This window comes from Dromiciops gliroides, chromosome 6 (genome assembly GCF_019393635.1).
Source record: "Dromiciops gliroides isolate mDroGli1 chromosome 6, mDroGli1.pri, whole genome shotgun sequence".
Lineage (NCBI taxonomy): Eukaryota > Metazoa > Chordata > Mammalia > Microbiotheria > Microbiotheriidae > Dromiciops > Dromiciops gliroides.
Window position 1 is genome coordinate 161,793,882 of NC_057866.1, and position 1,153,433 is coordinate 162,947,314.

At 38.1% G+C, this 1,153,433-nt stretch overlaps 4 protein-coding genes, 1 non-coding gene and 2 pseudogenes across 17 annotated transcripts; 4 read left to right on the plus strand and 3 right to left on the minus strand.

Annotated features, from left to right (window-relative positions):
• The first annotated feature begins 37,309 nt into the window (after window positions 1-37,309).
• TMEM184C (transmembrane protein 184C) lies at window positions 37,310-57,550 on the plus strand. Of its 5 annotated transcripts, XM_043970769.1 has the most exons (12): window positions 37,311-37,723; window positions 38,014-38,113; window positions 42,037-42,105; window positions 46,446-46,576; window positions 46,684-46,720; window positions 48,890-49,095; window positions 51,818-51,892; window positions 53,355-53,448; window positions 54,651-54,763; window positions 55,464-55,563; window positions 55,973-56,144; window positions 56,749-57,550. In XM_043970769.1, exons 4-12 carry the CDS (start codon window positions 46,494-46,496, stop codon window positions 57,015-57,017), a joined length of 1,149 nt encoding a protein of 382 aa, XP_043826704.1. In that variant the 5' UTR covers window positions 37,311-37,723; window positions 38,014-38,113; window positions 42,037-42,105; window positions 46,446-46,493; the 3' UTR covers window positions 57,018-57,550. The 5 variants fall into 5 exon arrangements, 4 of the variants coding, with proteins under 4 accessions (XP_043826702.1, XP_043826704.1, XP_043826703.1 ...); XM_043970767.1 differs by lacking the exon at window positions 42,037-42,105 and having other exon boundaries at window positions 37,310-38,113; window positions 56,749-56,995; window positions 57,260-57,550; XR_006353573.1 differs by lacking the exon at window positions 42,037-42,105 and having other exon boundaries at window positions 37,311-38,113; window positions 56,749-57,167; window positions 57,260-57,550.
• A 25,327-nt stretch (window positions 57,551-82,877) lies between these two features.
• On the minus strand, window positions 82,878-131,187 carry PRMT9 (protein arginine methyltransferase 9). Of its 4 annotated transcripts, XM_043972420.1 has the most exons (13): window positions 130,840-131,187; window positions 127,904-128,052; window positions 122,191-122,317; window positions 121,522-121,758; window positions 120,955-121,122; window positions 119,870-119,972; window positions 112,999-113,105; window positions 106,451-106,643; window positions 105,301-105,484; window positions 99,472-100,195; window positions 92,860-93,013; window positions 84,544-84,666; window positions 82,878-83,292 (listed from the first exon to the last, which is right to left on the minus strand). In XM_043972420.1, the coding sequence occupies exons 3-13, from the start codon at window positions 122,202-122,204 to the stop codon at window positions 83,077-83,079; spliced, it is 2,223 nt and encodes a 740-aa protein (XP_043828355.1). In that variant the 5' UTR covers window positions 122,205-122,317; window positions 127,904-128,052; window positions 130,840-131,187; the 3' UTR covers window positions 82,878-83,076. The 4 variants fall into 4 exon arrangements, 3 of the variants coding, with proteins under 3 accessions (XP_043828355.1, XP_043828356.1, XP_043828357.1); XM_043972421.1 differs by lacking the exon at window positions 122,191-122,317; XR_006353619.1 differs by lacking the exon at window positions 92,860-93,013 and having other exon boundaries at window positions 83,155-83,292.
• Window positions 131,188-134,291: 3,104 nt separating this feature from the next.
• Window positions 134,292-134,811, plus strand: LOC122730440 (annotated as a pseudogene).
• Window positions 134,812-183,570: 48,759 nt separating this feature from the next.
• Window positions 183,571-553,466, plus strand: ARHGAP10 (Rho GTPase activating protein 10). Its single transcript, XM_043973392.1, has 23 exons — window positions 183,571-184,296; window positions 286,268-286,363; window positions 287,026-287,087; window positions 316,154-316,225; window positions 333,831-333,932; window positions 340,970-341,080; window positions 344,631-344,735; window positions 354,508-354,637; window positions 360,017-360,123; window positions 361,832-361,926; window positions 374,745-374,826; window positions 381,007-381,049; window positions 383,065-383,130; window positions 410,269-410,343; window positions 419,521-419,608; window positions 426,924-426,982; window positions 435,445-435,550; window positions 437,642-437,801; window positions 478,605-478,755; window positions 508,547-508,706; window positions 543,178-543,330; window positions 545,225-545,316; window positions 553,245-553,466. Exons 1-23 carry the CDS (start codon window positions 184,143-184,145, stop codon window positions 553,331-553,333), a joined length of 2,358 nt encoding a protein of 785 aa, XP_043829327.1. The 5' UTR covers window positions 183,571-184,142; the 3' UTR covers window positions 553,334-553,466.
• Window positions 553,467-561,629: 8,163 nt separating this feature from the next.
• NR3C2 (nuclear receptor subfamily 3 group C member 2) lies at window positions 561,630-945,592 on the minus strand. 6 transcript variants are annotated; one of them, XM_043971516.1, is made up of 9 exons: window positions 945,530-945,592; window positions 935,054-936,809; window positions 739,501-739,640; window positions 676,068-676,184; window positions 639,594-639,947; window positions 637,270-637,414; window positions 612,023-612,153; window positions 606,986-607,143; window positions 561,630-564,309 (listed from the first exon to the last, which is right to left on the minus strand). In XM_043971516.1, the coding sequence occupies exons 2-9, from the start codon at window positions 936,805-936,807 to the stop codon at window positions 564,154-564,156; spliced, it is 2,955 nt and encodes a 984-aa protein (XP_043827451.1). In that variant the 5' UTR covers window positions 936,808-936,809; window positions 945,530-945,592; the 3' UTR covers window positions 561,630-564,153. The 6 variants fall into 6 exon arrangements, with proteins under 6 accessions (XP_043827451.1, XP_043827447.1, XP_043827446.1 ...); XM_043971512.1 differs by lacking the exon at window positions 945,530-945,592 and adding an exon at window positions 943,726-944,106; XM_043971511.1 differs by lacking the exon at window positions 945,530-945,592 and adding an exon at window positions 942,971-943,096.
• Window positions 868,893-869,495, plus strand: LOC122731412 (annotated as a pseudogene).
• Window positions 945,593-1,071,766: 126,174 nt separating the features above from the next.
• LOC122733171 lies at window positions 1,071,767-1,071,894 on the minus strand. Its single transcript, XR_006353762.1, has one exon. It is a non-coding gene; the product is annotated as a U6atac minor spliceosomal RNA (small nuclear RNA).
• Between the last annotated feature and the right edge of the window lie 81,539 nt (window positions 1,071,895-1,153,433).

The following is a 1,153,433-nucleotide window of genomic DNA, read 5'->3' on the forward strand; positions in this document are numbered from 1 at the left end:
TGGAGGTGGGTAACATTCTTCATCATCTGTCTTCTAGAATGTTGGCTAGTCATTTCAATGCTGATAGTTATTAACCTTTAAAAGTTGTTTGTCTTTACAGTATTGTTATGATGGTATCAATTATCCTCCTGGCTCTGCTCACTTCGCTCAGTATCAGTTCATACATGTCTCCCTAAGTTTCTCTGAAACTTTCCCCTTCACCATTTCTCATGGCGATATAATATTCCATTACATACACCATATCTATACAATAAATACAATATATCATATTTTTTTGTTCAGCCACTCTCCTATTAATGGGCACCATCTTAGTTTTTGAGTTACCTATCCCTACCCAAAGAGCTGCTATAAATATTTTGGTACATAGAGTTCCTCTTCTTTCTTTTATCTCTTTCACCCAGTAAAAGACTCCACTTTCATTCAGTATGGTCTGGTTGGCTCATGCTTAAATATGGTGGCCTTCTTGGCATGTCTGCCTTGTCTTTAGCATCTAATTCAAAGATTTGCACACATAAGCTTCATGTGATGGATCCCTTGGACCCTAGCATATGACCCTCCAAAGTAGGAGGACAGGAAAAGCAAGCTCTACATAATAGAAATCTGCAGTTTCATGTTCTTTTCCTGTTCAGATAGATAGATAGATGGATGGATAGATGGATGGATGGATGGATGGATGGATAGATAGATAGATAGATAGATAGATAGATAGATAGATAGATAGATAGATAGATAGATAGATAGATAGATATGGAATTACCCATTTTACTTAGTGTTTGTTAAACTCAGGTTACAAAATGAATTTACAAAGTAATGGGGCTCCCATAGGTTGCTATAACTACCAGGGATAGGATTTATCAAAAAAGCAGCAATAAACAATTTCACTTTCTTATGAAGGCCAGCACAGACTCTGATCTGTCTGGCACAGTAATTTTGGGGGGGGGCGCAATGGGGGTTAAGTAACTTGCCCAGGGTCACACAGCCAGTAAAGTGTCAAGTATCTGAGGCCAGATTTGAAGTCAGGAACTCGTGAATCCAGGGCCAGTGCTTTATCCACTGCACCACCTAGCCGCCCCCAGTAATTTTTTTTTTTGTGATGCAATGAGGGTTAAGTGACTTGCCCAGGGTCACACAGCTAGTAAGTATTAAGTATCTGAGATCAGATTTGAACTCAGGTCCTCACAAAACCAGGGCCAGTGCTATATCCACTCCACCACCTATCTGCCCCCCTCCCCCCACCGCACAGCAATTCAAGAGCCCTGAGGGACTTTTGTGCCCTTCTCTGTTCCTGGTTCCATTAGTCCATGACATGAGGCTCCCTGGACTATAATTCTGCTAATAGGGACCACATGCCAAGTTACCATGGTTCCTGTGAAGGAATAGCAAGGAAGTTGGGTTTAGAATTTGAGAGACCCTAAGTTGAAATCCTTTTTTTTTTTTTTTTGGTGAGGCAATTGGGGTTAAGTGACTTGCCCAGGGTCACACAGCTAGTAAGTGTCAAGTGTCTGAGGCAGGATTTAAACTCAGGTCCTCCTCATTCCAGAGCTGGTGCTCTATCCACTGCCCCCCTGAGTTGAAATCATGACCCTGACACCACCGGGGTAATCTTGGGTAACCCAATTAACCTGGCTGGTTTTCAGTTTTCTCGTCTCAAAAATAAGCAAATAGAGTAAGCTCCACTTTGCAAAGATTTGCAGTTTCATGCACAAGCCCTTCCTATTCTGCCATGTAGATGGAGAGGCTCATTTTGTTTGGTATTTGTTAAGTTCTGAATTTTAAAATAAAGATATTGGATGATCTCTAAAGTTCTTTCCATTCCTTCCTTCTCCCATGAATCTATCGATCTATATAGTCCTGACTTCCAGTCTCTCTTCAGTTTAGGGAATGTTGACCACAAGGGTAAACAAGTGGCAATTGTCATCAGCTACGGGACCATTGCAACATACACATAGGAAACATTCCAATGTTAATGTGACACAGTATATGAATATGTCCAAGTAATGGAAAATTAAATGTTCTGGCTCCTGTCCCTTAGCAGAGAGGTGGTGGACTCTAGCGATGGAATGAGGCATATGTCAGACATTGTCCAGGTGGTGATTTGTTTGTCTTGACTTTCACTTCTTTGTTAAAAGGGATGGTTCTTTGGGGGTGGAGGTAAGGAGAGTCAGTAGGAAATAAGAGCATTGATAAAGAAGCATCAGTAAAATATTTCAAGAAGCCATAAATAGGGGCAGCTAGGTAGCATAGTGGATAGAGCACTGGCCCTGGATTCAGGAGGACCTGAGTTCAAATCTGGCCTCAGACACTTGATATTTACTAGCTGTGTGACCTTGGGCAAGTCACTTGACCCCAATTACCTTACCAAAAACCAAAACAAACAAAAAAAGAAGCCATAAATAAAAGCAATGACACTATTGAAAGGAAAGAGAGCAGAGGAGAAAAGGGAAGGGAGGAAAGGGAAAGGGAGGAATGAAGAGAAAAGAGGAAAAGAGGAAAGGAAAGAAAAGGATAAAGGAGAGGAAGGGAAGCAAGGGCTCTACCTTTCCCCTATCCCAAAGAGCAAGGGCAGATGCTCTCATCATATTCATCCACTGAAAACAAACCGGAAGGGACTCCAAAGGGCATCATAACCAAGCCCTGCATTTTACAGATGAGGAAACTTACTACATCTGTGACCATAGACAGTTTCCCCATATGTAAAACTGGAATGATAATAATGTCACTGGCTACCTCTCGGATGAAAGAACAGGACTTCTTATAATTATTCACAAAGAGTGAATTGAAAGAATACTTCTAACATTTTTAATGCTTCCATGAATTAGGTGCTAGTATACAAACTCCAAAAGCAGCTGCATATACCTAGCTTCACATGAAGAAGTTTGGTTTATTTTTTTTCAAATTAGTAGTAGGTTAGGAGAATTTATATCATCATAGATTTAGAGCTAGAAAGAATCTCAGAGATCTTCTATTCCCTCATTTTCCTGCAAAGGACACTGAGATCGAGAGAGATGAAGTGACTAGCACACACAATAGTACACAATCAGGTCTTCTGATTTCAAACCCACTACATCACTCCCACTGTAATTGCTTATAGGTAGAATTATGAGGGGGGAGACACAAATCCATGCAAACTGACCAAAGATACATCACTTTTCTATACCGTCTTGCAAAAAAAAAAAAAATTAAATCATCATATGTTCTAATTAAGCTGAACATTTTTTCCAGGTCTTCTAAATTTCAGAAAATCTGAATAGAAAACTGTGTTGCCTTTTTTTTCCCTTTTCAATCAGAATACTTTAATACCACTTGAAAATGCAGGAATAGATAGCAAATGCAGTATATAGTAATAGGTCATTCTTCAGCATTCCTAGGGATCAACTCTAACAGGAAAGCAAAGTAGGTCAGCATGCTTCATTCTAGTTAAACATCTATCTTTGCATAAAATTTTATAGGTCCTCACCTACAAAAATTCCTATCACTCTGCCTCTTGTCACTTCTTCCAGGAAGCCTACCCTGAGCAGTGCAGGCTTCCCTGAAGATAACAGGAATGGACAGTTCCCTGTTGTTGTACATGTTGTCATCCGTTTTCTCTTCTCAAAGAAGTGGGGCACTTATTTCAGGACACCATGTCCTGTTGTATTAGTCTGAAAGAAGGCCTGTGACAGGTGAGCAGAAAACTCAAATTATAAAAGAATTGAATCTTGGTCAGCAACTTCCCTTTCCCTGATCCATTGGCTGGGTCTCCAGCTATGGAATGACCAGACTGGGCTTATCATTTTGACTATCTTAACAACGACTGCAGATGACCATACTGTTCTTTCGACCCTAGTTATTGCAATTAATCGGGAAAATGGCTGAAATAATTGGGTCAGCTGTTGCAACAGTTCAGTGAAAGGACTACCTAAAAATGTGGCCATATTTAGAAAATTATAATGGACCAATTTTCCCAATCAGTTAGCTTTATGCCAGAAATTCTATCATAGCAACCTACTGCTGTGTGGATGTGCTACTGCTCCACTTTCTCATCCTTGCAAACTCATAAGGAGTTTCCCTTAAGAGATTTAACTACTTGATTCTTGGGATCAATAATTATAGTTGGGCAAAAAAAAAAGTCTTTTTAAAAACAATTTTTGGGGGGCAGCTAGGTGGCGCAGTGGATAAAGCACTGGTCCTGGATTCTGGAGTACCTGAGTTCAAATACAGCCTCAGACACTTGACACTTACTAGCTGTGTGACCCTGGGCAAGTCACTTAACCCCCATGGCCCTGCAAAAAAAAAAAAAAAACAATTTTTGTCAAAAACTGTTTGTTCAGTTGTGTCTGACTCTCTGTGACCCTATTTGGAGTTTTCTTGGCACAGATACTGGAGTGGTTTGCCATTTCCTTCCCCAGCTCAATTCTACAGATAAGGAAATGGAGACAAACAGGGTTAAGTGATTTGCCCAGGGTCACAAAGGAAAAAAAAAGTCTTCCTGACTCCAGATTCAACACTTTATATACTACACCACCTAGCTACCCCTCAAATCATTTAGGTAAAAAAGCACCAAAGAGCAAGAAAGTTCTTCAAGATGAATTATTCCCATCTCTCTCCCTTTCTCTCTCTCTCTCTCTCTCTCTCTCTCTCTCTCTCTCTCTTTCTCTGTGTCTCTCTAGCTGTGTCTCTGTCTCTGTCTCTCTTTCTGTCTCTATGTCTCTGTCTCTCTCTGTCTCTCTCTCTTTCTCTCTCTCAACAAATAAGGATGCTAAAGTCCAGAGAGGTCATACTGGCCATAAGGGACAGAGACAGCATTTGGATTTAAATCCCCTCACTCCAAAAGCAAGGCTCTTTCTACCACACAAAGCTTATTAGTTTAAAGAAATTATTTGTTATTCTACAAATTCTGTCACTGATTTCCTGGTTTGCTTTTATGCATTTCATCTTATCCTCCTGTCTTTATTTCCCCACCTATAAAATGTGGATGTAATATATTATTGATATGACCCAGAAAACTACTAGCAAAAATTTATAGGACATTATGATTGGTAAATACCTTGATAAAGCTTACAATGATATTAGCATATGTTGAAAAAATAGGTTTTTTAAATTAACAAATTTAAACATCAACACATAGTTTCCTGTTCAGTCTTACATAAATAAAAAGGAAAAGTCAAATAATAATTATTATTATAATAAATAATAAATAAAGTTATTGTTATTGTTATTATTGTTGGTTATATGCGACTTTAAGGCAAAAGTCCTTAATTTTTTTAAAATTTTACATCATGAACTCATTAGAGAATCTAATCAAGACTATGGACTAAGAATAATGTTTTAAAATGCATAAAATATAGAGCATTAGAAAGGAAACCAATTCGGGGCAGCTAGGTAATACAATGGATAGAGCACCGGCCCTGGAGTCAGGAGTACCTGGGTTCAAATCCGGCCTCAGACACTTAACACTTACTAGCTGTGTGACCCTGGGCAAGTCACTTGACCCCAATTGCCTCACTAAAAAAAAAAAAGAAAAGAAAGGAAACCAATTCTATTGAAATAGAGTTGTCAGAATATTTTTTAATATCCAGACTGCAGGTTAAGAACCCCTGGTTTAAGATTTGCAAAGTTCTCTACAGATATTATCTTCAATTATCCTGCCAACAGCCCTCTGAGGTAAGTGCTATTACTATGCCCATTTTCAAGATGGAGAAATTAAAGCTTAGAAAGCTAAGTGATTGTCCAGGGTCACCCAGCCAGGAGTGTCTGAAACAAGAGTTACGTTTAGGTCTTTCTGACTTCCTGTCCAATGTTCTGTTCACTATAGCATGCTGCAGTTGAAGGTATTTTAAACTAAAATATGATTTCTAAAAATCACTACTATCTTGTGTCCAACAATACTGAGAAATCCGTATAATTTACAGGTCATGCCTTGGCGGGTGGTTGCCATGAATGGTGAGGACCAAAAATAAGCCATCACCTGATGACAGATCTTCTGATGACCCCCTCCCAGGCCTTCTTTTCTGAAACTTTCCACTTGATATCACCTGTCACAGCTTGCACTCTTCTGGGATAGCCTTTGAGAACCCAGCATCACCTCCATAAAACATCAGAGAAGGATGTGGGGTAAGGATATTTTTGTATGAACTAAAAAAACTTTGAATGTGTGTTGCAAAGCCACTACCTGAGTTATAGTCGGGGTGAAGGGGTGGGGGGGAAGCATAGTCCTCTGATTTTAAGACCTTTGTTCTGCTACTTGTAAACCTGTACACCTCTCTGAAGCAACTTAACTCTCTGAGCCTTAGTTTCCTCATCCATAAAATAAGGTTTACCAGTGAATCAGTTTTTTCTCTTTCTGCTTCCCTCACCCACCGCCTAGCTAGACCTGGGTTGCCAAATGTCACAGTAAAAATCTGCATCAAAGAGAAACTGAGGTACAAAATCTTAGCGGGTTCATTTATTAGCAAGGCTAGCATTTGCCAATAAGTGAGATCCCAAAGCCTCTGGGTGGCCAGGGATGCATTAGAGCAGACAGAGCAGTCTTTTATACAGTTGGGAAAGGTGTGAGGTGGGCTTACATTTAACATAACCTTGCTGATTTGCTTGCAAAAGAGGGTTTCCTAAATCCATGGTAAGGGGGGCAAACACAGAATTAGTTCACATCCTCTGAAGAGTCCTACGTTAGCATCCACACATACCAGAGTGATCCCACAATGGCCCAACAGAATATCTTATGACCATATCAACTCAATGAGACCAGGCTATAGCCCAGAGAAGTGGGGAAGTTGAACTCTTATAAAGAAGTCAAACCATCTTAGAGATGCTTATGTGAAGTAGCTTTTTAAATCAGACTAATTCCAAGTACTGTAATTCCAGTGATTACATATAATACTTAATCAATAATTAATAAACAATACAGAATAAAGACCAGTTTTCAATTTCACACCATAGTATGTGAAGCTGGAAGGGGCCATAAAAATCACATAGTTTAAACCTCTTATTTAATAAATAAGTAAGCCATACCACCCTTAGCCATCCAGCACAGTCATCTCTGAAATGACCTTAATATGTAAACAAAGCTGTTAGGTTAGATAATGTTTTCAAAGAACAATTTTCCCTATAAGTGTTGGGATTATGGTACAGTGCCAGAACACCTGAATTGAAATTCAGGCACTGCTGCTTACTAACTGTGTGACCTTAGGAAGGTCATTTCTCTCTGGGCCACAGTTTCCTCATCAGTAAAATAAGGAAGATGAACTCTAGGAATTCTTCCAGTGCTGAGTCTTATAATCTCCTTTGGATGACCTATGAGTGCCACTTTGCCAAGAAACAGGTAAACACAGGATCACAGATTTAGAGCAGGGGTTCTTAACTTTTTTTTTGTCAATTCCTCTCTATGGGCCTCAATTTCTTCAACTATAAAATAAAGGGATTGGACCAGTTGACCTCTGAGGTCCCTTGCAGCCCCCAATCTATTATTCTATTATATATTTTAAAAATAACTAATGCGCAACTTTTTACTAGTGTCTAGTTTAAAAATGTGAGAGTGGATGGGAGACATTGCCCACTCCTCCTAACAGCGAACATTTTCTTCTTTCAGCAGCTCAGAAGCAGAGCGGTGCTGGCAGGGACGACAGGGTCCGGGTGAATGTGATATTTCCATTATTTAAAGTGAGGCTGACAATGTGCTCAGGAAATGCCTGAAAAAGATGAAGTAGCAATGGCAACAGTGACAGTTGCATTTATCTCAGGGCTGACAACTAAGACTTGCTCTCCCAGCCATAAAACAACGTAATTTAGGGGAGTCTTCTTGAAACGGCCAGGGCATTTACACCTGATGTCCACTCCCTCCAATCATGAGCCCCATCACCACCATTCTCTGACTTAAGCTGCCTTGGGCTAAACTCAGCCGTCCTGTCTTCATTTCTTCTTTTTCTCCACTGATTTCCTTTTTTTTTTTTAATTATTTCTTAACTGTTTTCCTTTTCTTACAAATTTATAACAACATCAGAACCTCCCTTCTGACCAGAAAGACCTTTCCATGTAACTACTCACCCCACCAATTGGAGTTTGTCTGAATTCTAAATGGGGATATTTGCTATTTAAAGCTATTAGAATAACTTTATTCTGGGTCCCTCATTCCTTTCAGAGCTTAATTGGACATTTCAGCAATGTCACCTAATCTCTCTGTCTGAAAATAAAATGTCGACAGAGATAAAAATACTTAACCCCCATGCTGAGATATTTTAGGACTCATTTAGTGAATAATAAATTATAGAAGAAGTCCTCTATTATTTATTACACATGCTGTTCCTACCATTGGCAGTATCCTCTTCAATAATGAAGAACAACACACACTATTGAGTATCGTCAAGTCACTTAAGAACTACCACTAACTGATATTTAACTAGTGCTCAAAGAGCTCCTTTCTCACCAAGTAATTAGAGAAACCTCATGTCAGGTCAGTAATTCAATAATCCCAGAAACAGCCCTTTGGAAGAGTTGTTACATTCATTTTATATCTTATTTCAGTAGTTTTTTTTTAATGGTTTTCCCTTTAAGAAAATAATAACTTCCAAGAACAGATTTAGTCCTTGGCTAGTCAGATCCCCTCATTTTATACATGGGGAAACCAAGGCCCAAAGAGATTAAGGATTTGACCAGAGTCACATGGGTTAATAAGCAGCAAACCTTCAGAAGTGAACTCAGATTCTCTGATTCCAAATTCAAAGTACTTTCTTTTTAAAAAAAAAAATTTATTTCTCAATATTTCAATCCTTCAGAGAATCCTCTCTAACGAAGAAAAGAGTTAAGCAAAACCAAGCAACACTGGCATTGTATGCACATGCTACCACCACTGGCAGCTAGGTGGTGCAATAGATAGAGTGCTGGGCCTGGAGTCAGGAAGACCTAAGTTCAAATTGGGCCTCAGACACTTATAAGCTATGTGACCCTGGGCAAAAGTCACTTAATTGATGTTCCTCAACTGTAAAATGAGGATAATAACAGCACCTACTTTGCATACTTTTCAGAGTAGTGAGGATCAAACAGGATGATATGTATATATATATGTGTGTATATATATATATATATATATATATATATATATATATATATATAAAATTTTTTTTGCAGGACAATGAGGATTAAGTGACTTGCCCAGGGTCACACAGCTAGTAAGTATCAAGTGTCTGAACTCAGTTCCTCCTGAATACAGGGCTGGTGCTTTATCCACTGCACCACCTTGCTGCCCCCAGGATGATATTTTTAAAGAACTTAGCACCATGCCTGACACATAGTAGGTGCTATATCAAAGTTTATTTCCTTTCTCCTTTCTCATAGTTCCACTTTTCTTACCAGGAGTAGGGAAATGTGTTTCTAAAGCTCTTCCCACTACATCATGTTACCTCTTGTGATGACATGAAACTTCTTCCCCTTAACATAGCCAAAAATGTGTGTGTTTAGTCATTCAGCTGTGTCTGACTCTTTGTGACCCCATGGACCACAGCCCACAAATATTGTCCATGGGGTTTTCTTGGCAAAGATATTGGAGTTTCCTTCTCCCGTAGATTAAGGCAAACAGAGATTAAGTGACTTTCCCAGGGTAACACAGCTAATAAGTGTCAGAGGCCAGATTTGAACTCAGGTCTTCCTGACTCCCAGCCCAACCCTCTATCCACTAAGCCTGTGTGTCTACACACACACACACACACACACACACACACACACACACACACACACACACACATTGTTTTTGCTATCAACATCATGGGGTGATGTCTTGACTTGCTTATGAATTGGATTTAAGTGAGGCAGAATTACAGCAAGTCATCAGCCTCCCTCTCACTTTCAAAGTCATTTAAGTCCAGTGGTAAGACAAAAATCTGGTCAACTGGCAATGTCCCAGGATGAAGCAAATGATCTTTGTGTCCTCAGTGTCTGACTAGGCTCCAAGCACTCTACACTGCCTGCTTTGTCCCCCTTCCTGGTCATTGGAATAAATTGTTCTAATCCACCCACTCCACCAGAGGAAGTGTTTACATGCTTGGGCAAACATCACCCTACCTCACCAATAGGTTTGAGGTCTTTAGCCCACCTGCCAAGATAGTTTTACTGGGGTGTGGACACTGTACATGCAACAACTTCTTGGAACCAAAGGTGAGAGTGGGAGACAGGTAAACACCAAAGGTGGATAAACAGCCCTGAAAAGGCTTGACAAGCCCTCACACCAGAGGTGTTTATACTCCCTGAATACCTAATACACCACCCACACACATGGTTGGTTGTTGTCCATGTTCCGAGAGGACCAAAATGACATCACTATGTCAGGGTCAAGGTACAACTTGTCTGATTGATCAGACCAATATGGACATGGAAAGCTCTACTACAGGTCAAGCACAAATAGTCCATATGAACATTTGGAGTAAAGATGTCTCTAAATCTGTGCATCTTGTGTTTCTTTTGAGCTACTGCAATTCTGCTTTGCTCAGGGTATAGAGCCTTCTGTGATGTTGGCACACCATGCTTTCCAGAGTTCTTCAGAGAGAACTGGAAAGTGCCCTTGTACTGCTTCTTCTCACCTCTGTGAGTACTTGCCTTGTGTGAGTTCTCTGTAAAATAGTCTTTTAGGCAAAGGTATGCTTGGTATTCAGGCTAAATGGCTAACTCATCAGAGTTGCACTCTCTGCAGTAGAGTTTGAATGCTTATCAGTTCAGCTCAAGAAAAGACCTCAGTGTCCCGTACCTTATCTTGCCAGGTGATCTCCTAAAACAATTCAAATGGATGCAATTCAGTTTCCTGGCTGGTGCTGGTAGATCATTTAGATTTTACAGGCATACAACAATGAGATCAGCACAATGGATTTGTAGACCTTCAGTTTGACAGGCAGCCTAATATCTCTTCTCCAACACTTTCCTTCAGAGACTCCCCAAAACTGAGCCAGCTCTGGCACTGTATACATCAAGGTAAGTGAGTTTATCCACAGCATTCAAAATTTCTCCATTTGCTATAATCAGTGGTTCTATGTATGGATGGTTGGTGCTATCTGATGAAAAACCAATTTTCTTTGTGTTGATTGTCAGGCCAAAATTAGCACATGTGGCAATTGGTCCATACTTTGATGCATCTCAACCTCAGAAGCTGCATTGAGTGCAAAACCATCTGTGAACAAAAATTTGCACACCAACTCCTCCTCCCCTTTAATCTTGGCTTGAAGTCTTTTCAAGTTAAATATTTTACCATCAGTGTGGTAGCTGACCTCTGTCCTCATTGAATACACCTGACATCCCTGAAAACATGGGAGCAAGCACACAGCCCTGCTTCATCCCATTGGTGACTGAGAAAGCTTGAGAGTATTGTCCATTATCCAGAACCCATGTAAGCAGGACAGTGCTAATGAGTTTCTCTGGGAAAATAAATTTTGCCATGATCTTCCACAAACCCTCAAGACTGACCAGTATCAAAGACCTTGGTCAATTGAAGAATGTTGTATATAAACCTCTGTTCTGCTCCTGACATTTCTCCTACAATTGTTAGGCAGCAAACACCATATGAACCATTCCTTAGCACTTTCTGAAACCACACTGGCTCTCAGGTAGATGACCATAATTTAGGTGGAGGATCAGCCTTTTAAGGAGGACTCTGACAAGAATCTTTCCAGCAGTGACTAAGAGAGAGGTTCCCCTATGACTGTCACAGGAAAAACGATTTCCTTTTCCTTTATAGAGATGGACAGTAGAGGTATCCTTGAACTCCTAGGGGATAACCTCCTGTTGCTATATGACCCAGAAGATTTCAGTCAGCTTTTGTATGAGCAGTGGACCCCCTGCCTTAACAAATCTCAGCTGGAATGGAATTAGCATCAGGTACCTTGCCACATCAGAGGAACCTAAAAGCATTTAAAATCGCTTCTTCAGTTGGAAGTTCAGCTAGAAAGAGATTGACTTCAACCTAAGGTATACAGTCAATGACTTGAACATTAATTAATGATGGTCTGTTGAGAACACTATGGAAGTGTTCAGCCCATCTCCCCAGGATCATGTCCTGATCACTTATCACTGTGGCTCCTTCAGCACTGAGTAGTTAAGATGCACCACAGGTCTTTGGCCCATAAATCAGGACATCATAAAAGTGCTTTGGATTGTTACTATCAGCATAAAACTGAATTTCATCTGTCTTCTTACTGAGTGAAGAATCCTGCATCTCTCTAAGCTTTGTTTATATTTTACTTTTGAAGGAATTAAATGCTACCTTCTTAAAGACAGATGAACTATCCTGCTGGTAAACCCTGTGGAGTTCTCTGTTTTTCACTTAGCACTTTCTGAATTTGCCCATCATTTTTGTCAAGACAATCTCGATATTTACAAGTGTTCTGGGCTGGATGAGTAAATACAGTGCTGTACACCAAATTTCTGAAAGCTGCCTGCTCCTTTTCTGCTCCACTGTTGCTAACTGTGTGTTGGTTCAGCTTTATCTCCAATTTAGAAAGAAACTGTTCATGCTCAGAGAAGTAGTCTAATTTGTTGACATTAAGTCCTCTGGTTGTTGTCTTGCCTTGGGGCTTCTACTTTTGTTGAATGCACATTTTTAGCTTAGAGAGGATAAGTCTAAGATTGGTCCAGCATTGTGTACCACACATCACCTTCTTCATTCTCACATTATATCTGTCTCATCTCTTTACAATGACATAGTCTAGTAAATGCCATTGTTTTCTATGAAGGTGCATTTGTGAAATTTTATTGAGTTTAGGTAAATGGAAGACCATGTTGGTGATGAGAAGATCATGAGATGCATAGATATTTAGTAGTAAGTGACCATTGCTGTTGCTGCTTCCAAATTCATTCCTCCCAAGGAATCCTTACTATGTCTGATAGTCAGTGCCTACCCTGATATTAAAGTCACCCAAGATTACAAGCTTGTCCTCTTTGGGGACATTGACGATGAGGGTCTCCAGGTCTTCATAAAATTTCCCTTTGACATCATCAGGGTTTGTCATGGTGGGAGCATACACACTTTCCTGCAAGTGGCAATTGCATTATCATGAGGCTATCATTCATTCCTTTTGGGAGGCATACAAGCTTGGTGACTAGATTACTTTTGGTGGCAAAACCTGCACTCGCTTCACAATGTTTCCCTTTACTGCAGCCATTCTAGAAAAATGTATATCCAGCTCTAGCTTCAGTAAGCTGGGCTTCATTTGCCAGCCTTGTTTCACTCAGGACTGCTATTTGGATGCAATGTCTGCTGAATACTCTCACAACAAGAACTGTTCTTCCTTCATGTTGTCCATAAGAGTGCACATATTCCATGTACCAATAGTGAATGGCATCATCTTTGCAAAAGTTTTTATACAGTTTGTAGTGTTTTGACCACAGGGTAAGAAGCAAGCCAAAATTAGGTTTGGCAAAGTAGAAAATTTTTCTAGCCCCTTCTCTCCAGGAGGTAAATAGTATGGTTCTCTAAACAGGCTGCTCAGATACCCAGGGGACTGCCAAATCCTACTGCTGTGTCAGTCCAGTGAGAAGAAGACTCTATGGCCTGGGCTTCCAGTGTGTAGGGTTGTGACCACGGCTCCCAGTGTATCTGTACCTGCTGCTTCATCACTTGCCTGCTGCCACAGGACTCTGAGGCAGGTAAAAATAGTGAAATGAAAAGGGTGATGTCTTTGGACTTGCATATCAATTGGATTTTAGTGAAGCAGAGTTGTGTGAAGTCATAGGCCTCAAAGATGACTGATGATAGCTCAAGATGCAACGGATGACCTTGGAGTCTTTGAAGTTTAACCAAGCTCTAAGTGCTCCCCAGCACCTACTTCAAACACTTACATGGCTGTTGGAACAAATTGTTCTCATGTACCCATTCTGCTAGGGGAAGTCTTCACATGCTTGGGTAGACATTCTCCTAACTCATCAGTGTGTTTGAGGCCATTTGTTACCCTCAACATAGTTTAACTCATCTGCTAAAGTAGTTTACCAATGTGTGACCATTGTGCATGTTACAGTTTCTTGGAATCACAGGTTAGAGTTGGGTGACTGCTTGGATAACAAAGGTGGATAAGCAGCCCTGAAAAGGGCTCAGCTGTCTTCACACCAGAAGTCTTAGTCTTCCCTATGACAAAAATGATAATTTCTCTATTGTATTAAGAATTAATTATTGGGGACAGCTAGGTGGCACAGTGGATAGAGTACCGGCCCTGGATTCAGGAGGACCCAAGTTCAAATCCAGCCTCAGACACTTGACACTTACTAGCTATGTGACCCTGGGCAAGCCACTTAACCCTCATTGCCCCACAAAAAAAAAAAAAGAAAAAGAATTAATTATTGAATCAGGACCAAGATTTTCCCCCTTTTCTACTTCCCCATCCAGAAACCAACCAGTGTGGGAAATCTTTCTCAAAAACTTACCCAGGTTAAGATCTCATCAAGGACAATTTTTTTAAAAATTGTAAGCTTAGGTGAATGGGTAGATTCCTGCTCATTGTATTTATTCAGACAGGTCTGGGAAAAAGTGGATTCTCCCTTCTGTCAGACAGGTGATATTGAAATTAATGTGTCATTGATTGAGACTTGGGTGATCAAAATAACATATCCCAAGACCCTCATTGTAACATAGCCCACCTCTCATTCTAATATTCATTCTCTACTATTACTTGTTAACCAATCAGAGTTGATTTTCACCCTCAGGAACACCCACTCTTCCAAAAGCATAGAAAATGTGAGTGCCACGAGGGTCTTTGGCATTTGAGGGTGCCACTGACTTCTTTTATTAATAACATGCTAGCCTTCATTAATAAAATTATTGAATTACCCAGAAACAATGTTCTTCAAGCTTTTTAAATGTCACAGTGAACTTTCATATGCCTCCCAAATATATACAAATATATCATATATCACATATATGTTACACCTATATATCAGTTATACAGCTTACATATATGTATATAAGTGATATGTTAATATACATTAAATGTATATATTACACATGTGTATTTGTATGTAGATAGTTATGCAAAAAGACTCATCCTCACTACTCTGTAAGCCTCCTAAGCTAGGGTAACCTAGTCCATACCTTAGTCCCCACCAGAATCTCAATCCTAGGGGAATATAAAGAACACTAGTTGTTTGGGAGAATATAGAGGCGAATAATTTACTGTTGGGACCTCCTCAAGATGATGAAATGAATAGGAGAAGAACAGAACTGCTCTTTCATAAAATACCTCCAGCAAGATTGAAAAACATCTATTACACTGAATAATAATAAGGAAATCCAAGGAGAAATTGCAGAAAGTATATTTTTTTCCATACCAGGAGTATACAAAGAAATAGCCAAAAGCCTGCAGGCCCTATAGCCAGAAAATCCCAACCCATGAGCACAAAAGAGGGAAGCTTTCCAGCTCTCAGACTAGGGATAAGCCAGCTAAAACCTGGAGCCTGCAGTTGGGTACCTGGGAACAGGGAGATGAGAATGGACATGAAGTCTACAACTATAGCTCTCTGACCATGGAGCAGCAGTTTGTAGCTTATACCAAAAGTTCAAGGATCAAGCCGGGGCCTGGATCAGACCATCCTTGTTCAGCTCAATGACCTGACCTTCTCCTGATATCCTTGAGAACAAACAGTGCTCAGGTAGATGGTGGAAACAATGACAAGACCCCAGGCAAAACAAATCAGAATCACACAATGTCCCAACTTTATTTCCAGAAGTATTAGAGTCTGGCCCTGACACAAAGTTCTAATTAAGGAGTAAGGTTGGAAAATGAGTAAGCAAAGAAAAACACCAATAATAAAGAAAAATTATGGAACCAGTGATGCCCAAGAGACAAAACCAGAAGAAGAGAATAACTCCATATCATTTACAAGCAAAGTCTGAAGGAAAAAACAAAACAACAGATTTGCTACAAAGCTCTCCTAGAATTCCTGGAATAAATATAATAAGCAATAAAAAATGAAATTATAAATAAAATTGAAGCTCTAGAGGAAAGACTGGGAAATTTAATGCTCTAGAAAAAAAAGAGTTCAAAGGATAAACAGCATAATACAGAAAGTACAAAAAAAAAAAACCATCAAGTAACAAACTCTCTAAAATGTGATTGTACTAAATAGAAATCAATAACTCCATGAGGTTATAAATACTAGATCAAAATCAAAAGATTTGGGTAATTAATTCTTTTTTTTTTTTTTAGTGAGGCAACTGGGGCCAAATGACTTGCCCAGGGTCACACAGCTAGTAAGTGTTAAGTGTCCGAGGCCGGATCTGAACTCAGGTACTCCTGACTCCAGGGCTGGTGCTCTATCCACTGCGCCACCTAGCTGCTCCTAATTCTTTTATTAATAATGCTAGCATGTCATCAATAAAATGAATAGTCATTTGGCCATCTCTCTCAGACCAAAGATGAATCATGGCAATGGACTCACAGTTGATATATCTTTGGGAAGAGTGGGTATGCCTGAGGATGGCAATCAATTTTGACTGGTTAAAAATTAATGAGAAAAGGGGGGCAGCTAGGTGGTGCAGTGAGTGGATAAATCACTGACCCTGGATTCAGGAGTACCTGAGTTCAAATCTGGCCTCAAGACATTTGACACTTACAAGCTGTGTGACCCTGGGCAAGTCATTTAACCCCCATTGCCCCGCAAAACAAAACAAAACAAAAAAATTAATGAGAAAGAATGAATATGATGAGAGGTGAAACTATTTTAATAAGAGGCTGTGGGACAGTGACTGATTATGTCATTCTTATTCCCAGACCACCCACAGCCTCTGGAAATCTAGATAATGATCTATATCCCTCACCCACGTCTACTAGAACACAATGGACAGGGAGTTTCACCTAGATTAAATTCCTTGTAAGGTTGGGTGAGGAGGTAGTAATACTTAAATTGAGGAGAATGTTAATCCTATCTACTATCTGTCTTTCAGAGGCTGAACCTTGAAATGAGTACATTTGAAAAAGGTGGAAAACTCTGGATCTCCCCAAATCATTGGTTATTAATAATCATTCCTCTCAGGCCCCTATGGTCTACAGATAGATTTCAGGAAGCAAATAAACTTGAATAGGAAAAAATTACACCTTTATCTTCACAAACTTCAAAATGAAATTTAGCATTTTGTTCAGTTTTTTAAAAACATTATTCTGAGGTGGGGTCTAGAGGCTTCACCAGAAAGCCAAAGGGTCCGTGATACCAAAAGGTTTAAGAACCCCTGTCTTATAAAAAATATTTCTATCTTTGCTTGTTTATATTAGCAAAATAAAGAAAGAGAAGATCAATAAATTAAGTATCCAACAAAATGAATTAGAAAATCAACAAATTAGGGGCAGCTAGATGGCACAGTGGATAGAGCATGGACCCTGGATTCAGGAGTAGATGAGTGCAAATCTGGCCTCAGATACTTGACACTTACTAGCTGTGTGACCCTGGGCAAGTCATTTAACCCCAATTGCCTCACAAAAAAGAAAGAAAGAAAGAAAGAAAGAAAGAAAGGAAGAAAGGAAGAAAGAAAGAAAGGAAGAAAGAAAGAAAGAAAAAGAAAATCAACAAATTAATGACTTGAGTACTTGAAAGGTTATTATGTTAAAGAGTAATTAACTTTGTTTTGCTTAGCCTCAGAGAGAAGAACTGATAAGGATGGTTACAATTTACAAAAAAAAAGCAGATTTCAGTTGAATGTAACTAAACATTTCTTCACAGTCAGAGCTATCTACATGGATTGGGCTCCCTCAGAAGGTGGTGGTCTCTTTCTCACTAGAGGTCTTCAAGTGAAAACTTGATGACCAGTGGCTGAGGTATCTTGTAAAGAAGATTTTTGTGGAGATGATTCTAGGTCTCTAATGTACTTTTCCATTCTTGGATTCTATGAATCCGTGATTCTTAAGGGATGGAGAGAGAGAGAAGGGCTAGGATTAAAATGAAGAATCATATCAGGAAGCAAGTCTAGTCAATTCAATTCAACAAGTACTTGTCAAGTGCCTGCTATGCAAGGTAAGGTCCTGAAGTGTTCAGATGGAGTGGGCAGTCAAATGCAGGACTTCTTTGGGGAGCCAAGGAGCAGAACTGAAGTCAGGATGCAAAACAAACAGTGGTCTGAGACTCACATGCAGGCAGAGCAACAAAAGCACATACAACAAGCCAGACAAACAGATTAAAAATGAGGTAAAGATTGCCTCAGAACAGAAGCCTTTGAAACTCTTCCTGCTAAAGCCCACGCCTGCGTTCAAAGGCACGGTCAGCCTGCACTGAAAAGTTTAGTCTCTTCCAAATGCAGCAAAATTACTACAACTAAGTATCTTGCCAGCCCCACAAATTATAGCTTTTGGGGAACTGGGGATACTTTCAATATGCATACGTATATAGCTTCCTGTTAATGATTTGTATTGCATCTACTTTCCTTGTATCACTGAGGCACATCTGTCCCATAATCAAGTCGATTCATCATTTTGTTCTTCACAGAAAGATCATGTCAGCAAGTTGCCTAACTCTTTTGTTCTTTACAGAGAACCTTCTGACTAACCCTAGGCCCGCTACATTCTGTTTTGTTGGCATATAATTGTCCTTAGTATGCTCTGCTTATTCTTTTTATTTCTTCTGGTTTTTCTGTGATTTCACTTCGCTTGTTTGCTTATTTTATTGATTTGACTGTTTTGTTCTCTTCTTTTTAATCAGAGTAGCTAAAGGTTTATAAATTTTAGTTTTTTCAAAGAATCAGCTTTTAGTTTTGCTATTGGTTTCTATAGTTTTAAAAAAATTAACAATTTATCTATTTCTCCTCTGATTTTAATATCTCCCCTATTGCGTTTATTATAGGTTTGTTTATTTGTTGGCTTTCTAATTTTTTTAATGTATATTAAGTTTGTTAATCTTCTCTTTTTCTATTTTGGTAATATATGTTCATAGAGATATCATTTTTCTTCTAAGGACTCTGTTAGCTGCATCCCAGAAATTTTGATATATTGTTTCATCATTATATCATTCTTTCACATGAGTATTAGTTGTTTCTATGGTTTGTTCTTTGATCCACTCATTATTTAAGATTTTAATGTGAAATCTCCATTTGAGTCTGTATCTTTCACGTATGGTTTGTAATCCCTGAATCAATGAATATTTTTATTGTTTTATGGTCTGTAAACTATTTCTGCCTTTTTAGATTTGTTTGCAATATTTCTGTGCTCTAGAATACCAAGGGAAATAATAAAAAGAAGTAGAAATGAATGGGGAATAGGACTTCTAGTCCTCAAACTATATTATTATTTTTTTTCTTTTAGTGAGGCAATTGGGGTTAAGCGACTTGCCCAGGGTTACACAGCTAGTAAGTGTTAAGTGTCTGAGGCGGGATTTGAACTCAGGTACTCCTGACTCCAGGGCTGGTGCTCTATCCACTGTGCCACCTAGCTGCCCCCTCAAACTATATTATAAAGCAACAGTCATCAAAGCCAATTAATAGCCATTAAAACCAATAATCTGGTATTGGTTAAAAATAGAGAAATAGATCAATGGAACAGACTAGACAAAGAAGAATGAAAAAAATGAAACTCAATAACCCAATATTTGATAAAGCAGAAATACCTAGACAAAAAATATCTAAACAGAAAAAACATAAATTATCCAGGAAAAAACTCTCTATTTGATAAAAATGTGAGAAAATGAAAGCAGTCTGGCATAAATTAAGCTCAGCCCAATACCTTGTACTATATTCCACAATACATTCCAAATAGATACACAAACTTAATATTAAAAATATTATAAAAAATTAAAATAAAACCAGATCATATAGTTCTTACATCTAGAGAATAACTCTAGCACTGAGTTACCCTCAAAGTATGTGAACTAAGCTATAATCTTTTCATTCTCATCATTATCACCTTAATTCAGGCCCTCCTCACCTCTCCCCTAAATTATTGCAACATCTAATAAATCTCCCTGCTTCAAGTCTCTCTCTACTTAGTTCATTGTACTAGATAAACTAGTAGGATAGTAGGAGATGTATTCTTAACCAAACAAGAGATAGAGGCAATTATGATAAAATAGATAGCTTTGATTACACAAAACTGAAAAGCTTCTACATAGACAAAATGAAGGCACCTAAGATAAGAAGGGAAGTGGTTGAATAGGAAAAAAAAATCTATCAAATTTCTCTAAGAGGCATCCAAGAAATTAAATATATGTGTATGTACAAATATTTATGTATATATGATTAATAGACATTCTTCAATAGATAACTCATCAAAGGACATGAAGAGTCCTCAAAAGAATAATTGGAAATTATCCACAACTACATGAATAATTGTTCCAAATCACCTTATACCCTGAAAATTGACAAAGACAACAAAAAAATGGCAATAGTTAATGTTGGAAGGGTTATAGAATAATAGGCACACTGATACATTATTGATGGAATTGTGAGATGGTACAACCATTTTGGAAATTGGAGTTATGTAAATAAAGTGACTAAGTCCAGAGTCTCTATTATTGTGTTTATGTCCAAAGTAAGCTATGAGGGGCGGCTAGGTGTCGCAGTGGATAAAGCACCGGCCCTGGATTCAGGAGGACCTGAGTTCAAATCCGGCCTCGGACACTTGATACTTACTAGCTGTGTGACCCTGGGCAAGTCACTTAAACCCCATTGCCCCCCAAAAACAAAACAAACAAACAAAAAAAGATTATACTCAGTTTTGCTGGGTAGGTGATTCTTGGTTGTAATCCCACTTCCTCTGCCCTCTGGAATATCATATCCCATGCCCTCCAATCCTTTAATGTAGAAGCTGCTAGATCTTGTGCTATCCTGACTGGGGCTCCACAGTACTTGAATTCTTTCTTTTTGGCAGCTTGAAATATTTTCTCCTTGACCTGGGAGCTCTGGGATTTGGCTATAATATTCCTGGGAATTTTCCTTTTGGGATTTCTTTCAGGAGGTGATCAGTGAGTGGATTCTTTCAATTTCTATTTTACCTTCTGCTTCTAGAATATGAGGGCAATTTTCCCTGACAATTTCTTGGAAAATGATGTCTAATCTCTTTCCTTGATCATGGTTTTCAGGTAGACCAATAATTTTCAAATTATCTCTCTTGGATCTGTTTTCCAGGTCAGCAGTTTTTCCAAGAAGATATTTCACATTGCCCTCTATTTTTTTATTCATTTGTATTTGCTTTATTGTATCTTGGTTTCTCATAAAGTCACTAGCTTCCATTTGTTCAATCCTAATTCTTAGGCAAAGAGGACTTTCAGGTATTCATGATGAAAAGACCTGAACTGAATAGAAAATTTGACTTTCAAATACAAGACCCTAGAGAACCATAAAAAATTGGAGTTGGGGGGCGGCTAGGTGGCGCAGTGGATAGAGCACCGGCCCTGGAGTCAGGAGTACCTGAGTTCAAATCCGGCCTCAGACACTTAACACTTACTAGCTGTGTGACCCTGGGCAAGTCACTTAACCCCAATTGCCTCACTAAAAAAAAAAAAAAAATTAAAAAAAAAAATTGGAGTTGGGGGACATATCTGGGGTCATGCAGTGGGTGACAGTCTTGTGTCTGAGGCCAGGTTTTGATTGGGGTCACCCTGGGTCCGGGTTGGATGCCTTGTCCACTGTGTTACCTAGATACCCCATGATAACATATTTAGAGTAAAATTGAGGGGTGAGAGGAATTCACTGGGGGAGGGGGAAGGGCAGAGGTAGCATGAGGTAAAATCCCACATGAAAGAAACAGGTAAGGGTTTATGGAGTGAGGGAAGAGATAGGTTAGGAGCAGGGCAGTAAATGAATTTTACACACATCAGAATAGGTTCAAAGACCTTAATCTCATCAGAGTTGGCTCAAGGAGGGATTAACACACACACACAATGGGATGGAGTAACCTATTTAATGTGGGCAGTAAATGAGCCTAACACTCATCAGAATTGGCTCAAAGACCTTAATCTCATCAGAATTGGTTCAAGGAGGGAATAACATACACACTCAATTGGGGGAAGTGGGGGAGTAATCTATCTAAACCTGCAGGAAAATAGGAGGGGAAGGGGATAAAGAGAGAGGGGCAAAAGAAGAGAGGGCAGATTGGGGGAGGGGACAGACAGAAGCAAATCCCTTTTGAAGAGGGATTGGGTGAAAGAAGATAGATAATGGAGTAAATATCATGGGGAAGGGAATAAGATGGAGGGAAACAGTTAATAGTAATTGTAAAAAAGAGAAAAGGGGGAAATTCTACAAAAAATATTTATAGCAACTCTTTGTGGTGGCTAAGAATTGGGAATCAAGGTAATGTCCATCAATTGAGGAATGACTGAAGAAGCTGTGGTGGTATATGATTGTAGTGGAATGGTATTGTGCTATAGGAAATGATAAACAGGATGATCCCAGAAAAACCTGGAAAGACTCATATGAACTGATGTATAGTGAAGCAAGCAGAACTGGGAGGACATTGTGCTTAGTGATGGCAGTATTGTGTGATGAGCAATTGTGAATGACTTAACTACTGTCAGCAATACAATGACCCAAGACAATCCCAAGGGACTAATGATGAAGCATACTATCCACTGCCATAGAAAGAACTGATAAAAGAGCACTTGTGGATTGTACATATATAACCTATATGCTGTCTTGTGGAGGAGGGAGGAAAGGGAGGGAGGGAGAAAAATTTGGAACTCTAAATCTTTTGAAAATGAATGTTGAAAACTACCCTTACATGTAACTGGAAAAAAAATTTAAAAGAGTAAGCTAAGTTTCTTTATCCAAATGGGTGTATATGTTATTCCCTGTTTAAACCAAATCTGATGAGAGTAAGGTTGAAACAATGCTCACCCCTCCCTTCTTTCCCTCTATTGTAATGGGTTTTTTGTGCCTCTTCATATGATGTAATTAACCCCATTCCACCTCCCCTTTCCTCTCCTCCCCCTATTCTCCTTTTATTCATCACATCAAAGTCTATTTAGTAACCATAGCCTAATAGAGATACAGATTTCAAGAGTTAAAAGTATTATCTTCCCTCATAGGAATGTAAACAGTTTAACCTTATTGAATAACTATTTTTTCCATGTTTATCTTTTTGTACTTCTCTTGAGTCTTATATTTGAAGATGAAATTTTCTATTGAGTTCTAGTCTTTTCTTCAGGAAACCTTGGAAGTGCCCTATTTCATTGAATGTCAATTTTTTCCCCTGAAAGATAATGAACAGTTTTGCTGGGTAGTTGATTCTTTGTTATAATTCAAGTTCCTTTGCCTTCTGGAATATCATATTCCAAGCCTTGCAGTCCTTTAATGCAGAAACTGCCAGGTCCTGTATGTAATCCTGACTGTGGCTCCATAATATTAAAATTGTTTCTTTCTGGCTGCTTGTCATATTTTCTCTTTCACCTGATAATTCTGGAATTTGGCTACAATATTCCTTGGAGTTTTCCTTTTGGGGTCTCTTTCAGGTGGTGATCAGTAGATTCTTTCAATGACAATTTTATCCTCTGATTCTACAATATCATGGCAGTTTTCCTTGATAATTTCCAGAAATATGGTGTCTAATGGAGAAGTCCAGAAGGGTTATTAGAGAAACTAAGACCTTCATTCTTATCAACCAGAAGGTTCAAATCCTTATCAACAAACACTATCAACAGAAGCCTAAGGAAACAGTAGCCAGGGATTAATAATCCTAGATAACAGGAAGCAGAAGCTGTACCTAGAAACCAGATATTAAAACAAAGAGATATCCTAAACAGAGAGACCCTTGGAGTCTGTCAAGTCTACACAAGTTTTAGGAACATGAGCAGAAGGACGAAATGTGTCTTCCAGTTCATCTTATGACAAACCCCCAAAACACACCTCTGGTGAGAAAGGTACCCACCTTGGAGGATGCCTTAGCACCCCAAGAATTCCAAAATACAATATTAATCTCCCACAAGGAGAAGATTAAGAAAATGAGGAAATAACCTACATTTTTTTCACTATAAATATAACCATTTTCATTGCCCTTACTGAAACACCTTTCTCCTTTGGATGTTCTACCTGTGGCCATCGCAGTCTCTTAATCAAACTTGGGAACTGAGTCACTGAGTTTTGTAATTCTTTGGGATGCCTCACGATCAATTTGATCAATTAAATACATCCCCACATCAGTGTCTAGACTCTTTTTTTGACCATGGCTTTCAGGCAGTCCAATAATTCTTAGGTTCTCTCTCCTGGATCTATTTTCCAGGTCAGTTGTTTTTCCAATTTGATATTTTCTTCTAATTTTTCAATCTTTTGGTTCTGCTTGAGATTCTTGGTGTCTCATGGAGTCATTAGCTTCCATCTGCCCAATTCTGATTTTTAAGGCATTATTTTCCTCAGCATGCTTTCGCACCTCCTTTTCCATTTGGCGAATTTTTTCCCCCATCTGGCCAGTTGTATTTTTTAAGGAATTGTTTTCTTTGGTCAATTTTTATGTTTCCTTTTCCAAGCTGCTGACTCTTTTTTTTCATAATTTTCTTGTGTAACTCTCATTTCTCTCATTTCTTTTTTCATTTTTTCTTCTACCTCTTTCATTTTATTTATTTATTTATTTATTTTTTGGTGAGGCAGTTGGGGTTAAGTGACTTGCCCAGAGTCACACAGCTAGTAAGTGTCAAGCATCTGAGTCATTTGATTTGGGGGGGGGGGTGGCAATTGGGGTAGCCTATTTTTAAACTTATAAAATTGAAATCTGCTCCTGGGGCACAGAGACCACTGTTGTAAGCTTCTTGTGCTGGGGAATGGTCCTCTTCCAGAATGAAAGACAAACAACAACCAACATTCTGTAAGAGCATTCCAAGGGGACTCAACTGGCAAGCTGCAGTTAGGCAATACTGCTCCTTCTCCCTTTTCCTTTCTTCCTCCCTCTCCTTCTCCCTCTCACTTTCCCTCTGCCTCTCCCTCTTTCTCTTCCTCTCCTCTCCCTGTTCCTCTCCCTCCTACTCACCTTCTCCCTCCTCTGTCCATGTAGGGAATCATACCCTTACTTGCAGATGCTCTGCCCAAAGAAATATAAATTTTGATTGCTTAAACCTCACAAGATGTCTGGGGATTTGGGGCATAGATTTTTTTTTTAAGGACTATGCATTAACCCCAAATTACTCTGACTCCCATAGATTATCCAACAATAGGTCCCAGCCCAAGCCTCACTGGCCATTGTTTGGCCTCTAAATGACTGAGTGAGGGTAAAAAGCAACTGCTTTCTTTTTTTTTCCTTTCCTTCCTTCCTTCTTTCTTTTTTCCATCCATTCATCCATTTATTTGTTTTGACTAGGTAAAGGAGACCATTCTCTGCCTCACTTCTTACCTAGCCTTAATCACTAAACAGATGTTGCTTCAGGCAAACTGAAACCACTGCATCATCCTGATCTATATCTTGCCACTGGAACTAAATGGACCTGGAGGAGAGGGAGGCTGGTGACTTTCCACAGTCTTCTCTCATTTAAATCCAATTCACTGCAAGTCATCACATCACTTCCCAATGTCATGGTTCTCTTCGAGAACAAGAATGAGTAGTTGTGACACATTACACTAGGCTAAAAGTCCAGAGACAAGATGAAACAGTATCTGAACTCACATAGCTTACATTCTACTCTAGGAAAACAACAAGAGGCACAAATTAGGAAGCTATTGTACTAATTTAGAGAAGTAATGAGGCTTAGTGGATAGTGCTGGCCTAGAGTCCTCTTCCTGAGTTCAAATCTGACCTCTAACACTTACTAGTGGTATGAACCTGGGCAAGTCCCTTAACCCTCTTTGCCTCAGTTTCCTCCTCTATAAAATGAGCTGGAGAAGGAAATGCCAAACTATTCCAATATCTTTGCCAGTGTTACAGAGTGGTGGATGGGTTGGGGTCCTTATGAATTCCTCCTTAAAGAATTACACCCTCGGGGCAGGTAGGTGGCATAGTGAATAGAGTACTGGCCCTGGAGTCAGGAGGACCTGAGTTCAAATCTGGCCTCAGACACTTGACACTTACTATCTGTGTGACCCTGGGCAAGTCACTTAACCCCAATTGCCTCATCAAAAAAAATCAATAATTACACCCTCTCACACACAAATCCAATTAGAATAAAATGATAATTTGGGTGCTGGAGAAAGGAAATCCTTGAGAAAAGTCTCAAGGGGAGATAATTCCAGAGAGGTGGTTCTCCGAGATATCTATTTCCTTGAGCAGGAGAAAGGCAAATACTTTTACAGAGGACCGATGGTGCAGGTGATGTAGGAACTGATTGTGAGGTGTCCCAAAGAATTACAAGACTCAGTGACTCAGTTTTAAGTTTTATTAAAAGAATGTAAGGCCACAGGGAGAACACCAAGGAGAAAGGTGTCTCAGTTAGGGCAATGAAAATGGTTATATTTATAGTGAAAAATGTAGGTTATTTCCTCATTATCTTGGTCTCCTCCTTGTGGGTGGGTCATATCCTATTTTGGAATTCTTGGGGTGCTAAGACATCCCCCAAGGTGGGTACCTTTCTCACCAGAGGTGTGTTTTGGGGGTTTAAATGTCATAAGGTGAACTTGAGAACACATTTTGTCCTTCTGCTCATGTTCCTAAAACCTGTGTAGATTTGTCAGACCCCAAGGGTCTCTCTGATTAGGATATCTCTTTGTTTTAAGGTCTGGTTTCTATGTACAGTTTCTGCTTCCTGTCATGAAGGATTATTAATGACTATCAATGGTCCCTGGCTACTGTTTCCTTAGGCTTCTGTTGATATTGTTTTTTGATAAGAACTTGAACCCTCTTGTTACTGTGGATAAGAACTCTGGTCTTAATTTATGTTAACTCTCTGGCCACCTCCATCACTGGGACTGTGGAAAGGTCCCTTATTAGGGGTGATCACCCAAGGGTGGGACATCCCCCACTGATAGTGGTCTCAGGGGAAGTTGGGCCAGAGGCGGCTCCAATCTCTTGAGCCATCTCTAACCCCCTAGCAGCACCCAGGAAGCAGCCATGCCTAGGCTTATCTCCCCAAAGGGTGGAGGAGACTGGAATGAAGAGTGGTGGTCCTGGGATTAACTCAGTCCCAATCAGGTGCCATTTATTTCTGTAGGTGTGTCTGTCCTTTGGTTTAGCTTCTCAAGGAGAAGGTTCCCTGATTTCCCCCAGTAAACTTCTGAGGTACCCCACTCCCACAACACCAAGAAAACCCTAAAAAGGGTCACAACGTCAGACACAACTGAAAAAAGATTAAACAACAATAGGGGCTTGAATTAAGGTGGTAGTGGTGTAAATGAAGAGAAGGGATTAGGGTTTGATTTTTACATATTCTGCTTGTTGAACTAAGGGTAATATATTATAGAAAGGCATATCTTTAGGCTAAATGAGTATGAAGAAAACAGTCCAAAAACATGAGATAAATTAAATATTTCAATAAGGTGATGTCAGCGGTAGTATGCTATTGTGGAATGTGCATCAAATTTCAAATCAGAGAATCTGGCTTGAATCCTAGCTCTGTCACTTCCTACCTTTGTGACCTTGGACAACCTTTTCAGACTTCAGTAAACTCATCTGCAAAAGGAAGGCATTAGAATCCATAGCCTCTAAGGTCCATCTCAACTCTAAATCTATGAGCCAATGACCTGTAAAATTTCTTTCAGGTAGCCTGCCTCACTTTTATATTTGTATCCTCAATGCTTATCACAGTGCCTGGCACAGCATGGTAATATTTGTTTAATTGTTGATTCCCTTAGGGGAAGTTAAGCATAGGAGCAGGGGAATGTACCATCTTGGTTAGGGTTATCTACTAAGGAAGAAAAAATAAGTACGCAGTGTTTTGGCCTTAAGTCTTGTGAGAAAATAATTATTAATAATGGATTTCTAGGAGGGGGACCCAGAGATTAGTTTCAGTCCTTTCTTCCCTCCCCCAACCACTCCAGAAAGTTCAGCTTTTGTCTAGGACAAACCCAAGGGAACAAAAGAAATGGAAATAGACTCTTTTGTCTAGCTCTGTGAAGGAACACATCTAGATGATGGACTTTGCCTTAGGAAACTTGAGTAAGGGTCATCTGTATAGTTCATTTTTTATTATTTTTTATAAAGTACAGTAGTGGCAATAATTTTAGACAACACAGTCTGAAACAATTTTATTTATTTAAACATTATTCTGTATTCAAGCATTTCTAGCCTAAAGAGATAAATGTCTAAACTGGCATAGCCCTCAACCATGCCCTTGAACATGCCTGTCTCCTAAGATGATTTGAGGTAACATATATAGAAATCTCAAAGAAAAATCACTATATATATATATATATATATATAAAAATAATTTTTTTTTTTGGTGAGGCAATTGGGGTTAAGTGACTTGCCTAGGGTCACACAGCTAGTAAGTGTCAAGTGTCTAAGGCCATATTTGAACTCAGGTCTTCCTGAATCCAGGGCCGGTGCTTTATCCACTATGCCACCTAGCTGCCCCACAATATTTTTTTTTAATATATTTAAGGGTTAATGTTCCAGAATAGTTAAAAATAACAAAAGTCACCATCCCATCCTTTCATGGACCATTTTTCCTAACATTCAACAGGACTCCTTTCAGAGATCAAGAATCTCTTCTGAATAAGAGAAGGTGGCACTTCACCTTGAATGCAATAGTGGGTACTTCCCTTGGGTGGATGATAGTCCCTAGCATTTCAAAGGACAGAGAATGCTAGGACCAAAAGAATACTAAGTTTTAATCTATTACTTTATGAAAAGCCCTTTTGTCCTCTACTGATGTGGGATGGAATTTGGGGTCAAATTGATCATGAATCTTCCCAAAAGAATTACAAGACTCAGTGACTCAGTTTCCCAAGTTTTATTGCAATACTGTGAGTGACCATAGGGAGAGAACCAGAATAGTGGAAAGGTATCTCTCAATTAGGGAAAGGAAAGACAGTTATATTTATAGTATGGATAAATTTATTATCAGTCTCATTATAATAATCTCCACCCTAGGGAGGGACAGGGAAGAGCTTATCCTAATTTGGAGTTCCTGGGGTCCTAAGCCAACCCCCAAGGCAGCTACCTTTTTCCATGGAGGTGTGCTTTTAGGGTTTACATGTCATAAGGTAAATCTGGGGACAAATTTGGCCTTTTCTGTGCATGCCTCTTTCTGGTTCCCATGCTTAGTTTCAAAACATCTTCATTTATCATTTATTCCTAGTTTGAGTTTCTTTAGCCTGTCAATGTATCATTGTTATAGTCTTAGGCCTTCATGGCCTAACTCTCTCTGTTCCTGTTATGGGCACTGATTTCTGTGGGTAAGAGAACTTAACATCCTGACTTGTAAGTTATCCATTAACTGGGGTCTGAATCCCTCTTAGAGCTCATATCTGAATTAGAGCTTGGGTCTTGGGTTTTTCCATTAACCCCTTTTTGCCTCCCATATCACTACCAATCTATCAGCCACAATTGTAAAATCTAGAAAACCAGAGAAAATATAATTTATTAATATTTTCTGTTTCCCCCAAAAGTTGGTTTTTCACTTGCCTCTATATTACCACCATTAATATGGCATCTTATCTCTGGGATGAGACATATCTGTGACAAAGCCCACTATTCAAGGACAGACTTTGTTGCTAGAGATTGCATCAAAACCCCCAGTGGTCCATTGAGAGCTTGATCCAAAAATACATTTCACATAATCAGAAGTAAACATAATTCCTGATCCTGCCCTTTCTAAGTTGTCATGTCCTCCCTTGTACCATAGGTTTTGTGAGGGCCATAATTTGATATACGGAGCATTATTTGGGTGACTCGCCAGAATATTGGGGTCCCAGAAATAGCAAGGGACCTTTTAGGTTCACTGTCCCCTCTGAATTCCCCTTTTTTAGATATTACTCCCAGGCCAATAAGAAAGGAGCCTTTAAGCTTTAATTCACAAAAGGATCGGATTTTATTACTTAGGAATTAATTAAACAACAAAGGTGAAACTAATAAAAATCAAAGATAAGGAAATAGGAAAATATAAATACTCAACTCTAAACTTAACCTATACAATCCCCAGACCATTTCCAATTAAGCTAGTTCAAAGGAATTTAGGGTTTTCTGTAATTAACTCACCAAAGCCTGGAAGCCTGAGAGAGTGAGAACTCTCTCTTGCCACTGCAAGGGGAGTTGCCAGACAGAGGTCCGAGAGCCAGCTAGCATTCCAGAAGAAGCCTAGCGTTCTGGAAGAACCATCTACCTCCCTTCAGGGAGCGTTCAATCTTTCCTCCCCCAAAAGGGGAGATCCTTCAAAGAGCTGCCTATGGAGAGTTCTCCTTCTGACCTCAGTAGCATATGTAACCTCAGGGTGGGCCAGGTGTGGCCCCTCCCAAATGAGTCAGCTAAAAAAGCAATATTAATTTTACCACAAAATAATTTTTACCACAGTTTGTGTGTGTGTGTGTGTGTGTGTGTGTGTGTGTGTGTGCACTAGTACCTGAGGCAGAATACATAGAGCTAGATAGAAATGGAACTGGTTGAAAAATGGGACCCAAAGAGGAATCATTAATAGAGTGATATCAACCTTCAGGCTACCTTTTAGTGGTCTGCTACAGGGATATGCTCTTGACCCTATGTTATTAAACATTATCAATGACTTAGGCAGAAACATAGATCATGCCTCTGACACTTACTAGTTGTGTGACTTTGGACAAATCACTAAAACTTTGTGAACTTCAGTTTGCTCACCTGTAAAATGGGAGTAATTCTTATAGTCTCCTGTCACAGAGTTGCTTTGAGGATCCAATGAGATGATTTTGTTAAGGTATTTGAAAAAACCTTAAAATGCCAACCAGACATCAACCATGACATGCTTATTAAATCTACAGGTAACACAAACCTAGGAAGGGATGTTAATAAATTGGACAACATACCCAGGATACTAACTTGCTAAAAGAATGGGTCAAACATAATAAAATGAATTTAATTAGGGATATATGTAAAGTCTTATGTGGGTTCAGAAAATCAACTGTACACATACAGGATACGGTGGAAGAGAGGGAAGTGTGTTTAGTAAAGAATTCTTGTATCAAAAAAAAAAAAAGATTTGAGGGTTCTACTTCATTGCAAGCTTATGTGATATGATATCTGAAAAAGTTGATGCAAGTTTGACTAAGTTAAGAGAGTCACAGTATTCCAGAATAAGAGGTAAGAATCCCACTGAACTTTGTCTTGGTTAATGCATATCTGGGAGTATTGAGTTAAGTTCTGGAGGTCACATTTTAGAAAGGAACTCTGAAGTTGAGCTGCCAATATGATAAACAACCTCAAATGTATGACGGGGAACTCACTGAAGGCACTAAAGATTTTTTAGCATAGAGAAGATTTAGAGTGAGGAAGGGCTTTTAATGCTGTCAGTGGAAAAGGGTTGAAATGTAAACTACTTTTCCCTGGAGGAGAGAACTAGGAGCTATGGATGGGAGAAGAACAAGGAGAAAAGCCTAGAAATTGGAATGAGGCAGATTTAGACTCAGAGGAGGAAAAATGAGTATCACTCGGAGGGCAACAGAGAGGATATGGTGGGTGTGAGCAGGGTATATGATACAGAACAGTAAAGAATAGCAAAGAATAAAATAAAGGATGGCAAAGAAATGTATGATAAAAAAATAAGATATGCTATTCACCTGGTGAGAGGAAGGAAAAACTGATTGGGGGCCAGTGAAAAACCTCCTCCTCCCCCCTCTCCTCTCCATTGGGTGGATCCTTATGATGAACTTATCCCAGAACAAAGATAAGAGTCTCAGTCAATCAAACAACAAGCATTAATTCAGCACTCACTCACTGCTAAGTGCTGAAGATACAAAGAAGGCAAAAAACAAACAAAAACCATAGTCCCTGGCCCCGAAGAGCTTGCATTCTAATGGGGACACAATATACAACAACTGTGTACATTAAAGATACTTTTGAATGGGAGGTAATTCCAAGGGGAAAGCACTAAAAAGAGAGGAGGAGGGGCAGAGGTAGAATGGGAAAGTCCTCTTAGAGAAAATAGGATCTGAGCTGGGTCTTTAAGGAAGCTAAGAAAATGGGCAGAGGCAAGGAGGGAGAATATGTTGGGGTAACTTATGACCTAGACCAGGGTGTAGTAGCAGCCTAGTGGCCTGGGAGCAGTTAGGGATACTCTGGCCCTGAAGAGGATGAGACCATGGAACAATATGGTTGATCAATTTGCTGGAGTCAATTAGAGATTACTCTTTCCTTGGAAAAGCAAAGTAGTTAATTAACCAGATAGTGGTTAGTCAAACAGATAACAAAGTGGACATGTCATGGACACCCAGAAATCTGGGCATCTTGAAATTTATAGCATGTGCTTAGTTTGGTATGTGATTAGGACCAGGTAGTGACAATAATCTTAATTTAGAATGTGGCATTTTTAATACTTTATGTATCCCACTCCCCAAATAGCTAGCATCATCATTTTCCAAACTGTTGTAACTTTTCAGTCCTAAGTCTCTTCCCCCCAACACCGCCCCCCTTCTCTCCTCTATAAAACTATTACCCTCTCCTTTGTTTGGGTAGTTGAAGCTTAGACTTCTTCCGCCAGCCTTACCTCTATGTGCTGACTGATTGAGGAACACACCATAAATTTGTTACCCACCCCACCCACCCACCCCCCACCTCCCCACCCCCGTCGAAGTTTAGACTTCTTCTCCTGGCCATACCTCTGTGTGCTGAATAATAAAACTTTTACTTAAATTTTGATTGGATCACATGTGTGAGTAATTCTTTGAAAGAGGAATATTTTCAGATCCAGTTAAGTGGTGACAGAGGGGACCAGCTCACCCAAAGAATTGGAGGTTCATCACAAATCTTGTAAAATAAAAAGAAATTTGTTAGGAGAGAGGAATATTTGACTGTGGAACAGATTTATGGAGCATTGTCTCGCTGGAGTAAGAGAAGACCTGGTGTTTTGTAGCTTTACAAAACAAAGGGGAAAGAAGGGCAAGATAACTGTGAGGGATCTTTGAATAATGGGCTATCAGTAGTATATGCAGCATCCATCCATATCCTGCATATTTTCTTGCAGACCTTGATATTGCTTTTCAGTATACCAGGGTCATGCTCAGCTACACCTTATTCCAGAGGTGCTTTTCTCTTGGAAAAGTTTAAGGATTTCTTGGGGGTTGGGATCTTTAGGTTTCTTGGAGTCCCACTACAAGTATTCCTGCATTGAGGACAGCCAGTAAAAAGGCACAGACTAGAGAGAGATGTGTCCTATATTAGGACATGGAGTGTATAGAGAAGAAGAGCATATTACAGAACTGAAAAAGTAGGAAGGAAACAGTTGTGAAGGCTTTTAAAAGCACATATCTATCATATTTATTTATATATTATATATTAATATTTTATATGAGCATCTTTAAAAGCTTTTAAAAGCATATATATATATGTATATATTATTGAATATTAAATATAGTTTTTGTACCCATCCTCCTACAAGATAATAAACAGGTCAAAGACATCAATAATATCTCCTACAATTTGTTTGCCTAGATCAGAGAAGGCTATTTCTGCCTCTCTTACCAGAAGTAGTTAGCTCACAGAAACCAGATCAGAGAATGGATAGGGAAAATGAAGCAGCAGGTTAATACAATAGTCCAGGTGTGAGGTGACAAGAATCCACACTAGGGTGGTAGCTGTATAAATGGAAAGAAGTAAATATATTTGAGAAATGTTGTGAATGTTGAAACAAGACTTCGTGACAGATTGGCTTTGTGGAGTGAGCTAAAGAGGAGAGTCAAGAATAAAACTGAATTAGCCAGCTTGGGTGACTAGGAGGATTGTGGTGCCTTTGACAGTAATAGAGAAGCTGGGAAGAGGGGTGGGTGTCCTCTTTTGGACACGTTGAGTTTGAGGCACCTGCTGGAAATCCATTTTAAGATGTTCAAGAGGAGGCTGGTGATGTCAGACCAGCTCCAAAGAGAGGTTAGGGCTGCATAGTTCTGGGAATCATCTGCATAAAATGATAACTGAACCCATGAGTGCTGGTGAGATCACCAGAGAGAAAGCATAAAAGAAGTCCCAGGAGAGAGCCATAAGGAATGCCTATGATTAACAAGCATGATATGGATGAAGATCCAGCAAAAGAGACCAAGAAAGCTGTTAGACACATTGATGATGATGGTGGTGGTGGTGGTGGTGGTGGTGATGATAGATAACATTTACATATTACTCATTATGTACCAGGCACTGTATTAAGTGCCTTACAATTATAATCTTACTTGATCCTCACAATAACCCTCAGAGGTGGATACTATTTTTATTATTCCCATTTTACAGAACAGGAAATGGAAGCAGATAGAGATTAAGTGACATGCCCTGGGTCACACAGATAATAGGATGGATATGAACTCCGGTCTTCCTAACTCCAGGCCTGGCACTCCATCTACTGCATCACCTAACTGTCCCTAAGGTAAGAGAAGAATAAGTAAGAAAAGATCTAGAAGACACCAGTGTCTTATAATAACCTGAAGAAGAGGAAGCATCCAGGAAGAGGGTAATCAGTAATGTCAATGTCTGATAAGACATAAGTTTGGAAAGAGCAGTTTTAGTTGAATGATTAGGTGAGAAGTCAGATTGCAGAGTGTTTAAAAGAGAATGAGAAGAAAGGAAGGAAGTACCAACTGTAGACAGCTTTCTCAGTGAGTTTATCAGAAAATGAGAGGAGATATAGAATGATAGCTAGAAGGCAAGTGAAAGGCTTGAGTTTTTTTGTTTTCTTTTGTTTTTAAAGATAGGGGACATGGAGGGGCAGCTAGGTGGCATAGTAGATAAAGCACCAGCCCTGGATTCAGGAGTATCTGAGTTTAAACAGGGCCTCGGACACTTGACACTTACTAGCTGTGTGACCCTGGGCAAGTCACTTAACCCTCATTGCCCTGCCCCCCCCCCACCAAAAAAGATAGGGGACATGGGCATGTTTGTAGGAGGCTGGGAAAGATCTAGTAGATAGTCATAGAGAGGTTGAAATCTGTATTATTGAAGGGAACATCCACATTGAAGATCAGATGACAGATCCCTGTGAGAGTAGTGAAAAACTTCCTAACACTTGGTTAACCTAAAATAGAACAGGCTGCCTCTGGATCCTCAGTCAATGGAGGCTTTCAAGCAAGGGCTGGATGACCACTTGTAAGCTATGATAGAGTGGATTCTTGTTCTGATATTGATGGACTTAACTAATCAATCAAAAATATTTTTTAAATGCCTGCTATGTGCCAGACATTGTAATAGGCACTGGGGATACAAGGGCAAACAATGAAACAATCAATAAATGTTCAATCAGTAAAAATTTACTAAGTGCCTACTATATGCCTAGCACTGTGCTACTTTCAAAGAGCTTAAATAATGTGAGATACAAGAATCTATAAAATATATTGAGCAGAAAAATAAAGTTAATAAATGAAAATATATAAAGTGTTTAAAAAAATAAACCATGAGAAAAAAAAAAACATGGTAGTTTGATAGGAAGAGAAGACATTAGCTGTTGGAAGGGATCAGAAAATGCTCACTGCAGAAGTTGGTGCCTGAGCTACACATTTTTTTTTTGTGGGGCAATGGGGGTTAAGTGACTTGCCCAAGGTCACACAGCTAGTAAGTGTCAAGTGTCTGAGGCTGGGTTTGAACCCAGTTACTCCTGAATCCAGGGCTGGTGCTTTATCTACTGCGCCACCTAGCCGCCCCTGAGCTACATATTAAATGAAGAGGAAGACTCTGAGATGGAAGTAAGGAGACGGTATATTTCAGGTTATGTGGGACAGTCGATAAAAAGTTATGGGGGGAAAAAAGTTATGGGGACTAGAAATGGAATGTACTATATGAGGAATAGAGAGAAGGCCAGTTTGCCCAGATTGAAGGATGTGGGAAGGAGAGTAATGTCTAATGGGGCTGAAAAAGTAGGTTGGGGCCAAATTGTATATAGTATATGAACCATGGATAGAAATCATAGTTCAAATAAAAGAATGAATTCTAAACTAATAAATGTACCAAGTTATTGTTACAAAATTCTGCTTTGGGGAGATAAAGTAGTACAGTCATCTTGGTGGTAGGAGATCAAACAAGTATTATTAAGCATCTAGTACAATCAGGTACCTGGGATACAAGTGCAAACAATGAAACAGTACCTAGTCTCAATGAATTACATTCTTACATTCTAATGGGGGAAACAAGTACATATGAAAATACATACAGCACAATGCATAAGTACATATAATAAATACAAATATAAACAAAGTGGTTAAATATCTTAGTTTGGAAAGGAGGGCACAAGTAATGATGGGAATCATAAAAAGTGTTATGCAAAATATGATGTTTGAGCTGCTTCTTAAAAGAAGAGACGAAGTAAGGAGAGAATGTATTCCTGGTATTGAGAACAGCTAGTACAAAGGTACTAAAATAGGAGATGGGAGTGTTGTGTGTAAAAATAGAAAGAAGATCAGTTAGGCTATATCAAAAACTTATATTTATATATTCCTTTGAAGCTGGGATTCTTAACTTTATTTGGTGTGGACTCCTTGGGCAGTCTGGTGAAATCTATGGTCCCCTTCTCAAAATAATGGATTTTTACAAACTCATAAATGAAAGAAATTATAAATTTCAGTTTGAGATCTGGGGATACACACACATATATATGTATGTATATGTGTATATATGTGTATGTGTATATAGTGTTTATATATACACACATATACATGCATATGTGTGTGTGTATATACATATACATTATATATATGTATATAATCTCCAAGTTCACAGATGCCTTGAAATTTATCCTTGGATTACAGACTCTAAGGTTAAGAACCCCTGCTTTAAAGTTTGCAAAGAATGTTCTGTTCACTTTCCCATTTAAGACTGTGAAGTTGATACAAGTACCTGTTGTTATTTAGTATTCTCATTTAACAGCTGAGGAAACAGGCTCAGAGGGATCAAAGAATTTGTCTGGTGTCCCAGAGCCAGTAAATGTCAGAGATGGGATGTGAACACAACTTCAGATCTATGACTTTATCCAATCAATCATCAACATTTATGAAGCGCTATTATCTGCCAAGCTGCTGCCTCCCCTGAGGTCCTTTCCAGCTCTGAGATGCTATAATGTGGCGTTAAGGCGGCTGCCCTCCCCCAAGCAAATACCCTGTGTCCAGCCTAGTCTGGGAGTCATGAATTAAGAGAAGCAGGGCAGGGCTGCAGTACGAAGATGCTGCATCCCGTCCCAGGATCCCAGGATCCCAGGACTCCTCTCCCTCCTGCCTCCTCCCTCCAGAGAATCCAAGGAAGCAAGTTCGAGACCTCGTCTCGCCGACCCTCCACTGCGCAACCGCAAACTCTACAGTGCGTCTGCCCATCTCGCCCAATCAGAGCGCGGATAATAGACCGGATAAGGCGGGGCACGCTGGGCGCTGAGGAGCGAATCAACGCCTTTGGATGGCCACAGGCGGAAGCGGAAGCGGTCCAGGAGCTGTTGTGGGGATTGTTGTGTTTGTGTGTGAGAGGGGCACTGTGTGTTTGTTCTTTGGAGGTTTTGGGGGAAGGGCCGGGAGGGGGCTGCGGGTCTCGGCCGTGTGGAGGCAGCTCCTTGAGGCCGCCACCGCCGTCGCCATGGTGCAGGCAGAGCGTGGGGTGGCTGCCGGGTGACGGGAGGGCGGGGGGCGGGGGTGACGGCAGCTCCTTGGCCCGGCCCGGTTAGCTCCGCAGTGTTCGTCCGAGCTGGGGCGATACCGGGGTGAGCGGCTCCAGCCGCGCCGGGCCAAAGGCGTGGGCCGCGGCACTGTCAGGAGAAAGAGTAGCTCCTGCCTCCGAAGCCACGGCGTTGGGGGCGTCGGCACCGTCAGCACCTGGTAAAGTAAAGCAAAGCAAAGTAAAGCAAAGCCCGGCCGCCCCCTCCCCACCTCTGATCGTGCCACCCGAGCCCGTGCCCTAGGGAGGCTGGGAGGGCGGGCGACGGGAGGGGTGCCGGGTCCTCGGCCTACAGCCACCTCCCGCTGTTCCTCCTCTTCCTCTTCTTCTCTTCCTCCTCTTCTTTCCTGCTTCCTTTCTTCTATTCCTTTTTCTCCTTCTTTCCCCGCCCCCCCTCCCCCTTTCTATTTCCCGGGGTTGTTTTTGACGAGAACATGCCTTGCACCTGGAGGAACTGGAGGCGATGGATCCGGCCCCTCGTGGTGTTTATCTACTTGGTGGCCTTGGTCGTCTCTCTGCCTCTGTGCATATGGGAGCTGCAAAAATTAGAGGTAAGATGAGCTTGTCTCGGGATGCTTTCGATGCCCTGTTCAGCCTGGGGAAGGACATTTTTCCATTTATAATCTTTCCCCTTCCCTTTTGCCTTTATTCTCCAGTGACATTTCATACAGGACCATACATTTAGAGCTCTAAGGGATCTTGCAGGTCATCTGATTGCAAAAACTCATAATTTTATGTATGAGGAAACTGAGGCTCACTGAGCATAAGTGACTTGCCCAAGGTCATGCATTTAAATGACAGTCAAGAGTTTAACTCAAGACCTTTCTTCCACATGCAATGCCACTCTTAGAACTGCAGCTTTAACCTGCCTTGTTCTTTTGAAAAATTCACGGTCTGCTCAGAAACAATGTTTGGGGCATATAAAGAAGCCTAGAACAACATTCCACATAAGTTCATTTCCCTGAAAGATCCATTTTCAGGAATAAATATTCCACTTTTTTAAATTACCTGGGTTTTTTAAATTTTTAACTCCCCTGGTTTTGCTTAACTTTTTATCATTGAAAGATGTTGTTAAGGAGTGATTGCGCTGGAATAAGATGATGTTTTTGCACGAAGATTGGGTTTACTAAAGTTATATCAAATGAGTGACATTAATAACATTATACATAATACCTTTAGCTTCTTAAATTAAAAGACCTAATTAATTTATCTTTCTTTTTTTTTTCTTTAGAAAGTAATTAGGTCTTACCTGTCAAAGGTTTTGCAAAATAATCCTTGTGGTTCTATACATTTTTTTTTGATGTCACATCTTATTATGACATCAGTAAAGTAGCTCTAAAGAGCCTGAAAGTTCCTAAGGTAAAAAGTTAAGTTATGTAACCTTTTCAAATTAACTGGTTAAAATTTTTTCATCAGCTCCAATTGGTGTCATTATCCTTTAAAGTAAAACTTCAAATGTATTTATCCAGTAAAACAAGTCTGAAGCTGCTTCAGCCTAACTGAACAAACTTCATTTCCCTTCTGTCACAAGGCCAGTGAATTTATTAATCTAGAAAAAAAGGACCCTGGTAGAGAAACTCCCATCAACTCTAATGTAACTTAACCAATTTCAATATTTGCCAGGGCCTCAGAGGGTCACACAGCTAATACATGCCATGATCAGGATTTGAACCTAAGTCTTCTGATTCTTTTACTGGTCCCCACACTGCTGGATAGCTTTTTAAAAAGCAAGGTAGATGATTTACTACTACAGCAAGAAAAACACTTCTAGAAAGAATAATGTCTTTAGACCTACTGTCTAATCTATATACTGCTAGTGTCACTTATTAATAAAACATGTTTTGCCAGATGTCAGTCTTTGGTAGTAAACTTAATGGGCTTCTGATGCTTTTTAACTGAGAAGCTTATTCAGACATTCCCTTTTTTATTTGAGTTTCATGACCAGTACGTAGAGAGGAATCATTATAGAGAGATCTTGAAGTTGTTAGACAAGCCCTACAAAATATCTTTAGATACGTTATTTATGGTAGATGACGTCATTAAATAAGTAAATCGTAGGAATCAGTTATTCAGAAGGTAGTGCCTAGGAACATCAAAAAGTAAGCATATTCCTTACTCTGAAAAAAGCCTGATAATCTCAATAGTTGTGATTCCTCATTTTTCCACTTGAGTATTGTTTTCTTTTCTCTCACAGCACCTAAATTTTGTTTTATGACATATCTCAAGTTAAAAATACCTGACTTGAAAATTCAAGCTATGAACTTAAGAAAGGCCCAGTGACTTTCCATTCACTCCACTGACCCCCAAGGCTGCTTTTGGCTTTGTTTTTATTTACTTCTGGTGTTCTGTGTCTTTTGTGCTACTGCCAAGCTATTTGAGGTTTGAATCCGGGGAAATTGTATTAAACAACTTTACCTTTTAGGAATTTGGTTAGGTGCTATAATTGCCTGTGCTTTTTATCTGTGTTAATTCTACCTTAAGCAGGCCTCCACAGGGAGACTTAGAGTTGTCCTCTTACTTTCTATCTCTTCCCATCACCTCAAGAGCATCACTGACTCAACCCCCATCTCCCCAGTTTGAAAGCCCAAAAAATACTGTTAGTTTTGGGGAAACAAAGACAAAAATAAAATAGTCGCCACTCTCTAGAGTAGACATAAGCATATGTAAAATGTGTACAAAATAAATAAGGTCATTTTGTTGGAAAGGATGTAGGCAGCTATAATCAAGAAAGGTGACCTTTGGTCTGTTTTCTTCCCTTTTATATTTTATTGATCTGTATAGTTTTTTTTAAACATTTAGAGATTACTCTTATTTCATGAGATGTCTCTTGTAACAAAATAAAACATTTAAGTAAAACTAATAATACAGTGGTCTCATCTGAAAGTGCATGCAATATTTTTAATTGGTTGTGTACTCCACCCCCATTTAAAACATAGAAATCTATATTCTCTCCTCCCCGACCCCTACCTTACTGAAAAAGAAACCATTTATTGTAACATTCATTGTTAAGCAAAACAAATTCCCTTGGTGATTGTATACAAAAATACGTATTCTGAACCCCACATCTACTTCTCTGTAAAGAGCCTATATCATCACCTGATCTTCTGGAATCGTGGTCATTGTATTGATCCTGATTTTTACAATGTTATTTTTATTGTAAAAGTTGTTCTCCTTGTTCTATTCATTTCCTTTATTAGCTTCCTTTAAAATGTTATAATATAAATCACTCCTCCGTTCATGGGTATCCTTTTAGTTATTGGCCAACAATAGGTGCCAGCCAAAGCCTCGTTTGGTCTCTTGTTGCCTCTGAGTAAGTGTAAATAGCAAATTTTAGCCAGAAACCCGGAGTCTTCCCCTCCCAGATTGATTAATTTTCTTTTAGACTAGGTAAAAGAGGCCACTCTGCCTCATTTCTTTTCTAGCCTTAATCATTGAATGGGTATTGCCTCAGGCAAACTGAGACCTGGGAAAGACCTTAGCTTAAAAAGGCCAAGTTCTCCCACTGCAACTGGGGCATCTCCAGTTGTTCTGATCTATATCTTGCCACTGGACCCAGATGACTCTTCCAGAGAGTGAGGCTGGTGATTTTTATACAGCCCTTCCTCACTTAAATCCAGTTCACTGCAAGTCATGACATCACCTCCCCATGGCATGGTTCTCTTTGAGAACAAAGGACAAAAAAAGGTCTTTGTCACCACAAAAAGAACTGCTATATAAATATTTTTGTAAAGAAAGTACCTTTCCCTCTTTCTTTGATATCTTTAGAGTATATATACGTTATTTATTTGTTTTTTGGGGTTTTTTGGCTGGGCAATGAGGGTTAAGTGACTTGCCCAGGGTCACACAGCTAGTAAGTGTCAAGTGTCTGAGGTCTGATTTGAACTCAGGTCCTCCTGACTCCAGGTCCAGTGCTCTAGCCACTGTGCCACTGCGCCCCTGAACTTATTTCTTAAGGGATTTCTGATTGCAAGCTCAGTGGCCTTTTCTCCTTGCTGTGCTGCCTGATTGCCATTTAATTATATAAATTAGTGGTTTTGCCACATAAATCACTATAACACTTTTAATGTATCGCACTTTTTCAGTTGTGTAGCTGTTTCTGAGAAACTATTGCTGGTATCAGACCTGGGTCATGCTGTGTTGCAAAAGCTTTTTGGGGTTTGTTTGGTTTTTTTTTTTGGTTCACAAAATGAAACTCATGGCTTTTTTTAAACTCACCCCATTAACAAGATTATATGTGTAATCAGTCAGAGAAGTAGTTTAAGGATGTTCATTCTGACCTATAGGTTGAAGCCAGGATTTAATAGTATCATTGACTTAAGACTTCTCCCCTCTCAAGCCCCCAAATGTAAATACCTAATTTTTAAAATATGCTTAGTTCCACATCATTTTAGGTTTTGCAGAGGACCTGATATTAACCATGATCGTGTCATTGACAGTTTGTGGTGGCATTTTTTTTCTTTCTGCTTGCTTTAAGGACCACACGTAAAGCTTAGAAGAGCCAGGTGTCCCTTGGGCTGTGGTTTGCCCACCCTTGAATTAATTGGTGAGCATGATGATAATGTGAACCAACAAAATGCAAGCATGTTTGTGATCATATATTTTAGTTACAGCTTAAAGCAAAAAAATTATGATTTACTCAGCTCTTTCCTTTGTAAATGCTTTTGTAATGTTATTAACAGATATATCTGTTAGAGGTTTTTTAAACAAAGCAAAAGCAGATCACTAAACACTTTGACTCTATTGAAGTTTTAAGTCTCCAGTAGTAAAAGTAAAGTAGTTTAAAATATTAACTTTGAAAAGCTCACTCTACTTTGTTAATAAATATTAGTTTAGAAGTATTTGAATATTTTAAATGTTGGTTGCTTTATATAGAATGAGAAAATTTCTAGAGGAGTCAAAAGAACAATAATTATAAGAAATTGTAAGTCAGTTTTAGATGATTTCTTTCAGGAGCATTTTAGAATTATACTGATTTAAATTCTAAATTGTATCTATGAATAAATTACACTACTGTTGTTCTCATCTCCGTAATATCCTGTCAGGCTTTCAGAGATCAGTTAAGCATTATTAAGCTATTATATGCTAGCACTGTGCACTGAGGATACAGAGACCAAAAAGAGGACGAGATCCCTGCTCTTAAGTAGCTTCCATTCTATTCAGGGAATTAATATGTAAGTTTATAGAGAGTAAATGCAAATTAAATACAAGATAGGAGGAAGAACTAGCATTTGGTATCAGGAAGGGCTTGATGTAAAAAGTGGTGTTTGAGCTGAAACTTTAAGGAAGTGAGGCATCCTTTTTTGGAGATGAGAAGTGAATGCATTCCAGGAGTGGAGAGGGTGACTAGTGCAAAAGCGTGCAGATGAGGGAAGGCCAATTTGTCTAGATTGTGGAGTAGAAGGAGGAGCGTAATGTAGAAAGAGGCTGGAAAGACAGTTTGGAGCTTGGTTGTAAAGGGTTTTAAAGCCAAACAGCCTAGAGGCAATAGGGAGCCACCGGAGTTTGAGGAAGGCAGTGGCATGGTCAGATTTGTGCTCTGGTGGATATGAGAGGAAGATAGAATTAGAGTGGAGGGAGACCAGTTAGGAGGACTTGGCAGAGACAGGTAAAGGCCTGACCTAAATTAGTGACTGTGAAAAAGAAAAGTTTTAATGTAAAAGATGTGAATGCAGAAACTGCAAGATCTGGTAATTTCATGGATAGGTGGAATGAGAAAGAAGGAAATCATTCAAGAAAAACACCGAGGTCATGAACTTGGAATGCTGGAAGAACTGTGTTTTTTTTTAACAGAAATAGGAAAGTTTGGTAGAAGGGTGACTTTTGGGGGAAAGATAAATTCTGTTTTGGCCCTGCTAAATTTGAGGTGCCTCTGAGACATCCAGTTTTGAAATATTGAACAGAAAGTTGGTGATGTGAGAGCTCAGGAGACACATGCGATTTGGGGGTAGGCAGCATAGAGATGACAATTGAACCCATGGGAGTTGATGAAATCTCAGATGAGGAGAGGAAATGGAGGCAATGGGTGTAGACAGCTTTTTCTAAGGAGTTTGATTGAGTAAGGGAGGAAAGGTGTAGGTAGAGTGATAGCTTGAAGGAATGGGGTACGATATTACCGTTTTATTGATGGGGTGATTTAGGCATGTTTGAAGCAACCAATAGATAGGGAAGCGACTGAAGATTAGACAGAGAGGTTTAGTTGTGGGGGCAATCTGCTGAATAGGGAAGGGGATCAAGAGCATATAAAGACCATTCTCCTTGGCAAGGAGAGACCACCCAATCAGAGACTGAGGCCAAGAAGGAGAGAGTGGAAGATGTGAAGGGTTATTGAGATAAGAGGGAGAAGATCTCAGTTTTCTTATTAAAGTAACTGGTGAGATCCTCAAGGCTAGAGGATTGTGGGAAGCTTAAGGAGAAAAACGGTTTAGAACAGCTTTAGGGAGTGAGATAAGGGGTCAGTTAAGGAGGGGCTAAAAACAAACTTAGTCTCGGAACTTTTTATTATACCTCAAGTATAAAAATTTCTGTTGAAAATTGTTACTTTTTATATTTGAATTCTTCCACTAAAATAGTATTCACATGGCATGAAAATGACCTTGGGTTTTTGAAAGTATTCCAGATGAACTATTAATCTTTGGTAGATCCTGCCAAGTTGGAAAGACTTCAAGTGAGGGCCTAGAAATGGATTTTGTACCTGCTGTCCAAAGACTAGCCTAGCTAAATTTGAAGATATTCTACAACAAATTAAGCAAAGAAAGTTGAAATCTCTTTTTGCGTAGGGAGTGTCCACAACAGTAAAATAATGGACCTTTGGCTGCATCAAGTCCTGCATCTCCTTTATTATGTTTTGGCAAAGGAAAGGGAATTAAGGGCCCAATGATACAGTAGAGCTTCAAATATTAGTGTTGAGTAGAACCAGATTCCATTGCCATATTATAATGACCACTGGGGAAAAGGGAATGTATTGTAAAATTCTCTGGAAGTTCTAATCCCAGATCTCCCACTTATTACTTATTACCTTTGTGACCTTGATTTCTCTTGGGGTCTGCTACCTCATACATAAAATGAAGGAGTTGGACAAGGGGACCTCAAAGTTACTTTCTGTCTATAAATCTTAAATCTATACATTTAAAGGGAAATTGTCAGTAATGATAGGTAATTCAGCACATTTATTGAGTGACCACTATGTGTAAGACTCTCTTAGAAGCTAAAACAATAATGTCCAATAAGTGAAGTGCCATATTGTAATGGAAAGATACTCTACGTTCCCTTGCAACCAGATCCATATGATGAAGTAGTGTCCTGTAGTCTTCCTGACCTTTTAAGTATACTCTTACTCAATTTCAAGCCCAGTGAATTTTTTTTCTTTCTTTCTTTTTTTTTTTTTTTTGGTAATCCCTAGTATAGAAATTTAAAAGTATTCACCAAATGAGATTTTTATCCTGCTCAGAACTATTAGTATTTGGAGGACTTCTTTCTATATTTGCTTAGAGTTCTTTCTAAAGTTCTTGTGCTTATGATAGCAGTAGCCTGATGCTTTTCAGTATTCATTCAGTGAACATGTATTAAGCACCTATTGTATGCAGTGGACTGGCGAAGGGGGAAAAACATGATAACATGGTCCCTGCTTTGAAGGAAAATTATAACGTATTTAGGGCAGATAGACTAGACTAGAGACTAGAATGGTGATATAGTTCATCATTGTATAGGGAATTTCCATATAAGGTCTCTCTACCAACACCACTTTCTTACCAACTTAGAGTCATAGAGAGTTAGCTAGGACACCAAGAGGTTCAATAACTTGCTCAGGATCACACAACCAGTATATATTAGAAGTAGAACTTAAACCAATTGTCTTCTTGGCTCCAAGGCCAGGCCTTCAGTTCACTCTACTGGAATGTTGTATAACACAAGCAAAAAAACCCTAAAACAATAGTACAAATTACAATCTGGTGAATACATAAAAGAAATAGATCCAAAATGCAGTGAGCTAAGATGAAGAAAAAATTATTAGGTAAGGCAATCAGGGAAGACTTCATAGAAGTGGTGGGGAATATTATCTTGCATCATTATTAACCTGGCATGCCCTGCATATCACAAGAGTGTTTAAAAGAAACATGGTATTTTAGAGCTAGAAAGAAGGAACCTTAGACATTTTAGAAAACCCTTTTTACATTGACTGAGATTATTTAATTCCTTGATTATTAAACTTCATTGGATATTTATTGAATGCTACATGCATTCTTTATTTGTAATGGATTTCTTTGAAGCTGGTAAAGATGTATAGGCAACTTAATAGAATTTTTAATTAAGAGTGATTCAGGTAAAAATTTTATCATACAGACTGAGTCTATTTTAACTTAATTCCTTTAACACATTGCATTCTAAGTATCTGACAGTAGGGAGGAAAGGGGCAGAATTCTGGGAATTCTTACAGAGTGGAAAGGATGAGAAGGAACAAATTGCAATCACTGAGTTGGAAAGGAACTGAAAAGAAAAAGTAAATAGGTGGGTCACATTAACTTCTAGAAGGTTTAGCTGTGTTTCTCTAACATGATGCTCAGCAATACCATGGAGCTGATCATTCTTAGCCCTTCCTTAGTCAAAGCTGCCAGCCAAATCAATTGGGAGATTTTCCTTGGGGAATATTCTTCCTAATATTTTATAATAAAGTCAACAGGAGTGTTTTGCTTCAGAGAAATTAGCTTTATAACAAACTTCATTAAAGTGCCTCTTTAAAAAAAAGATAGGTGTGCTTGTAAAATATTTTGCTCTTGTTACTCTGTAAAATTAAAAATAGGAACTTTTTTAAAAAGCATGTCTTTTTTGTTCTCTAGTTTTGTAACAGTGAGGTATTTATGCTAAACCATTTCTTTTTTTTAAAAGGTTGGAATACACACAAAAGCATGGTTTATTGCTGGAATCTTTTTACTAATGACCGTACCAATATCTTTCTGGGGGATTTTACAACACTTAGTGCATTACACTCAACCTGAACTACAGAAGCCAATAATAAGGTAATAGCTTGACTTGTTTTCATCTTAAAATTTTCATGGAGATTTTTCAAGAATATGTTGAGTATTTTACTAAATTTGTTAAATTGTCATCTTTGCTTTCTGAATAGGATTCTTTGGATGGTGCCTATATACAGCTTAGATAGTGTAAGTATGATTCCCTTTGTCTAGTTACTTGAGAACTTGTATACTATTATAGCTACTACAGTTACAGAAGACTTTGTCATTAAAATAAATTTGACTAAATAAATGTTATACTTGTTAAAAGTCATTAATAATACTAATTCCAGAATACTTGTTCTATAATGCTGATTATCTTTAATTTGATTTGGGGGAAATAGAACAGTCATCAAAATATAATTAGCCAACCCTCAACCATTTAGCAGATTATCCATAGCAATTTTTAATTGAATTTATTAGCACTGTCACCAAATTATACACTTTTTGACATAAACGGAATTTTTGTTTAGTACAAAAAAAGCTGAAGAAAACTCATTGTATGTAGCATTGGAGGAGTTAAAGGGTTAAGGCAGAATGAAAGAGGATAGTCCCCCTTAGAGCACTGTTTCACCATTTTAAGTGCTGCGATGCACTGTTTTTTTCATGTTCCTGCTGCCTTCTATTAGTATTGATCATCAACATTTAATCATACATTAAAAATAACACTAAAGGTTCATATTTCCTTTCTAACCTTTTCTCCCTTGTTTTATAATATATATAAAAGTATCAAGTTAGTTTCCTCACCACCAAACTGTCACTCAAGCTGCTTATCCTGGGGGGTCCAGGAACAGTTGTTTTTGTTTTGTTTTGTTTTTTAAATAACATTTGGTTATTGTTTCAAATTTTTTTCCTTTGTAGTCACTGTTTTATGCATTGAAATATATCATTCTTAGAAGGGGTCTTCACTAGACAGCCAAAGATGTCCATGACACAAAGTTAACTTCTGATGTGGAATGCTGGGAAAGCCAATCCAATTTTGGACAGCTCTAATTATTAGAAGTTTTCCTTACATTAAGCTGATATCTGCTTCATAACTTCCATCTGGTATTTCTGGCTCTGCCCCCCCCCCCCGGGACAAAGTAGAAGAAATTGTTTCTCCTCGAAATTAGAACCTTTGAAATATTGGAAAATGGGATTACAAAGTCTCCCTTTCCTTCCTCCCTACCCAAGTCTTTTCTTCTCCAGGCTAAGCATTCCCTGCTTATTGAGTAGGGGCCTCTTATGATTTTATTGCCCAAACTCTTCAGCATCCTATTCACTCTCCTCTGGATGCTCTTCCAGTTTGTCCTTAAAATGTGTTGAAAACTGACCACAGCACTCCTAGTGTCATCAGACAAGGCCAGAATACTGTCTGCCCTTGGCTCTGAATGAACACTGCCTCTTTTAATCAAGCCTAAGACTGTGTGCGCGTGTGCACCATGTATATCTGTTGACTCATCTGCCGAACCACAAGGTCTTTTTACACGAACTATACATTTTACTTTATCAAGTCACACAACCACACTCCAGACTCACACAATTATAGCAGATAATTTAGCCTTCCAGTTTCACTGAGAAGATGGAAGCCCAACTCTTTGTGAAGTGCCTCACCTTTGGCCTCCATTCCTGTGAAGTCCCCAGTTTTGTATGGGGAGTGTAGTTATGTCTTGGGGGTAGATGGTATATACCCTGAAAGTGTCCCTTTGTGTTAGACTATTCTAGATACTTTAGCATGCCCATTTTTAACATGGTTCATTGTAATAGTTTGTTACTTTAATATGTGCAAAATTTTTTCCTCACAACAATTGAGGTACAATTACTTTATCCTTCATTCTTTAAATTGGTCCCATTATAATTACATTCAGAAAATCCAGATTTGAATCATTGCTCCATGTGATTAAATGTAAAAAAAATTGATGTATACATATCCAGGTTAGACTTGTAAACCTCTCTCAGATAAGATAACTAATTTCATTTGTTTTCTCTCCTATTCATCTCTTATCAAAATCTAATATTTATTATTTCTGATATTTTCATTAATAAATTTGGCATATCAAACATCTAACCTAACAGAAACACTTCATGGTTTACAAAATGCTGTCCTTAGTAGTCCTGGGAAATATTACCCCCATTTTATAGATGAATCAGAGACTCTGTGATTGTCAGAGCTGAAATTTGAGCCCAGGTCATGATCTTTATACCAAATGAAGACTAAAAATAGGCCTAAAAGGAAAACATCTAAGACAATTTCAAATAGTTATATGGCAAGAAATATGGTATGGTATGTTGATTCATTGTCATTTCAGTGAAATAATTTTAACTTCTATTTTTTCATAGTGGATAGCCCTGAAGTATCCCACCATTGCAATCTATGTGGATACTTGCAGAGAATGCTATGAAGCTTATGTCATATACAGTTTCATGGGATTCCTTTCTAATTATCTGACTAACCGGTATCCAAATCTGGTATTAATCCTTGAAGCCAAAGATCAGCAGAAACATTTGCCTCCTTTCTGCTGCTGTCCATCATGGGCAATGGGAGAGTAAGTATGTTTGTTCTCATCTTAATGCCATATCTCTTGAATGCCTGCTGTGCTCAGTCAGGCTGTGTTGCTAGGGTGTACAGAGGCTTAAGACAGGCTTTGCCCTCCAAGGAGATGACAGTCTAATACAGAGAGCTGGGGTTTTCAAACACTGATATGGCAGAGGAGTACAGAATGAATTGAATTGGAGTGAAACTTCAGTGGCAAGGAAATTAGTTAAGTGGCTGTTACAGTCACTTAATACTTGAGTGTGACATTGGATACACACTTGCTCTTAGGTTCCTCATTTGCAGAATGAGAGGGTTTTGAACTATGTCATTACTGAGCTGAACTAGTTTGGTGGCAATGAGCAAAGAAGAATATTGAGATAGTGAAGGAAATAGCTAACTAAAGTTCATTCAAGAAGCTTTTGAATGCTTTCAGCAGAAAATGAAAGGTAAATTTGAGATCACATTTCTGAGATCCCAATAGGATACAGGGGTTGGAAAATATACTATCTTACATAGAGGTAGACAGCTATTGGCTGTATAACTTCGTAACCCCACTAAGTGAGTCATAGAATCACAAATCTTGAAGCTTAAAAAAAAAAAAAAACTTCTAACCGGTAACTAATACTTTGTATCTGATAATGACAAGTAACTAATGCTATTTGTGTTTGGACTAGTTTGAACTATGTATTACAAATGCTGAGTTTTATGGTTAGATTCTTAATTTATCAGTGTTGATTTTTATCCTGAGAACAGATCAGTTAGCATGTTGTTATAATTGTGTCCTTGGCATACACGATTACATTTTTTCTGTAATTATAGCTAATTTTTTATAGTTGAATCCCATTGAAGTTTTTTTGGTAAATCTAATTTTTGGCTTCTTAAAGTTTGGGGGTTTTTTTGTTTGTTTTTTTTTTTTAAGTGAGGCAATTGGGGTTAAGTGACTTGCCCAGGGTCACACAACTAGTAAGTGTCAAGTGTCTGAGGCCGGATTTGAACCCAGGTACTCCTGACTCCAGGGCCGGTGCTCTATCCACTGAGCCACCTAGCTGCCCCTTTCTTAAAGCTTTTACCACCTTCACTTCAGTCCTTTATTAGAAGCCTGTCTGTTGAGTACCTTCTTACCCCTTTGGCTAGCTGGTGCCCAACTTTAAAAGAAAGCTTTTAAAACCAAAACAGTAACTTTTTCCTGTGCAGAGAAGGGGCAAGAAACCTTATGGGTAGAAGAGACCATTTTTCTTAGGGCCTTGCCTCATTTGGCAGAGTTGTGGTGTTCATCAGTACAGAGCGGACAGTTAGGGATGAGAGTGAAATTGGACAGTTTCCAAGAATCTTTCAAATCAGTGTCACTTTTTTAAATTAAGTATTAAGAATTCTTTGGATGTCATATACATTCATGACATGAATCTGAATGTAAGTATAAAAGAATATTTCGGAAGCAAGTTATATCATCTGTTACTGCTCCCTCTCCTTTAGCAGGGATAATCAAGTTAACAGTATTTGAAAATTATAGCACAAAGCATGCACTCTCAGAGAATCATATGATTACCATCTTGCTTTAAACATAATGCCAGCCTTACAGAATGATGGCATATTACTGGTAGATGACCAAAACTTTGTCCAGATGTAGCTCTCTGCTGACATACTGCATGTAAATGCCCAAATTGATTAGTTTCTGCATTGTCTTAAACATTTAGTTTTTCCTTAATTCTATTAGATTATCTAAAATGTCAAAACAAGAACATAATTTTGAGCATCAAAATTAAACTTCAACTGTAATTTCTATGCTGCTTTTTTTGATTGTTGACCCATATTCAGATTATGATGTTTGATGCTTCTGAAATGCATGATGTAGATTAATTCGGTTGGTTATTACACTGTAAACAAGTCCACAAATCCAAATTCTTCTATTTGACCTCACACTCTTAGAGCAGCAGACTGTCTCTAACCTGAGCTTGCAAATATGTGAACTTGATCACCTTTGAGACAGATAGGATGGTTTAGTATCAGGCTGTTGCTATTACTGGAAAAAACTACTTAGCAATATCTTTTGACAGGGAATATTGAACATTTCATAGTGCAAAGCCAATCACTGAATCTTTGGATTTCATGAAAATTTATATTCTTAGAAGTTCTCCAGTGTGCGTATCTATTGAGACACAAAGTTAAAAGATACTAAGAATCATCTTATATCCATTTACTTGATTCATTTTTAAAATTCTAATATATTATAAAATTTAAAATGTATCTTAATATATTTAAAAGTATACATATGCATCTAGATAGATATAGATATATGTATTTGTATCTATATAATATTTGCCTTTGCTTTGAAATAGCCATTGTGTGGGGGCAACTAGGTGGCACAGTGGATAAAGCACCGGCCCTGGAGTCAGGAGGACCTGAGTTCAAATCCAGCCTCAGACACTTGACACTGACTAGCTGTGTGACCCTGGGCAAGTCACTTAACCCCCATTGCCCTGCAAAAAAAAGAAATAGCCATTGTGCATTTAACAAGTTTCTTTTAAGTAGAACAGTTTCATCCTTGCTGGGGTAGGTATAGTGTAACCTATTTGCTGTTGGCTAAGTTATCAAAAGGGAAAAGAAACATAGCAGTCATCTGTAATAACCTGTTTCTTCCTTAACTTTATTCTTTGTACTTTCAAGTGGGGCACACAAGAAAATGAGTTAGGAAGAGTGGTTAAAGTATTGAATTATTTGCATTTCTTTTGCAGAGTATTATTGTTCAGGTGCAAACTAGGCGTATTACAGTATACTGTTGTAAGACCATTTACAACTATCATTGCTCTGTAAGTATGTATGTGTGATATGAATGTTTTGGAAGCACTTTATTATGTTGCCTTTTGCCTTTTTTTTTTGAAAGGTTAAGGATATGTTATTCAGATGGATCATATAGGCATTAAGAAAACTTATTTTATGAAAATTATAACTGAAAACAGATAAATTGAGGAAGGATGGTTCACATTGCACAAGGAAGCACAGTTCAGTAAGCATTAAGCACACCTATATTATATGCAAAAGCAATGTGCTAGAGACACAAAAGCAAAAGTGAAATGGTCCCTGATCTCAAGGCACCTATGTTCTAGTGGGAGATAGAACCTGAAAACACATCTTGACTTAGCATGTAGTGGCAAGAAAATACATTTTTATAATGCTTATATCACACAATCTACAAAGTAATCTTGTATCTCTGGGACCACTGCTTTAAGAGTGGAGATAGCAAAAACGAACACCACTAACTAGGAGGGAAAAGTTCTGGAGCTACATATTTGAGCTTTATAGCCTGGAACTAGGCCACATGGTTACCTATAGAATGGCAGAAGGTATTTAATCAATTTGTCATTTTCAGAGATACTTATTGTATAAAATATAAAATAAGTGACACAAAGACACAATTAGCATATTGCCTTAGTTTTAATTTGTATACATTTTCCTGGAAATGACATTATTGGATACTAAAAAGCTAAGAAAGGAATTGAAAAATCTTCAAGATTTATCTTTGGTAGGTATTAAAATTTGATTTTGGGTAAATAGTTTTCAGTTTGAGCTGTGAAAAAGTAGTAAATGCCTGCCAGTGTATTCAGAATAGTAATCAACATGCTGTGAGAGAACAAGAAGATGACCTTGCAAAGAAGAGGATTTTCTGGCCCCTTTTTCCTTTTGCTCCTAAGTTCTAGTCATTTTTAGTCACATCTTTCTTTAGCTTTTTTCCCCCCACATATTTAGCTTTATTGTAGATTGAAATTCAGTATTTAATATACTATTGTGTATATGTGTCTAGTCCGTTTTTCTTAACCTCTCTGATATAAGGAAATTATCTGGTGCTAAGATGAAATAAATATTGGTAACGAATTTGTAGCTAATATTGGTATATTATTTACTAGATTTTCAGAACAGACTACTATTTTGTTTTTTTTTTAATGGTGCTGCAACAAGACTTGAATTTTATTTTAGTAGTATTGTGGGTTTGTTTTGTTTTTTTTTTTTTACTTAGCCATGGTTACCATATGTATTCAATGAGTGAGTGTTTTATTTTGGGTTTCCTGCTAGATTTATGAACACACATTTTCTTGTAACATTTTTACAAAAAAAGTTTTATTGTAACTTTTGAGCAACCTATTTATCCAAATTTGAATATTAGAGTATTCTTAATAATTGACATTTTTTAATCCTTTGAATGAATTTTTTCATAAGACCTTGAAGTATAACTTTGAAATTTTATCATAAATGTGTCTTTTAAACCATTTTTAGAATCTGTGAGCTGCTTGGTGTATATGATGAAGGGAATTTTAGCTTTAAAAATGCTTGGACTTACTTAGTTATATTCAACAATGTGTCACAACTGGTGAGTAAGAAAACTGTATTTTCTTTGTTTTACTGATAATACTGATAATTAATGAATAGTATTCAAACTTAATACCAGTGACTAAATCCTTGGTGAAAATACCTGGTTGAGAATGTTGCATAAATTTCATACCACTTTCAAACTTGATTTTCTAAGCTGCCAATAGTGAGAATTTGATGGTTTTATCTTGATCTGTTGATGTTCTGCCTACCTGTCAATTGCATATGAGCTACTGTGGTTCAGTATGAGATGTGAGACAATATAACCTACTGAAAGTGAAAAAACTTGAGTTTAGATCAACAAATAAAAGAAAATATTTAACTTTGTTGTTGGTGATATAACAGTCAAAAGAATTGATTAAAAGCTAGGCAGTAATTGTAAATTAAGTGTTATCTTATGCCTTTTAGATTTTTAAAAGGTAACAAGTTTTAAAGAATTGTATAATATAAAAATAAATTATCTGAAGATATCTTTTTCTTTTGAACGAACATGTAAATGCATACTTTTACAAGAAGTTAATTCAATTTAGTGCAATATTATTAAAACTTCAGCGCAAAAACACTAATTACTGATAGAAGTCAAGTTGTACCATCAGGTGCTAACTGGATAGTTCAATGATATCTCTCTCTCTCTTTTTTTTTTTTTTTACGGGGCAATGGGGGTTAAGTGACTTGCCTAGGGTCACACAGCTAGTACGTGTCAAGTGTCTGAGGCCGGATTTGAACTCAGGTCCTCCTGACTCCAGGGCCGGTGCTCTATCCACTGAGCCACCTAGCTGCCCCTTAAGTTATCTTTTACCAAAATAATTCTAATACAGAATACTGTAAAAATTCATTACTTTGTTTCCTGAGCATTTGAAAATTCCACTGTTGTATATAACAGTGCTTTTTTTAAAGAGTCATCTTCAATGGATAATCAGTGTTTTCTGTATGGTATAAATATGGTATTCAATGAATAATCAGAATTTAAAATAATTTCACTACATCCACCCAATTCCAGGGAAATATTTCCAAAAATAATATACCATAGCACTCTTTCTCCACAGTCTTCTCTCTCTTTCCCTTTCTTCTCCCTCATTTATCTAGCTTATAACAAGAGATGATCCTCTTACTAGATTATTATCATTTTTATAATTTTCCTTTTATTAGAAGGATAATTAAGAAAAACTGAGATATTAAAAGGTTTTTAATTTTTTTTTCTAGTTTGCTATGTATTGCCTTGTGCTGTTTTATAAAGTACTGAGGGAAGAACTGAATCCAATTCGGCCTGTTGGCAAATTTCTTTGTGTAAAGATGGTTGTTTTTGTTTCCTTCTGGTAAGTCTTGCTTTTCTACTAAATTCTTTAGTTTATTAAAAAGCAAACATTAAGTAAAAATATATGGAAAAAATTAATTGTCCAGTTGTCTTGAATTGGTTAAATTGTTTAGTTTTCCAGTATGACAATAGTAATTTACTTAGCTTGTGTGATGTTTGTCATACAATTTTGTGCTCAATTTTGTGTATTCTGCTCTCAGTGGGATTATATTATACACCATTCATAAGAAATCTATCTTCATTTAGGGTTCATTGCCATCAGGTGCCTTTTATGCAACCCAAACTCTTGGTCTTAAGACATGAAATCTAACTCTAGTCAAAGACTAACTCACATTTATAGAACTTTAATATTTACAAAGCACTTTTCTTTAAAACAACTCCAAGAGGTGAGTAGTGCAACCATTATTATTCCTATTTCACAAATATCCTTGTGAAATTGATGAATGAACATGGTCTTAATTGTCTTTGGAGGAGCAGATCCTCAGAGTCCAGTGACAGCAACTGTCCATCTTGTCTGGATAGCATAGGGAAAGGTCGCAACTGACTCATGCCTTAGCTTGCCAGTACCTGCTGGTTTTAAAATCTATAAAATGGCACATGAAGACAACAATTTTAAATATAATCTAAAATTTCATTTGTTAAACATTGGATTCAGTCTTTCTGACACAAATATTACCTTTTTATAAACCTGTTCCATGTAGGCAAGCAGCAATTATTGCCTTGTTGGTAAAAGTTGGAGTTATTTCTGAAAAGCATACCTGGGAATGGCAGACAGTAGAAGCTGTGGCTACAGGTCTACAAGTAAGTGAACTCTCAGCTCCTGGGTCCTACTACTCACTCACCTTCCACTCTGATTCAGACCTTCCTTACCTCTTGCCTGGACTATCATAGGAACCTCCTGATCAGTCTTTGTGCCTCAAGCCTGTCTGTATCTTCAACAAACTCAGTTTCCTCATGTTGAAATGAGACTGAAACAAATGATCTTTGGTCCCTTCCAGTGCTAGATTATACGGTTATAGATTTAGAACTAGAAGGAGCCTTAGAAGCCATCTATTCCAAGTCCTTCATTTCACAAATGAGAAAAATAAGACCATGGTCATGTGGCCAGAATAAGACCCTCTATAATTCTGTGAAGTACAGTGGAACTGTTCTCCTGTACAGCAAATGCGATATAAAAAAGAATGTAACTGATGTCTCTGCTCTTTTATAGGATTTCATTATCTGTATTGAGATGTTTTTTGCTGCTATTGCTCATCACTACAGCTTTTCCTACAAACCCTATGTGCAGGAGGCAGAGGAAGGCTCATGCTTTGATTCTTTTCTTGCAATGTGGGACATTTCAGACATTAGAGATGATATATCTGAACAAGTAAGAAATGTTGGTAAGTATTTGGCAGTAAGTATATTCACTTTTTTTTTTTTTTTTTTTAGGCAATGGGGGTTAAGTGACTTGCCCAGAGTCACACAGCTAGTAAGTGTCAAGTGTCTGAGGCCGGATTTGAACTCAGGTACTCCTGAATCCAGGGCCGGTGCTTTAACCACTGCGCCATCTGGCTGCCCCCATATTCACTTTTAATTTATCTAGATAGAGAGGTTACTGAATGTCTATACTGGCACCTTATTAAGACTTTATCATGTTGGGGCAGCTAGGTGGCACAGTGGATAAAGCACCAGCCCTGGATTCAGGAAGACCTGAGTTCAAATCCAGCCTCAGACACTTGACACTTACTAGCTGTGTGACCCTGGGCAAGTCACTTAACCCTCATTGCCCCAGAAAAAGAAAAAAAAAGACTTTATTGTGGACCTGAATTTGGTAGAAAAGAATGGAGTCGGAAGGTTTGTTACTAAAGGAATTTATTCAAAGGCAGTCCTATTACACAAACCCTTTATAATGAAATTCTAGCATATTTAGAGTGACATATTTTGTGTTTGGTCAGTTCGAATTATAACAAAGGCTCTCATAAAACTTTTGCATCTTCCTTCAAGGGAGGACAGTCCTGGGTCATCGTAGTAAAAAGTTTTTTCCTGATGAGGAGGAACAAAATGAAAATACAAGTTTATTATCATCATCTCAAGACCAGATTTCTGTTGCTTCTTCTATGCCATCTTCACCCTTGGGTCACTACCAAGGGTTTGGACACACTGTGACACCACAGACTACGCCTACCTGTTCCAAGATGCCTGACGAAATTTATAATGCTGTTACAGGAGGAAATGAAGAACCCTCAGCTAGGTATAAATCTGTGGCCTCCTGAACATTCAGAGAAATAATGCTGCTTCTGTCTTGCCATGGTACTTCAGAACCTGGTATCCCATCACTTATGAATTTTGTGCTTGGGGTAACACTAAACTGAGGGGAAATTCCAGCACAAAGATGGTTGGTGAAAGCCAGGGTGTGTATAAAGGTAGAGTCGAATTTAAAACTGAACTAAGCACATTTTGTGTATCAAATAATCAGTCTAAATTTCCTAAGACTTGATTTATTTCTCAATGTCAGAACACTACATGCTTACATTTGATGGAGAGAAGAAAATGGCTGCAACTATTACTGGCATTAAACTGCTCTGTCAAATAGATGGACATGAAAATCAATGTTTTCTACCCCTGCTGCATGGAATAGAATGCTGCTGAATTAACCTGAAGAGTGGACTTTACAAACAATTAGGTAAATGAATTAGTGCGACTGGATCATAATTAAAGTTAATGGTTACTTATGTAGGTTTTGCTTACATAACATTTAAATACTAGATTTTATTCCATTCAATAAAAGAAGGAACTATTGACCTATTGTCTGCAGCTGTTGTCTCCATATTGTCAGATCTTTATAACATAGTAATGGTAGAGTTAAAAAAAAAAGGCTGGTCTAAAAGTTAGAGAATCCAAGTCTCCAGTTCCAGTAGCATCAGCAGAGATAGGGATAAACTTGAACCAGAGTCGCTGAAAGGACCCAATGCATCCTCGACAGCATAATACTGTGCAGCTGGCAGTAGGGAGTCTGTTCAAAGAATTCTTGTTTGGAGGGGAACTTGACCCAGAACTGTTAAACCAAGCAAGTAGAGAGGAGAAGAGACATGAAAATGAAAATTAGCCAGTAGAGAAACAGATTAGGTGACAATCTATCATGTTTCTGAAACCTTATCTAAGAAGTTATTGTAGCAACTGAAAATGTATCTTCTGACTATAAGTTACAGGCAAACTGGTCTGTTCATTATCAGTCAACGGGATTTAACGTTAAGGAGGGCAGGGCAGGGCAGGAACTGTATCTTGTAAAGAAAATGAAAAGTTAGTTGTTAGAGTGCTGTTGGAGATGCCATGGACTCCTAAATCTAGATGCTGTATCTTAAGTGTTTCTAATTTAGCTGATGCTTCTGTATTCTCCTAAGTGTGGGTGTTTTTTCCTCTGGGAGAGAGAGAAATCCATCAATTCCTTCACATCCTATCCCTGTCATATAAATCCTCTATAGAGGATCTACTGAATCTTTTAAGTGGGTATTCTACTTTTTTAGTTCAAAGCTCTTCCAACCCCTGCCCCACATATCGAGAAGGCAAGCAGTATGTTATGCAAATCTTATTTCCAGATTAGCCATGTCGAAAAAAAATAAAACAACAAAAACATAAGCTTCGGTTTTCACTCACTCCATCAGTCCTGTCTCTGGAGGTGGGCAGCATTTTTTCATCATAGGCCCCTTGGAATTGTCCTGTATCGTTGTCTTGATCAGAGTACCTAAGTCATTCACAGTTGATCATTGTACAGTATCGCTGTTACTGTGTACAGTGTTCTGGTTCTTTTCACTTCTCTTTGCATATCAGTTCATATAGTCTTCCCAGGTTTTTCTGAAACTGTCCACCTCCTAATTTCACATAGCACAGAAGTATTCCATTACAATCATAAAGCACAATTTGCTTGCTCAGCCTTTCCCCAATTGATGGACATCCCCCAATTTCCAATTCTTTACAATCACAAAAAGAACTGCTATAAATATTTTTGTGCAAATAGAACCTTTCCCTTTTTCTTTGATCTCTTTGGGGGTACAGGTCTGCCTACTGCATCTTAGAAACCTTCTTCTAAATCTTAATATATTTGCTGGATACCAGAGAAATCCTTGTGGTCTGTTATTCCTCTCTATGTGAACAACTCATCTTTGAGACCACTCATGTCTACTTTATTAACTGATAAAATACTACAACCTAATAGAAACCATTGGACAAATTTACACTGTCCTCAGAGCAAACAGATACTGAAACCAACCTGAGTAGGGCTACTTCTCTCCTAATTTTGCTTTCTCTTGCTAACATGTATGCTTGACCTCTGAGCAGGTTACAGCGTAATAGATGTCTTGACCAGTGGCTTAACAGCATTGGTTACTTAGCCGAGGCTACCTTGGTATAGATTTTAGTTCTATGCAGGCTACAGCTGCCCAAGAATCTGCTCATAAAACTGGGTTTTGTATTAAGGCATATGATTTATCCAGATATACGTAAGGTTTTATATGACATGAATCTTATCTCTAATCCCTCAAGAACCAAAGTGGAATATAAACTGGAATTTTACTTGGGAAAGGACAAAGTGGAGTTTCTAGATGAAACTAAAACTGTATTATACTTTCTACTTATTTTGCAGTGATTTCAAATTTAGTTTGGTATATACAGCCCCCACCCAAAAACTTAAGCAATCCCTTTGTATTTTAAATGGGTTACAACCATAAAGATAGTCTGCATATTTATATCAAATTTCTGTTCCAAAAGAGTTAACAAAGTTACAACAGGTCAGATACCCTGTGTGCTAAGAAAATTGTAACAAAAGGACCTCAGAATTTTTTTTTCACTTTCATACTTTAGTGGATCTGGGATCTCATGAATTACACACATGCACACGCACAAACACTTCCAAGAATGCTGAGCACACCCATCTGTGCCAATTTTGTGCCACTCTTGTCTATCCATGCCCTGTCTCCCATACATCCTTCCCAATGCCCACCCTTGGGAAGAATTGAGGGACTTCTCCAGATCTCATGACATGCTGATGACATGTGTAAGGCTGCCAGGGGAGCAATTGAACTCTCCTTGGGTGATCCCTTGATCTGACTTCATGTCAAACTTACCTCTTCCATGCATACATGTCTCTAAATGACATCCTTGACATCTCTGTCAGATCTGGATAGAGATATATATATAGTTTAGCTCATATTTTATAGAGGAGGGAGGGAACCAGCACAAAGACTAAACAACATCCCTGAGGTTTCACAGGTTATGGGAAGCCAGGTAGGTACTATAAATGAACTGCTTCTCACCATGCCATTACACAGCTTTCCAGTAGTAATATTCCCCTTTGGGTGACTTGTCACTTTTACTTCTCCAGATGTTATGGTTCTAGATGACATAAAACCATCCACCAGCAGTAGAATATTGATGTCATAAGCACAAGTCTTGATTTCAGGGGGAAGGGGGGCAGCTAGGTGGCACAGTGGATAAAGCACCAGCCCTGGATTCAGGAGGACCTGAGTTCAAATCCAGCCTCAGACACTTGACACTTATTAGCTGTGTTACCCTGAGCAAGTCATTTAACCCTCATTGCCCTGCAAAAAAAAATAATAAATTAAAAATAAAAATAAATAAAATTAAAAGGGAGGCAGAAAACTGGGAAACAATTTTAAGGAGCAGTTAGGTGGCGCAGTGAATAGTGCATCGCCCTGGAGTCAGGAGGACCTGAGTTCAAATCCAGCCTCAGACACTTGACACTAGCTGTGTGACCCTGGGCAAGTCACTTAACCCCAATTGCCTCATCCCCCACCCAAAAAAAAAAAAAAAAAGGAAAGATTTCAGGGGGAAGCCTAGGAGCGCTAAATGTGTACACAGTTTCCCTGAGACCAGCCTATTTTGGTTCAATTTGTGGTGCAACTTATAGTCCATCTGACAGCTAGGTGATGCAGTGGATAGAGCACTGACCTGGAGTCAGGAAGACCTAAGTTCAAATCCAGCATCACACGCACTTATTAGCTGTGTGACCTGAGCAAAGTCACTTAATTTCTATCTGCTTGCCTTAGTTTCTTTATCTGTAAAATGGGAATGATAGCACAACCTATACCTGAATTTGAATCCTTTTTTTTTTTTTAAGTATATATGAAGATTACCTGCTGTCTAGGGGAGGGGAGGGAGGGAGAAAAATCTGAAATTGTAAAGCTTGTATAAACAAAAGTTGAGAACTATCTTTACATGTAACGGAAAAAATAAAATACCTTATATGTTTAAAAAAAAAGTATATATGAAATGTGCTTAAAAGACCTTCTGAACTTTCTTCTAGCTCTAAATCTATATTCTTACGCCTCCCCCTCCTCCCCAGGCAATTCATTTCGCTTTTGGATACCCGCGATTTCTTGGAAGTCTTCCTTTACATCAAGCACAAACCTGCCTCTTTGCACCTTAAACCCATTCCTCTAAAACCCAAAAAAGAAGGATAATCCTTCTTCATGAAAGCCCCACACGTTCCCTCAAGTCTTCTCAACCAGTCCTTACAGAACATGAAGTCAAGGCAGGCCCTTTACCATCAGTGTTTTCTCTAAAATGGAGTGTCTAGGGGCAGCTAGGTGGTACAGTGCATAAAGCACTGGCCCTGGATTCAGGAAGACCTGAGTTCAAATCTGGCTTCAGACACTTGACACTTACTAGCTGTGTGACCCTGGGCAAGTCACTTAACCCTCATTGCCCAGCAAAAAAAAGATAAAAACCAATTTAAAAAAAAAGAGTTCCTAACTAAAATGCAGTGTCTAGAACTAGTCATTAATGATTTGATACTCACTTTCAAGTATAGTTTATAGTGGGGCATAACCAGGGATTATGGAATGGACCAATGTCCTTTCCAACTCTGAAATTCTATAAAAGACCTTTTTAAGTCCAGCTATTCCACCAAGTCCATATTCCATGTTTTCCACAAGAATGGTAGGAGATGCTGTCAAATGAGAAAATGTATGTAAATTATGTAAATGTCAGATACTATTACAGGATTCCCCTGACTTACCAGTCAGGTTAAGTACAAGTTTATACTATACAAAAAGGAAATGGGGCCATCCAGTCCAGTCCCCTCATTTCACAGAAGAGAAAACCAAGGTTGAAGAATATTAATATAGCCGAGGTCATGCAGGTAGTGAAAGAGGTAGGATTTGAAACATACCCCAGAGCTCTTTACACCTGGCCTGTAGTAGGCACTATGTAAATGCTTATTGCCTTCCCTTCCCCTTTCCCCATAGGGCATTACGAATCCACACTGTGGATAGCTAGTATTTATATAGATAGCACTTGAAGGTTTTCAAATTATGGGGAGGGCAGCAATACATAGAAAAATGACCAGGATTTTGAAAAACCTTAAGATCATGCCAAATGAAACCTGAAGTAGTTGTTGCTGATTAGTCTTGGAGAAGAGAAGGGTTGGGTGGAGGAGGAAGATGATAGCTATCCAGTAGGGCTATCCTGTGGACAAAGGATTAGTTGTCTTCTCTTTGACCCCAGAGGACAAAACTAAGAAAAACAAGTTGGAAGAAAGTAAATTTAGGCTCGAAAAGACCTGAATTCTATAAAAAAATAATACCTAACCATTAGAGTTGTCCAAAAGTGGAATATACTGTCTTGGAAGAGGTAGTGAGTTTTCCCCCTTTTTTTTTTCCCAGGGCAATGAGGGCTAAGTGACTTGGCCAGGGTCACATAGCTAGTAAGTATCAAGTGTTTGAGGCCAGATTTGAACTCAGGTCCTCCTGAATCTAGGGCTGGTGCTTTTATCCACTGTGCTACCTAGCTGTCCCCCTGTGTCCCCCCATTATCCCTTAATGGGGATCTCCAAGCACCTCCTGGTGATTCTTGTTTGGGTACAGTGTGAGCTAGATTGCCTTCAATGTCTCCTCCAATTCTGTCATTGAAATGACAAAGAGGAGAAGAAAATCTCATTTGTGTAGAACAATTATGGGGGGAGGTGCACCCAGAAGGAAGAAAGGATTCTGTGTATTTGGTAGTCCAGTTTGGCTCGAACAGAGTGGATAGATGGAAATAATGTGTGAGCTTAGCCTGGAAGGGCTCTCTTTTGTAGCATAACTATTTGTGTTTGGCCAATAGTAAGTCTTAAGAAGTTCTTTTTCTTTCATTCATTCATTAATTCATTCATTCATTTGTATGACTCCCCTTAGATTGTAATTGAGAATAGGAATCGTCATTTGTTCATATTTATATTCCCTACCCCAATGTTCTTACACACAGCAGGCATTTAATGAATATTTGTTGAAATGAGTTGTAGAAAAGCAAGGTGACCTCTCATTTAAATTTATTTTTCTTTTGTGTTTTCTTAAATCATTTGGGCTAGGCTGGGTTTGCTAAAATATTGCTACTTACATATTAATGGTGTGATGGAATAATGGGATTTAGCAGATACTCAAAGACCCACCTGGAGATTAATCTTGACAAGTGAGAGTGATTGACTGCTGATTAGCCTACTTCAAGTTAATTGGATTGTAATCACACCTGGCTAGCCCTTAAGGAGGTATCCTTCTCAGAAGCTAGACTATGAACTCAACTTGAGAACACCTTCAAAGCCAATGGATTTGGATGACGCCAACCAATCAGCTTGAAGCAGTGTGTAAGGACCGCCTCTGTTCCAGACCTATAAAAAGATTCCACAATCAGCTTGCTGGAGAGTTCCTGATTAAAGCAGGCTCGTGGAAGAGGACTTGAGGAAGAACCCAACCAGGCTGGAACTCTAGGCTAGGTAGGACTTTTTTTTTTTAACTCCTTGTGAATACTTCTAGGCTTTAATAAATGTTTAATGGCCAAAGACTGGTGCTGAAGCTTCTAATTTAAGGCGATCACAATATAGATTTTAAACATCACAATGTTTATATCATAATGGCTATTGAACCCATTTTGGCAGTAAGTATTTATTGTTAATTAATATTGAATATTAGTAAACAATCGAGTACATGGCAGTTAACACAAGCAGGAGGGAAACCTGGGGCCATATTATCTCCAAGAGAGAGCACATGGCCTACCAGCCTACCCTGTCCTAAGAGGAGAGTGCACACCTACCCGTTAGTAGAACGCCAAGAAGCCCCTGCCCCTCAAGTGGTCTCAGATTTTATCCTATTTTGAGAGAGGCAAGTCACTACTCACCTACTTCCACCCCGCCAGTGACACTCAGGACAGTATTTTACAGCATATGTTAACTTGTATCTTCCCCAAAACTGTGGGGTAATGAGGAAATCAGCATTCTAAACCCCAGCTCTACTATAAATCATAGTATGACCCTAGGCGAGTTACTTTCCTCCTTTGAGGGCTTAGTATCCTTCACTATCCATGATCTCCAAGGTCTATTCCAGCTCCAAGCTAATGGTTCAAAGTGCAGGGTTGGTGATACGGCAAACAAGGGAAAGAGTGTGTGGATGAAGCTGAGCCACAGAAGTGAGGAAGACACCCCCAATTTTTCTGCCACTAGAGGATGTTTAAGTCACAGGACCCCTTGTTCACATTTGATACATTGGATTTTCTGGCATTGTTTTAAAAACTAATAACAGAGAGAGAGAGAGAGAGAGAGAGAGAGAGAGAGAGAGAGAGAGAGAGAGATGGACAGACAGACATTGTTGGAAGTTGAGGAACTGGATAGCATTGAGCTTTGGAGGTAGAGTGGCATGGTAGAGTGTGAAAATTGGAATCAAGAGATCTGGGTTCAAGTTCTGATATTTATTAGCCACATGACCATGGATAATCACTACTATCACTGGGCCTCCATTTCCCCATCTATAAAATGAAAGAGTTAGTCTAGATTGATTTTTTTTTTTGGTGACGCAATTGGGGTTAAGTGACTTGCCCAGGGTCACACAGCTAGTAAGTGTCAAGTGTCTGAGGTCGGATTTGAACTCAGGTCCTCCTGAATCCAGGGCCAGTGCTCTATCCACTGTGCCACCTAGCTGCCCTGTCTAGATTGATTCTTAACTTTTTTGTGTCGTAGCCCCTTTTGGTAATCTGGCAAAGTATGTGAACCCCTTCTCAGCATAATATTTTAAATAATTGGAGGAAATGCTAAATTTTAGTTAGAGATTAGTGAAAATAAAGGTGTATTTTTTTCCTATCCAAGTTCACAAACCCCTTAACATCTATCCACAGAGCTCTAAAGTGTCTGTGTAATTGAAGTTAACAACACATGGACTAGATGATCACCAAGTCCTTTTCTAGCTCTTAATATTCTATTAATATTCGGCATTAGCTGCAGTAGTTTGACTCAGAAAAATCCAGACACCCCTAAGGTGTGGTAGGTCACAGCTGGAATTGTCTGTGCTCCCTCCTCAGGCAAGAGCAGAGAGTTTTACCCGGTGTGTGCGGCTTGCCATGGGCTTTTAGTTACTAGATTCTGTGTGCTGATCTCTGGTAGAATTAACAGTGTGACAAGGTCTGTGCTTTTGTTACTGATCTGAATGAAGAATTTATTCAATGATGCTTCATAAAAACCAGGCCTTTGTTCTTTAATGTCTCCCCAGGCAGAGCATATCCTCCCTCTTGATTCTGAAGATTCTTTTTAATGCCTATGCATTTTTTCTTAGAAGACTGGCAAGGAACAAATGGTTAGCAGGTCCCCCTGTAGACTGTTAGCTCTACACAAGGGGGTCTGTTGACTCAAGGAGACCTAGGAGCCCTGTAGGGGTTACATCTCAATAGCCCTTTAGGATTATACCTTTCTTTTTTTTTTTTTTTCTTTTCTTTTTTTTTTTTTTTTAGACTTTTAAGCATTTATTAAGGAGAATAAGAATTTGATAAAGAGAGAAGAAAAGGCCTAGATTCCTATCTATTAAAGGGAGAGCACATTTCTAGCTCCCTTCTCCGCCAGTGTCCACAGGAAAGAGGCGCGAGACTGAGTGCCAGTCTCTTCCTTCCTCCTCCCACTAGCTCGCGTCACTTCCTGACTCCTGGTCTTGCCCTCAAAGACCTTCCCTTCATGGGCAGAACTCTTCTACAGTAAGTATCCAGCAGGTGGCGTTATTCCAATCGTTACAGTCCCCCCTGTTGTTCCTCAAGAAACAAAATGTTTCCTTGACGGAACAGTAAAAAGAATATAATAACTATTGCTAACTAATAATATGTGAACAACAATATAGAAAAGGAAGAGAGGAAAGTTTTGTCCAGAGGGGCGATTTTTTTTTTGTCCTCATGAACCGACGCTTTGACATTAGTCTTGCAAAGGGAGGGCCTCTGCAGAGAATACATGTTACAGATGGTGTATATTATAACAGAAAGAGAAAAAAAAAAAAACAAAAACAACAAATCAAAACTGTTCATTTAAAGTCTCTGAAAGTCTTTTCTCAGATGTCCTCTAGGTGTAGTCGTGGAATGGAAGTCTTTTCAGGGGTTGATGTGTGGATGCTGGTAATCAGCCAGGAAAATTTCCTACAAAATTGAGCTTAACACAACTTTAAAATAGCTTTGTCAATAATCAAATCAAACAATGAAAGTTCTCAAAAACATGTCTAAGGGAATTCAGAATCTTAGTTGTTACACATGAAACATATAATAAAACAAAAATTGAACCATTCTTTAAAATTATAATATTACTATAGTCCCCCCCTTATGGAGGGTAATTGAGAAGACAATTGCTACGATATTAATTATTAAAAATAATTTTTATCTTTGTTTCATCACTTTTTGCATCATCTGCCTAATTATCCTCATGCCACTATGAGAAATTAAAAAATCTAATATAATTGGTAACAGGTGTCAAGGCCAAATTCAACACTGTATTTATCATGACACCTGAGATAATTATGGGGGTTACCATAAAAGAACAGAGAAATGATGGGATATGAGCATTCCCACACTTGAGCAATATGTACTGCCCATACAGTATGCCAGGCTTAAAATAGGTGGATGGAATATATGTCCATGCCACCGAACATATTGGAAGAAACTGAGTCAGACTTAATCAGATGCATGGGATTGAGATGGTCCATGGAATCAGGCATATAGGAGGGAGCATAGAAGCCAGGTGTAGAAGTGAGATGGGTGGGATCAATACTTCCAGCCATCTGTACAATATTGTGGGGAAAAATAAAATAAAATATTAAACCAAGAGAATCCAACCTCAACATTTGTCAAAAGCCGTTCCCTCGGCCATACCTTGACTTCATGCATGTCTCCCCTCATGTGACAGTTCAGTGTCTGCTCTTGCATGTATTCCTCTTGTGATTGGATGGCATCTTGGCCAACTGGCATCCAACCAGAAGATCAGAAGTGAGGTTCAGCTTTCCTCTTCGTGGTCAGCCATCTGTTAAGGGCTAAAATCCTAGCTAGTCTGTCTAAAATATCTAATGAGTGGTCGCCAATAAATTATAAGCTTTAGCAAGAGTTAGACTTTTAAGCATTTATTAAGGAGAATAAGAATTTGATAAAGAGAGAAGAAAAGTCCTAGATTCCTATCTATTAAAGGGAGAGCACATTTCTAGCTCCCTTCTCCGCCAGCGTCCACAGGAAAGAGGCCAGGATTATACCTTTCAAGGAAAAGTTATTTCATTCAAAGTTCAGAACATTCCTGGGTGGTGAGAGAAAAGTAGGGGAGGTATTTCTCCCCGTTTGTCAAATGAATAAACTGAAATCTCTAGAGGTATAAAAATTGTTCGCCCAAGATCATGCATTGAGTTAGCTGTGTAACGAAACTCGAGAGCCTCCCAACTTTGAGTTGTGTTATCACTAGAGCACCTCACTGATTCTGCTAGGACAGAGTACCTGCTTCCCCATCTTCAAAGAAATGAAGAGGAAGTATGGCCAGAGAATGTCAGCTTATTGCAGAGGGCTATGGATGGGTCACTTAATAAACATTTATTGTTCAGTTGTTTCAGTCATGTCCAACTTTGTGACTATCTAGGGTTTTCTTGGCAAAAATACTGGAGTGGTTTCCCATTTCCTTCTCCAACTCAGATGAGGAAATTGAGGCAAACAGGGTTTGCCTAGGGTCTGAGGCCAGATTTGAACTCAGGAAAGTGAGTCTTCCTGACTCCAGGCCCGGTGCCTTATCTACTATGCCACCTACCTGCCCCATTTATTAAGAGTCTATTATGTGGGACAGCTAGGTGGCGAAGTGGATAGAGCATCAGCCCTGGAGTCAGGAGGACCCAAGTTCAAATCGGTCATCAGACACTTAACACTTATTAGCTGTGTGACCCTGGGCAAGTCACTTAACCCCAATTGCCTCACCAAAAAAAAAGAAGAGTCTATTATGTGCCAAGTACTGGAGCATTGGAGATACAAAAAGAAGCAAAAGATATTCTCTGCACTCAAGGAGCTTACAGTTTAACAGAGGAGACAATATGCAAACATATATACAGAGCAAGCTACATACAGGATAAATGGGAAATGATAGGGGAAGGCACTAGAATAAAGAGATGTTGGAAAAGACTTCCTGTAAAAAGATGGGATTTGGGTCAGGACTTAAAACCAGAAAGGTCAGTAGTTGGAGTAGAGGAAGGAAAACATTCTAGGGATGGGGGACAGCCAGAGAAAATGCCTGCAGTTGATAGATAGTCTTGTTTATGGAACAGCTGGGAGGCCAGTGTCACTGGAGCAAAGAATATGTGTTGTGGAGTAAGATGAGAAGACTAGAAAAGTAGGAGAGGGCTAGATCATGAAGAACTCTGAATGCCAAACAAAGGATTTTGTATTTAATCCTGGAGGCAGTCCGAAGCCATTGGAGTTTATAGAGTAGGAGGTGACATGGTTGGATCTTAGGAGAATTGCTTCGGCAGCTAAATAAAAGCTGGAGTGGGGTGAGGAGAGCTTGAGGCAGGCAGAGCCACCAGCAGCATATTACAATGGTCCAGGCACGAGAGGGTGAGGACCTGCAGCAGAGTGGTGGCAGTGTCAGAGGAGAGAAGGGGGGCCTACCTGAGAGACGTTGCAAAGGTGAAATCAACTGGCCTTGGCAACAGATTGGATATGGTGGGTGAGAGAATCCAGGATGACTCCTAGGCTGTCAGCCTGAGGGAGAATGGTGTTGCTCTCTAAAGTAACAGGAAAGGAGTGAAAGGGTTGGGGGGGGGTGGACTTTAGGGGAAAGAAAATGAGTTTCATTTTGAACATAGTGAATTTAAGATGTCTTGTCTATTGGAAATTCCGTTCAAGTTGTCTGAAAGGCAGTTGGAGATGGAAGACTGGACATCAGAAGAGAGGTTGGGGCTGCGAAGGTGGATTTGAGAATCATCAGCATAAGAGATGGTAATTAAGTCCTTAAGAGTTAATAGGATCATTGAGTGAAGGACAGAAGCCCTGAGGGACACTTGGTTAGAGGGCATGATTGGGAAGAGGATCCAGCAAAGAGCAGTCAGATAGGTAGGAGAACAACCAGGGGAAAGGGGTATCCTAAAAACCTAGGGCGGAATGAGTAACAAGGGAAAGAGAGTGATCAACAGGATCAAAAACAGCAGGGAGGGGCAGCTAGGTGGTGCAGTGGATAGAGCACAGGCCCTGGAATCAGGAGTACCTGAGTTCAAATCCGGCCTCAGACACTTAACACTTACTAGCTGTGTGACCCTGGGCAAGTCACTTGACCCCAATTGCCTCATTAAAAAAAAAAAAGGCAGCAGGGAGGCTAAGGAGAATGAAGATTGAGAAAAGGGTCATTGGATTTGGCAAATAAGAGATCACTAGTAATTTTGGAGAGAACAGTGGGATGATTAAGACTAAAGGGTTGGGGGCAGCTAGGTGGTGCAGTGGATAAAGCACCCACCCTGGATTCAGGAGGACCTGAGTTCAAATCCGGCCTTAGACACTTGACACTTAACTAGCTGTGTGACCCTGGGCAAGTCACTTAACCCCCATTGCCCCACAAAATAAAACAAAAATAAAATAAAATAAAAAGACTAAGGGGTTAAGAAAAGCATAAGAAGAAAGTAGAACTACATGATCCTTTGGGAAGACTCCATGTGCAGTTCTGAAAGGGATGAAAAGTTATGAAGTCCCCTTGGGAGACTCCCTCATGATGCTATAGTGGTAACTCTCCATGGTCCTTGGAGCTTGGCAAGGATCTAGTGATTGTGCCTAGTAAAGTGGTACCTGAGATCATCTGTGGGGCTCTGTGCCTCAATTTCCTCACCTGTCAATTGAAGTGATTAGTTTATTAGTTTAAAGGTAGACCCTAACTTCCTGATAAAGAAGTACAGCATAATCATGTCCTGAAGCTCCGGAATACTACTTTTCTGGAGAAATATCCCCATCTTGTGGAAGACCGTGATATTGCCCGTAGTGGCTTTTGCTAGAAGACATAGTTTTAAAAGCTGCACACAGAGGACATGAGGGTTTTAGGAGAAAGGCAGGCAGTGTAAAACGCAATGAACTCCAGAGTCAGGACATTGTACTCTGCTCCTCTCTAGCTGTGTGTCCTTAGGGCAAGGTAACCTGACCTTTCTGGAGCGGTTTCCTTCTCTCTGAAATGACCAGGCTAGACTTGGTCTCTGAGTTCTCTTTTAGCTCTGACATTCTGGGTTCATGATACATGCAAAAATACCCTGAGAACTGAAAGACACTGAATGAATGTAGGTAATCGATGGTTATGGGGGGGGGGGTGTTCCTGCTGAAGAGACCACTCAGTCCTGCAAAAGGCAAAAGGACTGTGATAATGACTTCCTGAGGATGAACAATAACGTTATTATTAGATAGCATTTATACAACACTTATGTTCCAGGAACTCTTTTAAGTACTTTATAATCCTATTATGATTGTCACAACCTCTGGGAGGTAGGTGCTATTATCCCCATTTTATAGTTGAGTAAACTAATGCAGACAGACAGAGGTTAGGTGATTTACCGATTTACCCAGCTAGTAATTGCCTGAGGATGGATTTGGACTCATATCTTCCAGACTCAAAGTCCACTGAACTCTTAGAAATTTTGACTGATAGATGGCTTGGGTTCCTTCCAGAAAGGAGAATTTTATGAAAGATAGTTGACTATCTTCTCTACCTAACAAAAGTAGAAGGCTCAGAATGGAAATGGGTCTTTTACCATGATTGGTTAAGTTCTGATGTTCCTATGGAAAAAGAAATGCTGAATTTTGAAGTCTGAAGGAACCTAGGTAGTTCTTCTTGTTCAGTCATTTCAGTCATCTCCATTTGGAGATTTCTTGGTAAAGATACTGGAGTGGTTTGCCATTTTCTTCTCCAGTTTCTTTTTACAGATAAAGTAACTAAGGAAGACCAGGGTTAAGTGACTTCCCAGGGTCACATAGCTAGTAAGTGTCTTAGGCCAGATTTGAACTCAGAAGGATGAGTCTTCTGACTCCAGACCTGGCATTCTATCCATTGTGTCCCCTGCCACCTGGGTAGTTAAAAAAACTGAAATCTTGGGGCCCTGAGGTATAGGTGAAAATGTAACTCATTACTAGTGAAAAGGTACAACCTTGGTCTCCAGGTATAGCCCAGTGTGGAAAGCATATACTGTAATGGAGAATTGTCAAGATGGGGCAGGTACTAAGTAACAACTTTCTCCAAAACATTTCAATTAGGATTCCTATTCATCAGTTAAACATTTATTAAGTGCCTACCATGTACCAGGAACTGATAGGCTCTGGGCACACTGTCCATGCCCTCAAGTTTAAATTCTACCAGGAGCAGACCGTAAAGTGACCAGTCTCTCTTGTTCATTCCAACAATATTTAGCAGCAAATGCTCTCTAAATGGCTGCTACTCCATTAAAAGGGAAAGCAGAACAAGGTGCATAACATAAGCACACAATTGGGGTTTATCGATGGTTAAAGATTATCTGTCCAGATCCCAAAAGGAAGGAGAAGGGTGCTGGAAGATGACAGCCTCCAGAATTCTTCCTGGTTCTGTGGCGTGTCTTCATTTTTCTTCACTTCTTGGATCTGTGGGGAGTACGCAGCCATGGCCTTTGGCATCTATACATTTTTTCGTCAAGTGTAGTTAGCAGTGTGATTTGAAACTTAGCCACTCCTGAGTAAAGAAAAAAAAACCCAAACCAAAACATTTGTTTCTGATTTTAAATTTAATCTCTTTTTTTTATTATAAACTTGAACATCAACAACATGGTTAATTCATATACAAATAACAAAAGTAAAGAGGATTGTATATGAAACTGTGAACTTAATTTCAATAGTTAAATATATATAAAACAACACAGTAACAAAACCTGCTTATCTGTGTACCCTTCTGAACTTTGTTCTGCTCTCTTCTGTGTATCTTTTAAAAATATATCAACACCCTTTTTCCCTTTTTTTTTTTTTTGGTTATGACTACGCACCAATTCCCATCACCCTCATAAATATAAGCCTTCCCTTATAACAAATTATGTACAGTCAAGGAAAACAAATCAGCAAAATATCCGTGTCTGAAAATATATATCATTCTGTTACTGTAGCCCACTACCTCTCAGCATATGGATGAGAAACATGTTTCATCACTTATCTTCTGAGGTCAGTATTGGTAATTGTGTTGGTCAGAGTTCTCAATGTTGGTTTTTGACATTATTGAAGTCAGTGTCTAAATTGTTCTTCTGGTTTTGCTCTTTTCATTCTGTATCAATTCATACAAGTGTTCCCAGGTTTCTCTGAAACTGTCTCTTTCATCATTTCTCCTTTCTTTCTTTCTTTCTTTCTTTCTTTCTTTCTTTCTTTCTTTCTTTCTTTCTTTCTTTCTTTCTTTCTTTCTTTCTTTCTTTCTTTCTTTCTTTCTTTCTTTTTTTCTCTGTGTGTGTGTGTATATTCCCCCCAATTACATATTAAAACAATTTTTTTAACTTTTAAAAAAAGTTCTGAGTTCCAAATTTCAGTCTTCCCTTTATCCCTTCATTCCCCCCTCCCTAAAATGGTAAGTACTCTGATGTAGTTTAATTTATACATGTGCTATCATGTAAAACATTTCCATAGGAGTCATTTAGTACAAGAAGACTCAAAAAAAAGAAAGGAGTGAAGGAACAAAGGAAGGAAGAAAAGATAACATGCTTCAGTCTTTATTCAGATAGTATCAGGTCTTTTTCTGGAGACAGTATTCTTCATCAGGGATGTAAGAGGCTAAAATTCTAGCTAGTCTGTCTAAAATATCTAATGAGTGGTCGCCAATAAATTATAAGCTTTAGCAAGAGTTCAGACTTTTAAGCATTTATTAAGGAGAATAAGAATTTGGTGGAGAGAGAAAGAGGCCTAGATTTAGCTATCTCAGGGAACTACAGTTTTGCTCCACTCTCCATGAGAGTCCTGGGGAAAGAGAACAGAGAGCGCCAGCCTCGCCTCCTCTTCCTTCCACAAGCAAATGTTACTTCCTGACACCAAAGAAAAGCCACATTTTGCCCTCAGGTGCCTTCTCCTCATGGCAGAGCTTTCTTACAGTAAGTCTCCAGCAGGTGGCGTCATTCCAATCATTACAGTGATTATCTTGGATCATTGTATTGATGAGAGTAACTAAGTCATTCACAGTTCTTCATTGTACAATATTGCTATTACTGTGTACAATGTTCTGGTTCTGCTCACTTCACTTTGCATCAGTTCCCATAAGTCTTTCCAGGTTTTTCTGAAATCATCCTGCTTGTCATTTTTTATAGCACAATAATATTCAATCACCATCATATATCATAGCTTGTTTAGCCATTCCACAATTGATGAGCATCTGCTTGATTTCCAATTCTTAGCTACCACCAAAAAAAGCTTCTATAAATATATATGTGTATATATATTTACAAATTATATATGTGTGTATATATATTTATAAATTATATATATAAATATATGTGTGTGTATTTACAAATTATATAAATATATGTGTATATATTTACACACACACACACACACACACACACACACACACACATATATAAATTTCCAAATAGGTCCTTTTACATTTTGGGGGGGTGTCTGTGGAATATAGACCTAGCAGTGGTATTGCTGGATCAAAGCGTATGCACAGTTTGATTGCCCTTTGGGCATAGTTCCAAATTGCTCTCTAGAATGGTTGGATCAGTTCACATTTTCACCAACGGTGCATTATGTCCCAGTTTTCCCACATTCCCTCCAACACCCAGCATTTTCCTTTTTTGTTATATTAATCAATCATCTGGTAGGTGTGAGGTAGTACCTCAGAGTGTTTTAATTTGTATTGCTCTGATCAATAGTGATTAAGAGCATTTTTTTAATATGGCTCTAGATAGCTTTGATTTCTTTGTCTAAAAACTGCCTATGCATATCCTTTGATCATTTATTAACTGGGGAATGACTTATATTTTTATAAATTTGACTCAGTTCTCTATATATTTGAGAAATGAGGCCTTTATCAGAGATAGTTGTTGCAAAATTATCCTCCCGGTTTTCTGCTTTCCTTTCAATTTTATAGCATTGATTTTGTTTGTGCAGAACCTTTTTAATTTTATATAATCAAAATTATCTATTTTATATCCCCTAATGCTTTCTAGCTGTTGTTTGGTCCCAAATTCTTCCCTTCTCCATAGTTCTGTCAGGTCAACTTCCATTATCTCCTAATTTGCTTATTCACTGTTTATTACTAAATTAGGTACCCATTTTGACCTCATCTTGGCATTCACTGTGAGATATTGGTCTATAACTAGTTTCTGCCATACTCTTTTCCAGTTTTCCCAGCAGTTTTTGTCAAATATTGGTCTATACCTAGTTTTTATTCCAAAAGCTTGGCTCTTTGGGTTTATCATATACTAGATTACTATAGCATTACTTGCTATAATGTAATGTGTACCTATTCTATTCCACTGATCCACCACTCTATTTCTTAGTACCAGATAGTTTTCATAATTAACATTTTATAATACCAAGCACTTTTTCATTACACAATGCTGTCATAGAAATTTCTTTTCCATTTCTTTTCCTAATTGTTTGTTTGTTGACTTTCTTTCCAGTTTCATCTATAAATTTTCCCTGGATGACCTGGCATAGGTCTGGGTCTCAGGCCAAAATGTGAATGGAAATCTCTAACACTTTTCACTGATAATCTTATACCATTTAGCTCCAAAGGACTAATGATGAAACATACTATCCACCTCCAAAGAAAGAACTGATATTGATTGAACACAGACTGAAACATGCTATTTTCACTTTCTTTCATTTTTTTCTTTTATTCAAGTTTTCTTATACTAAATGACTAATATGGTAATGTTTTACATCATTGCACATGTATAACCTATATCTGATTGCTTACCACCTCAGGGAAGGGGGAGGGAAGAGAGGGAACTCAAAACTTTAAATGAAAATATTTGGGTTTTTTCAAAATTGGTATCATATGGCTTTCTTTCTTAATGGGTGAGGGAGAGTTTAAAGGAAGAGAGAGAATTTTGAACTTAATTTTTAAAAAAATAATAATAAATGTTAAAACTAAAAGAAATGGTAAAGAGCATGGTTTCAGAAAAACCTGGGAAGACTTGTATGAATAGATACAAAATGAAGTGATCAGAACCAGTAGAACAATTTATCCAATACCAACAATATTAAAGATAATTTTGAAAAACTTAAGAACTGGAATCAACACAATGACTAACTGTAGTTCCAAAGGACTTATGATGAAACATGCTACACGCCTCGAAAGAGAGAGAGATGATAGATTCAAAAAGCAAATCAAAGCATATTCTCTTTGGTTTTTCTTTTGGATTTTTTGGACATGGATAACAGGGAAATTTGTTTTTCATCATTGTACATATTTGTAAAGGGCTTTGTTTTTCTTGTCTTCTCTATGGGTGAGGGAGGGGGGAAAGAATTTGGAACTGAAAGCAATATTTTAAAAAAACATTAAATTGGTGTTACTTTCGGCTCTTGTGCCTCTCATCAAGAAAACCAAAGGTTTGGTGGCTGTGGTGGTTTGTCAGCAAATTCTTCTGACCTCATTATAGAAATTGCTCTCTACTACTTATATATACTCTTGTAGCAAATGGTGATAAATATAATTAATGTCTTTCTACTTCCTATTTTTCATCCTCAGTAGCTTATCTGAGTAGATCAAATTGTAACTGCTATAATAACATGGTGACTCTTCTCATCTTTATTGCTTCTACTTTGGTATTGATTTTGACCTTAACTTTAACAGGTTTGTCTGACTATTCAGAGACAGTTAAGAAAGTGATTTCTACATGAGTTGCTTTTTACCTGTTAAAATAAAGAAAATTTCATTCTTTAATGTTTGGGTCTTACCATGTCCATGGTAATAATACTCTTAGGATAATAATGTTATATAGACATGATTATGAATGGTTCATAAGCCTTTTTTTTTTTAGCAACAGACATTTATTTTATTTTTTTCCAGTTCCATGTAAGGGTAGTTTTCAACATTCATTTTCATAAGATTTAGAGTTCCAAATTTTTCTTCCTCCCTCCCTTCCTCTCCTCCCTCTCCTCCCCCTCCTCCCCCTCCACAAGATTGCAACCAGGTTACATATGTACAATCCACAAGTGTTCTCATTCTTCCTTCCTTTTTTTTTTTTTTTTTTTGCGGGGCAATGAGGGTTAAGTGACTTGCCCAGGGTCACACAGCTAGTAAGTGTCAAGTGTCTGAGGCTGGATTCGAACTCAGGTCCTCCTGAATCCAAGGCCAGTGCTTTATCCACTGCGCCACCTAGCTGCCCCCTACAAGTGTTCTCATAAGTCTTTAGCCTCTTCGTTTTTTTTAATGCTAAGCAATATTTTCCAACTTTTTGATTCTCCATCATAGACAACTTTGCATCTAGATAAATGAGTACTACAGTATATTTTAACTTAATTTGAAGTTCTCAGGTTGTCAAAGTACTTCTTTACGTCTACTTTGTAGAATGTTTCTGCTTTATCCCCTGCAGCATATAATTATCTTTATGGTTATCTTTTTGCTTATGTTCATCATTGAGCATTGCAAGATAACAATGATCTAATGTCCAAGCCAACTCTACCAATTTCATTTGCCTAAGGAGGACCTGTATGCCATCCTTCCATTTAGCTACAATTTCCTCCTATCTTTTCACTTAGATAGTTGTTATCAGTATTGATAAAGTTAATTTCCTTTAAGCATATGTCCATTTCTTGGCTATTGGTGGAAAATCTTAAATTTAAAGTTCCCCGTATTAAGAAATGACTATAGACTGTTTAAAAACTACTTCTTAGCCTTCTCTTTTCCTTTCCACCACTCTGTCACCATCACAACAGAAGTGAAAAATGAACAACATATGCATAATAACTGGGGAATGGCTGAACAAACCATGATGTATCAATTTAATAGAACATCACAGCATTGTAAAGAATGAGGAAATATGAGGAAACGAGAGAAATATGAAAAAATCTGTATGATGAGATTCAGTATAAAAGAAAATACACTACTATTACAATGTAAATAACTTAAAAGAGAATAAAATTGGTAAAATACAGCCGATGGTGTTGAAACTGTGAGGGCCAAAATTTGATATACTGAGCGTTATTTGGGTGATGCCTTAATATTGGGGTCCCAGAAATATGAGGGACCTTTAAGGTTTGACCCTCCCCTCTGAACAGCCCTTTTTTAGTTATTTCTCCCAGGCCAATAAGAAAGGAGCCTCTAAGCTTTAGTTTACAAAAAGATCAGATTTTATTACTTGGGAATAAATTAAACAACAAAGGTGAAACTAATAAAAAATCAAAGATAAGGAAATAGGAAAATAGAAATACAGATAGATATTCTTAACTCTAAACTTAGCCTATGCAATCCCAGACCATTCCCAATTAAACTAGTTCAAAGGAATTTAGGGTTTTCCATGAGTAACTCACACATGTCTGACCAGTCAGTCTAAAGTCCCTTGGGCGCGCCGCCAACTCCAGGGCCCCAGCCAAAAAAAGGAAGCCAGCTCGTGTACCGGAAATAACCCGCCTCCCTTCTGGGAGTGTTCAATATCCCCTCCCCCAAAAGGGGAGGTCCTTCAAAAAGCTGCCTTTGTAATCTCGGGGTGGGCCAGGTGTGGCCCTTCCCAAATGAGTTAGCTAAAAACGGGAATATTAATCTTTACCCCAAATAATTTTTACCACAGAACTATTCTACCAAAGTTGAAGTTCACACATATAATTGGTAAATTTCAAAAGTGGAAAGTGAAATATATTATCAATTGTAATAACATTTGATTTTTAACACATTTGTGGGATATCAGCTTTGTAAAAGGATTCATCAGGGTACTATCTGGGAAAGGTAAGTTTAATTAAAACCAATTTTTAAAGTAGGAAGGGATCAGAAAAGACCTCCAAAACATGAGACATCAAGGTAGAACTTTTGTGGCAGTATTATTACCAGAAATTTGTGGATGGCATAACTCCTCAAAACGGAATAAAGACCGGGGCTGCTAGGTGGCGCAGTGGATAGAGCACCAGCCCTGGACTCAAGAGGACCTGAGTTCAAATCCAGCCTTAGACACTTGACACTTACTAGCTGTGTGACCCTGGGCAAGTCACTTAACCCCAATTGCCTCACACACACCCCCAAAAAAAACCAACCAAAAAAAGGGAATAAAGACCATCATAAATCTTAACCCACATTATACTTTTTCATGCGGTCCATATGAAGATGATCTACACATATGTAAAGGATTACCCTTGTTGAAAACAGAACAGAATAGTCAGGCTTATAGTTTTCTAGAGCAGCCACAAAGTTGACTGAAAGTTAATAAAACTGTATGATTCTCAGAGAGACCTGAGTTCAAATCTTACCTCCAACACTTTTTAGCTGTAAGACCATGGATGAGCCAACTTTATCTTTCTGCCTCAGTTTCCTCTTCTATAAAATGAGGATAATGTAAATACCTAATTCACAGGGTTGTGGTGAGAATCAAGTAAGATTACATGTGCAGTGCTATAAATGTTAGCTATTAATTTTTTTTAAAAGAATGTAAGATCATGTGTACTTACTGTTTATTAATTATATTAACATTTTTGACTTGGTAAAATGCTGTCTTAAAAGCTCTCTCTCCCAATAAGTTGTCTGTCATGTACATGTTAAGTTTATATAAGAATCTCTGGTAAATAATACCACAGTTAACTTTGTTCAACAATCACCTTAAATATTGTCAAGTAAAGCATAAAACAGGAAAACATGCTGGCCAAATGTCACTGTTACAGAGGATGTCTAATGCAGACTCCAAATGGACAACAGAATCTTGAGAGATGATGAGGTCTTACAGATGTTTTGTTTTACAAATAAAATTTTAGAATTCTTGATCTTGATGTGATAAAGAACAGATTTGCCTCAGAGACATTTACAGTAATTCAAGAGACTGGAGTAATTCATACAGGAAAAGCCAACTACAATGAAGAATGCCTATTGTCCAGACTGAAATGCATTTGAAGGCATAGTGAATCAGTACATTTATCTTGGATTGAGAACACAGATGGACAATGACTTAGGCCCCAAATTGAAGAGAGCAGACTGAAATGCATTTGAGAAACTGCACGATGTTTCTGACTGGAAGTTGCTCCCTGAAACAAACAAAAAAATCTTCTTAACACCTATATTCTCCTTGGATGCTAAATATTAAGTAATAATGACTGACATTTATATGGTGCTTTAGAGATTGCAAAGCACTCTACATAATCTCCTTCAAGCCTCTCAACCACCCCCTGAGGTAGATACTCCTGGCATTATTCCCATTTTACAGATGGCTCAGAGGTTAAGGGACTTTTTCATGGTCCTGTAGTAGGTACATAGTGGAGTCAGGACTTGAATCCAAGTTTCTCCTAACTCCAAGTCTAGCACTCTCCATTACACAATGCTGCTTTGAAAAAAAGAGGTGAGCCTGGCATAAATGGGTTTATGAACCCATGCTGATCCCTAAAGCCCAACTTCCTTGAGTGCTGACAAGCCATTGATTAGTTTAATAATACACATGAGAATTTTGCTGGGAATCAGTCAAGCTGAACAGCCAAGAGCATCCTTCTGGAAATCAGGACATTTGCCAAGCTTTAGTCTCTGGCACATCTCTGATTTGCCACAATTTCTAAAATAGATTGTGGATAGCAATCAAAAAAATCAAATCTGAATGTTCCTTCAATACCCTAGGATGTGATTGCTCTGTGCCAGAAGATTTGAACTCATTCAGAACACCAAAGTGCTCTTTTTTCTTTTCTTTTTTTTTCTTTCTTTTCTTTTTTCTTTTTCTTTCTCTCTTTCTTTGAGGCAATTGGGGTTAAGTGACTTGCCCAGGGTCACACAGCTAGTAAGTGTTAAGTGTCCAAGGCTAGATTTGAACTCAGGTTCTGCTGAATCCAGGGCTGGTACTCTATCCACTGCACCACCTAGCTGCCCCCAAAGTGCTCTTTCACTAGTTTTTTTTTCATCTGTCTTAAGTTTCAATTCAATATAAACCATGTTTGTTTTTGCCTTTCAATCAATCATCAGGCACTGTGCTGGAAATACAAGGGAGAAAATGATAATATCTACCTTCAAGAGGTTTACAAAGAGATCCTAAGAGAGGTGAGGTAGGAGGTCATTCCTGACATAGAGAACAGTCAGTGCAAAGGCTGAAAAATTATTTTCTTTGACAGAGAAGCAAAGCAGAAGTTAAACAGTCTTGTTATCTTTGTTTGATGTTGACAAGGTGTTTTAGGTAGAAATGGTGTTTGCTGCCTCACAATTCCAGGAGAGATGCCAAGAGCAGAACAGAGGTCTGTACACAACATCAACGTGACCAAGGCCTCTGATACTTTTGAGTCTTGAGACCTCATGGAAGATCATGGGGAAATTGAGTTGCCCAGAGAAGTTCATCAGTATTATATGCCAGTTTTATGCATGGTTGCATAGGTTCTGGATGAAGGATGATGTTTTCACATTTTCCCAGTCACCAAGTAGATTGAAGCAAGGTTGTGTGCTTGCTCCCATGCTATTTACATGATATTGTGACCCCTTCAACAAGGATGAAGACAGCATCAAGGTCAGTTACTGCACTGATGGGCAACTATTTAACTTGAAAAGGCCAAGACTAATATGGAGGGGGAGTTGGTGTGCAACTTTTTGTTCACAGACGATTGTGTACTCAATGTAGCCTCTGAGGCTGAGATTCAACAGAGTATGTATCAATTTTTTGTCATTTGTGCCAAATGGCCTGACAATCAATACCAATAAAACTGGTTCTCTACCCGCCAGCACCACACCATCCATAAATGAAACCATTGGTTACAGCAAATGGAGATATTTTGAATGCTGTGGATAAGTTCACTTACCTTAGCAGTTACTTTCCAGGGTTTGGGAGGCTACAAAAGAAAGTGTGGAGCAGAAGAGGTATTAGGCTACCTACCAAACTGAAGGTCTACAAAGCCATTGGGAAACCTGGACAGGATACCAGCACCATGCCAGAAAATTGAAATCACTTCCATTTGAACTGTCTTATGAGGAATCTAAAGATTACACGGCAATATAAAGTACTGGACACTGAGGTTTTCTTCTTTTGTTTTGTTTTTTTTTTTTTTGCAGGGCAATAAGGGTTAAGTGACTTGCCCAGGGTCACACAGCTAGTGTCAAGTGTCTGAGGCTGGATTTGAACTCAGGTACTCCTGAATCCGGGGCTGGTGTTTTATCCACTGTGCCACCTAACATTTTTTTGGGGGGGGGTGAGGCAATTGGGGTTAAGTGACTTGCCCAGGGTCACATAGCTAGTACGTGTCAAGGGTCTGAGGCTGGATTTGAACTCAGGTCCTCCTGAATCCAGGGCCAATGCTTTATCCACTGCACTACCTAGCTATATCACTGAGTTTCTTTCTTGAGCTGAACTGCCAAGCACTCAAACTCTGCTGCAAAGAACACAACTCTAATGGGTTAGCCATGTAGCTGAAATGTCAAATGCATGTTTACCTAAAAGACTAGAGAACTCGTACAAGACAAGCATACACAGAGGTCGGAAGAAGCGATACAAAGACACTTTCCAGTTCTGTCTGAAGAACTTTAGTATCAATTATGAGACATGAGAGATGCTGGCAAAGGACTGCCCTGCATGGCATGCCCACATCAAAGATGCTGTGCTCTATAACAAAGTAGGATTGTAGTAGCACAAAGGAAATGTCGGATGCACAAATATAGACATCTCCATCCCAAATATTTAAACTATTTGTTCCTAACCTGTGGTAGAGCTCTCCAAGCTCATATTGATCGGCCAAACATACCTGACCCTGACCCCAACATTATGACACCATGATCTCATTGGTCCTCTTAAGTATGAAAGACGAATACCACCACCACATTCACATTAAATCACCCACTTCAAGCAATGGACCTATCCTTTTATTGTTCTTGCTTTGGACTTACATAATGTCAATCATGTCTGGATTATTTTTTTCAGACCAATATACCCCTAGTTCTTTCCATTGCTTTTTTGGGTATCTATTTTTCAGAAGTCTCTATTCATTCTGGCCTTACAATTAAATTATGTTCAGTATATTTTTATATATTTTTGACAGTGCTGCTGTAAGTCTTAGGAGAAAGAAAGTGGCTAAATGTATAATGCCTTCTCTAGAAGTCAGGGATTTAAAAATTTAATCTTTCTATCAACTTGCTTTGTATTTCTTCCTCTACAAACTAAAAAATGTAGAAACAATTCTAGTTGGGTGTTTTTCATTTACTTGGGACCTGGTTAATTGCTTTGTTTCCCTTCAAAGATTTACTTCTCCAAATGGGTTTGGTTTAAATTATAATAATTAAAACTCATTTGCACTCTCCACACATACCAACTTTCAAAAGTAGGTTGAGAAGGAAACCAATGTGGGAGTTACAAATTCCTACAGATACTGACAGCTTCAAAGAAGATGGCAATTGAACTCTTGCAATGTATCACTTGACCTTTCTTGTTTAGAAAAAGTCTTTATTTAAAAAAAAGTGATGTAACCTAGTTTTCCTTGATGTCTAATTTTAAAAATCATAAAGAATAAAGATGTTTAAAAATGCCTAAAGGGTTTTCTTTGTTGTTCATAAGTATATAGAGATAAATGATGATATTTTATATAGATACCTTCTCATCTTTATAGGTTTTAGATAAAATCAATCATAGGAGAAAAATGCTGATAAATGTATTTCACATTAATCTGTAGCAAAACTGAATAGTAAAAAATGAAGAAACAGTTTTCTTTGATCCTAAAAAGGTTTACTAATTAGGCAAGACCATATTATGACCCAATTGTCAGAAAGCAAGGCAGTAGCAATACCTTATAATAATGCTACCTTATAATCCAAGAGCTTTTAAAGAAAACATTTTATTTCTGTTTTTTCTACAAATATATTAGATGAACCATTACAATTTTTTCATTCAATTTTATGAAATACAAACCAACTATTTACTAATACCAAAGAAATCTAATTGCCTGACTGTAACTCCTTCACTGTTTCACTGTGATGCTAATACTGCTTTTGTGGTGCTGAATGTTGAGGACAACCTCTTGTCCTATTTCCACTGGGATGGGACTATCCAGTACAACGGCAGCTTGTTTCCAGTGTGAGGTCTCACTGGATGTATCCAGGCTAATCTCTTCATCAAGATACACGTGATACCAGAATGGAATGGCAGTCACTTGTCCAGATTTACAAATCTGCACCTAAAAAAAAGTATTTAAAAATTTTTTTAAAATCATAATAATTAAAGAATTGAAAATTCCTAACATGTGACTCTCAGGATATTGAAGATAATTTTGAATTGGTATGCTTTTATTTTTTGTTAGTTATCAACTTTAGGAAAAGTCACTGAAGTGCTTCCAGTTTTAATGTAAATTAAAAGAATGAAAAATGAACCAGGCCTATGATGGAGTTAGGCAGGCAATCAGCAACAGGGAAACAGAGTCACTGTTCTGTTTTTATTAATACACATTTTTAATACAAGAAAATTCTGCTATTCATGGCATTCATGCTAGGAATTAATTTTGTGTAATTCTCATAGGTCATAGTAAAAGTTCAAAGCCTCCAGTGGACACTAAGGAGACACTACTAAAATCAATTGGAGGGGCAGCTAGGTGGCGCAGTAGACAGAGCACCGGCCCTGGAGTCAGGAGTACCTGGGTTCAAATCCGGCCTCAGACGCTTAACACTTACTAGCTGTGTGACCCTGGGCAAGTCACTTAACCCCAACTGCCTCACTAAAAATAATAATAATAATAAAATCAATTGGGGTGAGGTGGGGATGGGAGAACAGGATACAACAATTTAAAGACCTTATCTGATGTGTACAAATGTCTCTGACAAATAAAAAAATATACTGTATCATTCATTAAGACTAATATCAGTTTAAATTGCTATGTTTATAATTATATTTTCTATTGGGCTTTTAATAGAAGAAATAGCATCAATCACCTAAAAATATGTATAAAATTTATATTCTTCCTTTCTTTTTGGGGGTATGTCAGAAGGGGAGAGGATAAGGAGGAACTGACTTTCCCTGTATCACTTGGGCCAGAAGTATGGTAGCTATTCATAGGCCCAATCCAATACTTAATCAATAAGGAAGCTTTAATCTGCTCCATTTTTCTGACCTCCTTAGCCCCTCCTTAGCTTGGTAGCTCTCAATGTCTGGAGCATCAGTGGTCTTAGCAAAGATATCCACTTGGCTTTGGCCCTACTCCAGTTCAAGAACTGAGTTAAAATGACCCCACAGGCCTTAGCCTCCTCTAATAACAAAGATTAGAGATATATGTCGCCACACCCAGCAAAATGTACATTTTCCCCTCACAGAAAACAATACTACATGATAGAGAGATGCTTTTCAAGATATTATTCTGCAAAGCAACTAAAGCTAGAAAATTAATTAAAGTTTCTGAACAAAACAAGCAGTGACAACTTAGTTATTTCATCCTTACCTTCACTTCTCTGTTAGAATTGTTCAAATATGGATTCATCAAATCTAATCTTAGAAGTTCAGTCGGCTTGCTTAAGGGAATACAGGGCAAAGTGGAAAGGTCCAAAAATACCCGTACAGGAACCTATAGAAAGAATATTGAAATCCCAAGAAATGAATATCATCACCTTCCATATGAGGAAGATTCACTATTATCTTAAAGAAACAAAAACTTGCTTTATAAAAGCAAGGGGTAGGGCAGCTAGATGGCACAGTGGATAAAACATCAGCCCTGGATTCAGGAGACCCGAGTTCAAATCCGGACTCAGACACTTGATATGTATTAGTTGTGTGACCCTGGGCAAATCACTTAACCCTCAATGCCCCACAAAAAATACATAAATAAATAAAATTTTTAAAAAAGAAAAGCAAGGGGTGAAACTTTGGCAATTAACAGCACTAAAACTTGTTATCCATAAACTTCAGGTTTAGTATACAAATTGTAGAGAAATCCAATTTTATAATTAGAGGGCCAAAGAAAGAAGATAGAATTTTATGCCAGTAAGACATATTGCCAAATGTTCACTCATCAATTAAACAACACCCTTTAGGAGGTAAAAAGCAATAGGTAGCTATAATTATTTTGAGCCTATTTTTTATTTTTAAAAATTCTGAAAATTTAGTAGCCTTGGAAATATGATATTTACTCTCCAAGGCTTCCTTTTCAATCCAGTTTCCTAGGTCCATTAACAGAACACAGAAAAAGATGGGACAAAAAGAACGTTTTCTAATAATTTACCCCTTTTATAATCCTTAGTCAAGTTATATTTATTTCCCAAAGGGAATATTAATATTAATTTACTGCAAAACTAAATATTAAACTGTAAATTATTGGTGTCCTTTTAAGCAATATTAAGATGGGGGAGGGTCTTACTAGTTTGGTTTGAAGAAATAGCGTATCATTTCTCTAGAAGTACTTTAGTTACCATAATTTCCTCCCTTCTCACCTAACTGTGGAGCACCATCAACAACAAAGCAGCAAACACTTTTTAGGGACCCACTATGCTAAGCGCTCCATGAGATGTAAAGATAAGAAATACACTCGGTCTGCCTCCATGGAGCTTAGAATCTAGCAGAAAGAGTACAAAGTATGTAAAAATAATAATATACCATCAGAACAGATACCCAGATTCAAATGAAGAGTCAAGTTCTGACCCAAAGACTTCCCTATTCTAACCTCCTTCCCTCTTCAGGGAGCCTCGAAAAGAAAGCATTTTGGTCCTTTTCTCTCTACTGAACTTCTCACAGTCCACTTTAGCTCCACTATAAGAAATCCTCCTTCCTTCCACAGAACAGCAGCCTGTTTCACCATTCCCCACCCCCGCTTGTAGCCCTAGCTCAGTTATCTCAAGAGAATCATTTAAACTTCCTTTACTTTATTTGTATAAGGCTGCAAAAGATCATGGTTAATGAGGGTTAAGAGTGCTGCTAGTGATAGATACCTGCAACAAGGAAAGCTAGACATTTGGAAGTGGGCCTTAGATAAAGTAAAGAACAAGAATACCATCGATCTCAAAAAACCCTTGAGAGTGTCCTGAAGTGCTTTTTGGAATCAAAGTCTGCATCTTCTTGCTTCTCATACTCCTCATTAAGCATGTTTTTGCCCTCAATTATTAATAATGGAATAGCACTATCTACTAAAATTTTACACTGTAGATGTTTTTAGTTAAAATATTACTTTTGTTGGCTGATATAAGACCTTTACTATCACTTGTTTTTTAAATGGCTGTTCATGACGCATTTTAACAGTATTTTGTTTCCCCAATTACACATAAAGACAATTAACATCCATTTTTGAAAATTTTTGAGTTCCCAATTTTTTCCTTCCCTTTCCACTCCATGAAAAGGTAAAAACTTTAAACAGGTCATATTTGTAGAATCATGTGAAACATATTTCCGTATTAGTCATGTTGGGAAAGAAATAGACCAAAAGAAAAAAGACAAAAAAGATAAAGAAAGTGGGAATAGTATGCTTCAATCTGCATTCAGATTCATCAGTTCTTTCTCTGGATGTGGAAAGTATTCTTTATCATCCTGTGGAATTGTATTGGATCACTGTATTTCTGAGAAGAGCTAAATTATTCATAGTTGATCATTGCAAAACATTGCTGTCACTATGTAAAATGTTTCGCTGGCTCTGCTCACTTCATTTTGCATCAGTTCATGAAAGTCTTTCCAGGTTTTTCTGAAATCCACCTGCTTGTCATTTCTTAGGGCACAAGAGTATTCCACTACATTCATATACTTGTTCAGCTATTCCTCAATTGATGGGCATCCTCTTGATTTTGAATTCTTAGCCACCACAAAGAGAACTGCTATAAATATTTTTGTACACATATGGCCTTGTCCCTTTTTTACAATCTCTCTGTGATATAGACAAAGTAGTGGTGTTGCTGAATCAAGAGTTATGCACAGTTTGATTGCCCTTTGGGCATAGCTCCAAATTGTTCTCCAGAATGGTTGGATCAGTTCACAACTCCACCAGCAAAGCATTAGTGTCCCAATTTTCCCACATCCTCCCAACATTTATCATTTTCCTTTTCATTCATATTAGCCAATCTGATAGGTAAGAGGTGGCACCTCAGAGTTGTTTTAATTTGCATTTCTCTAATCAATAGTGATTTAGAGCATTTTTTTCATATGACTCTAGATAGCTTTGATTTCTTCATCTGAAAACTGCCTGGTCATATTCGTCAGACCATTTTATCAACTGTGCAATGACTTGCATTTTTACAATTTTGACTCGGTTCTCTATATATTTGAGAAATGAGGCCTTTATTAGAGATACTTGCTGTAAAAATTTTTCCAGCTTTCTTCTTTATTTTGTGGTTAGATTTATCTAGTTCTGAGAAGGGAAAGTTGAAGTCCCCCACTACTATAGTTTTACTTTCTATTTCCTCCTTTAACTCATTTAACTTCTCTTCTAGAAATTTGGATGCTATACTATTTGGTACATATATATTTAGTATTGATATTACTTCATTGTCTATGGTACCTTTTAGCAAAACATAGTGTTCTTCCTTGTCTCTTTAAATTTTTTGCTTTTGCTTTGTCTGAGATCATGACTGCTACCCCTGCTCTTTTTTACTTCAGCTGAAGCATAATATATTCTGCTCTAGCCTTTTACCTTTGGTCTGTGTCTCCTTCAAATGTGTTTCTTGTAGGGGCAGCTAGGTGGCGCAGTGGATAAAACACCAGCGCTGGATTCAGGAGGACCTGAGTTCAAATGCGGCCTCAGACACTTGACACTAGCTGTGTGACCCTGGGCAAGTCACTTAATCCCCATAGCCCCGCTAAAAAAAAAAAGAAAGCCAAATGTGTTTCTTGTAAACAACATATTGTAGGATTCTGTTTTTTAATTAACTCTATTTGTTTCCATTTTATGGGTGAGTTCATCCCATTCACACTCACAGTTATGATTACTACTAACTCTGTATTTCCCCCCATCCTATTTTTCCTGTTTATACTTTTCTCTCTTCTCCTTTCACCCTGTTCCTCCTCACCAATATTTTGCTTTTGATTACCACCTCCCTCAATCTGTCTTTTCTTCTATTAGTCCCCTCCCCCTTTCTTGGCTGCCTCCCCTACTACTTCCCTATAGGGTAAGAGGGATTTCTATACCCAACTAAATGTATATATTACTCCCTCTTTGCAGCAAATCTGATGAGAATAAAGTTGAAGCAATGTTTACCCCCTCTCCCTTCTTCCACTGTAATAGGTCTTTCATGCCTCTTCATGTGATATACTTTATCCCATTCTGCCTCTCCCTTCCTTCTTCTTTCAGTGCAATCCTCTTTCTTACCACTTAATTTGGGGGGGGGGGAGAAGGTTAACTGACTTTTCCAGGGTCACACAGCTAGTAAGTGTCAGGTATCTGAGGCTGGATTTGAGCTCAGGTCCTCCTGAATCCAGGGCTGGTTCTTTATCCACTGTGAGCCATCTAGCTGCCCTTAATTTTTTTTTTATATTATCTTATCAAAGTCAATTTATACCCACATCCTCTATGTATATTCCTTCTAATTGCCCTAATAAAGATAGATTTTTTTAAAAGAATTACAAGTAACATCTTCCCATGTAGGGATATAAATAGATTAATATTATTGAATAACTTATGTTTTTTTTCTTTTCCATTTATCTTTTTATGCTTAAGTCTTGTATTTGAAAAACAAATTTTCTGTTTCATTCTGGTCTTTCCATCAGGAATGTCTGAAGTCCTCTATTTCAGGGCTTCTTAAACTTTTTCCACTCACAACCCCTTTTTGCCCAAGAAATTTTTACATGATCCCAAATATAGAACTATATAAAATAGGTATACATAACCTTTTACTCTTGCCAACTTTTTTGTGATCCCCATGTTCAGGTATGTGACTCCATATGGGGTCATGACCCATAGTTTGAGAAGCTTTGCTCTATTTCATTGAAAATCCATTTTTCCCCTTGAAAGATTATGCTCAGAAGTTGATTCTTGGTTGGTGGATTTTTTCCAATTTCTATTTTGCCCTCTGGTCCTATGATATCAGGGAAGTTTTCCTTAATAATTTCTTGAAACATGCTGTCCATGGGGGTAGCTAGGTGGCACAGTGGATAAAGCACCAGCCCTGGATTCAGGAGGACCTGAGTTCAAATCTGGCCTCAGACACTTGACACATACTACTGTGTGACCCTGGGCAAGTCACTTAACCCCAATTGCCTTACCAAAAAAAAAAGATGCTGTCCAGGCTTTTCTTTTGATCATGTTTTTCAGTGGTTTAATAATTTTTATTTTTTTTGGCGGGGCAATGGGGGTTAAGTGACTTGCCCAGGGTCACACAGCTAGTAAGTGTCAAGTGTCTGAGGCTGGATTTGAACTCAGGTACTCCTGAATCCAGGGCCAGTGCTTTATCCACTGCACCACCTAGCTGCCCTGGTTTAATAATTCTTAAATTATCTCTCCTGGATCTATTTTCCAATGAGGTATTTTACATTTTCTTCTTTTTTTTCATTCTTTTTATCTTGTTTGATTGATTTTTGATGTCTCATACAGTCATCAGCTTTCACTTGTCCAATTCTACTTTTTAAGGAATTGTTTTCTTTTTCCAAGCTACTGACAATTTTTTCATGATTTTCTTGCATAACTCTCATTTCTTTTTCCAATTGTTCTTTCTGATTTTTAAATTCCTTACTTGAGCTCTTCCAAGAGGACTTTCTGTGCCTGAGACCAATTCATATTTCTCTCTGAGGCTTCACATGTAGGCAATTTGACACTGTTGTCCTCTTCTGAGTTTGTATTTTGATCTTCCCTGTTGCCATAATAGCTTTATATGGTTTTTGCTCATTTTCCAGCCTATTCTGAGACTTTTTTTGTTTGTTTGTTTTGGGGTTTTTTTAGGCAATTGGGGTTAAGTGACTTGCTCAGGGTCACACAACTAGTAAGTGTTAAGTGTCTGAGGCCGGATTTGAACTCAGGTCCTCCTGACTCCAGAGCCGGTGCTCTATCCACTGCGCCACATAGCTGCCTCCAATTCTGAGACTTTTAAAGTTGAGCTTTGCTCCTGGGATACAGGGGGCACTGTCCCAAATTTCTTGTGCTGGGGGGAGAGGTAGAGGAAGAGTCTGATCACTGGCTGTCTGCACCAGGTTCTCCAGGGCTAGCAGTTCACAGCTGTGCTGTGATCTCTAGGTCTACTTTAGCTGCCTGCAGCAGGGCATCTGGGCTTTCCAGACCTGATCACTAACCTGCTATGTTAGGGCTGGAAGCCTCACTGGCCTACTAAGCCAGAACTGCAAGGCCTCAGCTGCTGATCTGTGCTGGGGTTAGGGGCCTCCTGCTTGCTTGCCCAGACACTACCTGTGCTCCCCTTTTACCCAAGTGATATAGATCTTTCCTGCAGTCCCAATAAGTTATCTTAGGTTGGAAAATTGTTTCACCCAGTCCTTTTTGGGGTTTATTGCTCCAGAATGTGTTCTGAGGCATGATTTAAACTTGTTTCAAGGAAAACTAGGGAGAGCTCAGGCAAATTCCTGCCTTTTCTCTGCCATCTTGGCTCTGTCTCCTCCCCCTCACCATCATTTGTAATATTGTTTCCATGGAAAATACATTTAAGTACCAAGCATCTGACTTAGCAAAGTTTTACAATAAAATGACTTTGTTAACTTTGGGGACTGGTCATAAAGAGAAAGCAGCAATGTATACACACTGACTATAAACATATCAATAATAAAAGCAACAACAAAATCTGGTGAGGAAAATGGTTACAAAAGGGGAGGTTTATTTGTTATGTTATTAAAGTTAATAGCTTTTTTGTTAAGTATAAAGAACAAGTTTATAGTTTCAAGAAGTTTTAAATTCTTGTGTATTTGAATGTTCTTTTTGGTTATTGTTTATAATCTTTAAAGCTGACTTTGTAAAAATATTCAGTGCAGTAGGTCATTCAAATGGAACCAGGAAATATAATCTATAAAGCAAAACAATCAGGCTAATGATTTTTTTGGGAAAGTATTATGGTTAACTTGGTAGTAGCTGATTCCTGTAGAAACAAAAGCTTTCAAGTTACAAAATGATATCTCAGCTTGTATGTATGTCTTATTTCACTTTTTTTTTAATCAACTAAAAATAAATGAGCTACTAGCTGTGTGACCCTGGGCAAGTCACTTAACCCTCATTGCCCTACAAAAAATAAACAAACAAATAAATAAATGAGTTACATTGTGGTGGTGTTGGTTGTCTGTCCTTTGTTCTCAAAGAGAACTATGACATTGCAAGGTGATGTCATGACTTGCAGTGAATTGGATTTAAGTGAGGGAGAGGGCTATGCAAGGTCACCAACCTTATTTTCTCCTTCAGAGCCATCTGTAGCTAATGGCAAGATATACATCAGGAAGACAGGAGATGGCTCCAGATATTTAAGGCAACTGGGGTTAAGTGACTTGCCCAGGGTCACACAGCTAGTAAGTGTCTGAGGTGAAATTTGAACTCAGGTTCTCCGAACTTTGGAGCCAGTGCTCCATCCACTGCATCACTTAGCTGCTCCCACAATATGGTACAGTGTCATGAAGGCTTGGGTTCAGGACTCACTTCTGAGACATCCGACCCTAATCAAATTGCCTAACTTTTCTTTTTTTTTTTTTTTTTGAGGGGCAATGGGGGTTAAGTGACTTGGCCCGGGTCACACAGCCAGTAAGTGTCAAGTGTCTAGGTCAGATTTGAACTCAGGAACTCCCGAATCCAGGGCCGATGCTCTATCCACTGCACCACCTAGCTGCCCCCATTGCCTAACTTTTCAGTGCCTGAGGGAAACTCTCTAAAACTCTAATTTGCAGAGCAGGTACAGATCTGTATTGTTGAAATCCCCCACCAGAAGTTTCCAGTACTGATGAAATCAAAAGTTGAATTAAAAAAATGAAAAAGAAAGGGTCATAGATTCTGAGCTAGAAGGGATCTTCTGGTGAGTTGAGTCCAACCCCCTTCATTTTGCAAGTTGTGACATGGGGTCTTCAAGTCCTCTGACTCCAGAGCCAACACCCTTTTCACATTCAGTTCAATTTGCAATGAGCTCATGGTACTTGTTTTCCAAAGTATTTTTACCATTTTTTATTGACCAGATTTATCTTTGATAGTAACCTGTTTTAGTTGTTATCATTCAGACCCCTGGGTCTAAAGGATAGGCCAGTTAAATGAAACCAGAGGGAGTAACACAAATTGAAATTACTTCATGGAAATTCTGTATATATGTTAGCAAACTAAATTAATCTATACCATTTCATAGTCACTTAAGTATCAAAACTATGATGTAAAAACAAACAAACAGTAGAATCTGAGTTACTGACTTACAATCCTCAATTAAACAGCTGTCTGCTGGTATTTTTTCCTGAAATAACGTCACAGGAGGAACCCCTGATGTTCTACACTCAAAAACTGACTGACTGAAACCTCTGGAGACAAGATAAAAGCTTCAGAAATTACTTTAAAATTTTCTTTGCATGAGTTCATTATATTTTAATGGATTTGAAGCTAGGGATTTCACAGAACCTCCAGGTACAAGGTCACTGTTGAAAGTAAGATTAGAAAACTAAGTATGCTACTGTGCTCTTCTTGCTCTGTTTTCTCAATCTTGTCCAAATACCAATAAAAATTCTTTCCTGTAGGAAGCAAGCTATTTCCCCAAAACAGGTGATAAGTAAAATACCTAAATGGTTTCCAAGGAATACTGATGGAAGTCGACAGTATCTTTTGCTTTAGAGCCCTGATTTACGAGAAACCTAGGTTTTAAATTTTAAAACAAAAAAACAAGAAACCCACCTGGAACTGGTTAATGAAAGGTGCTATATTCAATCCAAGAGTTGGTTCAGTCCCTTGAACTGCATTCTCTTCAACCAGTGTCTGTGATTCCACAAGCATCCCCAACATTAGTACATACTGAGGAAAGATTTTGCCTCCAGATTGTAATAAGCATCTATAAAAGATGGATATTTTTAAAGAAAAACTGAACTACTGACATATGTTTCCCAATACCAAAAGGAAACATAGGCATGTGAACTTGAGAGCTGTTTGCTGTTCAAAGCTGAAAAAAAGCAGTACAATGCAATACTATTTATCTATATCTGAAAACAGACATGAAGAATATCAGCAGATAATTGTAGCCCACCTACAGTCTACAGGACCATCAACTGCATGACTATGGAACTAAAATTAGTACCTAGTGAGAAAAATATTGAGATCTTGCTCAATAAACCCTGGGCAAATGGCCACCATCCTCCAACCAGCTCTAGGGACAATGTGCCCCAATTTGTGGGAATAATGAATTTGCATTTTGGGGGGGGGGAGCTGCCTGTTTTCCAGGCCTACCCACAAGTATGAAAGAGGGTTATGTGATTGGAACAGGTGAAAAAAGTTGAGAGTAGATACAGAGGAAATGTAAACTTACTAGACATAGGAGGAATAATGAGAATAATATATATTTATTTCTTTAATTCATAATTACCTAATTTAGAAGGGAATTTCCTTCAATCTCTCCAAATTAAGGAGGGTTTACCTCTATTTAGAAATTAGTATTATTCTAGTCTCTTACATGCTAAATTTCTTCTGAAAGAAAAATTGCCAGTGACAAAAATCTGATTAATGAATTATAGAACACTTATAAACAAAAAAATATTTTTTAAAGAACATTTGTAAACAGTCTAACAGAACTATCACCTCATTGCTATTGGCTAATAGTCTATCCCCAAATACTCATTTCACTATTTGTAAAATACAAATAACATGGAGGTGTAACAATTAGAATGACACCACCTGCTGGAGACTTACTGTAGAAAAGCTCTGCCATGAGGTGACAGTCTCTGAGGGCAGACCATGTTTTTTCTTTGGCATCAGGAAGTGACAATTGCTTGTGGAGGAAGAAGGGGGAGCCTGGCGCTCTGGCGCTCTTTCCTGTGGACTTGGGCGGAGAGCGGAGCTAGAAATGCGCTCTCCCTTTAATAGATGAATGTAGGTCTTTCCTTCTCTCTTTACCAAATTCTTATTCTCCTTAATAAATGCTTAAAAGTCTAACTCTTGCTAAAGCTTATAATTTATTGGTGACCACTCATTAGATATTTTAGACAGAATAGCTAGAATTTTAGCCTTTAACAGATGGCAACCATGAAGGGATGTAAGAGAAAACCAGATTGATGAAATCAAATATTTAATTATTGCAAGTATAATACAATGGTAGAAAGAAGATGCTACTAACTTCACATCATCATAGATGGATTAAGCTTTACATATGCACTCACAAGGTTGGTGGTAGTTCTTGGAATGAAGATGGAATTTTGTACAAAGGTCTTTTTTAATAGCTAAGCTTCAGGAAGCTAAACTAAGGCAAGGAAATGGAGCTTGATGAAAGAATAAATTAAGAAACTGAAACTGACAGATAAACTAAACTATGGAAAGATTTGTGTGAACTGATGGAGAGTAATGTTGGCGAACAATTTATAACTATGACTACAACACTGTGAACCATTACAACTAGTTGACTTAAAAACTCTAATCAAAGTAATGACTAACCCTGACTCCATAAGAAAGCTGATGATGAAGCATGATACCCAGTTCCTAACAGAGGGGTGATAGATGAGTGGTGCAAAAAAAAAGATATAAATTTTTAGACAAGGACATTTGTGGATTTGTTTTGCTCACAAAGGATTATTTTGTCTTTTTGGTAAATGGTGAAGGGATGGGGAGTAAGGTATAAAAAAGGGGATAAGTGATAATGATGTCAAAAAAATTTCAAATGACAAAAAAAGTTAAGAGGATAAAAATAAATAAAATTAAAATCTTTCTCCCCACCCCAATCAGTCTTTATATATGTAGGAAAAGGCTGGATAAGCTCACATTTCCATTCATATTCTCAAGTTTTTTACCTATTAAAAAGTCACTTCCAGGGGCAGCTAGGTGACGTGGTGGATGAAGCACCGGCCCTGGATTCAGGAGGACCTGAGTTCAAATCTGGTGTCAAACACTTGACACTTACTAGCTGTGTGACCCTGAGCGAGTCACTTAATCCCAATTGCCTCACCAAAAAAAAAAAAAAAGAAAAAGAAAAGTCACTTCCCAGTCAATAGGTGTATTTACCTAGGCAATGGTCCCCTCAAACAACTAGGCTAGGAAAGGTCTGACCAGAAGATCTCAACTCAAAATTTGCCCACCAATCATCAAACAAAAGAAAATATTTAGGTAAATTTGAAAAAAACCAATACCTTAATAATTGCTAAGATGATATGACTTCAGTTCTACTAAGGGATTTTGTTTCTAATGACCACATCATTTTTCATCTAATTGTTTAATTTCTGAGGTCTTTGAAGCTTTCTTTTTGATACTACAGGAAAAGTTGTCCTCAGAGGCAACTGAACACTTTATTTTATAAGGTTTCTTTCAAATTATGTTGACACTGTTAGATTAAAGATAAAATTTCCAGATTCTAAAAATGCAGAATTGAGAGATCAAACACACACACATCTTAAGAAAACTAACACAAGTGCCAAGAAATTTGCTTTGAGCAGTTTTGCTCTATAAATACTTTCTCGATTAAGTAGAAAAATTTTATTAAACCAATATATCACATTTCCCTAAATAGACATTTTCCTGCAAATATAGATGTTAATTTTCAATGATTAATCCTCCTTGCCCCTTATAAAACTGAGAATCTCACCTTCTTACCCATTAAATAAACACAAGCAAAAGATGGCCTCCAACTAAGTATTTTTCTGAACTGAGTTGACAAAAGTTCTAAGTCTTTAGGTAGGTAACACTCAAAATGGATTACCTTCATAAATCACTAGCACATCAGAACCAATTTACTGGTGAACTGGGGTTCCTGTCTGATTTCTTAAATTACAACAGGTATAATACAGTATGCTAAAACTTCATTAATGGCATAAGAGCAAATAGAATTATCTGCTAAAATGTAGTGATTCATTTTATTGTAAAAAAAAATTAATCTAATTTTTCTTGAGAGTACAGACAGCACTGAAATAGACTCTGCCCAAAGCTTCCTGTTGTTTACCTTCATCCATAGATTCGGTTTATGGTAGCCACAAGAGGGTGCCATTCCATGAATTTAAGGAAAACACACTAGGTTAAAGAAAGTATGAAAGTGAATGACACACTTAAATCTGCTGTAACAATTAAGAAAACTGTAAATCAGTCAATCCACAAACAATTGGCTGAATTAGTCATCAAAAACTGAATTGCCAGAAAAATCCCCATAAAAACCTCTAAGCACTGAGAAATTGGATGATGAACTAATAAATATGTCTAGCCACAATCCTACTTAAGTAGTGAATGGAAAATCCTTAAAATGTGTATTCCACATTATTTCCAAGTTAAAGTATCCCAAAAGCCATTCATGGACTCAATGATCTGTTAAGAAAAGTAATGTTCTTTAGCTATGTTCAGATGATATAATTTAAAAAAACAACACCACCAACTTTTACATCTGTTTAGTTTTGCTAGTATTAAGAGTATTTTGTGGCTGCTCATACCACTGCCATTGCCAGACTCCTCTGAGGAATCCATTGCAAAGCCAAATGTTGTCTCAGACCCATCTGTGCCTTTGATGGTGAAAATATGTTCTAACTCCAAAGTCTAGCCATAAATGGCAAAAGTTCTAAAAAGGAGAAACTCTCTTTTGGAAGTGATGGGAGTTTGGATTTGTACCATCTCTTTTTCCTAAATATATGCCATTCTTCCCCCTTCTCTTTTTCAGAAGGCTTAAGTACAGCAACAGAGAATCTTGAGACAGAAAAGCTTTCATGATACCGCACACAAAGTCCATGAGAAAATAAGCAGGCATCGGAGGACAGGCCCAGCAGACAATGGATATGAAATGTACCTCTGAGGGTAGTTGGTTCTGAACTACCTTGTTCCTCATACATCCATTCCCTTTTATCTAGCCTCTTCAATATGCCAAACTTTATCTCTATAAAATCTTTATGAGAATGCATATAGCAAGGGTATTCTGGCTGAAAATATGAGAAGTGAATCAAGAAGGCTTTTCACAAACAACTTTCTACAACACACCATATCTTCAGTCACACAATCGCCTGAAAAAAAGGCAAGATCTCAATGTGTTTATTTTTGGTTGATGATTTTTACTAAGCTGAATCTTAAATGTTCTCCACCAAGTGTCTCCCAGGTGTGTCTTAAGACCACAGGAGTCTTTGATAGATATACCCAGAGAAAGAACTTTGTTCAATTATCTCCTAATCTTCAGTTTCAAGCAAAGTATTAAATAGGAAAACATAAACTTGCCAAAAGATGTTTGCCACAGTCATGGAGAATACCCTGTGCAGAGTCTAAACAGAAGAGGAGCTCCACAGAGGGCAGTTAGGTCCTCCAGATGCCTGGGTTTGACATGTGGATTGCTGCAAGATAGAACACTACAAAACCTTCTCAACGAGACCCACAACCTTTTTAAAGAGATTGAGCTAACAATCCAGAAAAGAAACTAAAAATGGATAAAGAATATACATTACTCATGCTGTGATATGTAGTTAAACTGCAATCCATTTAGGCAGTCCAATGTGATATCTATACATCTTATACAGGTCCTGACAATTAGATAAGCCCAGAACTGAACAGGAAAAAGGGGGCAGGCTGGGTTGAACTTGCAAAACTGCATAGCATTCTCAACAATCCCAAACTACTCCCTTTTTAACACTGTTATTCTTCCTGCAATGCTAGACAGCAATAAATCATGCAAGGATCAAAACTGTGGGTGACCCAAAGGGCAGTGAAGGAACATATGTTGAATGTATCACCAATGATGACTTGCATGTAAAATATGGCATAAAAGTGCCTTCTAGGAAATATCTGATCAGAAGAGGAAGAGAGCCAGTTGTGCAAAAATAGTAAGAGAAGAGACAGTCAGTCAAGTGCTACACTTTTATCCAGAGAATGTGAAAAGACTTGGAAGAAGGCCTCCACCACTCTTGGTACATCTTCTGTGTAGGATTTACAAAAGGACAAGAAACACACAGAATGAAAAGCATGCATGCACTATGACCCACATCAATGGAATCCTGAATCTACTAAATTAATGAAATCTCATTTCATTACTTTTATTAAGATACAACTTTCAAACAAAAATCTATGAATACTCATTTAATCTGACAGTGAGCATCTAAGGTGTGCAAAACTATGAGAGGTATTTTGGGAACTACCCTCAAGAAAGAGTTATAAGAAATGAGACAGGTAATTGAAAGTTAAAAAATGAAAAAGAAAAAAAGAAAGTTAAAATATGGCAAGCAAAAAGGAGAACTACACACCCCATCAAGGTGTTACAGTCTTCTGATTACAAAAGAGGAGTTCCAAAATGTCTCTGCGCAACAAGATCACTGGAATAAGTGTATAGCTTGTTAAGGCAACTACACTGAAGGGTACAATATCTTTTGTTTTGTTTTGTTTTGTTTTGTTTCCTGGCACTTTTGTCTTACTGATCAAGGTTGCTTCTCCAACCTATACTCTATATTTCCTACAAAAGAGCTCCAATTGATTTAATTTTTTTTTATTTTTTAGTGAGGCAATTGGGGTTAAGTGACTTGCCCAGGGTCACACAGCTAGTAAGTGTTAAGTGTCTGAGGCCAGATTTGAACTCAGGTACTCCTGACTCCAGGGCCAGTGCTCTATCCACTGCGCCACCTAGCTGCCCCCGACTTAAATTTTTAACATACATTTTTCCTACTATATCCTGTCCAAAAGAATCCCCCCAAATTAAGTATTCCTTTTCTTGCAAATCCAACTAATAGAATTATAAGACTTTCTTTTGGGGAGGCAGGGGGGTGGAGGTAGGGAAAGCAATGAGGGTTAAGTGATTTGCCCAGGGTCACAAAGCTAGTAAAATTGTAAGACTTTCTGTTTTCAATGCCAGAAAGAGAAGCCAAGTTTTCTTTAAGTGACAACTCCCTCCCCTTCTTAAGACAGATCATGATCGAAACAGAGTAGGGCTTAAGACCTTGTACTGGAGCCTAGCAAAGAAGGATTTTCACTCCTTAATATAGTTCCAAGTATTTTTTGCATACCCTAAGTATAGAAAAAGTTAAATCATCTCTACACATCCTGAACTTTGAACCTCCATTCTAACTCTGTCACTTGAGGCTATTCAATTGCTGTTTTCTTCTATGGACTTCCTTCAAAACAGCATTCCTATCACCTTAGAGGGTAACAAAAGACATTACCTCGGGTACCTCAGTAGGAAAAGCAAAAAGATAAGAACACTGTCGAGGAGAAGAATGTGAATAAGAGTCTGTGATTTTCCATGTACACAAAACACTCAAGACTCATTTTCAAGGTCAACAAATGTGCCATGTTCATTATTAAGGATCACATGTGCAGATAAAAGTAATTTCTCAGGAAAATGTTACATATGTTGTATACTACCTGGATATTGCTGCTTTTTCCATCATCTCCTGCTGGATAAGGCCCGATGTCTCAATGACATCCAAGATGATAATACTCCAGAGTTTGTCTGATTTTGGTCTCTGTAAAACAGCACAGTCATCTTCCACCCGTCTCAACCAAAATTCAAGTGTGTCTCTAGGAAAATGGTTGGCTTCAGAAATAAGGTCAAGAGTGAGACGGTGCTGTTCTTTCTCCACAGAACTATATGGCTTTACCAACCCTATAGTCCCAGCAATTATGGGCAGAATGGAAAAGCCCTCAGACACATCTAACACATAGAAAGGGTCAGGGGTGATATGTAGGGAATTTCCATCTTGTGAATTTCCGGAGTTCATCTCACCACCAAGACCTTCAACATCCATGATCTGCAACTGTTTATTTGGGGTCAATGATGTCAGCACTTTGCTCATAGCAGCTTTAAATCCTTCATGATATGGAACATTATTAAGCAAAGCTATTTCTGTGGACTCCAATGTGCATGACTGCCTGATTTCATCTGGTTTACTCGTTTGAAGGCTAGCCAGGGCACTACAGAGTTCAGCCTCACTGCCTAAAGCAAGAGACTCTTCCTCATTTTTGTTGGAACCTCTCTCAACATCCATTCCATGATCGGCACTTAAAATATGAATATTCTGGATTCTCAGGTAACAGTCTTGGCAGGAAACTTCCATCATCACGTGGTCTCCAGGCTTCACAAAATAATCTTCAATAGAGTTGGAAGTTGGGGATGAGAGGTAGAGAGAGAAGAACAATAATAATTAATTCAAATAAAATGTCTATGTGGGCTTGACTGGATTTTGGAAATAAAATTAGAAGATATTATGCATTATTACATTACTTTGAAGTAAAATATGACATCTACCTTCAAGAGGATTATAATTTACTTGGGGGATATGCTTTATAAACAGTAAAACACTGAATATATGGAATTTTAATGATTAAACATGAAGATATACAAGAGTTAAGTAATACGAGTAAAAGAGGTTAGGTGCTTGGAAAAGTTTCTTGGATGAAGTAGTACTTGAGCTGGACCTTCATTTCAATGAATATTAAGTATCTACAAGGCAAGTACTATAGAAAGACAAAAAAAATACCCTCTGACCCTCAAAGAGTTTACAATCCACTGGAAGGGTACAACAGGTAGACAAATAAATACTAAATAGCTACAAAGCACACACACACACACACACACACACACACACACACACACACACACTCTCAGAGTAAATTTGAGAGGGAACAAAAAGTCTCCTGTAGAATGTCAAGCCTGAACTGTGCTCTGAAAGAAGCCAAATGTGGTAAAAAGTGTTACAGATTGCATAACTACCTCAACCCTCTATTAGAAGTCCAAGGATATAAAGGAGGGAATATAATGGAATTTATTAATTTGATCGTTGACAATGCTATGCTAAGGTTTAGTAAAAATGCAGCAATTCAAACAGTTAAAGAAGAGAATCCAGCTTTCCAGACCAGAGTCCAGAATCCAGTTTTTCCAGACCAGAATCCAGACCAGAGTCCAAAATCCAGTTTTCCAGACCAGAATCCAGTTTCCTCCTGATGACAACTTACCACTTCAAGAAGACAAGAGAACTCAGAGACTTTATATGAACAGTTTTGTTTTGTTAGTTTTTACTATCTCCTTTCTGTTATTATATGCCACCTGTAACGTACTCTCTGCAGAGGCCCTCCCTTTGCAAGACCAATGTCAAAGCGTCGGTTCATGAAGACCAAAGAACGCCCCTCTGGACAAAACTTTTCTCTCTTCCTTTTCTATATTGTTATTAACATATTATTAGTTAGCATAGATTATTATATTCTGTTATTTTTGACTGTTCCGTCAAGGAAACATTCCATTTCTTGAAGAAGCAAAGGGGGTAAATGTGGTAAAAAGTGAAAACTTTTAACAGTTGGTTAGGATAACTGAAAGACGCCAGTTTTTGAAGGACCACCCTTTCGGGGAGGAGACTGTGATGAACCGCCCATGCGTCTGCTAAGCACTCCACTTCCGGGGTGCGAGCTTAAAGGCAAGGAGAGAACAGAAGTTGGTCTCTTTTTTGCTTGCTCGCTCGACTGGCTTGCGTGGCACACAGAGATGCTGACTCAGGTCCTTGGTGATCAGCCTGGTCCTCCGTAACAGCACATGCTTGACGTGGTTCTCAGCTTCAGAGGTGGCCTTGGGTTTTTGGGGAGTTCTATACGGAATATAGACTAAGCTTAGATCTAAGACTATTTATTTGTATTTCTACTTTCCTATCCCTCTAATCAACATCACCTTGTTTTGTTGGCTAATTAATTCCCAAACAATAAAAGCTCTAACTAAATCTTAGAAGCTTCTTTCACTTACTGGTCTGGGAGATATATAAGGGAAAGGTTAAAGGGGAGTTTAATGCTCTTATATCCAATTTTAAATCTCACATCAATGAAGCTGAGGTGAGGAGGTAGGACATCCTGGATGTGGGAAACAAACTGTAAAAGTACAGAGGAAAGAAATGAAATGTCAGGAATGGAGAACTGCAAAGAGGACAATGTGACTAACAAAGAAAGCTTATGACTGAGAAATGGAAAGGTTGGAGCTATACTGTAGTGAAAGGGCTTTAAAGCCAGGCTAAGAACTTTGTATTTTGTCTGAGAGCTAACAGGCTGACATTGAAGATTCTTAAGTAGAAGAAATGAGGAAATAGATGATTTCAGGGAGACATGAAAGACTTCTATGAACTGCAGAAAGAAGTCAACAGAAGCAAAAGAACAATTTATATAATGTAAAGAATTAATTGTTATTTGAGGTTTTTATGCCTCAGTGTGCACTGGCCTAGGGCTCCACAAAAACCGCACGGTGCTCCACCCACTGGTTGTAGCCCTTACCATGGCGCTGGCACCTCACATCATCATCACTCGCCGATGCCTACATGGGCCTGGCAAAATTATAATGATTGGAAGCCTAGTGAGGGCAGTCATGTGACTGTAAGAGCGGCCAGATAATTGGTTGGGGGCTGTGTGGGGTTTCTGGGAACGGGGAGAATTTGCCATTCTAGCTGGAAGCTGGAAGACAACAGGAGCTCTGCTGTGTATTCTCAGCTGATTCCTGGGTGGTGGTATTTTTCAGGTTGTATAATTTCCCTTTCCCCATTTTATTTCCTTTCCCTTGATCCTACTGATCCTGTTTGTGTTTTTCTTTTTTTAAGTTCATTCTTGTTAAAATAAATCCTGTTCTGTTTTGAGGGAGGCTGCCGGTCTCCTTCCTTGCCCCAATATTGCAGCGAGCCGCTTAGTTAACACTCCCCAATTAAAAATTGGTCCCCACATTAACCAGGGATCCACAGATACCCAAAGGAATTTCAGGATATCCTTGAACTGATTTGGAAGAAAAAAACCTTTCAACTGAAATTTAGTCATTTCTTCAATTATAATTTTTTTAAAAACAACAAACCATTATTCTGAAGGGTCTATAGGTTTCACCAAACTGCCAAAGGGATCCATAACACAAAAAGATTAAGAATCATTGCCCTAGAGAGATGGTCCTTTAGCATGGGAAAGGATAAAATTGATGTAGAAGAATGAATAAGAAAACCTAGGTGATAAAAAAAATATTAATAAAAAAATTTAAGTTAAAAAATTTAGGTTAAAAACATCAAAGTTCCATGCTGTTTATTATTTACTGAACTTATTTTATTTAACCCATTTTTTAAAACTGCAATTTATTATAATGCTTTTAATCATTCTTTAGATAGCATATTAATTTAAGAAAGATTAATTTATTCTTAAATATTTTACAGTAAAAATATTGGGAATGGATATTAGTTCAGAAGAAATTAATTTGTTCTTAAAAATGTTTTATTGTATAAATAATGGGAAATATTAATTTATAAGAAAAAAGGACAATATTAATAAAAATGCAATAAACTCATATAAAAACTGACTTCTCATAAAACTGCAGTTTTGTATAATTATTACTGCTAAAACTTTAAGGGGAAATCATCTTTTTTGTTGGGAAAACTTGTAAGAAAACAATATAAAAGCTAAATGGAAGCCAACATGTGTAGCACTTTTCTGTATCAGATTTTAAATATTCTCTCTTTTGTAGCGAGACACAAGATTGCTCAAGAAAGACAAACTATTTAGAATACCATTTTTTTTCTTTCACTGACACATCAATAATCTTACAGAAAAGGAAATAAAATGAAAGTAGCCATTTACTTTCCAGCTTAGGTCCCAAATTCTTGCCCCAGGATCACCCAAACCAACATACAAAAAGGTTCATCACTAGTAGGTCTGTCAATGAATTCTTTGGCCATGGCAATACATGAAACAAAGTAAGAAAATACAAAATAGGTTTTCCACAAAAAAGTCCAGGATGACACTAGGCCTTTTAGACTAGACTTAATGATAAAATCTCAATAAATATGAAATATGTTTGGAAAACACAAAAGATTTCAGGTAAAGAAAATAAAAGCAACCATTAACACTTCTTACTCTGGTTTTTAAAATGTCCTTTCTTTAAGAATGAAAACATCAAGAAAATAAAAAATAGAAAAAAGAGTCTACATAATATAATTTATCAATTTATCTTTTACTAAGATCAAGGTCTTCAGTTGTGCCCAGTTTCTTCCTCCAAACCTTATAGCTTCTCTGTCTTTACCTATTAATTTTTTTAAACCTTTATCTTTATTTTTCTTCAGTTTCAAAATTTGCAGTTAATTATTTTAGAACAACAGATACCACTTGGAGTACTATAAGGTAAAAACACTTCAAAGACAGCAAAGGGTACAAACTGAACTGATAAAGTTAGAAGGCAGCTATAAACTCAGTGTCCATGTGCTTGATTTCCATTCAGTTGCTGACAATCTACTAGAGCAGTGAATTCTCCCCACAAACAATAATAAAAATGGAAATTAGGCTTTTCCAGTCTCTCTAAACCAGAATTCAACTGACATAGCAAGATGGTATAGAAAAAACACCAGTGTAATGGAATGTACTAACCTAGTACTTTCCATAATTATCATAGAGCATGTTGGGATCCTAAGATCATCATCACAGAATCAACAATTCAGGTCGGAAGGGGGCTCTGAGTTCAGAGTCCAACCCCAAGTCTCACAGGTAATGACAACTAGGCCAAGAAGAGGGAAAGTGACAAGCCTACAGTCACATTAAATGACAGAGATAGGATCTGAAACCAGGCCTTCTCACTTCAGTGTACAACACTTTCTCAAAAATTTCCATTTAATTACAATCCTTTAAACAAGTTCCACAAAAGTTTAGGTAAGTATATGCCTATGCTGTGTGTGTGTGTGTGTGTGTGTGTGTGTGTGTGTGCGCACGCGTGCTTATGCACAGACACAAAATGTGGTATAAAATTATGATTTCTTTGGGATACATAACTTCCTAGTTAGGAAATTCCCTTTACTAATGAACATTAGCAACTATTTTGAAACTGTTTTGAAAATTGCCTTAAGACACTGAGAGGTTAAGTGCCTTCCCCAGGATCACAGAGCCAGCAGGTCTCAGACAGGTACTTGAACCCAAATCTTTCTGTCTTTGCAGCTAATTCCTTATCTACTAATCTATGCTGCCCCTTGCCAAAATATATGTTATCCCTGAAATGAAAGGTTGTAGCTCATTGAGAGTCAGAGTGTTTCCTCTTTACTTTTTTTTCCACTTTACTTTTAAAGTACAGGTGAAAATAAAGTTGTATAAACTCTTGAAAGGTAAAACAAACCTCCCTCTCCTGACTATGACTTCCCTCTTCCTCCCACTCCTCTCTTCCTCTCTACCATCACCAAATGATCAGGACTAAAGCAAACTAAAACATACCTGGGAGGTTCTGCACAGGGTAGACAGCTTGTTCCCAACATGTCTCTTCATGAGGACTTGTTGATAAACTGTGTTCATCATCAAGCTGAAGCACAAACCAAACTATAATGGCATCTAGCACTCCTTCTTGAATGACAGGAATACTCATCTGCTGAGGCTTTTTCGTTGCAAGGCTTTTTAGTTCCTAATTAAGTAAAGGAATAAAAAAAGCTACTAGATTGAATATGTATATAAATATATGAGAGTATACATATATACATAGTATATAACCAAGCCCACCCACGTATTATTAGAATATTTCACTATCTTCACACTCAATTTCTCAGCAAAGGCATGTTTTGATTAAGCATTAAATACTCCAAATTTAAAAGGTGGTTTAATTCAGCATATGCAAATACAAACAGGGTCTAGGATTCTGCCATCATAGAGAACTCCCAGTGTTGGAACTTTCTCCCCCAACACCCATCACAACCCATTCATGACCTAGGTACCTATGAGTTACCTATTGAGTTACCTAACATATACAGAGTTCCAGATTTGCCCATAGTCATGTGGCTACTAATGTCTCAGAACCTGAAAGCAAAGCTCCCTAATTAAAGTCAGCACTCTCATCTACTATATTATGCTGCCTCACCAAAACGCAGCATACTGCAAAGGAAAGAACACTCGATTAGGAATCCAGAGGCCTGGGTTCTTAGTCTTAGGTTTCCATTGCTCTATATGCTATTTTCAGCCTACTGTGAATTAACATCAGAAGAAATCACTAAAATAATGACCATGATTTAAGTGTAGACTATAAAGCAATAATGAGTAAATAGATTTTATATATATGCATGTGTGTATGTATGTATGTAAGCATGCATGTATGCATGGGCTGATCCTTAATCCTGGAGTCTAGAATATGTTTTTTACAGTCAGAGGAAATAGAAAATGAGGAGAATTGATTGAATAAACAGACTCTATCTTTTTTGTCTCTGCCCTTAAACCAGAATCAAATATGCTTCAGTTTACTCACAAAATTATCTTAAATGGAGCAAACTTTATATTATTTGATAGTCTCTAGAACTTTAGATAACACACAATAATTTAGTGACTGTGTAGCAAATTTTTAAATAGCAATAATATTCTAATACTCAAAGGAGTTGTTTACCTGAAGATTATTGAAATCTACTGTCATAGTTTCAAAGGATTCTGTTAGTGGCAAATAGCCCCCAGGAACTCGACTCATTTTTTCAGTTGTATAAGGTTCAATTGTTTCTTCAGAATCTATAGAAGAATATGCTGGACTCTGAAATTTCACAGTTGATGGTAAATGAACACCAGCAACATCCTGGACACCGAGCCTGGTGAGAAGGGGGAAAAAGGGGCAACATTTGTATTTTTATAATCCATCAGGCAAATCCAGTGTTGTCTTAAAAAAAAAAAATTGTTGAACACCATTTCCAGTGTTCTTGGCAACACCATATGATGAAATCATAAAAGGCTTTTATAAAATATACCTCCTTATCGCCTCACACCTATCAGAGTGGCAAATATATATTTTTCTTTCTTTTTTCGGTGAGGCAATTGGGGTTAAGTGACTTGCCCAGGGTCACACAGCTAGTAAGTAATCAAGTGTCTGAGGCCAAATTTGAACTCATGTCCTTCTGAATCCAGGGCTGGTGCTCTATCCACTGCACCACCTAGCTGCCCTTTTTTTCTTTTCTTTTTCTTTCTTTCTTTCTTTTTTTTTTGGTGAGGAAATATAATTTTTAAAAAATATCGGATGTTGGGGGCGGCTAGGTGGCGCAGTGGATAAAGCACTGGCCCTGGATTCAGGAGTTCCTGAGTTCAAATCTGGCCTCAGATACTTGACACTTACTAGCTGTGTGACCCTGGGTAAGTCACTTAACCCCCATTGCCCCACAAAAAACAAACAAACAAAATATCAGATGTTGGAGTGCATGTGGGAAAGCTGGAACATTAATCCACTGTTGGTGGAGTTGTGAAAAGATCCAACCATTTGGGAGAGCAATTTGGAACTATTCCCAAAGGGCTATAGAACTGTGTATATCCTTTGATCCAGCAATACCACTGCTAGGTTTATATCCCAAAGACATCCCAAAAAGAGAAAAAGACCTAGTTATACAAAAATATTTATAGCAGCTCTTTTTGTGGTGGCTAAGAATTGGAAATCAAAGGAATGCCCATCAATTGGGGAATGGCTAAACAAGCTGTGGTATATGATGGTGATGGAACATTGTTGTACTATGAGAAATGCAAGCAGGATGATTTCAGAAAGGCCTGGAAGGACCTGTATGAACTGATGTATAGTGAAGTGAGCAGAACCAATAGAATATTATGCACAGAGATAGCAATATTGTTTAATGAAAAACTGTGAATGACAACTACTCTCAGCAATACAACGATCCAAGACAATCCCAAAGGACTACTGAAGTATACTATCCAAAAGAACTGATATTGATGGAACACAGACTGAAGCATGCTATTTTTCACTTTCTTTCATTTTTTTCCGGTTTTTTTTTTGTACAAAATGACTAATATGGTAATATTTTACATAATCATACATGTATAATCCATGTCTGATTGTTACTGTGTAAGGGAGGGAGGCAGAAGAGAGATAAAAAACTATAAATAAAATGTTTATTACTTTAAAAAAATAAAATAAAATAGACCTTGGGGCAGCTAGGTGGTGCAGTGGATAGAGCACCGGCCCTGGAGTCAGGAGGATCTGAGTTCAAATCCGGGCCTCAGACCCTTGACACTTACTAGCTGTGTGACCCTGGGCAAGTCACTTAACCCCAATTGCCTCACCAAAAAATAAATAAATAATAATAAAAAAATAAAATAGACCTCTTGGCATTTAGGTCAGCCTCCTGAAAAAGGTGTAACAATAGGAGGTCAACTTGGAGTTTCAGAGAGCCAAAGTACCTCCTCTGCACAAAAGGGGTGACTTGATTCTAGTGTTATTTCATTATTCTCTGCAGCTGATTTTGAGGCTTGGGGGTAAGTTTTTTAGGTGCAGCGGGCCTGGGGCTGTATCTGTGTTGGCGCATTGTGGGGCTGGACTCCACTCCCAGCCCAGCTCCACCTTCTGCTGAACTTCCAAGGTGTCTTTAGCTGGAAAATAATCTCAGCCATCTTTGTGTGGGTTCTGCTGCTCCAAGAGTTGTTTTCTGGCTGTGTTTGGAGTTTTTTTGGGGGGGCAATTGTGTCAGGAAGTCTGAGCCTTTACTGTCTTTCCTTTGTCATCTTGGCTCCACCCCCCAGAACTCTCTGGAGCTGATAATCTTGTCAGAGGCTACAGAGAGGTCAGGAAGGATGAGGATCAAGGAAAGACTCTCTCTCAGGCCCCTTCTTCAGCCATCAAGGCACCTAACAGCCCCAGCCCAACTTGGAGAGGTCACCTTGGTGAGTCATGCCTGCAGCTGGAGGATGTGGCAGGAGAGGCTGCTCCCCCTTCCCAAGGATGGAGGAGGTTCTTGGAGTGTGGAGGGCCTCACTTCAAACACCCTCCCTCAGTTGACTTCCAGCAGGATATGAAAGAACTCTTGCATTTTTAACAATGCTTACCATTAACTTAGCTTTAATAAGAATTAGAAGATCTTCATGCAAAAATGTCCAAAAAAAGAACTCTACTTCTGAGAAATTCTCTTCTCAAGAATTAAAGGTTAAAAATCTGTAAATGGCAGGGTATATCAAAGAAACAATTTCTGCATTTCCCAAATAAGGGTACAAAATAGAAGCAAATGAAATTATGTTTTAAGCAAGTGCTAGCCTAAATATTATATTAAGTTACAGTATTAAATATTAAATGAATCTAGCAAATACACAGTCGTTTACTGGACTTGGGATAGGAATTAATTCCTTGCTGGTAGGTAGTAAAGAAATATAACAAATTTCTGGGCTTTATTTTATTTATTACTTTTTTTTTCTGGTCTTTATTAACAAGGCAAAATTAAGCAAATATAAAACTATCATAGGCAAATCCTACCTAACACCATTAGTTGGTGCCACAAAAACTCAAAGTTAGGCAAAATGACTTTACCACAGGCAGTTAATGGCAAGGGGGCAATGTGATAAATAAGCCACTGGTCAAATTATTTTATAACACTTTACAATGGAATTTGACTGTAGTGAACCACATGGGTCCAAATACAGGACATCCATTTTCCCACTATACTTATGCAGTCGGCCCTTTCTCATCCTTACAAGACTAGTCCATTCCTTTTTCTGGTCATACATGTCCTTCATAATTTATTTTATGCAATCTCTTGGTGCCTAATCACTGGTGGCCAGATGCTTGAGTCTTTCTATTGCCCTTAAGATTAATTTTAATATTGATTCTTCCCAAATAAGGATGGTTCATATTCCATAGCATAAAGTATCAAGGAGGAAATACTGATTTTTTAAAATGGCAACATGGAGTCTGAGATCACTGAAAAGCCCTGTAAAATTCCCTTCATGCAACACAACCTGATTTCTTCCTCTTAATTTTGTCTCATACTTTGCCTGGTTATAAATGAGAGACTAAGTCAGTGGGCTTCTCATATAGCTAAAGTTCATCGATTTAAAAGTGGAAGGGACTTTAGAGGTCCTTTAGTCCACATCCCCTCCCATTTACAAATAAGAAAACTGAGGCCTAGAGAGGTTAAATTACCTGTCCAAGGTAACACAGACAGTATGCAGTACAGATGAGATTTGAACAGCTTCAGTTCCTCTAACATCCAATTTAGCACTTATGAGGAAAGTTTTTTCCCATCTACTTTGTTTGTCCAGAGTGAATGGCTAAGCCATCTCTTTTACATTATTATGGAAACCTGATAATGACTGCAGGACTTAATGTAGATAATACAATGAACAAGTACTTAGAGAACATCATTCTTGAAAATAAATCAGTCTTTTATTTGAACCACGAACAGGAAATTTCCCATAATACTACTGAATAGTATTACATATATATATATATATATATATGAGAGTGTGTGTGTATATTCTTGCTGGACGCCTTGTTATATCTGTAGTTGCATTTGTCAGTCTTGTATCATTTTAATGTTTGTGTGAGATAAATCTTCTTTGAGGAGAGATTTTAAATCTTAAATTTATTAAGTCAAAATCTTATGAAATAGAGTAAAAAACAACATACGAAGTAATATTTTCTAATCTTCCCCACATGATTCATTTTTATGACTATAAATAGATATCCGTGAAACCATTTTTATATGTTCATTAAGAATACTCTGAATCCACATATAGCCCATTCTCATAAAACATTTAGAGAAATGAGAAAGCAGGAATACAGAACAATCATTTTTTATGCCTCTCTAATTGAAGTATTGGATCTGGAGTTAGAAGACCTAAGTTCAAATCTTGGTCCTGATATTAATGTGGTCTTGGCTAAGTTACTTCCCTCAGAGCCTAAGCATCTTGTAGAATGAGGGAGTTGTGCCAGATGATCTGTAAGGGTTATCCCAGCTCCAAACCTCTGGTCCTATGAATATTTCTTGATTGTTTCAATAGAAACAGAAGATACCATTTACATACCTTTTACTGACTTTGAGTATATCTTGAATTTACTTGTATACAAATTATTTTCCTCAACTGTCTATTTTGCTTTGGTATTAGTGTCTCCAGTGGATGGAATACAGTTGGCATTTAATAAAGGTTTGTTGAATGAATGAATCTACAAGTTACCATGAGCTGATCTGTCTTAGCTAAACTTTACATGAAGCTCTCTGCAGGATCATTTTCTCAATTACTTTTCAATGTGCTGTGAGGTGACACTGCCTAGTATTTTGTTCCTATCCCCAGCCCCATTACATTTTACAAGAGTTTGTTCTCTAAACTGACACTTTGGTCTACCACATTTCTCTATCTGACAGGGAGATAATGTTTGTAGCCTACGGCTGGCTATAGACTCTTTCAACCTTTTCATGTTTTGCATTTTTTAAACGTCTCTAAGAAACAGTGTCTTCACTTTTATCCATTTTACATTTTTTTCAGAGTTGACAGATTGTTTCAGTACAATGCCCTTTCATATCTCTCCTTTTTTCTATTTTGGCATTTTTTTAGCCTTTTCTCTTATTAATGGCCTGTCTATACATAGATAGCCAATTCTGAAATAATCATTAAGTTATTAACCAGCTATTTGCTATATATCTAAAGAAAAAGGCAATTTGTATGATGCTTTTTGGTGCTTACTATATCCAGCATCTTCAGATTTTAATCTTGAAAAAGAGGTATTCATATTATGAAAGTATGACACTTCTAAGTAGTTGATAAGCCTTTGCCTTCTCCCATTTCTTATGCTGGAACCACACATTTCATATTAACATTACTATGAAAAGATAATGTACCAAACAAACACAAAATTAAAGTGGAAAGGTGAAAAAAAGGTTTGAGTCTTCAGTTCATTTAAAAAATATTTTTAACTTTTATACTGAAAATATTCTAAGAGAGATGAGGCAACTTGAGCAACATCACACAAGTAAGTAGCAAGTAACTGAAGGAGGAATAAAATTAGGTTTTCCTGATTCCCAGTCCAGCCACCTCTAAAAAAGAGGCTAGAACTTTATCCTAAAAATATCATAAAAAGGAAAAAGAGATCCACCCATTCAAAAAATATTCATTAGTTATCTCTATTTGTAGTACCAAAAATCTGAAAACAACTTGTATTGCAACCACTAGAGAATGGCTGAATAAAGGATGATGTGTTAATGTAACAGAACCATGTGATACTGTTAAAGAAAGCAATATAAAATGAAATCTGGAAACTCTTATGGAGGGTAATATAAAATTATCAGAACCAAAACTGTGGAGACACTACCACAACTTTATCTATTAAAAGAAAAAACCAAAGGCACAAGTCACCCCAAAACTTCTCTCAGTGCCTGAGGGCCTTCTTGCCCGAGAGCACCCCTCCAGCCTCTTTTTCCTATGGGTAAGTTTCTTCTGAGTTCTCCACTTTAGGGAGGGGCCTAAGCTGGCCATCCTTCATTATCCTCCAGGCTCTGCCACCACAACATCCTTCTCCCTCCTCTCCTGCCTCCTAAGTCTGTTGTCTTCTTCAGCTAGAATGTAAGCTCCTGGTGCACAGGGCATGGCTTTCTTTTTGCTTGTATTTATATCCTTTATCTCTAAGCACACTGCTTGGTACATAGTAATAAATGCTTAACAAATACTTATTGAAAGGAGGCAGCTAGGTGGCCCAGTGGATAAAGCACTAGCCCTGGATTCAGGAGAATTCAAGTTCAAATCCAGCCTCAGACACTTAACACTTACCAGCTGTGTGACTCTGGGCAAGTCACTTAACCCCAAATGCCTCACCAAAAAAACCCAAACCCAAACAAAATAAAAAACAAATGCTTGTTGCCTGCCTGCCTGCCAAACACAGAACTTCAGGCAACCCTGGAACAAAACACTGAGAAAATCCATGTCTCCAAACATCTTAATTTTGCTCTATCCTGATAAATTATAAGACTTTATGTAAAACTTTAGTCTTCATTTTATATGCTTAGTTGACCGTCTTTGTTGAATGTTGTTTATCATAATTTCTTAAAAAGCTAAGGTAATATAAACATGGAAACTGGAAATTCACACAACAATCATGTTCACAGGCACAGGGAATCATCAATATTTAAAGTATATTTTTAAATGACTTGCTTTTTCCCCCAAAATCAACTCAAAAAAATCATTCACCTGTGATGTCTTCGTATCTCTGTACACTCTACTGCCATCCCAAACACAATGGCACCTGCAGGTATGACTTGTCCGTATTTTTCACAGTTACCATCTTCACCTTTAGGCTGAAAATGTGAACAAAACTTTTAGCTTATGAATACATACTAGAACATAAGTATCATGAGAGTTTATCTTAAACTGTGAATACCTAATTTTTCAAATTAACATTTTTATTTAAAAGTTTTGGGTTTCAAATTCTATCTCTTCCTCTTTCCCTCTCTGCCCTCCCTCCTCCCTGAGGTGGTAAACAATCAGATATACATGCACAATTCTGTAAAACATTTCAAAATTCGTCATCATGTATAAGAAGATTCGAATTTTAAAAAATGAAAGAAAGTAAAAACAGCATGCTTTAGTCTGTGCTCAATATCAGTTTTCTCTGGAGGCAGATAATATATGCTTCATCATTAGTCTTTTGGGATTCTCTTGGATCACTGTATTGCTGGGAACAGCTAACTCATTCAAATCGTCGTTGTTACTGTGTACAATATTCTCCTGGTTCTGTTCACTTCACTATACATCAGTTTATGTAAGTCTTTCCAGGTTTTTCTGAAATCATTCTGCCTGTCATTTCTTATAGCATAACAATATTCCATTAAAATCATTTAGCACAGCCTGTTTAGCCATTCACCAGTTAATGAGCAGCCCTTTGATTTCCCATTCCTCTCCTGTTCATAAATCTAATAAACTATTCTATGTTCTCTTAATTTGCTTGGTATATCACTCTTTATGTGTAAATTATGAATCCATTTTGACCTTATTTTGGTATACAGTGTGAGATATTGGTCTATACCTAGTTTCTGCTATACTATTTTCTATTTTTCCCAGTAGTTTTTGTCAAACAATGAGTTTTTGTTCCAAAAGCTTAGATCTTTGGATATGTCAAACAGTAGATTACTATGGTCATTTATTCTAGTGTAATTTGTACCTATTCTATTCCATTGATCCACCACTCTTATTTCTTAGCCAGTACCAGACTTTTTTCATAATGACTACTTTATAATACAATTTGAGATCTGGTACAGCTAGATTACCTTCTTTCATATTGTTTTTCATTGCTTTTTTTGATATCCTTGAGTTTTTGTTCTTCCAGATAAATTTAATTATTTTGTCTAGATCTATAAAATATTTTTGACAGTTTTCAAATTCAGGTAGGAATGTCATTTTTATTATATTGGTTTAGCCTATCCGTGAACAATTAATATTTTTCAAATTACTTAGATCTGACTTTATTCGTGTGAAAAGTGTTTTATAGTTGTGTTCATATAGTTCCTGGGTTTGTCTTGGCAGATAGACTCCTAAGTATTTTATAACATTTTACAGTTATTTAAATGGAATTTCTCTATCTGTTGTTGCTGGATTTTGTTGGTAATATATAAAATGCTGATGATTTAGTGGGTTTATTTTGTATCCTGCCACTCTGCTAAAGTTGTTAATAATTTCAAGTAGTTTTTTTGTTGCTTCTCTAGAATTTTCAAAGCATAACATCATATTGTCAGCAAAGAGTGTTAGTTTTGTTTCCTCATTGTCTATTCTAATTCCTTTAATTCCTTTTTCTTCTCTTATTGCTATAACTAATATTTCTAGTACAATATTAAATAATAGAAGTCATCCTTGCTTCACCCCTGATTGTATTAGGAAGGCTTTTAGCTTACCCCTATTACAGATAATGCTTGCTGATGGTTTTAGAGAAATAGTACTTATCCTTTGAAGGTAAACTCCATTTATTCCTATGTTCTATAGTATTTTTAATAGGAATGGGTGCTGTGTTTTGTTAAAGGCTTTTTTCTGCATTTATTGAGATAATCATGATTTCTGTTGGTTTTGTTATTGATATGGCCAATTATGCTGATAGTTTTCCTAATACTGAGCCAGCCCTGCATTCCTGGTATAAATCCCACCTGATAATTTCTTTGCTAATATTTTATTTAAAATTTCTGCATCATTATTAATTAGGGAAATTGGTCTATAATTTTCTTTCTCTGTTTTGGCTCTTTCTGGTTTGGGTATCAGCACCATATTTGTCTCATAAAAAGTATTTTGTAGGTCTCCTTCTTCACCTATTTTCCCAAATAGTTTATATAAGATTGGGATTAATTGTTCTTTATCTGGTCCAGGGGATTTTTTTCCTAGAAGTTCAGGGATGGTTTGTTCAATTTATTTTTTCTAAGATTGGATTATTTAAGTATTTTATTTCTTCTTGTGTTAACCTGGGTAATTTATATTTTTGTAAGTATTCGTCTACTTCAATTAGATTTTAAGTACCTAATTTTATTACTTAAGATGAAAATTGTAATAAATTCTCAATCTTTCATTAAACATTTTCAATCCAAATTATACCAGGCTATCAATAAAACTTGGTAAAATTTTTTATAGAATGTAAAATATTGAGTTCATAATACTCTATTCATAATCTCTATGTAATCATCATTTAAACTCCATTCTCCATCTACAGCTCTGGCTGGTAACTTGATACCTCTCCCAGGATAAACTGTTCATATCTAATCTTCAACCTTGGCTACCACCTCCCTCAACCTGTTCTCCCCTCAGATTGGCGAGTTGAAGGATGGAATATGAAATTCTTCCCAAAGCTTTCCTTTATAGAGGGCAGAAACTAGATTACCTGCTCAGTCTACTTTCCACCTGCATCTCTGTCAGCTTTCAATTCCATAGAACAAAATGCTCCCTACCCCATGCCAGATATCCTTCGACCTTCCCTTCCTGCCTCCCTACAGCTTTCCAGCTTCCTTTTGTGTGTTGTCTTCCCCATTAGATTGTAATCTCCTAAGGACTATCTTTCTTTTTCTTATTTGTACCCCCAAAACCTTGCATAGTGCCTGGCACTTAGCAGGCAATTAATAAAGGTTTATTGAATTGAATTAAATTTAAACTAGATCCAAAGCTAAGAGGGTAGAAGATCTTTGAAAGATGAATATAATTCTGGCAATTCAAACAGAGGTTACTGGACAAGGGTACTGAAACAGTATACTGGGATCTGAATTCTTTCTTGATCAATCTCAAGCTGATGTCACTATGCCTTCCTCTCCATAGTTTATTGAAATTCTCAGTAGGGAAGGAAGCTAAGTTTTGAAGTCTCCACATTTCTTGCCTTTCTCCCCCCCCCCTCCCCCCGCCCTTTACTACTCTTTTTAATAAAGTTAGACATCTTTGGTTTAGGAAATAACTTCATTCATGTGACTGTCATATCACAGGAAAGATGGCATGGTATGGTCTTTTTGAATTAGGAGCCAAAAACTCCAAAGCATTTCACTCCTGAATCGTACATTCAACAGTTTTGTGGCCTTTGGTTTGTCACAACCTCTCTGGAGGATGTTTCCTTATCAGACAGGGATGATATAAATTCTTACTATCTAATTTACAGGGTTGTTAAGAAGAACAAATGATTTAATCCCCACACAAACATATTGTAAGTACAAAGAACTGTAAGCTACTGTTATTTTTATTAATAAACTAAAAATCCATGCACCCCATCGAACAAGGGTTATATGAACAAGGGTTCTCTGAGGTTAAAACATATACATACAACTACTGGGTTTGTAAGGACTTTTTCAGACTTATTTTTTCTTCATTTTAAAGCCATAGTGAATTATATGATATATATGTTAATTAATGCTTTGAAGCACTGGCCCTAGAATCAGGAGGACCTGAGTTCAAATCCGGTCTCATACACTTGACACTTACTAGCTGTGTGACCCTGGGCAAGTCACTTAACCCCAATTGCCTCACCCCCCCCCAAAAAAAATTTATGCTTTGAGATTAATAAAACTATTAACAAGTAACCAAGTCATTCTAGTTTATAAAAACAAAATCTCAGTCTTGTATAAGAAAAGAAAATTAAACATACTAAGGAAATACCCATGCTTAGAAAAGGAAATACTAATAATTAAAAGAGTACAGTAAAAGAATTTAAGATTCTTTTAACAACTGGAAATGAAAATCTGAATACATATATACACACATACACATATAAAATAACCTTCAAGAACATGGGCTACTAAAATAGCCATAAACACTTAAATAAAACAGGGAAAGACTAGATCAAAATGGCTAAAAAGTCAGAATGAAGTAGGAACCTCCACCTCCAGATGATAATTTCAAAGAAGAGCCTGTAACGATTGGAATGACGCCACCTGCTGGAGACTTACTGTAGAAGAGTTCTGCCCATGAAGCGAAGGTCTTTGAGGGCAAGACCAGGAGTCTTTTCTTTGGCGTCAGGAAGTGACACGGGCTAGTGGGAGGAGGAAGGAAGAGACTGGCGCTCAGTCTCACTTTCTTGCCTTTGGACTCTGGTGGAGAGCAGAGCTAGAAATGCGCTCTCCCTTTAATAGATAGGAATCTAGGCCTTTCTCTCTCTTTACCAAATTCTTATTCTCCTTAATAAATGCTTAAAAGTCTAACTCTTGCTAAAGCTTATAATTTATTGGCGACCACTCATTAGATATTTTAGACAGACTAGCTAGAATTTTAGTCCTTAACAAGCCTTTAAAAAAAATTATAAAGAATTTACCGGAGATGGAAAGGATAGAATAGTATTATACTATACTATATATATATATATATATATATATATATATATATATATATATCTGAAACAATCAGTTTTCCTTTAAGGCCAAAGTAGGGAATTTATGGATCCAAAACATTTTAGAACCTAAGCTTAATTTAATTTAATTCTGCTCTGACCCAGAAATCAATTCCTTCTAAGGCAATTTATTGTAATTACCTCAATCGAGACAAATCTATGGTCTAAGAACAAAGAGCTGTTGAACTAAATAGTGGTTAATCAACTAATTATACTTTCATAGGGTGGCAACCACACTCTGAAGACTATTGCCCAAGTGACAAGAATAGTTTTCTAGCAATTCAATATCCATTACAATATTCTCTGTCCCTTGGTCTTTCTTAAGTGCTGCCTCTATGTTTCTTTATCTCTCACTATGACTACAGTAATTTTAGTATGTGGCTGCAGACCTCTTTATCTCCTTTCCTTTCTCATTCTTTCCATTCTTTCCTCCTCCTTTAATTAGTATATAGAATCAAAGTACACTCTGTAATAATTACTGTATTTGAAAATCCTTTCATGTTCCCTGTTCATAATTTTAACACCAAGTTTTATTTTTACATGTATCTTCCCACTTCATTTCTGTCCAGACCTACAAAAGAAAATGAGCGTATGCTGCTTTGTCTCCATGTGACCCCTCATGTGAAGAAAGTCCCTCTCTACCTCCACTTAAAGATCATCATTTGAAGCTGTTGCTCACGTGATCAAGATTTAATACCCTTTCAGTGATCAGATACCAAGTATAAACATTCTTAACTGATAAATTCAAGAGGACATTACAATACTTTTTGCTGTAACTTGAAAGGGAAAACAATATGGCTATTTCAACAAGTGCATTTAAATAACTCCCTTCACTCATACAAATGAATCTGAACAAAATTTTCCACCATAACATCTGTCAGGGTAGAGAACTGACAATTAGTAACAATGTCGAGACACTCTTTTACTTGTGCAGAAACAAATTATTCTTGCCAAGGCCAAAACTACACAAAAGAAGTGAATTTAAATTCATTTAAACTAACTTCAACACTTCTCTACCTCTGAGAATTTAATAATGTAAGAACTTCTTCCAAAAGCATACCTCATAACCTATCCATTGACTTATGGCAGCAGTTCTCAAACTTTTGGTTCTCAGTACTCCTTTATACTCTTAAAAGTTATTGAGAACCCCTCCCCTGAGAGCTTTTGTTTATGTTGATTATATCTATTGATATTTACTATATTTGAAATAAAAATATCTTAATATTTTATGAAAAAAGTTTTGACCTTGTGGATCCTCTGAGTCTCAGAGACAACCCACCCCCCTTGCTTACCCAGGCCACAATGTTTTTGGTTTTTGGGCGTGTGAGGCAACTGGGGTTAAGTGACTTGCCCAGGGTCACACAGCTAGTAAGTGTTAAATGTCTGAGGCCGGATTTGAACTCAGGTACTCCTGACTCCAGAGCCGGCTCTCTATCCACTGCGCCACCTAGCTGCCCCCACAATTGTTTTTAATAAGCAATGCTACCATAATTTAAATATTCTTTTTGTTTATATGTATGTGTATGTACATGTGTGTGTATATATACATACATATATACACATATATATATAAAAACATAATGTATAAAGAGTATAGCATGGAATTTTCCTATCTGTTGCAAAACATAATAAAAGATAATTGTGTCATTAAGTTAATAACATAGGTTAATGACTAAAAAAACATTCAAAGTGTTCACTCAATCAACATCACTATGAGAGGCTTTTAAACAAAATGTTTTCAAATTCCAGTATTCCCTCATTCAAGTATTTAGGACACTTAGTCTCATACAAGTCTTTTTTAAAATGTGGAATCCCTACATTTATCTGTATGCTTGCACAGGAATATATATGTGTGTGTGTGTGTGTGTGTGTGTGTGTGTGTGTGTGTGTGTGTGTGTGTGTGTGTGTGTGTGTATACATATATATATATATATCCTCTTTCTCTCTCTCTCTCTATATATATATAAAGATACACACATATATGCCAATACACACTTAAACAGTATTTTGAAGTACCTGTCCACTTTAAGTTTTAACAAAACAATGTGAATACAGTAAGAAAACGATGATTTGGATTTTAAATTAAATGATTAAAAAAAATTCTGATCATAAATTAGAAAAATCTAAATATGTCTATAACAAATATATACACATATATAAAATGTTTATGTATGTATATGTAAATACATAATTTCTAACCTATTCAAGAATTTTCATGCTGCTTACCTTTGGTTGCAAAAGTAAATGTTCCCATGCATGAATCAAGCTCTCCACAATTCCTTCTCCAAACAAACCTGCATCGACAGTTTCTGTTACAACTAGGGAAACTCTATAGAATGATTTTTTAAAGATATATGTAAGTTTTTTAAATGATACATTTAAAAATATATGTGTGTATTTAGCTGTCTTAAATTACCTCTTCTATAAGAACATAAAATATCTACTATTCAAAATTTTATCAAGAGACAAGAAGTGGGGCAACTAGGTGGCCCAATGGATAGAGCACTAATTCTGGAGTCAGTAGGACCTGAGTTCAAATCCAGCCTCAGACACTTGACATTTACTAGTTGTGTGACCCTAGGCAACTCACTTAGCCCAGACTGCCTCGCACCCCCCTCCCCGCCAAAAAATGACAGAGGGGAGAAATATCATTACTGCTACAAATTAAGAATGAATTTCTTTGGTTAAAAATGGTGGGTTTTTTATAATTAAGGCACTTTTTAAATTTCTCTAAAATTCAGCTCAATACTTTAAAATATGATTCCAAAATAGCATTAATGACATAGAATGTATGTTCCTACTCCCAAATAAACATTTTTATGCTAACAGTACAATTAAGAAATCTGTCACCACCCAACATTTTCCCATGTAATTACCAAATTTTATACTATAACCTAAAGAAATCACATTGACATATTATTATACTAACCAGAATTTCTTAAATCTTTGATAAATGTGATAAGTTCTATTCCTATATAGACATCTTCCAGAAACTCAGAATAATCATGATAGCTATTTATATTAGCACTTTAAGATTTATAAAGTACCTTTCCCACAATGATCTTGTGAGGCAGGTAATGACATTTTTATTATTCCAAAAGAAGAAACTAGCTCAAAGAAGGCAAACAGTCAGTAATGGCCAGTGCTAAGATTCAAATAAATATATTTATATTTAAAGATGTACTGTTCTTTTTTTAAATAGATGGTTTTTTCCTTTTGTTTGGAGTTTAAACCTAGACTATTTTTACAACTTAACTTTTAAAAATCAGATAGTGACTTAAAAGGTGCTAGAGAACATTTTATGACAATACCTCTCAGGAATATGCTTAGGAATATCTATGTCCAACGACTTCATATGTAATAGTTTGATCCCTGTTTCCATATTGTTTGCTGCCACTATGTCACAAGCGAGCTCATACATGGTCTTGGACAGCTCACAGGCATAGACACGGTGTGCACCAGCGTTTTTAGCAAACATGCTGTAGGGAAAAAATCCATTAGAAAAAAAACAAGCAACAAAAATTGCTGTTTTCTTTTCAAAATAAAGCAGTTATGCTATTTGAGAAAAGGACATGCCTGCTCCTCCTTAAATTTGGGCTCAATGTATAAATATGGCTTTAGTTTGTATTTTTTAAGTAACATAATTAAAACCTCTGGCCATCAATATTAATAAAAAACCAGGTCAGTTTGAAGTTAGGACAACACCATATTAGAGATAATTAACTAGGTAACACAAAAGAAATGTCCTTAAGATGTTAATTCGAAAATTCCAAAGCAGTTAACACCAATATTGTTCTAAAGAAAAGATAGATTTCATTCTTGATTGAACATAAAAGTAGAAGATAATAAGAATCTACATTATTGCTGTGATGACAAACCTTAGTATTCCAGTTCCCGTTCCAATATCCAGAACAGTTTTGCATCCCAAGTGAACCACCTTCTGGATTGCTGCATGGTAAGTCATATTCCTTTTGATATCATTAAGCATGATAAAGTGCCAGCGTTCCACCAACCAGTTTGCAACACGATAAAAATTCTCCTTTGCATCAGTGTAGTCAGGATTTAGCTTTACTGCTTTGTGGAAATAGCCAGCTGCTTCATCCCTAAAGCCCATTCTACCGGTAAAAAAAGATGAACAGAAAATATTTAGTGATCTGCTTTCAGCTCCACAACCATATCCCTCTCTGCATCTGAAGCCCTCCCCACTTGGTTCCAAATCCTACTCTTCAAGGCCCAGCCAAAGGCCCACCTGCTTTATGAAACTTTCTCTGACTACTACAGCCCCTTGCAATCCCATCCTTTGCCAATTTTTCCAAATAAAACTTATACCAAACAATTTAAAATTATATTTTATATTGTTATTTATTGCTATTTAACACATTAATCTTGTCTCCACAAGTAGTTAGCCATTAATATCAGGCGCCATGTCATGATCTCTCATGTTATCCTCAGTACCTAAGCACAATTCTAAGAAAACAGTATTGTACAATTGAGTAATCAATACTCACTGATTCTTTGATAAGGCAAAAGATATGATTAAATACTACCCCCAAACAGCCATGATTAGCCTGTTGAATTGGAAATGATCCCCTTCTCAATAACTTCATAGGTCTCTGCTTCAATAAGCCTTTGGTAAATAAAGTAACCAAATCATCATTCAGTTTTCTGTTGTAGCTGCAAAGTTAATTTGGAAAAAAAAAAAGGAACCTACATCAGAACTGTAAAAACCAACATTAAATTTATAATAGTACAACTTTGGGGAAAAAATAATTTATTAAATTTTGCCACAGAACCATGGAACTTCAGGCTGAACTAGAAGAGATCTTGGAGATCATATAGTCCAGCGGGGGTTCTTTACCTGGGGTCTGTGAGTATTATTATTATTATTATTATTATTATTATTATTATTATTATTTTACAAGGCAATGAGGGTTAAATGACTTGCCCAGGGTCACACAGCTAATTAAGTGTCAAGTGTCTGAGGTCAGAGTTGAACTCTGGTACTCCTGACTCCAGGGCTGGTGCTCTATCCACTGCGCCATCTAGCTGCCCCGCCCAAATACTTCTAAATTGTTTTAAAATGCATTTTGCTTCATATCTTCTTTGTACTCTTGGTTTACTGGCTTAACAAATCATTTTCTCCTGAAAAGAAGCTAAGGTAAACTTCAGCCAAGACCATCATCAATTATTACAAATTCTAAATTAATGAAGCATAAATAATGGATTTAAAAAACAAAAACCAGCCACAACAAAATTCTTAAAATCACCACAAAGTCTAATTGCATTCTTCTTTAATTTTTATGGTAGCTGTAAAAATTGACCTATCTATAACAAGTCTGTGCTTCTAGTTTTCCAAGATTAATTGGGCTTGGAATTTAATAGTCAGAAGCATGTGATTATACCACCATTACATGTTTATAATCTAGAATACTATGTTTAAAACTGAAACTTTTAAGTAAAGTCAGAAGGGCAAAAACATAATTTTAAAAGGATTTAAAATGAGTACAATTTGATTATTTAAATTATATGTATTTAAAATTTAAATAATCCAATCTCATTTAAATGGAAAACTATTCCAATAGCTATACAGGAAAATATTGTTTATTGGTCCATACATTATTTACTTAGTTGCTTGTTTCTGCCAACAATTCACATATTTACTTAATGGTTTGTTCCTAATAAGAGGTTTCAGTGTTCTTATACCTTTGTGCACCCCTCCCCCATTTTCCCCATCTTTATGTTATCAGCCTATTCCCTACCATAAGAAGGAAGTACTCTTTGGGGCAGCTAAGTGGCTCAGTGGATATCGTACTGACCCTGAATTCAGGAGGACCTGAGTTCAAATCCAGATTCAGACAATTAATACTTACTAGCTGTGTGACCTTGGGCAAGTCACTTAACTCTTGCTGCAACAACAACAAAAAAGAAGGAAATATTCCCCAAAATAACCAAACATCAGAACTTTTTGCCAAACTTATCAATTTTAAAGAGTAATTTAAACTGCACCTCAATATTTTATGAAGTTGTATATGTAGTTCAACAGGAAAAGTACTGAACTAGAAATCCAAAGTCCTGTGGTTGAGTCACAATTCTGCCACTAGCTATGTGACCAAACCAAACACTTCAACTACCTAACCCTAAATTATTTTTTCATCTGTAACATGAAGGAATTCAACTAAAGAATTATTAAGGTCCCATCTGGGTCTAAGAATCTATAATTTTAAGACTCATTAAAAAAGTTTCCTACAAAAAAAACTCATTCATAACCATGTTAAATATACAGAAGTCCACAGAGGATCACAGAAACAAAAGATAATTTTGCCACTATCCTATTAAAGTCAATATATGCCTCTTTCAGGGTTTCAATCAATTAATCAGTTTTTATTAAGTGCCTAGTTTGTGCCAGGAACTATGCTACACAGTGGGGATACAAAAAAAGAGATTTGTTTTAATAGTTGGTTAATAAAATTTAGTTACATGTAAGAATTATGAACAATTTTTTCCTATTCATTTTGATTTTTATTTACTTTTGCTTTCTTCTTGTGTATATGTTTGAATGTTTAAACCTGGCAATGGAAGTTAAAGTAACTTATTCTTAATATAAAAAGATTTCTTCTCATACCTTAATATAATCTTAATGTATTTGCCTAAATAATATAGATTCTACTTTTTAAAGTTATACAATTTTAAAGCCAGTAATTCTTTTTATATATTAGTTACATCATAATTAGTAGTTACATCATAAAACAATAATAGATTTTATATATCTACAAATTACACTGCAAATTATAATACCAAAATAACAATTTCTTCGTTAGTCAAACTGACTCTTATACTGAGGGGTAAAAGTATTCTTAATACTATGGGCCATTTGATAGAATTAACTTTCTTATCTAGATTAGAAATTATAATGATAGTCATTAAAGAAGGATGAATTCATTTTGTTAATTTTGACTGCATTTACTGAAGTAGCAATAGAAAGTATACATGTTTTTAAAAATTAAAGACAGAATTAAAGTTTTTTTCTATACTAGTAGTCATTTTTGGGGAAATAAATAATTATAGGACAAAAATTTACTATAAAAATAAGGAAGCATTTTTATTTAGAAAAATATTTTATAATAAAATTATTTTGCATAATGTGAATATTATTACTATTTAAAATATTTTACATTTCAATCAATTAATATTTATTAAATGTTCATATGCTGACATTGCTAAGTTTGGGTTATAATGGTTTACTTAGTATTCAACATATGAAAAATATCCTCCTATTGCAAATGGACAAAAAACTAGCCTTTTCTCTCATAAAACCCAAAGATCAGCCTAACAGAAATAATGCTCCTATTGGTCAGGGGGAAAAAATCATTTCCCTATGTGAAATATTTTTGATGACTAGCCTAATTTTGGGGGCTGAAGCTGACTGGAGGACTAATCTGGGGACTGTTAACCATTTGGCTATCTGACTTCGTTAATTTAACATGGGCCATTTATAAAGTTCCACCACACTGCTCTCAAACTGATAGACTAAAGATTAAGAAGCCTCTTAACTAAATAATCCAAGCAGTTTATTTATGAGATACTATTTCAAATTAGGAATACAGGGAAATAAAGTACAACCTGACTGCTTTCCTGCAGTCTCTTTCCCACCTGCTGCGCCTGGAAGAACTTCTTGAATACAGTAAGGGCCTTAGCCGCCTCCAGCCTCAGGGCAAGTTACACTTTCCCTGGTTTGTATTAAGGCCCATAACCTAGTCAGCCCGGTCTCTCCTTTTCCGAACCGAACTCTCCTCTGTCCTTGTCCGGGCTCCCCTCTAGTCAGCCCTCTCCTAGTCCTTCCTCGAGTCTCCTCTAGTCTGTCCTCTTCTAGTCAGCCCCCCTCCTTAATCTTGTCTCTCTATCTAGTCCATCCTTGCTCCTTCTTTTTCTAGTCCGTCTCCCTCTAGTCTGCCCTTCTCCTTTTTCTATCTAACTCCCAGGTCTATATATACCTTTTCTTCTCTCCACTCAAATCTCGGGGCTTCCTTCGCCCCCACAGACCAAGCTAATCCACCAGCCAGAGCTGCAGCTGGTGGGGGGGTTGGGGGGGTGTGTGTGCTCTTGAGCCTTATGCCTCAGCACAGGCCATCCGGGATCCTTCAGATAGCTCCGCTCAGGTTGGAGCTGGGGGCTTCCCCCCCCCCAGCTGTCTGACCTGGCGTCTTGTATAGCCCACGGGGCTTTTTTCACTCAGCTGAAGCTGAGGAGGAGGGGGAGAGACCCTGAGGGCCTAAGGCTTTGTAATCTCAGCCTAAAGGTAGGGTCCCCAAATCAAAATAAATTTCCACACCTATAAAGAAACATTCATAACAAATGTAATTTTTTTCTTCAGAATAAATTTTTCAATTTACTTAACATTTCAACAGTGATGAAGTTTCCATATTCTCAACTACAACCACCATTTTGTAAGGGGCTAATATTCTAGCTAGTCTGTCTAAAATATCTAATGAGTGGTCGCCAATAAATTATAAGCTTTAGCAAGAGTTAGACTTTTAAGCATTTATTAAGGAGAATAAGAATTTGGTGAAGAGAGAGAGAAAAGCCTAGATTCCTCTATCTATCAAAGGGAGAGTGCATTTCTAGCTCCACTCTCCACCAGTGTCCTGACAAAAGAGTCGAATGTCTTGCTCTCAGATGCCTTCTCCTCATGGCGGCGCATCCTGCAGTAAGTCTCCAGCAGGTGGCGTCATTCTAATTGGTACAATTTTTAACACTAACCCAAGTATGTCTCACTTTCCAAAGTTCTTCCCACCCTGGCTCCTTCCTACCTCCCCAGTATGCTCACACTCAAATCCTCTACGCAATGCTATGATCCAGTAACAATGGCCTGCTTGCCATCCATTGAAGATACTGCCATCTCTGGACTCCATGCATTTTCAATGGCAGTCTCCCATGCCTGGAATGCTCTCCTCTGCTTCCCGACATCCCTAGCTTCTTTCAAGTCTCAGCTACACATCTACTTTCTGCAAGAACTCTTTCCTAATCCTCCTTAATGCTAGTGCTTTCCCACTAAGATCACCTTCCATCTACTCTATATATTTTGTATGTACAGAGTTGTTTGCCATGTTGTCTCTCCTGATCAGAATGTAAGCCCTTTGAAGGAAAAGGCTCTTTTTGCCTTTCTGTGTCTTCAGTATTTAGCATACATAGTGCCTGGCACATATTAAGTGTTCAATATTTCTTGGCTGAACCACAGGAATGCATTTAAAACATAAATCAGTGTTATAGATAATAAAAGAAAAGAGAACAGAATTATTTTCCACAACAGAATTAGAACCATAGCTGTGCCATGCAGGAAGGACTCTGTGTTCAGACAGCACAATATTAGTATTAATCACACACACACACACACACACACACACACACACACACACACACACACACAGAGGGGGCAAGAGAAATAAGATTCAAGAAAAACAACTAAAAGTAAAAGGTAAAAATACCATAGAGTTTAAGGGGCTTCATTTAAAAAACAAAAAGAAAAAACATTTTCCTAACAAGTTGCTATTGTTCAGTTGTTTTTAGCCGTATCAGACTCTGTGACCCCATTTGGGGTTTTCTTGGCAGAGATATTAGAATGGTTCGTCATTTCCTTCTCTGTATCATTTTACAGATGAGGAAACTGAGGCAGACAGGATTAAATGGCATACCCAAGGTCACACAGCTAGTAAGTGTCTGAGGCCAAATTTGAACTCTGGAAGATAAATATTCTTGAATCCAGGTTAGGCGCTCTAGTCACTGTGCTACCAAGTGGAGCTTTCCAAAAGCAGAATGTGCTTCCTGGATAGATGCAGGAAGGGCCCCCTTCCTTGGAAGTCTTCAAGCACTGTGCAGGATATTATGGAGGCAACTGCAGTGTATGGATTGGACTAGATGGCTGCTGTGATCCCGTTCCACTCTCAAGTTATGTGGTTCTGGGAAATGTAGTCTCTTGAGTTCTCCCTCCTTTCCATTCCCCACCAAGAGAATGGGGTAATTACCTTCCCACTCCTCCATGCCCCCATGTACTCTCAAATCTATCAAATTCCAAAGTAGTAAGTTAGCCGTTTTTACTCCCTGGACCAAAAGTTAAATGTCGCAATAAACCACAAGTGGAAAAATAGTAACTATTATGCTATACTCAAAGCATTTCCTCTTCTATCATTGTGACTACATTAATAATTTAACAGTACTTCTATATATCCTCACTCTGGACAAAGTCTAGCTTTTGAAATAACAAATCTGAACAGATGTTCCCCTATACTGTTACAAATCACTTCATCATCAGGAAAAAGTTCCAAGGCCTGCTCATAGCAACCAAATAAGTACTTCGTACCGATTCAGAGAATCCAGTTCTTCTGCCACTTGAGAAGGGTATACTGAAAGGTTTCCTTTGTAAAAGAGGAAAAATATTCATCAATAAAACAAAGACCATGTAGAGTGTCAAATCTAGGATTTCAGGGAATTCAAATACTATTTAATGAGAACACTACCTTAAATTCTATTTCTTCAAAAAGCTCACAACTAAATGGAAATATGATTCCGTTCTCTAACTACAGTTATGAGTGTATACCCCACATAGATTGTAACAATGGAAACTGGAAAATTTGTACAGTGTGTCACCTGTATATTCTATTCTCTTCATCTCATAACTATCTATGATGGGATCAAAGATTTAGAGCTCAATGAACCTTAAGAGGTCATCTAGTCTAACCCCCTCATCTTACAGAAGAGGAATTAAGACCCAGAGACAGTAAAGTGACTTACCCAAGGTTACATAGATGGTAAAGTAGTAGGACCAGAATTTGTGTTACTGCTAAATACCAAACATAAATATTAACTATTGTCTGCACAGAAAAAAAACCCAACTATTTTAAATAATTTTGTTGTTCTCTATTGTGCAAAAAACAGTATCACTTGTCCCACCTAACCTTTCTGAAATTAAAAAAAAAAACAAATCCTCTCATTTCAAATAAGCATATTGCAAAATAAATTCACACACTGGACGTGACTCAAATTGTCTATCTTATTCTGCACCTAATGTCCATCACTTCTCTTTCAAAAGGCAGCTAGGTGGTGCAGTGGATGAAGCACTGACCCTGGATTCAGGAGGACCCAAGTTCAAATCCAGCCTCAGACACTTGACACTAACTAGCTGTGTGACCCTGGGCAAGTAACTTAACCTTCATTATCCTGCAAAAAAGGGAAAAAAAAAAGTAAGAGTAGTCTGCAAGTTACTATCATTCCTATGGGTAAGGGTTGTTATTGATCAGTGTTCTTAATCCTTTCAAAGTTGTTTTTCTTTACAATGTTAAGTTACTATATAAATTATTCTCCTAGTTCTATACATATAATTCTGCATTAGTTTATACCAGTCTTCCAGCACTTCTCTAAATCCATCCCTTCTATAATTTCTTATGGTTACGTAATATCCCACTACATTCATATACTGTAATTTGTTTAGTCACTCCCCAATTGATGGACAACCCCTTTTATTTCTAGTGAAAACTACCATATGAAGGAATCAGTGTCCCATTTCCATACTTCAGTTATATTCATACAATCATTTGTATTTCAAGACATGGAAAATGACTTTGCATGTTTGGTATTTGTCTGTATACCTGTTTTTCCCTGGCAAAATGTAATCAACCTGAGAACATGGCCTCTCATTACTACCTGGCACACAGTATGAACTCACTAAATGCTTGTTAAATTGAACTGAAAGTTCTACCCTGTGCCTCACAGCATATAAATTTTAGAAGGCTAAGCCAACAGAGCTCAAAAGGTCTTTCCAAGCTGGAAAAACTTTCAGGACAGACCTAGCAACTGATTGTGTGCCTCATTTTAGGACCAACCTAAGTAAGCTGCAAGATCATTCCTAGAAGGCTGGGGACCATATGATGAAACTTTCTGAACACACTTCAAGATAAGGTATAAAAGTATCCACACCAGGGGCAGCTAGGTGGTATAGTGGATAGAACACCGTACCTGGAGTCAGGAGTACCTGAGTTCAAATCCAGCCTCAGACACTTAACACTTAACTAGCTGTGTGACCCTTGGTAAGTCACTTAACCCCAATTGCCTCAAAAAAAAAAATTTTTAAGTATCCACACCAGTGAGATGACAGATGTTTAATTACTGAAATGTTAAATGTGTTTAATCAAACTAAACCTTACTTAGAACTTTAAATTTTGTATCATAAAAAGACATTTGTCTCATCTACTCAAGGTGGATTTTTCACTGTAGATGTGGGGAAAAATTAACATGTAATTTATTTATTGAACCAGTTCCTATTGGACTTTTTTTTAGGTTTTGTTAAAATATGAAGTGAGTTTGCTCTCTGCTGTGATTCTCATGAAATAGTTTATAATGTAGATACATACTTTGCTTAGATGCCGGTTTTTAAACTGGAGCTATTTCGTTCATGCAATGTAACTGTGCATGTTAGAAACTGCCTTTTTTTTTTTTTTTAAAGTAAGCACAGTATAGTGGAGGACGGTCGGGTTTAAGTCTTGCCTTAAGACGCTCACTGGCTGTGTTAATGCTCTTCTGTGTTTTATAACCCTACTAGATTTAAACTTCAGAGGGCAAGACCTACGTCTCTGCACCAGACTGAAAAGGGTATGGGAAGTACACAAGTCTACACTATGATAACTGGGAGGCGTGACAACTCCAGTAAAGGCACAGAAGTTGAAGGTGTAAAGCAGCATAACTACAAGCAGATAACAGGCCGATTTAAATCTATTATGGGGGCATCGGTTTTGAGCTGAGAAGCTCTTGGATCGTCTAATACAGTCATCTCATTTCACATCTAAGGAGACTGAAGCCAGGAAACGTTAAGTGACTTGTCCAAGGTCCCAGGGCTTCGACCCGATTGATTCTAAAGGCACGATTCTAGATCCGGCCTTCTTTAAACTGCAATGAAAGGACCCTGGGTTTGGAGTGGGGGGAACTCAAGCTCAAAGCTCCAGTCTATCACTGGCTAAGTCCCTTCTGAGGCCCCTCCTCAGTCACCCTGCAGGAGAGGATGGAGCCTCTTCCAGCTCTGAAATCTATGCACCCCAGTAAGCTCCCTGGGGGCAGGCACAGGGCGCTGGGGTCCTTCTCTCCCCAGGGCCGGCGGGGGTGAGCACGAGAAGCACGCTGGACAGCGCGGAGCGGCCAGGCCCGGCGCTCACCTTGACGTCGTCCCGCAGCTCGGGAGCCAGGCTGAGCACTAGCAGGTAGTGAGCGTAGGCCGTGCCGAAGTCCTGGCTAGCCAGGCAGTGCTGCGCACTCTGGAGCGAGCGGGACACCAGCTCGGCCCTGCCAGCCTCCTGCCCGCCCCGGCCCCGGCCCCCGCCCCGCGAGCGCGGCATGCTCGAAATCCGACGGACGAGAGAACGTCGGGGTCACGGTCGAGGCTGTTCTGGTCCTCAGTGGAGACCTTTCGACTTCCGGGTGGGGAGACTCGCCCTCCTCAAGCCCTGAAAGGACGCTGCGAGCGAAGTAGGGAAAAGCGGAAAACACACAAACGAAGCACTTCCGGCGACGCCGACAACGTCCGTCTCTGTTACCGTAGATACGACGCTACGCTCACACGTCCTGGAGAAGCGTACGGCGCTTTCCCTGCCTAGCTCCCTGCTTGCTCTTCAGAAGGGCCCGCGCTTGCGCGTTGCGGCATGTTTCTCCCGCGGCTACTCTTCTCCCGGATCATCTCTCCTTCCAGTTGGCGCAGACCTCTCCTCTGGCGGATTTCTTGCTCCCTTTCACGTCCCGCAAACCCCCACACACACCCCCCCTTTTTACTGGTCTACAAGCTCCCCACTGCGCAGGCTCCGGCCCATGTGTCTCAGTTGTGGCACGAGCCTCTGCCTCTTTTGCCCCGCCCAATGCCTTTAGTGGTCTAGAAAGCTCCCCTCTGCGCAGGCCTGCGCGCTAGTGCATAGTTAGAATCTTGGAGGTAAAGCGGTTTCCCTGTTAGCTCCTTTTTTGGGCTGTAATGGGGCATAAACAGGTCTATGGCTATACCTTTCAAGGCCATTTCAGTGAAACCTCGAGAGAAGCGGGGACAGGACTCAGACTCACGCAGGGCTGGGATTGGAGCCTGGGATGCTGAGGCCCAGTACTCTTCGGCTCTTAAAAGGTATGAAGGATGAGCAAGAAAAGACTGGGAGCAAGGGAGAGGAGAAAGAAAGGCGATTAGTTAGAGCGAGGGCAGGAGTGTGCTGGAGCCGGCTGGTTCAGAAATTCCTGAGAAAGCTGATTGTAAAATTCTCATTTTCAGCATTTACAACTAATAATTAGGGAAAGCTGTATATCAGCCCATAATATAGTGTTCTGTTGCTTATATAGGTTTAAAGTGATAAGGAAAATATTAGTGATGAAAATTAAATTTTAAAATGTGTCGTGGGGGGGGCAGCTAGGTGGCACGGTGGATTCAGGAGGACCTGAGTTCAAATTCGACCTCAGACAGTTGACATGTACTAGCTGTGTGGCCCTGGACAAGCCACTTAACCCTCATTGCCCCGACAAAAAAAAAAGTGTCGTATATGTTTTCGGGAGAGCTGGTGTTAAACATTTATCAGCATACTATTCTGGAGGCCCAACTGTGTGCTGGGAGTTCATCTATGTGCTAGACATTGCCTCAGGAAAGTGTTGCAAATTTGAGTTTGGGAATTGAAAGAAAAGTATATAAATGCAATGGAATACTTTTTTACTTTAAGAAATTATAAAGGAGACAGTTTCATAAAAACCTGGGAAGACATGAATAAACTGATACGAAGTGAGCAGAACCAGGAGAACAGTTTATACATTATAAAGACAATTTTAAATAAAAATCCTTGGGGACTCCTGAAATTTCTAGTTAGCCTATACCCTGAAGAGATCAAAGAAAGGAAAATGACTAGTACTTACAAAACAATGCTCTTTTTGGGATAGTGGACAACTAGAAAATAATAGTTTATGGAACTATAGAAAATAATTTTACAAGTTAATATGGGGAATGGGATGGAGGGAAATAGTTATATTAATTGACTACAATGTCAAAATGTATGGTACCAACTGTGCTGGGCTATTGTGAAGAAAATTCTGTCAAGTTCAAGGTACTATATGAACATTTTGATGAACAGGATGCTATCAGAAAAACCTGGAAATAGACACATGAACTGAAGCAGAGAGAAATGTACTGTATACAAAATAACAGCATTAGTGTAAGATGATCTGCTGGGAAGCACATGATTACTTTCAGCAAGGCAATGATCCAATATAACTCTGAAGAACCTACAAAAATTGCAGTACATCTACAAAGAACTGATGGTATCTGAAAACAGACTGAAACACATTTTTTTTTTGACAATTCCTTAATCTGAAGTTTTGTTTTTATCTGTTTCCACTCACAACCTAGATAAGGTAGAATTGTTTGCCATGACCATTCGTGTATAATTTATGTTGAATTGTTTGAGTTCTTAGGGTGGGAGTGGGAGGGGAGGGAGGAAGAGAAGTTGGAACACAAAGTTTTTTTAAAAAAATTGATGTCAAAATTTGCTGTTACATGTAATTTGGAAAATAAAAGTCTAAAATAAAAAAAATATGAAGGAACCAAAGGTCAAGAATCTCAAAAGTATTAATGAAAAAAGTAAGAAAGAAGGAGGTCTATTGGTACCTTTTCTCAAACTACTACAAATAAGCAATCATTAAAATGTTTAGTACTGGTTGTTTTTTTTGTTTTGTTTTGTTTTATTCTGGTTTTTGCAGGGCAATGAAGGTTAAGTGACTTGCCCAGGGTCACAGAGCTACTAAGTGTTAAGTGTCTGAGGCTGGATTTGAACTCAGGTCCTCCTGCATCCAAAGCTAGTGCTTTTATCCACTGCACCTAGCTGCCCGCTGGTTGTTGTTTTTTTAATGGTCAGTCAAGAACAGATTAGGTATACAACAGAAAAAACCATCAATAGCTGAACAAATTATGACATACAAGAATGCTGGAATACTATTATTGTTCGATAAGAAATAATAAAGGAGGGGAGCAGCTAGGTGGCGCAGTGGATAAAGCACTGGCCCTGGATTCAGGAAGACCTGAGTTCAAACCTGGCCTCAGACACTTAACACTTATTAGCTGTGTGACCCTGAGCAAGTCACTTGACCCTTATTGCCCCGAAAAAAACAAACAAAAAGAAATAATAAAGGAAATGGATTTCAAAGAAACCTGGAAAAATTCATTTAAATTGATACAAAGTGAAGTGACCATGTTAGATACACAGCTAACAGCTCGAATAGTGTTGCACAGCTCAAGTGTTGCTAGCAGCTCAAAGAATCCAAGCAGGTAGCAGAGTGTGGGTGAAGGCTTCTTTATTCATCTTCTGGAAGATAGGCACTCTTCTGAATGTGCCACAGAGTTCACCAAAGTGAGGTCCCACACCTTTATTTATACCCACCAAGGGTCCCTCTCAACCAATCACATTACAGTTCCCATTTACATACAGCATTACAGAAACAACCAGTCACAGCATGTATTACCAACCCCCCCCCCCAATATATGGTAACTATAATGACCAATAACATTGTGACACTAGGCCTTAACCTTATTCTGGGCAAGAATGTCCATTCCTCACTAGAACAGTGCTGTGTTAACATACATAAACATGGTCTTTCGCCTCCTGATCGTCGCCATCATGGGTCGCATGCACGCTCCCGGGAAGGGCCTGTCCCAGTCGGCTTTGCCGTACCGCCGCAGCGTGCCCACGTGGCTGAAGCTCACCTCGGACGACGTGAAGGAACAGATCTACAAGCTGGCCAAGAAGGGCCTGACGCCCTCCCAGATCGGTGTGATCCTGAGGGATTCTCATGGTGTGGCACAAGTGCGCTTTGTAACTGGCAACAAAATTTTGAGAATTCTCAAGTCCAAGGGACTTGCCCCTGATCTTCCTGAAGATCTTTATCACTTGATCAAGAAAGCTGTTGCTGTTCGCAAGCATCATGAGAAAACAGAAAGGATAAGGATTCTAAATTCCGTCTGATTTCTCAACGAGAGGCCGAATTCACAGGCTGGCTCGTTACTACAAGACCAAGAGAGTGCTCCCACCCAATTGGAAATATGAATCATCCACAGCCTCTGCTCTAGTTGCATAAATTTTGGTTTATGTACTAAAATAATAAAAGCACATCTAGATGAATCCTTGTTTTGTTTCTCCTTTTATGAAAAATAATTGTTAAATCTATCTGAAATATGCCTTTTACAGGGAATATTTTTAGAGATTACTATATATGTTGGCTTCAACCTATCTAGTCACTTTCATTTTACAGTGAAAGAAACTGAGGCTCAGTAATTAACTTTTCATTCCTCAATCACCAAACCTGTATTCTTCCCTTTTTTCTGCCACTATACTCAACACTTTAAAACTTGAATTATTACTCTTGTAGCTTCTGATTCTGGTCTTCCATTGCTTGACAACATAACTGCTGCTATAATAAACATGTATTTCCCTTGTTTCAAAAACTCAAAAAAAAAAAACATACATAAACATGTATGACTTTTCAAGAAACAAAACTTAAGTCGGGGTTTGAACATCAAAGTCACATGGGAATCACCTCAGGTGCCTCAAATTGAAGGCCTAAGTCCAGGGGCCTTGGCTTCTCAGAGCTTTGTATGCCAGGCAGCCTCCTACTGGAAAGTTAGGGCAGCAAAGTTTTGGGGTTTGAAACTAAACTCACTATCTTTAGGGTTCTGAGAAGGGTCCAAATATGGTCTTTTCTCTCAAGTAGAACCAGGAAAACAATGTATATAATAACAACAACATTGTAAAGATAAACAACTTTGAAAGACTTAGAAATTCTGATCAGTGCAATGACCAACCATGATGGGTGATGCTCTTAGGATGAAGGAATAGGGAAAGATGTGATAAAAAAGCAGAATCAGAATGGTACTCATACAGTAACTTTTTTAAAAGTCATGGGGCATATATGTATAGAGATATATAGATATAACCTATATCAGATTACCTGCTGTCTAGGGGAGGGGGGAGGGAGGGGAGGGAGGGAGAAAAATCTGAAATTGTAAAGCATGTATAAACAAAAGTTGAGAACTATCTTTGCATGTAACGGAAAAAATAAAATATCTCATAAAACCAAAAAAAAAAAAAGTCATGGGGCAGCTAGGTGGTACAGTGGATTCAGGAGGACCTGAGTTCAAATTTGACCTCAGACATTTGACACTTACTAGCTGTGTGACCCTGGGCAAGTCACTTAACCCCAGTTGCCTCTCACACACACACACACACACACACACACACACACACACACACAGAGTCAAAAAATTGGTTAAGTATCTTATAATCACTAGGGACCCCTGAGCCTTTCTCATCTCTTTAGAATTTATATAAAAATTCTATCTATGTGTACATTCAAGAGAATCCTTGAAGAAAATGTGAGAAACAGGCAGTCTTTTGCAGACAATGGAGGTAGAGCATATTTTTGTGGATTGACTGAAAGGAGCAGACAATTCAAGCTTCCACTGTGCCTTTGTGTTGACTATTAAAAAGCATTTGAGTCTATCAACCAAAATGTAGACCTAAAGGATGACTTTGAACAAATAATTTTACGTCCTCGGGCCTCGGTTACCTCATCTTGGGAGCATATTTTTTAAGATTACCCAGAAACCTTAATGACTCCAGTACAAAACATTAATTAGTAAAAAATAGAACTAAATAATTGGAGAGAAACATTAATTGCTCACGTATATGTTGAACAATAGAATATGACAATGCCACCTAAATTAATTTCCTTTACAGGGGTGTACCAGTCCAGCCCCCAAATAATATTTTATAGAACTATAGAAACTAATTTTAAAAAGTTAATATGGGGGTTAGCTAGGTGGTGCAGTGAATAGAGCACTGACCCTGGAGTCAGGAGGACCTAAGTTCAAATCTGGCCTCAGACACTTAACACTTACTGGCTATGTGACCCTGGGCAAGTCACTTAACCCCAATTGCCTCAAAAAAAAAAAAGTTAATATGAAGGAACAAAAGGTCAAGAATCTCAAGAATAATAATTAAAAAGAAGTGAGAAGGAAAGACATCTAGCAATCATTAAATGTTTAGTACTGTTTTTTTACAAAAGTGGTCAGTCAGAAGAACCAGACAAAAGCAAATAAACAAAGTAATATCATGTTTTGATAAGCCTAAAGACCAAGTTACTAGGGGAAGGACTCAATTGACAAAAAAGTATAGGAAAACTTGACCAAAATTTGGTGGCAAATTAGGTTTAGACTAACATCTCATACCAAGTGCCTTAAATAAGCTCCAAATGGTAACACGACTTAGACATAAAAATAACAAATTATCATATTATGAGCATAAAAAAGTAGAGGAGAAAGGAATAAATTACCTTTAAGATTTAGGGGGAGAGTTAATGACTAAACAAGTGATAGAAAAGATCACACAAGGTAAAACAGACAGATTTGATTATATAAAATTAAAAGGGGGTTGCATAAACCCAGTGCAGCTAAAGTTGGAAAGGAAACAGGTCACTAGGGAGAAAAATATAGCAAGTTTCCCTTATAAAAGTCTCATTTCCAAAATGTATAAGGAACTGACTTAAATTTATATGGAAGAAATATTCCAAATCACAAATAAATAAATGCAAATTAAGACAACTTATAACCATCAGATTGGTAAATCTGACAGAAATGGAAAATAGCAAATGTTGGGGGTGGGGGGAGAAATAGACACATTAATGCGCAGTTGTTGGAGCCATGAATTGGTCTAACTATTGAGGAAAGCAATTTGGAACTATACCCAAAAACTGTGTATGATACCCTACAATACCACACTACTCTAAATATGTGGTGTGCTGGTATAGGGGAATTACCTTGACCTTTCTGTGGTTCTGTAAGCAGGAAACTTAAGAATTCTGATCAACATAATGCCAGATCACAATTCCAGAGGTGCTCACCTACTAAGAAAGAGGTGACAGACTCAAAGTGCACATTAAGACATATTTTTTAAAAGAGAAAAGGAACTATTTGTATAAAAATGTTTATAGCAACTCTTTTTGTGGTGGCTAAGAATTGGAAATCAAAGGGATGCCCATCAGTTGGGAAATGGCTAAACAAGCTATGGTATGTGATTATAATAGAATGTTATTGTGCCATAAGAAATGACAGGGGCAGCTAGGTGGCGAAGTGGGTAGAGCACCGGCCCTGGAGTCAGGAGTACCTGAGTTCAAATCTGGCCTCAGACACTTAACACTTACTAGCTGTGTGACCTTGGGCAAGTCACTTAACGCCAACTGCCTCACTAAAAAAAAAAGAAAAAAAGAAATGACAAGCAGGATGATTTCAGAAAGGCCTAGAAAGACTTACATGAACTGATGAATAATGAAGTGAGCAGAACCAGGAGGATGTTATACACAGTAACAATAATATTATTCGATGAAGAACTAATGACTCATCAATACAGTGAACCTTAACAATTCCAAAGGATTAATGATTAAGCATCCTATCTACCTTCAAAGAAAGAACTGGTAATTGAGTGAACACAGAGTGAAGCACGCTATTTTCACTTTCTTTCATTTTTTCCCTTTTATTTGAGTCTTCTTATACAAAATTATCAATATGGAAATATTTTACAAAGTTGTACATGTATAACCTCTATCTGATTGCTTACTTCCTTTCAGGGAGAAAGGAAGGAGGGATAGAATTTGGGATTCAGAACTTTAAATTAAAATGTTTGTTTTTTTTAAAAAGAAGAATATTTTTGGTCACGGACAATGCAGGAATTTGTTTGGCTTGCCTATGTATATTTGTTACAAGGATTTTTGTTTTGCTTGTTTTTTTTTCCCCCCATTGGAGACAAGGGGGGATGGGGGAGAGAAAAATCAGACTTTTGTTAATTAAAAAATACTTTTTAATTTTTAAAAGGGGAAAAATAGATCCTGCCCTCAAGGAGTTTACATTCTAATGGGACAACCACATGGAAACAATTAGGTAAATATGAGATATGTATATTCATTGTAAAGGACAATAATCTACTTGGCTTTTTTTTTTTTTGCAGGGCAATTGGGGTTAAGTGACTTGCCCAGGGTCACACAGCTAGTAAGTGTCAAGTGTCTGAGGCTGGATTTGAACTCAGGTACTCCTGAATCCAGGGCCGGTGCTCTATCCACTGTGCCACCTAGCTGCCCCAAAGGACAATAATCTGAGAGGGGAAAGGACTAGCTGCCTGGGAAAATAGGAAAGGACCTGCATAAAATGAGAATTGAGCAGTGGCTTAAAGGAAGCCAGCAAAACTAAGAGGACGAGATGCAGGACCAGAATATTCTGAGTATGGTGGACAGCCAGTGCAGAGTTACAGAGAAGGGAGATCATGGTCAGAGAATAGCAAATAGGCCAATAGGATCATAGAGGAAGTAAGGTATAAGAAAACAGAAAAGGTAGAAAGAGGTCAGGTGATAAAGAGCTTTAACTGTAAAAAAAAATAACTGCACAAAAATATTTATAGCAGCTCTTTTTGTGGTGGCTAAAAATTGGAAATCAGAGGAATGCCCATCAATTGGGGAATGGCTAAACAAACTTTAGTAAATGATGGTAATGGGATATTACTGTCTAGTAAGAAATGACAAACAGAATGACTTCAAAAAAGCTTGGAAAGACATGTATGAAATGGTGGATTGGGAAATGAGCAGAACTAAGAGAACACTGTACACAGAGAAAGCGTTGTTCAATGAAGAACTGTGAATGACTTGACTATTCTCAACAATACAGTAATCCAAGACAACCCCCAAAGAATATTGATGAAACATACGATCCACCTCCAAAGAAGGGAACTGATATTGATGGAACCGACTGAAGCATGCTATTTTTCACATTCTTTCATTAAGTAACAATTATAGTGATGTTTTGCATGATCATGTATGTATAACCCATATCCAATTGTGTGCTGCCTCAGGAAGGGGGTAGGGGGGAGAGGGAATGTGGGATAGAGATTGGAACAGAAAAAATATAAATAAAAATGTTTAATCTGAAAAACAATAGTTTATGTTTAATTCCAGATGTATCAGAGAACCACTCGATATCACTGAGCCTGGATGAAGCACAGGCAGACTTACGCTTGAGAAAAGTTGCCTTGGTGTTTTGCATGACTGCACATGTGTAACTTTTATCTAATTGCTTGCCTTCTCAATGATGGGGGTGGGAAGAGAGTATGAGAGAGAATGTGGAACTCAAAATTGTAAAACAAAAAAAATTCGGAGGTTAAAAATTGTTTTTACATATAATTGGGAAAATATTAAAATTCAAAAGAAAAGAAAAAATTAACCTTGGCAGCTAGGTGGAAAATGGATTGGAGTGGAGAGAGACTTGGTTAGGGAGATTAATTAGAAGGCTGTTATTATACAAGGCATGATGAGAATATACACAAAACATGTTATGAAGATTGAAATAACAAGATTTTGCAGTGGATTAGGGATGTGGGTGAAAGTGAGGAATCAAAGGACCTAGGTAATTGAGGATGGTGGTACCCAACTGCCCAAAGTTGTCTGAGGTTCAACAGTCTCATAATAAACACTTGGTAAATGTTTGCCTTTTGAATGTGTGAAAAGTACTTTGAAAGACTTAAGGCTGTCACACAAACATGGGTATGCTTGTAGTATATATCTTAATGAAACAGTTTGTAATCATTCACTTTCTGGCATGATTTAGAACAGTTTAGTGTTATAAATCATGAATTTACCTTTTGGTCTGGGTTTTACAGCTAAGTAGTGGGAAATAATAGCAACAAGAATATTAGCTCATATTTTTCAGGCAGCTAGTTGAGACAATAGATTATTATACTTGGAGTAAGGAAGACTTGAGTTCAAAACTTGCCTTGGTTACTTGCTAGCTATATGACCCTGGACAAGTCATTTTTGTCTGCCTCAGTTTCCTCATCTGTAAAATGAGGATAATAATAGCACCTAATTAAGAGGGTTATGGGTGTTAAAATAATAGCATATAAAACATTGGATAAAATCTAGTTATCATGATATTATATTTCTATAGTGCTTTAAGATTTGCAAAGCATTTTCCAAACAAGACCCTAGTGAGATAGGAAGCAATTGGTAAGGTCATGAAAATGTGTGCTTGGAGGAAGAGACCAAATTGGACTTTTCAGTTTCACATATTTTCATCAAATTAGTATTTATTCACCAGTTGCCCTATTTTTCCCTTACTTTCAGTGGACAAGATTATGTTGTTTACTTACTACTCCTCTGATTTAAGAATATAAGGATTCTAAAGGAAAGTTCTGTTCACAACAATCGAAATTGATAGGAATAAAATGAGAGCACTGCAGTTTAAACATCATGCAAGTGTAGGGGGCAGCAATGTAAGTGTTGTGCAGGAATTCAGGAAAATTCAACCCTAAACTTGTAGTATTGCTCATAAAAGTTCAGGGTAATCCACATGACACTAAGGCTAGCAGCTAGAGACATGATGGGAGTTAAAAGGAATCTATTTTAGTCCCCACCACCACTCACCCAGATCATTAACTTGTTATGGTAGAGCGGCTTGCCATAGCTCAGTGAAACTATGAGCTATGGCATGCAGGATTTCCAGGATGAACAAGTCATAGTGGAGAGTTCTGACAAAAGATGATCTACTGCAGAAGAAAATGACAAACTGCTTCAGTATCTTTGTCAATAAAATGCCATGGACAATACTAAAATGAAAAAAGAGATAACTTTGAAAGATGAGCTCATTAGGTCAGAAAGTATCCAATATGCTACTGAGTAAGAGTGGAGGATAGGAAAAGTAGCTCCAGTACTAATGAAACAGCTGGATCAAAGCCTAAAGGAAGCTTAGGTACAGATGCATATGGTGACTAAAAGAAAGTTTGATGCTGGATATGGTCAAATAGGAGATGGAAAGATTAAACATCAGTATCTTGTTTGTCAGTGACCTTAAATGTATGGAAATGAGTAATTTTTTTCAGATGGTCATTATATATACACTACATGGGCAAGAATCCCTTAGGAGATATGGAGTAGCCCTCAAAGTCAATAAAAGGATGAGAAAAACAGTACTGGGGTATATGTAAAAAATGCCAGAATGATAGCTATTCAAATCTAAGGCTATTGTTCAACATTGCAGTAATACAAGTTTATGCCCCAAACATTGATGCCAAAGAAGCCAAAGTTAATCATCTAGAAATAACACCTAAAAAAAGATGTCACGTTCATCATAGGAGATTGGAATGCTTAAAATAGGAAATCAAAAGATAATTGGGATAACAGGCAAGTTTGGTCTTAGAATACAAAATGAAGCAGGGCAGAGACTACTAGGGTTTTGTCAAGATAACTCGCTGGTCATAGTAAGCACTCTTTTTCAATAACCAGAAAGATGATTCTACACATGGACAGCACCAGATGGTCAGTATCAAAATCAGATTGATTATGAACTTTGTGACCAAAGGTGGAGAAACTCTAGACAGTTAAAACAAGACCTGGAGTTGACTATGGCTCAGATCATGAGCTGCTTATTGCAAAATTCAGACTTAAAGTAGGGAAAACTATCAGACCATATAAGTGTGACCTAAATAACATCCCTTATGAATATGAAGTGGAGGTAATGACTATATTTAAGGGATTAGATCTTATAGAGTACCTGAAGAACTATGGGCAGAGGTTCACAACATTGTACAGGAGGCAGCAACAAAACATTCCAAAGAAAAAGAAGAGTAAAAGGAAAATGGCTGTCTAATGAGGCTTTTCAAATACCTAAGGAAAGAATGGAAACAAAAGATAAAGGAGAAAAGTAAAGATATACCCAACTGAATGCAGAATTCCAGAGAACAGCAAGGAGAGATAAGGTTTTCTTAAATGAGAAAAGCAAAGAAATAGAAGATAATAGAATGGGAAACACAAGAAACCTCTTCAAGAAAATTAGAGGGGGCAGCTAGGAGGGGGGCAGCTAGGTGGCGAAGTGGATTAAGCACTGGCCCTGGATTCAGGAGGACCCGAGTTCAAATCCTGCCTCAGACACTTGACACTTACTAGCTGTGTGACCCTGGACAAGTCACTTAACCCTCATTGCCCTGCCAAAAAGAAAAGAAAAAAATTAGAAAAGGGAAAATATAATGCAAAAATGGGCAGTCTAAAAGACAAAAATGGTAGGGATTTAACAGAAGCAGGAGAGATTAAGAAGAAGTGGCAAGAATACACAAAAGAACTATACAAGAAAGATAATATCACCAATAACCACAGTGGTGTGGTTACTAATCTAGAGCCAGACATCCTGGAGAATGTCAAGTGGGCCTTAGGAAACATTGCTAAAGATAAAGCTAATGGAAGTGATGGAATTTCAGCTGAGCTATTTAAAACTTTAAAGGATGATGCTGTTAAAGTGTTGTGCTCAATATATCAGCAACTTTGGAGACAACAGTAGCCACTAGATGGGAAAAGATTAGTTTACATTCCAGTCCTAAAGAAGGACAATGCCAAGGAATTCTACTTATTTCACATTCCAGCAAGGTTGTGCTTAAGACTGCAAGCTAGGTTTCAGCAATACATGAACCAAGAATTATCAGAAGAATAGTCTGGTTTTTGAAGAGGCAGAGGAATTAGAGACCAAATTGCCAACATTTGCTAGATTATGAAGAAAGCAAGGGAGTACCATAAAAACACCTACTTCTGCTTCACTGACTACACAAAAGCTTTTTTTGTGTGTGTGTGAATCATGACAAAATGTGGCAAGTCCTTAAAGACATGGGAGTACCAGCTCATCTTACTTGTCTCCTAAGGAACCTGTATTCAGGCCAAGAAGTAACATTAGAATTTAACAGGGAATAACTGATTGATTTGAGATTGGGAAAGGAGTACAAAAGGGCTGTACGTTATCACATTATTTAACTTAAATGCAGAGTAATTCATGTGAAGTGCCAGGCTGGATGAATCAAAAGCTGAAATTAAGGTTGCTGAGATAAATATCAACAATCTCATGCAGATGATACCACTCTGATGGTAGAAAATGAAGACAAATTAAGAAGCTTCTTCATGAGGGTAAAAGAGGAGAGTGTAAAAACTGGTTTGAAGCTTAATATTAAAAAAAAAAAAAACAAGGTCTTTGTATCTGGTCCTATTACTCTCTGGCAAATAGAGGGAGAAGAAATAGAAGCAGTGTGAGATTTTATATTCTTGGGCTCAAAGATCACTGCAGACAATTATTTCACCCATGAAATTGAAAGGTGCTTGCTCCTTGGAAGGAAGGCTATGACAAATCTAGACAGTATACTAAAAAGCAGAGATAGCACTTTACTGACAAAGGTCCGTATAGTCAAAACTTATCTTTTTTTCTAGTAGCAATGTATTTCTTTTATTTTTTTTAAAATTAAATTAAATTTTTTTGCAGGGCAAGGAGACTCAAGTGACTTGCCCAGGGTCACACAGCCAGCAAGTGTCAAGTGTCCCAGGCCAGACCTGAACTCAGGTACTCCTGAATCCAGGGCTGTGCTCCATCCACTGTGCTACCTAGCTGCCCCAGCAATGTATTTCTGGAAGAGTTGGACTATAAGGAAAGCTGAGCACCACAGAATTGATGCTTTTGAATTGTGATGCTGGAGAAGACTTTTAAGAGTACCTTGGAAAGCAAGGAGATCAAACCTGTCACTACTTAAGGAAATAATTCTGGCTATTTACTGGAAGGTCAAACTGAAGCTTAAAATAATTTGATCCCATAATAAGAAGACAGGACTCATTGGAAAAGCCCCTGGTATTGGGAAAGATTGAAGGCAAAAGGAAAAAGGGGATGGCTGAGGATGAGATGGCTAACAGGTATTATGAAAAAAAATGAACAGAACTTGGACAGACTTTGAGAGATAGTGGAAGATAGGAAGGCTTGGTATGCTATGGGCCGTGGGGTCACAAAGAATCCAACATGACTGAAGGACAACACATTTTAGTCGAAGTATAAAGAAGCCATGGGGAATTCCTGCTTAAAAGGAACCAAATAACATTGGTTTTGTCCTTAAGACATATTTTATCTGAGGAACTCATGCTGTGTTGGTTCCATGTGGCTATGATTCACAAAAGAACTCAAATACTCCTGAGATTGTGGGCTGACTCACAAAAGTGCTGTTAACACTTTATTAGGGTCAGAGGCCACCTAAAAGCAATAATTCATTAGATAGCAATTTATTAAACAGTCAAAGTAGGGGATTAGTAAATAACATTCAAGGTTCTGGAAAATTATGGCCAGAAAATTACATCAGCAGATCTGTATGGATATAGCAAGTAGCAGCTTTAGATTTAGATATTTCATCTCAGATGCAACTCTAGCACTGCCAGTTGCCCAGGAGGCACAAATTTCATTTTCCATCTCTCACTGGGAAAAGTATGAGAAAAATGCTCCTGTGTATAAGATGTGTGTGGAGGGGGAATTCTTTGTTATTTAACTTGCTGAGAGCCAGCATGGCATAGTGGATAGAGTATTGGCCTTGGAGTCAAGAAAACTTTGGATGAAGTCCTCTTTTGAGCTGTGTCACAAAGGACAAATCATCTAACTATCCCAGGCAACTATCTAAGGTATAGATGATTTGGGAATTTCCATACCAGTAGTTCTCAGCATTGATGAAATCACAAGTACAGACTAAAATAAAATTTTAATTAAATGTCTTTGTGTTGAATTGATTGGTTTGTCTAGGTAAAGGGGAAACCACAAATGAGGTCTTGGGAGCTACCATTTTGAATAGATGCTAACTCAGAAAGTACCCTGGATTAAGTGTCTGTTACCCTATTGAGTGTCTACTAAATCCATACCAGAAATATTGAAAGGCAGCATGGCATAGTGAATAGAGAGAGCCCCAGTCTTGGAGTCAGGAAGACCTGGATTCAAGTCTACCTCTGTTGAAAGAGCCATTTGACTTTTTGATACTCTAAGCAATAGTCAAAGACTTGAAGTTGCTAAATATTCTTAGTAGAGGGAGCTGCCTCATCAGAGTACCCTTTACCATTAAACCATAGTTGCAGTCCCAGTCTAGGTCCTGCTATATGCTGTGTGTTAATACAAAGATAAACAAGACACAGTAAGTACAGTTACTACCCTACACTTACAGTGCACTTACATGGGTAAGAAGTGCCTGTGAGTGAGATGGACTGGCTCTTTGTTCCGGGCCTTTTTCCTGTGGCAGGCTGCTCTCTTCTGGCTCTGTCCACTCGAGGTGGTTTCCCTGGTTTTCTAATTCAGAGAAAGAAGAATCAAAGCTTAATAGTTGATTTCTTAGATTTTGTTGACATTATTCTTCGTATCAGTGGCATAACTTTACATTCCTAAATTTTCATCTTTTTTTTCATATAAAGGAGGACTGGCTAGTGAGGACCCATTCCTAAGTATTTGGTCAGCCTGCCTCCAAGAAATTCATGATGATGTGGAATGGAGGGGGTCTAGATCTTCACTTCAAAACTTAAGTACATAATCTGTTTGCTTAATGATGGTTCACTTGGTCAATAGCTAAACCCACAAAGCCCTGTGGTGTGGGAGTGACTCTGTTCATTTGCTATTCTGCATTTGGAATTGAATTTGGTGCGACAAATACTCCGTAGCCACACTTAAAGTTTGAGCCCTTTGTCCTCAGGCACCAAGGTAGGAGGGGGTAGAGTAGGCCTCTGGCTCTGGGAGTGTTGTGTAATTCCATTCTTAGGATGTCTACTCGATTAACATCCCTTTGTAACTGTTAATGAAGTTAAATATCAAGGAGATATCAACTGTGTGAAATTGGAGTGCTAATCCCGGAGTCAATCAATAATATAGAGAAGAGAGTAATTTACTGGAAACTGATTTTTTGGGGGAACTCTTCTGAATAAGAGTTTGAGCTTAGAGCAGCACATGATGTGATAAAGAGGTGTCTGCTCACTTCCTGGTGACTGGGGGTCCTTTTCTCCCTTTTGAGGGGTACATAGTTCCCCTTATCCACTTGTAGTTTTTCTGCTGGGTTCCTTGTTGAACCCTCTGTTATAGGGGAAATCGGGTACGGGTTGGGGTTGGGGTTCTTGGGAATTCCTCTTTAAAGAATTACACCCTCTTGCACACAAAACTTAGTTAGAACAAGGTGATAGTTTATTTAGGAGCAAGGGAAGGGAAGGGTGGGGGGAGGGAAACCATGAAAGAAATCCTTAGACTTTTCATGGGGAGATTTGGCATAAAGCACATGGCTCAGAGGTACCAAATCTCCTCGAACAGGAGACCGGAAGGTACTTTTATAGATGACTGATGGGGGTGGACCATCCCCCACTGGTGGTAGCTGGGGGAATTGGGTGAGCAGTGGAGGACCATCCCCCACTAGTAGTGACTAGAGGAATTGGGTGAGGGGTGGCTACGGATCCCTCTTCAGGACACAAAGGCCGCAGCTACACCCAAACTTATCTCCCCAGGGTAAGGGAGACCAGAATGAAGGGTAGGAATCCCAAACTAGCTCAGTCCGATTTGGTTCCTCTAGGCGTTATCTGTCCTCTGGTTTAGTTTCTCAAGGAGAAGATTCCTCGGTGTGCCCCAGAGAAATTCTGGGGTGCTCTGCGCCCCATGACACCTCAATCTATATTTACATAGCATTGAAATAATATAGGAAGATGCAAAGTCCAAAATCCTCCAGATCCTTCAAAGCTCACAAGGTCCCCCTTCTACTCAAGGAGAGGAAGGGGGAAGAGGCTGATGTTCATACCATCCTCCATCTACAGGCTTCCAAAGACATAGTTGGGAAGCTTTTGACCCAAGTCTACAGAAGCTCAAATCTAATGGGTTCCAGAATTGGCTGTTTTGTAGATGATCCACCGTGCATGAACGGGTTTGTTTGTTTGTTTTTCTCCAATTTATTACTCTTGAACTGAATGGCTCTCTCCTTTATATTCAAATCCCAAAAGCATTCACTTAGCACCTGCTATGAGCCAGGTACTATACCAAGTACAAGGGATATAAAGTCAAAAATGAAAAGAATCCCCTTCTTCAAGGTGCTTGCTTACATTTCGGGGGGAGGACAATATGTGTATATGTATGTTTATGCATAGAAAGAATAAAATACATAAAAATCAAACATAAAAAAGAAGATAATTCTTTTAAGAAGGAAGACACTAGCAGTGGCTAAAACACCAGCCTTGGATTCAGGAGAACCTGAGTTCAAATACGGTCTCAGACACTTGATACTTACTAGCTGTGTGACCCTGGTCAAGTCACTTAACCCTCATTGTCTGGGGCGGGGGGGGGGGGGGGTGAGGGGGGGATCGTGAAGGAGGACAACATAGGGCATGTTAGGAAAGGCCTCAGATAGAAGGTGGCCTTTTACCTGAAATTTTAAGGCAACTAAGTCTTCTAAGAGCTGAGAAGGTGGTACATTCTAGACATCATGAAAATGTGAGGTGGAATGTCATACATGCGGAACAACAATGAAGACATTTTGGCTGAACTATATAGAGTTCATGAAAAAAAGAAAACAAGCATTTATTAAATACCTACTATGTGCCAGGTACTGTGATAAGCACTTTACAAATATTATCTCATTTGATCCTCACAACAACCCTGGGAAGTAGGTGCCCATTTTACAGATGAGGAAACTGAGGTAGAGAGAGATTAAGTGACTTGCCTGGGGCCACACAGCTAGCAAATGTTTGAGGCCAGATTTGAACTCAGGTCTTCATGACTCCAGGTACCATTGTGCCACCTAAATGATTTTCTTTATGTTTACTTTTAATTTTAAATTTTCTTGATGTTAAATTGGGGTTTTTTATGTTTAAATTTAAGTTTGTAATAGCTCATTTGTTGCAATAATCACGCAAGCTTTCCAATTGAAAAATGTGCTATATTTCCAGGTTTTCGCACTGAATTTTCCCTTCTCATCTCCACTTCTTAATTTTGAGGAGGAAATATAACACTATTTTCCTCAGTGGACTACGAGTGTCAACAGCAACTACACTCAACTTTTTAGTGTCTCACTTAAATTCTGTCTGTGTTTACTCATTTATATGAGCTAGAGGGCTGGTTCCATTTCCTGCTGTTCTTTGTAAAGCAAAACAAAACAAAATGTGTCGTGCTGCTCACAGGGCTTTCACAAACAGTGGAAAACCTTATTGTCACTTTCAGCTGGAAGGATTACTCCTCTTCCCAGACACCCTTTAAATCCCTGGTAATGATGCATTTGAAGTGTTTTCCTATAAGTAACAAAGGTTAAGTGGAATACTCTATTGAACTGTGGCTCTTCCCTGGAAAGAGTTTGTTCTTTCTCTTTGTTAGAGGAAAGAAAGCGGGTTCTAAATAAATTAGGTCCCTCTGATACAAGTCTGAGCTAATTGCTGGGGGGGTTAAACAAACACTAGCTGGATTGATTGACAGACAATAAGGACTCTCTAACTAACAGTCCTTAGACTGAGGCAGCCAGTGTGTCAGGCCAGCTTTCTGCTTTCTCTCCCCACTCTTGAGCCTGGCTGAAGCTAGGCTTGAGCCAGCTGGAATCTCTGCTCTCTCCTGATTTGACTTGGAAATCTGGAGACATGGATGGAGCAAGTCATAGTTAAGTTGCTCCCACCCATTGTGATGAGACTCTATCCCTGCCTTCTCCCTTGGATGAAGACAAGTGCTCTCACGATGTTCTCAATTTCTCACTTTGAGACAAATTTCCTCCACTCTGGCAAAGTACCCATTGCCCAGTCCTAGTTCTAGCGCCACATCCCATCAAGTTTCATTGACACCTCTTAGGTTAAATTGACTGACTTGTAGGATCTCTGCTTCCCTCTGCTTGTTGCCCATATTTTGTACAATCAACCAATAAACATCTGGCCTACTGTGTGCTAGGCACTGTGCAAAGCACTCTACACTTGGGTATATGTATATATTTTGAAAGCTATGGGTTGTATTACATAAAGTAAAAGAAAAGCAAGCAGAATATAAAAGAGATGCACAGATTCTTGAACAATTGTCTTTCTTTGTTCTATTATAAATGGTGGAAATGAACATTTTATTTAACATTTTTCCATATAAATATTTTATTTTTTTTCCAGTTACATTTAGAGATAGTTTTAAACATTTGTTTTTATAAGATTTCTAGTGTCAAATTTTTCTCCCTCCCTCCCCCCCCCCCCCCCCCCTCCCCAAGACAGCAAGTAATCTGATATAGGTTATATATGTACAATCACATTAAACATATTTCTGCATTAGTCATGTTATGAGAGAAGAATCAGAGCAAAAAGGAAAAACCTCCAAAAAGAAGAACAACAAGAAAAACAGTAGAAATAGTATGGTTCGATCTGCATCCAGATTCAATGGTTCTTTTTTTTTTTTTCTGGATTTGGACAGCATTTTCCATCATTAGTCCTTTGGAACTATCTTGGACCATTGTATTGCTGAGAAGAATCAAGTCTATCACAGTGGATCAATACACAATGTTGTTGATACTGTGTACAATGTTCTCCTGGTTCTGCTCATCTCACTCATCATCAGTTCATGCAAGTCCTTCCAGGTTTCTCTGAACTCCTCCTGCTCATCGTTTCTTACAGCACAATAGTATTCCATTATGTTAATATACCACAACTTGTTCAGCCATTCCCCAGTTGATGGGCAACCCCTCAATTTCCAATTCCTTGTCATTGGGTATATATTTTTGAGACCATAAGTTTTCTTTTTTAGTCCTTTATGAGATTTTTTTCCCCTGAGAATTTCTGGCCATCTCTTTTCTTTCTTTTTATTTTTAATAGTGTATTTTGGGTTTTGTTTTGTTTTGTTTGTGGGGCAATGAGGGTTAAGTGACTTGCCCAGGATCACACAGCCAGTAAGTGTCAAGTGTCTGAGGGCAGGTTTGAACTCAGGTCCTCCTGAATCCAGGGCTGATGCTTTATCGACTGCACCACCTAGCTGCCCCCTCACCTCTTTTCTTGTATCTAGGTTTGATCCCACCCCCCCAAGAACTTTTCCAAATAGGAGGCATGCTCATACATCTCTGTTCACCAATGTTCACCTAAGGTTGTCATGGTTCTTTTGGTCTCAGTTTTGTTTCTTGTTTCTATAGTCCACTGCTCCCAGTGGTCATTATCACCCAAACATCTTGAATTCTTACAACCTCCTAATGAGGCTAATAGAAACAAGGTGGGGCAGCTAGGTGGCTCAGTGGGTGGAGCACTGGCCCTGGATTCAGAAGGACCTAAGTTCAAAGCCAGCCTCAGACATTTGACACTTACTAGCTGTGTGACCCTGGGCAAATCACTTAACCCCAATTGCCTCACTGCCCCTGCCAAAATAGAAACGAGGTAAGAATTCAGGAGTATCTGAGTCAAGTGAGATCACTAGATGTTACTGTGGAAAGGAAAGCTAAATGGATGATGGGTCATGCTTTACACCCTCTTTATCAGGGGACCCACTGGAAAGGGCCAGAGTACAGACCTATACCCATGCAGGCTCCATGGGATGGCTACTGCTACCCTTAGTTAGCTATAGTAATTCCCAAAGCGAATCAAAATACTTCATATAAATCAATCAGTTTAACTCTACGCAGGTATCCACATTTGAATCCCACAAAAAGTCCAAGAAAAACCTCCCGCTCACTGGATTTTAACTGCTCTCTATCTGCCTGCTTCTGAACAAATGACTTAGGACTATGACAGCTCTTACACCGACATCCTGCTGAAGGAGAATCGTATTTCACTTCCCTCTGGTAACTACTGGCTACTCACACAATGGCACCAAGAACACGTGCTTGGCTAGGTGAACTTGAGACTGGTTCTCAGGGCTTTACCAGCCTCTTTTGCTGTCTGTTTCTTTCTCTGAAAGGTGACCGAACAGTGATTCAGAGATGGATAATTTTGGCCTTGGTGACAACCTTATGAATCAAGAGATTGGGACTCCTGTACCTCAGTGCTGGTTCCCAGGAAGAGGTGACAATGAAACAGCTTCTCGGAGGAGAAGATAACGAACCCAAGCCACGCTGTGGCTTGCCAGAAGGTGTAAACATTGAGATTAGTATCAATAATGTGTGGTCCTGGAGGGAAGGTTAAAAAAATCAAGTAAAAAAGTGCATAGCAGAGAACAAAAGAAAACCTACAAGGAAGCAAAGCTGGGCAGCTTTGAAAACAATGTGTAGTATTTTTTATATAGGTTTTCTTGAAATGGAAAACTGTTCTTTTATATTGATTCCTCTCGTGTTCTGTTGTGTACATGGCAATGTTTTATTTTTCTTTTCTCATTTTGTATTTAAGTGTAAAATAAATCTAAAATATTACCCTCCAAAATGTGTGCTCCTGTTTATGCCTTTGGGTGACCAATAAGCCTCATCCTTGATGAAAGATTTCATTCTTACCTCCATCAGCCAAAAAAGTCTTGGGGACAGTTTCGCCTTTTATGGAAAGCCCCAGCCTAATCTCTGGGGCTGAGGGGACAAACCCTAGCAAATTTTTATCATACTACACCACAGTTATTCACCTTGATGGGAATTACTCCTCAGCCTTTTCTTAGGAAGCCCTAAATTCCATCACAGAGAATTTGTGTATTAGAGCACTGCTTTTGGAGTCAGGAAACCTTACCAATTATGTGATCTTGGGAAACTCACTTCCCTTCTTAAACTTCAATTTTACCACCTATAAAATGGGCATCATAATACATTCACTGGGTTCCTCACACGTTATTGTGAGGAAAGCACCTTTTAAAGAATTTTTGTAAAGCAAATGTGATTTTAGGCTTTATGGAGAGGCATGGTGTTCGTGAACATAAGAGGTAATAATAATTCCCTTGCTCTATGCCCTGGTTTAAGACAAGGGTCCTGAAACCTCTAGAACTCTGCCTTAGGAACCCCTTGCTACTTTGTTGAAATTTAGTATGGATTAGTTTGGGTAGTTAATTCTCCCAACCACAATTCTAAGTCAACCAGACTATGTCAGCTTCACCGATTCAATAGCAAAAGCATTTAATTAGCACTTAAAGCAATATGAATAATGAGGGAATTGTAGAGTTATTGTTGAACCTCATGCACAGATGGGTACCATTCCTGTACTAGATTCCAGGGGATCATACTCTAATTGCCCCCTCCCTTTAATTCCCATTAGTCTACAACAGAAGGTACAAAGCAGCTTTAGAAGGCAAGGCCTAATGATAAAAAGCTCAGAGTTCAGTGCTATCGGCTTCATATAATCCTGTAGTCTCCTCTGGGATAGTCTGATGTCTACTGAAACCTCCTTTGTTGGGACTGCAGCCCTCCAGGTATTCCTTCTACTACCTCCCCACTCTACTCTCCCTTGGGTCTACAGCTTTCTTCCCTATTTTATTTTTTTTCCCATGGTTCTGGTAAGTGTCCCTTTATAAACTTCCCATCTTTCAGAAGTCTCCTCACCAACCAAAACCTTTATACCTACTGACACCACCACTCTGGGGCCATATGTTTTGGAAGATATTGCCCTGAGGATTTCTCCCAAAGAGCTATGTTCTCAGGTTACTTAAGCATCTTTGAAAATTAAGTCCTATAAATTTTTTCCCTCAGGCTACTGTATCTGAATTGTCATGTTCATTTCTGGTTACCACATTTTATAAAGTACTTTAGGGATAACTAGGTGGTACAGTGGATAAAGCACTGGCCCTGGATTCAGGAGGATCTGAGTTCAAATCTTGGCTTCAGACATGACACTAGCTTTGTGACTCTGGGCAAGTCACTTAACCCTCCTTGGGCGGGGGGGGGGGGGGGGGGGGGGGGGCTGGGAAGGACCTTAACCAGCTGAGGACATCCAAAGGTAGTGTAGGGGCCAAATTTAATATGGGGAGAGTTAATTGGGTGGCTTGCCGTAATACTGGGGTTCAGAAAATGAGGGATCTCTAGGTCCAAAGCTACCTCCCCTCTGAACTGCCTTTTTTAGTTGTTTCTCCCAGGCCAATAAGAAAGGAGCTTAACAGCCTCTTTTCCACAAACAAATCAGGTTTTATTTAATGGGAATAAAATACACAGCAAAGGTGAAATTAATGAAGTCAAGGACAAGGGAATAGGGAGAAAGGGAAATGGATCATCTCCCTGGCTCTAGCAAGGGCGGTCTCAAACCCAAACTCACTTTCAGCTCAGCTAATTCAAAGGGCTGGATTTAACTCACCCCCAGGGGTCCGGAATTTCTATGGAAGTCAGCAGCCAGTCTCTAGTCTGCTCTGAATGCTCCTCCAAGGCCAGAGAGAGATCAAGAGTGGACTACTACTTCCTATTGGGGGTCCCCTTTTCTACCTTTTTCTCCCTCCCCCAAAGGGGAGGTCATTCAAGTAGTGTGGCTGAGACTGGTTCCCTGTTGATGATGCAGTCTACAGCCTCTGAGGACATTCCCTCTCAGGGTTGGCCAAGTTAAGCTATGTCTAACAGGGCGGGCCAGATGTGGCTAAAATCTAATCATTTTGGGGGGTGGCTAAGTGGCGCAGTAGATAAAGCACAGGCCCTGGATTCAGGAGTACCTGAGTTCAAATCCAGCCTCAAGTCACTTAACCCCCGTTGCCCTGCCAAAAAAAACCCCAAAACCAAAAACTAATCATCTTTAAGTGGGTACTTAGTAGTTTCTCATTCACACCCAATTCAATCAAGTTGGACCCCTGTCTACCAAATTCCATTATTTTACCACATTTGGTAACCAGGATAATCTGTGAAGGGTCTCCAAACCCCACGTGGATCAGTACAATGGATGTTGTTTGAGGGCAGGGACTATTTTTTCTTTTGTATCCACAGCATCTGGTCCAGTCACTTACACATTTTAGGTACTTAAGAAATGGTCATAGAAACGAATTTAATTGAAAGATTTACTCTCTTTGAGAAGAGCAGGATGGCAAATCATTGAATCGGTTGTAAAGGGGATTACTGTTCAGTTATGGGGTTGGACTAGGTCGTCTCTGATGTTCCTTTCTCATTTCTGATAAAATTCCATGGTTCTGCAACCTCTCAAGCTTAAAGCACTTTAGAAATATTAGATATTAATACTATATAGAGGGGCAGCTAGGTGGCGCAGTGGATAGAGCACTGGCCCTGGATTCAGAAGGACCTGAGTTCCAATCCGGCCTCAGACACTTGACACTAGCTGTGTGACCCTGGGCAAGTCACTTAATCCCAATTGCCTCACCAAAAAAACAAACAAAAACCAAACAAATACTATATAGAATTCCAGTGAAGGTCAAGAATACCTAATCTTTAACTAAACATTCACGGTGACATTTAGGAATCCTATTTGTAACAATACACTTTACTTTTCATGTATCACCAAGAGAGGCAGCAGCAGGCAGTATAGAAGAAAAAGTGTTAATTAAGATCTGTAGGTAGAAAGTCCTAGGTTAAAATCTCTTCTCCAACAGTAATTGTATGTATGACTTTGGACAAGTCATTTTCCTTTGAACTTCAAAATGAGGAAGTTGAACCAGATCATCTTTGAGGTTCCTTTCAGCTCTCATTCTATTATCATTACAGACTAAAGCTTTTGTTTTGCTATTTTAGTGTTCTAATCCTCTTTTTACGTGATTTTCTGCATATACTTTTTGTATCCTGAGGGAAAAAACCTCATGGCTGTGGGGAACCACAGATGACTAGAAAGTAGATATAATTGTGGTTGTCTTTCATCATATTCTGGCTGGCTTATCCACGGACACACATACTGAACAAGGAAGGAAAACCAACTGAAGTGTCTTCTTGGTCACATCCCATAGAAATTGGAAGAAAAACAGGACAGATTCTCAGGCCCTTGGGAGAGAATTCGCAAATGAAAAGAAGTATTCTGAGAATAAGTGAAGGATGAGTTTGTGTGCCACCTTCATCATTTTCTTCTTCAAAGAATCTTTCTTTTTTTTCCCCCAAGAATCTTTCAGTGCACTGTTTTGTCTGTTCCCATTCTCATCCTGCTCTGTCCTGTTTTGTTCACGATATCTTCTATGCCTGGAATGCATTCCATATAACCTCTATTTGTTGAAGTCCCTGCATTTCTTCAAGACTCTCTTCTGGTGCCTCTTCCTTTCCATTTCTCCAAGGTGGATCAAAACCCCTTATCCTCTAGAAAAAGAGTCCAGGAAAGATATAATAAAGAATTTGAGGATGGAAAGACCCCACTTTGTAAAGAGGATGGATGAGAATCAAGGAAGTTTCCATGGGGAAAAGTGTCGGCTAAATTGTTTTAAAATGAGACCCCTGGCCCAGAATCCCAGCCCTGGGTTCGTTAACTCTTGGGAAAACTCACGAATCACTCTCTGGTTCCTTTGCCCATCTATATTATAGTCTTTCCAGACCTTACCAGAATGAAATACATGAAATTAGAGTTTTTAAAGGATATTTAATCAAAACAAGATGTTTAAAATAAAGACAGTGACTTAAATAGCAACATTTTCATCATGCCAATGGTTTTCCTCCTCTTTATATGCCACTAGCCAGCTCTCTAGTTAATCTCCAATCTAGAAGAAGCTAATCAGTCTCACAGCACAGGAATTGCAAATCAGCCTTGTACCTTCTTCTGTTCCACCTCTATCTGGCCCTATGCAGAGTGCAGCCTGGAAAGGGCTAGCATTATTCCCACCGTGCCTCCCTGGGTATGTGGTCTATTAAGCTCTGACTTTCTCCAAACACTCCAAGATTTGCCCCCTGGCCTCCAGTTTCCTCAGCCATCTTTCCATTACCTTAGCACATGCCTTTTCCCCTCACCCCAACTCTCCACGCCTTTTAAAAATATACTACTGAACTTCATTCCAGGAGACATTTTTATGCTGTGGAATCACAATATCCTCATAGCCAAGGATGGACTCTTGATGAATTGAGCTCTATCCAGCCCTTGAACATTCTGGGAACACTGAGGTCCTGTAGAGGGCATGGGTACAGAAAGGAGGGACTTCAACAGGTAGAGAGAAACAGGTCGAAGTCCATTCCAGGTCGCCCTCTGCGATTGAGGTGATCTCTTAAGGGTTGCAGCTTGCGCTAAATCCGTGACCTTCTAGGGAATAGTGCTTATCCAAAGATATGAAAACTGGAGAGGGAAGGATGAGAAAAGGGAATGGAGAATAATCCATTTTGACTGGAACGGAGAAAATTGTATGAAATAGATTGGAACCAGATTGCATATAAGGGAATAAACATTTATATAGCACCTACTATATGCCAGGCACTATGCTAAGCACTTTAGAAATATTTAATCCTCACAACATATGCCAGACGCTATGCTAAGCACTAGAAATATCTCATTTAATCCTCGGGGACCAGTGCTATTATTATCCTCATTTTACAGTTGAGGAAACTGAGGCAGACAGAAGGTAAGCAATTTGCCCAGGGTCACACAGCTAGTAAGTATCTAAGGCTGGATTTAAACTTCGGTTTTCCTGACTACTCCATGGCCAATGCACTAGCTCTTCAGGAGTTTATACTTTATTTAGGAAGCAATTATTGTATATGATGGTTCTTTTTGTCCATGTCAAAATCTCTATGGGGGGTGTAAACTCTATAAGGGCTATGACTCCTGTGTTTTCTAAACTTTGTACTTTCTCCCCCTCCCCACAATCGCCATGCTTGCACACGATAATAAATGTTAGTTAAATTGAATTGATAAAGTCTTTAGGATAACCAGAGTTTGAAGGCAGCATGAATAATATTATGAATAAAAAATCTAGAAAGGGAAAGCAAGACAAATTAATTATGTTTTAGTGGGTTCTCTTGAAGGGAATATTTCAGAGCTTCCTATTAATTTAGCATGTTCAGAATTAGACCATATGGTTGGATACACTGACAGAAGGGAAGACCAGACTGGATAGTATTTTGTGGCAGATGGGATTAGCATGGAGCAATTCAGTGGCAAATTACTGTATTTCTCTTTGATGTGCTATAATATAAATATGGTATTTAAATCCATTTTCCCTAGGATTTGCAAATAAATATTCAAATCACTTACCTTTGGGGGTAAAATAAAGTTAACTGACATTTTTGTAGAGCCCTTAAGTTTTCAGTGTTATTTATATACTATCTCTTTTAATTCACATCAACCCTGCAAAGTATAGTCATACAACTATTAAGTGTCAGAAGTGGGGTGGATTCCAACCTAGGTCTTCCAGAATTCAAGGCCAGCCCCTTATCCGTTAAACCATATTGCCTAAATTACCTAACAATCAGAAAAAGTATAGCGAATTGGCCCCCTGACAGAAAGAACTCAAATGCTAAATATTTGTCTAGTAACACCTCATGACTTGTTTTTCTCTTGAGAATAACAGAGTGCAGCACTAAAAATGAGATATCAGAGAAATGGTATGAGATAAATTATATTACAGCAGTGTTAAACAGCTCCCCCGCCCCCCCCAGGCATTGAGGGTTAAGTGACTTGCCCAGGGTCACACAGGTACTAAGTGTCAAGTGTCTGAGGCCAGATCTGAACTCAGGTCCTCCTGAATCCTGAGCCAGTGCTTTATCCACTGTGCCACCTAGCTGCCCCAAATGCCTTCTAAATAAAATTTTCCAGTAGAGGAAAATCCAGTAGGGTTTGTGCTGTTCCACCATACCAGTATATTATTATTCAATAATGCGTTCTGTTTTAGCAGTAATAACATTCCTTAATAATATCAAGAACTATATTTACATGGTACTTAAAGGCTTGCAAACTATCCCACAGAGTGAGTGTTGTTATTATCCCCATTTTATGCATGAAGAAACTGAGGTTCAGAGAAGTTAAGGAACTTGCCCTTAGTCCTACAGCTGGTAGGTATTTGAGATGAGATTTAAATCTAGGGCTTTCTGACTCCAAGTCGAATGTCTAATCCACTATGGTCTCATTGCCTTTCACTGAGGAACACCCATTCAACAGTTTCTACATGTCATATTGTGTCATAATATTTATGAATTTTATTTTTATTAATAATAAGCATTTCTAATACTTGCAAAATGTTTCACAGTAAATTGGTCTTAATGATAGCTCACTGATGGATGACAGTACAGATGAGGAAACAGATTCAGAGATTTGTTTAAGGTCATATAACAACCTGTTGGCAGCCAGAAGAACAGAAGCCATATGGGCAAATAAAAAATAACATCTTAAAGTGACACACTTTTTGTTTTGTCTTGCCTTTCTAATGTCATAATATGCCAAACTAATAAACACATTGAAATATGTTACAGAATAGTATGGTATTCTTGAATCTTTGTTGTTGTTGTCATTGGGTTTTGGTTTTTGGTTTTTTGGGGAGCAGGGCAATGAGGGTTAAGTGACTTGCCCAAGGTCATACAGCTAGTGTCAAGTGTCTGAGACAGGATTTGAACCCAGGTCCTCCTGAATCCAGGGCCGGTGCTTTTTCCCACTGCACCACCTAGCTGCCCCTCTTGAACCACTTAAAGCATTTTTCTTTATAGAAATTCTACGCTGATTTCCAAGGACCTGCAAAGGAGTTGAAAGATTTGTGGGAATGAGAACAATCAAACGATCCCAGAATCATATAGAAAATTCTAAATATTTTCATAAAATATAAAAATGGAGGGGCCTTAATCTGATTTATTCTTTAACACAGAGACAGGTAAGTGGTGCAGTGGATAGAGGAAAGGACTTGGAAGCCTGAAGATCTGAGTGCAAATCTTGCTTCAGACAGTTAATTAACTATGTGATCCCAGGGAAGTTACTTAGCCTCTGTCTGCCCCAGTTTCCTTATATGTAAAATAGGGGCAAAAATAACACCAACCTCCCAGAGTAGTTGTGAAGATAATGTGAAGTGATATTTGTCAAGTACTTTGGAAATCTTAGTATCTACTATATACATATTGGTTATTATATGAGGAAACTAGAGATTGGAAGAGGAAAAACTGATCTGCAGAAGAGATTTCCCCACTTTTCTCTGAAATTAGGAGAGAGTTTTTGTACTCTTTATATAATTTCTGAGAATGTTTCTGAACATGTCCTTAGACTATCTTTGAATCCACAGTGACAGCTAAGAAGGAAATGAGCCTTTGACTGCCCTCAAGTGTTTTAGTATTTTGATGACACCTAAGCTTACTTATCATTAGATAACCTCCAATATACCCCTTCATTCTTCCCTTTAAATGGCACTTCTCACCTCCTCCTTACAATTTTTTTTAAGATAGACATCTGGAGCAGCTAGGTGGTGCAATGGATAGAGTACCAGCCCTGGAGTCAGGAGTACCTGAGTTCAAATCCGGCCTCAGACACTTAACACTTACTAGCTGTGTGACCCTGGGCAAGTCACTTAACCCCAATTGCCTCACTAAAAAAAAAAAAAAAGATAGGCATCTAAAAATCAATTTTAATCACATTATAAATAAATAGGATATTTGTGTCCAAAGTGACTGTCAAAACATTCCCCAAGAATATGTTTTCTACAGGAACAGCTACACATACCACAGGTAATTATAGCAACTTCTACTCAATAAACATGTTCTTTTGTAAGGTACAGTGCACCAAGAAATGTCTGGCAGCAACATGTTGATGTGGTCCTAGTGGCTTGGATCCATTTTTCACCAAATATACCCCTACTCTCTCTATTCTCCAGGATTTATCTCTAGGTCCCCAGCCTGAACTTTAGCTTTACCCCTACAAATTCTAATCATGTCTGAGGCAAGGGATCTGGTGCTCTTGGGAGAAGTCCCAAGACAACAGAATTTTATGAAGATTGATTCAGGAGGGGCAGGTTACTTTGAAATAGAAGAGAGCATCAGGGGGAGGTTTGGAAGCATTAAAACCAGTGCCAGAACAGGACAGCAAGAGAAAGCCTGCTTGCTAATATTAGAGAACAAACCAACAGAAACAACCTCCTGCTATGACTGGGAAGAGGGCCTTTGGTTGGATTGGGAAAAGAATAGAGGCCATATGGGTGGATCTGTGATAGTCTCCACAAACCCTGGACTCTTGTCAGAATCCTGATGATTCTGAGTCAACAGGGCAAAGCCTTCACCTGTGTTAGTTACTGACACCAAGCTGAGAAGAGACAGGGGAGTGAATGGTGGCCTCTTTCCTCACCTCATCGACCCAGGCCTCACAGGAATGGTTTCCCCAACCTTAGTGAGTTTTACTTGGAACTGCGCTGGCGCCTGTAGATGCTTCTACTATGATGTCTATGGGATAAAGGAAATTGGAAAAAATATGTTTTTTTCCTATGAGTTATATTCCTATTCTGTCTTAGTTAAATATGATTCTATTTTATTTGTGGGTTTTTCAGGGTTTGTACATAGAGCTCATTTGATGGTGACATCCTCTGTTATGAATTTAATGCATTTAAAATATATAGGTATATATTTTATAACTATATATGTATATAAATACAGAAACAGAGAGTAGCATACAGGCAGCTAAGTGGCTTAGTGGACAGAATGTTGGAGGCCCTTGATAAAAGGCCCTGGAGTCAGGAGGACCTGAGTTCAAATATAGCTTCAGATACTTACTAGCTATGTTACCCTGGGAAAGTCACTTCACTCTGTTTGCTTCAGTTTCTTCATCAGTAAAATGAGCTGGAGAAGGAAATGGCAAACCATTCTAGTATCTTTGCCAAAAAAACAAAAAACCCCAAACAAACCCAAATGGGTCACAAAGTGTCAGACATAACTTCTTGACTATAACAACAAATGATGGTACAGTGGAATTAGTAATGTAGTATAGTTGGAATCAGGAAGACCTGAGTTCAAATCTTAGACACATATTAGCTATGTGACAAGTCTTAGACACATATTAGCTATGTGACTCTTCACAAACCTTTTCTCTTTCTTTGCCTCAGTTTCCTCATCTACAAATTTCACCTCTAATCCTGAAGTCATGGTAATGGAACTGCCCCTAATTTCTACTAATTCAATATAGGATATTTAGCCTTGCACTTATAACTATCAGAAAACTTGTAAATTAGAGTGTTTAACCAAAGTTCAAAAACAGCAACCAGCCACTTACTGAAGATACATTATTCTACTTAATCTTGTTTCCTTATTCATTGGTTCTGATGTGTGGGGGCACATAAAGAGGGGGCTGAGTGGAGAAAGGGGAATGAAGAGATAGGTGGGATTTTTTTTTTTTAGTAGAGAGAAAGCTTCAGTCAAGAGAAAGAGAATGTGCAGCCTCTTGCTTCTCTGTAGGATGTAAATAGAGACCAAGTATTTATTGAAGGAGTTAGAAATGTGTTTATTTTACAGTGATAAAAGAGTGAGAGGGACCTGTTTCTGACTATTTTCACTAGAGGAAGGCAACATTTTTCAATCAGTAAATAATATTCATTAAACACCTACACTATGTAAGGAAACATTTCGGTTGTGCCCCTGAGCAGGGCTGTTTTCCAAAGAGGCAGCAGTTGTTATAGCATGCCCAGATTTGGACTAGTTTCCTTAAAAAATCTCATGCATCTCCCTTAAAGGGTCGCCTTTGCTAGTGTGACAACCATTGTTATATAATTCAGTGTGGAAAAACTTTAGCTGTCTAGATTTGATTCAAAATCTTGGTAGAAAGCAAGGAAATTCAGTTCAAGTCATCTGGCATTTACTTTGTACCTTACTTATAGTACAAAAATTATGCTCAAAAATTGATCAAACAAATAAAGCATTTTACCATACTTTTTTATGAGACAAATAGCATCTTAATACATAACCTGAGAGGTTTAATACCTTAATCAGAGACAAAGAACTACATACCTTTATCACCAATGAATAGATGCAAAAATGTTTAATAAAATCCTTGCAAAAAGACAGATAAAATATTTTTAAAATCAATATGACCAAATTGAATTTATAGCAGGTATTCAAAGCTGTTTCAATGTTAGAAAAAATTAAAATCATCAATCATAGTAAGAGCTAAATATATACAAGTCTCTGTGCCTCCAGGTTCTAGGAATAGAAAGTTTAAACAAAAAACCATCCCTGCTGTCAAGGAGTTTATATTCTACTGGAGAGACTCAGATAAGTACACGAATATGGAAATTCAAGATATTGTAAAGAAGAAAGAAGACACTTACAACTAGAAAATAACTTTCAGTATTCCTGAAGGGGGAACTTTTAAATTTGAATATCCCAGGTATTTAAATTATGGAAGTGATCAATAAGGACAGAGTTTATCTGAATTTAGGGAATCATTCCTTTTAGGTGGTGGTATAACAGAGTAAAGAATTGCAAGATTTCCTTCTTTATCCAAGTGAAGCTAGGATTTAACTGTCAATTGTGTTATTGTGTTACTGGTCATAATATTTTCAGAGGATGGCTTCCACTTCTTTTCTCCAATACCACATTTCCCTAATCCCACCAAAAGGGCAAAGGAACTTTGATTTATTCTTGGTGAAAGCTGAATTAGTGGGAGTAAAACCAAAGGACCCTTAAGATCCATAAGCCCACAATCAGCCCTTCTCCTCATTTGCAGAGGCTGTTATCTGGTAGTACTGCTTATGTTACATAAGTCAGGTCACTGAGTTTTGCACTGTCTCTTAATTTTGTAATTGATGTCCCACTAAATTTCCATGATGCCATCAACTGAATGTGTGAGTTTTTAATGGCAGACTCATGCTCTGTGGCAATGCTGAGAAATTAAAGATATACATGTCGTTACAGAGCTGTCATTTTTTAATGGCCAATTTATGCTAGTTGCCTTTCTTCAAGTTTTAAAAATTATTTGCATATTAAAAACTACACATTCCTAAAAGTTAAAAATCACAATGAAAATAATAAGAATATAGTACCCTAAGTACCTGTATTTTATAGTTTTCCAGGACCTTGGTACAGCTTTCCATTTTACTGTCTGTTGACTAGGTTTGCTGTAGTTCCACCCAGATTCTTTTCTCCTCATCTTGCAAGCTCTTTTAATGCCATTAGATCCTAAAACCAGCCTCATAAGCAGATGGAAAGAAAGGAAGCCTTCATTCAGTGTCAATGATCTTATAATACTCTTTTGATGTCAGAGAGGGACAACATGTTCATTTAAACTTTATCCAACTTCTTTGCATCTTACAAAGCAAAACAATTCAAAAAAGTAAACTAAGAAGGTATTGCTTGTGGGATAAACGAGGTGTATCAGCAGGGTAGAGCTCACTAATTTGTCTCCTAGTTAGTGACTTTTCTTTTGTTCAGAGAAACCTTGAAAGACCTGTATGAACTGATGCAGAATGAAGTGAGCAGAACCAGGAGAACAATTTGTACAATAACAACAATATAGCAAAGACAAACAACTTTGAAAGACTTAAGGACTCTGATCAATGTAATAACCAACCATAATTTCGGGGACTCATTGAAACATGGTATTCATCTCTTGACAGAGAGGTGATGGACTCAGGTCCATATTGAGACATACATTTTTGGACATGGCCGTGTGTCAATTTTTCTGCTTGACTCTGTGTGTGTGTGTACATAGTATGTTTATATACATGTACACACATATATATGTAGTATAAAATATATGTATAGTTACAAGGCTTTTGTTTTTATTTGTTTTTCATTGGCATGAGGGGAAGGAGAGAATGTAGATTTTCATGAATTGAAAACATAAACATTTTTGTTTGCAGGGCAATGAGGGTTAAGTGACTTACCCAGGGTCACACAGCTAGTGTCAAGTGTCTCACACCGGATTTGAACTCAGGTCCTCTTGAATCTAGGGCCAGTGCTTTATCCACTGTGCCACGTAGATGCCCCCAAAACATAAACATTTTTAAAAATCCATCAAAACTGGAAAAATCAATTATTCCTTTTGACAGCAATGCATTTTTCTCTTGGGATTATGTCTTCTTCAACGTAGATTTATTAAGCCTCTGAATTTTGATCATATCTTGTTTGTCAGACATTTTTGCAGATTCTGCAGAGAAGGTACTGACCTGAATTGCTAGAGGGAGTCTCCTCCACCACATAGTTTCCTGTGTTGGTGAAATCACAGGTGTAGTCCCTATCCCAATCTGGTGAAAGGTAATATACAATTTGCCTTTTTTATTGCTGCTATTTGATTTGTTCACTTAGGGGCTGTTTTATATTTTGCCTTTTCTACCCTGAGTGGGACGTCAGTGCATGGTACAGGGCACAGGGTAAGGCACTTATTACTTATTGCTTTACCTAGAATTTTGTGCTGTGTGTCTAAAGTAGCGTGGATTATTTCATTGTCATAGTCTTATAAGTGACTCAGAAGGGAAAAGAATTAAGAAATTCAGGATGGTCTTTTTTTTTGCTTTGCTTTTTAAATCAACCCATCGTTTGTTTTATCCCTTCAAGTCTCTATGATGTCTCTGGTGTGAATCCTTCTCCACAAAGCTGGTGTGAGTCACACCTCCATGAAAGCACATCCCAACTCCTCTAGAAATTAGCAGATGGTCTTCAAGAGTTACTGTAACAAAAAAACTCATCACCCCCTGTGCGACCTGGTGTTGGCTCTTTCTGAATTTAGCTAGACCGAACCTCAAGTGACATGTCCATTACTAGCCCACAGTGGAGGCTTTTCTGGCTTGCTAATACCTGCTAAAGCTTTCCTCTGCTGGCATAGCTTTCAAGGATCCAAGGTCACCATTGTAACAGGATGAAGCTTCAGAGAAGGGTCACAGAATCATAGATCATACACTTAGGAATAGGAGGGACTTCATAGAGGCCATCTGATTCAACCCCCTCATTTTATAAATGGTAAGAATGAGACTAACCCTGTTCCCCCCGCCCCCCCCCCACTCAACAAACTCCAGTGGCTCCCTATTATCTGAAGAATCAAAAATAAAATCCTTTCAGGGACAGCTAGGTGGCGCAGTGGATAAAGCGTCAGCCCTGGATTCAGGAGGACCTGAGTTCAAATCCTGCCTCAGACACTTGACAGTTACTAGCTGTGTGACCCTGAGCAAGTCACTTAACCCTCATTGCCCTGCAAAAATAAAATCCTGCCTGGCACTTAAAACCCTCCCCAACCTGCACCCTTCCTACCTTCTCAGTCTTCTTATACTCCACTGCCCTCTATGAACTCTGTAACCCACTGACACTGGCTTTTGTTCTTTTCCTCACACAGAACACTCCATCTCCCAGCTCCATCCATGCCTTTTCATTGGCCGTCCTCCATGCCTGGACTGCTCTCCCTCCTCACTTTTCCTTCTGGTTTCCCTGGTCTCCTTCAAGATTCAGCTAAAATCCCACCTTCTTTGGGAGACTTTTCCTGATCCTCTTTACTGTTAGTGCCTATTTGCATTGTATCTATCTTTCATATAGATGGTTATATGCATATTGTCTCTTCATTAAATTGTGAGCTACGTGAGAGACAGTGTTGTCTGAGGTCACACAGCTGGCAAGTGTAAGAGAAGAGATTCAAACCCAGCTCTGTCAGGCTTCAAATACCGTTCTCCATCTTTACTGTATCATTGCTTCCTCCCATTTTAATGGAGACCCTAAAGGTAAAGGGGTAGAAAGAAAAAAATGGAAACATTTGGGATGCCATGAACAGATCTAAAAATAAAACTTTCGAGACCTCTTCAGTCCACCACCATATGGATTAAAAGCTGAATATTTGGAGCTGAGCATACACAGTGACGTGCTATTTTTTTTAGTTTAACCAAAGAAAAGAAGGTCTTGGGAAATTCTTAGCAGTCACTGTGTAATTACCTCAACTCAACCTAATCTGGAAGTGGTTTAAGAGGCCTAAATTCCTGAAAGAATTAAGGGATCATGTCTCTGTTTATAAAATGAACTGTGAAAGAAGTGTTTTTTGGCCACTGCATACCTGTAATTAGAATGACCCGTTTTATAAGTGATAGCTAAATGATTTTTACAACCTTAGAAAGGAGTGGGTCCATAGAAAGCAATGACTCAAGAATTCACCAGTCTGCTTATCAGATCAGTGAGGACAACTGTAATTCTCAGATGGCTGTCAGGAGGAAGCCAGGGCTGGGCATCTTTTACAATCAGCCAGCCCTAACGTAACCATGCCCAGAGAGTGCTACCTCCCATTTACCCTGTATGTGTCTAGTATGTACATAGTTGTTAGTATGTCCTCTCCCCCATTAGACTGGGAGCCTGGTGAGGGCAGGGACAGTGTTTTTTTTTGCCTTTCTTTGTATTTCCACTTTCTGGTACATAGTAAGCTCCAACTAAATGCTGGCTGACAGACCACTCTTCTAGTTAGGCAGCCAAAGATGTAAGCAGACAAAAATTCTCAGAGAACTTAATTTGGGAACCAAACTCATAACCTAATGCTATCAGAGAATTTTGAGAGAGGAATAATATGGGAATTGACCAAACCTGCCACCCCTCTCTCTTCCACATGTAGAGAAGTAACTAATGATGGACCAGTTTTGTTAAGGACTACTCTCTCGAAAATAAAATTAACAGTATGAAAGTCTCTTAACCAAATGCCACCATGGCAAGAATAAAACGCAGGACTGATAAGCCCATGCCACTTAAGCAGTTTTTACATACCCTTCTTTCACTTCAATTTTGCTCTGGTTTCCAAGCTGGTCTTTCTTTTATCATGACACCACTGGAGGAATCTTCCTAATACATCGCCCTACTTGCTGACATTTATATAGTACCTTAGAGGTTTATAAAGTGATTTATATCCATTATATTACCTTGTTATTTGACCCATTGAGAAATTACATGGAGAGAGAGCTGGTCCCAGAGTCATACACATACTGGCTGGGCAACCCTGGGCAATTGACTTAACCTCTCAGTGCTCCCACGAACTCTCTCAGACTATAAATGAGAGCCAGAGTACTCCTCCGCATTGATAGAGGAAGTTCTTCTTGGAGAGCTTGCAGTAACAACAAAGTCACAGGTTTTGGGGGAAAAAATTGAACCTCAAAGGGATTGCCTAAAGAGGGACCAGTCCTTTGAGCATGCTTGGATTTGCTCCTCCTATAGGTTCTGCAGAGCATAGGCAATCTTCCTTGCTTGTTGGCAATACAACATCTACTTCCAGCTATGCATGACTGAGGGGTTGGCATTACATGTGTTGATGAAGAGTCTTCTAATTGGTTGAAGAGCTGCAGGGATTGATGACCAATGCAAGTTGCTAATTTAGAACTGATTATGCATTCAAAAATTAGAGCAGATAATTTCTCAGATATTTTCCAGAAGTCCCCATGAATCCCTTCACCTGACTTGTTCACTTCATGTATGCCTCACTACTTTTGTACCTTAAATTTATTTGCACCCTCCCCAGTGACCATATATATGTGCAAGGGGAGAATATACTCCACCTCCCCCAGTTTGGGGGGATTGTTCAATAATTACTGTTCTTGCTATGCCATCGTAGTAATTATCTTTCTGTAAAAATTGATGTCAAATGGCCAGTGGGTCCTGAGGAGCAATAGGCTGGGCGCTTGTAAGTCTCAACTAGAAAACTGAACCTGGCTACAGTACTCCCTAGGTTCTTTTTTTTTTGGCAATAAGGGTTAAGTGACTTGCCCAGGGCCACACAGCCAGGAAGTGTCCAGTGCCTGAATCTGGATTTGAACTCAGGTCCTCCTGAATCCAGGGCTGGTGCTTTATCCACTGCGCTACCTTGCTGCACCCCTCTCAGGTTCTTGAGAGGAGAACCTGCTGACTAATGCAAGTTGGAAGAGGGATCTGAGGGAAATGGAGGATGGGGTGCTACATCTTCATAGCTAGAAGAGTGGAAATAACATTGCCACCTACTTCTTGTATGACCCTAGGCTTACTCATAAGATCATGTAACCTCTATGAGAATCAGTCCCCTAAAAATGAGGGGGTTGGACTAGACAGTTACAGAAGATTCCTTCCAACTCTCAAGCCTGTGGTTCCATGACACTAGTGGCCAAGTAGTTCACCCCTGGTCAGGAGATAGCAACTGGAAAGAACTTTCAGTACAGAGGACCTGGGTGTTCTTTCTCTGATGCTACCAATGTGACCTTTGGTCATTCATTTAACTTTCCTGGTCCTGTTTCCTCATCTGTACAAGGATAGGGTAGAAATAGATGACTGCTACAGTTCTCGATCTGTAAGGACACAGTTTCAGGAAGAAGCCTTTGTGGTAGGATTCAAACCAGAGGATCCCATGTCCAAATCTGCCATGATTTCGTTGTTTAAAAACCTCCAAATGGCCCCCTATTGTCTATTAAATGAAGTAGAAACTCTTTACTTTGACACTTAAAGCCTCTCACAATTTGACTCCTTCTTGCTTTTTCAACCTTGTCTATATTCCAAGATGATTCTTCAGTAGCTGCCCTCTCCCCATCTCTTTCTTTTGCTTAGAGGAACCAAGGGGCAACTCTAAGCCAGGCTTACTTATTCTGGAAAGTTTTCTTTTTTTTTTTCTTTCTTTCTTTCTTTCTTTCTTTCTTTCTTTCTTTCTTTCTTTCTTTCTTTCTTTCTTTCTTTCTTTCTTTCTTTCTTTCTTTCTTTCTTTCTTTCTTTCTTTCTTTCTTTTTTTTTAGTGAGGCAATTGGGGTTAAGTGACTTGCCCAAAGTCACACAGCTAGTAAGTGTTAAGTGTCTGAGGCCGGATTTGAACTCGGGTACTCCTGACCCCAGGGCCGGTGCTCTATCCACTGTGCCACCTAGCTGCCCCCTGGAAAGTTTTCTTGAATGATTTACTGGAATGTGATGTTCAGAGTGTTTTCAAAAAATGGTTCTGGGTTGAAATCTGGCGTTTTCTCTGTCTTGACAAGCTCTGGGTCGTCCAGTTTGAGATTACATATTTCCCAGTTCTTTCACTAGTTCAACTATTTTGTGAGCATGTACACACATACACACACACACACACACACACAAATATGTCTGGATTATCTACAGGTTTATTTTACACAGTGGCAAATCTGTTATTGGTTGTTTCTGTTAATTCGCTCAAGATTTTCTGCTATCATTCCTTGTGGAGGGTTGTCATTTGATATTGGTATTTTTCTTCATTATTTCTTCCTGATCTTTGAAAAAAAATGTATCCACTGTATTCACTCTACCTTCCATTTCTTCCATGACTTTTCCCTCCTCTTTATGAGTTCTTTTATTTTCTCTCGTGACTTTCTTATCAGTGTTAATTTTTACTTAATTTATTTAAGCATGTTGCAAGAGGCCTTGTGGAACAATGGAAAGATTTGGGACGATGGATTTGTACTCATAGGACCAGGATTTAAATCCCAGTTCTCCTACTTACTACCTGTGTGATCTTGAACTAGTCACCTAAACTTTCTGAGCCTTAGTTTCCTAATCTCTAAAATGATGGGGGGAAGGGTGAACTAGATGATCTCTGAGGTCCTTTCTTAAACTTTTGTATTCTGATTGCCTGGAAAATAAATTGTAGACACTTAATAAAATTTTATTGATTGACATCCAGGATCATTTTTAGGACACCTCTTGGGATATCACATGTTATTTCCCCCCCCCCATTTATGTTGCTTTTTGTCATTTTACCCCTTTTAATTGATCTGTAGGATTTTTAAAACATTGGTACTTTGCTGATTTTCTATTTTGTTTGATTTTTACTTTTTTCCTGGTATTTTAATTTCTCTTTGTTGATTGCTGTTTCTGTTTTCTGAGGGGCATTGCAGAGTCTGGTTTTCCATAAGCCTTTTTCTGTCTACCAGTATGACTAGAAAAAAACATATCCTTTAACTGTTACCATCATGTTGTGTTTAAATTTACACTGTAGTCAGTCACTTTTTAATAGTTTTACTCCTTTCCTTTTTTTTTAAAGTAGGAAACTATTTTAAAAGTTAACTTTTTTTCTGTCATGGACCCTTTTTAACAGGCTGATGAAGCCTATGGCCTTCTTGTCAGAATGTTTTTAAATGCATAAAATAAAATATATAGCAAATCAAATATAATTAAATAGTTATAAAAATATTGTTTTTAAAAACACATGTAGGGGCAGCTAGGTGGCACAGTGGATAGAGCACTGGCCCTGGATTCAGGAGGACCTGAGTTCAAATCCGGCCTCAGACACTTAACATTTACTAGCTGTGTGACCCTGGGCAAGTCACTTAACCCCCATTGCCCCAGAAAAACAAAAACAAAAACAAAAAAAACACATGTACATGGGGGCAGCTAGGTGGCACAGTGGATAGAGCACTGGCCCTGGATTCAGGAGGACCTGAGTTCAAATCTCACCGCAGACATTTACTAGCTGTGTGACCCTAGGCAAGTCACTTAACCCCAATTGCCTCCAAAAAAAAAGTAATTAAAAAAAACCCAAACACATATACACGGAGCCCTATTTAAGACTCTCTTGTTTATGGTAAATGGAACATAGCCTTGATGATCCCAATTTTGTTGGCAACATTCAAGGTTCAGTCTGGGGCAAGTCAAGAAGTAGGCCTTCTTCCCTCTAACAAGCAGACTAATGTGCTGTGCTGACCATGGACACACTAATGCCATATGCTTTCTTTATAGCCTTTTTAATTATTAAAATTATTAAAAATATTTTCTCAATTATATGTAGAAATAATTAATTTTAAAACTATTTTTATTTTTTCTTAATTACATGTAAACACTTTTTTAACATTTAAAAAAATTTTGAGTTCCAAATTCTCCCTGTGCAGTCATGTAAAACATGTTTTCTTATTAGCCATGTTGCAAAAGAAAGCAGACAAAAAAATTAGGAAAATAAAGAAAGTTTAAAAAAGTGTGCTTTGATCTACATTCATACTCTATCAGTTCTTTCTCTTGGGATGGATAGCATTTTTAATCATAAGTCCTTAGGAATTGTCTTGGATCACTGTATTGCTGAGAATAGCTAAGCCATTCATAGTTGATCATCCTGTAATACTGCTGTTACAGTATATAATGTTGTGGTTCTGCTCACTTTACTTTGCATCAGGTCATGTAAGTTTTCCCAGGGTTTTCTGAAACTATCCTACTCATCATTCCCTATATCACAATTGTATTCCTGGTTTCCTTCTAATTGTGTTTGCTTTGGTTTTATTTGTGCAAAAGCTTATTACTTCAATGTAATAAAAAATATCCGAATTTCCATCCTGTAGTACTCTCTATCTTTTCCATTATCCATAGATCTGACAGGCAAGAAATTCCATGCTCCCCTAATTTGCTTATATCACCCTTTATATCTAAATCATGTACCCATTTTGACCTTAGATTGGTATACGATGTAAGATGTTGGTCTATACCTAGTTTTTGCCAAACTGCTTTACAGTTTTCCCAGAAATTTTTGTTAAACATTGAGTTCTTACCCCAGAGCTTGGATCTTTGGGTTTATCAATCACTAAATTACTATGGTTATTTACTACTCTGTATTATGTACCTAATCTATTTCACTGTTCTACCACTCTATTTCTTAGCCATTGCTAGATTGTTTTAATGATTAACAGTACAGTTTGGGATCTGGTACTGGTAGTCCACCCTTCTTCACCTGCACAGCCTTTTTGATCTCATACCTTTTGCTTTTGACATCCGTGATAAATGCCAAGATGTATTTCATCTTCATAACTGACTGTTATAAAGTTAATTGACTGGGAGAGTTTGATGAAGACATAGTGATAAAGCTTATTTCTTCTAGCAGAACCTTTCTAAAGGTACTTGGGCTTTCACATAAAGCCAAAGCATCTTGGGTCCCCCAAAGGAGAGAGATATTTAGATTTTCTTCTTTTCATGTCTTTGGATACCCTTCAACTCTTCCCTTTTTGACCTTTAGAGCCTTGGACTTGGTTTCTGTCTTGATGTGAGGTAAAGTGATAGGGAGAAATACCATTTTCCCTTTGCTTTTTGGGCCATTTTGGTGAAGCTTAGTTTTTGCTTTTTCTCTCTTTTATTCTTATTCCTATATTTGAATGCATTTATGGATGGTAAGTAGTTAAAACAAAGTTCACTAATAAAAATTTTTTATAAATATTTTTACAATAAAATCTATACAACTTGCTAGAGACAGTTAAGCAGTTTTTAACTCTAAATGGTTTCCACATATCAAACAAAATATATGCTCTGATGAATATTTTCAGAGAATAGCCTAGTTGGGTAGTATCAAAATCAAATAGCAATGGGGACCACGTGGGCTACATATTGACTTAGAAAACTATGTTTATACATTTATTTTTAAATTAAGACATTAACACATTAAATAAGATAGCAATTACATTTTTGTTTTGTTTTGTTGGGGCAATGAGGGTTAAGTGACTTGCCCAGGGTCACACAGCTAGTCAGTGTCAAGTGTCTGAGGTCGGATTTGAACTCAGGTCCTCCTGAATCCAGGGCCAGCGCTTTATCCACTGTGCCACCTAGCTGCCCCATAGCAATTATATTTTGATCTAGGATGGACCATCCTTGAGAGTGATGGAGGCCTCATGCTCAATACCTCAGGCCTAGTGTGTCTATTTGTGGCCTGGGCTAGATCTTTGCCAGGAAGAACACTGGGAGAAAACTCTAGTGTTCTGGTGGAACCCTGTCTGGAAGAAGATGGAAACTGTCAGGGTGTTAGGAAGGGGTTCATGGAATTGCTATGGAGTCCTCTGCAAAGAAGGACTGTCCTTTGACTTTAAAGCTTCAAAATATTTAACTAGAGTACCCAGAATACCTTACTTTCCTTATCTCTTCTCACAGGGCAGCATTTGGCCTTTGTTTAGCCAGGCTTGCCTATTCAAGGTTCATTTGATCTCCTTTTCACAACCTTTGAGCTTTCTCCAGAGCAGTGTCATCTATTTTTCCTTTTTCATATGATATTCCTTTTCTTCCATTAAACCAAGTTAGTTATCTCCCAGCATTTAAATATCTCATGAAATCCCACCATTGTCATGGAGTCTTTTTGGATTGATCCAAGAAAATCTGCCTGGTGGCTTTCATTTCTATTTAGGAATCCTATTGTTACTTTTTACTAATTCTTGCCCAGTTGTGTAGTAACCTTTTTTCCTAGTCCCTTACTTAAAATCACTTACCTGTGACCTGCATATGAGTCCAATAAAAAGTTCAGTGATTATTCACATGTTTTTATTGCATGGCTGTATGTTATTTATTTTCTTTTACAAGATGCAATGGTGGTATAGTTGATAGTGGGTTGGCCTCGTAGACAGGAAAGGTTGGGTTCAAATTCTGTCTTTGATTAATACTAGTTGTGTGGCCCTAGGCAAACTATTTAACATCTACATTTCTCAGGTAACTTTATATGACTAAATATTGATGAATTGCAAGTAGAAGGACCTGGGTGTAATCTCTGAGTTCTGTTTATAGGTCAGCACAGAGGGGTGGCTCCTCTCATAAAAGTTCATCCTTCTAAGAGTCTGAAAGGATTGGAAACTCCTTGGGATGGAGAGGCCCCCACTCAGCAAAACTGCACCCTCAGACAAAGTTCTATATCAAGTGTCCTATATCAAGTAACCAGGTAACACCAATTAGCATTTACAAAGAGACATTTGCTGAGATGATATAGCATGAACTAAAGTACAAATATCTCCCAAACTTGGAAGTAAACCCACCCTACTCCCAAAAGAGCAAATACAGGCTAAACGTAAGAAAAAAACTTCCTAAAATTAAATTTGTAGAAAAGAGAAACATGCTGTCTGGGAAGGAAATGGGAGGCCCTCGCTGGAGGGTGTCTAAGCATAATCTAGATGAACATTTGTTGGTCATGTTGTAAGGGAGTTTTGCTGTTCAGATACTAATAGGGAGGGGGGATGGATTTGAAAGCCTACAAGGTCCTGTCAAACTCTGAAATTCATTAATTCTATATTTAAACTTTGCTTGCTTTTTTGCCTCTACTATTTTGGTTCTTACAATCCTGAAATTTAAAGTGGAAGGATCTTTCCTGTGCTTAAAGAACTGGCATCCTGATTCTTGGGTTGGTTAGCTGCTAGGCTGGCTCAAACTCAGGGCTTTCTTCTCACAAGATGTGGCTGCTTAAGGCTTCTGGAAGATTCTGCTCCAGAACCTACTTGCTGGACCTTTAGTGTATCTTCTGACCTTTGGAATCTCACAGTGTCATAACTTTGTTCCTTATCCAATACTCATTCATATAGGATGAGGAAAGAACACAGAGCCAGAAGCAGAAATAGCACCATACATTCATACCCACATGATGGCCACACAGGAAGATAAGGCAGCTGACGGATAACTCTCTTCCTCAACTTTCTTCAACTCTGCCTCACTTAAATCCAAGTCACAGCAAGTCAAGACATCAGTCCTTGATGTCATAGGTCATCTTCAAAAGATGAACAACCACAACAACCAGGAGAAAGAACGAGGGAGACAGACAGACAGACAGACAGAGAGACAGAGAGAAAGAGACAGACACACACACACACACACAGAAAGAGAGAGAGAGAGAGAGAGAGAGAGAGAGAGAGAGAGAGAGATATCTTTATTCATTCATCTGAGGCTTTTGTATGCCTAGTCAGTTCTGGCTTAGCAGCCAGTTAAAAGGCTTTTCATCATCTTACAGTAACCAATGGAAAAACGGCCATCATGTACCCATGCATGCTTCGACTCTGTCAAGTCAGGTTAAGAAGAATGCAACTGCCTACCATGTTCCAGGCACTATGCTAGGAGAGAAAGGGCCTTTTCCTTACATAGTTTTAGCAACAGCCTCTTCAAATCTCCATGTGGATTATCAGCAGGCAGAGCCTATCTTATATGATCTAAGGACTGAACCTATCCCCCCATGAGACATGAGATAGCAGTGCTTGTAAGCATTTCAAAACATGTTTAAAACAGAACTCCTCATATTCCTTCCCCAAAGTCACACCTGTTAAATATTTCTGTTTCTGTCAAGAGCACCACCATCCTTCCAGTCACCCAAGTTCATATTCCAATTTAAATACACCAATGTTCTTAAGTCTTTATAACCCATCTAATCAATCTGTTGCCAAATTTTGTTATTTATACCCCCATAATCTTTCTCATATCTATACCCTACTCTCTACTCATACAGCCATCATGATATAGCTCAGGTCCTCAATGCTTTAAAAAATAAGTTTTTAGTGATGTTTTTGGTCTCTTCCATTACTGTGGCATTCCATGTATCCTTTCTCCTCCTGCTCCCAGAGAACCATCACATATGACAAATAGTATTTTTATAGAGAAGAAAAAGTCAACACAACCGATCGGTACATTGAAAAGGTCCGAAAACATGTACAGTTAGATTTCTCACCTCCACAAAGGGGTAATTTGAGGGTGTCATAGCTCTTCTTTGAGTCTTACTTGATCTTTATAATTTTGTTATATTTTCCTTGTTTTTTGGTGTGTTGTTGTTCCCTCCATTTACATTGCTCTAGCTAGTGTATGTTGTTTTCTTGGCTTTGCTTACTTTGCCCTGTGTCATTTCATGTAGATATTTCCATGCTTCTCTCTATTCATCACACTTGTCTTTTCTTAAATCACAGTAATATTCCATTACATGTATGTTCTGTTTAGCCCTTCCACATTTGATCCTCATCACTTCTTGTCTTGATATTATAAAGCCCTCTTAACTGGTCTCCCTGCTTTAAGTCTCTCCCTAGTATAATGTAGCCTCCACATAACTACCAAAGTGATTTGCCCATCATGTTATCCAACTACTCAGTGTGCTATAGTGTCTTCTCATTACTTGTAGGACCAACAAGAAATTTCTTTGACATTTAAAATCCTTCACAACCTAGATTTTTCCTTATCCTTCTGCCTTTTTACATATTATTTGCCTCTAAGTACTCCATGATTTAGCTATTATGACTTATTTGCTGCTCCTCCATCTTCTGTTTTCATGCCTTTGCACTGATTCTCACATGCCTGAAATACATTCTCTTCCCACTTCTGGGTATTGGAAAATCTGGTTTGCTTCAACAATCAGCTTAAATGCCACCTTCTCTATGATTCCCCCAGTGCTTACTGCCTCCCCTTGAAGAGCTGATGCCCAGTAGATGGTAGTAGAGAGCAGTTCACTGACCAGATATGCCTGGCAGAGACAACCATGTATTCAGACAGGACAGCCAGAACAAAGCTAACTTGCCGGGAAGAGACGATACATCCCCTGGAAAGCTGTAGAGAACAAAGTGATGATATAGTCAGATAACAGCCCTGAAGCTCTGGAGGCATAAGTAGCCCTGGGTGTGTGTGTGTGTGTGTGTGTGTGTGTGTGTGTGTGTGTGTGTGTGTGTGCTCCCTGTCATATGTGGTCTTTGGTCATTCATTCTTTCTTTGTGTGCCCCCATTTATGTGCCTCAGTCATGTCTGTTAAGTGTTTGCGTTTAATCTTGCACTGGTGGTATGAGAATCTATGGGAGAGTATCGCTCCTGTGTACATGAAGGGCTCTTTTTTTTTATCATGTTTGGTTAAATGTCTTTTGTTTTGAACTAATGTGTCCTGTGGCAAAAATAAGTACATTGGTGGCAATGTGGTATTGGTCATAAGCTTTGGTTTTGAATGGGCACTAACCTACAGAGTGCCTGTGCTGGTGAAACCTGTGCTAGTTTTGCTAAAAGTCAACATATGAAGAAGGGTAAACCAAGTCATATATCCCCCGGGCCTTATTCTGGTATAAGATATAAGATATAAGACCTAAACTTAAATTTTTTCTAATCTATTTTCCAGTTTTCTGGATAGTTTCCCTAGAAGTTTCATTTTGTTTTTTCTTGGAAGATAGGGAGTGCTTTCCATACGATGGCTTTATGTTTTGAGGTTTATCCTTCATTTGACTATTTTTTAAAGTTACTCCGGTGTTTTGTTTATCTACTCTAATAACCTAATTTCTTAATTTTTAGAACCAATAAATCACGTTTGCTGATTTTAAATATAGTTTGAAATCTGGTGGTACAGACATAGTCGACAAAGAGCTACTCTCAAAGCTAGGAAGACCTGGGTTCAAGTCCCACCTCAAACATATTGACTGTATGACCTTGGGCAATTAATTTAATCTCTCAGTGGTCTAACACAATTAACTCTGTAAATTTTAGAGAAGGCCCTCATCTGAATCGATAGAGGGAATTTCTTCACTCAGGAGTTTCCTTTACCTATGAAATCACAGGCCCGGTGATTCCTTGAAATTAGACACTACTCAATAGCATTTATTTCTACTCCCCCCCTCCCCCAGTATTGCTCTACAGTTTCTAGATGTTTTTTTCCTATAAATGAATTTGAAAATTATTTTGCCATCTCCTATAAAGTAACCCTTTGGCAGTTATATTGGCACAGGAGTAAATTTGCAAATTAAGTACTAATATAATTTTATTACATTGGCATTGCCCAAACAGGAATAATGAATGTTTCCCTAATAATTTGTCTTTTTATTACTGTACAGACTGTTTCATACTTGTATTTAGTCCTACTTTCACCTCTAATCAAACCAGTCTATATATTGCTTTTCATTCAAACCACTAGGTGAAATTTTAGCATTAGATATACTAAGTCAGGATAGTGTCATATCTTTGTATTTGAATTTATAAATAAACTTTTATGTATCTGTGATTACATGAATGTGAGTATTCCCTTCACTGGCACAGATCACAACCTATACATCCTCTTTAATTCATACAAATGTTTTCCATATGCTTTTCTAGTAGACAGGCAGGAAGGGAGTAATCTTTTGGATTTCATTTCCCAAGATTCTTGCATTTGAAGAGCATTGCTTGTTGGGGAAAATCCCTAGAATTCTGTTCCTAAGAGACTGTGTGTTTGTATACAAGGTGATTGCATCATGAGGCAAGGAGTCCTCCTTGCTATAGGAGTCTTCTCAGAGGCATGTTTGATAAGTAGGGGGTGGGGATGAAAGAGAGGGCAACAAACATCCCTATCTCTATGACACTAACTAAATAAGGGAACTCAGAAGACAACCAAAGTGTTCCTGAAGCCAAGGGTGTTGGAAGAATCTTGATGACCCAATGAAGCAAGCCCAAATGAATGCCTACACCAGGAAGGCTTCAGCCATGAGAAGTAGAGAGTGCAATGGAGTAGAGAATGAATGGATGGCTGGATGACTGAATGAAAAGTATTTACTAAGCACACATGTGCTAAGAATTGTGTTAAGTGATGGGGATACAGATACAAAAGTGGGTTAAAAATGTCCTCAAGCAATCAATATTCTAATAGAGATAAGGAATGAACTTGTAATTTCATTGATACAGGGAACTCCCAGGTGAGGAAACTCCTTCCACCAATGCAGGTGGTCTCTTCTCAGCAACTTTTCGCCTTAGAGAATTGTCTAGGTCACTGAAAGGTTGTGACTTGCCCAGTTATGTTGACTTTTCTTTACCCCATTTGGTGTTGGTGAAGATACTGGAGCAGTTGGCCATTTCCTTCTACAGCTCATTTGACAGATGAGGAGTTGAGGCAAATAGGGTGAAGTGACTTGCCCAGGATCACACAGTTAGTGTCTGAGGCCAGATTTGAACTCAGGAAGATGAAACTTTCTTTTGACTTCAGGCTTAGTGCTCTAACCACTATGCCGCCTAGCTGCCCAAAGGTTACATAGTCTGTGTGCTAAGTAGCAGGAATGGAATCCGGATATTCTTCAATTCGAGGCCAGTTCAACATTCACTATGCCTCAATGCCTCCCCCACACCGTACTAATGGGAGACAATATAAATAGGGGAGTGGTGCCCAGGGGAGTGGGGCCATGAAGTACTAGATCAACACACTACTTCCAGGAGCAGTGCAGAGTTGATTTTATTGTGGGTCCCTGAACAAGGATGGGTGGAAGGTGAGACAAGGATACCTGTGCAGTGGCCAGACAAGTAATGAGGAGATGGCCAGGGCGTATGGAGTCATGGGAAGTATGGCTGAGGCCTTCTTGAAATAGTTGGTTATGTTTATGTGAGACACACACACCCATCAGGACAGCAGAGCCCCAAGGCAGGAAGTGTGGACATGAAAGGGTTAAAACCTCTAGGGAATGACTGCAGGCCTGGGCAGCTGGCCAGAAGATGGCCAGGGAGTAAAGAAAGGCTGTGGCTCTTACAGGTGAAAATGTTCAACTTTCTTGCAAGTCAGGCAACGGACAATCAATTAACAAATTTTTATTAAGAACCTACTATTTAAAAAAAACTACTATGAGGGGCAGCTAGGTGGCGCAGTGGATAGATCACCAGCCCTGGATTCAGGAGGACCTGAGTTCAAATCTGGCCTCAGACAGTTGACACATACTAGCTGTGTGGCCCTGGGCAAGTCGCTTAACCCCAATTGCCTCACACACACACACACAAAAGAACCTACTATGAGCCATATATTGTGTTAGGCACTGGAGTTATGTAAGATAGAAAGGAAGCTGTTCCTCTACTCAGGAACCATCTGGGAAAACAACATGGAAACCCTTCTCTCATGATACCAGAATGTGAAAGAGATTATATTTGTTTGGGTACAGGAGATTAGAATGCCTCTGTTGCTTCACTTTCCCATGTTAGATATTTTGCAATTCGACTTATGGGTCCTGTCTCATCTTTTATTACAGTCGCTGTGAAACTTGAGTTTAGGAATTCCAAGTTCTGAAAAATTGGCCTTGGGCCAAATGAAGAGAGTTTTATTGATGTCTTATGTTTTCATACCATCTTTTTTTCCCTCCAAATGAGAATAGTTATTTTTATGCAAATATCCCACGATGAAACTGCTTATACTCTTTGACTAAATAATCTAACTACTGGGCAAGGAGGTCAAAGACACAAATAAAAAGTCCCATATATACCAAAGTATTAATGGCACTTTTTAGGGGGTAGCAAAAACTAGAAACAAAATGGGTATTCATTGATTGGGGAATGATTGTTCAAATTGTTTAACAAAAATGTAATGGAAGATTGGGCTGCCAGGTGGTCCAGCAGATAGAGCGTCAGGTCTAGAGTCAGGAAGATCTGAGTTCAAATTTGCTCTCAGACATATACTAGCTGTGTGACCCTGGGTAAGTCACTTCATCCTGTTTGCCTCAGTTTCCTAATATGTCATATGAGCTGGAGAAGGAAATGGCAAACCACCTTAGTATCTTTGCCAAGAAAAACTGATGTGAGGTCATGAAGAATGGGGCACAACCAAACAACATGCCCTCTCTAGTCTTGGATATTATGTTTCTTTCCCTCTTTGCTTTCTTTTTCTTTTTGTCCCCTTGCATCGTCTTTGTTCATGTAGCAAGAGATGATGTTTGGGTTTTGTTGCTTTTTTTGTTTTGTTTTGTTTTTTTAGTGAGGCAATTGGGGTTAAGTGACTTGCCCAGGGTCACACAGTTAGTAAGTGTCAAGTGTCTGAGGCCGGATTTGAACTCAGGTTCTCCTGAATCCAGGGCTGGTGCTCTATCCACTGCGCCACCTAGCCGCCCTGATGTTCATTTTTTGACTACTATAGCAGCTGACATTTATATAGCACTTCCTATGTGCGGGGTACTGTGCTAAGCTTTTTACAGTTATCTCATTTGAGCTTACCAATAACCCTGAGAAGTAGGTTCTATTATTATCTTCATTTTACAAAAGAGAAAACTGAGGCAAACAAAATGTAAGTGACCTGTCCTGGATGACTTACCTAGTATCTGAGTCTGAATTTGAATTCATGTCTTCCTGACTGCAGGCCCAGTGTTATTTGCACTATAGCGCCACCTAGCTTCCATGTCACACTGCTTTGCTTTCAGTCAACTAACATCCTTGGATCTTTTTTTTCCCCCAGATAAACTGCTGTTTAGCCATAGCCATAGCCATATTTATCTAATCTTATAATTGTGACCTTGATTTTTGAATCCCTGTAAGACTTTACACCGATCTTTATTAGATTGCATTGTGTTAGATTTAGTCCCATGCTCTAGCCTGTAAAGATCATGTTGTATCCTGACTTTGTCACATCTAATATGTTAGCTCCTTTTCATAGCTTTGTGTCATCTACATCTTTATCCATGTCACTGATTAAAAAATGTTAAACGGGGGGCAGCTAGGTGGCGCAGTGGATAGAGCACCGTCCCTGGATTCAGGAGTACCTGAGTTCAAATCCGGCCTCAGACACTTGACACTTACTAGCTGTGTGACCCTGGGCAAGTCACTTAACCCCAATTGCCTCACTAAAAAAAAAAATGTTAAACGAGACAGAGCAAAGCACCAATCCCTGGGGCACGCTGCCAGAGACCTGCTGAAAAGCTGAAATTGAAATATTGCTAATTGCTCTTTGATATCTGGCCTTTCAACCAGTTCCAAAGTACCTAGATGTGTGATTGTCTAGTTCACATTTTATTTTTTCCTCCAGAATAGAGGCAGCTAGGTGGCACAGTAGATAAAGCACTGGCCCTGGATTCAGGAGGACCTGAGTTCAAATATGGCCTCAGATACTTGACACTTACTACCTGTGTGACCTTGAGCAAGTCACTTGACCCTCATTGCCCTCCAAAAACCAAGAAAAAACAAACAAAATCCTCCAAAATAGCAGGAGAAATGTTGTTAAGTGCTTTGCTAAAGCTATCTTCATATACAGGTTAGGATCTACCTCCAACACTTTCCTTATCTACCTTCTAGTGTTGCTGGGAATGAGTTTAGTATGTCTTGTCCTATTCTTTTTAATCCCAATAGCAAAAACATTTCATTAAGACATAAAAAGCATGAGAGGTGTGTAGAGGCCCAACATTGGACTCAAATAATAAGAATTTATTAAGTGCCTATTAAGTGCACTATTAAGTGCAAAAGGTAGTCCCTGCCCTTAAGGAGTTCACAGTCACAAAGTCAGGAAATCCTGGGTTCAAATCTTGAGGGAGACACATACTAGCTGTGTGACCCTGTTTTGTGACACAGGCAAATCTATAAGACTACCAATTACAGAAGACTTCCCATTCTAGGGAGTTCTCCACTCTGATGAAATCATAGGTCCAGAAAAAAAAATACTTCTGGCAATACTGTTTGGTTGTAAGGCATGACATAATGCAGTTTTTGAAGGATAAAAATTGTAAGCCATTCAAAATGCAATGGAAAGTTACATGATAGACATAGGCTGAACCACTTTGTCACTGGATTTCACTGGAGTAGAGGATGTGGCCATTGCATTCCTAGTACCTAACAAGGTGTCTGGTTCATAGTAGGTGTTTAAAAAATGTTTGTCAATTGATTGATGGATCAGAGAAGTATATGACTGGCAAAGGAGTTGGGCTAGTTATGTAGTACGTTATGTTTAGCCAAGATGAGGCCCATTTGCTCCATAAGTATCCATCCAATGGCAAGAGGTTCAGAGGAAAGCCCCCAACCTGTCAGCTGATTTTTTTCACGGAGGAGTTAAGGGAAGACATGGACGTACACGGAATGGGAAGTCAAGGATTGGGTTGCTTTCTGTGACTTTAGTGGGGAAGCCCACATAGGTGACACCATAGATCCCTGTGCAGGCACAGGGGAAACAAGGGCAAAAGTGAAACAGACTGCAAGGAGATTACATTCTACTGAGATACAACAGAAAAGTAAATGCAAGAAAATGTCAGGACCGCAAGAGCAGTAACAACTGGGGAGATTAAGAAAGGGGTTCCTTGGGACGGGAGGTGACTTCGAAGGACGGTAGGGCTTCTAAGAAGTGGAGATGAGAAAGGAGTGCGTTCCAGATAGCTGTGCCAAGGTAGAGAAACAGGTGACGAATAGTTCAGGAAACATCCAGGAGATCAGTTTTTCTATAACTTATAATGTGTGTACTTGAGTTCTCTCATGAGTAGAATGAAAGCGTTCGATAGCCTCTCTAAGGTTCCTTTCAGATTCGAATTTTAGGATCTTAAGTCACAAAACCCAAAACAAAACAGTAGATAGATGCAGGTCCCTGTCCTTGAAGATCTTGTAGTCCACAAAATGGAGAGTTAAGAAGGAAATGCGGTGTAATAAATGGTTCAAATGCAAATAGTAATAAGAAGATACTAAAAAGGACAAAGGAGTCCACGTTCAGCCCCACGCTGAATCCAAGTGTTTTCCTTTCGCACGTTAGACTGCTTCCAAGCTCTGCAGAGCATTGTCGAGGGATCAGTTACTGCTATCAGACTCATCTTTCCTCTTTCCCAATTCCCTTTATCAGGGGAACAGTCTGGGTGAGGCACCATAAAGGGAACAGACTGAGAAGACCGGCCTGGGGAAAGGGGGGGGGGCGGCACCTCACCAGGACGGGAGGAGTAGGGCGGAGGGGGCTCAGTTTGTACTAGGAAAGGAATGAAGAGGAAGGATCGGAAGGAAGGGGAGGAGCAGAAAGCAGGCTCCAAAGGGAGAAGACTTGGGCAGCTGGAGGAGGGCGGAGAGAGAGAGTGAGCAGAGCCCCGGGGAGAAGGACGCCAGGAGCGCAGAGCTCTATGGATATGGTGGGGGGCGGAGCCCTAGAGCTTGAAAAGAGGAGGTGTCTGAAGGGGTGAGGTGGAGCTAAGAGGGTTGGATGTTTTGGCGGAGGCTGACGGGATCTGGGCAGTGTGTTTCCCTCCCTCCCACCTCCCTCCTTTTCCTCCCTTTTTCTTTCTTGATTTGGTGACGGAGTCTTCCGCGGGAGATGCCCTGGCTGGGCGCGCAGCGCGGACTAGGGTGCTAACAGCGCGCTCGCCTGGTCGTCTGGGACCAGGTGCGCGGATTCACGCGCCGGCGGACCGGACTGTCCTCTGCTTATGGTCCTTTCTGCCCTGCTCAGCTGCTCGCACCTGGCCGCGGCCTCGGAGGCTGCAAGTCCTGGTTTGTCTAAGCCCCACGAGGGGAGTAGGGCGAGGCGGTCCCCAAGCGCTGACCTCTGGGCGAGTTAGCCGGCTTTCCCCGGGAAAGGCGGCCGCGCCAAGTCAGCCCGCGTGCCGGGGCAAGCTTTTGTAGCCATGGGGTTGCAACCCTTGGAGTTCAGCGACTGCTACCTAGACAGCCCGTGGTTCCGGGAGAGGATTCGTGCCCATGAAGCAGAGCTGGAGAAAACCAATAAGTTCATCAAAGAGTTGCTCAAGGATGGGAAAAATCTCATCGCTGCCACGAAAAGTAAGCCCTGGGGAACTCCTGGGGTCCCGGTGGAGGGGAGGGGGGCGTGGGGATAGCCTGGGCTTTGTCCGGCCGACCCCGGTGCCTTGGGCTGTGGACTCCTTGCGCTCTTTGCACGGAGCCTGCCCGTGCTCCCCGGCTTTGCCAGCGAGTGCCCTGGAGAGGCAGCGCTGCGCTCGGAGGTGGGAGCCGGGGCGGCCGGACACGTACGCAGAATGGTTCTTTTGGAACTGTCGGCGGCCGATCGTTGTGCATCGGCACTCGGCGGCCGAGCAGAAAGTGGGGCCCAGGGATGGGGAGACGAGAAGCGCCGAGCAGATAGACGCTGGGCTGAAGGATTGCTTTGCGTTTTTTCTTCCGGCAGCCCCAAGGAGTGTCTTCCTTCTACTCACCCCGGGTTTTTTCGGCAGAAGTGAGGAAACCTTCCCCTTTAGCTCCTCCACCCACACGGCTTGATATGAATGTGTGGCCCCATTTCGAAGCCAGCACCAGCTTGGCTTCCTTGGGGCCTCGGCAGTTTAGACTGCCCAAGTTTCAAATCTAAATTTCATCTCTTCTCCTCCTCTTTGAATGGAGACAGAAATATGAAGAGTGAATGATGTGGCTCAACCCGCCACTTGTATATTACAGACAGTGCTTTTTGGCCCGGTGTGACTAAGTTCATGGTCTCTGGAAAGGGGGGTTCTTTGAAAGTCTTATCTATGTCTGTTTCTTCTTCTTCTAATACCAATAGCTCTCTATTGGATCAGTACCGGCGTCTAAATCAGAAATCCTAACCAGCTTTTTTTTCCTCCCTCTGACCTTTTTCTTTCTTTGCTTGTTCCATTAGAAAGATAGAAGTGTCCCGAGGTACTAGAAGTGAGAGCACAGCATGTCCAATGGGCATGCCAGATTTCGATTGCAAATATGGAATTCTCCATTTATGCCTTGTTCCCTCTTCTCCTCCCCCTCAGTTTTATTGCTCCAAAATTTTCAGACCAAAATGCTCGTAGGGTAGTAGTGGGATCAGATTTAAAGTAGGAAGGGGTCTCAAGATGGCCTAACCCAATCCCCTCATTTTACAGATTAGGAAGTTGAGGCACAAAGAGATAGAAGTGATTGCCCAAAAAGATTTAACAGTCTTATGTAGCCATTCAATTCAAGAAACATTTATTGGCTTCTCCATAAGCTCAGAAAAATGATCTGTGCTCAAAGGGACATGCCATGTTTTGGGGAACCTGCCCTCCAGAAGGTCAGCAGCTACTGCTGGGGAGACCAGACAAAAAACTGAAACTCAAATAACTGGCACAACAACCCAAATAACTGTAATTCAAAATTGAATAAAATCAGTGCACAAGAGACATGATTGGAGATTTCAGAGGTGGGGTCCCTTCCAGCTCCTGATCTATACTCAAACAATTAAAAACATTTATTAAGTGTCAACTGTGTTTCAGGAACTGGGGAGAAGGGGAGGCAGAGAATACAACTACAAAAGGGAGAATCCCTGCCCTCAAAGAGTTTTCATTTTACTAGGGGAATACCTGTTCAGAGATGACTGTTCTTCAGTTTGACTCTTCATGACCCCATTTGGGATTTTCTTGGGAAAAATACTGGAGTGGTTTACCCTGTTCTTCTCCAGCTCATTTTACAGATGAGGAAACTGAGGCAAAAAGCATTAAGTGACTTCCTAGTCAGTAAGTGTCTGAGGTAAAATTTGAACTCAGGTCTTCCTGACCCTAGGCCTGGAGCTCTATCCTCTTAGTTGCCTTTCCCCAGGGTAGTAAATGCAGGCTATTGGCAGAATGGGGAATTGGTAAAGAACTCTAGAAGGAGGTGATACTTGAGTAAGCCTTGAAGGCAGATAAGGGTTTCAAGAGGCTAAGATGTGGAGGAAGAGCATAAATCCATGCAAGGGACTGGCAGTGGGAAATGGAAATGTGTATTAGGAAGAGTAAGTAGACCAGTTTGGTTGGATTAGAGAATGGGTGAGGGAGAGTTATGTTTAATCTGCCTGGAAGGACAGGCTGGAGCCAGATTGTGATGGGCTTTAAATGCCCAACAGAGGTTGGAGACAAGAAAGACCCATTGAAACTTCTTGAGCAGAGATGGGACATTGTGGAATAGGAAGCTTGCAGCTGTGGGCAGGATGGCTAGGAGAGACTGGATGTAGGCAGACCAGTGGAGGCTATTGGAATAATCTAGGTGAGAGATAAGGGCCAGGTCTAGGGTGGTTGTGGTATGAGTAAGGAAGGTGTGATGCAACAGACCTTGAGAAGGTGGAACTCACAAGGCTTAGAAATTGTTTGGTTATGGGGTGAGGGAGAGTGAAGAGTTGAGGATGACTCCTAGGTTAAGAACCCAGGTGACTGGAGAAAAACAGGGAAGATAAGAGGATGCTGGACATGCAGATTGGGGAAGACTTTGTGGAAGAGATGCTATTGAGCTGGCTTTGGAAGGGTAGGTAGAATTTCAGCTGGGGATGGGGAAGGCCTTCCAGAAAGGAACATTCGGAACAAAGCAGCTAGGTGGTACAGTGAAGACCCGAGTTCAAATTCAGCCTCAGGCCCTTACTAACTATATGACCCTGCATAAATCACTTAACCTCTATTTGCCTTAGAAAATAATAGCATCTACCTCCCAGGATCAAATGGAATAATATTTATAAAGTGCTTGGCACAGTACCTGGTACATAATAAGGTCTATATAAATGTTAATAGTTATCATTAACCAAGGTTCCAAGACAGAAAAGCACAGAACACGTTAAGGGACTAGAGAGTAATCTGGAGCTAGGGTTTGTGAAGGAAGTAATAAGGTGCTAAATCTGGAAAGGTCGGTTGGGGCCAGGTTGTAAAAGGCCTTGATCACTTGGCCAAGGAGTTTGAAGTGCGGAGACAGTGGGCATCTGTGGAACATTTCTGAGCAAGGGAATGACCAGAGAAGAGTGATGAAGGAGGAAGCTAGGTGCTCTATGTAGGATAGATTAGAGTGGGCAGAAGCAAGAGGCCAGGTGACTGCTTGTAGGCTATTGTAGTAAGCAGACCAAGTATGAGGGAAAGAGTGCCTGCCCAAAGTTAATGTTAGTTGCAGTGAAAAGGCAGGGAATGAGAATGATAATACTGATTGTATGGTGGGTTTTTTTTTGGGGGGGGGGGCAATGAGGGTTAAGTGACTTGCCCAGGGTCACACAGCTGGTAAGTGTCAAGTGTCTGAGGCAGGATTTGAACAGGTCCTCCTGACTCCAGGGCCAGTGCTCTATCCACTGCACCACCTAGCTGCCCCCTGATTTGTATGTTGAAGAGGATAATCCCCTGATAGACATTTGGCTCTGGGACTACTGGGAGAATGGTGATATGTGTTCACAAGAAATAACTAGGAAGGTGTGGGCAGAGGATATTTTTGAGAAAGGACAATGAATGTGGATTTAAATGTGTTGAACTTGAGGTGCTAGTCTAGAACTGCAGGCTTGGCTCTCAGGAGACAGCTAGGTGGTGCAGTGGATAGAGCACTGGATCTAGAATCAGGAATACTCACCATCATGAGTTCAAATCCAGCCTGAGGCACTTACTAGTTAGTTGTGTGACTCTGGGCAGGTCAATTAATGTTTTTTTTGCCTCAGCTTCCTCAACAGTAAAATGAGCTGGAGAAGGAAATGGCAAACCACTCCAATATCTTTACCAAGAAAACCCCAAATGGAGTCAAGGGAGAGTCAGACAAGACTGAACAAGAAATCTCAGGAGAGAAGGCTGAGCTGGAAACTGCAGTTGATGGAAACATTTCCTAAATCTTTCTTGACTTCATCTTCTTTTTATTCCCATTGCAACCAACCCCAAATAGACCCTTGTCATCACTACCTGTGTTATTTAAGAAGCTTCTTTTTCTAGTCTTTCCACCCTCACTTTCTTCTTTTTTCATCCATATTTCACACTTTTTGCCAGGAAATTCTTTCTTATCTCTAAACATGTCACTCCTCTCCTCAGAAATTTTCTGTGGCTCCCTATTATCTACTAAGTAAAATTTAGTAATCTGCCTAACATGTAAGTTTCCCTACAATTGAAGATTTGAATTTCCCTAAAATTGAAGATTTGCTGCTTATTGCCTGAATTACCCTTAGGGAATCTGGTGCTGGGAGTTAATTTGGTGACTTTTGATACAGACCCTCATCATCACCTCAAACTTGTTATTATCCTTATTACACTCAGTGGTGAAGAGAGGGCAAAGATGTGCAGATAGTGGTAAAATGCTAAGATGCAGCAGAAAATGAAGGTGATGGGGAGAAGGGCATTGAGGAAATCGAGAGCTCAGTGTGGGAAGTTCCTTGGGGTGGGTGGGTGGGAAGCAGCCCTGGAGCTTTGAGAGGTGAGACCAGGAGCAGGGCAGCTCCTAAGGGAGGTGTGAGGAAGGCACAGGGCAAAGCCAGTTTGGCCAGTGAGAGGCAGGTATTTGCGAGGGCATATTAGCAGTCCTGCCAACAGGATGCACGCCTCTTTATGACTTCAGCAGCCCGTGCTGCTCTGCCTGGACAGCTGTCAGAATTCCCCAGCAGGATGTGATTTTGGTTGAAATCATCAGCCCACAGCTCATGCTTTTGGCATCCACATTCCTTACTATAAGAACCATTACATACAAGGGATTATGTTTCGGGTCCCAACCCTGAAGTGGCTCCCTCTCTTCCTGTTGAACACCCCTGTTACTTTTAAGATTTGAGACAGACGCATCTCTAGAACGAGGGCTTTGGGGATCATTAGGCTGGCCTTCCTTGGGTCCAACCTTGTGTAAATGGTATCCATATCTCCACTGTTTAGTTCCCAAGAAAGTGGAAAGAGCACTAAACTGTAAGATAGCAGACCAGTTCCCTCTTAATTCTTTGCTCAGAACTAGCTAAGTGGTCTTGGGCAGGGCTGCTTAAATCTTGTCTATTGTTAGGGTCATATATGTAGGTGTGGAAGAACACTTGTAGGTCATCTAGTCCAGCCTCCTTCATTTTGTTTTGGTTTTTTCTTTTTACTTTCTTTCTTTTTTCTTTTTTTTGTGGGGCAATGAAGATTGTGATTTCCCAGGGTCACACAGCTAGTAAGTGTCAAGTGTCTAAGGCCGGATTTGAACTCAGGTCCTTCTGAATCCAGGGCAGGTGCTTTATCCACTGAGTCACCTAGCTGCCCCCTAGCCTCTGTCATTTTACAGAGAAGAAAACAGACCCAGAGAGGGATGTCAACTTGTCCAAGGTCTCATACTTTGTAAATGATGGTCAAGATTAAAACTCCAAGTCTCCTCGTTCCAGATGCAGGCCTCTTCCCACTTTTCTGTGTTAATTGCCAATTTCTTCTGATCACATCACAGGGATGATAAGGGAGCAGGCAATTTTGAAACCACTTGTTGCACACGAGGGATGGGCCATTTGAAATTAGTTAAGTCTAAAGGTCAACAAGCCAGCTGATTCTTTTTGAAATTTGCTGGGAGCTGAGGGAATAGATTGTAGAGAGGCCTGAGGAGACAGAATGAATTGGTTGTCATTAGTTATTGAACTAGGCCAGCTAACATAGTGGCAGAGGTATTTCATACCCTTACAATCTTTGATATTTGGCATTGCCTTTTGCAAGGGAAAATAGGATATATAATGCATCTTTACTCACCCATATCTATTACTTTAAAGTGCCCTACAATCAGCATCTGCTAATTTGGGGGTTATTCATTCACTTTTGATTTGGTAATTCTTAATTCAAAAAGGCAGTGAACTATGGTGGAAAGAACACTGGCTTTAGTTGGAAGATGTGAGTTCAAATCCTGACTATTACCTACTACTTGTGCCACACTGGCAAGGTATTTAACCCCTTCTGCCTCAGGTTCCTCATCTCTAAAATGAGGGGGTTGAACTAGTTGACCTGGAAGCTGCTTTTGATCTTGAAATTTGTGTTATTCTGTCACCTCCTAGTAGAAGCCTTTCCTGATTCCTTCTGATCCCTTCCCTTCCCCCCCTCCCCGCAACTGTTAATATTCTGTCCCTCCTACTGTGTCCAAAGCACTCTCTTCTAGTTCCTCAGAGAATAGAAGTTTAGATTAGATGGTCCCTATCCTGATCTATTTATTTATTTTGAGGCAATCTGGGTTAAGTGACTTGCCCAGGGTCACACAGCTAGTAAGTGTCTGAGGTCCTCCTGAGTCTGGGGCCAGTGCTCTAGTCACTACACCACCTACCTGCCCCTCCTTGAGTTTTACAGTTTTATGAAGGGACAGAAAGAGGGGGATAAAATGTAGAAACATAGCATTCCCTGGATTAAAGAAAGAGAGTGGGGGCAGCTAGGTGGCACAGTGGATAGAGTACTGGCCCTGGAGTCTGGAGGACCTGAGTTCAAATCCAGCCTCAGACACTTGACACTTACTAGCTGTGTGACTCTGGGCAAGGTACTTAACCCCCACTGCCTCACCAGAGGCAGGAGAAGTGAGGAGAATGGTGTAGTGGGTAGAATACCTGCTTCTGCAAAGTCGGGAAGCTCTAGTTTTTTTTTTTTTTTTTAGTGAGGCAATTGGGGTTAAGTGACTTGCCCAGGGTCACACAGCTAGTAAGTGTTAAGTGTCTGAGGCCGGATTTGAACCCAGGTACTCCTGACTCCAGGGCCGCTGCTCTATCCACTGCGCCACCTAGCCGCCCCAAGGGAAGCTCTAGGTTTTAATCCCCACTGTGACCTATCCTGGCTGGGTAGGTGACCCTGGGTGAACTGTTCTTGGTGTTTTAAGGAGCTTTGAAGACTACAAATTGCAGTGAAGATGATGACCTTAATTGGTGGAAAGACTCTCATCTAGAAGTTCCTTATGTCAACATAATTCCAGGCCCATTACCCATCCCTATTGTAAAATATATATGAAACAGAATTTTGTGAGGTTAGAGGGAGGATAATCACACATACACACATACACACACACATACATACATGCATGCATGCATACATACACGCATGCATACATACACGCATGCATACATACACGCATACATACATACACACATACATACACACATACACACACATACATACATACATACATACATACATACATACATACATACATACATACATACATACTCTTAGACAAGTTCAAAATCGGTAGACCCGGGTAAGAAAGAAGGGAAAACTCAGTTATGTAATTGAAAAAACTGGAAACTGCAGTATTTACCTTGTCTTCTACTAGATTCACGACTTCCAGTTCTGGAGGCTTTATACTGAAATGTGTTTTTAAAAACAACCAGTGCCAAATTAATTTTGAATGTATGCAGGAGAAAAGAGTTTGTCTGTCACAGGTGTCTGAGGAAATTGGAAGCTCCTGTAATCTCACAGCTGACTTGATTGGGCCTGAAGACCAATTAGCCAGGTAAAAGTCCATCAGTCAGCACATTTATTGAGCACCTGTTATCTGCAAAGCACAGTAGTGTGCTAGGGATTCAATGAAGTTGAGACAGGGGCCCAATCTAGCCAAGAGGAGACAAGACCTAGGCTGACACTTTAGACTCTAGTTCAAGACCAGAAATGGTCATGGTTAAATAAATGCCTTGGGAGTTTAGAGAGGACTGAAGTGTTTGGGGGAGGGTTCATGGAAGAGCTTGACCTTGGCATCACTAGGGGAGAGGAGTTTCTAGCTGGTGGGAGAATGGTATGTATGGAAGTGAGCAAAGGATGTTGTTCCGGCGACAGTAGCAGACCAGATGTGGAACGAAGGGTTTAGCTTGGGTGTACCTGGGGTAGGATAGGGGAGGGAGGGTGGTAGATGAGACAAGTCGGAGAGATGGGTTTGGTTTGGATGATGATATTTTCCAGTGGCTCCCCACTGCCTAAAGGTTTTTGTGTCCCCCCCCCCCCAACCAGGAGTTGACATGGTGAAACAACTCCTATTTTTTTTTTTTTTGTTTTGTTTTTTTGGCGGGGCAATGGGGGTTAAGTGACTTGCCCAGGGTCACACAGCTAGTAATTGTCAAGTGTTTGAGGTCGGATTTGAACTCAGGTACTCCTGAATCCAGGGCCGGTGCTTATCCACTGCGCCACCTAGCCGCCCCCGTGAAACAACTCCTAATCAATAAATGAAAGATTTATTAAGTGCCTACTTACATGGCAGGCACTGTGCTAAGGTGTTGGGGAAACCAAAAGAGGCAAAAGACAGTCCCTGCCCCCAAGGAGCTTACAGTCTAATCGGGGAGACATTTAAAAGATATGTGTGAGTGTGTGTGTATAACTATATATACACACATATATGTATATATACACATATATGTACATACAAACACACACAGCAAGTTATATTCAGGATAGATAGGAAATAATTAAAAGAAAAGCACCCAAACTGAGAGGTTAGGGAAGGCTTTCTGTATGTTTTAAACAGCTCCCATGTAGAAGTCTCTGGTCTTTGTGTACTTAGTCAACAAGTTACTTTTGGCACATGTGTGGTAGAGTTCCCCTTTGCACTGTCACTATTCTGGTCCAAGTCTCATCACCTCAAACCTGGACTATTTAAATAGCCGCCTACTGGTTGGTCTTCTTGCCTCAGGTCTTTTCTCCGATCTACTCGTTTCTCCACTCACCTGTCAGTTATCTTCTGAAGTATAGCTGTGACCATGTCAACCCCCCCCCAATTCAATAAACTCCATCTGTTCCTTATTACTTCCAGGATCAAATATAAAATTATTTGCTTGACTTCCAAAACCCTCCATATCCTGACCTCTCCATCCCTTTCCATGCTTTATACTTTACTCTCTTTAATATACTGTATGATCCAGTGACATTGGTCTCCATGCTATTCCTCACTGTTTCATCTCCTGACAATGGGCACATCTAAGACTCTCTTGTTCTTTGTTTTCTGTCTTCTAGCTTCCTTTAAGTCTCAACTGAAACCCCACTTTCTGCAAGAAACCTTTCAAGGTCCTCCTTAACCTTCAGGTCTTTTCTCTGAGATCATCTCTGAGTTTTTCCTCTTATGTCTTGTTTGTACATAGTTTTTTATGTGTAATCTCCTGTATTATATTATGAGCTCCTTAAGAGTGGAGGTTCTTTTGTTTTGTTTTGTTTTGTTTTTCTTGGCTTTTGTATCCCCAGCACTTAGTAGGTGTACATAGTAGGTGCTCAAGCCCTGGCCTTTGTGCACTTAGGTGGTAGCAAACAAAATCAATTCCAAAGTCCCATCAGTTCTGCTTTCCATTGATTTTCCTGTGTCTTTTTATATTCTTTTTTCTCATAATATGCAGACAGAATTTTTTTTCTGTTGAATCCTGACCAGTTACAGATTCTGATAATCTTGTGCAAATATATGACATTTCAAAAATATAAGCCACAAGTTGGAATTTTCCTGTAACTTAGTTGTTCTTGAAAGATGATGTTTTCTTCCTGGATTGAAGAAGAAAAATTTGATTCATGATCTTATTACTTTGATATTGCTTGTACAATTTTGACTTTTTTTGGGATGGCTTTTGGATTCCATTTTGGCAAGTTACCATTTGTGTTTAAGACTGTCTTTTTGGTCTTCATTTCCCCAGCACTTAGCATGGTGTTTTGGCATGTAGTCGGAACTTAATGGATATTTGCTGATTTTTTGCCTGGCTTTCAATTGTAGGTTTTTTTGTTTTTGTTTTTGTTTTTTTTTTAAGGTTGAGACCTTGGGTAATTATGGAAATCCTTTTAAAGAAGTTTTCAAGAATTTGTTTTTGCTTTGTTATTCAGTGAGATTTAAGAGCTCTAAAGTTTCTGAAGAAATGATTTCTTTTTCCATGAGGGTGGCCTATTTCACTTTTTGGACAGCTCTGTTAGGGTTTTTTTTCCCCCTTAAATATGCCCAATTGTAATAACCCATCTCTTTTCTTCTTCTTTTTTTAATCATGAGAAGAAGAGAGTCTTTGACAAATCCTTGGTTTATAATCCAAGTTAAACAGCATTCCGACGATCTGCTAGTTTAGTAACAGTCAAACAATGACCTGAGGTTAGCCGAGCATGGCTTGTTGCTGAAGCCATTCTGACTTCTGGTGACTGTCGTTTCCTTTTTGAGATGTTTGCTAGAAGTCTCTTTAATAATATGTTCAAGAACAGAAAGACAGTCGCTGACTTGTAGTGAATTCCATTCTCTTCCCATTTTCAACAAAGGGAAACCATTTGCCTTTTTCCAGGCTTGCAGCCGCTCTCCCACAGCCCTCCTTCCCGCATTCCCTAACATTTTTCAGATGACTTAGTATGGACATCTACCATTGATTTTAGTTCCTGGGTCAGGTGACCTGAACTAGCCAAGGGCAGCTGGCTTATGTCCTACAATCTCCTCTGCTTATCTTGGGTATCAGCTAAGGACCTATTGGCCGTTCTCGTTTTTTTTCCTTTCCAGGACAAAGATTATTGTGCTGGGCAAGAAAAAAAGAAGTGAAAGAAGAAGAGAGAAGTTCTATGCTCAGTTTTGCTGCCCACTCTGGTTCCATCCACCTTAGGCTGAGGTCATTTGCCTTTCTCGACTTTGCTTTTCACCCCGGTGTCTCAAGCAAACAAAACCCCGACAAAAACCAAAGCTTTGTGTTGTCCTTGGCTTCCTTGCCATCCTTGTTCATTTTAAGCTTTGGTACTGTTGGTGTTATTCTTATAGGAGAGTCCCAAGCTTTCTCAGTTGCTGTCCATTCCTTACTCATTCTTCCATATTTTGTAGGTATCTTGTTTTTTTGTTTTGTGGGGCAATGAGGGTTAAGTGACTTGCCCGGGGTCACACAGCTAGTGTCAAGTGTCTGGGGCTGGATTTGAACTCAGGTCCTCCTGAATCCAAGGCCAGTGCTTTATCCACTGCGCCACCTAGCTGCCCCTTGTAGGTATCTTTTTGAAATGGAGTTTGAGGAATAGAGTTCCCTGCATAGTATGATGGTGATGAGCAACTGGGCTGTGGCTACATGTGTATAATCATCCTGTAAGCATATTTTAAGTATCAGTACTGTGTTTGGTTCGATTAAAGTTGGTACTAATACATCTTTGTCATACATGTTGCCAGTAGATGTTTAATAAATTAAGCGAATAAATTTAAAACTATAATATGAAGCAAATCCAATAAAATTCGATTTAGGAGTAATTTATAAATGGAACTTTTCTCTAAATGGAAAAGAATGATTGTATTAACTCTGTTGATAATCAGTCATATTTGCCCAGTGCTTTTTATTCTATTCTTATTTTTATTTTTATTGTAGTACAGTTGTGCTACATCCTGATTCACTTGATTTCTCTGAGGTTCAGTTAGTTTTCTCATCTGTAAAACAGGAGGGTTAGCTTCAATGATCTATCAGGTCTTTTTCAGCTCCAGGTTCTACAATTACAGTAGCAAAGCCTCAATTCAAACCCAGGATTCATTATTTCATGTCCACTACCAACATACATCTCATCCTTGATAATGAGATGTTATTATAGAATTTAGAGCTGCAAGGGATCTTAGAGGTTAGTTAGTCCCAACACCCTCATTTTATGGATGAGAAAACAGATCAAGGAAGGCTAAGTAAAGGTTCAAGGTCATCCAGAGGTTCCTAGGGCCAAAGTTATTGGTCCCCTTTTGGGAAGCAGGTAGAAAGCTAGTGTTTGAGATGACTAAAGGGAATAAATAACAGAACAAAGATTCATACCCAGGTCCTCTGATTCTGATTCCAGGACCTTTTCTATTGTGTCATGTAGTAGGCAATTTCAGTTATATGAAATTAATAAGCTTTTGTATCTTTAGGTATTTGGGATAAGAAGAGGGGTGTGTGTGTGTGTGTGTGTGTGTGTGTAGTGTGTTGCATTAAATGTCTCTGATTAAAGACTAATTAATATCTAAGATATGTAGGGAATCAGTCTAATTGTATACGGCCAAGAGTCATTCTCCAGTAGCAGGTGATCAAAAGATATGAATAAACAATTTTTAGAAGATAAAACACAATCAACATCATATGAAAGTTTGCTCTAAACGCAACATTTCTTCCATTATACCACAGAAAAAATTAAGTACCCATCTGCTCTTTTGCTTATTATCATTATCTTTACCCAAGGAAATAATCACAACCCCCCCCCCCCCCATGGGGTATCCACTAGGTAGCTAGAATCCTGGACTGTTTTTTTCTATTTTTTATTTTTGAAGTATCAAGTTCGGTCTGAACACGCTCTTTGTAGTTATATGATGATGATGGAGGAAATGTCAATTTCCAAGGCTTTGTATTGCAGGCAGTCCCCATGTTTAAAGTGATTTGATTTGGTGATTCATGCAGCTTTCTGTCAGTTACACCCATTTGCCAATACTTTTCAATGGGCTGGGCCGTCCACAAGTTTTGGAGGTCATAGCTTGGCTTCCTGACTTGCTATAGTTTTTGTTATTGGGTTTTGTTTTTGGTGATCTCCTTCTCTCTTCCCTTGTCTTTCCATCCCTCCCCTTTCTCCCAGTTTCTCCCTGGCTTCTTTGCTTTGCAAACTGAATTCCCAAAGTTCATCATGATGCCTGGCCTCCATCTCCTACCCAACATGCCCACTTCTGGGGAATATCCAAAGTTTGGAAGCTTTCTATAACGTGGCTGACCTGTTTAGGTGATCGGACAGCACTTGCAACAATTATGGTGAGATGAAGATAATGGAGGAGGAAAAAAAATCAAGGGAGTGTAGCCTGCTTTCAAGGCAGAAACATGGGGTTCTTTAATGCCTTGGTTAATGAATATTTTAGTACCCCAATAAATGTTGATTTAATTGGAACATGTTTTTTGAGTGAATACTTTGCAAATGTAGTCCGTAACATCAAGGGCATTTTCTGGACACCAACATGGTGCATGAGTTTGTTGACCAAGGGGGAGTGTGTGTGTGTGTGTGTGTGTGTGTGAGAGAGAGGGGGGGGGGAGGGAGAGGGAGAGGAAGAGGACGGACGGACGGAGGGAGGGAGGAAGGAGAGGGGGGAGGGAGTCGGGGGAGAGAAAGAGAGAGAGAGAGAGAGAGAGAGAGAGAGAGAGAGAGGGACAGAGGGGGACAGAGGGGGAGAGAGGGGGAGAGAGGGAGAGGGAGGTTATCTTTTAAGACTTACTACCTTAAACTAATATTTAGCCTAGATATCAGTAGTATTACAGGGCAAGGAAGTAGACAAATCACTGGGAATTTCTGAAGAATCTTGGATAAAGTCTTTGGAGAATCTTGAAGGGAGGCTAAAGAATTCCTACCTCCTTTGTTCTGGAAGAGTTTGTACCTAGAATTCAACACTGATTTCTAAGGATAATAGCTCAATCTGAATGGAATCATGACTGATATAAAGATTAGCCAATTCCAAGGAGGCACTGGAGCAGAGACTGCCTGTCCTTGAAGAACAAAAGAAAGAAGATAAGGCCCTGCTTTCAGGTACTTTGATATACACTAAATATACAGTGCTTGCACTGTGCCATATAAGAACAAATGAGTTAAACTGTCCCACGTTTCCAGGCTTCAGAGGCAGTATTTAACGAAATGAATACTGAGGTTGTTTGAATTGTGCAGGGCAAGAGCTTGTGCTTTTACTGGAGAGGACATTGACATTGAGGGAAAAAAAGAGCAACAAAACAATTCTGTATGAGTTTCTCAAAAAGCCACCAGACCCTAAGTCACTCCAAAAGGTTGTTCAGAGATGCTTGTCAGAATCTCCCTCTATGATAAAGCTCTCTGATTTATTAATTTTTTTTTACAGTAAGAAGGCAGGATTGATAAAAATGATGAAATATGGATGTAGTTTGCATTGGAAAGATTTTGGGAAGTTTATTGCACTAATACATTGTTGGTAGAGTTGTGAACAGGCCCACCTCTTTTGGAAATCAATTTGGAATTTTATGTATATGGAGAATTACTGTACTTTTCAAACCCTTTAACCCAGTGATCCTGCTACTGAGCTTATAAGTATATAATCCGAAGTTCCATATATGCCAAAATATTCATAGCAGCATTTTTTTGTGATAGCAAAACCCAAAACAAATAGAAAATAAAATAGGAACCCAATGATATGTTATGTGTGAAGCAGGGACTTCTTTGTATCAGTCATGATTCCATTCATATTGAGTATTATTACTTTGTAAGAAAATGACAGTTATGAGGAATTGAGGGAAACATGAGAGGCTTTCTATGAGCTGATTTAGACCAAAGAAAGCAGAACCATGGGAACAATGTATCCAGTCACTGTTGCTCAGTCCTGTCTGACCCTGTTATACATAGCATGCCAACACTGTACATGGGATTTTCTTAGCAAGGATCAGAAATGGTTTACCATTTCCTTCTCCAGTAGATTAAGGCAAACTGAGATTAAATGACTTGCCCAAGGTCACACAGATAGTGTCTAAGGTCTGAATTTGAACTCTGGTCTGCTTGACTCCAAGCCCAGTGTCATCTAGTGGCCCCAGCTGATCACTACAGTAATTCAAATGAAACCATTAATCTGAGGCATTGGTCTAAGATTAAATGCAGTGACCAGTCCTGGTTCCAGCTGAGAGATAATTAAATACTGTTCCCTTCTCTCAGCAGAGATTGCCTTTTTAGAATTTTGCACTTACTGGATCCTCCTGGGTCCATGCTCTGGTTTTGTTTAATTGTTTTTCATTGTGTCAGGGGAGGATTCTGTGGATTTGGAGGGAGGGGCATATAATTGTGAAATGACTGGTGCAAGAAACTCAAGACATCAATAAAACTGAAGGGCGAGAATCCTGAAGTAAGATAACCTGGTAAAGTGCTTTGATGCTGCATTATTTTAGTCTTTTATGGAGTTAGTTATTATATTGCTGCTTAATGTGTGTATATGCTTTAGAAAGTTTTATGCTGTTGAGACCACAGTTTTATGGTTCATTACTATGTGTGCAGCCATTTCCATAAAATTTGGGGCCTTTCTTGAGGAGCATAAGCCTCTATTATAATATCATTTGGGAAAATCACTTCAGTCTGAAGCATCTTTGTGAGGAATAGAATCTGTCATGAGTGTAAGAGGACCCTCAGAAAGATTTGTGGATTAGGGATTTCTAGCAGGACCACCACTGCCTGCTGTTAATGTTTGGAAATATGCTGACAATAGACAGCCAAGGGGCATGAGAGAGTACTGGATTTGATGTCAGAAAGACCTGAGTTGGGGGCAGCTAGGTGGCACTGTGGATAAAGCACCTGCCCTGGATTCAGGAGGATTTGAGTTCAAATGTAGCCTCAGACACTTGACACTTACTAGCTGTGTGACCCTGGGCAAGTCACTTAACCCTCATTGCCCCACAAAACAAACAAATTTTAAAAACCAACCAAATAAATAAAAGAAAGACCTGAGTTAAAATCTCTTCCCAGACACTTGCTAGCTGGGAGACTCCGGGCACCCCAGTTACTCTCTCTTAAGCTTATTTTCCCCAGCTGTAAGATGGGGATAAATAATGACACCGACTTCTCATGGGAATGAGAGGAGCGATTGAGATAATCCAAGTATCAGATAAAGCGCCAGATCAATGTTCCCAGAGAAAAAGCCTTTTCTAGGATAAGTAATGCAATTTCACCTGATAGCGGTCCATATGTTTTGTCTAATAGGCTGACTGTCTTTGAAGTCTAGTTATTTTGCCGTCTGTCACATGCCCCTGTAACGTTGCATGGGAAGTCCCCTAGGACTAACCCTTCTCCTTTTCAGCTCTTGGCATGCCTCGCTGCTTTTAGAGGTTCAGTCCAAGTGCTAATTCCTACAGGAGAATTAGCCTGTTATGAGTGCAACCACCCCAAAATGATGCAGAAGTAATAATACACAGTGACTATGTGCCAGCCACCATGTTAAAGGTTTTATGAGTATGATCTCATTTCATTCGAGCAAGAAATTGGGGGAGGGGAGGCAGTGCTATTAATTATCCCCATTTTGCAGTTCAGGAAACTGAGGCAAATAGAGGGTAATTGACATGCTCAGGTCCACACAACTGAGGGGGATTTTGACTTTGGGTCTTCCTGATCCCAAGCTCAGTACTCTCTCCGCTGGGCCGCCTAGCTGTAATCTATGTACGTTTTGTGTCCCCCTGGGAGAACATAAACTCCAATGTAGAGACTGATTTCCTTTTTGTCCTCATAGCACCAGTGCCTTGCGCATAGCAAATGCTCAATAAATGCCTAATGCAATGAATGAAAGGTTTTCCTTTAAGTTGTCTTATTGTCTAGAAGTTTCAAAAATAGATTGCCACCAACCTCTTCATTTGATGGAGGAGATTTGGGTAGGAGTTATTGGTTATTTTCAGTCATCTCAGATTCTTTGTGACCCCCATTTGGGCTTCTCTTGGCAGAGATACTGCAATGGTTTGCTGATTCCTTTCTCCAGCTTGTTTTACAGATGAAGAAACTAAGGCAACCAGGGTTGAGTGACTTGCCCAGGGTCACACAGCCAGTAAGGCTTGATCTGAATCCAAGTCTTCCAGTTTTCTCAACTGTAAAAGGGAGATAGTAATAGCACCCACCTCCCAAATGAGGTAATAATTGCAAAGCGATGAGAACAGTGACTGGCATGCAGTAAGAGCTATGTTGACATTAGCTATTGTCATTATTATTTATAAACATGGAACCAATCATTTCAGAGCTGGACAGGACCCTCAAGTACAATGCCAGTTCATGCCTCAACAGTAAATCTTCCTTACAACATAACTGACAAATGATTGTCTAGATTTCTAGATTTTGCTTGGAGATTTTCCATTGAAACTCATTTCCTTCCCAGGCAGCACATTTTTCTTTTCCACAAATTTTAATTAGGTGTGTATAGCCTAAATTGTGTGTGTGTGTGTGTTTTTTCCTTGTGACTTCTGTATGTAGTTCTGAGTTCTGCCACTTAGAGACCAAGTAGAACCAGCTTAATACCTGTGCCTAATCCCTTTTCTAGGTGAGTATCCTTCAAATACTGGTAAACATCTAATCTATCTTCCCCCTGCCTCCCCAAGGCATTTCTTTTTCCGGCTCAGTAAACATCTCTAGTTCTTTCCCATCTCCGTCTAGCATGATCTGAAGAACTTTCATTTTGCCACTTGCCCTCCTGGAAGTTCCCAGTGCCTTTGCTAAGGTGTGGCGCCCACAACTGAAGACCCCTTTCTTTTTCTCCATCGAAACCTCTTAATTCCCCAAAGTTTTAGCATTTGGGGGAGGGGAGATAATGTTCATAAGGACAGAGGTATATTATGTTACCCGGTGGCGTCCTTATATTAGATCAAAATCATTTTCAGTCAGTGGTTGGCATCTCTTAGTTGGCTTCTTTTTAAACCACTTAAAAGCCATGGCCTATTTTACTTAATTACCCTGACGGGAGGATAATTTATATGCTTAGCAAGGTGGTGCTTAGTGTTGGGAAAGCTTTGGCATGTGCTTCTTCCTTTTTAAACAAACAAACAATGGAATCTCCCCTCTTTCCATGTGAAGGGAATGCCATCTCTTTATGTTGTGGTTGCCATTGCAAGAAGCCACCGACTAGATCTGATGTCCTTATTCAGGCAGAATTCTCTGTCTACCTATTGTTTCCTGAGGAAGCTCTTCTCTCACCACTCAACAGGGAAGTGTCCTTTCTCCTCACTTGGTGACTCATTCCCACCCTTGTTGAAGCAGGGCTTTGAACCCCGAAGGACAAACTCTGCCCCAGAGGGGCAACTGCCCAGCCTGCTTTGACCTCCTAATGGAGGAGGAGGAGGAGGAGTGTGGCGAGAGGAGACCAATTAGCTGAAGTACAGTGCCCATCCAAGGTCTAGACTGACTCCTCACTTTCTATGTTGTGGGAGCTGTGGACCAGTTCCTGGTAGTTCATACTGAGTTATTAGTGCTTCCTTTTCAAATTACCTTGTATTTACCTATCTTTCAAATGAGATAATAACACGTAAAGTGCTTTGCCAACCTTAAAGTGCTGTATAAATGTTAGCTGCTATTATTAATTACAAGTTATATATACTATATATTAGTTATGTATTACATAAGTATATATATTATATTTAGGTATGTATTGTGGTAGCTAGGTGGTACATTGGATAAAGTGCTGGGTTGGGAGTTAGGAAGACTTGAATTCACTCAGGGGTCGTGTGATCCTGGGCAAGTCATTTAACCTCTGCTTGCCTCAGTTTCCTCAATTGTAAAATGAGGATGATAATAGTACCTACCTCCCAGAGTTGGAAAGATCACATGAGAGAGTAAAAGGCTTAGCACAATGCCTGGTACATAGTAGGATTAAGAAATACTTCTTATCATCATCATTATTATTGTTTGTCCTATGAATATCCCCTGCCTACACCCATGCAGACAAATAGGATGTAAGCTTTTTAAAGACTGGGAACTGGGATGTTTGGGTTTTGCCTTGCACATTAAAAACAAACCAAACAAAAAAACTGGATTTGTGATTTAATTGATTTGGGGAACTCCATGTAAGGAAGCCTTCTTTCAATACAGATTGCCACCTTCTTTGCCAGCAGTCCGACTGGCCGGGGGCATTGGGAAGTTAAGCAACTAGCTTAGGGGGCTCCCTGCCAAGTATGTTTCAGAGGCAGGACTCCAACCAATGTTTTCCTGTCTCCAAGGCCAGCTCTTCTTCCCTCTGCTATGGTGCCTCACACATACCTATCTAGCCCATGGTCAGGTGCTCCTTGTTGTTTTTTGTTCTTCATTCTCAAAGAGGACCATGACGTCAGGATGATGTCATGACTTGTAGTGAATTGGATTTAAGTGAGGCAGGGCTGTGCCAAGTCACCAACCTCACTCTCTCCTCTAGAACCATCTGGGTTCAGTGGCAAGATCTACATCAGGACAACTGGAGATGACCCTGGATGTTTGAGGCAATTGGGGTTAAGCGACTTCCCAGGGTCACACTTACTAGCTGTGTGTCTGAGGTAAAATTTGAACTCTTGTTCTCCCTGGCCAGTGCTCTATCTACTTCACCACCTAACTGGGTTGAGGGCCTAGTAAGTGTTGAACAGAGCAGTGGACCTTACCTCAACTGGAGTGGGACCAGGATGGGACTGCCATCGTTCAATTAAATAGCTTTGCCATCTTGAGTCTTTTGGAGTCCTAATTGTTACTGAATTGCTCAGCATTCTGAAACCTTTCAATATTGCAAATTCTATATTTTGCCATTGTTTTTCTGTACATTATCATAGGCATTGTGTAAATTGTTTTTCTGGTTCTGCTTTCTTTGCTTTGTATCAATTCACATAAGCCTTCCTAAGTTTCTTGGACTTCTTCCTAACAACAATAATATGACATCTCTGGTATATTTTATGATTTTTTCAGCTATTTCCCAGCCTTTGGACACCCTCTAGTTTTTTACTGCTGCAAAAGTTGTGTTATTTGCACTAGATCATGATAAACAGTCCAGAAACATTTCCTTCGATGTAAACCAAACACCTTAAAAAAAGATAATTTTTAAAAAGGAACTATAGCTTTCAGGGTAAGATTGTTTTCTTCTAAAATGACCCTTTAAAAACTCACACACACAAGCCTGTCCTGAAAACACAGCCTGAGCCCTGTCCTCCACGTGCTTCTATTCTTCCATCTCAAGAAAAGAAAGAGAGCTTCTAGATCATCTAATCTAATCTTATTTTTGTGATGGGGGAATTGAGGTCCAGAAACAGGAAGTAGCCTGCCCAAGATCTCACAGTCTGTCAAACGTTCTCCTGTGTGAGCTCTGCAACTCCCCGGCAACTGTCCCAAAAGGTGCATCCACAATGATACAAAAACCATGTTGCTTAGCGTTCAGTGAAGGGGAGGGATTGGAATGGCCCAGCCCACTCTGTTTTGGGTATGGGGCTACTCCTTGCAAGGCCACAAGGAGCTATAAACCTGCCTCCATTTCCTTCCACTTTAGGCAGTTTGGGTCTCTTTTAGTACTTGAGGGAAGTGTACCAAAGATTAAAGAAGGCAGTCAGAGGGAAAAACTTTTACAAGGCACATTAATAGGAAGATTCTTTGTTGTGAGACTTTTTTTAGTTTCTTTGTTTCTCATTTTGCATAATGTAACAGATTTTAATTTTTATATTTTTTTAAGATAAAAGGAACTTTATCAGTGTACGATGTAATAACAATTTATTTTTAAAGTTATTTGCTCCAAGAGAGTTCTCTGGGAGGGGGAGGGATATGGGGAGAAATCTAGGGTATTAAAAAAAAGAGGGTGGGCAGCTAGGTGGCACAATGGATAGAGCACCGGCCCTGGATTCAGGAGTACCTGAGTTCAAGTCCAGCCTCAGACACTTAACACTGACTAGCTGTGTGACCCTGGGCAAGTCACTTAACCCCAATTGCCTCACCAAAAAAAAAAAAAAAAAGAGGGCAATACAAATCTATTAAAACAATTTTTATTTATATCTTGTTATTACATAATAATCATTTCAAAATATAAATCCTCCCCTCCCTCACACAGAAAGGGATCCCTTATATCAAAGCATTTCTCCTATTGTGCCTCTGGTTATATTTATACTATAAAAGGGGATAATAATAGTACCTACCTCCCAGGATTGTTGTGAGGACCAAATGAGATGATAATTGTAAAGTACTTGGCTCAGTTTCCTCATGAGTTGGGCTGACTCACGGTTGCCAGAATAATTAAACACAAACTTTGTTTTGCTTTTACATCTTGCTAAAATAGCAATACAATCAAACAAGGTTGTTTAGCTCCATAGTACATTTTAATTAATTTCAAAGAATAAAACAATAATAAATAGTAAACTAAAGCCAGCAGTGATCTTGCTTATTGCCCATTCCAATTTTGGCAAAATGAAGCCTGAAGATCTTCAAGCAGGGACATACACCCTGAGGGAGAAGCAGGAGGCAGAATGTGCCAGCTGGGTCAAACCAACATTGCCACAACTTCCCTGCAGACCACAACCTCCTGAAGACCCCTGCCCAGAAACAAAGTCTTGCTACCAAAGGCCTTGACACCCTCAAATGGTTCAATATCAGAAATAGATATGCAGGTATTAGCAGATAGGACATTAAAGACCATGCATTACCATCTGCTTTGTCCTTGCATGGTAAGGACCATGGGACTTTTGCATCTGAGAGTTAAACCTTTGAGGTTGAGACTTAAACCTCCTGGGGCAGCTAGGTGGCACAGTGGATAGAGCACTGGCCCTGGATTCAGGAGGACCTGAGGTCAAATCTGGCCTCAGACACTTGACACTAGATGTGTGACCCTGGACAAGTCACTTAACCCCAACTGCCTCACAAAAAAAAAAAAAAGAGAGAGAGAGACAGAGACAGAGACAGAGACAGAGACTTAAACCTCCATGTGTTGCTGAGAATGTGAGAGCCTTGAGAGCAATGACTGTTGTGTTTTTTCTCTTTGTGATCCCAGGGCTGAGCAAAATGCCTCTCACTTTGTGTTGAATAAAAAGCTTTTTCATTCATTAATTTTTTTTGGGGGGGGGGTGGATGGGTGGAGGTGGGTAGGGAGAACAATTCAACGGCAAAAAAAAAAAAGGTCTGGATAATGTTGTTCAATTCCCCTCTACTTTTTGCCACTATTAAGTTTGAACCAGCAAAGACAAGCTAACATTCAAAGAACCACTTGTTAGCCATAAAAAAGGTTGTTTAGCAAGGTCATAGGGCAGGGAGGTGGTGCAGTGGATAGAGTACCTGGCTCAGAGTCAGCAAGATGCATCAAGCTCCTTGACCTCTCCATGCCTTAGGGTCTAGGTCATTGGAAGACTATTAAGCTACAGAACAGGTGTTGATTTGAGTTTCCATTCCCTAAGTTTTCTATGCTAATGAATCACAGGTTAAGACTAAAAGCAATTAGAGGATGTCTCTAGCTCTAAGATTCTGTGATAATCTCTGTAGCTCGATGGAATGTGGAGTTCCCTTTTACTTCCTCTACTCTCAAGGTTCATAACCCAAATTTCCATCCTGAGAGTCAACATGGTTTTATTATTTACTAGAAAGAAGAACAGCACCTGAATTCTAACTCTGGCTCTTTCCTTCACTGGCTGTGTGTCCTGGGGCAAGATGAATTCTCAGGGCTTCAATTTCCTTATTTGTGAGGTTGGTTGGTTCATCGTTGCCAGAAAAATTCAACATAAAACTTCTTTTGCTTTTATGTCTTGTTAAAATAGTTAAATATTTCATTAAATGTGTAACAGTGAATATCAATACAGTCAACTAAAGTTGCCCATCTTGATTCTGTCTGTTCTCCTTCACTTTTCCTCTTAGACCATCATTGTTTGTGCTCCTGGTTCTGCTTTTCCCCCACTTGACTTTATTTAATGAAAGCCTTTCCAGATTTTCTTGTATTCCTCTTACTTGTCCAGCTTTCATGTACTATGACTATATCATTGTACCACAACTTATTAAGCCATTCTCCTATTGGACCTTTAGGTTTCCTCTAGGATTTTTTTCTCCATCAAAAATAATGTTCTTTTAAACTCTTTGAGCAGATGATTGTTTTTGATAACACTTCAAAAATGTAATCCCATCAATGGAATTATCGGGTCAAAGGGCATGATTTTTGGTCTACTGCCAGATTTTTGCCAAAAAGATTCTACAAGATTGCTATTCTGTGGGCAATGAAGGAATGTGCCTGCTCTTCCACAACCCACCAGCATTGCTTTTTAAATTATTTTTGCCTATTTAATGGTTGTGAGTCATTTTAGTTTAGCATGAAGTCTATCCTGATATTCAAGGCTCACCACAATCTGGCCCCACCCACCTTGCCAGCTTTCTCTTTTATTGGGTCCCTTTAAGAAGAGTTCATCTTTTAATTTTCCCCCCACCCAATTTTCTTTTATTCCCCCCAGTCGAAAACATTCCCTTCAGGATCTAACTGAAGTCTTATCTTCTTCATGAAGCCATACTTAAGTCCTACCATCTGAAGATAAAATCTCTCCCCTCCACCCCCATTTAGTATAGCATTTTGCATCTTTTCTATTTCCTTATAGGATTGCATAGGATAATGGATTTAGTGCAGGAAAGGAACTTCAGAGGATGTCCAGTCCAGCACCCTCATTTAGAGATGAGGAAGCTGAGAACTAGGAAGGGTCAGTTACTTGCCTGAGGTTACCGGGTCAGTAACCATCTTCCTCTTTCAGAGACATTGATGTTTTCGTTACATTGAACCACTGCTTTTTTCCAAGCTGCTTAGTAAATTGTTGAATTAATGAAAGTCAGTTATTTAATTAATTAAAGAACTGGCAATCTCTGGGGTATTTGTGGAATCCTTGGTGGCTTGAGAATTACTCTTAAACTCCTGAAGTTTAACCCTCGACAAACCTCTGTGTTGTTGTTGTTGTTCAGTTGTGTCTCACTCTTCGTGACTCCATTTGGGGTTTTCTTGGCAGAGATACTGGAGTGGTTTGTCATTTCCTTCTCCAGCTCATTTTATAGAAGTTAAGTGACTTAAGTGACTTCCTCAGGGTCACACAGCAAGTAAGTGTCTAAGGCCAGGTTTGAACTCAGGAAGATGAATCTTCCAGACTCCAGGCCCAGAACACTACATACAGACTTCCCTGTCAACCTCTGTGGAGAGGTCTTAACCTCACTTTTTCATGCAGCTCAGGGAGTTTCTTTTACAGTGGCCATTCATGCCCACCAATTGAGAGTAAAGCAGAATTAAAAGCAAGAGGTATTGATAGTGCCACAACTGTTTTTCTTTTTTAATTAAAACAAACAAACAAACAAACATGTTTCACTGATGTCTTTTGTTTTTACATCTTAGTCACTTCTGGAAAAGAAAAATAGCCTCGGAAAAACCAACTGACCCATCAATTGTCATCATTCAGTCCACAAGCATTTACTGATCACTGGCTTTGTGACAGGCATTTGTGCTAACTTGCTGAGGATAAAAAGAAAGGCAAAAACCGGGATGCCCTGCCTTCAATGGGCTCCCATTTCAGTGAGGGACACAACAGGCAAAAACTACCTTCTCAGGTGGAAGGAAGGTGACCTTAGAGGGAAGCAGGAGCTGGAGGGAGGGGAGATTGAGGCAGAGAGGAGACAAATGCCTCCTGCAGAAGGTGGGGTTGTCTTTGAGTCTTAAGGAAACCAGAAAAGCCAGGGAGATGGACATGAGGGGAGGAGAAGGGGGCAGCTGACTCAAATTTCTGGAGAAGGGAGATAGGTGGTTGTGTAGGAGGAAGAGCAGGAAGACTGGTGCTGCAGGATAGGTAAGTATTTGGAGAAGCATAAAAGTGAGCTATAGCTTGTGCACCTTTTTTTTTTTTTACCCATAACTCCCCTCCCTTCCCCCACTCTGGCTAAAAGAGGAAAATACTTTGTTCTCACCACCCAGGGCCAAGTGTGGTCTTTGCTGAAATGCCCTTTCTCATTATTTCAGGTCTACGTTCCTAGCTGTGTGATTGATCCCAGGCAAGTCACTTACCCTCTGTCTGCTTCAGTTTTCTCAGCTGTAAAATACATTGTTTGTTTGTTGTTGTTGTTGTTGTTGGTGGTGGTGGTGGTGGTGGTGGTGGTGGTGGTGGTGAGGCAATTGGGGTTAAGTGACTTGCTCAGGGTCACACAGCTAGTACGTGTCAAGTGTTTGAGGCTGGATTTGAACTCAGGTCGTTCTGACTCCAGGGCTGATGCTCTATCCGTCAGCTGTAGAATAGAGATAGTAACAGCACCTACCTTTGTTTCCTCATCTGCAAAATGAAGAGGCTAGAGTCAAGGATCTCTCTGAGGTTCCTTGTGGCTCTGAGGTTCCTTGTGGTCCAAACCAATGATTCTGTGATTTTCCTAAGAATGAGAGAACAGTTTAACACTCCTTTTTTATCTTTTTTTGGTGAGGCAATTGGGGTTAAGTGACTTGCTCAGGGTCACACAGCTAGTAAGTGTTAAGTGTCTGAGGCCGGATTTGAACTCAGGTCCTTCTGACTCCAGGGCCGATGCTCTATCCACTGCGGCACCTAGCTGCCTCTTCCTTTTTTTTTTTTTTTTAAAGATGGTGGCTTTGGACTGGGCACGTACTAGGGTAGAAGAGAAGGCTCTGGAATGAATAGTTTTCCTAGACCGAGGCAAAACTTCTCCTTCTCCTTCTCCTTCTCCTTCTCCTTCTCCTTCTCCTTCTCCTTCTCCTTCTCCTTCTCCTTCTCCTTCTCCTTCTCCTTCTCCTTCTCCTTCTCCTTCTCCTTCTCCTTCTCCTTCTCCTTCTCCTTCTCCTTCTCCTTCTCCTTCTCCTTCTCCTTCTCCTTCTCCTTCTCCTTCTCCTTCTCCTTCTCCTTCTCCTTCTCCTTCTCCTTCTCCTTCTCCTTCTCCTTCTCCTTCTCCTTCTCCTTCTCCTTCTCCTTCTCCTTCTCCTTCTCCCTCCTCCCTCCTCCCTCCTGCCTCCTGCCTCCTGCCTCCTGCCTCCCTCTTCCTCCCTCTTCTTCGCATTTGGAGTTAAGCTAGTATTAAGAGTCTGATTCTGGATTTGAACTCAGGTCCTCCTGAGTGCAGGGCCGGTGCTCTATCCACTTCCCCACCTGACTGCCCCAAAGGCAAAACTCCTTGATGGAACTTCCCTCAGTACCTTGGCCTTCTCCACCTCTGCTGCAATCCCCTCATCAATGAGGGGAAAGATAATGAGCATTTATATAGACACTGCGATGTTATTTTTTTTAACAAATATTCTCTCATTTGAAAGACATTTGCTGTTGTTCAGTCGTTTCTATCATATCTGATTCTTTGCGATGCTATTTGGGATTTTCCTGGCAAAGATACTACAGTGGTTTGCCATTTCCTTCTCCAGCTCATTTTACAGATGAGGAAACTGAGGCAAACAGGGTCACACAGCAAGTAAGTGTCAAAGGCCAGATTTGAACTCAGGAAGATGAGTCTTCTAGACCAGAGCTTCTTAAACTTTTTCCACTCATGACCCCTTTTTGCCCGAGAAATTTTTATGCCACCCTGGGTATATAGATATATAAAATAGGTATATATAACCTTTTGCTGTTGCCGATTTTTTTATTGACCTGCACATTCAGTTACTTGACCCCATATGGGGTCGAGAACCACAGTTTAAGAAGCTCTGTTCTAGACTCCATGCCTGGGGCTCTATCCTCTGTGCCACCTAGCTGCCAATGGAGAGGCATACCTGATTATAAAGCGATGGAGTTGGATTTGATGGTATCTAAGATCACTTCCAACTCTAAATCTATGATGCTGTGCCTTATTGGGAATTTCTGCTACTTTGGACATGAACCACTTTACTTGGTCATCGAGAGAAGGAATACCACAAGGAAAGGGACCTCTGGGAGGCCAGTCTGTTTGGTAGAGCACATTGAAACATTAATTTTGCTTTATCCAGGTTTTTTTTTTTTAAAGATGTGACTGATTAGTGGTTTTTGGTTTTAGTTTTTTTTAAAAGCACCATTTAGAAGAACCAGAGTGTTTCTATTGGGTAGCCAACTTGGTGTGGATCTGGAGTTAGAAGTCCTGGATTTCAATCCCACCTCTGACACTCGAAGGTCTGTGTGACCTCGGACGAGCAATTTAAACTTCCTGGGCCTCAGTTTACTCATCTGTAAAATGAGCGGGTTCGTCTAAACGGCGTCTGAGATCGCTTTCAGCTATAGATCTCCATCTAGATTTTACCTTGTATATTGTAAGGAAGATTTTTAATAAAATATTTGAATGAGTTGATTTTTGTTGCAAGAGGCGTGATCTCATTTCTGGGAGTCCTTGTTCATTCATCAACCAGCCAACCAGCATTTATTAAGCACTTACTGTGTGCCAGGTACTAAGTGCTAGAGATACAAGGAAAAAAATGGGTTTGCATCTGGTAAGCTCTGAAATGATGATCTTTGTAAACTAACTGAAAGAAGTGATTGAAGTTTTCTGAGAAACTGGCTCAGCTTATGCAAATGAAGCAGGTGATGAACATCCATCAACTAACAGGATGTATCTGGTAACCACAGCTAACAGTTTCTTCTATGATGTAAGAGGTACTTCATTGTCTCCATGACTGCTTTGCCTTAAATCGTAGTGAAGAGGAAATTTTAATAGTGCTATTTATCCCTTTGTCTACAAGAATTCTCCCTGCCCCCCACCCTTTTGCTCTTTACTCCACTCATCCCCCTCCCTCCTCCCCAAGACCCTTCTTAACATGAGAATATTAGATTATGTAGAACCATGGGAATGTAGTTGGGGGGAAAAAAGACAGGATTTGGAGTCAGAAGAGACTTGGATTTGAATGCTGTCTTCTAACACTTACCAGCTGTGTGACAACCGTGGGTGTATGGCTTGTTCAGGAAGGACTAGCATCTCTGGTGACAGGGCTTGCTGAGCCCTTTTCAGGGCTGCTCATCTATCTCTGGTGTGCACCTTCACCCAACTCTCTCACCTGTGTCTTTAAGAAGCTGCAGCATGCGTGGTAGCCACACCCGGGTAAAAGCCTCTGAAGATGGGCTAAACCAGGTTGAGGGTAACTGACAGGCCTCAAACTTGTCAGTCAGTAAGTTAGGGGATATCTATCCCAAGCATGTGAAGACTTCCCCTGGTGGAATGAGAACAGTTTGTTCCAACGACCGCGAAGGCAGCCGAAGTAGGTGCTATGGAGTGCTTAGAGATTGGTCAGACACTGAACACACCAACGTCACCCACTTCATCTAGTGTCACCCACTTCATCCCAGGCCATTGCCGGTTGTCTTGACATTTGTCTCTCCACCGGACTTCGATGACTTTGGAAGAGAGAGTGAGGCTGATGACTTTATGCAGCTCTGTTCCTCTGATCCGGTGAGATAGGGAGGCCTGGTCTCCAAAATAAACAAATAAAAATAATGATAGTTTTTGGGGTTTTTTTGTTTTGTTTTTTTTTAGTGAGGCAATTGGGGTTAAGTGACTTGCCCAGGGTCACACAGCTAGTAAGTATTAAGTGTCTGAGGTCAGATTTGAACTCAGGTCCTCCTGACTCCAGGGCCGGTGCTCTATCCACTGCGCCACCTAGCTGCCCCAATAATGAATTGTTGTTTTTTTTTTAAAGTTAATGGACCCTTGATCTTTGGGATGCAGACCGTATCTGCCAGTAATGTAGGACCAGAGATGTTTTGCATTTTGCATAACTGAGTTTTTAGATGTTAACCTCTAATGTAAGTGTGTATATACAAACATATATGCATATATACACACATACATGCATATATGTTTAAACACTTTGACATCCTAGCGTCTGCAAAACTCTTTTAAGGAAACTATCTATTTTCCAGGAACTGTAAGAAAATCAAAGTTTTCCCTTAAGCTATTAGAAGGACACAGGAAAGGAAGTAATATCCAAGTGACTTGGAAAAGCCTCAGGCTTTTAATATGATTTTTCAATAAGAAAATGTTGAGTGGGATGGTTTCCTTTAGTCAAAAAAGAATTTTTAAAGGGGTTGTGATTATTTAAACAGCTGGTTTTTAAATGTCTGGCCCCTGAGGCAAATGGCTTGGATCTCTACCTAGAGTCTTTATGACTTACTACTACCCTGTGCAAGTTGGCACATTTGTCACTGATAACTAGCCAAACTCCTGTGTGATTTTTACCATTGACTGACTCCATTGAAATGGTTAGTGTCTTTCTTTGCCAGAGGATTGGTGGTGGTATGGGGCAGCTTTGTGGGGAGGCCTGGGAGGGCATTTGCTCCAGAACTTCTTATCACTAGCCTGGCTGGCTTTACAGTCTGGTGGTGTCTTGCTTTGTCTTTGGGTGAGCTTATGGCATCTGGCTAATTCTTCCTTTCTTTCTTTTCCTGTAGGGATGATAATTCACTTTATTATTTGTAATTTTATCATATCTGGTTAAAGTCTTCATTAAACATTTCTGGCCTAGCATATATTCCTAAGTAATGAAGGTCTGTGGTTATGATGGAGAGACTTGGTCCTAGGGATACTGGCTGAGTGCTTGTAAAAGGTGATGGATGGATGGATGGACGGACGGATGGACAGACCGACCTTCTCCTACGGGCATTAGAATCACATAGAAGAGAGAGATCTTTCTGCTGAGTTATACAAACCAAAGGGCAGCTTGGGCATCCTGGCAGCAGAACCACAGCAGTTTCCCTGGTCCTTTGGCATAAGGTTGTAGCATTTGGCTAATTAAAAAAAAAATCTCATTCCTTTCCAACAAACCTCTGTACCCTCCCTTCCTCCTCAATTGAATCTTCCCTTGGGACAAAGAAACAAGGGAAAGGGAATAAGCATTTTTCCTTGTGCTTAGTGCTCCAACTCCCCTCGGGGATCACCTCCAGCATCAGTAAGAAATGCTCTGTTTGGTAAGCTAGTCCCCTCCTACCTTTCCAGTCTTCTAGCTGCTTCCTCCCTGATCCTTGGCCCCTGGCTGTTCCTGGAACAAGCCACTCCTCTCAGCTCTGGGAGTCCCTCCTGCCTGGAGTGTTCTCCCTCTTCATCTTCACTTCTGGTCTTCCATGGCTTCCTTTAAAGTCCCAGCCCAAATCCTGGCTTCCGAAGGAAGCTTTTCCCAACTCTCCTTGATCCTAGTGCCTTCCCTCTCTTTATTATTTCCTACTTATCCTACATATAGCTACTTTACACGTCTTTGCTTATTGTCCTCCCTATTGGGTTTAGTGGGTCCCATTTCCTTTTGCTATCATTGATCTAGAGTTTATTACTAGCCTTTTCTTCATCATAGATCATTGCCAACCTTTTCACGGTCAAATTACTTTTCTTCCTTCCTTCCTTCCTTCCTTCCTTCCTTCCTTCCTTCCTTCCTTCCTTCCTTCCTTCCTTCCTTCCTTCCTTCCTTCCTTCCTTCCTTCCTTCCTTCCTTCCTTCCTTCCTTCCTCCCTCCCTCCCTCCCTCCCTCCCTCCCTCCCTCCCTCCCTCCCTCCCTCCCTCCCTCCCTCCCTCTAGTGGCTGGGGTTGTACAGTAGTCTGTGTAGAGTCAGCCTATTGTGACTTTTCCCCAAAGGATGTGGTTTTGGTACCTCTACCCATATATACAGTACAAAGAGCAATGGACTTGGAGTGAAAAGGTTTTGTTTCTACTGCTTAGTATCCATGAGTCCTTGGGGAAGTATGTTTCTCCATTCTTAAAATGAACAATCTTTGTAGTGAATGAAATATTTGTAAACTGTAAAGTGCTAAATAAATGAGAGCTAACTAGTCAGCCATCAATTTTTACAATTAAGGAGAGTGGACCCCAGAAAGATAATGTGGCTGGTGCCACAGTCAAGATTAGAATTCAGGTCTTTGACTGTCAGTCCATTGTTATTTTCACTGCATCACCTTATACTGTATAGTTCATAAATCCCTGGCCCTCTGTTAGGATTGTTGAATTTAGTCTAATTCCATTATTTTGTAAATTAAACTGTGGTTCAGTGCCTAGAAATGACTTGCCTAAGGTCATGTAGATAGTAGGTCTACTATTCTGAACTTGCTTAATGAGCCCTGATGGGTCCTAACTGTGAAATCTTAAGTTAGAATCATAGGATTTTAGGGGTCTTTCAGTCCAACCAGCCACTCCTATTTTACCAGTGGGATCACTGAATGCAGGGAAACTTCTCATATAACATCTTCGTAGTGACTTTTTCCACAATATCAATTCATTCATCTGAAGCAAAACCTGGACTTTAAAAAAAATTCACTAATCAGTGTGAACATGAAAGCAATATAACATTTTTTTAAAATGGCTGTTCTCTTGTTTTTGAAACTCTTTTGTGTGTTCACACTGTCAGAAGGAGGTCTTTTAAAAACCAGTATATGGGGGCAGCTAGATGGCGCAGTGGATAGAGCACCGGCCTTTGGAGTCAGGAGTACCTGAGTTCAAATCCGGCCTCAGACACTTAACACTTACTAGCTGTGTGACCCTGGGCAAGTCATTTAACCCCAATTGCCTCACTAAAAAAACCCCAACCAAACAAAAACCAGTATATGTGGATTATTTACAGTGAAGATTACAGTGAGATAAATATACCATTTCATGGTTACATGAACGGCATGCTTTAATGAAATACAAACTTTGTAAGCCAAATTTTGGAGTGGAAACAGAACTGCATGTAGAAGAGTGTTAGTGCGTGCTTTGGTTTTTGTGTTGTTTTTTTTTTTAATAGCACTTTGAATATTAGTCCTCCTGCCCAGCACCAGCCCCATAAATGGATTCCACAGTGGGTGCTAGTCTGGCTTCTGATTGCCTTCATATGTCTAGAAGCTTGTTATGTTCTCCCAGATGTTCATCTGCCTCATAAAGGTTTTCTCTATTACACTGCAGACTTCCACAAGGCAAAGACTGTCTAATTTGCTTTATATCAGATAGTATCTAACCCATAATCCCACCTGCATAATATAACTTTAAAAATATATATTTTTATTATAGCCATAATTCTGTGGCACTCTCTTTCAAAGTGTCTTCTAGGGAGCCTTAGTGTTCCATGGGTTGTGAACAGAGACTTTGAGAAAATTCTAATGCTATCAGACAACTTAAGTCAAACATAAGTCATTCCCTTTCCCAAAATCTGGTTTATTACAAAACCCATGTGCAACCCATAAATGCCTGATTGCTGCCAATTTAATAAAAATGTACAATTATATATATACACACACATATATACACATATATGTACTGTATATATACATATACATACACACATATATGAAGGAGATAAAGGCCTTAAGTTCTGGGCAGGGAACAGTGGGTTCTATATAGTTAGGAGTGTGATTGAATTGATCATATGGGGAGAAAGATCTGATGACACGGGCCTCTTTTCTGTTCCTTGCTCAAGACATTTCACCTCATTTTGGGTATTTTCTCTAGCTATTTCTTATACCTGGAATAGTCTCCCTCCACATCTCTGCTTTCTGACTTCCTTCAAGTCTTAGAAAAAATCCTACCTTCTACAAGAAGCCATTTCCAATCCTTCTCTCTCCAATCTCTCTCCAATCCTTCCAAGTGCCTTTCTCTGCTGATCAGTTCCAAGGATTATTTATCCTGTATGAAGTTTATATGTACATCGTTGTTTGCATAGTGTTATCCCCCACCACTCCCCTTAGACTGGGGAGAGCATGGATTTTGTTTTTCTTCATATTCTCAGTGCTTAGGAAAATGCCTGGCACATAGTAGGAAACTTCATATTTATTGACTTACTGACATGGGTAGAAAGCATCCATGATGATATTGAACCCAAGTCCTCTGACTTCAGATTCTGGGCATTTCTTACTCTACTGCGATGCCTCCTATACTCTTTCATTTCATTGCTGGAAATATAACATGAAAGTATTAACAAAAACAATAAAAAGATCTTAACCTGTTTTCATATTTCATATTTCATCATTTATGTAATTCGAAAAACCTTGAGAGCAATTAAGTGTCCAACAATTCAGGGTTGTTTGAGTAATTTGATATATAATTTAATGGAACACCATAATATAATGAAGATATGCAGGTATAGGAAATATGAAAAAGATTGTAAAGACCTTCATGAAATAATGCTAATGTGAAGAAAGCAGGATCAGAGGAAGAGAGGGCAGTCTAACAATGACCATGTAAAAGAAAAAGAATAGGAATGAATGGACAAACAAGGAAATTTGGATGGGGACTTAATAGGAGTGTGACTAGAAAGTGGCAACTTTGGTATGCATTAAAACAATTCATGTAAATATAAATAGATTCAAGTAAATCTAATTTATCATGACAGTTAAAAAGCTTGAGAGACATAGTTTCTGGATAATTTAATCATTTTATTAATAAGGCCAGGAGGTTATTAAGAAAAGGATGATCATTTGGCCATCTCTCTTAAACCAAAGACTCCTAATGGCAATGGGATCACAGTTTATATGCCTTTTGAAGAGGAGATATTCCCAAAGGGTGCCTACTCGATTCTGATTGTTTAATCAAATGGGAGGTGGACTATCTTGGGGTAGGAGAATTAGGTCACTCAAATCTTGGTCAAAGAGACATCATTTTCTATATTACTTGTCTTGATAATAGGGAGAATCAATATTTTCCCAGACATATGTATGAGCAAACACAGTGATGAGGAATGCACCCATCAGCCTGAACTTAGAATTTCTTTTATTGTCTGATTAGATCTTGGTCTAGGTAAATCTCTAAGAGAATTTTCCCACACTGGTTGATTTCTGGATGAGGAAGTAGAAAAGGGGAAAAACCTTGGTGCTAATACAATAATTAGTTATTAAATATGAGAAAATTAATTTATCACATCATATTGCTGTTTATTATTAAATATGTATTTAACAAGACAAAGGAAAGGTATGGTAATATGGAGAATCACCACTATCCTCTTTAGATAAGGAATGTCAGTTTTTATATGTTTCATAGAAAAAGAGAATTTGACAATTTATAGATACCTAACAAACCTAGAACTCTGAGGATTTGTCAAAGAAATTTCGTAAGACAAGATAATTTTTTTTAAAGTTCCCCTATGTAGTATTAGTAACCGCAGAAACAACCTTCTTCTCAAATTAAAGAACAGAACCAAAAACCAAAACATGGTTATTCTATTTTAGGCACTAGTTCCTCTGAAAAGAATGATGTCAAGATTTCCCCCTTCCTAGGATAGATCTCTATGCCTGAGTTCGGATGTTAATTTCAGTCCAAAAACTCCTTGTTTCTATGCAAATCTTTAGTTAATGTCTTCTTAGAAATTGTAAGAAATTCTAATATATTTGAGCATTTGTAAACAGGAAGGGCCTCTGGCCATAGAAACATTATTGCAATGTAATAAGCTCAGGGAAATGAGAGGTTCTGTTGGAAATTATAACATGGTTTAGTGCATTTCATATCCATTGATGATTTTCATTTTTGTTATTTTTATGAATGCAGAATGTTTTATACTTCATTGCAATGATATGAATTCCTTGAAGGAAGGGTATTCTCTTTAATGTATTCTATATAGAGCTTGGGTCAGTCACATAAAAATGGGGCCTTAACAATTTTTTTTAAATGATACGTTTACCTAGTTAGATCTAGGCTAGAGGGAGTTCTGACACTTAATAGTTGTGTAACCATAGGCAAGTTTTTTAACCTCTCTGACCTTTGGTTTCCACATTTGTGAAATGAAGATGGTGATATTTGTATTACCTACTATATAGGACTTTTCTATAGAAATGGCTTATCATAAAAGGATTATGTGATTTTGTTTTTACAAAGCCCTAGTCCAAGTACCTCATTGTGGCATGGAGGTGATGCTAAATTCTAGAAGACTATGCCATTAGAAAGTAATCTCTGGCAGGTTTTGCCATGCTATAAAATCTTCAAGTATGGTACCGGTAACCATCTGAGGACTAAACTAGATAACAAGGGAGAGGTACATCACCATAGGCTGGCTACCAGATGATGATGGTGATTTTTTTTTGACCATGGCAACCCATGAAACAGAGAAAAATTAAAGTGGCCCTCAGTTCTGTTTTACTCCCTTACTTTTCTGAAGTGACGGTGACTGATGGGAAATAGGGCTGTGTGTGCTTAGAATCAAACAGTTTTTAGCTAGTCGATAAACTTTAATTTGACTCTTGGTACTCTAAATTCTTGTCCATTGACCTAGTGAACATGTTATTGGAGGAACTGAAACATAGCTATCTTGATATTCTTGCTCTTAACCAAACCAGAAGGAAGTTACAACTAAATGGAAGGATGGCTCACATATTCATCCTTGAAAAGACAAAAGAAAGGCATTGGAGGGAATTTTATCTTGTGCCCAGAGGATGCAAAGAACATTATTTTATGGGGTGTTTGGTCATCATTCGTTGCTTTATTCCTAAGTATTTGCCACAAGATTGGAGTTTATGCACCAACCTCATTTGGTCAAGTTGAAATGGTAGAGAAAGTCTAGGAAGAACGTATACGAGACTTCAAATGGTGGTAACATACATTCCTATACTTGGTCGTTTTAAAGTTTAGAATGTAAGACGTTTTAAGGAGGGAAAAGATAAGGGGTGGGGTTAAAAGGGAAGTATAGTTCAAGTAGAAGGAACAATGGAACGAGAGACCCAAGACTTGTAGATTGCATAGGAATTTGCTTAGGAATTTGCTATCAGGAACACCTTTAATGAAAATTGAGTGCTTAGCACAGAGCCTGAAACATAAGGCACTTAGTAAACGCTTGTTGACTTGGTAGATGGTTTGGTGAAACACTCAGTAATACCATAAAAAAATAAATATAGGTTACATTTTAAAAGACAGGAAAAACTTTTGTTATTGAAATGGGTGTTATCACTCAATTGGCTGTCTCTGTACAGACAATAAAGATGGGATAACAAATTGAGCCCAGAGTTGAACAGGAGAAGAACATACTGGATTGTTTTGGGGGAAATTGCAAAGCTCTTTTATTGATCCAAAGATTCCCACAAAAGCAAAGGCCCATATTTTTAATCCTAACATTCCATATGATAGTGAGACATGGAACACCATGACTTATAAAGAATTGAAAAAGAATTATCAAGCAGAGGAAAATGGATAGGTACATGGTACATGGGTGTAGGCTATGGCATATAACCAATGAGGAGCTCTGAAGAAGAAGAAGAATAAAGGAAGGAAATATGTGATAAAAAGAGAAGATGATCTGGTCATATGGCAAGAATGAGGGATGATGGGTAAACAGCTAGAGTAGCCACCTCCCATCCCCCAATAGAAATAGAGGAAAGGCACCTATACGTTGGTCCTTATAGTGAACTTAGAGGAGGGAAGACAGGGATAAGAATAGACAGGCATGGCTCCATTGTTGGAGAGAACTCTCAAATCCACGGGACCATAAATATCCATAAGACTGAGTATGTGATTTTGAACTATATTATTTATAGTCCTCATTATTCATGCGACTGTCATGCCTTCAAACCAGAAAGAAATAGAATGAATGGCTTGTGTCCAGGGGTTTGATTTCCTCTCCCCCTGAGGCTAAATAGAGGCCATGGACTTTTTTGTCTTACAAATCAGTTCCCCAGACTTAGGGAGGGACTTGAGTTGTAGAACCACACACATCTTCCTTGTTAATGACTCAGGGCCCTTACTCATCTAGAATGACTTCCTTCTTTATACATACTAATTCATGTCTGTCTCTTCCTTCCAACTTATCTCTTATAAGAGGACTTCATTGAGTAACTCCCTAAGTAGCCTGATGACCCAGTTTGCAAAAACAAAAGAGAATATACAAACTCCTCCCCAAAGCTTTTAAGTTGCTCATTAATTGATAGTTGGATGATTTAAGCATTTAGCAAGGTCCCCCTTTCCCCATCTTTTGTGGGCTATTCACCAGTATCATCTTTGGGCTGGGGTTATTTCACTTGGGTCTCAGAGGAATAGGGAAGTGCTGTTTTTGCACATATTGGGTGGGACTCCATACCAGAGATGTGATAGTTCCTGGGTGACTGCTAACCCTTTGTGGAAACTATATGAAATGGAAAAGAATGCAGTAGAGTCTGTCAGGCTTAAAATATCTAGCTTGAAATTGGGAGCCGTGTTGATTGTCTCTCTGTGTTCTAGAATATTCCTATTTGTACATTGCAAAGGTTCAAGATCTTTTCTGAATTTCTCCGTTTTCTTTCAGTGGCATAGTTCTCTCCCTGCCCCCTTCCCTCCTCCCCCCCCCCCCCCCCGCCCCGCACTTTTTTTTTCCCTTCCATTTTTTGTGTGTTCATGTGGTTGGTTGTACTCACTTGGGTGTGGTAAATAATGAAATTAAATTAAAACCGGGTGAGATGACAGCAACATTGTTTTCGTTGGAAGTCTCCAATTGTAAATATGTGGCCTCAGCTGTGTGTGATAGTGGGTAGGGGATTGGACCTGGAATCGGGGAGAGATGGTTATTCAGACCTAGGCTCAAACTCTTTTTTACTAGCTATGTGACCTTGGGCAAGCCACTTAAATTTTTGGCACCTTAGTTTCTTCATCTTGTCATGTGAGGATAATGACACTTGGTGTTTCTCCCTCACAGGATTGCGGTGAGAAAAACACTTAGAAAATTTTCTAAGCCCCTTAGTAGTGAATTGTTTTTCCTTTCCCTGATCCAAGGACGAGGTAGAAGAGACAGTGTTGGGCCATGGAGGGAATGTTCTAATTTCAGTGCTGAATGAATGACCTTGGACTGGCCACTTCACTTCTGTGCCTCACTTTCCTTATCTGTAAAATGAGGCTAGACTAGGTGATCTACAGAGCACTTTCCTACTCTGAAATTCTGTGATTCATCTAATAAAGGTAATTAATAGTAAAAGCTAGAATCATTTTGTTAAAAAAAAACCACCACATTTATCTATAACTGGTTTCATTTTTTTTCAGGTTTATTATCAGCCTCTGTCAAGTACAATTGCAAAAATTCTGGATGCAAATGTGCTGCAATGTCTAGGAAAATCCCTTATGTGGAACCATGTGATAACTGTTTCTCTGGTTACCTAATAGTTACTTTTTAAACTCTATGAAGACATCACTTCTACACAAACAACTGATGCAAACTACAAATCATTCTCCTGTATGCCTTTAAGCGGGAGAGTTCTAGAAATATTTTGTCAATGGTTGTAGTCATCATAAATGTCATGATCCTGAAAGACATCTATTAACACATTACTAATTCCTATAAGCTTCTGCTTAGTTGAATGTGTTTCTAACAATTCTAGGAAACCTTCCCTGAACTTCCCATCCTGCCTCAGTTCTTTCATGGCATTTTGCTTGGGTCTCTTCGTGGTACTTAACACAGGCTGCTTTCTCTCCTGGCTATTTTTTTTAATGTGATAATATATTTTGTGTTAAAAGGGACCTCTTAGAAGTTATCTCATTCAGCCCCCTCATTTAATTTAATTAATTTACTTAAAAGATTTTGGGTCTCTATCTCAGCCTGGCTGGAAATTCAGGGGTCCTCACAGACCCCCATCCCACTCCAGTCAGCATGGGCCATTTGACCTGCTCTGTTTCTGACCTGGGCCTTATACCCCCTCCCATCCTGAGCTGCCCCTCCTTGGGGGCTCATCATATACTTTTTTCCCCCAGTCTCTTATTTTGCTCATCACAGGCTTAGTGTGGACATTTTATCATCTTAGTCAGCTACACCTGAGCTCAAGTGATCCACCAGCCCCATCTTCTATGTTAGTAAGAATTACAAGTATGAGGGTCAGCTAAGTGGTGCAGTGGATAAAGCACTGGGCCTGGATTCAGGAGCACCTGAGTTCAAATTTAGCCTTAGACACTTGACACTTACTAGCTGTGTGACCCTGGGCAAGTCACTTAACCCTCATTGCCCTGCAAAAGTAAAACAAAACAAAAAAAGAATTACAAGTGTGGGCCATCACACTGACAACCCATTTTCCAGGTGAGAAAATTGAGGCCCAGGGACCTTGGGTGATCTGACCAAAAGATTAGGTTGTGGAGCTGAGATTTGAACTCAGGTCCCTAGAAGGCTCCTCCTCCCCCTCCTCCTCCCCCTCCTCCCCCCCCTGACTTGGAGATTGGCCTGGGTGATGTCTGGGTTCTGTCTCCGAGCTCGTTTACTCCTAAGATAAAGATAAAAGTGGGGCCTCATTCAGTTCAACAAACAATTATGGAGTACTACTATATGCTAAGCATTGCATTTAGTATTTGTAGGGGACAGAGGTGACTTAATCCTTTCCCTAAAGGAATTTATGATCTGAGGGTAGGAAGAGGGGAGAAGAGAATAAACTAAACACACATAAAATAGAATGCAAATTATTTTTAAATGTTTATTGATGCCTTTTTTGGGGCGGGGCAATTGGGGTTAAGTGACTTGCTCAGGGTCACACAGCTAGTAAGTGTCAAGTGTCTGAGGTTGGATTTGGACTCAGGTCCTCCTGAATCTAGGGCTGGTGCTTTATCCACTGCGCCACCTAGCTGCCCCTATTGATGCCTTTTTGATGCCATATTCACTTCCCAGTATTTCTCTTTCCCCCCTCCACAGAACCCTCACCTTAACAAAAATAGGTAAGTAAAATCAACTGATATGTGTCTGCAACGTTCTGTATCCATAATCTGCCTACTCTCTACCAAGAGGAGTGTTTCATAATGGGTTCTTTGGAATAAAGATTGGCCATTACATTTAATCTGATTTTTTTTTTGTCCTTGAATGATGGTTTTGTTTACATTGTTGTGATCATTGTGTGTATTCTCTTTTCTTTGCTCATAGGAATCTCTTGTTCTTTTGAATTCCTTGGCTTCTTGTGTTGAAATAATATTTCTTCACATCTACAAACTTTTATTAAGCTCCTAATATGTATAAGGAACTATGCTGGATGCTAGGAATATGAATACAAGGGTAAAACAATTTTTGACCTCGAGGATTCCCATACCAGTTTGCTCAGCCACAGGAGCTGCAAATGCTGGGTACCCATTTTTCTTCTTTTTTTTTTTTTTTTGCTACTACAATTCTTGCCAATAATACAAATTTGGTTTCCAGGGCAACCTGGCTTGCCCTGTATCCTGCATCATATTAGTCTTTTAAGGTCAAACTCCAGCATATTCTCCTCCATCAAGCCCATTACTTAAATTCTCTGTCCTCTTATTACAGGAACACACATTTATACTTGAAATGTTTTGTGTCTTAATTTTGTCTTCTGATCGGTAGCCATGTCCTCTTCTCCTCTGTCTTCCACAGTGCCTGTCCAGTTCTAGGCATTTGCTAGACTCTCTAATAACTTCTTGAGTGAGTCTGTCAGAACAAGCTAGGTGGGTTGGTGTTAGTTACCAGATTTCCTGGCACTTTGTCATCATGATTGAGACAGAGTTGACCAGAGCTTTTGGGTGTGGTTTGGTGAGAAGGAGTAGTGACAGTGGACCCTGAGGTAGGAAGATCTGAAACTCACTAGAGGTTTTCACACTTATTAGAGGTTTAGACAAGTGTATGTGACTTAACCTCTCTGAGGCTCAGATGGTCCTGTAAGTAGGACTCTTACAGGTGGCAGCTGAAATCACAGGTTCTCGAAGAGATGGGGGTAATATCTTTCCAAGGGCTTATGAAGAGTCATAGAGCTCTACCACATATATTCATTGTCATTCTCTGTTTCTGTCTGTCTCTGTCTGTCTTTCTCTTATCTCAACATTTTTATTTAAAGTTTTGAATTCCCAAATCTGTCTTTCCTTCCCTCCCTCCCCTCCCCTCTCTCTGAGTTGATAAGCAATCAGATATAGGTTATATATGTGCAATTATGTAAAACATTATCATATTAAGTACTCTCTTTAAAATGTTTTATTAATGCTTTTAATAGGTTTTATCAATAGGTTCTGCTTGCCCTGCCCCCATCAAATAGAGCCCTCCCCTGTAACAAAGAAAGATGGTTAAGTAAAACCAGCTGATGCTATGTCTGACTGTACACATAGCATTCTGCCTCTGTAGTCTTCCGACCTCTCCACTGTCATGAGATGCTTATTCATCTTTTCTTCAGGTCGGATTGGGACAGTTATTCTGCCTTGAGCTTCATTTCAGCCTTGCCATTATCACAGTCATTGTTATCCTCCTCTCCTACTCATTTGTTTGTGGGAGAGCACTGGAAGTTCTCCCCAGGTGAGAAAGGAATCTACTGGCTGGGACAGGGCAAGACTGGTTCTCTAGTATCATTCCCCCCACCAGAAATTCTGATTCTAGTTGTTGATTGACTCCAGCTGAGAGATTCTCGGGTCCAAAGTCCAGGGTCACAGTCAGTCCAGTGGAAGAGTAAGGAGAGGGAATAGAAGCTGTGTGAATCCTGCTGCTGTTAGGCTTTCAGGACTGCCAAGATCGGTGTGTTAGCAGGGATTTGTGCTTTTGTCTTCTTATCCCTAGCAGTTAGCATGGCACCTAGCACATATCAGCTCCTCTGTGTGTCACTTAAAGCTCTTTGCAGGCTGACTCCCTCCTATCTTTCTGCCCTTGTTAAACATTACTCCCCTTCCTGGACTCTGTGGTTCAACTTCCTTGCTGTTCTTCACATGGGACATCTCCGTGGCTTTGCATTGGTCATCTCACATGCCTGTAACTTTATACCTCTTTACCTCTGCCTCTGGGAAAAGCCCTGGTTCCCCATAACACTTAGCTCAGGCACTACCTTCTTTCTGCATGAGGCCTTTAACGGGCCCTCCAGCAGATAGTGCCTTCTCTCCAAGGTGACCCTGCATTTGCTTTGTATTTACTTATGTATGGGGCAGGTAGGTGGCACAGTGGATGGAACACTGGTGCTAGTCAGGAGGGCCTGAGTTCAAATAGAGCCTAAGACAGTAGTTTGTGACCCTGGGCAAGTCACTTAACTCTGCTTTCCACAGTCTCCTCAACTATAAATTGAGTTGGAGAGGGAAATGGCAAACCAATTCAATGTCTTTGCAAAGAAAACCCCAAATGGAGTCTCGAAGAGCTGGATACAAGTGAAACAACTGAACAATAACACCATGCCTATATAGGTGTGTGTTATATCCTCTAACACAATAGAAATTCCTTGAGGGTGGAGACTGTTTTGCTTTTCTTTTGTAGGAGCTAATAAATGCTTCTTGACCTGATGAGTGAAAAAATGTTTATTAAGTGCTTAGTAGATGCCAAACTCTGAAGATGCAAATAGAAAAACTCCATGGTTCCTGTTGTTAAGAATGTAAATTCTAGGAGTTAACATTTGGAGAGGGTCCTTAGGTTCATCAGCAGGGCAGTGCCCCGGGGTAGGAAGGGTGTCATGACAGAGGCAGAGCGGAAGAGTAAATGCTGAGACACAGTGGAACTCCATCTTACTCAAACTTAATGGGGGGAAGGAATGGGGATTCCTTGTTGCTCATTGAATTGACTAGGTGGCTATAATTTGAGAGACTAAAGCAGGACTTCTCAGCCTTCTTTGGTGTAATGGAACCCTTGGGCCTTCTGGTGAAGCCTATGGACTCTTTCTCAGGATAATGGTTTTTTGTGGGCAATGAGGGTAAAGTGATTTGCCCAGGGTCACACAGCTAGTAAGTGTCAAGTGTCTGAGGCTGGATTTGAACTCGGGTCCTCCTGAATACAAGGCTAGTGCTTTATCTACTGTGCCACCTACCTGCCCAGGATAATGTTTTTAAATGCATTAAAAATACATAGGATTACAAAGGAAAAACAGGTTGAAATATGGTTATAAAAATAATTTGAAAAATCATACTCCAGGTTAAGAACCCCTGGACCAGAAGAAAGGCTTTTGGCCAAACAAATTTTCCCCTTAACCTTTCCTGCCAGAATTTTCCACCATTAAAGCTTCTGTTCTTGTTCTAGAAGATCTGAGATAATATTGATGCTAGTGTTCCTTTCACTAAAGAAGACTGCCACCCCATTCCAGCTTGCTAGTAGAAGTCTCTTTGAGGGGCAGCTAGGTGGTGCAATGGATAAAGCACTGGCCCTGGATTCAGGAGGACCTGAGTTCAAATCCAGCCTCAGACACTTGACACTTACTAGCTGTGTGACCCTGGGCAAGTCACTTAACCCCCATTGCCCTGCAAAAAAAAAAAGAAGTCTATTTCAGTAGCTATAGCTTAAAAAAATTAAGTAAAAATGTCACTTGGTATCACAACCTTTTAGTAGTGATCCTTTCCAAAGGAGACACAGGCCTGTAACTGAAGTCCTTGCAACTTCTGGGTGCTTGGTAGTATTCCTATGCTGTTGGCGTAGCCTTGGAAAACCCAGGGTCACCTCGGCACTGTGATGAATGGAGACATTAGAGAGGCTTTTCTCTGGAAGTGAAATACCTGTTAAAGTACAACTATCTCAGAGGTGGGCTATAGGGCCTGGTAACATGGTTCTACCGCAAGGGAGATGGGGACTTGGTTAGTTTCAGAAACTAGTTCTTCCCACTTCTTAGTGTTTCCTGACAGAATTTCCTCTTGAGGAGGACTGTAGTGCTGGCTGCCAGTTACTAAATATTTGTTGACTACTTGCTGGGTATAAAACTGGGCGCTTGACACTCGATGTGGGAATATTGAGAAAGAGAAGATGCCACCAGATAGGGAGAAAAGCCATAAATATGTGAAGAGTTGGATAATAGTTAACTCTACAGGACATGATGGTACAAGTGATTACACAAGACAGTGTGTGAGTAACTAAATGAGCAGGACCTACAATAAGATAATGGGATCATAGTTCTGAGCTAAAAGGGATTTCAGAGGCCATTTAGTCTGACCCTCTCTTTGAATTATTATTTTTTTTTGAGGCAATTGGGGTTAAGTGACTTTTGCCCAGGGTCACATAGCTAGTAAGCTCAAGTGTCTGAGGCCGGATTTGAACTCAGGTCCTCCTGAATCCAGGGCTGGTGCTCGATCCACTGCACCACCAAGCTGCCCCTGAGTTATTTTTTTTAAATTTGCAGTTAATGAAGATGAAAAAGAGAAAAAGAATATATCTGTATACATAAGATATGAGAGAACTATATGGAAAAATATGAACCCTTATTAGGTATGTGTGCATATGTATATATAAATATATATACATAGATGTATAAATGTATGTTATAGATGTGTGTATACACATATGTGTATGTATGTCTGTTAAGTCATTTCAGTCATGTTCTACTGTTCATCATCCCATTTGGCATTTTCTTGGCAGAGATACTGGAGTGGTTTGCCATTTCCTTCTCCAGCCCATTTTGTCAGATGAGGAAACTGAGGCAAAGAGGGTGAAGTGAGTTGCCCAGGGTCACACAGCTAGCAAGTGTCTAAGGCCACAATCGAACTCAGGTCTTCTTAACTCCAAGGTCTCAGCACTCTCTCTATTGCATCACCCAGCTACATATACATATGCATATACACTTGCATGTTCATATACACATACCCCACACATGTACAACACAATATAATACATGCACACATTCATGTATACATGCACACACGTGTATATACATATGCATACACATATATAAACTCAACATGTTATTTAAAAGCTGCCCTGCCTGTTTCTTTATGAACTTAATTTTTTTCCTCTGTACATTGTTTCAAAAGTGCTTCAACAACATCCTTTCTTTTCTTTTTCTTTTTGATAACACTATCCAACGCTTCCAGTTCCCATGTAAATCTACTCCAATTTAAAACAATCACCACCTAATACTTGTAACCCACAAGCATATCCAAGCAAAACAAAAATCACACATTTGCCATATCTAATTCTCAACCTTGAGTCCATCATCTCTCTGTCTGGAAGTAGGCAGCAGGCTTCTTTATCAGTCCTCTGGGGTTGTTGTTGGTCATTGCATTGATCAGTGTTCTTCAGCCTTCCAGAGTTACTTTTCTTTACAATGTTGTTACTATAAAAATTATTCTCTTGATTTTTCACTCTGCATCAGTTCATACGAATCTTCCCAGGTTTCTCTGAATCTATTACCTTTGGTCATTTCTTACAGTCCAGTAATAGTCCATTCATACACTCAAAGTGTCAGAATTATAGAACTCATAATTCCACTTATTCTGCAATTCATGAACACTTCCTTAGTTTCCAGTTCTTTGTTACAACAGAGAGAGCTGATATAAATATTTTTGTCTAAAGGAGTCCCTTTCTTTTTTCTTTGATCTCCTTGGAATATAGACCCAACAGTGGTATCACTGAGTGACAAGGTGTGCATGGCTTGCTGACTCTTTGATATAGTTCCAAATTGCTTTTCATAATGTCTGGAAGAATTCATAGGTCTACTGACAATGCTCCTGTGAGCATTGGTGTTTTACAGGAGAGGAAGCCGAGTTACTGAGAGGTTCAGTGAATCACTAGTCATCGTCCAGGTAATGAGTTTTGGAGGTGGAATTACTTCCCCAATCTTCTGATTTCAAGTGAAGTGGCTTTCTTCTCTTCCCCCCACCCCTTCTCCATTGCCTCTCTCATCTTGAAGAATGTGGAGAATTTATCAGGGAGAAAAGGAAGATGGACAGGGAAGAAGGAAAAGCATTCCAAGGGGAAACAATGACAGTAACAGGATCATAGATTTATACTTGGAAGGGACTTCACAAGTCATCTAATCCAATTCTGTCATCCAAAAGATCAGGAAACCCATCCAGTTGAACTTAAGTGACAGTATGAACAAAGGCATAAAAAGGTCAGACATTTTGGGAGGGTCAGTGAGTCAACAGTTTGGCTATAGTGGATGATTTATGGAAAGCCAGGATGCTAAGTTAGGTTGAGACCAGACTGGGGAGGGCCTGAAATACTAGATAAAGGTTTGAACTTTCTCCTTGGCCCTTGGAGAAGTGAACCATTGAATGTTGGCTACCTTGGAAACTGTGGTATTAGGTCTCACAACTGCTTCTGGAAAGGAGGTCAGCAGGTGAGGTCAGGAGTAGGTGAACCTTGATAGGTAAATGGAAAAATGGCTCTTTTTATCGTGAGGTTGTTTTTGGTCATGTTTAAAGGGATTTGTGTGCTTGTCCAACAGTTGCCCTACAGCTATTGTGCTGTAATGAGTCCTGGGCTAAGGACTGAAATGCCTTCTTGGAATAGATGATCATTTTGGTTAATTTTTGAAGGACTTTATGGCCCAGACACACATTGTGTGTGGTTCTATGTCTTAAAGGAGAGCTCAGTATAACTCCTGTTGCATCAGACATATGTTTTATTGTGGGGTGTCTGAAGGTGCTTTGAAATCATGAGTAGCCTTTGGTTTCTCTTGTGCTTCCAGAAGTTTGACAGTCTTATTAGTTGAAGTCATCATCTGATATGAATTCCTCAGGAACATGAATAGACCACTCAGCTGTATCACTGTGGTGTCATTGTTATGCCACATTTAAAGATAGTCCTAACTAACATTTAGATCTCTCTTTAAAGTTTGCAAAGTGCTTTTCATTTGAGTCATAACAACCCAATTCTGTAGATTCTACAGACCCGTCATCCCCAGCTCTGAGTTCTTGTTATTGAGACTTTGAGAAGACAAACTTCAGAACTGTCATGAATCATTCAAAAAGGATCTATTAAACACCTTCTGTGTGACAGGCATTGGGGGTATAAGTACAAGGCATGAAATAGTTACTACCCCTCAAGGAACTAAAATTCTGGTGGAGGAGGCAAGAAGTACATATGAAATATATACGACATAAATATAAAGTGAATATAAATATACAAAATGTCTCAAAAGTCTTATTGGAGTCAAAAACTAGAGCTTTAAAACTTGAGGGACAGTCAGTAAAGATTTATTAAATGCCTCCTATGTGCCAGGTATAGTACTAAGTGATGGGGATGCAAAGAAAGGTCAGAGATGCTAGTTACATACAAGGTTGTTTGAGAGGGAGGGCATTAGCAGTTGGGAGACTCCCGTGTGGATAAATGCAGAAGATAGTGCTAAGCTTGACTGTCCTTTGTTTTTGGTATTATCAATAGCTCTACATAATATGAATCATTATTCAATACAATTTAACAGAGATGCTAGGGCAGTCCCAGGATTATATCCTAGAAAGCATGTCATATTTCCCCCATAAAACAGAGGTGTGAATGGAACAGTGGATACAAGTATTGTTCTTTTCCAGTTATCCCTAATAGGCAACACGAGTTGTGATTTCCAGCAGCTGTGGTTCCTGAAATAAAAGATCTGATTTCATGTGATTTGATCAAAGTTTGTTTCATGGGGAAAATAAAGCCATAGTTTGAATTAGCTGTTGCATTTTTATTTTTGTTAAAACACACACACACACACACACACACACGATGGAGGTTCTCCATAGTTTGAATTAGCTGTTGCATTTTTATTTTTGTTAAAACACACACACACACACACACACACACACACACACACACACACACGATGGAGGTTCTCCTTAGGTGAAGACTATAGTCTCAAAAAAACAAAAACAAAACCTCACTCGACCAGTTTGTTTTAGACAAGTATAAGGGTGAAGATCCAGCTATGCAAGACAGTTTGAGACTGACATAGGAGATCACCTTACCTTCTTAGAATATATCCATTGTGAGAGACAACATATAGGGCTGGATAGATCATTGGTCTGACTCCCTGGGATGATTCTTATAGTCTTCTGTTGTTATTGAAAAAATACAGGGGGCAGCTAGGTGGCACAGTGGGTAAAGCACCGGCCCTGGATTCAGGAGGACCTGAGTTCAAATGTGGCCTCAGACACTTGACACTACCTGTGTGACTCTGGACAAGTCACTTAATCCTCATTGCCCCACAAAAAAAAAAAAAAAGAAAGAAAGAAAGAAAAAGAAAAATACATGACCAGAGTAGAAGAGAAAAGTGGTTTTGAAAGCAGTTATTCTGTGTACTTGGAAGCTCGTCCTCCTTCCTCATCTGTAAGGTTGGAGTAGGTCATAGGATCATAAATTTAGAGCTGGAAGGGATCTTAAAGATCATCTAGTCTGGTAAGTGACTTGCTCAAGGCACATGCTAAGTGACAGAGTCATTATTTGCACTCGGATCCATCACTTAAAGTGATACCCTGACATTTATGACATTCTGTGATTCCAGGAGAATTTTTTAAAAAGTATGAATTAAAAATTCAGTGAATAGGCATTCAAAAGACTTGTTAGTTTATTTGATGTTTTAATAGGGGGAAAACCCCATACTTATCCAGTGTGAGCATTGCTAGTTCACTTGTCTGTAAGGGTTTCTCTTAGTAATCATCAGTCCTTTCCAATAGCTTCCCCTTGTGTCATGGGGTTACTAAATGTGGCTTCCAATGGGAGCGTGGTTTCCTGAAAGCTATTCTTAGTGTGGTGGAGTGCAGCTGTTCCTATCACTTAGGCTTAGGAGCCTCTGGGTGGGCGGAACTGATTAGGATTCCAGAATCAGTGAGGAGGGGCAGGTTGGTGGAGAGTATTTGTTGTTTGCTTGGACAGGTTTCTCAGCCCTATTTTAATGTCGGTGATTCCCTCCACAGTGTCTCCTTCAGACCTCCACTGGCGTGAAGGTTTTAAAGTCTAATTTTCACCCTTGAGAGGGGCTTCATATGCAAATTAAGCCAGGGTCAAAATGTTCCTCCAACTTTCAAACCTTTTAAAGTTATTAATAATAATAATATTTTGTAATTATTCCCATTCCCCCATTTTAAAAAGGGGTAGAGCATATTTTTTTTTTAATTCAGTTCACTTTAAACAGGTTTTTGGATGTTTTTTTTCCCCTAATGGTATCATGACTTTTATAGGACTTTGCCAAATATCTCAAGTATTTCACAGCAGAATTATCTCCTAGAAATTTTTAAAAAGAATCTTCCTCCCTCTTTTTTTTTTCAAGCATGGGACATATTTCCTTGTATTGGTTCAGTTCACTTTAAACAGTTGTTTTGTTTCATCTATCCATTTATTTATTTATCTGTCTAGCTATTTATGTATTCATTTATTTGTTTTACTAATGGTGTCATAGTATTTATTGGATTTTGCCAAGTATCTGAAACATTTCACATTAATGTTATCTCCTGGAAAAAAAAAAAACAACAACTTCCCCCCTCTTCCCCCCACTTCCCTAAGACATGGGGCATTTCTTTTTATCAATTCAGTTTATTTTAGACATTTTTTAAAAAATCAATGGTATCATGGCTGTTAGAGGACTTTGCCAAATATCTGAAATATTTCATATTAAAATAATCTCTTGGAAATTAAAAAAAAATTATGGGATAGTCTGCTTTTCGATAGTGGTTGTGGGGGGCGTTTTTTAAAAATATATTTTGGTTGGGCAATGAGGGTTAAGTGACTTGGCCAGGGTCACACAGCTAGTAAGTGTCAAGTGTCTGAGGCTAGATTTGAACTCAGATCCTCCTGAATCCAGGGCCGGTACTCTATCCACTGTGCCACCCAGCTGCTCCTGTGGGGGCCGTTTTTTGCATTCAACAATTCAATTGGTCAGCAAGCAGTATTAAGCTCTTACTGTGTGTCAGGCGCTATGTTAAGCATGGGGGTTACAAAAAAAGGCAATAATGTGGTTCTTTTCCCTTAAGGAGATCAGATTAGGGTTCACCTCTTTTTACTCCAGTTTGCCCAATTCTAGCTTCTTTTTGTTTGTTTGTTTGTTTGTTTTTTAGTTTGCCCAATTGTAAAATGGGATGTTAATGGTACCTCTGAAGGCTCATGTGAGGAGAGATAATATTTGTTTAGTGTAAGGCTGGATATATGCATCTAGGAATTATCTGCCTAGAGATGATTGCTGAACCTATGGAAGCTCACCAAAGTTAGATAGTATAGAAAGAAGAGAAGAGGACCCAGGACAGAGCTTCTCTTTGAACTGGAGGACCTGGCTTTGAATCCTGGCTCTGTCGTTTACTTTCCAGGCGACTGGGGGTAAGTCACAGGGCAAGTCACCTCTATGGGGTTCAGTTTCCTCATTTGTAAAATGAATGAAGTGGGCTAGATGACCTCCGTGGACTTCTGGTTCTTTTTGATCCTTGATGTGCAACCAGGGAGATTGCAACAAGTTATCATTGCATACAAGTCCTAATTCTGTAACACCTCATGGTGTGGATGGACCTAGGGTCCTGAAGGCTGCAGCAGTGGATCAGAAGCTTCATGTGCCTCACTTTGTGGCATCTGATGCCCTCCTTTCCCCACCTGACACAGAACTGCCTTGTATTCTCTGCTCTGAAGTTTGAGAACCATATGCTAATTCCTAGGGATGGAGCAATAGGTAGATTTTTTCCCCCCTTCAAGTAGCCAGTATTGTGTGGTAGAATGTGTTTGTATGCATCAGAACTTAAGTGGAGAGAATAGTCAGGGATTAACATCCATGTTATATGTGGGGTGTTTGGAAAGAATCTCTCATGCAGGAAAATATAAATTCTGCAATGGTTCAGACCCATCCCCACCCCCAAAAAAAGACCCTGTCCTCCTCTTAATTTTTTCTTTCTGCTTTCCTACCTCCTTTTATAGTACATATGTTCAGCTTTTGACCTCAGCTCCTCCTCTTCCTCCTCATGTATTTGCTTAGTTTTAGGGAATTATGGTACTACCCATGATTAATAATGCTTTTTATTCCTTGTAGGAAATTGTTCTACTTTCAAATGATACTTTTGGGAAGACACTTCTAATTTATTTTTGTTAAGGTTTAAGGAAAGAAACAGAGATGAAATGTATATATGGTCATTTATGTAGCCATAATAAGTTTTTCCAAGTGAGAGAAGAGGCTGACACTATATAAAAAGCAATATGATAAAAAGCTGGTCTTGGAGTAATTCTCCATTCAAGACCTGCCTTCAAGTCATATTGACTGTGTGACCTTGGGCAAGTCACTTGACCTCTTTGTGTGTGTGTGTGTGTGTGTGTGTGTGTGTGTGTGTGTGTGTGTGTGGGAGGGCAATGGGGTTAAGTGACTTGCCCAGGGTCACACAGCTAGTAAGTGTCAAGTGTCTGAGGTCAGATTTGAACTCAGGTCCTCCTGAATCCAGGGCCTGTGCTTTATCCACTGTGCCACCTAGCTGCCCCCAATCATAATGATTATAACCAGCATTAGTAATAGTATTACTATTAGTAATTAGTAAATAGCAATAGTAAGCAGTGCTTACTGTTTTATTTAATCCTCACAACAAGCCTGTGAAGTACATGTTATTATCCTCATTTTGCAGATGTAGAGACTGAGGCAGACAGAGGTTAATTGACTTGGCCATAAATCACACAGCTTGTAGGCATCTGAGGCTGGATTTGTACTTGGGTTTTCCTGACTCAAGGTCTGCCTCTAGTCAGCTACAGACGCATCTATGAATTGCAGAAGTGGTGATTTGCTTTGGTACGAGGAGTTCCCCAAGTCATTGAAATCAAAGATCCAGGCTTTCTGTAGTCAGATCACATCTAGAACAGTAGGTTCGGTTCTAGGCATTGAGTTCTAGGCTCTAAGGAATATTGATAACCTGAAGAACGTTGAGTGAAGGGCTACTAGAATGTCACAACTTAATGATCACTGAGGCATCTTGAGAGTCCAGAAGACCTGGCTTCACTGGCTGTGTGACCCAGGGCAATCTCTAATCTCAGTTCTGTAGGCTGCTCACTGCATGGGTAGAGAATGGTCTTGTCTGGGAAGTTCTCCCTGTGCAAGTTACAGGTCTGATTAAAACATCAACTACAACCCACCAGCTTTCCAAAACCTGTATCAGAGCTTAGACAAGTCATCGATGTTCTTCAGCCTCCTCTTCCTCCTTTACACTTGCTGCTAGTCTCTTTGTGAGGGTCTCCAGTTAGTTGTCTTTAATAGAGGGGGTAAGAAGTCTGGGGAGTGAACACTGCCGTGGATGTGTTGGGTTTATGAGTTGTATGTATGGCATTACTTAGGAAGAGAATTGGGAAAGGTGGCAGAGGAAGAGGGGCTTATATGGACTAATAGCAGTAATCCATGCCTCTTCCTTTTGTGAATTTCAGAGATGTTCCTTTTTACCTTATTTCTTTTATAGTATCTGTATATCTTGGTTTATGGTCTGGTTAGGGCAGATCAGCGTGGTTGACTCCACACTGATTAATCACTTCCAGAAATCAACATCTCAGTCATGTCATTGCCATGGCTGTCCTGCATTCACATCTCCAGCTCACACATTCTAAGAGAGGGTGGAGAAGGGGGGGAAGGAACACATGCAAAATCAGTCTTTGGGGCGTGGGGGTAGATTTTTTTCAGAGATGTCTTTTTAAAAAATAATAAACATTTTTTGGGGCAGCTAGGTGGCTCAGTGGATAGAGAGCACTGGCCCTGGATTCAGGGGGACCTGAGTTCAAATCCAGATTCAGACACTTGACACTTACTAGCTGTGTGACCCTGGGCAAGTCACTTAACCCTCATTGCCCCCCCCCAATAAACATTTTTATTTATAGTTTTGAGTTCCAAATTTTATCCCTCCCCCGTTCCTGAGGTGGTAAGCAATTAGATGTGGGTTATACATGTGCAATTATGTAAAATTACAATATTAGTTATTTTGTATAAGAACTTAATAAAAGAAAAAATGAAATAAAGTGAAAAATAGCATGTTTAATTCTGTGTTCAATCAAAATCAGTTCTTTCTTTGGAGGTGAATAATATGCTTCATCGTTGGTCCTTTGGGATTGTCTTGTATCATTGTATTGCTGAGAATACTTAAGTCATTCACAATTCTTCATCAAACAGTATTGCTGTCAGTGAGCACAATATTTTCCTGGTTCTGCTCATATCACTATACATCAATTCATACAAGTCTTTCCAGGCCTGTCTGAAATCATCTTGCTTGTCATTTCTTATAGCACAACACTATTCCATCACCATCACATACCACAGCTTGTTTAGTCATTTCCCAATGGATGGGCATTCCTTTGATTTCCAGTTCTTAACCACCACAAAAAGAGCTGCTATAAATATTTTTTGTACAAATAGGTCTTTTTCTTTTTGGGGGGATATAAACCTAGCAGTGGTATTGCTGGATCAAAGGATACACACAGTTTGATAGCCCTTTGTGCATAGTTCCAAATTGCTCTCCAGAATGGTTGGAGGAGGGGGCAGCTAGGTGGTGCAGTGGATAAAGCACTGGCCCTGGATTCAGGAGGACCTGAGTTCAAATTTGGCCTCTGACACTTACTAGCTATGTGACCCCGGGCAAGTCACTTAACCCCCATTGCCCTGAAAAAAACAAAAACAAAAAGAAAAACCAAAAAAACCCCAGAATGGTTGGAGGAGCTGTTGTTTTTCTAGACTTTTACCTGCAAACCCCTTCCCTGGTCACTATACTCTAGTGCTTGGGTGTCCAGGGATGGTGCCATCTGCAAGACAGCTGAGTTGGTCCAAAGATTCCAATCTGTTGAACACATTTGAAGAGAAGCTTGTTCTGACTCAGGTTTCCAATTCCTTTGTGCTGTTTTACTGCTCGATCTGGGTCCAATTGTCTATGAAAGTCCTACTTTGATGCCTCTGATTAGGAGAAGTTCCCACCGAGATGCAAAAAGGCTTTAGAGTCAGGCTTGATAGTAGACTCGTTAACATCCACGTGTCTTCTCAGAAATCTTCAGTGTCTGCCTATGGCCTCTAGGATAAACTGTAGATAGATTTCTCAACCTGATACTTACAGCCTTCCTAGCCTCATTTTAGGTGATTGTCCTTCATGTACTCCGCATTCCAGCTAAATCGGTCTACAGTCTCGGAATCCGCTGTCTTCCACCTCCATGTCTTTGCCTACACCTTTCCTGTGTGCCTGGACTGTATCCCCCTTTCACCTTTTAGGATCCTTATTCCGCGTCTGTGCACTGTTTTTCTGCTCCGTATGGAATGTCTGCTTTGTATGCCACACTGGAAGCTGTAGCCAAGTGCAGCTTCTGGCTTTTTCTTTCCATAGCCAGACCTCCAGGAACAAAACCTGCCTTTCTGGTTATTATTTGTGCTCAGCACAGTGCCTGGTACACAGTAAGCACTTAATAAATGATGACTGGATTGGAATAGATCTCACTGGCAAAGAGAGTGTGGAAGATGCTAGCATAGGGATGATCAATTTTCTTCCTGGAGATTTTCATAACAAATGGAAAGCTTTCCCCTTCCTTCCCCTCCTCTCCCTCCCGTGAACAGGAAAGAGAAAGGAAACTGTTTGGCTTTTCATAGATTCAATGAATGAAAAACCTGGGCACCGTGCCTTGTGCTGAGGTTATGAAGATAAAAATAGGACCTGCCCAGTCTTCAAGGTACTTACATTCTAATAGAGGGAGTTATCACACAGTAAGGGAGTGGTGGCCTGGGAGGGGAGTCTCTGTTTGGAATTGTGTGCAGAGCCTTGGGGCAATTCCATTTCATTCTCTCTCCTGTGGTGATATTGATTAGATTATTGTTTCCAGAGCCAGAAGTAGAAAGCTTATAGAGAGGGAAGGTGGAGAGGGTTATATTTGCCTGGGCAGGTGGCAAGATGTCTGGGGTGTGTGGTTGTGAAGCACAGGCTGGGCCTAGTTGGATATCATGTTAGATGAGTTTATGCTCACCACTTAGCACACAGTTCAGCTGAAGGCCAGTTCCAAAGCTGAATGGATGAACTCTTCTGCGGTTGCTGGAGATTTCTGAAAAGTGCCATGCCAGGTGGTAGTTCTGGAGGGAGAGGACATCCGTAGGGCAGATATCTTGGGTAAATGAATGTGCTTATTTATTAAACACCTGCTAGGAGTCAGAGACTTGTGCTAATAGCTGGGGATACTGAGAAGATAAAACACAATCTCTGCCCTCAAGGAGCCTGTCAAGTCTGGGGGGAAAAATAGAACATTCTGTTAGCTCAGATTGAGCTCTGTGTCTTACTACATAAATGAGATGGTTTCATCTTTGGTAGACACTTTTACTCTAGGCCACTACCCTCTTCTAGTTATAGTAGATTGTGAAGGGTAAACTCCTTTTAGGGGAGAATGAGAGGTGGAGTTTCATCTGTATTTAAGGGTCCCTTGCTGTTGGGAAATTGTGATGTTTTGCATTGACCACTGAATTAAGATCAGTTTAGTTAGGCAGAAATGTTTGGTTAGGGGTTCTTTTTCTTTCTTACTTTTTTTAAACTTGTGCCACGTGTGGGACCTAAATGTTGCCTGACATGAGAACGCTTCTTGCCAAACATACTAATAGCATTGCTCTGAATCACTGCTCGTGCTTCAATGCTGGGTCATGTGTTTGGGGCAATGTTTCAAATGCCTGCCTGCCTTGAACATCACTTAAAAAACAACAACGACTTTTTACCATTAATTTTTAAATTGTGAGTTTCAAATGATCTCTCTCCTTCCAGCTTCTTCCCCACCCATTGAGAAAGTAAGCAATACAATACCTATTATACATGTGAAGTTATACAAAACATTTCATTATTAAATATGTTGCCCCTCAAAAAGCAAGAAGAATTTTAAAAAGCGAAAAAATATCCTTCAACCTGCACTCAGAGTTCAGTTCTTTCTCTGTGTGTGGATAGTATTTTTCATCATGAATCCTTTGGAATTGTTTTGATCACAGTAGCTAAGCCTTTCAAAGTTGATCATCGCACAATGTTGCAGTTACTGTGTATAGTGTTATCCTGTTTCTGCTCACTTTACTCTGCATCAGTTCAGTCTTCTTAGGTTTTTCTGACACCATCCCTTTCATAATTTTTTATAGCACAATTTCCCAATTGATGGGCATTCCCTTAATTTCCAGTTCTTTGCCACCACAAAGAACGGTAATAAATATTTTTGTACATATGGGTCCCTTCCCTTTTTCTTTTATCTCTCTGTGATACACACCTAGTAGCAGTCAAGTTTTACAGCCTTTTAGGCATAGTTTCAGATTTCTCGAAAATCACTTTTAAAGACAAATTCAGTTACTTAGAAAATGCATGTAAGATGGAAGGGGAGGACGTGGTCTATGTTTTATTTTCTTGTTTTTTGTTTTGTTTTTTTAGTGAGGCAGTTGGGGTTAAGTGACTTGCCCAGGGTCACACAGCTAGTAAGTGTCAAGTGTCTGAGGCTGGATTTGAACTCAGGTACTCCTGACTCCAGGGCCGGTGCTCTATCTACTGCGCCACCTAGCTGCCCCTTATTTTCTTGTTTACGTAAATTTTAAGAATGGTGTTATTATCATCTAGCAATTTGGTAGTTCCAGTGACAAAAATGTATAAAACTTATAGTAGTATAGATTTAAGCTGGACAGGACCTCACAGATCATTTAATTCAAAGCTTCCTAAACTGTGGGTCATGACCTCATATGGTGTTGCATAACCGAATGTGGGGGTTGCGAAAAATTTGGCAGCAAATGTTTGATTTGTATACCTATTTTATATATCCATATACATGGGGTAACATAAAAATTTCTCCGGCATAAAGGGGTTGCAAGCGGAAAAAGTTCAAGAAGCCCTGATGTAGTTGAATCTCCTCCTTTATTCATCCATACATCAATGATGGCATTGCGTTAGGCTCTTGGAATACAGAGACAAAAGCCAAAAAGACCTTGTCCAAAAGGTGCTTATGTTCATTTGATCCTCACAATCTCACTTCCCCCTGGTCCTAGGTCACACAGCTAGTAAGGAAGTATTGGATGCAGGATTCCAACTCTATGCCTTTGCATCGGAATTGCTTTTTCTCATATTAAGTTCTTTGAATCCCTGCTTCCTTCCCAGTCTCAGTCCAGGTGCCACCTCCTACTCAAAGTCTTTGCCTGAGCCCAGATGTTCATGCTTTTCTTCTACCACCAGTTACCTAGGATCTTCTTATCTGTTTTCATCTCTCCCGCTAGTAGAATGTAAGCTTCTTGACAGTGTGGGTATTGTTTTGGTCTCCCCAGCATGTAACACAGTGCCTAGCACATAGTAGACTTTAAAAGACACTTTTAGAATTAAATTTATCCTTTAAACACTGGAGAGTTCTTGAAGGTTTTTTGAGCAGGACAGTGACATGATGAAATGTCATTGGAACAGTTAATATGGCAGGAATGCATGCTATTCTATATAAATTGAATTTGAGGTGGTTTGATTATAGCTTTTACCAGTGAAGATATTTGAAGGACATCCCATTTATTTATCAGTCAGAGAATCATGGGGTCCAGTTCTGGAAGGGACCTTAGAGGACATTCAATCCAACTCCCTCATTTGCTAGTGAAGAAACCAAGAACCAGAATTGCTTGCACAAGGTCACATGGGCACCACGGCCCAGAACCAGTTATAGACCCACATCTCCACATGTCATGTTCTTTGCATTATAGCACCCTACTTGAGAATTTGAAGGATCTTGAAGCAATCCGGTTCAATCCTTCATTTTATAGCTAAGAAGCTGAGATCAAGAAAGATTGAATGATTTGCTCCTGGCCACACAGATAATGAAAGTTTTGATGTCAGCATTTTTCACATTCTTTCTTGCTGCTGTTTCTATCAGTTGCTTCTCATGTAAAACTGTGAGTCCCTAGAGAGCAGGGACTGTCTTTTACCTTTCTTTGTGTTCCCAACACTTAGCACAACCTCTGGCATATAGTAAATAGACCTATACCCCAAAGAGTTTAAAAAGAAAGAAAGAAAAAGGACCATGCACACACACATACACACATGTGTAAGTATGTATGCTCTTTTTGTAGAGGCAAAGAGTTGGAAACTAAGGGGAGTTCATAATATCATTGGTTGAATGAGTGAACAACTTATGGTATAGGAATATAATGGAATACTATTGTGCTATAAGGAATAATGGAAGGGGTATTTCAGAGAAATCTAGGAAGACTTGTGAGAACTGATGCAGAGTAAAGAGAGCTGAATCAGGGGAACACTTTATTTAGCAACATTGTAAAGACAAACAACTTTGATGGTCTGATAACTCTAATCAGTGCAGTGTCCAACCACAATCCCTGATTACTGATGATAAAGCATGTTACCTGCCTCCTTAATGAGAGGTAATGGACTCAGAGTGCAAAATGAGACATATTTGTGGATTTAGCCAGTACAAGAGTTTGTTTTGCTTGATTATGCATATGCCTTACAAGGGTTTTCTTTTTCTTTTTTTCCCCAGGGGGAATAAGAGAGAGGAAGAGACAATAAATGCTTGTTAGGTTTAAAAAACAAGAAAAAACCAAAGCCAAGCAACTGATTCAGTTGATAATTATAACTTTACCTTAAAATCATTAGTAGACTCTTTGGTGAATCTAGTAGACTCTTTGGTGAATCAAAAGGCTTGTGCCTTTTGATCAAGAAACATTTTTGATGAAGGAGGCAAAAAGTTATTTATAAACCATTAGTTGTGAGTCTGTCATGGGTTGGCATAGCCCACTAGGAGTCCAATATGGATAGGATCAGGCATGATGAATTTGTTATTTAGAGGAGAGGAAAAAAAAAGTTCTGTATCCTGTGGAAGGAAGCCTTTATTATAGGTGGTGTGTTGCCCAAGAGAGTTGTAAAGTTCAGGTTTTAGGTGTGTTTCAGTAGATGGAGCTTGTATGAGTGGATTAATCTGTTAGTGATTCAGAAAACCTGTGTTGTTGTTGAAATGACAGTTATAGTTATAGCTCAGTGGAATGCCTGGGGTGTTTTTCGGTTTATTTCAATGAGTGTTTATTGAGTTGTAACTGTTGGGAGCACTGTGGTCACAGACAATGAAAGCAAACCTCCCTGGCCTCAAGGAGCTTACATTTTCCTGGAGGAGCTGAGCCAATACAAAGTAATAATACATTGTAATTTCAAGAGGCGGAGAGTGCTAATAACTGGGAGGAATTAGGAAAGGTTTTTTTGTAGAAGGTAGAACTCAATTATTTTTTGAAGGGAGCTGAGATGGCAGTGTATTCCAGGTATAAGTTATGAGAAATATTTAATAAACCACATAAGTTTTGATCATACATAAGTCTTAGAGAATCCTTCAATAGAGCTCAGTTTTACTCCTAACCAGTCAGCTCTTGTTACAGAATGCCATTTTGTGGGAGTAGTTATGAGTAAAAATGTGGCTTTCCCACATCAGCAACAACAGCTAAGAAACTGACTTTAAGAATGGCAGGGGTAGCCTATTCAGCACATGTATTCAGGGAGCTTGTGTTAGCTTTCTGTGGTAATTGGCTCAGCCCCTAGTAATAGCCGAATCCAGCATGCTAGTCATATGTCTGAGACGGGGATTACCAGCAGTGAATGTGCTCCAGCATGCTTGGAGGGCCAGTCTCGTTGGCTCATTAGGAAAGAAGAAAGCTTATATACCAGAGCTGCCTGGTTAGTGCAAAACCACACCTGGGCCTTTGCAGCTCCGCTCCCCTGTGGTAATGAAAAAGAACAGAGACACTGATTTATATTCTGTTACATTACACCACCTAGTAGGCAGTTACCCCTGAATGGCCATGGTCCTTAAATTCTAAGGAAGAGAGTACCTAGTTTGTGAAAAAGATATCTCAGTTTGTCCTGATTCATTTATGACCTAGGAACGTATCAGGGTTGATTCATTTAGTTCCTAAATTGTATGTAACGGAGAAAATGATCCAGGTTGATGGATGAGAGCATCTGCATTCTGAAGGCTACATATATAATAGCAGTGGATTTAAAAATAGAACAGCAGTGTTAGTTTGATTCCAGGTTTCCTGGTTTTCCAGCCTTAGCTGGAGATCCAAGCTCCCTGTCTTTCTGCCCTAGCTACCCAATCTTTAAGCTTTCTTCCTTTTTATATCTTCGTGCCTCTTTTCTCTTCTCTAGTATTGTCATTAGCATATCTTCACCTAGTCTCCCAGTGTCTTATCCAAGGCACTTGGGGAATGTTAGCTCCCTTTGGAAATGGATACTTGTTCTTTTAGGTCACGGGATCTTTTAGATAACTAGCCCTCTGTGACCATAAGTATCCTGTAATGTCCTCTGTACTGTTCCCATTTCCAGTTGGAGATAGGTGTGTGTGTGTGTGTGTGTGTGTGTGTATATACACATACACAGAAGAAGTAAGAAACTGTTATTGCCTCACTAAAGACCTTTCTCAAATAGCTGCCTCATGTTCTTGAGATGGGCTCTTAGCCTGGGATCTGTGTACTCCCAAGGGATCTTTGCCATGTGAAGTCCTTTTTGACATTAAACATTTTAAAACAAACAAACAAAAATCTTAGTTTAAGTGAGATGCCTCTCTTGTAAGGTATTGCATGTTTCATAGGAAAACCCAAGGGGTCTTTGAATAGATTTCAGCAGAGTTTGTAAAGTTGGATAGGAAAGAAATTACATATTTGCTTTTATTAACTTTTTGTTTTGTTTTGTTTTGCGGGGCATTGAGGGTTAAGTGACTTGCCCAGGGTCATACAGCTAGTAAGTGTCAAGTGTCTGAGGCCAGATTTGAATTCCTGAATCCAGGACCAGTGCTTTATCCACTGCACCACCTAGCTGCCTCTACTTTTATTACCTTTTAACTGAAACTGAGCATTTCCTTAAGTTATAAATATAGCTGACAGTCTGTGGTAGTATTAGTAATACTTGTGACTCCATCACCATGTGAAATCATAGACATCTTCTTGTCACATTGCAGACATCTTAAGATATTGTTTAAACTCATCACCATTCTCAATTAAGGCTCCAAGAAGCTGTAGCACGTATAGCAGCTACACCCTGGTAAGTGTCCCTGCAAATGGGCTAAACCAGGTTTAGGGTAACCAATAGGCTGTTGGTGAGTTAGGGGGTGGCTATCCTAAGCATGTGAAGATTTACTCTGAGGAATGGGTGTATGAGAACAATTTGTTCCAATGGCTATGAAGAAGGCTGAAGCAGGCACTGTGCAGCGCTGACGGCTTGGTTAGATGTTAAGGTCAAGCACTGCATTCTGAGCCATCAACAGTCGTACTTACTTTTGTCCTGTCATTGGACTTGGAGAACTCTGGAGAGGGAGGAGAGGGGGGAGGGGGAGAGGGAGAGGGAGAGGGAGAGGGAGAGGGAAAGGGAGGAGAGAGAGAGAGATGATTGTGTAACTCTGCTTCACTTAAATCCAACTTAAAGTGCATGTCAAGACGTCTCTTGTGATGTCCTTGGTCCTCTTTGGAAATGAAGGAGGAACAACAATAACTTAGAAAATACTCTAGTTATTATTAGACTTATGCTAGATTGCATGTGGGAGTCCAGGTGGTGCCAGGCCTGAAGTCAGGAAGATTTTGTGTTATACACCAATGGTCTAGAGGCTATGTATGCCTCTTCTTCAAAAAAGATAATATGGGGCAGCTAGGTGGCGCTGGATTCAGGAGTACCTGAGTTGAAATGTGGCCTCAGACACTTGACACTTACTAGCTGTGTGACTCAGGGCAAGTCACTTAATCCTCATTGCCCAGCAAAAAAAAAAAAGAAAAAGAAAGAAAGAAAAAAGAACTGAAAATGAACTCAAAAGGGTCTTAGTGTATTTTAAGCCTTAGTTGCTTAAATTAGCTTACTCCACTAAGACTTTGGGACACTTTCTATTTGGTTGCCATTGATGCTTTTTTCCTTAATATTATGTTGAATAAGTTATGACTTGTCAGTGAATGATTCTCAGTGACCTTTTGGCATGAGGAGAACACTACTATACAGAATAATTTCTGATCTTAAAGATTTTAAAACAAAAAAAAAATCTTAGTTAAGGAAGATGACTCTTGTGTTACCTAACAGTTGTTTCATAGGGATCTAAGATTTAGGGAGGGAAAGGACCTTAGAGATCACCTACTCCAGGGGTTCCTTTTAAATGAAAAAGATGCTGTAAACCATCAGGGTGATTTCGTAAGTTACTAATGATATTCTGCAGTTATTTAGGGCATAAGGTGCTATTAAAAGATTTTTTTTTAGTACCAACTCCTTACATCAGAATTATGGTTAGAAACCCCTTACAGGCTCACGAACCACAAAATAGGAATTCCTGATCTTCTTTAACCACATCAGTTTATAGATGAAAAAACCAATGCTTGGGACAATTTAGTGACTTGCTGAGGATCAGAGAACAAGAGACTTGAAAGTTCGTTGTATAAACCCAAACACACAGTCTCCTAATACAATGTTTTTTATTTTGTTACCAAAAAATTGTTATTTTTTGTATCCCAGTCTCTCAGAAGAGTGTGTAGCACATGGTAGGTGTTCAGTAATGTTTATTGACTGATTTTTATCTAATCCTTTTGGAGTCCATATCTCTGTGTATTTAAGAATTTATCAGTGATACAATGATCCAAGGCAATCCCAAAGGACTACTGATGAAACATACTATGCACCTCCAAAGAAAGAACTGATATTGATGGAACAGACTGAAGCACGCTATTTTTCACTTTCTTTCATTTTTTCTTTTAATCAAGTTTTCTTGTACAAAATGACAAATACAGTCATGTTTTACATAATCATACACATATAACCCATATCTGATTGTTTGCCGCCTCAGAGAGGGGGGAGGAGAGGGAGGAAAAAAGGATAAAAATTGGAATCCCAAACTATAAATAAAAATGCTTATTATTAAAAAAAAGGATTTATCAGTGAAGCTTCATAAAGGATGCATACTAATCATAACTTTTACATAAAACACTTGTTTGTAAAGTACTTTATCTCCATTGAGCCTTATCACAATCTTGTTGCATAGGCACTTGGAGATATATTTTTCCTATGTTATATTTGGGGACACTATGGCTGAGAGTGGTGAAATCACTTCTTTATGTTAACAGAGATACTAAGTATCAGAGCTGGAATTCCAATCCATCTTCCAAAATCTAAGCTCAGAACTACACATTCCATTTTCCTAGTCTCAAGATTTTACTCCTAATTTGATCCTATAAAAGTAGCTTTTGAAAAACAGGATGAACTCCTTCAGGCAGAATGAGGAACATATCAAGATGTACTATATCAGCTGGATCATTTAATATTAGCTGGCATAGTATTTCATAGTTTCCAAAGCACTTTACAATATCACATTTCATCCTCACAAAAAACCTCTGCAGTAGGTAGGTCAGAGGTTTTTTTTTTGTTGTTGTTTGTTTGTTTTTTTTTTGTTGTTTTGTTTCTGGTTGGGGGGGGCAATGAGGGTTAAGTGACTTGCCCAGGGTCACACAGCTAGTAAGTGTCAAGTGTCTGAGGCCAGATTTGAATTCAGGTCCTCCTGGATCCAGGGCCAATGTTTTATCCACTGCTCCACCTAGCTGCCCCTGGGCAGTTATTTTTATACCTGATTTACAGGCCCCAGAAGGTTAAAGAATTTGTGGTCAAGGTCTCATAGCTAGGAAGAGGCAGAGCCATATTTTGAACCCAGAGCTTCTGGCTCTTTATTAAAAGCTGCCAGTCTCTCAAATGCATTCCTTTGGATTAGGTGGAATTGGAGTCATTCAAACTGAGAAATGCAGAGTTCAAAAAGTGGTCAGAGCACATGTTCTTAAAAGGGAAACATGTTGTGAGGGGCATGATGAGACTAGCCTTAATAAAGCACCATTTTAACAGCTGTGTACCCTTAAATGATGGTCAAGTGTTGGATTAATGCTGCTATTAGCAAAGAAGCCTGAATAGATGGAGTCAGGAAGGCAGCATCCCAAAAGAACAGAAATCTTGGAGGCCTGGGAATTTGTAAGGGCTGAAATCCTGCGGAAAGGAAGGCAGACTTCCACATAAGAGCAGCGCTGTGAGAATTGGACATTTCAAAAGAAAATCCTGAAAATGAACTCAAAAGGCAATAAATCACCAAAATTTCTAGGCAGGATTTTCTCCTCCTTCCCCCCACACCTATTATCATCTTATTCCATTGAGCCAAATAGTTTCCATGAATTGTAGCAAAAGGAAAACACCCTTAGGAGAGTTTGGTCCCCTGTGAGATGGGAAGGAGGCAAAGATGGGTAATGTTCCAGAAGGATCATTAAGGGGAAGATAGCCTTGGCCGCAGGAAATAGTTTGTGTCGGCGTAAAGTAGTTGTGTATATATGGCATGACACGCAACCTAAAAACCAGGTACCAATTTGTATCTGTATGTCAGGGTTTCCCTTGAATCCCTCTGTTTCTGTGCTTCCACGCTCCATTTGGAAAGGCCAAGAGAGTGATCTCCAAAGCTTGTTTGGTTGGGGTGGGAAGGACACAGTAGGCAACCTGCTGAATCTTACATTTTCACTGTGACCTTTCTCTCTCTGTCAAATAGATTTTGTGGGTCATCGTTAATGATGATTTCACTCTGGAGTCCCTGACTGTTTAAAGTTTCTTAGGAACTTTCCCCTTCTGTTCCACTGTTTTTTTGCCACCACCTTACCTCAGACCCTGGTTATTTTCTGTAACTGGTTTCTTTGCTTCTAGTCCCTGTCTTTGTCCCTTTTAGTCCATCTTATGGACAGCAGCCAGATTAATCTTAAATTATTTTTTTATCTAGTCATTTTATACCCTGCTCACTTCTCCAAATCCTTCTCCCCATCAAAAAACAAAACAAAAATAAAAACCCCACCCTTTCATAACAAAGAAAATCAGTTAAGTAGAACAAATTAATTTAGCAACTGCATCTGATATCACATGTAGCTTATATGTTCCAGTAGTCTAATATCTTTCTATTGAGAGGAGGAAAATGTGTTTCATTGGTAGTCTAGAAATAAAATTAGACATCATGAATAATCCGAATGCTGATGTTTTCTGGTAACATTTTAATATACATTATTATGTGTGTATATTTTACTCCTTGAGATTTTCTTCCTGCTTCACATTACAGAATGTGTCACTAATATGCTTCAGAAAACGAAATGACGCATAAATTCTCACAGTCTGTCAGATCAGATCCAGGTTCCTCTGCCTAGCGTTTGAGGTCGTTTGATATTTGTCCACCTGATTTTTTTTTTTCACTTTCTTCCGCCCTCCCCCAAAGTTAAAATGGTGTCCTCATCTCACTGTCCTTCATAGTATTAGTATAGCAGTACCCCCTTAAGGTTGTACTTGCAGAGTAGTTCAAAGCCTGGGATGAACTGCAAGGGATGCCTGGGTCTAGGGTACAGTATTTTCCCTCAGCCTCCAACTCCTTTGAGTCTTGCCTTGGAAAATGGTCTTCCACCTGGTCCATATTATATGTTTCTGTATTTGTGACTAGCAGCAAGCCTCCTTGGCTTTGAGCTACCATATAAATGTTAGAGGCTATAATTGAATGACTTACTTCAGTAAGTATAAAAAAAAATGCGGGAAAAATCTGCAGAAGCATCAGCACAGACATACACTTCATGTGTTGGGTCATCTTCATTGCATTAGAGCTGGAAGAGACCTCAGGGATTATCTGGATCAGTGACCTTTGTAATTGGTAGTCATAGTTAAGAGGGAGAAGTAGGAGAGAGAAATGAATATGATTGTGTTTGTAAATGTGCACATGAATAGATCTGCTCATTGTAATCAATTACACAAAACTCTTCATTGATTACACCATTGCTTCTTGAATTCAGTTCAGATTCTGTGGCAAGCATTCAAGACTCTCTGTAATCCATTACTGGCCTACCTTTCCAGTCTCATTTCATGGTACTGATTTCCGCATAATCTGCTTCAACAAAAGTGATTGTTCCAGTGTGTTCCATACATTCCCTACACTCACTTTTTGGGGGGGATTCTTGTTTTTCACTTGGATCCCAAGGTTCTTCACTTATTTGATTCCTTTAGGCAGATTTCTAACATGCTAACTGTGAAATCCAATATGAATTGGAGCTTCCTAGGTAAGCTTGTTGCTGTGTAGGTGCATATGTGTTCTCCACTCCATTTTCAGGATTCCTAGATGTTATATTGGTTTTGATCATGTTAAGGGCTAAAATTCTAGCTAAACTGTCTAAAATATCTAATGAGTGGTCGCCAATAAATTATAAACTTTAGCAAGAGTTAGACTTTTAAGCATTTATTAAGGAGAATAAGAATTTGGTAAAGAGAGAGAGAAAGGCCTAGATTCCTATCTATTAAAGGGAGAGCACATTTCTAGCTCCGCTCTCCACCAGAGTCCAAAGGAAAGAGCCCGAGACTGAGCGCCAGTCTCTTCCTTCCTCCTCCCACTAGCCCGTGTCACTTCCTGACACCAAAGAAAAGACTCCTGGTCTTGCCCTCAAAGACCTTCGCTTCATGGGCGGAACTCTTCTACAGTAAGTCTCCAGCAAGTGGCGTCATTCCAATCGTTACAATCAATACTCCTTGCTCTCAAGCATCTCCTTCAGTCCATCTTGTTCCATGTAGTTCCCTTGGCTTGGGATGTCTTACCTAACCTTTCTTCATTCCCACATCAGTCATGACCTATCTCCAAGATCTTTGTACTTGGATCCTCAGGTGTCTAGTACAAGGCATTTAAGTGCTATTGGATACAAGTTTTGGGGATAGAAAGACAAATATGGAGTTTCTGTTCTCTAGGAGCTTCCATTCTAATGGGGGAGGTACATAACAACTATGTACATGCAAGATACGCAGGGAAGATGAAACGTAGTCTCATGGGGAGGTAATACCAGTTGTTGGGGGGGGGGGAGGATGGGAAGACCTAACCCAGAAGGATCTCCTGCAGAAAGATGAGAGTTGACTTGAGTTTGAAGGAAGTCAGGGAAAACAGGACTTGAGAAGGGGAAAAATATTCCAGGAATGGGAGACAGTCAGTGAAAAGGCATGGATGGAGTTGGGAGATGAAAAGTTGTACTTAATGAATAAAAAGTAGGCTAATATGGCTGGATCTTAGAGTGTGTGTGTGTGTGTGTGTGTGAGAGAGAGAGAGAGAGAGAGAGAGAGAGAAATAAAGTGTAAGACAAGTGGAGAGGTAGAAAGGGGCCAGATTGTGAAAAGCTTTAAATACCAAATAGAGGATTTTCTATTTGATCCTGGAGATGATAGGAGGCTTATTGAATGGGGATGACAGGAGCAGGGTGGCATATGGTGGGTACTCAATAAATACTTGATTAGTTAGCAGGTTTTCTTAGACTTGTCTTTAATGTACATGTCAGTATGTGCTAATACATGCAATAATATCCTTGTATTGTATATTACTGTTATCTATGATATCTTGCATATGAGAATATAAGAAGCTCCTTGAAGATAGCTTTTTATTAAAAAATTTTTTTTCATATCCCTCAGTGCTAGGTCTTTACACAGTTTTGGTTGTTCAGTTGTTTTGGTCATTTCTGACTCTGATCCCATTTGAGACTTGCTTGGCAAAGATACTGGAGTGGTTTGCCATTTCCTTCTCTAACTCATTTTACGGAAGAGGAAACTGATTCAGGAAGGTGAGTTTTCCTGACTCCAGGGCTGGCACTCTATCCACTGTACCACCTAGCTACACTCTTCCCACAGAATTGTAAAGAATTAATTGTTATTTGAGGTTTTTACGCCTCTGCACACACTGGCCTGGGGCTCCGCAAACCACATGGTGCTCCACCCACTGGTTGTAGCCGTTACCATGGCGCTGGCACCTCACATCATCACCACTCCCCCATGCCTACATGGGCCTGGCAAAATTATGATTGGAAGCCTAGTGAGGGCAGTCATGTGACTGTCAGAGCATCCATCCCATTGGCTGGGGCTGTGTGGGGTTTTTCCGGGATTGGGGGAGGAGAATTGGGCATTCTAGCTGGACGCTGGAAGGCAACAGGAGTTCTGCTGTGTATTCTCAGCTGATTCCTGGGTGGTGGTATTTTTTCAGGTTGTATAATTTCCCTTTCCCCATTTTATTTCCTTTCCCTTGATACTACTGATCCTCTGTGTTTTTTTTTAAGAAGTTCGTTCTTGTTAAAATAAATCCTGTTCTGTTTTGAGGGAGGCTGCTGGTCTCCTTCCTTGCCCCAATATTGCAGCGAGCCACTTAGCTAACACTCCCCAATTAAAAATTGGTCCTCACAGAACATACTTAATAATTGTTTTTTGAATTGACTCTGTATGTGCGTGTTGTCATACTTGTTCTTATATATTTGGGGGCAAATGTTATGCTAGTTATAAGTTTAAATTGTCAGAAGACTTTTTTCTCTCAAAGAATTAACACAGCTTAATCTTTACCATAAAGGTGTATTTCAGCATGAAGGTTGTTCTCTGACTACTTTTAAGTACCTCTTGCTCCTTTTTCCTCTGTGGCCCTGTGACCAACAACAGGAGACAGTGGAGAGCAAGGACCCACTCTCATTTGCTGTGTATCCACTGGGAGAGAGGTTCCATGCCTGGTGAGTTAACAGCAGGTGATAAGTTAGGGGCCAGCATCTAAAGCATTATTTTAGAGCCAGGCCTTTTATTTTCCCTGCTTCATTGGTGAGAATGAGGAAGAGTAAACAGGACCATTGTGAAATATTTGTAAGGAGCTATAATTACCAGTGTTGGGGTAATCTTCCATGCCAGCAGGATACCTCTGATGCTTTTTTTTTTTGGTGAGGCAATTGGGGTTAAGTGACTTGCCCAGGGTCACACAGCTAGTAAGTGTTAAGTGTCTGAGGTTGGATTTGAACTCAGGTCCTCCTGAATCCAGGGCCGGTGCTCTATCCACTGTGCCACCTAGCTGCCTTGCTCTGATGCTTTTTTTAAAAGCTATGCTTGAAAAATCATTATTCATTCACTGCAAAATGACATCATGAAAGTTTTGGGGGGGGGGCGGGAGATTGACATTCCATAAAACCAGTTGTCTCTGTTATCAAGAAATTGATGAACCTTTTGTGTAGCAGCTCCTAGAAGGCATGGACTTTATTTTCTCTCTATCCTGCACAGGGTCTTGTTCAGTCTTCGGGATGATTGGTCAGTCATGCCAACATTTGTAAATATTAACATTTCAAAGCATTTTACATAGAATATTGAATTTGAGCCTCACACAACAGTCTTTGAATTGAATTCTACAGGTAATTAATATTGATACCTAAGCACCGGCCCTGGAATCAGGAGTACCTGAGTTCAAATCCGGCCTCAGACACTTAACACTTACTAGCTGTGTGACCTTGGGCAGGTCACTTAACCCCAATTGCCTCACTAAAAAAAAAAAATATTGATGCCTATTTTGCAGTTGGGGATACTGAGGAAACATGACATGTTTTTACCCACAAGTAAAATCCTAGAGTAGATAGGATCTGAAGGTGGGTCTTCTGGACTCAAAGTCTAATACTTTACGGTTCCTGCTTCCTCTCTTTAATGGGGAAATCCTCTCCTTCTGGCTTCCACCAACTTTTTGCCTTTTATGATATGCCCACCCCATTGATGAGACCAGTGAAAACTGCATGGTAGTGACTGGCTTATAGATACGTCAGAGAGACTGATTTCACTATTCTTTGGGAGGTGCCATTCTAAGTAGAACAAATACATGTATACATGCATGTGTATAATATATAGATATATTAACATACATACATGTTACATATAGAATCATGCACATAACCTACATATGTACAATATACATGCATGTGTGTATATATATGTGTGTGTGTGTGTGTGTATATCTATCTATCTATCTGTATCTATCTATATCTTTTCTCTTCCAGTCTTGAGAATCTTATTAAAATACTTTTTGGACAAACTCAAGTCTAGCATAGTAAATCAGACAAAATGATTTTCTGTCTATAGCACCAGTGAAGGGGACCGGTTTTGAAATAAGACTGAAAAGATACATGGGAACCACTGTTGAAAGCTCTTAAATTCCAGACCAATGAGACTGTGTTATCCTCAGCAGTAGGAAGCCACTAAAACTTTCCAATCAGGGGAAATGACATTTTTAGATGATTTTGGCCACCCCTTTTGGGGGATGGATTGGAAAGGGGAGAGACTAGAAGTAGGGGGACCAATGAATATATAGGAAGGATATATGAGGGAGAGTGCATCAATAATGGTTATTGGAAGTTGTTGGCAAAAAAAAAAAATTGCCTTCTGTCATTCCATGGTTGAACCATAGGATTTTGGAGCTTTGAGAGGTTTGGAAATAAGTCAGTCCAACTTTCTCATTTTACAGATGAAGTAATTGAGGCAAAGTGATTTGTCCAAAGTTACTTAGCTAATTAGAGGCAAAAGTGGGACTGGAACCAAGTCTCTTCAGTCTTACTACAGTGTTCTTTCCACTATGCTGAAGTGATTTACCAGTATTCCTGTATTTGGTGACAAAACCATCAGTTGGGAATTGGCTACATGGTCACTTGTTATTCAGTCGTTTCAGTTGTGTCTGACTGATTCTCTTTGGGGTTTTCTTGTCAAAGAAACTGGAATGGTTTGCCATATCCTTCTCCTGCTCATTTTATAGATGAGGAAACTGAGGCAGTCAGGGTTAAGTGACTTGCCCAGGGTCACACAGTAAGTGTCTGAGGTCAGATTTGAACTGGGGCCTTCTTGCCTCTGGGCCTGGCACTATAGAACCTAGCTGGCCACTTAGTTGCATAGTCAGTTAGTGTACCTACTATGTATTGGTCACTATATCAAGCCTTGAACAAATTATAATATATGAAACAGAAGTCATATGCTGCCTTCTCTCTCTCTCTCTCTCTCTCTCTCTCTCTCTCTCTCTCTCTCTCTCTCTCTCTCTCTCTGGTGAGGCAATTGTGATTAAGTGACTTGCCCAGGGTCACACAGCTAGTAAGTGTCAAGTGTCTGAGGCTGCATTTGAACTCAGGTCCTCCTGAATCCAGGGCAGGTGCTTTATCCACAGCACCACCTAGCTGCCCCTCCTTCTGTCTCTCCGTCAGGGGACCTTGTTGATTCAGCTAGTCTGGCTTGCTTGCTTTGAGTTTGGCAAACAGTATGGAGTAAGTGGGGGGGGGGCAATTAATGCTGGTGAGAAGTGTGAGGAGGGGTGAATCCATAATGGTGGTTGGAGATTTGGGGGCAGAAGATATTTGAGTCCAGCTGATTAGCATTCCAAAGATGATTAACGGGTAAGTGAAGAATTTTGAACTTTATTATATATATTGAAAAAGTATAATCTACAAGAAATTTGAAGTTTGGGCACATATTTTGAGAAACTCAGATATATTTTATATCTGTAATAAATTTCTCTACTTGCAAATGGAAATTAAAATTTATTTGGGAAAAAAAATGACAAAAGTTCTTGAAAAATTGGCCTCTTCCTCTCAGCTCAGAGGAGCAAAAATTCAAATATCTACAAGTAAGTAAGGAAGCGCCAATGAGACCATGTCTAATATTAGGGATTTATGAATGGTAATAAGAGATACTTGTTGGTAGCAATTAAAAGGGTGTGCTCTCTTCATCCGCTGAAAGTCTGCTTATCCCAGTAATGCAGCTTCAGATGGGGTATCTAGACGTCTAGTATATCATCAGTTATTACTCATGCTTAAAGATATTCAAATTGGAGATTACATACGCATGCTTAAAACTATTTAAAAAGACAGCTTAATGATTTGACTTTTGTTTCCCTTGATCTCATATGGAGGTTAAGATTTTTCACATTTGAATATTTTATAAGGTTATTTCTAGGCTTGAATGACTGATTAAAATAGTATTACTAGAATAATAGCTTAGGGAAAGAAGAGCACTACAGTAGGAGAAAGAGGAGTAATAAGAGTAATAAATGTTTTTTTTTAGTAGTTTCCATATTCTAATTGTAGTTTCATGAGAATCCTTGAATATTAGGTCATTTGTTCATTCTTCCACTCATAGGTGAATACAAATAATGTTTATGTTTGAAAATATATCAAACCAGAAATAATTTTTGGAAACGACAAGAGTAATTAATACAGAAGCATTTTTATAAAGTGAGTCAGTTACTCAGTTAACATTTTAGTGGTTGTAGTTTTGTAATTACAGCTATCTTATTACCAGGATTCCCTATTTGCTTCTGAAAGTGCTTTTCTTCCCAGATGATACATTAATTCCAGTGGGCCCTGGCATACTTCTTGATTCCCTTTAGGAAATGCATACTAATTTGAAAGACTAGACTAAGCATTCCAAAAAAAATTACCCTCCAAACCAAAAACAAATGATAGTCACTTCCTGTGTATAGTCAGACCCCACACTTGTTAGAACAACTATCAAGACCCAATATCTATTTCAAATTCTAATCTGACCCATTCAGAAGATATTGTTAAAAAGTGGTAAATGGATCAAAGAATGGACGTCAATACGGAATATCATCATTGTGAATTTTTAAAGCAAGGCAACAATGAGGAGACCAAAAACCAAAAACAACACCATAGAAACTAACCCTGCCAAAACCACTTGAACTCTTTGCCAAACAGATCTGTGGCACTATAATGGTTTAGGATAAAAATGGAGGATTAAAAAAAAAACTAGTATTATTGCATAAAGCAGGGATAATAAGTAGTTGATAGAAAAGGAAATTTAAAGAAAATTGGGGGAGAGAGCCAAGTGAACAGATTGTCATAAGGGCATTTAAGAATAAAACTGGGGGGGCAGCTAGGTGGTGCAATGGATAAAGCACCAGCCCTGGATTCAGGAGTACCTGAGTTCAAATCCAGCCTCAGACACTTGACACTTACTAGCTGTGTGACCCTGGGCAAGTCATTTAACCCCCATTGCCCAACCCCCCCCCCCAAAAAAAATTGTCAAGAATAAAACTGGCAGGGGGCAGCTAGGTGGCTTAGTGGATATAATACTGGCCCTGTAGTCAGGAGGACCTGAGTCTAAATCCAGCCTCAGATACTTACTAGCTATGTGACCCTGGACAAGTCACTTAGTCCCAATTGCCTGCCCTCCCTCAAATTCACAAATTGAAATATTGTAAGCATCAATATTGCAAGAGATGAGGCACCTGGAATCACTTTACTAGAAGGCTATTTTTCTTTTTTTTTTCTCTTGGGGCAATGAGGGTTAAGTGACTTGCCCAGGGTCACACAGCTAGTGTCAAGTGTCTGAGACTGGATTTGAACTCAGGTCCTCCTAAATCCAGGACCGATGCTTTATCCTCTGCACCATCTAGTTGCCCCCAATAAACATTTTTGTTTGTTTGTTTTTTGGTGGGGCAATGAGGGTTAAGTGACTTGCCCAGGGTCACACAGCTAGTAAGTGTCAAGTGTCTGAGGTCAAATTTGAACTTAGGTCCTCCTGAATCCAGGGCCTGTGCTTTATCCACTGTGCCACCTAGCTGCCTAGAAGACTGTTTTTCAAAGGAATGTCTCTGTTGTTTAAAAAGCCCCTTTGAGAAGCAAAGGCATCTTTCAAAGGAGGGAATGAAATGTACAACTCCACTGGGACTGAGGGATAGGGAGAGGATTGGGTGGGGTGGGGTAGACTAAGGATCTCAAGAAGTTACCCATCTCTCCCAAAATACCTTGAAAGGTTCATTATTGCCTCTAAGATAAGATTTAAAAAGTCTTGGCCTGGTATTTAGAACCATCTATAATTTCCATCCCACTTGCTTTCTCAGTCTTATTTCATATTACTGACCATCGTGTATTCTTCATTTCAGTCAAGCCAACATCTCTAGCTGTTCCCCAGTAATACATTTCATCTCCATCTTCTAGGTCTTAGTTTTTTACCCATTAAAAAGTTTTATTAACTTTTAAAATATTACATACATATACTTGTTATTACCGCCCCCCCCTCAGAGATCTCTTGTAACACAGCACTTAAGGGAAAGTAACAATTCATTGACTTTATCTGAAAGTGCATGCAACATTTCACATCTGTAGCACCGACCATTTAGTTTTTTTAATTAAAAGAAATCTATTTTCTCTCTCCACCCCCCACTTCATTAAAAAAGGAGAAAAAAAGATTCCTTAAGACCAATATGCATAATCAAGCCAAACAAATGCACTCATTGGTTGTGTACAAAAGATTATATATGTATATGTCTATATGTAGATCTCATTCTGCACCACAGTTCTGTCACCTCTGTCAGTTTCATCATCAATCCTCTGGAAGCATGGGTGATCATTGGATTGATCATAGTTCTTAAAATTTTCAAAAATTGTTTGCTTTTGCAGTATTATTGTTATTGTATAAATTGTTCTGTTTCTGCTCATTTCCCATAAATAGGATGGGTTTCTTTTCTTGAGAACTGTCTATACATATTCTTAGACCATTATATGTGTGCTTAGGGAATGACTTTTTAAAAAAATTTGCCTGGAAATGAGAGTTAAGTGACTTGCCTAGGGTCACACAGCTTGTAAGTGTCAAGTGTATGAGGCCAGATTTGAACTCGGGTCCTCCTGAATCTAGGGCTGGTGCTTTATCTGGTGCACCACCTAGCTGTCCTGGAATGACTTAAAAAAAAAATTGAATCAGTTCCTTATGTATCTTAGAAATGAAACCTTTGACATCCCCCAAAAGAGAAAAAAGACCTATTTGCACAAAAATATGTATAGCAGCTCTTTCTGTGGTGGCTAAGAATTGGAAATCAAAGGAATGCCCATTAATTGGGAAATGGTTAAAGAAACTGTGGTATATGATGGTGATGGAATATTATTGTGCTATAAGAAATAACAAGCAGGATGACTTCAGAAAGGCCTGGAAAGACATGTATGAAATGATGTAGAGTGAAATGAGCAGAACTAAGAGAATATTGTGCAAAGAGACAGCAATATTTTTTGATGAAGAACTGTTTATGACTTGACTATTCTCAACGATCCAAGACAATCCCAAAGAACTATTGATGAAACATTTTATCCACCTCCAAAGAAAGAACTGCTATTGATGGAATAGACTGAAGTATGCTATTTTTCACTTTTTAATTTTTTCTTTTTATCAAGTTTTCTTGTACAAAATGACTAATATGGTAATGTTTTACATAATCATACACGCATAACCTATATCTGATTGTTTGCTGCCTCAGGGAGGGGGAAGGGAGGGAAGGAAAGAGGGATAAAAATTGGAACCCCAAACTATAAATAAACATGTTTATTAAAAAAAAGAATCTTTGACAGAGAAACTTGCTGAAAAGATCTCCCTCCCCAATTGTTTTCCTTTTAATCTTAGCTTTATTGGATTTTTTTGGGTGCAACTTTATAATTTTATGATATCGCAGCCATCCACTTTATATTCTGTGATACACTTTTTCCCATGTTTGGGTATGAATAATTCTTCTCCTTGTAGATCTGATAGGCCATTTTCCTGTGCTTTTCTTATTTGTCTATGGTGTGGCCTTTTTATGGAGACCATATATTCATTTGGACTTTATCTTGGTATAAGGTGTGAGTTATTGCTCTACTAATGGCCAGTTTTCACAGTGGTTTTTATTAAATAGAAAACTCCTTTCATTCCAACTTCTTTTCATTATTTACCTTGAGATTCTTAACTTTTTATGCCTTCATATGAATTTCATTATTATTCTTTCTAGTTCTATAAAGTTATCCTCCAGTTGTTTGATATCACATCGAATGAGATAGTATTATCATTCTTATTATATTGATTAATCCTACCCATCAGCAATGAATATTTTCCCAGTTATTTAGGTCTGCCTTTATTTCTGTAAATGTAGTTTGAAGTTGTATTTATATAATTCTTGTGTGGACCTTGGTAGGTATGGCATTATATTATTAATAGAATAAATAGGTTAACATCACATCACATGCCATTTATTATACTATACTATATTAATTCTACATTTATACTATATACATATAATATGTAATTATATGTTATATGAGAACTATATGTATTCTTAGACCATTTATATGCACTTAGTTCTTATTTATATGTACTTAAATAATTTATATGCATTTAGTTCTCATAGAATTATATAATATATAATAAATATATAATTTATAACATAATAAATAATATATAATATAACATATATATATGTGTGTATATGTGTTCTGTAGTGATTTTAAGTGGAATTTCTCAATTTTTTCCTGAGTTTCATTGGCATTATATAGAAATGTTGATGGTTTTTGTGGATTTTATATTCTGCAAGTTTGTTGAAGTTAGTGTTTCAGTTAATTTTTTGGTTAACTCTTTAGGGTACTTTTAGTATCCTTTGCAAAAAAAGATACTTTTGCTTCTTCACCTATACTTGTTCCCTTAATTTCTTTTTTCTTGGCTATTTGCTATAGCCAGCAATTGAGCACTATGTCAAATAGAAGTGACAAATGGACGTCCTTGTTTTCACCCCTGATTCTATTAGAAAGGATTCTATTTTCTCTCTTATTATATATAATGAGTGCTCTGGTTTTAGATATATACTATTTAGCATTTTAAGGAAAGGTCCATTTATTCCTATGTTTTTTTAAAAATAGAAATGGGTGTTGTATTTTGTCAAACTATTTTTGGGCATCTGTTGATAGAAGTCTTTGAATAAGTGGCTCCTCATTTCTTCAATGCACTCCTTCTCTATGTCTGCTGGAAATACTCAGAATCCCTGCTATTAATTAGCACCTGTTCCCTCTTGAAGTTTCTTGTATTACTTATTGTTGACCTACTTTTGTTAATATTGCATCCCCTTCAATAGATTGTAAGTTTTTTGAAGGCAAGGATTATTATTTAGTAAAGTGCTTTCCACATAGTAGAAACTTGCATATTGTTTGAATTGAACTGAACAAAATCTCTGGTGCAATTGGTCAGATAAAGGGAAGAAAGCAGGAGCCCTGGCATATTCTAAAGATGCACTTTTGTGGAGCTGAATAAATCATACGTAAAATCAGTGAAGCCAAACTTGATTAGCAGTGGGGTGTTTTGTTTTTTCTTAAATTGTGAAAGCCACGGGCGAAAGTAATTATTTTTACTGGCTGCCTCAGCTTAAAGGGAGCTGATTAAATTTAATAGATGCAGTAGCTTCTAATTTTAAAACAGATGTTTTAAATATTGGAATTAAATTTTTGATTTGGGGGTGAAATGGCCTTTTCTTCATTCTGGTAAAGGCCCTTCTGTTTCCTCTCTGTCTGACTCAGAGAAGGTCAGAGTGTTTTTGTAGACTGAAAAATAATCATGTCTGTTCAAGACTTTAATGGGATAATTAGCAAGTAAGCAAGGTTGGGTTATCTTAGAGGGAGACTAGTAGAAATTCCAGTATTTTGTGCCTACCACTAGCCCCCCAAAGTCTCTCCCTCTCCCCATTTCCCATTTTTATTCCTTAACTTAATTTTTCTTCTTAAAAATAATCTTGAAAAAGCAGCATTTAAAATTTGCAAGGACAGTCAATAGATTAGTTTTTTAATGGATTCCTTTTGTTTCTCTGTCATTTCTTTACCTGAGCATCGGACATACCCTCATAACCAAAATAAGTTCAACAGAAAGGACTGACAGGATGCCCTTCCCTCACAGTGTATGCAACATTTTGCATCTGCAGCCCCTCCCCTGCCCTTGGACTGAGGCGGGGAGGGCAGAGCATGTGTTTCTAGAACCAAGCTTTTTCATTGCAGCTAATCTGAGCTCAGCTCCCTTTGCTGTTGTCCTTTATATTTTTGTCATTGTTGTGTGTCTTATTCTCTTGGTTCTTCTTAGGTTGCACTACATTCGTTCATACAAGTTACTCTGTTTCTCTGAATTAATATTTGCTGTTTCCTAAGTTGAAATACTATTACATTGCATTCATCTACCACCATTTGTTTAGCTAATCCCCCAATTAATGATCACTCATTCACCCTTTCTAAACTTCCAGGAAGAGTGCTACTAAGGTTATTGGAGTGTATCTGTAGGATCATTCTTTCTATCATTAAGTTCCTTGTCATTGTCTCCAGTAATGAGACAATAGGGTATTTCTTCCTTAGTGTTCCAGCAGAAAACAAATCAGTTTTCTACAGTGTTAATAATAACGACGATGATGGTAACAATAAAGCTAGCACTTTACAAATATCTCTTATCTTCACATCAACATGATAGGTAGCTTCCAATTTTATCCCCATTTAATACATGAGGAAACTGAGGCAGACAGAGGTTTCAGTGATTCTCCCCCCCCTCCCCACCCCGACCCAGGTGTCTGAGGTTGGGTTTGAACTTTGGACTTATCCTCATGTTCTAAAAAGGGATGTATAGATCTAAAATGTCCACTTTTGTGTCCTTGGTCAAACTTGAAACCCAAAGCTTAAGCCTACCCAGTAGTTAATCCACATTTGCTCATCAAGCATTTATTAAACACCTACAGTATTGGTGGCACTTTGCTAAGTCCTGGGGATACAGAGATAAAGACAAGCTATTCTATCCCCTCATGGAGTTAAAACACTCTTCTGGAACAATGAACACAATTCTTGGCATGGGTTCGGTTACTTGGATCATAAAATTATAACTTTAGAGTTTGAAGGGATGTAGGAAGTAAACTAGGCCAATTCACTCATTTTACAGATGAGGTTACCAAAAGCTAGATCATCAATCCTTATTGTTTCCTAATTAAGTTAGCTTTCCTGCTCCCAAATCCAGAGGGATGGATGGGAAGTCATAGAATATTGGTTAGAAGGAGACTTTAGAGATTATTTGGTCTAGCCTCTTCGATTTATAGGTGAGAAAACTGAGGTGCAGGAAGGTCAGGTGTTTTTTCCAAGGCCACAAAGCTCAGTCATGACAGATTGTGAACTGGAACTTGGGTGTCTTGATTTTTCACTCTAGTAAATTTTTTATGATCCCTTGCCAAATCAAGTTCATTAGAAGTCACAAATACATCTCTATTATGAGCAGCAGGACACTGCTCTTGAGCTTCAGGTCATTCAGATAAGAATTGGAAATCTACGCTCCAGATTAAAAATATTATTTTATCAGAGAACAGAAAGAAATGTAGCTTTCCATAAAACTTAACAAATCATATGAAGAGTGGGATATCTCTTATTTGATTGTGCTGCTAAACTTTGAATAATGAATCTTAACTTGATTTTGTGTGTGTGTGTGTGTGTGTGTGTGTGTGTGTGTGTGTGTGTTCTCCAGAGAGGTTTGGTATGTGGTATGACCCTGTGGATAGAGCACTGGGCCTGGAATCAGAAAGACTCATCTTCAAATCCAGCCTCAGGCTGTGTGACCCTGGGCAAGTCACATAAGCCTGTTTGCCTCAGTTTCCTCATCAATGTAAAATGAACTAGAAATGGAAAACTACTTCAGTATCTCTGCCAAGAAAACCCTAAATGGGGTCATGAAGAATTGGGCATGACTGACAAAAGATTGAACAACAGCAAATTGTAGTAAGTTTTCTCTTGCCCAAAGAAAGTTCTAGCTATCACTGGTTATTATTATAGAGTAGTGTTTCTTTGACACTCATCCTTATGAGACATCAAAGGGAAGTAAAGAATGTAATTAAGATTGGTGGCCCCACCTGCAGAAATAAAATCACCACTTGGTGGTATTCATACAGAGCCTTTCTTTTCATCATTGAATCTTGGTATGCTCCATAGACATCAGTTAATTCCCCAAAATTGCTCCATGAGGAAACCAAAAGACCCAGAAGTTGGCTGATTTTTATGTGTTTTTGTTTTTTATTTCTTTCTCTAAGGTGGCACCAAAAGTAATGTCAGAAGTAGGACTAAATCCGAGAACCTTGGGAAAAAGATCAAGGCCAATAACTTTTGGGCAGGACAGAAGGTTCTATGGGCCCTGTGTGGCAGGCAGCTGGTTAACGTTTGTTGCATGAATAAATGAAAGAAAAATTTGTATGGAGACTGACACTTCTTCAATGAATGGCATTACTCAGGGTTGGCATGGAAGGCTGCCAAAGAGAAGGAATTCTGTATTGCAGTGGCACTGCCCCCTCTCCCAGCCCACTTCATGGTTTTTATACCAAAATACTAATACTATAACCTATGTTTTTCTAGTACTTTAGGTATACAGAGCCTTCACAACAACCCTTCTATTCCATAGTTCTACTTCCTAAAACTCACTTTCATGTGAAAATGAAGGGTTCTCTTAGGTACTTTGGAGGTAGACATTCTTTTCCCTTTTACTCCTGTGGAATCTTAAGCAAGTCGCTTAAACCCTATGGCCACCATTCCCTCATCCATAAAAGTAGGGGCTTGGACTAGGTGACCTGAAAGGTCCTTTCCAGATTGAAGTCTATAATCCTTCAATCCTAGGCTGGTGACGACAGAAATATATTTTTGGAAATTTTCTTGCATAATTTGAAATTGTTTCCCAAAACTGTTGCACTAATTCACAGCTTCATTAATTATATATATATTTTTTTGGGGGGGGGGCAGGGCAATGAGGGTTAAGTGACTTGCCCAGGGTCACACAGCTAGTCAGTGTCAAGTGTCTGAGGCTGGATTTGAACTCAGGTCCTCCTGAATCCAGGGTTGGTGCTTTATCCACTGCGCCACCTAGCTGCCTCCATTAATAATATATTAATGTGCTCGTTTTCCCTTAGTACCTCTATCATGAATGGTTCTCATCTTATATCTTCTTTGTCAGTTGATTGGTGTCAGATGATACCTCAGTTATTTTGATTTGTATTTTTCCTATTAATACTTTGGAGCATTTTTTCCCCTCCTGTGGTTGTTGAAAATTTGCATTTAAAAAAGATATTTATTTCTATCTTTTGACCACTTATGTATTGTGCTGTCTATCTATCTGGGTATTTGTCTATTGATCATTTATCTATAGAAGTGTGGTCTTCTATATTTGCATCAATTTCCTCCATACTTAGCATATCAGGCTTTTTTTTTTTTTTTGAGGGCGGAGGCAGTCAGGGTGAAGTGACTTGTCCAGGGTCACCTAGCTACTGAGTATCTGAGGTTGACATCAGAGTTATTTTCTAGGAAGATTTTCCCTCCCCCCAACAATCTCTTCTAGCTTCATTGATTTTGTTTTTAGAAAATATTTTAAATTTTATACAATTAAATGGTCTATTTTATCTATTTTTTATAAATCTTAAGAATTTTCCCTCACCCATGGATCTGAAAAGTACCTCCTTTGGTTCTCTAATTGTTTAATTGATTTGACCATTCTTATATTTAGGTGTTGTTTTCTTTAACATTTAGAAGTTTGTGCCTTTTGGTTTATCAAACACTGGGCTTCTCTGTTGGATTGCTTTTGGGTCTTGGTTTACCCAGACTTTCATCTTGTTGTTTTAATGAAGGAAAAGTAGTAGTTTTAAGGAGGTCACAAAAGGACAACTTAAGACATTGAAATTATTAATGCTGGGAGCATAAATCAACATAACCTAACGTCTGGGATCTGGGCTTCAGAAATTAGTCAGCCCTGATTAGATCACCTCTTGCAACTTCCCTCCTTTTAGTTGCTCATTTAAATGCTTCAGTAAATGTGTAGAGTAACTAGAAGTACAAGGATAGACAGTAGAATGTTTTCTTCTCTAAAATCAGTGTTTATTGTTTAAACTGATGTTCTCTGATTGCTTCTGAAGTTGTGTCTGTGGCTGGCTCTGGTTTGGTCCCAAGACTTCACTTTCTGTTCTCTTATTTGGTCCCATCTCCTCTCTGAGACCGAGTAAGGTCAAGGCTTGGTATATATCTCTCATTTTTCAGTGTGTAATTTATGGGACTTCTCCCTTGTAGTTCGTCAGAACTTTGGCAGACCATGCTATTTTAACATCAGCAGTGTGTTTGGGGAGGAAAATGTGTCTTTGCCTTATCAGGCTCTGGAAAAATAAACTAAAACTTAACTGAGCCTTTTGGAAACATGCCAACTGCTGTCTTGCTCCAAGCAGTCTGACTCCTTTCTTTCCTTCCCTTTATTGACTGTGTTCTTTCTGAGGACTTGCTGTGTTGTAGCCTGGTGAACAGTAGAAGTATGTTAACAAATTCCTTGGAAAGGATTCTTTGGACTGGTATTTGTAAGCCGTTAATGGGCCCCTCAGATTTATGGTGGCCATCACCTGTTCCTGGGTTCTCTTTATTTCCCTGTCAGTTGTATATTTCTGGGTTTGGTACAAAAGAGACTGATATTTATCTTTTAAAGAACAATGATAAAAGCATTTTTTTTCTCCTTCAAAGGCAGCATGGTATAGTGGGGAAAACCAAAACACAACACCTACTGGCTATAAAGCCAGAGTCCTTGGGTTCAAATCCTATGGACAAATAATTTTTTTCCCACGCCCTCAGTTTCCTCAACTGTAAAATGGGGAAGTTGGACTAGATTGACCTCAGAAGTCAGATCTAGGTCTAGATCCTTGGTAAACTTGGATGTTTAATTTCTAATTGGGAACATTTGCCACCAACTACTGACATTTAAGTAGCTATTTAAAGTCTGAAAAGTCTTTTACATGGTCTCATTCCAGCCCTGTGAAGGGGCTTCCACAGCTGGTGGATGGGGGAGCCTAAAGCTCAGAGAAATGAAGATGATACCTAGCGTTTCTATGGTGCTTGCAACATGCTTTCCACATATGATCTCATTTGATCTTCATAAAAACATTGTGAAGTTGGTACTCTTATTGTCTTCATTTTACAGCCGGGGAAACTGAGGCTGGGAAAGATGAAATGACTGACTCCCCCAGGGCTCACTTAGCTAGTAAGTGTCTGAGGCAGGGTCCAGACAAAAATCCTGACTGATCTCTGGGCTACAGAGCTGCCTCTAGGTGAGGTCTTGGCCTTGTTACTATAGCTAGTAAGTGTCGGAAGCAGGATTTGAAGCAAAGTACTCTTTCTGCTGTACCATGATGCATACCTTCATTTGGGATTGTATCATTTTGTGTCCTCCCCAGTTATTTTTCATGGGGGCCATGTTTGAACTCAGGAAGTGGAGTCTTCCTGACTCAAGGCCCAGCACTCTATCCACAGCATCATCTAACTGCATATATTAAGCATTTAATAAATATTGGTGGATTGGATGCTATACACACATATGAATAAATGAACATGTTTACACTCTAAATCTAGCCTGTGAAAAACTACTCTCCCCCCCCCCCCCAGGGGCAATAGGGGTTAAGTGACTTGCCCAGGGTCACACAGCTAGTAAGTGTTAAGTATCTGAGGCCGGATTTGAACTCAGGTCCTCCTGAATCCAGGGCCAGCGCTTTAACCACTGCGCCATCTAGCTGCCCCCTGAAAAACTACTTTTAACATCTTATGTTCATCTGGACAATGGATACTCATTCTTTACTAAAGATAACCTTTAGAAGGTCATCAATGATCTCCTTCTTCCCAAGTCAAATGGTAACTTCCCAGTCCTTTTTCTCTATTTTTGTAAAAAAAATTTTTTTTTGAGGTTTCAACACAGTTAACCTGTTCTTGTTGCTTCTGTAATGCTCACTTTGAGACCCCCTTCCCTCTCCTTTTATTCCCTAACTGTGACCATTTGTCAAAGCTCTCTTCTCCATCTTCTGCTCTTTCCTGTTTAAGCATGGTTTCTTAGAAAGCTGGTCATTTCTTTCTCATGGCTTCAGTCATTCTCTCTATAACGGTGACATCTGCGTTTATATCTCGAACCCAGCAGCTCAGTTGTGCTTCAGTCTCATTTTGCCAACTTCCTGCTTGGCGTTTCCACATCTGTGTCCTCTGCCACCTCAGATTCAACATGGTGAAAACTGTACTCATTATTTTCCTCTCATTATAGGCTTTTAATCTCCCGACTTCCCTATTTTTGTTCTAGTCGCCCAGACTGGAAACCTTGTAATCATCTTTGACTCATTTTTCTCTTTCATTCCCTTCATTGCGTGTGGGGGAAGGGGTTCTTATCTTGGTCCACGAACTTTTAAAAAGATAGTTTGATAACTGCATTTCAGCAGTTGGTTTCCTTTGTGGTCCTGTGTATTTTATTTTGTTAATGTACAAAGAGTTTTCTGAAGAGATTCCACTACCCTGCCAGAGCGTAGTCCAGACACACAAGAGATGAAGAACCCTGGCCTTTATCTAGTCCATCCCTGGGCCTTGAACCTCTCATCTTGCTCTCTTCTGTTTTCTCCCCTCTACAGCACCTCATACTCTTATGCCTGGATTATTTCACAAAATCATAGAGATTTTTTGAACTAAAGGTACCTAGAGATCCTCTGGTTTACCTTCCCTCCCCGCATTTTACAGATGAGAAAACTGAAATAGAGAAGACGCAAGTGCCTTGCTTAGGAGCCAGGGGTTGAATTAGGATCTTAGGGCCAGGTGTGTGTGTGTGTGTGTGTGTGTGTGTGTGTGTGTGTGTGTGTGTGTGTGTGTGTGTGTGTGTACGCGCGCGCTTATTTTTAGTCTTTGCCTTCATTTTAGTCACACTGAAGAATTTCTAGTTTTGGGCTTTTAAATTTTTTTTTTTTACTTTATAAAATTCTGGTTCTTTTTCTCCAGAGAAGGTGGTTTAGTTTTTAGTTTTGTTTTGTTCTCTTGGTTTTTTTCAAAGAAGTTGAATAATCAGGCCCTGGGCATGGTAACCTACTGGTGGATCACTTGAGCTTGGGAGTTCTGAGCTGCAGTAGAATGAGCCAGTCAAGTGTCCTTATTATTCTAGGAGCAATATAGTGGCGGCGGTGGTGGTGGTGGTGGTGGTGGTGGTGGTAGGAAGCCAGGCTGCCTAAGGAGGGGCAAAGCAACCCAGGTTGGAATTGGAACAAGAGGCCAAGGCTTCCCTGCTGATCAGCAGTGGGACGGATCAGGCCTGTGAGTGGCTGCTAAACTAATAGCCTGGATAGGATTAGGGTGACCCAGTCTCCAAAATATAGATTATGCTAATTTTATGTTTGGGCAACTAGTGGTGCAGTGGATAGAATGCTGGGCCTGGAGTCAGGAAGGCCTCAGTTCAAATGTGGCCTCAGACACTCACTAGCAGTGTGACCCTGGGCAAGTCACTTCACTCTGTTTGCTTCAGTTTCCTTATCCATGAAATGAGCTGGAGAAGGCAATGGCAAACCATTTCAGTATCTTTGCTAAGAAAACCCCAAATGGGCTCATGAAGTTGGACATGACCAGAATGACTGAATGATAGCATGATTTTGCCTTTGTTTACTACTCAGTGTTCCCTGGAAACTGGCTATGACTGGATCTCATTTTTTTATTTTTGTGTGTGAGGCAATTGGGGTTAAATGACTTGCCCAGGGTCACACAGCTAGTAAGTGTCAAGTGTCCAAAGCCGGATTTGAACTCAGGTCCTCCTGAATCTAGGGCCGGTGCTCTATCCACTGTGCCACCTAGCTGCCCTTCAGTTTAGTCTTTATAAAAGAGAAGCAGGGGCAGCTAGGTGGCACAGTGGATAGAGCACCGGCCCTAGATTCAGGAGGACCTGAGTTCAAATCCGGCTTTGGACACTTGACACTTACTAGCTGTGTGACCCTGGGCAAGTCATTTAACCCCAATTGCCTCACTAAAAAAAATATCCTAAGTGTCAAAATCACTTCCACTCTAACTTTAGCAGACACAGAATCACCCTAGCAAATATTCAGTGAAGTCTTTCTGGAGAAATTTTTTTTTTTTTAGATTCTGTAACAAACATTTATTTTATTTTTTCTAGTTACAAGTAAAGGTAGTTTTCAACATTCAATTTCATAAGATTTAGAGTTCCAAATTCTTCTCCTTCCCTCCCTTTCCTCCTCCCTCCTCAAGACAGCAACCAATCTGATATAGGTTATATATGTACACTCCATAAGTACTTGAGAAATCTTTTTTTGTTTTTTTTTTTGCGGGGTAGTGAGGATTAAGTGACTTGCCCAGGGTCACACAGCTAGTAAGTGTCAAATATTTGAGGCTGTATTTGAACTCAGGTCCTCCTGAATCCAGGGCCGGTACTTTATCCACTGTGCCACCTAGATGCCCCTGAGAAATCTTTTTGAAGGAAACTTAGAACCTGCAAACTTCCATCTAATGTTGGGATTCCATCCATCCCTGACAGCTGTTAGAGTTGAGGCTAGATGACCCTCCCAGTGAGAGGAAACTTGCTATCTCACAAGGCAGCCTATTCCATTTTTGCACAAGAGTAATTATTATTTCTTCCATGCATTAAACAGAAATCTGTCCTCTTCACCTAGTAGTGGAAATGTCTCTGTGTAGCAGAGGTTTTGAACCCTATGTTTATATGCTGGCTCTCTTATTCCAACTGAGTGTTTCAATCACTTTAATACTTGGGTTCAAGCCCCGTCCTTTGGTGTAAATTACTTTACTTCTCTGTACTCTAGATGACAGATGTCAAACATTACATCTCTTCCTTACTCCCAGTGCTGCTGAACCAGAGTACAATATAATTGGGAAATATTTAACAAAATAAAAATATAGGAGAACAAAGATAAGGGCAGCTTGGTAGATAAAGTGCCCGGTCTGAAGTTAGGAAGAATCATCTTGCTGGATGCAGATTCAGTTTCAGACATTTACTAGCTGCATCAACTTGGATAAATCACTTCACCCTGTAAAATGAGCTGGAGAAAGAAATGGCAAACCATTCCAGTATCTTTGCCAAGAAAACCCCAAGTGGGATCACAGAGAGTCAGACACAACTGTAACAAACAATTCACCAACAGCAACAAGAACAAAGATAATGCTAATATGTGTTTTCCTAAGTCATGTGTCCCACAAAGATCCATATGTAAGGTTTAGTGGCCCCTGTTTCAATCAGAGTTTGCCTCCACTGCTTTAGGCAACTGTAAAATTGCAAGTTTCAGGAAAGGTAGCAAGCACCCTACGTTGCTAGAGGGAGTTACCTCACCTGAGACTTACTTAGACCAGTGAAATCACAGGTGCAACTCTTAGCCCTATCCTATAATTTTCTTTTTTCTTTTCATAAGCCTTTATTATGTTCTAATAATAAGGTGTTATTAAAGGGTTATTTTTATTGCAGTCTTTAAATATAAATTAAAACATTAAGACAACCTGTCACTAAAATAATAAAACAAGACTCTTTTCTACTATAAAAAGTATTGAGAGATGTAAAAAATTTTTTTCATTATGTCATTGTTTTATCGTTTGGCTTTTTAGAGATGTTAAATTTTTATAAAATCACAAACTGAGAGGGCAGTCATCTTTCGTCTTGGTGCCTGAGGCCTTGGAATTTTGACCCATCACTGAGGACAAGGGCCTCAGTGGACTCTGATTTTCTAATGCTTCTGTAGCTGTCAGAGAGGCTTGGTAGAGGTCTTTGACAGCTTCACTAGGTGCAGTGGCCTTGTTGTTCCTAGGGACATTGCCGGTGTGTTTCTTAGTGATTAAGTCACACATCCCGGATAGGGTGCCATTCTCAGACTGTAAGCTCTATGAAGGCATATTTAAACTTTGTCTCCCCTTGTTCCCTAACATAGTACTCAGTGTAAAGTGTGTCTGAGAAGTATTTTCTTTCCTTCCTTCCTTCCTTCCTTCCTTCCTTCCTTCCTTCCTTCCTTCCTTCCTTCCTTCCTTCCTTCCTTCCTTCCTTCCTTCCTTCCTTCCTTCCTTCCTTCCTTCCTTCCTTCCTTCCTTCCTTCCTTTTTCTTTCTTTTTCTTTCTTTCGGTGGGGCAGTGAAGGTTAAGTGACTTGCCCAGGGTCACACAGCTAGTAAGTGTCAAGTGGCTGAGGCTGGATTTGAACTCGGGTCCTCCTGACTCCAGGGCAGGTGCTTTATCCACTGTGCCACCTAGCTGCCCTAACTAATAACTTTCACCTAAAAACCCCCAAATAAACCATTCCCCCTTGAGTTACAGTGGCCCATTCTTAGAGACTATCTTCCTTCCTGAATTTCCTTTAATATTCTTAGAGAGTCACAGGCAACTCTATAATGCTTCCACGTGGACGATGTAAATAGGGAACCTGTACTTTGAAGTTCCATGTCCCTGGCATGCAGACAGAGCAGGCCACTGCTTCTAGCTAAAAGCTCTCTGCTGAAGCAAACAGCAACATGAGCAGATCTAGAAACAAGCACTTGTCGGACCATTTCAGAAGATGAGATAGAGTCTAACTCTGTGGAGTTGTATTTCTTCTCTCTCTCTTTAAAAACAAGCCCTTAAAGCATATTAGCCTCAATTTTTGAAATTGTGCTTTTTAGTGAAATAAAACTACGTAAACTAATACTGGAGAACCACAACCGAGGATGACGATGATGACGAGGATGATGACAACGACGATCTTTTCTTTTGTTCGTGGAGCCCAAATGCATCCCCTTCTGTTGGAGACTGTTCCTGACCCCTCTAGTACCTGATGCTCCCCCCTCCTAGAATTACTCTGTTCCTTTCATGTTATTTACTTGTGAGAGGTGAGAAGGGCCTTCAGAAACTATCTAGTCCCATCCATATATGAAAAGATATATAATATACTTGGGAAATGGTGGTTCAGCTTTTGCCTGAAGATCTCCAAGGAGGGGGAGCCCACCACCTTCCCATTCAGCCTCAATTGGTCTGTCAGATTCTTCTACCCCTCCTCCTGGTTCTGCCTTCTGGGGCCAGGCAAGATAATCCTAAACTCTTCTACTCAAGATAGTCTTTCATATCCTGGAAGAGAGCCACGGTTCCCATCCCCTGCCTCTTTCCTACCTTCTCCTGGCCATATCTCACCTAATCTTCTTCTGACATAGCCTCAAGGACCTTCCTGGCTACCCTCCTTTAGGCCCTGTGGTGCCCAGAACTGAATACAGTCCTCCAAATGGGTTCTTACAAGGGCAGTGTACACTACTGGGAGTCTATCCCCTCCCCATGCCCTGCAGCTGGTCTTCTCTTGCTGCAGCCCAATATTCAGTTGGTGTCCTTGGAAGCTCCGTCATACTACTGATGCATGTTGGTCACCAAAGCCCATCTTTTTTTCAGCAGAACTATTGTCTCCCTTCCCTTACACTCATGAAATTGATTTTTTTGGTACCCATGTGCAAGAACTACATTCATCCCCAGTGAATTTCATTTTATTAGTTTCATCCCAATACTAGCCTATCATGATGGTTTTGAATCCTGACTCTCATCCATTGTGCTAGCTATAGCTCCTGGCTCTGTCATTGGCAGATTTGATACATATGCCATCCATGCCCTTATCCAGAAACTTTAACCAGCTCAGGGCTCAGCATAGAGCCCTGAAGTACTGAAAGGGAATCATCCTGTCATGCTGACATTGAGGTGTACACTTTGAGTCTATCCTTTAACTAATTCTAAATTCAGCTATGTTATTGTTTAATCCACATTTCTCCACAAGAATAGGAAGACATACTTTGTCCAATGCTTTGCTCAAGCCCAATTAAACCACATCCACAACATTCTGCTCATTTACTAGTTTAGCAATCCTGTCAGAAAAGGAAATGAAGTTAGTCTGGCATGACCTATTCTTGATGTACCTCCCATGCTAACTATTGGTAATCACTATTTCCCTTTCTAGAGTTTTTCCAGTCATTTCTTTAATGGTTCATTTTGAATTGAAGCCAGGTTTACTGGTCTGTAGTTTGGAGGTAGTTTTCTTCCATTAAAACAAAAACAAAAAGATGGAATAACATATTTGCCCATCTTAAGTCTTGTGGTATCTCGTTTTCATGATTGTTTCATAAATCTCTTGGTATGGCTCTGAAGTCACATCTGTAGTTCATCTGGGTCAGGCATTTCCCTCAATAGAATGTAAGCTTTGTAAGGGTGCACATCATTTCCTATCTTTTTTTTGTGTTTGTTTTTGTTTTTGTTTTTGCAGGGCAATGAGGGTTAAGTGACTTGCCCAGGGTCACACAGCTAGTAAGCGTCAAGTGTCTGAGGTCAGATTTGAACTCAGGTCCTCCTGAATGCAGGGCCAGTGCTTTATCCACTGCACCACCTAGCTGCCCATATCTTTATCTTTTTAAATACCAAGTATATGGCACCTAGGAAGCACTTTGTAAAATGGGTTTTGTTTTTGGTTTGGTTTTGCAGGGCAATGAGAGTTAAGTGACTTGCCCAGGGTCACACAGCTAGTAAGTGTCAAGTGTCTGAGGTCAGATTTGAGCTCAGGTCCTCCTGAATCCAGGGCTGGTGCTTTATCCACTGCGCCACCTAGCTGCCCCCTGTAAATGCCTCTTGAATGAACAGATGATTCATTGAACATTGCTTTTCAAAATAACACATATTTTAGCCTTCAGATGGCACGAGGCACCAGCTCCTGTGATTTCTGAGTCCTTGGATGTCATAATCAGTGTTTCCTTCCCTCCATCATTGTGCATACTATACTAAGCACTAAATCTACATGACCTGGCCTTATGTTGTTTTCCATGCTGGGAATGCCCTCCCTCTCCTCTTTGCCAATCCAAACCTGACCCATCCTTCAAGGCTTAGGTCAGTTCTTGACTCCTAACTGTTATATTTCCTGCTTGCTTTGGTCCACAATATTCCTTCCCTTTGTGAACTCTTATAAAATATACAGTTGCTGCCACATGGTTCAACATTTCATTATACTTATATAGGAAGTAGCAAATAGAGTGGTTTGAGTGGTGTCAGGAGACCAGCATCCTGCCTGGTGCAGGCAGCTTGGTAGCAAGTGTATTGGATTTGGAATGAAGGGACCTGGATCTGCATCCTGCTTCATAACTCACTTTGTGACCTTGGGCAATTCACTAATCTCTTGGGGCCTCAGTTTTCTCATCTGTAAAATGAAGGGAGTTGGAGGAGAGTCACTTTATTGAGTTTGCAGAAAGAAGGTTTTTGCTCAGGAGTCACTCAGTAACCTCCCCCTTTAGGACTTTTAAGAGGATGTTAGGTGACCTTTGGGGCTTTTGTGGCAAGGATTCTTGTCCAGGTATAGGCTGGATTTGATGGCCCCTGAGGTCTTTTCCAGTTTTGAGATTCTCTGATTCTGTTCCAGGAAAATAAATCTAAAAGCTCTAGGGAGAGACAAGCAGGGTTGTTTTTTCCTTTGGTTAGCAACTATGAGTCCCTACTAATGTTTACTTTGGGCTTTAAGTGTATACTTGTGGTTAACCCCAGAGTTCCTCCTGTCAGTGTCCCTGTGTGGGTGGTTTTGTTTCTTCCTCACCCCCGCCCCCCTTTCATCTCACTTTGCCTGGGTTCTTTGGGAGACCACTTTGTTTGTCAGGTTACTCACTCTATTCATTAGCAACATACTAAAATAATAGGATTTATTGACTGATTGGCTTAGCATCACTGATGGCCTTGTGGAGGCTTGGAATCCTCTCATGCCCATGACTTCTAACCCTGAGGTTACCCAACTCTTCCCTCCTAGTAAAGAGTGACAGGAACCAGAACCCCTCTCATTCCCCAAAGATTTGTACGCTGGACTTTCTCAGCATCCATGCCAAGAGGCTCCAAAGGTGAATGCTATCCATGGGAAAGGCTTAATCTTTTAGACCCTAAAGAATTTTTCATTGGGGAGCTTGGGTTATGATCACTGTCAAGGAGCATTTCAAGTAGGAGCCCATAGTTCATGAGCAATAGATGACAGTGAAGAATAAGTATGGCCAGAAGGTGTTTATTGTTGTTATCACATAAAGCTTCCACTAAAAAAAAAAAAAAAGACATACATTATATTTACATATATGTAAATGAGTGGGTAAAAAGAGACATCTGTTATCTTTTTAAAATATTTTTGCTTATTGTTATTCTTTTTTTTTTTTTGGTGAGGCAGTTGGGGTTAAGTGACTTGCCCAGGGTCACACAGCTAGTAAGTGTCAAATGTCTGAGGTTGCATTTGAACTCAGATCCTCCTGAGTCTAGGGCCAGTGCTCTATCCACTGCGTCACCTAGCTGCCCCTACTGTTATCTTTTACTTAGTGTTTTCTGAGAGAACCTAAGGAACTGTGAAATCTTGGTGTTGTATATTAAAAATAGAGAACAGCTTTAAACTGTATCTAGGAATTAAAGTGAAATTTGATGTGCATGTATGTGTGTGTGTGTGTGTGTGTGTGTGTGTGTGTGTGTGTGTGTAATATATCTCCGCTAAAATCCCATCTTCTATTGGAACCCTTCCTTGATTTCCTCTTAATTCTCATGCCTTTCCCTTTGATAGTTATTTCCTATTTCTCCTGTAGAAATCTTGTTTGCACATAATTGCCGCTTGTCTCCTCCATTAGATTTTGAGCTCCTTAAGGGTAGCAGCTCTCTTTTACCTTTCTTTGTATCCCCATCTCCAGTTGTCCTGACCTAAGTCTTGCCATTGGTCTCCAGATGACTCTGGAGGAGAGTGAAGCTAAATACTTTGTACTGCCCTGCCTCACTTCAATCCAATTCACTTGTAAGTTAAGGTATCAAGCTCCTGATGTCATTCGTCCTCTTTGAGAAGGAAGGATAACAATAACAATCCTCATTGCTTAGCATAATGCCTGGTACCTAATAGATGCTTAGTAAATGCTTACTAACTGATATATATATATATATATATATATATATATATATATATATATATGTGTGTGTGTGTGTGTGTGTGTGTATACACACATCAAATATAGTTATAATAATAATAATAATTTGTGTTTGTACAGCACCTACTATGTGCCAGGCACTGTTTAAAATTTTAAAAATTAAATCCCATTTAATTCTCACAGCAACCCCGAGAGGTAGGTGCTATTATTACCCTCATTTTACAGCTGAGAAAAATGAGGCAGACAGGTTGAGTGATTTGGCCAGGGTCATGTAGCTAGTGTGTGTCTGACGCTGGATTTTGAACTTAGGTCTTCCTGACTCCAGGCACACTGCTCTCTATCTACTGCAGCACCCAGCTGCAAAGAGGCTGGAGCCCTTCCTCAAGTTCATCAAAACAAGTAAACCAGTGAAATGCTAATTGTCTGTGATTATCCTTTGCTCATGCCCCGTGACCAGCTCATCTTTTTTTTTTTTTAAATCATAAAGTTCTTTGATGTCATCCATCCATGATTGGGCCTCCCCTTTGCCTTCCAAGTGATCCTAATTTTTAGGTCTTTGGAGACTTTCAGCCATAAAGCATTTCTTTGCAAATCTTGCCTCTTTTAAGCAACCCCAACGCCTCGCTTCCCCCATCCCCTACAATTGACTTAATTCTGAACTCCAGTCTTTAATCAGACTTTTGACTGAACATTTTGCTTTTTGTGCCCCCAACTTGGCCAATCTCTAAGAAGGTGGGAGGGTTTACTGGTTCCGTGTTTGGCCATGTTTTCCTACTAGAACTCAGGACTATTTATTTCAATTATTTGATCTGCACTGGACCGATAATTCAGTTTTGGGTTATGAGCTCATTTGTTTAGTTCTACAGTGAAATCTCCCAAGACAGTTACCTGCTCATGTTGGAGCTGGATTGCTTTCTTTCCTCCTCTGAGTATGGCCCTTTCTGTTTGGATCATTGTCACATATCACAGGACAGCATTGTGCCATTTTGTGTTGGAGGATTTTTGATTTGCTTCCAAGGGACTTGGATTAGTGTAACTGCTATTTCTTTGCTATGAGTCTTGATTGAAAGATTTAAAGGTCTTAGAGTCTATACCACGTGATGAGCCAGAGTGTTGAGGAATGTTGGGGACAGGTTTGGATGTGTAGAAATGAGCAGCAGGATGGGAGGATCTGGTTGATTAGGTCTCTACATGCAAAAGGACGATACATCTGGGGTCTGGAATTTCTGAACTTGGCAATTACTCTTTGCCAAGAGCTAAAGGCTTCAGAATTTTTTGAATGATGGTAGCTTTTATGCATATATGATTTATCACTTTGTTTTTCTGATTGAGCCTAACGTCATTAGAGACTTGGGACTGTTTTATCACTAGCAGGCCCTGTTATGTTTTGAGAAGCTGGAGTGAGGAACTGTAGGCCAGAGCTGGCCTTGCCTTTTGGTGTTATGGGGTCTGGGGTCAACTCTCTTACTGAAGGGATTAACCCTGAGATTGTTTTATGTGTGTTAATACCATGGCTGATTGAGCTTCTGTGTAGCCCAAAAAAGTCAGTAGCTCAGAAGTGGTTTTTCTTCCACAGTGGAAAGGCTATGTGATTTGCCCCAGATCACACAGCTAATACATGGCAGGGCCAAGATCTGAAACCAGATGTTTGAATTTCGAGCTGGTAACAAATTCGAAATCTGAACTCACAACTGTTAGTATGAGGAATATTCGGTTCTCTGGATTAAAGTGAAGAGTAAGAGTGAGGAGGGAGAGGAAGAAAGAGAAGGCAGTTATTTGGGAGAAGTAGGAAGAAAAAATTCTACAGGGAATCTGTTATGCTATCAAATGGGTGTGCAACCTGCCAGAATACTTGTAATGTTCCTTTTAGTGTGAATTAGTGAAAATAGTGGGGAAATTAGCATGGGAAGAGCTGGCTTATCAGAGGTCATCTCCATGCTTTTCTTGCTGTGTGACCTTGGGCAAATCTATGAACCTCACTCAGCCTCAGTTTCCTGATTTGTAAAATGGGGATAACAGTAACCTAGGGATAACCATATCATACTTTTCAGGGTCATTGTTGCCATCATAGGACCATAGATTTAAATCTGGAAGGGGCTGGGTTGAGGTGGTCAAGTCTAATCTCCTCATTTTCAGATAAGATAACTGAGGCCCAGGCTTTCCCAAGGTCACAAAGGTGTTTAAAGTAGACTCCAAACTCAAAAACTTCCTGACTCCAATCACATGCTCTTTCCACTACAGCAGTCTCCCTTTTTGGGCTCATAGACCTTGGAGAAACCTTAGTGACTAATAAGATAAAATATGTAGTGATTTAAAACTCTAGAGAGTTAGGCAAGTGCCAGTTGCTATTTCTGCCTTTGCAGAATCTGTAAGCAATCTGCCAACAAGTATTTATTAAATGGTTCCTAAATGCCTGGTGCTATGGGTTATAGGTACAAAGAGTGGATAGAAGCCCTGCCCTCTAGAAGATGATGTTCTAATGGTGAACAACAGAGACATATAGAAACATATATAGCATGCATATGAAATAAATACAGATTCTATTCAGGGTAGTTTGGGAGGGAGGGCACTAGCCCCTGGGGGGGAGGTGATCAGAAAGGCTCCATGCATCAGATGGTTTTTGAGCTACACCTAAGGAAGAGAGGGACCCTGTGAGATGAAAAGAAGGAGGGAGTAAATTCCAGGCATGGGGGGGTGGGGTGGGGAATGGCCATTGTGAAGGAACAGAGGCAAGAGATGGAGTGTCATCAGTGCTGAACAGAGAGGGAGAAGGCCATTCGGGTGGATGCTAGAGTGTGTGAGTCTAGAAAGATAAGTTGAGGCTGGATTGTGGCAGGCTTTAACCCCTAGATATAGTTGATATTGTATCCTAGAGGCAACTGGAAGACATTGGAGTTGAGTCTGTAGCATCTATCATGTTTTCCTCATTAGAATAGAAGCTTCTTGAGGTCTAGTACTGTTATTTTATTTTTTATTTTTTATTTTTTTTAGTGAGGCAGTTGGGGTTAAGTGACTTGCCCAGGGTCACACAACTAGTAAGTGTTTAAGTGTCCTGAGGCCGATTTGAACTCAGGTACTCCTGAGTCCAGGGCCGGTGCTCTATCCATCTAGTACTGTTATTTATTTATTCTTTTGGCTCTCTATCCCGAACAGTGTTCAGCCTTTAGAGTAGATAGGCTCTTAATAAATGATGGTTTAATTGATTCAAATTGAAAAAAATTGTGGGAAACAATGGTTGGGTGGTTTTTTTTTCTTTGTTTTTGAATGCTATTGCCTTTCTTGTGTATAAGATCTTTTTGCTCTGTGATGCAAAAGAAACAGAAGTGATTGCTCTGTTCTCAAATGAGGAACAGACAGACCAGGCCTGGAGAATGGATAAACAATGGAACAGAACAGCAGTCAGCAAGTACAGATGAACATATAGTGCAAGCTACATTCCACCCTGCGGACCTGAGTGACTTTGGCTGTGTGGGACAAGCAGCAGCCCTCCTGCACTGCTGTGTAATCACAGAACCATCATCTGTGATTAATCTGGATGTCAGTTGGCATCGAACTATTAACGTTCACACTCCTAGTTTTGCTAGTTGGCAGCGCCTCTCACTTGTAGAAATTTATTTGCCTTACTTAGTCATGTTTTCAGGGTACCACTTTTGAAAGATTTACTCCAGTTCTAAAAATGCAAAGGTATGTTTAAATGGATTTTAAAATCCTCACCTTTTTTTTTAAAAGGATTTCAAGCAAATGCATTAGCCTAGACCTGGAGCAGTTTTCATTGGATTTTTTCTCATCCTGAGCCTGTAGAAGGAAATGACAAACCCTAAGGGCCTATATGAGAGAAATCAATTTCTTTGAAGTCCAGGAGATCCTCGGATGAGAGAGGACACTTTTCTTTTAGACGGAGTACTTTTCCAGCAATTAGCATTAGTCTATAGTTCTGAATTTTAGCCTAACATCATACCATTGCAATGTTTTCTCATATATTCAATGATCCTATACCCTATCATGGTTCTTAATTGTGGCTTGTTTTCTAAATATTTTTTTTAAACTTCTTTTTTATTATTTTATTTATATATATTTTATTTATTTATTTTTGCAGGGCAAGTGTGGGTTAAGTGACTTGCCCAGGGTCACGACAGATAGTAATTGTCAAGTGTCTGAGGCCAGATTTGAACTTAGGTCTCCTGAATCCATGAGCCCAGCACTTTATCCACTGTGCCACCTAGCTGCCCCCTGTTTTCTAAATATTTGATAAATATATTTCAGTATATTTGGTTTGCTTTGTCTTCCTATGTATTTTGTTTTTATTCATTTAAACCCTTTTTTCTTAGGAGTTTATAGGCTCATCAAACTGCCAAGATGGGTCCATGCTTAAAGAAAGATAAGAATCCCCTCATGTTATCGATTCTGAAATGCCAAATCCATTGGCCTTTCTTACTTCTCATTTCCATGACTTCGCTGTAAGCATTGTCCCTTCTCCTACTTAATCCTCTCTCCTTCCTTTGCTTCTGAGGTACTCCTGGTGCTTTCTTTACTTTTTTTAATCATCCCTTTGCTTTCATGAACCTTCTACTCATCCCTTAATGTGGGGATTCCCCAAAGTTCTTTCCTCAGTCTTCTTTTTTTCCCTACCCTCTCTTACTGGACATTCTCATTCATTTTTTTTCTTTTTCTTTTTTTTTTTTTTGGTGAGGCAGTGGGTGTTAGTGACTTGCCCAAGGTCACATAGCTAGTAAATGTCAAGTGTCTGAGGTCAGATTTGAACTCAGGTCCTCCTGAATCCAGGCCCGGTGCTTTATCCACTCACCTAGCTGCCCCCCTTCTCATTCATTTCTACAACCTTAACCAATACCTCCATGTAGATGACTTCCAATCCATGTCTCTAGTCCCGACTCCTTTTTTTTGGGCGGGGGGGGGGGGGGGGAGAGTTCCAGACATGTCTCTTACCTTTCTGAAGACGTTTCTACTTGGATGGTCCACAGCATGTGAAACTCAACTTGTCCCAAACTGAACTTGAGAGGCACCATGCTGCAGTGGAAAGGGCACTGAATTTGTAATTGGGAGGGACCTGGGTTCTGACTTTGCCTCTCACATTTATCTGTTGTGACCAGGGGTAACTCACTTAAACTTGACAAGCATTTGTTAAGTTCATACTAGATGCTGTGCTAAACATTGGGGACACTGAGACAGAAACAAAAATAATTCCTGGCCTCAAGGAGCATCCATTCTTTTGAGAGGGAGTATATAGGCACAGATAAATAAATATAGAATATGCACAAAGCAGACATAAAGTCCTTGGGACTTTGGGGACTTTGGGGAAAGGGCAACACTGATCATTGGTAAGATAAAGGTCCCTCAAAGAGGCTGCACTTGGGTGGAACCTTTAATGTACTTAGTGATGACAAGAGGCTGAGGTGAGGAGGGAGGGCTCACTATGTGCAGGGGGCCGTCTTTGAAAGGATATGGAGATAGGAGATGAGTGTTGCATACATCAGATAAGTCAGCATGAGTTGGACATTGAAAAGCTGCTTGGAAAGATAAGTTGGAGCCAGATGGTGGAAGGATTGGAATTCCAGAAGATTTAAAAAATTATATCTGATAGGCAGTAGGGAGACCTGAAGCAAGCCTGTTGAGCAAAAGGGTAACCTGGTCAGGCCAGTTCTGTAGAAATCAAATATCATTTGTACAGCAGTGTGGAGGATGACTTCTCTGAATTTGTTTAATTTTCTTATAAAATGGGTTTAATTATAACTATACAACCTACCTTAGCAGAGTTGTGGTAAGGATCCAGGGAGGTGTGTATAATGTATAAAAGTCCTGGGAATGGCAGTATCCCTCAGTTCCCTGGTCCTACTTCTGACCCAGCCCTCACAGCCATCATCTGATGAACCAGCCCCTTTGGAGAAAGGGCCACTCAATCCTACCAATAATAGCCTCATATGGGATGGGATAGGTGAGCCAACCAGCCTGTCTGAAGCCGCAAACAGAGCACCATGAGGGAGAGAAAGGAGGCAGCTTAGGCTAGGGAAATCAAATCCCCATCCCCATCTTGACCGCAATCTCCTTTTAGGCTCAAGATGTAGACAGCCCAGGACCCAGAATGCAAGAGCCTTGGGAAAACACTCTTAGCCTAGTGTCCATTGCTGTTATCCTGGAAAGCAAAGCCTTCAGATTGTGCAGCCTGGCAACTGCTCCCATGGCTTTAAGTGCTAGAGCTGCTGAAGACCTAGGAAAATTCTTGTCACTGGCTAGTCCCTGGCCTGGTCACATAGTTTAATATCAGAAATCTGGATGTGATTGGATATAATATTAGTGGGAATGATATTAAAGAAGAGGCATTCTTACCTGCCTTGCTGATTTACCTGGGATCCTTTTATCTGACTTGAGCTGAAACTTTCCATGTGTCATCTTTCCTATTAGCATGTGAGCTCCTCAAGGGGGAGGGGGGGGGAGAGACTGTCTTTCTATTTTTGTCTAGCACATAAAGTACTTAATAGCATACTAAAAGTGCTTAATAAGTACTCTATTATTTTTTATTTTGTAAAATCTTAATGTGCTATATAATTATCAGTTACCATTGTTGTCTCCAGTCTCTAGCACAATGCTGAGCACTTATTAATCTTGCATTGCATTTTAGTCCCAATTATTCCCTGGTTGAGCAGGTGGTGTATATTCTGTGATATTGCCCATTTTCTCCTTGCTAACTGGATCAGTAGCTATATACCTGGTCTTTGTTACTCACTTTGAAGCCATGTTTTCAGAGTCCCAAAAGTCATACAGAGAAGCTAGAGAGATTAACCTCCTTTTCTTATTCCCAACACCCAGCCTCAGGAATTTTGGTCTCTTTAAAGGTGTCTCTTAAAAGCCTGTCTCCTCCACTAAGCTTCCTTTATTTCAAGGTTGAAAATCAATATCAATACATTTGCCCTTCTTGCCTCATTGAAGCATCTTCAACTGGTTAACATCTGAATGATTGCTAACTTCCAGTACCGTTTCTGTTCATCTTATATATTCAGTAATTCCACTCAAACAATTATTGAGCTTTATGCATGATCTCATCACCTTACATATTCTGTCCTGTAAGGTTAATCACAATGTATCCATGCCTTGGTGAGTCAAAGACAAAAAATGAAGCAGTAGGCTCCCCTGGCCTCAAGTTCTGCCTTATATTAGATAATGGCATTGATGTAGAAAGGCTCCTTAGCATGGTTTTCAGGGAACTGAGATGGGCTTCCATGCTTAATGGGCTGTGTGATGATGGAGATAATTCTAAATCAAGATGAAAATGAGGAGTCTTTCTCATTTCTCAGAATTGTGCCCTACAGATCAAAACTGCCGGATTAGATTCAATCATGGTGCTGGACATAGCTTTTGAAAAGTACAGTACCTTTATGACTTGCCATGAATATCTTCCTATGTGAAGATTTGCACAGCTAAGATCCAATAAAATATTGATGGTAGGCAATTGTCCTGGCTGTGATGAAATAATGAGATTTAGCAGATACTCAAAGACCCACCTGGAGATTAATCTAGACTGATTGAATCAAGTGAGAGTGATTAACTGCTGATTAGCCTACTTCAAGTTAACTGGATTGTAATCACACCTTGAGAACACTTTCAGAACCAATGGATTTGGATGATGCCAACCAATCAGCTTGAAGCAGTGTGTAAGGCCCGCCTCTGCTCCAGACCTATAAAAAGCTTCCACAATCAGTTTGCTGGAGGGAGATCGTGATTGAAGCAGGCTTGTGGCAGAGGGCTTGAGGAAGAACCAGACCAGGCTGGAACTCTAGGCTAAATAGGCTTTTTTCTTAACTTTCTGAACTCCATGAGAATATCTGTATGCTTTAATAAATGTTTAATGCCCAAGGACTGGTACTGAAGCTTTTTAATTTAAGGCGACCATAATTTAGATTTTAAACATCACATGGCTATAAGGTGGGAAAATATGTGGAGAGAGAATTTCTATAGTAGATCTCCCAAACTGTCAGAGAAGCTTAACTTCTAGAGAATTCTATTTTGGGTGGGTGCAGAGGAGAGAGGTTGAAATTAACCACACTTAAACTTCATGGTGTAGTGAAGAAAGTTAGATTTGGAGTCAAGACCCCCCCCCCCCAAGATTTGAATCCTTCTAGATGTGTTTCCTTGGGCAGCACTTAACTGTTCAACCTTAGTTTCTTCATCTATAAAATGTGGAATTCCTATATTTTTTACTTAGTCATTGTGCTAATCAAATGAGGAAATGTCTGTCGAGTTCTGTGCACACCTTGAATTGTTAGCTAGTGATCAGTGTTTTTTGTTATTCACAACATATTTACGAAATGAAATATGGCATATCCCTCAGAGAAAATCGGAATTGAAGCTTAGTTACCAAAGAATATACTATTGGTCTTAAGTAAATTTTGAGATTAATACAAATATAGGAATTTTAGTCATCCCAGTTTATTAGATTTATCTTTTATGGAGAGATGTTTATTTGAAGAGAATGGAGAGATGTAACAGAATCATTGCCCTTGCTATCAAGTATCTATATTTTTAAGAGACTTTTACTATCTTACTCTACTACTTAATCCCTATTAAGAAACAGTCTTGAATTTGTATACACTTTGTTGCCTTCATGTTAGAGAAATTGTATCAGAGAGGTTGAGAAACTTAATTTGGGTCACTGAGAATCTAAAACAGAGGAGTCAAAACTCCCCAGTGCAGCTGAACTGGATTAAAAAGTAATGGGGGGGGGGTGCAGCTAGGTGGCACAATGGATAAAAGCATTGGCCATGGATTCAGGAGGACCTAAGTTCAAATCCGGCTTCAGACACTTGACACTTACTAGCTGTGTGACCCTGAGCAAATCACTTAACCCTCATTGCCCCCCCCCCCCAAAAAAAAGTAATCAGGAAATACTTAAGAAAATAAGTGAAAATATAGTATCACCTACATTATGTTTATTTGTAGTCTAATTTGGCCTAGACATTTGGTATCAAACTCATAGAAATGGAGGCCACCAAACCACTAAGATTTAGGATCCCGTAGGCCACGATTGACTTTGAAAGCTACGTGTTAATATTATCTCTGTTTCATTGTGTTTTTATTTGTTTTGTCAAATATTTCCCAATTACATTTGAATCTGGTTTGGGCAGCATATGTAGAGGTGTAAGGAACAGATTAGCATTCCCTCAGGGCCTTTTGTTCAGGACTTAATTTATTGGGGTGCCTGGCATTTATGAGACAGTTCAGCAAGCAGCTGCCCAGAGCTAAGATGGGCCCTTACATATTTCAGGCCCCAGTAGAGGAAGAAGTGGGTTCAGCCCTGATCCTAGAGAGCGGAGGTCAGCAAGCTCTGGCCCGTGGGCCAAATCTGGCCAGTTGCCTCTTTTTGTAGGGCTGGTGAACTGTGAATGGTATTTTCTTCTTGACTGCAAGCCCTGGCCACCAGCTGCCTACATAAAATGCAAATGAGCACAGAGCTGTAAAATACAAATAAAGTTGCAAAACCATTATCTTCCTCTTGTACAGACAGCATGCTGGATTTAAATGTAGTTAGGTCTCTCCCAGTGAAGCTTTCTTAGTTGCTGATCTTCTTAGATTCTTAGAACTGTCAGTTTCCCACATAGTTGTTTTGTTGTTTTGTTTTGTTTTTAGTGAGGCAATTGGGGTTAAGTGACTCGCCCAGGGTCACACGGCTAGTAAGTGTCTGAAGCTGGATTTGAACTCACTCCTGAATCCAGGGCCAGTGCATTATCCACTGCACCACCTAGCTGCCCCTCCAACTTGATTTTTAAAAAATATCACCCTGAGGGCAGTAGAATGCCTAGCTTAAGGTTAGGAAGACCTGAATTCAAATCCTACATCAGACATTTACTAGACGATGACTGAGCAATTCACTTTACTTGTCAGTGCCTCAGTTTCTTTATCTGTAAAACAAAAAGTTTTGAGCCAATAGCCTCCAAGGTCTTTTGTAATTCTAAATCTGTGGTTCTATAATCCTTCCCTTTCCAATTTCATGCAATTGGAATTAGCAGTTTTATCTTTTGTCATTGCTTGATATTCCAGCCATAATTAAAGGTACCTGATGTGGTTTCCTTCTGTTTTTTTTTTTCTTTTATGGTCTGACCTTCAATTTTCACATTATCTATTTTGAGTTTATTGGTATTTGGTAGAAGATGTTAGTCTAAACCTAATTTCTGCCAATGAGTCAAGTCAGTAAGAATTTTTATAAGCACCTACTACGTGTTAAGCACTGTGATACCGTTCTGGGGATACACAGGAAGGCAAAAGGTTGTTCTGCTTTCAAGAAGGTCACAACCTGCTTTCCAGTTTTCCTTGCAGAGCTTGTCAGATATAGAGTTTTTCCCCTGATTAACTTGTATTCTCAGGTTGATCAAACACAGGTTTATTGAGTTCACTGCTTTCTGATTCTCCCTTCAGTCTGCTCCAGTAAACTACTTTGCTTTTTATTTTTTTAACCGGGACTAAATATTTTTGGTGTTTATAGTATAATTTGATGACTTCAGTTCTTCTTCCATTTATATTGTTTAAAGAAGGGGATGATGCCATAAAAGTGGGTGGTGTAATGATGGAAGGTTGTTATGCTTTCTGGTGGAACATAATGAATATTTTATTACTTCCCCTTCATTTTTCATTTGGGTATTTTGGGCATCCATCGTTTTCATTGTTGTTGTTTTTAAAGCCTTCTCAGTCACATGAAGTATTCTTTTTTTTTTTCCACATGAAGTATTCTTAAAACAAAACAAAATCTTATCTCTTTGTCATTTCGAGGCTGCCTTGTTCTGTGATGTATGAGGAGGTGTTGTTGAGCTTCAGACTCAGCTTAGACAAGACAGGAGGCAGCATCATGCGCTTTAAACTGGCTTCCCTGATTGATCAATTTCCTCATCTGTAAAATGAGGGCTTTGGGCCCATAGTAAATGCCTGTATGTGTGTGTGGTCTGACCTTCTCTATGTGGAAGGTCTCAGTAGTGCTCTGTGTCTCTGGCAGAATAAATTTGCTAAAGACTTGGATTTGAATTGAGTATAAATCATGACTTTTTCTTCTTCTAGATCTGTCTTTGGCCCAGAGGAAGTTTGCCCATTCACTAAGAGACTTCAAATTTGAGTTCATTGGTGACGCTGAGACTGATGATGAGCGATGTATAGGTATGTAAGAACAATAGAAGAATGGGTAAATTGTGTATTGAGGTTCAATGGAACATATGATTAACTGATGCTTGGTTAATGCAGTGGAATACTACTATGCCATTAAAACTGAGAAGTATAAAGAATAAAGGGAAATACAGAAAAACTTGGATTAGATATTGCTAAATGAAAAAAAAGCAGGACTGGACAAATGTCAATATGTGAACTACAAATATATGATAAAAATATGGATGAGTAATGAACAAAGGATCTGTATGGAAATAGAGTAAAATAGAATTCAGGCTGTTTTATGGTATGTTCCATTATTTAACTGCGAATCGTTAAAAAGTAAGAAGCTGCTGTTGCATCATGTCTAGAGAGTCAGTCTTGGAGTCAGAAAGACCAGAGTTCCAGTCCTTTCCCTGATCCATGGTGGCTTGGTGATGCTGAGCAGATCACAGCTCCCTAGCAGCGCACATCTCCATCTGTATTGTTAGGAAGGGTTTTCCTGATCAGGAGTTCCAATACCAGTGTAATTACAGGTTTAAGGTCCAAAGGAAAGTTTCAAAGTAAGTTGAATTGATCGTGTTGAGGTCCAATTTTGTTTGCAAATATTAAATATTGACAAATTGTCTTGGTTTCTTTTCCACATTCAGACTATTTACTTCTCTTTCCCTCTGCAGATGCTTCACTCCGAGAGTTTTCAAATTTCTTAAGGAACTTGGAAGAACAGAGAGAAATCATGGTGAGTTAGAGATGTGAGTGACCAGTCAGGATGCTAAATGTTGGAGATTTGGGTTTCTGCATAGTTCTTATGTTAATATTTAGCGTCATTTTATCATGGGAGAGGCAGCATACCTATGCATTAGAAAAAAACAAACTCTAGTTGCTGAGAGATCTGGGTTCCAATTGTGGAGGTTGGCCACAAATAATTGGCTGTGTGACTTTGGTCCGGTCACTTACCCTTTTTGGTCCTCTATGGTCTCATTTGTAAAATTGAAGGGTTTGACAAAATGTTTTGTGAGGTCTATCTATGTCTTCCCTTCTAAATAAACATCTGTGATAATAAAAACCACTGCTGAGATGTGACACTGAATACTCGGAATTTTTCCCATCTGCCTTTTTTTTTGCTTTTGCTTGAAGAGCTGGATGTTCTGCTCCAGTAGAATCACCATGACTGACATTTATGCAGCAACTCAAGTTTTACAGAGTGGTTTATTATTAGAAGTAATGTGGGGGCAGCTAGGTGATGCAGTGGATAAATCACTGGCTCTGTATTCAGGAGTACCTGAGTTCAAATCCGGCCTCAGACACTTGACACTTACTAGCTGTATGACTGTAGGCAAGTCACTTAACCCTCATTTCCCTGAAAAAAAAGGGAATGTGTGTGAGCATGCATGCATGTGGGTAATGCCCTTTCAAAGACTGTAGATGGCAATGGTGCTGTGATAGGTGGTTGTGTTCTTTGGCACTGGGGCAGAGGGTTAACCAGGAGTTTGTGTGGTAGAAGACTGACAAAGGAAGAAAGGCTTCTTAGGAACAGTGCAAAGAACAATGTAGGGAAGCTATGTGGCGCAGTAGGTAGAGTGCCAGACCTGTAGTCAGACCAGTATGTTCTTATTGCTTTTGGGTTAGTGAAAAGTAAATGACTGGGAACCAGAATAAAGTGTGAAATTCCTATTCGTGCCTGAGTGTTTCATTAGTTACTTTATGTATCTTCTTAGTTAATCTCCAGTTCCTTTCTTAGGAACTTGGACACACGAAAAAATGTTTATCCGTTAGACTGCAAAATCACAGGGCTCTTCGATTGTGTAGAAGTACTATATTGCTGATGTCTTCCTTGGCTCTACCTGTCTCTTAACTTTATGTTTCTTGAGGTGAGTTCACTAGGTCAAGAAATTAGAATGGGAAGAACAAGCCTGCTGGGTTACTTCTGGTCTAGCTGATATGGCCAGGTGGGTGGTGTTATTGTTAGCTTACATTTTGGCTACAAAGGTTGCTGGCCTGGTTTTGCTGACTTTGAGACAGCTGGGTGAGAAGTTAAGGGATTTTGTTGCAGAAATGGTGTGAAGCATCAGATGGTGCCTACAGAAAATTGTGAGCTTCTAGAGAGGGATGGCCTAGCCTATGTGGGTCTTATAGAGTCCAAAGTAACCTCAAAGGTTATCCAGGCCAACTTGTGCCTGAAGCATTGGTCCCAATAGGGTAACACCAGTCCACACACAATGTTGGGGGTATGAAGGCCCTATAAATTGGAGAGGGGAGAGGAAATGGGCAAAGACTTCATGTAGAAGTTAAAACTTGAACTGATCTTTCATAGGGATTCTGTTAGGTGGCAGTGAGTAGGGAGGACATTCTAGGAATGGAGGGGATAACTTCTGCAAAAACATGAAACTGGGAGATTTGTGGAACAGTCACACAGCTGGTAAGTGTCTAAGACCAAATTTGAACTCAGGTCTTACTGACTCCAGATCCAGTGTTCTTATCCACCATACTATTTGTACTTTAAGAATGAATCTCCAAGGGGCAGCTAGATGGTGCAGTGGATAGAGCACTGGCCCTGGAGTCAGGAGTACCTGAGTTCAAATCTGGCCTCAGACACTTAAGACTTACTAGCTGTGTGACCCTGGGCAAGTCACTTAATCCCAATTGCCTCACTAAAACAAAAAACAAAACAAAACAAAAAAAAGAATGAATCTCCAGCAAAATATGTCAAGGAAGGTTTGGACAGGTAGGGGGAAGATAAGGAGAGAACTATAGCATGAAAATCAAGAGAAGAGTGTCCGGGTCAAAGTCTGCAGATGTCAAAGACTGAGAAAAGGCAGTCTAATGATGATTCTTCCGTGGAATTTGTCTTCAGTGTCATTATCAACAAAAACTACTCTTTTAAGAAGGTTGCTTCCTTTCCACCTCCCAACCTTCATAACATTCAAATCCCAGTCCAAGCTGATTTTTGTGTTTTGACACCTTCCCACTAAATCACCATTGTTTTTGTTTCTGGAAGTCAACATGATTATTCTGAGCAGACGATGTGCTCCCCAAAGCTGAAGTCAGTTTTCACCAGATAACATAAATGTCAATCAACATGCATTGATGAAGTGTCTGTGCTTGGTTCTTGGGATAAAAGTACAAGGAATGGGAAACAACCCCTATTCTCCAACTCACATTCTCTCAGCGGAGACAACCTGTACATGTAGAAAAGAAGTGGAAGGTAGACAAAATCAATTCCCATTAAATAAAAGGCACAAATCTCCCATCTCCATGTCTTTGCCAAATTAAATGGAAGGGAAGTAGTGAGTGAGGTTAGTCAAATGAGAGTACATACTGTACTCTGGAACTTGGGCAACAGTCCAGGAATTTAAGGACTTCCAAAATAGTGCTCTGGTGTTTCGGATGCTATTTTAAAAGTCCTTCATTGGGTATTCCTCTACCCCCTTTCATAGGGCTATTTTTTTAACCCCTGCTGAAAGACTTTTTGGAAAGTTTTGATCAGAATAGCGATGCTTGCCTGGGAACCAGGAAGTTGGAAATTCCTGGGCCTTGATTTGATGGGGGGGAGGGAGAAGACAGCAAACAGAAATAAAACAAGTGTCAGGACAGAGAAGGAAGAAGAGACTTGGAATGCTCCCGTACTTCTGCACAATATCCTTCCCTCTCTCTTTCCCTGCCTCCCTCCATAACCAGAAGAGAAGCATCTCTGCCTGAGGCCTGAGCACTGGCTACCTTTGCAAGCCTAAGGTTCAGTCTTCCGGATATCCTTTGGAGAACATATTCCCTTGCTTCTCCAGAGATCTTTTCCCTCCCCCAGCCCTTCCTACCTAATATCATGGAGACCTGTGGCCTCCAATTACTATAATTAATTGATTAATATTTGCCAATATTAAGGGGAAGCCACACAGGATGCAGCCCCTTGGCATTTTTCCTGGCTGTCTATCAAACTTGGAATTCTCTTTCCTTATCTCTGTCTCCTGGTTTCCCTGGCTTCATTCAAATCCAAGGTAAAATCCCATCTTCTATAAGAAGCTCTTCCTGATTCCCTTAATGCTAATGCCTTCCCTCTGTTAATTATCTACACATTAGGAGGGGGACTCTCTTTTTAGGCTATTTTTCTTTTCTTTTTTCTTTTCGTGGGGCAATGAGGGTTAAGTGACTTGCCCAGGGTCACACAGCTAGTGTCAAATGTCTGAGACCAGATTTGAACTCAGGTCCTCCTCAATCCAGTGCCACTGCCCACCTAGCTGCCCCTAGGCTATTTTTCTTTATCTGTATCTTGTTTGTACATAGTTGTTTACAGATTGTCTCCCCCATTAGACTGCGAGCTTCTTGAAAGCAGGTCCTTTCTTTTTATCCCCAGCACATAATATAATGACTATCACATAGTAGGTGCTAGATAAATGCTTACTGAATGGCTACAAGTATCTGGGTAGTTAAGCAACTGTTGCTTAGATAATTGCTCAGAGTAAGACACTGGTTGGATGTAGGGATTTCTATAGCACTTAGCACTGTACTAAGCACTTTACACATGTTATCTCATTTGTGAGATAGCATTATAATAATACAATATATAGTATAACAATAAAATAACAAAATATTATCATAGTTTGCAGGTGAGGAAATTAAAGCTAAGAGAAATTAACAGACTTGCCTATTATCACATACCTAGTAAGTAGTTTATGAGAGGCAATATTCATACATAGGTATTCTTTTTTTGTTGTTACATTTTTATTTAAAGTTTTGAGTTCTAAATTATACCCCCTTCCTCCCTTCCCTCCTCCATCCCTGAGGCGGTAAGCCATCAGATATAGGTTATACATGTGCAATTATGTAAAACATTACCATATTAGTCATTTTGTACAAGAAGGCTTGAATAAAAAAAAGAAAAATGAAAGAAAGTGAAAAATAGCATGCTTCAGTGTGTCTTCAATCACTATCAGTTCTTTCTCTGGAGGTGGATTGTATGCTTCATCATTAGTCCTTTGGGATTGTTTTGGATCATTGTATTGCTGAGAATAGTTAAGTCATTCACAGTTCTTCATCAAACAATGTTTCTGTCACTGTGTTCAATGTAAGACATAGGGATTCTTGATTGCAAACCTGAACAGAGCACCCCCTTCGCTAAAGGGGCTTATGTTTGTGTTTGTGATGTCTTGATTGTTCAATCCACTGGCATAAGGTGCTGTTCGTGTCTGTTATTTATTTAGTGTCTTTTTAATTTAGGTCTCCAGTTACATTAAGGGATCATACCTATAGCTTGCTTTTCCCACAAGTGTGAATTTCCACATGATGCAAAGCACATGTGTAAGCCTACATAGAATAGAATGAAAGCATCACTTTTGGATGGATCGTATGATTAGAGTATTGAACTAGGAAAGGCCCTTAAAGGATCATCTAATCCAGTCCTCCCTAATACAGACGAGGAAAGTGAGGCCTAGAGGTAAGTGACTTGACCAAGGTGTCAAATATAGCCCAAGACTCCTGACTGCAAATCCAGCAGTCTTACCGTTGCATTCAGCAGTTACCCCCTGCTTATGTGATGCGTGTATTTTTTAAATTTAGAAACATTTTCTTTCTCTCCAACTTCTCACCCCTGAGAGAAAATCAAATGAAATCAAAACCCTTATTACAAGCGGAGCATTGGAGGAGTTGCTAGCAAAAGGGCATATTAACACACTAGGGTGGATGAATTTGTCCATCCATTCTGGAAAGCAATTTCTAACTACTCCCTCGAAGGTACTAAAAGTATGCATAACATTTCCACTACTAGGTTTACCATAACTAACTTGTTTCGTTTTGTTTAGTAGTTAGTTAATTTGTTTTCTTCAGTAGTTAGGTAACCACTAGGGTTACTAAAAATACCAAAGGAAGAGGAAAAGGACTTATATGTATAAAAGCAATTATGCCAGTTCTTTTTTGTGGTTGCAAAGAACTAGCTCCTAAGAGAATATTCATCAATTGGGAAATGATTGAACAAAGTATGGCCCATGAATACCATTGAATACTATTGTTCCATAACAAATGATGAAAGTAGTGGTTACAAAGAATCCTGGAAAGCCTTATATGAATCGAGTAAATTAAGAAGAAACAGGAATGTGTATGATGATAACTTAAAGATGACCAACTTTTGAAAGACTTAAGAACACCGATCAATACAATATCCTGCCATGATTACTGGGGACCAGTAATGAGACACACTGCTCATCCTTTAACAGAGAAGTGACAGACTCAGGGTGCAGAATACATACACACATATATGTGTGTGTATATGTATATATGTATACACACATATACATATGTATGTGTGTTTCGACATGGCCAGTGAGAGATGTGTTTTACTTGACTCTGCTTTTTTGTTACAAGGGTTGTTGTTGGGCAAGGTAAGATTGAGAGAAAACGAATTAAATTTGAAAAATCTTCCAAGTCAGCTGGAACACAAGACATACTTGCACCATTGTTATAACTGGTGTGACTATGTTCTCCATATAGCCAAAAAAGATTTATGAGCCTTACCCAGGACACTTCACCTCTTAGCTTTTGCACTGGGTATTTCCCATGACTGGAATACTGTTCTCATTTTTGCCTCTTGGAATCCATTGATTTCTTCAAAACAAATCGGAGCAGCTTTGGTTTGGTTTGGTTTGGATTTTTTTTTCTTTTAAATGAGGAGCAGAGTTGAATTTTTTTTCAGCAGTTTTTCACATTCTGTATTGAGAACAATTGACTTAAATGTCCACCAACCATAAATAGAGATGTTGCTTTTCTTTAACTGACACTTAAATTGTCATAAAATAGTTTTTATGTTAAAAGTTTAGATATTGTGGGGTCCTTTTGGAGAAAAATGTTTTCGCAGCTGTTAAAAAAATTGCCTCTCTAAAACCTCATGGAAATCACTGTTAGCATCAGCTTTGGGAGGGTGTCCAATAAGTTAAGTTTGGCTCTGACATCCTTCTGGACGGACACCTCGTTGCCCGGGGTCTAGCCTCCCCGGCCCCATTGAGCTTATGTTGTTGTTGGGCTTCCAGGGACCCTTTACCCAGTTCTGTTATCCCTTCAATAAGTTATAAGCTTCTCTTTGCCATACTCCACTTTTCTCCAGGTATTGAAACTTACCTTTCCTGTTTTGCATTCATTCTCTCAGGGCCTTTTCCTCTGGGCCTTCCAACCTAACTAATTGGTTAAATTTAGCTTTACCAGAGGGACAGATAAGAGATCTTCCTCCTCTCCCAGCTAAAATGCAATACAGTACAGTGTAGAAGAAATTGAATAGATCATACACTGCTTCTCTCCACCCATACTGAGGTCTAGCCCAGCTGACCTTCTATTTCTCATAAATACGGCTTCTCTTCCCTCCTCCATACCTTTTCACTGACTGTCCCCCATGCAAGAAAATGCATTCCCTCTTCACGTCCATCACTGAGAATTTCTAACTTGTTTCAAGGCTCCATTAAGGCACAGATTTTTACATGAAGCCTTTCTTGCTTTTCCAAGTTGCCTAGTGCCTTCTCCCCAAAATGATCTCGTATCACTTTTATGTCTATCTTGACATGGTTGTCTTAAGAATTTCAGTGCAGTTTTAAACTTAAAATGGCCCTAAGACTTTTGGGACACATATCGTTCTATCTCCTCACTTCCTTCTCCTGGGCGAGTCACTTAACCCTCATTGCCCCGCCCCCCCAAAAAGTATTAGAGAGTGGTATGCTGCCATGTGTTTATAACTGTGTGTATGTACTAACTATTTATGCTGCATAAATTTTTATAGATAATTGTTATTTCTCCATTAGAAGGTAAGCTTATTGGATGGATGTAGGGGCTAAAAATTCACTGCACTGAAATCCCCCAATGCCTAGCCCAGTGCCTGGCACTTTTTGCTGTAGTTGTTCAGTTGTTTTTCAGTTGTGCCCTACACTTCATGACTCCAACTGGGCAAAGATCCTAGAGTAGTTTGCTATTTCCTTCTCCAGCTCAATTTTACAGTTGAGGAAACAGAAGCAGATGGAGGTTGAGTGGTCCTTCCAGGGTAACAAGGATAGAAGTGTCAGAGGCTGGATTTGAACTTGGGTCTTCCTGACTCCTTGCCCAGTGCTCCATGTCATCTAACTGCCTACAGTGATATTTATATTATCTTCCTGAATTATTATGAGGGAATCTCATAAATTTTAAAGTGCCTATATAAATATACATTTTTACCTATATGTATATGTATGTGTGTGTGTATATATGTATATATATATATATATATACATATATACATATGTGTGTGTGTGTGTGTGTGTGTAGTGGAGATAATACCCACACTTGATTAGCAGTACAAGGTAGCTGCCTCATTTTTCTTATTTCTGCATATAAATACTGTTCAACTAGCTCCTCTTTCTGAGGGATTTGGAAACGTGTATTTTATGGTTAGAAAAAGGCAAAGTTGTTTTTTCTGATTGTTTAGCTTGGGAGCCCAGATTTTCCAGTCAACATTGATTTATTGGATACCTACTATATGCAGATATGCAGGTAACATATAATTTCCATATTTCTCCTTTCATCTAAATCAAATGTATACTTTAATATAATATAACATAATTATGATATCATAAATATAATTTGTAGAGCACTTATAAGATTTGTAAAATACTTGACAAATAATATCTCATTTTACCCTCATGGTCCTTACATTTGGCCATTATTACTCCCATTTTACAAAGAAGGAAATTGAGTATATAAATGTTAAATGTCTTTTCCAGGGTTACATAGCTAATAAGGATTTGAGGTCCATGTTTGAACTTGGATCTGTCTTTTTCCAGGCCCAGTGCTTCATTCACCATACTACCTAGTTGCCTTCCAGTAAACTGACTTCTTACACCTGCAATTTTAATTATTTACCTCTCTTCCCCCTCCAATGCTCTTGAATTGTTATTCATTTTTATTCAGTAGAACTCCAATTCAGAAAGAAAGCAGAATATAATAGAAATTATATAAGAACTTTTTAAAAAATCATAGTTAAAATTTAAAACTGAAGAATCAGGTTTATTTGATTGAAAATACTAGACTGACACAGAGAGTGAAGACCTGGGATGGAATCCTAGCTCTCACAGTTATTAGCTTTATAATTATGGGAAAGTCTTAAGACTCTTTGAGCCTCAGTATCCTTACCTATAAAATGGGGAAAATATTACTTGTATCATCCACTTTGTTGTAGCATAGTGGATAGTAGCTTCAGAATCAGGAAGGATCTGGGTTCAGATGCTACCTTTGATGCATCCTGGCTATGGTCCCTGAGCAAGAGACCTAACCTCTCAGTGCTCCAGGTTATTCTCTTAAGATCAGGTGCCAACTTGTGTTGATGGAGGGAATTTCTCCATTGGGAGTTCCTGGTATAGACCAATAAAAACACAAGTGGTTTTTAAAAAGTCCCCTGGTTGAAAGGGTTGTTGTGAAGAAAGTGCTTGGTTAGCTCATGTCTAAAGTTAAGGCTTCTAAGTAATGATAATAGTAGGTCTGATAATAATAAATAGCTGAGGAGTCATGTATTAAAATCCTTAATGTTTCCAAAGCTTTAAATAAAGAGGTTGAAAATATTATAGAATTTAATCTATAGCTATGGAATTCTTTTCTTTTTTCTCTCTCTCTTTGGTGTTCTAGACTTGACAGTCATTATCTAACATGAGTATTTCTATATACCCAGAAATATAGAAAAAAGCCTTGTACATCCAAATCTTTATGACGTACAAACTTGCATTTTAAAAAGATATTGTGAATTTCATGGATTAGTTTCAAACCTGTCCTTGTCTTTTTCCTTCCTAATTTCTTGTTCTCTTCTATGCATTAAAAAATGCTTTGATGACCCTTTCTTCCCTTTTTGGGAGAAGATTCCTCTTTCTAGTCTACCCCTTTCTCATAATTACCCCCACCCCTAACATTTTTTTCCATGGAAATTTCAAGGGTCTGACCTAGTCCTTTAAGAGTATAGTTGATGGCCCTGTTCTCTACAGGGATTGAATAAATCCCAATTTTCTAGGGACAAATTTGTACTAAGTATGGAATCTAGGCCCTCTGGGAAGCTTGACCAAACTTCATGTCTTGGGATAGATAAATCCACTTGGGAAGTATAGCACTACTTCCTCTTGCTTAGTGAAGTTATATTTTGATTTCAGAATTATTTAAGGGTAAGGAACAGAGTTAATACAGCTTTTCTAACATTCTTCTTAGAGTCAGAAATCAAAGTTCGGGGGTGGGGGGTGGGGACAGGATGGGGGACCAGACAACAGAAAACACTATCATGAGCCACAGCCATTACTTTTGGAGAGGGAGAAGGACGTAATGGAAATTAGAACTGCATTTGGTGTTTGAGGATCCAAATTCAAATCCTCATCCTGCCACCAGACAACTGTAAGGTCTAAAATTCTAGCTTCGTTGTCTAAGATCTAATGAGTGGTCGCCTTAAGTTAGAAACTTTAGCAAGATTTTAGACTTTTAAGTATTTATTAAAGTGTATTAGAAGTTAGTGGAGAGAGAGAGAGGGGGTGGGGAGAGGGAGGGGTAAAACAGCCTTCATCTAACTATCTCTAAGCACCAGCCTCCAACCTCCCACCAAGCCCCAGTCCAGAACCGAAAAGGCCCCCCCCCCCCCCCCCCCCCCCCCCCCCCCCTTGCTTCTCCCAGAAACCTGTGAAACAGGAAACAGGGCCGTCCACACACACAGCTGCAAGCTAATTGGCTGGTAACACTGATTGACAGGACCACAGGTGGCAGACATCACTTCCTGACCCCAGTCTGACCTTCAAAACCCCAGAAAAGGTCACTTCCGGATGCTAAGTCACTTTTGTTCTTTTTATGGCGGAGCTTCCCTGCAATATCTTTCTCAGCAGGTTGGTAGTGCTCTGATTCTCACACCTCTGACTTTGGGAAAATCATTTAACTTTTTGAGGCCTCGGTTTCTTCACTGGTAAAATGAAGAGTGAGAGATCCCGAGGTTTCTTCTAGCTCCAAATAAATTCACTCAAGTCACAGATTGGGAAATCAGACCTCACGTTCCAGAGCCACTAGCATGAAAACCAGGAGAGGGACTTTTTAAAGAGTAAAATCTCTGACTATTTATGTCCCATTCCATTAAATGAAATTATGGTCTGAATCAGGGAGAGGGAAGATATATTGTTCCTTGGCTAGATATATTTAGGACTAAATTCTATAGCAATACATTTGGCACTTCTTATATCTGATGGTATTAAGACTAAGGTTTCATCAAAACCTCCTTTGCTGATATTTATGGGAAACAGACCCATTATAAAATCTTAAATTTAGATGTTAAACTCTGTCTATTTGGTTTTTGCCAAATGGATTAGCACTTCTGTTTTATGTTAAAGTTAAACATAATCTAACAATGGACTTTATCCCTCTCCTTTAAGGGGCTCAATACCCCTCCCCCAAATCCGGTATGTTTTCTTTTCATTTCACATTAATCATGGGAAAATTGTTGTTGTTGTTGTTGAGTTGTTTTTCAATTGTGTCCAACTCTTTGTAACCCCATTTGGGGTTTTTTGGGGTTATTTTTCTTTTCTTTTTTTCTTTTTTTTTTGCAAAGATATGGGAGTGGTTTGCCATTTCCTTCTTCAGCTCATTTTATGGATGAGGAAATGGAGGCAAACAGAGTGAAGTGACTTGTCTAAGGTGACACAGCTAGTAAGTGTCTGGGACCAGAGGAAGATGAGTCTTCCTGATTCTAGGCTCAGCTCTCTATCTGTGGTGCCTCCTAGGTGCCCCAGGGGAAAATAGAAGACAAGTATTATTTCCTCTTATTATTTGTAACCACTTAGGTAACAGCTAGGTTACTGTTCTTTTTTGCTTGTTTGTTTTTGAGTTATTTCAGTTGTGTCTGACTCTCTGTGACCCCTTTTGGGGTTTTCTTGGCAAAGATACTGGAGCGGTTTGCCATTTCCTTCTCCAGCTCATTTTACATATGAGGAAAACTGAGGCAACATGGTTAAGTGACTTGCCCAGGGTCACACAGCTAGTAAGTGTTTGAGACCAGATTTGAGCTCAGGTCCTCCTGACTCTAGGCCTGGCACACTATCCACTGTATCACCTTTGTTGCCCTGTTATTTTTATAGATGAAAATGAAGCCTAGGGAGGTTAGGAGACTTTGTATGAGGTCATAAAGGTAGTAAGTAGCAGAATTGAGACTTGAACCCTGGACTCTGATTCCATATCCAGCACACTTTCCCATGGAACATGCTGTCTCTCTGTGGTTGTGATTCTTTCTTATAGTGGAGGGTGCTGTTCTGGAGGCTGACCTTTTCTTATGATTCTTTTGCTACTACTCTGGAGACCCTGCCCTGCTATTCAGGTAGATGAGTTTGCCCCTTGTCATTCCTTTTTCTGCTTTGGAAAAGAAATTATTATCTTGAATAGAACTTTAGCCAGAACTATAATGGGAACTAGCATGATGACCAAGGGAGACCTCAGTGAGAATTCTTAGCTCTCAGGTCACAGATTCATTGGGGGATCAGGAGGACACCAAGTAACAGATGCTTAAAGTGACGAGGAACATGGAGGTTGGCCACAGTCCTTATACTGAGGACAAGGGTTGATTTGTTGATACAATTTGCTTGGCACAAAGGGAGTTTTCATGTGACTTTTAGAGACTTTTATTTCAGCCACTTTGTTGCTAAGGCAGGAGTGAGTTAACGTGTTGCAAAATGGTCAGTAAACCTAGCCCTTTGAACGTGTTTTTCCTCATTTAATCTTTGTAATAACCCTGTGAAGCTTCAGTGCTTATCGATGCTATTCTTCCCATTTTATAGATGAATGGATAAAGCCTTTATCGACCACTTACTGTATGCCAGGTACCATGCCAAAGGGAGATGCTGATAGGAGAGCAACACGGTTCAGTCTGTCTCTCAAGGAGCTTGCAGAGTTGGCTCTTAATAAGGACTTCCTGACTGATATAAAGTTTTAATTTAAAAAATTTATATATCCCTTGTTTTCTATATGTATTCTAGATGTCCCAAAGTCTTAATGTGGTTTTGAGCTATTACTCGTACATAAAAAGCAGATTGCACATGAAATTGCAGAGGCCTATTATGACAGCTTCCTTTCCTTTTTAAAATATGTGATGAATTCAACCCATAACTTTCAGAGCTCCCATTGCTAGAAGGATTTGACTAGAGGTGACTGGATTCATTAGTCTGTAGAAGAGAAGACTCCTCCTTGTCTGTGATTCCCTCTGGCCCTGCTTCTCTTCTGGATAATTTTAAATGGCATATTATTACTTGCATTCATGAATCATTACTTGTAGTAAGTGCTGGAAGTGTGTTTCTAGCAGCTTTTGATGGTTAGTAGAATCCCTTCTGGAGACAGGATGTCCATCTTCTCCCTTGACCATAACATCTTCTGCACAGCCACAATCCTTTGGTAAAGGAGTGCATTTTATTGATGCCTTATGCACCAACATCAATCAAGTCACCTTAAAACAAAAAAGCAAACAAATAATTTTTGACATTGTTTGGAATGGCTACTTAATGAAAAATAATATATTATTTCTATGTTAAGGTAAAAATATCAGACAAAGTGGATAGATAGCACTCAGTGAATAGAATTCTGAGCTCAGAGCTATTAAGACTTAAGTTTACTATATCAGATTACTTGCCTTCTTGGGGAGAGGGAATGGAAAGGAGGGAGGGAGAAAAATTTGGAATTCAAAATCTTATAAAAATGAATATTGAAAACTATCTTTATGTGTAATTGGAAAAAAAATACTATTCACAAAAAAGACAGGTTGAAGTCTCACTTCAGAGTGAGACTTACTACCCCTTACTACCCCTATCTTGATGAGCAAATCCCTTAAGCTATAGCAGCCATGTTCCTCAAGGAATTTTCTGGGTAATTCTTTTTTGTTTTGTTTTGTTTTGGTTTTTGGTTTTGGGCAGGGCAACAGGGGTTAAGTGACTTGCCCAGGGTCACACAGCTAGTGTCAAGTGTCTGAGTCCGGATTTGAACTCAGGTACTCCCGAATCCAGGGCTGGTGCTTTATCCACTGTGCCACCTAGCCACCCCCATCTTCTGGGTAATTCTAAAACCAATACTTCAGTGACCCTCTTTTCTTTTTCTTTTTTTTTTCCCTGACTGCCCTGTCCTATAGTATCCCTTCTCCCCTTCTCCCTTTTTACCCCACCATTGAAAAAAGAAAAAAAAACACATTAAAAACATTTTTCTCTGCTCCCTTTCTACTCCCCAACATCTCCCCCCCCCAAAAAAAAAGTTGTACCATGTAGGAGAAAAAAATGATGTGCTCTATCAGTCATTCATATATGTTATTGGGGCCCATGGAACATGAATTATTCTTGAACTGAAAGGCAGCTAGGTGGTGCAACAGGTAGATCACCAGCCCTGCAGTCAGGAAGATCTGAATTCAAATTTGTCCCCAGACACTTACTAGCTGTGTGACCCTGGGCAAGTGCCTTAACTTTTGTTTACCTCAGTTTCCCAAGCTGTCAAATGGGCATAATAATAGCATCTAAGGATCAAATAAGATAACATTTGTAAATCACTTAGCACAATGCCTGACATAAATGTTTGTTTTCTTCTTTCATGAACTGTACAGTTCAGCCAAAATGTCCTTATTATTGTTCCTCATACATGATGCTCCACCTCACATTTTCCTGATGTCTACAATGCATTACTCTCTCAGCTCTGTCTCTTAGAATATTTAGTTGACCCTAAATCTCAGGTAAAAGGCCACCTTCTGCATGAGGCCTGTTCCCTTTCTTTGCTTCCTCTTCTTTCAGAACCCATACACATACCTGGGTGAATCATAGAACCCAAGTGTTGTAATGGATTAGGGAGGTCTTTTGGTCCAGTCTCCTTCCCAATACAGGAGTCTCCTCTTCTCCATTGTTATGATGGAGTCACCTCAGCTGACTGCTTCTGGCAATGGGAGCCTGCTTTCTACACAAGCTAGCCCATGTCTTTGGGGGCCTCCTCGGATTGTTAGGTCCTTCTGACATTCATCTGCTTTGATGCTCTGCCCATCTTCAGCCTTGGACTTCCCTCCACCGTGCCTATTTTCTGCTGCTGCTTTCACCTGTGCCTTGCTGAATGCCTCCAACCTTTCTAGTCTTTTTTCAGATGACTTTACCTTTGCATTTTCTCCATTCCAACTTAACCGGGCTACTGGCTGCTCTCTAAATTTGGTATTCCCCCACTTCAATCTGATCTGTCCCCCATGCTTCAAGTGTACTCCATCTTCACCTGTGCTTCTTAGATGGCTTCAAATCTCAGCTCAGTTGCCAGGCATCACACAAGGTACCCCTTGGGGGTGCAAAGACAATAATGAAATACTCCCTGCTCTCAAGGAGCTTACATTGGAACAGAGGGGACAATGTGGACATAGATAGGCATATACAAAATAACTCCAGGAGGGAAGACACTAGGAGCCGGAGAGAGCAAGAGAGGCTTCAGGTAGAAAGTAGTGCTTCTGCTGAGCCTGGAAAATAATCTGGGATTTTAAAAGACAGAGAGGGGAGGAGAGAGCACACCCCAGGCTTGAGCAACAGTTGGGCAAAGGCATGCAGATTTCAAAGCCTTTTTCATATGAACTGTTAAGGCAGGGCCTTCCTGTCTTGTACCTGTACAGTTGATCCTTTGGACCCAAAATGTAGGCCATCTCACGAATCCCCATTAAATTCCTTCTTGTTGTCCCAGCCTGTTGAGGTTCTAACAATGTTGATTGTGACATCTAAAGTATTTGCTATCCCTACTAACTTTCCCCCCGCCTCCTGAACCTATACATCTGATATGCATTTCTCTTAGGTCTTCATCCAAGTAGTTAATATGTTGAATAGGACAGGGTTTCTTGGTACAGAGCCCTGGACTGCCAGAAACCTTTCCAGGTTGGCATTAATCCTTTAATCCTATTTGTCTTAGGTTTCTTAGCCAGTCACCTCTTAATTTCTTAATTTACTGGAGGCCTGTACCCACCAAAAGAAGACTTAAAGAATTTCCAGGAGGGAGAGTCACAGCTATTGCCATCTGGTTCTTGTGTTTGACAAGGCTGTATCTAAAGATCAGGAATGAGGTCCTTTTTTGGCCTTTTTTTGTTTGGAAATTTGAAATCACTGATTGACAATATTCCGGTGTTAGCTGAATGCCTTTCTCAGCATCAATCTGTATTTCCATGATTTTATAGTGATTCAGAATGAAATTAGGTAACCATTATTCCTGTGTGCTACTTATTGCCAGAGTTTTTGCTGTTTCACAAACAAGACCCTCCATCTCTCAACTCCAGGCATTTTCTCTGGCTATCTCTCATACCCGAAATGCTTTCCCTCCTCTGCTCCTGCTACTCACCTTCTCGGTGTCCTTGATGTCTCGATTAAAATCCCACCTACTGGAAACCTTCAAATGCTCTTGATTTTAGTGCCTTCCTTCTGTTAATTATTTCCTGTTTATCTTGTATCTGTACATGTTTTCTCCTCCATTAGGCTGTAAGTTCTTTGAAGGCAGGGATTGGATTCTGCCCTTTTTCCCCCTCACCAGTACTTAGCACAGTACAGTAGTTGAAACTTAATAAATGTTTATTAATTGATCTTCAGTTTTGTATGTTGACCATGAATTTGCTTCTCATGAAGAACAGAATTGTTTAGCTGTTTTTAAAAAAGCTCTTAGAAAACTCATTCTCAAAGTCAGATCTGAACACTTGGGAAAATATCAATTGATAATGGGTAGGCCAAGCCAATATAATAAAATGGACAATTCTACCAAAATTAATTTATTTTTTCAGTACCATATCAATTAAACTATCAAAAATTATTTCATGGAACTAGAAAAAATTCATCTGGAAGAGCCAAATGTCATGAACGTGAAGGGAATCAATGAAAATGAATGTGAAGGAAGGTGTATTATAAAACTGCATTATAAACTGTATTATAAAGCAATAATCATCAAAAACAGTCTTGTGCTGACTAAGAAATAGAATGGTGGATCAGTGGAATAGATTTGGTACACAATAGTAAATGACCACAATAATTTAGTGTTTGGTAAACCCAAAGAGCCAAGCTTTTAGGACAAGAACTTATCGTTTTACAAAAACTCCTGAGAAAACTGAAAATAGTCTGGCAGAAACTAGGTATAGACCAACATCTTACACTGTATACTAAGATAAAGTCAAAATGGACACATGATTTAGACATAAAGGGTGATATAGGTAAATTTGGGTAGTCTGGAATAGTGTACCTGTCAGATCTATGTATAAGGGAAGAATTTGTTACCAAATAAGAGCTAGAGAGTATTATGAGATGTAAAATGGATAATATTGATTGTATTAAATTAAAAAGGTTTTGCGCAAACAAAACCAGTACAGCCAACATTAGAAGGAAAGCAGAAAACTGGGGAGGGGGGAAAGAATTTATAGTAAATTTCTCTGATAGAGATTTAGTTTCTCAAATATATAGAGAGCTAATTCAAATTTATAATCATCTAAATCATTCTCCAGTTGATAAATGGTCAAAGAATAAGAACAGTTTTCAGATAAAGAAATTAAAGCTATGTATACTTATATGAAAAGATGCTCTAAATCACTATTGATTAGAGAAATGCAAATTAAAACAACCCTAAGGTACCACTTTATAACTGTCAGATTGGCTAATATGACTGAAAAGAAAGTGACAAATGTTGGAGGGAATGTGGGAAAATTGAGACACTGCTGCCCTTTTGATCAAGTTGTGAACTCATCCAGCCATTGTGGGGGCAATTTGGAACAATGCCCAAAAGTATAAAACTGAGCTTACCCTTTGACCCAGCAATACCACTGCTAGTCTGTATCCCAAAGAGATAAGAAAGGGAAAAGGATGTATTTGTACAAAAATATTTATGGCAGCTCTTTTTATGGGGGTAAAGAATTGGAAATTTTGAGGGGATGCCCCTAATTGGGGAATGTCTGAACAAGTTGTTGCATATGATTGTGATGGAATACTGTTGTGCTGTAAGAGACCAATGAGTAGGATGGTTTCATAAAAGCCTAGAAAGTCTTAGTGAACCGATACAAAGTGAACTCTTACACAGTACAATGTAAATTGCACACAGTAACAGCAATATTATGTGGTGATTAACTGTGAATGGCTTAGCTATTCTCAGCAACCCAAAGATCTAAGATCGTTCTGAAGGGTTTATGATGAAAAATGCTATCCACCTCCAGAGAAAGAACTGATGGAGTCTGAATGCAGATCGAAGCATACTTTTAAAAAACTTTATTTTTTGTCTGTTTTCTTTTGCAACATGACTAATATGGAAATATGTTTTGCATGATTGCACATTTATCAAATTGCCTGTCTTCTCAATGAGGGGAGAGTGGTGTGATGGAGGGAGAGAATTTGGAACTAATTTTTTAAAAAATGAATGTTAAAAATGGTTTTTACATGTAATTGGAAAAATAAAATATTAAAAAGGAAAACTCATTTCCATTGAATTTTATAAATTTTTTCCTGATGTATATACATATAAAATAAATACATATATTATATATCTATTTTTTCTTATATGAAATGAGTGATTTTATGGATTTGCTGTCTATTTTGAGACAAATACAAGGGAAAATCATCATTGGCATTCGTATGTCATCTTGGTTTCAACATCATCTATCTGGTTGAAAGATTTATTACTTAGTCAATGATTATAATCCTGTGCTGAATAAAGTGTTTAGAAAGTGTTTATTTAAGAAAAGTGAGGTAATCACAAAAAAGAGCACATGTGAGAAGTATTACTCATGTAATTACTTATTCTAACAATATATAATTTCATAGCCAATTAGAGTATGATAATAAAGTACACATATAAAGCAAAAAAAAAAAATTTATCGTCCCTAAAAGATTGTGGAATTGAATTGACTTGCTCAAGGTCATAGACACAATTAGTGATTACTTTAATATCATTTTTCCCTTCTGTCCAACCTTGTTCTTGAGCTTGGGGTTACATAGCCCAACTTATCTTATCTACAATGTAAATATGTGCTGAATTATTCTCAACCTTTTATGCATTTTTAAAAAGTGATTAAAGTTATTTTTTATTCTCACCTACTCTGAGCTTGTAGAATAGTTTAAAGTGATCTTTGGTGCCTTTTGTGTAGAAGAAATAGCATGAAAAGGAGATTCTAAATTGTTTGGCAGGAAGTATATCTCTTGTTATATAATTGGTCATGTTAAAGAGAAGCTCAAAGATAGTCCCAGATCTTTGGCCTTTTTACCATTCTTGAGTTCTGGACTTTTAATCATTTTAATCATGACAAATTTTTCTGCATCTCTTCCAAGTCATAGGCAGGTTTTGCCTTGGTTCAAGGAAGAAACTTTGTAAAAGAGTTGTCTAAAATTCAAGTGGGCTGCTTTGGATGGTAGAGACTGAATATCCACTTGTTGGAGATGTCATAAAGGGGATTTTTGATCAGGTTGGACTATATGACCTCTCACTGTCTTCCAAGACGTCAGTCTTGGTTCAGAATTGTATTGTGCTTAATATGAATTAAGCAGGCACAGAAGGTTGAGTCTTTTTTGGGGGGTGGGTGGGGGTGGGTCAATGAGGGTTAAGTGACTTGCCCAGGGTCACACAGCTAGTAAGTATCAAGTGTCTGATGCCAGATTTGAATTCAGGTCCTCCTGAATCCAGAGCCCGTGCTTTATTCATTGCGCCACCTAGCTGCCCCCAGAAGGTTGAGTCTTAATGTTTGTTTTTCATTAATTTAGGGAATCCATGGTCTCTCTGTTTCCCCCTTTTCTGTTTCTTTATGTAAATCTTTTATTTGAGATACTGTATGTGTATCAGAAATTCCTTTCCTTTCCCACACCAGTCTTACCCCTCCGGGTTAGACAAAAATAGCATTAAATTATTTCTGTACAGCAGACAAGTGTAATGACCTATAATTGCTCTTGTGTAATACTGGGTCTTTGTGAAGAGGCCATGTATAATTTTGTGAGCCATTGTTTAAGAAAACATGGTTTAGGATAGAGAATTCTTTATGAAGACAAGCCTTAAAAGGCTCCTGTGCTTGAGACACAATTGTGGACTTTATCTCCTTCCAGCTGTGGGCTATGCCTGCATCTTACTAATGTATAATGGATGCATCGACCTTGTTTAAATGTTGAGATTAAATAACTTAAAGAATATTTGGTGATCTAGATCAGACATTTGGGGGCATACTTCTCACTTTTGGCCATCCTTTAAAACAAACAAACCAGGGGGCAGCTAGGTGGCGCAGTGGATAAAGCACCGGACCTGGAGTCAGGAGTACCTGAGTTCAAATGTGGCTTCAGACACTTAACACTTACTAGCTGTGTGACCCTGGGCAAGTCATTTAACCCTCATTGCCCTACCCCCCCAAAAGGAAGCAAAACAAAACAAAACAAAAACAAAAACAAAACCAGACCAAGCCCTCCGTTCTTCTGTTGCTTCCTTGGCACTGTACTTTTCCTTTCCTTCCTCCTTCATTGAACTCAGCTCACTTCTGGTTTCCACAAGGTTCGAGCTTGTAGAAATAGAAGATAAAACTCATTAGCTTTCTATTCTCTGTCCACTTTTTTCAATCATGGAGATATTTTCACTTTCATGGCTTCATTTTTTTTTTTTTTTTGCTTGTCTATTATCTCCCTTAATCTGTCTTCCTTCTCTCTCTCTCTCTTTTTTTTTTTCTGGGGCAATGGGGGTTAAGTGACTTGCCCAGGGTCACACAGATAGTAAGTGTTAAGTGTCTGAGGCCGGATTTGAACTGAGGTACTCCTGCATCCAGGGCCGGTGCTTTAACCACTGCGCCATCTAGCTGTTCATGGCTTCATTTTAACAAATATTTATTAAGTGACTGTTGTTTGCAGTATATTTTACTAGTCACTGGATGAGATATAAGGTTTAAATTATTATGACCCAGCTCTCCCAGGGTTTATAATGTAGTGTGTGTGTGTGTGTGTGTGTGTGTGTGTGTGTGTGTGTGTATGTATGTATGTATAGGGGGCAACGAGGTAGCACAGTTGATAGAGCGCCCAAGCCTGAAGTCAAGACGGCCTGAGTTCAAAACCAGCCTGAGACACCTTACTAGCTGTGTGACCCTGGGCAAGTCACTTAACCCTATTTGCTTCAGTTTCTTCATCTGTAAAATGAACTGGAGAAGGAAATAGCAAACCACTTCAGCATCTTTGTCAAGGAAACCCCAAATGGGGTCATGAAGAGTCAGACATGACAAAAATGTGTGTGTAGGATATGTAACACATACCTGGATAACTGTCGTCCAAAATAATAAATAGCAACAGGTGTGTACCACAAGCACATGCTAAATGCTTTGCGCCATTTGAGGGAATGTGTCATCAGTCAACCAGCATTTATTGAGGGTTGGATAGTGTGCTAGATGATCAGGATGCAAATACAGTATTGAGAGCCCCTTCCTATAAGCAAGCATGGTTGTTGTTTTTTTTTTTTTTAATTTTGTGGGGCAATGGGGGTTAAGTGACTTGCCCAGGGTCACACAGCTAGTAAGTGTCAAGTGTCTGAGGCTGGATTTGAACTCAGGTACTCCTGACTCCAGGGCCGGTGCTTTATCCACTGCGCCATCTAGCTGCCCCCGCATGGTTGGTTTTTAAAAATAGTTTTAGTGTATGGACTCCTTGGGCATTCTGGTGGATCCTGATGCTTTTTGGGGTGAAATTTCATTTAGAGGTTAGTGGGGAAAAAAGTGTATTTTTTCCCATTTGAATGGACTGATCTATAACACAGATCTCTAAGAATATCCCTCCAGTATTAAGATCTTCTGTAGTAGGGGGAGATAACATGTTCAGCTAGATGGGGTATATTAAAAAAATACACAGTGATTAAGAAGGGCACTAAAACTGAGGTAATTAGAAAACCCATGAAGAACTGGGTCTGGGCCTGAACTTTCAAGGGATCTAAGAGTTCCAAGAAGCTGTGAGGTAGGGAGGAAGAGCATCCCAAGCAAAGGAAATACCCTATGCAAAAGCTCTGGGGTAATGAATGGAAGGTCAGGTCCAGGGATGTACAATCAGGCCAGTTTGACTAGAGCATACATATGTTATCAGCCCAGGAACATAATAGCTAGCATCTACATAGTTCTTTAAGGTTTGCAAATCACTTTACATGTATCTCATTTGACCCTCACAAAACAACCCTGGGAGGTAGATGCTGTTATCTCCATTTTTACAGATAAAGAAACCAAGGCAGATGGAGGCTAAAGGAAGTTGCCCACAGTCACACAGCTAACATGTATCAAAAGTAGGATTTGAATTCAGGTCTTCCTGACTCCAGATACAGTGCTCCATCCACTGTGCAAACTAGTTTTCCAGTGAGGCTGATTGTGAAGGTCTTTAAATGAGGAGGAAGACATTAAATAAAAGAGTTTTTTGTTGTTTTGTTTTTGTTTTGCAGGGCAATGGGGGTTAAGTGACTTGCCCAGGGTCACACAGCTAGTAAGTGTATGAGTCCGGATTTGAACTCAGATCCTCCTGAATCCAGGGCCAGTGCTTTATCCACTGTGCCACCTAGCTGCCCCAAGGATTTTTTTTAAAACCAAAAGGCAAAAGGGAGCCACCAAATCATCTTCACAGGAGAGTGACATCAGACCTGTGTTTTAGGAATATCGCTGGCAGCTCTGAGGAACATGGATTGAAGAGGGGAGAAAATGGATGCAGGGAAATCAGTTTGAAGTTTAATGACCCATGGCTCAGGGAAGAATTTCTGAGGGAGGTGGCATTTGTTTTGGGCTTTAAAAGTGAATTAAGGGGGCAGCTAGGTGGCGCAGTGGATAGAGCACTGGCCTTGGAGTCAGGAGTACCTGAGTTCAAATCTGGCCTCAGACACTTAACACGTACTAGCTGTGTGACCCTGGGCAAGTCACTTAACCCCAATTGCTTCACTTAAAAAAAAAAAGTGAATTAAGACTCAGAAAAGTTGGAATCAGGAGGAGACAGGTACAGATGGAGAATACGGGGAGCTGAGTTTTGGACAAGGAGGGTGCCGCTAGAGTTTGGAGAACCTTAAATGCCAGGAGGGAGAGAATGAATATGACTTTGTAGGTGACAGCAAACCTTCCATCATGGGAAAGGTGAAGAATCAACAACAGAACTGGAGAAGGAGCAGTGTGAGTGGTCATGTTTTGCTTAGTTATATAACTTTAAAAAGTCTGGACCTTGCACGTGCCCTACAGCCAAATTGTCTTTTATGAGCTACATACCTCAATTAGAGTGTGAGCTGCCTGAGAACTTGTCTCATTGTTTTCTATTTGTATTCTCAGAGTTTGGCACAAAATAAATGCTTAATAAATGTTTTTTTATCCATCCATCCATCCATCCGTTCATCCATCCATCCATCCGGCCATCCATCCATCTGTCCATCCTTAACCATCAGAGGGTGGCGTTGCTAAGTCCAAGGAAGGTAAAAGATCTAGAACTGGGGAGTAGCCAACACTGTAAATGTTTTAGAGAAGAAAACTAGGGTATAGCTTGAAAAGAAGCCATTGGATTTGATGAGTGGAAAAGGTTGTCCCTTAGAGAAATATTTTAGTAGAAAGGTGGGAAAAGAAACCCCTGTTGTTAAGGACCTAAGGAGAGAATGAAAGGGACACTAAGTGGAAGCTTGAGGTGTGGATAATTTTTTAACAAATGTAGTGGTTAAAGGGATAAGAGAAGTGGGATAGCAGCTATATAAGGTAGAAGGGTTGAGAGAAAGCTTTTAAAAATAATTATTGGGGAAACCTAAGCATTGTGGTGGGCATATAGTAAATAAACACACACACACACACAAGCCCATGGAGAGGAGAGATTGAAGATGCACAAGGAGGAAGTTACAATAGTCAGAAAATTTTAGGAGTCAGGTAGGACATAGATTGAATGATTAACCTTAGCAGTCTTTTTAAAATTTAAAAATTTTATTTTCCCCCACTTACATGTAAAAATTTATTTTAAACATTTTAACAATTTAACATTTTTTAAAAGTTTTGAGTTCCAAATTCTATTCCCTGAGACAGTAAGCAATCTGATATAGGTTCTACATGTACAATCACGTAAAACTTTTCCACATTAGTCATTTTGTAAAAGAAAATTTTAAAAAGAGTGAAAAATAGTATGCTTCTGTCTGTATTCAGATACTATCAGTTCTTTCTCTGGGGCTGGATAGCATTTTTCATCATGAGCCCTTTGAGATCATCTTGGAAGAGCTAAGTCATTCACAGTTGATCCTTGTACTGTTACTGTGTACAGTTGTTCTCCTGGATCAGTTCATATAAGCACTTCCAGGTTTTTCTGAAATCATTGTGTTTGTCATTTCTTATAGCATAATAACATTCCATTATACTCATATACTACAACTTTGGTAAGCCATTCCCTAATTGGTGGACATCCCCTCAATTTCCAATACTTAGCTACCACGAAAAACGCTGCTTAGCAGTCTTTGATTTTTTTTGTCTCTGTAAGACAGAAGTGAAAGAGGAGATAATGGGTGTGGATAAGTTTGAAATTGTTTGTTCTCCTTGAGTTCAAACTTTGAGGTGGTTAATTCCTTTGGATGGAAGAAAGTTGTCAGAAGTATATAGACAGCATTCACTTTTCACAAATTCACATTGTGTAAATTTGTCTTTATGTAAAGAATTCGGAATGAAATTCAAATGAACCTTCTGAATGAGGATCTGATTGAGCTGCAAGCTGAAGTAAATTGATTGCAGAAGTAAAAGAGAAGCTTCTGAATCCCAGGTTGAACCAGAACACTTCACAACAAAAATAGTTGGAAGAAGCATGTCATCATTTGAGTGAATATTTTTCTTGTATTCAAAAGATAGATCCAAGTATTTCAAGATTTTTAAGAGTTCAAAGACTAGTTGAGGATAATATTACTTGCTATCCTCAGATATATGAGGGGAAAAAAGAGAACCACTCTCGGTAGCTACATAAAAAAGTTACACTTCCAGCCACCAATGATAAAGGCTAGGTGCAGTCAGTCTCCTGTTAAGATGATTCAGTGGCTCCCCATTGCCTTTAGAGTAAATCAAATGCCTTTATTAAAAGCTGCTTTCTCCATTTAAAGCCCTTCACAAGCAACCTCATTAGATACTTGGGGGGCATAGTGGATGGAGCACTGGATCTGGAGTCAGGAAGATCTTGAGTTCAAATTCTGCTTCTGATACATGGAAGCTGTAATGACCCTCCTTTCCTTTCCTTCTTTTTTTTTCCCATCCCTCCTTTTCTTCCTTTCTTTCTTTCCTTCCCTTCCTTTCTCTCTCTCTCCCCCCACCCCATTTCATTTGTTAAGGGTACTCTTGATGAGGAATTCCCTCCCTAAGAGCAGCTTGACTCCTGTTCTGTATCCTTAGAGAGACTCTTGGTACACGGAGAGATTCTGTCATTTGTCCAGGGTCACACAGCTGCCATGTGTCAGAGGCAGGAAGTGAACCCAGGACTTCCTGACTTCCCTGTCCACTCTACTAGGTGGCCTGTGGGCTAGGAAGGGAGATGGTGATGGAAGCATAGTCACTGCCCTTGAGGATATTCAGTTTATTAAGAATAGGTGGATTTGTAAGTACTTGAAGGATAGTTCCAGCCTATCTTCATTTTAGTAGATTTGCTGCGGCTGCCAACATGATGGGCTCTTCCAAACATAGCTGGCTGCTTGGGTGATGTGAAAAATGAAATGTTCTCTCTTTAATAGCTAATTTTTGTATTAGGATCAAGGTTCCTACTTCCTTATCCAGAAACCATTCAATGTGAGAAATTCCTCTTAGAGATTTCCCAGACCAAGGTTTAATCAGACAGTAGAAGAAATTCTAAGTTTAGCCTAATGGGTATATTCCTGCTCATTGTGTTCACTCAAACAGGTCCTGGGAAAATGTTGATTCTCCTTATTATCAAAACAGGTGATATTGAAATTGATATCTTTGACCAAGATTTGAGTGACCTACATACCCCAAGATAGCCCAGCCCACCTCCCATTTGATTAACCAATTGGAGTTGAGTAGGTACCCCTCGGGAACATGTCTTCACAGGTCATATAAACTGTGATCCCCACTGCCATTAGGGGTCTTTGGTCTAATAGAGATGAGCAAATGACCATCCTTTTATTAATAATCCACTGTCCTTATTAATAAAATGATTAAATTACCCAGAAACTATGTTTCTTAACTTTTTAATCATCACAGTGACAAGCAGACAGCCAGTCACTAGGCCTATGTTTAATGTCTTTGCACCTGGATGGGACCTGCCAGGTTTTAAGAACTCAGACTCACCTGTATGCCATGAAGAGCTAGCTGAGAATCTCTTTTGTGGAGGAAGAAGAAAAGATTTAAAATGGCTTAAAGATAATGAGTGATTCAATCAGTAAAGGCTCTAAGACTTGTCTTGTCATTCATTGTACCAGAGTTGGAAGGAGCCTCAGGGGCCATCTCATCCAACTTCCTTATTTTATAAGTTAGAAAACCAAGACCCAGCGAGGATAAAGAACTTGGTTAAATGGTTATTAAGTTCACTCAATAATGAAGGTCGTTGGGGAGATCTGAACATTATTCCTTTCTGAGATCTTGAATTTGTCTCATCTTTTCTGGCCCTACTTTTACCACTCTGTTTAAGGTCCTTATCACCTACCCCCTTCCTTGACTATGTGCTTTTCTTGCTATTCTCTCTTCTTTTAAATCCATTACGTAATTCTTTTTTAAAGTTTTATTGCTATTAAAAAAAACAATACTCATTTCTGATACACTATCCCCCACACCCTGCTGATCAGAGTTTTTGTAACAAAGAAGCACAGTATAACAAAACCAGCCAAATTATGCAATCTTCTAACAGTGCATACAATATTCTTTAGCCATGGCCCTTCCCACAAACTTCTGTCAAGAGGACAGCAGCTAAGGTTGTCAGAGCCTGGACCAAAATCGAAGTCTCCTGAATGATAGCACAAAGTGTAAGGTGTGGGTATAGATGATAGTACAAAGTGTAGGATGTGGGTGTGGGATGTTTGTGTTTGGTGTGTTGGTATATGTTTGTGTGTACGGTATGTGTGTATAGTATGTGGTGTGTGTATGGTATGTGTGTATGGTATGTGGTGTGTGTGTATATGATCTACTGCAACATTTCAGAGATGTTGTCAACAGTTTTCTTGGACTGCTGTGCCACACACATTGTTTATATTTACATATACGTCCATCCATGCACACAGTACACATACACTCATATTTCCAAACGAGGAAAGCAGACTCCACAATTTCCAGATCAGATTCTAAATGAAGCTTACTGACTGCCGTATCTCAGTTTTCTCATGATTCTTGTGGCCGCCTAGCTCCAATCACAATGTATTAGGAGAAAAAAATTGAATATCACAGGATCATAGATTGAGAGATGAAAGAAGTTCAGCTCCTTCATTTAACATTGGAGGAATCTGAAGCTGAGGGACTTAAAGTGACTTGCCCATAGTTCCATAGCAAATGAGGCAGGATTCTAACTCAGATCTTCCTGACACCATCTTCTGCTCTCTATTCACTCTATGCCACCCATCTGCCCCTAGATATTAGGAATTATTGGGGGACTTAGCACCTCTGTCATTGTGAAAGACACTTCGGTTTTTGTAGACAGTGTATCGGTCTTGGAGTCTGGAAGACCCAAGTTCAAATCTCACTTTTGACACTAGCAATATGACCATAGGCAAGTCAATTAACTTGAGTGAGTCTGGTTCCTTATTTGTGAAATGAGGATGATAATGTCCCAGAGTTTAGCACAGTGCTTGGAACATTTTTCTTGCTCAGTTGTGTCTGATTCTTCGTGACCCCATTTGGGGTCTCCTTGTCAAAGATACTGGCTTGCCATTTCCTTCTCCAGCTTATTTTACAGTTGAGGAAACTGAGGTAAATAGGGTTAAGTGACTTGCCCAGGGTCACACAGCTAGTAAATATCTGAGGTAAGGTTAGAACTCTGGAAGGCAAGTCTGACTCCAGGCCCAGCACACTATCATCCACTCTAGCTGCCTGGAACCCAAGTTCTTAATTAAATGCCTGTTGCTTTGACTTGACAGTAGTCCTTACTTCATAGGTTTGTTGTAAGGTAACTATGAGGTAATGTATAGGTTTTTTTTTGTTTTATTGTTTTTGTGGGGCAGTGAGGGTTAAGTGACTTGCCCAGGGTCACACAGCTAGTGAGTGGCAAGTGTCTGAGGCTGGATTTGAACTCAGGTCCTACTGACTCCAGGGCAGGGGAATTATCCACTGTGTTGCCTAGCTGCCCCCAAAGTGATGTATGTTTAATCTGTTGCAAACTTTAAGGTCCTATATAATGTAAATAATAATAGCATTAATAGTAGTCCTGATAATAATTTAAACCTCATTTGCCCACCTGCCTGAATGACACAAATAACATCTGGTTTTAAGTTGGTTTTGCTAATGTAATCAGTCCAGTTCTGACCTGGAAGCATGCCAGTCATGTTCCAAGCAAGGTGCATTACTTGGAATATCTACCAGGCAGGGTTCCTATCTTTCCAGAGTGCCCTGACCTCCACAGCAATCTTATCTCTCTAGTTTTCTTTAAAAATAAAAACCTCTGCGAAATTAGGACTGGAAAATCTAGGGAAAGCCATAGAAAACAAGGAGAGGCATAAACAAATCATGTTACACACACACACGATAAATTTCTGACAAGTTTTGTGTGCAGACTGAAGCATATTACTTCGTTCAGAATCTACCTCTGCCTTTGTGGGTGATCCACATTATTTTGGATAAGGTCTAGAAGCTGGGATTGCTGGGAGATGCTATTTTGGGGCCAATCTTTTTCCTATATGATTTTTTTTTCTTTTTGATGTTGGAAGCTCAGTGTTGTAACATGAGGTTGAAGTGTGACATGACCCTCCTCCCCCAATCATATGATGTTTTGGGTTATTAATATTCTCTGGTAACCTTGCATATAGCCGCGGTTTGTTGACAGGGCTAGAGAATGGTTATGTGCTTTTATTGTTGAAGGAAATTCTCCAAGACTGGTAAGTTGCAGAGAGGATGATCACTTGCATGGTTAGAAGGTGTTTCTTCTTTGGGAGAGTTTGCTTATACCAAAGAAGCCAGAGGTCTGGTGCTAATCATAGATACTTATATAGAATTTTAAAGTTTTCAAGGTACTTTACATAAATTATTTCATATGGGTTTCACCGCAGTCCTGTAAGGTCAGTAACTGCAGCTACTGTTTTTTATTATTATCCCCAGTGTCAAAGGTGAGGAAACTGAGTTACTTAGGCCACTTGCCCAGGATTACCCTGGTATCATGTCAGAGAAAGGATATGAATTCAGGGCTTCCTGACTCCTGGGTCAGCCCTTAATGCACTACCTCAGAGTCTTGATAAGTTATGAAATATTGTTGGGCAGAATGGGCAGTGGTATTAACTAATGAATCTTGTGGGTTCCAACTTGAGCCACGATTGCAGGCCTATACATAATTTAATCTGATTACCAAAAAAGGAATGTGATAAATTCAAATTTCCAGAGAGGGGGGGAAAGAGAAAAATGCCAAACAGAAGTGTTTTGTTGATATATGTGATAGACTCCTTTGTTATGGGATAGACAGCTCTCTGAGCCCTGCCTTGAAGAGTAGAAAGAGTAATAATGCATATTTTAGTAGAGTTCCCCCCACTCTTGTCTTCCTTCATTACCCTTATAAAACCTCTGGTGCTTTGTGAAGTTGAGAAGGGATCTGGTTGTTGGCAGGATGAGATGAAGCTCTTAATTATGTTATTCACTTGAGTTCTGGGTGGGGTGGATGGAAATGTAATGCTCACTTTTTCCTCCGTGGGAATCTAACACTCTGCTCCTTTGTTATCACCCTTGTTCTCTAGGCATTAAGTGTAACGGAGACCCTGATTAAGCCTTTGGAAAAATTCAGGAAAGAGAAGCTTGGAGCTGTAAAGGTTTGTCCCTTGTTAGAATGTACTCGTAAACAGAACATGTCTTGCTCTTTTGTTAATACTGGTTTACCTACATTTGGAAACTTGGAGAGCTCTCATTTTATGATTTGTTGGAATTTTCTTCCCTTGGGGTGAATATGAAGTCATGAACACAAATACAGATTCCTGGGAAGGAAAGTTAAAATCACTATTGTGATAGCCTTTGACAACCTTTTCAATTCCTGAAAGTAGTTTATGTATTTAGCCTACTGATACTAAATCTATAGAGAAAGTTCCTATTACCAATCAAGGCTAATGAAGATGGAGATGACAATAATAACAGATATATCTATAATATTTTGGGGTTTGCAAAGTGCTTTACAGACATGGTGTTAAATGAAACTTAAAATAAAATAGCATCTTTTTTTCATTCAAGTTCTCATAATTTAAAAAAATAGTTCATAGTCTGGGAAGTAAGTACTATTTGAGGTAAATTTAATGTATTTACCAATCTATTTTGGGATCTGTCCAATAATTCAGACATGAATGCCAAAGAGTTCACGGGGATATGTTTCTTTAACAATAGCAAATGGTTGGAATTTTGGTTTTGTATTATATCACGGCAGTGTAATATCTGGCCACCTCTCCAGTATCTCATGTGGAAGAAATAAATTATGTTTATTGTGGATGAGGGGCAGCTAGGTGGCACAATGGATAATGTGCTGGACCTAAAGTCAGGAAGACTTATCTTCCTGTGTTCAAATCTGGCCTCAGACATCTACTAGTTGTGTGACTTAACCCTGTTCGACTTTCCTCATCTGCAAAATGAGCTGAAGAAGGAAATGGCAAACGGTTTCAGTATTTTTGCCAAGAAAATCCCAAATGGGATCACTGAGTCAGACACAACTGAAATGACTAAACAACATCGTGAATGAGTGACCTTTTCTGCTTTGTACTTGTTATATTATCTCAAGGGAATAAGAATTTATATAGTGCCAGTCATTGTGTTAAGGGCTTTTTACAAATATTACCTCATTTGATCCTCACATTTGTGAGGTAGGTGCTATTATTATCCCAATTTTACAGTGGAGGAAACAGAGGCAAATAGATGTGAAGAGAATAGCCCAGGAGTTACACAGCTATGGAGCCTGATGCTGGATTTGAACTGAGGTCATCCTGACTGAATGGCCAGTGCTTTATCCAGGGCACCATCAGCTATCTCTCAGGAGAACGAAAAACTAGGAAAGAGTTTTTCTAGATTAAAGCACTTTGCACTTAATAGGCATATAAACATGAGGCAGTCTATCTGACTCAGAAATCATCACAAGTCTTTCATATCTAATAGTTGAATCTGTTAAAAATGTCTTATTGATTTTTTAAAAAATCACTTCTACTTTCTAATACCTAGCCCATCCCAGTTCATTTGGTTCTGCCTCACAACATATGTATTATTTCACACTTCACTCCACTACCTCTCCATTGAGACTATGTTTCACCATTAGTCTTCTGGAATTGGGATTTATCATTGCATTTATCAGAGTTCTGATTTCTTTTAACCTAACATTTAATCCTAAAATAATACAAATATGTAGGCTCCTAGAGCTCAAAGGGACCGTACAGATCATCCACTTTACATCTTTTGTTACAGATGATGAAACTTGTAGTCCAGAGAGGTGTGAAGTGTCTTGCTCAAAATCATATAGGCTGTAAACAGCAGAGCTCAAATGTAAACACAAAACCTTTGACTCCACAGTCAGTACTTTTTTCCATTAAGTAGGAGACCCCCATCTAATTCGAAATATATAGTCAATATCTACCTACACATAGCCTCATGCAAATGATTTCTTTGTTTGGAGCCCTGCAGTTAAAACATTTTTGCTGTGTTCTTTTTGTATTTTTATGTCTTCTTAAGGGTCCCTTTCAACTTTGAGATCATCTGCCTTCATTCTTAATTTCACAGCATTACCAAATCTCAGGGTTGGGGAAGATACCAGGGCCCATCTAGGCTTCCTTTTATTTGATTAAGAATCCTCTCAAATTTACCTGTCAAGTGATCAGCCAGTCTTTGCTTTAAAACTTCACAGTAGGCAGAACCCACTTCCTCCCTACATAATCCACTCTACTTTGGACGGCTAAGATGTTTTCCCTTACATCCAACCTAATTTCAATCGATAAAGGAAGAAGATAATCTGAGGGTGTGTCTCCATTATTTTGTTTAAAGAACATTTGCTTTAAACTGAGAATTAAACCTGGATATGGGTGTTTTGGTTAAATACTCTACATTTTCAATTAGAGGACTGGACTTGGGTTTGAGAAGATCTTGTTTTAACCACATGTGTTGCCTTAGAAGAGTTACTGAACCTAGTTAAGGCTTGAAGCAGATTCTTTGGGCTTACCTTCTGAAGTCATACATCACAAACAGTTGGTGAAGAGAATTTCTACACTGAGAGACACTCCGCACTGATTTTTAAAAATACATATACCTATGTATATTTTAAAATTATATATATATGCATGATCTTAGATCCTTTAGGTATTTGAGTAATTCAGGGGATAATATCACTGCTTTTTTATATACCATAATGATTTGTCATGTTAATTTTCCCAGATTCTATATGCATGTTTTATACAGGTTGATTTTATGTGCAACTTTTTTTTTCTTTTTTCTTTTTTGGTGAGGCAATTGGGGTTAAGTGACTTGCCAACGATCACATAGCTAGTAAGTATCAAGTGTCTGAGGTCAGATTTGAACTTAGGTCCTCCTGAATCCAGGGCTGGCGCTTTATCCACTGCACCACCCAGCTGCCCCTATGTGCAGCTTTCTTCACAATAGGTATTCTTATTTCAGTCTATGCTACAGTGTTCCTTTTTCTTTTTACATTAGAACTTGAATGAAAAGTTCTATTTCAAACCTGGAGATTCAGAGTGACTTTTAAAAAACAAATATATCTCATTATGTCTGTCATTCAGCTGAATTTGATTAAATTCTTTTTTCTGTGTATGCATTTATAGGATCATAGGTTAGACTTAGAGCTAGCAAGGATGGTAGAGGGTATTTTACTGATATGGAGCCGGAGAGAGGAAAAGGGACCGATGCAAGGTCCCAAAGATGTAAGTGCGACAGGCAGGATTTGAACTTATATACTTGACTTGAAGTTCGTTGTTTTTTCCACTGTATCATAATACCTCCCTCATATTTGTCTTCTATCTTTCACTATTCTTGCCAAATATGTCTAGTCTCCCTTCATTGGGGAAATTAATCCTTGCCAAGGTGTATCAAAAGCCCTTTGCAAAAGAAACAATTCTCTTTGGAAGTTAAATCAGGCTCCCAGTTTATTCTCTTACATTCCTTCCTCAGCTTTCCTTCTGGCCTGCCTTCCTCCACAGGTTAGAGCTGGTTCACAAATCTTTTTTGTCCAGTTTGGCCTCTGAGTGAATAGTGGGTCTCCTCATTGATGCCTTCTCCAATAAGAAGGCTAGTTTACCAGGGTCATTGATTATGGAATGAGAATGGAGGTACTTCCTTGGTACAAAATCCTACAGTATTTCTCAAATTAGAACCTCTATGGAATTGCAGTTTTCCTTCTTAGGGTAATAAATAAGTTTGTTCCCAGGAACCAGAGACAGCCTGGGAGTTGAGATATTGAATTGTTTTGCAAATATCTTTCATTTAGGAAAAAATGTTGTTTTGTGTTTCTGGCTAACTGGCCTGCTTTGAACCCTTAAAACCCAGCTTAGAGCTGAGAGGTACCTTTGAGGTCACATAGTCCAAAATTTTTATTCAATAGGTGATGAAACTGAGGTCTAGAGAGGCCAAGTAACTTGGCCAAGGTCACCTAGATGGGTCATGTCAGAATCAGTACTCAAACTTATGTTTCCTGGGTCCCAGTTCAGTGCTGCTCCTGTTCCATCCCACTGCGTCCCAAAATATCTGACCAACATTCACTTTTCACATGAGGATTAAATGATTTTGGCAAGGGAACAGGCATGGGGGTAGGGAAAGAGATGACCTTACTGGAGTTTTTCCCCACATGAATATTAACATTTTTGGTTATCCTCTTCCCTCCCCATTGTTCCATCTAGTAATGTCATTCTCTTGTTTAGACTGAGGCTATTTTCTACCATCTGTTTCAGTTCTCTTTAATTGTGATTTCTTCAGTTCCTGGAGCCACAGTCATGTATGTAAGCTTGGCTTTTACTGACTTTGAACTGATAGCTTAAGGGAATATTGTCAAGATTAAAAAAGAAAGAGAAAAAACAAAAGCAGAAGTTTCTGAATCCCTCCACCCTTTTGATTCATTTCAACAAATATTATTAAATATCTGCTGTGAGAAAAACATCACGCCAGGCACTGGAGGAAATAAAAACTCTAGAGAAGATAATAGTGCCTCCCCTCATAGACCTTACAGTCTTATTATTAGGAGGATGTATAAGCCTGCCCAAAGAAATATGATAGAGAATAATATAAGTACACAAGAAAGATATAGATAACTCACATTTGAATAGTGCTTTAAGATCATGGGATCCTAGGTCAGCCTAGAACCAGAAAGGACCTCAGGTGACATCTAGGCCAGCCCCCTCATTTTACAGAGGAGGAAACTGAGATTTAAGAAAAAGCACTATGGCCAAGCTCATACACATCGTAAATAGGAGAGGCAGGGCTTGAATCTGGTTTCGCTGACTTCAGAGTCAGTGCTATTTCCACTGTACCACATTTGCCTTTTCTCAGAACAATGCTATGAGATAGCTGTTGAAAGTCCTATTTTGCCCATTTCATGGATGAGAAAACAGACTGGGTTAAATGACTTTTCTGGGTCTCCATAGTTACTAGTTGTTGAATCATGGATTGAAGTCAATGCCCCCTGATTCCAAGCCCACTCCTCTCTCTATTATACCATGATGTATAAATAAGAGGCTTTGGAAGGTTTGTGAGGGAGAATTAAATAACAAATATAATAAATATAAATAAATGAAACAAAATAAATGGACAGACAGATAAACAAACAAACAAATAAGATAAATCTCATGTTTCCTACCTTACAGGAATATCATACATTTATAAGATAGCATATAAATGTCAGTTTTTAAAAACATCAAACCAGTGTTTTATGGAATGCTTCTGGCATGAGAAAATTCCCTCACAGTCTCAACTTTCTTCACAAGCATTATGCCCACTTTCCCTTTTTTCTTCCTAAGACACCTCTTTCTTTGTAACTTGCTTCAAGAGAGGAGGCTTCCCCCTCATCTCACATCCCAAGGACCTCTCGCTGCTTGCAGACTGTCTCCTTGCCTCTAGGACATTCACCCAGCTTCCTCTTCTGACATCATCCTTTGGGAGTTATCATCTACCTTGATAATCTGTCTCTGACCCTGGCCTCATATTTCCTTAGTTTCTGCAGCTGATAAAGTATCACATCTGGAAGATTTTAGTTCCCTTGTGGCCTCAGATACTTACTGGTTGTGTGACCTTTAGACAGGTCAATTAGCCTGTTTCCCTCAGTTTTTTAGTCTGTAAAAAGGGGATAATGATAGCATCTACTTTTTTGGGGGAGGTGGGGTGGGGGCAGTTAGGGCTAAGTGACTTGCCCAGGGTCACACAGCTAGTAAGCGTCAAGTGTCTGAGGCCAGACTTGAACTCAGGTCCTCCTGACTCCAGGGTTGGTGCTCTATCCACTGCACCACCTGGCCACCTCACCCCCCCCCCCCAGCATCTACTTTTAAGGGTTTTTTGAGGATTAGATGAGATTATAATTGCAAAGTGTTTAGGGCAGTCCTTGGCACATAGTAAATTCTATATAAATATTAGTTGTTGTTTTTGTTGTTATCTTCCCCGGCCATACCTTGGAACTCATTATCAGAGGACTATAAATTTAGAATAGAGAGGGACCTTAGAAATCACCTTGTCCAATAATCTCATTTTATAGACAAGAGACTAGGTTAGGATGACACAGGGCATAGGTGGCAGTACTGGGATTTAAACCTAGTTCCTCAGGTTCCAGGTCCAGCATTTTTACTCGTGGCACCACGTTGTTTTCCCTTGGAATTGTTCCACATTTTAACGTTTCCGTCTGAAATTTCTCTCTCTGACCACGACCCCTATATTTCTACCTATCAATCACAATCAGTTCATTTCAGTAGACATTCTTTTTTCTTTTTTCTTTTTGGTGAGGCAATTGGGGTTAAGTGACTTGCCTAGGGTCACACAGCTATTAATTGTTAAGTGTCTGATTCTGGATTTGAACTCAGGTCCTCCTGACTCCAGGGTTGGTGCTCTATCCACTTCGCCACCTAGCTGCCCCTCAGTAGACATTCTTAAAGTGTCTACTGTGTGGAAGACACCGTGCTTGGTATTATGGATACAAAGACAGAAAACCAGTTTCTGCCCTCAGTGAGCTGATATCCTACTGTGCAGGGGATGTTGTCATTACACGGATAAATACAAGATCATTCGAGGAGAAAAGGGCCCCAACTGTTGGAGGAGGAGAGTTAGAAAGGCCTGAGAACCTCCTGTGCAGCTTCATCCCTGCTTTTACCCTTCCTGACCCTCCTGGTTTCCAGGTTTCTCTTGCCTTCCTGCCTGGCATGGACTTGAGAGTCAGCTATCTCCGTGCTTTTGCTAGCATCCTATAACATCATTTTCCTTTAATCTCCTCTAAGCCAGTTAAAAAATGTTAAAACTGGAAGAAACCTCAGAGGTCATCTAGCCCTAACCTTTTCATTTTATAGAAGAGGAAACTGAGGTCCAGGGAGATGAAATGACTTTTCCAAGGTGACACAGGTAGGAAGTGACCCGTCCCTAGCTCCAGCATCGATAGCTGCCTTTCCCAAGTTTTTTCTTTCTGCTCTAAGGATGTCCGATGTTGCTGGGGAAAAATTATAAATCCATGCTGATTGGTCCTACTACTAATATATGCTGTTGTCATCATTGACATTTACATTGTGCTTGCTGTTTAACCTTGCTGGGCCCTCACTGCTGCTCAGCAAACTATCCCATCATTGCATGAAGCTCAGAGGGAAAGAAGGAGTGATTCTATTTCAGACTCTGGGACCCTTTGCCAAAACACAGCGGCATTTGTCCTATAGCATTCCATGTGCGAAAGCAAGTGATTCCGCTTCACAGTGGGCAGGCTGCTGTTCCTTGGCTAAATTCTTTGTTCCCAAAGACTTGATGTCATCGGTTACTTTCCCAAACTCACCCTTATTAATCTCGTTTTTATGCAGACATAATACTTTTATTGAATTGATCGAGTGTGTTGTTTGCTGATGTCAGCATCCCTGGGTCCTCAGATTCTGTGCTTCACCAGAAACCAACTAAGTGAGAGAAAGCACATTTTTAAATGGTTTCCACTAATTACTCAGCTACAGGAGTCATGAATTTGCTTAAAAATACATGCTAATTTTCATTAATTTTACTTCTTTTAAAATTTTATTTAAAAAATGAACACAAACCTGTTTTTCTTAGTCCTATTCCTCTTCTACCCTATTGGGAAAAGGAGAGAAAGAAAAGGAAATCAAGACCGTTGTACCAAGTATGCTTAGCTGAGCAAAGCTAATTCCTCCATTAGCCACATTCAATAAATATATGTTACATTCTGCATCCTGAGTCCATTGTCTTTCTGTCAGAAGGTGGGTGGCATGTTTCATCATCGCTCCTTTGGAATCTCAGTTGATTAGGTGATTTTATTTTATTCAGATGAGAAGCCATGACTGAAAACTTGGCCTTTAGGCCAGTTTTTAATGTGTGTCCAATATGGTCAACAAAGTCAGTGACATTCAAAAAGGTAGTAAGATGTTAATGATGATGAGGCTAGCAGATTCATATAGCACTTTAAAAGTCTATTTCATACATTAACTCATTTTATCCTAACAACAACCATGGGATGTGGGTGTTGTGTTATCCCCATTTATAGATGACTAAACTGAGGCTGAGAAAGGAGAAGTAACTTGCCCAGGGTCACAGAGACAGTACACCAAGTCAGCAAGTGGTTAATAAGTGCTTGCTATATATCTGCCACTGTGCTGTGCACTGGGAATACAAATTCATGTATCAGGGGGAGTCGAATGTGGCTCAGAGGGAAGTAGGGATAGATCCATCAGTAGTATCTCGTCTCCTCCACTGACCCTTCTGCAAGGGTGACTTTAATTACTGCCGAGATGGGGAGCAGGAGGTTGGAATGGCCATTGGTTAGCCCCTTTGCACTCCCCAGAAAGAGAGGGTCCTGAGGTCTAGAATTTTATCTGTTTGCCCCTTGATGTATTTATTGTTAGTCTAGGAGATGTAGTTTTGAGGTTCAAGCTAAACTTCTGATAGTTACTTCTTAAGGGGGAAGGAAGGCCCAAATGTTAGGTCCAGAAAAAGGCTCAAGTTGTGTCTTGTTAATATTACATGGTGGGAGTCACAGCTTCATCACCTGTCTGTCCCCTGCACTGGCCTTTTCCCATTTGCATTGGATCTTTCCTGCCTGTAGGGGACAAGGAGATGCCATTCCTTCCTGCTCCCTCTTCTCCTGGCCAAGCCTGCCTTTAAGGAGAGAGAAATGATATTCCTTCAGTTTCCTTCACTGGTCCCTGGCCTGAGCTGCCTAAAACCCTAACAGAATACCACTCTGAGGCCAAACCCTTAGTGACGTTTATAACCTTGAAGTCATTATCTAATGACTAACAAACTTCTACTCGGTTACATCCCAGAGATTCTGAAACACCCTCCTCCCCCAATGTTATTATACAGATCCCCTTCTCTGACCCCCCACTGCCCATTCCCTTATTCCTTTTCCCTTCAAACCCATAAAGATACCCAAGCTTTCCATTGGAGTACAAGCTCCATTGGTATCAAATGTTGCTTTCATCTTAAATCTTTTTCTTTTTCACTCCTTTTGTATTTTGGCTCCCACTGAGACCCTGCTTCTTCCTGATGACACAACCTCCCTAGCCAAACTCTTAAGCCCTAGTTCTGCCTCCATACATCCCCAAACCCGATGGTTGAAGTGGAAAAGTTAGAATACCCCTTGATCCCCATTTTCACATCAGGCTTCCCCTGTAACCTCTCCTCATTCAAGGTTCACTCAGTCTATATCTCTACCATTCAATCAGAATTTTGGTAGCTGTCTACTGACTTGCAGGACATTCCCCTTCTTTCTTTTTAAAATAGATTTTTATTTATTTCATTAAATATTTCCCAATTACATGTAAATATTTTTAACATTTAAAAAAAAATGTGAGCTCCAAATTCTGTCTCTCCCTCCATGCCCACCTCCTTGAGAAGACAAGCAATTTGATATTGATTATGTACATGTATAAAAATGCAAAACATTTCCATATTAGTTATGTTGTAAAAGAAAATACGGACAAAAAAAGAAAAATAAAGCCAAGAAGTATGCTTTAATTGGTATTCAGAGTTCATCACTTCTCTCTCTGGAGTTGGATCATTAGCTTGATCAGAGTAGCTAAGTCTTTCTTAGTTGATCAGACTTATAATATTGCTGTTGCTATGTACAATGTTCTCCTGGTTCTGCTTACTTCACTTTGCATGAATTCATAAGTCTTCCCAGGTTTTGCTGAAACGATTTTGCTCATCATTTCCTTTTTTTTCTTTTTTGGGGGGCCACAGGGGAGAGACTCAGTGAGAAAAATCATATATTTCTCCTTCTTTTTTTCCTCTCTCTGTCTCTGTCTCTGTCTCTGTGTCTTTCTGTGTGTGTCTCTGTGTGTCTCTCTGCCTCTGTGTCTGTGTCTCTCTCTGTCTCTGTGTCTCTCTGTCTGTGTCTGTGTGTGTCTCTCTGTCTCTGTCTGCCTTTCTGTCTCTGTCTGTCTGTTTCTCTGTTTCTGTCCCTGTCTCTCTGTCTTGGTTATAATTTGAGTTCTGAACTGCCTCCCTCCCTCCCTCCCAAACCCACATTAGAGAAGGCCAACATTTGACATAGATGTATATGTGAAACCATACAGTACATTCTTCTCTACATCAGTTCTTTCTATGGAGGTGGATGGCATTTTTCTTGTAGGTCCTTTGTAGATAATTGGAATATTTATATTACTCAGACTGGCTTAGTCATTCTTCAATACTCTGAACATTATTGCTGTTACTATATACAACATTCTTTTGGTTCTGCTTGTTTCACTTTTCATTATGTCATTCAGGTCTTTTACATGTTTTTGTAAAGTCTACCTGCTCCTCATTTCTTTTCTTTTTTTCTTTTTTTTTTGGTGAGGCAATTGGGATTAAGTGACTTGCTCAGGGTCACACAGCCAGTAAGTGTCAAGTGTCTGAGGTTGGATTTGAACTCAGGTCCTCCTGAATTCAGGGCCGGTGCTCTGTCCACTGCTCCACCTAGCTGCCCCATCATCATTTCTTATATCATAGGAGTACTCCATCACAATCATATGTCACAACTATTCACCAAATTGATGGGCATCCCTTCATTTTCCAGTTCTTTGCCACTACAAAAAAAAAACAAAACACCACTAGAAATATTTTTGTACAAATAGGTCCTTTCCACTTTTCTTTGATAATCTTTGGGATACACACGTAGTAGTGCTATTGCTGAGTTAAAAGGTTTACAGTTTTATTAGTCCTTTGGGCTTAGTTCCAAATTATTCTCTGGAATGGTTGGACCAGTTCACAACTCCATTAACAATGCATTAGTGTCCCAGTTTTCCACATCTCCCCTAGCATTTGTTGTTTTCCTTTTCTGTCGAATTAGACAATCTGATAGGTATGAGGCAGTATCTCCCGGTTTAATTTGCATTTCTCTCATCAGTAGTGATTTATAGATTTTTTTTCATGCTACTCTTGATAGCTTTAATTTCCTCTTCTGAAAATGCCTGTTTACATCCTTTGACCATTTATCAACTGGGGAATGGCTCTCATTTTTTATAAATTTGTCACAGTTTACTATATATTTGAGAAATGAGACCTTTTTCAGAGAAATTTGCTCTAAAATTTCCCCCCATTTTTCTGCTTTCCTTCTAATCTTAGCTGCATTGTTTGTGCAGAAGCTTTTTAATTTCATGTAATCAAAATGATCCATTTTACTTCTCGGGATCTTCTCTATCTCTTGTTTGGCCATAAACTCTTCTCTTATCCTTAGATATGACAAGTGCATGCATTTTTCCATGCTCCCCCAATTTACTTATGATCTCACCCTTTGCGTTGAAATCATTTATCTCTTTTGACCTTATCTTGGTATATGGTACAAGGTATTGGTCTGTGTATAAATTCTGCCAAACTCCTTTCCGGTTTTTCCAGCAATTTTTGTCAAATGGACTCCCTTCTTTTGTTAATGAGTTCAGTGCTTATAATCTTCCTCAACTCCTACTCTCATACTAGGAGACTTTAGTATGCATATTAATATTCCCTCAAATAATTTTATCTCCCAGTTTTTCAACTTGCATATTTCTTGTGACCTATTCTTTCACCCTACCTAAGCTACACATAGAGATGGTCATTTCCTTGATCTTGGTATCACCCACAAATATAACACTTCCAGGTTTGTAAACTCTGAAATTTTCCTACCTAATCACAATCTGTTATTATTCTACATTGAAATCCCAAACCTTGTTCTTTTTCCACATTGTGCTCCCCCAATTCCTTGGCCAGCATTCCCAGGTCATCTCTGCCACAGTAACTACATTCTCTTTCCTTCCTTCCCCATCTTGACCCCTTAGTGAACCAGTTCAACTCTACAGTGTCTTCTTCCATTGAGTATCTTGCCTGCTCATCTTGTTGCTCCCAGATCTGGATTATTTCTTCTACTTGCTGCCATTGCTCCTACTCATGTATTGCTGAATGAAGCTAGACAAAGTCTAGTCTGGAATGTCTAGAATGAAGCTAGAGGAAGTACTGACTGGTTCACTACAGATTTATGTTATGTAATTTCAATAAGCCCTCACTTCAGTAGGCAGTCTTTTTACACCTACTTTATTGGCCCACTATCCCACTAACCACAGTGGCTTTTCCAAACGTTTTCATCCAACCTCAAATCTTCCATAGATTCTTCTTGTCTCCACCTTCTCATTTGAGAACCTTTTATCATATTTCACTGAAAAAATTGAGACCATTGGCCAAAGAGCTTCCTCTTCTCCCTTCTTCCTCAACTTACATCTCCCAGATGCCTTTTTCTACTATCTCCCTGTTTTTTCCTGTCTCACCTAAGTAGATAGCCTTTCTTCTTGCTGAGGCCAATCCCTGTACATGCACAAGTGATCTCATTCCATCCCATCTTCTCCAGCAAATTGCCTCCTCTATTATCCCTACTTTCTCACTTATATCAATTTCTTTTTGTCTTTTTCCTATTTCCCTACTGTCTACAAAAATTTCTTATTTGATGCATCCATCACCTCTAGCTATCATCCTATATCTCTCCTCATTTGGGGGGGTTAAGCTCCTTGAGGATGCCACCTACATTATATGCCTCCAATTCCTTTTCTCTCACACTCTTCTTAATTTTCTACACTGTGGCTTCTAACCTCAAAATTCAACCCAAACTTTTCTCCAAACTTACCAATGATCTCTTAATTGCCAAATCCATTTTTTTTCTCTCCATCCTCATCTTTCTTGACCTCTTTACAGCCTTTGACGCTGTTAATTACCTTGTTCTCCTTAATTTTTCCCTCTAGATTTTTCATAACACAACTGGTTGTCCCCCTGTCTATCTGATCACTCCTTGGCTCCTTTGGTGGACCCTGATCTTGCCTGCTAGTTGTAGGTGTCCTACAGAGCTCTTTCCTGGGACCTCTCCTCTGATTTTCCCCTTCTATTCCGTTTCATTTGGTGATCTCATTAGCTCCCATGTATTCAGTTACCATCTTTATGCTCATGATTCTTCCATCTACTTCTCTATCCCTAAGCCCTCTACTCACCCCAGTCTTGCTTCCTCACTTGCCTATTAGACATCTCAAACTGGATGTCTTAAATCCAGCCTCTCCAAAATGGAACTTGTTATCTTTTCCCCCAAATCTTGCCCTCTTCCTAATTTCTCTATTACCATCTAGACTTGCAGCCTAGGTGACATTCTCAACTGCCCATTCTTCCCCTCTCCACATACAATCTTTTGCCAAGATCTTTCATCTTTACCATAGTAACATCTTTTGGCTAATCCCCCTTCTCTCTTCTGATTCTGCCACCACCCAGATGCAGGCTCTCATCTCCTCATGCCTGGACTATTGCAGGAGCCTGCTGGTAGACCTGTCTGCCTCTAGTCTCTCCCCTCTTTAGTCCATCTCCTCCCAGCTGTCAAAGTGATTGTCCTAAAATGTAGATCTGACCTCGTCCCCTCCCTTTCCTTTAGCATGGTGCCTTTCATATAGTAGATGCTTAATTAATGCTTGTTCCTTTGCCTCCCCCCTATTGTTAGATCAAAGAGGATAGAGGAGAAATAAAAAGAAAGAAGTAGGACTAAAATACAAGGGTCAGATAGCACAAGAAAAAGAAATCAGTCCAGGAAAGGTTGGGATAGATTTTTTATTTTGATTTAGGAAAATAGAAGTTGGAAAATAAGGAAGAGAATGTTCACTATTCGTGGAAGTGTTATAACATGGGGGTAAAGTCAAAGGAACGTTTTGAAAACATGAGGAACAGAACACCCTCCTTGGCATTTGATGAATGTTTATTAAAACTAATAATAAGTTGAACAGACTAAGCAGCTGTAGGGAAAGCTTGTCTGTGTATTTTAACAGTTCACTTTCTTATTTCTGTTTTCCCTTAAAGGGGTCATATTTAACCAAAATCCAAATGCTCTCTCTCGGCAATAGCTGAATAATTTTTGTAAACGTACCAAAAAAAGACAGCACACATTTGGCAACGTTGCCAGACATTTAGGCCCATTTGCCCTCTTGCTACATGTATTGCAGAAAATATCAAATAAGAGGTCAAGAAGGAAGGATGGCAAAGTTGATCAGTCATAAGATTGTGCATCCTGCACATTGTTCATCCTACAGTCCTCAGGATCTTTACACACGACCTACCATTATTCCCTTGTAACCTTCTAGGTCCTGTTGTTTTACCTGCTGGTTCACTTGACAGACCCGCTGACCTTGATCTAGGTTCTTCTGCTAAACTCTTAGGACTAATTGGCCTTGCTCTGCAAATGATCTTATATGATCAGTATGTCTTTTCTTCCTTAAAGAGGGAGTTCTTTGAGAGTATAACTAGTCTTTTTTTTCTTATTTGCTACTTGTACTTCAGGTACTCAGGACAGTTCTTGACACATAGTAAACAATTTATAACTGCTTTTTCATTTATTCATTCATTCACTCATCCCTTTCTTCTGATGTACTGTTATTGTATTCCTTCTCTTTTTGTTATAGCTAACACTTGTAGTAAAATATTAAATAGTAAAGGTGATAATGGGCATCCTTGCTTCACCCCTGATCTTACTGGGAAAGCATCTAACTTATCCCCATTACAGATAATGCTCGCTGATAGTTTTAGATAAATATTACTTATCATTGTAAGGTAAGCTCCATTTATTCCTGTGCTCTATAGAGTTTTTAGTAGGGAAGGGTGTACTGTATTTGAAGGGCACATTGCAAGCATAGTGACCTCAGAATCAGGCAGACATCCTCCCCAAGACTTATTAGAACAAGATGCATAGACTCTGCGTATCAAGCAACTACATAAGATTGAATTGTTAAATTATAGGTTCTAAGTGGAGGGAGATCTGAGGAAATCATAGCCCCTTTGTATATTTATGTGTAGTTGTGGTGGCTCAGTGGCTAGAACACCAAGCGTAAAGTCAGGAAGACTTATCTTCCCAAGTTCAAATCCAGCCTCAGACACTTATTAGCTGTGTGACCCCGGGCAAATAATTTAGCCTTGTTTGTCTCAGTTCCTTATCTGTAAAATGAGCCGGAGAAGGGAATGGCAAAGCACTCCAGTATCTGCCAAGAAAATCCCAATTGGGGTCATGAAGAGTTGGTCATGATTGAAAAAAGATTGAACAACAGTAACAACAACAACAACAACAACAACAACAAACAATAGCTGTGTTGATACCCAGCTTTTGTGAAAGAAACTTTTAAAAAACGTTTCCTATAACTTTTACATATTTTTGGAGATACCTGTACAATGGTTTATTTTTTGTAAACCATTTATCTTATCTCATTTGAGTTTCACTGCAGCCTTGGAAAGTAGGTACATCCCCTTTGTGTAAATGAGGAACATTGAGAGGGAGAGAGGTTAAGTTCTTGGTCATGATCACATAACCAGCAAATTCGCTTTTAATTTTAAATCAATATTATTTTTTCCTAACTGCACAAGGTTTGTTTTTGTTAATGTAAGCTCAAGAGCAACTTCTTTGCCTCTCCAAACGCCCAGCATGTTGTAGGCAGTTAAGAAATGCTAATGATTATTGAATATGATGTATAACACATTCATTTTTACATGGTGTACAGAGGTTCAGGGTCTGAGAAGCTTGGATTCAAATCCTATCTCTGCTTATTACTTCTTATATGACCCATGATCCTTCACACTCTCTCTGGTCTTCATTTTCTTAATCTGTAAACTGAAGGGGCTGGACTCATGGCCCCTAGAGTCTTGTCTACCACTGAATTTTGTGATGCTGTAAGTAGAACAGAGCCTTAATTCCTATAGCTGGGAAATAGGAGCATTTGAAGCATCTGTAATTTTGTTGGTGTTTGGGCATCGTGTCTCCATTAATACAGAATGCAGACCCTCTATGTTTTCATGGGTCCACTTCAGTAATAGTTAACATCTATTGGATGGGCCCAAAGTCACAAAGAGGTTTCAGTATTTAACAACTCCTTTATTTTTTGTTTTTAATTTACAATACCATAGCATCCTATACAGTATATATAGGAAATTAATTTATATTACATGTGAAAAATCCAATCTCGTAAATGGAGAAAAATAAAGAAAAAAAATTTTCAAAAAGTTATTAAAGCATCATGACCTTTGGCCCACTCTGGATATACCACTTTAAGATTTATTAAGCCCTTGAAAAGTATTATCTTAATCGATCCTCACAACAAACCTTTGTGGTAGGTGCTATTCTTAAACAGAGGTTAAATGACTTGCCTAGGGCCACACAGCTAGTAAGTGTCTGAGGCAGGATTAGAACTAGGGTCTTTCTGACTCCAGGCCAGGCCCAGTGCTCTTTCTTATCTGCTACCCAGGTTGTCTACCTAAGTTGATAATGTCCTAAGATTCCTTCATCCCATGCTCTAAGGTCAGTCTGGTAGCAAGCCTTTCCAGCTTATCTGAAGTGATCCTGGGATGATGGCTATGTTACCCAGTCCATTCTCTCAAATGAGCTTTGGTAGCAAGATTTGGTGAAATCTTGTGCTCTGTTGTCAAAGCCTTGAGGAATCTAATCTCACCTCCATTACTGAAATATCAGTCAGATTTAAGTGAAAGGAAGGTGACTTGATAAATACCATTGGTCCACATGTAAAAAGAAGACTTTTTAAAAGTCTTTTTTAATTTCATTTTCCAATTGCATGTAAAGATTGTTTTCAACATTCATTTTTGTAAGATTTTGAATTCCAAATTTTTCTCCTTCCTTCCCCCCACCCAAGATAGCAAGCAATCAGATAGTGGGGTTTATATGTATGTGTATAAATACATACATACATAAATATATACATATATACATACACATATAAGAATCAGAACAAAAGGGAAAAACCACAAGAAAGAAAAAATAACAACCACAAATAAAGTGAAAACAGTATACTTTGATCTGCATTCAGACTCCATCGTTCTTTTTCTGGATGTGGAGAGCATTTTCCATCATGTCTTTTGGAATTGCTTTGGAGCATTGTATTGCTGAGAAGAGTTAAGTCTTTCACAGTTCATCGTCACACAATGTTCCTATTACTATGTACAATGTTCTCCTGGTTCTGCTCACTTCACTCAGCATCAGTTCATGTAAATCTTTCCAGGTTTTTTGAAATCTACCTGATCATCATTTCTTTCATGCTTGCTTGCTTTATTTTTTGGTGGGACAGTGAGGGTTAAGTGACTTGCCCAGGGTCACACAGCTAGTTAGTGTCAAGTGTCTGAAGCCGAATTTGAACTCAGGTCCTCCTGAATCCAGGGCTGGTGCTTTATCCACTGTGCCACCTAGCTGCCCCTGCTCATAATTTCTTATAGCACAATAGTATTCCATCACATTCATACACCACAACTTGTTCAACCATTCCCCATTTGATGGACATCCCTCAATTTCCAATTCTTTACCACCACAAAAAGAGCTGCTATAAATATTTTTGTACATATTGGTCCTTTTTCCTTAAAAAGTAGCCTATTGGGGGAAGCTAGGTGGCACAGTTGGATAAAGCACTGGCCCTGGATTCAGGAAGACCTGAGTTCAAATTCGGCTTCAGACACTTGACACTTACTAGCTGTGTGACTGGGCAAGTTACTTAACCCTTATTGCCCTAAAAAAAAAAAAAAGAAGCCTATTGAAGGAAAAGAGTAATAAGGAATTCAGTCCTACAATTGTTGGTAATAGATGATCTAAGGCTTGAGTAAAAATAAACATACATTAAATGATTTGCAGCAACCTTCGTCATCTTTGGGTATGCTTTATTTTTAGATATTTCATATTTGTGGTGGATTGGATTTTGTAAAAAATTAATTAATTGTCTTCATCTCTCTTTTTTTAATTTGTAGGAGGAAAAAAAGAAGTTCGACAAGGAAACAGAAAAGAACTATAGCCTTTTGGATAAGCATTTGAACCTTTCAGCTAAAAAGAAAGATACTCATTTACAAGAGGTATTTATTAATTTCTCTCCCACTCTATTCCCATAACTAAACAAATTGTATGAGTCTCTGTTACTTCTGTTTGTGATTTTTTTCCTTTGAAAGTAAAATAAACCTTTCCCAGTGCTTAGAACTAATAAATGTAAATGATACAAAAACCCGAGGCGTTCAGTAATGAATGAGTCATCACTAGGGACAGAATAAAAAGGCATGTCTTTTTTAGGGGAAAGAAGATGCCAAATAAATCAGTAGATTTTTTGTGCTTAGCTTTGCCAGTACTTATGTATGTTTACAAAGATGTAAAATATTGGTTATGCTGGGTGTTTTTAAAAATAAAAATAAATTTAGAAGCCAGTATGATGAAAGAAAAGACACAGTGATGCTTTATGAAATGTTCCTTTAAACAACCTCTCACCTGTGTTTATAGGGAAATCAACCCTATAATACACCCATAATTCCAGTGCTTTTCCTCTGTTAATTATTTCCTATTTATCCTGTATGTAGCTTGATTTGTATATATTTGTTTGCAGATTGTCACCCCCATTAAATTGTAAACTTCTTGAGGGCAGCTTGAAGGCTCCTTGATGTCTCTTGACTCTTTTTGTATCCTTAGTGCTTAGCACAGTGCCCAACACATAGTATTTGCTTAATAAATGTTTATTGATTGATTGATAGAACAGTTTTTAGGACTCAAGATCTGTAGCCACTAAGAAGGAATATTATTTTTCTTAAAAAAATAAGATTTATATGCATATCTTTTGTTTGTATGTTCCATATATTTTCCCCTGTGTCCTTCCCACCTCCACCTTATACAAAGATTGTTTTTAAAAAGAGACAAAGAGGGGGCAGCTAGAAGGCGCGGTGGATAAAGCACCAGCCCTGGATTCAGGAGTACCTGAGTTCAAATCTGGCCTCAGACACTTAACACTTACGAGCTGTGTGACCCTGGGCAAGTCACTTAACCCCAGTTGCCTCACCAAAAAAAAAAAAAAAAGAGACAAAGAGGAATAAACCCAGGAAAATTGATCAGTACATTGAAAAAATAAGACATCATATATAGTCTTCCATGGCCACGGACCCTGAGCTCTGCAAGAGTAAAATCTCTACTCATATCTCTTCTTTGGGGTCAAGCATATTTTCTTATAACTTTGCAACATTCATCTTTGAATTTTTAATGGCTATTATTCTTTCCATTCACATTTGTATAGTTATTGTGTAAATTGCTTTCCTTGCTCTACTTACTTCATTTTGCATCATTTCATGTAAGTCTTCCCATGCTTGTCTCTTCCTGATTGTCATTTCTTTTAGCACATTAATATACCATGACATTTCTGTATCACTGTTTGTTTCACCATTCACAGATCTTTGGGCATCTACTTTATTTTGGTTGGGGGGCGGGGTTGTTTGTTGTTTGTTCTTTTCTTATCACAAAGGGTACTGCTATAACATTTTGCCAGTGACCTTAGAGTATACGTCTAGCAGTGGAATCTCTGGTTCTGTCATGTGATTCTCTACAAGATGCAGGGAACTTGCTGGTTGTCATCAATCACAGCTTAAATATCAGGTTTTATGTTTCTTGTCAGGCTTCCAAGCCCCCCTCAGGGGTCCTTCCTAACTTTTCTCAGCTCTCATTTCTGAAAGCTCGGTAAATAATGTATGAGAAGATGAGCACTGTGTGCTTCTTAGACTTTCTGGAGAGACAAAGGTCATATTTAAAGACTAAAGAAATAACTTCACTTCTCACTGGTTGGATGGCTTTTCCTAGTTTTCTTCCTTTTGATCTGTCTCATTGTTGTATTTACACTTACACACATCACACAAGCACACTTTCTTTAAAAATGCCAAAGTGATAATATGCATTTAGGCATACTTAGCTTATTTTGTCAAATAAAGCTGAACTTTTGTATCCGAAGATTAATTTTTAATGAGATAAACAGCTGCCTTGGAACTAGAAGGGGTTTTAGTACAATCTGCTTGTTTTACCGAAGCCTGGAAAGGTTTGTTAACTTTCCCAAGGGAGGTAAGTGACATTGTCAGGATTCAAACCCAAATCCTATGACTCAAAGTGTATCAGTCTTTCTTATTTGTACAACAGCACTTCTCAACTGTTAAAGCATATTGTTTAAACCAAATGTATGTGTATACCCTAATATGGAAAAGAAAAATTCCATTCCTATGTATTTATCTCAATGCTCAGATCAGAATTTTGAAATTTTATCATGGGAATATAAAGAACCAATAGTCTGTGCCCAAACATTACTATTTTGAAATTTTTCTATGCCCATTCTACCAAAATTTGAAACTATCTGTAGCCATTCTCTTATTTTGAATCTTCTGGAAACCCTTGGGTCTTTAAATTGTATTTTAAAGGGCAGCTAGGTGGCGCAGTGGATAGAGCATGGGCCCTGGAGTCAGGAGTACCTGAGTTCAAATCTGGCCTCAGACACTTAACACTTACTAGCTGTGTGACCCTGGGCAAGTCACTTAACCCCAATTGCCTCACTAAAAAAAAAAAAAAGATTTGTATTTTAATTACCTTAAAGACAATATAATTTAGTCTTACTGCTGTCAAAGAAATTCTGACTTGATTATTATTTATGTACAATTTAGTTCTTATAAATTGTAATGAGAGAACATCTTCACCCACAGTAACAAAAAAGATTATTATAAAAAGATTATAAACCAAATCAGCTAGTGGATTTGCTCCTTTTGGTCTCAGCAATATTTTATTTATTTATTTTCCATGCTTCCTCAATAATATGAGTTGAGTTTCTTAGAATGAGTTGAACAAGGGCAGGACTAACTTGGAATGAAAGGGAGAAAAAGCCATCGCATTCTCTTTCATATGTTATTTTTATTAGTTTTTTTAAAGTAGGTGATTGTTATTTCATAGTTCTGGTATTGTCTCCAGTAGTCAAATCTTACCTTGAAACCATATGAAAAAGTATTATTATTGATTGGCATCTTCTCAGCATCATACAATATACTGTTTGCGCACACCCAGCCAGCTCATCCCTAATGTTTTAAATGGGTTCTCTTTTAAAAGTTAATGTGTCATTTGAGACCCTGAATGTGTTTTCTCATGTCAGAAGTGTTCAAGGTCGCCTGAGCAGCCTCATCTGTATTAACCGTTTTCTTTCTGTCAGGAAATTTTAAAAGCACATCTGCCTTTCTGCCCTGACATCAGGATCCTATTTATTAAAGCCTGTGAAAGAAAAAAAAAAAAGCCACCTAGCTGATGTGCCTCCTCCACTCTTTTGCTGAATGATCTTCTCTCTTTTGTCCTCCAGATTTTGTTCTTTTTCTGGGGTCCACGTCCTTGTCCCCTGAATTATGTAGAAAGCCTACATGGTTAGAAGTAGAAGAGGGAGGATCAATAGCAGAGAATCCTCTTTCTGTCCTTCAATAAGTAGCTGAGGTTAGGAAAGGCTGAATTATATGAGTTCTGAGACAGTGCAAGTAAGCTGACAGAATATTTAAATTTGCATCAAAAGGACTATCTCTGTTACATAACATTTCTGTTTCCTCACCCAAACTCAGGTCCTTTATTTGTAAAATAAGTATAAGCATATGAATTCTTACCCCTCAAGATCCTGAGAGGAAAGTGCAGAGTGCTGCTGATGCTTCCTGAAGCTGATAAATTTGCAGTGTGAGCATTTACACGTCAGAAATCAGAAAACGCCAGAAACCGGGAATTGATTTTATTTTGGTTAATTGTCTAGATATAAGAAAATGGCAGAGAAAATGTTGATGATGCAGGTTAAATGTAAAAGTGTATCCTGTGTTTTTTGGAGAGCCGATTGTTAAGCATTTACAATCAATGCATATCTGCTTATAACCCCAAAAGTGCTTCAAAGGTGTGAGTGAATAGTTGTTCAGAAATCTTTGGGGCAGTTGTGTGCTTGCTTTTAACAGAAGAATGCCAGGGAAGAAAGCTGTGTGAGTGTTTTCCAATTCGAAGTGGGTCATGGGAGGAAAGAAACCCTTATCAGGAGCAAGATTTGAACTTTGTAACAAGGGAAGCAGGTGAGCTAAAATCGGGGCTGGCAGAAGAATAGAATGTAACTCTGGAGTTTGAAGGGATATTATCATAGCATCCTAGACTGAGACCTCAGATTTCATCTAATGTACTCCCCACACCTTGTTTTATAGCCAAGGAAACTGAGACCCAGAGACTTTGTGATTTTTCCCAAGGTCACAAAGGTAGTAACAAGTAGAATTTGTTTTTGTTTTTGTTTTTTTTTTGTGGGGCAGTGAGGGTTAAGTGACTTGCCCAGGGTCACACAGCTAGTAACTGTCAAGTATCTGAGGCCTGATTTGAACTCAGGTCCTCTTGAATCCAGGGTCTGTACTTTATCCACTGGCCTACCTAGCTGCCCCAACAGGTAGAATTTGAATCCAATTCCTCTTACTACAGAGCTGTTGTTCTTTCCACTGTACTAGGCTGAGCCCCACAAGTATTCTAGTCTAAGGCTTATCTGAAATACAGAGCCTATCAGAGCCTTCCCTTCCCTACAGATGAAGTCCGCCATGCTTTCTTGGCCCCTTTATGCCACTTGGAGTTTACTCCCATCTCTTTTGGGGCACTCTCCTTTTTAGTATTATGGGCCAGATGGCACTTGAGTCAGTGAACCATCATTTAGTAAGTGTTTACTATGCTAATCATTTGATATACAAAGAAAGGCAAAAACCAGTATCTTTGCCCATAAGGAACTTGATTTCCAATGGGTGAGATAGCATGTAAATAAGTTGTGTTCATATATGATTTATGTAGAATAGTAACCATCAAAACTATGTGCTGTTGGCTAAGAAATAAAGTTGTGGACCATTGAAATAAATTAGCTACATAAGAGACAGTACTAAATGACCATAGTAATATAGTCTAAACCTAAAAAAAACAAAAAACAGCTTCTGGGGAAGAATTCACTATTTGACAAAAACTGCTGGAAAAACTGAAGAACAGTGGCACAAACTAGGCACAGAACATCTTATACTGTATACCATCATAAGATCAAAATGGGTACAAGATTTAGAATAAAGGGTGATGTTATAAGCAAATTAGGAGAGCAAGGAATAGTTTACCTGTTAGATCTATGGAGAAGGGAAGAATTTATGACCAAACAAGAGATAGCATTACAAGATATAAAATGGATAATTTTGATTATATCAAATGAAAAGTTTTTGTATAAACAAAACCAATATGACCAAGCTTAGAAGGAAAGCAGAAAGCTAGAAAACAGTTTTTACAGCAAGTGTTTGATAAAGGCCTCATTTCTCAAATATATAGAGTCAATTTTATAAGAATACAAGTCATTCTCAGGGGCGCCTAGGTGGCGCAGTGGATAAAGCACCAGCCCTGGATTCAGGAGTTCCTGAGTTCAAATCCAGCCTCAGATACTTGACACTTACTGGCTGTGTGACCCTGGGCAAGTCACTTAACCTCCATTGCCCCACCAAAAAAAAGAATACAAGTCATTCTCATGCAGGAATATGTTTAAAATGATTGTACATGTATAACCTATATCAGATTACTTGCTGTCTTGGGGAGGGGGAGGGAGGGAGAAAAATTCAAAACTAGAAATCTTATTAAAACAAATGTTGAAAACTATCTCTAGATGTGACTGAAAAATAATAAAATATTTATATAAAAACAGAATCCAAGCCATTGCCCAACTGACAAATGGTCAAAGAATTTGAAGATGCAGTTTTTAGATGAAGAAATCAAAGCTGTCTATGGTCATATGAAAAAATGCTCTCAATCACTATTGATTAGAGAAATACAAATTAAACAACTCTTGAGGTACCACTTTAAACCCTATCAGATTGGGTAATATGACAGAAAAGCAAAATGATAAATGTTGGAAGAGATGTGGGAAAATTGGGACACTAATGTACTATTGGTGGAGTTGTAAACTGATCTAACCATTCTGGAGAGCAATTTGGAACTATGCCCAAAGTGCAATCAAACCATACTCTTTGATGCAGCAATACCACTACTAGGTTTGTATCCCAGAGAATTTTTTTTAAAGGGAAAAGGATGTATTTGTACCAAAATATTTATAGCAGCTCTTTCTGTGATGGCAAAGAATTGTAATTTGAGGAGATGCCCATCAATTGAGGAATGGCTGAACAAGTTTTGGCATTTGAGTGTAATGGAATATTATTGTACTATAAGAAATGACGAGTGGATAAATTTCAGAAAGACCTGGAAAGGCTTATGTGAACAGATGCAGAGAGAAGTGAGCAGAACGAGAACATTGTACACAATAACAGCAATATCGTATAATGAGCAACTATGAATCATTTAGCTAGTCCGAGCAATACAATGATCTAAGACAATTCCAAAGGACTCATGAGGAAAAATGCTATTCACAGCCAGGGAAATAAATGATGGAATTTGAATGGAGATTGAAGCACAGTATTTTCACTTTCTTTTCTTTTCTTTTCTTTTTTTTTTTGCATGTGTGTGTTTCTTCTTTCACAACATGACTACTATGTGAATATGTTTTACATGAGTATTCATATATAACCAAATCAAATTGCTTATTGCTTACCATCTTAAGGAGATGAGGAAGGCAGGGAGAAATTTGTCTTTACATGTAATCAGAAAAAAATAAAATACTATAAAAAGATAGATGCAGAGAAATAATCTCAGAGGGAAGGCACTAGCAGCAGGAATGGAAGGGGACCAGATATCTAGGAGCTCACCCTTCCTTCAACAGAGCCTTACTTTGCCCACAAGAGGACTATAACTGGGACAGTGCCATTGCAAACACTTCCTGGCATCCCCTAACTCTCCTCCATGCCCAGGCCAGTTTGAGTAAAAGAAGCTTTGTCCTCAGAGCATTGGTTAATTGAGGTATGTGATTTCTATGTTTATAGGAGGACTGGGAGTATTATTCGTGAGGTTGTTTCTCTGGTGCTAGGAGCCTTCTTGTTCAGTCTTCACACACACAAAAAAATAAGCCCATGTAGTCGGTCCACTTTATCACATAGAGCACATCTTTCCAGCGTCTGTAATTTTACCCATCTGCATTCTTTGAATACAGGCAGACATCCAAGTGGAACAGAATCGAAAACACTTCTATGAGCTGTCTCTTGAATATGTGTGCAAGCTCCAGGAGATCCAAGAAAGAAAAAAGTTTGAGTTTGTGGAACCAGTAAGTATATATATGCATATTTTGGGTAAATAAATTTTTCTTGCTATCTTTCATTTTCCTGTTACCTACATTTTCCAGGAGGGTCAGGTCTGGAGTCAGGAAGACTCCTCTTTCTGAGTTTAAATCTGGCCTCAGACTCTTATTAGTTGTGTGACCATAGGCAATTCACTTCACCCTGTTTGCCTCAGTTTCCTCATCTATAAAATGAGCTGGAGAAGGAATGGAAATCATTCTAGGATCTTTGCCAAGAAGACCTCAAATGGGGTCACGAAATGTTGAACACAATATTGAATAATAGCTGAACAACAACAAAAGGGAGAAATAATATCCCTCCTTCCCCCTTCTTTTTTCTCTCCTCTTCCTCTTTCTCCTTTTCCCTTCCTCCTCCTTCTCTCCTCTTCCTTTCCTCCTCCTCTTCCCCTTTCCTTCTTCCTTTTCCTCTTTCTTCTTCTTCCCCCTCTCCCTCCCTTGCCTCTCTTCCTCTCTTTCTGTTTGAGCTTGATCCCCCTGTTCTAGGCAACTCTCAAATTGTAAGTTGAAAACCATGTTAATACTTTGCCCTGGTGACAGGAGCTTCCTTACGGGGAGTTCGCTGCACCGATCCAATGACATCACAGGTTCCATTCCTATCACCGTCCCTCACCTGGTAGTAACCATAGAATCATAGATTTAGGGCTGGAAGGACCTTTGAGGAGATCAAATCCAGCCCCTTTATTTTGCAGATAAGGATACTGAGGCCCAGAGAAATTAAGTGACATGCCCCAGGTCACACAGGTACAAGTGGCAGAGCTAGGATTTGAACCCAGATCTTTTGACTTTCCATCCCTGACTTCCCACTGCACCATTTCATGTGGTTCAGACATTCTCACATTGATAAAAAATCATGATTATTGTATATATGTTGACATAAGACCCTGGTCAGCACAGTGACCAAAATTAATTTTGACCTTGTTTGTCCCAGTTCGAGCAAATGCGTATGCCATTAACAAGAATGCTGAAGCACCAGGATCGCCTCAGGTTGGGCCAGGTGAAATCTTTGACTCTAATTTAGCTATGACTTTGCTTCCCAAACACAGGCTTCCCTCAGTGGTCCTTGATTGATTTCAAATGGGAGAGGTCATTGCCTGAATCTCACTCCCTGTGTATACTTCTGCAGTGTTTCCATTGTCAAGGTCCAACCCAATAAATGTTTATTATGCAACTTCTGTATACCAGATACTGTGCCAAGCCATGGGGATACAATTAATCATTTTTAAAAAGATAGTTCCTGCCCTCAAAGAGCTTATAATCTAAAAAGTGAGACAGCACTGGAAAAGAGTGAGGAGAATACCCTGGTCTGTTAAGTCATTTTCAGTCCTGACTTTCTGTGACCCCCAGTTGGGGTTTTCTTGGTTTACCATTTCTTTCTCCAACTCATTTTTCACAGCAGGAAATGGAGGCAAACAGGGTTAAGTAATTTGCCCAGGGTCACATGGCAACTAAGTGATTGAGGCTGGATATGAACTCAGGTCTTCCTGACTTTGGGTCTGGTGTACTATCCATTGTGCTACCTATTTTGTGAAGCTGACAGGCAGGACAGCAAATGCAAACTGGAGTGGAAGGCAGTAAGAGTTTTCATAGTATCATTGTTCTACGTTTGGAAGGGACCTTGCCAATGTTCAGTGACCCGCCTGATTCCCTGACAGGTAGTGTGCATCAGAGGAAAGATTTTAATCCAGATTCCCTGACTCCAGAGCTGGTATTCTTTGTGCTGTATTTGATTGGAGACGTGACTGGTTGAATTACCTTTGACAGGCGAGACCACAATCTATGAAATGAACAGAACAGAGTATAGAGGAGAAAGGGAGGGCAGCAGCACTATTAATGGAAAGAGCATTGAACTGCCTGGGGAAAAAAGAGATGTAATTTTAGTTCTGGCTTTGCCACTAACTAGTTTATGGGGTAGCCTGGTAGTACAGTGGACAGAGAGCCAGGCCTGGAGTCAGAATCATTTTCCTAAGTTCAAATCTGGCCTCAGACACTTACCAGCAGGGTAACCCTGGGCAAGTCACTTGACCCTGTTTGCCCCAGTTTCCTCATCTGTAAAATAAAATGAACTGGAGAAGGAAATGACAAACCACTTCAGTATATTTGCCAAGAAAACTCCAAGTCACAAAGAGGCATACATGACTGAAACTATTGAACAACAACAAAAGTTAATGACCTTGAGCAAATAATTAAACCTCTCTTCTTGATCTGCAAAATGAGGATATTGGGTCATTGAACTTATAGAATTTCTTTCATATTTAAGGCTTCATTTTACAAATGAAGGCATTGAGGTCCAAAAGAGGTGATGGCTTCTCCCAGGTCTAGGACTAGATCTCAGATTTTCTGACCTCCCATGATTTTTTTTCCTTTTTATCATTGCCTTAGCATTTTGAAGGTTCAATGAGTCTAAAAGAAGTAAGAGGCATGAATAATTCAGAGGCTTAAAATAACATTTGCAGGCAGTTTGCACAGGTATTATCCCATTTTTTAAAAAATGATTGAATTTTTTTGGGGGGAGGTGAGGCAGTTGGGGTTAAGTGACTTGCCCAGGGTCACACAGCTAGCTAGTAAGTGTCAAGTGTCTGAGGCCAGATTTGAACTTAGGTCCTCCTGAATCCAGGGCCGGTGCTTTATCCACTGCTCCACCTAGCTGCCCCTATCCCATTTTTTTTTTTTTTTTTTTTTGTGAGTGAAATGTTATATTCGGAGATGGTGAGTGACTTGCAAGTTAGATTCACATGGCTGGTAAATGTTGGAGGCAGAATTGGTAGACCTGACTCTTCAAGAGTCTGATCTAAGACTGACCTTTGGATAATAAGGAGTTTTAAATTCTGGTACAGTAATTTTCAGTGAGAGACAGCTTGCCCATATGGCTAGAGAGCTGACTCCTATGCTAGAAGGGCCTGAATTCAAGTCCTACCTCAAATGATGTGTGACCCCGAGCATGTCACTTAAACCATTTCCATGCCCTCTAAGACTATAAGTTGCAGAGAAGGTATAGACTTGGGCCAGTAGAGAGAGGTGCTTTACCCAGGAGGTGCCTATATCAGTGAAATCCCAGGAGTCATTGTCTCTCTTCCTTTTTTTTGGTTTAAGTAGAATAATGAGTCAATTGGGGATGGCAGAAGGGAACAAATATTTGAGAGAGTAAATTTGGTTCTTCTGTGAAGTTTATTTTATTTCTTGATACTTCCAGTGATAATCATCGTTATTTTATGGATGTTTCTTTTCCCTCACCTCCTGAACTCCAATCAGTACAACTCCACAGATGATCCCATCTGTCTATAGAAGGGGCATCCCCCTCTGGTGTGTTGCATCACCTGCTCTGCAGGACTGAGATGGGTCATTCAAATGGATCTGGGTTTGTTGGCCTTTTAGCATTGATTTCATTTACATCTTTGGGTATATTTGGATGAATATTGTTCTGGCTCTCCTATGCACCTTCTTTGTAAAAAGCCTATTTCAGTGAAATTCCCAGATTGTGCTAATGAAGCTTGTGTGTCTGTCTGTCTGTCTCTCGCAGATGCTGTCGTTCTTTCAGGGAATGTTCACCTTCTACCACCAGGGCCATGAACTCGCCAAAGACTTCAACCACTACAAGATGGAGCTACAGATCAACATTCAGAATGTAAGACAAGGGCAGCCTTATCCCTTAAGTAGATGCTTGGAATTTTTCATGAATAAGATATCTGTGGGTTCTTAAAAATGTGTGTTTGTGTCATTTTATTATACAAATAAGAAATAATGTCAACGCACTAGCCCAGACTAGTTGCAAGAAGCTCTAGGTGGAAATTTTGATGATACACTGCCATCTTGTGGTTTGTCCATGGCGTAACCAAAAGCTGTTTTATGATAGCCAAGGGTTAAGCCAACCCTGACACCTAGTGGTGTCCAGTAGTATTTCAAGGGATATTTCAAACAAATGGTTGCCCTGATTTTATATTTAGTGTGATTAAAGTTGCATGTAAATGGGCCCATTTCTTTAGGATTTTAAAAATATGTTGAAGTACTTCCCAATCTCTTCAGACTATCAGTCAGTAAGCATTAAGCTCTCCTATTATGTCCCAGGCACAGTCTTTCAATTCAGTTTTCAATGCAAACTAATAAGTTTTTATTAAACTCTTGATTTGGGCCATACGCTATGCAAGGTGTGCTGGGGATAGAAATAAAAAGAATGAAGCAGCCTCTATTCACTAGGACACCACAGGTAGGAACATAAGTATGTATGGAATAATTGTAAAGAGATCAAATACTGATAAATTTAAAATAGCTTAAAGGGGGGAGAGAGAGAGAGAAAATGAGAACACTGTTATCCATGGAGATTAGGAAAGGCTTTTTTGTAAAAAGGAGTGCTCCACCTTAACAGAAGAGAGGTACTCTATGAGGTAGAGGTAAGGAGAGAGTACTTTACGTTATGGAAGGCAGTCATAAAGGGATATCTTGTGTAAGGGGCAGAGAGAAGTTCAGTTTGGTTGGCTTGGAGTAACATCCATTGAGGATGGAGTGATGTTTTGGAATGGGTCATGAGATGATGGAATTTACAAATTAAATAGGTTAGTTTATAACTAATCCTAGGGGCATTAGGAAATCAGTGAGTTGATTGATTAGGAGAGTAACAGAGTCAGATATGCCCTTAAGGAAAATGACCTTGGTAGCAGTGTGATAGACTGGAACTGGGAATGACTTGAGGCAGGGAGACCAAGCTGTGCTCCTGAATTAAGGTGGTACCTTTGTGGATACAGAGAAGGGCTTAAATGGTAGAGATGTTATGGAGATAGAAAACAGAAAGATTTGGCAACTGATTAGATGGGTAAGGTGAGGGAAAGGGAAGAAATCCAAGGTAATGTCAAGGTTATGCAGGTGGGAAACTGGAAGGATGATGACCTAGGCAGAAATTGGTAAGTTTTGAAGTTTAGGAGGGCAAATTTTGAAGGGGGGGGGGCGGTGTTTAAAGAATGACTTTCATTTTGGACTTTTGAGTTTGAAGTGTCTCTAATATTTCCAGTTTGAATGTCTGATGGGACTGGATATCCAGATTTGAGAGTCATCCATAGAGAGATGAAAGTTAAATCCATGGGGTCCGATGAGGTTTCCTAGTGAGAGACTTGGATGAATGAATAGGAATTTGAGCAGGGGAAGGCTGCTTTCTTTTTTATTAAAAAAGTAACTTCATGTGAAGTTTGATCATGAAGGAATGTGACCTTTAAAAAAATCATGGTAAATCAGATACTTCAGAGGAGTTATGATTTCATTGCTAGTGGATACTTTTTCAGTCATGGACTCATTCATGCCTGCCTTTCTTATCCAAACAACTCTTGTCTGAGTCCCCTAAATCACCTACTAGGTGCTAGCAGGATCCATCTAATGCTAGGGTTAATCCAAGGTGCCGAGTACCATTCTTATTTGCTTTTTTTTTTTTTTGTAACAAACATTTTTTCCAGTTACATATGTAAAGTTAGTTTTCAACATTCATTTTCATAAGATTTAGAGTTCCAAATTTTTCTCCCTCCCTCCCTTTCCTCCCCCCTCCACAAGACAGCAACCAATCTGATATAGGTTATATATGTACAATCCACAAGTACTCTTTTTTTATATCAGTTCTTTCTCTGGGAGTGGATAGTATGTTTCATCATTAGCCTTTTGGGAGTATCTTGGATTATTACATTGCTGAGAATAGTCAAGTCATTCACAATTGCTCATAGAACAGTACTGGTGTCACTGTGCTCAATGTCCTCCTAGTTCTGCTCACTTCACTATACATCAGTTAATATGAGTCTTTCCAGGTTTTTCTGAAACCATCCTGCTTGTCATTTCTTATAGCATAATAATATTCCATTACAATCATATACCACAGCTTCTTCACTCATTCCCCAATTGATGGACGTTCCTTTGATTTCCAATTCTTAGCCACCACAAAGAGTTGCTATAAATATTTTTTGTACAATTTTCCCCCTTTTCTCTTTTTCACAATTACTATTGTTAAATGTTTCCCTCCATCCTATTCCCTTCTCCATGATATTTATTCTATTATCTATCTTCTTTCACCCTATCCCTCTTCAAAAGGGCTTTGCTGCTGTCTGTCCTGTCCCCCAATCTGCTCTCCCTTTCTTTCTTTTGCCCTTCTCTCTTTATCCCCTTCCCCTTCTATTTTCCTGCAGTGTTATATTACTCCACCCAATTAAGTGTGTATGTTATTCCCTCCTTGAGCCAATTCTGATGAGATTGAGGTCTTTGAGCCAATTCTGATGAGTGTTAGGCTGGTTTACTGCCCATCTTAAATAGATTACTCCACCCAGTTGGGTGTGTATGCTAATCCCTCTTTAAACTAATTCTGATGAGATTAAGGTCTTTGAGCCTATTCTGGTGAGTGTATAATTCATTTACTACCCTGCTCCTCCCCCATCACCCCCCCACTCCATATGTCCTTTCCTGTTTCTTTCATGTGGGATTTCACCCCATGCTACCTCTTCCCTTCCCCCTCCCCCAGTGCATTCCTCTCACTCCTCAATTTTTACCCTAAAGATGTCATCATGGGACAGCTAGGTGACACAGTGGACAAAGCACCCACCCTGGACCCAGGATGACCCCAGCCCGAGTCCGGCCTCAGACATGAGACACTCACCCACTGCAGGACCCAAGACATGTCACCCAACTCCAGCTGGCCCCAAAAGAGAGAGAAACAGGAAATAAATACTTTGCAGATATCATCCCTTCATAATCAATTCCTACCTCTTCCCTCTGTCTAAATTTATTTCTATCATCTGCCCTAATACTGAGAAAGTTCTTATGGGTTAGACATATCATCTTCCAATGGAGGAATATAAACAGTTTAAACCCTTTAACATCCCTCTTAATTTCTTTTTCCTTTTTACGGTTCTCTAGGGTTTTGTATTTGAAAGTCAAATTTTCCATTCAGTTCAGGTCTTTTCATCACGAATCCCTGAAAGTCCTTCTTTTTCATTGAAGTCCCATTTTCCCCCTGAAAGATTATACTGTTTTGCCCAGTAGATGATTTTTGGTTGTAATCCCAATTCCTTTGTCCTCTGGAATATCATATTCCATGTCCTTTGATCCTTTAATGTACTGTCCTGACTGGGGCTCCACAGTACTTGAAAACCTTCTTTTTGGCAGCTTGCAATATTTTCTCCTTGATCTGGGAGTTCTGGAATTTGGCTATAATATACCTGGGAGTTTTCCTTTTAGGATCTCTTTCAGGAGGTGATCAGTGGATTCTTTCAATTTCTATTTTACCTTCTGCTTCTAGAATATCGGGCCAGTTTTCCCTGACATTTTCTTGGAAGGTGGTGTCTAAGCTCTTTCCTTGAACATGGTTTTCAGGTAGTCCAATAATTTTCAAATTATCTCTCCGGGATCTATTGTCCAGGTCAGCAGTTTTTCCAAGAAGATATTTCACATTGCCCTCTATTTTTTTATTCATTTGAATTTGCTTTATTGTGTCTCGGTTTCTCATAAAGTCACTGGCTTCCATTTGTTCAATCCTCATTCTTAGGCAATTATTTTCATCAGAGAGCTTTTCCATTTGGCTTTTCTAGCTGTTGACTTTCTTCTCATGTCTTTCCTGCACCACCCTCATTTCTCTTTCCATTTTTTCCTCTACCTCTCTGACTTTATCTTTTGAGTACCTCCATGACCTGAGACCAATTCTTATTTTTCTTGGAAGCTTTGGATGTAGAAGCCCTGATGTTGCTATCTTCTTCTGAGGGTGCACCTCAATCTTCCTTGTCACTGAAGAAACTTTCTATGGTCCTCACTTTTCTCTGTCTGCTCATTCTTGCCTGTCTTTTACTTGACTTTTAGCTCCTTAAAGTGGGGCACTGCTTCCAGGCTGCACTATCCCAAGCTTCAGGGGGTCCCAGGTAGTATGATTTAAGGAGGGGCAGGTTCTTCACTCATCTGGCCTGTTCCCTAGTCTGTAGATAACCCCAGGCTAATTTGTTAATTAACCAGTCAGCAAAACTTTGTGTGCTGTGGCTGTTAGCTCTGACAAGCCTGCACCCTTCCTCAACCTAGGCCACTGCTGCTCAATTCTACTTCCTGGTTCCCAGCAGGGGTGAAAAACCCAAGTTCAGCCTCAGCACCAGCAGAGACCCCTGAGCTTAGTTCCAGACGACACTGATGCTGCAGCTGATTCAGAGATTCTGGTGGTCTCCTTCCCAGGCTTGGCCTGCCTGGGACTGGATCTGTGTCAGTGTGACTGTGGGGTTGGGCTCCATTCCTGCCTTGGCACAGCAACCCCCTCCTTTCGAACTTCTAAGCCATCTTTGGGTGGAAAATGATCTCAGCACATTCTTCTGTGGGTTTTGCTGCTCCAGTAATTGTCCTTTGGCATTATTTGGAGGGTTTTTTCCATTCTTACTTGCTTTTGACTAAGAAAGCATTTATCTAGCACTTACTGTGAAACCTGCACTGCTAGCTGCTGAGTACAAAGAAAGGTTGACCAACTCATCTTTCTTCAGTTTAAATCTTACCCTTGATGCCCATTAGGTGTCTGACTTAAGAGAAAGTCACTTAATCACCTCTAAAAAGGGAATAAGGATAACTCCATGATGTTGCGGATTACTTCAGCTTTGTCGTTAGGAAGACCCAGGTTCAAATCCTTATCCTGACATATTAGCTGAGTATCCACTGAAGAGTCATTAACCTCTTTGTGCCCCAAGATGGCTCTCAATGGCTTTTGGTTGGAGAGTTCAACTGATCATTTAAAAAACACACACATACACAACCTTCCTCATAGGGTTTTTATGAGGATCCACTACATATAAAATACTTTCACACCTGAAGTTTTTGAAGTGGCATTATTATCATTCCTAGGACATAATTTATAGTCTAAATGTGTATGGACCTTTTTTTTTCTTAAAACATGTTGGCAAGGGAGAGAGAACTGCTGCGTAACATGTTCTAGCTCGTGGCTGTATACATCCACAGTGATAGAGAACTTCTGACGCCACCTGCTGGAGACTTACTGTAGAAGAGTTCCACCCATGAAGCGAAGGTCTTTGAGAGCAAGACCAGGAGTCTTTTTTTTGGCGTCAGGAAGTGACGCGGGCTAGTGGGAGGAGGAAGGAAGAGACTGGCACTCGGTCTCACTCTTTTTCCTCTGGACTCTGGTGGAGAGCGGAGCTAGAAATGTGCTCTCCCTTTAATAGATAGGAATCTAGGCCTTTCTCTCTCTTTACCAAATTCTTATTCTCCTTAATAAATGCTTAAAAGTCTAACTCTTGCTAAAGCTTATAATTTATTGGCGACCACTCACTAGATATTTTAGACAGTTTAGCTAGAATTTTAGCTCTTAACAATAGTGAAATTGAGAAAAGGAGAGGAGGGTAAGAAATTGGAAGGAGCTAATGGCTGAGAAATAAAGAGGAAAATGGGTTGAAAAATGGAGGGAGGTCAGAAGGGAAAGAAGATTGGGGAATGAAAGGAAGGATGAGAAAAGGAGGAAAGTGATGAATTCAGGCCTCCTTTGTGCCCAGAGGAACTTAGTACTTTTTTTTTTTAATTAGGGACTGAACTAAATGCCCTTTACTAAGGCTATTCATTTGTTTTATAATAGGCCTCTACAAATTAGTTTCCTTTTCAATATTGCTTTAATCAGGCTTATAGAAACGTACCATGTCACCATTTTTATCTTGTGATAAGCTTCCAATGACAGTTTTTGCTGTGGGAGGAGAAAGGGGAAAATATGTAGTAGTAATTTTTCACTTGAAGTATATCACAGTTTTATGTCAGCAGTTCCCTGCATTAATTAAATTTAACACAGAGAACTTTTATTAAATGATTGATGTGTGAGGCATTAGGCTCAGTGGTAAGGACACAAAGATTAAACGACAGCCAAGTCCCTGCCCTCAAGGAACTTAAAGCTTATCAAGGAAAATAATTTGATCCAACAAGATTTATTAAGTGCCTACTATGTGCCAAGCACCAGAAATACAAAGATCAAAAAAAGAAAGAGTGCCTGCCTTTAAGGATCTTAGAGATATAACCTATAGGCCAGAGCCCCACAGAGACTCTAGACTGGTAGTGGGTTGGTCTGATGTTTGGAGCATGACCCCCAAAGAGACATTTTCTCTCTCTTGACTCATTTTGTCTCAACCCTGGAGTTCGCCTAAGGAGGAATATTTAAAATAGACACAAGCTATCACTAAGTTTGAATAGGGAAAGGTGTTATGTTGGAGTTACTTCTTATTCTTTTTTTTTTTTTAGTGAGGCAATTGGGGTTAAGTGACTTGCCCAGGGTCACACAGCTAGTAAGTGTTAAGTGTCTGAGGCCAGATTTGAACTCAGGCACTCCCGAATCCAGGGCTGGTGCTCTATTCACCACCTAGCTGCCCCTTGGAGTTACTTCTTAAACTGAATCTTGAACTAGAGGGATCTAGTGCTTCCAAGAGGCAGAGAGGGGTGAGGAGTCAGGGATACTCTAGGCATGGGATGGGGTACAGTTCAATGGGGGACACTGAAGTAGGAGATGAAATGTAGTATATTGGGAAGAGCAAGGAAGTCATTTTTCTGGAACAAGAAATATTTGAAGTGTTTGTAAGGTGCAGTTACTCTGGAAAGATAGGTAAAAGCCAGACTGTAAAGGACTTGAAATGCCATAGTGAGCCTTGTATTTGTTACTAGGAGTTCCTAGGGCTTCTTGAGCAGGAGTATAGCTTGGACATACTTGTATTTTAAGAATCTTATTTTGACAGCTGTGTGGAAGATAGATTGGAGGAGGAGAGACTGGAGGAATGAGGGATTAATACAAATAAATAAAATACGAAAGTAGCATGTGATAAGGATAGAGGAAAGGCCTTAGCACAGCCATCCTTGCAAGAAATTTGAGGGGGAAGGGAATCATTGTCAGTTTTGGAGATTAGGGAAGATTTCAAGGAAGTGTAAGTGTATACATAAACATTTATACACACACATACATACACACACACACATAGATGAGTCTTGAAGGACAAGAAACATTTCTGAAGGTGGTGATGAGGACATAGGCATGTGGGGATAATAGCTTATGATAATTTGCGGAAGCTGGAATAGATGGGACAAGAACTCTAAGTCTCGCTTGGCAGCCGTGTAGAGAATTACATCGGAGCCACATTAGGGAAGGGGGTCTTAATAAGGCTCTTATAAACTCCTGCCAGGCTTCAGAGGTAATATTTTTATCCAGTAGGCAAAGAGGTACCATTGAAAATGAGGAATGACATGACATGATCAGGTTCATTTAAATAGGACTGCTTTTGCAGTTGCGAAGAGGACAGATTGGGGAGGGAAGAGACTTTTGAAGTAGGATGGGAAACTGTTCTCATGGTCTGGTTGAGAGATAGTGTGGATCTTAGTTTGGAATGATAGCAGTGAATAGGCAAGAGGGAATGGAGGTGAGGGATGAATGTAGGATCAGTCTGACTTGACAGCTGGTTTGAATGTGGGAAGTGATAGAGAAGGGAGAGTCAAAAATAATTGGTTGACTGGGGAGGATAGGGATATTAACAGAAATAGGGAAGTTTTGAAGAGCAGATCTGTTTAGAGGATAAGATAATGAGTCCAATTTTGGACATAGTGTGTTTGAAGTACTGGCAGGATATCTAGATGGAGATATTCATCAGGCAATTGAAAATATGTTACTGGCACTGAAAAGATCAGTTGAGACTGGAAATGTAGATTTGATAATCCTCTGCATAAAGGTAATAAATGAAACTATGAGAACACATGAGCTTCATAGAAGAGAGTATATAGAAAAGGGAGGGGGACAAAGGTTGGGGACCGCACTTTGGGGGATATCTTCATGTTGATAGATAAAGAAGAAGATGAACCAATGGAGGAAATTGAGAAAAAGTGGTCAGTCTTCTCCTTGAGAAGAAGTGAACAGTGTTATGGAAACTAATTCACTTTTTTTTTTTTTGATGTTTCGCTTATAGTTGTTTTGACTTTGTTTCCTTTTGAGTTTGTGTCTTGATCTCCCCAGTCACCATGGTAGCTTTTTATGGTCAGGGTCTTTTTTGATATTGTTCTTTGCTCATTTTTCTACCTTATTTCTTGTTTTGGAACTTTATGTTAATGCTGGGCCTTGTTCTCAACATGGGCAGCAGGGGAAAGAGACTGTCTCAAGCTTCAGGCTTTTTCACACTGCTGCTTTTTACAGCTAGTTCTGCAGTTTTGGAAGATTTTGGTGACATGATTTGAGGAAAGGTGTGGTCACTGCTCTCCTTAGTCTGTGATCTGATCCTTACCCAAGAGGGGCCCCTGATCTCTTGGAATTACAATTGATACTTCTTGTACCCCTCCTCCCTTGGGACCAGAAATGATACTGCTACTCTGGCCTTCCTCTTCCTCTTGACCAAAAGTGCTGTTCTCCACCCTTGAACTATGACCCAGAAGTGTATGTTGGCAATGGAGTTGTCAAATATATATGGTCCAGGGGGCAGCTAGGTGGTGTAGTGGATAAGGCACTGGCCCTGGATTCAGGAGGACCTGAGTTCAAAGCCAGCCTCAGACACTTGACACTTACTAGCTGTGTGACCCGGGGCAAGTCACTTAACCCTCATTGCCCTGCAAAACACACACACACACACACACACACACACACACACACACACACACACACACACGGTCCTGTGTCCAGTGCTGGTACAGGGGTCCCCTGTAATCTTTTCTGACCAGTTGCCAAGTCCCCTTAAATATCTCTGGCTTGAGAGCTCTTAAAGCTGCTGCTGCTTCTGTCACCACCATCTGGTCCCACCACTGGTGTTTCATTCATGTGGGATCCAAGCCAACCTGCTCCCCATGTCATGGATCTCCCTTTCGAACCTCCTCAGTTTTCTTGGCCTGTAAGAATGTCTCACTGATCTTTTGTTGACTCTGCCACTCCAGAATTTGATTTGAGGTGTTATTTTAAAGTTGTTTGGAGGGGAATGTTGGGGGAAACTCAGCTTTCTGTACTTCACCATCTTGCATTTTTATTTTTCATGAGTTTGAAACTCACCTCATTATTTCCAGGTTTATAAATACCTCCTTATTCCAGATTCCCCATGAATTAAACAAAATTTATTTTTTGAGGAGGTGAAAACACTTGGATGTGGGCTTTGCAGCCTAGCTATTGGCCTAAGACTTGATAGATTTTTACTGTGCCTGGGACCTAATGCTAGTGATTATGGACATGGTCATGCAATCATATACAGCTTTAAAAACCTTATTACCAGAAGTTTCTGGCTTTCTTATTTTTTTTTCCCTTTCAACAAGAAACACCATAAAGATGACCTAAAAGATGGAAGATAGCTAAATAATTGTGATTAAAATTTTTGCTCTTCTAGAGAATTAATCTAGATTTTTTTCAATTTTGCCCCAAATGTTACATTTAAAGACTCTTGATGTTTACCTTTTATTCATTTTAGACAAGGAATCGTTTTGAAGGGACAAGGTCTGAAGTGGAAGATCTCATGAATAAAATCAGACAGAATCCCAAGGAGCACAAGCGAGCGAGCCAGTTTGCATTGGAAGGCTACCTCTATGTCCAGGAAAAAAGTAAGAGGATTGCTAAGCTGAGCTTTAATTTGATAAGTTCTTGGAGGATTCTCTTTTATGCATTCCAGCCCCCAAACACTTGGCATAGTACCATGCCTGAAAAAAAAAATCTCTGACCTCGTCACATAAAAGGATGGGACTAGATTCTCCAAGGTTCCTTTCAACTCTGTCAGATGATAGAGTGGCTTGGTTTTTGTTTGTTTGTTTTTGTCGGGGCAATGAGGGTTAAGTGACTTGCTCAGGGTCACACAGCTAGAAAGTGTCTGATACCCGATTTGAACTCAGATCTTCCTGAATCCAGGACTGGTGCTTTATCCACTGCGCCACCTAGCTGCCCCGAGTGGCTTGTTTTTATAGATATGTGTTTGGATGCTTGATCAACTTCTTTGCTCCTTTCCTATCCCTAAGGATAGATAAATAGACGGACAGAACATTTATTGAGCATGTATAAGTTTTCAGGCATTATGCCTGAGATACCAAAAGAAAAAAAGTAGGCAAGTGAGCCTCTATGCTCAAGAACTTATATTTTGAGCTATAAAGAAGTGGCAGTGGGATGGGTGGGTAGGTGTGGGGTTGCTGTACGTGCAAGGATGACTTGGAAGTGGTTGGGATAGAGGTCTGGTTCTAGGCAAGATAAAATGAAAGCTCACCTTCTAGAGCCTGGCTTCCCAGGGGCAGATTCTAAGGTGTCTGAATGTGTTTAGCTATTTGTTGTTTGCCCTTCATTCTCTAAGGGGGCCATGGCATCAGGGTGATTTTATCACTTGCAATGAATTGTATTTAAGTGAATGAGGGGATATGCATGGTCACCAACCTCATGCTCTCCTCCAGAGCCATCTGTGTCCAGTAGCAAGATACAGATCAGGACGACTGGATATGGCTCCAGATGATGCATTGTTTTTCAAAAAGGCAATTGGGGTTAAGTCACTTGCCCAAAGTCACACAGCTAGTAAGTGTCTGAGGTGAGATTTGAATTCAGGTCCTCCTGACTCCAGAGCCAGTGCTCTATCCACTATGCCCCCTAGCTGCCTGGTAGAAAAGCTGTGATTATATAAAAAGTAAGGTAGATGGTTGAGCTCAGCTCTTTCTGTTCATCACTTGGTCTGCCCACTTTCCTTGTGTGTGAGGGGATTGGAGGGACTGGGGTCTGCTGGAAAGAGAGGCCTGATAAAATGGTGGTGGTGGAGGTGGAGGGGAGAAGAGAGGCCTGAATGAATGGTGGCAATGGAAGTAGGGAGGAGAAAGTGATTTACTTGATATCACACAAGTAGAAAGTGGCAGATCTGAGATTTGAAACAAGTCCTCTGACACTCACACCTTTCAGTTCTACCCTAGTACTTCCCTCTTGGTTCTCCTACACGTTTGTCAGAGCCAGGTATTTGTTACCTCTCCTCCTTTTCCCCTCTCCCTCATTCTGATCTGTTCTGTTATTTTTCTCCCTTACATACTCAGCAGGACAACTATACAAATATCAACTTGTGATGGTTTGGATTGGCCAAAGTGTTGGGAGAAGAGGCCATATGCTATAGAAGAAAAAATCTTGGATTTGTTCTTAGAGTGCCTGGGTCTGGTCTTCACCCTGTTTTTATTACCTGCATGATTCTGAGCAAGTAGTTTAACTACTCTGGACTTTCATTTCCTCATTTACAAAGGAAAGGGTAGATCAGATGATCTCAGTGGTTCTTACTAGTTCCCTCCCTCTCCCTTCTTTTGGAGCCTGGGTTTCCATAACTTGCCTAGGCTGGAGGGCTGTATGGGTCCAATCCCACTCCTGATCATCAAGGAAGCTTTGACCTTTTCTGTTTCTGACCTGTGTCCCTTTGCTTCTCCTCAGGTAGACTGATCCCTTCCCCTCTGCTCACTCCTGTGGGCTTACCACATGGGTGCCAGATTTGGTGAGGACATTTGATTATTGTAGCCAACTTCAGCTTAGAACTCCCGAGCTCAAGCAACCCACCAAACTACTAATGAGGATTTGAAACATGTGCTACCACACCAGGCATTCCTTCCAGTTCCAAGTGTACCCTATGAGAGGGTTAAGAGATATTCCCACCTTATTTTACACCAAACGCTAAGACTGCACTCAGCATTACCTGGGTTTCCATGCACATGGTTCATTTATGTAATTGAAGATTCAGAAATCATTTAACTGCTCCAATCAGAGTGTTCCTTCTTCACCTGTGGAACTGTAGGAACCGTCCTGATTGCTTGGTGGTGCGAGGGGAGGGAAGTTCCCTATTTACAGTCTCCCCTTCTCCTGTTGACTGTAATCAGAGCAGCTCCCAAACCTTCCTTCCACTTCCCATTTATGGCTGATTTGCAGCACTTCAGTTTAACTGACCAATTTAAGAGTGTGGAAGACTCTGGAGGCAGTTAAATATCCTCCACACTTTGGATGAAATATAAAACCGCTGTGGGAAAACGATCTCATCAGCTAGTGAATGCCACTTTTCTTTCATTTGCAGATATTCAGATTTGGATTGAGTTTTGCAGTCAGGTTGGCCTTGTGCAGTTTTTTGGGGAAAAATCTCCAAGGAATCAATCATGGTCTTCTGAAAAGCCATTGATGATCTGTTTTGATGAAACTGTCATGTCTAGTGAATTTATGTGCAGAGTTTGAGAATTCAGGGTATATAAATCAGAGTTTTAAAACTTTAAAAAAAACTTTAAAAAAGTAAGGGACCAGATGATCAAGAGTGAGAAGGGTTCTTGTAAGTTTGAGTCATGCCCTTTGGCCTTAAAGGCCTTCAAAGGAATTGGATTAGAAGGAGGCTTGAAGTGCCTCATTCTTAGATTCCTCTGCAGTGGTTGGGGAGCATCACCCGCCCCCAGCTTTCAGCAGATTGGTCTACATGTGGCCTCTTAGCTGCTCTGGTTTATGTGCTTTGTTAGAGTGTGGAAGTAAGGTTTGCAGAAGGCTCAACAAAGGACACTGGGAAAGTTCTGTGTGTCACAGCGAACCAATCCAGTCTTGTGATGATTTTTATTTTTTCTTACTCTTCCCATATTATCCTTCATCTTTAGTTCTGCGTTTTCCCAGCGTGAATAGGAAGTTGGTGTTCATCCTTTGGTTTTTGGAGAGGAACAATGACATCATGGGGCGATGTCTTGACTTGCTTGTGAATTGGATTTAAATGAGGTAGAGTCATTCTCTCTTCTTGAGTCACCAAAGTCCAGTGGCCAGTCAAGAAGACTTGCTCAGATGTAGCGGATGACCTTGGTGTCTTTGATGCCTGACCAAGTTCTAAGCACTCCACAGCACCTGCTTCGGCTGCCTTCGTGGCTGTAGAAAAAAATTGTTCTCAGCCACCCATTCCACTGGGGGAGTCTTCCCATGCTTGGGGTAGACATCCCCCTAACTCACTGACAGGTTTGAGGCCCGAAGGTTACTCTCAACCTGGCTTAGTCCATCTTCGGAGACAATTTACAGGGCCCTGGGCACTGTGCATGTGGAGGAGACATTGTGATAATATGGAAAGACAGATGACTGGATTAGGATTGGGTTTGAATCCTTGACTCTGATAATTACTCAAAGTTTTGCTTCTGACCTGTACTAGCTTTGTGACCTTGGGAACCTTGGGAAAATCACTTAAACTCTTTGGGTCTAAGTTTCCTCACCTTTAAATAGTAGGATTGGGATGTATAACAGCCAAGGTTGGCCTCCAAGAGGAGGTGAGCAGACGTATATCCTTGTTGGCAGAGGAAGGGGACTATGGGTATGAAATGTTGTGTGTGATGTAAGACATAGGTGATGTCTTGGATTTTGTTGAATTGCTTTTTTCATCTTTCTTTTATGTTTTTCATTATAAGGGATACCTTGTTGGTTAAGGGAGGAACATACATACATACACACACAGACACACATAAATGAAGACAATATAAAAAGGTGAAAGTTTATTTATTTTAAATGATAGGTTTGAATGAGAAGACTTAAAAGAATTGACTGATGTAAAGTAAAGTAAGCAAAACTAGTAAAACATCATAAACACTCAGAGCAACAGTATAAATGAGCAACAAAACAAACATGTATGTGAATGCTGTCTAATTATAATGACCAAAATCATCCTGGAGAAACATTGGAGGGAGAAAGTGAGTAGTTGTAGAAATGAATATGATGTAAAAACTACAAGGCAAAAAAAATAATAAAACAAAATAAGATGCTAGGTATGGACTAGGTTACCACTATGCTCCCTTCTATATGATGTAGCAAGTCACTCAACCTCTGGCTGCCTCAGTTTCCCTATCTGTAAAATAAGGATAATAATAGCACCCACCTCAGTTATTGTAAAGATAAAAGATCATATTTATAAAAAGCTTTGCAAACCTTAAAATACTATATAAATGCTAGTGATTATTATCATTATTATTCCAACTCTAAATCTGTGATCCACATGAGCCTATGATCATGTAATAAAAATAATGCATCATGAAAAACCATACAGTTGAAATAGTCTCAAACCTCCCAGAACTACAGTGAGAACTTAAGACAGAGAACTACTTTCAGGTTATATGAAATATTAGGTCAAAAGTTATCAAATTATTTTAAAACCAAGTCCTTATATATATATTTATATTTATATATTGCTGAATGAGTAACTAATGATTTTGCTCCATTCATGTTATTTCATTAGTGAAGGGAATTCACACAGTTGAACCTCTCTCCATTGATATACATTGGTACTTCTTCTGTATCTTAGTATTAAAAAGTTGCCTGGGGACAGTGAGAAGTTTAAGTGACTTACCCAGAGTCACACAGTCCAATATACATAAGTATATATTGAACCTTGGCACTCTGGACTACAGGATCCTTTCTTTTTATTCACTATGCCCAGTTTCCTCTCCTTCTTCTGATAGTCTCAGGCGTTACTAGTTGTCAGGTAAAGTCCTTGTATGGACCTACATTTTCCCGGTAGTGGTGGGGTTAAAGAGAAGAATAATTCATTTACTGGAAATATTGTTTTCCCTTCAAAGAGATCAAATATAAATGAGAATAAAATCCAGAGTGCACTATCAAAGGTGAAGAGTTTAACTTGCTCAGTTGTATGAGCAGCATTGCTGATATGTTAGAGATTGTTGCTTTTTGGTTCTTTCCATCCTCTCCCTCCCTCCCTCCCCTTAACCTGAATATCCATGAGCAGAGAGCGCTGCTGATGATTAAGAGGAGTTGTGAGGGGCAGCTAGGTGGCGAAGTGGATAAAGCTCTGTCCCTGGATTGAGAACCTGAGTTCAAATCCAACCTCAGACACTTGACACTAACTGTGTGACCCTGAGCAAGTCACTTAACCCTCATTGCCCCATGCAAAAAAAAAAAAAAAAAGGAGTTGTGAACTATGTTTTATTCCATCATTTCAAATGCATAAAATTATCCCTTTGCTTCAGGGCCAGCTCCGTTTGGCTCCAGTTGGGTTAAACACTACTGTATGTATAGGAAGGCGGCAAAGAAGTTCACCATGATTCCATTTGAACACCGATCAGGGGGGAAGATTGTAAGTATATTGGTATACTCCACTGAGAAGAATGGGACATGTGGGGGGCATGGTGTTACTCCTCTGTAATCCTTTATACTTGGCACTGGGCAGTGAGACTTAGTACATGTTTATCACAAGTAATGCAAGATAGGAAAAAATATAAAAGGCCTAAGGAGAACAGAACTGACTAAATGTTTGAGTATGAAACCGTGTGTGTGTGTGTGTGTGTGTGTGTGTGTGTGTGTAAGGGGGGAGCTAAAAGAACTAGATTTTCTGACATAAAAAGGAGTCGTTTGAGAGGAAGGGATTTTAGTTCACTGGATATTTAAGGAGCTGTTGTGTGGCGGCAGCTTTGACAGGCATGGGGGATACAGGGGTGAAAAATGGGACCATTCCTCACCTTAAATGAATCTACAGCCTAAAAAAGGAATATAAAATGTAAGCAAATACATATAATGAAAGATAGAGTGTGATAGAAGTGAAGGAGAGATCTATGTAAAGAGCTGCAAGAAAATTTGAGGTAGAAGAGATATTGCCTTTAGATGGGCAATTCAGGAAATACTTCATAGAGATAATGGTATCTGAAGGTTGGACTTTGAAGGAAAATGAGGGTTTCAGTAAGTGACAATGAAGAGAGAGTACCCTGGGCAAAAGGAAAGCCTTGCATGAATCCCTGAAGGGAGGAGAACATAGGGTAGGATTAGGGAAACCCTAATAGTCTGGGTTTTGTTTTGTTTTGTTTTTTGGGTGAGACAATTGGGGTTAAGTGACTTGCCCAAGGTCACACAGCTAGTAAGTGTCAAGTGTCTGAGGCAGGACTTGAACTCAGGTCCTCTTGACTCCAGGGCTAGTGCTCTATCCACTTCACCACCTAGCTGCCCCTAATAGTCTAGTTTTTGTTGGTTTGTTTGTTTGTTTTTGGTGGGGCTATGGGGGTTAAGTGACTTGCCCAGGGTCACACAGCTAGTAAGTGTCAAGTGTCTGAGGCTGGATTTGAACTCGGGTCCTCCTGAATCCAGGGCCAGTACTTTATCCACTGTGCCACCTAGCTGCCCCTGTAATAGTTCAGTTTTGAGACAGACAGACAGACAGACAGACGGAGTAGTGTGTGTGTGTGTGTGTGTGTGTGTGTGTGTGTGTGTGTGTGTGTGTGTGTGTAAGGTAGTAATTGAAACAAAACTAGGGGAAAAAGTAAGTTCATGCTGAATTGGGGCCAGCCTTAAATGATAGGTTAAGGGAACTCCTAAAAGATTTTTTTTTAGCAGGGGTTGAAATGGTCTGTTCATTAGGAAGATTAATTTGGCAGCTTTGTGAAGGGATGCATTGTGGAGAAGGGAGAGAACAAGGAGGCAGAGAGATCATAAGGAGGTGACTGGCATAGTCTAAGGAAGAAGGTGGTGAACTCGGCTGGTGGTTTGAAGAATAGAGAGAAAATTGAAGAATGTTTGAGGTAGAATATCCCAGGATTTGGATATAAATCTCATTGGATATGGGGCAGGGAAGAAAGGGACGAGTCCAAGATGAGGTGGTCTTGGGAACCAGGGTGATTAGGAAGTAGGGAGGGTCACTCACAGAAACAGCCAAATTGGGAAGAAGTGGTTTTGGGAGGGAAGAGGATGTGTTCAGGTAAAATTTGTAGTTTTATTTTTATGCTGGTATAGGTTACCTCCTTTCTTTTGCTATTTTATATCTTGATTCTAAGAATACTTTCTCTCTCCATTAACAGGGCGATGGAGAAGTCTTCTCTCTGAAAGAATGCACAAAAAGGCCTACTGACTCCATTGACAGACGGTTCTGTTTCGATGTAGAAGCAGCAGACAGGTAAATTATCTCAATTACAGGAGGCGTTAAAAAGAACATTTTAGCTTCCTTGATACTGGGAAAACATCCATAATTGCATCATTTTTAGTGTTTCAATAATGATCTATGAGAGACAGCATGCTGTGGTTCCAGTGCTGCCTCTGACACATACTGATTGTGTGACCCTGGACAAATCATGTAGCTTCTCATTGCCCCAGACAACATGCTGTCATTTTTTTTTTTTAGTGAGGCAATTGGGGTTAAGTGACTTGCCCAGGGTCACACAGCTAGTAAGTGTTAAGTGTCTAAGGCCGGATTTGAACTCAGGTACTCCTGACTCCAGGGCCGGTGCTCTATCCAACAACATGCTGTCATGGCAGAGTTGGTACCAATCTGCTTTGGTAAAGGGGGGTTTGTTCATTGAGAATTCTCTACACCAGAGAAGTCAATCACATGGCCCATAGGCTATATGTGACTTTTAATGGTCTCTACTTCTACCCAAACCAAATTAAAATGTAATTGGGAAATATTTAACAAGATAAACAAAAATATAATAAAATATGTATAATGATACATTTGAAAACTAAGCCAGTATGTGGCCTGCAAAGATCCTTTTGTATGGATTAGTTACCCCCATTTCCATTTATATTTGACATCCTTGATGTAGAGATTCTTAACCAGGCATGCATAGTTGCTCACAGGGGATCTGAGAACTTGCATGGGAAAAAAATACATCTTTGTTTTCACCAACATCTAGCTGGAATTTAGCATTTTCTTAATTTTTTTTAAAGGCATTATATTGAGAGGGGGTTCATAGCTTTCATCAAACTTCCAAAGGGGTGAGTTAGTAGCCCCTGCTCTAGTCCAGTGAATCAAATCTGGTTCAATAGGTTTTATGGTAATTCCATTGTATATCAGCTTACTGTGGGACTGGATGGAATGTGTATCATCCTGAATGCCCACCTAGCTGAGTAGGGAGAGCCTAATCACCAGCTTTGCCATAAGGTAGCTGATTTTTCAGCAACTCTCAGAGCCCATCTGATTATATTTTAGAGGCCTTGCAATCTCTATCAGTCGAGAGGGATTATCCACATTGGCTTTGTTACCAGCACTTGAAGTATAAAAAGTACATTGTGGCCTCAGTCACTTTGGCTGTGAACAATCATTAGGAATCTTCACTTGAGATATATGAATTCATTTTCCAGCATCTCTCTCTATTGACAGTAGTTTTGAGCAGCAGGAGATCAATCTAGGAAAAGTTTGGAGCCGTCCCTGTGTAAATTTTAATAAATGTTGGGACCATACAGGACACTTTTGATATTGGCAGACTTGTGTTCACTGGTGCATGACACATTACTACACCAACCTGTGTTTCCTTTCCAGCTGATGTGGTTGATGCTTTGCTACTACACGCCTGTGACTTTTACATGTGGCAACTTAGAGTAATTCACAACTAATGTGTACCCTTAATTTAAGTGCTTTTATCAACGCATATCAGGTATGGGGCAGAGATGAGACTTGAACCCAGGTCTTCTGGCTTGGAAGCCGATATCTACCATGCCATCACCACCTCTTTTCCACCACATAGACTTTTCCAAATGCTAAGGGTGTTTTTATATCATAAACTCTCAGTCATTTGAAGCGAGACCATTCAACTTGTATTTGGCTCTTGGAGGAGACCTTTGCATCTCTTTTTCTCCTGTTGCATAATTTTGGATCATTTGATTGCTCACAGCACCTTTTATAAAGAAGAAGAAAGGGAATGAAAACTAAACTAAATCTGACCATATGACTACTCACTACTGGTCATTGCCAATACCTTTTATTCCGATGTCATTATTGGACAATATACTATCCTTTTTTTTGTTTTTTTTTTTTTTGTGGGGCAATGAGGGTTAAGTAACCTGCCCAGGGTCACACAGTTAGTAAGTGTCAAGTGGCTGAGGCTGGATTTGAACTCAGGTCCTCCTGAATCTAGGTCCGGTGCTTTATCCACTGCGCCACCTAGCTGCCCCCAACAACATACTATTCTAAGACCCTTCCATTAATGATGAATGAACAGGGTTATCTTTAGTTCATTTTATTTTATTTGTATTTATGTTTAATATGAACTTACCCTCAGCCAACAAGAAAACCATTAAACTCATTTATAATTCAGTTAAATTCAACAGACATTTATCCCAAAAATGTGTAGTTTGAAATTGAATTTCATTATGTAGTTGTCTACAACTAATCATCGATTCATCCATCATTTTTCCTTTTATTCATTGTTCACTCCCTCCCCCCCCCCCCACTTCTTTGTACCTACTTTCCCATTTAAATAGTTGTAATCAATATGTATAGGCTACTAAGTGGTCCGATGGATAGAATGCTAGGCCTTTATCTTTCTGAGTTCACTTACTAGGTGTGTGACCCTGGGCAAGTCACTTTACCCACTTTGCCTCAGTTTCCTCATACGTAAAATAAGCCAGAGAAGAAAATGGCAAACCACTCTGGTATCTTCCAAGAAGACCCCAAACGAGGTCACAAAGAGTTGGACACAACTGAAAAATCGCTGAACAATAACAACATCAAATCAACATGTATACAAACCTTTTACTTTTATAGATGAGGAAAAAGAGTTCTAAGAAGAAGAAGTGATTTTCCTAAGATCACACAACTAGGGAGTGGCCCACCTAGGACTGGATCTCAGGCTTTCTAACTTTTGCTCTGATGCCTTTTTTATTTGCTTGAAAGACAGTGAGCATGGATGGGAGAAGGCCAAGGTTCACATCTTACTTCTGATGCATGTTAGTGTGTAACTCTGGGCGGGCAGGCCAGTTAACTCTTCTTGGCTTCATTTACCCTCTGTGTAAAATCAGGATAATTATCTCTATAGCACAAGCAGTCTGATGATAGAATAGAGAGATGGACTTGGAGTCAAGACAGCCTGCATTGAGGACCCACTTCCAAAAATCCTTTCTCTACTACCCTGGGCAGCTCGCTTGACCTCGGTGTCCCAGGCATCTAAAATGCCCGTCTTCACTGAAGTGGGGAGTTTCCTCACTGGCATGAATTCCAAGGTCCAGTCTTCTCCAAAGACATACCTTCAGTGCTTTCTTTTCTGGGTTGTTAGCAAGTGACAAATGAGATCATTCGAAGTGCTTTAGAAAACCTGAACTATAACATAAAAGATGAGCTATTATTATCATCCATATACCTGGTGGCTTAGGGTAACAATGGCTAGGTGGGGAGGAGGAGGCCGGGCCTATTGGCCCTGGATTTAGTTAGTCAGGGTAATTAAGAGTCACAGAATGGTAGAATTTAGACTCGGAAGAGACTTGAGAGATCATCTTGGCTGACATTTCAGTTCTGTGGATGAGGGCACTGCTGTCTATTTAGTCAGGTCATTCAGTGACCATTTGTCATGTACCTGTTGGGTGCCAGATACTATGGGAGGCATTGGAAACAAAGACAAAAGCAAAATCTTGTAGTCTTGCCCTCAAGGTACTGACACTGTCATGCTGAGTCTGCTTGAATAAATGCCTGGCCCTGGTCCCCTTAGCTAAAGTTGGTTAATGTCTGAACTAAGGACTGCAGATCTAGGGTTGGAGGTGACTTGAGAGGTCATCTCCTCCACCCCCTCACTTTACTGATGAAAAATTTGAGGAGAAAGAAAGTGACTTTGCCCAAGGATGTAGGAAATCAAGCTGTAATTTAAACTTAAGTTCTATGACATCAAGGACCTTGTTCCTCTGTACCATGTAGTCCGTCCAGGTCATTATTATGTGGTCATTGGGATGTGCTTAAACAGGAGCCAAGTTAGTATGGAGTGTCTGCATTACATCGAGATTTATAAGTGCAAGTCTTATGAAGCCTTGAAAAAGTTGACTGTTATACGGGTATAATTTTTAAATGAGCATGCCTTGCTTTCCTTTTTTTGCTTATTTTCAGTTTTTATTCTCTTTAGTTCTTTGTGTTGGTGAAGTTTCAGGCTCTATTGCTGTGAAAAATGTATTTTTTTTTAACTGGCAAAAGGTGAACAGGACACAAGGTTAGTTACTCACATTTGGTTTATCTTACTCTAAGTTCAACAAAGCCAGGGATTATATCCCATATCATTGTACACAGTAAATATCATCCTTGAATATTTGGTAAATCACTTTGATTTTGTGATGTCTGCCCACATGTCATATTCAGATACTGCTCAGAAAAAAGGGATAAAGTACTAAACTTGTTGTATTAAAACAGGGAATTTCCTCTATCAATTTACATTCTTGCCTTTTCTGCAATTTACTGTTCTAGAGTGTCGTTTCATGGAACACAGAGAAGTTGTGACTTTTCTAGGGTAATACTGCCACTAGGTATCGGAGGCCCAGAAAAAATTGAAAACCCCACTCTACCCATTTTTATTTATCTCAACCTGCTTTTCAAATAGGATGCCAAGTTAATTATTTTCAGTGAGTTCCTGGTAACAGATTGTTCAACTCTTTATTGCCTTGTGACCTCATCTATTTAATTTAGCAAGTATTAAGCACCTATGGTGTCTTCAGGGACTATATTAGGTACTAAGGACATGTAAACCAAAGCTTGAAAGTCCCTTTGGTCAAGGAGCTAAAATTCTAATGTATTGCAGGAAACAACATGGACACAAAAAAGTAAATACAAAATAAAGAAAAATAAATACAAAATAATCCTGAGGGAAACACTAAGCACAAAGGCATGCTTGGGGTGATCAGTGGGAGATGGAATAGAAAATAAGCCAGCCTGGTTGGAATGTCGAGTATATGAGGAGGAGTGATACATAATCAATCTGGAAAGACTAACTGGAGCCCCATTGTGAAGGGCTTTAGGTACAAAGCAGAGGAGTTTATAGTTGATCTTAGGGGCAAAAAGGAACCACCAAAACTTTCTGAGCTGGGGAGTGATCTGTGCATTAAAATATCAGTTCAGGGGGGCAGCTAGGTGGCGCAGTGGATAAAGCACCAGCCCCGGATTCAGGAGGACCTGAGTTCAAATCTGGCCTCAGACAACTTGATACTTGTGTGACCCTGGGCAAGTCACTTAACCCTCATTGCCCCACAGGAAAAAAATATCAGTTCAGCTATTACATGGAGAATGGCTTAGCTGAACAAGGGAGAGTTTGGAGGGAGGGAGGCCAATTAGGAGGCTTTTGTTCCCATCGGTTGATTAGGGCCTGAACTAGGATGGTTAATTGTGAATATTAGCAGACATAGGTCAGAAATAGAAGTAGGAAGGAAAAAAAGGAAATCTAAGTGGCTGTTCTGTGCTAGGCACTGTGCTAAGTACTTTATACATATCCTATTTGATACACTCAATAACGTTGGGAGGTCTTTCCTTTCATTAACCTCATTTTTCAGTTGAGAAAATCGAGATGAACACAAGTTAGGTGATTTGCCCAGGGTCACATAGCTAGTGTCTCAGGCTGGATTTGAACTCACATCTTCCTGATTCTAAGCCCAGCTCTTTATCCATGGAGCTGCCTCAGTAGAGTTGACAAGACTTGGTAACTAATAGGTTATAAGATGAGGGGAGGGGTGGGGAGAGAGGCGGGGGGGGGGGGGGGGGGGGGGGGGGGGGGGGGGTGGGGGGATAGAAAGGGAGAGGGAGGAATTGAAGATGGTTCATAGGTTATGACTGCTTAATTAGAAGAATGGGTGTGCTTTTGACAGAAGAAGGAAGGTTTTGGGGAGAAAGATAATGAATGTGGTTTGGATCTAAGTTCAGTTTTTAGTCTGCTGTTATACCCCATCTCCTAGTAAGGATGCTTGTGGCCCACATGTGTGGTTAGTGGGATTCTTCTGGTCCAGGGGTTTGTGCCTTAGCGATCTGCCTGTGACCCCCTACCCAGAATAATGTTTTAAAATTCATAAAGCAAAACACAAGATTATAGAGAAAAACATAAGTATATTGAAAGAGTTACTATATATGTATATATACACACATATATACATATGTGTGTGTGTGTATAGAGACTTCATAGATCCCAGGTTAAAAGCCATTGATCTAGCCTAATCCTTTCCTTTTAGATGTAAAGAAAATGAGGCCCAGAGACATGAAGTAATTTTTTATTCCAGAGGCAAACCAGGGATTCGAACTTGAGTCCTCTGACTTCATGTGCAGTGCTGTTTCCGGTATACCATGCTACTGCTCCTTGCTGGATACTATTAATTTTTTTTTTAATTTAAAAGTTGCCTGATTTTCCCTCAGTTCTCCCAACACATTATCAGAGTTTTCCTGATTTTAGCTCTGTGGCTGCCAGCTGCTACTCAACGTTCCTTGTACTCGACTTCCTTTCACTTCAGAGTACCCAGCCTTCTCGGGAAATCCTGTCGTGTCTCTGTATCTTTCCATGACTGCACTTCTTTGCTAACTCTTTGAGTCTTAATTTGAATATTCGTGTACCCCTTGGCATTTCTCTCCTACGGGGCTGTAACTGGCATATACTGCCCTGTCTCCATCTTTCGTTAGCATAATAATTTCCAGCAACAACAACAACAACAAAAAGCTAATTAGTTATTATTGGAAGATGAGCACCCAGAGCAAATGTGAGACACAGAAAAGACACTCAAAAAACAGATTAGAAAGGGAGCATTTGTTTTACTAGGTATAACACGTTTTCTGTAGTGGATTGGTCTTCCCAAAGAGTTCTATTTTCATAGTAGGCATTTCTTTAATAATAATAATAATAAAATAACTAGCATTTGTATATCATTTTAAGGTTTGCAAAGTGCTTTTCTTATGTTATCTCATTTGATCACCACTACCCTATGAGGTAGCTGCTATTATGATCTCTACTTTACCAATTAGGAAACTGAGACACAGAGAGGTTAAGTCACTGGTCCAGGGTCGTGCAGCTACTAAGAGTGCTTAGGCAGGATTTGAACTCTTACCTTCCTGACTCCAGGAATAGCACCATGTCTACTATGCCACTTGGCTGCCTTAATGGACAGAGAGCTAAAGAACGCAGTTTTGGAGGGCCAAGACCTTGATTTATTCATCTTTGTAACCCTCCCAGTGCTAATAAATGGAGCTTAATAAATATTTGTGTGAATTAAGTACTTAAATTTATATGTGTTTTCTTGTGTAAGGTTCTCCCTTGTACAGTAGAAATATCTATTCTACACCTTGTTCTGTTCATATCCTCTGGTAAGTCTTCCACAGAAGATCTGTCCAGTGGGGTTGAATCTTTAATTTCTGTGGGTACCAGAGCAATGCTCAGATTCTGATACTGTTCTCTTTTTCATGACAGCCTACCCCTTTCTCCTGGTTTAGGAGATTGGGAACTCTGGAAGGAGGAAACTCCTTCTCTTGTGCAGATTACCACTTTTTTGCAACTCATTCTCCCAGAGAGTTGCTTAGAGCATTTAGAGGTTAAGTGACTTGCCTAGGGTCATACAGCCAGTAGGTGTCAGAGACTTTGACCACTCTCTCTTTTCGGATACATTGTCCCTTTGGGGATATTCTATTAAACTTCTCTTGGGCTTCTTCCTTTTCTGGTTCCTCTCCTTTGCTGAGTCATCCTCCAAACCATAACCCTGAATCACGGCTTTATGCCAAGCCTTTGTCTTTGTCCCCTTTCTCTTCTGTTTCCACTCTCTCATTTTCCTAAAATGCTTATGGAATTCTAAGCTTTGTGCGATTCTTATAAATGTGATAAAATATCATAAGCGATTCTTAGCACTTTCTGCCTTCTTTTCCACCAACCTGCATCCTTCACAGCAGAAAGAAAAGTGGTTTGCAAAGGACTGAGGATTATTTTGCACACATACACACACTCACACTCATACTCAAACTCTCACTCTCACCCGCACTCACACACACTCTTGGACTCTCATGCACACTTTCTTGCACACTCTCATGAATACTCTCATGCACACTCATGCACATGTATGCATACATACATACAAAATACATACATCTGTATATATGTATTTTGTTTCATGGGTTGCTTAGGTCATAGGATTCTTCTCTAGCTATTAACCATATTTAGCTAAGCTAGTCCTTAGCCTAGCTTAGTCACCTCTCTATAGTTGGAACCATAGCCAGAGATTTTTGTAACTTGATAGGATTGATTAGAACTTGCAATACCACCATAAGATCCTTCAAAAACCCAGGATACCTTCGTATCATGATGGGGTCTTAAAGTTGCACTTTTGTGGGGGAATAAATGATTAGCTTAATTGTAGCCCACACAAGTGTGCGTGTGTGTGTTTTATAGCTAACTCTTTTCCTTCATGGAAATAATAGGGGTAATTAAATTATTAGAACTAGTATTCTTTGCTACTCACCCGGAATAAATTGTCACCCTGTGGGGTTAGTATTTTTGGACAAGTACAAACCTTACCAGAACTGATTCTATGTAATGACCTGTCGAGCCAGCAAAGCTCAGTAATCTTAAAGCGGAGGTTTGTATTTCTGAATTCTAAGCACAGACATCTTAATGGATTTTACAGTTGTCTGGGTAATCACTAACCTCTTTACATTATGGACACCTTCAGACAAGTAAGGTATACTTGCCATTCTTTTCAGTCCTCAAAAATGAGAGTATTTCTCCCCCCTATGACCTCCCCCTGCTCCAGGGAGAATTACTATTTAGGTTCCCAGATCCTGTATACTTTTCAAGTAGCATTCAATGCACAGTTGGGAAATACTGTTATTCAGGCTACAGGCACAATGTATTGTGTTGTCTTACATGAACAGGAAGTTGTCTTAGTGGCATATGCCTCATTTTAGGACTATCAACTAAAACATCTATAAATTGCATTTGCATTGAGATACTATTTGGTGCTGAATTTCCAAATGTGCCTCCCTTTCAATGCAAACAGTTACAATTTTGCATAATAATGATTTTCATGGCATTGATTTTTTTTTTAATGAAATGTCCAAAAGATTAGAGACTTTAAATGATGAATTTTCATGTTAGGGTAATTTATTTGCTTCTTTCCTCCACACATTCCTTTGAAGTGTGAACTCCCAGTGTCAGTGGGTTAAGTACAAATCTCAATAGGATGGCCTGCTGAGGTTGCTGGATCTTAATGCAGCAATTCTTGGCCCAATCACTTTAGCTCATCTGGAGAAGTCGGAGTTTGGACAAAAGGTTCCTTTCTCTTCTAGATTTCTGATCCTATGATGCATTTCAGGTGACCAAGCCCCTCTCATAACAGATTCTAGTTGAGAAAATTGCTCATATATTGCTCTATTTCAAGATTTCAAGGATTGTGTGATTATGCCTCTAATTGCAGATAATTTTACCACCAAGTAGATGATAACTGCTCTCCACTCTAGATGACAGTATTTAGACAGATCCTATGGCTGAAACATTTATCACTCTATGGCCAACCTCTTTAAATTTAGTTTTTTTGTTCTTGTTGAGTTGCTTTTTAGTTATGTCCAACTCTCAGTGACCCTATTTGGCAAGTTCTTAGCAAAGATACTGGAGTGCTTTGCCATTTCCTTCTCCAGCTCACTTTGAATATGAGGAAACTGAGGCAAATGGGGTTAAATGACTTGCCCAGGGTCATGTAGCTAGTAAGTGTCTGAGGATGGATTTGAACTCATGACGAGTCTTCCTGATTCCAGGCCCAGGACTCTATCCATGACTGCCCATTAAATTTAATTAGGTTTGTCCTTCGGACAAATGGACATACAGTTAATTAGCATGCTCATACTTAGAGTATTTCTGGCTCAGTGCAGGTCCTTTTAAAGTCTTTAGCATGACCTTTGGGAATGTAATGCCACCTCCATGCTACAAGAAGGCATCACTAGTCTTCAGTGGAGAGTATGAGCTAAATTAAACAGTGAACATTCAGATTTATTCTTATAATTGGTTTACTTTGAATAGATATTAGTATTTGTAATTGTCATGATAGAGCTAAATGGTACTTGTTTTCACATCAAAGATCGATTTCTGTTGCATATACAGGTTGTCGTGCCTCTGTGCTTGTATGATTTATTTCATCAGCTCATATTGTGTTATTGGCCTTCATTTGAGTACAGATAATATATTATTATTATTATTGTCATTGTCATCATTCAGTTTCTGTCGTGGTTTGATATTTAACTGCAGGCAAGTATGGTGGTAGCTTCATCTAAAGCATCAGTTAATTTTTTGTAGTTTCTTCCTCCCTCCCTATATATGCCAGGGAGAATTAGTACTTAGAGTCCCAGATCCTTTATATTTTACAAAATTAGTTCTTTCCAAATTTTAAATCACCAGGTAACCCCCTTTGCTCTAACCACATCTTGTTTTTATGTTTGTCACATCAGTGACCATAATCCAGGACGTTAATTTATCACAGATTTCTTAAGTTTTAAATTTCTCTTTTGGCCAGAACTTCCTTTATGTGTGTAAAAAGTACACTTGCCCTAATAACCATCTCCTTCAGGGAGCAGAGAGTGGAAATAAAAATTGTGGGCAGTCAAGAATGTTTAAAGTTAAAGAAAGCCATATCAAAATTTGGATGCTCTTCCTTTAACTTTCTGTGATTAACCTCCAGAAATTCCTTGTTTGTGAACATATGGAATTTCAAGTTCCTGAACTGCAGTTTCTACATTTTGCTCATTCTAAAGTTCTTTTGAACAAGAAAAATGTATTTTACACCTAATTTTCTTTTGTAATTTTCATTTTGCCAAGAGTCATTACTAGGGTGGGGGTAATTAGGGTATTGCTCTAGGTGGCTGAAATTCCGAGGGCATTGATAACACTTGGAGTCCTTAAGTACCATTGGAATAAATGAGCTTAATACACCTAATTAGCAAGACTAATTGGTTAAAAGAGGAAGCTCTGTGCACATTTCGTCTACCACCTAATGTATCCTCACAGTGGCTATAGTATTCTTTCCACACCAGTGGGGAGCGTCCTGGGGCCTCTCTCTCTCTGTCTGTCTCAACTGAATTTATATTTAAAGTCCTGTGGACATTTTGTACCATTCTCCCAGAACATTTTGTACTGTTTGTCCAATCAGATGTCCCCAAAGAATCTGACTAAAATGCTCTCTCTTATTATTATTTATTTTGCTTTTTTCCTAAGTCTTATTCAATACTATACGGGGAAAAAAATCACAAAATTTTAGGGAGTTTCCTTTCTAGATTAATTTATCTGCCATCTAAGATGCTATATGGTAGCATTCTCCAGCACCATGAGACCCCTCATATAAATAGTCTAATTTCATGTTCTCAGTTAATTGACGTGAAGAAAAATGTTCTTTCCTGTAATTATAATTAACTCCCCTGAGCCTGGTGTGGCTTACTCTGAATGAGGGCCAGAATTTTAAAACCTAAGGCAAGGGCTTTTAAGACTATTTTGATGGGCTAGATATTTTACCTTGCTCCTACCCTCCAAAAGGACACTATGAACTACAGAGATGGAGGTAGTTAAACTCTCTAATTTTGGAGATATGGCACCAAAATGATGTTTTGAGCAGAGTCCAGATAATTTCAGAAATTTTGAAAAAGTAGGTGTGAGACTAAAAGAGTGAGAGAAATTAAAACAGTAATAACATCTGAAAATGTATAAGATTGTCAAAGCACTTTATTCCTATTCACTCATTTAGTCTTCTCAACAATCCTGTGAGGTTGGCACTACAGGCTTTATCACCCCATTTTGTAGATGAGTCAGCTTCGAGCGAAGGTCTTTGCTTGTGGTCACATAGCTCTTAAATGTTAGAGCGGATTTGAACCCTTGACTCCAAATCTGGTGTTCTTTTGGTTTGTTTGTTTTGCAGGGCAATGAAGGTTAAGTGACTTTCTCAGGGTCACACAGCTAGTAAGTGTTAAGTGTCTGAGGCCAGATTTGAACTCAGGTTCTCCTGAATCCAGGGCTGGTGCTTTTATCTACTGTGCCACCTAGCTGCCCCCTATTTTCATACCATACTCAAACATGAATGGGGTTTGGGGTGGACAAGTGGATGGATACCTGCAAGCACATGTCACTGTGTGGTGTGGAGTCAGTAGATTATATAATGATTCATAATACTGGTTTCTTAACTGACCTAGTACCAATACCTTAACCTTTTTACACTTCAGCATCATAATCTGTGATATGAAGCCTGTTGGATGAGAATTGATAAAAACAACTTGATAGACCAGGTGAAGTCATTTTTGAGATTAAAATTATTCTCTGAAAATGTCTATGATTATGATTATGGACCCACAGTGACTTTATTGTGTGGTTGAAAAGGGGATGAAACAGTCACATAAATGGGAAGCTTGTGAAAGAGGCATTAGGGCAGAATGGATAGAGAGCCTATCTTGGTGTTGGGAGACCTGGATTTAAGTTCTAGCTCTGACATGTAACTCACTTAGTGACCCTGGGTAAATCATTTAACCATTTCACTACTCTAGGAAACCATGTTACAGATGAATTGCTTCTCTTTATTGGTGGAAGCAACTTCTTCCAAAAGGGGGGGGGGGGAACTTAGTTAAAACAGAGTCTCTATCAGTGGAAAAACAATTCATTTTCACTGTCTTTCATCTTGTTTTAGCATTTTCTCTTGCTGTTTTATTGCAGATTTTGCCATCTAGATCTTTGTGAGACAGATTCATTTTGGTCCCTTGATAAAGCCAACAAAAAAGACGTCTCATTATTTAGGAAGTAAATCATAAGTAATGAATAAGGATTCTCCTCACCTCCCACTCCTCAGCCTTTCCCAATCATTGGAGTCACCTGGCAGAATTTCCCTCCATTTGTGGATGGACTAAGTTTAGAACAAGCAGTTCAACTCGGCCATGGTGAACAATATCGGGATTTGAGAACATGGGAACTGCGATGATGGCCAGCTTTAGTAGGCAGTACTAATATGCTTTTCTTCCTTTTGTTTTATTTTTTAAATTTTCAGACCTGGAATTCCTATGACTATGCAGGCATTTTCAGAAGAAGAACGGAAGCAATGGATGGAAGCCCTGGGAGGAAAAGAAGCTGTAAGGGTTTATTAATAGCATCATTAAAAATACTTCAAGTACTATGGAGTGAACTATAGTTAGTTTTCATTTATCCTGACGTGTGTGTGTGTGTGTGTGTGTGTGTGTGTGTGTGTGTCCCTTTTCAAGACTATAGTCAGGTCTTTAATGATGGAGACTTATGGGGATGAGCATTATTCTCAGTTAGGTGTAAGTGCCATTGATTTCATGGGCTTGGGCCATCCAGCTTCTCCTTACTGTGTATCGGTTGTATGCTCCATTTTAGGAAGAACATGGCAAAACCAGAAAGCATGTAGAAATGGGCAACCAAGATTGCAAAGAGCCTGAAATTCATGCCATATGAGCATAGATTGAAGAAACTTATGGGGTAGGACTAGGTGGTGCAGTGGTTAGAGCACTGGGCCTGGAGTCAGGAAGACTCATCTTCCTGACTTCAAATCAGGCCTCAGATATGTACTAACTAGGTGACCCTGGGCAAGTCACTCCACTCTGTTTGCCTTAGTTTCCTCATCTGTCAGATGAACTAGAGAAGGAAATGGCAAACAATCCCAGTATCTTTGCCAGGAAAACCCCAAATGGGGTCATGCAGAGTTAGACAGGACTAAAAAATGAGCTTGGATAAGAGATGACTTGGGGGCCATGATAACTGTCTCCATATATTTGAAGGGTTGTTGTGATGTGATGTGGAAAAGAGAATAGAGTCTTGTTCTGCTTGGTTCCCAAGGACATGAATAGGAGCCATGGGTATAAGTTGAGAAGAGACACATTTAGGCTTGATGTAAGGAATATATCAATTAAAACAAAACAATTAATCAATTAAAGTTATTTAAAAGCAGAATGAGTTGCTTTGGTGGGAGCAGATTCCCCTTCCCTGGAGGTCTACAAGGGAAGGCTGAAAGGCCACAGGTACCTTCTGTGGTTATGTGGAATGATTTATTAGAAACATGGCTAATATAACATGTTATGACTTTATGTAGTTCACATCACTTTGGAAGTTCACATGCTATGAACTTGAAGTTATCCATTAGGTTTGTATTCAACAAATCCAATGCAACTGTCACCTGTGGACATAACTACTTTTCTTGTTATTACCATCAACATTATTGTTGTTATTAAAAGTGTCTCAACTGATTCTCAATTTCATTATATAATCCATAAGATTCTCAACTCAGGTCCTGATTCTATAGTTTATAAACCAGTTGGTAGCTTCAAGCTATCTTCACATCTCCCATTGCAGTCCTCTGTGGACTTATGTGAAAAGGATTTTGTGGATAGGTACAGACCCAGCTGAGTTCAGAAGTAAGGAAGGAGCATGGTTTGCTGTTAGAAAAGGAATGTATCCTGTTGTATTCTGTCAGGTGGAGTGGGAGATGAAGTGTGCAGAAATGACCTGTGGAATTAATGTGACTCGTGCAGGCATTTCTTATCTAAGGCACAGGCAAGAAGTCATTTGGATAAGAAGGAGCAGAGAGTAATTAATAGGATGAGATCACGAACAGGAACTTAATTTTATGTATGAGTCACCTGCTGCATTGTGTAGCCTCTGAAGAGGAGAATGTGGAGACCGAGGCAACATAGAAGAACAATTCTTGGGTTTTTGTGTATTACTGGATGGAAAAGGCTGATCAGTAGAAGGCTTCCACAGATCCAGTCTAAAGTCATTAGACCTTGGACCAGTACCATTACTGTGGGAATAGAAAGACCTGGACAAATTTGGGAGATAGTTCGGGGGAGGCTACCATCAGTAGTTGTTGATATGGGAGGTGCATTAGAAAGAGTCAAGATCATCCCTTGGTTTACAGCTAGGTTTCTAAGTAGATAGAATATTCAACTTAGAGTCAGGAATACATGATTTCACATCCTGTCTTGGCCACTTAATAGTTGTCTAACTCTGAGCAAGTCACTTAGCCTCTGTCTTAGTTTCCTCATCTGTGAATTGAGAACAACAAAAGTACCTGCTTCATAGATTTGTTTTGAGGATCAAATGGCTTTACACATGTAAGGTTTTATAAACTTTATATTGCTTTATAAATTTTATTATTATTATTAGCACCATCTTCATTTAGAGGGTGAATTGCTTGATGGTACCATTGAACTTCATTAAGAAGGAAATAACTGGTCAGGTCAGCAAGCATTTATTAAGCACCTACTATGTGCCAGGTACTCTGCTAAGTACAGGGTAGGTGTGAAAAGGAAGAAATTTAACTTTTTTGGAAAATAAATTCTGCCTGTGAGCAGTTTTGTCAATATATGTCTTATTTTTGTAGGAGCCTTCTTTATTCTAGATAATTCTGCTGTTTGTCCTTTATTTTTTTCATGCAGAAGATGTTTACTAATTACATTATCTAAAAGATCCATTCCCACCAGTCTACTCCACCTTGCCTTCCTAAATATACTGAAAATGATAGTTAATTTATTAGAACAAAGCCAACTACCAGTGGTCAGTAAACAGGGACAATTAGTATAGTTCCCACTCCCTCCCTTTTATTCAGAAAACCTTACTTTGGGCTACAGGATTTAAATGGGATCATTTAGTTCCCCTTCCCCATCACTCCCTCTTCTTTATGGATCAAAAGACTAAAGCCCATGGAGACAAAATGATTGGCCTGTCTTATGATGCTTATGGATACTTTCTGAAAATAATGGAAATGCAAGTGTGCTCTCGTCTTTAAAAATAGTGGGATGTAGGGGCAGCTAGGTGGCATAGTGGATAAAGTACCGGCCCTGGATTCAGGAGGACCCGAGTTCAAATCTGGCCTCAGATACTTGACACGTACTAGCTGTGTGACCCTGAGCAAGTCACTTAACCCTCATTGCCCTGCAAAAAAAAAAGAAAAAAGAAAAAAAAAGAAAGAAAAGAAAAATAGTGGAATGTCAAACTGGATGAATGTCAAACTGATGGCAGCAAGGTGTGGAAAGAACTTGGCCGGGAACCCCCCATCTTTTAAGTACTATACTTATTTGATGATAGGGAATTCCCTTCCCCTCTGGAATCCTCAGTCTTCTCAGAGATAGAATGATGGCCTCAGAGGAATCTCAGGATCATAGAGCTCTAGTTGTTAGGGACCAAAGAGGCCACCAAGTCCAAACTTTTCATTTTATAAAAGAGGATCTGAAGGTCAGGGTGGTTGGTGTCAGAGGTGGGATTTGAAACCAGATTCTCTGATTTCAGAGCCAGTCTTCTTTCCCTATTACTAGTATGGTATAATGTGAAAAGAGCATGGAGTTTGAAATCATAAAGCATGGGTGACTTCGAGCAAGTTTCTTCTCTCCTCTGCCCTTCAGATTCCTCTTTTCCAAAATGGGAGTCTTGGGCTGGATCATTTCTAGGGTCCCTTCCTGCTCTTAATCCTATGACTGAATTCATTCACTATTATGTGTACTTGACAAGTTCACTGTTGGCAATGACAAATGAGTCCTCTCTCCACTATCTATTTATTCTTAATATGCCCTTGAGGTTTTTAGCAAGGTCCAGAGGGACTGATCTCGTCTTTGACAGCACCTCGTATTACTGAGATTCCAAAGCAAGCTGCTAATCCCCTCTTGTCAAGGTAAAACTAAAACTATGGGCATCTCTCCCCAGTGAATAAAGAGGTCTATTTAAAAATCAGTTTGCAGTAGAGAAGCTTCCCTGCTGCAGTCCCTGGGAAATAAATTTGCCATCATTGGCACTGTGACCTTGAAGATCCCCATCCTGACTTTTCCTGCAGAGTAAATAGCAAAACGATTAGTCCAGAGATAAGCGACAAGGCCTCCAAATATGAAAAGTCGCACTCCATATTGGTGTGAGGAAGCTTGGGCAGGGCACGTTTCTGAAGGCAGTATGCCCTCAGAATAATGAGCCAGGAGCCAAAAATCTTAAGAGCTGCTGCCTAGAGTCAGAACTCTCCTCTTTCCGATGGAGTCATTGAAATGACTGTCCATGCGCGGTGTAGCCAGAAAATGAATTCTGGGCTAGGAGTCCAAAGGGACAGTTTCTTGATCACGCTGTGTCCGAGACTACTCAATGATACCGACCTCTGTTGTTGGGAGATGTTTTGCTGTTCCGGACAAGAAGCATGATTTAACTCAGAGAAGGGAAAGTGCTGAAGGACAGTGTGAAGGAGGGAAAAGAAAAGTGGATGCAGTTATGGGATTAGAATCATAGGCTTAAAAGGCTTAGAGCTTAAAAAAAAAAAAAGGCTTGGAGCTGGGAGAGACCTTAGTGGCCATCAAGTGGAACCCCTTCATTGTCCAGAGTGGGAAATTCAAACTGAGAAGTGAAGCAACATAGCTAGTAGGTGCTTGAGATGAGGTTTGAGTGGAGAACTTAGGGACTCCAGATCCGATACCCTCTGCACTCTGCCTTGCTTCTTCTCATCACAGAATCTCAGAGGTGGGAGGGACCCTGGGAGCCTTGTCAAGCCCTTACTTGGGGGAAAAATACCTTCTACAAAACACTTGAGAAGTCATATTTTTTTATCCAGCTTTTGCTTAAAGACCTCCAAGGAGGAGGAATCCACTATCTTTTGAGGCTGTCCACTCTACTTGAAGTCAGATAAGGATAGGGACCTTAAACTTTGGGTTTTCATTGGTACTGGGGCACCTTGCATGAGAAAATACCCCTCTATCAATAGATTAACTCCTTTTTTTTTGTGAGGCAATTGGGGTTAAGTGACTTGCCCAGGGTCACACAGCTAGTAAGTGTCAAATGTCTGAGGCCGGATTTGAATTCAGGTCCTCCTGACTCCAGGGCCGGTGCTCTATCCACTGCACCACCTAGCTGCCCCAGATTAACTCCTTTGTGCAATTTATCAATCAGTCATTTGTTGTCCATAGCATGGTGAGGTTAAAAAACTTGCTGAGGCTCACATAGCTCGCATATTTGGGAGGTGCTTTGCACTTTGTTGTTGTTGAGTTGTTTCCGTTGTGTCTGATTCTTCCTTGGCAAAGATGAGGGTTTGGCATTTCCTTCTCCAGCTCATTTTACAGATGAGGAAACTAAGACAAAGAGGGTGAACGACTCACGTAGGGTCACATAGCTAGCAAGTGTCTAAGGCCAGATTTTAACTTGTGAGGATGTCTTCCAAGTTCCAAGCGCAGTGCTCTATCCACTAAGCCACCCAGCTGCCCCTCTTTGGACTTAGTAGGTACATAATAAATGCTTAGTGAAAGATTGGCCTTTGTAAGGGATGACTTGAGGCTTTTTGAGCTGCAGCCAATGAGGCAGCAAGTATATGTCATGTGCTGGGACCTATGCTAATTGCTGGAGATACAGAGAAAGGCCAAAACAAACAAACAAACAAACAACCCCCCCAAACCAAAAACAAAAACCGACCAACAAACAAAACAATCTCTGCCCTCAAGGAGCTTACCTTTGAGTGGGGGGAAGTAACATGTAAATAAACAGGCACAAACAATCATGAAGAATACTACCCCCCTCCTAACAGACAGCATGGATTGATTTTATCAAGAGAGATATCGAGATTTTTGAAGGCATCCAATAAGAGAATTTGTTTTGTTTAACTATGCATATTTGTTACCAGCATTTTGTTCTCATTGGTGGTGGTGGGGCAAGAAATGGGAAGAAGAGAATATGAATGCTTATGAACAAAAAATAATTAAAAATGACTATTTACATACATGACATATGCATGTTATCTCAGAGGGGAAGGTACTAGCAGTGGTGGGAACTGGACAGGTGATCTCAAAGAGGAAAACACCGGGCCTCTTGCAGAGAGAGAAGGTGGGCTTTGAGCTGATCCTTGAAGGAAGCCAAGGAAAGTAAGAAGTGGGAGTTAAAGGCTTATGGTATGGTGTTATAAGCACTGAACTGAACGTTTCAGATTTGTAAAACCTTTGGCTTGGTTTATGAGATTCATTATACAATCCCATGCTACCCGCCTTCCTGTAGGTCTTGTTGCTGCCCTCTTTGGTAACTTTCTGTGGTGATCAGAGTGAGGCTTATAAGACTGCCTTCCATAGAGCTATATGCTATTAATGGGCTCCAGGTCGACTCGAGCAATTTGCCTTTTTGTGCATGGTTTCAGCTCATTTGACATCCTGCTGCTTCATCCGTAGCCATTCGTAATGTTTAAAAAAAAAAAAAAAGGAACTGTGTCTTTATTGTGTTTGCCCCATATGGACCCATGACTAAAGTATTTTCTCCTGTTTTTTATTTTATTTTATATATATGTATAGCTGCTTCCCTGTTTGAATAGAACCAGCCTAAGACGGGAAGGAGGTAAGTGCTAAGTCTTGTTTGCTCTCCATCGTCTGAATACACAGGGCTCATTATTGTTTCTGAAATGTGGTTCATGCTGTTCTCCCTTCTTCTCTACTTATCTAGTTTTTACCTAGTTTGTTAGAGCTTGATTCAGATTCTTACTGGCTACTGTCTTCCTCATGAACTTCTGTTGCCTCTGAAATAGTCCTCATCGTCTAGACCAGTCGTTTTCACATTTCATTATATCCTACTTTGCATTATTCCCTAACAGTCAGAAGTGTATATGTCTTAAATATTATCTTCTCAAAGGGAGTATCAACTCCCAGACTGCTGAAGTCCATGAGTAAGACTTTTCTTGTATCCTTCTCTACCCCAAGCACAGAGCTATCCAGGCACAGAGTAGGCATTCATATGTCTATAAGGGGAAGGAATGCAAGTCTTTGAATTAAAACAACAGCAACAAAACACCAAACTAAAAACAAATATTATGCTAAATTATCATCTGGAATGGGATATCATCTTGTCACGTATAGTGTGCTCAACGGAGAGAAAAATGTTAACAGTGGTATTGACTATGTACTCTTGATTTAGTAACTTGGAATTGTTTGCAGATTTCATTGTAAATGTGATCTTTGTAAGATTGGAAAGACATTTAAGATGTGAATGGCTGAGTTATAAGCTTTGGATAGATAGCATGTTCTGGTGCATAATCAATGTACAAAGGTATGTATCTAGATGAGCCTTACACCCTAAAAGAGCTTGAGCAGCATCAAATTGCTTTAGTTCCCAGATTTATTATAATGAGTTCCTTCGATGGTTGTGTCATTCATTCATTCATTCAACAACTCTGTATTGTATATCTTCTAGGTATTGGTTTGAGGGGATGGGGCAGGGTTCAAAGATGTAGAAGACACAGTATTTGCCAGTTTTGAGCTTATGAGTCTCTGTGTTATGAATATTTCTAATTGTCATTTTGGAGAAGAGCAGAGCCTTCTCATGTGAATGGGATAGTAATAGTTCACAATCAATTTATGTGTTTTGGCACTCTGAAATGATAGGTGGACCTTGGGTGGGCTATTATCCATGCTGTCCCCATTAAAACCCCAGCCAGGGTCTGCATGGAATCCCACATAGACCCTCACCTACATGCCAGGCTTTGATTGTCAAGTACTGAGATGAAATGCTGATGCCTTATTGGGTTACTAGCTTGTTATCTATTTAATGGATGGGGAGTGGCTGCCCATACCCACCTGTGCTGACTTGATCAGAATCATTAGGATTGATTTCTATTGAGACAAAAAATGTACTCTCCTTTGCAAAGGCAAATGTTTATGTGGAAGAAAAAGAAATTCCTTGGCAATCCTAGATTATTCAAATATCTAGATATGCTTGGCATATCTAAATTATTATACCCTGCCTACCGAGTGATTTTTTAGATTTTAGTTATTTTTAAAATAGCATGAAAGGTGATTAAAAACATTTGGAAGAGTTATATGAAACATGACTTCCAAAACATGAGCTTTTATTTAAAAAAAAATTCAGAGACCTTGCTTTTCTGAGCCAATTTTATGATTTGCAAAATTGAGGAAAAAAGTGAATGGCATTTGCCCCTGACCCACATTGAGGTCATGACTTTTTTTTTTAAAGGGACATTTAAGCTGCTCATTTTCTTGTCTTAATTTTTTCCACAGCTTTTGCTGGAATTTTGTACAAAATATACTTAGCCATTTTGGGATGAAGATTTTCTTGAAGAGTTTTTCATTTATTTGTTTTTCAGTGCTGAAGAAGATGGATGCTCAGTTAACAACCTACTTTAGCATTTTAAGTTGTTGTTAACAGTAAATATACTGTTACTCTGAATGTGTGCTCCAGTGAATATACTAAGATCATCAGTGTAGATCACTGCTGTAGCTCAACATGTGGCCTTTAAAAAAGAAATGGTTACATCAAAATGAGCCCAGATGTTATTTTTCCAGCTTTGTAAGGAAGAAAAATGTGTATAATTCATGATGTGCTTAACATTTTCCTTTTAGGTGCACAACTGGATAAGATCGGATTCACAATTCTCAGAAAATGCATTCGTGCTGTTGAAACACGAGGTAACATGACTGTCTGTCTGAATCCCTTTATTCATTAAAGGATATGGGTATTTAAAAGATCTGACACGCATTGAGAATGCACCCTGCTTTTGAAAAGGACAGGGCATGTTGATTTAAGTGCATCAGAGTAGAAGAAATAAATAGGCAAGTGTCCTTCACTGTAAAGCTGAGAATCATGGGGCACTACCCTCCCCAAAGACCTAGAACTGGGTCTAATTCACTGAATGGTGGAGACGTGTGGTGGAGGTCAACAGGTAACATATAACAAAGAGGGGCTGTTAAGAATCCGAGTAAAGATGTCATCAGAGAAATGTTGGACTAGAAAAGATGATGTGCTGATCATGAGTTGACAGTGAAAAATCACTACTGGCTTGCCCTGTGCTCCATTGGTATCCTTGTGATATCAGGAGGAGTGGAGGAAGCTCATTGGGGGACCTGGTGTGGTGGTGAACTTATGGGAGGACATGTACTAGACCCACCCAAGAGGGGCAGGCATGGCTGAGTTATGTGGTGTTACAGAGAATATCCACATCAGTGAACTTCCAGGCCCATTCACATATTGGAGATTGCCTTCTTCCTGCTCTTAGCTGGTCATTTATTTTGTGACACAGGGAACATCTTTCTTCTTCCCTTTCATCTTTTTTTCCTTAGTAAAAACTTGGAAGCCATTTTAAAACTAAGGCCCATTTGCAATTCAGTTTTTAGAAGAGCATTTATTTAGTGCCTCCTGTGTGCTAGGCACTGGGTAAACAAAGACACTGGGAATACAAAGATAAAATTTGTTATCTTTGCTACTAAAAAGGTATAATCTAGGAGAGGATTAGTTTTTTTTTTAAATCTTGATTTGCATATATATGAAATGCATAATGAGAGGTCAGACAGAATGCTATAAGAGGTTTGAAGAAGATAAGGATCATGTCTAGCCTAGGCTTTCTGGGAAAACTTTGGAGGAGGTGATACTTATGAAAGGCCATGATGGAAGGAAAGGATTTCAAAAGATGGTGATGATTGGGAGGACCTTTCTCAGGCATGGGACTTGGTGTGTACAAATGTGTAGAGGCAAGAGAGGACAGAGTGAGGTTGGGGAATGGTGAGTAGTAACTGGACCAGAATATAAAGGGAAACCAAAGAAGTAGTGTTGAAACACCAGTATGTGTCGCCATAGTTTTTAGCCACCAATATATAATTAGCTTGTATGCTCCTCAATATACTCTTTGGGGGGGGGGGGGGCAATGAGCATTAAGTGACTTGCCCAGGGTCACACAGCCAGTAAGTGTCTGAGGCCAGATTTGAACTCAGGTCCTCCTGAATCCAGGGCCACCTAGCTTCCCCCCCACACACACACAGCACCATATACTCTTTTTTTTTTAAATTTTTATTTTTTTGGTGAGGCAATTGGGGCTGAATGACTTGTCCAGGGTCACACAGCTAGTAAGTGTTAAGTGTCTGAGGCCAGATTTGAACTCAGGTCCTCCTGAATCCAGGGCCGGTGCTTTATCCACTGCGCCATCTAGCTGCCCCCCACCATATACTCTTAAGAAAAGACACATCTGTGCAAGTGCTTGAAGGTTCTTTTTATGCATACTGTAGTTTTAAGAAGGTCCTTGTACTTTGTTCACCATGCAAGCAAACCGAGGGCATCTAAACATTTCACCATTGTGAAATTGAGTTTTTCAAAGGGCCTGATTCATTAGAGGTTGAAATCCTATTTGTCCAGGGACTTTGCAAGGCAGGGATAAGCAGAATGTTTGCCTTACTCCTGTATTATACATCCCTGTTCCTCTAGATTTAGACAACATCACAGGGGACAGCCAGCCAGTCCCATTTTCTGTGAAACCAAGCCTTTGTCATAAAGCCAAGGCTGCCACCTGTGAAATTAGAATGCTGGGTAACAGACATACAAGTTGCTTTGTGATTTGGGTGTGTGCCCATTCATAAGAAAACCCCACATTTCAAAAAGCCTTTTCTCCCTGACTTTTTAAACAATACAGGCTGAAGAATTTTCATTCATTTCTGGCTACATTGGATTGGAACTGACAACTTCCTTCCTGTTCCCCAGTCTTTCCAGCTTTCTGTAAAAATTGTAAACAGTTTTCCAGTGCTCCTCACCATGCACATCTTCATTGTTGTTGTTTTTGTTGTTGTTCACAGCTAGTAAATGGACAGATTTTCATTTTCCCCTTTGTATGTGTTTGTTGTTCAATTAAAAATGGAAAGGGCATCATTCTCTAAAAGGCACTTTTATACTTTTTCCTTAGAAGTTTATGTATGTAGAGGTAAAATACCTGTTTTTTCCTGGGCCACCTCATGGGTGTGTGCAGTTTATCAGAAGGCTGTGTGTCCTCCAGTGAGTAGACATAAGTGAGCTTGCATACCATGTGGGGATATTTTTCTAGAGAAAAATACATTTTTCTTTCTACAAATCTCTTATTAGATGTTTTTTTTTTAAAAAAAAAGCAAATATGTTTTCTTTCTCAATCCCTCTGATCCCAGAGATTTTTTTGTTTTGTTACAAGAAGCTATTGCTTTTAATGGAAAGAGAAGGAACAATGGGGAACAAGGGAAGGCAATGAACATTTATTTAAGCCCCTATTAGGTGCCAGTCATTGTGTTAAGCATTTTGCAAATATTATCTCACCATTTTATCAAAACAATTGTGAGCATAGATATAGTAAGAAGAGGGGAGACCAGAGTTTGTGACTAGGTAGCAATCCCTTTTAAAACGTGAAAGACCTTATAATACAACCAGTCACTCTTCTCCCACAGCTGTGAAATGTCTTCATCAATAGGTTGTTTCTAGTGTCCCCCTTCTCCCAACCCTATTCAGCCATATCCTGGTCATTCTCCATCTTGTATTCTTCTCTTGTGAATTTCAGTCTCTGCCTTAGTCCTAGTCTGCCCTCTTTTTCCCATCACCAGAGGTATTTATTAAATGTCAACTGTATGCTGTTCCAAGCTTGATTGTCCCATATATTGAGAATAATCTAATTAGCCTGCTTATTTCCTTTCCTAGTGTGTTTAAAAATAGTAATATGGCATCACAGGGTCATAGATTTAGTGAGTCAGGGGTCCTCAGAGGCTCTCTAGTCTAAGCTTACTTTATAGATGAAGAACATTAAGCCCAAAGAAGTTATTTGATATGCCCATGGTCACATAGAACACAGTGCTTAACTTATTACATTCTTCTTATTTAGCTTCTTCTGTCAGTGAGATGAAATATAGCCTGAACGACAGAGGGATGCCCTTTGTAGTTAGGGAGACCTGGATTTTGGTCTTGCATCTGAATCACATTAGCTACTTGTGACTAGGCAAGTCCCTTAAACTCAGTGTCACAAATTCTAATAGAAGATACAAACAAATTTTCCATTTGCTTCAAAAGAAGGAGATACATATTAGGGAATAATGAAAAAAATGTAAGTTACAAAACTGCAGTGAGAATGGTAAATTGGATTATTGTCAGATTGGAGGGTAGCTGTTAGATTGGAGAAAGCTGCCAGGTGAGCTTTGATTGAAAAGAAGGGAAGAATAAAGTTTGGCAGAAAGGAGAGCCATACCTTTTATTTACAGAATTGTCTTGGACAAGTCACTTGATCTGTGTAGGTCTCTTGTTTTTTCATCTACCAAATGCCCAGTGTGGAATAGTGGAAAGAACACTGGATTTGGAAATTAAGGATCTGAATTCAGATAGTAACATCGCAACTTGCTAATTTTATGACCTATGAATGAATGAACTGGGGAAAAAAAAAAAAACCTTTATTAAGTACTTATGTGCCAAGCTCTGTACTAGGGATACAAGTAGGAAGAGCTAGCTTGTTTTTGCTAACCCTCATTTCACCCTTGCTTTGACATTGCTGTGGGTCTAGACTCATAGAGCTTGCAGTGGGAGGGAGTGGAAGGGGAAAAGGGAGAGGAGGGAGAAGGATTACCTATGGATAGTAATGAAAAGAGGAAAAGAATCACAAAAGATACAGTTAGATGTGGGTAAACCAGGGTTTGAAGGCCAAAGAAACCAAGGTCATTCAGGTCAGCAAGGAAGAAATATTTATTAAGTGCTTACTATATGCCATGCATTGAGCTAAGTGCTCGTTGTTCAAAGAAAGGCAAAAGAGTCTCTCCCACCAGGAGGCTCACAATCTTATGAAGGAAATGGCATGCAAACAATTGTATACAAATAAAATATATGCAAATTAATGGAAGATAATCTCAGAAGGCACTAACAATAAGGAAGGCTCCTTGTAGAAGGTAGGATTATAGTTGTCTTCTAGGAGGACAGAAGGCAGAGGCGAGGTGGGAGGGAATTCCAGACATCTGGGACAGCCCGTGGAAATGACTGGAATCAGAAGATGGAGGCCTTGTTTAAAGAACAAGAAGACCATCGTCTCTGGAATGTAGAGTATGTGCAGGTCACTAAGGTCTAAGAAGGCTGAAAAAAGCCAGAGTGTGAAGGGCTTTAAAAGGCAATCAGAAGATTTTGGATTTGATCCTGGAAACAATCAGGAGATACCAGGGTTTATTAAGTAGGGGTGGGGGATGAAAAGGTCAGACCTCCCCTTCAGGATGATCACTTTGATGGCTTGGTGGAGGTGGATGGACTGGGGAGAGACCAACCAGCTGGCTATGGTAATATTCCAGGTCTGAGGTGATAAGGGTCAGCACCAGGGCTGGGGCAGTGTTGAAGGAGACTATGGAGAATATTTACAAAGGTGTTTTTCAAGGTAGAATCAACAGAACTTAGCAACAGAGTGAACATTTTGAGGTAGAGCTGAGGGACTGATTGGGAAGATCGTGATGCTCTTGATGGTAAAAGAATGTTTGGAGGAGGAGAGGGTTTGGGGCAGGGTTGGGGGGGGTGATAAATGAGTTTTGAATATGTTGAGTTTAAAATGTGGATAAGTATTAAAAATATTTTTGTTTCATGTGGAAGGTGAAGGAGGCAAATTTCAAGCCACTCTGGTGGTAACTCCTCTCACCCATCCTATCCATACTTACTCTCCATTGACTATCATCTATTGACTCCTTTCTTTCAATATGCCTTGTAGCACTTATACTCTATTGTGTCCTAAGTCACATTTTATTTTCCTCTTTCTTGTAATTGGATTTTACTTTGTCCTAAAGATACCTAATCCTCTGAAGGCTTCCTCCTTCGAAGCCTTGTAAAGGCTTTTCTTTAAACTCAGTGAGGGAGGTGAGTGACATCAGCCTTCTCCTAGCTCTTCATTGTTCCTGCTGGACCTTCAAAACATCCTTCCTGAACTTTCTTCCCAACCTCAACTGCTTAGCTACTTCATTGTACTACCAGATGACCCCTTGTTCTTGTAACATTTAGCTACATATGCCCTGTTTTGTTAAGACTGTGAATCACTCTCATCCCACTTTCCTTCCCCTATATCTCACTGGGCATGAGTTTCCCTTCCCTGTTATCCTTCCTCTATTTCCCTAAATATAGATCTTCAAACCTATCTTCTCTTTTTTTTCCTCCCTTTTCTCAGAGGAAATGTTTGGGGTTTTTTTCTTCTCCTTTTCAAAGCCCATAAATTTGTACTTTCAATCCAATCCTGTCCTCTTCTGTTCATATTGGAAAACTAGGAAACTATTTCTCTCTTTTTATCTTCATTCTCTTCCCCAAAGGTTCATATCCTGGTTTGTTTGTTTGTTTCCTTTAAGATGATCTTTGAAAGATATGTCCCTGTAGTACTCTCCAGATACTGTCCTATTTCTGTTTTCTTTTTTTTTGGTCAAGATTTTTGAATGAGGTTTTCATTTCCTCACCACATTAAACTTCCTGTACTCTGCCCTATCCCCCCTTCAGTTTAGTGAAAGTTATTTTTCACAGGTTAATTGACAAACCTAGTTTTTCCTCAGTCTTCTCTCTCCTTGGTCTTTTAGCATATAAAACAGTTAATCACCCTTTCCTTCTGGAGACTCTTTCTTCCCTTAACTTATATGAAAATACATTTCTGCTTGTCCTACCAGTCCTACCTTCTTCATGTGTTAGGTTTTTTTTTCCCTTCTCACTCTCTAAACATGAGCTTCTCCTAAGGTTCAATTCTCAGTTTTTTATTCCCTTTCAGCTATCTCAGCCATTCCAATGACCTGATATTGATAATTGATGCCCAGTTCTCTGTCTCCAGTCCTAGATTTTCCCTGAGTTTTAGTGCTGTATTTTTAACTCTTATATTATTGTGTGATTGGCTTGCTGTCACGTTAAATCAAACACATCCAAAACTGAACTTATCATCTCCCACCTTCCAATCTTCTCTATTTCTGTTGGAAAGTCATCTTAAACTCTTTCCTATTGCTCTATTTGCCCATGTCCAGTAGAATCCAGTAAACACTGACTAAGCATTTGTTACATGGAAAGAATTTTGCTAGGTGATAGGAATACAGAGATGAGACCAGAAATCAGCTCCTCCATCTGGTAGCTTACATTCTCCTCAGGAGCTAAGAATGAGAGTGTGTGTGTGTGTGTGTGTGTGTGTGTGTGTGTGTGTGTGTGTGTGCATTTGTATGATAGCATTTTATCAAATTTTTATTATTAAGCTCCTACTATGTGCCAGGCACTCTTCTAAGTGCCTTACTTCCTGCTTCGGGATCTCTGTTGCCTACTACATAAAGTTAAAATGACTTAGCTAACATTCAAGGCTCATCCCAGTCTGAACCTGTTCTCACCTCCTGGCTCTGTGTCTTTCCGTGACCTATCAGAGGTCTCCCCGTGCGCTCCTTTCTTCACAGGTGTGCCTCTCAGTGTGTAGGATTTGGAATTAGAGGGTTCAGCTACTAGCTCCGCCATGTATGACTTTGGGCAAATCACATAATGTCCCTGGGTCTTTAATTTCCCAACTATAAAATGAAAGAGGTCAGGCCAGGTGACCTCCAAGGCTCCATGCATGCACTTTCTCCAGTCTTGTCTTCCCCTCTTCAAGTCCCACCCACGTCCCAAGATCCAGCTCACATCCTTCTCTGCTAGGGAAACATTTATTGTCCATATTGCTCATTCGATCCCGATTTTACCCTGCTTGGTGTTATTTAATTATTCATATTGTGAAAGAAAAACAAACAATACTCTGTATTTAGCTAGAATCTGTCAGACGCAGTTTATTAATATACCAGCAGTTTGCCTGGAAAGAGAGATTCTGACCAGTTTCTCCTGCTAAACCAGAAGAACCCTCCTACTTAAGCAATATCCAGGTCCCATGTTATAAGCTTAGTCTGGCAATCTATCAGGAAACATATTCCGTGTCTCCTATGTGTTAAGCCCTTGAGATACAAAAATAAAAAGTGAAACATGCTTTAACCTCAAAGCATTTATACTCTAACAGAAACAAAAGTAATCATGAAAGAAAAGATGAAGAAATTCTCTAGCGACCAAAATCCCAAAATGCAGTTTTCAGGAAAGAGTTTTGAGTTCTTTCTTTAGTAAAGCGAATGATTGGTCACGTTGGCACACTCTGGAGGAGAATTTGTCTTCTCAAAAACTAAGGATAAACTGTGAACAAAGAATACCCCCCGAATTTTGACAACTATACATCTAAGCTTCGATTTGAGATTCAAATGGAGACCAGTGATATTAGACATTTAAATATACAACAAATGCCTTGGTAATTTAGGCTTCCCACATTTCGTAGGCTTGCCTTATTTTTACTTTTTTGTTTCTATTGTTCAGTTTGTCTGACTTTTCATGACCCTATTTGGGGTTTTCTGGCAAAGATTTCCTTCTCCAGCTCCTTTTACAGATGAGGAACTCAGGAAAACAAAGTTAGGTGACTTACCTAGGGTCACACACAGTAAGTGTCTGAGACTGGATTTGAACTCACGAAGATGAATCTTCCTGACTCCAGACCCAGCATTCTATCTACTGTGCCACCTAGCTGCCCCTTATTTTCACTCCCAAGTTTTAAACCCCCTGTAATCCAGGGAGCAAATCTTGCAATTGTTTATATCTTCTTCAGTAACTATCTCCTTCAAAATCTTGTTCAATAAAGACTTTCTTTTTGAGGGATTATTCAGAGATTGTTCTATAATAATATGTAGCACATACAATATAATATATAATGAATGATGTCCACATCATTGTTCCATTCCCAAACCCTCTTCCAAAATCAACAAATTGGCATACAAATATCATCTCTCATATGTAATTTTTTTATGAATTAGACAAATCACATAATGCAATAGATGTATATATTCTATATGTAATAATAGTTAGACTTGAATGCTATTATATTCATATAAGTACTTCAAGGTCTAGAAAATTTTATTTAATTCAACATTCATATTGAATAATTCATGGTTAATTATTCAGTAATTCATATTGAATTGTTCAGTATGAATTCAATTATTCAGTATTTAATTATTTAATATTCACAGCAATCTGGTGAGACCGAGAAACATGAGTATTATTATCCCCATTATATAGATTAGGATGTAGAGGCTCCAGAGAGATTGACTTTATTACTCAGAGTCACATGGCACACAGCTTGTTAGTAGCAGAGCTGAAATTCCAACCTCGCATGTCTCTTTCAGTTACACCACAACTGAAACCTATCATACAGTGTAATCAATGACCATCTCTCTACTTCCAGACCCAGGAATCACCAGGTTTTATAAAAAAGTATATTTTGGATTGGGTTTGAGTCCTTTACATCCTTATTTTGTCATCTTCCTATAATAATGATAAAATGAGATGTCTGGGGGATGTAAGTTGATAACTGCAAAATTTTTCAGTTTCAGAATTTCGAGGGCATTCCTGTTATTTTCCTAGGTGCCTTCCTTCTGTTTCACCTCCAAGATCAGGAAGTTGTATTCTTCTAAAACAATATACACTTGGTCAATTTCATGTGCACACGTTGGGAAATGTACAAAATCAATGCAAGAACATCTCTTTATGGCTGTTAAAACAAACAAAAAATCAAACACACATCCTCATGGAAATTAAATTTGTTATGCCTCTTCTGTTTACGAAGCTTATCTATTAGAAAATCTTCCATATGTAAAGAATTTGAATATGCACTTTCATTTCTAGGGTATGGAATTAAAATGTTTGTCTCGGCAAGCTGTCAACTATCAAATGCAGAATTTAAATTAAATTCACATGAATTGATGAGATAAAACTAGAAAGCCCTGTACAGTATAAGTTAGGATGATCTTTGGTTACCCTAACTCTCCAGAGCTAAGCTTCCTTCCTTTTGAAAAGGAGGCACTTTCAGTAATTAAAAAAAAAAAAATCTTTTGGAATTTGCTTACAAAATTGTCTCCCTCTCAAGTACCTTTGTCCTGGGTAGAAGCTCAAGGTGAACACTTATGGAGAATTATCTCTCTTAGTCTCAGTATTTATCACTGGGTTAAAAAAAAAGACATTTAAACTGAACTTGTAACATATTTTACTATGATTGCACATTAATCTTAAATTGCCCAAGGGCAAATTATATGCAAAATCAGGAAAATAAAGGACAGCTGTCTCCTGAGATTTACTGTCTCTGGAGTCCGGTTTCCCCCCCCCCCCCCCTCTCTTTAAGTCTTTTTTAAAAAATCATCAGACTAGGTGTGAGGTGAGTGTGGGTGGAAATAGAGGACAGTCTTATGTGGGTGGAAGCCGAGAAGAGTCTTACAGTGTCTGCAAAAATGCAAATGAAAAAATGCAAACAGAGAGAGAACCAATCCTAGCAAGTCATGAAGTGAATATTCATTTTCTTTGGTAGTTTAGCTTTCTCTGTGTGTGTGTGTGTGTGTGTGTGTGTGTGTGTGTGTGTTTTAAATCTGAAAAGCCTTTAACTTTCAAATAGGTTCCTATGGCAAATTGACAGCAAAGAAGTTCTCCATTGTTGTATGTCTCTGACAGTTCCTGAGATTGGAGTTTGGGGTTTGGTTTGTGATTGCAGTCAACTCTGAAGCATGGGGGTTGGTTTTACCTGGTCGTGGATTTTCTAGGCTCCATCCTAAGCCCCTTTTCTGTCTCCTGCTGCTTTCCATTTTTTTCACCTCTCTCCTCTTGAGCTCTTTAGAAGGTGAATAGGGAGAGAGAAAGATAATAGGGCTGCATGTAGTCATTACATGAAACTATCTTGTTACTTGGTGTGATTGAAGTGGGAGGAGGATGACAATTGTATGATTTCAGAAAGCTCTGGTTCTGTATTTAGAAAGGGAAAAAAAAAAGTGACGACTTAGTATGCCACTGAATGCCAGGTTTTAGAAGCTGAATGTGGAACTAGAAAAAGGCACTTAAAGACTCTGGTTTTGAGATGCCAAAGGAGGTAAACCTGTCCATTGAGGTGAGCCATGATAGAAAAATCATTGTTATTTTACAAATGCCAGTATTGCTTACTGGCTTGAGTATCACTTCTTTTTCATTTATGTTAGTGGTAGTTCTGGAATTATGGAAGGAACTAACTCAAGTCTCTCATTTACCCATTGCTTAAAAGTTTTATGGAAGCTTTGTGGTTTTGTTTCTTAAATTGCTGTTACTTATCACTGTATTTTCCTCTTCCTGCCATCCCACCAAATGAAATCCTTTTATCACCCTCTTTAAAAAACAAACAAACAAAAACAACTAGCTAAGCAAAACGATTCAAGGTGACTCGGTAGTGGAAAAGATTGCTGGATTTTGAAGAAAAGGACCCTACTCCAAATCCCATCCCTGCCATTGCTTAACTGTGTGACCTTGGAGAAGTTCTTTAACTTTGCTGGGCCTCGATTACTCATCTGACTCTACGGCCTCTAAGTTACCTTCCAACTTTAAATTTCTGATCCAATAACACCACCAGCAATTATCTGCACCTGTACTCCATCACCTCTCTAATGAAGGATGTGTATTTCACTATCAGATCTCTGGAATACAGAATAGAAATTATGTATAATACTGTGGTCTGATGTGCTTTCATGTGGCTTTAATTATTATATTCATGTTGTATGTTGTTCTCGTTCTGATTTCTTCATTGTATCAGTTCATATACAATTGATCATGTTTCAGTTCTTCATATTTAGAGATTTGTCTAATCTCGGAGCTGATCGCTATATAATATTTCATCGTATTGGTGCTACAATATGTTCAGCCATTCTTGATTTTTATTTTTTTGAGGCAGTTGGGGCTAAGTGACTTGCCCAGGGTCACACAGCTAGTAAGTGTTAAGTGTCTGAGGCTGGATTTGAACTCAGGTCCTCCTGACTTCAGGGCTGGTACTCTATCCACTGCGCCACCTAGCTGACCCATAGCCATCCCTTAATTAATAGATAGCCACTTCCACACCACTTTTTTGCTACTACGAATGCTGCCATGAATATTTAATCTGTATGGGACCTTTCTGTCACCAGCTTCCTTGAGGTATCTGCCTAGGAGTGAGATCACCTGGTCCAAGAGTATTGAGAGCAACTTTTCTTGTCCGTTTCAAACTGATTTCCAGAATATTTGGACCATTTCACAGGACATCAATGCAGCAGCGTATTTTCAAAGCCAAGGTCCGGCCAACATTCTTTCTTACCCATTGCCTCCATCATTTCCCCAACTGAAGATACTAAACAAACAGTAACATTAATGTTTGAATCTCAGCATTCCCTTTCTCAGCTTCTCGCTGAAGTGTTCTTGAGTACTGAAATAATCAAAAGGCAGTTAATAAGAAGAGGAGACCAAAGAAAAGTAGTAAGTGGTATATGTAATCCCAGTGTGTATAACCTGTGCTTTTATAACTCAAGGTGAAGTGTACTGTACAACATTGTCTTTCAGTACTGGACTGTAGCTGTAGCTGGCTTTAGGCATGCATGGAGACAGATGGCAGCAGTGAGACACGGTTTTAGAGTTCCTCATTTGTAAACCAGTGTGGTCTTAATAGAGTGGATGAAAAGAAGACCTGAGAGAAAGAGGAGCAGAAGTTTGGGTTTACCCCGAGTTTGGGACAAGTTCACTCGGTTCAGGCTCACGTTGACTTCCCTTACTTTTGTTTTCTGTTGAAATGTATACGTCAAGTGTTTTTGGCAGAAGATTGACCTTCCTCATGTAAATCTTCCTCTTTTCCACCATTGATCTTACTTGATGGTCGATACCTTTTTCTTCCCCCTTCATATGCTGGATAGAAGCATTTCTTGATGGCAGACTTCTTGAGACAGATGCGTACTCATCCATTCTGATGCTCCTTAAACCTTGAGACGCTTGGCTTACAAAGCTGCATATAGTCTCTGTTCTTTCCTCATTCCTTTCTTGATTTCTAAAGCTGTTAACAGCCAGTTAAAAAAAATAAAATCTGATGTGAAGTAGTTAAAGGACTTAATTCTTCTCTTTGACAATCTAAAGTGGGAATGTTTAACTGGGGGTCCAGGTGTCTGTGCGTAGATTTCAGGGAATTTGTCAACCTGTTTGGAAAAATAGGTTTTTATTTCTTTCATCCATCCATCTATCCATCCATCTTTTCACTTATTCATTCATCTATTTCTTTATGCCATTTATTTATTTATAATTTCTTCCATTACATTCCTAGCTGAAATGAAGCATTTCCTTCAACCATTTATAAATTTTATTTGGAGAAGGGTTCAAGTTTTGCCTCAATGCCCTGACCCCAGGCAGCTCTTTCAAGCAATAAGGTGCACAGAGGGTTGCTAATGTACATTTGTGGAGGGAGTTTTCATTCTGGAATTCCTCTCATTAATGAAATCACATTCGGAACCACCTTCCTCCCAAAAAGCAACAAACCAACCACAACTATATTAATGTGCTTAGAATCTTATAACTTAAAAAAAAAAGCTTATAGTTCAGGTACATGTTTTGTTGTTGTTGTTGTGTGTTGTTTTTTTTTGTTTGTTTGTTTTGGTGAGACAATTGGGGTTAAGTGACTTGCCCAGGGTCACACAGCTAGTCATGTACATCTTTTAAAAAGAGAAATGAGGAAGTGGAGGTATTAATAAGGTGGGGATCCCTTGGCTAGCAACATTTAAGATGATGAACTCTAGAACTGGAAAGGGTCTGACCGGTCAGTGGGATGACTGTGTAACCTTACAGATGAGAAAATTGAGGCCTAGAAGAGATTAATTAAATTTCCTAAGGTCACACAGACAAAGTAATTGAGTACAAAGACAACTATTTTGAGGGCAGTGACCAGCAATTTTTACATCTGAGACAAAAACCAAAAATTGTGTCCCTAATTCTGTTTTTGGCAGGGGGAGGGGTGGAGGAGACCCTGAAATAGTTCCTGACTGTTTTGGGGTCAACTATTCCCTGCGTAGATGCCAGGGGCAAAGCCAGTCCTGGTAGTTCACCAGGGTGTCCTGTCTCCAGGTTTGGAGGTAACAGAGAAAGTCACCACCTGGAGACATCTGGTAAATTCCTATTTTAACTAATTTTTGCTAAGCAGGTACTAAGCTCAATTGTTTTTTCTCTTCCTGAAGGACTGGATTTGTTATTATTATTTATGTCTAAATTTTGGCATCCTTGGTAAAGGCTTTGATCACCCCACCCTACTTAGAACTATTTATAAGTTCCTGCTGTTGTTGCTCTCCCTCGTCCCCTCCCTCGTCCCCTCCCTCGTCCCCTCCCTCGTCCCCTCCCTCGTCCCCTCCCTCGTCCCCTCCCTCGTCCCCTCCCTCGTCCCCTCCCTCCTCCCCTCCCTCCTCCCCTCCCTCCTCCCCTCCCTCCTCCCCCCTTCCTCCCCCCTTCCCCTTCACCTCTTCTTCCTCTTTTTTTTTAAACAGTGCCTAATATGCTATCAATGCTAAATAAAATTAACCGAGTTCCTTTCATGAGTACAGAGATGGTGCAAATGAAATATTTCAAAGATAGCATGTTCATAAGGATGAGTGATAGCTTTTTTGATCTGTTAAAAGTAATCATGTTTGGTTTCAGTACCTTGCCTTTACTACTGGTTCAATAGCACTGTAATGTTGTGGGTTTTTTTAACCTAAAATTTGAAAAGCTGCAAAATGATAATAAAAACAGGACATATATGCTTTATGTACCTGTATAATATTTATTTTCCTATAGTCTAGTGATGCCATATCATCTGTGAAATATGTAACATGCACATTCAAAACCACAAATATACTGCAGTTGGTGTTATATTTATTTATAGTTCATCTTCATTATCATTATATTAGGTCGGGTGACCTGATCAGAATAGTTAAGATTTCTTTCTTTTCTATTTATCACCTTTATTGGGGGGGGGGTGTTAAGTGACTTGCCCAGGGTCACAGCAGCTAGTGTCAAGTGTTTGAGGTCAAATTTGAACTCAGGTCCTCCTGAATCCAGGGCTGGTGCTTTATCCACTGTACCACTTAGCTGCTCCACCTTGGCTTTTCTTTTATAGGTATTTCTCAACTCTTTTCTACAGTGATTACTTATCATCCCTTTCCGTTTTATCTTACTTTCAAAAATCTTTCCAGGGATAATCAGCTAATATTTATAATTACAAATAGACACTTTAAATGCTGATTAATATTTATATATGCATGAATATTTGTGTGTGTTTATACATTACATATGCCTCAGGGAAGGGGTTGGCTTTGCAGTGCCTGTGAGATGTATAAAACAATATATATGTATACAGACATATGCATGAATATGTGTGTATATAAATGTCTATATATACATATGTGTGTATGTAATGCACACACCACAGATTTATCTATCATGTAAATATGCAAGAGATATAGGCAAATACATACATTTAAATATTTATTTGAAATGTCATATTTTTTCTCAAGAACATGAATATTCTTTAATTAATATGAATATTAATGCTCTTAAGATGTTGACATGGATTTGAAAGGAAAGACAGAGGCTGACCTATTGTGAGTATAAAACTGGTATGTTTTAGTTTTATGAAATCATAGAATCTAATGCTTTATTTTTATACTACCATATAGTATAGTGCAGCAAAAATCCTTTATCATAACTTTATCAGTGTCACAAATGAAAAAAACAATATGGCTTTTAGACCAACTGCATTTCCTCATCGTCTTTCCAGATACATCATCCCCTTTATTCCTCGTTGGAATTAATTGTGCACATATCATTCTGATGATGTCAACTTTGACATCTTTAGTCAACTTCCTTCTTGGCCAAGGAATCCTCCTCCTATTTTCTACCCAGATATTCTCCACCAGGTTTTTTCCTTTGGGTTTGTGGCTTTCCCCATACCAAGCTGCCCCTCCTTCCCACCCTTCCCCTAGTGAAAATGATTAATTTTTACACCTCACGCTTTTGCTCTAGCTGATATTCTAGCCACATTTTTGGAGCTCAGGTCTTCCGATTGCTCAGATGCTCATCATTGTGCATCGTAGTATCAGTCTGGTTAGTTTCGATACTTTTCTATCTCCATTCAGGACCTGTTTGGAGGTAGACAATATTGACCTATTTGACCACAGTGGTGGTAAAGATTGGGGGGCATAAGCAAAAAGGGTAGGAGCTAAGGAGTTATAGTAGTGAGGTGAAAGGGCACCTGAGCTTTCCAACTTTCTGTGTGCCTTGGCCCCACACAAATTCTCCATGCCACCCTCCTCACATCCCCAAGCCTGATGCACCTAGCTGCTCATCTCTGTTTCAAAGAGCAGCAAAATCCTTCTGGTCACCCCACCTTGCATCATGTCCCAACCTCTCTATTTAGTTGCCCTCCCTTTCTCTTTAAGTAGTTTTGCCATCCTGCAAATTTCTAGTGTTTTAGTAATAACAATGACCATTGATATATTATTGAAGTAGAAATTCATGTAAGACTTTTTCGGTTCTAGTGTATCTAGAGGCTCCTGACTGAAACCCAGCCTATTTTCTTCAGACCCTTTTCTTTGTTTTTTTGTTTTTTTGTTTGTTTTGCGAGGGGCAATGAGGGTTAAGTGACTTGCCCAGGGTCACACAGCTAGTGTCAAGTGTCTGAGGCCAGATTTGAACTCAGTTCCTTCTGAATCCAGGACCAGTGCTTATCTACTGCACCACCTAGCTGCCCCAGACCTTTTTCTTGCACTCCTAAAATAACAGATGCTTGATAGTTTGATTTGGTTTAAAATTAATTTTAGCATAGTGCACTCAGCACTCTCTGATATGACAAAAAAAAGTTGAAGATATGGTTTTTGTCCTTATTGTAGCTTTTAATATCATTGGAAATGTAAGGGCTAAAATTCTAGCTAGTCGGTCTAAAATCTAATGAGTGGTCACCAATAAATTATAAGCTTTATCAAGAGTTAGACTTTTTAGCATTTATTAAGAAGAATAAGAATTTGATGAAGAGAAAGAGAAAGGCCTAGATTCATCTATCTATTAAAGGGAGAGAGCATTCCTAGCTCTGCTCTCCGCCAGAGTCCATATGAAAGAGAGAGAGTCAGAGTGCCAGCCTCCCACAAGCAAACATCACTTCCTGACGCCAAAGAAAAGACACATGGTCTTGCCCTCAGAGACCTTCACATCATGGTGGAGCTTTTCTACAGTAAGTCTCCAGCAGGTGGCATCATTCCAGTCGTTACAGAAAGAAACAATGAGGACTAGAAATGATAGATTGCAGGGGCAGCTAGGAGGCACAGTGGATAGAGCACTGGCCCTGGAGTCAGGAGTACCTGAGTTCAAATTGGGCCTCAGATACTTGACACTTACTAGCTGTGTGACCCTGGGCAAGTCACTTAACCCTAAATGCCTCACTTTAAAAAAAAAAAAAAAAGAAATGATAGGTTGCAAATGGGAATGATATTTATAGTTTGGGATGGTGGATAAAAATATAGGACTTAGTGTCAGGAAAATCCAGGTTTTTATCCATCCCATCTTACATTTACTAACTCGGTGACCATGGGCATGGCACTCTCTAAACTTCTGTTGACTTATGTATAAAATGGGGATTAATAGCTATAATATCTGTCCCCAAAGGACATCTGCAAGTGTCAAGGGAGATAATCTATGCAGACTGCTTTGTAAGCTTTCAAGCATTGTGGATGTGTCAGTTGTTGTTAGGTGGTATATTGTAGATGGTAAATTCCGTAGGAATTCAGAGAAGGAGAAGCTCAGGGACCCTTGGGGAAGGCTTTGGGGGCATGGTGGAGTAGAATTTTAATCAATAGGCAGCTAAGTGGGGCAGTGGATAGAGTGCTGATCCTGGAGTTAGAAAGATTCATCTTCTTGTGTTCAAATTTGTCTTCTGACACCTCCTAGCTGTGTGACCCTGGGCAGGTCACTTAACCCTGTTTGCCTCGGTTTCTTCATCTGTAAAAATCAGCTGGACAAGGAAAAGGCAAACCATTTTAGTATCTCTGCCAAGAAATCCAAAATGGAGTCCCAGAGAAGTGGATATAACTGAAACGATTAAACAAAAACAAGAACGACAAAGGACTCGAATGAAGTGTGACACAGGTGGGTGGATGTTTACAGGACAGTATGTAGCAAGAACAGAGGCCTGGACTGGAGTATCTTTATATTTGGAAGTATGGAAGGTCTGACTGGTTAGAGAGTTTGTGTTGGAGATCAGCGAGGGCTAGGCAAGATGGAGCCTGTGGATGACAGGGGTCCCAAATGATAACCTGCTCTCCAGAGTTACCAGGGATCTCTAATCATCAAATCTGATGGCCTGTTTTCAGCTCTCTTCCTTCTCAACCTCTCTGTGGTCTTTGAAACTGTTACCCTCCCTCCTTTTTGCTTTCTGGGGTTTTGTGACACTGCTCTTTCTTGGTTCTTCTACTTAATGACCGCTCTTTTTCAATCTTTGTTGATTCATCATTCATGTCATGACCCCTGACTGTGAGTGTGTCCCAAGGCTCAGTTCTGAGTCCTCTTCTCATCTCTCTATATTCTTTCACTTGGTGACTAAATCAGCTCCCAAGGGTTTAATTATTTCTATGAAGATGACTCTCAAATCTATGAGTCCAAGCCCAGGCTCTCTCCTGAGCTCTTACTAACATGTCTCAAGCTGCCTATTAAATATTTCAGATTGGATATCCCATAGGTAGATCCAACCCATCGTGTCCCACACTGAACTCATTCTGTTTACATCCTCTTGAAATGTTCCTTATCCTTCTAGGCACTGGGTTTTTTAGCCTTGGTGTTTTCCTTCCCTTCTCTCAATTTTTCCACCCTACACATCTAATTAATTGCCATCACTCACCATTTTTACCCTCAGTAACATCTTTTGGGCCCCCTCTTTACTCACTAGCCCACAACTCTCATTCAGGGATTCATCACCTCTCACCTGACTACTGCCATCGTCTTCAAAATTGTTCCCTTTGTTTCAAGTCTGCTTTTCCCCAAGCTATCCTGCACACGTCTGTCAAAAATGAGTTTTCTAAAGTTTACACCTGCCCATGTCACTCCCCTGCCCCATAAACTCCCCTTGTTCTCTATTGCCTCTGGAGTCAAGTATAAGCTCTGCTCTTTGACTCTGAAAACCCTTCCCTACTTGGCCACAATTCCCTTTCCTGCATGTCACAGTCCAGCCAGATTGAATTTCTTGTTGTTTATTGAATATGACACTCCATCTTCTGTTCAAGTACTTTTGCATAGCTTCTCGCCTAGGCCTTCCTCTTTACCTCCATCTCTTAGAATAGTGTGTTTTCCTTCCTCAGAGGCAGCTAGGTGGCTCAGTGGATAGAGCATTGGAAGTCAGAAAGACCTGAGTTCGAATTTGGCCACACATACTTACTATCTGTGTGACCCTGGGCAAGTCCCTTAACTGTGTTTGCTTCAGTTTCCTAATCTGTAAAATGAGCTGCAGGAAGAAATGGCAAACCACTCCCGTATCTTTGCCATGAAAACCCTAAATGGTGTCAGAAAGAGTCAGACAGGACTGAAATGACTCAATAGGAACAAAGGACTCTGGGCAAGTCATTTAACCTCTGTCCATCTCAGTTTCCTCATCTGTAAAATGGGGATAATAATAGTATTTATCTCATTTTAAAATTAAAAAAAATTTTTTTTTTTTTTAGTGAGGCAATTGGGGTTAGGTGACTTGCCCAGGGTCACACAGCTAGTAAGTGTTAAGTGTCTGAGGCCGGATTTGAATTCAGGTACTCCTGACTCCAGGGCCGGTGCTCTATCCACTGTGCCACCTAGCTGCCCCTCATTTTTAAAATTTAAAAAATTTTTTAAAAAAATTAATAAAGTATTTTTTTTCTGTTACATGTAAAGATAGTTCTCAACTTTTGTTTATACAAGCTTTACAATTTCAGATTTTTCTCCCTCCCTCCCCTCCCTTCCCCCTCCCCTAGACAGCAGGTAATCTGATATAGGTTATATATATATATATATATATATATATATATATATATATATATATATATATACACATAATAACATTAAACATATTTCTGCATTAGTCATGTTATAAGAGAAAAAATCAGAGCAATGATGAAAAACCTCAAAATAGAAAAAAAAAACAGCATCAAAAACAAAAGAAATAGTATAGTTCATTCAGCATCTATACTCCGCAGTTCTTTTTTTTTTTTCTTGGATTTGGAGATCCTCTTCCATCACAAGTTCCCTGGAACTCTTGTGCCATTGCATTGGTGAGAAGAATTTAGTCCATCACAGTAGATCAACACTCAATGTTGATGATACTGTGTACAATGTTCTTCTGGTTCTGCTCATCTCACTCATCATCAGCTCACATAAGACCCTCCAGGTTTCTCTGAACTCCTCCTGCTCATCATTTCTTACAGCACAATAGTATTCCATTGTATTCATACACCACAACTTGTCCAGCCATTCCCCAATTGATGGGCACCCCCTCAACCTCCAATTCCTTGCTACCACGTAAAGAGCAGCTATAAATATTTTTGTACATGTGGGTCCCTTTCCCCTTTCCATGATTTCTTTGGGGAAAAGACCCAAAAGTGGTATAATAGTATTTATCTCAAAGGGTTTTTGTGAGGATTACAGGACCTAATTGGTTTCCTTTAAGTCTCAACTAAAACCCCACGCCCTACAGGAAGCCTTCTCCAACCTCTCATGATTCCAGTGCCTCCTCTCTTAATTATTTCCTATTCATCCTGTACAGAGCTGACTTTGTATAAGTTTACATATTTTCTCTCCCCCTTTAGATTATAAGCTCTTCGAGGGAAGGCACTATCTTTTGCCTCTCTTTGCATACCCACTGCTTACACAAATTTGGCACTTAATTGAATTGAATTTGAGGTATTTGTCAAGTACTTAGCACAGTGCCTGGCATATAGTAAGCCTTGCTTTTTCCTTTCTCTTCTCCTTTCCCTTTAAAACTATAATCAAATGCTGGCTTTTGTATGAAAAATTTACCGAATTTCAACCTCTCCCCCCTCCCCACCAGCTGCTAGTGTTCTTCCCCTCCAAAATTTACATCATCATTGTTTTGTGTGATCTACCTACCTGTGGCCTTCCCTAATAGAAGACATACTCCTTCAGGGCAGAGATCCTTTCGTTTTCAAACATCTCTGTATCTCCAATACTTTGCAAGAAGTAAGTACTTAATAAATGCCTGCCGAGTGATCAACAGTCCAGGGATTTTAGGTTTTTGTCGAGTGAATAATAAAGAACGATTATAGGTTCGTGTGCAGGGAGAGCACATACAGAAGCAGTATTTTAGGATGATTATTTTGGTAGTGCTCTGCAAGTCTGGACGAGCTGGGAGAAACAGGTTGGGGTTGAAGGTTGTTGTCAGCACTTCTGTAAATGTATGTCTGTGGGCCTGTAGCTTCTTCTGCCCTGGTTCTGTCTCTGTGTCTTCATTGCTACAGAAAGTGTGTTTTCCTATTTAGTATCTTGGTCTGAAGCTTTTTCAGATAACACTGGAAGAAGGGAAGTTCTGTAATCCTCAAATACAGTTTGAGGGTAGTGTGGTTCAGTGGAAAGAGCTCTGGGTTGGAGTGTCCCAGGAGCAAGTTTAAATACTGGCTCTGCCACTTAATGATGCTGTGATCTTGAGCAAATCACTTAACACCTCTGTGCCTCAGTTTCATTATCTGTAAAGTGACTGGGTTGGACTACATGACCTCTGTCATAGTTCCCAATTCTATGATCCTATGCCTTTTAAATAACATTTCCAGATTGCTTTTCTAAGTGGTTTATTTAAATTTCATTAAAAAGTAAAAACCATGTTGAGCTGCATTAATTCCCCCCTGCACCTCTCATTATGCATTAGCAATTAACTTTGCTTCTCTCAGGCTGATGAATTTGAACTTGATCAATTATCTGATAGTAATTACCAGCACAGTGATTATTATTGCAAAAGTAACATCCTTGTTTCAATACTACAGGTATTTTAGACGTTTTTCATGGCAGCCCATTTGTTTGACTATGGAACATGTCTTAGAGATTTGACTTCTTTCATTCTGATGAGGTTATTTTAAGTTTCTCATATTGGGGTCCCTCTTTCTCTAAATTCTTTCTGAAGACCATCTCCAGTTGTCCTAATATATATCTTGCCACTGGACCCAGATGGCTCTGGAGGAGAGAGTGTGAGGCTGGTGACTTTGTACAGCCCTCCCTCACTTAAATCCAATTCACTGTAAGTCATGACATCACCTCCCTGATGTCATGACCCTCTGCAAGAACAAAGGACAAACAACAGCAACAAAAAAATCCCAACAAATTCTTTCTCAAAAGCATTTTAATTTTAATAAATCTGCCTCAGTTGTCCATATGTTTGAGAAATGAGGCCTTTATCAGGCAAACTTGCATCAAAATTTTTTTCACTGCTACAATTGCTAACTGTATTTCCCTCCATCCTATTCCTCCCCACACCATTTACTCTATTCTCTATCTCCTTTCACTCTGTCCCTCTTCGTGTTTTGCTTCTGACTTCCCACAACCACAATCTGCCCTCTCTTCTATCACCCCCCACTCCAATCCCCTTCCCTTCCTTCTTTCCTGCAGGGTAAAATAGATTTCTGTACCCAATTGAATGTGTATGTTATTCCCTCTGTGCCAATTCTGACGAGAGTAGGGTTCACTCACTCCCCCACATCTCCCCCATCTTTCCCTCCACCGTATAAGCTTTTTCTTCTTTTATGTGAGATAATTTACCCCATTCCACCTCTCCCTTTCCCTTTCTCCCAGTGCATTCCTCTCTCACCCCTTAATTTTATATTTTTTAAAGATATCATCCCTTCATATTCAACTCACACCTGTTCAAAAGCATTTTAAGACATTTTTTTCTATTTTAAATTTTCTGAACAAATCCTATCTGGAGGAAGAAATAGAGTCCCTTTTTTCCCCTTCCATTTACAAAACTGATGTCTTTTTTTTTTTTTTTTTAAGTGAGGCAGTTGGGGTTAAGTGACTTGCCCAGGGTCACACAGCTAGTAAGTGTTAAGTGTCTGAGGCCGGATTTGAATTCAGGTACTCCTGAATCCAGGGCTGGTGCTCTATCCACTGTGCCACCTAGCTGCCCCAAAACTGATATCTTTTAAAAAAATACCTGGCATTTCCTGATATGCTCCTGTCCTTCATGGAACATTCTTTCCTAATTAAGAAAAAGTTCAGTAAACTGACTAACAAAGCAGCTACATCTGATAGTGTATGCAAAACACATAAATCCTTCCTTTCTCTTGAGAGGTTTACATTCTTTTTTCTCTGAGAACCAAGATAATTGCAAATAATCTGAATTTGTATACCTTTGTGGTCTCTTCCTGTACTTCAGTGTAGCCATTGTGTATTTTGCTCTTCTAGTTCTTGCTTTCTTCACTCTTTCTTCACTTCCGCATCTGTTTGTAAAATCTTCTTGTGTTTCTCTGGATTCCTCATGTTTGTTATGTCTTCCTAAACAATGTTATTTCATTGCATTCATATGCCACAGTTTATTCATTAATAATCCAGTTATTTGGCACTCATTTAGTTACTGGTTTGTTTGTTTTACAACAGGATGTGATGCCACAAATATTTTGTTTTATTCTCCATTCTTAACCCAATTTCAGAAAGCTTCTTCATCTTCTGCCCATTGGCCATCTGTTTGTCTTTAAAACAAAACAAAACTCTTGGCTTGTCCAGGCTTGCAGTTGATCTCCATACCATGTCAGACACTGTCTCTCTAACTGATTTTTTGCTGTAAAGTGTCATAAGCAGAGAAATAGATTAGTCTCCTTTGTTCTTGTTCTGTGAGCTTTAGTCAAGTAATTGAAGGAGATAGAGGAAAAAACAGTTATGACCCTGGAGAAATGGGAGTTTGTGTGACATGGGCATGCTCAGTAAAGGATAAGGAGAGAAGAATATGATTATATTTGTAAGGAAGACACAAAAGGGAGGAGAAATTACTAAACTAATTCCCATAATCAATTCTCTTCTTATCTTGGAAATGTTAGAGGTTAAATGTACCATCACCTACCTTGCCAGGCAGCCTTTGTGTTTTTATTGGAGATGACATCAACCTCACAGAAAATAAATGCATTGCCTAAAAGCTGCCAATCTTTAGAAAAGTAAAAATAGGAAGTTATTTTTGACTTAATTTTTTTTTATTTGCCTTTTTTTTTTTCCTGTTGTGCTTTGAGTTGCTTGCTTTCTGGTTAGAGATGGCAACAGCTTCCATGATGTGGTTCAATTTAGTCTAAAATTTGAGTTTTCTTTGAAGTATTAGCCTTCCTTACCGGGAAAGTTGTGTAATTTTTTTTTTTCTTTTGGCGGGGTTAACGAGGGTTAAGTGACTTCCCCAGGGTCACCCAGCTAGTAAGTGTCAAGTGTTTGAGACCAGATTTGAACTCAGGTCCTCCTGAATCCGGGGCTGGTACTTTATCCACTGCACTACCTAGCTGCCCTGTAAATATTATTGAAGAAGCATGATGGTTCCTTTTTGGACTTGAATGAACTTGAGCTTGGGTGCTCTTGGGAGATCCCTGTGATTCTATTCTATTTTACTCTCTGGACATTCTCTTGGGATTCATCCATACAATGACTTCTGGTCCACTAGTTTATAAATCTCAACCCCCACCGTACCCCCAACGTTTTTAAAAATCAGATTTTATTTACAAGGCACCATAGCAACAAGGATGACAATTGTTTGTCTGTAGATTGTGTGTGATCTAAGGTAATCATAATTCTTGCTTCTAGGCCTTGATTTAAGTTTAGATGTATCATGTGTGGGATGGTAGAGAGGACAGAGAGGGCTAGCCTCAGAATCAGGATCAATGGGATTAATTCCTTCTCTGGCGTGTGTGACTGTGAGCAAATGACTTCTCCTTCCATTCTTCCCAGACAGTTGTCTACGTTGCAAAGCAGGGTCTTACCTGCATTGGCAGAAGCAGTTATTACATGCAGAGCTTAGCATATAGTAGGTGCTTAAAAAATGTTATTTGAGTGACTTACATCAGGGATTCGATATCCCAGTGAAATTGTAGGTCCTATCTCCTTCCCCAAATAGTAGTGATACCAAGACATTACATGGGGGATAGAGGGTTAGCTTCAGAGTCGGGAAGACCTAGACTGCAGTCTTACCCCTTACATTGACACTGTGATCATGGACTAGTCAATTAACCCCTTGAGGGCCCCAGGTATCTTTTTTTGTTTTGTTTTTGTGTTTGTTTTTGTGGGGCAATGGGGTTAAGTGACTTGCCCAGGGTCACACAGCTGCTAAGTGTCAAGTGTCTGAGGCTGGATTTGAACTCAGGTCTTCCTGAATCCAGGGCTGGTGCTCTATCTACTGTGCCACCTAGCCGCCCCCTCCAGGGGCTATAAGCTAGAGATGAGCTGTCAGTCTGTAGGAAGCATTTCTATACCAGGAGTTCTCCACATTGATAAAATCACAGGTGTCCTAGTGGCATAGATTTAGTTGGAACAGGACTTTATAGGTGATCTATTCTACCTTTCCTCCTCCTCCTCCTTTTTTTTTAAACTGATGAGGAAACTGAAGTCCAGGGATGTTAAGCGATTTGTCCAAAGTCACAAAGAATCCACATTAAATCTTAGAGCTGGGATTTGAATCCAGGGCCTCTGAATCCAAATCCTTTCCATTAATCTGTGAAATGGACATTATACGTTGTTTTTATATATGTGGGGTTTTTTGTGTGTGTGTTTTGTTTTTTATTTTTTTGGTGAGGCAATTGGGGTCAAGTGACTCGCCCAGGGTCACACAGCTAGTAAGTGTCAAGTGTCTGAGGCCGGATTTGAACTCAGGTCCTCCTGACTCCAGGGCTGGTGCTCTATCCACTGCGCCACCTAGCTGCCCCTATACATTGTTTTTAAATCAATTAGTTGATCAATCAACAAATGTTTTTAAGTTCTGACTAGGCCAGGCATTGTGGGAAGTGAGGGAGATACAAGGGAAATACCCCAAAGACAGCCCCATCTCTCTGGGAGTTCCTTTCAAATGCAGAAGACATCATGCACAAAGTTTTTGGAGGCTACACACTAGCAGTGAGAGGTGGATTCAGCCAAGGCTTCATGTACATGGTGGTAGTTGGGCTGAGTCTTGAAGGAAGCCAGGAACCCCATGATGAGGAGGTGACGAGGAAGAGCATTTCAGGCATAAGGGACATCTAGTAGTGCCCAGGTGCAGAGAAGAAGTCGGAACATTGCATGGTTTGATTTCAGGGTGTATGTATGGAAAATAAGGTATGAGAGCCCAAAGAACTGGGGTGCAGAGAGATTAAAATACCAAACAGAGGAGTTTTTATCTCCTCGTAGAGGTAATAGGGAGCCATTGGAAATGATTGAATATGGGAGTGACTCTCTTAAACCTGAACTTGAGGAAAATCACTTTGGCAGCTGTGGGGAAGATGGATTAGGGCTGAGAGAGGCTCTAGGTAGGGAGAGAGAGAGTTGATGGGTTATTGCAGGAGGCCAGGTGAGAGATGATGAGGTTCTGAGCTAGGGTGTTAGCTGAAAGGGGATGGATGTGAGTTATTATGGAGGTGGAAATGACAAGATTTGGCAGCTGGCTGAATATGTGGAGTGAGAGTTAAGAGTTGAAAATGACATCCAGTTGCAAACCTGCACGTACGGAAGTGCCTTGGATAGTAATATAGGAATGGGGTGGGTTTGGGGTGAACAATAGGTTCAGATACGTTGAGTGTGAGATGCCTGCAGGACAGCCACTTTGGAATGGGCAATTGGCAGTTGGTGATGTAGGACTGAAGTCGGGAGAGAGACTAGGGCCAATCTGTAGATCTGAGAGTCATCAGCATAGGCCATTGAATTCAGAAGACTAATGAGGTCCCCCAACAAAGCATAAAAAGAGAAGAGGGCCCAGGACTGGACCTGGTCTTATTCCTCTGCTTAGGGGATATAAATAATGAACCAGCAAAGAAGACATGAGACGGCTGAGAGGAGAACCCAGAGGGAGAGTGTCCCAACAACGCAGAGAGGAGAGAATTCCACAGGGTTGGCTAGGCAATGATATTAGGTGAACTCAAGAAGGTTGAGGATTTAGAAGAGGCCATTAGATGGATCAGTTAGGAGGTCATTGGCACCTGAAAAGAGAACAGTTTCATTTGAGTGTTGTAGTTAGAAATTGAACTACTGGGGCAGCTGGGTGGCATAGTGGATAAAGCACCAGCCCTGAATTCAGGAGGACCTGAGTTCAAATCTGGCCTCATACATTTGACACTTACTAGCTGTATGACTGTAGGCAAGTCATTTAACCTTTATTGCCCCAACCCCCCCAAAATAGAAATTGGACTCTTGGCGGTCAGAAGCGAGTGAGAGGAGAGGAAGCAATGGTAGCAATTATAGACAGCTTTTTCAAGGAGTTAGTCTGAGAATGGAAGGAGAGCTCTAGCATAAGTCATTAGTAAGAATGATGGGATTTAGTGAAAAGTTTTAAAGGTTGGGAAGACTTGGGAGTGTCTGTATAGGGCAGACTGGACCCAGTAGGTAGGGAGAGACTGACAGGGATATAGAAGGTCTGATGGTAGGGACAATGTGCTGGAGAATACAGGATGGGTATTGATTATGTCATCATCAGGACTGCATGTGCGCCTCGTCAAGAAAGGCCATGTACTCATTAGTAACAAAAGAGGAGGAAATGGTGTGGGATTATATCAAGGGGGAAGATGAGGAGGAAAGGCGAATCATTTTTTAAAAATAGGAGACAATTTTCCAATCACAGTTTATGGCCCAGTGCTATTGCTAGACAGCTGTTTTTGTCACATGCCTTATTTTCAGAGACTTGACAAAGTTTTGCTAGTGTTTGATGTTCTGGAATTAATTATTTAGTGATGAAAGTGGTTTGGTCTTTTAAAAATGTAGAGAAATTATATAATATATTCTCGCTAACTTTTTTTTTGTCTCCCACATAGGTATAAATGATCAAGGACTGTACAGAGTTGTGGGGGTGAGTTCAAAGGTCCAGAGACTTCTGAGTGTGTTGATGGGTATGCCTCTTTTATAATCCTTTTTTTTTACTATTCATTATTGGTTTTTATTAATTTAATTTTGTAATATCTCCTATGCTCATAGAATTTGCATTTGCAAAGTTATTCATTACTTCTGCAGTCTAGGCACATGGACTCCTAAGCAGTGATGGATTGGTTACTAGAGAGAAACATTAAAGTTTGCATGAGTTTCTCCCCTCTTCCTTCAACTTTTAGGTCAGACGACTGATTTGGCTCCATGGGTTAGGTGCCTTCCCTACCCTGCCTCCTCCTCCTCCTTCCCCCCTTCCCCCCTCCCCCTCCCCGACCCCCTCCTTCTCCTCTTCCCCCCCCCCCTCTGCAGTTGGGGTTAAGTGACTTGCCTAGGGTCACACAGCTAGTAAGTGTTAAGTGTCTGAGGTCGGATTTGAACTCAGGTCCTCCTGACATCAGGGCTGGTACTCTATCCACTGCGCCACCTAGGTGTCCCTACCCTGCCTCTTCTACCAAACCAACAGGATCTTAGGGTTCTAGATTTTGAGCTGAAAGGGACATTAGGGACCCATGTAATCTAACTCTTCATTTAAAGAGGAAGCACTAAAGATCACAGTGCTCCAAGGTCTCCCAGTCAGGCATAGGAGTAACATTTGAACTCTATTGCTCTCCACTGTACCATGCCATCTCTCTTGGTGTAGATTTATTATTATTATTTTTTGTTTGTTTGTTTTTTGTTTTTGTTTTTGTTTTGTTTTTGTGGGGCAATGAAGGTTAAGTGACTTGCCCAGGGTCACACAGCTAGTAAGTGTCAAGTGTCTGAGGTCAGATTTGAACTCAGGTCCTCCTGAATCCAGGGCCAGTGCTTTATCCACTATGCCATCTAGCTGTCCCCTTCTGGGTATAGATTTAGACCCCGAAGGCCCCACCTCCTCATTTCACAGATGAGGAACTAGAAGGCCAGATATCTTAAGGTCACACAGTGAGCCGTAGAGGTGGGATCTGAACCCAGGACCCCAACCCTCCATATGCAAATCCATGGCCACATAGCATCCCGGCTCTGATATCTGCCTGGCTTCCAGATTGCCTGGCCAGAGTCCTGACAGTACATGAGGTTCGACAAGACCACTGGGATTAGTTCATTTTTATGGAGCTTTCAAACCTGTCACTCCGACAGCAAGGGGCTGATTCTTGGGGCTTCATTGGTATTCAGAGTGGCTTGTATGCAGTTTGCACCAGGCTCTTCTCCAGATCCAGGCACGCTCCATCTGTGCTGATAACACAGTGTTCTTTGGCACGGCAGGCTAGAGGAAACCAGAAAGTGAATTCATTTTATTACCCAAGACATTATGTGAATGACAAAGCGCTTTTTATATTAGATGCCACTGTCAATTCAGTGCCACCTGTACGACTCTCCTCTTGGCCCCCCTCTTCTCCCCACCTCCTTAAACAGGCTGTCTCTTCCTGGAGTGATGATAAGGCATCAGGCTAGAGGGCCTATGTGTCACATCAATCTGTCATAATGACCTTGCTAAATATTAATTTATATGATATCTCACTTTAATTAATCAATATTAACAACGCCTTCAGGTATTCTGTCAGTGTATTTAAAGCTGCCTGCATCGTGCAGCCTTGTAGCAAAGATTCTGTGGGAGGATGCTTCACCCAAGAGGAATAAAAACACCCCACACCTTATAGATAACGTTGGTTGTGTGGGGATGAAAGACTTCATGAACAGCAGTTTTTGTTTTTTTTTCCCCCTGAGGCTTTTATCACAAGGTAGATGTACTTGCTCCCTAGCTGGGCAGTTGGGTTCTAATGCACCATTTGCTCTCAGGGGCCGTTTTCATTTTTGGACTTTCTGGTCTGAGTTGGGCATACGGTTTTGGCATGCCGGTGTTCCCCGTTTACCATTAGCGGTCTCCAAATTAAATAGAACTCAGGTTGCCAGTGGTTCAGTAGCAGCTGGAAGAGTTTAATGGGGATTTCAGCATCTGCTTTTGCTTAATTTTAAAATTAGAAACACTTTTTCCTCGTTTCTAAGATTTGTGTTCTAAGGATTCAAAGTGGAAGATTATACTGGTATCAAAACAGAAAGAAATGTTGGACGAAAAACATGCCACGGGGATCCAGAGGTTCCTCATCTCCCCCTATTTTCAGTTTAGCCAACATTTATTAAGCACCAACAATGTGCAGGGTGCTCCCTGCCTAGGTAGTGGATTACATTGGTCACGATACCCTCAGCCTGTTTTTATTACCTAGTTTCCCTTGTTCAAGGATAGTCTGAACAAAGATTTCTTCTCAGTCTCCCAGAAATGCCGAGCTTTCACAAAATCTGTGATTAATTTCTCTCTGTGTGTCCCTGACCTCCAGTGGCCATATCATCTCCTCATATGAGGCACCCTAAAGAACACTGTAGAGAGTATAAGGTGTTTTTGTTGGCAGCAGGTGGTGGTAATGGTGTTGGTGTGTATTCCTTTGCTGTTGCTAATAACCCCCCACAAAGTTTTTATTTTCTTTGTGCCATGGTTGCCAAGTCCAAAAACAAAGAGGTGACACAGACTGGATCATGCTGTTGGAGAAAATTTTCATTAACTTAATTTTGCAAATGGTGAAGACGTGAGGGAGTCAGTGTGTTAACAGGAAGTATGCTGGATTAAGGTTGCTTTTAGTTGACACTTAATCTGGCTCTTTAAAGCTCACAAAAGCTCATCACATAGGTTGTCTTAATTGAGCCTCACAGTGACCCTATGAGATAGTTGTTGTTCCATTTTCCAGATGAGAACACCAAAAGTGAGATAGGTTACGCAACTTGCCCAGGATCACGTAGTTAGTGAGCGTCTGAGGCAGGACTTAAAAGTTGTTGTTCAGTCACTTCTGACTCTTTGTGACCTATGGACCATAGCATTAGCAAATGTTGGCTCTGGCATTTTCTTGGCAAAGATACTGGAATGGTTTTCCATTTGATTCTCCACTGGATTAAGGCAGACAGAGGTTAAGTGACTTGCCCAGGGTCACAAAGCCAGTAATTGTATGAGGTCAGATTTGAACTCAGGTCTTCCTGACTCCAGACCCAGTGGTCTATCCCCCTGTGCCACCTAGTTGCCTCCAAGGACTTGTAAATAGGTCTTCCTAATTCCAGATTCACTGGGTTACATAGGTTCCCAGTTACAATGGACATTCCCATAAGGCTTTAAGGTTTGGAAAGTGCTTTCCATGCATTATCTGATTTTATTTTTATCACAACCCTGTCAGATATGTGCTACTATTATCTCCAATTTACAGATGAGGAAATTAGCACCTGCAGATTAAATCCCTTTCTCATTGTCATCAATTAGCAAATGTCCAAGGTGGGACTTCAACTAGGTTTCCAAGTTCCATGTTTTCGCCACTATGATTTGATGCCGTTATTGAGCACTGTGAGAAAAATGTAGATTCCTTAGTATTGGGGAAGCATCAGCATTAGAAAATTAGGTTTAACTAAAATCCTTAGTGTCATGTTGGCTAAAATTTATGTTCAGTCATTTTTGACTCTTCAGGATCCTATTTGGGGTTTTCTTGGGAAAGACAGTGGATGAGAATGAGGAAACTGAGGCAAACAGGGTTAGGTAAGTTACCCAGGGTCACACAGTGTTTGTGGCTAGATTTGAACTGAGGTCTTTATGACTCCAAACCCAGCTTTTTGGTCCATTGAGCCACCTAACTGACCTCTCAAAATCAACTCATGCATTAATATCTGCTATCTAATTTGAGTTCCTTAGGATTTCTTTTTCCTTTTAATTATCTCCAGTAGATATTAGGTTTGTTTTCCTTCTTGACTCCAATCAACTCACTTTATCACATTCATCTTTTTGAATTTATTTTATCTTAAGTTGGATTATTGGCTCCTAATGCCAAGCTAATCAAAGAGTTGTCCTTTGATCAACTTAATCTTTATGAATTTGTCTGTGATCTTTGTGACACTAGGCCATTGTATTTTTGGACATTTCTTTCATTAAAATAATGATTTCAAGTTATCATTTTCACAGTGGATATTTTTGGTTTGTTGTTAGATTGCTTTTTTCTTTTAAGAGGCACAGAATTTATACCAATATTTAATATGACATAGATAAAACACATGACCATATGCATCCCTTAAAAGTTAAGGATTTTAGTTAGTTCCTTTTTTATTTCTAATAACCTGCTATACCCATTGAGACTGCTTACCATTTTACTTATGTCTGACTCCTGACTCTTTCAGCATAAGTTATCGTATTTGTATATGGCTTAGTTTAAATGTTTTAGGTGCCTTGGGTACCATAAATGAATACTTACAGTAATTTATAAATGGAGAGGAATACTGAATTTACTTATATGTCCCTGATGGCCCTTGTATATGTTTCCTCATTTACATTTTTAGAATAAAATCAAGAAAAAAATATGTTTCTCCCATCTCCACTTTATTTTTTAACTACCCTTTTCCCTCCTACTTAAGAAAGCAATTGCTGTTGCTGGTAGTATTCTGCGAACATGAAGGTGTTAAATTGCTTGCCAGTAGTTGAGGAGAAGGGAAGTGGCGGAGGAGGAGAAGGAGCTAGAACACCATTCATTCTTCAACCTTTACCCAACTTGCTCAATGTTCTCTCCCTCTTTGTCTCTCTTTCTTCCTCTCCTTCTGAACAAGGCTATGCAATTCCCTTTGTTCCCCCATAGGCAATTCTGTTGTCATCAGTAAGGTTGGGGGTAGCAGCAGCTGCCTGGTCCTTCTTCTCTTTCATTGGAAATGACTCAACATCCCCTTCTATTTGCTTTCACATCATCACCTTTTCCCTTTACCCTCACATCTGTTTCTCCTACATCCTCACTTGAAACCTGTATTTATTCTAAATACTGAACCATTCGCTGAGGAAAGAAATATTAGCTCTTTGTAGCTCCAGATTAGCCACCATTCTTTAGTAAATGGTGGTGGTGGTGGTGGGTGAAAGTAAGAAGAGTGATAAGGTAGGTTAAGAATAAGATGCTTGAATAATAAATACATTTCTTCCTTTTCATTTCTCTGCTCCCTTCCTTCCTTCTCCCTTTGGTGTGGAAAAAATCAGGGAATAGGTTCTGTGAGAAGGTAAAAAATTATGTGGCAAGGTACAATGCATCCTGGTGAGTTCTGTCTGTTTCTAAAACTGAGGGGCAGAAGACTCAGGGTAGATTTGGAGGGGGGGGATAGAAAAGGAGCTATGAAGAAAAGCAGGAGTAATTTAGAAGAGGTTCTTTAAAGAGAATTGCCCTGCTTGCTTTGATCCTGGAACATTTTAAAGCCCCAGTCCTAGGATATAGAAGAGTTGGAATATGGGAGTGGGGTTTGGAAGGAAACTCCACCGCTTCTTATACATTAACCTAGCTGACTCATATCCGAGGTTTGGATCATAAAGCTTGTTTTTCTAATACCTCAAGTCAATGGCTTTCTTGAGTTCTTCAGGATGGGATAAATGTCAGTGGTAGCAGTTACAGGAGATGGCTTCACAGGCAGAGGAATCCTACAATCTCTACTTCCCTTGGAATGATCTTGTTAATTACAAGCATGGGACTAGTTCCCAAGTATGCTCAATCTGAGGACCTGCAAATTGATTTGTCATACTTATTATTTCAGTTTCCTCCTAGTTCTTTTAAGTTTGGGTTCTTTGTGAGAAATGGAATGAGATCATTTTTCTCTCCAAATTTTTTTTTAAAAGCAAAACATACCTTCTAAATGACTGCTTAGAATGTATTTCAAAGCTTCCAAATATGTTATCAACAAATTCCACCTAGCCAAATGCAGCCTCTTATTGTAAAGGAGAGATGGTAATGATTGAGTTATTTGAAAACAGTGAAAATTTAATAGTGGATTAGCAGCATAGACACCATGTAGTCATTAGCTGCTGATGTGACAGCTGCTTTTTATTCTAGGAAGTCAAGAGGAAGACTTATTTTTTTCCATAGAAATACCTTGGTTCTCAAAACCAAACAGAATGATAACTTGTGAGCTGAACATCATATAATAGATGCCTTTTTAGAAACTTTTTGGACCTTAAGATGGTGATTTGCTGGTAGCTAGCTGATTGAAAGTGTTATCTGACTTGTATGTTAAAATGAGATTTAAATAATTGATTTAATGAGAGAGAGAATATTCAGTTACAGAAGTAATTGGTTGGCAAAGCCTTTAGAACAGAATTATTTAGTCCTAGTTATAAAGGACTGCACCTTCAATCAGGGGGCTTAATTTGATTTTTTAAATGTATCTCTGGTTTGTCTGACAAGCTCAGTAACAAATGAGTTCTGAATTGTATGAACTGATCAAAAATGTAATCAGTGTCAATTACCATTGTTGTATTTTATTGCATATTGCTTGTCAGTTGCTGGAATCCAGAAATGTTGAAATGCTTTAAACAGTCGCTGGAGTCATGAGCAATTGACCTTATGTGTACGATATTTTGACTGTAAAATAACCATCACTTCCTGTTTCGTTTCACTTTCAAAATGCCAAGGCGTGACATTGAGTGGGTGTCCTTTCAGCTTTGACCCAAGACCAAAACCCTCTCCTATTTCAGCACTGTTTTTTCTTTATCCCCCAGAAGTCTTGTTTTGCCCATATCCCATTAATTAAAAAAATAAACATAAAAAAGAGCGGTTTCTTTGAAACCAAACATATTGTCAAGACATAATTTAATATTTTTATTAACTCATCAGATTTTATGAAGCACTTGATATGTCTTATTTCATTTGATCCTCACAACAACTTTTTGAGGTGGATAATATAAGGAATTATTATGCCATTTCTACAGATGAGAAAACTAAGGCTAACTAGTTGAGGTGAATTGAGTTTACTATGGCCACACAGCTAATAAATGTCAGCGACAGGATTCAAACCCTAGTCCTCCTGACTACAAGTCCAGCAGTCTTTAGGGGGAAAATGTGATTTCTTTCATACAACTAATTCAGTTTCCCTTGATGGTACGACAGTACAGGAGACAAGTATGCTGGTTCTCAGTGGGCTGCTTGTCATCTCTCTCCATGGCTTACTTAATATTCACTTTCAGTTTTGTCTACGCATCCAGTAGTAGAGACAGCCTGGTGTAATTTGTACTTACACATTTTAATGAAAAAATTACTGCTATGGAGTTGGGATGTTCTCCCCCATCCACCATTTCTACCTTTATTTTCACATGCTTTGGAATTATTTTCCCCAGAAATTAATTTATTTGTGTTGTTTATTGCCATGGATATCTTTGATTCCAAAACTCAAAAGCTTTATACAAAAGGACATTTTGGGGGCGGGGTATGGTAATGGGGAAGCACACACTTCATTAAAGCTCATTAAAGGAAGAGCCAGTTTAATCATGCCACTCATAAAACAAATTAGATAATGAATGATGACAAAATTTGAGGTAGGGTAGGGAGAATATAAATTTGATTTCCAATGTGGTAGGTGCTAAAAATGTTTATTGCATGAATGAATAGCAGTAACATTAACATGGAAATAGCAGGTATGGTGGTGCATTCCTGTAATTGCTGCTACTAGGGGAAGCTGAGGCTGGTGGGTCACTTGAGTTCAAAGCTGCAGTAGGAGCTAAAGCAAAGCAGCTGTTGTCATTAAGTCTAGCACTAAATTTGGTGATTCCTCGGAAATAGGGGGCCATCAGGTGGCCTAAGGAGAGATAAACTGATCCAGGTCAGAAATGGAGCCAGTCATAACTTCTGTACCAGTCAGTGGTAGGGTTCTTGGATGATTTTTGCCCTTCTGGCCTGGGTGAGGTAGAAAGACCCAGTCTCAAAAGAAAAAAGAAATAAGGAAATGGCAACACTTAAAATAACTTCTTGGGGTGATGTCCATATCTCTGATTTCATGCTAGAAAGGACCTGAAATGTTTAATCACCTCATTTTTCAAGGTAAAGTACTGATGGGGAAACTAAGGGCCAAAAAGGTTGAGGGTCACTTAGGAAATGGTAGAACAAGGATGTTAGCCAGGTTCTCTGACATCAGATCCAGTGCTGCTTGTACTGTCCCACGCTTACCTCATCCATGGGGGAACTCCCTCTAACAGTATATATTGGCAACTTGTCTATCATAGCTGGTCATAGAGTCCCTTAGGGAAACATAGAGATTAGGTGATTTGCCCAAGGAAGATGACCCAACCAGTAAATGTCGGAGGTGGGATTTGAACCCTCATCTTCCTTATTCTAAGGTTGGCCCTCTTGCTACAATGACTTTATTAGCTTCTATATAGACAGACACATTGACCTATCTATGATCTGATTCTCTTCAAGAGAGACAGGTGGCCCAGGGAATGGCTCCAAACTACAGAATCAAATAGTCCAGCTGCTTTTGCTGTAGATTTGATGGCCTATAGGAAGCTACTGTTGTATTAACTATAGTTTCCCATCAGGTTATAAGAGATGGGAACTTTAAAGACATTTATCTGAGTGGCTCCATCAAATAAAAATAATTCAAACACACTATATTCTTTTTTTTTTTTTTGCTGGGCAATGAGGGTTAAGTGACTTGCCCAAGGTCACACAGCTAGTGTCAAGTGTCTGAGGCTGGATTTGAACTCAGGTATTCCTGAATCCAGGGCCGGTGCTTTATTCACTGCACCATCTAGCTGCCCCTGAACTATATCCTTTTGGCTATATCCATTGTCAATATATTTCTCACAAAAGGAAAGTTGCCTTAGTTGGCAGTTGTCCATCTATGCAAGATCATAGGATCATAGGTTTAGACTTCGGGATGGACTTTAGAATCTATCCAGTCAGTGCCCTCATTTTACATATGAAGAGCATGGATCCAGAGAGATTAATTTACTTATTTAAGATCATACACATAGTATGTACCAGAGATGTGATTTGAACTTAGATCTTGACTTCTTTATCCATTGTTCCTTTCACTGTAATATAGTAGCTGAATTATTCCCATTTTCACCTTCCATTTTGTTGCTGGTGTAAGTTACCACCCTCTTCCTCCAAATAACTTGGTAACACTAGCTTAAATTTTACCTGTTGTGCTGTTACTGAGAACTTTTTAATAATTCATATCTTCTGCCTGTTAAGAATTGACATTTGGTGCATTTGTAGATGAGTGTCGAGTTAACTATTTCAACTTTGGTCTCATAAAAATTGATGATTTGTGGATTGTTAAAGAGATTCTTTGGTTGTATGAGGTTTAATTTTTTTTTCATTTCTATTTTTGCTCATTAGATGCCAAAACATGCAATGAAGTGGACCTTGAAAATTCCTTAGATTGGGAAGTGAAGACTATAACGAGCGCTCTAAAGCAGTATTTGAGGTAAGTTGCCTGGGTCGTGGATTCGAACTTCAATTGGAGTAGATGGATTGTTTAGGAAAGTGAATGTTAACTGTATGGAAGCCAGTGTTATATGCAGGCTTCAAAATGAACTTTAAGAAAAGATCATGCATATGTGGGGTTTTATGGATCTTTCCTAAGTTAAAGTTAAGTTTTGGTCAGGCTTCAAGTGCTCAGAAAGTTGGAGAACTCATTCTGGGAAAAACCAAGTCTTGCTTGTCAGGGCTCTGACACTTAGTGATTTATTTTCCGAGGGACAGATGGATATATAAGTTGAGGTTATAGGAAGTAATGAGGATGGGTCAATGCATTTCACTGAATCTAGGAGAGGCTCATGGAGAGTTTAGGAAGAATTTTTTATTGTTTCTTCATTTATCTAAATTGTCTACCTCTTCCTAGATATTTTAACATTGACATTTATGCCGAGCATCAACCCTTAAGTGTGTCCTCATGGTGGGAAAGAAAGCATTGATTTTTCTCTAATAATTAAACAGATTTTTCAGCAAATAAATTGGCTTTCAAATCATTCTTCATGTCAAAATAAAAGCATCTGTCATGTGACTTGAGTTACTGCCAACAACAAGAGTTCAGAGAGGAAGGTGGGACCTCATGAGATTCTTCAAATGTTGCTTTTAGAACTTGGGAACGCCCGAATTATGTTTGTAAATTAAACATCAAAGCTCAGGGTTTTTACTGACTTAAAACATAGAGAGGAGAACCAAGTAAACACTATGGTTTTGTGGAGCTGCTAGAACTTTTCCTCACAAAACTGAGAATGAAATTTGATTTGATAAACTTTCTCAATAAAGTTTCACAGCCTGTGCAAAAATGTCAAAAGAATGGGAAGGGAAAAAAAAGGAGAGTAGAAATGTGGGACTTAAAGGGGGGGGGAACCTATTCAGTTAAATAATTTTTCTAATTGGAGACAAAGTTATGGGAAAAAGCATATAAATTTTTTATGAGCTGGGTTGCTTTCAAAAAGAGAGATGTAATTCAACAGGATTAGGTTTACGATTGTGGAATTACCCTGTACAAATGCAGCTTGGGGTAGAAAGAAAAATAAGGAGAGTAGAAGTGCTGAGAATTACAATTATGATCCACACCCTGTGGTTAGGATAGGGCCTCATGATTTTGTAATAGATAGTATTATTATTGTTATTTTATAACAGGCTTTATATTTTTCTCAAAGTGAATAGAATTTTTGATTTTACTAGGCATTATTTTTCAAAAGATTCAACTACTGAATTCAAATACTCTAAAAGTGTTGATAAATCAAAGGAGTACAGGTCACAGCTATTTTTTTGGTGATTTCTTTATTTTTTAAATTAAAATTTTTTTTAAATTATAAAAGTATTTTATTATTTTTCAGTTACATGTAGAGATAGTTTTTAACATTTGTTTTTATAAGATTTCTAGTTTCAAATTTTTCTCCCTCCCTCCCCTCCGTCCCCACTTCCCCAAGACAGAAAGTAATCTGATATAGGTTATATATGTACAATCACATTAAACATATTTCTGCATTAGTCATGCTATGAGAGAAGAATCAGAGCAAAAAGGAAAAACCTCAAAAAAGAAAAAACAACAGCACCAAAAACAAAAGAAAGAGTATGGTTCAATCTGCATCCATATTCCACAGTTTTTTGTTTTTTTTTCTGGATTTGGAGAGCCTTTTCCATCATGAGTCCTTTGGAACCATTGTATTGCTGAGAAGAATCAAGTCCATCACAGTTGATCAACACATAATGTTGATGATGCCGTGTACAATGTTCTCCTGGTTCTGCTCATCTCACTCATCATCAGTTCATGCAAGTCCTTACCAGTTTCTCTGAAATCTGCCTGCTCATCGTTTTCTTACAGCACAATAGTATTCCATTACATTCATATACCACAACTTGTTCAGCCATTCCCCAATTGATGGGCAGCTCCTCAATTTCCAATTCCTTGCCTTGGTGATTTCTTTATAAACAACCTGTGAACAAGAAAATTTTTAGCATACTGGATAAAAGCCTGAGCATGATGACATCAGGTTCGAATCCATCCTCATACGTACATTTGGTAGCCAAATGACCAGAGGTCCATCATTTGGCCTTGATATGCCTCAGGTAACACCTTAGAACCTACATTCTAAAGTATAGGTTATAATCTGCATTAGTAGAGGGAATTCCCATCCTGGGAATTTCTCATACTAACAGAAGCAGTGCTGCTTCCCCCCCCACACACTCCCCGACTTTGTATTCCAGTAACTTGTGACTTAAGCTATTGTTAAATAGGAGATGGATAACCTTGGGCTATATCAATGCACACAATATTTTTAGACTTCTGTCATACCACCATGTAAATGGACTACAAGTGCTTCAATTAAGTGAGAAAAATGATCATAATTAATCTGGAACCATTTGTCCTAGTAGTAGTGGTGATGGTGGTGGTAAAAATAATAAAAACAATAATGTGAGATAGCTTGGGGTAGAGTTGATAGAAAGGCAGCTTTAATCATAAAGATCTTGGCTCAAGTTCCACTTCTGACATAGAAATCTCTTAACCTTTTCTGGACAATGCTCTTACAGGAATATAAACTGAAGAGAAGGTGGCAATCTGCTTTAGTAGAGGAAGTTTCTTCACCTGGAAATTCCCTACACTGTAGTTCTCAAAGTGTGGTCTAGAGCCCTGTGGGAGTCCCCAAGATCCTTTTATAAGGTTCATCACATCAAAATTCTTTTCATAATAAGACTAAGATGTTTTAGCTTCCAATACCATAAATATCAATAAGTATAATCCACATCAAAGTTCCTTGGAGTCAGCAGGCATTTTTAAGAGCACAAAGGATTCCTCAGAACAAAATGTTTGAGAACCATTGCCCTATGCCAATGATATCGTAAGTCTTATACCTGGAAAAAGAGGTAGCTGATCATGTAAAGCAGGAGTTGGACTGTGTTGGTAGAGGGAGCTACCGTACTTGGAGTTCCCTGTCCCAAGGCAATCAAAAGATCAATTACAAATAACAACAACAACAAATATTTCTGTAATACCTTATGATTTTATATGAGAGTTGGCTCCAAGTGACCCTAGGGATAAATATTAGTATTAGTATATATTTATTAGTATTTATAGTATAAATATTATCAACACCTATATCTGATTGCTTACTGCTTCAGGGAGGGAAGAAGGGATGGAGTTTGGAAATCAAAACCTTAAATAATAAGAATAAGAAAAAGAAAGAAAGAAATAATAAATGTTATCAGCCCCACATTACAGGTAAGGAAATGAAGGTCCAGAAATCTTAAACCATGTTTATAGTTATACAGTAAGTATTGGGTTCAAGATTTGAACCCATTACTCTGACTGCCAGTTGAGTATTCTTTGTACTCCCCCAGGCTGTCTCTGCTACTAGGGTATATGTGTACTTGTAAACATACATATTACATGCACGGCCTACAATGTAAAGAAAGAGAATTACTAGCTATTATAATTTTCCAAGTTTACTGGGTGAACATTTTCAGTTATAATTAATTACCTTGCACCTCTTCCACTAAAAATCCTTTGCTTTTTGGGTCCCCCCCCCAATACTTCTTGTTATAGAAAGTTAGAGTTGAGACCAAAGGATCTTTTTAGATCTTGCAAACTATTTGTTATCCAGTTAATGGTACTCCATGTTATCCTCTATACAGGTTTGGCCTCTGACCATTGTTATTCTTTCCACATTGTTTTCATTCTCTTACTTTGGCCTATTGGGTTTCATGTTATTTTGAAAAGTTAGTATAGGGGAAACATTTTGTATGGGTGAGTTTCATCTATCTTTACTCATATATATATATATATATATATATATATATATATTATGGATAGGTAGATATAATGAAATGTTCAGTTTAGATATGACGTCTCTCCTTCAAAAGATTGCCTATATCTTGGTTGCTTTGAAGAATCTCCTTTCAAAATACTCTTCTAAGGGTCAGCTTTCTTTTCCTGGCATTATTTATAGCTGAGATAACTGTATTTAGAATTAACCATTGCTGATGAGTTCCCTGGTGATATCCCAAGGAGAGCACAGTTGAGTGTGCTTGTCCACTTTCATTTTGCCTGTGGAGTTTTTGCCTAAGAAAACGAATTCAGCCAATAAAGATGTAGGTATAGCTATCTAAGGGAATGAATGTGGATTCTGTTGGGAAAGCAGTTCCCCCTCAGCTCAAGTCACCTCTCCCTGTTCTCCTGCCTCAAGCATGTCAGCCAGAAAAAGCCCACCTAAACTTCGAAACCACCTACCAAAATAAAGTCGAGTCCAAGAGCTCAGAGAAGGAAAAGGATGTGGTTTATCTTGTGCATGGCATTTTCCTCTTTCCCCTACTGGGTTCAGAGACCTTTTTCTCCCCCTCTGCTTGGTTACAGTTGTCAGGTGCCAACTGTTTCATTGCTTATTAGACTCTAAATTCCCTTCTCAGAAATGTATAAATTATAAAAGATTTCCACCATTGGAGAAAATGGGGATTTGTAGGAATGAATGAAGGAAAAAGGTTTAAGTGACAGGCTTTGGACTAAGTGGTGAAAATACAAATAGAATTAGAGCCTTTCCCTCCCAGAAGTTTTTTCCCTAAAAGGGAAAGAACCCCACATGTATGGGAGGACAGTAGTGGCCAGGGAAAAAGAGGTGGGGAGGAATGTGGCAGAGGGTGTGAGCCCTCACAGGTGAATGTCAGGATGGTCAGGGCGGGGAGGGCTGGATAGGATGAGAAGTCTGCTGCTAGAGGACTAATTGGCAGTTACTTTGGATCATCTGAGTTGGGCTTTGGGGAAGGAGCTCCCAAAATAAGTGGATTAACTTTCCCAGCTACCTGGGGACTGGATTCTGGAGGTCCAGCCTGATTATGACGGGTGGACTTCCAGGGGGAGGATCCTAAAATATTCTTTCCACTGTCCGATGCTGCCTCCCTTTTGCTCTTTGTTGCAATATATTTTTTTAATTATGTTTTTATTGATCTTTTGTTTTTTATGTCACCATAGTTTCCCCCAGTATCCATTCCCTTCTCCATCTCCTTGAGAGCCATCTTCTATAAAAATACTATTTCTTAGAGACAAAAAAAAAAAGAGGATGAAAAAAATCAGTACAAATCAATACATTGGAAAAAAAAAAACCCTCCAAAGGTGCCCTTTGCAACAGTTAATGGGCCTATCATCTCCTTAGAAGGCTTATTGGGAGCATCCTCTCCTATATCTTCTTTCTAGTCATGCATGTTCTTTTTAATTGGTTATAATAGAATTTTACTTGTGGTTAGATTCCACCTCCCGCCTCCCAACATTGTGACTGATGGGACAAGCTAACTGTTTTACAACTAAGAAGGTAGATTCTCAGTCTTATATTATACATCATGTTGTAATAGGATGAGGTGACCCAGAAGCACATTGGGAGGAAAGTCAGGGGGATGCCGTCAAACAGCATGCACAGAGTCTATTTATAACAGTTGGCATTTTGATTTGAGCTGCCCCAGCATTGGAAATATTTATTATGCATGATGTAAAGCGGTTGTTATGGTCTTCTATCCTAGGCTGCACACACGTTGGAAAAAGTAGTGAATATGTTTCATCAGCACTGGAATTAAATGCCTCACCCATGTCCCTTAAAGCCCCCCCTCATTATTGTTTTCTTTTTTATGTTTTCTAGCCATCCTTGCACCATTCTTATACCATTTTACATCTTACATCCTTATACCGTTTTCTAGCCATTCTTACACAAGAATGTCTCTTTTCTTAACTATTTCTTGCTTGCTTATTCTGAAAGGATGTAGTCTTTTAGTAGAATGTGATGATGATGATGGTACTGGCTGGCATTTATAAGGCCACGTGCTTTACAAATATGATCTCATATGATCCCCACCAAGATCCTGTGATATAGCTGCTTTATTATCCCCATTTTACAACTGGAGAAACTGGGGAAGACAGAGGTTTGTTTAATGACTTCTTAGGGTTACACTGATATGAACTCAGGTCTTCCTGATTCCAGGCCCAGCACTCTATCTGCTATGTCATGTAGCTGCATGTCATATAAGCTCTTGGAGGGCAGGGATTATTTAGTTTGTTTTAGGTAGTGTGGTACCTTGCATGTAGAGATAGGGATGGGGACTGCATCCGTGATTTCTTTGGCATGAAGGACCCCCAGTTTCTAGATGAGGAAACTCTACTACTTTCTATTGGCATTTTCTCTACAACTTCACCGAGGCACAGAGAGGTTAAGTGAATTGCCCAGCGTCACATAATAAAATGAATGAGTCAGGATTTAAACTCGTGTCTTCATGCCTTCAGGTCCACCTAGAGCCTCTGTAGTAGAAAGAGTATTTGGATCAGGTTCAAATCCTACCTCTCATACCTTCTAATTGGGTTGTCCTGCACTTAACTTCTTTCAGCCTCAGTGTTCTCACCTGTAAAAATTGAGGGGGTTGGATTAGATGACCTTTAAGATCCCTTTTAACTTAAAATGATGATCCTATGGCCTTATATAATGCATATTAGGGTGATGGGTGTGTAGAGAGGACACAAGTGAGAGAGAAGTGAGAGGTTAGTAGTGTTCCTTTAATAGTATTTTAAGCTTTAGAAGGTGTTCCTGTATTCATTAGTGATATGATTCACTGGGGTTTTACATCAGTTGGTAGAGGGTAAATTAAGCCATGTGCCCCAGCAGAAGGAAAACCATTTTTGTTACCCATTTTGTATCTTTTTGATTAGGAGCTCAGGGAGTAAGTGTTTGTGAATTTTTGACATTACTAATATTTCCCCCCACCCTTTCATTATTTTAATGCACCCAATTCAAGAATTTTATATGTCTTTTAAAAGTGATTTGGAAAAAGGAGGAAAATGCTACTTTAAGCATCTCATTTTGTTCAATTTCTTTGTTTACTTTTCTGTAGATAGATTTGAAATATTTCTACTGTTATTGTACAGGATGCTTATTTGTTCCTAATTTCTAACTTTTGTAAAATAGTTCTGGATTAATAATCCATCCTATTTATCAATTTTTAAAAAAAATCCATTATTTATCCTAAATCTTTCTCAAAATGGGTTGTGCAGCAATGTTGGTTTTATTTAGGCAGTGGGCTTTTGTGTGGCACTGCATATAGAGAGCTCTTAATAAAGTGAGCCTTTTGAGTTGGGCTTCCTTGGAAATGTAGCTATGTTCCTCAAAAGGCTCCTATTCAGGAAGGGATAATGTACCAAAACATGGAAAACCTTTTTTTCTGTTATGAATCCAGACAGATCTGATGCACATGAGCTTGCTTTTGGTAATTGATATCCTTTTATTTGTTTTGAACAGAAGTCTTCCAGAGCCCCTTATGACATATGATTTACATGGAGAGTTCATCATTCCTGCCAGTAAGTATTTGTAAGCAATTTTTTGTTTATCAGGAATTGATAGAGTACTTGCTGGGTGCCTAGGCATCAGAGAGATAAGACCAAAATATCAAATCGGTCCCTACCCTCAGGAAACCTCTCTTTCACTGGGAAAAAAAAGCATTGTAATCTATGAAAGTCAATACAAAGTAATTTTGTTGGCAGTAGAGAGCCTTGCTTGAATCAGGTAAAAAGACCTCATGTAGGTGGTGGTGGTTTATATAAACCTTCCCCCCCCAACCCCCACAGATTATGCTATATGAAAATTTAAAAAGAAATTAACAGTTGACCTACTTAGTATATTCAATGAAGAGTATATTGTTTAAAATAATAGTTGATACTTGTATAGAAGAAACTAGCCTGTTATGGTATACTACAAATCAGCATGGGTATCTCATTTTATTTTGTGAAGATTAATTTGATTTTAAAAAAACAGTTCCATGTGTGAAAGCATCCAGCAGTGAGAATAATATAGAAGGGGACAGCTGAATTTGAAGGCTTCCATTACTGTATATTCTATATCCATCCTGGGAACTCTTGGATTAGTTTTCTTTTATTATTCAGCACCTCTCCTGTAGACATTGGACAAGTGCCTAGCAGTCAACCTGCTCATTGGAGGTAGATTAGTGTTAACATCTTAATAGAGTAAGGAAACTGAGGCCTAGCATAGACAAGTAACAGGCCAGATGGCTTGGAACCAGCTGTAAAATTCAAGACCTCAGCTCTCCAAGTGCCCCCTGAGTAGATTTCACATTCATTAATGCAACATTCTCCGAACTCATTTAGCTCTATAACACTTTGAGGTTTGAAATGTATTGACAAAACTCATAAATGATTACCCTGGGACGTGGGATTATCCTTGAGATGAAAGGGGGTTCTGAGAAATTTTGGAAGAAAAAAGAGAGTAAGTTAAGTCTGTGCTCATACCAAAAAATTATTGTCTGCATTAAGCTTTGCAGATAGACACAGTCATTTCATTTAGTGTGAAGAGTATCAACAGCATGAACGTTTCCCTACCAGGTCCCCCTGCTCACGTTATATGAAACACCAGGGATCCATAGAACTAAGTCTGCAAACTGTTGGTTTGGTGTTATTTTTATTTCCTAACATAATCTTCAGGGGAAAAATATCCTCTGGAGCCCTTGGACTAAGTCTTACTGTTGCCTAAGTCTCGCTTCAAAAGATCTCCTTAAAATTCTCCTTGTGAGGTTTGCATCCAGGTTAGCCTGGAGCTTCCTAGTATGTTACAGTAGGAAAGGAATTCGCCAGCCTCATTAGAATGTACCACTTAAAACAGACGTTCAGAAGAGTTAGAAATATGGTTCTGTTTGGTCATATGTTTTCACATGGGAATGGAGGGTTTTGAGAGAGAAGTTGTAGGAGGGAGGGAGGGAGGGAGGGATGAGGGAAAATGTTCAGTTGGAAGAAATTCCAACACATGGTTGGTCGTTTTGATTTTCTACCCTGTGGCACTTTTGGCAAACCAGGCAAAGAGAAAATTCAACTTGACTTGGAGGACAGTTGTTCCGTCTTGTTTGCCTTAGAGACTGGAAAGAGAAGAAGGGCGCCAGGTCTGCTTCATCATGTTTTGGGAGCTGAAGAAAGAGTGGTCACAGGGCACAGCTTGGAGTTACCAGAAACTCCACGTGTTAATTGTGAGCAAGGCCCGCCCACTTAATTTGTTTTGGGTGGTTTCAAAACATGTAACTTGCTGTGTTTTATACAGATAAAGCTTCCCAAAAGGTCAGAGCCCATAAGCCTTAATAAGTGAGCATAATAATATTATTGTTGTTTGTCCTTCATTCTCTAAGAGGACCATAACCTCAGGAGTTGATGTCATGATTTGCAGTGAATTGGATTTAAGTGAGAGAGGAATGTGCAAGGTCACCAGCCTTACTCTCTCTCCTCCAGAGTCATCTGGGTCCAGTGGCAAGATATACATCAGGATGACTGGAGATGGCCCTGGATGCTTAAGGCAATTGGGGTTGTGACTTTCCCAGGGTCACACAGATAGTAAGTGCCTGAGGTGAGATTTGAACTCAGGTCCTCCTGACTCTAGGGCCAGTGCTTTATCCACTGCTCCACTTTGCAGCCCTAAAGTGTGTGATAGTACAAGTGGCAGATTATAAACTTTCTCCTGTAGGAGTCTTTGGAATGCTAATAGGTAGGCATTATATAAATGTATTGGCCTCACCGGACTTGATTCAATTCAGCAAATCCTTGTGAAACACTTATCATGTGCAAAGCTTTATCCTGGCTCTTGGCAATGTAAAGATCAGAGGAAGAACAGTATTTACCCTTTATGGAGCTTACTTTCTCTTGGGGGATAAAACATTTACTTGGATGAGCAAGTCTGAGATAATTTGAAGAGATCACTTAACTCAGAGAGAGCTAGGAAAAAAAATTCTTGTATGAGAGGGCTTAACTTTGTGTGTGTCAAGGCTAACACCATGGCATTCTAGGAAAGCCAACGGATCCCTTTTCAGGACAGTGTTTCTAGGTGCATAAAATAAGACACAAGATGACAAAGGAACCAATTATATCAAAATACAGTTATAAAGTATTACAAAAACAAATTTATAGAGCCCACGTTGGGGGAGGGGCTCCTTCTTTAAGATTTTTTTTTAAGTCTTTAAAAATTGTTGTCTTTTGATCTTTCATTTGAATCTTAAAAGGAGCTAAGCCATCTAAGAAGTACAGAGGAGGAAGGAGTATATTCTTAGTGTTTCAATTTCCTGTACAAAATGGTAGATGGGATGCCAAGTTCTTGGAACAGCAAACAGACCAGTTTGGCTGAAGCAGAGAGTGTGAAGGAGAGAGTAATGTGTAAGAAGATTAGAGCTGGATAGGCTAGAAAGACCAAATGGAAGACTTTGTATTTTGTCCTAAAAGCAATGAGAGCTTCCAGAGGCTCTTGAGCTGGGGAGTGACCTGAGCTGACCCAGGCTTCAGGAACGTTCTTTTAGTTTCTGTGGGAGATCCCTTCCACCTCCTGAGGTTCTGTGATTGTGAGAAAAGCTTCCCATGGCGACTTTATGGTGACATTCTAGAGGAGTCTGCAGGCTGATTGGAAGAGCAATAAGGCCAGGAAATGAAACCTCATTGCCAGTCTCAAAGAAGCACTCTGCCTACTGTGGTATTTGGCATGGATGTATGACTAAGAGGAGTTATGGTTGGAATGGTATCTCCAATAAACTTGTTTAATAAGAAAAACCACGCATGTTAACAGTATAGTAAGGGGCAAAATTTACAAAGTAGCCTCTGATTTTAAATGTTAATGTTTATCTAGTCAGTGTTATTTTTGTGTGTGTGTGACAGCCATCTCGTCTCTTCTTCCCCCTGTCCCTGTACACTTTTCTTTTTTCTTTCTTTTTTTTTTTTTTTGAGGGGCAATGAGGGTTAAGTGACTTGCCCAGGGTCACACAGCTAGTAAGTATCAAGAGCCTGAGGCTGAATTTGAACTCAAGTCCTCCTGAATCCAGGGCCACTGCTTTATCCACTGCACCAACTAGCTGCGCCCCCCAGACTCTTGCATTTATCTATCTCTCTCTATATGTGCACATATATATATATATATATATACACACACACACATATATATATATATATATATATATTTAGGTAGTGAATAAAACAATGACTGACATTGGGCAAAGTTGGGGAGAGCATCATCAGCTTTTATAGGAATTGACTGGAAATTTGGGGTTAGGTTTGACCAGCCTTTTTCACTTAGCTGTGGAGATGTTGCCATTGTGCCAAAGCTTCTATTAGCTCAGCAAAGGGAGTGGATGCTGTGCCACGTCTCCACTGCCTGCGGTCATCACGTGTGCCTTCTCTGCCCTTTGTAGCTGCTTCCATCAAATTAGGTCTGTTGGTGTTGAGATCACATCTGCCTTCAGAGTTCTGAAGGATTCTCTTGAATCGCTCCCTAACACACACACACACACACACACACACAGGGTGAATGTGAATTAACTTGTGGAGTTCTTGGTCAACATTGTGATCACACAACACAAACAATATGATCAACATTTATTTCCTTTTTTTCTGACATCCTTAAAAAGAAATTATTCATTCATTTGTTTTAAAAAGTAGTGGAGGAGGCAGCCAGGTGGCGCAGTGGATAGAGCACCAGCCCTGGAGTCAGGAGGACCTGAGTTCAAATCTAGTCTCAGACACTTAACACTTACTAGCTGTGTGACCCTGGGCAAGTCACTTAACCCCAATTGCCTCACACACACACACACACACACACACACAAAAAGTAGTGGAGCTCAGTGCTACATGGAGTGGGCATGAGGACAGCTTTTTTTTTTTTTAATTTTCATTTTTTTGGGGGGTGGATCTTGAATGGTGTGGGAACTCTAAATCCTGTTGTATGGATATTGGTTAAAGGTAACATATACAGGTTTTCTCAAAAGTCTTAGCGCAGTAGCTCCAAACCTCAATAAGACTTTTGGCGCACACTGTGTGTGAAAGGCTGGTCATGTAGAATTTTATGGAGTTGTGGGGAGAGTCAGAAGGGAGGCCCAGAATTAGAACCAATGGGTGGATGTTGCAGGGAGATAGTCAACAGCTCAGTAGAAGGAGAAGCATTTAACAACTTGACTTGTTCAAATGAATTTCCCTTCCTTGAAAGAGTGAGTTCCCTGTCACTGGAGATATTCAAAGGGAAGCTGTGTAACCAACCACTTAGTCCTCAGGAGGAATATCTCAAGTAGGGTTTGGATTCTGCTGAGGTCCTTTCTAACGCTAAGATTCTGTAATTCTTGGTTAGCTTTGTTCAAATTTCCCTTAAAGGAAGAAAGGAAACATTTTAAAGCTTGGATTATATGCTAGGAACTGTGCTAAGTGTTTCTTAAGATATTACCTCATTTGAAGGTCATTTAAATGAGGAAGGTAGGGACCATATATGTCTTATAGACTATTGGGGTATATTCATATCCAAATGCAAGTTTTCCTCTTTTCCTTTTTACTTTCTTCCCTTACTTCTTTCCCTCCTTCCTTCCTTCATTCCTTAAGGTTAAGTGACTTGTCCAGGTTCACACAGCTAGTAGGTATCTGAGGTTGGATTTGAATTTAGGTCCTCCTGACTCCAGGACTGACTCTATCCACTGAGCCACCTAGCTGCCCCAAGTTTTTCATTCCATTAAAACTTATTGTTGTTTGCCCTTGGTTCTTGAAGAGGACCATGACATTGAACTGATGTCATGACTTGTACTGCATTGGATTTAAGTGAGGGAGGGCTGTACAAGGTCACCAACCTCACTCTCTCCTCCAAAGCCATCTGGGTCCAGTGGCAAGATATACTTCAGGATGACTGGAGATGGCCCCACATGTTTAAGGCTATTGGGGTTAAGCGACTTGCCCAGGATCACACAGGTAGTAAGTGTCTGGGGTGAGATTTGAACTCAGGTCCTCCCAACTTCAGGCCCAGTGCCTTTATCCACTGCTCCACCTGGCTGTCCCTCCATTTAAAGTATAGAGAAGCAAAAACCATAGCCATGAACCTCTCCTCTGTGGGTTAGGGTAGATAAGGTTTTTGTTTTTTGTTTTTTCGGGGCAGTTGGGGGTTAAGTGACTTGCCCAGGGTCACACAGCTAGTAAGTGTCAAATGTCTGAGGTCATATTTGAACTCAGGTCCTCCTGAATCCAGGGCCTGTGGTTTATCCACTGCGCCACCTAGCTGTCCCCCCCCCCCCCCGTAGATAAGGTTTTAAGTCACATTCCATAGGATCACAGAATTTGAGAATTGTAATGACTCTTAAAGCTCATCTGTTCTGACCCTTTCTCTCTTCATTTTACTTTTGAGGAAACTATAATCTATACCAAACTATAATGGAGAGATTCTCTTCTTCCCCCCGATCTCTCCCACTTTGGCCCCAAAGGAAATTGGAAACCTGCCCAAAATTGATCTATAAAAAGTTCTTGGATGCCCATAATGTAAATATTTAACTTGCATTAATATTTCTCTCTGCATTGTCTTTGATAACCTATTTAGGGTTAGGACTGTAGTTAACTCATCATTTACTTGTGTGATGCCCAGATGGAAGTGCAGTTAATGCTTTGGATAATTTTATCTTTTTTTACTACTAATATGATAAAAAAAAATTATGAAACCACAGGAATGGGGGCTTCTGGATAACAATGTTAGATGGATGCCATGTGTGTATCATATACCTTTAAAAAATGCACAAATAAACATGTTGAACACTAAACCTCTATACTTTAGTACGTCAGATGACACATGATTTCATTGCTTCAGTCTATCTCTCTAGGGAGGCAGATTAATGTCTCTTCTGGGCCTGAGTTGATAGTCTCGATGGAGTCAGCTTTTTGTGATGAGTCTCTCTATGAGAACTGGACCTAGCCTAGGGCAGGCCAAGGTGGGCTTCTTAAGCAATTGCTACCTTCTCCCTGCATCGTTTTTTACTCCAGGCAAAAATAATTTTGGGTGGTGGCTTTGCTTTCCAAGAATAGTCTTAGCCTTGAATGACTCTGGGGTACATGCTTTAAGTCTTTCCAGCTTGGTATGAACACCTGTGAGAGCCTGTTCTCTGAATAACACCTGTGAACCATGATGAGGTAAAATCCATTAGAAAGAAACCTCTAATGCCAGCTAGTCATTTTACAGATGAAGTATCTGTGTTTCCCGGGGAGGTTGTGACTTTCTTAAGGTCATGCCAGTGGTAAGTGATTTGAATGGAGGGGTGAAAGTAGGTAAAATAGAATTCAATCTGTTTTTGTTGAAGAAGGAGGACCTTTTAGTGACTCAGGTATCCTTGTGAGCATCTATTATATTATAATGGGAGGGTCTAAAAACAGAAGGTTAAAGATAATTAAAATACCAACCTTAATTCTAAATTGGTTTCCCAAATAGATGGAAAAAAACTAACATAGGAAAGTATTTTGGGGGAGGGAGGAGGCGACTCTTGTAAAAAGTTAATTTTAATTGTTTTTAAATGAATCATATCCATAGTGTGTGTGTGTGTGTGTGTGTGTTATATGTGTGAGTATTATCCTATTTTATGTTTCTTAGTAATTTGAAATTTAGGATATCATGTATATGTATAAATTAACAATTGATAGGTAATGTATGTAGGTGAAATAAGTTTTCTATTCCCCAGTTTTTAGATTTGCTTCTGACTATAATACATGGAATTTCATATTCCTGTAATATTTCTTATGATTTTTTTTCAGTCCATCTTATAGGTTCAGTCAGAAAAAGTCATTACTGTGAAAAACAACAATATGCAAATTGCTTAAGCCTTGCTCCTCTCAGATTTCTCAGCATCTATTTAACATGTGAAAGTCTTGTGGACTATGTGTTTGGTTTTCACTCCAGATTGAGAATTTACTTGTCGTTATTTTTCTTTTTAATGATTCAACTGCTCTGTTAATTTTAGTGTTATCATCAGTGACTCTCCTTCATTCATTTGGTATGTCTTGACACATGTCACACGATAGCATTAGTGATGCAGTGGAAAAGAGCCTTTGATTTTTGGAGTCTAGGATCTTCAGTTTGAAATCCTTTCTCTGCCAGTTACTATCATCCATGTCATCGGGATAGGTTATTTGATCTTTTTCTACCTTAATTTCTACACCTGTAAAATGAGGGATTGGACCAGATTAATTTCCATTTAGCTAGCATTTTAAGAAATTTTGCTATATACTAAGTGCTTGGGATACTAAGTGCTCCCTCAGGGAGCTTATATTCCACCCTGGGGAGATAGCATTTTAAAGCACTGATAAACCCCTAAATTCCTTTCCAGCTCTCAATCTCTGATCCCCTGAATTGGCTGTTTATTCCATGTGTAATAATAACCCCCACCTCATAGGGTTACTGTGAGATTATAATGAAATGCATTCTGGAAAGTGCTTTGCAAACCTTGAGGAGCTATAGAAATGTCATGTTATTATGATTTGACTGCAACCTTTCTGAGTCCCTATGTGATATCCGAAGGGAGTTTAGGAGCTATGCTGTCCACAGGTCCTAGGTCTGGGTAGAGGTTGATTAATGCATAAAGCTTTAGGAGCAAAAGAAGACATTTGTTTTTTGGTCCAGTGATCCAAGGCATGAGAGTTCATCCAGACTGAGCCTACTTTTGAACAGAAACTAAGTGCATTCAGCGGAAGAAAAAAAATGGCAACAGCTATCTTTTTAAATATGACCTGGGGAAAATAATATGACCTGGTGGAGGGAGGCATTGTTTTCAGCTCACCCCCCCCCACCCCATCTCGCTGCACAGTACAAGGGGAGGGGTGTGGTTTCAACCATGGTAGAGAGAGCAGGATGAGTTTGAACAAGAAGGAAGAAACAGCTTCATATCTTCCCCATTTGAAAATAACCAAATGTGGAAAACAAAACTGATGCATGAGATGTTGATTTTAGGGGTATTTTTGGTCTGGTATATTTTTACTGACTATCTTATTTATTTTTCAAGAGTGTGGCAGCCCAGAATCCCGAGTCAATGCTATCCATTTCCTGGTCCACAGACTCCCAGAGAAAAATAAAGAAATGTTGGACATTTTGGTGAAACACTTAACAAAGTAAGCCCCGTCTGCTTCTTTTTTAATTTTAAAATTCCATCGCTCCATTCTGTTGTAGGAGATGGATCATGGTCCTGGTGAGTGAGTAGAGCTGGGGCTCATGTGCACAGTACCAGGAACCAAACCTGCAAAAGCAGGCTGGAAGTTTGACTCACAGTGTGTGTTTTGGAAAAGAGTGCTGAAATCTAATATTTCATGAATGTGTATAATTATTTACCTAAGGACATTGCCAGCAACGTAGGGTTTGGTTTGAAGGGAAGAAAGGGAATAGGATACTTTTTTCCTCCTTGAGTGATTCAGGCTGACTGAGGCCTAAAAACTTCTTAGCAGTTCAGGTTAGTTTCACACCTGCATAAGTGGAGGCTGAAGTACATGGCACTGAATTTTTCCAGCCCAGTTACGAATGGTATTTCCAAGAAACCCCAGTTTTTCTATGTCTTGTTCTATTATTGTCATTACTATTCCTACTACTACCACTACCCCTATTAGCAGCATGATACGCTGAATAAATAACCCAAATATGGGGTCAGTCAACAAATAAACCCTTACATTCAAGCTCTTTACAGTTTGATTAGAATGATGACAAATGTGAAATTTAACATTAGAAAAGTAATATTAGAGAGTAGCCCAGTGCCTAGAAAAAAACCGTAGAGCTGTAGTCAGAGACATTGGCTCACCTCCTGGCCCTGCACCATACCCACCTGTGTAACCTTGGGCAATCTACTTCTCTGGGCCTTTAATTCTGCCCTCTTTAAAATGAGGGGGTTGGAGCAGATAATTTCTTAGGTTCCTTCCTGTTATAAATCTATGGCCATGAGAAAAATAACAGTTTACTTGTCTCTGTTCCCTTCTGAACCTTTCTGCCATCTTAGCAATTTTTTTTTTTTAAGTGAGGCAATTGGGGTTAAGTGACTTGCCCAGGGTCACACAGCTCGTAAGTGTTAAGTGTCCGAGGCCAGATTTGAACTCAGGTACTCCTGACTCCAGGGCCGGTGCTCTATCCACTGCATCATCTAGGTTCCCCAGCAATTTTTTTTTTTTAATTTAAAATAGGGTTATAAGTCACTGTGTATATTCTTACACTGCTGGCCTTGCCCTACGTTGTTTTGTTTGTCTTTCCATAGATCTTTGTTCTTCATGTTTGTCCTTTTTCATTACGCAGGAATATCTCGTACCATTTTTATTCCATAATCTTTCACCCCACTTTTATTTATAATTTTTAAATAATACATAATTTGATGGAGATGTTAACTTGATCTTTAAATGTGAGTGACTTAGAAACATAGACTTTTAGATCTGGAAGGGACCTTAGAAATGATCTTATTCAAGGGATTCTTAATCTTTTTGGTGGGTCACCTTTGAGAGTTTGGTGAAGTCTCTGGAACCCTTCTCAAATTTTTAAAAAATGTACGAGTAAAATACATAAGATCACAAAGGAAACCAATTATATAGAAATTATAGTGTTTTACATACATACATATATGTGCGTGACAAACACACACACATATATATATTTTCTCATAAAATCACCAAGTTCATGGAACCCTGTAAAGGACCTCTGATCTAGCCAATCTCCTTATTTTACCAGGAAGCTGAGGCCCAAAGAATTGAAGTCATTTTGTACCAAGTTGCTCAGCTACTTAGTTCAGAATTAGAAGTTTTAGCTAATACCTTCTAAAACTTGTATTTGACTCCATTGGCTCATAGATATCATTCTAGAAGGAACCTTAGAGGTCTTTTCATTTTGCTTTGACATTTTATCAATGTGAAACCTGAGTCCCAGCAAGGTTAAGGGATCACACACATACACACACACACACACATGCATGTATGTACACACATACACATATGTGTATATATGTATATATAATGTGTATATGTGTATATACACACACACATACCTAAAGTCATACAAGTTGCAAGGCTCTAAGCTGGGATTTGAACCCATGTCCCTTGCCTCTAGATCAAGCCCACTTTCCAAAGTTTCCCTGAATGTTGGTGTTCAACATGTAAACATACTCTGCATTCCAGTATGGTGGCAGCTTAATTTTTTTTTTTGTCTTTTCTTTCTCCTTCTTTTATCACAATAAGTGTTTCAAATCATGCCAAGCAAAATCTCATGACAGTTGCAAATCTGGGCGTGGTGTTTGGACCAACACTGATGAGACCACAGGAAGAAACAGTTGCTGCCATCATGGACCTGAAGTTTCAGAACATTGTAGTGGAAATTCTTATAGAAAACCATGAAAAGGTAACAGACTTTATTTTTTTTCTTTTCTGGACTTGAGAAATGCAGTTAAATATACTCTAGGAGTTCTTCATTTAAAAGACACTACACTGAATTATTTTACAATGCAAGTGAACACTCTTTGTTGGGTACTTGTATATGTCCTCTGCCTGCACTCACTAGCACGGCATTGCTTAAGGACTCAAAGGACTTGGCCCATGAAGGCATGCTTGTCAATCATTATCCACAGGTGATACATGCAGGGATGGGCTGAAACCTGCCCAATTTGGTTGTGAAATATTTACTGGAATACCCTTGTTCTTAGACATCATGAAAAATTTATTGGTTTGTGTCTAAGGTAAAGTCACATAACCTCACTCTGCCTCAATTTCCTCGTCTATAAAATGGGGATATTGATGCTTACACTAGTTAGCTCCTAAGTAATGGTGAAGAATGTGTTCTACAAGCCTTTAGGAGCTATAGAAATGAGAACTGTTATTATTATCATCCTATTTAATGTTATGCTGAGACACTGCTTTTGTGTTGACCTCAAAAATTGAATGTATCTGTTATTATTTTGATACGGGCCTGCCCAAAGTCGGGGAATAGGGGCAGCTAGGTGGCGCAGTGGATAAAGCACCGGCCCTGGATTCAGGAGGACCTGAGTTCAAATCTGGCCTCAGACACTTAACACTTACTAGCTGTGTGACCCTGGGCAAGTCAGTTAACCCTAATTGCCCCCAAAAAGAAAAAAGAAATTGCTAAAGTCGGGGAATAGACTAGGTGACCCCCAAGATCCCTTGTGATCCTAGGATGTTATGATTCCATAATTACACCATTATGGAATGTGCAGTGTTGGCAATGTGAATGGGCTTACTGCAACTAGACCAGATGTTAGCCAACTCAGCTTTTTTGTAAGATTTTTTTTTTTTTGAGATACCCATGCAAGTTTGCTCTCTGACTCAGGAATTTCAGTGGCTAGTGTCCTTGTTTAAGTTGGATGACTGTCACTATAAAATGGGGAGCAGAGACCATGCCAGTGTGTGGCTGTGATGGTCATTCTGGTTTTCCCACACCCCTCCCTGAAAGGTGACTCAGTGTTCTTTCTTCCCTCCCCCTTTCACTCTTTTTCAAAATACAGTTTGCATCTGTTCATATACCCCATGAGGAGGAAAGCACATGGGTAATGGAAAACCATTTATTCTTTTTTTTTTTGAAGGGCAGTGGGGGTTAAGTGACTTGCCCAGGGTCACACAGCTAGTAAGTGTTAAGTGTCTGAGGCCTGATTTGAACTCAGGTACTCCTGACTCCAGGCCCAGTGCTGTATCTACTGCGCCACCTAGCTGCCCCGGGAAACCATTTATTCTTAAGCAAGACAATGTGTTTTTTTTGGTTTTAGAAATTGTTCTTTACATATGTTGACTGAGCTTTTCTGTAGACCTACCTTTATTCTACTTCTACTTATAGAATTGACGCATAAATACCCAACAGATTTGTGATTTTGAATGCAGGGATGTAGGGCTCAACTTGTGCATGATTTAGCCAATAAAGTTGAATGAAGAAGATAGTAGTTTGGTGCTGTGATTAGGGGTCACCCATTCATCTGTGTCCAAGGTAGGATTTAAACACAGGTCTTCCTGCCTCTTTGCACCTCCACTCTACCATGGTTCACTGCCCTGAGAGCTTACTTTATCTTTCTTTTCAGAAGAATGTTTTAGAAGAAAGGGAAACTATAAAGACATACAAACAATAAAGTCAAGGCAGCCTATATCAAAGTCTAAACTTAGAACACAAATTGGTCTTCTTTTATTCACTGCATCACAGAGCTCTTGGTAATAATTTCTGGGTTCTCCACATAAGAAGCTAGTTTTGAATAAGTAATGGAAGAGTCCTGGTCGACTCTGTTGTGTCCTGTGGCCCCAGTCACTGCCTGAGCCCAACCATTTGCACCATTTTCCAGAACAGCACTTCCTTATGTGAATTCTGAATTCTCCTAGGAAAAAATGGAGATGAAAATCTGTACTGTGAAATTTTAGTGGCTAAAGAAGGGCTTTGGTTATTTTCTTTAGCCCAGTTGTAAAAATAGCTTGGTGATCAGCCTAGGAGATTTTACTCCACAACCAGTCATGAATCTCTGCCTCCCTTTATGGTGCTGTCAAACTGTCATTAAACCTCATTAGTGCACGCGAAGCTGTTGAGACGGCTCTGGTGGACGATAGCTGCTATTCATTTATAGAAAGAGAAATAATGAGGCTACAGGCTTTGAGATGCTGGTACAGTAGCTCAGCCATCATCATTTGATTAAGTCCCAATTAAGGAACTTTAATGCAATATATTTGTGAAAAATACTGGCTCTGGGGCTTGCCCTTGGATAAAAGGATTGCAACTTAATGCATCTTCCTTCCTTCCTTCCTTCCTTCCTTCCTTCCTTCCTTCCTTCCTTCCTTCCTTCCTTCCTTCCTTCCTTCCTTCCTTCCTTCCTCTCTTTCTTTGCTTCTCTTCCTTTTCCTTCCTTCCTTCCTTCCTTCCTTCCTTCCTTCCTTCCTTCCTTCCTTCCTTCCTTCCTTCCTTCCTTCCTTCCTTCCTTCCTTCCTTCCTCTCTTTCTTTGCTTCTCTTCCTTTTCCTTCCTCCCTTTCTTTCTCTTTTCCTTATTTGAAGCTTGGCAGAGAAATTCATGTTTTTCAGCTAGGAAGTAGATATCACCTTTACCTTATTGACAAATCTTCCAAGTGTTTCCAAATGGCAGTGAGGAGCTAATTAAGTCATCATAGATACCAGTAGGCTAGCTCATAGAGTCTAGAAGCTAACCAGATAGATTTCTATATCTCATCTCTTAAGTGCTGTAGCTGGCTATTGCTAGAAAATTGATATGAAAGAACTTATGGGTGTTAGGAAAAAAACCCAAGTGGAGTGGAGTGTAAATTTAAGTCTCAAAAGAAAGCCAAATTTGTCAGAACTGATAGAAGGATGCTGTGGATGATAGGTTTGGAAATGTTCCATGTGCTGATATCTTCAAAGAGCTGCTGTATGGAAGAGGGGGTTCGGCTGAATCAATTTTGCCCCAGAGGGTAGAACTAGGAACCATGAGTAGAAGTTAAAAAGAAACTGAATGGGTGGTGGCTGTCCCTCTCTTTCTTGCCTTCTCCATTAGAGGTGTCTGAATAGAAATAGGTGACCATTTGACCAATTGTGTTGTGGAGGTTATTCTTTTGTGCCTATGAATTGGATTAGCTCATCTCTAAAATTCTTTAACTTCTGTTCATTTCTGTGATTCTGTGATGATATGATCAACTCTCTAGATTTTACTTAAACATTCTTTGTTAGAAGGGAAGGTATAAGAGTAAGAGTTTTTTGTGGGCAAGTGGTAAAAATGTAGAGAAATGAATGTGGTATAAAAATCAAAAAGGTTTAAATAATACTTTAAATGAAATTAATCAGAACCAATGTATGTTTGGGGCTGAGAATGGAGAGGGGGCAACATCCTCACCTGGAAAGCCATAGTCATCCTTTTTTAGTCTCAGTTGTCTTAGCATTTTTTTCCCTTGGGGGGAAAAGGAATTAGTATTTCACTGGCCTTCTTTCCCTTTCTCCTTTTTTCATTTGTTGCTTCTTTCTTCCCACCTCCTATTCTCAGTTGTTGTTCTTTTCTCAGTAACATCTTAACTTTGCGGATTATTTTGAGAGAAGATGGTTTACTCGGACAATGGTAAGTTGTGGGCATTGTACAAGAAAATTTCTCATGACCTTGGTGACTTGAGACACGGGTTTCCTTGTACTCTGATTTATAATCAACATTACAGGTGCCTTGGACTTTGTTTTAAAAAAAAGAGAGAGAGAGAAGGAACAATGAAGTTCTCTGTATGAACTTAAAAAAATGGAAAAAAGTATAACAGAGAGGAAAAAAATATATCAAGGAGAAATGGCAAAAATAAAATGGAGAGGAAACTTTTCTCCCTTTTCTCACACTCACCCCCACCCCCCAAAAAAAGAAAAGAGAAACCTGAGAGAAGGGAAAGAGGCCAGAACCCATGCAGGAGGAAAGATGGTGTGTGTGTGTGTGTGTGTGTGTGTGTGTGTGTGTGTGTGTGTGTGTGTTTGTGTGAGAGAGAGAGAGAGAGAGAGAGAGAACGAGAACAGAAGGAAGAAGTCTTTCTTTCATTTTGTTTTTGTTCCAACAATTATGGAAAATGTAAGTTCTAGCTAGAAACATCACTAAAGAAAGAGATGGTAATTGAAAAAAAGATATAATTAAAACTAGCAACTCTAGATGAATTTTGAGCTTGAAAAAGATCTCAAACTATTTTGCAAATGTTTAAGGTTTGGTAAAACCCAAAGCACAATTTACCCTAACTCTTTTCCCATTTTTATTAAATCCACATGTACTTGGGAAGAAACTTAATCCATATGTTTTGGTTTCATTTATACATAACACATTAAGATCTTGTTTTACAAGAACTATCAGAGGGCCAAAAACATTTTGAGGTCTTTCTTTCCTTTGCAAACCAGGAAATTGTGTGTGTCCCAGGAGAAAACAATACCTTGAACCCCTAGGGATTTTGAATTTGGCCAGAAACTCAGAATACATGAAGTTTACATGAGTTCTTTTCTTGGCAGAGTACATCTTGCACACCCTGACTGTGCAGCATAATCAAGCGTCTGATGAACTGAGAATATATTTATCCAGAATTCAATGCTCAGAATGCTGGGCTTAGAATCAGGAAGACCTGAATTCAAATCTCATCACCACCATTTAGTAGCTATGTGACCGTGGGCACATGATTTAACCTCTATGATGCTATCTCTGTAAAACAGGAATAGTCATACCTATGGGAGCTACTTTGTAAGGTTTTTGTGAAGATCAAATGAGATAGCACATTCCAAGTCCTTCACAAACCTTAAAATGCTGTGTCAAATGCCAGTTATTGTCATTTTTATTAAAACTGGATATCTCCCTATACTCTATAGAGATAAATGACAAAGGTAAGCTCTTATCAGAGACTTAATTTTTCCCCCCATTTATTTCAAGTTATATTGATTGAGGACATTTAGATGATGCAGTGTGTTTAGCACTAGGCCTGCAGTCAGGAAGACCTAAGTTCAAATCCAGACTTAGACACCAAATAGCTGTGGGTAAGTCACTTAACCCTTTTTGCCTCAGTTTCCTCATCTGTAAAATGACTTGGGGAAGGAAATGCTAAACCATTTTAGTATCCTTGCCAAAAAAACCCAGGGTCACAAAGAGTTGGACACGACTGAAATGACTGAACTACAACAAAAAGTATTGATTAATTCCTTTTATGTCTCTTAAAAATTTTTATTTTATTATTTTCCAGTTACATATTACATATAAGAATAGTTTTCAACATTTATTTTCACTGGATTTTTAGTTCCAAATTTTTCTTTTCTACCACCTTCCCTTCTCTCCTTCCTCCCCAAGACAGAAAGCAGTCTGATATAAGTTGTATATGTACAATCACATCAAACATATTTCTACATTAGTCATCTTGTGAAAGAAGGATCAGAGCACAAAGGAAAAACCTCAGACAAGAAGGAAAAAAAAACAACAGTCCAAAAGGAGAAACAGTATGATTGAATCTGCATTCATAATTCACAGTTCTTTTTTTCTGGATGTTGAGAACATTTTCTATCACAAGTTCTTTGAAACTGTTTTGGATTGTTGCACTGTTGAGAAGAGCCAAGTCTATCCCCATTGTTCATCACACAATGTTGCTGTTACTGTGTACAATGTTCTCCTGGTTCTGCTCCTCTCAGCATCAGTTCATATAAGTCCTTCCAGGTTTCTCTGAACTCCTGCTCATTGTGTGATGATCAACTGTGATAGACTTGGCTCTTCTCAGCAGTGCAGTGGTCCAAGATAATTCCAAAGGACTCATGATAGAAAATGTTTTCCACATCCAGAAAAAAGAACTGTGGATTCTGAATGCAGATTGAACCATACTGTTTCTCCTTTTTGGCTGTTTTTTCCTTCTTTTTTGATGTTTTTCCCTTGTGCTCTGATTCTTCTTTCACAAGATGACTAATGTATAAATATGTTTAATGTGCTTGTACATATATAACTTATATCAGATTGCTTTCTGCTTTGGAGGGGGGAAAGGAAAGTGGGAGAAAAATTTGAAACTAAAAAGTCTATGAAAACAAATGTTGAAAACTATCCTTACGTGTAACTGGAAAATAATAAAATACTTTCATTTAAAAAAACAACCACCATATGCTGGAGAATAGAGTGGCAGAATTAGATTTGAAAGGGATCCTAGGGGTCATCTATTCCAATTCCACATTTTATAGATGCGGAAGCTAGGCCCAGAGGAGGGAATCGACTTACCCCAACTCAATGTGATCTAAACTCGGGTCTTCTGATTTTAAATCCAAGCAATCTTTCCCTGAGTTGGTGCCTTAGCCCCTTCTTCTTCTTTTTAAATCTTCAGTGAAAATTGAAGTTCATATCACTGTTCACTAGTGATGATCTCAAGGCTTCTTGCTGAATAATGAAAGAGAGATGATATTGTGGTCATTATCATTTATGGGAAGCACAGTATCAGTATGGTGGTCGAACTTGGAGTCAGGAGGACCTGGACGCAGATTCTTACACTTACCAGCAGTGAGCTCAAGGGCAAATTGTTTTTTTTATTCTGCCATCTCCTCCAGTGTTATCCAGCGGAAAGAACCCTGGATTGGAAGTCGAAGGATGGAGGTTCAAATCCTTATTCCCTATGTGACCTGGGGCAGGTCATTTAACCAATCACCTTGGGCCCAAGTTTCCTTATCTGTAAAATGAGTGGGGAGACTAGACACCCTCTGAGATTCTGTCTCTCAATCTGTGATCCCATGATTTGTAATAACACTTTTCCATAGGGTTGTTGTGAGCATCAAATGAAATAATTTATATAAAGCACTTTGCAAAACTTAAAGTGCTATCAAAATTACTATTATTATTATTATTATTATTATTATTATTTATGGTCTACAATATTTAAAATGGATACTTCTTATTTCATGCATGTATTGTTTCAGTTTACCAGAAGACCTTATTCTCTGAGTATTATGGATAAATAAAAGGCCTTCCTTCCTTCCTTCCTTCCTTTCTTTCTTTCTTTCTTTCTTTCTTTCTTTCTTTCTTTCTTTCTTTCTTTCTTTCTTTCTTTCTTTCTTTCTTTCTTTCTTTCTTTCACTTTCTTTCTCACTCTCTCTTTCTTTTTCTCTCTTTCTCTCTCTTTCTTTCTTTCTCTTTCTTTTTCTCTCTTTCTTTCCCTTTCTCTCTCTTTCTTTCCTTCCTTCCTTCCTTCCTATTTTCATGGTCAGACTTTTAGGTATTTAAATATTTTAATTGGATTTTTAGATGCAATATTCAAAATGTGGTGCTATAGATTGACCTCAGCTTTGGGTAATGAATGTTCCAGGCTGCTTGTCTCCATCTGTCACTGCAGTTGCAGTATTTTTTTGTGATAGTCAGCAGCTTTGGAAATTTCAGTTGTTACAGCTCTTATGTGCATCTCCCAAGCCTAAGACAATAATGAAAGCAGTGTATATTATTTTCATATCCAGTCCCAATCTGACAAGCACTTATGTAGCACCTAGTATGTACAAGATGTTTAGTTTCACAATGCAGACAAGCACAAATAGGTGTGCCACGCAAACACGCAGTTTTTGGACCTCAAGAAGCTTACATTCTTTTCGGGAGATGGAAACTATAAAATAGCCAAATACGTGCACGATTGTTTGAAGATAGGGAAGGAGCACTGATAAATGGGGAGATGGGAAAGGCTTCCTGAAGGAACCAGTGCACTGATTGATGGAAAGAAAAAATGGGCTCTAAGAGGCTGCAGAGGTAAGGAGGGCATACATTTCTTTTCGGGGATTCAAAGCACTCCACCAATAAACACTTTAACATCCCTGAGGAAGGCAGAGGTGGCAAGAAATCATATCAGGTTAATGATGAGATTTTTAAAAATCAAGCCTCTTTTAAAAAATATTTTATTGTCTCTCTTCTCCTGCCCCCTTCTCTCTCTGACGTTGCTGTTAGGTTGAAAAGAAAGAGTTAAGCCTAAAGAATATTGACTTGAAGGCATGACCCTGCCCTCTCATCTCTTGCTTGAGAGATGGCAGGCCCCAGAGCAAAAAGTCCCAGGGGAGCAGAACGGGAGGAGGCTTCTGCTGGTACTGGAGTAAATCCTTGCTGACTCAGGGTGCAGAAAGAGATGTATGTTTTTTGCACAAGGCCAATGTGCGAATTTGTTCTGCTTGACTTTGCATATTTGTTAGAAGGGTTTTGTTTTCCTTTTCTTTTTTTTTTCCTAGTGAGGAGGGGAGGTAGGAGAGAGAGAGAAAATAGATTTTTGTTAATTGAAAAAACTAAATTAAAAATAAGTATTGTAGTCATTTCCCAGTAACACCCTCTTCAAAATCCTGAAACTGCTAAGAACCCTCCTTTGTGACAAAGATGTGCAGTTAATCAAACTGAATCAATGCGTTGGCTGTATCTGAAGATCCAGACCTCATTCTGCACCTATACCTATATGCTACTACCTTTTTGCAAAGAAGCAAAAAGTGTGCTTTCACTGTTAGGCTTCTGAAGTCACCATCAGGCATTCCATTGATCAGGATTCTGATATTTCTCAGTGTGTTTCCCTTTAAACTATTGTGGTTATTGGGTGAGTTGTTTTCCTGGTGCTACTTAATTCTCTATGCATACTGATGAGAAATATGAGGTGATTCCATTCCACAAACATTAATTAGGAGCCTCTTATGTGCTAGATCCTTGAAATACAAGGACAAAATGAAAAAAATGGCCTCCTCCCTCAAAGGGCTTACATTTTTCTGGAAGAGCATCTTGATCCAGGTCCTTCTTAGCAGAAAAAGGTATTTACAATGCAGGTAACCAGCTTTATTGTACAATTCTATTTTCAACAGATGCCTCCCTGTCATAGTTGTACCTCCTCCTGTTAGGAGATGAGAAAGGATTCTATTGTTTTTGTCCCACACAAGCACGAAAATATTAAATCGAACTTACCAGGAGAGGGTTTAACAACTTGGAATGGCTTGATACTCATTAACCTTTGGAGAACTTGGTGGAACTATGCTCTGTCCAACCATGATGAGTGTGGGAGAAATCTGACTTCCCATTGCTTATGCCCGTTTTTTTCCAGCAATGTGCAATAACCTTAAGAGAGGCCAGTTCTGTTTGGGACATTGCATCACCAGGAATTCTGAGGTAGAGTGCATATGGGATTCAGTCAAAATCTATCACTCCAAACAACAGAAGATCCCTGGAATCGGGGCCCCAGTGACAGGAGCCAGGACTATCATTTTCACACTAGAGACAACAGATTTAATTCCTGGGCAAGCTCCTTTCCATCAGGAATCAGCAACTTAGTGCTTTCAAAAATCTTTTTTTTTTTTAAATAGGGGAAAAGAATAGAGAGGAATTGTCAAAGAGACTAGCCTGAATTCTCCTTGATACCGTGAAGCAGGCACTAGGTTGCCAAGCAACAACACTGTCGATTTTCAGATGTGGGAAAATAAATCTCTTTTTTAAAAAATTCAGGAAGCTTTATGTCTGGGTAGTGAGCAACTGTTCAATATAGAAGTCACTACCCCATAGCCAGTGTTTCGACAAATGCCCAACTATTTCGCCCCTAAGAATTTGCAGAAAAGATGGCTTTTCTGGCCTTACTCTGAAATCTCCTTTTCCAGTCGTGTTGTTCTCAGTAAGACCTTATGTTTTCTGGGGCTTCTAAAAATGGGGCTACAAGCAGTTAGAAATAAAAAAAAAAAACATCCTAAATGCTCTTTAAAGAGAAGCAGAACGATGAGGAACAGCAACATCTCCCTTAGTTCCACATAAAAATTTAAGTAATTTGTGCTTTTTTACCAAAGCAGGAATCCTGTTTTCTCAGAGATGAAGGGTTGTGCTCCTGGAGAAGAGAAATCTTAATGGGGGCTATCCAGGCAGTTTTCCAAGACTATTGGATAGGAGGTACAGGGTGATTGATTTCAAATCTACTTGAAGAAGAGTTCTTAAATTTTTAGAGCTGTTCCAAAGAGAAATTAGAGGCAGTTAGGTGGTGCAGAGGATGGAACACTGGACCTGGAGTCAGGAAGACCTGAGTTCAAATCTTGCCCCAGACTCTTACTATATGACTTGGACATGTCAGTTAACCCCTGAATGCCTCAGTTTCGTCATCTGTAAAATGGGGGTAATAATAGCACCTACTTTCCAGAGTGGTTGTGAGGATCGGAGGAGATATTTGTAAAGTGCTATATTAACACTAAGTATTATAACTAGCTATTATGAGGAATAGACTGCCTTTGTGTGTTGGTGATTAGATCATGCTGCAGGAGCTCTTCGGGAGGAGGTTAGTTATTTGGTTATTTATTAAGAATTTTGTAAACGGTGTTCATAAAGGAGCATGATATAATTAAATGAGCCCTGACTCTGGAGGTAGAGGACCTGAATTCAAATCTTGCCTCTGCCGTTCACTACTCATGTGACCTTGTAATTTAGCCTCTTTGTCCTTCCCTTTCCTACCTGTGAAATCAAGAAGTTTTACTAGGTGACCTCTGAAGTGCCGTTCTCCCCACCTCTAAATTTGTGATCCTTTGGTTTGACAGAAATTGACTACATGACTTCTGGGGTCACTTCAGTGAAAATAAAGGCAGTTATCTCTTGGCAGAGTGGTGTGTGGTGGTATATGCTGAGAGGCATGAGTTCTGGAGGTCTGGGTTACAGTGGGGCCATATCCTATAGAGTGTCTATACTAAGTTTGTTACCAATATGGTAAGCCTCCAGGAGTGGAAGACAAACAAGATGCCTAAGAAAGAGTGACCCAGAGCAGGTTAATCAGTATTGGGATTGCAGGAACTATAAAAACACAATTACAAAACACCTTTTACACAAAAGTGCCATAACCTAAACAATTGAAAAAATATTAATTGCTTATGGATAGGCCAAACCAATATAATAAAAATGACAATTCTACCTAAATTAATCTACTTCTTCAATGCCATACCAATCAAAATACCAAAAAAACCCATTTTATAGAGCTAGAAAAGAAACATAAAATTCATCTGGAAAAAGAAAAGATCAAGAATATCAAGGGAATCAATGAAAAAAATGTGAAGGAAGATGGTCTCGCTATTTCAAACTGTATTATAAAGTGGTCATTATCAAAACAGTCTAGTACTGGCTAAGGAAGAGAGTGGTAGATCAGTGGAATAGATTAGGTATACAATACATTATAGTAAATTATTTTAGTAATCTAGTATATGATAAACCCAAAGATCTAAGCTTTCAGGACAAACTCATTATTTGACAAAACCTTCTGGAAAACTGGAAAAGAGTATGGCAGAAACTAGGTATAGACCAACATCTCACATTGTATACCAAGATAAAGTCAAAATGGGTGCATGATTTATACATAAAGGGTGATAACCATAAGTAGATTAGGACAGCATAGTATAGTTTACCTGTCTGTGAATAAGGGAAGAATTGATGACCAAACAACAGCTGGAGAGCATTATGAGATGTAAAATTGATTATTTTGATTATATAAATTTTTTTTTAATTTTGCACAAACAAAACCAATGCAACCAAAATTATAAGGAAAGCAGATAACTGGGGAAAATTTTACAGCAAATATTTCTGAAAAAGGCTTCATTTCTCAAATATATAGAGAACTGAGTCAAATTTATAAAAATAGAAATCATTCCCCAGTTGATAGTCAAAGAATATGAACAGTTTTCAGATAAGGAAATCAAAGTTATCTATAGTCATATGAAAAAATACTTTTAATCACTATTGTTTAGAGAAATGCAAATTAAAACAACTCTGAGGTACTACCTCACACCTATAAGATTGGATAATGTGACAAAAAAGGAAAATGACAAATGTTGGAGAAGATGTGGGGAAATTGGAACACTAATGCATTGTTGGTGGGCTTGTGAACTGATCTAACCATTCTGGAGAGCAATTTGGAAATATGCCCCAAAGGCTATAAAACTGGACATTACCCTTTGATCCAGAAATATCAATACTAGGTCTGCATTCCAAAGAGATCTTTTAAAAAGGGAAAAGTGAGAACAAAATGTGTACAAAAATATTTATAGCAACTTGTTTGTGTGTGTAGTGGCTAAGAAGGAAATAAAAAGGATGCCCATCAATTGAGAAATGGCTGAATAAGTTGTGGTATATGATGGTGATGGAATATTTTTGAGCTTTAAGAAATGACAATCAGGATGATTTCAGAAAAAATGGGAAGACTTACATGAACTGATGCAAAGTGAAGTGAATAGAACCAGGAGAACATTGTCCACAGTAACAGAAATCAATGATACCATGATACAAAATACAATGATCAATTGTGAATGATTTAGCTATTCTCAGCAATATACTGATCTGGGACAATCCCAAAGGACTCATGATAAAAAATACTCTCTACTTCTAGAGAAAGTGAGGTTGTCTGAATATAGACTGAAGCCCTCTTCTCTTCCCTTCCCTTCTCTTCCTTTCCCTTCCCTTATCCTTGTACAATATGACTACTATAGAAATGTTTTACATGTTTTTACATGTATAACCTATATCAGATTGCTTACCATTTTAAGAAGGAGAGAAGAGAGGGTATGATAGATTTTGGATCTCAAAACTAAAAAAAAAAAAACCATGTTTAAAACTCTTTAACTTGTAATTGGGGGGAATTTTTTTTTAAGTGAGGCAATTGGGGTTAAGTGACTTGCCCAGGGTCACACAGCTAGTAAGTGTTAAGTGTCTGAGGCCGGATTTGAACTCAGGTACTCTATCCACTGTGCCATCTAGCTGCCCCGGGAATATTTTTTTTAAAGAATTATATATATATATATATATATATATATATATATATATATATATATATATATATATATAAAATAACCATTGGGATTGGCCAGTGAATGGCTACTGCACTTATAACCTGGTCAAAATGGGGAAACTAAGTTAAAAAACAAAAACACAAACATAAAACAGTTACCAAATGCCTACTATATTCAAGGTAGCATGCTAGGACAATAGATATAAAGACAAAAATTAAGCAGTTCTTGCTTTCAAAGGTCCTATATTCTACTGAAAGAAGCCTTTCTAGTATTAAGATTCTATACTTCAGGGGACAGTTAGGTGGCTCAGTGGATAAAGCACCAGCCCTGGATTCAGGAGGACCTGAGTTCAAATCTGGCCTCAGACACTTGACAATTACTAGCTGTGTGAACCTGGGCAAGTCACTTAACCCTCATTGCCCTGCTCCCCCCCAAAAAAAAGATTCTATACTTCAATATTTCATCTGATCATTATTCTGGCCTATGGGGCAAAGCAGAACATGTCTAATCTCTCTACTGTGTGGAATCATCAGTGAAAGGGAAAATTGTCTAGCAGAACTATCCCAAAATGTAATGATCTGCCTCAAAAGTGGTAGTGAGTTCCCCAAAGGATCATAGGATTTGGAACTGCAAGTGAGCTTAGAGATCATAAAATACAGCCTCCTCTCATTTACATGGAAGATCTTTAGGCTGAAATGCTGTAGGGAGGATTCTTATTAAGGTGTGGGTGACTCTTGACAAGCACTGAAATTCTATGCCTCAATGATCATTCTTATCTTGGACTTGGAGACATATATCCCTTTCTCATTTTACTTCCTTTTACATTCTTCTGTAATGGGAGGAGGCCATGTATATTTTGATGCTTGGCATCTATGTGACCCTTGTGTCACACATGTCTGGGGCACGAAGGGCTCATATTTCTTTATGGGGATGTCACACTTCTTTTGGCTCAAGCCTCCGCCCAGAAACCTGAGAAGGTCTTGGCTTTGGACAGTCCATTCAACTGGCACAAACTCTCATTTATAATTGTAATAGCTGTAACAAAAGGAAGTTTTGTTGATAGAAAAGGGAAAAAAATCAGCAAACATCATATTTTGCAATAAAAACTGTAATTACAGTCACCCAACTATATGCGAGCCAGTGGCAGACTTTGCAAACTGTAAAACATATCAACGCTAGCTGTACTTTTCTTTCAGAGAGGCAGAACTAGGTCAATGAATGGAAGTTATCCTTTCTAATAGTTAGAATAGTAATGAGGTGGTCTAGTTTGTTAGGTAATGAGCTTCTATTGCTAGAGGTATTTAAGCAGAGATTGGATGACTGTCTCTCTGGGGTGATGTGGAAGGGTTGCTTACATTACATGGAATGTTGGACCAGAAGGCCTTCTAAGATGTCTGTTGGCCCCCAAATTCTATGCTTCTGTCAGCCTCCTTGTAGTTAGGGTTATTGAAACCTTATTCCAACCTTGATGCCCCTTCAACTACTTGGCATTAGGGTTAGAAATCACTCAGTCAATCAAGAAGCTTTTTATTAAATTCTGACTACGTTCTAGGCACTGTGCTAAGCACTGGGGAAACAAAGAAAAGACAGCAGTCTTTGGCTTCAAGGAGCTTCTAATGAGGGAGACCCTCCCTCTATCCCTCCCTCTCTTTCTCTGTCTCTCCTTTTCTCTCCCCTTCTCTGTCTTCTATCATCTATGTATCATCTCAGTACATACCAGATAAACAGAGTTGATGAAGAGTAACCTGCTTTTATTCTAAGATCGACAAAGCCCCATAGTTAGTTACTTCTCCCTAGAAATGGGTAGGTACTTCACGCAGTGCCTGTGACTTCACTGGCCTAGAGAACTTTCAGAGAAGAAGATTCTTTACTTGCAGGTCATCATCTTTTCTGTGACCTGTAGTCTTTTTTGGGGGGTGGGGTGGGGTAATGAGAGTTAAGTGACTTGCCCAAGGTCACACAGCTAGTAAGTGTCAAGTGTCTGAGGTCAGATTTGAACTCAGGTCCTCCTGAATCCAGGGCGGGTGCTTTATCCACTGCACCACCCAGCTGCCCCAACCTGTAGTCTTAAAGAGTTGCCTTGAGCCACCAAATAGTTCATAAGGATCCATGCCTGCATGCGTTGACTAAGAAAATCACATATGAACATTATCTGTGTTTTATTGTACTTTTATTCATTTTGTTGAATATTTCCCAATTACCTTTTAATTTGGGCAGGGCCGGGCAGTGTTGCACAGTGTTTGACACCGCTGACTTAGAGCACCAAGAGGTTAAATACTGCTCCCCTCCTCCGGGGAACATATGTGGCAGAGGGCAAATGAAAATAGAAGTCGTCCTGGCTTGGAGGCCAGCTCTGTAACCACTACATTGTGACTTTAATGTGTGGGTGCTTAGTAAATGTTTGGTAGGTCGAATTGAATAGTCAAATTATCCAAGCTCTACTTCTCCTATGTCAGCTTGGGGAAGGCAGAAGGAAGAGTTGAGAATCCTCTGTTCAGCTGAGGCTTTGAGGTCTTTGCAGAAAACAGTCCACCAGTATGGCTGGACCAGGTGCCTTCAGTAACTCTTCCCCATCAGATTGTTCAGTTTTCTGATGTGTGACACGGTTTTGCATCTTCCTGTGACTGCCCTCCTTCAGCAGAGAGTTCAGATAAACTTGTCTTGTAGTAGGTAAACAACATGTGGGATTTCTATCATGTGGAAGAGAGAGCAGACTTTGTTATGACAGAGGGTGGAATGAGGGCAAATAGGTGGAACTTATAGGGAGGCACACTTCATCTCAGTGTAAGAAAGAACTTTATAACCAATCTAACAATTGACTGGACTGACTTCCTCTTCCTGGAAGTGTTCAAGCAGAGTGAAGGTGACCCTATATTACAGAGGCTATAGAATCAGAGGTTGAATTAGGTGACCCGTGTGGTCCTTTCCAAAGTCTTTGACCAAGTCTTCTTCGCGAAATAAATCCAAAGACTAGGACTAATCAACAAGTCATAATATAAAAGTGCATCTGTGTAGCTTTTTAATTAAAAAGTGGAAAATGTTTACTATAGTTGCTTAAAATGAATTAAAATATACTGTACATATTTTACAGAGGACCCAGTTGATCTATAAAGAATTAATAATACCATGGATTGGGGGCAGCTAGGTGGCACAGTGGATAAAGCACTGGTCCTGGATTCAGGAGGACCTGAGTTCAAATGAGGCTTCAGACACTTGACACTTACCAGCTCTGTGACCCTGGGGAATTCACTTAACCCTCATTGCCTCACAAAAAAAAAAAAAATAATCCCATGGATTGCATCTTATGTATCAAAAGTATTACCTTTCTAAAACTAATGTGATTGTTATAGGGGACATTTAATTAATAATAATTTTGCATCTCTTAGAATATAGAAGGCCTTCCTTTCCACATGGAATTTGAATGGTACATCTCTCTTCTTTAAAAAATATTTTTATTGATATCTTATGTTTTTCTATCACTTACATTTTACAACATATCCTTTTTGCTCCTAGTCCCAGAAAGCCATTCTTTATAACAAAGAATAAAAAGGGAAAAAGAAAAGTCAGCAAAATCAACCAACATACTGAGAAAGTCTGCAGTATACAGTGCTCAATACCCATAGTCCTGCATCTCTTCAAAGAAATGCAAGGGTCAGGGGTCCAGGAAGCTTGAATCAAGAGCTGCTTTTTCTCTGGATAAAATTCCCTCTAGCAAGCAGAGATATTCATCCTGTTAACCTTGGAATTATGCTCCAATTTTTTTCCAATTTGTGGTCATTCTCCACCATTATCATTTTAAAAATCACCATTGTGGTAACTACATATTTGAAAATTAAAAAAAAAATTTCAAAATTTTCAAAATTTGAAAAAATATTTAAAGTCCTTTAGTCATTAGAGTTTTGGAGAGTAAGTGTCTTTTGGATTTGTTTTTCTTGTATGTCTTTGATTTGTTCTTTTTATCCTTTGATTATCTCAAGGGGACCCTTGAAAGGTAAAATAAAGGGGCAGTCTGGAGAGAGGGTGCACAAGGGAGGAGAAATGGGTTGCTCGTCTATAGAGCAATCCCAGGACTTTTTCCCCAGCTGGTGGCGCCATCTTCTTCTTCCCTTTAGTCTGTTTCTCTGTATCAGTATCATGTTTGAGTCTCCTTTCATGAAAATCAGTGAATTTCAATAGGTTGCCTAGAAAATCAGGATTGCCTGTATAAATGCTCAATGCAATTCTCTCTTCCTCCTCTTTTGAAATTCCCACATCCTTTAAGGAGGAAGGGCCTGCCTGCTGATGACTGTTGTCACTCACTTTGTTGGTATTCAGTGTGGAAGAGAAGAAATAATTAAATGCTTTTTCTCCCCACTGGTTAATGATAGGGCAGGGGAAATCCTCTAAGGCCGATTGTCTCCAATGACCACTTTCCTTGTGGTCCTTTTGGCTCCCATTTCTCCCTCAGATGGCTCACTTCTGACATGGAACCCGAGTGGAAACTTTTTTTTGGAACCTAACTCCTCTTTTCGATGAAGTTTGGACTTGGAAAAGACCTCAGAATACCTTTCCCCATTTTCATCTTCTCACTCTTCTTTCTCGTTCTTCTTTTTGCCCCACAGCTCTTCCCTTCTTTTCTTCTTCACTCCCTGTCTTTCTCTTCACTTAGCAATTTTTACATTTGAGGCAGGTAGGTGGTGTAGTGGTTAGAGCTTTGGATGTGGGGTCAGAAATGCCCGAGTTCAACTTCTGGTCAAGTTACTTAACCTTCTTTGCCTTTGTTTCCTCGTCTAGAAGTTGGAGAGAGCTTGTTGTGAGGATGAAATGAAATAAAATGCTAGGTAAACCCTCAAGTGCCATATAAATGTTAGCAACTATTTTTAGCTATTAAGTATTCCAGTCTCCCGAGAGTCCCATAGAGAAACCTAAGCTCAAATGCTGTCATTTGGTTATTAGTATCTAGGTGGCAGTGTGGTGTAATGGAAAGAACTCTGGATTCTGGGGCCCTTGATCTGGGATCAGATTCTCTTACCCATACAACCCTTGGAAAGTTGCCTTCCCTCTCTCATCCTTTGAGTACTGAACACCATGATACTTAAGGTTCCTTGCAACTTTTTTTGTAGAATGTTTTTGTTTTGATAATTCTTGGAGGCAGAAGGCCCATAGATAATGGAATTAAGCTGCTTCAAACAAACAGTTCGGGAAGATACAAATTCTAGATAATGTATGATTCCTATGACCTGGAGTTTGTAATCTAGGAGACTGATAAGATACCAAAGAGATATAATACACAGCATCATCTGACACACACATTAGAGAGTGACAAGACAAACCAAGTCAAAGATGGAGAGGTGAAAGGACACACAGTCCAACCCTTTCCTTCTGACCCTGCTCCCCAAATCCCTGTTGAGTTATGTCATTTTTCAAGGACTTGCTGTGTCCCAGGTACTATGCTAAGTGCTGGGAATACAAATACATGTAGAAAGAAAGACAGCCCCTGCCCTCAAGGAAGTTACTTTCTAATGGGGGAAGACTTGACTAGGATAACCTCACCTTGTCCTATCATATCTTTCCCTTCTACTGCTTATATGGCTTTGTAGTAGAAGCTGAAGGTATGGGAGAGAGAATGAATATTGGCTGACTATTGTATGTAGATAGTAAATAGCCTGTATGCTAGTCAATAAACATTTATTAAATGCCTACTTTGTGCCAGGCACTTTGTTGGGTTAGGCCTCGTAGCAACCTGGAAACAGATTAGGGTAATCCATGCTGGTCACAAATCTTCCCTACAGAAGATCATCCAACCCAGGAAGTAATGGGGTACAATGGAAAGAATACCAGTTCTGGAATCGATGGCTTTCAAGTCAGATCCCACTTCTAGGGGGCAGCTAGATGGCACAGTGGATAGAGCACCAGCCCTGCAGTTATGAGGACCTGAGTTCAAATCCAGACTCAGATACTTGACACTTCCTAGCTGTGTGACCCTGGGCAAGTCACTTAACCCCAATTGCCTCACTCCCCTCCAAAAAATAATCCCACTTCTTATTGTTATTATCTAAATGACCTTGGGTCATTTTCCCGGGCCTCAGTTTCCTCATTTGTAAGAAGAAGGAGACAGACTAGATGACTGCTGAAGCCCTTTCCAGTTCTACACATATAGACTGAATGTGTCCAGCCTTTACAGAAGAACAAGAAAGATGCACTGAACAGCAGTCAGAAGTATTCATGTGAAATTGGAGGTGGGAAGACATCTCAGGAGGGAAAGGCATCGCAGTATTCCAGCTGAGTGTTAATGACAGCCTACCTGAGGATGGTGGTATGGTTGTTGTAGAGGTCGATTTGACAGAAGTTGATGACTAGATAGCTGTAAGATATGAGGAAGAAGGAAGAGTCTCATAACCCCAAAAGGATCTACAGAAGCTTGAGACAATGTAGGGGGTAGAACAGTCCTTGTATAGTTACCTGGCTTATTCATTGAATCCGGCCTGACTCAATTTAATATGTCAATTTTTTAGACTTCTTGACAAAAATTCAGGCCCTTTCTGAATGAGTCTCACGTGCAGCCAGAGTTCTGGGGCAAAAATGTTCCTTTCAAAGCCATCTAAGTCCTGAACAGGCTGCATTATTCCAAGAATTTCACAACCAGAACTTTGTTAATTCTCCTCTCTCTCAGTCAGATGAGATGACACCTTATAAAAAATAACTATTGTGGAAAGAGCACAAGCCTTGAAGTCAGGAAACTTTGGTCCAAACATCAGCTCTGCCACTTAACAATTCACCTGACCTTGTGAACCTTAGTATCCCCATGTGTGCGATGAGGACCATATTTGTCCTTACTACCTGGAAGTTGTTGTGAGGAAGTAGGAGCAGCCACACTAGTGGGTCAGGATGATCCAATGCCTTTTAGATGTGTTGGATCCTTGGTCCTCAAGGTGATGCTATGAGATGAGTGCTGTCATTTTACAGATGAGGAGAAACTAGAGCTTAGACAGCTAATGTGATTTTTCCAGGGTCATCGAGCGAGCAGGTGTTTGAGGTGAGATACAAACTCCCAGGCTTCCTGTGTTCTGCCCAGTAGGGTATGCCATGTTGTCAGTGCCAGGTTAGAGCAGTGTGAGAAATTCACAGGAACTAGAGGCACTACCCCATTTACCTGTTCCTTTGGGCTTGGAGGTAGGGGCATCATTGCTAAGTTTAGAGCACTTATTCTCTCCAGGAATTATGTGTGTGGCTGCTGTTTATTCATTCATTTATTCAACATTCACTGGACACCTGTCTGCCCTGTACACCACACTGCACTGACCTTGGGAGAGAACACAGAAAAAGAGGGAATGTCTGTCTCCAGAGCCTTACTATTGTGCTGGGGAGATGGGACTCCCAGGAATCAGATCACGAGTGGGCATAGCCCTTCGGTAAATTCTTCATTGGGTGACAGTGCCATTGTCTGGGCTACACATTGTCTGCAGGCACGGCAGGGGCAAGCTTTCATACAAATTCGACACCATGTTTACTTAATAGCAGCCATTGGCTGGCTCCAGTTAGAAGTAGAATTGGCAGAAAAGTGCTTATGTGTGTCTGTCAGAATCTGGGGGAGTAAGGCCGGAAATCCTTGTGTTTGATTTTTGAAGGTCAAGGGCTTTCTCTAGTCCCCTAAACCACGCATACCAGGGAAGAGTTGTGGGCCTTAGAAAATTCTTCTTATTAATTATTGCACAGCTGGTCTGCTGTTTGTAATTATTATTACTCATTCTTAATTACCCCAAGTGCACATGGGCTACAATCTGTATATTATGCCAATCCAAGTCTCTAAAGCAATTGGGTGATTAGGCATGTAAATGGTGTCTAATCCTCTATAGATGATAGAGATTCTGTATATGTTTATGTAATGAAGACAAAACAAATGAATTTGCCGCTGTGCCCACTTTTTTCTCTTCGTCGATTTCGCCTTTATGGCTGAAAATGGAATTTTCTGAGTTTTAATTCAATCTAACAAGCATTTCTAAGGCACCTACCACGAGGGAAGGTCTGTGCTAGGGGCTGAGAATACAAAGGCCAAAGGTATTATGTTAGCTGTTGTGGATTCGGAGACAAAAATGAAGTAGTCCCTGTGCCTGAGCAGCTGTAGGGCAGGAAGTCTCAACACTTTCTGGCCTCTGTGGCAAATCTTACAGCACCCCTATTCAGTATGACTATGAGAGAAATTCCGGAATTCACCATGCATATATGTGTGAGAAATAAAATAAAGATAAATTTTTTCTTAAAGAAAAATCACTTCTCTGACAAACTTCTTATACCCTCTATGATAGTACCCGAGGTTGGAAACCTTTCTCCCAGAAGAATAAGAAGTTTAAAGAGAATGTGAGTAGGGAGAGAATACCACTAACTAAGGGGAAGCAGGAAAGACTTCCTGAAGGAGACAGAGCTTGAGATGTCTTGAAAGCCCATTTGGATGTATTTTTTCTTGCTTTATGTTTTATCCCCAAGTCAAGAGTTAAGACTTTTTTCTCACTAGGAGAGTGGAATAAATAAACACCCGATTTCTTTTGAATAGCTTAAAGCTGAAGAACAGTTTAGGAGATTAATCAGTACTTCCATAACCCAGTAAAAGGTGACCCTGTGCAGAGCAGCATTTAGGACTCAATGGTACAGTGGAAAGAATGGAGCTCCAGGTCAAGAAGCCAGGGCTTTAAATCCTGCTTCTGCTTTTTGCTGCTGGCAGTGTGTTACCTTGGGCTAGTCACCTGACCTCTCTAGCCTAAAGTTCCCTTAACTGTAAAATAAAGGGGGTTGGACTAGACTCTAGGGGTTCTCCAAGTATGGTTGGGGGCCTCTGAGAGTCTGTAAGGCCAAAACTCTTGTTCATAAGAATACTATGATATTTTAATGTCTAATAAGATAGATAGTAAGAGATCCAACCCACACAAAAGCTCTTTGGGGTCCTTAGCAATTTTTATTTGGGGGGGGGGGCAGGGCAATGAGGGTTAAGTGACTTGCCCAGGGTCACACAGCTAGTAAGTGTCAAGTGTCTGAGGCCAGATTTGAACTAGGGTCCTCCTGAATCCAAGGCTGGTGCTTTATCCACTGCAGCGCCACCTAGCTGCCCCCCTTAGCAAATTCTTAAGAGTGTAAAGAGCCTCTGCTAACAAAAAGTTTGAGAACCACTGTATTAGGAGACAGAAGAGATTCAGAGGTCCCTTTCTGGTCCAGAGCTGTGATTCCTATGATCAACTGATTTGAAGAGGAAGTGAGGTGGCCCAGTGGATAGAGTTCCAGGCCTGGAGTCAGGAAGACCGGAGTTCAAATGTGACCTCAGATTCCAGCTGAGTGACCCTGGACAAGTTACTTAACCCCAATCACCTTGGAATCTGAGGCCATGTCCATTCATCCTGATCTGTATCTTGCCACTGGATCCAGATGACTCTGGAGGAGAGAGTGAGGCTGGTGACCTTGCACAGCCCTCCCTCACTTAAATCCAATTCAGTGCAAGTCATGACATCACCCAGATGTCACGGTCTTCTTCGAGAAGGAAGGACAAACAACAACAACAATAACAATGACAGTATTCTTGAGACTTAAGAAGTCAGTGGAAACCTGTCATTCTGTGTGCCCTGGTAAATTTCACATGCACCCCAACCCCGTCATGGGAAATAATCCCTTTAGCTGTGCTGATCAATGACTGTCCAGTAGCTGGTTGAAGATATCCTGTTGATGAGAAAACTGTTTTCTACCAATCCTTAGTCATTAGTCATTTGACTCATTTGACAAAGTAATTTGACTAAATTAAAAGACGAAATTTGATGACGGCCTCAAACCTCAGGGGGGCTTCTGATTTTTCTAACCAAGTGATTATTTTCTATTTCTTCTCCAACTTCTAAATATGTTGGGTATAGGATATTTTTATAGTAAAAAAACATATTTAAGGAAGAAATTTGGAATGAATACCAAAAAGTAACTAAAAATGATTTTATATATACACATATATAATCATTTTAGTTTTGTGTGTGTGTGTATACACACACACACACACACACACACACACACACACACACACACCTTTAGAGAAGAACCTGCTTTTGTAGGAATAATTAACTGGAAACAAAGTAGGTGTCCATAATTTGGGGAATGGCCAAGTGGACTGTGGTACAAGAATGTAGTGTACTATTACAGAGCTATAGGAAATGCTAAATATAGAGAATGTGGGAAGAGTTAGACTGATGTAAAGTGACTTAAGCAAAAACAGAAAAATAGTTCATCTATTGACAACATTCTAAGTGGGAAGATCAACAACTACAACTCTAGATACCATTTAATTAAAGGGAAAAAAACTTGGTCCCAAAGGAAAAAGGATCTCTCCCTTTTTGGCTAAAGTCGGGGGGGAGTCTTGGTGTGGAACATTGTATATACTATTAGATTCAGTTATTATGCTGCTTGTTGTTCAGTCATGTCCAGCTCTTCATAACCTCATTTGGGTTTTCTTGGCAAAGATACTGGAGTGGTTTGCCATTTCCTTCTCTAGCTCATTTGACAAATGAGGAAACTGAGGAAACAGTATAAAGTGACTTGCCCAGGGTCACACAGCTAAGACCAGATCTGAACTCAGAAATGATTCTTCCACACTTAAGTCCCAGAACTCTATCCACTGTGCTACCTAGCTGTCCAATGCTTGTTATTCAGTCTTTTCATTTGTGTCTGACTTTGTGACCCCATTTGGCATTTTCTTGGCAAAGATACCAGATGAGTTGCCATTTTACAGATGAAGAAACTGAGGCAAACAGGATTAAATGACTTGCCCAGGGTCACACAGCTAAACAATGAGTGTCTGAGGCTGAATTTGAACTCAGGTCTTCCCAACTCCGGGCCCAGTTCACTAACCACTGTACCACCTAGCTGCCCCCATTAATATGTTACTTAGTTTTGTCAAATTGCTTTGTTTTCTCTTTCTTTTATGAGGAATGACTTTCTGTGAATGGTGGGAGGGCCAATCATATATCTAGAAATAAAGGTCCCATTAAAATAAAATATAGCAATATTTTTTTTTAAAGAAAACTAAACCAGAAAAAAAGGGGGCAGGGATACCCTCTTTGACCGGAAAGGCTAACATACATGGAGGAGATAGTGTCTTGGAGAGGCAGCAAGCCATGGTGATGAGAGATGCAGTCTCAAAGTCTGGGAAACTTGGGATCAGGTCATACTTCTGCTGTTGCTCTGTGACCCTGGTGGTGAGTCACGTAGCTTCTGGTTGCCCCATGCAACTCTGACGAGAAGCCCCAGATGAGTTGCCACACTCAGAATCTCCCCAGTGAAATCCTTGTCTAGATCTAAATAAAAGAAAGAAATTGCCTTGTCTAGGCAAAGAAATCAGAGACAACCTTCTGGTGTATAAATTATTGCATTGAGGAACGTGCTCCTTGGGGTATAGGAATGTCCTAAATAGAACTTGAATCTCAGCTTGGTCTGTGTGCCTCTGGCCCTTGCTTAGGGGAAAGGGTGACCTGACCAGCTGAAGGAAGTGTCAGGTCAGCCTGCTGGGCGTTTGCCAGTGGGGGGTGGGGGTGGGTGTGGATGAGGGATCAAGACGATGATTCATTAGGCTCCCTTAGCTGAGAATAACCCATCAAGCGTCTTACCTTACTTGTTCCAATCAGCCCTCATTTTTGCAGTTTGCACGCTTAGGCCAGACACTTGAGAGTTCAGAGAGGTTTATTACTGTCCTTAAATACATGTCAGCTGTCAGTCCCCAAACACTGGCTCTGCCTTGACTATTTATTTCATTTGTCTTCCCCACAACAAACTGTGTGTGTGTGTGTGTGTGTGTGTGTGTGTGTGTGTGTGTGTGTACACACACACTAAATAATAACAAATGAGTAGGTTGTACTTGGTTCAGATTCTGTTCTTATACCACTGGTTTGCTTGTCTGGTTGATGGTTGCTTTCCTTATTGAGGGGCATCTGAAATGATTTTTGTTCATCCTTAGAACAGTCATTGCTATTTAACTGTGGCAGAGTAGAGGGAAGCTGAATGCTCCAGACGATAGGCCGTGATGAGCGGAAGAAAGACAGCATTTTAGAGGCCTTAAATTCTTGAAGCTTGAGCTTAGAGAGTAGTGGAAAGGGGGTGAGATTGGAGGAGGAGAAAGCAGTGTGGTACCAATTAGGGGTGTTGGAAATGAGGCAAGAGAAACCTGGGTTCAGAGCTTGTGTCAGATGCCTTTTGTTGTTGCACGTAATAGTATTTTATTTTTTTCCAATTACATATAAAGATGGTTTTCAACATTCTTTTTTTAAACAAGATTTTGAGTTTCAATTTTTTCTCCCTTTCTCTCTTCCCTTTCCCCTCCCCAGGACAGCCAGCAATCTGATATAGGTTATACATGTACAATCATGTTAGACATATTTCCACATTAGTCATGTTGTAAAAGAAGAATTAGAACAAAAAGGAAAAACCATGAGAAAGAAAAAAACAAAAAAAGTGAAAATAGTATGCTTTGATCTGCATTCAGATTCCATAGTTCTTTCTTTGGAGGTGGAGAGCATTTTCCATCACAAGTCCTTTGGAATTGTCTTAGATCATCGCATTGCTGAGAAGAGCCAAGTCTATCAATTAATGATCACACTATGTTGCTATTACTGTGTACAGTGTTCTCCTGGTTCTGCTCACCTCATTCAGCATCAGTTGATGTAAGTTTGTCTGACTTGTCTGATGCCAGTCACTTTGAGCAAATTATACCCAGAATCAGAATTGGAAGGGACCCGAGAGGTTATAGAGTCCAATCTCCCCCCCCCCCATTTTACAAGGGATGAAGTTGAAGACAAGAGGGTTGACATGATGTGCCAAGAGACACACAGGTAATAAGAGGCAAAACCAGGATTTGTACCAGGATCTCTACTTGCAGAACCCTTGCTCCTTCTTCGTTGTCAGATGTGAAATGGGCATGACTCTACTAACCTCACAGGACTGCCTTGAGAGTCAGGTGAGATAAAACCTTGCGGGGCTTTTTTATTCTGTTCCTTCTAAATGGGAGGGCAAGTGCAGCTCCTTGGAACGAATCTATCACTCAGTGAACTTGGAAATTCCATTTTGTGGAGTTCTGTAATGTGAGGGAAACCTTAGTAAAAAGTGCTGGGCCTGGAATCAGGAAGACCTGGTTTCAAATTTGGCCTCACACACCAGCTGCGTGATGTTGGATAAGTCACTGAACCTTTTTTTTGCCTGTTTCCTCATCTGTAAAATGAGCTGGAGGAAAAACAATGGCAAACCACTCCAGTATCTTTGCCAAGAAAACCCCAAATGGGGTCGCAAAGGGTAGGACACAATTGTAATGACTCAACAACAGCCACAAAACATTTATATAGTGCCTACTAGGGGCCAGTCTCTTTACAATTATTATCTCATTTGATCCTGACAGTAACCCTGGAAGATAGGTGCAGTTGTTACCTCTGTTATGCAGATGAAGAAACTGAAACAAACAGAGGTAAAGTGACTTTCCTAAGGTCACAGAGCTAGTAAGTATCTGAGGCTGAATGTGAACTGAGGTCCTCCTGACTCCAGGGCCTGTGCTCATTGCAATGGGGCACCTGGCTGCTTCCTTTACATCACATTAATGGCACTTACCATACATAGTTCTTATAGGAATCACTGTATGGATATAGGATGTATTTTGTAGGATAATGTATGTAAACTTTAAAGGACTATGTAAATGTCAGTTATTATCATAACCGCTATGCAATTATTATCATTACTGGTGTACAAGTGAAATGTGTGCAGAACATAGCATTTAACTGGCATTTAGCAACAGGATGGCTGAAGCTGCTCAGTGTAGCAGGAAATATTTGTTTCTGATCTTATTGATGCACATAGTTGTTGTTTTTTAAAGAATTAGTTAGAGTATCAGAAGGCACTGGCTTTTAGGCTTTCTACTCCAGTCTGAGCACTGAGATAGTGTTTGATCCTGATGTGTAGATTTTTCTTTCCATTGAAACAAATGAACCTGAGACAGCTCCTCATCTCCCTGTTAGTTGTGATTATGACTATTTGTGTCAGGAAATGCTCAGATTCCAGAGCAAGTTCTCTGGAGAGGAAGCCACCTTCTTGGCACGTGGCCTGGAGCTTCTGGAACCAGCCAAGTCAGCAAGTTCCCAATTCAGGAGGGAGCCCAGAATTCATGCATTAACCTTTGGTGCTTATAATCTTCTCCTGTGGGCTTAGTGGCTGGCATGGCTCCAATTTCATGTTTCTTCATCTTTGGACATTCCGGTGCATTTCTGGCTTAGAGCCAGTCCTATTTTGACAGAAGGAACATTGGGAGTCATGTCTAGTGGCCATACCTATATTGGGTATATTGAGGTGGAGAGGGGTGGGCAGGGATTTTTCCCAAGTCCTATAGTGGAATTGTTTCAAAGTAGAGAGTGACAAGTAGAGGGGTATTTGTGGGTGTGATCGGGGCCCTTAGAGACTGGAGAAAGTGACTAAGTATGGAGAAGGAGGACAGTTCTGAAATCTTGACCTAGAATAGGGTCAGGAATAAATAAGTTGGGAACTACTGTAGTCTGACCTAATGTGGGAGGCTTGTACATGTCTGAAGTAGAAGTCACTGCTTAGATTTAGCCTAAGGAAAGACTTGACTGTTACTAGCCAATAGTGATTGGATTGAAAACATCTATATTCTTAATAATAATAATAATAATAGTTGATCTTTATATAATATTTAATGGTTCATAAAGTGCATCGTGTACATAATCTCAGTGGAGTCTCACAACTAACATAAGGTTTTTGAGGGGAGAGTGGGAAGGGAAGGTCATAGGGTCTTTGGTAGAGGGAATTCCTAGTCTGGAAACTTCCTCCACCAATGCAGATCAGGAACTTAACTTCCACTAGAGAGTTGCCTTGGACTCTGAGAGTTAAATGGTATATTGTACAGTCACATGTACAATGTGTCAGAGGCAGGCCCTAAACTTAACTCCAAGACTGACTCTCTATCTGCTATATTGCTGTACCTCATGTCCTGGAATAAAGTATAAGTATTTCCGCCCCCCTCTTTTTTTTTTTTTTTTTACAAATAAAGAAACCAAGACTCTGAGATGTCTGAAGTAGGATTTGAACTCGGCTCCACTTAAATCCAGTTCTGTGTCTCCTATTACAAGCTTGTTTAAATTGGCATATACCCCCAGAATTTCATTTAATTTTTTTATCCTCCCTGGGCTCTAACTTCATTTAAAGTGACATCAACCATGTTCATGACATAGTTACATTTCTTCCTTCCTTCTTTCTTTTATCCTTCTCTTTCTTTCTTTCTCTTTTTCTTTTTCCTCTCTCTCCCTCCCTCCCCCCTCTCTCTGTGTCTCTCTCTGTCTGTCTCTTTCTCTCTCTGTCTCTGTCTCTCCCTCTCCCTCTCCTTCTCCCTTATGCAAGGTGTACCAGAAGTCTTAGTGTAGGTTTCTTGCTTTAATAGCTTAAAACCACACTAAGATTTTTGGGAAAATCTTTATTTTGTTGGATCACCATGGCCAACAACTTTCTTAGTGATCACCTTGCTCCTGTTGAGCCCCTTTTTAGCCAGATGGGTCAGTAGCAGGCACTGTCTATCACCAGGACCACACAAGACTTCTTTCTAATTTAGTCAGACCTCTCAGAGCTTGTACTGTGTTGGCATCATCCCCAATAACCAGGGCCACCTCCATGCCCTGATTTTTAAACTCTGAGGATCTAAAGAGAAAAATATATGATTTGTCCTCTCAAGTAGGACCTATGCTTCATTTTTTTTTGCAGGGAAGCAGGCCCTTCCTGTAAGGAGACAAGAATGTTTGTTATCTTATTCCTTCTCTGCTGGGATTATTGTTTAAAACTGTATATTCCTCCCAGAGATATTGCGAGGTTCAGTGAGATAATACTTGCAAAGTTCTTGGCATGAGGTACATATTAGGCACCATATAAATGCCAGCTTTTATTATTGTTGTTGTCATTATTGTTATTACTCAAGTAATTATGAAGTCTATTTGCTGTAATAATTTTAAGTCAGAGAGAGAACACTAATGATTAGGCAGATCAAGAAAGGTCTCATATTAGGAGGCACTAGTATGAAGGCATAGGGGACAAGAAGTAGTCCATGCAATTCTGAAAAACATGCTGGAAAATGTTCTCCATGTCCAAAAAAAAAAAAAAAAGAACTGTGGAATCTGAATGCAGATCAAAGTATGCTATTTTCACCTTATTGTTATTTTTTCTTTCTTGTACTTTTTCTTTTTGTTCTGATTCTTCTTTTACAACATGACTAATATGGAAATATATATAGTATGTGTATCTATACATGTGTGTATATGTGTATGTGTATGTATATGTATGTATGTATGTGTGTGTGTGTGTATATATATATATATATATATATATATATATATATAAAACACCTATATCTGATTGCTTGTCATCTTGGGAAGGGAAGGAGGGAGAAAAATTTGGACCTCAAAATCTTACAAAAATGAATGTTGAAAACAATCTTTACATGTAATTGGAAAATAAAAGAAAATACTACAAAAAAAATACTGAGGCAGATCATGGAGTAGAGAAAGGAATTTAAGATGGGGACAAAAAGAAAAAGTCAAATGCAACAAGGAGGGAGGAAGGGAGGGAGAGCGAGAGAGAGGGAGAGAGAGAGAGAGCGAGAGAGTGTGAGAGAGAGCCCGCGCGAGCGTGAGAGAGTGAGCACTGATCCAATCTGATCCTTGGGCTGGTATGAAACTTGGATTTACATGCCAGTCCTGCCAGTCTTGGGCCAGGAATCTATTTTCTTTAAGCCAGCACTCAGCACAATATCTGGGACATAGTAGGTGATTAATACATATCTGATAATCATTTGAAATTTGATTAGCTCTCTGGGATTTGTAAGGTCCAGACAGATAAACATTTCCCCACAGTTATGAGAGCAGTTTAAAATGGTCATGATTTTTGAGGCAAATGGGGACTTGAAATGTGCCCGTGATTTTTTTTTTAAGAGACAAACACTCTTCTCTGTTCTTAGGCTATGAGCTCCTTCAGAGAAGAGGCTATTTCTTATTGTTAGTGGTTTTGTTGGTGGTGGTGGGGTTTTTTTTGCCTTGTTTTTGGATTGCCAGCCCTTAGTATAGTGCCTGGCACACAGTGAACTTTTAATAAACTCTACTTGACTGACTGAGAAAACAGCCTGTGAGAGAACCAACTGAGAAGAGGGTTGGAGGAGATGGCACCCCCAGTTCTACTCAAAACATAAAGAGTCATATTGGGAAGAATACAACAGAGGGCCCATAGGTGAAAAGGAGAAACTGAAAGGAGGGTTGAACCATTGGGGCAGATGTACAGGTGTTTTAGGATAGAGGATTCCAACTGGTTATAGCTTGTATTCTCTTCTTCAAGTACTGAGGGAATTCCCCCCAAAAGATCCCAAATCCCCCTCCTTGTGCCTATCCAGTAATAGCCACTATAATATATTCCATTCATTTCCTTTTCCTCAAAGTTTCCTGTATCCTGATTTTGCCTCAAATAAAGAAAGGCCAGCTAATGAGGAGTTGTAGACACAAAAATTTAAATCGGAGCAGAAAGCCAAACTTCTGTCTGAATGTTAAAAATGTTCCTAATTGGGGGCTCTGGGCTACTGTGATTGTACTGGTAACTTTTCATCTGATAAAACCCCTATAAACCAACAGAAAAAACCCCAACAGAATCATGTTGACCTGAGGGGCATTAAAAATTGAGCTGGTATTTCTAGTAGGGTGTGGCCAATTGAATTTACAGCCTCTGAGACTGCAAAAGGAGCAGGAGGGAGGAGTCAGGGCAGACTGCAGTGAGATTCAGCTCCACCCTTTTCTCTAAAAGGAGCAGATAGTACCTTCTGAAGCAAACACCTGCCAGGCGTTGGAAAAGGTTGTGGTTTTAACTTCTTTAGCTTAAAGTGTAAGGATCTGACTACCCTATATACCTTTAAAGTTCTGTTTTGTGTTGTTGTTGTTGTTGTTTAACTGAACTATAGCTCAGGATATATCTTTTTTTTTTTTGGGTGAGGCAGTTGGGGTTAAGTGACTTGCCCAGGGTCACACAGCTAGTAAGTGTCAAGTGTCCGAGGCCAGATTTGAACTTAGTTCCTTTTGAATTCAGGGCCAGTGCTCTATCCCCTGCACCACCTAGCTGCCCCAGGATCAATATTATTTTTAAAGCCTGTTGTTCAGACATTCAATCATGACTCCATTGACCTCTGTTCATGTCTTAGCAAAGACACTGGAATGGTTTGCCATTTCCTTTTTCATTGATTAAGTGACTTGCCCAAAGTCAAGATAGTGAGGAAGTTTCTGAAGCTGAATTTGAACTCCAGTCTTCCTGACTGAGCCCAGTACTCTATCCAGGGCTCCACCTGGATGCCTCCCGTTTAAACTCTGTTCACCACTCCTTAAACATATGCCATATTTTCCAGTTTCTGAGACGGTCCAGTGGATAGAGTGCTGGGCTTACTTACATTCAGGAAGATTCTTTTCCTGAGTTCAAATCTGGCCTCAGAGACTTACTAGCTAGTGTGACCTTGGGAAAATCACTCAAGCCTGTTTGCCTCAGTTTCCTCATCTGTAAAATGAGATGGAGAAGGAAATGGCCAACCACTTTTGCCAAGAAAACTACAAATGGGGGGGGGCAGCTAGGTGGCTCAGTGGATAGAGCACTGGCCCTGGATTCAGGAGGACCTGAGTTCAAATCCGGCCTCAGACACTTGACACTTATTAGCTGTGTGACCCTGGGCAAGTTACTTAACCCCAACTGCCTCACCAAAAAAAAAAAAAAAAAAGAAAACTACAAATGGGATAACGAAGAATTGGAATCTGACTGAAATGACCGAATAACAACAACAATCTGTACCATTCACATGCTTGAAATGTACTTCTAGCTGCTGATGCCAAAATCTGCCTGTTGGAATCCTAATCATCCTTTAAGGCACAGTTTAAATGCCCTCTTTAGAGTCATAATCTGGGTCCAAATCTAGCCTCTGATACTTCCCATCTCTGCGACCTTGGGCAAGCCACTGAGCTTTCTTAGGCCTCAGTTTTCTCATCTGTAAAATGAGTGGCTTGGCATGTGGCTTTGGAGGTCCCTTTCAACTCTAGCCCTATAATGCTAAGATCTTCCTGTGCTGCCTGCAAGAGAGCCTGAGAAGAGATGAAGTTGGTTGTCCAAGGGCTGTTCCAAAATAAATGTTGGAAGAGGACTCTGCAACAAGATGGCCAATGGGGATGAATTATTTTGCCACAAGCAATTCGTAAAGACCTTTTTTTTTTAATGAGGCAATTGGGGTTAAGTGACTTGCCCAGGGTCACACAGCTAGTAAGTGTTAAGTGTCTGAGGTCGGATTTGAACTCAGGTACTCCTGGCTCCAGGGCTGGTGCTCTATCCACTGCGCCAGCTAGCTGCCCTCATAAAGACCTTTTATTAAGTCAGAGAGGGATTGTAATCTGTGTTGACAAAGGGAGAACCTATTCTACGGAAATAAACATTGAACCAGAGCAAAATCAGTTCATTCATTTGGAGTCTGAGGTAGTTCTTTTAGCTAAACCCTCTTCAGCAGACCTGCGGGCAGTCTGATGGAGAATGTGCCCACAGAGCTGCTAATTCAACCAAAGATCATTGTGGAAAGCTCCCTAAGAACAAGACACACTCTAGCTAAACCCTGAGGTTATCCTGTAGTTCTGAGGTTGAACTAGTAAATGGAATCAGATCATTATTTCCTAAAGTGACTGCATTGCATCATACTTAGCAAGTCAAAACTTCTCTAAGTGGTGCTGCACAATGTTGATGAGTGAGTGTATAGGGACACTGGAGACTATGGAGCTGAAAATAGTATTCTGTAATTATTCTATCATTCTTTTCTCTAAAGAAGGCTGAAATTTCCACTTTGAGCCTGTTCAGTCTCTTCTGTTGTCTTCCTTTTTTTCTTCTTTTCCCTTTCCCAAAGTCAACCAAGAAAAGAAATGCATTTTGTTGAATGGTAAATTCTTCCTTTGGGCTTTTCACCCTGATTAAGGAGGTGAAACTCAGGGTCAAGAGAATTAAAAGGAGTTTATCATGACTACATCAAGGTAGAAATCCCTTAAGTGGCTGATGACTGGAGAGCAGCAATGGCTTCCAGGTGGAGCCAGTTTTTATTGATAACTTTCATAATGAGATAAGGACAATTAGATCAATGTCAGCAAAAGAGGTTGAGCCAATGCATCTCAGGTCATCCCCCAGGGAGCAAATTTTGTGACAATTTTCAAGTATATACAGGTAGTGGAGGATATCTTAACTACATGACAGATGTCAGAGGACTAACCTTGCCTCCAACACTGATTGACAAGCAGGTCTGGGAACAGTTAGTTGCTTGAGAAAGCATGATTTTCATTAGTTTAATCCAGTTTAAGTTAGATCTGTGTCTGGCCATAGTACCATTCATATTATTAAATATGCCATATCTAAGGTAGGGGAAGCTAGGTGGCACAATGGATAGAGTATTGGGCATGGAGTTAGGAAGATTCCTCTTCCTGAGTTCAAATTCAGCCTGACTCTTTTTTTGGGGGGGGGGCAATGGCGGTTAAGTGACTTGTCCAGTGTCATACAGCTAGTAAGTGTCAAGTGTCTGGGGCTGGTTTTGAACTCAGGTCCTCCTGAATAAAGGCTGGTGCTTTATCCACTGTGCTACCTAGCTGCCCCCAGCCGACTCTTAATAGCTCTGTGACCTTGGCCAAGTCACTTAACCTTGTTTGCCTCTGTTTCCTTACCTGTATAATGAGCTGGAGAAGGAAATGGCAAACCACTCTTGTATCTTTGCCAAGAAAACCCCAAATAGTTCACAAAGGGTTGGAAACAACTAAAAAATTACTAAACAACAACATAGCTAAGGTATACTATAATCACCAGAGAGAACCAATTCCTGGGAATTGAGTGAGTATTCTTGGGTAAAAATATGACTCAATTGAGCAAAAGCTTATTAAGCACTGATTATGTGCTAGGTGAGGGGGGGGGGATAAAAAGACAAAACAAAATACTCCCTTTTCCAAACAAACTTCTGTTCTACTGGGGCATACAACATGTATATAGATAAATAAATATAAAAGAATATTAGGAGAGAGAAGGCACTAACAAATGGGTGACTAAGGAGAAAAGTCTTCTTTAGGAAATGAACCTTGCAGGCAGAAAAAACTAGGGATTTTTAGAGCCACAGTGAAGGGAATTTCAGGCATATGGCATAGCCTTGCAAAAAGATATTAGTCAGATCAGGAGAGGAAAGGAGCTTAGCCTTTATTAAGCACCTGATATCTACTGGGTATTAGAGATACAAAATCAAAGCCCCTGCCCTCAAGGGGCTGCCATTCTGTTTAAGTATTGTTTTGGGGAATTCAGTCAATAAGCAGTTATTCAGTATTTACCCTGTACTGGACTAAAATCTGGGGGTAGAAAGAAAAGCAAAAACAATCTTTGTTAATGATTAAAATGGGGATTGTAGAAGGATGGAAGAAGAGGTAGTGGTGCTAGAAGAAGGTGTTTTGTAGTTTTATTTTACTTTTTAAATCTAGCAACTGATTTCTCTAATTCACTGGGGTTAATAGCCATAGAACAGGATTCCCATATGATATGGACATCCCACCAGTGTTATGCTGGTAAAATGTTTAACAACCAGCTCCTTCAGAGTTTTACATTTAATATGTATTATTAATGTTTTCTCCATCACTTTTTAAAGTCTGGACCAAGACTTGGGCATATTATAGTCTCCAAGCCAAATCTAGTCTTCTGACTAATTTTGTACAGTCTGTGAGTTAAGAATAATTTTTTTTTTACATTTTTCAATAGAACTCTGTAAATGTAGAATCCATTTTTACCTTGCTAGATCTTTCAAAAGCAGACATTAGTTCTAGCCCTCAACATATTTTACTGACCTCTGGCCTAGACAATCAATAAAACAGTCAATCAACCTTGATTGTAGTATTGGTAGATTTATGAGGTGTAAATAGTCACACTGAAAATTTAACAATGGATCAGAGCTGATCCCTGGGATCCCACCCTGGATCCCATCCTGCTAGTTCAGAGGGTTTATATATAGGAGATTTGGTTTGTTATCCAGTTCTCTGGCCCACCTTTGGTCGAATTCTATCTCAGTAGAACATAAAAAATCAGCGAAGAGTAATCGTAAACCAGAAGCTCTATGTTGAGTTGGTGCTGGTGTAAGTGATGACCCTGACTAGGGCATCCACTCTGGATTAACAACAATAACACCCCATTTCTTCCAGCTGTGGTCAGCAGAAGCCCCCTTGTTTGCTCTTGTAGGCCTCGGGGCATTTGCCTCACTGGCAGGTACTTTAAGCTCCAGGGCCTGTTGGAAGAAAATAATCCAATTTATGGCTGAATCTTATAGAGCCTTTCTTGGTCTTTTCATGAGATGTCATCTGTTTTGTTGAACTGGTAGAATTTACGGCATCCCACAGTGGTGCCAGGTTTCTGTTTCTGTTAACACTGCTAGGAGTAGATATGAATAAGCTCTTCTTCCTCAGTGGATGCCCCATGGTAGGATTCTAAAAGTGTTTGGAAATTTTTTTTTTCTTGTCCTGGTTTGAGATTCTCTTGCTCTTTAGTATGCAGATGGAGCATAACATTTATCCACAACATGAAAAGATGTGCCTTGAATAGATACCTAGTCATGCTTAAGATAAGTGTATCTGCATAGGAACAAAGCTAATGTGAAAGACCAGCTATTGGAGGGAAGGAGGCAGACACAGGAGATAGATGTGCCATGTCCAAAGATCTTTTTTAGAGAGAGCACAGACCTGTGCTATTTTAAAAGCACAAATCGTTGTGGTTCCAAGAGAATAGGATGAACTTCAGGCTTAATGTCCAGTCTCAGGTGACAGAAAAGAGTTCAAATCTTTTTATAAAAAGTTGTTTTGTTGCCTTATCATCTAATTCAAAAAAAGAATACGATTCAAAATCATGCATGCTTCAAATAAGCCAACAGCACCAATAACAAAGGGCAGCTCTGGGAGAATAGCGATTACCCCCAAAGCATAATTTTGGCCACAAATAAATAAAAGATGACTTTAGAACTTAGATATTAACCCATTTTGATGATGTCTTGGGCTATTTCTGCCTGGGTTACAAACTTCAGTTTAGAACTGCAAGCTACAGTGAGTATTGTGTTCTGAAATTCCCATGTTTTTAAAGAAGCGTGAAAAAAGAATTTGTATATGTGTAATTCTTGGCTTGACCTTGATAATCTTAGGTCTAAAATGGATGATATAAATTTATTTTGCTAAAGAACTGCCCTTTAAAAACAACTGCTCATTGACATACTCTTACTGAAAATGAAGAAATGCTTGCTTAAATTCATTTGCCACCAGTTGCTGTATTTGGATCGGACTCCTCAAACATCATGCATTCTAGACAACATTCTCCATTTCCTTATGACCTTTGCCTATTGGTCTGGTATGGTGAGGGGCAGTTGTCCCTAGAAGAACCCCAGCACCCCATCCCCCAACATGTTCCCAGTATCTTCTTGTCACTGTCTTCCTCCTGATTCTCCAGGATCAGGACTTCTCAAGATGAGATTTTGGCACAATGGGAAGGGACATTGACATATTTATGCTACTGGGAAACCATTCTTGTGAAAATAAATTCAGGGCTTATTTACAAGCTAAATGAATCATTTCTTTCTATTAAAAATTTCTATTTAGTAGGGGAAGGGCAGAGCGGTTTGAGTTTTTATTTTTATTTTTTGGTGGGGGTAAAATTCATGTGCGAGAGAAATGGGGAAAAGGAATAAGTTTCTGTACCAATGTCAACTTGGCATCTATAATCTGTTACCATGATTGATTTTGATGCCCTATCAGCTTTTTGAGTGGCGGGTCATATTTCCTGCTTTTTGTGGGAAGGGAAGAAAATGGCTGTTATATAGTATTTTTTGGGGAAAAAAACTTTAGACCTAATTAGAGGTTGAGGAGGGAAAAGAGACTGCTTTGGTCCATGCTTGTCGTTTTTTTAATTATAAAAGTGTTTTATTATTTTTCAGTTACATGTAGAAATAGTTTTCAACATTTGTTTTTATAAGATTTCTAATTTCAAATTTTTTTCCATCCCTCCCCTCCCTCCCCAAGACAGAAAGTAATCTGATATAGGTTATATATATGTATAATAACATTAAACATATTTCTGCATTAGTCATGTTATGAGAGAAGAATCGGAGCAAAAAGGAAAAACCTCAAAAAAGAAAAACAACAGCACCAAAAACAAAAGAAATAGTTTGGTTCAATCCGCATCCATGTTCCACAGTTCTTTTTTTTTCTGGATTTGGAGAGCCTTTTCCATCATGAGTCCTTTAGAACTATCTTGTACCATTGTATTGGTGAGAAGAATCAAGTATATCACAGTTGATCAACACATAATGTTGATGATACTGTGTACAATGTTCTTCTGGTTCTGCTCATCTCATGCATCATCAGTTCATGCAAGTCCTTTCAGATTTCTCTGAACTCCTCCTGCTCATCGTTTCTTACACATGCTTGTCGTTTTAATATTATTTTTCAGTGTTTTCACATTGAGTGTGGAGGACCTTCAGACAAGTGACTCTTTTAGGGCTCTGTCCATTTTGGGCTGAGCCTGAAGCCCTGAGCTAGAGATGGCCCAAAAAGTCCTAAGCCTTTGTAATGAGACTGTGGTTCTCTGAAACAGAGCTCAGCTCCCTTTTCTGTAAAATGAGGAAGGTGGAAGAGATGACCTGATGTCTGTGGCACCTCTTAATCTGTGATCCTATGAACTCTAAAGAGGATTTCATTAGCTTTAGACCTACTCATCCTATGTGGGGCTACTCCAACCATATGGCCTTGCAGTCTTTTAACTGAGGGGTGGGGGAGCATGAGGTGACTAAAACACACTTAGGGATTTATCTCCATCTGGTTATGTCTTTGTTATAATCTTCAGTTCTTTAGGAACATACAAGTTATACATGTTATATGTGTACATATACACACATGCAATATATGTATTATATAATAATATACACATTACTCTATGCAATACACATTTGCACATAGAATATATAAATGCACATGCTATGTATATATATATGAATAATTATATGCACAAATACATATATTCTGAAACACATTTATCTCTGTATATCTATATGTGCATACACACATTATATGTAATATATGTGTTATGCATGTGGATGCATATATGCATATGACTTGTGTAATACACATATTTTTCTCTGTATATACATTATAGTAATATATGTGTATGTAATTCACACATATTTTTCTTTCTTTCCCTCCTTCCTTCCCCTTCCCCCTTCTCTTGCTCTCTCCCTTCCTCCACTCTCACACACATGTGTACATGCACAGCTATACACACTCACATACTCACATATTCCTCTACCAATGTATGTCAGCCCCCTCTTTGTAACTAGTAGAATTCCATAGCTCTCTTGGGCACTGAGAGGTAGACTAGGTTGCCTATGCTCATGTGAACAGTGCGTATCAAAGACAGGACTTGACCTGAAAGCCATATCTCTCCCTACTCACTGCACCACATTGCCTCTGAAGGATAATTAGTTTCATCTGATGCTTGTTTTTTAGACTACAACCCTCCATGCCTTGTGTGTGTGTGTGTGTGTGTGTGTGTGTCAATTGGGGTTAAGTGACTTGCCCAGGATCACACAAGCTAGTAAGTGTCAAGTGTCTGAGGCCGGATTTGAACTCAGGTCCTCCTGAATCCAGGGCCGGTGCTTTATCCACTGTGCCACGAAGCTGCCCCTACTCTATGCCTTTTTAAGGGGACCTTTGAGAATCTCTGTGGCTCCCCAAATTCATCACTTTGTAGCCATCCTGATGATGAACCTCCATCAAGGTTCAGTCCTCTGACAGGAGACATGTTGTCACTTCCTTGAAGCAGTTCTCATTGGCAAGTTCAGCCACATTTTGTGCAATGTTATCATGACCTTTGAAGACTCAGTCACCCTAATTCCCTTGAGTAATATTTTAGTGGAGAATTGGTTTTCCAGGGAGAGAGAATCCAGTGGTAGTTCTTTTTTAGTTATGATTTTTCTAATGTGTTAAGTTTGGGCTTGTGAGTTATTTAGTTTTTCCTCAGAAGTTACCAGGGCATAGAGTCTAATTTGTAGAGAATCAAAAATAGATGAATCAATGAGATATTGCTAATGTCAACCAATCATGGCCCCAGCAAGGTTTTCCTTTTAGCACATCTTTTACTTGCCACATCTCCTCCTCCTGTTTTCCCAGCTCTCTTCCCTCTGCCTAATTACTTTCTTAATTGTTTCTTCTCAAACCTTCTTTGACGTGATCAAAGGCAGAAAGGAATAAATACAGCTGTGCACAACAGCAGAGGCAGCAGAGAACCTTTGAGACTATTAAGTAGGTTGCTATTTACCAGAGAACTGAACTGATGTGAACGCCAACAGATTCCCTGGAAATATGGTGTTGGGCTAGCAGTTGGAGTCCCAAATTAATTTTTCACCAGCAAATATTTGTCCACAGAAATTTAAACCATTCTTAATGAGCTGACACATAAGGGGGCAGCATGGTACTATTTGCAAATACCTTCTGTTGAAATAATATTTTATATTTATTTGGGCATGATAGATTTTATGCAAAAAACATATAGGCTCTGTTCAATTAAAAGTTTTCCAGAGCTGCCAGTTGTTAGATTTGTTATCTGCTGTCTGTAAACAATAGTCCTCACTCGTTCACTACTGGGTAGCTTTCTTGATCGGCTTGCAAAAATTTGCTTTAGTGAAAGAAAGTCTTCAGTTAGGGCCTTCAATTCGGAGCTCTGCAGATGTCTTCTGCTGCTGCCTGAGGAATGTCAACTCTCGAGGAAATGCAGTATCTGTTGTGTGGTAGTCCTTAAAAACGTAATTACACAGTGTTCTCCAGTCAAGGCTAAAGTCTTTTCAAGGCTGTTCCTTGCAAAGGCCTATGGGTCAGAAGGCTTCCCAGCTCTAGTTTCTGGGAGCCATTGATGTTTCATTATCAATCATCTGTGTCCAGAGCACTTCTCTTGAGAGTGCAGTTTTGCCTTTTCTCCAAAGAACTGCCAAGCAAAGAAACACCGTGTTTTAATTAATGTTGCTGTGCTGAAGAAGAAATGAAATTAGTGATAAATCATGGCATTAAAATTGTAGAGTTCAGAAACATGAGGGAAAAATGCTCAAGGAGGAATTTGCTTGATCCATCTTTGAGTTTTAAATGGATAAAAAAATTGGGGGGAAGGGGAGTGGGATGGGTGGGTGGGAACTGGACTTGTAATTTCATTGACAATTAGGGAACTTCTGGTGAAGAAACTTCCAGTGGAGACTGCCATTGTTTCTGCAGCCTCATAGTAGTAGAGGGTCTGTGCAGCTTGGATGTATTAGAGTTAGGGACCTCTTTTGTAAATACACACAGAGAGATGGCTCATCTGAGCAGAGACCTCTTCCTAAGACTGCAGGCCGCCATCAGTTATCTTGTGGGTAGGCCCAAGTCACTGGCAGTCATTAAGGACTTGTCTTGTCCTCTTAACAAAGAGCCAGTGGTCATGTCCATGTTTTATAGGGGAGAGAAGTGTACTCATCAAATTTATTGGCAGTACTCCCCCGATCAGCCTCCTGGATCCACTAACTGGATTATTCAGTTTATGTCTTTTTGGAAAAGGGAAATGGGACTCTCCCACAGATAGCAAAAATATCACACACATTTAGATTTGAGGTCAATTTCTTTGAAGAGCAATTAATGTGCACGTACTGCTTTTGTTTGCTTAATTTTCATCAAGTGAGGCTTTAATTTTTGTTTCCTTCTCCAAGGAAGACCCAAGGCAAATTCCCCAAACTTGAAGGAATGGATTGTTGGCTCTGCCTCCCCTTGAATGAAATCCAAAACAAATGTTGTTTGATGATGGTTTACAGTTGAATTACATACAGGTTCGGGGTAAATAATTGGGGTCTTTTATGTTTTTGATCATAGATTTTCAGGACTGTGCCTGATGCCACCCTCCCTGAACCAGTGTCCATGTCCACTTCTCCTCCAAATGCTCCACCACGGCAATCGAAGAGACAGGGGCAGCGTAACAAGAGACCTGTTGCCGTGTACAATCTTTGTCTCGAGCTGGAAGATGGTAAGATGTTAATCCTATTGCTTGGCAGCACTGCTGCAATTGTATGGTCCTTGTGCATCTCGAGCAATTCTCCTTTCTGTGCATCTTCATTTCTTTCTTTTCTCCACTACTCCCCCTTGTCGTATTAGGAAATTATTTAATAGAAAGGAATGGAGGAAATTAAGGCCATCCTATCTCCCTTCTTCCTTCCTTCCTGATCCTTCTTTTTTTTTTATTTTGGTGAGGCAATTGGGGTTAAGTGATTTGCCCAGGGTCACACAGCTAGTAAGTGTTAAGTGTCTGAGGCCAGATTTGAACTTGGGTCCTCCTGACTCCAGGGCCAGTGCTCTACCCACTGTGCCACCTAGCTGCCCCTAGTTCCTGATCCTTCTTAACTTCCTTTCTTCCTTCTTTTTTTGTCCAAGGATCGCTTAGATTTCTTTTTTGGAAGATAAGCATGTGATCTCCACTGAGATTACACAACTAAGAGATAAATGGAGAAAGAAGTAGAATGAATGATCTGATTTTGCACCTGGAGCTAGAAGGGACCTTAGAGATCATATAGTTCAACTCTTTTATTTTGTAAATAAGGAAACAAGCACAGAGAGGGAATGTGATTCACACAATACTCAGTGTCAGAGACAACTAGAATCGAAGCAGATCTTTAACATGTAGGCTAATGCTTCATTTCAGTGTTTAATTCAGTGTTACATTTATATGGATAAAGGGAGTCGATCACCATTTTCTTTCTTTCTTTTTTTTTTTTTTTTGGTGAGGCAATTGGGGTTAAGTGACTTGCCTAGGGTCACACAGCTAGTAAGTGTTAAGTGTCTGAGGCTGGATTTGAACTCAGGTCCTCCTGACTCCAGGGCCGGTGCTCTATCCACTGCACCACCTAGCTGCCCCCAATCACCATTTTCTTCATTCTTTGGATATTTGATTTCATTAGTATAGGACCTCTTTCCATGTGTTTTGTATCTGGTGCCATTTTACTTTCATCTCCTTGTCTTCTCACAAATCACTCATGGAGAATCTACCCAGCCCACAGGAAAATATTGCTACTACCGTATACCTTACTTGCATTAAGCATAACTTGGTAGAGAGCATTATTGCCCTGGTCTTTTCTGAAGACAGAAGAAACAGAATCATAGAATTTGAGAGTTAGAAGTAACCTCATTGGCCACCTAGTCTAAGCTATGCCTGAAAGGAACCCTCCTGTAATATACATAATAAGTATTGAGAGGTATCTGTTATTGGCCTCACTGTGAAAGACTCATTGGGTTTCCCCCATGATCTTATTTTGTTGTCCCTCCCTCTTGCCTCCTTGAATATTTCTAGTTAAGCCATGTGGCCTTTTTTTTTGGCCTCTTCTATGAAGGATAGACCCAGAATGAACTTCTCACTGCCAAGGTCTGCAGTTTATTGTGTCTGATTGACTCTATTGTCAATAGGATATTGCATGCATAAAACCTTATTCCTCTTACTCATTCCCAGAAAGGGCTGTGACAGTTTTGTATGCAGGTCTGTTTTTAGCAGCACTATGAAGTGTTTTTCTTAGATGGGTAATTAGTCTTCAGTTTCATTGATGTTCTACTTCCTACCTTCCTAATGCTATTTTTCATATTTTTAGGACTCTGAGCTCATGTGACTATGAAAATATTTTATTTTTGTCCAAGGGTAGGAAGGATTGAGGATTAAAACCAGTATGTTGTTATTGGACTTCACAGTAAGGCGCTATTTAATCACCTGTCTCCATTTTACTGAACAGGCAAAACTTGCCACCCCTGCAACAAACACAAGTTACAAAACCCTTTAGTGTAGCTGAATGAGGCAGCCGGCTCTGCGGCATGTGTTCAAGAGAACTCGACACATCTTCTTTGCTTTAACATCCTGGGGAGATGAGATGTTGCTGTGTTTTCAACAGTTAACTTAAGCAAAGATAAATAGGATTTTTTCAAAGGGTGTGAACATTACTGCCAAGTCTTGATTTTCCAGAAGAATAATACTTACCTTTCTATATAACTGGATCTATAATCTTACTAATGTATGTATTTCCCTCAGTGGATCTATGTCACAATCCATCCATGCCTTTTCATCCTATGTAACTCTGTCATTGCGTGGATATTCCATATGTGTTCCAGCTGGAAGGCTAGAAGGTTTTTTCGGGGAGAGTAGCATTCTTTGTGGTTCTTCGTCGTTTCAATTGCGTTGGACTCTTCATGACCCCCATTTGGGTTTTTCTTGGTAGAGATGCTGGAGTAGTTTGCCATTTTCTTCTGTAGCTCATTCTACCAATGAGGAAACTGAGGCAAACAGGGTTAAGTGACTTGCCTAGGATCACCCAGCTAGTAAGTGTCTGAGGCTATATTTGAACTCAGATCTTTCTCATTCCAGCTTTGGTGCTTTATCCATTGTTCTACCTAGTTGCCATAAAAAATAGCATTGAAAATGTTAACTACTTTGCTTTTACTCATATTTCATTGGTAACCATTAAAAATTGTTAGCTTTTGAGGGAAAGAGTGATTTGAATTTATATTTATGGAAAGAGGGGATATAATGATCAAAAGTTGGTTCATAGGAGTGCTCAAATGAAAGGAACAACATAGACAATCTGCAAGTGATTCTGCCTTGAGTAGATGTCGTTTTATGAAAGTGGTACCAAACAGCAACAAGATCAACAACAATAAAATGTTATCTGTTCTTAAAGCCATATGTTGTAGATATTTTGGAAGAGTATTGAGCAAAACCTAATCTGATACACACACACACACACACACACACACACACACAAGTATATGCACCAATGTACAGATTGACAGATATTTGAAAAAACAATCCAGCGGCATGAGGCCAGTACCATCTGGCAGATCAGGCCAACGTCTTCATTGCTGAAGTGGTCCGTGTGTTTCCTGTGGCAACATTTCAGATCTGTGTCCAACCACAAATATCCCAATTTTCAGGTGATATCACTTTTCTAACAATAAGGTCATTTTGTTTCAAAGAAAGAAAACTGTTGCCAAATATTTATCTACTTGAATCTCTCTTGGCATTTTTATTATTTGGTTGGTATTTGTTCTACTTTTTTTTTGCTTTGCTAAGCTTTGTAATCATTTTATTGGCCCTCCTTGACAGACAGTATTATGAGAGGGGTCATTTGCCAGATGAAGAAATTGAGGCCAGACAGGCACAGTAACTTGCAGAATTATTGCTAGAGCCAGCCTGGCCTGTGATCTCTCCTTCCCATCTCTCTCTTTTACATGAAAGGATGTGAAAGTATAAAGTAGTGAATTATGATGTAGAATGAAGAAAAATCACTTTCAAATGCTTTCAGTTTAGGTCACATAGGTTATTTGTGTATTCACTGTACCAGAGCTAGGCTTTGAGTCATTCAGTAGGACAATTGGCAATCTAGAGAGCCTAGATGAATGTTTGTACCATTGTCTTTTATATCTCTTAATTACCAGAATTCTTTATCAAGTTGCTACATGTTATGCATAGGTGCTTTGTGGTTCTTTGGCCTAAGTATGGGGAATGAAGATTGAAATTCTTCTGTAGATCTTTTTTAGGTTTTCTTTCTTCATATCTTTATTTTCCATAAAAGTATTTTTGTATTTTCTAGTTACGTGTAGAGATGGTTTTCAATATTTGTTTTTATAAGATTTCTAGTGTCAAATTTTTCTCCCTCCCTCCCTTCCTTTCCCCCTCCCCAAGACAGCAAGCAATCTGATATAGGTTATATATGTACAATCACATTAAACATATTTCTTCATTAGTAATGCCGTGAAAGAAGAATCAGAGCAAAAAAGAAAAACCTCAAAAAAGAGAAACAAACAAAAAAAATAGAAATAGTATGGTTCATTCTGCATCTAGATTCCATAGTTCTTTCTTCATATCTTTCTGTAGTTTCTTCATAAAAGCTTTATCCAGGATACTGGAGGCCTACTTTTATTGTGTCTTCCTGAATTCAAATCTGGCTTCAGATACTTACTACCTGTGTGACCCTGGGCAACTCACTTAACTCTGTTTGCCTCAGTTTCGTCATCTATAAAATGAGCTGGAGAAGGAAATGGCAAACCACCCCAGTACAGAATCATATACAGATCAGACTTCTTTTGAGATCCTAGCTTTTGATTAGAAATCTTTCTTTAATTGTGGACTCTTTATAGGACATCTGTGACACCAGCCCCTGTTAAAATAGCATATATCTGGGGGCAGGTAGGTGGTGCAGTGGATAAAGCACTGGCTCTGGATTTAGAAGAACCTGAGTTCAAATCTGGCCTCAGACACTTGACACTTACTAGCTGTGTGACCTTGGGCAAGTCACTTAACCCTCATTGCCCCACCCCTCCCCCAAATTGCATGTATCTACCGGTTTGACACCTTGGTTGAGGTCCATATTCAGTCACTGATTAAATAAAATTCTCTGTCCTCAAATAGCCCCTTGAGGGCAGGGACTATTTTGGCCTCTCTTTGTATTTCCAGCACTTAGTAAGTACAGTGCCTGACCCAGAGTAGGCTCTTAAATCCTTGTTGAATTGACTGTCAGATCTCTATGCAGTTTTAACATACATGGAAGATACTTGGAGTAGAAACACATGCCAACCATGATTTTTTAACTAAATCAATAAGCAGTAGGTATAGTAAGGTCATAATTATGTCGTCTGTACCTCTGAGTCCATTATGTGACTGTAATATATTGTTTGCTATAGGAAATCTACCTGTTTTGAATGTTTTCATTAAGGCACATAGACTGTTCTCAGGTTTTATGGAGGTAAGAAAACAAGCATTCAGTTCAGTAGTTGCTAATGTTTTCTTAAGTCACTTAGAACAATTCTGTAAAGGCATTTTCTGTCATTTTCACTCATTCTTTTGGAATATTCCTTCTTGGAAATTTTGTAAATCCGCTCCTGAGAACCTTTAAATGTGGCTTCTTTGTAATCTTTCACCTACCATTGTCATTAACTCTGAAGGGCGAGGTAACCGAGTGTTCCAACAGATGCTGGTTTTTGTTGGCTTTCTATTGCATGATGTGAACCAATTCCGCCACCTCCTTTATCGTCCTATTTGAGGAGAACTTGGTAGCTTCATTTGTAGTGAACATGCTAATTTGGTTATGGTTCGGTTCTTTTGGACACAGATGCCAACTTCTTGGTTGTTGGGCAAAGATCATCCATGTGAAAAGTTTCATGGATGTTTGTAGATGGTGTAAGAACCGGGGGATTTATCTTAGCACCCTCCTCTTTGCTTTTATGCCACCATTACTGCTGAGGTGGAGAGGGACTTCAGAGGACCAAGAGACATTTGGTATTTTTGTCTCTTTTGTGTTATCACAGCCAAAAAATCTTCGGATAATGATCCATTTAGTAGCAAATTTCTTTGTTCTTACTAGTTTTGTTGTGAGACAGCAGAGACATAATTTATCTTTGGGGGCCGGGAATGGGGGGGGGGGAGAGCGGAGTTTGTATTCGAAGCCATTCTTGCCTGGTAGACTTTTATAACAGGGATTGTGTTCCACCTGAACAACCTTCAGGAACTCAGTTGCCTTCACACCACAATGAAACATTGTACTGGGACGTTTGTGAAAGAGTAAATGTCAAATCCTTAAAAGTGGAAAAATATATAAGCTCTTTTCCCCTCATTAATATCAGGAAGAGATAGTAAGAAGATCAGTTAGGGAAGAAAACAAAAAAGTAGCAAGTGGAAATTTGAAATTTGGTCAAGATTAGATTTGATGAGGGAGAGAAACAGAAAACTAACTGCCAGCTATTATTTAGCATGACAAAAACTCTGCTTAGCAGCAATTAGTCATCAAAGTATTTAAAGATCTATTTTTGACAATGAGGCCTTAAATACATCTTCTAGTAGACTAATTGTCTACTAATCTAATCAACCCAGAGGTCTCCAAGTTAGCTGTTTTATTATAATTTTTTTTTTAAAGTTTCTGTATCTGGGGCAGGGAAAACTAATTTATTTCACGCTTACTAGTTTAATTTTTTTTTTTTTTGCAGGGCAATGGGGGTTAAGTGACTTGCCCAGGGTCACACAGCTAGTAAGTGTCAAGTGTCTGAGGCCGGATTTGAACTCAGGTCCTCCTGAATCCAGGGCCGGTGCTTTATCCACTGCGCCACCTAGCCACCCCTTACTAGTTTAATTTAATTAGCCAATGTGTTATAACTGCCTCTATTAGATTATGTCTATTGTATACATGAGTGTGAAAGAAATTTACACTGGAAAGGATGCCCCTTACCATCTCTTTTTTTCTTTTTTTTGGCAAGGCAATGAGGGTTAAGTGACTTGCTCAGGGTCACACAGCTAGTAAGTGTCAAGTGTCTGAGGCCGGATTTGAACTCAGGTCCTCCTGAATCCAGGGCTGGTGCTTTATCCACTATGCCACCTAACTGCCTCCCCCGTACCATCTCTTACTGAAAAATAGTCTAAGTTGAGGATGAGGGAACTTTTTCCAAGGCTTAGATCTGTGAAATCAGGAAATATATTATGTCACAAATGCATTTATAAGTAAATGTTAGATATATAGCCTACTGAACTGTGAGGGCAAAGATTGGGTGACATTTCAAGATTTTTTTTTCTGTCAAAAACTTGCTATTTATTAAGTGATCTGCTTGAGGGATGTGTTTCTGTTTTGAAAAACATGAAAGTGAGCAAAATCTGATGATACTATATGAAGAGGAGAACCACAGGCCACAGTGAAAAGCATCTTGAATTTGTTCATCTTGGGTTGACAAACAGATTCAAGAATCATTAGGAAATTTTAGGCATCCACTCTTTAACACTTTACAGCCAAGACAAGTAGCAAACCATGAATACTGTTCAGTGACTTGGAAGCTCCAAATCTGAAACAGTTTTGTTTTCTTTTTTAAATTAAATGGCAAAAAAATAATAAATGGCAACATCAGATACTACTACAAACAACTACACTTGTTTCAGGATTATATTTAATTTACTAATTTCATTGTATGAATTATCATGAGACTTTTTTGTTTGTTTCTCCCTCTAAGACCCCTTTTTCATTTCCCTTTTCTCCTATGAGTGCAGTTAGTATGTGTTCTATTCTTGTGGTTCTTTTCTCACAAGGATCTTTTCAGATCTCTGCATTTCTCCTGTTTGTCCATCTTAATTCCTATATAGTGTTCCATGACATCAACACACCCTAGTTAACGCTTCCCATATTGTTAGGCCTTCAGATTACTTTCAGTTGTTTTGGTTTTTTATACTTTGACATGCTGTTATATCAGTTGCTGTTCCAAACCTTTTGATCTCTCCTCAAGCTTAAAATCAACATATCCCAAGTTAAACTAATTATATTCTCCCCACCTTTTGAATTTCTTGGTTACTGATGAAGGCACCCCCAGTTACCCAGATTTATAACCAAGGCGTCATCTCCAGTTCCTCACTTCCTCATCCCCACATCTAATCTTTTGTCAAGTCCTCTTAACTCAGCCTTCAAAAACACATCTCCTATACATGCATTTCTCTCCTCAGAGACATCTGGGTGGCACAGTGGCTAGAGCCCTGGGCCTGGAGTCAGGAAGAACAAAATTGAAATCCCACTTCATTTACTTTGTGACCTTAGGCAAGTTACCTAACCTCTGTTTACCTCGATTTCTTCAACTGTGAAAATGGAGATAATAGCACCTACCTCACAGAGTTGTTGTAAGGATTAAATGAAAAGATATTTGCAAAGTGCTTGGCACAATGCCTGGCACATGGTGAGTATTATATAAATGCTATTACTACTGTTGCTACCCTCATGAAGGAACTCATCACCTAATGCCTAGACTACTACAATAACTTTCTTATTGGTTTCTCCACTCCAGGCCACCCCCCACTTAGCTGCCAAAATGTTCCTCCTAAAAGCCAGATCTGACCATGTCACTCTCCTACTCAGTAAACTCCAGTGACTCCCTGTTATTTCCAGGCTTCTCACTTTTAAAGTCTTTCATTCTCTGGCTTCTTCTTAGTCATTTAAGTCCATTGGCATTTATTAAGCACCTACTATGTGCCAGGCATTGTGCTAAGTGCTGGGGGGAGGATTTTAAAAAGGAAGACAATCCCTGCCATCAAGGAATTTACAATCCAATGTGGGAAGAAGCTGAAAACCGGGGGAGGTACTCCAACATGGCAGGGGGCATGATGGAGCCGTCAGTTAGAGAAGCCCCGAAGTTGTGTATCCAGGTGAGAAATGAGATATCTTAGCTGATCTCTTTCCTTGAGTGGAGGTTTGGGTTTCACATCCCCACCCTCCAATCAGAGAGGCAGAGCAGCGATGAGGTGGCATACCAAGGCTGATGGGATCCATTCTTCTGATACTTTATTCCCTTCCATGTACTCTGGGTTCCACCAACAGTGGCTTTTTGACTGTTCCTTTCAAACAACATTCCATCTCTTGAGCATGCGTCTTTTAACTGGCTGTCTCCAATGGCTAGAAATCCCTCCCTCCTTATCTCCACTTCTTGTCTTCCCTGGTGTCTTTCAAGACTTAGCTTCCATAAGAAGCCTTTCCCATCACCCATTCCCCCTATCCCTTTGAGATTGCTTCTGGTTTACCTAGCATATTTATATGTATATTGTACACATGTTGTCTCCTCCATTGGAATGTGAGCTCCCTCAAGACAGGGACCAAGTCTGTCTTTTTATTCTCAGCACTCAGCCTAGTTCTTGGCACCTGGTAAGCACAATAAATGCTGGTTGACTTGACTTGCAATTACATATGATGCACCAGGGAAAGATTTTTATTTTTGTTTTTGTTTCTGATAACATTGACAGATCATATTTCTAATAATAGAAATATTAAGGCAAAGGGTACAATTACTTTAATTAGTTTTACTTTGTACAGCCTTATTGCCCTCTAGAGTCTAGAATTTATGATACCAACATTGAATATGTATGCCAATTTTTACCGATTTTGCCATCATTGAGTTCCATTGATATTATTTTTGCCCATGTGATGGATTTGAGATGATATATTGAAATTATCTTAATTTTCAACTTTTTGATTATAGTGAAGTGGAACATTTTTTCAAGTAGTTATTAACAAATTATCTTTTGAAAATTATCTTCTTGTCTTTCAACTATGAGTTATAGATACTGAGGTTTTGATAATTCCTTAAGTACCTTCAGTAATCAAGTTATTATTTGTTAAACTTCCCATAACTACTTTGCTAAAGCATTCTTTCTTTTTTGTCTATATTTGTTGTGAATTTTTAAAAAATACATTTTGGTAGTTCTACCTTGTTCCTAATAATTTCTTCTGTTCTTGAATTTCAAAAAATTCATCACCCCATAACAATTGAGGTAATTATTGCATTCCATTTTTTACTGTTTAATTGTAATTCAATTGAATATATGGCATGAGGTGTGGGTCCAAATTGCCTCCATGTCAGAGTGATGTGCCATTTTCCCAAGTGCATTTGTTAAATAATGAATCTCTTCCCTAATTTTTGCCCAAACCTTGTCAAACCCCAATCTTTTGTACATATTTACTTGGATGTCTGGTATGTCCATTTCTATCCATTGATCTGCTTCTCCCAGTACCAGATAGTTTTGTAAAATGTTTGAAAGCTGGGGACCTCATGACCCCCTTCATCAGTTTTCTTTTTAACCATACCCCTTAGTAGCCTTTTCAGCTTGTTCTTAAAGTTCAGTATGATTTTGGCTTTCTATGAAGAACACAAACAGTTTTAAATGGAAAAGGAAAAAAAAATGAGGGTAGTTATAATTTTTATTCTTGCATCCAGAACTTTTATTTTTAAAAAGTGGTGTCCAGCAGCTTGGTTGGGCTGAAGAAACTGTTTATCTCTCTTTGGTGAGGGCTCTTAATGGATGTTTGAATATTGTCATAGCACTTTCTGATAGAATATTAATTTTCTTTGTAAAATTGAGATGATCAGGAATTTAGGGAATGTTGTGACTAGCCCAGAGATCTTTATGGCTGGTTAATGTAAAGTCAGTTACCATAATTAGGTATAATATCATGGGATAGCAGTTATTAAATCTTTAGTGAAATCACCTGTATTTTGAGGTGTTTTTTAAAAATTCCTCTGCTGAAGAAGCTTCAGTGGCTCCCGGTTTCATCTAGGATAAAATATCTTCTCCTCTTTGGCATTTAAAACCCTTTGCAATCTGACTTCTAACTACCTTACTAGATTGAGTTCTCATCATTGCTCCCTATACTTACTAGATTCTAGCCAAAGTGGTCTGTTCTCCATGCACAACATGTCATCTCCTGTCTCCACACATTTCCCCACTGCCTCATTCTATTCTTTCTCATCTCTACCTGACTCCCTTCAAGACTGCTCAAGTGCCACCTCTTAGCCAATAACTCTTCCAGCCCCACCATATGTTAATGTTATACCCCAATCCTTGAAATCTTTTTTATAAATTTAAACTTTATGTTTTGATTTAAATATAAACTTTATTTATATCATAACTGTAAACTTTATAAATATAAAGAGTAACTTTGTATATCTTTTGTATTCGTTTATTTTGTCCAGTAGAACATAAACCCCTTTTAGGGACTAAGATTTCATTTTTTGCGTGTGTTAGAATCCTACAGCACCTGGCCCACTTCCTGGCTTAAATCAGATGCCTAAGGAATTCTGGCTGAATTGAATCAATCCCTTTTTCCATAGTCCCCATCCAGTTCAATTTGATATAGCATTTAATATTCTCCCAAACTCCAGAGCAGAGGAGAAATTGATTCAATCTATTATTGTAAATAGTATTTATGGAGCCACCCAAATAGATGTTGACAGTATGTGAGCCACTAAAAAGCAAGATGATAAAAAAAAGGACTGGGTTTCTTGACATCCCATTCTCATTATGTTCTTTTGTTTTTCATTGGTAAGCACAACATGACAAGAAGAAAATTTTGTATACGTGTAATGTTTGTACATACCATAAATACACATCCCTAGAACCTCTTCCTTTAAGATAAAAGCTACTATGTAGTATTCATTGCAAATCTCCCCAGTACCTAGGGAATTCAAATGACTAACAGAGGTGGAATGAATCTTTTTTGTTTATGCTTCAGCCACATACATAGCAAATTCCCAAAGAATCTTTGATTTTGTCAGTGAGGGAAAACTTCTCCACCAGGCACAGCCTGCCTGTGATTTAGTAGCTAAGACCTAGGGAGTTGACTGAAGCTGAGTTAGCTTGCCCCAGGTCATAGAGCTAGTAAGTTTCAGAGATGGGATTTGAACCCAGGTTTTCCTGAATCTAAGGCCAGAACTCTTTCTATCCACTGTTTGAATTTTCCTTTTCATCCAAAGGTGGTGGAGGAGGGAAAATTTAACCTCTGCATTTTGAAATAAATTCCCCCTCTCTGTAAACATCATTACTAAACTGCATAGACATAACAAGAGATTAGCAAAGATGGTTTTTGTTACCATCTTATATCATGCAGCATATTGCTTGAACACTCATTATAGAATTCAGCTGGCTTATCTTCATTTGCATTGATTATTAGAATCATAGCATTTTGAAGCCGAGTGAACCCTAGATATCATCTAGTTTAAACCCTTTATTTTAGAGGTAAAATGATTGCCTTGGCAATGAAGGCTGCTCTCTAGTTAGCAGGTCAGATTGTTCAAAATTTTATTAAACAACTAGACCAGTAAGGCAACCCTCTCTTTGAATTACAACTCCCACAGCTTAAGGATACAAAACAAAAACTTTTTTAAAAAAAATATACATCAAGGGGGCAGCTAGATGGCACAGTAGATAGAGCACCAGCCCTGGAGTCAGGAGGACCTGAGTTCAAATCCGGCCTCAGACACTTAACACTTACTGGCTGTGTGACCCTGGGCAAGTCACTTAACCCCAATTGCCTCACCAAAATTAATTAATTAATTAATTAGAAACCTCTAATGAAAAGGAATTTCAAAGGCCAACCCATTACAAATTTGGATAGTTCTCATAGTTAGGTCGCTTGGCATCCATTCTCTTTGACTGTCCCCCATGCCTGGAATGCCCTCCCCCCTCCAATCTGACTCCTGACTTTCCTGGCTTCCTTCAAGTCCCATTTAAAATCCCACCTCCTATAGGAAACCTTCCCCATTTCCCTTAATTCTAGTGCATTCCCTCTGTCAAGTATTTCCTATTTATCTTGTATATAGCTTGCTTCATACAAATAGATTTGTTCACCTATTGTCTCCCCCATCAGACTGTAAGCTCTTTTTGCCTCTTTTTGTATCCCCAGGACTTAGCACAGTGTCTGACATGTAGTACACACTTAATACATGTTTGTTGAATTGAATTGAATCAATTCCACTCTTTGGGACCAAGCAGAGCAAATATAATCCACCTTCTAGTTGACTGCCATTAAAATGCTTGGAACAATTGTCAAATCTCCCCTAAGTATTCCCTTCTCCAGGATAAACATTACCTATTCTATAAACTCAACCTCATATATATACACACATATACACAGACACAGACAGACAGACAGACAGACACACACACACACACATATATATATATGCATATACATACACACATACATATATATGCATATACATATGCGTATGTTGAATATGGATCATGCAAAAACCTTTGACATGAGGTTTACAACTACTTAGATGAGTTTCTCACACAGTCCAAGAGGTAGCCGGTGGGTGTATTCATGTAGTTTGCAGTCAGTTTTTGTCCTGATTGTCATTTCACCTGCAGTACCATGTTTTGTTTTGGTTTCGTTCTATGAACCAAATGCATAGTGGTAAGCACCGGCTCTGCCCAACAAATGGATTTATTTATTTGTTTGTTTGTTTGTTTGTTTGTGTATTTATTTATTTATTTATTTTGCAGGGTAATGAGGGTTAAGTGACTTGCCCAGGGTCACACAGCTAGTGTGTGTCAAGTGTCTGAGGCTGGACTTGAACTCAGGTTCTCCTGAATCCAGGGCTGGCGCTTTATCCACTGCACCACCTAGCTGCCCCCTCAAATGGATATTTTTAATATATACTGCGACCAGAATGATCCAGATGAGCCAGGAAGAGTTCATTCTTTCCTGAGTTCATGGGTATTTTCTTTGTATTTGGTGTGTGATTCTGCTCCAAAGGAGATCATTTCTCTAAAATTCTAGAATTGCAAATGGTACGTGCTCAGGTTACCCCTGTGAACTAATTCCACTCACTCAAGTCAGCAGACATTTATTAAGCAACTACTATTTTCTACATAAAAACAGAAATACAATTATAAGGCATGGCCCTCAAAGAACATTTTTTTCTGGGATATTATGAATGAGAAATTGGAATAATTAGGAACCAGTGGTAGCACAGTAACAGCACATACTTTACATGTCCAAGGTGGACCAAAGCAGTGTTTTTCATCTAATTATGTTAGTATTACTGGAAATGAGGAAAAATAAATAGAACTTACTTCATTGAGCTTAGGGGATAAGACTTTGTTTTCATTAAGAATTTGGTGTTTTCTGCCTTTTTTACTATGAATAAATATATTTAGAGGAGAAGGGACTCATTGGACAAATAATAGCTGCATTCCTGATACTTGGACAACCCTGAGCTATGTGACTTGAAGATGGGAATTTCAGAAATAGATTCTGTTCACACATTAGGTGCTGACTGTGCAAGGTGAAACTGTTCCTGCCTTCAAGGAGCTGATACTGCATTTGGGGAGAGTTAGCCTGTACAAGAAAACAGAAAATAATGGTCACTTAGGTGATCAGGGAAGGCTTGCCAAAGGAAGTGGGGGACTGAGCTGAGACCTGAAATAAGAAGAGAATTCTACAAGGCAGAGAAGAAGTGCATTCTAGACAGTGGCAGGAGTTGTAATATTGAATGTTAGGAACAGTTAGTTGTCCAGTTTAGCTAGAATCTAGAGCATTTGCAGGGAAGTAATCAGGTATTCCTAGATAGATTGTAGTCAGATTATATAGGGTTTATAATCTTAGATTGACGTGTTTATATTTATTCCTCAAGGTAATAGGGAGCCACTGAAGACTCTTAAGCAGTGGAGTGATCTGATGAAAGGGATATATATATATATATATATATGAATACACACACATACACATATATACATATATATACACATACACACACACACACACACACACACACACACATATACATACAGAGATCTCCCAAAAGACTAATAAGAGTAGCTTAGATGTGAAATGATAGCAGCTTGATTTGGTGAGGGGGTCATCACTGAAAATAGAGAGGAGATAATGATTAATAATTGATATCCTGGGGGTACCCAGTAATCTCCCTTTCTTTCTTAGTCCTTTCTCCCTCCCTTCCCCCCACTCAAAGGCAGGTTCTCCTTGAGAGATTCCATCAAATCTCTTCATCTGGGTCAAGCCCAAGTCAAGTTTACAAAGGAGCCTTGGGTGGAGACAGATCCTTTTGTCTAGATAGCTGAAGGACTTCAGTTTGCACAACCACACTTAGATGGAAACTATTTTGGGTGAGGGGTCCATATTCCTTCTCTGATGTCATGAGTTGAGTGACCTGAGTCATATATGCCTGGACTTCATTTTATATAATCCATGTCCAATCATGTCATCCAATTAGATTTGATTGTTGTTAACCAATCAGATTTGATTGCTATGTGATGAACCTCCTACAGTATGAACTGAGACCCCACCTCCATTAGGGATCTTTTGTCTGAGAGAGATGTCCATTAGACTTCCTTTTATTAATAACCTACAAGCCTATTAAAATGATTAAGTTACCCAGAAATTGTCTTTCATACTTTTAATTGTCACAAGAGGAAGAGGTCAATATAACATATGGAATGAGAAATTGACAGTTTAGTTATAGATTAGAGAGAGTGAAAGCAGAACTGACCTCTTGAAAGTGACTAGTCAAGAAGGAGCATTCAGTTTTTCCAATAACTAAATAGATTTTTCTCCTAGTGAAGGTCAGAATACTAAACATTCTTTGTAAGGGCAATAAGTAAAACTGGGAACAATTTTTAAAAATTCTTAATCTTGTTACTTTTGCCACGGGGCCTTTTATTGAATCTGCAGTTATTTGGCAGTGTTAGGGAATAATAATGATAATTTTAGCTCACATTTATCTAAATATTACATAAAACCTTATGAAGTAGGTATTATAAACATTCCCATTATATAGATCAGGAAACTGAATCTCAAAGAAATTAAGTGATCCAGTGTTAAATAGCTCTTAAGTATCTGTCTCTAAGTCCTATGTTCCTTGGACTATAGCACATTTCCTGCTTTTCTGGTAGCCCTTGACTACATGACAACCCTCCCTCACCACTACCCCAACCCTTTCCAACACATATACTGTATACTTTCTAACTGCATTGTTTTTTCTAACTATTTGGAAGGTAGTTTCAGGAACACATGAGTATCAACATTATACATGTTAGTGGAAACGATGACTTATAGAACAAGATGGAGCTGATATATAAGATCTCATCACTTCTGGGAAAAGAACCCTATCAGTTTTCTTTTTTTAAATATAATAAAACATTCACAAGGAAACTTCTTTTCCCTTCCCATCCTAACACATTCTTGCATGGACACATCTCAAACACAGTTTGACATCCTAAAAGACATTAATTCTTGTGGTGGGAATCACTGACATATGCATCTTCTCATGCTAGTTATAGGTGTGTCAGCCTCTATCTGCAAAGGGAATTCTTTGGAAATCGATTCATGAAAGAGCCTGCCCTGGCCGGTGGGTTTTAGCTTTCCTTAAAACATTGTCAGGACATTGTAACACATAGATAGAGTGGGGATATAAAATTGGGACTGATGTTGGGGTTTCCAGTAATTCTACAAATAATGTATTAAAAATGTCATCAAAGAATCATCCTTTCAATTTGTCACACAGGTGCCATAGTAAACTGATAAGTGTTCATCTTTCCATTTCCTTACTCTCTATTCATGCTCCCCTTTTTCCTTTTTTTTTTTTTGTAGTGGATAAAAATATAATATCTGATGCTGGGTTGTGTTAGAGGCAGCTTGAACCATTGAACTGATTGATATATTTTCATAGCATATACACCTTGGAAATCAGCAAATGCCACAAATTAGGGTTTGATCTGCTACTTGTTGATTGTCCAGAGTTAAGAACGTAGAGAGACTTTTATTTTATTTTATTTTATTTTATTTTATTTTATTTTATTTTGCGGTGCAGTGAGGGTTAAGTGACTTGCCCAGGATGATACAGCTAGTAAGTGTCAAGTGTCTGAGGCTGGATTTGAACTCATGTCCTCCTGAATCCAAGGATGGTGCTTTATCCATTGCACCACCTAGCTACCCCTGAAAGTAGAGAAACTTATAAGTGTGTCATGTGGGTATTTCTTGCCGCTTCCTCAGCCCCTCAGCCATTGACCAGCATACCCCTGTTCTATTATAATATATTAGCATCTTCAGCACTGAGACATTTTATAATCTCTTCAGAAAAAAAACAACAACAACAACAACAACAAACCAACAATTTGGATCCTCTGTAATGGATCTGCCATTAGTAGAATTGGCAATTCTTTGGTATAATGGAAAGCACAATAAATTTGGAGTCACAGGTCCTGAATTCAAATCCCAGCCCAGTTGTTTGCTATCTCTGTGACCTTGGACAAGTCACCTCAGTGAACCTCCATAAAACCAGGAGGTTAGAATTGATCTCCAAGTTCCAGCAAAGCTACAGGTCTCTGAGTTTTAATGGTGCAGTAGAGAGTGTGTTAGATATGGCATCAGAATCCTAGGCTGGGAACTTGGCTCTGCCAGTGATCGTGCATGAGCCATCTGATTAATAGAATGGGGGCTACTAAAATGTCCCTAAGGATCCCTGGGAGTGGCATATTGACCTAGAATTGTGTTTTTCTATGTTCTGTTGGATTTTTATTTATTTTATTAAATATTTCCCAGTAACATTTTAATTTGGTTCTCCTAGACAATGATTTTTCAGGTCATGACATTTGACCCCTTACAGCACTAAATTTATGGTCCTCTGAAAACATAGATTCAAATGAGGAGTCATAGAGGGCTTTAAGGGCAGCTAGGTGGTGCAGTGGATAAAATGCCAGGCCTGGAGTCAGGAAGACTCCTCTCCATGACCTCAGACACCTATTAGCTGTGTGATCCTGGGTGAGTCTCTTGACTCTGCCTTAATTTCCTCCTCTGTAAAATGAGCTAGAGAAGGAAATGACAAACCACTCCAGCATCTTTTCCCAAATGGGGTCACGAAGAGTCAGCTGTGACTGAAACAGCTGAAAACAAAAGAGGGCTTTGGTCTTGATCAGTGGAGGGAGAATCGACCCGTTGAAATCCCATGTCCACCCAAGGAGTGAAATTTAGCTCTTTCTCAGTTTGCTTTTGCAGTAGTGAGACAAATGGATTTTAAGATAGAGCTAGAAATTCTGCTGTTATAACGGTGTCCTGGTGCTCCCCTGAATCATGGGAGTTAACGCCTTTGCCTTAGAATCTTACCAGAGGCCTTCTGGGAGGCTTTGTCTCTGTGAGCCACAAAACCCAAGTCACACGGGGCATGACAACAGTATGCGTGTTCTTGACTGAACCTCTCCATGTGGGATGAGTCTTTTTTGTTTTCTTTTTTTCAAAAGAGAAAAAAAAAGAATCCCACTGAACTCTTTTCAAAACCCTAAATATCAACTCCTTCCATGATGAAAAGAAGTTCATGGAATGTAATTAAAATTTAGTACCAGTAAGGAAAAAACATCTTGGAAGATTTTATTCCTGTGGTGTGTGTATGTTTTCTTCCCTTCCCATAGCATTTATTTTAATTTGTAGTTCAGAATTCAAGCAGCTGTCATTCTCTCTATAGCCCTCTTTGAAACTTTGACTGTGTAGGAGGTAAGCTGGGTTGTCTAAGAAGAATTTTAGCAAAGGAGCTGAAGTGGGGGGGGGTAACCCAAAATTCAGTGAAATCTTTAAGGCTGTCAGGAAGAAATAGTTTGGATGGTGGCTTTTGGAAGGCGAATTGACAAGTGGCAATATTTAAGAAGGGATGTGATGCGTTGATAAAACTAATCTCAAACTTAGCCCTCTGTAGTATAGAGAAACGACTGCATGCGGGGAGGGTGGGGGGGGGGTTGACCATAGATTTTGATGAGTTAACATTCAAATGAACCAAGAAGGGATAGATCCGGTTTCTTTTGACTCATTATTATTATTTTTTTTAATCAAGGAGAGGACCTGGTAATTATCTACCCTCTATACCCAGGATGTTTGGAAAATAGACATTTCTGGAGGCCAAGATAAAGTTGCAGTGACCCTTCCCTAATCAACAGTGGCTGAGCTGTCATGATGTTCTCTGGCATCTATTTTATTCCTCTGCACAACTCAGCATCTTTTAGGGTTGCTTCATCTTTTTTTTTTTAATTACAAAAGGTAGTTAAGTGTTTACAGAATTTTGCTCACCATTTTTTGTTTTTACAAATCCTTTCTATCCATGAATAGTAATACACTTTGTTTTTTATATGACATTTATACATTTCAAAGTGTGTTTGTATCAATTACTCTCATTATCCATTTGTTATGAACCATGTGCACACATTTTAACAACCCCCCCACCCTGCTACTCAAAAGTTACTTTGTGTTTACTTTGTATTTATTTTGTGTTTACTTATCTGTTATACATGTTGTTTTTCTCAGGTAGAATATAAACTCATTGAAGGCAGAAGCTGTTTTCATCTTTGTGTTCACGAAGCCTGTGTCAGTAGCATAGGCTCAATAAATACTTGTTGAATATGTTTGATTCTTGGAGCCTAATGCTTACTTTTTATTAGTGCATCAATATGGGCAGCTAGGGGGAGCAGTGCATATAGTGCTGGGCCTGGAGTTAGGAAGACTCTTCTTCCCAAGTTCAAATCTGACCTCAGACACTTACTAGCTATGTGATCCTGGGCAAGTCACTTAACCCTGTTTGCCTCCGTTTTCTTATCTGTAAAATAAGCTAGAGAAGGAAATGGCAAACCACTCACAATATCTTTGTCAAAGAAAACCCCAAATGGGGTTACCAAGAGCTGAACACGACTAAAAACGACATTGAATTATACAGGCATTTATTAAGCATTAATGTAGGGCTATATACAAAAACAACAGCAGAAATCTCTGCCCTCAGAGAGCTTAGGCATCTTACTTGGCACCAAGAAGAGTGTGTGTGTGTGTGTGTGTGTGTGTGTGTGTGTGTGTGTGTGTGTGTGTGTGTGTGTGAGAGAGAGAGAGAGAGAGAGAGAGAGAGAGAGAGAGAAAACTTCTACACAGATAATTAAAAACAATGTGTTTTCATTAGGGAGAGACCACTAGCAACTGGGGAAGATCAGGAAAATGCAGGAAAGAGACCATGGTCCAAATGAACTTTGTCATACACAACTCTGCTGAGGTTGATGCAATCAGAATGTGGCACTCTGAAGGATAAATATAGAAGTGCCACTCTTTCAGCTTGTTTATTTGTACAGTTGTACGATGTGAATTGGAGAGGGAGAAGAAGACTAAAGGAGGTTCCCTCTGCATTCCATTGCTACTCTTTTATCCTTGTTTGTTGGTATTTCACTTAGATTGATTGACAGTTACTAATGTCAGTGATGCTCAGACTTGATCATTAGGAAAATTTCCCTCTGCAGTTGTACTAAATTAAATGAACATTTTTGTTCTTTGATCTGTGGAACTTTTTGAATATACAATCTCTCTCTTCCTTGACTTTTCTGACCCTGGGTATACGTGAAGTTTCAATGAGCTCTCTTTCCTTTCTTTAACCCCATCCTCATGCATACAAGTTCCTCTTAGTAAACATAACATATACTTTATTTTCTTTCTTTCAGAAATACTCAAATGGATCTTTGATCTTAATCGTCACCGTGGGTTGATCCCTCCAGTGGGGCAATCACAACTCCTCCATTTCTGTCCATTCTCGGTGATTCTTATTCATATCTTCCCAATATTATCTTCTTTTCTCTTTATTTACTTTTCCAGAATAGCAATAAAACTTTTGCTCTATTCCTTATATCCTATTTGAGGATGACAGAAATATATATTTAGAACTGAAAAGTGACCTCAAAGGTCTTTTAATCCAACTTGTTCATTTTATAGATGAAGGAACTGAGGCCTATGGAGATGAAAAGATTTTCCCAAGATCATGCTGGTAATAAGTGGCAGATCTGGGATTTGAACACAGGCCCCCTAACTACAAATTCAACATGTTCTTCTTCTTTGCCAGCCATCCTTTTCTTTTTGGCTCTAACATTTTTTTCTAATTCATTTTATGATGAGAACATTTATTTTCCCTCCTTGCTACTTCTTACCATTTCAGGTGGACAAAAAAGATAAAGAAAAGAAGAGAAAATGACAACCCTCCACAAATATTAAAAAATAAAACTCACTCCCACCTTGGCCAAGTCCTAAAATGTATATTTCATTCAGCATTTTAAGTCCATCACCTTTGTAACGCTTGGTCTTTGGTTCCCTGCAGTCATGGTTTGTCATTGCATCAATTTGAGTTCCTAAGTGTTTCAAAGTTGTTTTTCTTTATAATGTCCTTGTTATTGTATAAATGACCCCCCCCCCCCCGCCCCGGTTCTGCTTCCTTCACTCTGCCTTAGTTCATATGTATCTTCCCAGTTTACTCTAAAAGTGTTCATTTGGTCATTTCTCATGGTGAAATAACATTCCATTTCTATCCTATACCACACTTTCTTCAACCCCCAAGAGGTGGGTACCCTCTTAGTTTTTTCAGTTCTTATGAGTATGAACACATATATTCATACATTTCACAGGTGTTTTTATACTGGTTTTCTATATCTGTACTGTGTTGCAGCCACCTCTTCATACTACCATGTGCCATTCTGTTGCCTTTTGGATGATCCTTCATCTCAGTTTTATGATTCACAGCAATAGAATATCAGAAGAATATTGGTATTAAAGGCTATGGCTCTTTGTTTCAGGGAAACACTTGAGGTGACTGAAATAACTTTTTAAGTTTTATAACTACAAAAACATTTCCAGGATGATTTTAAATGACACCTATGTCTTGTGATAATCACATTTGGCGGGTTTTGAAATAGGTGTCTCAGTTTTGGAATACAAAGTAAAAAATTGGGCCTTGGCTTCCATGCACTTACATCAGGATGGGGGTGGAAGGGGAAATGAGTATGTAAATAGAGAACAATTCGTTGCCAAATTGGGTATTATTGAAATAAGCTTCTGTTAAGCACCTACCCTGTGGCAAGCATTCTGCTACATTTTGCAGATACAAGCCCCCAAAATGAAACAGTCCTTACGCTCAGGGAGCTTGCATTCCTAATGGAGGAGTTGTTCTTGTTGTTGGTCATTACAGTCATGTCCTACTCTTTGTGACCCCATTTGGGGTTTTCTTGGCAAAGGTACTGGAGTGGTTTGCCGTTTCCTTCTCCAATTAATTGATACATGGAGAAACTGAGGCAAATGGGATTAAGTGACTAGCCTAGGGTCACACAGCTAGGAAATGTCTGAGGCTGGATTTGAACTCAGGTCTTCCTGACTCAAGGACCAGCACTATTTATTGTGCCACCCAGATGCCCCTAATGGAGGAGACATGATACATATACATAAACACATATATGCATATATTTATAAGTGTGCATGTGTATATATGTGTATGTATATACATGTGTGTGTATCATCAATAGAAAGTGAATATACATATATACACAAAATAGTTAAATACTGGGTAGTTGGGGAGAGAGGACACTGGCTGGGGGTGGGGGGGGTGGGGATCAGGAATAGCTTCATCCAGGAGATAGTCCCTGAGCTGCACCTTAAAAGAAGAGAGGGACTCTATATGGGATGGGGGAAAGAGGAAAGTATACTTCAGGCATGGGAGATGGATGCTGCAAAGGCATGGAGCGACCTGTGTGAGGAAGAAGGCAAGCCTGTTTTCTTGGATTGCAGAGGGTAGAACTAGAAGCAAAACCGCATGAATCTGGAAAGATAGATTGGAGTCAGGTGTGAAGAGTTTTACAGCCAAACTGAGGAATTTACATTGGAACCTAGAGACCATAGGGAGCCATTAGAGTTGATTGAGTAGTAGAGTCCCATGAAAATCTGTGTGTGTGAAGAAAATTACTTTGGCAAGAATTTGTAGAATAGATTGGAGCAGAGAGATATGAGCAGGAAGAAGACAGGTGAGTCCCAGTGGACTGGGATGGTCAGGGCAAGGCTTCATTGGTGTAATTTGAGCTGTATCTCAAGGGAGAGTGGAGATTTAGGGAAGCAGCAAAGAGAAGAACAGACATTTAGGGGCTGGAGGTCGAGAAAGTTTGAGATGAGATATGAGACAAGCTGTAGGGTTTCATAGGTGAGTGTGGTGCATGGGTGGGACCCTAGACTGACAGTATCTTCCTTTTTTGTCATTTATATTTTAAAGGAGTGGGGAAAAATGCAAAGATCCTCTTCCTCAGAATCATTTGCTTAGGTGGAGGCCATATTGAAAAGGCCCTTGAATAGCCAAGGAGAGGAAATGATTGAGGTGTACATGTAGTATAGTAGAGAGAGCACCATGCTTAAAGTTGGGAATCTCAACTCTAGCTACTTGACCTTGGACAATTGATGTAACTTTTCTGAACTTATTTCCTCAGCTGTCAAAAGGGGATAATTCTTTCACTCCCTACCTTGCCCAAGGTTGGGGTGTGACCCATATTGCTGCTTTCTGAATAGTTGATCCCATATCCTTTGGAGTCTAGCCACAGCCCCCTGCAGGTCATTCCAAGCCCTTTTTCTTGGAGACCACTGTGAGAGTAAATAAAATACTAGGTTTGGAGCTGGGAAAACCTGAATTCAAATCTTACTTCTGACACCTACTGCCTTTGTGATCTATTGTGCATCATTTAATTTCTCTTTCCCTCCAAGAACTTTCTTAGGACTTACCTACTAAATCAGAGATGGATAATGGTGAAAAGAGTTTCCACCTTCCTTTTCAATGGAGTGAGTTCTCACTGGGACTTCCTCATGCTAAGGAAATCACAGATCTTTCTGGCATGCCTCCTTAGAGACCTTGGGCTTCTTAGGATTTCCAGATATTCTGATCATTTTTTTTAGACTGTCTGATTTTCCCTAAAATCTTTAGTCAAAGATTTCTACTACAGTTGTCCCCAGGACTACATCCTAGATTATACAATTAGAAGGGGTTTTTTTTTGGGGGGGGGGGTGGGAAATGAGGGTTAAGTGACTTGCCCAGGGTCACACAGATAGTAAGTGTTAAGTGTTTGAGGCTGGATTTGAACTCACTTCCTCCTGAATCCAGGCCTGGTGCTTTATCCACTGTACCACCTAGTTGCCCTGGAAGGAGTACTTTAGTGAATGATTATTATATTTAGTGGGGTATTATTATAAAAATAGTTTTGAATATGTTTTAAGTATGCTTATATATTGATTGTCTGGGTTTTCACAGAGGCGATGGTTTATTTATATTTAGTTTCTATGTTTAAATTGTTATTATTTCTAATCTTTTGAGTCATCATCATAGTACACTTAGTTTTCTGGAAATTGTAATGAATGGTCCCAGTGTCCATAGAACAATTTGGAAAATAGAATTCCTAATTATATTTTCCCTCTAAGTGGTGTATTAGTTCAGAATGGCACAGAAGACCCCCATTTGATTCAGCCTTTTAGTTTCTGTTTGGAAACCTAAATTCCAGTCTCCAAATATATTGACCCTTGACTCTGATTATGGTATAAATGTTCTGTTTGGCAGCATAAGGCAATTTGCTCTGACTTTTGTTGATGTTGCAACCAATATGGCCCCATTCGAACCATAATTGAATTGCCAGCAACGGCCATTGACCTTTGGTAGTCAAGGTCATTTTTGCAGCCGTAATATGTTGTCCATTAGTTGCCTCTGACTTGGTAATGTGGCCTCTCCATCATTTTACATGATTCTCTTTAACTTAAGTGACATTGTAACCCAACAGATTGACCTGTCATATCTTTCTCTGATAGTCTACTTTAGCTCTTGCTTGTGTTTGCTTAGGAGACGGTCACCATAGTTAATCTTTGCCCATCAAAGGCTTTGTTAGTGATCATAGATTTACCATCACCACCCCTTTTCCTCTGACAGGAGATAACTGAGGTCTGCCCCAGTTAAGTGACTTGTCCAAGGTCACAGAGGTAGTAAATGCAACAGTTTGTTAAGTGACTTTTTTGTTTACCTTTGAAACATTCTTACTTTCTCTCAATTTCCTTAATTTCCCAAGTTGTAATTTATGAATCATCAAGGGCCTTCTTTTTCTCATTCAAATTGCCCTGATATATATTCTCCTTCAATTGGGTGTTTGTATCAATGAGGAGACCGAGGGGTTATACTTTGAACAGTAAACATATAAAATTCAATTATTTTTTAAAAAACGATTAAAAAGGAAGAAAAGTGTCATGAAATTCAAGTTACCATCTCTTAGGCCAGATTTCAGATCAAAGAAATTTCATTACCTGGTGAAATAGTTTTCTCTTGTATGTGATTGTGTTTAATCGGTTAGCTGTTTATCTTCATTATGTCTCTCCTGTTTTGAGAGGATGAGATGAAATGAAATGAGGTGGACTTTCTTCCCATACTCCAGCCTAGCCCTACTGTCACCACTAATAGGGCTGTGAATTGGGGTAAGTGGGACGTTGGGACCTTTTCCTTGCACTTGGTAATTATAATCTGCTTCCCAGTACACCTCCCACTGCTGAGAAACATAATTAGCTTTCTCTCCTTAATGGGCAGCGCCAGTTCTAATTTCTTTCCTCCTTTTTTCCTTCCAATATAAGCCAAAGAGAATGTTTTTCTCTGATTGAAGAATTGGGTACATTATCAAATAGTAAGTTTTCTGCATGAACTCCCAGGCTTCCATTGACTACCCTCTGCGTGACAAAAGCAGTTTCCATTGCCTTGTAGGACTGGAACAGGAAAAAAGAAAACAATTTTGCCCATCGCATTGTCCCCAGAAAACTTACATTATATTCTCTTTAATTAAATTGTTTTCAGTGAGCACTTATTTCCTGGAGTCAGGAAGACTCCTCTTCCTGACCTCAAATCTAGCCTCAGACACTTACTAGCTGTATGACCCTGGGCAAGTCACTTCACTCTGCCTCAGTTTCCTCATCTGTAAAATGAGCTGGATGAGGGAATGGCAAACCACTACAGTATCTCTGCCACGAATAAGCCAAATGGGGTCACAGAGAGTCAGAGATGACTGGAAAAACCGAACAACCACAACACATAGAGGCACTGTGCTAGGGAAGAGAAGCAAAGAGACAAAAACAAGAGTCCCTACCTTCAAGGAACCTTTATGCCAGTGGGAGGGGGTGGAAATAACCTGAATACAGATGAGTAAATAGAACACATACAAGATGCTAACAAAGGAGGGAGGTGAAGGTTAGAAAGATCATTTATAGAAGGGAGCGAATGAGCTGAGGCTTGAAAGAAACAAGGGATTCTAAAAGGCTGGGGTGGGGCATTCTAAGCATGGAGGACAGCCAGGGCCAAGGCATGAGATGGACATGAATGCGGTGTGAAGACATGAGGAAGGTCAATGTGGGCAGGAAAGCAGTGGAGAGGACGGCTGTGTGAACTTGGATGAGCGCCACGTTACTGAGAGCTTTAAGTATTGTGAAGATTTTTTGAGAAGCAGGAGTGGTGGCAGCTGTGGGAAGGCTGGATTAGGGAAGGGGAGGGACTGGAAAGAGGGAGATCAATTAGGAAGCTGATTAGAGAGACGTGACAAGGGTGCCTGCCTACTTTTTCAGGGGATGATGAGGGCTTGAACTAGAGTGTGGCATTGTGAATGGAGGAAAAGGGGTGGAAGTGCAATATATTGTAGAGATAGAATCAGCAAGACTTGGCAGCTGACTGCATATGTGGGATGAAGGAATAAGAGCATTTATTAAGTGCCTACTATGTGACAGGCACTGTTAGACTCATTGACCCCATTTGGGGTTTTCTTGGCAAAGATACTGGAGTCGTTTGCCATTTCCTTCTCCAGCTCTTTTTACAGAGGAGGAAACTGAGGCAAACAGAATTAAGTGACTTGCCCAGGGTCACACAGCTAGTAAGTGTCTGAGGCTGAATTTGATGGGATCTTCCTGACTCTAAGTCCAGTGCTCTGTCCACCACACCATGGAGCTTTGAATGTTCTATTTCTTTTGATCTTTGAGCTTGAATCCTAGCTTTCCTACATGTACCTGTGTGTCCTTGGGCAGTTCAGTTCAGTTCAACAAAGAAATACTATGAAATCTGTGTGACTCTGGACAAGTCACTAAACCTCTCTTGGCTTCAGCTTCCTGTAAGGGGATGGGACTTAATGACCTTTAAGGTCCCTTCCAAGTCTAGCAAGAGGAGGCAACATAGACACTGAGGAATACACAAAACAGATACTACAGGAGAATTGGTAGAGGGTGTGGAGGGGAATGCAGTGAAAAAGGGTAAGTCAGGGCACTGGCTATGTGACCTTGGGCAAGTCACTTCCTGTGCTTCAGCCTCAGTTTCCTCATGTGTAAAAAGATGTCTAAATCTATGATTGTGATGTACCATGCACTGAGTGAGGGTGTGATGCAGAGTGCTTAGACAGAAAGGGAGCATGCTTTACAGAGGAGGCTGACCTTGGGCCAGGCCTGGAGAGGGAAAGTGTATAAAATACCTTGGTGAGCTATGGCTGGTGTTTTTCAGGAACAAGCCTCCAGGCTTGAGTCCCATCCTTGATGGGCCAGGCCCCACAACAGCCTTTATATTCCTAGAAGCTGAATCTGGTCTGCAGATGCCCGGCCATTGGAGCAGACAGAGAAGCATCATCAGTACCTTCAGTGGTGGTTAGTGTAGAATATCAGTAGAACTGATGCTCGGTGTCCTAGAATCACAGTGCTAGAGCTGGAGGGAGCTTTAACGCCTCATTTTTCACATGAAGAAACTGAATCTGAAGTACATGCAGTGACATACCCAAGGTCACCTAGCCAGTGCCTTGATTTCCCCCATTTCACAAAATTGTCTTGCTGTTTTTTTAAGTTAAGAAATCTCCAAGTGTTCCCAATGATTTTTTTTAAAAAAATTAGTCTTTGTTCTGGAAAAAAAAAATCCTTTGATTTTTTTTTTTTTTAAAAAGGGCTAAATACCAAAAATAGGAATTAAATAGCTATTGTCACTTTGGGGTTCTTTTATGCACATGGATGTTGATATAGTCGTAGATTCAGTGCCGGTGTCCGGTCTGTATTCATTCCTCCATGACAGGAAGGAACCAACATGGTGTTCCCTTCGAAAGTACGTTGGGGAGCATCTTTCTCCCTGGTCCATCTGTATAAATAGAGGCACTTCTTTCTCCATATGGCATTTCCACTCAGTGGCTTCTAATGGCTGAGGTTTGGTAGGAGGAGACACCCTCCTAATAGGACAGGACTTAAGATGTTGAATGACAATTTGTGCTGAATCTGTGGGGTGGGGGCAAGGGGGGGTGGATTGGATGATGGGGGCGGAGGGGGCAGGGAATGTGGAGTCGTAGTTAGCATATACCACTTTTTAAAGCATCCAGGGTTCTCTACTTCCCATGAAGTTGCTGTTTGTCTCTGATGGGCTTCTCCACTGCAATGAGACAGTGACTTAGTAGGTCTTGCCCCTCATGTTCACTGCTTGTGCTGGGTCGTGCCCTGCAGACAGGCAAGGCAACATCCAAAGATTAATGGAGGCTGCCTCCCATCCCGCTGAAACCCAGGAGCTGCTGCCGGAAGGAGCAGCATCTGGCTAGATTATGTCTGACTCATACTTGAGGTTAGCGCTGCTCTGCCTCAAAAACCCACTGGGTTTGGCTGCATCTGGCCAAACCATCCTGAGCAGCCTCGGATGAACAGCTGGACTGCAGGTGAATGTGGAGATTGGACGCTTCTGTTCTCTTCTTCCTCCTGAGGAAATCCAACTGCCCTGATTCCTGGGGGAGGGGGGGAGGAGTGGCCTGGGAAAGTGGTATTGGCTGCCTGTTCCTCTTTGGTGAGGGAGAGAATTAAAAAAAAAAAAAAGACCACTGGTTAAGGCTGAGCTGTCACAAAGCAAAAGCAGAGGAAGATGTAGTCCTTTTGTTTCCCGGTGGGTGGATCCAGTTCAAAAAAGAAAATAAATCAGAAGGAATCCTAGCAGTGGTCAATCAGTGGGTTCTGGTTCATTTGCCTGAAAATTGGCTCTTTTGTTGGGGAGTTGAATTACACCAATTAGCTAAAGCTTCTTGTGGTAAAGAGCTGTGGAAAAAGTGACTGTTGCTGGGGAAGCTGCACTCTTGTTTCTGCCTGTATGGTGGTAATGTCCTAAGGTGAATTTCAGGGCTTTCCATGAGTGACTTCCATGGATAAGGTCCTTTCCATTCATTGAGCCTATCTTTATTCTGAACACTAACTCATTTAAAAAAAAAAAAAAGACCTCAACTCACATTCCTGGTCTTCCTACTCAAAATCTACCTTCTTTCTCCTAGAGTCACCAACAGAGCTCATCTCCCACTCTTCCTAAGCCTCACTCCCGCTCCCCAGGCAGACCTGACAAGGATTAGGGAAGTACACAATTTTAGGCCGGTACTAGTTGGAAGCAGGACAGGAGACTGAGTGAGAATTCTGTGGAGACTTGAGCATCTTGGGATCTAACTTCATGTAGTGTACAATATTTTTATTCTTCATCTCGTCAGTGAAGTTCAATTCCACGTTTGTTTGTTTTTTTTTTTTGTGGTTATGGGCCTTATTATTCCTGGATTTCGTGTATGTTCTGTAACCCTGACCCACATCTAGACAGACATCCCTCAGAATCAATCCCGATTTCCTACCAAAGTTCCCTTTCCCTTTCCCCATCCTAGCAGGACACTGACTCTATCTCCTCTTCCTCCTCTTCCTCCTCTTCCTCAACTCTTCTCTATCACGACCCTTAGGCCCATTCCCACTTCCAGTGGTTTTCCTGAGAGGCAGACACCCAGGTGCATTCTAAGGACTCCTAGGATTTCCTGTTGTATTTCCTGGCCTTTGTCTGCCCTGCAACTGACCTTTTCCACGTGTGTCATCATTCAGTCAATAAACACTGATTAAGCACCTACTAAATGCTAGGCAGCATGTACAGAATTGAGGATACAAGGAAAGGCAAAAGGGGGCAGCTAGGTGGTGCCAGTAGATAAAGCACTGGCCCTGGAGTTAGGAGGACTTGAGTTCAAATCCGGCCTCAGACATTTGACACTTACTAGCTGTGTGACTCTGGGCAAGTCACTTAACCCTCATTGCCCCACAAAAACAAAGAAAGGCAAAAGACAGTCCCCGAGGAACTCACAGTCAAGTGGATTACCTATTCCACTTGCTCCTTGAGAGCAGAAGCTGTCTCTTAAGATGAAAACTCTCAACATGAGGTGCCTCATAGTTTCTTAATGTAACTGTGTACAAATGTATAATCTGGGAGTAGCTTGGGTAGCCATCAGGCAACAAGGAAATGAAGGTCCGGCCACAGGAATGCTTCTATGTCCTCTGTTGTCCATGAGGTTTTCCTTGGCTCTTAGCTGTTGCCTTCTTATGGATTGGGGCATCGTTGTGGCCACTGTAAAGACCACACAGTTTTTGTCTGATTGGATTTTGATTAGTGTTTTATCTTATGAGAGAATACTTCTTCGCACATTTCAGATGGTTTATTTTAGGAATCTTTGGTTTTAAAAACAACCACCACCATTTAAGACAGGAGACCCAAATAGTCACAGCCTGAATTATAAATGTAATTTTAAGATGAAGTTTGATTGACTAATCAAGTAATGCTGTCTGATTGTTAGTGGCATGCCTTTTTTAAAATAGCATTTCTTGAATTCTTCATCTCCCTTTTATTTCTTCTAGCTGACAATCCTAGCCCTCCCAAGGAGGACACCCCAACAGGCAGCCTCGACTCCCTTTCTTCACACTCTCCTACACCTGCCATTTTGAGTAATTCCCCTGGACCGGAAAAAAACCACCTCCTTACAGATGGTGGAGAATTGGTGGACTGGTCATCTAACCAGTAAGTAACCATTTTTCTATTTGGTGAGATGAAAATGAAGGGAAGATAACCAAGTCTAAATTTGTTTTTAAAATGAGATCAAAGAATGAAGAAAAAGTTCTATATGTACAAACATTTATAAGGGTTCTTTTAGGGGTAACAAAGAAATAAAAACTGAAGGGGTGCCCATGAATTGGGGAATGACTAACCAAGTTATGATATGTGAGCATATGGTTGTTCTATAAGAAATGATAAAGTGGGAGGCAGTTACAGATAAACTTGGGAAGACTTGTATGAATTGGAGACAAGTGAAGTGAGTATATCCAGGAGAACAGTTTATAATATGACAACAATATTGTAAAAATGAACAGTTGCAAAAGACCTAAGAACTCTGATCAGTGAGATGATCAATCATGATTCCAGAGAATCTAGAAAAATGCTAACCCGCTGCTTGACAGAGAGTTAATGGACCCAAGATGCCGAATGAGACACATTTTGGGATATGGTCAATATCAGAATTTATTTTGCATGACTATGCTTATTTGTTGCAAGGGTTTGGTTTTTTCTTTATTTTTCTTTCAGTGGATGGGAAAGAAAATAAATGTTTGTTAATTGAAAAAAATCATTAAAAACAATCTAAACTGGGGGCATCAGACTGATGATGACTTCATTCGGTTTGTTTTTAACTTCATTGGTATCAGTCACCCTCTCCAACAAGGGAGAGAAATTTTTAAAAAGGGTTTTCTTAGATGGTTTTCCCAATATCCTTGGGGAGAAGAAGGATCCAAGTGTGTATGAGGTTAGAGTGTGAGGAGAGGTTCAGGTCGTAGGAGGAAAACTTTGGTCCCAGTCTGCTTGAGATGTTCTCTCATCAAATGTGAAACCAGTTGTGAAAGAAGGATGTGTGTTTGTGAGTGAACACATTCTAAGACACTCATCTTGGAGAAGTTCTTAGCCTGAGGTCCACCTCCCCCTGTTGACAAATTTCAGGAGATCCACGAACTTGTTTGCAGGGAAAAAATATTCATTTTTCACTATCCTCCAACTGAAATTTATCATTGTCTTCAATTATTTAAAAGAATTGTTCTTAGAAGGGGTCCTTAGACTTCACAAAGGCTGCCAAAGTGCTTCATAACACAAAAAAGTTAATAGCATGTGCTTTTCATTATTGATATTTTTAGTGATTGCTGGCTTCTCCCCCATTTAATCTCTTGTTATAATAGATAATTGAGAATTGACTGTTGAAGTATCTGATTCAGTTTTCTATGGCTTGGCTCACTTTTTAGGCCAGACATACAGATGAGCTTAGTCAAGTGAGGAATATACTGTGGGGAGTGTCTTGATCATTTAAGGGGACACTTTGATATTTGCCCAGTGGTCTTTGACCAAGGAGATGAGAATATATTTTTAACAGCTCTTAGAGGAGAGTATAGGGGACCTTGGGAGATTAACACTAGAGGCCTCACATTATAGGGCTTTCCAGGGTTGTTGGAGTCAGTCGCATCTTAGCGATGGAAAATAAAAATGTATATTGCACTTCTAAAACTTGACGTTTTTCTCAGATACTTGCTACATTCACATATGATCACTATATCCTGGATTAAATATGTGAGAAGCTGGTGAAAATTTGGTAGGTGGATTCATCATGACTCCATTCCCTCCACCTCTCAGTGTCTCCCCAGGCCATTTTTCCAGCTCTAACTTTGCTATCTTCTCTTTCTACTCTTCGGCTTTATTCTCTTCTCCACCCTCAACTCTCTTTGTCCCCCTGTCCAATAGTTTGCTCTTGCATCATCAAACCCCAAACTCATGTAATTCCTGTCCACCTGCTACTTATGTGTGACTGAATGATGGATGTTTTAGGAAGTCCCACAAGCACCATGACTGAGTCTGGTACAGATTTAGGTTATCTAATCTCAACTGGCTCCTACTAGGGCAAGTCAGTTCTTTGACCCTTTCCTAATTTACTCTTTTTTTTTTTTTTTGGTGTGGCAGTTGGGGTTAAGTGACTTGCCCAGGGTCACACAGCTAGTAAGTGTCAAGTGTCTGAGGCTGGATTTGAACTCAGGTCCTCCTGACTCCAGGGCCGGTGCTCTATCCATTGTATTACCTAGCTGTCCCCCTAATTTACTCTTTATCACCTTCCGCACAGCAGATATTTCAAGCCTTCTCTTTTTTCCTTAAGGCTCTCATACTACCTCTGAGGCCTCACCATATACATTACTGGGAAAAGAGAGACCAATCCTGAAGTCCCTATTCCACCTCTTAAAATATTATCCCCTGAAAATATTCTCCTTTTATTTCCTCTTCTTCAGTCTCCAAAGCGCAGTCCCTTTTTTTCAATGTAGCCAACCCCCATGCTGTATTCTTGAGCCAATCTGCTTTTGTCTTCCATAGACAGCCTCCAAAGCCATCCTCCCCCAAGCCCTTCTAATCTTCAATTTCTATCCTCTGGTTCCTTCCCTGTCACCTACAAACAGGATGGCATCCCCATCCTTAAAAATGCCTCACTTGACCCTGTCTTCTCCACGGAGCGTTCTGTATCTCTCTTCCTTTCCACAGTGGCTACTTGTGTTCTCTCTGCCTCTCCTCCAGTGGTCTGGACTCTGACCTCATTACTCAAATGAAATTGCTCCCCCCAAAGTGCCTAGCTACTTCATTCTGATGGCTTCACATGGTCTGACATCTCTACAGCATTTGATACTGTTGCTCATTTTCTCTCACCATGTATTATTTCTTCTCTGTGTTTTTCTGATGCAGAACTCTCTTTGTTCTCCTGATTGCCTTCTCAGTTATCAACAAAATACTGATGGTTCCAAGAAGGTTATATCCAACCCTAGTCTCTCTCTCTCTGAGATCTCTAGCCCTCATGTATCACCAGCTGTCTCCTGGGACCTTTGGAAGTGAAATTCCCATAGGCATCGAAAATCCAACATGTCCAATATGGAACTTGTCCACCCCCCTAAACCCTCCCTTTTTTCTAACTTCCCTGTTTTTATTAGGTACCACTTTTGTTCTGGTTACCTCTAAGTCATCTTCCACTTGTTATTCACCCTATTTCCCACCATATCTGGTCAGTTGCCAAATCTTTTTGATCCTCCATCCATAGATCCCATTTTTCCTCTTCTCTCTTCTCTCGGGGCACTGATCCTATCTCAGTCACCTCTCACCAAGACTCCTTCAATATCCTCCTAATTGGTCTCCCTTCCTTGAGTCTTCCTAGCCCTACTTCATCTTCCGCACAGCTACCAAAATGCTCTTCCTAATGCACATAGCTGACGATATCACTCCTCTGTTCGGGAATTTCTTGTGACCCTGTGCAAATTACTTAGCGTCTTTTTGCCTCCTTTTCCTCACCTGGAAAATGGGGGAAATAATAGCATCTACCTCCTAGGGTTGTTGTGAGCATCAAATGAAATAATAATTGTAAATTGCTTAGCACTGAATCTGGCACACAGTGAACACTATATAAATGCTAGCTATTGCTGTTGTTAATTGCCGGCAACAGGCAACGTGGTACAGTGGGTAGAAGGCTCACCTTCAAGTCAGGAAAAATTGGGTTCATGGCCTGCCCCAGAAGCATACGAGCTGTGTGGCCATGGACAAGTCACTTAACATTTTAGTGCCCCAGGTACCCTTCTAAGAATATAAATTACAGGGGGCAGCTAGGTGGCAGAGTAGATAAAGCACTGGCCCTGGATTCAGGAGGACCTGAGTTCAAATTTGACCTCAGACACTTGACACTTACTAGCTGTGTGACCCTGGGCAAGTCACTTAACCCCAATTGCCTCACCAAAAAACAATCTAGAATATAAATTACAGATAAATTGGTAAGCTACATTGGCAGAAATTTATATGACAGGTGTTCCCTAAACCAGTGAAATCATAGCTCCAGATGGCACTCCAATCTCTCCCTAAGACTCCTCTTCCTGAGTTCAAATCTAGCCTCACATACTTATTAGCTGAAGGACCCTGGCCAAGTCACTTAACCCTGTTTGCCTGAGTTTCCTCATCTTTAAAATGAGCTGGAGAAGGAAATGGAAAACCATTCTAGTATTTTTGCCAAGAAAACCCCAAATGGGGTTACAAAGAATCGGACATGACTGAAATGACTGAACAACCACAAAATATGTATGTATAAGCATAGTCATATATGCATGCACATACATATGTGTTCACATAATATGCATGCATGTATCATACACTCATGTGCCAGGCAAAGACAGAACAAGAAACAATTTTAACCCCTCAGAGAACTTCTATTTATTGATCTGAAAATTTTGGCAGGAATGAGTATTGGATCTTGTTATATCTTTTTCTCCATCTCTTGATATAATCATATAACTTTGTTGTTTTGTTATTAATATGGTCAGTTATGTTAATACTTTTTTAAAATATTGAACCCGCCCTTCATTGATGGTATAAATTCAGCCTGATTATGGTTGACCTGAAGATTTTCTAAAAAAAAAAATAATAATTCTAAGACTCATTTGAATTTAAAGTATGTAATTAAACCATTCTGATAATTATTTTTTACTCAAGATTGTTCATAGGTTTAGAGTTGGAAAGGGATTTGAAAGGTCATCTCACCAACCTCTTTAAATGAAGGAAATGAAGGCACAGAGAAATTTCATCCCTCATTCGGGGAATGAGGAATTGGCAGACTCAGCGTATGAACTGACTGCCGATTTCATCTCCTTTCCATGAGGTTCTATTGCCTCTTGAATTCTCCAATGGATCCGTGATTTCATTGTGGTGGTACATTTTCTCTTTGGTGAGGTAGATGACCACCTATTCATGCTGTGACATCCTATGAGACTTTTACCCATGTGCTCCCCAAGGTTCTTCACAAGGGATTCTACCCAATGTGCTAAGGGCCTTCTTAGCATTCTCTCCATGTGTATCAGTGCAACCCAAAGTCTCTTCATCAGTTATCCCCAACTTGTTATATACATTCATGTACATTATACACACGTGGAGAGTCAGAACCCTAAAGTCACACATGTACTGGACGTGTAAATTACACACGATTCATTTAAACCCACATTTGCTGTTCTTGATATATTTTTTTAATCAATCACAGAGATTGTCAGAGAGAGAGATAGGCAGTTAGGTGGTGTAGTGGATAATATGTCTTACTTGGAGGCAGGAAGACCCGAGTTTGAATCCTATCTTAGACTCTTAACATTTTTTTCTTTTTTTTTTAGTGAGGCAATTGGGGTTAAGTGACTTGCCCAGGGTCACACAGCTAGTAAGTGTTAAGTGTCTGAGGCCGGATTTGAACTCAGGTACTCCCGACTCCAGGGCCGGTGCTCTATCCATTGCGTAACCTAGCTGCCCCGACTCTTAACATTTTTTAAATTAAATTTTCAGTTCCAAACATATGTCTGTCTGTCTTTCCCCTGTTCCCCCTTTCTCCAACCCCTTTTCTCACCCATTGAGAAGGCAAAAAATATGCTACGCATATGAAGTCATACAAAACATTTCCACATTATCCGTTTTGTGGGAGGGAGGGGGGAAGCAGCAAGAAAAATAAAGAGAAAAGATAAAATGCTTCAATCTGCACTCAAAGTCCATCTTCCTCAGGCATTGAATAGCTATGTGACGCTGGGAAAGTCACTTAAATCTGTCTCTGTCTCAGTTTACTCTTTTATAAAATGGGAATAATAATGGCTCCTAACTCGTAGGATTTTTATGAGGCACTAAATGCCAAGCTTTTTTTTTTAAGCCTTAAGGCACTCTATAAATGATAACTATTATTTTAATTTTAATTCCTATTCCTATTATTCCTATCCCCCTCTCATACTAAAAACGGAGTGCAGTAGTACCTGTTCAGAAGGGAGCTGGGTACAGGCATTTTCATCCAGGGGTAGAATTTAGCCAAGATTGGGTTTGGATGTGAAATCAGTATTGCTAGGGTTTTTTCCCCATATTGCTATGGTTTTTCCCCCTCCTTCTTGGTAAGATTGCACTGCTGTTGGTCAGTGGAGAGTGCTTTTGTTAGTGACCTGCCTCCTTCAGAATTTTCAACAGAAAGTGACAAGGGCTATAATATAGCCAGAGCTCAGTTCACAAAATGTTCATGCCTGAAACAGAGCGCGCTCGATATTTTTTGGTCATAAATCAAACTCTAAGTGAATCCCCTGGCTTCCCTTTCACTCCCATCGTAGAACGTTATGGAAGGCACTGCACCCTTGAGGGGCAAGAGAGAGGGAAAGGTGGATAGAACCAAATCAGATGCGAAATTTCATGTGTGCGCTGGACATTCTCCCACTATCACACTCCGATTGCTTTTTGTGTTTTGGACATAATTCATCTGAGTCCCTTATGTGCGTATATACTGTTCTTTTGTGTTGTGAAAAATTAAGTGTAGGTGTGTTGGAATTTAGGGACACGGCTAGGTGGCACAGTGAATAGAGTGCTGGGCCTAGAGTTAGCAAGACATATATATCATCCTGAGTTTAAATCTGACCTCAGCACTTACTAGCTGTGTGACCCTGGGAAAGTCACTTCACCCTGTTTGCCTCAGTTTCCTCATCTGTAAAATAAACTGGAGAAGGAAATGGTAAGCCACTCTGGTATCTTTAACAAGAAAACTCCCAAACAGAGTCACAAAGTGTTGGACAAGACTTAAAAAATGACTGAACTAACATGGATTCTCAGTTTAGCAGGGCTACGGGAAGGGTCTTTCCACTTGAAGATCTATAGATACTTTTTCCAGAATTATTTGAGACGATTGCTTTCTTTTAGATCATTGCTGTCTTGAAGCAGTATCCTCCAGGAACAAAGAGTTTGATGCTTTTCTCTTCTGGTTAGCCATATGGCCTTGTACAATGCTATAACAACCCTTGAGCATTTAGAAACATTCCTCATTTAGAAAGACCTGGACCGCCATCCCCCTTTCTCATGTATTTTTCCTTTGTCTCCCCAACATTTCTGGGGTCTCTTCATATAAACAATCCTACATGAGATTATGCCTTGTTGTCCTTTTCAGAAAATGCTGCAATGACTTCTTAGTAACTTTTTTTTTTTTTTTTTTTGCGGGGCAATGGGGGTTAAGTGACTTTCCCAGGGTCACGCAGCTAGTAAGTGTCAAGTGTCTGAGGCTGGATTTGAACCCGGGTACTCCTGAATCCAAGGCCGGTGCTTTATCCACTGCGCCACCTAGCTGCCCCCTGCAATGACTTCTTTTATGGAGGTGGTCACTCGTTTTTATTCCTATTTGTAAGAAAGGACTTCCAAGGAGAAAAGCCAGTTGGTGTGTCCATACAAAACTTTGCAACATTTTTTAGAGTCAGCAATAAAGTCTGGATATAATCCCTTAACATAACATGGAAGAGACAACCCATATGCTGTGCTAAATTTGAATATATTAATTTTCCCAGAGTTCTTAGAATTTCTCTGCTGAGGACCCTTAATTCCTTGATGCTCTGATTCTTGCCATTTGCCAACCTCTTGAGTCCCTAGAGAGCCCCATATTATAGATTTCACATTCCAAGCAATCTATACCTATTGCCTGCTCTTAGCCAACACTTATTTCCTTCTTAACTCCCTATGATTTGGCATGCATCCTCACCATGTCATAAAATCTCCATCCTTGAAGGTCAGCTCGACCTTTTTCTTGCTGATTCCCACAGAGTTTTCTCAGTCCTCATTCTTCCCCCCCCCCCAGTAGCATTGGACACAAGCCCACTCTTAGGCCTTCCTGAAACTAAACTATCCTGATTTTCCTTCTACCTCTAAAATAATTCCTTTGAATCTCCTTGGCCTTTTCCTTATTCTATAACTAGTTCTCCCCCTCCACCTCTACTCCCAAGCTTTGCAGTAGTTTCTCCCTCAGATGACTTACTCTTCTCTTACAGCTTCAGCTATCCCCTGTCAGCTCTTGTGCTGTTGACTCCCAGGTTATATCTCTAGATCTGACATTACAACTGGACTGCATGACTGGTTGAGCATCCCACGGTCACCTCAAGCTCAGTTCATCTTATCCAGAACTCATATTCTCCCCAAAACCCCTTCTGACTTTCCTGTTTCTATCAGTAGCACCCTCTTCTCCTACTCACCCATGGTTTGTTTGGATTTTTTTTTTTTTGAGGCAATTGGGGTTGGTTAAGTGACTTGCCCAGGGTCACACAGCTAGTAAGTTTCAAGTGTCTGAGGCTGGATTTGCTCTATCCACTGTGCCACCTAGCTGCCTTACTCACCCATGTTTGAAACCTTGGTGCCAACTTTGATGCCTTCCACCATAGTCCTTTAATTTTTTCTTACTATCACCTCTTAGGCCTACATCGCTCTTTAAAGTCCAACTGCGACCAGTCCAGTTGAGGACTTTCTAACTGGTTTCCTTACATCCTTACTTCTCCTCACTTCAGTTCATCCTGTGTTCTGACACCCAATGACTATTTCTAAAGTATCCCTGTCATAATGTCATGCCTCTGTTCAGAGACTTTTCTTGGATCCCTTAGCCTTGTATTCAAGGCCCTCCGTGATCAGGAACCATCCTGTTTGTTCTCCTAATGTCATTCATTGACAGTCAGTTAACATAAAACACTTCAGCCTGAGCCAGAGTGACCCATCTTTGTTCCTTATGCCCTTTTGCATCCACACCTTTGCACTATTGGTTTGTAAGCTCCGTGAGGGCTGGGACTGTCTTTTCCCTTTCTTTGTGTCCCCAGCATTTAGTACAGTATCCGACACATAATTTGGTGTTTAATAAATGTATTGACCAACAACACATTTCTGCTTCTGCTACCAGCTCTGTCCTCCTCGTTTTCTTCCATTTCTACAAATTTCACTCATCTTTCAAGACCCATTTCATCTTCCATGAAGCCTTCTTTGAACATTCCAGTACACAGGGAACTCTCCTTTGTCCCTCAATTCTTCTTTGGGACCTTGGGACAATCACAACTTCTCTGATTTCCTCTTCTGCAAAATGGGTAAGTCACAGGTCATTATAGTTGAACATGTGATTGGTATTCTCTCTCTCTCTCTCTCTCTCTCTCTCTCTCTCTCTCTCTCTCTCTCTCTCTCTCTCTCTCTGAGGAGGCAATCAGGGTTAAGTGACTTGCCCAGGGTCCCACAGCTAGTAAATATATGAGTCCAATTTGAACTCATGTCCTCCTGACTCTAGGGCCGGTGCTCAATCCTCTGTGCCACCTATCTGACCAGATTGGTATTCTCAAGGCAAACTTATAGACTGCTTCCTATCCTGAATTTTCATCAATTTGTCTTCTCTCCAGGTAGATTTAGCAGTATCTTGTGACAGCTTGTAGTTCTTCAAAAAGTATCTCTAACTTCTTTCTTCTTCCCCACAGTGCCTAGTACTGTGCTGTGTATGTGATAGATGCTCAATCAATATTTATGATGTTTGGGGCAGCTAGGTGGCGCAGTGGATAGAGCACCGGCCCTGGAGTCAGGAGGACCTGAGTTCAAATCCAGCCTCAGACACTTAACATTTACTAGCTGTGTGACCCTGGGCAAGTCACTTAACCCCAATTGCCTCACCCCCCCCCAAAAAAATTTATGATGTTGAATAGAAATCACTACCACTGTTTTGATAAAATTCTAATTTAATAATCATAATCATAATAACAGCTAGCATTTATATAGTATGTTAAGGTTTGCAAAGCAAACCCTTATTTTTAAAATAATAATAATAATAATAATGAAAACAGCTAGCTGTTATCTAGCAATTTGAGGTTCACCAAGCACTTTATAAACATCTCATTTTATCCTCACCACAGCCTTGGAAGGTAGGAGCTCTTTGTTAATCCTATTTAACAGAATAGGAAACTGAGGCAAAGAGAAAGTAAGTGACTTGCCCAGGGTCACACAGCTAGTAAGTGTCTGAGTTCAGGTCTTCCTGACTCCAGGATCAGCCCTTTATCCACTGTGCCTCCATGGTTACAAATCCCTTATCATATGTGCATTTGCTCTCTGCAATGACTTTATGCAGCGGGCTGTTCAGATCATATTACTATGAGGCAATGTGGTGTAACAGAAAGACTTCTGCATTTGGGACACCAATCCCACCTTTGCTGCTAACTCTGTCACTTTCTGCAAGTGACTTTTTTGGCAAGAATTTAATAATGATCATTTATAATTCATGTTTATCACCCTATGCTTTATAAAACTTTCTCCATGATCCATGTCTTTCTTTTTTTGTAGATAAGGAAACTGAGGCTTAGGCTGTGAATTTCCCATGGTTATGTGGCTGGAACCAGCACTTGAACCTATGCTGATCTTTCTGACTTATAGACCAGTGTTTCTTCCATCACATCACCCTCCTTGATCATGCTTTGTAATTATTTTCTGTCCACCTCTATTGCATAGTATAGTATAGTATAGTATATTCTTGAACATAATAAGTAAATGCTAGCTATTGAGAGTCATTTTAATTCACGTTGGTATTGTACAGGGTGGGCCAAAAGTCATGATGTTTTAATAACTTTAAAATTTTAAAATTTTGATTTAATTTAATTTTTTAAAAATGTAATAAACATTTTTATTTATAGTTTGGGGTTCCAATTTTTATCCCTCCTTGCCTCCCTCCCCTCCCTCTTCCCTGAAGCATCAAGCAATCAGATATGGGTTATACATGTATGATTATATAAAACATTACCATATTTATCATTTTGTACAAGAAAACCTGATTAAAAGAAAAAATGAAAGAAAACGAAAAATAGTGTGCTTCAATTTGTGTTCCATCAATATCAGTTATTTCTTTGGTGGTAGATAGTATGTTTCATCGATAGGCCTTTGGGATTGTCTTGGATCATTGTATTATTGAGAATAGTCAAGTCATTCACAGTTCATCAAAAAATATTGCTGTCTCTGTGCACAATGTTCTCTTTGTTCTTGTGCTCACTTTACTATACATCATTTCATACAAGTCTTTCCAGGCCTTTCTGAAATCATCCTGCTTGTCATTTCTTATAGCACAATAATATTCTGTCACCATCATAATACCACAGTTTGTTTAGCCATTCCCCAATTGATGGGCATTCCTTTGATTTCCAATTCTTAGCCACCACAAAAAATCTAATAACGTTTTGGAAATTATTTTTCTTCATTTTTCACCATGTACGAGATTTGATTTTTTCACACATAATGTAAATTAATTTCCTATATATACTGTATATGATGCTATGGTATTATAAATTACAAACAGAAAATAAAAGTTATTAACTATTGTAACCCCATCATGACTTTTGGCCCACCTTATATCAGGAGCACTCTCCCCATAGGCTTAGGGATGAAGACACCCTGGATCATTTTGTTTACTATGTTGTCACAGGTTCTGACAATCCTCATCCACCTGTATGCATGAATCCACCTGATTGCACGGACCCAGTTTTCCCCTTTATGCGTTTCTCCCAGAGATGAGCTAGGAAGCATACTCTCTCAGGACAGGTACAGTTTCAGAGGTCCTGATGTGGGATGGATGGTTTTTAACAGGTATAAAACCATATAAAGACTTGTAGGCATCATTCAGCAGGATCAGTCACCGGGATATTGTACTTAATGCATACAGTAGATGCTTAATAAGTGCTTGCTTGTTGATTAATCAATCTGAAGTGATTGCTTTACCCTTCAGAAGATAATTGGTGACTTTATTGCTAGGGGAAAACTGTAGGTTTAGTTTTCTTGGAGGCTGTTACATCCTAGGTGATGGCTTTCAAATGTCCTGGAGTCATTAAAAAATACATCAATAGAGTAGTTTTCTTCAAAAAAGTTATCCATAAGTGATGGAACTGACCCTTGACAGCTCTTAGGTCCTTTGCCATAAAGGGTAACCATCTTTTAAAGACCCATTAGTTAGGGCCTGCACCTGCTTTACCTGATTTCAGGTGTAAAGGGAGCCCATTCTTTCCTGCCACTCCATTAGAAGTAGTTAGTGATGCAAAGCAAAGGATGTGGACGTGTTATGACTCCTTCCTGTGCCCGGTGCTTGAGAAGAAGGAATCTGATCCATTACACAAAGATAATGGGGCAGTCTACTCCAGCTGACAGGCAGTAGATAGAGTGGACTTGGGGTCAGGAAGACCCGAGTTCAAATCTTGACTTAGATACTTAACTAGCTATATGATCTTGGGCAAGTCACTTGATCTCTGTCAGCCCCATTTTCCTCATCTATCTGTGAGAACTATAGCACCTACCTTACAAGGTTTTTGTGAGTATCCAGGGAGGATACTTTGGAAACATTCCAGTGCTTTGCAAATGTTTTAAAGAACTATATAAGTCCTACCTAATATTGTTACTGCTATCATAAGCTTTTTTTTTTTTTGCGGGGCAATGGGGATTAAGTGACTTGCCCATGGTCACACAGCTAGTAAGTGTCAAGTGTCCGAGGCCGGATTTGAACTCAGGTCTTCCTGACCCCAAGTCCACTCTATCCAGGGCCGGTGCTTTATCCACTGCGCCACCTAGCTGCCCCTATCATAAGCTTTTTGCTATTTTTCTTAACTGGGCATTTTGAGTAGATTTAGGTAGTAATCGATTGTGTTGGGAATATTCCTAAACCACTTATGGCATAATATTATAAATAATGATGTGAATATCATTTTGTGAATAATGTTCGCTTATCATGTTTCCCTAAGACAACATCCTCCTTAGACAATGGCTTTCTGGTCTCCTGTATTTGCCATCTGAATTCGGTTGTACTTTGTCCTTGGGTTTCTGTAAAAGTTCTGCCCCAGCGCCTCCCTGTGGTGTGGTGGGAATCCTGTGTTCTCCAGTGCTGTGCGGTTGAATCACAAGCTTTTGGCTCTTATCAATTTAGAAGGGGCCCAGTGACATACTGTGTGTTGACTGCCTGAGAACTAGAGTTTACAGAGGCTGCTCAGCAGAAGATTGACCACCAGCTGATGGAAGCCTTTGAGCTACAATGATGCACAAAATAGGGCAAAATATAAATTTGTATATGGTGCTTGTTTGCTTGCCCAATAACAGGAGCAGAGTGGTGGGAAATGGAACTGAGGAGGCTGAAGATCAGTTTTTTAGATTATCTGTGAGCATTAATTTAACACTGAAACTCTTTTAGCATGTGATCGATCATTGTCTAGTGATCAACCAGATGCCACTGTGTAGAAAGCACCAAACCACATCTATACTGGGCATTTTTATTATAAATGTAACAAAAAAAAATAATGGGAGTTGCCACTAAAGGGAAGAAAGACAACTCCCAGGTAGTCCTTGGAGAAGAAAATTAAAGTTTGTGGAGTTGGTTTACCCAAATGATACCAAAAAATTCATTTCCTCGGATACTCAGTCACCTCACTTTGCACATATTGGGTATCAACAAGCCGACCACCATGAAGAGATTGAAACTTACACACCAATATGACACATGGCAATATCCCTTGCCGAAGAGGAGGAAGTAGAGAGCTTCTGTGAGGCACTAAGGAAAACTTTTTAGCCAAGGCCACAGAGAAGTTGCATCTTCAATGCAAAAGTAAATATGAGAAAGGAGAATAAAAACCATGCTGGAGATAAGAGATTGGGATCAGGAAATGTAATAGGTCAAAGGCTTGCATATCATGTAAAAAGCATCAGACCTGTATATTATGAATAATCTCCAGAACTGGGTGTGAGCTGTGAGTCACCTAAAGAGGAATAGAAATTGACTATTGACAGGAAATGACTTGTTATTGACATTGGGAATCATTTCAAAACCATCTGCCTATGTGTAATCATGTCATTGACTGGGAAGAACAAAGGTCAAAGTCAATACCAAATGAGGAGCAAAGATAAAGAGCAATTCCTCCAGCAGTAAGCATTTTTAAGCACCTAATATGTGCCAGATACAAAGTATCCCTGATTGTCATTGAGAAAAGAGTAAGTTTCTGCCTTCGAGGGGCTTACTTTCTAATGGGAAAAACCACATGTCCACATGTGTAAGGTTATACAGAATACATAAAAAGGAATCCAGGGTTTGGAGAAAGAATGGTTGAGTAGTTTGGTAGAAGAGGAAGGACTTTTTGCTGAAGGAGGTACTCGAGCTGCGTAGTGAAGGAAACCAGGGGTGAGGAACAGGAGTGATGAGGGAGGGCATTTGGGGTATGGGGGACAGCCAATACAGAGTCATGGAGACAGGAGATGATGTATTGAGTGTGGTATGACTGGATCACAGATTTCCTGGAGAGGAGGGGGATGGTGTGACGTATAAGCAGATGGGAAAGGTAGGAAAAGACCAGGTTATGAAGAGATTTAAATGCTAGGGAAGTTTATATTTGATCCCAGAAGTCATAAGGCACCATTGGCGTTTTACCGTGGGATCAAGGTAGGGTTGACAGACTTGTGCTTTGGCAGCTCTGTGTGGGATAGATTGGAGAAGATCGAGGCTTATGCTGTCTCTCATTTGAAAGAGTATTAGGAAGTTCTTCTTGGTTCCAGAGAACAGAACCAGGAACAATAAATGGAAGTCCCCAAGGGGCAAGCGGAGGCTTTTGATATAAGGGGAAAACTTCCTAGAATGAAAGCTTTCTTAAACTGAATTGGTTTTCCTTAGAATGTAGTGGTCTTCCAGTATCAACAACATTATGTGATGATGATAACTGTGATAGACTTGATTCTTCTCAGCAATACAATGGTCCAAGATAGTTCCAAAGGACTCGTGATGGAAAATTTTCTCCAAATCCAGAAAAAAAAAAGGAACTGTGGAATCTAGATGCACATTGAACCATACTATATCTGTTGGTTTTTGCTGTTGCTGTTTTTCTTTTTTGAGCTTTTTCCTTTTTGCTCCAATTCTTCTCTCATAACATGACTAATGCAGAAATATGTTTAATGTGATTATACATATATAAGATTACTTGCTGTCTTGGGGAGGGGGGAGGGAGAAAAATTTGAAACTAGAAATCTTATAAAAACAAATGTTGAAAACTATCTTCAAATGTAACTGGAAAATAATAAGATATTTATATGGAAAAAAGATACTTAAGAGTGCTTAGAAATGGTCAAATGTAACATACTTGGGCTTTAGGCTGTGAATATGTTATGTTCTCCCATGTCCCATCTGCTTGTCAGGAAAAGTTCTTTCATTTTGTATGCACACAGTCAATTATACTGCCTGGCACAAAATGGTTCTTAATAAATCTTTGTTGACCAAGTTAAAAAAAAAAAAGAATGTAGTAGTCTTCTCACTAGAGGTGTTCAGGCAAAGGCTGGTTGATCACTAGTCAAGGATGGTGCAGAAGGTATTGTTATTCAGATGTGGGCTGTATCATATTGCCTCTGAAATCCCATACAACCATGAGATTCTGTGTTTTCCTAAAGAAGCTTAACAAAACAACCTACCCATGATGAGGAGGCCTGGAGAGCCTCAAAACGACCTTAAGCAGTTAATACTAGTCTCTCAGACACAGAGATATGGAGAGGGTACACAGGCTTAGATCATGAGCTAATTTACAAAACATAACACAGGATTATGACCAGTTGAGGAGAGATTGAGCTGACAGACAGCCTCTCTTGAGATTCATTTAAGCCAGGTTATACCCAAGTATTTTCAGGGGCCTGCCACCCTGCCCCCTAATGTACTGTGGGAACAAATGGGAGTGACCCTGAAGTTTTCAGGGGCAGCCAAATCTAACCAGCTGCACGCACACAAGAGAAATTGGCGCTGGAGGCAACTCAATTTTAAAGCTTTTCTGGGATTAGTTTTCCAAGATATCTCAATGAGGGGAAGATTTCAAACTAATAGACTATTTCATAGAACAGATATTCACTATGAAAGAAAAAAGAGGTGATTGAGAACAACTATGGACTAATAAATGTATTTTCCACATAGATCAAACATTTATGTAAGTGGTAGATGTATGGATTGAAAGTATCTGTGATGAAACTGTGACTATCCATGAAAGCATCCATGATGAAACAGGATTGTATAAGCTTTCATAGAGGAATTTCTGCAACTGTATTTTCAAAGTCTTAGAACTGAGAATTATAGAACATATAAGATCTTGCTGTGTCTTTTGATTTAAAAATTTTAAATTTAATATAACAAAATGGACCTTTAAAGATGCCTTCTACAGCATAATCAAAAATTTTCTTATAGTTGGAACTACAAAGATAAATTCATTTAACTGTCTGCTAAGTCTCAGCATCAAGTCAAGATATAAAATAGCCATAGTCAGTCAGTAAATAAGCATTTATTAAGTGTTTACTATGTGCCAGGTTCCTGCTTTCAGGGAACTTGAATTCTAATGAGAGAAAAATGAATCATAAAAGGAAGCTGAAAGGGAGGAGGGGTTAACTTAGAGGGACAATTACATAGCATAGGGGCATGATTCCAGAATTCAGGCTGAAGAGGAATTGAAGACATGACTGGCCTGAGCATCATCCTTGTTTGTTTGGTTTTGGGTTTTTTGTGGGGCAGTGGGGGTTAAGTGACTTGCCCAGGGTCACACAGCTAGTAAGTGTCAAGTATCTGAGGCCAGATTTGAACTCAGGTCATCCTGAATCCAGGGCCAGTGCTTTATCCATTGCGCCACCTAGCTGCCCCCTTTAATTTTTATTTGTTTGTTTTTGTTTTGTTATTTTTGTGGAAAGGGATGATAATTTTTTTCTTTTCTTTTTTCTTTTTTTGTGAGGCAATTGGGATTAAGTGAAGAGCACCATTCTTAAATGAAGTTTCTGGGAAGACCCATTCAATCAGAGGAAAGAGGCTACATGGGCGGAGGGTGCTTCCAGTGTGTGAATGCCAAGACTCAAATGAGCTTGCAGGGTGAAGATATTCTGGGGCATGACAGAAAAAATCTAGGGTGCAGTGAGGAAGGGAATGCATCCCCACAACTAAGGTGTCTGGAAGTGTCATGGATGATTTCCTGTCTACACCCCGCCCCAGATTCTCTTTTTTATGTTAAAGTTCGCCAAGTGTTCTCATTTGCCATGATATAATTGGTCTCTTCCCAAAGCACTAAAATACTACTTCAGAGAGTCATAGTAATTCAGAAAGAAATTGGTCTAACCATCCATACCAGAAAAACCAAAGTGAATTTTAAATTGCATAGTGCCCAAATTGTAACATGATGCTTGGTGTGTAGAGCATGTATGCTGTGTACATACATATATGCATCTATGTTTGTATATTTGACAGAAATGGTGGACAGAATACCAGCTTTGGATTCAAGAATACCATCATCAGTAATTAATAGCTCTGTGACTCTAAGCAAGTCCTGTAACTTTTCTGTGTGGATCTCAGTCTCTTTTGGTTGTGAAAATTCCCCACAACAATGAAATCATAGCTCTTACTAATAAGCTAGCATTTATGTAGCACTTACTGTGTACTTATGCTAAGTGCTTTACAATTATTTACTCATTTGATCCTCAAAACAACCCTGAGAGGTAGGTACTCTTATTGTGCCTATTTTACAGGTGAAGAAACAGGCAAGCAGAGGTTGTTACTTACCCAGGGATACACAGTCTGAAATTGGATTTGAACTTCTTTCTTATTAATTTTATGTTTAGATTTATGTAGTTCTGAGAGGGGTATGTTGAAGTCCTCATTTAATTTTTCCTTTAAAAAATTTGAGTGCTATGCCATTTGGTGTATATATGCTTACCATTTCCTATTGTACCTTTTAGCAAATTTAGATTCCTTGATTATCTCTTTTCATTATGTCTGGTTTTGCTTTTGCTTTGTATAGATTATGATCATTATCCCTGCCTTTTTAAAAAGTTTCATCTGAAGCAGAATACATTCTTCTCCAGCCTCTTATTTTAACTCTGTGTATATCTCTCTATTTCATATGTGTTTCTTGTAAACAACATATTGTTGAATTCTGATATAAATCAAGAAATGGATTATATATTTTACATAATTGCATATGTATAACCCACATCTGATTGCTTACAGCCTCAAGGAGGGAGGGAAGGAGGGAAAAAATTTGGAACTCAAAACCAAAAATAAAAATGTTTATTATTAGAAAATAAAAAGAATAAAATGGGAGGGGAGAAGAAATGAATTATAAAATCCATTCTGCTGTTTCTGCTTTATGTGAGTTCATCCAATTCCGTTTCAGTTATGATTGCTGTGTATTTCCCTCCATCCTATTTTCTTATGTTGATCTCTCTCTCCCTCTCTCCTTCCTCCTCTCTCTCTCTCTCTCTCTCCCTCTCTCTCTCTCTCTCTCTCTCTCTCTCTCTCTCTCTCTCTCTCTCTCCCCCCCCCCTCCCCCATTCCTCCTTAAAAGTCTGTTTTGCTTCTAGCCACTGTTTTCTTTAATCTCCCTTCCCCCTTTCTCTTAGCCTCTTCTCCTCCTACTTCCCTGTTGAGCAAGAAGGATTTATATCCCTAGTTAAGTGTATGTGTGTATATATATTCTTCCCTTTTTGAACCAGTACAGATGAGAATCAGGTTCAAGTGTTTCCTGCCCCACCCATTTCCCTCTATATTGTAAAACTCTTTCTTTTACACCTCTTTTATTTGAGATAATTTCCCCCATTCTTCCTCTCCCTTCCCCTTTCCCCCTTTCTCACATCTCCATTTTTCTTTTGAGATCATCTGGACATAAAAGACTCATTCCTGTGCTGTCTTTCTAAGAAGACTTCTAACTACCATAATGATGGTAGAGTTTTGGGGAGTTATATGTAAACCATTTAACTTTATTAAATTCTTCATGATTTCTCACTCATATTTACCTTTTTTTATGCCTCTCTTGAACCTTATGTTCAAATGTCAAATTTTCTATTCAGCTCTGATCTTTATTCAGGAATGTCTGGAAGTCTTCTATTTCATTAACTATCCATTTTCCCCTTATAGGATTATACTCAGTTTTTCTGGGTAGGTTATTCTTGGTTTTAATCCTAGCTTCTTTGCCTTCCAGAATATCATGTTCCAAGTCCTCTGATCATTTTATGTGGTAGCTGCTAAATTTTGTGTGATCCTTACTGTGGTTCTACAGTATTTGACTGGTTTCTTTCTGGCTGCTTGCAGCATATTATTCTTGACGTGGGAGCTCTGGAATTTGGGTATAATATTCCTGGGATCTCTTTTAGGAGGTAGTTGGTAAATTCCTTTAATTTCTATTTTGCACACTGCTTCTAAGATATCTGGGTACTTTTCCTTTATGATTTCTTGAAATATGATGTCTAGGCTCATAGCTTTTAGAGAGTCCAAAAAATTTAAATTACTTCTCCTTTTCTATTTTCAACTTTGGTTGTTTTTCCTATGAGATATTTATTGTTTTCTCCTATTTTTTTCATCCTTTTAACCAACTCTGATTTTTGATGATTTTTTTTCAGTGAGGTTTTGTACATCTTTTATTCTATTTATCCAATTCTGCTTTTTAAGGAGTTATTTTCTTCACTGAAGTTTTGTACCACTTTACCATTTGTACAATTCTGTTTTCTTAAAAATTAATCAATTAATTAATTAACTTGTAATTTTTCCCACCTTACATGTAAAAACAAATTGTAACAGTAATTTTTAAAACTTTGTGTTCCACGGGGCAGTTAGGTGGCGCAGTGGATAGAGCACCAGCCCCGGATTCAGGAGGACCTGAGTTCAAATCTGGCCTCAGACACTTAATACTTACTAGCTGTGTGACCCCGGGCAAGTCACTTAACCCCAATTGCCCAGCAAAACAAAACAAAACAAAAAAACCCCAAAACTTTGTGTTCCAAATTCTCATCCTTCCTCCCTATCCCCCTCTTAAGAACGCAACCAATTCAATACAACACATTTCTGTTTTTTAAAAGGAGTAATTCAGTATTTTCTGTGCCTCTTTTTACCAAGTTATTAATTATTTTTCATGATATTCTTGTATTGCTCTCACTTCCTTTCTTAATTTTTCCTCTAATGCTCTTATTTGATTTTTAAAATAATGTTTTCTTCTTATTAAACAACAACAACAAGAACAACTCTTTTTAGCTCTTCTAGGAATTCATGTTGGGATTGTGTCCAATCTGCAATTTTTTCTTTGAGGTTTTGCTTTTAGATGTTTTCAATCATTGTCTTCTGAGTTTGTGTCTTCAGCTTCCCTGTCACAATAGTATCCTTTTATGATCAGGTTCTTTTTGTTGTTGTTTGCTCATTTTTTTCCATCCTACTTTTCAATTTTGAACTTTATGTTAAAGTTGGATTCTGCTCACTTGTGGGGGTTTGGGATGAGTCATTGTACCAACCTTCAGGCTTTTTCTCCCTGATATTTTTACAACTCGTTCTAAGAATCTATAAGTTTTTGCTCCTTTTTGGGTGGTGTGATCTGGGCAGAGGTGTGATTACTGCTCTCCCATTCTGCATTCTGATCCTTACCCAGGTATGGCCCATGTTCTTTGGCAACCACAATTCCTTTCCACCTTGGAACTGCTATTCAGAACTAGGGTCCCTTGTCTCTTTTTACCTGAAACTGTGACCCAGTACTGAGTAATAGACAATAGAGCTACCAAATGTTATTCAGTCTTATATCCAGTGTTAGCACAGGGGTCCCCTGGAATCTCTTACTTATGTAGAGATGTTCAAACCTGTTACTGTGTTGGGCTGGGAAGAGTTCCTTGTACTGCTGGTGGTGCCACCACCTCCAATGTCTATAGCTGGTGTTGGGGCCATGTTGAGCTCCTGACCAGCTCCCACCTCATTGCCACAGACATCTCTTTCTGACCTCCTAAGTTGTCCTGGTCTGGAAAAAATGTCTCACCCTTATCTTTTGTTGGTTTTGCCACTTTTGAATTTGATTTGAGGGGCAGCTAGGTGGTGCAGTGGATAAAGCACCAGCCCTAGATTCAGGAGGACCGGAGGTCAAATCCGACCTCAGAGACTTGACACTAAATAGCTATGTGACTCCGGGCAAGTCACTTAACCCTGATTGCCCTGCAAAAAAAAAAAAAAACAAACAAAAAGAAGAAGCAGCTGCTACATTTTGGGGGCAGCTAGGTAGTACAGTGGATAAAGCACCAGCCCTGGATTCAGGAGTACCTGAGTTCAAATCCAGCCTCAGACACTTGATACTTACTAGCTGTGTGACCCTGGGCAAGTCACTTAACCCTCATTATCCCACCAAAAAAAATTACATTATTGTAAAGTTATTTAGAGGAGAATATTGGGAGAGTTTGGCTAGAATGTTCCCTTTACTGTTGGCCTCCACTCTTCTATAGTGGGAAAATCGGTTATATTAATTAGGGTATTGTAATTCCCCCAAGCAGATGTTAACAAGGGTTTGTGTAAGGGCAATAACAGTGAGACTAGAGATGAAGGGATGAAAATAAGAGATGTTGCAATGATGGATTTAACAGAACTTGGTTCTTGGTACTTGTTTGTAAAAGATGAGGGAGATGGAAGGGTGAAAAGGAGCAGGAGCTTTAAAGCACTGAGTGTGGGACAACCAGAGCTTGAGTCCAAGAATCCACTTTGGGCCTGATTTTGGCATGGGAGAGGGTGCTAGTGTTGAAATATGTATTTCCCTCCCCCTCCTTGGAAGAACAAAAACAAAACCAAAAAAACCCTTTTCATAAATACAGATCCTTGAAACAGAGAGGTTTGAGAAATACGGTTTCTGAGCCTCATTCCTGATGACTGTGCTTGCAGAGTATAAGTTGTGGCAGGGTCTGCCCCACTGGGAAGGCTCTTCAGCCTTTCTTGGATAGGAGAGAATTCATTGCTTGGCCACAACAGCCCATGGTAAAAAGGCGCTTAGGACTATTGGGCCCTTCCTCAGGGATGATGGTTGAGTGATAGAAAAGGTGGCAGGATGTATGAAGAATCCTTGTATTTAGACAGTCTATAAACATTAAATGGTACTATGAATGGGAAATCTTTTTCTAACAACCAGTGAGTTGCTCAATATACTTCTGACAGTCCCAAGCTATATCCAGTGACATGGTTGATATGTGTGAAGCTAGTAGCTTCAAAGAAATAGCAAGGATGGCTCTCCCTTCTCCTCTAAGAAGTGAAAAGGGGAGGAAGCAGGTGGTATGTTTCTCATTGTGTGTCTGCTAGCAGTGTGGTAGAATGGAAACACTGCTGGGTGACCCTTGGATTGGCCACTTCATAGATCTTTTTGACCTTGGCCAAGACACTTCCCTTCTTTTGGTCTTGTGTGTGTGTGTGTGTGTGTGTGTGTGTGTGTGTGTGTGTGGCAATTGGGGTTAAGTGACTTGCCCAGGGTCACACAGCTAGTAAGTATCAAGTATCTGAGGCTGGATTTGAACTCAGATCCTTCTAAATCCAAGGCTGGTGCTTTATCCATTGTGCCACCTAGCTGCCCCCCTTCTTTTGTTCTTAATCCTGCCCTGCCCCCCCCCCAGTAAAATGATGAGGCTGGACCTCATGATTTTTTTTTTCCTTTGGCGGGGCAATGGGGGTTAAGTGACTTGCCCAGGGTCACACAGCTAGTAAGTGTCAAGTGACTGAGGCCAAATTTGAACTCAGGTCCTCCTGAATCCAAGGCCGATGCTTTATCCACTGCGCCACCTAGCTGCCCCTCTGTACCTCATGATTTCTAAGGTCATTTTCTCATTCACAGAAGGAAGACCTTAATATTTATGCAGCCTACCTCAGAGGCTTGCTTTGTTAATTGTAATGTGTTATACAAGTGTGAGCTGTTATAATTAGGACCTGTGTAGATTGCTCTTGTTCTGTGAATGGTCTTATTCTCAGCAGTCTTGAGCTCCAACAAAGCTTTTGAAACCTACTATGGACCATCCACATAGTGATAATCTCTTAGAACTGCTTCTCTTCTTCTTTCCCACCTTTTGTATGTGTTGTTGAAGACTTCACCCAGTTCAATTCCTTTAGCTTGTCCCGTCCTCTTGGTCATTGGTACAAGATGTGAAAGGCATAGAGCATTATTGTTTTTTATCTCCTGTCACTTGTGCATCTTAGTGAATTGCATATGGTTCAGTTCTGGTTTTCCTTTGCTGTGCTGCCCTTCTTTGGAATCCTAAGGGATTTTTTCTATTTGGAGATAGAGAAGAGGGGATCAGTGACCCCCCCCATCCCTCCCTCCAATGTGTCATTTTAAAGGTGTGTGTGTGTGTGTGTGTGTGTGTGTGTGTGTGTGTGAGAGAGAGAGAAAGGTGTAGGCATAAATTAAAGACCTTGATTTTAATACACACACAAATTATCAGTTGAGTTCAGCCTTGGCCTTTTGGGGGTAAACTTTTCATCAGTGTCATTTATGGGGTTTGATTTTATACTTATTTTGCAATGTACCTTTTGCCCTCTTAATTATTCCATGTAACAAAAAGTGAAGGAAAAATGTAACCAACAAATTTGTCATTTTATGATGTATGCACCGCTTCTCACCTGTAGTCCCTTACCCCTCTACTGAGAAGGGAAATGTACTTCATCACTTACATATTAGAACCAGATTTGATCATGGAAGGAAATCTGAGTTTGGCTGCTTTTACATGCCATTGTCTTTTATTATTGTCGCCGTTCTATAGAATTTTCCTTGTTCTGCTCTGTTCATTTTAAATCACCTCAGCCAAGTTTTCCCATGGCTTTTTTCCCTCTATTTGTCTTCATTAGGGATCATCTTACTTTGATGCCATTATTATAGCTGAACGAATAACATGCACATCATGGTTAATCCCTTATTAAACACTTAAGTACAGTGGAATGTTCAGCCATTTAGCCAATGAGAAGTTAGGGCTATTAGGCATTCTCTTTAACTCCCAAGATCTTAGAGGGAACCCGAAAGACCAACCCAATATGCAAACTCGACATTATAAGTTAGATATTTGCGTGAGAGTGCCACATAGCAGGTGGCAAATCTATCACTTGGGTCCGACTATAATCTGTCCCCAGACCATAAAGCATTTTTCCCCACAGTAAAATACATTAGGCAGACTTCTTGGAAGATTAATCTTCTGCCTCTTTCTTGCTGTGAAGCACATACTCTGAAGTTTGTAAGCATATTTTTACTCGTTTGGTCATTTTTTTTTTCTTTTGGTGTATGAATTACCATTTGCTTTCAACATTCCTGTCAATCCAGAAGCTGCTGGATGAAACCCCATAGCCCTCTAAAGCCTCGATTCTTCTGAAACAAAACTCCAATCTCTCTTCTGTTTGGCTTGGAAGCTAAAGTTCAGCTCTCTTATCTAAGTCAGTCATGTCATCTAGAAGCTAGAAACACAGGATCACACGCATAGGTTCCCTTAGTGGAAGATTGGTAGGAGAAGGAATTATAATACAGAGCCTAAGCAGGGAATTAATGCTGTATAGCATAAAGTGTTTGGTGACCATGAATTGATCAAGAATACTACCTGAAAGCATACATTCAAAACTAGGATCACATGATACAGAGCTGAAAAGGATCTCAGAGGCTTGCTCACATCATGTCTGAAATGGGAAGAGGGATCAGATGCCAGCTAGGCCAACCCCCTTAATTTATATATGAAGAAACCAAGGCCCATTGAGGTACATGACATCTGCTTGCACTTGTAAGTGTCTGGGGGCAGTGTTTGAAATCGGGTCCAGAGTCTTTTGATTGTACCACACTACCCAAATCAACATCTCTCCCTGTCCCCCTGCCATTGTCTATCCCCCTGATTTAAATATAGCTCTCCACCCAGCCAAAAAATTCTTCTCTGTCCCTCAAACTTGTATGTGTAGAAGAGCCCTTCTCCCCCCCCCCAATTTTGTCTCCCCATTTCAAACCTAGGAAAGCTATTCTTAAGTGGAGAAAAGGGTTGTGGTATCCTATGGGTTTGATACATTTTGCTATCTCTAATTTACTTATAGTGGGAGATCTTGAGTATTTAGTTGAAGGCAGCCACAATCTAAGTTTGGCTTGTTCTCAAGTAGAAAGAATATCATCAGAATGTTGGCCTACAAGAGAAGGCAGTGTCCCCAGCATGGTGAAAGTCTAAAGGAATTACTTTCATTTTCTGGGCATCAAATAGAATCCCATCATTGTTGGAAGAGCGCTAGATTTGGAGTGGGATGATCTGGGTTTAAATCCTACTTGTGTTGTTTATTTCATGTTTGACCTTGGACAAGTCACTAGATCTCTCTCTGAGCCTTTGTTTCTCCATCTGAAAAGTAGGCAGATTGGATAACATTTCTCAAGTCCAATTCCACTCTGACTCTATACTCCTTGATCTAGGAATGGTTTTCCTGGCAAGCTCCCCAGCCCCCTCTCACGTTTTCCTTTGAGGATTTGTGCAGAGCAGGGGATTTTCACGCAGAACTTAATAGCTCTTTATAGCTGATCAGTCAGCAGATAGACATTGAGTACCTGCTGTCTTCCTTGTTTGATATTTCTGGTGCCTGAGAAGTGTGGGATCCTAGTTTAAAGGGCCCTTTAAAATCTTCCTTCATGTCTGGCAGTTTGTAAGTTATGCTTTGTGGCCTATTGTGGATTCATTAGTGACTCTTACTTAGTACCCCATCCTTCAGGTTATATCCCTCAGGGTTTTGTTTCTCCTCCACTGGCATGGCTTCTGTTGGTCTTGTGGGAAAGTTAATGTTGGTACCACCCGGGGACACAGCCAAGGCCTGATTCCTCACCTTTTAGCCCTGTGATTAGTGCCATGCTAAGTGCCACCTACTTCCCAAACATTCTTTTTTTTTTAAGGGCAATGAGGGTTAAGTGACTTGCCCAGGGTCACACAACTAGTAAGTATCAAGTGTCTGAGGCTGGATTTGAACTCAGGTCCTCCTGAATCCAGGGCTGGTGCTCTATCTACTGTACCAACTAGCTGCCCCTTCCCAAACATTCTTTTTTTTTTTTTTTTTGTGAGGCAGTGGGGGTTAAGTGACTTGCCCAGGGTCACACAGCCAGTAAGTGTCAAGTGTCTGAGGCCGGATTTGAAGCCAGGAACTCCTGAATCCAGGGCCGGTGCTTTATCCACTGCGCCACCTAGCCGCCCCCCCAAACATTCTTAAAAATGGGAGTAGGGCATAGAGGTTATACAGAGCCAGGGCATCATGGGGCACATTGCAGACTGCAAAAGTTCTCCAAAAGAGGAGAGAGGATCAGGGACCTGAGGCCATCAAGTCTTAACCCTGCTATTTTACAGTTGAGGAAACTAAAGTGCAGAGAGGAAATGACTTTGCCAACGCCACACAGCCAGCAAGTGTTCTGATGTGAGATTTGAACCCAGGCCTTCTGCCTTCTCAGTCCAGTCAGAAGTGTCTGATACACGCCACACACCACAGTTACTCCCTCGACCCGGACCCTCCCCTTTCCCTTCCCATCTTTTCATCTCTCATGGCACCAGCACATATTCTGGCCAAGGGAAGCACTCTTTCCCCATCTCTTGAGGAACATGCCAACAGCATGCATTTGAGCAGAGACTTTCCATAGTATACACATCTACAATATTTCTTTCTATCTCTTCTTGACATTTTCAAACACTTTTGCCGAGGCCAGCTGCTCTAGACGTATGCTGCACATTTTACAGACTGGCATGAAAGATCATTCTACTTATACATTAGCTTCTGCTAACTTTACAAAGGAGGTTTTAAAAATGTCTATTCTAAGTTCTGGTTTTTTATTTGATGCCTATATCTTCGGGGGGGGGGGCAGTGAGGGTTAAGTGACTTGCCCAGGGTCACACTGCCAGTAAGTGTCAAGTGTCTGAGGCCTCATTTGAACTCAGGTCCTCCTGAATCCAGGGGCAGTGCTTCATCCACTGCGCCACCTAGCTGCCCCTATATCTTCTTACAATATTTCAGAAGGTAGGTTTTTAATTCTTTTTGGAATTTAATCAGTCTAATATGTGGGGGAGTCTCTTAAAATATGATGGGGATTTTTACCCATTCAGTTCATGAAGTATTTATTAAGTACCCACTATGTGCTAGGCACTGTGATACAAAGACAAAAAGGAAATAGTCCTACCTTCAAGAAGCTTACATTCTACTGGGATTATATGACTTCTTGTTATTCAGTCATTTTTGAGTCTTGTCCGACTCTCCATGACCCCATTTGGGGTTTTCTTGGCAAAAATACTGGGGTGGTTTGCTATTTCTTTCTCCAACTCATTTGACAGATGAGGAAACTGAGGCAAACATGGTTAAATGATTTGCCCAGGGTCACACAACTAGTGAGTGTCTGAGGCTGGATTTGAACTTAGGAAGAGTCTTCCTGAGTCCAGGCCGGAACTCTATCCAGTGTGCCACCTAATTGCCCTTGTTATACAACATTAAGTAAATACAAGAATAATACAAGATATTTTCAAGTGGAAGAAAGTTCTAATAACTGGGGGACATGAAGGACATGGTATATGATCTTAGCTTTTCTCCCTATCTCTTTTTTGTTTTGTTGTTTTGTTTTGTTTTGGTGGAGCAATGAGGGTTAAGTGACTTGCCCAGGGTCACACAGCTAGTGTCAAGTGTATGAGGCTAGATTTGAACTCAGGTCCTCCTGAATCCAGGGCCAGTGCTTTATTCACTGCACCACCTAGCTGCCCCCTCCCTATCTCTTTTTTTGGAGTATGTTCTGCCCTGCCCCCCACCACCCACAGACACAAGGACAGCTGTTGCACAATTTTCATGTATAGCACTGACACCTGTCCCTTAAACTGCCTCGTTTTTTCTAATTCTTACATTGCCAGAAAGTTTTTGTCATATTCATGAGGTATGTGGACAGTATAGTATAGTGGATAGAAAGCTAGTGTGGAAGCTGGGAAGACTTGGTCTGGTCCCATCTCTTACACCTACTGATGGTGTGATTGTTGACAAGACACAGAAAACTGTGCTCCTGGGTAGGCAACTATGTTAAGGCTAAGTCGTGTAGAAAATGCTGACTCTGCATTGCTTAGAGAGAGTTTTCTCACCCGGGATTCTCCTTTACCAATAAAATTATGAGGGGCAGCTAGGTGGCGCAGTGGATAAAGCACCGGCCCTGGATTCAGGAGTACCTGAGTTCAAATCTGGCCTCAGACACTTGATACTTACTAGCTGTGTGACCCTGGGCAAGTCACTTAACCCCCATAGCCCCACAAAAAAAAAAAATTAAATTAAAAAATAAATAAATTATGAGTCTAGACCTCATCCCTTTCCCTGGGAAGGCTGGATCACCATCTGAATCAGAAGTAACAAACATGGGTAGTTGATTGTGTGTTATTTTTGAAAAATCAGTGCTATGAAGTGTAAGTGTACATTGCTCCTTCCAGAATTTCTTTTCTGTAATGAGCGGCTGCCTTTTCCTTTTCCAAGGTGCTTCATATCCTCCACTTCTTAGGAGTGTGAGTGACTGAAATGTGAAACGCACATGTGTGCACACACACACACACACACACACACACACATACACACACACACCCTTCCTCTCTTCTTCCATCTTCTCTCTGGAGACAAGCAGCCCCCTTTTCGCCGTGTTACCTTAGGAACAGCCTGATGAACGAACAATAAAATCTTTTCCGGAGTTTGTGTCTGAATATCTGTATCAAATCCTTACGTTATTTCCCGTGCCGTAGTCTTTGTTTTCCTTTTATACCCCAGATTGACGGTACCAGACAGTGCCATTTCTTCTCTGAGGAAGATGATTATGTCAGGTCTCTTTCCCCTCCCCAGGATGGATTGCCTTCATTTCAGCCCTTAGGAGAGAGGATTCCTTCAATCCGCTCTTCAATTTGAAAGATGCCAAACAACAGTCGGATTTATTAGCAGTTCCCTTAATTTATTTCCTTCTTGGTAAATGTGGTTTTGGAGTATTTCTAAAAAGGAGCCTCCTTCTTTTTCAGGCAACCAAGTATTGTAGTGTGGCTTTTAAGACACTCGCGGCACTTGGGTTGTTATTTTTTTAATTGATCTTCAGTTCAAGTTTAAATAAAATCAGTGGGTTTTGCCAGTGCTGACCATGGCCATTCAAGCATCTCTTATAGCTGGGTACCAGGAATGCATCACATGAAAATTTATTAAAAGTTGTGTGTTCAAAGGCCTTTACAACTGGCCCTTCCTTCCTTTCTAGTTTTCTCTTGCCTTATTCCCTTCCATGTGGTGACACTGTCCTCTTGCTCTTCCTTAATCAAGATATTCCATCTCCCTGAGCATTTAGGCCTGGAATTCTCTCCCTGCTTATCTCTGCCTCTGGGCTTCCTTGGCTTCCTTTGTGTTCCAGCTAAAATCTTCTATAAGAAGGCACATTTCCTGATCCCCTTTAATGCTGGTCCCCTCCCTGCACTGATTACCAATAGTTTATCTTGTATGTATCTTGTTTATGTTGTTTCTCCCATTAGACTGTTAGTTCCTTGAGGGCAGGTACTTTCTTTTGCCTTTCTCTGGTTCTTGGAACATTGCTGGTGCTTAAATAAATACTAATTAAGTGACTGATTAAGCACCTACTGTGTGCAGAGCATAAGGTGCTTGGGGGAGGTGCTGTGGAGATGAGTCAGGAATTCCTGACCTCTTGATGCTTTAGTCTCTTAGTAGGAGGATGTGACACCACCCCTAGGGAGTTATAACATACATTATATAATATATGCACTAGATACTTCCAAAACAAAAATGCCATGTTAGGTCCATGAGAGGAGCGGCCCACTAGAGGCTCAGGAAAGGCTCATGGAGGATGTGACATTTGAAGTGGAATTTAAATGGGGAGACAGGAGCTCAAAAGCGACAATGGAGGAAGAGGGCATTCCAGCCACTGGGAACTCTTGAGTATAGAGGAATTAACAAATATGTTTGCCTTGTATATTTGGTTATAATAGTGGCATTAAAGTAAATGATTCCCCATTCAAGAAGAATGGAGAGGGGCAGTGAGGTGGCACAGTGGATAAAGCACAAGTCCTGGAATCAGGAGGACCTGAGTTCAAATCTGGCCTCACACACTTGATACTTACCAGCTGTGTGACCCTGGGTAAGTCATTTAACCCTCTTTGCCCCACCAAAAAAAAAAAAAAAGAAGAAGAAGAAGGAGGAGGAGGAGGAAGAGAAAACATGGAGATGACAGAGTTGTGAAATGAGGAGCCAGGTTGCTAGATGGATTGTGATTGTGAATGCTGAAGGCCCTCAGGATAATGCAGGGGATGGAAGGGAAAGGAAGACTGTGAGTCAGGTGTTTCAGGTTCATTGAAAAAGTTGGGAGGACGCCCCAAAGAAGAAGAAGTGACAGACAGCAAAGGGATGCAGTGAGTGTGGTCTGAGTGAGTTTAATGGATCTTAAGAGGAAAGGTGACTGAGGGAGTCTCCGTAGATCATAGAGAGCAGCCATTATATTCATGCTTGCTGCTGCTGGACTTAGCTAGAGCCTGGGGAAATGGACAAAAGTGAGGAGATTGAGAGATCTCAAGGGATGTGGTAAACCCAGGGGAGAGCCAGGTGGATGTTAAAAATGAGGCGGTAGAAAGAATTTTGATCAAAAAGGTGTGTAGGTCATGTGGAGTTTATGGAGATGGGGATATGGGAGAATTTCCTTGGTGAATAAAATTAGATGGGGACTTCATCAGGGTAAGAGTAAGTGTTTGTGTCTAAGTCAGTGAACCTCATGGACGGAGATGGTGGGGACGGAGATGGTGGGGACGGAGATGGTGGGGACGGAGATGGTGGGGACGGAGATGGTGGGGACGGAGATGGTGGGGACGGAGATGGTGGGGACGGAGATGGTGGGGACGGAGATGGTGGGGACGGAGATGGTGGGGACGGAGGAGCACCTTGCCAGGGAATTTTCCATGGGTCAGGACTAAACCAATAGAATTATGAAATTTATTCTCCCCAACCTATAATATAGGAATTTAACCACTTGATGTGTGGGCCTCCATGGTGGTGGTGGTGGTGTTGGTGATGGTGACGACGACGACAATAATCATAGTAATAATAATAATAACAATACCCCCCCATAGAGTGCTTTAAGATTTGCAGGCATAATTTCATTTGAGCTTCACAATAGTCCTGGGAGGTAGGTACTGTTATTGCTCTATTTCTCAGATGAGGAAACTGAGGCACACAGAGGTTGAGTGACTTGCCTAGGGTCACCTAGTAAGTTAGTCTGAGGTGGAATGTGGACTCGCTTCTCCCTGCCTCCAGGTCCAGTTCTCTGTCCACTATGCCACAGAGCTGCCTCTAGATGGATTTGCTCTCCATGTTCAATGGCCTCTTGCCCAAGGAAGGAGGACCTCAGGGTCCTGTGCATTTGTCTTTTGTTTCCAGCCCTTAGAAGAATGGCTCTAGGATAACTGTTAAATCTTGCCAGATTGGGCGAGAGACGTCTCCTCTGGGGGTCCTTGTGGCTGCTTAAATGAAGGAGCAAGGTCATAGAATCCCCACATTTTAGATTTGAAGGGAACCTTGGTGGGCGTTGGGTTCAGGACATCGTGCCCAACAAGTGGTCATTTGGCTGCAGCTTAAAGACCTCCAGGGATGGGAGCCCACCACGTCCCTGTTGGGTGGTGGTGATTTATATCCTAGCCCTGATAAGTGGGAGTAAATGAGAGTGAATCCCCTGGTCAAATTCACACCACACTTACAATTTTGTAAAGTAGAGAGAGTTGCTCCATTTGAATGGAAATATGCAGTGTGAATTCCATTAATGTGACCACCTCTATATTACATATATATTTCTCTGCGTACATGCTTTTCTCTTACAATAGAATATAACCTTCTCAGCAGCAGGGACTGTTTTGTTTTTATCTTTTGTCTCCAATGGCCATCACTGACTAAAGTGCTCGGTAATTCCTTGATGAATGAATCGGACCCTCACAAATGGCTGCACGAGTTAGCTATGCTCCTAGTATTGATTCTTCCCATTTTACAGAGAAAAAAATGAGGGCCAAGATGAAGTGACTTACCCAAGGTCACTTGGTGGGAGGGACAAAGTGTCACGGGTGGAATTTCACTCTATAGTTCTTTCTATTCTGTAACAGTTGCTTCTCAGAGATGTGAGGATTAATCAGAAAATAAAAGTAAAACTCCCTAGATCTTTACTTTGAAAGGCCTTTATAAATATAACCTCTCCTGTTTTATTTTCATGCCTTATCTGTCCTCCCTCCAGGCAGATAGATGGCTGTTATTTAATCCCTGGACTCTTTATGACTTGGAAAAACAGAAAGGAGGTGTGTTGGAACAACTCCTCTTCTTCTCTGAGGGCGCCTTGGATAATTGCTGGGAGGCATCAGGGCGATTGTTTGACCTGAAATTTCAGCTCAGCTCATCCCTTCCTATTTCTACTAATTTAATTTCGCCTTCCTTTTAGTAAGTCAACATGAAGGAATCACCGGCTCTGGCTGTCCCAGGATTTAGTAGCTGGTGATGCAGCTAGCCTTTAAATTAATGGGATTCTTTGCTTTGGGTGAAATCCCTTTTATTGGCCATGAGTGTGTGGCTGAATGGGAACATAAATAAAGTATTCAAAGAATGAGACCATAAAAGAATCATAATGCCTTTTGTCTTTTGCCTACCTGCCTCTGTGTAGTAAATGTCCTTTAAGTCTGTAATAGGGGCAGTGTGGTGTATTGGTTAGAGGGCCAGCTTTAGAGCCAGCAATATCTGGGTTCAAGTCTAGATTTCCCCCTTTCTACCTTCTGCCTTTATGACTTTGAGAGAGAAACTGAACTTCTCTGAGATTCAGTGTCTTCCTTTGTAAAATGAGGTTGGACTAGTTTCCATCAGTTGCTGTGGCTGAAAAAAATTGTTCATCCTATGACCTACTTGATCATGAAGCAGTATATATAAAAAGCCCTGTCTCTGGATTCTTGGGGACCTGAGTTCAAATCCTAACACTGCCCACTGCTTCAGTCCATCTTTCTGAATTCATCAGTTCTCTCCCTGGAGGTGAGTAGCATCTTTCATCATGGGGCCTCTGAAATTGTCTTGGATCATTGTCTTTATCAGAGTAGCTAAGTCTCTGACAATTGATCATCCTTACAATATTGCTGTTACTGTGTATAGTATTCTCCTGATACTGCTCACTTGTCTTTGAATGAGTTCATATAACTCTTCCCAGGTTTTTCTGAAACCACATTCTGTCTCAATCATATACCACAACTTGTTCAGCCATTCCCCAGTTAATGGGCATCTCCATGATTTCCAGTTCTTTGCCACCACAAAAAGAGCTGTTATAATTTTTTTATACAATTAGGTCCTTTTTCCTTTTCTCTGATCTCTTTGAGATACAGACCTAGTAGTGCCGCTGCTGGGTCAAAGGCTATACACAATTTTCTAACTCTTTGGGCATAGTTCCAAATTGTTCTTCAGAATGGTTGGGCTACCAACATCCTCATTTTTGCAGATGAGCAAATCAAGGAACTAGAGCTTCATCACTGCTTGATTAATTGATTGGCTTAATTATGGAGGATCTTGAAAGTGAAGGAGGAATGTAGACTAGTTTAGGAGATATACAAATCCATGGTTCTATAAGGAGAGGATTGGCCTGGTAAAAGCTATATTTAAGGAAGAGCTATAAGATAGGCTGAATGTAGGAGGGTTTCCCAGTTTAGGAGGCTGTCCCATTAGCTCAGGCATGGATGAATGACCCAGGACTAGGGTGTGATAATGGTGGGAAAGTAGGAGAAGTAGCAAATATGAGAAACCATTGGGGAGAACAAATAACAGATTGACTTTAGGCATTATAGGGAAGAGAATCAAACATGACCACAGAGTTCTGAGCCTGAAAAAAAGGGTCTATTTTTTACTACCTAAAATGGGGAAGTGGATATGGGAAGCTGATTTTGATGGGAAGGTGATGAGTTTGATTGTGACCCTGTTGAGTTTGGTTTGAGGTTAGGGGAAAAGGACAAGTGGTCCAGGGTCTTTTCATGCCAGCAGGGGACATTGTAATTTTAAAGTGAGTGCATGGTTAGAGAGAGTTTAAGAAAAAATTTAATTATTGAATGACTGGTGTGAACTGACTGGTCCTCTCAGAATAGTCAAAAGGATGTGTTTTAAAAATCCAACATTTTGTGGAGTGTTTAGTTCCTCACAAAGTTTCTTGTGTTGATCTGCTTTGCCTTTGGGTGATTTTGCCATGGGCCCTTTGTAGGCAAGTGCCGATCTTTGTACTTTTCTAATGTTGATCTAAATGCTGGATTATCAAAACCAGGGGAGACAAAGTGAGAAAATAGAGGGGAAAGGATTTTGAAAGTTAAAAGACCTAAACATTTGGCTTCAGGAGACTATAGATAAGAGGGCCTGGTCTGAGTAGAGTAGCCTCTGAAATTCTTGTAAATTATTGATCTGTACACTCCAGGAAGTTCAGATGGGTTGTTTTTTAAAAAATAAATTTTATTGATAGCTTTTGTGTTTACATCACCTAAATTTCCCTCTATCTCCCTCTGCCACCCCTTCCCGGAGAGCTATCCCTTAGGTGTGTGGATCTGTTTTTTTAAACCACTCCTTGGTTACTGCCATCATTGGCCCACCCAAGCAAGTTCATATTTATCCAGTCTCCACTGAGATTCACTGGCATAAGGGATATCTGGTTCTTTAGTGTGGTATCTCAAAGAGAAATATAGGAGGGTAGGTAAGGAGGATAAGTGGGGCTGGGAAGATCAATATAGTCCTGCCGTAACTGCACAACCACCCCCCATTTGGAGACATCATTCCTGCGAGGGAAGTTGGTATCACCACCTTTGGAACATCCTATTAATCCTGCTTTTCACCTTTTGCCCTTAGCCCGAGTCAGACCCGTCCTCCTATGGTCCAGTGGCTAAACCCACAGTCTCCTGCAAGCCTGAGTGCCAACACAGCTGCTGCCCCTTCATCACCCGTGTCACCATCTTTCTCCCTCTCTCCTTCTGCCAGTGTGGCTGACAAGCCCGCTGAAAGGTATAGTAGTCAAGCTGAGTTTGGAGGATGTTGTTGTGCACTGTGAGTTTGGGGTACGTTACCCATCCATGAGCGGACCCGGGGCAGAAATGAATGAATGCGGCTTAATTATGTACATTTCACAAAATGGTTTCTTCTCCACAGGCTCTGAAGGTAAGTGCTAGCATGGGGATTGGAGGAGACTGAAGCCCAGTTAAGTGACTCGACCAGGTCAAATTGAGATTCAAACCCAGTTCTTTCTGACTCTGCCTTAGGTTCCTCCTTGGCCTCCTGTCAGAAAGAGGTGGCTTGTGTGCTTAGTACCTACCCAAGAACCCTTTTCCTTGAGTTAATCTCCCTTGGATGAGTGTCTCCTCACAGTGTTCTCTCCTAATGCTGTTTCCAAGCTTCCCTGAGATGAGGTTTTGTAATCTCATGGATTCTTGCTGCCTCTCACTTTCTAAGATTTTTTTTTACATGACCTTCTTTTGTTTTTGTTTTTGTTTTTTGTTTTTTGGTGAGGCAATTAGGGTTAAGTGACTTGCCCAGGGTCACACAGCTAGTAAGTGTTAAGTGTCTGAGGTCAGATTTGAACTCAGGTACTCCTGAGTCCAGGGCTGGTGCTCTATCCACTGCGCCACCTAGCTGCCCCTACGTGACCTTCTTATCATCCCCATAGATGGGGAGTGAAGGGAGGATGAGAGGGGGAAAGCATTTATATAGCACCTACTGTTTGCCAGGCAAAGTGCTAAGCACTTTACCAATATTATCTAATTTGATCCTCACAGCAACTTCCAGAAGTAGGTGCTGCTGTTAACCCCTTTCTGTAGATCAGAAAAGCTGAGGCAGGCACAGGTTAAGGGACTTGCCTGTGGCCAATAAGGCTAGATTTGAACTCAAGTCTTCCTGACTCTAGGCCCAATGGCCTCTCCACTGTGCTGCCTAGCTGCCACTGAGAGGGGCAGGGTCTTGCCCAGAGTCCCACCACCATAATGTGTCAGAAGGTGCACTCAAACCCAGCTCCTCCTGACCCCCCAAGGGCAGCTCTGTTTTTCTACTACGGCTACATTGCTTTTTAGTTTTCAAGCAGATAAACTTGAACCCCAGAAAGGGTTTTGGTTCTCTCTCCAGCGGAAACAAGAGGAGAATTGAAGTCCCTGACCTTTCCCCCATGGTATGTTCACATACCTGCTCCTCTCTGCCTTTCTCTATTTACCCCAGCGGGCCTGAAGCCTGGCCTTCCTCGGGCTCTGTCCACAGTTTTCAGCCCTTCCCCAGGATGCCCTTGTCCCTGGCACTCCTAAAGGACACTTTGTCAGCCGATGAAAGGCCACCCTCCCTCGGGCTCCTCCAGCCTCTGTGCAGGAAAGTCTTTTTAAATCAGGCCGACCAAGGGGGTGAAGAAGGCCCCTGGCTTCTCCCGGCTTAGGGGTGTAGATTTCCATCTCAAACAGATCTGCATTAGGGATTCCTCACTAAGTGCCTGAAGTGTGCATGAGTTTCTCTCACTCTCCCCCTCTCTTGTGCTGCCTTCTGTTCCCCTAATAGATAAACTGAAATGCTTAAGAAGGAAGTCTCCCCTGTGGTTTTTACAATGCAGGATGAGAGGGGGAGAGCAACCCACTGGCAGCCAGCGAGGCGAGAAGAAGGGGGCCTGGGGTGGGGAGGGAGAGGCTTAGCCAGAGCTCCCTGAGGTGAAGGTTTGGATTGGAAACCCGTCATTGACTAGAGAATCAGCCACTGTGGCTTTTCCTGATGTTCCTTCTCTTCCCGTCCTTTTTGTTTGGGAGGGGTTTGCCCAACTGGGGAGATGGAGATGGAGATGCCTGCAGAAGGCTGGGCGAAGGGGGAGGTCTCTGCTCCCCGGGTCCTCCTCCTCTGCTCCATCTGTGTCTCTCTGCCGCTTCCTTTTCAGCGTTGTGAGTCGCAAGGCTCGGGCCGTCTATCCGTGTGAGGCGGAGCACAGTTCCGAGTTGTCCTTTGAAATCGGAGCCGTTTTTGAAGATGGTAAGTGCGGACAGGGGCTGTTCATCGGGGGCTCCAGTCTTTCAACCTCAAAATGAGTATAACGCCAGGTAAAGAACCCAGGCAGAGGATGGCAGGTTCAAGTCTGGAAGGGACCCTAAAAGTCATCGAGGCCAACCTCTGCATTGTACAGAGGAAGAGACTGAGGCCCAGAGGAGTCAGGCGACCTGTCGAGGATCTCACAGCTAGTAAGCCTCTGGGGCAAGAGTGAAACACCCAAGTCGTCCTGACCTCAAGTCTGGCACGTTAATGACCAGGCGGCATGGTCCCGTGGGAAGCACAGTGGCACCCCACAGAATTGTGGGAAGTGGACCTGCCCCTGCCACTTACTTGTGCTAATCTTTCGACTTCCTAGGGCCTCAGTTTGCTCATCAGAGTAGTCCTAGGGCTAAAAGCACGACTCTGCTCTGCTTCTTAGTGACTCCACAATCCCTTTTGGAGGATGAAAGTCTTCATTCGGTGTCTCAGCTAGGGAAAGTGAAATGTTCTCCACAGGTTTTGATGGCTTTTCCTTTAGGTGGGTTAACATGATGTCCAAAAAAACCTCATTGTCCACAGGTATTAGGAATGACCTTTGGGTTGCTTGCCTCACTTTTCTCTCCCTGTAGTCTTAGGCCAGTATGATTTTAATGGTGTGGGAATTCTATGTATGAGAACTCCCTTCACCAATGAAGACCACAACTCCTGGAACTCTGAAAAACGAGGGGATTAGACTCGGTGAACATGGATGTCTTTTATCTCTTGAAATCCTCAACTCTGCCATGTTATTACAATGAATGCAGTCAACACATTTGAGTTTGGTGACTGCAGCAGTGAAGCCAGGAATGTTCGACCTCTGCAGCTCCAAGCCAGCCTAGGCCACTCTACAGTCATGTCAGTAGAACTGTGTTCCCCTTGATGTGGATACTCCTCCCCTTGGCACAAATATTAACCTGTTCATGTCTTCACCTCCCCATTGCTTCTTGTCCATGTTCACCACTAGACCTTGGCAGAGGGTTCACCTAACATACTCAAAGCCTTTCTGTTGGTCTCTTTATGTTCTATCGATGCCAGTAAAGGTCTTGGGCAAATCCATCCGGTTTCCCTTATTCTAGGTAACATGAGAAATCACAAAATCTGGAGCTGGAAGTAACCTCGGATGCCATCTGGTTCATCTTTCATTTTATAGATAAGAAAACTGAGGTTCTGGGAAGATGGGTCACTTCCTCAACGTCACAGAAATCATGGGGCAGGGCAGGATTTGAACCCAGATACTCTTACTCTAGACCTGCTAGTTCTTCCACTGCTTTGTGCTTCCTCAGTGGAATCCCTTGCAACACTTCGTTTACCCAGGCCCCAGTTAGAATATGTGGCAGCCTGGGTATGAAAAGGCATATTTCAAGCACGCTGGACTGTGCTAAGCCCTGGAGATAGAGAAAAGGAAGCTCTCGCCTACTTTCAGGGAGCTCACGTTCTAACGTGAGGGAGACAACACTCTAAGCCTGACGGAGAGGCCCAGTGTCCTTAGGTATAGCAGCAAAGAAAAGTGATGACTCGCCTTCTTCCCTATCAATTCCATCGACAAAACCACCTCAGGTTCTGCGATTGGACCATCTGACAGTGTTAAGGACTTTGGTATTGTCTGAGGAGGCAGGGTCCACAGCAGGGGCAGGGATGTTTCCTAGGTTGGCGCCCCATAAGGGTTTCTTCTCTGGATGAAAACTACAGGACCAGTGGGGTGGGGCAGGGGGCAGAGGGGAGGCTGCTGTTCCTGGTGTTCTCAGGCTAACCTGTCTACCAATGGCAATTACTATAGGTGGGGGGTGGGCCCCTTCACAGGGGCTGCTCCCCTGGATAATGGCTCTGTTGGTTGGCCTGGAAGCTGATACAGTTGTCTTGCTCATACTCACTCTGTATATCTGACTCCCCTGAGACAGTCAACATTTGGATTTTTTGGAGATTTTGGTTTTCTAAAATATGTGACCATATAGCACTTTGGGAGGACATATGTGTTTTAAATTTTAAAATATGTATTTTTTTATACTGTGGAATCACAAAATTTTTGACCTAGAAGGGACCTCAAGGGACAGCTAGTCAAATGCATACATGAGATATCTTATATAATTATGGGATTTGTAATGTATTAAATAAGGAGTTATGTTATTAATTTATTAAATTTATGAATTTATTCAATCATTACATATCATAATGAATTCCACTTTGGGATTCAGCTCTGATAGTTAGGAAGTTTTTCCTAACAAACACCCACCACTCTGGTCTTAACCAGCTGTTTTGTTGAATGATCAGTTTAGTTAGCTAGTTGCTGGACCCATTCTTGACACCTTGTAGGACCTGCCAAGGGTGCAGTCTGTTGGTGTAGACTTTAAGAGCCCAGGGGCCCCCACCTCAGGGACCAAGAATTCATCAAAGTAGGGCTTTAGTACTGGAGCAAAAAGCAGGTGTCTGCTTTGACTCTTAGTGACTCCCCAATCTCTTTTGGGAGACAAAGGTGTCTCAAATTCAGTATCTCAAATAGGGTGAAATGTTCTCTGTAGGTTTTAGCACCTCTCTCTTTAGCTGTATTGATGTGATGTAAAGAAACTCAGTGTCTACAAGTAGTAGGAACTACCTCTGGTTGCTTGCTTCATTTTCTCCCCATAGTCTTGGTCTGGTGTGGGAACTGCAAGTGTGAGAACTCCCTTTGCCAACAGATAGTACAACACTCCTATAGCCTTATAGTCTTACAGAGTAGCCTGAGGCTCATAAATGTTAACTGACTGTCTCCTGCTCACAGAACTATGATGTGTTGGAGGCAGGATTTGAACCCAGGTCTTCCCAACTCTGAAGTCCAACACTCTGTCTACTACACCATGCTGCCCCTCAGGATCCTAAACCTCCCTTAATACTTCAGATTTGCTTTAGGCTAATTCATCCATGAAATGTACCACATTTAAAGAGATCAGGCTTGAAGGTGATTTCCTGTCATCTAGTATTATCTTCCTCATAAGTCTGAACAGCAAGCTCAACCCTAGCTAGAGGTAACAGCCTATTCGGTGCTATCTCTACGGTGGTGTTTGATCTGATGTTCAGGTACAAGAGTTTTCACAAGGTTCCTCATACGGGTCCAGTGTGTGTCCTTTAAAAAAAAATCCCCAGCACCCATATTATAAAAATGCATTAGTTGCTGTGGCAACAGTGATGCTGTCTGTGAGTAACACTTTCAGTGGGAGTGGGAGATACAGGGAGGAAGGTGCTGAGATCAGTTTTCATTGCTTAAGGAAACCACAGAGAGCAAGCAGCCTGGTTGGTTTGGCCATATGCATACACATATACATACTGAGGCTGTCTGTAGTGGGCGGTGTTAGCTATGGCAGCATTTAGACGTTCATTGTTATGAGCTGTGGATCACAGGCACATCTGTCAGGCCAGTGTCTGTTGGAAGATGAATGAAAATCAAAATCAAGTCCTGACCCCATCTTTTGAAAGATGAGGAAACATGAGGCACAGAATAGGTGATTTGCCTTTTCATCGCACAGATAGTAAGTGTCTGAGGTGGGATTTGAACCCAAGCCTTCCTCCCCCCCAAGTCCAATGCTTTACAATGTTTATATTTTTGGAGGGATTTTTTGTTTGTAGGGTAGAAGCTAGAAGATAGATTATTCACATATAGATATGTTGTTAGAAGCTAGTTGAACTCTTGATTAAGAAACCCCTTTTTGGAGCAAGAGGAAGCTAGAGGCAAATATCTAATGGATAGAGAACTAAGTCTGGAATCAGGAGGACCTGAGTTCAAATCCAGCCTCAGACACGTACTAATTGTATGACACTGGGTAAGTCACTTAATCTCTGTTTCCCTGAATTTCCTCAACCTTAAAATGAGAATCATTACAGTACCTATCTGCCAGAGTTGTTGTGAAGATCAAATGAAATTATATTTATAAAGAGCTTAGCACATAATAAGTGCTTCACAAATTCACATTTTGTTCCCCTACAAATTGGCACCAGCTCTGCATCTTAAAGTCTTTGAGAATTGCCTAGGGTTATTGAGGGGTCAGGTTATTTACATAGGATGACTCAGTAGGTGTTAGAGGGAAGATTTGAACCCAGGACTGATTCTGAGGCTGACTTTCTGTCCTCTCTGCCAAGTTCTTACAAAAATGGGAGACACTCTGGCAGTAGGAAATATTGATGGAATCCTGTTGAACTCATTTGAAAAAAATGGTTCCTCTTTCATCCTTGTAACACTGGAGGAGAGGTTCAGTGGGTGTATTTAGCCACTCTATAGATTTATGAAATGTCATCATGTCATGTGTGGTGTAAGAAGGGATTTGTGTTACTGGAAAGCCTTAGTTCTAGAACTCTGAACTTGAGTCCCCACAAGATTCAGAAAGCCAATGGAGTTGCCAAGATTTCAGTATTTTTGAGTAGACAACAGGAATAGTGGCCGCTTCCCTTGGTTTACCTACCGGAGAACTAGTCAGATCCTCTCCCTTGAGCACTAGTGTCTCTAAGCTTGGGATGAGGTAGAAGAGCGGGAGAGAGATGCTGGATGGGACCTTAGAAAGCATCGAGTGACTAAATTCTAATACAAATGCCTAATTTACAGATGAGAAAACAGGTCTGGGCTCTGAAGTGACTTACGCCAAGTCACACAAGTATGAAGAATGCAGGCTAGGACCTTAATCGAAGTCTTTGGACACCAAATGAGGAAAGTCAAGGGAATGACAGCAAACCAAGGGAGTTATTTTTGTCAGAGGGAAAAAGCAGAGTTAGTGTTAGCAGAAGAGTGTTCCCAGGTTCAAATTGCTGACCTGGCGTCTCGAGCCTCTTGGATAAGAATTGGGCTTGAAAAAAGGCTTATGGCTGAGTTTTAATAAGTTGAATTTAAATAGGAAGAAATGTACAATCTTATACTCAAGTTCCAAAAAATTAAATTCCCAAGTACAAGATGGTGGATGTTTGGTTAGCTGTATCTAACATTTTGTCTGGGTGGGGCTATCCAAAAACAAAAACCAAAACCAAACTGGGGTGTTTTAATAAATGGTAAGGTGGGGCAGCTAGGTGGCGCAGTGGATAAAGCACCAGTCCCTGGATTAAGGAGGACTTGAGTTCAAATCCTGCCTCAGACACTTGACACTAGCTGTGTGACCCTGGGCAAGTCACTTAACCCTCATTGCCCCACAAACAAACAAACAAACAAATAAATAAATAAATAAATGGTAAGGTTAATAAGATTGGACAGTGCTGTCTATATAAGCTAGAGCCAGAAAGGGCTTTAGAGGTCATCTAGTCCAACCTTCTCATTTCATAGATGAAGAAATCAAGGCCTAGAGAAATTAAGTGACTTTCCTTAGGCCCCTTGCCTCCCAGTCCAGCTCTGTGTTCTCTCTCTCTGGAAGCAAAAACCTATTGCAATCTCCTAGAAATGCATTGAGACCAAGTGTCCAAGATGAAGGAAGTGACCCACTTCTTTCCCGCTGTACTCTGTTCTGGTTGGACCACATCTGAGGGATGGTGTTCAGTTCTGAGGACCCTGAGACTTTGGGGAGGATCCGAAGCTGGAGAGTGCCCAGAGGAGGCCAGTTTGGTTATCATTCTTGATATCATCCATTATGAGCTGCTGGTGCTCATCAAATGCACTTTGTTATTGTTTCTCATTGACTTAAGCTTAGATTTGCCTTTTCCCAGCTCCCACTCATTGCTTCTGGTTCTGCCCTTTGGGGCCAAACGGGATAAGTCTAATTCCCTCTGCCTCATGGTAGCCCATTGGATATTCACTTTGCCAGAGTCTTCTTTTCTTGAAGCTAACCAGCCTCAGGCCCTCTGACTGCCCCTCCTAAGATATGGGTTCAAGGCTCCTCAGCATCCTTTTCACATCTCTCTAGATTATCTACAAGTTTATCGATGTCCTCCTTAAACTGTGGCACCCCAGACTGTGAACATGACTCTTCTGATTCAGTCAGACCTGGGCAGAATACTATCACCTGCCTAGTCCTAGGAGCGTGTCCTCTTAATGTTGCCCCAAATTCCATTTTCCTCATTGGGCCACAAACTGACTCATATTCAAGTTTGTGTTATACTTAAGCCCCTAGATCATTTTCAGGCAAATTATGGTCTCTCCATGCCTCCCATGATCTATGCCTATGAAGGTGATTTTTTAAATCAAATGTGAGATATACACCTTATATTTATACCTTTTGAATTTCATATCATTAAATTCAGCCCATTGCTCTAGTCTGCCCAGATCTCAGCAGTGTGCTAGCTGTGCCTCCCTCCTTTGTGTTGTCTGCAGAGTTGGTGAGTGGGCCATCCATGCCTTTATCCAGGACACTGATAGAAATACTAAGCAGATCACAGCAAACAGATCTCGGAGATACTCTACTGGAGACCTTGTCCTGTCCATGTTGAACCATTAATGGTTATTCTCAGTGCAGTTATTCCACCAGCTTCAAATTCATCAAATTGTATTATCATCCGGTCCACAATTCTCCATCTTTTTTCATAAAAATCATATTAAATGCTTTGTCAAAGGTTTTGTTTTACTCTAGCAACAGTGTTGTAAAAATAAATGCATTTGGAAGACTTTAGAACTCTGATTAATGCGATCACCAACCATGAATCCCAAGGACCAGTGATAAAGCTTGTTCCCCATCTCCTAACAGACAGGGGATGGGCTGAAGATGTATGTTTTTGGACAAAGTCAGCATTGGTATGTCTCACTTAACAATGCATTTTTTTTTTTTGGCAGGGCAATGAGGGTTAAGTGACTTATCCAGGGTCACATAGCTAGTTAAGTGTTAAGTGTCTGAGTCTGGATTTGAACTCGGGTCCTCCTGAATCCAAGGCCAGTGCTTTATCCACTGGGTCACCTAGCTGCCCTCTTGACTATGCATTATTATGTTTTTGTTTTTTTCTTTTGTTCCTCCCAGTTTGGGGGAAGAAGGAGAGAAAAATAAATGCTTATTAGTTGGGGGGAAAAAAATTAAAACCTACCTGAATGGCCAGCACAGCATTTCTCTGATCTCTCAGCTAAATAAACCCTGTCCAGAGAGCGACTAAGGTCATTTTGGCATAACCTCTTCTTTTTGGAGCCATGTTGGCTCACTGCACTCTAATAACCATTTCTTTTTCTCTTTTAACGTGAAGTGAAGACTTTCCCCAGGAATTAAGGTCAAGTTCATTCGCCTATAGTTTGCAGACTGTTTTCTTCCCTGTATTCAGAAATCACGATGGTATTTGTGCTTCTAGTCTTGTGACACCTCTCTAGTTTTCAGTTTTCCACAGTCTTCCATGAACTGTCGTCTTCTCTTTGTTTTATACAACATCCCTTACTGGGCCCACTCTTCACACCGCTCAAATGATAACTATTACTGCACACACACACACACACACACACACACACACACACACACACAGTACTGGGGTGGGGGATGGAGTTCCAGCCCGTCTTCTTCCCAGCTTAGTAAGTGTACTTGCTATTGACCCTCAACCTTTGGCTCTAGGGAACTTTGGATGACAAAGATCAGGGCCTACTTCCCATTTGATGGAATTTTCTGGAGGACCACCATTGCAAAGTAGCAGATGACCTGAAGTTAGGTCAAGTCAAAGAGCATTTATGAAGCACTTACTGTATGCCTGGCACCATGTGATTTTGCTACTTCCTACAAGTGTGACCGTAAGCAAGTAACTCAGTGTTTCTAGGCCTCATCCTCTGCATTTGTAAAAATAAGTAGGGGAAATTAGATTTTTTTTCTCAACATTCCCAGCACTTAGCCCGGTAGCGGACAAATAAGTAGGAACTTAATAAAGATTTGTTCTTTTCTAGTTTGGAAGCTTTGATCCCATGATCCTCCTACAATTGGGTACAGTTTTAGTGTCTCAGACATCTTGTTAAAGATTTTCTGTTTTTGTTTTTGTTTTTCCTTCTTCAGTTCAAACTTCAAGGGAACCTGGCTGGCTAGAAGGAACTCTGAATGGCAAGAGAGGACTGATTCCACAAAACTATGTCAAGCTGCTTTAGTTCACAACCTATGGACATTGACAAACTGTCCATGGTATCCATGGACTCTCCTTAGGGTTGCTTTACCCCACCTAGGGGTGGGAGGAAGATGACAGTGAACCTGTCGGACAAGAATTCTGACCCCTGCTTTGGACTTGGGGGGTGGGGTGGGATATTGGTGGGTGGGATGGGGAGGGAAGGGGTGAGAATGGGACTCTTTAGTTCTTTGAATGAGAGAAGAATGATTGCATGATTGTCCGAATGTCCTTATGTGGTCATGAACCATTAGGGCTCTCTGTTTTTAATGACCCTGCCTGCCTCTGAATGGCAAAGTGGTGGTTTTGTTGGACTTCCTGCCCAGCGGCCCACCACCCCTACCTGGGATGCAAAAGAATCACTTTCTCTACGGTGCTCCTGAAAAGTCAAATGATGGCCACAGGCCATCCTAGGCATGGTGGGCACAGCCGAGGTGTTTTCTTGTTTCTGCCAAAGAAAGGCTTCAGTTGGTGTGGCCTGAAGCTGCCACCGAACTGATGAACTAGTGGGCAGCAGAGAGGATATTTGTAGACCTGCTCCTCGATCAGGGGCCTTTCTCCGACAGAAGCAGGCTGGATCAATCCCTTACCTATGCACAGGGTGCACGTATGTTTATGGCAAGCTTCACTATATCTCGTGGATCTCATTTGTATACAGACTTGCCCCCCCCCCCAAAAGCTCTGTAAATGAAATAAAATTTAATTTACTCTCAAGACCTTCCTGTCATGATGTGGGGAGAGAACTTGGAATTCATTCTCCTTGCAATGTTTTATGAACCCGGAGCCCTATTGACTGAAATTCATTTTTTCCCGAGGATTGGCACCGGCTCCTGCTTAGAAATTGTAAACATGGAGGCCTGCTTCTGCTCCTCAGGGAGTGGGTGGGACGGAAGAATTCCTCGGGAACAGCTGGCACGTTACCGGCAGCCTGCCCCGGTGCCCCCTGTGGCCCTGGCTTTCCCTCCCATACTCATTTGTGGCCCCCATGAACAAAGGAGTGGGAGCAGGGCTGTGTGGCCGGGCCGGGAGCATTTTCCTCACCCTCCCCTGAAGGAGTCCAAAAGCAACTTTCCCGACTAGTTTGAGCACAGCTTGTTGTGCTCTTACTGTTCCGCCTCCCCTCCCCCCTTCTCTGCTTCATCTTAGATTCTGTTTCTGGCCTTCAAAGCCAATCTTGGCATCCAGGGAAAACCATGTTTTGAGCTGTCTGAGAGGAGCAATTGGGAGCCACGGTCCTGGTGGCTTGTGTACTTCCACCTTTCCCTAGGGTAGAACTACCCCTGCCCCCTAGCTCTTCACCTGCCCCTCTGCCACGTGGTAAGGGGCTTAAAGAGCCAAGCTCATAACTACGGGCCGCCATGAAGGGAACAAGTCTGAATCTTCACGCCTGCCTGCCTTCCTTCCTGGGGCTCTCAAACACGTGTGAAACGAAGGAGGAAATAGCCCTTGCATCTGTATCCCTCACTCCTCAGGAACAGTCCTGTCCTGTCAGGGACCCGAAGCCACCAGTATTCATCCAAAGGCTCCCTGTTCAGGTTTGAAAGCCTCGCCTTGCAATGTCCTCTCTTCAGCTCAGCCTTACACAGCAGGCACAAATGATCTCCAGATGTTTTCAGCAGCGGCTGCCTTGGTTTTGCTCCCAGAGTCCAAGTGGACCACTTCCAAGTCCCAAGCTTTACTCTCAGCGAGGCAATGAGGGTCTCCTGTCTGCTAGCCACCCCAGGACCAAAGTGCTCGTGATGTCATGGGGTGCCCCTTGGGGCTTTTGAATCTTTAAATCCTATACCAGGTTCCAAGCCCTGGACGTAGGTAAGTTTATGTATTTAACAGTTTCATTCTGCCCTAACAAGTGGTTGGAACAGCCTTCTCTTAAAGGCTGGGCTGTTCTACTGGAGTAATGATTTATCAGCTTTGCAGTCACTTCATGTATACTGTGAAGGTTTTCTAATACAGGCCAATTCACAGGAGAGGAAAGAAACGTATCAGAAAGAATTGAGTAACAGAGAAACTCTGCGTAACTTATTTTCTTTTAAATGCTTCCCAGTTGTCAGGAGGAGAAGCCAGTCAGCATTTTACTGTAAGTACAAGAGGCCCAGTGCTGATCCAGGAGAGCAGAGTTGTAATAAGGGGAACCTAGCCAAGTTACTGATCTTGACTTACAATCGCCTCATTTCTGATGTCGGTAAATGGCAGCCCATACCCAAGTCTCAGAGAGGTTGGGAGCCTAACAGCCTGCTGGAGAGGATGCCCACTAGAGTTGGGTTTTTTGTGTCATGGACCCCTTAGGCAGTCTTATGAGGCCTACAGACACTTTCTCACAACTGAGTCTCAGAATAAATGCAGAAAATAAAACATATAGCATTACAAAGGAAACCAACTCTATTGAAATGGAGTCGTCAGAATGTTAAAAGTCCAAGTTCAGAGCCCCAGTTCAGGAGCTTTGATTAAGGTAAAGAAGTGCTTCACTGGATGAAGAGAGACCTCAGAACATCTAAACCAAACTCCTACCCAATGATTTCTATAAAGTCTATAAGAGTTGGTCAGGCAAGTTCTGATTCAGCAGTGGGGGAAGCTCCCAGAATGACTTGTCATATAATGGCCTTTCAAGATGATAATAATCATGTCTCGCCCTTTGTTTTCTGTTCCCTAGGCTAAACATCAGTTTCTTCCATTTTTCATTATGGAATATGGTTTTTAGATTTCTCTCCATCACCTTAGCCTGGACACATTTCAGTTGGTAGAGTGTCTTTAGAACATGACCCCCAGCACTACACACAGTCATCTGACTAGGGTAAAGTGGAGGAGTACTGTGATCCCCACTTGGTTTCTGTTACTGCACCTTCAGACTACACTGACTGATTTGTTTTTTTTTAGCAGCTGCAATATGCTATTTGCTTCTTTTGAGCTTGTAGTTACCCACAGATCCCAGATCTCTGTTTCCACATGAAACTGTCCTTGGGGTCTCCTACCTCCTTAATAGATTATGAACTTCGTGAGGGTAAGTAATGTGTTGTTTTTCACATTTGTCTCTTCAGATCTGAGCATAAGCACCTTGGATGTGGCAGGCCCTTGAATAGTGGAATTTAATCTTATTCTTGTTCAATTGATTTTTAACTCCAAATAGAAGACTTTACATTTATTACTAGTAAGCTTTTATTTTTGTTAGCTTCAGCCCAGACTTCGAGCCTGTCAGTTTGAATGTGGCTTGTCATGTGTCAAGCCCCTGTCCTAGCCTTGTGTCCACTGGTAAATGTTTAACAACCAGCTTTCTAGGGAAAAAATGCACAGGATACACGTTTCTGTTTAATCTTCATTAGTAACAATTTCCCCATGACTTTAAGTCTAGATAATCATCAAAACAATAAAGCAAGGTCTGATTTTGTACCCTTTGCCTGATTTCTGAGGTGTAAGGGCTCACACTGAAAATTTAACAATGAGCACTATTGGAACAGTCTCGAGCACACCGCTGCTTATGTCAAATGTAGATAAATGATCAATCAGCTTGCTTCCATAGACTGAGTCCTTTGGGTATGCAGTATAGGTGACTCTAAGTAGAGGACAAATACAACTGTCCAGCGAAAGGTGTTGATTTTCATGGTAAAAAATTCAGTGTAGGTTTAATTAACATACTTAAAATAAAATGCAAAGTTGGTTTGAATTCAACTTTGGGGAATATGTCAGTTGTACATAGAAGCACATTTTTCTGGACAGCATCCACTGTTGGGAAAAGAAGACTCAGTCCATGACCTACAGATGATGGCTCCATGACATATATTTATTATGTTGATGTGGTTTCTACCTGTGACAGTGGAGTGGGAAAGGGCTCAGCTTAATTCAGTGGGCAGATGTGAGCCAGAACACCTAGTTTTTAATCCCAATTCTGCCAGTTACTACTTCTGGGATTTCTTAGCATTTCTGGGTCTTCATTTCCTCATCTGTAAAATGAGGTTGTGGGATGACATGCAGTCATGCATAGGGGTTATGTGATGGGTTCCAATGGGAGAAACCAGGAATAAGGAAAAAAGTAGGCATTCAATGCTGTATGTTCGTATGACTTCAAACATAGCAGCTCAAGTTGAAATAGTACCTTTCTCCTGTTCTGGGGGCTCCATACCTATTTTGAAATCCAGCAGTATTTGCCGAGTCATGACAACCCAATGGGGTTGGCCTTGACAATCTTTTTTCATATGCACAAAGTACTTTAGAGCATTCAAAGTGTTCTCCTCTTCTCTTGTCCCTGTCTCCCCTCTGCCCCCCCAATTCAACAGCTCAAACAAGTACAGCCTGGAGTATTGTTTGCATCAATTTCCTGTTGCCTAACATAGTACAAGCTTTATCATACCATTTCTGGAGCTCAGAAGTTAGCCCTGATAATGCAGCTCTAGGAAGTGTTAGAGACAGTTAGTTTTTGAAACTGTGTTAATCATGCTATACAAGTTGTTCTTGTGGTCAACCCCATAGTAGAAAGTGTGTGTGTGTGTGTGTGTGTGTGTGTCTGTTTTGGGAGTGGGGAGGAGAGGTTGTTGTTTAGTCATTTTTCAGTTATATCTGACTGTGACCCCATTTGGGGTTTCCTTGGCAAAGATATTGAAGTGTTTTTCTATTTCCTTCTCCAGCTCATTTACAGATGAGGGAACTGAGACAAATGGGGTTAAGTGACTTGCCCAGGGTCACAAAGCTAGTGAGTGTCTGAGGCCAGATTTGAATTCACAAAGAATTTTCCTGACTCCAAGTCCAGTGTTCTATGCACTGCATCACCTAGCTGCCCTAATGGGGACAGGGAGCCAATATGGTACTTCAAAATAATAGGAACAATTACTTACACTTAATCCCCTACTCTTCCCCTGCCCCCCCCCCCAACACACGTCTAGGGAGCTAACTTTTAGGCAGTGAAAAGATTATCAGCCATTGAATCCTATATGTTCTTGAACTGGGTGGTCACATCCATTTTTCAAAGGGTGGAATGGAGTTATTTTGATGGGTCACTTTGATGGCAGCTTGTGGGGCTGAGTCATTCCAGTCCCATGAGTGTGAAGCTGGATCCTGGGTTTCCCTGCCTCAGTCCAAGTTCCATCTTCCTTCCATGTATATATAGTTCAGCAATTCTTAAGTGCTGTGACCAATTAATAGGGTAACTCTGGGCCTATTTGGGGAGTAGGGGGGGGAGTAGAGGGCAATGTAGGTCCATTATACACTGTGGCTTCTTTGTCCTTTCTCCAGTAATACCTGCCTGGAGTTTCCTTATGGGCTGTCTCAACTCTGTGCTTAAATATTCTCATTTATTCTCTCTCTCTCTCTCTCTCTCTCTCTCTCTCTCTCTCTCTCTCTCTCTCTCTCTCTCACGCGCACACACACACACACACGTTTACCTACAAAAAAGAACATGCTTCACAGCATCCTGATAGAGCTCTGCTTCTGCCTTGTGGTTGTGAGGTAATGGGGAAGCACTTTGTGTGTGTGTGTGTGTGTGTGTGTGTGTGTGTGTGTGTGTGTGTGTGTGTGTGTGTGTGTGTATTTGTGAGACTTGGGTTTCCTTCCCCTTTTTTAAGCCTTTTACCTTGTTTTTGCTGGGAACCAGGCATCCACACCACTTCCTTCAATTTCTTCTCACACCCCCTTATACAGTGCATTCATCTATTAGAATGTGAGCTCTTTGAGGGCAGGCACTCTTATTTGTTTTTATTTGTATGCCCAGTGCTTATTAAAGGCTCTGTTTCTATCCTTCCTGTTTTTTCTAGCTTTTTTTTCCCTTTGTAGGCATCATGCAGTCATAGTCTTTCCCTATGAACTCTTAACATATGTTGGCCCTGCCTGTTTAATCTCTTAGTTGTCTTTGTCTCCTTCAGCTCTATTTCTGAATGCCTTCTTTCTACTTCCCCACTTGCATTGCCGCCATTTATTATGTGCTGTTTCATCACAAAATGAAAGTGACTTATTTGGTTTGATGAAGTTACATCAATTAAGTGCAAGCTCCAACAAGTGTCGCAACCATATTAAAAAGGCTTCTTGGGGATAGGGAGATGTCCTGCCATGGACACTGTCCATTGCCCAAGAACCAGCCTGACCAAGGTGGTTAACCAGGCCAGGGTGTCTCATGACTAGAAAGATGGCCACCAGATAGTAAATTGTAGACACAGAAATCCCTGAAGATTGTCTTCTGTAGAGTGGAGGGAGGCCCCGTATATAAAATCACAGTTTCTTGCAGTCCAGAGTATCATCCAATGACTTGCTGTTGTGTTGTTGTTCAGACATTTTCAGTTGTGTCAGACTCTTCATGACCCTACTTGGGGTTTTCTTCACAAAGAGACTGAATATAGCCAGTAAGTGTCTAAGGCCAGATTTGAACTCAGGAAGATGAGTCTTCCCAACTTCAGACCCAGCGCTCTATCCACTATGCCAACTAAGTTGCCCTCATCCTTTCCTAATTGTTCCTTCACTCATGCAAACCATCTAAGTGATGCTGCTTGGCTGATGTCATGAAAAAATTCATGGGTACTACATGGTCTCTTCTCTCATTTTCTCTCCGGATCTTATTCCAGAAGCTTGTTCTTAGCTTGTCTTCCTGCTTATTCTTTGGTTGGTTCTTTCTCAGGTAGGGGGCAAGGTTCCTCATTACATATAGAAGCTTCACCCATATTCTTCGGTGCTACTTTAATTTATTGCTGTCCCACTTTATTTTGTGTAGCTAATACACACAGAATGTTGAAATGGCTGTAGTGAGAAAATATTCAACTTTCACTGACAGATCTGAATTCAAGGAAGAGCTCAGCAAAGTCAGGTAACAATATTCTTGGCCCTAAAATGGCTTTCTCAAGTTAAAAATAATTTCTCCCACTTACCAGAAATGTGATCTTACAAGGGAAAAGGGTAACTATGGCTTTAGACTAAGGGACGACCTCTCCTAAAAGTGAAGATCAGATCTTTTATGGGAATGAATGTCCAAGTCCTAGTAGAAATAGCACACAAGTGATTAAGTTTGAGACTGACCATACTTCATATCTTAGGGTAGGAAGAAAAATGTTGGTAAAAAGCCATTATTCTGGCAATTTGGATCCAAATTAGTTTTTTAAAACCTGGGTAACTGCCCCAGCCATCCAATTCACTTTGGATAGAGACTTATCCTGGAAATTCTGATGGCTCGCTTTTACCCTGAGAAATGAAAGTAAAAATATAGCTTTAATGATTTCATTTTCTTTAAAATGGCACAATCTCATTTCATTATTGTATTGAATATTTGGCCAAGTTGACATTAAAGTGCTAGAAGTACTTGCATTTCAATCTGTGTACTTTTGTACAACTTATCAAAAAACATGTACTGGCTAACATTAACAGAAAGAACAAGTAACCATTTCTATTTACTTAAAGAGCTTAAAAGATAAGAAGTAAAGTCTTAATTAGATGCGCATCACTGTGTATACTATGCCTGTGTTTATACAGTAGAGTGTAGTTGGCTATTTCCCTGTCAAGGATCACCATATCATTCATTTTTAAAACACTCAGCTTAGTTATCTGGAACTCTGATGATGGCTTCTGTATAAAATCCTTTATATGTGTCCTTTCTTTTCTTTTCTTTCTTTCTTTCTTTCTTTTTTTTGCAGGACAATGAGGGTTAAGTGACTTGCCCAGGGTCTGTCCTTTCTTAAAAAAAAAAAAATCCTAAAAAGGCAGATCACCAACAAAATGGTTTGAAAAGGAGCAGTAGCTCTGAGAATGCCTTTAAGAAAGTGATGAGGTAACTCTTGTGGAAAGGAGGTTTCGATCCGAGTTGTCTTTTCCCAGCTCCATGATCTCGTGATTTGGTAAAAATGACTGATTCTGTTGGGGAATGGCTAGTGCAGTTCTCACTGAGTTATAGGATATGTATTAATTTGTAGGAGACAAATGCCAATCTCTTCTCCATGTTAATTTGCTTATTGTACTCCAAATCTTTCCTTGCCCATTTTGATGGAGGAAGTTGAAAGGAGGTGTCTGAAGAGAATCCAGCTTAAGAGACACATTTCTTGACAGTTGCAAGAGGTCTGGATCAGAAGCATTGCAGTGAACTCCAGGGTGGCATGTGGGACCCCCGAAACACAGTTAAGGTAAGTGAATGTGTTACAGCTACATCTTACTGCTTGGAAGATATCAGCTTCCCAAACGAGAAGACAACGCACGTCCTATGACAAATTATTTTAACTTGGCTAGAATGCAGAAGATCTGAGAGTAAAAATTCTGCTGGATATTATATCTGTGTGTCTCCACAGAATCCAAATGAATTCTTTCAAAACAACAGGTGATTAAAGTAAAGGATTTATTGTAATCTGCTTACAGTCGTTTGCAAAGACAGACATACGTTTTTGCATAAAGATAGAAATTGCTTTTTTTAAACTAATTTAGTGTGTTTTTTTTAATTCTATGAAGAAGTTTCAGTGAATTATGAATTGTACCAAACCAAGATTTTTAAGAGCAATATGGTACAAAAATAAGAGCAAACAGACAATTTGGACTGGGACAAGCATTCAACAGTGAGTTTAGAATATGGCTTTGCTGTTTAATCAAGCAAAGTTACCTGGAGACAGAAAAAGCCAGTAACTTTGTTAATACAAAAAGCTGATGCAGACTGTATTCATCCCAAACCTGGTTAAGCTGAAATTCCAATTCTGTAAAAAATGAAGTCTGAACTAAAAAGTGGCATTTGTTGCCATTTCTTTTCCAGAAACCCCTGGTCTGCATGCTGTGTATTTATCGCCTTCCACGGGTGGCTTTCGTATTGCTGTGCATGTCAGTTTGTAGTTAAAGATCTGTTGATTAAATTAAATTCCTGAAGTTGCAAAGTATGTAAGGAGACCCCTTCCCTCCCTCGAGTACAGCTTTCCTAAGTTTCCCATTACATAAGACAGGTATCATTTAAAAAGACCAGGTGGTCTTGTCATGGGTGAATGTGCTCCCATAAGCTTGGGCTAACTTAGCAGGCCTGCAGGGAAGGGTGGCGGGTGTGTGTGTGTGGAATGCTGTGTTCTCAGGGACCTGGGCTCCCCCCCTCACTGTGGGCCTGGAGAGTTTGGGGAAATGGATGTGATTTCCATGAATAAGTGAGTACTTGTGTTAATCATTACTCTAGGAAAGATGCCTTTGGCCTCTACTCTCAGCATTTTATCTGGTGCAATCAGACTGTTAGCTCTGTCCCCAGACATGCTCATTTATGCTTGGAGGCTGCAGAGACCGGAGCCTGAACCAGAGGAATTGAGTTGAACTTTGGGTGTTCTCCTTTGTTGGTAGGAGCTGCAGTTTCATTATAAAGGGCTTTAGGAAGATTTACATTTCGAAGATGTCGACCCCACCAGTAATCTGCAGGGCTCAGCCTCCTGCCAATTCCAATCTGGAGAGATCCTCCCTCCCAGAATCCATGTTCCCTTGACCTTCCCCTACATCAGAAGTAGGAAGAGGCTGCTCGCATTTTCTCCCAAAGAAAGAAACAGAAAATAGATGAAAAGCAACCTTTAAACCACTTTTCTCCCCCTCCCAGTCCCAACATCACGTGACTTACTTTTGCTCCTGGACGAGAGAAGAGGTGGACTCTCCCTACAGATTTTCCAGTTCCCTAAAGCTGTCAGGGCTCCTGAGCCACCTGGTTGTTGTGTCTTGTTAAATGAAACCCTCACGAAGCTGTAAACACAACTCAACAACGTTCCTTGGGGAAGGTGGAAGCCGGAGTCCTAAAGTGTACTCAGCTCCCAGGTCCTTGCAAGTGGCAGACAAAAAGGGGATACGGAATACAGGAGAATATAGAAACTTGGCTTAAAGACAACTGAAAAACTGTGTGGTTATTTACAACAGACGCTGTAAAATGGGGACTCTTCTATGATGCTAAAAAAAGGCACAGCTTTCCCTTTCTTAAATACACTGTAAACGCTTCATTAGGCATGCAGAACATTTCACTTTACAAAAAAAAAATTACCTTGTTTAGACAAAGATAGTACTTAAATAGTCTCCAGCAAAATAGAATTCTTTCAAAAATACTTTCCCATTCATCCTATTAACCATTAAAGATTTTTTTTTTTGTATGTGTCTCATTTACAAAAGTTCCTTACACCTTATTTCAGGTCCTTCACAATTTATACATACAGTAATGTACAGTACAGCAAAAGACTGCGAAAAATTATTTGTAAAGCCAGCACAATAGATAATATAAATTGAAACTGAGGCATTTGTTTTAACATCTTATCCATTTAATTAAATAATAAAGGGACACTGAAGGGTGCGTCCACTAGTGATGAGGATAACATGGGAGAACAAATGCCCCAGGTGGGGAGGTGATTATTCCACACCAAATGTTCCATTATTACACAAGAGGAGTCTGTATATATTTTTCTCTTTTTTTTTTTAAATAAGAAAAGAATATTAATGCCCCATATTTGACTGTACGTTTTATGTGCAAACCAAGGGTAAGCTTTAAAAAGTTCATTAGTCCTTGAACCCTTTTACAACAAGCAAACAATACCAGAAACTACATGGCATATTTAAAACTTCCATCTGTTAAAATATCAAAATCAAAGAGTTATTGACTAGATATGGCTTTTCATCCAGAGGAACGGGATCATTTTCTAAGCACTGAGGGTAAGGAGAAGAGCTCTTAAATCATCTGGTTCTTGCCAAATCCATGTCGAACTGCTTTCCAGTCCCCAAACCCTTGACGTGATTTTAAACTTGAAAAACTGCTGAACTGTGAATCATCTCATGTTAAAAATGTGATTTCTTGGGTCCTTCATGGGTGTGGAATAACACAGGGAAACTTAAGGCAAAGTTCTTCCATTAAGACATTTTCTGTCACTTCCTGTGGAAGTACAGGGGCTTGGCATTCCCCGATTCCACCTTTGGTAGCTGGTCACTAATGATCTCCACCAGCATAGCTGGGAACTCCACTTTCAGGGCCTGTGACTCTCGGAAGGTATAGAAGCAGAATTCCAACAAGTCACTCACCAGCTGCAATACAAAGACAGAGAGGAAAAAAGGAAGTGAGTAGTACTTCAAAGTAAAATGCAAACAGACATCCAGAGAATTTTTTTTAAAGTAAACTACATAAAAATTCTGCCTGATTAAATTTCTCCAGTTTGTCCTTGGATGGAGGAAGGGGAGGAGGCTATAACCACACCCAGCAATCCTGTCATGAAATGGGAGAAAAAGCTACACAGCAGAGTATGATTAACTGAAATATAGATTAACAAAGTCAGTCACTGCTATTTTTAAACCTTGAATTCAAATTTACAATGTAAGATCACCATCCTCTTGAACAAGATTAAGGTGCAATAAGGAAATGTTTAAAACATAAAAATTGAATACCACATAGATAATGCTAATCTATGATTTTTTTCAGTCAGTATGCAACTTGCGAGGGATCTCTTTATTTGAATCTGACACGAATCATATAAATCATCCTAAGTCCTCTCTGGGTCTCAGTTTCCAAATCTATAAAATGAGATGGGTTCTCATATCATATCATATCATAAGACTCTCATAAAAATCTGATTTCATTCAAACGTCCTAGCAAAAGTATATATATAAAGCTTTTTCCAAGCTCTTTTTACTTTTGAGTTCTCAAAGTGAGGCGTGGATTTGGCGTCAGAGGACATGGGTTCATGTACAAATTTACTATTATACGTGTATCCACGGGGCTCCTGGGAGCCTCAGTTTCCCCATTTATAAAATATTGGTGTTGATCCGATGACGTAAGATTCCTTCCGGTTCTAAGCTATGATCCTATGAATCTATATGCAGATACTTGCTAAGGGTATCACGTTGCCACTTTCCCCTCAAGGGCTAATTCACAGAAAGCAGTTTTACTTGCACTCAGGCTCAGATCTGGTGCGTGTGAGAAATGTGGTGCCAAGGTTACCAAGGATAGTAGGGTGGACAGAAAGAGATCTGTCTGGTAGGCAAAACCATACAAATCTCTATTTCTGCAGGAAGGCATACTAAAGTGAGAATGACAATATGCTCTGGCTGTTAAGAACCTCATTAGTTTTGGGTTTCCCACTAAACTGGCCTTTTGGCTAATGAACCATTCAAGACATACTCCTTTCGCCCAGCTTCAAGATTCCATTACCACTCTGTGCACCTGCTGTCTAAGAAGAACTTTTGCATTAGTTCCTCCCTCCCCAAGAGTTTCCTATAAAAAGCAACAAAATATAACAGCAACTTTTCAGAAGAATTTATCACCAAATAGTACTACCCTTCTACTTCTCCCATACTTTGAACTACTAGGTACAAGTCAGTAATTTGGGCTTTGGTCCTTCAAGGATTAAAGTGCCAGAAAATTATTTATACTGTCAGGTAGCAGTGCTAATTAGAGAAGGACCAAATCCTGAATCAATGATTTGTCAATCAGAAAGAATTAATTCAACATCTTCCCATATGCATGAGAGTCAGCCATATGCCCAACAAGTTCAATAACCCTCATCTGTCCCCTTAATGAGTTTATCATTTTAAAGAAACAAGTTTATCAAAAAGCAGTTGTTCAAATACTGCTGCTCAATACGATAAACGTGACCTCTTTCCTTCAATACAAACGACCAATTTTAATTCCATCTCTATGATTTCTCAAGAGGTCTACTGACTTCCCTGTAACTCTTTAACTATAACATGTAAATGAATATGTTTCATCCTCCTAAGATTCAATTTGGAAAAGCACTGAAGAGGCATCATCTACTTCACTGTTTCTGAAATTGTGTTCCACAGAATCCAGGGAGTTCACAAAGCAGCCCAAAGGGGCCGCATAAAGAAAAAGCTTACGACGTTCATAGAGGCTAGAGAGGAAACAGCCGCTAGGTAATTTTTGTACCAATACTTTTAATGGACAATTGAGTAAAATCAGTTGTCTGAAAAGACAATTATGAAATAATGTTAATAACCAAGACTGATGGTAGAAAAAAAGTCATTAACTTAATTCAAGTACCAGATAGGGAAGAAATAAATGCAAATAGTGATTTCCACATTGAGTTCATGTCTAATGATGGTGGTGGTGGGAAGGTAATAAACCACTCACTGTGTGCCAGCCCTTTACAAAATGATGTCATTGGATCCTCACAACAATCCTGAGTGGTAAATGCTGTTATCCCCTTTTTGACAATTGTGGAAACCGAGGCTTACAGCTTAAGTGATTTGCTCAAGGTCACACAGCTAGTAGGTATCTGAGGACAAATTTAAACTCAGGTCTTCTGATTCCAGGCCCAGCACTTTATCCCCTGCATTGCCTAGTTGTTGGGGTGCAGTTTATACTACTAAATTTAAAAAATGACAATTCATAATTCTAGAAGAATTACAGAATAATGTGAATTGTAAAGTGAATTTTTTGATGAACTGAAATAACTTCCCCAAATATTGGAAATAACACTTTGGATGAAAACTGACTTTGTCATCTTCAGTGTATGGTTCTAAGGTGGTACACTTTTGAAGGTTTCCGTTCTCAACCAGGTTAGAATTATGCATGTCTAGAGACTGTCCTTGTAACTTCAATGGACCACCTCCAGACAGAAGTCCATCAACATTATGGGGAATTCAAGGGGGCAGCTAGGTGGCCCAGCAGAGAAAGCACCAGCCCTGGATTCAGGAGGACTTGAGTTCAAATACGACCTCAGACACTTGATACTTACTAGCTGTGTGACCCTGGCCAAGTCACTTAACCTTCATTGCCCCACAACAACAACAACAACAAACATTATAAGGAATTCTAAGTCAAAGTACATGTTCTACTAATGACGGATGAAACCGAAACAAGATTCAGATGTAACTGGGAAATGTTTCACAAAATAAATAAAAATGCAATACAACATAGATAATGTTAATTTGGGTTTTTTTTTTCCTAAGTAAATAAGTGGCTTGTAGGGATTGGTTTCTATTTGAGTTTGACACTACTGGTGTAGACAACAGATAATACATGATTTAAGTTCTCTACTTGGTTCTAAGAGACATCATGAAGTCTGAAAAGTCTCTCTTTTGGTGCCACCAAAGAACAGTAACTCCACAAACAGGGGACACAGCAAGGATCCCATCCCAGCCTGACTTGTGTACAGTAGCATCAACTATGCCAGTGGGTATTGAATGGGAATCATCCTTGTTACCAGAGAGCTGTTTGAGCCGTCTGCTTTTCTTTCTCTTTGGTTTTGCCCAAGCTGTTTTACTGCCCTCTCAATTTTGTAGCGTTCTTACTGGTCCTTCAACACAGCTCCATCACTTCCATAAAAGTGGAGCATGGGAGAAGGACTCAGAAGCCAAGAGCCTCTGCTCACATTGCCACGGTAGGTCACTGCTTCAGTTTCTATTCTTATAACATGGGTCTAACATTTGAACTCTCTCTGTATAGAAAGCTGCATTATATAAATGTGAGATATTTCTCAAGCAGGGTCTTCTTGACCAGCCCAGTGTCAAGTGACCTCTCCTTCTTCCTCTCTGCCACCACTTATCACATGGCACCTTGCAGCATATTTCACAGTGGTAGGAGCTAGCTTTCCCCTGGCTTGATAGTTACATCCAAGGGAACTTCCTGAGGTGGAAAGAAGTTTAGAGACTCATCTAGGGCCGTACAGCTAACAATCTCTTGGGTGATCCTGCCTCTTAGTACAGCACTCTATCCAGCACAATATACTGCTTGTTTGATAGTAATTATGGCTTGAATTCTTCTATTTTTTTTTTTGGTTTTGTGGGACAATGAGGGTTAAGTGACTTGGCCAGGGTCACACAGCTAGTAAGTGTCAAGTGTCTGAGGTCAGATTTGAACTCACATACTCCTGAATCTAGGGCCAGTGCTTTATCCACTGTGCCACTTAGCTGCCTTCTTCTTCTATTTTTATTTGAAATTTTACTTTACTTAAATAATATTCATGTTGGGATATTTTTCTCTCACATCCATTCCCTTCTCTCCCTTTATGTCACCCTAAATACAAATTATTGCAACAGAGCCTTCTCATGGGATCCCTAGAGTCAGTCTCTTCCTTTTCTAATTCTTCCTCCAAACAGCTGCCTTCCAGACATTCCTCAAGCACTAGTCTAGCCATTTGGCTCCCCCCCCACCTCCAGGATGAAATTCATTCACCTCTGTTTGGGAATTAAAGTCCTTTATATTTTGGCTCTTAGCCCACTTTTCCGGGCTCATTATATATTCCTCGTGCCCTCATAGAGTTTGCAGTCTAGCGGTCTCCCTGCTGTTCCTCCTTCACCCTTCAATGTGTCTTGCCTCACAGCCCTCTCCACTAAAATCATTCTGAATTTATCATGTTCATATCCTACACTTGCATATCTGTAAATAATGACACCATGGTCGGACAGAAGGAGCATTTGATTTTAAGTCAGAGAACTTGGGTCCAAAGCCAGCTTTGCTATTCATTCTTTTCTGGGCCTCAGCTTCCGCATGTATGAAAATGAGGGTCTCTGAAGTCCCTTCTAGCTCTAAATATATCCTCCCATCGTCCCAGGCTGGCTCCCTTCAGTAGAATGTCAGTTTCTCAAGTACAAGGGTTCTCATTTTTGTATGTGCAACCATAGCAAGTGGTCCGTCCCTAATGCACGGCGCATTTTATGTGCTTAATAAAAAGCTTATTGATTCAAATTCTTAGATGCATTAAAGAAATCAGGGGAGTTAAGTGAATGTGTCTGCCTTAGTGACATTAAGTAAATATTCAGAAATACTTAATGTAAACAAACACTTTCCCCTGGCTCTTGTTCAGAATTCTCTAGTACTTCAGGATACTAAACCCTGTCCATATTGAACTTCCATTGAAAGTTTATCCATTTCCCTTCACATTTTGTCTATCTGCCTCTTTCCTGAGAACTTAAAATGGGTAAGCTTTGGCCACTCTTCAGATTTTAAAATTTCAAATCATCGTGTATTGTAGCAAGGAAGGAGCTGAGGCAGATGGTTCTCGTGCCCCCAACCAAAACCCTCACCCCATCTTCCTGCCACCTGGATGCCTTCAGTGCCACGAGACAAATGGGGGGGGGGGGAGAAAGAGTCTGAAGCAACAGCATTGATTTCCGTAGTCCTTTACAGGCAGAGACCAATTTGAGAAGGCAAACAGGAGCACTAATTATAATCAGCAATGATACAGTATCATTAGACATCATAGAAAGATTTGAAAATGGAGATTTCTGTCTTCTAACTCCGCGCGATGCATCTGTTTGAATCCGAGGGAAAGTTAGGCGAAGCACCATGCATGACTTAGCCCAGACTGATGGGCGACAGCTGGTGCTAAGTCAGAAGAGCACGGGCAAGGTCACAGTGTAGAGTGGTGGCACTTTGTATGTTCTAACAAATGAGAGGATCTAGGCTCTAATTAGTACATTTCCCCCACTGCAATTCATTGAATCATTGCTCCCGATGGCCGTGCACAGCTGGCTTCCCCCACCCTCCCGTCTGTGGATGCTGCTTTACTGAAGACACACTCCAGTCTAAATGATAAGCAGAGACCTGCAGGTCCCGCCTTCTTCACAGGCCCTGTGCCTGGGTAGGAACCAGCCAAATGCCACGAATTTGGGGCGAAGACTGCTATTTGCTTAACAGTGATGTTGCACAATCATTTAGAGCATGCCAGATCATCGGCCTTATTAAAACAACCTCACCAAAGCCTGGCCACAGACGCTTGGGATGTTGTACTAATTTCTCTGAAATGATTTGCCGTTTCCAAAATCTGCACATAATTAGGATTGATTCTTTGGGTAAGATGAATCAGGGGTGGGGAAAGGAAAAGATATGGGGACAACTTTATTTTTAAAAGACCAGAAATTCTGCCAGATTTATTTTGGAGGGTTTGGAAGAGTTTCTAAAATAGTTCTAATATTCTCATTTCGCCAGATATGGCCTAATATTCATTTCCACAGGTCCACAAATAGCATTTTGAACATTTGAAAATGGCTTGCAATAATTAGAGAGTTTTAATTAATAATCTCAGAGCCCTAACGTCCAATTTCATATGAAAGGGGCATTTGTCTTCTTGGTGGACCGTGCTTCTCTGTACTAATGAGCCAAGGAAAATCTGAGAGTCTCACAAAAGCCTATAACCTTATTTTCGGTGTCAACTACTATTCCCTTTAAACTTTGACCATAAAGGTAACCTTGAACGAGAGGAATAAACTGGTTGCTTATTGATTCTCTTTTGCATAGCCAAGGCCTGAATGACATTTTACTGGGATCTGTTGTTCTAATTGTAGGCCTGACTGGCTTTTGTTTGTAGCTATGCATTTTAGAGGGGCAGCTAGGGGACACAGTGGATAGTGCACTGGGCCTGGAATCAGGAAGACATCTTCCTGAGTTCAAAACTGGCCTCACTTACTAGCTGTGTGACCCTGGGCAAGTCACTTCACTCTGTTTGTCCCAGTTTCCTCATCTATAAAATGAGCTGGAGAAGGAAATGGCAAACCACTTTAGGATCTTTCCTAAGAAAACCCCAAAGGTCACAGAGTCAGACATGACTGAAAAACCACCGAACAACAACATTTATTTTAGGAAGCAAACTTAAGGTCTCCCAATTTCTTAAAAAATGTTACAGGGGGAAAAAACGTGTAGGAAAGAATGCTGCTTAACAGAGATGATAAAGTGATAAGGAAAGATAAAGATGCTATGACATTTCTTAGCAACATATCCAAACTGGACCTTATAATGAACCCGACTGTTTTCAGTGAATAAGCTATATTTGCAATGTAGTTTCCTTTTAGAAACTTGCCTGAGGTTTTTTTTTCTTTGTTCTGTTTTTGCCGGGCAATGGGGGTTAAGTGACTTGCCCAGGGTCACACAGCTAGTAAGTGTCAAATGTCTGAGGCTGGATTTGAACTCAGGTCCTCCTGAATCCAGGGTTAGTGTTTTATCCACTATGCCACCTAGCTGCCCACCTGAGTTTTTACATTTCCTTGCCTACTATGTTTAATGCAAGGATGAAATTACATTAAAATAGTCGCTGGGGTCGTGGGACCAAACACTAGGCAAACTAGACACTCTTCCTAATCTCCCTACTAATTCTTTAAACACATACACCGCGCCCCCCCCCAAAGAAGTATTATATATCAAATACAATATAATATTGGAGCTGAAAACTGAGAACATAAAAAGAGAAAACCCCAACAAGGTAAAATCCTTATTAAGAAAAGATGGAAAAAACGAAACTTTTTTTTTTTGGGTGGGGCAATGAGGCTTAAGTGACTTGCCTGAGGTCACACAGCTAGTAAGTGCCATATGCCTAAACCTGAATTTAAACTCAGGTCCTTCTGAATCCAGGGCCAGTGCTTTATTTACTGTGCCACCTAGCTGCCCCCCTAAAAAACTAATTCTTAAAAAATTCAGTCAACACCCCTCACCCTCCAGCCTCTACAATCCTGCTAAAGTGACCTAAAAACACTGAAGTTGAGGGAAATCTCTTTGGAAGAAAAGCAAAAGGCAAATCTTTTTTTTTTTTTTAAATGTGATCTCTTCTAGAAGCCAATACTCAGAGCCTGGATGTATACAAACAATTTAAGGATCATGAGTTCCCCAGAAGAACATGATAAATCAAACCCAAATACTGCAATGAAGGAAATAATACAAGGAACAAGGAATCCAGATAGCCTTTAAAATAAAACAAAACAAAAATGCTTCAAACTTCAAGATATGATGGTTAAACTTAACAATTCTAACAGATAAATTCTGCAAGTGGCCAAGAGAAATGCTTTCACATATAAGAAAAGGAAAAGTGAATAACATTATTATTTCATGTCTGCTAGATACCACAGAAGGGAATTAGGATTTGAAGAAGCAAAGAAGTTCAAGGTGCAACTCAAAATGAAAGATTCATAGTCCCTCTGTCCCATCCACCCCCACCCTCATTCTCTCTTTACAAACATCTCAAACAGCAAAGGCACAAGATGGGTAAATAAGTTTAATTGCCAATGAAATAATAAATAATGAAATATTACCCATGTTTATTTGTTATTTAAAAAAAAACAACTAATAGGTATGTGGTGGAATCAAGATGAAGTGAAAATTCCCAATTTCAAAACCTCCCCCACAAAACCTCTCCCATGAAACAACCACAGAAAACACCAACAGAATTCTGACCAGGAAAGCCAAGAACAAATCACAGTTAGTTATATTCCCATCTCAAGGCATCTTAGGAAGACAGAAGGAAACGTCTGAGGACGCTGAAGTGGGAGCTGCCACGATAGTGGTACAGTGGAAGTGAGCCCACTGCCCAGGGATGGTAAAGAGACTGAATACCTGATCTAAAAGAGAACACAGGGACTCTTCCTGGGCAAGGCACAGAGCACAAACCAGGAGGGCAGTGAGTGATTAAACCCTCTCCCCGGACCATAATACTTTGGAGGCACCAAAAACCTATACTTCTCCAGATCAAACTGTGAAAACAGAAAGACAGAATAGAAGCTCATGCCAGGTATCTCCACTCATGTGAGTGAAGCCCAACTCTAACATACCAAAATTTGTAGGATTCAGCCAATGCAGTCCTTAGGGGAATATTTTATATCTCTAAATGCTTACCTCAATCAAAGGAGATATTAACAAATTTAAAGTTTAAAAAACAACAACACTGAACTAATGAATAGAATTAGGAGCTGATTTTGTGAAAAAAAAAACATAAAATAGGTAAATAATTGGCTAGTTCAATGAAAAAGAAAGAAGGAAACCAAATTACCAGTAAAAAGTCATAAAATGGGTAAATGAATCAATGAAGATGAAATTACAGCAATTTTTAGGAGCTATTTTGTCCAACTTTATGCCAATAAATATTTATGAAAAATATAAATTGTCTAACTCTACCTTAGAAAAAGAAATTGAATAGGCCATAAATGAGCTCCCTAAGGGGGAAGAACCCCAGGAGCAGATAAATTTAATGGAAAATTGTACCAAACATTTAAAGAACAATTCATTCAAATCCTATATAAACTGTTCGAAAAAAATAGGCAAAGAAGAAGCCCTATCAAATTCCTTCTAAGACACATATAGTTTTGATATACAAACCAAGGGGAACAGAAAACTGAGAAAGAAAATCATAGACCAACTTTACTAATATTGATGCAAAAATTGTAAATTAAATACTAGCAAGGAGAGGACAGCAATTTATTATAAAGATCATACATTAGGACCAGGTTAATTTATACCAGGAATGCAGAGCTGATTCAGTATGAAGAAAACTAAAAGCATAACTGACCACATCAATAACAAACAACAACAACAAAATCATGATTATATCAATAGATGGAGGAAAAAGCTTTTGACAAAATATAGTGCCCATAAAAAAAAAACACAACATTAGAAAGCATAGGGATAAATGCACCTTTAAAATGATTAAATAGTATCTGTCTAAAACCATGACAAAGCATTATCTAGAATGAAGATAAATTAGAAGCCTTTGGATAGGATCAGGGGCAAAGCAAGGCTATCTATTATAACCATTATTATGCAATATTGTACTAGAAATGCTAGGTATAGCAATAAGGCAAAAAAAAAAAGATTGAAGGGCTGAACATAAGCAAAAAAACTATTACTTTGCAAATGACATGATGGTTTACTTAGAGAATCAACTAAAATCAGTTGAAATAATGAGCAACTTCAGCAAATTTTCAGAATATAAAATAAACCTATATACATTATCAGCATTTCTATATATTACCAACAAAACCCAGGAGGAAGAGATAAATTTAAAATAACTGCAGACAAGGGGCAGCTAGGTAGCACAGTGGATAGAGCACTGGCCCTGGAGTCAGGAGGAACTAAGTTCAAATCTAGTCTCAAACACTTGACACTTATTAGCTGTGTGACCCTGGGCAAGTCACTTAACCCCAATTGCCTCACCGCCCCCAAAATAAATAACTGCAGACAGTATAAAATACTTGAGAGTATACCTGCCAAGACACATATGAAAGTATATGAGCATAATTAAAAAACAATCTTTACACAAATAATGACAGATTTACACAATTGAAAAAATATTAGTTGCTCATAGCTAGGCCAAACCAATACGATAAAAATGACAGTATTAACTAAATCAATTTACTTATGTGCCATACTAATCCAACTATCAAAGAATAATTTTGTAGAGCTTGAAAAAAAATTCATCTAGAGGAACAAAAGTTCAAAAATATCAAGGCAATTAGTTTTTTAAAATGAAGGAAAGTGAACTAGCAGTACCAGATCTCAAACTATAACTATAAAGTAGTAATCATCAAAACAATCTGGGGGGCAGTTAGGTGGCGCAGTGGATAAAACACCAGGCCTGGATTCAGGAGGACCTGAGTTCAAATCCAGCTTCAGACACTTGACACTAGCTGTGTGACCCTGGGCAAGTCACTTAACCCTCATTGCCCTGGAAAAGAAAAAACAAGAAGCAAACAAAAACAAAAAAGCAATCTGGTGCTGGATCAGAAATAAAATAATTGATCATTGGAATAGATTAAGCACACAATATACAAAAGCAAATGAGACCAGTAACCTAGTATTTGATAAACTAAAAGATCCCAGTTACTCTCACTCATCGACAAAAACTGCTAGAAAAAGTAGAAAGCAGTCTGGCAGAAATGAGGCATAGACCAAGATATCACACTGTATACTGATAAGCTCAAAATGGGTACATGCCTTAGACATAAAGAGTGACAGAAGGAAATCAGAGGAGCTTGCACAAAATTATCTCTCAACTCTCTGGGAAGAGGTCATGACCCAACAAGAGACAAGATAAAAGGGGTATTTTTGATTTCATTAAATGAAAAAGTTTTCACACAAACAAATCTAATATAGCCAAAATGAGAAGGAAAGCAGAAAAGGGAGGGGGGTGGGAATTTTACAGCAATTTTCTTAGACAAAGGCCTCATTTCTCAAATGTATAAAAAAAGAATCATTTCCCAAATGGCAAATGGTCAAAGATTATGAACAGGCAGTTTTCATATGAAAAAAATACTCAAAATAACTCATAATTAGAGAAATACAAATTAAAACAGCTGCTATGGCACAACCACGAACCCATCAGAGTGGCTAACATGAAGAAAAGAAAAATGACAAATGCTAGAGATGTGGAAAAATATGTACACTAATGCAGTGTTGGTGGAGATGTGAACCAATTCAAGTGTTGTAGAGAAAAGTCTGAAACTATGCTCATAGAGCTGTAAAATTGCATACTCTGACTCAGAAATACTGCTCCTAAGTCAGTACCCCCAAGAAATTTTTAAAAAAGGAAAACTCTGGGGCAGCTAGATGGCGCAGTGGATAGAGCACCGGCCCTGGAGTCAGGAATACCTGAGTTCAAATCCGGCCTCAGACACTTAACACTTACTAGCTGTGTGACCCTGGGCAAGTCACTTAACCCCAATTGCCTCACTAAAAAAAAAAAAAAAAAAAAAAAGGAAAACCATCTCTCTCTCTACACACACACACATTTATACCAGCTTTTTCTGGTGTGTAGTGGTAAAGACTTGGAAACTTAGGGGATACCAATTAACTGGGGAATGACTAAACAAATTATGGTTTGTTATTGTGATGCAATATTATTGTGCTATAAGAAATGATGAAAGGGATGGTTTCAGAAAAACCCTGGAAGTCTCAAATGATCTGATGCAAAGTGAAGTGAGTAGAACAAGAGAACACTGTGTACAGTAAGAAATAAAAATAATTAACTATGAAATTCTTAGCACTTCTAATAGATCAAAACAATAATCTAAGACAATTCCAAAGGACTCAAAATGAAAAATGCTATCCACCTTCAGCTAGAGAACTGATGTATCCTGAGTACAGACTAAAAGCACATTTTTCCCTACTTTATTTTTCTTGGGTTTTTTTGTTTTGCTTTGTTTTTTTTGCAACAAGGCTAACGTGGATTTGTGGTATGACTTCATATATAAAATAGGTATCACATTTCTTGCCTTTTCGATAAGTGTGTGTGTGTGGGAGAAATTTGAAACTGAAAATTAAAATAAAGAAAAAAATTTTAAAAGAGACTGATATATGGGGCAAATAAAACATAAAAGAAAAAAGGGATCATATCACAAGAAAAAACACATGCCCTCACACACAAGGGGTAATGATGTAAACAGAATTTAAAGAACTACAAGTTAAGTATCCTGGACTAACTGCCATAATGCCCCTAAAATATGAATGTGTAGTTTCTTAGTCAAAACTGTATTATGGGGATGCAAGGGATTTCTGTGCCCTTTTTAAGTCCATGGATAAGAAGAATAATCACAAGAGTACAAGGGGTAGACACAGGTTTTGTGATCTCATACATAGTAATTCCAACCCTGAGGCATTGCTTCTATATGAATTATTTCTCTTAAGAATTGTTACTTTTAAGAACAGGGCACAACATAGAAAAGGGATTAAAGATCTCTAAAGGAAATTATTTAGGAATCTGTTAGAAAAGTCATCTTATATTTGGCACTTCAGAAGTTTTGACTGAGGAAAACAAATGAGATCAAAAAAAGAATAAACAAGGATATATATTACACATTGGAAAAGAAAATTTCAGAATAGATGGTAATGGAAGAAAATTAAAAAAAAAAGAACAAAGCAAAATAATATTCTAAATAAAAAAGTGCAGAAAAACCATATCAAAAAAATCAGTGAAACAGGTATGCCTTTGGCTCAGTAATAATGCTAGTAGACCCAAACCCCAAAGAGATCAGAGAAAGCTATAAAGGACCTATATGCACAAAAGATATTTATAGTGGCACCTTTCTTTCTAAGTAAAGAACTGGAAACTAAGAGATACCAATCAATCTGGAATGGCTAAATAAATTAAAGTAAAAGAAGGTAATAGAATATTTTTGAGCTCAATGAAATGACAAAAGGGATGGATTCAGAGAAACCTGGAAAAATACAGAGTAAATCATCCTAAGTGAAGTGAGCAAAACCAGGACATTTATACAATAGCCATAACACTGTAAAGAAACATCAGGAAAAAGGCATGGTAAGAATGATGCCAGGAAAAAAGAGATTTGTGATTTTATATGTGATCTTTTTATATGGAAATCTTCACATTTGTACTTGTCAAGTTCAGAGTCAAAAAATAAAAAATATTTATACAAAAGACAAAGAAAACGAATAAATATAAGAAATTGGAGGGGAGGAAAAAAGGGAACATTTTGAACTAACCATTTAACTGAGAGGAGGGAAAAAAGAAAGGAATAATTAAATAACTAAGTAAATGAAAGAAAAATAAATCATTAATTTAAACAATGTTCTAGAACTAAAGAAAGGGTTGACCAATGGGGGTGGAGAGTGGAGTGCAGAGGGCATAAGAGAGTCCTGGGAATGTGTTGCATCAAAGTAGTTTAAGCAAGATTCTTATCACTAAGAGGATTAGATGAAGCAATTGATAACATTTTTTCTTCCTACTCTCATTTTCTTTTGCTTACTGATTTAAAAAAAAAAATACAGCGTTTCAATAGAGGAAGGAAATTAAAACAAAGACTAAACTGAAAAAAAGTACACTAGAGACACAAATAGAGAGAAAAACAAATCTAACTTTAAATGTGAATGGACTAAACAGAATAGAAAAGAATCTAAAAGGCCACAATTATTTATTCACAAAAAAATCTAAAAAGCAGAGTCTCAAAATTGACAAAAAGATTCAAATGACAAATTTACTGTGCATCTATGATAGATGCACAGTAAATTTTATATTATATATAATTTACCATTCCTGTTTATATATATATATGTATATATATGTGTGTGTATGTGTGTATATATATATATATATGTATATATATATATATATATATTAAAAAAAAAACAGGAATGATGACCATGTTATCAAAACAAATAAAAAACCACAGCATCAAGAGATAAAAGGAAATTAGATTATGCTTAAAAAATAAACAATGATCCCATAAAAATATATATAGCAAAGCATCTAAATTCATAAAGGAAAATTTACAGAAAGGTAAAGAAGAAAGGAAATATAGAACTGAATAAACTTGGAGAATTGTAGGCTACAATTTAAGGAAATTGCTGAAGGGGACCATTAGACAATTTTCGTATTTCTAGGGTTCATTTGGCACTTTCACAAAAAGATCACATTTTATGGAACAGAGAATTTGCAGATAAATTTGAAAAAGAAGAAATATTGAACATTCTTTACAGATTACACCGCAATAAAACTAGTAAGCAATACTGGACACACAAGCAAAAGAAACACATAGAAATGATGACAATGAAATCCTAAACAATTATAGAAATAATTACTAGCTATGTGAAAGACAATGATGATAATGAGACACATTCAAGTATTATGGGCCTGGGGTACCTCAGAAGTTATCTGGGGGAAATCAAGTAACCTTCTCCTTGAGAAACTAAATCAAAGGACAGACACACCTAAAGAGATAAGCAGCACCAATCTGGACTGAGTTAGCTCCAGGACCACCACCCTTCATTCCAGTCTCCCCCACCCCTTGGGGAGATGAGATTAGGTGTGGCTGCTGTCTTTGTGGCATGGCAGAGATGGCTTGAGAGATCTGGAGCCACCCCTCACCCAACTTCCCCCAGCTACCACCAGTGGGGGATGGTCCTCCCCCAATAAGGGAACTTTCCACAGTCAGCTGATCACCCCATTGGACCACCACTGGTCCTCTATAAATGTATTTGCCCGTCTCCTGCTGGAGGAGATAGGTATCTCACAGAACCACGCCTCTCCCCACGAGAAGTCCAAGGACTTCTCTCTTGGTTTCCTTTCCCTAGCACCTAAATAAAATATTATTTTATTCTAATCGGATTTGTGTGCAAGAGGGTGTAATTCTTTCAAGAGGAATTCCTGAGAAGCCCTACCCCAAACCCTCACCTATTTCCCCCATAACAGAAGGAAGTCATGTTCAAAATTGCTGAAAAATAGATAAAATATCCAGGGCTTAATCCACAAAAGCTCACTCAATACTCGCTGCCTAGGTGCAAACTGCTTCTTATAGAAATAAGAAAAAGCCTGAATAACTGCAGAGAAATTCAGAGCTAACAGCTGGGCTGTGGTAATGTCATAAAAATAGCAATACTACTATTAACTACTAATAACTAACACAAAGTTACCTTGCAGCTTTTATGCTATGTACTGATCAAACTATTGAACTGATCAGTTATAGAACTAAGGCAAAAATCAAAATTCACTTAGGACAAAAGTTCTAGAAAATCTAGGTAGATAATGAAAAAGGTATTAATGAAGAAATAATAGTACTTCTAGACCGTGAACTCCATCATAAAGTAGTAATCATCTAAGCCATCTGTTACTGGATAAAAAAGAAAAAGATCATTATGATGGAAGAGAATACACAAAGAAGAATAAGAAATAACTGATTCTATAACCCATTATTTGATAAACCCTGGAACATGAATTGCTTAGGAAATCACTTCCTAATTGACAAGAATGACCTGGAAAAGTGGAAAGATTCTCACATAAATTAGGTTTAGAGCAGTATCTTATGGCATATGCTACAATAAATTTAAAAAGTATATATGTGACCTAAATATTAAAGTTCATTCTATACACAATTATATACATCTCACAGATAGAAATAGAGGGTGAATTCTTAAATAAGAGAGATGATTATGAAAGTTAAGAGAGATAATTGTGATTACATGAAATTAAAAAAGCTTTTGCAGGAATAAAATTAATCCAACTAGGCAGAGAAAGGAATTGGTCAATTGGGAAAAAAAACTCTTTGTATCATATATCCCTAATAATGGCTCACTAAGGTATATAGGGAAGGAAGAGAAATATATGACCAACATTTTCAACAGATAAATGATGAAAATATATAAACAACCAGTTCTCAAAAGTATTGCGACATATTTATAGCTTTATGAAAAGATTTTCCAATTCACTCATAATATAAGAAATATGGATCAAAACATCCCTAAAGTTTCACCTCATACCCAGCAAACTGGCAAAGATGATCAAAGAAGGGAACAGTTAACGATGGGGGACTTGTGGAAAGAGTTCACACTAATGTAATATTGGTGGAGTTTCAAATTTGTTCAACCATTCTGAAAAGCAATTGGGAGTTATGTGAAATGAGTGACTAAAACTTCCACACCCTTTGACTAGAAATTCCACTGTTAGGCTCCCTATACACCAAAATATTTATAGCTGCATTTTTTTTTTTTTTTTGGAGAGGGCTGGCAGCAAGGAATTGGAAACAAAGTAGATGACCACTGATTGGGGAATGACTAAACAAATTGTGGTATATGAAAATGAAGGAGTATTGTTGTATGAAAAAAATGAATATTATGAACACTGAGAAGCAGGAAAATACTTCTCTGAACTGATGCAAAATGAAGTAGGCAAAACCAGGACCCCCCCCAACACACACACACACACATACACCATAACAATGTAGATGAAAAAAAAAACAAATAAAAAATGAATATTCCCAAAGGAGATATATGAGAACACATCTGTAGAAATTGTGGACTATGGGTACATTATAGCATATATAATTTCAGAATTTATAATTTTTGTTTGATTTGATTATTTTTGATGTAAGTTTCTTTCCTTTTTATTGCTTATTATAATAGATATTTTCCTGTGGAAAATGTCAGTGATGTAAAAACAAAAAGATATTGATAAAAAATTATTATGAAAAAATCCTTTGTGTTATAGCGAAAAGCACAATGGAGTTGGAATCCGAGGACCTGCGTCTAACCCCTACTTCTGCCACTTTTGGCAACCTTGTGTAAGGCTAAAATTCTAGCTATACTATCTAAAATCTAATGAGTGGTCGCCAATAAATTATAAGCTTTAGCAAGAGTATTTAAATGTTTAAGTATTTATTAAAGAGCATTAGGATCAGAGAGAAAGGTAAAAATTTAACTGTTTCTAAGAGACCCCATCATCCGACCCACCATGGCGAGGTCAGGAACCAAAAAGAGAGCAAACTCCTTCACCAGCATCCACTTCCTACTTCATGTCCTCCTCCCAGAAATGGGAGGCTCCTCAAGTTGATTGGCTGGTAGCCTTGATAGACAGTACCCATGAGCAAACATCACTTCCTGACGCCAAAGAAAAGCCACATGGCCTTGCCCTCAAGAGGCCTTCTCCTCATGGTGGAGCGTTCCCTCAGTAAGTCTCCAGCAGGTGGCATCATTCCAATCATTACACTTGGCCAAAGCAATTCACTTCTTGTGGCCTCTGATGTCTGCATTTAGGATCCTAATACTGTCTTGGTTGTTAATATACTATCGAAGTGAAAACACCCATCCTTGCTTCATTGGATAATCAGTAAACTGTAAAAGTGGAAAGCTAAAAATTTCTTCAGACACAGTTAAACTTTTAGATCAGTTTGCTTAACTATTCTTGGAAAATACTCTTTTTAGGGAAGTTTATTGAAGTATTTGTTGGGAAATGTCCATTGTGTCAAAACAAAACAAATAAATAAATAAATAAAACAAAACAAACAACACTTACTTTCTCCTAATGTGATAAACTGACTTCCCATTGTATGGGACTCAGACATTTAGTCAATTAAAGATCACGTAGGTTGATATAATGAAGTCTGGCCACGGGTTTTTTGCAAATTATTTTTCTAAATTTTTTTGCTGAGCTCTAAAATTTCATAATCAGAGCGGTCCCTCTTCAAATCTAGTCCAGCCTACAATAGGCATTGGAGATAACACAAACCTCCAATGTACATACAGAGCAGCAAAATCATGCCTAAGAAACAGAGTATCTTCACTGCTGCTTTTAAGAAAGATCTGTATTTGATAGGACTTGCCAACTAATTGGATGAAAGAGAGAGGAGAATCAAAGAAGATCCCATTTTGAGTCTGCCTGGCTGGTGATACTATCAACAGAAATAGAAAATCTAGGTTTGGGGCATTAAGTTGAAGAATTCAGTTTTCAACTTGGTTTTAGGTGCTTGAAGAAGATCCAACTAGAGATGTCCAGCCAACAGTTGGAAATGCAGGACTGAAACTCAGGGAAGAAAGGGGGAGAATATATGGATTTTGGAATTGCTTGACATCAAAAACAATGTAAGCTCCTGGAAGACGGGACTATTTGATGCCTAGCACAATGACTGGCACATCACTGGTGCTAAATAAATGCTTGTTGATTGACTCATCTGAGCTGTGGTGACAAATGAAGCCATGGGAGTGGATGAGATGACCAAGGGATAGTGAATGTGATAAAATAGTAAGGCCGAGGGGGGCAGCTATGTGGCGCACTGGATAAAGCACCGGCCCTGGATTCAGGAGGACCTGAGTTCAAACCCAGCCTCAGACACTTGACACTTAGTCACACTTAGCTGTGTAACCTTGGGCAAGTCACTTAACCCCCATCGCCCCACAAAAATAAATAAATAAAGAAACAAAGAAACAAAGAAACACACAAATAAATAAATAAATAAAAATAAAGGCCTGGTTTTCCTGGGGGGAGAAAAAAAAGAAATAGTAAGGCTGAAAGCTTTTGATGCTACATTTGATGCTAGGCCACAGGACTACAAAAAAGAAAAAACATGAGTAACAACAATTAACCCTTAGGGAACATACATTCTAATAAAAAAGACAACATGGGGGGCAGCTAGGTGGCGCAGTGGATAGAGCACTGGCCCTGGATTCAGGAGGACTTGAGTTCAAATCGGACCTCAGACACTTGACACTTACTAGTTGTGTGACCCTGGGCAAGTCACTTAACCCTCATTGCCCTTCAAAAAAAAATTTTTTTAAAAGACAACATATATGAATATCGGTATGTGTATTCACACATACAAATATTTAATATTCATATATATTATATGTATGTACATTTGAAAGATACATGGAAGGTAAATACAGGGAACTTTTGAGAGGAAGGCACTACAGTTTGGGAACTAGGAAAGGCTCCTTGCTGAAGATGGCACTTGAGAGAACACCATTCCAGTCTGTGAAAGGACAGCAGGTACACAGGCATGGGGATGGAGCACCCTATGTGGGAACAGTAAGACCAGTATGGATGAACCACAGAGTACGTGGAAAGCATCCCCATCACACAGCTACCATCTTGGTTCAGACTCTCACTTCCTAACTGATCTCCCTACATTCAGTCTCTTCCTCTCCAGTCTATCCTTCACACAGCTTTCCAAATAATCTTGATGTTCACGTGTAATCATGACACTAACCTCTGGTGGTTTGCTATTGCCAACACTAATAATTTCTCATGAATGTTCAGATCAATCAATCAATTTTCAAGAAGACTAGAAATGGAAGAAGTAGTCAGGTTATAAAGAGCTTTAAATACCTGCCAGAGGAGTTTATATTTGATTCTAGATTTAAGAGCGAGTCCACAGAGTTTCCTATGGGAGGACCTATGCTTTGGAGAGCTCACCTTGGCAGCTGTGTGGAAGACAGACTGGGGAGAGGTGAGGTAGAGAAATCATGGAGGAGGCTATTGAAATAGCCCAAGTGCTGAGGATTTATCTCAGGCTGGTAGCTGTGTGTGTGGGGAGAATGGAATGTATATTGAGAGGTGTTATGGAAATAGAAAATACAAGATTAATATCTGGTTACCTTAGTGGGATTTATTTATGAATCAGATTTCTCCTGCAGGCAGATTTCTTAGGAAAATTTAAATGATATAAATCAATTATTGCAATGAGGAAGCCAAGACTAGAAACTACCCAGCCAGCAAATACTTGACCGCTTTGCCAAGCACTGATATATGGCAAACAAGGGCAGTGCTGGTTTAGGATAAAATGTTGTTTGCAAAATCTTCCAAAGAAGGATGATGAAAGATTATAAGCAGCAATGACCTCCTAAAAGAGAAAGAGACAGTACAGGAAACGCATTTACAGAGCTTAGTAAAATATCCCATGAGGTCAGATCATCCAGAGTATGTTTAAGGATGAAACTGAAAGGATAACAAACAGATGAAAAGCAGTAAAAAATCTGAGACAATTTCTACAGCAAGATCTTGTCTCCATCAATCACAAGAAACCATCACATTTGGACTCTAATGCAACCTCTTCCAAAATGCATGAGAAAATACAAATGGCACTTAAGAAGATGAAAATGGAAAAACAGATGGATTAGATCAAGTACCCAAAAGGAAAGGTGTGTGCTTGGGGGGGGGGGGGGAACGACTGTATGCAATCCAGGCACTGATGCTCAAGATATTTGAAAGAGGGCAGTCTCAACAAAGGTTCAGAAAAGAAAACCAAAAAAGGCTTCAAACCTCATTAATACCCCCAAAGTAAGCAAGAGAATATGAGTAACTGTTGACCCATCTGCCTATTCTATGAAATTCTTCTTATGCATCTATACATTTTCCATGAGAATCCTAGCCACATGAATCAAGGGCATGCTTGATGAGGTATGAGAAGGGACAAGCATGCTTACACAAAATACTTCCCATAGCAAACATTTTTAGTCACACAACTGACGGAAAGATTCAGAGAATATAAGATGCTGCTATGCTTATTTACCGTATAAAAAGCAGCTGAGTTCTAGAGCAAACTGTTTTCCATAGATATTTCTCTCCACCAAAGCATTCCCACGAATGGGTCAGAATCACACAAAATTCTCTAAATCAAATAACCACAGAAACTGACAACTCTCATTAAAATTAAGAGAAGTATAAAATAACTTGGAGTCATACACTCACCAAAGGTGTTTGTCTGTGTCATGGGGAATGTCAGTCCATAAACAATGTCTCTGTACAATGTGAATAGCTAGAAAGTAATCCCCAGCATGTTGGGGGGACCCTTCTTGAAGAACTCATGAGAGAAATGGACAAAATTTGCATGGATTGATAAGCCCTCACCTATCAGATCAAAGACCTATGGAGGAACCATGTACAAAACCATGTACAAAACCAATGATTTAGGTTCTGGCGATACAAAGACAGAAGTGATTGTGTCTATCCTCTGGAAGCTTATATTCTACTAGGGAGTCAACAGTATTAAATACAGCAGAAAGTTTAAGAGAATGAGAAGCACCTAAGTTTTTAATGCACCTGAAGTTCAATCACACTTGATGAAGTACGGAGTTTGGTCTTGGACCTGTGATTTCCTTGGCATAAGGACTGAGGAAGCTTCCTTTGCTAATGCAAGTCAACACCTTCTTTGCAACTTAAAGAGTCTTACCTAGAACACTGAATAGTTAAACAACTTGTCCAGAGTCACATAGCAACTGTATGTCAGAGGCAAGATTTGAACTTTAAAGTCAGCCCTATCTCTACTACCCCTCCCTCTCCCTCGGGCAATGAGGGTTAAGTGACTTGCCCAGGGTCACAAAGCTAATAAGTGTCAAGTGTCTGAGGGTGGATTTGATCTCAGGTCCTCCTGACTCCAGGGCCGGTGCTTTATCCACTGCACCACCTAGCTGCCACCAACACAGTTTCTCAATGTTGAAGACTCATGCCAAATTTCTTAAAAATCCACATCAATCTAAGATCTGTGAAAAGTGAAAACGACTTCTTTCTAAAATGTGATGAGAATGCTGTGCTAAGCAAAATGGACTAAATTTCCTTTTAAATGTATCTTTTTTGGTAGTTAAATTTATTTAATTTCTACTTGTGTTTAAGTTTCCTGTATTACCAGCTTCACTCGAGATCACAGCTCCACCTCCTTGTGAATAAGGTCTATTGTACGTGTGAAACACACAAAGCAAAATGACACAATGGGAAAAAAAGAAAGTAGAGCTTAAAGATAAAGGGATAATTAGGACATTGCTGAACAAAGAAAACCTAATGAAAGGGTTGAGTTGGAAATGCATTGGCATGTTACTGTATATAGAAGTATGAACTTTCCCTAATTTTGTTTTCAATATTTCCTAGATCCTCCTAGAAAATATGCACTGAATTCAGCACAGTACAGATCTGCACTAATATATGTTTACAAGTTATCAGCTTTTGATATCAGGTAAGATTTTAGACAGAATTATGAAATCCTTATTTCAATTCACTCCAAAAGCAAAATAACTTACAATTGGCGATGAGTTTGGACACAGTTTTTGTCACAAAAATCTGAAAGTCTTTACTGACCCAGTGACAGATAAAAGTGACCTTGGCTATCTGGATTTGGGCATAAAAAAACTTTCAGTATTATGAAAGATGCTTTGATCTTAAATGTTACAGGGAAGATTCCTGCACTGGGTGGAGAAGCTGCACAAAATGAGAGAAGGGAGATGGACCACTTCCATCAAACATCCTGTGTGACTTTACAAAATACCCTATATCATTCTTAAAGGACCACTGCTGTCCCTATCTTTCATGACTATCAGTCCTTTGACTGCTAATTCTCACATTTTAAGCATGGTAAAAGCCTCCAGGATGTTTCTCCACGTCCCCTCTAATATTGGACACTTTCTCTTCTCACCATGTTTTTGATGATCTCATCTCCGGGCTACTGGCCCATACAAGCAGTCTCTCTCTTACCTTTGTCTTAAAACCGCACTTTAGAAGCATCCTTCTAACCTTTTACTTAACCACGTCACTTGCCTTCTCAAATCCTTGCACTGCTGACTTTCTGTATCAAATTATTCATCAATGTTGAGGCTCTTTTCACTATCTACCTGACTGACACTGTTCCTTATTTCCCTCAATTCCTTAGCTTCAAAAATAAACTGTTCTTCTTTCAGCCTCATCTTTTGCTTCTTTCCTTCTTTTCTCTGTACCTATATAAACCTTCATGCTTCTCTTCATCCACAGTGCATTGCAAAACATATATAAAAGATTTATTTTACGGTAAAGATGGATACCAGCTGTTATCTCTCTTCAATAAGGAAAGAACTTGAGCAAACAGGTTTATAAGGAAACGTGTTCAAGTAGAATAGGTGAGTAGCCTGAATTTTTCTGCTACTGTCAAACTCTGAGACCTGACAATGCACACTTGAATCATCTGTTTTATTTTCTCAATCTCTAAAAAGAGAGGACCACCACTACCTCACCTTCCCATTTTACAGGGATGTTAGAAAGATACTAAAGCACTTTAAATTCTTAGGGAGAATACAATTATATAAACCCAAGGTTGTATATTGCCATTGTTATGCTGAAAAGACAGAGTTGTTAAACATTGGTATGAATATCTAAAAATCTCCTTTGCAGATACTTAAAATTAAGAACAGACAGATGCCTAATCAGAGAGGCAGCATGGGATAGTGAATAGAGAACGGGCTTCTGTCAGGATGGCCTAGGTGCAAGCCCTGCCCCTGCCATATACTGAGTCAAGTCACCTTTTTTCTGGCTGGACAAGCCACTTAATACCAGCACTAAGCACTGAGTGTAAATGTCCATAATAGGTGGCAGTTTACAATGGTGGAGAGTTCCTTCCTGAGCACACCAAGAAATTCCAGGTCAGTAGAGAGTAGGTATATTCTTGTCCAGAGGCTTGGTGCAGATGACCTTGAGAGGTCTTTTATGGCTCTAATTCTATGATTTTGTTTCTTTCAGGAATTCTTCCCAGTGATGTCATAAATCAAACAGGGATAAAGTACACATGCTAATTAGGGTTCTATTGATACCACCTACAAAGTAAAGGAAATAAAATCAGCTCCATAAGTGGTCTCTTCAGCCTGCGGATTTCTTCTTAGGGTAGATCTTTTCATGGATTAGCCTCCCCACATTCTTCTGGTACAACATACTGAATGCTGAACAACAGCAGGGTGAAAAATGACATGTGAAAGTCAGTGAGAGGAAGTCAGCTTCTCTCGCAAGACTGCCATTGAAAAAAACATACATACATATATATGCACAAATGCAATATACATATATGCACTTGAGCATGTACTTCCCCACTTTAAGAAATGATGTCCAAAAACCCTGTTGAAAATGTTTGGGATATGTCCAACCAGGCAGCTAGTCTGACTACTACTTAAGTTAGCTACAGAAGAGTACAACCAAAGGTAAAAGAAAGATTGGAAAATGGCAGTGCTTCAGAGATGCTTGGATGAACATAGAAGTTAATTATAGCTGCAATTAAATGTATAAGTCAAAGTGGAAGGTTAAGAAGGGCTATGAAAATATTAACATCAATGAATGGGAAGGTAAGCTCAGCTCTTCATCTATTATTTATGCTACCAACACTGAAGTATGTATTTCAAAGATCTAAGAAGGCATAATAACATCTTTTTTATATATATTCCACAAATTCATAGGATAGGAGCTGCAGTAAAGTTTGCCTTCGTATCAATCTATAGAAAGAATTTGCTAGGCAAATTAAAAGTATTAAAGGTATTATGGTATATGAGGTATTAAATCTGCTTAAGAGACACACAAAACTATATAAAGAATCACAAAGAATTATTTATTCCTTAAGATAGAATATCATTGCTCCTTAATAATAAATATCAAGAATTCAGAGAAATAAAGGAAGATTTATATGAACAGATGAAGAATAAAAAAAAGCAGAATCAGGAAAATAATATACATATAACAATAGTGTAAATGGAAACACCACAAGTCATCAAAATTCTACGAAAAGACCAACAAATGGTGTTCCAAAGGGATTTGATGAAATCTCTCTTCTAGACAGGGAGATGGCATGCCATATGTATGGAATACTGCACTGTCAGGCAGAATCACTTTGTTGGCAGATTCTGCTAAATTGTTTTTATTTATTATAGAGGAGAGTAATACTTGTAGTTGGCGAAGCAGGCAACCACTACTGGAAAATGACAATGGTGTAAACAATGAATTAAACATAAATTAATTAATTAATTTAAAAAATCATCTCTCCATTTAACAAGTCCCTTAGCAATAGAAAGCCCTCATTTTAAAGCTTTTGATTTTTTACCACTTGGTTCATTGCTACCAATACTTCAAATCCTAATCGGTTTACTCACTTATTTGTTTGTAGCTGGGACCTATGGTGGTAGCAAATCATGGAGTACTGATTATAAATGGAATGGTTCTGCCAGGTGCTATTCCAGTCCTGAGGCTGATATTCTATTCAACAAGGTGATAATATCACCAAGATGAAAGATTCTGTCTGTTTTTCCTCCCCTGATTTTCACACATAATCTGGGGTTGCCCTTTTGTGACTTCTGTTCCCTTTCATGGATGTCTTTAATCTTAGTTGAGGATTGGAAGAACAAAGATGAACAAGAAGACTAGACTTGAGAAGTTATTGGTCACCAAATTTGCACAGGGAGTCCTTAGTTACGGCTTCTGATATTTAGATGCTATCACAGCTATTTTTTTAAAAAATGATCCTAAATTTGAGTCTACTCTAATGTCAATGTGACAATAGTCTTTACTAGTTATAGGAAAAGTTATTCAGACAAAAAGTCATAATGAAGTGAAACTCCCTAAAACGTCTTAAAACATTAAAAGTATTAGAATTTAAGAATATCTTAAAGGACCAAGCAGCATCAATTGATATGGTACATTTTCTAAATGCATAGAGAAAAGAAAATAGAAATAGTAGGATAAAAATTTTTATTTCAAAATTAAAAAAAAAACCCACAACAACTTGCATCCTATAAAACTGTGCATACCCTTTGACTCAGTAATATCACTACTAGGTCTATGTCCCAAAGAGATCATAAAAAAGGGAAAAGGACCCACAGGTACAAAAATATTTATAGCAGCTCTTTTTGTGGTGGCAAAGAATTGGAAATCAAGGGAATGCCCATCAATTGGGGAATGGATCAACAAGTTGTGGCATATGAATGTCATGGCATACTATTGTGCTGTAAGAAATGATGAGCAGGCAGATTTCAGAAAAACCTGGAAAGACTTAAGTGGACTGATGCTGAGTGAAGTGAGCAGAACCAGGAGAACATTGTACACAGTAATAGCAACATTGTGTGATAATTAGAGAGCAAGAGAGCACCAGCAAGCATGTGCGTGTGTGTGCATGAGTATGTGTGCATGTGCAGAACTACATTTTAGGAATATCACTTTGGTAGTTGAGTGGAGGCTGGACTAGAGCGGCAAAAGACTTGTGGCAGGGAGACCAACCAGTGGGTTACTGCAATAATAAAGGTGTGAGGCAATGAGGGCCTGCACCAGGTTGGTGGTGATATTAGAAGAGAGAAGGAAGTATATTTGATAGATGTTATGAAGGTTAAAATTGACAGGTCTTGTCTTATCATTGAACTGAAATTGCTTTTTCTTTTTTTAAAAAAAATATTTATTTAGAATTTTCCCCAAGTTACATGTAATAACAAATTTTTCACATCTATTTTTGAAACTCTGTATTCCAAATTCTCTTCGTCCCTCCTTCCCCACCCCCCTTTAAGAACTCAAGCAATTCAATATAAGTTTTATATATATATATATATGCAGTCATGTAAAACATTTCCACATTACTCGGGTTGTGAAAGAAAACAGACAAAAAAACTTTAGAAAGAGGAACTAACAAAAAAAATTATACTTCAATCTGTATTCAGATACCATCAGTTCTTTCTCTGTAGATGGATTGTATTTTTCATAAGTCCTTCTGATAGCATCCTGCTCATCATTTCTTCTTTTTTTTTTTTTTAGTGAGGCAATTAGGGCTAAGTGACTTGCCCAGGGTCACATGGCTAGTAAGTGTTAAGTGTCTGAGGCCGGATTTGAACTCAGGTACTCCTGACTTCAGGGCCGGTGCTCTATCCACTGTGCCACCTAGCCGCCCCTGCTCATCATTTCTTACAGCACAATTGTGTTCCATCCTAATCTCACCCCATAATTTGTTCGGCCATTCCCCAATTGGTGGGAATCACCCCAATTTTGAATTCAACTTTTTAAAAAAATCTCTTTTAGGATAGCAACCTAGTAGTGCTATTGCTAGGTTGAAGAGTATGCATGGTTTTATAGTACTTTGGCCATAGTTCCAAATCACTCTAGAGAATGTTTGAATCAGTTTACAACTTTATCAAGAGTGTATTAATGTCTCATTGTCAATATTTGTCATTTTCTTCTGATGTCCTATTATTCAATCCAATATATATGAGGTAGTACCCAGAATTGTTTTGACCTGTATTTCTCCAATCAATAAGGAGTTAGAGGATTTTTTTTTCATATGGCTATAGGTGGCTTTATTTCATCTGAAAACTTCATGTCTTTTGGGAAACTGCTTTTTCTAAAATTACTAATGATCTCAATTGTTTAGCCTTGGACAAATCAGAAACTCTCTGGGAGTCAGTTTCCTAGTTATAAAATGAAGGGGTTAAATTGTATGATTTCTGACATTACTTTAAACTCAAGTCCTATAACTCTAAAATTCTATGACCTGGAGAACAATTGTACTAATTTAAATAAAGGCTTATAATTGCAACTTGGCTTTCATGAAATATTAGTTTATATCTATTATATTTTTGATATGAGTCCTTGTTGAAAAGTAAAACCTCCAATTTTAACACTGTTCCTATGGGAAACTATGATCTACTTTAAGTCAATTACTTTGTGAGATTCCAGGAATGTATTTTGTCAAAAAACTATATTTGTCTATATTTGAAGGCAGCAAAACATTTTTTTTAAAATACCCTATGATTTCACCCTAGTTTTGGTAGACCTTTTTACCACTTGAATCATACTCTAAGAGTTGGACTAATTCAACCCATAATTAAGCAGAGATCCCTACCTCCAAATTTCAACAACATATCTCATATCTGGGGCCTTTCTTTTATTTATATGGCTACAGTATCCTGGTTCAGATCTTCACTGCTATCAGTTGAACTATTTCTAAAGTCCCCTAAATGTCCTCTTCATTTTAGTTACTCTGTCTCTCCCTTCTTCAAATCTATCCTCCATACAACCACAACATTCCTTAAGACACAGATATAATCCTGCTGTTCCTCTGCTTAAAAAATCTGCTATAGGGAATCCTGAGAACATGGCAAAATGAGACATAATTTAAACTACAGTTCTTCCATTAAATCACATAAACAAAGAACTCTAAATGCAGCAAAAATCGGTAATTATATGAAGAAGAAAAATGACAAGATTGTGCAAGAGTGCAGCGTGGATTATAACTATTTCATACTGCATGAGAGGAATGAGGGAGCCAGCAAGAATGAAAGATAGAAAGGAGACCTAATTGCAAAGGCTCCTTAAAAACCTTCCTTCTTTACTTCCCAGTAAGTATCTTGGGGAATCTTTAAATAAATGTCTTCCTAAACAGGTCATCTATGTTAGCCTGGGAATGGAAGGAGATTGTCTAGTAGAAAAGAATGGAGTTCAAACAAGTGAGACTAAGTCAACCAGAGAGGCTTTTTGGCAGCTTCCTATGATTGGTCACCCTCACCCCTGGAAGGTCACAGATCCCCTCCAAATTTGGTGGTATGAGCTGACTGAGAACATTCAACAATGGTTGGTATAAAGGCATAATGGGCTGGGTTCTTAGAATGTAATGTATCAGTGGTATGAAGCATGGTGACAGTAGGCAAACCACAGAAAAATAAATGAAATAATTTCTAATGGCAAATAAAAGTTAACTGAGAAGAAATGAACATTAGAAGAAAAGAACCATCTTGATGAACAAGTACTTTGCAATAAATGGAAGAGAGGAGTTAAAATCCCCTAAGGAAGGAATTGCAACAAATTCTGTAAGGTCCCCAGAAATGATAATGGAGCCGTTCCAAGAACATCCAGAATGGTTCAGTAGGACAACTGAAGAATTAAGTAAAAATGTAAAACCTTATTTAAGGATAAGAATTAGAGCTTTTAAGGAAAAAATCAACAAGGGTGACTAGAGACAAGAGACCCAAAGACAATCTCCATAAAGTATATTCTTTGAACAAATCTCTGCAATATTCCAGGACTTAATAAAATCAGTATTGTATCATCCACTAACAGGAACATTTAGAGTATCCCACTCTCCTCAGGAAATCTCTCTTCAACTTAGACTTTACACTGGACCTCCAACAACACAGTGGTAAAAACCATGAGCCAACAGACATCTCCCTGCCTTGCGTGTTTATAATTAAAGGGTAGTTTAGTAAGTTTATTTCTGTTGTTCTTTTTAAAGAGACATTGAATGACTTTAATACACAGGTATGAAATACTTTGTTGGAAGAAAACTCTTCAGGAAGCATTTTATGTTTCCAAATCAAATGTTTTAAAAATAATTAGTAAAAATAAACACACAGGATTCTTGCATCCTCTCTATCTTTCAGGCACTTATATCATGGTAAAAACACACTCCACAATCAGGATTATTATTAGGTAAAGTCTGCCTTTCCATCACTGAGGATGCCTTTATTATGTAATTGCTACCTGTAAAATTTATATGATAAAAATATAAGGCATATAAGTAGGTAGTTCTTGATATTTTCTTAGTCATCTTTTTTGATTTAGTATTAATAAGGTCTGAGATTATTTCCATGCCTTTGCTATATTGCCCCCTTCAGATACCTTGTGAATTGATCCCTCAACACTCTGAGATCTGTATCACTTTCCACATGATTCTCCTGGATGTACATTTGATTTACCGTGGCTGTTTTTCTCATTTTTGTTCCTTTTAGTGCCTTTTCTATAAAAACATATAAAAATGATATTAAGAAGTGACACTACTGTCCTTGATGGTAAAAATAATTTATTATAAAAGGCAATCTTTGCAGATATTTTCCATTTTTCCTGTTTACTGTCCTCCTTCCATTGCATCCTTACGTTCCCCTGGGATGACTTAGTTGAGCCTCTCACCAAGATTTTTTAAAATTTGCTTAACATTCTCCTGCTTATTTCTGTTTTATGGGGTGATACTGTTCTTAATCTACTATACTACTTTATATGATTTTACTAACATATATATATTTTAAATTCATGTCAACCTTGGATGCTCTCTCTCTCTCTACTTGGTAATTAAGTTGTACATTTACTGATTAAGGTGTTTTAGGTTCTTCTGATCTTATTGTTATGGCAATTGATTTATATCATTTACATGTATCTACGAAATTATGACAATCCATGTCTGTGTCCTTTCTTCTATCCACTACCCATTTTTCATGATCAATAATTTAATTGAACAGATCAGGATTGAGTTGGTTCCATTACTTGTCATATTCTTTTTTCTTCTTATCTTTTCCTCAAGTGGCATATTAATTCTGATCTTTGTAAAAAGTCAGGCTGAAGATAGCTGATTTAGGAACAATTTTTGTAATAGTAACAAGTTGTTTTCTGTATTTTCTTTCCTCCTCTGCACGGATTCAGTCAAGTGTTACAGTTATCTGCCATTTTTCACTTGCTCTTAACCTAATTTTGTTGTTTTGCTCTATCCTCAAAGTTTTCATTTGGTCATGAGAACCAACATTGAAGTGCAATAAAAGGCAGAGGTGCAAGTTGGCTGATTATGATGACCACAGACAGCAGAAGAGGAGAGATATGGAAAGCAAGAATTCTGGTCATAACAGGCTGAAGATGTTACTCTATTCACGTCTGTACCATTTCTCCTACCTGATCCAGTATTCTTATTTATGCCATCATATAGGACTCTACTGTCCTTTAAATGCTCCCAAATATAGGACATTTCATTTTTTTAATGTAAGGTCCTACATGCCTGAAACTAATCACTATTTATGTGCCAAAAAACTCTCAATATTCTAAACTGATTTTCTTTCTTTGTGGCTGAGTGTAATACATATATAATAAATCATCTTTGATGGTGGAAAAAAGAGAATGAAAAACAAATTAGCAACTCTAAAAGAAGTACAAAAGAATAGATCTAAAAAATACAGGGCAAATAGAAAAACAAGAATTTAAATGATCACAGAGCTGATAAACAAAACTAAGAGATGTTAGGTATTTTTTTTAAGAAAGATATACAAAAATGATAAACCATTAGCTAACAATCAAGGGAGAAGAAAACGATATGACCAAAAAACAAGGTGAATTCAAAATAAAGGAGACAGTTTATAGCAGTTTCTGAAAATTCTATTATATGCCAACAAAACTGAGAATTCAGTGTGTTGATGAGCATCTTTGAAAAATCTTCAGTGACTTCTTTTACTTATAATATAAAACACAAACTCCTCAGCCTCGCATTTAAAGACTTAAAATTATATCCTTTCATGTACTCTATATCCCAGTCATATAGACCTGCTAGTCCTTCTCTGAATTCAACCTACAATCTATTACCTAGCCTCTAAGCCATGTTCTCCCCTCAAGCCTCAAATAGACTTCCTCCTCACCTGTACCTCAAAATTCATAGCTTATTTCAAGGCTCAGTCCAGAAGCCACTGCCTACACAAAATCTTTTTCGTTATAGCCTCTCTCTATCCTCAAGTGACTTTCTGTTATTTGTTTATTTGTGTACTTGCTGTATACCAACCCAAAAGAATGTGAATTACTTAAGCCTGCTTGTATATTCAGTGCCTTTTCTTTTTTTTTTTTTTTTTTTTTTTGCGGGGGCAATGAGGTCTAAGTGACTTGCCCAAGGTCAAATAGCTAGTGTTAAGTGTCTGAGACTGGATTTGAACTCAGGTCTTCCTGAATCCAAGGCCAGTGCTTTATCCACTGTGCCACCTAGCTATCCCCATCAGTGCCTTTCTATATAAGATAGGCACTTACCTTTGGTTCCAAGTTAATACCTCAAACTTACTGACAATTGTTAACCAACTCCACAACTTCTTTTAGTATTTGGGGATCTTGTTTGTCCTCCTTAGGTGACTTAGGTTGAGTGAGGCCAGATAAATGTTCCTTTGGTTTATTGATCAGGTTATGTTCTAGAATTTCAAACTGGAAGTTTAAAGAATCAGACAGAATAAAATGACAATTAATACAATTTCCTATTACCTAAGGTGCTTAGGGAGAAATCCTGCTAAATTTTCACTTTAAAACCACAAAACAGGAAAAAAGCATAGGAATCCTATTAGAAAATAATGTTTATTGTATATTCTTCCAGGATTCTCAATAAATGCTATTACACAGAATAAAATGAGCACTTTTAGAGGTGCACTTACCCTTTCCAAGGTTTACTGGTGTTCTAAAAGTGGTTGCTTATTCTCCAAGAAGACTTTCAGACTGGGAGAGGGCAGGGTACTATGCAGCAATACATGTGGAATATGGCAATTTAATTAAGTCTAACTTCTCATACCATGTATTTCAGGGCATGATTTCAACTTTCTTAGAACAGGAAAGAAGATTGAAGAAGATCATCTCTGAAGTCCTGTCTAGGTTTCAACCCTAGGATCCTCTAGTCAAACTTCCACATGATTCTGGAGGGCCAATAACCTTATTTTTGTAATCATTTACTGAAGGGTTTTAATCCCTATAAAATCTGTTTATTTTATCACCAGAATTTCCATATACTTTTATACTGTTAACAGTTTTTCAATGGTTACAGGTCAAAGAAAGGGTCAGTGTAGACTGCACCTGTCAAATGATTCTAGCTGCTGATATGAAAAGCAGAAATCTGCCTGTGCAATGGAAGAGGAAGAATGTTACACGTGTACAGATCTGCTCATAGATAGAATGAGGGATTAAACTGAAATTTTAGAAGATCAACAAGGCCTTTCCACTGTGCTGCCAATGGTTACACATAGTTTTGTCTCCAGTAGTAATTGTTTTGTATTTATCTATCCATAGTTTACCCTGGAATTGGAGGCATATATTTTAAGGATAAGTTTAGGGACACAGAGCAGAGCTAAGCAGAAGAGAATAGAAAAAGAGGCCATGTAGCATTAGAGACACATTCAATGTGGACAGGTTGAAAATATTTTAAATAATTTCTGAGAACCACAATAGGGGGAGGAGAAAGAAAGGACCCCTTTATGATATTGTGATTGTCTCTGGTAACAATAATATGAAGGTTTCCACCTTAAGCACGAGGTGGAATAAGCAGTAGAACCAGCAGTTTTGGGGAGAATGTGGAAGACCTGAAGAAGGTGATATCTGAGCTGAGTTTTCAAGGAAGGCAGGAAAACTAAGAGGCCGAGGGGAGAAGAGAAAGCATTCTAGGCATGGGGGACAGAAAATACAGAAGGTACAAAAACAGTAGATGAAGGGTCACATGCAAACAACTGCAAGTAAGGTGATATATCTGGTTTGGAGAGTTCATGAATAGGAGTAATATATAAGACTGAACAGGGAGAAGGGGTCAGGTTGTGGTGCTGTATAGTTTTTTCAATCATATCTGATGCCATGACCCCATCTGTGGTTTTCTTGGCAAAGATAGTGGGGTGATCTGCCATTTCCTTTTCCATCTCATTTTACAGATGAGGAAACTGCGGCAAATAGGATTAAGTGACTTGCCTAGGATCACACACACCTATTAATTTGAACTCATGAAGAGGAGTCTTCCTGATTAGAAGCCCAGTGCTCTATTCACTGCACCACCTAGTTGCCCCTTAAGCCAGTGGGATTTATTTTTTATTCTAGAGGTAATAGGGAGACACTCGAGTTTGTGTGAGTGTGAGTGTGTGAGTGAGAGAGACAGAGACAGAGACAGAGAAGCAGACCAATGCTTTAAAAAATTGCTTTGGCAACTGGGTGGAGGATAGATTGGAGACAGGAAAGATACAGGGACACCAAACAGGAGGCTATTTTGCTATGGTCTAGACAAGAAGCAATAAGGGCCTTCACTGGGGTAGTATCTGTGTGAGTGGAAAAAAGGAACATATATGGAAGAAGTTAAGAGGGTAGAAATGATAATATTTTGTCAATGGCTTAGATGTGTGGAGTGAGTACAATTGAGGTGTTAAAGAAGACACAAAGGGAGGCAGCTAGATGGTGCAGGGGATAAAGCACTGGCCCTGGAGTCAGGAGTACCTGAGTTCAAATCCAACTTCAGACACTTAACACTTACTAGCTGTGTGACCCTGGGCAAGTCACTTAACCCCAATTGCCTCACTAAAAAAAAAAAGAAGACACAAAGGTTTTGAGCAAGGGAGACTGTGAGAGGATGGTGGTGCCTAAAACAGTAATGGGGAAATTTGGAAGAGAAGAGGAATTGGGGAGCAAGATGATAAGTTCTATTTTGAAAGCATTTGACTTGAGATGTATAAAAGGTAGTTGGTGATGTGAAGCTCTATCTGGGAATCATCTGCAGGGAGATGGTTATTGAACATGGCCTTTATAATGGATGAGATCACCAAGTGAACAAGTATATCAGGAAAATAGGATGCAAGACAGAGAGCTGTAGGGGACACCCATGGTTAGCTGGAGTGATATGGATGAAGACCTAGCAAAGGAGACTGAGAAGCAGGAGAACCAGATAGCAGTGATAAGCAAATAGAGAGGAGGAGATACTGACTGATAGCGTCAAAGGCTGCAAAGAAAGGTGAGGACTGAAAAAAAGCCAATAGACTTGGCAGTTAGGCAATAAGAGGTAACCCTTTATGAGCTTCAGTTCTCTCATTCATAAAATAGAACTAATACTCTGTAAGCCTGTTGTGAGGAAAGCCCTCGGATGCTTCTACAGCACTGTGTGAATGTGAGCTATTCTTGTTACCCTTTGGCGATTATTCCCTTCACTGCCACAAGACCCATTCTCTCCAAACCCCAAGTTTTAGTAGCTCAGGATTGTGCTATTGCTGTAACACTGGAGGATATTTACAACATATGTCTGAGATGATGGACTCCAATACTCTCTCTGAGTCACTGAAAAATAATCTCTGTTATAAGAAGTGCCAGGTTATTAAAACTGACTCTTCACCAAATATACAGTGAAAAACAATTTAGCAATGACCAGGATATGAAAATGGGTTAGAAATGGCTGGATAACACTAGATACAGTTAAGGTGAAATACTTGGCCAAAGGTCTAGTAGTTTAATTCTACAGTGACACTGACAAATTGTCAGTTTGGTAAAGACAACTGAAATAACTTGAAAAATATAACAAGTAGCTTTGTGGTGAGTCACAGGTTCAACATCCCCTGTTTGGACCATTGTACTAGTTATCTCAACCTAAGTAAAGTATGAAGAGCTACTGTGGTCCAAGTGTTCATATATTTACACTCAATGCCTTCAATATGGATGTCTTTGTCATCTGGTAAAGTCTATGGATCCCCTTCTCAGAAAAAATGCATTCAAATGCATAAAATAAAATATATAGGATTATAGAAGAAAGAAATTACTTTCAAATACAGTTAAAAAACCCAAAACCAAATGCTAGCTTTTTTGACAGGTGCTTATACAGAGATGCATAAAAAGAATTTTATAGAATAGGCACAGGGTCAGTAATTATTAATATTCTCTTTCCTTTTTTTGCTAATAAGGTTTTTCAAATACAATTAAAAACACAACAACAAATTCACAAACCCTATGATAAGAACCACTGATCTAATAGTTTAGAAGAGTGCAACTTGCTAACCAATGCTTCCCCCTATTCCCAGCTTATAATTTTTAAATGCCAAACAGATTTTCCAACATATTCTTTAGGGAAAAAACCCCAAAGACATAGAACTAATCCCTTTCCCACATATTTCTCTAAAACGATAACATTTTGAAACAAGTTTTTTTGACAGAAATGTCAATGCAACCTCTACCGTTGGAGTGCAAAGGGCTTTACTATAATTAATGTGTCCATGAATGCACCACTCATTTCACAAACCAGAGAAGTGTGACTCTTGGCCAACAATCATTCATTCATTCATTCATTTATTTAGAAGCCATTATAGAATGAATTGTGCCTCTGATACATATCGGCTCTGTGACCCTGGGTAAGTCACTTAACTTCTCAATTAAGTAGAGTTAAGGAGTCAGAGTCTTAAAAAGCTCTTTAAAATGATAAATAGCAGAGAAGGTACTAAGCTGCATTGGTAAATAGAGATTCCTCACGTGGGACTTCTCAAGTTTCAATTCCTTTCCCTGTAGACTCTTAAAATGTTAGATATCCAAGAAGGTCATTTTGTTCAGCACCTTTGTTTTATAGATGAGAAAACCGAGATCAGAAAGAAGTGACTTGTCCAAATTTAGTCAGCCAGTTAGTTGTACAGATAGGACTTGAACCAGTCTCCTGATTTTTTCCCAATACACCATGTTTTTGAAGAGGAACATTTTCTTCAAGTTATGTGTGCCTCCTATGACTCAAAAGTTTAAAAAACCTTGTATTTCTTTCTTAAGGGGACAAATTACGGAACCCTGTTAACAATTCAGTGCATCAGAATCTGAATGATAGTATGACCGTGAACTGTCCTACATACAGGAGATGGTGCCAGACCTGGGTATTTTATTACAAAGAACAAAAGAATCTTATTTTGATATTAGCTGAACAATAAAAGGAGAGAGAAATTCCTCTCCACCCAATTTAGTCAGTTTTGCCAACTTTTACGACAGGCTCTGATAACCTCCCTAAGCAAAAATTCTTAGTTTACCATATCAGTCATTCGTGGCTGTCATCTAACTGGCAACCTGCCATTTTCACATGCATAAAATATTATTTAATCCCCTTACCTAATTAAAAAATGGCTTACATACATCCCCAGTTGGATTTTAACTATTTCAGAATACCCTGGCATTTACCATGTGGGAAGACTTGACTGATTTACAAAATCTTCATAAAAAGATCTAGAGGAACTAGATCCTTCTTTTTTTGTATTCAATTATGTCAATTATTCTTTGTAAATAACTAACTCTGCTGCTTTATACTTGCAAAATGGAGATTTATTTCTGATTATTGACACTAAATGATATCAGGAAAGCATAGCATAGGGTGAAAACCTCTGAGGTAAAATTCAGATTCTATTCTACACATCATCTTGGCCAAGTCATTTGGCCTCTAGGAATCTTTGCTTCCAGATCTGAAAATGGGGATAGCATTTGTACTACCAACCTCATGGGGCTGTTGTGGAGAAAGAGCATAGCTGTGAAAGTGTGAACAATAATTATTTGGGAGTGTAAGGTCCCTGAAAGTGAGAACTATATGTGTGCTGTCCAAGGACGGAGAGGCAGGATGGTGCAGAGGGGAAGGAGCATGGTGAGGTGAAGAGAACCGACTTGAATTCAAAATCTGCATTCAAATTTTTGCTATTCTACATAATGTCTGTATGATTTTGTCTGACTCATTTAATTTCTTTGTATTTCAGTTTCCTCACCTGCAAAATAAGGGTGCCGAATCAATTCAACCTAAATGATTTATTAAGTGCCTCCTGTTTATTCACAAGGTACTGTCAGACCCTGGGGATTCACAGACATGGATTCACAGTCCCTGTCCTCAAGGGGCTTTCATAATTCCCAAAGTCTTTTCCAGTTTTAAGGCCTATGATCAGAGGTACTTTTAGATGCACAGAGAATAGACCTCCCAAAACTCAGTTAAAAGGCAATATTTCCAAGATGACCCTGCATCTCAACCAAAAGACTTAAAAAATAACTTTAGAGGAGTTGAAATTGAATCACATCTTTTTAAAATAATTTTTTTAACTTTAAAAATAGATTTTTTTGTTTTTTGGGGGGTGAGGCAATTGGGGTTAAGTGACTTGCCCAGGGTCACACAGTTAGTACATGTCAAGTGTCTGAGGCTGGATTTGAACTCAGGTCTTCCTGATTCCAGGGCCGGTGCTCTATCCACTGTGCCACTTAGCTTCCCCTTAAAAATAGATTTTTATTGATTGTTTTCAGGTTTTTTTACATCACCTAAATTTTCCTTCTTCTTCCTACCCCCAACTTCTAAGAGAACCATTCCTTTGGACAAAAACATTTAAAAAAATAAAAAGAGGAAGAAGTTAAAAAATTCAGCAAAACATTAACAGAGCACCAAAGTAAGATGTTATAGGCAATGTTTCACATCCATGGATCTCTCTACCTCCTACCCACCTCTGCAAAGGAGTAGGGGAAGGTGGTAGTCTCATATTTCTTCTCTGGGGTCAAATATGCAATTAGTAGTTTTGCAAAATTAATTTTTATGGTTTTTGATAGCTCCTTCCATGTATATTGCCGTAGTGTCTGTGTATGTTGCTGTAGTGTCTGTGTATGTTGCTTTCCTGACTCTGTTTATTTCACTTTGTATCACTTTATGGACATTTTCCCATTTCTTTGTGTTTATCATGTTCACTGTTTCCCACAGCACAGTATCATTCCCTTTCCCTTACATTCAAGTACCACAATTTATTTAACCATTCTGCAATCATTGGGCATATACTTTGTTTCCAGTTCTTTGCTACTACAAAAAGAATTTTAAATATTTTAGTGTATATGAAACTTTTTTTTTTCTGTCAGTGATCGTGTTGGGTTATAGGTATAGGAGTGGAATCTATGGGTCGAAGGCTGTGGACATATTAGTAACTTTATTTGCACAATTCTAAACTGCTTTCCAGAATGGTTGTACGTGACCACCGAATCACACTTAAACTAAATAGACTGATTGCTACAAGGCAGGGATGAGCCAAACTTGTGACTTAAATTTTTTATCATTTGGTATGCAGCAGAAAGTTCTTAAAGTAGGCTTGTGACTCATCTCAAGTCTACCTGCAGTATAATCATAATTAAAATCATCATGATGAAAGCCACAACTTCATGAGAAACCATTAACCAAATGAGCAAATGAGAAATTCCAATAATTGAATAAAGGCTCTGGCTTGCTTACAGCATAAACCCTGAATGACTCTACTGTTTGCTAATTGTATCACTGAAACTTAAAACTTCATTGTCTCCATATAAGTGCGTAACTCTTTCCTGTGCACTCCTATAGTATCCACAGTATGACCAGATGTTCTATACTTCACAGTTCTAGTTTCACCCCACCCCCTCACTGAAATGACATCCTGACTCAGAGATTCCAGCCTATGGAAAAACCCATTTCGGTTGTTAAGTACTGCCTTCAGAAACCTGCAGAAAGCAATTATTCAGCAAGAAGATCCTCTCAGTCAGGCAGAAAATGGCAACTGAGTCCAGCGTCAGGGGCTGGTGGCTGTTGCCCTGCAGCCTCAGGGCAGGCTAACAGAACTGAATGATAACATGCTGAAACCAAATCCCTCAGAACGAAAATCTGTTCAGAATCAGTTGTGTTGAGGCTGACTTAAAATTTTGTTTTGAGAATTGCTAAACATGCACTTAACTTTCATACAAAACCAAGTTTTTGCTGACTTCAAGATGTAGGCTCCCTCCCCCACACGAAACAACACATTCCAGAAGATGTCAGGAAAGATCCGAATGAAGCATTGGCTAGCATCTGTTTCTAATGTTCCTGGATGCTCGTTTTCTGATCACCAGCGTAACACAGCCCAACGGAAAACAAGCAGCTTGTCTCTCCCTCCACATGTCTACAACAGGCAAAGCGATAGAGGAGAAGGTCCTTCTTTGCGCCAAAGACTAGCTGTGTGATCCTGGGCTAGTCATGCTACCTCTAGGAGGCTGCCTAGGAGGAGACAGACTACATGTCGGCCCGAAGATACTGCCTGAATACACAATCGCTGGAAGGCTGGGACCCGATCATATTCTTCTGCCTTTCTTGGATTGGTCTCCATTATACTTTATTCTCCATAATACTGTCTCTCCAACATGAGTTGAAGCTCTTTGAGGACAGGGGGCCGCGTCATCTATTTCTTTTTGGTCCAGTGCTACATATGTAGTAGTTTTTGTCATCTATCTTACTGAAACAAATTCAAATATAAGGGCATGATTCTGGGGGCAAACCATGATAGCAGGAACAGGGACAATTTGGCCTCAGTATTATTATTATTTGTATTTATTTTCACTTGATGTTGTTTATCCTTCATTTTTCAAGAAGACCCATGACATCACAGGGTGATGTTTCAACTTGCTCATTGACTGGACTGAAGTGAGGCAGAGCTGCCCGAAGCCATCAGCCTCACTCTCTCTTCTAGAGTCATCCAAGTCCAGAGGCAAGAAGACAAAAGGTAGGACAACCGGCAAAGGCCAGGGATGCGGCGGATGACCTTGGCTCCACAGTGCCTGCTTCAGCTTGCCTTCTGGCCATTGGAACAAACTGTTCTCATCCATCCATTCTGTGGAGGAAGTCTCAACACATTCGGGGGAGACATTCTCCTAACTCACTGACAGGTTTGAGGCCTATTGGTTACCCTCAACCTTGCTTAGCCTGTCTACCAAGACACTTTAACTCCAAACTTGCACATACTATATGGCTTCTTGGAGCCACAGGTGAGAATTGGATGAATCAGGTGAACACCAAAAGTGAATGAGCAGACCTGAAAAGGTTTTGATAAGCCTTCACACCAAAGGCATTAGTCCTCCCTAAACACCACATACAACCCTATTATCATTTCATGTTTAATAACTATGCTAGCCACTCAACAGAGCATATAAAAAGAAATAGACCCTGCCTTCTGTGAACAAATAAAAGCAGGTAATGGACTCATAAGAAACGTGATTTTTATAGCCATGAAAAATAAAATCTCATCCCTAGAGTTAGAAAATGGTAACTGTGTGTCAGATATATTTTTAGCAAACTAAGATTTATAATGTTTCATACATGATACACAGATTATGCCACACTTCTGAGAACAACTGTTTTCTGCTTTTGATATTTCGGGAAAAAAGGATGGATACTCAGAGGTTCTGTAATGGCTGACAGACTAGAAAAGTCCCTTGTATAGAGTGTCTCAGGCCTCTCGACAACACTGAGACAGCTACTTCAGGGGGTATTACACCAGTTTTACAGATGAAGAAACTGAGGCTGAGAGAGGTTAAATGATTTATTTATAACTGCCCAGCTGGATTCTACGGCCATATGCAAACCTGAGGTTTCTCAGACTCTGAGTCTCCTGTTTTATTTGCCAAAGTTTTGAGATGCTGTGACAATCAAACCCTTAACCTGGGCTTTCTGAGAACTCTACTTGTGTTCTCTCGGGCATTTTTCTGCACACATAGATGCTTACTATTTGGAAAAGGGGATGAAAGCACCAAACTTCACGTGTGCAGACACAACTAGAAACCATATATTTCTTTCTCAAGGCATGGATGTTATTTAGGAAGAACCTTGTTCTCTACTCAAGGAACTTTTCATGTGGTGTAGCACCAAGCTTCCACAAAGACAATTCCACATAAGCTGATTTACTGCTTTATTCCAGAGCTGTAAGCAGTTACAACACTGAGTAAGCAGAATCCTCTGAGAAGCTCCTGTAGGCTTACACTGTATTTCTCTATATTCTGTCTGTAGTAAGACTATAAATAGAAGACTCAAGATGCCATTGGGTTACTTAGAAGACCAAATGTATTTTTGTTTTCCTAAAATGACTTGGATTTGGAAATGAGATAGCTCTCTTAACAAACATGCTGATTCACATATACACGAATTCTCCATGAATTGGGGTCCAGGAGAGAACTACAATTCTCAATTCCTGTGATTAGTTTAATTAAATGCAAAATGGCTCTGTTGTATATCATGTATTAATATATTAATTGGCTCTGAGAACATAGGCATATTTAGCTGGAAATATGTAGCTTAGCTTTGTGCCAACACTAAGAAAGAATCATTTTTTTTTAAACAATGAACTCATCCTGAGATACGTTAAAAGGAGTTATAGCAACATCCACAATAAGAAAATTCCTATAACTAGACCATCTATTGTTTAAGCATCATTCTGGCTGAACAACACTACCCCCCGTCCCCTTTATTAACTTTTATATGAACACAAAAAATGTGCCACGGAGAGAAAAATTTATTTTCTTCCAGAAAGCTGTTTGCCATCATCCAGCCATAAAATCCTGCACTAAATCATATTCTCTAGAAAATAAGCCACCAAATAATTATTAAACTTTTTATTGTAGAATACATATTTCTGGCATTGTGATCATGTCATGTACTAAGCTGAGAGGAAGCCAAGATCTCCATGAAGTACCCTTGAATGTCTGGCATAAACCTCTTGAGATGACGTTGTTTTATTTCACGATGCTCTGCACTACTCACTCAAGTCATCTCCCTGGCACAAAGAAAAGGAAAACTGCTTTCTAAAGGAAATACTATTGGTGATATTCCTCCATGCCTCTCATCAAGCTTATCAACGTTTTCAAGAACACAAAAATATCCAGGAAAAAATTCTCGATGCAAAGAATATAAACAGACTTCAGCTTGTTAACAGAGTTGAAATGAAATGTAAAAAAACCAAGATTCTAAGACTTCCCCAATAAGAAAGATGAAATGAGTATATCTGTACACAATTTTTAAAAGTCACAAGCTAAGGATTGGCACATAAAGTAAAACAAAAATCTTATCTTTAATGCCACCTCTGTCATACCAAGTGGATTATCTCAACTCATATTCAGACATTCAGGAAAAATAAAAATAAAACCCCTGACACCAGCAGATGTGATATCATAAAGGAACCTTCCCACCTCCAGAAGACAAAGAAAGCGGTCACTATAGCAAGCGAACATAGGATTCAAAATCTGGCCCCCCCAAAAAAAAGAAAAAAAAAGAGGTGATATAAATTGGCTCCAAACCATTAACAATGTTTTTTTAAAGATTGAGTTATAAGATTAACAGTTGCCAGAGCATCAACTATTTATTCAATGTTAAAGCAAACATTTTATTAACAAAATACTCCCTAAATTTCAAATAAAAAATGTGAAATTTGATCCAACACCTGTAGCAAATGTGAAGGAGGACCATGACCAAGGGCACTCTGTGAGTCTGAACACTGTGGAGCGTTCTCTGATCTTGTTCTAAGGAGAACAAAACCGCACCCACTGCCGTCAATGTGGATTTATTCCTTCCTCAAATTTATTGAAATGAAAATTTCTTAATCAGCATTTAGCACTTCTGAAAAGGTCTATTCTTACATGAAAAAATTTAAATTTAATTTCTTCTACAAGCTATTCAAATGTCTCCTAATTTTTAATATAGCACTAACAGATCATTACTACAGTGTTGTTTTAAAAGCCAATTAATGATCTACACTTACATCATGCATGGAGTCCAGTAGCTTAGTCAGCTGATAGAATCTTTGCCAGCTTTGCCCAGAGTTGCTTGGACATTTTGTTACCATTTTCCGCAACTCTTTGATGTAATTTGTCCTCATTTCTTCAAATGCAACTTGGCTTTTGAGGCCATCCTTGGGAACTGTGTTGAAAAACACGGATATAATAAAACATCACACTATATATATTTATAATTTAACAAGTTAATGTATATGAAACATTAATTAATAGAAACAAATACTCTAAAATCTCTGGGCATCATTTTTAGAAGAATATTGAACATTATGAATGACATTGAAGAATAAACATAATTAGATACTTAAAGATTCACATGCTAGGGGGCAGCTAGGTGGCGCAGTGGATAAAGTACTGGCCCTGGATTCAGGAGTACCTGAGTTCAAATCCAGCCTCAGACTCTTGACACTTACTAGCTAGCTGTGTGACCCTGGGCAAGTCACTTAACCCCCATTGCCCCGCAAAAAAAAAAAAAAAAAAAAAAGATTCACATGCTGGCAATTGTAAATGATATACAAGAGCACATACTAAATCACAATATTATTCTTTACCTTAAAGGAAATTTTCAAATCCTTGCTACTTAATCATGCCAATACTTCAGAGGTTAAGAAAAATTCTAGTTGACCTAACAAACCACATCTCCAAGAGATACAACTTTTATTATGGCTGGGATGAGCGTGGATTCCCAGAGCATCCCCTCTCTGTTCAGTGATTGATCCCACGATGTGTGGGTGTGTGCTGCAATCTCTTACAAAGACACATCCTAACAGTCTTATGAACTGGCAACAGGTAAATTCATGAGTCACAGAAAGAGGGTTTGAGGGGATGAAGGAGTTGCTCAGAAGGTATTTTTCCTAAGGCAAAATGTAATGATTCAAGAAAATTAAACAGGATAGAATAGTACATCTTTGTCAAGGTTCAGAACATAGTAGGTTTTGTTTATTTTTATACAGTTCTTTGTATTAAAAGTGAAATGCCTCATTTTAAGAGTGATTTGTTTTCATGATATCGTTTGGCTTAGGTTCTGAGTTTTAAAAGTGGTTCAAACTATGGATTTATACTCATGCATCGACAATTCAATTTTGAAGAACCCTTTACAAGTTCACTTGTATTATCAAATATATGCTAAAGACTGGGCACATTTTTTGAGCAGACATGTGATGTTGATGGTCAGGCATACCATGAAATTTCCAAATAAAATCAGTATTCTGATGATATGGGCATTCTACTGCCAAAAAGATTTCTGAGACCGTTAATTATTCCGTTCCTGGATGTAAAAAGATGATGCTTTTGATTCTTGGTTCAGGTTTATCCATATTCTACCAATGAGGGGGAGGGGGGAAAGTGTGGAGAAATCCTTTAATAGCATCTGCCCATGCTGGTGAAGGACTCATGATCAATATTTTAAAAACCTTGTCATAAAAATTCATACTTTAAAAAATAAATTCTCTATTTCTTTAAGTTGTTCAGTCAACAAGCATTTGTTAACAACATATCCATCAGTTTTGTAGTTACTACCGAAGAGTAATAATGGAGGATGTTGGCTGACTCAAACTGTAAATTCAATTTCTATCCAGAATTCTAAAATTAGGTCCAACCTTCCGAAGAGCAATGGAAAGTTGCACAAATCAAATACTCATATAAAAAGAATCTTTAGGTCTAAATCACACATGTCCAGACTGAGGCTTATTTCTTCATATTATAAAATTCCACTAAGGAACTCTACAGCTCTCCTTCAGAGTACATTAAACGGAACATTATTTGGAGTGAGGGAGGAAAACCTTACATTTTTACCATAGGCCTCAGTACAGTTCTTTTAGGTGCATGGTAAATCTGCTTAGATCAAATTGGGCATTCCTCTTAAACCTTTAGATTTTTGATGGTTGTCTTACCCAGATCCTGAAGTTATTAAACTTTATGCCAAGTATTATTACTTATGAGAGGCTGTATAGTGTACTGGGAAGAGTATTCAGTCTCTGGAAGCTCTGGACTTGAGTCCTACCTCTGATACATTCTGGCTGAGTGACCCTTGGGCAGGTCACTTGGGTCTCAGGCAACTCTTTTTAACTATGAGTTGCAGGGCAGGTGCTGATCTGCATTGAAAAAGAGAGTTCCCTTACTGCGAATTACCTTTGCCCATGAAATCACAGGTCTGGTCTTCCTCCCACCCCCATTATTACTTTTATTTTATATTACTAAAACTAAAATGTATCCTATTTCTCAGCCAGATTTTTCCAAAAATTGAAATAAACCCATAAATAAAGAGGACTTAAGCAAAACATCACATTTTGGACGTCAGCCCAGAGTTCTGATTTTACTTATTAAATGCAGCAGGGCTTGCTTCTGGAAATCTTCCAGAAATCTATGGGCTGGAGAAGAGCAGAGAAGAAAAAATTGAGATGTAATATCTACTTTCTTCTACATGCAGAAGAAGCAAAATGATGTCATCATCAATAAAATGCTCCTAAGTATATTTTACACTCCCTAGCAGGTATGTGATTTCAGTACCCCCAAATCAGAGGGAAATATCTCATGCTTTCTCCTAAAGGTTATTATTATGAGAAACTTAGTGAAACTTAATGCCATTTGCTTTTCTTTATCTAAAAACTGTGGTTCTTAAATATTGAAAAAAGAAAAAAAATATAGTAGGCACCATAATGATAGCACTGTCTCTTCCTGACTGAATTAATGTATATGAGAAAGTAGCACTCAATGACTCACTTAGACTAAAGAATCTAGGTCAAGGAATAGAGACACCGCATACACTGGAATTTACTTAAAATTCGATTAATTCATAATGTTGGCATATTTTTCCAAAACCTTCCTTATTATTGGAGGTTAAAACAGAAATGAATCAATGGATCAGGAAGGTGGAAGATGATGCCAGGCTAAATGTGTGTGTGTGGGTGGGTAGGGCAGTAACTGGGAAGGCCTAATCTTAAACTCTCATCAGGGCTAAAAGTAAAAAAGTCCACAAAATTACTGCGTTACCAAGTAGAGTCTACATAACAAGAGATTTGATTGTAGAAGTTAGACTATTTGTCCTTGAGCCTGACATGGAAGATCATGCAAGGAGTGGAGTTCAAGCATGGAGAAATGAGAAAGGGCTAGATTTTGAATCAGAGGACCTGAGTTTGAATGATGACTGTTCACTTACTGTGACCTTGGGCAAATCACTTGCTCTTTGAAACTCTTTCTCTTCATCTGTAAAATGAGAGGTTTGGACTAGATGACCTCCTAGGGTGCCTTTTTACTCTAAGTCTATAAAAGAGACCTTATTGTTCATTTAGTCCAGTGATTTTCAAACTTTTTGGTTTGGGGACCCTTTTATAATCTTAAAAGTAATTGAGGAACACTAAACTCTTGTTAATGTGGGTTATTTCTCTCAAGATTTACCATATTACAAGTTAAAACTGACAAATCTAGGGGCGGCTAGGTGGCGCAGTGGATAAAGAACCGGCCTTGGATTCAGGAGTACCTGAGTTCAAATCCGGCCTCAGACACTTGACTTACTAGCTGTGTGACCCTGGGCAAGTCACTTAACCCCCATTGCCCAGCAAAAAAAAAAAAAAAAATTAAAAAAACCCTGACAAATCTAAAATATTTATTGATTCATTAAAAATAACTCCATCACATGTTAACAATAACATATTTTTAATGAAAATAACTCTATTTTCCAAAACAAAAAATGAAAAGAGTGGCACTTTTTACATATTTTTGCAAATTTCTTTAATGTCTGGCTTAATAGAAGACAGCTGGATTCTCCTATCTGCTTCTTCATTTAATCTGTTGTGATATGTCATTTTGGCTGAAGCGTATGAAGAAAATCTGGCCTCACACAGTTATGTAATTGGAAAAGGGAGGAGTATTTTAATAGATAAATAATGCCTTAGTATTATGATAATAGTTTTGACCTCATTGTTGTTCAGTTGTGTCTGACTTTTTGTGACCCTGTAGACCATAGCATGCCAGTGTTGGCCATGGGGTTTTCTTGCCAAAGATACTGGAGCAGTTTGTCATTTCTTTCTCCAGGGGATTTAGGCAAATAGAGGTGGGGTTTTGTTTGTTTGTTTGTTTTTTTGTTTTGTTTTTGTTTTTTTGCCCGGGCAATGGGGGTTAAGTGACTTGCCCAGGGTCACACAGCTAGCAAGTGTCAAGTGTCTGAGGCCGGATCTGAACTCAGGTACTCCTGAATCCAGGGCCGGCGCTTTATCCACTGCACCACCTAGCTGCTCCCAGGCAAATAGAGTTTTAAGTGACTTGTCCAGAGTCACAAAGCTAATTAGTGAATCAGCCTGCATTTGAACTCAGGTCTTCCTGACTCCAGGCCCAGGATTCTATCCACTGATCCCCGTGAGGGGGTCTCAGGGACTCCTAAGTAGACCACACCTAGAGAACCACTGATTAAGTCCAACCGTCCATTTTACAGATGAAAAAACTAAGGTTCAGAGGGAAGTGAATGCTCTAAGGTTACAGAGGTAGTGACTTAGCTAATAATATGGTCTGTAGATTTGGAATATTGGGACAGTTGAAACAAGTTACAGGTGAGACAGAGTGAGGGTAAGCCCTATATTTTGGATTGAACAGTCCTGACTCTAGTCCAGCAACAACAATGGACCAATGGAAGTTTTGAGTTGGATGTATCATACAGATCTCAATCCTAAACTGTCCTCATTATCCTTCTTCTAAATTTCCATATTTTTGTTGAGGGTACCATAATAATAAGTCACCTGGTTCACAACCTCTCTATTCCCTTCCCTTCCTACTACATGCTGCCTCTCATTTGCCTCTTTATACTTTTAGCTTTTAAAAAAATTAATGAAGGGAAATGCTTAATTCATAAATTTTATTCCATCCTACTCAAGTTAAACAACCCAGTAAGAGTAACTGAATCCTGGCAAAAATCAAACCTTTTCCCACCTTATTCTTGTAAGCGATTAGAACAGTGTATCCAAGTAAAGGTAAAAAGAAATGGAGAAAAAGTCCAGGCATGGACATGAATTTACTTGTGCTCAGGAGCAGCAAAACTTTCATGATGGTATACTCTTCAAAAGTAAGCTGTAGACGAACAAACTGAAGGCTGATTTGGTGCATCCCTTGGCACAGTTCATACATGGCAGACTGACGCATCTTCTCTCTGCAAAAGAGAAAAAAAAAGGCTTGAGAATGTAGTTTCATTATAAACCCAGAACAGCAAGCCAAAATATAACTGGCCAAGATAATGTCATAAATGAGATCTGAGTCAGAGTTTTTCTTCCCATCTCAATAGAGAGCAGATGAATCTTTTGCTGACAGGAGAGACACTGTTTAAGAGAAAATCTTTTGCTATCTCTCTTTTAAAGACAAAAATGGTGGTGACATCCATTACAAAGCCCCAGGACAGCACCAGAGCTTCCAAAATGATTTTCCTCAACTAATGCCATTATTTTAGTTTCTCTCAAGTAATATTAACCTGTTTGGGTTCTCATTAACAATCGGGATTGGGCTACTTAGATGAAGGTCTTGTAGGATTGTAATGTAGGGGTAATTGCAACAAGTTACACATGATATAGAGTGGGCCTCCGTCCCATATTTTGGATCAAACTAAATAGTAAAATCTCTTTTCTGCAATCTAGGCCTGAAACAACAATGGTCCAGTTGGTATTTTGAGTTGGATGTATACAGACATGTCCAAAACTGACCTGGTTTTCCTTTTTCCAAACTTGCCTCTTCCTGATGAGAGCACCAACATGTTAAATCACCCAGAATCACAACCTGTGTTACCTTCCGTTCCTCAATTTCAAATACACCACATATCCAGTCAGTTGCCAAATCTTTTCATTTCTTCCTCTATAACATTTCTCACAAGTCATTTCCACCACTGCAACATCTCCACAAAGTTATTTATCTTTGTTCAAATTCATGCCCTTAACACCTCTCATTTAAAGTCCTGCAATATAATCTCCTAATTGGTTTCCTTGCCTCAATTCTCTGTCCAATCCAATTCATCCTTCACACAGCAGAGATTTTCCTAAAGTGTAGGTCTGATTATGCATTGCAAATCCCTTGGCCATCATATCAACTCAAGTGTTAATGCTAGAATCCAATATAAACTTTTCTGTTTATACATTTGTCACTTAAAGTTCTTCACAGCTAGACCACATTTTTCTTCTCCAGTCTTATCAAACACTACTACCCTTTCTGAACTCAATAGTGCAGCCAAACTAGCCTTCTTCCTGTTCTCTCCACACAACACTCCCACTCCCATCTCCATGGCTTTGCCTTGGCTGTTTGCCAAGCTTAGGATATATTCCCTTTCCCCTTACACTTCCTAGCTCTCCCTTTCCCTCAGCCATCTGCCAGGGATTCCCCTCTAAGGTTCTTGTACTAATCTAAATATATGCTCGCTGTCAGCCTTGTTAAACTGTAAGCTTTCTAAGGGCAGTGGCTATTTTGCTGTAATCTCCAAACGAGAAAAATGCCAGATGTGGTCGGTGTTTGTTTATTGGTTAGCATGGATTTAGAGGCCCTTGATTTCAAACAGTCTGTTCCTTGTTATTTATATTTAATAGCTCTCTAATTCCTTTAATGACCCAAATTTCCACGGTGAATGGCAGAATAAGGTAAAAAGATGCTGACAGCAAGGAAAGGAGCAATGTATAGTAGTCAGTGGGGTAGTAAGGAATCAGGAGATCTGTGTTAAGTACTCCAAGAAGCTGTGACATCCTGTAGAAATCACTTCACATCCCTGTTCTTATTTTTCTCATATATAAAAAGACAGAGTTGAACTAGAGCAGGCATTTTTAACCTCTTCTATAATATAAATCCTTCTGGCTCTGTGGTGAAACATATAGACTTCTCAGAATAATGGTTTTAAATGTGTAAAATAAAAGACACAGGATTAATAACGGAATATGATCATACTGAGATCTCTGTCAGCCTGTGTCTCTCTTTCTCTCAAACAAGCTCAAAAAGTCCAAGTTAAGAAGTCTGGGACTAGATGATCTAAATTGAATTCTGGAAAACAGGTAAAATTTTATGGTGCACTTTATAAAAAATAAAACTCAATCTATGACCACAGCAGATTTATGGTCTATATTATAAAGAAATTGAGAGATCAGTGTAGCAAGACATCTGCCTATTAAAGAGAGTAGTGGGTCTGAAAAAGACTAAAGGCAACTCTCTGCTGCTGAATGACCAACACTGGTGTTCCCCCCACAAATGATATTCATTTCTAAATCTGTCATTTTATACTTTGGAAATACTGTGTTCACTTTTGCTGATGCGCGTGTGTGTGTGTGTATACATATATATGTATGTGTATATATGCATACTTTCCTCTTCTTATGTTAACAAAAACTGAAACCTCACAACTGCCCCAAAGGTATATGTTAATACCATCTTTTCTTTAGAATTTAAGCTTCAGAAGAGGAGGAATTCAGACTTTTTTCTAATCAGTTTTTGAATGGCATACAGGTCTAAGATCATGAGGAATCTTTTAAGTAGATAATATTTGATGAAATTTGGGGAAAAGCAAATGAAAGGCCAACTAGAAATATTGAAATGTGTTAATGTCATGTACTTTAATGATTTTTTTTCTTTGTCAGGGTAAAAAACCTGGTCTCTGAAGTCCCTGAAATATTGAGATGGGCTCCTATATAAAGCAGCTTAATAAGGTTGATTAGAGTCTCTATTAACTGGCCCTATGCATTAATGGAAATAAATAACTGTGTGTGTGTGTGTGTATATATATATATGTATATATATGTGTGTGTATGTGTATATATATACACACACACACACACACACACACACATATATATATATATATATATATATATATATATATATATATATATATATATATATATATATATATATATATATATATATATAAAATGTTCAAAATGAGAATTTATACACTAAGATCCTCAGCCTTTCCACGTGACGCTCACCATACACAAAATGGACAAGGCTGCAAAACCTTATGGCTGATCCCATAAACTTCATCATTATGTTTGAGTAAATGAAACATTGTGTTGCACGGTCAGTGTAACAGATGGTCTCTGTCTCGTTTGTTATGTTTTTATTTTACTTTTTAGAAAATAGTATGCACACAGTCTCATGGCTTATGATAAAAATGACCTCGATTTAAACACTGCAATCAATCCAGCTTTACTGTTTTTGACATTTTAAAAAGTAGCCTTGTGGGATTTTTCTTCTATTGATGAAGCAAAGCATATCTGAAGGAAAGCCATTATGCTCATTTGAGTTTTGGTCTTGTTATTATTTCTGATGGTGTTTACTTCATGCATTCACAGCAAGGGCGGGATTCTGGACTTTACTTCCAGGAATCACTTATGGTTGTTGTTTTATTGGACATTTACTGGGATAATAGAACAAAAGAAAGATTTGTTATCCAATAGATTTTATGACATGCATCAAATCACCATTAATTTTGTGCAGTACAATTCGACTACTACCTAAAAGCTAATTCAGTGTTTGGCAGTCACTTTAATTGGCGTTCTAAAAGGGATATGTTTTTTAATAATATTTTATTTTTCCCCCTAATTATATGTAAAAACAATTTTTAACATTTTTTGAAAGTTTTAAGTCCCAAATTCTATCCCTCTCTCTTTCCTTCCCCTTTCCATGAGACAGCAAGTAATGTGATATGTTATCCATGTGTAATCATGTAAAACATTAGTAGAGATATGTTTTTAAAGAACTCCAATTAAGTCTTTAGCACCAGAATTTCCATTGACTTTAAAGGGTATAGTGCATAAAGAAATAACATATGACAACCTGGAGATCTAGAAGAGGCAAGAATCACAATGACGGGAGAATCACAGTATAGGGAGCTAGGTGGCACGGTGGATAGTGAGTTGGACTCAGAAGCAGGAAAACCTGAGTTTGAATTCTGTCTCAGACACACTTAGTACTTGTGTGACCTTAGGTAAGTCAACTAACCTCTCAGTCTCAGTTTCCTCATCATTATATTGAGGATATCAGGATTGTTGTGGGGATCAAATGAGATATATAAAGTGCTTTTTGAACCCTAAAGTGTTATGTAAATGCCACACCACTGACAAAACAACATATCTGCCGACAGCCTTCATGCATTAAATTGTCTTATCTTTATATTACACAGTTTTTGTAAAGCTGCTTTTCATAGTTTGGATCTTTCTAGTATTTATATCTGTAGTATGGGGTATCTATTTACGTGGATTAGGGTTAGTGGGTATGAACAGGCAGAGATAAGATATGTTAGCTGTAACCTCCTTTAATAGGATCATGAGCTTTGAAATTGGGAGGGACCCTAGAGATTATCTACTCTAAATTTCTTATAAACAAACACAAGCTCTAAAACTTCAGGCTTATATAACAGGCATTTTTGGGGTGATCAATAGTACCACAAACTGATTCTTTGTTTCACAAAGTAAAGATTAACATTAATGACACTTTAGTGAAATTAAAAAAGAAAAGTGCAACCCATAGATACTGCAAATAGATACATAATGAAATAAAGAAATTTAACATCAGAGACTTAGCAACTAACAGATCTCATTGAGTCCAACTCCCTCATTTTGCAGACAATGGATCTGGGGCCCTGAGAAAACTAAAGTGATTTGTCAAAGGTCATACAACTACCAAGTAGCAGAGCCAGGATCTCTATCCACTGCACCATGTTGCCTCTATTAATGAACTTTTAGTTATCTATGATAATAATGGGATATCTGGTATGGATGGATGAAAATCATAGGTCACCTACTCAGTTATTTTAGGATATGGGGCCTGTCCTCTATAGCACAATGTCTGGTGTCATGTCCAGTGTCCATGGCATCCCACCAGCTTGGGGCTAAGGGTTACAAGGATATGAAGTGAGAATTATGAATACAGCTAATTAACTGGATTGATTATACTCATGTATTTCTTAGTTTTTGGTACATACTTCAATGTAATATACATTAACATTTTATAAATCCAGTTTTAAAAACTGAGTAGACAAGCAGGCTCAAATAAATTTACTAAAAGATAACCTATGGGGATTTTTATAGGGGAAAAGGGGCCACCACAGGTGTCTGGTGAATAAATACATTATCAAATTAGATAATGTATGTAGGAAGAGGTTTTGTAAACCTTAAAAGTGCCATATAAATATCATCTATTATCCTCATCATAATGTCTGTCTTTATCCCCTGGCCTGCAGCAAAGCATTACTATAAATGATTGTTTCATTTGCCTGTATTTCCTGAGTGCGTAGGCTGGGTATGCTCATGCAGGCCTCAGGTGGTGATAACCTCAGTTTGCAAACACAAATACTTTTTTTATGTATCTTAAAGACACAGACTGTTGGAACTCATAGAAGAGGGATGATGGAGTAAATAATGAATTCTAAGGCTTTTTCTTATAAAATCATGTTCCTCTAATATTTTATATATCTTATATTATGTTCCTCCAATAGTTTATACATTAACAAGTAGAAGGGAAGAAGACATTCTCTGTCATTCCACACTTAGAACTAGGATCAGTGAGAATAAATGGAATAAGTCAACTCAATAAGGGAAAACCTTTTTAATGTTGAGTTGTCCAAATGGTGCAGAGGGCTTCCTTGAAAAGTGGTCAGCGTAGAGGGTTCAGGAGGAGGGTGGCTGATAACCTGCCAAGGATGCTGTAGGGTAGATTCCTGTGTGGGATGAAAAGTCGAAGAAGATCAGGGGCTCTTTTGGTGTCATGAACCCCTTTGGGGGTCTGGCGAAACCTATGGATCCCTTCTTTCAACAATATTTTTAAATGATTGAAGGAAATGCTAAATTTCAGGAAGAGATTAATGAGAATAGATGATTTCTCCATCCAACTTCATGGACTCCCTCAACTCTTTTCAGAGATACTTTGTTGTTGCATGGACCTCAGGTTAAGAATCCTTGAATTCGATGATCTCTAAAGTCCCTTCTATCTCTAAGGTCCTGTTTGTCAGGGTAGCTAGGTGGCACAGTGGATAGAGTGCCAGGCCTAGAGTCAGGAAAACTCATCTCTTTGAGTTCAAACCTGGTTTCAGACACTTACTAGCTGTGTGACCCTGGGCAAGTCATTTAACTCAGTCTACTTCAGTTTCCTGATCTGCAAAATGAGCTGGAGAAGGAAATGGCAAATCACTCTACTATTTTTGGCAAGAAAAGTCCAAATGGGGTCATAGAGAGTCGAACATGACTGGAAAAAAAACAAACCACCAACTGAACAAATGTTTGTCATCATTTAAAAGCAAGAATTCAAGGCTAGATCAATTTATACTACTTTTTGAAGGAAAAAACACAGTTCATTCTTAAACTCCACTTACTGCTAACTTTAAAATAAATGAATTTTTATTACTTGGTAAAATATTCTCTCTCAAAATATATAAAAAGTCATTCCTCCCTCAGAGAATGCCATTTTTCATTGTCATGCTTTCTGTCTAGAGTCTTATTTCATGTACTACTAGAACTAGAGTTTGAGAAATGATGGCAGTAGTCTTCTTTCTGTTTCAGTGGGTAAGTAGCTCATGAGGAGACAGGGGAACACAGAGCTAATTCTTACTTTCTATAACTTTAAGTACATTATTTAATTTTGCTTAACCATCTCACTTGTAAAGATGGGCCCTTGACATTGTATTTCTGAAATAGGCACAAGGTTTATCACTTGGTTTCTTTGAATAGTTCCCTGAAACACAGAGAGATAGACTGCTATTGTGAGATGGGGTAAAAGAAAACAGTTTTTCCCCAATTAATTACAAATAATGCATAATAATACCACAAAATGTAACAATTTCTTCCCAGTACTAATTCTAATTTCTTGGAGTTTAACTTGAAATTTAGTTTTAGGTTATATTAAAGAAGTGCTTTTATTCTATCATTTACTACATCCCACATGTCAGCAGTTAGTCTGGAGGTAGGGGTGCAGGGTAGGGAGGTTTAAAGAATGCTGCTGTTTTCACAGATTTGGAATTCCTCTTCTTAAGTTCAGATGATTGGTTTATGTTAAGAAAATGTTATATCACTTAGGGATTATGGTCTCATTAGCTAAATTTGATCATGCATAGTTTTTTTGTTTGAGATATGCCTGTGTTAAAAGCAGATTTTAAAATCTGAATAACTTAAAGCTTATAAACTTCTACTTCAGTCTAGAAGTGAAGATTTTACACTTTAATTTGGGACACTCCGAACAGAACCCTTTGTGTCACAGATTTTGATAATCATTTGCCACAAAGTGAGCCTCTTTGGACCCATCGTGAACAACTGCATCCTTAGGATCTAAACCATATTTTAACTCCTGCCTCACACTTTCAAGGGATCTGATTTCTACTTTTGGCTGGTGTTGAAACATCACCATGTCAAGCTATTCCATACATGCAGCCATACAATGAGTAATATTTAAAATGAACATACAAGAAATGTGTTCTATTTCTATGCTACATTCTTCTGATACTCCATGTGCTGAGATAAAATGGCCAATAAATTAAGTTGGACTAGACCAGCCATTCCCATTCTGAAATCCTTTGGTCTTCTTGTGATCATAAGGTTGATGCGTTAGTAATGGTAGACTTCTTTCCCCTATAAACAATAACTGGATAATAGTTTCAGCTCTCTCTGTGCTTACTCACATTGGCAATTATATTCATAGATCACAGACATAAACATGGAAGGGACCTCAGAATGCTATCAAATCCAAACACCTTATTTTACAGATTAGGGAACTGAGGTACAGAGAAGATAAATTACTTGCCCAGGGTAAGCATCAGAGTCAATATTTGAATTCAGTCTTCCTAACTCTAAGTCCAGTACCTTATCCACTATACTATGCTTCCTCTATAAAATGCTATGTTCACTCAAGGTTGAATGAACTCTTTGTCTATCTCTCACCTCCTCTTACTCCTTACCTCCATATGGGTATTCTTACCTCACTCTTCCCATCTCCACTGTATGTGTTGTCTTCCTCCATTAATATATAAGACCTCTGGGGGTGAGGGACTGTCTTCTTTGCTTATATTTTTATCTTGAGTGCCATGAACATACTAAGTGCTTAATAATTTCACATTCTCTCTCTCTCTCTCCATGGTACACATCATGAGTGAGTTCTATTCATTCTGAACTTCTATAAACTAATCCTCTGCCAACTATGTTGTTTGTGTGAGAGAAAAAGGAGCTAAGAAAAAGAAAATCACTTCAAATACTCGGTTCAAATTCTGGTGATTACGTGCCTCCGCCTCCTATCAATAATAGTATTTTCTGAAACAAAGGCAGCCAAGAGTAATTATGAAAATAATAAAGTAGTCACTCTTTCAGAGCCTAGCTTCTGAAACAGAAATTTCAGTAACTACATTGGAAATAAATAAGTAAAGCAGGGAGAGGGGGCTTTTTTTTTTCCCTCTAGAAGGCCTTCCCCTAAGGCAGTTACAGGTAACTTTACTTAGTTGTTCTAAAGTGACTAGTTTTTGGAGAGACTGGTCTATCTATTTTGTTTGTTTGTTGTTATTGTTGTTTTTCTGAAGAGACAATAAACAAGGGGGGAAATAACTAAATAAATATTAACATAATTTGAAAATATACAATTCCATGTTATGGCGAGAAATAGGAGCAGGAATAAGAAAGACCAAAAAAAGGAAAAGGTAAAGAAAAAGAGATGAGACATGAAAGAAAAGATAATGGGCAGAGAAAGAAGGTCAGGAGAAACCTATAGCCCCAGAAAAGACACACACAGAAGGAGAAAAAGAGGGGGAGTAGAAAAAGAAATACAAATTCCCACAAGTTTCAGAGTGAAGGCTATATACATGTACACATATATGTATACACACATATATGAGAGAAAGAGATTGAGCTTTGTAGTGTTTATATGTCAATAAGCTTCCTGTCACTCCTTCCTGCTTGCTAGGACTAGTCTTCAGTGTTATTTGATTTAATTAATCATTCATTTAGGAGCTACGATGTGTAAATTGCTTAGCTATCACATTCCTCCTTCCTGGGTGCCTTTGCTCGTATCATAATATAGCCCTGCCTAAAATGAACTCCCCTCTTCCACTGTGATCATCCAAGACTTAAGCTGTCTCCTCCTTACCTCACCTAACAATTCACACCTGCAGTGCTTTTTCCCCTTCTTCTGAACTCTACAAGCACTTCCAATCTTCATCACATATCTTGCATTCTTAAATAAAATTCTGCCTACATGTGATTTCACCACACATTTCACAGACTAGCTGGAGGCAACCTTAGAGATCACCTCCTTCAGCTTCCTTGTTTTAAAGGTGAGGTACACTGGCATACATAGAAGTTTAATGACTTGCCCAAGGTCACATAAGTAGTAAATAACAGATTCTTCAACACTTTTTCATTGTACCAAAAAAGTTTCTTCAAAATATTAGGTCCTTTGTGAATTGACTTTTGAAATGCTGATTAGAAGGTTAATTACTATTCATAGACAGTGGTTTAATATCTTCTTTTTGTTGTTGTTGAGCTATTTCAGTCGTATCTATCTCTCTGTGATCCCATTTGGGGTTTTCTTGGCAAAGATACTGTAGTGGTTTGCCATTCAGCTCATTTTACAGATGAGAAAACTGAGGCAAACAAGGTTGAGTGACTTGTCCGGGGTTAGACAGCTAAGAAGCATCTGAGGTTGGATATGAACTCAGGAAGATTATGAGTCTTCTTGATTCCAGGCTGCCACTTTATCTACATAACCATCTATATATGGTGGCCATCTTTAATTCTACAGTAGTGTTCTGTGACTCTGGGCAAGTTTTTTAACCTTTTAGGGCTCTGCTCTTGGCAATTCTCTGAGATTAGAAATTACAGAAATGGTGCTAACTTGCCTTGGAAGAAGGAGTTTTTGCATCCAGGGGTTACTTAGACCGGTGAAATCACAGGTCCAGGCTCAATCTCCTTCTGTATATAAATGTGTGAAGGAGGAATCTTTTCATAATACATTACTTCTTTTCTTACTAACATTCCCTTATCTTGGGAGAGACTCAGACAACATGAATAATTTAAGAAAAACAAATTCCTCTCCACCAATTCTCAGCATATTAAGTGATAAATAATGAAACAAGTTATGTAAAAAGCATTTTATGGACTCCTTTGATTTGCCTTTTATTTCATTTTATCTTTAAGATGAAGTGATCAAGGTCATTGAGAACTTAATTACAGTTTCTTTTAAAAGGTATCCTGACATCAAGGATATCCTTTTAAAGAGAAAACATCTTTTACTTTTAAAAATTTTTTATTTTTCCCCTAAATGTAGTATTATTTTTGTTTAACTATCTACAATAAAACTTTGACAGATTTCCTGAGTGATTGCTACGAAATCTTGCTGAGTTAAATTTGTATGTAGTTAAAGAGAAAATTCCATTTGCAGTCTTGTATATGTTTCTCTTCTATTTCGTAAGGTACTGACGGTTATCCAGCTTCATTAAATCCTTGGAAGATCCTCAAAGATATTACAGGACATACTGAGTGATTAAGAGTTAACATACACTGTGATACTCTTTGCATCTTATTTTTCCTTCTTTTTTTAGCAGAAATCTGTAAAATTAAATCCATTTTATTAAGCTCATATGCTGAACTTCAAGGACATTTTGTGAAAATATCATGTATTTGTTTTCCCACATGGGACATGTGGATCACTTGAATCAATGAACCAATCAATACTTACATATGTTTCAATCCTCTATCTTGTATATAACCTCTTTATCAGAGAAATTTGTTATAAAATTTTTTCTTCCCTAGTTAACCATTCCCCTTTAAATTCTAACAGCATTGATTTAGTGCAAAAGTTTTTACATTTTATGTAAAATTTAGCCCATCTTATAACTTATAACCATCTTTATCCCTACAAGTTCTCTTGCCCATCTGTATTTGTTCCTCTAATTTGTTCACAAGACTTAAAAAAACCTTCTTTATGTGTGCACTTGGAATTTATCATAGACTATGGTGATGGTGGTGGGGGACATGTTGCTCTCAATCTAATTTCTGAAAGCTGGCTTTATAATTTTCCCAGCACTCAAAGAGTGAATCCTTATCCCAACAGTTAGGATCTTTGGGTTTATTGAACACTGTGCTACTACGTTTAATTGCTTTTGCGTCTTGTTTACCTAATCCATTTTAATGATCAACTGAAAATTTGTTTTAAACCATTATACCAAATGGTTTTGATTATGATTACTCGGCAGTACTAAGATTTGGTATTGCTCATTCTCCCTTTAAATCCTTGAGTTTTTGTTCTTTCAAATGAATGGGTACTATTTTGTCTAATTTTATTGGTGATTACCAGGATACTGGGATACTGCAATGGCTGGGTCTGCCCCCACCCCCAGCTACTATCCTCCTCTTTTAGATTATCTACAATTTACTCTGTATATATCTCATGGGTTATTTACATGTCATCTCTCTCAAATACAATGAAACCTGCTTGAGGGCAGGGACTGTTTCTTTTGTTGTTGTTGTTGTTTTTACCTTTCTTTGTATCCACAGTACTTAACACAGTGGTTGGTAAACAATAAATTCTTGTTAACAGACTGCTGATTGTTTTGAAAGTATTTCAATGTTTCAAATGTAGTTTCTGGGGGGTTAAGTAAATTACAATAGGTATCATTGAATCAGTGCCCCTTTTTTGCCTATGCTTATTCCCTCAATTTTTTATCTTTTTTTTTTTTTTTTTTGCTATAGCTAGTATGCTATAGCTAGCAATGGACATCTCACTTTTGCCTGATTTTATTCGAAAGGGCTCTAACAATTCTACATTATAGATTATGGTAGCTCTTGCTTTCTCACACACACACACACACACACACACACACACACACACACACACACACACACACAGAGCTTACTACACTAAGAAAAGATCCAATAATTACTGTTTCAAATTTTTAAAAAATATAACTATTTTTGGCAAAAGTTTTACATATATCTATTGATATAATTATGTTTATTTAATTGTTTTCCTTTTAAATATGGTGTTTAATATTGAACCAATCCTGCATTCTTGGCATGTCTTTTTAATATGTTGCTAAAGCCTCTTTGCTGATATTTTATTAAATATTTTTGCATCAATATTCATCAGAAATATTGGCCTATAGTTTTCTTTCTTTTTATCTTATGATGGTTTAGGTATCAAGACCGTATCTGTCCTGTAGAATGCCCTCTTTCTCAACTTATGTAATGTTAAAGCAAATCGTGTCTTTTAATGTCTGACAGAATTTACCTATAAATCTAATTGGTCTTATAGGATTATTTTTCCATTTTGGAATTCCTCTATAGTTTGTTCAATTTCTTTATCTAAAATTGGGTTAGTTACAGTATCTATTTCCTTTTCTGTTCATCGGGTATTTTATATTTTAATAAATATGCCTCTGCTTCATTTATCACTGGACAAAATCACAGCCAATAACTTCATATATTTCTCCCTTTTCTCTTGTAAATCCTCCTTTTTCAATTTTGAATATAGTATCCTGTTTTTAGTTGATATTTTTATCAAATTAACTATATTTGTTTTTTTTAAGTTTAAAAAAGCTCCTAATTGCATTTATCAATTTGATGTTTTCTCCCTGTTTTATTACACTTTTTTGGATTTTCATAATTCTATTTTTGTGTTTAGTTGGAGTTTATGATTTAAAATTTTTTTACCGTTTCTTTAGTTTCATATCTAATTCATTGCTTTGTTCTGTTTCTCTCTCTCTCTTTTTAGATTTCATTTTTTCTTACTTAATTTCTTGTATTCTCGGTTAAGCCATTCTATTTTCCGAGGCTCTACTGGTACTTATTGTGGAATTATTCTTTTGAATTTATCTTGAGCTTCTCTTAACCTATAGTATTTCTTCATTGTATTTGGGATTTTCTTCTGTTATACATATCCCTACTTTCAGTTCCTACATTGTGACTGTGCCAGGGTGAGACTCCTCATCCTCCTCCCCTTTTGGATGGAGTGGATCAGTTCTGTCTATTCATGAAGTCTCCTCTGCAATCTGAAGGTTGCCATCCCTGATTCTTGACAGGTTGGGTGCAGCCAGTTCCTTCCTGGCTTCTGCTCATGTGTCTTGGTGGCCCAACAGGTCTCAAACCGCTCTGTGTCTGAACACTTACCAACCAGAAGCTAGCTCCATTTTCTGAGAAGCCCTGAAAACTGACCAGTTGTCAGAGATCAGCTGGTTTGAAGCCTCCTGGAGGAGGCTCTGACTTCCAGAGAGTGTGCTGCTCTGGGGCTAAGCTGATTCTCTTCATCTTTGCTTCTAGCAAGGGTATTGGCTTCTGGAAGGCCCCCAGAAGTGCACATCTTTTTCCCAAGCCCCCATCTCTCTTCACAGTGCCCCATGGAAGGCTAAATTCATCCAGCTACCTCCAGGCTTCATTTAATTAGACATTGGACTGGCTCTTGGAAACTTCTGGGCACATGCTCTGTCTCTCTGTCTCTCTGTCTCTGTCTCTCTCTCTCACTCAAAGGCTTGTGGTTGTGTTCTTGTATAGTCCTGCACTGTATGAAGGAGTTTGTTATTTACCTTTGATTGTATTTATCACTGCTTCAATCAGTATCTTTGTCGGGCTTTCTTGTCTTAGGAAACTTGGCTGGCTAAGATTTTTTGCGGTTATTATCTACTAATTAAGTGCCAGGCAATGTGCTGAGTGCTGGGGATACAAAGAAAGACAAAAAAGCAAAAAAGTACAACCTCCCCCCTCCCCCCCCAAAAATAAAAGACTAGCATATGCTCTCAAGTAGCTCCCACAATCTAATGGGGGAGATAACATGAAAACAAATATGTATAAACCAGATATATACAATATAAATTGGAGATAATCAACAGCCATCTTAGCCAACATAGTTACCTTCCAGAAGAAATTTTGGCTTAATTTTAACAAGATGTTATATTAGTTGATCTATGTCTAAGTCTTCAATGATAAAGTGTATATCAACATAGGAAATAGGTGTCTTAAATTTCATCAATTTAAGGTCTATTTTAACACAACATATATACCAGTGGAAACCAAAGTGAGGACTGGCTATCAATTGGATTCATTGACACTATGACAAGATCAGTAATCATATTTAATAGCACTTACTGGCATACAGGGGCAGCTAGGTGGTACAGGGCCAGGCTTGGAATCAGGAAGACTCATCTTTCTGAGTTCAGATCAAGCTTCAGACATTTACTGGCTATGTGACCCTGAACAAGTCACCTAATCCTCTCTGACTCAGGTTCCTCATCTGTGAAATGAGCTGGAGAAGGAAATGGCAAACCACTCCAGTATCTTTATCAAGAAAATCCCAAATGGGGTCACAAAGGGTCATACACAACTCAACACATATTGGCATAGTAAGAATATTATCCCATTGGAGGCAACAATTGCCTGGACAATTATTAATAACTTTGATTTCTGTAACATAATAGATATTTCTTTCTTTCTTTTTTTATTTTGGTGGGGCAATGAGGGTTAAGTGACTTGCCCAGGGTCTCTGGTCCTCCTGAATTCAAGTCTGGTGCTTTATCCACTGCGCCACCTAGCTGCCCCCACATATTTCTTCCATTATAAGATGAACCTACTGCAAACTAATACAGTACTAATATTCTTTAGGTTGCAGTAAGAAAATGTTAGTAATATAAGATGCTTTAACCATGAAACAAAGATCATTAATTCTTATAGCAATCTCCCCTCACTCCTGAAATTATTAAATATTCAGGTAACTGCAGTACTTTTATCCTTACCATTGTTCCTACTTAAATCAGAATACTGGGAAAAATGCTAAAGATCTAAGGGTCATACAAAGGTAACTGTGTTCTTATTCTGTATTACATTATTTTAATGGTTTCAGGTTCCATGAAAATCCCATGGAAGACTGTTGGACACATAAAACAAACTTGGTGAATTTGCACTGTTTAACCAGGAAAATATACAGTATTCATTAACCCAGAATCCTTTTTACAACTAAACACAGTAGGGAACTACTTGAACTCAGTTCTATTCTTTTCCTGTAGAATGAGGTCCAGGTTTGATTTAAGGATCATTCAGCTATAGTGGCTTTAAAAAAATTTTTCTAAAGGTTCACAGGAACATAGGCTTAGAGCTAGAAAGTTCTGTGATAGCCATACATGGGGAAAAATCTTTAAATCATAGAATTAAAAAAAATTTTTTTCTTCTTTTTTTCCCCAAAACAAGTCACAGTGAAATCTAGAGGTCCTCAATTGATGGCTATCAGAACTGAAAGGTCTTGTATTCAATGGACTTTAGGTACTTCATTAAGATCTAGTTTCTCTCTTTTGTGTAACTGAATGTGGGGGTTGTGAAAAATTTGCCAACAGTAAAAGGTTATATATACCTATTTTATATATTTATATATCCGGGGTTGCATAAAAATTTCTCTGGCAAAAAGGGGTCATTAGTGGAAAACAGTTTAAGAAGCCCAGTATTAGAACACATTAGTGGCACAGTGCAGAGAATGATATACTCATTGGTTAGATTGAGTTTTTCTGTGTTTTATTCCCTTGCTTTGCCATCACCTAAGGGCATATATGAATTGAGATCAACATTCATTAATCATTACGTAAGTGTCATTCAACAAGAATTATAGGGAAAATTAGAAAGCCATTTGGTGAAAAGGTTTACATCAGTTACTTATAATATCTATCACAATCAACTTGAAATATGAAAGATCATACTGGGTTAAAAAAAAAAACAAGAGAAAACCGTGTACTTTTCAATTTAATTTTTAAAATTCATCCTTAAGAGCCAGGGGCAGGAAGTCAGCAATTTGATTATATATTATTTTTAAAGTTTTTGTACAAATGTAGTCAGTGCAACTACGAATTAGAAGATTTGCCTCAAATACCTCTCTAAAAGTCTGATTTCTAAGATACATAAGAAATGACACAGATGCATATGATTAATAGCATTTTCCAATGGTTAAGTTGTCAAAGAATATAAACAAAAATTTTTTTCTCATTTTTATTAATGCTGTTTTTTTATTAATTTCAAATGACTGTGTGTCCCTGGATGTGGTGAGAGCATTACCCAAATCCATTCCTTTGTGTTAATTAAGTTAGTTTTCCTTGGAAGTTTTCCCTTTACATGAAAGGCTCAGGGCCTAATAGTCTCTAGTCACAAAGGCATAAAATGGCTTCCCATCACAGAGTAGGGGCCTTTCAGACTCTGCAGATGTCCAAAGATTGCGAGAGTCACCACTCCCTACTCTGATGATTAGACATGTCATATAGAGGTTGCTGTTGTTCAGTTGTGTCTGATTCTCTATGACCCCATTTTCTTGGCAAAGATCCTGGAGTGGTTTGCCATTTCCTTCTCCAGCTCATTTTACAGATGAGGAAACTGAAGCAAATAAGATTAAGTGACTTGCCCAAGGTCACACAGCTATTAAGTGTCTGAGGCCAGATTTGACCTCAGGAATAGGAGTCTTTCTAAAACTCCATGCACTGTGCCACCTAGCTTCCCCTCATATGGAGGGAAAGAGGGTCGAATTTACTCAAGCTAAGTGCTGTGCAGCAATAATAATAATAATAACAATAATATGTATGCATATTAAGGTTTATTACACATTTGTACACTTTAGTGAACAAATATTTCATTTCACCCTTGTCTAACACCTCTTCAATGATATGGCTAAGTGAACCTCTTTCTAAACTGCAGAATGACCCATCAGAGTCCTACTTCACTCCAACATCTAACCTAAATGATCAAAGGACTGTCCTGAGTCAGGCCAACACATGAAACTGGACAAAACACTTAACCTCTCAGTGCTCTGGGAATTCCCAAAGACTATATGTTGCTAAATAGGTAGGAGATTCCTCATGTAGGGATTCCCTATATTAGTCAAATTACCAGCCTGGTCGCTATCATATTTTTACATCCTCTTCATTTCTGAATATATCTCTGAACCCATGACGGTTATACTACGAGCAAAAGAAATTAATAAAACTTAATAAAAAACAATTATCTGGGTTAGCCCTTCCAGTCCAAAAAACTGTAGAAGTCTTTATACTTCGAGATCCATAGGAAAGACTGTAAGTAACAGGAAAAAAAGTTGTCTTTCTGCTTTTGCCTTCACTCTCCCAACAAGTCCTGGAATCAGGATAATATAAACATGGGAATTATGGAAGCAGGAAAATAGCATTAATACTCCCCCCCCCTTATTTATAAAGACTATAAGAGATGCTAAAAGACTGGAAGACTAAAAATTACTTCTAATTTCAAAATATTTAGATTGATTTAGACAGCAGTACAGCGAATATTCTCATTAATGAAAATGACTTTAGGGATAGGTAGGGATTTTATTGGAGAGTATATTTTTTTAAATTAATTATAGGCTTACGTGAAGATTCTAATATATGTTTTAAATGGATAAGTAAATTGAATACTGTCAGTGATCTTTGATATTTTCTTTTCAAAATAAATCTAAACAGTTAAAATTATATGAATATGTTAATGGTTTTCAGTTTCAAAGAAGGAAGATTCTATATATACCCTAGTTTTAGGCTGAATGTTTAAAGAAAAAATTTTCTCACATGGTTCTCCCCCAATCGCCCCTTCCCTACTTTAATATAATAAATACAGCCCCTAGGTGGATTTTTTAGATTTTAAAAAATTCCCCTTTTTAGAGCATCAACTATTTTTATCTCTGAAGAAAAAAAAAAAACAACATAAAAATACCCAGCAATTCCTTGATTATAGTACTATGATGATGTTTTTCAATAATCCTAATACCTCTATTAACAAAAAGAATGAGTTTCAATGACATTTATTTGTTTGAAACTTCATTATCATTGTATCTATAAAACAAAAAGCATAAGGATATGTTCCAACTTGTTAAAGCATCTTATGATATGAAAATATCATTAAAAGCTAACTAGAATAGAATAGAATCCCTGGTATAAAGGAAGAGAATTTTCACAGGAGGACAAATTGGGCTGTAGGCTCTAGCAGAAGGCAGCCATTGATCGACACAGTGACCTATTCAAAGGCTAGTTAGTAGCAGAGGTAAGACTAGAACCAAAGGTCTGGTGATTTCCTGTCCAGTGTTCTTTTCTAAGAGCCTAACAAAGATTGATTGTTGTACGATTCTCTAGGTTGCTTCTTCGATTTGCTCTTCTCCTCCATCTCCTAGGGGAGATTTGGTTTATTAACTTAAGATAATGCCCCCCTCCTCTTTTCCCCCTTTCAATACTAAGATTCTGATTCTATGGGGCCAGTGAGAGGAGAAGGGGTAAAGACTTTCTAAGTACAAGAAGTTGAGGCTGGATTTGAATTCAGGTCCTCCTGACTCTAGGTCCGTGCTCTACCCACTGTGTCATCTAGCTGTCCCACCTAGTTTACATTCAAATGGATAGATACAAGATGTACTTGAAGATATTTTTGTATATTGTATGATTTATACTAAGTACCTGGAAAGATTTGTGATTCCCTCAGTGTGATTAAATTCTTTCACAGGTACAAATTAATACCTCCATATCATTTTGTTGTTAGATTTTGAATCCTGGATTTCCCTGCTATTACTACTTAAACTATCTGCACAACTCCTTCTCTTGTTCTTTGGGCATCCTGTTCTTTCAGTATCTTTTGTTTGTTTTTTGCAGGACAATGAGGGTTAAGTGACTTGCCCAGGGCCACACAGCCAGTAAGTGTCAAGTGTCCGAGGTCGGGTTTTGAACTCAGGTCCTCCTGAATCCAGGGCTGGTGCTTTATCCATTGCACCACCTAGCTGCCCTTCTCTTTCAGTATCTTTTAATACCCATACCTACTTGTGGGCTATCTATGAATGAGAGGGCAATGGGAAGATGCATAGGGAGCATCATCAGGTTGAATCGCAATGTCAAAGCCAACTTGCATATAAGAAGTATCAGTAAAACCATACCTAAGTGTTATTACTAGAAAACAAGGGAGGACTGTCAGGCTGTAGGAATAGGAATCCACTTATGAAATCATGTAGCATTAGCTGTTTTTAACATGTATTTCATTATAAAGAAGTTCTATTCCCAGAAAGATTTGCTGAGGTATCACTCCATTTTCTCATTAGGGAAGACTTCACAAAAAGCCAAATGCCAGGGCAAACCAAGTACTAAAAGTTTAGCAAGTAGCAGACAGCTGTGCCCCACTGGCCAGAATGGGCAGAGGGGAAAGACGCGTCAGGCCTCATCACTCCATCTGCAGCCAGCTGTCTCTTGGCTCTTTGTCTCCGCCTCTCCCTCCCCCCAACCACTTTCTCTGGGCTCCTCATACTGAATTTGGGTAAGAAATCATGGTCACTATCCAGGTGGCTGGTGGTTTCCTTGAATGTTTTTCTGAGGTTCTTTCACTTTTCAGTGAGTCACTGAGGCTGCTCCAGTCACTTTGTTTTCCATCTCCTGCATCACACACACTTTAAACATTGTTTTTGAAAAGAAGGACTCTTCGTTTTTGTCATCTTTGTCTACTCAGCAACCAGAACAGGGTCTGGTACACTGAAGGTACTTACAAATGTTTGGTGAACTGAGTTAAAACACAAAACATGAAAAGAAAGGCCCAAACGTAAGCTCTGACTTGGCAAAGCGAGGGCTTTGCAAATTATTTTGCATTGGCTCACTCTCTCAAAAATGTTGGCACATGCACTTTCACATAGTTTCCACTGTAATTCTTTGAATCATTTTGCAAAAGCCTAAGGAGGGCAAGGGACTAATTCCCAGAGGTTTGCATGGGTTCTCTTTACTCTATTTCAGGCTGAAAATATCAAGGACGAATTGGAGGTGGTGCTAGAATTATGTGAATTAATAGAAAATTCATCAAATCATTTGCCAATGTTCAGATATGAAACAAAAAAAGTTTTATTTAACCTTATGAACTAAATCCTCATTACTATGATACAAAATTAAGTACCAAAACAACCAGAGAATTCACAATATTCTCATAGTAACTAAAATATATTAGACTAGAAGTAAGAGAAGTTTCTCGGTCCTATGAACTTCACAATTATTAGAAATATGTCTTGCTTTTTTCTTGGTTTCTCACAGAAAAGGGTTAAATAATATCATTTTGAATTTCATGACAGAAAATATCATGTTATCATAGTTACATAGTTGCAAGGGCATTGGATTCTATCACAAACATACCAAAACCCCCACTGAAGTCATTCTAAACACTGTAGAGAATGTCTTTTGGACTGGAAATTTGTATGGTTGATTTCTGTCTACAGCTGTATATAGCTGGAAAGGTTGGGCAGCTGTTTTGGAATTAATAGACTTGTTATTGTTTGTGTTTGTTTTTTTAACTGTCTGACACACAAAACAGTTTCACAAAGGTGTCATTTTAAAAATTACATATATTATTTCAGTTTTAATGTTAGGTTTCCCTCGAGGTCATAACAACTTATATTTGTATAGTCCTTTAAGATTTGCAAAGCATTTTCTTCACAATGTTGAAATATGTAGTGCAAACTTTATTATCTTCATTTTACAGATAAAAAACTCAGAGATGTTAAGTGAGTTGTTTAAGGTCATATGGTTTGTAACTGTCATAGCAGAATTTGAATCCAGGTCCCTATTATCTCCAAGTTCAATACTTTTTTTCACCACACCAAGATGTATTATCTTTTTGAAAGAAATATTATTATTATTATTTTAAATTTTAAAGTCTAACTAGAAAACTTTTTTTGGATAGACCATCAAAAATTCAAAGAAATTTAATATTTAAAGGAGAAGAAAGCCTTAACAAAAAAGGGCACAATTATGTAGATTGAAAAACTTCTTAGTGAACATGAATGCTTCATCCCATTTACCATTATTTATATACACATATATACACATATGTGTATACATATCTATGTATATGCATATATATTTTGTGTGTATGCGTATGTGTGTAAACACACACACATTTTGTAAGCCTTTTTGGACTAAGGACTATGGAATGCACCCTCTCAGATAATATCTTTTTTTTTTTTTTTAAGTGAGGCAATTGGGGTTAAGTGACTTGCCCAGGGTCACACAGCTAGTAAGTGTTACGTGTCTGAGGCCAGATTTGAACTCAGGTACTCCTGACTCCAGGGCCGGTGCTCTATCCACTGCGCCACCTAGCTGCCCCGACAATATCTTGTCCAGCTATTTTGTGGAAGTAATTCTTTTGTGCTCCGGACATAGCATCAAAAGAATCTAAGATTTTGTTAGGGAGTTCAGAGATCATTTAGTCCAACTCTAGCGCTAAAAGATGAATCTCCTTTTACAACACTTTGAACAGGTGGTTATCCATTTTCCACTTTAAGAGTCTGAGCATGGGAGAATCCAGCCACCATGACTCTCAAGGAAGCCCATTATCAGGAGGTTTTAAAAGTCTGTCTCTTTTGTAGAGCCCACCTATTCCCTAGCACAGCAGTTCTGATCTTTGGGACCAAGAGAACTGTCAACTCCCCCTTGGACATGATATTCCTTCAAATAGAGAAAATGATCATATTTCCTTTCAATCCTCTCTACTCTAGACCAATTTTTACCAGTTCCTTCCAATGATTCTTTCATGTAATGGATTCAAGTCTTATCATCCTGGTTCTCAAAAATTAAATGCAGGACTCCTGAACAGACCCCAACTTCTTTGTTCTGGATGTTACATTATTACCAGCACATCCCAAGACTGAGTTGGTTTTTCTGAATATCACCTCATACTGCTGTCATTACAAAAAATTCATAGGTTAATTAAATGACTTGCCCAGAGACACAGATCTGTGCTAGAGGTGAAACTTAAACCCATGTCAACTTGACTTTGAAGCTTGGTGTTCTAACTATTATCCCCCCTGGCATCTCATTCCCAGATTCTGCATGTGTTAAATATCATTTTTTCATATAGTGAGTATTCAATAAATATTTGTTGATTTGATTTGACCTAATTGAAAGAGATTTTTTTTAATACACAAATATGACCAACGAAGAGCTTAAACACCAAGAAAATCTGGTCAATTAGATTAGGCCAGCTTTAGGCTTTGTTTCTCTTGATATGAGGATGGTGCTTTAAAAATAGTCTGAAAATTAATAATATGTTTAAGGTCCAAGTGTTTTTAAAATGCCAGAGAAAAATCTTAATGAACTACAATTATATCATATCATGACTTTATTTTTATAACAGCCATGGTCTAAGACAAGAATTCATAACCTTTTTATATCATGGAACCCTTTGGCAGTATGGTGAAGACTATAGATTCGTTTTCAGAATAATGTTTTTAATTCATAAAACAAAACACGTAAAATTATAAGGAAACCATTTATAAATTGAAATACTTATAAGATATTTAAGAAAAAACAAATTCATAGGAACCCCTCCCCTGAAAAAATTATTTATAGATCCCTAGGTGGCTGGGGATGCTAGGTGAAGATGTCTCATTAGACCGTTTTACTTTTTTTCTCTGCTTCTACTCCATTTCTATCAAATGCTAACCAACTATGACACTCAGAGGTTTGGCAAGCTAGCCTAGCTGTAGCAGGTGAGCACCCTGGCAGAGAGACAGGAGGTAATATATTCCAAGCAAGTCAAACCACTACTACCCTAACCCACTACCTTGACCACCATCTCCTTAGACCCTAGGAAGATAGCCTAGGACCCTGAACCCAAAAGTATTGGGAATAGCAGTGACCCCCAACCCATCTTTTCCTTCCAGCCCAGCACTTGTGGCCATTAGTCAGGGGAGACCCTTCCTTATGATCACCAGCAATAGCTGCAGGCCAACTGCTACCAACCTGTGTATAATCTCAGGAGCCCTGGAGGTGATAGTATCCCCCTGACTACTGGTCCAGTTTTTCATCCCACCTTTAAGACCATCATCTGGGGAGGCAATTTCTCTGGGGAATGGGTAAGCGATCTGCACTAACAACCAACTACAATTCACAGATCAGGAGAACCAGCCTACCTGGAACAGTAGGGCACCCTGAACAAGGGATAAATGCCACCTTATGTCAGGTAGGTCAGAACATTACAACCTTGACCAACCTCTCTCCTCAAACCTTGAGGGAGACAGCTCAAGACGCTGAACCCAAATAGCTTTAGAAATAGCAATGCTTCTAACCCAGTACCCTCCGTTGTTATCCTGAGAGCAACTTCTGTGGTGATGTAGCTTAGGAACTACTTCTACAGGTGCTGCAGTCACAGCGACTGAAGACCCAGAAATGAAAGTTCTTGTCACCAGTCACTGGCAGTGACATACGGTTCAAAATCAGAAAGTGATTTTATCAGTGGAAATGATATTACAGAAGAATCATTCCCATCTGCCTTGCTGCTGAACCCTAAGAACCCTGGGGCCTTTCCAAGTGACTTATAGCTGAAATCTTCCAAATGAGTTGTCTCCCCCATTATATTATGAGACATTTGAAAGCAGGGACTGTCTTACTTTCCTTTTTGCCTCCTTGGTACTTGCCACAGTGGTTTACACACAGTAAGAACTTAATAAATGCTTATTTCATTTGTTCATTCAGTCACTCAATAATCACTTTCTGTACTGATTTCAGAAACAAAAAAAAAAATATAAAGATCATGACTTTCTGTTCCTTATTTCTTTGTGTTTCCTTCAAGAAGACCTCAACAATACTAATATTGGCAAATTACCAAGGTTCAGGATTTTCTCAGCTTCACAGAATATTAAAGATTTTTTTCAGCTACTAATAACCCTCCCAAAGATAACTGTTACCACGAAAGTCCTCACCACTGTGAAACAATACAACATCAGAAACAGATATGACTTTATTAATGGAAAGGACACCACCTAATACACATTATCATCTTCTTTACTACTGCATCTCAATATTCTCAAGCCTTTCCATCCTACTTGTTGCTCAAACCTCTTCTATATGTTATGTTCCCTATTACAACATGAGCTTCTTAAGAATAGGGACTGTCATGCTTTCATACTTGTCATTTCCAGAGCTTGGCACATAGTAAGCATTTAATAAACTTAATAATATACACTTAGATTTTTTATTCTAATACCCTTCTGTTCATGAGTGCCATTGGTTTCATGCACAATTAAAAAGGAAAATACATGTTAATTAAAATAAAAAAGGACATAAAAATAAACCAAATGACATCAAAGATGACATTTTGATGGCACTGATATTCTATTGTGGGATTAAAAAACATGATAATGATCACTGATAAAACCACTATCACTTTTCTTTCAATTTATAGAAGCTATTTAAGAAATGTTTGCTATTCAATGGCACTTAATGAATCCTGTAAGCTAAACAAAACTCATTGAAAATGTCCATTTCAGTCATCAGCATATGTTTATCTCTTGTTCATCTATTCACCATACAACCAATGTTGAAGCAGGCTGTATCTTGGCTTTATTTCACAGTTTTGAGAATAAGTATATATAATGTAAATAATCATTCTTATCAATAAGTTCCCAAAAGGCAGGTGAAACTAAGAACTGTCAACCGATGGCTATACTCCTGTTCTGTCATGAGGGTATAAAACAGTAGAAAATTCAGAAGAACTGATGCTATTTGCTTGTTTTTAATCCTTTATGTTCACTTTCTTTCACCAACAATCCTTCTCCTTTTAGCTTCCTATCCTAACAAATCCACTATTTTCATACCTCTAGAGAAAGCCATCTGTTAGGATAAAGCTGTGGCACTATCATAATTCAAATACTCCTTTTCTTTTTAAGTGTTTCTTGACCCTACAATTATAGAGAAACACCACTGGATATAAACATAAATGAAATCTGCTAATGTGGCATGCAAACAATACTAAAATGTGAACTTAAAACAGGGAAAAATGCAAAGCCAGGGAAGAATCCATTATGATTCTTTCAATCTCTTTTAATGCATCATAAAACCGAGAATGTTTCACTACAGAAAAACATTTTGGCTTCTTTTATGATTTCAAAGAAGGATAATTATGATTGTCATGAAAACACATTGAGCAGCTGTATACTGTTAACAAAAGAGCCATTATATGAATGCTTATAAAAACTGGCAATTTAAACATTCAGATTTCCTAGAAATTAGATAGTCTTCTCCAATAGAGCAGATACCAAAAAAGACTGTTTTCTATTAATTGTGGTTGTGTATCAGTCATATTTCAGAGCCAAATAGACCATCCTTGTTTTGGGACAACTGCCACATACTTAGAAGTGTGCATGATATCATTTTGTTAAAAGTAGTTTCATGTTCTCAGTTTTAAAAAATACCCGGGTCAGTAGAATTTTTCTCATATAGGCATATTTGCTTAAAAATCATAAAGAGCACAAAGAAGAACTATTGAGTTTGTTATGTGATAGTTAATTAATTGATACTTACTCATTAAAGACTAGATCTGGAGCAAAATAGAGAAATTGGCTGTTCGTATGTTTGTAAGATCTCCAGCTCAAGGCAAATGATGATAGACACATCCAAGAATACTGGATTAGGGTAATTTGGTCCTCAAGAGGCAAGTTTTTAAATCCTGGAGAAGAGAACAATTAATCATAGAACTACACTTGACAGTTCATATTCTGTCCATGATGAAACACCTCGAGATGCCCCCAAAGTGGTCCTTTACCACTCAGTTCAATTCACCAAGCCTTTAAGAAATACTTTCTACATGATAAACACTTCAAACTGCTGTGGGCAGTAAAAATCTAAGTGGAACTTAGCTGGGGTAGTTCAGCTTGGTACTGGTTCAAAATACTCCTTTATCCTGATTTTAAAACTGATAAATCTGGAAAATCTTCTTAAGCCCTAAATATTTAGTAATATGTACAATTACTAAAATCAAGATACATTTATATGAACATGATCCTATAAAATTCAATAACAGCACACCCATTTTATACACTAAAAAACAAGCCTTATTTCCCTCTAAATTAGAGCAAGCCTGTTTTTTTTTTGACAAAATTGAAGTCAATCAGTTATTTTTGGTGTATCTCCTTCCTCTTTTCATTGCTTCTTTGTCCTTTTTTTGTTCTCTTCTAGATACCACCTTTCAACTTCTCTGCCCCCTCTCCTTTTTAAAAAAAATTTTTTTGGTCAGGCAACTGGGGTTAAGTGACTTGCCCAGGGTCACACAGCTAGTAAGTGTTAAATGTCTGAGGCCCGATTTCAACTCAGGTCCTCCTGACTCCAGGGCCGGTGCTCTATCCAGTATGCCACCTAGCTGCCCCCCTCCCTCTCCTTTTACACACACCACACAAGCATGAATGCAAGCACACAATCTCTCTCTCTCTCTCTCTCTCTCTCTCTCTCTCACACACACACACACACACACACACGTCCACAACAGCTTCATGCTGCTTTTCCAGGGCAGTATCTTGAACTCTACCTATGAATCTACTTTGATTCCATTCCTTATTTATCCTAACCCCAATTCCTCAGGATATTGCTCTCAGTTAGGTGACAACCAGAGCAGAAATGCTTTTGAATAACTGAAAATATTTTTAAATTAAATTTTATTTGTATTCTAAGATTAACAAATACTAAATAAAATAGCATTTACATATTCATGTAGAAGAGGAGAGAATTATACATGGAATTGCATGTCTCTATTACATAGAGCTTGCTTTTGAAGTATATAATAAAATCAATATATGACTTTCAAAGCTCTTTCTGGCCTTCTTTTTGTGCTTTTCTCTCTATTTTTTTTTGTCGGGATGGGGAAAGGGGACCCTCCTCTTAGCTCTCTTCTCCCTATCATTTCTCCTCTGTTGTAAGAAAAAAAAAAGAAGAGAAACAAAGCCCCTGTGGAAGACCATGATTCCAGAGTAAAAAGAAATAAGCACATTATTCACCTCCTGACAAATGATAGCTTCAAGATGCAGAATGAATCATATGTTTTTGAACATGGCCAATGTGGAAATTTGTTTTCCTTGACTATATTTATTTGTTACAGGTGGAATATTTGATGTTTCTTTTCTTTCTTTCTTTTTTTTTTTTTGGTGAGGCAATTGGGGTTAAGTGACTTGCCCAGGGTCACACAGCTAGTAAGTGCCAAGTGTCTGAGGCTAGATTTGAACTCAGGTCCTCCTGACTCCAGGGCCGGTGCTCTATCCACTGTGCCACCCAGCTGCCCCTTGATGTTTCTTAATTATGCTCTATAAGGCTGTTGTCTGCTCAAGCTGTACAGAGTTCTTTCTATCTATGGGCTGTACTCTTTGGTAGGGGTCTCCATTCTTAAACTAAATGTTTTTACCTTGTTTCTCTTTACAAGAACACATTTTCCATTCATTTTCATCATCAACCCAAGGTGTGTGTGTGTGTGTGTGTGTGTGTGTGTGTGTGTGTGTGTGTTTACATTTACATTTGTGTGAATAAGGATATCCCAATCTTATTCGGGTGAAATTCACACTATACTCTATTCTCAATATATGGTTTTCTTTTTGTTTTTGTTTGTTTTTGTGGGTCAATGAAGGTTAAATTAATTGCCCAAGATCACACAGCTAGTAAGCATCAAGTTTCTGAGGTCAAATTTGAACTCAGGTCCTACTGAATCCAGGGCTGGTGCTTTATCCACTGCATCACCTAGCTGCCCCAATATGTTTTTCAAAATGGAAATGTGATAGGAGTAAAAATAAAACTAAACCTATATATATAGCCAGATGTTATGTAGTAAAGAAGATTGAAAATCATGGAATAAAGGAAAATCTTACCTGGTAGTACCTTTGCCCACTTTACTACTTGAATCATCTGCTTGCCAGCCAGGCGGTTTAAGGTAGAGAGCAAGTTCTCTGCTGTATCTGGTTTGGAGTTATCGTAGCCTGCATATACAACTTCTGGTTCAATGTTTTCAAGGACCATAGACGGTGAAGGCGTCAGTGCTCGTGATATTGTGGAGAGCTGAGGAACAAGTGCTGTATTAACAGAGGGCTCTTTTACTGGTGCAATGTAAGTTGTTCCTTCCTCTGGGCTCTGGGGGGGTGGTGGGGGTGGTGGTGGAGCCTGTTGCTGAGACTGCTGTTCTTCATGCATCCCTTTCAACTTTCCCAACTTCTTTGACTTTCGAGCTGAAAGCAAAAAGATCTTGTTACAAAAGGTAGAGAAGGGGTTTATTTATAATAACTCTAGGATGCTCAAATTTGGGTGCAAGAACTAAAAATAATAAAACAAATAATAACAAGGAAGCGCATCCAATCAGAAAAGGAGCTGAACCACTCATGTCACAGAGATAAGGCATAACAGATGTACCCTAAGGCCTGTATCAATACCCACAAAGTATGAAAGGCCTAGAGAACTGCCTCCGTTATACTAGATAGATCCTCTGTGAAAGATCTAAGAGAGTTAGTGACACAGTCATTTATTTGTGGGCTGGAATCCATATTAGGTAGCAGGAAATCAAAGATGCAAAAAGTATCAAAATAACAAGGTGAATCAAATTAAGACTTACTCTGAGATTTGAATACAGAGATTTAAGGCATACATTCACCATCAGACCTCATGTTATAACAATGTGGAAGCTCTCTCTTTAAAGTTTAAAGAAAATGTGTGACAAGCTTAAAACTACAGGCTTCCAATTACACAAGCTCTCAGGAAGAGAGTGCAGCATGGAGCTAACAAATTAAATACATGATAAATGAAATATATAATCAAAACACCCCCTAAGAGCCAACGATTTCTGTCTTCTCTATTAAACTTGGAATTAAGAACAAAATAAAGATGGTTTACTTTGTGCTTCTCTTTTTAATCTTACTCACTCTGATGAACCTTCCCTGACTCTCACTTGATTCTTCCTGAGTAAACACATGGACAATTACCATGATGTATTTGATTAAATCCTGTAGTTATTTTTCTCCTATACTGTTTTTCTTGTTTCCTTGACTACACCAAAAGCTTTTGAAGCGCAGAGATAATGTTTTCTACTAAAAAATGCCTCATTCCACCTAGGGAAATGCTATAACAACATCATATAATGAACAGGTTTTATTGAATGGATGACCATCAAATGGCTCCAAACCAGACAACATGCAAAAGAAAGAAATGCAAAGACCTTGTAACCCATAAAATGGAAGTCCAACTAATGAATCTACAGAAGTTCTTAATATTAGAGAAAATTTAGGTCCTGTTCAGAGCAATGTGTGATACTCAACCTTTTAACTACTCTTGAAAACCTATTCTACTCTGTAGTCTTTCCATCCCAGCCAATTTAAATACCAAACTCATTTTGATTCACTGAATAGAGCAGACAAATGCTATGCTGAAATGCAATATCATTTCAAGCATTTTTGAAGACAAATATTTTAAAACATAAAATCAACAAATCTTAAGGCATTTTGTTCTTTGTCATGCTACTACAAAGATTGTACATATGACTCTTTGGAGTCATGTGGCGCCAAAAGACCATGCGGTATTGTACATTCTTGCTCTAGTTCACAGTTCTTAACCTGGATCAAAAAAAATTACATACAATTGGTTTTCTTTGTAATCCTATGCATTTTATGGATTTAAAATCATTATTCTTTAAAAAGGTCCATAGACTTCACCAGACTGCCAAAGGGGTCCATGACGCAAAATAAGGTAAGAATCCCTACTCTAGTTTGTTTATTCTACTTAGTCAAAGAACCCCAAACTGTTGAGGAACTGTATAACTTTGAAGTGTTTACTTTGTATTCTGGTGATGCACTCCATTTATGAGTTTTGTGCTGGTTTAAGAAGCTTTGAGGGGGCAGTTAGGTGGTGCAGCAGATAAAGCACTGGCCCTGGATTCAGGAGGACCCGAGTTCAAATCCAGCCTCAGACACTTGACACTTACTAGCTGTGTGACCCTGGGCAAGTCACTTAACCCTCATTGCCCTGCAAAAAAAAAAATTAAAAAGGAAAAAATAAAGATGCTCTGTAAGTTCCTACAGCTTATGACTATATTATGTTGAATCACAACTGGAAAAAAGACCAGCCACATTAGAATCATGGCTGTCAATGTATGTATTTTTAGTACTTCAGGATAACTTAGAAGGGCGAGTCTGAATTATTCAAAAAAATTTCATCATACAATGTTTATAAAGAAAATAAATGATCATCTTTGAATATATACAGTACCAGAAATAAAGTTAACAAAAATTGCTTGAAGCTGCTATAGGGAACAAAGTGGTACCAATAATTAGCATAACAACCTCAAATAAAAGGCACCTTTTAGAGTATTAGAAACTAGTTTGTGCTAAGTGATTAGATATCCTTACAAATCTTATTTGTATAGTTAATTTGTCTAACAAATCCTTTTCCCCTCACAAACTTTAGTGTATTTTAGTTGCCAAAGTCCAGGATCATCATGACCATGATGACCATCACCACCACCACTACCACCATCATCATCGTCACCACTAACTTTTACATAGTGCTTCCTACATGCCAGGTGCTGTGCTAAGTGCTTTAGAATCCCATTTCATCCTCATAGCAACTTTGGAAGTTAGGTTCTATTATTATCAGCCCCACTTTATAGATGAAGAATCTGAGGACACAATTGAACTCAGGGCTGGTGCTCTTATCTGCTGCTCCATCAAGCTGCCCACATATTAAATAAAGCCCAAATAAATGAGGTTGTGTTATATTTATTTTTTTTTAAACCACAACACTCTCTAATTTTATTAAAGAAATCTAGTTCATAAACACTAACTCTTTCCAGGATTTATAACTAGTAGCAAAACTGAGTATAAATTGCTTGAGCATAAATAATCAAAGGTAATTTTATTTGTTTTTTGGGGTTTTTTTGGTAAGGCAATTGGGGTTAAGTGACTTGCCCAGGGTCACACAGCTAGTAAGTGTCAAGTGCCTGAGGCCAGATTTGAACTCAGGTCCTCCTAAATCTAGGGCTGGTGCTCCATCCACTGTGCCACCTAGCTGCCCCCAAAGGTAATTTTAAAAACTATTTTTTCTAATAGTTGGCATTTATACAGCACTTACTATGTGCCCAGCATTGTGTTTAACATGTTAAATTTTTATTCTTTCTTGATTATTTCATATTAAATCATTTATATTATTATCAGTACATCATATAAATATGCATTATATTACATTTTATATGAAAATGATTTATATATAATTTTAGTTTGTTTAAACACTGTTGTATTTTTTTCTGATTTGTAAGGCTACACTAGAAGAACAAGGTAAATCATGTGATGGAAAAATTTACTTGGTTCTTTGAGGCATTCTTAAATTCTAGTTCACATCAGGTTTCATTTACAAAAAAGCCTCTAAGATTCTTTGAAGATGAAATTAAATTTTTTTAAAAAGTCTTTATAAGATCTTTCACCTAGAGTTGTATGGGACTTCAAAGGGAGAGTTCAACCATCCCATTTACAGATGAAGAAACAGCCCGAGGGAGGTTATACAAAGGTAATAAGGGTCAGAGGCAGGATTTGAACCCAGGCCCCCTGACTCCAGAGATAATTTTTTTCCAATATAATATTTTGCATATAAAATTTATGACCTAGATTTGTAGAGAAAACAAAGAGACTTTTTGTCTCTCAGTTATATTTAACTTTATGAAATAATCTAAATACATTTGACATGTTTAATAATGGGTGACAATTTATATTTTTTTACTTCTAATAAGTATGTCTATTTATTTATATGTTCCAGAGTTTACTGTTCTGCCATCTATTACATTCTCTGGATGTTGTTTGCTTCTGAGGTATGAAAAGTACATTAGTAATTATCCTTATACTGGCCCAAATAGCCTTTTTAAAATGCCATTAAATTTATCAAGCTTCTATAGTACACTGGTAGTCACGAATCTAAATTGTGATGAAATCGGTATACAGTCAAAGTTTCATAAATCAACTCACTATTATGTATGCAAAAGTGGTATAATAATCTTACTAATTTTTCACTTTTGTCTAGGGGAATGTCTCATTGGAATTCATGGTTTATGGTGTTCCAAAGACTCTAAACTCACCCAGACAGGATTTGATTGCTTGCTGATTCCCAAAGGGTCAATTTATCTTTTTGGCTCATTGCCCCTACTTATAGCAGTCCCAAGAGTATTGGGATATAGAGCAAAGTCTAGTTTTTTTTCCAAGTATAGGTAAAATGGGTACCCAGATCCATCTACTAAAAGCATTTGTAGTACCAAATATATGTCAGGTATAGGACAGCCTTAATTTCACAATAGATGATGCAAAGAACTCAGGAGTCTACTGAGAGATGCTTAAACATATAAAGAACTTAAGCAGCTCATCAAATCACTATGGAAATGAACTATATTTTGAACTGCCAATAGGGTAACACCCTGACATTCTGGAGAAATTTCTCTTATTGACTTCTATAAAGTTATCACGTGAAGACTCATCCTACCACCCTGTGGTTTAGCATTCACCCCTGTGCCTCTTCCCATCCCCTCAGAAGTGAAAAACAGTTTGTGTTTGCTGAAAAAGCAATCACATTCCCATTGGATCTACACTGTCTGAGTAGAGCTCCAAGGAGGAATGCTGAGCAGGACTAACTTCTCTCTCCAAGGGACATGATGGATGCATCAAGAAATCTGATGCCTTGTCTAAACATGTACATCTTCAAACTGATACTTTGGTACTTTCTAGCTGATGTTTCCTAGGACATCTTTCTTTGATTGGAAGACTAAATTCCATGATCAAACTGCCTAAGAAATTTTAAATTCCTCCTTCTTTACACTGGAAATTGTTGTTCAGGAGCACCGTCTATGATCCTCTCAGGTCACGGGAAAACTCGTGTCTACCTCTGCCCTAAGCAACCATCAAATTTTCCTGAAGGGAACTGTGTATAAAACCATATCCATTCTTAGCCTGACTGTAAGCATGGTGCCCACCTCTGCCATGTACTCAAGGAACAAGTCACAATCAAGTGCTCCCGGAGATGGAGGTTCATTCTGTCCCCACCCCTAAACAAACAACAAACGACATCATCATCAATGCTTTGCTGACCATGGGTCTGGTAGTCAGAGAAGAGTACCCACAAAGAGAAAGAGACAGAAACAGAGATGCTAAGACAGAGAGAGGGAGACAAGCAGAAGACAGATGGTTTTGCAGCTTATTTTTATTTATTTATTTATATTTTGGTGAGGCAGTGGGGGTTAAGTGACTTGTCCAGGGTCACACAGCTAGTAAGTGTCAAGTGTCTGAGGCCAAATTTGAACTCAGGTCCTCCTGAATTCAGGTTCGGTGCTTTATCCACTGTGCCACCTAGCTGCCCCACAGCTTATTTTTAATGTACAATGGGGAAGGGGCCACTCTTTGAAGATAATCCATTATCCTGAGTAGCAGTTAACTAATTGTTTTGAATTCTCTGGGTCCTATCAGTAAGGTGTCGGCGAACTTGCCCACATTACATGATTAAGTGTTTCTATAAAAGCCAATCTCCTGTGATCCTGTCAAAGAGTCTGAGGAATTCAAATAGACCTGATACTCTCCTGAAAAGCTCCATTACATTATGGTTACAGCATCACAGCATTTAGAGCTCATAGTGATCATCTGGGTCAAATCCTTCATCATGTAGATGGAGAAAGCATGGCCCAGGGAGCTGAAGACTTGTCTATAGTCAACCCTGCCAGCAATAGACACAGCCAGGGTTTCAATCTTCTAGGACTCTACATAAGCTCTTTGAACTTATTTCCAAGTCCCTTCTGAACTCTTTTGTGGATTTATTTCAATATTGTTGTTGTTATTATCATTATTATTAATATTATCATATTTGCACTTACTATACATATAAATGTTTATATATGTGTATGTACATATATAATATATGAACATATATACATATACACATATTTTATATGTGTTGTCCATTTGTTTTTGAGGCAATTGGGGTTGACTTGCCCAGGGTCATATAGCTGGTAAGTATCTGAGGCTAGATTTGAACTCAGGTCTTCCTGACTCAAGGCCCAGTGCTCTATCCACTGAGCTGCCCAGTTGCCACCTAACCACAATCCTGTCCAACTTAATGCCCATTTGTTACTGTCTATCCTGGATAAGCATGCTAACAACAACAAAAATAGATTCCATCAAATGGCATGTTGTAATCTGGCCAATAGATATTTTTCATCCATTTGATCTTTCTTGTGTGGATTGTTAAGCCAACCTCTTTTGGGTAATTACAGATATCTTCCAGGAGAGTTCTACAATGTTCCAGGACTTTATGCAATTAGCACAAAGTCATCTGTAAACAGGAGCAATTGGAATACCTTGAAGATTCCTCTTTAAGTTGGACTCTGCACTGTATCTCCTTCATTATAATGGCAAAAACTTTTGGAGTGCATGTCCCTTTGTTTTATCCCTCTCTTAAGATCATAATATAAATTATAACCCTTCAAATTAAGAAAGCAAGTTAATGAGATAAGCAAATTCTTTCACATTATTTGTAACTTTTAACAGTGTTTAGTAAGTATAAATAATAGTTCAGTTTAATATTTAATCCTGTTTTGTTCTTTGTGTATTGAAATGTTCATGTTTGTTAATATTTAATTTCATAGTATGGAAGAAAATTAAATGAGTTAACTATTAATATCATTAATAGCCAGAAATGAAGCCAAAGAAGAAGCTGCCCTATTTTGGGGTAGGACAGTTAAGACAGGGAAACAAAAAATAGATGAATTTTACTTATAAATTGCTATAAATGGTGAAACAGAAAAATCTCACTAATTGAGGATCACGAAAGGAAATCGTGTCTGAATTTGTAAGAAAAAAAGTTCAAAGTTGCTGGTGCATCCTCCTAAGTTACTTTGCATTTACTTATATATTATTTACACAATATTTCCTTAAATATGAATCTTTTCCCAAGCCCCTGCCCCCAATATGCTCCTTCAGGTCAAGGATTATTTGTTTGGTTTTTTTTTTGTTTGTTTGTTTTCTTTATAACCATAGGGCATAGCAGTGTGTCTGGCACATGGAAGGAATTGAATAAATACTTGTTGATTCACTGATTGTTGAGTGAAGGATTATAGAGGCTGCTTCCTTGGGTAAATATCTACAAATGCTGGTATAGTGTTCTGCACATTATTAGTTTGTAAGTATGAGAGAATCTACCCTTTAAGTTCATGTTGCTCACAATTGTATTATATAGTGCTTTCAGAACTAGATCTTATACTTCATGGGATACATAAAACTTAGAAAAAGATAAGAAATTACCTTAAAGAAAACACAACAACAAAACAATTCTCCTATGAGGGAAAGCTGAAGGAACTGTGCTGATTTATTCTAGAGAAGAAGAAATGAGGAATATGATAATTTTCAAAAGCATGAAGATATACAGTACTATTATTGTACAGCATTGTTATTAAGTGCTATTATACAGTACTATTATTATACAGTATTGTTATTAAGTGCTATTATACACTTGTTCCCTATTCCACCAGAGGATATCACAAGAAGTAAAAGATTGAAACTATGGTAAATGGAATTTAGCATAAACTTCATGAGAATTTCCTCTAAGTTCTTTGGAATGCAGTCCTCTAAGACAATAGAATACATTATCATTAATAAGAAAACTCTCACTGAAAACATTTAAGAAAAACAAAAGGTAGGAAAGATGGTTTGAATGCATATTCCTACATTATGGTGGGGGAATATAAGTAAAAGAGTGTTAGGGAATTGGTATGAATAAATGAGGGGAACCTACTCTTTTTTTTTCAGGGCAATGAGGGGTTAAGTGACTTGCCCAGGGTGTCAAGTGTCTTGAGGCCGAATTTGAACTCTGGTCTTCCTGAATCCAGGGTCAATGTTTTATCCACTGCACCACCTAGCTGCCCCCTGGTATGAATAAATGAATGAGCATTTATTAAGCACCAACTACTATGCTGGTGCTTTCCCTCTGTTGATTATCTCCAGTTTGTCCTGTATATTTTTATGTAGTTGTTTGCATGTTGTTTCTTCAACCAGACTTGAATTCACTTGTAATTAGGGACATTTTTTTTTTTTGCTTTCCTTTGCCACCCCTGTCCTTAGCACTGTCCCTGGCATATAGAATGCATTTAATAAATGCTTACTGACTAACTGTACAACAGTAGTTTTAAGAGTCACAAATGCAAAAGTGAGACATTCCCCTTAACAGGCTTATGTTCTAATGCAGGAGATAACACCTATGGTAGTACTGAGGCAAGGGTAGGCATCTTTCATCTGGGGAGTCACAGGGATGGTGAGAGGAGTGGTGACGTCTTCTCTAATAGCAACAGTAGTATGGATTTGAGCAAGAGCAAGAGGTGAAAAATAGGTAGCAGGAATACTTCTGGGGTAGAGGGGAGATGGCAAGATGACCAACTATGTCCTGGTTTCCTGGTGGATAGGATTTCTGGATGGGATGTTAAGCCTTGTTTGGTGTTTGACAGTTGGGTAGATATAGTAGATTAGGTGAGTTTTCACTTCCTCACAAATCAGGATAGTTCGATTCCAGGTAGAGCTCCAAAGTTGACTTGATTAGTGTCCTAAGGTTCAGGGCAAGAATAATGAAATGGTCTCTGAGGGTCTGTCTATACACTAGAAACTGTTTCAGTTAAAGAAAGGGGGTGGTAATGTCAGAGAAGAGGCAAGATAAACAGGTGGTCCCTGGTCTTCTGGTGGAGGATGTGATATGAGACAGAAAAAAAGACCATCCCCCCCCCCCAAACCAGAGGTTTTTCCAAATAATTGTGTGTGTGTATGTCTGTGGTATAGCGCATGCACTATACCCATATAAATAATAGAAATAGGTATAGCTATTCCTTTTCAACAGAATAAAGTTATGATGGATATAAAGAATTGGGAGTGGAGACCCTGAAAAGTTAAATATGATATAACACAATAAAAACATAGGTCAGTGAAGCAATCTCATAATCAGGATGGGATCTCATCCTTCGATCATTACTTAAGTAATGCGTCCACTTGGAATTATACTCCATGTTCCTTAACTGGTTGTGGATTTGCAGGGAGGAGAATGGGAAATTAAAAGAAAATACCACCCTGAAATGATTCTATCATTTTAGTTATAATGGAAATGGAAGTTTTTCCACATGGTAATTCTTGTGCTGACAATTCTCTTGGCCAATTTACATACCTTTTCCCTAGTTCAGTTGTATCATTCCTTCCTTCCTTCCTTCCTTCATTAAAGGAATGAATCTTAAAGTTAAAAAAATGATTTGTTTTTATAAGGGAGGACAATCTGGGAGCAATGATAGTGGGAGATACAAGGGGGAATACAATATAAAAAGTAAAGTTATCAATATCAACATAAAAGATATTACTAAAATTTCAATTGATCAAATAATAAAAATCTATATTTTATTTTAAAAATTTTCTTCATTTTGAACTTAAATACAAATAACAAAAAAAGAACATTTCCATGTGCACAGCACAACATAAAATTAGTATCCAATATAAAACCACGAATTTCCATTTCATTTACTTAAAAACAAACAACCCACTATATAATAAATACTACACATTGCTTTCAAGTTTACCATGCTTTCCTGTGCTTCCAAGTTTTCCTTTGTTCTCTGCTACGCACTTGTTTTCTCCCTCCCTCCCCACTCAACCCTAGAGAAAGCTACCATTAGACACAATTGTGTGTGTGTATATGTATGTATCTATGTATGTAAAACCATACTATCCATACTTCTATTTATCAGTAGGTTCTTTCTCTGGATATGGATACCATCTTCCTTCATAGGTCCTTTGTAGTTGATTTAAGTATTCATAATACTCAAAATGACTTAGTCATTCAAAGTTACTCTAAGAACAATATTGCCGCTACTGTGTATAATATTCTCTTGGTTCTGCTCATTAAAATCTATTTTTAAAAAAAGATTCTTATACTTTTAATAGTGGGTTGAAGAATAAACATAGAAATTGATTTGCAACTTTTAAGTCTTTACACAATCTGGCTCCAATTTATCTTTATATAATGATTTTGCATTATTCACCTTCTTTCCCTCTATCATAGAATCACAAATTTAGATCCTGAAGGGACCTCAGAGAGATCTATTCTAAAGCTCCCATTTTATAGAGAAGGAACCTAAGGCCATGCAGGGAGTAAGTGTTGGAGGAGAGATTTGAACTCTGGTCCTCAACTCTAGTGGCAAAACTCTTTCTACTGTACCATTCTGGCTCTAGCCAAACTTGATTACTAGCTGCTCTTTGCACTCAGTATCCCATCTCCTCTGTGCATCTGCCCTGGGAGAACCCAGGTCTGAAATGCTTTTTGCCACCTTATCTCCACCTTACAGAATATCCTTCTCTCTTCCTTTAGCATGTGGGCCACTTTCTCCAATATATTTTCCCTAATCACCACAGACTATCATCTTTTCCAATCATCTTGTGCTTTTTGGTGGACAGTGTATCTTCTACTGCCATGTGAGGTCTGTGGAGGGATAGTCTTTATCTTTGTCTTTTCATTTCCTAGCATAGGACTTTGCACATAGTAAGCACCTAATAAATATTTGCTAAATTGAACAGAAATTTTCCAAATGTTTTAACTACACGGACAAACTGACTGAAATAAATTTCTGGAAGCCAAATTAATCTTTTCCCTAAACTAAATATATAACTGGTTTCATACCCTCAAAATTATGTATAAGTCTGCTTTGCTCAGATTTGGCTAGGACCTACAGATACATGGGAAAAATATAAAAAATATTATTAGTAAAGAATCCAAGAAGAAATTTCTTGAAATTGCAAATGGTAGACTAGAGTGAACCTCAAGAAATTACAGATAATACCCAATAGTGTAGGAGAAAAAACTGGGGCTTTGAGGGTTATAGGTGGATGTGTCTGGACTTTTAAGTTGGGAGTGGGAGCTTCCAGGAACACAACAGCTGCTTAATCTGCCACAATGAGTAGTGCCACAGTTGTCTCCACCAAACAACACTCACCTCTCCTCTTCTAGGTCTCTGTGATTCCCTTCTCTGGTAGAGGTTTTATTTCTTTGTTTTCCTACCTCTCCTTCCTAGAGGAACACTGATGTTTTTATATTCCCTTCTATCTCTGATGGATTTACCTGTTTTCTATGACTTTAACTTCCTCCCAAAATTATATTTACCAGGTGCACACCCCACTGTCCTTTCTAGTACAACTGAATAAAAAATGCGATGTAGGAAAGCATAATAATCAGCAAATTGTGTTATGCAAAACTCACCATGACATAAGATATTTTTGTCTCCAATTTGTTTCTTTTCCCTAAGATAATGCCAATTTTTGATTATTTAAATGTTATTCAGTTTGTGAATTATGAAGTCTTTTTCTTCTCTGGTTCTACTCTCTTGGTTTTGAGACTGGGGAATCCAGATCTGTAAGCTCTCCTGTTTGCAATTATGGAGGGTTTATGGGAGAAAAGGAAATAGGGAAGGAAAAAGAGATTGCCATTCTAGGCTAATGCGAACTTTCTGTTATTCTTTTTCTTTGATAGCCCTAATGTCAGTCAAAAAGCATTTATTAAGCACTTACTACATGCCAGGCATGGTGATAAGTGCTGGGATACATAAAGGATACAGTCCCTTCCCTCAAGGAGTTCATATTTTGATGTCTCATTAACACAGGCAAGTAAATTGTCCAAAAGGAGAAATCAGGTCTCTTAAGGGAAAAGGACACATAAAAATCTACATAGCATAAATTTTTCCTCCTGGGGAACATTTATGCTCAAGTTTGATCTGTGTATATATGCAAAAGTACCAGATGCCAGCATGGCATTCTTAAAAAGAAAAAAGAAAACAAGAAATGTAAAAGTTGTGTCCAATAAGGAGGCACCTCTCTTCTAGTCAAAAGGTTAATTCTTCTAAAAGATGATGGGTCTGCTTTCTGAGGAATACGCTGGAGAGAAGAGAATTTATTATATAAGGTACAATCTCATTAGGTATGCATGGTAAACAGTCTCATTAAGAATGTTGTATGAAGATACATTACTGTTCAAACAAGGTCAAAGGGGTGAATAAGGCAAGAGAAAGAGGCAGTGAACTGGAAAATATATTACCTAGCTTATTTTTACTGTGCCTTTCATGTTCAATCAGTCAGCTTAACAGGGTTAGCTTGTTCAAAATTCGCCAGGCACCAAGAAAAGGCCTTGACTTGAAGGTGTGCAATAAAGGGAAACTATTTGGAGTAGCAAATCAGTATAGAATTGACCTTCTTTAAACAAACACAGTATATGAAAATACTGATTTATATAACAGATAACTTGGAGTGTTTAGTCTTTAAAATTGCATTTACCAAAAAAGTCACCATAAAATTATTCTTAGCAGTGAGTTTTCTTAGCATGGTCTATTTTTTTTAATTAAATTCATTTTTTCAGCTAACAAATATTAATTTCCTTCCCTTCTTTCCCTCTGCCCAAAAGAACCTGAATGACAAACAAAACAAAACAAAAACAACCCAAGAGCCAGATAACAAAAAGGTAGAATCAAGCAAAAACCAAAAGGTGTTGCAAATGGGTGGAGTCAAGCAAAGCTCCCCCATTAGCCATGTCTAAAGCATATTTCATTCTATATCTTGAGATCATCACCTCTTTCTTGGGATGTAGGTAACATATTTTGCTGTAAATCCTTTGGAATGGTAGTTTATTACTGTAAAGATCAGGATTCTCAGGTATTGATATATTTTAAGTTTAAAGTATATTGATAATAATTTCATTTATCCACAGCCATTCCAATGTCTTCCTCCTTTTCCCAATCTATTTAATTCTCTAGGCAGTGTGCTCCTTTCATGCCTGGATTCCTTGATTTCCTGCTCAATGGCCTGAATACACTGGCTTTTTGTGCAGATGATGTTTTTTCAGGCTTAAATCTTGTGGATAAACAAAGGATCAACATTAATTATTAGAAAAGAAAAATGAAAAGACATTGGTGAAGCAAATGCTTTCTCAAAACTATTTTTCTATAGTTTTCTTCCCCTTTAAAATATTTTACAATATCTCAGAGTTGGAAAACACCTTAGGAGTTATCTTGTCTAATCCTGAACAAGAACTGCCTCTACAACATCTCTCATAAGTGGTCATTAAGTTTTCTGCTTGGGTCAGTGAGTTTCAATTGACAACTTCCCAAACCAGGCCATTCCATTTGATACAGTATACTGCTGGGAATCTTGTCTTTCCAATCAAGCTTAAATCTGTCTCTTTGCAGCTTCCCCAAGTGTATCTCTCTTTGCTCTCTATGGCCCAGAAGAAGAAATCTAATCCAAGTGACAGCCTGTCAAATACTCGAAGAGAGCTAACTTCTCCTCCTAAATCTCTCTTCTAAAAGATAAAAATACCTAGTCCTTTTTTACCTAAGACATGATCTTGAGGCTTTCCACCATTCAGAGAGCTTTCCTCTGATTATTCTTCAAGCTTATCCATCTCCATCATAAAGGAAACATTTTTTTTCCATTTGTAACAGTTTAGTTTTCCATCTAAAATTGGTTATTCTTCCAGTTCTGAAATTGTAGTTTAAATGTGCATAGTCAAACAATACTTATGAAGTACTTCCTTTTATTCTGAATCATCAAATGGATCTTTGATGTCACTTATTGGGAGCTTCTTCTAATGACATTGATCATTACACATTCATAACTACTCATCCGGAGTGTGATTCTTGTCCACGGCTTTCCATAAGGTCATCACAGTTGATACACCTAATATGCTTGAGGTTTTCCTTGCTTTCTTCAGACTTCCTGATAATAGCAATGGAGCCCTCAGGCTATCCATTAATCATCCCTTGATCTCACTGCATTGCCAGGCCATCATTAATTTTGCTTAAACATTTCTCAGATGGCAACTCACCATCTCAAAATTAATGTTTGTCATATATTATTATCACCTGATACCCCTTCTGTTCATCCACATTGTCTTTGTATGATACTTGGGTGACTCTGAAACTGTATGATTTTCAATGAATAATTCTTAGTTCTTCAGAGACTCTAGTGTTCCATGGCTTATACCATGCAACAAAAATGGCAGAACACTGGGACTAACAAAGATGGAAGAGGTAAATGGCCACTCAAAGAGCTTAGGCTAACCTACCCACAAAGGAAAAAACAAGTGGATGAAGCATGTCCATTGCCCTAAATATGCCACATAGTTTGATAACCTCTTGAGCTTGTCTATCACTACACATACATATGTGTATTAGATTAATAAGATGAAATTTCTTCAAAATAAATTAACCTAACCTCCTACTCCTATTTTATCCTGAGCTCAACTCATTGTCCATTTTGTACTGTTATAATATACACATAATGATATATATATGCACGCATACATACATATGGATGTATATGTGTATGTATGTATAATATATGCATATCCACACATTTACATATATATTCAAAATCATACAAATATTCAAAAAGGAAAATATATTTACATATTACCATCAATATAAGAAAGAATTAGTTTAACACATAAGTTTAACTTAATAAGATACCACTATTCAAAAGAAAAAAATTAATAAGTCTGAGGAATTAAAGAAATGTTAAAATTTGTAGCTTTAATACATTAAAATAAATAAAATTCTAACATTTTATTCCACTGACATTATTATGGACTGAGGCTAAATTCAGAACTATTAATAACCAGTCATACATATACTGGTGAATCTAGCTTCATCCTACCCTGTCCCCCCAACACAAAACCCATACTGAGATCTCTTCAGGATATAAATTAAAATAGTCCAAAAGTTCCCAAGAGGTCCCTGAAGGCACATCTATGAAAACACTTTTTTTTTCTGAGTTTGTTGCTCATTTATTTGCTTCCCTGGTATTTCTAGCTTAAGGTGAGTTAAAATAAAATTTAGTCTGTTAATGTGGTGCATTAAGTGGATGACCCCCAGTGACCTCTCCTTCCTGGGTATAGGGTCAATGTTGAAGAAATACACCCTAACTGACCAGAGTCAGAGAAGGCTGCCATTAGTACCAAGTCAAAATAGGTCTGAAAACAAAATAAAACCAAATGTGACTAAGTAGCAAGTTTTAATTATAATGCTGGCTCCTACTTTTCATTTACTATTATGACTTGGGTCACTCAGAAGACAATATAGCAGGGTCCAAACAATTTCCTGGGAAGAACTTGCATTTCAATTTTCAAAATGACTGTATTTGAGGGTCATTTTCTTCAATTATATAAAAGAGTACAAAAAGAAATATAACAGAGGGCAGCTAGGTGGCGCAGTGGATAAAGCACCAGCCCTGGATTCAGGACCTGAGTTCAAATCCTGCCTCAGACACTTGACACTTACTAGCTGTGTGACCCTGGGCAAGTTATTTTACCCTCATTGCCCAGCAAAAAACAAAAATAACAAAAAAACAAAACAAAACAAAACCAAAAAAAGCAATATAACAAATGTGTAATTAAAACAACTACATTTTTTTTCTTATGAAATAAACATGAAGTTCTCAATTAAATGCCTTTAATTTTCAGTCAACAGTTTTAATCTTGGCTATTCCATTTTGCTCTATGAAGCTGAAGTGCAGGTGTCCAATACATCCTATCCAAAGAGTCCCTCTGCATCCAAAGAGATAGATGGGAGTGAAAGTTGGTATAAAGCATAATGTCCAAATCAAATAGAAACAGGGGCCATTAAACTATATATAAGGATCCCTGTAGGCCACATATTGACTTAGAAAGCCACATATTAATATTCTATGCTTTATTTATTTTGTGAAATATTTCCCAATTATATTTTTAATCTGGTTTGGGCCATGAGACTGCTGTGAGCTGTATGCTTGACACTTTTGGTCCCACTTTGGGATGGAAATATGCTTATTTTACAATGATTGGTTGGCCAAAGGGGCCCTCTCTGAAATTATTGCCATGGAACTCACAATTTAAGTTAATAACAATAAGGTGTATACTTTTAAAAATGTCAACAAAGTCATCACTGAGAACTATAGCATGACCAAAAGTGTGACCACTATTTTTAAAACAAAGAGAAAAATGTCACCCCTGTCCCTACTTACCTGCTTAGTTTTTAAAAACAGGTACTCTTTCATTTAAGGCAAACCCTGCTAGATAATAATCAGTGTTATAATATTGTTATATAAGTATTACTGCATGAATGGACAATGTCTCTAACAAGAGAACTAATTGATGACATTTCTGATAATGAGAATTCTACCCTAGAGTGATAGTTGCCCACAAACACCACATAAGCAATGTGATGATGACTCAATGCCAATTGTGCATTATTCCCTCTTCGATGGAGCCAGTTTTTGCTATGTTATTCAAGCTGCTAGACCATATTGTTCTATGTTACATACTACATAAAACATTTTTTGCTGCCAACTCTTATGACTGAGGAGAGATGTTACAGGCTTTTATCTTGCCCCTTGGAGAATCTCGGTTATTTAATATGATTCTTTAATCCACACAATTAGCCATACAAACCCTCCCTCCGAAAAAACCCCCTGGATGGTCATACAGTCCATTCATGATGCAACTGGCCCAGAGAAACTATACTATTGGGATGTACTTTATTCAACATATATATATATATATATTTATTCAACATATATATATATATATTTATTCAACATATATATATATATATATATATATATATATATATATATATATATATATATATATATATATATATATATATATATATACATACTTTTGGGTGAGGCAATTGGGGTTAAGTGACTCGCCCAGGGTCACACAGCTAGTAAGTGTTAAGAGTCTGAGGCCGGATTTGAACTCAGGTACTCCTGAATCAAGGGCCAGTGCTTTATCCACTGCACCATCTAGCTGCCCCTCAACTTATATATTTTTCAACTTTATGTCATTCATCTTTCAGAGTAACCCACAAAACTTTGGTTAAAACACCATAACTATAACTATGATACTGATGGTAACTATACTATGTCTCAGATGTGTGCTAAGAAGGAGAGTAGTATAGCATAAGCTAGGATTGCAGGAGGGAGAATCGTGGAGAACATCTGCTCAATGTTACAAAGGAAATGGGCAGCTAGAGGGGGTAAATGACAGCAGCTAGCTATTTAGCAGGATGACAGGGCTTGTGTATGTGATATCTAAGTAGCAGCTAGGTGCACAGTGGATAGAGTCACTTAGCTTTGTTTGCCTCAGTTTCCTCATTTTTAAATTGAGATAGAGAAGGAAATGGCAAGCCACTCCACTATCTTTGCCAAGAAAACCCCAAATGGAGTCATGAAGGCTTAGGTACAACTGAAATGACCAAACAAGAGCTATATCTTTCTGCACTGACAGTCTGGTGAAAATAAAGAATGGCTTTGGAAAAGGGACATAACAATTACTTTGTATCACTATAAATGAAAATGCACAAGCACTGAATCATTAAAATTCAGATCTGAAATACCCACCATTAAGATATAGCCTTGGGGGGCAACTAGGTGGCGCAGTGGATAGAGCACTGGCCCTGGATTCAGGAGAACCCGAGTTCAAATCCGGCCTCAGACACTTAACACTTACTAGTTATGTAACCCTGGGCAAATAACCCCAACTGCCTCACCAAAAAAAAAAAAAAAAAAAAAAAAGAATATAGCCTTGGGTATCAAAGTATCATAGATTGAATATATTCTAGTATAACCTATGTTAGAACCTGACAAAAAGCAGAGAATATGGTAAGTGCTTAATAAAGAATTGTTGCCTGCCTGACTAAAATTTTAGCTCTCTTGTCATCTTAGAAAGGATGTCAAAGTTGGGGTTTGTCATGGAAGAGTAGACAGAAGGTGGAGCCTTGAGGCCAGGAATATCTAGGATCAAATCTTGTCTCCAACATATATTGGCTGGCTATGTGACCATGGAAAAAGCTACTACACATGTCAATGCTCTAGGAAACTCTCTAAGACCACAAGTAGAGAGAAGGTGCACCCGCACTGGTAGACATTTCCTTACCGGGCAGTTTGCTATATGAATGGAATGACTGATCCAGTCTTTATTGTGTAACAGTATTTTTAAGAAGTTACTGAAGCTACATGCATTTCAAACTGGAAACAAGGGATGTAAAGGTTAAACGTGACATCACTGAGTGAGGAAGCAAAAAAAAAGTGAAAAGCTGAAGGTAGAAACAGCACAAAAACAAAACAATTAGCTGGAGTTTCAAAAAGGTCGGATAGAGAACGTGAAGGAGGAAAGGTTATCTTTTCAAGGAATTAACAAAATGAATAAAGACGAATTTAAAAAAATAGTATGTGATAGGGAAAGTCTTTGTTGTTGGTGGTGGTTAGTGGTTATAGGAACAGTTGAAAAAATAGTGAATATTTTTCCAAATAAAGAACAAAAATCACAAAAGTATATTAAGAAATTTATAAATCTCAAAATTTAGTCTCAAAACAGAAAAGTAGTTTCTATACATAATTCCTAGAAGACGCATAGATGTTTAAAAAATTTATACACACACACACCATCTGGACTGCAAGATATTAAAACCATTTTTCTAATGTTACACTTTTAAACTATATGTATATGAATGTACGTATATACTCATACACACACACATATATGTACAAAGATAATTTGAAAACATGAACACCTGCAAAGATATAATATCACACTTTAAACTCTGAATATATGTATATATGCATATATATATATATAAATTTCATAGGATAATAAGATCATAAATTCAAGGATGGAAGGGACCTCAGAGGTCAACTAGTCTAAAATTTCTATTTTACAGATGAGGAAACTGAGGCACCAATAGGGAAGTAATTTTATATGCATGTAATTTAGACACACTTACAGAGTACTGTGGAGAAACAACTGATTTAATAACATGATATCAGGCTTTTTTTTTTTTTTTTTGCAGGGCAATGGGGGTTAAGTTACTTGCCCAGGGTCACACAGCATGATATCAGGCTTCTTAAGCCTGGCATAAGCAAGTTATTTTTCCACATCACTCTGGTGTTTGGATATTGACTGACAAATATGTGTCCTCAGTGAGAAAGGAGTCCTAAAGGCCAGGCTGTCATACCAGAGCCTGGATAAGAATCCCATCTACTACATAACAAAACCTGTTCTTTGAAGACTTTCAGTGACAAGGAACCCTTCCTGAGCTGGCCAACTCCACTTTTGGCTAACTCTAATTGTTGCAAAGCGTTTGCTTACGTTATATCCAAATTTTCCTCTTTGCAACATACACCCATTACTTCTAGCTCTGTCCTCTAGCTAATCCCTTTACCAAATTAGAGTCCTTTAAACTTGAAGACTATGAGTATGATTCTCCTAAAACATCCTATTTTCTAAACTAAACTTTCCCAATTCTATTTATTAACTGATCTATCTGCAGAGGACATAGTTCAGAGGGATAATTAACATACTTGATGACCATGAAGGTACTGAACAATCTGGATAGACAAGAACATTATGTTGAATCTAATAAGGTGAAATGTAATAGCAATAAAGAAAGAAAGAAAGAAAGAAAGAAAGAAAGAAAGAAAGAAAGAAAGAAAGAAAGAAAGAAAGAAAGAAAGGAAGAAAGAAAGGAAGAAAGGAAGAAAGGAAGAAAGGAAGAAAGGAATCTAAAGCATTACAATTGTAAGCTATTTGGGCCAAGATATGGTGGAACTAGGGAGGTGTGTTACTACCTTCACTTTTCTCCACTCCCACGATAAGAACTAAGCTCATTGCAAGCAAAGAAGTTGTGGTATGGGCATGGGACAACTGGAACCAGTATCTTTGAGTAGATTAATTTAGGGCCCAGCTTATGGCCCTTTGGGCAAGAAGAGTTAAAAAGTATTTTTAGAAACTGTTCGGGAGCTTCTGAGATCGTAGTGAATCTCTTTACTGACTGCTTTAAAAAATATTTTTGCTGGTAGTTTTTATGAGTTTTTATCCTCTGGACTGCTTTTAAACAATCTTGAGAACTGTTTCTACTTGTAGACATTTGATTATGATTTTAGTCAGAGGATCATTTGTTTAAATCTGCTGGTTCTGAGTGATCCATTGGACCAAATGAGGGACAATGACTTGGACAAGTTGGATTACGAAAATTAATTATAGAAGTACAGTACAGGGAAGGCATAAATAGAGAGTAGTTTATTTGAGAAAGAGCTGGAGGCTTTAGTGGACTACATAATCCTGATTTAACTTTGTAATATGGAAGAAAGAAAGTTGATGTAACCAACTCTAGGAATATTATTAAGAGGGGAATAATGCAGAGTCTTCTCAAAATGGTAAGAAAAAAATGGAGGCATATATCACTATTTCATCAAGAATTTTTTTAAAGCAGCAAAATGAATAGTGATCCAAGAAATTCCTGGGACAGCTAGGTGGCACAGTGGATAAAGAAACGGCCCTGGATTCAGGAGGACTTGAGTTCAAATTTGACTTCAGACACTTGACATTTAACTTACTTACTTGACACTTACTCAGACACTTGACCCTGGACAAGTCACTTAACCTTCACTGCCCCACAAAAAAAGAAAAAAAAACATGGAAAACTACAGAAAATGTATTTTTACAGCTCAGGTTCACACCAAATTTTCCAGAAGCCTATAGGCAAAAGGAAAGGGGGCGAGAGAAAAAATCCTGGATCAAGGCTTTAGAACATGTAAGTGTTCCAGACTGGGGTCAAAGAACAAGCCAGGAAATCCTAGAGCCTAAAGCTGTATATCAGAGGTATTGGGATAGGAGCCTGGAGTAGAGACAAGTCAATGAAGCCTGAAACTAGCTGCTGTATTGCTCTGATCGTGAACTGAGGCTTAGGAATCTGCAGGGCTCACACCAGAATGGCAATAATAAAGGTGTACCCTAGGATCAATCTACTCACTGTATACTACTGCCTTGGCAAAGTTGACTGTATTGGCCTTGAACCCCTTCAGAGGTTCTTGAAAAAGACAGTCTTCCTTAGCCAGGGCCCAGATAAATCCATAACAGGACCAAAAAATGGACCCACCATTCTTCTCAGAAGAACTCAGCCCATGACATAAGGTTCCAATTCAAGAAGACTGCAAAAATTAGCAAAAAGAGGTAAATGCCAAGGCAAAGGAAATATGATGGAGCCAAGGGTTTACAAGACACAAACACAGGAATAAAGAATAATCACATCATCTATAATAAACAAATCATGAAAAAAATCCTATAATTGTCAAACTCTAAAAGGATTTCTTTAAGAATAAAGATTTTTAAAATGATAATATAGTTGAAATGAGAGATTTATGATGCAAAGTGAAATGTACTATATACAAAGTAATAGCAATATTGTAAGATTATAAGCTGTGAATAATTTAGCTGTTTTCAGTAATACAATGGTCCAAGACAACTCTGAAGAACTTATGAAAAATGCAGTCTATCTCCAGAGAAAGAACTGATGGTAATTGAATACAGATTCAAGCATAATTTTTTTAGTTCCTTTTTCTTAAGTCTTTTTTGTCTGTTTTCTTTCACAACCTGACTAATGTGGAAATGTTTCGCATGCCTACACATGTATAGCTTATACTGAATTGCTTACGTTTTTAAGGGGGTGGTGCGGAGGGAGGGAAGAAGAAAATTTGGAACACAAAGTTCTAAAAATTGACATTAAAATTGTTTTATATGTAATTTGAGAAAAATAATATTCTAAATAAAAATAAATTTTAAAAAAAGAAATGAGAGCTCTAGAGGAAAGAATGGAAAAATAAATGAAGTCATGAGAAGAAAGAGTTGGAAGAACAAACTTAATATAGGACATAATTTACATCAAATGGGAATAGAGAGAGATCAATGATTTTCTGACATACCAAAAGATACTAGAATAAAATCCATATGCTAAAAAGGAGTAAAATATAAGGTATGCTTATAATAAATAAGTGACTTAGAAAATAGGTTATGGAAAGATAATCTAGGACTCAAACCCTGACCATAAAAAATGTTAGCTTCTATATTTCAAGAAAATTAATGAAACCTGCCCAGAACCATTGGAAATACAGGGCAAAGTAAAAATTGAAAGAATTTACAAGTTACCTTATGAAAGAATTCTAAAATAAAAAATTCAGGAATGTCATAACCAAACATCACAGCTTCCTAATCAAATAAAAAACAATTAGCCAGAAAAAGAGTTCAAGTGTCAAGAAGAATCAGGATCATACAAGAGCTCGAAACAACCACCATAAAAGAGAAGATAGCTTGGAATAGATGAGTCCAAAAGCTAAGAGATAAAGCCTTACAGCTAAGAATTTCTTATCTGGCAAAAGTGAGGCTAATCTTATAAGGGGTCGGGGTGAGGGATAATGGAGATTCAATTAAATAGATGACTTTCAAGTATTCCTGTTGAAGAGACCAGAGTTGAATAGGCATTTTCAAATACAAACACAGGAGTCAAAAGAAGCCTAGAAAGGTAAATACATTTGAGCAATTGTGAGGGTCTTTATGAAAGGGGAGAAGAAATGAGTTTCTCCTCAGAACCCTGTCTTTGATGGTCATAAAAGAATGAATATGACAAGGCCTAGGGAAAGGACTTTTATATTTTTAAGAGGAAAAAAGGGGAAGGGAAAATGAACACATAAGGGAAGAAAGAAGAAATGGGAAATTAAACTTACTATCTCACATAATTAGGGTGTGTGAATAGACTTTACAAACATGGAGGAAGGAAGTTAGGAGGGGGAAAGTAAAGATGAATCATCTGAATGATATAATTTATTTAAACCAAAGAAAGGTTGAGCACACACATAGTTTGGTGTAAAAATCTACTAAACTAAAGAGGGAATGAGACAAGGACAAGAAGAGAGATGGGGGTGAGTAGAGAAGAAAGATTTAAGGAGGGATTAGTCATAAGAAAAAAACCCTCCAATTTTAGAGAGTGGATCATCAGAGGGAGGAATAAAAGAATTTTTTAAAAAGATGAATAGAAGCAGATTACATTAAATATAGATGAATGGGGTTAAGAGCGTTCCTTTCTCATTATACTCTTTTTAAAGAAGGCTATCTTACAAAGTAGGGATATGATACTTTCTCTATACTCTGCCCTGATCAGAACACATAATTGAAAGACAATGAAAAAGTTATTTCACCTTTCTGAGCCTCAATATCATCATCCCTAAAATGGGTTACCATTACATGCACTACCTCCTTTACAATCCTGTTCTGAGGAAAGCACTTTGTAAACCTTAATCAAAATGAACTCACATTTCTAAAGTGTTCTCTTACCTTCTATTAGTCATGCCTTTTGTTATAACTCCACCTTCTCCTGTCTCTATCACAGGATAGATATCTAATAGAAGATAACTAATAAATGTTGAATGGATTAGTGAAATATTCTGAATGGATTAAAATGATATTATTTTTAGGTCATTTTTACTTAAACTCTTTATATTCTGAGTTTTATTATATTTTAATTAACAATTATATTGTGAAATATTTTGAAACTGAATAATAATTTTATTTCAAATATATAACTATGGGAGACAAGCAATGGAACCACTGAATTGAAAAAAAAAAGTCATAGCTTTAATCTTTATTTAATTTAGACTGTAAAACCCTTGAAGACATGGATTACAACTTCATCTTTGAAACTTTGTGCCCCTAGGACATTTGTGACATTTAAAATGTTTTATCAGTTGTAATGATCATAATAAAAGCCACAATGCTTATCAATTATATTTAAAGTCATTTCTTATAATGACATTTAAAGTTGATGAGTTTTTTGGGGATGAATCATGGGTGTCAAATAAAAGCTAATTTCCAAGGACAAATTTATAAAGATGTGTAGGTTGGGAATGAAAATGTAGAATACATTAGCTTATAACAGCTTTCTAGGATACTCCTCCCCCATAAGGAACCATATACCACATGTTAATTAGTGGTTTCCTCTAAAAATCAAAATGAAACTTTTTTGGATAAGGAGTTTGAATGAAAAATTGCTAAGTGCATAAAGATTATTTCCTGATTTGGTATTTCAGGAAAAGTAGTGAAAATGACACTGTGATTTGACCATTTCTATTTTTAATATATCAAGCAGCCTGTGAACTTTCATCAATCCCAGGAGAAACTGACTTCTGACAGTATTTTAAATGAATGTGCAATATGAAAAGAATTTTTAGCACTAACCAAAGAAATGATACTTCTGTTGGCAGCCAGTCTTCCACAAGGACCTGTGAGATGTTTTTCCAATTTATCTCTCCATATTTACTCATTCTCATATCATGCATTGAAATTGAGTGTTTAATGGTTTATAATTGATGTTATAAAAAACATTGTAACTCACATAAAGATTCAGTTATTGATCTTTCTTCTCCCTCTTTTTAAAAGAACTCTCTTGGAAGAAGAGAGAAGGGACAGCTAGGTGATGCAGTGGATAGAGCACCAGCCCTGGATTCAGGAGGACATGAGTTCAAATCCAGCCTCAGACACTTAACACTTACTAGCTGTGTGACACTGGGAAAGTCACTTAACCCCAATTGCCTCAAGAAAAAGAAGAAGAAAGACAAAGAAGGAAGACAAAGAAGGAAGATGAAGAAGGAAGATGAAGAAGGAAGACGAAGAAGGAAGACGACGAAGAAGACAAAGATGAAGATGAAGAAGATGAAGAAGAAGACGAAGACAAAGACGACGAAGACGAAGAAGAAGAAGAAGAGAGAAGGTCTCCTGGATCAATAAGAGGTAGGAAAGCAACGCACCATCAACCGTTTCTCTGGTGCCACCCTCCCTTCCACCCAAGTTGCTACTCCCCCTTACTTAGCTTTTCTGTTCCAATTCATTTATAAGTATGAACAACAGTATTTAGCAATATGACCTGGCTATTAAGATAATGAAAACTAATTTGACTGATCTAGGTGAGACTTTTCAGGGCAAATAGAGATTATATTCTATTGTCTCTCTCTCCTGAAGGCACTCCACTTGGAGTGCCTTCAAATGAGTTTGGTTTTATAGATTAGGTTAACAAAATTCAGAAATTAAATACTACAACGTATGGAATTTGAGAATCTTAGGGTTGGAAGAGACCACAAGTATCATCTAGTTCAATCCAGAGCAAAAACAGGAATCCCTTTGGAAACAACTTTTATAATTAGGTGGTCATTCAATGTTTCTTTGTGTACCTTCAGAATACTCAATACATCCCCAAGACATTTCGCTCTAATTTTTGACAATTTTAATCTACCATAGTAACAATAATGCAAATAACAAATGTAACAAAAAACCAATTTCTATCTCTTTTTTTTCCAGAAGATTTTAATGGGCTCCAATAAAAATTCCTTTGGGGAATAAAAGTGAAAGCCTTATACATGGAATGTGGAAGAATAGATATAAGATATTAATTACCAACCAGACATAGTGAACATAAGTATTGAGGTACTAAATAAGCAATTAAACTTAAAACCAAATATCTTACAATCCAACATACTAAAAAAACCACCCCAAAATGAAAAACCTAAAACAAGCATAACTCTAGCTAGATTATGGTGTTGTTCTAACAGTATCATTCCAATAAGTCAATAAAGCAGAGATTCAACAGTTGATACTGGCAAATAATAAAAGGGTAGGAAACTATTACTTTTTCATGATTCTATAAACTACAAAAATGAAATAAAACTACACAGCTGAGGGTTGTTTTTTTTGTTTGTTCTTATTTTTGTTTTTTCATTTCTTTTGCTTAAAATGTCTGAGCTCAGATTTGGGGCCTGAAATAGAGGGCAAAGAAATTGGGCTGGATTGTCTATAGAAAATGGAATGTTCTTTTACTGACCACAAACTTCTCCCAGAGACAAAGAAAACCACTTTTTAATATTCATATTGTTCAAGTGTTAAAGAATAGATAGGGGCAAGACATGAAACACTAGGTTATCCAAAGAACTAAAAATACGGATCAACCACAAGGTATATGGCGGTTATGAATATGCTACAATATATTACAAACAGAGAATTACAGACTTGAAGTAGAATAAAGAATATCATCAAAGAAATGTATTATCAGAAAAAAGATGGTCTGGTGATGTTTTTGGGGGGTTTTTTTTGGATGTTTTTTGGAGTGATCGACCTCTGGTGATGTTTTGAATGTGGGGGATAACTGACAGATAGCCCATGTACTCTGCTGACTTCTTCAGGTTATCAAGAGCAGGGGTTTTCTAATTTAATGTGCTAAGAAGTCACAAAACTGACAGACTAAACTGGAAGAGAAAGTGAATAGTTTAGAAGTGAGCATCCAAATAGTTCAGAAGACTTGTAAACTTTTAGAATGGGTTAAAAAGCATTCCTGGATTTGTGTTCTTTCTTGTATTTTATATATGTCCTCAAAAAGTTCTAGTGATGATGCTGATAATAATCCCTTCTATCTATATAATATTTTCCTATTTTCAAACTATTTTTACATGTATTATGTCATTTCATTCTCACCAGAGACCCATGGGATAATCAAGGCAAATATTTGTCTCTATATTACAGATGAGAAAAGTGACTTGCTTAAGGCAACAGAGGGGATTCAGTCCAGAGTTTTCTCTACTCTCTACAAATCACACCCATTTCCTGACGATAAGAATATAAAAACCTACCAAAAGAGGCAATGCTTTTCAACTAAGTGGGCTAGCCTTTTTAAATTTTAAAGTAAAAATAAGTGAGCATAAAATCATATGCAAATTTCCTAAGCTAATTAATGTTTAATTTCTCATTAGTATTTACATTTATTCTGTTTAATTTCCTAATGTAATCTATTTTATGGCTCTAAATTTAAATGGAAGAGATGAAACTGTGATCTATTTTTTCACTTGCAAATTAAACCAATTTGAGAAATAAGAAAGATGGTTAAAAAACCAAGTGTAAAAAAAGAACTTTTGCTGAAATAAATCTTGAACAGATGTTTAAAAATTCTAGACATTAGTGGCCCTCCTTCTCTGCCCTTCCACCCTAACCCTAATTATGACAGTTCTATGAAGTTAATTCTGTGGATTTTCCTGGGGCAACCCCTAAAGGAAGTTCTAAGAAAAGACAATGAACAGAGCCCTGCTAATAATTTCATTTTTCATAAGATAGAAGACACTTTGCAGGAAATTGCTGACCTGACCAACAAAGAGGAAGTGGTAGTTCAAATTGATAAAACAGAAACCTTGGGAGAAATTGGCTCCAGTGGCTTAGAATTTATATTGAGAGATATATCAGGCAAGGTCTGATGTGTACCCTAGGTTTTAGGAGATGAGATCACAAACTCAGACAAAAAGATAGGCATGGTAACACATCTCAAATCCCTAATAGAGAAGTTGGTTCTGCTCATGACACATTTCAAATTATTTTGATAAAGAAAGGAAAGAGGCATTAAAAGGGTTATGCAGAACATCTTTTGTTGAGTCCCAATGCTTAGATACTGAATTCATAGTTACTTCCAAACTGATAAGGAAAAGTCAAGTTTGGAATGAGACGAAGCTTGAAAAAAATGCTTTGGAAAACAACGAAGAGCCTATTTTAAAAGCTATATGGGATAATGAATAAAATAAGGAGAGGATGGGCCCACTGCTATGAGAATAATGAATCTAACTGCTGACATCAGCTGATGTCATTAATTTATAAATGGGATGTTGTCAGTTTGGAAAAAACAAACAAACCTCAAAATTAGACTTAATACCCCTCCAGCACCTGTGGGATATATTGATTTTTTCAGTAATTTTTCTGATTGCTGTCTCCGATAATCACCAATAGATACCACAAAATCACCCAAGTTAACATACAAAATGAAAAAAAAATAGAAGGGAGACCTAAAAATAATTCAACCCACAACTCTATGATAAACAACATTCTGGGGCATGAAGGTATACTGAGCTCCATCCCCATTTCCCGATCCCCTGGATCTGAGAGAATTAGCACAGAACTCAGGCTGGGCAAGGAGAGACCATCAAATCAGTGTTACCTAGAGGAAAACCTGACCATTCGGCTTACTTGTTTCTAACAAACTGATTTCATGGAAATGTTGATTCCACATTTAGCATTTTCTTCAGATCCTTTCAGATTCACTGGAGCATTTCTTAATTACAATCCTCAGGAAACCTGGGTTTGAGAGATTCATTCCTATGACTTCAGTCAAGTTGCTAATCACTTTGGACCCAAGTTTCCGCATGTAAAAAATGAAGGAGTTTGGGGCAGCTAGATGGCGCAGTGGATAGAGCACCGGCCCTGGAGTCAGGAGTACCTGAGTTCAAATCCAGCCTAAGACACTTAACACTCACTAGCTGTGTGACCCTGGGCAAGTCACTTAACCCCAATTGCCTCACTCAAAAAAAAAAAAAATGAAGGAGTTTTACTAGATGATCTCTGAATCTCCTTCCAGCCCTATGATCTCAATTCCACAAACATTTATTAGACATCAGGGTAAAAATCACTGTGCTGGGCACTGAGGTTATACTGAAATGGATGTCGCTGCATGGATTTGGGAGTTTCTTCCAATGATTCATAGCTCATCTATGTCTGTCCATTTGGGACATAATTTGTTGTAAAAGCTTGTGAGACAGCATTTTACTTAGCTGAGTCAAATGCTTCTTCATAGTCAACAAACCAAAAGATCTTAGGTTTTCTACATTTTTCAGACCACTCTGAAATGGTCCATTGTTCACTATCACTAGTGAAATATTGCTTCTTCTCTACTAATATCCAGGATATCTTTGATTCTTGTATATATGATTCTCAAAGATTTTATACAGATTGGATATAAACATTTGGTCAGTAGATGCTAATGTTCTCTAGGTCCCTTTTTCCTAAACTCTGATCAGTAGAAGTAAAAAAAAAAATTAACATTAGCAATAAATCAGAAAACAATAAAGGCAGACAACTGAATCAAGCTAACTTTTAATTATCTAAAGAGGTAACTGAAAAGCAAAATTGGGAAATACCCAACAGAAATGACAAACATCAACTGTAATTTCATCCAGAAGTTTAACCAAGATAAATTAATTGCTACCGCACTGAACCTAGAACATACCTTAGTCACTACTTCTGACTTGCTTGCCAAACAGAGAGCAATGGCTACCAAGAATAATGTTAGATTAGAATATAAACTCATTTATAAAATACTACCTAGAGGAGCAGCTAGGTGGTGCAGTGGATAGATCACCAGCCTTGGAATCAGGAGTACCTGAGTTCAAATCTGGCCTCAGAAACTTGACACTTACTAGCTGTGTGACCCTGGGCAAGTCACTTAACCCCGGTTGCCTCGAAATAAATAAATAAAATACTACCTATAAGTATGATGAGTGACAATGAGCAGTATCATCTCATAAAGCTAAGAAAAGCAGTGAAGCACAAAACCTGGTTAAAGAAATCTTAATATAACAACTCAACCAAGTCATCTCAGGAGCTTTCAAGGATGAAAAAGGAAGAACTCCAAATAGAATAAAAATGGAAGAGATTTGCAAAAAATTATTTGAACAAAATGTTGTATCCATGTGTGGAACCACCATACTTGGATCCTAATATCATAAGTCCAGATGTGCATGTAGAGAAAGTATAAATGGCACACACAAAAAGATAAAGATGAGAAAAATGGCCGGATTAGACATAGTACATATGAAGAGTAGATGAGTACGGCAGGCAACAAAACTGTCAGAACATTAAGGTACCAATATACATGATATCTGAAGGAGGTAAAGATACAAAAGGCATGGAAAAAATCTTGGACCTCGACTGGATGATATCAAACATGAAACTATCTTTTCTTCAAGGAGGTTATATTATCCAAGGAGGAACAACATGTATACAGATAAGGAAAACGTAAGGAAAACTGAGGCACGGGAAAACACTAACTGTGGGGCTCCGAGGTTTCATAGAGGAAGTGACAACTGAACTGAATCCTAAATGAAGAAATAGACTGGGAAGAAGAGAGAACAGGGATTGTATTTCAGGCATGAAGATTCTGCTGGTAAGTAAATTACACATTTGCATGATTAGTTTATATCATTTTGCATTATTTTCATAATTTTAGAACTAATATTAGGAATGAGTCTACATTATTTAAAAGGATAAAATTTTTAAAAAAGCTTTAAAACCCTTTCTCATGATTTAAAACAGCAATTGTCTTTTTGATTTTTCTCGTGATAGTCTCGTCAGAGTAAAGCTTTCCAGAAAGTGGTATTATTATAAATCACATGGAAATCCACTGCTGGGTGGACTCTGTTGACTCTTATATAGGAAGTTCCTTCCCATTTTTGTGCATATTAAATCTTGAAAAAAATGTGATTTTTTTATTAATATGGCATTCAAATGTTCGAATCTTGTATTTGGAGACTGAAAGCTTACAGTTTTCTATTCCTGTATCAAAGTTATATTCCCTATTTTGTGCTTTCTATCCTAGAGACTATTTAAGCATGATTACTCTGAGATTTTATTTATTTTAAGCCCACAAGCTTGAGGGTGGGGTTAGGAAAGAGGAAACTAACTAAAGAATGGGGACTTATTCACAAAAATCACTGTACTTTGGTTTTTTAAACACCCACAGATACCACAGACTACTGAAGGATTTCCTTAAGTGAATTTTAAGATAAGAAAAATGTGTCTTTGACTGGCTTTTCAGTATTAAATAAAGTTTCTCTCTAGGGACTTTCTTCTTTCTCTTACTAGAATGCTTTTTAAAAAATTTTTGCAAGAAGTGGCCATGCCAACAATTTCAGGCAAACACAGAGGTACTTTTCTTCAGTTAACATATTTCTTTTGAATTTGCTGCTTTGATTATGATGCTTTAGCCCCTGCTGAATGTATTTCATGTTCAATTCTAAGGATCAATTCTTTATGAACCTCCCAAGAGGCAAGCTAATGATTCAGTTATTAATAATTTATTTGTTTAAGTGCTTATTAATGTCCCAAGCACCCTTTTATCCTAGTAGAGATAAGACATATTCCCTGCCCTTGTGGTGGTTACAGTCGAGCACAGAAAGATATTTATATAGGTAATCATAATTAAAAACATGATATATATATACATATATATATGTATAATAGAGGGATGCAAAGCAATATTATATTGAGTGTAAGCATCAAAAGAGAGAAAATGTGTAAAAGTACTTAAAGTGTCTAATACATTATAATTGTTTATATACTCCTTTCCCTTTCCTAAGGGGGAAAAGTTTTTACCAACAGAGGCAAGATCAGGGAAGTCTCCAGGGAAGAGATGGAAATTTGAGTCAGTCCTTAAAGAATTGATAGGAGTAGGGGAAGGAGGAAAAGGAGATTCTAGGAGAGGAACAGTGTGAACAAAAGCATAGAGAAGAAAGGCACAAACTAATGTTTGAGCAACACAGTAGGTTTCATTTGGCTGGCATATCCAAGACATGGCAGGTATTTCAAAAGGTAGGAGAGGTGGGGGGGGGTATCAGATTGAAAATGCAATGCTTAACTCTCTTAAATAAGGCCAAAATAAGAAGTATGTAAAAATTTCATTAGAAGGTCCAATGTTACTCCAAGGCAGAGGTTCTTAACCTGGGGTCTGTGAACTTTTTTTTTAAAGTCACATTTTATTTTCCTCAAATTACATGTAAAACATTCATTGTTGTTGTTGTTGGTTTTTTTTTTTTTTAGTGAGGCAATTGGGGTTAAGTGACTTGCCCAGGGTCACACAGCTAGTTAAGTGTTAAGTGTCTGAGGCCGGATTTGAACTCAGGTACTCCTGACTCCAGGGCTGGTACTTTATCCACTGCGCCACCTAGCTGCCCCTGTTGTTGTTTTTTAAATTGTAAGTTCCAAATTCCCTCCTTCCTTCTTTCCCCTCCCCCCTTCCGGAGGTGGTAAGCGATCTGATACAGGTTATACATGTGCAATCATGTCAAATGTATTTCCGTATCAGTGCTTTTGATGGAAGAAAAGTCAACTAGAAAGAAGGCAAGAACAAAAGAGAAATAATATATTTTGTTTTGTATTCAGACTCCATCAGTTCTTTGTCTGGAGGCTGTCTTGAATTACTGTATTTATGAGAATAGCTAAGTCACTCACAGCTAATCATTATACAATATTATTTTTCTTGGGTGTAATGTTTTCCTGCTTCTGCTCAATCCACTCTGTATCAGTTCATATAAGTCTTCCCAGGTTTTTTTTAATCATCCTGCTCATCATTTCTTATCATACAACAGTATTCTATTACAATCATATACCACAACTTGTTCAGTCATTCCCTAATTGATGGGCATCCCCATAATTTCCAATTCTTAGCCACAATAAAAAAGAGGTGCTATAAATACCCTTGTACAAATAGATCCCTTTCCTTTGGCCCCCTTTTTAATCTCTTTGGGATAAAGAACTAGTAGTGGTTTTGCTACAGACAAAAGGTATTCAATTTTATAGCCCATAATACCATATTTCAATATATTGGTTTCCCTTGTCATCCTAAGTACTTTGTTATATGCATTAAAATATCCATCTGAGAAGGTGTCTATAACACAAAAATGGTTAGTTGTCACTGTGTTAAGGAGACTCCTACAAAAAAATCGTTAAATTCAATAAATGTTGATTAGGTTCACTTATATAATTATATTATATAAAGTATGTATATACTTATAACATGTCCATACTTCTATAATTAAATAAGCTTTATAATATAATATGCTTCTCTTTTCTTTTCCATTTACTTTATTCTTCCTCACTCATCAGAATGGAGTAGTTTGTTAAGGAGAATATCTTTTGGGTTGGAAGGCAAGGGTGGTCAGGGGTGAGAGTGATGAGAACAGCTCCTCATTGTCTGTCTCACTTCAAGCTTAGGAAAGGAAGTTTTATATTTCTTGTCCTCTACCTTGTACCACAAGAAAAGCCATTTTAAATAAAATACTCAATTCCCATCACCCTTTGGCCTATATCCCAAGGGTGATGTGAGTCAGACTAAGGCAAACCTTTGAAGAGGGAAGGCAGATCTGTTCAGCCTAGACACTGGGAGGCAATGTTCAAATATGATTATAAAGGGAATCGAATCTACATTTTTTCATTTTTTCAAAACTGTCAAATATTCCATATTAATGAAATGAATTTTATCCCACTATTTCCAGCAATTTTTGTCCTCCAGGCACAAACTAAAAATAATAAGAGTGCAATAACAAAATATACCATAAGCTTTCTGTAAAAGATTAAAGAAAAATTACACTTTCACCCACAAAAGCATATTAGTGAATTACTGTCATCACCATCAGCAACAGACAAAGGAGAAATAGGTCTTCTATATGACTGGATTTTATTACCATAGACACTAAGCTGGAAAACAGTGCAACATCACAATAGAACTAGTTATTCCTATTTTCAATTTCTAAAGAATTTCTGTATATGATATGAAGTTTAAATAGACTGATATGACCCATAATAAAGATATAGTGTCTTTTAAAAACAGCATTTGAAATGTTCTTTCATTTTAAATACTCAGAATAATTCATGTTCATAGGAACAAAGAAAATATTTTTAGATATTTTATAGAATTGAATATAAAAGAGCATCTTTAATGAGATCTGTGATCACTCAAGAAATCAGGCTAGTTTACATTTACATATATATGTGTATACATACATACATATAGTATACACACGTACATATATAGTATATGTATGTGTGTATGATAGGGAAAATCACGTGGATGAAGAATTGTCTTTTGTCCAGACGAGTGGTATCAAAATCAAATAAAAATTGATCCCCAAGAGCCATATATTCCCTTAGCCTCATATTAATATTATCTATCTATTGTATTTTTTATTTATCTTGTTAAACATATCTCCAATTACGATTCAATCTGGTTCAGGTTCACTTAGGAATTTTGTGGGCTGTGGGCTATGAGTATGACATTTCTGGTCCAAACCATAATATGCAGATAAAAAACCAGAACATTTATTTAGTCCATTGGTATATGTATCTCATATAGACCTCCTCAAAACTAAACAGAAAGAAGAAAATCTGGATCATACTTAAAAACCGCTTTCAATGATATCAGGTTGCTCCTTGATATCCAAATATACATCTACACACACACACATACATGTTTTAAATTATATGCATGTATGTATGCACACATGCATTATATATATATGTTTATGTATATACATGTATGAAGACAGCCAATATTCTCCTGGTAATACTATAAAACTGCATAACATGAACCATCACAAGAAGAAAAATAACAAGTGACCCAAACGGCAGTAGAAAGATGGATGGTGGGTGCAAGTAGGGTACAACAGGAAAGTAGCTAAGTAAAACGATAGCATACTGGGCCTGAAGTCAGAAAGACCTGAATTCAAATCCTTCCCCAGACTCACTTACCATATATGATCTTGGACAAGTCACCTCTGTTTGCCTCAGTTTCCTCAACCCCCAAATGAGGACAATAGTAGCCTCTACCTTCCAGGTAGACTAAATAATGACCAAATGAGATATTTGTAAAAAAAAAAAAAGTGCTTATCATAGGTGCTTGGCACACGTCACATAGTAAGGGATATATAAATGCTAGCTATTGTTGCTGTGGTTGTGTTTAACCAAGACTTGATCACAAGAATTTACATAAAAGACACCACAGACGACATGAATAACCAGATGAAGTGGGTTAACCACAAAACAAGATCAAGGGGTTACAATTAACAACCGTTTAATCATAATAATGTGATCGTTATTATGTTAACAATAATAAGATAAAGTACTTTACAAATATGATTTCATCCTCACAACAACCCTGGGAGGTGAGTGTTATTATCCCGGTTTTATGGATGAAGAGACTGAGATGGATAGGAGTTAAAGAGATTTGCCTAGGGTCACATAGCTGATAAGTGTCTGAGGTGGGAGTTGAACTTGGGTGTCTCTGACTTTAGATCTTACAGTCTACCTAAAATCAAGACAGACCCTCCAGAGCATTGAGTATTTTCTCTATGAAAGACTTAAGGAATCTTATATACAAGAAGCTCATAGAAAAGAAGGAATAGATAGATTTCCATCTACACTGATATGAGAAAAATTCTAATTGAGATAATTTTGTTTCCAGATTGTTAAATGATTAAAGTATAGAGGGCTGCTATCATCAAAGTTCCTGCCCAACTTTATATTCAAGCCAAATTTACTTGCTAAATTGTTATCTGAACTCAATATTACAATCCTCCTTGTTTGGGCCTTTGTAGACATTGTCCCCCATGACCAAAATATGTTACCTCACCCTCACCTCTGCCTCCCAGCATCCTTCATTGTCCAGCTCAAGCACCACTTTTTATGTGAAATCTTTTTTGATCCCTATAGTCTTCAATATTTTTCCTATCTCTTTAGATTTATTTATATACTTTCTCTTCTATTTACTTATCCCTATAAATACCATATCTAAGCTCCTTGAAGAGAAGAATTATGCCATTTTTGGTCTCTGTTTTTCATACTTAGAAGAGTGCCTTCCATAGAAAAAGTGCTTAAGAAATAAATCCAGAATGAATAGACCAGGAAAGTCACAAGACAAGGTTCTGATGTATTTTGTCACCTTCATATTAAGTTTCATTTTTCTAAGCTACTTTTACAAGCATAGGGTAATCCCATAACTTACATCAGCTGCATCCTCTTTTTTTTTCTCCTTAAGATGAGCAGAGTAGAATAGATAATATATAAAATCCTACTTTAGCTCTAAGTCCTATGATTACAGGATGATTTAAAAAATAAAACAAAACATTTATACTTAGTAAATGTACGAATTAAAAGTGGTTAGACTCTAATATCAATAAAAATACTTTCTCAGAAATTAATTTCTATGTAGCTCATTTCCCACTCTTTACTTTTAATCACAGAGTCAAATGAAACCCTTTTTAGTAAAACCTTTTACCCAAACCACAAAACCTAAGTCATGTACAGCAACCAACATTAAATTACATGAATTTTAAATCAAACACTAACCCAAACCCCACTTTTTGCTAACTGTAGATGCAAGTAAAAAAATCAACCTGTACATTATAGCCACCATTGAGACAATTTGGAAAAAAAATTATTCTTAAAATGTGTTTTAAGCACTATAGACGTCTTGTGCTATATGTGTGTTTGCATTTCTACAAGTAATATATGTGTGTGTACTTTAAAAACTTACGATCTTAATTCAGACCATATGAGTTCAAAAAATAGGCTTAGTGTTCATATTATAAACACCGGTAATGTCACTGTGCCAGATAGATCTTAAAACTGCCAATCATTTATACTAAACCCTCACTCTACACATTTTTTTTTTAAAACATAACACACCCATTTCCCCAAAATGATTTAGAATTTTAAAAGGATTATTTAATGTTTGTGTACTCTTTTGCAACTTAAATGTAAAGCTCTGAGAAGCACTAGATGGTTCTTATTCATTTTTCTTATTAAAATTAAAATGTAAAACTGCTGATACTTACCACCTAAATTCATTCCAGCTTGTAGACATTTCTGAAGTCTGCAGGCAGGACAATTCTTCCTTCTAATTTTGTCAATAATACAATCATTTCTTCCAGCACATAAGTAATTGTGTTGCCCTGAATTAAGAAAAAAAAAAGATCACGAAAATAAATTTTTAGAATTTCAATTAAGTCAAGTGCAAATATATGATTTCCACTTTTAATCAGAATTCAATTTAATTCAAATTGTGCAAACTCCTTTCCATTACACATTATCTCAATTCCTGAAAACTCTTTCTAAAACAAGCAGAAGTAACAATATAAGGATGGTCCTTTTCATCCATAACGTGATCTCTAAGGCAGCTTTGGAGACCAGTCCTAGAGTCAAGAGGACCTAAGTTCAAATCCAGATTCAGACACTTACTAGCTTTGAAACGCTGGAGCAAGGACTCCTTCCTGCTTCAGGTTCCTTATATCTAAAACACAGATAATAGCAGCCTACCTCCATTTATACTTGTGAGGACAAAGAGATGCTATTTGTAAAGTGCTTTGCAAACCTTAAAGCACTATAAAAATTTTAGCTATCATTATTATTATGACTAATTTAACAACCAGAATATTATGATATGGATGTAAGAGAAGACTTCAACCATTTCAGTTTTTAATGATAACAAAAGTATTGACAATTCTGAAATATTATAGTAACTCAGCTATAAATGAGACCTAGATCCTCAAAGTTGGAAGTCTAGGAAAGCCGTATTGACTTTTTTTTTGGCAGAGCAATGAGGATTAAGTGACTTGCCCAGGGTCACACAGCTAGTAAGTGTCAATTGTCTGAGGCCAGATTTGAACTCAGGTCTTCCTGATTCCAGGGCTAGTGCTTTATCCACATGTGTATTGACTTTTTAAGGCCAACACAAAATAGTTATTTAGATCCTCTAACAATGTAAATAAAGGTCCAACTATATTATATAAAACTGTGTATGCATTTTGTGCAAATATTTTACAAAATCCTAAATTTGTAGAGTTGAGACACAACATGGTGGAAATGAAAGAGTAGTGGGTGATAATTAAAGGACATGAATTCAATCTCTCATTCGTGTCTGGGTTTCAGTTTCCTCATCTAACAGAAGCCAGTATCTGCCAGGCAAGGCTCAAACAACCAATAGCACTTTGACCACCATCTCCCCCCAGACCCCAGTAGACACAGTCCAGGATCCTCAACCCAAAAGTCTCAGGTATAGGAATGTTTCCAAATCAATGTGTGAGTCTAACCTCCTGGCACCATATTGGCAGAGACAAAGTCTGGCAAACTGCACCTGAGGGTACCATAGCCATGGTGACTTAAAGAACCAGAAAGGAGAATTCTTGCCACCAAAGTCCTTGACCCTCTTACATAATGAAAGATTGGAAAAGTATATTTTATCAGAGGAAATGATATTAAAGAAGATCCATTAACATCTTCTTTGCCATGGTACCCTATAGACCATAGGACTTTTCCATCTGACTTATAGCTGAAACTTTCCATATGTTGTTATCTCTCCCAATGGAATGTATTTCAGAATGTCAAGGACCTATAGGATAAAATGAAAAATGTTAACACATGTATTAGGTACTGCAAATACCTCTGATAAAAGGAAGAGCTAAGGCACGGAAAGTGGCTAAAATTTAAGGTGTCTAAAAAGCACAGAATTTTGAGCTGGAAGACCTCAGGACCATCTAATGCATTTCCCTGGTTCTCATTCTGCTCTCTGCATCTATAAAAAACAAGTTTTCATTCTTTAGCTATTGAAATACATGTGCCCCATAAATCTTTATTTCTATGGGTTAAACCTTCCCAGAGCTTTCAACCACTGAGGAAGCATATGATATGGTTGCAAGTCTCCTCGTTCTGTTATTTCTCTGGCCCTGTCACCAACAGAATGTGGCATTCTGCTAAACAAGATACTCTAAGATATGATTAGAAAAGGATCATTGCCCTGCTGACTTTTTGGGTAGTCAGATTAGACTTTTATTAAACTTGCAATCAATAAATTCCATTTAATCACTTAAAACCGGTATGTGTTCTTATGAACTGCTCTCTAATCAGATTTTTTGCATCCTCCTTTTTCTTTAGGCCTATTACATGTAGCTCTTAGATTCAGCCGGTTTTCACCCAGCAAGGTCTGAAGGGACAAGTGAAGAAATGAGCTGGCTGCACTGCTGACTCATCTCCACAGGACTTTTTCTACTATTCCCTGCCCAATACTTTCATCCTACTCCCCTTTTCAGTTCACTTTTATGTATTATCCTGCCCCATTAGAAAGTAAGGTTCCTGAAGGTAAAGACTACCTTTCTTTTTTCTTGTCTTTATACTCCTGTTGCTTACCACAGTGCCAGGGCGTAGTATATGTCTAATAAATGCTTCTCGATGTATCTTGATTTATTAAAGTCTGTTATGTAGCAAACACCCAGTGCCAGGTATACAAATACAAAAGGGAGGCAGTCCCTGATTTCAAGAAGCTTACATTCTAAGAGGGGGAGACAACACATAGGGGAAGTGGTGGCCAGGGAAGGGGAATTTGGCCTGGGAACAAAGAACGGTGAATGGATCCAAAGAGCTGTCAAAATATTATCATTTCCAGAATAGATAATAGTACCAAGAAGCTTCCTTTGTTCCCAGCACAAGAGGTGAAGGAGGCATGTGAAGAAAGGCCAGGGGAGGATAAAAATGGGGACAGTACAGAGCAGAGGGCATGATACTCCTTCCTTCGAGATCCCTACCTTGTCATCCTTCAAAACTCTAGCCCACTGCCTTCCAAGGCTGTTAGTTTCTTCTCCTCCTAAACAGAGAAAAGCTACAAATCCCAGAGGGCTCTGTAGCCAGTGCAGGGTTCTAGCGGTACATTTAGCATGAAGATTAGTCATTTTATTGCTTCATTAAAGCAAAAACATGAAAATAGTAACATATGTACATACATACATACATACATACATACATAGTCTTTAGAATAGCGTATTTTGATTATAACAATTTTTTGGCTTGTTATTTTGGGGTCTGTATTTTTTTAAGGTACTGCTCACCTACCCTAATTAGAGAATGTGTTTTTGGTGGTGAGAGAGTGATTTTGGTAAGAGTTGTGCTTATCTGTACATACTCTCTGGTTTCTTCCTCTATTTGCTCAATGGTTTGAATTAGTGAGACAGATGAGAGTGGGGGATGCCATTAGTAAATATGGAATAAAGAGGCTGAATCCTTAACCTGAGACCCATTGGCATTTTTTTTCTCCATGTGGCTGAACTAATTGGCCTCACCTCTGCTGTATAAAGAATCCTCCGGTATAATGGTAAGGGGGTTGTAATAAGAATCTACTTGTATCGTGTTTGATTTTTTTTCACCCAAGACTATTGCTAAAAACCAACAGAGGGCTCATGTGTTTCAGTAGTCTTATTCTGGTGATTTCCAGATGATAGCTGAAAGTTCTATAGTACTTTAAGGTGTAATACTAGACTGTTTGTTTATCACTTGAAATGCGTGTTTGACTTCTAGTTTTGGTTAGCTATCTTCTAGACAACAACTTCATATACTATTATGTATATGAGTCATGTTAAAAAAACACACTGGGATGAATGCTTAGATTTAGGATTGAGTCCTTTTTCTGTTTGTTGTTCACTTGGTCAATTCTGTGACCCCATTTGGAGTTTTCTTGGCAGAGATAATGCAGTGGTTTGCCATTTCCTATTTCTGTATCCTTGGTTAAATCACTTCTCTTCTAAGTTAAGTCTCAGTTTTCTCACCAATAAAATGGAATGAGCATACTAGCAGTACCTTCCTCAAAGAGTTGTGAGGATAAAATTACATAATCAATCAATCAAATTATATAATCTCAATCAACAAGCATTTATTAAGTACCAGCCACCGTAGAGGTTTTGGGAATACACAGAGGATGAAACAATACATACTCTCAAGGAATTCCCAGTCTATCATGTAAAAGTGTATTACATATATAAGAATACTCAGAATAAATTCAAAGTAGTTAAGGAAGTTAAGACACTAGGAAGGTTTCCTGAAGAAGCTCAAGCACCTCAGCTTTGAGAATCTGCTATGGAGAAAGGACTTAGCTCTTGAGGACTTATGCCTCACCATTCCCCTTGGCTTCTGGCACAGTACTGTAGGGCTGGGTGTAGATGGAGAGATCCCCCTCCCACACCCAGCTCCAACACAGGCAATACTGTCCATTGGCAGAAGCCTGTGGTTGTAGGAAACGTGACTAAATTCATCCTGAAGTAGAAAAAAATTCAAGTACATTGCTACCTGAAACTCAGTCTGCTGCACTGAGAAATTCAAGAAGAGAAAGATAGCTTGACAAGTGGATGTAGGATTCTGGTGCTTGGGAGATAGCAGACCTCAAAATAAAGATCTCTCCTGATTCTCCTACCTATCAGACCACTCCTCACGTCCCCTTTGCTGTAGCCTCATCTAGGTCACACCCATAAGGGCCTATATGGTTCTATGCTGGATATTCTTCTCTTTTCTCTCTATACTATGCTTGGTGCTCTCTTCAGCTCTCTTGGATTAAATGACCATGTCTATGCTGATGATTTTCAAACCTACCTAGTCTCCCTACTGATATCTAGTTTCATACTTTCAACAGCTTTTCAGAAATCGCAAACTGGATATTCAAGAGACATCTTAAAATCAATCTATCTAAAATAGAACTCATTCTCCTGCCCCTTAAACTTCCCTATTGCCTTTGAGGACACCACCATCCTACCATTTCCCCAGATTTGCAACCTAGGTGTCATCTTGGACTCTTCACTATCTCTCACTCCCCATATCCAGTCTGATGCTAAGGCCTGTGAATTTCATCTTGCAACATCTCTCCAATATGTTTCCTTCTCTCCTCTGGTTCTGCCACCACTCTTGTGAAGGACACCATCAACTCATGCCTGGTCTACTGCAATAGCCTACTGGGCAGTTTACCTGACCAAGTCTCTTCCCCACTCCAACAGATCCTCCATTCAGCCACCAAAGCTATTGTCCTAAAGCTCAGGTCTGACCTACTCAATTAACTCCACTGGCTCCCTGTCACCTCCAGAATAAAATACTAACTGCTCTATTTGATATTCAAAGCCCTTCATAACCAAGCCTCCTCCTGGCTTTCCAGTCTTCTTACATCTTACTCCCCCTCCTGGGTACCCTTTGATTCAGTGACACCGGCTTCCTGGGCTGTCCCACAAACAAGCACCTCCATCTCTCATCTCTGGCTATTTTCTCTGGCCATCTCCCAGGCCCGCACTACTCTCTTCCCTCTACTATGACTACCGACCTTCCTGGCTTCCCTTCAGTACCAAGTAAAATCTCACCTTTGACAGGAAGTCTTCCCCAACTCCTCTTAATTTCAGTGTCTTATGTAGAAGGTGGATTGCTTTGAATATATTTATTTACATGTTGTCTCTGCTGTGAGTTTGTAAGCCCCTTAAGGGCAGACATTGTTTCTTGTCTCTTTTTGTAGTCCCAGTGTGTGTAGCACAGTGACTGTCACCCAGTAGGTGCTAAATACTTATTGAATGATTGACATGATGCCAAGGGGGCAGAACTAAGAGGGCTTCCTGCAGGTTGCAAGGTAAGTAAGAGTTTGAGTTTTTTCTGAAAAAAGCTGAGTCAGAAGCTGGAGGCAAAAGACACTATCCAACTGGCAAAGCAATGCATCCAGCTAATACCCCCAAAATGGGGCCAAAATATTTTGCCCAGTGAGAATCACTGCAAATTCCTGGAAAAAAAATAAGGGGGAGGGGAGTCTTAAAGATATGACTGTCCTGAGGAAATATGAGAAATAATCACAATGAAGAAAAGAATAAATATTCAGAATAAGATAATAACCAATGCAACATTCAGAAAAGTTCAAAGAAAATTCTACTTGCACCAAAATACAAGAAATGTATGCTAAATTATTTAAAACTAAGTCTTTAAAAAAAATGGGGGGGGAGAAATGAGCTTATCATTATTCTAATTTACAGCTCATCTATATGCATAGCACAACTACTCAAATTTAAATATAACTCTACCATCTAAAGTATTTTCTCCACAACCATTAAATGAAGTAGCTCAATGGGACACAGTGGATAGAGAACTGGACATGGTGTCAGTAAATCCTGAATTCAATTCAGGTCTCAGACTTAATAGCTGTGTGATGCTGGACAAGTCAATCAACCTCTGCTTGTAATGACTGAAAACACCTACTTCTCAGGGTTGTTGTTAAGATCAAATGATTGCTGTGGAAAACCTTAAAGGGCAGCAGCGTACATGCTAGCTACAGCTAGAAGTATTACCAAACTCCATTTTGGCAACTGAGAAACAGAGTCAAAGAGACTGACTGCATTCATTGCCCATGTTGACACTGAAAGTAAGAGTTAAAGCGAGGATTTCCATTTAGTCCCTCTGGCTCCAAGACTAAAAATGTCCACAAGACTGCTTTTTCTCAAACACTCCAATATTTCTGGTTAGTACTTTAAAAAAGCAGTATTTCACTGGAAAGGGAACTCTCAGCACAATGCTAGATCACAAATCTTCCTCACATTAGAGAATGGTGATATTATTATTGTTATTATTCCTAATGACCTTTAGGTAGGCTGGTTCTTAGATGACAGACATACAATCTGTCGCTGAGCCTCCTTCAGCTTGGCAGGACGGGCTAGGGCTTCTACAGGAGTGCCATCACTTTTGAGAACCTGAGATCACGTCTATGCTATTATAATGCACTGGGACTTCAGTGGTGCACACGTACACACAAACATTGATATATGTGACCAAAATCAATCTATGTGCACATATAATATACATACGTAAGTCTCAACCCTGGAAGATACAACCCCAGACCCATTTTACTAATATCTGATGCACATGATAAATAGTTGTAGCCCTTGTCCGAATAACTTGAGGGAAAGATAGAGAAGAAAATAGTAGACAGAAAAGTACTGAAACTCAGAGAAAACCCTCAGTTAGAAAGGGAGAAGAGGAAGAAAGAAGAGAGGAAAATCAGTATAGTATAGAAGTGAGATTATCCTGGTTATACTTGATCCTGGAAGGCAGGACAAGGAGTAATAGGTGGGAATTGTAGAAATCTCACCTGAAGTTTCTACTCAATATAAGAAAAGGCTTCTGAACTATGAGAACTGTCCAAAAGTAAAATGGGCTGCCTTGTGAGGCACTGAGTCCCTTATCTCTAAATATTTTGAAGTGGAAAATAAATGATCGATATTAAGGATATCATGAGGATTCTTGCTCGGGTACAGTTTTATTTCATGAACTCTGACATGTGATGTAGCCCTTCTAACCCTGAATATCTATGATTCAGGTCCCAATCTTGACCTCAGGCTTCAAGCTGAGATCCAGAAATCCTAATATCATGCTTCTGCCTCCTAAAGCAGTAGAGTGTAAGATCTTTGAAGATAGGCATTTTCTCAGTATTTTTATTCTGGGCATCTAACATAGTGCCTGACACATAGTAGGCATTTAACAAATGTTGTTTGACTCATTGATTGGTTGGTTGCCCAGGTCACTGTGGCATCAAAAATCTCTGAGCTAGCTTCCTATTACTGGAGTTCCTGGAATGTTATTAACCTATGGAAATGTTTTGGCCCCAGGAACTGTGGAAGTCCGAAACATTAGGGCTCATGCCTACTGGTGATATGAAATCACCTTTCTAGTCTTTTGGTTTTTTTCCTGTTAAAATACTCTACTATTTTCTTTTCTCCTGGAATAACCTTGCCAAAGAATTTTAAGCATTATATCTTATCAACTGTCATCTAAAGCCTTACTTTCATGGTTACTAGGTTATGTGAAATGTAATTATTTTCCCAGACTTCTGTTTTGCAAGATGCTAAATGAAAAATATGTGAATGCATTTAAGATTTTAAGATGTAATGCTATCTGAATGAAATTTTGCATGATAATCTATCACACGTTACAAGTCACACGCTAATATCAAAATGCAAAACAATTCATATCAATGGGGAGGAAATCTGCTTTTTAGTAAGGAATCAAAAGTTGAGGCTGTTATTGTTATTATTGGTTTTGTTTGTTTGTTTTTTAAGTAGGATCTCTTCACTAAGTTATCCATAAAATACTCAATAAAGTCTATGATTAAAGTGTGGCACAAAAATTCTTGTTTCTAAAAGAACTGTTCATTTTTCAGAGTAAGAAATGCAATTTTCCCAAACTTAAAATTAATTTATATTTCCTTTTCATTTTTAAAGGTCCATTTGCTATGCTGCTAAATGATTTTTTTAAAAATAGTTGACAACTGCCCAGCAACAGCAGTCTATGTTTGCAGTCACTATTTTGGGCTACATCACATGTCAATTACATAACTTTGTTTAACTGCTCTTGAACTGGTTAGAAACAACCTGGGGAACAGATGAGGCAGTCCTGTTGAATTTTGCCAGTGCAGATTCTGATGGACAATTTCCCATCCTCCGCATCCCAGCACCCACCTCCTGCACCCCCTTACCAAGAATATTGCATATCTAGTAAGTGAGTCTCTGACAAGAAGTAGTTATTCATTGTTAGAGCCAACTAAAACATTTGATAATTAACTTCCTCTGCTCAGTTTAAACCAGTCCAGTCTGCCCATAATAAAAGTAATGAACAATGATCTCCCGCTGCTGAGGTTTATGAGTGAGCTTGAGACATGAAAAATACATCATTCAGAGGTATACATTGCTTTCCTTTAAACAAAAAAATCTTTGGCATTTAGGGTTTTAATGATCTCTATTCATTTTACCAATCAACATTGACTTATTTTTTTTTCTCTTAAGTTTTCAAAAGTTCTTTCCATGTGGGTAAAAAATGGAATTTTCATACGGACATTCTTGTTGTTTTGAAGTGGTGTTATTTATTTTGATACCTTTTAAATTGCTAAAGTTTAAGTTGAAAAAGCAAGTCCTAATTAAATATTCCAAGCCATTTTGTATACAAGAGTACAAGGAAAAGAAAATATTTCACAAAGGCAAGATGTCACTAAGGTATTTAACCTTGGAAATATTTATTATGGTATGCAACAAGGAAAAACATCAAGGAACAAGGAAAATTTTTCAGGTGGAAACAGTTAAGTCCTAGAACATTAAATGGTAGTCACTTGTTTAATGTTCTTAGAACATTGTACTTCACTGTACCAAGATGTCAGCTATCTAAGGGAATTTAAGTCACTACTATTAAGGAAATAGAATGCATTCGACAGTCACGAGATGCTTAGACAATCAGAAGCCAACTAGGGCAATGACGAAATCATGACACACTAAAAGTTGGAGAGATAAGGAGATCGGTCCCAGGACGGCAACTCCAGAATAAGAAATGAATCCCGAGTCCTAGCGGGCTCTGTTACTCAAGAATCAGTTTGAGGTTTCTCTGTGACTCAACTTCATTTACAAAATGAGGGCCTAGATAATTGGTAAAGGTCCTTTCCAGCCACAATGTTCTGAGACCCGCAACTGAAAAAAGCAACCAAGAGGATACTAGTGACTAATTTACAGTCTTAAATGAGTTCCAGGTTATCTTAAAAAAATAATCCCTGATGGGTTAAGTGAAACACGGATTAATGACAGATAGGAAAGGCAGCTCTCTTGTGCAGGGATACATCCTTATCCCCACATAAGAGGCTAAGAATTATAAGTTCTTAGAAAAGAATTTAGAAGCATGTACTATGATCTTTGCTAGAAAGACAGGTGCAGATTAAGGAAATTACACACCTTAAAATAGTTCTCAGGTTACAGCCTGATAATGTGAAGAGAGGAGAAAATTTCACACACACACACCACACACACACCACACACACACACGTATATAAAATTTAACCTTTAAGCAAAGTGCATACATTTTCAAATGTTGTAAAATACAAACTATCAAAGAGCTCAAACTTGAAAGCTTCAAGCCCTGAAAAATGTCCTTAAAAAAACCCTCTCAGACTGCAATTTTTTTTTCATCAGGCCAGAAAATTTGATACATGCAGTCTGTCCAACTATTCTATCACATACTTCTAGGAAAAAAAGATTCTTTACCTGGATTCTGTTTTTAAAAATTGCTAAATTTCAATTAATGGATTTCTTTGTAATCCAGTGTATTTTATTGGATGTATTAAAACATTATTGTGGAAAAGAGTTCACAGCCTTTTGCCAGAATGTCATGGGGATCCATGACACAAAAAAGTTTTAAGATTCATGCTCAAAATGAATTGTAATATATCCATTGTCATAAAATAACTATTTTCAATCAAATGCAAATTACGTGAAAAATCTTTTAGAAAAATAATTTTAAATCCTCTCTTACCCCTAATTTTTAAATATACTTAATGAAAAATTTTCAATCCGGTAGCACAGTATATAAAAGGCCTAGGAAACATGGAAGCTTAGAGCTAGCATTTGCATATCACTTTGAAGTTTACAAAGTTCTTTCCAAGTTTACTCATTTGATCCTCACAACAACACTGTGAGGTAGGTACTACCATTATCATCATTTTACAGATAAGGAAACCTAGTCACAGAGAGGTCGAGACTTGCCAGGATCACACAGCTCATGAGAGTCTAAAGTAGAATTCAAACTCAGATCTTCCTATGCACTATCCATCACATCACCTCGCTGCCTATGTGCTTACATGGACATGTTCCCATTTCTGGTAGTAGTTATTGGTGGGGTGCAGGGGCAGAATAACAATAGGTATAATGACAGCTAACATTGACATAGTGCTTCCTCTGTGTAATAGCTCATGTTAGATGGGCAGAAGACCACAACCTAGGATCCATAATTGCTTCCTCTCCCCATTAATGAGTATGAAGGTCCTTGTCAAGCCACTTGGTGGTAGTAGTAATAGCTGATGGCTAAATAGTATTCTTCCTTTCCCCAAATGCTGATGACAGAAATCCCTGTCCCAAATAACAACCATTACAAACAATATTCAGAAATAATAACAATAGCTGACAATTACATAGTATTTTAAAAGTTTGTAAAGCACAACTATACATAGAATATCTCACAACAACCCTGTGAAGGAGGTAATACAGGAATCTACATTTTCCAGGTAAGGAAACTGAAGCTCTGAGAGTAAGTGACTTGTCCATGGTCACACGATTAGTAAGTGTCAGAGGTAGGATCTGAACCAAGAACTCCTATTCTTGATCCAGCTCAAAGCACTAAGTAGATAGCAACATTCATCAGACCAATGCACATGCATCTTGTGAGAGAGATGAATGAGTTGGTCACAAAGTTAAAATGGATATCCATCTCCTTATAAGCTTTCAGAATCACTCTAACAATTATATAGTGGGATAGAAAAGACTGGTGTAGATCTGGCTTAAGTCTAGGCTTGGACCCTTACTGTAGGTAAATTACCAAACCCCAATTTTCTCATCTGCAAAATGGGGAAGGTGATTTCACTCCTACTTTGTGAGAAAAGTGCTTTGTAAACTTTAAGATATTATCTAAACAGGTATCATAACCTTGACATCAAGGTGGCTTTTAAATCACATTTGCTCATTTGTTCTCTTGTGTTCAGTTCATCTGTTCCTTTTTCCTCTTATTCACTGCCAATTCTTATAGCTGCTCCAATTTCCCAATGCCACTGTTTTGGCTGGGTCAGACTCAGTTTAACAGCCTAGAAGACAGCTGTGCTTACTTATTCCAACATTAAACTATGTCCAGGGGGCAGCTAGATGGCATAGTGGATAAAGCACTGGCCCTGGATTCAGAAGGACCTGAGTTCAAATCCAGCCTCAGATATTTGGCACTTACTAGCTCTGTGACCCTGGACAAGTCACTTAAACCTCATCGCCTCACAAAAACAAACAAACAAAAAACTATGTCCAAAGGGCACCCCACTAAGCCTTCTTGGCTTCAGTGTAACTTATCAATTAAACACCTTATCCATACCTAGTACTCAATAAATATTTAGTGAATTAATTCAAAGGAAATCTAGAAATGAGGTGAAAAGATCTGATTGCTCTTGTAAGAATAAGAAGGCAAGAACTGTACTGTAATTAATGCTTTACATCATGACCATATGAAGTAGGATGGGGGTAAACAAAATACAGCTTGGAAGGCCAGAAATAGCCCTGTTTTTTCCCAGCTCTGTATTCCATTTGTCAAAATAATGGTGTCTAACATTTGTCAGACACCAGTAATGTCTAGACAGTGAGACTGAACCAACCATTTTTCAGATGATTCAGGGTTTTTTTTTACTCACAAAATGGGCAAACATAAAACAATTTAGCATTGTTTATCTAATTCCATCATTAAAAGGTTTACTTTGAATTAACTGTTATTTCAGTCATTTTAATGAGAGAATTGGTTTAACCAATTTTAAAGTCATCACTCTAGTTTTTAGTCAGGGATCTTATAGTTAGTCATCTTTGTCTCCTTGATAGGACTGCATACACAGTGCTAATAGGTAATTGTTGTGAAGAAAGAAAAGAACCTTCCAAGCCTTAAACAGTAAGTTTAAGGTGTTACTAAGAGAACAAGTCATGTAGCAATTTCTTCAATTTACTAAAACAAAAGAAAACTATTGATTCTGTCTATACATTAAGGTCAACATCAAACAACATTAAAGGGAAGTCATGATATAATAGTTGTAGGATACTAGAAGTCAAACTCTCAGGCTACCATACTAGGCTATTACCAACTTGTAGCATAATGCCCTATATAGAGTTCAATATTTAGAGGATCTGTGATTGGCTGATTTGGGATTTTCCCTTCACCAAATAGATAACAACTCAAGTATGCCTTAGGAGACTTTCTGTTAAGAGTAAGGTGGCTTAAAAATTAATTATCCCATGGCAAACATGGTGATGAGCCTCTCCAATGTCTTCTGACAAAGAAGTAGTTGGTCACTGGGATGGTACCTGAAGTATCATAGCTGGATAGGACTAATTAAAGCTTGTGCTCAGTTGACAAAACTTAGAGTCACATTCCACATAACAAGGAGACTTTAGTGGATTCAACTAACACAAGGCTAGATGAGTAGTAGTGATTTTCTAGATTGACAACACACTCTACTTTTCCGAAGACTCCTGCTACAATAAATCACTGCCCAACCCCAGAGGCTGTGTTAGAAAATAAGCAAACACTTTCACAGGGTAACATGTAGAAGTATTAGTTATCTACTCTTTGGATCATAATACCTTTGGAGAAAATGGCAACTTTGAGCTGAGTAGTTTTCATGTTCCAAAAGCCGAAAATTTTAAATGACTCCTTTACATCCCTGGGGTAGAAATTGAGTTTTTAAGGGATGGCAGGACCTAAATGAGCTACTGAGATTAGAGAAACTAAGTCAAATACAATTATAAGTAAAGGGCACTACAATGATACCTCTATTAGTAGAGACACCAAGTTTTGCTACCCACACTTCAAGATCAGAAAATGTTACCAAACAAAAATAATATAGGAGACATAAGACATCTTTGTAATATATTTCCTAATGTCTTTTTTTTTGGGGGGGGGGCAATGGGGGTTAAGTGACTTGCCCAGAGTCACACAGCTAGCAAGTGTCAAGTGTCTGAGGCCGGATTTGAACTCAGGTCCTCCTGAATCCAGGGCTGGTGCTTTATCCACGGCGCCACCTAGCTGCCCCCTATTTCCTAATGTCTTGAAGGAGACTATTATTCTTTAAACCTTTCAAATCAGGAACCAGCCTGAATGGTATGAAGGATAGGAAAAGGCGGGTCAAAGGGGCTGAGTAACTCTCAGGATATTTGCTCATCCCAGTGTTTCAAAACTATACGTAGACAAGACGAGGAAAATAATTTTCCTCAAAATCTTTTTCAACTAGGCAAACTATGCTCACAGAAACTTTGTTTTATGAATGTGAGTTCAACAAGTCTTTCTGTATAACATATTTATGTTACATTATTTGACAATGTGTAGCCAAGGAAAAGAATAAAAGAATTAATGAGTCTAGATTGGGGGGTCCTTAACATTTTCTGTGCCATGTACCCCTTTGGTAGCATAAGGAAGCCTATGGACCCCTTCTCAGAATTATGGTTTTAAATGAAAAAATAAAATAAGTAGGATTACAAAGGAAAACAATTATATCAAAATTCACAGATTCTCTATATTTATCCATAGAGCCCTTGGAGGTCCAGGTTAAGAACCCCTGGTGTAGATGAAGAGGATAAGCACAGCCTGAAAATATTTTAATAGTATATATTATTAAGAAACCAAATTATGGATACCCACCTAACCCACTTAAAATGTGACATTTAATAAGTCAATAAAGTAGAAGAATTCATTTGAAACATTCTGTGACGTTAGAGAAAAGTTAGAAAATGCTATGGGTGAATCACTTTTATTTGCTTAAGTCCATAGGGCATCTAAGAGGAAAAAGCATAATTTAACATGTTTTTTAATTGCTAAGAAATGTCAAAGGAAAAGAATAAAACACAGGTTTGGACTTCTTTGGGAAGGTAAACTGTAAGATATACAAACTGACCCTTAACACTGATGATGTTTGATATTATATGTTTCATAAAGATTAAAATTAGTTTTTCATTTCAATATTTATAATATTCTGTAGTGAATAGATTCACCCTATATAAAATTAAAGCAATGCATTATGCAGTATTTCAAAATCATATGATATTTCATACATACTCAACCTATAAGTCATTGCAATCTTACAGTATAAGAAAAAATACATTAAATTTCACTCTGTCTAAAATATCTTAAATTATTTAAATTGAGTTCTGATAAAGTTAAAATGAAATTCTTCTCAACAGGCACACAAGGTTTCTAGGACCTTATGCAAATGCATTTTTGTAATCCAATTCCAGACTGGTCTCAATGGTATTCATTACGTTTTCATGAAAGTCCACAGACCCCCATGTTCTTGAACTTAACATAGAAGGGGCAGGTATGAGTAGAAGGAATGATGGGCTCCTTATTGCTAAACTGGTATGCAGTGAGTGTCTTGACTTACTGAACTGAAAGCTTTTTGATAATTAACAAAAGCAAGCTTATGACAACTTGCTGCATCCAACTCATGCAGTTTGATGGTCCAAAAGGGATAATGGCTAACCTAAGAATATTAATATGAATGCACTTCGGAAGTGGAGGAAAACCTTTAAGGAAAGCAAGATAAAGTGAAAATAGTCTTCTTTTCATACATAGAGCCATGTGTAAACTACTAGGCAATGAAAAATAATAAAATGTATTCACTTATAAAATAAACCTTGCAACTTCTTACATCTAAAAACCAAATTCAGTATGGAATATGTCCTCTGTTAGTTTCAAAAATTTTTTATGTAATTGTAATTTGGAATTTAGTTCATAAGATTTTGAGACGTATTTTAAAATATTCCATGAAACAAACACTTTTATCACACTGGATATTAAAGGACCATTTTTCAAAAATCTAGCTTTGATTAGAACCCCAAAGGTTTTCAATGGAGTTGAAAACAAGGAGGAGTTCCTAAACCACTGAAAACATTTTAAAAAATTTCTACCTTTTGGATAAATTTCTTAATCTTTCAAGATGTATGGCATTGTACAGTTGTGTTGTGGTACTCCATATCCATTTGGGGCATTTCTGTAATTTGAGAAAAAATCGGCTTCTCGTGTGTGTGTGTGTGTGTGTGTGTGTGTGTGTGTGTGTGTGTGTGTGTGTTATACATACACACACTCATAAATAGTTCACAGTTATGATGTTATTCATGTTAAACCACACTTTATCTTGCATTTTATACATCTGATCTGTTTTATTATGGGCTTGAAATGCTTTATTTTCTCCACACCTATAGCAGTTGAAATACATCTAACAGTCATTGAAGTATACTCTTTAAGAGATACACTAAAACATTGTTAAAAAAGAACCCCACAGAATTAAAACCCAGCAGAAGAGAACAATAAAAACACTATGCATAGTAAAAAAAAATAAACAAAGAAAATACAAGGTAATTTTGGGGGCGGAAGGAACTAGATATTGAGGAAATGACAAAGCCTCATAGGGGAGGTAATTTTTGGCCTAAACAGGTGGTTTTAGAACAGGCCACTGTTGTGTTATTTCACAAGAGATGCTTATTTAATTCCCTCTACACCTGGTTCCACATTCTAATATGATGTCATAACTATAAAGATATTGATGAGGGACAAGTTTCCATAGGTAAACTTATGAATTTGATAGGACTGTCCTTAATTTTCTTCAGCTGAAACGTCAAATATATTATTCATTTAGAAAAACACTGATTTTCATTCACACGATCTACGAATAACATATAAGTTGTGAAAATTCCAACTTGACTTCTTGAGATAATTAGGAGTGTTTTAAAAAGGACTTCCAATGACTGTTTCTTTAGCAGTTGCAAATATAGCAAAATATATCAATACAAGCACCATGTGGAAAAATCTGATGAACAAAACATCCTACTGAGGAAATGAAATGAACAGCCATGACACTTTAACAGCAGCTTCATCTAGAGCTTGCAATCCTAAATGCTTTTGAAAGTCAGTATTAATTGGCTTTTTAACTTAAGCTGAGACAAACATCCAGCACACCACTGCTATTTACTAAATCCTCTCCCAACCCCTGACCCAATGGACATCTATTACATAGTGAGAAAAAAAGATACTGATTTGCTGTAAGAATATGCTAAAAAATTATTTTACATTTTTAGTATCTGCAGCTCACAAAATTGGTTCAAATACCGAGAAATATATGCTAACCAAGGACCACTGTCATGGAAAGTCTCCTGTTCAAATTGAAACGGAAGAAGGATTTCCAACAGATGGTGAGGATTTCCATATACTCTTGTTTACGGATGATACTATGCTGATCACATCCAGCCCTAAGACACTTTAAGGTCGTTCTTCATCAAAAAAAATTGTGTAGCTATTCAAGAGATTCCCTTTATTATCCTCCTATTAACAATTTATGTGGAAAAATTTTTGTTGAACTCTGATTTCGAATAATTATTTTGACTTCTTCTGTAAGGTCTATGTTTGAACTGCCAATTCATTCATGCAACATTTTAGTACATGTTACTTTCCATTTTTTGGTAGTAAAGGGCTATATTAATTTAATTTTTGTAAATCTTCCTTCTCCCCAGGGCACTAGGGGTTAAGTGACTTGCCCAGGGTCACACAGCTAGTAAGTGTCTGAGGCTGGATTCAAAGTCAGGTCCCTTCTGAATCCAGGGCCAGTGCTTTATTCACTGCACCACTAGATGCCCCCTATATTAATTTATTTTTTAAAATAATGGTTATGTGGCTGGGGTAGATTTTGGAAAGTTTGCAGATATGAAATATTTTGATACTTTCAAATCAAGGGGGATAATATTTGTCTTGTTGTGTTTTTCTGGGGAGGAGGGGGGATAATATTTGTAAAACTCTTAGCACAATTTCTGGCACATAGTAGAAACTTGTTCCCTTTCTTCCTCTCCTCTTATGTTTAATTATGAGTTTTAATTCTTAATTTCCTAGAAGCCAATCATTGTGCATAACAGCTTGATTCTGATGTTTTCAGTCTTTGGTAATCATGAGAAACAAAGTAAAGGGAAAAATATTTTTGAAGCAAAATACCATAGATGTTTACATGAAAGGGCAATAGTGGCAATATGGTACGCAAATATATTTTGGGGTTAAGGTAAATATATACTATGAGTTGTTTTGTCTTAAAGAAACTGCAAATTTGGTGCTATTTGCCTCTGATGTTCTCTTGCAAGATTTCTCATACAAGTTTCTCACACTCTTCAATCTCTGGGAATTTTTTGCTGGCTTTCCTGTGTCTGGAATGTTCTCTCTCCTCATCTCTGCTTTTTTCTTCTCTTTTTGTTGCTCAATTGTTCTATCATATCTCACTCTTTGTAACTCTGTGGACCATAGCACGCCAGACCTTTTTATCCTCACTATCTCTCAAAGTCTGCTCAAGTTAGTGTTTGTTGTTTCCATGACACGATTTATTCATATCACTTTTTGCTGTCCCCTTTTCCTTTTGCCTTCATCTTTCCCAACATCAGGGGCTTTTCCAATGAACCCCGTCTTCTCAATATACGGGCCAAAGTATTTAAGCTTGACCTTCAGTATTTGACCTTCTAATGAATACCTGAATTAATTTCTTTAAGTATCGATTTGACCTCATTTCTGTCCAAGGAACTCTTAAGTCTTTTCCAGCACCATATACAAAAGTGCTGATTCTAGAGTACTCAACTTTCCTTATAGTCCAACTCTGAGAAGGATACATTGCTACTGGAAAAAACAAAGTTTTGACTATGTGGACCTTTGTCAGCAAGATGATGTCTTTTTTTAAGTATGTTTTCTGGATTTGCTATAGCGTTCCTTCTAAGGAGCAAGTTTCTTTTAATTTCATAGCTACAGTCACTGTTGGCAGTGATCTTTGAACCCAAGAATATAAAATCTGACACTGCTTCCATTTTTTCTTCCTCTATTTGCCAGAAAGTGGTGGAGGCCGAGAGCCAAGATCTTAGTATTGGTTTTTTTTTTCATGATAGCTTTAAGCCACCTTTTACAACTTTCCTTTGAGTCTCTAATTTTGTGGGGTTTCTTCTTCATTAAGACTTTTTTCTCTTCTCCTTAATTCAGTACTTTGTCCCTATTGTTAGTTTTGCTCAAACTACTTTAAGTCAACCCCATTTCCCACAAGCTCTCTTCTCCATCCCCAACTTTTGGCCTCACCTGTTTATAACCCTTTCCAAATATTTGGAGTTTTACTTATCTTACTGTCTTCTTTTACTTCATTTAGTCATCTAATTCTTCTTCTCTGTCCTCCATCCCCTTAGTTAAGTAATTGAATAAAAAATTCTCTTCTCCCTAACATCATTTTCTTAGTATTTTTTCTCCTTCTGCATATTTTTCTAAAAATGATTTCATTACAGAGTTCTCTCTTTGTAATTATACATCTGTTTCTGTCTACTCTGGACTTTTATATTTGATTCATGTTCTGTACACTTTTTTCCCTTCTTTAGATTCTTTGTATTCTCCATGGAATTAAATCTTCTAAAAATTCCAAATATGAGTTCCAATTTCTAAAACAAATTTCCATATATCATTGCTTTTGTATATCAATTTTCCTTCATCTTTTTTTCTGTTGTGCCTCACTCCTTAGAGTATCATTTCCTGATTGATAAAATGAAGACAGAAAATGTGTCTTATGGTAGAAATTTCTTGTACATCACTATCATTACCTTGTGAGTGAGTCATTCCTTTGTAACATAGAATACATATGAAAGGGAAAAAGGTACTTCAATAAAACTAATCAACCATTGACCAAGTCTGGACAATATATGGGATAAAACTCCCTCCCTTGTGACAAATAGGTATAGTCAAGCAAAACAAATTAACACATTGCTTAACCCCTGAAAATGTATGCCTCATTACATACCCTCTATTACACCACTTCTCTGCTAGAGAACAAGAGACATTCTTTGTATTCAGTTCTCTGAGGTGAGTGTGGACAAGAGTACTCAGGCCATTCAATATTATCTTACTTTATATATTATGGTATTTTCTTGAATCTGTTCATTAGCTGTGCTTACAAGCCTTCCCAAATTCCTCAGGCATCATCATGCTCATTATTTCTTATGACAAAATTAATATGATATTCCATTCATTTCATATACCATGATTTGTACCAATTTGTTCAGCCATTCTCAATCAATGGGAAACCATTTTTACTTCCATTTTTGCTACTACAAAAAGTTTTACTTCAAGCACACACATACACATACATATTTGTGGAAAATAGACCTTTCCATCTGTCTCTCATTTCCTTGACTAATTCCTGGTCAAAAAGGCAATTTTAAAGTTCAATGGTTTAAAAAAATACATTTCCACATGCAAGAGAAGCCTTAAAATATATCTTAAAGTCACATACTTTAACATTGGTTTGATTTTTATACTACACTACGCATGTTTTTTTGAAAACTAAAAATCTCAAGTCTATCCCTCTTTAAATTTCTTTTTTTTTGCACCTCTTTAAATTTCTAACTTGAAGTTAGAAGTGCTAGAGAAAAAAGTTTTAAATAGTAAGTAAGATTGGCTTGTGTTTTATTCTAGTTCTGATGGTAACATCATGACTTTTAGACAAGTTACTTTATTCCCTAATCTTTAAAAATACTATAAATACTACTTGATTGCTTATATAAGTAGATAAAATGAGACTTCATACCGGAAAGTGTCTTGGAAAAAAGAAATATATTATGGAAAAGCTATTATCATCCTCATTCTACCACAGTCTCTGAAAAGGTGAGTTGCAATATTCTACTTGACTGATTCTGTACCTATAAATTAATTTCTATTTCTCACACATGGCTGAATGCTAGATCTTTGGACAAATTATGTTTTGGTTTTAATTCAACTGTACTTAAGCCTTGAAGAGTTTGGGAAATATACAGCTTGCATAAAAACACCATATTGTATCAAATAAAGCTGAATCAAAACATTTACTCATATCTTATATAGAGAGATATAAAGGAAGTTGTTTTTAACAGTCAAATCTTACACCTGGGTAAGATTTTATAATCTACACCCAAAGGTGTAATTTATAAATAATAATAAAACATGTTATATTTGAAGATGAAGCTATAAACCCATCATCAAAGGGGTGTTTGCTATAGATTGTCCACACCACTCACCCCATTGGATCATAGAACCATCCATACTCTCATCTCCAACTCCAACATGTATTTGCAAAATGGCAGCTAAAGTATGACAGCAGCCTGTTGCCATGGTAAAAAAAAAAATCTCAATGTTGCATATGTGGACCGAACCCATGAGATTAACTGAACTATTATTATTATACCTGGTTGACTTTAACATGGAAAGAACAGGAAGTTCCGTTCTTTTTGCAAAGAAGGACCACTTTTCATTTCCCTGAAGCCTTGAGATTTTTTTGGTGCAAAAAGAGGACAGAAAAACCCTGAAGTGACTAAAATGGGGCACATAGCAACTGGTTTGGAGCTCCTTGAAGAAAGGCCTCAAGATCTCTACTAAACTAATCTGTTGGCTAAAGACTTTTTATATCGAATATAATGAGTTTAAATAACACCTTAAATAACTGCTGACAGAACACTGAAGGTAGTATGGCTGAGAGAAGGACTAGGATGTATAAAAGTAAGAAGAGACCAGTAATAACAGGAGACCTTTTTTTTAACAACAGCCAAAAATATCGCTATTAGGTAATATAAGTATATAAGAAGTCTCTCTTCTTGGACTTTATAGGAAAATCCCCTACAGAAGTACTAACTTGGCACATCATAGAGGATTGTAGTCATTCTGTCTCCTTAAATTCATGCCACAGTAGGATATAAAAAGCCTTCCTGGTAAGTTTGAGAAAGAAAATGTAAAAATATAATGGCTATAAAGCTTAAGTTAATAATGCAGGCTATAAACAAAACATATCCATGTACAATTCTGGCTATATCACAATCCCGTTTGGTAAACATCTTTTTTAAAAGAACATTAAAGCAGTCTGTCCAAACTAAGTACATTCCCTCAGAGGAAGAAGGGGATATACAAACTGTTAAAATATAAATCCTGAAATGTAATGACTGGATCCAAATATTTTTTTGCCAATCTCTGTGTGTATCTTATTCAGCTGCTCAAAAATCATTATATTCAAAAGTGCCTGCATTGGCTTATATTAGATCAGCAATTCTCAAAGCGTGGATCCCTAGGGATTCCCAAGACCCTTCCAGAGAGAGCAAGGTCAAAATTATTTTCATAACAATACTGCGATATTATTTGCCTATTAAAATATTTGTCCCTGTTCCAATTATATATTTGTGTGAGGTCAGATTTTCTTCATATACTTCAAGTGAAACTACATATTACAACAGATTTAATGCAGAAGTAGATGTAAGAATCCAGTTCTTTTATTAAGCCAGGTATTAAAGAGAGTTTCGAAAATACATAAAACAATGACATTTTTCTCATTTTTGTTAATATAGTTAATTTTCATAAAATGTGTCATTTTTATGTAATAGATTTATTACTCTTAGTTGCTAATGGGTTATAATTCATCACTTTCAATTTATAATATGGTAAATATCCAAAGATATAATCCACATAAACTAAAACTCTTTGTGCTACTCAATAATTTTTAAGACTTAAGAGACATACTGAGACCAAAACATTTGAGAAACTCTGTACTATGCTCTTGCATTTGTACAGGTACCAGCTCCCTTTGCTAACTCCTGAGTAACTACACTCAGTAGTCTTAAGTCATGGGAAAATCTAGTCACCTCACTGATGGACTTTACTTGTGTTGGGACAATGGGAACCCAGGTAGCTATGCCACAAAATGAAGTATAACCTGCTGTATCCTTTGTTTTAAAAGCTCTAATTTATTTCTAAGTAAGTTCCTGTGAACACGAACTATTTCCTTCTTTAGATTCAGAGGTCACAAAGATATATATATAGATAGATATATAGATAGATATAGATAGATATATAGATATATATACACATACACACATATATACACATACATACACATATTTATATGTACACACATATAAAATACTGTAACCTGACCATATATACACATACACACATGTATACACATACACATATTTATATGTACACACATATAAAATACTGTAACCTGACCACCACTCCCTGACTCCCTAATATTGATATTGATATCATTTCCTCACTAGAATGTAATCTCCTTAAGGACAGCGGTTGCCTTGCTTTTACATCCCCAATACTTGCTACATAGTAAGTGCTTAATGAATGCCATTCACTCAAAGTTTTTTAAAAAGCATAAAAGGGGAATTTTTCTCAGAGGCAGAAACTAAGTCACAATAAAACGCAACACTATAAAAGAAGGGGCAAGGAAAGGACTAAATGTCAAAAGACAAAGGATACTTAGTTTGCCTTTTAATAATTATTAATAAATGGTTTATTAATTAATATTTATTAAACTTATGGTTCAGTTTAGAATCTTTAACTCATATGTTTTATTATTAGAAAATAGTTAGGAATCTTGGGGTATTAGCATTTACCAACAATTTTGCTATTTGGGTTATGAAATTACAGCACAAATTCATCCTGTTTCCTCTCATCACACAATCAATCTCTCCTCCCCTACCAACAACGGGAAAATAAAGCTGCCCTTTTTCGCCCCTGTTGCAACAGCTCTTTTCTTGAAAGACTGTATATATAAAAAGTAGTCAATGGAGTAGATTTTAATAGACTCTGAGGTTCCTAAGGCCAGAGCAGTCAGAGTTTAGTGGTGCTATGTTTCCAAGTACATAGCTGTAAATAATTTTTCTTTTGTGGAAAAAAAAATCCAAATACTCAATAGCATATTTTAAAATATCTATGATCAGGGCAGCTAGGTGGTGCAGTGGATAGAGCATCGGGCCCTGGAGTCAGGAGTACCTGAGTTCAAATCCAGCCTCAGACACTTAACACTTACTAGCTGTGTGACCCTGGGCAAGTCACTTAATGCCAACTGCCTCACTAAAAACAAAAACAAAATATCTATGATCTACTTACACTGGTTTGAGGTAAACTAATCTTGTCCCTTCCCCTTCTACACCTTTCCAACCCCAAATTTTCCACCAGAGCTGCAGGGACTCAAAGCAAGCTCTGCCCATCAGTCACTGCCCTTTGAAAATATATTTCCAAGGAAATTATCTGTCTGTTGATCATAGTATCCAGCACTGACTTTTCTTTCCCAGATTCATTTTTGAAACAAGGTTTATTTTTTGAGGAAACTGGGAAGCCTTTCCACTCCTTTATAGTTGACAGACAATGCAGTACCTAAAAGTTTCTAAAATTCTAATGTTCTTGGAATTGTTAAGGATGGATTATTCTGCAATCTTGGTTACATTTGAAACTAGTAAATTAAATATTTCTCTCTCTTTTGATTAAGTAGATCTTACTCAATACCAATATAACCTGGAAACTAACAACCACCACCATCAGCCCCATTATCACCACTACTTACAAAATAATAACCAAACCTCAACAAATATAAGATTAAATGAGTTTAACCAGGATTCACAAGGATCAGTCTAAAGGCATCTGCTACTTTAGAAAGCTTTAGTAGCCCAGCAGGGGGCAAGACTATCTAAGTTACAATTTATCAAAATAAGAAACTCCTCAGTAATTCTTCTCTTTGTTTTTACAAAATATTTTGTCTATGTGATATTAACACAAAAATTAACATTTGGGAAGGGCGGAGCCAAGATGGCGGAGAGGAAAGCAGCAAGCTGCCTGAGCTCTCCTTCTGTTCCCTCAAAACGAACATTAAATCAAGCCTCTGGACGGATTCTGAAACTACAGAACCTGCAAAGAGGACAGAGAGACACAGTCCTCCAACCAGAGAATAATTAGAAAAGACTTCAGGACAAGGTCGGTCTGACTCGGGCAAAAGGGAGGCCCCAGCGCAGGGCAGCAACCCAGCGCCGAGGGGGTCGGGGCAAATTAGCAGGAGCTGCGGGTCACAGCCGAACAACTGAGGCTCCCGGAACCTGGTTCAAAAATCTGGTGGCCAAGAAGGACAGTGGAAAAACTTACCTCGACACGGCCGAAGAGGGCCACGAACGGCGGGATCCAGACGCCGGGGTCTGGCGCCTGGCTGGCTGAGCACAATCAGACAGGAAGTGCAGGACAGGGGATCTCCACACACCATAAAGGCCTCAGAGTAAAAGCCCGGTCACACAGCACCTATACACCCTGCACAAGAAGCCCAAAACAGGGACCCTGGTGCCCCCCAGGAGCAGACCTCAACTTAAAGAATAAATAAATAAGCTGCAATAATGAGTAAGAAGCAAAAAAGAGCCCTCTCCATTGAGAGCTTCTGTATCAATAGGGAAGAGCCAACACAAACTCAGATGAGGACAATAGCCTCAAATTGTCTACATCTGAAGCTCACAAGGGAAGGTGAATTGGTCGCAAGAACAAAAAGCCTTCCTGGAAGAGCTCAAAAAGGATTTTAAAAATCTATGCAAGAGGTAGAAGAAAAAATGGGGAGAGAAATGAAAGCAACACAAAAAAACTATGAAAAAGAAATCAGCAGCTTAGAAAAGGAAGCTGAAGAAAACAAAGCCTTAAAAAATTCACTTGGCCAAATGGAAAAAAAGCTGCAAATCTCACTGAAGAAAACAATACCTTAAAAAATTCACTTAGTCAAACGGAAAAAAAGGTACATAATCACACTGAAGGAAAACAATACCTTAAAAATTCACTTAGCAAATGGAAAAAAAGGTGCATAATCTCACTGAAGAAAACAATGCCTTAAAAATTAAAGTGGGACAGTTGGAAGAAAAGGAATCCATGAGACACCAAGAATCGGTCAAAGCAGAATAAAAAAATGAAAAAATAGAAGAAAATGTGAAACTACCTCATTGGAAAGACAAACTGATCTGGAAAACAGATCGAGGAGAGACAATTTGAGAATCATTGGACTGCCTGAAAGCCATGACCAGAAAAAACGAATACTAGATACCATATTCCAGGAAATTATTAAGGAGAACTGCCCTGATATCATAGAATCAGAGGATAAAATCATATTGAACGAATCCATCGATCACCTCCTGAAAGAGACCCCAAAAGGAAAAACTCCAAGGAATATTGTAGCCAAATTCCAGAATTATCAGGTGAAGGAGAAATACTCCAAGCAGCCAGAAAGAAGCAATTTAAATATCATGGAGCCACAGTCAGGATTGCTCAGGACCTGGCAGCTTCAACATTAAAGGACCGCAAGGCTTGGAATATGATATTCCGGAAGGCAAAGGAGATTGGATTGCAGCCCGAGAATCTATTACTCAGCTAAAATGTGCATTTTCTTTCATGGCGAAAGATGGACATTTAATGACATTGGGGACTTTCAATCTTTCCTGGTGAAAAGACCAGAACTGAATAGAAAATTTGACTCTCAACATACAAGACTCAAGAGAAGTTTAAAAAGGTAAACAGAGGGGGAAAAAAAAAGTTACCCTATTAGGTTAAACTGTTTATATCCCTACACCAGGAAGATAATACTCATAACTCTTAGAACTGTAATGTATTTGGGCAGAGAGAAGGACTTTATATAGAGGGTATAAATATAAATTGTCTTTGATGTGATGATACAAAAGAATTAAGGAGATAAAAAAGGGAGTCTAAGGTGTGAGGAGAGGAAAGGGAGGTGGAATGGGATGAATTATATCATATGAAGAGGTGAAAAAAACCTATTATAATAGAGGGAAAGAAAGGAGGGGGGAACATGGTTTCAACCCTATTCTCAATAGATTTGACCTCAAAGAGGGAATAACATATACGTTCATTGGGATAAAGAAACTTAACTCACTCTTTAGGGAAACAAAAAGGGAGAAGGGGAAAGGGGGGGAGCTGAGAAGGGAGGACAAAAGCAAGGGAGAAAAGGGTTAAAGAAAAGAGAGGGGGGTTGATAAAAGGGGAGGGCAGATTGGGGGAGGCCAGGGTAAGAAGTAAAACGTCGGTGAGGAGGATAGGGTGAAAGAAGGGGGGAAAAGTACAAAGGGGGGTAAATAGAATGGAGGGGAAATAGACAGTCAGTAATAATAACTGTGAATGTGAATGGGATGAACTCTGCTATAAAACGGAAGCGAATTGCAGAGTGGATTAAAAAACCAGAAACCTACAATATGCTGTTTACAAGAAACACATTTGAAGCAGGAGAGATACACACAGAGTAAAGGTAAAAGGCTGGAGCAGAATATATTATGACCTCAGCTAAAGTAAAAAAAGGCAGGGGTAGCAATCCTTATCTCAGACAAAGTGCACGGCAAAAATAGATCTCATTAAAAGAGATAAGGAAGGAAATTACATCTTACTTAAAGGTACTATAGATAATGAAAGTAATATCAATATTGAATATGTATGCGCCAAGTGGTATAGCATCCAAGTTCTTAGAGAGAGAAGTTAAATGAGTTACAAGAGGAATTAGATAGTAATACTATACTAGTGGGGGATCTGAATCTCCCCCTCTCAGAATTAGATAAATCTAGCCAAAAAATAAATAAGAAAGAGTGAAAGAGGTGAATAGATTACTAGAAAAGTTAGACATGATAGATGTCTGGAGAAAATTGAATGGGGATAGAAAGGATATACCTTTTTCTCAGCAGTACATGGCACATTTTCAAAAATTGACCATGTATTTAGGGCACAAAAACATCATAGTCAAATGTAGAAAGGCCAGAATAGTAAATGCATCCTTCTCAGATCATGATGCAATAAAAATTACATGTAAGAAAGAGCCAGGAAAAGTAGAATGAAAAATCAATTGGAAACTAAATAATTTCATTCTAAAGAATGAATGGGCCCCAACAAGAAATCATAGAAACAATCAATAACTTTCACCCAAGAGAAATGACAATAATGAGACAACATACCAAAATCTATGGGATGCAGCCAAAGCAGTGCTTAGGGGAAAATTTATAGCTCTAAATGCTTACATGAATAAAAAAGAGAAAGAGGAGATTAATGAATTGGGCATGCAACTTAAAAAGCTAGAAAAAGAACAAATTAGAAATCCCCAATTAGACACTAAATTAGAGATCCTGAAAATTAAAGGAGAAATCAATAAGATTGAAAGCAAAAAAACTATAGAACTAATCAATAAAACTAAGAGCTGGTTTTATGAAAAAACCAATAAAATAGATAAAATACTGGTTAATTTGATTAAAAAAAAGAAAGAAGAAACCAAATTACCAGTATCAAAAATGAAAAGGGTGATGTTACCACCAATGAAGTGGAAATTAAAGCAATAATTAGGAAATATTTTGCCCAACTGTATGCCAATAAATTTGACAATCTAAATGAAATGGATGAATATTTACAAAAATACAAACTGCCCAGGTTAACTGAAGAGGAAATAAAATCCTTAAATAAACCCATATTAGAAAAAGAAATTGAACAAGCTATTAATGAACTCCCTAAGAAAAAATCCCCAGGGCCAGATGGGTTTACGGGTGAATTTTACCAAACATTTAAAGAACAATTAATTCCAATATTATACAAATTATTTGGAAAAATAGGTGAAGAAGGAGTTCTACCAAATTCGTTTTATGACACAAATATGGTGGTGATACCAAAACCAGGCAAAGCAAAAACAGAGAAAGAAAATTGTAGACCAATCTCCCTAATGAATATTGATGCTAAAATCTTAAATAAGATATTAGCAAGGAGATTACAGCAAGTGATCACCAGGATAATACACTATGACCAGGTGGGATTTATACCAGGAATGCAGGGCTGGTTCAACATTAGGAAAACTATTAACATAATCAACCACATCAATAAGAAAACCAACCAAAATCATATGATTATCTCAATAGATGCAGAGAAAGCTTTTGACAAAGTACAGCACCCATTCCTAATAAAAACACTAGAGAGTTTAGGAATAGGGGGAGCTTTCCTTAGAATAATAAACAGTATCTACCTAAAGCCATCAGCAAGTATTATATGCAATGGAGATAAATTAGAGGCCTTCCCAATAAGATCAGGGGTGAAACAGGGATGTCCATTATCACCCCTATTATTTAATATTGTCCTAGAAATGTTAGCTTTAGCAATCAGAGAAGAGAAAGGAATTAAAGGAATTAGAATAGGCAAGGAGGAAACAAAACTATCACTCTTTGCAGATGATATGATGGTATACTTAAGGAATCCTCGAGAATCAAGTCAAAAATTACTTGAAACAATTAACAACTTTAGCAAAGTAGCAGGATATAAAATAAATCCACAGAAATCATCAGCATTTCTATACATGACCAACAAAGTCCAGCAGCAAGAGATAGAAAGAGAAATTCCATTTAAAGTAACGGTAGGTAATATAAAATACTTGGGAGTCTACTTGCCAAGACAAACCCAGGAACTCTATGAACACAACTACCAAACACTCTTCACACAAATCAAATCAGATCTAAATAATTGGAAAGATATCAATTGCTCATGGATAGGCAGAGCTAATATAGTAAAAATGACAATACTGCCTAAATTAATTTACTTATTCAGTGCCATACCAATCAGGCTACCTAAAAATTATTTTATACAGCTAGAAAAAATAATAACAAAATTCATCTGGAAAAACAAAAAATCAAGAATATCCAGGGAAATAATGAAAAAAAATTCACAGGAAGGTGGGTTAGCGGTACCAAACCTGGAGCTTTACTATAAAGCGGCAGTCATCAAAACTATCTGGTACTGGCTAAAAAATAGAGTGGTAGATCAATGGAATAGGCTAGGCTCAGGAAATGCAGTAGTAAATGACACTAGTAATGTAGTGTTTGATAAACCCAAAGACTCCAGCTTCTGGGATAGGAACTCAGTATTTGACAAAAACTGCTGGGAAAACTGGAAGATAGTATGGCAGAAATTAGGCTTAGACCAACATCTTACACCTTATACTAAAATAAGGTCAAAATGGATACATGATTTAGACATAAGAGGTGATACCATAGGTAAATTAGGAGAGAAAGGATAGTGTACCTATCAGATCTTTTGAAAGGAGAACAGTCTTTTGACCCAAACATGAGATAGAGTATATATAAAATGCAAAGTGGATGATTTTGATTATATTAAATTAAAAATTTTTGTACAAAACAGAAGCAATGCATCCAAAATTAGAAGGGAGGCAGAAAGCTAGGGAAACAATTTTTGAGGCCAGTGCTTCTGATAAAGGGCCTCATCTCTAAAATATATAGGGATTAAATCAAATTTATAAGAATCCAATTCATTCCCCAATTGAGAAATGGTCAAAGGATATGAACAGGCAGGTTTTTCTGATGAAGAAACAAAGCTATCAATTCCCATATGAAAAATGCTCTAAATCTCTAATGATTAGAGAGATGCAAATTAAAACAACTCTGAGGTACCACCTGACACCTATCAGATTGGCTAAAATGACAAAAAGGAAGATAATAAATGTTGGAGAGGCTGTGGGAAAATTGGAACACTAATGCATTGTTGGTGGAGCTGTGAGCTGATCCAACCATTCTGGAGAGCAATTTGGAATTATGCCCAAAGGGCGATAAAGCTGTGCATACCCTTTGACCCAGCAATCCCACTTTTAGGTCTTTTGCCCAAAGAAATCATGGAAGGGGGGAAAGGGACCCACATGTACAAAAAATATTATAGCTGCTCTTTACGTGGTAGCAAGGAATTGGAAGTTGAGGGGGTGGCCCATCAATTGGGGAATGGCTGGACAAGTTGTGGTATATGAATACAATGGAATACTATTGTGCTGTAAGAAATGATGAGCAGGAAGAGTTCAGAGAAACCTGGAGGGTCTTACGTGAGCTGATGATGAGTGAGGATGAGCAAGAACCAGAAGAACATTGTACACAGAATCATCAACATTGAGTGTTGACCTACTGTGATGGACTATATTCTTCTCACCAATGCAATGGTACAGAAGAGTTCCAGGGAACTCATGATAGAAGAGGATCTCCAAATCCAAGAAAAAAAAAGAAAGAAAGAACTGTGGAGTATAGATGCTGATTGAACCATATTATTTCTTTTGTTTTGGGTGCTGTTGTTTTTTTTTTCTATTTTGAGGTTTTGCATCACTGCTCTGATTTTTTCTCTTGTAACAGGATTAATGCAGAAATAGGATTAATGTTATTATGTGTATATATATGTGTGTGTATATATATATATCTATATGTATATGTATATATATATATAGATATAACCTATATCAGATACCTGCTGTCTAGGGGAGGGGGGAGGGAGGGGAGGGAGGGAGGGAGAAAAATCTGAAATTGTAAAGCATGTATAAACAAAAGTTGAGAACTATCTTTACATGTAACGGAAAAATAAATTAACTTTGGTGTAAAAAAAAAAAATTAACATTTGGAACCTTGTAATTTAATTTTCCAAATATTAATTATCTTGATTTCAGCTAATATTTACTTTCAGTGAAGACAAAGCAACCAAAACATTTACTTAGATTTTGTGTTATTTTAAGATCTGGGTTTTTTTTTGGGGGGGGGGACGTTCCAATTTACAAAGTTATTAGAAGGCTTCGTAACTTATTAAATATTAATAATTTTGAAGATTAAAAATCTATAAAGTTATGATGTTATTCATGTAAGTATTACAAAGTAGCTTTGGGGATAATTTTTTTTAAGTTTTAGATAATTTAATTAAGAGCTACTATTGAAAACTACACAATACCACAACAAGATATAAATGTTGGATTTTTTAATGAAAACAAATTTAAGAGTGAAGAAAATTATACTTAAATTCAATTTTTGGGGGAAATATATTTTATTATAATCTTCATAGGTATCAAAAGAAAGTCAAATAAACATGAAATAAGGCATCGCTTTCCAGGCCTAGTGGATTTTCTAAGAATCTTTGGCCCATTCATTTCAAAGTAACATGTATTTTAAAAGTGCATACTATGTACAATGCACTATATATGAGGTTGCTGTACAGAGAAAAAAATGGAAAAAAAAAAACCTAAAGCAGTCCCTTCCATAAAGAACCTAATATTCTACCAGTGAACAAACATTTTCGTAAGCAGTCAGTATGTATAAGTTTTAAGGCTTTTGAGGTATTCTATCACTTAAGCCCTTATCACTCAACTATGAACAAAGGCACTATGTTAAACATTTTGTATAACATTTGTATTATATAAACATAACACTATATTTGATTCGCTTATTTTTCCCCAGGGTACTTTGCCAACTAGAAGAATAACTTGATATATGGATTAAAATGAACAATGTCACAGTAGCTCAAAAACTTATATAGTCCAAACAAATGTATTCATACCCTAAAGCAGTGTAATAACTTCACAAATTGGAATAATGACCCCACAAAGAGTAAAAATAGTAACAATACCTAAGGGAAATCTCTTTGCTGCTTTATGTACAAGGACAATGATTTTTAAAGTTTAAAGACAGCATTTTAAAAGTCAGATTGAAATTCATTATATTAAAATACAGAACACTAATATAAAGCTTTTTAGAATAAGAAATTCATGCTTATAAAAAGTACTTCTTAAATTGAATTACGTACTTCTTTTAAATGGAAAGAAAGCATCATACAGTATGTTATTAATGAACTAGAAAAAAAGTAACTGAATGTTTTTAAAGACCTAGTTGGGAAAAAAGTGATATATAAATTTTTTTTTTAATGGCTATTAAATCCAAATACATTGTAGAATTTAGTGAATGGGGAGAGCAAAACAAACAAACAAACAACACCACCCTTCTGGGAAGTCACAAGACCTCAACTCTATTCCTAGAGTTTGTTGAGGAGCCATTTGTTAAATACTGCTGCCTATAAAGCCAAGTTATACCACTGACTAGTTTTGCAACCATGGGCAAATCAGTTCCCTTCTCTAGTCCTTTATTCCCTCATAGGCAAAACTAGTGAATTAAAATAGACTTCCAGTTTTTTTTTTTTAAAAGATCAAGGATCCTATTACTGGCATAATATTTTAAATACGGAAATGCCAAGATATTCCACATTAATGCTTATACTTAAATCTACTACACATAAAGACAAGCTAACCATTTTTTAGAAATATGCATAAATACTTAAATATAATCACTAAATATAACTTTCTTCTTTGGTCATTATAACCAGGGTTCGTTATCCCAAGAAGAAAATGTTATTTTCTTCTCTTAATGGATAAGTGCAGCTGTTATTGAAAATAACTTTTCATTTTGATTCATTTTAAAAACATTCTCTCATAATGTTAAGTGTCCTACAGGAATTACAAATCAATGACTATGTGAAACAAGGGTCTTAATTTCAGGTACACTGACTGAGGATGTTCAGTTACATTTGTGCATAATCTGTATTTGAAGGAGAATGCAGAGCTGACTAGTTATTTAAAATTCAACCAAGCATGAAATTCGGTACAATCACAGATGGAAATAACCATGCTCAGATTATTTCTCATATTTCTGCTCCCCAAAGCCAGAAAGTTATTTTCCACTAGTTGATTTTTACCACCAGATTGCAGCTATAAATCCCAAACAACTTCTGTTGACTTGTGTCATATGTAAGAATGTGGGAAGGTTGAGAATTACCATCCACAATGATGTTACTAAAAAGCAAAAATATTTTTGCCTCCTTTAGAACAGGAAAGAATTAGGTAGTAAAGGATAGCAAAAGGGAGTAGCCAAAGGCGCCAGCGCCAATCCCTTCCCGTCCCCAATTTACCTTACTCCAAAGGAACATAAAACAAAATAAATAACTGTTCCCAATACAGTTAAAAAAAAAGGAGAGGCTTTTCATACTGTAAAAAGAGCCATCATCAACAGCCGAATTCCTCCAAACTGTGGGGCAAACTTCAAAAGGTAGAGGAAGCTTACCTTTTAATTGATAGTAATTTTTAAAAAGCTATCAAAAATTACATTATTAGACATGCATTCAATGTAAGTGCAAGGAAGGCTTTCTTCAAAAGAACCTATTTCTCCAATTCACACTAACAATGGCAAATTACTGGTTAGGTGGCCCAGCGGAGAGAGTGCTGTGCCTGAAGTCAGGAAGCCCTCACTTCAAATCTAGCCTTAGACCCCTTCTAGACCTGTGTGTGCCCCTGAGCAAGATTCTTAACCCCTGCTTTTCTCCTTATTCATTTGTAAAATGGAGACAACAGCATTTACTTCCCAGGGTTCCTGTGAGCATAAAATGAAATAATATTTGCAAAGTGCTTTGCAAATGTTAAAGTGCTATATTAATGCTAGCAATTGCTGTTAAATTAATATTATTAGAGAACTCAGCTAACTAATGCTCACTTGTCTCAATAAATATTCACTGAGTGGTAGCCAAAACAAGCAAAACAGCTGGAGAGAAGGGTACAAGATGGGCATGACTCACTAAGAGCTTTCAGGAGACAGAGGATACCCACAGATTAATTTTTTACAGAAGATCACTACTCACAACCTCTGAAGAAGAAAGTGTTACTTCTGGCTAGCATGATGTTAGTTTTCATTTATGAGGGCCCTGCTCTTGCCTTTAAGAAGATTACATTCTACTAGGATAAAATAATAAGTACAAAGATAATTTTTTGGGGGGGCAGGGCAATGAGGGTTAATGTGACTTGCCAAGGGTCACACAGCTAGTAACTGTCAAGTGTCTGAGGTGGATTTGAACTCAGGTCCTCCTGAATCCAAGGCCAGTGCTTTATCCACTGTGCCACCCTAGCTGCCCCCCAAGTACATAGATAATTAAATATGAAGTACATACAAAATATACTTCTTGTTTCATACCCCATGGCTCTGCTTCTACCTATGTGATTTTGGACAGGTCAATTAAGTTCTCAGAAGCTGTGTCCTCATCTGGAAATTGAAGAGTTAGTCGAACTTATAGCTAAAGTTCCTTCAAGCTCTATATCCCATGATCCTTTATATTTCTGTCATCATGTACACAGTTCACATGAGAGCAGTTAAATGTCAGCAGAATGCAAGGGCAGTGACTGTCTGCCATATTGCTTTTCAAAAGCTCACACATGCAACATTATATGTATCCATATTAAAGACCAAGTGGACTGATATGATAAATGATGGTGAATTTTTTTTTTTTAGTGAGGCAATTGGGGTTAAGTGACTTGCCCAGGGTCACACAGCTGGTAAGTGTTAAGTGTCTGAGGTCGGATTTGAACTCAGGTCCTCCCGACTCCAGGGCCAGTGCTCTATCCACTGCGCCACCGAGCTGCCCCAATGATGGTGAAATTTTTGAGGTATGATGGCAGGCGGCTCCAGGAGTTTGACATTTATAAAAGTATGTTCAAATTCCTTCTTTTCCTTAGGTAGTTTTCTCTAATCTCTCTTCCCTTCTCAAACATGCCCTGAATTGATAGCATCCTCTCCTACCTTCAATATACCTAGAGTACTTCATTCAGATCTCTCCTTTGCTTCTATTATGGGATTGTAAATGAAGAATTGGGATGGATTTCAGAGGTTCTCTAGACTAATGCCTATTATTTTACAGATGAAGAAATTCATGCCCAAGGAGGATAAATAATTTGTTCTACCTTGTGTTATCCTTATTCATATATATACCTTATCTTCCCTCATACCATGATCACATGTATATGTGTATAATTTCACAAAGCACTTTATATTTTATTATCTTTTTATTATCTCCATTTTACAGAAGGAGAAATAGCTGAAAACAGCTTTCTTGAGGAGAGGCACTGTGTTTTTGCCTTTCTTTGTACCCTCAGTGCTTAGCACAATGCCTGGCATGGTTAGCATTTAGTAAATGTCTGTTGATTGAGAGTCCGCATCTATCTACTTATACATATAGTAGGTGTTTAACAAATGCTTGCTAAATTAATATAAGAAAATTTTATTTCATTTCCTCAAAATGAGTAGTGAAGGCAATAAAATATTCCCCCAAAATAACCCATTTGCAAAGAACCATGAAAATCCACATGTAACATTTTATACCCAATGTAGCAATTTTGGGTATTGAAAATAAATTGATTATGGTGGAAAATTGATCATGATAGAATTCACTGTGGATCTGATGCAACAAGTCAAGGATTTTTGTTAACTGTTTGATTTCTCTAGCCCTTTGAAAGTTAAGTATTGATAGCTTCTATTCATTATCCTGGAATCAGGGCTAGCAATGAAACAATGATGACTGGAATGACTGACAAAAGACATGGAAATTTTTCAAAAATGTTACCCTTATTTTTTTGTAGTACTATATTTTTAATGAAACTTGGGTTCAAAATATCACATTTTAATGCTAATTTTCTAGTTAAAGGACCATGGAAAATATATCAACAAAGCAGAAGTTATTTTCAGCGTGAGCACAAAGAAAATGCATAATTCATTCTCTCACGGACTGGTATGAGCTTTACAACTGAGTGATCATTTTATCTGATTAACAACTTTTGGGGATGACCACTGAAGCTGTCAAAATCATGCAATGATCTAAATGCATTAGAGACTTTGCTGAAAAGAAGTCTAAAAGAATTTAGAACAAGAAATTATTGAGCATATTAAATTCCTTTAATAATTATTGAGGAGCAATGGTAGATAAGAGATAAAACGATAATGCAAATGTTGTAGTACATAGCACTTCTACTGAAAACTTTAAATATAATTTAATTCATTTCCAAAAAGGATTTTTAGTAAAATGCATAATTAAAGTAGAGAGTTATAATTTTGTAAGATTGCAAATTCAAAAGTAAAAAAAAAATATTTCTTAAAGATCACAGAATCCAACCACTTCTTTTTAAAGAAGGATCCACTGAGACCTTGATAGGTAAAATGATTTTTACCCAAGCTCACAAAACTGGTTAATGGCAGAACTAGCAAACTGCATGTCTGTCTGATTTTCAGAGCCAGTCTTTTCACTGAGCCATATTGGCTTTCATGTAGGAGTTAAATTGGTTCTTAACAAAAGTATCAGGAAGTAAATCATACTTGTTAAAGGGAGACAGTATGGTAAAGTATAAAGATTGCTGAATTTAGAATCAGGATCTGGGATTAAAAGCTATCCCCTTCCACTAGTTAACTGTGTAAATTTTGGTAAGTCATTTAACATTACTGAGGCGCCATTTCCTTATTTATAAAATGAAAGGGATTGGATCAGCTGATCAATAAGGTCTTCTGCAGCTTTAAACCTATGAACTTAGGATAATTACTGTCACTGAACTAGCCACTAAAAGAAAAGTCATACGAAGAACAACTTTCATCTTTACTTTTATAAAGTAATTTCAGATTTAAGAACAGTATGGCCTGAGTGGGTACAGGGCTGGCTTAGCCGGAGATTTCTAGTACTACCTCTGAAATTTAGTAGTTCTGTGACCATGGGACAAGTTGCCTCAAGCAATTCAACATTATAGGTTACAGACATATTTTAGAAGTGCATCAGTGAGGGAGTTTCTAACAGCCAATTATTGTGACTATTCTCTCTGTCTCTTTCTGCGCTTGCTCTCTCTCTCTCTCTCTCTCTCTCTGTGTCTCCTTCTGTCTTTGTCTTTGTCTCTCCCAACAAGTATTTTTTCAGTACCTCCTGTGTGCTAGGTACTATGCTAGGCATGAGGAATCTAACAACAGAAAAGAAAGCTTCTTCCTTCAATAAGCTTATATTCTATCAGGGGTGACAATATGTACACACACAATATGTACACGTGTATACACAATACGTATACATACCTACATAAATGTTTGTGTGTGTGTGTGTATACATACATATATATACACATACATATATATACATATATATGTATATATGTGTATATATATATATGTATAATACATACAAAGTAATGGAAGGAATTAGTAGCTGAAGTGGGGAAGGAGCGTGGGAACATTGTTTAGAGAGAGAGGTGAGTTCAGAAGTAAGGAACCATGGTGTGGCTCTGACCCCAGGAGCAGAACACAATCTAAGCTCCAACTTCTAGCCCAATCTGAAGCCTACAAAGGAAAACCTAGGTTAGGAATCCCAGATCTAAGGGAAACTTGAAGTTCTGTCACAGGATCAGCAAAACTTCCTAGCTGGCTGGTAGTGGCTGGGTCCAACAGCAGGCTACTGTTGCTCATATCCAAACCCAAATCAGGAACTTCAAATCTTAGATTAGGTTGACAGTGATCAGACTTGCCCTGGATTAGACAATCTTGGGAGAACTGATAGATTTCAGATACTGGGTCTGAGTTGTCCCTAAAACAATGGAATAATACAATACTTGATATACTAAGCAAACAGTAACAGGACCAATTCAGACCCTCCCTGCAGAGAAGCGCACAGAGGCCCATCTAACATCAAGTCCAAAGTCAGGAAGTAGACTGGAAGAATGAGCAAAGGATAAAAGAGAATCCCACCATCGAAAGCTATTATGATGACAGGGATGTTTAAGGCACAAATGTAAAAGATAATAACTTTAAGACACCTATAAGCAAAATCTCAAAGTAAAACATAGCTTTGGCACAAATTTAACTAGAATTCCTGGAATAAATGAAGCAAGAGTTTTAAAAAGAGTTAAAATGTTTTTGTAACTTCTATTTTCCTCAGTTTTGTCATTTAAAAAATGAAGATAATAGCACTTACCTCAAAGGGCTGTTGTAAGGATCAAATGAGATGATATTTGTTAAGTGCCTAGCACGGTACCCGGAACATAGTAAGTACCATCTCTGTCTCTCTGTCTCTCTGACTCCCCCTCCCCTCCCTCCCTTTTTTTTGCTCTCTCTCTCTGATTGTGTGTGTGTGTGTGTGTGTGTGTGTTATGTATACACTTTCCCCCCTCCTCTTTCTTCCTTTCTTTTTGAAATGGCCAATGCGGAAATTTGTTTTATTTGGCTGCACGTTTATAACAAGTTTTTATTTTTCTTCTGTTCTCATTTGTGGGGAATGGTGGGATGGAAGAAAAAAATAGATTTTTGCTGAGTGAAAAAATTTAATTTTCCAAAGAAAAATATTTTTAAAAAGCATACCACATACAAACTCTACTAAAAGAGATCACTTAACCTCTCAGTGCTTCAACTTCCTTATCTATAAAATGAAGGTGCTAAACACATTTGATGGCTTTTTAAGGTCTCTTCCAGGCTTCAACCCATGTTGTGACTCTAGACCAGGGATTATCTGGATATATTTTTGCTGACTGCTGAATATTCAGTGGCCTATGCAGTTTTTCACACTAGTACCAGAGAAATTGTTTGTTCCTGGTAGCTCCAAATTACTTATTCCTACACAGTTAAATGATCCACATATAGCACAACAATGTGTGTGGTGTGGATCAGAAAAGAAAAAACTTTGGATCCAGGTTTAGGGAACCTCAGTAAATACCTATGAAACCTACTGAAGTCTTTCCCTTCAGAGACCGCAAGTGAGTATCAGTTGTTTAAGTAGCACCTTGCCATGAGGTTCAGGGTTCTCCATTTACTCATCTCTTCTGTCATTTGGGCTGGTTTTTTGTTTCTCTATTTGTGACCATATGAGGGAAAGCAAATGGTTTTCACCTTTGTCTTCCTTCTACTGAAGATTGGTCAGTCAGTTTACAAACCGCCTTAAAGTTCACAAGCTCTTTCCAGATGGAAAAGCTTTATATATGAACCAGCAAAGGATTTTCAGATGCTTCGGTGGTCATAGATCTAGGGACTAGGACTGGACTTATGATACCATTGGTAGCTATCAGGTGAGGTAAGTAAATTACTTTATTAAGGCACATCAGTACCTTCTCTTTTTTTCTTTTTGTGGGAAGTAAATTTTTCTTTTTCTTTTTTTTTTTGGTGAGGCAATTGGGGTTAAGTGACTCTCCCAGGGTCACACAGCTAGTAAGTGTCAAGTGTCTGAGACCAGATTTGAACTCAGGTACTCCTGAATCCAAGGCTGGTGCTTTATCCACTGTGCCACCTAGTACCTTCTCTTTAACTGATATATGGAGTTTCCTAGAGTACTATAGGTTAATTGACCTGCTACAGTTCACATGGCCAGTGGAATATATGATCTTACTGGGACTCAAATCCAAGTCTCCCTAGTTTGGAGGCCAGCTCTTTATCCACCAGTTCTTGATTCATCCATCTATGTATACACATACATACAGGCACATACAGAGTATATTTATATACATACATGCATGTGTATCCTGAAGAACAAGAATGATTAATTTTCTCTAGTGTTTTTTAGTGTAAACAAATACATGTGCTCATACTGAATATTGCTTGCCGCTTACTCATTATACTTTTAATAACTTTGTATTCCCCTTCTGTAGTATTTTTGTGCTGGTTCATATAACTCTAAGAGGCAACGTGTCATGGGGGAATAAACATTCAGTCGTGATGCCAAGAGGACCTGGGGTAGAGTCCTGACTCCATAAGGCCGATTAATCCTTGCTACTTCTCTCTCCATGCCCCAGGAAACTCTCTAAGACTATAAATTGCAGAGGTGGTGTTGCCTGCATAAATAAGGGGAATTTTCTCACCTTGAATTTCCCTATACATATGAAATTGCAGGTCCAGTCCCTACACATAATAGCAAGGCACCTACACCTGAGAGGATTTCTAAGATTTGTGTTTGAGGAAAGATAAGAAAAAAAAAACACAAATTATTTTCCTTTTTTATTTCAGCAGGATACTAAATTTTATACCGTGATTTTTTTTTTTTGGCCAGAACATCAGATGCAGAGTTGGAAAAGTTCACCTATTTCTTCTAGCCATTGCCCACCAGATAGATACAAACCCAGGTCATATGAATAATGCCTTCTACACTGCAATGACTATGCCAACAGTACTCTGCAAAATTTCACCCATATGAGGATAGTATCAATTTATTCTTAAAATAGCAGCAACAGGGCAGCTAGGTGGTGCAGTAGATAGAGCACCAGTCCTGTAGTCAGGAGGTCCTGAGTTCAAATCCGACCTCAGACACTTAACACTTACTAGCTGTGTAACCGTGGGCAAGTCACTTAACCCCAATTGCCTCACAAAAAAAAGGAAAAAAAAAGAAAAGAGCAACAACATTCTTTAACACCCCCCAAATTATGAAATACACCATAATTCTCGCTGGTACATATGAGAATCCTGTAACAAACTGCTCCACTAAAGTAAAAAAGAAACTATCAGTGTCAATATTTTATATGCTTTCAGCGATCACATAGATTTATAGCTCAAAGGAACTTTAGAGGTGATCCAAACCAACCCTCTCATTTTACAGAGGAGGAAAATGAGGCACAGAAAGATAAATGCATTGTTCTGGGTCACACAGCCAGTTAAGTGTCTGAGGCAGGATTTGAATACAGGTCTTCCTGATTTCAAGTCCAATGCTCTAACCACTACTGCATGCTGCCTTTATGACCACAGGAGATCACTTATATGCATGCAGATATACTTTGTTTTTATACAGGAATGTATAATAGAAGGATTGGTAGTCAAAATATCTGGGAGGAAGGAACAGAGTGAGAGGGAGAGGGAGGGAGAAAGTAGAAGGAGGAGGAGAAGAAGAAAGAAAGAGAAGAGGAAGGGAGTGAGACAGTACTGGGAATAGAGGGAATAGTCTAAGATCCAGCCAGTAACTTGATGAGTTATATACTGAACTCTGGAGGACAGGGAGAGTTGATGAGAAGATGCATAATGTGTGCTATGGCAGATGCATCATAAAATCAAAGACCAGAAAGGTCTATAGGGATTAGCTGTTGCAACCCTCTCACTTTTCTGATGAGAAAGCTGAGGTCCACAGAGTTTAGTCAATTCACTCATTTCCACAAAGCTCATAAGAAATGGAGCTAGGATTCAAACCCAGGTACTCTAACTACAAATCCACAATTTATTTTAATGAGATGCCACTCGTCCCAGACACCTGAAATAAAGCTATTTTCCACTATGTGGAATAGATTCATTCCTTTACAATTGTTAATAAAGTAGAACTGCACATCAACCTCAAATTTCCCCATATGTTACCTTTAAGACATTTGAGATTTATTCTTGTAAGCAGCTAAAAACTGAAGGAAGAGAAAAAAACAAGTTAGAAAAGGAAGAGATAGGGAGGCACGAGCCTGTTCCACAGTTCATTTTTCCCCACTAACAGCGGTAAAGATTTCTACACCATTTCAGGTTGACAAATTTTTGGTGTAGCAACTCCAAGAAGTAAATGACAGAGGTATTGTCCTCATCTCCATTTTAGAGAGAGGGAACTCACTGGAGACTGCAGAGTACAATGAAAGATCACAGCTTTTGGAGTGAGACAACCTGAGTTTGAATCCTCAGCTCTGCTACTTGTTACTCAGGTGATTTGGTTACCACTAACAATTCAGTTTCCATTCTGAGCATAAGTTTTCTTATTTGTAAAATTAGAGGGTTGAATTAGACAATCTCTAAAGTTCCATCGATCTCTAAATCTGGAAGTTTTTGAAACCATAAGTCTTCTAACTTCACAAACCAGCACTTTCCCCCATATACACCATTTATCCTTAGTGAGTTATCTAGGGAGTTATTTTTCATCGTACATTTCTTCTATAACCATCATTACTCAAGTCAAAACTAAACAGCACTCATTACTGCAATCCTCTCCTGGGGATCTGGTTTGTGTTTTACCTTTTAAAAGAGCAGAAAAATACATTTTAAAAAACAACCCAAAAGTTAAAAAATCAAATGTGCTATGATGTTGGATTAAGATCCATGGCTCCTGAAAAGCAACATGTACATCATTTACTATATCTGTGAACTGTGATTAATTCTCCCTTTCATTTCCTCTCCAACAAACTTTCCTACCTGTATAAGCAAATATACTAACTTCAAGAAATCGCTCAATAGTTTTGATCTTTTCAAATGTGAGAACACTCAGGTAGATGAAGCATTCTATAAAATACATAAACAGAAAATAATACTATTTAAGTGACTAAAAGAAAAGAGATGTGATTGAATGAAGGCTGACCCTCAGCAAAAGGCCACCAACTCTTGTAAGGAAGAGAATAGTGAGCAAAGGCTGGTGCTCGTTAATCAACGTACAGGAAACATACTTTCTTACTCCTACCAAGTACTACCACGAAGGAAATTATTACTACTGCTATGGAGCTGAGAATAAAGCTAATTTTATTCCACTGCCATTGCTACTAGCACTTTAAAAAGTATTTACACCATTGATATAAAATTGTTTGAAAGGTTTATGTGAGCAATTCTCTCTCTCTCTCTCTCTCTCTCTCTCTCTCTCTCTCTCTCTCTCTCTCCCCCCGCACCCCCCCCCCCCCAGAGGTACAGCAAGGAGCCTTTTTGTATACAACAAGACATTAGCTACTATTTAAAGTTTAAAGAACATAATGTATGATTTCAGCAAATGTAGAATTCTATCTATTGCATGGAATCCACCTTTTTACCATTCAGAATTATTTTCCTTAACTGATACCCTGCTGACCCCAAAGGGGAAAAGAGGGGAAAAAAGAGGAAAAAAGGAAAAAAGGTCACACAAGTGACCTGACAGACAATGAAGTTAAGTTTTTCAAGTTTCTTAAGGCAGTATATGAAGTATCAGAAGGTCAGAGAGACTCATCTATTATTATTGTTTACCATGCTTATCTTTTGAATCAATTTATGTAAATAATAGAAAATCATACCTTTTTATCAAAATTTTTTTCTACACTGAACAGTCACCAATTTAGGTCATTTATTATTTATTTGTCTATTTATTTTTTTTTTGCAGGGCAATGGGGGTTAAGTGACTTGCCCAGGGTCACACCGCTAGTAAGTGTTGTGTCTGAGGCCAGATTTGAACTCAGGTCCTCCTGAATCCAGGGCCAGTGCTCTATCCACTGCGCCACCTAGCCGCCCCAGTCATTTATTCTTGATACAAAAATATAAAAGAGGGGCAAAGTGAAAAAGGAGATAGCTATTAATGAGATTGAATTCTGACCATATATGTGTGTGTGTGTATATATATATGTGTGTGTGTGTATATATATATATATATATATATATATATATAAAAGAAAGAAAAAAGAAATATCATTTTGGCAGCCATGTGGAGAACAGATTGGAATGGGAGCGGCTTTAAGGTAGGGGATCAATTAAGATACTATGTCATAGCTAGGTGAAGCTAGGCTCTCTGTTCTTTGCTCTAAACCTGATTTTCAATAATGGCAGTTTCAATTTAAAATCTGGACTAAAATCTAAAGATTTTGCTGTCTTATATATGTCATGATTGGGAAACTACTACCTAAATATTGGGCCAAAGAGGTAAGGAGATGAAGTACTGTATCAGGACAATATGAGTGAAGAGCAAAGAATCTTGGATTTGTAAATGATCTCAGAGTCTATCAAGTCAAACTAAAACTAACTGTTTCTGTAGCTGTAATTATGACAAAGAATTTCTTCCTTACACTAAGTCTAAATCTTCCTTTCTGTGATTTCCACCCAGGGCTCCTCATTCTGCCTTCTGGAGCCAAACACATCCAATCTCTTCCCTCCTCTGGAGAAGGACCATTCAAATACTGGAAGACTGCTACTGTGTTGACCCAGGGCTCTCATATTCCAGGCTAAGCAACCTTAGTTCTTTCAAGTGATGCTGGTATGGAGACCCTGTCTTCAGTGTACTCAAAATTCTTTTTGACGTCCTTTGTAAGTGCTCCAGCTTAAAATCAGGAGAACAGAGAAGTGAGGAGAACTTAAAATCACAGAACTGAGGACAATATTTCATATATGACCTGATTAGGACAGAGTAATACACAATTTATCAGCTCTTTTCAGCCCCTGGTCTCTTATAACACATCTTAAGGTCATGCTATCTTTTTATTTCTTTTTTTTCCTACCTTGTTAAGCAAATATTGACTCAAACTGAGTTTTAGTCCAATATAGCCTCTGGATTTTTTTCTAGAGTAAGGTTGTTTTTTTTTGGGGGGGGGGCAAGGCAGTGAAGGTTAAGTGACTTAACCTGGGGTCACACAGCTAGTAAGTGTCAAGTGTCTGAGGCTGGATTTGAACTGAGGTCCTCCTGAATCCAGGGCCCGTGCTTTATCCACTGCGCCACCTAGCTGCCCCTAGAGTAACTTTTATCAAGTATACCTACTCAACCTGTATTTGTGGATTTTGTTTTTTGAATCCAAGAACAGGACTTCGCATTTATGCTTTTAAATAGCATTATATTTAATTTGGTGCATTTTTATACCTAAATTGGATCCTTAAAGGCAAGAACTGTTTTGTTTTTGCTTTTTTTGTATCCTCAGCATAATGCCTGGCACATAGCAGATGCTTAATATATATTTTTTTGACTTTGTGTCATCTGTCCATTTCATAAGCATACTACTTAAGTCTTCATGTAAACTTTTAACAAAAAAGGTACTAACAGAGACTCGTGAGATGTGGAATCATTCTATCAGAGATCCTTTAATCACTATTCTTTGCATCTGATCATTCAAAAAATCCTTAATCCACTTAACTGTGTGTTATTATCTAACCTGACCTTCTCCAACTTCTCTACAAGGTCAGCATGAGAGATATTAAAATTCTTTGCTGATCTAGGTATATTAAGCTTATGACATTTCCTTGATCTATCATTTAAGTCATCCTGTCAGAAAAGGAATGAAGTTAGTCTGGAATAACCTGATCTTGATGAAGCTGTGCTAGGTTTGTGTTGTTTTTTTTTTTCCAATGTTAACTTTGTTCTTTTATAAATTCTCACAAACCATCCCTTTAACAATATATCCTAAAATTGTTTCAGGAATCAAAATCAAGTTCATTGGTCTATAGTTCGATGACCTCATCTCTCTTATGGGTTTTGGTAAAGAAAAATGTCTCCTGTCTTGCAGAACCTCTCTTTTTCTACCCAACTTTTCAAAGCTGACAAAGGTTTGGCAATCACATTTGCCAGTTCTTTCAAAGCCCTGGGATGCTGTTGTACAGGTGTGGCAACTTGAATTAGCATAATTCTTTACAACCTGGATTTTGATTCCTTCTTACTAATTTTTCTCCTGTCCTTCCCAATTTATTCTTGGAAGAGAAAACAGAAAAAATAATAGCATGAGTCAAGTTCCTTCTTATCACTGTCATCCACCATGATTATCTAAGCCATCCTAATAGGTGAACCTATCCCCCCTTTTAAAAAATCTTCTCTTGCCCATAATACAAGTTTAAAAAAATTCCAAGTGGTTTGTTATGCATCTGTCTGGGGATCCTGGGTCAGCGATAGAGAAAAGGAATGGTTTGACCAATGAGCCAAGGGGATTGCTGGGTGTCACAGAGCACAGAGGAAGAAGAGATTACAGGGCTGCCTTAGTGACAGAAGTATCTCTTCACTTGCTTGCATATGCCTATAATCCTTTTGTTTTTTGTTTGTTTTATAAAAACAAAAAAAAGGACAAAGCATTTTATTTTACAACGAGAGAGAAAAGGCCTAAAATGTATTGCCTGCATGAGTTTCTAAATCTCTAACAGACAGTATTTTAGTTTGGCACCAACTACCATTTTGTAAGCAACACAACCATAATGTGCCAAAAAAAAAAAAAAAGCTTTATTAAAAGGAAAACAAACATTCTGCATCAAGAAAATTATAGTAATCCAGTTAAATAATAATAGTTTGCATTCAAATATTACTTTAAGGTTCAAAAAGCACTTTAGCAACAGTCTTGGGAGGTAGGTAGCATAAAGAGTATTCTCTGCATTTTACAGATAAGAAAACTTAGGATCAGTGACGTTATATATAACTTGCTCATGGTTAAATAACTAATGTGTCGAAGACAGGATTTAAACCCAGGTCTCCTTGTTTCCATGTACAGCGAGTCACTGACTGGTTCTGTGTTGTTTTAAAGCGCAGAATTAGAGACAACAAATGGAAGTTACATAAGGAAACACATTAGGGAGGAAACCTAGTTATCTTTAGAATGGCAATGAATTGGCCTGTTAGGTAGCAGATTTTCTATCACTAGATTCAAGCCGAGGCTGGAAGAACATCCAATGGATATCCAACAAAAGAAATTTTTCCATTAGGGAGGAAGTTGAAATAGATGAGATCTCTAAAAGAACCCCTTCAACACTCAGATTATATAATTCTCTGACTATAAATTACACCCAAATTATTCCCTATTTTTTAAAAAAATGAACAATATAAAATGAGATCAGTAAATTAAGCTTCATTATAGTAAGCCTAGAACTACAGAAAATTTTACTGAAGACTGGCAAAGGGAAAGGGCTAAAGTAACCTATTCCACATATCACAGTCTTAGTACGGAGAATTTTTTAATAATAGGCTGTGACATCCTCACGCCTACTTCACTGGCAAATGTTGTTCTCTCTCCTCCTTTCTGTATGTTGTCATGTTTCATTAAAGTGAACTGATGTACATTTCCTATTCTCAAATGTAAATGATCCTCCATTATAACAAAATTATTTTGTATTATAGAGAATCAAAATTCTGTTCTCTAAACTATAAATCATACATTGAAAAAATAATTATTAACAACAAATCTATATAAATTGAAATTATTATCTTGGCAATTTTGAGTAAATATTTCACACTGAATTAATTTCTATAAACTAGGGTTTTAATTTATTATTTGGTTCTTTTAATGAAGGCACTAAGTCCCTGAGGATTTTAAAACTATATCTTCTTATTCACTTGCTTATCACTCAAAGAAAAAAAATAAATCCTCACCTACATTCAAAAATAAGAAGAGATAAAAATTTGTTTTATACTTCAGGCACACAAGTACTTATATTCATTATAATTTGCTCAATCTCAAATAAAAAATATTCTTCAGTGATGTATTCATATTTGGAATTTTTCTCTAAAGAAAAAAATAAGGTTTTATAGCCTAAATAAATATTTAACTATCTGCTTAAAGTGATTTTCTCTTGCTCCTGTCTTCTCAATACTAATATAGTTCTACTTTCTATTAAAACAATTTACTAAAAATTCATATTTCTTATAAGAAAAACCGAGTTCACCAATGAGAAAGGGAAACTGAGTTAAGCCAAAAGGCCCTTCTAGAGACTTTTTAAAACTTTCTCAGATGCCTCCCACTTCACTGAAAATGCTGTCATATTTTGACAGCCAAGAAAAACCTCTATTTTTCTTAGTAGATGGCCTTTCATACTACAGGAGAATGTAAAAATCAATACTTAAAAGTTCTATGTGAAATTTATTTTTATTTCTCTCATGTTTTTATCATAAGCATCAAATGCGGGCACAGTGGAGAGAGTGCTAGATTTCAAGTCAATACAATTTAAGTTGAAATCGTGCTTCAGATTCTTATCAACTGCGTAAGTTGGGCAAGTCACTTAACTAATGCTGACCTCAGTTTCCTCATCGGTAAAACAGATACAGTGACAGTAGTTACCTCTCAGGGTTGTTGTGAAGAAAATAGAAGATAATATATGAAAAGTACTTTATAAACCTTACTACTATACTATATTACTATAAACCCCCTAACTCAGTTCATAAGATTCTAAATCCAAAAATAACTTGAGACGTTTGGTCCAATGCTTTCTTTTTGTAGATAAGGAAACTGGGCCCCACAGAGGCTAAATGTTTGCCAATGTTCGGTGTGTGTAAAGTAGAGGAACAGGACCTTACTTCCGCTACCATCTCTGGGCCTCTGTATTCTCATCTATTTAATAAGCAGTTTATAATGGATGACCTTTGAGGGTCTTCTTATCTGAATATATGATCCTATGAATTGAATTTAGACCTTCTTATTATTAACTCTAATCTTATTTTTACTGTGACTTCTATTTTTGTATAACTTCAGGTCATATTTATCAGCACTTATGTCATACCAGTAATTTATGATTAAAAATGAGAAGCTACGGGGCAGCTAGGTGGTGCAGTGGATAGAGCACCAGCCCTGGAGTCAGGAGTACCTCCTGAGTTCAAATCTGGCCTCAGACACTTGACACCTACCACCTATGTGACCCTGGGCAAGTCACTTAACCCCAATTGCCTCACTTAAAAAAAATGAGAAGATACTACAGGGCAAAAGAAGTGAAAGGCAAATCCCCATGACTTCATCATGCCTTGGTTTGCAGATGAAGTGCTTCTACAAAAAAGGGGGAAAAAAGACAGGAAGGGAAAATGTCCTATCTTCCTGACACCCTGGCACAGTAGAAAGAGAGCAATCTTCCTTCTGATGTTGAAGGATAGCCACTGCAGAATGAGAATAAGATCTTCTCTCCCTCTCCCTCCTTTTTTACAGTGCTAGGTGTTGTGTGTTGTTTTTTTTGGGGGGGGGCAGGGCAATGAGGGTTAAATGACTTGCCCAGGGTCACACAGCTACTAAGTGTCAAGTATCTGAGTTCTGATTTGAACTCAGGTCCTCCTGAATCCAGGACTAGTGCTTTATCCACTACACCACCTAGATGCACCCCCACCCCTCCCTCCGCCCCATGCTAGTTTTGATTCAAAACTGGTACTTAAATGCAAAGATTTTCCTTCTATCGTTTTTGAGTCTCAAATAGGCAATAAACATGAATCCACCTAAATATTGCACTAAAGAGGTTAAATTCCAGTATCTGAGTAATAGTAACTTCCCTGGAATTTAACTTTTTTGGTTTAACAATTGTTGTTGTTCAGTCATTTTAATCGTGCTCAATTCTTCGTGACTGCATTTGAAGTTTTCTTGGCAAAGATACTGAAGTGGTTTGCTATCTCCTTCTCCAGCTCATTTGACAGATAAGGAAACTGAGGAAAACAGGGTAAAATGACTTGCCCAAGGTCACACAACTAGTAAATATCTCAGGCCAGATTTCAACTCAGAAAGATGAGTGAGTCTTCCTCAATCCAGGCCTAGGGCTCTATGCACTATGGCACCCTGTAGCTGCCCTCGGTAAAACAAACAGCAACAGTCAAAAGAACAGCAAATATGGAGTCAAAGGACTTGGGTTTGAATCCTGGACCCTGGAATTACTACCTCTGTGATCTTGGTCAATTTACCTTTCTGAGTGTCAATCTCCCCATCTGTAAATTGTGGGATTTAAAAATTAAATGAGGGCAGCTAGATGGTGCAGTAGTAAAGCACCGGCCCTGGATTCAGGAGTACCTGAGTTCAAATCCGGCCTCAGACACTTGACACTTACTAGCTGTGTGACCCTGGGCAAGTCACTTAACCCCAATTGCCCTGCAAAAAACAAAACAAAACAAAAATTAAATGAGGGGGTTTGACTAGATCACTTCTATTTTTTTGCTTTGTTTTGCTTTGTTTTGTTTTTTAGTGAGGCAATTGGGGTTAAGTGACTTGCCAGGGTCACACAGCTAGTGTTAAGTGTCTGAGGCCAGATTTGAACTCAGGTACTCCTGAATCCAGGGCCGGTGCTCTATCCACTCCGCCACCTAGCTGCCCCTGGACTGGATCACTTCTAAGATCCTTTCAAACTATAAATGTATATTCCTACTGAAGGTGATTTTATTTCTATGCCATAAGGAAACATCAGAGAAGACCTTTAGCAAAGAAGATACTGATGATTATACCATTTTTTCAATTAACTTAAGTATGAGCTTTAATTTTGAGACTGCTATTTACGACTTATGTAATCTTGGGCAGGATAACGTCTCTCTGGGTTTCTGTTATTTCATCTTGAAAATAAGTAAGTAGATTGGACAAAATGATTTAAGATACTTCCTTATTTAGATCTTACCATCTTCAATATCATATTCTATTGAGAAATGAGGTCTATTGAACAAATTACTTCTCCTGCATAATGTAAAAAAATGAGTCATGAATTCAAACCTTAACTCATGTCTCAGGTGCAACACCCAGATGTTTAGCTTTGAACCTAAAATACTCTAACATCTATTGAAGCCATCTTGCAAATAGAGCCTAAAAAGACAGTCTAGCTCTCAAGCCATTTCTTTCAATTCAGATGAACTATTAACTTTCCTGTAATTCCAAACTGGTAGAAAAAAATTCAAGAAGAGGTTTCTACTATATGTAAGTAAGAGGAGGAGATCTTTTGTTCTTTTCCAGATATCTTTCATTTCAATTAAATTCATTATGTCTTTATTCTAATATAGTATAGGCCTATCCATGGCACATCTGACTTACTGATACCTTTGATTATTAGACAACAATCTTATATATCCAATAATTGGCTAAAACAAATGTTATTTCCCATTAATATTTGCTACCTTTCAATTATATTTGCAATTCTGTCATTGTCATTTATTTTTGGAGGAAAGCTGGTAGATATAAAGTATTTTTTATCATCTGCTTTAGGACTATATCAATAATAAAAACAACAAAAATCATATGATTATCTCAAGATATGCAGAAAAAGCTCTTGACAAATATAATTCATTCCTATTAAAAACTCTAGAAAGCATAGGAATAAATAGAGCTTTCCTTAGAATGATAAGTAGCATCGATCTAAAACCATCAGTAAGCATGAACTCTAATGGAGATAAGCTAGGAGCCTTCCCAATAAGATCAGGATTCATGAAGCACCACTATTACTTAATATTGTGCTAGAAATACGAGCTATAGCAATAAGGGAAGAAAAATAAATCGAAGGTATTGGAATAGGTAATGAGGAAACAAAACTATCACTCTTTGAAGAAGATATGATGGCATATTTAGAAGATCCTAGAGAATCAACTAAAAAGTTAAAATAATAGAACAACTTCAGCAAAGTTACAAGATATAAAAGAAACCCACAGAAATCTAATGATTTAGCATTTCTATACATTACCAACAAAGTCCAGCAGGAAGAGATAGAATGAGATATGCTATTTAAAGTAATTGCAGATCATATAAAATATTTGGGAACCTATATGCCAAGACAAACCTCAGAACTATATAAGCACGATTACTTTTTTCACACAAATAAAGTGTGATCTAAATAATTGAGAAATATTAATTGCTCATGGGTAAGCCACATCAATATAACAAAAATAACAATTCTATCTAAATTAATTTGTTTATTCAGTGCTATATCAAACTACCCAAAATTATTTTATAGAGCTAGAAAAAAATCACAACAAAATTCAAAGAGAACAAAAGCTCAGTAATTTCAAGGGAATCAATGAAAAAAAAACACAAGTAAAGAAGGTAGCTTTGCTGTACTAGATATCAAACTATATTATAAAGTAGTAATCATGAAAACAATCTGGTACTGGCTAGAAAATAGAGTGGTAGACCAGTAGAATAGATTAGGTACACAAATACAGTAGTAAATGACCATAGTAATCTAGTGTTTGATAAACCCCAAAACTCCAGATTTTGGGACAAGAACTCACTATTTGAAAAAAATGATGGGAGTCTGAATGAAGATCAAAGCATACTATTTTTTCACTTTCTCTATTTTTGTGGGGAGTTTTAAAAAAAATGTTTTTTGGTCTGCATCTTTTTTCACAATATTACTAATACAGAAATATGTTTTGCATGATTGTACATATCAAACCTATATCAAATTGCTTACTGATTTGGGGAGAGAGAATTTGGAACTCAAAATTTAAAAAAATATATTGTCAAAAATTGTTTTTACATTCAATTGTGAAAAAAAGATATTATTATTATATCATCATCACTATTCTGATTGTACTGATACAAAGTGAAGTTAGAAAAGCCAGGAGATCACTGTACACAGTAACAACAATATTGTATGATGATCAATTGGGGATGATTTGGCTATTCTCAGCAATACAATCATCTAAGACAATTCTGAAGGACTTATCGTAAAAAATGCCATCCAGGGGCAGCTAGGTGGTGCAATGGATAGAGCACCGGCCCTGGAGTCAGGAGGACCTGAGTTCAATTCCGGCCTCAGACACTTAACACTTACTAGCTGTGTGACCTTAGGCAAGTCACTTAACCCCAACTGCCTCACTTAAAAAAAATGCTGTCCACCTCCAGCACACTTTTTAAACTTTATTTTTGTTTGGTTTTCTTTTTTTGGTCTGTGTTCTTTTTTGCAACATGGCTAATATGGAAATATGTTTCACATATATATCACAGTGTTTGCCTTATTAAGGAGCAGGGAGAATAGGGAGAGAGAGAATTTGGAAAATTATAAAAATCAAGTGTTAAAATTGTTTTTACAAGTAATTGAGAAAAAATAAAATAACATTCTTCATAAAATGATGCTTTAGGCACTTAAACATTATGTAAGTACTTTAAGAAGATCCTTTATCTTATATCTATAAGCAAAAATTTTCTCAAGCTTCCCTGTTTGTCTTTGTTCTCTGAGATATATAAATTTACAAGTCTTTGCTGAACACAACTTTGTAGTCAACAGATTCCAAGCAGCAGTATTTATTAAATATTTTTCAATTAGGGCTAACCTCCAGGGAAAACAAGGACATTGCTATAAGAGAAGTGGCAGTTTCATTCAAATGCCAGTTTACTGTTCTTTAGATGGGGATTTAGCCACTGGTGTTTGGGGTGAGGATGGAGTAGAGACATTGTGAATAGTTTTTACAATTCTGAGTCACACTTGGAAGATACAGCACTGAATGGATCCAATACAATTTCTTGGGTTTGTCTGTATGCTTTTGTCCACCCTGTTACCGAATAGCAATAACCTCACTATGAGATATCAGAAATGATAGGAGAGGAGTTCTAATTTAATTTATAAGCACACCATACAAATGTCTTTTTTTTCCTGAACTACATCATATTCCTAGGGATATGCAAAAAAAAAAAAGCATATTAGGTTCTTCTCCTCTATTATAGCACTCCCTCAGGTATGAGAGCTGAACTTGGACTCTAAGCTCTAAAACAAAGGAAAAAATTCATTAGAAATGCCTCCTTGTAAAGAGAAACATCTAATAGTATGCAGGAATTTCTTTGGCTTGGAACTCTGGCAGGTTTTTTATTTGCTTCTTGTTAAAACATTAATGCTTTTCGGCTTTTCCAATCATTAACAGTTTCATCTTATGGCTCCCTATGGAGTTACAAGCTGATAAAATTGTTCACTACTCCTCAAACAAAGAGCTAACATCAGAGAGGCTTCCCAATAAAAGCTGCAGAAGGGGGCCTGTTCTATCACCTGATGCTTCCCCCCAATCTTTCAATTCTCTTCTGCATGCTACTTAGAATGTAATTCCCAGATAGCTACAGCAGTAACAGAAAGCATTCTACCTACAACTAAGACTAAACTACTGTAAAACTTTATTACTTTTAATTAATGCAATCCCCAACTGTGCTAAATCACTCTTCTAACTCTTAAAGGAAATATTTCTATGTAAGGAATTCCTGTTTCAGCATCTGATTTCACAGTCCTAGTTTTCTTCTTTTCTTCAGACTGTTTCCGAACATACAAGAAACTAGTTTTCTTGTACTCTCCTGCTGCAGCCCTTCTGGAGAAGGAAACTCTGTCTTCAGAGTATTCTTTTTTCGATATGCGTCCAACACTTCAAACACATGACCTAAAATTGACTCTCATACGTCGTCACATTCTGTTAGTTCTCCATTCAGAGCCAGTCTTTTCTTGTCCATTTTTATAACTGTCATCCTAGTTCAAGCACTTATTTCAAATTAGGACACTGAGATAACTGTCACCTTGATTTCCCCACTTCCATCAATTCTTCTTTTCCCAATCCAACTCAATGTAATTGTTCCAGATTGTCAGTTCAGTCATTTTACAGTCATGTTCAACTCTTCATCACCCCATTTCGGGTTTTCTTGGCAAAGATACTGGAATGGTTTGTGATTTCCTCCAGCTCATTTTACAGATGAGGAAACTGAGGCAAACAGGATTAAGTGACTTGCCCAGAGTCACACAGTTTATAAGTGTCTGAGGCGAGATTTGAACTCAGGAATATTAGTTTTCCTAACTCCAAGAGCTCCACTCTGTGCACTATGGCGCCACCTAGCAGCCTGTTCCATATTAATTTTCCCAACATACTACTTTCCTTACACCACACCCTTAGGCACCTACAAGGACTCCTCCTTTTCTAAAGAAAAAGTTGAAAACTTTTCATCAGACATTCAAAGACTCTCATAATCTGGATCCTCTTTGCCCATCCAATCTTCTCTTTTCAAAATTTATCCCTACCATGGCCAGAACAGTATTTTTACCATTTACCATACAAGGCATGGTCAGCCTACAACCATACTTTCCTCAAGGAGTCAATCAAAATTATACACTGACTGGAGTCGGCTACAAATTGTTGTTACATTATTTCAAATGGGCCCTTTCTGTATTAAGGCAATCCTTTTACATCCCCACAAAGAATTCACTAGCCCACTCACCAGAGTTACTATGTCAAAATATTTTATCCTTCCTCAAGATTTCCATGAACTTCTCTCTCCATCCCTTCAGCAGAGGGCCCGACCTCACACTTAATCTAAAAAAATAAAATTGTGACCATTATCTGAGAGCTCCCTCTTCTCTCCTGCTCCTCATCTCATATTACTTAGCTGTCCTCGTACTACCGCACATGAAGAGGTGATCTTTCTCCTTGCCAAGGCAAACTTCTCTATATGTACTCATGATCCTAATCCATTTTCTCCAATTGCTTGGCCCCTCTAAACTACTCTAATGTTCAAGATTTCCCTAATTACTGGCCATCTCTCTGCTGCCTACAAACATGCTAATGTCATTTCTATCCTGAAAACATCCTCACTTGATCCAGGCATTCCCACCAGCTATCATTCCAAATATTCCTCCCTTTGAGAAAGCTTCCAACTTTATCATCCAAGTGAATGAAGCTGTTCTCTCTAATGCTACCAGTGATTTCTTAATCACCAAATCTAATGACCTTTTTTCAGTCCTCATTCTTCTTGATCTCTATGCAGCCTTGAACATGGTAGATGACTCTCTTCTGAATATTCTCTTCAACGTTTTTTTTTAAAATATTGCTTTCTTCTGGTTCTCCTTCTACCTGCCTGATCACTCTTTTCAGCCTCTTACAGGATCTTCCTCTAGGTCAAACCCACTAATCAGAGCATTCTCCCAAGGGGCTGTCTTGGACCATCTTCTATTGTCCCATTTACACTCTTTGCCTTTTATGTTTAATGTGACTGTACATATATAATCTATATGAGATTGCTTTTTGTCTTGGGGAAGGGGAAGGCAAGGAAGGGAAGAAGGAAGAAAAATTTGGAACTAAAAATCTTATGAAAACAAATGTTGAAAACCATCTTTACATGTAACTGGAAAATAATAAAATTCTTTTATGATTTAAAAAAAGAAAACCAATAAAAAGTACACTTCAATGCAAAAAAAGAACTCCCACTCCATTGGGGTAAAATATAATTTTTTTTAGGGATGACCCTCAGTTCCATTACTTCATCTTCTCTCTTCTTATCTAGAATCACTAAGTGCTCACTGGACATTTCCAACTGGATGTCCTATAGCCATTTCAAAATGAACATGTCTAAAATGGAACTCATTATCTTCTCCCTCTTCTCAATACTCTACGCTTTTGAATGAACCTATTATTAGTAAGGACACCAGTATCATCCTGTTTCTTTAAGTTCTCAAACTCATCATCCTTGACTCCTCACTTTCACTCAACCCACATATCTAGTCTGCTACCAAGTGTTGTCATTGCTACCTTCATAACATCTCTCATAATATCTCTTTTTTCCAATTAGAAAACCATCAGCCATGTAAAATTTCTAATCAGCTTATGCCTGGACTACTGAAAGAGCCTGCTGGTGGGTCTCTCTGTTGAAAATCTTTCCCCACTCCAGTCCATGCTCCACTTGGCTGCTCTTCTTCAAGTGCAGATCTGATCATGACACTACCCAATAAACTTGAATGGCTCCCTGTTCCCTCCAGGATAAAGTATAAGATCTTCTGTTTGGCTTTTAAAGTGCTTCACCACCTGGTAACTTTTTACCCTTCTAGACTTCGTACATTTGACACTCTTCCACATCCTTTAAGATCCACCAACACCAGTCTTCTTGCTGTTCATTTCAGAAGTCACTCAAACTCTTCAATTGTTATCTTTTCATTGGCTGTCCCCAGTCCCTGCCTTAAGAACTACCCCAGACACTGTTAACCTTCCCTTTGAGATTACCTCCCATTCATACAGTATATATCATGTATATGATTGTTACATATAGAATGAATTTGAAAATCTTTATAAAGTCTGGACAAATAGAACCACACTATAAAGGCCCTTTCACAGTCATCTAGTCCAACCATTCCCTTCATTTTTACATATGAGGGAATGTTTAGAGAGGTAAGGAGACTTACAGGTAGTCCTGCAAGAATAAACAAAGATAAGATTTGATCCCAAGACTTTTGGCTTTGAATCTTCTTTTGTTTGTAAAAATTCTGCTATCTAAAAAAGGGCTTTTACCTATATCACATATTATATTATGCAAGGTAGTATTAAATTGAAGTAGCTGACAAAAATATTCTCATAAATAGGAAACAACCTTGTCAATAACTTAACTGTGTTGTTGGTAGATCTTTATTAAATTTCAAGCAATACTTCCCACATTAAGTGTATATTAATTGAGAGTTTTAAGCTATGGAGAGGCTCTTCAGAAAACATTAATTTACTTTAAGCAAACACTTTCTCATTCCAAAGTATTCCCTAATAATTTGTTTCCCAAACTTGCTTTCTATTTCACAATAGAAAAAAATAATATGACTTCAAAAAGCAGGTAAATCCCAAAGATAATTTTATAATCAACAAATATTTCCTGGTGTCAGGAGAAAACGAGAGAGGCATTCATCATGTTGCGTGGGCCCCTGATGGTGAACTGATGGGAGGATGCAAACAAATAATGGCACAGCTTGGGTTGTGATCTGCTTTCTTAAAGGGAACTTCTGGATCTGTGAGATCACTGATCCATCTGATGAGTTGAGCACTTAAGTCCTGAAGTCCTAGATATGGAATCAGAGAACCTGGGTTCCAATGTTCTGCCAATTATTGCCTGTATGATACAGGGCAGACAACTTGGTAGGCCTCGGTTTCCTCACCAGTAAGATGAAGGACTGAAATAAATGGTCTCTCTGATCCCTTTCAAGTTCTAAATCAAAGATCCTATGCACTGTTTATATGATACTTTTCCTGAATTACGTATTTGGTGCTAAAGGAGGTTCAATAACATAATGCCGAAGAGCTATCACAATAAATAAGAAGCATAAAAGATCTAGACATTTTTCTTAGCTCTGAAGACAAAGAATCACATCACAAGAAAATAAGCTTATGAGCTCCTTCATTAAAATGTTTAAAGTATTAAGTAACTGAGCCATGTAAGACACCATCACCGCACTGAGCAACAGCAATACAAAAATGAAAAATGAAGTAGCATGTTCTCTCAAAAGGGGTCAGACTTATTTGGGGGAAGTCAGACAGGGTATGTATGCACAAATAAATGAAAGAAAGAATGTGACAGGGAGGAAAGAGATGCAAACTCTTCTAGAAAAATGTGTGATGGGAGGGACTGCTTTTAGCTATAGGAGAATCAGAGAAGGATTCCTGGATAAGATGATATCTGAATTAGGCCTTAAAGAAAAAGAACAGGGGGTAGCTAGGTGGCGCAGTGGATAAAGCACCGGCCCTGGATTCAGGAGGACCTGAGTTCAAATTTGGCCTCAGACACTTGATACTTACTAGCTGTGTGACTTTGGGCAAGTCACTTAACCCGCATTGCCTCACAAAAAAAAAAAAAAAAAAAGGAAAAACAAAGATTTCGATAAGCAGAAAAGAGAAAGGGGTGTATGTAAGTACAGGAGACAGCTTGTGCCAGTGCAAAAGAATGAGAAAACATCAGCTGAAAGTCCAATTTAGTTAAAATGCAGATTGAAGTAAGGTATTATGTGAAATATAGCTAGAAAGATAAACTGGACCCAGACTTTGTCAGACACTAAATTCAAGGATATGGGGTTGATATTTTATTATATAGGTAACAGGTAGTCACTAAAGGGAATTTCAGAGTCAGACCTGTGCATTAGGAAAATTATTTTGATATTTGTGTGAAGGATGAATCAAATAGGTAAAGATCTGGAGGCAAGAAAACAAGTTAAACTCATCCAGGTGAGACTCATTCTGTTGATAAATACTTATTAAGCACCACTATGTGCCAGGTCACCGGGAATGGAGATACCACCACCAAACATGAGAAGCTGGCAGGTGATGCAGATTTAAGAGAAAGAGGAGGAGTTTTGTTTCAGATATGCTGAATCAGTGGTATGGGAAGGGGGGACATCCGTGTGATTGTGTCCAGCAGGCAAATGGAGATGGAGAGTTAAGAGCTCAGCTTAGGGATGGGTGCTGGATCTGTACATATAAACATATATTTGAATTTGGTATTAGCTTTCAGAAGTGAAATATGAAGTCAACAGCCTGTCTGATGTCACTATCCATTCAAGCTAATTTCCTATACCTTTCACATATATAGAGCAATAAAATCATAATTGATGATCAGAATGTTAACCAAGAGGCACTTCAAGAGACTTTATGATCAGTGTACATACTAAGGCAGGAAAGTGACTGATGCCTTAGTTAAGTAAAAAATTAAATGACTCCTGGGAATTTTAGATAATTAATGGTTATGGTTGGAATACCAATTTTATATGATGAAAATCTATCCAAGGAAACAAACTTCTTAAAATATGTGCTGTTCTGGACCACTTAAATAACTAGGCTCTATTTCAATAACTAAATGCATCATCTACAATTTATGTAATTTGCAGTTAAAGAAACAAGAATAAATGGTCTAAAAAGAGAATAAAAGTAAACAAAGGATAAAATGTAAGCCTGCAAACCTTAAATCATAAAATCAATAATCTCAGAAATTATTAGGAATATTAATTCAAAAATTAAATAAACTTAGAATAAACAATGATGTTTCAGATATAATTAATCTCCTTAAGGAATTAATGACCCAATTGAAGAAGAATGAACTAACAGAGAGAAAAAAAATTCTAATAACACTTCCAAAACTGAAAAATTGACCATATGGAGGGTGTGGTACCAAGTGATGATATGTCAGGCTTCTGGAGAAATCCCAAAATGTCATTAACTTGAAAAAAAATGATTTTCTAACATGCAGACAAAAACTATATAAGCAAAATCACAGACACCCACCTATTGAAAAGGTGGTTACTGAAGCTATCAAAGAAGTGAGTAATTAGAAAACATCAGATTCACTGTAGAAGAATTTCTGATACACAAAAACATCTACACCAAAATGTATCACAGATGTTTCAAGTGCAAACTGCAAACCCAAATTAATCTTTAATTCTTCTGGTCAAATAGAAGGGATAGTGAAAATATCACTATTTGTAGTTTAAATGTCTTACATGCTGCTCAATGCCCTTGAATCCCAAAGAGGTTATTTGGCCTACCAGAACTGAGACATATTGTTTTTTAGACATTCACACACAGGTACGTAAATACATGTGTATAAATGGATATATTCCTATCAGAATGTTCAGTTCTTCACAATTTGGACTCAGCTTAAATCTCCAGCTTTATTCCTTACAGACATTGCTGTTTATTGTCCCTACGCTTTTTTTAGTGACTGTCCTCCCCTATGAAATGCACTCTTTCCTCACCTCCACCTCTCTACACCCTTCAAGCCTGAGCTAAGGGACAGTGACCATCTCCACGAAGCCTTTCTTGACCCTTCCAACCCTCCATACCCCAAGCTACCTTGTACTGAGTGTGTATGTGTATGTATATGTACACATATATGAATACATATGCAATATATGTATTTGTGTGTATATTTATTGTATATGCAGTTATATATGTATGAGTTGCCTTCCCCAGAGAGTAGGGAATGGGATCATTTTTGTCTTTGTTTCACCAGTATTCTAACACAGTACATGCCATATAGGAGGAACTTAATCAGTTCCTATTGATTGGTTGATAAATGTTTAATTTTGTTGAATCTTACAGAATTGGTGAGTCATGAGGACTCAAAATCCGTCAGGTCATTTCCCTGATTTTATTTAGTCTACTTTGTAATCCATGTGGTTTTCACTCATTAGACCTGGATTCTAGCTGTGGGTCTGTGCCTAGTGTGAGATTTAAAATTGGATATTAGATCATAAATCTCCCCTACTTAACTTTTCCCTTAATTTATCTCCCAGACTAGTAAATGGAAGAAGCTTCTGGTTTTCTAGATAGAGCCTTTATTGTATATAAGGTGTTGTTGATTAGAAGGATAGGAAAATAGAAATACAGTACAAATCGTCTTAAATCTAGGCTTAGTCTATATTCCTTATAAAAACTCACCAAACCAAAAAGGCCACCTTTGGAGTGAGGGAGACCGTGCCGCGCCGCCAGGAGTCCCGCCAAGCAGGCAAAAAAAGGCCTACTCTCGTTCTCTCCACCCCGGAAGTAAAAAAACCCGGCAGGCAGTCTGACATGCGCAGCAGGCGGACTGTACCTGGCAGGCAGTCTGACATGCGCAGCAGGCGGACTGTACCCAGCAGGCAGTCTGACATGCGCAGCAGGCAGACTGTACCCAGCAGGCAGTCTGACATGCGCAGCAGGCGGACTGTTCATCTCCTCCCCAAAAGGGTGGTCCTTGAAAAACTGGCGTCTTTCAGTATCCTAACCGACTGTTAAAAACTTTCATATTTTATCACACTAGGATGCTGAATAAGTCACTTAATAAGAGAGTCAGATTAGACGATTGAAACCAATCCCTTTTTGCTCTAAAAACTTACTCCTTGATGATCTCATTATGATCTATATATTTAGATCATCACATGATACCATCCTGGGTTAGTTTTTTTAATGAATTTGACTTAATATGATTTCAAAATTTTGTTTCTCCATTTTACAGAATAATTTTTGTATTGTGTGACAACAATCCTTGCAGAAGAATAGCACATTTATGCCTCAAATAGGAAAGGCTTTTCTCTGAATGTACCATGGTCCAAGAATAATCATCTCATCTCTGTACTGACATATAAGCCATTCTGTCTTTTCTAAAAGGAAACTCTAGGTTACATTTAAAAACTAGAATATTGTGGGATAAATCCTCTATAAATGAAGTTGACCTAGAAACAATTAAGGTAGTATCATGAAAAAAATTCAAATATTGAGGAAACTGTTTGTAGGCTTGGCTAATACATGACTTCTTAAAATTCTGCAAGTAAGTACACAACTGAGAAAGTCCTTAGATTAACCACAAAATCTTGATAAACAGATACAGTGATTTCATGTCACAGCTTTGAAAATCTCTAATTCAATGGAAACTGACATGGGATTGGTCTCACCTTACTGAGATTTGGTCACTATAGCCTTTCAGGTCCACATCATATAAGCACAAATTCATGTGACTTTAAATCATAGTGGACTCACATCTGTCTTTACCCATCAGAGTTTTTGTGACTAGTGGTGATTGCATCTGAGAGACATATAGAATGATTTTCTGGAGTAATTAGCTTTTTAAAAAAGATTAATTGATGCTTTTTGTTTTTATGTCCTATTTATTTACAAACATCTTTCATCTCTCCCAAAAGCCATCTCTTATAACAAAAATCAGAATGGGAAAAGGAAAAAAAAGCAGTTGAACAAAACCAACATGTGGACCACATCTGGCAGTATAAGCCATATTCTACACCCTAACCCCAACTTCCGCAAAGAAGGGAAGGGGATGCATTTTTTCAAATATATCTACTGGGACAGGAAATGTAGAAAAAAAAATAGGAATACTTCCCTTATTCCAAAAGAAAATTTTATCCCAAAACAATGGAAAAGTTTCATTCTAACTTTTCCTCATGCATCAGATGGCATCACTGCATTGCCTCTTCCTTAAACTCAAGATTAAAAAAATGAATTCTGTCTAGTCTCTAAAGAGGCAATACATTTCTTTGAGAACTTTCAAAAAAAATCAAGACTCAAAAGCTCTTGATGTTGATCTCCTTAGAGAAGACCTATTGTAATTGTATAGTCAGGCTTCTGTTCATCATAATACATATTTTTATGAATAGTTAGAAGCATTTGATTGTTCTTTTATTAAAGTTCAATCATCAATCCTGTGCTAATTTCCAAGTAACACTTATGATTTGGAAATGAGAAAATCAGGATAAACATACAGGGTTTTAAGAATATGATTTCTCCTTGATCAAAAGGAGACAACTCAGTAATGTGAAGAGAGGATTATATTAGGATTCAGAGGGACCTTCATTTGAATCTCTGCTTGACCACTTGCTGTATGGACATGATCAGGTTATCAATTTCTTTGGACCTTAGTTTCTTCATCTGTAAAATGAGGTTTTTGTATCAAATCACCTGTCAGGTCCCATCCAGTTTTTTTGGTGGTTTTTTTTTTTTTTGTGAGGCAATTGAGGTTAAGTGACTTGCCTAGGGTCACACAGCTAGTAAATATCAAGTGTCTAAAGCCAGATTTGAACTCAGGTACTCCTGAATCCAGGGCCGGTGCTCTATCCACTGTGCCACCTAGCTGCCCCTTCCCGTCCAGTTTTAATACTATGAGCCAATATAATCTGATTCCTCATCGTTCTAAATCGGATTTAAGATTATTATCAATGGAAACCTATCAGAGTTAGTTCTTACCAGGCATTTTATCTGAAGCAGCCCTTGAAGAAACTGCTAGCTAACTAAGAAAAAAAAAAGAAATATTTATGCTCAACCAAACATGCACTTGGGCTCTGTGACTTGTTTATTAAAATTCTTTATATGAAACATGGACTTTAATAATCCATTGTCATTAGCCTCTAAAAAACTTAATAAAGTCTCATCTACCTTCAATGTACTTCTGATGATCTCCTAGTTCTTTCATCAGAGTGCTGGACATCCTAGAGAGTATGTTCGCTGACTGACTACAACGAGCTCTGGCTTTTAAGATACATATAGGACAGAAAGAGCAGCTTTAAAACACTGTGAGACATTAATCATTGGCATGGTCATATTCAAATAATATTCCATTCACTCAAGATTTAGAGTGAAATATATTTCCCCCTTTCAAAGAGCCTGAGTGAATGAGGAGAAACACTTTTGACTGGCTGATCAAAGTTAACAGTTTAAAAAAGTTTGTCCTTTATTTCAGGATTGTTCAATAGGAAAGCTCCAGGTGGATTTCAGATAAGACAATTCATTGCTGACAAGTTACTTCAAAAATATTTCTAAAGGCTTTTCAATAATGCAAAAGAATTTACTGTGCAAATATGCTATGCATGAGGAAAAAAAAAGTAGAAATGGAACACCCACAGGAACATTTACCTTCCACTGCTCTTTTGAAGAAAACTTTGCAGCTACCGCAGGTCACCACCCCATAATGACATCCTGAAGCCTCGTCCCCACACACCAAACATATTTTAGAAGGTCTTGATGATGTGGTTGAAACGCTTCGTAAAGAAGAACTGAAAAACAAAACAAGATTGAAATTACATTACACGTAACATTATGGCGTAATAGTGTGAAGGAAATGCTTTGCAAGTTAGTTCTGAGAGCGACAACATGGCATATTGGAAAGAAGACAAGATCAAAAGCCCAGTTTGGTCATTCACAAGGGTCACTTTTCTGAACTTCGTTTTTCTTGTCCTTTTTGCTTTGTATCATCTAGCTCACAAAATTGTTGTGAGATCACATGAGAGGGGATAAAAGTGTTTTGAAAACCTTACAATTCTACAAAACTGTAAGCTGCTATTACTAGTTGGTAGTTTGGGCTTCCTCAATAGTGAGCCATAAAGTTAGAAAGAAATGCTCAGGATTCCCCAGTCTGTAGAGAAAAGAATAAAACTGGGTTTGAGAGAGGTTACTAAAAAGGGCTAGACGATCACTTTCCTGAGGTGGGAGGGAGACAGACAGACAGGAAAGTTTAGAAAGAAAGGAAAATACAAGAAATATGGATCAAATTTAAAATAGGACAGAGTGACACGTGGCATCCTCACACTGAACCTAACTGTAGTGTGCTCGCACTCAACTTAAGATCTAAATATCTTGCTTATATTATCGTTCTGTCTAGTTATTTCAGTCAACAATAATTTATTAAGCACTTATAAGCCAATCAATTGTATAATTGTATTAGGTAGATTAAATCATGGTTTTGTGAATCAACACTTCTCATGGGTTCTATTGATTTTGTGCTTATAACATTACAATATTTAATCTGTCCAAAGTGAAATTCCTGCACAGTAATTTTGTATAATATGGCATAAGTAAAACTTCCCAATTCCCAATAAGCATCTCAAAATCACATTCAAAATTCGTCTCATCACAGAGTTCATTCCTCCCAGCTTCCATATTTCTGTCAATGACAGAAGGCTTGAAATCTTAAGCATCACCCGATTCCCTCTTCAACACTACTGCCATCCAATCAAATCCCAATTCCTGCTGAATCTAAGACCACAGTATTACTTACATTTATCTATTTATTTCTACTCAAACTGCTACTGCCTTAGTTCAAGTTCTCATTTCTCTTATCTAGGTTATTTTAAGAACCTCCTAACTCATTTCACTGCCTTTAATTTCTCCATTCCTCAATCCATCTTTCACTCAGATGGCAAAATAATCTTCTGTCATTCACTTGCCCCAAATCCTTTAGTGACCTCTCAATGCCAATAGAATAAAAGCCTTAGCCTGGTATGAAGACTCCCCACCATCAGGATCTAACATAACTATTCTGCCTTATTTCACACTCCTCTACCTGATGTATTCTATATTTCCTTCAACCTTTGGCTGTTCTTCAATCTCATTCTCTCACACATCTCATTCCCATAGACTGTGCCCCATGCCTGGTCCTCAGATCCTCTCTGCCATTTGAAATCTTTCAACTTTCACCTCTTATGCAGATCAATCAACTGTCTTCTGAGTTCTAGTTCCTGGTCTCCAACTGCCTGCTGGATGTCCCACAGGCATCTCAACATGTCTAAAACAGAACTTTTCCCTTGCATTCCCACTTACCTAATTTTGTCAGGCACCCAGGTTTGTGACTTTGGACTTATCCTCCACTCTTCACTCTTGCTCATCAATCCCCTCCATAGCAAATCCAATTAGCTGTTAACTCACTTCTTCAATATCTATCCCCTCCCTCTCTACTCATGCCATAAACATCCTAGTTCAGGCTGTCAGCTCTCACATTGGACTACTGCAGTCATCTCCTAATAGTCTTCTAATCTCTCAAATGAGATCATATTTGTAAAGAACTAAGCACGGTGCCTGGCACATAGTAGGCACTATGATAAATGATCACTCCCTTCCCACCAACACATCTCTTGTCAACAAGTCCCTCTCATTGTAATCCATTCTCCACAGGGCTGCCAATTGGTATTTATAGGGTGCTATTCTCACGATGTCACTTTCCTGCTAAAGAAGCTTCAGTAGTTAGCTCTCCATTGCCTTTAGGAAACTATGAAATCCTATGCCAGGCATTCAAACCCCAATTTCCAATTTGGCTCTGGCCTTATTTTCCAGTGTGATTACATATTACTCCCCCTCACACACTTTGCACTCAACCAGACTTGCCAACATCCCCATGAATAGAAACCCTCCTTCCCAATAACTTCTTGACACTCATATCTCTTCAAGACAGAGCTCCTTCAAAAGACCTTTCTTGATTCCCCCAATCATTAGTGCCTCCTCCAAGCAATGCCCATTTATTTATCCCACAATGACTCTTAAATTTCCACAGAATTGGGGGGGCAGCTAAATGGCACAGTGGATAAAGCACCAGCCCTGTGTTCAGGAGTACCTGAGTTCAAATATGGCCCCAGACACTTGACACTTACTAGCTGTGTGACCCTGGGCAAGTCACTTAACCATCATTGCCCCCCCCCCAAATCCCATAGAATTAAATTTTTTTAAAGTAGGACTATTTCACTTTTTAAATTTGTACTTTAGAACTCTTAGATCCTAGCAGAGTACCAAGCTTAGTATCAAACTTAGTAACAATTCCCCTGCTGATTGATTTCTCTTTAAATTCCAGATTAGGTGCTAACTCCCCCATTGAGTCTTCTCAGGTGACTTTGACAGATTCTTAGTACTTTGTTCAGGCCCTCCACCCCTTTGCTCTTACCACAGTCCACCAGGTAGAATACTTTTTCTTGTACACTCTTGTCACACCTACTGGAACCATCAATTTCCTTAAGGAAGAGATTGACAACTTTTCATTTATCTGTGGCACCTAGCCTGGTGACTTACAGGTGCTGTTGCTGAATGCTGAAATGAATTAAAATTCACAATTTCACCAGTTCTTTACTGTGGACTTGGATGCTTGAGAGTATCAGGCCCTGGTCACCAAATGAATTAGTTTTTATTGTCCTTACACAAAAAAATCTACTCCATTAGAACAATTAGAAAACCATTAGAACAATGTTGTTGTTCCACTTGGATAATTATAATGGAATCTGACTTATATTTAAATATTATGAGAATAAAAACTTTAAACAACTTACTTACAAACACTGAAGAGAATTCCATATACATTGCATTCACAGATTTAAACACAAATAGGTAACATGAATCCTTGTCCAATTCAATGGATTAGGCCGTATGAATCCCCCTGCCCCATGCTTACTCATAACTTCTAACAACAGAATAGCAGCGTTTGGTTCTTTACTTTGAAATCAAACTGCTAATCTCATTATATTAGAACATAAGTTTATAGAAGGCAGACAGTGCTAATGAGGCCAGGGTTACAGGTTCAATCCCCATATGGTTTATTTAGCTTGGCACAGTAAAAACTCTGTTCTATGACCACAAACTGTACTCCAAAGCTCAACCAGCTGTCTTACAAATATAAATCATTATTCACAAGGGAGAATGGGCAACAAAGTGTGAATAGCTCAGCACAACCCATCACCATTACAAAAAAAGAAAAGAAAGAAAGAAAATCCAAAAGCACATTATCTGTTGGTACTGGGTCAGATATATGGTTCTTATATATGAAGAACAACACACATTATAGGCCACATGTTTTAAATAAATCTATTTTTATATTTTAAGGAAATAGATTTTAAATTTACTAAGATATTAGGCATTTATTTTAAAAATATTGTGTCTTTTGTGAGTATTTTATATGTCAAAATTAATTATTACATAAAACTCATAGTCTGTTTACAGTATTTGGGTTCTTGTATTGGAGAAAGAACACATCTAAGATACAGATGCCAGAGGGACCATTTTAAATGATATGGGATTTCATGACAAAGTTTTATCTAGAGCACGTTTTACATTTTATTTTAATAATACTTTATTGTATTTTTTCCCAATTACATGTAAAGATAGTTTTTAACATTCATTTTTGTAGAATTTTGAGTTCCAGTTATTTTCTTCCCTCTTCCCTCCCCATGACAGCAAGCAAAATGATATGGGTTATGCTGTACAATCATGATAAACATATTTCCACGTTAGTCATGTTGTGAAAGGTGAATTAGAACAAAAGGGAAAAACACAAGAATAAACAACAACAAAACACCAACACCAAAAGTGAAAATTGTATTTTTAGATCTGCATTCAGACTCCATAGTTCTTTTTCTGGATGTACAGAGCATTTTCCATCATGGATCTTTTGGAATTGTCTTGGATCACTGCATGGCTGAGAAAAGCCAAATGTATCACAGTTGATCATCAATGTTATTCTCACTTCACTAATTATCAGTTTATGTAAATCTTTCTAGGTTTTTCTGAAATCCGCCTGCTCATCATTTTTTACAGCACAATAGTATTCCATTATATTCAAATACCACACACAACTTGTTAAGCCATTTCCCAATTAATGGGCATCCCCCTCAATTTCCAATTCTTTTACAACATTTTATGTTTTAATGAAAATGTTCAATGTAACATAACAAATTAATAATTTCTACTTTCACTGGGGGCAAGACTTATTATACACATGATAAACAACCATAGACTATTACCCTGGATCCAGCTATCATTAATTAAGATTATTTATTTAAAATGTGTTTATGCCTATGAAAAAATATCATCCTATTATAGAGATCAGTTTAATTCTGTTGTTTCACAAATGCTCAAAATTGATCATTTTTCTTCTTACATTTTCCCCCAACAATATAATTTTATATCAACTTGTTTCTACTTTTCTGTGATTTCACTGTTGCAAGCCCTCCTTTCTGTCAATGCAGATCACAACCGTAAAAGGCCACGAGGTACAGTGTGCAAAGTTATGCCAGCTTTGACCTTTTTGTGGGTATAGCTGAAAATGGCTGTATTTTGGTGAGTAGTTTATACAATGAAAAAAAACCTTTATATTCCATATAAAGGGATTAGGAGAGAGGCAAAAAAAAAATGCTACAATGAAGACCTGAAATAACAAAGAGGCTAGTGGTTTGTTTCTCTTTTATTTGTTAGGAAACATGACTTTTAGTGCTGGTTCTGCTACTGATTTTGGATGGACTCTGACCACTTAGCTGGGTGACTTTCTCTAAACATCAGTTTTTTCATTTGTTTTTAATAAATAAAAACAATAGCTAAAAGTATATAAAATTTACATAATGCTGTCAAGTTTGCAAAGGGTTTTATATATGTAATAAGGGTGGGATATATTTGGTATGGACCCAAGTACAAATCCTTTCCCATTTTCAATCTCTCTCGATTCTTCCCTCATATCTATAAATCTTCCTAGATTTCCCCCCTTCCTTAAACATAATTACCATAATCCTTCTGTCACCTCAAATTATTATCCTGTATTTGTTCTTCCTTTCATAAGTGAGCTTCTAGGAGATGTTATACACTCAGTGTCTCAACTTCCTTATGCCACGGACACTTCTCAATCCTTTGTAATAAAGCTTCCAGACCCACACCTCTCCTGTACCATTATATCCATGATTACCAACAATCTATTAACTGCAAAGTATAATAGCCTTTGGAGAGTTCTGCATACTTTGTCACCGTTGATCACCCACTTTTCCTGGACACTTTTTACTCCCGTTTTTTCGTTCTTGTTCTACCTGTCTGAATGTTCCTTCTCATTCTCTTTCCCAGGATCATCCTCTATTCATGTTCCCCAAACCTGGTATCCGACAAGGCTCTATCCTGGGTATTCTTTTTATCTCTTATGCTTGGAACTTGCTCCTTCCTTATCTCCATCTCCTGGCTTCTTTCAAGTCTCTGCTAAGATGTTGTTGTCACTTTTCAGTCATGTCTGACTCTCTGTGACCCTTTTTTGGGCATTTTCTTGGCAAAGATACTGGAGTGGTTTTCCATGTATAATGATTGGAATGACGCCACCTGCTGGAGACTTACTGTAGGAAAGCTCCACCATGAGGAGAAGGCCTCTGAAGGCAAGACCATGCAGCTTTTCTTTGGCATCAGGAAGTGACATTTGCTTGTGGGAGGAAGAGGGGGTGAGGTTGACACTCTGTCTTTTTTCGTGTGGACTCTGGTTGAGGGTGGAGCTAGGAATGCTCTCTCCCTTTAATAGATAGATAAATCTAGGCCTCTTTCTCTTCACCAAATTCTTATTCTTCTTAATAAATGCTTAAAAGTCTAACTCTTGCTAAAGCTCATAATTTATTGGCAACCACTCATTAGATATTTTAGACAGACTAGCTAGAATTTTAGCCCCCTTACACATGCTCTTCCCTAGTTCATTTTACAGATGAGGAAACAGACAAATGGAGTTAAGGGACTTGCCCAGGGACACACAGCAAGTAGTGTCTAAGACCACATTTGAACTCAGGAAGATGAATCTTCCTGACTGCAGATGCAAGAGCTCTATTCAATGTACTATCTAGCAGCCCCTCTCAAATAAGGTCCAACCTTCTAAAAAAAAAACCTAGGTGGTGCAGTGGATAGAGCGCTGGCCCTGAAGTAAGGAGGACATGAGTTCAAATCTGGCCTCAGACACTTGACACTTACTAGCTGTGTGACTCTGGGCAAGTCACTTAATCCCAATTGCCTCTCACCCCGCCCCCCCCAAAAAAACCCCCACAACTTTTCCTGGTCATCCTTGATTTTAATGCCTTCCCTCTGAGATTATCTGTAATTTAACCTATACATAAAACATAACTGTTTGCAGAATGTCTCCTTTCTTAGATTATAAATTCCCTGAGAACATAGACTATCTTTTGCCTTTCTTAGCATTAAGCACAGTGCTTGACACATAGTAGGCATTTAATAAATGGTAGCTGACTGGCCAACTTTGCTATCTACATTCTGCCCTCTGGGATTTTCCTTTCTATAATATGAATTATCATCACTATCTTTTTCTTCCCTGAATTATAATAAGTTACCTGTTATTATTTTATCTGAATGTCATTCAAACAATTTATTTCTTCTTCCTCTACCCTTTTACCCCTTCGAACTTCAATATTCCTGCCTGCTGCAGTTATAATTTTCCCATTTAGTTTAACAAGGTTGGAGTCATCTTTAGTTCTTTTCTCCCCTTCTTCTCATGTCCAATCTATTGCTGAGTCATAAGAGTTATACTCTACAATATGTCATTGATGTAGGTTCCTTTAATTATATTCACATGGCCACTATTCTAGTTCAGGCCTTTATCTATCCTGGACAACTTCAATAGTCTCCTAATTGGTTTTCCTGCTTACATTCTACTTGTTGAACAGGCTTTACAACACATTAATTCATTATTTTAAACATACAGTGAGATTCACTCATATAACTACACTGTATAAATTACACATGGCCTACTAAAAATCAAAACCAGATTCTGTGTACAACATACCCATTTTGAAAAGCAACCTAAGTAAAATGTATCCTTCCTAACTCATAAAATGAATTGAAGAACTTTTAGCAATTTTTTCTTGTGTTTTAAGTAAACTTGTTTAGACATCGTATTTAACCTGAAATAACTAGTTCTATTTTTATTATGTTAGTGTGTTTTTAAAAATATACACACATATGATGTCTTCTTCAATACCAAATAATTTATTAGTACTTTCAGAGAGTTCGTCACTAACCAGATTTCTTTTTTTCACAGTCATTCATAATGCACAGAAGCACTAAGTACAGGTTATAACCTCAGTTGGATGAATAAAGTCACACCTAAAGATATCTGGCAGTCACTGAAGATGCTTTCTCACTAAGTTGAAAGAGATAAATAGTCTAGGAAATAGAAATTTTAAAGAACAATGACTAGTCATTTCCTTCCCAAGATACTCTTCTTCATCTTTCTTAATATAGTAGTTGTAAAACCACAATTCAGCACAGTTTATGCCATTAATAAAATTTGGCAGAGGAACACTGCTTAATAAAGTACTATCTGGCTATGAGGTATGTAATTTTTATACATGTTTTTACTTAAATGAATCCAATTTACCTCCAAATGACAATCATTTTCTTCTAAAACCAAAACACCACCCTATACGTAAAATAGAGTTTAAAGACAGTAAAACATCTTCGAAGCAGAATTAAAAACAAGGGAAAAGCAACAACCACAAACAGTGTAGGAACTGTTTGCATCTCTAGAGTCAGACACTAAAACTTCTGTATCCACTAGACTTTATTTGAAACTATACCAATCTTCACTAAGTAGGAATTCTTAATTTAATAACCATGATAATTCTTTAGCCAAAGATAAAATCATTTATTGTTGTGCCTAAATCAGCATTTGACTGAAATTTTCCCAAAGGAATAGGATAAAGACAAAAGAGTCAAACAGAGGAACTAAACACATACTACCTATTTTTTAATTATGTCTATAAACATCGAGGCCTGGTATGTACAAGGCACTGATGAGGATTACAAACATAGATACACTTAAAAAATATCTCAAAGGAGGAGAGAAAGAATTTGGAACTCAAGGTTTTAAATAAAAATATTAAAAATTGTTTTTACTTGTAATTGGGGAAAATAAACTAATAAATTCTAAAAAATACGCCCCAATTTATTATTTATTTGCTTTTAACATTTTCTTTTTTTCCAATTCCAAATTCTTTCCCTTCCCAACTAACTGAGAAGGCAAGCAATATATCAATTATACATGTGAAATCATGCAAAATATTTCCCTATTATCTATATTGTAAAAAAAAATCAAGAACATTATACTTTAATTTGCACTCAGTTCATCAGTTTTCTCTCCAGACGTAGATAAGTTTTTCATCATGAGTCCCTTGGAATTGTCTTGGATCATTGTACTGATCAGTCGATCATCATTACAATATTGCTGTTACTATGCACAATGATCTCCTGGTTCTTCTTGCTTCGCTTTGCATCAGTTCATATAGGTCTTGCTATTTTTTTTCTGAAACTACCTTCCTTATTATTTCTTATAACACAATAGCACTCAATCACAATTATATACCATAACAATCATATGGCATTCCCCAATTGATGGGCATTCCCTCAATTTTCCAATTCTTTGCCACTATAAAAAACTGCTATGAATATTTTTGTACATACTGGTCCTTTTTCCTTTTATCTTTTGGGATACAGACATAGTAGTGGTGTTGCTTGGTATATGCACAGTTTTATAGCCCTTAGGACTTAGTTCTAAATTATTTCCCAGAATGATTGGACCAGTTCACCACTCCACCAACAGGTTGTGTACCTATTTTCCTTCATCCCCTCCAGCATTTGTCATTTCTGATAGATATAAAGTGATACCTCAGAGTTGTTTTAATTGTCATTTCTCTTATAAATAGTGATTTAGAGCATTGTTTGATATGACTATAAATAGCTTCGATTTCTTCTTCTGAAAATTGCCTGTTTATATCCTTTGCCCATTTATCAATTGGGGAATAGCTCTTATTTTTGTAAATTTGACTCAGTTCCCTGTATATATGAGAAATGAAGCCTTTCTCAGAGAAACTTGTAAAATTTTTGCTATCATTTCATTATCTATGGGACCTTTGAGCAAAACGTAGTTTCTCAGATTCTTTCTTTAAGTTGGTCTTTTCTTTTTTGGCTTTGAGATCATGATTGTTACCCCTTCCTATCCCCTTCCCCCAACTTTTTGGTAGTTCAGCTTTGGTAGTTCATATTAAATTCTGCTCCAGACCTGTATTTTAAGTCTCTGTGTGTCTTTCTGCTTCAAGTATGTTTCCTGTAAACAACATATTGTTGAAATCTGGTTTCTAGTCCATCTTGCTATCTGTTCCATTTGATGAGTGAGCTTAACCAATTCACCTCCATAATTATGATTAATTACTGTGCATTTCTCTATATCTTGTTTTCGTCTATTTAATCTTTTCTCTCTTTTTAGCCTATCCTTCCTCCAAAGCCCATTTTGCTTTTGCTTTGACCACTATCTCCCTTAATCTGCCTTCCCTTTTATCATCCCCCCATATTTCTTATTCTCTTACTCTCCTATCTCCCTGTTGGAGAAGAAACATTTCTATACCTAATTTAAGGAGAGGGATGTGATTCTCATGAACAAGAAGGAACTAGTAGCATGTGTGCGCATGTACACTTCCTTCTTTGAAGAATTCCAATGAGAGTAAGGTTCAAACATTGCAAACATTCAAACTGGAAACTAAATTTCTGCCTCTTGAGTATTTTTCCTCCCATTCTATCCCCTGTTCAGAGTGAAGAAGGTGAGTATGAGAGCTTCAACAAGTCAGAAATGCCCCCTGCTACCCTTCTGGTCTTCTTACACCGTATTCCCTGCCATGTACTCTTCCATTCAGTGACCCTTGTCTCCTGGCTCTTCTACCAAGAACACTGTCTTTCTACTCTAGGAATTTTCTCTGACTGTTTCCTATGCCTGCAATGATCTTCTTCATCTCCCTCTACTGGCTTCTTCTGAATCCCAGTTAAAATCCCATCTACAGGATGCCTTTTCAAACCCTTTTTAATTCTAGTGCCTTTCTCTCTTTTAATTATTTCCTATTTATCCAGTATATGGCTTGTCTGCATACATATGTTGTCTTCCCCATTAGACTGTGAGCACTTTAAGGACAGAGACTGTCTTTTGCCTCTTTTTTGTACCTCTAGAACTTGGCAGAGTACCTAGCATATATCAGGCAATATTAAATGTTTAACAATTTATTGATTAATATAATAGAAATGATCAGGAAGTAGAAAAATGCTATCTAATAAAATGAGGAGCTAGTTAATACTAGAAACTGTAATACGGTCAGTAAAAACCTAATCAACACCATTTGAAAATTTTCTACAACATTATATATCTCAGAAAGATTTTTGGCAAATTGATTAAATTTGATTTTTTTGCCACTTTGGCAGCAAGCATTTATTAAGTGCTCAATATGTACCAAGTACTGTGAAATGGTCTGAGGATACAAAGAGAAACAAAATTAATCCCTGCCTTCAAGAAGTTCATATGTTAACATGAGAGAAGAATATGGAAAATAAGTGTTATAAAACAAGCTAGATACAAATAGATGAAATATAATCTCAGAAGAGAATTTACTAAAAGCTCAGGATTGGGAAAAGACCACAGAGCAAGGTAGGTTTTGAGCAGAATTTGGAAGGAAGGCAGGTAAACACCACTTGAAGACAAGTAGAAAGAGCCCTACAGGCTTGGTGAACATGGAGGCAGTGATGGGAGTGTCTTGTGTGAAGACCAACAAGTAGATAAATTATAGAGCATGTTGGAGGGGAAGTAAAGTGTATTAAGACATGAAAGGTAAGAAGGGGACAGGTTTTAAAAAGTCAAACAGAGGACTGTATTATTATTTCGGCTTGACTAAAAATAATCCTGTCATTTTTTTCTCCCAATATGTGTGTTAATTCAAAGTAAAATAACACAGAAAACATTTACTATAGTAGGGGGTGAGAGACAAAAAGGAAAGATACCAAAATCAAAGCAGTTTTATGACTCAGAATATTGTTAGTCAATGGATAGTAATAAAGATACTACCATGCTGGTCTCCAATTTTTTTTTAAATATAAAAATGATCCTTTATTTTAAAATGTTGAAAAATATTAATCAAATGAGGTGAAACAGATGTGAAACAAAGTGTCATATTTCAAAAAATTAACTAGAGAATATTCAGAAGCAGATGAAATAGAACGATCTTTTCACTGAAGCTTATAAAGAAAATAATAAAATGCAATCTTCATCTAAATGGTAAAGGAGATTAAAATAAATTAAGAAAAGGGGGTTGTTTTTTGCATATGTTAGGTACTGCCCCATAAGTATGCAAAGTGTTTCCTGAAAGGCATGCAGCAAAACACATTTGTATAAAGAAAAATGATAAAAATCAACTTGCAAAGAAACAAAGTCTCTCAGAATAAAATGATGAGAAGAGACACAGGATGTTCTGAGGACTACATTAAAAAGTGACCCTCAGATAAATATACTGAGAGAACTTATTTAAAGCCATAGTAAGGAATGGAATAAAAATGGTCATAGGGTATTGTGGTATTAATTATATTAAAATAATAACAATAATAATATGAAATTGGGGTCAGCTAGATGGCGCAGTGGATAAAGCACTGGCCCTGGATTCGGGAGGACCTGAGTTCAAATCCAGCCTCAGACACTTGACACTTACTAGCTGTGTGACCCTGGGCAAGTTGCTTAACCCCCATTGCCCTGCCAAAAAAAGTAATAATAATATTAAATTTGTTTGGGGCCTTTTGAAGTTTACAACTGATAAACTGTAAATCAAATGACTATTTGGAAAGCATGGGAAAATTATATGTAGATTACTAGATTCGTTCCTTATAGAAAGATGGATTTCTTGGCATTTACTTCATAAGTTAAAGATGACTAGTGACCATTAGGAAGCCCTGATTTGAAGGACTGAGCAATATAAGAAGCTAAAAAAAGAAGATGGAAAGGGGTGGGGTTAAAAAAACGAAGATGGAGGAGGAGAAAGGAGAAAAGGTGATGAAGAAAGAGAAGAAGGATGATGAATGGGAGGAGGGAATAATGAACAAAAACAGTGGGGGTGGGTAAGACAAGTAGGCTGAGCAGAGGAAGAATCACAAGGAATAACAAATAGAAAAGGCTATACAGCTGACTTTGACTCTATACAGCTATGATGCTGAGAGCCTGCTGATCGGAAGAGAGGCACTGCTTTGCATGTTGGTTGTCAGAAAGGTTTGGTCAGCTGAGAGAATCCTGACAGATGTACAGAGCTGTCTAGCTTATTGCTCTGTAGAACCATTAACTCTTTAGACAGGGGTAACCTCTTAGGGGTGACTGGTTGTTCTCTGTAGTCCTCTGTGGTTTAAGAGGGAGAAACAGAGGGGAGGGAAGATAAGTTTTGAATCAGTTTTTCTGTGAGATATGGTGCTTATTAGAAAAGAGATTTTTTACTAGAAGCTCAAGGGAAAAAAGCAAAACTCTGTTGAGTGAAGAACAGCTGGATGGGCTTACCCAGAAAACCAACCTAATGAGGTTTGCATTTCTCTGGCTTAAGGGAGATACCTGAATAAATGAAATGTTGATTTTTTATTTTATTTTATTTTTTGCTAATAGAGCACAACACTTCCTCATCACCTTGTAAAAGGTAGAAGTAACCTAAAAGACCTCATCACTGTTTAATTGGCTCGAGAAAATTAGAGCTTTTCCCAGCAAAAGATTGTTTGAGGACAATTAGGGGTGAATTTGGCAGAGAAGCAGTTTTGCATAGTATAATTTGTTCCTGAAGAGACCAATGACACCGAGACATGCTGTCTAGAGTTGAATCTCCCTTGGCTTATGAGTTTCTCCATTCATATACCAACATTCTAGGTTGCTATGAGCATGTGTTCATTTTCCACCATGGATACTATATGCATTAATGGGAGAATATGGCATAGGTTAATGGTTAAACTATAGTGTTTTGATTATTCCTGCTTTGTCTTTTATTGAGTAAATTTTATAATTATTATTGCTTTTGTCTTATTATTTAGTAAATATCAACTGAGTAATGGCTGAACAAGTTGTGGCGTATGATTGTGATAGAATACTACTGTGCTATAAGAAATGATTACCTCAATGATTTTAGAAGAACACAGAAAGAGTTGTACAAAATAATGAGCAGAACCAAGACAACATTGTATACAGTAATATCAATATTGTTTTAAGAATGACTTTGAGCAAATAAGTTATTTAATATTTAATAAGTTAAGTCTATCATAAATACCCAAATTAACTGAAGGACATATGAATAAAGACACTATCTGCATCTAGGGAAAGAACTGATAAATAGAAGTATGTCTAGAATAATTTTAAATACATACACACAAACACACATATGTGTGTGTGCATAGTGGTAGCCATCTCTAAGGTGGGAGAAGGAAGGGGAAAAACAATTTACATGAGAATTTTATTGTATATTTGAAAGGAATAGCAAGTTGTGCATAGATTTGCAGTTTCATGTGCAATCATCTTTTTTATTTTACAATATTATGGAAATGCTTGTTTTAGTCCATAAATTAAAAATAAAATAAAAAATTTAAAAGTCAATTTTTCATTTTGATTGATTTTATTCAAATAGGGAACAATAAGATGGAGGCTAAGGATTACAGTTGTGAGCAGCAGAAATATAACTTCTCTATCCTGTCACACATACCAAAGTTAACCCTAGAATCCTACAACAGAGTTTAAGTAATAGTAGTGTGATCTATCTCCTTTTAAGACTCTAAGACTTACTGATAAGAGTGAAATTGGGAGTTCATGTCTGGGCTACACACAACTTCCTGTGGAATATCAAGGAGAAACTTAGATATCACTATTATTATTACTGTTCAACAAATGTTTTCATGATGTCTCTTTCTGGAATAGAAATATAAAGGTGATGATCTAAATGTATGCCTTAATGCAAACCACCATAAAAGAGCAGTTTTGCATCTAAAGAGAATTAAGAAAACACCTAAATTAATTTGAATGTCATGTGATCAGCTTAGATAGTCAAGTGAGATGGAATGATTTTTAAAAAATATTATGAGGGGCAGCTAGGTGGCGCAGTGGATAAAGTACTGGCCCTGGATTCAGGAGGACCTGAGTTCAATTCCGACCTCAGACACTTTACACTAGCTGTGTGACCCTGGGCAAGTCACTTAACCCTCACTGCCCCACACCAAAAAAAAGAAAGAAATGGGACAATATATATATATATATATATATATATATATATATATATATATGTGTGTGTGTATATATATATGTGTGTGTATATATATGTGTGTATATATATATATATGTGTGTATATATATATATGTGTGTGTATATATATATATATTATATATATATATATATATATATATATAAAGTGTTTTGCGTTTAAAACAAAAGCAAAAATAGAGCACTAAAGGCTGCTGTGCCAGCCCACAGGACACATGAAATAAAACAGGCCTAGAAGATGTGAGTAAATTCTTGATAAAAAATGGAGGACTATGTCTTGGACCTGAGAAAAGGAAGTACAAGAAAGTCAGGGGCTAAAGCATGATCAGGATCTAGGGAAGACAAAAGCAACATAAGTAAAAGATGCAGTGGGTTAAAAGGCAGATTGGATCCAGAGACTAGAGGAAAAGGCAAAATAGTAGGCAAGTACTCAAGAGCCAAATCACGGAGAAGCCAGAGAAGCCAGAGATCAGAACAAGGTAATGAGTCAAGACTTGATTAGCCATCTCCAGTGTAGATTCAGTGGCAGTGCACAGGAGAAGAGGAAACTCAGAATCCTACTGGAAACAGGACCATCCTATATGATTTCTTACTAGGACAAGTGGGGTCAATCCAAGACCTTCATTGCTGCAGTCTAGTAGATACTGATAAAGAACTTGGGTATGTAAGCAGTGTGGTAGGAACAAAGGTTTAAAGAGAATAATTGATCATCTACATAGAGTCAGATAATAAGGAAGGTGAGAAAAAAATAAATCTGTTAAAAAGAAATCAGGTCAGTGAAATCAGTAAAACTTTCAGAATATGGTAAGTATTTTGGGGGTAACTTCTGTTAAGAACAGATGGTGTTCAAAAAGACAACTGGCAAATGATTTAGCAGATTACTGGGAAGGTGGCTATATACAAGTCTGGTCAGAAGAGTTATCTAAAAATGGCATAAATTGGAAGGAAGCTGCTAAAAAAGTTTCAAGAAGGGAACAAGGAAACTTTGGTTACAAATGAATTTCAGATATAGGGAATATAATTCTGAAGTACATAGGTTTTTGTTATTCAATTGTGACTTAACCATGTTTGGGTCTTTATGAACAGTAAAATGCTTGTCTAATTGTGACAGGATGATGCCTTCAAATTAAGTTAATGAAATTATCTAATAACAACAGAAGACAAACATTAGAAAAAGAACTTTTTTAGGTCAATTGCTCCTAGTTGCACTTACTAGTTGCACTGGGCTAAAGGAAAAGCATTAAATACAAAACTTTTTAGGAAAAAATTATTCAAGAAACCATAATTTTTCATCTAGTAGCAAAGAAATGATCATCAAGAGCCCAAGGGTACTCAAAAAGAAGTCAGATGCTACTCCTTAAAAGAATAAAAGGAACAAAATTTCAATTCTTTATTCAGAATTCTCATGAGTAATAAGAGAAAGCACAAATTGGAGATTGGAATAGATCATATATTTTAATACTTTCCAGTGATAAAATCACTTTATATATATGATCCCATGACTTGCCCAGGGTCACACAACTAGCAAGTGTATGAGGCCACATTTGAACTCAGGTTTTCCTGACTCCAGGCTCAGTGCTCTATCCACTGTATCATCTAGCTGCCCTCTGTAATTTGTACCTACCTGCTAAATACAGTGGCATGTTCTCAAAGTCATTATGACTGCTCTCCTTCAGTTATTCTCAAGTTATCGAATAATCCTCTTCCAATATGTGGGGCCCAGAAGTGTATATAACATTCTACATGTGCTTGTACCAGAACAGATGCATTACTGCCTCCCTAGTGCCGGACATTACACTTCTCTTAATTCTGCCTAAGATTTTGTTAGCTTCTGTGGCTGTAATGGGCATAGTCGACTCATTGTGAACTTGCACTCCACCCAAATTCCCATATCTTTTTCAAATGAACTATCTAGTCTCACCTCCCTTGTGTCATTAATTTTCTGAACCCTTCAAAATTTCATCTTATTGGAATTAAACTAATGGTCCAGCCTGTTAAGATTCCTCCAGTGAGTGGTCATTATTGACAATGCCATTTGCCATATAAAATGGAGATCTGTGGCTCTGGGACAATTTTCTTTTTGGCTGTTATGATGATATGCTTCCAGTTAGTTCCAAAGTTTCCCTGAATTGTGGATCACATAGGAGTACATGAGTTCTTATTAGTCTGGAGATCTAGCCACCATTTTAACTTGGTTTCTATAGGATAACGTATTCATGAGGTAGAATGGATAGAATTCTGGGCCTGGAGTCGGGAAGACCTAAATTCAGACAGGGCCTGGGTGGGACACTTCCTGGCTAACTGTGTGACCCTGGCCAAGTCATGTAAATGCTGTTTACCTCAGTTTCCTCAAATGTAAAATTGAAACAGTAATAATACCCACCTGCCAGGATTATTGTAAGGTTCAAACTGCTTAGTGTAGTACTTGGCACATACTAGGCATGATATAAATGGTAGTTCTTATTATCATCATTACCATTACTTTAAACAATCAATTTACAAACAGATATTCAGCATATAGCCCTTTCAAAAACTGGGATCTTCCCCATTTACCAGAAAGGCTTATGAAACCTGAGGGAAAATATAAACTCATTGGTGACCTCTAAGAAGGTCATAATTGAATATGCAATTAATAAAATGCTAGAGCTTTGATGGATCCTCATTTTGTTAACATAGTTATACCTTCTACTAGTAGAGACAGAAACTTATCCACATCAGTGTGATTCTTGTCCGTGTCTTTCCACAAATCCTCCATAGCGGAGGATAGAACTAATGATAGAATTAATGGGCGGAAGAAGGTCATTGTCCTCTGGCTGTTTTTTTTTACAAGAAAAGAATCAGAGGTTACTAGTATTGAAATAAAATTATTCCTTCATTATCTTTGATGATAACTTGGCTCATCCTTTCATAAGCTACCTAAAGACAAGGACTGTGTTTCATATAAACTCTGTATCTCCCCAATGTCCACCATACATTCTTTTGCACAGAGTAAGGCCTCAATATATGCCTGTTGTATTTGTAGTTACATACACACACACACACACACACACACACACACACCCCTCATTATTAAGCATATGTGTACACACATATGTGCAAGATAGGTGCATTATTACAAGCAATCACTCCCTTCACCTTTTTCTGTTTCTATTTTTACTCTAAAATTGACAGATAGATGAGGAGGAGTCAATACAAAGAGAAGGTGTACAAATATTTGATTATGTACTTACATTCTTAGGACCAGACCACAGACTTCTGCCTAGGGTGTTCCCAATTATTTAGACATCTATATTGTTTTATCTGCTCAATTCAGACGTTTCTACCCTTTGGCTCCCACCTTCAAATATTCTGCAAAACTCTCTTAACCAGTTTAGGTGACTTCTGACTCACCCACAGACTGAATAAATACTGTGTATTAACTATTTCTCAAATTGTAAGAGCTGCTGAAATGAATAAAATGCAAATGTATTTATGAATGTTACTGTATTCACCATAGTTAGTTGAACTTGTGTTTTTTCAATGGGTTTAGTTTGGTAAGGTGGTCAGCCTCACCTTTTTTCATCTCTAAATATCTCCTACTAAGGGGGGAAAGGGTTGATATCTACAATCAAGTAATAAAACAACTCACAGAATGCCTAAACTTACACTGACACAGTAGAGCATGTGGTAGTGGGAAGTGAGGATGTTTTGAGAGGAAACAAAACATTTTTCTTTTCAAAATATTTGTGTGTGTGTGTGTGTGTGTGAGTGAGTGAGTGAGTGAGAGAGAGAGAGAGAGAGAGAGAGAGAGAGAGAGAGAGAGAGAGAGAGAGGAGAAGAAGAAGAAGAAGAAGAAGAAGAAGAAGAAGAAGAAGAAGAAGAAGAAGAAGAAGAAGAAGGAAGAGGAGGAGGAGGAGGAGGAGGAGGATGCAGGGATTGGAATTCACAATACAACCTCAATAATTGAAATGTATATTGGGAAAAGTTTAAGCTTAAAAATTAAAGAACAGACTTCTAGAATTTTACTCCAAGAAATGTAGCATTACTATTCTGAAATAAAAAAAAAAAAAAAAAAAAAAAAGATGAGAATAAGAACCTTTCCAACCTACAAGATACAGGTGACCCATTTGAACAAAGGAGTTGTTTTAATGGATTCAGAAATCCATATTTGTACCAAGCATTATCATGATGGACTTTATTTAGCTCAAAAATACACAATGATCGGGGCAGCTAGGTGGTGCAGTAGATAAAGCACCAGTCCTGGATTCAGGAGGACCTGAGTTCAAATATGACCTCAGACACTTGACACTTACTAGCTGCATGACTCTGGGCAAGTCACTTAACCCTCATTGCCCTGCCCCCCCAATACACAATTATCACTATGATAAACAAAAATACCTTTCACAAATTGAATAAGTCACCTATCTTAAGCATATATATATATATATATATATATATATATATAGATATATATAGATATATATAGATATATATATATAAAAGCACTTTCAAATATATGTAGATGTTATGGTGACTAATAAAATAAAAATTCCTTTAAAAGTATTACTGAATAGAAACATTTTATCATGTAATTTCTCAATCAATAGATATTAACTATATTTACAATTATGCAGTTACCACACCTATAATTTGAGAGTAAACAGAATTTATTTTTGTATTAGGAACAAAGTTGTCCCACTCAGGATGAGAAATACTCCTGTAGATTATAATATAAATGGCTCACAAACCTGTTTCCCTCAGTTTCCTCATGTATAAAATAAGCTAGAAAAGGAAATAGCAAACTACTTCAGTATCTTTATCAAAAAAACTCCAAATGGGGTCACAAAGAGTTGGACAACACTGAAACAAGTGAACAGCAACAAAAACCAGCAAGTAAAATTAAATTAATTTAAAAAAAGTATTAAGTTCAGAGCACTGAGTTTAGCCCTGGGCAATACCAAGAACAAAATAATAACTTGTCCTTATAGAAATTAGGAATTAACAACAAAACAAAGATGCTATAAGGTTTTGAATTGCTGCCTCTTAGAGATTACACCAGCAACTAATGGCTCAAACATCTTCTTTATAACTCCCATATATACATATTCTTATATATGTATAGGTAACATGGCGTTGTGGATAGAGAGCTGATCTAAGGGTCAAGAAGATCCAAGGTAAGGTCAAGCTTCTATCATGTCCTGGCTATGTGATCCTGGACAAGTAAATCACTTTAACCTCACAAAGTAAGACTGTAAATTGCAGGTAAGTTAATAATATGCATTATTAGAAGTTCCTCACCCACACAAAGGAAATCAAACCTCTAGTAAAAGCATATCTAGTCTTGCTCTCTCTCAGGATCTTGGGTGCCATATCACTGTCTACTAGATGTCTTCATCTCAATGAACAGGGAACTCCTATATTGACTTAGATTTTAAAAAGAAACTTACAGAAGGTGGTAGCATGGGCAATTAACAAGATGAATATGAGTGTGGCAAGATGTGAGACATGCTAATACTAAAAGCTGAGGTTGGAAAGGAAGCTAAGGACAATAAAAATATTTTTCCTCTTAAAACTTGTATTGGGAGAAGAACAAAAAAGGTTGAGTCTGCTTGGCATTGATGTGACCATAATTGATTATAAAGAAAAAAGCAAAATGGCTCGATTCTAATTCTGCTCCTTTGTCTGCCAGAGAGAATGGCTGTACTGGAAATGCTAGAACAGACACAGGTAACAAGGAGAAGACATCCAGGATAAGTAAGGAGATAACAGCAAAAAAGTATCCCTGATGAAGTCATCTGGTCCAGATGAACAACTTCCTCAGGTACTGAAAAAACTGGCAGATGTGATTTCTTGAGTCACTGTCAGTAATAGGCGAATGATAATAAAAAACAGAAGAGGTACTACGAGACTAGAAGAACAAATGTCTTAGGTGATCCTGACTGATTCCTGGAAAAATTCTGGGATGAATTCATTGGAAAATTCTAGGAAAAAATCATTGATAAAATGATTAGTTAAGATCTAAAAAAAAAGGAAGCCAGCATAATTTTATCAAACAACAGCCTCATTGTTTTGGGGTTTGTTTGTTTGTTTTTTTTTTGACAAAGTTACTTAACTGGAACATGAATGATGCAGACAAGGCTTCCCTAGATTGTTATCCGTGTATTTAATCAATACAATTTTTGTGAAGATGGAGAGATGTTCACTAGATAATAAAACAATCAGTTGGATTCTGAACTGACCAAATGACAGGTCTTAGAGTAATAGTTATATCTTTGTCAAAGTGGCAGCAGGTTTTCAGTGGAACGCTAGAGGGATCTATAATTGGCACAATAGTTTTGGGGCTTTTTTTAACCTTCACTTTTATCAGTGTCACAGATAAAGGCATAGACAACATGCTTATCCAGTTTTCCCATAATACAAAACTGGGAGAGAGAGATCACCCACTGAATGACAGTCAAGTTCCAAAAGGCTCTTCACAGGCTAGAGTACTGAGTTAAATGAATCCAAAAAGATGAAATTCAAGGAAGCCAAGTCTAAAGTCTTATCCTTGGGTTAAAAACCAATCAGCCACAGAAGTCCAGGATAAGAGAGAGAACGAGAGACAACAGTTTGACTACAAAAGTTCTAGAGTTTTAAGTGGACTACAAACTCAAAATGAGTCAGTTTTGCATTAATGAATAGCTGGGATTTGAACTCATATCTTCAAACTCCAAATCTGGCACACTCTTTTCCACTGTACAGCACTGTTCTCTTATGTAACTTCCCTTTTACCTATAGCAAAGACTGTTAATAGTGCTTACATTGTGATCACTACTGCAGGAAGAAGTTTAAATGTCTTGAAAGGTTGTCAGGACAACCAGAAAAACATTCGTAACCTCAGGTTCAAGTGGTTTATTGTTTTTCAGCTGAAATGTATTTACATTCACACATTCAATGGTTTACCTTCCTCTTAAGATAAGTCAAACACTAAAAGAAGTTTAACTTTTTCTTTGAACAATTTAACTATATAAGAGTTTCAAAATGTTAGTGTAAAAAGTTACAAAAACTAAGTCATCCACAAAAAATGGAAACATAAAAATAACCCAATCAATCTCAGGTTAAGGTGATTTGGACTCTGAATAACTTGCGCGTGCGTGTGCGTGTATATATTTGTACACATATAGAAACAGCTATTACTTCACATCTTAGCACATCAATTTAAATTAAATCGTTATTTATTTGTGTTATGAATAATGAAACCCAATACTAAAATGCAGATTACAACCAATCTATGGCTGTCTATCCTATACCTCTTTTGTCCATACCTTCTCACAAATTCACCACAGGGGGAACAGTGGGGGGCCGTTTCTTCCTTTTGTGGACATCATGATGATGCCAGTGGAGCACTTTTCATTCTTCATGATGTGACTAGTCCATTTGCTCTTCCTAGCTCACATATATTTCAGTGACATGTTTTTTACTCCTATTCTGCTCCAAAGTCCATCACTGGCTGTAAGCTGCATTTATTTCACATCCATCACAAACCTCTTGACTTTTCTCTGTGTGATATTCATTTATTATTCTTCAAAGACTGCAAGTGACCATCTGTCGCTTGCAGGGACAAGTCACCCTGTATGAGAGACAGGAGAGCAGTACGTGTCAAACAAGTGGAATGGCCACTCTCCTGACCAGCATCTCCCTTCAGATCCTGATGGAGACCGCTCAGGACCCTGAATCTAAGAGTCCTGAGAACAGTAGCGCTTTCAGCCCAGAGCCCTTAGCCATCATCCTGGGAAATGTAGCCTGGCAACTGCTTCTACAGGTGCTGTAGACACAGCTACAGAAGACTCAGAAAATAAAATCCTTGTCACTCCTTGGCACTGTCTAATGGTTCAACATTAGAAATTGATAAGAGTTTATCAGTTCCCATAACATGTGCTTTACCACAGTACCTTAAGGATCATGGGTCATTCCAATTTGACTTACAGCAGAAACCTTCCATATGTATTATCTCCCCCATTACACAGTGAGGTAGGTCCTTGAGAACAGGGAATTGCTTTTCCATTTGTATCCCAAGCACTTAGCATACTGTTTTGCACACAGTAAGTACTTAAAGAATGTTGTGGGTTTTTTTTTTTAATTGACTGATCATTCATGTGTCACAGTATAAAAGAATACCAACTGATTCCACATAATTAAAAGTTGGGGTTGTTCAAGGAATTTTATCATTTCCTAAAGACAATCCAGCTTGTTCATCTCCTCCTGTTTAATGTGGGGTCAATCCACTGCCCATCTATATTGTCTATCCCAAATAAGCGCTTTAGATTGTCTATTCAGTTGCATGTCATGATCTGGGCAATAGCCAGCCAGCCAGTGAGTGAATAAGCATTCATTAGGTGCCTATGATCTTCATCTACATGGTCTGTCTTGACCAAATTTTTAAGTGATTATATATTTCTTCCAGGAGATTCTACTATGTTCTATGGCTTAATATAGCCAATATTATGTCATTCACAAACAGGTGCATCTGGAAGACTTCATCATCCAAGAGGAATTCCATCTTCAACTTAAACTATGTTCTGGATGTCCTCTGTTATAGTGGAATTTCTTCCATTGTAGTTTGCCTCTAGCAAACATTTATCTTTCTCTTTTATGTCTTGTCTGATGTTTGTAATCAAAACATCACTGAAAAGTTGTGGTGTTTTTTCCTTGTCTTTTGAGGAATCTTAAATGATTTTGATGTATGGATAAGTGCCACCTTATTAAAAGTGTTTAATATGATGTTTTGCTCTGCTGAATCAAATGCTTTTTGATTTAGCAATAAGTAAAAAGGAATCTTGTATTTTTACATTTTCCAGTCAATTCTGAGAATGGTGAAAATGTAACCCACTATCAAAGCCTGCTTGTTCTCTAATATCCTCATTGAGGATGACCTCAATTTGCATATCAATGATTTTAATAAAGATCATATACAGATGAGAAAATGAATATTTAGGTCAGAAATGTATATTTTCACAGTTAACTTTTTTTTGTATAAGGTTTGAAGCTTTTTCCTACCTTTGGTATCTTCACCTCTTTCAAGTATTTTGTGACTGTATGATTCAATGACCTCAAAATTGGGTCATTTAAAATTCAGATTTTCTCTGTGTTAAATCTAGCCCCCAATCTTTGTTCTATTTTGGTGTCATTTCTATCTTTCATATAAACACATCTAGAAATAAATTGTTAGAGCCCTTATGTGGTGGCTTTATTTTCCTTGATGATGAAAATTGGCATAAAAATCTTTGCAGATCTTTCCATTTTTTGTTCTAATTGTTTTCATCTTTCCATTTCTACTCTGAAATATCCTTTGGATACCTCTGCCTAGTTGGCTTTCTTGTCAAGCTTTCTTTAAAATGGTTTTATTCTTCACAGTTTCTTTCTTATTCATTAGAATATTTTGATGATAATCATCCATCTTTTTTCATAAGATTTAAAAAATTATTTATATACAATATAAACTAGTCAACTAATGTTGACTTTGGCTTCCAGCTCTCTCTCTTTCTCTCTATCCCCTGTCCCAGCAAGTCATGTGTTTGCTTACAAAGGTACTTTTTAGATTCCCTTCATCTCCTTTACATAGCAATAAACTTATATCGGTTAATCATCTATATTAAAAATTAGAATGTGTTGATGTCATTTCACTTGTATATTACCATTTCTATTATCAATTACTTCTTTAACAATAGAACTAGCTGTATCAATGCAAAAATATAATTTTCTTTGAAATAAAATTTTATTCTACTATCTCTGTTCTCTTTATTGTACAGATTTAAATGTATTAAGTCCATTTATACAAATATATTCCTTCAAAGTATTCTTAAATTCTGGTTCATGACATGGCTGTTTCGATTATATGCTCTATCTTTTTTCTCTCTATTATTCTTTATCCTAGCTTTTCATTAATTCAGATCTTTGCTCTAACAAGTCAATGGTAGGACTGTACACAAACAGCTGTGTGCAATAATCAACTATTTCCTATATATTAAAATGCGATCAATTCCACTTTTGTAGTATTATTCAATGTTTGCAATGTCTAGCCTTTACACATTCTTTTCATGAAAGTGTTCGATTTAAATGCAAAAGGCTATAAAGTCTGAGTCCTCTCTCATCTCTTCTTCCTGACCAGTGCTTTTCCAATATATATTTTCACTATCCTCATGTATTTCCATCTTTGTACTAAAGTCACCGAGCATCAAAGTATGTTATCATTTAATTACACAAGCTACAAATATTCATCATGAGCAATACAATAAGACATAACCAAATTTCCCATGAAATAATGTTTCTTGTTGACTTTAGCTATAACTAACTCCTCTGACTCTCTGAGTACCTATGACCTATTCTTCCACTTAGCTACAACTTCTTCCTTATATTTTTGATTATAGAAACCATATCAAGATTGATATGACTTAGCACCTCCAGCAGTATGTCCACTCACTATTCAATGGCTAGGTAGATCAAATTTAAAGTGCCAACAATCAAGTCAAAATGTATAGGTGCCCTAAAATGATATCATAACACGGTCTATTTTACTGTTCCATGTTACCACCATGCCTGCAGAAGCAGAAGGCAAGCACAAAGGACTAAGTACTATTTTATATTTTCCTTAGTTTAAATAAGTTGGCATAGCCAAAGAATTCTTCACCAACTGGCTGGCTGATTCAGTTTATTATGGGGAAAATAATAATAATGTCCATAATAATTATATAAACTCAAAATGACCACATTTGTGGTACATTAAGTTACCTAAAGGACCTATCTATGAAGAATTCACTTATATTCTATCTACTCAACAAGAGAACTTTATAGTGTTGATTTATATATAGGGGAGGAAAAACGATTAAAGGAATTTCAGTTCTTCAAAGGAAAACTTTCTAAAGTTTCTGAGGCTGATTTTCTTCATTTATATAATAATTACCATTGATAACCTCTGCCAATTCTATAAATGCTTTCCTAAATTTTTTTAAACACAACCTAAATTATAAAATCTTATATTTTCATTTTGCATATAAAGTCAAATTTTATTTGTGTAAAAAGGATGTTCATTATAGAGGCAACCTGAGAGAGGCTATATAATATGTTGGAACAATCATTCAGCAAGAAGCTAGGAAACCTAGGTTCTAGTCCAAGACCTTTCACCACTAAACTGTTGTCATCTGACCTCTCAGGTGCCTCATCTGCAAAATGAGGCATTTAAGTAAGATAATTTTCAGTTTGAAAATTCAATTCTTTTCATATTTCTGTGCAGTAGTTTCTATAGAAGGGATAAATTTAGATCATGTAGATTTTCCACAATCCATTCTGCTGGATGGTTAAAGCAGTGCAAGTGATGCTTAAAAGAAAAACTAAGAACTCAAGAAACCTTCATGATACAATACTGATACTAGGAAAGATAATGTGAAATCTACTCTTTACATAGCAAAAATGTGTTTATTTTAATCTATGGGGGAATGGTTTTGCTTGTTTCTTTTTGTACAGATTAGCTGAAATATGATATAGGAGGGAAATCGGGGTCCAAGAGGTCAAAGATTTCATTTCTGCCTTGGCTTTAGCATTAACCATGTGCTTTTGGACAGGTTGCTTTACCTGTCTATGCCTCAGTTTTCTCACTTGGAAAATTAGAGAGATGAACTAGATATCTTTGAAGTAACTTCAAACTGTGAAATTCTGTGATCCTGTGAAAGATATTTTGCATATGAACCTTCCACGGTCAAGATGACCTCCCTCACTGTCAAAAAGCATCAATATTTCACACCATTCTTAACAATTGTCATGCAGTAAGAGATTAGCAAACACAAGAATACAAAATAAATTTATGACCAGATATGCACATAGGTGCTATATAGCCATCAAATCAATTCCAAAGTCACTCAGTTCACAAGGACTCTCCTTGTTTATAGCTTGGAACAAAAGCAAATTCAAAGAATTCATCTTGGGGTATACCTGAGTCCAGAGGTCCAGTCTTATTTAGGGTGGGGGTTCTTCCCCTTACCTCCACAAAGGATAGCAAAACCCAGAAGGAAAAAAAATGAATGTAGCTCCAAATTGTAGAATACATTTTTTGTATGGGGGAAGAAGGAAAAGGGGTAGAGAAAGTTGTGCATGTATATTTCTCCATACATGGTGGTAGGATAGGAGAGAGCAGCTATCCCATTTTAGATCTCATAACCTATCATTTTTAACTTATGGGACACAGTACAATCCATTACCACATGATATGTCCATTCTTAATGTATATCCTAACCAGAAATTAAAGGGACCCAAAGGAAAAAAGGCACTTTTCAAAAATGAAAAGCTTTCACAGAACATTTATTAACTAACCCAAAATGCTTCTGCTATAGACTTCAACACATTCTTATTCTGCATCTGTATTTCCTCTTTCCTTCATGGCAGAATACTAATTTCAACTCATTTAAATGAAAGAGCCACATAATATGATCTCTCTTGTTTAAATTAAACAAAAAATAGAGATAAGAGCACGCAAAAAGATTCTCACAGAGTGCTCTTAATCACTGCTTTCCATTATTTAACAAAGAATTACTACATGTGCCTAGTCACCAATTTTCTTTTTAAAGTTTTTTAGAATTCTGATCATAGCTGTTACTACTGTTTTTAACTTTGTTCCATCTTATGCTAGTTTCCACAAGCCCCTTATTAAAAGAACTGGGAAGGCTTCCTATCTGATGCTTTGCCAGATACTGTCCCATTGGACACAATACAACAATCCCACATTCAGATTATTAACTTGATTCATATCATTCGGCAAAATGTCTTGGAATTTTACTGATCATCATGCAGTAATTCTGAATTGCTTCCTTAGCCATGGCTTTTGGAATTATATAATTAACCAACATTATATTTCAAACACAAAGCCAGTCTACTCATTTATTCTTGTAAGAACACTCCAGTGAACATGAGTGGGCCCATTTAGAATGCCAAATGAAACTGTCAAAGTTTACCCTGTAAAGTTACTATATGTCTTACTACCATTAAAGTCTAGAGCAGTTGTAAGAAAAACATTTCAATGAAAACCCTGTAAAAAAAAGTTTAAGCCTCATGACAGTCTTATTTCAAAGTAATAATCCAGATACAATCTCTAAGTATACCAAAATAAACTTGGAAGCCCCTTGAAATTTCTTATAATATTATTTGATATACAATGAGTCATAAAGTGCTTGATGGCCTTCAACCAGTTAATTGATATAATTCATGCAGATGCTTGATAATTATAAAATATGATATAGATTAAGGTATTATGTACTGGTAGCATAAAAATTTAAGTATCTGGATAGCCATTTAATTGATATTGATATAATATCTATAAGTTTAAAAGCCAAAATATGTTTCAGAGCAAAAGATGTAAGGAGCCTTTGGGCTCCCCGACTACAACTTACTTCTTTTATAGATGAGGTAACTAAAAATCACAAAAATTACATGCCAAATGTCACAAAGGTAAATCTGGCAAAACTGAGACTTGAACCCAGGTATTTTGACTTTCAGTCTAGGAATCTTCCTACCATATCATGATGTTGGCTAAGGAAAAGGGATAAGGATTGGGTACTGAGTACTCAATCAAATGGGAAATTTTCTTTATCAAAGGTAGGTTAGTTCCTTCTCTGCAACTTATTATCTTTGAGAATTATTGGAACACAAAAGAGCCTTCCACAATCACCTCTCCTTCCAGGTACTAGGTGAGACTCAAATCCTTATTCTGAGACTGCTCTCTTATCTATTACATTCCACTAATTCTCTAATGCTATCTAAATGACTGCTAAATGCCAGAACTCAAATAAATATACAGTAGACACTTGATGCTTTTGACTAATACTTATATTAGCAAATTTAAAATTGTATAGCCCCACTCATGTTTTTACTATTTAGAAAACAAGAAAAATATTCATAGAATGACAGTATTGTGGCAACAATAATGTGAATGGGCTATCCCTTTCATAAAAATAAACTCATTAATTTTAGAAATATAATTTCTTGTAGCATTAATGCATTTATTTACTCTCACAAATTCATGTTTTTACCCTCAAAGTTTTACTCTTAAAAAGAGGAGAGGAGAATTATTTGACTACCTGGGTCCTACTCTATTCCTGGCCTCAAGGACTTCATTAATATCAACAGCTTGACCTACTTAAATGAAAGAAGAGTTAAGTCACCCAGGGTTTCCCAGTAATTAATTGCAAAGTTAATTTGGCTAGCTGTCCTAAAATTTCTTCCTTCCTTTAGTAATTCTTTTTTGTTTGTTTGTTTGTTTGTTTTTAAATGAGGGCCTTTTAGACAAAGCTTTTATGTGCTGGAGGAGGGTATAGAAAGAGAAATTTGAAAGTAATTGAAGGGTTATATTTTTTTTTGGATTTCTTTTTATTTCAAGTTCAAGTTGTGCTTTGTACCTCTGGTTAAGGTAAAGGAAGACTATGAAGCCTCTCCTATACTGGGTGATAATGCCACATACCGACAGAGTTGGATAAATATGGAGATGGGGGAATGCAATGAGCAGGCAGTGCAACTCACTTAGTGAAGGAGAGGGAAACATGTTGACTGTGGGATGTAAGTCAACTGTATATCAACAGTTAAAAGTACAGGAGAAGGTTTGATTATTACATTCCCTCACCATTGTGAGACATTGCCTTAATTTAATTTTTGTCTGCATGGCAAAGATGTGTCCGTTCTAAATGAAGGAAACATCTATGACAGTAATTTCTTCAAAGGTTTTAAGTGATGGTGTGCATATGAGTCAGGTAAGAAAGCAAAGATTATCTGGGAAAATAACATTTCTTAATTTCTTCTCAAAAGGGGGGAGGGAAAATCATGAATACTGCAATGCACAGACCAGTTAAGTCATTCCATTTTCAATGTCTTAGTTATTTTATAAGACTTAGCATAATTCTTTTAGGCACGGAGATGATTTTTGTTATTTGTTGTTCAGTTGTGTCTGACTCTTCATGACCCTATTCGGGGTTTTCTTGGCAGAGATACTGGAGTGGTTTATGCAGTGGATAGAGTGCCAAGCCTGTACTCAGAAAGATTCATCATCATGAGTTCAGATTTGGCCTCAGATACTTACTAGCTGGGTGACCCTGGCCAAGTCAATTAACCCTGTTTTCCTCAGTTTCCTCATCTGTAAAATGACCTGGAGAAGGAAATGGAAAACCACTCTAGTATTTTTGCCAAGAAAATCCCAAATTGGGCCATGAAGAGTCAAAAACGACTGAAATGACAACAGAGATGATAGTTTTTTTTTTAATCCAATATTCTGTTCTTCCTACTTTTACCACCCCCATATCCCCCAAAAAGGAGAGAGATAGTACAAGGCAAAGAATCTATTCAACTCACACTATTTCTTCATGGTACTGGAAATATGAAAAAAAAACAAAAAACCTTCCAAAATCCCCTTCTTTCCAACAGGCACCTGTAACCAGCAGGCAGTTTCTCCAAGGGACAAGTTCCTAACCTACTTCTTGACTTTTCAAGGGTTTTATGAATCTGACTATGCCTATAGGGAAATAAGTAAAATTATATAAATTTATTCTGTTTTCATTACTATTTTCAAAAGACAAAAATGTACGTAGCATACTAATTTTCATCCCCATTTCTTTTCTTATTTGTAATGACCTTCATTACAGGTATACAAATAACTATAATAAAAGATATAATATGCAAGCACAATTAAAAAGGTAGAAAGTTCAATGTAAGTTCAGGGGGTAAGGAGTGGAATAGGTAAAACTAGGGAAGAAGGGCACATAATCTTTATTTTAGATATTAGATCCTAAGCCATTCTTCCCTCTCTGTCTCTGTCCCTCTCTCCTTCCTTTTCTATTATTAATATTTTTTCTTTCTAAAACCTTTAATATATTGATGGTGCTAACTTTAGACTTTTGTCTATTTTGTAAAATTTTTGCACATTTAAAAGTTTCAATAGAATATGCTTAGTAATTATAGTTATATACACTATTGTTACATCACTGAATAATCCTCGGATTTTTACTGCTAGATGGTAGAGGCAATGAGGAGAGATGGAACCAACATGTGCCTTCAAGTACCTGCTCTACTGTGATTCCTTTATGTAACTTCTGGTGTTATTTTCTTCCTAGTAGAATGGAAAGTCAACATATTTAACTAGGCAAACATTTATTAATATGCAAAGCACTGTGCTAGGTACTAGGTATACAAAGATGAAACATGACAACATCTATCTTGTCTCATATGGTTGTGAAGCCAAAATGAATATGTAAGTATTTGGTAAACCACAAGATGGAAAACAAAAACAAGTTTTCATGCTGTGCAAATCTTTTAAAGTATCTAGACAACATGAAATAGAAAGGTGTTACACTTGGAGTTTGAACACGTGGGTTAAAATCCTGCCTCTAATACTATTAACCATGGATAATCACTTAGCCTCTCTTAGAATCAGTTTCCTTACTTGTAAAATGGAGATAATACCTTTAAGTACAGGGAAGTTAAAAGGTTCATTACATAAAGTGATTTGCAAACCTTAAAGTACTTTGTTAGTGGCAACTGTTATTTATTAATCTCCACATATCCTCATTTCAATAACCTGTTACTCATGTGAAACAGGCCAGCATAGAAAAGCCCTTTGGAGACAGGGGAGACATCAGTTTAAATCCTACCCCTTATCCTTGGTAGCCACTCACAAAACATGAGTCCTACTCTCCTCCTCTAAAAAATGAAGAGGATAATACCTGCAGCTTCTATTCCCAAAAGCTGTTAAAACATCAAATAAGAATATATGTAAAACACTTTCGAACACATACTATGTAAATGAGTAATTTTTTTCAATTCCATATAGCACTTCAAATTGACTGACTTTTCGTTTCATTTTATTAATTATAAATCAGTACATAAAATATTATTTTACATCTCCCCTTTACATAATAACTGTAAAGACAAGTAATTTTTAAATCCAATAGCAATAGTAATAGCATGGAAATAATCCAATATTTCTTTAACTATTTTTTTGCTAAAAATGTCTCATTTGTTGGTTCCCTTTTTCTAAATAAAGAAAAAATTTGTAAAATGTTCAAATCTATAGCCTTTTGATTCATTTTTTCCCAAATGTCACTGTTTATGTTTAAGGAAATGAAAGCTACTCTGCAAATTTCTTTCTACAAATACTTTTAAAATATATAATAGTTATTGACCTTGTTCTTTATTTCGACAAAGCATTTATATCTCTTCCTCTTATTATCAATATTTCAGCATGCTATTGAACCTGAGTCAATTAAACTCAATCCCTGCCTACAAGTTGCATTTTATTCAATTCCCACTATTATTTGAATATAGGCAAGAGCTTTAGTCTCTCCCCTACCCTTTGTTTTCTATGACCTGTGCTATATAATCTAAGTAATGTTTAGCTAGGTTCATTTTCAATTTCTTTAAAATAAGCTCAAAATTCTGAGTTTCAATTAAGCCAATACGGCGGCTTGGCCACACTTTGCCTTAATTGTTCCTCACTGTATAATTAATTCTTTCATTAACAATTTTCCGATTTTCCCTAATTTCTTTTCTTACTGCCCTTGTTATTGTCTTGAAGTTATAGTACCATTCTCCTTCGGTTGAATTTCAGAGTATTCAGACAATAAATGACATTTTGTATAAAAACAACAGCGTTTACCTAGGTACAAGTCACAAGAAACTGTCATTCTGATTCTAGATTTATTTCTGATACATTCTTTAAATAAATATGACCGAGTTTACATATACTAGGTATTCAAGGAATAATTATGAATTTGGTTCATATTAAAATCACATGTTAAATGGTAAAATATATGTTGCAGAAGTACTAATGAAAAGTCAGAAAGGAGAATGCAATATACAAAACCTTCAAGTCATAAGACAATACAAAAGGTCCTATTATTTTAAGTATTCATTATTCAATTTCCCCCAGGTTAAGAGACTGAGTTTTGTTTTGGTCCAGACATGTGGTTTCATTTGTTTTAGGAAACTCCCTTCACCAATGCAGATCAGCAACTGTTATATAACTTACAGTCTCAGTGAACTGCCTGGAACACAGAGAATTCAAGTGATTATTTGCCAGAAGCATCAGAAGTGAGACCTGAATCTAGGCCTTCTTAATTCAAAGACTGGCTCTCTATCCATTATGCTCTGCTACCTTCTTATTACCATTGGGTAGCAAATCTAAAATTCTAATAACATGAAAATTTTTACTAGTGTGCTGACCAATTAAAAAAATCATCTAAACCAAAACATACCAACCACTAGCCTCCCACAGGCATGGAGAGCCTGTGATGGGAGTTCCTGGAGTGAACTTCTTAACTTTCTTGTACTATCCTCTACCCTGTTCTTTTTATCTTGAAACTTTTGTTTTTGTTGATGATTTTTGAGTTTACAATAGAAAAAGCATTTTTAAGGGTTTAGAAGGACCCTGAGATTGTAAAAGAGGGTGACTGGAAATATTGTACTTCCTTCGAAGACTGAAAACCAAGTAGGTTAAGATAGTTCAGATCTATCAGTTAGTCAACAAGCATTTATTAATCATTAAGCACTGATGATGTTCCAGGCTCAGTGCTAACACCTGGGAATACAAATACAAATAAAAAAGAAAGACAAGCCATGCCCCCTAGGAGTTTACATTCTGATATGTAAAGTATACACTTAAAAATAATCTGAAAAGGGGATGGTGGTCGTGGAAGGGACTTAGCGGGGATTCAGTGATATAGCCTGGTGAAAAATTCAAAATGAGATGAGTCTATCAATCACATTCTACTTACTTATCACTATAAATGTTTTATCTTCCCCCCTTTAAGGTAAAATGCAAATATTTTGAGGGCAAATAATTTTTTGTTTTGTATTTCTATTCTTACTTACACAGCTCATAGTAGGTGCTTAATAAGTGTTTGTGATATGAAGTGGCTGATATGCTATGGTGGAAAGGAACTGTTGGAACTAGGTCTTTCTTACCATATAGCAGGCCTGAACATCTATATACTATAGTTCCCGGAAACCTTTGTGCTCTTCAATGCCATTCCCAGAATTTGGCCAACTCTGCTAGCCTACATGGTCAGTCAATATTAATGATTGGCCATTAAGAGTGTGGCCCGAGGAACAGAAGCAATACAATGTGCCAATAAGCACCAAAATTATTCAGGAGAAGACAAAAAGCAAACAAGGTAAAAGCTCTCAAATGGAAACTTTTAATGTTCCTATAGTTAGAGTGATTTGAAAGGCACCAAAGCGTGCATAACATTAGGATCAATCATAAGGATACCCGGCATAGGCAGTTCAGTATCCTAAGGTGATGAGGGAAAAGAAAATTTTTTAAAAAGATTTTGGTATTTTCAGTTGCAGGATTTATAAATATATTTGATGGAAAATGAAAATTGTCAATGTAAATCTATCACTGCTTGAAATATGTCTATTTTATTTTGGGTCCAAGTATTTTCAAAGGGATGAAATTCCAATTTTAGAGCAAAAATCAAAGGGAAAAGATTTGATAGGCAGAAACTCATTTTACAGGGAGTTTTAAAAATACAGCTATTTTGTACCGTGAGTAAAACCTGTACTTTAGATAATCATCTTAACAGAGAACAAAAAAATGTATATTGATTTAGAGCTTTTGAAAGAATGTATGATATGAAACTAGTTTAATAATTAACTTCTCATTTTCAGATTGTGTCAAGGTCTTCTGACACAACATCTGTCTTCTTGCCATATATTTTTCTTTTATTGGTATGTGTAACTATTTTTTTACAAAAAATAATAAATACTTATTTTCTGCATTTCTTTCACAAATGATCAAATATACATACATGATCATTGTTGTTGTGTAATAACGTCAAATCATTATAGGTAGAGAATAAGCAATAGATATTAGCTGCAAAACCTTGTATCACATTTGTCAATTTGGGGGGGGGAGTGCTTATCAATTTTAAAACTCAAATTTCATTCATTAGAACAATAAATGTGCACCAGATACACTGCCATTTTAAAATAATTTTCTTTTGAAATAGGTATTAGTGTTGTTCCTCTTCAAAACACAGTAGGAAAATTCTCAACTTGCATAATTGTACATATTATGGGATAGATTATATAGAGAGAGGTTAAAAACAATTAAGAAAATAGAACCAAGGCCTTATGGCAGCCAACATTTCCAGAGACCAACAAAGTGGAATAGCTTCATAGCAATCATCACCTAAGGTGTTGGAGAAGGAAGGGGGAGGGGAATTGCATGACCCCTTCCTGAATTCTGAACTTGCAAACCCCTGGTTTGATTTTTCTCTTTCACAGATCCAAAACTATAGTCCAGAATTTCTGCAAGGTGCTCTTCTAAAACCCTCTGGCTTCTGATATTCCACTATTTGCCAAACTGCTCATCACCAAACCTGAATCTGTATTTACTCTGCCCAATGCCCCAAACTCTATCTTCCATAGACTGAATTTGATTTAGGGGACTTCTGCAAAGTATCATTCTCTTTGACTCATAATGCTTCCACCCACTTTTTCCTAAGAAAAATCTTGAAGTAACAGGTCATGATTAATTCTCCACCAATATGAAAAGAATCCCCGATATGCACCACCTTCCTGTCTTTCTCCTTTGCCCAAGTCCTATATAGCAGAGAGGTCAAATTCACAGCCCTGAGGACTCAAACAGGCTGCAAAACTCCAGAGTGATGTTCAAAGGGGATTAAAATGTAACTGGGGAATGTTTAACAAAATAAATAAAATATAATACAACACAGATAATGTTCATTTTTTGTATTCTGAGTCAATATTTGTGTTTGAAACCACAGCAGTAAAAAACATTTATTTCACCACACAGAAAATGTGAAGGATTCTATATTCAAAAGAGAGAAAAGAAAGAGGAAAGGGTCCTATATGTAATAAAAATCCATGGTGATGCTCATCTGTTGGAGAATGGATGAACAACCTGTGTGTGTGTGTGTGTGTGTGTGTGTGTGTGTGTGAGTGTGAGAGAGAGAGAGAGAGAGAGAGAGAGAGAGAGAGAGAGAGAGAGAGAGAGAGAGAGAGAGAGAGAGAGAGAGTAGAAGTGGGGAGGGACAGAGACAGACAGAGAGAGACAGAGACATAAAGAGACAGAGAAACACATTTATGATGGAATACTACTGATATAAGAAATGAAAAAATAAAGAATTTTAGAGACATGGAAAGACTTGTAGAAACTGATAAAGAATAAAATGAACAGAACCAGGAAAGTAATTTACACAATAACACTGTAAAGACAAGTAATTTTGAAATCCAAAAGAACTCTGACTGATGCAATAACTATCCATGATTCCAGAGGACCAATGATGTAGCAAGCTATCTACCTCCTAAAAGAGAGATGATGGATTCAGGGTGCAAGATAAGACATAGTTTTTTGAATGATGAAGGAATCTGTTTTGTTTGATTATGCATATTTGTTATAAGGAATTTGCTTTTCTTTTTGCTTTTTTCCCTGCAATGGATTGAGGGGGGCTTGAGGAAGAAAAAAAATAATCTTTTAATTTTAAAACGCTCTTAAAAATGCAAAGGATTTTGAGTAGCCCATAAAGAAATTAATAAAATGCATGAGGATTCTGAATAGCTTATAGTCGGTATGTTTTTCAACCCCTACGCTTGGTCCTATTTTCTACAGGTTGTAATATCCTCTAGACTTAGCAGCATCTCATGATTTGGTAACTTAACTAAGAGCTGCTAAACAGGCAACATCCTGACATGCCAATGAATCCTTCATTTAACACCACAAGGACATAGCCAAACAGCCTTTCAACCTTATGGTGCCATTACGAAGGGCTTGAATTCTTCTGAAAAGGAAGCACCCTTGTTTCTAGAAAGGCAAAACCTAAAAATTCTGGTGAGTCCCACCTTTTTATCCTTAATAGATATCCATATACATTTGTAGTTTTAAAGTACTATTCTAAAGACTTATGGAAGCTAGGTGGTGCAGCAGATAGAACACTGGGTTTGAAATCAGAAAGACTCATCTTCCTGTGTTCAAATCTTCCCTCAGACACTTACTAGCTATGTGACCCTGGGCAAGCCACTTAACCCCAACTACCTCAGTTTCCTCATTTGTAAAATGAGCAGAAGAAGGAAATGGCAAACCAATCCATATTTTTGACACAAAAACCCCAAATGGGGTTATAAAGAGCTAGACATAACTGAAAAATGAATGAACCTCAACAAGATTTCTAAAGGCTTAGACTTTCCCAGAAGGGAATTACACTTGGGGGTGCTAGATAGAAAGCCTTAACCATCATGTCCTCCTCTTCCTCCTCCTCCTCCTCCTCCTCCAAGTACCAGGAGTACTGTAGACAATCATCTCCTTCAAGAGGCAAGGTTCCCTTCTTATAAGAGAAGGCTAGATCTTCAAACTTTCAAATTTGCAATTACTCATAAGACAATCCATACTGCCCAAGAAATGTTTTTTCCTTGCTAAAAGGTTAAATACTGGATCCCATCTCCTAGGAAAATCCTATTGTCATTACCCCAAAATTCCCCTCTTGTGCCATGTGACCCTTGTTGAAGAGCCACTTGGAATGTGCTTCTCTAAGAACTCAACATGCCACCATGGCTGCAGATCCTGCCTTTATTTGAGCTGGAAACGTCCACTCTCCTTCTCTGATCTATGTTCAGAAGACTAGGGGGGAGGTAAAATGGCAGCCAAGAACTTGAGGTTCAGAAACCTTCTTCTTTGGCCACATGCGTGAGGACAGATCTATCTTTACCATGTGTTTTTCCAAGGCTAACATCAATGGATGGCTGAAACTAGCTGAATTCTCACTATCCCTTTGAAAGAAAGGGAAAAGGGAAAAAGTGGAAAGACGTTTTCTGGCTTCCTTTTATAAGCCAGCAAGTTGACATGTGTTGGTGATGATGGTTGTTGTTGGTTGTGGCTTGTTGTTGTTGTTGTTGTTGTTTATCCTTCATTCTCAAAGAGGACCATGACACTGAAGTGATGTCATGACTTGCAGTGAACTGGATTTAAGTGGTCACCAACCTTCCTCTCTCCTCCAGGGTCACCTGGGTCCAGTGGCAAAATATACATCAGGATGACTGGAGATGTCCCCCAGATGTTTAGGAAAATTGGGGTTAAGTGACTTGCCCAGGGTTACACAGCTAGTCATTGTCTGAGGTGAGATTTGAACTCAGGTCCTCTCAACTTCTGGACCAGTGCTCTATCCACTCACTGAGCCACATAGCTGCCTCTGACATATGTATCAGAAGCAATACAAGAACCCAGGTCTTCCCGCCTGGAGGCCAGATTACTATCCATTTTGCTGTGCTGCTCTTATAGACATTTATTTTGAAAAATACATCTTTCTTATCTTTAAAAAAAATTTGGAGGCAATCAGGCTCAAGTGACTTTCCCAGGGTCACACAGGCAGATAAGTGTCTGAGGCTGGGTTTGACTCTAGGGCCAGTGCTCTATCCACTGTACCACCTAGTTGCTCCCCAAAATATATTTTTCAAGGAGGACAGAAATCTATGGTCAAAGGAAAGATGATTTATGTTTGAATTTCAGCAATCAGTGAGCATTTATTTCATTTCTCATTTTAGGATTTATGTATCTAGGTTCAGACGTCATCGTCAGCACCAGCACCAACAACACTATCATCAAGTAATATTATTATTTTTTAAAAACCACAACACATTTATGAGGGCACGACAGTGTTATGACCTGAGACATAAGAGGAAGTACTGATAATAATGAAACCACAGATCATTTGAACTATTTTGATAATTATCTCAACTTTGGTTTACCTATGTGTAGAAAGTCAAACAGTTACTTTATTTGACCTGCTAACTTAAAATGTGTCCAGGACCATATTCAACTTGCTCATAATGTGGTGGCTTTTAAACATATTTAACTGTCAAACACTGTAAACAACCACAACCACCACCACCTTTCCCCTTCTGTTTTCTGTTTTAATTAAATATATAAGCTTTTACTGGTTTACATTTTGAATGCCCCACCAGCTTGTAGTTGACTTGATTCTCTTCTAAACCCCATAAATGGAGATAAAAATAGTCATTTATGCACGTGGCAGACATTTATTACAGCCTTCCTTACATTTCCTTTCCCCCTCCCCCAACAACAAAAAAATCAAGACCTAATACGAATAGGCACTATGAGAAATGAGCAACAGGACGCTGAATTATAAATACCACATATTTGAATAAAAGGCCAAAGTAAGTGTTAGTGCATGCTCATTTCTCAATATTTCCGCAGGAGGTAGGGGGTTCACATATATAAATAATTTTCTTTTAAATGGACCATGAAGCCAACAGTTTACATGAAATGAACTATTTAAGACTATTTCTATGTACTATACAAATACAACGATTTAATGTTCTTTTTTCCTCTTAAACACAAATCCATTCTCCTGTTTGAGGGCTCCCCTAAATACTAGGTGACTGTAGAAACTCTACAAAAGGGAGTTTTAGAGACAGTAGTATTAAAATATTTTCATTGTGACCTTTAATTGCATCGCTATGAATCACCTTTATTATGATTAGAACTAATTAGACACTTAGGAATCTACCTCATGCTTTCCCATCTCTAGAAGTCATAGACAGCCTTTGGCCTGAAATGGCTTTCTTTTGATCTGTCTCTGTCTCTTTCTCTGTCTCTCTGTGTCTCTTCCTGTCTCTCTGTCTCTGTCTCCTTCTCTCTCTGTCACTTTCTATGTCACTCTCTAGTCTGTCTCCCTTCATCTCTGTATGTCTCTGTCTCAGTCTGTCTCTCTCTATGTCTCTCAAATGCTCTGCATTCTTACTTATTAGTGATTTATATGCTCTCTGGTCTCTGATAGCCCTTTGTACCTGTCTGTAATGCACAATTTATCATATTCTGATTTCTCCTACTGTGGGAAGGTAAATGTACACATGTGCTGTATCCACTAATAGACTATAAACTTAAGGTAAAGGACCAGGTTTAACTTTGTATCCCTCACAATACCTTGCACAGAGAAAGATGCTCAATAAAATAAAAAAGCTAAAAATTGGCACCTTCCTTAGTTCTATCCTTTCCTTTTCCTCTCCCCACCTTCACCATTGTTTATATTTCAGTATTCTCTGAGAGTTCAACTACCTTCTCAATCAATTCTTGAGTCTCCCTCCTGGCTAGAAGAGGTATAATCCATAAAGACAGCAAGTGCAGAAGCAGCAGAAAGGCCAGCTCAGCTTAGCAGCTCACCAAGTGTTTCTTTCTTTACAACTTACAATTACAGCAAGAACTGGAAATGTTTATTATCCCCATTCTACAGATGAGGAAAATTATGACTCTGAGAGGTTAAACTACTTTGTCTACTTTTATATAGTGAGTGTCAGAACTGGGACTCAGATTGGAATCTTTTGACTTCAACTGATACTTCCACTACATCACAAGGGTGTCTTAGAAAATCTTCTAATGGTATAAAAGGTTATACTGGAAATCCTTAGCATATAGTGGAGAACAAGACAGAAATTAAATGGATTTGGGGTTGAGAAGAAAGGGATTTTAGAATTTTCCAGGTCTTACCAAATTATAGGAAGGCCCAGGAAAGTCATAAATCACAATTTTACATGTCACTTAAATCAAATGCCAAAAATTATCTCCTTCCTTAAAAGGATATAGCAAGACATTCTTTATTCCCATTGTTTTAAAACATTACTTTGAAAATTGTCAAGTGACATTTTTCTCTTTAAGAGTATCGCCATTTCCCGTTTAGCAAATATGCTTTGCTTTTCTCTGTGCCAGAGTCTCTTATGATGCTATCACATTTCTGGGAAAAGACCCAGAAAATAGTATTCACAGTTTTATTCTTTTTCTTAAGGTCTATGGAAATCCTAAAAGGGGGGATTACAAAAACCTAAATTAAAAAAATAACAGATAAAGGGAAACTAGTATTTCATATAAAGGAGGAAATGCTTACAAGCAAATAGTTGACTTTTTTTCTTTAAGCTGCGCTACCTGGGAATATTTCATAAAAACTTATATCCTTTCTTCTCCTGTACAATGATCACAATCATGTAGTAATTTACACAAAATGATTTACTTCATTGGAAAGCTGTATTTTTCCAATTATTTGATTTCTTTGTGTCTTCAACTTACTATAAAATGAACTGGTCAATTAAGACAAATGTTATTACTAATGGTACTTTCCAACAATTGAACCAAGGAGGGCTTGGAATCTACTGCTTTCCTAATTATGCCTAGAAAAAACATCATGAAGACAGATACAACTCATTTACAAAATCAATTTTAGGATCCTGAGCTATCTGAAATTTCAAAAAGATTGAAAAATATGATGAAAGGATTTTTAGAGAGAGAGAGTGATTATATGTAAGAACAACCCTAAATAATTCCTTTAACCAATTACAAATATCTGGAACAGTGTTTCCCCCCATACTCTTTGTTCCCTTGAAATTTAAGATAAAATACTTGACCATTTTAATTTTGGGTGGCAGTGATAAGGTTCCTAAAATAAAAGCCTAAACTCTTACACCAAGGGAAAATAAAGCTAATATCTAATTAATTTGTCTTTCCAATGTTCAACTATTGATAAAAATAAGTACTCTGTGCATGTATACACATACATATTCATATATGAATACTTCTATAGATCCATTATTATAAAAATATTTTAGTAGATTTAAGATAGTTATACACATGGCCCTATAGCCCAGGAATTATCTCAATCAGCAAAAATATTCATATTCTTGCCAAGCAGAGAAATATCAGTCAAAGGAAGTAACAGTTTCGGCTATAAATGTGTTCTAAAAATTTATAGGAAGCTATAAAATATTTTAAGTATGATGAATTCACAAAATAGTAAAGAGGAGGGTTAAACATGCCTGTTAGTAAGCTTGGCATGAGAATCAACCAAGTCAGATCATCCCAATAGTAGAACTGATCATTTATTAAGAGTTTACTATATTCCATTATGTGCTAGGGATATAAATAATGAAACAATCCTTACTCTGGAAGGGCTTAAATTCCTATAAAGATTTACAGAGAAAACTTCAAAAATGATAATAAACACACTTAAAATGGATCCAATACCTTCATGATAAAGATGCTGAAATTCAGTCAAATAGAAGTTAAGTGGTATGTCCATGATCACACAGCTAGTAAGTAGCAGCACCATAATATTAAACGAGATCATTTACAATAATGGAAACATCATATTTGGTCTCCATCACTCCAGTTCCCAGGGTGATACATACTTGAACATGTGATAAGGGAGTCAAAGATGACAAAAGCAAAGATGGCAAAAGCAGATCTCTGGAGCTGAAAAATCTGTACCAAAGGAAATATGAAACTCAATGAAAGTACCAAGTGACTAAATTCCAAAATATCTGAAAGACTTATGAAGGGTAAGAGAGTTAAGATAGAAAAAATATGCAAAAGCATAGGATTCCATAAGCAAGTTCTATGATTTTTACTGGAGGAAGGGATGGGGCGACAAAAGTATGTATGAGAATAACATGACTCCCCAACCAAAGATCACAAAAGTATTGGGAAGAGAGGGTAAAAGTTTTTAGTCTGAGGAATGTCAAACTCATTATACATTATGTCTTGTAATTTACTGTTTGGAAAAGGTTGTTCTTCAAAAAATGATATTTCCTATTCACTTTTATCTCTAGCATTTTTATTATAAAAAAGACAAAAATTTAAAATATACTCCATACTGGAGAAATTTTTTAAAAGGTATCTATTCACAAGAAGAAAAGATACATAATGATTAGGAAATATTAGATAATATTTTTACCCACAAAAGGGTGGAGGGCTCTGGAGAGAATATCATTAACTACAGGCCCATGTGTATGGTCAGTAGTTATTTATAGAAACAAATATTTACATTCATTTCAGTAAACATTTAAGTACATACTATGGGAAAGACATAGTACAAGTTCCAAGAATATAAACATAGATATGATGCAGATTTGGCTCGGAAGAAGCTTATAACCTAATGGGAGGAGTTATATGAAATAACTATGGTACAAGGGGGAGCAGGAAAACACAGGTTGCTGTGAGAAACTTAGAATAAAATACCATTTTCGTCTTGGAGAAGCGAAATATCATGGAGAAGGCAGCATCTGAGTTATGCCTGGAAGGGAAGTAAATGAGTTCAACAGATTTTCAAGGAGGCGAGAGTGAGGGACTCTATCCATTTCAGGCATGAATAAAACTATGGTGATGATAGATCAAATATCAGAGGGATGAAGAATAATCTACTCTAAATGGAATATAGCATGTATTTATATACATATATATATTTTTATATATAATGTATTTAATATATTCCCATGCATCTTTATGGGAATAATATGAAAACATTGGAAAGGTAGTTTAGATTAACATGAGAAACCTTGAATGTCATGATCAGGTGTTTTTTATGATGCAGATGGCAACATGGAGTCAGTTAAGATGACTAACATGATCAGAGTAATAAAGTAGGAATGTTACCTTGGCAGTCTCATACAAAAATATAGTATAGGATTAGAGAGAATATAAATATTAAGGTAGGATGATTAGCTAGGTGGCTATTAGTGCAGGTGAGAAGAGGATGCAAAAGTGTTTTTTTGCAGTGGAAACTAAAAGACTGGATGAATGCAAGAGAATCATTGGAAGTAGAAACAACAGGACTTGACAACTGATGGGATATAAAGGGCTGGCAATGTTCAAAAGATGGTACTGAATTTAGAATTGTGGGTGACTGGGAATATGGTGATGCCAGCAACAAAAATCAGAGGTTATGGTTGGCAAACAGGATTACTGTTAGGGCAAAGAGGCAGAAGATAGAAAAAGGCCCTGGAATTCAGCAATAATTAAGTCATGTGTGATCTTAGAAAATATATTTTCATAAGATCATAGGTAGATGGAATTAGAATACTAAGAATTCTTTTGACTAGATGGTCGCTAAGGTGCCTTCTGGATATAAATATATAATCCAATATAATATATAATACAAGGCCTTAAGAAGTAGTGGGGAAGTGGGGAAGATGAGTGAGTGTACACTACTCTTTTTAGAAATGGAGTCGCTTGCCCTTGCCTCAGTTTGCTTAGCTATAAAATGAGGAGTATTAGAGTAGATAATCTCTATGGTCCTTTCTGGTTCTCAAATTCTATAACTGTTAACTCCTCCTGGGGAATAGTCAACAAAGAACCAGGTTCCGAGTCAGGAAGACTAAGGTTCAAGTATCACTTTGGACACATACTGACTATGTGACTTAACTTCTCCATGTCCTGTACAACGCAGACAGAATAGTTGAAGGTCTGTACCAGTAGAGGGGATTTACTCCCTAGGAGTTACTTATATCAATGGAGTCAGAGATCAGGATAAAACCCACCACCACCACCACCACCACCGTGGTGGCAAAGCCTATGTACAACAAAGCCACGGATTTTTCTTGTGGTACAATAAGCGAGGAACATGAAGCTGTGGGAAGTAGGTAAGGACATGAAGAACGGTTAAGAAGAGTTAACATAAAAACTTCAAGATAATCTGTGGGGTCACAGGTAAAACTCCACAACTCAAGGAAACAACTGTCACAGAATAAGATCAAACAAGATGGTTAGGGTCTTTGCAGTCAGCAACCAGGTCTGTCAGCAAGAACTGAAAAAGGTATCCAAAGAAGGTGGTCAGAGAAGCAAGCAAACTACTAGAAAAGAAGGAATCTAGAAGAACTAAAAGAGGAGGGAAACAAAAATAAACCCCACAAAAATCTTAACACGGAGATACTTTCATTCATAAAGATACAAAGCCAGCTGGGATCATTTGAAAAGACTGTGCATTCTGTTCAAAGCCTTGAGTGAAAGTGGTCTTTGTATGGTACCCTACCATATTGGAAGGGAGGAGATGTTATTACCCCCAAAGCAAGGTAACCACAAAATTGAAGGGAGGTGGGATCTAGGTACTGTGGGTCAGAGGCCAGGTAAACAATACAACTAAGAGAAGAGACATAAATACTATAGAGCAAAATAAGGTGGGATGTCTAAAGTTCATGTAAATAGTTAATAACCAAGACATACACAGAAACCAAAGAAAGGCAGGGGTTCACAGGAACAAAATGCAGCAAAACAGGGCACCACTTTTTCCTCCTCATTCATCTTACTTTCCTCCCCAACTATTAGTCCCCACTTTTGAACTATAGATAGCCAATGCCCAGAGCCTGAAGAGAGTCAATCATGTCATGGGTAGGGAGTTTATATAACATACCAGTTTACAGAATAATCCACATGGTGGCACTGGCATAGGGTCAGGAACCCATTAATTTTCTCTTTCAGTTGCTTCCATAGCATAAATAGCATGCTTCACTTTAGTGAAGGCTGGATGACTACTTGTTAAGGATTTACAGGAAGGATTTTTGGTAAGGTACACATTGTATTAAATGACCTTTGAGGTTCTTTCCAAATGAGATTTTATGATTTAGTTAACCATACAAGGATTTACTAAATGCTATTACATCAATTATAGGAGTTAGACTGGAAAGAAACTTAAGAAATGAACTAGTTCAGCCCCTTTCTCTTACAAAATGAGGGAAACAAAGGCCAGAGAAGTCAAAATACCTGCCCAAAGCTGAAATTTAAACCCAAGAGGAACTCTTCAGGGTTCTTTTCATAATCTCGTGCTGCAATGCTTTAATATTTCTCAGCCTATACTTTTTCTTTGTGTTTCATGAACATTTATTAAAGATCTAATATGTACAAAGTGTTGTGCTGCTGCTCAAAAATTTTTAAATGATTTATTCCAAATCTAATTTCATTCTTTTCTTTTCTAGTCAATCTCATTATCTCCTAGCATTTAAAGTGGCACTTGTGTATCAAAGGACACTGAAGCTGGTTATTGTAATACCGGAATTAGTGCAATCAACAAAGAGGTCCCTCAACAGAGTCAACACAAATCCTTCTTTCTGCATGTCAATCCTTGTTTTCCTCCCTAAATGTGGGTCCTGCTGAAATTAACTAAAGAAAAAAAAATTATGACAATCACAAAAGAAAATCAAATTACCTTTTTTACACTTCAAAGAATCTGATTTAATTATTTCTGACCATTAGATACCTTAAAGTGAGTGAGAATTTCTAAAGCAGTGCTTTGTGATATCTGACAACAAGTGCCTAGGCTCCAGGCATTGTGGTAGGGAGTCAGAGACTTTTAGCTCCTGCTAAACTGATTTAAACAATTTCTAGTATCACCCAGTTGGCAAAACTGGACATCTAGCTCTTCCCTAAACTCAACATGCCAGCTTCTACCTCTGTATGATTCTACAAGCCATTCCTTATACCAAAGATGTTTTCTTATACAGAAATAAGTCAGCGTAAGATATATCTATGAAATTTTTTTCTCTCCTTCAAAAGTGTTCTCTCATTATTCAGAAACCAAAAATTAAACTTTTAACCAGCAAAATGGACATGCTGGTTACCCTAGAAATAACAAAGAAACTTACATTAAGAAATTATGCTAAAGGATGCTCTCAGAAACCCTGCACTGACATGAACTGATGCAAAGTGAAATAAGCAGAACCAGGAGAACACTGTATACAGTAAAAGCAATATTATATGAATGATCAACTGTAAATGATTTAGCTATTTTCAGTGATACAATGATCCAAGACAATTCTAAAGGACTAATGATTAAAAGTGCTATCTATCAACTGATGGTGTCTGAATGCAGAACAAGGTATACCTTTTCTTTACTTTTCTTGTTTTTTTTAATCTGTGTTTTCTTTCATAACATGACTAGAATGGAAATGTTTTACATGACTGCACATGTATAACCTATACTGCTTGTTTTCTCAATGAGGGGGGTGGGAAGGGAGGAAGAGAACTTGAAAGTCAAAGATTCTAAAAAAAGAATGTTAAAATTATTTTTACATGTACTTAGGGGAAAACAATATTAAATTAAAAAAAGAAATACTGATAACATTATATACTATATTGCATAAAACAATCCTCAATAAACAGAAACAAATTCTTCATTCTTAAGTTACAAATCCTTAGGCGATCCATACAACAGTAAAATGAGTAAACATCCAAAGAAGTTCCATTCCAATGTCTCATCTTGATATAGAAGTGTCCCTGAATACTCAAAACCTATTCTAGGTTATGACAAGTCATAAGGTATTGAAAAAATACTACCAAAGGTTTTAGAGCTTAGAGATCATTCAGTCCAACCCTCAGTTTAAAAAAAATGAAGAAAGTCACTTGCACAATGTCACATGTACAAGAAACAGCAAAACTGGGATTCCAACCCAGGTCCCTTGATTCTAACAGCCATGACATTATGTTCTACATTTGAAGTATATACCCAGCATCATACTACATACCTGTTGTCTGTATTTAACCAATCTGGTTAAGTATAGGAAAGTTCAGAACTAGAAGGTTGAACATCAAGTACTGAGTTTTGGCCACTGAGATCAGACACAACATATAAATAGACCATAAAAGTTAAGTAAAAGTGAATGAAAAATCTCCCTTTCTTCTTCATTTCCAGTGTTCTCCCTAATTACTCACAAGGGAAGGGTGCTGAATCACTTATAGTGGCCTGAAACAGTCTTAGACGATACAGTCAGCAGACATGGGCTGAGTGTCACAGTGGTAAAATGACCACCTTGGCCCACATGTGGCACACCTGTGCAATTCTCCCGTTCTGAGCTGTATCATCTGAAATGGTCTAATTTCTGAAGATAGTACTGCTCTTTCTACTGTGACTGATGTAGTCTTATGGTGGAACTCTAAGCCCTATGATACTTCGTACAAAGAAATTTACTTATTGCCTTGCTAGTGATTCCATTAGCAATATGTTCCTTGTACCCAATTTCCCTAGTATACAATTGTTTGATTACTGGATTCCATTGAAGTTAACTTGACTTTCAGATGACATAATTCAAGAAGATATTACTTATTCAAACTGCGTCTTGAGCATTGGGAAAGTGATAAGAAGGGGGAAATCAGTCAATTTAGCATTTTGAGACTGTCTCTAAAAGCAGAAAGAATAAAAGGTGACAGAAATTTCATGTTTTCTCCCCTTCTGCTACTCTTGATTTGGTATCAGAAACAGAGAATATACATGTGACAGTCTCATTCCATGACATGATTACTTTTAGCACAGACCTTACTACTCCTAAATAATACCACTTTCCCATCTAATTTAAATATCTATATTTGTTTTTAAAAAAACTCTTATGTTCTAACTTTATAGTTGAATGTTGGTTATAAAGGTAAGGCACGGGGTTTTTGGCATTTGGAGATAATAACATTATCTTAAAGTATATGGAACGATTTTTTTAAAAAAAATGAAATCAATTGCAAAAGCTTTGCTTTGGGTATGATGATGTAGGTAGTCTATGCTGGATGTAGGAAAATATAATGGTAGGGTTTTCTTATGATAGGGAACCATTTCCATTTTCTGAATTATCAATTTCTGAAATTCTGTGTATAGATATTTCTGAATATTTATATATACATACACACATATGTATGTGTGTATATATAAATATATTAAAAGACATGTATGTTTTATAGAATAGCTTGCAGTTGCATAGCATTTTATTTTATAAGGAACTGTTAGCATAGTGTCTGGCTTAATAACTTAATAACTTAATAACTGGCTTAACTTAATAACTTAATAACTGGCTTAATAACTACTAGTTGAATAATACATATTCTCTCAACCAATCCTCCTAATGCCATGAGTACTGACTGTACAGTCAGTATTGTCTTTACTTTACAGATGTAGAAATTAAAGTTCTGAGAAGTTCTAAGATTTCTCCAAGATTACTAACTGAAATCTGAACACAGGTGCTTCACAGTGATGCCTCTCTGGAGGCATCTAATCAGGATTTTGTGGGTGTGGGTGTGATTTGCCACAACTAGTTCCCATTTTACTGAAGTCCTATTCAGGATCCTCACTGTGTTGGCCTTGAGGTTATAGGGTACTACTAGAGTTCACTGAGTAACAGAGTGTGCTAGACAGTTAGATGTCTCCTTTGGGAATAGCCCTTTAACAGCTATATTGGGGAATGGATTGGAGTAGGAAGCAGAAGACCAATTTGGAGGTTATGTAGTAATCCATTTGATTCATGATAAGGACTTGCATTAGAAGTAAAATATTGGAATCACATCATTTCCTCTATCATGAGCCATCACAAAGTTGACCCTTTCCATATTCATCGACACTGACACCAGATAAAATAAGATGGACAATCAAATGAAGGCAAACAAAATCCTTCAGGACCATCAACGGGACTCAAAATATGAACAAAAGGGGCAGCTAGGTGACATAGTGGATAAAGCACCGGCTCTGGATTCAGGAGGACCTGAGTTCAAATTCAACTTCAGACACTTGACACTTACTAGCTGTGTGACTCTAGGCAAGTCACTTAACGCTCCACTGCCCCACCCAAGAAAAAAAAGAACAAAAGAAAAAAATGAACTAACAGAAAACAAAATAAAATAGACCTCACCCAAAGACTCATACCCTTTCAAGATTATATACATTTTAGTGCTATAAAAATACTTCCAAATTATGGAATATCACTATACTATACCATACAACAATACATGTTGACACTTATATGAACTGTTGCAGTGAAGTAAGCATAACCAAGAAAATAACTCTCACACAGAGACATATATACATATACACAATGACTACAATGTAATTGGGACTAAATGCTGAGGTAGCATAATAACCAAGCTTGAACCAGAAGTTGAAAAAAATTCTTTCCTCCCTTCATTGTAGATATGGGAGACCATGAATGTGGAATACTGCATATACTATTAGATGGGGTTTAAATATTGGTTTTCCAAAGCTATTTTCTTCTTTTTAAAAATCTTTGCTACAAGATATATCTTATGGGGAGCAGAAGTGGGGTGTGGGCTACACATTTCAAAATGAACATAATGTAAAAGCAAAAAGGCAACAATAAGAAAGTAATTCCAAAATATTCAGAATGAAGCAGTTAATAGGTTTTCCCCCTTCCTTTTTCCTTTTGCAGGCAGGGAAAAGGTAGTTGTTAGGATCAAAGATTTTAAGCTGGAAGAGAGTTGATAGGTCTTATTCATCCCCATGTAAAACTATTTACATAGATTTTTGCTATATTTATATTTTTTCTTTCATACACGTGACATATTGTTCAGACAATAATTTTAAATAATGTCTTTGAAAGATTGGAAACAACAGGACCACAAAACATTCCCATTTATTAAATGTTTTCTGTTTTATATAATTTTTATTAAATTCTATATAGTGTATGGTATGCTTCTTATTAAATAATGTCACATTAACTCAAGTAAGTTTTCCATGAAGTGAACATAATTCAACATGCTACAGCAAGCATTTGTACAGGGCAAAATAATTTAATCATCATACTTTCCAAATTGTTACTTTCTTGCTTGAGGGTTTCATTTAGTCCTAAACATCAAAGAAATCCATAAAAGAATAGATGAATGGCATATGTCTTTTGTCCAAGATCAGTACAATTTTTATAAAAGCACATTTTAAAAGAGTCATCGTTAGGCTAGTGTTGGTTGTAAGGAACAAATATGCTATTTCCTACCAAATACCAATTTGTAATTATCATCATCATTTATCAAGCACCTAATGTATACAGAGCAGGAAGATGCAAAGTAGTATTGAGTATATCAGCTATTAAAGCTTAAAACTACACTAACACTTTTGGAACATCCTGTATAAAATAGGATAATTGCTCTCAACGGGCTTACAGTCTCCTTGAAAAGAAAAGACACGCAAATGCATTTGTTAAAAAGATAAAACAATAAAAGACAAAATATAGCACTTGGCAAAAGATAGGTACAGATATGAAGCATATTTTCCGCAGCATTGTTTTTCACTTGTATATGTCTCTCCTTTGCTCAAAATCCTCTGAAGACTCCTTAGTGAAAAGAGTTCAAAGTTCTCTGGCCGGTATTGATTGTTCTCCATAATCTGGCACTGACCTACCTTCCTAGTCTTATCTCATACCACTCCCTTCCACACAGCTCTACCTACTTCTCAAAGTTGATTACTGTCTCCTTAACACACTTTGCTGCCTCTGTGCATTTCATCACGTTGTTCAGTAAAAGCCAGTTCTGCTATAACATTTCTAAAAAACACAAATTTGTTTCAACATGATAATATATTAGGGAACATTTTGAGCATAACATAAATTTCAAGTTTGCTTCTGAGATTCCTATCTTTTTGTGTTTCACTCTTGAGATTTTTGAGCATTGTACCCATAATCTTATTTTCCCCATAAATTCTGTGATTTTCCTTTGTGATTTTTACATAGTGCAATGTTCTGGGAATGCCTATGTTACATTATATGTTGCAGAACTGACTATATACTTGGAACTTCCAAGCCATCTTTTAAAGCCCATATCAAAGCCCATATCCACCAAGGAAGTCTTTCCTGATACTATACACCACCCCCCCCCCTTCAAGTCAGTAACAATTCTTCTTCCTCTTGCATCTTGAATTATTCATACTCTGCACTGCTGTAATGAGATAATCTATTTTTTGGTGCTAAAATGACTGATGGTAAGATCATGTTCTCCAAACAGATGATAACTGTCATGAAGACAGAATATATCTTGGTTAAATATTGTATCTCATCCAATGCCTAATACGCAGTAAGCATTTAATAAGATGTTTATTGAATCAGAAGTAAATGCACATTAGAAAAAGCACAACTGTGTTATTCCACAATTAAGGGAGGCAAAGGAATCCTCACTTGGAGCTAAGTATAGTCTCTCTCTCTTTTTTTTTTTTTGCTTTTTTTTTGCAGGGCAATGGGGGTTAAGTGACTTGCCCAGGGTCACACAGCTAGTAAGTGTCAAGTGTCTGAGGCCGGATTTGAACCCGGGTACTCCCGAATCCAAGGCCGGTGCTTTATCCACTGCGCCGCCTAGCTGCCCCAGTATAGTCTCTTAAGGGAAGAAAAAGATTTCAGGTTGGGGGTGGGAATGAAGATCACATCCTAGGAAGTGGGAATGATTTGTGCACAGATATAATTGTCAGAAACAAACGTATTTAGAAAACAATTTGTCCAGTTTATCTGGGAAGTAATCATAAATAGGGAGAGAAGTACAGATGGTAGAGATGATCTAGAGGTCAAACTGACAAGCCTTAGCAATAAACTGTATTTAGAGAGTGAAGGAGAGAGAAGGTTTGAGGATGAATTTGATTTTACAAAACTGAATAACTAGGAGAATGGTGATTCCTCCCCAAGAGAAACTGTCAAGTTTGGAGGAGTGAAAATGGGGTTGAAAAGTTTGGGGCATGTTATGTTATTACAGGATATCAGTTTGAAGATAACTATTAAGTAGGTGCTTATATCAGAATGGAGCTCAGAAGAAAGGTTGGGAGTCATCTGCTTAAGAGATGATAAATGAATTCAGGGTAGCCAATAAGATCGAGATCTTCAAAAGAGTGGGTACAGCGAAAACAAGAGAAGCTGATCCAGAACAAACACTTGGAGGATACCCATAGTTAAGTGATGCGAGATGGCTAATCATAAATTGAAGGAAACAGAAGGAACGGGGAGAATACGCTGAAAGCTGGGAGTGGTGAGAATATCCAGGTTGCAGGGATATCCCATGGAGAATTCAAGAAGAATGAGAAAAAATCATTTAGTTTAGCAATTAAGAGGCTGCTGGTAACTTTGGAGAAAACATTTTCATCAAATGTTGGAGTCTGAAGCCAGATTACTCTGAGTTCAGAAGTGATCATGAAGCGAGGAAATATTGATACCTAAAGTAGCCACTTCTCTATAGGAGCCTATATGTGAAAAGGAAAGATGTAAATGGTTTGAAAGGATGAGAGTCAAGTGAAGGTGTTCCCAATCTTCTTTTGCCCCACAAGATAGGGGATAAGGAGATAAGGAGATAAGGAGAAAGATGATTAGTGATAAAAAGAGAGAATGATCAAAGAGGTAAGCTGCTGGAGAAGAAAGGGAAAGGCATAAAAGGCACAAAAGGCTTAGAAAAGGGGAAGGCCATCTTTTGGCAAAAGGTTAGAGCAAAAGGGAGGGAGACCCAAGCAGAAAGGAAAGTGAATCTCTCTCAGAGCATGTTGTAACTGTTTCTATGAACATACTAAGCATATTACCTATAATCTACCTATAATCCATAAAAATAATTGCCTTAATTTTCCATTCTCTAAAATTTGTGACAGCAATGCTTATTTTAAAAGTTTGAAAAAGATTAATGCCATTTGGCATATTTAATATATACAAGGTAATTTCAACACAAGACTGGATTTTTGGTTTGTTTGTTTTTGTTTTTTGTTTTTTTGCAGGGCAATGGGGGTTAAGTGACTTGCCCAGGGTCACACAGCTAGTAAGTGTCAAGTGTCTGAGGCCGGATTTGAACTCAGGTACTCCTGAATCCAGGGCCGCTGCTTATCCACTGTGCCACCTAGCCGCCCCCAACATCAAGACTGGATTTTTAAGGAGACACTTAAAATCACAGTCACCATACTGCTTTGGTAGCCTTCTGTTTGCCATTTTGTCAAACTAAGCTTTCTTCAGTGTATTTTATTTTCTAATTTTTTTATCAGTGTATTCCTCTGTTCCTACCCAATTGTCTTGCTAGATGTTCATCTTTTTTACTTTGCTTTTCCTGTTTTATTGGTTAGGCAAATAAATCTCATAAGATTTTAAAATCACTGATCTAACTTTGGAAAGGCCCTCAGAAGTCAGAACATTGTACACAGTAACAGCAACACTGTATGACAATCAACTATAAATGACTTAGATCAATACAATGATCTAAGATAATTCCAAAGGACTCATGATGAAAAATTCTATTCCTCTTCAGAGAAAGAACTGATGGAGTCTGAATGCAGACTGAAGCATATTATTTTCACTTTCTTGTGTGTGTATGTGTGTGTGTTTCCTTTTGGTCTATTTGTTCTTTCACAATATGACTAATGTTGAAATATATTTTATATGATGGCACATATATAACCCATATCAAATTGCTTACCATCTTAGGGAGGGGTGATGTAAAGCAGGGAGAAAATTTGAAAATTTTTTTTCATTGAATGTTGGGGCAGGTAGGTGGTACAGTGGATAAAGCACTGGCCCTGGATTCAGAAGGACCTGAGTTCAAATCTGGCCTCAGACACTTGACACTTACTAGCTGTATGACCCTGAGCAAGTCACTTAACCCTCATTGCCCTGCCCCCCCAAATGAATGTTAAAAACTATCTTTACATGTAAATGGAAAAACTAAAATACTACTTTAAAATAGTCAATTAGTCCAAATCCCAACAGATGAAGATACTGAAGCCTAGGGAGGATCAATGACTTGCCCAAGGTGACAGATGATGTCAGAGGTGGGATCTGAACTCAGGTCACTGACAGGACAGATGCTCTGTTAATTGTCCCATATATCTCACTGAAGTGTTTTACACACACACACATATACGCCACAAAGACAAACGCCACAACCTATCAATTCTCATGATAACAGCTATAAGAAGTCTGTCCTACATTTCTAGCAGGAAAAGGGAGTTTAGAGGCAAATAGAGAATGCTCTTTATAGAAGCCATAGATATCCCTGAATGGATCAATTCACTTTCCTTTTTAAAAAAGAACAATGTATTTTACAGTCAGTGAAAGGGCATGGAACAGCATTATCACTTCCATGTAAAGTTTTATAACATGTACTAAAGGGAAATGGGGCCTATGTTAAAGAAATGGCTACAATGAAGACAAAGAAGACTTGTTTCAAGGGGCTATCTTTAAGTGAGTGAGTGAGTGAGTGAGTGTGTGTGTGTGTGTGTGTGTGTGTGTGTGTGTGTGTGTGTGTTGGTAATCATTAACCAAAACAACCCCATCTTTAGTAGACTCTGGTCAGGTCTATATCTACTGTACTGTTATACAATAACTGTTTTACATAATGATCCTGAGATACTTTAAGATCATGTAATGCCTAGGGAATTAAATTATAGAACTGTATATTTTAGTGTTAACTGTTGTACTACACTCTATACAACATGGCATTTGCTCATCCAATATTAAGTGAAAACCTATGAATCTCAGTTCTATCATTTGTAAAAAGTAGAACATACTTTTAGTATCTACCCCATAGGGCTGTTATAAGGATCAAATAAAAGAATATGTAGTATGGGTATAGCATTGCTTTGTAAACCTAAAGCACTATATAAATGTCAGCTATTATTACTAGATGCAAAAGCCTAGGTGCTGAATTCACATATGAGACTCGAAAGAACTTAAGCTTTACTCAAAGCTTATATAAGGTTCTGCTAAATAAGCACATGTATTTACTTTTCCAACACTTCAAGGGTCTGTGATGTGATGGGTAGGCTCCAGTGATGGTGATTCCAGGCCTCTAAAATTGAAGAAATGGTCTTTAAGAGTTTCATCACCAATGAGCCAACTTAACTAGGCTGGGCTCTGCCATGGGACCTAAAGTTTTTCAAACTCAGTTGGAATGTGTACATTATGAATTCTTTGAAAACTGGTTAGCCATGCATATCCTTAGTTATACAGAATATTTAATTAACTCAAACATCTCATTCCACAATCATTTTGGATAAATACTAATGTTCAGTATACACAACACATTGGAATCTTAGTTAATGGATGTATAAGAAATAAGGACATTAAAGTACCTTTTTTTAAAGATGAAAATTCCTAAGGTAGTATAGTTGCTATCAATGAGAAAACCCTAAGATCAGAAATTCTAAAATCCTCTTGTAAAAAGAGAAAAAAACACATTGCTGCAACAATGTGAAAAAAGGTCTTTCTTCCCTTTGAAGTCACATATAAATCCTGAAATTCCAAAGAGACATCATCCAATGACCATAGATTTATATTTAGAAGGGAGCTCAGAGCAAACAGGTCCAATATTATTATGTTACAGATGGGAAAACTGAGGTCTAAGGAAGCAAAATCCCTTGGCAAAGGTGGCACAGATATCACTGAAACAAAGTACCACTCAAATAGCACTCCAAAGAAAAAAATAAGAAGCCAATGTAGAAAATCACTAAGCCATGCTACAGGTGCCTATATAGTAATTTAAAGTCTTAATATTTATAAAAGTTTTGTGAAACATAAATATAACTAGTCATCTCGCTGATCTTTTTTAAAAAATCAACGCCGTAATGTCAGATATGGGTAAACTTTGCCAAATTTGTTATATAAAGGGGTAAAGAAAATCTATGTTGGGATGTAAACATAGACTTCTGTGAAATATTGCTTTTTCTCATTGGAACTGAGAGCTCTCCTACAAAAGACTTCCTGCTTTGGAAAGTATCATGGGATTCTACTTTGTAATTTGAAAAGTCTACTTTCGTAAAAACTATGTCTATTTTGTGGATAATGCCAAGAGAAAAAAAACAGGCAAGTCGTATTTTCATAGCTACAAGAATTAAATGTTTTGTACTACTAAGCTAACCAGGAATTTTAGTTACAGGTACCGAGTATTCTGATGAAATGAAGTGTTAAGTGGCCATCTTTTGTTCTGACAAATAGAATAACAGTGCATACTCATTTTAGTAAGGGAGAGAAGTTCACATTTGGACTGAAATTATTTGAGCAATTATGTCAGATAAACATTGAGTTACATGCTATTTTTTCCTATGGACATTTAACTCAATGTAGCAAACACTATACAAGGCACCACAGTTGGGGAAGGGGAATACAAAGACAAAACCAAAACAGTGTCTGTCCTTAGGGAATTTATATTCTACTGGAGAAAAATTACATGTACACAGACATTAAGTGGATTATATTTTTAAAATGTCAGAATTCTAAGCATCCCATGTTTCTAGAGTTACATTAGTGCTCTGTACCTATTTTTAAAAAATAAATTTCTTATAAAATGATTGATCTTAAAATGCACATATATACTATTAAATATTTTAAATATGCTCTTAAAATATTTTCTCTCAATAATTTATTTAGGAATTTTTAAAAGTCTTAAAAGATGCTGTATATTTAACTTGTCGAGAGAATTCTAAGATTCTTCTACACATTAAGGCTTCTTAACCTTCCTTGTGTCATAAACACTCTCTTTTAAAATATTATTTTGCAAAACAATTTCCAACTACTTTCTTATTACTAATGAATTACAGTTTCATATCATTAGATAACATTTCCCTTAAAGTCAGACTCTAACGTGACTGGAGCCAAGTTTTCAGATTTTAAAAATAATTTAAAGTTATTAAATTATCCTCTTTAAAGGGATGTTACCAGTTATTGGGTAAAAATAGTTTTCTTATTTTGTTTTCATAGAAATCTTAATTTCATCTTAACTTTATATTTCAAATATAGATATGTAGCCATGTCTTTAAAAAGAACAGTCATTGGCATTGGCATTTTTTTTTTTTTTTTAGTGAGGCAATTGGGGTTAAGTGACTTGCCCAGGGTCACACAGCTAGTAAGTGTTAAGTGTCTGAGGCCGGATTTGAACTCAGGTCCTCCTGACTCCAGGGCCGGTGCTCTATCCACTGCGCCATCTAGCTGCCCCCGGCATTGGCATTTTTTAAAGCTTTCCTTTTTAAAAAAATTGGCTAAATTATGTTGTTCTAAATCTTCTTTGGGAAGGAGAGTATCTCCAAAGAAGGGACATTTCTACAATCAGGTATAGATTGTGAACTGTTGAGAAATACTTATTTTCCCCACAGTTTGGGTTTTTATTTTATTAGGAAAACATTCAGAATACAGGAAAAACTAAGTTGGCATGTTTATTTTAGATCTGACTATGATTGGTTAGAACCCAGAGAGATGTTCAATTATAAGTCCTCTGTTTATGAGTCTACTTCATGTGATTGGGATATCATTGGAATCATGCTAACTTTATATATACATACACACACATATATAATATGTCTCTCTCTATATATAAAATATGTCTGTGTGTATGTATATATACATATATATATACATAGAGAGAGAGAGAGAGAGAGAGAGAGAGTCAGTCACAGAGAAAGGCTGTTAAGCTGTACTTCGTAATTTCAGGGTCTAAGCATCCAAACCACTAAACGAAAATCTTTAAAAAGAAGATTTTTCAAAGAATTGCTGTCTTTGTATAGCTAAGAGGAATGCAAGGAAGGTCAGGAAGAACAAAAGCTTATTTCATACAAAAATACCACAAACAGCTACAAAGTACTATTTGATTGAGACAATTTCACAATATTATTATTACTCTATGACTACTGTAAGTTGACAAAAAGCATATGTATATGTATAATGCACACATATATGTACATATATTGGTGTGTATGTATATACACACACACATATAGAGAAATATATAAATACATACACACATATATATGTATAGTTTAAGGTCAGTTTTTGCAGGAAAAGCCACTTTGTAACATGAAATAAATTCATCAGTATGGGAAAAATTGAACCCTATATCATAATCATTAATGAGAAGCAGTTTATTAGTAGTGAGCATTTTCAAGCAGTTTCAAAGGGGAGGGGACAATGCTCACCTACCAGAGCCATTCAAAAGTGATATATATAGATATATATAGATATATATATATAGATATATATAAATTAAAGCTGAGCATTAATCTCGAAATAAAATTTTACACCAAATAGTTGCTATTTCAAAAAAATATGTTCAGTCCTGCCTTGCCCTTTTCCCCCAGATAATGGCCATTCTTTCCCACTTTTCAAACTCATCTGGTGACACCCTAGGACTACGTGCTATTCCCTAAATTACACAGCTGGAAAGGGCTTCAAGGCCATTTGGTCAAAATGGTAGGAGCACTCTAGGAGCCTGAGGAGGAGAGGGATGATGGTGGATGGACATTTCACACCTAGGATCACTGAGTACTTTCTCAGGACACCTACAATGCTGCTTTTTGGAACTCTGACCTGTCCAGAGTTCTGCAGGATACAAGCAGTTTCATGTACAATGGAGTGGTTTAGCCTGAGATTCCCATCAAGTCAGAGAACAATGGCAGCCTGAAGTTGAGGGCATAGTTACTGGAGAAAAAAGGGAGATATGGTGTGATATCGGTACGTCTGGTTTGGAGGTAGTGAGAATTGCTGCTCAGTTCTCATGCTCTTATCATGAGTGACTCTGGCTCAGAAGGATTAGAACAGGGCTTAAACTTTTTCCACTCACAGCCACTTTTTGCTCGAGAAATTTTTACGTGACCTGACCCCAGGTATATAAAATAGGTATACATAACCTTTTATTGTTGTCAAACTTTTTGTGACCACCACATTTAGTTATGCACAGTTTAAGAAGCTTTGGATTAGAGGACAAATAGAGACTTTGCCTAGGAGAAACCTGAGAGGTTATTTATATTATCCAAACTGCTTGTTTTACAGATTAAGAAACTGAGGCCCAAATAGTATCATAGCTGAGATTTACATCCAAGACAACTCTTTTGCTTTTTAAGCACACATTTTATTGATAAGTTTTACTTCTATATTACAGTCATTTCTCAGTCTACACCTACTTCCCAGAAATCCAATTTTTATATTAAACATCAGAAAGGTGGACAAGCATTCAGCAAAACTAAGCAACATATAGAAGAGGTCTGATATTCAATGACATATTTCATATCCACAGTCTCCCACTTCTGCAAAGATGGTGGGGAAAATTTTTTCATCTTTGCTTTTTGGGACCAACCTGGGTCATTATCATTTGGCAGTGTTTAATTTTCCATTGTTGCACTGTTACTTTTCTTTCCATTTATACTGCTGGAATCGCTGAGTACTTTGTTTTCCTGATTCAGCTTATTTCAATTTGCATTAATTTATCTAAGTTTCCCCATGCTTCTTCATATTCATCATACTCATAATTTCTGATAGCACAGAAATCTACCATTAGATTTATGTATCACAACTTCTTAAGTCATTTCCCCAAGTGTACTTTGTTTATGGTTCTTTCCTACTACAAAAAAGTGCTACTATAACTATTTAGGTACATATGAGACTTATTTTTGTCACTGACCTTGGCGCATACACACACACACACACACACACACACACACACACACACACACACACACACACAAATCTGATCAGGTTATGGGAATTTTAGTCACTTTTCACATAATTCCAAATTGCTTCCTAGAATAATCACACCAATTTATACTGCATTAGTGTGCCTGACTTTCCACAACCTCCCCACCACTGACCATTTTCATCTTTTTTTTCATGTACTATCTCTTTGCCTCTACTTCCAATACTCCTGCCACCTCCTATATGAAGCCCTTCCTATTCCTCTTAGCCCCCTGTGCCTTCCCCTTCCCTACCCCCTCCAAATTACCTTTATATATTTATATCCCCTAATAAAAGGTAAGCTTCTGGAGGACAGGAATTGTTTCATATTTTTGTATTCTCATCCCCTTGTGAAGCTCCTGGAACCTAGCTGGCACATATGTTTATGGATGGATTGTTCTTGATTTTAAATCTGAGAAATAAATTAGTGCCTAAATATTTTTCATATATTATTTCATCTTTTTATGTTTAGCAATAATAGCTTCTTTTAGTAATTCTTAGACACAAGCTCACTATTTTGCAGCAATGCAGAAAATTCTACAGGACTAAATTAATTTCAAACATTTATTAAATGTATTAAATTTTGGGGGGCAGCTAGGTGGCACAGTGAATAAAGCACTGGCCCTGGATTCAGGAGTACCTGAGTTCAAATCCAGCCTCAGACGTTTGATACTTACTAGCTGTGTGACCCTGGGCAAGTCACTTAACCCCCATTGCCCCGCAAAACAAAACAAAACAAAAAAATGTATTAAATTTTGTATTTGCAAAGAACTGGAAACTGAAGGTGTGCCCATAAATGGAGGTATAGCAAAACCAGTTATGTTATAGGAATATAATGGAAGGTTATTGTGCTGTGCTATAAGAAATGAAGAAAAAATGGTTTCAGAGAAACTAGGGAAGACTTATGTGAACAGATGTAGAGTGAAGCAAGCAGAACCAGGAGAGCAAGTTATAATAAATGTCAATATCATTAAAAATCTTTTTTGAAAGACTTAAAAGCTCTACTTAATGCAATGATCAGCCATAATATCATAGGACTGATGAGGAAGAATGCTACTTACACCCACAGAGAAGTAATAGACTAAATATGCAAAATAAGATACATATTTTTGTACAAGGCCAATGAAGGAGTTTGATTTGCTTGACTATACTTATCTGTTATAAGAGTTTTATTTCTTTATGGGAGGGTGAGTTAGGACAGCTAAAAATGCTAGGTAATAATAATTAAAAATAAATAAAATGCATAAATTCATATTTAAATTAAAAAAAACAAATTGGGATACAGAGTTTAAAATGAAATTATGAGCTTAGAAGGTTACTCATGATCACTAATGTTAAATTACCAACAAAACAGAAAAACTACTGAAATAGATCAATATGCTACTTAGCACTTAAATAGTGCTTTTCATTTTCAAAGTACAAAAATTAACTAATTAATCCTAATGAAAGTATGCTAATGAACACAGTGTTGAATTTATTCTCAATGAACATTTATATACTAGACAGGTTGTGGTCTTTACAGTTTATGAGGTCTCTGGCTCACACATCTGATATGAATTACAGCTTTAAATTCAATTTTGGGCCCTGTGTAGTCCCAACCAAGTAACAAGCACTATTTCATCGATTTATACCTCAATGTTCAATAAATGTTCCAGTAGTCTGAATTTCCCTCTTTCTCCCCACCCCACCCTCCCCAAGTTAGTGGTATCGCAGAACTTCCTGAGTAAGTCAAATACAGTCATCCCAGTTTGTATTCTGAAGCAGAGCTTTTCAATGCAGGGAGTCTTTTTTTTTTTTTAAGATTGTGTTTCATATTTATTTTTTCCTCCCATGATTTTGGCCTATAAAATTGAATTGACATAGATCTTTAACAATCTCAAACACTTTCAACACTCAGTGGGGAGAAGTAGAAAAAGCACTGAACTTGTAACCAGAAGACCTGGATTCAGGTCATCTCAATTCCATTGTTTAATAATTATTTTATCTTGAGCAAATCAAACTCATTAAGTAACAGTTTCCATTATCTATAAAATGAGTAACTCATTGGCATATGATGATGGTATAAGACAGTAGTGAAGTATCCTCAAATCACAAATCAGTTCCTTAGCTTATTCAACCTAAAATACTCCCCAGAGTGATAAAACACCTTCAAATCGTCATCATAGGTTAGGGGGAAAAGCAACTATATAATACATATCAAAATGGAAAACAAAGGTAAGGCAAGAAAAAGGTTTTGCATGTAAAAAGGATTTCCAGGCCACCTTGGCCTCAATATATGCCCTATATCTTTCCTAAAGTTGGCTTGTTAGGAAGCACCTCTATGTTCACAAATTATGTTCTCTCAAGCCACATTGGCTCTCTTAACATAACTGTGGTCAAATAAATATGGTCAAATGAAGACTTTAATAATTATGATAGGCCTAATTTAGCTATTTTAATGAGGAAGGCCCTGAGTTTAGGATATAATTTTTTTTTTTAGTTTTAGTTAGGATTAAGTATGTTGTATTATTATCTCAAGAGAAAGAAAGGGATGAATAGCAAACTTTTCATCTTTACAGGGTGTGAGAGTTGGAATGACACTCCCTGCTGGGAGAGATATTGCAGGGAAGCTCTACCATGGGGAGAAGCATGTGACTTGGAAACCATGTGACTTTAGTGTCTGGAAGTAACCCGGCATCTGGAAGTTATATCTATAGAACCACCCATGGGACCTGTCATTCAGAGCTACCAACCAATTAGCTTGGAGCTGTGTGTGTGTGTGTATGTGTGTGTGTGTGTGTGTGTGTGTGTGTGTTGATGGCCCTGTTTCCAGTTTCACAAGGGGGATTCTGGGAGAAGCCTCTGAGGAGGGGTCTTTTGGGTTCCTGACCTCAGCTTGGTGGGTCAGATGCTGGGGTCTATTAGATACTTAGAGGAAGTTTGTCCTTTACCTCTCTCTCCTCACCAACTTCTGATTCACTTTAATAAATACTTAAAAGTCTAAACTCTTGCTAAAGCTTCTAATTTAAGGCGACCACTCATTAGATTTTAAATAACATAGCTAGAATTTTAGGCCCCTTACAAGGGCAAGGAAATTAATTATCAAAATTAACAGAAGGATTATTTTAAATAACTACTAAAATATACCCATAGACCAGAAAGTTATAGGGAAAATCTAAAATATCACACACAAATACAAACAAAACATTTATAGAAATTGTACTAACTGAAACTAATTATCTAAAAGTAAAATGCAATTATCTTTTGGGAAGTCACTTAACTTTGAGCTTTGACTCTATCTGTAAAATAGATATTAAGAACTGTAGTACATTAACTATGTTCTATTATTATTTGAGGACAATCAATTCAAAATTTCTCAAATTACCTGAAATTCTCATAAAAGCTACCTTTGAAAGTTTTTTAATTTAGAGTCCCTTGGACATTCATTCTTTCCATGTCCCCTCATTTTTTTGCCAATTTACTTTACGATATCAAACTGCCATCCTTATTAGACAAACCTTTATTATAAACAGCCAAACTGATTTTTTGGGTGGTTGTCATGAATTTGCATAAAACTTACTCAAATGTTCATTTCAAAACACATTTGACCTTTATGATTTCAATTTTAAAATGTTAACTGAAATGAATTTTCCAATAAGCGCATTAACTTGGCATGTGTGAAATTGAAGTTTCATGAAATATGATCTGAAGATTTTATGAAATATGATCTCCAGTGTACTCATCCATTTTACTTTCCATCTCAATACACTGGCCACATAGTTCATCGACATATGCACACAGGATGGTCAGAGCATCCATTCTTCAAATATAAATAGGTCGCTTACTAGCAAATATTAATTCATTCTTACTATGTGTGACTCAAGTATTTCTGCATCATTTTTTGTTGTTTACAGATAAATATGTAATCCCCAAATGGAATTGGTAGACAAAAGATTCATTTATAGCAGTGAAGTGTCTTTACAGCAGTGAAGTTAAAACACAGAAAAGCAAATGATGTTAGCTTTAGAAAATTAAATAATGCAGCCGTAACCAAAATCTCTTCCTTCCACAGGCTTTTTTGAACTGGGATTCAGTCTTACAAAAAAATTAGGGTTTCAGATTTAAGATTCAAAATCACTGCATATTTTCATTATGGTAAGATGAAAATACATCTTTACTTACATTCTAGAGGACTTGGTATCCTCTCCATTAATAGACTATTTTCAAATACAGGAGTTTTACACAGAAATACTTTTAAAAGACGTTGTCACTAAATCACTATCTCAAATGATACTGTGATACATGATCTATGTTTCCCTCTTCAACTGACTGATACACAAAATTTCAGGGATAAGATAAACTTCAGTGGCTACCTAATCCAATTCATATTTTTTTTAAATTCCCAATACGACATATTTAACAAGTAGGCTTCCAGCCCACACTTTGAAGACTTGTAGAGAAGGAATTCACTGCATCCTATGACAGCCCCCATTCCACTTTTATATAACTCTAATTGATAGGTTTTCCTGACATGAAGCCTATGTTTTATTCTTTAGTAACTTCTACTAATTGCTCCCAATTCTGTCCTCTGGAGACAGAGGGAAGTCTCATCTCTCTTTCCTGGGGTAAAATTCTCAGGTGTCTCACCATAATCAAATCTCTAGCTCTATTACATTCATTTGTAAAGTTCTGAAATCTTATTTTGGTTTTATTGAATTTAGGTTTTGTTTTGTCACTTGTTATGCAACTTTATCTTCCATTAGGACATCAAAACATCTACCAAATTAAGATTTTTTCCACTGAATATTTCAAGCCATTCCTCTTGCAGGATGGATCATCATTAGCCATCCTATTCTCTAGAGCAATGGTTCTCAAAGTGTGGTTCATAGACCCTCTGGGGTCTCCCAAGGCCCTTTAAGATCACTGATGATGTCAAAACTATTTTTATAATAATACTAAGAAATCACCCACTAAAATACTCCTCCTGGGGCAGCCAGGTGGTGCAGTAGATAAAGCAATGGCCCTGGAATCGGGAGGACCTGAGTTCAAATCCAAGCTCAGACACTTGACACTTACTAGCTGTGTGATCCTGGGCAAGTCACTTAACCGTCATTGCCTCAACAAAAAAAATACTCCTCCCTTTTCCAACACAATAGCTGTAAGGCTGAATTTTCTTCATATACTTATATCAAAACAACATATTGCAACAAACTGAATGCATAAGTGGATAACAAAAACCCAGCTGTCTTCTATGAAGACAAACATTAAAAAGATTTGCAAAAAATAAGTAAATGTCAGTTTTTATTATTTGGGGGAAAATAGTTATTTTTAATAAAATATGTTAATGTATTGGTTTATTATTTTTATAAATTAAAGGTCAGTTTTAATTTCTAATACAGTAAATATTAATAGATATGATGCACACAAATAATAGGCCTTTGGGGTCTTCAATTTTTAAGAGTATAAAGGTTTCAGAAAGTTTAAAACTATTCTCCTAGAGGATTTAAATACTATATTGTATAAAACCCAAAGTGTTCAGTCTCAAATTAGGCTTTTTTTTTGGGGGGGGGACAGGTCTTCATTTATTTTAATTCCATTTTCACACAGTTCATGTACATTATTTTATTTAATTGAATATTCACTTCAATTAATCTTTGAGCCAATTTACTTTTGAGTTAAAATTAGTATTAAAACACATCTATTTTTCTTTGAATTTTCCTCCACTTTCATCATAATCATAATTTTTATTATCCTTGGTTCTATATTAAAATTCTTAAGAACTACACAGACAGGTGGCATAGGATCTTTCACTCTTCTATTTGAGTGTTTTTTGTTCCCTCTTCCCAGTAATAACTTATTAAATTCTAATAATTTGACTTACTGTAAATTGTCCAAAATAAGTATCATAGTAAGATACTGTCATATCTAAGATCTGATGAGGAAGAACTTCTGACTTTGAGACAGACTTTCTTACATGTGGTTGTGCCTCAAAATCAGGGGCAAGGTTCCAGGCATAGTCACAGCAACAAGATGCCCAATGGGGGAGGGTATATCAACAGCACTTATTTCTTGGCCATCCGCCCAGGATGGCAGGCTGACCAAGAGAGCACACAGACAACACTGAAGGAAACATCCAGGTAACCAAGACAACTTCAGTCCTACTTCCTTGCAATGTGTCCCAGCCCTACTTCAGTCCACCGGTGCTTTTCTCCCCACAAGTTCAGACGCGATGCTGGCAGGCTAATTTTTTTGTTTTTTGTTTTTTTAGTGAGGCAATTGGGGTTAAGTGACTTGCCCAGGGTCACACAGTTAGTAAGTGTTAAGTGTCTGAGGATGGATTTGAACTCAGGTATTCCTGACTCCAGGGCCAGTGCTCTATCCACTGTGCCACCTAGCTGCCCCAGGCTAATTTTAATAAACCAAAAATAAGCAATGTTTTCCTGACTTTAAAGACTCTAGCTAGCAGCTAGCCTCAATGCAAGTGTTAAATCTAATACTCATTCAGGAAATGGTCTAAAATACTCACCTCCTGACTCTATAGGCAAGATAGAGATCTTGCTTACTGTGTTAACCCAGTCTACTTTTTCTTTCAAAGGTATGGAAACCCTTTACTCTATTGAGAGCTATCTGAGAAAAACAATTTGGCAGAAATTTAGACAAGAACCAGGAAGCAAGCAAAAAAAGGCCTCTAAGCACATAAAACAATAGTATAAATTTCATACACTAAATCTCATGCATATAACTTATAATAAGGTCTTCTGACTCAAAGCCTACTCACTCTCTAGGTTATGTTGTCTCCTCCATTAGAAAGTAAGCTCCTTGCGGGCAGCTAGGTGACCCAGTAGATAAAGCACCAGTCTTAGATTCAGTAGGACCTGAGGTCAAATTGGGCCTCAGACACAACACTAGCTGTGTGACCCTGGGAAATTCACTTAACCCTCATTGCTCAGCAAAAACAAATAAAATGAAACAAAAAAGAATTGTAAGCGCCTTTAGCTTGCTTTTCATTGTATTCTCAGAACATAACATTTTTTTTAAGTAGATTTCATCTTTTTTAGTCAGCAAAAATTTTTCCTTCTCTCTCTGCCATCCTGACACCAACTGAGAACAAAAGAAATATGAAACTCATATCAAACATGTAATCAAGCAAAACAAATATCTGAATTGGACATGTCCAAAGGCAAACTTATAGTTATGTATATATGTGTATGTATAAATTTATATGTATATGTATGTGTATATTTATATGCAGATACATGGATGGATTTCTATCTGTCTTTCTGTATTTCAAGTCTGCTCTTTATCAGGAGGTGAGTTGGATGTTTCATCATTAGTCCTCTGTAATTATGGGTGGTCATTAAACCGATCAGTTTCTAATTTTTGCAATGGTTTGTCTTTACAATATTGTTCTCCTTGATAAACTCTTTTCCTGGTTCTGTTCACTTCATTTTGCATCAGTTTCTATAAGTCTTCCCAGGTTTCTCCCAAATCATCCATATCATTCTTACCATATAACAGTATCCTATCACATTTATACAGCATAACATCTTCAGACATAACCCAGTTTATTGGGCACTCCTTTGGATTTCTATTCTTTGCTAACTCTAAAAGCCCTCTATTTTTGAGCATCCTTACAGTCTGTTTATCACTAAATCCTCACTTAATTTGCCCTCTGAATCCCTCTTCTCTATTTCCCTGTTGAGTGAAATGTATTTTTGTACTCACCTCCTGTGTTTGTTTATTTATTCTTTCCTTCTTTGAGCAGTTTAAAAAAGAGTGAATTGAAGTTCACATGTTGGCAACTCCCCTCACCATTTGTAGAGATGTCTATCTACTTCAGCCCCTGATTATTTAAAGTGGTGGCTAGTTAATCCTATGTGAGCTTGACTGAGGTTCTTCAGTACTTAAATTCTTCCTTTCTGGCTCTATGCAATATTTTTCCTTTGACCTGGAAGTTCTAGATTTGGTCTATAATGTTCTTGGGAATTTTCATTTTCAGATTTCATTCAAGAGGGGACAAGATACTTTCTATTCCCACTTTGTCCTTTAGTTCTAAGATATCTGTTAAGTTTTCTTTTAAGATTTCTTGAAATAAATTATCTAAGGAATTTGGTCAGTGTTCAGGTAGCCTATTGATTTCTTAAATTTTTTGTCCTCTATCTGTTTTTAAAGTCACTATTTTTGGTATGAGATACTTTTACATTTCCCCCTAATTTTCCAATCTTTTGACTTTGTTTTAAATATTTCTTATTGTCTCAGCATCACTAACCTTCGCTTTCAGAGAGTCTGTTGCTTGGGCAAGTTTTCGAACCACACTGTTTATCCCCTTTCCAATTCTTCTGTCCATAGCACTCATTCCTTTTCATTTTTTTCCTAGCACTCTCATTTAATTTATTTGTTTTTTTTTGTTTTTGTTTTTGCAGGGCAATGAGGGTTAAGTGACTTGCCCAGGGTTACACAGCTAGTAAGTGTCAAGTGTCTGAGGTCGGATTTGAACTCAAGTACTCCTGAATCCAGGGCCGGTGCTTTACCACTGCGCCATCTAGCTGCCCCCTCATTTAACTTATAATAAAAAAATAATTCTTTAAAAAAAATAACAAAAACTCTTGATTCAGCAGAAATTCTAGTTGAATTTGTGCCCACACTGTGTTTTTCTTTGAGGGTGTGCCTGTAGATATTTTGGATTCATTCTCTTATGGGGTTGTGTCTTGTAGCCATGATAGCTCTTTATAGTGGGATTCATTTCTTGTCTCCTCAGTCTTCCAGGCTTTTTCTTGACTTTGGATTTGACATCAGAGTCAGCTTCTGCCAACTTCTGGAGGGAAGATCTGAGATAGAGCTGTTGCTTTCTTGTCGTAACAAATATTGTAATTCAGGGATAGCTCAGGCTGGGGATCTGCAAGTTTTTGGTGGTGCCAAAGTGGTCTGATGCAGGGACAAAGTCTTTTTATTACCCTTTTGGTCCGAACTTTGCAATTCCTTGAACTGGCTTTGGTTCTGAACAACAGTAGAATGCTACTGGACTTAGTCACATTGGCCTGCCGAGAAGCCCTTTTGGTTCAGTTACATAACTGCAGGCTCCCCTCTGGTCAGGATTCCTGACCCTGTTAGTTACCTCTGCAGGCTTCAAGTGGAACAGAAGCTGGAAATGAGACCATGTTCTGTTACCAGAGTCTGGGCCATACTGCTGCTACTTGCTCACAAAGTATTTGGTGAGTGCTTAATGCCTGACTATGGATTCTAAGCTCTATCAGGTAAGCAGAAAATTATAAGAGAAAAGCAAACAAAATAGCTATTGTAACAGTTCAGAAAAGAAGTGACAAGAGCCTGCACTCAATTAGTGGTCAGAGATGGGGAGAAATAAGAGAAATGTTTTTGAGGGTGAACTGACTGGTTTTGGCAACTGATGGATATTCCATGGGGGAGGAAAGCTGGAAAGCTGATGATGACTCTGATATACTGCAAAATTAAGTAATGCTAGTTCTTTCTCATCATTAAGATAAAAGTATAGATTAGGTTTTGTTATATTTTAGGTTATCTTAGAATTCACTAAAGGAGGAACCTTCAGAATCTCTCTCACATTTTACTGAGAACACGGAGGCCCAGATACTTGACAAAAAAACACCAAAGTACTAAGTAATAGAGCCAGTGTCTGAACTTGGGTTTTAAATCCATTATTCTTTCCAGGATGACAATCAGGTAAGGATTTTTTCAACTTTAAGATTATTTTCTACCCTGCTATAGCTGGGATTTTGAATCAGGGGTCCATGAACTTTATTTTGATAACTCTATTTCAATTCAACTAGCTTCCTTTTTACTCCTATTTATTGGATTTTGTGCATTTAACGACTTTATTCCAAGAAGGGGTCCACAGACTTCAGACACCCCCCCAAAGGGATCTTTGGCACACACAAAAATCAAGAACCCCTGATCCGAGGGGATAAACTTTCAGCTATCTAGAAAATACGTCTTTTCAGCACCTATATCTTAAAGGCTCTGAATGGTTCTACTGAACTAAGAAATGTCTATACATACAAAGTTATTTTATGAACACTCTTGTTATTTTATGGTTAACAGTAGCAGCAGGTTGTGATCTCATGAGGTGCTATTGTGACTATCAACACTTATTTGTCTGCCTATATTATACTATATAGTGGAGAGAATGCCAGGTCTGCTGTCAAAAGGATTCATCTTCATGAGTTCAAATCTGGCTTAAGACACTAGCTGTGTGACCCTGGGCAAGTCACTTAACCCTCTCTGTCTCAGTTTCTCATCTCTAAAATGAGCCAGGGAAATGAAAAGGCAAACCACTCAAGCATCTTTGTCAACAAAACTCCAAATGAGGTCATGAAGAGTTGGACTGAAAAAAGACTCAACAACACATTAATATATAGTAATTCAGAACAGTTGAGTGGCATTTACATGACTAATGGACTAGGGCAATAGGGCTTTATTCAATAACAGCAAACTGTTAATAGTTACAATAGTCCTTAATTAAATTATAACTACCTGATTCTTCTCACAGCTGGTATTTTCTAATATCAACAGAAGGGGATGGGGGTGGGGAGAGGAGAACAGAGAACGGGGGAGGTGCAGAGGAAATCATTTTAATTTACATTTTCACAGAAAACTCATCTGTAGTATATGCATAGCTAATTACTATTTCTGAACAGGCAGTACTAATTTTCTTCACTATAAAGGTGGTAATTTTTTCATATTGCCGAACACAAGTACTGTAAAATATGTCTGAATTCACCTTACTTATTTATTCCTTAAATGAGGCCAATTGGCATTATTGTTAGTGATAGCAAAGAAAACATTAGCAAAAATAGAAAAAAAAATGTGGCTGAATTTTTTGGAAATTATTTCTTAAAAATGGTATTCTATCATAATACTATATTCCATCTGTTCTGCTGAGTCAATCTAACTTTTATTCTGCCCTCCCCCCCATTCCCATAGAAGTTTTGAATTTCAATTAAGGATGGAAACTGGTAGGGGAAGAGGAAAGAGGAAAGAGGAAAGGAAGGAACACTGCTCTCTCACAGCCTGCTGAAAACAATTCCAGGTTTTAGAAATTAAAATTGAGTTCCAATTGATGTAAAATAAAACTTAAAAAAAAAAAAAAGAATCATGTCTGTGAACATAGTTATCATGAGCCAATAACAAAAACCTAACTGTCAAAAAGTAGAAAACATGGTTCAAATGACATGAAAGAACTATAGCAGAAGACTGGGCAAGGAGAAAATGTAAGGGAAATCCAATATATAATTTATTTGATGTTACAGCTCTCTGGAAGCACAACCAAGTATGAACTTTAAATGAAAAACAAACAAACAAAAACTTCTCTGTGTCTCTGTCTCTCTCAGAGATGGTCATAATGTAGCAGCTTCCATAATATGTGTGTTTTGACAGAACTCAAATATCATCATCTAAAATAGCTCTAAATATATAACTTATATTTCAAATCTGATGAGGTTCCGGTTTGCTGATCCCTAATAAGACCATTATGATCTTGTACTGTGCTTTCACTCTAATCCAGTCTCACATACCTATACCTGCTGTGGATTTTTTTTTTTAAAGACTACTATTAGCAATGACTAAAAACTTCTAATCCCCTGCTATGCTTTTATTATTAACACATACAATTATTATGCTCTAGCATTAGAGAACTGTGAAAAACTTTCTTATTTCCAACTCACACCTTTTTTTAGACTAACAGTAATGCATTCACTTATATATCCTTTCCATCATTTCCCTATGTTTTGATTGTAAATTACTTTAGCTATAAGGTTAATTGACATTTCTTCTAGGGTCTAAAAAATTTCAAATTGCTCAAAATGAATCCATTACTAATGCAATCCCTTGAAATATAAAATACTTTTTTCTTTGGACTAGTGATGACAAAGGGTGATTTTCAATCTATTCTTGGGGAGTGGAGGAAAAACAAATCACACAGGAGATTATTCATATAATAACTAAATACAGACAGATTTTGCCTGACTCCATGACAATTTAAAAATAAATATGACAGCATTTTACAACTAATCTAACCCAAGAAAAAAAAATTACTGTGATCCAGACACCAGCAGACTCTGGGGAAAAAGTAGGCAACCCACAGTTCTGCTACAAATTTATTTTCTCTTTTTCTCCTGCATTCCCTCTCCTTTCACTCTCTCTTCTCTCAGCTTTCCAATGATCATACTAACCCCTCCCCCAGACTTTTATTCCTCAACCATTTTAGCCTCACCTTTATTTTAGTTTAAGTCTGCCACTGTTCTACAAAAATTTAATGGCAAAGATCTGTCTGCTTGAACTCACTGAAAATATTTAGAAATACTCTCTCTGTTATTGTGTGGCTGGCTAACAGTAATGAAAATGGCATGCCCATAACTTGCGAGGGTAGAAAGGAGGAGCTTAGACGCTTCTGTTCATTTAATGTTTTTGTACCTTCTAAGTGTTATGGCTGATATTGCCTAAAACCAGGAGTTGCAGGAGCAATCCCCTTGACCCATGCTGAATGTTTAAACTAATTCACCAGATTACAAGCAAACTCCAGATGGTCTCTTCCCAATTAGTCCTGAGGGAGGTAAAGTAGTGTTGAAAACACTGGGTTCTTTGAATACAGAATACTTGGCTTAAAATCCCACATCAGCTACTTATGACCTGAGCAATCTCAATTAATCGTAGTAATAACAATTTAATTTTGATAACTGAGTATTAGGAAGTTTTTTCTTACATCAAGTTTAGAAATGCTTAAACAGAAAGCACTTTGTAAAACTTTAAAATGTTCTATAAAACAATTACTATCAATATTATTACTATTCCATTTAGCTGAAAATATCCGGATGGACCACATTTGGGAAAATTTGTAATGTTTTCCATTTTTTAAAAATGTATACTGCTTTAAAAGTCCTTTCCTAAACAAAAACATCATCCCAACGATTCTGTGTTAATTCACCATGATCTTAGAAGACCGAGATCTCAGAAAAATTAAAATTACAAATAACCAAAAATGGAATAAAAAGAGGAATGGTAAGTGTAAGCAGTCGTTTGAACTTTTATCATACAAAACACACAACAGATGCACAATTAAAGTGGTACACAGATCTTAAAAGAGTAAAAAGATCAACAATATGCTAGATCTCTATAGGAGATTCATGAGGAAAAAATGAAAAGGAATTACAAAAGAAGGGGTATGAGGAGTCAGAACCCACATAAATAAAACAAATAAATAAAGAACCCGCATAAATAAAACAAAATTTTTAAATTATTTAAGCACTCTTTTTTAATTGAATAAAATACAAAGAGTGATTTTAATGTATTCCTCAAGCAAAAGTAATAGTTATCCACAAAGATGGATCTTCAGAAATATTAATTCAAAAAAAATACACTGTAGTGATAACTTGGAATTCTCTAATTATTTTATTCAGTTCAGTAACTTTGAAAAGAATAATATCAGAATTCAGAAATAATGTCAATATTTCATTAAACACAGCTTAAAAGCTACAAACTTCTAAAATAATCACAATTCATCCATATTACAAGTTACAAAGAGAGAATTCTAAATCTGCTTCCCCACAGTCCACATAAGCCCTTTACAATGGTTATCTCATTTTAAATGTTTAAAACTGCTTTAAATTTTCATGTAACTGAAGTTACAGGTTCAAGTAAGACAATAAAGTGATGACCTAGGAAGTCCAAAGAGCAAAAAACTAAAAGAAGTTTACTTGAGGTTGAATTTTTATCAAGCATGATAAAGATCTGTAACTTTGTAGCATTTGAATCATGCTTCAAGGATTTAGTCAATCCCCTTTAAATTTATTGAAAAGAGGGGCAGCTAGGTTGCTCAGTGGATAGAGCACCAGAGGCCCTGGGGTCAGAAGGACCTGAGTTCAAATCTACCCTCAGACACTTGACACTTACTAAGCTTTGTGACTGACCCTAGGCGAGTCACTTAACCCCAATTGCCTCAAACACACACAAAAATAAAAATAATAACAATAATAATAAATTATTCAAAAGAGGAATGATAAAGAGAACTAAAAGCTGATTCTTTAAAAAGACTAATAAAAGTAATAAACTGTTAGCTAATCTGATAAAAAGAGTAGAAAATCAAATCAGTAAAATAGCTTGGTGAAATGAGCTTGGTGAAATGACCACAAAAGTAGAAGAAATAAAAAAAAAATCAGAACATATTATGCACAATTATATATGCTAACAAAACTGAGAACACAAAAGAAAGAGATGAATGCATTAAAAAATATAAAATACTCAAAACCATCAGAAGACCATGTAGAGATCTTAAATAACCGAATCTAAGAAAACTACACTGGAATCTTTTAAAATAAATATGGTACTGAAGCAAAGATGCATACTCTCCCCACTGTTATTTGATATAGTTCTGGAAATGCCAACGACAACAAAAGACAATTAAATAAAATAAATTAAATTAAAAGAATAAAGCTAAAAGGAGATAAAACTATTCCTCTTTGCTGATATTAGGAAGGTTTATTTGAAAACCCAAGATTCAGCAAAGATATTAAGAAAAACAATGAATAACTACAACAAAATTTTAGGCCACAAAATAAATCCTCAAAAATACTAGCCTTGGGGGCAGCTAGGTGGCACAGTGACCTGAGTTCAAATCTGGCCACAAAAATAGTAGCCTTTCTCTATAATAGTAACAATAATAATAATAATAATAACAGCAACAGCACACAAGAAGCAATGATAGAGAAATGTCATTCCAAATAACTATGAATTGCATAAAATATCTGGGAATTGACCTACCAAAGCATACAAAAGACTAGTATAAAGTCAATTACAAAGTGCTTCTTTAAGAAATAAAGAGCATCCTTAATACCTGGAGGGATAGTCAGTGCTCACAGCCAAGATGTGCCAATTTAACAAAAATTTACACTTTTAATGCTATACCAATCAAAATACCAAGAGGGTACTTTACAGAACTTGATAAAATAATAACAAAATTCATTTGGGAAAACAAATAACCTAGAATATCAAGGGAAATGATGAAAAGAAGGAGGGCCAAAGGGGGAATAGCACTTTCAGACCTCAAACTATATTATAAAGCAACAGTTATCAAAACCATTTGGTACTGGTTAAAGAATAGAGAGATAAAGCAATGGAACAGAGGAGATTCAGAGATATCAGAACTCAATACTCTAGTGTCTGATAAAGTAGAAAACATAAACTACCTTGAAAAAACAACTCTCCTTATTTCATAAAAAACTTCTGAGAAAACAAAGGCAGTGTAGCAGAAATTAGGCTTTTTCCAATATCTTACACCATATTCCACAATACATTCTAAATGAATACATAACCTTAATATTAAAGGTCATACTATTAAAAAAACACCAGAAGAGAAACAGATCATATACCTCTCACAATTATGGGTAGGAGATGTATTCTAAACCAAACAAGAGATAGAAGCAATTACCAAAGACAAAATAGATAATTTGATTACTTGAAAGTGAAAAGCTTCTGCACAGGCAAAATTAATGCACCTAAGATAAGAAGGGAAGTGGTCAAATGGGATAAAAAAAATCTTTACATCCAATTTCTCTGATAAGAGTTTGGTATCTAAAATAAATACATTTGAAGAGATATGTGTATATTCACATATATTGTACATATGACATATATATAAATTAACACATAGAATTATTATGCTCTAGCACTAGAGAACTGTGAAAAACTTTATTTCAAATTCACGCCCTTTTTTAGGCTAACACTATAATGCATTAATTTATATATCCTTTCCGTCATTTGCCTTTGTACTGATTGCAAATTACTTTAGCTAGAAAGTTGATAACTCTTCTAGGATCTAAAAAATTTCAAATTACTCAAAATTAATCCATCACTAATGCAATCCCTTTAAATATATAACAACCAATAGCCATTCCCCAATAGATAAATGGTCAAAGGATGTGAACAAATAATTCTCAAAAGAACTGCAACGAATTCACAGCAGAAAGTGCTCTGAATCACTAATAATGAGATAAATGCAAATCAAAACAAAAGTTTCACCACACTGTATAAATTGGCAAAAATAACAAAAAAAATGCAACAGTCAATGTTGGAGTATATAAGGAAAGGAGCACTAATACATTGTTGGTAGAGCTATGAAATGATACAATCATTTTGGAAAGTAATCTGTAAATATACAAATAAAATGAACCAGAGACTCCCTTACTGAGTTTATACCTTAAGAAAATTAATGATAAGAAAATCCCCATACACTACAAAATATTTATAGGAGCACTTTTTGTGATAGCTAAGAATTGTAAACAAAGTAGTTGCCCATCAATTGGAGAATTACCAAGCAAATTGTGGTAAATGAATATAACAGATTGTGCTATAAGAAATGATATATGTTGAATACAAAGAAGCATGGGATGATCCATATGAACCAATAAACAGTGAAGTAACTATAGCATCGTAAATGAAAAGAAATACAAACCAAAAAGTTTAAAGTAAACATAATAAAATTATGAAGATCAAACACATTCAAATGAAGAGATATGAGAGTACACTGCCAATTTACTCCCTTGTGGAAGTGGGATGTCCACAAAGTTTTAGTCATCATATATGTTTTCAGACCTTTTCAATGTATCAATCAACTGTGCTAATTGTTTTTCTTCTCTAAAAAATGCTATTTGTCATATGGAATGGCTCTCTAAGAGGAATATTTGGGATAACTATGGTGATGTAAGAAATAGAAAATAGTGATGAAAATCTTTTTGAAAAATAAAATTATTCAAAGGATAGAGGTTAGAAATTCAGTCTTGTCATTATTATAAAATGTAAATACAATTTAGAAGAATCATATAATTTAGTGCTGAAAGAGACTAAGGATGTTACATAAATACATTGATCCCTTTATTTTACAGCAGAAGAAAGTAAAGACCATAGTTCCTAAGTGACGTGTCCAAGCTCACACAGCTACTTTGGGGTATAACCATGATTAGAACTCAAATTTGATTACTCCAAGTTTAGTGGTCCTTCCACCACACCGTCCTATTTCACAAGAAAGCATTATTTTCAAATAAGTCTTTAAAGTACTTGCTGAGAAAAAATTTAATATTTGCAAAATGTACATTCATGAGGGCTTTCTCCTTTAACTTCTTTGTAAGAGTGCTGGATTTGGAGCATAAGAGTCAAAAGCAACTTTAGAGATCCTTTAGCCCTGTAAGGGGCTAAAATTCTAGCTATACTATCTAAAATCTAATGAGTGGTCACCAATAAATTATAAGCTTTGGCAAGAGTATTTAAGTGTTTAAGTATTTATTAAAGAGCATTAGAATCAGAGAGAAAGGTAAAAATCTAACTATTTCTAAGAGATCCCATCATCCGACCCGCCATGGCGAGGTCAGGAACCAAAAAGAGACAGACCCCCTCCGCCAGCGTCCACTTCCTACTTCATGTCCTCCTCCCAGAAATGGGAGGCTCCTCAAGTTGATTGGCTGGTAGCCTTGATAGACAGTACCCATGAGAAAATGTCACTTCCTGACTCTAAGGACCTTGACCACATGGCTTGCCCTCAGAGGCCTTCTCCTCATGGCAGAGCTTTTCTACAGTAAATCTCCAGCAGGCTACTTACTTTACAGGTTTTGTGGGTAAAGTGACTTGCACACAATCACTGGCATCAGCATTAGTCAGACTTGCCTCTAGAACTCAGGTCTTCAGATTGTTAGTCCAGTCATCTTTCCACTACACATGTTAATTTCTGAGGCTTTCTTCTCTGCCTTGAAATACTGTAAATGGCTAAATTCCAGATTGAGTAGCTATCCTCAGATGCCTTCCAGGGAACCCTGCCAGATTCTGTGCTTCAGAGGTAATTTAAAAGTGAAAATCTGTAGCAAATAAGAACTAATGGAAAACACAGAATGCTTTAGTTCACTCTAGCTTTTTTCGGAGCAGAAATAGACCACAATACATACAGATGTACAAATACACACACTCACAGAGCAAACAATGTTTTATTTCTTCTTACTTTGGATATAAATTGCCAATGGTCATAAAGGCTATAAAGTATTGTTCTTTTTAATAGTCTATGGAATTCATAATAAAAACATAAACCAAAACAAAGTATCACGAAAGAAAAATCATAATATATTTCTTCACCACATTCCCTCATAAAACACCAACTTTTTAAACACTACTTTCTAGATTTGTAGGGACCAAACTAATTGCAACTGCTCATGTGGGGAGCGATCACTTACTATTAAATTCAAACTGTTTGTAATGGCTTAAAAAAAAAAAAAAAGGTTTGTTGAGCTGATCAATATCAACATAATAGTTTTACCCTTTGCTGAGTCCTCTCCTTTTCACTCCAAGTTCAGGATCTCATGACCTCACTTGGGCTACAGTAATAGGTATTACAACACTGCAATGTATGCATCCCTGCCTCTGTCTCTCACCTTTCTGATTCATCTTCAACACAACTCTCAAAATAATTTTAAGGCACAAGACTTTCCTATTCAAAAACGTTATTGATTCCTTACTGCTAAGATAAAGCACAGATTCCTCCACTTTGCCCTCAGAGCCCTCCATGAGTGAGTTCAAATCTACCTTCCCTCATTTCAAATTACTCTCTTTGTAACTGCATCAAATTGCACAAAGCTTCTTTCATGCCTAGATCACCATTCCACCATACTGTTATCTAGCCCAAGAATACAGAACATCTACTACTACTACTACTACTACACCACACACACACACACACACACACACACACACACACACACACACATACATACACACACAGATCACAATGCAAAGAAATTTGAGGAGGGAAATGTTTTCAGCCAGACATGTGCATTGGGGTCTAAAATCCATTCCTTTCTTCATCATGGGGAGATGTGAGAGGAGAAGGCAAATAATTTATTTCAGGTATGAAAGCAAGCATAAGCAAAAGCAAGACCTTGGAAGAGGACAGGATAATAATTATGATATCTGAAAATGGTATCTGCTTCCACGGTGGCAAGAATGTGGAGCAGATAAAAGTGAATAATGTGAAATAACTATAGAAAGGCATGTTGGAACTGGGAAGTCAAGGACCTGGAATGCTAAGGTAAGTAACTGATATTTAATTTGGTATGAGTGATGGGGAACCAATACAGAGCAGCAGTGTTTTAGGTCATCCTGAAAGAAGAGTCCTTCTTTCTTTTGTTTCTATTCATATGGAAGCCCCTTTATTTCATCAATCAATTTAGTACCAAGGATATTATTTAATGTAAAAAAATTATGTAGATTCCCAAATGGTAAGGAGATACACTATTTATATCCATTGCTTGAAAAAATACGTAACATAAAAGAATAAATTCATTAACAATTTTAAAAATATTTGTACTTAACTGATCAAAACAGTATTTCTATACATTTGAAAATAGAAATATTCATTATGCATAAAACATTTATTCAGTTTATAGAAACTACATTTGCTTAATTGTAGATTTTACTTTACGAGCTTCTGCCTTTTCATTCAGCCCTGGCATGTTCTTCCTACTCATGTCTAACCCCTGACTTCAGCTTAAACCATACCTTCTTCATTTCTCTCCTTCCCACCCATATGCCTTCCCTCTGAAAGTACTTTTCATTTACATTGTACATTGCTCTTCTATACACAGCCATTTAGCATGTTTTTTCCTTCATTAGGATGGTAGCTCCCTGAAGTCAGAAACTATGTTTCTGCCCTTCTTATTGTCCCCAAAACTTAGCACAATGCCCATCACATAGCAGGCACCTAATAAATAGTTCTTGATTAAATGTTACATACCACTTGGAAAAACTTTGAGCCCCCCTTTCCCCAAGTGATTTACTAACTTATTTTCAGAAATGCTGAGACTCTTTTTTCTAACCATAACCTATCATTACCTCTCTCCTAATGCTTCATCCCTCCAAACCTCTTTTTTTGTTCTCATTGAGACCCCACAGTACTTTCTCAAGTTATACTACCCTTGCTCTAAATTCACTTTCCTACTTTTCCAAACACAGCCCTATGGTTAGCCATTTTGACTTTACTCTGTCCCATGGTCTCAAACTCCCTGTCCCTTTGTTCTATAATGGTTCATCCCAGTCATGTATTAACTCCACTACCTACTTCCTCCATTTCTGCTCAGTGGATACTACAAGATGCTAGAGGAAGCTTCACAACTGTGCTGATTTGATACAATATAAATTCATGTCATCCAGTTTTCAGTGGGGCTTCACTACACCAAGACAATGCTTTTGTTCATCCCTAGTTGATTCCTTAATTCATTCGCCATAAAAACTATTTCAAATCTCTTCCTTCAACAAGTTTCCCAAATCTTCACCTTCCTCTCTCTCACCATAGTGCCGGGTTCATACTTTACCATGAAAATAGAAGCCATTTAGCACGAGCTCCCCCTTTTCCCTTTGTCTTCATCTTAAGACCCCTGACATTATCCTCCACTCTGTTCTTTTCCTCAGTTTTTGACAATAATCTTTAAAGATGTCCTAGCCTCCCTCAACTTAAAAAATCCTTCACTGAACTTTAGCATCCTTCCTCCAGCTACTGTGCCTCTTTCCCTTTCTTAGCCTAACTCTTAGAAAAAGCTAATAACTACATTCTTTGACTCTAGTTCCTCTCTTCTCAACACTTTACAAACCGATTTGTGGCCACATAACTCAACTCAAACTACTCTCTCCAAAATAACCAATGATATCTCTATCATCAAATCATATGGTCTTTTTTCCCCCTCATCTTTCTTGAGATATTTGCTACATTTGACACTGTGACCCTCTCCCTCTTTTCCTGGAAGCTCTCATTTCTCTGGGGTTTTGGCAAACGACTTTCTTCTTCTCCTACCAGTCTTATTGCTCCGTTTCCATCTCCTTTACTGTCTCATCATCCCTATCATGTCCCATAATAGTGGATGTTTCCTAAGGTTTTGTCCCAGGTCCTCTTCTTTTCTCCCTCCAAATGCATTGGCTTAGTAACATCATCAAGTCCCACAAGTTTAATTAGCATTTCTTTGCTGATGATGTCCACATCTATACATCCAGACTCTCTCATGAACTGTATTGCCAAGTGACTGCTGGACACTTCAAATTGTAGCAGAGGCATCTCAAACTTGCCACGGACAAAACAGACTTCATTATCTATCCCCCAAAAGCTTCTCTTACAAACTTTCCAGGTTCATAACTGTGGTGTTTTCCTGGACTCCTCACTGCACATATCCATTTAGTTGCCAAATCTTGACATTTCTATCTTCATAACATATCTCTCATGGAATCATTTCTCTCTATTTACACAGCTTCCATCTTAGCGAAGGCTCTTCATCATCTCTCACCTAGCTTACTGCAGTAGCTTCCTAACTGGTCTCTCTACCTTTAGTCTCTTCACAAATCTATAATCTCTCCCCTACCTACCAAAGTGATTCTCTTTAAGCATATATCTGACCAGATGCCTCTTCTACTCAACCAAATTTAGTGCTTCCTTATTGCCTCTAGGAGCAACTATCAACTCTTCTATTTAGTTTTTAAATCCATGCGTTTACTGGCCCCATAAATCCAGTCTCATTAGGCATTACTCTCCCTATGATCCAGCCAAACTGTACTTCCTGCTCCTCCATTTTCCATCTCCAATTCTTTGTAATAGTGATTCATGGCCAAGATACATGGCTTCCTCACTTCTGCTTCTTCCTTCAAAAGTCAGCTCGAGACCCACCTTTTCCATTAAACTTTTCTTGATTTCCCCAACTCTCTCCTTTCCCTGTCAAACTATCTCACATTTAACCATTTTATGTTTATTATGTTTTTACTTAAAGATGTGCTTATGTCTTCCCCATTAGAATGTAAGCTCCTTGTGAATAGGGATTATTGATATCTCTTGTGCCTAGCACACAGTAGTTACTTAAAATGCTTATTGAATGAATTAGTGATTATAACAACTTTGAAGTAATTAATGAGTACTTTTAGATAAGATTTCTGGCCAAGGCAACATCTGAAAAGAGTTTAGGATTAATTTTTTGTTGTTTGGCATAAGAAAGGTCCATAATGACCACTTTACTTAGTGCTTACAATATGCTTTGTTGTTGCTATGAATTTTGAAGTATGACAAGTAGTATACTAATTTCTTCATGTTTATTTCCCATTAGACAATTTTCTATTATTTGTGAATTTCCCCAAGTTCCAGAAAAGTATAAAAGAAGAGTTTTGGTATATTTTTATTAATATCAAAAGCAACTACTGTATATTGTTCCCAAGATAATTTTACCAGGCAGAGGAAAAATATTTGGAAGAACAAGAAAAAATCAGAACCATAAAATTAAATGAATATGAAAGAATAAGTCCTACCATATGTCATTCCTAGACTAACCAAGAGCTTTGGATTGTAATTTTTCCCTTCCAAATATCTGGAAATTACTGGTTCCCTTTATGATAGATGATAATGACAGATATAAATCTTTTGTATTTACACTTTTATAGCATCAGGAAATGACCCCCAAAAAAAGCCTGCAAATGATACTGACTGTGGCTTACTACCTGTAAGTTAATGATAACACATCACTCTAATCTTTAATTGACTTTTTGGATATAATTTGAGATTCAGCACCAATTAAAAGGGTTTGCATGAAAGATAGCACATTATTTCTGCACTCTATATTATATTCCTAATAACAAAAAGAACCAGTGGTATCATAGCAGTATTCATGTTTCATTATTATCTCTAGTCTAAAAAGCACTCAACACACATTTACAATGTTAGGATTGTAAGAGATAAAGAGATGACTACATAGTACTGTCATGGGGCCCAGAGTACCCAGAAGTTCTCTGGGGCACATCAAGGAATCTTCTCCTTGAGAAACTAAACCAGAGAACAGAGAAGCCTAGAGAGATAAGCAGAACCAGTTCAGACTAATCTAGCTTTGGGAACTCCACCCTTCATTCTGGTCTCCCTTACCCCTGGGGAGCTAAATTTGGGTGTGGCTGCTGCTTTTGTGTCCCGAAGAGAGAGATGGCTTGAGAGATCCATAACCACCCCTCACCCAATTCCTCCAGTCACCACCAGTGGGGGATGGTCCTCCCTCACCAAAGGAACTTTCCACAGTCAAATGGTCACCCCTCCCCATCAGTCCTCTATAAAAGTACCTGCCAGTCTCCTGCTCGAGGAGATTGGTATCTCAAAGCCACATGCTTTGTGCCATACCTCTCTCCCCATGAGATGACAGGAACCTTGAGGTAAGTGCCCATTCCTTTTAAGAACTTAGACGAAACAGAGAAAAATTCAGACTAAATATTAGATTCACACCCCAGATGAGGATGGTAGATTTCCAGGATTCAGAAAATGGGTGATGAGGATCCAGTTGACCAAAATTTTTATAGGGTAAAGTCAACCCAGATGGGCTCTCAAAAAATGAATTCTGATGATAAGAAAGAGGAAAAGGAAGACTTGCTTAGAGAGAGTGATGCACAAGCAACTTATTGGCCAGCCAATTTCTTCACCAGCCTTAGCTCACATTGAGCTTTAGCCCTATCTTTTGTCAAGGGTTGATGCTGTGCTTACATATTCATCTTTCATTCCCTGCCCTTGCTTTTATCTTCTTGTATAACATGATGAATGCAGAAATATGTTTAATGTTATATATCAGATTACCTGCTGTCTAGGGGAGGGGGGAAGGGAGAAAAATTTGAAATTGGAAATCTTGTCTAAACAAAGGTTGAAAACTTAAACAAATAAATAAATTTTAAAAAAAGAAGAGCACATGTTAACCATTCTCTCTCTCTCTCTCTCTCTCTCTATATATATATATATATATATCCATATATAGATAAATAGATATCTCTCTCTATATATATATAGATAGATAGATATAGTCAATGGTTAATATGTGCTCATCTAATCTCATTATCCTTCCATTTTGTTAAAATAATTTTTATTCCGGCTTTGCATTTTTATATTCCCAATATACCCATCTGCTTTTCCGAGAATTCACTGTTTTGGTGAACTTCTTCATTATTTGTTCAAAATTCTCTATTTTCACTTCTGTTGTTTTTCCTTGAGAGTTCTAATTTCTACTGTAATTTCATCTTTTAATTATTTTTACTGCTCTTCTGAACTATTAGGTAGATATAGTAGTTCCATAGTAATTTCTAAGGAACTTGTAGATTTTATTGTAATAACTTCCTCTTCTTCACAGATTTTCAACTATTTGCTTCACTGTGAGGTTCTTTTCATTGTATTGATTCCTTTTCAGTTTCTTAACTCTCAGTTTCTCAATTCTCCTAGTCCTTTCATGATGTCCTTCTTGAAATCAGCCTTCTTATAATAAAAACACTTAGTTGTTGGGAGAAGTAAAGGAGATGTTGTATGGTAAGTCTGGGGTTTTGTTTTTTGCAAACTTTAAGGAGTTATATAAATATGTGAGTTATTATTATCACCACTACTCATGACAACATTTATAGGTATTACCCTTTGGGTTTATAAATTCTGTATCTTTTAAACGTGGAATTGGGACACAGAGGGAAAGGAGATGCCTTTTTTTAAAAATCAGCATTTGGCACTGGAGAATGAACCCTTCAGTCAGCTTTACTGAAGCAGTCTGAATTTGTGACAAGAGAACATCAAATAACTTTTTTTGCTTTCCTTGGGGGCAATCATTTGGTCTATTTCATATATGTTTTTGATGAGATTTTTAATTTTTTCATAGGAATAAGATGATCTTTATATTGTGCCTTAAATATTATATGTGCTAAAATGTATTTAAATGAAAATAAAACGTTATTGCTCTAGCTCTGAGACAAGTCTAAACTAGCAAATCAGAGTAAATAACCTTAGCTACCTACCCACAGAAATTTTAGATATAATAACACTGAATTTAAATAAGTAGCCCCTGAAATTCTGATTAGTCAGAGCAATCTAATATACAATTATAGACTAACAACAAAGCACACAGTTTTTTTAAAGGAGAGGATTCATATTGTCATATCAACATCCATACTTAATAATAAAATATATGTAAGAAAGGAAAAACCCTGTATTACTCATTTGGTCATTTTTCTCTGATGGTTTTTTCTACTTCTGACATCTTCCAGCTATGCTGTAACCCTTATAATATTCTAGTAGTGACAGGAGCAGATTCTGGTCGAGAAGATAAAGAAATGTGAACCAGATATTAATAAGTTAGATGGATTTGGACCTGGTTGAATGCTTGGACTCAAAAAGAAGTCATTCGTGGTTCAATGATTAGTGGAGTAACCCAGGGATCATCAGTGTTTAGCCCTATGTGAACATCTTTTTAATCAATGACTTGGATTCCAGCCGAGATAGTGAGTTCATCAAATGTGCTGATGACACAAAGCTGGGGATTGCTAACACACTGAGAAACAAAATCAGAATGCACAAAGTTCATGAAAGGATGGACCACTGTGTACAATCTAATAACATGAAATTGAATAGGGATAAATATAAAATCTTGGATTAAATAGCTGGATTAAAAAAAAATCAACTTCACAAGTACACAGTGGGGGAGATAGCATTGGACACCAGAACATCTGAAAATGATCTGTGCGTTTTAGTGGGACATAAGCAACATCCCAATCAGCAATGTGATGTGGTAGCTAAAAACCTTGGGTAACCTAGGCTCCATTAAGAGAGGAGGCAGAGATGGGGCAGCTAGGTGGTGCAGTGGATAGAGAACCAGCCCTGGATTGAGGAGGACCTGAGTTCAAATCCAGCCTCAGACCCTTGACACTTACTAGCTGTGTGAACCTGGGCAAGTCACTTAACCCCAATTGCCTCACTAAAAACAAACAAACAAACAAACAAAAACAAGAGAGGAGGCAGAGGATCCAGGAATTTAATGATCAGTCTCTAAATATTCTTGATCAGACTTTATCAATTAACACATCTGAAGTATTGTATTTAAATGTTTGCAACATTGATAAACTAGAGATTATAGAGTAGGGCAACTAGGATGGCAAAAATTCCAGGTGGTGGAAGGAAATGAGAATTCTTAGTCTGGGATACAGAATCCTGCAATAGAGAGGAATCAGTATTGGAAGGGTTGTAATAAGGAAGAGACGTCTGCCTTGTTTGGCTTGTCTCTGGAGAAAAGAACTAGGAGCAACAGAGTAAAGTTGCAGAAAGGCAAATTTAGTTTTAGTGCCAGAAAACAGTTCCTAACAATTGTTGTTCAGTCATTTTTCAGTTGTGTCTGACTCTTTGTGAGCCCATTTCGGGTTTTCTTGGCAAAGATACTGGAGTGATTGCCATTTCCTCCTCCCGATCATTTTACAGATTAGGAAACTGAGGCAAACAGGGTTAAATTACTTGCCCAGGGTCACACAGATAGTATCTTAAGCTAAAATTAAACTCAGGTCCTCCTGAATCCAGGCTTAGTGCTGTATTAATTAATTAGCTCCCTCGTCACAATTCCTGCCTAACAACTGGAGCCGTCTAGAAATGAATAAGTAGCTTCAGGAGGTGATGCGTTTCCCCTCACTAGGGGTCTTCAAGAACAGCTTGGATGAATACTTCATGGGTATGTTATAATGAAGAGTCCTTTCAGGTATAAGCTGGACCAGATGGAAACTAAGGTGGTCCCTTTTTGTTTCTCAAATTCCCAGATGCTGTGATATGAGAAAGATGTTTATTAAATATTACAGAATGAATCACACATTTAGCAGCCATATCCTTGTTTATACAAAAGAAAGATAATTTAAAGTAGTGTGTCATTTGAAATAAAATGTTAAATGATCCAAGTATTTAATTTTTGGATGCAGTGAGTTCTTTTATCTGAATAAAAATCAGAGGCTTCTGGACTTGACAGTATAACTAACATTCATAACTTTTATATTCTTGGAGATAATACACATAACTGTATTGATGAGGATGAGGTAAAATAGTCATTTTGAGGAGGTTTGTCACTCTTTAAAATCCAATAATCTTTTCTACTTAGGGATAGGGCACAGACATGTGATTTCATTGAGATAAGAGAAGTCTTGGGGCAGCCAGGTGGTGCAGTGGATAAAGCATCGGCCCCCGATTCAGGAGGACCTGAGTTCAAATCCAGCCTCAGACCCTTGACACTTACTAGCTGTGTGACCCTGGGCAAGTCACTTAACCCCAATTGCCTCAACCCCCCCCCAAAAAAAAGAAGATAAAAGAAGTCTTGGGTAAAGAAACACCTGTTGGTACTTTCTCCAAAAATTACCATCTTTAGAGAGATTCCTGGATCAAAGCTTCTTAAACTTTGGGTCATGACCCCGTTTGGGGTCATGTAACTGAATGTGGGGTCACAAAAAAATTGGCAAGAGTAAGATGTTACATATGCCTATTTTATATACCTATAGACCCAGGGTCACATAAAAATTTCTTGGATGAAAAGGGATCATGTGTGAAAAGAGTTTAAAACCTTTTTTTTTTTTAAAGAACAAAACTAGTCTATGTCACAAGGCAGGATTAGGACCCAGTTCTTACTAGTTTGAAGGTTAATTCTCTAAACAATAAGCCACACTACCTATTCAACTCGCTAAAAAAGGTTAATAATCTATGTCCTAGTTCTCAGATCTCAAAGTATCTGTGTTTATTCAACAAAATACCAAACGTTTATGCCAGGGACACGTGTTTATATACAGAATAATTCATCTTCATTTTATAAATTATAAAAGTCAAAGGTATTTAGTTAAGTGTTCATTCAAAGTTTATACTCAAAAGGGCAAAATTTTCATTTAATTAGATTCAAACATAAAAAGAAAAATAATCAGGAAATATAGTAGAATACCTTTATCCCACTAGTGTTGGGGGTAAGGATTATAGAATAAGCACGAAGAACATTATCTTACGCAGTATCTTTTTGGAGGATATGGTTTCATCATCTCCAAATCCATACTACATGATGGGCCTTAATCTGATGATATTAAAGGTTATCTTCAAGTTGACTATGATAAAGCTATTTCACCCTCCTTTGAAAAAAATATTGTACTTGTAAATATTATCAGAGGTATTAAAAACAGTTTAGGTGTGAATTATGAGATGTTTTAAACTTTCTGCAATGCCTTGAGGTTAGTCCTTATTCCAGGGAGACAGGTGGAAATTAAAACAAATGCATACTCTACTACATATTGTAATGGATCTTGTAGACTAAGAAATTTTTTACAAGGCAATGCTTAGAGATTTTGAATAAACCTATTCTAATCCCTCCTTCCTAAATGGCTCAAAGTGGGGAATGGAAGAGGAGAATAAAAAAAATAGATTCAATGACTATTAAGTCTAAGATTTTTTTCTCAATTAGCAAATCTTTCATTATGTCAGAAAAATATACTTTTTTTTTTTGCAGGGCAATGAGGGTTAAATGACTTGCCCATGGCCACACAGCTAGTAAGTGTCAAGTGTCTGAGAGTGGATTTGAACTCAGGTCCTCCTGAATTCAGGGCCAGTGCTTTATCCACTGAGCCACCTAGCTGCCCCTAGAAAACTATACATTTTTAAAGAATCTATTATTCACCTATATATATATATATATATATATATATATATATATCCATCTTAAACAAGGGTCTTTTAAATCTACAAAATTTGGCAAATCCTACTACTTACTTTTTTAAACAAAGGAAAAAAATGAAACATACACTAAAAAGTTTCAGTGTATTATGGAATGGCAGCTAAAATTAAATATTCTACACTATTCATTAAATATTTTGTTATTACTTAATATGCATAAGGTATTGCATTATGCATTAGAGGTAAGAGACATAGTATCTCTACCTACTAAATTGTAATTGGGTAGGTTAAAGAGTTTACAGTGTTTGGGAAGGGGGGGGAGAGAGTTTAAAGTACTTATTGTTAATTAAATGAGTAATCATTAAGTCAAATACCTGAAACATTAAAAGAATCAAAGACAAACCTCTAACATGTTGAGTAAGAGTCAAAAAGACTGACACATTTTGTCTAATTGATCCTAGGCAAATCATTTAACCTCTCAGTGTTCTAGGCAGGCTTCAAAACTATAAATTGCAAGAAAAGTACCAATCTGTGTTGGTAGAGGGAACCCCCCCCCCATATTTAAGTTTTCTATCTCAATTAAATGAGAAATGCAGTCTTTATCTCCTGTCCCATAAAGTACATGATTAATACTATAGGAGAAATAGAGAAAAAAAAAGTACTGCAGTGATTCTGGAAAAAAAGAAAGTATATTCACTTTGAGAGCTGGAGGCATAAGGTAAGGTGATGTAAAAGTGATGTCATTTGAAATGGCCCCTGAAAGAAGAGAATGATGATGAATGGTTCTCATTTCTATAGATTTCTATAGAACTTTAAGAATAACAAAACACTTTGCTTATTATTAACCAGTTGAAATTTGTACAAGTGCCACACCCATTTTTACAGACAAGTAAAGAGCCTCAGAAAGGTTGACTTGACCTAACTTATAAATGGTGGAACTGGGACATGAACAAAATTGTTTTCTGACTCAGTACAATGTTCTTTCCACTATGCTATCCTGCCTCCAAAAAAGTAAGATTATGAGAGCTAGGATATCTTGGGCATCAAAGCGGAAGGTACAACATAAGCAAAAAAACATACATGGAGCTGGTGGTGGTTGTTCAGTTGTTTCAGTTATTTCTGACCTTGTGTGACCTTGTTTGGGGTTTTCTTAACGTAGATACTAGAGTGGTTTACTGTTTCCTTCTCTAGCTCATTTTACAGATGAAGAAACTTAAGCAAACAGGGTTAAGTGACTTGCCCTGGGTCACACGGCTTGTAAGTGTCAAGTGTCTGAGGTCATATCTGAACTCAGGCCCAGTGCTCTATCCACTATGCCACCTAGCTTCCTATAGACAGAAGTATTAAAGTCCAAACTGCATTGAGAATGGTGAATAGTCTAAATTGGCTGAGACATAAAGTATGCATGTTGCCTAGTGGGAAAGAAGTTTGGGAAGATCTGTGGAGCCAGATTACGGGTTGAGAACCTTGAGCGCCATTCTAAGGCTTATGCTATCTTTTAGGAAGATAAATCTGCCAATGACCAAGGATCCATTTGATGGAAGAAGAGACTGGAAACAGATAAGCCAAGAATTAAAAAGGGGCTTCAATAAGAGTAGCAATGGAAAATTAAAAGAAGGTAGAAAGATGATATAGCACGTGACTATATGAAGAGTGAAAGGAAGAATAAAAGATAATACCAAAATACATGCTGAGAAACAATCTCCCTTTTAACAAGGTATAAGAAACCAAATGATCCAATGCACTATTTATTTGATGGCAAATTTGATTTTGATGCCTAGCACTCTATTTTAAAATTAATCTCCTTTAATCATAAAATATCATTTATTGTTACTTAAATTTTAAAATTTAGAGCAGGAAAGAAGAAAACAGAGTTCTCATGGGAAGTGAACCTCTTCCAATCCTTTACAAAAAGAAATAATTAATACCACCAATTCCTTTCAAGTGTCACTATTTTTCTTTCTTTCTGTTTCTTTACAGGGCAATGAGGGTTAAGTGACTTGCCCAAGATCACACAGCTTGTAAGTGTCAAGTGTCTGAGGCTGAATTTGAACTCAGGTCCTCCTGAATCCAGGACTGGCCTAGCTTCCCCTAGTATCGCTATTTTTCAAGACAGAGAAGGAAATTTCACTGCTGGTTTCAACTCTTCCAAAAATTAGCCATGTAACTTTGGGCAAACCACTTAACTGCATGCAGACTCAGTAATTTTAACTGTAAAATAGAAATTATATCAGAATATCCCTCAGGGCTCACTCTAATTTCTAATTATATAATCAATTGGCTAATCTCTAAATTCCCAGTTCTTTACTTCAAGTTTACCACTATATTATTTCAAGACAATATGAAAGATTATTATTGTTGATTCGTGAAATACTGGTTATCAAAGATACTGTTTAATATCAAAACTAAATTTTAGAAGATAATTTACAAATAATATTATATAATCAAAAGCCCTTGTCACAAATTGACTTGAAAAGTTATACATTACTGACACTACCCTTGCTATTGTTCTATGGGTATGAGTCAAGATATCTTATGATATCTTTAATGCAACATTACCATGTTGCAACTGCAGAAACAACACAACTGCCATTATATCCTAGAAGGAAAATAAAAGTTTATACTTCAAAGCTTTTTTTATGAGAAATAGAAAGTCGCTGTGTTACTCTGATTATTTAAACACACTCCTTGAATATCTGAGGAAATTTTATTTTATTTTGACAAAATTTTATGAGAACAAACATTGACCATAATAAGAAAATAACGAAAAATTAGAAAGTAAAAATAATTTTGAGACAATTAAAATGCTAATTGTATTTTGAGAATCATGTCAGATTTCTTTGCAGCAGTCATGGGGGGGGAGTAGAAAATTGTTCTATTATTTAACATGCTTGAAGAAAGTAAATTTAGGTTGTTATTTAACTTTCAAAGGGGACCTGTAATGGATCTCTTTTTGTGGTGGCAAAACACTGGAAAAATAAGGGGGTATCTAACAATTGATGAAAGGCTGAACAAATCATGACACATAAATATAATGGTGCACAATTGTGCAATAAGAAATGATGAAGGGAATGGTTTCATAGACACTTTTGAGGACTTACATGAACAGATGCAGAGTAAATGAGCAAAAGTCAAGAATGATTTATACAAACACTGTTGAGAGACTTAAGAACTTGGATTAATATGATGACCAAATATGATTCCACAGAACTGATAATAAAGAACTCTGTCCATTTCTTGACAGAGAGTTGATAGACTTGTCAAACAGATTGAGACATATTTTCCTGGATATTGCCAAAGTGAGAATTTGTTTTATTTAATTATGCACATTTGTTACAAGGGGTTTGCTTTTCTTTATTTTCCAGTGGTAGAGGAAGAGGAGATATGGGAAAGAGATAAAACAGATTTTTGTTAAATAAAAACTTTCAAAATATAAAAATACTGGACTAGAGATCTAATAACAGTCACTTTTAGCACAATTGTAAAAGAAAGCATCAGTATTAGCCCATAAGGTTTTATTTACTCATGTGGAAAAAAACATTAGCGTAAGGAGTTCTCTCTTATAAAGCAGCATTTTTAGCAAAGCTCCAGTATGCTACCTTATTTATAGATAACCTCAGGAAGGGTATGCAGAACTAATTATTCAATGTGTCCAAAAATCCTCTATGTCTAAAACAGAACTCATTATTCCCACCCTCCAAAAGCTTCCCTTCTTAACTATATTATAATTACTAAGGGGACCACCATCCTCTCAGTCCCCCAGGCTCCCAATCTACACACCATTCCTGACTCCTCACTTTCCCTAACCTCCCACAGGCAACCATTTTCCAAGTGTTGTAGATGCCTTTCCAGCATCACTCAAATATGCCCACTTCTCTCTGACCCTGCTATCTCTCTAGCACAGGGCTTCATCACACCTGTACTATTACAAAAGCTGGCTGGTTGTTTTCCTTGGCTCAGGTATTGCCCTCCCTATTCCGGTCCATCCTCCACAAAGCTGTCAAACTGATCTTCCTTAATAAAGCACAGATGTGAGCACATCTCCCTTCATTCCCCCAGTCAATAAACTCCAGTGGCTCCCTATTGCTTCCAGAATCAAACCTTCTATTTGGCTATACAAGCCCTTCATCACCTGGTACCCTTCCTATGATTCTCATTTTCTTAAAACTTCACTTCCAGCAACACTGGTCCTAGCTGTTCCTCACACAACTCTCCATCCCTGACTCCACGTTTTTCACATTGGCTGTGTGCTATAACTGGAATGCTTTTCTTTTGTGTCTGTGCCTCCTGGCTTTCTTCAAGTCTCAGATAAAATCCCACTAGAGCCTTTCTTCTGAGATTACCACCAATTTAACTTGTATAGATCTTCTGTGCACAGAGTTGTTTACATGTTGTCTTCCCCATTTGAATGTGAGCTCTTTTAGATCAGGGGATGTGTTTTTGCCTGTCTTTGCCTGACACATAGTAAGTGCTTCAAAAATGCTTGTTGACTAACAAAAGAACAATTCACAATAACAGAAACAAGGTAAATAACAATTTTGAAAAACTTAAGAACTCTGATCAAGGTAATAAAGTCATTCCAGAGTACTGATGAGATGCTTGATATCTACCCAAGATTCAGGAGAAAAATACTTTTCTACATGGCAAATGTGGGATATTGTTTTGCTTAACTATGCAAAGAAAAAATCAACTATTTGTTACAAGGGATTTCTTTTTTCCTTCTCCTTTTCTGGGGAGGGGGTAGTGGGAGAATTGAAGATAGAGGGAAATTAGTATTAGGTTATATCTCCCCCCCCCAAAAAAAAAGGGAGGCAGGCCAGAAGGAATGAGGGACAAAGAGTACAACTTTGCCAGTTATATTTTGAATTTATTACATACTCAAAAAGCAAGCTCCACAGGGTAGAGATCCACAATTTAATATTCAATCCTTTCTGTACTACTGTATATGGAAATGCTCATTTTGCTGTTTGCTAAATTCAGAATAATAATAATAATAATAAAGAGAAAAATAATGATGGAAAAAAAACAAAAAATCAAAACTACTGAAATAAGACACTCTAATGCTGGCATAGTTGTGCAAATGCTCAGTCTACTTAGTAAATCATAATTAATTCCAGTGTACTTTACATGGAATGGATGCAGCCATTCATCTAGTTCCTTTTGTAGATGTGGAAATCAAAGTTTTTGAGAAATTCTGACAAATGGACAAACTGGGTCTCCTACCTCCCAGTTCACTATACTTAGAACCATAGAATTTGGTATAGAAACAGGACCTGTGATTTCCTTAATATGGGGAATTACCAAGTGAGGAAATCCCTCTACCAATGCAGATAGCTACCATTAGCTCTAAAAGTCTGGCTCTCCACTATATTATACTGTCTTTAAATCTAAACCGTATCACACTTTTTAGCATGAAGAAATTCTTAAAACTTTTACTTGCTACCATCACTTTCTAAGGAAATTCCTTAAACACAGATTCTAAAGGTATTTATTCTCAAAAGTACTAGATTCTCAAAGATAGGCAATTTCATTTTGAAAAGACATGCATGTGCTTAGAATAAGTGAAGATATTTCTTGTTTCTTATATTAGCACTTAATTTATAATCTCCTTACAACACAAATAATTTTCATATCAATTGGGTAGCAGCTGGACCTATTTCAATTTGATTCAATAATTAAGTGCCTTCTTCTAAGTGCCAGGCACTGTACAAAGCTCTGGGGATTCAAAAAGAAACAAAAGACAACTCCTGCCCTCAAGGAGTTTACAATCTAATGGGGGAGACAACATGCAAACAAATACACACAGAACAGGATAAGAAGAAAATAATTAAAAGAGAGAAACCACTGAAATTAAGAGGGGTTGGGGAAGGCTTCCTATAGAGGGTAGGATTTAAGTTGGTACTTAAAGGAAGCCACGGAGGTCAGTAACCAGATCAGAGGAGGGAAAGAACCTATGAACTCCCTGGTAAAGAAACTTCCTCTAACAATGCAGGTCAGCAGATTCCCTCAAACAAGGTCTTATATTGAGCTACTGAGAGAGTAAGTAACTTGTCTAAGATCATATAGTCTGTATGTGTTAGAGAAGGGACTTGGACACTGGTCTTCTGTCTCTGTGGTCTATTTACTATACTCCACATCATGCCAATAGAAAGGAAAAAAGAAAAAAAAAAGAATTCATTTGTTAAACTGCAAAGGAAACATCTAGAGCTCCATTAAATTGTGAAATTAAAATACTAAATCACAATCCAAATGCACTGCAACAGAAATTCCCAAATAAATGTTATACTTGTAAAACGCGATTAAAAGTGAAGAGACTAGAACCAAAATAACACAAGGACTGAAGGGACAAAGAACCGGGATTGGATAAAAAGGCCAATGCAGTGACTTCCTATAAAAATTAATGGGCATTAACTAAAACAATGGAAAGCCACACAAATCATGTTGATTTTGCGTAATTTTTCTGGAAATATACTTCATAGAGGATTTGGAAATTTTAGTAAGAAAAAAGAATATAGGGGCAGCTAGGTGGCGTAGTGGATAGAGCACCAGCCCTGGAATCAGGAGGACCTGAGTTCAAATCTAGCCTCAGACACTTGACACTAACTGTGTGACCTACAGTAAATCACTTAATCCCAACTGCCTGAAGAAAAAGAAAATAGAATATATACATGTGCTTGTATGTATATATCTATAACATTATATGTGTATATATAGTATAATGTATAATATTTTATATATGCCTGTGTATATATACATGCACATATAATATATATGTATGTATGCATAACATTAAGGGAACAGTAAAAGCCAAGTAAGGCTGTTTGTCTAATGGGGGTAGGGGAAAACGGGATGGGGGGGGGCGGCACAGGTGTTCTGAGACATGAGAAAAGAGGAATCTAGTTTGGGGTTTTTTTGCTCAAAGAAAATGATTCTCCCCTTACCTGAGAGAAGAAGGTTACTGAACTTAGGCAAGACTCCTCTTTGATACTCTTTTATGCATCTCCTCAGCATCACTAACTGCCTTTCTAATGCAGGCCAGGTAAAATTGAATAACTAAATACAATGTAATTTGCTCTGTAGACAGTACGTTTTGATCTACAATTAAACAAAGAATGAGTTCCTAAGTGCTTGAATTACTTTATTTAGTAATATTTAATACATTCAACACACTAGCTATATTGCTAGCTTTCTTCTCAGGGGCATTGGGGGTGGATAGTATTTCTTATGCCCATCTGAGACCCAGAAATCAATTTTTAAAGCAATAAATTTTGGAGAAGTAATCCTCTTTGCTTCCATGAATAGCAATGCCATTAGAGGCAAAACTAAACTGTTGAATTCCCATAGTAGTTCACTGGTAAACAGAGTAGAATTTTGATGTATTCTAAATACTAAATTCCAGAGCATAATTGCAACAGTTTATGTGCGTGCACAAGCAGACGTGCATGGGTGTGCATGTTTGTGAGACAGACAGAGACAAACATGAGGGAGAAGAGGAGAGGAAGTGAACGAAAGGAGAGGAAAAGGAATATGAGGTAGAGGAAGATGCGGGAGAGAAAGGAGACGGAAATGAGGTAGAGGGAGATGAGGGAGAGGAAGCATATCAGGAACCTCTAGAATCAGAGGACCTATGATTAAAATCCACCCCGACATCTGCTACCTAAGTGACTTTGGGCAAATCACTTTACCTACCTGGGACACAGTTTCCCCATCTGAAAAACGAGGGGGTTGGACTCAGTGACCCTTGAGGTCCTTCAAGCTCTCTAGGCTCAGCCACCAGATTCAGGTTTTTTTTTTCCTACTCCACCACGTAACTACCTGGTTCTTTTCTTTGAGAAGGGATAGACAGAGACCCTTAATTCCTTTCGTGTAGGGAACTTCTGATGGGAAAAATTCTCTCTTATCAATGTAGATCTGCAACTTTATTTTGTTAAAACACACAACCTGGAGCACTGTCACACTGAATGAATTGCCTGGGATCTTTGATTTATACAGAAGATGTGTCAATGGTAAAACTTAAGTCTACTTCTTCCTGACTCCAGAACTAGCTCTCTAGCCACAATATGCACCACTGTCATTTCATTTTTGAACACTAATTCAACTTATTGACTGGAAATGTTCAGAAATGTTCTCTCCCCTGATTTAAAAAAAAACAACACATCTTTCTTCTATGTATGAAAATACCTATTAGGCCCAGAATTACTTAACTCAACTATGAATACCAAGTTAAACTTTTTTAAAAACCCACCTCAACAAGAACTATATTACAAATCGATTTTATCCTAATTCATCAATCACACTCTGAGAAAAAAAAATCCCTGAATTAGTTGGAATGTATAAAATAGGGACTTCCATTTTTATACTTTTCTATTAGAATCATACATAGTTTTTTAGGGGAGAGACATAACAGTGCTATTATAACATTCATTATATTCTTTCAATGGCTAAAAAGACTCTTACAGGGGGCAGCTAGGTGGCGAAGTAGATAGAGCACCAGCCCTGGATTCAGGAGGACCTGAGTTTAAATCCGGCCTCAGACACTTGACACTTACTAGCTGTGTGACCCTGGGCAAGTCACTTAACCCCCATTGCCCCGCAAAAAAAAAAAAGACTCTTACAGGGTTCAGTGGGAGGAAGTTGTTATGCTTTTCATGTAACCAGAATAAAGTATGAATGAACGTGCCAAACACTATGTTAGGCTCAAATACAAAGACAAATGTATTTCCCTCAAGAAGCTTACATTCTAATGGAAGAAATAATATATACAGAAGAATAGAGCTAATGAAGTGTACTGTGCTATTTTTTAACAGGGATTGAGAGTGGTGCCAAGAGGAATAGATTGACAAACCTCATTCAGTAACAATGGAAGTGTTTATTTGATTACAATTCAAGGTTCTAGTGGGGGGGAAAGAAGGAAGAGGCCCGAGGTAGGAGGAAGTAGGCAAGGAGGAAGAAGCTAAGAGAAACATGACCACTTAATTCCTATAAGCTGGGTATGAGGTTATATGGCATCAAACTGCAGCAGATTCTATAACCTGAAAAATTCAGAAAAATTTTGCTTTGAGAAATCAAAAGAATGACTAGTTAAAACAAATCCATAACAGAATGGGGTGGGGGGAGTAGGGGGTGGAGATGCATTGCTAAGAACTAAAAGTAGTTTTCAACTAGAATGAATGACGTCCTGAAACAGCCACACAAATCAAAGACAATTTTTTTTGGTACCTTGTGGCTTATCTGTCAGTTTAAAATGACATACACAAAACCATGGAAAGTTAAGTTAATTATTTATTTTATTTAAATAAAAGCAATAAAAAATTAAAACCTTAATGATAATTCAAATAGGAAAAATTCACTTTCAGCTTACATCCAATATGAAAAACGTTAAATTTGTAAAATAATTCTAGCTAAGCAATGGTGTACAGACTAGAATTTAAGGCTGGTGGCTTGAATGATGAGACCATCAATTTGAGCTTTTCAGTTCATTAGCTTAAGCATGATCCCAACCTAAACAACATGAAGACATAACTACAAATGTAATATACCTCATAAGTTTAAGGAACTACACAAATTGTTCACCATCCACATGGTGAAGGATTTGTACTTAGAATTACTTCACTATCAATGGCAAGAGAAGTAGGAATCTTTAAGGAAGAAGAGAGTGTTAAAGAAACTACTGTATTACGTTATTTACATAAAGGTTTAAGTGAGGCTAATCACTATAATAATAGATTCTGCATTTAACATAGAGTCATCTACAGAGATGTACTGCAGCACAGTGTGGCTTAAGGTAGAGACATGTGGGACTTGGAATCAGGAAGATCTGAGTTCAAATGTCACCTCTGGCTCTTGTTAGCTATATGGACCAGTCACTCCCTCCTCTCTGAGCTTTCATTTCCTCAGCTAAAAATGGGGATAACAATAATTGTAGGACCAATAGCAAATGGGATAATTTATTTTTAAAATTTGGCAAACTTTGAAGATCTAAATAATGCAGCTAGGTGGCACAGTGGAAAAATCCCTGGGACTGGGGTCAGAAGACTCATCTTCATGAGTTCGAATCTGTCTTCAGGCATTTTCTAGCTATATGATCCTGGGCAAGTCGCTTAACCCTTTTTTACTTTAGTTCCTCATCTGTAAAATGAGCTGGAGAAGGAAATGGAAAACCACTCCAAGATCTCTGACACAAGAAAACCCAAAATGGAGTCAAAAAGAGTCAAACATGACTGAAAACAAGTAAACAACAACAACAAAAGATTTAAATAAAAGAGCTGAAAAGATATTGATCAGCTCTAGATGGCCAATAAGTCTCACAAAAGAGAGAACACTACTTCAGGGGAGAAAAAAAGCTGTTCAAGAAGGGGAAAACAAGTCCAGAAAACAGCAGAAATAGAAAGTAGAAGGAACAGGTTAGCAGCAAATCTGAGAAGACTTCTTAAGCAAAGAAGAAAGGTAACCACTGAGGAGGAGTAGAATAGCAATTTGATACATCCAGTTACTGGGAGATTAAGTGGAAGGTTTTCTAGTAGGCTTCAGTTCTAGAACTGAAAATTGGCCAAAGAATGTTCTCTCTTGCATCAGGAGAACCTCTGTGGGAAGTTATGCCCTTCTGTGTAGGGGGAGAGTTTTCCTACGTTTAATGGGTCGACATAGTATTTATTAAGCACCTACTATATGCTAGACATTGTGCTAAGCACTGGGGATACAAAGAAAGACAAAAGTCAGTCCTGACCCTCAAGAAACTCACAGTCTAATGAGAGAGAAAACATGCAAATGAATGTGCAAACTACATAATATACAAACTACATGTATCTATGTGTGTATGTGTATATGCATATATACTGACTTTTGCCTTTCTTCTATAAGAAGCCTTTACTGATAGATAATAGACAGGCAGATCAGTAAAGGCTTCTTGCAGAAGGTAGGATTTTAGCTGGGACTTACTTCGTTATCCTGTTCTAATTATGTTTCCTGATCTGTTGGTTAAAAAAAAACAACAGGGAGGTACAGTGGAAAGAGACCTGACCCAGTGGTTTCCAGTTTATATTCCACTTGTAGTATTTATTGCTAGTGCAACTCTGCCTCTGGGGCCCTTCCCTCTGTCCCCCTGTTTGGAGGGTGTGAGTGTGAGTTGTGTATGTATTCCAGAAATCCATCATTCTGCAAGATGAATTTGACTCTCTAACTCTCACGTCCTCAGAACATTTCCCATCCAGCTGCTGGACTTCATTCTGTATAAGCTGCCACCCCTTTTCTGCTTCTTTTTATGTAACTTCCTCCCTCTAGCAGATTGTAAGATCCTTGAAGGCAGAGACTGCTTTAAGTCTTTCTTTGTATCCACAGCAATTTGGCACACTGTAGATGCTTAATTAATGTTTATTTACTCAGACTCTGACCTTGGGCAAATCCTTGGACCTCAGTTTCCTCATGTGTAAAAAATAAGGCAGTTGGATCTTTCTGGGTCCAAATTCTCTAATTTTATAAATGCACCAGTTGATGAGGAACCATATTTGCATAATTTCAATCGCTCAATCTATATCAAATTGAACCTGGAGGCAATAGTATTTCAAAGCCTATCAGCTATCACTTCTATTAGTAATCATTATGAATAATTAAACATTTAATTCATTCAGTTAATTTTAGTATGGTCTATCCTAGTAAAATGTCAAGTTTACAAGGATGAGTATAGTTCCAAGTGACAGAGTTGTTTTGTTTCTTCTTTCAAGATGTGCTTAGATTCCCGATGGATGTGTATAGCAAATGGTTATAGAAAAACTGCCTTAAATTCACTTAGCTAAGAACTTACCCCAAAATCTGAATATTATGAAAAATCCGAGGATGTATAGATGTCCATGAAAGACAACATGCTCATTACTTCCTTATTTCCAAGAAATTCTGAAGCTTCATGTGTCTTGCATCTGTATTGTAAATCTATTGTAGCTCTAGTTTTTAATCTATACAAATCTAGTTACTTTTTTAAAAGGACTGTACAACAATTTCATTATTTTTTCCAGTACCCCATCTAGATTCTTTTTTTTTTTTTAGTGAGGCAATTGGGGTTAAGTGACTTGCCCAGGGTCACACAGCTAGTAAGTGTTAAGTGTCTGAGTCCAGATTTGAACTCAGGTACTCCTGACTCCAGGGCCGGTGCTCTATCCACTGCACCACCTAGCTGCCCGCCCCTACTAGATTCTTACAAGTCTAATGATGCTTTATGGCATATGAATTATACACATGGGGTCAAAGTCACATAGCTAATAGATGGAAGAAGGCAATATTTGAATCACTGTTCAAATCACAAGCTCTGTCCCAAATGATGTGTTCTACTGCCTAAACCAGAGTAATTTTCTTAGAGAGTGATTCATACAGTTCAAGGAACACAAAGTAAAGTAATACCTTTAACATCACAAATTCTCCCATCATGGTTTCAATAGATTGCGGGTCAGCATAAGAAATTAAATGGGAATTTCTGGGTAGTTTTGCGGAAGTTGTAGACAACATGTGAAGGCCAGCAGATGACACAGAAAAAGTTTAGAAACTCAGAAATGCATGAAATATATGTGTAGTAATGTATGATATCAACATATTTTATCTTTTAATACCATAATAATTCAGACTTCTCTGGTACAAAGGGAGAGCCAAAAATTTTTACACAGATTTTTCAGATCTGTGTAGTTATGGAAGGCATAACTGTAGATTCTTTAAAAGTAAGGGAAAGGGGCAGCTAGGTGGCACCGTGGATAAAGCACCGGCCCTGGAGTCAGGAGGACCTGAGTTCAAATGTGGCCTCAGACACTTGACACTTACTAGCTGTGTGACCCTGGGCAAGTCACTTAACCCTCATTGCCCCACCAAAAAATAAAAATAAAATGAATGAATGAATAGATAGATAGATGATAGATGGATAGATAAAAGTAAGGGAAAGAGGAAGAGAGAAATACTTGTTCTAGGGTCAAATTAACTTTGATCCTGGTTGCTGTGTATCTATAAATAAGTTGTGTTCATTACTCAAGTAGAACTAAATAATGAAGATTGCTGAAGTGTGGTGTCTAGAGTTTTTCTAGCGTATCTTCTAAAGCTTATTTGTTTAATCTACTCATAAGTAAAAGACAGCCTGATATGAAGTACCACTATAGGTCTTGTATGGTTTGTTGCATAGGTCTAAGTTCTCAAGCCTGAAGAAAGTCTGAAATTTTCATTCATGGGCATAAAGAATTTCAGACATGCTCACAAAATAACACCCTACCCTCATTATTCCTGATCCTTTCAAGCAGTGAAGAGCTCAGTTGTGGTCTCTTTTATTTTTCTGTATTAAGTTTTCATATATTAAAGATAATCAAATATAGGAAATGTTTGACAATAGCCTTCCTATCCTCTAAGACAAGTAATCATCAATACCCCTTTCCTGTTTCCAAGAAAAAAAAAAAAGGAGTGGTTGCTTTCATTTTGGCAAAAAGAGATCCCTCTCCTTAGGAATACACTAGACCAACGCAGCTATTAAAACTTAAATTTGCATTATTCTAACTTTTATAATTCAATTTTAGGGTGCTTCTAAAATATAGAAACATGTATAACTTTTCTGACAAATGTGTGTATATACACATATAGACAAATATTTATATATTGCATATAGTAATGCATTTGTCTTTTCACTCTCATCTATAGCAAGGGGGAAAAAATTCATCACTTTCTTGGCTGGTTGATTTTATCATAGAGATCTTTAACATAAAGCAAAGAAGTCTAAATTCAAAGTATGGAAAATAAAACTGATGACTCTTTCCTTAGCCTTATTTAACTAGTTACTAAATGTAGATTATGCACTAAGGAATGTACCAAGAAATTTCCTGTAAAGTCCTTTGCATGTGTGTGTATGTATATATACATACATACACATACATATATGCACACATACACATATATGCTTTGTTATTTTTATTATTTAAGTTTATTATTTAAGTTCGAAAAACCTTGTATGAGAATCATGTGTGTTTGTGTATTGTGAGAGTGTGTATGTATGAGTGTATGTGTGTGTTACTCTTTGCACTCTAGGCACTCAAAATGTGCTTATAGCTCCTCGTTCTACTATGGAGCCATTCTTCCCTGATAGGAAGGGGGAGGATTTGCTTTTTGGCTGTTCACAGGCTGTAGACACGAGTCTTTTGAGTTTTTCTGACAAATCAGAGTTACTAAACATTTACCAAGTACCTACAACGTGCCAGGCACTGTGCTAACAGCTCCAAAGGAAAAGCATAAGATGGTCCCTGATCTCACAGAGCTCACAATCTAATGGAGGAATCAAACCCATTTTTAAAAAGCTCAAAAGGTGTGTAGGGGGTTAGGGGAGAAGAGTGCATGATGAAGTCCTGCTGCCAGGGCAGGATCTAATCTGAGGAGTTAAGGGTTTTAGAGTTGATTTCATCTTGCAGAATAATGAGTTTCTGGAGATCATGAAAGCCTGGGGAGCATCTGGGCAGAAAATGATAACGCAGATTCCCTGGGTGACTTCCTTCATTGATGGAGAATCAGGGTGGTGGTCTCCAGTGTCCATCCTCCACCTTCTCCAAATAGAGGGAGGAAGAGACCCCAAGGGTAGAAGGTACTGAGAAAGTATGAGTTTAAGAGTTGATTTCATCTTATGGAATGATGAGTTAAAATTAAATAAAGGCTGTCCTTTGGCTGCCTTATTGCTTGGGTGCTTGCATGGAAGCTGAAGGCCCATCCCTTTTCTATGGTGACCAGACACAAACCAAATCCTGATGTTCCTGAGAAAAACCCAGGGTCAGGCAGGGGGAGCAAAATCAATCAAATTCTGACTTTTTCTTTTTTGTGGGGCAATTGGGGTTAAGTGACTTGCCCAGGGGTCACACAGCTAGTAAGTGTTAAGTGTCTGAGGTCGGATTTGAACTCCGGTCCTCCTGACTCCAGGGCCAATGCTCTATCCACTGCACCACCTAGCTGCCCCCTGACTTTTTCAAGGAAAACAGTAAGTGGGGGATCACAATATGTTGGTTTGTAAGAAACCATCCTAGACTGAATCTAGTCTACATAAACCCAGAAATTCAGATAGATATACATTTACAACAGAATCTATTCTCTGTATATATACATATATACATATATGTATATATGTATGTACACATAAACATTAGTGTTTTACTTTTTATCTTCATAAATATACAGAGAGAAATCTACACAAATACAGAGAGAATAAGGAATTTAAGGACAATAAAACGGTGAAAAGAATAAATAATTACTTAAACACTATACTCTTAAATAAATGTCTTTGTTTTTGGATAACTGCTAAAATTTGACTTCTCTCTTAAAAAGTCATATCCCCTCTCCACGACTCAGGAAAAAAAAATGACTCTTCTACTTAGTTTTAGTATTTTTAACACACATTTTTATCAAGTTGAATATTGCTTTTTCTTCATGAGGGAAAAGAAAATAACTTAATATGTATCAATGTTTCTTCTTTCCAACTAAGTTCAGCAGCTTCCTGTGTTCAGAGCATGATGTTGACAAGCAATATGGTGAGTAGAAAGAATGTTAGATTTGCAGTCAGGAAAATTGACACTTGGACATTTACTAACCAAGTGACCAGAGTCAAGTCATCCTCACTGTGCCTCAGTTTTCTTATATGTAAAACGGAATAATCCATTACCACCTCCCATGATAGCACTTTCTAAGCCTTAAGGCATAGAAATATGAATTAGTATAACTTTTATAGTATATGGTAGGAGAGATTCCACCCCCTCCCTCCATGAAGTTTTCAGTCTGTGAGGGGAGGTGGGGAAAAGTTGTTATGAAGGAGAGAAAATAGAGAAGAAAAACTCTAAATTATCTTTTTAAGATGAGAAAGATATTTTCCTTCCCACTTTAACAAAATGAGGCAAGACTTGAAAATATCCATATTCCCAGTCCAGCGCTATCCATTAAGCCACCTAACTGCATCTAGGACAATCTACTTCAGAAGATTCAAGTTTTTCTTAAATGTTATTAATAGTAATTTTTAAAAGAATAGTTTTCCTTCATATATGGGATTTTAAGATGTTAGCTTTCATTCAGAGAAAAATATGTTCTAACTCCATAGTCCTGCTAAGGAAGCACTTCTTTCCCCCTTGTTCTTTGCCTCACTTCAGTTTTTCTTCCTTCAACAAGCTCAATAGCAGAAAATCTTCCTGATAGGGTAAGGAGGCACTAAGACCTGAAACTTGGGAGAAAGCAGCTCTGGAACCCAGATAGAGAACCCTTTCTTAGTAAATGTTCTGGAAGGGGAGGTGGGGGGTGGGCAGCAGGACAGCTTTTCTAGTGAGTTTAGGGCAAGATATTAAAAAAATAGCCATTGTAGGGGCCAGTTAGAGAACTCTTGTCTAAGCCCAGATGCTTTATGAAATATTGAGAGCTAGAGAAGTATATTCTGTAGAGTTATAAAAGGAAAGCCTTGAAAACCAATACCACAGTGATGGAACTATCACTGAGTTAATATGAAGACTCAAACTTTAAATAATTTTATGCAGTAGAGAACTAAAGAACAAAGGCAAAAGAGGGATGGAATCATAAGAATTTTTTATAAACTGAACTGAAATACCTTTTCATCCTTTATATACCTGATCCCAATCCAAATTATAGCTGTCACAGTAGTTCTTCCTAGTATATAAAGAATATATAAATAATTTAAATAAGTAGGGTTGGTTTTCAGTAATGGGGATGGAAGTTAAAGGCGGGAGGAATTGGAGGGGAAAGATACCCATTGGTCTCCTCACAGAAGACCTGAGGTTTGATAACCCTATTAAGGAACAAGTGATAGGTGCTTGAAATCTGAAAATCAATTGGACAAGAAACTTTACTGGTGGCAAAAATAAGGATGATGGGGTGATTGGAGAAAAGAAGTCATTTGCACCTTGCTCTGAATACTTCCTATATAACAAAGGGCAAATAAATGTTGATTTATCTCCAAATAATCAACAAGCCTTGCCTTATTTAAATGTTGGTCCTCTATCCATCACACAAAGCCAAACTAGTGAGTTAAAATTAGTCTCTTCCCTCATTTCCTTAACAAAAATAACCAACCAAAACAACCTCTTTCAGTCCTATAAACAAAGAAACTAAAATATAAAAAAATATGAGTAGCTTTCCGAAAATTTCACAATGAGTCAGTAATAGAGGCAGAAATGATAATTCTCTCCTGTTTTATCCAATAAATTATGCTTCCTCTCATTGAAGCTTCTTGCTACTATATGATTTCCTAAAAACAAAGGCCTACACATTCACTACTGAATTTCATTAATTCTACTCCTAACCTTGAAGATCATGTGATTTGTGTTTTAAATCACCTCCAAAGGCACAGCAGATTAATGTGATAAAATGTTCTCTTTACCACATTAAGCATTCCTCCAAAGGAAATTCCATTAACATTTATGAAATGGTTTTATTCAAGTTTAGAAGAAAAACATTTTTCCTTTATTACTAGCTGGAAATTCAGTGTCCATAAACAACCTTCTGTTGGCACTGTACAATTTAAGTTACCTTATAAAAGACTATCATTAAAAACAATTATTTTGTGGCAGGCAAAATGAGTTATAGTGATATAATTAGACTGTGGGGGCAAGGAGAATTACCAAAACAGGATTTCAAATATTGACAGAATCAATTAATTAAACATGAAGGGTTATCAATAAATAAATTTAAATAAGAACCCTATATTCTAAACATTCTTTAAACGTTTTAAAACTTGTTCATCATACCTACTTTGACTAAAATCAGAAGATGGCATTTGAAGTTTTTTTTCTTTTTTTCTTTTTTTTTTTTTTAGTGAGGCAATTGGGGTTAAGTGACTTGCCCAGGGTTACACAGCTAGTAAGTGTTAAGTGTCTGAGGCCGGATTTGAACTCAGGTGCTCCTGACTCCAGGGCCGGTGCTCTATCCACTGCGCCACCTAGCTGCCCCAGTTTTTTTTTTTCTTTTAATGTGGTAACAAGTGTAGTCATTTATATGATAAAGGCAAGATATCCCACGGGACATCTCTATTAACTCTCGACAAAGGAAAAGGTAAGGATTGCTACGTCAGTAAAATTTAGAACAATCAGTTTCTTAAAAATAAAGCTACTTCATGCAGTAAACTTAGCGGCAAAGCTAAAATCACATATATTCCACAAGATAATGAAAACAGTTTGGTCAGACTTTTACTTTCATTATTCACATTACCTCCATGTAAAGACGATACAGATAGCACTCTGCTGAAAAAGGAACCTGTTTATCACTGAATGAAATGACTGATTATCATAGTCTGTTCTATGCTAGGACTTCCGTTTTGAAAGGTCATCTTCCTTTTTTCTTATTGAAAATCATATGCAATTTCAAATAGTTTTTTAAGCCTTAAATCTAGTTTCCTGAACCAGACTGTTTTAATATCAAAGACACAAAAACTTGAATTCTTCTTTATAGATATGTTTATTCATATTTAATATTCTTTTAAAAATTGATAAGCATTTCAGAACTCTTAAATCAATGAGAACTGAAAAGTTATCAAGAAAAATATGTCCTAAAAATAAAACTACATTATGAAATTAAATGAAATAATGACAATATAATAAGGATCATAACAAGGAGTATGCTCAGTGTTTGCCTTCCTATTTCTGATTATTCTTGTGGAAGTATTAGGTGTTGTTTCTGGTCATGGATGACACAAAGTCAATAGATATCAGTAGTGGGGGCAACTAGGTGGTGCAGCTGATAAAGCACCAGCCTTGGATTCAGGAAGACCTGAGTTCAAATGTGAGCTCATACACTTGACACTTACTAGCTAGCTGTGTGACCCTGGGCAAGTCACTTAACCTTCATTGCCCTGCCCCCCCCCAAAAAATAGTTATCAGTAGTGAAGGCAATCTCAAAAACTTCTTTGGCAAAGATACTGGGGTGCTTTGCCATTTCCTTCTCCAGTGTGTCCCCATTTTATAGATGAGAAACTGAGGCAAATATGGGCTATGTCACTTTCCAGGGTCACATAGCTATTGTCAGAGGGCAAATTTTCACTCAGATCGATCTCTCTCTCTCTCTCTCTCTCTCTCTCTCTCTCTCTCTCTCTCTCTCTCTCTCTCTCTCTCGGGTGGGGCAATGAGGGGTAATGCAGGTTGGTGGAGATAGGCTGTTATTTGTGAAAAACATTAAGTAGGTCGGTATTGGGAGACCTTAGAGTAGGTAGAGGGGAAAAAGATATCTTGAGAAGAGGTCTTTAAATGTCCCACACAGCATTCAAAGACCTTCTTACCTTCTCCATCGTCTTCAAATCTTTTCCCCCTGCATTTACACTGGCTGTCCCCCTGAGAAAGAGAAGGCTCTCCCAACTCAGCTCTGCCTCCTGCTTTTCTCGGCTTCCTTCAAGACAGCTATAATTCCACCTTCCACAGTAGGCCTTTCTTAGTGTCCCCCGCCCCCCCCATGTGGCAGGTGAAAGATGGAATGACTGAGGAAACAAAAGTTCAATCTTCTGACCAGATCAATTTATTTAGCAGTGCATGTCAGTTGCAAAACAAATCAGAACCAGAACTCTTCAGTTTAGGGCTGGACCCTGAATAGTGGGGGAGACAGATTTTTATCCATTAAAAACAATTAGGCGCAGTAGATAAACCACCACCGGCCCTGGATTCAGGAGGACCTGAGTTCAAATTCGACCTCAGATACTTGACACTAGCTGTGTGACCCTGGGCAAGTCACTTTAACTCCCATTGCCCCGCCCAAAAAACAAAAACAAAATTAATCAAATAAGACCAATTAATTAAAAGAAACAATTAACCAGCATACAAAATTAGGTAATCTGATTTCTAATTAGAGGAAAAATTTGAGATTTTCCAAAGTTGGGGAGGGGGGAGAAAGTGAACAGGTATAATTCCCTGAAATCTGAAAAAGAAGTGTCCCTCCCCCCCAAATATCTGTAAACAATCAAAGGAACTTAGAAATAATAACTGATTTATCAATATGGGGCCAGTTTCAGGCAAGACATACGTGAGTTGCTTGAAATGTATAATTGTGAGAAAAGCATAGATATGGGTGGTCCAGCTTCCCAGCCACACAAGTGCTGGGTTCAAACAATGCAATAAAGGTTTCTCACAATTGAACACAGTTTTCTCACTAGACAGAAATTAAAACAGACCCATATTGAATAGAAAGGCAAATGAGCTAGCTCTAGAATTGAGTTCTTAAGATGGAGTCAGTGTGGTCACCCAATTCCTACCGCCACTTGCTGTTCTAATTCCCTCAACTCCTTCACTCACTTCTGGAGCCTTCTCTCTGATATTATATCTCATTTGCACCATACATATCTTGTATTTCATAATTATTTACATGTTGTCTCTCTCATTTATAATAAGATTCCTAGAGAGTAAAAATTGATTTTGCCTCTTTTTTTATTTTGTGAACTGACTGACTAAAAAGCACTCTAGATATAGATATGAAGAAGATGTTTGCTTACTTTAAAGAAAAGAAGTTAAAGAAAGCAAAAGTAATTCAAAATAAAGTTGAATACCAGATATACCCTCAACACTCAACATACTTGAACTGTATAAAATTGTCTTAGGTAATTCTCTGAAATGCATGTTGACACATACTGAAGTAAACTGTGATATCAAAATTTACTGCCACTATTTAAGTGTTCTGGTATAAAATGATCTTCTAGGAAAAATCTCAGTATTAGGTTACAAAAGAAAAGGCTATTTCTGAGATGTTAAAGAAACTAGGAAAGAATATCTTCTGCTTTTTAAACATATCTAACTTATTACAAAAACAACAACATTTTTAAAGCTTATTTACTTAGAAGAAAAGGGGGCTGAGATAGACAAAGACCAGCACCCTATATTTAAAAGGAGGAACTTCTTGCCCCTTATTTGCCTCTGCTTTTAAAATATAATCATGAAGTAAAAATAAAAAAAAATAAAACAGTAGCCAGAAAAATCATTATGCCCCTAAGAAAACCCCATAATATAAAGGTTAACTTTAAGAATATCATCTTTGAACACAGTAAAGACTTTTTGTGGGGAGAAAATCCCTAAGGAGGGAACTGCCTCTACTAACCAGAAAGATAACTGTGGTGCAACTCAGAGTTGCCTAAAACACTAAAAGTTTGAGTGCTTAGCCCAGGGTCACAGAGCCTCTGAGACAGGACTGAAGTCAATTGTTCCCAGGTCTCTATCCCAACACCTTGTTGCTTTTAAAAACCAGTTAAGAATGAATCATAAAATAAAAGTTAATCTGGACTAAATATGTGCTTTAGACTCAACTCAGCTCCCACGAACCTCTATTTACAATTGATGACGAGTGGAGATACACAATTCTTAAAAAAATGTAAGAGAAAAAAAAACACAAGAAAAAGAAAAGCTGCTAATCTCAACAACACCCTACATGCTTCGTAAGAAATCTCAAAGCAGGGATGGAGTATGTGGGCATTCTTTTCTATAATTTGATCTCTTCTCCATCCCCCACTTTCTGCTTGAGCTGAAACTCTTCAATACAGAGGGAGAAAGTAAATAATGGGGAAGAATTGTCATTTTTGAGCCTGTGCCAATTTACAGTATTCGGATCTGCGCCACAGATTGGCAGCCTGCCATATTTACAGTAAGCTATCTAGTGTTTGACTCAACAGGAAGGACAAAGGATTCAGTGTAGTGCTGCTGGTTGTGTGTGCTTCAAATATTGTAGTCAGGATGAATGCAGTCCTACAAGCAACAAGACCCTGTCCTTTTCCAGCCTCCCTCTCCTTGAATGACTCTCAAAACATGGTCAAAAGTATATGAGAAAGGGGACCAGGAAAATCTTAGTGCCATAGAGAGTATAGGCTTGAACTTTAAATAATCATACATTTTATTTATGAAACCAAAAGCAATTAAACTTATTTTGAGGTTATAAAATGCAAAAAACCTAAGCTCATCTCATGTCCAGCAAATTCAGCAGTTCAAGTACACTGCTACAAATGACACAGCTGTCTGAAGCGAGATCTATAACTTTGAATTTTCTCTCTAAGCCTGAAAATCTATTCCTTTCACTATGTAATCAGTTATTATCATAACTTACAAGAAAGAGATGAACTTAACTATAACCCAGAAATCATAACAGAGGGAGTAGCTACTTATTGGCATTGCATACAATGGTGTTTATATATAACAGCAGCAAATGAGATATTATACTACTGAAAAGATCCATAGTCACATTTTTAGGATCAACAGTCAATGACGCAAACAACATGTTGATAGACAAACTTTTCCCCCTTGAAAAACATCAAATTTCTTTCTGGAAACCATATCTACACATAAAAGAATTAGAATAGTATCTGACTAACTATTAAAAAAGAGCAAAAGAGAATACAAAAGAGAAGAAAATGTAATATTAAAATCAGCAACTTTATTCCTGGACAATATTTCTAGGAACAGAGTGTTATAGGAATAAGTAGGTTACTACAATATTAGACTCAATAGTAATCTATTATTAACACATAATTTTATACAAAAGTATCTAACAAATTATCTATGATATTGAATAAGTAACCTAACTTTTAAAGGTACTAGTTTCCTCATTTCTAAGATTTGTTACATAATGTCATAAAAATCAAATTGTAAATTACATTTAAATTCCAAGTATTTAAATATGACTCATTGTAGTTGCCCAAAAATTACATTAAATATATTTGTCACACCTAATATTAGTTTTTTTTATTTGCTTGCCATGCAACCAGGAAAATAGTATTTTTGTTTAGACATTGACAGGAATAATATTTAATGCTAATTGATATTAATAATTAGTACTATAATTCATATTTAAATACTAATGATACTTTGTATATTTTACCATTAAATATCTATTCTTTCTCTACCAAGTCTTATCCCAATGCCCTAATAACTGTGCAGAGATGATCCTAAGTTCCTGAGGGCATTTTGGCAGAAGAGTACAGGATCCAGCAGCTTCTACAGTGCTGGAAAAGCTTCATAACTAGCAACAGATGATGTCTGGTTTTTGAGGAACCACCTAGCTAAACACAGAAAAGGTTAGCACCAGAAGACTGGCCACTTGGTGATGGATCCTTTGGCCATAGCAAACCCTGAAATAAATAAATTAAAAAAAAAAGTGGCCCTCATTTATGCCTTATCCCCTTCCACTTATATATAAAAGATGGCATTAAAACTGTACAGCTTTTAGATTTATAAATATCAACATGTTGGAATTCTAAAATCAAGCAATTAGAACTCTGAATGTGAGCTCCAAGTCAATGACCAATGAGTAGATATACTTTTTTTTTTTAGTGAGGCAATTGGGGTTAAGTGACTTGCCCAGGGTCACACAGCTGGTAAAGTGTTAAGTGTCTGAGGCCGGATTTGAACTCAGGTACTCCTGACTTCAGGGCTGGTACTCTATCCACTGCGCCACCTAGCTGCCCCGAGTAGATATACTTTTAAAAGAAAAGATCTGTAACAATCTTGACATTTTCATTATAAGTGAAACCAGAAGATTAGGAAGTTCCAACTAAATGGAAGGAGAACTCAAAGATTCCCCTTGGGAAATCAAAGAAAAGAGGTGTCTGAGTTGGTCTTATCGTGGAAAGTTAACTCACAAATTTTTCCTGGAGAAGCAAAGAGACCGATGAGTTGTATCTATATGCATGCCCCCCCGCCCCCCCCCACATCATTTCATGAGATACCTGGATTTCCTCATAATGTATTACTTTTGATAAATACTGTAAAACCTTCACCATGAATATTACTGCACCTTATATGCAACTATTGTTATTGAAGATGAAGAGGTAGGAAAAGACAATGCAAATTAAATTCATATATATTTTGATACCCTCATTTCTGTGTAAAGATGGCAATAAGGAAGTTGATGAGAATTATTGAAGAATATCATTCAGAAGTAGGGAAAGAATGATGCAAAGGACTACAAAAAAGCTTCATACCTACATATCACAAATACTTTCTTTGAAAAAAGAATTGCAAGGCACTGAACATGGTGAGCACTGAAAAAAATATCACCAAAAAAGGATATAGGTATTTTATGAATTTTTCCTGAATCAGCTGTAGTTAGACCATTGATTAAACGGACCAAAAGGAAAAATAATGCAAAATTAAAAACATAGCAACAAAAGAGACAAGAAATACAATTAAACAACTCTAACTTAATCTATTTAAACAAGTTACAAAGGCCTCCTTAATCTGAAATAAATGGAGCAAAAGATGCCAGTTAACAATTTTCTTCAGAAGTTTAACCCATGTTAATTGGGTTATTCCTTCCCTCAACAAGAACAAAATGAGGAAACTACCTCACTCAGCAAACATTTCACTTACTTATCAAAAAGACAGATAACTGCAGTCAAAAATAACACCAGTTTAGAATTATGAACTCATTTTTTTTTTGGCGGGGAAATTACTTCCCCGGGGTCACACAGCTAGTAAGTGTCAAGTGTCTGAGGTCGGATTTGAACTCAGGTCCTCCTGAATCCAGGGCTGGTGCTTTATCCACTGCACCACCTAGCTACCCTCTATGAACTCATTTTTAAACTTTCAAAGAGAATAGTAGTAGGCGATCAAAAAGTGGTATGGCATTCAGAAATTACAAACTAGAAGCCAAAGCAAATTACAAAGCAAGGAAGTAGCCAGGAGAGTTAAAAGGAAAGAAATCAGAAGCAAGAGGAACTCCTGGTAGAAAGGTTGGGTTAATTATTTATTAAGTTGAATAAAGTTGTATTATTAATATATTCAATACCATAAAGCACAAACATCCAGGAATCTGCAGAAACCAGTGTAATTGCTGCCTCATAAAACAGCAAGAGATAGTGGAAGGAAAAACCGATATGAAGAAGCCAAAGTGAGAAACCCGATTAAGTCAATTTCATTTAAGGATAAAAGTAAAATGACAACAAATAAAAGATAGAAAAGATCTGCAAATATCAAGCATCAGAAACCTATCACAACTGAACTACTCAGTCTGAGAAATGACACTAAAGAAGACTGAGATAGGAAATGCAACTAGATTAGACCAAATATTCGCAGCAGAGATCTTTGCTGGTAAGAGCCAATTTGAGAGACATAAAAAAGATTGATTCTGAAGGTATCTGAAGGACAAAAAGGTTTTACATACATGAAAAAATTATGGATTTTATTCTTACTAGAAAACAAAAGGTGGGTAAACTGAGGGATCAGGAATTAAAGATCTACATAACCTACCCATTTTCCAATCTATGCAACTTTTTGGTGCGTGTGTTTATGTGTATGTATGTGTACATATAGATAGATAGATATACATATATACACACATATTTGTAAGCTCCAAATTATTTGTGTGTGTGTGTGTCTGTGTATAAAATGGAGTTAAGCTATCCTTAAAATTGCACTGGGACTTTTGGGATAACACACAATCACATACACAACACAAATACACTTTTTAAACCCAAGAGTCTGTGTATAGAAACAAAGAGGAGAAAGCAAAGGGGCTGAGTTGTATTAAGGATATTGCAAATTAAAAAAATAATAATCCCAAAAGTTTCTCTCTAAAATAAAAGACCATCTTTTCTTTTCTTTTTTTTTTTGTTTGTTTGTTTTTTTGCAGGGCAATGGGGGTTAAGCAACTTGCCCAGGTTCATACAGCTAGTAAGTGTCAAGTGTCTGAGGCCGGATTTGAACTCAGGTACTCCTGAATCCAGGGCCAGTGCTTTATCCACTGCGCCACCTAGCTGCCCCCAAAAGACCATCTTTTCAATATAAATCAATCTTTAGTAACAATAGCTTCAAGTTACAAAATGTCAAGTCTCCAAATAACTGAAGGAGATGCTCACAAAAAGGGAAACTGTAGATACAAGGAGGGCATAATGTGACAAGAAGGAATTACATAGAGGTGGTATAAAAAGTGTCATCAAAGTAATGTGATTAACAAAGGATGAGCTGGTTCAACATGGGAAAAGTAAGGGGATGAATTATGGATAGTCGTGTGATTTGTAACCTCCTCATAATGCCAAAAAGATTCAAGCAAGGTCCCTAGAATGTTGGGTGAATATTGTGAAGAACTTCTAGGATGACACATAGAGTTAACCAGATCAGTCTGGATTGGTTTTGATGTGCACATCAATGAAGTCTTGGATCTGTTAACATATAAAGCATATTTTTCTTTAAAACTTATATTTTAGAAATTAGGCAAGAGTACTGTTTTTAAAAATACACATAATATGAAGTATTTTTTTAAATAACCTATTTGATTCTTGATTGTATAACTGTTTCAATGATTTCCAAATATTTTCTAAGTCTATGACCAGGACCCTTGCCCTGTTCTGCCCTAAAAGGGTAATCCAGAACTCCATATGGGCAACTGAGTTGCCAATCAGTGCCAGCCATACCCAGTGCCTGCAAAAGTGTTCCCTATAATCTTTCTGCCCAGTTGTTTGACACCCTTACCATCTCTGAGCTGAGAACTCCCCAAGTTGCTTCTGCTGCAGCTGCTATTGCCCCTGCCATGTGTGGGCTCCCCATGGCCTCCACCCCAGTATCCTAGATTCCTCCTACTGACCTCTTACATTTCCTGAGGCCCAAAAGAGTCTTACCTCAACCTTATGCTGGCTCTGCCACTCCAAATTTTGATATAAGGAGTTATTTTTTAAAAGTTGTTTGGAGGGGAGTGTTGAAAGAATTCAGCAGGGTGGCTGCCCCTAAATCTTTCTTGGCCTAACCTCCCTAACCCTTCTTTTATAAGAAACATTACAAAGTTCTTATTTTCAAAGCAATTTGGTTTCTGGAACAATGTAGACTAGGGTGCCATCATTATCATTATTCAAAGAAACATTAATACTAATGGATTTCTATGCAATAACATTTACATTAAGCTCATCCTTGTACTCTACACCTGTGCCCACATGATCTCTTTGAAAAATGTTCTCCGATTTCTATTAAATGTCATTGGTCCCATTACTGACCTAAACACTCTGATAGGGACCAAAGTGACATCTAAAAATTAAAATATTGAAAAAAAATGTCCCTTTCCCTCTAACAGAAACCCAGAATCCAATTCTTTTAGATTTCCCAAAGTACATGGGGAAACAACACTATTAGCTGGGCATTTTATATGTCATTATTATGTTATCTGAAAAAAATCTAGTAAATATCTCTGGGGAAAGCAATTCAACACTTATTTTTCCTGGATTGAGACCAAATAATGCACTGACCAAAAACAATATGCTCAGTACCAAACAACCTTGGTACCAAAGCCCGCATCATAAATGTATTTGAGAACAAATAAAGTAATGGCAATCCTTTACACAGAAACTGCAGCAGCTGTTTGATGGTATTTGAGAATGAAAGACACCTGGCTAACCCAAGACAGTAGGGGCAGCAGGGAGGGCAAGGACAGGCGGAACTTCAACACTATTATCCTACAAAACTTAGATTTGCTAGCAGTAGTAATGCTAAAGAGATGCCAGAATACAATAAATACTATTTGAAGCAATAAACATTTATTTTTTAAAAGAGAGAAATTAGAGTTAGATGACAGACTTATGAAATTGATATTTCAATGTATATTTATACCTTTAATTTATACCCTTCTTAATACTTAGTTGGAGAACTGGAATTGAGAACCTTACACATAAAAACAAGCAAGGCCAAAGAGGCTCTGTAAAATGTGTTACATTTAAATTTCATTTATTCTACTGTAATAAAAGTTCAAATATCATGAAATCACAGATTTAGAATCTGAAGGGACTATATGGAGCATCAGGTACAACCTCATCAATTTTCACGTAAAGAAACCGAGGTTAAGTGACTTGCCAAAGGCCACACAGGTATTAAGTAGAATAGCAAGGATTCAAAACCAAGGGCTCAGATTCTAAATCCAGTGTTACACACACACACACACAATGTTAGAACCATAAAGCAGAGCCAATAACTCTGTTATTCATTGTAGTGGACTGTAAGGAAAGTTCTTTTTATCAAACCATTGCTTATATAAGAAATTCCACTATACACAGGAAGCATTTTGTGCTGCAGCTGTGCAATAATTTACTCATGATTTTAAGAAATAAAAACTGCCAAGAAGTACAAAAGTACTTTTAAAAGAAATGCACACACCAAAGCAAATTTACATAAGAGCATGTAAAGAAAAACTTTATTTGCCCATGCTTTACCAAATATGTATTCCATCATTACACAGCATTCAACTCAATAAATGTTTGTTGAATGACACTGAATTAATCATAAGATTTTTTAATCCACTATTTGTCTAGAGAACATATACTTCGGATAAGAGAAAAAGTTTCAGACAAAGTTGTTTCTGCTCTTACAGCAAATCATTGTAGATGGTAAGAAACTGTCTAATAATAATTAGCCATGAAAAAAAGTTAAATAGCATTTTCTACTTTCTGGCTTCCTTTGGTGACTAACTTCTTTGAGACCGCTTTCCAGATCTGAATCTATGACTGTAGGTTCTTGTTTTCACTTGTAATTTCTCAAAGTACTTTCCAACCAGATAAAATAATATAAAGGATACCTTGGAATTAAAATTCTTTACCTCTTAAGAGAAATATGGATAACTGAGATGTAAATTTGTACACTTTATACTTAATAACAAATACAATCCTATTTATAATATAATGATTTATCTCCAATACATGTGATCCTGTCCATGGCGGTAATTCACTAGAGTAATGTAGATCATGCTTGCCAATACTGTAGGACTTTTGTCCATTTTCCTTAAGTATGTGGGTCATTAATGTAAAAGTATGAGAACTACATACGAATAATAAAGATTTCAAATACATTTGGAGTTAAATAGGAGCTTATGAACTAGCATGAAAACCTCATGACCATTTATGATGTTTCTTCTAGTGGGAAATGTAACATACAAATCTTGAGAATATAAGTAGTTTGTAAATTGAACTATGCATGACATTTATTACAAGAGAGCAAGTTGTAGATCTGATGACAACTGAAACTATATGAAATAGTACTTAAGCAGTTAAAATTAAATGCAGAATTCAGGAAAGCCAAATTTTCCTATTCATTTACTCTTTAGCTCTTTCTTTCCAAAATAAAAAGGGGAAAAAACATTGTCAAATAAAAAAGGCTACAGAATCCACTTATTTTGAAAAACTATTTGCAAACAAGACTAAAATCATATTAATTATTATAAATGAAAAAATATGAACAGAGATTGCTTAGAGTAATGCCACAATTTAGATCACAATAAAAACATTTTCAGAGTTTTTACTAACATACCACTCTGAATATTCCATTATGTTGCCTAAAATTTGCCTATGAACAATAAGAAACTGAAGCAGCAAATTATAAGTGATTGGGGGGGTGGTATTTTAGAAGGCAAAATGGTTCTCCTTTTTTTATTAGAAAAACAAAGTTTTAGACAAAATAAAAAGATTGTAATCAGCAAAATGAAAGTTTCTTATTTTTCCAAAACAATGTCTACATATTTCCTGTGTGCTAGTTTGTATTGCCATAGAAATTTATAAAAGCTTTTAAAAATAAAATCTTATCTTCAATGGATAGTTTTTCTATGTGTTGAATGTGTCTGCAGTGAAACATGCCACGTCGGCCATGAATTTATGAAGTTACATGCCTCTAAAACAACTATTGTCTACTTACTAATCATACAAAAATGATCCAATCATTGGAGTCAACAGCATTGTGATATTTAATTTGACTTTTTAGGCCCTTTTAAATCAAAATCTCTTAAAAATGAGTGATGGTAACAAACAGCTACATATTTAACCAAAAAGGAAAGGTTATTCCCTTTGACTGTCACATTGAAAACAAGTCCTTAAACACCAATAATAGGCTTTATAAAGACGAAATTTAGTCTCTGTTGATTATAAGTTTAAAAAAATCAGATGAATATTCATGAATAATAAATTAATAAATTAAATAAATTATTATATTTATTTATTTTATTTCATTATTAATTTCTGTTCTCTATTACTTCACATTATTAATACTTAGAGCAAGATGTAGATATCTACAAGCAATAATAGGACCCATTTTTTTTTACATCAATGTAAGCCATTTGGCTATTTCATGTCTTGTCAATGATTTATGCAAATCTTTTGATTTAAAGAACATACAATTTGAGTACATTTTCTGTAAATAAATTTCATTTTAAGTGAGTTAGTAATAATGTATTATATTTCTTTTACACAAGTTGTTGAAAGTAGCTATAAACTGTTTCCATTCAACATATAGACCAAAAAACCAACAATTATAGTTGGTGGAAAAGTCGGCTTGATTTTTAAAAATCCCTAATAAATCATCCACATGAAATCTGCCAGAACATTCTATATCACAAAATGTAGAACTTCTCAGAAAAGCCCAACAGCAAGAAACGTAAACAGCTACATTATCCTAATAGAGGAAGTAGAAAGACTATGTACTTAGAAATTAGGAGACATGGACTTGAATTTCAGTTTTAGCATAAACTACCCATAAGACCCTAAGAAAGTCACTCAGTCTATTCACATATAAAATACAAACTTTTAATGCTTGTAGTACCTACCTCAAAGGATTTGTGTGAAGAAAACATTCTATCATTCTTAAAAGACTATAAATATGAGCAATTTAGTAAAATAAATGAAGTTAAAATCTTGAAATATCCCAGGTTTCAGGTTAAGTATGTTGAAGAGCTATACATTTTTCCTTGTGGATGTTTTCATCAATTCAGCAACCAACAAGCTTCCAAAATACATTCACTATCATATATATATATATATAGAATTAAGAAGTGTCCTGTGACTCTAATATGGATTTTAACATAATTTCATAGAGTTCTTCAAAATCAGTTGTAAAAACCCAAGAATAACTTTAATCACTGCCATTCTTCTACCTATATCTGATCTAGGTGGAAAAAAATCTGCACATGACTTTGCTATCAGGACAACACCTGCATAATTCAATTTCCAGAAAGAATTCTATCACAGGCCCCAGTGAGCTCCAAGATTAAGAAGAATCAAAAAACAAGGAAGATTAAAGAGGAAGTCCTGCAATTTCAGGGAGGCAGTGACCTGCCATTTTACCTGCGGATATTCAATATGCTGTACAAGTTCTCTAACCTTGTTTTGTGCTGCAAGTCATGTGGGAGTTCTAATTCCTTCCTACTGCACTCCTTTTGATACTGGGGAGGGAGCCAATATCTTCCTGTAGTCCTATTTTGTTTAAATCAAATCAGACGGGCCATGCTAACTCCTAGACTTTAGGGATCCCAAAGCATATGAACACCATGGCTGGCTGGCTGGATAGATGAACAGACAGGTAGATAAGTAGATGTACCATTTATCAGTTACAAGGGTATAGACAAGAGAGGTCCCCCTAATGCTTCTAACAAATAACAAAGATGTTGTCTGAAAAAAAAGACCACCACCCAAATATGGAGAACAAATTCCTAACAAAAAAACCTCTTACCCCATCAACATTATATAAAATTAAGAAACTATTTGCATTATGCAGCTTATGCTAAAATACTTAGTGATCTCATCCTTATCATAACAAATTATCTGCCAGAAAAACCTTCAAGGTCAACACTGGCAACAATTAAAAAGTAATGAAAAGCATTTATCCCAAAGGCAGAGTTACAATTTCTTACTTTAAAGCAATGTGCTGTATATTTTATTAGCTGTCACTTGTTTAATTATTCATTTCAACTCTTATATTCCATACAGAAACCTCAGGTTGATCAGATTTCTATCTGAATTCAAGGGCAAGTGTCTTAACATTATTTAGAATGTTGGCAAATGAAAATTCCTAGTACCACCTTGGTCTGGACATGACCATTTTGAATTGAGTGAAACTGAAAATTTTACATCAAAAAACATAAGATGTGCATACATATATATATATGTATGTATACACATATACAGATAGATAGATAGATAGATAGATAGATAGATAGATAGATAGATAGATAGATAGACAGACAGACAGACAGAGAGACAATACTTTTACATTCTGGTTAACTTAAATTATTTTCCTAGAATTCCTGATCTTATATTTAAGGCTTTCCTACAATTCCAACTCTACCTTTATACATTCCTAATCTTAATTTTAGGCATCAAGGATTTTTTTCAATACCTAGTCACTGAAGACTATTTGTCTTAAGAGAAAGGCACACTTGATCATTACTATGATTCTTTCAAAAAGCCATTAGCTTACATGTATCTCTTCTCTGTATCTCCTCTGCTCTTTAAATGTTCGTTCTTAAGTTGGTAAATTGAACACTCTGGCTTGTCTCCTTAAATTCCTTTTTGGGCACATTTCACTTCTGCAGACACCCTTATTGTCATCAGTTTAATCTATCTGTCTCTTCCAGACACACAAAATAATGCCAATTTTGTCTCTTGGCTTATGGAATAGACAGAGCTTAGGCAAGAGGATTTAGGGGCACTCTTGTACCAATACCCTAAGATAATATACCCCCCCCAGGAGATCATCTAGTAAACCCTTCCATCCCCCCCCCACACACACACACTTTAGAGATAAGCAAACAGAAACCCAGAAAGTTGAATAATTTGCCTGAGGTCGGTTGGTGTCTGTCTGTCTGCTCGTGCTCGCTCGCACTTGCTCTCTCTCTCTCTCTCTCTCTCTCTCTCTCTCTCTCTCTCTCTCTCTCACACACACACACACACACACACACACACACACACACACACACACAAACACACACACACAGTAAATGATAAAGCTTGGATTTGAATCCAGTTCCTCTGATTATGTAACTACTCAAACTATAATACCCTCTCTACAAAAAGGACACAGAGGGATGCTCTTTCCACTATTAATGACACCAAAAAGAGATCACAGGGATCTGCTACACTTAGCAGTTTTAAAACAGATGATTTGAATCTCTCTGCCCCATTTGGTGGTCTGAGGCAAGGCATCAGGGGCATTCCTTACATAAAAAATATTAATGGAAAAACAAAACCAAAAAGAAAAACCCAACCACCACCACCTTTTCTTGACTTTCCTATAACATCTGATAATATCCCATTCTCCTCTACTGCTTTACTTCCAAACTTCCTGAAATAGTTATACTATGCTTCCACTTCCTTACTACACACTCTTTAACCCTTTGCAATATGTTTTCCATAACCATTCTACTGTAACTGCTTTCAAAAGGTCAATGTGTACAAAATCTCTAATTCCATTAGCCTTTCCTTGATGCTCTCATCTTCCAGGACTTCTTTGTGGAATATAAAACTACAGACTGGGTTCTGAAATAATGCACCTCCCACCTGTTTTTACAACAGGTTTTTTCCCCTCTGGCTCCTTCCTTGCTTCCCAAATCTGTAAAATGGATATTGTTCCCCAAAAGCCTATCCTGAACTTCATTCTCTTTGCTCTCACCCTTGGCAATACCATTTCTTCCAAAAGCTTAAACTGAGAAGTGGGCTGCCAAATCTATGCCTTCTAACAGTGTCTTCTCCTCATCCCCAAATACCTATAGGAAAAACTTTTAAATGTTCCCCTGGTGTGTAAAATTCAACATTTCTAAAGCTGAGTTGATTAGCTTTCCTCAAAACTTGCTCTTCCTTCTTCGTTATCTATTTCTGTCTGTGGCAGTACCATTGGCCCAAAACTACATCTTTAGAACCTTTGAGTTATCTATGATTCATCTCTCATTCTTAGATACAATGAACTGAAATGACCAAATCTTAGTAAATTTCTCGTCAGAACAACTCACATTCATATTCTCCTCTCTATTCCCACTATCTCCATTATATTGGGAAAAGGCATAGTTGGGAAAATCATAAAATTTGCAAAAAAAAGCATTTAATATGTTACAGTATCAAAATGCCATGCAAGTCTCTTAATATCTTCAGAATTTCTGACTTACTTTTACTGTAATTAATCACCAAGAAGAAGAGGTCAAGTGTGAAATATGGCAGAGGAGGTCAAGAAAGATGAGGATTAAGTGATTATTGATTCCTTTAGAGAGAGCAGTAATGAAGTTGGAAGCCAGATAGCAGTGAGTTCAGAAAACAGTAAGAAGAGCAGCAAAAGCACTTAGTACAGATGCCTTTTTTAAAGTTTATCCCAGAAAGGAAGGAGAAATATGGGATAATAGGTAAGAAAGACTCACAAAAAACTGAATTCAATAACCCAGTCTTTGCTAAACCTATAAACATGAATTACTTTCTGTGGAAGAACCCCCACCCCCAATTGACAAGCATAGCCAGGAAAATGGGAAAGCAGTTTAGCAGAAATTCAGGTTGGACCAATTTCTTATATCATATGCTACAATAAGCTCAAAATAGATGTGACCTGAATAGTAAAGATCAAATCATTTAAAAAAAATTAGAAGAGTCAGATCAAGTAACTTTCAGAGGGGGGCAGAAGAAGCAAATTCTTAACCAAACAAAAAAGAAAGGAGATCACAAATGATAAAATAGATTAATATCAACCACACAAAACTGAAAAGGTTTTGTATGAAAAAATCAATCTGACAAAGATAAGAGGATAACAAGGCAAACACTTTATGAACCTTGAAGCACTGTACAAATGCTACCTATTATAACCATAAGGAAAAACACAACTGATTGGCAAAAGCAATTTGCAATCAAATATCTCTGATTTGGGTCTGAAATCTAATATATAAATAGAAATTACACAAATACAAAAAGATAAAAAGCTATTCCACATTGGTCAAAGGCTAGTAACAAAGAATTATCAAAAGAAGAATCATCTCAACTATATGAAAGATTGCTCCTAAATAACTAATAATGAGAAAAATGTAAATCATTGAAATTGAGGCTTCATTTCACATCCAGCAAATTGACCAACAAATGACAAAGGATGGGAATAATTGATTTTGGGGATTATGTAGGAAGAGAAACACTCATACACTGGTTTTCGATACATAAATTAATCTTATCATTTGAGGAAACAACTGGAATTATATTGAGAAAATGCCTAAAATGTCCATACTCTTTGACCCGAGGATACCATGCTTAGGTATATGGTCAAAGGAAGTCAAATACAAATACAAAAACAAAGATCCATATATAACATATTTACTGGTGTATAGTGAAGTAAGTTAAACAAGGAAAACATATACAACTACAGCAATGTAAATGGAAACAAAAACAACCACAAAAACCTAAACTGAACATTGAGTTATTAAGTATAAGGAAGGAACTTGTTCTGCACAAGAGAGATGACATTATATTTCTTTTCTTTCTTGGAGATATGGGGGAGTAGGGGTACAGAACCCTGTACAAAATGTCAGACGGTTAATGTTTTGACCAGTTTTATTAAACTGCCTTTCCTCCCCTTTACCTTTTTTACTCCTCTTTCATTTATTTTTCCTTTGTTGTATAATGGTCAAATTCTGAAGTGGAGTAATTGGGAGACAGGAAGAGAAGAGGAAAAATATATTGAGAAATTAAGCAAAGTAAAAATAAAGAAACCAATAAAATAAAACCTGATTTAGAAGTTTTCTCTTGTTTCTCACCTTACCCCTCCTTGTTACTTTACCGTAGTTACAAGCTGATGTCACACACCAAGTTGTTTGTTCTATTGCTTCATTTGAGATTGGGACCCATTTCCTCAAAACTTGGCACTGCAGCTTGCAAGTATCTAAAGGTTTTACTTATCTACTGCAATCATGACTCCTTGTTCACCCATCTGCTTAGTTTATGACAAAGAATTCTAAGTCTGATTGCTTTGATATTCACTAGTAGTATCTTCTCTGACTAAAAAAAAATAACTACTTTTAATGCCAGTATCATTAAAGTATGATTTTTTTTCTCCCTTTATCAGATATTTTTGTAAAAATACTAAAGGATGGAATACGGGACACACTGCTTTGCTCAATTTCTTCCTTCAATCTTATCTACTGTCTTTCTCCAGGCTATCACTCACAAATTTCTCTGCTATTAGGTCACCTAGGTAACAGCCCAAGGAACTCCTTAAATTGTGGAGGGCATCCCTAGGAATAGAATGGAGCTGTGTAGCAGTCAACTGAGAAGCCCATAAAGCCTTCCTCTATTGCCCAGAAGAGAGGCTATATAAAGCAGAGGGGTAGTATAAAAGGAAAGAGGCCAAGAGACCAAAGGGCCTAGCTAAGACCATATGAACACATAAGAGAATAAACTGTGAGACTGTGTGTGCTACCTCTTCCAAATGTAAATTATTATGACATCTGAAATAGTTATATTTTGTAAGCACACATTACTCTAAGTCAGGAGTTCTTGATCAAACTTAACTTATTTTAAAATTTCAACAATTATATCTTCACATATTACTTTATATATCTTCACATATTCTTTATAATTCTATATTTTTATGCATTTAAAAACATTCCAAGAAGGGATTCCCATTAGTTTCACTGCCAAAGGGTCCGTGAAACAAAAAGATTAAGAACCCTCCTCCTGGGGCAGCTAGATGGCGCAGTAGTTAAAGCACCAGCCCTGGATTCAGGAGTACCTGAGTTCAAATCCAGCCTTAGACACTTGACACTTACTAGCTGTGTGACCCTGGGAAAGTCACTTTACCCCCATTGCCTGCCAAAAAAAAAAAAAACCCTCCTCCTCTAAGCATAAATTTTACAACTAAAATTGAATTAGGAGATTATCTATTTCATTATAAAGGGGTAATAGAGACCTTCAGATCCAGAGAATTTAAGTGATTTACTCAAAGTCAAACGACTAGTTAGTGCCAAAGCTAGCCCCTTATTCAAGGTTTGTTGAATCCCAATCTAATGATACTTGTACAATGCCACTAACCGCTCCAAATTGAGGACAGTCTATGGTCAATTTCAACAAACTAGGAGGGTTCATCTCTTATTCTTTAGAGCTGGTATAAGGAGATTCTTTATCACAGATGACAAAATGGAGAGAAGAGAAATAAAGGGGATGGGGTCTTCTGACTTTGGAAGGGTAACAAAGCATTTTTAATAGTCATTGGACATTATCCTCACTTTATTTTGGGCCCAATTATGAAGTTAGGAAAAATGTGATTGAGAAAACCTTGGATATCTAAATTGAATGTATCCCCCAAAAGGAAGAGGGCTTATACCTCTTTCAGATCTGATCAGAAAACCCGGTTTTGTTTCTGTTTTTTTCATGAAGTTCTAACAAACACCACCACCACCACCACCACCACCACCACCACCAGTGAAGTTGTTTAAACAGAGGTCCCAAGTTGTTAAACAGAGTTGTCCTCTGGGCTGAAAAAAAAAAAAAAGGCTGATGGCTTCCTTCAGCAGTTCTTAAGATTTTCAGAGCTGTACCTCAATCTTCTCCTTTAGGAGGATCCTTATCCTTTGGAGATAAATCATTCAGAAGACTCTACTGGTCTTTTTTTTCCTGGCTTCAATAGCTCAATTCTGACATTCAAGGCAAGGAGAAGTTTCACAGGTGTTAAATACAAGAAAGAACATTTAACCAATCCAGTATATCTACGCAGATCATTTTTGTAGCTAGAAAAATTAATAAACCACTGAAAAACCAGATACCCAATGCTCTACATTTCTAACAGCCATTTTCTGTGTCCACATTCATCCTGAGAAAAACAGGATTTTTAACCTTCTACCTCTTCCTCTGCCAGATACATTCATTTTTATTCTTGTCTCATTTGCAGTAGCAGCGCATACTAGTAAAGTTTTTTTTTTAAAGAAACAATTCAGATGAGGAAATGGCTTCATAAAATAACTAATTATTATTTTTTGCTCTATATATCACAGGAATAAATGAAATCTTTTCCAGTTTAAGCAGAATATATTGAGAGGCTACATTAGTCTTAAGTTGTTGTCTTAAATTTTTGTTTATTTGACTTTAAATCTTGTCTCAACAAAACTGGTTTCTTCATGGTTAAAATGAAGAGTTGGCCTAGAATAGATTATCTTTAAGGTATTTCCTAACTCTAACACTGATGCCATAATTTTATAACATCACAATAGCACATTTCAAAAAATGAATAACTTGAAATACAAATTAAGGGAGGAAATCTCATTTTAAACTTATGCAATTTAAACCAGTCTTCATTTTTAAGGGAAAAAACAACATCCATAGACCTGCTTGCCAAACAATTCAGTAACAAAAACTATTCACATATTTATATAGTGGTCAAATATTTATAAAGTATGCAATTTATGGAAGGCACTGTACTACTTGGTACAGTTAAATTAAATTGAGGGTACATTTGCTGCCAGGACTTGGAAGAGTCCAAGGTTAGTTCTTTATTAGTACAACATCCTAAAGATACAAGATGAAAAACGTTGAGTGTTCCCAGCAGAGAGGAAAAACTTGAGGGCATAATTCAAGAGCATAGAGGTAGAAATAGCTATAAATGGTTAGTAAGTGGCCCAGTGCCCTATTGCCACATTTAAAATAGACATACAAATGAAGGAAATATTTAGAATGGACAGTGGGGTTTTTTTCTGATTAGGTCCTATAATTTCAAGAGTCTAGGGAATTTAACCTCTGTAAACAATCTGCCATCCAGATAGGCAAGTCATCTGTACATTGTAGTCTCAGAAAGTTGCCTAAGGAGCTGTAAGGTTAAGTTGCCCAACATCAAATCAGTAGTACCCAGCATAGGCAAGATTTGAACATAAGTATTTCTGATTCTAAGGCCAGCCTTCCCCAGGATCAAGCTGTTTACTCTTCCATGGGCAAAGTGGAAGGAGGAAGGAAAAGACTGTCATCAGAAAAAAGGAAACGTATTGGCAATGCTCTTATTTTGCCCTATTATTTTGGTCATTTTATCTTTATTACTGGTTTGGAACAATTTTTAAAAAAATTATTTGGTTTAATAGCTTTAGGAGCCTTGAGGAAGTGTGAGAGAATGAAAAAGGCATGGATTTGTAATCAAAAGCCTTGGGATCCCTTTTATTTTTAGCTCTAAGACTTATGAGTTGTATGACTGGGCAAGCTATGTTATTGCACTAGCCCTCATTTTCCATAGTTGTGAAATAGGGAGAATACATATACTATCAACCTCACAGGGTTGTTGCAAGGAATGTTTTGTAAAATAATGTGCTACATAAATATTTATATCCTTAGTCATCCTTTATGCTAGATTGAGCTTTTACCTTTATGATTTTAGGGAACAAGTGCTCCCTAACACTAGAGAAGTAAAGAATTGATTTCCAGGTACTTTAGTGACCCAAGAGCCAATACTTTTTCAAAAAGTGATTTACTCCCTAACAATAAGAAGTCTCTTATGTACTATTTAAAAGTAGATAACTTCTTGATGAGTAATTCATGTGTAATTAATTATCATTCCTTATACTGCACATGTCACAACTCAATATTGTATATTTAAGAATTATATGGGGGTTGAGGGGTGGAGCCAAGATGGCGGAGGAAAAGCTGTGACTCCCAGAGTTCCTGACAGATCCATCCACATACCTCCAAAAAATGCCATAAAACCATAAGACAACCCCTGGAGCAGCAGAACCCACAAAAGAACAGAGTGAGATTGTTTTCCAGTCAAAGGCTGCTTAGAAGTTCGGCAGGAGGGGTCTGTTACACTAGGGTGAGAGAGGAGCTCAGCACGTGGGGCAGATCCAACCCCAGGCAGGCCGTGCCTCCAGAACCTCTGAATCTTCAGCATCAGCAGCTCCTTCTGCATCTCAGCCCATGGACCAGTCGGGGGTCCAGCAGTTGCCTGGGGGGAAATAGTGGGGGTCTGTGCAGGAGCAGAGGTGGAGCATGTTGCCCAGAAAGCAGACTTGAGTGGCAGAGGCCCAGTGGGGGAGGGGTACAGACACGCCAAGTTTGCAGACCACAGAGAATCAGATTTCAATCAGATTTCTGCTTCCAGGTTAAAGAACAAGCAGTCCCGTGGTTATGTCCAGGCCAGGCGGGATGAGAACAAGCCTCTCCTTAAATTGTACCACCTGGGACCCCCTGAAGCTTGGGACAGTGCATCCTGGAAGCACTGTTTCACTTTAAGAAGGAGTTAAAAGCCAAGAAATAGGCAAGCAAGATGAGCAGGCAGAGAAAGAAGCAGACCATCGAAAGTTTCTTTGGTGAAAAGGTAGATCAAAATACACCCTCAGAAGAAGATAATAACAAACCTACATCCAAAGCTTCCAAGAAAAATATGAATTGGTCTCAGGCCATGGAAGTGCTCAAAAAGGACTCTGAAATCAAAGTAAGAGAAGCAGAGGGAAAAGTAAGAGAGGTAGAGGAAACAGTGGAAAAACAAATGAGAATGACGCAGGAGGGTCATGAAAAAAAAAAGTCAACAGCTTGAAAAGCCAAATTGGCCAAATGGAAAATCATTGCTTAAAAATTAAGAATGAGGGGCAGCTAGGTAGCACAGTGGATAAAGCACCGGCCCTGGATTCAGGAGTACCTGAGTTCAAATCCGGCCTCAGACACTTACTAGCTGTGTGACCTTGGGCAAGTCACTTAACCCCCATTGCCCCACGCAAAAAAAAAAAAATTAGGAATGAGCAAATAGAAGCTAATGACTTTATGAGAAATGAAGACAAAAGAAAGCAAATCCAAATGAATAAAAAAACAGAGGGCAATATGAAATATCGCCTTTGAAAAACAGCTGACCTGGAAAATAGATCCAGGAGAGATAATTTGAAAATCATTGGACTACCTGAAAACTATGACCGAAAAAAGAGTTTTGATATCATCTTCCAAGAAATTGTCAGGGAAAATTGCCTTGATATTCTAGAAGCAGAAGGTTAAACAGAAATTGAAAGAATCAATCAATCACCTCCTGAAAGAGATCCCAAAATGAAAATTTCCAGGAATATTATAGCCAAATTCCAGAGATCCCAGGTCAAGGAGAAGCTAAAGCAAGCAGCTAAAAATAAACAATTCAAGTACTGTGGAGCTACAGTGAGGCTAACCCAAGATCTAGCAGCCTCTACATTAAAGGGCTGGAGGGCATAGAATATGATATTCCAGAGGGCAAAGAAACTGGGATTACAACCAAGAATCACCTACCCAGAAAAACTGAGTATAATCTTTCAGGGGAAAAATGGGACTTCCATGAAAAAGAGGACTTTTAGGCATTCATGATGAAAAGACCTGAACTGAACAGAAAATTTGACTTTCAAATATAAGACTCTAGAGAAGCATAAAAAAGGTAAACAGGAGGAAATGGATTCCCCAAACAAACGAGAGGCACAACTGGCTTGCTCCAAGTGGAAACACTGGATCTCTGGGGACTTGCAGCCTATGACCCATGCAGCTCCAGTGCTCCACTGTCAGCAGCTACCCCTCCCACCCTGGGAAGAACGACAGTACCTTGTCTAACATGGAAAAACACCTATTTAATCTGAAGTTTGCTGCAAAAGGACTTAATAGGAATGCCAAAAAAAAAATGTGATAAAGAAGAAAATTCTGAAAAGATCAAGATTAAAAAGGCCATTCAGAAGGGTAATACAGAAGTTATAAAAATACATGCTGAAAATGCAATCCCCAGAAAAACAAAGCAATTAATTTCTTGAGAATGATTGCTCTGGTTGATGCTGTAGCAGCTAGAGTTCAGATAGCTGTGACAATGGGCAAGGTAACTAAATCAGTGGCAGGTGTAGTTAAGTCTATGGATGCTACATTGAGGAGCACGAACCTTGAGAAGATATCTGCCTTAATGCATAAATCTGAACATCAGTTTGAAACATGAGACATTCGAACACAACAAATGGAAGACACTATGAGCACCACTACAACACTAACAACCCCACAAAACCAAGCAGATATGCTCCTTCCAGAAATGGCCGATGAGGCAGGCTTTGATCTCAACATGGAGCTCCCACAGGGTCAGACTGTGACTGTCGGCACAAGTGTTGCTTCAACAGAACAGGACAAACTATCACAGAGACTTGCCCGACTCCATGATCAAGTATAACACAAAGAACCTGATATTGCTATTCACTACACTTAATTCTGAAACCCCCTGTGCATGTATCTCTGTGTATGTATGTATGTGTCTGTGGAGATTTTATATATATATATGTGTGTGTGTGTGTGTGTGTGTGTGTGTGTGTGTGTGTGTGTGTGTATGTATATATGTGTGTGTGTGTGTGTATATATATATATATATATATATATAATATATGGAATTTTCAAATACTCTTGGTAGAATAAGATGCTTCGGGAGGACAATACAGTCAGAAATAGTAACCATGAAAGAAATGATGAGCAGGATGCTATCAGAAGGTCTTATGAAAAATGCAATCAGGGGCAGCTAGGTGGCACAGTGGATAAAGCACCAGCCCTGGATTCAGGAGTACCTGACTTCAAATACGCCCTCAGACACTTGACACTTACTAGCTGTGTGACCCTGGGCAAGTCACTTAACCCCCATTGCCTCGCAAAAACAAAATTTAAAATTTAAAATTTAAAAAATAATAATAAAGCTTATAGGTTAAAAAAAATTTTTTAATGCAATCCATCTACAGAGAAAGAACTGATGGTAACTGAATACAGATTGAAGCATAATTTTTTGTTAGTTCCTTTTTCTAAAGGTATTTTGTCTGTTTTCTTTCACAACCTGACTGATGTGGAGATGTTTTGCATGGTGGCACATATATAACATATTGAATTGCTTGATTTCTTAGGGTGGGGAGGGAGGGAGGAAGAAAATTTGGAACACAAAGTTTTAAAAAATAAAAAATAAATTACACTGGTTAAATGCTGCTCCTAATGATCAAGTTGCACAAAATGTAGAATGACAACTCCTTGTGCATATGGCCAGTTTTGTTTTTGTCTTTTTATCCTCAGCAATTCCCATGGTACCTTGCAATTAGTAGGCATTTATGTTTTTGCTATTTATTCAATCTTTTAAAAACTGAATTACAGATCTGCATCAAAGCAGTAAAGACACCATTTGAAATATTGTAAGCTTAATTATAAAACTACATTTTAAAATAATTTTCTGTATAAAAATCAGATTTCAGAAATTTCTGTTTATAAAAGACTATATTGCTTTTTTTAACCATACCTTTATAGATATTATAATCCATTTTCCTATTACATTTTCCAAGGGAATGGTTGATACCTTAAAAGTTCTCTCACCTAGATGTATAAAAATTTTTATAGCAGTTCTTTTTGTAGTAATAAAGAATTGGAAATTGAGGGGATGTCCATGACTTGGGGAATGGCTGAACAAGATGTGGCATATGATTGTGATGGAGGTATAAGAAATGACAAGCAGAACAGTTTCAGAAAAACCTGGGAAGACATATATGAACTGATGCAAAGTGAAGGGAGCAGAACTTGGAGAATGCTGTACACAGTAACAGCAATATTCTAAGGATGATCAACTGTGAAAGATTTTGCTACTCTGATTTGGACAATGATCCAAGACAGTTCTGAAGGACTCATGATGAAAAATGCTGTCCACCTCCATAGAGAGAACTGATGAACTCTAAATATGGATTAATAGATTAATATATTTCAATTTATTTTGTGCAACATGGCTAATATGGAAACATATTTTGCATAATTTCATATGTATAACTGATATCACATTGCTTGCCTTCTCAATGGGTGGGAGAAATAAAAGAATTCAGCAGTCAATTTTTTAAATGAATGTCTAAAATAAATAAATGTATTTGTAAAAATAAATAAAAAGCTCTTTTACAATATCTTCAAAGTTAAAATATCTAAACAGAAAGGGTTTTTAAACATTAAAATTTTTCTTTTAATCAGTTTTGATTTTCAGGCTAGAACTAATTATCATTCAAGATAATAAGGTCACTAAATGCTTACTATTCCCCATAAACGATCAGTATAGGCCTTAGAGCTAGAACAGAACCTTTTCGTTTTTCGTTCGAGAGATGAGCAGTAATTGAAGCAACTTGCCCCTGGTCTTAGCAGTCAGTTCTTCATAACAAAGTCTAATTAATATTAGGAAAGCCAGTAGTTTAAATGCAGGGCTGCTTCCTGCAAAACTACTGCTCTTCCCATTGCAATATGCTGCCTCAAATCTCTGCAATATTAATCTGACTGAAAAAGGACTAATAAGAATGATTACATCATTTTAATATTTATACAATTTAATACAAAATGGTGAAATTAAAAATGCAAGCAAACAAATTATTGCTTCCTATACTGATAGCGTGTAATTAAGCACATTTTTCACTTAGATAGTTTTTATTAAAAACAGGTAAATTCATATCATCTATTAAAAAAGAACTTTAAAATTTTTACATTATTTGAAAATTACAAACTTTGATTTAGAATACCATAATTAGCATTATTTTGCTTACTTTTTGCTGAATTGATTGTCTAATTTCATAACTAAACTCAAATTCAGGATTATTCTTAGCAATAAAGTAACCTCATCATTCTTCACATAATTATTTTCATCCCACAATTCACAGTCCAGGCAGCACTAAAAACATTTATGGTTATTTTTTAAGTTTGTTTTTGCAACTATGACTGTAGTTTCCCTTTTTAAAAATAAATGTTTTATTGATGCTTTTTTTTACACTGCTGCCACTTCCCCAAACTTAACCTTTTTCCACCCTCAAACATAACCTTCCCTCCCTTGCAACTAAGAAGCCAAGTTAAAGAAAACAAAGAAACACAGAGACCAAGTCTGAAACCATATCCTTTATTCCACAGCTATCATACATTTTAGCTCTCTACCAAGAACATGAGCAGTCTTCTTATGTCAAAAGACAATCATGGATCAGAATTCTTTTTTTGTGGTGTTTTATTTTTTATTATTATTTTAATGGTTGTATAAATTTTTATCTTGGTTCTACATACTTCATTCTGCATCAGTTCATATGAGTCTCACTGAGTTTTTTGAATGCTTAAATGAATTCATTTACAGAACTAGACTTTGTGTTATGAAGATGTGAGGTCAGATTTTGCCTCAGATACTTAGATGTGTTGACACTGTCACTTAACCTCTAATCTCAATTTCCTCATCTGAAAAATTAAGACAGTAATAGCTCCTACCTTACCAGATTGTGAGGATCAAATGAGATAATGTGTAAAGGGCTTTACAAGTGCTATATAAATGTTGACTACTGTTATTATTAAATAAAATGTTATGCATGATGGTTAGGTTCCTAGGCCAAGCCACAAAACTATATTTAACCAATAGGAGCAAATATTTAGGTCTGAAAGAAGCATTATAGCTAATCAAGTTCAAGCTTTCTTCTTACAAATGAGAAAAAGGAAACCTCAAAAGGATAAGTGACTTTTCCAAGACCTTATAGGTCCTAAATTAAGTGACAGAGCTGGGCTTCATATTCAAGTTTTATAACTCCTACATCAGCTCTTAATCTCAACCCCAAACTACCTGCTCTATTAATAGTCCACTAGTAATAGACCAATGAAACTACATACATAACAAAATTTATATGCTCAACTGCTCCATTTGGGGGTGACAATTTTTATTATCCTTTAATGAATTCAGGAATAACCCCCACCTTTCTCCTCTTCCTTTTCTGTCTGATAATACAAGCAGGATTTGAACTTGCTACACCTGAACAGATTTCTGCTTTACATATCAGCAGCTAGAATCACTGGCAGCTGCAGGCTCTACTGACCCTTTCTTTGACTAGTATTTGAAAACTGTTGACAGTGTGGGAAGAGTATATACAAACAGTGGTTATAAAATAAATAGGTGCTAACACCAAGCCTGCCACAGCTGACCCTATTCTGGATGGGCACTGAAAAAGTAGTAAGTGGGAAATGGATGAGAATAGTGGAATTGTCCAAGGCAGCAAAAGCAAGAACCATATAGGAAGGAAGGAGGGGAGGGAAATTCCAGAAGCAAAAATGAAGAGTGACCACTGGCCTTAATTAAGGAATAAGGCCACTTAGAGGGGAAGGGGAGAATGGCGGTGATCTGGGAAGTGGGGAGAACACCTCGCATCTCTTCATTTTACCATTTCTTCTGCTTTACCTACTATGTTAGTACATATAACTGAGAGACTATTTGCACTATAAACCACTGTTCAGTTGTCAAATTAAGGCTTCCAGGATTAGCTAATATCATGCCGAACATCTGTGAATGACACAGATTCCTCATATTCCAAAATAGGCATAACATTTATTAACAACTTGAAAAAAGGAACTTGTAATTCCAACATATATCATGGTAAAGTTTTCAAATCAGAAACATGCTATGTGTTACTAGCCTTTAGAAAACTATTACAATACATACGAGCCAAGAGTAAATGGCCAAAGGAGATAAACAGTTTTCAAAATAAGAAACACATATAGATGCTATCAATTAAAAATGTTCTTATCCTTACTAATAAAAAGATGAATAACAGTATTTGATAATAGTTTAAAATTCTTTTCTCTTTGGATTTTTGCTTTTTTTAGGTTTGAGAATTTGATTCATCCCTCCTTTTTATCAAGTTAGGTAAAAGGTTATTTGTTAATTGTTACTTTTTTCAAAGAAATAGCTTTTAATGTTCTTATCATTTCTATAATACTTTTGTTTTTCAGTTTGTCTTCCTCTTTTAATCTTTAAGATTTCCTCTTTTGTGCTTATTTGGGGTTTATTTACCGATGGACTTTTTCCAGTTTTTAAAACTGTATTCTTGATCATTACTTCTCTCCATTTCTACTTACTTAACATGTTTTCAGAGAAATAGTTTTTCCTCAGAATTACTTTACCTGAATTCCAGAAATTTTGGCATACTATCTCCTCATTATTCTTTTTCACATATTGTTTCTGTGGTTTAGACTTTGAAGAAGTATGCTATTATGAGTGTGGAATACTGCTTACATTGCCAGACATTTTAATATTAATTATTTTGCTGAACTAATGCTCTTCCCCATTTTCTTTTTAAAACTTTGCAACCCAAGATACCTGTGGGTGGTGGTTGGTGGTGTATCTGGGTAACTTATGTGATGAAAAAACAAAAAGACAAATTTCAAAAACAGACAAATTTCTTTTCAAAAATAGGCTGGGGCGCAGCTAGGTAGTACAATGGATAAAGCACTGGCCCTGGATTCAGGATGACCTGAGTTCAAATCCAGCCTCAGACACTTGACACTTATTAGCTGTGTGACCCTGGGCAAGTCACTTAACCCTGATTGCCTCACCCAAAAAAAAAAATAGGCTGGGGGAGGAAAAAGTCAAGAGACAATTAATCATTATAGATTCATTAAATTCTTCACCAGAGAGTTTAAATTTCTAAAAATAATTTAATTTTAAAAACAAGTTTTGAGGCATCACTTTGTACCCATCAGATGGGGAAAGATAATTAAACGTAATGAAAACTCAGCGCTGGTGTGGTTGAGGAAAAATTGGCAAATTCACTCAGAAGTAACAGAATTGCATATTTATATAATCTCTCTGGGGAGCAACCTTAAAGTATATAGCAAAAGTTACAAAAATATTCATTAGCCTTTGACCCAATAACTATATCCCCTAAATTGTTATTAAAAAAAGAAGTTATCTGTTTAAAGTTTTGCCTAGCAGCGTTATTTGTAACTGCCAACACTCCAGGGTCAAACAAGTGGTACGTGTCAGAAGACAGATCTGAAACCAGTTCTTCCTAACCAGGGGTCAACTCTCTCATTCACTACACCACTTTATTTTTATTATTTTTTTTAAAGCACAGTTCTCCTTAAGTCCTATTTCTACTCATTTCCTACAGAAAGGCAGAGGGTTTGCTGAAAAGACTATTATAATATTAAGTACAGAGAAACTCTGGGAATAACAAGGTTTTGTCATTGAAATGGAGGTTTTGTCACTGAAATGGCATTTCTTGAGTTCACATTCTATGTGTGATAAGCACCATATGATAAGCCTTATGGGGTTTTTAGAGAACAGTCACTAACTTTGATAAGCATCTCATCCTAGAACAGACAAATCTATTTTATACCTATAAGAATATTATCCAAATCTAAATCAATGTTTTTGTATTACATGTCCTCTGACTCCAAATGCACTATCTGTTCCACTACATAGCAGACTTAACAACTTTCTAGGTCTATGTATCTATAATCAATCTCATACTGCATGTTTCACAGAACTGCTGAAAGAATCAAATGAGAATGACATGTGAACATTACAGAAATCTGAATTAATATATAAATATAAGCTATTCTCACAATGCCTTAAAAATTGTCATACCATCAAGACAATAATGTAAGGAAACTGAGAATAAGTCATAATTTTCTTATATCTTCCACAGTTTCTATTACATAGGAGGTACTCCATACTTGCAATGAAATTGAACGATTCAAGAAAGAAAATTTCAAAATTCAGCACAATGGCCCATCTTAGATCATTTCAGGTGTTTTTCAGTCATGTACAACTCTTCATGACCCCATTTGGGGTCTCTTTGGCAAAGATACTGGAGTAGTTTACTATTTCCTTCTTCAGCTCATTTTATAGATAAGGAAACTGAGACAACCATGGTTAATTGACTTGCCAGGATCACACAGCTAGTGTCTGAGGCCACATTTGAATTCACTAAGATGAGTCTTTCTAACTTCAGAGCCATCACTCTATCCACTGTGCTACTCAGCTGTTCTACTTAATTTAGAAAAGCATAATTTTATAATTATAATCCTAAATCATGAAAAAAGGGTTAACTTATATTGACTATATACTTAAAGGGTAGATATGTATATCTTAGATTTTCATCAAAAATGTGTTAATAAGGAGGGGCAGCTAGGTGGTGCAGTGGATAAAGCACCAGCCCTGGATTCAGGAGGACCTGAGTTAAAATCCGATCTCAGACACTTGACACTTACTAGCTGTGTGACCCTGGGCAAGTCACTTAAACCCTCATTGCCCTGCCCCCCCCAAAACCAAATAACAAAAAACAAACAAACAAAAAGTATTGTCCTATGCCCTCTTCTCTTCTCTCTTTACATTTTCTCAACTGGTAACTTCATCAGTTCTCAAGGATTTAATTATCTCCTCATTGTAGATAACTCCCAGGTCTGTATATCAAGCCATAGTCTCTCTATTTTGCTCCAGTCCTCCAATAAGAAATACCTATTGGACAATCCCAGTGGTATGTGGTGGGAACTTCAAACTCAATGTGTGTAAAAGGTATCACTACCTTTTCCCCAAAACCTACCCTTCTTCTGAACTTCCCTGTTTCTGCTGGGCATACCAACACCATTCTAGTCACCCAGGTTTTCAAATATCGTTTCATTCCCAATTCCTTATTCTCACCTCATATATCTAAGCATTTGCCAAACTTTGTCCTATCTCCACAACATTACTAGCATAGGTTCCCCTTCTCTCCACTAATACAGCCACCACTCTAGAACACACACTTATAATCTCTTACCTGGCTACAGTATTTCAATAATCTCCTAATTAGTCTCCCAGCCTCAAGTCTCTCCCTACTCTACTCCTTCCTTCACAAAGCAGTCAAAGTGATTTTCAAGTTTAGATGGGATCATGTCACTTCCCTATTCAATAAACTCTAGTGACTACCTATTGACTCTAGGACCAAATATTTTATCTCATCCTTTTGTAATTTCTATTTTTGTATTATAACATACATAATTATTAGTACAGAACTACATATATATGTATATGTATTTATAAATATAATTTATAATCAGGTAAATGTACTTATATTGAGAATTTGTTCATAAAAAATGTCTTGCTAGAACACTTCCAATGTATTTATATTCATTTTTTAAATTATGAGGACTTAATTGTTTAACTAATTTTATCAATGTAGCCAGCCAAGCAGGCAAATTTGTTTTTTTTTAATCTTTTTTGTTGAAAGAAATGCAATATAAGGATCAAATGATAAGTCATAAGTCAGTGAACAAAGCAGTTTTTCAGCTTTAATTGTGTTTCTCTGGGTGTGTGTGTGTGTGTATATATTTACTATAAACAATACAAAAATAAGCAAAAGTGGGTTATTTCTGCATTCAACTTAGCAGAAAGTTTTAAATATAAATCCATTCCTGTTCATCACATGGTTTCACATACTGAATGCCTTACTTTCCTATTCATATTTGGATATTTTAGGTGTGTTTTTTAATGAGTGGTAGGAATGGCAAGAAGGTCAATTTCTCTGGACTATGGAATATGGGAGGGGAAACAATGAGGCTATAAAGACAGCTTGAGGCCAGGTTGTAAAGGGCTTTAATGCCAAATAGAGAAGTGTATATTTTATCCTAAAGCTAAAAGAGTGCTAGTGAAATTTACTGAATGGAGGAAAGAAAGAAGGACAGATAAAAACAGAATAGGAGAGGAATTTTCTAATGGCACCTGTGTATCTGCTGCTGTGGGTATCCTGTTTTAGTTAGGTTATAACTGCTTTGAGTAGTCAATACCCAAAGCAGTGGTAGGAAAGGACAGAGTGGTAAATGGTAAGTAGAGCTGTATTAGAGACAAGTTCCATGACTGGCTATTCCAGATAGAGTGGGATCCAATCATCTTCCCCATCTCTAGTTGGTTGATAAAATGACCTCTAAGATCATGCCAGGCTACCCAGGGAGCTAAAGTCACAATTTGGGAGTTCTAGACCAGAAGTGCCAAACCAGTACCCTAAACAAGTCCTGAGTATGGAGGAATGACATTAAAATGTAATTGGAAAATAGTGAACAAAATAAATAAAAACACAATACAATGTAGATTCCTTCTTTCTATTTGAGTTTGACACTAATGATCTAAACCAGGGCTTCTTAAACTTTTTCCACCTGAGACCCCTCTTTCCCCATAGAAATTTTTATGCAACCCCAGGTACATAGGAATATAAAATAGGTATATAAAACCTTTTACTGTTGCCAAATTTTTCATGACCCCAACATTCAGTAATGCAACCCCATTTGGTGTCTTGACCCACAGTTTAAGAAAAGCTTTGATCTGAACTAACGGTTATTTCATCAGTGGAAATTCCTTTTTTTATACTGAAGAGCCTCTACCAACTATCTTGACTATGTTCTTGAGCTGCTGTGACCACACATACACCTACACACAAACACCACAAAACAAAAACCCACCACATAGTAGCCAGTCTTTTGGTGATAACTCTCTCTCTAAATTAATCAGCATGGTTCTCAAATGATAGTTACTGATAGACTACATGTGAAGGTGCTTTTGGATAGATGTGCCAGAATTCATATTCAACTCACAGTCTTTGAGAATCCAGGGCCACCTCCATGCTATGCCATGATGAGGCAATACTTTGTATAATTATTTGAGCAATAAGCAATAAAGATATTTATTGATCTATGGTAACATATAGTGTGATTACCAGCTAATAGAAAGTTATCTGTTAAATTAATGTCCATAGCAGGGAAGGGAAATTAACAAATCCATTAATTTGCTTGGCACTTATGCTCTTATCTGCTTAATTTAGCCTTTCTACATCAGTTAGACATATTATTCAGGAAAAGGACTCAATACAACTAGCTTCCATCTGTGAAATTCATGGTTTGTGAAATTCGGGCATACTTATAAAGTGCAAATAGATTTTATTTACTAATGGTCTATAACCAAGGTACAACCTCTTACCCAAACCAACAAAAAATTTGCTCTCCTAATAGAAATGTACATAAAAACTCACAAATCTCCTCATTGTCCTTTTCTGTTATATTTAGTCTTTAGCCACATTTTCTTACATAAAAATTAAGGTATACACATAAATATTTAAATAAAATTTACCGAAGGGATACTTACTCAGTTTTCTAAGGTAGATCTACATTTTGTTCCTCTCCCAAGGAGGTTCTGATAAGGGGACATTCAAGTATAATTTTTAAAAAGATAAGAGTAATATGCCTTCTAAATTTGTACATCTTTTCTCCATGCCTCACATATAGGATATGTTATATCTCTCAGGTTTAAGAAAAATGTCCTACTTCTTTTCTTGCCCTAGGAATTCCCAAAGTTCAATTTTCTCTTTTCTTTGGACAGCAAAAAAAAAAAGTTTTGGTCGTGTTTTTAAAGAGGACATCACCAGCTGAAAATTCTAAAAAGTGGGGTAGGGGTTAATTGGGGAAGAGGGTGCTGAGGTAAGACTGCTGGAAACACCTGAAAAGAGAGGCAATGCACCATTGCCTAAAGCGTATACTAAAGGCACTGTGCGAAGCAAGGATACAACAAGGTCCTATTCAATTCAATGCTGTTTACTTTGTGATGTGTTGACCACAGAATTTAGTACCATATATCAACTTACCATGAACTAAATAGGCACAAGATGTTTTATTCGTCGTCAAAATGAACTCAATCTTAAATACAGGGGGAAATTTTGAAAAATTTGAGCCAGCATTTTAACCAAAAAGTGTGCAAATGGTTATTAAAAGATATATTTACTTATAAAGGTTTTTTAAATCCAACTATTCAGAATATGACTTTCAAGAATGAAGTCAGGAGTTGATTTTATTTGGTACACCACAGTAATTTGCTATAAAGGTTTATGAAACAGCTAAAATAGTGTTACAGCCAGAAACCAATTGTTGCTAAAATGCATTCAGCTAAAATGGAAAATACAGAGAAATAAAACACTATAATTGTCTCTCATCCCACATTGTATATTATGTTGCTAAATTATATACTATTACATCTTCTACTTTTTAATATACTTTCCCATAGAGGAATTGATAACATAAGGAAATGATTCTCTGGTCTTTCATCTCTGAAGACCTAAATAATATCCCACGCAGATTTATAAACCAAACAGGGCTAGAGCCTCTTATTAGATCCCAAGGGTTATAAAATCTCTTTGACAAAACCACCACATGTAACAATGCATGAAATAGCTAATGCAAATAGTTTTCTATGCCGGTTCTTACTTGCTTCACAATTGGGAATTATGCCTTCAAATTTATCTGTAATACTCTACAAAGGAAAGAGATAATCACTTTTTTAAAGTTAGAAAAATCTTTCTATAGCAAATCACATAATTTCTTTGCATATATTCCATTATCACTCTTTCACTCTACCCTGTCCATCTTCTAAATAGCTGGTCTATAAAAAGCAAAAATGTTTGTTCCCTAAACATATCAAAATATTTTATGGGTCTCATTCAAATTTAACAAGATATTGACAAACCACATATTTGCTAATTAAATAATTTGTGGAGTAGTCAGATAAAAGATGAAAAGGCTCCTCCACAAGAGATGTTATAAGAATTTACATATGATTCACACTATTACTATTACTCAAAAAATAATTATTTAAATAAATACTTTGGAGGTAAATAAGATTTATAAAGAATTTTAATGTTCAAGAAAAAAATCCTTCAAAATAAACATAACCTAGTTCATAATTATACAAGATAGAAAAAGTTAGGAAATATGCACCATTTAGGGGAAAGAGACCTATTTCAGAAGTTTGGAGTAACAGTTCCAAGACCTAAAAATGATCAGTTTTCAACAAGAATACTAAATGCTTAAGTGTAAAAAGAATTTGATCTTAAGAATTTGAAATCTGATATGGAAGACAAGACTAACATCTCTGCCATGCAGACCATTCCCCATCCAAACTTGCTTATCTATCCTACCCAGAACAAAAAGCATGAGATTCTTATTCAAAAATCACCATCCCTGAGTTAGCCTCCCACCTCCTTGGGGTGATGGCTACCTATCATAGCCACATGATGATCTTCAGGGAAAAGGTGGGAGAATTTCCCAGTGTCTCTTTTGTGGCTCTTGCTGTGACCATTAATACTAGAATAAATTTATTTCAGCAAATATTTATTTAACACCTAAACACAAGGCACTTTTCTAGCCCATAAAGATATAGAGAAAAAAATCCTCAAAAAGCTTACATCATTTTGGGGAAAGGACAGAAGATATTGCATTTACATAAGTAAGTAAATACAACAAAACTGAAGGAGGGAGGAGTCCAAGAAAAAGAGGAAGACTGGGGAAGTCTTTTTACAGGAAGTATTAACTGTGCTGAGACTAGAAGTTCTAAAAAAGAAGGAATGAGGAAGGAATGCATTCCAAATATGGTGATAGGCTATAGATTCAAGCAGGAGCTGAAAAGGCCAGTTTGGGCTTACAGAGTACATGAATAGGAGTAATATAACATGTCTGGAAAGGTTGGTAGAAGACACATCTTGATGAGCTTCTATGAAGGGCCAGACTGTACCAGCATCACAAGTTTCCGTATTATCCTAGCGGCCACAGGAAGTCACTGAAGGTTGTTATTCAACAGCAAAGTGCTGTGGTCAGACCTTTGTCTTATGTTCAGTTGTTTTCAATCGTGTCCAACTCATTGTGACCCCATTTGGGGTTTTCTTGGCAAAGAGACTTGAGTGGTTTGCCACTGCCTTCTCCAACTCATTTTACAGATGAGGAACTGAGGTAAATTGGGTTAAGGGTCACACAGCTAGTAGGAGTCTGATGCCAGATTTAAACTCAGGTCCTCTGGACTCCAGGGCCAGCACTCTATTCAGAAAAAAATATTTAATATTGATAGATGTGGGTAAGCTACTATAATCAGAGAGTACAATAAGAAGTAGATTGCAATGGTCCTAGTAACTGAATTTAGGTCTTATGATTGGAGAGAAGGAAGATGGATTGTGAAGCTTGAGTCAAGAACACATGGCAAGTGGTAAGGGACAGTGAAGAGTCAAGAATGGCTCTGAGGTTATAGACCCAGGAGAATGTAAGTTAATGCTATCTGAAGGAAAACTGAGATTGAGAGAGGGAATGAATTCATTTTGGAGGTGCTGAGTTAGAGATACCCATGTGACAATGTCCAGAAAGAAGATGAGTGGGATTGGAGTTCAGGAAAGATAGTAGGGATAGGTATGTAGCTTGGATAGCCATCTGAATAAGATGTGATCACCAACAGAGGAGATCCCAAGACAGAACCTTAGGAGACATCCCTGCTACGTGGGAATAAAAGAGACGATGATCTCACAAAAGAGACTGAGACAGCACAACTGGACAGGTAGGAGGAAACAGCGTCATGGAAGCCAACTGAGGAGGGAGGATTCAGGAGGATTAGCTGACATCTATTTCATTACTATCAGGAGCTAACAGTAGAATAAGGACTAAGAAAAGGCCATTGTTACTTCCAACTTCAAAAACAATAACTTTAGAGACAAAAGTTTCACTTGTGGGGTCAGAAGCCACATTACAAGGATAAGAAGATAATACATTTAGAGATGGAAGAGAATTAAAAGGTTACTTTCATTTTAAAGATAAGGAAAACAAGCCCCAAAGAGGCAAAACCTCTTCTCAAAGGTTACCCAGATAATAAGTGGCATAGCCAGGATTCACTCAGTAAGCTCCTAGTGTCTTCCAAAGACAACTGAAATGGTCCTTGCTCTCAAGGAGTTTACAATCTACTGAACAGAACATGTACATAACCAGTAAATATGAAATACATTTAAAAAATACAAAATAATTGAGAGCCAACACTAACAATTGGGGGAGATAGCAAAGGACTCTTGAAGGTCATACTCAAGATGAGCCATGAGTGGTGCTTGTGATTCCACAAGGCAGAAGGTAGGACAGAAAGCATGCCAGGGATTAAGGGGGACAGCATATGCAAAGAAACAGAACACAATGGGGTGTGTGGAGTACAGCAACAGTCCAGTTGGGCTGAGTGTGAGAAGGGGAGTCCTTTAACATTCAAGGTATACCAGAGCAGCACAATGGCTATCCATTTCTCTCCTCCATGACTAGCCCATTTCCTTGTTTAACCACACAGTGAAGAAAAGAGGAAAAACATTCATATCGAGCCTATGCTAAATGCTACAAATGTTATCTCATTTTGCCCTCACAATCATCCTAAGAGGAAGGTGCTGTTATTATCCCCATTTTATAGTTGAGGAACCTGAGGCAAACATTGGTTAGGTGACTTGCCCAAGATCAACTAAGTGTGTGAGGCTGAATTTGGACTCAGGTTTTTCTGACTCCTGGCCTAACACTCTATCTACTGCTCCACCCAGCTGACTCAATATTTATGAGAAAGGGCATTAATGATATATCACTCAGAAGATATAAGTAATCTTTGCTTTTATAAATATCTTCATAGACCTCAGATGGACCAGAATTTTGATTATTAAGTAATTATAGTGTTTCATGATTCATTGCCATACAACACCACAAAAATAGTTAATACACAGGTTTTTGTTTCAGGGAAAAGTTTGCTATCCAGAAAACAGTGCACAATTTCCCAAATATAATCAAACTTAATCTCTCTTCTCCTATTCAACTCTGGGCATAGCTTATGGTCCATCTGCAACACTGATCCAACACTGTATCATAGCCTACATGAAAGACATTCCTCATCTACTAGGCTAAACTCTTTAGATTGCTTACTGATCCCATTAAGGAGGCCCTGTAATATTCTGGGGTGTAATGCAGTCAGAAAAACACCACATGTAAAAAGGAGCATTCAGAGACTTCTAGCATCCACAGACAATCTCTCCTCCACTCAGACTCTCAACCAAAGATCTTCCATGATAGAAGCAAACACTCTTAGCACACAAATATGTCCCTGTTCTATGCTGCACTTGAAATTAAAAACTAGAGTATGGAATGAAACTCTCTACTGTTGCATCCATCAAGAAATTATATATGATCCCAGAATATGCTGCAAGAAATCCTTTAAGGATAGATCTTGCTCTACCACATAAAATTTCTTTGATTATGTAATAAATATAGTGAGATCTTATAATCTCTGTACCTTACCTTTCATTTCGTGTAACTGAAACAATTGTGTTTCAGGAAAAGCCTCCCTATTCCACTCTCCCATACTCAACAAGGATACTCTCAATACATGCCTACAAATGTGAGATTATTCTTACTAAGAATCTAAATAGATGGGAAAAGTAGATATGTGGGTTCATAGTTATTTACATCCTTTCAATTAACTTTTTTGGTCATAATAACATCTATAATTTTTTTAATCTTAAGAATCAATCCTTCAGCTCCCTGAAATTTTGGGTCATTTTCCTGAATAGATTTCCTCTGTGTATTTTTGGACTGGCCCAACTCTTTTTACCACCTACATATTTTATAGTGCTATTTACAGAATTGTTCTTAAATACACGTGGCCAGAGTATAGTCCATTTGTGTTACCTGGCCCTTTCATTCTACCTGTACAAGTACCGCAATTTACCTCGTCCCAAAACACAAAAAACAAAAACAGCTACCAGTGGCCATTAGTTGCCTAATCTCAATAAAACATATTCCTTTGAAAACACTAAGTATTTAAACAGTTGCTCTCATAAGGGGTGGACCTGTGTAACTTTAGTTCCCTATTTCTCTTTAAGCTGATGATGTTTCAAAGCCTTTATAAGTCTTTATGAGATGGGTCATTTTTTTTTCTTTCCACAAGGACATTAAAAGAGCATTACCAGACATTGCCAAGAGTATATATTTCTGTATGTTTCTTTAAGTGAACTATAGCTGTAGTTGTGATAAATTCAAGTTAAAAAAAACACACAGGCAAAGATTACTGCAAAAATGTATAAAATAAATAGCAACCAATCCCTTTTCTTTCTGTCCTTCAGAGTCTCCATTCTGGTTTTTCTTCATAGACCTCCATGGAGATGGTAAGTGTGAAGATGAGTGAAACAAATGAAAAATGCTTTACATTTCTCAGAAGCAAAACTAAATAAATTCAAAGTATAGTCAACTCTCAATTATTCATGCTAATAAATGGGATTGTTATTTTAGATACTCAGAAACATCAGATAAGCCACCCATCTGGTTCGGAGTTGAATCCATGGCTCCCCTGGGCCTGGAAACTTGGCATAGGAAGGAACAAAAAAGGTTTCAAACCAGATGGACGGCTCGGTGGTTTAGAAGAAGGGAAAGGCGAGTGAGCAACAAGGCACGTTCCTTCTTTCACTAAACCCTCAGAGAATTGGGACCAAAAGCCAATAGGAAGAAAGTGAGACCTTTTTTTCTCTCTAACCCATTTATGTATTCCCTTTAAGAGATGTAAATTTTCAAAGGGAAAAATACTTTTAAAAAAGATGTCGTGTCCCTCCTTTACAATCCATGTCCAAGGGAGCTTAAGGTTTAAAAATAAGATGAAAAGTGGTTTAATTCTTTCCTATGAATTCTTCAGCATATGCCCCATTAAAGAAAACAGCATCTTTTGAAAGAATATCCCAAATACCTCTAGCCACTGTAGGTTTAATAAGATCTTCTGTTGACAAGATCAAGAAGTACAAAATGAATCCATAAACCAGTTTTTGTTTGTTTTTACTTAACATATTTTAAATAAATTTTATTGGTGTCTATTGTTTTTCTACCACCTACATTTTTTCAGTGTATCCCTCCTCATTCCCAAAAAGGTATCACTTGATAAATAAATTTAAAAAAAACAGTTCAGCAAAACTAACCAAGATATACTTTAAAAAGTCTGACTACAATATACACAAGTATGCATATGTACACACACACACACACACACACACATATATATATATATATACATATATCTATGTATACATATATACTTTATAAACATATTACACACACAAGGTAACCTTCTCATATCTCTTCTTTGGGTCCAAGCTTGGTCATTGTAGTTTTATAACATTCACTTTTACCTGCTTTGTTGTTCTTCAGTTTCCCATTTGCATTGTGGTAATATATCACCAGCATGCTATCACTTCATACTCATGATTCCTGGTTCTGCTTATTTCAACTGGTATCATTCACTAAATCTTCCCTTTCTCCTCTATATTGCTCATACTCAAGTTTCTAACAGCACAATATTGCATGATATTCATGTCCTATTTTAATCATTCCCCAGTTGCTGGTCATCACTTTGCTTGCAGTTCTTTGCTAGTCAGTCAGCAAGTATATTAAATAGTAACTATTGCCATCAACTGAGCTAAGTGTTGGTGATGCAAAGAAAAGCAAAAACAGGGCCCCTGCTTCTCAAGAAGCTCCTGTCCTAATGGGGGGGACAGCATGCAAAACACTGGCATGCAAGATATACACACAGTATAAATGGAGAGTAATATCAGAGGAAGGGCAGAGAAGGTAGGAAACCAGGAAAGGCTTCCTACAGAAGGAGGGATTTAAGTAAAGTCTTGAGGGAAGCCAAAAAGCAGAAATGAAAATGGGGAGCATCTCCATGGTTGGGGCAGACATTGAAAAGGCAAAGAGTCAGGTGAAGAGAGTTTGTTTGTTGCTGTTTGTCCTTTGTTCTCAAAGAGGTTCATGATGTCATGACTTGCACTGAATTGGACTGAAGTGATGGAGGGCTGTGCAAAGTCACCAACCTCACTCTCTCCTCCAGAGCCATCTGGGTCCATGGCAAGATATATATCATCAGGACAACTGGAGATGTCTGAGGCAATTGGGTTTATGCGACTTGTAAGTGTCTAAGAGCATATTTGAACTCGGGTCCTCCCAACTTCAGGGTCCTGTGTTCTAACCACTGCACCACCTAGCTACAGTGAAAAGAGTACAGAATTCAAGGAATAGTAGTAGTAGGACCAAAAAGTACTGCCTCACTTATATCCAATTCACGTACAAGTCAAGACATCACCATCCCAATGCCACTGGTCCTCTTGGAGAATGAAGGATGAGCAGCAACGACGACAAACAAACAACACCTATAAATATTTTAGTGTGTATGAGGCCTTTCTTTTTGTCTCTCACCTGCTTCAGGTATATGCTAACAATGAAATCTCTGGGTCGCAGGAGGGAAAATTTTAGTCATTTTTATCATATAAATCTGCAAACCAACTTTTCTCATCAAATCAGCCAAGAGGGTGAGTCGTTAGCCCTCAGGAAACAAGACCCTAGAATGGCACAGGTCCAAGGACACTTGCCTTTATCAAGGGTGGAGGTGGGGTAGATAGAGACTCTATCCAGGAAGCTGTAGGACCACTCATAGTCATGCCTCTGCAGGTTTAGGCAAGAGGGAGTGCACTGGGGCTATGGCCACCGCGTTTCCTATTTTAACAAATTATTCTCACAAACAAGGTGCTAATAATCTCAGTTGTTTCTAACTACTGAAAAAGTACAAATGATGTGAGTCTTCTCTAAATGTTGTTGACCTAGAGCAAAGCCCAAGTCATCACAACCCATTGAGAGCTCTGCAAAGTTCTGATTTAGGGGGACATGGGAACAAAGTGAACGAATAACTGAAATGGTTGTCTTAAGGGAAAGTTCTGTGTAAACTCTAAATAACTAGATCCACCCTCATCATCACCGTTAATTAGCAATACATATGCTTCGCTCTCGACCTGTTTTCAGCTGACTTTTTGTAGATTTGGAATAAAAGCCAAAGGGCATAGGTCTGGGAATTAAGAGGACCGTTTTGTTTTGGGTGACCTTGGCATATCGTTTTTTACCCCTACTGATTCATTTTCCTTGGATAGAAAATTAAGGAGTTGGACTTGACTGCTCCAATACACTCCAGCTCTTACTCTATGATCCTATGAACCATGTGATTATCCCAACAGCATTGGAACAACTCCTAAAATGCACACATATTCTGTAACTCACACTTCAGCGGTGTTATGTTAGGATGATAGGATTTATAGCCAGAAGAAACAAAGTCTGACCCTCACACTTTACAGATGAGAAAACTGAAATGCAGACAGAGAATAACTTCCTCAAGATCAAACATGTATTAAGTAACAAAGCCAGGGTAACCCAGATCTTCCACCCATAAATCTGGTGTTCTTTTTTCATTTTACTATTCTTACTTATTGTTGGACTTATGTATTTTTAATATTAGTTCCCCCCAAAACCTATTATGATATAGCAGTTGACACTTAAAATTAGGAAGAAAAAAAACAGGTTTCCAACATAAAACCAATATTCATTGTATCGTATGGTACAAAAATTTCAGATAGCACATCACTTATTGCCATTTTCACCACCCCCAAATGCCCATACATCTTACTATGGTATTTTTAAACAAATGAAGATGACCATATTTAAAATTAAAGGTTGAAACAACTACCCTCTATTTCAACAAGAGTATCAGGACTTGTTTGCCTATAGCCATTTTTCTCGGAACCCAACATACTTAATTTCATCCTATTCCATTATATATGATAGCTTACAGTGACTTAACTTAACTAGTGACTCATCTTTGAGATCTATAAAAAGATGATCAGTCAGGAAATGCTGTATCTATCTTTCCTTGAATTCCTGTCAAAATGTTAAAGAATATGGTTGAAACGTCCTAAACAAAAAAGGTCAAGTACTTAATAATAAGGGACAGTTAAATGGCACAGTGGATAGAGTGCCAGGCCTGGAGTCAAGAAGACTCATCTTACTTAGTTTAAATTTGACCTCAGACATTTATTAGCTGTGTGACCTTGGGCAAGTCATTTTAACCCTGTTTACCTCAGTTTCCTTATCTGTAAAATGAGCTGGAAATGGCAAACCACTCCAGTATCTTTGCCAAGAAAAGCCCAAATGGGGTCATAAAGACTTAGAGACAACTGAAACGACTAAACAAAACTTAATAATAATGCTTCTTGTTCCATTATCATGTTCATAAAAATTTTTTCCTACTCCATCTTTACATGAGCTAACCCCAAATCAACATCTGAGCTAAAACCAAAGAGTAAATTCACAGATTACAACATCCTAACTCAGAACACTTCTCTCAAATGGTTAAAAAGAACCACTGCCACATGTTCTCTTTGGTTAGTAGCCTTACTGCTTTATTTCCTAAAGAAATAAAAAGAAAACACAACCCATACTTTTAGTTCCTTTTGCTTCTATAAGCTACTATTAAAAAGTAATACCTTGGACTAAGCACCAGCCCTGAAGTCAGGCTGTTCAGGTCTGGCCTCAGACACTTGATACTTACTAACTGTGTGACCCTGGGCAAGTCACTTAACCCTCATTGCCCCACAAAAAAAAAAAAAAAAAAAAAGGAATACCCTACACAGTCCTCAATGACGGGTGTTCATATAAGCATACACAAAAATTTATAAATTATTTTCTTTCAACTCTTAACAAGACAATCTTAGTACACATTCACAATTTCTCCTTAGGTCTCAAAACATCACTCTGGATCATTTAATTACCATAACTAGATAAAAAGAGCAGCAGAAATAATTCTGAAATAATACAGTTAATGTCACTTTATTGTTTACAAAATACCTTATTCATGACAATGTGGCAAGGAATAAAATTATCTTTTCCATTTTACATAGGAAAGTAATGGGCTTAGATAGTCTTAGCCATCTTGGGCTATATTAATGAAGGAGTTGCCCCTGTCAGACCACATTTGAGGTATTGTGTTTAGTTCAACGTACCCCCTTTTAAAGATACTGAGCAAGTGTTACATAACTAAAAGAGAAAGCACCAGAACGGTTGGTTCGAGGTCTGAAAGCCATGCACACTGAGAACCATGTAAAGGAACTAAGATCATTTCACTCAGAGAACTGATCAGCAAGCATTTATCAAGTAAATGCCTACTGTGTCCTAGGCACTATGAATACAAAGAAAAAATATATGTGCATTCATGGAGTTTACATTCTTTAGAATTAGAATGAACAATTAATAGCAATCTGCAAGTATTCTGAGAGCTACCCTGTCAAAGAGTGATTAGTCTTGTTCTACTTGGCACCACAGGACTGAACTAAGAATAATGCATAAGAGAGGGAGGCAAATTTTAGTTCTATGGAAAACAACTTCCTAGAAATTAGTACTGTCCAAAAGTGAAATGGGCTGTCTCAGAAGGCAGTGAGTTTTCCTATCACTAGAGATTTTCAAACGGATACTAACCGATTGCTTAGGATGGGATTTCTGTTGATGCATGGGTTAGCCTAAATTGTCTCTAAGGTTTTTTCCAATGATAAAGCCATATGATCATATGACGATGAGAAGCTTTTAAAACTAGTTAATATCAGACAATAACTAGCAAAGTTGTAGGCTACTTTGGGGTTGACTATTACTTTTCTATGCCTGATGCTTTGTCTATTTAGCTGATGGTGGATGTCCTTGTTATTAGGGGATGAAACAGTGCCAAAGTTTAGCTGGAAAACACACCAAGAGTATATTCTAGATTAGTACCAAAAGTGTAAAGAGTGTTTATAAGGAATTTCTGGGTGGGGCAGCTAGATGGCTCAGTGGATAAAGCACTGGCCTTGGATTCAGAAGGACCTGAGTTCAAGTGTGGCCTCAGAGACTTGACACTAGCTGTGTGACCCTGGACAAGTCACTTAACCCTCACTGCCCCACCAAAAAAAAAATTAAAAAATAAAATAAAATGTAGACCAGCATTTTCCCCATAGAAAGAACTGATAAAAAGAGCACTTGTGGATTGTACATATATAACCTATATCATATTGGTTGATGTCTTGTGGAGGGTGGAGGAAAGGAGAAAAACTTGGAACTCTAAATCTTAAGAAAATGAATGTTGGGGGCGGCTAGATGGCACAGTGGATACAGCACCGGCCCTGAATTCAGGAGGACCTGAGTTCAAATCCGACCTCAGACACTTAACACTTACTAGCTGTGTGAACCTGGGCAAGTCACTTAACCCCAATTGCCTCACTAAAAAAAAAAAAAAAGAAAAAGAAAAAAAAAGAATGTTGAAAACTACCCCTTACATGTAACTGAAAAGAATAAAATAAATGTTTGTTTGTTGCAAAAAAAAGTGAATTTATCATTTTCTTCTAAAGAAGATATGAGGAAAACTTAAACAAGTTATCTACTGGACCAAGGGAAGAATTTATGGAAAGGCCATAATAATATAAAGGTAAACATTTTTTGAAGGGCTTCAGAACACTAAGAAATGGGAGTACTCTATCATAGCTTTGGGGACAGTTAGGTGGCATACTGGATGGAGTGCCAGGCCTGGCATCAGGAAGACTCATCTTCATGAATTTTAAATCTTGCCGCAGGTACTTACTAGCTGTGTGACCCTGGGCAAGTCACTTAACCCTGTTTGTCTCAGCTTCTTATCTACAAAATGAACTGGAGAAGGAAATGAAACCATTCCAGTATTTTTGGCAAAACGAACAAACAAAAAACTTCCTAATAGGGTCACAGAGTCAGATGTGACTGAAACAATCATAGCTTTAGGAGACAAATGGTGATACAATCCTCCTATGAGCAAAGAGGTAGTGGAAAACAGGGTTAATATGACAGACATTTTTTAGAGATGGCAAATGTACTGATTTGTGTTTCTTGACTATAATTATCTGGGGTTGGGGCAAGTTATTCAGTAGTGCTGGAGAAAAGGAAGGAAGGAAGGAAGGAAGGAAGGAAGGAAGGAAGGAAGGAAGGAAGGAAGGAAGGAAGGAAGGAAGGAAGGAAGGAAGGAAGGAAGGAAGGAAGGAAGGAAGGAAGGAAGGAAGGAAGGAAGGAAGGAAAGGGAAAGAACTATCTGATTATAACAGCAAAATTATAAACTAACAAGATCAATTACAAAAGTAATCAGAAACTCAAATGTTTATGAGAATCCAAACTTCAGAGCTTTATTCTTCCTAGCAACAGAGTTTCTTAATCTTATATGTTAAAAGTTAAATGTAGCTTTAGGAGAAACTTAAAATATAGCACACACAAACATATATATATATATATATATATATATATATTCTCTTCAATGTGGTATAATGATTTCTAAAAAAGACAAAGTTTCAAGATTTAAAAGTAATTCACTTTTGAGGTACTTAAATATAAAGTTAATTATGAATGTAAAGAGACTTTTATATTCAAGTAACTAAATTAGAAAAATAGTTACATTAATCTACATAAAAAAGTATTACTACTTTCATTCTATGAATTAGAATGACAAATTTGGCCAAAATGACAATATGAGGAATAAAAATAAGTCTCTGGAAACAGATTTTTATAACACTACTTCCTTAGGCACCATAATAACACTGAAATTATGTTGAGCTATTCAATAATTATTTTTAAAGTTTACTTTAATGTACTAAGGAAAAAGGGAAGCTTATTCTTTGTATACAGGGTGTCCCAAAAGTTTTAATGTAGTTTTAAAGCCAATGCAGAGGGTAGCTAGGTGTTGCAGTAGATAAAGCACCGGCCCTGTATTCAGAAGGACCTGAGTTCAAATATAGCCTCAGATACTTGACACTTAATAGCTGTGTGACCCTGGGCAAGTCACTTAACCCTTATTGCCCCCTCCCCCCAAAAAAGCCAATGCACAATTAGCTAAAAACAATGTATATACCTTTGAGAAATTCTGAAGAAATCTGAGAGATCTTTTTATTAACTTTATAATCCAAACACTTTATTTCTAAAAATTTTCCCAACATAAGGGACTGAAGTTATTTCTATGTCCATTAAGTGTTTAAAACACAAATATTTTATTTATATTTTACATTTTTTATCATTTCCCTTTAAAGTTTTAGACATCTCCCTACTGATAGGTCATCTGGAAGGAAACAGTTAAAATTCTAGCAAATATCAAAACAATGCCTTCTATAGTGGCTCTCTAAATGACTATTTCTCTGACTGAATTTTATACCTATCCTTGGGTGAAAGATGTAGTCTTCTAGACCTTATTTAAATCCAAAGTTTTGTACTCTTCTTTGAATTTTTCCTAAGTGGATTATATGCCATGTTGTTGATGCAGCTGTTCTTCACTAAACATCCAACATAAAAATTAAATAGTCGAGCATTCCTAAATTGGGCCTCAAATCTCAGTTTTCTACTTTCTTCACTCTGTTGGTCTCAGTCACTAGATTTTCAATAGGCCTCCTATCACACATTTTCCCCCCTAACTCTGGGAGCATAGCCAATCCCCAGTACTGCAGCTGACTTTCCCCACATCTAACTAGAAATATGCTAAGGATACTATTTATAGATGCTTAGAAACTCGGTCTGGAACTAGCCAACCAAATTTTTCCATTCTTTGCTCCCTCAGTACTCTTATTTCCCTCTATCCTCAATACATACACTCTAGCTCCTCTGAGTTGAACTAAGAGTCTGAGTTACATGCTTCTCCAGGGAAGTAAGAAAGCACATGAACATTTAAGACACTGGATCCACAGTTGTTTCTGAAATACCAAGCTTGCCCACAGAAAACCTAATATAAAATTTATAGTGTATGCCAGTATACTTGCATCTTTCAACCTATTTCGGAACATACTGCTACTGACAAGGGAGATTTCTTCATAACAATCTACACTTGCAACATGACATTCTCATTGCTAAAAACCACTTATAAAGTTTACCTCCCTCCCCCACCTCTTTAGCCTATACTATTCCTAAATGAAAATTCTCATCCTAGCTTCTTTGTAGGAGGTAGGATTTATAAATAAATATCATCTAGATCCTAATCACTAATTCCAAAGTAGGAAAAATTCCTTTTTTTAAGTGACAAGATTATTTGTTGACTAGGAGAGAGTTCCAAAACATCCCAAAGATCCCTTAAAACCTTCTAATTAGTTATATATTTTTACATCATTCAAAGCCTATTTATACAACCTCTTATAGTAATAAATTCAATATGTCGACTATTCTCAGATACAGAATAACAGTACTTTTTTTTTACATTTGTCCTATATGCACCTCTTTCAATGGATGCTCTCTGTGCTAGGATTCTAGAATAGAATTTTTTTTAAAAAGTTTAGTATCTGCTCTTCTCCATGCCCGTGAAAATAGTTTTATTAACTTTGATTCTCACCCCGTCTCAATCTTCATCTTTCCATAGAACTATATGAGAAAAGACTAAAAATTGGCCCTCCTCATCTCAGTAGCCTCTCTGTATCTTCTTTCTCAAATGCATAACAGCAATAGCTAGCATTCACATGCACTTTAAAGTTTACAAAGTGCTTGACAAATATTCATCTCATTTAGTCCTCACAACAATACTGAGAGAGCTAGATGCTGTCGCTATCCCCATTTTTACAAATGAAGAAAATGTAGTAGACAGTGGTAAAGTGACTTGCCCAGGGTGACACAGCCAGCTAGCAAATATCTGAGGCCACATTTAAACTCAGGTCTTTACCAACTCCAGTTAGCAGTGCTCTTGGCTGTAACAACCAGAAATAAACATAGTATTATCTTAGGCAAAGAGAGACCATTTTTTTTCTCTTGTTAATTTCCAGTATCCTTCCAGCATGGTGTTTGATCTTTTGGCTGAAGCAGTATTAAAAAGCCAGTGCTTTTGAGCAATTCATTACAGTGATGCATCTGAGAGATCATACCTGAGAGTTTGGTGACTGCTCCTCATCCTAAAAGCATATGTTAAATAATAAAGTATTTTAAAAATTATTGTAAGTAATCCCTCAATTTTTCCACAGTTCTATTTTGCATAAATTTGTCGTTTTACAGGCTTCCTTGTTTTTATTTGAATACTTTTTCCTTTTAAAATTAAAAAGATTTTGACTTTTTCTTTATGCTCATCTCTTTCTCTGTCAATCATTCAGGAAATTTGTCAAGAAAGGAAGCATAGTGGAGAGGGAGCAGGTCTTGAAGTCAGAAGATAAGGGATTAAATTTTGATTTTCACACATGCTGCTTATGTGACCAACAGCAAATCACCTGACATGTCTTCTATGAGCTTCAAGTATCTGTCAAACACACATTTTTCTTGGTACCTCTAATCCTGTATATCCAGGCTCCCTAAGAGTCACTTTTGTTTTATCAACTTCTCTCTCCCCTCTCTCTTTTTTCTTTCTCTATCCACATTCCTTCCCTTCAACTGAATAACTCTACATGATGACCATTCCCCCCATAAGAATGTTGCTGTTAATCTTTTATATCATAATAATGTTTTATGTAGTGCTGTGCCCACAGATATCACCTGCACCAATTCCTATAGAATATTTCCACACCAGGCTCTGTCTAGGGTATATTTCTTTGTTCTATAAATTCTAATAATATAGAGCATACATCAACTGGGGAATGACTGGGATACATGAATGTAGTTGAATATTACTACACATAAGAAAACAGAGGAATTTGGAGACTTCTGATTAAGATAATGGTTGTAAAAAGGTCAGAGGAGCTCAGCTTTCCCACATGTGATCAAATAACCCAAAGAGAAGTAAGAATAACCTCCTCCAACTAGACTAAGACTGCACAAAAAGTCAAACAGAAGTCTGCAGACACTGGGAAAAGGTCACAAAAGGGAAGCTAGGAACAGAGAGCATCTGAGACCTGCAGGGCTGTTGGAGAAGAAGCCTAGAGTGCTGGTACAGGGGCACTGGGGGGAAGTGGGAGAGGAGGGTTGCACCCTTAAAGTTCTGACCATGGATGCCGACTAGGAATCGGCAGTGGTCTAAGACCTGCCCCAAACAGCTAAAGAAAATTCCTTTTTTGAAGTCCTTAGTATTCATCAGCCGACTTAGCTCATTTTGGGCAGGCATTATTCTCATCAGACTATGCTACTTTTGTATTCATCCTCAGTAACTTGCCCACCAAACTGGCTCCAGTCTACCCTGCTTATGCAAATGTAAAAAGTATGGGTAATATAGACATTTGAGGTCACAGGCATTATTGCTAACTGTTTTCTTGGGTTTTGCCTCTTCTGAATTACTAATCCTCTCTTCTGCTATTCTTCTATGTTTATAATCTCTATGGCATGTAATGCTTGAGAAATCTATAGGGTCAATTTTCTCAACAGAAAAATGTCATGCTTGAGGAAAGGAATAAAATTTAAAAATTTTCTACCCGAAGAACAGATACGAAGCTCTAATAACTATAATAAGAAAAACATAATACACTAATTTTTTCTGCATTGAACAGTCATAATATGACAAAAATGAGTCAAAATAGGATCAAAAACATAGAAAGCATGTGTCAGAAATTGAGGGTACCAAAAGTAAGGACCTTTAAAAATATGTTCTTTGTGACACTAGTTCTTTCAAATATTTAATGTGAAAACTTTTAAATATTTTTTATAAATTCCAGAGATTACTAAGTCCTATTTTACATAAAAGATAAGTTACAATGTTATTTTCATAAGTGTAGATATAATTAATAATATATAGATACTAATTTGTAATAGATAAAATGGAAAATTCACAATTATAATTAGGATATTCTTTCCCATTATTCATAGATTATAACAGAAGCAACACTTTTCACCAAAGATTCCCCAAATTCTGGGGTCCCCATATACTTTGGTTTTTAGTAATCCTTTGTGTAGTGCCTACACAGTATGAAAGGAGATAAACTGTATAGTTTATCATGCATATGCACATAAGAAAAAAGAGATCAATTTCAACAAAAGTTATGCTAAATAGACCCTGTACTTCCTTGACAAATTTCTCATTAGTAGTTTTAAAATGTTTTTGTAAACAAAATAATATTTTAATGTGCTAAAAGAATTTGCTATTTTAATACAACCTAATTTGAATGATTTTTGTAAAGTTTATAATGTCTCCCAATTTATCATATGTAAATCTATTTTCTTATACTAGGGTTGCTTCTTATAAGCCTAAACAAGTAATGAGTCTTAAAAGCACAAGTCCTCTGTACACAATAGTACTTTAAAATCTATATTCATAAGGCAGATCAATTAGGAGTGGATTATTTGCATTAGCAAATGGTTATTTACTCTTAAAAAAGATTCATGATCAAATTCATTTAAGCAGAAAGGTCTCCAGATGCATTGAAAATATTACTCCATTAACAGAAACAAAGATCTTCAAGAATTTGTCTACTCTATAAAGGAATGACCAATTTCTTTTAAATGGTCAGAATTGTAATTTTTGGCTAAAGAGTTAAGTTATAAATCTTAAAAAGCAATTTTCAGGGGCAGCAAGGTGGGGCAGTGGATAAAGCACCAGCCCTGGAGTCAGAAGGACCTGAGTTCAAATGCAGCCTCAGACACTTGACACTTACTAGCTTGTGTGACCCTGGGCAAGCCACTTAACCCTCATTGCTCCGCACCCCCCTCCCAGTAAAAGCAATTTTCAGCTAACTATGAAAAATAGAGTCAAAGTTTCATGGGTCCAGTCCCATACATGAGAGTCATACAATGTTAACCTAGTACAGTATATTGATTGTTACAATTACCCATTTCCTAGGATTCATAAGTATAACATGAATAGAGAATTTAAAAAGCTAAAATTATACATATGAACCTCAGTGAATTTATTTTCACTTTTGTTTTGTTTTGTTTTGTTTTGCAGGGCAATGAGGGTTAAGTGTCTTCCCCAGGGTCACATGGCTAGTGGGTGTCAAGTGTCTGAGGCAGAATTTGAACTCAGGTCCTCCTGAATCCAGTGTCAGTACTTTATCCACTGCACCACCTAGCTGCCCCCTTCCTTTTTGTTTTAAAAGAAGATAACATTTTAAGGTACCACAATGTTGAAACATGACAAACATAACAGAAAGGCTAGCATACTTAAGTGAATACCTATAGCAGAAACAACAAAATCTATGTAATATTTTCTATTTACACTCAATTTATCGGTAGTATTTGTTCATAAGCATTTATTACCTGGAGGAAAAATATTGTAATCAAATTTAATTGATTTGAGAATAACCAGGGGGAAAAGTACAGTTAGAAGAATTTCCCAAGTATATAAATTGAAATGCCCATAAGGAGTTAAGAGAAACACAATCATAATTTCTTTAAAAAAAACCACATCCCATAAATTTTACTCTTTGAAAGTATAGCTTTATTCAACTAAAACATTTTATATCTAAGATAACCTTTAATAAGTAAAAGTGCTCTAAAATAAGTCAAGGTCTTTTGAGCAAATGGAATTCATACCTATTTAGGAAGATTAAAAGAAACTCACTACACAGAAATACTTCATAATAAATGGAATCGAATGTTCCAATATACAATGTCCTCATTTCGCAATATAAAAAGTCTACAAAAGATATTAACAGTACTTCTTTTCTCCTATTGTGAGTTGAAAAAAAGTAAATATCTACCTAAACTCAAAAATCACTCATCAAAATAATATGTATAGAGAGATAAAGGAGCCTAGCGGGTTTAGTTGGTATGTATATGACATACCTTTCTCTGCACCACATTGATTCATTTCACTTAGTAATTAATTTCAGAGAGGTTAGTTACCTGTTCTTTCAGCTAAGGAGTGTGGAGAACTAGACAATTTTGAGAATATGTGAATTATAATAAAACTACATTATAATAAATTTTGGGTGGTCCACGGAGCTATTTACATTGCTACTTTGCATATACTAAGAGTGTTGAGTCTTCCTGTCTTGATGCTGCAAATAAGTGAGGGGAGAAGCAGGGGTCTCTGTGGCACTAGGGAAAAGAGAAGGCAATGCCAAGATATTTAACTTGTCATTTGTTTATAGTAAGATAGCATCCAAATTGTTTTAGAGCTACTGAAAACCAGCTATTATGCTCTACATTTCTCACCACTGGGAATCCCAGCCCAAGATGGTTTATGTTGATGTTATGGCTAAGATTGAGTTTGGTCTATGAGGCCCACCTGGTCTTCAGGTGCTGAGGAAATTCTGTCAAAGCTAGGCTTACCTAGAAATATAGAATACCCTAAGAGGGAAAGAGGACTCTTGTTTAAGTTATCCCCACTTCAAGGGTTTGAGGTCTTGTTTTTTTTTAATAATAAATATTTTTATTTAGAGTTTTGATTTCCAAATTTTATCCCTCCTTACCTCCCTCCCCTCACCCCTCCCTGAGGTGGTAAGCAATCAGATGTGGGTTATACATGTGCAATTATGTAAAACATTATGGAGTCACAGTCAGCTAGGTGGCACAGTGGATAAAGCACCAGCCCTGGATTCAGAAGGACCTGAGTTCAAATACGGCCTTAAACACTTGAGACTTATTAGCTGTGTGACCCTGGGCAAGTCACTTAACCCTCATTGCCTCGCCAAAAAAAAGAAAAAAAAAGAAAAGAAAACATTATGGGGTTTTACTTTTCACAATTTCAGGCTCAAGTCTACTTGGCATCAGGGATAATCCATTTAGGATCACAGTTTTAGAGGGGAAGAGAGCCTAAATTAAGCAAAGTTCACTTCCTTCTGACTTTACATTTGAGGAAACAGGTCCAGAGAAATTATGTGACATGACCAAAGTCACAAATATAGCAGAGCTGGGATTATAACCCAGGTCTTCTAACTCCTAAATGTGAAATAATTTCTCCTAAATCATATTGTTAATACATTCCATCAGGGATCCCGAACATGCTGAAATAATTCACAAGTTACTGAAGATCAAGTAGATTCAATCCAAAAATGGACCTGGTCTCTATAAAATTGCTTGGCCAACATTTTATAGTAAGATCCTTTCAAATACAGCTCCCCTAGCACAATTAAAAGATTACTGATTGTTTTTTAAATGGTTAGCATGTAACATCTCACACATCTATTACTTCATGCACTCTGAGATTATAAGGCTGATCTGAGAGAGAAATAAATAGTAATAGCAGTTCTAGTGGCTCAGATTTATTACTGGAACATCACCATTTTGAGAGTTATTGAAAACAATTAACATAAATAATCATATCAAAAACAAAATGTCTCAAGCCTTATGAGTATATCAAGAGATGCTGAAAGTGAAAGTCAGCTAGGATGGGCTTGGGCTTGGGCTATGCTTAGAGTCAAGACCTAAGCTTGAATCCTGCTCCATGATAAGAGACAAGTTATTTAACCTCTCTAGGCCTCAATTTTCTCATCTGTAAAATGAAGATAATAATAGTGCCAACTCACAGAACTGTTGAGGTAACAAGTAAGTTGCTCTGTAAATCTTAAAGTATAAATATTAGCTATTATTAAAAATCTTTGACCAAGTACAACCTTCATTTATGCAAAAAAATCATAAAGCATGGGCATAAAATGATCTTTCTTTGAAATAACAAAGATAACGTACCAAAACAAAAAGCTACTATTATAGCCAAAGGTGGAAACACTGGAGGCTTTCTCAATAAATGAGTAAAGTGAGTCTGTTCCCTTCCCTGCTGCTATCTGACATGATTCTATAAATTCTGGCATGAGCAGTAAGATAAAAAGAATTAAAGATATAAAAACAAGCAAAAGGAGACAAAACTATGCCTATTTACTGATGACATGATGCTTTACTTAGAAAATCTTAAGTCACCCAAGAAGAAGTTAGCTTTTGACACAATCATTTTGGTAAAGTTGAAGGCCACAAAATAAACCCATAAATATTAATAGTTTTTCTATAAAACAATAACAAAATAAAGGAGGCAATACTAGAAAATGAAGTCCCATTTAAAGTAACTATTAAAAACCATGAACCTCTGACATTCAAACTACCAATCCCTCTCAACAGCTGTGTGTGTGTGTGTGTCTATACACACACAATCACAAAATGATTCTTAAATAAAGAATGAATTTAAATAACTGGAGAAACATTAAGTGCTCATGGCTGGATTGTGTCAGTATAAAGAAAAATGGGAATACTACCAAAATTAAAGCACAGATTTAGCCATATACCAATTAAACTACCAAAAGGATAGTTTAAACTAAGCAAAACAAAATGCAGGTGGAAAAACAAAAGATCTAGAATATCAGCAGAAATAGTTTAAAAGGGGAGAAATAAGAAGGAATAGTATTTCCTGGCCTCAAGTATACTATAAAGCATTTATCTTTTTTTTCAGGGCAATGAATGTTAGGTGACTTGCCTGGGGTCACACAGCTAGTAAGTGTCAAGTGTCTGAGGTCACATTTGAACTCAGGTCCTCCTGAATCCAGGGCCGGTGCTTTAACGACTGCACTACCTAGCTGCCCCTAAAGCATTAATCATTAAAACTGGTTAGTACTGGTTTAAAAAAAGGAAAAGAAAATTAGATTAATGGAATATACTAGGTGAAAAAAAATCAAAAATAATTTATCTCAAATAATCAATAAGCATTATTAGGTACCTAATATTGGTTGATTTGATTGTGGTTTGAGAACGAGAAGAGGATGGGTAGAGGCAAGAAAAGATTGCTGGCAAGTGAAATGAAGGATTGTTGGGTGAAATGACATAGTGGGTGACTGAGATAACCTCTGGTCAGAATAAGGTGGGAGTCCCTGGTAGGAGCTTGGGAATGATATTACAGTGAGATAAAACAATTCAGCCCTATACATCATGGCACTTCAGCTAAGTTTTGAAGGAAATCGAGGATTCCAAGAGGTAAAAACAAAGAGGAAAGAGTACTCCAGACATTACTGTAGCCACTGCATATGCACTAAGACAAGACAAGCAAGTCACCATGGATGACCTGTTGAGTGTGTGGAATTCATCTCTTCAATGGGAATATTCCCTTCATTGAGCTAGGTCATCATTCATCTATTCCCTTCCATCCTGTATGACTCTTCTCCCTTACTATAAAATCCTTTCAAGAGAACCTACCTAACATACTGAGGGGCTTCCTCTAGATGACTTGTAATTGTTAGATCCCTTTATAGCATAAAGGTTGTGATTTTGTTATCTCTTATTTTTGCTATATGAGAGGCTTATGTGGCATAGCAGATAAGTCATAGCACTTAAGAGTCAGGAAAACTTGGGGTCAAATCCTGCATCAAAAACTTACTACATATGTAATTATGTAAGTCACTTAACTTCTCTCTGTTCATTAGGTTTCTTATCTGTAAATATGAAATTAGACCCAAAAGGTGTATGTATGAAGTCCCTTGCAGCCCAATATTTATGATCCTCTGAACCTACTTGTTTTGTCCAGTACCTACATATCTGCTGCCATCCTTAACATTATTTCTCCTGTAAAAGTCTTTGTTGGTGATAGGCTGAAGTCTACTCACCTGCCACATGCATCTTCATAACCCTTTTCATAACTCACAATTTAATTCTTCTGAGACTGTAGTATCATATAATTCATAGGCATATAACATTACCAGAAAAAAAAATCATCTCTAAAAGGATGAACCTTTATTTCAAGGAAAAGTTTGGTGCCGCTAAAACTTTGCACAATTTCTCAAAGGCAAGCTGCTCTGGTCCTCTTCTTCTTGTTCTAATATTAATTAGTCCGGCTCAATAACAATAAATTAAAATGAGAAATGTACTTAAACAACAATTGTTGCCCACCAACAATAGCTGTAAATGACAGGCTGCATAACAGGCATTCATCTTACACCTAGATTTTCCTCTGTGAAGGGTTACATTAAAAATATTTTTAAAATGTAAAGCTTCAGTGTTCAATACTAAAATGCCAAAAAACACCCCACATTTCTAACATTTTCTCTCAATAATTCAATTGTTCAAAAAAGACAATTCCGAAATAAAAGCTAAATGATGTTTTCTTCTCCATTTGGTAACTTCAGAATACTAGGTTCAAGATAAAGATTACGGTAGCCTCCACTTAAGTTAAATGAACACAAAATATCTCAGTGTAGTCACCACATTGTCATTTCTATTTGGAAGAGATAGGAATCAAAGATACACAATTACTATGAGGCAATATAGTGAAACCAACAGAGAAATATAGCTTCAGAGGAAGGAAGATACGGATTCAACCCTGCCTCTGACACAAATTGGCTGAGTTAGCCTGGGCAAGTCACTTAATTTCTCAGTGCTTTCTAGTATACAAATGGTTGCCAATCTGCATTGTGGAGAGGTTCCCTACCCAAATATGAAATCAGGACAAGATTGTAGAGGGCAGAGAGTCATAATGCTGCAAGCCCTATACTCAGGTTCTTATAATATATAGCATTACATACAAATAGTGGTTTGTAGAATACCATTATAACATCTGACAAAGAATTATGAAAAACATGTCATGTTAATAAAAAATAACTTTATTACATTACATATCCCCTATTATATTTCATTCAAATAGATTAAGAGCTTTACAATTAGACTCTCTGGCCATAAACTGCTTACAAGGTCGTAAAGAGGCATCCTTTTTTGAAAGCAGTTTATCTCATATTAAAATGAGTTCATCATGCCTCCCAAACATATAATTAGTTTTGACTGAATGGGTTTACTTTCGTGAAACTTTATTGATTCATTAAATAGCTTATTCTCCAAATAAAATAGTGCTAAAGCCTGAATAAATTACTACTGATAGGATTTCACTGAAGTTCCAAGAATACCAAATCACCATTTTCCCCTCTCCTAGTTCTCAAATATGATTTGCAAGCATATGCACACAATAAATTTAAATGAGTGTAAATCACTCAAATTTACCACAGACCCTCCTTCATGAGTATTTCATCCTTCTGAAAAAAATAATTAACCAGCACTTTTACCATTAGTTAACAACGTTTTAAATTTAACAACCTTTTTTATTTCTAGGTCTTTTTTCCTAGTCCTTTAAAACCATCCATTCTATATTCTGTAAGTAATCTTTCATATCCCTAAACCATCTGTAATTATGAAAATCACGCCCAATTTTAAAAATTAAATGTAATATTGGTATTGTAACATTTTCTTCCAATAATAACATTCTTTGTGACAAAACCTATAGCAAGTCTATGTAGTTGTAGCAGATATAGTTCATCATAAATTTCAGGGGTGGAAAACGTCAGTTCAGAAAACAAAAACCAAATGTAATTTTCATTACAAAACTATGAAATAAAGTGGTTACAGTATTTTAAAAAATATAATCCAGGGGCAGCTAGGTGGCGCAGTGGATAGAGCACTGGCCCTGGAGTCAGGAGGACCTGAGTTCAAATCCGGCCTCAGACACTTAACACGTACTAGCTGTGTGACCCTGGGCAAGTCACTTAACCCCAATTGCCTCACTAAAAAAATAAAAAAAAAATATATATATATATATAATCCAATATACTATTTCTTTTGTTACCATATACCAAGCAATATAGTGCTCTTCCACAAATTATGGGAACTCACTTTAAAAAAAATAAACATTTTTATTTATAGTTTTGAGTTCCAAATTTTGTCCCTCCTTCCCTTCTCCCCTCCCTGAGGTAGTAAGAAATCAGATTTGGGTTATACATGTGCAATCATGTAAAACATTACCATATTAGTCATTTTGTATAAGAAAACTTGAATAAAAGAAAAAATAAAGTGAAAAATAGCATGCTTCCGTCTGTGTTCAATCAATATCAGTTCTCTCTTTTGTGGTGGATAGTATGCTTCATCATTTGTCCTTTGGGATTGTCTTAGATCATTGTATTGCTGACAATAGTTAAGTCATCCACAATTTTTCAAAAAACAATGTTGCTGTCTCTGTGCACAATGTTCTCTTGGTTCTACTCATTTCATTATACATCAGTTCATACAAGTCTTTCCAGGCTTTTCTGAAATCATCCTACTTGTTATTTCTTAGGGCACAATAATATTCCATCAGCTTCATATAACACAGCTTATTTAGCCATTCCCCAACTGAAGGGCATTCCTTTGATTCAGGAACTTACTTTTAAAGCATATATTTATACTTTTTATTAAATTTATATTATTTAGTGAATCATACCCAAAGTTTCATTGCAGTGATTTCTTGTGGTGTGGATGTGACCCTAGGTTCTGAAGGCTCCACTAGAACAGCCAAAACACTGGTAAGGCCTAGCCAAAGCAAAACAGTGTGTGCCAGCTTTCTGAAGGCGAGGCCTAAGGACAGAGGGGGTTGTCACCGCTAGGATCTCGCATCAGTGATGAATTCTTTGGCTAGGCCAACTCATGAGACAAAGAAAAATTCTTAATGGTCTTCAGTCCTGTGTGGGCCCTCTTCTGTTTCAGCAGTGTCTTAAAGAATGAGTAAAAAAGAGGGCAAGTTAAAAATCACCCAGTTTTTTGGAAAGAATTTTTGTTACAAATGTCTCAGATAAAGACCTCATTTCTTAAATAGAGAACTGAGTCAAATTTATAAGAGTAAAAGTCATTCCCCAATTGATAAATGGTGAAACGATATGAAGTTTTCAGACAAAGAAATCAAAGCTATCTATAGTCATATTTTTAAAAATGCTCTAAATCACTACTGATCAGAGAAATGAAAATTAAAACAACTCTGAGGTATCACCTCACACCTATCAGAGTGGCTAATATGACAAAAAAGAAAATGTTGGATTTTGGAGAGGATGTGGGAAAACTTTTGGTGGAGTTGCAAACTTATCCAACCATTATGGAGAGCAGTTTGGAACTATACCCAAAGGACTATAAAACTGTGCATACCCTTTGATCCAGCAATACCAGTGATAGATTTATATCCCAAAGGCATCCAAAAAAAGAGAAAATGACCTATATGTACAGAAATATTTATAGCAGCTTGTTTTGTGGTAGCTAAAAATTGGAAATCAAAGGGATGCCCATCAATTAGGGAATGTTAAACCAACTGTGGAATAGGATTATAATGAAATGTCATTGTGCTATAAGAAATGACAAGCAGGGGGGCAGCTAGGTGGCACAGTGGGTACAGCACTGGCCCTGGAGTCAGGAGGACCTGAGTTCAAATCCGACCTCAGACACTTAACACTTACCAGCTGTGTGACCCTGGGCAAGTAAGTCACTTAACCCCAATTGCCTCAACAAATCCAAACCAAAACCAAAACAAACAAACAAAGCAAAACAAATAAACAAACAAAAAAACAAAACCAAGAAATGACAAGCAGGATGATTTCAGAAAATCCTGGAAAGAATGACATGAACTGATGTATAGTGAAGTGAACTGAACCAAGAGAATGTTGTACACAGTAACAGCAATATTGTTTAGTAAAGAACTGTGAATGACTTAAATACTTTCAGCAATATGATGATCTAAGACAATCCCAAAAGTATAATGATAAAACATACTATCCACCTCCAAAGAAAGAATTGATATTGATTGAACACAAACTGAATCATGGTGTTTTTCACTTTTTCCATTTCATTCTAGTTCTCTTATACAAAATTACTAAAATGGAAATGTTTTACATAATTGTACATGTATAACCTATATCAGACTCTTTACCTCCTCAGACATGAGTATAGAGAGGGAAGGAAAGATGGAGGGATAGAATTTCAAACTCAAAACTTTAAATAAAAATGTTAATTTTTTAAAATAAAGCTTTTGGATAATTTGCCAATATTAACTTAGTTGTTGGTACTAAAAATGAATATGGGTTGTTTGTCCAATGACCAATGAGGCAACATACAGAAATAACTGAAATCATAATCTGTACATTCTTTCTATGAAAACAAAAGATGACAAAGAATTTTCAGATAAATAAAAGGAGAGTTCACACATTCTGATTAAAGAGGCAAATAAGTAGTAGGGTTGATTTCATCATGAGTCCAAAAGAAAAAAGTTCATTTCCATGATGTCACCTAAATTAATTTACCTATTTAATTCTACATCAAACTACCAAGAGGAGTAGTTTAAAGAGATAGTCAAAATAAGAACAAAATTCATTTGGGGAAACAAAATGTCTAGAAGCACAAAAGAACTAATGGAAAAAAGAAAGAATGAAGGGAGAATATTATTTCTATATCTCAAATTATACTATAAAGCAGTTGCCACTCAAATGGTTTAGTCCTGGCAAAAATACACACACACACACACACACACACACACACACATCAGTGGTACTTTTTTTTTATCCTTATATCCTTATCACTAGATAAGGGAGGCTCACAAGCAACTGAACCAAGGAAGAATTTCCTGTCTAAGGAGAACTGCTACAAAAACCAGTAAGCAGTTTGATAAAAGTTAAGTACACATTTTTATACCATACACTACAATAAGGTCAAAATGGACACACAATTTAAATATAAATGTTATGTCTGGGGGAATCCTTAACTAAACAAGGCATAAAGAAAATTACAAAAAATTAAAATATGTAATTTAATTACATATAACTGAAAAAATTTGCATTAACAACATGAATGGAACTAGAATAACAAGGGAAAGTGGCAATTAGGGTAAAAATTTGCATCAAATACCTCTAATAATGAGCTGATTTCCAATACTTTTAGGATATGAACAAAACTTATGGAGAAGGATGGATAAAAATTATGGGCAGTATCATCTCAAAAGATAGGAAAGAGCAATGAAATAAAAAAAAGCAGTTTAAAGGAAACTGGTAAGAAGAAACCAATACATACATAAAATAAAAACCCTTCCCTAATGGATGTGGTCAAAGGACATGAAAAAATAGCTTTCAAAAAAAGAATTGTGAACTATTAATAACATAAAAGATTGCTCTAAATCACTGACATTAAGGAAAATGCAAATCAAAACCCCTTCAAATTTTCACTTACAAAACTGGCAAAAATCACAAAAGAAACAAATAATAAATACTAAAGGGGTTGTAGGACGCTAGGAACACTAGTACACTGTTGGTGGAGCTGTGACTTGGTCCAAACATTCCAGAAAGTGACTGAAGTTATGCATAAAAAAATTCACCTCATTTTTCATTATTAAGTAGGATCCAAAGGAGGCCAAAGGCAAAAACAAAGAACTCATAAACACCAAAATATAGTACTATTTGCATGCATGTGTGTTAGACAAGAACTGGAGACTAATCAAATATCCTTCAATTGGGGAATGCCCAAACAAAATATGGTATGTAAATAATGGAATATTACTGTGCCTTGAACAATTATATAGTCTAAGAAACATGGGAAGACACATGAATGATGCAAACAAAATCCAGAAAACAGTATACACGACTACTTAAGTGGGAAAACAACATCAGCAACAACAACAAAAGATAACCATTGTGCAAATATAATGACCAAGCATGGCTCCAGTGAAGAGTTAAAGAAATACATTTTTCTCGTCTCTCTCTGCAAGGGAAAGGGAAAGGGCTAGAAGAATGGAGTATTCCAAACACTTTCAGACTTGGTTGATCCACTGGTTTTGCCCAACTTTTTTCTCTTTCTTTTTTAATCTATGTAATAAGGAGTAGCATGCTGTGTAGGGAAGGGGAAAGGGATATATTTGGAAATGGGGGTGATGTAACATCTTTATATATTAATAAAAATAAGATGAAAAAATTTCATCAAGATTAGTTGTTTCGTACTGCAGTGCTGTTCATAAGTATCTGCAAAAACATCACCATGAAAATAATCACAGTTTATGTACCAATATCTATTGCAGGGGATAAATGACCTTCCAAATTTAATCAACGTACACTTTCATGTGCACATGTCCTCAGTAAGGACAATGTAAAGATGGAAATGGGTAAGCAAAGTCAACATTTTACAATGTGGGAAAATATGGTTCAGCCATAAAGAATTAAAGTAACTGGTAGATCTACCTCCAAAACATCTCTGGAATAAGTCTCCTCTTCTCCACTAACACAGTGACCATAAAACCTCAGGTCCTTATCACCAAGAGCCTGAATGATTATAACACCCTAAGTGACCTTCCTGCCTCAAGTCTCTTTGCTCCACAATCCATCCTCTACACAGCTGCCAAAACAACACCCCTTAAGCACAGGTCTGGCCAAATCACTCCTTTTACTCAAAAAGTTCTAGTGGCTCCCTACAGTTTCTAGGATAAAAGGCAAATTCTTCTGCCTAGAATTTTAAGCCCTTCACCAGCTGGCTTCAGCTTACTTTTCCACTCTTATCATGTATTAGTCCCCTTGGCACACTCTGCAGTCCAGGCAGATATCCTTCTTGTTGTTCTTCATACCACTTCTTTTTTCTATGCTTTGGCAGCCACCTGGCTTTTCTGTGCATGGAATGTGCTTCCTCCTCACCTTGGTCTCTCAGAAGCCCTACCTTACTTCAAAATTCAGCTCAAGTGCCACCTTTGCCCTACATGAAATTTGTCCTCATCTCCCTGCTGCCAGTACCTCCATTCAACTGAAATAGTTTTGTAATACTTTCTACTTACTTATATATATTGTTTCCCCACAAAACACTAAGTTCCTCCAGGGAAGACACTTTTCATTTATACATTTTAACACTAGCACCTAGCAAATTACCTGGCACACAATATGCATTTAATAAACGTGTGTTGGTTGAAAAATTGGAAGTCAATAGACATGTCAAGTACCAAATATCACCACAGATAAGAACTCAGGGGGGGAAAAATCACCTGTCATATCTTTGGCTAGGGGAAAAGTTCATGACCTTACAGAAGGTAGAAATATTCACAGGAGGTAAAATAGACAATTGTGATTTTTTTAAAAAAACTATGTAAATTGCACAAAAACAATCAATGTAGCTAAAATTAGAAAAGAAACATCAAAGTGGGGAAAAATCTTTGCAGGAAGTTTCTTTGATTTAAAGTTTCATTTCTAAAACATATAGGTAAACAAGCTAAATTTATAAGAATCGGAGTAATTCTCCAATTGATAAAAAATAGGAATAGGCAATAGTCACATTATAAACAAAAGCAGTTTTCAGAGAAATCTAAGCTATCAATAGCATATAAAAATACTCTACCTCAATAGAGGTAGAGAAATGCAAATTAAAACAATTCTAAAGTACCACTTCACCCCTATCAAATTGACAAAGTTGAACAAAAAGGAAAATGACAAACGTTAGAGAGGCTGTGGCAAAGTAGGTATATTAGTGCATTGTTATTGGAGGTGTGAACTAATCTAGGCATTCTGTGAAACAATTTGGAACCATTCCCAAAAAACTATTAAACTATGCAAATCCTTTGACTCAGTAATACTACTACTTGATCTAAACCTCAGAGAGATCAAAGAAGATGAAAAGGACGCATATGTAGAAAAATATCCTTAGCAGCTCTTGATGTAGTGGCAAAGAATAGCAATCTATGGGGATACCTATCAACTGAAGAATGACTACACAAATTAAAAGTATATGAATATGAGAAGACCATTGTGCTTTAAGAAATAATGAAAGGTAATGGTTTCAGAGAAATCTAGAAAGAGTGCATCAGTGTGAAATGATTCAAAGTGAAGTGAACAGAACCAGGACAAAATTCATACAACAACAATAATACTGTAAAGATAAACAACTCTGAAAGCCACGGAACCTCTAGTCAAGACCTAGGAATTCTAATCAAACAATGAACAGCCACAATTCCAAAAGAGTCTGGATGAAACATGCTATCTACTTCCATAAAGAGAACTGATGGACTCAGTGTGGGCTGAGGTAATTTTTTTTTTGGACATGGCTAACTGGAGAATTTGTTTTCCTTTATTAACATATTTATACTGAGTTTGGGTTTTTTTGTCTTCTCAATGGGTGGAGGAGGGGATGTTGGGAAACAAGAAATAGCAAACTGAAAATAAAATAAAAATCAAATTAATAAAGAGGAAAAAAGATAAAAGCTATTCATTATTGATTTAATAATTCTTCCTGAATCGGTTATTTGTGTAGAGTCAGGCCAGTAACTTAACAGAGCAAAGCTATAAGAATAAAAATGTGAAAAATATAAGCTGTCCAACCTGACTTAAATTATTGATATAAAAATAACAAATAGTTGGAGGCAAAGGTATCAACACTGATAACAAAAGTGACATAATTGATGTAAAACAATTGCCTTAAATGAGAACAAAACCACCTAAAAACTCCGTTAATCAAACACTTGACTTAACTTACCAAACCAAGTAGAGAAATATGTCACACAAGAGTAGCTAATTTGAAACATGAATATAAAATATCATGAAGAATCCTAGAATATATTACCTCATAAAACACTGATGAAAATAGAATGAAAAAACTGCTTAAAGGAAGCTGTCTAGAGACACTACACTAAAAGTCATCCATGGGGCATTTAAATATGAAACTTGAAAAAGGACAGACTAAAAATGTAAAGGATCCATGAAATATTTTTATAACAAATTTATTTTATCACCAAGGACAGAAAATTCAAACATCAGAGTACCAGATGTGTATGTTTAGAAGCAGAAATAGAACGGGAGAAAATCAAGATAGGGAAAACAGCTGAACCAGAACAAATATACACAAAGGAAGTTCATGCTAGAGCCAACACAGTTTTGAGGAAACTTGGGAATCAGTTCTGAAGGTAACTGAAGAATGGGAAGATACTAAAGGTATGTGGAGAAATCTCAAACCTTCTTATAAAAAAAAAAGGGGCTGTTAACTGAAAGAATATCAATAACTACCAGTTTATAGTCATACTTTCCTATCTACCAGAAATTATTATGAGAATATTCTATACACACACACAGAGAAGACCCTTGGCAAGGATACTTGAAGCAAATGGGCAAGCTTTATACAAATAATAGACCATAATAGACCACATCTTTACCAACAAGCACTAGTAACTTACTGAAAAATGAAAGAGAACACAAGAACTCAGTGTGCATGACTAAAAAGAAAAAAGCATTTGAGTTAAGGAGAAAATATTACCTTAGAAGTTCTCATTCACAGTGAAGGCAGTGAAGATGACCAGCTACTTCAAGATGAATATGACCAGATAAAATAATGACAATAACCTGTCTTGGTTATTCAGCTTCCAACAGGCGGACATGTCCAAACTTTTTTTTGGCAGATCTACAGATCTATAAGTGACAAGTGCTATATCACCGCAAACTCACTTTGTGACCCCAGACTCCCACACCTATGTGAAAACGAGGAAATAAATATCTCTTCCCTTTTTTCCTCACAAAACCTATTTCATTTTCTTCATGCTTTGCTCACAAACGTCTACCTTTTTTATTTTTAAATGTTTCCCTTGGTTTATGTTTTCTATATAGGTGTCTCCTACACACAAGTATATAGAATTGTTTAAAGATAAAATTGAGGTATCATTGTTTAATGACCAGATCTGATCATTAATATCAAACAGATGATAAAACAAGTTGGCTGTATGCTCACCACTGTCATCAAGGAGATTCTGTGCAGAGCTGTAGCCAAAGGGGAATTTCCTATTGATCGAAAAGTCCTCCAGACATGACTACTTGCAAATGACGAGGTACTGACTTCATCAAGTCCTGGAATACTGAAAAGTTTAATCCATAAACACTCGGACAAGAATGTCCTAAACACACAGGAAAAAGTAGATGAAGAATGTCTGTTGTCTAGACTTTAACATGTTGTTGACTAGACAATCAGTAGAGTTCATCCAAAGGTATGTATTTTAGACCCAACAAATGAACAATGAGTTGGATCCAGAATTAAGTGGGAGGGAAAAAATGGGGCTGAACTTTCTCTGGATAACTGCAAAGCTTTTAATGATCCCAGAGCCTCCATAAAGCAAAGACCCATCTATCCTATCATTTCTGTTATATATTCTATTTTTTAAATTATTTTCATAATATTTATTTAATATTATACTTCTAGTATGGCTATATGGCTGAGATACAGGACATGAGTCTCTGAAGAATGGAAGGACATGGACAATGGAGGCTCAAATGGTGGTTGCAATATAACATGGAATCATTAAGAAGCGGTAAAGCAGTAAAGACTGTCATAAAAGAAATGTTTATTTGAAAAAAAGATGGGCTGGTCACACAACAAGAACATGGAATTACTCACAGACTAAGGGCTTTATTGGCATGCTTATACTTTCAATATGAAGTAAGAAAGAGCCCACTTGTAAATGTATAGGAGGACATAAATAAAAGTCATCATAGGATAGGCAGGCATGGATGGATTGCTATTTGCATCACTAGACACAATCACCACAACAGCGAACATTTTACAGAACAATGTGCCAGGCACGGTGTCAAGCACTTTATAATTATTATCTCATGACCATCCTGGGAGGTGAGTGCTATTATTATCCCCATTTTAAAGATGAGGAAACTGAGTCAAAAAGTAGTTCAGTGATTGGCCCAGGGTCACATAGATAGTGTCTCAGCCCAAATTTGAACTCGGATTTTCCCGACTCCAGGCCTGGTGCTCTAACCACTACACCACCCAGCTGCCTCTCTGCTCACCATGAGATCATATAACCCTTGGCATATCTGCATATTAGGTTGCAATGCATTAAAAAATGCTAAGACTATTTATTCATCTACACAGCAGTCATGGCTAATTTCTGGCATACTAGTCTATGATAAAAACTTGGTACGATGTTTCTTTTTATAATTAGTCATGTTTAATGACTATTTTGTAAACATGGTCACTGAAGAATGCTGTTCTATCGAATTTGTTTTTAAATGATTAACTTTTATAAGCTCTGTAGTACTAGGAAGATTGCATTAAATGTTTAAAATTTAAGCAATAAAATCATATTCCTATGACTTCATCTACTGTAGAAACGATGACTACAGTTACTATCTTTAGAAAGATAAATGACAGACCAAAAATCTAGAGAAATTTATATTAAATATTTGCCCGTCCAAACCCTGGTGGTTTAATAGGCTCAAGCCTCACTTCACGTAATATATGTGATACTAAAAAAAAGTTGTGACAAATATCTGTAATATTTTCTCACTGACTCAGTTTCAAAGATTCTGTATCTCTCTTCATTTCTTACTGATCTCTAGTTAACAACGGTTCTGGGTTCTTAGAAGTTTCCCTGCCTCCCAGCCTCTTAATCAAGTAGTTAATGTCATAAACAAACATTCAAATACACCAGGGGACCCACTATGAAAACAAACTGTTGGTTGAATCATTTTGTAAATCAAAGAATCATTTTGTAATGTAAATAACATCTGTTTTATAAATGTAGATTTTTATATGTTGGATTTTCTCAAAGGGGTCACATTTTCATTCACTAGATATTTTTGTTGTTCAGTCAGTCGTGTTTGACCCTTCATGATCCCATTTGGTGTTTTCTTGGCAAAGATACTGAAGTAGTTTGCCATTTATTTTTCCAGTTCGTTTTACAGAAAAGGAAACTGAGGCAAACAGGGTGAAGTGACTTGCTCAGGGTTACATGCTAGTGTCCGATTAGAATTCTAGGTATTTTTCAGTAACAATTTTCAAAAAGGGTACCAGAACTGTCCATATTCTATCCAGAAATATGGAGATGTGACCTAGCTTTCAGGTATGTAAACTGCCATTTCTCTAATATTTTCTAATTCTGAACATAGCAATGCCACAATAACCAACATGATCCAAGAACTTATGTTCTGATTAACTTCTACAACTTCAAAATCACTGTGGTGCTGATTGTTTGAGTCCCGCTTTACTAAGTAGGGGATAGCTCGGCTTTTAGCATAATATCTTTACAAGTTTTTGTGGTTGGGTGAAATGAACCTGAAAGACCCTTTAAGAACCAGGCAGGTGTGAGGGGAAGCTTCTTTGGAAACATCTGCTTAAGCTCCTGGCTAGCAACCAACCACACAAGTAACTACAACTCACTTAACTGTTCTGGCTTCATGCCTTAAGGCAGGGCTGAAAAACTAGGCAGGGCCAGGTGCTAGGGGCAAGACAGAGACAGAGACAGAGACAGAGAGAAAGAAAAGGAGGGAGGACAATAAGAAAAAGAGGGAGAAAGAGAGAATATGTATATGTGTGTCTATGTGTGCGTGCATGCATATTTAAATATATATTTATGCATATGTACCACCACTTTAAATAGATTAATAGCTATTAGGAAGGAGATGAGAGTCCTACAGTTGGCCATCCCTCCACAGGAACATTAATCTGACCCTATCTAGAAAAGCAATAGAAGGAAGTTTGTCTAGCATTCAGCTTTTGTCCCCTGTTCTTCTCTTTCTTTAATCCCTTTCCACAAGATTTCTTCTCCTCTCAATGCTTCTTACCACTAAGCAGATGTGTCTCAAATTTACATCTTGAGTCCAGTTTTCTCTCTGTGGAATTCTAGCCCCAAATTTTCCATTACCAGCCAGACTTTTTACACTTGGACATCCTGCTGTCACCCCCAACTTCTAATGTAATTTTAGCATTACTGCCCCGCCTCAATCCAGAAAAAGATTCACCTGCAGGCCTCTGAGTTGTTTCTGGCTACATTTAACTCTGTGCTCAAATCCACCTAACTAGAGCAAGAGGGAGGAAAATAGACCACTCGGCAAACCATCTCTGCCATAGGTGCAGAGCTCACCAACTCCATTCTCCAGCGCCTATGATGCTGATCTTCTGACCTCTCCTAGTCTAGCACCTACCTGCCCAGAACAGCTTCTCTGGCCTGAAAGCCTGAATTGTCTCACAGCTTCAGTGTCTGCCAGACTTTTCTTCCTCAGCTCAACTCCCATCGTAGCCGGCTCCTATCCTACCGATTCCCATGTCTCAATATAGGAAGGCTCAACATAGGATCACAGATGTCAACCAGGCAAGGAAGTGAGAGACTCCAACTTGCTTACAAACTGGGCCCCACAGGGGTTAAGGCTACACAGGTCGTTACTGGCAGAGAAAGATTCCAACTAAGCCCCCATGACTCCAAGTTCAGAGCTCTTTCCATTATACCAGGCTCTCTCTCCTTCACATATCTTTTCTCCTAAAACTCTATGTTTCTATCAAAATTCACCAAAATTCTTGAAATCACTCAGATTTAGAACCTGTGTCACCTCAGACAACTCCTCCCTTTAGCACTTGGGCCTGTGGAATCTTCTTTTGAGGTATTTCCTACAACAGCAAACTCTTCTCCATTCACACTGCTACCACACCAATTTGATCCCATAGCACCTCATTACTGGAGCACCATGATCTCCTAAGTTGTTTCCTATCTCCTCCCACTTCATTCTATTCCAGGCTTCCTAATGGAACTAGGCTTCCTAAGATACCACTTCTATCATGCCACAGTCACATGTTCTTTCAGGGCAAAATCCAAAATCCTTTTCCCCATATTAAAAACTATTCCTTGATCTCCAAACTACAGAGCCTAATATATTTCTAAACAAAAACCCTCCCCTATTCAGCCAAACTAAACTCCCACTATCCCAAAAGAGTGTTCATTGTGTTGATTCCCCCTTCATGCTTCTTGCTTATGATTATTCTCCCCCACTTGATATTCCTTTGCCATTCTTCTCTGCTTCTCTAATTTCTCCAAATAGGAGTCATCTTTTCCCTTAAACACCCCTAGTCCATGGTAGTCACTGAATTCAGTCATCTCAGACTCAATATATTTAAAGCTTAGTTCATGTTCAAAACCAAATCCTCCTCTTGATTTCACTGATTTTGGTTCCTCCCCTATTCAACCTCCTTCAGTGGTTTGTCATTGGCTACAGAATAAAATCAAAACTCTGGCTTTACTTTCAGTGTCTGCACAATCAGGCCACAGTCAATGTCTTAAAACCTTATCTCCTACTATTTCCCCACAGTAAAACTACATCACATTGCTCCCTGAACAACCCTTGCAAAATCAGTTACACATAAGACTTTGCTTATATTTGCTTTATGACAGTTCACCTGTTTGAAATCCCCTTCCCTCTATAGGTAATCTAAATTCTACACCTTTTAAAAGATCTAACATCAATTCCTCTGGAAAGCCTTCCTTAAACATAGTAGTAACTCTCTCCACTACATTCCTGTAGTAATTGTTCCTTCTGCCTCTTAATATATCATAGAACCTCTGAACTGAAAGAGACTCCTATATCGTACCTATAGTCCAACCCATACCCAAATGAGAAAATCCGTTTGATAACTTACATGACAAGTAGTAATCCAGTTTTTGCTTGAGTATTTCTAGTTATTCTCTACCTCTTGAGGAAGCTAATTCCACCTTTGGATCATTTTAATTGTTGGGAAGTTTCTTCATAGAGCGAATCTTAATTTGACTCTTAAAAACTTTCATCCCTTGCTCCAAGTTCTGCCTTCTAAGATCTCTGTTCCACATGACAGTTCATCAAATAGCTTAATACAAGCTATCATGTCCTCCAAAGTCTTCTCTTTCCCAGGCCAAACATTCTTGGTTTCTTTAACCAATATTCATATGTGGCATAAACTGTGTTATACTTCACTCATAGATCATGCCTGTCCAAGAAGATTTTAATTTCTGAGGAACAAAAACAATGTCTTGTACCATTTTGAAGTCTCAGTGCCCGGTGCATAGTTGTAAATGCACAGGGTTTGCAGGTTGGCTGACCCAAGAAGAAACTATGAGTTAATGGCCACTGCATGTAAATTTGAAAATCAGGAAGGAAGAGCTAATACCAGAAGACATTGACAAATCATATCCACTATAGATCTCAGTCTAGTAAGTCAATATTTTGAGATAATGCATAGGAAAACTTCTTGGGCATGGAGAGAGGAGGAATAAGCCAAGGGAAATCCAGAGAAGGATTATAGCTTATCCAAGATAGCAGAAGAGAGTTGGACATTTTCTTTTCCCAAAAATTCTTACCCTACCTCAGTGTCTCTGAGAACATAAGTATAAAACATTGTGGGGGATCTCAGGCAGGAGAGCAAAGTTTGGTCTTGCAATCTTCTAATGGTTAGCTCCAAATGGCCCTTTCTCAATCTTAATTCTTGACATCTCCATGGCTTCCTACTTGGTCTATCAACCACTTCCAGACTTTCCTTTCCTCTTCTGGCTTCTTTGACACTGCTCAGTCCATTCTGATTCCGCCTGCCTACTTTCTGTCCTTCTCAGACACTTTTCTTGGATCCTCTCTTCCTGCCACTAAGTGTGAACATCTTGAAACCTCTTCTCCCTATATATAGCTCCTTTCCTTGGTAATCTCATCAACTTCCAGAGATTCAATTATAATTTCAATGCAGGTGATTCCCAAATCTGTATATCCTGAACACCAGACCCACATTTCCAACTACCTGGTTGATGTTCCTGTAGGTACTTTAAGCTAAACATGTCCAAAATGGAATTACTTCCTGACAGTACCTCCTTACCCTGTTTCAGCTGATGGTACCACCATCTTTGCAGATTTGAGGAACAGTAAGATATGGACATGGATTGTCTGATATGTTAAAGTTTAGTGATAGAATAAGTAATTTATTAGCTGATTTTATATGTAAATGTTTTTAATTTTGATAATATATGGAACTAGGAGAGCTAGCAACATTTTCAATGTAGAATCAGAAGTAAAGATAAAGCATTATTACTTGATATTATTCTAGAATTATACTAGAAATTCTCATATCAATTTAACAAATTTAATGTCACAAACTGACAATGATGAAAGAAAGTATTCCTAAAGGAATAGGACATGATGATATACTTAGAAAACCCTCAGAAAATCAGCAGTGAAGCATATTTAAATAGTTACAGCTAAACAGCAAGACACAAAATAAAACGACAAAAATCATCACCTTTTTTATACAATACCAAGAAAAATCAGGATGAAACCATAAGACAAATTCCCTTTGAAATAACTACAACACATAAAAATATGTAGGAGTTAACCTCCCAAGACACATACAAAATTCATGTAAATACAACTAGAAAACACTTTACAGAAATAAAAGGAAATAAATAATTGGAGAGCTATCCACTGCTCATGGTCAGGCCATGTATAATAATTATATATTATGGTGACCAAGGTCATGGCTAATATAATAAAATGATAATACTTACTAAATCAATGTAGGTGATTTATTGTTATACCAAATTAAGGAGATTTTTTTGAACTCGACAAAATAACATAATTCATTTGGAAGAACAGAGGCTCTAGAATCAAGGAAAATAATGAGGGGGGAATATAAAGGAAAGGAGCATAGCATTACTACAACTCAAACTATATTATAAAGCAATACTCATAGAAACTATTTGATAGTAGCTAAAATACAGAAAAGCTGATCAGTGAAATAGACTAGAAAAAAACAAAAAAACAAAAGCTGCTACTACATTAGCCTAGTGCTAGAACATAATCTTTTGAGGAAAGGGCTCTCCATGATCTTATTTGGAGTTTTCTTGGCAATGATACTGGAGTGGTTTGCCATTTACTTCTCCAACTCATTTTCCAGATGAGGAAACTGAAGCAAACTAGGTTAAGTGACTTGCCCAGGGTCACACACCTACTAAGTGTCAGAGGCCAAATTTGAACTCAGGAAGATGAATCCTCCTGACGCAGCACTCTATGCACTATGGTGCCACCTAGCTGTGCCCATGTAGTTGCCATGACTACAACAATCTAAATAGAAACAAAAAGAAAATTGAACTCCAAGTAACTGATAAGTGAAAGAAGGTCCTAGAGGAGAGATAATGAAACATACCTTGTTCCTCACTACAAAGAGGCAAAGGACTATTAGGATAGGATATAGTAAGCACCTTCCCATGAGGGTCACATCATCAGATGTGTTTGGCTTTGTCATAAGGAAGGAACTAAGTGGAGAGAATTGAAATGGGATCAATAAAATAATTGTTTAAAATGTACTATTGTTTTATGAAATGAAGCTATGACCTACTGAATTTTACATGTAATAGCACAGCCGACTTAGTGGGTAAAGTGGGCAGAAGTGTTACATTTAGGAATTAGGATTGTTTCACTACAATGTTGGGTTTTGGTTTTCTATACAAGTTTTTTCCTGTTCTCATATACCAGTAACAACATAACCTTCAAATACTTCCAATTATCTACTCTGCTTCCCACTGTCTGAGGCCTAGTTATCAGTTCAGTTAACAAACCCCAAAACTTTTAGATCAAATGATATGAGATAAAGTCCTAAGTAAACGCACTGAATATTTCTTCCTTATAAAAATGGTGGTGCCCCCTAGAGGCAGACAGGCATACATTTGCTTCTTTATTTGAGAATGCTATTGCCCTCCTTGGCACAATTCCTATACACTAAGAAATTGACCATGGGACAGAATGGAAATTTTGCTATATTGCGAAGCTTTTAAAAATAATTTTGACACTTACTAGCTGTGTGACCCTAGGCAAGTCACTTAACTCCAATTGCCTCACTAAAAAAACAAATAAATAAAAATATTTTTGGAGGAATTAGGGCTGTGCATCAACATACAGATACTTCAACCTAAACATTAGAAGCAGCATGATACAGAAGGAAAAACAAGGGTTAGAGTACTTGGCTTCAACTTCGAACTCCAGTACTTAATAATTTACATGACTCTTGGCAAGTCACTGAGCCTCAGTTTCCTCATTTATTCATTGCTGATGATACTTGATACTACTTGCCTCACAAGTATGTTGTGGAATAAATGATTTGTCACTTTTAAAATGCTATATAAATCTAAACTATTCATCTTCTCCCCCCCCCAAAAAAAACACATGCACCACAGGCCTATTTTTTCCAAGAAGAAATACTAAGTCACTGTACAACATTAAAACAGTGCTCAGCAAAATATTTCTCCCTTTTCAGGCCTTTTATCTCTCGACAAGAGCTTATATGAAGCATCCTAAATGATGAGAATCATTTCTATTTTTAAAGTTCTTCAAAGTAAAACATTCCTTAAACTCTCCTTGAATAACATATCCCAATGTTTAGCAGTTTTGTCAGGACACGCTTCATATATAATCTAAACCCTCTCATGCTATAATCAAAGAAGGCTGCATCTTGTTCTCTCCTCAATGGAGAGGAACAGCTGGTCACCACCATCTATATAAAAGTCCTTTGTGTTTTTGAAGATCAGTATTAAACTGCCCTAAAGATATTATTTTACAGGCTTTTATTCATATTTGTGGTTTTCCTTTCAACCATCTTTAAGTTTCTCATAATTGTAAAATCTAGAACTGAAGATAATATTTTAAGGATCTGGCCAATGCTCAGTGTAGCAGAATGATTTCTTCATGGAGGCCAGGACTGAAGTTGGACATGGCCATCAATCATGTTGTTAACTGATGATCAAAGCATAAAATGCTATGAGCCTCCTCTTTTTCTGTTGTGTTATTCTATTCTCGTATTTGGACAACTTTTCTACACCAGTCTTAGGTGAAACATATTCTCTTAGTGACATATTTCTGCTCTTTTAATGCATCAGTTTGAATTGTGATCTTTTAAAAAATATTATCCATTTCGACTTGTCACTTACAAACTTTATAATAATGCTCTTGAGCTGTATAGCTCATTCATCTAGGGAACTCGCAAAAACAATGTCATGCATGACATATTTGCTTCAGTTTCACTTATTTCATGGCTGATACCTTATGGCCAACTAGTCATTTAGCATAAATGCGTGCTTATGGGGGAATCATTAAAAAGGACAAGACTTCATGGATTAAAGAAAACCCATCATCGGGGCAGCTAGGTGGCACAGTGGATAGAGCACCGGCCCTGGAGTCAGGAGGACCTGAGTCCAAATCCGGCCTCAGACACTTAACACTTACTAGCTGTGTGACCCTGGGCAAGTCACTTAAGCCCAATTGCCTCACTAAAAATAAATAAATAAACAAATAAATAAATAAATAAAAGACAAGAAAACCCATCATCACTACAGGATACACAACTCAAAACATCTACTTTCCTGAGAGTCAGTAGAATCATCTTCATATGAGAGTTGACATTACATTACAATAACTACAAAGATAATGCAACTATTAAACACCAAAGGGTCCCAAATTAACTCTTCCAGCACACAACTTATTACCAGCTTATCTATATACAATGATAAGTACGAGTGAGGTGGCCTAGGGGCCATGTTTATAGTTAGGCAGGTCACACAGCACCAAATCAGAAGTGTCATTAGAGTCAGAGTGCAAGCTATCCTTTGTTTTCCTTCAATAACACAGAATAGGGTGAAATTGGGTTAACAGGACTTGTTCTACTGATTTCAATTCTGTTTAAGAAAGTAAGATTATCTCTAAAACATTTACAAACAGACTTTGTGATAAGCCTTTTCACTATTTTCTCCAGAAATTTATGATAAACTTATAGGTATTTCCCATAATCTTTCCCTTCTTAAAAATACAGGGACTAGGGGCAACTAGGTGGCACAGTGGATAAAGCACCAGCCCTGGATTCAGGAGGACCCGAGTTCAAATCTGGCCTCAGACACTTGACACTTACTAGCTGTGTGACCCTGAGAAAATCACTTAACCCTCATTGCCCTGCCCCCCCAAATGTGTGTGTGTGTGTGTGTGTGTGTGTGTGTGTGTGTGTATGTGTGTGTATACTTCCTTCTGCCCACTTCTAATTTTTAGACATTTTCCCCAGCGGTCCACAAGTTTTTGTTTCTTTTTTAAAAAAATAATATTAGTTGTTAGTCTTATGATTTCTGTAGTTACATTTAAAATTTCAGTAACATTAAGAGGAATGAGATGGTCTTGCTAAGTTTTCTTGTTAACTGAAGTTTAACCCTTCAGGTACCAAAGTATGTTCCAAATCTTTCCACTAGTAGTTCTGTGAACCACGAGTACACACGCACTCACACACACACAAATATTAGCACTCAAGAAACAAATGTAGAGTAACAAAGACAGTGATTGGTCTACTATTAGGAACACAATACGGCATCCATTTCTAGTGAGCTAAGAAACTATATCTATTTATAAATCAAGGGAAGAATGCTTAACACCTATACACTCAGTAAAAGGGCAGTTTTTAAATTATTTTTTTCTTTTTTTCTGAACTAAAAACTAAAAATGTTTATTTACTTTTTTAATTAATAAAGTATTTTATTTTTTTCTGTTACATGTAAAGATAGTTCTCAACTTTTGTTTATACAAGCTTTACAATTTCAGATTTTTCTCCCTCCCTCCCCTCCCTCCCCCCTCTCCTCCCTCCCCTAGACAGCAGGTAATCTGATATAGGTTATATATATATATATATATACATAATAACATTAATCCTATTTCTGCATTAGTCATGTTATAAGAGAAAAACATCAGAGCAATGATGAAAAACCTCAAAATAGAAAAAAAACAACAGCACCAAAAACAAAAGAAATAGTATGGTTCATTCAGCATCTATACTCCGCAGTTCTTGTTTTTTTTTTTTTTTCTTGGATTTGGAGATCCTCTTCCATCATGAGTTCCCTGGAACTCTTCTGTGCCATTGCATTGGTGAGAAGAATATAGTCCATCACAGTAGATCAACACTCAATGTTGATGTTACTGTGTACAATGTTCTGCTCATCTCACTCATCATCAGCCCACGTAAGACCCTCCAGGTTTCTCTGAACTCCTCCTGCTCATTGTTTCTTACAGCACAATAGTATTCCATTGTATTCATATACTACAACTTGTCCAGCCATTCCCCAATTGATGGGCACCCCCTCAACTTCCAATTCCTTGCCACCACCTAAGTTTTTAAAATTATTATAAATGTCTCTGGCAAAACACTCATTTTGTTTTTCAGATATAGAACTTTTTTCTTCATGAGATTCCTCTCTGTAGGGATGGTATTCTAGAACAAATGGCATCCTGTACAAATGGAACTTTAAAATCATTTCCATATCCTTTATTATATGCTAAGTTTAATCAAAACCAATTAACTCCTTTAAAGTTATTGTGGGGAAAACATGAAACAGCAAAAAGTTGAAACTGATTCCATTTCTTTGGGGCAAGACTAAATAACCACATTTCCTTGTGCTACTAAGAAACTACTGAAAATATTTTAATATTTAATGAAGCCAAATCTTATAATAACTCAGTTATGATCAATTATGTTTATATAATTCTAAAAGCGTAGAAGGGGATCAACAGAGCTGAAGCAGTATTGATCATGTAACATCACAATAACTTCTTAAAAATAAATGAGGATCTTATTTTGTGAGTGCTTGTTGTTGTTTTTTTTTTAATCTAACAGTGGCAGTGGGAGGGACAGATTATAAATGCATGCAAAAATAAATGAATCTAGGGGCAGCTAGGTGGTGCAGTGGATAAAGTACCAGCCCTGGATTCAGCAGGGCCTGAGTTCAAATATGACCCCAGACACTTGACATTTACTAGCTGTGTGACCCTGGGCAAGTCACTTAATCCTCATTGCCCTGCAAAAACAAAACAAACAAAAAACCCCCACTATCTTTACATGTAATTGAAAAAAATAAAATACTATAAAAAATGAATCTATTTATTAAAACAATTATTTTTTAAATCAAAATAAATACCCTATATTCCTTTCCTTGTCTTGTTTCTTTTGCTTAAAATCAATACCCTTCAATTCATTTGCGTGAATAATTTTGCAAATAGGCTATTTTCTTTATTATCATTAAATTGTTCACAGTATAGAATAGAGAGTTCTTTAATTTTCCCTGCCAAAATAGCACCACCAAAACCTTTAAAATGGTATTTGAAATGATATTGCCCAATTGATTGTTTTTCCATTGGTTGCATATAGTTGTCTAGTTATCTAACAGTAAATGAGTTAGTCAACAAGCATTTGTGGAGCACTTAACACCTGCCAGGCACTGTGAATACAAAGGCAAAAACTTGGTCCCTATATTCAAGAAGCTCACATTCTAGAGGGGAAGGCAATATGCATATAATATACATACATACATACATACACACAGACATATATACATATATACACACATATAATTTGTGTGTGGTACATATATACACACATATGTATATCACATGTGGCAGTTAGATGGCTCAGCAAATTGAGTGCTGGGCCTAGTCAGAACCCAAGTTCAAATCCAGCCTCAGACACTTAGTAGCTCTGTGACCCTTGGAGAAGTCACTTAATCCTGTTTGCCTAGGAGGCAACTAGGGGGCGCCATAGTGCACAAATCACTTAACCTCTGCCTAAATCCACTGGAGCTAGAAATGGGAAACCACTCCAGTATCTTTGCCAAGAAAATCCCACTGACAGTATGATCCACAAGGTCCCACCTCTCGTATGGATAAAAGGCAATCTTGGACAAAAGACACTAAGCAGCAGAGAGAAGGGGAGGAGTCTGGGAAAGGTCTCCTGTAAAAGGTTTCTTTAGAAGAAGGTTTCAATGGAAACCCAGGATTTGAAGAGGCGACAGTGAAAAATCAGCAAAAATATATTTGATTCTATCACAGTTTATCATAAAAATACTCTCTTTTCTATCAACACTATAAGTTAAATGTTCTGCAAGTTCAATATAAATGCAGACAAGAATTGAGTTTTAGAATGTCACAATAAGCAATAGTAGCTAAGATTCATAGTGCTTACTATGTGCCAGGCACTGTGCTATGCTCGTTAAAATTATTATCTCATCTGCTCCTTACAGCAATCCTGGGAGGAAGGTGCTAGCAATAATGATAATAATAACAACAACAACAATAACAATAATACAGTTCTTCCAGGCTTCTGCCCATGTCTCTATTCCTTGAGATAACAATTCTGATCAAAACCAAAACAAAACCAAACCAAAAAAAGTTTAAAAGTTTGCTAAATTAACTTAAGTTATAGGAAACCAAATGTAGGACAAAGCATTTTCATATGCCTGTAGAAAATAGAATAGTCAAATTCTTTTCAGATCTTCCAAAGGAATACTTCATCTATGCTTTTACTGAATGGGAGGGGGAAGAGGAATTGTTGCCTTTAATATATTTTCTTTCAACTTTATAGGACTTTTATATTTTATATAAAGCATCTAATCCATAGAATTGTTGTGAAGAACAAAGGAGATAGTATATGTAAGGTGCTATATGAACAGGTCATCATTATTATAATTAATTGATGATACCACTTTAAAATTATTTGGAGGGGGCTGTTGAAATTAACATTTATTCCCTTATTTCTTCCAATTCCTCTTCTCTTTCTTAAGATAGTGAGTTCTAATTTATAATCACTTTCCCTAAGGTCATCTTGGGAAATTAAAAAAGTATATTCATCCTAGTTAGATGCACTGTTTCTGCACCATAGAATTATTTCCAATGTACCTGTGGTAGAGACTTTCCAACAGACATCTACGCAATTAACAAATCCATTACCTCCAAAACATTTTAAAAATCCAATTGTTTATGAGATAATTACTGGATATTTCCACTTGAACTCATAATGCAAAAGTAAATACACTGCGCTTTCAACTTTACTATTTTTGACCCTATCATCACTGTTTTTCCAGTCACTGACAGCTTAAAACCTTTACTCAATTCCTTCCTTCACTCCTTAGATTTATCAGTTCACAAGTCCTGTTGCTTCTGCTTCTCCATTCTTATTTCCTCCACATCATGTCAGGCTCTGAGGCTCAGCTTACAACAGCCTTTTGGCCAACTGCTTGCCCTTTCTCTAGTCTCTCTCTTTCCCTCATGCAAACCACAAAGCATTCTAAAGTAAAAACCTTTTCCCTCCTGCCTGGGCTGGTACAAACTCACTTAATCACTCAAAGAATTCCAAAATCTAGCCTTTCCATTCTTATTCACAACATCCCTCAGTATTGCCCAACAGAAACAAGTAACCCAAAACAGATTGGCCTCCTCACCTCCCCCCAAATCTGAGTAGGCATCTGAAGGTTAGGTAGCATTTAGAGGAGAGGAAAGGTCTAAGTCCTCTCTCTCCAATAACACATTCCTTAACTATCTTGGCTTCCCTACTAAATTGAGATAGCCATTATCACCAATATCACAGCATCTAGCATTTAATTATATAGTTTGATCCTTCTTATTGTATGGGTTGTAAAGAAGAGTTCACCCAGGATGTTGAAAAGTTCTAAGTTCACCTGAAGATGTAAGTGTCTGGAGAAGACAACACTTAGGAGGGTTTGATAGCTGCGGTCAAGTATATAAAAGGCTGTCACATGAAAGATGGATTAACCTGTTTTTCTTAGGAGTGGAGAGAACTCAAAGGAGGTAACTTAGGCTGGATGTCAAGAATGCCTAGATAACAATTACAGCTATCCAAAAGTGAAGTGGGCTGACTTGGGAGGTAGTGAGTTCTTGCCTTACTGGAGATTTACAAAGGCTTTATAAACACGTGTCAGGTAGGATGCAGAAGGGCTCCTTATTTAGGCGAGGGGGGGGGGGGTGTTGAACTAGATAGCCTCTGAGATTCCTTAAAACTGACATGTTTCAATTGTTTAAACTTATACATAAGGACAAGATATATTCAGGTCTTCATGTTTCTGGTGCTCAACAAATACCTGCTAAACTGAATTTGAAAAAGAGGCATGTACCATTCTCTTCTTTCAGGTAAAATAGGCTTTTTAAAGAGAATACTAATGCAAGAATTTTCAAATATACTTAAAGAATTTTGGACTTTGTATTTCAGACTTCTCCTTCCAGGTCTCTGGGCCAACAAGGTAGCATAATGAACAGACCCCTGGATTTCAGGATAGGAAGACTACAGGTCAAACTATACTTCTTATAGTTACTAGTAAAGTGTCATGCATAATTTGAGGATCATTTATGAACCTTTATAGTGACAAAGAATAGAATCTTTGGATACATTTTCCCAGAAAGTATTCTTAAATCTATACTACCACATGCAATAATAAAAGTTTCTTATCAGTGATGTCACTTGATTCATGACCCTGGCTATAAAATATTGCCAGCCTTCACTTCTCATATTCAATCACATTTGTTTTAAAACAATACAGGTTGGGGGCAGCTAGGTGGCGCAGTGGATAAAGCACTGGCCCTGGATTCAGGAGGACCTGAGTTCAAATCCAACATCAGACACTTGATGATTACTAGCTGTGTGACCCTGGGCAAGTCACTTAACCCCCATTGCCCTGCAAAACAAAACAAAACAAACAAACAAAACAATACAGGTTACCTTAGGTTTAATATTCTTTACCTCTATTATAATTTCTTATCTTAAAAAGAGAGTAGTCGTCTAGTTACTTTCAAAATTGTTTTTATTTGAGGTGGTTTTGGTTTTTTGGTCTGGACTACAACCTAATTTTAAACTCCCTGAAGACATAAATACTAGAGAGCCCTAGTTTAAGGAATACCTACTTAAAGGCACTAAGCATCTAAAATTAACTATTACCTTACAATGAAAAAAACCTTATATAGTGAAGTTTCTAAAGTTAAAAAAGCATACTGACATATATCTCTCGGAGTGTGTGTATATATATATATATATGTGTGTGTGTGTGTGTGTGTGTGTGTGTGTGTGTGTAGGTATGCATGTTAGTGTATATATCTGTGTATACACAGAGATATATGTATATATATATACAGAGATATGTGTGATGACCTATAGATATATAGATATCTCTATATGGAGACATAGATGATAAACCAAAGATCCCAGAGTTTAAAATGATGAGTGAATAATATGCAAAGATTTCTTTCTATAGTTTTGTACTCCCAAGTTCTTTTTAATTCTGAACTTTTTCTCAATGAAACTAAATGATATAAGCATTAAATGTTATTTCTTTTCTGAATCTGATTTTGACAAAAGAAGATCAAAACTTGATTCTGCATTTTGACACTGAATTCATTAAGGAGTGATTAATCAATAAATTACAAAAAATGAAAAAAATATAAAATTTCATTGAACTTAGGAAAAAAAAAGTTGGGGACAGCTAGATGATGCAGTAGATAAAGCACAGGCCCTGGATTCAGGATGACCTGAGTTTGAATCTGACCTCAGACACTTGACACTAGCTGAATGACCTTGGGCAAGTCAATTAGCCCTCATTGCCCTGCCCCCCCCCCCAAAAAAAACAAACAAAAAATCAAAGTTAATGACATGAAAAGCAAAGGTCAGGGTAAGAGGAAGAACAAAGAGCTGAAGAAACTCTAGCTTATAAATTATTGATGACCATGTTAATTTAGATACAAAACTGAAAATGTGAAGAGATAATAGCTGGATACCCTTAAAATCTTCTGCATTTCACTAACAATGAAATTTATTCTAAGTTCTGAATTAATCTACAGGAAACAAATGGGCTTAACCTGATTTTTATATGTTGAGCATTTAAAATCAGAATCACAGAATCTGAGTTAGAAGGTACCTTGGAGTCCAATCTATTCAGGAGTAAAAAGTCAATATAGGGGGCAGCTAGATAGCACAGTGGATAAAGCACTGGCCCTTGATTCAGGAGGACCTGAGTTCAAATCCAGCCTCAGACACTTGACTTTGTCTGAGTGACCCTGGGCAAGTCACTTAATCCTCATTGCCCCACCCAAAAAAAAAAGTCAATCTGTAACATACCCTACAAATAGTCTTTGCCTGAAAATCCTCCAGAGAAATGTAACTCCCACAATGGTCCATTCCATATTTGTATAACTCTGATTTTTAGGAAGATTTTTTTTTAACATGATGCCTGAATAAACCTCTTTGTGGGCTGAGACTTTTACAAACATACTTGCATGTAATATTTTGATTTTGATTTTTAAGTTCTGTATATCACAAGTATATCACAGTTTGTACATTGTGAAGGACTTAAGAGTTTTTCACTAAAAAAGCTACCACTAGTTTTACCACAAATAATGAATGAATCATCAAGAGAAACAAGTCTCATTTTGAAATCTTTTCTAAAAATATTCTTTAAAATACTAGCCTTAAAAAGTAAATAATTCGACAATTTAAAAACACAAGTATATAACAAGTATTTTATACATTTCTCATTAAAATGCACTCTCAGCAAATTGCATGTTTTTTCAATGATTTTTCAAAATATAACATATGGAAAAGACACTGTTTAGAACCAAAGTACTGGGACTCAAATCCCAGCTCTGCCACTTACTACATTTGTATCTGCAAATTGTATTTGTATCTGCAAATTGAGGGTGTTGAACTCTCTACCTAGGGTCCCTTACAAATCTAAACTTACAATACCATAAACATTAAACAACCTGTTGTAACCAATGTTGCCAGCTTGAGCTGTGGGGCTAAGACTGAAAGCTCAGCTCCTCCTCTCCTTAAAGGGGTGAAGAGGAAAGAGGCAAGAGTCTCAAGGAGAGGGTATTAGAGAAATAGAAAAAGGCAACTGGGCTGGAGGGGTTGTAAGGAGAACCAGAATCAGTTGGTTATTTCTATAGAGAGAGATCACAGCCTAGACAAGAAGTAGAAGTAATGGAAGCTGCCTTCAATGTAGCTTCAGGTACAAGGTAGGCTAATGAAAGATGGGTGGAGATCCAGGGGACCAACTGATGATGCTGTTAAACCATGCAGGAGCTAACCCAAACCAACAAAGAAAGATTGTATCTGTCTACATTTGACAAGAACAGTGAAAGAGAAAATCTGGAAGGGGGGCTACAAGAGAAAAGAAAGAGTGGAGAGAGAAGAGAAGAAGCAGCTAGGTGATGAGTGGATAGAGCACTGGGCTTGGAATCAGGAAGACCTATGTTCAAATGTGCCCTCAGGCAATTCTAGCTGTGTGACCCTGGGCAAGTCATTAAGCCACTTTTGCCTAAGTTTCCTCAACTGTAAAATTTGGATAATAATAGCACCTACCTCCCAGAATTTTTGTAAATAATAAAATGAGATAATATTTGTAAAGTACTTGACACATTGTCTGGCATATAGTAGGTACTGTGTAACAACAACATCAACTACCACAACTACAACAAGTATGAGGACTACTACTACTACTACTACTACAACCATTACCACAATTAAGAGGTTCTCTTTCCAATTTACCAGCATGTCTAGCGGGGGACATGAACAAACCAAAGATAATGTTACTGAAATTATATTGCTAAATTCCCTAGGAACAAAGATTAAAAATTAATCTAAGCCATACATAAATTCTCCTGAGCAAAGAACAATGGTATAAGGTGAAGAGATTAGCAAATAGAAAGTTAGTGTCAGTTTTCTTCAGAAGACTTCCTCTTATAGAGGCTACACAGACAGAGTAGTCAGCTCACTTGGTAAAGGCAAACCCCTCCAAACCCCACTTTACACCATGATGGAATGATTTCAGGTAGTGAACTGAAACCACTAACCAAAAGGATCAACTCCTCAATCAATTCATCAGTACTTCTTACTGCTGGCATAGTGGATACAGCCTGTCACAAAAGCAAGAAGAATCTGCATTCAAGTCCTTCCTCTGACATACTAGATGTGTGATGATAAGCAATCCACTTAGAATCTCAGATCTCTAAGCAACTCTCTTAAGACCCTGTCAGAGAAGTACCAACCTGCATTAGAAAGGGAGTTTCCTCACCCAGAAGTTTCCTATATCAATAAATTCATCAGCCTATAGCTTAACCCTCCTTCCCTCTGCAACAAACATAAACGTATACATACCAAATTTCATTAAATTTATAAAGACAAAAAGCCTGCAATGAAGACAGAGCCCTTCAAAAGCTATCCTCCTTAGCTCTCTGAATTACAGTCCTTGACTTGCTAAAGAAGTTGAATTAAAAGAAAAACTAAAGAAACAAAGAACAAATGAAGAAATAGTATTAAGTTAATAACTAAGATTAAATCCACCATAATGTAATAGTCTTGCAATCTACTTGAATATGCCCTTTGGAACAGTAAATTTTTGAATTTGCAGTATGAATCAATGTGAGTAGTATATTGTGATACTATCAAAATTACTATTGCCATAAACATCTCATGTTATGTAAACAGTAATACTTTGTTTCCATAAGGAATACTGTAAAGAAAGGAAAATATATTCATCTTGTGTGTCACAGAGTTTCTATAAAAGGGGATAGAGATATCTAACAGAAAATCTTCAGTGCTTACCCCCCCACCCCGCAAAATGGCCAAACTTCCTCTTTCATGGCCAAGCAGCAGTAACATTTTCCTACATAGACAACCCATAGCTAATCAAGAAACTAACAATATGTTTGAATTCAGATGAGGAAATCTTAAGATTTGAGAGTTATCACAGTTTGATTCTTCATAAAGATGACTATCTCAGCAATGTATAACCAAATTTTAGACCTTAACACCTTGGGAAAGTGACTTGTCCAGGATCACACAAGCTAGTTCCTGGAAAAGCAGAGATGTATTTTTTTAATACTATACTTTACTGACACCAAAAATCTGGCAGCAATCCAAGTGCTTTAAATTTAGCTTTGACATGACTGTCCTGAGAAGCTGGGATTCAGATATTCTGTTCAATGGACATAAATACAAAAAATTTACTATTTTCTTGGAATACAATGAAATTGAAATAATGGCACATCACGTTATACACATGCACGTCAACCTACAACAGCAAAATATGTTTTACTCCCTTTACTCCACCCTTAGTAATCCTTCCTCTCCCTCCCCATATTATGTAATATACTACAACAAAATGTATATTTATTACACTCAAAAGAACTATTTTGGAATACAATTTAGGACTGAAAAATGGGATTCTCCATAAACTGTAATTATTATATAACTCACAAAACCTTTAAAGACACTAAAGTCTATCCTTGTGATAAAAGGAGAAAAAGAAAGATTGACTCAGTGAAAGATCACAAAGTAGTAGTAGTAGTTACTTGGTTAGAACTAGGATCAAATTTTAATCCCTATGTTTCAGACCACAATCCTTAAGGATCAAAACATCCCAAATGTTTCAAGGAATACATTCATTGAAAGACAAAAACTTGGCAGGTTTAGACAATGTAGAATCAGTCAGGAAGAATAATTAACCTTTACAAGACTGCCAATAATAGTAATACTACAGCTTTGAAAAAAACAATAAAGTATGCTTTGGGATATTACTATGTTAACATACACTGGTTTCCACAACCTTGTGACCTTAGAGAAGTCACAGCTTTCCTGGGCTCCATTTTTCTCATGTAAAAAATAGGAGGTTGGACTGGATAACCTCTAAGGTTCCTACAACCTCCAGATCTACAATAGGATGGTATACTTATACCAATAACAATAGCTAGCATTTATATGGCATTTTATGGTTTGAAAAGTACTTTATAAATAGTATCTTATTTTATCCTCACAACAATTCAGGGAAGTAAATATAATTATTATCTATATTTTACAAATGAGGAAACTAAAACAGACAAAGGTGAAGTGACTTGTCATAGGTCACATAGCTAGTAAGTATATGAAGGTAAATTTGAATTCAGGTCTGCCTTATTCCAAGTTCAGAGTTCAATTCACTGAGCCACACAGCTGCCAATAACGGCCAATAAACGAGACCAAAAGGACAACTACAAGTGGTCCCTGGATATCCAAAAGGAAGTATGAGGCTGAGACTCATGAGAAATTTATACTTGTAATACACATGAATGAAGGTCGATGACACAGAATGATTTATATAACCAATCTCGTAAATTATATTGCATACTGGACCAGAATTTCCATGAACTGAGTCTGAGGTACTATTATTTAAACTATATTAGGGCCACCTAGATGGCTCAGTGGATAAAGCACTGGCCATGGATTCAGGAGGACCTGAGTTCAAATCCTGCCTCAGACACTTGACACTAGCTGTGTGAGCCTGGGCAAGTCACTTAACCCCAACTGCCTCACCCTAAATAAGTAAATAAATAAACAAATAAAATAAACTATATTTAAACGCAAGGAAAATTTATTATCAATTAGATATTTAAAAGTAAGTTTATAAAAGCTAAGTTTTCGATTGTAACAGAGTTCCACTGACTTCCAATATCAATGGAAAAAGTACTGTTGAATCCACAACGTCCCACAATCCACTATAAAAGTAAAAAAACAGACCACATCTGGTTAAAATGACCCACCGTTGACTACTTCCTTTAAATATAAATAAAAATGTCACCAAACACTTTCAAGCATTTCATTTTTGTTTTTCCTTCTCAATTCCATGTAATATAATGCGCTAACAATATTAAGAAGTTACTTTAAAATATATATATGTATATGCAATATACATATATATTCCACTTGTGAAAGTACTACCCATTTTTAAAGATGAGTTTGCACTGATGAAAAGTCTTAAACCTAAATACATACAATTATATTTATCTCGCAACTTCTGCCTGGAATTGGCATTTAGGGAATATAAGCAGCTTTGGAATATGAATCAACAATTCATAATGACATATATCTATATTCACACTATATTATGTACATATTACACCATAAGACTATGCTAACTACCATTCAAAAAACAAGCACGGAACACATTATAGCCCAGAAAATAATCGGTGGATGGGAAGGACACATTTCCTACCATTTACTACACTGTATTTAGATATATGTGGAAGAAACTAAATGGAAATATTGATCAACTCTAAAATTGACTTATAGAAGTAATGTATTTTCCCACCATGGGAAAACAAAATAAATTTGTGTAAGCAAATAAGAAAAAAAATCTACATTTTCATAAGATACATTAAAGAACCATATAATAACAAGGATACATATTACATATGCGGTAGAGTCCACTTATCATGACCACATAATAAAAATACAGTACTGAAGCAAAGTCCAATGCAAGTATCCCATGAAGAATTGAGAACCACCCTTTATAGGCATATTTTAAACCTCTTCCTTGTTTTTCTAAATATACACACACACTGCTATCTTGGAGCAGGGAAAAGCCAAGAGATATTCTTACTGTAAATAAGGCAAGTCTTATGAAACTGAGAAGTTATAAATACACCAATTCAAAACTTCACTGACATATTTCATTTCCAATATAAGTAAAAAAGCTAATTATCCATTTGCTAAGTTCAGATGTGCTAGGTCTTTGAAAGTCCCTTAACAATCATGGAACGATTAGTTCTTTTAATATGAAGACCACGATGCCCCTCCCCCCAACAAATTTGTATATGACAGATCTTTGGGTTCAGTTTTGTTTTTCAAAGAGAAAATCCCCAAGTTTTCAAATTAAAAGTAACATATTTGTGTGTATACATACATACATACGTACACATACATGTGAGTATATATTTTAAAACACTTCTCTAAAGAAACCAACAAATGGACAAGGAAGAAACCCTGGTACTGGACAATTAAATGCAGTAAGTTCATAAATATAAAATAAACAACACTTACTAAACAAAATTACAAAATTGAAAACAGGAACTACTGCAAAATGAAAGCACTGCTCTGTTCAAATTTTTTGAAATAATTTTCAAAGAGCTGCTTAGGGATTTTGGGGGGTTCCTCTTACTCAAAAAAGACTTGCAGTCACACTAAATACTAATCTTTGAGACAAAATTAAAACCGCAAGTCAGAACATATAGAAATTTAACAACTAAAAAGAATGCAATAGTAAACAAAGATTTTAAGAAACAAAGTTTGAAATCATGATGTAATTTAAAAAAATAAACAGTAACTCACCTTGACACATTTTCTGGAATGTATTCTAGAACTGGATACCCATCATTTCTTCTGGATGACAAGTCACTGTGTGATTTCCATGACTCAACTAATGTATTGACTGGAGGAAATGAGCTCAAATGTGAGAAAGACTGGTCTCTTCCAAGGGGTCTTGATAAAGATATTGTGCCTTGAGCTCCAATCCTGTAGTGAAAAGACTGTCCACCTGAATTCACACCAACGATGGCAGAGGAAGGCAAGCTGTTTTCTTGGTAATAGCTACCATCATCAAGCTCTTGTTTAATTCCCATAGGCAGGCCTGGATTTGGAAATCCACTGCCTTCACAATTGCCATCAAATGATGAAACAGGTGGTCCTAAAATTCCAGATAGAGAATAATAGTCTTTATCATCCATGAAGGAAAAATATGAACCATCCATAAATGGAAATGGATTTACTGTTTGATTCCCTTTAAAAGAAGTACCTGAGCACGAATGCTTGGCTGACTCTTGTTTTACTGGTACTGAGAACTGGGAATCAGAACTGACTTTGCTATTTGCTCCAAGACATGAGCTACTGAAAGCTCCATCTGGTTCAGATTTGATATACTGTACGATGTTAAGCTGACTAGCCACACCATTATTCGAGATGGAGTTTTCTATTTCCTCAGTTTTAGGAAATGTCACATCTTGAGCACCTCTCTCATTCGTTTCTGGACTAGGAACCACATCCTGGGTTGTACTGGATCCAACCGATGTGGCAGAAGCAGCAAAGCTGAAGGCATTGTTTCCTGGGCTGCAGATAGAAGATCCCACAGTGCTAGCAGCTGGACTAGAAAGAGTAGACCTGTTATTTGTATTGGAAGGGCTGGAAATAGAGCACCTTGAGTTGTTGATATTTGCAGGGCTGGACACAGAGGAGCGCATAGTGACGTTATTAGGACTAGAGACAGGAGATTTTACACTACAGTGACTAGGAGGGCTTGAGATGGGGGATTTCATGCTACTTATTGGACTCGACAGAGGAGAACCTACATTGCTAGCATGTGCAGGGCTGTGCGACACAGAGCTTCGATTTTCAACATTCGGGGAACACGTCAAAGGAGTTCCCTGGGTGATCGGACTGTGCACTGTGAAACTGCCAAAGCTGGCTGTGGTTGAGGACACTGAGTTGATTCCAGCAGGACTACAAACAGAAGAACTTTTCTCAGGACACATTATGGGGCTTTTCACAATAGAGCGCATGATACTACCATTCACAGAATTTCCAGAGTCAGATATAAATGACCTCAAGGACCTGTTCACACTGTTTAAAGTAGAAGGGCGATGGCCGTTTTCTTTGTAAAATTTTACCAGCTGCTCAACATTTTGATAGATTTTGGCTGGACTTAGGCTTCTTCCTTGCTGATTCTGCTGATCATAGGCAAAATCAGCATCTCTTATCGAATCCATGTATAACCCCATAGATTCAGCTACAGTTGCCGAGAGTTCCTTAGATTCCAACTCTGTTTTAATATCAGATGTTAAAATCCCAGACTGATTACTGTCTTGCTGAAGGCAAGGGAGTAGTTCATGCTTTTCTTTGCTATTTCCTTGAGTACTGTTGTTTGGAATAGCACCAGAAACGCAGCTTACATTGACAATCTCCATATAGTTATTTCCATCAGTCCTCTCTCCAGACCCCATAGAAGAATGCTCTGTAGATTGAGAAACTTGACTCCAATGCCGTTCCATATCTAGGCCTTCAGGAAAACTGTGGTATCCCTTGGTCTCCATAACTAGCAAATAAATTTGGTAAATAAAAGAAGTTAATTCAGGTAGCATCAATTCTAAATGAAATATATTACAAAATTCCATATATAAAGCCAAAGCTATATATCATACCCTGTTAGGAATACAAATTTTCTAGCCCTTGAAACTTCACATTTTAACTATTCTCCAAACTAAAAGAAAATTATAGATTTGCTCCATACATGTTGACAAATAATTCTGAATATTCTAAACCAGAATACACTGGGAATGCATAACACCATATTAAACATTATAATATAAATGTCTCTTAAAATGTAACTTCATGGGCAGCTGGGTGGCACAGTGGATTCACAGATAGAGCACTGGCCCTGGATTCAGGAGGACCTGAGTTCAAATGGGATCTCAGACATTTGACACTTATTACCTGTGTGACCCTGGGCAAGTCACTTAGCCCCAATTGCCTCACCCCCCCACCCCCCCCACCCTCCCGGCAAAAAAATGTAACTTCATAAGTATTAAGGAAATAAAGGCCTTTTTGAGTGGCAGTTTCATAATAGATAGATTTACATACCAATATTGACAAATAATATACAACCTCTTGTAACCTGATTAATTAGAATGAGACACAAGTCAAAATGTATTTAAAAATCCATCTTGTCTGCAGAGATATTTCATGATTCTGCTCTCATGTACTTTCATACAATACAATCTTTGGATGTGATGCTATCACAAAAGGACCTCACCAGTTCTTCTCTCAAGAAAACTTCAAGTAGTTATAGAAAGATATACTATTCAAGATGGTATCATAGTTATAAATTGTGACAGTTCCTATATAAGTGGAGAATCTATGGAAATCCTGAAAATTAACATGAATAAAGAAGATAGCTTTGAAAAAGAGTGCTGGGGATGGGGGTGGGGGCTAAACAATTGTAGTGCATTTGCTTTGTGCTAATTATCTAAAGAAATCCAATTATTCCTTATGTTTCATATCTAAGAAAAGTTGTATGATTTAAGGAACTACTCACCTACTGTTCTTAATATTATATTTATTGGTACAACACTTACTGAGAGGGAGATAATAATGTTAGCTTACGTTTATATAGTACTTTGCAGTTTATAAAATGTTTAACATGAATCATCTCATTTCATACAACTCTGAGATAAGCAGAACAAACATTAGTATCCTTATTTTATAAATAAGGAAATTGAGTCTCAGATGGGTTAACTAACTGGTTTAAGGAAATACAGCTAATAAGTGGCTAACCCCATAACTTAGAGCTCAGGCTTCCACAGTTCAGGGCTCAATTTGTTACACTGCACCAGAGTTCTATGTTGTAACACTGTTTGGGGGACCCTTTTCCAAAAAAAAATTATAGGGTGTCACTTCACAAGTTTCCTAATATAAAGCAGAAAGTTGACATTAAATGACTTAGGGAAAAAAATCTCTCAATAGTACTTGTAAATTTTTGGCATAAAGCACTGACATAGCAATGTGATTTAATAACTTTAAAAAGTTTTTTAAGCTAAAATAATTGAAAAACAACTAATTTATTAACATTAAAATTTATACTTACACACTGTATTAGCAAAAGGAACACTATTTTATTAGTTTTTTAAAGAGATATTATATAAATCAGAGCAAAAGGGAGAAAAAATTTTAAAGGAAGTAGGTCTTGTTAACAATTCAAAATTTAACAACCTCAAACAAAATGCTGAAAGTGATATGACCACAAAACAGAAAGGTGAATCAATATGTTGATAATTTACTACAAAAATGGGACATGGGTAGGGATAAGGAATAGAGGACTTTAGTTGAAAATAGTTGGTTGGGAAAAGAGGAGGCCTTATATTACCTACAATGAATATTACTCAGACAAATAGCCAATGGATAGTTGCTGTATTTGTAGAAAGCCCGGGGATATAGTAATTTTTCCTCAAATACCAAACTAGAATTTAAGTATACTTAAAGCAAATGTTTCATGCCCCAACAGATCAAAAAACAGCAGCCCATCACACTATCAGCAGAACAAAAACCAATTGATACATGTTAGGTATTATCTTATCTGACCTTTCTACATACAACTTCACCACTAAGCAAGTCATCTAACATTTGGATGAATAATTTAAATGACAAAGTAGTGTCACCTACCTCAAGTCATTTTACCCAATCACAGGGAGGCTTCAGTTGTTGGTTTATTGTTTTGTTTTGTTTTTTATTAAATACTTTCTAATGGTGTGCCAAAATCTGACTGTCTAAACTTTCACTCATAGGCTCTAGCTTGGCCTTCTAAAGAAACACAGATTAAATCTGCTCTTTCTTCTTTCTATTTGCATTATTCTTTAAATACATGAATATTCCCCTTGAGTCTTCTCTGGGTTCTATACCAAGGTGCTTTAACTTTTCTACATTGCATTTATCCTGGTTAATTTAGGCCTAGTCTCGTAGCTGGTTAAGATCATTTTAAATCTTTGCATTTACGATTATATATCTTTTCCAGCTTTGTGTTATCTTCAAATTTTTAAGAATTTCTATTTTTCTGTCTTTATTGAAGCCTTTCATAATATATGTGTATACGTATGTGTGGATGCCTGTGGATGACAGAGACAGAGGGAGTGCCAAGGACAGAGCCTTTTGACACTCCACTAAAGATTTCTATCCAAGTTGTCACCAACTCTTAATAAACACTATTTTGGTAAATTTACTTAAGTATCTGTGAAAATCACCTTTAAGTATCACACATGCCACCCTAAGGTTATCTTGGGAGGGTGTCAAAAGTTTTTATAACATAAATCATACGTAAAAGCAATCTCCTGATACACCAAATATCCCTACCAAAAGGAGAAATGGAATTTATTTGGCAATTCGTCTAACCAAACTACATAATAGATGGCATTATTCTGATAATGATGTCAAGTCCATCAAAATGTTAATAAAAATATAAGGTTAACCGCAAATTATTTTTCAGGTGTCCATGACCATTTTAGGTTAATTCTAGCCTAATGAATCAGGCTAGTAGTTTATTTCCAAAATTACTCAAGGGAACCCAAACTATAATCTTGGACTTGGCACATAACTTTGGGCAGAGAAGATGTCTGTATACCAGGGCAATTTCTTTCTTTTTTTTTTTTTTGACAGAAGCCGATAGATAAATATGTGAACATTTAAAACATACTGGCAGATTAACAGGGTGACCATGACAGGATGTTAACATACTGCATGAAAAGAAAGCTTTCTATTACTCAAAAGTAAGCTCTATATGGAGACCTAGTCCTCAGAAGCAAAGCTGCAACACAAGACCCCTTAGGATAAAGGTAAAAGCAATACCCTTCTTTAATTCCCATGCAATACCCTACCTAATATTAAAAGTTTTTCCATGTAATCATGGATCATGGAAATAAGCAATGGTTAGGGTGCTCTGCTATTAGGATGGCTAAAACATAAGTCTCCTTTTCCCTATTAGATGGGAGTTTACTTAAAACATCTTACCTATTTACATTCATCTCAAAAAACATTTTCACTCATCATAATTGAAACACATAAATATTATACTATTATCTTTAATTTTCGATTAGACTACTAAGAATTTATTGATCATAATGCATAATAGTTGTAAAAATCACTTACTGTTCTTTCATCATTTTTATGATAGAACAGTGTTATTTTCTGATCTTTTATAGACAAGATAAGTAACAAGTATTAGTCCAAGGTCATCCAAGTAAGCCTGTGGTGAAACCAGTTAGAACTGAGCAGACCTGATTGCTATTTCCCTGCTTATTTCATTGAGCCACCAAGCCTCTCAAAATTGGAAAGGAAAACAAAAAGTTTTCTCCTTAAAGGAAAAACCAAGCTCCTCTCCCTGTAAAACAATACTTTTCTCAAGCAGCATTTTCGATACATGCTATGATGTTCATTGTTAGTAAGGATGTCGCTTTCAATGTAAATATTTATAATAACAATTAGAAGTCGATCAAAAAGATATATTTAAAGGCTCTCACTTGTTCCTTACCTTAAGAACAATTTGATGCAACTGAAAGAGTAATATCTATATGTGAAGAGTGTGGTGACTATTGAGGTAGGGTACAGTATGAAGATTTCCAACAGTCCTCTTATCCGGAGCAATATCTATTTAACCTCCCCTTGGCTTTACTTTCCCATGTGATCTAGGGGCTTCCTCAACTGTTATGGAAAAGGATTAAATGACAAAAATAAAAATCAAGAAATCGACCTTTAGGGGGAACGGCAGAGAGAGAAGGGTGGTCGAACTTCAGTGGCCAAAGGCATCTAAAAGCTGTTTGCTCCGGGCATTTAACAGAAGTGGCCAAAACTTTTTCCCCAAAAAATGGTCCTCTGGCGGCCAGAGAACAAGAAGTGGAAAACCAAAACACAAACACACACGCACATACACACACAGACACACACACCCCATACTGACTGTGCCTCCGGATTACGCAGCTCCTTCTCCCTTCTCAAAGTGAACACCACGCACCACGGAGCAGCCACAGCAGCACCGCCTGCAGCCCCTACACACCTGTCTCCCTCCTGCGCAGGGGGTCTCAGTCTCTTCTACCTGTTGCTACGTCCACCTCCACCACCACCGGGTCGCCGCTGTTGCGCAGCCCCCCTAAGTCCAACCACATCCAGGCGGGCAAGTGCCGCTCTCCTTGCACGGAGAGAACATGAAGCAGCAATGCTTCCTCGCCCAGGTGACTACACGGGTTTCTTCTGCAGAGCCTATAGTCGGCTCTATCTCTCTAGCCCAATGACACCCCGGGCGCAGTGAGAGAGGCAGGGGGCAGGGCCAGGGCGACCAGCGGGTGGGAGGGGAGATGGGAGGGAGGGAAGGGTGGGGGGTAGCGAGAGGGCCGATCCTTTTAAAAGCAGGTCACATGTCCAGATATAAAGTTCAGATTGAGCTCCCGCCTCTCAAAGCCTTTCCCATTGGCCGGAAGAAAAGCGAAGAGCCACGCTACACCGGGCAGGCAGGCTTCTCATTGGACAAACGGGATTGTCAGTCACCAGGCGGGCGACATGACTGATACAAAGTTGCTGCGACACAGCCTGGAATATGTGGCTCCCCCTTAAAGCCACAGAAGGGGCAAGAGCGCTGGAAACCAGAGACTACGACACTGATGCATGCGTGCCATCTATTACTCTTCTCCCAGTTGCCTATTACCTCTCGTCCAAATGCATTGCATTCAAACAACTCTTCCCTCTTCCTTAACAAGTCTGCCACTAATTTGGAAGCAGGAGGCGGGGAGGAGAAGTTAAAAGGGGTCGGGGTTCTCGCTCTCCTTTCAGAGAATTGGCAATTGGGTTGTTTCCTCACACCCTCTACCTGCAGCACCAGGTGAGCAGCAGCAATCAGTGCCACTGGCCTTCCCTAAGGAGGAGGGAGGAGAGTATAGTGGGCTTTAATGGGCAGCAAAGCTCCCTCCCTCCGCCCCTTCCCTCGGTTTTTCAGTTATCCCTCTCGGCAGAGGAGCCGTCACCACCACGGATGTTTAAGAGCTAGATGATCACGTTCCCATTAGGTTTTCCTTGCTTAAACCATTCAGGAGGGACAGGAGGTTCTCTATGCAGCAAAATCCTTTAAATACAGCCTCCCCCCCAACGAAACGCACAAGGGTCAAGGACTGGACTTGTTCTGCTTTACATTTTTCTCCCTACTAGTTTAGCTTTGGGGTTTCTGCCAGGCCTAATTTACCATCGAGGATTTTCAGTTCTTTAAAACTCTGTTAGGAGACAATTGGGAGAAATAAATGAGGAGAGGAGAAGGAACAAAACTATTAAACTAAAAAGAGTGTCTGCAATAAGATTTCCGTTTCCCTTTGGCTTCCCCCACCTCAGCTCAGTTATCTCCTCCCGCCCACCCAAACTCTACAGTTACTAAGCAAATGATACGACTTCATAACTTCGATTTCTAAGGACTTTTTATGCACAACGTATACACTTGTATAAAGCTCTGGCCCTAAGTCTGCAGCAGTGACGTACACACCTAAATCTACTACCCCCACCCCCCAAGCCTCCTAGACTTAGAGCCCCGCGGACAGCAGCAGCAGCTGTGTGCAATAATTCCCCTCCCCCGCCTCACCTCCTCACCCGCCAAAGCCAGAGAGAGACTGAGGCACCCCTCACTCACAACTCCTCCTGTCTTTACCACTGGGGAATCCGGGACAGAACACCTACCCTCCTGCCTCAAATCCACCGAGGGTCGGTTAAATCCCATGCAAAAACCCTCCCCAAGAGGGAAGTCCAGGCAGCGAATCCGTTTGCGGCTCCCTACTTTCACACACGAATGTCCCGGACAACAAGCTACAACTCCATTGCTTGTAATCTAGAGTCTCCGAGACTTCAGCACCCGGGGAACAACTTTCGCCGCAGGGCTCGCCGTCACGCGTACTTTCCCGATTTAATAACCGGTCAAACATTGATCCGCACTCTCAGACTTAGCGGGCATTCTTGAGCTAAGGAGCGAGAGAGGATCCCAGACCGTGCTACCCGATTGGGAGAGGAGAGGAGACAGCGGGGAAGCAGCTGTCTGCTGAGTTATTTATTATTTAAAGAAATGGACGTGTCTCTTTTACTAAGTTTTTAGCTCAGATGAGAGGAAGGCTGGTCTTGATCTGGATCTTAGTTTCTTTGCGAAGACCTGGGTTAAAACTCTATAGGAGCAGGAACCCCTTCCACCACCCCCATTACCACCACCCAACACAAGATTCCAGCCCCTCTCCAAGCAACCCCGTAATAGCCTCACATCTCCCATTAGCCACTACCTTTGCTTACTTTCCCTTTACCTCTCCACCCGCAGCCCCTTGCCCCAAAACTACTCTCTACAGCTAGCTCCGCTGGCCGCTTCTTTTCCGCAAAGAAATGGTCTCTGCCGCCGCCGCCGCCGCCGCCGCCGCCAGCACCGCTGGCAAAGTGATTTTCGCTGCACTCACCTTTTCTAGGACATGGTGAGGTGGTTGTGGAGGAGCCGCCGAGACTCCTGCTGCCGCTGCCGCTGCCGCCGCCAACAAGTCCAATAATAGTAGAACGGAGATAAGGATGGGAATGATGATAACAACAATAATAACTGTAATGACGGTGGTTATAGTAATGTTGTTAAAACGCAGGAGGAGGAGAAGGCGACAGCGTTAAATCCTGGCAGAAGGGGTTACAACCCTTCTACACACACACACACACACACACACACACACACACACACACACACACACACACACACACACACTCACATAACATGCGCACCCCCAACAGCGGCCGCGACGGCTGCTCCTCCAGTCAGGATCGCTGTCCCCCACCCCAGCCTTACACAAACACACACACACACACACACACACACACACACACACACACACACAAACACACACGCAACCCCCCCCCACCCCCCTCTCCCTTTCCTGAAGGCTGTTTGATGCTGCTGCTGCCGGTAGGGAGAGTAGGTGCAGAGATAGATATGAGGCTGGGAAGTCCAGCCAGATGATCCCTCTCTTCTTTTCCTTCTCTGTTTCTCTCCCTCCCTCCAGTTCAGCTTTGGCTCCCTCTCCTTACCCCTCCCCCCCGGCCCCCTCTGGGGGACTGGTGACAGCTCTACCGAAGGGGTGTGTGTGTGTCTGTGTGTGCTTGTGTGCGCGCGCGCGCGAATGAGGGGGTGGGGGGGGTACTGGAAGCACTCCTCCCGCCCCCCAGTCACACCCTCACCGGTGGGGACGGGCGGGGTCTTGGGGAGGGCTACCAGGGTGGCAGACAGACACGCAGACAGGAGCGGGGAGGGGGGAAGAGAGGAAGGATGGAGGAAGCCAGGGACCTGCAGCAGCGCCCGTTGGGTCTCAGGAGAGGGGAGAAAAGACCCCAAAGGCAACACGTACACCCCACTACCAAGAATAATAATGATAGAATGAAAACTCGGGGCCAGTGCCCGGGCGCCTGCCCCGGATGCTTCTTCAGGTGCACTTCGCACCTGCCTACGGAGGGAGGAAAAGGCTGGGGACCACCAGACCACGCACTGGGAGGAGGGGGAGGAGGAAAGAGGAAGGAAGGGAAAAGTTTCTTTTCCTCCACCTCCTCCACCCCTCCAGCTCGCCTCCTCCCGCTCCGGATTTACCCCTTCCCCCTCTCCCCTCAAGACTGGCTCCCCTTGCTCCCTCCCACGGGGAGGGGGGAAGAGGGATGAAGGGAGGTGAGTTTGTGAATGTGCGTGCGTGTCGCGGGATCGGCTCCTGCAGCCGGTGCCCCAGCTCCGGAGCGCGGCTCTTCCGCCCGCGGCGGCGGCAGCGGCGGCGGCTCTGCTGACTGAGCTCCAGTGGGCGAGCGCCCGGGGCTCCCCCTCCCCCAAACCCGCCCGGGAGGCGCGCGCGGCCAGGCTGCAGAGCCCGCGCAGCGCGCGCCCGAGCCGGCACACATTTACACTCGCACACACGCGCACCCCGACGCCGAGGGGAAAGTGAAAGAGGGACGGGGGCGGGCCCGGGGAGGGGTCAGGCGGCGGCTGCGGGAGCAGCTGCTCGGACGCTCGGGCCCTCTGAGTCCAGAGAGGAGCGGAGCCGCGCCGACGCGGGGGGAGGGGGAGCTCTGGCGGCGGCGGCGGCGCGTGGGAGGAGGCGCGGGAGCGTGGGAGGAGGCGCAGGGAGCCGGGGGACCGCCCTCCCCGTCCTCGTGCACTCGCGGTGGTGGGGGACTGCGCGCGCGCCCACGTCCCGGAGACCCTTCCCTTCACCCCACCCCGCCCCTCAGGAGAGCCCCTACCTTTAGATGGACTAGCGGGCGATCCGCGCGCCCCTCTTCTTCCCGGTGCCCTGCATTACGATGCTTGGTCTGAGGAACTACCCCCACCCCCCTGCCCTTCTTTTAGACGACCCCTCTCCTGCTGGTCTCCCCACTCCCGGACAAATCAAAGTTTCTAATCCCACCCTCACTGGCTCTTGATGGATTTTGCTCCACACTGTATGACTGTAGCACACCCCCCCCTCAAGTTTGGGGGCATCCCCGCGCCCACCAAGAAAACGTCATCACCCGCTGTAGGAAAACTTGTGCTGCATCTCATTAATACTTTACTGTTACTGGTCCTCGCTTCCAAGGAAGACTTTAGCCTCCGGCAAAACAGCTTTTTGCCTCTGCTTCTCTATTTATAAAATAAGAGTGGTTTTGGAGAGTCCTGGAGTCTGTAAAGCCCTTAAAGATTTTAAAGTGTTAAGTGTTGCACTAGAGCTATTAATTGGGAAAATCCCATTTAAACTAAATATCCTTAAAGATTTTAAAGTGTTAATAACTGTTGCAGTGGAGTTGTTATTGGGGAAAATAACATTTAAACAAAATATTTTAACTGCAAACCTGTATGACTATGCAATGGGGGGAGGGGGGAAGAATGGTTCATCTGTATATGAAGATCCGAGTTGGAAAAATAAATTGTGGGGTTATTATTTATAAATATGCACCTCAAAGGATTCCCTTAAATGGTTAATTCTAGTGCATTTAAACCAGTTTAATTTATAGAACTTTTTATAATATAATATTCAACAATCAATGTTTTCCATTGAATTGCATTAAATTAAGATAATTTGTGCAAAAGGAGATTTACCTCTACCCTCTTAGAAACAGCAAGGAACAGAATTTTTCCTTTATATCATTGTCCTAACTCTTCTCACATTTTAAAGTTATGTTTGTCTTTCCTCCTTCTAAAGAATCTTTGTTATTACATAAATAGCAGGTTAAGGTTGAGCTTTTAAAAACACATCAAAAAATTCTCCTGTGAGGTTTCCACACCGACAACACTGTTACTGCCAGACTGTCTAATACAAAGTAGTACAAAGGAAGCAGGTATTTGGAATAAAAGTGGAGGTCCATAGATAGTTTATCTTATTGCAACACTTGGGATCGACACTAGGTGATCCTTCAGTTGATGTTGGGCAAATTGTGAAATGGTTTCACTTGTACAAGCATATGTGTAAATGTTTACCCAAAATAGTTCAACAGTTCCTTTCCTATAATGTCATTCTGTAGCATCCTATCTTTTTCTCTGTTCTAGCTGACAGTGGGGACAGGTGGTCCTTGATCTAAACTAATATAGCTCAGAGGTAAGATCAGTGGCTCCCTCTTGTAAAGAGAAGGTGACACTTGTTATGCTTGGAACTATCCCAGAAGTAATGCCTCTGAAAAGTTTCATAGTGTGTAAGGTTTCAGGGCTTCCTGGCCATTATGAATACTGTTCATTCCAGGATACTTCCAATAAAGAGCTTCTGCAACATAGCAACTGAAAAAAAAAAAAAACCAAAACGCTTAGCAATATCTTACTTGTTTGTGTTTTTATTGTCTATCTTAACAAAATGTCTGGGTTTTTTTCTTTTCTCACCTTTATTGTTTTTCCCTGGTGGGCAATAAAGTAAGGAAGAAAAGAGATTTTTAAAAGTACAAAAACTAAATTGATCACTGGATGACTACCAAACCCTTTTAAATCTCCCAGCAGCTTCAGAAATCTCCCATTTTGACAACTGTTCACTCTCTACCCAGAGCAGCTGGAACCTCAGGATAGCTCTCTCCTCCCTTTCGGTTTTTAGTGTCACATTCCCTAATGTATGCAGCCATAAAGTGCACGACTCAGCCTTTGCAAATTTGTGACATCACATCCTCTATTATATAACTTCAAATACAAACCCTAATGTCTTGAATTTATACTGTAAGAAGCCTTCCTTGCTTTCTTGCAGCTTTTTGTGAGGCACCTTTTAGCTACCTATGCTACTGTCAAGAGTAAAAAAGTCATTTATTTCTTAAAATTACAAAATCTGAAGGTCAGAAAGTAAATATCTTTGATGTCATGTTTCAAAATGTAATGCCTATGACTACTATCTTTTGGAACTTTATTTACTTAACAGAAAGTAGACTTAACTAAGCATCTCTTAATTTGATTTCACCTAATTTCTAAAAAGTAGAAAACTAAACAGTCATAGAGCATATTATAAGAGCTTTGGCTATGCTGACTTTTTTTCTTTTTGAAAAGCTGAGATTTTTTTTCCTCCCTTGTACCAGCTGTTGGAAGGAAAGAGTTGAGCTAGAGAGAGAAGGGGCATAGAGGAGAAGGGGGAGGGAGAAGAAGGAGACAAATAGAGGAATGGAATTAAGATAGAACTTATTTGTTTATTGCAAAACACACATGTTATAGTTTATAAACACTTTGAGCAAATAAGAAATTGTGGACAAGAAGATAAATACAAAGCCTATCAGGGTTCTGGTAATCTCCAGAAGAGACGCAGCTACAGTTTGGGCTACTTGGAATTCTTTGTTATTCTCTGTTGGTTATTTATGAGTATCTGTATTTTTTTTAACCTACATAACCTATCTTTCCATCTGCCTCACTAGACTTCATTGGTAATGATTTCAAACACAAAATATGCCAGAATAAAGTATTTGTATGGCCAGATTTTGAGATGACAGAGCCCTAAACAGAATATGCATCACAATTAGTATGCCATATTATTAGAAACAAATCAGATTTCACTGTGCCTACACTATTGCTCTATATTTAGAAATAATGTACAGTGGTTGAAAGGGGAGGAGGAAGCCAGAGAAACGTGTTTTAATAAGAAACAAGAGATTTTTCATTTTCTCTTTTCATGCAGGCTTGATTTAGAACACAGAAATTCATTCATCACAGATAAATAGCAATTCTTAAGCTTACATAAATAGCCACATGACTGACCTTTGTGTGCATTAAGGTTATGCATTGAACAGGTTGCCATTAGATTGTATGCAGTCACAGCAACAGAAATGTGAGATAGTCCAATGGGTCAGCTAAAGAAAATATAGAATTTTTCTATTAAGTTTGATGGAAAATGTATTTAGTATTTTTTGCTAGTGCCTCACAGAAGCAGTTCCTTTTCAGTTGTGTGCGTTACTTATACAGGTATATGTATATAGATATAGATGTACATGTACACATATATTAGCTTTTAATAGCTGTAACAACTAAGGGAATATCTTGACCAACAACACTATTTAAATAATTGCAAAAGATAATTTACAAAGGAAGAAAATGCTCCAGGAATCAGAATTTTTAGCCATGATTTAAAAAAAAAAAGATGCTTTATTCTGAGGCAAAAACAATCTGTTGGTTCCAAACAGCTCAGTGATTGAGTAAAATCAAGTGGAGCCAGTTTTGTTCAGAAAGTATAATTTTTCAATGCCCACAGACAAACAATACAAATCCTTTCATTTTTCTTTAAGGGATTGTGCTTGGTGTCAGTAGCAGTAATATGGGAGTCAGAGAATGCCCAGTGTATCTTGTCACAAATTTGCAAGTAGGTCAAGAATAACTATGTGGGCACCTCAGAGGAGAAATTCTCTTCCCCAACACTAGATTTTCTAAAGGGAGGTTAACACATGTCAGATATATGACATTGAAAACAGCAGAGAGAGAAAAGCATAAGCCCCTTCATAGCAGATGTCATCTTTATTCCTAAAGATAGAGGTAAATTTGCTCTGGGTAGTTCATTACAAAGCAAACTAAAGAGGAGACTCTGCTAGTATCAAATTTCCCTTCCACCTGTAGTCACCCCAAATTGAGTGATTTTGCACTAGGGGGGAGTAGGGGTAATGGTATAGAGCAAAAGCAGCCTACTGTGCCATATTATTTAGAGGTCACATGCCCTGTTTTCAAAACCGAATCAAAGTGGATGGAGTTTTGAGTCTGTTCCAGATAAGGCAGCTGGGTATTTCCCATTTCACTCAAACTCGTACAATGGAGAATTTATATAATTTTAATATAAATCATAATTTTATTTAATGGTATTTAGTATATGCTTAATTTAGGAACATCAGTCCATTAGATCTCTCTCATTGGGTGAGGGGATTTTAACACTTGGTAAGACTTTGAATAAAAACATTCCATTTTTATTAGATACTAGAGTTTGATGAATTAAAATGTGCTGTCCCTTCCCTCCTCTAGATTCCCTTGACAGGTGTAATCCTTCTCATATGGACGTATAGTTTTCCACAGATCACTACATAATTTTATTAATGCCTAACTTTTTGACATATAATCAATTTTTAAAGCTTTATGCAAAAATTAAGCATGTGTAAATAGTTTCTTTAAGGAAGGCTTATGCCACACCAATTATTAATATTTAAACCAGAGCCTATTTTAAACCATTTCATGCTAATTATAGACATACTTTAATATTTTATCAGAGAGAATGGACAAGTCCCCATTTAACCTAGTTCATTTCTTTTAAAAAACCCACACAACAAAAATGCTTTTTAATGGCCTCAACCATAAATGTGGCTGAACCACAGCTAAATGTAGCACCCTTGCCTGCCTTTCTAATGCAGAGTGACAGTATCAATAACTTGCTTATGTAAAGGGCCAATGCATGCATTTCCAAAATGGAGGTTTTTACAAAGGTTTCAAATCTCATCTTTACTTTTAGTTTTATTTGTTTTAATTTTCCATTTTCATGGCTATTTGTTTTCATCACATATTCCTTTTGGACTGTAACTTGAGTCCTTAGCACAGTGTTCTCCTCCCTCTGTTGAGTGAAAGGGAATTGAATCAAACATGCATGCATGCATGTGCACACATGTATTGCACGTGTGTGCATGCATGTAAACATGCACATATGTGTGCTTACAAGTATATGTGTGCGTGTATACACACAGCTTTTTAAAAACTTACTTATGATAAGCAATCCTCTAGTACTTCAAAAGCACTATGTTCTCATATATGTGGTATTCTCTCCAACAATGCAGATAGCAATCCATCTACATCTGCCTATCCTACACAACTCTCATCTAAGTTCTCCCATAAATTCTAAACAGAGGGTCCTTCCTCAAGTTTACTTGATGTTGCCTAGATACAAGTGAAACACAAGTGCTAGTCATCAGTTATTCCTTGCTCTGCCCATATGATGGGCTCATCTTTTTGTGTCCTGTCACATTTCTCCAATGATATTCTTTATGCCACTTCTTCACTATTCCTAGTTCATAATACATTGTGGTTTGCTCAGATCTATCATGCAATTTGCCATTTCCCTTTAGGGGATTCTCAACTTCATTCTTATTTATATACACCCACCCATCCTATGTTTATAATAGCCACCGACAAAAATACATTTATAAACATAAAACAAGGATGAGAATCTTACCTGATTCTTATAATCTTATTGATAGGTTCCCTTTCAATATCATACAACCAGTTACCATCTCCTCAATATATCTAACCAGTGATTAACACCCCAATATAATTTAACTGAATTATATGAATTAACTTTTACAGAAGTATATTAATCTAGCTCTAAAACCCTAGAGAGAGTGGGCTCAAAATTAAAGTATTTGGCACAAACCATTCCTTGCACCAGATTCATTCTGTTTGCCAAGTGTTGTATAGTCAAAGAACAAAGAGCTCTCTTGCTCGTGACTTGACCACTGGGTTGATCCACTGCTGGACAAGGTTGAACTCCTCAGGAATAACTTTTCACTAGACTTAGCTGCCAGCAAACTCTACTGTGGACTCCAGTTCCTAGAGCTCTGGTGGCCCCTCCAACTTTTGGAAGAAACTCACAAGGTCATAGATTAGTGTATTTCTTTTCCTGCACTCACTCCCCTAGGAGCTAGAAAGAAGGAAACACAACAGAGACATAAAACGTAGAAGAGCCAAAGCTCCCCCCACCCACTAGCTCTTAGACCCAAGTAATTCATCCCCTTCAGTCACCACTGAGTGACAAAATTTAAATTCTTCCCTTGGAACTTTCCGTATGCACACTCAGTTCTGGCTCAGCAGCCAATTAAAAGACTTTTCTTCACAATATAATAAGTTCGCAGAGAATACTTGTGCATGCTCAGAATCAGGGACAGGGACCTTTCATTATTTATCATCACACAATTTTCCAGAAGCAGGTTCACCAAGCCTACGTGTGGTTGGATATCAGATAGAACGTATGACAAGACTGACCCCCTCATTGGCTACTCCCTTATTATACTTGGTTTTTGCTGACATATCAGGGAATCCTTAGCCCTAGATGAAAAGGTTCAGTAGATTTTTAAGTCTATATGGAATGGAAAAAATACTCCATTCTCTCATTCTCCATTCTCTCTGGGTATCATATAAAGAAAGAGGTACCTTGGGGCAGCTAGATGGCGCAGTGGATAAAGCACCGGCCCTGGACTCAGGAGTGCCTGAGTTCAAATCTGGCCTCAGACACTTGACACTTACTAGCTTTGTGACCCTGGGCAAGTCACTTAACCCTCACTACCCCCCCCCCCCACAAAAAAACCAAGTAAAACAAACAAACAAACAAAAAATTAGATACTTTAAGAAAGAGGTACCTTGATGCACTTCCTAGGGTGTAGCAAATCAGAGCAAGTATTCATGCTTTGAGTTTCAGATTTCTTATCTATACAATGGAGACAATAATATAATATACTTCCACTACCAACTCTGTGAGCTTGTTGTTATAAAAGATGAAATGAGAGAATGATGTGAAAAAAAATACATTTTATAATCACAAGTTACTATAAAATGGAAGCTATTATTAGCATTGTATCCCATGACCCAGAGACCCACAGGATGCTGGGTTTGTGCAACCTATGTTCTACTTCATTTTCTTTATTGAAAATAAAGTGGCTTATTGTTGCCACCTGGAGATAATCCAAGAAAACCTCACTTTCCCAGAATTTGAATAACATGCTAGCCATCCCTGTACACACTCTTAAGATAGCAACACAATTGGATAAGACATTTAAAAATTTTTTCATCTCATAGAAAAGATAGAAGATATAAAGTGCTGATATGATTCCATAAACACATAGCAAAACATAAAGCCCACAGGACCCTACACAGTCCTTCATAGGCTTCTAGTGTTACCTGTGGTTTGTATTTTCCCCAAGAAGGCAAGTACAATCTAGGACTGATGAATATTCAATCCTCTTTCTATCTGACCTACACTATCTAAATAGCTCACTGACTTTGGTCTGAAAGTAGGATGCTGCTCAGTAACTATGTAGGTAATGATCTTCTTTCTCTGGAGCACAGTTTCTGTATCTAGACGGTCTGATCGCTAAATCTTCAAACTTGATGACTCTTGAACTTTGGGTAACTTATGAGGCAACATCTAAAACTGGCCCTGACAAGTAATTCTTCCTTTTTTAGCTAGGAGGCTAGATTCCTGGATCACCCTGCTTAAATAATTCAAAATCCCTCTTCCCAGATCTTTGGGATTCACAAGTCCTGTCTCTGAACTACCCTGTTGAGCTCTATGGGCACACATCTCTGCCATGTGCTTTTGGAGGAAATTCAGCATGTCCTTAATTTGTTCCCATTTCTTGGCCTGGGAAAGTCCATTCTCAGGATTTTGTCTATCAGGCCACTTGTAAGTAGAGACAGAGACAGAGACAGAGACAGAGACAGAGACAGACACACACTATATACACAGTGTATATATACAATAAGCACACATATGTATACACATATACACACATGCACGCACAATGCACACATACACATAGATGTAAACATGCACATGCATATATATATATATATTTATGTATACATATACATATAGTGTGTGTGTATATCTCCTTCCTACCATACCTTTCATACCTTTCCCACTCCACACACACCCTCACACAACATATGTACACTCTATCACACTCTGGGTTTAATGGAGAAAAGCAAAAAGGAAGTCTAAATGACATGCAACTGGAATTCCAGTTCACTTTTTTTATATCTCAGAAAGTAACAGCTCTATTGGCCAGAGCTCACCATCCCATGTACAAGTCAGCCAGTTATCTTGGAGACAGGCCTAGTGACTGGAAACCAACTAGTTGCTTATCCTCTTGGTAAGGTTTCAGTGGACTCACTCATATTCTCTACTATGGGGATGCCTCTCAGATGCTTTGAAGCCAGGGAACTCATCAGGTTGGTAAGGACTCACCTGATCCACCCCCCTTACCTTATTGTTGTTGTTGCTGTTATTTCAAGGAACAGACTGTTGGACATGTTTAGATGTTTGGAAGTGAGGAATATAGAATGTGTGAATAGAAAACAGTGAGGGAAAATAAGATATGTTGGCTAGCTAGTATAAAAAATAGACCTTCAGATGTTTATATATATATTTATAATCGATGCTATATTAGCCAGCCTACTTAGAAACCACACTTCACTACTCTAGTCGACTCATACCTATAGGAGGTATATGTACTGTTCCCTTATTCTTTTTTTCCTTTTTTTAAAAAAGATTGTCCAGGCTTATTGTTCTCTCTGCCTAGATCTCTTTTGGGGGCAGGGAACTGAAGCAAAGTGTGATTGGCTTCAGTCTTGTATCTGCCTAGAAGTGGCATCATTTGTAGGTGTCATGCTGAGGATTCTCACAGCCTCCTTCCTCATGGGCATGGGATTTTCACCATGATTCCTTCCCTTAAATTACTTACTTGAGAATTTCTATATTTTGATTTACTTACTAAAGAAGTTCCTTACCTTTTTCAGGTTGTTATAGTTAAGCCCATTATTGTATTTGCCTAAGAACACAACTTAGTATCAATGATTTACTATTAAATTGCTCAGTAGAAGAAAGTCTCTCATATATATGTATATATATGTAACTGTGCAGAGCATATAGGCTAAATCAATTTTTCCCAATTTGATGAATGTATCCTGAGAAATATAGCCTTCCTGTGCTCAAGATATATTTCAACTGTCACTTTTTTTTGAGGCAATAGGAGTAAGTGACTTGCTCAGGATCACACAAGTAGTGAGTGTCTGAGGCTGGGTTTGAACTTAGGTCCTCCTGACTCCAGTGCCAGTGCTTTATCCAGTGCACCACCTCACTGCCCCAACTCTCACTTCTTCTTGACCTACGAAGGCTGTATCTCTCTCTCTCTTTTTTAAAGATTAGATTACTCTAACAGAATATTCTCTTTATTGAATGCTAGTGATCATTGCCTAATGCTGCTGTTCTCTTGCAACCCTAACCCAATTGATTTTATGGGAGAAGTTTCTCAATATTTTCTTATGTGCAAAGAGGAAATATTTCATGCATGTAGTGTTTTGTTTCCTTGAAAAAAAACCAACAACCAGAAAGGTGCTTTGTTGACCATGGAAGATAGAATTAGAATTGGTAAGTTGAAAAGATGATTCAAGGTTTCATGGCAAAAAGAAAGACAAAAAGATGGGCAACAATTAGAATCCAACGATAGAAACAAGATCCCCCCAAATAAGAAAGCTATAATTAAGGGCTAAATGCAAACTCCTGTACTGTAACGATTGGAATAACGCCACCTGCTGGATACTTACTGTAGAAGAGTTCTGCCCATGAAGGGAAGGTCTTTGAGGGGCAGCTAGGTGGCGCAGTGGATAGAGCACCGGCCTTGGAGTCAGGAGTACCTGAGTTCAAATCCAGCCTCAGACACTTAAACACTTACTAGCTGTGTGACCCTGGGCAAGTCACTTAACCCCAATTGCCTCACTAAAAAAAAAAAAAAAAAAAGAGCGAGACTGAGCGCCAGTCTCTTCCTTCCTCCTCCCACTAGCCCGCGTCACTTCCTGACTCCTGGTCTTGCCCTCAAAGACCTTCCCTTCATGGGCAGAACTCTTCTACAGTAAGTATCCAGCAGGTGGCGTTATTCCAATCGTTACAGTGGCTGGTGGGCCAAAACGAGGTACTATCTCTTTAAGAAGAATTTTGGCAACAAAGGCAGCTGTTTGTTTTGTTTTGGTTTGGTTTTTCTCTTTTCTTTTTCTGTTATAATATACACCATCTGTAACATGTATTCTCTGCAGAGGCCCTCCCTTTGCAAGACCAATGTCAAAGCGTCGGTTCATGAGGACAAAAAAAAAAATCGCCCCTATGGACAAAACTTTCCTCTCTTCCTTTTCTATATTGTTGTTCACATATTATTAGTTAGCAATAGTTATTATATTCTTTTTACTGTTCCGTCAAGGAAACATTTTGTTTCTTGAGGAACAACAGGGGGGACTGTAACGATTGGAATAACGCCACCTGCTGGATACTTACTGTAGAAGAGTTCTGCCCATGAAGGGAAGGTCTTTGAGGGCAAGACCAGGAGTCAGGAAGTGACGCGGGCTAGTGGGAGGAGGAAGGAAGAGACTGGCGCTCAGTCTCGCTCTTTTTTCCTGAGGACGCTGGTGGAGAAGGGAGCTAGAAATGTGCTCTCCCTTTAATAGATAGGAATCTAGGCCTTTCTCTTTCTCTTTACCAAATTCTTGTTTTCCTTAATAAATGCTTAAAAGCCTAACTCTTGCTAGAGCTTATAATTTATTGGCGACCACTCATTAGATATTTTAGACAGACTAGCTAGAATTTTAGCCCTTAACAGTACTAAGGTTCAAAGATTCAACTGCCTAAGTACCTTATGAGCAAGATGTAACAACATCAGTTCATAAAAGAGACCCATAGTTCAGTTTGAAGGATTAAGGTGATACAACTTTCCACAAAGCTATTTCAACTTCCTGGATTGGGCATCAGAGGGAGTTAGAATATTGAGGGGGTAAGGCTTGAGGGTCATTCAGTATGATTCCTAATTCTCCTTTTCCATTCCCAAATCAAATATGAAGGGTCAATATTCCCAAGAAAATTCCACTTGTTGCTCTTCAGTTAAAGCTGTCCAGCGAGTAGTCCGAGTGGCAGAAGGTATTCCCTCTTCACTTCCCAAAGAACAGAAATCTCCCAGGATGTCCTGTCCTGCTAATAGGCAAATGAGGAAAACACCCTTTTGAGTAAGGCAGAGCCTCAGTTTTAGCAGTTATCACCCCATAAACATTTCCCTGGGGAAACTCACCAGGATCACATGCTCCACTCCAGAACAAGGGTGACTGGCTCTGAGATAATATCTATGGACTTGGCTGTCTCCTAGGCATCTGTGATTGTTCCCTTCTTCTATTGAATAGCAACCCCACCTGAACAGCTGCATAAGGATCCCCTGAAGCATGCAGAGTGCAGGCAATGATGCATTTATTGCACCTTCACTCTTCAATCTCCTGACAAAACAGAACTGAGCCCTCCTTACTCACTGGTCTCAGGAAGACCCCGACTCTCAGCATAATTTGCATTCCTCCTCTTAAAGTGTAAAACCACATTATTAGCATGAACATCAGACATCTCATGTGCCTTATGATTGGATAACAAAATTAGCAGTAGACTCCACAGGCTCTGGGTTAATTTCTTATGGATACAATTTAAGAATGATTCTCCATTACCTATCGAGCCCCTTGGGACTTTCTATCCCAGTTCACCTCTTACCCTCAGACATCTTAGCCAAGCATATTTCTATAAATATAAACCTTGTGGTTCCATAAGCATGCGAACTTCCCCATATCAATAGGTCAAATTGATCTTTAGCCTGAATATTGCTTCATCCAACTCTACTCCAATCTTCTGCCTTCCCCTACTCAAATGAGCTGATTCCAAAACTTCCTGTTTTTCATAGTGCTCTCAGCCTGATTACATCATTTGTCATTGGTATCTGGGTCTATGTTTCCAAGGCTAACACACTCTAACATGATCTTGGACTATGATGTAATGCATCACCACCTGCACTAATAAGAGGAGACTGGGTGAGTTTCCAATATTCCCCCAAATTGGAATTGGCCCAAATAAAGGATAAAACTACTTTCTTAGAGTGGAAACAAATAGCAATGAAAATAATAGGAATAGATTTGAAGGGTAAGAATTATGCCATCACCTCCATTATTCTTGGTCTCAGGAATAGAAAAGGGACTAGAGGCTAAGATTACTTCCATTGGAGAACACATCCACTTACAAAGGGGCAAATAGTATAAGGACCATTTAGGAGAATGCCTCCTTGGCTATTATCTTTGCATTTCTGGCCCTTCAGTTTGCTGGACTGTTTCCATTGCAGGTGCACTGAATCTCAGACTGCCTTGGGCAGAGTGTCCATTCTTACAGAACTTCTGGATCACGATGACATAGCTTTCAATCACTTTAATTGTTCCATTCTACGTTATTTCCACCCAGACCCATGTCTCTTTCCTAGGGGTAGAAGCTTCAGTTCCTATTGCTAAGCAGATTTTCTCTATCTGAATTCCTTGGAGGAATGAGTTTTCATTATGGAACCTTGTTGGTCTCTGTGTGGTGCAAAATGTAGGAAGTCATCTTAGGGGCCCACAAAATGTTTCTTCAATAGGCAGAGCTAAAGGAAGAAGACAGATAAATTACTTGGCCAATAATGATTTAGTGTAAAGAGTAAAATATCTGGAGTATTATACCAAAATCCAACTTAGCTTGAATCCAAGTACTCCCATGTATTACCTGCATGAAAGTTGGCAAATCACTTGTATAAACAGAATTCATCTTTTAAAATGAGAGTTGTATTTATACAAAATTATTTATAGCAGCTCTTTTTGTGGTTGCTAAGAATTGGAACTCAAAGGGATGCCCATCAACTGAGGAATGGCTAAACAAGCTGTGGTATATGATGATGATGGAATATTATTGAAATGACAAACAGGATGATTTCAGAAAGGCTTGGAAAGACTTGTATGAACTGATGTGTAGTGAAGTGAGCAGAACCAAGGGAATATTGTGCACAGTGATAGCAATATTGTTTAATGAAAAACTGTGAATGTCAACTATTCTTAGCAATATAATGAACCAAAGCAATCCCAAAGGATTAATGATGAAACATACTATCCACCTCCAAAGAAAAAACTGATATTGATTGAACAGAATGAAGCATGCTATTTTCACTCTTTCATTTTTTTCTTTTATTCAAGTTTTCTTGTACAAAATGACTAATATGGTAATTTTTTACATGATTGCACATGTATGACCCACATCTGATTGCTTACTGCGTGGAGGGATGAAATTTGGAACTCAAAACTATAAATAAAAATGTTTATTATTTTTTTAAAATAAAGTACATTTTACCTGAGCAAAAAAAAAAAAGGGTTGAATTCAATGACCTCTATAGTCATTGACCAGAATTCTATATATTCTATATTTAGAAATTATAATCCTATGTACTTCACTGTACTGTGCTTTATCTGATGTCCATTTATTTGATTTCTTATCCTTCACTAAAATCATGATGGATATTACCTTTTATCAAAATTTTAAACCAATGTTGAGTGTCTTTGAAGTAAGAATATCATATTAGAAACTTCAGTTTGCCATAGCAAAAATTCACTTCAGAATAATCTTTCTTTTTTTTTTTTTTTTTTTAGTGAGGCAATTGGGGTTAAGTGACTTGCCCAGGGTCACACAGCTAGTAAGTGTTAAGTGTCCGAGGCTGGATTTGAACTCAGGTACTCCTGACTCCAGGGCCGGTGCTCTATCCACTGCGCCACCTAGCTGCCCCAGAATAATCTTTCAATAGGCTAGGCTGGGCCTTAAGGTTTATCTAGTCTCTCCTTCCAATCAAAAGTAAAACATTCCTTTTTGTATGCACCTCTAGAGAGAGGGTTATAAAGCTGCTTTGGCAATCCTTGGATATCATAGGAAATGGGGACTATAGCTATGGTTTCATTGATATAGAGGATTTTCAGGTGAGGAAATTCCCTCTACCAATGAAGTTCAACACCTTTTTGCAACTTAAAATTTTACAGTTGCCTAGAGAGGACTGAGAGCTTAAGTGACTTGTCCAGAGTAAAACAGATAATGTGTCAGAAGAGGTAGGACATGAACCTGGGTCTTCTAGGTCAACTATCTACTACACCACACTACCTATGGACTGATAATCTGTACCAATGCTGAAATACTTATACTCAAAATATCAGGAAAGTGATTTGTGACTCATGGGTAAAGCAAAAGCTGTGAAATTTGGAAATTTTTTTTCTAGAATTTTGGGAATTTTGAATAAATGTTACAGGAAGCCTAATCATTCCTGGGTGTCATACCTGGGTACCACATCCATCCATCCTCTAAAATTACAAAAGACTTTAGTTATGGTATTACCTATGGTAATACCTGGGTATTCCTGGGTATCATCTAGGGCAGAGGAAATCATGTCTCTATAAGAAACTCACAAACATCTCAACAAGGTGTCTAGGTGTCAATTCTGCCCTTCTTTCTTTCTTTTCTCTATCATGTTCCAAGAGTTAGAATTCATTGGTTGAGAAGAAACTGCCTCTTTTCTCCCAAGTACCTTGTATAGAATTTCTGTTTCTCTTGGTCTTTTCTGACACAGTTGATTCATTGTGGCTAAATACATTGCCCATCCCTCTCTCCCTAGATAAAAACTAAAATATAACCTTTACTCTTTTGTCTTCCACTAAAATAGGATTGCTTTTTTTTTTAAGGTCCTTCAGGTTTACCTCATACAGTTGAAACTCCTATCAATTCCTTTTTGATTAATTGCTGAAATTGGTTTCAATTTTGTAAATATGTTCCCAGGCTTTAAAGAAAATTAAGAACATGTTTATAGATGGAGTCCATTCTCTTCTCTAGATATCCTATGTTCTTCAATTTATTCTAGCAAACAAAAGGTTGTTTCATACAATGAAAGAAGCACTAGATCAAAAATGAGAGGTCCTAGATTCAAGTGCTAGTTCTGTTCCTTACTATCTGTGTGACTTTGAGCAAATCATTTAATTGGGAGGGGAGAGGGCTTAGAGTCCTTATATGCAAAATGAAGAGAGTGGATTAAAAGACCTATAATTTTCTTCCTAACTTCCAATCTAGAATCCAAAGGCTAAATTAACCTTGCATGGATAGTTACTTTGTTCAGTTCATCTAGTTGTGATAAGAGAAATATCTGCTATGTAAATGAGGCTAATGAGAGAAATGCTTATTAATAATCAATGATTTGGGGAGATCCAGAGTTCCTCCTTTTTCTAAAGTTCTCTTTTCAAAAACTCAGACCCCACCCAACCTTATAAGGAATCTCTAATCTAATTCCACTCAATCAAGTTTGGGTGGAGATAGATCCTTTGTCTAGATTGCCCAAGGCTGGGTGTGGTCTGAGTATAGGGATTGTCTCTTTGCCCAAGAGTGGCAAGATGTCACTCTCAACTCCTCTTTGTAATATTCATTCTCTCTCATTATTTGTTAACCAATCAGAGTTGATTGCCACCTTCTGAACCATCTGTTTTTCCAAGGTCATATAAGCCCTGAGCCCACCCTATGAGGGTCTATGGCATTCAGGAGTGCCATTGACCTCTTTTATTAAAATGTCTTATAAAATGTTTTATTAAAATGTCATCATTAATAAAATTATTAAATTACCTAGCAATTGTCTCTCAAACTTTTTAAATGACACACTAATCTTTCATTAAATGCTATTGAAACTATCCTCAAGTCTCAGGGATCTAAGGCTTAACCCAATGATATAGCTTCCAAGTGACCTAAATAAAGGAAGTGCATGAAGATTCAGCAACTCCTTCCTCAGGTTTTTAACTGGCTAATCAGCACAGCCAACACAGCTCCTGTGGTCAATTGAATCAATGCTGTATTGCTATTGAATATCCTTTCCCTGGTATAGCTAATTAAACATCTTTTTGGTTACAGTTACCAGTGTTTTTATTTCTTTCCAGTTCCTAACCTGAAGTACCAGACTGAGCTGAATTAGACTTGAGCCACAATATTACATCTTATTTAGCTGATTTGCCAACACTAGGATAAGGATCTACAAACCTCCAGTTTCCAATTCTGATTCCTAAATTTCAACTAATAAATCCTCCCTATAAAATATCTAATGCTATTTTATAAGAAATGCTTTCCTTTGTTTCCCTTTAAACTTCCTTTCTTTTTCTACACAGGATGTAGGCTCTCTCTGGTCACCATCATCCATGTTATAATTAGGATGAAGATCAAACATAACCAAGTATATTAAGCTAAACAATAATTCAGTTTATTGAATTTCTGACAGCCATTTAGCTGTAGCCGAAACCCATAGTTAAGAGGAAAGTTAAAGGAAAATGCAGGATGTGTTAGGTTTGAGAAAAAATAATATCCATGGGGATCTACACAGTGCCATATTTAAGAGCAATGAACTGAAGAGCCATTTGACTTCTGAAGACATGAATGGAAAATGATGTGAAATGGCATCCACTCAACTTTCCCTCATGTATACATGTTCATAGAAAGGGGAGATAGAGAGTGGAATAACAAACAGCTACAAAGATGGGGTCAGACTGATCCTGAAATCCTCTCAGCTAGTTATTTGGCTAAAGGAAACCCAAGACTCAGTGCATCTGCACTGCAGATCATCTGGGGAACTTGGGGGTGGGGATGAGGAAGTAAAAGTTTGTTCAACTACACTCTAGTGAATAATGCTATAATGAGGTTCTTTTGTCTGTACAATAGAAAATAATTCTGCATTGGCCATTGAGATAGTGTATTAGAGAATGCTTTGTAAACTTAAAATACTTTATAAATAAATGTAATCTATTGTTGCTATTCTCATTGTCATTATTAAAATGTGAACTAGTCAACTTAGCCAGCTTTTCATCTTCAATTTCTACAATTCTAGGCTATAAGTTGATTTTTGGATAGTAGCATTGAACTGTCATGAAGCATTGATATTCCTATGTCTTGGTTACAATGGTCCACAATTTGGTCTAGAGAGAATTTAATCCCTCAATTTGGACTGAAATGAAAGAAAATCATTACAAAATCTTATGCCCTGAATATAGCACTTGAGAGAAAATCCTCCCTTCCCCACTTCATTTAGTAAGCTATTCTGAAAGTTCCTGTGTTGGAAATTATCTGCTATGAACTATAGTATACATTTGAAAATATAATATTTAAATTAAAATTGGAATTCTTGAAATTACTTCTGCTAGCATTTATCTTGCAAAACCTCCCATAAAATTTTTTGACCCATCCAATATTTATGAGTCAATTTTCCATTTCCCATCTGGCCTGAACAACTGAGAGAATGTTTAAGTGTCAAGCTATCAAAGATGGACCACCTGAAAAAGTTCTACCCTTATATAGAGAGCTGTTTGGAGACCACCCATTTGTGACTACTCTATTTGCATACTTGTCACCATTAACATGTAAAATTGAAAGACAGTCTTCAAAGACACACCTACTATAGTTGCCTTTGTCCTTTGCTGTTTAATATCTAAGCAAAATGTTTGAAATTTACAGTATATATTAGTTGGCTTTGTAAATTACAAGCACCAAGTTAACATACTTTTAAAAAACCTACAAGGCAGACAAGGTGAATTTATAAAAAAAAAAAAAATTCTTAGTTTCCCAAAAGACCACAGCACCTAGACAAGGCTAGTGTTATATTGTTAGTTAGGAAAAGTTTGTTCTACTTTCTAGTTCCGTATTTTAATAACATGTTATATAAACCTAGATAAATCCCCTAAACTGTGTGGGGTTTTTTGCTCATTTACAAAATAAATATATATTTTTTCATCGATCACACTGAAATATCTGAGGATTAATGAAATTATGGAGTGACATGCTTTCTTGGTACAATATGAGGTCATGTGGTACGGTGGCAAGAGCACTTGCCTCTAGACTTAGAGGACCTGTGCCTTTAAGAAAAATCACTAACCATCCTTGGGCCTCGATTTTCTTATCTGTAAAATTGGGAGGTTGAACCAGATGGCTTTTGAGGTTCCTTTTAGCTCTAAATCTATGATCTTGGTACAGTAGGAGAGGGAGAGTAATGGGATTGAAGTTTCTGCTGATAGGCATAAGGACAATAATAATAAGTGACATTTATATAGTAGTTGGCAAAACTGTCAGAGTTCTTTACCAGACATTGTCACATTTGAGCCTCACAAGAACTCTGGAACATAGATACAATAGGTATTCTTATTGCTTTTTTATAGAGTAGGAAATTGAGGCTCATAGGGGATAAGCAAATTGCCCAGGATGATGCTACTGGTACAATCCAGGTCTTCCTCATTCTATGTCCAGCATTCTCTCCACCATACAAAAACCAAGATGATAGGATCATAGATTTAGAATTAAAAGTGATCTTAGGGCAGCTAGGTGGCACAGTGGATAAAACACCGGCCCTGGATTCAGGAGTACCTGAGTTCAAATCCAGCCTCAGACACTAGACACTTACTAGCTGTGTGACCCTGGGCAAGTCACTTAACCCTCATTGCCCCACCCCAAAACAAAAAACAAAACAAAACAAAAGTGATCTTAGAAGTTAAGTCCAACCCCTTTATTTTATAGATAAGGAAATTTGAGCTGTAGTGGTTAAATGACTCATCGAAGGTCACACAGCTATTCCCTGTCAGAGGCAAGACTTGAACTTGGGTCTTTTTTCCTAATGTCAAATCCAGCAGTACTCTCTTTACTATACCATCTAGCTTCCTGATCAGTAATCAGGGGAGAGAGATCTTGGAATTAAAGGGCTAGAGATGTGTCTGTGGTCTGAAGCATTGTCCAGGTCAAAATTAGGATCAGAACAGGATGAGCGAGCTAATAAAATAAAAGATGTCTAGAGTTGGGCTGCAGTAATTCTTACTGAAGTGAGCATGCCAAGCGTAAAATTTGCTGAGCTATCTCATTTGGGTTCTGTGGCTCTCCTGAAGCCAAGAGAGAGCCAAATGGAAAGTACCTCTCCTTTTGAAAAATTAATTTATTTTTGTATTTACATTCTTTTTTTAACGTGGGTTTTTTTTTTTTGGTGGGGCAATGAGGGTTAAGTGACTTGCCCAGGGTCACAAAAGCTAGTAAGTGTCAAGTGTCTGAGGCCACATTTGAACTCAGGTCCTCCTGAATCCAGGGCCTGTGCTTTATCCACTGCACCACCTAGCTGCACCCCCCTTTTTTAAAGTTTTTAAAATTTACATTCTTTGTTAAAATTTTAACTTCTAAATTCTCTCTCTTCCTCAAGCCCCTCCCCCACCCATTGAAAAGGAAAACAATATGATACCCATTATACATGTGAACTAAGGCAAAACATATTTTGATATGTCATGTTACCAAAAAAAAAAGTGAAAAAAAAATGCTTCAGTCTGGACTCAGAGTTTGTTAGTTATCTCTCTGGAGGTGGATAGCATTTTTCATCATAAGTCCTTTGGAATTGTCTAGGATCATCTTGTTAATCAGAGTAGGTTAGTCTTTCACAGCTGATCATCATTACAATATTACTGTGCCTGTGTACAATGTTCTGGTCCTGCTCACTTCACTTTGCATCATTTAATAGAAGTTGTCCCATTTTTTCCTGAAATCATCTTGGTCATCATTCTCTTATAGCATAATAATGTCACATCACAATCATATACCACAACTTGTTCAGCCCTTCCCCAATTGATGGGCATGCCCTCAATTACTAATCCTTTACCACCATAAAAAGAGCAGCTATGAATATTTTTTGTACAAATAGGTCCCTTTCTTTTTCCTTTGATCCCTTTGGGATGCAGACCTTGTAGTAGTATAGCTGAGTCAAAGGGTATACACAGTTTTATAGCCCTTTACGTATAGTTCCAAACTGTTCTCCAGCATAGTTGAGCCAGTTTATAACTCCACCAAGAGTGCATTAGCATCCCTATTTTTCCACATTCCTTCTAGGATTTATCATTTTCCTTTACTGTCATGTTAACCAATCTGATAGGTGTGAGGTGGTACCTCAGAGTTGTTTTAATGGAAAGTTCTTTTTCTTTTACCAGCTATGACACCCCAAGACATCTGCTTTTCCAACTCAGCAGCCAATTAGAAGTCTTTCAGAGGATGAATCATACATGACCAGAAGTGAGTCCCTAGAGATTCTAAGGTAGTAAAGTTGCCATGTCTCATATCCCTTCCCTCATCTAGCTTTTATGGCACTTGATGTAATAACCACCTAATAGAGGCTTATTACATAATAACAAAAACAGCTCACATTTTTGGTTACAAAGTTGATCATCTATATTTGGAAATAGAAAGAACGGGATAGGGCATCATAGAAAGAAAGCGTCAGAAAGAACCTCAGAGATTATCTGGTTAAACCTTTTCATTTTACAGATGAGAAAACTGAGGTCCAGCATCACATAGTGAACTATCAACAGAGCTAGAATTCTTGAAATAATCTTGGAATTAGAATGTCTCCTGGCCCTAAATGCAGTTCCTCTGAGAACCAGAGGAGGAGTGCCTTTGAAGTTCAACTTCCTGCCTTATGTTTTTGTCAATTGAAATGAAAGGATAAGAATTCAAATATTAGATACAAACACTACAAGTAACATTAGGACTCTTTGCACTGGGTAAGGAAATGATAATACCCTTTCTTTTTTTTTTTTTTTTAGGCAATGGGGGTTAAGTGACTTGCCCATGGTCACACAGCTAGTAAGTGTCAAGTGTCTGAGGCTGGATTTGAACTCAGGTACTCCTGAATCCAGGGCCAGTGCTTTAACCACTGCGCCATCTAGCTGCCCCAATAATACCCTTTCTTCCTGCACAGTTCCCGGTTTAGAAAAGCTGTTTGGGTTGTTTTGAATTCCTGCCTACCCTATTTATCAAGAAGCATGGCTGCCTTTGCAAGCTAAGAGAATGAGTTAGTCACAAGGAACAGGTAGGACAAATAGTTTTCATCATTTATATTTACTTAGGCAAGTTTCAGACAAAAGTCATAGATAGCTGATATTGAAATGAAAACATCTTATTTTAGTAAACCAAATTGCTCTTTCCTATCCTGGCTTCATTAAGACACATATTTTTGTCCTTTTTGGTGGGTTCAGAAAATGCAAAGAACTATGTTGGTGGGCACAGAATAAGGGAATATCAATTTTTTAAAAAACTATTGAGGTCTTGCCTTTGCCTGAATACATCAAGGTTTAAGGTAGGAATAAAACCTATAGTGTAATGTATCAGTGTCCCAGAATCCAGATATTTTGGGAGTAGATAGCTCAGCAAAAAACACAAATTACTTTTAGACTCAATCTATTATTTATTATTTCAATTTATAAAAATGCACCCAGTGCATCTTTGGGATGAAGAGTTCAAAGACAGTTACTACTGTTTAGTTGGTTTAGCTATGGGGTTATGGAAATCTGCAAATTTTTATATTGGTATGATGTTCTATGAGAGGGTGAAGCCATGAAAATAAAATATTTAAAGATTAAAAAGACCAGTCTAATTTAAATCCATAACAATATTTTGTGTGTAGCAATGACTTTCAGATAAATTGCGAAGAGCAGTAGAAATGAATTTCAGACAATATATCTTCCAATACTGGTTAATAATTATTAATACCTCTAAGTCAGAATGAGAATCACACCACAGAGTTAAAAGCATGAACCCCATAATTTATGTTTTGTAACAAATAAATTTACTTATACTATGTCACCTATACTTTTTTTAATTCCAAAACATTTTTAGACTATTATTTAGAGACAATTTTTCTCTTTGAGAAGAGGAAAGTGGCCACCTAGGGACTTCATAATCTTGTACAGTACTATGTTTCCACCCAGATAACAATTCATGAAAATATGTTAATTTTGACTCTGTAATTCTTTCTCCATATCTTAACAAGTTAATGTTCATGAAAAATCAGTTTTCTTTTATTCTAAATTGTTTTTTCTAAAGTTCTGGATATAATTGGGATAAATATTACACTTAATATCCATTTTCTGGCTTTTCATATAGATACGCTTTATGCAATTAGGTAAAAACAATAACTGCAATAAACTGTCTTTTTAGGCTGAGTTTAGAAAATGCTATTCATATGTATTGTAAAGATTTCACATATACATATCTAAATGTTCAAGGTATAATTTACTTTCTTTTGTAGCATTGGATAACCAATGGCATTTTACTATTTTCAAATGAAGTAAAAGCAATCAAAGTTGATTTGTGTCACAAATGCAGATTGTTATTCTTTTTATTACAGAAAAATAGATTAATACATTCATAAATTCATAAATCAGCAGCCAGTTTGGCAAGCATCCTTAAATTAAATTAGGAGGCGTTTAATTATTAAGACAACCAGTCAGATGAATGAGATGGCCAATTAGAGCCTGGGCAAATGGCCACTCTCCATTCCTAATTTGTGATTCATTGTTGCTCCAAAAAAAGCTAAATAAAGGTCACCAGTTTTCCTCCTCTCTGTCCATCTAAGTCAGGGATTCTTAACCTTTTTTGAGTATCACGGTTGGTTCCCTTTGGCAATTTGGTGAAATTTATGGATACCTTCTCTGAATAATATTTTAAATGCTTAAAATAAAATACATAGGATCATGATGGAAATCAATTGTAGTCATATGATCAAAATATATTTTAAAAAATTTTCATGTATTGTAGGTTAAGAAACCCATAGGAGAAGAGACTGATTGCTAAAGAATAATTAGGTTTTAGATTTGTTTTATAAAGACAAATATAAATATAACTGTATATATATTTTTAAAAAAACTATGGATTAAGACAAGGCACCTACATGAGTACATTTTTTAGTTGACACACAAATAATTAAACCAATACAGCAATTTCAAGGAGTATATAAATAGATGCATATAGTTGATAATCACCAGATCAGAATTACTTTGTACACAAAGGGGAATGGATGAAAATTCAAGACAAAGATTTACTATTTCAAGAAAAGCATGAGGTCAGCCTATTTTTTTAATTGAGTAAATGAATGAAGAATGAAAATAATCCAAATTTTTTAATTGAATGAGCTACAGTGGAAGACTATCTAATGAAAAATTGGCTCCAAGATGCTTTTTAGGATGTGAATTAGAAAAAGAAGAATCAATGGTTCCAGTGCCTGTCACCTCCTTTTTGGCAGACAGAGATGTTTCTGTAGAGACTTTAACTATTTCAGGTCACTCAGTGACCACTAGGATTGGATAATCTCCAAAGACCAGGCTGGCCAAATGCTTGTGATACCATTCCAACTGGCAAAATTTCCAGGGACAGTCACACATCATATCCCATGCTGTTGTTCCCTCTTCTGCACAGTTCCCAGAAAAGAGCAAAAAAAAAAAAAAAAAATCAAGTGCTCCACAGACAATTGGGTAAGTGCCCAATTGTCCTCTCTATTAGAACATCTCTAAAGAAATGAAATGGACCATTTCAAATTTCTCTAAAAAGATTACAACTAGCAAACACACAGGGATCACGGACTGTGTCTAGACAACAGGGTCTAATAGGACTGAAAAATTTAGTCAGTCTGATTCATCATGGCTCATTAAATATGCCCTTTCTCATGTTTTTGTAACCCTTTCCCCTTTAGTTCTCCCCCATCAGATAATCATACTGCCAAATTTTACCATTTTCTTATAGAACTAACTACAAATTTCCTAGAATGGCATTAAAATTTTTTGGTTACAATTTAATCTAAAGGATTATTAAGCATTGGGACAATCATTATAATACCACATATAGCTAGGTGGCACAGTGAATAGAGTGTTAGGCTTGGAGTCAGGAATACCCATCTTCATGAGTTCTAATATAGCCTCAGATGCTTACTAGGTGTGTGACCTTGGGCAAGTTGTTTAACCCTGTTTACTTCCGTTTCCTCATCTGTAAAATGATCTGGAGAAGGAAATGGTAAACCATTCCTGTATCTTTGCCAAGAAAACCTCAAATGGAAATGCAAATTAAACCAACTCTGAGGTACCACCTCACATCTATCAGAGTGACTAATATGACAAAAAAGGAAAGTGTTGGATGTTGGAGGGGATGTGGGAAAACTGAGACACTAATATGCTGTTGGTGGAGTTGTGAACTGATCCAACCATTGTGGAGAACAATTTGGAACTATGCCCAAAGTGCTATTGAACTGTGTATATCCTTTGATCCAGCAATGCAACAGCTAGGTTTATATCCCAAAGACATCTAAAAAAAGACAAAAGGATGTATTTGTATAAAAATATTTATAGCAGCTCTTTTTGTGGTGGCTAAGAATTGGAAATCAAAGGGATGCCCGTCAATTGCGAAATGGGTAAACAAGCTGTGGTATATTATTGCAATGGAATATTATTGTTATAAACAATGACAAGCAGGATGATTTCAGAAAAAACCTGGAAAGACTTACATGAATTGATGCAAAGTAAAGTGAACAGAACCAGGAGAATGTTGTACACAGTGACAGTAATATTGTATGATGAAGAACTGTGAATGACTTAGCTATTCTCATCAATACAATGATCAAAAACAATCCCAAAGGACTAATGATGAAGCATACTATACACCTTCGGAGAAAGAACCGATATTCATTGAACACAGACTGAAGCATGTTATTTTTCACTTTCTTTCTTTCATTATTTTCTTTTATTTGAGTCCTCTTATACAAAATGAGTAATATGGAAATGTTTTACATAACTGCACAAGTATAATCTATGGGGGGGGTAAGAAGGGAAGGAAAGAAGGAGGGCTAGAATTTGGAACGCAAATCTTTAAATAAAAATGTTTATTATTTTAAAAAGCTCAAATGGAGTCAGAGTCAGACACAATTGAAAAGTAACTGAACATATGGTATGAATGAGATGAGATATAAGAAGGAATCATTCACCAAAGTCCTATTCTGATACCTCAATGTATTGTGAATGGGCCCCTACTTCTTAAAAACTAAGTCAGGTCAGAAAAATCTCTGGTGAATTCTACCAAGCTGGGAAAGATATGGGGCTAGGGATAGATTATTATGTTTGCCATGCAAACATTTTAGACCAGAACCAGCCTGGTTAAGTTCAGAAAAGCTCATTACCCCAGGGTAAGATACCAGCTAATGTTTTTTGTTTTTTGTTTTTTTCACAGCAAGTAATTAAACTGCACTAAAAAGAAAAAGTGTGATCTTCATGGTATAGCAACTGACTACTTATAGATAATGTCACACTCTTGAACAATTGAAATATGAGATGTATGTAGCCACTAAGTCTAATTCTGATACTTCATGGTGACTGTGGTATCTTGAATTCTCTACTGGCCAAACACAAAGCCAAGCAGGACCTATTAAGCAGGAAAACTTTTGGCTATGGTTTGGTGTCAAACTGCACATCTGTTTTCTGAGTCCTTAAATATACATATTTACTGTATCTCAAAAACCCTAGCTATTCAGTTCCTCGACCTATTGCTTTCCAAACAAAGGTGGAGAAAATCGGGCAATCATTCTGATTAGTTTCACTACAAATTTACATTAAACAACCTCAATTGGGCCCTGACTGCTGCTAGGCAATCCTACTCTAATTCTCTTATTAACTCACTACCTCACTTTCCATGGCAGCTCTTCCAAGCCTTTTCATCCTTCCTCAAACCTTCCATGTATCTCCCTTCAGTCTCCTCTGAGCTGAGAAACTTGTTTGCACCATATTTTACAGGAAAAATTGAGGTCCCTCTACCTTCGCAAGCAATCCCTTGCTTGTAACAGCTTGCTGGTGGGGTTGATGGCTCAGGTTTCTCCCCACTCGAATATATCCTCAATTGAGCCACCAAATTGTTTTTTCTAAAGCATAGATCTGATCGTGTTTTTTTCCTTAATCAATAAACTACACGGGCTTCCTATTACCTACCTCTAGGATGAAAATGCAAAATGCTCTGTTTGGCTTTCAAAGCCCATCACAACCTAGCCTCTTCCTACCAGTCCAGTCTTCTTAAGCTATACTTACTCTCCAATACTTACTCTTCAATCTAATGACACTAGCCTCTTTGCTGTTCCACAAATAAAACATTTCATCTAGTGATTCAGGCACATTCTCTTGCTGTCTTTCTTGCTTAGAATGCTCTTCTCACCCATCTCTGCCTACTGGCTTACCTGGCTTCCTTTATGCCCCATCTAAAATCCTACCTTATACAGGAAATCTTTCCTCTTTTAATTATTTTCTATTTATATTATATATAGCATCTTTGTACATATTTGTTTTCTCTTGCTCCCCAATAGATTGTAAGCTCTTTGAGGGCAGGAACAATCTTTTGCCTCATTTTGTATCCCCAGAATTTTGCACAGTGCCTGGCTTATAATAGATACTTAATAAATATTTTACTATTTACTACTGGGGACAAGCCTAGCAAAAGCTAGATACCACATTATGATTTTTTTTTCAGCCATAGCAACTCATGAAAATATGTCATGAGGGAAAGTGGGCTTTTGATCTGCCTCAGATGAAAGCGTACCCACATCTCTGAAATAATGATTATGTGATCGTGTCCTATCATGGCTGTGGCTCAAACTAAACTAACAAATATTCAGCTCACTCTCAAAATAGTATGTAGGATAAGATTATAAGGTAATGAGAATGATGACTACTAACCAAAAGAAAATGATTCCTATTATTCTTTGATTACAAATGTGTCTGAATACACCAAATGCTTGTTGCTTATATCAGTAAGTCAATAAGAATTTTTAAGCACCTACTACATACTAGGGACTCTCCCAAGATTTGAAGATACAAAGAAAGGCAAAAAGCGAACAGTCTCTGCTCTCAAGGTTAACTTAAATACACTTGAAGAAGCTGGCAGCACAGTGAATAAAGCACTGGGTCTGGAATAAAAAAGACCTAAATTCAAATCTGACCTCAAATACTTACTTGTTGTGTGACTCTGGGTAAACTCACTTCACCTCTTGTTTGCCTCCATTTCCTTTACTGCAAAATGGGCATCTGAAACTCTGCCTGGTTTCAATTCTGTGTTTCAATTCTGCTCTCCACACTCTTTTGTGTGTTGTCTTCCTGGATTAGATTGTAAACTCCTTGAGAGCAAGGATTACCCTTCTTTTTCTTACTGACACCATGCCTGGCACAGAGTAAGCACTCGATAAATGTTTACTGAATTGAATTAAGACTGAGACTGAGCTGGACCCTTGCTCCCACAGAAACATCAGGGCTCTGGAAGAGAACTTAACTCAAGGAATGGGCAGTATATGGAGAAACAAAAGTTTAGGAAACCAGTTTGGTGCTATATCTTCTCCTTCCTTAAGTCATATATTGATGAAAAAATTAACAACGATGACTTTATTTGTATCATACAAATTTCTGAGAAAAAAGTTTTGTTTCTGGTCATAATCTTAGTGTCTATTATGTGGAAGTGGGGATCTTGGGGTGTTGCCCTCATCTTAACTGTCCCTGTTTGAGGACAGTATAAGTCCTCTTGATATTTCTAAGCCAAAGGATAATATTTGTAAGGCTCTTTGCAATCCCTAAAGTGCTATATAAATTCTAACTATTATTATTGTTGTTATTACAGGATTCCCTTTTCAGAAGTGGATATAAAGGCAGCAAGAAAACAACTCCTGCCCTCAAGGGGCTTACATTCTAATTCGGATGAGGGGGTGGGGCAGGGCATGTACAGAGTTAAGTAAATACAAAATTTAATGAAATAAATATAATTTAATTTCAAGGGGAAAACACCAATAACTATAGAATTTAGGAAAAGTCTCTTGTAAAATGTAGCCCTTGAAAAGTTTATATATATATATATATATGTATGTGAGTGTGTATACACACACACACACACACACACATATATATTCCATAATTTGATTCTCATAACAGTCCTGGGAAGTTAGTGCTACAGATATCATTCCTGTTTTCTGGAGAGGAGAACAAGGCTCAGAGTGGCAAATTAATTTCTTCTGGGTGACAATGAAAGCTTTTATGAAAAGGCAAGGAAACTGAAGTTAGAAGTTTACATTCTAGACTTTGATGGATGCCTTTAACATCATGCTTTGCCTTCTAATCTATCTTGCCTACCAAACTTGTTCAGAGTCTGATGATGGTGTATATTCAGTAGGGGGAAACCAGCACCTTAATAATGTGAGGAGTACAACCCTGCCAGGGTGTGAGGTGCCTTTATGTATTGCTCTGCCAATAATATCACCTGCCCTACGTCAGTTACATCTACTGACCCGTTCTGACCCAACATTCTAGAAAACTACTCCTTGGAGAAAATCTTATTGGCTCAAGATATCTTCAGGAATCAACCGATTTATATAATTCAAACATTCACTGCAATTCATTTCAACTCCACCAATATTTAATAAGTGCCAGCTATGTGGAGCACCATCCTAAGTAGTGGAGCACTGGCATAGGCTTTGGTGTTATTTGGCAGAGCATAAATTCATGTGTTAGATAACCAGACTCCAAAAGTTTATAGTCAACTAAGTTGGCCATCATCTGTCCTGCTTAGATATTTTTGTCTCTTCCTCCCAAGTAGTTGAACAAGATAGGAAAAGTTCACCTAATCACTAATCTAGTGATTCCATTTGGATTTTTTATAGCATAGGGAAATGCCACCTTCTACCTACTATCTAATTTTGTGTCAAATTAAATGAATACTTTAGTACTTCAAAATATCTATGATTTCAATTATGCAAGTATTCATCCTACCAACTGATACAAATCCCAATCTCACCATACATTAGTAAAGGATTTAATTCAATTAAAAAAGCCAGGGACTGTGCTAGACTGAGAGAATGAAAACAAAAATGAATATTCTCCCTGCTCTAAAGGAACTTATATTCTGCTAGGAGAAATAGCATGTACACAGTTTAATAAATAAAAGATTTGTACAAAGTAATTGGGTCAAAGTATTAATAATTAGGAGGGGAGAGATCTGGGAAGGTCTTTGAATTGGACATTGAAAGGAGCCCAGAATTCTATAAATGAAGGTGAACATTTAAGGCAGAGGGGCAACCTGTACAAAGAGTTGGAGGTGGGAGATTAAAAATCTGTTATGATAAGAGCTAGTAGGCAAGTTTTATGATTTGCCACAGTCAACAAATTCATCATCTTGTGATCTACATTTTGGTAATTAGCATCCCTAAATTGAGTCTTTGGATAACAGTCCACTACCAAACATGCATCCCTACACTTTCATAAGTGTGTGAGCCACCTGATGCCAGGTGTACTGTGGCATCTGAGAACAAGCATTATCATTGACAGAAGTGTTCTTGAAATCTTTCTAATTTTTGAAGATCCTACCAGAGCTTAGATTACAACTGACATACCTTACAAAAACCCCCAATGAAGCCACAATTAAATTTATCTCTTTTTGGTTTTCTTTATCAAAGAATAAAGGTACCCTTCTTTTTTTTTGTACTGAAAAAGATGGGTAAAAGTCTTAACATTGACTTTAGCTCTCCTTCAAAAAAGATAAAGAGCATTATTAAAATGATAGAAGGTTAAACTTCTGACTTTTCAAGAAGAACCTGGATATGGGTCAGGCTTAATCAGAAAATTTCCACTACTTTTCTTGGAAAGATATTTAGAAACTACAAGGGAGCTTATCTCTTTTATCTTCTGATACCAGATTGAGTGATTATCTTTATTTTTTTTTTTGGTGAGGCAATTGGGGTTAAGTGACTTGGCCAGGATCACATGGCTAGTAAGTGTCAAGTCTGAGGTCAAATTTGAACTCAGGTCCTCCTGACTCCAGGGCCGGTGCTCCATCCACTGTGCCACCTAGCTGCCCCGATTGAGTGATTATCTAAAGTGCTGTCAAAGTGGATAGAGCATAGACCTGAAGTTGGGAGGACCTGAGTTCAAATCTCACCTCAGACACTTACTAGCTGTGTGACCCTGGGCAAGTCACTTAACCCCAGTTGCCTTAAACATCTGAAGCCATCTCCAGTCATCGTGATGTATATCTTGCCACTAGACCCAGATGGCTATGGAGGAGAAAGCAAGATTGGTGACCTTGCATAGTCCTCCTTCACTTAAATCCAATTCACTACAAATCATTACGGACAAACAACAACAATAACAATAACAACGTATTGTCAATCAGAAGGAGTGTTTCTGAAAGCTATGTAAACCAGTTCCACTTACTGTCTTCCTCTGTCAACATTCATGTGAAAGTCCAGATTGTGTTGGTTCTTCTCTTTCGACTTCAATTTCATGACAACGGTCTTTCCCCTATTCTTCTTCCAGAAGGGCAAAGGGAATTAGCAAAGATGTAAAGGCAAGATTGGGGCTGATGCGTTTAAAAAACAGGGAGTCAAATATATTCAATACAAGCAGGAATTACTGTAAGGGACTGGAAGAGAAGCATCAGGAAAGTAAATTAGGGACAAGTTGTAGAAAGCCTGGAATGCCTGATGGAGGATTCTGGAAATCATTTTGTAAGCAATTAGAGGACACTGAAGGTTTTTTCTCTATTTTGGGGGGGGGTGGAAATTTATTTTGATTTGGGGACTCTACCTTTGGGCTGAGATTAGAAAGCCTTAGGCCCTCAGGGTCTCTTCTGTGTGGGAGGTGCTGGTGCCCATCTCCCTCTGCTTCCGCTGAGCCAGAAAGCCCCGTGGGCTGTACAAGACTCCAGGTCAGACAGCTGGGGGGAGGGATCCCCAGCTCCGTCCACCCTGAGAGGATCTATCAAAGAGATCCCAGACTTGTCCAGGACAGGCTCTGTCGTAGCCTGTGCCGAGGTCCCAGGTGTGCAGCAGGGGCATGGGCCCCTGGAGCCCTGGGTATGGTACGCACGGGAGGCTCGAGCATGCCCCACCACCAGCCACAGCCCTGGCTGGTGGATTAGCTTGGTGTGTATGGGGGTGCAAAAAGCCCCAAGATTTGAGTATAGAAAAGGAAAATATATATAGACCTGGGAGTTAAACTCGGTGGGATAGACAAGATTAAGAGATCAGAAAGGCTGGAGCACTAAGAGACAGGGGAAGGAGAAAAAGCTAAGAGCAAGAAGGGACAAAGGGAGGCCAGTGGACAAGATTAAGGGGGACTGACAAGATTAGAAGAACAGAGAGGCTGACAAGATTAGAAGAACGGAGAAGGAGAAGGGCAGCAAAGGCAGCAGAGGGCAGACTGACGGAGCAGACAGACAGACAGACAGACCAGGAGGCAGCAGAGAGCACAGAAGCAGTCAGCACAGGGTACAGGCTGAGTTAGTGAAAGGAGCTGAGCAGTGAAAGTGGAACATACCCTAAGGCAAGAGGCAGCAAAGGCCCTTATTGTATTCAAAAAGTTCCAGGCCAGCAGGTGGAAAGAGATGCCCTATCGCAGTCAGGTTGTACATTTTATTTCCCTGTATTCTTAATTTTAAGTAGTATCTCATAAATAAACTCTGCTTTGATTATTTAGTTAAGAGGCTTCTTAATCTTTTGCTTATCAGTTTTGGGAGTGGAGCAGTGTGGTGGAACTTTATAAATGGCCCATATTAAATTAATAGCAGTCAGATAGCCAGTTAGTCAACAGTCCCAGATTAAGTACCCCAGTCAGATTAGGCCCACCAAATTAGGCTAGTCATTTAAAATATTTCAACAGGGGGGAAGAGCATTATGAAAATAGTATGTAATGTATATTATATAGTCATGTGTAGCCTGAATTTGAAATGATGGGAAAAAAATACCTGAAAAAGTCCCTGTCCTTAGGAAGCTTCCATCCTACTGAGAAAGACCATATCTACACAAATACAATGGATGATTTGTCATTGAGGACTCAGTCCTTGGAGCATTATGGATTTGTCTTATTGGTGGGTCATACAGAGCATACACAATATTCCCTGCTTGGTTTCAATCCAATGCATGAAAATTTAAGGAAGCCTCAAAAAATAAAATCTAGTCCTACATGGATGACTGAGGAGCTGGCATTGTGGGGATGAATAATCTTCTAATTAGCTGAGGAGTTAGAACTGAGGGGACATAGCAAGTGTAAAGTAGGCGATCTCTCATTCACTTCCTGGGCTTTTGAATTGAATTTTGAAGGAAACTTAGGATTCTAATGGGCACAGGTATAGAAGGAGCACATTGCAGGAACAGAAGATCATTTATCCAAAGGCACAGAGAAGGGAGATGGGATGCTATGTGTGAGAACTAGCCAGATGAACAGCATGACTTTACCACAGAATATGTGAAGGGGAGTAACGTATAATAAGGTTAGACAGCTATGTGAGGACAGGCTGTGAAGGGCTTTCAATATCAAAGAAAGGAGTGTGTTATTTGATTCTGGAAGTAGTAGGGAGCCACTGGAGCTTTTTTGAGTTTATTGACTGACTTCAACTTTAGGAATATTATTAGGAATATTATTTTTGCAGCTGTTTGAAGTTTGGATTGGAGTTGGGTAACTAAGGATTGAGGCAAGGAGACCAGTTAGAAGGTTACTGCAATAGTCCAGGAGGACAGTGATAATCGCCTGAACTAGAGTGGTTGCTATGTGCATGGAGAAAGGGAATGGACCGTGAGACTTGTTGTGGAGTTAGAAATGACAAATTTTAACAGTTGATTGGATATATGGGTCGTAGGGAGTTAGGAGGTAAAGATGACACCAAAGTTGCAAGCTAGGTTGTCTAGGACAGTATTGTCCTCAACAGAAACAGCAAAGTTCAGAAGGGGGGGGGAGTTTTGGGAAAATGATAATGAGTTATGTTTTGGATTAGATGAGTTTGAGAGGCATACAGGAAATTCAGTTTGAATGCTTACTGTGGAGTTTGCAATATTGCATACAGTTTGAGAGAAAGACTAGAATTAGATGTAGAGTTAATGAGGTCACCAAGAGAGTCATAGAGACAGAATGGAAGAGGACCTAGGACAGAGCCTTAACATACAACCAAAGTTGGTAGGTACCATGTGAATGGTGATCCAGTAACAGAGACTTTGATAGGGTGGTCAGACATGTAGGAGGAAAAATAAGGAAAAACAATCCCATAAAAACCCAGAGAGAGACAGAGAGACAGAGAGACAGAGAGACAGAGAGACAGAGAATATCCGGAAGAAGAAGGTTGTCAATGGTGTTAAATGCTGCATAGAGGTCAAAGCACAGGAAGACAGAAAAGGATTAAAAATTCACAAAGAAGGGGCAGCTAGGTGGCGCAGTGGATAAAGCACTGACCCTGGATTCAGGAGGACCTGGGTTAAAATCTGGCCTCAGACACTTGACACTTACTAGTTGTGTGACCCTGGGCAAGTCACTTAACCCCCATTACTTCACCAAATAAATAAATTAATTAAATTTAAAATAAACTATATAAAAAAATTCACAAAGACTTTGATTTGATTTCTTATGCCTCTTAGTTCCACAGACATCCTTCTAAGGATTCTCCAGAGAATATATACACAACCCCTGCCACAGATTCACAGTTTATAGGAGAACTATGGGCCCTTTCATAGGTTCATAGATCCAGAGCTAAAAGGGACTTCCAAGGCCATGAGGTCAACACTTTCATTTTTACAGATGAGGAAACTGTGGCATAGGGAGGTTAATTGCCTTTGTGAAGGTCACACAGGTAGTAAGCATCAGAAGTAGAATTTCAACATAGAGCTTTGACTCCAGAGTCATTGCTCTTTCTATTGAATGCCTCTACCCTGTAAGTCACAATATCTATACCCCTCATTTTACACATGGGGATACAGAGATTCGGGGAGGTCAATAAATCTGTTTAGGGACACATACATATATTTAAGAAGGGGAGCTGGAACGCAAACCCAGATCCTCTGACTCTAAGTCCAGCCCTTTAATTGCACACCATATTGCTAGATGGCCCAGCACTAAAAAGTATGAATTTCTTGAGTTATCTCCATAACCTTCTCTTGCTATGATGTCCTTGAAAAAGTAAGTTTTAGGTTGGTAGAAAACAATGTTCCTGGATAGCCACATTTGGATTTGATATGAGTAATTACTGCATCCAAAGTCAAAGAATCATAGATTTAAAACTGGGAAAGAATTTGGAATTTGTTGGGTTCAAACCCCTCATTTTATAGAAGAGGAAACTGAGTTTCCCAGAGTTAAAATGATTTGCCTAATTTCACATAGGTAGCAAAGATCAGAGCCAGGATTTGAATATAGGACCTTTGACTCCAGATTAGGCATTCTTCCTACTGCAGTATACATTGTTTCATGATCCCTACTTCACTATCTGGTTGTGAGATTTGGACTTCGTTGTTGTCACATGAGAAAGCCTAGCCAGCTGAATTTGTGCTGAATGCTCACATTAACCCATATGACTTGGCATGCTAAAATTCCAAATGATGGATGCTCATCCATCCAATTATGGTTGCTCCAGAATTGTGTCATCATAGTATTAAACATAATGTCATCACACTTTTTGAGACTCTTTGTATCTCATGATTATAGTGTGCTCTAATGCCCCCATTGACTTCTTAACTGTGATCAAGCCATTCAGTAAAGGGGTGTTCTTACATATCCTGGTAAAGGAAACAGCAGAGCCTCTGGTACAAAAGTTAGAGCTACACAGTACCCACCCTAATCATAAGAGTTGATAGCAATCATTCTGGTCATCACTTCCAGAATGCTCAAATGTGGTTTCCTTGTTTGAAAAAACACTATATAAGTTAATCAAAGGCTATGGCCAACTCATGTTGGAACACAGAGAGGCTCCATATACAGATTGTTCTTATGTCAAAAGAAGCATTCATGTTATTTACTAAGAGTTTTCCACAGACAAATTTCTAAATAAGCATTTGTAACCTTCATTAAGCACTACAACTGAGTTGGTCTCTCTTAAGGATAATTAGGTCACTTATTTATTTATTTATTTTTTGCGGGGCAGGGGGTTAAGTGACTTGCCCAAGGTCACACAGCTAGTAAGTGTCAAGTGTCTGAGGCCGTATTTGAACTCAGGAACTCCTGAATCCAGGGCCGGTGCTTTATCCACTGCGCCACCTAGCCGCCCCCAATGAAGCCACTTCTAAACAAGTTAAGACAGTGGACATATTTCACTCTTTTCTCAAAGGTTTACTCCGTGCCACTTTGGAGAAAAACTGAAGAACAAAGATCCCCCCACCCCACCTGGAAGGGCTAGAGCACGAGATTTTGCCATCTGTGCTTATTGATTCCTGACTGTAGCAGCAGACAGATGGATTAGATAAATGGCAACAAGCATATCCAAGGGATAAAACACTCAGTAGAGAGGTGACTATAATTTTTTTTGGGGGGGGGAAGCTGTTTATGATGAGTCATCTTGTCATGGTTGACTGCAAGGGGATGAATTTCTCAGCCGGAGTAAATCTTAAAGATTGTCAACTGAGTAGATCTTTGTTGGTGGTGGAAACATGCTTAATGACAAAATTATAGGATCATTGAGGCAATACTTCAATGATTGAAGAAGGGTGAAGGTGAAAACATCTGGTTGTTTGTGTATGTAAATAAAACATTTTCCTCTACACAGGTACAATAAGGATTAGTATTTATTAAATCTTTAAAGAAAATAGCGTTAAACCTGTTGATGAGAGATAGTGATAAATAAATAAATAAGATTTAAAATTGTACCAGGACATTTCTTACACTTGAGGGGTTTATAATTTACTGGCTTAGGAAAGAAAAGGCAATAATAATATTCAAGTTTACAAAGTATAATATGTTATCTCATTTGACCCTCACAGAAACCCTTTGAGACAGGTGCTATTATTAATCCCATTTTACATATGAAGAAGCTGAAGCTGAGAAGTTGAGAGACTCGCTGAGGGTAATAGTTTAAGTGTTTGTGGTAGGATTTGAACTTAGTTATCCCTGATTCCAACTCTAGCACTCCAAATTGATAAATGATTTGGATATATACTGTCATATCATAAACAAATTAGAGGAAGAAGGAAATAGAACATTTGGAATCCATTGAAAAGTGAAGAGTTTTTGATAAAACATAGGATAGAGATATTCACAGAAGATAAAACGTACAATTTTGATTACATAAAATTAAGAATATTTTGCACAAACAATGACAGCACATTGCCTGTCTCTGTTAGTAATTTCAAGATATTGTAAGTGATGGAATCAGAGTACAGTAGATATGCATATGTGCCAGGGTTAATTAGGAAAGACTTCCTGAGGAGGATCTTGAGTTATATCATGTAGAATTGAAGGTTATTCTCCTAGTTACCCAGGTTAAGGACCTCAGTCTTCTCTGATTTTTCCCAATTTCTTCATTATTTAATAGTCACCAAATTCAGTTGTTTGTTCTTGTGTAATGAGCTCCATAGTCAACCTTTCCTGTCTATTCTCACCGTTACCAATTAATCAAGCAAGCAAGCTTTGATTAAGTTTCTACTATGCCAGGTGGGGTGGATAGGTGGGGGCAGTGGATAGAGTGGTAAGTCTGCAGTTAAGAGGACTCATCTTCCTGAGTTCAAATCTGGCCTCAGTCCTTAACTAGGTGTGTGACCCATGGTAAGTCAACTTAACCCTGTTTGCCTCAGTTCCTCATCTGTAAAATAGGCTGCAGAAGTTAATGGAAAACAATTCTAGTACTTTGCCAAGAAAACTCCAAATTGGATCATGATGAGTCAGACATGACTGAAATAACTGAACAACAAAAATATGCCAGGCACTGTGCTAGGTGCTAAAGATACAAAGACAAAATTGAAATAGTCCCTGCCTTCAAGGGGCTTACTTCAACATCCTTTTCAACTGGTTTTTGCTTCAGTTCCACTGATCTCAAGCTCAAGTCTAGCACACTTTCCACTATACCAGCTTGCCTTTAAACATTGCATTGAGTGTAATTTTAAAGTCAAGTGTATTTTAATGCAATCTGTTTGTTTGGACACTGAAAACCCATTACAGGCTAAATACTGTAGCTATCATTCAGAATATTTGATTAACCAAAACTCCCTATTCCTTGACCATGCTAACCAATAAAAAAAAATTATGTATCTGAATCACAGTTTTCTAAGGCAATAGAAAGCATTGGCCTTTAAAAGAAAATAATTTTGAGTTAAAACTACTTCTCAACATGACTCCCTCCTCCCCAAAATAATTTAAAATTATCAAATACCATAAAATCAATTAATATTAAATATAATTAACTGAATCATTTTACAGTATCTTTAAATAATGTTGGATGACTGATAGATAATTTGTTACATGTGCCACTTAGTCTTCTTGTATCTCTATTTCCTTATATGGATAATGGGTAGAAATATGTCTGCTCATGGGGTTGTTACTGGATCAATATGAAATGTATGTGAAAACACTTTGAAAAGCTCTCTAGAAATAAATGCAAGTTGTTATATGGAGTGCCTTAAGGATACTTATTAAGTGTTTTGTGATTGTGATTTTATTCTCAAGGCCCCCCAAAAATTAGAAATCAAAGATTTAAAAAACAACAACAATGCTTTGGCATTGTTTCCTATATACAAACAATACTAAATTAAATATAAAAAAAGATTTCTTTAGAACTTAAACCTTTATTTACCTGACCAATCAAGTATCGATGTTTTTTTTTAAGAAAAAACCTTGAATGATAAATTAAAGGTTCTCACATTTCTGAGAACCAAGATGGCAGAGGAAGCAGTAAATTGCCATAATTCTCCCATATTTACCTCCAAACAACCATAAAATAGCTCCCCAAAATAAATCCTAGGACAGTAGAATCAGCAAAAAGATAGGGTGAAATAATCTTTGAGCCTGAGAGACTTGGAAAATTAGTAGGAAAGGTCTGTTTCACTTAGGTAAAAGGGGAGTGCAGTCCTCACATGCTTCAGCATAGCCCTGGGCAAACAGAAAGTTTACAGTGGCTAGACCTCCCAGTACTTCAGTGTAAGGAGGGGAGGAAGGAGATGCAGAAACACTCCACTGGCCTCAGCGCACACCAGACATCAAGATTAGGACCTGAGTTCAATACCAGGTAAGCTGCCAGACCCCTACTGCTTCCAGCAGGGCTAGCCACCCCCCCCCCAAATCCACCTGCTCAGTGCAGCATTATTCACAAGAAACCCTGTAGGCTTCAGGGCAATATCAGTGTAACACCAGGTAAATAGCCAGGACCTGAAGCTCCTGGCACAAGAAGCCTGAGACAGTGCTCCTTCCACCCCAGGAGCAGAGCTCAAATTTAAAAGAAAGGAAAAAGGACAAAAATTGAACCACCACAAATAACAACAACAGAATATGGCCACAGAAAGTTATTATGGTGACAGGGAAGATCAAGACATAAACTCAGAAGAGGGCAACGATGTCAAAACACCTATGGGCAAAGCCCCAAACAAAAATGGGTAGTGGTCTCAAGCCTAGAAAGAACTCATGGAAGACTCAAAAAGGAGATTAGAAAGCATGTAAGAAAGGTAGGAAAAAAGTGGGAAAAGAAAAGAGAATGATACAAGAGAATTATGAAGAAAGAGTCAACAGCTTGGACAAAGAAAACAACTGCTTAAAAAGTACAATTGGCCAAATGGAAAAGGAAGTACAAAAAGCTAAATGAGGAAAACAACTCTTTAAAAGTTGGAACCTGGAAAGTGGAAGCTAATGACTATATGAGACATCAAAAATCAATCAAATTCAAAAGAATGAAAAAATAGAAGAAAGTGTACAATGCCTCATGGGAAAAATAACTGACATAGAAAATTGATCCAGGAGAAACAATGTCAGAATCATTGAACTACTTGAAAGCCATAATCAAAAGGATGACCTGGGCAGCATCTTTTAAGAAATTGTCAAGGAAAACTGACCTGATATCCTGGATTGAGAGGGCAAAATAGGCATTGAAAGAATCCACCAATCACCTCAGGAAAGCGATACCTAAATAAGAATGCTAAGGAACATTATAGCCAAATTCCAGAACTATTAGGTCAAGGAAAAAATACTGCAAGTAGCCAGAAATGAACAATTCAAATATCAGGGAGCCACAATCAGGATTACACAGGACTAAGCAGCTGCAACTTTAAAGGATTGGAGGTCATGAAACATAAGACAAAGGATCTGGGATTACAACCAAGAATTACCTATCTGGTGTAATTAATCATAATACTTCAAGGGAATAAAATGGTCATTCAATGATATAGAAGTTTTTCAAGCTTTCATAAGGAAAAGACCAGAATTGAACAAAAGATTTGATCTCCAATATCAAGACCCAAGGGACACTTAAAAAGGAAAAAGGGGAAAAGACAGCATAAGACATTCAATGGAGCTGAACTGTTTATATCCCTACATGGGACGATGATACTTGTAATTCCTAAAAATCATACCACTAATAGTACAGCTAGAAATAATGATTTGTAGCTTGTCTTTTATTCTTGAAGAGGTTCATGACATCAGGGTGATGTCATGACCTGCAGTGAATTAGATTTAAGTGAGGGAGGGCTATACAAGGTTACCAACCTTACTCTCTCTTCCAGAGTCACCTAAGTCCAATGGCAAGATATACATCAGGATGACTGGAGATGGCCCCAGATATTTTAAGGCAATTGGGGTTAAGTGATTTGCCCAGGGCCACACAACTAAAAAGTGTCTGAGGTGAGATTTTAGCTAAGGTCCTCCCAAATTCAGGGGCAGTGCTGTAACCACTAGGCAACCTGGCTGCCCTCTATACATAGAGGATACAAGCATAAGGTGAATTTGAGGGAGTGACATAAAAATAATTAAGGGATGAGTAAGAGTACACTGGATGTAGAAGTAAGGGAGAAGTAGGATGGGATAAATTATTTCACATGAGGAGGTGCAAAAATCCTATTACAGTGGATAGAAAGATAGGGGTGGGGGATGGGCATCTCTAGAACCTTATATCTGTAATTTCATTAGTATTGGCTCAAAGGTGGAATATACAGAGCCAGTTGAATGTAGAAATCTATCTTACCTGACAGGAAAGTGAGAGGGGAGGGGGCTGACAGAAGAGACATCAAATTGGGGAAGGTGGTAAATTGAAGCAAAATACTGTCAAGGAAAGAAAGGGCAAAAGGAGGGAGGACAAACAGGAGGAAAAATAGGATAGAGAGAAACACACAGTTAGTAATTGTAACTGTGAACATGAATGGAATGAACTCTCCCTTAAAATAGATGCAGATATAAGAGTGGATCAAAAACCAGAATCCCACAATATGTTATTTACAAGAAACACCCTTGAAGCAGAGAGAGACACACAGAGTAAAGGTAAATGGCTGGAGAAGACTATATTATGCTTTAGCTGACGTAAAAAAAAAAAAGGCAGGGATAGCACTCCTGATCTCAGACAAAGCAAAAGCAAAAATAGACCTAATTAAAAGAGAGAAGGAAGGAGACTACATCTTGATAAAATGGACCATAGACAATGAAGTAACATCAATATTAGACATATACTAAAGCATCCAAATTCTTAAAGGAGAAGTTAAATGAGTTAAAGGAAGAAATAGACAGCAAAACTACAAGTTGAGGACCTCAACTATTCACTCTCAGAACTTGATAAATCCAATAAAAAATAAACAAGTAAGAAACTATGGAGGTGATTAGAATATTAGAAAAGTTAGATATGAGAAGCCTTTGGAGGTAGATATGACACCTACACAAAATTGGCCATGTATCTGGGCATAAAAACCTGAAAATCAACTGTAGAAAGACAGAAATATTAAATGTACTTTTTCTGGATAATAGTGCAATAAAAATTACATTCAAGAAAGGGCAGTGAAAAGATAAAATAAAAATTAATTGGAAAATAAATAATCTAATCTGAAAGAACAAGTGGGTGAAAGAACAAACCATAGAAACAATCAATAATTTCATTAAAAAGAATGATGAGACAACATCCCAAAATTTATGGGGAAAATTTATTTCTCTGTGTTCTTATATTAACAAAATAGTGAAAGAGCAGGTCAATGAATTGGGCAGAAAACTAAAAAAAAAAAAAAACTAGAAAAAGAACAAATTAAGTATCCCCAATTGAGCACCAAATTAGATATCCTGAAAATCAAAGGTGAGATTAATAGAATTGAAAGTTTAAAAAAACCAACCTATTGAGCTAATAAATAAAACTAGGGGTTGGTTCTAGGAAAAAACCAACAAGATAGATAAGCCATTGGTTAATTTGATTTTTTTTTGTGAGGCAATTGGGGTTAAGTGACTTGCCCAGGGTCACACAGCTAGTAAGTGTCAAGTGTCTGAGACCAGATTTGAACTCAGGTCCTCCTGACTCCAGGGCCAGTGCTTTATCCACTGCGCCACCTAGCTGCCCCTGTTAATTTTATTTTAAAAAGAATGAAAACCAAATATCCAGATCAAAAATGAAAAGAGTGAAAACACCACCAATGAAGAAGAAATTAAAGCAATCATTAGGAAATGTTTTGCCAATTAAATGCCAATAAATCTGATAATCTGAGAAAAATCGATGAAGGAAATAGAATGCCTAAATAACCCTATCTTAGAAAAAGAAATTGAACATGCCATTAATGAACTCCCTAAGAAAAAAATCCCCAGACCAGATGGGTTCACAAGTGAATTCTACCAAACATTTAAAGAACAATTAATTCCAATACTATACAAACTATTTGGAAAAAATAGCTGTAGAAATATCAAACTCCTTTTATGACATTAATATGGTGTCAATACCTCAACTAGGAAGAACTAAAACAGAAAGAAAATTATAAATCAATTTTTCTTTTCCCCCCATTTATTTAGAATTTTATTTTTCCCAAATCATATGTAAAAACAATTTTAATGTTTATTTTTTAAAATTGTGTTCCAAATTCTTTCTCCCTCCCTTCCCATCCCCCTTAAGAACACAAGCAATGCAATATGTTATACATCTGTAGTCATGCAAAATATTTCCACATTAGTCAGATTGTGAAAGAAAACAGGCAAAAAAAACCCCCTTTAGAAACAGGAACTCAAAAAAACATTATGCTTCAATTTGTATTCAGACACCACCACTTTTTTCTCTTCAGAATTGCCTTGGATCATTGTATTGCTGAAAATAGCTAAGTCATTCACAGCTGATCATCTTACAATATTGCTGTTGCTTTGTATACAGTACATTTCACTTTGCATCAGCTCATATAAGTCTTTCCAGGTTTCTCTGATAGCATCCTGATCATCATTTCTTATAGCACAATAGTGGTCCAACATAATCTCATCCCACAATTTGTTCAGCCATTCCCCAATTGATGGGCATCTCCTCAATTTCAAATTCAACTTTTTGTTTTTTATCTCTTTTTGGATACTGATTTAGTAGTGGTTTTACTAGGTCAAAGAGTATACATGGTTTTATTGCCCTTTGGCCATAGTTCGAAGCTCTACAGAATTAAATCAATGTTTCTAATGAATATCTATGAACAAAAGAAAAATTTTTAACAAAATTCAAGCCGGGCAATTACATCAATATATCACAAGGATTTTATACTATGACCAGGGTAGCATTTATATGAAGAATGCAAGGTTGGTTCAATATTAGGAAAACTATCAACATAATTGACCATATCAATAACAAACCCAACAGAAATCATATTATTATCAATAGATGCTGAAAAAGCTTTAGACAAAATACAGCACTTATTCATATTAAGATCATTAGAGAACTTAGGAATAAAGGGAGAATTCCTTAAAGTGATAAGCACTATCTATATAAAACCATCAGCAAACATTATCTGTAATGGGGAGCTAGAAGTCTTCCCAAAAAGATCAGGGGTAAAGCAAGTTTGCCCATTATCACCACTATTATTCAATATCATTCTAGAAATGCTAGATATATCAATAAGAGAAGAAAAAGAAATCACAGGAATTGGAATAGGCAATGAGGAATCAAAACTATCACTCTTTGCACATGATATGATGGTGATACTTAGAGAACCCTAGATAATCAATTGAAAAACTACTTGAAATAATGTTAGCAAAGTTGTAGGATGTAAGGTAAAACCAACATAAGTCTTTATATTTCTTTATATGACAATAAAAATTACAATTCTGGCTAAGTTATTTTACTTATTCAGTTTCATACCAATGAAACTACCCAAAATTATTTTATAGAGCTAAAAATAATAACAAAATTCATTTGAAAGAAAAAAGTTCAAAAATATCTAGAGAATTAATGAAAAAACCCACAAAGGAATGTGTCCTAGTGATATCATATTTCAAACTATATTATAAAGCAGTTTATAAATTCATTTTATACAAAACTATCTTGTACTGGCTAAGAAATAGAGTGGTGGATCAGAGGAATAGATTAGGTACACAAGACACAGTAATAAATGAAAATAGTAATTTAGTACTTGATAAACCCAAAGACCCCAGCCTTTGGGATAAGAACTCACTATTTGAGAAAAATTGCTGGGAAAACTAGAAAATAATAAGGCATAGACTATGTATAGACCAACATACCTATATTGGTATCCAATATAACAAGATAAATTCAAAGACATAAAGGTTTAGACATAAAGGGTGACAACATAAACAAATTAGAAGAGCAAGGAATAGTCTACCTGTCAGATCTATGGAAAAGGAAAGAATTTATGATCAAACGAGATTGAGAGAAGTATATGTAAAGTAGATAATTTTGATTATATTGCATTAAAAAGCTCTTGTATGAAGAAAATCAATGCAATTAAGATTAGAAGGAAAGCAGAAAGTTGGAAAACAATCTTTACAGTAAGTGACTGTGATAAAGGCCTCATTTCTCAAATATATAGAAAACTAAGTCAAATTTATAAGAATATAAACCATTCCTCAATTGATAAATGGTCAAATGATATGAATAGGCAGTTTTCAGGTGAAGAAATCAAAGCTTTCTATAGGCATATGAAGACATTCTTTAAGTCACTTTTGATTAGAGAAATGAAAATTAAAACAACTCTGAGGTACCACCTTACACCTATCAGATTGGCTGGTATGACAGAAAAAAAAGGAAAATGATAAATTTTGGAGAGGATATGAAAAAATTGGGACACTAATGGACCATTAGTGGAGTTGTGACCTGCTTCAACCATTTTAGAGAGCAATTTAGAACTGTACCCAAAATGCAACCAAACTGTGTATACCCTTTGATCCAACAATACTACTACTAGGTCTGTATCACAAAGAGATCATATAAAAAGGGGAAAGGAAATAACTACACAAAAATATTTATAGCAGACCTTTTTTGTAGTGGCAAAATACTGTAAAATAAGGTAATGATCATCATGTAGGAAAAGGTTGAACAAGATGTGTTATATTAATATAATGGAATTCTATTGTGGTATAAGAAACAATGAACAGGCAGATTTCAGGAATATTTGGAAAGACTCGTATGAACTGATACAAAGTGAAATGAAGAAAAACAGGAGAACGTTGTACACAGTATCAGCAACATTGTGTGACGATCAACCATAAATGATTCAGCTCTTCTCAGCAACACAATGATGCAAGACAAGTACAAAGGACTCATGAAGGAAAATGCTATCCACATGCAGATAAAGAAGTGATGGACTTTGAATGCAGATCAAAGCATACTTTTTTTCCTCTTACTTTATTATTTTTCATGGTTTTAAAATTTTTTATTTGTTTCTTCTTTTATAAGTGTGACTAACATGGAAATATACTTTACATGATAGCACATGCATAGCCTATATCAAATTGCTGACCATTTTAGGAAGAGGCTCGGGGATGGAGGGAAGGAGAAAAATTTGGAAATCTTTTTTTAAATTAATGTTAAAAAATGTCTTCACATGTAACTTGGAAAAGTAAATTACTATTAAAAATAGAGTTCTCAAAAATAAAATAAAATAAAAACATAAAAATAGAGTTCTCACCTCACAGGACTACCTAGGTTCTGTAATATTTTGAGTTAATTCACTAATTCCCATAATCATATTTTTATATTATTAAAACAGTTATAAGGCATACTTTTAAAAGAAAAACAACTTTTTATGACTAGCAAAGGAGAGAAAACAGAAATTCAGATGAAGCCTATTAGCTAATTAGACTTATTCTTTCTGATATGAATTATGGAAGAGAACCATATAGTCACACAATTGGCTAAAGTGTACATAGAATACAAGATCCTGCTGTGTGTATTGTCTGTTAATTATTGGGGAGAAAAGGCATCTGATTTGATAGAGCAAAACTGAAGCCTTAAGGCATCTCCTCCAAAAAGTTTCTAATGTATATGTCAGTATAATTCAAGGCTCTTTGTTAAATGTAGTTACAGAGATAACTGTGTTCAAAGATTCTCTAATAGTTACAATCAAGTGAATTATAAAACTGATAATTATATTCTCTCTAAAGGAGTTTGCCACTATTAAGAAGATGCCCTCAGCAAAGATTGAATCAAATATATCCTATAAATAGTGAATTCCTACAGATACTCTTCTTTGCAGTTTATACTTTCCTCACTGCATCAAACCTCAGACCTTCATGAAGTCTATATTTACTCAAAGAAATTGGGCTAATAATCCATACAGGAAAAACAAAATGGATGAAATATAGCTATTCCTCACACTGTGGAAAGGTCAGTCCATTGAGTTAGTTAATTCATCTCTCTCTCTCTCTCTCTCTCTCTCTCTCTCTCTCTCTCTCTCTCTCTCTCTCTTTCTCTCTCTCTCTCTCTTTCTCTCCCTCTCATTCACACTCTCTCTCATTCTCTCTTAAAGTATTTAACATTTAATACAGGATATGTTTACTATTATTTTATTACATCAAATATTTAATAATACTTTTAAAAAAATAGTGTGATTTGGAGGTGGCTAGGTGGCGCAGTGGATAAAGCAGCGGCCCTGGATTCAGGAGTACTTGAGTTCAAATCTGACCTCAGACACTTGACACTTACTAGCTGTGTGACCCTGGGCAAGTCACTTAACCCCCATTGCTCTGCAAAAAAAAAAAAAAAATAGTGTGATTCTAGGGAGGTTCAGCAAGGTGAATAGGGAGAGCAAAGCATTATGAGAATTTAATAAAAGACTCTAGGCAGGAGACCAGCCAGGCAGGCAGTTGGAACTTTTGTCCAGCAGGCTTGGTCACAATGAATTAGGCAAAAGTGCTGTTCCTAGAACCAGGGAAGGACAAGGTGATATGGAGGCTAGACAATTGCCCGTTGCTTCAGGGTCCAATTGATCTTAGAATCTGCAGCAAGATTAAGTGAAATTTAAGTGGTTTCAGTTAAGGAAAGCAGAGGAAGAGAATTAAGCAGACCATTCATTACAGACAGGCTACAACTACTCTTAAAAATGTCAGGACATATTTAAGAATCTCTTAATTAATCTTGCCTTAGGCACTTTATTGAGTCTTTTAAAATTAAATGAAACCGCCACATTGAAATCAATGATTTATTGCTAACCTCCTCTTCTTCCTCTCTTCTTCTCCTTTCCCCTCCCTTTCCCTTCCTTCCTTTGTTCCTTCTCTCTGTTATTCTTCTTCCTTCCTTCCTTCCTTCCTTCTCTTTCTCCCCTTTCTCTTTTTATCTCTTTATTTCTTTCCTTTTTCTTGTAGACACAAATTTACAGATCTTATTTGTTTATTGATACCAGAACCCTCTTGGTTATTGAAATATAAAAAGAATAGCCAAGATTAATCGCATATAGCTTTTTTGAATGCATCAAACAGGTGAAGTGGCTTGATCATTTGATGCCTCTATTTGTCATAAATTTATAAATAGAACCATAAAGAAGGTCAATCCTTCCACACTCCATACCAGTATGAGATTTCCCTCTTTGGAGTCAGCACGTTTCCACATAGAAAGTAAAGGCTAATATACTGGGAAAGTGTTTGGGTAATAAAGAAACAGAAAAAAAAATGTTCAAATTAGTGTTTTTGTCTGATTTAATAACAGAGCTAGATCAACTTCATTAATAATTATGTAAATGGAATTTTATACCTTTTCTTTAGATCATAGGATTTAGAGCTTAAAGGAACCCTAGAGAATCACTGAATACAAACCCCTCTTGTTACATATGAGGAAATTGATCTCTAGAGAAATTAAATTACTTGCCCAAGGTCATGCAGGTAGGAAGTAGAAGAGCCAGGATTGGAATCAATATCTCTTGAACCCCAATCCAGTGTGTACTAAATATATGTGGTCACATTCTAAATGAATTGTTTCCTGGAAGAGGTCCTATGAGGCTTGCTTGAATAGAAATAGGATTAATTTATAATCACCTACATGTACTTATAAATAAATGATGTGGTGAACTCTTTAAAAATAGGTTAAACATGTCTCCTGTAATCTTATTATACTTCTTAATTTACTCTACAAAACTTTTATTGGTAGATAAAAGAAAATTTCAGCCCAACCCAAGATCAGCAGACTTTTAATTAATGAGGTTTTTGGTTTTTTTTCCCCTATCAGCTTCTTAGCACTTTAACATGGTCGGAACCATTAAATTTAGGTTGAAATATTTCAGTGGTAGCATAGATAGGTGTTCTAAATCTGGCTGAATGAGATTAAAAGTTCTTAACATCTTTTGAATCATCAAATCCCAAAAATTTAACCCTGGTCATTCAAGCCTAGACCCAATGCATGGTTCCATCTACATCCCTGACAAATAGTTCATCTGAAAGCCTCTAGCCATGGAGAACTCAATATGTCCTGTGGCAGCCCATTTCATTTTGGAACAGGTCTCATGACTAGGAAGGTTTGTCTTATATTGAGTTAAAATATTTCTGCTCTATATATTTAACTTAACAAACTCCATTTCTTCTCTCAGACCAGTTCAAGTACTGCTAAAACAACAACAGTATTTCAGTCACTTTATGACGATGCTCTATGTTCTATGGAACTTATATTTTAGTTCATAGACTCTGTGACAAACACAAAATATTTCAATATTTATACTAAATTTGAGGGACAGCTAGGTGGCACAGTGGGTAGAGCTGAAGTCAAGAGGACTTGAGTTCAGCCTCAGACATTTATTAGTTGTGTGACTGTAGGCAAGTTACAACCCTGATTGCTTAAAAAACAAACTATACTACATGTGAGATTATTATAAATCACTTTAGGAATGGTAATAGGAGTAATGAATAAAAGGCTGGTCTTGTAGTCCAGAAGACTTGGGTTCAAGTCTTGACCCTGGATCCTGCTAGATGTGGGCAAGTTATTCAACCATTCAGTGGCCTAAGCAATTCTCTAAGACAATCAGTGACAAATGAGCTGTTGATTTCTCCTGTTCCAGGGAATTCCTGTACTAGGAAGTCTACATAATGATGAAATCATAATTCTACACTAGTAAATACATAAAGGTGAATCTTGAATAAAAATTCATTCATTCAACAGTTCTTAAGCACTTATCACATGCAGTTCCAGGCAGCAGGCAGTTACAGAACTACTCACTATTGGTCAAGCCAAATCATGAAAAGACATTCCTTTTCTTTTTCTTTCTATAGTTTGTATAATATTCTTCTAGACCTTAATTCAATTCTCCAGAGAGAGCCCTGATTTCTTTCACTTAACTCATAAATGTTGAAAGCATACATAATAGAAACATGCAGAGAAGTAGCTCTATAACATCTTCATTGGCCAGCTGGCATTTAAAAGATTACGGAGGGGCAACTAGGTGGCGCAGTGGATAGAGCACCGGCCCTGGAGTCAAGAGAACCTGGGTTCAAATCCAGCCTCGGACACTTAACACTTACTAGCTGTGTGACCCTGGGCAAGTCACTTAATCCCAGTTGCCTCACCAAAAAAAAAAAAAAGATTATGGAACCCCAATCTTAGAGTCATAGGAATTGGGTTGAATTTTTTCTTTGTTGCTTCCTTGATACATGACCTTGAACAGGTCTAGGTCAATTAATTATGTGGTGGCTGAGTTTCCCCTTATGTGAAGGAGGGGGTTGATTTTCATTAGCTAATCAAATTAACTAATCTGAATGCTGCAAGTCTTTACTAAAATACTATGTGCAAGACAGTGTGCTAAATGCTGGAAATACAAATTCAAGCAAAAAAGAAAGACAACCCCTCACTTCAAGGGAAAGGGAGGAGTTGGAGGTGCTTGCTTTGGAGCACAGTGGCAAGGTCTGGAGAGTTAAAAACAGAGCTGGGAGGACAGCAGACAATGAAAATGATAAAGGGCCACAATACCATTCAATTAAACTCAGTGAATATTTATTAACTTCTTATTATTTGCAAATCACTTGGACCTGTTTACCTCAGTTTCCTCATCTTTAAAATGAGCTAGAGAAGGAAATGGCAAACCACTCCAGTAGCTTTGCCAAGAAAACCCCCCCAAAATAAAAAGTAAAACAAAACAAAACAAAAACAAAAACAAAAAAAAAGAAAACCCCAAATGGGGTCAAGGAAGAGTTGTATACAACTAAAACAACAATAACAACAATGTGCAAAGCACTGGAGAAGCAAATATCAAAATAAAATGATATCTACTCATGCCCATCATGTGCTCTCTCCATCTTCTATGTTTTCCATGTATTTTCCATATGGAGGTCTTCATTTGGTTCTTTGACCATTTTGTGTATGCTAGTACAGTACTTGGATCATCCAGCTGGTGTACCTAGTTATTGTTATATACCTGATCTATCTCCTTTTCTGATCACACCTATGTCTAATGATGTTTTCAACAATTTTCTACATATTAAGATCCTGGCTAGTATATGTTGCATCCCACTTAATAATCAGACTGTTATCAGGATCAAATGAGTTTATTATGCTGAAAATACTTTGTCACCTCAATTTCTTGGACAAATGTAAGTCACAGAGTCACAGTTCCTGGGTGAGAAGTTACCTTGGTGTTTATCTATTTCTCTATAGTGCTTAGACTGGATAGCTGAACCTCTGAGTGTTCATTCCACTGAAGGAATTCCATGCCAGTCTCATCTAGGATAAATGATTTCAATTTTTGAAGAAAGATAAAGAGAGCTACAGTGAGTATGAGTATATGAGTGAGGAAAGGGTCGGGCTGTTCAGGGGCAGAGAAATGACAAGTGGCAACTTGCTGTTCAGGGATGTGGGGTGGGAGGTATGAATCTTTTAGCAGGAAACTTGGCTTGATGATCTCTTGTATGCTGCTCTCCTCATCAATAATCCTGTTTTCACACTATTTTTCCTGAAATGTGTGTTGATGTATATGAGAGGAATGGAGGTGGGTATAGAGAGAGAATGGGAAAGAGAAAGAAAGAGAGCAAGGGAGAGAGAGGGACGGAGGGAAGGATGGAGGGAGGGAGGGAGGGAGAGAGAGACAGAGAGAGACAGAGAGACAGAGATACAGACAGAGAGAAAAATTGTCAGTTATAATGAATAAACGAGACCAAATGAGCAGAAGCATGTTGAGTTTTATTTTTAAATATGAGGGGTTTTGTTCCCAATATTATATTTACACAGGGCATAAGATAGTCCATTCTTTGCTTATATATCAAATATAATTTTTGCCACTCATAGAGGGCATATCAAAATTTGAGGAGCCATTGTTAAAACCCAAAACTGTGAAATTTGAAAAAAAAATCATTTGGCTCCCAAATTCCAGCACTTGGTACTGGATTCAAAACAAATTGGTTCAGATGCAATAGAAGGTATTGAAATGTTGATTAATAATGTAGCAAGGATGAATTAAGTCCCTTTGAAATTACAGTGTAGATGCCAAGGTTATAAACTTTCATCACTCAGGTTTATGATTCAATGGTGTGGGTTTAGGGACAGTAACACAAAATAAAGGATAACTTGGGCTTGAGATTCAGGCTCATACTCACCTAAAAAAAGCATATATTTTCTTTGCTGGTTGCTTGCATTCACCACTGAGAAATCCTCTCCTCCCAGCCAGAAGTTTAAAGGAAAGTTGGCAGAGTACCAAAATTATGCCCTCAAAAGAAAGGAAGATGGGCAGAGCTTTTCTCCTTAGTTTCCTTTAAAGCCTACTGATTGGAAAGCTCCTCCTGGCTCAGTCATCAATCCTCTTGGAAGTCACCCTCAACTTGGGAACTGATCAAGTTGCTGTGTTGCTTATATCCTTTACTAAGTGGCTAAAGCACCTGTCCTATCCCTCATGGAGCCAGAGTACTTGGCTGACCCCATTACATGCATGATGATAATAATTATAGGGATGGAGATAAAGTCAGTTATTCTGCATAAATTCACAAAAAGTCTTTATTTTGAAGATTTTTAATTTAGTTATAAAATTGGGGTGTGGGGCAAGATAATCTTTAATTTCCTTTTCAATTCCAAAATGTTTGGATTTTAGAATTTACAAGTCTCCCTATTGCTTTAGTTCAATTCAATAAACATTTATGCATAATTAATATCAAATTGTGTTTTCAAGGATGGGAAAGGGGGTGAAGGAGAGGATTTGGAAAACAAATGATTGTTAAAAAATACATGTAATTGGGAAATACTTAACAAAATAAATAAAAAAAATATTTAAAAGAAAATAAACATTTATAAAGTCTCTACCATGTGCAAGACCCAGAGAATGATTTTAATGCATGTCTATTTGGTGGGGTGGGGTTGTCAGTAGTGTCTAGACTTGATATAATTGGCAGCATGGTATGAAAGCTCCCACTACCCACCCAAGATGTGTTGGGGTAAGTCTTGAACCAAGGTTTTACTGACTCCAAGGCCAGTCTTCCTACACTGCAGTAACCTTGAGGAGCTTAAAACCTTTAGTCATGTAGGTAAATATAAGTATAGAAGTGTCTTTGGAACATGTCCAATTTATGTAACATATAAACTCACCTAAGGAAGCTTGCCTGGTCATTCCTAGATCTACCAAGATGGGAGCACTTTTTGTCCCCTACCATGTGGATAGTTGTAGCCTCCTTTGATGAGCTTTATAAGTAGAATAGTCTTGGGTCTTTAAAACTAGCGAGACTGAGGTAGTGGCTTTTTTCTGCCATTTTTTTCTGGCTTGAACTTTTCCTATCTGTTCACTCCTTCTTGTTGAGTCCAGAGGGTTCTTTCTTTCTTTCTTTCTTCCTTTCTTCCTTCCTTCCTTCCTTTCTTTCTTTCTTTCTTTCTTTCTTTCTTTCTTTCTTTCTTTCTTTCTTTCTTTCTTTCTTTCTTTCTTTCTTTCTTTCTTTCTTTCTTTCTTTCTTTCTTTCTTTCTTCTTCTTCCTTCCTTCCTTCCTTCCTTCCTTCCTTCCTTCCTTCCTTCCTTCCTTCCTTCCTTCCTTCCTTCCTTCTCTGTCTCTGTCTCTCTGTCTTTTTCTGTCTGTCTCTCTCTGTCTCTGTCTTTCTCTCTGTCTCTCTGTCTCTTTATGTGTCTCTGTCTCTGTCTGTCTCTCTCTCTCTTTCCCCATAATCCAAGAAATGAGCTTGGGGAGGGTGAGTTCTTATATCTGTTCTTTTTTGTTTGCCCTCAACTTTAGGTGCCAGTGGTGATCTTCACCAGACCAGGAGTTTCATTGACTTTGGAGCTCAGATTCCAGGTGGGATGTTGTATCCAGCCTGGCCAGGAAGCCCAGAGAAGTCATGATGCTTTGGGATTCAACCCTAACGAGGTTTTGGACTTTGAATTAGTGCTGTATAGAAACTGAGTTAAGTTGTGAACCTAATCTCCTTCTAATCCACAAAGACTGAGATGGTGCAAAGGGTGTGGATGTGTGTGCATGTGTGTGTGTGTGTGTGTGTGTGTGTGTATGATTATGCCTTCCAAGTGTTGAGGATTGTAAGTTTGTATATTTGTGATTAATTATAATGAATTAAATATTTCTTTGTAAAAAAGATACTCTGGATGTTAGCAACTAAATAGAACTGGACTTAAAGGGGACTACACTACACTTGACAGAGACACCATCAATGGGGGCTGGAACCATTTTCAGAGAGCCTAGACACTCCTAATCCTCCCTAAGAATACAGGAAAATGCTGAGGTTGGGGTGAAAATCTAACCCAACTGACCATCCCTAGCATGGGCCACAGTACTCAGTGTTAAATAAGATGACTTGAGGGGGGAGGGGGAACTACCTAAAAGGATTAGTGAAGAACTTCTTAAAGGAGGTAATACCTGAGTTGAGAAGCTAGGGGGGCAGCTAGGTAGCACAGTGGATAGAGCACCGGCCCTGGATTCAGGAGGACCTGAGTTCAAATCTGGCCTCAGACACTTAACACTTACTAGCTGTGTGACCCTGGGCAAGTCGCTTAACCCCAATTGCCTCACCAAAAAAAAAAAAAAAGGAAGCTAGGGATTCTGGAAAGTGGAGGCGAGGAGGTTAAAGAATAAGAATAAATGACTCTGACAACCATTACTAAATGTAAAATTCATTATAAAATAATTATGGTGAATTCCATCTGTGCAATGGACATATATTTTCTCTAAATGAAACTGATATAGTAAGTACTGCAGATATAACATCATCTCTTTATCAGGAATTGGCTCTCCCTGGTTAAAAATTCTCATTCTCTGATATTGGTTTGTTGAATAAACAAAAGTTATTCTTCAATGTTAACCTTGGGAAATGGAAATGAGAAGTAAGGCAATTTGAGGATAAAATTCACATTTGTAATTTATACAGGGTGTTGTGGTCCCTTTCCAATATACACAAGTTTTCTTCCATTATACAAATATAATATGACTATCCTATACCATTTTATTGTCCAAGGGTATAAACTAATGAGATTCTGGCACTTAATCTATCCTCGATAGGGTGTCCCACACTGTCAGCATCTCTAGCTGGCTCGTGCTAAATTTGGTCAGATCTAGACTCCAACTGTCACTGCATTTTCTCCCCATTCATTACTACCCCCAACCTGTCTTTGATGCACCTGTTCCCTATTACAAATGGATCTGGAAGTGAAAGATAATTGTGGGATTGTAAATCATATTCAATTTCCACTGTTCCTGATCTTGGAAAGCTTGCAGTAAAAGTCCAGGGCTTTGCTGTTGAAATTTCCAATCTCCTTAAGACTGAAAACTTGTAACTATACTTAACCAAAAAATGTCGCTGAAAAATAATAAGTTGAAAGGGAAAGCTGATATTAAAGGCACTAATGAAGCTGGGAATAGTTGTTGTTTGCTCTTGGGTCATAGATCTTTTTTTTAAACCATTGACTGATTGATAGAGATCCTTCTTTGACAATGGAATACGTCAAAGTTAATTCAATATACTGACATGATTCTGTGAAGATGCCTTTATTCTGTCAAATATAACAATAATACCTCAACCCAAATAAAACGTAGCATGGAAAATATGGCCCAATACTTCTTGAGACTTTGTAGCTCATAAAACAGTGATCCCTAGGTGGTGGAAATGACTTTTTGACTCTGATGAGACAGATCTGACTTTCACTCCGGTTGATATCACTGTCTAGTCTTCTTAACTCCTCTGGGAACATTTGGCTCCATGATGCTATTATTTTCTCTTTGACTTTCCAAATCATGGTGGTGATTAGGACCAATTAATATGCCTGGAGGGTCTGAGAAAGGGGCAATGGTCCCTGTCATAGTCAAGAAAGAGTAATAAGGTAGAGTTCAAAGCCAAAATGGAATTCACAGAGGTAATCAATCCAGGGGACTTGGTCAGAAGGAATTTAGGAGAATCCAGAACAACCATTCCAAAGAGAGATGAGGGACAAGGAATAAGATAAGGGAGGCACCAACGAAGAAGACCTGGTACATGATGGCTTGTTTCATTTCATGTGACTCGAATATATTTGGCTAATTGTACCCCAGCTTCCTCATTTGTAAAATGAAGGAACTTGATTAGATGGTTTCTAAGGTCTTTTCCAGCATGAACTCTGTATTCTGGTTCTTACTCTCCAAGGTGTTGATATGGACAAGCATAAATGACCTATGATTAAAATTCACTTTGTGAAAACTGGTTAGAAAGTTGAGACATGCATTTGGAAAAGTTTGTGACTCCCTTTGTGTGTTTCTTGTTCCCTCTGAATAGGTGAGAGTTTGTTGTTAACTCAAATGAGTTAATATGTAAAGAGCTTTGCAAATTCTAAAGAGCTATATGCATTTTCGCTATTATTATTGTAGTTGTTGTTATTGTCACAGCATGAATCTTAGAATTCTTAAGTATTCCATTCCCAAATTCATACCTGAAGATAATAGGAAAATGAGATCCCATATATTTAAAAAAAATAGCTATACACAAAACCTTTTCACATCTAATTCACAAAGTAAGGCATTTGTATAAACAACTAAAGAAACACTGACAAGGAATAAATCAAATAAGAAAATGTTTTAATTTTATACAAATGAAGAGGGGTTGTAATTATATTTTATGGAGTAATAAGTGAAAGAGTCACTGGAATTTAAAAAAAATTATATTAGGCTTATATTGTGATGAATTTCTGGGGGGTGTTAGATGACTTGCCCTAATCACTTGTACCTCCTTTTATTTATTAGTTGTCTATACCAGTATGTTAAGAATTTGTGTTTAAAATAAAAGTGGCTATGCTTTTAGCAGTAGACATTATATGAAAGAAAATGAATTACCATCTGCTTTGCCACTGTGCTCTAAAGACCATAGGATCTTTCCACCAAATCTGTAAGTGACCACTCATATACAGTGTGTTCCAAAAGTCTCAGTCCAATTTTAGGCTATTAAAGTTATTTAAACTATTGAAGCTTAAAACTGTACTAAGTCTCTCTATGTGGTGTTTCCTTCATTAGAATGTTAGGTTGATAACAGCAAGGCTTAGATTGTTTCTGTATTTGTATACCCAGTGTTAAACACAGTGCTATGAATATAGTAAGTGCCTAGCAAATATTTTCTTCAGTCAACCATTCATTTCCTGGATATAGGAAAGCTCTCCACTAATGCTAACCTATAATGTAACTGACAAATTTTAGAGAATTGCTTGAATCTCAGAAGAGCTAAAGTGACTCCAGAATCATCCCGCTTATACTTGCTAGAGACAAAATTTGAACTCAGGTCTTCTTGACTTAGCCCATTATTCTTTGCCTTATGTCACAGTGTCTTTCCAAGTCAGTAGACTAAGATAAATACTCAACTCTTTTCAGCTATATTCAGGATATTGCCTCTTTCATCACACTCCTATTCCTAGCCCTGCTATACTGACAATGTGACATAACACATTGGGACTAGAAAAAAGTCTTAGTATTTGAAACCTGGGGATTCAGGCAAACTGCCTGGCTTTATGAGTGGGTGCTTATTTTCATGGTTGCTATATTGTATGTTCTATTTCTTAGTGTTCACACCTTCTTCTGCCAATGAAAATACTCATGTATGTTTCCCATAGTACCAGTGAGCTTGGAATGTGTATAGCCTTGAGATGAATGATTGCTTTTGGTTCTATTAGTAAGGGAAATTGCTTACAACATAGAGTGCTTTATGTGACCTAGCATGTCACCTACATTGTCTCATATGATTATTAGAACCAAGCTCTGAGGAAAGGTCTTTAATTCAGTGTCCCAGATTATACAGATGAGGAAATTGAGGCCATATTAAGCAGAGTGACTTGCTTGATGTTACATAACTTAATTGGGATGTAGTAATTGGAAGAGACTGGCCTAAACCACAAATCTAGTGCCCTTTCCACTAAGCTCTACTGTCTCTCTTTGGCAAAATAGACCCAAATGTGATGTTCCCTCCTCCCCTCCCCACCAACTCTATTCATTCATAGAGTGTGTTATTTCCATGCTTCATTAATTTATGCTTGATTCTCCCCTGGTCAGAAAATGACATCGATAAGGATGAGCTGTTGTTGTTCAGTGATTTTGGTGGGCAGAACTATAACTAGGAAGGGATACAGGGCCTTTGTTCCAGGGCACAAAATGTTATGTGATGCCAACAGCATCATCCCACGAAGTGCCTTTTTCCCTTCATTGGCTGCACCCCAGGATAAGGGTCCTTCAACTTGCCCCAGGCATATCAATCCCTTGTTAGATATGCTTTGGCTAAGGATAGCTGAGTTTTATTTGACCTCTTGATATAACAACAACGGCTATCATTTATATGTTGCTTACTATGTGCCAGGTATTGTGCTTTATGATTATCTCATTTGATCTTCACAATAACATTTTTCTGTTACCTAAATTTACCATTTCTACTTTGCAGATAAGGAAACTGAGGCAAATAGAGGTTAAGCGACTTGCCCAGGGTCATACAAATTAATTATCTGAGAACAAATTTCAAATTAGGTCTTTCTGACTCTAGACTTTCTGAGATGACCACAGCAGCTATTTGAGTACGGCATTTGTATTCTAGCTGGGTTCATTGAAAATCAAAATATCTGTAATATCTGTAATAACAGACATTTTTATACATTATCTCATTTGAACCTTATTGAAGAATTCAATAGCAGTATTAATTTCTCTAATTTACAGGAGAGAAAACTAAGACTTGGAGTTATTGACATATTACAATAGCTAGTAAGGATTTGAACCTCATGTCTTCTTGATTCCAAGTCAAATATTCTCTCCACTAGAGATAGATAGTATGGAACTATCTATTTGCATGTTGCTGTATCAAACCGATTTCTGTATTTTATTGGATCTTTTTCACCTAGATTTTGATCCATAGAATTTATTGGTTCATATTTATAACCTGAAGCACCATTAAAAAGGGAGAAGAACCCATTCATTGCCCCAGTAGGAGATTTGGATGATGCAAAAAACACCATTTCAGAGCATGCTTTGTCCTTTGTTCGGCCCTGTTCCAACCCTTGATGGTAGTGGTGTCAGGTTCCTCTTGGTATAGATTTTCCCCCAAACTTCATTCCGTGGTGAATATTCCTTTCTACTCCTTCTTGCTTACTGTTCTGGGTATCAAAATGACTGGTTATAGCTATGATAAGCCTACTCTAGGTCTCACAGTAGTTACATATGATTTAAGTATCATATGTGTGTCATGTGCTTGCTTACCGTACTCATCATGCTGAACAATGTAGTGGATTTTTTTGAAGACCACAGGCAGTTAAAATGTTACAACTCCATCTAAACATACCATGTCTGCCTTCCACAAATTATGAACACAGAGGAGTCAGCATAACTTTGTGACATTTTCAATAACACATTAATAATGAGGTACCTTATGATTTGCTCTTCAGATTTTACTGAGACTTGCTTTTTAGATTATATGTTTAACAATATCTTTTGGTACATCTTCCAGTGTCTACACATTCCAAAGTCTTCCCCCACCCCCTCTTTCCCATACATTGAGATGGAAAAGGGCTTAGTGGTCTATCTATGATGTATTATTATTGCTTAAATTCCCTAGATTCAGGGCCTATGCACCAGATTTTAGACTTAAATCCATTCATTAGATATCTGCATACTATTCATTTCATAGTGTGGAGAGATCCCACATTAAAGTTTAAAAAAATAACTCCATGCATGCTTTATATAGAGACTCAATGCGGTAGAAATTTTCAGAAAGTTTAGCTTTCACCCTAACATTCTTGCCTCAGATTTCAATAACCCTGATGACTGACTCAATGAGAAATCTAAAAACTAGAGTTCCTTTATCCGTGTGAGCATAGTTAAAATCTCTGCATTTAAAAATATATAATGAAGAATTAAAGGTGATTCCTTCAATAGAAAAAAGCTAAAAACATTCTTGATGGTAGATGAAATGCATGTATATATATACACACACACACATACACACACACACACACACACACACACATATATATATATATATATATAGGCATACATGGCTTTGGGGCCATAGCTGTGGTCTTAATAAGTTGAGTGCACATTAAAAATTTGAAAATAAAAGAACATTTTTCTGTTACCTAAATTTACCATTTCTGAGATATCAGAGAATAAGCTTGAAGGCACATGAAAGATCTGTGTAAGTTCGATAGACTTCACTGTATAAGATGAGAAAACAGGCTCAGAGAAAATAAGGGACTCATCCATAGTCATCCAAATAGTGTCACAGAATCATCCATCAAGAGGCCTTTATTAAACTTTATTATTGGCCACCTATCATCCTAAGCATTGGGGATACAAAGAAAAGCAAATGTGTAGTTCCTGCCCTCCAGGAGTTCACATTCTAATGGAGGCGACAAAGCAAGGCATGAATAGCAATGTGTCTACAAGATAGATCCAGGATAAATGGGAGGTATTCTCATAGGGAAGGCCCTAGAAGGAGGGGGTGGGATGGCTACAGAGAAAGGCTCCTTTGCAGAAGATGGGTTATGAGTTGAGTTTCGGAAGCCAAAAGGTCAAGATGCTGAGTGGAAATCATTTCCAGCATGGGAGATGGCAAGTGAAAATGCATGTTGTATATGAGGAACAGAAAGAAGGTCAAAGTTGCTGGATAATAGAGTAAGATAGAAATGACAAGTCTGGACAATAGATTGAATATGGTGAATGATCACAAGTGAAGAGATGCAAAGATATAAAAGTAGCAGACCTGGGTGACTGGGAGAATAGTGGTGTCCTTGACGGTAGATGGTAAGTTACAAAGAGGGGATAGATTTCAGGGAAAGATACTAAGTTTCATTTGGGACATGTTGAATTTGAGATCAAACAATCAAGTTTTCATTAAGTGAGATATTTATGACACATCCCACTTAAGATGTTCAATAGGTTATTGAGACTGGAGGTCAGGAGGGATGGTAAGGAATGGATAAATAGATAAATAAATAGATCTGGGAAGCCAATTTTTGGAAGCCCAGGCCAATTATCCTTCTAATTAGATCATACTGTTTGCCATACCAAGATGAAATAGGTCCTAAGAAATAATGTGGGTGTGGAAACAGTTAAAATACACCCAACTTTCTAATTGTCAATAAGTAAAATCTAGGATATCTCAAAGATTTAATAGCTTAAAACTTTACTAAGCATTTTTAGAATATCCTTTGTATGTGTGTGTACATACACACATAGGTGATATTAATATTAATAATTCCTAACATTATGCATTATAATGACAAAATATCATCATAATGATATTAACAATATCTTGGGGAAAGCTAGGTAGCTCAGTGGATAAAGCACCGGCCCTGGATTCATGAGGACCTGAGTTCAAATTTGGCCTCAGACACTTGACACTTAATAGCTGTGTGACCCTGGGCAAGTCACTTAACCCTCATTGCCCCACTCCCCCCCCCCCCAATATCTTACATTTACATAGTACTTTATTGTTTCCAAAGTGTTTTCATATACAATTTTGTAGAATGTCAGATTATACCATTTGCTACTGAACTATGGGAAAGAAGAAACCTCATCTTAGGAGAGGAATATTAAAAGTTCAACTGAGTGGGAGAAAGCACAGATCACTGGTTTAAACAACTCTTCTCTGGTTAGCTACCACTTTCATTTTACTTAATGGCCACTTCCCAGACTGGTTTTGTTTGTTTGTTTGTTTTTTCTCCTTTATTACTAGGGGTGATAATGAAGTCTGAAGGCAACTTCTTCACTTACACTGACAATAAAGGTTTGTTTGAATCCTTAAAAGTAACAGTGAGTACAAATGGACTGAGAATTCTGTAGCTTCATAAAATATCTAGCTTCCTCCCCGCCCCCCCCCCCCGCCCCGCCTTGCACTCATCTCAGTTTCTGCTAAGATTTCAGGGCAAATTTTGTGAAATAGGTACTTGTGCCATGATTCTGGATCATAGAAATCTAGAACCAAAGGGGAGTCTACTAGTTATCTAATTCAACCTCTTTCTTCTTGGACATCTAACAGCAAGGGGCAGAAACATGATGGGACCCCAGTTCCTTTACTCCCAGAAGAGCTTTCTATCTACAGATGTCTTCCCAGACTGAAATGAGGGCACATAACACACAAAATTATGCTGAAAAGAGTGGGGTAACTGGCATGAGGATGGTGAAGCTGAAACCAAGAAGTGCAGCTGGAGGGAAATGAAGAGTTGAGTGAACTTCTAGGCCTTCTTTAAATTGAAGTTTGGGGAAGATTTCTTTTGCTCCACTCCAACCCCAGCCTTCCAATCAGAGAGAGAGAGAGATAACTGAGGGTGCTGATGAAGCATGAAGACCAAAGCTGAAGCAATCTTTGTGAAGATGAGCTTTTTCTGGAGGGTCATGATAATGCTCGGTTCAAAACCAAGCAGTGCAACTGGAGGCAAATGAGGATGGCTTAAACACATGGTATAAACAAGAGGTTGATAGAAAAGAAAATGGGAGAAATCTCAACCAGAATGGAGAACAGGGAAAATTTTGCAAATTTGCATTGAGTGTGTGATGTTTTTGCATTTCTGCCTAAGCCCTGTGATTATTATTGGTATTCCAGTGAAGGCTGATTTTCCTCCTGGAGGAAAAGGTGAAGGGACTCAAAGAATATTTTGCCACACTGAAAGTTGTTAGAGGATAATGGAGCATCCTGAAGGAAAAGAAGCAAGACTTCAGTGGGATAAAGGAGGTGCAATGAAGTGCAGGAAGGGAGACTTGACCTCTATTGGGAAGTTGGAGAATAGAAAAATATTACATAGAAAAGGAAAGAAATGAAGAGGACAGATAACTTGGCATGAACAAAAAGAAATAGGTTTGAGGTTCTTCCTGAAAAAGGAGTTAGGTGCTCTGAGGAGGAAGCATCTGCTTGTCCTCTAAATAATGATAAGGAAGAAGCATCTGCTTGTCCTCTAAGGAGTCACAGAAGCTTTGAAGTGAGAGATATCCCAGTGAGGGCCAAAGTGTTGGACTGTAGATGTAAGGTAGAATTAAAGAGTAATGGTGTTTGGTGATTCCCTGATCAAGGGTTCTGAGGCAACTATCTGTCAATCTGACAACATTAATAGAGAGATCTATTGTCTTTTCCAAGACATAACAAAGAACCTCCCAAGAATCCCTAAAACAGATGACTATTACCCACTTCTGCTGATTCTCATGAGCATATCCAGGATGATTCCAAGTCTTGAGTCCACTTCATATAAGAATCAGTTGAAGGAACTGTGGCTGTCTAACCCGTAGAAGAGATTTGGGGGAACAAGATAGTTTTGTTCATGTATTTTGAAGGGATATTGTCTGGAAGAAAGGTATACTTACTCTGTTTATTCTTAGAGAATAGAACTGGGAACAGGGTAAAAGTGGCAAGTTTAACCTCTATATCAGAGAAAAACAGAAACTTCCCCAAAATTAGAGCTAGCTAATAGCAGAGTGTCACCATTAAGTGATTCTTCTATAAAAGTGCTATGCAAAATTATGCAATAAAATCACAGGTCTTATTATGGAGAAAACTTCAGTGACAAATTTATAAGAAAAAGATAAGAATCTAATAAAATGGTAGGGCAGTTTTATACATATCAAATTGTTAAGAAATGCATAAATACCATGATAAATAACTGGCATCCTCAGCTTGGGGCTACTTGGCCTGTACCCAAGTTCCCATAGCTTGAGAAGATGGGAGGGCGGGGATAGTGTTTGAGTGTGGACTAACCTTCAACTACCCAAAGCTCCTACTGCACCAGAAGATAATCAATATGGTACTTTACCGTGACAAAGAAGTTGGAAGTGGGCATCTGCACTCAGTCCCAAGGGAAGCCACGGCAACCACACATAAGGATACCAATTATGGGATCAGGATCTCTGACAATACCAGCCCCAGTGAGGAACATGGGTAGGATCACCCTTTGACCAGAAAGGGCTATCTTTGTATCCTTGTCCCTTATGTACCCCTGGGGACCTTTCCATACACAATAATGAGTCCATTTCTATTAGACCATCTCTGGCTGGGCAGCTAGCTGGAGTGTGGAAATGGGGGTCAAAGGGACCAGGTAATTATCCCTTCTCTTCTGGGATGAATAAGGAATTCATTGTGAGTCTCCATATCTTTCCTTCCCCAAGGCCCCACCTTTCACTCCCCCAAATATTATCCACCATTCCCATCCCTCAGTAGCTCTCACCACATCATGGGTAGAGGAAGATCACCTCTATAGCACTTTCTCCAAGTCAGAGCCTGGTTTCTCTTCTTCCCACAGGCCCAACTGGATGCTGATAGCACCCTTACAAGTCACAGAGGTCACTCTCCAAATGCATGCCCAGGCACAGTTTTCCTCAATGACAAAATTTTCTTATGCTCAAACTAATTCCTAATGCATAAATCACATTGGGATAAATTCCTATTTTCAAACAAGAGTTTTAGAAGAATTGACTCTATACACTTCCTCACTGGAGGCCTTCAAATAGACAGTGGTTGACCACTTGACAAATATATTACAGTGTTGGTTTTTGCCCTGAGGGGATAGAGTGTGGCTAGTTGGATTGGTTGATGGCAAATGAAGTCTCTTTCAACTCTGAAATTCTGTTATTCTGGGAAATGAGAGGCTTTGCCATCCTTCAAGTGTTATATAAATTTAAATTGTCTTAACTCTGCAATTAGTCACCTGTGTGACCTTGGGCAACCAACTTCATCTGTCAAATGAGTTTGTTAGATGAGATGATTGTATCTAAAGTTCCCTTCCAGCTCTAGAATTCTATGAATCCATGAGTCATCTGGTGCATAAGTTGAGTCACAGATATGTTTCATGTGTCAAAGTAATTCTGCACCTAACAAACAGGTGCTAAATGAAATTATCCTGCATTGCAAAAATGCTGGTTTTGACTAGTTTACATGTTCAGTGGTGTAAATGACTAGAACACCTATTCTTTGCTGTGTACTCAGCTACAAGATACGACATGCAAAAAGTACCCAGTAGGGAGGTAAATTGAAATCCACAAAAGGTTTTGAAATAGAAAATATGTAAGGGCTAACTTTCAGATGTCAAAGAATTATATAAACACAAACCGCTTCTAAAGTGAGAACCTGTAAGACAAGTTTCCCTCCAGAAGAACCGGTTATAGCTCCTTAAGGTGTTTAGAGAAGTAGACAATAGGATAAGGAATTATTTTTAACCATTTTAACCATTTTTTTTTGCTAATTTTTACTTTTAGTTCCAATATTCATTAGGTGAGAAAAAAAAATCTGTTGTTTTATTCAAGTGATTTGGAAGGTATGACCTGAAAGAATTCAGGTTGCTAATTATTCTTTAGGTAGTATGATATAGTGGAAAGAATATTAGATCAGGAGTCAAAGGTCTTGGGATTGAGTTCTAGGATCTGCTACTCACTACCTGTGTGACTCTAGGCAAGTTATGCATCCTCTCTGAGACTGTTTCCTTATCTTTAAATTGAGAAAATTAGTCAATTAATCTTTATCAAACAACAACTATGTGCCAGGCACTGTGCTAAGTACAAAAGATACAAAAAAAAGGCATAAAACCACAACCCTGCCCTCCCCAACCCATCTATGTTTTTAAGGAGTTAACAGTCTAATGGTAGAGGGAACTTGGAAACAACTATGTGTAAACTGCTATGCACAGGACAAATTAGGGATAATCTCAGAGGGAAAGGCTAAGATTAAGGAGGCCTTGGAAAGATTTCTTGCAAAAGGTGGGACTTTATCTGAGATTCAGAGGAATCCAGTGAAGGTTGGAGGAGAGAGAGCATTCCAGGGGCACATGGGACATGGGGGACAGTCAGTGAAAATGCTTGAATTTGGGAAATGGTGTCTTTTTTTGAGGAGCAGCAAGGAGGATGTTGTCACAAGATTGGGGGGGATCTTAATCCTTGTTGTCTTTGCCATGGGCCCTCTTGAGCAGTCTTGTGAAGCCCATGGACCCTTTCTCAGAATAATGTTTTTAAATCATAGTTAGTAGGTTGTTGTCCTTCATTCTTTTTTTGGGGGGGCAATGGGGGTTACGTGACTTGCCCAGGGTCACACAGCTAGTAAGTGTCAAGTGTCTGAGGCCGGATTTGAACTCAGGTCCTCCTGAATCCAGGGCCGGTGTTTTATCCACTGTGCCAAAATGACATCACTGTGTTGGGGTCAAGGTACAGAGTGTCCCACCGTGGTTTGTCAGACCAATGCTACTTCAGAATGCCATATCACCGGTTGGGCACAAATAGAACATGTGAACATTTGGAGTGGAGATGTTTCTACATTAAATGCATAAAATAAAATATATAAGATTAAAAGGGAAACCAATTATATTTACACATGGTTATCAAAAATATAAAAAAGAACAAGTTCTTTGGACCCTAAATTAAAAACTCTTGGGTATGTAGTTATTCATGATCCTGTAGACTATACTGTCCATAGGGTTTTCTTGGTAAAGATTTTAGAGTGGTTTGTCACTTCCTTCTCCAGTGGATTAAGTCAAACAGTGTTTAAGTGATTTGCCCAGGATCACAGCTACTATCTGAGGCCTGATTTGAATTCAGGTCATTCTGACTTCATGCCCAACATTCTATCCATTGAGCCTCAATACTAGAATGGTTTGCCATTTCCTTCTCCAGTTCATTTTACAGATGAGGGAACTAAGGCAAACAGGGTTAAGTGATTTGCCCAGTCACACAAATAGTTAAGTGTCTGAGGCCAGATTTGCACTCAAGTTTTCCTGACCCTAGACCCAGCACTCTATCCACTGAGCCACCTAACTGCCTCTTCCCCTTGAGTTAGATGTTCTCTAAAATCCATTCTATCTAAATTTATAAACTAATGAGAAGAACCTAGTGTGGTGTCTGGGAAAAGCAATCAATTTATGGCTTCATTTTCACTCTGCTTCCCACACAGGCCTTGGAGTACCTTTTATCCTACTCACCACCAAAAGGTCTATGAAACCTTGTTCCCGAATAGACTGAAGGGATTTGAACTTTCTCACCACTGAGGAGCTCTCTGGAGGGGAAGAACCTGCAGGGCTTACTCCTTTGCTCCCCTTCCATCTTTCTACCTCCTAATACATAACTATAGCTTGGGCTATAGTTTAGTTTAGGATTAGAGTGTCATACATTTAGAGCTGGGAGGGACCTTCAAAGTCATCCATTCCAACTCTCACATTTTATGGATGACAAAACTGAAACCCAGACACGGGGGAGTGTCTTGCCCAAGGTCACATAGGTAGAAAGTAATAGGCATGAAATTTGAACACAGGCCTTCTAACTCCAGAGCAGGGTTGTTTACACTTACAATAAGGTGTTTTCCCTACAACATCTTTTTAGGTGAGTACTGCCAATATTATCCTAATTTTACAGATGAAGAAACTGAAGTTCAGAGTGTTGACGTCATTCTATAGTCTCACAATTACGAAGTGTTAGAGTCTGAGACTGAGTCCACATTCTTTGAGTCTAAACTGAACATGACTTTCACCATGTCTCTGTCTGTGCTGCAACCCAACTTTCTGTGTAAACGAGCTTGTATTGAAGCAAACCTCCAGCTAACTTAGAAAAACTGGACAAAAAATGGCTGGAGGGATCAGGACCAGAAGAGCTTCAGCAAAGATAGAGTAGACTCTGATCTGATCCACTTTAAACTCAGAATTGTATTTATTTGTTCCTTACTCTTGCCTCCAGTTAAAATGTTTCTATGTGTATTTCCTTCCTAGTGGAAATGAAGTCTGGTGGACAGAAACTGATTGAGGCCACTACTGTTCTCTGTAGCCCAATGTGAAGCATAATGCTCTTTATTAGGCAAAGTAGGTAAAGTAGGCACTTAAAAAAACCATTTACAATGAGTCATTTCAATAATGCTTTACTATTTCACGGCTCCATGAAAACTTAGATCCTTATAGATTTCCCTGGTTTGGGTAGTCCCTTCATCAATGGAGATCGCCACCCATCTGCAAGCTGGAAGACAATCTTTGAGGCTTTTTCTGGCAGAAAAAAAACCCCAAAACATCACCCTTTAGCTGACCTTAAGTTAGCTTGCTTGTCTTTAGAGGACAGATGTAGGATCCAACACCAGGACCGCACCTGAAACCTTTCCATCTTCCTAGACCTGGCCAGAATTTGCTTGCCGCTGGTATCACTTTCAAGAACCACAGTGAGGAATTAGAGGAGAACTTTCAGGGAAGCATTGAAATAAATCCCATTGAAATGTAAATTGTTTCCTTTTTTAGGTTTTATTTGGAGAAGTACTCCATATTTTGTTTGCTCATTCACTCATTCATTTGTATTTATTGAAAGCATGAAGTTGAAAATTAAAAAAAAATTAAAAACAACTTAACTATAAAATTATTAAAGAGACAGAAACATTGTGTGGACCGCTCTTTTACAACCTGATCATTTTAGCTCTGGCAACAGACAGTCAGCCGAGTCACAGAAGATCGCCTGACAAGAGAGGGAGGGAATTTATTCTTGTTAAAGTATACCAGTCGATGTTTATAGTGCCTTTGTGTGGTGGTTATGCAGATGTGCAACATGTGCATATGTATGTGGGGGTATGTATGGGTGTGCATGTGTGTATGTATATGTGTGCAGTTGTGTCCGTGTGTATGTGCACATGTGTATGTATGTCTGGGTACACACATAAATGTGTTTTTTTAAAAATCCTTTTTGGAATTGTCTTTGGCTTCAATAAAACAGAATTATGTCTTGAGAAAGCCATTATTGCATTAAACAAACCTTTTCCTACCATATATTTAGAGCTAGAAAGAACTTTAGAAGTCATCAAGTCCAATGCTTCCATATCACAGCTTTGGAAAATAAGGCACTTTTAAAGAGCTTAAATGACTTGACTAGGGTCATAAAGGTGATTCATGAGGTGGGATTTGAATCCAGGACTTCCTAATTCTGTTTTTAGTGCCCTAGTAACTATTCTCCAATATTCTGTGACCAGCTACAGACTTGTGAAAGAGCAACCCAAATGCCCACGTGTCACCAGAACTGACTTGTTTCTTTGACATGCTCAGGCCTAGAAATGGACCCAACCGGTCCAGTATTCCTGAGGCTGATGACAATTTTTGTTCTTCAGGTACCTGGAAGGGCAGACAGTGGCAGGGGCAGAAGAAGCTCTGGATTTTGATCAGTCCTAACAGAACTGATGATTGTGAGGCTCAAATGAGATAACATATGGAACAGCACTTCACAATCAATCAATCAACAAATATTTGTTAAGTACCTACTGCGTACCAGGTCCCTTGCTAGGCTCTGAGGACAAAAAGACAAAATCCTTACTCCCAAGGTGCCACACAAATTGGAGGGATTAGGGGAAGATTAAGAAGACTCTTTAGATACATTTTGTGCTGAGCTGCTCTGGACTAGCTTCTCCAGGAATGAGTTCAAATCCCATCATACTTGTCTCAGATATGGACTGACACGAATAGGAGGGTTTTTTGGGGTTTTTTTTGGTTTTTGGTTTGTTTGTTTTTTGCCTCCCAAGAGTTTGCTTTGCATCTCGGAATATACATAGTTTGACATCAGTGTAATGATGGAGTAGACAAGCTAACATCTATGGGAACTGATGTGTGTGTGTGTCTTTTCCTAAAGGAAAAGAAGCTGGAAAAATGCTATTGGCTGATCACATCAAGTATTAATTAAGCATCTACTAAACGTCAGGCGCTGCGGATGCAAAAACAGCGAAGGAAACAATTCCCGTTCTGAAGGAGGTCACATCCTAATAGAAGCTTAGATTCTACCTGCGTGAAGAGTAGGAGGGACCTTCCTTTAATAGGAATGGAAACAGTGTTTTAAATAGAAAGCCCTGATGCTGTTATGAGCCAGGGCAGGCCTCCGTTCCTCGTTCTCCTCTGGGTTCTCATCCTGCTATGAACAAGAATCATCAAATACCTCCCAGCCCATAATTTTCCTGGTGAGAGAAACAGAATGATAGTGAGACTCTTCTATCTATCAACCTAGAAGATGGGACACAGCCTCTCAGAGGTAGAGGCACCCAATTCGACCCTCATGGTTTGGAATTGAAAAATTCCTTTAGCTATGCTTTTGATGTTTGTTCTTTCTCCATTAAAATGTCTTCTCTATCAATCTACCGATCTAAATTCTAGACACCCCATTTATTCATTCCACAAAAACTTTTGAGTACGTATTGTCAAATATTACTTTTTAAAAATCAATAAGGGCTGGGGGGGGGGGGGTTGCGGCTAGATAGCACAGTGGATAAAGCAACAGCCCTGGATTCAGGAGTACCTGAGTTCAAATCCGGTCTCGGACACTTGACACTTACTAGCTGTGTGACCCTGGGCAAGTCACTTAATCTCCATTGCCCCGAAAAAAAAAAATCAATAAGGGGCAGCTAGGTGGTGCAGTGGATAGAGCACTGGCCCTGGAGTCAGGAGGACCTGAGTTCAAATCCAGCCTCAGACACTTGACACTTACTAGCTGTGTGACCATGGGCAAGTCACTTAACCCTCATTGCCCAACCCCTCCAAGAAATAAATATAAATTTGCTTTCTCTCCCTCCTACCTCCCTTCAACCCTAACCCCACTGAGAAAGACAAAACCTCTATTACAAACACATAAAGTGAAACAAAACAAATCTCTGCATTGGTCACGTGCCTCCAAAATGTCTCCATATACATTGAGTCCATCACCTATCAAGAGAAGGGAGCATGTTTCATTATGAGTCCTCTTGGATCATGATTGGTCATTGTGTTGAAGAGAGTTCCTCAGTCTTTGAAGGTTGTTTGTCTTTCCACTATAACATTTTTAGGGAACTGTTAATCCCTATTAATCCACTGTGCTAGATGCTACAGGGAAATGCAAGGATGAATAAAGCCTGGCATAGGCATTCAAGGAGAGTACACTCTGGCTTGAGTCTATCTCTGGGATGATGTCTTCCTGTGTTACTCTAGTCACAGTCACTTTCCTATGTATTTGTCAATTTATTTTGTTTTGACATCACATCTACTTCCTAACAGTTCTCCCCCAAACAGTTTAGGAAAAATCTCCAAATAGAGTTATTCCAATATTGCTTTATAACTTTTTAATTCCTCTTCTGAACTTACCTATTTTGTCTAGACCATCACCATTCTTCCAGTCCCCAAGTTTGAACCCCAAATTATTCCTAACTCCTCATTTGTACTCAACCCACATACTCATTCAGTTATATACTCATTCAAATCAAGTTAGATATTTGAAAATGGCTTAGCACAGTGCCTAGCACATAGTAGGAAATTAAGAAATGTTTGTTTTCTTCCCTTCTTCCCTTGTCAAGTTTTACTGCTACCTTCTCAATATTTCTTATATCTATCCCTTTCTTTTCATTCACTCAACAGCCATGTTAGTTCAGGTCATAATTATCTCTTGCCTAAACTATTGTAATAATTTGCCCCTCTGCCTCAATCCTCTCCTCTCTCTAATCCATCTTCCTCATGACTGCTAGAGTGATATTCCTAAAGCACAGGAATGGTCAAGGCAATGTCAGCCCCTACTCAATAGCCTCAGGTGGCTCCCTATTACCTCCAGTATTAAACTCAGACTCCTTTGTTTGGTATGGAAGGCCCTTCAAAAAGGGGATCCAGACTACCTGTCTGGGCTCATGATATATTACTACTTGTCATGTCCTTTCTGATTCAGCCCCCCCCCCCCCCCCCCCCCCGCTTCTTACTGCTTCTCACACACAACATTCCATGTCTTTGTATTTCTGAGCACCCAGCACAACGCCTGGTCCATAGAAGGTACATTTAAACCTTTACTCAGGTACAATAAAAAAGAAAGTCCCTGCCCTCAAGGAACTTACTTGCTAAGGGAGGAAGACAAGACACAAAGAGGAGCTGAAGAAGGAGAGTGAGTTTGGAGGGAGGGAAGGAGTGCTTGGTGGAGGGGGAATCATCAAAACCTGTGAAGATGAGTCACCACTCCAGCCGGGAGACCACTGATGATAAGGTTGCCCCGAATCTCTGGCTTACAGTGAAAGTTCTAGGAGGAACCAGCCAATCAGAGTGAGAGCTCGTGAGGATACAGAGTACATCCGATGTAAGAAGTGGTCCAGGGGTGCAGAGAGCTCCCGGGGTGAAGAGGTTTCTGTGGCATGGTAGAAAAGGTCCTGTGGAGATGAGTCAGGAGTGCAGCCTGTCTAGGAACGAAGACACTTAATAAATGCTTATTCATTGATTAACTCATATTTCTATGCACTTCCTTATTCTAACTCTGTGACATAGGCAGTACAGAATTAAGACATAATATGGTGTGAAGTGATATGATGCAGTATAGCCCAGTGCATGTTGGAATTACACTACAGTCATGAACTGCTGGGAGCACAGGAGTTTTTCAATGAAAAGTGATGCAGGGGCAGCTAGGTTGCACAGTGGATAGAGCACCGGCCCTGGATTCAGGCAGACCTGAATTCAAATTCGGCCTCAGACACTTGACACTTACTAGCTGTGTGACGCTGGGCAAGTCACTTAACCCCAATTGCCTCACTAAAAAAAGAAAAAAAAGAAAAGTGATGCAAACAGGCCAGTGGATGGGAAGTAGACACTGTTGATGAGAAAGCATGTTTGCAAAGAAGTGAAGCCTTAAGGCTACCTAAAGGATATAACATAGATGAGTGGATTTAATACAGATCACTGATGAGCTAATAATCTCACCTTGTGAAAGATTGAGACATTAGGGTCAGAATGAAGGGAACTGGATACTAACTGAGCCAAAGAGACTTGAGAGGAAGAGAAAGGAAAGACAATAAGGGGGAGAGGGGAGATCTTCACAACAAGAAGGGAACTCCATGCTCTGAAGGGAATGCATATGTGAGTGGTTAATTATTCTTATTCAGGAGATTAATTATGTATACCCAGGAGAGTGGGCATCAGCAAAGGAAAGGCTTGGTGTGGAGTATACAACTCTTGTGTTTGGGGGAGGTGTTCAACAGCATAAGACATTCCCACTGTTATCAGCAAAGTTCAAATGGATTTTGTAATTCATGCTACCCAACTCCCTTGGTAGGCTATATACTTAGGGACAAATACAGCAAGGACAAGTGCTACACATCAGAAATCAAAATAACTGTCTCTCCAGAGTCATAACTATAGGAAATCTGCTTGTGGGGGTGAGGAGGAGAGTTAATAATGTGATCTTGTATTGCTCTCTATCGTATCTTAGGTTTATGTCTGTCTCTTTGACAGTCAGTATCTATAGTAAAGGGATAACATCTCCTATTGCTTTTGTAACATCCTACTATATCTAGCTAGCACCCTGATGGGCACTTGGTAAGTGCTGAGTAAATACCTGTTTGTTGATTGTGTCTTTCAGGATGACGATATAAACATCAAAGACTACTAAGTGCTTTCACTAAGATACTGGGCCACCTTATAAAGCAATTTAAATAAACATAGGGATATAGATTGAACCTGGGATTTCACTGGTATGGAGACCAATGAGGAGGTGAGGAAATTCCCTCTACCATTGTAGGTTTGCACTATCTCTGCAACTTAGAGAATTGCTAAACATGGAGAGTTTAAGTGGATTACTGAGGGTCATGAAGCTAGTAAGTGCCTGAGGCTGGATTTGAACTCAGGTCTTCCTATTTGCTACCTAGCTAGAGATACAAATATAAAAACAAGTAGTTCCTGCCCTAAAGAAGCTTATGATTTAATTCAGCCAAGGTTTTATTTCATCTTATTGTTTTCTATGTTTTTTTTTAAATTTTATTTTTTGCAGGGCAATGAGGGTTAAGTGACTTGCCCAGGGTCACACAGCTAGTAAGTGTCAAGTGTTTGAGGCCGAATTTGAACTCAGGTCCTCCTGAATCCAGGGCCGGTGCTTTATCCATTGTACCACCTAGCTGCCCCTTTATTGCTTTCCAAAGTTCCAACATCTTAGGTTATGGGGAGAAGGAAATTGGAAAGATATCCTACATAGTCACTTTGACATTGGGCATGTAATAACTTCTTTGGGTTTCCTCATCTACTGAGTTCAGGATGATACTACCTGCCCCACCTATCTGGCAGTGCGGTTGTCAGGATCCAAGGAGATAATAATGTATGTTGTTGTATCAGTCCAGGGGGACCTCATTATCATGGACCATATAAGTCTATGTGAACGATGTGACAGGCTGTCATTGTTTGTAGGCTTTTGAATTATTGTGTGTCTTCCCTTGTAACTTCCATGCTTACATAATGCAGGTGTAATAATCCCCTCTTCCCCTGCTGCAATTAGTTAAGCCTTGACACTGCCCTAGCTCTAATGGCCGATTCCTATTGGATTATTCCTCCCTGCTGTGATTAATCTCCTCCTGGATCTTACTGAATAGAATACTTAAACCAAGTAGTTACTTTCCAGGTTGCTCCAACCTAGGGCCACATATCCTACAGGTATTTTCCAGTTGGAAACATCAGATACCATCTGTGCTGCTATGTATCCACAGTCTGGGGAGTGCTGGGACCTCAGAGATGACTTTGTGGGCAAGAAGTGACACAGGACCTGCATCGCCTTGGGCAAATCACTTTACTTCTCAATTTTTATACATTTGTAGAATGAGAGTGTTGGATTAGATCATCTGTGAAGCACCTTCTAGTTCCACACCCTATATAAATGTGCAATGAATATTCTGCATATTTAAATGCAGTAATATGTATTTAAAATAAGCCCCCCAAACAGATTCACATCCTGGCTTGTAGAAGGGAAGCCAGTCAAAGATTTTAATTGGCAGTCTAGAGCTAACAGTCACTGTGGACTTCTGCTTCCTGATCCATTGTTTCCAAAATAGACTAAGATAAAGAAAATGGAGACCCAAGTGTCCTTTGGGAGTCCAACAGATAAAATTGCGATGCCAATGTAATATCAGACTTCAGGACAAATTGATGGTCCACAAAATGGTGTTCGCACAATGAACAAGTATTTATTAAGCCACTACAGGGCATACAGCCTTGGAGTAAGTATCAGGTGACTGGAACAATATTAGGATGGGAAAAGAGCCCAGAAAAAAATAAGTATATTGAGAAGGATACTTTCTGCAGCAGTTGCCACTCCAGGAGCAGCTATCAGAGGTACTGATTGACTGTTCTGACTAGTGGTGTCAGTGAATAAATAAGAAGGGAAGAAGAAAATAGGCATTTATTAAGCACTTGCTCTGTTCCAGGTGATGTGCTTTATATACTGCACAAATATTATCCCATTGGATCCTCACAATAACCCTGGAAAAGTAGATCAAATTATAATCCCCATTTTAGAGTTGAGGCATCTAAGGCAGAAAGATGTAAAGTAATTTGCCCAGGGTCACACAGCTAGTAAGTGTCTGAGGCCAGATTTATACGCACATCTTTCTGATTCCAGACCCAGTGTACTATGCACCATCTAACTCGTGCATGGGTGATATGATGGATGCAGAGATAAGTCTTGGTGTTGTGAGAACATATGGCGATCAGGTGTTTGGTGAGAGTCAGAGGATGTAATGGTGAGAGTGAGGAATGCTTACAGGGGAAAGAGGTCTGAAGGCTGCTTTTTGCCTTTGGATTGGCTCATCTCTCTCTTTTTTTGTTACCATCGTGACATGTGTAGGCATGCTCAGGGGTCCCAACTTGTGGTTTGAATGCTTATGTTCCAAGAGGGGAGAAGCAAATGATGATGAAGCTGTCTTGCACTGTTTGTCTGAATTTTACCAGCTGAGTTTACTTCCTGTTTTCTGTTCATAGAGGAGGGCAGCCAAGTGCATTGGATAAGGATGGAGATCATTTTTTTAAACATTTGACATTTTTAAAAGTTTTTTTAACTGAGAAAATCAACTTTCTTTCCCTCCTCAGCCTCAACTATTGGAGGAAAACAAAGAAAAAGAAAACATTTGTTGTAAATATCCATAGTCATGCCAAACTGATTCCTTGGAATACATATCAAAGCCTATGCACAGTCTTGGTCCTTATGTGAGCTTACTATCTAAGAAAGATTCTCCATACAGTCTTCCACATAGCTTTAGGACCATAATGTGGACCACATATCACTTTTGGCTTCTTGAGCAATTTCCTCATTGTCACTTCTGAGTCATACTTTACTATCACATGCGAAGGCAGACTACCTAGCCCTAGAGTTCTGGAGCTCGACCACTTCACAATCTTGTTGCAATATGACTCCACAAGGCTGTACAGAGGTGGAGGGTGGATGACATAGCTTTCCTATGCACTCATGCAGCTGCAGCTTATGGTGCTGAAGGGAGGAAGCTGAAAAGAAAGATACTCAGAAGAATAAAGGTATAATGAAGCACAACCTGAAATGGGAAGCCTCTGGAGTTATGCCAATGGTGTATTGCTATTAGGATTCTGGGTAATAATGATTGTTGTCAGGGCAACTTGACTCTCATCAATCAGAGAAAGAATATCATTCTTTATTTAGTACTTGCTCTCATGTATATTGTGTTTTATATTCTAAGGAACATCCAAAACACTTTACATGAGTTATTTCATTTTTGCTTCTCAACTATCCTGTGAGAGAGGTAGCTTAAAGTATTATTATCCCCATTTTACCAGTGAGGAAACTGAGTCACAGAACATATAAGTAACCTATTGAAGATCACCAAGCTTATAAATGGAAGAGATAGTACTTGAACCCCAGTCTTTAAATGTCATTCATTGTGTTGGGCAGAGAAGAATAAAATATGTGGCATTTATAGACCATTTAATTAGTGCTTTCATATATATTATATATCTCTCATATATGTTATTTCATGTATATGATTTTTCATGTATATTATCTTATGTTTCATCATGATCTCTTCTTCGGCCAGAGTAACTTTGGAAGACTATTCTGTTAGCAGCTGGGTGGTGAAATGGTTAGAATGCTGGACCTGGAGTCAGTATAGATGTGAGTTCAAATCCAGTCACAGACATTTACTAACAGTGTGACACTGGACAAGTCATTTAACTTCTGTCTTCCTTAGTTTCCTCAACCATAAAATGGGAATAAAATAGCACCTACCTCCAGGGATTGTTGTAAGGGTCAAGTAAGATAGTGCTAAAAGTGGTGGCTATTAACTATGACTATAACTAAATTATAGAAGGGTTTACAAAATTTTAGACTTGTACTTTTGAACAATAACCTCTTGAGACCAGAAAAATGGGTGATTTTTCTCCCTAGATGGGGAAATTAAGACTCAGAAATGACTTCCCCAATTATTGTTGTTGTTTAGTCCTATCCAACTCTTCCTGAACCCATTTGGTGTTTTCTTGGTATATATACTAGAATAGTTTGCCATGTCCTTCTCCAGCTCATTTAACAGATGAGGAATTGAGGCAAAGTTAAGTTGACTTGCCCAGGGTCACACAGTTTAGTAAGTGCCTGAGACCATATTTGAACCCAGGAAGATGAGTCTTCCTGACTCCAGGATCAGCACTCTAACCACTGCACCACCTTACTGCCCTGACTTCCCCAATAGGTCATAGCTAATGGAAGGGTAGGATGAGGTAGTGGATAGTGTGCTGAACCTGGAGCCAGGAGGTTCCATTGGAATCTTGCCTCAGGTACTTACTACCTTTTTGATAATGGACAAGTCAATTAAGTTCTCCTGTACCTTAGCTTCCTTATCTGTAAAATCAGGGTAGTAATACTTGCATGATGGCCTCAAAGGGCTGCTTGAGGAAAATGCTTAGTAGACTTTAAAGCAATTTTAAAGCATGAGTTTTTATTATTAATTGAAAGAGATAGGTTTGGAATTCCAGTCTTCTGACTCCAAGTTCAGCCTTCTCTTTTGCCACACCAATTTGTCAACCTCTGAGATTTTTTTTTTTTGGGGGGGGTGGGGGGGTCAGGGCAATGGGGTTTAAGTGACTTGCCCAGGGTCACCTAGCTAGTAAGTGTCAAGTGTCTGAGGTCGGATTTGAACTCAGGTCCTCCTGAATCCAGGACCAATGCTTTGTTCACTGCACCACCCAGCTGCCCCCAACCTCTGAGACTTTCGATGGGGATGGTAGCAGTAGTTCCACACCCTATAACTTGGGTCTACAGATACGCAAATAATTTTCATTTGTATACAGTGTAAAAAAAAGAAAAGCTAGTCACACATAGTGATTTTTTTTGAGCTGTGCCCATTCATTCAGATAATACTATTACTAATAATTTCACCTTTCAATCATTCAGTTACTCCATCAAAAGACATTTTATTAAACATCTTCTCTGTGTCAGACACTGAGCTAGGGCATCGAATACAAAATAAAAATGAAACAGTCTCTGCCTTCAAGGGACTTACAATCTATTAAGGCAAACAACATATACATAAGTATACATACAACATAGAATTCTATACATGCACACTCACATGATTTCTAATTGCAAAGGGAAATTAGAATATTTCTTTTGAACCAAGAGCATCATGTGACTAGATTCTGAATAGAAATCAGCAAGTCTAACTTGAACAAAACAATATCACAGTTTAAATAATTTTTTCAGTGCCATTAAAATAGTTTCATTTATGAGCACAAAACCTTGGTATAGAATGGCTCCTTCATTACATGGATTTGGATATACCATGGGCCATATAAATGCTTTGAAATATAGAAAATACATATAACAAAAATCGGAAATAACACAATTATTCCTTCCTTCTTCCCTTTTTCTCTCCTTCATTCTGTTCTTCTCTTCTTCTTTCCCTTCCTTTTGTTTTTCCTCCCTCCCTTTCTTTCTTTATGTTGGCTTTACTGGGAAGAATGAATGGAACTGGGTAGCACTCTATAATTCGTATGGGAGGTGAGATAATGGGATCACATTTGAATTATGAACTTTGAGAATGTATAGCTTCAGGGTGAAAATTTGTCTGAGCTGCTTATCACTCAAATAAGACTCAAATGAAACCATTAACAGTGATTAAAAGCCAAATGATATAATTGGCCTGATCCTATAGACCAGCTCCTTGGAACCTTCACATTTTACCTGCTAAAACAGGACAAGGCGTTGCTTTTCTTTTCTCCTCACAGATGCTTTCCATATCAATAGGCTTTCCTTATAGCAATATCAATTGAAATCAGCTAAGCATTTTTCCAATCCAGTTACAGGAAGCCATTTGCTGCCTGAACAAGGACCATGAGATTATATATCTATGAACCTCTAGATGATTTTAGAAATATTTCAATTTCATAACTTGGCAAAAATAAACCAAAAAAGCAAGTAGATGTGTGACACCAACTTATTTTCCATCCTTCTCTGATGCTTGCTAACTGCATGACCTAGGAACAACTAACTCAATCTCAGTGGACATCAGTTTTCTAATCTGTAAAATGAGGGAGTTGGATAGATCAGTGGTGTTGAAATCAAGTGGAAGTGAGAGCCACTAAACCATACATACAGATCCCTGTGGACTGCAAATTGACTTAGAAAACCTCACTTTGGGGTATTGCTTTTTAAAAACGAATACATCAACACATTAAAATCAGAGAGAAACTATATTTAATATAGTTCAGGTCATACTTGGGAATGTTGCGGGTTGTATTTGGACTGCTGGCCAAGTGTTGATGGCTAAATTGCCTTTTAGCTCTAAAACTATAATCTTATGATCCAACCCAGCCATGATACTAACTTTTTGTATGATCTTATTCAAGTCATTGAAATTCCTTGGGCCTCAGATTCTTCATCTGTAAGATAAGTGGGATGGGCTAGAAGGGGTCTCAGGTCCCTTCTAAATCTTGGTCAATGATCCTATGATTCATGTGATTAAAATTATTGAAAAGGATAGAGCACCGGCCCTGGAGTCAGGAGGACCTGAGTTCAAATCCGGCCTCAGACACTTAACACTTACTAGCTGTGTGACCCTGGGCAAGTCACTTAACCCCAATTGCCTCACTAAAAAAAAAATTATTGAAAAGAGGAAGTTAGAGGCATCAATGAAACAAAATTTTAGAAATCAAGACACTTTAATTTTAAGAAAATAGAAAATGTAAACAAATTTCCCTCCCCAAGCACACTGAGTGGGTATGGTTGATGGGATGGGGACAGCAGTCCCGAAGTTTAGCAGTTTTGATAGAGTCTGAGTCCATCTTCCATCTCAAGCTAGTTGGCTTTCTTACTGAAGGTCCAGCCTTTTATTTGATAAAGCACATTTCCCAGTTCTGTGCTCTCTTTCTTCTGGTCTTTTCTATTTCTTTCCCTCCTCTTTCTTTGGCCTGTTCCTATTGGTTCAACAGAGGTTCCATCTCTTTGACACACCTGCCCAGTGAACTCTTGCACCCTCTTCTTCTATTACTTTACACTTGCCCCCACTCAGTCATGCTAGTTTTGGTTTTGTGACTTTTATCAGCCAGTGAAATAGAGGGTGGAGAGCCCATGTAGTTGGTATGAGAGTATGACTGACTCTTTTGGCTGTTGTTATTACCCCAGTCCCAGTCCCGTTGTGCCTCACCTACAGCCATTGTGGCATATGATGAAGGTCAAATCCTCAAATGAAGTTGCTTCTGAACTCCCGTAGTTGGGGCAAATGTGTTGGTAGGAGTGTATATTTTGGATGGGAAATGTTGTTGTTTGTCCTTAAGAGGACCAATGACATCACAGGTGATGGCTTAACTTGTACATGAATTGAATTTAAGTGAGGCAGAATTGCACATCAAAGTGTAGTGGCAAGACAGAAAATAAGGACTACTGGTGGTGGCTGGGAATGCGGTGGATGACCTTAGGATCTTTGATGTCTGACCAAGCTCTAAGCCCTCCACAAAGCCTGCTTCAGGCACCTCCTGGCCTTTGGAACAAATTGTTCTCATCCACCCATTCTGTAGGGGGAAAATCTTCACATGCTTAGGGTAAACATTCCCCTAACTCACTTACTTGTTTGAGGCCTGTGGGTTACCCTCAACCTGGGTTAGCCCGTCTGCTGAAGATGATTTTACTGGGGTGTGGCCTCTGAGAGTAGGGGTGCTGCCCTGGATGTGAAAATATTGAGTTGGGTGTGTCTTAGAATAAAATAATTGTATGACTATGCACTTGTACACAATGCTTTCAGGTCTATAAGGTGCTTTCTTCCCAACAATGCTGTGAGCTAAGTAGTGTATCATTACCCTCATTTTCCAGATGAAGAAACTGAGTCCCAAACTGGCTAAGCAACTTACCTAAAATCAAAGTCAAGATTTGAATCCAGGCCCACTGATTACAAATTCATTACTCTTGCCATTACACAACCATGACTCTATTATTTTTCTATTTTTTGTCTTTTTTTTTTTTTGAAAAGTAACTTTCCTAGAGGTTCATTCAAATATAGTCAACTTCTGGCTCTCTTTTGGTTTTCACTATATATGGCCAGTCTAAAATTTCGGTCTGTTTTGTTCGTCTAGTCTCATCTGCTTTTTGGCCTTCTAACATCATTTGGTGTGGACTCAAGGAATGTAATTATAATATCTATTAAAGTGATACATAATGAAAATATAAAAATAATGAGGGGAAAGCTTTATACATTTTTAAACCCAATAGAAAAATTTTTTGAATTATCTAACATTTTGGATTATTCAGATCACTGTTTCCTGTTACCTCCATTAACAGGGATGCTAATTTAAAAATTAGGACTTATTTACCTTGCAGTAGCATAGCAGTTATGTGCCTTCCTGAAATGGAGTGGAAAAAATCTCTCTCCACTTGCTCCTCCTGAATTCTTTCTACTTGGGGAAGGAGTGACTTCCTTCTAGTCAAGGGTTCTTAACCTGGAGCCCATGAGCTTGGTTTTAAAAATATTATGATAATGATTTCCATAGAATTAGTTTCCTTTGTAATCCTATGTAATCCTTATTTTATGTATTTAAAAATATTATTTTGAGAAGGGGTCCATAGGTTTTACCAAACTAAAAAAGGGTCCAAGACACACACAAAAAGGTTTAGAATTCCGATTCTAGTAAGTGATTTGCCCAGCTCCAAGAAAAAGAGGTTCCTTTTATACTTCCTCAAAGGGCAGGTAATATGTACATGGCCTTTGGATTCAGAGTACCTGGGTTTAAATCCAGCCCCTGATACTTACTACCTGTGTGAAATTAGGTAAGTCACTGGGTTTCAGTTTCCTCATTTGTTGAATGAGTTGGATTAATAGTCTCAAGATCCCTTCCAGCACTATAACTCTTAACTAGTTGTGCAAAAAGGGAATGTGAGTATATGAAAAAGAGAGGGGGGGGGCAGCTAGGTGGCTCAGTGGATAGAGCACCGGCCCTGGAGTCAGGAGGACCTGAGTTCAAATCCAGCCTCAGACACTTGACACTTACTAGCTGTGTGACCCTGGGCAAGTCACTTAACCCCAATTGCCTCACCAAAAAAAAAAAAGAGAGAGAGAGAGAGAGAGAGACAGACAGACAGACAGAGTTTGTGTAGAAGAGGTCACAATTGTACATATTCAACAACCTTAAAAATGGGAAAGTCTAACTAGAATAATTATCCTTGCTCTATCACCACATAAGTCATACAAATAATTATATAGCATAAGGGGTTCTTATGTACCTAGTATATTGCCTAAAATCTATTCTTTATTGCCTTCAACTCTTTGGAGTAAAAGTGGTATCTACATCTAACAAACAAGCAGTTTTAGGATATACTTGGGCTCCCAGATTGAGTGTTCTTTGAATTTAGCATTATGCCTAAATGCTATGATCAGGCAATTGCAGTGCTGTTGTCCCTCCCCAGTTGATGTGAATTACAATATGAATGTGTCTCAATTTTTGTAGGTTATGAAAATAACCCCAGTAGATGAGAAGAAACTCATTCCTTAATCTGCATATTGTATTATTTTCCTAAATAATTATTTTTTCTTACTATAGCTTCATAGAGTTTATAGGATTTAGAGCAGCAGCTGATCTAATCCAATTATCTAGTCTACAGATGAGAGACCTGAAGACCTGAAGAGAAGAAATTACATGACAAGGTTATTCAAGTATTAAGTAACAGAAGTCTTAATTCAAACTCAAAACCTCTGATCTCAGATTCAGTGCTTGTCAACTAAATTATGCTTTTGGGGAGTACAGACACAATTATGTTTTTATTATTTGCTTATAGAAGAAAAGTTTTACTCCATCCACCTATTGCTTTATTGAAATATAACTTTCTAGCAACATTTTGATATGGTTTCATTATCGTTGCTAATTTTGAGTCCTGGGAAGAAGAATGGAGAGTAATGTCCATGCCCTTCTTAACATTTATACAGAGTTGTACAGAATTTTGTGTGTGTGTGTGTGTGTGTGTGTGTGTTTGTTCGTTTCTGTTTAGAATTTGTGGACCTCCCAAGATAGTACACCAGGCTTGTTTAATTCTTTTCTTTTACATGAATATCACTGAAACCAATATGGCAGCCACATTGAATACTGGGCTTGGCAACTGCTGATCTTTCCCAGCTGTAACAGCTTGAGATGCCACCGATGCTCTTTAATTTGGGTATCCATGGTGTAACAAGTCTGTCCAGTATAAAGTTTCCCATAATGATAGGGAATATTATAGACTAGAGGCATCTGGATTCGATTATCTTCCTTGACTGGCTCAGATGTGTGAGATTTTGATGGGAGGCTAGAGTATTGTTTTCATGTTTTATTTCCTGATTTACCCTATGGATGTCTAAACCCTTGGCAGTGGATAGAAAAATATGATAAAAACAGATTAAGGAAAAGAAGAAATTTAAGCCTCCAAGACCCTAAAATGTCTTTGCCTTTCATTGCTCACAGGAGGCTCTTTCTAATTCTGTGGATTTTCACCTATCTACTGAAAGAAAGGAAGAGTATTCCATTGCTAGTCTGGAACAAAGGTTGTTCCTTACATTTCATCTAAATTCTTGTGCCTTTTAGAGTCGTTTTCTTTTACATTATTGTGGTCATTGTGGTACTCTTGTTCATCTATTCAATTTATATTTATTAAGTATCTAATATGTGTTAGGCTCTGAGGTAACAAAAATAAAAGTTCATTGCCCTAGTTAATAGAGCTTTTAGACACTAGAAATTACTGGGTATAACTTTGTATATATACTTTGCATTTACATTTTCACGTGCATTGTATTCTCTAAGTAGAATGCAAACTCCCTGAAGGCAGGGACTGATTTGTTTCTGTCTTTGTATAGTCAGGGAATATCATAGTGCTTTGCAAATAGTAGGTAATTAATATATGTGTGTTGACCCTTTGGGATAAGGTGAGCTCCTGAAAAATAAATGTTGATCTCAGTACTTTAGAAGATCTTAATTATCCCTTAAGCAGTGATTTCTCAGTCCTAGTTTCACAAAACCTCAGAAGGTCTCTAATTACTTCAAAGGGTGTGACAACATTTTTCCTTTGAAAAATGTTTTGTTGATTTAAAAATTTTTTACACCACTATTAGTCCTCCCTCCTCCCATCAAAGAATTTTCCTTGTAACAAAGAAAAACAGTTAAATAAAACAAAACCACCCTGTGACATTATTTGAAAATGTCAACAACATTCTGCACCAGTATTCCTTCACTTATCTGCTGAGAGGAGGGAAGAGTGCTCCATCATTGGTCCTCTGGAACAAAGGTTATTTATTACATTTCAGCTGAATTCTTGTTTCTTTTCTTTTCTTTTTTTTTTAATGTATAAGGTATTTTATTTTTTCTGTTACATGTAAAGATAGTTCTCAACTTTTGTTTATACAAGCTTTACAATTTCAGATTTTTCTCCCTCCCTCCCCTCCCTCCCCCTCCCCTAGACAGCAGGTAATCTGATATAGGTTATATCTATATATCTCTATACATATAGATATAGATATATACACACATATATATACACATAATAACATTAATCCTATTTCTGCATTAATCCTGTTACAAGAGAAAAAATCAGAGCAGTGATGCAAAACCTCAAAATAGAAAAAAAAACAACAGCACCCAAAACAAAAGAAATAATATGGTTCAATCAGCATCTATACTCCACAGTTCTTTCTTTCTTTTTTTTTCTTGGATTTGGAGATCCTCTTCTATCATGAGTTCCCTGGAACTCTTCTGTACCACTGCATTGGTGAGAAGAATATAGTCCATCACAGTAGGTCAACACTCAATGTTGATGATACTGTGTACAATGTTCTTCTGGTTCTGCTCATCTCACTCATCATCAGCTCACGTAAGACCCTCCAGGTTTCTCTGAACTCTTCCTGCTCATCATTTCTTACAGCACAATAGTATTCCATTGTATTCATATACCACAACTTGTCCAGCCATTCCCCAATTGATGGGCACCCCCTCAACTTCCAATTCCTTGCTACCACGTAAAGAGCAGCTATAAATATTTTTGTACATGTGAGTCTTGTTTCTTTTAAGATTGCTTTCATTTGCATTATTCTGGTCATTGTGGTACACATTCATTTGTTCACTTTATATTTATCAAGCACCTAATATGTACTAGGCTCTGAGGAAACAGAGACAAAAATAAAAGTCCCTGCCCCCAAGGAAGTTACACTCTATTGACACATCTAAGAGAAAAAAGTGGAAATAAATACAAAGTAATTTGGGAAGGGGACTAAAAACTGTTGACTCAGGAAAGGCCCCATGTAAGAGGGCCTTAAGCTCAGGTTTGAAGGAAGCAAAAGAGATGGGAATGAGGAAAGAGAACATTCCAGGTATGGACGACAGCCTGTGCAAAAACATGGAAGTGGGAAGTAGCATAATCTCTGGGTTTTGCTTCCTTTACTTTGGACAAGTTCATAAACATTCTGCTTCTCTGAATTTCTCATATTTGTTATTATGGTACCATAATATTCCATTACATTCATATATCATTTAGATCAAAATCCTAAACCAAAATTAATTTAAATTCATTCTAAATTTATAAAAATAGATGTCATGTCAGGACCTTTAGGAGGAGAGGTCAGATATTGTAAAATGAATAAAGTAGTACTAGGATGTGACAGCTTCCTAAAAGCTCAGAAACACTGTCTTAACCTATTGATCTATGAAACAAGTTAATATGTTACTTATCAAATAATTCATTACATCATATTTTCATTTCTCATTGTGGTTATTTTTTTTTCACCAGTGCAGATGGAAATCACTCATCTTTGTGTGATTCTTATCCATAACCTCTCACAAGTGCTCCAAAGATGATGATGATGATGATAAATACATAGTGAATCATACTTTACAAAGTATTATTCATGTCTTAGCTTATTTTTTTCTCACAACATCCCTGTAAGGGTGGTGATATTATGTCCCCATTTTTCAGATGATGAAACTGAGACTGAAAGATTTAAAATGATTAGCTTAGAGCTGCTCAGTTAGTGATTACCTGAAACAGGATTTGATTCCAGTCTTCCTGATACCAAGTCCAATGCTCTTTTTGCTATATCACCTAGTTATCTCATAAAGGATCTGCCTAGCATGCTGGAGACTTTCCTCTGGCTTAGCTAGTTCTCACTTAAGAAAAAAAAACCCTCCAAAAAACCAAAAAACTTTTTCAGGGATCATTTTCCCCTTAACTGGTTTTTTGTGAAGCTACACTGCTATAATTTTTGATCTGCCAACTCCATGGTATTTTCCAAATGAGTTTGTATCCTAAAATAGTGTTACCTTTTGGCTCCTTTTTTATCTGCTTAAAAAGAGATCAAGCTTTTGCAGGATGAAGTGGTTTCTGGGGCCTTTTGATCTCCCTATTGTGGCCACCACTATTTTGTAACCATTTAAGTTTTTTGTTTTAAATGTTTAGTGAAAATCATGTTGGCTATTGATGGTGCATGACTATAATCCCTCCTACTGGGAAGGCTGAGGCTGGTAGATCACTTGAGCTCTGGAGTTCTGAGATACAATAGGACTAAAGTTGATTGGGTACTTGTGCTAATTCTGCTACCAGTTTGCTGAGCCTTCAAAATCTGGGGACCATGAGGTTGTCTAAGGAGGGGTGAACCAGTACAGATCAGAAATGGACCATAAATAAACCAGGTTAAAGGTTCTGTGCCATTTATCTGTGGGACTGGGCCTTGAGTGACTTGCTGTACTTCCAGCCTCAACATGATAGGAATACCCAATTTAAAAACAAACAAACAAAAAGTGATGGAGTCCATGTCTTTACTTTTGTCCATTTCCCACTTTTTCATAGTCAATAGCTCAGTCAAAGAGGTTTGACTAGAATGGTTGAGGGCAAATGTAGTTTTTTTATGATCAGCCTTCTCACTTTGTAATGATTTTGGTCATTGGTCAAGTCAATTATTTGATTATGTAGGAACAACTTATTTTAAAATGATTTCAACATCAGGAACATATCATTTCCTGTATTAATAAAGTCAAAGCAGGGCGCAGCTAGGTGGCCCTGGATTCAGGAGGACCTGAGTTCAAATCCGGCTTCAGACACTTGACACTTAACTAGCTATGTGACCCTGGGCAAGTCACTTAACCCTTATTGCCCTGCTCAATAAATAAACAAACAAACAAACAAGTAAATAAATAAAGTCAAACTTTATGATGCATGTCTGTATATTGTTTAGAGTTTGCCCCATATCCAGTGCCTATTGATTCTCTTAAAGAATATATTTCTTTTATGCTGATGTGAGGCTTCTGAATAATCTACTAGTAGTATTTGGTCTTTTTTCATTTCTTGATCCTAAAACATATTTTCTAATATTCCTTTGCTCTTTTCTCCTGTCTCCAGTTTTTTATTGAAGTAATAGATTACAAAAGTAGATGTTGCCTTTGATTAAACAGGTCAGAGTAAAGATGTTGAAACTGCCTATAAGGTCTTTTTCTTATGTTTAACTTTTCTCCTAAACTGGTTTTAATTTTAACGTTTGCCTTAATTAGTTGATAGTCTAAATTATTCAATTGAGTCAGAAATTATTCCCACATTATTCAGCAATGTTTTCTTGTTTGCTTGGTTACAGGCACCTAGTTGTCACATTAGATAGAGCATTGGACTTGGAGTCAGAAAGACCCAAATTTAAATCTTGCCTCAAACATTTACTAACTGTGTGACCTTAGGTAGGTCACTTAATTCCTCTCAGCCTCAGATATTTCATCTGTAAATGGGAATAATAATAATAATAGCACCTCCGTCTCAGCTTGGTTGTGAGTATCAAATGAACTAGCCCCATGTCCAATGCTCTGCAAACCATGAACGACTATATAAATGCTAGGAATTATTATTAATTTCATTTTTTGTGCAATGTTCAGTGACCATCATTATAAAAGGCCATAATTATACTCTTGAGAAAAATATTAATGGTATGTAGATATAAGTTTTCTGATTAATCTAAAAGTCTTTGGTCTCTTATATTTCTTAATCTTTAACCATAGAATCAAAGATGCTTTTCTCATCTATCCCTGTGCCCATCTTTTCAATGAAGTCATTAAATACAAAAGTATTTATTGACTTACTTTGAACAATCATGTCACCTGATTAATAGAATTTCTCTACCACTTCATCACCTTTCATGAAGGTTGCACATATTCAGCCCTGGTAAATATTTAACAACTGGCTCTTTAGGGGGAAAAATGTCCACATGACACATTTTTAAAGTTCAATTTGCATTTATACACATTTTCTCCATCACTTTGTTAAGTCTAGCCAATCAACAAAGCAATCAATCAAGCCCTGATCTGTAGCATTTGCCAATTTCCAAAGTGTAAATGCATCACATTGAAAATTTAACCAGCAGCTCCTGGGAGCTAATTTGATCTGGCCCTAGTGCATCTCTGGCTGTAATTATCTTTCTGGTGGTCTATTTGTTTATGCTAATAGAGAACACTGCAAGATAAGATGACCCAGCGTCTCCAGCAATGATATTTTGCCTCTGGGCACACAACAAAGCCAATTCTGACAACTCCTTCATTTGACTCTCTAAGGAGAGAGTTGTGAGTCATCATCCCATTGACCTGCCACTTCCTTCTTTCTTTTGGTTTCATTTGCAAGAAGAAAGTCAAGATTGATATGATCTGTATTCTCTGGCCAAGTGTTAACTCAATGATCATTGGAAAAAGGGATCACACCTTGAGAGTGCTGACAGTAAAATGAATGTTTATAGATGGTTCTAAAATGGTGAGTTTGGGAACGTTCTGCTCTCTTTCCTGGAACCCTGTTAGTAATGCTGGAGAGGCAAAAGCAGGCTGCCCAAGAGTAAGAAAGAGCACATTGGTCTTTTCTTTGTTTCATGAAATACTGTGTCCAGGAATCATAAAATCATAGCTATAGAAATGAAAGAGACTTTAGAGATTCCCTCCTCCAACCCCCTCATTTTCACAAATGTATCAGGATAGGGAGGCCCCGTGAGGTTATATGATTTGCCTAAGGTCAGACAGGTAGTATAAGAAGACTGAGATGTGATTTGAACCCAGAACCTCTGACTCCAAATCCAGTGTTCTTCCTACTACCCCAGGCAATTTATCACCCAGTGACCAAACTACTGGTGATGAGTCTCTCTTTACTTAGCTAGGCTGGTCCTTGGATATCTCTTTGGGCAGGGAGGTGGGGGAGAGGAATGTCTCAAAGGGGGGTCTCTTTCCTGCATCATCCTTGAAGGTCCCATAGGTCAACCCTCTTATTTTACAGATGAAGAAAATGAGGCCCAGAGAAATCTAGCGGCTTGCCGTTGTCACACAGCAAATACAAGAACCAAGGTGTACACCTGAGCCCCTTGACTCTAAACCCAATATTCTTTCTGCCTCCTGAGGTGGATTTAGAGCTGAAAGGCATCTTTTGAGATCATATATTTCAATCCTTTCTTTTTACAGATGAAGAAACAGAAGCCCAGAAAAGTTGTGACTTGCGCAAGGTAGCACAAGAGGCAGGGCCGAATCAAACTCAAGTGAGACTCAAATTCTAGCACACTTTCTGTAACACACACCATTGACAACCTCACATCAAATCTAGGCCCTGATCATTGGAGTGGGTCTTTTGTGAGTGTTCATTATTTTTGGACACATAATAGACTGTAAATATTTGTTGAACTGAAATACTGGTAATAGGGTTTTTTTGGCCACTAAAATTTTAAAAACACACAACAATTTTGTATAGACAGAAAGAAAAAAAAAAACTTACCTGAGACTTGAAATGCTACTGATTTAGAAGGCATTTAAAAGAGAGGTGGAAGAAAATTCAGTGGTTTTTCCCGAAATTGTGGATAATTTCCAGTATCTTTTTCCCCTTTTTTATCCCCTTTGTGTAACATTCTGTCGTCCTGTATATTAATACTTGAGAATGAATGAATGAATGAAAAAACATTAATCACTTCCTACACGGCAAGCACTATGCTACAAGTTCTGGTTATACAAATACAAAAGTCAAGATAGTCCCTGACCTCAATGAGCTCATGTTCCTCTAGCAGGGGGAGATAAGAGATATTTTAGTTATGAAAATCACAGCAATAGTGATTGGAACCACAAAGGATTAGAGTGACACTTTCTTTTCTGGACTAATGATAGAATCGATTTGATTGTGATTTAAGAACTGGGAAGGGGTGTAGGGTACAGAGGGTAGAAAAGATGGTCTGGGATTAGAGGGATGCACAGCTGGGGTTAGACCCAATGTAGTGGGTGACTAAGGCTCCCACTTCTCAGGATAGCAGGGCTCTATGGCAGGAGCTTCCATGGGGGTGAGAGAATACAATCCCCTTGGGAATTCCATTTAAGTCAGGGGGTAAAATGACCGTTAAGATAGTTAATGAGTGAAGTGAACAGCATGGCATCGAATGGTATTTATGTCAGATTTCTCTTCAACATCCTAGCGTGATAGAGCAAGCTGACAGCATTTAGAAACTTTGTTTCACTAGTTCTTTGTTGTGTGAGGGTGTTATTTTCTGCATCTTGGCATATGAAGATCCAAAGTGCACTTCATGTCCCCATCAAACCAAGAATGTGTGATGGCAGAGCCTAGAGGAATGGCGCAGAGACAGTAGTAAAGACAACAAGAATAGAGGCACAAATGAAGTGAAGTAGCAAGCCCATCATGAACTGTCAATAAAAGAGAACTGAAAATGGAGCCACCAGTATGGGGACCCAGTCACTCTCTTGACTTAACATAATGAATGAATGAAAAAGCATTTATTAAGCACTATGCTAAGCACTGGGGACACAAATGGAAAGAACAACAAAGCTCCAACAGAACTTATATTCTATTAGGGGAAGACACTATATATTTGGGAATGGGGGGAGTGAGCACATATTTCTGTTGGAGAAGTCCCAAGGATGGTGAATGAAGTCACTGCTTGACATGAAACTGTGATCTGTGGAAAACTGCCCCTGGTGCCTTCTCTTTCCTTTCATGGTAATTAAATAGCACATTAGACAGTTGGGAGAGTTCATCTAAGGGGAGAGAAAAAAAAACTGAGGGATAAGGCTGAGGGCAAGATTGGCATAGAGAAATATGTAAAGAATATTTGAAAAAATGCAAGTGATGGATAAGGAACATTTTCAAGTGGATGGGATGAGCAAATGGAACAATGGCAATAAAGAGATGTGGGACCTGAATAAAGTTTTAGCTTTCTGAAGAGCTTGATATACAACTGTAGAGAGAAAACATACTAAATAGACCATCAGAGCTTCCTGAAAGGATGCTTTCATATTAAAATCAGCTAGCATGTTTCAAGAACATTGATTTCTGCTGAAAACCTTTGAGTTATATCGCACAAATATGTATGTAATTCAGAAACAAACAATGGGCTTTCAATATCTTCCATGTCATAAGGCCATTTCAAGTCACTTGTCAAAAGGATGAAAACTAGTGTGACCAAGCAGTTATGACATCCAGGTTGGTATTTGGCAAGGTGTGCAGGGGAAAGGACTTTGGATTTGGAGTGGGAGGAACTGCGTTGGAATGCTGACTTTGCCACTGTCTACCTGTGTTACCCTGGGCAAATCATTTCCCCTCTGAAGGTCTTGGTTTCCTAATCTGCAGAATGAAGGGATTAAATTAAATGATCTCTAAGAGACTATGTCATGTATAACCTATATCAAATCGCTTGCTGTCTGAGAAAGAGGAGGGGGAGGGGGGAGAGAAAATTTGGAACTAGGTATTTTTTTTAAAAAAAGAAAGTTAAAATGTAAAAAATGCAATTGGGAAAATGTTATTTTTTTAAAAAATCCTATGATAGAGAGCTAAAACAATTGGAGATATAGATTTTAAATGGTGGGATAGAAAGTTAGAAGTGAAAAATCACGAGTAAGATGTCAGGAAGGTCAATGGGAGAAAATCATTAAAAACTGAAAAACAGCAGAAAGGAATGTTTTAGAAAAGTGAAAGAGAATAAAAGTATGGAATGAACACTAAGATATCAGTAGGGGGCAAGTTTGCAAGATAGAAATAAACTTTTTGTGTTTTGTAATAATGTTAATATAGTCCTGGACATGAGACTTTGCCTATTATAGTTGAATTCTCAATCCTTTATGTACTTGTATGAGTGGGCATAGATATGTTTTTTTTTAATTAATAAAGTATTTTATTTTTTTTTCCGTTACATGTAAAGATAGTTCTCAACCTTTGTTTATACAAGCTTTACAATTTCAGATTTTTCTCTCTCCCTCCCCTCCCTCCCCCCTCCCCTAGACAGCAGGTAATCTGATATCGGTTTTATATATATATATATATATATATATATATATACACACACACATAATAACATTAATCCTATTTCTGCATTAGTCATGTGGACATAGATATGTTAAAGTTAAATAATTTACCATCAATATGGGAGCTGATCTTGATGCCATTTTCCTCCTCACTGCGGGTGTCTAATAACATCGTTGAAAACACCATGCTGAAAAGCATGGAAGCAAACATACAGCCTTGCTTCACTCCATTGATGCCTGGGAAAGTGTGAGACCATCATCCTTTATCCAGAACCCATGGAAACAAGCTGTTGTGAAACTGCTATATGATACTGATTAACTTTTCCTGGCAACCACATTTTTTTTCCTTTTATGCTTTTCCCCCCTTTTTCTTTTTTTCTTTTCAGAGCAATGAAGATTAAGTGACTTGCCCAGGGTCATACAGCTAGTAAGTGTCAAGTGTCTGAGGTCGGATTTGAACTCAGGTCTTCCTGAGTCCAAGGCTGATGCTTTATCCAGTGTGCCACCTAGCAGTCCCCCACTGGCACCATTTTGCCATGATCTTCCATAAACCCTCATGGCTGATGCTATCAAAGACCTTGGTTAGATGAACAAATGTTGGGTACAGACCTGTCTTCTCCTGTAGGAGTTGTTGGCAACAAACACCATATTGATGATTCCTCCGCCCTTTCTGAAGCCCCACTGGCTCCCAGGTAGTTGACCATCTTTCAGGTGAAAGATCAGCTTATTAAGGAGAACTCTGGCAAGAACAATGACTATATGTCGGATAGGGTCTGCTGTCACAATCTACAGATCGTGGCACTGTGGACAATCATAGTTATGTTTCCATACTTCCAAAGAATGAGGGATTTTGTAGGGGGTGTAAGGGAAGGTGTGACTGTGACAGTAGGAAAGGTTGTTGGAAGGGGAGGAGTCTGTGGTCATCCCTTTGAAGCTATCCCACATGGCAATGAAGCAACCACAGAATCACAGCTCCCTTCCTACCTCGAAAATTTCAAGACCCTACCATTTGAGAACATGATACTTTTTATGGTATTACTGACTGTAACCCTTTGTCTTTAGCATTGTATTTCATTGGTAGTGGTATCAATTTGAGTTCAAGTCCAAGAACCACCACGGTGTTTCAAGCTTCTTTGATGAGTCTGTTTTAGAGTCATATTTACAAATATCACAGACAAAGGTCCCTAAATACCTCTAGTTCCATTAAACATAGCCATAAAAATACCTCTATAAATCATGCTGAATTACCACTGGAGCATAGATTTTAAGCTAGAAGAAACTTCAGAGGTCTTATAGGTCAACCCCCTCACTTTACAGATGAAGAAGGTGAGGCCCAGAGAAATTTAATGGCTTGCTAACGTCTGCAGCTATTAAATACAACAACCAAGGTGTGAATCTGAGCCCTCTGACTCTAAATCCAGTATTCTTTCTGCCTACCGAGGTTGATTTAAATCTGCAAGGTATCTTAGAGACCATGTATTTCAATCCTTTATTTTTACAGATGAAGAAACTGAAGCCCAGAAAAATTGTGACTTGCCCAAGGTAGCACAAGAGGCAAGGCCCAAATTTGAACTCAAGTTCTCAAAACTTGAATTCTAATACTCTTTCTACCATACCATGATCCTCTTTTTACTATGGTGGATCTGAACAATTCTCTTTCTTATATGAAATTTGTGCAAACACATGCAATTTATTTCTTTGCATCAAAGTAAAGAGCTGTTAATGTTTTTTCATTTCTGTTTTTTGTACCAAAGGATTGGAGTACATAGATTTTTATTACATGGGACTGCTTTTGCTTTGGTAAAAATCACTTTGAGTGAAGAATTACTTGCAATATGGGTAATATTTTCAGGAGATGGCAGATAGAAAAATGACCAGAAAAAATTGCTGTTGTTTAGTTTTCTATTTATTTCATATGCATAGTGAAATAATTAGAAACAACACAATATGCTATTTTCATTTTATGGATTGATGCTGGGAAGTTCTACCCCAGGAGTTCAACTAGAGCTGCTTTGACCTTTTTCCATAAATCAACTGAGTCAATTCAGTGATTTCATAGCCAGAATCACTCATGAAATCTTCTTTTTCCTTCTCTTCATTATTTGCTTACAAGTGGCACACATACATGCATGTTTTAACATATCATATCAAAATCAAAGCTGTCTGGAGGGAGTTGAAATCTTTTTCTTTTTCTTTTTCTTTTTTTTTTTTTTTTTAGTGAGGCAATTGGGGTTAAGTGACTTGCCCAGGGTCACACAGCTAGTAAGTGTGTGTTAAGTGTCTGAGGCCAGATTTGAACTCAGGTACTCCTGACTCCTGAGCCGGTGCTCTATCCACTGCACCACCTAGCTGCCCCAAAATCTTTTTCATTAATACCCTTTTGAAAATTTTCATTTGCATTTCATTCATTCATGGTCATTTGGCATGTGATAGTACAACCCAGAAGTTGTTAGGTAGGACAAGAAACAGGTAAATTGACATTTATGTTTTATACTCACCTAACAGATATGTAGGAGGAGAATCCCTTGAGAAGGATTAAGCATATTGTCATTTAGATGCATGTACAGTGAGAAAAAACATTTCTCTTTTCTGACAGCTGGAAATATATTTTCAGTGGTGATATCTGTTATTTCAAAAACCCACATTATGATTAAAAATATAAAAAAAGGATGCCTCAATTTATGCTGAACCCCTTCCCATCATCTTTTCATTCATCTATAAATGAGCATGTCTCTGTAGAAGATATATCAATCAATCGACCAATATTTACTGATTGCTCATTATACATGATGCAGTGTGGTTCAGTGGAACAAGTACTGTCTTTGGAGGCAGGGGACCTGGATTCAAATCTCACCTTTAGTGTTTACAGTGTGATATTGGCCAAGTCACAACCTTTTGGAGCATCAGTTCTTTCCCCTGCAAAATAAGAGGAGGTGATGGACCACATATGCTCTAAGGTTCTTTCCAGTTCTAAATCTGTAAAGCATTCGATAGGTATCATGGTGGATAAAGTGATATGAAATACCTGTTTCCTCCAGGTAGGACTTACAAGCTAGCTGGGGGATGAGACAAATACAATTGAAGAATGACTTTAAAATGGCAATACTTGATAAGTGGAATAGACAATAGTGTTGGAGTGCAGATCTATAGGTTTTGGTAGCCAAACAAGGATCCTAAAAACAACCCCAAGAAACAAACTTGAGCTAAGCCTTTAAGGATATGTAGGGAAGCTAGATGGCATAGTAGATAGAGTACCAGGCCTGGCCTCAGACACTTAGCTGTGTGACCCTGGGCAAATCATTGAACCCCGCTTGCCTCAGTTTCTCCTCTATAAAATGAGGTAGAGAAGGAAATGGCAAACCATTGCTGTCTCTTTGCCAAGAAAATCAGAATGGGGTCACAAAGACTTGGACGTGACTGAAAAAACAAATAGGCTTAGACTGAGGAGGGGACATAGTATTCTAAGTGGAAGAAAGGCATAAATGAAGCAGTTGTAGGAGTACATAAAGGCCTGTTTAAATGACAGAACATGGACCAGCTTGAAGTCTTTCTGGACTAGAAAAAGAGCTACTGGTGGGAGACAGCAGGAGATACATTGGAAAGTTAGGTTAAAGCAAAAGCATGGAAATCCTTTAATTCATGTCTAAGGATCTTAGGTTTTATGTTTTAGGCTCTGAGGAGTCATTGAAGATTTTGGGGCAAGTGAATATCATGAAAGAAGTATTTAAGAAGACATGTTTGGTGGTGGTGTTTAGAATGGCCTGGAGACTAGAGACTGGGGGCAGGAAGATCTGCTAGAAGGTTATTGTAATACTCCTGGTGTGTAGTGATCAATGTCTAAGTGAGGGTGATGGAAACGGAAATGAAAGGAGAATGACAGACAGAAATTATACAAAGAAAAAAAAAATAGACAGGAAGGGAGAAAGAAATAGGGCTCCCAAATGACTGAATATTTGTATACGTGAGAAAGATAGTTAATTCAGCTTTAGAAATTTTGATTTTGAGGTGAGACGTAGAGTGAAATAAACAATGGGAGGTTATTTGGAAGTGAGAAATTGGAAAGGTCAGAACTGGAAATGTAGAGTTGAGCCACCAGCATAGTGACCCATGACTTCACCATAGAAGTGAAGCAGTTTGACTCTCTGAGATCATCCTGAGGACAGTACATGTATATATGTATAGAAAGGAGCAGAGGACTAAAGAGAGACTCTGGGGATTGCAAGTTGTTAGAGGTGGGAGGTACAAGAGAAACTCTTGAAGAAGTCAGAGGTTGGTTGAGTGATTAAAAATGTATTTGGGGGGCAGCTAGGTGGCGCAGTGGATAGAGCACTGGCCCTGGATTCAGGAGTACCTGAGTTCAAATCCGGCCTCAGACACTTAACACTTACTAGCTGTGTGACCCTGGGCAAGTCACTTAACCCCAATTGTCTCACTAAAAAAAAATGTATTTGGAAAACCAGAGTATGCTAAAAGGGAAGCCTATGGAGGACAGATTTGGAGAAGAGGAGGGTGCACAGCAGTATCTAATGCTGCAGGAATCGAGGAATCTAGTCCTCAATTCATTCTAGCCTTTGCCCCTCTGCCAGAGATAGGCACGTTTTCTCTATTTTTTTTGGGGGGGGGCAGGACAATGAGGATTAAGTGACTTGCCCAGGGTCACACAGCTAGTAAGTATCAAGAGTCTGAGGTCCGGATTTGAACTCAGGTCCTCCTGAATCCAGGGCCAGTGCTTTATCCACTTTGCCACCTAGCTGTCCCCACATTCTCTCTAATTTCATAGCATCTCTCTTGAGTATCCTCTCATCCTCCATATTCAAATACTATTACTGTGTGTAATTTACAAGAGGCAATGTTGACTATTGGATAGAAGTCCAGCCTTGGAGTCAATAAGAACTGGATTCAAATCCTGTGTCTAACATCTGATGGCTATGTAACTGTAAACAAGTTACTTAATTCTTGAGGTCCCAAGCAACTAAGACAATAAATTATATGTATGTATATATCTATATACCTAGTTATAGATTAAATTTTATATTTCATATATGCACACCATCTATTATTCATTTTCTATGTAGCTATCATCTATGTATATATGTATGAATGTGTATGTGTGTATATGTCTGTCTGTCTGTCTCTGTCTCTCTGAAATCTACCTTTCCTGTTTGGCACTCCCCATATGTATTATAATCTCCTAAGAGAATGTAAAATCCTTAAGAGCAGGGACAATCTGACTTTAGTATTTGTATTCTTAGGGCCTGGACTTAGATTCTTAATAAAGGTATATATATTTTATGTACACACTATACGTATATGTGCATATTCACACACATATGTGCACAAACACATATGTGTATGTGAACATATATACATGTATATATGCTTGTGCCAGTATGGCACAGTGGAAGAATGCTTTTCTTAATTCATCAGTCTTGCTGAATGTGGAGTCAGTAAACTCCATTCACTTCAAATAATGGTTCTATTAGCTAGCATTAATATAGCACTGCAAAATTTGAAAAGCTTTTTACAAATATTACCTCATTTGACCCCCACAACAATTCTGGGAGTTAGGTGTTATAATTATTCCCATTGAACAGATGAGGACATTGGGACAGACAGAGGTTAAGTGACTTGTCCAGGGACAGCTAGTAAGTGTCTGAGGCTGGATTTGAACTCACATCTTTTTGACTCTAGATCTAGTACTGTTACCCAGTTACTGATTTTGGTTTTTATTACCTATGTGAGCTTGACCAAGTTGCTTCAATTCTCTGGGTCTTAGTTTCTTCATCTGTATAATGAGAAGACTAAGTTAAATGGCCTCTAAGATCCCTTCTGTCAATCTTATGATCCAGTACCAGGAGATCCACAGAAACACATCTTTTCTCATGTTGACTGCCAATGAACAGGAACTTGCAAATACATATTCCATAGTAGTCTCCCACATAATAGAATCTGTTGTATCTGCTTCAATAAAGCTATAGCAGTATGAGTTGATGGCTGCAACACAGAAACCATATATATAGACATGGACAATACAGCACAATTTATTAAAACCAGATTCTACTTGTAGTCCCTTCTTGCTTTGCCAATTCTCCTGCCACTGTGATTGAAATCTCTGTATTTGCCAGCTATTATCAAGAGGCTATTAGGAGACCTTTAGGGATTTCAGTAAGTAATTGAAAATCATCAATTTCTAGAATATTTTTAAGGGAGTGAAATCTCATACTACCAAAAGAAAAAATCTGGACTGTGATGGGAAGCAAATTGAGTTTTCTTTAGGTAAGAATCATGTAGGGGGAGAGAACTCCCTGACACTATTAGAGTGGACTGAGTATTTCAGCATTTCTTATCTCTAAGGTTCAATGGGGCAATGCTGCCTAATTACTTCAGTACTTAATACATGATTATTGAATGAATGAATAATCCTATAAATACATTTTATTGGTAACAATGGGAATGAGTTATATAATCAAAAGAAATTTCAAAATATCTCACCTAATTACTTTAGTACTTAAAGCATGATTGTTAATTGAATGAACAATCCTACAAATGCATTTTATTGGTAAAATGGGAGCTAAAGTTAAATAAAAGAAATTTCAAAGTGTCCCTCTCAAAGAGAGGCCAGATTCCATCCATCTTCCACTAATTATTTGGTCCCATATTTTTGCTCCTAATTTTAATTTCCCTTTCCGACTATTCATGTCTCAGATTCCAAATACTTAGAAATTGCTTGGCAGTTCAAGTTTTACCTTCTACACAGCCTATCATTGGCTTCTTGGCAGATTGTCAAATCTGTCCAGGCAATACGTCAGCCCAGTCCAGATTAGACTAGCTTGATCTAAGAAACAAGCCAGTGCAAAACAGCAAGATCCTCGTTAATTTTAATTAACAGTTCCAAACAGAGTTGCACAACAAGGTCATTTTCCCTAAATGAATTATTAGCGCTGTAAGGAACAGACTTCAAGCGGCATTTTAAAACCTGGGCTGTGAGCAAAACTTCTTTCTGATTATGTATGCCTTCCTAAACCAGCCCACCTTTGCAGGGCTTACATGGGTATTACTTGGAAACACTGAAGTCAAAAAGTTGCCCCTGACTTTCTTTTCTAACTTTTCTAACTTCCAAAATGATCTGATTCAGTCTTTGGGGGATATAATATAGCAATATAAGCTTGAGCTGATTTAATTAAACAAATATCTATGTTCTAGGTACTGTGTTAGGCAGGACCATGCATAGAAAAACAAAAACAAAAACAAAAAAGGAAAGTCTTTGCCCTCAAAGAGTTTATAGTCTACATAAAGGATCCTGGCCAAATTGCTTCCCTTCCAGGGGCCTCAGTTACCCTATCTAGAAAATAAGTGGGTTGGACCAGATGGCTTCTGGGGTCCCTTCTAGTTCTACATCTATGATTCTATGATTTTATTGGGGAGGCTAGGTGAGTAGACATAATACAACATAGAAACAGAGAAGCAAGTAAAAAGCATACACAAGAAACTACAAAGTAATTTCATTAAGTAGAGCATATTAATAATAATCGAGGATACGGTAGGGGTGGAGTTGGTCGGGAAGGAGGTGGCATAAGAGTTTTGGAAGAAACTAGAAAATCTAAAAGGAAGAGATGAGGAAGGAGTGCATTCTGGACATTGGGCATAGCTTGTACAAAGACCCCAAAGGTAGGAGGAAATGTTATATTGTACATGGTGGATAAGTGGGAAGTCAGTTTGATAGGAATGAGAGATGTATGAAGGAAAGTTAATATGAAGTGATCTGAAATAATTTTTACCTCCTAACAAATTTTTGGTCTGGACTTATGACACCATCCATGTAGACAACTCCTGGTTGGGAAAATCCCTTCAGCTGGCATGGGTCTGCAACTCATTTGTGTTGAGGGGGTTTCGAGAGTGCTCTGGGGGGCATTAAGAGGTTAAGTGTCTTCCCCTTAGTGAAACAGCAAGCATCCTAAGTGGTTCTTAGTGGGTCCAAGGTTGGTCCCCTGGCCTGCTATGCCATACTACTTCAAGTTAACAATTTCATTGGATCAAAAATATCTACCTGATAACTTTCTTTTAAAAGGTCCATTTAAACCAACCAGAACTTTTTGAATTTATATAACCCATGTCTTACTCATTGTTCTCTTGCATATGAAATTACAATCCTCTCCAAAGGCAGCCAATAATTCTACTAGGAAGAGGATTTAATTACTTTGGAAATGTACAGTATTAATTAAGCTAATCTAGCCAATTGGGATCCTAGTCTGATGGAAATGTTTATTGTTTAAAACACTACTTTCATAAGCACTATAGGAGTGACAAAGAAAATAATGGAAAACACAAAAGAGACTATTTTTCAGATGTTCATTCACTTTCTGGGGAATCAGAAAGCATTTTATTCATAAATCCAAATACAATAAAAGCTATAGGAATGCTGTTATTCCCCCTTTCTCGTGCCTTCTTTAGCCATCCGATCTCCAAAGGAAGAAACATCCTTCTCAGCTGAGAAGCTCATCTAAGAAACTGTTATATTCCAAGTTACAGTAACAACTCTTCTGAAAAATCATAACATTGCCAAAAGCAGCTTCAGCCGCTGACCTAGCAGCTCGAGTCTGAAAGAGGCAAGCATGGAAAGCTGTAGGGGTTGAGCTAAACATATGGTATTGGGTTACCATTAATCTGGAGAAACAGACTATCAGCAAATTGAGAAAAGACTCTTATTACCGTGATTTGTCAAGCCTCGAAACTATCGCTTTCATTCTCCCTTTCTGATTTGTCTTCTTGTGTTGTGATTTTCTGCCAGTTCATGGGTAGTGGCCATAGTATTGGATAGTGTCCCTATGCAAAAACTTAGAGATAAGAACTCACTAGTGATTTGGCAAGTGGACAGTGGTATTGCGAATAGCGCACAAAGTAAATGGGATCAGTCTTTCTTCTGTGTTTACAGGAGGGAAATGTTGGGTCATTGGCTAAAGATGGCTTTTTGCCAGTCTGTTTTGATTGTCTACATACCCACCCAAAGACATGGAGTGTGGACTCAGAAACAGTGACCTGGTCATGGTTATCTTGCTGCCCAAGCTGGTTCATGGACACATGCCTGGAAAACACATTGTCCTGTCCCTAGCATTCTGATACCAATGTTTGCAACATTTTGAGTTAGTTTGTGATGCCCTGGGATATAGCTGCAAGGTGTGGTCTGCAGATTTAGATATGGAAAGGACCTCAGTGGCCAGAGCCTAACTAACTCCTCATTGTACAGGTGAGGAAATTGAGGCCCAGAGAGGCTAAATGACTTGCCTAAGGTCACTTGGGTAAATGGGGATTTGAACCCTAGTGCTCTGACTCCCAAATTATTTTCTTTCCACTAAGTAAAGACTTTGTTTTTAGAAATGTCTTGCTCTACATTTTTATCTGAGGAGATTCAAAGAGAAGGGAAGCAACGTGTCCTTACAACCAAAACAACAAGTAAATGGTCAATTTGGGCTGGGGGTGGGGGGAAAGCTAAACCATTTATCTCATCAAATTGATGGGTCAGTTGAGTTAGAACACTTGAAGTAGTAATGCCTTAAAATGTATTATGCTTGAAATAGTAACTCCTTAGAGTCGTCACTACTTATAGCATTTCATTTACATGAAGTCCATTAATAGTTGACAGCTGTCAGCCTGATTGGCCAATAGAAAGTTCCTAACGAGACCTACCAGTAATTGAACCTTCTCCCACAGCAATAGAATAGAATGTCTCAAAAATTACATTTTCTTGAAATGCCCTTAGTTCTTTTATTGAGAAAACAATGCCTTAAATTTTTCTTCTCCCTCTTCCCCCTCTAAACCCAGGGTCCTGTACCCCAAACCAAATCAAAACAACACAGCCATCAAACATCTGAGTAAAAACTCAAGATTTTGCTCAAATCACTAACTGGATCATCTGTCTACCTTACTCTAAACATCTGGACAATCGAGAATGTACTCTTGCACTCTGGACATTTGAAGTAAGTTTTGTTGTTGTTTTGGTTTTCTCCTCTATGTTAGACTTAACAAGTGTAGCAGCCAACTCTGCTTCATGCAGGAACAGCCTTCCATGGATGAAGAAAGGCTTCAGTCATATAGAGAATACAGCTTAGAATCATAGGAATTTCAAGCTGGAAGGGTCCTTAGAGATATTGCAACCTCCTCAAAAGTCACATATACTTTATTTCACTTTCCATTAAGCTACCAACCTTAGGGCTCATAGAGAACAGCCCAGGAATGGATTTCCAATTTACACTTATTACCACCATGTCTCACTATCTGACCTGAATCGTATTTCAGGATTTTGCAGCTCTGTTGCTGCCTCACAACTTTAGATAGTATTTGGGACCATATACGGTCTTGGTCCATATATACAATTCTCTGTGACATTAATGGGCGACCACTATAGACCAGGAATGGGCTATATGGCCTTTTGTCTGTAGTTGAAGTCAATCAGAATGCAATTATTCCCTAAGATGACTGCAAGCTATGGGCACCAAGCAATCCTAACATTCATCAAACTAAAGGCCAGGAGGCATGACTGCCAAGGGGCAGGTCTCACATAAGCATAAAAGTCTTTATCTCTATTGCAATGCAGCACTATGCTTTCTTTCTTTGTAATCACACTCTCAGCAAGGAGTTACAGTGTCCTTGGCTCAGAGCATTGGAATTGGGTCCACTCTCAAGGTGGGGGAACCCTGGGAGAAGTGAAACACTAATCCAACCTTGATGGGTTTTGACATTTCTGAGAACAAATGGAAAAGCTGGCCTGCTCCTTGAAGGATTGATTAATAGACCCAGAAAAAGCCAGAACCAGAGAAACAGGGCAGTTTGATGTTTTGTGGACAAGACATCCATATGATTAAATTTTTCACTCTTCATTTGGAAGCTTTGGCATTGTGTCGGCAGGTGTCAGGAGGGGTATAATCATGTTGTTTATAGTTGGATACGGTGTGAAATGCACAAAGCAAATGTTAGGAATAGAGAATATAGAATTGATCAGGAGAACCCCCCGGAGAATTTTTAGCTCCCATGTGGCTCATTATGAGTTTGAGGGGGGAAAAAAGCGTACTTCTCACACAAGCTTGTAGAAATGTCTACCTCTCACTTGTCAGCATGGAGACAACCAGGATCATTGTGGGAAACAAATGGGGCTTTTAAAAGCCTGGTATGTTTTGACAGGGCAGAAAATGACGACTATCAGGCTTTTTAGTAATCCCCACCTATCTATATGATTTCTTTTTATTAGCAATGAGGAGAAATGTAGCGAAACAGCAAAACTCTACTAGGATTTCTTTCCCCAAGAATTAAATACAATGTAATTGCTTCACATTACATTATATCATTATAGAGAGGTTGTTGCAGGTTGGGTAGAAGGCTGACCTTGCAGTGAGCAAGACCCTGGGTTCAAATTCTTCTTCTGATACAAACTAGCTATGTGACTATGACCAAGTCAATGAACCTCTTAGTGCCCTCTGAGACAGTAAGCTGTAGGCATGTTTCTAACTAGCATAGGTAGAGGGACTTTGAATTCAATTCTCTAATTATATTCAACAAGCATTTAGTATGTAACAGGCACTATGCCCTGAGGCACTGGAGATCTGAAAGAAAAAATAAAAACTGTCACTGTCCCCCAAAGAGCTCATATTCTACCATAGCTTGCTAGACTGAGGCTCAGAGAAATTTCCATTTTGACCATTTCCTATACCCATGACATCCCAGATCCAGACCAAGAAAAAAAAAGAGCATTATATAATGATCTTGTAGATACTTTTATTAACATACGTTGCTTCTCTCTCTCTGTCTCTGTGTTGTCAGTCTGTCTCTCTCTCTGTCTCCCTCTCTGTCTCTGTCTTTCTCTCTCACACTGTTTCTGCCTCCCCCTTTCTCTCGCTTTCACCTTCCCTCCTTCTCTCTCTCCCTGCCTCCCTCCTTCCCTTTTCTCTCTCTACCATGACCTCCCACACTAAAAAAGCATACGCTTTATATGCATTAGTTAGTGGCAAATGAGTATGTATCATCTCGGAAATATTCCCACCTCAGTGAGAATGCAGCATGAGATGAGAGTCTGTTTCTCACTCTGTGTGTGAGGGAAGCCCAGAGCACATACAACCCCCGATGTCACAGTTTCCCATTTCACTTCAGAGCCTATGGCACGCAAGCCAGCCAATTCTGGTATGTATGACTCTATGGAACTGGAATCAGAGGGCTGCTTCATGTGCTACGCTTGACGTTACTGTACGGCATATGGCCACAGTGTTACTGAGAGACATGATTTGTTTTCCCGTTGCTGGGATTCCCACTTGTGATTTCATAGAGGCCTGTTACATAGCTAATGCCTGTGGTGTGGTCTAATTCTGTACCTAGACACTGGCTGCCAGGGAGCGAGCCTCCCTCAAGTTGGCATGGTGGTATTCTCTTGTTACATAACCCTGGACTCTGAGGAGAAGGTTAAGGGATAAAAGAAATCTTCCTTCAGAAAGAGAGTGTGTTTCAAATGGTATCATGAAGGTGTCACAGGATCATAGAGCTCGGGCTGAAACAGACCTTGGAGGCTCTCTGGTCCACCTCCCCTTATTTTTCCAGATCAGGACCAGGGAAGTCAGGTGGCCTGGTCAAAGTTACACAGATAATAAGCATTCGTCCTCAGTGTGCCATTTCTACTTCAAAGACACAGACCACAGGCTTCCTTTCTGTCATTCCTTGGGTCATTTGGTACCCCAAACTTTGGCCTAAGTCAAGAGAAGTCTGTGGAAAAGGGGAAGGGGGTTGAAGAGGATGAAAGAGATTGGCTTGTGGGCTGGCCGTGGTAGCAACCTTCACTTTCATCTCTTGACTCTGGGCCTTCTCCTATATCCATGGCCTTTCTACCTTCCTTCTGTATCTCAACTAATATTCCTCCTTCTGCAAAAAGCCTTTCCTAAAGTCTCTTAATAATAATAATAATAATAATAATAAGTCTCTTAATAGAAGTGCCTTCTGTTGATTATCTCCAATTTATCTTATATATGCAAGGTATCCCCAAAGTCCCATTATAGTTTTAATCTTTAATAACTTAAAGCTATTTATTATTAGCTATTATTGTTTAAGCTACAAGTGTTATTATCTCCAATTTACAAATAAGAGAACTGAGGCACTAAGATATTAGGTGGCTTGCCCATTATCAAACAGCTAAGAAGGATTTGAAGCTGTTTGGAATCCAGTTCCCTGACTCTGATTCAAGTATTAACAACAGTACTGTATTTAGAGGATTATTATATCTATATATTTCAATCTCAATCTGTCTCTGTCTCTATCTCTACCTTTACCTATCTCTATCTCCATCCATCCATCCATCCATCCATCCATCCATCCATCCATCCATCCATCCATCCATCCATCCATCCATCCATCCATCTATCTATCTATCTATCTATCTATCTATCTATCTATCTATCTATCTATCTATCTATCTATCTATCTATCTATCTATCTAATATGATTACATTGTTTTCGTGGTCTGTACTTAATCCAGACTTAGTCTGGACTTGAACTAACAACCTGAAACTATTCTCTATTAAAACTTAAAATTACACTGAGACTTTTGGGACACCCAATATATCTTGTTTATACATGGTATATATTTTATTTGCATGTTGTCTCCCCAGTAGACTGTGAGCTTCTTGAGAGCAGGGGCTGTTGTTTATCATTCTTTGTATCCTCAGTTCTTAGCACAGGACTTTAATGTCAAGCCTGACTGGTGGGGATACTGAGGTGACTCTAATAGCTCTTATTTATATCATCAAATAGCTTGGCCTGGCAACAAGCAAATTCAGAATCACCACCCTGTCTAATCTTGTAGGTATTTCTCCCTGATGGGATGGGGGTAGGGTGTCCAAAGTAATCAGAACTTCATCCCTCTAGAGCAGGTCCCTGAAATAGAAAATTATCACAATTTTCCTTGCCTGCTGCCCTGAAAAGAATTGGAAATGCATTAATTCTGTGCTGGGATGGCTAACTTTAAACATCGATGACAGCAAGAGGGAAACTTTGAGATCCTTTCACTTCCTGACTCCCCTCTCCCCTCCTTCTTAGTCTTCTTTCCCCTAACCCCCAAGAGCTCTGCCAATTATTCTAAGTAATCTCTAATCCTATAAGCCAGGATGATATTTATGACAACTATGCTGATTAATAATAATTGACATATGGGACAGCTAGGTGGTGCAGAGGATAAAGCACCAGCCCTGGATTCAGGAAGACCCGAGTTCAAATATGGCCTCAGACACTTGACATTAGCTGTGTAACCCTAGGCAAGTCACGTAACCCTCATTGCCCCACAAAATCATCATCGCCATCTGGCATTTAAGTAATACTTCTGAGGTTTTTTTAAAAAACATACACATATTCATATATTTATCTCATTTGATTCTTATGACAGTCCCATGAGATAGGTATTATGGTTATTATTATTATTATTGTTATCCAAATCAGGCAGATGTTGTTTTTGCCCCTACTTCTTTTGCACTTTGTCCACCCATCTCTGAGCCTGCCAAGGCTTGAAATGGACCTCAGAGATAGAGGAGGAGAGTGTGGCAGGGAAGGGAGGCTGTTTTGGTTTGGATGAGGAAATGGAGACTCAGACAGGTAAAATGACTTGTTCACGGTCACACAGCTATTAGTGTCAGGTCTGGTTTCTGAATCTAGGTCCTCAACTCAAGCACCCTATCTAATCATGATCACATTTTTATTTTAGGTTTTTTTTTGTGGGTTTTTTTTTTTTTTTGGTGAGGCAATTGGGGTTAAGTGACTTGCCCAGGGTCACACAACTAGTAAGTCTCAAGTGTCTGAGGCCGGGTTTGAACTCAGGTCCTCCTGACTCCAGGGCCGGTGCTCTATCCACTGTGCTACCTAGCTGCCCCAGTTTAGTATTTGTTAATGCTTAACTAAAATGGACTGTGAGAGGTACTGTGATAGTCCTGCACCCATGAAAACTCAGGTCCAGCCCAAGGAAAACAATTTTAAAAAAGAGGTCACATTATATTTACACAATGATTGTCTATTATTGATATACTTGGTTGGAATCAGACTCAGGAGGCTAGGTTCAACTCTGCCTTAACCCTTCTTAGCTATAACGTACCTAATCTTCCAGAACCTCAGTTTCCTTATTTGTAGAATGGAAATAATGACACTTCTACTATCAACTTGTAAGCATTTTGCAAACCTTAAAATGTTTCAGAAACATGAACTAGAATAGAAAAGGTCATCACAGAAGATACAGTAAATTAGCATATTATCTCAAAGAAATGATTCCCTTTCCCCCAAAAGATTGATTAAAGCAGAGAAACTAGTCCACAAATTGTTGTCAAAGACGTGAAACTTTGTTACAAATGGGGCAGACATTGTTTTTGCCCATACTGCTTTGGCATGTGCCCACCCATCTCTAAGCCTGCTAAGGCTTGGCATGGACCTCAGAGACAGAGGCAGAGTGTGGCAGGTTCTTGTTTGGGTGATGGCTATAGTTGGAGAAGACACCTAAAGAAAAGTGTGGTTCTCAAAAAGGGGAATTCTTTGGTGAACCACTTTCCTTAGGGGGAAAAAGTATCAAGGTGTGATAAAGACCTTAGAGTAATTAGATAAATGTTCAAAAACCAAATAAACAAAAAACCCGATGACCCAACAACAAAAGGAAATAGAATAGGCTTTAACCAAACACTCTTAAACCCCTACTCTAACCATTAAAAACTTTCCACAGGGGAGGTAGCCTAGGGGCAAGCTCATTATCATTGTTACCATCAGCACCTCTCACAAGTATGCATTTAATTTTATTGTCGCACTTGACTTTTAAGATTTGTAAAGAGAAGCATTTACAAAGTTGTTAACAGAGTCTCCCTAAAGGTATGAGATGGAATTGATTATTTGATGTTTACCAGGCCCTCTGGGAGGGTGCACTCCCAGAGAGGAAGGTGTGAGTTTAGGGATGGTAATTCCAATGTGAAAGAAACCTGTCTTCTTTGCTCCAGATAGATTTCTGTTTCTGTCCCAGGGTTACAGTGACAACCCTGTGTGACCAAAGTTCTGGTAAAAGGTCAAACTAAACTAACTGGAATGAGAACATTGGGCCAGAATTTGAAAGTTGGCTGAGCATATCACACTTCCTTATAAAAACAAGATTCCAATAGTTTCAGAGTTAGCATATGGTTCATTAACTAATATTAATGATAGCCAGCATTCTTATAGTGCTTCAAGGTTGGCAAATCGCTTTACAAATATTATCTCCTTTAATCCTTACAGCAACCTTAAGAGGGAGGTGCTATTATTAACTTCATTTTACAGATAAAGAAACTAAGGCAGACAAGTTAAGTAGCTTACCCGCAAAGCAGCAGCTAAAAAGATCTGAGGCCTAATATTCTTAGTTCTAGACTTAACACTCTGTGACCTAGCTGTAGGGTTTTGTTTTTGTTTTTGTTTTTGTTTTTGTATTTTGTTTGTTTGTTTTGAGGGGGCATTGTTTTAAAATCTCAATCCAGATTTGTGGAATAGTACTCATGGGTTTTGAGGACTGGAAAGGACTGTGGAAATTCTCAAATTCAACTGGATCATTTGACATTTAGCCATTTTGGAGCACCCTTTTTAGTGATGTTTTAACATTTTCTGTTCACTTCCCAATACATTTCCCCCCTCATTTGTACCAATTAAGTAATTTATACAAATCAAAACATTGGTTATATTTGACTAAATGTGCTTCATTCTGAATATATAGTTCTTCACTTTTCCACTGAAATGAGAGAGGTATGTTTCACCCTTAATTCTTTGGAATCACAACTAGTCTTTGTATCAATCAGTGTTTTGATGTGTTTTTTTTCCCAGTCTTTACATTATATAGTGGTCGTTATGTATATAATTTGCCTGGTTTTGCTTACTTTGCTTTGTATCAGTCAATAAAAATTTTCCCAGGCTTCTCTGAATGTCTCATAGTTGGTATTTCTTGCAGTGTAATAATATTCACTTATATTCATATATACCACAACTTGTTTAGACATGCTCCAACTGAGGGGCACCCCCATTGTTTCTAGTTATTATTATTTTTCCTACCACAAAAGTACCCTCCCCTTTTTGATAAGTGGCCACAACATATGAGGGGACAATTTTCAAAAGAAAAAAATGCCAACTATCAGCAACCATATGAATAAATGCCCCCAAATAATAATAATAATAATGACAAAAACAAGTATAACATTTCTCTTTATATCTATCAGATTGGCAAAGATCGCAAGACATAAAAATTTTAAATGGTGGAGTGGCTGTGTAATGATAGACAATTTAATGATAAATCAGTATGGAACTGAAGGTCCAAGGTCTCAGGAAAACAATTTGAAACTATACAAAAACATACCATCACAGCCCTGAAATGCATCTCTTATGGGACTTAAGGGACCCAAGATCACACAAGACAATTGATAGCTAAGCCTAGACTAGAACTCAAGACTCATGACTTGTTGTTTTATGCCATATGCAAATACAATAAACACACCACTTATGCCTTCACTCAAGTAAGTGATAAAACTATTGGGCAGTAAGGGCCAAGACTAGATACTTGAGCCATTCCATTAGAGACTTTCTTTCTTCCAAGTTGCCAATAATTTTGATCATTAGGAACCAACATGGCTTCCTCATTAGTAAGTCATCTCAGAGCAACTTCATTTCTTTTTACTTTATTTATTTAAACATTTACATTTAAATTATTTTTACTTTTGTTTAAAAAAAAATTCGAGTTCCAAATTCTCTCCCCCCTCCTAGCACCTCTCCCACCCATTGAGAAGGAAAGCAGTATGATATCCATTGTACATGTGAAGTCATGAAAAATGTATAAGAAAAAAGTTTTAAAATGCTTCAATCTGCACTCAGAGTTCTTCATGGAGGTGGATAGTATGTTTCATCATGAATTTTTTGGAATTGTTGTGGATCATTGTATTGTTCAGTATAGCTAAATCTTTCACACCTAATCATAATTACAATATTTCTGTCACTGGGTATGGTGTTTCCCTGGTTCTGCTCACTCTACTTTGCATTGGTTCATATACATCTCCCCAGGTTTTACTGAAATTATCCTCCTAGTTATTTCTTATAGCACAATAATATTCCGTCACAATCATATGACACTACTTGTTCAGTCATTCCACAGTTGATGGGCATCCCCTCAATTTCCAATTATTTGCCACCACAAAAGAACTTCTATTAATATTTTTGTACATATAGGTCCTTTCCCTTTTTCTTTAATCTCTTTGTAATACAGATCTAGTAGTGAATTTGCTGGATTAAAGGTTACGTACAGTTTTATATCTCTTTAAGCATAGTTCCAAATTGTTCTCCAAAATGGTTGCAATAATTCATAACTCCACCAACAGTGTATTACTGTCCCCATTTTTCCACGTCCCCTCCACTATTTTGTCATTTTCTTTTTCTGTCATATTGCCCAATCTGATAGGTGTGAGGCATAACTTCAGAGTTGGTTTTAATTTGGTTTTTTCTAATTATTAGTGATTTGAAGCATTTTTTAATATTACTATTGCTAGCTTTGATTTCTTCTTCTGAAAAATACCTGTTCAGATCTTTTGACCATTTGTCAATTTGAGAATGGTTTTTATATATTGATTTGGCTCAGTTTCCTACATATTTGAGAACTGAGGATTTTGTTAGAGAAACTTACTCTAAAATTTCCCCATTTCCTGCTTTCCTTCTATTTTTGGCTTCTTTGGATTTGTTTGTGCACAAACTTTTAAATTTCATGTAATCAAAATTATATATTTTACCTAATGTGATTCTCTTTATCTTTTCTTTCATCATAAAATCTTCCTGCATGCATACATGTGACAGGTAATTTTTTCCACGATCCCCTAATTTGATTATTATATCACTCTTTATGTCTAAATCATACCAGACTTCTGTCCAGTTTTCTAAGGAATTTTATCTAGTGGTTGAGTTATTGCCTTAAAAGCTTGGATCTTTGGGGTTTATCAGATACTAGATTACTATAGTTATTTACTTCTGTGTATCCTATTCTACTGATCCAGCTGCTCTATTTCTTAGCCAGTACCAGATTTTAAAAATGATTACTACTTTGGAATATATTTTGAAACCTGGTCTTGCCAGACTATCTTCCTTCACATTTTTTCATTGATTTTCTTGATATTCTTGAACTTTTTTTAGAGGAATTTTGTTCTTGCTTTTCTAATTCTATGAAAGAATTCTTTGGTAATTTGATTGGTATATCACTGAATAAGTCAATTAATTTAGGTTGAATTGTCATTTTTATTATGTTGACTTGGCCTACCCATGAACAATTGAAATTTCTCCAATCTTGTTTTGTAATTGTGTTCAGAAATCCCTGCTTTGTCTTGGCAGGAAGACTTCCAAGGATTTTATATTGTCAGCAGTTATTTTAAATGAAATTTCTCTTTCTTTTCCTGCTGCATTTTGTTGATAACCTATAGAAATGCTTATGATTTATATGGCTTTATTTCATATCCTGAAACTTTGCTAAAGTTGTTAATTGTTTCAACTAGTTTTTAGTTTATTCTCTTAGGTTTTCTAAGTATACCATTATATCATCTCCAAAGGAGGATAGTTTTTTCCTTTTTGCCTATTTTTATTCCTTCAATTTCTTTTTCTTGTCTTATTGCTGTAGCTAACATTCCTAATATAATATTGAATGATAGTGGTGATAAGAGACACCTTGATTCACCTCTGATCACATTGGAATGGCTTGTAGATTATCTCTTTTATAAGTAATGCTTGTTCTTGGTTGTAGAAAGATATCATTTTAAAGCTCCATTTATTCCTATACTTTCTATTGTTTTTTGTTTTTGTTTTTGTTTTTTTGTGTGAGGCAATTGGGGTTAAGTGACTTGCCTAGGGTCACACAGCAAGTAATGTTAAGTGTCTGAGGCCAGATTGAACTCAGGTCCTCCTGAATCCAGGGCCGGTGCTATATCCACTGTATCACCTAGCTGCCCCCCTTCTAGTGTTTTTAATAGGAATGAGTGTTGTATTTTGTTCAAAGTTTCTTCTAAATTAAAAAAAATATATAATCACATGACTATTTTTGGTTATTGATATGATCAATTGTAGTTTTCACAAAATTAAACCAACCCTGTTTTCCTGTTACAACTCTTACCCAGTAATAGTATATGATTTTTTTGATATATTGTTGTAATGTCCTTGCAAGTATTTCATTTAAAATTTTTGCATCAATATTTATTAGGAAAACTGATCTATAGTTTTCTTTCTCTGTTTTTGCTCTCCTTGCTTTAGGTATCAAAATCATACTTGTTTCATAGAAGGAACTTGATAGTACTTTTTCACTTATTTTTTTAACAAACGCTTTAAATAGCATTTGAATTAAATGTTCTTTAAATGTTTGGTAGGATTTACTTGTAAGTCTATCTGCTCCTGGAGATTTTATTTTTCCTTAGGAAGCTCATTTATATTTTTGGAAATTTAATCTAGTTCACTTAGATTCTCAGTTTTATTGCCATTTGATTGGGTAAAACAGGTCCTAATGATTGTTTTAATTTCATCTTCCTTGTTTGAGCATTTACTCTTTTCATTTTTGATACTGGTAATCTTTTTTTTCCTTTTTTAAAAAAATCAAATTAGCCAATGGTTTATCTATTTTATTGTTTTTTTTCATAAAACCAGCTCTTAGTTTTATTTATTAGTTCAATGGATTTTTTACTTTCAATGTTATTTATTTCTCCTTTGATTTTCAAGATTTAAATTTTAGTACTTAAGTGGGACTTTTAAATTTGTCCCTTTCATAGTTTTTTTTTTTAGTTGCATGGTCAATTCACTAATTTGCTATATTTCTCTTTTACTGATGTAAGCATATAAAGATGTAAATTTCCCCCTAACTACTCTTTTGGCTGCATCCCACAAATTTTGGTATGTTGTCTCATTATTATCATCTTTAATGAAATTGCTGATTGTTTCTATGGTTTGTTCTTTGACCTCTTATTCTTTAGGATTAGATTACTTAGTTTCCAATTAATTTTTATGTATGCTTCCAAGTCCCTTTATTGAATGTAATTTTGTTGCATTATGGTCTGAAAGGGGGTACATTTAATATTTCTGCTTTTCTGCATTAGTTTGTGAGCTTTCTATGCCTTAATACATGGTTAATTTTGTGAAATGCTATGTATAGCTGAGACAAAGGATATACTTTCTATTCTCATGGAGAGGTTTATCATATCTAATGTCTAAAATTCTATTTATCTCCTTAATTTCCTTCCTTTTTATTTTATAATTAGATTTATCTAGTCCTGAGAAAGGTAAATTGAGATCCCCTACTAGTAGTTTTACTGTCAATTTATTTCTATAACTCATTTAACTTTTTCTTTAAGAATTTGGATTCTCGGGAGCAGCAAGATGGCAGAGTGGATAGAGCACCGGCCCTGGAGTCAGGAGTACCTGAGTTCAAATCCAGCCTCAGACACTTAACACTTACTAGCTGTGTGACCCTGGGCAAGTCACTTAACCCCTATTGCCTCACTAAAAAACAAAACAAAACAAAACCAAAAAAGAATCTGGATTCTCCACTGTTTGTGGGGTTGTGAAATAATCCAACCATTCTGGAGAGCAATTTGGAACTATGCCCAAAGTGCTATCAAACTGTGTATAACCTTTGATCCAGCAATATCACTGCTGCTTTATATCCCAAAGACATCCCCCAAAAGAGAAAAACACCTATTTGTACAAAAATATTTATAACAGCTTTTTGTGGTGGCTAAGAATTGGAAATCAAAGGAATGTCCATCAATTGGGGAATGGCTAAACAAACTGTGGTATTTAATGGCAATGGAATATTATTGCACTATAAGAAATGACTATGTGAGATTTAAAATTGGATATTAGATCATAAATCTCCCCTACTTAACCTTTTCCTTAATTTATCTCCCAGACTAGTAAATGGAAGAAGCTTTTGGTTTTCTAGATAGAGCCTTTATTGTATGGTAGTCACAAGGTGATGTTGATTAGAAGGATAGGAAAGTAGAAATACAATACAAATCGTCTTAAGTCTAGGCTTAGTCTATATTCTGTATAAAACTCACCAAAACCCAAGGCCACTTTTGGGGAGAGAGACCGAGTCAAGCGTGTGCTGTTAACCGAGAGCCGGGCCGAGTCAAACTCCAGTCCGCGTCTGTCTGTGCAGCGCAGCCAGGAGACCAGCGGAGCAGGAAAAAGCTCCCACTTCCGTGTTCTCCTTACCTTTTAAGCTCGCACCCCGGAAGTCAGAAGTCGAGTGCTCAGCAGGCAATGCTGTTGGTCTCCTCCCCAAAAGGGTGGTCCTAAAAAAAACCCAAAACTGGCATCTCTCCATTATCTAACTGACTGTTAAAACTTTTTACCACAACTAGTAGGATGATTTCAAAAAGGCCCAGAAAGACTCATATGAACTGGTGTTTAGTGAAGTGAGCAGAACCAAGAGAACATTGTACACAGAGACAGCAATATTGTTTGATGAAGAAATGGGAATGACTTAATTATTCTCAGCAATGCAATGGCCCAAGACAATCCCAAAGGACTAATGATGGAGCATACTATCCACCTCCAAAGAAAGAACTGATATTGATTGAACACAGACTGAAGCATGCTATTTTTCACTTTCATTTGAGTTTTCTTATTCAAAATGACTAATATGGTAATGCTTTACATAATTACACTTGTATAACCCATATCTGATTGCTTACCATCTCAGGGAGGGGGAGGAGAGGGAGGGAAGTAGGGATAAAATTTGGAAATCAGAACTACAAATAAAAATGTTAATTATTAAAAAAAGGAATTTGAATTCTATGCCATTTAATGTACATATGTTTTGTGTTAATATTACTTCACTGTCTATGGAAACTATTAGTAAAATAAAATTACCCTGATTAACTCTTTTAATTAGATCTAGTTTTGCTTTTGCTTTGTCTAAGATCTTGATTTTTACCCCTGACTTTAAAAAAATTTTCACTTTAAGTATAATATGCTCTATTTCTACCCTTTATTTAAATTCTGTACATATCTTTCTGTTTCAAGTGTGTTTTTTGTAAACAATATATTGTTGGATTCTGGTTTCTAATCCATTCTGCTATCTGCTTCTGTTTTATGGATAAGTTTATTCCATTCACATTCAGTTATGATTGCTAACTGTGAACAATTATCTCTTCCACATTGTGACTTGCCTCACTGTAGTTTTGATATATCATGGGTTGGCATAAGAAATGCAGATGACATGTGAAGACCAGCAGACAACACAGAAAAAGTTTAGAAACAGAGAATGCATACAATATATCTATAGTATTGTATTATATAAACATATTTTATTTTTTGATACAATAATAATTTAAAATTCTTCTCTAGTATAAAAGAAAGGTAAACAAAATTTATACAGATTTTCCAGATTACAGAGGTGTCATACCCTAGCTTCCATGTAGAAAGGATAGCCCTATTTCTCTCCATGCTATTTTCTTCTATGTATGCTTCTTTCTCTCTCTTTTTTTTACCCTCTCCTTTCTCAAATATCTGTTTTGCTTCTGACTAATGCCTCTCTTAATCTGTTCTTCCTCTTATGACATTTCCCCATTTTTCTTAGCCCCTGGCCCTCCTACTTCCCTGTTGGGTAATAGATTTATATGCCCAAATGAATGTGCATATACACAATACATATACATATATATATATATATACATATATATATACACAAGCACACACACCACATTATATATAATACATATATATATACATGCACAATACACATACATGAATGCATACATACATACATTCTTCCCTCTTTGAACCACTTCAGATGAGAGTGAGGTTCAAATGTTGCCTGTACCTATTTTCCTTTCTACTATAAAAAACTCTTCCTTGAGCACCTCTTTTATGTGAGATTATTATCTTCATTCCTTTTTTCCTTTTCCCCCTTTCCTAGTATATTCCTCTTTCTCACCCTTACCTTCTTTTTTTGAGCTCATTCTGACACAAACCACTTACATTCATGCCATGTGGACTCCTAACTGCCCTGATAATGATACTTTTCTTAGGAGTTACATATATTGTCTTCCCATCTAGGAATGTAAACAGGTTAACCTAATAAGATTAAACTTAACAAAGTTCCTTACAATTTATCTTTTTTGTTTAACTTTTTATGTTTCTCTTGAGTCTTGTGTTTGAATGGCAGGTTTTCTATTTTATTTATTCTTTTTCTGTTCTATTCTGAACAGAATGAAAGATGTCCTTTCATCTGGAATTCCTGAAAGGCCATATTTCATTAAATATCAATTCCACTTCTTGATTTTAATCCTAGCTCCTTTACCTTAGAGGAAATCACATTCCAAGCCTTTAGCTCCTTTATTGTGCTGCATGTTAAATCTTGTGTAATCTTGACTGTGGCTCCATGGTATTTGAATGGATTCTTTTTAGCTTCATTATTCTCTCCTTGACCTGGGAGTTCTGGAATTCACAAATAATCCTGGGAGTTTTCATTTTGGGATCTCTTTTAGAAATTGATTGGTAAATTCTTTCAATTTCTATTTACCCTCTGATTCTAAGATTTCTGGAAATTATAAGATTTCCCCTTACAATTTCTTGAAATATGACATCTATCCTCTTTTTTCTTGATCATGTATTTCAGGGAGTCCAGTAATTTTTAATTTATTTCTCTTCATTTTGTTTCCTAGGCCAATTTGAGGAAATATTTCACATTTTCTTCTATTTTTCCATTCTTTTGACTTTGTCTCATATCTCATGGAATCATTAGCTTCTACTTGACCAATACTAATTTTTAAGGCAATTGGTTTCTTTACTGAGGTTCTTTACCTCTTTCACCATTTGGCGATTTTAAAGAAGTTATTTCCTTTATACAAATGGGAGGGTATTTTATTCCCTCCCTGAATCAAATCTGATGAGAGTAAGGTTGAAACAATGCTCACCCCTCCCTTCTTTCCCTCTATTGTAATGGGTTCTTTTTGTGCCTCTTCATATGATGTAATTAACCCCATTCCACTTCCCCCCTTCCTCTCCTTCCCCATGTCTCCTTTTATTCTGCCCGTAAGTTTCTTTATATCATCACATCAAAGTCAATTTAATAACAATACCTTAATAGAGATACAGATCCCAAGAGTTAAAAGTATAATCTCATTGAACAACCTTCCCCCTCCCCCACCCCATTTACCTCTTTATACTTCTCTTAAGTCTTGTATTTGGAGATCAAATTTTCTGTTCAGTTCTGATCTTTTTCTCAGGAAACCTTGGAAGTCCCCTTTTTCATTGAATGCCCATCTTTTCCCCTTGATTATTGGTTGTAATCCAAGCTCCTTTGCTTTCCAGAATATCATATTCCAAGCCCTGCAATCCTTTAATGTTGAAGATGCCAGGTCCTGTGCAATCCTGACTGTGGCTCCATGATATTTAAGTTGCTTCTTTATGGCTACTTGGAGTATTTCTTCCTTCACCTGATAATTCTGGAAGTTTTCCTTTTGGGGTCTCTTTCAGGAGGTGATTGGTGGATTCTTTCAATGATGATTTTATCCTCTGATTCCATAATTTCAGGGCAGTTCTCTTTGATAATTTTCTGGAATATGGTATCTAGACTCTTTTCTCGATCATGGCTTTCAGGTAGTCCAATAATTCTTAGATTATCTCTCCTGGATCTATTTTCCAGGCCAGTTGTTTTTCCAATGAGGCATTTCACATTTTCTTCTATTTTTTCAGCCTTTTGATTCTGCTCGACAGATTATTGGTGTGTCATGGAGTTATTAGATTCCATTTGCCCAATTTTAATTTTTAAGGCATATTTTCCTCAGTAAGCTTTTGAACCTCTTTTTCCATTTGGCCAATTTTTTCTCCCATTTGGCCATTTTTTTCCTCCCATTTGGCCAATTGTATTTTTTAAATAATTGTTTTCCTCAGTCAATTTTGTGCTTCTTTTTCCAACATAACTCTCATTTCTCTCATTTCTTTTTCCATTTTTTTCTTCTACCTTTCTCATTTGGTTTTTAAAAGCCTTTTTGAGCTCTTCAAAGAAGGCTTTTTGGTGTTGAGACAAGATTCTCTTCCCACTTGAATCTTCACTTGTAGGCATTTTGACAAACTCATCTGAGTTTGAGTTTTGGTCTTCCTTTTCACCATAGAAGCTGTCAATAGTAAGGGTCCTTTTTTGTTTCTTACTCATGTTGTAGTCTATTTTTAAACTTATAAAGTTGAAATCTTCTCCTGGGGCACAGGGGTCACTGTTGCTAACTTCTTACAGCTCCAAGCTGCCCCACTCTTAGCTGTGTCAGGCTGCAGCTGTGTTGAGCTGCCCACTGATCTGAGCAGGGCTGAGCCGATCAGAGCTGAGCTGTGCTAAGCCACCCTCTCCTTTCACCCAGGTGAGACAGACCTTTCCTGAAGTCCTCTAAGTTATCTCAAGTAGAAGGATTGTGTCTCTCTGTATTTTTGTAGATTCTGTAGTTTCAGAATCTGTTTAGAGGCTTGATTTAATGTTGTTTTTGAGGGAAACATGGGAAAGGTCAGGCAACTTCCTGGCTTCTGTCCTCCATCTTGTCTAAATTGAAAACTATCCTTATATGTAACTGGAAAATTAAAAAATACTTTTATTTATTTAAAAATGTTAGAAAACAAACAAAAAACAAAAAAGAGAAGTTATTTCCTTCAGTGTGTGTGACTCCTTTAACAAAATATTAATATTATTTTCATAATTTTCTTGCATTACATTTATTTCCCCAATTTTTCTCTATCATTATTATTTAATTTTCAATACAATTTTGCTTCTTAAAAAAAAAAACAAAACCTTTCTTTAGTTCTTCTAAGAATTCTTGTTGTGTTTATGTCCAATCTGTAATTTTCTTTGTAGCTTTGCTTGCAGCTGTTTTCAGGTCATTGTCTTCTAAATTTGCCTTAATCTTCCCTGTCAGCATAGTACCTGTTTATAGTCTAGTTCTTTTTTTGTTATTGTTGTTTGCTCATTTTCCCATGCTATTTCTTGACTTCGAACTTTATGTTAGAGTTGGGGGTCTGCTCACTTGGGGAGTGAGGCATTCCACTGTTCCAAGCTTTAGATTACTTTGTGCTGCCCCTTTCAGAGCTTGTTTTGGGGGTTTTCAAATTTCCAGTACTTCAAAGGCACTTTGATCCAGAGTATGGTCACTGGTCTCCTGGTCTGCATTCTGTTCTCTAGCCAGGAAAACCCTGCTTCCTTGCAATTGCAAGTACTAATATTAGAGCTCCTCTTCACTTTAGAACTTCCACCTGGAACTAGGGTACCTCCTAACTTGAAATCACAAATACTCCTCTCCTTCCTGGAACTGAGACCAGGAACTGGATAATGAGCAATGGAATTATCAGATAACTCCCAGGCCTGTGCCCAGAGTTTGAACAGAGATCCTCTGTATAGTGGTCCCCTATATTCTTCTTCTGGCCAGCTGTCTAATGCCCTTATCTTCTCTGGGAGGCAAAAGTCCTGGAAACTTTTGATTCTGCTGTTCTTGTTGCCACTATGGACTCCAAGGTCCCCAAGTAGTGTTCCTGATGTGCTGCATTCCAGGCAAGTCTGCATCCCAATGTCACAGACCTCTTCTTCTGACCTTCTGAGTTGTCTTGGGGTAGGAAAATATCTCACTCTGACCTTTTGTTGTCTATGCTATTCCAGAATTTGATTTAACCCATTATTTTAAAGTTGTTTGGAGGGGAATGTTAGGAGAGTTTGTCTAGAATGTCCTCTCTACTTCATCATTGTAGCTCCACTCCCTATTTCTTTAAAAAAGTGAGTAGCTAGATTAATAAATCATGGGAACATTCTAGATATAGAATACTTACATTTTATCAATACTTTAGAGTCTCTCATGGTATTGTGAACAGGTTAGAGAGATATGGACTAGATGATATCTATATATTTATATCTATATCTACATATGTAATCATTTGAATGACTGGACTTAGTTGAAAAGAGGTGGATTTAGGCTTAGTGTATGAAGATTTGTTGTCATTTAGTCTTTTTCATTTGTGTCTGACTCTCTGTGACCCCGTTTGGTGTCCTATTGGCAAAGATATTGAAATAGTTTGCTATTTTTTCTCCAGCTCATTTTACAAATAAGGAAACTGAGGTAAACAGGATTAAGTGCCTTGCTCAGGGTCACATAGCTAACAGCTGAGGCTGCATTTGAACTTAGGAAGATGAGTTTTCCTGATTCTAAGTCCATTGCTCTATCCACTGCACCACTAGCTACCCATTATATGAAAAATTTCCTAGCTAATAGAACTGCTCTTAAATAGAATGGGCCGCCTAGGGAGGTTAGTGGCCTAACTCTCATTCACAACTTTTAAGAAGCTGGAAGATCACTTGCTGGTGATACCACAGATGTTGAACTAAATAGGCTCTGAGGACCCTTCTGATTAAAGAATCAAAGTAGGTTAGAAACATATATATATGACTGAATAGCAATAATTTGGTGGATTATTGACTCATTCTTTAGTTCTTGAATTTTGTCTATTATACCTATAATATTAATAAAATAGTAAATACAGTATATCCTCAACATTTGTACATTTAAATTTCATGACTTTAAGCATTCATGTGATTTTATTAGTAACCTCATTTTTACTTTTGCATCAGCAACTGTGTACATTTGTGGCTGTGTGCAATAGAGAAAAGAACGAGAGACATCATGTGTGCAAGTTTGTAAAGCAGCTGGTCCCCTAATAGACTCCTCACTGGTCTTGTTGATCCTTTCATTGTAAAGAGCTCCTTGTGCATTTGTTGCATATTTTATTATTTGCCTTTGAAACTCAAGTTTTGTGCTGTAATTAGTTGTGTCCCCCCCAAAGTGTAGTGCAAGTCCTTTGGGCTCTAAGCCCAAGTGTACAAAGTCAGTGATATGACCTAGTGAAAAAATAAAGGTGTTAGATAAAGTCTGTGCTGGAATGTCTGCAGCTGCTGTCAGCTATGAGTTTGGTGTTAACGAATTTATGCAGGAAGCAGGTGTTGGTGACAGATTATTTCAAGCTGGTGCATTCTTCACCATCTCTAACACCATCCACCAGCCATGAAGGACAATGTTGGAGGTGATGTTGAGACCTTGCCAATCTTGGCATCTTCTAACAACAGTGACTAAAGTACTGGCATCAGCCAAAATAAAGAAGTTTATAGCAGAAGTGTATACAGTACATGCTCAGACCACCATCTGACACAGAGGAAGGTAAGATTCAGTTCTTTTTTTTAGTTTTAAGAAATTTATTTGCTGTACCATATTTATGTGTTTTGAAACATATTTCATGTGTTTTGAAAAGTGGATATTGTCTAAAATCAGGGTGTTTAAAAATAGATATTAGCACAAAAGGCCACAGAATTCTAGGGAATTACTAATGAGGAAAATGTTTTGCATGTTACCAATTTTATTTTGTGTACTGCATTTTTATGTGTTATTTAATGGTTACTGTGTTAGAAAAATGAATATTACAGAATTAATTGTATTCAGAAAAGTGTATTTTCAGCAATCTCTAGTGAAAGATTAAAATTTTTGGTGTTTTGGGGAACCTAACCTATTTCCCATACATTCAGTGTATTAACATTTGTGTTTTCTACTTTTGTGCCATTTTCTACAAATGTCACCCTGTGAAAGTTGAGGATTGACTATACTTAGGAGCTCCCAGGTGAAATCCCTCTACCAACTTGAGTCAGTACCTTCTCTGAAACTTTGTCTTATCATGCTGCCCAGAGTACTGAGAGGTAAAGTGAGGAGAGTAACATAGCCAGTGTATGTCAAAGACATTGAGTGAACCCAAGTATTCCTTGTTTGGAGGGTATCATTTGATCCATTACATCATGTTGACTGTACCTGTCATTGTACTGGGAATATGCTTGCTATATCTGAGTGGTAGAGGGAAGGTCCAGGCTATGGAGAACTCAGTAATAGAACAGCTAGATAATATAGAATTTGGATTGGATAAGTTTAGAAGTGTCCAGCAAAAGACTTCAATATATTTTCAGTCCTGAGATTTGCAAAGTGCACAAGAGAAACTTGAGGCTCTAAGGAGAGTTGGTGTTATGACATCTATAATACACTGAAATCAAAAGATAGTTACTTAACCTCTATGAAACTTGATTTCTTTATCTATAAAATGAGAGTATTGGACTAGACAACCTCTAAGGTTTTTTTCTAGCTACAAATCTAGAACCTTGAACACTTTGCTGTGCAGAATAATGTTATCAAGCTATAAAGTGTTACCATTTATTTTTTGCAAAGGGAAGATGGAGGAGATGATACTTTTGTCAACATGTCTGAAAATTATTGCACTTCAAAATAAAATCTCATCTGAGCGCTACGTGTTTAGCATCTGCAAGTCAAAACCATGATGGATTTGACTGATTTATAACTGATCTGTGATGAGTTTTGGCCCTGGATACCAACATTCTACCCATGGATAGAATCACAGAGGAACAAGAGATTCAAAATGATAAGATCATCATTATACAAAGACAGCTGACATGATCACGAAATACCAAGATATTTCATGATCTATTACCAGCTTAGCTTAGGGGGTTTATTACCAATTCTTCTTTTACATAGTCTAGAGGTCAGTTTGCACCATGAAGTACCCAGATTTGCTAAAGGCATTCAGCTGTTTTGAGACAAGAAATTAAAAGCTGATGAAAATGAGCTACTACAGGATCTAATGAGGTTGTGTAAGAAGACAGAAAAACGGCAGATGAGTTTATGAAGTGAGTGGACAGGAATGCATTTTTGAAAAACAAAACAAAACAAAACAAAACTCAGTTTGGATACATCTTGAAATTTTTCAATGTGAGAACTTCCTGCAAAGATACAAAAAGCAGCACATCTGTGCCTTCTCATACTGGGTGACTTTTGTCCATTTCCCCCATAAATCTTTCCTAGCGGGTCCACACATCTTGTGAGGCATCCCCTTCTAGATCTCTTGACATTATGTGAACATCAATGGAACATCTATCTTCCCACCTACCACTGTGGTAGCCCCCGTCTCCCATTGATTAAATCCTCCTAGAGTCTCTATTGTGGGGAGAGGCCGATAGCATCCATCCATTTCCCTCCCAGCTTTGCTTCTGACTGTTTGGACTTGGAGACCATGCTCCTGAGAACCTGGAGTCTCTTTCTCTCTCCTTTCACACTCATTACCTGATTTTCAGTCCCTTTTTGCGTGTCATCTTCCTTCATTAGAATATAAGCTTTTTCAGGGCTGGGTTTGTCTTTATTTTTGCTTGTATTTGTATCCCCAGTGCTTATCACTGAGCCTGGCACATAGTAGGCACTTCATAAATACATGTTGCTTGCCATATGGATTTCAACAGGTTATTTCTCTTTTTCAACATATGACTGACAGCTTCTTTTTCTGATCTTAATATCTTTCTTATGGTGCCCTTATGCCACTTTTATGCAAATTTTTCTTTGGTAATATATTGTATTTTTCTCATGTTCATCATATGTCTCTCTATTGCCATTTGGGTGATTAGTAACTAATTCTTTGGAGATTTTGATATATCATGATATCGTTAGACATTATCACTAGAGCAATTTTTCTTTATCTATGATTTCATTAATGTAGAGAAGTTCCAGTGGGGAAATTCCTTTAACTGATACAGATCAATAACTTCCCTTTGGTTTAGTCCTAGAGAGCTGCCTGAACATTATAGTTAAGTGACTTCACCATGGTAATACAATGAGTATTTCAGAGGCAGAATCTGAACCCAGTTCTTCCTGGTTTCAAAGTCAGATCTCCATATACTATACGAAGCTGCTGCAGGGGAAGAGAATGGCAACTCTAAAAAGATGGGCCTTTATTCAAGGAGAAAAGTGAGGTTGCTCTACATAATTGTAAAATCTTTGGCTCTCTTTATTTTTTTACTGCTGAACTGTTTCCCCAATATATTTCCCCTATTCTCACCTATGTGTTTAACTCATGAATATTAAAACAAATGTTGATTTAATTTTGAGTTTCTAATCCAGTTCTTTAGAATTTTCCTACTTTTTCATCTGCTGTAGCATAACACAAGGTGCAATTATCTTCAACTTGATTTTTAAAAAAAATCTCATCATGAGCATTCTAATATAAGATGACCAAGTGTTCTATGAAATTATTTTTATTGCCTTTAGAGATATGACAAGCCCAACTTCACAAGCTTTCTTCATTTACTTCTTAATTAAATTAAATTGAATTAAACCAATATTTACTAATCTTCAGTCCTTCATTCAGTAAGTATTTAAAAACTCTCACTGTGTGCTGGTCTTTATGCAAGGGAAAGGGATTAGGAATAAAAAGACAAAAATGAAATAGTTCATTCTCTCAGGGAATTTACCATCTATTGATGGAAAACAAATCCACAGGTAAGTCAGTATAAAGAGACAGGCTGGCATAATTGTTAGAAAGTTGTCTTTGGAGTCAGGAAATCCAGGGTTCACGTACAACCTCTGACACATGGTGTCTGTGTGCCCTTTCCAAAGAAGAGTGACTATTGTGATCATGGGAATGGGCAGAAGCCATTTATCAAAGGTAGAGCTTTGATGCCAGCACTTACTTAGTTCAGGTTCAGTGTTGGGAGAAAAAAGAGACATACTTAAGTCATTGAATATTTCACAAAAGCTATTTACTTTGTCCCAAAACAGCAAGAATAAGCAACAAGGATATAGTGGAACTTAGCTTTTCTGGATGTGGCCTCCCTCATCTTCTTCTGGAAATGTTTTGGTCCCTAGGTCATGAAGGCATTGGAACTTGTTTGGTTTTAGGCACCCACAAGTCTGATAGTCTCGGAATCCACAAATTTGGGACTTTATATGCCCCTAAATGACTAGGAAACTACGATATGAAAGCAGGGGCAAATCAGGTTCTAGAAAAAACTTTATCCTAGCTTACCTTTTGTTGGCTGGGGGTGGAGGAGGAAACTGCCTCAGGGCAGGCTGGGGGACAGCTTTGTCTTCTTTTAGGTAATGATTTCATTCTATGATTTGAGTGGGAGGGAAAAAATTGCATCACATAAATGTGGCTCTATCACACCATTAGACGATGACAGAAAAAAAAATGATTAGAACTCTCATACTGAAGGAATGGAGGATAAGGGCAAGGGTGGGGTATGTCTGAACTCTATAAAATAATGAACAGTATGGATGAAATGGATTTATTAATTCCTAGAATACCTCACCAAGAAAGCTCCTTTTGAAGTTTGTATACATTTAATATGTTTTTTAAAATATGTCTACTAAAGACCTGAATAACCCCATTTTAGAAAAGAAAATTGAACAAGCCATTAATGAACTCCCTAAGAAAAAATCTCCAGGGCCAGATAGATTTACAAATAAATGCTACCAAACATTTAAAAACAATTCCAATACTATATAAATTATTTGGTATAATAGGTGAAGAGGGAGTTCTACCAAATTTCTTTTATGACACAAATATGGTATTGATACCTAAACCAGGCAAAGCCAAAACAGAGAAAGAAAATTATAGACCAATTTCTCTAATGAATATTGATGCAAAATATTTAAACAAGGAGATTACAGCAATTTATCACCATGATAATACATTGTGACCAGGTGGGATTTATACCAGGAATGCAGGGTGGTTCAACATTAAGAAACTATCAACACATGCAGAAATATGTTTAATGTTATTATGTATACACACACACACACACACACACACACACACATATATAAAACCTATATCAGATTACCTGCTGTCTAGGGGAGGGGGGAGGGAGAAGGGGAGGGAGAAAAATCTGAAATTGGAAAGCTTGTATAAACAAAAGTTGAGAACTATCTTTACATGTAACAGGAAAAAAAACCACTGTATTACAAATAAAAAAAAAGAAACTATCAACATAATCAACCTTATCAATAACAAAACTAACCAAAATCATATGATTATCTCAATAGATGAAGAAAAAGCTTTTGACAAAATACAGCACTCATTCCTATTAGAATACTAGAGAGCATAAGAAATTAATTGAGCTTTCCTTAAAATGATAAGCAGTATCTACCTAAAACCATCCACAAGCATTATATGTAATGGAGATAAGTTAGAGGCCTTCTCAATAAGATCAGGGGTGAAACACGGATGTCCATTATCACCTCTATTATTTAATACTGTACTAGAAATCTTAGCTTTAGCAAAAAGAGAAGAAAAGGGAATTAAAGAATTACAAGAGGCAAGGAGGAATCAAAACTATCACTCTTTGCAGATGATATGTTGGTATACTTAGAGAATCCTAGAGAATTAACTAAAAAACTACTTGAAACAATTAACAACTTTAGCAAAGTTGCAGGATGTAAAATAAATCCACATAAATCATCAGCATTTCTATACATTACCAATAAAGTACAGCAGCAAGAGATAGAAAGAGAAATTCCATTTAAAGTAAATATAGACAATATGAAATATTTGGGAGTCTTCCTGCCAGGACAAACCTAGCAATTCTATGAACACAATTACTAAATACTTTTCACACAAATCACATCAGATCTAAATAATTGGAAAAATATCAGTTGCTCATGGATAGACCAAGCTAATATAATAAAAATGACAATTCTACCCAAATTAATTAACTTATTCAGTGCCATACCAATCAGACAACCTGAAAATTATTTTATAGAGCAAGAAAAAATAATAACAAAATTCATCTGGAAGAACAAAAGGTCAAGAATATCAAGGTAACTAATGACAAAAAATGCACAGAAAGGTGGGCTAGATGTATCAATTCTGAAACTATACTATAAAGTGGCAGTCATCAAAATTATTGGTACTAGGGGCAGCTAGATGGCACAGTGGATAGAGCACCGGCCCTGGATTCAGGAGTGCCTGAGTTCAAATCCGGCCTCAGACACTTAACACTTACTAGCTGTGTGACCCTGGGCAAGTCACTTAACCCCAATTGCCTTACTAAAAAAAAAAAAAAATTATCGGTACTGGCTAAGAAATAGAGTGGTAGACCACTGGAATAGGTTAGGCACAGGAGACATGGTAGTAAATTACTATAGTAATCGACTGTTTGATAAACCCAAAGACTCCAGTTTTTGGAATAAAAGCTCAGTATTTGACAAAACCTTATGGGAAAACGGGAAAATAGTATAGCAGAAACTAGGCATAGACCAACATCTTACACTGTATACCAAAATAAAGTCAAAATGGGTACATGACGTAAAGGGTGATACCATAGGTAAATTAGGAGAGGAAGGAATAGTTTACCTCTCAGATCTATGGAGAGGAGAATAATTAATGACCAAACAAGAGGTAGAGAATATTATGAAATGCAAAATGGATGATTTTGATTACATTAAATTAAAAAGGTTTTGTACAAACAGAAGTGATGCATCCAAAATTAGGAGTGAAGCAGAAGGCTGGGAAACAGTCTTTACAGTAAATGTCTCTGACAAAGGCCTCATTTCTCAAATATATAGAGAACTGAGTCAAATTTATAAGAATGCAAGCCATTCCTCAATTGATAAGTGGTCAAAGGATATGAATAGGCAATTTCAGATGAAGAAATCAAAGCATCTATAGGCATATGAAAACATTCTCTAAGTCACTTTTGATTAGAGAAATGCAAATTTTTTTTTTAAAACATGGTTAGATGCCACAGAGTAGGTGGCAATGCCTTAACCGTATATGTGTTGTAAAGGCCACTAGGACCTCTTCCATCCTTATCAAGGGGAGTGCTAACCTTCTCTCCTTTCATACAACACATTTTTTTCTTTTTCTTTTTCTTTCTTTCTTTCTTTTTTTTTTTTTTGGTGGGGCAATGGGGGTTAAGTGACTTGCCCAGGGTCACACAGCTGGTAAGTGTCAAGTGTCTGAGGCCAAATTTGAACTCAGGTACTCCTGAATCCTGGGCCGGTGCTTTATCCACTGAGCCACCTAGCTGCCCCCGAGAAATGCAAATTTAAACAACTCTGAGGTACCTCCTCACACCCATCAGATTGGCTAATATGACAAAAAATGGAAAATAATAAGTGTTGGAGAAGCTGTGGAAAAATTAGAACACTGACGCATTCTCAGTGGAGTTGTGAACTGATCCAACCATTCTGGAGAGCAATTCGGAACTATGTCCAAAGGGTTATAAAACTGCGCATACCCTTTGACCCTGCAATCCCACTATTAGGTCCATATCCCAAAGAGATCATAAAAAAGGGAAAAGGACCCACACATACAAAAATATTTATAGCTGCTCTTTTTTGTGGTGGCAAAGAATTGGAAATTGAGGGTATGCCCATTAATTGGGGAATGTCTTAACAAGTTGTGGTATATGAATTTATAGAATATTATTGTACTGTAAGAAACAATAAGCAGGTGGATTTCAGAAAAAACCTGGAAAGTCTTATATAAATTGATGCTGAGTGAAATGAGGAGAACCAGTATCAACACAGTATCAACATCATTGTGTGATGATCAACTGATAGACTTAACTCTTCTTAGCAATACAATGATCTAAGATAATTCCAAAGGACTCATGATGGAAAGTACTCTCTACATCCAGAAAAAAGAACTGTGGAATCAGGATGCAGATTGAACCATAATATTTCTACTTTTTTTTTCTTTTGGGGGGTTTTTCCCTTTTGTTCTGATTCTTCTTTCACAACATGACTAATGCAGAAATGTTTAATGTGATTTTACATGTATAACCTATATCAGATTGCTTTATCTCTTGTGAAGGGGGAAGAGAGGGAGGGAGAAAAATTTGGAACTAGAAATCTTATAAAAACAAAAATTGAAAACTATTTTACATGTAACTGGAAAGTAATAAAATTCTTTTAAAAATGTAATAAACAATTTTATTTATAGTTTTGGGTTCCAATTTTTATCCCTCCTTCCCTCCCTCCCCTCCTTCCTCCCTGAGGTGGCAAGAAATCAGATTTGGGTTATACATGTATGATTATGTAAAATATTACCATATTTGTCATTTTGTACAAGAAAACTTGATTAAAAGGAAAAAAATATCAGTTCTTTCTTTGGAGGTGGAGAGTATGTTTCATCAATAGTCTTTGGGATTGTCTTGGATCATTGTATTGTTGAGAATGGTCCAGGCATTCACAGTTCTTCATTAAACAATATTTCTATCACTGTATACAGTGGTCCCTTGGTTCTGCTCACTTTACTATACATCAGTTCATACAAGTCTTTCCAGGCCTTTCTGAAATAATCCTGCTTGTCATTTCTTGTAGCACAGTAATATTCCCCCACCATCATATACCCTGCCTTGTATAGTCATCCCCCAATTGGTAGTCTTTCTTTTGATTTCCAAATCTTAGCCACACAAAGAGCTGCTATAAATATTTTAATAAAATACTTTTATGATAAAAAGAAAAAAGGTTTACTAAAGTAATTATAGTGTTCTGCTTTATGTGACAGATTTATGGAACTTGGTGGAAATAGCTTTAGAGACAAAGAACCTGCATTCAAATCTTGATCCTCATTTGAGCTTGCCCTTGAAGATATCCCTTCACATCTCTGGGTCTCAGGTTTCTAAGCTGAAAAGTGCCATTATTAAACTCAGTGATCTCTAAGATTCATCCCAGCTCTAAAACCTTTGCTCTTATGGAATTCTGTATCTCAAGAGACATTATAGTTTGAAAATATAGGAAGATCATGTTCTTGTAACACCAAAGGTTGATGATGGTTTTCTTTTCTGTTTCAGGTGGAGGATATTAGAGCCTCCATCCAACCATAGGCATTTACAGAGATCAAGAAGGGGCTGCAATGACCCAGCATTCTGGAGACCAGGCTTTGTAGCCAGCTCAGCACTGGTGCCTTGAGAAGCTTCATGTGACCTTCTAGAGTCAGCTGAGTAGAAGCTGAGAGAGGACAAATTCACCATCTGGATGAGAATTTGGTGGGACCAATGCTATATAGGAACTGAGCTAAAAGTGTGTCCCCAGAGTGTTGGGGGAAATGTTTGTTCTGTCTGAATTTTTGAAATAAATGCCTCTTTAAAAAGCTAATTGATGTTAGGAGGGTAGCTAGGTGGTACAGTGGACAGAGTGATGGGCCTGGAGTCAGAAAGACTTGAGTTCAAATCCTACCTTTGCCAAGAAAACGCTAAATGGGGTCACAAAGAGTCAGACATGACTGAAACAATTGAACAATAAATTGACATTAGGAGGTTAAAAAAGCTGGGGCGCTACTCACTGGCATCTAATAACAGGGACAACACAGCTCACAGTGGCTTGAGCTGATGGCAGTAGAGAAAGAACTCCCCATAAAACCCCTGAGGAACGGGTGGAAAAGTCTGGCCTTGGAAGAGTGCCCCTCTATGTTTGTCTCCTAGGACTCAGCATAGTGCTTTGACCATAGATGGTGTTTAATAAATGCTTGTTGAATTGACTTGAGCTGAACTGCTTTTCAGTGACAGGAGCCCAATAATCAGCTGAGTCTCCATAGTACCACAAGGCAAACACAGCTGACTCAACAAAACAACTAGAGAAAATGGACTCTATTTTTTAGTCCCTGACACTTCTGGCAGACTCATTTAACTAATGGCCTTCGTATCATGCTAACAGGCTCCAGACAGCAGCTACCTTCAGGATATTCTATTCCTTTAATTATCTCTCAAGTTTCTTATTAATGTGAGAGTTTTCAGTTTCCTTTCCTTCCTGTGTAGTTCATTTCATACTAAGTCATATTTTATATAGAACTGCTTTCTCTTTGTTCCAAGTCTCTCATACTGAAAACATTGATGAAGATTAAACTCTGGGGTAAATTCTAGAAGCATTTCATCCTCAGGAATTCATTTCTTGGATGTTAGGGTAGAATGTTTGCTCTGTACTCTTTATCATACGAGAATTTACTTTAAACTGATGTTGATTAGACTCACACCAAGCTTTCAAATGTGCATGAATATAAATTCTATGCCTGAGAAAACATTAAAAAATGTTTATGCATACACTTCAACCTGCTTGGGGCAAAGGAACCACCAGCACTCTCTCTTCTTCAGGCCTGTATTTACCAGTGGATGGAGAAAGCCTTGCAGAAATACACCTACAGCTGTCCATATACTTTCAGTTCAGGCTGCTGGGAGGCAGGTAAGTGGTAAGGGGGGATGAGGGAAATGGAGTATGAAGAAAAAAATGATAATCCTAACTTTTCCTCTGCAGAGGAGTTTTTCAAAGGATCATAGAATTTATAGGGACCCTAAAGAACAGCTGTTTGAACAAAAACAAACAACAAAAGAAGCTAAAGTACAAGCTGCTGCTTGTCTGCCCTTCTGACATGCCATATGCCAGGTGATGCCCCACTGTGAGAGGTACAGAACTCAGGTTTTTAGTGGGAGCTTTCACTGGCCTATGGGGGCAGAATACTTGCTGGCTCCTCTGAGTGGAAATGAGTCTCACCATTCATGAATTAGAAATGGTTAGCCTGAAAAGAGAAGAAAGACTCATGGGGGCATAGAGATACATTCAAGTAACTGAAGGGTGGTTGTTCTGTCTGGTCCCAGAGAACAGAAATAGCAGCAATGGGTTGAAGTGTCAAAGAGGAAAATTTAGGCTACATATCAGGAGAAAACCTCTGAACAATTTAGGGATATCTAAAACTGAACCTGTCTCTCTTTTGACTTTATTTGTAGTCCCAGAACTTAACACAGTGCCTGACACATAGTAAGCATTTAATATATGCTTGCTGACTGATGACTCATTGGGTGGGGTCAAAACCTTTAAGAAAAGGTTTAAATTCTAGCTTCTTAAACTGTGGGTCATATGGGGTCATGTCACTCAATGTGGGGGGTCAGGAAAAATTTGACAACATAAAAGGTTATGTATACCTATTTTATATGTCTATATACCCAGGTTGTGTAAAAATTTCTTTAGTGGGAGAAGGTGTCAGAAGTGGAAAAAGTTTAAGAAGCCCTGCTTTAACACATCATGGCCTTTTGATGGCTCAGAGTGTAAACAGTAATTGTCCCCCCCCCAAATTCATTCATTCATTCACCCATTCATTTATCTATTTATTTGTTCATTCATTTAACCATTCATTTATTTCTTCATTCACTCATTTCTTTATTTATTTGTTTATTACTAGGTAAAAGAGGACATTCTTTTGCCTCATTTCTTATCTAGCCTTAATCACTGAATGGGCACTGCTTCACTCAAACTGGGACCAGTGAAAGACCTTAGTTTACAAAGGCCAAGGTCTTTCACTGCATCTGCAGCCATTTCCAGTCATCTTGATCTACATCTTGCCACTGGATCCAGATGGCTCTGGAGGAGAGAGTGAGACTGGTGACTTTGCACAACCCTGAGTTACTTAAATCCAATTCACTGCAAGTTATGACATCACCCCAATGTCACGGTCCTCTTTGAGAACAAAGGACAAACAGCAACAACAAACTATGGGATTTAGCACTTAGCATGATACTTAGTTCAAGTGGGAAATGATTTGATGGGTGACTGGGGTAAGCTCTCCCCTTGTCTTGCTGTGCTTCCCATTCCCCTCCCACATCCCATGATTTCTGTTCCAGGTTCTCTGTGTATCTCCACTCCTTCAAATGAGAACATAGTTTGTTTTGCTTGCCTCTGTTGTGTTTCATGGTACTTATCTCTGGTGTAAAAACCCCCAGTTGCTTCTCTTATGACATTACATTGTTCACATAATTTAATAGATGTGTGTGGCAAGCTAAAGTGGGAAAGTTGGGAAGACAGAAACTGGATCCTTCAGAAGAGATGTCTTATGGCCACACTGAAGCACATTTTAGAACATCATAGCCTAACTGAGAAATTCTGGAAACCAGCAGTAGCCAGAAAGTCAGCTTGCCATGATGATAATAGATGATACCTTGGCTATTTGAGGACATACACATCAGTAACCTATTAGGCAAAGAGTTAGAGTCGTGAACAACAAACAGTGTGATAGGTTTTAGAAACAGTGACAGAGTCCATGGACAAAAATTGACCTTCACATATAAGTCCAGTTGGGAAGAATCATGAGTCATGCTCTAGATCAGGAGGTCATATACTTTTGGTATCATGGACACCTTTGTTAGTCTGGTGAAGGCTATGGACTCTTTCCTCAGAATAATATTTTAAATGCATAACATAAAATACATAGGATTACAAATTAAATAAACAATAATGAAACAAAGCTATAATTTTTCTGCCATGTAAGGTCATGGATCCCCTGAAATCTAGCCAAGACCCATTAGGGATTTGTGGACCCCAGGCTAAAAGCCCCAGGTTAGATGTTTTGATGACATCCTCACAAGCGGAGAACAACTTTATCAGAGGGTAATCTTTGGATACAAACATGTACAAGCTTATTTGTTGAATATAAAAAGTACACAGCAGTAGGGTTAATTGAAGTGAGGCTGTTGTTCATAAACTATGCCACAAAATATGATGGAATAAAAACGTGAATCCTCATAAGAAATGAAGAACAGATGATCTAAGGATGAACATTTGCTGAGATGAGTTCTGAACTTCAATATTTGTTTTATCTTTTTTTCTTCTTTATAAAGTACTATATTCTCCAAAATCTATGACATGCAAGTATGGAAAGTTTATGACAAAAATCTTGCTGTCACCTTAAATTGCTACCATAAATTATTACCTCCTACGTCGTCTTTTGCTCGCAATATGCAATTAATCAAGGAAACAGGTTATTCTTTCTAATTATGGCACTAGTTTTGAGATCCCTATTTTTGGTGCGAGAAGGGGTGTCGTAGATCTGGAAATGAAATATGAGTATGTGATAATGTGATGAAGCATTCTGTACTATCCCTGGGGTACTTTGAATTGGGGCACCTGCCTCAGCCCTGTGCCACCTCCTCACTGGCCCTTTCTTTCCCTATTTCAGGCATTCATAGCAGTGTCACACTTCCATATCTTCCAAAGGGCATCTGGAAGAGGGGGGATCAAATTATCTAGCTTTGGACAGGATTCTTACCCTTAGTGACATCTGTACTTCATCAAGGGAGGTTAAGTCACTTGCCAAAGGTCACACAAATGATAAGTGACAGAGACATGGGATTTGAACCAATGGTATGATGAATTATACACTGGACTTTGAGTCAGGAAGCCCTGGTGGGTTAAAAATCCAACTTCAGGCTCTATGTGACCCTGGGTGATTCACTTAACCCTTCCATGCCTTGATTTCTTTATCTATAAGATGAAAGGGTTAGACTTTTTGGCCTCTAACATTCCTTCCAGATTTAAAGTTATGAAATTAAAGCTCCAAGAAGTTAATGGTCACAATACTAGTAAGTTTCAAAACCAGAAATAGGTCTTTTGATTGGAGGTCCCACATTATTTGTACCAAACCATTCTTTTCTCTCAGGTCAGATAAACAACTATCTAAAGTTCCTCTTTAATTGGAGTTCTTCTTGTTCCTCTGGTCCATGGAGGTGCTTTAAATCTCTACCCTTTTGTTCTTTTGTTTTCTTGAAGTTCTTCAAATGTAGAGCCAACCAAATTTTCCTTAACTTGCTATATTTGAGACTGTGGGGAATTTCCCTTTGAATGACATCTAGGATGCTTGCCCTTAGTTCAGCTGAGTTACCTTGCTCTCAATGTGAGCATTTCTCTACTCTGTGTTGTCTGGTATATATTCTCCTATGTATAACTCCCCTGATTTCTGTTTGCTAGGAATACATGTGTATTTCTTGGTTAAAAAATAAAATAAGAAGGAGGCTTTATATATGAAGAAATGCAGTTTTGATTTCAATTCAATTTGGGAAGAATTTATTGAGCACCTACATATTTGTGGGACATTGGGGAAGCAGAAAAAAATGAAACTTACTGTCCTAAAGGCAATGATACCCTAAAACTGGCTATTATGGACTTAAGAACCAATGACTAAATTTTCAGTGTGATCATTTACAACCAGAAAATTGGCGAATACTATAAATCGGGGTTTTGTTTATTATTTTGTTCATTGATAGACTTTAGAAAATAAAGGATAAAATGTTAATAATGCAGATGAAACTTAATAGAGTGCCATGGGTGAACTGTTTTTGAAAGCTGGTTGTTAAACATTTAACAACAAATTTCTGTCTCAAGGGGGAGTGCAACATGTTTAAGCAAATGCAAACTATATACAAAGTAATATAAAATAGTTCCCAGAGGTAAAAATAAAATTAGCAAGGAAGGGGATAAGGAAAGTCTCACAGAAGAGTTAGCACCCAAGCAACACTATGTAGGAAGTTAGGGATCCTTTAAGATAGTTTAGGAATAGGTGCACATTGCAAGCATATGGGGTTATGGATGCCAAGTTGTGGGCATGGGAGATGGAATGCTGTGTATGGGAACAACTAATAGGCTAGTTTGACTTGAAGGGAAAGTATATGAAATAAAGGTAGGTGGGGCAGGATGTGTGTTTGTGTGTATGTCTGTAGACTTTAAATGCCAGCCTTGAGTGTCATTTTTCCTGGATCCTGAGATGTATTTCCTTGATTCCCTAGGAAATGTTTCTTGAAACTCCCAAGATGTGTTTTCTAATCCCCAATTATTCCAGAAAAGTTTTCTGGGTGCCAGAGTTCATCTTAATGGTTAGAAAAAGTATTCTTTCTTCTCTGTTGTCCATAGCCACACTATGTACATTAAGTGTGATTTAAGCAGCCCCATTGAGTCTGGTCTCAAAAGCTTCTCCTTTTGCTTACCTCCAAAATGTGAAATTCCCATTAGCAGCCACATAAATGGGACACTTCATTAAAAGAAAAAATCATGGGGTGGAGCCAAGATGGTGGGGGAGAGGCTGTGACTCCCACAAGCTCCAGATAAACCCGTCCATTCATGCCTAAATAATACGGTAAAAAATCAAAACCCAGAAGAGCCTAATGCACATAAGAACAGAGTGAGACTATTTCTCTGCAAAAGAGGGCAATTCTGATCACCTACTGATCAGGCTGAACAGCTCAACCCGCTGTCCGGACCCAGCCAGGGACACTGCTTCCAAGCGCATGTCAGAGTCTTCAGCACCAGCAGCTTCTGAGGCTCCGATCACGAACTGGTGAGGGGGTTTGGCGGCAGGCTGGGGTGAAGTGGAGGCAGTATCTACTGGAGTTGGGGCAAAGCACCCTGGGTCTGAACCAGTGGACTTAATCGAGTGGTGGTGGCCCAGTGGGAGAGGGGCAAAAGCACTCCAAGCTTCCGACCATAGAGAATCAGAGTTCAATCAGACTTCTGTTTCTGGGTCAAAGAGAAAGTGGCTGTGATTACTCACAAGCCAGGTAGGCTGAAAAGAAGCCCAATCACCCCCTGGGCCAGGCTGTAGCATGAATAGTGTGTCCTGGAAGAAGCACTACACTTTAAGAAGGAGTAAAAAGCCAAGAAATAGTAAGCCAGGATGAGTAGGCAGAGAAAGCAGAAGACCATCAAAAACTTCTTTGGGGTAAAGGTAGAACACAATACATCCTCAGAAGAAGAAGATAATAACAGGGTCAAAACTCCAACATCCAAAGCTTCCAAGAAAAATATGAACTGGTCTCAGGCCATGGAAGCTCTCAAAAGGGACTTTGAAGAGAAAGTAGGAGAGATAGAAAGAAGATGTAGAGAAAGAGAGGAAGGAATGGAAAGGGAAATGAGAGCAATGCAGGAGAGCCATGAGAAAAAAGTCAACAGTTTGAAAAGCCAAATGGAAAAGGAGATTCAAAAACTACTGAAAATAATTTCCTAAGAATTAGGATTGAACAAATGGAAGCTAGTGACCTTATGAGAAACCAAGACACAGTAAAGCAAATCCAATTGAATGAAAAAATAGAGGGCAATGTGAAATATCTCCTTGGAAAAACAGCTGACCTGGAAAATAAATATAGGAGAGATAATTTAAAAATCACTGGACTACCTGAAAACCACGACCAAACCAAGAGCTTAGACAAAAATCCTCCAAGAGATTGTGAGGGAAAATTGCCCTGATATGCTAAAAGCAGAAGCTAAAATAGAAATTAAAGAATCTACCAATCACCTCCTGAAAGAGATCCCAAACAGAAAACCACCAGGAATATTATAGCCAAATTCCAGAACTCCCAGGTCAAGGAGAAAATATTGCAAGCAGCTAGAAAAAAGGAGTTTAAATACTGTGGAGCTCCAATAAGGATGAAGCAAGATCTAGTAGCTTCTACATTAAAGGACTGGAGGGCGTGGAATATGATATTCCAGAGGGCAAAGGAACTGGGACTACAGCCAAAAATCACGTACCCAGCAAAACTAAGCATCATCTTTCAGAGGAAAACATGGAATTTCAATGAGAAAGAAGACTTTCAGGTATTTGTTATGAAAAGACCTGAACTGAATAGAAAATTTGACTTTCAAATACAAGACCCTGGAGAAGCATAAAAAGATAAACAGGAAAAAGACTTCATGAGGGATATTAAAAGATCAAACTGTTTATATTCCTACATGGGAAGATAATACTTTGAACTCATAAGAACTATCTCAGTAAGGAATTCACAGAGGACACAGGTCTGAACCGAATATGAAGGGATGATATCTGTAAAGCATTTATGTTTTGTTCTTTGTGGGGTGTCTTATGTCTGGGGCCGGATTTAGGCTCGGGGCCTCCTGGGTCCAGGGCTGGTGCATTGTCCACTGTGCCACCTAACTAACCCATAGTGACATCTTTAAAATAGGGTTGAAGTGTAGGAGAAATAGACTGGGGGAGGGGGAAGGGGAGAGATGGTCTGGGGAGAGGTTGTTCACATGAAGGAAAGAAGAAAAATGCTTATGGAGGGGAGGGGAAGAGGGGAAAGGAATTGGGGAGTGAGTGAACCTTAATATCATCAGAAATGACTCAAAGAAAGACTAACATACATTCTCAAGTGGGTATGGTATTATATTTTTGCCCTGAAGGAGGGGAGAGAGATAAGGGAGGGGGTGGAGAGGGGAAGGAGGGAAGGGCAGATTGGGGGAGAGATCATTAAAAAAGCAGAATACTTTCGAGGAAGGTAAAGATGTTCTGCATAACTGCACAAGTATGACATATTGAATTGCTTGATTTCATAGGGAGGGTTGAGGAGAGAGGGAGGAAGAAAATTTGGAACATAGAATTAGCTCAAAGACCTTAAACTCATCAGAGTTGGCTCATGGAGGGAATAACATTCACACCCAATTGGGAGGAGTAATCTATTTAACCCTACAGGAAAGTATGAGGGGAAGAGGATAAGGAAGGAAAGGTGAAAAAAAAGGGAGTGCAGAGTAGGGGAGGGGATAGTCAGAAGTAAAATACTTTTGAGGAAGAATAGTTTAAAAGAAGATAGAAAATAGAGTAAATATCATGGGAAGGGAATCAGATGGAGGGAAATAGTTATGATGATTGAATATAATGGCAAAACGTATGGTACCTACTTTGCTGGGCTAATATGAAGAAAATTCTTTGTCAAGTTTAAGGTACTTGATTTAGGTTATGATGAACAGGATACTATCAGAAAAACCTGGAAAGACCTACATGAACTGAAGCAGAATGAAATGTACTGTATACAAAATAACAGCAATAGTGTAAGATGATCTGCTGGGAAGCATGTGGTTATTAACAGCAAGGCAATGATCCAATATAACCCTGAAGGACTTATGAAAATGGCAACCTATCTACAGAGAAAGAAGTGATAGTATCTGAAAATAGATGGAAACACATTTTTTCTTTTTTCTTTTTTTTTTAGTGAGGCAATTGGGGTTGGGTGGCTTGCCCAGGGTCACACAGCTGGTGGGTGTTGGGTGTCTGAGGCCGGATTTGGGCTCGGGTGCTCCTGATTCCAGGGCCAGTGCTCTGTCCACTCTGCCACCTAGCTGCCCCTGGAAACACATTTAAAAAATTTTTTTTTCCTCTTTGACAATTCCTCAATCTGAAGTTTTGGGGGGTTTTGGACTGTTTTCTCTCACAACCTAGCTAATGTGGGAATGTTTTCCTTGACTACTCAGGTATAACTTATTTTGAAATGCTTGAGTTCTAGTGGATGGGGGGTGGGAATGGTGGAGGAAGAGAAGTTGGAACACAATTTTTTTTAAAAATTGATGTTAAAATTTGTTTTTACATATATTTTGGAAAATAAAATTCTATTCAATAAAAAAATAAGACAAAAAAAAATAAATAAATACATTATATTTAAAAAAAATCACTCATAGCCTAATGACTTATAGATAGCAGGGTGTTTAGTAGATATTTGCTGAATGAATGAACAATTATCGTCATCTGTTAACTAATCACACCTAGCTCCAGTCTTGCCATCTCTAGTCTATTCCTTAGTGCTGTTCTAAAATACCACTTTGCCCATCATGGTATGCTCCTGCCAGAAAAACCTTCAGTAGTTTCCCCCATTGCCTAATAGTATAAAATCCAAACTTATCTGGTGTCAAGCCCTTCTATAGGGAATGACCCTATGGTGTTAAACTGGGCAGCGAGGTGGTCCACTGGATGGAGTGCAGGACTTGTAATCAGGAATACTTACTAGCTGTGTGACACTGAGCACATCACTATTTCTACCTGCTTCAGTTTCTTCATCTGTAAAATGGCATATTATCCCCCTTTATGCTATTATTATACAGCATCCATTTCATGGCGTTCTTGTGAGAATCAAAAGGATGAACATATGTAAGGTGCTTTGCAGACTTTAAAATGATATATAAATGCTAGCTATTATTATTATTATTATTGAACATATTAATGATTTGGATAGACCATATATATGGCATGCTTATTACATTTGCAGATGACAAAAAGTTGGGAAGCATAGCTAATATGATATATGATAGAATCAAGATTCACCAAAGGTTTTGACAGGCTAGAAAATTGGGTTGGATTTAATAAGATGAAATTTAATATTATATTAAATAGTCATACAAGATGGGAAGATATGATCAGATGTGAATATTTCTGAAAAAAAATACTTGTGAGTTTTATTGTACTGCAGGCTCAATATGGTTCAGCTTGGTGGCACAGTGAGTAGAACACTGGGCTTGGAATCAGGGAGACTCATCTCCATGAATTCAAATCTGGCCTCAGACACTTACTACCTGCGTGACTCTGGGCAAGTCACTTAACCCTATTTTCCGCAGTTTCTTCATCTGTAAAAATGAGCTAGAGAAGGAAATGGCAAACAATTCCAGTATCTCTTCCAATGAAACCCCAAATGGGGACACAAAGAATCAGACATGACTAAAACAATTGAACAACAATAAGCTCAATATGAATCAACACCCAAAAAATAAAAAATAAAAAAGCTCAGATTGATCTTGGACTATATTGAGAATCATAACTTCTAGGAAAAATGAGGTTATAGTTCCTAAATCCTGTACCCTGATCAGGCCAGATTTAGAATATCGTATTCAATAATTGGTGTCATAGTTTAAAAAGATCTTTGATAAGAGGATAGAGTGAAGGGCAATTAGGTGAAGTACCAAATGTCCACATTATATCAGGAATGGCTAAAGAAACTGGGTATATTTAGTCAAGAGAAGAGATAATTTGGCATGAGTGGGGAGCACTGTAGTTATCTTCAGTTACTTGAAAGGCTATCATGTAGAATACGACTTCCATTTATTATATTTGACCCCAGTAGTTAGCAGCAGGAACAATGTGTGGGAGTTTCAAAAGGGCAAACTTCCTGACAATTAGAACTATCTAAAATAGCACATAGCAAGAGTTTAATAAATGTTTATTGATTGACTCATTGATTAATTGCTCCCCTTTGGAGAATTTTTCAAGCAAAAGTTAGATGACCACTCATTAAGTGAGTTTTTTTTCTTTTTCCAGGTATGGTTAAGATTAAGTACCTTTGAAATATATTCCAAGTTTAAAATTGTGTGATTCAATGTTAATCTAGTCCCATTGTCCCCACATTTTTATTCTTTTTCATTATTCCCCTGGAATAATAGTGCAACCAGTAGGTCTCCCCATTATTCCTTAGATCCACTGTGAATCCCTATCATCCTGACTCTTCCAACCCCTCCACTATCTACTTATTTTAATTGTATTTTTCTATTAACATTTATTTTCTCTCCTTTCTATCTCTTCCCTCTCATTAGGAAAAAAAAATGCAAAACCCAAAGCATTTGTAACAAATATGCATAATGAAGCAAAACAATTTTCTGCATTGACCATGTTAAAAAATATGTCTCGTCCTCCATCTGATTGTATCTTTTCTTCAAGGCACAGCTTTTTCCTCCATGTAACCTTGCCTGACTTCCTTGACCCTGAAAAATTCTTTCTTTTCCTGAACTCTGCTAGCCCTCACTTGATACATTCCGTGCTACCTTGTATTGTTATTTATCTCTTTGGAAGAAGCTGTGTTACATAGCAAAGAGATCCCAAACAGAAAACCTCCAGGAATATTATAGCCAAATTCCAGAACTCCCAGGTCAAGGAGAAAATATTGCAAGCAGCTAGAAAAAAGGAATTTAAATACTGTGGAGCTCCAATAAGGATAAAGCAAGATCTAGCAGCTTCTACATTAAAGGACCGGAGGGCATGGAATATGATATTCCAGAGGGCAAAGGAACTGGGACTACAGCCAAAAATCACGTACCCAGCAAAACTAAGCATCATCTTTCAGAAGCAAAGAGAGTATTGGCCTTGGAGTCAAAAGACTGGGTTGACCCCAGCCCTGACAATCGTGGCTGTGAGACTAGACAAATCCATTAACCTCTTAATTTCCTCATCAGTAAAATGGCCATGATGATATTTGCACTACCTACCACATAGGGTTGTGGTGAGGACAGTACAATAGAAATGCATTATTAACTTCACTCATTGATTATTGGATCCTAAAAAGATCTGTAGATGGATCGTAAAAAGATCTGTAATTTTGTTAGGGCAAATACTTATTCCCTCCACCTTGGATCTTAGGAAATAGCTCCCAAGTGTTGCTGCAGCTGAAAAATTCCTGACCTTGAGTCCAAACTGGGGATGAACTTCTGAATCAAGCTAGGCTGTTCCTTGGACAAAAGGTAAGTGATAAGTCACTGGGCCTGTGCTTGAAACCATCAGAGTTTAATAGATCCTATTTCATAAACTGCTACAAGAATCTAGTAACACCTTCACTCTATGATGAGTCAATAACAACAGTAATTATTATATAAAATACAATACATACACATATAAATATACAATTTAATGTATAATGCAATAACAATAACAACAATAACCTGCTCTATCTCTCCAACCAGATTATAAGCCCCTCAAGTTTTTCTTTTGGTATTTCTATTTTTGTATCCATGACCTTAGCATATTGTCTGGTACAATGTGGGTGCTTATAAATTTTGTTGAATGAGTGAATGAATAGATGAATGAATAATGATCTCCTACAGCTCCATGTGCCTAGCACAGCACATGGTAAGTACTATTTTTTTAAACTGTGATTTAATCTGTGCAGGGCTGCTTCCCTAAGCAAACTCCCATTCACTGAAGCAGGTAGGCACTCACTCTGGAACAAATTATCTTAAAAAAAATACTCAAAAAAATCCCACCCATGTTTGTAATGGTGATATGAAGGCTCCAAACTTCTTTTCATAGCTAAGTGCATTATGAAAAGCAAAATGACCCTTTTGGAGTTTGAGGGAGGCTCTATTCCCCCTCAGTGTTCAGGTTTAGTATGATTTTGTCTCACAACCTTTGAGCAAAGGCCTGGAAAGATGTCCACGTATAGCCATAAGCTAAAACAACCTACACAGTCACACACCGAGTGAGTGTGTACTGGTAAATACTTGCACATATGTGCTGGCGGTGTTTATTACAGTTATGCAAAAACTTCAAGGTGTCTTAAAAGGTATCCATGTGGGCATTCCTTTCAATGGTTCAGATTTCAGTCTATCCCTATCTGTCCATTTTATGTGACTTATTCATGTCTTCCCATGTATTCATCATGGGAGACCCACCCAATGTTTTTAGATCACCTGACATTAGTGGATGCCAGTGGAGCATGTGGGCTTTCCATCTGTTAGTTCTTGCTCTTACCACATGATTGCCCACCTTCCTTTGCAGTCAGATATTGCTATGATGTCATCCTGTTTGCGCCTTCCCCTACATTCAGTTTTCCTGGTAATGTGTAGCTTATTCACTCTTCTTATATGGGTATGGAGGCTGTAGATATCTGTTAAATCAAAGTATTTATGAACTCATTCTCAGCTTGAAGACAGAAGGGGAATCCAAGGTGGGGGGGAAGAAACATACACTTTCATTTTGGATTTATTTGAAGGCCTTTAATTAATGCAAAGCAGAATCTGGATGTAAGAATATAAGTGGCACAACACAGATGGTGATTGGCTCCTTTCTTTTCTTTTTTTTCCCCTTTCACCTAGTATCAACTCTGGGAATATTGAGCATGGAGTCAGGAGGACCCAGGTAAAAAGCCAGAAAACCTGGGTCTGGAGTTAGGAAGATCTTTGAGGCCACTAGCTGCATGAGTCTGGTCACTTAACCTTCCTCAGCTTCAGACAATTTCTTAGGACTTATCTATTAAATCACAGAGGACTTGTACTTTCTTTTGATGGAGGGAATTTTTTATACTGAGCATTGCATGGCTCTTACATGTATATGCTTCATTATAATTATTTATATGAAGCATAATATAGAGAATCATTACATTATAATTTATGTTTAATTATTAATATTCAACCTGTAAGCTGCAGTCTTACTGTGACCAAATAGATGCAAAAAATAATGGGAGTGGGTAGAGTTCTGTATGGGGTTCTGCCCACATTGACACAATGTAGGCTACCCCCCTCACATCCCCAGTGATACCTCTATATTGCTTCTTTGTTTCCCTACATGATACACCAGAAATGTCATATTAATATCAAGTCGGCTGCTGAGAAAGTTCGCACCACAGACAGAAAGCTGTTCCAGAGATGGAGGAGCTGAACCGTTAGGCTAATTTGCTGACAGATTTTGCATGATAACACTCCAACCAAATGCTAATCGTTGCCTGAATCACTGAAATCTATCATTTGGCTAAGGTTTGTTGCAGAGAGGAACATTTTCATAGTACTGCATAGATAATGACTTCTCAAAAACAGTTAACTCCAATTCATGACTGTGCATATATGTGCTAGGAAAAAGGGAAAAGAAATAGAGGGAGATAGAGGAAAAGAGGGAACAAGGGAGGATAGAGAGAGATAGAGAGAGTGAAAGGAGAGGGGAGAGAGGAGGGAGGAAGGAAAGAGGGGGAGTGATGGGATAGAAAGGAGAGAGAGAGAGAGAGAGAGAGAGAGAGAGAGAGAGAGAGAGAGAGAGAGAGAGAGAGAGAAGGGAAGGGAAGGGAAGGGAAGGGAAGGGGAGGGGAGGGAAGGGAAGGGGAGGGAAGGGGAGGGGAGGGGAGGGGAGGGGAGGGGAGGGGAGGGGAGGGGAGGGGAGGGAAGGGAAGGGAAGGGGAGGGGAGGGGAGGGGAGGGGAGGGGAGGGGAGGGGAGGGGAGGGGAGGGAAGGGGAGGGGAGGGGAGGAGAGGAGAGGAGAAAGAGAGAGAGAGAGAGAGAGAGAGAGAGAGAGAGAGAGAGAGAGAGAGAGAGAGAGAGAGAGAGAGAGAGAGAGAGAGAGAAGAGAGAAGAGAGAAGAGAGAGAAAAGAGTGATAATAAGAAGGGAGATTGAATGTTATCATGACTTTGAAGATCATGGATTTAGAGAAAGGACCTTAATAGTCATCTAATCCAATCTCTTATTTAACAGATGAGACTGAGACCCAGGAAGTTGTAAGTGGCCACTCGAGGGTTACCCAAGGGCATACTGAGTACCAGCTGTGATTTGAACCCAGTTCCTTTTCTGCGTTTTTGCATTTCTCTGTTATGAGATGATCTATGTTGGGAAGATATGGTTAGACAGATGTACCTACTTCTTCTTCCTTTCACAAGTGAGAGCAGCTCCACAGCTCCCATTAATTGCAATTATGGAATATATCTGTGAAAATGGACCACTTAAGGTCTGTGTTTGATGGAAATAATGCAGAGGCCTTTGGCTTCCGAAACCCACAGTTTTTAACTCATTAACAACTACTCCTTCTGAAATTCAGATGCTAGAAAACCCTCTTTGTCATCCTTACTAGGCTGTTCAGTCACAGAAAGGTTTTCCCAGACTGGAGACTAAGTTGTTCTACCTCTAAATTATGCCTCTCAGTTTGATTTATTCTGGATGCAAGACCCAGGCACTATTTGTTTAAATTTGAAAATTAATCTAGTTCAAAGAGAAATTAAAGTCTTTGGAAGGCTCTGATTACTTTGCCTGGCTGGCAGATTTTGGATAGTTGCATCTTTTCCCTTCTGCCCAGCCTCCTATAAATCAATATGTTCTTCTCTATATCTGAAGACTAGATATCTTTTAGTATGATTTTATTTTTGCTTTTCAGCATGCTTAAATGATTTACTTGTGTTTCTACCAATAAATGAAATTTATTAAGTGATGGTGGAATCAGGAGGAGCAGGATTCAAATTTTGCCTCAGACTCATATAAGTTGTGTGACTCTTGGCATGTAGCTTAACTTTTCAGTGCTCCCAGGAACATAAGTTGCAGAGTTTTCTCATCTCATTTTCTCACTATTGATATGTAAAATTGTTTTTTTATATCAATGAGATCCCAGGTGTGGATAGGAGGGGGTAAAGGCGGTTCAGGCAAATGGTTAAACAAGATGACCCCAAACACACCATTCCCAACATGTGCACAACTGTTATGAATGACAGGTGCTCTTAATCCAACTAATGTCTGTTGGTCTAATGGTCAGAATATTTTTCTGTTATTTCTCCAAACAATATCCTGCAGTTTTTGACATTATAGGCCACTCATCATTCTTTTTCAACTTACGTGATAGATACTTTGTGAGATTAACACTATAGGATCAAAGGAGTCTTAGAACTGCCCCATTTTACAGATCAGGAAATTGAGCCTCTATGAAACTTTCAAAAGGTCACAAAAGTAGTAAGTAGCACCATGGGGATTTGAACCCACATTCTTTGGTTCCAAAGGCAGTTGACTTTCCATTATTCTGTGTTTTTACCCACGTTGGTTCTCTTCCTCCATGTCTAATTGCTCCTTCCACGTTCCTTCCTTGGTCTATCTTCATTCTCCTGCACAAAATGATGGTGCCTTCCAAGAAGCAGCCCTTTCTCTCTTTATCTGTCTTGTGTCAGTCTCATTCACTCTTACAATTTCCATTGGAGGAAGCTAGGTGGCACAGTGGATAGAGCACTGGCCCTAAAGTTGAAAGGATCTGAGTTCAAATATCACCTCAGACACTTACTAGCTGTGTGACCCTGGGCAAGTCACTTAACCCCAGTTACCTTAAATATCTGGGTCCATCTCCAGTAGTCCTGATATCTCATATCCTGTCAGGGTGGGATGCAGCCCAGGAGTGCTCAGACCATAGCAGCCCTTTGCCCATCTCTGTCTCTTCACAATCTTCTCTTAGAAAATTCCAAAGCTCTGCCATTCTATATGCATATGTATGTCACGAATCAGAAGCCACACTGTGACTATATCATTAGTTGTTATCTTCACAAATATTTGCTGAACTCAACGACAATTTCTATTATTATACCTATCCTGATTTATTAGTTTTTAGATGAATCACCATTGCACTCAATTAATTAATTAATCCACAAGGCACTTTTAAAAATATCTTCTAAAATACCTATACATTCTTTGAAGATGGTGGTTCTTGGCCTCATTATTTGCATATTCTAAATAAAACTTTGTTATTGAAATACAGGTTGTACAAGGAGCTCGAAAGGGCAAATGGTTTATCAGCCTTCTTCTAGATGGGAACCTACCTAAAATAGCTGCCTGTCTTTTCCCTAAAAATCTTCAGGGCAAGAGATTGCAGAATTTCCTTGGGTAAATAGTTTCTTTGTTATCTAAGCAGTGGGTGTGGGATGGGGGTGGGTAGCAGTGAAGATTGTGATGGTTTGGGAATTAAAGGTCCTGAGTTTAGATCTTGGTTCTGCTACTTATTTCTGTGAATTTGGGAAGTATGTCAATGTTTTGGGGCCTCAGTTTCCTCATTTATAAAATCAGGAGTTTGGATTACAAAATTTCTAAGGTCCCTTCCAACCCAACATACTGAATCCTAATATTTCTCAGGTAGAGAAGGGATCTACAAAGATTCTACAAATCTTATTTAGAGTTCAGGTTTAACAGTTTTATTTATTTGCCCTTTCATGAAGGTGATGATGATGATGACTGAGTTGCATACAATGGTTCAAGAGTGAAATGGAATGTCTTAGGAGAAAGTGGATTCCTTCTCATTGGAACAAGTTAAGCCAAACTTGGATGACCACTGGGTGAGGATGTTGTGAAGAGAGGTTACATTTTCAGGAAGGGGATGGGCAGGGTGACCTCTGTGATTCTTTGATTCTGGGAGTTTCCACAAGACAAAGAGGAGTTGGGAGATTGTGAATGCATGACTGTAATGCTTTAACTGATAGATTCATCATTCCATTCTCAGATGCAATTCAGTGATCATTATCACCTTCTCCAGAAGACAAATGATAAAACCCTTAACAGGTATGGCAGAGAAGGTCAATCATTATGACTAAAATGAAGTGGGGGGTAATTTTGCAGATTCCATTTATTTATGGTCTTTCTCACCTCCTCATTCATTAGCACAAATCATTATAAGTTCACCATATTTATCATAATGCACATGATAGTGATGCATACTTAGATTTTTGAAGCCTTTAGCTTTTTGGCTTACAGAGTTGTCCTTTCCAATTGCTTGGTATCATACACCTTCTTTGTAAATTTTGGCATCTTTGTGCATCCATGTTATTTGGCACATGTACAAAATGCATATTCTTTGGGAATATCCTCTATTGTTTTGCAGTAAGCTTGCCAGTTTAAACTCAGAATACACTGAATTCACAATTAAGCTTTTCACAAGAGACTTGGTTTTTACAAAAAAAAAAGGTACAGCATTCAATTCTTCAATTTAATTCAGCAGACATATATGAGGCAGCTATTACATACAAGTGCTAGGTTCTTTGGGGGTATTCACAATTGATTAAGATTGCTAGTTTAAACTCAGAATAGAAATAGTATACAATTAAGGGGTTTTTTTTTTTTTTGAGGCAATTGGGGTTAAGTGACTTGCCCAGGATCACATAGCTAGTAAGTGTCAAGTGTCTGAGGTTGGATTTGAACTCAGGTACTCCTGACTCCAGGGTTGGTGCTCTATTGCTCAACCTAGCTGCCCCTACAATTAAGTCTTATATGAGAAGCTTGGTATTTTGCCAAATAGGGGAAAAGGTGCTATATTCAATTCTATCAATTCAATTCAGTAGGCATAGATTAGGGAACTACTATTTTGGAGATGAGTTTAGGGAATAGACCTGTGATTTCCTTGGAATAGGGAACTCCTGGGAAAGGAAACTCACCCTACCCATGCAGGTCAGCACCTTCTTTACAATTTATTGTCTTAGATAGTTACCTAGAGTACTGAGATGTTAAGTGGCTTTCCCGAGTCACATAGGCAGTATCTATCAGGAGAAAGACTTAGACAAGATAAGTCTTTCTAACTACAGGGAATGCATCCTATTCATTATGCTATGGTACTTCTTTATATTTAAATACTTCAACAGCTTAAAGGATCTATTATTTTATCAATGCATGTACTCTTTCCATTGGTGCAGATTTCAAGTCATCCTTGCCTCCTATAATACTTTTGTCAATGGCCTCTCATAAGTCTTCTACAGGGGATCCATTCAATGTATTCTTAGAAGAATATACATATTGATGAGATAACAAATCCATCAAAGTATCAAATGAAGGTCCTACATCATCAATTACCTATTAGCATTTAAAACTGGGTGCACTAATAGGTATTTCAAATCCAATATGTCAAGAACTGAACTCATCCTCTTTCCCCCCACTTTTCTTTCCCAAACTTCTTTCTTTCTCTCTCTCTCTCTTTCCTTCCTCCCTTCCTTCTTTCTTTCTTTTTCTTTCCTTCTTTCTTTTTTGTGGGGCAATGAGGGTTAAGTGACTTGCCTAGGGTCACACAGCTAGTGTCAAGTGTCTGAGGCCGGATTTGAACTCAGTTCCTCCTGAATCTAGGGCTGGTGCTTTATCCACTGCACCACTCTACCCTCTCTTTATTTCTTTTGAAGGCACTGTCATCCTTCCATTCTCCCAGATTTGTAACCTTGCCTTTGTCCTCAACTTCTCACTCTACTTCACCCCTCAAATCTGATCAGTTGCCAAATATTGCCATTTCTACCTCTTTAGCATCTCTTGCATCTGATCTCTTCTTTCTACTTACAAAGCTACCACATATTCTACGGGCCCTCCTCCCCTTTCACCTAGATTATTGTGATAGTCTCCTAATTGGTTCTCCCATCTTAAGTCTCTCCCCATTCCAATCCATTCTATACATTAATACCTTCCCATTCAAACAACTCCATTGGTGCAATATTACCTCAAGAATAAAATATAAGGTCCTCCACCTATATTTTAAAGTCTTTCATAACCTTGCTCCAACCTATCTTTCCACTTCATTTTCCATTGCTTCCTCATCTCTGCCATATAGCAAATTTGTCTTCTTTCTGTCTCTCATATGCCTGGAATGTACTCCCTCCTCTCCTTTATCTGGTATAATCCTTTTCTTCATTCAAGACATAGCTCAAACACTACCTTCCATGTGAAACTTTCTCCTTCTCTCTTAACTACTAGTATTTTCCCTCCCACGCCACTTTGTACATAACTACTTTGCATTGATTTTCTTTATATTTATTTTGTATATTCTCACATATGTGCTGGTTCTCTTCTCTCCCCCATTATCATGAAAGTGATGAGAGAATATGGACTGTTTCATTCTTTGTATTTGTAGCCCTAGCACCTAACACAGTGCTTGTCACACAATAGATGCTTGATAAATGCATTTTGATTGATTGATAAATTGATTGATGGATGATACAGAAAAGAAGGTGGAAAAGGAACATTCAGGCACAGAGCATGGGAACCAGGAGAGAACAGGGCCATAAAAGCCAAAGGAGAGGGGTTATGCAGGTGGAGAGCCAGGTCAACAGTATCAAAGACTGGAGAGGTTGAGCAGGATGAGGGCTGAGAAAAAGCCATCTGGTTCAACAATTAAGGTGTGTTGGTAACTTTGGAGAGAGCAGTTTCAGTCAGGTGATGGGGTCAGAAGCCTTGCTACAAAGAGTTGAAGAGTGAGGGAAAGGTTCAAAATGTGTTTAATAGAAATGATGACTCATTAATATAAAAATGTCACCAATGAAACTCATACAAATTCTGTAAAGGAGAGAATATTGAATTTATGGAGTCTCTGCCTATTCTAGGTTTAAATTTCTAAGGAAAGTGCCAATGAATGTAAATGTCAACATGATATTGCCTAAATACTTTTGTATTTTAATAATGGAGAAATACAGAAAACTAAAAATAAGAAACATGTCATTCATTTATCATTCAACAATCATTTATTAAGTTCCTTTTATGTGCAAAGCACGGTCCTAGAGGAAATTTAAAAAATTTAAAAAAATTTATTTGACTTACTCCTCATAGTGTTTGCAGTTTAGTTGTGGAGATATAACAGACATACAAACACAAAACAACATATGATCAATATTTAATACCTACATAATAGCAGTAGAGTAGAAGAGAATATAGTAAGGCCATAAGATGGTTAACAAAGTGCTATTCAGGATATGAAAAAATGAATAGTCAGTGCCAAGGGGATGGGATCAGTGTTAACAGCTGCAGAGAGGTCAAACAGGAGGAAGGAGAAGAAAAACCCATACAGTTTAGCAATGAAGGGCTTATTGGTAACTTTAGAGAGAGGTAGCATTTGAGCAGGGTCTTTAAGGATAGTTAGGATTTTAAGTACATGAGATGGGCAAGGTATTCCAAGCAAAGGGAATGATATGAGCAAAGATATACCAGTGGGAAAGCTCAGGACATGTATGAAGGATAGCTAGTAATTCAGTCTAGCTAAGGAATAGGATACAGAGGGAAGGGGTATGAGATAAGGGTGGAAAGGTAGTAAGGCATCAAACTTTAGTGAATGTTTAGATTGAGGAATTTGGGGGTTTTGTTGTTGTTGTTTAGTTGGTAATAGGGAAACATCATTTTGAAGAAATGGGACACAGGATAAGAGATTTCTCACCTTCTTCTACCTCAGCCTTAGGTTTGGCTGGTAATGGCTCAGGGAGATTTACATTTTTGAGTTTGCTAAGGGGGTTCTTTGGAATTTAGAGATAATTAGGAAGTATTTGAACTTTCTCATCATCTGAATAAGTAGAGGCTATTTCAATTGTCAGGGGGCAGTAAACATCAGTGTACCTGAAGCTAGAATTGGTGATGGGGATTCAAAAGTGGAGAGGTGGGTTCTGCTGCCTGGGGAAGACTTTATGAAGCTAGTAGTTGGCAGTAGTTGTTCAGTGGAATAGCCACCATGAGAAGTGGTACCTAGTCTGACCTTGTAACTCTACAGCTATGACACAGGGAGAGCAGTGTCTTCTTCTAGACAAGGGAATTCAAGAAACCTTCTCTTTGATGTCAGATTGTGCACAGCAAGAGAAAGATTTGCTTTAGCTGACTTTTTACCTGGAGACCATCCTTCTTAGAAAAGTTTTCAGGCATTGATTGCATCATAAACATTTGATACATTGCTTCCATATAGCAAAGAGGAAAAAATGAATTCCAATCTCATCCAGAGGTAACCTAAAATAAAGAGAGAGAGAGAGAGAGAGAGAGAGAGAGATGGCTTCTGGTTCAAGAAGACAACATAGGTTATGTAACCAACAGCAAGTCACCTAAATGTTTAGTACCCCCAGACAACTCTCTAAAATTCATAGAGCAGTTGGTAAAAATGTATTCATTGGGGGGCAGCTAGGTGGCGCAGTGGATCGAGCACCGGCCCTGGAATCAGGAGTAGCTGAGTTCAAATCCAGCCTCAGACACTTAACACTTACTAGCTGTGTGACCCTGGGCAAGTCACTTAACCCCAATTGCCTCACTTAAAAAAAAAATTGTATTCATTTAAATTCTCCACCAGCCATGATATCATATATCTGGCCTCTCCCATGCCCTTAATTCATTCCAGCATGATTACACAGAGTCAGTAGTAGTAGAGCAAGGATTCCCTAGAAACAGATAAGAAGTTTTCATGAAATGTTTGGACTGTCTGAGACATTTAGGATCATTTTGTCTAATCCTCTTATACTACAAATATGGAAATTGAGGCTGAGAGAAGTGACTCATTCAGTATTGAACAGATGGCATGGTTGGGCCTTAAAGCAAAATATTCAGATTCTAAAGTCCAGCGTTCTTTCATGATGTTGTACTTCCTCTAAGTATCAAATGCAGCAATGTCTTAGTGTACATGTATGAAGCTCATTTAATACATTCAAGTTGAATTTTATATAGTGGATATTGAAGGAGTGGTGGCATAAAAAAGACAATTAAACAAATGTATGATTGAAAAGAACAACAGTCTACTTATGGGACAAGAAGAAAGCACAACCAAAGATAGTTCCTTTGCTGCCCCCCAGCATCCTTATGACATCAAGAGAACAAGAAGCGCCCCCTCCCCCCGCCACCATCATGTTACATGGACACCATCTGGTAAACTTATGACTAGACACAGAAAAAAGTTGTCCAGAATGGGAAGGAATGATGTGCTGTGATTTCATTTATTGGAGGGGACCTCTCACATTTATTGGATTATTTGATGATCTAGTCCCCCCAAATTAATTCACATTTCTTTTTTTTTTTTTTTGGAAGAAAAGCCACATATGACATTGGAAGTCTTGTGGTTCTGCCATTTGGGATTGATTCACAGCTAGAAATAAGCATTGGCAACAGTATAGTACTACTTTTATAATTTTAAAACAGCTGGGGGGGGGCAGCTAGGTGACACAGTGGTTAAAGCACTGGCCCTGGATTCAGGAAGACCTGAGTTCAAATCCGACCTCAGACACTCGACACTTACTGTCTGTCCCACAAAAACAAAACAAAACAAAAAACAAACAAAAAAAACAGTTGGAACAGTTTTTTTAAAAAGTAATTTTTCAGCTTTAGGCTAATATGAAACACTGAAAATTTTAATGCTGAAATAGATGATTGATTGAGAAGTGAAAGAAGAAAAGAATTCTAGGTGAAGAGTTCTGGGAACATAATAACCTGTGTCAGTGCGTTGAAGCTTCTCTTTCCCCCACTGTTTGGCAAACTCATTTTAGTGATTGCCCTTACCATACACAGGACACAGGCTTGTGGCAACAGGGCAGTGGCTTACTTTCCCTCTCTGCTATAGGACCTTGCTTAACTATAATACCACACACAGTTAGAGCATGGTAACTGTGTGGAGATGGTTTCCATCAACAAATAAGCTAGACCAAGCAACTGACCCCAAAACTTCTTGTTTCTTGCCCTGGTTCATTCTTCTGATGGGGGTGACCAACAAATCTAGGCCTCATTATAACCATCAACTAAAATGTATGTTAATGTATTATTCCATACTTCCAATTCTACTGCCCACCCAGATTGTGGTAGGAGGGCAACTGATGTATTTCCATTTGTAGGGTTTCAATGGATGAAGTAAAACAGGGATTTGAGTATGTGTGGGAGCCAGACATTTTGTTTATGTGAATATTTGTCTACATGGCTCCTCTGGTAGTGGTGACTAACATCATGAATGTTTTAGGTATATTTCAAATAAAAGACACACCCTTTGAAACCAATATATTTTCCCAGAAGGTAGTAACTGTGGTCTTACATAATTTCCCATATATTTGAGAAGTCATTAGGGGCAGAGGAAGAAGAATAGGGCTTCAGAGCCATGAATGAAAAATCGAGATATGGTTATGTCCATGAAAAATAAAAGCTGATTCACCCCTAGATGAAAAGTAGATTCAGAGCACACATTGAAACTTAAACATTTTTTTGGATGTGGTCAATACAAGTTATTGTTTTCTTATCAAACATGTTTGTAACATTTTGTTTTTCTTGCTTTCTCAAATTAATAGTGAATTTCAGGAGGAAACACTTAGGAAACTACATGGGTTTTCCTACATGGCCTGGGAAGGAAGTTCATGGATGCCTTTTGCCATTCTTGGTCCGTTTCTGAGCACAGGTTAGACAATCCTCAAGAATGGATTTTTCTTGCCCAGGAAAGATCAGCATCTGGGATGCTCATAACATCTCTTCAGAAGTCTATGGCAGATATAGACATATGCTTGTTCTTGGCTGGAGAGGAGAAATCCTGTGATTGAATTTTCCCAACCTTGAGAGTTGCCTTATGAGTAATCCCAACTCCAAGGGCCCTTATGGCTCTAAATCTATGATCCTAGGATACTAAGATCGAGAGTTTGGACAACAACATCCTACTGCAGGAGTTACATGATAATGTTATGATTATAATTGATAGGACTCAATATGAAGTCATTTAGCCTAACTGGGCCTAATGTCCATTAAGCATATAGGCAAAGACACACAAGGTTATATTTTTCTACTATTCTGACCTATGTTGATCCTGTTTCAAATAATTAATGCTTACAATTCCGATTGGATAAAATTAATTGCAGTCATTCCTCCCTTGCTACCATAGATACTCATCGCAGACTATCTGCCATTTTCTAGTCTCAATAAAGAAACTCCACCTACTTGAGCCTCACCTAAGTCTTGTATTAATTGATAAGTGACCCCAAGAACTTATCCACTACATTTCGGTCTGATTAGGAATGTGCCTTTTGCACATCTGAACCTGATTACCTGTTCTCAACCTAGTGAATTTTTAGGGTACATAGCTTCATTTTTTCATTAAACCCAAACTTTGAGTGTGCTTTATCTTTGACACGTCTCTCTCTCCCTCTCTCTGGATGAATTTCTTGCATCTGTGGGGCTCAATCTATCTGTTTATGTGCTTTATCTTTTGACTGCTTGCTGTGTCTCATAGTAATAAAGATCTTGCTTGTACCAGGTTCCTGAGTATCAGTATTATACAAATTCCCAAAGAGTTCTCATGAAGAGATGGACATGACTGAAATGACTGAACAATACCAGCACAAAATGGTTAAGATCACCTGTCCTGTGGGGGGTGGATAAAGCACAGGCCCTGGATTCAGGAAGACCTGAGTTCAAATCCAGCCTCAGACACTTGACACTTACCAGCTGTGTGACCCTGGGCAAGTCACTTAACCCCCATTGCCTTGCAAAAAAAATAAAAGAATAAAATAAAAGGAGATTTCTTTAATAGCATTTTTTTGTTGTTGTTGAAAGAAGATGGTCTTCAAATATATCTGGAAGACTGAAGGAATGTGTGTGTATTTTTTGTATGAGAGAGATCTGGATCTTGCCATACCTTCCATGAGTTGCTCAGACAATGTAAGTCCAATGGGAAGGGGCCTACTTGTTCAATGTCCTCCTCCTTTTAAGTGGGTTTATCTCAGGGAACCAGAGTATTAAAGGGTTAGTTGAGGCCTTGTTGTGTTTCTTTATTTTTTCTCTCATATTTCCACATTAGTCATGTTGTAAGAGAAGAATCAGAATAAAAGGGAAAAATGCAGGAAAGAATAAACAAGAACAATGACCAAAGAAAGCAAAAACAAAAGTGAAAATAGTATACTTCAATCTGCATTCAGACTCTATAGTTCATTTTTGGAGAGCATGTGGAGATGTGGAGAGCATTTTCCAACATAAGTCTTTTGCCATTGTCTTGGATCATTGCATTGCTGAGAAGAGTTATGTCTGTCACAGTTGATCATCACACAGTGTTTTTGATATTATGTATAATATTCTCTTGGTTCTGCTTATTTCACTCAGCATCAATTCATTTAAGTCTTTACAGGTTTTTCTGAAATCTATCTGCTTATAATTTCTTACAACATAATAGTATTCCATTACATTCATATACCACAACTTGTTTAGTCATTTCCCAGTTCATGGACATCCCCTCAATTTCCAATTCTTTCCTTTTTTATAATCTCTTTGGGACATAGACCTAGTAGTGGGATTGCTGGGACAAAGGGTATGCATAGTTTTATAGCCTTTTGGGCATGGTTACATATTGCTCTCCAAAATGGTTGGATCAGTTCACACTCCACCAACAGTGCGTTAGTGTTCCAATTTTCCCACATCTTCTCCAACATTTATCATTTTTCTTTTTTGTCATATTAGCCAATTTGATAGGCGTGAGGTGGTACGTCAATTTGCATTTCTCTAATCAGTAGTGATTGAGAACATTTTTTTTTTTGATGGGACAATGAGAGTTAAGTGACTTGCCTAGGGTCACACAGCTAGTAAGTGTCAAGTGTCTGAGGTCAGATTTGAACTCGGGTCCTCCTGAATCCAGGGCCAGTGCTTTATCCACTGTGCCACCTAGCTGCCTTGAGAACATTTTTTCATATGGCTGTAGATAGCTTTAATTTCTTCATATGAAAACTGCCTGTCCATATCCTTTGACCATTTCTCAATTGGGGAATGACCTGAATTCTTAAAAATTTGATTCAGTTATATATATATATTTTAGATATGAGGTCTTTATTAGAAACACTGTAAAATTGCTTCCCAGCTTTCTGCTTTTCTTCTAATCTTGTTTTCATTGGTTTTGTTTGTGCAAACTCTTTTTAATTTACTGTAGTTATCATGATCCATGATGCATTTTGTAATGTCCCCTCTCTCATCTTTGGTCATAAATTCTTCCCCTCTCCATAGATCTGACTAGTAAACTATTCCTTCCTTTTCTAATTTGTCTATGGTATCACCCTTCATGTCTAGATCTTGTACCTATTTTGACTTTAATTTGGTATATGCTGTTAGATGTTGGTCTATGCCAATTTTCTGGCATACTATTTTTCAGCTTTGCAAGCAGTTTTTGTCAAATAGTGAGTTCTTATCCTGGAGGTTAGAGTCATTGGGTTTATCAAACAGGAGATTGCTATATTAATTTACTGCCGTTTTGTGTGCCTAACCTATTCCACTGATCTACTTCTCTATTTCTTTTTTTCTTTCTTTCTTTCTTCTTTTTTTTTTTACAGGGCAATGAGGGTTAAGTGACTTGCCCAGGACCACACAGCTAGTAAGTGTCAAGCGTCTGAGGCTGGATTTGAACTCAGGTCCTCCTGAATTCATAGCTGGTACTTTATCCACTGTGCCACCTAGTTGCCCCTACCTCTCTATTTCTTAGCCAGTATCAAATAGTTTTGATGGTTGCTACTTTATAATGTAATTAAAGATATAGTAGAGCTAGGGCAACTTCCTCTCTGCATTTTTTCATTAATTCCCTTGATATTCTTGACCTTTTGTTATTCCATATGAATTTGTTATTTTTTTGAGCTCTATGATGTACTTTTTTGGTAGTTTGGTATGGCACTGAATAAGTAGAATTGTCATTTTTATTATATTAGCATAGCCTGCCCATGAGCAATTAATATTTTTCCATTTGTTTAGATCTGATTTTATTTGTGTGAAAAGTGTTTTGTAATTGTGTTTATATAGTTCCTGGGTTTGCCTTGGCAGGTAGACTCCCAGGTGTGTTTCTATAATCAATGTTTGGTGTCTATACATTCATTGTGTCTTGTGATTTTGCTGTGAAGTGAAATAAAAACAGTCCTATACCTGACACACATTTAGCTCCTTAAGTGCCTTAGAAGAATTGGTGACTGTTACCCAAATTGGGAGACATCTACATGTGAGCTATGCCATGAGTATACTTAGAGATTGCCCTGCAGTACTTCAGGTTGGGGCAACAAGTCCAAGAGAGAAAAAGACCTCTTTATAGATCAGGCCCCTGAGACTGAAGCTGGTCTGATATATACTTTCCCCTGATGCTATTGGTATTGGTAAATCTTTTAAAACTAACAGACACATTAAACTATGTTTTATGTCATGGATATAAGAACAATAGAAAATACCTACTTGAAATCTCAAGCCTAAAGTAGTAGGAGCATAAGGATCATTAGACAGATCTAGAGTTAAAACACAATCTATTTTTAAAATTCTCTGCAAAGGTACAACTAGACCACTTGTGATAGACATATCCATGCTCTTTCACAATGCATAAAAGGGATTCTGTTTACAATAGTGGAAACATCTTACTAGACTTGATTTATAATAAATATAATGCCACTCTAGTCACTGGAAGCTATTGGTTCCTAAGGACACAAGCACCATTGTCCTCAAACTCAAAATTTAAAAAAATGTTAAAATTATTTTTACATGTAATTGGGGGAAAATAAATTATTTTAAATATATATTAGTTTGGGACAGCTAGGTGGACCAGTGGATAAAGCATCAACCCTGGATTCTGGAAGACCTGAGTTCAAACCTTGCCTCAGCACTTGACACTTACTAGCTGTGTGAGCCTGGGCAAGTCACTTAACTCTCACTGCCCCTCACAAAAAAACCCCAACACCCATATATGTATACACAAACAACACACACACACACACACACACACACACACACACACACACACACACACACACATATATATTAGCATTGTGAGGGAAGGAAGATGAGAAACTCCAAAAGTTTTTGGAGATAATGATCTATGAGAAGGCAAGTCTATAAGATAAGGATATTTGTAATATGTCCAGAGATGCCAGAAAAATACATTCCTTTTTCTATTATTTCAACTGTTTAGTAATTCTCTATACTATTGACTATTATTGTCCTAAAGTTGAAGGAGTTTTAGGGGAGACCTGGTTCATCTTCTTATCTTATAGATGTGGAAAAGTGAGACCCCCCCAAAAATCATTATATGTCTATGTGCTCCAACAATTAATGTCTTATAAAATATATGAGTTATATATCTCATGTGATACATTAGTATTTATTGGTTGAGAAATGCATGTATATAGTTAATTTATAGTATATGTATGTTTTAATGTGTTTAGTAATATATGAGTATAATGTATCTAGTAATATGTAAACATTATGCATATTATTATATATTAGGGGACTATAAATGTATGCTCTATATACATAGTATGGGTTACATAATGGATCCAATGTAATAAATATATTATGTTAAATTAAAGATGCCTTATACAAGGCATTACACTCCAGGCAGTGAGTAGCAGAGCCAGGATTTTACACCTAGGTCCTTTTATTCTAAATCATTCTGGTTCTACCAGTTGTTCTCACATTGTGGTCTGTGGATCTCTGAGGGTCCTTAAGATTCTTTCAGGAGGTCCATAAGATCAAAAATATTTTCATTTTATTTGCTTAATAAAATATATCTTCTTTTTCCAATTACATATCTGTGTAAGGCTGGATTTTCTTTATCTACTTCAACCAAAATAATGTATCAGGACTGATTCAAAGCATAAATGAATGTGATAATTCAGCTGTGTTCTTTTAAGAGATATGCAAAATATGTAAAACAATGTACTCTTCTTCCCGATTTAAAAAATTTGGGGAAATACAGTTATTTTTCATTAAAATACATTATTTATGCAAACATGCAATTGTTTTATTATTTTAATAAACTTATAAATATTTTAGAATGACCAGTTTAAATTTCTAATGCAGCAAATATTGATAATTGTAACCCACATAAACAAAAACTCTGGAGTCCTCGATGATTTTTAAACATATAAACAGGTTTTGAGGCCAAAAAGTTTGAGATGCCTTGCACTACAGCATGCAGAGTCAGTTATAGTTATTTTAGGTCTACTGCCTGATTTCGTTTAGAACTCCCCTGATTTGCTCATTTGATTGGAAAGCAATGAATGGTTTTTGCCTTTCTTTGTATCCCCAGCACTTAGTACAGTGCCTGATACATAGAAGGAAGTTAATAAAGGCAGGCTGACTGACAGCTTGCCTGATTGGTTTCTTCTGGTCACTATGCGACTACAAATATGACTTTTTTCATAGCTGAAACATAGAATAGGATTTTGGGATAATGTTGAGGCTCACTTTCAACATATTAATTTGGATTTAGAATTTTTGCTTTGGTGGCATACCTGTGTGATGACACTTCCCTTCTTTTCAACCTTATCTTTTTGATTGGTAACTGGTAAATTAGGATTAGCTAAAGGGCAGAATTCACCTAGATAAAATGAATCTGTTTGGGATTAATCTTCACTTACAGAATCATTTTCCAACTCTTTTTAAGAAAAATGAAGAGAGATTTCAGAACTGAAAGTTGAATTACAAGGTCCCTTCCTAAATTTTCCCTTTGTTACAGAACTTGGAGCCATTCTAGGCAAACATCCATAATATGCACTAACTGAAAGGAAAAACTATGGAAATGGACAGACAATCTAAATGGTGGAATACTTTGTAAAGGAATGGCATTTCCTGACTTTTAAGAATGGCACAGGAATAGGAAATCAAAAGACTATCACAAAAAAGAGTTTTTAGCTGAGTGGTCTTAAAAGGATAAATAAGATTCATTTGTAATTAATACATTAAATTGTCTGCAGAGGGATGATGATAAAGCTCTGGAAGACAGTTTCTTATCTTAACTTGTTAAATGTTCTCCCTAACCTAACTTCCTTTATAAATTTGCTTAGAAGACCTTTCCCCTAGATTCAGAGACAGAAGATCTGGGTTCAAATTCTGATTCTGTTATTGCTTTATCCTATTTTTCTCCAGTTCCTCCATCAATAAAATTAAGGAATTGTTTTAGATGATTTCCAAGGTCCCTTCAAGTACTAAATGGTGGTCTACATGAAGACAGCAATTTATTTGCCATATTTAGGTTTATCAAGGTTGAAGTTACTTATCTGATTAAGCATCACTCTCACTGGGCACCATCCCACTGTTTTTGTTAGCACTTACTGTCTAACACATTTTAGTTTAGGCTTATGATTGTTGTTGTTCTTTGTTCTTGAAGAGGACCATGACACTGGGAGGTGATGTCATGACTTACACTGAATTGGATTTAAGTGAGTGTTGTGTAAGGTCACCAGCCTCACTCTCTCCTCCAGAGCCATCTGGGTCCAGTGGTGGCAAGATATACATGAGGACAACTAGAGATGGCCCTGGATGTTTGAGGCAATTGGGGTTAAGTGACTTGCCCAGAGTCACACAGCTAGTAGTGTCGAGTGTCTGAGGGCAGATTTGAACTCATGTCCTCCTGACTCCAGGGCCAGTGCTCTAACCACTTTGCCACAAGATTTATGATTGACCAGTATAAAGGACTCCTAGTATGTAAACTCTATCCTCTGCTATAGTTCAGCTCAATAACTTTTAACACTAACAAAGAGCTAACTAGGGCTCTGAGAGTTTAAATTATTTGCACATGGTCAGACAACCAGTATGTGTTGGAAGCAGGTATTAAGACCAGGTCTTCCTGATCTAAAGTTGGCTCTTTATCCAACATAGACTGCCCATAAAAGATGAGAGTTGATGATTGTTTTGTCACATTGACATTTCTTGTAGATAATTCTTTTTATTTTTTTTTTCTAGTAGGTAATGGAATTCCCAGACCTAAATAACTACTTGTCCAGTTGTACAATTCTAGCAGAGAAATTATTAGATGTACTCAGGGTATATTTAATGAAATGGGAATTCCTTAACAAATAGAAAAGTACACTTGTTGTATGGAGAGTCTAAGCTTCTGGGTTAAGCAATTCAATTCCATAAGTATCTATTAAGTGTCCTACTATGTGTCAGGCACTGTCCTAGGTTCTGGGGATACACTGCAAACATGAAAATAGTGCTTGCCTTCTCCCAAAGAGGTTATATTTTACTGGAGGAGAGTAATAGATGATATTTATTTATAAGTCAATATTTGCAAAATAAATGCAAAGAAGTTTTGTTTAACTAGAATAGCAAGAAAAATGGTCATCATGATAACTCTGTGTTTCAAGATATCCTACTCTGTTTTCAATCTTTGTGCTCTGAACCATAGATTTAGCTGACTCAAACTAGAGGATGCCAAAGAAAAATAAGGGACAATTGAGGTCGCACAAGTGAAAGACCACAAATTTGCTTGACATCACTTTAGAAATACGAGATATTGATCCAACAGGAAATCCATAATGTTTCCTGTTTAAACATATGAAATACTGTAGACATCTGTCCGGTTGGCTTCTTTAATGCTATTTAGTGATAAGCACTCCCTAAGGTATAAAGATTTTTAGGTTTTCCCAGTCTGCAATAGAGAAAATCCAATAAATTTACTTGTAGACATATCTTTACTTATGGGAAAATAATAAAAAATGGACATTTCTATTTAGAATTAACCTGAGTGATTGGGGTTTAGTGCTATGGGGGAAAATTGCTAGAAAGAATCAGAGCATTATAAAGGACTCATTTTAGATTTCAATTCCGTGTGCATGGTTTGCGTAAATAATTTTAAGGATGAGCACCTAAGGGAACCATATGTCTTCCTCATGGGGTCCCCCCCACCATTGGTATATAATGTTCTTGACCTATACCATCCAAACTCTTATCTATATATAGATGACCATCCCAGTCTGAAACTCAGCTCTCCACTGAAGCTGTTCAAGGAATTTCCATAGTCACAGAACTTCAGTTGGAAGGGAACTCAGAGGCATTCTAGTTCAATCCACAACTGACCAAGATTCTCTTTGACAACACTCCCAATAGTGGGTGTCTAGTTTTTCATTAAAAACATCAAGTGAAGAGGAAGTTACCAGTTCCCTAGGCAACCCATTGCACTTTTGGATAACTCTAATTTTTAGGAAGTTTTCCTGGACATGGAGCCTATATTTATTTCTCAGCCACCTCCACCCCTTCCTCCTACTTCTGCTTTCTGGGGCCAAGTCTAATCCTTCTTTTGTGCCTTTCAAATGCCTGAAGGTATTTAGAATGTTCCCTAATTGTTCTCCTCTCCAGGCTAAACAACTCTCATTCTTACCACAACTTCTCTAATGCAAAGGTCTCCTTCTCCCTTCCTGGTCATTCCACCTTGGACACCACAGATCATGTCAATGTATTCACTAAAATGTGGTACCCAGAAATGAACATGGTACTTCTTTTTTACCCCCTCACTTTTTAATTGTCTTTCTTCCTTTCCTGTTTCTTTCCCATAACAGCTCTGGCAGCAAAAGAAAGTTTTTCTATGAGTATTCCCTCCTTTCTTCCTCTGTTTCTTTTCCTGTCCATGCCCTTCTCAGTGTCATCTCTGGCAATGCCCTGTGAGTTGCTAAGGTCTTCTGTAATTCTCTTGCTTCACTCTTTCTGGTTCTTTTCCTTCTCTGCAGCTGCTGCTAGAGAAACCCAGGTTCCCTGTACAATTCTGTTTCTGGCTTTGGTTCTCATTTATCTCTTCAGCTGGATGGCAGTTTAGCTAGCCTACTGATTCACAATATAGGCTTAATCTCCCAATTTAGGTGAAACCAACCCCACCTTTCCTCACTCCCTTCTCTTCAGTGGGAGGAGCAGAAACTTGGCTCTTCTCTGAGCAGGAGGAGTTGAGACCAGAGCTCCTTGCCTAGAGGGCCTATCTTCTTTCCTGGCCCCTCCCAATAAACTGGCATGTTTGGTGGAATTAGGTAATGAAGGAGATCCAATAAGCATTGTTCACAGTTCTATACACAAAGCATGATTTGGGGCCAGGCCGTGAGGCCAAAAGCACTGTGGGCTATACATCTGTTTTAGAGTATAGTTCTATATTTGAACATAACGGTTGGCACAGTGGCTAGAGCCAGGAAAACCTGAGTTTAAATTTAGCCTTATATATTTACTAGCTATGTGACCCTGGGAAAGTCAAACCTGTATGCCTCAGTTTCTACCTATCTGTAAAATGAGAATGAGGATAACTTGCACCTCTCTCCTAGGGTTGTTGAGGAAAAAAAAAATTATATTTGTAAAGGACGTTGCAAACCATAAAGTGCTATCTAAATGCAAGCTATGCTTATGATATTGTTATTTTCTATTGGTTTAAAGAAAAATTATCCCACAGTATTATTTATAGCAACTTTCAATTATATACTGTTTAAGGTTAATAAAGTACTTTTCTTTTTTTCTTTTTTGCAGGGCAATGAGGGTAAATGACTTGCCCAGGGTCACACAGCTAATAAGTGTCAAGTGTCTGAGGCTGGATTTGAACTCAGATCCTCCTGAATCTAGGGCTGGTGCTTTATCTGCTGTGCCACCTCAGTAAAGTACTTTTCTAACAATAATCTTAGAAGTTAGTTGATACAAATGAACTGTGAGATTTAAAATTGGATATTAGATCATAAATCTCCCCTACTTAACCTTTCCCTTAATTTATCTCCCAAACTAGTAAATGGAAGCAGCTTTTGGTTTTCTAGATAGACCTTTTTATTTATAGTTATGATAGTCACAAGGTGATGTTGATTAGAAGGATAGGAAAGTAGAAACACAATACAAATCGTCTTAAGTCTAAGCTTAGTCTATATTCCTTATAAAAACTCACCAAACCGAAAAAAGGCCACCTTTGGAGAGAGAGTCTGTGCCGCGCCGTCAGGAGTCCCGCCAAGCAGGCAAAAGGGCTCCTCTCCTTCTCTCCACCCCGGAAGTCCCAAAAAACCCGGCAGGCAGTCTGACATGCGCAGCAGGCGCACTGTACCTGGCAGGCAGTCTGACATGCGCAGCAGGCGGACTGTACCCGGCAGGCAGTCTGACATGCGCAGCAGGCAGACTGTTCATCTCCTCCCCAAAAGGGTGGTCCTTGAAAAACTGGCGTCTTTCAGTTATCCTAACCGACTGTTAAAAACTTTCATATTTTACCACAGTTCTTATTTCCATTTTACCTATGATGAAACTGATTTATAGAAATATAGAAGTAATTCATCCAGCATCACAAAATCCAATGTCAGAGCTAGATTCAAATACAGAACTCCTCAGTCCAGCTCTTCCATTACTGTGCCATACTAATTTTATAATTTTATTTCAAATATATAGACTAGACTTCAGTTGTATTGTGGATCCAGTAGATTTTTTGGTGGGGTGGTATAGCTAGCATTTATATAGCTCTTTAAGATTTGCAAAGTGAAAAAAAATAAATATTTGCAAGGTGTTTTACATATGTTATGTCATTTGTTTGGCAAACACACAATGATACTAGAAAATAGGTGCTATTATTATCCCTATTCTACAGAGGAAGAAATCAAGACATAGACTTGCTGAAGGCCATGGAACTAGCTAGTTTCTGAGGCAGGTCTCAAACTTATCCCTTTGTGATTCCAAGACTCATGCTCTCATCAACATTGCCTAGCTGCCTGGCTATTTTGAGAGAACATGAGTTTTGTGGGAAATTGTGTTTTAAGTTGCAAGCACCTGGCTTACAAATTGCTTTTGTAATTTTGGCCCATCCATAAATTGGAGATTGCTTATATCAGAGAAATATGTTCATAATATTTTTTCTTAAAGAAAAAGGAAATTTGATTTTAAAATGGGAAGAAAGAAATATTATTTAATTAGAGAAATAGAATAATGTGGAAATCTGCATTCACTGACAAGCTAAAGTTAAGGGTCAACCAAAAGGTGATGGAGAGGTTGTATGGTGGGTGCATGAAGACTGCAGATCTCTATGAATGAAGAATTGGTATGAGCAGCCATGTAAAGGATGCCATCTGGTAGATGTGTGGCCAGGAAAACAGATGGACTGGTTGTGAAGCAACAGTGAGGGATGGGCAACTGGCTGACTCTGTTCTAGCTGGAGGGTCAAGTCCTAGGGGAAGGCCCCCAACATGTTGGAGGGACCGTCTATGAAGGATTTCTAGAAGACAACTGAAAAGAGTCACGGACTGGGACAGGCAGAGTTGTCTTGTAATCTGTATTGTTCAAGGAATGTCCTCATCAATGACATCACGGATTCACTGAAGGAAGCCATCATTTTGTATCCAGACATAATTTAGATCATTGGCTTTTAAGCCAATTATGTTCCACAAGTATATAAGTAGCATGTATTTCTTTCAGTTTCCTTCTTTTCTCATTTCTTTGAAAACTTTTAGAGTAGAAATGACTGTTATACCTAAATCTGTGGATGGACTGAGAACAAGGCTCTATTTTTTCTTTAACATCTTAGTACCATCAATTGTTGCTTAGTTCATAGACTAGTGACTACTACATTGGTTACAACACTTCAGGAGAGGAGGCCTGTAGCCTCCTGCTGCTTTTGCAGATGTAAAGGATAGGTCCTAGATCTGTGATTTCCTTACGAGAGGGAATTCCCAAATGAGGAAGCTCCTTCTACCAATGCAGCTTGGTACCTGGTCCATAACTTATCATTTTGGAAGACTTGACTAGAGCAATGGTGTCAAACTTAAATAAAAACAGACCCTTGAGGCTGCATACTGATTTAGAAAATCACAAATTGATGTCATCTACGTTGTATTTTAATTTCATTTATTCTGTTAAAACTTTCCTAATTACATTTTAATCTTGTTCTCCCTGGCTTCCTTTAAGTCCCAACTAAAATCCCAATTTCTATAAGAAGTTTTCCCCAACATCTTTTAATTCTAATGCCTTTCCTTTCTTATGTGCTGTTTCTCCTGCATATAACTTTTTTGTCTTCTGTATATAACTTGTATAGCTTGTCTCCTTCATTAGATTGTGAGCTCCTTAATGGCAGGGGCTGTCTCTTGTCTCTTTTGTGTATCTACAATGCTTAGCAGTGTCTGGCACATAGTAAGTGCTATATAAATGTCAGTCCTTCTTCTCCTTCCCCTCCCCCCCTCTTTCCCCCTCCTTCTTCCTCCTCCTCTTCCTCCTCCTCCTCTTCCTTTGACGAAAAAGGAAAATAATAAATGTTGGAGAAGCTGTGGAAAAATTGGAACACCAATCGCTATTGGTAGAGCTGTAAATTGATCCAACCATTCTGGAGAGCAATTTTGAACTATTCATACCCTTTGACCCAGTAATATGAGATCAAAGAAGAGGGAAAAAGACCCACATGTAAAAAAAAATATTTATAGCAGCTCTCTTTGTGGTGGCAAACAATTGGAAGTCAAGGGAATGCCCACAAATTAGGGAATGGCTGAATAAGTTGTGGTATATGAATATAATGGAATACTATTGTGCTATAAGAAATGAGGAGCAGGAGGATTTCAGAGAAACCTGGAAGGACTTACATGAATTGATGCTGAGTGAGATAAGCAGAACCAGGAGAACATTGTACACAGTGACAGCAACATTCTATGATGATCAAATGTGGTAGACTTGGCTCTTCTCAGCAGTGCAATGATCCAAAACAATTTCAAAGTACTCATGATAGAAAATGTTCTTCACATCAAGAAAAAAGAACTGTGGATTATGAATGCAGATTAAACCATATGGTTTCTACTTTTTGGCTGTTTCTTTTCTTTTTTGAGGTCTTTCCCTTGTGTTCTGATTATTCTTTCATAATATGACTAATGCAGAAATATGTTTAATGAGATTTTACATATATAACCTATATCAGATTGCTTTTTGTCTTGGGGAGGGGAAAGGGAAGGTGTGAGAAAAATTTGGAACTAAAAATTCTATAAAAACAAATGTTGCAAACTATCATTACATGTAACTGGAAAATAATAAACAAAACAAAACAATAAATGAGAGAATAAAAAAATCACTAAGATATTTAGAATTTTAAAAAATTATGCCTTGTTGGTATGGAGGTAAAGTTAGAGTTCCCACAGAAGTTTACTAATGGTCACTGGTGGGAACCAATGTTGAACTCAGACTTGTTCATTCTTGGCCCACCTAAGTTCATCTGCTTTTCATGGAGCAGAAACCAATTTAGCTCAGCAGCTTGCAGAAGAAGCACTTGGTGCAGCAAAATTCAGATTGGGAGAGCTTTGTGTACCCAAAGAAAGCAACTTGGAAAAATCCATTCTGTGTTTATTGATTGAAGTGCTAAAACAAAATCAACAGCCTTCAGATCAAGTCAGAGCATTCCAGCAATGATAATAACTGATATTTGTACAGGCTTCTCTAAAGGTGGTAGCATGCCTTCTATACTTTATTGGGTTGGAGTCTTCCCACCACCCTATGAAAGAGGTATTACAGATATTATTATCAGCACTTTGGAAATGATGAAGCTGAGGTTCAGAGAATTGAAATTATTTTTCTCATTGTCATTGGCCTCTCTATGGGAGGCCCACCCCTCCCCACAGTTAGGTTAGGAAATGCTTTGAAATCTTCTACCTGTGGAAGCCAGCCAGAATCCTGAAAATGGCCTTGAAGCTTCAAAAAGCCCGAAGGAGACATAGTATTTAATGACCCTGGAGAAGTCAGGGCAGAACTGGCCACTTTTGCCTTGATTTTCTGTGATGTTGTCAAAGTCTCTGTTCCCTTTATAAATGTATAAATACATTCTATGTACTTTTTTGCCTTGGTACCTTTATTCAACACAGTTCTACCTGTTTAGACAACTTGTTCCCTTGCTTCCTGATTTGAATATTACTTTCACAGGTCAGTTGTCTTCAAACTTCTTCCAAGGAGTCTTCCCTAAGCTTGGCAGCCCACTGACCCCTCCTGCCCCCGAGGAGCTCTAACTCTTACTTGCTGTACCATTTGTCTGACACTTAGCATATCCTGCTTCCCATTATGACTTCATTTTACATGTTTAGTTCTTGACTCCCTGGCTAGATTGTAAGCTCCTAGAGGGCAGGTACCATGTTCTAATCATTCATGAATAACCCACAGTGCTTTGCACAGGGTAGCCTTTCAATAGCCACTCATCATATATGGATGATTGGATAACAAGAGACTGATACACAGACTTGTTAGGTCTATGATCCTGTCTCATTTCTTCACATTTGGCTTTATTTTGGGTAATATTATGCACCTCCTTTAAGTAAATTGTATGTAAATAGTTTGGTATTGCAGTTAAAGAGGTCATTTTGATAACTTAAATATGGTGACTTCCCTTTTCTGATTTCTATTTCTCTTTTAACTTTTGTTTTCCTTTTAAAATTTAACTTAATTCAATTCAATTTAGCAAACACTAATTGCTTCCTGTGTTCAGAGACAACACAAGGTCCTTCCCTTCATAAAGCATACATTCTAGTAGTAAAACATATGTGTATAAATAGAGTACTGTACAAAATAATTCACAAGCACATTTTCTAATGCAGCCATACTGGTGCAAGACACAGCAGCACAATGAAAATGTAAGTTTACAGGTGATCATCAGAAAAGCTTCCTGGAGGAAGTAACATTTGAGCTGCACTTGAAAGGATGCTTAAGAATTCTGTCTGGGAGCAGGGAGAGCAATGGGGAAAGGGAAAGAGAGAACACATGTTGGCAGACTAATACAGGGCATATATAGGGGGCAACTGGGGAGTTCACTGTGGTTAGAGCATAGGGCAGTTGGAAGAGAGTAAGATGATGTAAGACATGGCTGAGAAGGTAACATGGTGCCTAAGTATGGAATTTGAAATGTATTTGGTAGGCTGGACATATGATCTAGATAACAACTTGGGAGGGGAATGAACACTCTATCCTACAGCTTGTGATAGAGGAGAGGAATCTGGGCATTATTTGACATGCACTTTAGACTTTGGGAAAAGCAGATTTCAAAGGATTCAGAGGAAGTATAGGTCAGATACCATGGACTAAAATATTTCAGGAGAGGTTTACCAAGGTGGAATTGAGAGATGTTCAAGAATGAAATTCTTAAGACACAAATGGAAACAATTACAATGTGGAAAATGGAGGTGTCTAAAGAGATCCAGGGGGATTGACAGAAAACTAGCAAACTATCTCACTTTGGCTTTGTTTTGCCTCAGTTTTTTAAAAAATAATTTTATTTTATGTTATTAAATATTTCCTAAATTCATGCAATTTTTTTTGACATTTGTTTTGAAAATTTTGAGTTCCAAATTCTCTCCCTCCTTTCACTCTTCCCCTACCCATTGAGAAGGCAGAAATATGATATCACTTATACATGTGAAAAACTTATTTCCATATCAGCCCTGTTGCAAAACAAAACACACACAAAACCCCAAGGAAAATAAAGTAGACGTTCATCTGCACTCAGAGTTCATCACATTTCTCTTTGGAGGTGAATAGCATTTTTCAACATGGTTCTTTGGAATTGTCTTGGATCATTGTAATTAATAGAGTAACCAAGTCTTTCCCAGTTGATCATCCTTACAATACTGCTGTTATTGTGAAGTGTTCTCCTGGTTCTGCTCACTTTACTTTGTATCAGTTCATATAAGTCTTCCCAGGCTTTTTTGAAACCATCCTGCTTGTCATTTCTTATAGCACAGTAGTATTCTGTCACAATCATACACCATGACTTATTCAGTCATTCCCCAATTAATGGGCATCCCTTCAATTTCCAATTCTTTCCATTACAAAAAGAACTGCTATAAATATTTTTGTACAAATAAATCCTTTCCCATTGTCTAGGATCTCTTTAAGATAAAGACCTAGTAGAAGTATTGCTGGGTCAAAGGGTATGTACTGTTTTATAGACCTTTCAGCATAGTTCCCAATTGTTCTCCAGAATGGTTGAACCAGTTCATTATTCTACCAACAATTCATTTGTGTTCCAATTTTTTCACATCCCCTCTAACATTTGTCATTTTCCTTTTCTGTCATGTTAGTCGATCTGATACACATGAGGTAGCACCTCAGAGTTGTTTTCATTTGCATTTCTCTAATCAATACTCACTTTGATTTTTAAAAGAAGTATACAGAAGATAGAAGTAAGGCCAGGCAAATAAGATAAATATGAGTGTGGTGCAGTGCTGTAGAAAATAGTGTTTGGAATGTTAAACGTCAGAATGAAAATGAAAGCTAAGGAAAAAACAAACAAATAAGTTTTCTAAAGTTATTTTTGGAGGAAAAAAGGGAAAAAAGAGGACCAAAGTAGGGATAGGACCTTTTTCTGGGTGGATGAGACAATTTGATGACTGAGAGAAGATAGAACTTCTTAATTTTAATTGTTCTTTTTTCTCTCCAAAAGGAGTGTTCTTTACAGCAAAAATGACCAAGAAAAAAAAAATGACTAACAAGGAGTTGACAACCAAGATAAGTAAAGAGTCAAGTTGATAAGTATTTATTAAGGGCTTGTTATGTGTCAGGCACTGTGCTAAGCACTGGTAATACAAATATAAGCAGAAAAAAAAAAGACAGTTGCTGCCTCATGAAATTTACATTCTAATGCGGGATGACAATACATAAAAGGCAGCTTAAAATAGGGATGGTGCACCAGCCCTGGATTCAGGAGGATCTGAGTTCAAATCCAGCCTTATACACTTGACACTTACTACCTGTGTGACCCTGGACAAGCCACTTAACCCTCATTGCCCCGCCAAAACAAAAACCAAAAAACCAAAAAACAAAAAAATGGAATGGTGGTGGAGGAGGGTTGAAGGTAAAGTAAAGGTATAGAAAATCTTGTGGAGATGAGTCAGTCACAGTTGGCCTGGCCTCCTCTTTAAAATGGAAATTTTGCCATGGGGGGGCCAGCCAATCAGAAGAAGAGGCCTCAGGGAAAGGAGGATCCTTCTGGTGTGAGAAGTAGTCCAGGGGTGGAGTTATCAAGGCGAAGAAGTTTCTATGCCAGAGTAGAAACAGTCTTGTGGAGATGTGCTAAGAAGTTACTAGCTGTTCTTGGTGAAATTGAGTCACCTAGTTTAGATGAACTATCCTATCAAATCCCGAAAGAACTAGTAGATGCAATTGGTGAGTTACCATATGTGAAATGGGCAGCTAGGTAGTACAGTGGATAGAGTACCCAGCTATAGTCAGGAAGACTTTTCTTCCTGAGTTCAAATCTGGCCTCAGACATTTATTAGCTGTGTGACTCTGGGCAAGTCACTTAACCCTGTCTGCCTCAGTTTTGTCATCTGTAAAATGAGCTGAATGGCAAACTACTGCAGTATCTTTGCCAAGAAAACCCCAAATGGGGTCACAAAGAGTAGGACACAATTGAAAACAATTGAAATAGTTGATATTTGAAAATCAAGGAAAATGGTGGAGACATTACAGTATTGGAGAAAGGCAACTGTCCTGATTTTCAAGACAATGGAAGAGAATGGTCTACTATAGGGCAGTAAGCTTGACTTGGATTCCTAGGAAAATTCTAGAATGTATCATTAAAGAGATGGCTGGCAGAGATAGAAAGGGATATAGTGATTACAGAGAACAAGTTTGGCTTCATCAAGAACAGTTCATACCAGACTAACTTTGTTGCCCTTTTTTTTTCCCCTTTCTTTCTTTTTTCACCCCCTGGCTACAAGTAGTAGAGTAGTGAATGAAAGGGAATGCTATTGATATAGTTTACCTAGACTTTTTTTTTTTTGGCAGGTCAATGAGGGTTAAGTGACTTGACCTGGATCACACATCTAGTAAGTGTCAAGTTTCTGAGGCTAGATTTGAACTCAGGTCTTCCTGAATCCAGGGCCACCACTGCATCACCTAGCTGCCCCCTGTTTACCTAGATTTTTAATGAAGTGTCTTAAAGTTTCTGTGAAGAAGATGTAGAGAAGTGAATTACACAATACAATCATTTGGCTTTATAACTGACTGGCTGGTTGGTCTCACAATTGTTAATGGTTCAATGTCAAAGTGATAGGGAGTTTCTGACAAAGGTATAACTCGGTGCTTAGCACACAGTAGGTGATTAATAGATGTTTATGTACTGATTGATATAGGCATGGGTGATATCCTCATCAAATTTGCAAATGACACAAAGTGGGGAGGGATAGTGAACAAATTGGTGATAGAGTTAGAATTCAAAAGGATTCCAACAGGCTAGAGCACCAGGCCAGTTTATTATGAAAGGAATCATTAGAGATTTATGTTAATTCCTATATTTGGGTAGAAAACAATCAACTTCACAAGTATAAGATGGGGGGAAGAATAGATAGAGAGTAGTGGTTCTGAAAAAAAAAATCCAAGGGTTTTAGTGGATTGCAAACTTAATATATGGAGAAGGAAATGGCAAGACAAATTGCCAAGAAAAGCCTAAATGGGGTTGTGTGGAGTTGGACATGACTTAAAGTGACTGAAAAACAACAAAAACACTTAATAAATGAGTCAGTGATGTCATATGGTAGGCAAAAAAGTAGATGCCAAGCTATTATTTGTCTTTTGTTCCTGAAGAGGACCATGATGTCAAGGTGATGTCCTGACTTGCATTTAACTGAGGGATGGCTGTGCAAAGTCACCAGCCCCACTCTCTTCTTCAGAGCTTTCAGGCAATTGGGTTAAGTGATTTGCCTAGGGTCACACAGCTAATAAGTATCTGAGGAGAGATTTGAACTCAGGTCCTCCTAATGTCAGGGCCAGTGCTCTATCCAGCCACCTAGCTGTCCCTAATCTTAGGCTGTAGTCATTCTGTCAGTAAACATTACACACCTACTATGTGCCAGCCACTGTGCTAAGCATTTACAAATATTATCTCATTTGGTCCTCACAAAAACCCTGGGAGGTAGGTGCTATTGTTGCTCCCATTTTACAGTTGAGGAAACCAAGGCAAACACAGGTTAAGTGACTAGCCCAGAGTTACCCTGCTAGTAAGTATGTGAGTCTGGATGTGAACTTAAGAAGTCTTGCTGACTCCAGCCCCAGCACTCTGTGCACTACAGTGCCTAAAAAAAGGGGTAAGGACCTTACATACAAATTTCATTTAATCCCATAACTGCTAAAGGCAGCTAGGTGGCACAGTGGATAAAGCACCAGCCTTGGATTCAGGAGGACCTGAGTTCAAATCTGACCTCAGACCACTTGACACTTACTAGCTGTGTGACCCTGGGCAAGTCACTAAACCATCATTGCCTGGCAAATAATAATAATAATAATAATAATAATAATAATAACAATAACAATAATAACAATAATAATAAATATCCACACTGCTGAATTTGGTAGGTACTGCTTTGTAAATATTATTGCATTTTACAGATGAGAAAACTGAGAGTGAAATACTTTTCACATATGAAAAAAAGCTTGAGTTTTAGTTCAAGTGATTTTCTGGTGTTGCATCATTGCCTGAGATAGGTTTTGAATCCACATCTCTCATGATACCCAGTCAAATCAAATGCTCTACAGCCTGCCTTCTTAAACTGTGGGTGACAACCCCATATGGGGTAGTATAACAGAATGTGGGAGGGTCATGAAAAATATGGTACAGTAAAAGGTTATGTATACCTATTTTATATGCTTATATACCCGGGATTGTCTAAAAATTATTTGGGCAAAAGAAAAAGAATCACCAGTGGAAAATGTTTAAGAAGCCCTGCTCTACACTATAACATTTGATTGGCCACATAAATACCTTGCAGAATTTCCACTGTTTCATGACAGATTCTTTTTTCCTCATTTTATCAAAGATCCTAAGAACAGATTTCAGAGGTCATCTGGTCCAACTCATTTTACATGTAAGGACAGGGGCAGCTAGGTGGAACAGTGGATAAAGCACTGGCCCTAGATTCAGGAGGACCTGAGTTCAAATTCGACTTCAGACACTTGACACTTACTAGCTGTGTGACCCTGGGCAAGTCACTTAACCCTCATTGCCTCACAAAGAAAAGAGAAAGAAAGAAAAAGAAAAAAAAGACAAGGTTAAGAATGTTGCCTATGGTCACATGGGTGATAAATTCCATAGTCAACCCTTTGACTCCTGATCTAATGCTCTCCCCACTGTACCATGTTGCATCACTTATTTTGGTATCTTAAGGGATTCATGATCTCAGTGATATGGGTATTCACTCCATTGATGTGATCAATCTTCCCTTTGCTAGTCTATGTGTCTAACACAGTGCCTGGCACATAAAATGGTTAATAAATCCTCCCCCTGCTTCCTCTCTCCCTTCTTTCCTTCCCTCCTCTTCCTCTTTCACAACATTTTTCCTTTAAATTCTCCACAGGGGATCCATGGATCTCTCTGGGGCTTTCCTCTGTCTCTTCTAGCATTCCATGGGTACCAGAAAAAACTCAGGCTATTTGTTATTCCTTGTTCTCCCTACATGAATGGCTCACTTCTTTTTCTGGTTATACATGTTCTCAGTAATGTCATTTCTGCTTCGTCTTATTCCCAAGTCATTGTTGGCAACATAATGCAGCCTAATTATTCACATTCTCGCATTTAAAAAAATCATCAATATTGAACATCCTTATGGTGTAGGGCACTGAGCTGGCCTTGTTCAGTAACCTTGGTGATGCTTCAACTCTGGGCCAGCACATGCTGCTTCATTTCCACAGTTTAATCTCAGTTGTACATAGGACTACTTATTATTCTGAATGTAACCCATATAGATATGAACACTTCTCCAGTTTCCCAATAAAAAAGACTCAATTAATTTTAAAAGAGCATGATCATTTTTTCCTAATTTAAAGAAATAAGCATTATTCTGGTTGAAACAGACTATCCCCTCTCATCATTTTGAAATAAATGGTCTATTGAGTATTAGACAATGGAAGATGAAATATCATACACATAATTTCCTATGTCATCAAAAGTATGTTCCTTTTGACCTTTACAAGTTAAATTCAAAAGTTAATTCAATTTTCAGTCTAAAGGCTATTAAGGTATGAAAGGGAAGGACTTAGGTAGGATTCAGAAAGATTTTAATGAGTTGGAAGTGGGTCAAAAAACATTTACTACCCATTAAAAAAATGTCTCTGATTTATTGTGACTTTCCCCTAACACTTTCATAGTCTATCTTCTAGGTGGATTAAATCCTATTAGCTGATCAACCAATCTATTAATTTGAAAGTCATCAAATCTTTTGCAAGTGACTTGAAGAGACTTTTTAAAGGTTATTTGGAAAAACCTTTAAATGTCCCTCAAGGGGTATTTGCTTCTAAACTGTCTTTTTGAAAAAAGAAATCTTCACAATGAAAAACAAAATGAACCAAAATAAGGTAAAAGCTTATTAATATGTATGCCTCTAATTTGGAATTTGTGATAACCCCAATATGGATCAGGCTGCTGTTTACCTCTGTAGTCCCCTGGAAGAGAAGGTTTGATAAGCAAATTATTAGCCTTTACAAGGTGGCAAGAGATATTTAAGCTAATTAAGAGAATAAACAGCTTTAAAGCACATTAATTGTTACTATGCAAATGGTACTGCTAATTACAAATGATTCTTATCTACATAGTAAAGCAAGGCCAGCAAAAGGCACTTTACTTACATACACTTTGTTAGCACTTAATTTGAGTTATTTTATGCCTTGAAAGTAATCAAGCTGCATTTCTAGGAAACATTAAGACTTTTCACTAACTCAAACAGGCCTTCTGCCCCATTTGTCTTAATTAATGAGGTTTCTCAAGATATGCTTGTAGTAACTTTCATTGCCAAGCTCAATTTTATTTCTACTTTATAAACAAAAGAAGCTAGAAGTGCATTTAAGGATTCACTCTGTAGGTCCTAAGACAAAGGATTTGGAGTTTCAGTTCCCTGTTCAATCCTATCTCTGTCACTTGCTATGTAATATCTGGCAAATTCAATTTTCCATGTACAAAAAGAGAACTCATTGTGGTTTTGTTTGTTTGTTTTTTAATCACAAATGCACCTTTCTTACACACTTGCCCATTTCTGTTGGAGAGTGTTCTACCATCTTGGTAGTCACCCTGTTTTACCTCTTTGGAATCATTCTCAACACTTCTCTCTGTTGTCCCATTCTTCCATATTCTATCAGTTGCCAAGTTATATTAATCCAACATTTAGCTTATATGCTTCTTGAAGGCAAGGACTTATTTTTGTCCTTCTTTGTAATTCCAGAGATAAGCACAGGATCTGGTACAGAGTAGGTATTTTATAAATGCTTGTTGACTTATTGACAGCTCTTGCATTTATCCAACTTTTCTCTATTCACATAGGCTCTGCTGTAGAAGGGACCCTCATCACCTTTTTTTTTTTTTTTTTTTTTTTTTGCTGGGGTAATGAGGGTTAAGTGATTTTCCCAGGGTCACACAGCTAGTAAGTGTCAAGTGTCTGAGGCTAGATTTGAACTCAGGTCCTCCTGAATCCAGGGCTGGTGCTTTATCCACCGAGCCACCTAGCTGCCCCCCTCATCACCTTTTATTTGATTATTCCAACAGCATCCAACTTGGTCTCCAAGACCTAGCCTCTCTTCTGTCCAATCCATTCTCCACACAGACTTCACATAGACATTCCTAACACAGAAATCTGACCAGGCCACTCTTTTACTCAAAAAACTCTTCTGTAGGTTCCTATTATTTTCATCTTAAAATATAAACTTTGACATTTAAAGCCCTCCAAAACCTGGCTTCTGCCAACATTTTCAGTCATTTAAAATTTTTCTCTTTCACATATTTTCCATTATAGCTCACCTAGCCTCTTGGTTATTTCCTGTACATGAAATTCTACCTTTTACCTCCATGATTCTGTACAAGTGGTCCCCTATGTCTGGAATGTCTTCACTCCCTCTTGGAATCCCTAGATTCCTTTAAAGCACATCTAAGGTGCTTCTAACTGAAGCCTTTCCTCATCTGGAGTTATTAGTATTCTACCTCTTGAAACAGCTGTATAAAATGCAGCATTGCAAAATCATAGGGGCGTCTAGGTAGCTCAATGCTGGTCTTGGTCAGGAGGACCTGAGTTCAGACACTTACTAACTATGTGACCCTGGGCAAGTCATGTAACCCTGTTTGCCTCAGTTTCCTCATCTGTAAAGTGAGATGGAGAAGGAAATGGCAAACTGCTCTAGTATCTTTGCCAAGAACACCCCAAATGGGATCACAAAGAATCAGATGGGACTGAAAAAAGACTGAACAACAACAGAAAATGGCATAATCAAAAGAAGGTAGAATTTGATATCAGGAAGACCTGGTATATGCTAACTATGGTTACTGCAAATTCCCTAATATCTCAGAGTCCAAAGCAGCTCTCTAAGACTATTAAATTAGAGACAATTTGTGCCTCTTTATCAGGGGAGAGAGTCTCCACACTGGGAATTCCCAACATAAATGAGCCTACAGGTCTAGCCTCCTCTCCTACTCAACAAAATAAAACATACACTTTGCATATGCTTCATATTTACTTACATACACAGAGCCAAATAGAAGTTCCTTGAAGACTGAACATTTCTTTTTTGTTTTTGTATCTTCAGTGCCCCTCCCAGTGCTTTGCATACATTGGGTATTTAATCAGTGCTTGCTGAATTGAAGTCTTTTTCTCTTTGGGCCTCAATTTCTTCATTCATTATACAGATGAATTTGTGGAGATGACCTTTAATTTGTGAATCTCCATTACTGCTGCTTTATGCCATTTCCAAGGTACATCGTGAAGAGACAACCCCCCCCCCACACACACACAAAAGAGTAAACCCATCCATGAAGAAGGCCAACTTGTGTGTGTGTGTGAGAATAAGGGTTAAGTGACTTGCCCAGGGTCACACAGCTAGTAAATGCCAGATTTGAACTCAGGTCCTTGTGAATCTACGACCGGTGCTTTATCCACTGCATCACCTAACTGCCCCCTGATAAGGCCATCTTCTTGAGAAAAGAAGGCCTGATGTTTGGCTAACATTCATTTACCAAGAGCTTCTTATTCCCTTTGAGTCAACTGAGAACCTTTCTCAGGGTACAGATATTTTCCAAACCCCAAGAAGACTTTGTCAGTGATTATGTTCTTTTTCTTTGTAAGATGAGTCTATTTTGTTAACTTTATTAAAATGGTAAAGCAATGGGTATTGATATGTTTGGATTTCAGTTCAACAACACTGCAATACATTTGTTGATATAACAATTTCTCCTCCTTGGAGTGTGACAATTTAATTGCTCCAAAAGTTCTAGCCTGTATTAAGTCATTGTCAAGGCAATAATGTTAGTGGTTATTGTGTTTCTTTCTTTTGAGGGGAAGGAAGAGAGGAAACAAGCATTTATTAAATGCCTACTATGTTCTATGTACTGTGCTAAGTGCTTTACAGATATCATTTGAGTCTCACAACAACTCTGGGAGGTAGGTGCTATCCCCATTTTACTGTTGAGGAAACTGAGGCAGACAGAAGTTAAGTGACTTACCCAAGGGCACAGAGCCAGTATTTTAACTCAGATTTTAACACAGCAGAATTTTAACTCAGATCTTCCTGACTCCAAGTCCAGTGCTCTATCGCCTGTTCTACCTATATGCCTCTAGGGAACAGGTATAATGCTCTGAGCTCTTAAAAAGTTTATTTTCTCACTCTCCTTGACCATGGGAAAACATCTTCCTCTGCCTCTCCTCCAGTGACAGATGTTAGAAAAAAATAGCAATCACCAAAACCGAAGAAGATTTACATGATCTGATGTAGAGTGAAGTGAGCAGAACCAGGAGAACATTGTACACAGTAACAGCACCGTTGTACAATGTACAACTGTGAATGACTTAGGTAATTCTCAGCAATACAATGATCCAAGACAATTCCAAAAGACTCATGATGAAAATTGCTTTTCACCTCCAAAGGAAGAACTGATGGAGTCTGAGTACAGAGTGAAGTATACTGTTTTCACTTTCTTTTTTTTCTTCTTCTTTTTTGCTTTGAGTTTCCTTCCACAAAATGATTAATATGGAAATAGGTTTTACATTATTGCACATATATAACCTATCTCTGAAGAGGGGGAGGGAAGGAGAGAATTTATAACTCAAAATTTAAAATAAAAGGAATATTAGAATTGTTTTTTACATATGATTGAGGAAAAAATAAAATATTTTAAAATAGCATTTACCTCTTAGAGTTGTTGTGAGGATAAAATGAGGTAATATTTGAAAAGTGTTTTGTAAACCTTAAAGTACTATATAAAAGCTATTATTTAACATTAATATTATTTAGAATTTCATGTCACAAAATCAGCAAAAGTTGCTTCCTTGATTATACCCTCCGAACCAACAGGCAGCATGATTAGTGTATAGGGCACTAGGCTTGGAATCAAGAAAATCTTGGTTCAAATCGTGCCTCAGAAACTTACTAGCTATATGTCCTTGAATAAGTCATTTAATCTTTCTAGCTCTCAGTTACTCCATCTGGAACAGGAGAGGATTGGGTTCAATGATATCTAAGGTCTCTTCCCACCCTTAAATCTGAACCTTTCCAATTCTTTCTGGCATGTGTATATCCGAGGTTTTGATATCTTTTTTTTTTGGTGAGGCAACTGGGGATAAATGACTTGCCCAGGGTCACACAGCTAGTAAGTGTTAAGTGTCTGAAGTTGAATTTGAACTCTGGTCCTCCTGAGTCCCGTGCCGGTGCTTTATCCTCTATGCCACCTAGCTGCCCCCATTGCTAGTTTTAAAGAGAAATAAAAATTTTCCCCAAAATGATGAATTTTATTTTCCTTATTTCCAAGAGGAGTTGAGGCAGCTAACAGGTTTAAAGAATTCAAAATAAGGCATGGATAAAACACAGTAGAGTCCATGAACCTTAAATCTGTAAGGAACCTCATGTTGCTCATTTCATGGATGAAGACACTGAAGGTCAGTAAAGCTAAGAGATTTGCTTATGTGACCATGAATTGTTGGCAGGATCAATATCACAGAACCCAAGTTTCCCAGCTCTCAGGCCAACATTCTTGTAAGGAGGTACTTGGGCACTGGAGGTATACTTGGGCACTGAATTTAGCTCTAATGTAACTGGAAGTTAGGGCAGAAAGGGAAACACATTTTGGTTACAGAATTTTAATTTCCTTAGTAGAGAAAGCACATAGATTCATCTCCAGACATGAAGTGTTTCCTAGAGACTTCCTTAGCTACTAGAAGCTATCAGTTAAGTGGCAAGAGTTAGGAGAGGTTCTGACAAAGCAACCAATAAAATGCAGATGATGTTGGCTTTGCTTTTATTCTCTCCCTACTTGCCCTCAGAGTTGATTACTTTGACCCAGCAAATCCAGTAAGAAATTCCCAGGATGCAGAGCCAATGGGTAGAACCCAACCCTGCTTGCTCCTGCCAATGCTTTCCTTTTTCTTCTAAACTCTAGCAAACTTCTACCACTCTCTTCCCAACATTTTCTGTCCTACTCAGAATGGTACAAAACTGATAGGATCCAGGGAAACCTTGAGAGGAATGTTTGGATCACAAATGAAATGTAATGAGTCCACCAAAATACTTCAATAATAATAAAAAAAGATAACAACCAGCATTTAATTTTTTTTTGGTGATAGAAAAGGATTGGAAACAAAGTAGCTGTCCATATATTGGAGAATGACTAATTAAATTGTGGTATATGAATATAATAGGATATTACTATACCATAAGAAACAATGAATGGGATAAATACAAAGAAGCATGGAAAAGATATACATGAACTGATGCAAAGTGAAGTAAGCAGGAACAGGGGAAAATATATACAATAGCCATATACTCAATGAAGAGGGAAAGAACAACCATGAGGGAGGAAATTAGTGTTTTTAAATTATAAAGAATAAATAAGACTCAAAGGAAGAAATATCAGAAGATACTCCCAGCTCTTCCTTTTGCAGAGCTGGGAGGTCCACAAGTGTGGTAAATTGTACATATTATCAGACCTTTTGATATATTGATCAATTTCAGGCTAATTTTTTCTCTTCTTTTTTTAAATAATAAATATTATGCCAGGGATAGGGAGAGAGATGAGGGAAAACAAAATGATGTAAAAAGGACAACATTTAAAAAAGGAAAAATAAAACAAAAGAAATGTAAATAATCTATAGTGGAAGCAAGTGGACTTGAAGTCATCTTAGTTCTCTACACAATTCACTAGACAATCTATATTTGTGTCATTTATAATTAGTTAGATTATATGTTCCATCAGGGCAGAGCCTGTGTGTTATATAAACTCAGAATCTCCTCTAGAATCCAGTACGAGTGTTCTTCACTTCTTCTGTTAGTCATTTTTCAGTTGTGCTCAATTCTTTGTGACCCCATTTATGATTTTTTTCTTGGTAAAGATACTGGAGTGGTTTGCCATTTCCTTCTCCAGCTCACTTTACAGATGAGGAAACTGAGGCAAACAGGATTAAGTGACTTGCTCAGAATCACACAACTAGTAAGTGTCTGAGGTGAGATTTGAACTCATGACAATGAGTCTTCTCGACTCCAGGTCCAGGTTTTTATCCACTGTGCCACCTAGCTGTCCATGCTCTGCATAGTAAATACTTAATAAATTTTCAGTTTAATTCCAAATTCATTATGGAAGAGGAAATAGATCAGAAATCCTATGCCCTGAAGCTATGGAATGAGAAGTATGAGTCTCAGTTTCAGAATCTATTAAATGGACGTAATTTAGAGTTCAGTACTTTATTCACAGGATTGTTGTGACCTTAGTGTTTTATCACCTTGAAGTGCTGCATCAATGTGTTATTATTATTCTTATAATGACAGAAAATTTAGCCTAAGTCTAAACTCAGACTCTGTTTCATGGCCAGGATAATTCTTTTAGGCTTTAGTCTAGAGCATTTTAGCCTAGGGTCCAGGAACTTAATTTTTTTGGATAACTATTCAAATATAATTGTTTTCCTTTGTAATCCTATGTATTTTATTTTATGCACTTAAAGATGTTCTGAGAAGGGGTCTACAGGCTTCACTAGGCTGCCAAAGAGATTCATGAAACAAAAAAAAGGTTAAGAATCCCTCTCCTAGAGGAGCAGGGCAGTAAATGAATTTTACACTCATCAGAAAAGGCTCAAAAGCTTAAACTCTTCAGAGCTGCCTCAAGGAGGGACTAATAGACACACCCAACTGGGTAGAGTAATTTATTTAATCTGGGCAGTAAATGAGCCTAACACTCATCAAAATTGGCTCAAAGACCTCAATCTCATTAGAATTGGCTCAAGGAGGGAATAATGTACACACTCAATTGGGTGGAGTAATCTCTATAACTATGCAGGAAAATAGTAGGGGAAAGGGATAAAGAGAGAGGGGCAAAAGAAGGAAGGGCAGAGTGGGGGAGGGGACAGACAGAAGCAAATCCCTTTTGAAGAGTGATAGGATGAAAGAAGATGGATAATATAATAAATATCATGGGGAAGGGAATAGGATGGAAGGGAAACAGGTAACAATAGTAATCATGAAAAAGAGAAAAGGAGGAAAAATTGTAAAAAAATATATTTATAGCAACTCTTGGTGGAGGCTAAGAATTGAGAATAAAGGGAATGTCCATCAATTGAGGAATGATGGAAAAAGCTGTGTTATATGATTGTAGTGGAATGGTCTTCTGCTACAGGAAATGACAAACAGGATGATCCCTGAAAAACCTTGAAAGACTAATGAACATCGATGTATAGTGAAGTGAGCAGAACTGAGAGGACATTGTGCGTAGTGACAGCAGTATTGTTCAATGAGTAATTGTGAATGACTTAACTACTCTCAGCAGTGCAATGATCCAGGACAATCCCAAGGAACTAATGAGGAAGCTTACTATGCACCCCTATAGAAAGAATTGATAAAAAGAACACTTGTGGATTGTACATATATAACCTGATTTTGATCTTGTGGAGTGGGGAGGAAAGGGAGGGAGGCAGGGAGGGAGAAAAATTTAGATCTCTAAATCTTATGAAAATGAATGTTGAAAACTACCCTTACATGTAAATGGAAAATAAAATAAATGTTTGTTGAAAAAAAAAAAAGAATCCCTCTCCTAGTCAGTATTTCTCTTCACATTATCTATTCTACATTTTTATTGCCTTACATTTTTTATGAACCAGAAAATAATAAACAAACATTAATACTTCCATAATCAAAGGCCAGAAAAAAGGATTATACATGAAACTAGAATCTGTTACATAGAGTATGTTTAAATATATACATATGTATTTATATATAAATATATATTTAATGTGATAGTACTATCACCCTGCTTCTTTGCTTCTTCCTTTGAATTTTTCTTCTTTCTTTTGTATATTTTAAAAAGTTTCATTGATGATATTTTCATTTTTCCTATTGCTATTACTACTGACCCTCCTCCCCCTCCCCTCTCCCCATGCTGCCTCAGTCCTTCCGTGTGTGTGTGTGTGTGTGTGTGTGTGTGTGTGTGATACATACATTTATGTAACAACAAGGAAGAAATGGCAACAATCTTTTCTGGCTTTACTGCATTGTAATTGTGATAGCTTGCCCAGGATGGTGTCATAAGAAATGAATTTGGTCAAGGTAAAAGCACACATGCATTGTATTGTTCATGTTTGAAAATGTATGTCCTGTTCTGCACAAGTGGTCTAGGACTGATGGTAAGCACATTTAATGATCAGTCTTCTGGAGTCATGGTTGGATATTACAGAGCTTATTGCACAGATTGGTTATTGATCAGAGATCTTACATCTTTCAAAGTGGTTTTTCTTCACAATATAGTGTTAATTATAGAAATAGTTCACCTGATTCTGATCATATAGCACTTTGCACCAATCCATGTGTGTTTTTGCAGATTTCAGTGAATCTATCCCTTTCATCATTTCTTTTGGTATAACTATTCCATTAAATTCCTAGAACTTAATTAATCAATTCCCCAAGTGATGGACTTGTTTCCAGTTCTTTTCTATAACAAAAAGCATTGTTGTAAATATTTTTGTACATATGAGTTGTTTCCCTTTCTCTTTGAATTCTTTGTGGAAATGTGCCTAGGAGAACTATCATTGGGTTAAAAGTTATATAAAGTTTTGTGACTTTTTGAGTATAGTTTTAAATTGCTTTCCAAAATGTTTGAAATAATTCACAGTTCCATCAAAGGTGCATTATTGTTCTTATCCTCTCATATCCCTTCCAGTAATTGTAATTTTCCCTTTGTGTTATATTTACCAGTTTGATGGGTGTAAGGCAGAATCTCAGAATTATTTTAACTTTGTAGTCCTCTTATTAGTGATTTGGGATTTTTGCCATATGGTTGCTGATAGCCTAAATTTCTTTCCTTAAGGTCTATTCTTCATTACATTCCTGTTCCCTGTAGGATTATACTGTTTTTAGGGTAAATTATTCTTGGTTATAAACATTTTTTTTTTGCCTTTTTGAATAGCACATTCCAAGATTTTCTCTATAATAGGTGCAGCATATCCTTGTATAATCCTGATTATGACTCTTTGGTACTTGAATTCTTTCTGTATGTTTGCATTATGGTTCTTTTGAATCAGAAGCTCTGGATTTCAATAAGGGATTTCCTTTAGGGGGTGACAGTGGATTCTTTCTATTTTTATTTTTCCTTCCAGTTCTAATTTGGACATTTAAAAATTCATTTCTTGAAAATGTGATACTAAGATTTTTGTTTTGTTTGATTTAGTTTTGAGGTGATCTAATGATTCTTAAATTATTTTTCTACAATCTAGTTTCCAGGTCAGTTGTCTTTTGCAGTGTTTACCTTACATTCTCTTCTACTTTTAAATTTTATTTTACTTTGTTCTAATATTTCTCATTATTCTTTGTTCCTAATATTTCATGAAAACAGAAACATTGAGTCCTGTTTGCTCCATTCTGTTGTTCAATTGTCAATTACTTGGGTAAGGTTTTCCACCTTCTATTCTAAGACTTTTTTCTCCTTCCAATCCCCTCCTCCTCCCCCCCCCCCAGCTATAATCTAGAATTGTATTTCACTTTCTGCAAGTCACTCTTGGAGTACTTGTTGCTCAACGATAATTTTCGGGATCTCAACTTGATTTTAGTGTAGAGTTATTCTCTACCTCTGAGTTTACTTCATGGGCTTGTTTTAACCCAAAGTATTTTTTTAAATTGTGCTTAGTATTTTCAAGTATTTATTCCTATCTTCATTCTCAGTTTCTGGGTTGGGACTGTGTGCAAAGGCCAGACTCCACTCCCTCCCACACTCTTGGGTGAGGCATACAGACCTGCTTGGTTTTGTTCCCTCTGTGGTCAGGATGCCTCTGCCTCTGCAAATCTGGATTAGGCAGCAAGATCCCACCCTCCTCCAGAGTCCCTGGCTTCTAGCTTTATCTTCTTTTGGGCCAACATGGGCTTTGCCTCAGCCATTATTTGTATCTCCCTTCCACAAATCATGAATAGGAACTGGTTCCATTCATTGCGTGGTTCTGACAGACCAATTCTATTGTGTTGGTCATAGAACTTGCACAAAACCTCTGGTACTGTCCCTGCCCAATCACTGCCCTGGTTGCAAGCCTCTTGTGGGTGCCCTGGTGCTGGGGCTGTCTGGGTGCCACTCTGGCTCACTCTCTTGCTGTAGCTCCTGTGTGGGTTGCTTGGGTGCTGGCTTCAAGCCTCTTGGAATGCCCCAGGTGAGCACAATGCCTAGCCCTGTCTTTCTGTGCTATGGAGACTGGCTCTGTCCCCTGTTTCTCTGAAAAGCCAGGGCTGAGAGCCCTCTGGCTTTAATCCCTTGTTCCTAGCACTGGCTTCTGTCTCCCCTCTCTTGTCTCTACTCAACATGCCTTCAGGATTCTGGCAGTCTTTTTGTGCAGTCCAGGACGAAATGGTGGAGTTTATTCTTAATTTTTTTCTTTCTCTTTTGTTATTCTTTCTTCTGGTGCATTTAATTGCTTTGCTGGAGTGATTGTGGAGAACTGGGCTCCTTTAGGACCTTTCTTGTTGTTATCTTACCAGGAAGTGTTCTATTGATTTTTTTTAACATTACAATCGTTTCCCCTGAAACTGTTGTCTCCTGACTCCTAACTATGAAAAAAAAACCCCAAAAAACATTTAGGCAAAGGCAACTGAAATGTGGGCATTTGCCAGTGTATGCCACATTCTACATCCATAGTCCCCATCTCTCTACTGAAATTTCCATGTCTGCTTAGTTTGAGATTTTCATAATTATATCTGCAGGGCCTGGCACTATACTTTACACAAAGTAAGTACTTAATAAATATTTATTGAATTAAAGGGAAATGAAATACTGGGATGGAATGTGCTTTGAAATTCATGCAAGAACAGTAATTTACAAATTCTAGCTTTTATTATAGGATCAGAGGACTTGGAATTGAAAAGAATCTTAGTTGAGGCTTACCTAACTCAGCTTCCTTATTTTACAGAGGAGAAAACTGAGGTCCAGAGTTGTTAAGTGCCTTGCTAAAGATCACACAGGTAGTAAGTCACTGAGCCAAGATTTAAATGTAGGTTCTCTGATTTCATATCCAGTGATCTTTCTTCTTCTATTTACCTCATGTAAGCACTCAGGCTAACACAGCAGGCTTTATTTAAACCAACAGCAACCCAACTCCACAACAAACCCCACAAAATAATAAACCTCACAAAAGACTTGTACCCAAGTCAAGTCCCCAAGAATTACGACACCCCTTTTTTACTTTGTGGTGACTCAATTCATCCAAGGAATATTTTATTGTTCTCCAGATACAAGGTCCAGTGCTCTTTCCAATGGTCAACAAGGCTCTTCTTCTTCTTCTTCTTCTTCTTCTTCTTCTTCTTCTTCTTCTTCTTCTCCTTCTCCTTCTTCTCCTTCTCCTTCTTCTTCTCCTTCTCCTCCTCCTCCTCCTCCTCTTCCTCCTCTTCCTCCCTGTTTTATGTGACTTCTCAAACAAACTTGATGGGTACAAGGCTAATCCTTCTATGTATTCCATAGGGCATAGGATCAGAGAACCGTAGCTGAAGGGAACATAGAGATAACAGTTCAATCTGCTCATTTTATAGGTGAAGAAACTGAGGCCTAGGGAGATCCAGAGATTTGGTCAAATCACATAAGTTGTAAGTAGCAGAGTCAACATTTGAATGCAGTCTTTCTGACTCTAAATCCTTCACTTTTCCCACTGTACCATGCTGCCCCCACAATTTAATTTAGAATTACAATAATGTTTGATGATGAAAGGATCTAAGAAGTCTATTGTTATGTCTACCCCTCCCTCTCTATGTTCTGCTAGAATACCCTGTGGGGAGGTTGGCAGCACTATCCCCTTTCCTGTTCTGTTCTGAGACCTCACCATGAGTACTACCCCCTCCCATACCTAATTTAGGGGTTGCCATCACTTTTTTCTCCTCACCTGGCTCTCCCACACCACAGCAAGTTAGGACTAATGGGCTAATTTGGGGGAAATGTGAAAGTGGTGGTCCCTCTCAAAAAGCTTAGGGGTCCCTAAAAGAGAAAACTGATACTCATAGGAGTAAAGTCACTCGATCAGTGTCACCTGGTAGCCATGTAGGGTGCTATAATCCAGATCTCACAGGCTCAGGCTGTTTTCAACCTATCTTTCTATCCCCCTGCCTGGGTTCAATTTTGCATGTGAGATTCAGAGGACATAGCTACATATGAGTAGGAAAGGACAGGTTTTATGTTATAATATAATTCTATATTATAAGGAGCAAGTCATTTCCATTATAATTCTTCCCTTTGAGTTGCTCAAAACCTTCTTAAATAAGTCCTTTTAGATTTAAATTGTCCATGCTTGAAAAATGTGTGGTCTCAGCCCAGAGGTGATTTTCTTTTGTAAAATTTGACAGAATCTTTTCAGCTGCTTTGGATTAGTGTGAAGTTAAGAAAAAAATATCTGGTGGAAAACCTATTTCTGCAGCTTCCTTTTAGCCCTTATTTAACTCCAAATCTGCTGAATTTATAACCTTAAACTTTGGCTAAATTAAATCCATCATTTGTTCAAAGAATATCAAGAAACAGTTAAGTACTTCAAGATGTGAGCCATTGCACTCTGTCTATGAACAGGCGCAGGGGAAGAAGGTTTTGTATAGGACTGAGTCAGTCATAGCAGGGGGAAAGAAACCAAAAAACCAAAAAGACCCTAAATCCAACCATTTTTTTTGCACCAACAACCAGAATTGTCACTAGGGTGGGCACAGCTGGAACTTTATCCTAAGGTGCTGACATCTGGGGTGAATGTATGTGTGTGGTGTGTGTGTGTGTGTGTGTGTGTGTGTGTGTGTGTGTGTGAGAGAGAGAGAGAGAGAGAGAGAGAGAGAGAGAGCGCACACTTCTCTGTAGTGGTCCCTTGCTCCTCACCTGGCTCCAGAATGCCATTCCCAGGATTTTATTACCACTGTATTCATCAATGGGACCCTTTTTCCCCTTTCAAATGTTCTCTTCTACTTCTTCCTCTAGGAGGGACCATTGGACATGGCATGACCCTCTCATGAGAATGGATCACCTCCATTCTGTATAATGTAGCACTTGTGTTGGCCTACTCCCTGGACTGTCTACTCAACCCCAAATTTACCTCCAGTGGAAGAATTCAGTTCAATAAGAATTTATTCAGGACTTACCATGTGACTAACACTGTGCTAAGTACTAATGATACAAAGACAAAAACGAAACAATGACTTCCCTTAAGGATTTTACATGATTAATTACAGATGACTAGGTAATACAATGCATGGAATGCTAGGCTAGGAGTTAGGAACACCTGAGTTTAAATCTAGCTTCAGACATAAACTAGTTGTATGACCCTGAAGAAATCACTTAACCTCTTTCTGCCTCAGTTTCTTCAACTCTAAAATGGGTTATTAACTTATAGGGTTGTTGTGAGGATCAGATCAGATAATATTTGTAAAGCACTTAGCACAGTACCTGGTCCATAGCAGCTGCCTCTGGAAACTGGTAAAATATCCTGTTATTATCATCAAGTCAGTAAGATCCCCTGTGATGAAAGACATAGGTTATTCTTTTTTTCCCCTAATACACACACATATATGGTTATGACTATTTTAGAAAGATAAATCTAATATTTTTAGTTTTGCCTTTTTTGCATGTTAAATTTTCACTTCAAAGTATTTACATATTTAACCAAGACTGTGATGTATTAGAAAGTTCAGGCAGAGTCAAAACTGTAGATTAGAGGCAACTAAGCTAAACTCTTTCAACATACCCCTACAAACAACTTTAAAATAATGCATCAAATCAAATTATGGAGCAGCAGAGATAAAAAAAAGTCAGTGTGAGACATTTTCTGGCCTATGAAAACTTAGGAGGTTGGCAGAAATTTGTAACACCAGGATGCCAGCCTGTCCAGAACCCACACATACACTGTGGCAGCAACAGTAGCTTCCACAGCAACAGCAGATTGAGGAGCTCTCAGCCCAGATATGGTAAGAGTGTTGTCCACCTGGTCAGAATGAGGTTTCAGGGAGCCCTTTGCAGACACTGGGTGCAGCTTGCACTGACTGGCAACCCTATTGCTCATATGCAGATCCTAGTTGCAGTTGCAGGGTGGAGAGGAGCACTGATAGTCAGTGGCAAGGAAAGAGGGGGCCTGGTCATAGTTCCAAGGCAAAGAGAACTCTAGCATTGGTGGTTGCAGGAGATCAGGGGCCCTTCCTGGGTAAAGACCAGAGTGTAGATGAGAAGAGCAGTGACCATACCTCTCCCAGGATCATACTACATTTAAAGCACCAAAAACTTGCAGCCCCCCAAAACTAGCTCTGAAAACAGCAGCATGAAAAAGTCTGAAGCTTAAGACATTACCTCCCTATCCTAAAGATGTTAGCATAAAGTTCAAAGCCAAGAAATAGGCTGGAAAAATGAGCAAACAACAAAAAATTAACTTGACTATAGAAAGCTACAACAGTGGCAGAGAAGTCCAAGACATAAATTCAGGAGAAGACAATGTGAAAACAACTACAAAAAAGCCTCAGAGAAAAATGCTAATTGGACCCAAGCCCAATGACAAATTCCTAGAAGAGATAAAGAAAGAGGTAAGAGTGGTAGAGGAAAAATTGGGAAAAGAAATGAGAATGATGTTAGAAATTTATAAAAAAGAATTAACAGCTTATTAAAAGAGGCACAAAAATAACTGAAAAAAAAATACCTTAAAAACCACAATTGGCCTAATGGTAAAAGAGGAACAAAAATTCACTGAAGAGAATGGAGCTTACCTTAAAATGATAAGTAATATTTATCTAAAAACATCAGTGAGCATTATCAATAATGGGGATAAATTAGAAGCCTTCCCAATACAATCAGGGGTGAAACAAAGATGCCTGTTATCACCTCTATTTTTTATTTAAAAAAATTTTATCATTATCATTTAATATTTTAATAGAAATGTTATCTATAGCAATAAGAGAAGAAAAATAAAGCAATTAGAGCAGGCAATGAAGAAACAAAACTATCACTCTTTGCAGATGACATGATGTTACACTTAGAAAATCCTAGAGAATCAAGTAAAAAACTACTTGAAATTAACAACTTACCTGTTGCAGGATACAAAAGAAACTCATATAAATTATCAGCATTTGTATGTATTACCCACAAAGTCTAGCAGCAAGAGATAGAAAGAGAAATTCCCTTTAAAGTAACTGTAGACAATATAAAATATTTGCAAGTCTATCAGTCAAGACAAACCCAGTAACTCTATAAATATAACTATAAAACATTTTCCACACAAATAAAGTCAGATCTAAACAACTGGAAAAACATTAATTGCTTATGGGTAGGCCAACCCAATATAATACAAATGACAATTCTGCCTAAATCAATCCATTTATTTAGTTCTATACCAATCAAACTATCTAAAATATTTTATAGGGGTAGAAAAAATAGTAAAATTCATCTGGAAGAACAAAAGCTCAATGATATCAAGGAAATCAATGAAAAAATGTGAATAAAGGTGGTCCAGCATTATCAGATCTCAAACTGTATTATAAAGCAGTAATTATACAGACAATCTAGTACTGGCTAAGAAATAGAGTGGTGGAACAGTAGACTAGAATTGGCGTGGATATAATCTAGTATATGGTAAACCCAAAGATGCAACCTGTTAGAACAAAACTCATTATTTGACAAAAACTGCTAGGAAAACTGGAAAACAATATAGCAGAAACTAGGTATAGACTAATACCTCACACAGTATACTAAAATAAGGTCAAAATAGGTATATGATTTACACATTAAGGGTGATACCATAAGCAAATTAAGAGAGCATAGAATAGTTTATTTGTCAGATTTGTGGACAGGAAAAGACTTTAGGACCAAAGAAGATATAAAAAGCATTACAAAAATCAAGATAGATCATTTTGATTAAATAAAAAAGTTTTTGCACAAATAAATCCAATGTAACAAACATTATAAGGAAAGCAGAAAACTGGGAAAGAATTTTTGCAACCCTAGATAATCACTGATAAAGGTCTCATTTCTCAAATATATGGAGAACTGCATCAAATTTATAAAAATACTTGTCATTCCCCAATTGATAAATGGTCAAAGGATATGAACAGGCAGTTTTCAGACAAAGAAATCAAAGCTATCCATAATCATCTAAAAATGCTCTAAATCAGTATTGATCAGAAAAATGCAAATTAAAATAACTTGAGGTGCCACCTTACACATAACAGAGTGGCAGATATAACAGAAAAGGAAAATGTTGGATGTGGGAGGGGATGTAGGAAAATTGGGACACTAATCCACTTCTGGTGGAGTTGTGAATTGATGCAACTGGAAAGCATTTTTGGCACTATGCTCAAAGGGTTATAAAACTCTGCATACCCTTTGATCCAGCAATACCACTTCTAGGTTTGTGTCCCAAAGAAATCCCTTTCAAAAGAGAAAAAAGTCATATTTGTACACAAAATTTATAGAAGCTCTTTTTGTGTTGGCTAAGAATTGTAAGTTATAGGGATGCTCATCAGTTGGGGAATGGCTGGACAAGTTGTAGCACATGATTGTGATAAAGCACTATTGTGCTGTGGAAAATGAAAAGGGTGATGGTTTCAGAAAAACATGGCAAGACCTATGTGAACTGATACAGAGTGAAGTGAGAAGAACTCAGAGATCATTGTACACAGTAACAGTAATGTTGTAATGATGATCAGCTATGAAAGACTTGTCTACTCTGATCAATACAATTATCCAAGAAAATTCCAAAGGACTCATGATGAAAAAATGCTCTCCATTTCCAAAGAGAGAGAACTGATGAACTTTGAGTGCAAATTGAAGTATAATTTTCTCACTTTATTTGTTTTGCTTTTTTTGCAATATTTCTAATATGGAAATATGTTTTGCATGATTTTACTTGTATAATTGATATCATACTGCTTGCCTTCTCAGTGGATGTGGGAGGATAAGGAATTTGGAAATCAAAATTTAAAAAGAGAGGAATGCCCAAAACAATAATTTAGAACATTTAAAAAAAGGAACATTTATTTAAAATATCATTAGCTGTCTGGATTATTTTCTATATTCTATATTCCTTTGTATAAGGGAATTGGAAAGTGATTCTACTACTTGAGTCTCCTTTGTTATTTCCTTTGCTACTCCTACCTATTAAAATGGTTCGCTGTTGAAAAAAAAGAAAGAGCATTGGACTTGGAGTCAGGAGACTAAGGCTTAATCATACTGTGTGGGACTGTTGGTAAGTCATTTTATTTCCTAGAATCAGTTTCTCATCTCTATAATAATACCTCCCATATGGGTGTGTACATATAATTCACATAGTGTTTTAAAGTTTGCAAAGCACTTTATATGTTATGTCATTTGATCCTTATGACAATCTTCTGAAATAGGTATTATTATTACTTCCATTTTATAGATGAAGACATTGAGAGAAGTCACATGCCTTGCCCAGGCTTACCTAGACAGTAAGTGATAGTTGCAGGATCTGAGTTCAGGGTCAATTCAATTCAATAACATTTATTATGTGCCTACTATGTGTCAGGCACTATGCTACTTACTGAGGATGCAACGAGGCAAAAGATGATCCCTGCCTTCCAGGAGCTTACAATCTAATGAGGGAGAGGTCTTCCTTACTCCAAGTCCAGTGCTCTATCTACATATAGATATATCTATATACCACCTAGCTGCCTCTAGCCTTTCTGTTTAGATTTCTTTTCATTATAAAAGACTTGCCTACCCTCATCAATGTTATTTATGCAATTATTAAATTAAACTACAATAATTATCACTTGTTCTAGAAGGACTTTATTATGCTACAAATTCACTTTTAATACAGGCTCATAGCACAGAATTTAAAGATAAGGTCAGAGTGAGTATTCAGTTTATTTATTATATATTATTCCAAGATTGTGATAACTACTTTTATAGTTAACAATACAAGTAATATTAGCACTATTTTGCCAATATAAAAAAAAATGAGCAAGCATGATGAAGGGGAAAAAATAGATGGTTCAGGAGGCAGAAGACCCAAGTTATTTATTTTTTTTTTTGGTATGTGTGTGATGCTGGACAAGACTTTACCCCTCTTAGTTTTCTAATTCAATTCAATTCCATTCTATCAACTCAATTGAACTTATGTCACCAAAATATTTATTAAATACCTCTCAGGTGTCAGGCACTATGCTAGGTTCTTTGGATATAAAACCAAAAATGGAACAGATCTTCCATCAACAAACTAATATCCAAAGTGGGAGGGGGTTGGAATCACAACCTGTATACATATGAGCAAATACAATGTATAGGCAAAGGAGGGTAACTGAACTTAATAACAGGGTGGGGAAAGCATCACTTGGGTTAGGGAGGCAGCTAAGTGGAAGTGGTGAGAGCATAGCACTTGGAGGCAGGAAGACCTAAATTGAAATCCTATCTCTGAAATTAACTAGCTGTGAGACCCTGGGCAAATCACTTAACATCTCTCAGCCTCAGTTTCTTCATCTGTAAAAAAAAATAATAGTACTTCCTTTAGTGGTCTTTATAATGATTGAATATGTAAAGGACTTTGCAAGCCTTACAGCACTATATAAACACTATTTGTTGTTGTTGTTGCTGTTAAGATGGATAAGCTGAATCCTGAAGGATCTTAGAGAATTCAAAAGGTGGAGGTAACAAGAAAAAGCTATAGCCTCTACAGAGGCACAAGGGCAGGAGGTGGGGTGTTATGTGGGGAATGAGTAGCATGAAGGGGGAGAAATGTGAAGTCAGTTTGAAAAGATAGTCTAGAGCCCAATTCTGAAAGGCCTTCAGTGCAAAACTTTATATTTTATCCTGGAAGCAACAGGGAGTTCCTGAAGGTACTTGAGCAAAGGAATGATTGGTCAGATTTAAGCTTTAGGAATATTAGTTTGACTGTTTTGTGGGGGATAAATTGTTGAGGGTAGAAACTGGAAACAGGTTGACCAGTGACAATGTTTTAAAAATAGTCCAGGGAAGAAATAAAATGGCTCAATGAATACTCTTTACTTCACAGTTTGTTGTGAGGTAAGCTTTTTGTAAACCTTAGTTCTTGTCATGATTAATAAATATGCATAAAATAGAAGAGAGAGGCAGAAAAGACCAAGTGAACAAATCTTCAAATGTTTGAGCCATTTGACCAATGCATACACATACAGGGTAACCACCATCTTGCAGTTGCCCTGATGGTCACAGGGAAAGCTGGGCTCTGAGGGTTGAGGGACCTCCACTGACCCCTCGTGATTTACATCTACTATTCTCCTCCACAAGCTGTCTTTGGAGACTGAGTTCCTGAGAGCAGGCTGACAACAGGACCTGGGAAAGCAGGGATTGTAGGGTTAAGGAGGTGGGGTCCTCTCAGCAGCTGTCTTGCTACCCCTCACTCACTCCATCTCCAGCACCTGCTGTAATGCAGACCCAAAGCTCAGTTGGCTGCTGGCCAGGGAAGCTGGGCATGTGGGCAGCTGTTGGGGGAGCCTCCCTTTCATGTCCAGTTCCACCTTGGGCTCAGATCTACAAGCCAGGTAGGAATTAGCAAGTGTGGGGAACCTGTTCCTCCCTTTGCTTGCCCATTTTCTGAGGTCCTTTTCTGTTATCTCTTGCAAAAGTAATTTTGAAAAAAAAGTTTTACCAATGCCTTTTGTTTCACATCGAATTCATTTCTATATTTATTCCCACTCCTCTCAGTGATCCCTCCTTTGAAACAAAGGAAAACTGTTAAGTAAACCCCGCCAACCTTGGGGCAATGAGGTGGCAGTAGATAGAGTGCTGGGCCTGCTGTCAGGAAGACTAATCTTCTGAGTTCAAATCCAGCTTCAGACAATTACTAACTGTGTAACCTTGGGCAAGTCACTTAACCCTGTTTGCCTCAGTTTCTTTATCTGTTAAATGCGTTAGTGAAGGAAAGGGCAAACCACTCCAATATCTTTACCAAGAAAACCCCTAATGGGCTCATGAAGAGTCACTCACAACTAAAAAATTGGCTGACTGACAACCCAATCAATACAGACGCCTAATTACTTAGGCAACATGATAATCCCATACATCTTAACTTTCCAATAAAAGGTTCGTAGTGTAGCCCAAATAAGCTCTAAAGATTTTTATCTCAATGCTTACTCCCACTGATGAGTTAGGTCCCTGGACCTTTGTTACATCTTCCCCCCCAGGAATGTTTAGGAGGGTTCTGTAATGCCAATCTTTCAAGGACTCACCAGTGTGCATACCCCAATATTATCAGGTGAGAATCATTTAATCAGTCAGCCTTCATCCCCCAATATTATCAGGTGAGAATCATTTAGTCAGTCATCCCTAAGTAGCTTTATTGAAAAAGGGGGTATGACTAAGGTGGCACATTACACACAATTGGTAGAAAACCTGACCCCACCAAATCTGTGACACATTCTCCCACAAGTACATATATAGTCCAGGGGAAAGTGGGCTCATTCTAGAGACTGCAAGTGAGAAAGATGTAACACATTTCTTGGTTACTGAAAGTCCTTTACTCCCAATTCATGAAGAACTCGAGAAGTAGCTCTTAAGCATGACATCATCTCTTAGCTAACAACTTGTAGAATTCTGAATACAGTCTGTCCTTGGCTTGATGATGTAGGTATTGCTGCCAGCTGAACTGGGGGCCCTGCTTAGGATACCAATGAGAGGATGTGAAGCCCAGTATCCTCAGACTCTTGGAAGAAATCTGAAGGACCTCCACCAGTGAAAGAAGGAAGGGGCAGAAGGCTTGGCTAAGATTGAAGGCATCTCCTTCTCTGGGGCTTGCTACAAAATCCACACTTGCTCCAATTTTGGGAGAAGCTTCTCATTTCAGCTAACTCAATGAATTTATACAGGACCATAGTTAATTGGAATAGATTTCTTATTGAACGTCATTACATCTCAAAGGACTTTCAGAGTCTAAGGTCTCTGATTGAATGAGACTTATTCTCACTCAGGTAAGGTATCAGAATCCAATAGAGTTGGGGTGGTTTTGACCTTGGTCTTAGATCAAGAGCTGAAAGGGATCCCAAGACACTTTAGTCCTACCCCCTACATTTTATAGATGAGGAAACTGAGGTCAAGTACTGAAAATAGTCCCAAATCCTGTTAGAGGCAGGACTGGAAGCCAGGTTTTCGGATTCTAGAACTAGGGAGGCATATTTCTTATTTCTTCTTCTGGCTAAGATTTCTCCAGCTTCTCCCTGGAAAACATTTTACATTTGCTTTGTATATATTGTATATTTACTTATTTGTACATAGTGTTTCCTGTAATGAAATGTAAGGTTCTCACAGGCAAGGGCTGTCCCATTTTTATTTTGTATTCCCCAAACTGAGCACAAAACAGACACTGAAAAAAATGCTTATGGGTTGATTGAATGGTTATAATACTGATGGGGGAGAGGTTAATGGTCTGGAAACTCCGGAACTCTCTTTGGAGAAGTCCTTGGTTCACTGTAAGTATAGTTTAATTACTCAAAATTTCAGTATAAGAATGTGTTGTGCTATTGTGCTATAAGAGATGAGGAAATAGGTGATTTCAAAGACACGTGGAAAGACTTGCATGGACTGATGAAGAATGAAATGAGCAGAACCAGGAGACTATATAATAGCAACATTATAAAGACAAACAACTATGAAAGCTGGAAAAACAAGGATCAAATAAATGACCATCTGGGATTCTGGAGGACTGATGATGATGTATACACACTCTCTACCTTCTAACAAAAGTGGTAGATTTAAGGTGCAGAAGAAAACATATGTATATTTAAACATGGCCAAGGAGGAAATTGGTTTTCCTTGACTAAGCATATTTGGTATAAGGAATTTTCTTCTTCTCTTTTTCAATGTGGTCTCAGAGAGAGAGAGAGACAGACAGACAGACAGACAGACAGAGACAGAGACCCACACACAGAGCGACACAGAGAGAGAGAGAGACAGACAGACAGAGACAGAGAGAGACAGAGACAGAGAGAGACAGAGACAGAGACAGAGACACAGACCCACACAGAGAGACACACAGAGACACAGAGTGACAGAGAGAGAGAGAGAGAGAGACAGACAGACAGACAGACAGACACAGAGAGGGACACAGAGAGAGAGAGGGACAGAGAGATGTCTATTTATTACAAACATAAAACTTTAAAATAAACATGGAGGAAATGATAAGACAAGCCTTACTCTGGACTTAATTCTGAATAATGATGAGCAAGAAGTGATTGGTGAAGTAGGAATTATGGCAGTCAGAGGAAGAAGGAACCATTTAACTTTTGAATCTGTTATTAAAAAGGAGTGGAAAGCTGACTATAGTCTGGTAGATTTCCTAGATTTGGGGAGAGTAAGCTTCAAAGTGTTGAAAGAGGATAGAGAAAGGTAGAATATCATGGCTTAAAATCCTAAAGTCAGTCTAGGAGGAATGGGAAGATTGCAAATAGAAAACTAGCTAACATTTATAGTGTTTTTGAAGTCTATGAAGCACTTTAAATAAATGATCTCATTTGAGTCTCACTACAATTCTGAGGAGGTACAACAAATATTATTTTAACAACATGAAAACCAAAACAACTTATTGAGGAGAAAAATAGGGAACTGTTTAGAGAGATTGAAATGGCTTAATAGGGAATTTATCAACTTGGATTTAAAAAAAATATAGATACATATGCATCTATCTATCATGTCTCTATCTATGGCAATTAACAGAGGATGAGTACAAAAGTATCATATGGATCCATAATTCTGTAATGAATACCAAAGCTCAGAATGAACTGAAGATTGTTACAATAGTACTGATAGTAGTAGTGAAGTCGTTTATTAAATACTTACCAAGACTAAAGAACCTTGATCAACTAAATGATCAACTGGAATTTCAGAGTTCTTATAAAGAAGGCTGCCTACTTAATTACAGATAGATGATCGACTAATATGCAGAATAAGAAATGGTTTTTTGATATCTGATTGCTTACTGCCTCAGGGAGGGGGAGAGGAGGGAGGGAATGAGGGATAGAATTTGGAACTCAAAACTTTAAATGAAATTTTTATAATAAAAAAAAGAAATGTCTTTTTGGACATGACCAATATGAGAATATCTTTCACTTAACTGTGTTTCTGTGATACTAACATACCTTCCTTCCTTCTTTCCTTCTTTCCTTCCCTCCCTCCCTCCTTCCTTCCTTTCTTCTTTCCTTCCCTCCCTCTTTCCCTTCCTCCCTTCCTTCTTTCTTTCTTCAAGGCCTGCTTTGGACACATACTAATGATGTAACACTGTGTGCAAGTCACTTAACCTCAGTAATCTAAGCCAATGGTGTCACAGTCAGATAGAAAGGGAGCCCACTAAGCCATATCTAAGACTACATATTAACATTATCTGTTTTCTCTTGCTTTTTAATTTATTTTGCTAAATATTTCTCAATTGCATTTTTTCCTTCCAATTGCATTTTAATGTGGCTTCCCTGCACTCTGAGTGTAGTCCTCCAGGCTGCACTGCTGCGTGTTTGGCACCTCCATATCTAGGCCTAGGAGTTGCAGAGAAGGTGCTGAGTCACCTCCTTGTGGAGTTCCCATATCAATGAAATCACCCATCTAGTACCTCTTCCTACCTATTTAACTGGGAGAGATAATATACATTGAATGACAAAGTCAGGGTGCAAAAAGATATTGACAGGCTAGAATAATGAGCTAAGGCTAATATGTAATAGAGATAAATGCAGAATCCTATACTTGGGTTAAAAAAGTCAATCATGCAAGTGCAATAAGGGGGAGGTATAGCCAGAGATGCAGCATGGCATAATAGATTAAATCCTAGAATTGTGATCAGGGAGACTTGGGTTTGAATGTTGACTCTTATAACCATGTAATAATTACTCTCTCTGAGTCTTTGTTTTCTCATCTGTAAAATAGAAATAACAATGCCTGTAATACCCACCCCAGAAACATGTAAGAAAAATGAGATAATGTATACCAAGGGTTTTACGAACTTTACATTCAAGTTATCCTGTCATTGCTAACAATATTTCACATGGAAAAGACCTAGGATATTTAGTCTCTTGTGAGCTCTGTACAGCTCGACAGCATGAAGTGGAAACCAAACCAAACCAAAACAACAGCAACAACAACACAATAACAACAATGGCAGTCTTAGATTGCATCGAGAGATGGTGTTCAGAAGGGAAGCAATAGTCTTGCTGTATTGGTCATAGATAATAGTCCTGTGAATGAATGAATGAATGAATGAATGAATGGATAGATGGAAAATTCAGCACTGACTATATGCCAAGTACTGAGAATATAAATATATTTTTAAACAGAGTCCCCATCCTTAAAGGGATTATGTTCAAATAAGGAAAGAAAACAGGAAAAAGAGAAGTAGGGACCCTGGAAGTGTGCCTGAAGGCAAGGTGGAAAGAGAAGCCTTTTTAGATTTCGTTAAGAGGGTACTTCCTTAGGTCTTTACCTAGGACTGACTGGACTAGGCTCTGCCTGTGGTCATTGTCTGGACATTGAGTTGGAGCCTGAATTTTTACTAAGTTTATAGTTAGTTCTATAATAACTTTCCAGGGGCCTCAGCATTTATATTCTGCGGCTGAAGTTTCCCTTCTGCCAATAGGGAAACTCTGATAAAGATTCTGTTTGATTGATGCACAGTGATGGAAGTCTGGTATTGCTAAATTTTCACTGGGCTTTTATTAGATAAGATTTTCAATCTAGAGTCCCTCAAGTAGAAGGAGCTGGGGCAAAAAAAAAATTATTGGCTGGTATGGTAAGAGTCATAATTTATTTTTCTCTTTTGAGAGAATTAATACTCTAAAACATGAAGACCCAAGTGGGAATTATTTTTATCACAGTGTGGCAATAGCAGAAGGAAAATTGAGTTTGGAATCAAGGGAACCGAGTTAGAATTCTGCCTCTTCTGTTTACTATGTGACCTTAGGTAAGTTATGTTGTTTGGGCCTCAGTTTCCTCATCTGTAAAATAAAGGAGTTGGATCAAATAATTTCTCATATTTCTTTCTTCTGGGGAAAGTCTTCATATTCTTTGGGTAGACACTTCCCCCCTCCCCCCATAACTCAATGATGAGTTGTAGGCTTGTTGGTTACCCTCCACTGATATCATTGATCTCTTAGAAAATGAAAGATGAACAACAACAACAAGAACTACCTTGGCTTTCTTTCAGTTTTAAATCCTAAATAAAATAATTTTAAAGTGACAAGACATGTTAGAGATCACCTAGTATGACCTAAAGAGAAGCTGAGATCTAGACAATTTAAGGCACTCTCCCAAGGTCATACTGCAAGTTTGTGAAAGTTCCAAATCTGTCATCTAGGTCTCCAGGCACCCACAGCAGTATTTTTTTCTGACTCCATCTTAAGTCCCATAAGGCTCTGTATATTTGTATAACATATAGTAGTTATAATGCCAATTATGAATTTCTGGGTATTAAAATCTTAATGAAACATGGATTTAATGTTTGTACAGAGTTGGATCAAGTATTGAAATTCTCTGCAAAACATCTGAAATATGTAGAATTCTATCTCAAACATATTTTCTTATTGGGAGGGTTCTATGTGGTATAATGGATAGAACACTGTATAGTGATGCCATTATGAGCTCAATGACCCAAAGGGATCAAATTAAAAAGAAAAAAATTTTATATATACACAATAGTTATTGAAATTCCTATTGTTGTGGCAAAGAATTTGGGGTACAAAAGAACTGAAGGGGAGCCCATTAGTTGGAGAATGGCTGAACAAGCTATAGTATATGAATGTCATGGAATACTACTGTGCTGTAAGAAATGATGAAGGGGATGATTTTCAGAAAAACCTGAGAAGACTTCTTTGAACCAATGCAGAGAGAAGCAAGACGTGCCAAGAGAATAATTTATACAATATGAATAATATTGTAAAGACAGTCAACTTTGAAAATCTTAGGAATACTGACCAACACATGCACATACATATACACACATACATACACATTCACATATATTTTCATACTTATTTACATGTACATGTATGTAATAGACATACACATATAGACATATGTATATTGTGTGTATGTCTATCTACTATCTATCTTTATTTGGTTGTGGACAATGTGGCAATTTGTTTTGCTTTACTATACATATTTATAATGTGGAGGGTTTTTTTTTTTTTGCTTTCTCAATAGGAGGTAGGAGGAAGAGAAGGCAGATCTTCTTTGGAAAAAAAAAAAAAAGACAAATCCTACCTTCTGCACAAAGCCTTTCCTCAGCCCTCCAAATTACTAATACCTTCTTCTCTGAATCTCACACATACAGACCTGGGAAATACCTTACCTTAAAAAGGCCAAGGTCTCCCACTGCATCTGCAGCCATCTCTCCAGTCATCCTGATCTATTATATCTTGCCACTGGACCAGGATGGCTTTAGAAGAGAGAGTGAGGCTGGTTAGAACCAATTCACTTGCAAGTCAAACTATCACCTTCCTGAAGTCATGGTCCTCTTTGGGAACAAGGGATGAACAACAACAATATAATCCTCTGTACTTAATTATTTACATGTTATCTTCCCAACCAGAATGTAAATTCCTTGAGGACGGAGGTTGTTTTGACTCTTGTTTCCATTCCCAGGGCTTAGCACAGTGCTTGGCATATAGTCAGCACCTAATAAATGCTTATTTACTGACCAAAAAATTCAACCAAACAGCCAAACAAAAAGAACAGTGTATTTGGAATCCCATGGTCTGGATTCTGACCCTGAAGGTGCCACACTCCCAAGTAGCCTTGGTCAAATTACTTGCTTTTTTGAGCCTCATCTTCAGTCCTCATCTTAAAACGAGGCTATGGATATGGATTTAACTTGTAGGCAATGCCTTGAACATGGCGGGTTCTGAATAGCTGTCTGCTGCATTGAATTGATTGATCTATGGAAGGATGTTTTTTTTTCTCTGAAACAGCCTTTTGATATAGGAATCTAGAAGCAGTGCATTAAAAAGGAGTTCTGGGGAAATAAAAACATCCAAATCCTCCTTAGATACACTTCTACATCAAGTGTGCCTCAAAAGAATGCCTGCTTTGTCTGGGAATTCTGTGCAGCTAGGAGGAGAGAGTTGCTCAATGCATCACCTCCCAGAGAGGAACAATATTCTTTTAACGGCTGTATTAATTTCCGAAGCGCCCCTCAAGGAATTTTTCATTGTTTTATGTACAGTAAGAGGGTGAACAACTGAATTTCTGTAGCAAACATGTGTTAATCCATCACACAGCAGATCCTGGGCTTGACAGGTGGAGTGTCTATGGCCATTTTTCCATTCAATAAACGGAAAGTTCATTCTTTCCGTTGAAAGGTTCTGACACACAGACATTTGAAAGGGCGCAATTCCTGTGTCTGTGCGGGGTGATGCTCCAAACAGGAGTTCACAGGAGCAGCCCAAGCTAAGAAGGGCAGCGTTTTGTATTACGTCTAGAGGCTGCTCTACAGGGAATCAATTACGTGAAAACATCCGTGCAGCCAGGAAAAGGGTGAGGCTATTGTTTGACTTGCAATTATGTTAAACTTTATTTTTTAGCAGCTGTTATGCTTACTGGGATGGGCAAAGATAGCCATTGTTTAGGAAGGATTGGGGTAAGGGAAAGCTTTCTGTTATGGTTCTCTAAGGAGATTCTTGACCTAGTTCCAATGAGTCCTTTTAAACCTCTGGCTGCTGTCACCCCCCCCCCTTCTTACCAAATTCCAGTCCTGCCTCTGATGCTTGCTACCTGTGTGACTTTGGGCAACCTCTCTTTCTTCATCTGCGAAAGGAGGGGGCTGGATTAGGTCATGCCTTCCAACTCATTTGTGATTCCATTGATCTCTAGTGAATCAGTGAGTTTTTCAGCCACATGGGCAATATGTCCTCTTTTAGGGTAAAGGAGGCTGAGGAGAAGAGCTTTGTAGAGTATTAGGATCCCCTCCACTCTGTCCCTCCCCTTTGGGAAGCTGCTGGGGCTTGATGTTTAGAGGTAGGCTGTAGGGCTCCCTGGAATGGCTATATTGAGGAGCTCTGTTCCCCACAATGGCCCTGGGGTTGTGGTGGGGGAAGGGAGGAGGGAGATATTTTGGGATTTCGCTTCATTATCAACTCCACAATCCTCCCCAGTAGGGTTTTCCCCTTTTCATTTTTTTCAATAAAAACACTTAAAATTATATACACCCACTGAATGTATCATGCACTATTAAAAATATAAATGTATTACATTATTTTTAGTATATTTATATATGTACATGTGCATGTGTGTTAAGTGTTAGTATATATGTATGTGCATATATACATACATAGACACACACATAAACACACACATAAACACACACATAAACTCTGCTTCTGTCCAAACCTAGGAAAGTTTTGCAGAAGGACAGCCTTGGGCTTCCTGCTGTTTACCCAGAGGGAGCCATGACTTCTGCTTGGCTGAAAGACTGCTAAATTCAATGCAGTGCATATATGTAAGAGACTTCAGTTTGTTGCAGAGACTTGGGAAAAAGTCTTCAGAGACACATATGGAGAGAGGAACAACAACAGGATCATATGCTCAGAGCTTCATTTTGGCCTGGCTGGGAGGAGTAGACCTCTGGTGCTATATATCTTTCTCCATCAGAGGCTTACATCTGTACTTACCTCAATTGTCTCATTCTCTCTCTCTCTCTCTCTCTCTCTGTGGATTCTTTTTGAGTAAGGAAGAAACAAAAGATGACAGTCGGGAAGTGTAATGTATAGAGCACTGGGCCTGTAGTTGGGAACACTTGAATTTAAATCAAGCCTCAAATATTTCTTAGGTGTGTGATCTCAGGCAAGAAAGACACCCCCTCTCAACTACAAAAATGAACCCCTACCTCCTAGAGTTGTTATGAGGATCAAATGAGATAATATCTGTAAAGTGCTTAACACCATGCTTGACACACATAGGATTTATTAAGCACTCCATATCATGGTTCTCTAAGGAGATTCTTGACCCAGTTCTAATGAGTTCCTTTAAACCCTCTGGCTGCTGTCACCTCTTCTTACCAAATTCCAATCCTACTTCTCATGCTTGCTACCTGTGTGACCTTGAGCAACCCCATTTTCTTCATCTGTGAAAGGAGGGGGTTGCATTAGGTTATGTCTTCCAACTCATCTATGATCCCATAATCTCTAGTGAGTCAGTGGGTTTCTCCAGTAACTAAAGCTCCAATTACACTAGTTACTGTTTCATTTTTAGTGTTGTATCCACATTGCTTGGCATTTAAGCACTTAATAAATGCATATTTCCTTTTCTTTTTCCCTTTACTTTCCTCTCTGGGTGAGGAGAGAGACCTAGGACAAGCAACCTATTCTACTCATCAAGGTAGACATGAAACCATGAGTGCATTGTCCTCCTATCTGCAAATGTGGGAAGTTTTTCTTCCAAGTTTCTGCAACAAACTGGAGTACCTTCTGCAGGTACTCAGTCTCATGTTCAACATTTTCTCAGCCATTCAGGAGTCATGTTTCACTCCAGGCAAGCAGCAGTAAGAAGGCCAGGGCGCTACCTCTTCCAAATTCCCCAGGCTTGGGATGAAGCAGGATTATATATAAATTACAAAAAAAACCCCCCAAAACCCCCAAAGCCGTGTGATATATTTATCATAGAGTCATGGAATTTCAGAGTTGGAAAGGACTTCAGAAGCCAATCAGTCCACTTCATGCTTCAAAAAGAATCCCCAGTACAGCATAACACCCTAGAATTGGTTATCCAGTTTCTGTTCAAAGAATTCCATTGAAGGGCAGCTTGCTGTCTCTTAAGGTAGTGAGTTAATTTCTCAAGTAATATTGAGCCTAAATCTGCCTCTTTGTAATTCTTACCTCTTGCTTCTAGCTCTGACTCTTGGGGCTAAATGGAACAAGTCTGATCTCTCTTCCACTTGTCACACTTTGGTGGACTCTCAACTTTTGTAGGCCCTGCCCTGTAGATAAGGTGGGGTGGCTTGTCTTTTCCCTTGTGTTACCCCAGTTATTTGTGTGTGTGTGTGTGTGTGTGTGTATTTTAATCTTAAATTAACACCAAATTCAGTTAAATTCATTTGAATTCTGTCCCTGGGTTGAGCTGAACTGGTGAATAAAGAAAACTCAAATAGCCCTCTATGTCTATTAGGCCCCAGATTACCTGACCACACCATACTTCACATTCCATCCCAACATCCTCCCTGACCTTCAGCCATTCTTCCAGCTCCCGGTATGTATACTTAACCTCCTCCCCATTCCCACCTTTTGCTCTGGGGTCAGCAATAAAATCAACACCACTATCATTGTTCCTAGAAAAAGCATGCCTATGGATCAACTCAGCATCCCTGTGATTCTCTAGGCATGCCTTTTTTTGGCCACCATTTTCTCTCTCTCTCTCTCTCTCTCTGTCTGTCTCTCTCTTTGTCTCTCTCTCTGTCTCTCTCACACATACACACACACACACACACACACACACACTCACTCACTCACTCACTAACTCTCACTGTTACTCACTTTCTCTGTCTCTTGGATCCACTTACTAAAATGCATGGATCCTTGAAGGTAGTGATCATCTAATTTTTGTATTTATATCTATGTTGCTTGCCATTCATTAAGTACTCAATAAATCTTGTATCAATTCATTCGTTCATCTGATTCAACAAACACATGTTAAGCACCTACTATGTGCCAGACATAACTTTGTGGATAACGAAGATTAAGATGATGACAAGAAGAAGCTCACATTGTATGGGGGAGCCATAGGTATAATTCATCCTCCTGTTCTGACTGTCCCTTTCTCTCAGCTACCTTAGAAGATGGAGGGGTCTTTGTGTTTGGTGAAGAGTCATTCAAACCACTGCAGAGACAGTAGCGAGATCTTTACCTTTTAAGCAGAGTCAGAAGGCCCTTTAAGGTTACACTTTACCATCGAGATCATATCACAGATGGTAGGCTTTGTTTCTGCTGTAATTTCACTATAGAACTTTTTGATTGGACTCATCATCATGCTGTGCTTATGGTTATTAAGAGACCAAGAGCATGGAGTTATCAAGATTCAGTTTGGCAAAGTGGATAGAACTCTGAGTTTAGAGACAGAGGATGTAGATGCAAGTTTCAGTTCTTTCCCTTACAACCTGTGTGACCTTGGGCAAGTCACAACCTCTCTGGTTCTTAGTTTCATTATCTGGAAAATATAGAGATTAGACTAGATGCTGTTTTCATGTCCCTTCGACTTTGTTTTTGTTTTTTTATTTTGCGGGGCAATGGGGGTTAAGTGACTTGCCTAGGGTCACACAGCTAGTAAGTGTCAAGTGTCTGAGGCTGGATTTGAACTCAGGTCCTCCTGAATCCAGGGCCAGTGCTTTATCCACTGTGCCACCTAGCTGCCCCCTCCCTTCAACTTTGAATATTAGTTTAGTTCTTTTTCAGTTGTGTCCACCTCTTCATGACTCTATTTGAGGTTTTCTTAGCAAAGAGACTGTAGTGGTTTTCCATTTCTTTCTCCAGCTCTTTACAGATTAGGAAAGTGAGGCAAACAGGGTTAAGTGACTTGCCCAAAGTCACATAGCTAGTAAGTATCTGAGGCTGGATTTGAACTCAGGTCTTCCTGACACCAGACCCAGCATTGTACCTAATGAGCCACTGCACTGCCCCTTATATATACCACCCTAATATCCTAAATTAGGGTTATAATCATCTGGTCATTGGGCAAAAGGGCTAATTGTATAGAGCTCTCTATAATCCTATGTGATTCCAGGGAATCTATACTCAGGGGTCCCTTGATTCTTTCTCAAGTGAACATCCTTAGCACACTCTCTTCTTTCACTCTCACCCCATGGTGGCTCAGACTGCCCACATACCTTCCCTATTTGTGCTTGGCTCATCTTGACCCTTTACCATCAGGGAAAGCTCAAGAAAGTGCTGTACTTAGGCCTGCTTTTCTATCAATACAAATCTTCAGGATTATAACCAGACTCTAGTGTCAACACACTTTGAAAGTGACCTCATAAAATAAAAACATAAAGCCAAAGCTATCTTTTCTGACTTTAACCAAATGGAATAAACCTTGAGGACAAAATGAAACCTTTGCACAGAACAGAGAGCTTCAGGAGTCTAAGAGAAGCAACCAGGCTTTTAAAAAATGTGGTTAAATTAGAAATAACAGAAACTAGAGGTTATTCAAGGGAAAAATGAGACTAATGGAAGGTGCTTATTTAAATAATCAGACTTAGAAAGTTAGTAATGGAAATGCCAGTCAGCAAACATAAGCAAGTGCTGACCATGTGCCAGTCACTGGGGAAACAGAGAAAGGCAAAATTCATTGTTCCTGCCTTTTAGTATCTCACATTCCAGTGGGGGACACATTACATGTAAATAGCTATGTGCAATCAAGATATACACATCCATACACATTTATAACTGCATGCACATGTATGGACATATATGTATATATGTAGACTCACGCATGTATTTTATATATATGCACATCCATGCATATACCCAATAACATAAACACACACAGACACTTATACTTATATCCATATGTAAACACCCAGGTATAGATACACACACACACACACACACACACACACACACACACACACGACACAACTGAATGACCGAACAAAACCAACAAAAATGACAATTTTTGTCTTGTGTGACATTCTATTTTTTTTAGGTTAAACTCTGATCTTTCCTTATATTTAGTACAGGCTCAAAGTAGAAACCAGGGATTACTATCAGTATGGCTTGAATTCTATCTTGATTGTAGCTGATTTCCTAGGGATATTTGCTAAGTGGACCTTGATTTCTGCTTATCCTAGGGTCATAAGGGATCTTAGAAGTCATAAAGTCTAATTCTTCCCTCCCCTCCCCCTTTTAGAAATGAGAAGATCAGGGCCTAGAGAAAGCACATTGTTTCTTTAAGCTAACACAGGTAGTGATGTAGGGCTGAGATTCTAATTCATCTCTTCTGAATCGAAATCTAGCGCTTATTTCATGGCATCTTGTCATCTTTTGCCTAAGGACTTGGAATACCTTTGAGGAGTTTGGGTGGTTCTAGTTTTCTTTCATGTACTCTGGGTCTTTACCTTACTGGCATCCAAGTGTCCATTTTCACCATGAAGCTGGGTCATTGATTGGAAAAGAAAGTTAGATGAAATGCAAATAGTTCATTCATTATGCAAATTTCATATTTGATTTCTTTTTTTTCTTTCAATTGGAGAAGTGATGACATACATGCATACATTTACCCTAGAGACAGAGGGGAGGAGTGATGGCCTGCCGAGAGGCCCAACTACTTATGTAGAAAGAAAAAAGGATGATTTTTCCCAAGGAAATAAATTTTAGAGGAAAGCTAAAATATTACTTATTCATTTGTTTTTGAAAGGAGGAAAAACACAACAACATTTTAGAACTAAAAAACACCCCAGAGACTGTCTTATCCAATCCCTTTCTTTGAGGAAACTAACATGAAATGATTTATTCAAGAATTCTTGCTCTGATTCTTCCGATCTGTGTAGACTTGGGCGGATCACTTTATCATTATGGGCCTCAGTTTCCTCATCTATAAAATTATGGAAT

What these genes read in the sequence shown, in the direction of transcription:
- TMEM184C (XM_043970767.1), top strand. Translation starts at nt 37,997, where the DNA reads ATGCCTTGCACCTGGAGGAACTGGAGGCGATGGATCCGGCCCCTCGTG. An exon ending in CTATATACAGCTTAGATAGT is followed by an intron (nt 46,721 to 48,889) that starts GTAAGTATGATT and finishes ATTTTTTCATAG; the next exon opens with TGGATAGCCCTGAAGTATCC. An exon ending in TTTACAACTATCATTGCTCT is followed by an intron (nt 51,893 to 53,354) that starts GTAAGTATGTAT and finishes AACCATTTTTAG; the next exon opens with AATCTGTGAGCTGCTTGGTG.
- PRMT9 (XM_043972420.1), bottom strand. An exon ending in ACGGGAACTGGAATACTAAG is followed by an intron (nt 121,123 to 121,521) that starts GTTTGTCATCAC and finishes TTTTCCCTACAG; the next exon opens with CATGTTTGCTAAAAACGCTG. An exon ending in CCCTGTGCAGAACCTCCCAG is followed by an intron (nt 100,196 to 105,300) that starts GTATGTTTTAGT and finishes ACTCTATTGAAG; the next exon opens with ATTATTTTGTGAAGCCTGGA.
- ARHGAP10 (XM_043973392.1), top strand. Translation starts at nt 184,143, where the DNA reads ATGGGGTTGCAACCCTTGGAGTTCAGCGACTGCTACCTAGACAGCCCG. An exon ending in GCTCTAAAGCAGTATTTGAG is followed by an intron (nt 419,609 to 426,923) that starts GTAAGTTGCCTG and finishes TGTTTTGAACAG; the next exon opens with AAGTCTTCCAGAGCCCCTTA. An exon ending in GTGGACTGGTCATCTAACCA is followed by an intron (nt 508,707 to 543,177) that starts GTAAGTAACCAT and finishes TTTTGCCCTTAG; the next exon opens with CCCGAGTCAGACCCGTCCTC.
- NR3C2 (XM_043971511.1), bottom strand. Translation starts at nt 943,010, where the DNA reads ATGGGATTTAACCGACCCTCGGTGGATTTGAGGCAGGAGG. An exon ending in ATTCCAGAAAATGTGTCAAG is followed by an intron (nt 739,641 to 935,053) that starts GTGAGTTACTGT and finishes TTTGTTTTTCAG; the next exon opens with TTCTTCTTTACGAAGCGTTT. An exon ending in CTTCAAAAGAGCAGTGGAAG is followed by an intron (nt 676,185 to 739,500) that starts GTAAATGTTCCT and finishes TTCTTAATTCAG; the next exon opens with GGCAACACAATTACTTATGT.